This window comes from Daphnia magna, linkage group LG10, assembly GCF_020631705.1.
Source record: "Daphnia magna isolate NIES linkage group LG10, ASM2063170v1.1, whole genome shotgun sequence".
In the NCBI taxonomy this organism is placed as follows: Eukaryota; Metazoa; Arthropoda; class Branchiopoda; order Diplostraca; family Daphniidae; genus Daphnia; species Daphnia magna.
Window position 1 is genome coordinate 1 of NC_059191.1, and position 830,768 is coordinate 830,768.

The 830,768-nt window shown below is 40.9% G+C and overlaps 147 protein-coding genes, 38 long non-coding RNA genes, 4 other non-coding genes and 3 pseudogenes across 456 annotated transcripts; 100 read left to right on the top strand and 92 right to left on the bottom strand.

Annotated features, from left to right (window-relative positions):
* Nucleotides 1-35,768: 35,768 nt before the first annotated feature.
* On the top strand, nt 35,769-36,344 carry LOC116932275. Its single transcript, XR_004399484.2, has 2 exons — nt 35,769-35,999; nt 36,056-36,344. It is a non-coding gene; the product is annotated as an uncharacterized LOC116932275 (long non-coding RNA).
* A 152-nt stretch (nt 36,345-36,496) lies between these two features.
* On the bottom strand, nt 36,497-38,583 carry LOC116932271 (mitochondrial inner membrane protein OXA1L). Its single transcript, XM_032940042.2, has 9 exons — nt 38,425-38,583; nt 38,123-38,359; nt 37,852-38,053; nt 37,652-37,795; nt 37,500-37,585; nt 37,257-37,421; nt 37,085-37,192; nt 36,850-37,015; nt 36,497-36,776 (listed from the first exon to the last, which is right to left on the bottom strand). Exons 1-9 carry the CDS (start codon nt 38,470-38,472, stop codon nt 36,601-36,603), a joined length of 1,332 nt encoding a protein of 443 aa, XP_032795933.2. The 5' UTR covers nt 38,473-38,583; the 3' UTR covers nt 36,497-36,600.
* Nucleotides 38,584-38,769: 186 nt separating this feature from the next.
* LOC116932269 (CD109 antigen) lies at nt 38,770-49,046 on the bottom strand. Of its 6 annotated transcripts, none has more exons than XM_045180480.1 (19): nt 48,741-49,046; nt 47,513-47,621; nt 47,246-47,438; nt 46,958-47,182; nt 46,471-46,880; nt 46,233-46,404; nt 45,761-46,167; nt 45,546-45,681; nt 45,339-45,482; nt 45,135-45,263; nt 44,949-45,003; nt 42,884-43,130; nt 41,652-41,769; nt 41,396-41,582; nt 40,019-41,328; nt 39,768-39,943; nt 39,532-39,691; nt 39,359-39,461; nt 38,770-39,281 (listed from the first exon to the last, which is right to left on the bottom strand). In XM_045180480.1, exons 2-19 carry the CDS (start codon nt 47,575-47,577, stop codon nt 39,037-39,039), a joined length of 4,482 nt encoding a protein of 1,493 aa, XP_045036415.1. In that variant the 5' UTR covers nt 47,578-47,621; nt 48,741-49,046; the 3' UTR covers nt 38,770-39,036. The 6 variants fall into 6 exon arrangements, with proteins under 6 accessions (XP_045036415.1, XP_045036416.1, XP_045036418.1 ...); XM_045180481.1 differs by lacking the exon at nt 42,884-43,130 and adding an exon at nt 43,494-43,659; XM_045180483.1 differs by lacking the exon at nt 42,884-43,130 and adding an exon at nt 42,202-42,349 and having other exon boundaries at nt 48,741-49,045.
* Nucleotides 49,047-49,153: 107 nt separating this feature from the next.
* On the top strand, nt 49,154-51,322 carry LOC116932273. Of its 5 annotated transcripts, none has more exons than XR_006652403.1 (5): nt 49,154-49,168; nt 49,658-49,988; nt 50,765-50,935; nt 51,001-51,048; nt 51,109-51,322. It is a non-coding gene; the product is annotated as an uncharacterized LOC116932273 (long non-coding RNA). The 5 variants fall into 5 exon arrangements; XR_004399475.2 differs by lacking the exon at nt 49,154-49,168 and adding an exon at nt 49,574-49,588; XR_004399473.2 differs by lacking the exons at nt 49,154-49,168; nt 49,658-49,988 and adding exons at nt 50,103-50,117; nt 50,182-50,223.
* Nucleotides 51,244-53,138, bottom strand: LOC116932272 (stathmin-4). Its single transcript, XM_032940044.2, has 8 exons — nt 53,011-53,138; nt 52,821-52,854; nt 52,711-52,760; nt 52,528-52,653; nt 52,295-52,471; nt 52,079-52,219; nt 51,871-52,011; nt 51,244-51,813 (listed from the first exon to the last, which is right to left on the bottom strand). The coding sequence occupies exons 2-8, from the start codon at nt 52,840-52,842 to the stop codon at nt 51,721-51,723; spliced, it is 750 nt and encodes a 249-aa protein (XP_032795935.1). The 5' UTR covers nt 52,843-52,854; nt 53,011-53,138; the 3' UTR covers nt 51,244-51,720.
* Nucleotides 53,139-53,237: 99 nt separating this feature from the next.
* LOC116932270 (armadillo repeat-containing protein 8) lies at nt 53,238-56,304 on the top strand. Of its 2 annotated transcripts, none has more exons than XM_032940040.2 (11): nt 53,238-53,386; nt 53,445-53,518; nt 53,583-53,707; nt 53,769-53,858; nt 53,923-54,116; nt 54,177-54,752; nt 54,825-55,007; nt 55,065-55,274; nt 55,378-55,719; nt 55,811-55,992; nt 56,068-56,304. In XM_032940040.2, the coding sequence occupies exons 1-11, from the start codon at nt 53,360-53,362 to the stop codon at nt 56,096-56,098; spliced, it is 2,034 nt and encodes a 677-aa protein (XP_032795931.1). In that variant the 5' UTR covers nt 53,238-53,359; the 3' UTR covers nt 56,099-56,304. The 2 variants fall into 2 exon arrangements, with proteins under 2 accessions (XP_032795931.1, XP_032795932.1); XM_032940041.2 differs by having other exon boundaries at nt 53,239-53,386; nt 55,826-55,992.
* A 412-nt stretch (nt 56,305-56,716) lies between these two features.
* On the bottom strand, nt 56,717-62,671 carry LOC116932274. Of its 8 annotated transcripts, XR_006652412.1 has the most exons (9): nt 62,539-62,671; nt 61,810-62,469; nt 61,575-61,699; nt 61,007-61,497; nt 60,859-60,946; nt 57,867-60,796; nt 57,512-57,776; nt 57,334-57,447; nt 56,717-57,272 (listed from the first exon to the last, which is right to left on the bottom strand). It is a non-coding gene; the product is annotated as an uncharacterized LOC116932274 (long non-coding RNA). The 8 variants fall into 8 exon arrangements; XR_006652410.1 differs by having other exon boundaries at nt 57,867-60,946; XR_006652411.1 differs by having other exon boundaries at nt 60,859-61,497.
* LOC123477100 lies at nt 59,401-86,255 on the top strand. Of its 2 annotated transcripts, none has more exons than XM_045180499.1 (8): nt 59,401-59,569; nt 84,306-84,529; nt 84,643-84,787; nt 84,859-84,984; nt 85,046-85,207; nt 85,274-85,675; nt 85,749-85,793; nt 85,874-86,255. In XM_045180499.1, exons 1-6 carry the CDS (start codon nt 59,401-59,403, stop codon nt 85,654-85,656), a joined length of 1,209 nt encoding a protein of 402 aa, XP_045036434.1. In that variant the 3' UTR covers nt 85,657-85,675; nt 85,749-85,793; nt 85,874-86,255. The 2 variants fall into 2 exon arrangements, with proteins under 2 accessions (XP_045036434.1, XP_045036433.1); XM_045180498.1 differs by lacking the exons at nt 84,306-84,529; nt 84,643-84,787; nt 84,859-84,984; ... (2 more) ...; nt 85,749-85,793; nt 85,874-86,255 and adding exons at nt 61,031-61,254; nt 61,368-61,512; nt 61,584-61,709; ... (2 more) ...; nt 62,474-62,518; nt 62,599-62,980.
* Nucleotides 71,346-114,637, bottom strand: LOC116931892 (dynein beta chain, ciliary). The gene is made up of 41 exons (XM_045180479.1): nt 114,499-114,637; nt 113,955-114,402; nt 113,699-113,889; nt 110,975-113,633; nt 110,663-110,914; nt 110,366-110,595; nt 109,930-110,299; nt 109,785-109,870; nt 109,446-109,704; nt 108,835-109,363; nt 108,464-108,777; nt 108,205-108,383; nt 108,073-108,132; nt 107,595-107,991; nt 107,188-107,515; nt 106,785-107,119; nt 106,560-106,720; nt 105,409-106,500; nt 103,997-105,341; nt 103,337-103,928; nt 101,722-103,261; nt 101,381-101,661; nt 100,848-101,317; nt 100,633-100,770; nt 99,717-100,556; nt 99,476-99,649; nt 99,260-99,408; nt 99,059-99,191; nt 98,792-98,979; nt 97,694-98,674; nt 97,475-97,610; nt 97,375-97,411; nt 97,172-97,310; nt 96,285-96,408; nt 96,015-96,194; nt 72,273-72,400; nt 72,133-72,203; nt 71,916-72,071; nt 71,779-71,829; nt 71,613-71,716; nt 71,346-71,532 (listed from the first exon to the last, which is right to left on the bottom strand). Exons 2-29 carry the CDS (start codon nt 114,393-114,395, stop codon nt 98,818-98,820), a joined length of 13,707 nt encoding a protein of 4,568 aa, XP_045036414.1. The 5' UTR covers nt 114,396-114,402; nt 114,499-114,637; the 3' UTR covers nt 71,346-71,532; nt 71,613-71,716; nt 71,779-71,829; nt 71,916-72,071; nt 72,133-72,203; nt 72,273-72,400; nt 96,015-96,194; nt 96,285-96,408; nt 97,172-97,310; nt 97,375-97,411; nt 97,475-97,610; nt 97,694-98,674; nt 98,792-98,817.
* Nucleotides 78,620-79,293, top strand: LOC116934760. Its single transcript, XR_006652404.1, has 2 exons — nt 78,620-78,736; nt 78,825-79,293. It is a non-coding gene; the product is annotated as an uncharacterized LOC116934760 (transcript).
* On the top strand, nt 79,650-80,830 carry LOC123477101. Its single transcript, XR_006652401.1, has 3 exons — nt 79,650-79,798; nt 79,866-80,085; nt 80,137-80,830. It is a non-coding gene; the product is annotated as an uncharacterized LOC123477101 (long non-coding RNA).
* LOC123477102 lies at nt 90,765-93,895 on the top strand. Its single transcript, XR_006652405.1, has 9 exons — nt 90,765-90,987; nt 91,052-91,096; nt 91,166-91,209; nt 91,311-91,480; nt 91,545-91,771; nt 91,882-92,602; nt 92,659-92,902; nt 92,969-93,087; nt 93,176-93,895. It is a non-coding gene; the product is annotated as an uncharacterized LOC123477102 (long non-coding RNA).
* LOC116931903 lies at nt 97,707-99,032 on the top strand. Of its 3 annotated transcripts, XM_045180502.1 has the most exons (4): nt 97,707-97,833; nt 97,909-98,265; nt 98,336-98,430; nt 98,736-99,032. In XM_045180502.1, exons 1-4 carry the CDS (start codon nt 97,792-97,794, stop codon nt 98,770-98,772), a joined length of 531 nt encoding a protein of 176 aa, XP_045036437.1. In that variant the 5' UTR covers nt 97,707-97,791; the 3' UTR covers nt 98,773-99,032. The 3 variants fall into 3 exon arrangements, with proteins under 3 accessions (XP_045036437.1, XP_032795463.2, XP_032795464.2); XM_032939572.2 differs by lacking the exon at nt 98,736-99,032 and having other exon boundaries at nt 98,336-98,573; XM_032939573.2 differs by lacking the exon at nt 98,736-99,032 and having other exon boundaries at nt 97,909-98,260; nt 98,336-98,573.
* Nucleotides 114,638-114,649: 12 nt separating the features above from the next.
* On the bottom strand, nt 114,650-116,556 carry LOC116931899 (BRISC and BRCA1-A complex member 2). Of its 2 annotated transcripts, XM_032939568.2 has the most exons (4): nt 116,057-116,556; nt 115,689-115,981; nt 114,846-115,619; nt 114,650-114,782 (listed from the first exon to the last, which is right to left on the bottom strand). In XM_032939568.2, the coding sequence occupies exons 1-3, from the start codon at nt 116,121-116,123 to the stop codon at nt 114,873-114,875; spliced, it is 1,107 nt and encodes a 368-aa protein (XP_032795459.2). In that variant the 5' UTR covers nt 116,124-116,556; the 3' UTR covers nt 114,650-114,782; nt 114,846-114,872. The 2 variants fall into 2 exon arrangements, with proteins under 2 accessions (XP_032795459.2, XP_032795458.2); XM_032939567.2 differs by lacking the exon at nt 114,650-114,782 and having other exon boundaries at nt 114,789-115,619.
* A 317-nt stretch (nt 116,557-116,873) lies between these two features.
* Nucleotides 116,874-118,560, bottom strand: LOC116931896. Its single transcript, XM_032939558.2, has 4 exons — nt 118,107-118,560; nt 117,930-118,051; nt 117,743-117,874; nt 116,874-117,678 (listed from the first exon to the last, which is right to left on the bottom strand). The coding sequence occupies exons 1-4, from the start codon at nt 118,414-118,416 to the stop codon at nt 117,022-117,024; spliced, it is 1,221 nt and encodes a 406-aa protein (XP_032795449.2). The 5' UTR covers nt 118,417-118,560; the 3' UTR covers nt 116,874-117,021.
* Nucleotides 118,561-118,564: 4 nt separating this feature from the next.
* On the bottom strand, nt 118,565-167,924 carry LOC116931893 (zinc finger protein 503). Of its 9 annotated transcripts, none has more exons than XM_032939552.2 (10): nt 167,766-167,924; nt 167,471-167,702; nt 167,318-167,395; nt 121,905-122,199; nt 121,735-121,824; nt 121,304-121,675; nt 121,055-121,200; nt 120,725-120,993; nt 119,919-120,612; nt 118,565-119,843 (listed from the first exon to the last, which is right to left on the bottom strand). In XM_032939552.2, exons 3-10 carry the CDS (start codon nt 167,330-167,332, stop codon nt 118,863-118,865), a joined length of 2,862 nt encoding a protein of 953 aa, XP_032795443.2. In that variant the 5' UTR covers nt 167,333-167,395; nt 167,471-167,702; nt 167,766-167,924; the 3' UTR covers nt 118,565-118,862. The 9 variants fall into 9 exon arrangements, with proteins under 9 accessions (XP_032795443.2, XP_045036422.1, XP_045036423.1 ...); XM_045180487.1 differs by having other exon boundaries at nt 167,771-167,891; XM_045180488.1 differs by lacking the exons at nt 167,318-167,395; nt 167,471-167,702; nt 167,766-167,924 and adding an exon at nt 122,429-122,570.
* On the bottom strand, nt 143,857-148,222 carry LOC116931907. The gene is made up of 3 exons (XR_004399199.2): nt 144,959-148,222; nt 144,745-144,903; nt 143,857-144,166 (listed from the first exon to the last, which is right to left on the bottom strand). It is a non-coding gene; the product is annotated as an uncharacterized LOC116931907 (long non-coding RNA).
* Nucleotides 149,586-152,208, top strand: LOC116931906 (zinc finger protein Noc). The gene is given in 4 exon segments (XM_045180493.1): nt 149,586-149,936; nt 149,938-151,309; nt 151,312-151,391; nt 151,394-152,208. Coding segments are annotated over 4 exon segments (1,941 nt in total). The 5' UTR covers nt 149,586-149,801; the 3' UTR covers nt 151,748-152,208.
* LOC116931897 (methylsterol monooxygenase 1) lies at nt 163,610-165,280 on the top strand. The gene is made up of 5 exons (XM_032939559.2): nt 163,610-163,849; nt 163,922-164,379; nt 164,465-164,648; nt 164,722-164,894; nt 164,974-165,280. Exons 1-5 carry the CDS (start codon nt 163,696-163,698, stop codon nt 165,178-165,180), a joined length of 1,176 nt encoding a protein of 391 aa, XP_032795450.2. The 5' UTR covers nt 163,610-163,695; the 3' UTR covers nt 165,181-165,280.
* A 589-nt stretch (nt 167,925-168,513) lies between the features above and the next one.
* LOC116931900 (aldo-keto reductase family 1 member B1) lies at nt 168,514-169,979 on the top strand. The gene is made up of 6 exons (XM_045180501.1): nt 168,514-168,675; nt 168,754-168,921; nt 168,989-169,105; nt 169,172-169,366; nt 169,424-169,630; nt 169,692-169,979. Exons 1-6 carry the CDS (start codon nt 168,607-168,609, stop codon nt 169,881-169,883), a joined length of 948 nt encoding a protein of 315 aa, XP_045036436.1. The 5' UTR covers nt 168,514-168,606; the 3' UTR covers nt 169,884-169,979.
* A 148-nt stretch (nt 169,980-170,127) lies between these two features.
* Nucleotides 170,128-173,107, top strand: LOC116931898 (aldo-keto reductase family 1 member B1). Of its 4 annotated transcripts, XR_006652399.1 has the most exons (11): nt 170,128-170,282; nt 170,473-170,601; nt 170,671-170,838; nt 170,941-171,057; nt 171,124-171,321; nt 171,416-171,622; nt 171,688-171,789; nt 172,061-172,146; nt 172,213-172,583; nt 172,673-172,876; nt 172,951-173,107. XR_006652399.1 is itself a non-coding variant. In XM_045180500.1 (7 exons), the coding sequence occupies exons 2-7, from the start codon at nt 170,515-170,517 to the stop codon at nt 171,877-171,879; spliced, it is 969 nt and encodes a 322-aa protein (XP_045036435.1). In that variant the 5' UTR covers nt 170,128-170,282; nt 170,473-170,514; the 3' UTR covers nt 171,880-172,007. The 4 variants fall into 4 exon arrangements, 1 of the variants encoding a protein (XP_045036435.1); XR_006652398.1 differs by having other exon boundaries at nt 172,061-172,583; XR_006652400.1 differs by lacking the exon at nt 170,671-170,838 and having other exon boundaries at nt 172,061-172,583.
* LOC116934008 (aldose reductase-related protein 2-like) lies at nt 172,895-173,408 on the top strand. Its single transcript, XM_045179679.1, has 3 exons — nt 172,895-172,950; nt 173,001-173,157; nt 173,217-173,408. Exons 1-3 carry the CDS (start codon nt 172,895-172,897, stop codon nt 173,406-173,408), a joined length of 405 nt encoding a protein of 134 aa, XP_045035614.1.
* A 468-nt stretch (nt 173,409-173,876) lies between these two features.
* On the top strand, nt 173,877-176,320 carry LOC116931901 (integumentary mucin C.1). Of its 4 annotated transcripts, XM_045180497.1 has the most exons (9): nt 174,369-174,523; nt 174,613-174,724; nt 174,785-174,812; nt 174,886-174,988; nt 175,053-175,146; nt 175,213-175,340; nt 175,425-175,536; nt 175,597-176,136; nt 176,167-176,320. In XM_045180497.1, the coding sequence occupies exons 1-9, from the start codon at nt 174,458-174,460 to the stop codon at nt 176,217-176,219; spliced, it is 1,236 nt and encodes a 411-aa protein (XP_045036432.1). In that variant the 5' UTR covers nt 174,369-174,457; the 3' UTR covers nt 176,220-176,320. The 4 variants fall into 4 exon arrangements, with proteins under 4 accessions (XP_045036431.1, XP_045036432.1, XP_032795461.2 ...); XM_045180496.1 differs by having other exon boundaries at nt 173,877-174,415; nt 175,597-176,320; XM_032939570.2 differs by having other exon boundaries at nt 175,597-176,320.
* Nucleotides 176,213-177,431, bottom strand: LOC116931902. Its single transcript, XM_032939571.2, has 5 exons — nt 177,270-177,431; nt 177,008-177,213; nt 176,833-176,934; nt 176,573-176,664; nt 176,213-176,509 (listed from the first exon to the last, which is right to left on the bottom strand). The coding sequence occupies exons 1-5, from the start codon at nt 177,346-177,348 to the stop codon at nt 176,335-176,337; spliced, it is 654 nt and encodes a 217-aa protein (XP_032795462.2). The 5' UTR covers nt 177,349-177,431; the 3' UTR covers nt 176,213-176,334.
* Nucleotides 177,432-178,500: 1,069 nt separating this feature from the next.
* Nucleotides 178,501-179,200, top strand: LOC116931905. The gene is made up of 3 exons (XM_032939574.2): nt 178,501-178,658; nt 178,723-178,843; nt 178,931-179,200. The coding sequence occupies exons 1-3, from the start codon at nt 178,611-178,613 to the stop codon at nt 179,065-179,067; spliced, it is 306 nt and encodes a 101-aa protein (XP_032795465.2). The 5' UTR covers nt 178,501-178,610; the 3' UTR covers nt 179,068-179,200.
* A 261-nt stretch (nt 179,201-179,461) lies between these two features.
* LOC116931895 (prostaglandin G/H synthase 2) lies at nt 179,462-182,276 on the bottom strand. Its single transcript, XM_032939557.2, has 5 exons — nt 182,123-182,276; nt 181,910-182,041; nt 181,533-181,820; nt 180,636-181,441; nt 179,462-180,540 (listed from the first exon to the last, which is right to left on the bottom strand). The coding sequence occupies exons 1-5, from the start codon at nt 182,184-182,186 to the stop codon at nt 179,770-179,772; spliced, it is 2,061 nt and encodes a 686-aa protein (XP_032795448.2). The 5' UTR covers nt 182,187-182,276; the 3' UTR covers nt 179,462-179,769.
* A 2,570-nt stretch (nt 182,277-184,846) lies between these two features.
* Nucleotides 184,847-196,159, bottom strand: LOC116931909 (band 7 protein AGAP004871). 10 transcript variants are annotated; one of them, XM_045180508.1, is made up of 10 exons: nt 195,031-195,665; nt 191,330-194,926; nt 190,857-191,159; nt 187,345-187,451; nt 186,577-186,649; nt 186,423-186,505; nt 186,089-186,328; nt 185,888-185,943; nt 185,646-185,826; nt 184,847-185,542 (listed from the first exon to the last, which is right to left on the bottom strand). In XM_045180508.1, the coding sequence occupies exons 3-10, from the start codon at nt 190,996-190,998 to the stop codon at nt 185,459-185,461; spliced, it is 966 nt and encodes a 321-aa protein (XP_045036443.1). In that variant the 5' UTR covers nt 190,999-191,159; nt 191,330-194,926; nt 195,031-195,665; the 3' UTR covers nt 184,847-185,458. The 10 variants fall into 10 exon arrangements, with proteins under 10 accessions (XP_045036443.1, XP_045036444.1, XP_045036441.1 ...); XM_045180509.1 differs by lacking the exons at nt 191,330-194,926; nt 195,031-195,665 and adding an exon at nt 196,031-196,159; XM_045180506.1 differs by lacking the exons at nt 191,330-194,926; nt 195,031-195,665 and adding an exon at nt 195,769-196,007.
* Nucleotides 196,160-199,357: 3,198 nt separating this feature from the next.
* LOC116932322 lies at nt 199,358-202,132 on the bottom strand. Of its 2 annotated transcripts, XR_006652423.1 has the most exons (4): nt 201,859-202,132; nt 200,181-200,356; nt 199,825-200,006; nt 199,358-199,722 (listed from the first exon to the last, which is right to left on the bottom strand). It is a non-coding gene; the product is annotated as an uncharacterized LOC116932322 (long non-coding RNA). The 2 variants fall into 2 exon arrangements; XR_004399500.2 differs by lacking the exon at nt 201,859-202,132 and having other exon boundaries at nt 200,181-201,701.
* A 139-nt stretch (nt 202,133-202,271) lies between these two features.
* LOC116932314 (serine/arginine repetitive matrix protein 1) lies at nt 202,272-205,991 on the top strand. Of its 2 annotated transcripts, XM_045180511.1 has the most exons (11): nt 202,272-202,620; nt 202,680-202,802; nt 203,037-203,187; nt 203,266-203,424; nt 203,537-203,652; nt 203,739-203,802; nt 203,869-203,969; nt 204,040-204,272; nt 204,352-204,680; nt 204,752-204,971; nt 205,031-205,991. In XM_045180511.1, the coding sequence occupies exons 2-11, from the start codon at nt 202,761-202,763 to the stop codon at nt 205,701-205,703; spliced, it is 2,088 nt and encodes a 695-aa protein (XP_045036446.1). In that variant the 5' UTR covers nt 202,272-202,620; nt 202,680-202,760; the 3' UTR covers nt 205,704-205,991. The 2 variants fall into 2 exon arrangements, with proteins under 2 accessions (XP_045036446.1, XP_032795972.2); XM_032940081.2 differs by having other exon boundaries at nt 202,280-202,802; nt 204,355-204,680.
* Nucleotides 205,992-216,498: 10,507 nt separating this feature from the next.
* Nucleotides 216,499-223,765, bottom strand: LOC116934129 (discoidin domain-containing receptor 2). Its single transcript, XM_045180518.1, is given in 12 exon segments — nt 216,499-217,282; nt 217,403-217,544; nt 217,634-217,726; nt 217,817-218,032; nt 218,034-218,479; nt 218,566-219,926; nt 220,200-220,373; nt 220,509-220,656; nt 220,779-221,019; nt 221,172-221,277; nt 221,369-221,609; nt 223,545-223,765. Coding segments are annotated over 11 exon segments (3,378 nt in total). The 5' UTR covers nt 221,436-221,609; nt 223,545-223,765; the 3' UTR covers nt 216,499-216,898.
* A 5,895-nt stretch (nt 223,766-229,660) lies between these two features.
* LOC116932316 (N-glycosylase/DNA lyase) lies at nt 229,661-231,516 on the bottom strand. 4 transcript variants are annotated; one of them, XM_045180513.1, is made up of 6 exons: nt 231,431-231,516; nt 231,124-231,336; nt 230,699-231,061; nt 230,351-230,633; nt 230,070-230,264; nt 229,661-230,005 (listed from the first exon to the last, which is right to left on the bottom strand). In XM_045180513.1, exons 2-6 carry the CDS (start codon nt 231,207-231,209, stop codon nt 229,802-229,804), a joined length of 1,131 nt encoding a protein of 376 aa, XP_045036448.1. In that variant the 5' UTR covers nt 231,210-231,336; nt 231,431-231,516; the 3' UTR covers nt 229,661-229,801. The 4 variants fall into 4 exon arrangements, with proteins under 4 accessions (XP_045036448.1, XP_045036449.1, XP_032795975.2 ...); XM_045180514.1 differs by having other exon boundaries at nt 229,661-229,972; nt 231,431-231,515; XM_032940084.2 differs by having other exon boundaries at nt 229,661-229,983; nt 231,431-231,510.
* A 43-nt stretch (nt 231,517-231,559) lies between these two features.
* On the top strand, nt 231,560-234,987 carry LOC116932313 (dynamin-1-like protein). Of its 2 annotated transcripts, none has more exons than XM_032940079.2 (12): nt 231,560-231,817; nt 231,894-232,038; nt 232,097-232,248; nt 232,310-232,577; nt 232,637-232,737; nt 232,798-233,108; nt 233,171-233,321; nt 233,384-233,599; nt 233,662-233,868; nt 233,936-234,224; nt 234,302-234,513; nt 234,593-234,987. In XM_032940079.2, exons 1-12 carry the CDS (start codon nt 231,716-231,718, stop codon nt 234,647-234,649), a joined length of 2,211 nt encoding a protein of 736 aa, XP_032795970.2. In that variant the 5' UTR covers nt 231,560-231,715; the 3' UTR covers nt 234,650-234,987. The 2 variants fall into 2 exon arrangements, with proteins under 2 accessions (XP_032795970.2, XP_032795969.2); XM_032940078.2 differs by having other exon boundaries at nt 231,562-231,817; nt 233,933-234,224; nt 234,593-234,658.
* A 144-nt stretch (nt 234,988-235,131) lies between these two features.
* Nucleotides 235,132-238,586, top strand: LOC116932315 (probable RNA-binding protein 46). Its single transcript, XM_045180512.1, has 10 exons — nt 235,132-236,249; nt 236,340-236,517; nt 236,772-236,946; nt 237,005-237,257; nt 237,334-237,460; nt 237,535-237,594; nt 237,661-237,747; nt 237,816-237,866; nt 237,936-238,017; nt 238,075-238,586. The coding sequence occupies exons 1-10, from the start codon at nt 235,831-235,833 to the stop codon at nt 238,155-238,157; spliced, it is 1,515 nt and encodes a 504-aa protein (XP_045036447.1). The 5' UTR covers nt 235,132-235,830; the 3' UTR covers nt 238,158-238,586.
* Nucleotides 238,587-238,714: 128 nt separating this feature from the next.
* LOC116932319 (programmed cell death protein 10) lies at nt 238,715-240,410 on the bottom strand. Its single transcript, XM_032940087.2, has 3 exons — nt 240,262-240,410; nt 239,603-239,929; nt 238,715-239,527 (listed from the first exon to the last, which is right to left on the bottom strand). The coding sequence occupies exons 2-3, from the start codon at nt 239,897-239,899 to the stop codon at nt 239,186-239,188; spliced, it is 639 nt and encodes a 212-aa protein (XP_032795978.1). The 5' UTR covers nt 239,900-239,929; nt 240,262-240,410; the 3' UTR covers nt 238,715-239,185.
* Nucleotides 240,411-240,536: 126 nt separating this feature from the next.
* Nucleotides 240,537-241,988, top strand: LOC116932318 (group XIIA secretory phospholipase A2). Of its 3 annotated transcripts, none has more exons than XR_006652414.1 (6): nt 240,537-240,805; nt 240,869-240,936; nt 241,004-241,175; nt 241,234-241,348; nt 241,600-241,746; nt 241,929-241,988. XR_006652414.1 is itself a non-coding variant. In XM_045180517.1 (4 exons), the coding sequence occupies exons 1-4, from the start codon at nt 240,562-240,564 to the stop codon at nt 241,344-241,346; spliced, it is 597 nt and encodes a 198-aa protein (XP_045036452.1). In that variant the 5' UTR covers nt 240,537-240,561; the 3' UTR covers nt 241,347-241,421. The 3 variants fall into 3 exon arrangements, 1 of the variants encoding a protein (XP_045036452.1); XR_006652415.1 differs by having other exon boundaries at nt 241,605-241,746; XM_045180517.1 differs by lacking the exons at nt 241,600-241,746; nt 241,929-241,988 and having other exon boundaries at nt 241,234-241,421.
* Nucleotides 241,989-242,163: 175 nt separating this feature from the next.
* LOC123466303 (group XIIA secretory phospholipase A2-like) lies at nt 242,164-242,980 on the top strand. The gene is made up of 4 exons (XM_045179919.1): nt 242,164-242,428; nt 242,494-242,561; nt 242,625-242,796; nt 242,859-242,980. The coding sequence occupies exons 1-4, from the start codon at nt 242,164-242,166 to the stop codon at nt 242,978-242,980; spliced, it is 627 nt and encodes a 208-aa protein (XP_045035854.1).
* On the top strand, nt 242,886-246,680 carry LOC116932317 (neurotrophin 1). 2 transcript variants are annotated; one of them, XM_045180516.1, is made up of 3 exons: nt 242,886-243,025; nt 245,638-245,958; nt 246,018-246,680. In XM_045180516.1, the coding sequence occupies exons 2-3, from the start codon at nt 245,638-245,640 to the stop codon at nt 246,486-246,488; spliced, it is 792 nt and encodes a 263-aa protein (XP_045036451.1). In that variant the 5' UTR covers nt 242,886-243,025; the 3' UTR covers nt 246,489-246,680. The 2 variants fall into 2 exon arrangements, with proteins under 2 accessions (XP_045036451.1, XP_032795976.1); XM_032940085.2 differs by lacking the exon at nt 242,886-243,025 and adding an exon at nt 244,289-245,544.
* On the bottom strand, nt 243,213-244,089 carry LOC116932320 (protein spaetzle). The gene is made up of 2 exons (XM_032940089.2): nt 243,967-244,089; nt 243,213-243,896 (listed from the first exon to the last, which is right to left on the bottom strand). Exons 1-2 carry the CDS (start codon nt 243,982-243,984, stop codon nt 243,309-243,311), a joined length of 606 nt encoding a protein of 201 aa, XP_032795980.1. The 5' UTR covers nt 243,985-244,089; the 3' UTR covers nt 243,213-243,308.
* Nucleotides 246,681-246,828: 148 nt separating the features above from the next.
* Nucleotides 246,829-247,865, top strand: LOC123477103 (annotated as a pseudogene).
* Nucleotides 247,866-248,633: 768 nt separating this feature from the next.
* Nucleotides 248,634-252,660, top strand: LOC116931776. 7 transcript variants are annotated; one of them, XR_006652417.1, is made up of 12 exons: nt 248,634-248,944; nt 249,020-249,157; nt 249,234-249,726; nt 249,896-249,942; nt 250,008-250,112; nt 250,179-250,408; nt 250,498-250,610; nt 250,668-251,402; nt 251,459-251,507; nt 251,598-251,705; nt 251,771-251,891; nt 251,993-252,660. It is a non-coding gene; the product is annotated as an uncharacterized LOC116931776 (long non-coding RNA). The 7 variants fall into 7 exon arrangements; XR_006652422.1 differs by having other exon boundaries at nt 250,498-250,587; XR_006652421.1 differs by having other exon boundaries at nt 249,234-249,539; nt 249,597-249,726; nt 250,179-250,610.
* An 868-nt stretch (nt 252,661-253,528) lies between these two features.
* On the bottom strand, nt 253,529-260,419 carry LOC116931810. Of its 29 annotated transcripts, none has more exons than XR_006651787.1 (13): nt 259,965-260,363; nt 259,743-259,850; nt 259,105-259,637; nt 258,457-259,035; nt 256,038-257,189; nt 255,073-255,196; nt 254,803-254,982; nt 254,321-254,460; nt 254,181-254,251; nt 253,964-254,119; nt 253,827-253,877; nt 253,661-253,764; nt 253,529-253,580 (listed from the first exon to the last, which is right to left on the bottom strand). It is a non-coding gene; the product is annotated as an uncharacterized LOC116931810 (long non-coding RNA). The 29 variants fall into 29 exon arrangements; XR_006651784.1 differs by having other exon boundaries at nt 259,737-259,850; XR_006651785.1 differs by having other exon boundaries at nt 259,743-259,853.
* Nucleotides 260,420-261,629: 1,210 nt separating this feature from the next.
* Nucleotides 261,630-262,480, top strand: LOC123477054. The gene is made up of 2 exons (XR_006652257.1): nt 261,630-261,925; nt 262,014-262,480. It is a non-coding gene; the product is annotated as an uncharacterized LOC123477054 (long non-coding RNA).
* A 573-nt stretch (nt 262,481-263,053) lies between these two features.
* Nucleotides 263,054-268,203, top strand: LOC116921854. 32 transcript variants are annotated; one of them, XR_006652283.1, is made up of 4 exons: nt 263,101-264,368; nt 264,438-265,016; nt 266,285-267,436; nt 268,042-268,203. It is a non-coding gene; the product is annotated as an uncharacterized LOC116921854 (long non-coding RNA). The 32 variants fall into 32 exon arrangements; XR_006652282.1 differs by lacking the exons at nt 266,285-267,436; nt 268,042-268,203 and having other exon boundaries at nt 263,102-263,508; nt 263,620-263,730; nt 263,836-264,368; nt 264,438-266,131; XR_006652284.1 differs by lacking the exons at nt 266,285-267,436; nt 268,042-268,203 and having other exon boundaries at nt 263,102-263,508; nt 263,623-263,730; nt 263,836-264,368; nt 264,438-266,131.
* Nucleotides 268,204-268,288: 85 nt separating this feature from the next.
* Nucleotides 268,289-268,578, top strand: LOC123477055. Its single transcript, XR_006652287.1, has 2 exons — nt 268,289-268,409; nt 268,500-268,578. It is a non-coding gene; the product is annotated as an uncharacterized LOC123477055 (long non-coding RNA).
* Nucleotides 268,579-268,581: 3 nt separating this feature from the next.
* Nucleotides 268,582-269,952, top strand: LOC123477056. The gene is made up of 7 exons (XR_006652288.1): nt 268,582-268,677; nt 269,020-269,159; nt 269,229-269,299; nt 269,361-269,516; nt 269,603-269,653; nt 269,716-269,819; nt 269,900-269,952. It is a non-coding gene; the product is annotated as an uncharacterized LOC123477056 (long non-coding RNA).
* Nucleotides 269,953-270,972: 1,020 nt separating this feature from the next.
* Nucleotides 270,973-273,726, bottom strand: LOC116931767. The gene is made up of 10 exons (XR_004399147.2): nt 273,546-273,726; nt 273,330-273,376; nt 273,160-273,264; nt 272,864-273,093; nt 272,662-272,774; nt 272,004-272,604; nt 271,899-271,947; nt 271,701-271,808; nt 271,516-271,635; nt 270,973-271,414 (listed from the first exon to the last, which is right to left on the bottom strand). It is a non-coding gene; the product is annotated as an uncharacterized LOC116931767 (long non-coding RNA).
* A 383-nt stretch (nt 273,727-274,109) lies between these two features.
* Nucleotides 274,110-282,674, bottom strand: LOC116931735 (calpain-C). 5 transcript variants are annotated; one of them, XM_032939372.2, is made up of 16 exons: nt 279,517-279,800; nt 279,200-279,435; nt 278,383-278,540; nt 277,242-277,431; nt 277,012-277,067; nt 276,804-276,907; nt 276,248-276,674; nt 275,874-276,147; nt 275,733-275,807; nt 275,424-275,635; nt 275,230-275,348; nt 274,962-275,158; nt 274,834-274,892; nt 274,495-274,759; nt 274,374-274,432; nt 274,110-274,309 (listed from the first exon to the last, which is right to left on the bottom strand). In XM_032939372.2, the coding sequence occupies exons 3-16, from the start codon at nt 278,518-278,520 to the stop codon at nt 274,283-274,285; spliced, it is 2,202 nt and encodes a 733-aa protein (XP_032795263.2). In that variant the 5' UTR covers nt 278,521-278,540; nt 279,200-279,435; nt 279,517-279,800; the 3' UTR covers nt 274,110-274,282. The 5 variants fall into 5 exon arrangements, with proteins under 5 accessions (XP_032795263.2, XP_032795260.2, XP_045036221.1 ...); XM_032939369.2 differs by lacking the exons at nt 279,200-279,435; nt 279,517-279,800 and adding an exon at nt 282,538-282,674; XM_045180286.1 differs by lacking the exons at nt 279,200-279,435; nt 279,517-279,800 and adding an exon at nt 279,813-280,164 and having other exon boundaries at nt 277,257-277,431.
* Nucleotides 282,565-285,721, top strand: LOC116931737 (homeobox protein Hox-A3). The gene is made up of 6 exons (XM_032939374.2): nt 282,565-283,036; nt 283,747-283,954; nt 284,030-284,153; nt 284,335-284,710; nt 284,792-284,830; nt 284,927-285,721. Exons 1-6 carry the CDS (start codon nt 282,565-282,567, stop codon nt 285,532-285,534), a joined length of 1,827 nt encoding a protein of 608 aa, XP_032795265.2. The 3' UTR covers nt 285,535-285,721.
* Nucleotides 285,722-287,128: 1,407 nt separating this feature from the next.
* LOC116931749 (plasma membrane ascorbate-dependent reductase CYBRD1) lies at nt 287,129-292,313 on the top strand. Of its 5 annotated transcripts, none has more exons than XM_032939389.2 (6): nt 287,129-287,305; nt 289,333-289,571; nt 289,879-289,940; nt 290,010-290,168; nt 290,597-290,766; nt 291,647-292,313. In XM_032939389.2, the coding sequence occupies exons 1-6, from the start codon at nt 287,295-287,297 to the stop codon at nt 291,822-291,824; spliced, it is 819 nt and encodes a 272-aa protein (XP_032795280.2). In that variant the 5' UTR covers nt 287,129-287,294; the 3' UTR covers nt 291,825-292,313. The 5 variants fall into 5 exon arrangements, with proteins under 5 accessions (XP_032795280.2, XP_032795283.2, XP_032795282.2 ...); XM_032939392.2 differs by lacking the exon at nt 291,647-292,313 and adding an exon at nt 290,969-291,218; XM_032939391.2 differs by having other exon boundaries at nt 287,130-287,305; nt 290,010-290,156.
* On the bottom strand, nt 291,850-293,372 carry LOC116931769. Of its 2 annotated transcripts, none has more exons than XR_006652291.1 (4): nt 293,184-293,372; nt 293,029-293,118; nt 292,862-292,962; nt 291,850-292,344 (listed from the first exon to the last, which is right to left on the bottom strand). It is a non-coding gene; the product is annotated as an uncharacterized LOC116931769 (long non-coding RNA). The 2 variants fall into 2 exon arrangements; XR_006652290.1 differs by having other exon boundaries at nt 293,029-293,123; nt 293,184-293,367.
* Nucleotides 293,373-293,435: 63 nt separating this feature from the next.
* LOC116931743 (ran-binding protein 10) lies at nt 293,436-295,250 on the top strand. The gene is made up of 6 exons (XM_032939383.2): nt 293,436-293,744; nt 293,832-293,943; nt 294,008-294,430; nt 294,499-294,534; nt 294,621-294,777; nt 294,841-295,250. The coding sequence occupies exons 1-6, from the start codon at nt 293,585-293,587 to the stop codon at nt 294,874-294,876; spliced, it is 924 nt and encodes a 307-aa protein (XP_032795274.2). The 5' UTR covers nt 293,436-293,584; the 3' UTR covers nt 294,877-295,250.
* Nucleotides 295,251-295,763: 513 nt separating this feature from the next.
* On the bottom strand, nt 295,764-309,802 carry LOC116931733. Its single transcript, XM_032939361.2, is given in 20 exon segments — nt 295,764-296,690; nt 296,774-296,904; nt 296,969-297,136; nt 297,375-297,461; nt 297,577-297,750; nt 297,838-298,076; nt 298,602-299,074; nt 299,243-299,554; nt 299,820-300,005; nt 300,292-300,450; nt 300,814-300,890; nt 301,032-301,160; nt 301,250-301,698; nt 301,781-301,976; nt 301,978-302,662; nt 302,770-303,088; nt 303,482-304,129; nt 304,539-305,048; nt 308,835-309,105; nt 309,520-309,802. Coding segments are annotated over 19 exon segments (5,178 nt in total). The 5' UTR covers nt 308,955-309,105; nt 309,520-309,802; the 3' UTR covers nt 295,764-296,574.
* Nucleotides 309,803-313,238: 3,436 nt separating this feature from the next.
* On the top strand, nt 313,239-316,072 carry LOC123477058 (SET domain-containing protein SmydA-8-like). Its single transcript, XM_045180288.1, has 8 exons — nt 313,239-314,041; nt 314,100-314,292; nt 314,372-314,524; nt 314,587-314,864; nt 314,917-314,996; nt 315,052-315,328; nt 315,386-315,600; nt 315,659-316,072. Exons 1-8 carry the CDS (start codon nt 313,839-313,841, stop codon nt 315,889-315,891), a joined length of 1,632 nt encoding a protein of 543 aa, XP_045036223.1. The 5' UTR covers nt 313,239-313,838; the 3' UTR covers nt 315,892-316,072.
* A 1,623-nt stretch (nt 316,073-317,695) lies between these two features.
* LOC123477057 lies at nt 317,696-320,178 on the top strand. Its single transcript, XM_045180287.1, has 8 exons — nt 317,696-318,078; nt 318,139-318,331; nt 318,401-318,553; nt 318,617-318,894; nt 318,959-319,038; nt 319,122-319,398; nt 319,463-319,677; nt 319,748-320,178. Exons 1-8 carry the CDS (start codon nt 317,729-317,731, stop codon nt 319,978-319,980), a joined length of 1,779 nt encoding a protein of 592 aa, XP_045036222.1. The 5' UTR covers nt 317,696-317,728; the 3' UTR covers nt 319,981-320,178.
* A 567-nt stretch (nt 320,179-320,745) lies between these two features.
* Nucleotides 320,746-323,389, top strand: LOC116931738 (SET domain-containing protein SmydA-8). The gene is given in 9 exon segments (XM_032939375.2): nt 320,746-321,213; nt 321,278-321,464; nt 321,519-321,668; nt 321,732-322,009; nt 322,078-322,129; nt 322,131-322,161; nt 322,224-322,500; nt 322,569-322,783; nt 322,850-323,389. Coding segments are annotated over 9 exon segments (1,593 nt in total). The 5' UTR covers nt 320,746-321,037; the 3' UTR covers nt 323,077-323,389.
* LOC116931739 (ribosomal protein S6 kinase beta-2) lies at nt 323,077-327,075 on the bottom strand. Its single transcript, XM_032939377.2, has 9 exons — nt 326,804-327,075; nt 326,666-326,718; nt 326,125-326,580; nt 325,935-326,063; nt 325,771-325,861; nt 325,579-325,695; nt 325,382-325,513; nt 325,191-325,298; nt 323,077-325,123 (listed from the first exon to the last, which is right to left on the bottom strand). Exons 1-9 carry the CDS (start codon nt 326,894-326,896, stop codon nt 324,773-324,775), a joined length of 1,530 nt encoding a protein of 509 aa, XP_032795268.1. The 5' UTR covers nt 326,897-327,075; the 3' UTR covers nt 323,077-324,772.
* A 119-nt stretch (nt 327,076-327,194) lies between these two features.
* Nucleotides 327,195-331,655, top strand: LOC116931734 (cell division cycle and apoptosis regulator protein 1). The gene is made up of 14 exons (XM_032939368.2): nt 327,195-327,385; nt 327,485-327,798; nt 327,858-327,896; nt 327,956-328,039; nt 328,114-328,447; nt 328,565-328,811; nt 328,904-329,395; nt 329,628-329,808; nt 330,026-330,112; nt 330,180-330,818; nt 330,883-331,000; nt 331,066-331,239; nt 331,300-331,415; nt 331,485-331,655. Exons 1-14 carry the CDS (start codon nt 327,334-327,336, stop codon nt 331,635-331,637), a joined length of 3,030 nt encoding a protein of 1,009 aa, XP_032795259.2. The 5' UTR covers nt 327,195-327,333; the 3' UTR covers nt 331,638-331,655.
* On the bottom strand, nt 331,651-333,414 carry LOC116931740 (neurotrophin 1). Its single transcript, XM_045180289.1, has 6 exons — nt 333,302-333,414; nt 333,059-333,229; nt 332,915-332,979; nt 332,760-332,839; nt 332,570-332,697; nt 331,651-332,503 (listed from the first exon to the last, which is right to left on the bottom strand). The coding sequence occupies exons 2-6, from the start codon at nt 333,128-333,130 to the stop codon at nt 332,030-332,032; spliced, it is 819 nt and encodes a 272-aa protein (XP_045036224.1). The 5' UTR covers nt 333,131-333,229; nt 333,302-333,414; the 3' UTR covers nt 331,651-332,029.
* Nucleotides 333,415-333,638: 224 nt separating this feature from the next.
* Nucleotides 333,639-334,805, top strand: LOC116931762. The gene is made up of 2 exons (XM_032939407.2): nt 333,639-333,787; nt 333,856-334,805. The coding sequence occupies exons 1-2, from the start codon at nt 333,764-333,766 to the stop codon at nt 334,435-334,437; spliced, it is 606 nt and encodes a 201-aa protein (XP_032795298.2). The 5' UTR covers nt 333,639-333,763; the 3' UTR covers nt 334,438-334,805.
* A 1,360-nt stretch (nt 334,806-336,165) lies between these two features.
* On the bottom strand, nt 336,166-337,125 carry LOC116936359 (protein spaetzle). Its single transcript, XM_045180294.1, has 2 exons — nt 336,961-337,125; nt 336,166-336,902 (listed from the first exon to the last, which is right to left on the bottom strand). The coding sequence occupies exons 1-2, from the start codon at nt 336,976-336,978 to the stop codon at nt 336,303-336,305; spliced, it is 618 nt and encodes a 205-aa protein (XP_045036229.1). The 5' UTR covers nt 336,979-337,125; the 3' UTR covers nt 336,166-336,302.
* A 354-nt stretch (nt 337,126-337,479) lies between these two features.
* On the top strand, nt 337,480-338,553 carry LOC123477059 (neurotrophin 1-like). Its single transcript, XM_045180290.1, has 3 exons — nt 337,480-337,569; nt 337,680-337,883; nt 337,958-338,553. The coding sequence occupies exons 1-3, from the start codon at nt 337,555-337,557 to the stop codon at nt 338,513-338,515; spliced, it is 777 nt and encodes a 258-aa protein (XP_045036225.1). The 5' UTR covers nt 337,480-337,554; the 3' UTR covers nt 338,516-338,553.
* A 694-nt stretch (nt 338,554-339,247) lies between these two features.
* On the bottom strand, nt 339,248-342,491 carry LOC116934344 (annotated as a pseudogene).
* On the top strand, nt 340,896-341,855 carry LOC116931761. The gene is made up of 2 exons (XM_045180295.1): nt 340,896-341,023; nt 341,095-341,855. The coding sequence occupies exons 1-2, from the start codon at nt 341,000-341,002 to the stop codon at nt 341,680-341,682; spliced, it is 612 nt and encodes a 203-aa protein (XP_045036230.1). The 5' UTR covers nt 340,896-340,999; the 3' UTR covers nt 341,683-341,855.
* Nucleotides 342,492-343,331: 840 nt separating the features above from the next.
* On the bottom strand, nt 343,332-346,245 carry LOC116931757 (protein spaetzle). 2 transcript variants are annotated; one of them, XM_045180292.1, is made up of 3 exons: nt 346,085-346,245; nt 344,390-344,589; nt 343,332-344,251 (listed from the first exon to the last, which is right to left on the bottom strand). In XM_045180292.1, exons 2-3 carry the CDS (start codon nt 344,410-344,412, stop codon nt 343,588-343,590), a joined length of 687 nt encoding a protein of 228 aa, XP_045036227.1. In that variant the 5' UTR covers nt 344,413-344,589; nt 346,085-346,245; the 3' UTR covers nt 343,332-343,587. The 2 variants fall into 2 exon arrangements, with proteins under 2 accessions (XP_045036227.1, XP_045036228.1); XM_045180293.1 differs by having other exon boundaries at nt 343,332-344,187; nt 344,298-344,589; nt 346,085-346,242.
* Nucleotides 344,655-345,790, top strand: LOC116931756 (neurotrophin 1). Its single transcript, XM_032939399.2, has 3 exons — nt 344,655-344,881; nt 344,949-345,137; nt 345,200-345,790. The coding sequence occupies exons 1-3, from the start codon at nt 344,867-344,869 to the stop codon at nt 345,674-345,676; spliced, it is 681 nt and encodes a 226-aa protein (XP_032795290.2). The 5' UTR covers nt 344,655-344,866; the 3' UTR covers nt 345,677-345,790.
* A 159-nt stretch (nt 346,246-346,404) lies between the features above and the next one.
* LOC116931742 (neurotrophin 1) lies at nt 346,405-347,911 on the bottom strand. The gene is made up of 5 exons (XM_032939382.2): nt 347,760-347,911; nt 347,601-347,665; nt 347,436-347,515; nt 347,232-347,368; nt 346,405-347,166 (listed from the first exon to the last, which is right to left on the bottom strand). Exons 1-5 carry the CDS (start codon nt 347,772-347,774, stop codon nt 346,693-346,695), a joined length of 771 nt encoding a protein of 256 aa, XP_032795273.1. The 5' UTR covers nt 347,775-347,911; the 3' UTR covers nt 346,405-346,692.
* A 372-nt stretch (nt 347,912-348,283) lies between these two features.
* Nucleotides 348,284-349,461, top strand: LOC116931746. Its single transcript, XR_006652289.1, has 2 exons — nt 348,284-348,451; nt 348,529-349,461. It is a non-coding gene; the product is annotated as an uncharacterized LOC116931746 (transcript).
* Nucleotides 349,462-350,125: 664 nt separating this feature from the next.
* On the bottom strand, nt 350,126-351,670 carry LOC123466562 (neurotrophin 1-like). The gene is made up of 5 exons (XM_045180291.1): nt 351,516-351,670; nt 351,372-351,436; nt 351,213-351,286; nt 351,008-351,144; nt 350,126-350,942 (listed from the first exon to the last, which is right to left on the bottom strand). The coding sequence occupies exons 1-5, from the start codon at nt 351,528-351,530 to the stop codon at nt 350,469-350,471; spliced, it is 765 nt and encodes a 254-aa protein (XP_045036226.1). The 5' UTR covers nt 351,531-351,670; the 3' UTR covers nt 350,126-350,468.
* Nucleotides 351,671-356,502: 4,832 nt separating this feature from the next.
* LOC123477061 lies at nt 356,503-357,677 on the bottom strand (annotated as a pseudogene).
* A 111-nt stretch (nt 357,678-357,788) lies between these two features.
* LOC116931748 lies at nt 357,789-360,299 on the top strand. The gene is made up of 3 exons (XM_045180296.1): nt 357,789-359,449; nt 359,508-359,828; nt 359,889-360,299. Exons 1-3 carry the CDS (start codon nt 359,324-359,326, stop codon nt 360,297-360,299), a joined length of 858 nt encoding a protein of 285 aa, XP_045036231.1. The 5' UTR covers nt 357,789-359,323.
* An 811-nt stretch (nt 360,300-361,110) lies between these two features.
* LOC116931758 lies at nt 361,111-362,258 on the bottom strand. The gene is made up of 2 exons (XM_045180300.1): nt 362,123-362,258; nt 361,111-362,051 (listed from the first exon to the last, which is right to left on the bottom strand). Exons 1-2 carry the CDS (start codon nt 362,144-362,146, stop codon nt 361,464-361,466), a joined length of 612 nt encoding a protein of 203 aa, XP_045036235.1. The 5' UTR covers nt 362,147-362,258; the 3' UTR covers nt 361,111-361,463.
* Nucleotides 362,259-362,385: 127 nt separating this feature from the next.
* LOC116931751 (neurotrophin 1) lies at nt 362,386-363,934 on the top strand. Its single transcript, XM_045180297.1, is given in 6 exon segments — nt 362,386-362,534; nt 362,608-362,672; nt 362,758-362,837; nt 362,900-363,036; nt 363,102-363,164; nt 363,166-363,934. Coding segments are annotated over 6 exon segments (771 nt in total). The 5' UTR covers nt 362,386-362,519; the 3' UTR covers nt 363,577-363,934.
* A 692-nt stretch (nt 363,935-364,626) lies between these two features.
* LOC123477060 (neurotrophin 1-like) lies at nt 364,627-365,698 on the bottom strand. Its single transcript, XM_045180298.1, has 3 exons — nt 365,610-365,698; nt 365,296-365,499; nt 364,627-365,221 (listed from the first exon to the last, which is right to left on the bottom strand). The coding sequence occupies exons 1-3, from the start codon at nt 365,622-365,624 to the stop codon at nt 364,745-364,747; spliced, it is 696 nt and encodes a 231-aa protein (XP_045036233.1). The 5' UTR covers nt 365,625-365,698; the 3' UTR covers nt 364,627-364,744.
* Nucleotides 365,699-365,987: 289 nt separating this feature from the next.
* Nucleotides 365,988-367,015, top strand: LOC116931754 (protein spaetzle). The gene is made up of 2 exons (XM_045180299.1): nt 365,988-366,218; nt 366,277-367,015. Exons 1-2 carry the CDS (start codon nt 366,201-366,203, stop codon nt 366,874-366,876), a joined length of 618 nt encoding a protein of 205 aa, XP_045036234.1. The 5' UTR covers nt 365,988-366,200; the 3' UTR covers nt 366,877-367,015.
* A 486-nt stretch (nt 367,016-367,501) lies between these two features.
* LOC116931744 lies at nt 367,502-368,727 on the top strand. The gene is made up of 3 exons (XM_032939384.2): nt 367,502-367,647; nt 367,711-368,133; nt 368,189-368,727. Exons 1-3 carry the CDS (start codon nt 367,594-367,596, stop codon nt 368,618-368,620), a joined length of 909 nt encoding a protein of 302 aa, XP_032795275.1. The 5' UTR covers nt 367,502-367,593; the 3' UTR covers nt 368,621-368,727.
* A 204-nt stretch (nt 368,728-368,931) lies between these two features.
* Nucleotides 368,932-370,206, top strand: LOC116931759. Of its 2 annotated transcripts, none has more exons than XM_045180301.1 (4): nt 368,932-369,329; nt 369,405-369,466; nt 369,538-369,720; nt 369,777-370,206. In XM_045180301.1, exons 2-4 carry the CDS (start codon nt 369,452-369,454, stop codon nt 370,185-370,187), a joined length of 609 nt encoding a protein of 202 aa, XP_045036236.1. In that variant the 5' UTR covers nt 368,932-369,329; nt 369,405-369,451; the 3' UTR covers nt 370,188-370,206. The 2 variants fall into 2 exon arrangements, with proteins under 2 accessions (XP_045036236.1, XP_032795294.1); XM_032939403.2 differs by having other exon boundaries at nt 368,933-369,244.
* Nucleotides 370,207-370,505: 299 nt separating this feature from the next.
* LOC116931741 (adhesive plaque matrix protein) lies at nt 370,506-372,056 on the bottom strand. The gene is made up of 3 exons (XM_032939379.2): nt 371,943-372,056; nt 371,173-371,832; nt 370,506-371,102 (listed from the first exon to the last, which is right to left on the bottom strand). Exons 1-3 carry the CDS (start codon nt 371,955-371,957, stop codon nt 370,629-370,631), a joined length of 1,149 nt encoding a protein of 382 aa, XP_032795270.2. The 5' UTR covers nt 371,958-372,056; the 3' UTR covers nt 370,506-370,628.
* Nucleotides 372,057-372,663: 607 nt separating this feature from the next.
* Nucleotides 372,664-373,677, top strand: LOC116931755 (protein spaetzle). The gene is made up of 2 exons (XM_032939398.2): nt 372,664-372,824; nt 372,936-373,677. The coding sequence occupies exons 1-2, from the start codon at nt 372,705-372,707 to the stop codon at nt 373,533-373,535; spliced, it is 720 nt and encodes a 239-aa protein (XP_032795289.2). The 5' UTR covers nt 372,664-372,704; the 3' UTR covers nt 373,536-373,677.
* A 1,470-nt stretch (nt 373,678-375,147) lies between these two features.
* Nucleotides 375,148-375,810, bottom strand: LOC123477062. Its single transcript, XR_006652292.1, has 3 exons — nt 375,655-375,810; nt 375,472-375,577; nt 375,148-375,352 (listed from the first exon to the last, which is right to left on the bottom strand). It is a non-coding gene; the product is annotated as an uncharacterized LOC123477062 (long non-coding RNA).
* Nucleotides 375,811-376,421: 611 nt separating this feature from the next.
* LOC116931765 lies at nt 376,422-379,679 on the top strand. The gene is made up of 7 exons (XM_045179920.1): nt 376,422-376,452; nt 376,518-376,796; nt 378,035-378,112; nt 378,576-378,620; nt 378,711-378,726; nt 378,800-379,006; nt 379,074-379,679. Exons 1-7 carry the CDS (start codon nt 376,422-376,424, stop codon nt 379,447-379,449), a joined length of 1,032 nt encoding a protein of 343 aa, XP_045035855.1. The 3' UTR covers nt 379,450-379,679.
* LOC116931752 (neurotrophin 1) lies at nt 379,565-380,803 on the bottom strand. The gene is made up of 3 exons (XM_032939396.2): nt 380,694-380,803; nt 380,373-380,624; nt 379,565-380,304 (listed from the first exon to the last, which is right to left on the bottom strand). The coding sequence occupies exons 1-3, from the start codon at nt 380,706-380,708 to the stop codon at nt 379,840-379,842; spliced, it is 732 nt and encodes a 243-aa protein (XP_032795287.2). The 5' UTR covers nt 380,709-380,803; the 3' UTR covers nt 379,565-379,839.
* Nucleotides 380,705-382,143, top strand: LOC116931750. 2 transcript variants are annotated; one of them, XM_045180302.1, is made up of 4 exons: nt 380,727-380,809; nt 380,913-381,095; nt 381,180-381,363; nt 381,443-382,143. In XM_045180302.1, exons 3-4 carry the CDS (start codon nt 381,253-381,255, stop codon nt 382,043-382,045), a joined length of 714 nt encoding a protein of 237 aa, XP_045036237.1. In that variant the 5' UTR covers nt 380,727-380,809; nt 380,913-381,095; nt 381,180-381,252; the 3' UTR covers nt 382,046-382,143. The 2 variants fall into 2 exon arrangements, with proteins under 2 accessions (XP_032795285.2, XP_045036237.1); XM_032939394.2 differs by lacking the exons at nt 380,913-381,095; nt 381,180-381,363 and having other exon boundaries at nt 380,705-380,809.
* A 13-nt stretch (nt 382,144-382,156) lies between these two features.
* On the bottom strand, nt 382,157-383,015 carry LOC116931764. The gene is made up of 2 exons (XM_045180303.1): nt 382,893-383,015; nt 382,157-382,831 (listed from the first exon to the last, which is right to left on the bottom strand). Exons 1-2 carry the CDS (start codon nt 382,908-382,910, stop codon nt 382,235-382,237), a joined length of 615 nt encoding a protein of 204 aa, XP_045036238.1. The 5' UTR covers nt 382,911-383,015; the 3' UTR covers nt 382,157-382,234.
* Nucleotides 383,016-383,589: 574 nt separating this feature from the next.
* On the top strand, nt 383,590-384,731 carry LOC116931747 (neurotrophin 1). The gene is made up of 3 exons (XM_032939386.2): nt 383,590-383,744; nt 383,826-384,116; nt 384,182-384,731. The coding sequence occupies exons 1-3, from the start codon at nt 383,730-383,732 to the stop codon at nt 384,641-384,643; spliced, it is 768 nt and encodes a 255-aa protein (XP_032795277.2). The 5' UTR covers nt 383,590-383,729; the 3' UTR covers nt 384,644-384,731.
* A 423-nt stretch (nt 384,732-385,154) lies between these two features.
* LOC116934320 lies at nt 385,155-390,764 on the top strand. 16 transcript variants are annotated; one of them, XR_006652294.1, is made up of 13 exons: nt 385,155-385,584; nt 385,654-385,851; nt 385,933-386,121; nt 386,194-386,285; nt 386,344-386,420; nt 386,491-386,616; nt 386,696-387,058; nt 387,131-387,513; nt 387,578-388,335; nt 388,400-389,561; nt 389,618-389,854; nt 389,921-390,040; nt 390,143-390,764. It is a non-coding gene; the product is annotated as an uncharacterized LOC116934320 (long non-coding RNA). The 16 variants fall into 16 exon arrangements; XR_006652298.1 differs by having other exon boundaries at nt 385,933-386,420; nt 388,400-389,385; nt 389,471-389,561; XR_006652300.1 differs by having other exon boundaries at nt 385,933-386,420; nt 387,578-388,028; nt 388,083-388,335.
* A 672-nt stretch (nt 390,765-391,436) lies between these two features.
* Nucleotides 391,437-393,318, bottom strand: LOC116931663. Of its 3 annotated transcripts, none has more exons than XR_004399088.2 (9): nt 393,176-393,318; nt 392,906-393,085; nt 392,631-392,659; nt 392,424-392,563; nt 392,284-392,354; nt 392,067-392,222; nt 391,930-391,980; nt 391,764-391,867; nt 391,437-391,685 (listed from the first exon to the last, which is right to left on the bottom strand). It is a non-coding gene; the product is annotated as an uncharacterized LOC116931663 (long non-coding RNA). The 3 variants fall into 3 exon arrangements; XR_004399087.2 differs by having other exon boundaries at nt 392,631-392,832; XR_004399089.2 differs by lacking the exon at nt 392,631-392,659.
* Nucleotides 393,319-394,118: 800 nt separating this feature from the next.
* Nucleotides 394,119-397,304, bottom strand: LOC116931661. Of its 8 annotated transcripts, none has more exons than XR_006652310.1 (12): nt 397,170-397,304; nt 396,944-397,088; nt 396,806-396,848; nt 396,620-396,723; nt 396,392-396,489; nt 396,173-396,337; nt 395,868-396,097; nt 395,700-395,808; nt 395,515-395,585; nt 395,225-395,319; nt 394,976-395,154; nt 394,119-394,903 (listed from the first exon to the last, which is right to left on the bottom strand). It is a non-coding gene; the product is annotated as an uncharacterized LOC116931661 (long non-coding RNA). The 8 variants fall into 8 exon arrangements; XR_006652313.1 differs by having other exon boundaries at nt 394,976-395,165; XR_006652309.1 differs by having other exon boundaries at nt 395,225-395,585.
* Nucleotides 397,295-399,824, top strand: LOC116931649 (protein nessun dorma). 2 transcript variants are annotated; one of them, XM_032939239.2, is made up of 10 exons: nt 397,295-397,440; nt 397,523-397,825; nt 397,889-398,145; nt 398,213-398,440; nt 398,498-398,644; nt 398,710-398,831; nt 398,944-399,080; nt 399,142-399,372; nt 399,444-399,574; nt 399,643-399,824. In XM_032939239.2, exons 2-10 carry the CDS (start codon nt 397,547-397,549, stop codon nt 399,713-399,715), a joined length of 1,605 nt encoding a protein of 534 aa, XP_032795130.1. In that variant the 5' UTR covers nt 397,295-397,440; nt 397,523-397,546; the 3' UTR covers nt 399,716-399,824. The 2 variants fall into 2 exon arrangements, with proteins under 2 accessions (XP_032795130.1, XP_045036240.1); XM_045180305.1 differs by having other exon boundaries at nt 397,436-397,454.
* Nucleotides 399,710-402,311, bottom strand: LOC116931646. Of its 2 annotated transcripts, XM_032939236.2 has the most exons (8): nt 402,169-402,311; nt 401,912-402,096; nt 401,638-401,858; nt 401,194-401,538; nt 400,958-401,127; nt 400,697-400,890; nt 400,461-400,634; nt 399,710-400,401 (listed from the first exon to the last, which is right to left on the bottom strand). In XM_032939236.2, exons 2-8 carry the CDS (start codon nt 402,012-402,014, stop codon nt 399,812-399,814), a joined length of 1,797 nt encoding a protein of 598 aa, XP_032795127.2. In that variant the 5' UTR covers nt 402,015-402,096; nt 402,169-402,311; the 3' UTR covers nt 399,710-399,811. The 2 variants fall into 2 exon arrangements, with proteins under 2 accessions (XP_032795127.2, XP_032795128.2); XM_032939237.2 differs by lacking the exon at nt 402,169-402,311 and having other exon boundaries at nt 401,638-401,848; nt 401,912-402,053.
* LOC116931654 (platelet-activating factor acetylhydrolase) lies at nt 402,277-404,175 on the top strand. Its single transcript, XM_032939255.2, has 9 exons — nt 402,277-402,415; nt 402,473-402,573; nt 402,643-402,757; nt 402,819-402,981; nt 403,052-403,295; nt 403,362-403,453; nt 403,511-403,693; nt 403,775-403,923; nt 403,982-404,175. The coding sequence occupies exons 1-9, from the start codon at nt 402,277-402,279 to the stop codon at nt 404,053-404,055; spliced, it is 1,260 nt and encodes a 419-aa protein (XP_032795146.1). The 3' UTR covers nt 404,056-404,175.
* A 533-nt stretch (nt 404,176-404,708) lies between these two features.
* LOC116931655 (platelet-activating factor acetylhydrolase) lies at nt 404,709-407,410 on the top strand. Its single transcript, XM_032939256.2, has 10 exons — nt 404,709-405,002; nt 405,399-405,476; nt 405,539-405,639; nt 405,713-405,830; nt 405,906-406,071; nt 406,144-406,384; nt 406,446-406,537; nt 406,599-406,781; nt 406,860-407,005; nt 407,071-407,410. The coding sequence occupies exons 2-10, from the start codon at nt 405,425-405,427 to the stop codon at nt 407,142-407,144; spliced, it is 1,173 nt and encodes a 390-aa protein (XP_032795147.2). The 5' UTR covers nt 404,709-405,002; nt 405,399-405,424; the 3' UTR covers nt 407,145-407,410.
* A 549-nt stretch (nt 407,411-407,959) lies between these two features.
* LOC116934763 (platelet-activating factor acetylhydrolase) lies at nt 407,960-410,331 on the top strand. The gene is made up of 10 exons (XM_045180314.1): nt 407,960-408,078; nt 408,444-408,515; nt 408,586-408,683; nt 408,762-408,876; nt 408,938-409,100; nt 409,169-409,406; nt 409,471-409,562; nt 409,627-409,809; nt 409,896-410,041; nt 410,115-410,331. The coding sequence occupies exons 2-10, from the start codon at nt 408,464-408,466 to the stop codon at nt 410,186-410,188; spliced, it is 1,161 nt and encodes a 386-aa protein (XP_045036249.1). The 5' UTR covers nt 407,960-408,078; nt 408,444-408,463; the 3' UTR covers nt 410,189-410,331.
* A 2,918-nt stretch (nt 410,332-413,249) lies between these two features.
* Nucleotides 413,250-420,934, top strand: LOC116931647 (probable G-protein coupled receptor No18). The gene is made up of 6 exons (XM_032939238.2): nt 413,250-413,378; nt 413,871-414,003; nt 414,494-414,693; nt 415,302-415,392; nt 415,878-416,182; nt 418,428-420,934. Exons 2-6 carry the CDS (start codon nt 413,937-413,939, stop codon nt 419,406-419,408), a joined length of 1,644 nt encoding a protein of 547 aa, XP_032795129.2. The 5' UTR covers nt 413,250-413,378; nt 413,871-413,936; the 3' UTR covers nt 419,409-420,934.
* LOC116931653 (tRNA:m(4)X modification enzyme TRM13 homolog) lies at nt 418,790-426,733 on the bottom strand. 15 transcript variants are annotated; one of them, XM_045180308.1, is made up of 13 exons: nt 426,603-426,733; nt 422,717-423,042; nt 422,289-422,386; nt 422,109-422,194; nt 421,872-422,009; nt 421,564-421,757; nt 420,959-421,178; nt 420,638-420,825; nt 420,356-420,550; nt 420,044-420,286; nt 419,850-419,974; nt 419,458-419,789; nt 418,790-419,378 (listed from the first exon to the last, which is right to left on the bottom strand). In XM_045180308.1, exons 7-12 carry the CDS (start codon nt 421,150-421,152, stop codon nt 419,472-419,474), a joined length of 1,263 nt encoding a protein of 420 aa, XP_045036243.1. In that variant the 5' UTR covers nt 421,153-421,178; nt 421,564-421,757; nt 421,872-422,009; nt 422,109-422,194; nt 422,289-422,386; nt 422,717-423,042; nt 426,603-426,733; the 3' UTR covers nt 418,790-419,378; nt 419,458-419,471. The 15 variants fall into 15 exon arrangements, with proteins under 15 accessions (XP_045036243.1, XP_032795139.2, XP_045036246.1 ...); XM_032939248.2 differs by lacking the exon at nt 418,790-419,378 and having other exon boundaries at nt 419,430-419,789; nt 422,717-422,981; XM_045180311.1 differs by lacking the exon at nt 418,790-419,378 and having other exon boundaries at nt 419,430-419,789; nt 421,564-421,737; nt 421,872-421,987.
* On the top strand, nt 423,344-429,052 carry LOC116931644 (transient receptor potential protein). The gene is made up of 18 exons (XM_032939234.2): nt 423,344-423,452; nt 423,534-423,595; nt 423,652-423,770; nt 424,543-424,783; nt 424,851-424,993; nt 425,054-425,255; nt 425,336-425,509; nt 425,599-425,833; nt 425,901-426,053; nt 426,125-426,270; nt 426,437-426,543; nt 426,611-426,744; nt 426,806-426,929; nt 427,001-427,196; nt 427,274-427,426; nt 427,506-427,572; nt 427,653-427,805; nt 427,888-429,052. The coding sequence occupies exons 1-18, from the start codon at nt 423,449-423,451 to the stop codon at nt 428,871-428,873; spliced, it is 3,399 nt and encodes a 1,132-aa protein (XP_032795125.2). The 5' UTR covers nt 423,344-423,448; the 3' UTR covers nt 428,874-429,052.
* Nucleotides 428,983-430,189, bottom strand: LOC123477064 (cysteine-rich hydrophobic domain-containing protein 2-like). Of its 2 annotated transcripts, none has more exons than XM_045180318.1 (4): nt 429,887-430,189; nt 429,577-429,787; nt 429,393-429,509; nt 428,983-429,340 (listed from the first exon to the last, which is right to left on the bottom strand). In XM_045180318.1, the coding sequence occupies exons 1-4, from the start codon at nt 430,042-430,044 to the stop codon at nt 429,320-429,322; spliced, it is 507 nt and encodes a 168-aa protein (XP_045036253.1). In that variant the 5' UTR covers nt 430,045-430,189; the 3' UTR covers nt 428,983-429,319. The 2 variants fall into 2 exon arrangements, with proteins under 2 accessions (XP_045036253.1, XP_045036252.1); XM_045180317.1 differs by having other exon boundaries at nt 428,983-429,329; nt 429,887-430,183.
* A 100-nt stretch (nt 430,190-430,289) lies between these two features.
* LOC116931660 (macrophage migration inhibitory factor) lies at nt 430,290-430,944 on the top strand. The gene is made up of 2 exons (XM_032939263.2): nt 430,290-430,552; nt 430,631-430,944. The coding sequence occupies exons 1-2, from the start codon at nt 430,445-430,447 to the stop codon at nt 430,880-430,882; spliced, it is 360 nt and encodes a 119-aa protein (XP_032795154.1). The 5' UTR covers nt 430,290-430,444; the 3' UTR covers nt 430,883-430,944.
* A 126-nt stretch (nt 430,945-431,070) lies between these two features.
* Nucleotides 431,071-432,818, top strand: LOC116931656. 2 transcript variants are annotated; one of them, XM_032939258.2, is made up of 6 exons: nt 431,071-431,338; nt 431,408-431,717; nt 431,786-431,897; nt 431,973-432,325; nt 432,387-432,495; nt 432,563-432,818. In XM_032939258.2, the coding sequence occupies exons 2-6, from the start codon at nt 431,434-431,436 to the stop codon at nt 432,773-432,775; spliced, it is 1,071 nt and encodes a 356-aa protein (XP_032795149.1). In that variant the 5' UTR covers nt 431,071-431,338; nt 431,408-431,433; the 3' UTR covers nt 432,776-432,818. The 2 variants fall into 2 exon arrangements, with proteins under 2 accessions (XP_032795149.1, XP_032795150.1); XM_032939259.2 differs by having other exon boundaries at nt 431,432-431,717.
* LOC116931652 (serine beta-lactamase-like protein LACTB, mitochondrial) lies at nt 431,826-434,756 on the bottom strand. Of its 2 annotated transcripts, XM_032939244.2 has the most exons (7): nt 434,353-434,756; nt 434,182-434,284; nt 434,043-434,130; nt 433,732-433,978; nt 433,508-433,673; nt 433,056-433,444; nt 431,826-432,637 (listed from the first exon to the last, which is right to left on the bottom strand). In XM_032939244.2, exons 1-7 carry the CDS (start codon nt 434,597-434,599, stop codon nt 432,630-432,632), a joined length of 1,248 nt encoding a protein of 415 aa, XP_032795135.1. In that variant the 5' UTR covers nt 434,600-434,756; the 3' UTR covers nt 431,826-432,629. The 2 variants fall into 2 exon arrangements, with proteins under 2 accessions (XP_032795135.1, XP_032795134.1); XM_032939243.2 differs by lacking the exon at nt 431,826-432,637 and having other exon boundaries at nt 432,945-433,444.
* Nucleotides 434,757-434,885: 129 nt separating this feature from the next.
* LOC116931651 (tubulin-specific chaperone cofactor E-like protein) lies at nt 434,886-437,238 on the bottom strand. Its single transcript, XM_032939241.2, has 7 exons — nt 436,809-437,238; nt 436,575-436,753; nt 436,278-436,515; nt 435,863-436,150; nt 435,616-435,770; nt 435,399-435,553; nt 434,886-435,338 (listed from the first exon to the last, which is right to left on the bottom strand). The coding sequence occupies exons 1-7, from the start codon at nt 437,043-437,045 to the stop codon at nt 435,181-435,183; spliced, it is 1,410 nt and encodes a 469-aa protein (XP_032795132.1). The 5' UTR covers nt 437,046-437,238; the 3' UTR covers nt 434,886-435,180.
* A 129-nt stretch (nt 437,239-437,367) lies between these two features.
* Nucleotides 437,368-440,196, bottom strand: LOC116931645 (signal recognition particle subunit SRP72). The gene is made up of 11 exons (XM_032939235.2): nt 440,037-440,196; nt 439,853-439,970; nt 439,662-439,799; nt 439,488-439,605; nt 439,232-439,422; nt 438,889-439,165; nt 438,452-438,808; nt 438,238-438,390; nt 438,024-438,178; nt 437,710-437,964; nt 437,368-437,634 (listed from the first exon to the last, which is right to left on the bottom strand). Exons 1-11 carry the CDS (start codon nt 440,143-440,145, stop codon nt 437,493-437,495), a joined length of 2,013 nt encoding a protein of 670 aa, XP_032795126.1. The 5' UTR covers nt 440,146-440,196; the 3' UTR covers nt 437,368-437,492.
* Nucleotides 440,197-440,445: 249 nt separating this feature from the next.
* On the top strand, nt 440,446-442,822 carry LOC116931650 (R3H and coiled-coil domain-containing protein 1). Its single transcript, XM_032939240.2, has 10 exons — nt 440,446-440,649; nt 440,739-440,910; nt 440,973-441,127; nt 441,196-441,396; nt 441,461-441,780; nt 441,852-442,002; nt 442,063-442,152; nt 442,245-442,359; nt 442,426-442,547; nt 442,614-442,822. The coding sequence occupies exons 1-10, from the start codon at nt 440,514-440,516 to the stop codon at nt 442,679-442,681; spliced, it is 1,530 nt and encodes a 509-aa protein (XP_032795131.1). The 5' UTR covers nt 440,446-440,513; the 3' UTR covers nt 442,682-442,822.
* LOC116931657 (ribose-5-phosphate isomerase-like) lies at nt 442,756-444,140 on the bottom strand. Its single transcript, XM_045180316.1, has 7 exons — nt 443,913-444,140; nt 443,636-443,809; nt 443,490-443,570; nt 443,375-443,427; nt 443,170-443,314; nt 442,991-443,082; nt 442,756-442,928 (listed from the first exon to the last, which is right to left on the bottom strand). The coding sequence occupies exons 1-7, from the start codon at nt 444,096-444,098 to the stop codon at nt 442,832-442,834; spliced, it is 828 nt and encodes a 275-aa protein (XP_045036251.1). The 5' UTR covers nt 444,099-444,140; the 3' UTR covers nt 442,756-442,831.
* Nucleotides 444,141-444,414: 274 nt separating this feature from the next.
* On the top strand, nt 444,415-448,406 carry LOC116931658. Its single transcript, XM_032939261.2, has 5 exons — nt 444,415-445,173; nt 447,349-447,558; nt 447,663-447,769; nt 447,858-447,947; nt 448,090-448,406. Exons 1-5 carry the CDS (start codon nt 445,137-445,139, stop codon nt 448,222-448,224), a joined length of 579 nt encoding a protein of 192 aa, XP_032795152.1. The 5' UTR covers nt 444,415-445,136; the 3' UTR covers nt 448,225-448,406.
* Nucleotides 447,635-452,352, bottom strand: LOC123477065. 2 transcript variants are annotated; one of them, XR_006652327.1, is made up of 9 exons: nt 451,535-452,352; nt 451,175-451,327; nt 451,009-451,099; nt 450,636-450,801; nt 450,460-450,566; nt 450,023-450,211; nt 448,056-448,231; nt 447,849-447,936; nt 447,635-447,777 (listed from the first exon to the last, which is right to left on the bottom strand). It is a non-coding gene; the product is annotated as an uncharacterized LOC123477065 (long non-coding RNA). The 2 variants fall into 2 exon arrangements; XR_006652326.1 differs by lacking the exon at nt 450,023-450,211 and having other exon boundaries at nt 451,535-452,265.
* A 72-nt stretch (nt 452,353-452,424) lies between these two features.
* On the bottom strand, nt 452,425-456,459 carry LOC116931665 (exocyst complex component 6B). Its single transcript, XM_032939267.2, has 13 exons — nt 456,263-456,459; nt 456,011-456,176; nt 455,763-455,947; nt 455,501-455,705; nt 455,358-455,433; nt 455,091-455,293; nt 454,866-455,033; nt 454,727-454,798; nt 454,521-454,655; nt 453,853-454,458; nt 453,479-453,620; nt 453,209-453,395; nt 452,425-453,125 (listed from the first exon to the last, which is right to left on the bottom strand). The coding sequence occupies exons 1-13, from the start codon at nt 456,352-456,354 to the stop codon at nt 453,005-453,007; spliced, it is 2,358 nt and encodes a 785-aa protein (XP_032795158.1). The 5' UTR covers nt 456,355-456,459; the 3' UTR covers nt 452,425-453,004.
* A 195-nt stretch (nt 456,460-456,654) lies between these two features.
* LOC116931667 (ribosome biogenesis protein NOP53) lies at nt 456,655-458,538 on the top strand. The gene is made up of 7 exons (XM_032939270.2): nt 456,655-456,847; nt 456,913-457,089; nt 457,147-457,346; nt 457,401-457,708; nt 457,767-457,966; nt 458,035-458,228; nt 458,305-458,538. Exons 1-7 carry the CDS (start codon nt 456,678-456,680, stop codon nt 458,478-458,480), a joined length of 1,425 nt encoding a protein of 474 aa, XP_032795161.1. The 5' UTR covers nt 456,655-456,677; the 3' UTR covers nt 458,481-458,538.
* Nucleotides 458,539-459,340: 802 nt separating this feature from the next.
* Nucleotides 459,341-461,461, bottom strand: LOC116931668. Of its 2 annotated transcripts, none has more exons than XM_032939272.2 (3): nt 461,091-461,461; nt 460,866-461,016; nt 459,341-460,769 (listed from the first exon to the last, which is right to left on the bottom strand). In XM_032939272.2, exons 1-3 carry the CDS (start codon nt 461,199-461,201, stop codon nt 459,646-459,648), a joined length of 1,386 nt encoding a protein of 461 aa, XP_032795163.2. In that variant the 5' UTR covers nt 461,202-461,461; the 3' UTR covers nt 459,341-459,645. The 2 variants fall into 2 exon arrangements, with proteins under 2 accessions (XP_032795163.2, XP_032795162.2); XM_032939271.2 differs by having other exon boundaries at nt 459,341-460,772.
* Nucleotides 461,462-461,585: 124 nt separating this feature from the next.
* Nucleotides 461,586-463,299, top strand: LOC116931671. Its single transcript, XR_006652325.1, has 6 exons — nt 461,586-461,826; nt 461,933-462,088; nt 462,560-462,632; nt 462,711-462,834; nt 462,905-463,147; nt 463,212-463,299. It is a non-coding gene; the product is annotated as an uncharacterized LOC116931671 (transcript).
* On the top strand, nt 463,297-473,013 carry LOC123466257 (Kv channel-interacting protein 4-like). Of its 2 annotated transcripts, XM_032939275.2 has the most exons (8): nt 463,297-463,521; nt 464,052-464,412; nt 468,131-468,258; nt 469,984-470,053; nt 471,257-471,327; nt 471,405-471,526; nt 471,618-471,708; nt 472,279-473,013. In XM_032939275.2, the coding sequence occupies exons 2-8, from the start codon at nt 464,103-464,105 to the stop codon at nt 472,387-472,389; spliced, it is 903 nt and encodes a 300-aa protein (XP_032795166.2). In that variant the 5' UTR covers nt 463,297-463,521; nt 464,052-464,102; the 3' UTR covers nt 472,390-473,013. The 2 variants fall into 2 exon arrangements, with proteins under 2 accessions (XP_032795166.2, XP_032795171.1); XM_032939280.2 differs by lacking the exons at nt 463,297-463,521; nt 464,052-464,412 and adding an exon at nt 467,410-468,039.
* Nucleotides 472,145-473,952, bottom strand: LOC123477066. Its single transcript, XR_006652328.1, has 2 exons — nt 473,834-473,952; nt 472,145-472,465 (listed from the first exon to the last, which is right to left on the bottom strand). It is a non-coding gene; the product is annotated as an uncharacterized LOC123477066 (long non-coding RNA).
* Nucleotides 473,953-473,963: 11 nt separating this feature from the next.
* LOC123477063 (dihydropteridine reductase-like) lies at nt 473,964-475,747 on the top strand. The gene is made up of 8 exons (XM_045180315.1): nt 473,964-473,981; nt 474,048-474,110; nt 474,286-474,518; nt 474,588-474,640; nt 474,704-474,787; nt 474,851-475,088; nt 475,149-475,350; nt 475,431-475,747. Exons 2-8 carry the CDS (start codon nt 474,097-474,099, stop codon nt 475,528-475,530), a joined length of 924 nt encoding a protein of 307 aa, XP_045036250.1. The 5' UTR covers nt 473,964-473,981; nt 474,048-474,096; the 3' UTR covers nt 475,531-475,747.
* A 392-nt stretch (nt 475,748-476,139) lies between these two features.
* Nucleotides 476,140-484,578, top strand: LOC116931664 (dedicator of cytokinesis protein 1). Of its 2 annotated transcripts, XM_032939266.2 has the most exons (9): nt 476,140-476,564; nt 476,815-478,955; nt 479,017-479,396; nt 479,464-479,638; nt 479,868-480,008; nt 480,205-480,659; nt 480,720-481,035; nt 481,153-483,334; nt 483,571-484,578. In XM_032939266.2, the coding sequence occupies exons 1-9, from the start codon at nt 476,519-476,521 to the stop codon at nt 484,014-484,016; spliced, it is 6,282 nt and encodes a 2,093-aa protein (XP_032795157.2). In that variant the 5' UTR covers nt 476,140-476,518; the 3' UTR covers nt 484,017-484,578. The 2 variants fall into 2 exon arrangements, with proteins under 2 accessions (XP_032795157.2, XP_045036239.1); XM_045180304.1 differs by lacking the exon at nt 479,868-480,008.
* A 39-nt stretch (nt 484,579-484,617) lies between these two features.
* LOC116932406 lies at nt 484,618-507,134 on the top strand. 11 transcript variants are annotated; one of them, XR_006652317.1, is made up of 12 exons: nt 484,678-484,745; nt 484,806-484,951; nt 485,045-485,254; nt 502,672-503,025; nt 503,097-503,847; nt 503,943-504,095; nt 504,161-504,417; nt 504,488-505,289; nt 505,349-505,542; nt 505,608-505,714; nt 505,820-505,961; nt 506,304-507,134. It is a non-coding gene; the product is annotated as an uncharacterized LOC116932406 (long non-coding RNA). The 11 variants fall into 11 exon arrangements; XR_006652318.1 differs by having other exon boundaries at nt 503,097-503,223; nt 503,302-503,847; nt 505,349-505,714; XR_006652320.1 differs by having other exon boundaries at nt 503,097-503,223; nt 503,316-503,847; nt 505,349-505,714.
* LOC116931666 (dopamine receptor 2) lies at nt 485,842-490,902 on the bottom strand. 2 transcript variants are annotated; one of them, XM_032939268.2, is made up of 6 exons: nt 490,454-490,902; nt 490,264-490,345; nt 488,798-489,507; nt 488,532-488,723; nt 486,471-486,564; nt 485,842-486,124 (listed from the first exon to the last, which is right to left on the bottom strand). In XM_032939268.2, the coding sequence occupies exons 1-6, from the start codon at nt 490,771-490,773 to the stop codon at nt 486,002-486,004; spliced, it is 1,521 nt and encodes a 506-aa protein (XP_032795159.2). In that variant the 5' UTR covers nt 490,774-490,902; the 3' UTR covers nt 485,842-486,001. The 2 variants fall into 2 exon arrangements, with proteins under 2 accessions (XP_032795159.2, XP_032795160.2); XM_032939269.2 differs by having other exon boundaries at nt 485,842-486,121; nt 490,454-490,901.
* On the bottom strand, nt 495,264-498,567 carry LOC116931669 (dopamine receptor 2). 2 transcript variants are annotated; one of them, XM_045180307.1, is made up of 7 exons: nt 498,172-498,567; nt 497,981-498,062; nt 496,886-497,358; nt 496,660-496,728; nt 496,394-496,585; nt 495,741-495,834; nt 495,264-495,608 (listed from the first exon to the last, which is right to left on the bottom strand). In XM_045180307.1, exons 1-7 carry the CDS (start codon nt 498,483-498,485, stop codon nt 495,429-495,431), a joined length of 1,404 nt encoding a protein of 467 aa, XP_045036242.1. In that variant the 5' UTR covers nt 498,486-498,567; the 3' UTR covers nt 495,264-495,428. The 2 variants fall into 2 exon arrangements, with proteins under 2 accessions (XP_045036242.1, XP_045036241.1); XM_045180306.1 differs by having other exon boundaries at nt 495,464-495,605; nt 496,660-497,358.
* Nucleotides 507,135-507,801: 667 nt separating the features above from the next.
* On the bottom strand, nt 507,802-510,157 carry LOC123477067. 2 transcript variants are annotated; one of them, XR_006652329.1, is made up of 8 exons: nt 509,931-510,157; nt 509,747-509,825; nt 509,532-509,668; nt 509,219-509,470; nt 508,625-509,146; nt 508,390-508,537; nt 508,089-508,324; nt 507,802-508,021 (listed from the first exon to the last, which is right to left on the bottom strand). It is a non-coding gene; the product is annotated as an uncharacterized LOC123477067 (long non-coding RNA). The 2 variants fall into 2 exon arrangements; XR_006652330.1 differs by having other exon boundaries at nt 509,919-510,157.
* Nucleotides 510,158-511,418: 1,261 nt separating this feature from the next.
* LOC116931672 (neurotrophin 1) lies at nt 511,419-513,328 on the bottom strand. 11 transcript variants are annotated; one of them, XM_045180323.1, is made up of 6 exons: nt 513,188-513,328; nt 512,774-512,886; nt 512,685-512,689; nt 512,446-512,615; nt 512,173-512,376; nt 511,419-512,103 (listed from the first exon to the last, which is right to left on the bottom strand). In XM_045180323.1, the coding sequence occupies exons 1-6, from the start codon at nt 513,191-513,193 to the stop codon at nt 511,627-511,629; spliced, it is 975 nt and encodes a 324-aa protein (XP_045036258.1). In that variant the 5' UTR covers nt 513,194-513,328; the 3' UTR covers nt 511,419-511,626. The 11 variants fall into 11 exon arrangements, with proteins under 11 accessions (XP_045036258.1, XP_045036257.1, XP_032795181.2 ...); XM_045180322.1 differs by having other exon boundaries at nt 512,685-512,692; XM_032939290.2 differs by lacking the exon at nt 512,685-512,689 and adding an exon at nt 512,944-513,017.
* Nucleotides 512,942-513,922, top strand: LOC116932408 (neurotrophin 1-like). Its single transcript, XM_032940200.2, has 2 exons — nt 512,942-513,053; nt 513,208-513,922. The coding sequence occupies exons 1-2, from the start codon at nt 513,036-513,038 to the stop codon at nt 513,793-513,795; spliced, it is 606 nt and encodes a 201-aa protein (XP_032796091.2). The 5' UTR covers nt 512,942-513,035; the 3' UTR covers nt 513,796-513,922.
* Nucleotides 513,923-518,824: 4,902 nt separating this feature from the next.
* On the top strand, nt 518,825-519,745 carry LOC116931673. The gene is made up of 2 exons (XM_032939292.2): nt 518,825-519,041; nt 519,103-519,745. Exons 1-2 carry the CDS (start codon nt 519,027-519,029, stop codon nt 519,637-519,639), a joined length of 552 nt encoding a protein of 183 aa, XP_032795183.2. The 5' UTR covers nt 518,825-519,026; the 3' UTR covers nt 519,640-519,745.
* Nucleotides 519,746-522,878: 3,133 nt separating this feature from the next.
* On the top strand, nt 522,879-525,888 carry LOC116931675 (DDB1- and CUL4-associated factor 11). Of its 2 annotated transcripts, none has more exons than XM_032939293.2 (11): nt 522,879-523,034; nt 523,114-523,228; nt 523,319-523,445; nt 523,505-523,766; nt 523,826-523,972; nt 524,042-524,223; nt 524,287-524,525; nt 524,602-524,705; nt 524,774-524,929; nt 524,992-525,098; nt 525,166-525,888. In XM_032939293.2, the coding sequence occupies exons 2-11, from the start codon at nt 523,116-523,118 to the stop codon at nt 525,436-525,438; spliced, it is 1,710 nt and encodes a 569-aa protein (XP_032795184.1). In that variant the 5' UTR covers nt 522,879-523,034; nt 523,114-523,115; the 3' UTR covers nt 525,439-525,888. The 2 variants fall into 2 exon arrangements, with proteins under 2 accessions (XP_032795184.1, XP_045036254.1); XM_045180319.1 differs by having other exon boundaries at nt 522,939-523,053.
* A 6-nt stretch (nt 525,889-525,894) lies between these two features.
* LOC116931677 (dnaJ homolog subfamily C member 25 homolog) lies at nt 525,895-527,284 on the bottom strand. Its single transcript, XM_032939297.2, has 2 exons — nt 526,969-527,284; nt 525,895-526,910 (listed from the first exon to the last, which is right to left on the bottom strand). The coding sequence occupies exons 1-2, from the start codon at nt 527,078-527,080 to the stop codon at nt 526,015-526,017; spliced, it is 1,008 nt and encodes a 335-aa protein (XP_032795188.2). The 5' UTR covers nt 527,081-527,284; the 3' UTR covers nt 525,895-526,014.
* Nucleotides 527,285-527,881: 597 nt separating this feature from the next.
* Nucleotides 527,882-529,708, top strand: LOC116931676 (origin recognition complex subunit 5). The gene is made up of 5 exons (XM_032939295.2): nt 527,882-528,064; nt 528,122-528,557; nt 528,621-529,183; nt 529,267-529,382; nt 529,512-529,708. Exons 1-5 carry the CDS (start codon nt 527,975-527,977, stop codon nt 529,558-529,560), a joined length of 1,254 nt encoding a protein of 417 aa, XP_032795186.2. The 5' UTR covers nt 527,882-527,974; the 3' UTR covers nt 529,561-529,708.
* Nucleotides 529,709-530,196: 488 nt separating this feature from the next.
* On the top strand, nt 530,197-537,448 carry LOC116931678 (plastin-1). 2 transcript variants are annotated; one of them, XM_032939298.2, is made up of 11 exons: nt 530,197-530,353; nt 534,003-534,170; nt 534,283-534,405; nt 534,521-534,660; nt 534,761-534,968; nt 535,049-535,309; nt 535,424-535,603; nt 535,746-535,921; nt 535,988-536,127; nt 536,195-536,346; nt 536,435-537,448. In XM_032939298.2, the coding sequence occupies exons 1-11, from the start codon at nt 530,261-530,263 to the stop codon at nt 536,705-536,707; spliced, it is 1,914 nt and encodes a 637-aa protein (XP_032795189.1). In that variant the 5' UTR covers nt 530,197-530,260; the 3' UTR covers nt 536,708-537,448. The 2 variants fall into 2 exon arrangements, with proteins under 2 accessions (XP_032795189.1, XP_045036264.1); XM_045180329.1 differs by lacking the exon at nt 530,197-530,353 and adding an exon at nt 533,761-533,899.
* LOC123477068 lies at nt 532,781-533,449 on the bottom strand. The gene is made up of 2 exons (XR_006652343.1): nt 533,334-533,449; nt 532,781-533,210 (listed from the first exon to the last, which is right to left on the bottom strand). It is a non-coding gene; the product is annotated as an uncharacterized LOC123477068 (long non-coding RNA).
* Nucleotides 537,435-538,430, bottom strand: LOC116931679 (transmembrane protein 243). Its single transcript, XM_032939299.2, has 3 exons — nt 537,929-538,430; nt 537,705-537,863; nt 537,435-537,619 (listed from the first exon to the last, which is right to left on the bottom strand). Exons 1-3 carry the CDS (start codon nt 538,013-538,015, stop codon nt 537,503-537,505), a joined length of 363 nt encoding a protein of 120 aa, XP_032795190.2. The 5' UTR covers nt 538,016-538,430; the 3' UTR covers nt 537,435-537,502.
* Nucleotides 538,431-539,179: 749 nt separating this feature from the next.
* Nucleotides 539,180-543,867, top strand: LOC116932793 (ionotropic receptor 93a). 7 transcript variants are annotated; one of them, XM_032940644.2, is made up of 15 exons: nt 539,180-539,801; nt 539,871-540,164; nt 540,233-540,426; nt 540,494-540,527; nt 540,760-540,851; nt 540,919-541,137; nt 541,204-541,385; nt 541,534-541,637; nt 541,803-541,887; nt 541,959-542,117; nt 542,187-542,418; nt 542,505-542,722; nt 542,848-542,970; nt 543,043-543,194; nt 543,333-543,867. In XM_032940644.2, the coding sequence occupies exons 7-15, from the start codon at nt 541,212-541,214 to the stop codon at nt 543,589-543,591; spliced, it is 1,506 nt and encodes a 501-aa protein (XP_032796535.2). In that variant the 5' UTR covers nt 539,180-539,801; nt 539,871-540,164; nt 540,233-540,426; nt 540,494-540,527; nt 540,760-540,851; nt 540,919-541,137; nt 541,204-541,211; the 3' UTR covers nt 543,592-543,867. The 7 variants fall into 7 exon arrangements, with proteins under 7 accessions (XP_032796535.2, XP_032796540.2, XP_032796531.2 ...); XM_032940649.2 differs by having other exon boundaries at nt 539,932-540,164; XM_032940640.2 differs by having other exon boundaries at nt 539,180-540,164; nt 540,494-540,554.
* Nucleotides 543,868-544,833: 966 nt separating this feature from the next.
* Nucleotides 544,834-545,628, top strand: LOC116932794 (speckle-type POZ protein). The gene has a single exon (XM_045179921.1). The coding sequence runs from the start codon at nt 544,834-544,836 to the stop codon at nt 545,626-545,628; it is 795 nt and encodes a 264-aa protein (XP_045035856.1).
* Nucleotides 545,629-545,719: 91 nt separating this feature from the next.
* LOC116933551 lies at nt 545,720-547,786 on the top strand. Of its 12 annotated transcripts, none has more exons than XR_006652337.1 (9): nt 545,720-546,011; nt 546,108-546,181; nt 546,258-546,426; nt 546,501-546,685; nt 546,774-546,975; nt 547,057-547,122; nt 547,220-547,348; nt 547,490-547,618; nt 547,692-547,786. It is a non-coding gene; the product is annotated as an uncharacterized LOC116933551 (transcript). The 12 variants fall into 12 exon arrangements; XR_006652341.1 differs by having other exon boundaries at nt 547,091-547,122; XR_006652340.1 differs by having other exon boundaries at nt 546,774-546,903; nt 547,003-547,122.
* Nucleotides 547,787-548,436: 650 nt separating this feature from the next.
* Nucleotides 548,437-550,391, top strand: LOC116932795. Of its 2 annotated transcripts, none has more exons than XR_004399717.2 (5): nt 548,437-548,613; nt 548,679-548,918; nt 548,983-549,111; nt 549,199-549,365; nt 549,713-550,391. It is a non-coding gene; the product is annotated as an uncharacterized LOC116932795 (long non-coding RNA). The 2 variants fall into 2 exon arrangements; XR_006652344.1 differs by having other exon boundaries at nt 548,983-549,091.
* Nucleotides 550,392-551,673: 1,282 nt separating this feature from the next.
* LOC123477070 lies at nt 551,674-553,113 on the bottom strand. Its single transcript, XR_006652346.1, has 6 exons — nt 552,898-553,113; nt 552,542-552,836; nt 552,222-552,357; nt 552,124-552,158; nt 551,853-552,060; nt 551,674-551,771 (listed from the first exon to the last, which is right to left on the bottom strand). It is a non-coding gene; the product is annotated as an uncharacterized LOC123477070 (long non-coding RNA).
* A 3,232-nt stretch (nt 553,114-556,345) lies between these two features.
* Nucleotides 556,346-571,579, bottom strand: LOC116932302 (disco-interacting protein 2 homolog C). The gene is given in 17 exon segments (XM_045180332.1): nt 556,346-557,610; nt 557,724-557,847; nt 557,917-558,301; nt 558,370-558,593; nt 558,697-558,883; nt 558,885-559,606; nt 560,257-560,488; nt 560,601-561,536; nt 561,619-561,753; nt 561,891-562,357; nt 562,729-563,280; nt 563,377-563,828; nt 564,559-565,078; nt 566,253-566,372; nt 568,135-569,362; nt 569,364-569,748; nt 569,750-571,579. Coding segments are annotated over 17 exon segments (7,308 nt in total). The 5' UTR covers nt 570,136-571,579; the 3' UTR covers nt 556,346-557,357.
* A 542-nt stretch (nt 571,580-572,121) lies between these two features.
* LOC116932303 (ATP-dependent DNA helicase Q4) lies at nt 572,122-576,458 on the top strand. The gene is given in 6 exon segments (XM_045180333.1): nt 572,122-572,468; nt 572,550-573,491; nt 573,493-573,587; nt 573,648-574,602; nt 574,662-575,261; nt 575,325-576,458. Coding segments are annotated over 6 exon segments (3,729 nt in total). The 5' UTR covers nt 572,122-572,372; the 3' UTR covers nt 576,366-576,458.
* On the bottom strand, nt 576,382-577,893 carry LOC116932305. Its single transcript, XM_032940070.2, has 4 exons — nt 577,730-577,893; nt 577,353-577,667; nt 576,900-577,288; nt 576,382-576,829 (listed from the first exon to the last, which is right to left on the bottom strand). Exons 2-4 carry the CDS (start codon nt 577,608-577,610, stop codon nt 576,643-576,645), a joined length of 834 nt encoding a protein of 277 aa, XP_032795961.2. The 5' UTR covers nt 577,611-577,667; nt 577,730-577,893; the 3' UTR covers nt 576,382-576,642.
* A 1,736-nt stretch (nt 577,894-579,629) lies between these two features.
* LOC116932307 (cytochrome b5) lies at nt 579,630-580,882 on the top strand. Its single transcript, XM_032940071.2, has 3 exons — nt 579,630-579,777; nt 579,854-579,928; nt 580,328-580,882. The coding sequence occupies exons 1-3, from the start codon at nt 579,775-579,777 to the stop codon at nt 580,694-580,696; spliced, it is 447 nt and encodes a 148-aa protein (XP_032795962.2). The 5' UTR covers nt 579,630-579,774; the 3' UTR covers nt 580,697-580,882.
* Nucleotides 580,883-580,956: 74 nt separating this feature from the next.
* On the bottom strand, nt 580,957-581,932 carry LOC123477069. Its single transcript, XR_006652345.1, has 4 exons — nt 581,797-581,932; nt 581,489-581,638; nt 581,357-581,402; nt 580,957-581,198 (listed from the first exon to the last, which is right to left on the bottom strand). It is a non-coding gene; the product is annotated as an uncharacterized LOC123477069 (long non-coding RNA).
* Nucleotides 581,933-582,127: 195 nt separating this feature from the next.
* Nucleotides 582,128-583,306, top strand: LOC123477071. Its single transcript, XR_006652347.1, has 4 exons — nt 582,128-582,769; nt 582,835-582,948; nt 583,003-583,085; nt 583,159-583,306. It is a non-coding gene; the product is annotated as an uncharacterized LOC123477071 (long non-coding RNA).
* Nucleotides 583,307-584,980: 1,674 nt separating this feature from the next.
* On the top strand, nt 584,981-588,563 carry LOC116932308. Its single transcript, XM_045180335.1, has 3 exons — nt 584,981-585,352; nt 585,721-585,940; nt 586,012-588,563. The coding sequence occupies exons 1-3, from the start codon at nt 585,342-585,344 to the stop codon at nt 588,040-588,042; spliced, it is 2,262 nt and encodes a 753-aa protein (XP_045036270.1). The 5' UTR covers nt 584,981-585,341; the 3' UTR covers nt 588,043-588,563.
* On the bottom strand, nt 588,547-590,880 carry LOC116932310 (cytochrome b5). 2 transcript variants are annotated; one of them, XM_032940075.2, is made up of 4 exons: nt 590,739-590,880; nt 589,770-590,590; nt 589,592-589,666; nt 588,547-589,099 (listed from the first exon to the last, which is right to left on the bottom strand). In XM_032940075.2, the coding sequence occupies exons 2-4, from the start codon at nt 589,956-589,958 to the stop codon at nt 588,728-588,730; spliced, it is 636 nt and encodes a 211-aa protein (XP_032795966.2). In that variant the 5' UTR covers nt 589,959-590,590; nt 590,739-590,880; the 3' UTR covers nt 588,547-588,727. The 2 variants fall into 2 exon arrangements, with proteins under 2 accessions (XP_032795966.2, XP_032795967.2); XM_032940076.2 differs by lacking the exon at nt 590,739-590,880 and having other exon boundaries at nt 589,732-589,913.
* Nucleotides 590,881-590,995: 115 nt separating this feature from the next.
* Nucleotides 590,996-592,353, top strand: LOC116932311. Its single transcript, XR_006652348.1, has 2 exons — nt 590,996-591,531; nt 591,601-592,353. It is a non-coding gene; the product is annotated as an uncharacterized LOC116932311 (long non-coding RNA).
* LOC116932309 (adhesive plaque matrix protein) lies at nt 591,941-593,262 on the bottom strand. Its single transcript, XM_032940073.2, has 3 exons — nt 593,194-593,262; nt 592,802-593,084; nt 591,941-592,726 (listed from the first exon to the last, which is right to left on the bottom strand). Exons 1-3 carry the CDS (start codon nt 593,200-593,202, stop codon nt 592,017-592,019), a joined length of 1,002 nt encoding a protein of 333 aa, XP_032795964.2. The 5' UTR covers nt 593,203-593,262; the 3' UTR covers nt 591,941-592,016.
* A 418-nt stretch (nt 593,263-593,680) lies between these two features.
* Nucleotides 593,681-595,539, bottom strand: LOC116932409 (mucin-2). Its single transcript, XM_045180344.1, is given in 3 exon segments — nt 593,681-594,455; nt 594,457-595,305; nt 595,393-595,539. Coding segments are annotated over 3 exon segments (1,419 nt in total). The 5' UTR covers nt 595,411-595,539; the 3' UTR covers nt 593,681-593,903.
* Nucleotides 595,540-596,401: 862 nt separating this feature from the next.
* LOC116932410 (BUB3-interacting and GLEBS motif-containing protein ZNF207) lies at nt 596,402-597,386 on the bottom strand. The gene is made up of 3 exons (XM_032940202.2): nt 597,213-597,386; nt 597,047-597,155; nt 596,402-596,990 (listed from the first exon to the last, which is right to left on the bottom strand). Exons 1-3 carry the CDS (start codon nt 597,339-597,341, stop codon nt 596,506-596,508), a joined length of 723 nt encoding a protein of 240 aa, XP_032796093.2. The 5' UTR covers nt 597,342-597,386; the 3' UTR covers nt 596,402-596,505.
* Nucleotides 597,387-598,322: 936 nt separating this feature from the next.
* Nucleotides 598,323-600,596, bottom strand: LOC123477072 (cell wall protein DAN4-like). The gene is made up of 2 exons (XM_045180342.1): nt 600,551-600,596; nt 598,323-600,475 (listed from the first exon to the last, which is right to left on the bottom strand). The coding sequence occupies exon 2, from the start codon at nt 599,373-599,375 to the stop codon at nt 598,458-598,460; it is 918 nt and encodes a 305-aa protein (XP_045036277.1). The 5' UTR covers nt 599,376-600,475; nt 600,551-600,596; the 3' UTR covers nt 598,323-598,457.
* A 305-nt stretch (nt 600,597-600,901) lies between these two features.
* Nucleotides 600,902-601,991, bottom strand: LOC116933562. The gene is made up of 3 exons (XM_032941314.2): nt 601,753-601,991; nt 601,252-601,407; nt 600,902-601,193 (listed from the first exon to the last, which is right to left on the bottom strand). Exons 1-3 carry the CDS (start codon nt 601,759-601,761, stop codon nt 601,020-601,022), a joined length of 339 nt encoding a protein of 112 aa, XP_032797205.2. The 5' UTR covers nt 601,762-601,991; the 3' UTR covers nt 600,902-601,019.
* A 1,967-nt stretch (nt 601,992-603,958) lies between these two features.
* LOC116932545 lies at nt 603,959-605,987 on the bottom strand. Its single transcript, XM_032940310.2, has 10 exons — nt 605,840-605,987; nt 605,630-605,745; nt 605,458-605,562; nt 605,286-605,387; nt 605,118-605,219; nt 604,948-605,052; nt 604,795-604,890; nt 604,626-604,724; nt 604,321-604,554; nt 603,959-604,128 (listed from the first exon to the last, which is right to left on the bottom strand). Exons 1-10 carry the CDS (start codon nt 605,858-605,860, stop codon nt 604,035-604,037), a joined length of 1,074 nt encoding a protein of 357 aa, XP_032796201.2. The 5' UTR covers nt 605,861-605,987; the 3' UTR covers nt 603,959-604,034.
* An 84-nt stretch (nt 605,988-606,071) lies between these two features.
* Nucleotides 606,072-611,117, top strand: LOC116932411. Its single transcript, XM_045179922.1, has 14 exons — nt 606,072-606,531; nt 606,590-606,818; nt 606,878-607,037; nt 607,099-607,279; nt 607,344-607,462; nt 607,548-607,788; nt 607,876-608,010; nt 608,075-608,186; nt 608,383-608,847; nt 609,063-609,265; nt 609,338-609,478; nt 609,539-609,646; nt 609,708-610,142; nt 610,207-611,117. The coding sequence occupies exons 1-14, from the start codon at nt 606,391-606,393 to the stop codon at nt 610,369-610,371; spliced, it is 2,835 nt and encodes a 944-aa protein (XP_045035857.1). The 5' UTR covers nt 606,072-606,390; the 3' UTR covers nt 610,372-611,117.
* On the bottom strand, nt 610,765-614,007 carry LOC116932542 (FAS-associated factor 1). 3 transcript variants are annotated; one of them, XM_032940305.2, is made up of 12 exons: nt 613,867-614,007; nt 613,623-613,806; nt 613,473-613,541; nt 613,157-613,414; nt 612,897-613,099; nt 612,649-612,835; nt 612,362-612,584; nt 612,144-612,289; nt 611,924-612,078; nt 611,555-611,854; nt 611,152-611,488; nt 610,765-611,085 (listed from the first exon to the last, which is right to left on the bottom strand). In XM_032940305.2, the coding sequence occupies exons 2-12, from the start codon at nt 613,659-613,661 to the stop codon at nt 611,005-611,007; spliced, it is 1,998 nt and encodes a 665-aa protein (XP_032796196.2). In that variant the 5' UTR covers nt 613,662-613,806; nt 613,867-614,007; the 3' UTR covers nt 610,765-611,004. The 3 variants fall into 3 exon arrangements, with proteins under 3 accessions (XP_032796196.2, XP_032796197.2, XP_032796195.2); XM_032940306.2 differs by lacking the exon at nt 613,867-614,007 and having other exon boundaries at nt 612,649-612,805; nt 613,623-613,853; XM_032940304.2 differs by lacking the exon at nt 613,867-614,007 and having other exon boundaries at nt 613,623-613,852.
* A 207-nt stretch (nt 614,008-614,214) lies between these two features.
* Nucleotides 614,215-616,663, top strand: LOC116932543 (metal cation symporter ZIP14). 2 transcript variants are annotated; one of them, XM_032940308.2, is made up of 7 exons: nt 614,215-614,357; nt 614,451-614,750; nt 614,817-615,009; nt 615,090-615,541; nt 615,616-615,826; nt 615,896-616,245; nt 616,309-616,663. In XM_032940308.2, exons 2-6 carry the CDS (start codon nt 614,451-614,453, stop codon nt 616,231-616,233), a joined length of 1,494 nt encoding a protein of 497 aa, XP_032796199.2. In that variant the 5' UTR covers nt 614,215-614,357; the 3' UTR covers nt 616,234-616,245; nt 616,309-616,663. The 2 variants fall into 2 exon arrangements, with proteins under 2 accessions (XP_032796199.2, XP_032796198.2); XM_032940307.2 differs by having other exon boundaries at nt 615,896-616,663.
* Nucleotides 616,664-618,020: 1,357 nt separating this feature from the next.
* On the bottom strand, nt 618,021-625,275 carry LOC116932544 (longitudinals lacking protein, isoforms A/B/D/L). 6 transcript variants are annotated; one of them, XM_045180341.1, is made up of 15 exons: nt 624,798-625,275; nt 624,655-624,738; nt 624,514-624,595; nt 624,403-624,452; nt 624,034-624,255; nt 623,894-623,969; nt 623,720-623,833; nt 622,171-622,327; nt 621,182-622,095; nt 620,987-621,081; nt 620,826-620,923; nt 620,545-620,658; nt 620,182-620,411; nt 619,530-620,117; nt 618,021-619,453 (listed from the first exon to the last, which is right to left on the bottom strand). In XM_045180341.1, the coding sequence occupies exons 1-9, from the start codon at nt 624,972-624,974 to the stop codon at nt 621,894-621,896; spliced, it is 1,164 nt and encodes a 387-aa protein (XP_045036276.1). In that variant the 5' UTR covers nt 624,975-625,275; the 3' UTR covers nt 618,021-619,453; nt 619,530-620,117; nt 620,182-620,411; nt 620,545-620,658; nt 620,826-620,923; nt 620,987-621,081; nt 621,182-621,893. The 6 variants fall into 6 exon arrangements, with proteins under 6 accessions (XP_045036276.1, XP_045036275.1, XP_045036274.1 ...); XM_045180340.1 differs by having other exon boundaries at nt 622,171-622,324; nt 624,034-624,452; nt 624,798-625,274; XM_045180339.1 differs by having other exon boundaries at nt 620,852-620,923; nt 624,034-624,452; nt 624,798-625,274.
* LOC116932548 (GMP synthase [glutamine-hydrolyzing]) lies at nt 618,883-621,141 on the bottom strand. Its single transcript, XM_045179923.1, has 8 exons — nt 621,127-621,141; nt 620,987-621,081; nt 620,826-620,923; nt 620,298-620,411; nt 619,852-620,117; nt 619,530-619,638; nt 619,134-619,453; nt 618,883-618,888 (listed from the first exon to the last, which is right to left on the bottom strand). The coding sequence occupies exons 1-8, from the start codon at nt 621,139-621,141 to the stop codon at nt 618,883-618,885; spliced, it is 1,023 nt and encodes a 340-aa protein (XP_045035858.1).
* A 120-nt stretch (nt 625,276-625,395) lies between the features above and the next one.
* LOC116932551 (transmembrane 9 superfamily member 3) lies at nt 625,396-628,327 on the bottom strand. The gene is made up of 10 exons (XM_032940316.2): nt 628,124-628,327; nt 627,839-628,034; nt 627,417-627,775; nt 627,215-627,346; nt 626,982-627,148; nt 626,692-626,917; nt 626,400-626,608; nt 626,179-626,325; nt 626,020-626,103; nt 625,396-625,922 (listed from the first exon to the last, which is right to left on the bottom strand). The coding sequence occupies exons 1-10, from the start codon at nt 628,199-628,201 to the stop codon at nt 625,778-625,780; spliced, it is 1,743 nt and encodes a 580-aa protein (XP_032796207.2). The 5' UTR covers nt 628,202-628,327; the 3' UTR covers nt 625,396-625,777.
* A 100-nt stretch (nt 628,328-628,427) lies between these two features.
* LOC116932554 (galectin-4) lies at nt 628,428-630,686 on the top strand. Of its 2 annotated transcripts, none has more exons than XM_032940319.2 (6): nt 628,428-628,777; nt 628,836-628,927; nt 629,400-629,610; nt 629,753-629,920; nt 629,983-630,071; nt 630,133-630,686. In XM_032940319.2, exons 1-6 carry the CDS (start codon nt 628,757-628,759, stop codon nt 630,461-630,463), a joined length of 912 nt encoding a protein of 303 aa, XP_032796210.2. In that variant the 5' UTR covers nt 628,428-628,756; the 3' UTR covers nt 630,464-630,686. The 2 variants fall into 2 exon arrangements, with proteins under 2 accessions (XP_032796210.2, XP_032796211.2); XM_032940320.2 differs by lacking the exon at nt 629,400-629,610 and adding an exon at nt 629,060-629,255 and having other exon boundaries at nt 628,443-628,777.
* Nucleotides 630,687-632,585: 1,899 nt separating this feature from the next.
* On the bottom strand, nt 632,586-633,808 carry LOC116932552. The gene is made up of 2 exons (XM_032940317.2): nt 633,657-633,808; nt 632,586-633,570 (listed from the first exon to the last, which is right to left on the bottom strand). Exons 1-2 carry the CDS (start codon nt 633,669-633,671, stop codon nt 632,677-632,679), a joined length of 909 nt encoding a protein of 302 aa, XP_032796208.2. The 5' UTR covers nt 633,672-633,808; the 3' UTR covers nt 632,586-632,676.
* Nucleotides 633,809-636,016: 2,208 nt separating this feature from the next.
* Nucleotides 636,017-637,286, bottom strand: LOC116932553. The gene is made up of 2 exons (XM_032940318.2): nt 637,184-637,286; nt 636,017-637,109 (listed from the first exon to the last, which is right to left on the bottom strand). Exons 1-2 carry the CDS (start codon nt 637,199-637,201, stop codon nt 636,189-636,191), a joined length of 939 nt encoding a protein of 312 aa, XP_032796209.2. The 5' UTR covers nt 637,202-637,286; the 3' UTR covers nt 636,017-636,188.
* Nucleotides 637,287-638,207: 921 nt separating this feature from the next.
* On the bottom strand, nt 638,208-639,486 carry LOC116932555. Its single transcript, XM_032940321.2, has 2 exons — nt 639,334-639,486; nt 638,208-639,273 (listed from the first exon to the last, which is right to left on the bottom strand). The coding sequence occupies exons 1-2, from the start codon at nt 639,346-639,348 to the stop codon at nt 638,365-638,367; spliced, it is 924 nt and encodes a 307-aa protein (XP_032796212.2). The 5' UTR covers nt 639,349-639,486; the 3' UTR covers nt 638,208-638,364.
* Nucleotides 639,487-641,760: 2,274 nt separating this feature from the next.
* LOC116932617 lies at nt 641,761-643,482 on the bottom strand. Its single transcript, XM_032940408.2, has 4 exons — nt 643,092-643,482; nt 642,956-643,018; nt 642,528-642,888; nt 641,761-642,466 (listed from the first exon to the last, which is right to left on the bottom strand). Exons 3-4 carry the CDS (start codon nt 642,540-642,542, stop codon nt 641,906-641,908), a joined length of 576 nt encoding a protein of 191 aa, XP_032796299.2. The 5' UTR covers nt 642,543-642,888; nt 642,956-643,018; nt 643,092-643,482; the 3' UTR covers nt 641,761-641,905.
* A 1,313-nt stretch (nt 643,483-644,795) lies between these two features.
* LOC116932574 (inositol hexakisphosphate kinase 1) lies at nt 644,796-652,940 on the top strand. Of its 2 annotated transcripts, XM_032940343.2 has the most exons (11): nt 644,796-646,193; nt 646,268-646,649; nt 646,713-646,855; nt 648,768-648,821; nt 649,700-649,877; nt 649,934-650,060; nt 650,401-650,530; nt 650,590-650,660; nt 651,120-651,301; nt 651,557-651,762; nt 651,830-652,940. In XM_032940343.2, the coding sequence occupies exons 3-11, from the start codon at nt 646,806-646,808 to the stop codon at nt 652,716-652,718; spliced, it is 1,887 nt and encodes a 628-aa protein (XP_032796234.2). In that variant the 5' UTR covers nt 644,796-646,193; nt 646,268-646,649; nt 646,713-646,805; the 3' UTR covers nt 652,719-652,940. The 2 variants fall into 2 exon arrangements, with proteins under 2 accessions (XP_032796234.2, XP_045036292.1); XM_045180357.1 differs by lacking the exon at nt 648,768-648,821.
* A 1,081-nt stretch (nt 652,941-654,021) lies between these two features.
* Nucleotides 654,022-662,035, top strand: LOC116932570 (inositol hexakisphosphate kinase 1). Of its 5 annotated transcripts, XM_045180353.1 has the most exons (9): nt 655,184-655,372; nt 658,055-658,243; nt 658,313-658,439; nt 659,051-659,180; nt 659,245-659,315; nt 660,105-660,286; nt 660,574-660,779; nt 660,843-661,222; nt 661,283-662,035. In XM_045180353.1, the coding sequence occupies exons 1-9, from the start codon at nt 655,199-655,201 to the stop codon at nt 661,762-661,764; spliced, it is 1,941 nt and encodes a 646-aa protein (XP_045036288.1). In that variant the 5' UTR covers nt 655,184-655,198; the 3' UTR covers nt 661,765-662,035. The 5 variants fall into 5 exon arrangements, with proteins under 5 accessions (XP_045036289.1, XP_045036290.1, XP_045036288.1 ...); XM_045180354.1 differs by lacking the exon at nt 655,184-655,372 and adding an exon at nt 654,022-654,166 and having other exon boundaries at nt 660,843-662,035; XM_045180355.1 differs by lacking the exon at nt 655,184-655,372 and adding an exon at nt 654,030-654,160 and having other exon boundaries at nt 660,843-662,035.
* On the bottom strand, nt 662,021-664,176 carry LOC116932634. Its single transcript, XR_004399611.2, has 2 exons — nt 662,405-664,176; nt 662,021-662,342 (listed from the first exon to the last, which is right to left on the bottom strand). It is a non-coding gene; the product is annotated as an uncharacterized LOC116932634 (long non-coding RNA).
* A 243-nt stretch (nt 664,177-664,419) lies between these two features.
* LOC116932567 lies at nt 664,420-672,943 on the top strand. 6 transcript variants are annotated; one of them, XM_045180345.1, is made up of 10 exons: nt 664,420-664,521; nt 665,050-665,155; nt 667,250-667,349; nt 668,940-669,133; nt 669,195-669,321; nt 669,657-669,786; nt 669,845-669,915; nt 670,709-670,890; nt 670,950-671,155; nt 671,214-672,943. In XM_045180345.1, exons 2-10 carry the CDS (start codon nt 665,060-665,062, stop codon nt 672,256-672,258), a joined length of 2,151 nt encoding a protein of 716 aa, XP_045036280.1. In that variant the 5' UTR covers nt 664,420-664,521; nt 665,050-665,059; the 3' UTR covers nt 672,259-672,943. The 6 variants fall into 6 exon arrangements, with proteins under 6 accessions (XP_045036280.1, XP_045036283.1, XP_045036285.1 ...); XM_045180348.1 differs by lacking the exon at nt 667,250-667,349 and having other exon boundaries at nt 664,443-664,462; XM_045180350.1 differs by lacking the exon at nt 664,420-664,521 and having other exon boundaries at nt 667,236-667,349.
* Nucleotides 672,944-673,255: 312 nt separating this feature from the next.
* LOC116932412 (neurotrophin 1-like) lies at nt 673,256-674,252 on the bottom strand. Its single transcript, XM_045180366.1, has 2 exons — nt 674,122-674,252; nt 673,256-673,967 (listed from the first exon to the last, which is right to left on the bottom strand). Exons 1-2 carry the CDS (start codon nt 674,137-674,139, stop codon nt 673,380-673,382), a joined length of 606 nt encoding a protein of 201 aa, XP_045036301.1. The 5' UTR covers nt 674,140-674,252; the 3' UTR covers nt 673,256-673,379.
* Nucleotides 673,846-675,938, top strand: LOC116932600 (neurotrophin 1). 8 transcript variants are annotated; one of them, XM_045180362.1, is made up of 8 exons: nt 673,846-673,987; nt 674,158-674,231; nt 674,289-674,490; nt 674,560-674,729; nt 674,799-675,002; nt 675,072-675,534; nt 675,757-675,820; nt 675,896-675,938. In XM_045180362.1, the coding sequence occupies exons 4-8, from the start codon at nt 674,604-674,606 to the stop codon at nt 675,903-675,905; spliced, it is 867 nt and encodes a 288-aa protein (XP_045036297.1). In that variant the 5' UTR covers nt 673,846-673,987; nt 674,158-674,231; nt 674,289-674,490; nt 674,560-674,603; the 3' UTR covers nt 675,906-675,938. The 8 variants fall into 8 exon arrangements, with proteins under 8 accessions (XP_045036297.1, XP_045036298.1, XP_045036295.1 ...); XM_045180363.1 differs by having other exon boundaries at nt 674,289-674,401; XM_045180360.1 differs by lacking the exon at nt 674,158-674,231 and having other exon boundaries at nt 673,847-673,987; nt 674,289-674,401; nt 674,483-674,490.
* Nucleotides 675,939-677,014: 1,076 nt separating this feature from the next.
* Nucleotides 677,015-679,345, top strand: LOC123477073. Its single transcript, XR_006652349.1, has 8 exons — nt 677,015-677,243; nt 677,349-677,427; nt 677,506-677,642; nt 677,704-677,955; nt 678,028-678,549; nt 678,637-678,785; nt 678,851-679,086; nt 679,154-679,345. It is a non-coding gene; the product is annotated as an uncharacterized LOC123477073 (long non-coding RNA).
* A 727-nt stretch (nt 679,346-680,072) lies between these two features.
* On the bottom strand, nt 680,073-682,631 carry LOC123477079. Its single transcript, XR_006652352.1, has 6 exons — nt 682,486-682,631; nt 682,335-682,415; nt 681,949-682,254; nt 681,513-681,881; nt 681,279-681,421; nt 680,073-680,936 (listed from the first exon to the last, which is right to left on the bottom strand). It is a non-coding gene; the product is annotated as an uncharacterized LOC123477079 (long non-coding RNA).
* Nucleotides 682,632-683,129: 498 nt separating this feature from the next.
* On the bottom strand, nt 683,130-703,467 carry LOC116932561. Of its 3 annotated transcripts, none has more exons than XM_045180372.1 (23): nt 702,748-703,467; nt 696,120-696,170; nt 695,483-695,631; nt 694,834-694,887; nt 693,779-693,867; nt 693,577-693,646; nt 692,980-693,126; nt 692,669-692,878; nt 692,516-692,590; nt 692,185-692,357; nt 691,943-692,109; nt 691,712-691,875; nt 690,941-691,108; nt 690,670-690,865; nt 690,372-690,600; nt 690,224-690,305; nt 689,805-690,150; nt 689,197-689,296; nt 688,033-688,308; nt 687,316-687,970; nt 686,745-687,253; nt 685,649-685,813; nt 683,130-684,764 (listed from the first exon to the last, which is right to left on the bottom strand). In XM_045180372.1, exons 1-23 carry the CDS (start codon nt 702,818-702,820, stop codon nt 684,473-684,475), a joined length of 4,440 nt encoding a protein of 1,479 aa, XP_045036307.1. In that variant the 5' UTR covers nt 702,821-703,467; the 3' UTR covers nt 683,130-684,472. The 3 variants fall into 3 exon arrangements, with proteins under 3 accessions (XP_045036307.1, XP_045036305.1, XP_045036306.1); XM_045180370.1 differs by having other exon boundaries at nt 689,158-689,296; nt 692,669-692,881; XM_045180371.1 differs by having other exon boundaries at nt 689,158-689,296; nt 702,748-703,466.
* Nucleotides 703,468-705,582: 2,115 nt separating this feature from the next.
* On the top strand, nt 705,583-707,233 carry LOC116932585. The gene is made up of 3 exons (XM_032940362.2): nt 705,583-705,789; nt 705,850-705,944; nt 706,016-707,233. The coding sequence occupies exons 1-3, from the start codon at nt 705,723-705,725 to the stop codon at nt 707,063-707,065; spliced, it is 1,212 nt and encodes a 403-aa protein (XP_032796253.2). The 5' UTR covers nt 705,583-705,722; the 3' UTR covers nt 707,066-707,233.
* A 1,215-nt stretch (nt 707,234-708,448) lies between these two features.
* On the top strand, nt 708,449-711,616 carry LOC116932564 (elongator complex protein 2). Its single transcript, XM_032940334.2, has 11 exons — nt 708,449-708,627; nt 708,704-708,902; nt 708,967-709,089; nt 709,151-709,378; nt 709,436-709,675; nt 709,741-709,964; nt 710,027-710,176; nt 710,241-710,424; nt 710,490-710,639; nt 710,698-711,358; nt 711,425-711,616. Exons 1-11 carry the CDS (start codon nt 708,484-708,486, stop codon nt 711,555-711,557), a joined length of 2,436 nt encoding a protein of 811 aa, XP_032796225.2. The 5' UTR covers nt 708,449-708,483; the 3' UTR covers nt 711,558-711,616.
* Nucleotides 711,617-712,458: 842 nt separating this feature from the next.
* On the bottom strand, nt 712,459-714,356 carry LOC116932590. Its single transcript, XM_032940369.2, has 3 exons — nt 713,881-714,356; nt 713,684-713,778; nt 712,459-713,629 (listed from the first exon to the last, which is right to left on the bottom strand). The coding sequence occupies exons 1-3, from the start codon at nt 713,948-713,950 to the stop codon at nt 712,580-712,582; spliced, it is 1,215 nt and encodes a 404-aa protein (XP_032796260.2). The 5' UTR covers nt 713,951-714,356; the 3' UTR covers nt 712,459-712,579.
* A 130-nt stretch (nt 714,357-714,486) lies between these two features.
* Nucleotides 714,487-715,418, bottom strand: LOC116932610. The gene is made up of 2 exons (XM_032940402.2): nt 715,127-715,418; nt 714,487-715,071 (listed from the first exon to the last, which is right to left on the bottom strand). Exons 1-2 carry the CDS (start codon nt 715,372-715,374, stop codon nt 714,651-714,653), a joined length of 669 nt encoding a protein of 222 aa, XP_032796293.2. The 5' UTR covers nt 715,375-715,418; the 3' UTR covers nt 714,487-714,650.
* A 1,989-nt stretch (nt 715,419-717,407) lies between these two features.
* Nucleotides 717,408-718,594, bottom strand: LOC116932607 (mucin-5AC). The gene is made up of 2 exons (XM_032940398.2): nt 718,257-718,594; nt 717,408-718,180 (listed from the first exon to the last, which is right to left on the bottom strand). The coding sequence occupies exons 1-2, from the start codon at nt 718,517-718,519 to the stop codon at nt 717,622-717,624; spliced, it is 822 nt and encodes a 273-aa protein (XP_032796289.2). The 5' UTR covers nt 718,520-718,594; the 3' UTR covers nt 717,408-717,621.
* A 1,666-nt stretch (nt 718,595-720,260) lies between these two features.
* Nucleotides 720,261-721,356, bottom strand: LOC116932609. Its single transcript, XM_032940400.2, has 2 exons — nt 721,010-721,356; nt 720,261-720,952 (listed from the first exon to the last, which is right to left on the bottom strand). The coding sequence occupies exons 1-2, from the start codon at nt 721,339-721,341 to the stop codon at nt 720,499-720,501; spliced, it is 786 nt and encodes a 261-aa protein (XP_032796291.2). The 5' UTR covers nt 721,342-721,356; the 3' UTR covers nt 720,261-720,498.
* Nucleotides 721,357-724,330: 2,974 nt separating this feature from the next.
* Nucleotides 724,331-725,473, top strand: LOC116932614. The gene is made up of 2 exons (XM_032940405.2): nt 724,331-724,686; nt 724,770-725,473. Exons 1-2 carry the CDS (start codon nt 724,424-724,426, stop codon nt 725,110-725,112), a joined length of 606 nt encoding a protein of 201 aa, XP_032796296.2. The 5' UTR covers nt 724,331-724,423; the 3' UTR covers nt 725,113-725,473.
* On the bottom strand, nt 725,261-727,927 carry LOC116932608. Its single transcript, XM_045180397.1, has 4 exons — nt 727,511-727,927; nt 727,324-727,448; nt 726,985-727,242; nt 725,261-726,922 (listed from the first exon to the last, which is right to left on the bottom strand). The coding sequence occupies exons 2-4, from the start codon at nt 727,350-727,352 to the stop codon at nt 726,421-726,423; spliced, it is 789 nt and encodes a 262-aa protein (XP_045036332.1). The 5' UTR covers nt 727,353-727,448; nt 727,511-727,927; the 3' UTR covers nt 725,261-726,420.
* A 25-nt stretch (nt 727,928-727,952) lies between these two features.
* LOC116932556 (laminin subunit alpha-1) lies at nt 727,953-749,037 on the bottom strand. 2 transcript variants are annotated; one of them, XM_032940322.2, is made up of 29 exons: nt 748,734-749,037; nt 748,492-748,609; nt 748,301-748,361; nt 748,059-748,188; nt 747,492-747,783; nt 745,621-745,838; nt 744,994-745,131; nt 742,554-742,693; nt 742,357-742,459; nt 740,787-742,294; nt 740,264-740,713; nt 739,810-740,018; nt 739,637-739,743; nt 739,330-739,510; nt 736,580-736,686; nt 735,658-735,841; nt 735,464-735,603; nt 734,954-735,388; nt 734,458-734,580; nt 734,025-734,371; nt 733,159-733,961; nt 732,742-733,092; nt 732,388-732,683; nt 731,456-732,320; nt 729,910-731,396; nt 729,138-729,842; nt 728,504-729,073; nt 728,214-728,442; nt 727,953-728,153 (listed from the first exon to the last, which is right to left on the bottom strand). In XM_032940322.2, the coding sequence occupies exons 4-29, from the start codon at nt 748,101-748,103 to the stop codon at nt 728,011-728,013; spliced, it is 10,176 nt and encodes a 3,391-aa protein (XP_032796213.2). In that variant the 5' UTR covers nt 748,104-748,188; nt 748,301-748,361; nt 748,492-748,609; nt 748,734-749,037; the 3' UTR covers nt 727,953-728,010. The 2 variants fall into 2 exon arrangements, with proteins under 2 accessions (XP_032796213.2, XP_045036302.1); XM_045180367.1 differs by lacking the exons at nt 748,059-748,188; nt 748,301-748,361; nt 748,492-748,609; nt 748,734-749,037 and having other exon boundaries at nt 747,492-747,907.
* A 200-nt stretch (nt 749,038-749,237) lies between these two features.
* On the top strand, nt 749,238-750,812 carry LOC116932639. Its single transcript, XR_004399621.2, has 3 exons — nt 749,238-749,495; nt 749,615-750,079; nt 750,278-750,812. It is a non-coding gene; the product is annotated as an uncharacterized LOC116932639 (long non-coding RNA).
* A 161-nt stretch (nt 750,813-750,973) lies between these two features.
* On the bottom strand, nt 750,974-762,337 carry LOC116932599 (tumor necrosis factor receptor superfamily member 4). 4 transcript variants are annotated; one of them, XM_045180386.1, is made up of 9 exons: nt 761,947-762,337; nt 761,402-761,537; nt 761,268-761,338; nt 761,030-761,141; nt 753,175-753,571; nt 752,189-752,428; nt 752,054-752,119; nt 751,309-751,463; nt 750,974-751,226 (listed from the first exon to the last, which is right to left on the bottom strand). In XM_045180386.1, exons 4-9 carry the CDS (start codon nt 761,060-761,062, stop codon nt 751,167-751,169), a joined length of 951 nt encoding a protein of 316 aa, XP_045036321.1. In that variant the 5' UTR covers nt 761,063-761,141; nt 761,268-761,338; nt 761,402-761,537; nt 761,947-762,337; the 3' UTR covers nt 750,974-751,166. The 4 variants fall into 4 exon arrangements, with proteins under 4 accessions (XP_045036321.1, XP_045036319.1, XP_045036320.1 ...); XM_045180384.1 differs by having other exon boundaries at nt 761,237-761,338; XM_045180385.1 differs by having other exon boundaries at nt 761,233-761,338.
* Nucleotides 762,338-764,653: 2,316 nt separating this feature from the next.
* Nucleotides 764,654-766,671, top strand: LOC116932586. Its single transcript, XM_032940364.2, has 8 exons — nt 764,654-764,814; nt 764,885-765,544; nt 765,611-765,726; nt 765,790-765,954; nt 766,013-766,126; nt 766,196-766,364; nt 766,426-766,525; nt 766,584-766,671. The coding sequence occupies exons 1-8, from the start codon at nt 764,791-764,793 to the stop codon at nt 766,592-766,594; spliced, it is 1,359 nt and encodes a 452-aa protein (XP_032796255.2). The 5' UTR covers nt 764,654-764,790; the 3' UTR covers nt 766,595-766,671.
* A 39-nt stretch (nt 766,672-766,710) lies between these two features.
* On the top strand, nt 766,711-770,441 carry LOC116932583 (glutamate receptor ionotropic, delta-2). Of its 6 annotated transcripts, none has more exons than XM_045180376.1 (11): nt 766,711-766,851; nt 766,918-766,961; nt 767,752-767,853; nt 767,938-768,047; nt 768,111-768,195; nt 768,259-768,417; nt 768,480-768,663; nt 768,730-768,947; nt 769,013-769,135; nt 769,240-769,391; nt 769,465-770,441. In XM_045180376.1, exons 2-11 carry the CDS (start codon nt 766,944-766,946, stop codon nt 769,733-769,735), a joined length of 1,422 nt encoding a protein of 473 aa, XP_045036311.1. In that variant the 5' UTR covers nt 766,711-766,851; nt 766,918-766,943; the 3' UTR covers nt 769,736-770,441. The 6 variants fall into 6 exon arrangements, with proteins under 6 accessions (XP_045036311.1, XP_045036314.1, XP_045036316.1 ...); XM_045180378.1 differs by having other exon boundaries at nt 766,713-766,847; XM_032940358.2 differs by having other exon boundaries at nt 766,749-766,851; nt 766,918-767,672.
* On the bottom strand, nt 770,197-772,136 carry LOC116932612 (eukaryotic translation initiation factor 4E). Of its 2 annotated transcripts, none has more exons than XM_032940404.2 (4): nt 771,980-772,136; nt 771,523-771,716; nt 771,279-771,456; nt 770,197-771,204 (listed from the first exon to the last, which is right to left on the bottom strand). In XM_032940404.2, the coding sequence occupies exons 1-4, from the start codon at nt 772,010-772,012 to the stop codon at nt 770,950-770,952; spliced, it is 660 nt and encodes a 219-aa protein (XP_032796295.1). In that variant the 5' UTR covers nt 772,013-772,136; the 3' UTR covers nt 770,197-770,949. The 2 variants fall into 2 exon arrangements, with proteins under 2 accessions (XP_032796295.1, XP_045036333.1); XM_045180398.1 differs by lacking the exon at nt 771,980-772,136 and adding an exon at nt 771,836-771,973.
* Nucleotides 772,137-772,177: 41 nt separating this feature from the next.
* LOC116932611 (40S ribosomal protein S14a) lies at nt 772,178-773,419 on the bottom strand. Of its 2 annotated transcripts, none has more exons than XM_032940403.2 (4): nt 773,296-773,419; nt 772,889-773,061; nt 772,731-772,818; nt 772,178-772,541 (listed from the first exon to the last, which is right to left on the bottom strand). In XM_032940403.2, the coding sequence occupies exons 2-4, from the start codon at nt 773,035-773,037 to the stop codon at nt 772,323-772,325; spliced, it is 456 nt and encodes a 151-aa protein (XP_032796294.2). In that variant the 5' UTR covers nt 773,038-773,061; nt 773,296-773,419; the 3' UTR covers nt 772,178-772,322. The 2 variants fall into 2 exon arrangements, with proteins under 2 accessions (XP_032796294.2, XP_045036334.1); XM_045180399.1 differs by having other exon boundaries at nt 773,225-773,348.
* A 210-nt stretch (nt 773,420-773,629) lies between these two features.
* Nucleotides 773,630-783,549, top strand: LOC116932558 (zinc finger SWIM domain-containing protein 8 homolog). Of its 2 annotated transcripts, none has more exons than XM_045180368.1 (14): nt 773,630-774,236; nt 774,432-774,748; nt 776,054-776,302; nt 776,521-776,702; nt 776,769-776,942; nt 777,009-777,145; nt 777,226-777,421; nt 777,490-779,077; nt 779,138-779,367; nt 779,431-780,541; nt 780,611-781,729; nt 781,799-781,985; nt 782,043-782,192; nt 782,263-783,549. In XM_045180368.1, exons 2-14 carry the CDS (start codon nt 774,556-774,558, stop codon nt 782,327-782,329), a joined length of 5,583 nt encoding a protein of 1,860 aa, XP_045036303.1. In that variant the 5' UTR covers nt 773,630-774,236; nt 774,432-774,555; the 3' UTR covers nt 782,330-783,549. The 2 variants fall into 2 exon arrangements, with proteins under 2 accessions (XP_045036303.1, XP_045036304.1); XM_045180369.1 differs by lacking the exon at nt 773,630-774,236 and adding an exon at nt 774,325-774,345.
* A 123-nt stretch (nt 783,550-783,672) lies between these two features.
* Nucleotides 783,673-786,474, top strand: LOC116932571 (set1/Ash2 histone methyltransferase complex subunit ASH2). Of its 2 annotated transcripts, XM_032940341.2 has the most exons (11): nt 783,673-783,818; nt 783,882-784,145; nt 784,236-784,414; nt 784,493-784,693; nt 784,758-784,913; nt 784,989-785,172; nt 785,236-785,417; nt 785,480-785,624; nt 785,684-785,819; nt 785,895-786,146; nt 786,215-786,474. In XM_032940341.2, the coding sequence occupies exons 1-11, from the start codon at nt 783,799-783,801 to the stop codon at nt 786,317-786,319; spliced, it is 1,824 nt and encodes a 607-aa protein (XP_032796232.1). In that variant the 5' UTR covers nt 783,673-783,798; the 3' UTR covers nt 786,320-786,474. The 2 variants fall into 2 exon arrangements, with proteins under 2 accessions (XP_032796232.1, XP_032796231.1); XM_032940340.2 differs by having other exon boundaries at nt 784,758-785,172.
* Nucleotides 786,475-787,132: 658 nt separating this feature from the next.
* Nucleotides 787,133-789,273, top strand: LOC116932584 (keratin, type II cytoskeletal 1). Its single transcript, XM_032940361.2, has 8 exons — nt 787,133-787,291; nt 787,355-787,993; nt 788,056-788,171; nt 788,248-788,397; nt 788,472-788,585; nt 788,640-788,826; nt 788,888-789,020; nt 789,075-789,273. Exons 1-8 carry the CDS (start codon nt 787,283-787,285, stop codon nt 789,107-789,109), a joined length of 1,383 nt encoding a protein of 460 aa, XP_032796252.2. The 5' UTR covers nt 787,133-787,282; the 3' UTR covers nt 789,110-789,273.
* A 1,123-nt stretch (nt 789,274-790,396) lies between these two features.
* Nucleotides 790,397-793,513, top strand: LOC123477081. The gene is made up of 2 exons (XR_006652354.1): nt 790,397-792,168; nt 792,621-793,513. It is a non-coding gene; the product is annotated as an uncharacterized LOC123477081 (long non-coding RNA).
* Nucleotides 793,514-795,194: 1,681 nt separating this feature from the next.
* Nucleotides 795,195-796,173, bottom strand: LOC116932625. The gene is made up of 4 exons (XR_004399594.2): nt 796,036-796,173; nt 795,835-795,914; nt 795,527-795,700; nt 795,195-795,443 (listed from the first exon to the last, which is right to left on the bottom strand). It is a non-coding gene; the product is annotated as an uncharacterized LOC116932625 (long non-coding RNA).
* A 947-nt stretch (nt 796,174-797,120) lies between these two features.
* On the bottom strand, nt 797,121-813,591 carry LOC116932575 (vesicular acetylcholine transporter). 2 transcript variants are annotated; one of them, XM_045180373.1, is made up of 13 exons: nt 813,044-813,591; nt 812,896-812,968; nt 803,460-803,557; nt 800,871-801,071; nt 800,594-800,799; nt 800,059-800,233; nt 799,734-799,935; nt 799,212-799,408; nt 798,812-799,134; nt 798,584-798,706; nt 798,258-798,393; nt 797,962-798,165; nt 797,121-797,779 (listed from the first exon to the last, which is right to left on the bottom strand). In XM_045180373.1, exons 2-13 carry the CDS (start codon nt 812,942-812,944, stop codon nt 797,570-797,572), a joined length of 2,124 nt encoding a protein of 707 aa, XP_045036308.1. In that variant the 5' UTR covers nt 812,945-812,968; nt 813,044-813,591; the 3' UTR covers nt 797,121-797,569. The 2 variants fall into 2 exon arrangements, with proteins under 2 accessions (XP_045036308.1, XP_045036309.1); XM_045180374.1 differs by lacking the exons at nt 797,121-797,779; nt 797,962-798,165; nt 798,258-798,393; ... (6 more) ...; nt 800,871-801,071; nt 803,460-803,557 and adding an exon at nt 806,452-810,103.
* A 284-nt stretch (nt 813,592-813,875) lies between these two features.
* On the bottom strand, nt 813,876-816,304 carry LOC116932626. Its single transcript, XR_004399595.2, has 3 exons — nt 816,017-816,304; nt 814,832-814,930; nt 813,876-814,737 (listed from the first exon to the last, which is right to left on the bottom strand). It is a non-coding gene; the product is annotated as an uncharacterized LOC116932626 (long non-coding RNA).
* Nucleotides 816,305-816,888: 584 nt separating this feature from the next.
* Nucleotides 816,889-817,830, top strand: LOC116932642. Its single transcript, XR_004399624.2, has 2 exons — nt 816,889-817,032; nt 817,098-817,830. It is a non-coding gene; the product is annotated as an uncharacterized LOC116932642 (long non-coding RNA).
* Nucleotides 817,831-819,765: 1,935 nt separating this feature from the next.
* LOC123477075 (DNA-directed RNA polymerase II subunit RPB1-like) lies at nt 819,766-822,075 on the top strand. The gene is made up of 3 exons (XM_045180382.1): nt 819,766-819,900; nt 819,974-820,043; nt 820,325-822,075. Exons 1-3 carry the CDS (start codon nt 819,883-819,885, stop codon nt 821,581-821,583), a joined length of 1,347 nt encoding a protein of 448 aa, XP_045036317.1. The 5' UTR covers nt 819,766-819,882; the 3' UTR covers nt 821,584-822,075.
* LOC123477082 lies at nt 821,879-823,199 on the bottom strand. 2 transcript variants are annotated; one of them, XR_006652356.1, is made up of 3 exons: nt 822,762-822,821; nt 822,650-822,687; nt 821,879-822,452 (listed from the first exon to the last, which is right to left on the bottom strand). It is a non-coding gene; the product is annotated as an uncharacterized LOC123477082 (long non-coding RNA). The 2 variants fall into 2 exon arrangements; XR_006652355.1 differs by having other exon boundaries at nt 822,650-823,199.
* A 3,035-nt stretch (nt 823,200-826,234) lies between these two features.
* LOC123477078 (repetitive proline-rich cell wall protein 1-like) lies at nt 826,235-828,194 on the top strand. 4 transcript variants are annotated; one of them, XM_045180389.1, is made up of 4 exons: nt 826,235-826,411; nt 826,509-826,572; nt 826,641-827,362; nt 827,393-828,194. In XM_045180389.1, exons 2-4 carry the CDS (start codon nt 826,567-826,569, stop codon nt 827,583-827,585), a joined length of 921 nt encoding a protein of 306 aa, XP_045036324.1. In that variant the 5' UTR covers nt 826,235-826,411; nt 826,509-826,566; the 3' UTR covers nt 827,586-828,194. The 4 variants fall into 4 exon arrangements, with proteins under 4 accessions (XP_045036324.1, XP_045036323.1, XP_045036325.1 ...); XM_045180388.1 differs by having other exon boundaries at nt 826,236-826,411; nt 826,641-827,332; nt 827,363-828,194; XM_045180390.1 differs by having other exon boundaries at nt 826,236-826,411; nt 826,641-827,162; nt 827,226-828,194.
* Nucleotides 828,195-830,768: the final 2,574 nt, after the last annotated feature.

Genomic DNA, 830,768 nt, shown 5'->3' on the forward strand with positions numbered 1-830,768 from the left:
ATTTCACTGCGAATTTCAGAGAGAAAACTCGTTACTACGCCAAAACTCCGTTTAATATCTTTACGAAATACATCGGAACGTATTATCTAACAAATTCTGCATCTTTCTAGACGACCGCTCCCATTGTCCTAGGATGAACGGTTCAAAAGTTGAAGAACACATTGCAGCATTCACAAGTTCTCATCATAGAAACATGGCTATTGCCGACGAATATTCAGAGTTCATCGAATGAAATGCATAGATTTCGACTAATTTTGACATTCTGCGCCGATCTAGACCATTCCCGTTGCTCTAGCATGTACGGTTCCAAAGTTAGCAAATACGGCTAAATATGCAAATTAGCTATAACTCCGCAACCGATAGCCGCTCGGTGAAAATATTTGCACGCCGAGCTCCTCTCCTCCTTCCCGATCAAGCCCTCGAGTCAGATTCACAATTTACCTGAACGAAAAAAATCAACGGTGACGTCTTGCGGCAGACGGGCGCTTCGCGCCCGCTGCCGCGTTTACAATTATCCTTATTGCAACACAACCGAGGCCCTCCTCCTAAAAATCACATTTATCGGTTTTATCTCTTTTTCTCCAAAATTTCACACAAACAAGTTTTAAAATGATGTTATTTCGACTAATTTTGATATTCTGCGTCGATCTAGACCATTCCTGTTGCTCTACGATTTATGCTTCAAAAGTTAGCTATTTTGCATAAGATTTCCTAAGTTCTCACTGTAGTAAAATGTTGATTTCTCACGAATCTTTAATATTTTAATATTGAAATGCATAGATTTCGACTAAATTTGAGATTCTGCGTCGATCTAGACCATTCCCATTGCTCTAGCATGTACGGTTCAAAAGTTGGCAAATGCGGCTCAAATTGAAAATTCGCTTTAACTCCTCAACCGCAAGCCGCACGATTGAAATATTTATGTGCCGAACTGCTTTTTGCTTTCCCAACCGTGCGGTGCTGTCAGATTTCCGATTTACCTGAATGAAAATTTTGACTCCGGAATTTTCAGAAAAATCGATTTTGTGGCTCAATTACAAGTCGCCCCGAGGAAATATTTATGTGGCAAGCTCCTCCCTATGTGCCCCACATTCTCCTAACGTCAAATTTGCGATTTACCTGAATGAAAATTTTGACTCCGGAATTTTCAGAAAAATCGATTTTGTGGCTCAATTACAAGTCGCCCCGAGGAAATATTTATGTGGCAAGCTCCCCACTCCCTATAGTGCCCACGGCTATCCTGGTGTTGGAATTGTAAACTACCTGAACGAAAAATTTCACTGCGAATTTCAGAGAGAAAACTCGTTACTACGCCAAAACTCCGTTTAATATCTTTACGAAATACATCGGAACGTATTATCTAACAAATTCTGCATCTTTCTAGACCGCTCCCATTGTCCTAGGATGAACGGTTCAAAAGTTGAAGAACACATTGCAGCATTCACAAGTTCTCATCATAGAAACATGGCTATTGCCGACGAATATTCAGAGTTCATCGAATGAAATGCATAGATTTCGACTAATTTTGACATTCTGCGCCGATCTAGACCATTCCCGTTGCTCTAGCATGTACGGTTCCAAAGTTAGCAAATACGGCTAAATATGCAAATTAGCTATAACTCCGCAACCGATAGCCGCTCGGTGAAAATATTTGCACGCCGAGCTCCTCTCCTCCTTCCCGATCAAGCCCTCGAGTCAGATTCACAATTTACCTGAACGAAAAAAATCAACGGTGACGTCTTGCGGCAGACGGGCGCTTCGCGCCCGCTGCCGCGTTTACAATTATCCTTATTGCAACACAACCGAGCCCCTCCTCCTAAAAATCACATTTATCGGTTTTATCTCTTTTTCTCCAAAATTTCACACAAACAAGTTTTAAAATGATGTTATTTCGACTAATTTTGATATTCTGCGTCGATCTAGACCATTCCTGTTGCTCTACGATTTATGCTTCAAAAGTTAGCTATTTTGCATAAGATTTCCTAAGTTCTCACTGTAGTAAAATGTTGATTTCTCACGAATCTTTAATATTTTAATATTGAAATGCATAGATTTCGACTAAATTTGAGATTCTGCGTCGATCTAGACCATTCCCATTGCTCTAGCATGTACGGTTCAAAAGTTGGCAAATGCGGCTCAAATTGAAAATTCGCTTTAACTCCTCAACCGCAAGCCGCACGATTGAAATATTTATGTGCCGAACTGCTTTTTGCTTTCCCAACCGTGCGGTGCTGTCAGATTTCCGATTTACCTGAATGAAAATTTTGACTCCGGAATTTTCAGAAAAATCGATTTTGTGGCTCAATTACAAGTCGCCCCGAGGAAATATTTATGTGGCAAGCTCCTCCCTATGTGCCCCACATTCTCCTAACGTCAAATTTGCGATTTACCTGAATGAAAATTTTGACTCCGGAATTTTCAGAAAAATCGATTTTGTGGCTCAATTACAAGTCGCCCCGAGGAAATATTTATGTGGCAAGCTCCTCCCTATGTGCCCACCACGCTAAATTACAATGAAACAATTTAAAAAATTCCAATACAAGTGCCCCGAAATAACCCCAGCTATCCTGGTGTTGGAATTGTAAACTACCTGAACGAAAAATTTCACTGCGAATTTCAGAGAGAAAACTCGTTACTACGCCAAAACTCCCGTTTAATATCTTTACGAAATACATCGGAACGTATTATCTAACAAATTCTGCATCTTTCTAGACCACTCCCATTGTCCTAGGATGAACGGTTCAAAAGTTGAAGAACACATTGCAGCATTCACAAGTTCTCATCATAGAAACATGGCTATTGCCGACGAATATTCAGAGTTCATCGAATGAAATGCATAGATTTCGACTAATTTTGACATTCTGCGCCGATCTAGACCATTCCCGTTGCTCTAGCATGTACGGTTCCAAAGTTAGCAAATACGGCTAAATATGCAAATTAGCTATAACTCCGCAACCGATAGCCGCTCGGTGAAAATATTTGCACGCCGAGCTCCTCTCCTCCTTCCCGATCAAGCCCTCGAGTCAGATTCACAATTTACCTGAACGAAAAAAATCAACGGTGACGTCTTGCGGCAGACGGGCGCTTCGCGCCCGCTGCCGCGTTTACAATTATCCTTATTGCAACACAACCGAGCCCCTCCTCCTAAAAATCACATTTATCGGTTTTATCTCTTTTTCTCCAAAATTTCACACAAACAAGTTTTAAAATGATGTTATTTCGACTAATTTTGATATTCTGCGTCGATCTAGACCATTCCTGTTGCTCTACGATTTATGCTTCAAAAGTTAGCTATTTTGCATAAGATTTCCTAAGTTCTCACTGTAGTAAAATGTTGATTTCTCACGAATCTTTAATATTTTAATATTGAAATGCATAGATTTCGACTAAATTTGAGATTCTGCGTCGATCTAGACCATTCCCATTGCTCTAGCATGTACGGTTCAAAAGTTGGCAAATGCGGCTCAAATTGAAAATTCGCTTTAACTCCTCAACCGCAAGCCGCACGATTGAAATATTTATGTGCCGAACTGCTTTTTGCTTTCCCAACCGTGCGGTGCTGTCAGATTTCCGATTTACCTGAATGAAAATTTTGACTCCGGAATACCAAAAAATTTGACTCCGAATTTTCAGAAAAATCGATTTTGTGGCTCAATTACAAGTCGCCCCGAGGAAATATTTATGTGGCAAGCTCCTCCCTATGTGCCCCACATTCTCCTAACGTCAAATTTGCGATTTACCTGAATGAAAATTTTGACTCCGGAATTTTCAGAAAAATCGATTTTGTGGCTCAATTACAAGTCGCCCCGAGGAAATATTTATGTGGCAAGCTCCTCCCTATGTGCCCCACGCTATCCTGGTGTTGGAATTGTAAACTACCTGAACGAAAAATTTCACTGCGAATTTCAGAGAGAAAACTCGTTACTACGCCAAAACTCCGTTTAATATCTTTACGAAATACATCGGAACGTATTATCTAACAAATTCTGCATCTTTCTAGACCACTCCCATTGTCCTAGGATGAACGGTTCAAAAGTTGAAGAACACATTGCAGCATTCACAAGTTCTCATCATAGAAACATGGCTATTGCCGACGAATATTCAGAGTTCATCGAATGAAATGCATAGATTTCGACTAATTTTGACATTCTGCGCCGATCTAGACCATTCCCGTTGCTCTAGCATGTACGGTTCCAAAGTTAGCAAATACGGCTAAATATGCAAATTAGCTATAACTCCGCAACCGATAGCCGCTCGGTGAAAATATTTGCACGCCGAGCTCCTCTCCTCCTTCCCGATCAAGCCCTCGAGTCAGATTCACAATTTACCTGAACGAAAAAAATCAACGGTGACGTCTTGCGGCAGACGGGCGCTTCGCGCCCGCTGCCGCGTTTACAATTATCCTTATTGCAACACAACCGAGCCCCTCCTCCTAAAAATCACATTTATCGGTTTTATCTCTTTTTCTCCAAAATTTCACACAAACAAGTTTTAAAATGATGTTATTTCGACTAATTTTGATATTCTGCGTCGATCTAGACCATTCCTGTTGCTCTACGATTTATGCTTCAAAAGTTAGCTATTTTGCATAAGATTTCCTAAGTTCTCACTGTAGTAAAATGTTGATTTCTCACGAATCTTTAATATTTTAATATTGAAATGCATAGATTTCGACTAAATTTGAGATTCTGCGTCGATCTAGACCATTCCCATTGCTCTAGCATGTACGGTTCAAAAGTTGGCAAATGCGGCTCAAATTGAAAATTCGCTTTAACTCCTCAACCGCAAGCCGCACGATTGAAATATTTATGTGCCGAACTGCTTTTTGCTTTCCCAACCGTGCGGTGCTGTCAGATTTCCGATTTACCTGAATGAAAATTTTGACTCCGGAATTTTCAGAAAAATCGATTTTGTGGCTCAATTACAAGTCGCCCCGAGGAAATATTTATGTGGCAAGCTCCTCCCTATGTGCCCCACATTCTCCTAACGTCAAATTTGCGATTTACCTGAATGAAAATTTTGACTCCGGAATTTTCAGAAAAATCGATTTTGTGGCTCAATTACAAGTCGCCCCGAGGAAATATTTATGTGGCAAGCTCCTCCCTATGTGCCCCATTAAAAATACCTAAAACTTGTGCTCAACCCAAAAAAAAGGCCCACGCTATCCTGGTGTTGGAATTGTAAACTACCTGAACGAAAAATTTCACTGCGAATTTCAGAGAGAAAACTCGTTACTACGCCAAAACTCCGTTTAATATCTTTACGAAATACATCGGAACGTATTATCTAACAAATTCTGCATCTTTCTAGACCACTCCCATTGTCCTAGGATGAACGGTTCAAAAGTTGAAGAACACATTGCAGCATTCACAAGTTCTCATCATAGAAACATGGCTATTGCCGACGAATATTCAGAGTTCATCGAATGAAATGCATAGATTTCGACTAATTTTGACATTCTGCGCCGATCTAGACCATTCCCGTTGCTCTAGCATGTACGGTTCCAAAGTTAGCAAATACGGCTAAATATGCAAATTAGCTATAACTCCGCAACCGATAGCCGCTCGGTGAAAATATTTGCACGCCGAGCTCCTCTCCTCCTTCCCGATCAAGCCCTCGAGTCAGATTCACAATTTACCTGAACGAAAAAAATCAACGGTGACGTCTTGCGGCAGACGGGCGCTTCGCGCCCGCTGCCGCGTTTACAATTATCCTTATTGCAACACAACCGAGCCCCTCCTCCTAAAAATCACATTTATCGGTTTTATCTCTTTTTCTCCAAAATTTCACACAAACAAGTTTTAAAATGATGTTATTTCGACTAATTTTGATATTCTGCGTCGATCTAGACCATTCCTGTTGCTCTACGATTTATGCTTCAAAAGTTAGCTATTTTGCATAAGATTTCCTAAGTTCTCACTGTAGTAAAATGTTGATTTCTCACGAATCTTTAATATTTTAATATTGAAATGCATAGATTTCGACTAAATTTGAGATTCTGCGTCGATCTAGACCATTCCCATTGCTCTAGCATGTACGGTTCAAAAGTTGGCAAATGCGGCTCAAATTGAAAATTCGCTTTAACTCCTCAACCGCAAGCCGCACGATTGAAATATTTATGTGCCGAACTGCTTTTTGCTTTCCCAACCGTGCGGTGCTGTCAGATTTCCGATTTACCTGAATGAAAATTTTGACTCCGGAATTTTCAGAAAAATCGATTTTGTGGCTCAATTACAAGTCGCCCCGAGGAAATATTTATGTGGCAAGCTCCTCCCTATGTGCCCCACATTCTCCTAACGTCAAATTTGCGATTTACCTGAATGAAAATTTTGACTCCGGAATTTTCAGAAAAATCGATTTTGTGGCTCAATTACAAGTCGCCCCGAGGAAATATTTATGTGGCAAGCTCCTCCCTATGTGCCCCACGCTATCCTGGTGTTGGAATTGTAAACTACCTGAACGAAAAATTTCACTGCGAATTTCAGAGAGAAAACTCGTTACTACGCCAAAACTCCGTTTAATATCTTTACGAAATACATCGGAACGTATTATCTAACAAATTCTGCATCTTTCTAGACCACTCCCATTGTCCTAGGATGAACGGTTCAAAAGTTGAAGAACACATTGCAGCATTCACAAGTTCTCATCATAGAAACATGGCTATTGCCGACGAATATTCAGAGTTCATCGAATGAAATGCATAGATTTCGACTAATTTTGACATTCTGCGCCGATCTAGACCATTCCCGTTGCTCTAGCATGTACGGTTCCAAAGTTAGCAAATACGGCTAAATATGCAAATTAGCTATAACTCCGCAACCGATAGCCGCTCGGTGAAAATATTTGCACGCCGAGCTCCTCTCCTCCTTCCCGATCAAGCCCTCGAGTCAGATTCACAATTTACCTGAACGAAAAAAATCAACGGTGACGTCTTGCGGCAGACGGGCGCTTCGCGCCCGCTGCCGCGTTTACAATTATCCTTATTGCAACACAACCGAGCCCCTCCTCCTAAAAATCACATTTATCGGTTTTATCTCTTTTTCTCCAAAATTTCACACAAACAAGTTTTAAAATGATGTTATTTCGACTAATTTTGATATTCTGCGTCGATCTAGACCATTCCTGTTGCTCTACGATTTATGCTTCAAAAGTTAGCTATTTTGCATAAGATTTCCTAAGTTCTCACTGTAGTAAAATGTTGATTTCTCACGAATCTTTAATATTTTAATATTGAAATGCATAGATTTCGACTAAATTTGAGATTCTGCGTCGATCTAGACCATTCCCATTGCTCTAGCATGTACGGTTCAAAAGTTGGCAAATGCGGCTCAAATTGAAAATTCGCTTTAACTCCTCAACCGCAAGCCGCACGATTGAAATATTTATGTGCCGAACTGCTTTTTGCTTTCCCAACCGTGCGGTGCTGTCAGATTTCCGATTTACCTGAATGAAAATTTTGACTCCGGAATTTTCAGAAAAATCGATTTTGTGGCTCAATTACAAGTCGCCCCGAGGAAATATTTATGTGGCAAGCTCCTCCCTATGTGCCCCACATTCTCCTAACGTCAAATTTGCGATTTACCTGAATGAAAATTTTGACTCCGGAATTTTCAGAAAAATCGATTTTGTGGCTCAATTACAAGTCACCCCGAGGAAATATTTATGTGGCAAGCTCCTCTCTATGTGCTCCACATTCTCCTAACGTCAAATTTGCGATTTACCTGAATGAAAATTTTGACTCCGGAATTTTCAGAAAAATCGATTTTGTGGCTCAATTACAAGTCGCCCCGAGGAAATATTTATGTGGCAAGCTCCTCCCTATGTGCCCCACGCTATCCTGGTGTTGGAATTGTAAACTACCTGAACGAAAAATTTCACTGCGAATTTCAGAGAGAAAACTCGTTACTACGCCAAAACTCCGTTTAATATCTTTACGAAATACATCGGAACGTATTATCTAACAAATTCTGCATCTTTCTAGACCACTCCCATTGTCCTAGGATGAACGGTTCAAAAGTTGAAGAACACATTGCAGCATTCACAAGTTCTCATCATAGAAACATGGCTATTGCCGACGAATATTCAGAGTTCATCGAATGAAATGCATAGATTTCGACTAATTTTGACATTCTGCGCCGATCTAGACCATTCCCGTTGCTCTAGCATGTACGGTTCCAAAGTTAGCAAATACGGCTAAATATGCAAATTAGCTATAACTCCGCAACCGATAGCCGCTCGGTGAAAATATTTGCACGCCGAGCTCCTCTCCTCCTTCCCGATCAAGCCCTCGAGTCAGATTCACAATTTACCTGAACGAAAAAAATCAACGGTGACGTCTTGCGGCAGACGGGCGCTTCGCGCCCGCTGCCGCGTTTACAATTATCCTTATTGCAACACAACCGAGCCCCTCCTCCTAAAAATCACATTTATCGGTTTTATCTCTTTTTCTCCAAAATTTCACACAAACAAGTTTTAAAATGATGTTATTTCGACTAATTTTGATATTCTGCGTCGATCTAGACCATTCCTGTTGCTCTACGATTTATGCTTCAAAAGTTAGCTATTTTGCATAAGATTTCCTAAGTTCTCACTGTAGTAAAATGTTGATTTCTCACGAATCTTTAATATTTTAATATTGAAATGCATAGATTTCGACTAAATTTGAGATTCTGCGTCGATCTAGACCATTCCCATTGCTCTAGCATGTACGGTTCAAAAGTTGGCAAATGCGGCTCAAATTGAAAATTCGCTTTAACTCCTCAACCGCAAGCCGCACGATTGAAATATTTATGTGCCGAACTGCTTTTTGCTTTCCCAACCGTGCGGTGCTGTCAGATTTCCGATTTACCTGAATGAAAATTTTGACTCCGGAATTTTCAGAAAAATCGATTTTGTGGCTCAATTACAAGTCGCCCCGAGGAAATATTTATGTGGCAAGCTCCTCCCTATGTGCCCCACATTCTCCTAACGTCAAATTTGCGATTTACCTGAATGAAAATTTTGACTCCGGAATTTTCAGAAAAATCGATTTTGTGGCTCAATTACAAGTCGCCCCGAGGAAATATTTATGTGGCAAGCTCCTCCCTATGTGCCCCACGCTATCCTGGTGTTGGAATTGTAAACTACCTGAACGAAAAATTTCACTGCGAATTTCAGAGAGAAAACTCGTTACTACGCCAAAACTCCGTTTAATATCTTTACGAAATACATCGGAACGTATTATCTAACAAATTCTGCATCTTTCTAGACCACTCCCATTGTCCTAGGATGAACGGTTCAAAAGTTGAAGAACACATTGCAGCATTCACAAGTTCTCATCATAGAAACATGGCTATTGCCGACGAATATTCAGAGTTCATCGAATGAAATGCATAGATTTCGACTAATTTTGACATTCTGCGCCGATCTAGACCATTCCCGTTGCTCTAGCATGTACGGTTCCAAAGTTAGCAAATACGGCTAAATATGCAAATTAGCTATAACTCCGCAACCGATAGCCGCTCGGTGAAAATATTTGCACGCCGAGCTCCTCTCCTCCTTCCCGATCAAGCCCTCGAGTCAGATTCACAATTTACCTGAACGAAAAAAATCAACGGTGACGTCTTGCGGCAGACGGGCGCTTCGCGCCCGCTGCCGCGTTTACAATTATCCTTATTGCAACACAACCGAGCCCCTCCTCCTAAAAATCACATTTATCGGTTTTATCTCTTTTTCTCCAAAATTTCACACAAACAAGTTTTAAAATGATGTTATTTCGACTAATTTTGATATTCTGCGTCGATCTAGACCATTCCTGTTGCTCTACGATTTATGCTTCAAAAGTTAGCTATTTTGCATAAGATTTCCTAAGTTCTCACTGTAGTAAAATGTTGATTTCTCACGAATCTTTAATATTTTAATATTGAAATGCATAGATTTCGACTAAATTTGAGATTCTGCGTCGATCTAGACCATTCCCATTGCTCTAGCATGTACGGTTCAAAAGTTGGCAAATGCGGCTCAAATTGAAAATTCGCTTTAACTCCTCAACCGCAAGCCGCACGATTGAAATATTTATGTGCCGAACTGCTTTTTGCTTTCCCAACCGTGCGGTGCTGTCAGATTTCCGATTTACCTGAATGAAAATTTTGACTCCGGAATTTTCAGAAAAATCGATTTTGTGGCTCAATTACAAGTCGCCCCTGAGGAAATATTTATGTGGCAAGCTCCTCCCTATGTGCCCCACATTCTCCTAACGTCAAATTTGCGATTTACCTGAATGAAAATTTTGACTCCGGAATTTTCAGAAAAATCGATTTTGTGGCTCAATTACAAGTCGCCCCGAGGAAATATTTATGTGGCAAGCTCCTCCCTATGTGCCCCACGCTATCCTGGTGTTGGAATTGTAAACTACCTGAACGAAAAATTTCACTGCGAATTTCAGAGAGAAAACTCGTTACTACGCCAAAACTCCGTTTAATATCTTTACGAAATACATCGGAACGTATTATCTAACAAATTCTGCATCTTTCTAGACCACTCCCATTGTCCTAGGATGAACGGTTCAAAAGTTGAAGAACACATTGCAGCATTCACAAGTTCTCATCATAGAAACATGGCTATTGCCGACGAATATTCAGAGTTCATCGAATGAAATGCATAGATTTCGACTAATTTTGACATTCTGCGCCGATCTAGACCATTCCCGTTGCTCTAGCATGTACGGTTCCAAAGTTAGCAAATACGGCTAAATATGCAAATTAGCTATAACTCCGCAACCGATAGCCGCTCGGTGAAAATATTTGCACGCCGAGCTCCTCTCCTCCTTCCCGATCAAGCCCTCGAGTCAGATTCACAATTTACCTGAACGAAAAAAATCAACGGTGACGTCTTGCGGCAGACGGGCGCTTCGCGCCCGCTGCCGCGTTTACAATTATCCTTATTGCAACACAACCGAGCCCCTCCTCCTAAAAATCACATTTATCGGTTTTATCTCTTTTTCTCCAAAATTTCACACAAACAAGTTTTAAAATGATGTTATTTCGACTAATTTTGATATTCTGCGTCGATCTAGACCATTCCTGTTGCTCTACGATTTATGCTTCAAAAGTTAGCTATTTTGCATAAGATTTCCTAAGTTCTCACTGTAGTAAAATGTTGATTTCTCACGAATCTTTAATATTTTAATATTGAAATGCATAGATTTCGACTAAATTTGAGATTCTGCGTCGATCTAGACCATTCCCATTGCTCTAGCATGTACGGTTCAAAAGTTGGCAAATGCGGCTCAAATTGAAAATTCGCTTTAACTCCTCAACCGCAAGCCGCACGATTGAAATATTTATGTGCCGAACTGCTTTTTGCTTTCCCAACCGTGCGGTGCTGTCAGATTTCCGATTTACCTGAATGAAAATTTTGACTCCGGAATTTTCAGAAAAATCGATTTTGTGGCTCAATTACAAGTCGCCCCGAGGAAATATTTATGTGGCAAGCTCCTCCCTATGTGCCCCACATTCTCCTAACGTCAAATTTGCGATTTACCTGAATGAAAATTTTGACTCCGGAATTTTCAGAAAAATCGATTTTGTGGCTCAATTACAAGTCGCCCCGAGGAAATATTTATGTGGCAAGCTCCTCCCTATGTGCCCCACATTCTCCTAATGTCAAATTTGCGATTTACCTGAATGAAAATTTTGACTCCGGAATTTTCAGAAAAATCGATTTTGTGGCTCAATTACAAGTCGCCCCGAGGAAATATTTATGTGGCAAGCTCCTCCCTATGTGCCCCACGCTATCCTGGTGTTGGAATTGTAAACTACCTGAACGAAAAATTTCACTGCGAATTTCAGAGAGAAAACTCGTTACTACGCCAAAACTCCGTTTAATATCTTTACGAAATACATCGGAACGTATTATCTAACAAATTCTGCATCTTTCTAGACCACTCCCATTGTCCTAGGATGAACGGTTCAAAAGTTGAAGAACACATTGCAGCATTCACAAGTTCTCATCATAGAAACATGGCTATTGCCGACGAATATTCAGAGTTCATCGAATGAAATGCATAGATTTCGACTAATTTTGACATTCTGCGCCGATCTAGACCATTCCCGTTGCTCTAGCATGTACGGTTCCAAAGTTAGCAAATACGGCTAAATATGCAAATTAGCTATAACTCCGCAACCGATAGCCGCTCGGTGAAAATATTTGCACGCCGAGCTCCTCTCCTCCTTCCCGATCAAGCCCTCGAGTCAGATTCACAATTTACCTGAACGAAAAAAATCAACGGTGACGTCTTGCGGCAGACGGGCGCTTCGCGCCCGCTGCCGCGTTTACAATTATCCTTATTGCAACACAACCGAGCCCCTCCTCCTAAAAATCACATTTATCGGTTTTATCTCTTTTTCTCCAAAATTTCACACAAACAAGTTTTAAAATGATGTTATTTCGACTAATTTTGATATTCTGCGTCGATCTAGACCATTCCTGTTGCTCTACGATTTATGCTTCAAAAGTTAGCTATTTTGCATAAGATTTCCTAAGTTCTCACTGTAGTAAAATGTTGATTTCTCACGAATCTTTAATATTTTAATATTGAAATGCATAGATTTCGACTAAATTTGAGATTCTGCGTCGATCTAGACCATTCCCATTGCTCTAGCATGTACGGTTCAAAAGTTGGCAAATGCGGCTCAAATTGAAAATTCGCTTTAACTCCTCAACCGCAAGCCGCACGATTGAAATATTTATGTGCCGAACTGCTTTTTGCTTTCCCAACCGTGCGGTGCTGTCAGATTTCCGATTTACCTGAATGAAAATTTTGACTCCGGAATTTTCAGAAAAATCGATTTTGTGGCTCAATTACAAGTCGCCCCGAGGAAATATTTATGTGGCAAGCTCCTCCCTATGTGCCCCACATTCTCCTAACGTCAAATTTGCGATTTACCTGAATGAAAATTTTGACTCCGGAATTTTCAGAAAAATCGATTTTGTGGCTCAATTACAAGTCGCCCCGAGGAAATATTTATGTGGCAAGCTCCTCCCTATGTGCCCCACGCTATCCTGGTGTTGGAATTGTAAACTACCTGAACGAAAAATTTCACTGCGAATTTCAGAGAGAAAACTCGTTACTACGCCAAAACTCCGTTTAATATCTTTACGAAATACATCGGAACGTATTATCTAACAAATTCTGCATCTTTCTAGACCACTCCCATTGTCCTAGGATGAACGGTTCAAAAGTTGAAGAACACATTGCAGCATTCACAAGTTCTCATCATAGAAACATGGCTATTGCCGACGAATATTCAGAGTTCATCGAATGAAATGCATAGATTTCGACTAATTTTGACATTCTGCGCCGATCTAGACCATTCCCGTTGCTCTAGCATGTACGGTTCCAAAGTTAGCAAATACGGCTAAATATGCAAATTAGCTATAACTCCGCAACCGATAGCCGCTCGGTGAAAATATTTGCACGCCGAGCTCCTCTCCTCCTTCCCGATCAAGCCCTCGAGTCAGATTCACAATTTACCTGAACGAAAAAAATCAACGGTGACGTCTTGCGGCAGACGGGCGCTTCGCGCCCGCTGCCGCGTTTACAATTATCCTTATTGCAACACAACCGAGCCCCTCCTCCTAAAAATCACATTTATCGGTTTTATCTCTTTTTCTCCAAAATTTCACACAAACAAGTTTTAAAATGATGTTATTTCGACTAATTTTGATATTCTGCGTCGATCTAGACCATTCCTGTTGCTCTACGATTTATGCTTCAAAAGTTAGCTATTTTGCATAAGATTTCCTAAGTTCTCACTGTAGTAAAATGTTGATTTCTCACGAATCTTTAATATTTTAATATTGAAATGCATAGATTTCGACTAAATTTGAGATTCTGCGTCGATCTAGACCATTCCCATTGCTCTAGCATGTACGGTTCAAAAGTTGGCAAATGCGGCTCAAATTGAAAATTCGCTTTAACTCCTCAACCGCAAGCCGCACGATTGAAATATTTATGTGCCGAACTGCTTTTTGCTTTCCCAACCGTGCGGTGCTGTCAGATTTCCGATTTACCTGAATGAAAATTTTGACTCCGGAATTTTCAGAAAAATCGATTTTGTGGCTCAATTACAAGTCGCCCCGAGGAAATATTTATGTGGCAAGCTCCTCCCTATGTGCCCCACATTCTCCTAACGTCAAATTTGCGATTTACCTGAATGAAAATTTTGACTCCGGAATTTTCAGAAAAATCGATTTTGTGGCTCAATTACAAGTCGCCCCGAGGAAATATTTATGTGGCAAGCTCCTCCCTATGTGCCCCACGCTATCCTGGTGTTGGAATTGTAAACTACCTGAACGAAAAATTTCACTGCGAATTTCAGAGAGAAAACTCGTTACTACGCCAAAACTCCGTTTAATATCTTTACGAAATACATCGGAACGTATTATCTAACAAATTCTGCATCTTTCTAGACCACTCCCATTGTCCTAGGATGAACGGTTCAAAAGTTGAAGAACACATTGCAGCATTCACAAGTTCTCATCATAGAAACATGGCTATTGCCGACGAATATTCAGAGTTCATCGAATGAAATGCATAGATTTCGACTAATTTTGACATTCTGCGCCGATCTAGACCATTCCCGTTGCTCTAGCATGTACGGTTCCAAAGTTAGCAAATACGGCTAAATATGCAAATTAGCTATAACTCCGCAACCGATAGCCGCTCGGTGAAAATATTTGCACGCCGAGCTCCTCTCCTCCTTCCCGATCAAGCCCTCGAGTCAGATTCACAATTTACCTGAACGAAAAAAATCAACGGTGACGTCTTGCGGCAGACGGGCGCTTCGCGCCCGCTGCCGCGTTTACAATTATCCTTATTGCAACACAACCGAGCCCCTCCTCCTAAAAATCACATTTATCGGTTTTATCTCTTTTTCTCCAAAATTTCACACAAACAAGTTTTAAAATGATGTTATTTCGACTAATTTTGATATTCTGCGTCGATCTAGACCATTCCTGTTGCTCTACGATTTATGCTTCAAAAGTTAGCTATTTTGCATAAGATTTCCTAAGTTCTCACTGTAGTAAAATGTTGATTTCTCACGAATCTTTAATATTTTAATATTGAAATGCATAGATTTCGACTAAATTTGAGATTCTGCGTCGATCTAGACCATTCCCATTGCTCTAGCATGTACGGTTCAAAAGTTGGCAAATGCGGCTCAAATTGAAAATTCGCTTTAACTCCTCAACCGCAAGCCGCACGATTGAAATATTTATGTGCCGAACTGCTTTTTGCTTTCCCAACCGTGCGGTGCTGTCAGATTTCCGATTTACCTGAATGAAAATTTTGACTCCGGAATTTTCAGAAAAATCGATTTTGTGGCTCAATTACAAGTCGCCCCGAGGAAATATTTATGTGGCAAGCTCCTCCCTATGTGCCCCACATTCTCCTAACGTCAAATTTGCGATTTACCTGAATGAAAATTTTGACTCCGGAATTTTCAGAAAAATCGATTTTGTGGCTCAATTACAAGTCGCCCCGAGGAAATATTTATGTGGCAAGCTCCTCCCTATGTGCCCCACATTCTCCTAATGTCGAATTTGCGATTTACCTGAATGAAAATTTTGACTCCGGAATTTTCAGAAAAATCGATTTTGTGGCTCAATTACAAGTCGCCCCGAGGAAATATTTATGTGGCAAGCTCCTCCCTATGTGCCCCACGCTATCCTGGTGTTGGAATTGTAAACTACCTGAACGAAAAATTTCACTGCGAATTTCAGAGAGAAAACTCGTTACTACGCCAAAACTCCGTTTAATATCTTTACGAAATACATCGGAACGTATTATCTAACAAATTCTGCATCTTTCTAGACCACTCCCATTGTCCTAGGATGAACGGTTCAAAAGTTGAAGAACACATTGCAGCATTCACAAGTTCTCATCATAGAAACATGGCTATTGCCGACGAATATTCAGAGTTCATCGAATGAAATGCATAGATTTCGACTAATTTTGACATTCTGCGCCGATCTAGACCATTCCCGTTGCTCTAGCATGTACGGTTCCAAAGTTAGCAAATACGGCTAAATATGCAAATTAGCTATAACTCCGCAACCGATAGCCGCTCGGTGAAAATATTTGCACGCCGAGCTCCTCTCCTCCTTCCCGATCAAGCCCTCGAGTCAGATTCACAATTTACCTGAACGAAAAAAATCAACGGTGACGTCTTGCGGCAGACGGGCGCTTCGCGCCCGCTGCCGCGTTTACAATTATCCTTATTGCAACACAACCGAGCCCCTCCTCCTAAAAATCACATTTATCGGTTTTATCTCTTTTTCTCCAAAATTTCACACAAACAAGTTTTAAAATGATGTTATTTCGACTAATTTTGATATTCTGCGTCGATCTAGACCATTCCTGTTGCTCTACGATTTATGCTTCAAAAGTTAGCTATTTTGCATAAGATTTCCTAAGTTCTCACTGTAGTAAAATGTTGATTTCTCACGAATCTTTAATATTTTAATATTGAAATGCATAGATTTCGACTAAATTTGAGATTCTGCGTCGATCTAGACCATTCCCATTGCTCTAGCATGTACGGTTCAAAAGTTGGCAAATGCGGCTCAAATTGAAAATTCGCTTTAACTCCTCAACCGCAAGCCGCACGATTGAAATATTTATGTGCCGAACTGCTTTTTGCTTTCCCAACCGTGCGGTGCTGTCAGATTTCCGATTTACCTGAATGAAAATTTTGACTCCGGAATTTTCAGAAAAATCGATTTTGTGGCTCAATTACAAGTCGCCCCGAGGAAATATTTATGTGGCAAGCTCCTCCCTATGTGCCCCACATTCTCCTAACGTCAAATTTGCGATTTACCTGAATGAAAATTTTGACTCCGGAATTTTCAGAAAAATCGATTTTGTGGCTCAATTACAAGTCGCCCCGAGGAAATATTTATGTGGCAAGCTCCTCCCTATGTGCCCCACGCTATCCTGGTGTTGGAATTGTAAACTACCTGAACGAAAAATTTCACTGCGAATTTCAGAGAGAAAACTCGTTACTACGCCAAAACTCCGTTTAATATCTTTACGAAATACATCGGAACGTATTATCTAACAAATTCTGCATCTTTCTAGACCACTCCCATTGTCCTAGGATGAACGGTTCAAAAGTTGAAGAACACATTGCAGCATTCACAAGTTCTCATCATAGAAACATGGCTATTGCCGACGAATATTCAGAGTTCATCGAATGAAATGCATAGATTTCGACTAATTTTGACATTCTGCGCCGATCTAGACCATTCCCGTTGCTCTAGCATGTACGGTTCCAAAGTTAGCAAATACGGCTAAATATGCAAATTAGCTATAACTCCGCAACCGATAGCCGCTCGGTGAAAATATTTGCACGCCGAGCTCCTCTCCTCCTTCCCGATCAAGCCCTCGAGTCAGATTCACAATTTACCTGAACGAAAAAAATCAACGGTGACGTCTTGCGGCAGACGGGCGCTTCGCGCCCGCTGCCGCGTTTACAATTATCCTTATTGCAACACAACCGAGCCCCTCCTCCTAAAAATCACATTTATCGGTTTTATCTCTTTTTCTCCAAAATTTCACACAAACAAGTTTTAAAATGATGTTATTTCGACTAATTTTGATATTCTGCGTCGATCTAGACCATTCCTGTTGCTCTACGATTTATGCTTCAAAAGTTAGCTATTTTGCATAAGATTTCCTAAGTTCTCACTGTAGTAAAATGTTGATTTCTCACGAATCTTTAATATTTTAATATTGAAATGCATAGATTTCGACTAAATTTGAGATTCTGCGTCGATCTAGACCATTCCCATTGCTCTAGCATGTACGGTTCAAAAGTTGGCAAATGCGGCTCAAATTGAAAATTCGCTTTAACTCCTCAACCGCAAGCCGCACGATTGAAATATTTATGTGCCGAACTGCTTTTTGCTTTCCCAACCGTGCGGTGCTGTCAGATTTCCGATTTACCTGAATGAAAATTTTGACTCCGGAATTTTCAGAAAAATCGATTTTGTGGCTCAATTACAAGTCGCCCCGAGGAAATATTTATGTGGCAAGCTCCTCCCTATGTGCCCCACATTCTCCTAACGTCAAATTTGCGATTTACCTGAATGAAAATTTTGACTCCGGAATTTTCAGAAAAATCGATTTTGTGGCTCAATTACAAGTCGCCCCTGAGGAAATATTTATGTGGCAAGCTCCTCCCTATGTGCCCCACGCTATCCTGGTGTTGGAATTGTAAACTACCTGAACGAAAAATTTCACTGCGAATTTCAGAGAGAAAACTCGTTACTACGCCAAAACTCCGTTTAATATCTTTACGAAATACATCGGAACGTATTATCTAACAAATTCTGCATCTTTCTAGACCACTCCCATTGTCCTAGGATGAACGGTTCAAAAGTTGAAGAACACATTGCAGCATTCACAAGTTCTCATCATAGAAACATGGCTATTGCCGACGAATATTCAGAGTTCATCGAATGAAATGCATAGATTTCGACTAATTTTGACATTCTGCGCCGATCTAGACCATTCCCGTTGCTCTAGCATGTACGGTTCCAAAGTTAGCAAATACGGCTAAATATGCAAATTAGCTATAACTCCGCAACCGATAGCCGCTCGGTGAAAATATTTGCACGCCGAGCTCCTCTCCTCCTTCCCGATCAAGCCCTCGAGTCAGATTCACAATTTACCTGAACGAAAAAAATCAACGGTGACGTCTTGCGGCAGACGGGCGCTTCGCGCCCGCTGCCGCGTTTACAATTATCCTTATTGCAACACAACCGAGCCCCTCCTCCTAAAAATCACATTTATCGGTTTTATCTCTTTTTCTCCAAAATTTCACACAAACAAGTTTTAAAATGATGTTATTTCGACTAATTTTGATATTCTGCGTCGATCTAGACCATTCCTGTTGCTCTACGATTTATGCTTCAAAAGTTAGCTATTTTGCATAAGATTTCCTAAGTTCTCACTGTAGTAAAATGTTGATTTCTCACGAATCTTTAATATTTTAATATTGAAATGCATAGATTTCGACTAAATTTGAGATTCTGCGTCGATCTAGACCATTCCCATTGCTCTAGCATGTACGGTTCAAAAGTTGGCAAATGCGGCTCAAATTGAAAATTCGCTTTAACTCCTCAACCGCAAGCCGCACGATTGAAATATTTATGTGCCGAACTGCTTTTTGCTTTCCCAACCGTGCGGTGCTGTCAGATTTCCGATTTACCTGAATGAAAATTTTGACTCCGGAATTTTCAGAAAAATCGATTTTGTGGCTCAATTACAAGTCGCCCCGAGGAAATATTTATGTGGCAAGCTCCTCCCTATGTGCCCCACATTCTCCTAACGTCAAATTTGCGATTTACCTGAATGAAAATTTTGACTCCGGAATTTTCAGAAAAATCGATTTTGTGGCTCAATTACAAGTCGCCCCGAGGAAATATTTATGTGGCAAGCTCCTCCCTATGTGCCCCACGCTATCCTGGTGTTGGAATTGTAAACTACCTGAACGAAAAATTTCACTGCGAATTTCAGAGAGAAAACTCGTTACTACGCCAAAACTCCGGTTTAATATCTTTACGAAATACATCGGAACGTATTATCTAACAAATTCTGCATCTTTCTAGACCACTCCCATTGTCCTAGGATGAACGGTTCAAAAGTTGAAGAACACATTGCAGCATTCACAAGTTCTCATCATAGAAACATGGCTATTGCCGACGAATATTCAGAGTTCATCGAATGAAATGCATAGATTTCGACTAATTTTGACATTCTGCGCCGATCTAGACCATTCCCGTTGCTCTAGCATGTACGGTTCCAAAGTTAGCAAATACGGCTAAATATGCAAATTAGCTATAACTCCGCAACCGATAGCCGCTCGGTGAAAATATTTGCACGCCGAGCTCCTCTCCTCCTTCCCGATCAAGCCCTCGAGTCAGATTCACAATTTACCTGAACGAAAAAAATCAACGGTGACGTCTTGCGGCAGACGGGCGCTTCGCGCCCGCTGCCGCGTTTACAATTATCCTTATTGCAACACAACCGAGCCCCTCCTCCTAAAAATCACATTTATCGGTTTTATCTCTTTTTCTCCAAAATTTCACACAAACAAGTTTTAAAATGATGTTATTTCGACTAATTTTGATATTCTGCGTCGATCTAGACCATTCCTGTTGCTCTACGATTTATGCTTCAAAAGTTAGCTATTTTGCATAAGATTTCCTAAGTTCTCACTGTAGTAAAATGTTGATTTCTCACGAAGCTTTAATATTTTAATATTGAAATGCATAGATTTCGACTAAATTTGAGATTCTGCGTCGATCTAGACCATTCCCATTGCTCTAGCATGTACGGTTCAAAAGTTGGCAAATGCGGCTCAAATTGAAAATTCGCTTTAACTCCTCAACCGCAAGCCGCACGATTGAAATATTTATGTGCCGAACTGCTTTTTGCTTTCCCAACCGTGCGGTGCTGTCAGATTTCCGATTTACCTGAATGAAAATTTTGACTCCGGAATTTTCAGAAAAATCGATTTTGTGGCTCAATTACAAGTCGCCCCGGAGGAAATATTTATGTGGCAAGCTCCTCCCTATGTGCCCCACATTCTCCTAACGTCAAATTTGCGATTTACCTGAATGAAAATTTTGACTCCGGAATTTTCAGAAAAATCGATTTTGTGGCTCAATTACAAGTCGCCCCGAGGAAATATTTATGTGGCAAGCTCCTCCCTATGTGCCCCACGCTATCCTGGTGTTGGAATTGTAAACTACCTGAACGAAAAATTTCACTGCGAATTTCAGAGAGAAAACTCGTTACTACGCCAAAACTCCGTTTAATATCTTTACGAAATACATCGGAACGTATTATCTAACAAATTCTGCATCTTTCTAGACCACTCCCATTGTCCTAGGATGAACGGTTCAAAAGTTGAAGAACACATTGCAGCATTCACAAGTTCTCATCATAGAAACATGGCTATTGCCGACGAATATTCAGAGTTCATCGAATGAAATGCATAGATTTCGACTAATTTTGACATTCTGCGCCGATCTAGACCATTCCCGTTGCTCTAGCATGTACGGTTCCAAAGTTAGCAAATACGGCTAAATATGCAAATTAGCTATAACTCCGCAACCGATAGCCGCTCGGTGAAAATATTTGCACGCCGAGCTCCTCTCCTCCTTCCCGATCAAGCCCTCGAGTCAGATTCACAATTTACCTGAACGAAAAAAATCAACGGTGACGTCTTGCGGCAGACGGGCGCTTCGCGCCCGCTGCCGCGTTTACAATTATCCTTATTGCAACACAACCGAGCCCCTCCTCCTAAAAATCACATTTATCGGTTTTATCTCTTTTTCTCCAAAATTTCACACAAACAAGTTTTAAAATGATGTTATTTCGACTAATTTTGATATTCTGCGTCGATCTAGACCATTCCTGTTGCTCTACGATTTATGCTTCAAAAGTTAGCTATTTTGCATAAGATTTCCTAAGTTCTCACTGTAGTAAAATGTTGATTTCTCACGAAGCTTTAATATTTTAATATTGAAATGCATAGATTTCGACTAAATTTGAGATTCTGCGTCGATCTAGACCATTCCCATTGCTCTAGCATGTACGGTTCAAAAGTTGGCAAATGCGGCTCAAATTGAAAATTCGCTTTAACTCCTCAACCGCAAGCCGCACGATTGAAATATTTATGTGCCGAACTGCTTTTTGCTTTCCCAACCGTGCGGTGCTGTCAGATTTCCGATTTACCTGAATGAAAATTTTGACTCCGGAATTTTCAGAAAAATCGATTTTGTGGCTCAATTACAAGTCGCCCCGAGGAAATATTTATGTGGCAAGCTCCTCCCTATGTGCCCCACATTCTCCTAACGTCAAATTTGCGATTTACCTGAATGAAAATTTTGACTCCGGAATTTTCAGAAAAATCGATTTTGTGGCTCAATTACAAGTCGCCCCGAGGAAATATTTATGTGGCAAGCTCCTCCCTATGTGCCCCACGCTATCCTGGTGTTGGAATTGTAAACTACCTGAACGAAAAATTTCACTGCGAATTTCAGAGAGAAAACTCGTTACTACGCCAAAACTCCGGTTTAATATCTTTACGAAATACATCGGAACGTATTATCTAACAAATTCTGCATCTTTCTAGACCGCTCCCATTGTCCTAGGATGAACGGTTCAAAAGTTGAAGAACACATTGCAGCATTCACAAGTTCTCATCATAGAAACATGGCTATTGCCGACGAATATTCAGAGTTCATCGAATGAAATGCATAGATTTCGACTAATTTTGACATTCTGCGCCGATCTAGACCATTCCCGTTGCTCTAGCATGTACGGTTCCAAAGTTAGCAAATACGGCTAAATATGCAAATTAGCTATAACTCCGCAACCGATAGCCGCTCGGTGAAAATATTTGCACGCCGAGCTCCTCTCCTCCTTCCCGATCAAGCCCTCGAGTCAGATTCACAATTTACCTGAACGAAAAAAATCAACGGTGACGTCTTGCGGCAGACGGGCGCTTCGCGCCCGCTGCCGCGTTTACAATTATCCTTATTGCAACACAACCGAGCCCCTCCTCCTAAAAATCACATTTATCGGTTTTATCTCTTTTTCTCCAAAATTTCACACAAACAAGTTTTAAAATGATGTTATTTCGACTAATTTTGATATTCTGCGTCGATCTAGACCATTCCTGTTGCTCTACGATTTATGCTTCAAAAGTTAGCTATTTTGCATAAGATTTCCTAAGTTCTCACTGTAGTAAAATGTTGATTTCTCACGAAGCTTTAATATTTTAATATTGAAATGCATAGATTTCGACTAAATTTGAGATTCTGCGTCGATCTAGACCATTCCCATTGCTCTAGCATGTACGGTTCAAAAGTTGGCAAATGCGGCTCAAATTGAAAATTCGCTTTAACTCCTCAACCGCAAGCCGCACGATTGAAATATTTATGTGCCGAACTGCTTTTTGCTTTCCCAACCGTGCGGTGCTGTCAGATTTCCGATTTACCTGAATGAAAATTTTGACTCCGGAATTTTCAGAAAAATCGATTTTGTGGCTCAATTACAAGTCGCCCCGAGGAAATATTTATGTGGCAAGCTCCTCCCTATGTGCCCCACATTCTCCTAACGTCAAATTTGCGATTTACCTGAATGAAAATTTTGACTCCGGAATTTTCAGAAAAATCGATTTTGTGGCTCAATTACAAGTCGCCCCGAGGAAATATTTATGTGGCAAGCTCCTCCCTATGTCCCCACATTCTCCTAATGTCAAATTTGCGATTTACCTGAATGAAAATTTTGACTCCGGAATTTTCAGAAAAATCGATTTTGTGGCTCAATTACAAGTCGCCCCGAGGAAATATTTATGTGGCAAGCTCCTCCCTATGTGCCCCACGCTATCCTGGTGTTGGAATTGTAAACTACCTGAACGAAAAATTTCACTGCGAATTTCAGAGAGAAAACTCGTTACTACGCCAAAACTCCGTTTAATATCTTTACGAAATACATCGGAACGTATTATCTAACAAATTCTGCATCTTTCTAGACCGCTCCCGTTGTCCTAGGATGAACGGTTCAAAAGTTGAAGAACACATTGCAGCATTCACAAGTTCTCATCATAGAAACATGGCTATTGCCGACGAATATTCAGAGTTCATCGAATGAAATGCATAGATTTCGACTAATTTTGACATTCTGCGCCGATCTAGACCATTCCCGTTGCTCTAGCATGTACGGTTCCAAAGTTAGCAAATACGGCTAAATATGCAAATTAGCTATAACTCCGCAACCGATAGCCGCTCGGTGAAAATATTTGCACGCCGAGCTCCTCTCCTCCTTCCCGATCAAGCCCTCGAGTCAGATTCACAATTTACCTGAACGAAAAAAATCAACGGTGACGTCTTGCGGCAGACGGGCGCTTCGCGCCCGCTGCCGCGTTTACAATTATCCTTATTGCAACACAACCGAGCCCCTCCTCCTAAAAATCACATTTATCGGTTTTATCTCTTTTTCTCCAAAATTTCACACAAACAAGTTTTAAAATGATGTTATTTCGACTAATTTTGATATTCTGCGTCGATCTAGACCATTCCTGTTGCTCTACGATTTATGCTTCAAAAGTTAGCTATTTTGCATAAGATTTCCTAAGTTCTCACTGTAGTAAAATGTTGATTTCTCACGAAGCTTTAATATTTTAATATTGAAATGCATAGATTTCGACTAAATTTGAGATTCTGCGTCGATCTAGACCATTCCCATTGCTCTAGCATGTACGGTTCAAAAGTTGGCAAATGCGGCTCAAATTGAAAATTCGCTTTAACTCCTCAACCGCAAGCCGCACGATTGAAATATTTATGTGCCGAACTGCTTTTTGCTTTCCCAACCGTGCGGTGCTGTCAGATTTCCGATTTACCTGAATGAAAATTTTGACTCCGGAATTTTCAGAAAAATCGATTTTGTGGCTCAATTACAAGTCGCCCCGAGGAAATATTTATGTGGCAAGCTCCTCCCTATGTGCCCCACATTCTCCTAACGTCAAATTTGCGATTTACCTGAATGAAAATTTTGACTCCGGAATTTTCAGAAAAATCGATTTTGTGGCTCAATTACAAGTCGCCCCGAGGAAATATTTATGTGGCAAGCTCCTCCCTATGTGCCCCACGCTATCCTGGTGTTGGAATTGTAAACTACCTGAACGAAAAATTTCACTGCGAATTTCAGAGAGAAAACTCGTTACTACGCCAAAACTCCGGTTTAATATCTTTACGAAATACATCGGAACGTATTATCTAACAAATTCTGCATCTTTCTAGACCGCTCCCGTTGTCCTAGGATGAACGGTTCAAAAGTTGAAGAACACATTGCAGCATTCACAAGTTCTCATCATAGAAACATGGCTATTGCCGACGAATATTCAGAGTTCATCGAATGAAATGCATAGATTTCGACTAATTTTGACATTCTGCGCCGATCTAGACCATTCCCGTTGCTCTAGCATGTACGGTTCCAAAGTTAGCAAATACGGCTAAATATGCAAATTAGCTATAACTCCGCAACCGATAGCCGCTCGGTGAAAATATTTGCACGCCGAGCTCCTCTCCTCCTTCCCGATCAAGCCCTCGAGTCAGATTCACAATTTACCTGAACGAAAAAAATCAACGGTGACGTCTTGCGGCAGACGGGCGCTTCGCGCCCGCTGCCGCGTTTACAATTATCCTTATTGCAACACAACCGAGCCCCTCCTCCTAAAAATCACATTTATCGGTTTTATCTCTTTTTCTCCAAAATTTCACACAAACAAGTTTTAAAATGATGTTATTTCGACTAATTTTGATATTCTGCGTCGATCTAGACCATTCCTGTTGCTCTACGATTTATGCTTCAAAAGTTAGCTATTTTGCATAAGATTTCCTAAGTTCTCACTGTAGTAAAATGTTGATTTCTCACGAAGCTTTAATATTTTAATATTGAAATGCATAGATTTCGACTAAATTTGAGATTCTGCGTCGATCTAGACCATTCCCATTGCTCTAGCATGTACGGTTCAAAAGTTGGCAAATGCGGCTCAAATTGAAAATTCGCTTTAACTCCTCAACCGCAAGCCGCACGATTGAAATATTTATGTGCCGAACTGCTTTTTGCTTTCCCAACCGTGCGGTGCTGTCAGATTTCCGATTTACCTGAATGAAAATTTTGACTCCGGAATTTTCAGAAAAATCGATTTTGTGGCTCAATTACAAGTCGCCCCGAGGAAATATTTATGTGGCAAGCTCCTCCCTATGTGCCCCACATTCTCCTAACGTCAAATTTGCGATTTACCTGAATGAAAATTTTGACTCCGGAATTTTCAGAAAAATCGATTTTGTGGCTCAATTACAAGTCGCCCCGAGGAAATATTTATGTGGCAAGCTCCTCCCTATGTGCCCCACGCTATCCTGGTGTTGGAATTGTAAACTACCTGAACGAAAAATTTCACTGCGAATTTCAGAGAGAAAACTCGTTACTACGCCAAAACTCCGGTTAATATCTTTACGAAATACATCGGAACGTATTATCTAACAAATTCTGCATCTTTCTAGACCGCTCCCGTTGTCCTAGGATGAACGGTTCAAAAGTTGAAGAACACATTGCAGCATTCACAAGTTCTCATCATAGAAACATGGCTATTGCCGACGAATATTCAGAGTTCATCGAATGAAATGCATAGATTTCGACTAATTTTGACATTCTGCGCCGATCTAGACCATTCCCGTTGCTCTAGCATGTACGGTTCCAAAGTTAGCAAATACGGCTAAATATGCAAATTAGCTATAACTCCGCAACCGATAGCCGCTCGGTGAAAATATTTGCACGCCGAGCTCCTCTCCTCCTTCCCGATCAAGCCCTCGAGTCAGATTCACAATTTACCTGAACGAAAAAAATCAACGGTGACGTCTTGCGGCAGACGGGCGCTTCGCGCCCGCTGCCGCGTTTACAATTATCCTTATTGCAACACAACCGAGCCCCTCCTCCTAAAAATCACATTTATCGGTTTTATCTCTTTTTCTCCAAAATTTCACACAAACAAGTTTTAAAATGATGTTATTTCGACTAATTTTGATATTCTGCGTCGATCTAGACCATTCCTGTTGCTCTACGATTTATGCTTCAAAAGTTAGCTATTTTGCATAAGATTTCCTAAGTTCTCACTGTAGTAAAATGTTGATTTCTCACGAAGCTTTAATATTTTAATATTGAAATGCATAGATTTCGACTAAATTTGAGATTCTGCGTCGATCTAGACCATTCCCATTGCTCTAGCATGTACGGTTCAAAAGTTGGCAAATGCGGCTCAAATTGAAAATTCGCTTTAACTCCTCAACCGCAAGCCGCACGATTGAAATATTTATGTGCCGAACTGCTTTTTGCTTTCCCAACCGTGCGGTGCTGTCAGATTTCCGATTTACCTGAATGAAAATTTTGACTCCGGAATTTTCAGAAAAATCGATTTTGTGGCTCAATTACAAGTCGCCCCGAGGAAATATTTATGTGGCAAGCTCCTCCCTATGTGCCCCACATTCTCCTAACGTCAAATTTGCGATTTACCTGAATGAAAATTTTGACTCCGGAATTTTCAGAAAAATCGATTTTGTGGCTCAATTACAAGTCGCCCCGAGGAAATATTTATGTGGCAAGCTCCTCCCTATGTGCCCCACGCTATCCTGGTGTTGGAATTGTAAACTACCTGAACGAAAAATTTCACTGCGAATTTCAGAGAGAAAACTCGTTACTACGCCAAAACTCCGGTTAATATCTTTACGAAATACATCGGAACGTATTATCTAACAAATTCTGCATCTTTCTAGACCGCTCCCGTTGTCCTAGGATGAACGGTTCAAAAGTTGAAGAACACATTGCAGCATTCACAAGTTCTCATCATAGAAACATGGCTATTGCCGACGAATATTCAGAGTTCATCGAATGAAATGCATAGATTTCGACTAATTTTGACATTCTGCGCCGATCTAGACCATTCCCGTTGCTCTAGCATGTACGGTTCCAAAGTTAGCAAATACGGCTAAATATGCAAATTAGCTATAACTCCGCAACCGATAGCCGCTCGGTGAAAATATTTGCACGCCGAGCTCCTCTCCTCCTTCCCGATCAAGCCCTCGAGTCAGATTCACAATTTACCTGAACGAAAAAAATCAACGGTGACGTCTTGCGGCAGACGGGCGCTTCGCGCCCGCTGCCGCGTTTACAATTATCCTTATTGCAACACAACCGAGCCCCTCCTCCTAAAAATCACATTTATCGGTTTTATCTCTTTTTCTCCAAAATTTCACACAAACAAGTTTTAAAATGATGTTATTTCGACTAATTTTGATATTCTGCGTCGATCTAGACCATTCCTGTTGCTCTACGATTTATGCTTCAAAAGTTAGCTATTTTGCATAAGATTTCCTAAGTTCTCACTGTAGTAAAATGTTGATTTCTCACGAAGCTTTAATATTTTAATATTGAAATGCATAGATTTCGACTAAATTTGAGATTCTGCGTCGATCTAGACCATTCCCATTGCTCTAGCATGTACGGTTCAAAAGTTGGCAAATGCGGCTCAAATTGAAAATTCGCTTTAACTCCTCAACCGCAAGCCGCACGATTGAAATATTTATGTGCCGAACTGCTTTTTGCTTTCCCAACCGTGCGGTGCTGTCAGATTTCCGATTTACCTGAATGAAAATTTTGACTCCGGAATTTTCAGAAAAATCGATTTTGTGGCTCAATTACAAGTCGCCCCGAGGAAATATTTATGTGGCAAGCTCCTCCCTATGTGCCCCACATTCTCCTAACGTCAAATTTGCGATTTACCTGAATGAAAATTTTGACTCCGGAATTTTCAGAAAAATCGATTTTGTGGCTCAATTACAAGTCGCCCCGAGGAAATATTTATGTGGCAAGCTCCTCCCTATGTGCCCCACGCTATCCTGGTGTTGGAATTGTAAACTACCTGAACGAAAAATTTCACTGCGAATTTCAGAGAGAAAACTCGTTACTACGCCAAAACTCCGGTTAATATCTTTACGAAATACATCGGAACGTATTATCTAACAAATTCTGCATCTTTCTAGACCGCTCCCGTTGTCCTAGGATGAACGGTTCAAAAGTTGAAGAACACATTGCAGCATTCACAAGTTCTCATCATAGAAACATGGCTATTGCCGACGAATATTCAGAGTTCATCGAATGAAATGCATAGATTTCGACTAATTTTGACATTCTGCGCCGATCTAGACCATTCCCGTTGCTCTAGCATGTACGGTTCCAAAGTTAGCAAATACGGCTAAATATGCAAATTAGCTATAACTCCGCAACCGATAGCCGCTCGGTGAAAATATTTGCACGCCGAGCTCCTCTCCTCCTTCCCGATCAAGCCCTCGAGTCAGATTCACAATTTACCTGAACGAAAAAAATCAACGGTGACGTCTTGCGGCAGACGGGCGCTTCGCGCCCGCTGCCGCGTTTACAATTATCCTTATTGCAACACAACCGAGCCCCTCCTCCTAAAAATCACATTTATCGGTTTTATCTCTTTTTCTCCAAAATTTCACACAAACAAGTTTTAAAATGATGTTATTTCGACTAATTTTGATATTCTGCGTCGATCTAGACCATTCCTGTTGCTCTACGATTTATGCTTCAAAAGTTAGCTATTTTGCATAAGATTTCCTAAGTTCTCACTGTAGTAAAATGTTGATTTCTCACGAAGCTTTAATATTTTAATATTGAAATGCATAGATTTCGACTAAATTTGAGATTCTGCGTCGATCTAGACCATTCCCATTGCTCTAGCATGTACGGTTCAAAAGTTGGCAAATGCGGCTCAAATTGAAAATTCGCTTTAACTCCTCAACCGCAAGCCGCACGATTGAAATATTTATGTGCCGAACTGCTTTTTGCTTTCCCAACCGTGCGGTGCTGTCAGATTTCCGATTTACCTGAATGAAAATTTTGACTCCGGAATTTTCAGAAAAATCGATTTTGTGGCTCAATTACAAGTCGCCCCGAGGAAATATTTATGTGGCAAGCTCCTCCCTATGTGCCCCACATTCTCCTAACGTCAAATTTGCGATTTACCTGAATGAAAATTTTGACTCCGGAATTTTCAGAAAAATCGATTTTGTGGCTCAATTACAAGTCTTAATTCAATTTGGATTTACCTGAATGAAAATTTTGACTCCGGAATTTTCAGAAAAATCGATTTTGTGGCTCAATTACAAGTCGCCCCGAGGAAATATTTATGTGGCAAGCTCCTCCCTATGTGCCCCACGCTATCCTGGTGTTGGAATTGTAAACTACCTGAACGAAAAATTTCACTGCGAATTTCAGAGAGAAAACTCGTTACTACGCCAAAACTCCGTTTAATATCTTTACGAAATACATCGGAACGTATTATCTAACAAATTCTGCATCTTTCTAGACCGCTCCCATTGTCCTAGGATGAACGGTTCAAAAGTTGAAGAACACATTGCAGCATTCACAAGTTCTCATCATAGAAACATGGCTATTGCCGACGAATATTCAGAGTTCATCGAATGAAATGCATAGATTTCGACTAATTTTGACATTCTGCGCCGATCTAGACCATTCCCGTTGCTCTAGCATGTACGGTTCCAAAGTTAGCAAATACGGCTAAATATGCAAATTAGCTATAACTCCGCAACCGATAGCCGCTCGGTGAAAATATTTGCACGCCGAGCTCCTCTCCTCCTTCCCGATCAAGCCCTCGAGTCAGATTCACAATTTACCTGAACGAAAAAAATCAACGGTGACGTCTTGCGGCAGACGGGCGCTTCGCGCCCGCTGCCGCGTTTACAATTATCCTTATTGCAACACAACCGAGCCCCTCCTCCTAAAAATCACATTTATCGGTTTTATCTCTTTTTCTCCAAAATTTCACACAAACAAGTTTTAAAATGATGTTATTTCGACTAATTTTGATATTCTGCGTCGATCTAGACCATTCCTGTTGCTCTACGATTTATGCTTCAAAAGTTAGCTATTTTGCATAAGATTTCCTAAGTTCTCACTGTAGTAAAATGTTGATTTCTCACGAAGCTTTAATATTTTAATATTGAAATGCATAGATTTCGACTAAATTTGAGATTCTGCGTCGATCTAGACCATTCCCATTGCTCTAGCATGTACGGTTCAAAAGTTGGCAAATGCGGCTCAAATTGAAAATTCGCTTTAACTCCTCAACCGCAAGCCGCACGATTGAAATATTTATGTGCCGAACTGCTTTTTGCTTTCCCAACCGTGCGGTGCTGTCAGATTTCCGATTTACCTGAATGAAAATTTTGACTCCGGAATTTTCAGAAAAATCGATTTTGTGGCTCAATTACAAGTCGCCCCGAGGAAATATTTATGTGGCAAGCTCCTCCCTATGTGCCCCACATTCTCCTAACGTCAAATTTGCGATTTACCTGAATGAAAATTTTGACTCCGGAATTTTCAGAAAAATCGATTTTGTGGCTCAATTACAAGTCGCCCCGAGGAAATATTTATGTGGCAAGCTCCTCCCTATGTGCCCCACGCTATCCTGGTGTTGGAATTGTAAACTACCTGAACGAAAAATTTCACTGCGAATTTCAGAGAGAAAACTCGTTACTACGCCAAAACTCCGGTTTAATATCTTTACGAAATACATCGGAACGTATTATCTAACAAATTCTGCATCTTTCTAGACCGCTCCCGTTGTCCTAGGATGAACGGTTCAAAAGTTGAAGAACACATTGCAGCATTCACAAGTTCTCATCATAGAAACATGGCTATTGCCGACGAATATTCAGAGTTCATCGAATGAAATGCATAGATTTCGACTAATTTTGACATTCTGCGCCGATCTAGACCATTCCCGTTGCTCTAGCATGTACGGTTCCAAAGTTAGCAAATACGGCTAAATATGCAAATTAGCTATAACTCCGCAACCGATAGCCGCTCGGTGAAAATATTTGCACGCCGAGCTCCTCTCCTCCTTCCCGATCAAGCCCTCGAGTCAGATTCACAATTTACCTGAACGAAAAAAATCAACGGTGACGTCTTGCGGCAGACGGGCGCTTCGCGCCCGCTGCCGCGTTTACAATTATCCTTATTGCAACACAACCGAGCCCCTCCTCCTAAAAATCACATTTATCGGTTTTATCTCTTTTTCTCCAAAATTTCACACAAACAAGTTTTAAAATGATGTTATTTCGACTAATTTTGATATTCTGCGTCGATCTAGACCATTCCTGTTGCTCTACGATTTATGCTTCAAAAGTTAGCTATTTTGCATAAGATTTCCTAAGTTCTCACTGTAGTAAAATGTTGATTTCTCACGAAGCTTTAATATTTTAATATTGAAATGCATAGATTTCGACTAAATTTGAGATTCTGCGTCGATCTAGACCATTCCCATTGCTCTAGCATGTACGGTTCAAAAGTTGGCAAATGCGGCTCAAATTGAAAATTCGCTTTAACTCCTCAACCGCAAGCCGCACGATTGAAATATTTATGTGCCGAACTGCTTTTTGCTTTCCCAACCGTGCGGTGCTGTCAGATTTCCGATTTACCTGAATGAAAATTTTGACTCCGGAATTTTCAGAAAAATCGATTTTGTGGCTCAATTACAAGTCGCCCCGAGGAAATATTTATGTGGCAAGCTCCTCCCTATGTGCCCCACATTCTCCTAACGTCAAATTTGCGATTTACCTGAATGAAAATTTTGACTCCGGAATTTTCAGAAAAATCGATTTTGTGGCTCAATTACAAGTCGCCCCGAGGAAATATTTATGTGGCAAGCTCCTCCCTATGTGCCCCACGCTATCCTGGTGTTGGAATTGTAAACTACCTGAACGAAAAATTTCACTGCGAATTTCAGAGAGAAAACTCGTTACTACGCCAAAACTCCGGTTTAATATCTTTACGAAATACATCGGAACGTATTATCTAACAAATTCTGCATCTTTCTAGACCGCTCCCATTGTCCTAGGATGAACGGTTCAAAAGTTGAAGAACACATTGCAGCATTCACAAGTTCTCATCATAGAAACATGGCTATTGCCGACGAATATTCAGAGTTCATCGAATGAAATGCATAGATTTCGACTAATTTTGACATTCTGCGCCGATCTAGACCATTCCCGTTGCTCTAGCATGTACGGTTCCAAAGTTAGCAAATACGGCTAAATATGCAAATTAGCTATAACTCCGCAACCGATAGCCGCTCGGTGAAAATATTTGCACGCCGAGCTCCTCTCCTCCTTCCCGATCAAGCCCTCGAGTCAGATTCACAATTTACCTGAACGAAAAAAATCAACGGTGACGTCTTGCGGCAGACGGGCGCTTCGCGCCCGCTGCCGCGTTTACAATTATCCTTATTGCAACACAACCGAGCCCCTCCTCCTAAAAATCACATTTATCGGTTTTATCTCTTTTTCTCCAAAATTTCACACAAACAAGTTTTAAAATGATGTTATTTCGACTAATTTTGATATTCTGCGTCGATCTAGACCATTCCTGTTGCTCTACGATTTATGCTTCAAAAGTTAGCTATTTTGCATAAGATTTCCTAAGTTCTCACTGTAGTAAAATGTTGATTTCTCACGAAGCTTTAATATTTTAATATTGAAATGCATAGATTTCGACTAAATTTGAGATTCTGCGTCGATCTAGACCATTCCCATTGCTCTAGCATGTACGGTTCAAAAGTTGGCAAATGCGGCTCAAATTGAAAATTCGCTTTAACTCCTCAACCGCAAGCCGCACGATTGAAATATTTATGTGCCGAACTGCTTTTTGCTTTCCCAACCGTGCGGTGCTGTCAGATTTCCGATTTACCTGAATGAAAATTTTGACTCCGGAATTTTCAGAAAAATCGATTTTGTGGCTCAATTACAAGTCGCCCCGAGGAAATATTTATGTGGCAAGCTCCTCCCTATGTGCCCCACATTCTCCTAACGTCAAATTTGCGATTTACCTGAATGAAAATTTTGACTCCGGAATTTTCAGAAAAATCGATTTTGTGGCTCAATTACAAGTCGCCCCGAGGAAATATTTATGTGGCAAGCTCCTCCCTATGTGCCCCACGCTATCCTGGTGTTGGAATTGTAAACTACCTGAACGAAAAATTTCACTGCGAATTTCAGAGAGAAAACTCGTTACTACGCCAAAACTCCGGTTTAATATCTTTACGAAATACATCGGAACGTATTATCTAACAAATTCTGCATCTTTCTAGACCGCTCCCATTGTCCTAGGATGAACGGTTCAAAAGTTGAAGAACACATTGCAGCATTCACAAGTTCTCATCATAGAAACATGGCTATTGCCGACGAATATTCAGAGTTCATCGAATGAAATGCATAGATTTCGACTAATTTTGACATTCTGCGCCGATCTAGACCATTCCCGTTGCTCTAGCATGTACGGTTCCAAAGTTAGCAAATACGGCTAAATATGCAAATTAGCTATAACTCCGCAACCGATAGCCGCTCGGTGAAAATATTTGCACGCCGAGCTCCTCTCCTCCTTCCCGATCAAGCCCTCGAGTCAGATTCACAATTTACCTGAACGAAAAAAATCAACGGTGACGTCTTGCGGCAGACGGGCGCTTCGCGCCCGCTGCCGCGTTTACAATTATCCTTATTGCAACACAACCGAGCCCCTCCTCCTAAAAATCACATTTATCGGTTTTATCTCTTTTTCTCCAAAATTTCACACAAACAAGTTTTAAAATGATGTTATTTCGACTAATTTTGATATTCTGCGTCGATCTAGACCATTCCTGTTGCTCTACGATTTATGCTTCAAAAGTTAGCTATTTTGCATAAGATTTCCTAAGTTCTCACTGTAGTAAAATGTTGATTTCTCACGAAGCTTTAATATTTTAATATTGAAATGCATAGATTTCGACTAAATTTGAGATTCTGCGTCGATCTAGACCATTCCCATTGCTCTAGCATGTACGGTTCAAAAGTTGGCAAATGCGGCTCAAATTGAAAATTCGCTTTAACTCCTCAACCGCAAGCCGCACGATTGAAATATTTATGTGCCGAACTGCTTTTTGCTTTCCCAACCGTGCGGTGCTGTCAGATTTCCGATTTACCTGAATGAAAATTTTGACTCCGGAATTTTCAGAAAAATCGATTTTGTGGCTCAATTACAAGTCGCCCCGAGGAAATATTTATGTGGCAAGCTCCTCCCTATGTGCCCCACATTCTCCTAACGTCAAATTTGCGATTTACCTGAATGAAAATTTTGACTCCGGAATTTTCAGAAAAATCGATTTTGTGGCTCAATTACAAGTCACCCCGAGGAAATATTTATGTGGCAAGCTCCTCCCTATGTGCCCCACATTCTCCTAATGTTGATTTTGCGAATTGTAAACTACCTGAATGAAAATTTTGACTCCGGCGAATTTTCAGAAAAAATCGATTTTGTGGCTCAATTACAAGTCACCCCGAGGAAATATTTATGTGGCAAGCTCCTCCCTATGCGCCCCACATTCTCCTAACGTCAAATTTGCGATTTACCTGAATGAAAATTTTGACTCCGGAATTTTCCTAGTCTAGTTGTCTAGACTTTAGTTGTCTACACTTTTCCAGACATTTAATACCTAGGGCAAAAAAAAGTTGTCGAAGCCCTAGACGTTGTACTATCCTTGTAGCCTAAAGGTACCATTTCCACAAAACTTAACAAAAAAACGCTAGAGGGCACTCAGTTCGTGCACTGGAAAAAAACTTAGTAACAAAAAAATCAAATTGCTATGCACAACTCTTACGCTTAAAAAGAAATTCCACTTTCAAAAAGGACTTTCGAAAACTATGGAAATCAAAATAAAGTACATTGACTTATGGCACTTTATTTTTAAGTACTTAAAATTTTACTATTTGTTTAACTATATTCAATCTGATAAGTATAATTATTTGAGTAAAAGTATATTAAAAACCAATAAAAGTATGTTATTTTCTTATTTCAGTACGCTAGATCCCTACTTAAATTTTAAGTACTGTTCCGTGTACAGAAAACACTTAAATGGCGAAAAATAAATACTCTTCAGCCGCTGTGTGCAAAAGAGTCGGCGACCCCTCGAGAACAAGCAAAAACTTTCTCTAAGAAATGGATTTTGCACCAAAAAATCGCTGGCTAGGTTCAAAATTCTTAAAATTAAATTTTAGACAAAACCAATTTAACTAAAAGTTGTTGAAAGAAGCCCCTGATCGCCAGGGTTTCTTGTTTAAGGCCCAGTCGTCGGGAACTCGGGCCGACCGGATTTGATCCCAGGGCCAGCTTACCCTTGGCATCGCAGTCCAATGCGATACCAATGCGGCGAGCTACGACTCTAATATTTCAATTTTCTTTTTCGATAAAATTCGACTACTGAAACAACTCGTTAATTATCACGTCAAACTTGAGGGAAATTTATAAGGTGATTGCTGTACTAAATGGAAAATTTAAATTTTTAATACAATGATCTCGTCCCAGGTCACTTTCTTTTCGATTGGCAAGTTATCCGCCAGTGTTCGTCTGCATATCTGCCTGTTGCCGTTAACACAAAAACCACATTTGCGATGGAAATGTTTGTTCCATTTGAAACCAGTTCAGGTAGGTCCTTAAATACCAGATTAATGTTGTAGGATTTCCCTTTAGTCGAAAAACTTCAACAAAAAAAACAAATTTTACAAGAACTATTAGTTATATCTATTTTCTCACAATGTATTCTTGTTATTAAGGGGGGCCAGTTTAGACTTGTATTAAAAATTGTTTCTGTTTACTTTGGTGAAACATTATTTTACATTGCAAGGAGTCTGACGTTTGTTTCCTGCGTGCGTTCAACGCTCCATTAGTAGACTAGCATTCTCAAATCTCAACCATGTTCAGCAACAGATTAATGACTCGAATTAATGATACACAGCAACAAATATGTGTGTGCATTAAAACCGCTATATTGTGGAGAAATAATGACACAAAGTCTACTATAAGCAAGTTTGATATCTCAACTGCAATTTTTCTCTTACAAGTTCAAGCAATTATGCCGCTTTTTTGGCTTGTTTGAAACCCTGTTGTACTAGCTGCTGTGCTTTGGGTGCTGTGGGGTTATACGAATACGTTTTTTGAACGGGACCTGTACCCGCACGCTTGAAATTTGAGTCCATGAGACGTTGGCGTTCGTTGAGCTCGCTGGTGATTTTCTGGTTAGTCCATGCTGTGAAATAAAAAAGGAAAAATATTACCAACGACTGCACGTTTAAAAAATAAGTGGCAGAAAATGAAACTACCTTCCCGCATTGATTCCATGAATCCCTTTTTCGCACCCGCTCCTTTGACCGGACTCAAGGTTATTAACTGATCTATTTCGAAATAGCTTCGAACTTTTGGGATTCGCAGGAAACCAACTTGTACTAGAGATATTATGTTGGTCGTCAGCCAATAGCAGAGAATGGCCTAGAAATGAGAACGTTTAAGTTTTCCAACTACTGTTGACAAATCTTAAAATGTAATCAGAAGATATACCCCTGAGAAATTCATGGTGATGGGAAACATGATGAATGGTATAGCTCTGAAGAAATAAATTAGCAGGGGTGAGCCTTGAGCAGAAAGCTTGGCTGAATCGGTTCCCAACTGAAATGTCATCAACGTAGTGAATTAAGTGATTTGTCGGTCTGAAGAAGAAGAATGACTTTACTTCAATGGTAGCCCACACTGTAATGCTAGTTAGCATCGGCAGTATGTAATATGGGTCACAGATTGTAAGATCAGTGAACCAAAATAACCCTCCATCTTTCATGCTCTCTACTGGGGTGTTTGCCATACCCTTTAAGGCAAAGAAAAAACTCATAAACACAGGTGCCTGCAATTTAAGAAATGTAAAAGAATAATAGTATTAATAAACAAAAATTCACTGGATATAAAACATTTAGCTGTGTACCTGGATCAGAGGCACCATCAAATTTTTAAACGGATTCAATCCCTTCTCCTTCATGAACTGCTGAATTTCATACGCCATCTGGGCGGCTAGAAACGACAGAAATATTTAAGAATTAAAACTTAAATTGCATGGACAGCCATATGCACAAGTACATTGAATGGCATTTCCAGATTGTCTAGCATCTGTCATTTTTTGCTGAAGAACTTGCAATTGTGGCATGTTGTTTGTCATTTTGGCTGCATTTCTTTGGGCTTTGACAACCAAAGGAAACATTAGGGAGCGAACTGTCAAGACTCCTATAGAAGAAAATAAGTTATTATAAAGCGATGAGCCTGAATAGCAACAGTTTTACCTAACGCAATGCAAGCCCACCACGGAATGTCCAAACCAATGTGTACCCATTCCAAACAAGTTTGAATAAGGCCACTTGGTGACATTCCTCCTAGACCTATTTCTGCAAAGGTAGGTTCTGCTAAATTGCTCGTGGAAATTGCTTCTGAAATTGTTTCCACTGATGTCGGTACTGGTGGAGGGGCAGGTATGTCAACAAATTCCTGACAGACAAATAAAACAAAGATATCAGAAAAACAGAAAAGAAATGTAGGTTTCCTAAAAATACTTACTGAGGTACTAATGGTTGTTGTAGCAGCAGCTGGCACACTGGTGAGCGACGGCCCGTTAGACACATTTCTGGAATATGCTGAAAGGCTCAGCTGGCGTTGACTACACGGTTTCACATTGAAAACTTTGATGTGAATCCTTGACGGTCTGCATTGACTGAAAAATACAGGGGGAAAGGCGGGTGTATGGTAAGATTTCACGGGGATTACGACCGTTGCTGCACGCACCGTGCAAGTAAACTAAAAACACGGAAAGAAACGGTTTATCAATGTAACACCACCGTGAACCATTTTCAAGTGGTAACCTGTTTGCCTAACGGAAGAAGAATGAAACGACTCGACTGAGAAATCATTTTCAGGTTGGTGGCGTAAGATAAGTCTTGAAATCCCAGGACAATAATATTCGCGTGCAAATCCAACCAGCTTTAAATTGTGCTTTTTTAAATAGAAATTCGTCTGCTGGTACGTCAAGAATAAACGCCACCTAGTAATAACTCTATCAACGATAATGGCAAAGCGAAGAGCCACGGTTATTTCCGTCTCTGTCTTTAACAAATCAAATGACGAATAAATAAATAGGTAAAACTTGACATCATTACGAAAGGTGAATGATTGGTAAAACTTACTAATTTATTGAGAAGAACTCAAAATAAGGTAATCGAGCAATCAACTCAGATCACGTGTATTAATCATTTTTACATTCCGGGAAGCGAAACGAGGCAAACGCGGAATAAAACACCTATACTTGTTTCTCTTGTTATAAAACTGGATGGACAATCAATAGTGTACAGCCTTGACGTAAATCAGCACATTAAAATGAGGAGGGATCAAGTTATTAAAAAAAAAAAAAAAAAAAGAAACAAAGAAACAGTGAAAAATGTAAGGATTAAATGAGAGAGGTCTGATTAAGAAAAATTTTAAATTAAGAGTAAAGCACTTGTGAGACCCGACAAAACGATACAGAGAAGTGTCGGGAGCAATGACTGCTGGCCACCAGTGGTGCGGCTATTACTACGTCCATCAAGCGTTCCCCAGCCTTTCGATCCGTCTTCATCACCACTCCAACCTGGATACGAAGAGCACTGATTTTTACAGTCGCTTGACTGGCAAATGTCGCAAACATTAGCTGGAACCGGTTCGTAAAACACGCGAGCACGACGTGCTGTTTCAAGAAAGGAAAAACAAAAAATGCCAGTTTAAACTTGAACAAAACACACGGGATATTTAAAGGAAACCTACAGCTGTCGTAATAATCGTACATGACGACAGGCACTTTACGCTGCTCTGCCACTTTGAAGACGCGATAAGCCTGAACAGTTGGGCAGACCGTATTTCTCGTCATCTAAAATGCAGACGAATAAAGAAAGGATTCTTAAAATGTAGCTGAAGAAAAGAAAAAGCCAATTGCTTACCTTGTCAAAGTACAGGGAAATTCCGGTACCACCTTCTTTCGTTTCAACTTTCTTAACGTCTTTAATAGCCCTGAGACTTGGAAGTGAATCCTCATCCATGACGTAACCAGAAGGCAGGCTGATTTCCATAACAGCCATGTTGCTTTCCTCACCGACAAAGCTACGATCAAAAGAACGAAAAAACGTGTAAAAATGAGATTGCGGTATGGAATGGAGCGACGACGTTATTGACTTACCTGGAGCAGATTGTCAATTGCATGCGGTTTTGATTGGCGTTTTTGAAAAGCTGCGGATCTAAAGTGAAAAGCGGCCACTCTCCGGTTACATTGAGGTTGTAAGAAGTGGACACTTGAATGATGGCGAACCCGCTTCCAACGGCTGAGATTTCCACTTGGGTGGTCTTCGGGGGTAGCTGTTGCAAAATACAAGAGATTTAGTACTGGACAACGAAATCATCTATCGAAACGATGGAGCCTTGAAACTGTACCTTGAATTTTTGAAGAATCATTGCATTTTCACGGTTGAGAGAAAATGTCTCTGCGCCAGCGTCGTGTTTGATTTTGACGTTGATGTTGGTGTTGGGTACTGTAATCTTTTCGGCCAATTTGGCAAGCGCGTACAAGCCGATCACCGTGTCCTGCGTGGAAGAGAAGCCGCCATTGGAGTTGCGCTGGGCAACCATCCACCTCATAATGGGCAACGCTTCCGTCACTAAGCCGCGCTGGAGATAGGAGAGCAAAGCGTAGGCGGTCATCTCAACATCGACCGACGTCGTCATGCTCGACCACGGATTAGACTTGTCCTTTTCCGTCCTCGGCTTGGACCAGAAACGGAATTCTTCTTCCGTATTGTTGGCTTTAGCCTGGAGCATATCGAACGCCGCATCCATGGATGGCACTTCGGCCAAATGAAGAGCGTACGTCACCAAGGCCATGGCGTACGGATCCGTAATGGACGGCAACTCTTTGACGAGGAACTCGGCCGCCTTTTGCATACTGGGTCCGTAGCGAAGACCGGCTTTGTTCTCCAGAAAAGCTAAGAGGACGTAGGCCGTCAGAGGGACGCCTTTACCGGATCCGCCTTGCATGTCCGTGTGAGATACTTTGCCCACTTCAGGGAACGAGCCGTTGGGCGCTTGATTGGCCGACAACCATCTGAGCGCGTCCTCGATCACGTGATCTTCGATGGTGATGTAAGGCTGAGCTTGACGGAAGGATCGAGCCACGAATGCAGTCAGCCACGTGCTGCCGGAAGCGTCGCTTTTGCCAAAGGCGCTGAACGAACCGTCGTCTCGTTTGTAAGTCAATTCTTTCTGATAGCCCGTCTCCATGAATCCTAGAGCTTTGGAACTGATGGCGTCCGTCAATTGGCCGGTATTCTTCAAATACTCCGTGACGACAATGTTGGGAACAAAGAGCAACATGTTTTGCTCGCCGCATCCGAACGGCATCCGCAGCAGCGAGTTGAGGTTATTGATGCTGGGGCCCATAATGTCGGCAATGGCGGACAATTCGACAGACTGCGAGCCGGGCACAGCGTTGAACGGAATCGAGACTGTCACGTTGTTGGTGTACGAGCGACTGGAACGCAGATCCAGCAAATAGGCCTTGTTGCGGTAAATGGTTTCGCCTTCCGCCTTGACGAGCAGTTTCTTAATGATGGCATCGCCGGCTGTTGCCGCTTTGGCAGTCAAGCGAAGGTCGATATGGCCCAACGTGGTCGGCCGGATGAGGAAAGAAACGGGCGTGCCATCTTGAGCTGGGATTCGGACCGATTTCTTGCGGAAAATGGTTTCACCTGTTTGACGAGTACAATCTATTAAACACTGGAGAGAAAAATGTACGTCATTTCAACTGAATTGCACTTGAAATTTCATTGTCTTCCACGCCGTTGTCGACAAATTGGAAATCGCCAATGTTCTCAAAAGTCAATTCGGCCGTAATCTCCTTGTTCATGTAATTAAAGACGACGGCCTGAATGGCGACGACTTCACCGCGGATCACAGAGTAAGGCAAATTGAGTTGAATGAAGAATGGACGAAACACTTGCATCTGCAATGAATTTGTAGAAAATGAGTACAAACAAGAGAAATCAAATTTAAAGCGAGGACGAATAATTACTTTGGCAGGTTGTTCAATGACGCCCAAACCGTGAAAAGTATCCAAAGAAAAGGCAGTAATCACCCAAGAGGTGATTGTATCAGGAGCTTCTTTGACAAAACGGGCAGTTCCGTCCGTCCTTGAATTTCATCAGATGAGTTTTTATTAGCATTACTTCTTTTAATGAGTGGTCAAGTTTGATCAAGATTGGGAAAGATAAAAGGGTTAAAGGGCAGAAACCAATACAATTTGCTCTTGTTTGTGTTTGTTTCATGCTACAATCCCGCGCCTGAATTCAAAGCGAAGCGCCGAATTAGTTGGGGAGAAAACCAAAAAAAAACGAGTCGTCCTCTGAAGACACGGATGAACCATTTCAGTTTTTAAGAGAAAATGCTCATTCATGTCTTGTTTTGGGTTAGGATTTTGTTTGTTGTGGGTGAGTCTCCAGTTAATAAATGCATCATGTAAAACAAAACAAAAAAAAAAAACATTCCAGTAGAAAGGGTGTGGATAAGAAAAAGAAAAAGAAAAAAAAAAAAACACACAAAAGAGTTGAAGCAGAAAAACCAACCCCGCGGTGGTGGAGTTAAAGAGCCAGACTTCGGGAAAAAGGCGGCGGATGCGAATGTTGGTCGTTGGATCGGCTTCGTCGTCGATCGATACCGATCTGAAATTGGTACCGCTTTCAAGAGCTATAGAGTCCAAACTACGCCACGTCACTAATCAAGGGCACAACAAATTTCAAATTCAAAATCAAGATCAACAAAAATTTCTACTTGCGAACAACAAAAAACACTTGATTCTGATTTCACTTGGCCCCGAAAAAAAAAATAATCAATTTCTATTTCATAAAAAAAGACATATTGTCTTGGCAAATCAATTTAGAGATCAAGTCATCAAACATAAAATACTAGCAGAAGAGGAGAGAAAGACGGACAGAAAAGGGAAGAAGCTAACGACGAATAACGACCCGCAAACTACGAATAATATTAAATGTTATTTGGCTATACTCGTTAGGAACACACAAAAAAAGAACTGATATGAGTGGATTAGCCAACAATAAATACAACATTAAAAAAAAAATACAATACGATAGGCGTAGTTCTTAAATTAAAGACGACCGTTTTGTTTTAGGTGGGAGATAGGCGAAAAATTATGCCGATATTAAAACAAATGAAAAACGAAAAAAAAACAAAAAATGATTTCCGTAAATTCGGATGCATCATCATCGTGATGACGATGAAATTGTGTACCCGGTATCGACGGATGTAAAGATCCAAGTCGGGGGTGGGTTGCGCAGTAAATAGATTTTAGGATTGTCATCCGCCGGAGTTGGAATACGAGAGAAAGCATAAGGTCCTTCTAGTGGAGGACGGATCTGGATAGGCAACGTGACTGACGGTCCTTTGTCGACTGCCACCGTGGCAGAACCGCGGGCCGGAATGGGCCGGTTCGTTGGTCGATTAACCGCTTTCGGTCGCAACGTTGTTCGTTCGCTTCCTTTATATTTGTTTGTTTTTCAGATTTGAATTGAATAGCTTGTTTTTCACAATTGTTCCCTATACATTTACTAAGCAAGACACGCGTTGCAAATTCGCATCACTAAAGAAGCCACAGAGAGCGTTCCATTCTAGGAACGACGAGAGAAAAGATAGCAGAAGTAAGAGAACTCGTTGGTATACACGTGAAAACAGAAATGCAAAAACTTTCGCGCATTCAAAGTCGTGCCAACGGCACACAATGGCAAAAGCCGTTAGTTCCTGCACCACATCGAAACCATTCGCCTTTCACCGCCATGCCTTGCACACCCCACCAAAGGTTAGGCGGAAAATAGAAGAAACAGAGACAAGAACGTGAAAGTACCCATTGACTAGTAAATTCTCCCAAAGCCACGTCTCGGGGAAACGTGTTCTCGTCCTAATGGAATTAGAGGGCCACAAAGACTCGTCATCAGCATCGTCCACTTGATTATTAACTGGAGTTACGGGTAGGGCGCGAATCGTTTGATCGTTTGCGCGGTACGTCACTGCTGAAGGAAGAAGAAATTAAGGACGTTCGTCTTTCGTCGTACGCTACCCATTCGCCCCAATACGTCTACATCTTTCGTCTCATCATTGAAAACAAGTCGGACTGAATGTCATCGTAAATACAACACAAAAGCACTTGCCGCTATCCGCCCAGCAAAAATTGAAAAAGCCACTAATCGCTTGAATTAAATCTAAAACTATACAGAGAGAGTTTAGAAAATAAAATGCAGCTAACTGTGTCATCTTGTTAAGCCATAACCAAGTGTCGGGAAAGTGGTGGCGAACGCGGACGGAGGAAGAAGACGACAACACTTCGGGGGCATCAGGTGGATCGGCGTACAAGAGGCTGTTGTTGTAGGCAGCGCGGTAATAGACTTTTCATTGAAAGGTTATCTTTGGTTAGTTGAGTTTAGAGACTATCGAGCTTACACGTGGTTAAGTTAAAGCTCTAAAATATGTAGCCAGTTAGCGACTTATAGCCAATTAGAGAGGACCGCACGATAAATAGAGATCGAAGCGAAATGTTTTGTTTGTGTCAAAGCAAACAGACGCCCTTCAACTTTCACTCGACGAGATGTTGGCCACTTTCTAACGACAACGAGAGAGAGAGAGAGAGCACCGCCATTATTACTTTGACACATAAAACCAGTGAAAAGATGTTAGGAAAGAATGAGGAAAAAGAAAAAGACCAAACCACTAAATATGTGAGTACCCCAAGTCGGTGAGATGAAGCCATAGGAAAGTCTCTGGAAAATGTTGACGCAAGGCCAGTGCGGATGCGAGGCTGGATTCGTCATCTCTGCTAAGGGCTACCGTCACCGTGACATTTTTGGGCGAAGCCAGAAGTAAAGGCATGGCTGAACAACAGTACCAAGACAAGCGTTGAGTTAAATCATTAAAGAAGTTGAATATATAAGATACTCGAAAAACTAAAGTGCACGATTTACCGTTAGCAAACAGCAATTGTTCAATTTCTTTTTTAGTAAATATAATCAGAGACAGCTGCTGGCGAAGGAGGATTATCAAGTGCATAACAGAACATGGCTTACAGCGAGTTTAGTTTGATTTCCTAGCTGTTGTTTGTAAACTATCGGATTCGTTACAAACAATTGGCCATCACTTACCTCACCATCTCCTGTCCCTTTTCAGATTCGTACCCTTTTATGGTAATATTATTTCTTAGCACTATTTAAATGTATGTAAAGCAACCAAACCCCTGGAGCGATTTCTTTTACCTTAAAAAACAAAAAACCAAGTAAAATAAAAAACGTGAAATGCAAAGGTCACTCACCGAACGGCATGCTCTCCTGGATGTATCCATTAGTCAAAACCACAGTGCCGGAATTCTGACAACCGAAATGAAACAAGAATGTTAAACTTGAAGGGTGCAAAATATAACGGTGAATGAGTCACTGGTTACGCACTAACGCAACAATGGAATAAAAGAATAGAAAAGAAAAGAAAAAGGAATCATTACGCTGAAAACTTCACCGGCTGTTGCCGACGAAGGCCACCAAAATGAACGTCCTCCAACTTCTGGAAGCCACGAAGCAAAATCAGGCCGCCGGGTTGAATCATACGATTTCACTTCATCTAAAACATCTTGCTGGAGAACGGAATTGCAATTTTATCGAGAATGCCATTCGCACTTTTGATTAAAAAAAAAAAAACGACGTCATACCCGAGAAATGTCGTTGCCCGTCTTTAAAAGCAAAACGCTCTGATCGACGCCGAGGATGCCAACGTACGAATTCGGTTTTGCTTTGACCACGATGTCGACGGCTTTGCCCGGTTCGACGGAATCCGGAGCCACTTGAATTTCCACCTGGAAAATAATTAAACTTCAAATTGGTGAAAAGTTCCAGAACAAAATGAATGAGTCACGTACAAAGTTCTGGAACGTTCCTTCAACGTCAAAGTTGAGGGCATCAGCCACGATTTCGCCATCAGCTCGGACGTAATAGACGACAACACGAGCCACAGGAGCCATAGCGGCCGTCACTTGGAAGCGGAACGCGTGTGACCTATCGCAACGAAAAGAGATTTTAGCAATTCAATTTACAAGCGCACGGATAAAAAGAGCAATAAGAAATAAACACTTGCATTTGATTTCCGGCTTGTACGGTACGAGCGACGATCAAATTGCCACGACCCATCACCTCATAAGTGTAGGAATCGAGTGGCGCAGTCGAGTTGACTTGGATGGAAATTTCTTCGTTCACTTTCGGATTTTCCGTTTTCAGAACGACTTGGATGAACGAATTGCTCGGCGATTGGGCTCGATTGATGGTCGAAAACCATTCAACTAAATCTTGATATTGAGTTTCGATGCCAAGCGTGTAAACGTTCTCGTCGACCGGTGGATAAAAACTGAGCTCGAGAATTCCGTTCCGCGGCACTGGATACTCGGTTCGATTGTACTCGTCTTGATTGTGCGAAAATCCGTGTTTGACAATAACCACGCCGTTGGCATCTTGAATGGGCGTGTTGTCCTGATACGCCAGTTTCAACTAGTTTTCAAAAGAGTTCAATGTTTTAAATCGGCACATTTAAAAAGTGAATTTGAAAGACTTACAAAGGCCGTGTATTTAAGGCCGGGCTTGAAACTGTCGGACGTCTTGATCAACTCCATTTTGTACTTGTATTTATACAACGTCAATAGGGAACTCGTGTTTTGTTTACGTTCCGTCAGCCCTTCGATAACAGTCACGTCGAACCGGATATCTCGTTCAAAATCGTCCACTAGCCTAATCAATTAACATTTTTCATCAAGATCAAATGCAACCAAATAATGCTGAGAAAATGAGCCTTACTTGAGCTCTTTAAAGAGATTGAAATCCACGTCAACTTTGCCGTCGATCTGAACAGTTTTGCGAACCGGTTCAGTGAAAAACGGTTGAATATAAGAGACCCGATATTGCGGGTAGGCGGCGATGGTCACGTTGCCCTTGACGGGTTTTCCATACGTGTACTTGGCTTTGATGCTGGCCACCATTTTGGATTCATTAAAAGTCAGGTAGGTGGGCAAATCGATCGTGACTTCGAATTTCGGCAGAATATATTCAGCCACTTGGAAATGTTTGGAGAAACTTTGGCCCGATACCACAGCGGTGATGTTCCAGTCGCCCAAGACGGGTTGATCAGATAATTGCAGTTCCGATGCAAAGACGCCCTGTTTAGTAAAGACCCGATTCCACTGCTTGATGCGGTTGCCTTTGCCATCCTATTTGATTTTTCATTCGTCAACGGTTTAATTGTCTTGAAACGCACTTGAAAGTAAAAAAGAAGAAAAGGGTATACCGTCATGAAAATGTCTAAAGAGCCGACGACGGATGGTTTCAATTGCGGATTAACAACAATAACGCGAAATTGGACTAAATGACCCGGTTTGTAAATGGCCTTGTCGGTTTGGATGAAAACCGAGTGGCTCTTTTCGGCGTATTCCAACTCGGTTGTGTTGACAAACGTCAGTCCGCCAGAGCCACGGGCCGTTAAATTGTATTTGCCCGGTCCCAATTCACCAATCTGTGCAAGGAGGGAGGTCAGTAATCAAACGTTCTTTTTGAAAATGGGCGGAGAAAATAATACCTGGAATTTAATGACTTGGGTGGAATTGGGTTCAACGGTGGCGCTTTGGGCATTGCGGACTTGTCCCCCGCCGTCCTGTTGGCCTTCGATGGCCACGACCAGATTGGTCAATGCTGCACCGCCATGTAAACTGATGGACACGTGATAATCCAAACTCGGTCGTAGGACTTTGGGAGCCACAATCGTATACGTCCTAAACCACAAAAGAAAACAACAAAAACTTGGCATTTGATCAAATTAATGGTTGAAATTGAATTCAAAAGTTACCCTTCATTCTGAGCGAATGTCAGCGAACAACAACAAACTACCGCCAACACAAGTCTGAGCACCATGATGACGTCACACCACCAGGCACCGAGTGGGAGCCTTTTCCGACCTATTACGTCATTAAAGTTGAAGAAAAAATGATAAAATTGGGCGTGAAGGTAGACACTGAGGAGAATAAGAAATTTCACTTCCGCTTGACACCTTTTTTTTTCTCTTTTACAACGCCACCCGCATCCTTTAGCAGATGACGTCACACGCCATTTGCGCAATGAACACACGCATACTTTGGTTCCACAGTGCAAATATGCACCGACATGAAACTGCAATACAACTTTTTCTCGTTTCAAAAGAGAAAAGATGTTTTGATCGCTTTTCTTCCGTTGTAGCACATGCCTCGATGCAATTGGAAACCAGCGATACACAACCAAAAGAGAGAAAGAAAAAAGGGAAGCTGGCCTTGGCTTTCTCTCTTTTTCCTTTGGTTGGCTAATGCCAAACTTGGTTTTGCCGTTTTACCAATCGACTTGAGCTTTGGACTCGGGCAGCTGCTGACACGGTGCCCAGAGGAAGGGAGTGTGTGTTGGAAATATTTATCCTTACACCAATATTTAGATGACCAAGCTAAACAATGACGTCGAAATACAATGATCTAAAGGGAAAGGAAAAAGGCCAAACTAGCGGTTTCTTTTTTCTTTTCCTGATTCTTTTTTTCGTTATTATTATTAGGTATGACGGGGTGTTTGAGGAGGTAGCAAAAGAAACGGTTTTTTTTTTCTTCCTGACTTCCGGGGGGAGTCTTACGGCATCCTAATTCAGCCACACACACACACATATTAAGGCTATAATACAGTTCCTTTTGGAAAGAAACCACCCCCCCCCCAAAAAAAAAAAAAATTAATTTCCATACAGGAAATCCTTTCTCCTCTTCTTTTTTTTTCTGTTGTTGTGTTTGGACTTTTTACGAAAGAGAAGCGCAACAACCTGTTGGAGTACTGGCAGGTGGATAAAGGGAATTTGTGGGTACATCATCTACTAGCGCGCACACACACACACAGGTAGGCCCCGGGGCCTTTAAACGAGGGCTCAAAGAGTCGTTCACACACACACACACAAAAGATCCCAAAAATATCAAAATTTCCCCTTTGTCAAGGTCAACTTGTCTATACAGACGTTACATTTAAGCACGTTAAAATACTGCCAATGCATTTTAATTATAAAAATGACTTACCCGTGCCAAGAATACAGAAGACACAACTGATCGGGAAAAAAATGGTTGCACAATTTGGCGAATGTGCAGACAACAACTGGAAGGGACAAACTAAAATGTCGACACGACACACCAAAAAACTTGTTTCGCACAGGCCAGCACTCCTTCTCTTTTGCTTTTTGCTGAATCACCAAAATGGATTCTTTTCTTCGCAACGCCTCGTGTGTTCACTTTGCCGGCAGGACCAAGACTGAATATCTTCGCGTGGCTTTCCACTCTGGGATAAAGTAACGAAAAATTTCACCTGTGGGCTATCTGCAGAGACGATGCGAGACTGACACACCACTATTAGCAGGGCAGGTTTATAGATGGCGTGTGTGGGCAGACCCTTTTCATTCGTTTTGGTGTTGGAGAGGGATGGCATATGTCTCTTTCGCAACCAATTTCAGGTAGAATTTCAGAGCAAACACGATTGGCAAATATTTCGATATATCCGTCGTTGAATAAACAATTCATGGAATATCATTGCCACTCATGATGTTTAGCCGATTTAACATATTTTGCAATTTAATCGGACGATACTCCTGTTCATTCATTTATGCAAATTTTTTTGCCTTTTCTGCGTTTCAGGATGGCAGAGACATCTAGCGAACAAAGTATTTTTCAGATTTTCTCAATTACTTTCCAGAATTTCCAGAACATCTCAATTTGCCCAGTTGACACAGATAAACAGCTTAATTAATTCGGGTTTCTGTCCTCACGTTCAGAAAATCTATTTAGGAAACAACGTAAAATTAGCAGAATATTAACAATTTATTAGATGTACAGCACTTTGGAACAAAAGGACAATATTAAAAGTAGATCTTACAGTATATAGTCTGACCCACTAATTGGGAAAGAGATCCTTGTACTAATAACCTACTCCTTTGCTCTAACAGGTAGTTTCGCCCCAAGAAAGCATTAGGTCATCGCAACGATGAATAGAGAAAGTCGTAACAGGAGTAGCACTGCAACATCCGTAAAGTATCTGATGGAGACTAGGTAAAAGTCTTATCAAGAGGCTTGCATATCCGGGAAAGTTAGGACTACCCATCCGGTTGATCTCAATCTTGTTCACACTTCGGTGTCCGCTTACAAATATGTTGTCTTGTTTGGCGTCGTAATCTCTATAAGCCGCAAAATGGCGGTGGCATTGGAGGGGAAAAAACGTGGCACAATGGCGACCTGTCAACCACTGCTTCCTCGTTAGTCACGACAATAATGAGAAATGTATGCATTTGCATTTATGCTGCTTATACCTAAACGACGTACCCAATTTAATCATGGCATTCAAGCCAATCGTTTGTTATTTTGTCCTGAATATCACTCTCTTAGTCATCTTCACAGGTTTTGCGATGGGTAACTACGCTCTTGCTAATGAATTGAATAAATTTTACATTTAAGAAAATCAAACCATTTGCAGAAGTCGAAGGGAATCCGTTGGGTTTACCCAGGAGCGAATCACGTAAATTCAATTACATAAATCTTTTTAACAAGTACTAAATCCATTTACTATATTTGCTTTTCCCAAAAACAGTGATTGAAATAGGGGACACAACCGATTACGTACGAGAGGTGCGTTTCTTCCATCACATTAAGAACTTTTTGGAAGGATTTTTTGGTTAATTGTCTACTGGGCGAGCCAAACTCATTTCCAACGAATTTCTGCCTGCCACGTCAAGCAAGCAACGAATGTTTTCGATCAGACTCATTGTTCATCAGAAGAAACCAAACTGTCAGCCTACAATTAAACAGTTGAAGTTGAATTTTGCATCAAAACCGCCAAACTAGTGAGAATATTCGACAGCAATCATGTAGAAAACTATATCAAAGCCTTGTCAGTTGCCACATCCTTTTGAGTTGCATGTCTTGACTTTTTCTGGTTCTCCATTATACATATAAAAACACAGAAAAAAAAAAAAAAAAACAACCAAAAAACAAATTAGAATGTAAACTTCTGGCTATCAAATACCACAATTTCCTTTGCTTGATATAATTTTTTACAGAAAACCATTAATGCAACATCCTTCACCAAACCCAATATACAGTTGACATCCAGCATACACCAAACAGACTCGTCTGAAACTTGTCAGTGTTAAGACTTCACAAAAAAATGGCATTTAGAAACAATCTCGCTTGGCTTCTTGTTTTAAGCGTCGCTCTCCTACTCGTTGCAGGTTGAATCTAGTCTCACTTTAAGCAAGTACAATTTGTTGATGAATTCAATTCTATTTTCTTGCAGGAGTCTTGACAAACCCAATAGATACTATCGAAGGCGATGAATCAGACTGTAAGTTGCTGTACCTAAATCTGTAATGAATACTATACTAATTATTGTATAACATCACAGTAAATCAAGATTGGAACCCCGTGAATTTTAACGATGAAAGGGAGGAACGTAAATGGTGGAAGAAAGTGTTTAAGCACGGCAAGAACTTTATATCCGGATTTTTCGGTTAATTACGAAGGCATTTCATGACTTAGACAAGCTTCCACCACATTTATTATTATACTTGCTTCATGTGCTCACTTTATCAGCGTATCAATACAACAAGCACAAATAATGCAAGGATACCTTTATTAAATAACGTTGGCGAATTGATAATTTTGAGTAGCGTGCCGAAATGGAATGCAATAAGTAACCAACTTGAGCAAAATGAACTACGTTAAAATAAATCCTGGACTCTTCCGATTCCAGAAAGGCGAAATAATGGAATGGGCCTGGGAAAATGACAGATCAACGTACAGATAGGCAAACAAAAGGTGAAAGAGCCCGTTGTGCGCTTTTAGCTGCTATTTTAACGTATTGGAAACGTTAAAATACAATGAAAAAAAGCTCTTTAATGTACTCGGGTAGGACTTTTCCCACTCTCAAACCCCACTGACAAGAAACATACGAAACAAAAGGATGGTTCGATAGAGAAGCAAAAACCCTTTGAGACATCAACCGCCATGCCTAAATTTAACCGGAAGAGGCTGTTTCTCCCTCTTCACATTGACCTCCACCAGAAAGGCGATTCTCTTTCTTCTGACGGGCCAATTCACCGCGGCGATCCTGTAAAGTCAGGACAATTATTTCGGTGTCTCTCAAAGTTACAATTATGCAACTTACCTGCTCCTTCAGTTTCTCTAACATTTCCTTTTCGATCTCGTCACGCTTTTCGGCGGCCAGTTGTATTTTGGAATGGATCTGTTCCTCCATTGCTTTTGTCTTCTCTTCACTACTCTGCTTTACCGATTTGATATGTTCTTCCTACATACGAAAAATGAGAAAAGATTGTATTAGTGTCTAACTATGAATATGTAAAATAAGGCATTACGTGTAGGCGAAGCTTTTCTTGTAGTTGCTTGATTATCTCGTCACGTTTCTCGTCAGCTGACTTTAGTTTTTCGTCAATTTGTTGCCTGATTTCCTGAAGCTTTGTTTCATTCGTCAGCCTGATTGTTTCCACGCGTTCCAACTATATTGAAAGGAACGCAACAACAATATAGCAAGTTAATATAGGGCCACTCGTGCGAAACAATAACCGACATACATGTTCCTTCAGTTTAGTTTTAAGTGACGATAAATGCGCCTCTCTCTTCTCCTGTGATTCCTCCATTTTGGCATCAAGGTTTTCCTTTGTCTTGGTAACAAAGGTGGAGACAAGTTCCTGTCTCTTTTCTACAGCTTTGCTTATTTTCTCATCCACATCATTGATGGACCGATTGGCCTTGGAAATGATATGGTCAGTATACAGAACAATGAATAAAAACCACTAATGCCAACCTCTCTTCGTTCCTTGGCTGCCAAAAGCTTCCTTTCAATTTCTTCTTCGGATGGTTGTGGGCGAGTTGGGGTTGAAACTGTGAGTGGTGAAGGGGGGCGATCGCTTACCGGTTCAGCCAGAATAACCTAATTGACAACTGGCCATGAAGAATGGTTCCTGTGAAAGCTAGGAAAGAACTTTACCTCATAACTCAATCCTCCCTTGGACTTCTCTTCTCCACGGATAGCAGCAACTAGATATGCAATCAAACAATGCATAACTAAAAACTAAACTTACAAAACAATAACTCTACCTTCTTGATCAACTGCAGACATTATTGTAGATAACTGAAAAACGAGTTTACGAATCAAAGGGGATTAGTAATGAACAAAGGCGTGGTACCCGTCAGTTGCAAAGTTCAAACAAAGAGACGGTATTCAATACATAACACACTAGGACTAGATGAATCAACCGACAATTAAATGTTAAATATTTATAGTTACCTTTTAAGACAAAATGGAAAATGGAAAAGTCTGCTTGTGGATCCTGGACCAACGTTCTCGTTTGGAAGAGAAATGGCGAATGGATGAAGTAACGAAACCGAAGGGGTTGATATGGCGACGGCGATTTATCGTTACATCACCCCACCCCTTCCCTGCGGATGTTAGCCCCCTCCCATCCGCCCAATGCAGCGGGAAAATTGCCCTACAGCTGATCATTTATGAAAACAAAACTTGGCGCCATTTCACCAAGATCTTTGACATCTGGCGGGAAATCAAGACATTAGATTGATGACTAGCAGACTACCGGCTTGAGCCATTTCGAACAGAGACGCATTTTCTTTGCAGAAAAATGACTAAACTAATTCATTCATTAATGGTAAAACCCTGCATTTTTAGAGTTCTTATTACTTTAATTGACTTTTCGAATTTATTAGGACGTGGAAAGCTGTAATTCGTACGTTGACAACCTGTATGACGTAGACAGTGCAAAATGCCTTGATGCTGTCATGTAACTGCTTCATTCCAATTCCAAGAACTGAATCAGTTAATTCAACAGTTGTTTTTTTAAATAGATATATCAAAAACATGATTATTGGATCAAATAAGGCGAAAAACATGATTATTCAACAAGGCATTACTCCTAGATTGATCCAGTTACTGGATGATCCCATTGGTGGCGATGATCTCAAATTAGAGGGTAAATTTTGAAATTCCTTTTGAAATACTGCACCCGTTTCAGCCTGGTTTTGTGCTCTCAGTGATAGCGGTAATTGGATCCCTTGCCCGAGGAGACGAGAACCACATCAAATCCCTAACTGCAGCGGGAGTCATTCCATTCCTGTTAAACAGTAATTTTTTATTTTCATATTAATGATGCTGTAGAGCCTGTTGTCATCATTCAGTTTGCAACAGATGTATGTGCATCAACCAACCCACAAGTGATAGAGTTTGCTCTTAGAGCACTGCAACAATTGTTCCAGAATGAAGCCACAAAGACCGACCTACTCTTTGCAGACCCAAGGCTGGTCCCTCAACTCCTGAAACTTATGCCCCTCTCAGTTTGCAATCAAATTTCAGTCACATCCATCTTTACCAATGCCTGCAAGGTGATATGTCAGTTTAATTTAGATTCTGAAATTTTAAGTCTAAACTTCTTTCGTGTGTAGACGGCCGAGCACCAAGCGATACTTTGCGCAAACGGGGCCGTCCCCGCCCTTGCTGCTTTGCTCAACTCTCCTGTAGGCGACGTCCAGCTTGCCGCATTGGATGCGATCGCCTCTCTTTGCTACCAAAATCAACGAGTTTCTGCCTTGTTGACTGTTTCTAGTTTCGGCGGAAAATCTGTAACGGATCACCTTGTGACTCTGATGGCCCGTGACAGGCCAGTGGCCATGCAGCTTGTGGCTGCTCGTTGCCTGACGTATTTGCATCGAGCGGGAGCAATAAGCGCTGACGACGGCAAGATCCTTTACAAGACACTTCCTTGTCTTGTGCGGATGTGCCGAAAGGAGAACAGAAGAACGGAAAAGGCACTTGGTGCTGAAACATTGGCCTATTTGATTGAAGTTGACACGGAACTGCAAAGGGTGGCGTCCATTTCTGACCATCTGATTCAAAATCTATCGCTTTTCTTGACAAAATCCCGGGAGATTCCGGCTGTGCAACTGCGTGGAGTTGAATCTTTTGACATCGAGGCACCCAGCGCTAAGGAAGTGCAAAATTTGAAACAAGCCGCTCTTCGAGTAAGGGAAAATTTAATACGTCTTAGTTGAAGACGCCGGGAAAATGGAAAGTTGATGGTATTTTTTCAACAGGCATTTGCGTCTTTGGGAGCCAATGACGAAGACATCCGTAAAAGGATAATAGAAACGGATCAGTTGATGGATCATGTAGTGACTGGATTGGCGGAATGCGATGATCATAGAGTCCAATTGGCAGCTGTCCGTTGCCTCCATTCCCTGTCTCGATCCGTCCAGCAGCTTCGAACAACCTTTCAGGTAAGCCAATACGCTCACACACGTGTAGAAAATGATGTTACAAATTGGGATGAACAGGATCACTCTGTATGGAAACCGCTCATGAAGTTGTTGCAAAACGCCGACGAAGATATCCTGGCCGTGGCTTCCTCGACTCTGTGCAATTTGCTGTTGGAATTCTCGCCATCTAAGGAGCCCATCCTTGAGTCTGGCGCTGTGGAACTTCTCTGCAACTTAACACGACGAGAAGATTCGGCTCTGAGACTCAACGGCATCTGGGCCTTGATGGTAAACATTCAGTCATTCTTTTCTTTCTTTTTTCTTAGAAAATTAGAAGACATTCACTGCAAAAATGGTGATAATTTGTTGTTTTCCAAAATTGAAAATGAAGAATATGGCGTTCCAAGCTGAGCAGAAAATCAAGATTCAGATCCTTTCGTCGTTGGGGACGGATCAAGTCTTCCGATTGTTGTCAGATCACGAAGTCGGCGTTGTGATGAAAACGCTAGGATTACTAAGGAATTTGTTATCGACCAAGCCTCACATTGATCTGATTATGGCCCAGCATGGTCGGCAAATAATGCAGGCGGTCATTTTGATTCTAGAGGGCGAGCACAGTCCCGACGTCAAAGAGCAGGCTTTGTGCATTCTAGCTAATATCGCCGACGGTGAAACGGCCAAAGAATTCATTATGTCTAACGAAGACGTCTTGCGCAAACTCACCAATTACATGGTATGTTCTATTCAAAGTTTTCTGCAAAAACAATTTTCTTTTATTTATTTATTTTATTTTTTCAACACAATTTTGTCTCTTTCGTAAATTGGTTGAATCAATTCAGTCGCATTCGAACGTCAAACTGCAGACGGCAGCCACGTTTTGTATTGGTAATTTGGCATGGAATGAAGACAGTGGCTGCCTGGAACGTCAAGCTCGTCTTAGAGAACTTGGTGTCTATCGAATTTTGCAGCAATTACTCTGCACCAATGACGCCACGCTGTTTGAAAAGTATTATAACACAAGACTAACGTTAACGTTTTCTTTTGATTTTGATTTTGATTTTGATTGTCATTTCACCACCAGGGTCAAAGCGGCATTGCAACAGTTTTCCTAAAAAACAAAAAAAAAAGGATTAATCCTCCATCATCTATCTGTGTGAATTTTTACATTTTTTTGGAAATACTCGGCTGGCAACTGTTTATGTCTCATAAGATACTTTATCATCATTATTAATAATTCTAATAATATATTTGTCTTATTAATCTAAAATAACCGGTTGGCAAGAAAAGGAAAAAAAAAGAAAAAAGATTGAACCAATTAGTAAAGATCCTTTCTATATTGGCAATATTTTAGCGTCTGGTATGCTGAGCAGGAGGAGCTTGAAACGTTGATCGATAAACTACGTTCCTCGTGGGTTCGGTTGGATGCTGATGCTGGTGACATTTGCCCGAGTTCAAAACCCCACCGACCAATGTGTGGGTTTTCAGAGCTGAGGCGCGGCTGCGCACGGGACCTTGTTCTCGTCCGACTTATTCTGTACAGATGTGTGGGGTTTTTCAGGCTTTAGATTTATCATCTGTCTGAAACCAACAGGAGGAGAGAAGTATCTTTTGTGTTGTTGCAATAGTAGTAGTGCTGGTCCACAACACATCGACGTTCTTTTTTCCCCCCTCTTCCTGGCGGCTTGTTGCGGGGAAGAAAAAAACTTGTTGGTACACGAATATTTGCTTTCCCCATTTCTTTTTTTCCTTTTTCTTCTTCTTTCGTGTGTGACGTTTTGGGGGTGGGGGTTAAGAGACACGATGGATGAATGTATCTTGTGTGATTGCAAGGCCAGTTAGAAACCCTAACAAGAAAGCCAAGTGGGTACGGTTTGTTGTGTGGTCGGAATTTCGCGTTGAATGCGATGACCACCACGCTTTCATCGAATGCCGTCGTCACAAGAAGAATCGCCACTTCCACATTTTGGTTATCCGGCCAGAATCAGCAACAACATTGTGTCGATTCGTCAGTGACAGATCCTGTTCAATGTTTCAAGGTAAACGAATCACTTGATTTCTTTTCTAATGTACGGAGAAAAACTGAACAAAGTAAATACTGTCATTGTTTCCCAACACAAAGTTGCTGAGGGAACTGAATGGCCAGGTGTCGGCCTATCACCAATTGGCCACGTCGTTGGGTACATCGAGTGGAGACGGCCAAAATCTTCGTGGTCGACTGAAGCGCACCAGGCGACGAGCTCGTCAGCTGGCCAGTACCGTTCGTCGTTTCATTCTCACGTACGGTACCTAATTCGAATTTCAAAATGCAGTTGAATTCGTTCTAATTGCACTTTCATTTGTTTTTTACGTTTAGGTTGGATAGTGCCGGTAGTGAATCTTGCGGACGATTATGGTGTTTGCTGTATTGCTGCCTTTACGTCCTCGGTAATTTGTACAAACCAAAAAAACTGACTCCCCTCTCCTGAGAATCCCAAAGTGAATTCGATTTCTTAATTGAACGAAACAGCTTTAGAAATGCAAAGGACTTTGCAATTGCAATGCACTTTTGCTCTTTATCCGGCGGCTGGTTTCATCAATACTGGACTTGTTGTTGTCCAGCAACAAGAAGCAACAGCAAAATAAACAAAAGAAGAAGAGGAAGGTGAACAAAAATCGGAATGGTCGTCTGCAAAATCACGAATCCAGTTGCCTGGTCGACGATGACGACGACGTTCCATTAGCTGATTTATTAAGTCTCGAACGCGCCGAAATTAACCAACTTCAACAGTAAAACGGCATCTACATTCAATTCTTAGAAATTCAATTTTAAATCTAAACTTTATTTTGAATGATAAAAAGGGAAATTGAAGAATTGGAAGGCGCTTTACAAGAACTGCGTACCAACTACAATGTGGTCGAAATCGAATCTTATTTGACTCTGACGGATTCGGGTGGTGCTAGCGGCCAACTGGAACGACTGCAAGGCGATTCCGCCGTTTGCCAACATCACAATAGATCCATCATCAACAACCAGACGACAACGACTTGCCAGTACTACAACAACGACAGTGGCGCTAGTAGCGGCTATTGCAACGTGGCTGATGATTCGGTCGGTTCTTCGTCTTTATCCTACCCGGACGACGACCAAGACGAAGAGGAAGAAGAAGATTCCGCTAGTGTAGTTAATCAACGTCGCTGCCTTTGTGTTGTCATGGCAATCGTCATCATCGTCTTCATTTTGGCTACCATTCTTGGGGCTGCCCTATAGTCCCTTAACCCCCCCCCAACAATGCTCCTATTTATTATCGTACCTTTTTTTGTATATTACATTGTGTCGACAAAAGTTTTTAGACCGCAAGCTGAAAAGAAAAAGAGCGGATCAATACATTTTGTACAAAGGATCAAACTTAATTCTACATCGTTATTTTTTATTGACGTTTTTTTTTTTTTGCCCATTAAGATCTAATTGAATGTTGATCAAGTTAATTCATGCTAGAATGGGGAATGACGACGTTATTGGGGATTTTGGCAGATGTCGGGGTTTATGACGGGCTATGATGATGGATTCCTTTTTCAGTTGTCCTATTTCAAACTACTCCGGCCAGTCTACTATACAGTACAAGTTGGAGCGTGTACAAACACAATAGGGTGGGTTCTCTGCCAAGATGTGAGGAGCAGCTATAGGGCAAAATGGAATTGTTGGGAATTTGGGAGCGAGTCTCGTGACAGCGAACGAGCGGTGGCCATCGATTTTTTCGCCATCCGTCCCCCACACACATACACAAAAAAGAAACGGAAAGAAAACTGCTGTGTGTTATATAGAGGCAGGGAAAAGGGAGGATGGAAGAGGAGGTTATTTGATCGATATCAATGGAGGGCGGGGCTGAATAAGAAGAAGGGGAGGAACTAAACTGTATTAGAAAGCCCTGAAAGTTGGTTCTCTCTACTAGCTACACACGCATCCAGTAAAGAAATAGAAGAAGAAGAAGAAGAAGAAGAAGAAGAAGAAGAAGAAGAAGAAGGGGTATGCACGTATACATACAAGATCGAGCCAGAGAGTCACTGCCAGTCTGACATATGCAGCAGAGACTGCCCAATAGTTAAACATCCCGTGTCCTCTACTGTTTAACGAACATTACGACGGCGACTGCCGATCTAGACAGTGTTACAGCGTGTGTTTCATTGGCCGGTCGCATTTTCGCAAACCCCTTCTTTAAAAAAAAATTAAAAATAAAAATAAAATAGAAACACATCAGTGATGTGAACAGTTGAAAGGAAGAAAAAGTGAGAAATGATCAATATTGGGAGTATTGTCCGAAAAAGAGGAACAAATTGACGTAGGTGCATGTCGGGATAAGTCACGGGAAAAGTGCGTGCCGTGAAACTATCCAGGAAAGAATTCTAGTGAAAATAGGAAAAAAGGAAGACGAATAGAATGTTCCATTCAGCCGAGACGTCGTCCTACTACAATTGGAAAAAGAAGAAGAAAATTGGGTTCGGCGATTCGACTTTATTGACGTCCTGGCTTCACAAATTATTGGTCATGTCATTCGTTGGCCTTTTGTGTTGCGCCAGTTTGGCCAAAGCGGAGAAAAACAAGCATTGCAAGTCTCAATTTACCTATTCCTTTGATACTGTCTGTATAGTTAAGTGAATTCTACTAGTTTCTCATTTGAATAAGCACATCAGATGACTTTGACTGAGCAAAAATGGGAAATTGTTTACAAAGGGTCAGCACACAACAAACTTCAAAGAGATGCACAGTCACCTATTTTATTTCCATACAAGCCGCTGTATATCGCCTTTTTGTTCATACGTACACATAAAGGCTAATAATATATTGTGAGTTAGCGTCTGATGATGCCGCCACCGCCGTTGCATCCACAATGTTTCTCTCCCCTTCTCTGTCATTCCCTACACTTGTTTTGTAAGGCACGTCTATTCCCGCAGCAGCCGACCGATCGATAGTTCGTCTCTCTCTCTCTCTCTCTCTCGATGCTCGCCTGTTTTTTTTTTATTCTCTCTCTTTTCTCTCTGTGTTTTTAAAAGAGCGGATAAAACCTGTATAAAGGCTCAGCCTGTATGTGCCTACACACAGATTCGGCTATATCCTATCACGTGCTAAGGGGAACTCTTATAATATGGTGTGTGTGTGTGTGTGTGTGGCTATATAGAAAACTATTATAGACAAGCAAAATATATGGCCCCACGCTATATATATATATATAATATAAAAGGTTTCCCCTTATGCATCGAATGTGATTATCGAGAAAAGCTTCTGCGCTCCAGTCTAATACGTAGATCAGCAAAAAATAAATCGGCGGCTGCCTTGAAAATTTATTGATGGGATATGGAAATGACACAACTATAATCGAGAGGCCCTATTTTTTATCGTATCCGATCGTTAGGCCAGCATACGTAAAAACAAGCCGGATGGACTACATCAACATATTTCAAGATTACTACGACGCAAGCCCATCAAATGCATGCACGGCAGCTGCTTTTTATTAGATCCCCAACAGATTGATTTTCTCCAGACCCGAGCGCTTCTACTCCGCATAAAGGCCGAGAGCTGAATTGATTAATTCAGCAATGGCTAGTGATCGCTAGATGATTATTAGGAAAACATTTGGTTAAAATTATAGACATTGATGGTCGTGTAGTACATAAACAACAAACATAACGCATCGTCAAACGAATAGTCTAGATAAGTACTTTTCAATTACATAACAAAAGGTGTGTTCACGATACACTGAGCTCCCCTCACTGCTATTTCCGCGTTTTGTACGCGTGTGATGTTGGATGGCAAGGCTGCCCGACCCATCATCATTCTTCCATGAATAATTGACGTCAGTTATTGCGTAGTTACACAAATAAATCGTAAAAGTCCTACCCTTTTTCGTCTACACGCAACAACAGACACGCACAAACTTATTATCGGCCGCGTTTCTCTCAAGTCAACGAGAACTTTGGTTGTCAGTCTAACGTAAAAACTATTTAAAAGAAGAACGTGCTAGGAAAAAAGTTTAAGGTAATAGCACCTGACGCATTGATTCGATGGACAGATCACGTTGCTTCGCTTTGCAAGAGCCATTTTCTGCAGCAACTCTATCGCAAGATCGATGGCGCCGTTTTGAGGTCTCAAAACGAGCACAATTTGGATTGCCTCATCACATTCCAGACGGAGACGGTCCTGCAACGTTTCATGCTGCGTTTCGATCAACTTCAACTCGACTGTAACGATCACTTGTTCATTTACGACGGAGCTCACGCCACAGGAGTTTACAAGGTGAGGCGACGTGTGCACGGACATCGATTCATTTAAAAATAACCGAGACAAACACACAAATCAGAGTTAAACGGCTCGTGTTTTACGTACTTGACTAATTCATCGTCCTTTAGGCTGACCTTTCGTGTCGACACACGCGACAAAGCGTAGGCACCATCACTACACGAACCAACTTTGTCACGCTCAAATACGTCACAGACGCTTGGGGCACCGAAACCAGCGGTTTTCATCTGGTCGTCACCGCTTTTAAAGATAAAAGTAATACTTTGTTTTTTTTTCTAACAAAATTAGAAAAGAAAAAAACAAAAATCTTTAATCACTTGATTTAGCGGAACTTGTTTGCCGGGATTTTCGCTGCGCTCAAAAAGACTTTTGCATCTCAACTGATTTGCTTTGTGATGGTGTCAACCATTGCGGAGACAATACGGACGAAACAACCACATCCCTGTGTGCAGGTATAAAACAAAAAGAAACGCTACACTTTCAAATTGCCTAATTTGAGATAACGGCATGCAGATAGCGAACAACATTTCAAAATATTGGGATTGAACTTACCCGTCTTTGGAGCCGTAGCCGGAAGCATTGGTGTCGTCATCATCTGCGCTGTCACGGCCATCGTTGTCGTCTGCTGTTGTCGCCGAACCAAAACTCCCACACAATCCAATACAACTGCTACTGGTAAACGATGCACTCAAACCCACTTTGAATGTTCAGGTTCGTAAACTGATGCATTTTTCGTTGCAGCTCATTCCAGTGGCAATAACGGATTGAGACTAGCTGATGATGGAAACAGCAAACCAACAGCAAATTCGACAGCAAACGACTCGTCGGTTATTGCAGCCGTCAAAACGTTGCCGACGAGCAGTGGCTACATGACACTTCCCTTGAATAAATCATCAGTCACCATGTCGGGAAACCGGCATCCCCCTGCAATCGATCAGGGCCATTTTCTTCTTCGAGTTACAATAATGGGACTGCAGCTGCTCAAAGCATCGCATCTTCTCAGCAGCACCTCTCCTATCATCACTCGCAGCAGTATAGCACTTTGCAGAGGCACCACCATCAAGAAAACAGTTCGACTGCTTCTCAGCAGCAGCAGTTCCAACTTTTGGTGCCTGGCAATATGAAAATGGCCGTCTCGGACAGGTAAGGCATTTATTTTGCCATTTCTGTGTACAGTCCACCAGCTGTGATAGCCACATTCACATCCTTTTTCTAGTGATGGAGCTTCAAATAATAAAGACGAATGGTTTGTCTAACTTTGGTAAGATTATTCAAATTTACCTATATAAATTGGTGTTTTACTTATATTGCATCGTTTCTAACGTTTCTGTCTTTTGATAGAGCTCGTTACCAGTCGACTGCAGGGGGTTTTCGCGTTTTTTGAGACTAAAAAGTGTGAAGATCCAGGGATATACTACAAAAAGGATATCTGCATAATCATTACTATACTTATTGGATATTATTTTAAAATCAGACCATTCTTTTGTGTTTTTCCTTGTGGGCTGTGGCCAACCACCCACACACACAACCATTACTTGCATATCTGTTGAAAGCAGTCTGATCTAGTAAGCCGTACTTGTAAACCACGCGGGTGATTCCACCATGTTTCTTTTGTCGAAGTACTAAATAACGTAAGAAAACTTTAACATATCGATGATCCGTTATAACAAAATTCATTTTCCTTTAACTCATTTTGTTTACCAAATACAAGATCCACAACCAATTCTTGTTATAATTTTAATTTCTTTAAAATCATTAGATTAATAAAGTTTAGGCAACGCAGCCTTATTAGGAGTTCCCGGCTTCCCGCTCCTTTGTTCTGCCATGCTCCACTTCACATTCACACAATGTTTCCCAGCAATAGCAGTTCAGTCGGATTTCTGCTCTACGAATGGTACACGCTCTACAGTTTGCACATGTTTGATCTGATCCTGCTCATGCATTCTTGTGGCGAAGGTTCCTAAATCACCGAAAGACAATGGTATACGCGCCTTATGTTATATCTTTTCCAGTTAACGAAGTTACTGTACATTTTTACCGGACATTTCTAGGATACCGAGAAAGGCAGATAGCCTCGGCGCACCACGTGGGTTGATTTCTGCATAAGTTGCAATGAGGTGAGGTTTATGCTTAAAAATAATCTGTAGTTGGCCTGGAAATGAACGTTTACACTAAATTTAAATATTGCTGTTGGTAGCATTTGAATGATGTGCAAAACATGGTAATAGTTTTCCCAGAACAGTTCTTGTACAAAACCAGTTATTACGTTTGATTAAATGGTATAATTTATTTTATTACAGAATGATTACAGGTTGCCAAAACTTTTTGAGGTATAATCCATGTTTTGCTGTGGCACTTATGGGGTTTTTTCCAGTGTTGAATTGGTCTAAGCTTGGATAAACCCTTTTTGCAAAATGTGAAAAGTGACAAATCACACATTGCAAATTTCCTTGAATCAATCAGGTAATAGACACAGAAGGCTTATGCTAAGGCTTGAGGAATTCTGGATGAAATGTTAGTAACTACAGTAAACAAAAAGAAAAATTTATAATAATTTCTTTTACTATGTTAACAGGTTACTTTACGTCACTTTTAGCCCAAGATAACGTTTGTATACAAGTAAAATCGTTAGCGACCAAAGGAAAGATACAGTGAGACGGCTATTACATTGGTAATTAATGCGGGAAATTCAGCGTCAAGTGCAATGGTGCGTAATTCGATCGAGTTCAATGATGGGTTGGGTTCGACCCAGGTCGCCACAAGATGGGGACACCATTCGGCTTCACCGAAAAGGAGGGTCGTGGGTGCTGGATGGGAGGAATTTCTCCAGCGTTGCGGGATAGAGCTGGAGTTAGATGCAAGCCCGACGCGATTTTTTTAAATGACGACCGAAAAAGAATGTTTTATTTCCCAGTAAAATTGTTGCATGAAAGGGCAACAAATCCTAGCACAACGACGTGGTTACACTGCCATGTTAGACTTAGATTGCACTATGTGTGGGAACTCTCTTGCAACTTCGTTTTGAGTCTTTTGATTTCTCTTCGTTATCATGCCGTAGACAAAAAAAATTTGAAGCCCAACTCCCTGTTTGAGTCGTGTTTTTAGATTACTTTACAGATAACATTGACATCTGCAAAAGACAAATGCTGTAAATTTTACAATCCTGCTGCAAAGATCTTTGTACAAGGAAATCGGACGCTGATTTCCCAGTGTTTTTTTTGTTTGTTTTTTTTCGAATTTAAAAAGATGTCGTTTTTTGGAGTTTTTGACAAAAGTGGGAAGGCCATCTGGTATTCACGGGGCAATGGATTTTACCAATGAGATGACCAGAAAGATCGTGACTTTGCATGGACTACTATAACTTAATGACGAGACTCTTCGACAATTCCTATGTCGCCCATGTACTTTTTATAATTTTTTATTTAATTTAGCATTAAAAAATAATTATTGGTTTACTAAATATCCCTATACTAAAAATTAACAATTAACGTGATATTTCTTCTTTTCTATCAGAAAAAGGGCGGGCAGCCGGTGCCATCTGGGAATAAAAAATCCTAACTTATTGCTTGTTTTCCTTCTACAATTTCGAGTTCATTTGTCAATCAGCAAGAACTTGCGATTTTTGGCTGATAGATGGCACTAGCGAACCGCCCTTTTCCCCATCCTTCAATAATTAAATTCAAATATCACCTTAAACTATGCGTTTCATACAGAAAAAAATTATGTAGTTAGAATTGCCTTTTAAAATTGCATTCAACGATGTATTTTTTATTTTTTTCCATGAAAAGAGCCCGCCCGACAAGCTTTAACACGGTGAGATAGGGAAAGAATTCCGTCCTTAAGTTATAGTAGTCCATGCTGTTTGTTACGAAGTCGAAAATTGAGTTTATATGTCTATATATTGATCTACCGTTTTTTATTATATAGATTCATTTGTCGCAAACAAGCTTTCATTATGAAGTTAAACTGAACTTTAAAAACCTATCAATATATGCTTGGGACTCGGGTGTTTTATTTATTTTTTTTTTTTTACAATGCAGACAACAGATGGACAGCGTACTGGTTCTTTTTCGGTAGCGGTGGTGGCGTTTGGAAGCTGTCTCTGGGACCTGTGAGAGCTAATCGGGAACGCAGAAACCTGGTGCAGTCGAATCAAAGGAGTCAAGGATATCTGTTTCAAATTAACCAGAACAGCAGGTTAGGATTAAAATGTTCATATGTTAAGCATCAATATGTCTTAAATAAAAATTTTGTGATTGACCGAATCGCAGAGGAATTAAAACATCTATTCATTGTTTTCTTCTCGTATGTCCCGAAAGATTTGAACACAACCACTAAGGGACGAACAGCACAAATGGAGTTGCAGAACAGGAACACGTGGATAAGACAATCGTTCTTGGCTGCCAACCATGTAAGCAACATCACTTTGAAAGTCGTGGTTTTATTCTTTACAAGTTAGTGAAATGATTGAAAAATTTGTGCATTTTTAAAATTAAAAGTGATGGTCTGCAAAGAAGTAAAGTTCAGTTTAATATTTGGTTAAAAAGGGCCAAAATCCACCTACTTGCAAAACACACCAGCAATGTAAATAAAGTTTTAATTAATGGGGGAAGACTGCAAGATGAAAATTTATTTTTGTTTTTACCTGTAAGATTTTTTAAGGAACATTCCAAGGATTGAAGGTGTTTCTGCCATGAAGTTGTTATCAGCAGAAATAAATCATCAGAGTGAATGAAGTAAATTGCTTGAATAGGATTGTTGCAGCAAAAGTGTCACAATAGTGTGTATCCTATCCAGCATTTCCATTTGCTAGTGAAAAAGTAACAATTTTGAAATTCTAGACAATCCTCTTGAGCAATGTTTTCATAGTAACATTTATTTTCCATCTGTCAAGTCATTTGGCCTAGTGGTGTTATTTAAAAGTGACTTTTTTTTCAGGATTTTTACTTCTGTTTAATACTGTGTCTGGGTGGGAAAGGGAAAAGTGAATCAACATATGCTGAGCTGGAATCAATCTCATGTGGCGTGAGGATATCATATATCGTATATCATATATCGTATTTGAAAATATTTCTTCATTTGGGCTTTTGAAACTAAAATTTTTTCTTCTCTAGGGTTTGTTAGTTGTGTGTGTTGGTGGCTTCAACTCTTTAGGTCAAACAGCTATTCGAATGGGGGTGTTGGCCTCATGAATCTTATTGTCTTGAAGCTGGGTGAAGAAACAGTGAGTATTTGATAATAAAAATTTTATGAAGCATGTACAAATTCTAAAATAATCAGTTAATTATTTGCTGGTGTGCAGTTAGTTTTGTGCAACATTTTCTCCAAAATGCAACAAGAAACAACATAGAGCAAATCAACATAAGTGTTGAACTGTGTAGGAAAAGATGATCTGTGGACAAAAATTTATTGAGTGAAGACATCTTCATAACGTTAACGCCCGTACTGCTATCTGGATGCGTTATTAGCATTTGGTAACTTAAGTGTTCATTTTTAAAATTTCCAACGAAACTAGTTCGTTTTGTTTAAATTACAGGTTTGGTAGCCAAAAATTTAATGAATTGTCGGTATGATTCTTTGGTATCATGGTTATCTTCAAATCACATGGAATCCATGACCAGTTGACATGCCAGGTATAGTCAGCGACAGGTAACAATGGAGAACCAAGAATTTCTACTATTAAGGTCCGCAAGTATAGTCATCTATTGGTGCGACATTCAGATAAGGGTTATAGAATTCACCTCTATTGTGACTCTGGCTTTACTACATGGTTTCAGTTTAGAATAAGAACTGTAACAACTTTGAAGTAAAACAACTAGAATACTGAAAGTTTCACGTTAGAATGATATTGGGTTTCGCTTCTCTCGTAAAATTCTGGAGCGAAATCGCGCATAGTTTTCTATATTCAGATTCCAGCAAAACACGAAATAAGTCTGACTTTGTACAAAAAGTTGGCCTAAAAGTTTAATATCCAGAAATCTTTGTCAGTAGATGGTACTATGTGATCTCAATAAAATTAAAAAATACTGGAGTAAATCAGTGAATAGAGGTTTGTCTATCTAAAAAGATCAAATGACGTTTCGTGGAATTTCACGTTATTTTGTTTTGTTGTTAGTTTGTTTTTGTTTTATTTTATTATTTTATTTTTTTCATAGAAGAGACATGGGAACTGCCAAGTTTACTTTTGGTTTGCAACGTTTTGAAAGATTTTCAACCACTTTGGAAGCGTCGGTAAGTATAAGTCGGACGATTCTTGCTTTATAGTTCATCTTCCGTCTGAGGTAGTTCCATATCAATATTGAATAATTTCGTTACGAATTCAAATAGAAACATTAAATGGTAAGCAAAGCATATACCAGTGAGGTAATTATAATCAACATAATGACGAGATGAGAAGAATATGGATTGGAAAAGCCAGTTAACTGGATCTGCAGTTGCTCAGATGTCAACCAATTAACGGTGGAAATATTCAAAATTGTTGATGTATACTTCCTAGATAACAAAAGATTTATATTTTCAAAAGGTGTCTATGAATACTTTAAGGAATTGTATCTTGGAGATTGCACAGGTCATTATTAGTTTAAAGTAAAAAAATAAAGAACTTCTGAATTATAATGTTTCATTTGACTTTATATAGAATTTACGGAGGAAAAATCCCACTTCATAACAAAAATTCTTTTGGTAAATATAAATCTTGTTGTATGCGCTATATTAATAACAATTCTGTACAACTATGATAAAGCCAGCAAAGGGATCCTAGCTTAACTATCAAATATAAACAGATAAACAAGAAGACGTGCGAGGAAGAGTCAGCAAAGAATGCAAAATAACAAGACGGGAAAGAAATAGTAAGACGGGAAAAAGAAGTCTATCTCCAAGCACATGTGACTCTAGTTGAGGATAACCCTGTCAGAAGTGCTGGTGCAGAGTCTGTCTCAATTTTCTCCTCAAGGTATCTTTTATATTAAATTTTGTCTTGTTACATTTTGTTTCGTTGTTAATTGAATTTTGTTTAGTAGGTAAAGGTTGAGACAGTAGCGGAAGTAGAGGAAATTGCAATAAAACCGGTTTTGAAATTCTCGAACACGGAATAAGCTAATCAGGTTACGGTCAGTAATGCAATCCGACGCATGCAGCAATGTTTCAACAAATACGAAAGTCAAATGTCTCTTGGCCCAATGTTTCAGGCCAAAATGGAAGGCAATAATATGTTAAGTGACCTTAACAATGCCAATAACCAAAGGTATTGCATTTAACTTAGTGTGTTATGTCAAGTGCATTGCAAAGATCCTAAGTTAATCCAACCAATTTGTTTCTCAAGCTAGAAACTGAAATACTTTGTTGTCTATTTAGGTCAGTGATACTGATGTATGCGGGTACGGAAAGTTTTTGAAGAGAGTGGAGAATTCCGTCTTATCCAAAAAATTAATTGTCAAGCATAACAACCGGGAGAAACTTGGAGAACAGCAAAAGAACAACACACAGTAATGCACAATACCGGACGTTTAATGTATATATATATATATATATTATTTTTCTTTCTTTGTTATTACTTTCTAAGACCACCAATTGGTTCTCTGTGTGTGTCGCCTATCTCTACTATGATCTTTTTCCTTTTCTTAAATTCTCGTTTTCCTTCTGTTCTTCTTCCTACGATTTAGGGCTGAACGCTCTAGAAAGAGAATTGACGAGTTCTCGTAAATGTATTTCTCGTAAAAAAATCATGCATTTCTATGAGCAACTCGCATTTTAATTTATAAATTCTTACAGAAGATGGCGCTGTTGTCCCTCTGTATGTGTATGTGACAAGTGAACTTTGACAAGTGAAATCCGTGTCTATATTTTTAGTTAACTGTGTTACATTCCAATGAAAAGTTTGATCAAATCTAATGGTGTGGTTCCTACTTTTGAGAGTTTGTTCTTCTGTGTGCTTTTCAAGTGAAGCACATTAAATGGATTAATTTTGTGCAAAGATTAATCAGGTGGTCACTACAGCTATGTTAGCTGTCACAGCCAAAAACTTCTGCAACTTATTACTTTGCTATCATCATGCTTTTCAATTGTTTGTTGATAGGTATTAAATTTATATTTTGGCAGTCAGAATGCAATAGTTATGATTCTTCTTTTAAGAAGTAGCTCGTAAAACCAAAATTGCAAAGGATGCTGACGGTGAAGGAAGGTTTCAAATGGCACAAATCCTATGGGTTGGAATGCCATAATTTCTTTGTGCTACTCTTTGTCCTTTCATCATGTTCCGTCAGTTCTGGTCTGATAAATGCTCCATATGTTGTGCTACAAACCATTAACCTTCACCATTTTGGCAGTCTTGTCATTTCTACTGAAAGGTTCAAGTGACAGGATTTTGTGTTGAGGAGTAAGATATCATACTTAGATTTTGGCAGTCAGGATCAAATTAGCGTAACTATGCTTTTATTTATAGCTTCTGCAATTAAAAGTGCAAAGAATGCTGGCCCTGAAGGATGGTCACCAACGATTCAAAATTGATGGATTGGAAAACATCATGACATTCTTATGCTCTTGGCCTACTCATTGTTTCATGTAAGTTTTGATCTGGTAAAAAGCAGCTTCTCAAGTCAACGGTTAACAAACAGCTTTTCAGCAATCTAATTTTATTCTACTTTGCCAGCCAACACACGTGTTCGCCTCGCCCCGTCTTCGCTTTGTCTGTCGCCCGTCTTCGCCTTGTCCGTCGCCTCGTTTTCGCCTCGCCCGTCTTCGCCTTGTCCGTCGCCTCGTTTTCGCCTCGCCCGTCTTCGCCTTGTCCGTCGCCCCGTTTTCGCCTCGCCCGTCGCCCCGTTTTCGCCTCGCCCGTCGCCCCGTCTTCGCTTCGCCCGTCGCTCCGTCTTCACCTCGTGGTCGCCCCGTCATCTCCTCGTCTTTGTGGTATCGTTGTATTTTGTAGTGTGTAATTGTGTAATGTTAATTAACCCGTTGGCTGCCACCCACTTTGATCCCCTTTTTTTTAAAGCTTGTTAGGGTCCGGCAGCGCTGTTCTGCCCAATGGTCTATATGCCATGGGTGGGACAGTTGCACAAGCCGTGTGGCTCAAAGTCGATCGTCGAGGCAATGTACCAGTAGGGACTTTCCCTTTTCGATGCTTTGATGGTTGCCTGGAGTGTACATTCTCACAAAGGCTTCTGTCATCGTGTCAGCCCGGATTTGTCGTAGGACAAGTCCCCCTTGGTCGCTATCCATTCGATAGCGATGTAGCTAGCGTAGGTTTAGTGGCGTGGCAGCCAACGGGTTAGTTTTATGTATGTGTGTTTTGTATTGTATTGTATTTAAAATCAAAAATCTTGTGGTGGATTTGTGGGTGGATGGAGGGACAATAAAGAATTTTACATATATTTCTAATTTGAATTTATTTTCTTTTATATATATACACATGAACCAAGTTTGGGATCGAACCCTTGACCTCCGGAACGTCAGTCCAATGCTTTACCATTAATCCAACTTTGACATGTTTCAAACAGCAATTTATTCCTTAATGACCTTGTTTGTAGTGCATAAGTAGATATGCAAACAAATGTGGACTATTATTGACATAGGTACAATTGGCACATTGGTTGAGTGCTTGACTGGGATTCCAAATATCTAAGGTTCGATTCCCAGAAAAAGCAGGCCAATTCTACACTATCGTAGAGTGTGTTCGGTTAATGACTTTCATCATTTCGTCTAGGGAAAACATGCAAAGAAATTATTTGAGAAAAGAGTACCAATAACTCAAACGGAAAAAATTTTGGCAAAAATAAACAAATATTTTTTTGTTTTTCATTTTTTTTATTGTTGGTACAACATACATGTACAACAAATTTAACTGAATTGAACCACCGGGGAGATTACCCGGTGCGTGGCTAAGAGAAGCCGGAAAAGGATGGAAGGTTTCGGACAAGTTTTTACGTGAGCGATTAACCGTTATTCGGATTTGTGGGTAGCCTCTTCGCCCTCCAATGATATCTCAGAACTTGAGGACCCCCACGTCCCCTTTCCGGACAGCGCACTCACAACCTTTGCTGCTGATCACAGTAGGGGCATGACCCCCTGCGGGCTTATCATAAGTCAAGGGGAAACGGGGCCACAGAAAAGAAGGGAGCCCAGATATGCAATTCAATTTTTAAAAATATATAAATAGTTCAATGTGGAAGGAAAATAAATGAATCTTGAAATTGCCGGTCGTCCTTCCAAACAGTATCATTTTTTTTATCTCTTGTCTCAGCCAGGAACTTCTTCCAATCAAATATCATTTTTCATCATCTAGGCAGAAAAAACAAACAAAACAAAAACACATATCAATGTAAAAATATCCTTGAAGCAAATTAAGAAACTTGCCTTACATCAATTTTACGCTGAGTATATTTCTAAGTTAGAGTTTTAACTAAACTGCAGATACAATTACTGCATAACATAGACGGTTGATAACAGATCCTGCAAGAACTTCCTGGAGGTTTAAAAAAGTTTTCAGTTAAAAATTATGAATATCAATCTGTTTGTAACAAATACCTTCCATGGGAATTTTTTTGGTATAACATCAATTAAAGGCTTCGCGAAGATCTATATTTTGAATACAAAAATAGGTTACAATTGAAGGAACTGATTCCATAAAGTAATAACATTATGCATTACACAATGGTACTTACATCATAGAGTACATAATACCACATGCATGATACTTCAAAATCCATTTGTAGAAGGGAACAGTTTGGTTTTCAAAGTAGAAATCCATAATCAGATAAGACACTCCCAACTTCAAATTGGGAGCTCATTCTGATATGTAAATACATTAAACTTGTTATCTGTTTGTGGAAAAGCAAAACAACATTAATGCAGATCTATGTTGAACATGTAAAAATAAACCTGAAAACCAGCTGTATATTAGAAATCATCAATTTCCAGAATCCTTCTTCCAGGATGATAAAATATCACACCTGGTTTTCCAAAAGCAGGTAAAAATTTCCTAAAAAATTATTCTAACCGAACTCAAACAACTGACATACCATGAAGCACGAAAATTGCATATGGATAATAAAAGTGGAGAACAAAACCACAATTTCCAATGATATTGTTATCTCAGGGGTTGACGTATTTATGAAGCACGCTGTAATGCTGCTGGTAGTGGTCGTACCTGGAGAATGAAAACATTGTGACAGAAAATTGAACTGAAAGAAATATCATGCAAACATATTGTTCCATTCAAAGGATGTCTGGTGACAATCCACCTTCAGACAACAATCGAGTGTATCATGCAAATAATCATGAAAAGAAGTGTCTCTCAGGTTGGCACAAAAAAGTGGCAAATTTTAGTGTTGTAACCAAGAGAATGTTTAAAATAGAATGCAATCTACATTCAGAAGACAACCAGTAACAACTAAGGCGTAAAGCCTAAGAATTTCCACCAGAAGACGGCTTGTTACTTTGGCATAGTTACAAAATTCAATCCTATTTATTAGTGATCTTTCACTTACTTTACTTTTTTGTTTTATCCAACTTAGTTTTAAGGGCGCTCAACCCCTAGCTTCGCATGAAGGAGGAATGTCCGGAAGCGAACGGGGTGAGTGCCCCTAGCTTAGTCGGGCTTAAAATATTGACAACATTGATGATAGCAGGAATGCAGGCTAAGGTTCAACAGCTGACAAGGCGAAACCCTACCAAATACAAAAAGCAATTTATTTTACATAATAGCAATCTATTAATACATACAGAACGATAGCAATACTGAACAGATTATATCATACCATTAATATTTGATGAAAAACCCTTTGAAACACTGAACAGGGTAGAAACGTAACAAACACCAATTTAACTTGTCACTCGTAATATTTATCATAGACGCACGTCAACGCCATCTAGTTTTTCCTCCTGAAATCCAAAGAAAATAAATTTTACTTTGAAATCAGTACAATTTTTGCTTTTATGTGCTTGAACTTTACTGATCTCAAATAGTTGAATTCCAATTAAAAACATAAAAACCTAGGGTATCAACTACTAGTTGCAAGACGAGGCGCTAAAACATTTGTAGCTAAAACTGTCGTTGCTCGTAGGGTTAGCCTGTACTGTTGATAGCGAAAAAATACGGAAAAATAGCTGCACCACCCTAACGCATGCAAGAAAAGTATTTGAAATTGTTAGAATAATACAGCTCATTTTTTTATTTTTGTAAATTGTCACGACAATTTTCCGGAAGTAACCGGAAGTAACCAATATCTCCGGAAACAGTGATCCCATAACAAAACGAGTAGGATTTTCGCGATCCTTATCAAATTTAGGGTTGGAATGACATGTTTTTAGCCAAAAGTCGGATTTGACCAAAATCGTGATTTTTCATGAAATGAAATGTTCAGGGAAATTTGCGATTTTTGAAGATTTTCGGGTATTTTGAGCTGAGACATGGAGTCGATTCCAAATTTAACGAGGATCATGAAAATGTCAATCTTTTTTCTGATAGACCTACAAATATGGAGTTATTCGGCATTTTAAAACCGAAAGTAAAACCGGAAATTGAAATTCCGTTAATTTAAAGAATGAACTTTGTTCTGCTTTAAATGGTTAACAAGATTTTGAAAGTTGTAAAAGTAAACTATTGTTAATAAAAGTTATGTTGTGCTTTAAAAGTGCTGAAAGTACAATTTCAGTTCTGGCACATAAATAGACTTGAATCGAAAAATCATACATTCAACACGATTAAACACGTTACTTACTTGGTATTTAATGAAAACCTGCAACCGAAATATGAGAGTACTTGTCAAAACAATGTTTCGAGTTCTACTAGTATCTGACTGGATGCAGCTATACTGCAAGCCTCTTACTCGTTCGTCTGCTCACGAACTGTCGCGTATGCGTGAATGAAAATTCCATGAGAAATTACAATTTTATACTTTTATAACCCTCCACTTATCCATGTATTGGTATTCTTCATAGTTTAACCAACAATTATCATCAATCAGTCCCCCTGGAAAGTGAAGAACACCTCTGGGTTTCAAGAATAAAGATTTTGTGACACAGCTAAACGCCATCTTCCACTGCCAGTTCCAGGCACAGATTCATTGGGAAAAGCAAACGAAAGATTCTATTCTTAAAGCCGTACCTTTTCCGCCTACCAAAGACGTCATAGCTTTTCTTCACTTTTAGAAGCCTACGTACCATTTCCTACAGCCATACTTTATGATACCACTCTGAATTGATCTTAACAATTTAAGAATGTATACTACAACTTCTGAATGTTTAATTTCAAGAAATGGCAGATAGAATTAGATTAACAATTGAGCAAAAAGGGGTAGATTTACAAGGAAGAGCAACAACAACTCACCTAGCTGCACAGTAACAATGTATAATTTATTCGACGAAAAACAACTGCACCCATTATTTCCAACAAGTGTGCATGTGTATTTAGGGACTGGTCAACCAGTCGTCACGTGAACTTTTCTTAAAAGACGAGTTTAAGAGATTTTCACGAGACGACAAAGCTGATTAATATTTCAATTTCAAAAGTCTTTACTGAATCCACTGTTCTTAATGTCTCCCATCTAAATCTGGTCAATGATGTGTCCTATAACGAGTGCGGACTGCGGATATCGTTTGCCTAAATCATTCCCACTCCGTTGTCGCGGATGATTTCGCCGTCAGGTCTTACAAAACCCTGAGAATTCCTGAAACAGTTAAGACGGCAACAAGCATTTTGTCTACAATTTAGTAAGTGACATCCATGTTTACAGCAAGATCAGGTTTTTTTTTATTTTGACGTACATTTTGGTCAAGATAAAGAATAATGGTCAAAAACATCCAATTATCAACTTCCACTATTTTATTTGGAAGCTTATTGGTTTTTTATTGCAATTCTGCAATCAATAACCTAAATTATCAATGTTTTAATGAAGATTAGGTATATCAATTTAAATATAATTCTAGTATTGATTTTAAGTTTAACTTTATAGTAGTATTATAGATCTAAATAAGTAAATAGTTAAGATGCCATACAATTGCCAAATGATGTAGTACCAAACCATACCGACACATCTATTTGTAATACAACTAACAAGATAAAAGTTTATAATTTCGCACATTTACAACACTTGCAATTTAAACAAAAATGATGCAAGTGAATGCAGCATCCGAGACAGTTGCTAAGACTATTTGACAAAACTAATTGTTGAATTCAAGTCGGACGTGTGATTTCAATTCGTAATACCCAAAACCCGCGAACAATTAACAAAATATAAATAACCTGGGTGATAGAATGTTTAGTAACTACTTACATTTTCCTTACATTTAAGTTCTCAGCTTCAGCATTATTACAATGTGTTTTCATTAATTCACTAACATTACGAAGGTGCTACATTGACGTATTTTCTTTAGATAATACAAACTTCCACGTCTGCTGTGACGGAACTGATGCGTCATAAACGTCTCAGGAAAACAACAAAAAAAAACCTGAATAAATAAGTAAAAGAAAAAAATTAGTATGTTTAACAGGGCTGAACGGTTCATCGTTAAACATTTCACTGTTAAAGAGTTCTCTGCTGTGCTAATAATGATTTGATAATGAATTTTCAAAATGTCAAAAGAAATATCCTACTCGGTAAACCGTTGACAACAGTTCCGTTTTAATCCTATAACAAAAAATGTTGGCAACGAAGCTGTATGATAAAAATCGGACGTATACTTATTAAATGAAATACCCATCAGTAACCATGTTATTCATACAAGGATTAAAATAATTGCCTGGTAATATTAATTAGGTTTCAAACAATCAATTCACTTTCCAATAAACTCTTGTTTTAATTTATATATACTAAGTATAAATTTTCTGAAGTTTTTTCCCTTCCAACTCGAGAGCTAGGAAATCAGCCATCAACTTAGTCAGCGAGGATGCTAAATTTAATCTACAGATTCTTCCGACATGTTTCTTAGAATTCTTAATTTTGATCAACAAGTTTAGTTATTCAACAAACTGAACCTAGCAGGCGATTTCGCACGTGTTAAGTAGACTGTTGAAAACTGCTAATTCAACGCAAAAGTTTACGAATTTGCATTCCCCGTCATTAAATTTCACAAGTTAATACATTCTTTTTAAGAACGGTGCTAACAGTTCCGTGAACCGAAACAGCTCGCAAAACAACCTCTGCAAATTGCAATAATAGAATATACAGTGAAACGTTTAACTCATTACCGACAGTTTCAACCACGAATTTTTGAAACAAGTAACTTGAAAATGCGACCTTACCTTCCATTACAGCGGCAAATATGATGAACGTATGAAATAGTCCTTAACTGTGCGAGAAAATTTCAATAAAACGTCCTTAGAATCCTCCACATTGACAATCACATCTAATATTCAAAGTAGTAAGAATCAAGAATAATTCAAATATTTTTACATATTATAAATAAGCTGGTTTAGGTGACAAATATGAATTTGGAAAATCGTACTAATCCACTATAACATACCCAAATGTCGTTTATTTTCATTGAACGTCAATGTTCCATTCTTCGGAGCGGCGAACAAAGCATTTGTATCCTCGTAAACTTTGATTAATTTCTAAATAAAACATTTACACAAACCGTTAGAAGCGAGATATTCACCAGCCTTACCTGTTCCAGATACACGATGTACGGAGCTGGACGAGAGAAATAACGCACTGGTTGTATAGCCAGTCATACAACCACACACCAACACCAGTACACCAACAGCCAGCATAAAGCCTTCCCTAGCATTCAATGTAACCGCTCGAGAGAAATAATCCTTGATGGACTAAGTTGTCTTCTTAGGCAGGGGAGCAACTTGGATGTTGTGCAAAACACCAACCTGAGCAACGATGACACCAGAGAGGTTTCACTCAAGCATTTAAAAAAATATATTGCTTACTAAACTTACTAAAAATACCTCACAGGGCACATTGCCAAATAACTTTCGACAGGTCATACCGATTGCAAATCAAATTACAGCTGAACAGGCGGGTGATGACAAATTCTGTAAGATTCTTAGAAAGGGCTTCTGTTAAATAACATATTCAGTTACAAATGAACCATTGAGTTTAATTGAAGAACATTACTTGCTTCAATGCATCCTCGTGATTATGTTAGTGATCCTGAAAAATAAAGATAAACTGCAAAATACATACCAACGGAAGCCAGCTGCACGCAACACTACTCCACCATTCAAAGCCATATAACAGACCATTAAAGCTGCTTTACCTCACAATGGAATTGACATTTCAAAACACATTACAACAAATGGTGGAAAATTTTAACTATCAGACATGCCTAACATTCCTGAAATTATCTCACTTTTGTCATCCACAAGTAAATCACTCAATGATGGCACGCAGGAAAGGAACAGCAGGCAAACCCAGACCAGCCCAGGGTCACAATGATCAGTGATTCTCACAAGATTCCTCGCTCATAAAGCTATATTTAGAAATAGGAAACTGCTTATTACATACATTTTTATGGCAATAACTGTCAAAATTAGTCATACTGAATATAACTCTTAAATTATTTGCTTACACTCACTGATTGGCACCTATATGGACCAAAACTATGATAAAAATTGTGTCTGATTCAACACAACTATGGAACCAATCGCAGAAACAAGATTCCAGAGACGTTCAGAATACTTTCCTACTAAAACAAAGTAAGCATGGAAGTAGGTTAAAAAAAACAATTAAACAGAGAGGTTCTCATAATACATTGATAGAGCTTAACATAATTATGATGGTTTAAGAACATCTTTACTTGGAATCCAGTCCATAGGAATTATCTAGGGCATGGGCAAAGTAATTTGAACATCAAAATCAGAGATCACAAAATTTGTATCACTGCCCTAGAAAATGACATAATTATTACAACATTATCATTAAATAGGGTCACAGCACACAAGCAAAGCAGTATCTTAACGACACAAAACAAAATGGATGCCTTGAAGGAGCTGACGTGATTCATCGATTCCTTTATAAATTTAACAATTACTAAGCTGTAGTCACATGTCTACGCAACCACTTAAACCTTTGAAAAACAAGATATTTTAATCCGTGTTATATGCTAACTGTTACCTAACGCAATACCTATACAACATTCTCGGAAAGATCCAACGAAATAAATTGCGGCAAAGCATGCGGTGCGGTACTTATAAAAGAAACTAAAGAAAATGTCGCGTCTTAGATTACTTAGAACGTTGCCTATTCGAAGAGAAAAACATGCTGTTTGAAAAATTTATTGAAATTTTGATACATTTATCTTTTTTTTTTTACTAGTTTGAGTCTGGGAAAATTTTAAAAACTAAAATCTTTATTAGTGAAAAGGGGAGTAGATCATGAAAAATTCGAAAAAAAAACACAAATAGATTGCAACGTGTTGCAACGGTGCGGAATGGTGCTATAATCGGTGCTGGGACACTTTCTATTCCAACCATTTAAAAGGAGCAAGCACTTTGAGAGGCTAACCTCAGTTCAGAAGAAAAACTAGTCTGGTAAGATGAATATTGAATCCTTGTATTTTAATTTTTGGGTGGGGAGTTGGAAATGACTCACGTTTAATACGTTATTTATACCTGACAGTACAAGATGAAATCTTTTCTGCGGTCGGTAATTTTGCTCGTGACCACCGTTTTGATGTCAAACGTGTCGGCTCGCAATTGGAGGGAAGGCGATGGTGGCCTAGTTCGTTGGGACTTTGACTGCAATTTCAATCGACACGATATTCAGTTCATGCCCAGCTTGCCCGAGCAATGTGGAGGAGTCTGTATCGCGAATCGGCGATGCACCCATTTCACCCACAGTGGTGGTACTTGCGCTTTGAAGAGAAACACTGGTAGCAGTTTCCGCGAAGACAGCCTCTCCGGCCATACTTGTGGTTTCGTGTTGAATCGTAGCGGACAACCGCTCCCGTGAAACCAGCAACCAAACGATGAAATGCACTATTTGAAACGGCTTCTTATGGGATAATGTACTTTCAGTTTTTTTGCAATTTTTTTCTTGTATTAATCGCATCTTATATTTTTTTAATACACTTTTTTTGGCATTAGAACAATGCATCCCCACAATTTTTTTTATCCCTGGGTTGTTATAGCTATTTCGGAAAAGGCTGGTGAAAAAGTTTGGAAACACTTCAATTTCCCTCACAAGACTACGGGTAAAATTAAGGCGACTATAAAAATCATAAAAATTTTAAAAAAACTTTATTTTGAATGGAAACTTACACCACAAGTAGACAACATCTTCATCTACAAAGGTGTCAAGTTTCAAATAAAAATAACGTTTTTACATGGTGTAAAAGGGAGGTGTACCAACTCTTCAGTTAAGAAGGGTATCTCTTGTGAAGCCTCTTTGTGGTACCAGTAGGCATTGCTAGGTTCTCAATAGTAAACGCCATCTCTTGAGCTTGTGAGCAAATGTTACCTTCGGATCAGTCGTCAACGGTTTTCCATTAGTCGTACTGAAAGTTTGAACACATTAATGGCGTCGTTTGGTTGACGCCTTGATAGCGTATTTCCAAAAATGGTGAATAAATTGTGCTTCAAAAAATTGCTCAGGTTGTAAATGTGCTTAAAGTATACTTAAGCAAATGGAGACTAATACTTTCCTTTTTATGTTTCTCAGTTTGCCGGGCACACTGTCTACCACATGTTCTATCAGAGAGTATTTGAGCATCAAAGGTTGCTTGGTTTGAAATTGGTTCCCAAGTTAAAACTTGCTCACATTTGGCCATCAACCTGGCAGAGAATGACGGTAAGCTTGGCCACACAGCTGTACTCCAAACATATGGCCATGGCTTTAAAATTTTTAAGAGAAGACAAAAAAACAGCGCATTTATTCAATGGTACCTTATTAAATCTTCCAAATTTCTAAATCTAACTCATTATTTTATTAGGATCGGAAGCTACAGAAAAGCTTACAAAGCTTATTAATGACACATTTGACATTATGAATGGACGACACAAGGGTGAGTCAATTAATGGGAACAACTGGAATAATTTAGTCGAAATGGAGGGAAAGGTAACAAAGGGGAAAAAATCTGTACTCGAAGACATGCTAAAAATAATAGAGTTAACTGAGGAGTGCCATCGCAATCCTGGAAAACGTCCAATAATGTAGCAGGTTACATGGTGAAAACGAGAGAAAACCTTTTCGAGTGTGAGGCATGCAGACAGACCGTAATTACCAAAGAAGCAGATCTACCAAGTGATTTTGACGCAGATGCATACACGAGAGCTCGAACCAAAGGTGGACTGGTGTTTGTCACCCTGTCAATGTACCAAACTTTGTGCGCAGTTGAAAAAGTTGTCTCAAACCACTTTAAGTCACTTAATCATGTTTATATCACTGATACATTCCAAGAGTGTATAGCAAAAGTTAAATTAACCAATGTACTGCCCATTTTTGTGATACTCATCGCCATTGTAATATGGGAACTTTAATAATGGAGTATGTAAAAGTGAGATATTATTTTGGATCTAAACGTTTGAACGATGTTTTATTGTCCAAAGAACAAACAACAGTCCAGGCGAGTTTCAAACTGGCCAAAAATGCCCATACAAGAAATTTAATACAAAGTAATACTTAAACTATCTTTTAATTTCTTTTTAAATATTGAGTGTGATCATACAGTACTTGAAATATTTTTTTTTTTCCAAACAAGAAAGATAATAACATTAATTTTGAAATGCCATCTTATTGCCATGGGCCGTAGCGAATGCCGATAGGGATGGATCCACTGTTTTGGACTTAGAATATTTTTCAAGTGGGTTTTTCATTTAGTTCAAGATCGGCCACCAGGCGTCTCTGACGATTGATAACCTTGTACCACGAAGAGGCTTCAGCTGAGATACCCTTCTTAACTGAAGAGTTGGTACACCTCCCTTTTACACCATGGTTTTTAGATGTTAGGCGAATTTTAAAGAAATGACGTGGATTTTTTTGGTCAACGTAAGAACACAGTCAGGTCCTAAGGGCAAATTAGCATAGCAGCCCCTTTTTCCCTTTTGTTTTCTCCTTGCTTTTGTTTTGCTGTCATTACTTAAAAATTCGCCTATTTCCTTTCCGACTCTGACTCTGTAACACGTTGCAATCTCTTTATGTTTTTTTCGAATTTTTCATGATCTTCTCCCCTTTTCACTAATAAAGATTTTAGTTTTTTAAATTTTCTCAGACATTAATATTTTATTGCAATTCTGCAATCAATAACCTAAATTATCAATGTTTTAACTAAGATTAAGTATATCAGTTTAAATATAATTCTAGTATTGATTTTAAGTTTAACTTTATAGTAGTATTATAGATCTAAATAAGTAAATAGTTAAGATGCCATACAATTGCCAAATGATGTACTACCAAACCATACCGACACATCTATGTGTAATACAACTAGCAAGATAAGTTTATAATTTCGCACATTTACAACACTTGCAATTTAATTAAAAATAATGCAAGAGAATGCAGCATCCGAGACAGTTGCTAAGTCTATTTGACAAAACTAATTGTAGAATTCAAGTCGGACGTGTGATTTCAATTCGTAATACCCAAAACCCGCGAACAATTAACAAAATAAAAATAACCTGGGTGATAGAATGTTTAGTAACTACTTACATTTTCCCCTCTTAAGTTCTCAGCTTCAGCATTATTACAATGTGTTTTCATTAATTCACTAACATTACGAAGGTGCTACATTTGACGTATTTTCTTTAGATAATACAAACTTCCACGTCTGCTGTGACGGAACTGGTGCGTCATAAACGTCTCAGGAAAAAAACAAAAAAAACCTGAATAAATAAGTAAAAGAAAAAAATTAATATGTTTAACAGGGCTGGACGGTTCATCGTTAAACATTTCACTGTTAAAGAGTTCTCTGCTGTGCTAATAATGATTTGATAATGAATTTTCAAAATGTCAAAAGAAATATCCTACTCGGTAAACCGTTGACAACAGTTCCGTTTTAATCCTATAACAAAAAATGTTGGCAACGAAGCTGTATGATAAAAATCGGACGTATACTTATTAAATGAAATACCCATCAGTAACCATGTTATTCATACAAGGATTAAAATAATTGCCTGGTAATATTAATTAGGTTTCAAACAATCAATTCACTTTCCAATAAACTCTTGTTTTAATTTATATATACTAAATATAAATTTTCTGAAGTTTTTTCCCTTCCAACTCGAGAGCTAGGAAATCAGCCATCAACTTAGTCAGCGAGGATGCTAAATTTAATCTACAGATTCTTCCGACATGTTTCTTAGAATTCTTAATTTTGATCAACAAGTTTAGTTATTCAACAAACTGAACCTAGCAGGCGATTTCGCACGTGTTAAGTAGACTGTTGAAAACTGCTAATTCAACGCAAAAGTTTACGAATTTGCATTCCCCGTCATTAAATTTCACAAGTTAATACATTCTTTTTAAGAACGGTGCTAACAGTTCCGTGAACCGAAACAGCTCGCAAAACAACCTCTGCAAATTGCAATAATAGAATATACAGTGAAACGTTTAACTCATTACCGACAGTTTCAACCACGAATTTTTCAAACACGTAACTTGAAAATGCGACCTTACCTTCCATTACAGCGGCAAATATGATGAACGTATGAAATAGTCCTTAACTGTGCGAGAAAATTTCAATAAAACGTCCTTAGAATCCTCCACATTGACAATCACATCTAATATTCAAAGTAGTAAGAATCAAGAATAATTCAAATATTTTTACATATTATAAATAAGCTGGTTTAGGTGACAAATATGAATTTGGAAAATCGTACTAATCCACTATAACATACCCAAATGTCGTTTATTTTCATTGAACGTCAATGTTCCATTCTTCGGAGCGGCGAACAAAGCATTTGTATCCTCGTAAACTTTGATTAATTTCTAAATAAAACATTTACACAAACCGTTAGAAGCGAGATATTCACCAGCCTTACCTGTTCCAGATACACGATGTACGGAGCTGGACGAGAGAAATAACGCACTGGTTGTATAGCCAGTCATACAACCACACACCAACACCAGTACACCAACAGCCAGCATAAAGCCTTCCCTAGCATTCAATGTAACCGCTCGAGAGAAATAATCCTTGATGGACTAAGTTGTCTTCTTAGGCAGGGGAGCAACTTGGATGTTGTGCAAAACACCAACCTGAGCAACGATGACACCAGAGAGGTTTCACTCAAGCATTAAAAAAAATATATTGCTTACTAAACTTACTAAAAATACCTCACAGGGCACATTGCCAAATAACTTTCGACTGGTCATACCGATTGCAAATCAAATTACAGCTGAACAGGCGGGTGATGACAAATTCTGTAAGATTCTTAAAAAGGGCTTCTGTTAAATAAAATATTCAGTTACAAATGAACCATTGAGTTTAATAAAAGAACATTACTTGCTTCAATGCATCCTTGTGATTATGTTAGTGATCCTGAAAAATAAAGATGAACTGCAAAATACATACCAACGGAATCCAGCTGCACGCAACACTACTCCACCATTCAAAGCCATATAACAGACCATTAAAGCTGCTTTACCTCACAATGGAATTGACATTTCAAAACACATTACAACAAATGGTAGAAAATTTTAACTATCAGACATACCTAACATTCCTGAAATTATCTCACTTTTGTCATCCACAAGTAAACCACTCAATGATGGCACGCAGGAAAGGAACAGCAGGCAAACCCAGACCAGCCCAGGGGCTCAATGATCAGTGATTCTCACAAGATTCCTCGCTCATAAAGCTATATTTAGAAATTGGAAACTGCTTATTAAATACATTTTTATGGCAATAACTGTCAAAATTAGTCATACTGAATATAACTCTTAAATTATTTGCTTACACTCACTGATTGGCACCTATATGGACCAAAACTATGATAAAAATTGTGTCTGATTCAACACAACTATGGAACCAACCGCAGAAACAAAATTCCAGAGACGTTCAGAATACTTTCCTACTAAAACAAAGTAAGCATGGAAGAAGGTTTTTTTAACAAGTAGGAAAAAAGTTGAAGGTAATAACACCTGACGCGTTGATTCGATGGACAGATCACGTGGCTTCGCTTTGCAAGAGCCATTTTCTGCAGCAACTCTATCGCAAGATCGATGGCGCCGTTTTGAGGTCTCAAAACGAGCACAATTTGGATTGCCTCATCACATTCCAGACGGAGACGGTCCTGCAACGTTTCATGCTGCGTTTCGATCAACTTCAACTCGACTGTAACGATCACTTGTTCATTTACGACGGAGCTCACGCCACAGGAGTTTACAAGGTGAGGCGACGTGTGCACGGACATCGATTCATTTAAAAATAACCGAGACAAACACACAAATCAGAGTTAAACGGCTCGTGTTTTACGTACTTGACTAATTCATCGTCCTTTAGGCTGACCTTTCGTGTCGACACACGCGACAAAGCGTAGGCACCATCACTACACGAACCAACTTTGTCACGCTCAAATACGTCACAGACGCTTGGGGCACCGAAACCAGCGGTTTTCATCTGGTCGTCACCGCTTTTAAAGATAAAAGTAATACTTTGTTTTTTTTTCTAACAAAATTAGAAAAGAAAAAAACAAAAATCTTTTATCACTTGATTTAGCGGAACTTGTTTGCCGGGATTTTCGCTGCGCTCAAAAAGACTTTTGCATCTCAACTGATTTGCTTTGTGATGGTGTCAACCATTGCGGAGACAATACGGACGAAACAACCACATCCCTGTGTGCAGGTATAAAACAAAAAGAAACGCTACACTTTCAAATTGCCTAATTTGAGATAACGGCATGCAGATAGCGAACAACATTTCAAAATATTGGGATTGAACTTACCCGTCTTTGGAGCCGTAGCCGGAAGCATTGGTGTCGTCATCATCTGCGCTGTCACGGCCATCGTTGTCGTCTGCTGTTGTCGCCGAACCAAAACTCCCACACAATCCAATACAACTGCTACTGGTAAACGATGCACTCAAACCCACTTTGAATGTTCAGGTTCGTAAACTGATGCATTTTTCGTTGCAGCTCATTCCAGTGGCAATAACGGATTGAGACTAGCTGATGATGGAAACAGCAAACCAACAGCAAATTCGACAGCAAACGACTCGTCGGTTATTGCAGCCGTCAAAACGTTGCCGACGAGCAGTGGCTACATGACACTTCCCTTGAATAAATCATCAGTCACCATGTCGGGAAACCGGCATCCCCCTGCAATCGATCAGGGCCATTTTCTTCTTCGAGTTACAATAATGGGACTGCAGCTGCTCAAAGCATCGCATCTTCTCAGCAGCACCTCTCCTATCATCACTCGCAGCAGTATAGCACTTTGCAGAGGCACCACCATCAAGAAAACAGTTCGACTGCTTCTCAGCAGCAGCAGTTCCAACTTTTGGTGCCTGGCAATATGAAAATGGCCGTCTCGGACAGGTAAGGCATTTATTTTGCCATTTCTGTGTACAGTCCACCAGCTGTGATAGCCACATTCACATCCTTTTTCTAGTGATGGAGCTTCAAATAATAAAGACGAATGGTTTGTCTAACTTTGGTAAGATTATTCAAATTTACCTATATAAATTGGTGTTTTACTTATATTGCATCGTTTCTAACGTTTCTGTCTTTTGATAGAGCTCGTTACCAGTCGACTGCAGGGGGTTTTCGCGTTTTTTGAGACTAAAAAGTGTGAAGATCCAGGGATATACTACAAAAAGGATATCTGCATAATCATTACTATACTTATTGGATATTATTTTAAAATCAGACCATTCTTTTGTGTTTTTCCTTGTGGGCTGTGGCCAACCACCCACACACACAACCATTACTTGCATATCTGTTGAAAGCAGTCTGATCTAGTAAGCCGTACTTGTAAACCACGCGGGTGATTCCACCATGTTTCTTTTGTCGAAGTACTAAATAACGTAAGAAAACTTTAACATATCGATGATCCGTTATAACAAAATTCATTTTCCTTTAACTCATTTTGTTTACCAAATACAAGATCCACAACCAATTCTTGTTATAATTTTAATTTCTTTAAAATCATTAGATTAATAAAGTTTAGGCAACGCAGCCTTATTAGGAGTTCCCGGCTTCCCGCTCCTTTGTTCTGCCATGCTCCACTTCACATTCACACAATGTTTCCCAGCAATAGCAGTTCAGTCGGATTTCTGCTCTACGAATGGTACACGCTCTACAGTTTGCACATGTTTGATCTGATCCTGCTCATGCATTCTTGTGGCGAAGGTTCCTAAATCACCGAAAGACAATGGTATACGCGCCTTATGTTATATCTTTTCCAGTTAACGAAGTTACTGTACATTTTTACCGGACATTTCTAGGATACCGAGAAAGGCAGATAGCCTCGGCGCACCACGTGGGTTGATTTCTGCATAAGTTGCAATGAGGTGAGGTTTATGCTTAAAAATAATCTGTAGTTGGCCTGGAAATGAACGTTTACACTAAATTTAAATATTGCTGTTGGTAGCATTTGAATGATGTGCAAAACATGGTAATAGTTTTCCCAGAACAGTTCTTGTACAAAACCAGTTATTACGTTTGATTAAATGGTATAATTTATTTTATTACAGAATGATTACAGGTTGCCAAAACTTTTTGAGGTATAATCCATGTTTTGCTGTGGCACTTATGGGGTTTTTTCCAGTGTTGAATTGGTCTAAGCTTGGATAAACCCTTTTTGCAAAATGTGAAAAGTGACAAATCACACATTGCAAATTTCCTTGAATCAATCAGGTAATAGACACAGAAGGCTTATGCTAAGGCTTGAGGAATTCTGGATGAAATGTTAGTAACTACAGTAAACAAAAAGAAAAATTTATAATAATTTCTTTTACTATGTTAACAGGTTACTTTACGTCACTTTTAGCCCAAGATAACGTTTGTATACAAGTAAAATCGTTAGCGACCAAAGGAAAGATACAGTGAGACGGCTATTACATTGGTAATTAATGCGGGAAATTCAGCGTCAAGTGCAATGGTGCGTAATTCGATCGAGTTCAATGATGGGTTGGGTTCGACCCAGGTCGCCACAAGATGGGGACACCATTCGGCTTCACCGAAAAGGAGGGTCGTGGGTGCTGGATGGGAGGAATTTCTCCAGCGTTGCGGGATAGAGCTGGAGTTAGATGCAAGCCCGACGCGATTTTTTTAAATGACGACCGAAAAAGAATGTTTTATTTCCCAGTAAAATTGTTGCATGAAAGGGCAACAAATCCTAGCACAACGACGTGGTTACACTGCCATGTTGGACTTAGATTGCACTATGTGTGGGAACTCTCTTGCAACTTCGTTTTGAGTCTTTTGATTTCTCTTCGTTATCATGCCGTAGACGAAAAAAATTTGAAGCCCAACTCCCTGTTTGAGTCGTGTTTTTAGATTACTTTACAGATAACATTGACATCTGCAAAAGACAAATGCTGTAAATTTTACAATCCTGCTGCAAAGATCTTTGTACAAGCAAATCGGACGCTGATTTCCCAGTGTTTTTTTTGTTTTTTTTTTTTCGAATTTAAAAAGATGTCGTTTTTTGGAGTTTTTGACAAAAGTGGGAAGGCCATCTGGTATTCACGGGGCAATGGATTTTACCAATGAGACGACCAGAAAGATCGTGACTTTGCATGGACTACTATAACTTAATGACGAGACTCTTCGACAATTCCTATGTCGCCCATGTACTTTTTATAATTTTTTATTTAATTTAGCATTAAAAAATAATTATTGGTTTACTAAATATCCCTATACTAAAAATTAACAATTAACGTGATATTTCTTCTTTTCTATCAGAAAAAGGGCGGGCAGCCGGTGCCATCTGGGAATAAAAAATCCTAACTTATTGCTTGTTTTCCTTCTACAATTTCGAGTTCATTTGTCAATCAGCAAGAACTTGCGATTTTTGGCTGATAGATGGCACTAGCGAACCGCCCTTTTCCCCATCCTTCAATAATTAAATTCAAATATCACCTTAAACTATGCGTTTCATACAGAAAAAAATTATGTAGTTAGAATTGCCTTTTAAAATTGCATTCAACGATGTATTTTTTATTTTTTTCCATGAAAAGAGCCCGCCCGACAAGCTTTAACACGGTGAGATAGGGAAAGAATTCCGTCCTTAAGTTATAGTAGTCCATGCTGTTTGTTACGAAGTCGAAAATTGAGTTTATATGTCTATATATTGATCTACCGTTTTTTATTATATAGATTCATTTGTCGCAAACAAGCTTTCATTATGAAGTTAAACTGAACTTTAAAAACCTATCAATATATGCTTGGGACTCGGGTGTTTTATTTATTTTTTTTTTTTTACAATGCAGACAACAGATGGACAGCGTACTGGTTCTTTTTCGGTAGCGGTGGTGGCGTTTGGAAGCTGTCTCTGGGACCTGTGAGAGCTAATCGGGAACGCAGAAACCTGGTGCAGTCGAATCAAAGGAGTCAAGGATATCTGTTTCAAATTAACCAGAACAGCAGGTTAGGATTAAAATGTTCATATGTTAAGCATCAATATGTCTTAAATAAAAATTTTGTGATTGACCGAATCGCAGAGGAATTAAAACATCTATTCATTGTTTTCTTCTCGTATGTCCCGAAAGATTTGAACACAACCACTAAGGGACGAACAGCACAAATGGAGTTGCAGAACAGGAACACGTGGATAAGACAATCGTTCTTGGCTGCCAACCATGTAAGCAACATCACTTTGAAAGTCGTGGTTTTATTCTTTACAAGTTAGTGAAATGATTGAAAAATTTGTGCATTTTTAAAATTAAAAGTGATGGTCTGCAAAGAAGTAAAGTTCAGTTTAATATTTGGTTAAAAAGGGCCAAAATCCACCTACTTGCAAAACACACCAGCAATGTAAATAAAGTTTTAATTAATGGGGGAGAGCTGCAAGATGAAAATTTATTTTTGTTTTTACCTGTAAGATTTTTTAAGGAACATTCCAAGGATTGAAGGTGTTTCTGCCATGAAGTTGTTATCAGCAGAAATAAATCATCAGAGTGAATGAAGTAAATTGCTTGAATAGGATTGTTGCAGCAAAAGTGTCACAATAGTGTGTATCCTATCCAGCATTTCCATTTGCTAGTGAAAAAGTAACAATTTTGAAATTCTAGACAATCCTCTTGAGCAATGTTTTCATAGTAACATTTATTTTCCATCTGTCAAGTCATTTGGCCTAGTGGTGTTATTTAAAAGTGACTTTTTTTTCAGGATTTTTACTTCTGTTTAATACTGTGTCTGGGTGGGAAAGGGAAAAGTGAATCAACATATGCTGAGCTGGAATCAATCTCATGTGGCGTGAGGATATCATATATCATATATCGTATTTGAAAATATTTCTTCATTTGGGCTTTTGAAACTAAAATTTTTTCTTCTCTAGGGTTTGTTAGTTGTGTGTGTTGGTGGCTTCAACTCTTTAGGTCAAACAGCTATTCGAATGGGGGTGTTGGCCTCATGAATCTTATTGTCTTGAAGCTGGGTGAAGAAACAGTGAGTATTTGATAATAAAAATTTTATGAAGCATGTACAAATTCTAAAATAATCAGTTAATTATTTGCTGGTGTGCAGTTAGTTTTGTGCAACATTTTCTCCAAAATGCAACAAGAAACAACATAGAGCAAATCAACATAAGTGTTGAACTGTGTAGGAAAAGATGATCTGTGGACAAAAATTTATTGAGTGAAGACATCTTCATAACGTTAACGCCCGTACTGCTATCTGGATGCGTTATTAGCATTTGGTAACTTAAGTGTTCATTTTTAAAATTTCCAACGAAACTAGTTCGTTTTGTTTAAATTACAGGTTTGGTAGCCAAAAATTTAATGAATTGTCGGTATGATTCTTTGGTATCATGGTTATCTTCAAATCACATGGAATCCATGACCAGTTGACATGCCAGGTATAGTCAGCGACAGGTAACAATGGAGAACCAAGAATTTCTACTATTAAGGTCCGCAAGTATAGTCATCTATTGGTGCGACATTCAGATAAGGGTTATAGAATTCACCTCTATTGTGACTCTGGCTTTACTACATGGTTTCAGTTTAGAATAAGAACTGTAACAACTTTGAAGTAAAACAACTAGAATACTGAAAGTTTCACGTTAAAATGATATTGGGTTTCGCTTCTCTCGTAAAATTCTGGAGAGAAATCGCGCATAGTTTTCTATATTCAGATTCCAGCAAAACACGAAATAAGTCTGACTTTGTACAAAAAGTTGGCCTAAAAGTTTAATATCCAGAAATCTTTGTCAGTAGATGGTACTATGTGATCTCAATAAAATTAAAAAATACTGGAGTAAATCAGTGAATAGAGGTTTGTCAATCTAAAAAGATCAAATGACATTTCGTGGAATTTCACGTTTTTTTGTTTGGTTGTTAGTTTGTTTTTGTTTTATTTTATTATTATTTTTTTATTCCATAGAAGAGACATGGGAACTGCCAAGTTTACTTTTGGTTTGCAACGTTTTGGAAGATTTTCAACCACTTTGGAAGCGTCGGTAAGTATAAGTCGGACGATTCTTGCTTTATAGTTCATCTTCCGTCTGAGGTAGTTCCACATCAATATTGAATAATTTCGTTACGAATTCAAATAGAAACATTAAATGGTAAAGCAAAGCATATACCAGTGAGGTAATTATAATCAACATAATGACGAGATGAGAAGAATATGGATTGGAAAAGCCAGTTAACTGGATCTGCAGTTGCTCAGATGTCAACCAATTAACGGTGGAAATATTCAAAATTGTTGATGTATACTTCCTAGATAACAAAAGATTTATATTTTCAAAAGGTGTCTATGAATACTTTAAGGAATTGTATCTTGGAGATTGCACAGGTCATTATTAGTTTAAAGTAAAAAAATAAAGAACTTCTGAATTATAATGTTTCATTTGACTTTATATAGAATTTACGGAGGAAAAATCCCACTTCATAACAAAAATTCTTTTGGTAAATATAAATCTTGTTGTATGCGCTATATTAATAACAATTCTGTACAACTATGATAAAGCCAGCAAAGGGATCCTAGCTTAACTATCAAATATAAACAGATAAACAAGAAGACGTGCGAGGAAGAGTCAGCAAAGAATGCAAAATAACAAGACGGGAAAGAAATAGTAAGACGGGAAAAAGAAGTCTATCTCCAAGCACATGTGACTCTAGTTGAGGATAACCCTGTCAGAAGTGCTGGTGCAGAGTCTGTCTCAATTTTCTCCTCAAGGTATCTTTTATATTAAATTTTGTCTTGTTACATTTTGTTTCGTTGTTAATTGAATTTTGTTTAGTAGGTAAAGGTTGAGACAGTAGCGGAAGTAGAGGAAATTGCAATAAAACCGGTTTTGAAATTCTCGAACACGGAATAAGCTAATCAGGTTACGGTCAGTAATGCAATCCGACGCATGCAGCAATGTTTCAACAAATACGAAAGTCAAATGTCTCTTGGCCCAATGTTTCAGGCCAAAATGGAAGGCAATAATATGTTAAGTGACCTTAACAATGCCAATAACCAAAGGTATTGCATTTAACTTAGTGTGTTATGTCAAGTGCATTGCAAAGATCCTAAGTTAATCCAACCAATTTGTTTCTCAAGCTAGAAACTGAAATACTTTGTTGTCTATTTAGGTCAGTGATACTGATGTATGCGGGTACGGAAAGTTTTTGAAGAGAGTGGAGAATTCCGTCTTATCCAAAAAATTAATTGTCAAGCATAACAACCGGGAGAAACTTGGAGAACAGCAAAAGAACAACACACAGTAATGCACAATACCGGACGTTTAATGTATATATATATATATATATTATTTTTCTTTCTTTGTTATTACTTTCTAAGACCACCAATTGGTTCTCTGTGTGTGTCGCCTATCTCTACTATGATCTTTTTCCTTTTCTTAAATTCTCGTTTTCCTTCTGTTCTTCTTCCTACGATTTAGGGCTGAACGCTCTAGAAAGAGAATTGACGAGTTCTCGTAAATGTATTTCTCGTAAAAAAATCATGCATTTCTATGAGCAACTCGCATTTTAATTTATAAATTCTTACAGAAGATGGCGCTGTTGTCCCTCTGTATGTGTATGTGACAAGTGAACTTTGACAAGTGAAATCCGTGTCTATATTTTTAGTTAACTGTGTTACATTCCAATGAAAAGTTTGATCAAATCTAATGGTGTGGTTCCTACTTTTGAGAGTTTGTTCTTCTGTGTGCTTTTCAAGTGAAGCACATTAAATGGATTAATTTTGTGCAAAGATTAATCAGGTGGTCACTACAGCTATGTTAGCTGTCACAGCCAAAAACTTCTGCAACTTATTACTTTGCTATCATCATGCTTTTCAATTGTTTGTTGATAGGTATTAAATTTATATTTTGGCAGTCAGAATGCAATAGTTATGATTCTTCTTTTAAGAAGTAGCTCGTAAAACCAAAATTGCAAAGGATGCTGACGGTGAAGGAAGGTTTCAAATGGCACAAATCCTATGGGTTGGAATGCCATAATTTCTTTGTGCTACTCTTTGTCCTTTCATCATGTTCCGTCAGTTCTGGTCTGATAAATGCTCCATATGTTGTGCTACAAACCATTAACCTTCACCATTTTGGCAGTCTTGTCATTTCTACTGAAAGGTTCAAGTGACAGGATTTTGTGTTGAGGAGTAAGATATCATACTTAGATTTTGGCAGTCAGGATCAAATTAGCGTAACTATGCTTTTATTTATAGCTTCTGCAATTAAAAGTGCAAAGAATGCTGGCCCTGAAGGATGGTCACCAACGATTCAAAATTGATGGATTGGAAAACATCATGACATTCTTATGCTCTTGGCCTACTCATTGTTTCATGTAAGTTTTGATCTGGTAAAAAGCAGCTTCTCAAGTCAACGGTTAACAAACAGCTTTTCAGCAATCTAATTTTATTCTACTTTGCCAGCCAACACACGTGTTCGCCTCGCCCCGTCTTCGCTTTGTCTGTCGCCCTTCTTCGCCTTGTCCGTCGCCTCGTTTTCGCCTCGCCCGTCTTCGCCTTGTCCGTCGCCTCGTTTTCGCCTCGCCCGTCTTCGCCTTGTCCGTCGCCCCGTTTTCGCCTCGCCCGTCGCCCCGTTTTCGCCTCGCCCGTCGCCCCGTCTTCGCTTCGCCCGTCGCTCCGTCTTCACCTCGTGGTCGCCCCGTCATCTCCTCGTCTTTGTGGTATCGTTGTATTTTGTAGTGTGTAATTGTGTAATGTTAATTAACCCGTTGGCTGCCACCCACTTTGATCCCCTTTTTTTTAAAGCTTGTTAGGGTCCGGCAGCGCTGTTCTGCCCAATGGTCTATATGCCATGGGTGGGACAGTTGCACAAGCCGTGTGGCTCAAAGTCGATCGTCGAGGCAATGTACCAGTAGGGACTTTCCCTTTTTCGATGCTTTGATGGTTGCCTGGAGTGTACATTCTCACAAAGGCTTCTGTCATCGTGTCAGCCCGGATTTGTCGTAGGACAAGTCCCCCTTGGTCGCTATCCATTCGATAGCGATGTAGCTAGCGTAGGTTTAGTGGCGTGGCAGCCAACGGGTTAGTTTTATGTATGTGTGTTTTGTATTGTATTGTATTTAAAATCAAAAATCTTGTGGTGGATTTGTGGGTGGATGGAGGGACAATAAAGAATTTTACATATATTTCTAATTTGAATTTATTTTCTTTTATATATATACACATGAACCAAGTTTGGGATCGAACCCTTGACCTCCGGAACGTCAGTCCAATGCTTTACCATTAATCCAACTTTGACATGTTTCAAACAGCAATTTATTCCTTAATGACCTTGTTTGTAGTGCATAAGTAGATATGCAAACAAATGTGGACTATTATTGACATAGGTACAATTGGCACATTGGTTGAGTGCTTGACTGGGATTCCAAATATCTAAGGTTCGATTCCCAGAAAAAGCAGGCCAATTCTACACTATCGTAGAGTGTGTTTCGGTTAATGACTTTCATCATTTCGTCTAGGGAAAACATGCAAAGAAATTATTTGAGAAAAGAGTACCAATAACTCAAACGGAAAAAATTTTGGCAAAAATAAACAAATATTTTTTTGTTTTTCATTTTTTTATTGTTGGTACAACATACATGTACAACAAATTTAACTGAATTGAACCACCGGGGAGATTACCCGGTGCGTGGCTAAGAGAAGCCGGAAAAGGATGGAAGGTTTCGGACAAGTTTTTACGTGAGCGATTAACCGTTATTCGGATTTGTGGGTAGCCTCTTCGCCCTCCAATGATATCTCAGAACTTGAGGACCCCCACGTCCCCTTTCCGGACAGCGCACTCACAACCTTTGCTGCTGATCACAGTAGGGGCATGACCCCCTGCGGGCTTATCATAAGTCAAGGGGAAACGGGGCCACAGAAAAGAAGGGAGCCCAGATATGCAATTCAATTTTTAAAAATATATAAATAGTTCAATGTGGAAGGAAAATAAATGAATCTTGAAATTGCCGGTCGTCCTTCCAAACAGTATCATTTTTTTTATCTCTTGTCTCAGCCAGGAACTTCTTCCAATCAAATATCATTTTTCATCATCTAGGCAGAAAAAACAAACAAAACAAAAACACATATCAATGTAAAAATATCCTTGAAGCAAATTAAGAAACTTGCCTTACATCAATTTTACGCTGAGTATATTTCTAAGTTAGAGTTTTAACTAAACTGCAGATACAATTACTGCATAACATAGACGGTTGATAACAGATCCTGCAAGAACTTCCTGGAGGTTTAAAAAAGTTTTCAGTTAAAAATTATGAATATCAATCTGTTTGTAACAAATACCTTCCATGGGAATTTTTTTGGTATAACATCAATTAAAGGCTTCATGAAGATCTATATTTTGAATACAAAAATAGGTTACAATTGAAGGAACTGATTCCATAAAGTAATAACATTATGCATTACACAATGGTACTTACATCATAGAGTACATAATACCACATGCATGATACTTCAAAATCCATTTGTAGAAGGGAACAGTTTGGTTTTCAAAGTAGAAATCCATAATCAGATAAGACACTCCCAACTTCAAATTGGGAGCTCATTCTGATATGTAAATACATTAAACTTGTTATCTGTTTGTGGAAAAGCAAAACAACATTAATGCAGATCTATGTTGAACATGTAAAAATAAACCTGAAAACCAGCTGTATATTAGAAATCATCAATTTCCAGAATCCTTCTTCCAGGATGATAAAATATCACACCTGGTTTTCCAAAAGCAGGTAAAAATTTCCTAAAAAATTATTCTAACCGAACTCAAACAACTGACATACCATGAAGCACGAAAATTGCATATGGATAATAAAAGTGGAGAACAAAACCACAATTTCCAATGATATTGTTATCTCAGGGGTTGACGTATTTATGAAGCACGCTGTAAGGCTGCTGGTAGTGGTCGTACCTGGAGAATGAAAACATTGTGTGACAGAAAATTGAACTGAAAGAAATATCATGCAAACATATTGTTCCATTCAAAGGATGTCTGGTGACAATCCACCTTCAGACAACAATCGAGTGTATCATGCAAATAATCATGAAAAGAAGTGTCTCTCAGGTTGGCACAAAAAAGTGGCAAATTTTAGTGTTGTAACCAAGAGAATGTTTAAAATAGAATGCAATCTACATTCAGAAGACAACCAGTAACAACTAAGGCGTAAAGCCTAAGAATTTCTACCAGAAGACGGCTTGTTACCTTAGCATAGTTACAAAATTCAATCCTATTTATTAGTGATCTTTTACTTACTTTACTTTTTTGTTTTATCCAACTTAGTTTTAGGAGCGTTCAACCCCTAGCTTCGCATGAAGGAGGAATGTCCGGAAGCGAACGGGGTGAGTGCCCCTAGCTTAGTCGGGCTTAAAATATTGACAACATTGATGATAGCAGGAATGCAGGCTAAGGTTCAGCAGCTGACAAGGCGAAACCCTACCACACACAAATTGCAATTTATTTTACATGATAGCAATCTATTAATACATACAGAAGGATAGAAATACTGAACAGATTATATCATACCATTAATATTTGATGAAAAACCCTTTGAAACACTGAACAGGGTAGAAACGTAACAAACACCAATTTAACTTGTCACTAGTAATATTTATCATGGACGCACGTCAACGCCATCTAGTTTTTCCTCCTGAAATCCAAAGAAAATAAATTTTACTTTGAAATCAGTATAATTTTTGCTTTTAAGTGCTTGAACTTTACTGATCTCAAATAGTTGAATTCCAATTTAAAACATAAAAGCCTAGAGTATCAACTACTAGTTGCAAGACGAGGCGCTAAATTACAATAACTAATATTGTAGACAACAATAAGTTCCATGGAGTAAAGTCGCCTAGTTTTCACAAAGAAACGAACGTAACTGAGGTTTTAAATAGAAGCACTGTATTGTACTGTGGCATTAAACTACTATTTATTTTCATTCAGCTGGGAATCGAACCCCATACTTCCGACATACTTAGTCGATGCTCTACCATTAAGCTATGAATGACATTACTGTTAATTCGGGTTATTGTTGGGATCCATTTCTGGAACTGTTAATATATATATAACTTTCGTGAATGTAAGTGCATTTTTAAAAAATCAGGAACTCTATGGTCACTTCTTATTTTTTTGTTAACTGTAAATGCCCCCTCCAATACATTGCCTTAACATATATAAATATAGAAAATAGTTGAATTTGCTGGGATTCGAGTTACTGACTTTATGCTTCTCGGGCTCATGTTTAACTATTAAGCCATTCGAGACACGAAATAACCTAACATTCTCCCACGATATTTTTACTGCACACTGCGGACTCTCACGTTTTAATAAATATTTTTGATTGTTATACAACAGTGTGAACAAAAGGCAAAACGAACCTATAAATATTGTATGTAGTTAAACTTAGATGTTACCCGTTTATCGTCGATCACATTTAGCAGCCATTCGAATCAGCTTGTCCATTCTGAAGCAAGCGCCTCTAGCGGGAAAAGGATAAATGGCGGGGAAAAATTATAACCGGTCGGCAGCAAAATCTTATCGTCAGTTCCGGCACTAGACAGAATCCACAGACATCAATAATGCTTAATAAATAAGGACATGCAAGAATTGGGTTTACTTCAAAACAGATGAAAAGCTGTGTGTTGCCATTCATCCTGTGGCAGAAGAAATCTTGAATAAAAATAAATAAAAAAAGGTTTATTACACACAGTTCCTACTTGATAAGTTTTGCATCCGGCTAAAGATGTACCCCGTTCTCGAGGGTTCAATCAGGCCAACCGGAAGAACTATCCCTTTCTCGTTTATGTCAGCAGTGATATCTTCCGTCATACCAGAAGATCATTCTCGAGGTTACTGAGAAACAAATATCAGATTTGAGCAGCAGACCTTGAGACACTTGTACGTTAGACCGACGATATAAAGGTTGCTTTTCTTACTTTCCAATCATGATGTGGAGCCTGACTTTGCTAGCCTCCTGTCACATCAGTCTGAAAATAGTCGTTCGTAGAGAACGCTGCTATTCAAGTGTTGGTGAATGGCCCTGTCCGTCTTGTTTGTGATTTGCGCAGCGTTTCTGGTAAGTTTAAGTTTTTTTGTAAGATTTCCCTTATAATCATTCGTAAAGCTAAACCCCTTTTCCGGGTGAAAAAAGTTGCTGCCCATTTACGAGACAACTACTACGCATGAGAATCGAACTCAAATTTCAGCAAGCGTCGAGCATTTGAGTAGCAATTCAAGCAAAGGTGGTCCAGCAGGAAATACTGTTGAAGGACATCGTGTTACGCCCATGCCCAAGCACCGTTTTTCGTCCATGTTGTCTGCGTCGAAAAAACTGATAAAAGCCGGGACGTGTTCACTTCCAGAAGACCCATCTGTAGACTTGGCACTGGACCATTCTAGCACCAACTTACCAGTTACAAAAATTATTTCGATACCAGTAACAGACTTTTCTTGTCTTGATCGCCAGCCGGGATACTACGCAGACAACGATCGCCAAGCATCTTGTAGGGTAATCAAATGTTAGCTGTAGTATCATTTCAAGGATCAAGCTCTTAACATTTCATCGTTTGGGCTTCCAGATCTTCCATTATTGCAATGGAGATGATTCTATCTTGTCTTTCATATGTCCAACATGCACCTTATTTCACGAGGAAAAGCAACTCTGCGACTACTGGTACAATGTCGACTGTAAACGATGAATAAGCTTCCAGGTGGCTACATACAACCTGCCACCAAATATAACCGCTCTTATTTACAATATCCTCATTTCACCCATATAATGGTTTGAACTAGTAATACATATACCTTAACACAAAACCGATGACTTGTTGGTGCAAGTTGGCATGCCGTTTACTCCATCCACTAGCACACTATCGCTAACAGACGATCTGTACGAATCCTGTTTTTTCCTTGACTTTCTGCGTTGAAAAAGAAATTGCGAGAGATGCTTAAGCATTTTCTGATTATATTTTGGATTAGGTATATTAGTGTGTACGGAAAACACTACAACTGCTGAGGGACGTCATTACTTATACCATTTCACGAGGTGCCCACAAACAGATCAGATTTGAAGGAGCAATGCTGTGCCGGCCAAAACCCATTTAGATGGTTTATCTCTCGTCTTCAACTGAAAGTTCCAGATATAGGTTTCTGCTCTCTGCTGCGTGTGATATACCGGACACTCATATGTTCCTCTGATGTCCAACTTATCTTGTGTGACAGCCTGAAAATCAATTATTAAAAAAAAAAATAAAATAAAAAAAGTGTTCACAAGTACCAAGTAAGAGGACTAGACACGTTACCTTGACGTAAATGACGGGCATCGGTGGATGGAGCTCTTTCAGTTTAGCCTCAGCCAACACACCCAAGTTAGAATCCCAACGCGCACCTTCTAAGAACAATCCGTGAATGTAAACTCCCTCACGCGGCGCGGCCCTATTTAAAAAAATTGGCTTTCAGTTTCACGTCTAATATCCAAGATCACAAACAAGAAAAAAGCATACGAAATTTCTTCACGCGTTTTTTTGGTGACTTCAACCGACAAAGTCATTCGATCCAGCGGTAGTTCCGCTCTCCTTGCCGCCGTTTGCATGACGGCCGTTAAGAAAGCCTGAGGGCTGAAAAATCCTCCTAGCCATACCGATGGAGGTGTCTAATTATGGATTAGACATAAATGTAGAGCAAGGTGGAATTTGTTATGAAACCAAGATAAAAAATACTTGGAAATCGACGAGCCAAACATCTAGCTCTTTATGTCGTTGCTGTAAATCAGTAATCCAGGCTGTTAGAGGCAACATTGATGGATAGGCCAGCTTAGCCCATCGCACCGGAAGTTGATCAAGGTAGAGCGACGAAGACATATCCTCCATGTCCTCGGTCAGAGACAGTTCACCCTAGGGTGAACATAAATAGATTTTGATAAACCTGTAGTCTAAAGAAAGTGAAATAAACAAGACGTACCTTTAATCCCTTGTCGAGTTCTCGGAGAGATCTCTTAGCCTCAATCAAGAGTCCATTAACTCTTTCACATTCTTGTACGATGACCACCATGAACGGGGTTTTTTCTTCCAGTCGGCTACAGATTTCCACCAAAGGGAATTCGTCAGGCAACTTTTCGAGTATCTCATCCAAGATTTGCTTCACTCGATCGTCTTTGCTCAAGACGGCACCTCCACTTAGGCCGGCGCCCTGTCGGGGTTGCAGACCGAGAAGTTCGCGACACAACATCCCGGCACTACGGGTCAAGATGCCAATTTCCGCGTTAGGATGCAAACCGTAGAGATAGGTGGATTCGGGGGGCAAGGATTCGTCGATATAGCGCTGATATCCTGAATAATCTCGATTGGGAGGTGCTGGGAAGTTGGGGGCTAATAACAATTCTCCTTCGAGCAGATCTGGCTGCAAAAGTTCTTCTAAATAGGCCCGAGTCAAACGCCTATCCCAGTCATCGGTGACGTGACCACCGTACATGATCTCGCCCAACAAGTAGCGTAAATCTTCCCATGGAACTCGGCCGGAATTGCCGCTGCTCTCAATGTAATTGAGCAGCACGTTGACGCTGATGGTCAAATCGCCGGCCGAGAACGGGTACGTTCGGTTCCAGCCCTGAGCCCCGAAATGTCGTCGCTCCGTCACGACAGCGTGGAAGTAGCAAAGTGTGAAGAGAAGCGTTTTAAATTCAGCTTCGCGTGAACATTGCTCTAGCGCTTCCTGATCAAAGTGATCGAGGGCCATGTGCAAATTGGCTTTGATCCCACGAGGCGGCTCGCTCGTCAATTTAATACACGATTCCAATAGGCCCTGCAGTAAAAAAACAAACAAAAAATGTCATTTTGTGAAATAAAAAAAACAGAAACATTTAAGTTTTACGACGTACTTGGGGAACGACGCTTGCTGATTTCGTGGTAGGCGGTTGGACGCTAAGAAAAACTCTGTACTCTGGATGAGCGTTGACGCCGAAGCGTTCAAGGAGACGTTCCAATGTCGGCAACCATTTCTTCACTAGATGTATATTCTAAAACCCCCCCCAAAAAAAAACCATCAAAAGAATAATGCACCCAGACTAGCAGTTGAGAACGTCACTCGGGTTACCTGGAGAATGACCCAATGGCCGTGTTCGGACGATTTCTTTAATACATTCTCTGCATTGCCTTCTTGACCTTGTCCCAAACTGACGAGATGGAGGAGTCCATTATCGGCAGTACGACCCATCTTCCTGGCGATTTGTTCGACTTCGAGTAGAGGGTTCACTCCAGTGGAAAGGATAAAACACAGGGGAGTGGTAGGCGACATTTCGGCCACGCATTGTGACAGTTCGACGGTGAGGGATTCGACGTAGCGCGATCCCAACTTTTCTTCAATAAAGAGACGCAAAGCGTGAGACAGCCGGTCCGGTCTCAGGGCTCTTAATACGCAGAGGCGCTGCAGAGCTGATCGTGTTTTCCAGTCCTGTGGAAGTCGTTCTCGTTCAGGGAATTCAGACTCGATAATTTTGCGCCATCTTTTCGAGGATGACTCAATGTCTCGATCCAAGTGCCGGAACTCGTCCGTCGACGACAAACCTATCGATTTCGTCAAGAGTTTTTCCACTGAGGGCTTCAAAATTCTAACAAATTGGCTCATACTTTTGACTACGCTCCAGGTGGCCGGGGTGAGGTAATCGACGGGACTACCGGAAACATTAAGACCGGAAACTACCGGAAAGCGGAGGAAGAAATCCACGTCGACCGGATCCACATCGCCCGAAGCAATTAAAATCTGGAAAGTCTGCTGTACAGTATAAACCAACCGATCCTGTTCAAACAGTCCCCTAGCCACGTATTGGAACAGAGCGTAGGTGATTGAATCGACCAGGTAATTGACTCTTACGGCCACGTCTGAGGAAGGCGTTGCTTTTGCCAGTGCCCTAAAGAACCCAAATTGATGAATCCTTAATTGACACCGAGACAACAAACGAAATTCTCACCGTTGAAAAACGCCAATGAAAGATTTCAATGAAAACTGGTAAATCGGATTTAATTGACGGAGATCGCCGATGATGAAGAAAAGAAGCGACGCACGAGAAGCTGCTGGCCGATAGAGCTCGCGGAATTCATTGACGGCCTGAGCCGTTTGAGCCGCTTCAGCCGCTCGTTGGGTTATGTCATTTGCGGTCGCTTTGGTCTGTTCCAGAGAATCTACCAGTTGCGAATCAGCCAAGAAGGCACCTTGAGCTTTGGACAAACGAAGTAAAAGATCATCTTCAAGAGCTTTTAAAGCGATTTTGAAATCGTTTTCTTGCTTGACTAATTCGGCCCGAGAATTCTCCAAATCGGGTCTCTCGGCTCGCACCACTTCAGCCAAAAGTTGTTCTTCCAGCCCGTCACGAGTGACGGTGAAGTTTAATAATGTGGCCTGGGCTTGCAGCTCAGGTCGGAAATGGGGATTGGCAAGTTTAGAATGAATTATCAATCGGAATTCAGGGTGCAGATCCACTTCCTTGCCGTCAATTTTGATGGCTTTGCCTTTCTTGACAAACTGGCGGCTCATCAAGGGATCCAGCGACGAATCGAGCTCTTCGTTGACGTTTTCAATGAGAAGCACCTTGCCTTCTCTTAGGCAACGCTCCAACATTTCGTGGAAGCCTTTCAGTCCCAGGGAAGTGATTTGGAGCCGTTCTCCGTAATGGCCTTTAATCCACTTTAGTCCTTGTAACTGAGGATCAATTAACAACGGCCAACGCTCGCACGTTGTTAAAATTCCGGCATTTTCAATGGACATGCGGTCAGCTGGAAGTCCTTCGTTGTTCCACGTAGCGATTTGCGCGGCGTCTGCCAAAAGGTTGACGGGGTCGAAACTTTCGGACAACAAGACCGGCTTGGTTGCAAGCCCATTGAGAAACGGAATCCAGGCTTTCGTCAGCAGGTGAGTTCGGTAGCGTTTCGGGAAAACGCCAGCGTAGGAGACGAAGGCTGTGGTCAGCAGGACGTCACCGGCCATCGTCAATTCGTTGCGACGAAGAAATTCCACGGCTTGGAACCAGCGAATCTTCTCAGAGGCCAGTCCGTGAATCAGCCGATTGGCTTGCACCAAGGTGCGATTCGTATGTTCAGCTTCTTCTTGGCATTCTCTCTTTTCGGCATTGGCTCTTTCGAATTCGGCAGTCAGTTGCTCCAACGTGGCCTCCAATGTTCGCACTTTGGCTTTGATTGCGGCTTCCTTCTCTTGCGCGGCAACCAGTTCAGCATCGGCTGCTTCGAGAGCGCGACGTTTCGGCTCGACGTTACAGTACACTTCGTAAAAGAGAATAATGTTGATGACCCAGGAACAAAGACCCGCTGCGGCCGACGATTTAGATGAGATGAATTCAGGATCAAACTCGGGATTGTCCAGGTAAGGATGAATAGCCCGAATGACATCTGGATGGATGTGTTCCTTGTCGTAATTGATTAGCGAATCGAGAAACTGGTCAACTCTTCCCATCATTATCTTCGATGACCTCCACGATCGATCTTTTGGAATTTTGCCTACGTTTTCGTTTCTTATTAGTAGGGATCCGAATTATAGAAAAAAAAAAAAATGGAAAACAAATTTATTTTTACCTAGTGGTGATAGAAGGACTAGAACGGCTGCCGTAACATTAGTAACAGCGAGCGGAGGCGAACTGAACGACTTGAGCTCAGTGAGATTAGCTTTATTGAGGGTGTTGAGCGCTTCTTGAGCAGCCACTAACGCTGGCTCGGCTCTAACCAAATCTTCCTCGCATTCACGTTGCCTTTGAGCTACTTCGATGGCCATGGCCGCCACGCGTTTCTCTTCGGCATCGGCCAGCAACTTTTCTTTGCTGACCTTTTCAGTTTCGATGCGTACCACGTTGATGAGACGATCAGCTTCTTCCGTTTTCTTCAGTAATTCAACTTCTTGAACGGCCAGGACTTCTTTTAAATCGTCAACTTGCAAAGCGGCCACCCTCAAACGATCCAATCCATTCTCCAGTCGCCCAATTTTGGCCTGCAGCAAAGAAGTTTGCCGTTCGAGGAGACGGACAAACAACTGCAACTGTTCCAGAAATGATTTAGGCGTTGTGTAGGCGTAGCGTCCCTCCGTTTGCAGCATAGAACGACAAGTGTCACTGACACTCGAGTGAACAAACGCCATGAATTGGGAAGCGGAATCGACGAATCCATCCGGCAACTAGACAATCAATTCTACTGGTAATGTACGCCCCCATTCGAGTTAAAAGAAACATAATTCGCACTCACCGGAACCGTAATGCTAGAGAGATATTTATGGGAGACTGAAAGCAGAGCTTCGTGTGGCCATGGTAAAAAGCAATCGATGGCCATGCTGGCCAATAGAGCGGGAAATCGTTGCGTCCTCAAACGCAGCGTTGAGCCGACGGGCGAACAGCAAAGAATAATGTGCAAATGGCGTCGCACTTGTTCCAGGAAGAAGCGCCAACACAAATCTCTCGAGTCCATCAAGCCGAGCGCTTTCACTTCATTTCGAACGGCTTGGACGACGTTGTCTATTTCGTCGTCGGAAAACAGGCCCGGGATTTCTCCAGCGGCTAAAAAGTCATGGATAGGACCCAGCAGAGTTTCGTCCACCAATTGGGCATCCGTGACTAACAAGACGGTCGGCAATTTTTTAAGTCCGGCTTTAAGGCAAAGAGCGGACAAATCAGTCCGCAATTCAGGAATTCCGTAACCGGGCCGAATTTGCAATTGCGTCACATCGTACCCGGCGACGGAAGCGGCTAGTCGTGCCAAACTCTGCTTTCCGCTTCCGCCGACACCGACGAGCAGCGCGTGTCCCCTCGGCAATTCGAGAATGCGATTGATGCGGCACACGTGCGAAATGGCATCTTCAAAGAGGACGAGCTCCATGGCGGGGTTGAGTTCATTGTAGGCCGCAAGAGCTTGATGAAGAATGCCATTGAGTGACGCGTAGCCTTCGGCTTCTCCGTACTTGGCGTCGCCTAGTCCACGGGAGAAATGGCAAAAGAGCAGAGGCGTCCGCATAACACTGGCTTCATCCACATCGGCAAGGGCAGCACAACAAGACTCTAGCGCTTGATCAGAGGCTGACTGTCGATCGAAACATTTCTTGACCGTGTCCACCAAAGCTTTCTTAAACATGTCTGCATCCTTATCGTCGTTGAGTCGGTCGCCATAAACTCGATGAGCTTCGTGAGCCCAAAGGCGGACAAGCGACAAGCTGGTCTGTACAGTTTCGGGAGTACTGAGAAGCAACCCTTTGAAGAGGGCTGATAGATCGCGTAAATTGAATCCGTAGAGGAATTTGTTGGCTGTCGCTTGAAAAATCAAACAGAGTCGTTGATGGAGCGTCATGGACGCCACAACCAAAGCCGGAACCAGATTCAATAGATTGGGGGCGAATCGCTGCACCGGGTTGCCAAAGTGACGTTGGAGCCACGAGCCGAACATCAACTCCTGAGTTTCATTGCTCGGTGTGCTGACGGCAAATGTCAGGAAATGGCGATGAAGACGCGAGTCGATGGTGAACGTTCCGGCCGTCGGGTTCATGCAAGCAATGTACTGCACATTCTTGATCTCTTTTGGAACTAATTTGATACGGTCGTACCTATGCAATCAATAGAATATTTGTTTTTAAAAAGTCCATTCAGCAGCGAATGGAACTTGCAACTCACCAGTGACCGTAGCTGAGGTGTTGTCGTAAGAGAGTGTGAGCTTGGGCCGTCCCATAGATATCCATATGCGGCGCATTGAAATCATCTAAGAAGTAAATAATGTGCTTGTTTCCTGGTGGCCCATAACTCCTTCCGGCTTTCTTTTCCAACGAATTCTCCAACACGCCTTGCAACATCTCAGATGTCATGTAATAGTGCATGGGCACGGCGCGGGTGATGTACTCTTCCGAAAGACAACCCAGGGCTTCTTCCACCAGCGATGTTTTGCCACAGCCTGAGGCTCCAACCAGTAGAATGGGCTGGCCGGCTCGCATCAGCAAGTCGAGGAAATATCGGAGACAAGTGGACTGGGCGGTTGGAACCAGCGTCGTGTAAATCGGTAGATCGGGATCGGGATCGAATTTCGGTACTCTCTCCGTCCACGGAACCAACGTTTGCAGATCCGTGTCGATGCAGAAATCGAAAACAGTAGGACAGCCGAACGCGATGGGGAATCGAACGGCTTTGAATTCGCTGACCCACCACGCGCTGAAATCGGCCCGCTGGTTGCAATTGGCATCGCCTGGCAAGGCCGATCCGAATGCCCAGACGCAGGCAAAGACGAAATAGAGTTCAAACAGCTCTCGCGGGTTTTCTGACGTCATAATGGCTGGAGTGAGTAAACAATCCAACAAACGGCACAGCATTTGCAGGTGGCAGATCTCCGGTATGGGCAGGATGGTCTTGAAACGGGTACGGATGACTTCCAGACAGCTGGGGATATATTTGTCCATCAAAATGGTCAAGTATTGTCTTTCGCCCTGGTGAAGAGTTCCGCCAGGTAAATCGATATCCTCCAACGGACCCGGTTCTTCATCGTTGCCAGAACCCTCGGTCCGCGATTCGATCCAACTCGTGATGTAGGGAGTCCAACCAAGATCTTGAACGTTCAAGTGGACAATACCAGCACGGGAAACTGACGACGGAGTGGCGCATTTCAGATGAGAAATTTCAAACAGTAATCGCATTTGCGGAGTCAAAGCAATTCGTTCGTTGCTGGCCAAAGTCAGGATTTTGTTATCGTCCATCAATGTGTTGAGCGATTCGATCCATCTAATCCGCAAAATTTTATGGATTTTGCGCAACTTACTGATTAAAAAGAAATCTTGTACCCAGGATCGATGTCGCCGTCGAGCACGATCCATTTAGGTCCAGCGTGTGGTTTGTTGGCGCTTTGTGCGGCCTGCTCCCGAAGAATGGACGACAAAAGTCCATCTCGCCATTCTCTCGTCGTTGGATTGACAAAGCCAAAAAGCTCATCGGATGTCACTGCCTGAAGAACAAGTCAAGATTTATTTCGGGTTAAGCTTGATTTCTTAAAGGGCACCCCTTTATACTTTAGGATCAATGTCAACGCAGACAGGCCGCAACCTCATCAGGGCGTATGTTCGCAAAAGTGTGCGCCACACTTGAGTTTTGCCTGTACCTGCTCTTCCCAGCACAAAAACCGAATGACGAACTTGTAGAAGTTCGTGTAACTGGACGACTCGCGTCACGAAAATATCTTCTGGCTGTAGTTTCAAATCGAGGGCTGCTTGTCGGATGGTCCTTTCCATCGTGGCATCCGCGATCCGATTGAGTTCAACCGAGGGGAAAAGATCGCCCAGTAGAGCCAAAAAGACAGGCACATCATCAGACACCAAACGGGGTAAATTGGCATCGCGAAGAGCACCTGTCACGAAATAATGCACCGCTCAAATAAAAAACAAGCTCAAGCTGAGGTCATTGATTGACGAGTACCTAGTAGTAACTGCTCTTCGCTTAGGTTGTGAATCGAGTTGTTACGTTTGGAGGTTCCAGCCAATACAAGGACAGACTTGATGGCTCTCAATCCCCAATCATAGTGATCCTGTTTGGATAACAATCGGCAACACAGTGAGTAATAGAGAGTAACCAATTTGCGAGCAAGGGTGCGGGCTTCCAGAAAACCCTCGGCGACCAACATGATCTCGCAAATGAGGTCAGAATCTGGCACGATCATGGCGCAAGGTCGGAAGAGTGACTTTAAATTCTCCGGTAACTCTGTTCGTCCGGCATAGCCAGGATTCATCGTGACAAACATGCCGACCTACGTTTTAAAGAGCAACATTGATTCGTTATTGGAATGCATTTGATAAGTAGTAGTAAGAGTATAATTTAAATTGTACAGTAGGTTGCAGTTGAATTTCTTCTTCCATCATGAAGAACCGCTCTCTGTGCTGGCGTAGAGCGTCCAAGATGGAACGAATCTGAACCGCCACGACAGAAAGGACTTCAACAGAGATACGATTGAACTCGTCGAAGCATCCCCATGCTCCTGTCTGTGCTAGTCCTTTGTAAATGTTGCCACACGTTTTGTAGTCCATTTGCTCGGAGCAATTGAAAACGTAGACCAGCATTCCAAGGGCTCGTCCAAGATCTTTGGTTGTTTCTGTTTTGCCTGTGCCAGCAGGACCGGCAGGTGCTCCTCCCATTGTTAGATGTAAACTCTGAGTCAATGTGATGTAACAGCGGTCCGTCAAGGGCGTCACTACAAGTCGTGGGGTATTGCCTAGATATTCGTACCTTTTCATTCAAAATTTCAAAATTTCAAAATTAGAAAAAAAAGGGGTATTGAAACTCAGATGGTTTCATAGTTGTAGTTACCAATAACGAAACTGGGCGTCGCAAATGTTAACAAAACAATCCTTTTCCGTGTAATTCCATCTAGTGGGCGGAGAATGATGAAAACCTGTTTAGAATTTGAAATGTAATTTGTTTTATGAAAAAACGGATCACCTGTGGCGAAGCTGCGATTGCCAAGCAAATGCCTGGCTGCTTTCAACTTTATGTTGGACGAGACGGGCCACAACATCTCGCGAGTGAACATCAATAGTACAGAGGGTCATGACTTTCTGCCTGTCGTTTGGACTGAGATCAGTACCCAACAGACCAACGAGTGAATTCAGTTGGACAATCTATGATGGCATTGGCAACGAAAAGAAAATGAGTGTTTTTGAACTGATTCCCACTGAACTAAATGGATTCAAAAATAGACCTGCTTTCTGTGAAGATCTTTCATCGAATTTTCATAACCTTCTTCTAATCTTTGAAAAGCTGCGCTGACTTCCGCGTTCCAGGCAATCTGAGACGCTGTCAGTGTGACTTGGGCTGGAAAGTCCCATATCCAGGCGTCTTTAGTTTTTTCTTCAAGAATGGCCACCGCTTCTTGCAGAAGAAGACGCAAGGAGACGCGCATGGAGTCGGCCAATGCATTCAACCAACCTTCTACTTGGCCAACGCACTGGACTGGTTTACAAAGAGGAACGTATTCCCCATCTTTCGACCAAAGTCCCACTGCCTGATACGGTCCTGCACAAAAGGGATCGTAAGAGAGGTTTCACGGGATTAACATTTCAATTGCCTTGCCATCTTTCTGATTGTTTGCGATGGGTTCCAGTTTAATGCGAGCCACAGCATCAAATAACTTTGTGAGATGCCTTTGAATCAACTGCGGACTATTGCCGTTAGAAAGGATGTCGAGTAAATCAGCCGTAGAGACAAAATAAAACCGCGGGAAGTCAACGCGCTTCGATTCGAGATATTGAGCCAGGGCTTTTTCGCAGAGTTGCAATTGAGAATCGATGCGGTGTAGATCGTTAAGGACGTTGGGACGCGTAGCCACACTTATGACGTTGGGTTTCAATAGCAAATGACCGAGCAGCTCTTTAAAATTAGCGTTTGTTTCATCAAAACGATTAGAATCGTCGGGTAATTGCTGACGAATGTCGTCTGTGCCTGAACCAGCAAAGATGGACTCCAAATGAGACCAGGAACGCTGCACTTCACACCACAAGGCCAGCACTTGATCCGCAAGCCCTAAACGTCGCTGCCAGTCTAAAACATCCGTCATCAAATGGGCAACGTACTTGGAACTGGCCAGCGTTTGCAATTGGACCTGCCATCATCATCCAACCCATTTCAAAATTACGACCACATTTCGAAAAGATTTTAAAATGAATGAGGTGATTAGATTTCACCTGATTGTCTTCGAGAGTTGCGATCAACTCATCTGATGCTTTCAACAGAGTCAGTCCTGTTCGGGCGTGTTCCTCTTTACCCAACTCTAGGGTGGCCCAGGTAGCCTCAAGTTCACGTAAAGTTTTCTCCATCGACACTTCGCGGACGGCTCGATCGACTACTGATCTCACTTCATCTTCGTAACGGTGTAGATCCAACGCCAGTAAATCGGCCAGCGTAGTATCAACTCCAGTAACTAGACTGACGGTAAAGTTGTCTCTGGATACCCAAAGAAAAAAAAAGGAAAAAAAAATTATTAAAAAATTCGATACTATTGGAAAGAACAGCTGATTGCTCACCTGAGGAAAGTTTTACGTTTCGTAGCTTCAATAAGTTGGGTCCAATGACGTTCTCGCACTGCTGGATTTTGTAACTCAGAAATAGCCTAATAAACCATTCGATTGTTAAATGACCTAGAATATGTAAAACTCATTTTCAACTGACCTTTAGGGAAGTCAGAAGATCTCTGACGGAAGCGTCGAGTCCAATATAGGCATCCCAAGCTCTCATTTCTTTGTCTAGACCACGAATGTTTTTCGCGAAATGTTTGCACTCGATTTCCATTCTCTCAACATCAATTTCCTTCCAGTGTGTCGTCTTCCAATTATCGACACTTGATCTGATAACATAGGAATAGTCCCACAGCTGCTTGATCATAACAGTCTCGCGTCGACAATTTTTCAGGCCTCTGAATTCGGACACGGGCACTTCAAACAATGCAGCCCAATTGGACAATTCTTCTAAATATTTCTCCATGGCGCAGATGCGATGATGGATGTGGTCGAGCGTCTTGTAAGGATCTTCGCAAGAAAATCTTACCAATAACAAACGAATAAAAACAATGAAAAATTAAGAGAATTACGACTGCCAACAGATTTACCGGAAAAAGTCTTGTCGATGGAATTCATCTCTGAATTGAAGCTGTCTCAATTCAAAAGAACCCAATTTTTTGCGAACAGCTGCGATTTCATTGGCTTGCAATGATGCAACTTGTTGCTTCGCCACACACGCCGATTCCTTAATGTCTTCCCATCTTTCCGGCAGATGCTTCAGTTTCAGCAGAATCTCCTCTGACAGTTCATTTTCTGATTCTCTGAGTAACGTGGCCGCCTAACGAACGGAATCACTTGCGTATTATGGAGAGGGTTTGCTGTATGCAAGAAACATTTGAACTCACCTCTTGTAGCGGAGCAAAGAGGGCATCGGTGCCCGACTGTCTGGAACGCACTTCAGCCAAATGACCCATCATACGTAGCAAAGCTTCGCGACCATTGTGTGCGTCTCCATTTTCATTTTCTCCCGTACGCCAGACCAAACCTTCTTCGGCCTCCTGCAAGAATGTCTCGAGATCCACGACGCTATCCATGACGTAGTTCGTGACGTGTTCCAATAAAAGAACTCGCCACGATCGCATGATATTTTTTATGCTCTTTTAAAACGAGATGCAACATTACAAATGAACGGAACCTTAAACTGCGAATTGAATTACCAGGAGAGCCGGTTTGACGTTGAGTTTCAGTTTGCAACTTTTGCCTACTTTCTCCAGGTCTTTGATGCAGTCAGAGGTAACGGTTTTCCACTCGCTTAGTTGGTGCAGTTGTTGTCTAAAGTGCGTCAGAGTTGCAGGGCTGGACGGGGCATTGTCATGGATGTATTCGCCCAGCAGACAACTGTGGTGCAAAAAGTTGTGCAAATAAACGTTGGGGTCCGTGTTCCATAGGAACGAATACTGTTCCAGCGAATGGACTGCTTCGGACACGCCCATCACAGCGTTCGACACTGTAGTATTCAGTTCTTGTTGAAGAGCTATAACTGACGCGTTAGTGTCCACGCTGGACTGAAATTGAATTTCTTTGCTGAGAGGAATCATCGAACTGGAAATTTTAGCAACACCCGCCATTAAAATATTGAATTGTTGCATGATGCCTGTTGATCCAACTGGAGTATCTGTCCCGTCACTTGCGGCCGATGTCAGCGGTGGCTGGAAGCTGATTCCTTCGGTGGTTATGTTTAACTGAAGCTCGTACAAGTTACCCTTGTTACTCATCTCAATGAAATGGTGATACGTGTAGGTGATTGCTTTAAGTAAGCCTTCCAATATGATGCCGTCAATCATCTCCAGATAAGTGACCCAATCCGTCGGTGGCAGATCTGGCATCATTTGCTGGGCTTCGCCTACAATCAATCCAATCTTCTTCGAGATTGCGGCGTATTCGCCATTTTTCTTGTTAAATAGTTCAACCAACTGTTCTCCAGATGGCAACATTCCTTCTTGGAACTCGACTATCGGTGTCTTTGACCAACCGTTGGCTATCGATTGGACAATTTCAGCGACAGAAGAAAACTTTTTCATTGCCTGGTGTAGCCGCAGCGTCATCTCTGCCATTGTTCGTAATTCATCCGTCACTGTCGTGTCTTGACTGCCCCACGTCCACGTCGGGCTATGAATTTTCCCTACAATGTCTACTTTGATGGCAAGCAGACGTGGTTCGAGCAGACGACGCGTTGACGGTGTCAAAGACGATTCGATGCTGCTGCAGCAACTGACAATGATATCGACCAACTTCATCTTGGTCTTGAGGGCACCGTAAATGGCTGTCCAGGCCTGCCAGCTGGGCGGCACAGTTGGAGCATCTAAGATCTGCTGCAATTGGCGACATTCGGTAACCATACGGGCCATGGCACCTTCCGCTCCGCTCTGGACACGTCCGCTGCCTCCCTCGGTGACAGTTAAAAGTGGTCGATGGATGGCGATGCGATTCATGCGGGCCGTCCACAGCTCCAGATGTTGATTCATTTTACTCTGGGCGGCATCCTCAAAAAGCCTGTGCTTCTCCTCTAGGTTTTTCATACCAACAACGTCACTTTCGATTCCGAGACTGTTACAGGCGGCCATATGTCCACGAGCTCGTTTACTAATTTGCTGAATCTGACGGACGGAGCTCACCAAATCGATCGACTCCACGGCATTCGGCAAACTTTTGAGATAATCGGAGCACGTAGAAATTTCCTGCATGGCGAGTGCTACTATACGAGGATAACTTTCCCGGACTTTTTGCAACATAGCCGGTCGATCGAGAAAACTGCCCAACAGTTGGATGACGCGGTACGCATTCAAAGGCGTCGTGGCATCGGTAAGAGCGTTACTAGCAATGGAAATCATTTTCTCTTCCAGGGTAATGACTGAGCGTTGGAACTCGATAGCCACCGTTTCAAACTGATGGTTGTCTGGATCCATACAATCGCCAAACTGGCCACTGACGACTGGTGCTTTAATGTCACAAAACTGGTTGCAAATATTCTGCACCTGAGCTGTTAAACTACGTCCACCCATGGCGCTCAATTCAACTCGGCTGAGTCGTGAGAATTCTTGAATCAATTGAAAGATTTTGACGATGGTCACCAGGCGCTTCTCAAAGATTGCCACTTTTTCAAAAACGATCTGCGTGGGTGGATTCCACAGTTCCTTGGCTTCCGATCGACTCAGTGTTAGTGTGCAGCGTTTTGCTTCGCGTAGACGGTTGGTTAGGTTGGGAATGTTCTCCCTTTCTTCGTTGTAAAATTGGCGCAAATGGCCGAAGATAGTGCGGGCAGCTGCAGTCTTCTCCATGGCTTCTTCTATTTCCCAGGTGAAAATGGAGCGCGAATCGAGAAAGATGCGACAGCGGTCAATCAAAGCGTTACCCACTTGACGGAGCAAATTGGCCAGCTTGATGGGCTGACGAAAATACGCGCAGGTGCACCAGACTAGAGAGGCCGTATGCAGCAGAATCCGCAGAGGTTGCGCCATTTCGGTCACGTCAGCCGCTTCCAAGTTTTCAAGAGGCTTAATGATGGGTTTCAAATGAAGCGATATCTCTTGGGCCTCGGCAAGTGCAGCAATCAATCTTCGCAATAACATTTTGAAAGTGGCCGACTGGGCGCTGCCAATTTCTTCTAGAGTTGCAGCCATCTGACGGACAACTCCCTCCTTTAACTGTTCAAATATATTTTCTAAATCTTGGCTGCGGTTGCGCCAATACAAGACTTCTTCATTAAGAGATGAGCGTTCACTTATGCCTCGCTCTTCCGCCTCTAACAAAGGTGTCAGCTGAGTCGTCCACTGCTGAACGCAGCTTTCCATTTCCATCCGGCTAGGTAACTCGGTTCTAATGAACGTTATTCGATATTTAGGCAAATTACCTCGGATTTGATTTGGATTTCTTTTTCTTACCTTAAGGCCCCAGTCCACGGCCAGTACAAAACGGTTTTACCATCAAGAAGACCTCGAGCCCGATTGACCGTTCCGCGGATGTTTCGAGCCTGACGTTCCAATTCCATTGAGACAGCAGATGGCCAAGGTGACTGCGAACTTTGATTCTCTTTTCTTCCTTTAGATGTTTGATCTAACACTGGGGCCACAACCTGTGGGGAAAACAAATTCATTTGCAATTAACAGCAACTTCTGTTTTAGTACAACATTTGAATACATCGTCCAGAAAGGTGAGAACTTGATCCAGCGGATGTGGGGCCAGATCGCCAAATAGAAGGGAACTACGTGGGTCCTCTCGGTTGACGGGCTCAGCTCGTTTCTTCAGAAAATAAAGCGATTTCATACGAGCAGCTGAACTTCCACCTCCTGTGGTAAGTGTCACTGCAGGATGTTGCGGGCTGTTGAGTGGTGCATTGCTGACGGCCAAAATTCCTGGTCCACTCTGAGTGAAGATAATAAGTGGCGGCTCCGCATTGTCAAGAAAATCTTGAATGATCTTGCGGTATTCTTCAACAGTCAACACTTTGATCCAACGATCAGCCTTTAGACGTAGAGATTTTTGAATGACATGGGAGAGGAATTCGAGTCGGACGTCAGCCGGGGCTTGGGACGCTTCCCCGCCTAAGATGACATCCAATCCTCCCGGCTTTGCTGCCATTCTTTAACTAAATTTGCACAGAATTTGATTTCGACATTGGCCATGAAGGCAAACTCATTTGAGATGAATGCTCGGGTTGCAAGCGTTGTTGGATCAATTTTACCTGGGTAACGTCGTCCGCACATCTCCACACACACTACCTCAATCGATTTTACGCGTCGCGTGTTGTTTTAGTTTCAAGGATTGGGGCAGTCAAATATTTGACAGGACAACAAGAAGGACTGCAATGTTTTGCGATAACGATTGCAATATTTCTTTGCATTCGTCTATGGGCGATGTGTCCAGTCGTTCCTAAACAACGAAGGCGTATCTTCCACGAAGCTAATTGCACCAACAACAAAAAATAGAAAAAAAAAAAGCCTCCGGGGTTATTCATTGATAAATAATCTAGAATAGGAAAAGGAATTATTTGTATTGAAGGAGCTGTTGAACAAATATTAGAATGGTTACCGATTGTATCAGTTTACACTGAACAGATCAAGTTGATGAAACGTGTTTTTTGGCTCTGTTGATAAACAGTCTAATTTTTGAACTCAGCGTTTTGTAGAGATGCTTAGAAAACCCAGGAGACGATGGCTTATGCATGAGGGTAACTGTCTCTGTTTCTGTATACGGAACGTTCTCGTCTTTACTGGTTTTGACGGGACAGTCAATGGCAAACAGACAAAGTTTCGTTTCGCCTTCAAGTTCCAGACTTTCAAGATGTGCAACATAACGAGCATTGTCCCACTTGAAGAGTAGAGTAACCTGAGAATACAAGTCCTCGTCGTAGAAGACAACGTTGCTTGGATAAAGGCCAAGTAAGGCAGAGACAATTTCACGGCCCCTTCTATGCTTCTGTCTAATCTTATTCAGAACTCGATCTAATGTGGCATTGAACTCGTGCAGAACGTTAACATCAACAGTTTGGCTGGCTGAGAAGGTTAGATGCAACTGCTCCAAATAGGAGCCAAGAATATGTCCAAGATAGGGGGATATAATTAGTGAATGGGTTAGAATTTTACCATCCATACCCAGAGAATACAGTAGACCAGCATAAAAAAGACTGCTGCCAAGTTCTTTTGCTTTCGGTAACCCCTCATTGCTGGTATTCAACTTTATTAAAAAATTTAATTTTCTTTCTTCGGGGAGGTAGCATGCTTCAATATTTTCCTCTGTTACACCAGCATTCACCAATGATTGATAGATTTCAGCTGACTTTGAAAAAGTCATTATTTGAGAGACCTGAACGAAAAATTTCTTATAGTTTTTGCAGCAACACACTTCAGACAGAATGAGTTGTTTGTGTCTTACTTGATATATTTTGTAGATCTGCTTTAACTGATGCAACAGTTCAATTAAACAATCAGACTGTCCTGAATCCCAAAACTGTACTGTTTGGCAGTAGATTTCAGGATCGCAGTTTATGTCTTCCACACAAAGAAAATCAGGAGGTCTGGCTGGGTTTTCAGGATCAAAAAGTAATTCCCAATCAACACATTTTCCAGAAAATGGAAGACGGAATGTGAAATAATGCCCGGTATGAGGGTGAACAAAGTCGGCTCTGGAAGCAACCTTAATCAATTCAACAGGTCCACCCTCAAATTCTTGGATGAACAACAGGAAAAAAAAAGTGTTACAAATCAATACTATAGATATGCATACAACATGGATCAATTTACCAGAAGCCAGTGCCTTTTCCACAAATGCAAAAAAAGCTGGATGTATATTGTTCTCCTCCCCATTCATCTTTAATGATAGATCAATTTGTTTTGATCTATCTCCTCAGATTACTTCAACAACTTTCAGATTTTTACAGCTTTATGGTTTGTGCGAGTACTTGCTTGTTCTATTCTGTAAATCGGCCCCATGCGGTTACAATTTTCTTTGTTGACCAATCCCGCGCATTTAATGTTCTCCTCTGTGCATGAAACCGCGTAATGGAACAATTCGATTTAAAGGGTTGCCGGCTTCCGGAAGCCAACCCATCTATTGGAAAATATTTAAGGCTATTTAAAAATCCTCTTAAAAACAATTTCAACAGTCTGGGATTGAAAAGCTTCTCTGTTCAGAGTTTTGGTACTTGATAGCTTCCGAATGTCAGATTAGATTTGAACGTAGCCAGTACTGTGAGCCTTTCATACTTTCATGCAAATTGCAAAGGTTGCAGGCAAACTCAATTAGTCTGCTTTTAATACGACTGTAGCGCCGTTTAGGGAAAAGAGAGAAATGTGGTGGATTTTGCTTGTCTATTGACTCCGCCGCAAGGAATGAATTATATGAAACTAATATGATTAATGAATTATAATACATAAAAAAATGTCAAATATATTTGTAATCATTTCTTTGTCTCTTCGATAGCTATTGCAAATCTTGGGCTCAGGCCCGATGCGATTACCTAAGACCCGGCTTACTACCAGAAGATACTGGCGCGACAACTGATGACAACTGAAACAATTATTTAAAAAATACTAATAAAAAACACATTTTATGTATCGCCATTGTTTAAAATTTGTATATTAGAAGTTTTTAATTCTTCCAGTTTTGGTGCAAAACTTTTTTTTTTTTTTTTATGTGCATCAATGCAAAATAGGCCCAAGTTTTGAATCAACTGCAGACACTGGCATCTATCTTGTCAGAATGGGCACTATAAAGTTAGGCGATCTAATCTGCTTAATCGTTCCCTGGCTTTAAGTTGGATTAACTTAATTTCGAGTACTTTAGACGCATCAATTTTTTGCTTGAGATCTTCAATGTGGTCCTTCTTTTTTAATTGCAAGATTGATTCCTGACTTAGCAGTTCTTCTAACTTGGATATTCTATTTTCTTTAAATTCAGAGATTCGACGTTCAACATTTTTTAGTTTCTCTTCTAGAGTGCAGATCTCATCACTTGTTGACTGTCTCAATCGTCTGATTTCTTCTTCTCTTTCAGCCAGAATTTTTTCCATTTCCCTTAAATGTTCTGCATTTTTATCATCATCTACCAAATTCCTTTGTAGATCATAAACAGATTCCTGTTCTTCCGTCCACGCCATTTCTTTTGTCAATTGTTCTTTTTTCCTATGAACAAGCTGGCTGTGGATCTCTTCCTTTAGGTCAAACAAACGCACCAATGCCTCTTCGTGTTCCAATTCTTGCTTTTCTTGAAAAAGCTGCTGTAAATAAAATTCAATTGTTTCTAGTGTTCTGTAGCCATTGCTGATGTCACTCTCCAGCTGTTCAAGTGTGGCGACAGACTCCCCTTCATTGCTAGAAATCTCAATTGGCTGGGTTGTGGCAGATGTAAATGGCTGCATAATAGGCTGAAAAGATTAAAGTTTGTGGATGATTTTGATATCTTAAGTTCAAATAGAAATGAAGTCATACCACTCCATCATTATGACTTAGATGAGTAATGATGCTGTTTCCTCTATACTGTAGGAGAATATCAGCAGATAAATCTCCTGACAAGATTGGAGATTTACTCTTCTTGGATTTGTTGACGGTTACTTTTTTCATCTGAAGCATAACTCAAAGATTAGCTCTTGATCATTCAAAAATGTGGTTTTTATACCTTTGATTTTGAGTTCACTGTTTGCTTGACTTTGGGTGAATCTTCTTCAGATAGCTCATGTGTCCTTTGAAATTGCATTTGATTCACTCTTATCTGATGGGTGTCATCTTCTGCAGGATCCTCTACAAATTAATTGTTAAAAGATAGTTTTTGAAAAACTATATCAAATGCTCTTACCTGATTTGTTTTTTTTGTTACAGCCTCTTTTCTCGATAGGTGGGAATGTTGGAATAGCTGTTGGTTTCAGATGTTTTTGTTTCGATGTTGAAATGTAGCAATCATCTGAGAAATGGTCCCCACATACATACGTGTTATCGCAGTTGTGTATTTTCTTTCTTGTTTTCGACTGTCGAAATCCTCCATTACCATTGATGGCATCTAACCATTTCCCTCTTAATAGTTCGTCTGACGGTAGGCTGTGATAGCTTATTGCTTTAGTTTTATAATTTGAATTTGTACATCCAACCATGTCACACGAACGACCCATTTCAGCACTATCTAGTATTTCTTGATAATACTGATATCTCTAATTATCTATATTTAGCACGAAGGACGATGTTCAGATGTTGTGGATCTGTCTGCTTTGTTGATACAATGGCAGTGCCATCTGTAGTTCGTTTCCACAAGAGTATCAGTAAGTGTTAAGCTGTGTATCGCGAAGTTGTGCTCCTTGTTCATTGTGTAAAATAAGTAGTTTGTGCGAACATGGGAAATCAAATTACGGAGTACAATCAAAAATTCTTCATTTTCAAAAAAAAAAAAAAAAACTATTTGAATCAAGTAATGAAAACAAAAAGGCGGCAACTGACAGAAAAACGATGGTCAGCACCAAAAATCATCCGGAAATGGGGGAGTTGCACTAGTTTTTAAAATATAAAATAGGTTTAAATCCTAACGAGGTAGAATCAACACGAGATACATATCTTTAAAGGTTCACGCTATGGCATCATTGAGTTCCAGAAGACCGTCGACGAGTCGGTCCAATTTGTTGAGTTTTCCTTCCGCTTTTTTTTGGCTAACGGTAATAGCTTCCTGATAAGAGAGTTTGATTAATTTCAATTCCACCATCCTACTGGCGTTAATGCGTTCTTTGAGGTTGCAAACAATATCCTTCTTCTTCGTATCCAAGTTCGCTATTTGGTTTTGTATTGAGCTTGCCATAACTTCCATGGTAGCCAACAGATTGTTGATGCTAGATTTCAGTTCAGAAATTTGATGGTCGAAATCCTTTTCCTTTTCTTCCAGTCGTGACAGCTCGTCGCTGGCTGGTTTTAAATTCAATTCCATCTGCCTTGCTTGCTGTTTGCTGTCTTGCAGCTTTTTTTCGACCGACCGAAATTGCTGTGGATTTAAATCAACGTCGAGCAAATTCAGCTCCATTTGAAGTTTTTTGGCATTGATTTGTTGCTCCAAAAAAGCCATCTCCTGCGTTAGCTTTTGGTTTTCATGAAGCACTACTTGGCCGTGAATCTTCTCTCTTTCCTCTATTAGACGCGCCAGTTTTATTATTTCAGGCCACTGATTGTCTGATCTGTTCGTCTCCTCATGACGTTGTTGTGACAGCGCGGCACGAAGGGTGATAATTTTTTGCTTTTGTTCCGCCAGTAGCTTCTTTTCTTTGCGCAATTCGGGTTCTATAGTCGTCATTAGTGTCCGGAAACGGTTATCAATATCGAGGTCTAACTGTTGTTTTTCATTCAAAAATTGGGTCTTATCTTCTGGAGAGACATCGATCGCACAAGCGCAAGAAATCCGCGGAAATGCGGAACAGGATGCAGAAGTGTTGGAATTTTCTGTAGAATTCGGTTTGTTCTTGGCTGAAGGACTGGAGGCGCTAGACTGAGTTCCCTCTATCGAACTAGGCATGACTTGCACTCCTTCCTCCCTTGATATGGACGGTGACATTTTGTTCTCCTAGAATGAGACAAAAAAAAACCATTTAAAGAATGAGAAGCACTAGTTCGAAAAACGATTCATTCAAGTCTATACTTGCGTTTTGGATGTCCTCTTTTCATGTGAAACGTATTCGTCCAAGTTGGAATGCGAGTCAACGCGATTCTTGGAACACACGATGGGAGCCGGTGTTTCGCCATGGTTCGGATATTCATCGTTAGCGACTATGGCACTTTCGACGACTACTTCTTCATTTCGGGTTGTGTATTTTTCAACGAGCTGCTGATAGACGGCTGTAATGACGTCAGCAGAATCCCGATTCCGAATCATCTCCAAACATAAATCTGCCACAATGGAAGCGTTGCGCACTATGTCCGATTTGGGTTCGTTAAATTTAAAGGCGTTGGAGCAGATGGTGCGAACGTCGTACTGGACAGCTGTGAGACGCCGATAAAATCGATTGTCCAGTCGAGCTTTTATAGTCGAGAGATCCATGGGAGGGTATTTAATGACAAAGACGTATAAGGGGTAATGATCAAGGTCGACTGGGGCAGCGAAATGTTTGGCTGCGGACAGGTTCATAATTTTGCTTATTCCGGCCGAGATACGATCGCATTCACAGTCACGGTCACCTTCTGGTGGCCAATCTTCAATTTGCGGTTTGTACAAAACGCTGGCATCCTCATTAGGCACAATGCCCTTGGTGACGGACTTGGGCCTGCCTCTTGGTTTCTTTCTTATTTCGTGTAAATCCCACGGGCTCAATCGTTCAACTTCGCCATTTTCCCATCTTGAAAGATTCAAATTTAATACGCGCTGTTAATTTCTATTGAACGTTTTTCAAAAAAGAAAACAACAAAACAAATATATATATACTGTATATATAATAAAAGGCAAGTGACCTGATGCAGTAGCAGAGGAATGTTGAATTCGGACAATGGGCGCTAAATGGTTCGCGTTTCTCTACCTGACCTTCGCGCCACGAATCCTTTTTGATGCAGTGGAATCGGTCACCGGGCTGCCAATTGCGTACCATGGCTGAATCATAATGTTGCTTTAGAACCAAGAAATCCGGCACTCCGTCGACATGATGATATTTTACGGTAAAAGATGCACCAGTTAGCATTTCTGACTTTGTTTCTTGTCCTGATCCATTTCCGAGCAGCTGGAACTAATCACACAAGAACCAAATGTAATTGAAGGCTATAAACGTTGCATTTAGTTGAGCTAACCTTTAAGCAATAAAGTCTATTGGGTGGCTTAATGTCGTACTTGATGCCGATGATTTTGACCACCTCTTGTTCATTGGCCCAAGGAAGAGAAGAATGAAGATCGAAAAGCTTTTTCTGATTGACGGCATCGGCGTAAAGTTCGTGACCTGTGAAAACACATCATTCAAGCAATGAAAAATGTTTAATTTGTTGGAAGAAGATAATAAAAAAAAAAAAAAAAAAAAAAAAAGGGGGGACACACAAACAAACCTTGTCTAAAATAAATAACCTCGTCCCCCATTTGAGGATAGTATGGGGCTCTGCACGGAACTACCGGAGTCCTCATATCAGAGGGTCGCAATATCTCTGGAACCATAAGGTTCAAATCACTATTTGAGAGAACAGAATGAGGCAGCCCTTTCCTAGAACGTTTCGACGGAATAGTTGCCCAAAGTCCTTCTGAAGTTTCGGCTGTCCAATCGGAATATTCGGAAGAAAACGAGGACCCACTAGTTTCTGGATCAGAGTCTTCATATTCCGGCAGTCGGCCGGCCAAGTTACTTTCAAAGTCATACGAATAAATTCTTATTCGTTTTGAACTACCGGCGTCATCTTCCACAGTGGAACGAGTAGACCTACGCCCTATACAAACCACACTTGATGTTATGATAAATAGGACATGCAACTAAACACTGTTTTACCAGCGCTTTGCGGCGTTGCAGGTGAAGGAGATTTCGTCGGAATATTATGATATCTCGGAGAAGACTGCGAGATGTAGTCGAATGTTGACACTGTTTTGAGGACAAGAATAAAGTTTCTACGCAGCTGCAACTTGCAATCATTTAGGTGGTTTTCTTTCAAAAGTATTTACCAGGGAATATTCTTGGAATTGCACCTTCTCTTAATTTCCATTGCATAGGGTGGCATGGGTAGAAATCTTGTTTGCCATTGATGATGACCGTTTTCCCCTTAATAACATCTTGATCGTGGAAGTGTAGGGCGCACACTCTGTGTGTTTGTTTCAACTGGCCTTTTCTCGGGATGATGTTTTCCCATTTCTTCCGCTGGTGACAATCTTTAGGAACCCAGAACAATGTATGCTTTACTGGACTGCCCTTTTGCCCATTGCTGCAGTTGGGGATACAGCACTCATTGGTCATGTCTACCTAATGGTACAAAAATGTACATGTAATCTCAGTCTACAGTGCACGCCAATAATCTAGATTCGACAGAATTGGGCCATACAAATAAACATGTATTTCTCTTCGAAGAAGCATACTTCATTCGTCATTACACACAAAGCTTGAAGATACGACTGCTAATGCTTTTACCTGGTAAGGTGATGTCTAATTTGTAATACAGATTACCATTAGATCTAAAACTTCCAGAACTTACACTCATCACAGCTCATTTTAAACGATGTACACGTGTCATTTTCTTCTCCACTATTTACAAGAGATGAAATACAGCGCGCGTCAAATCCATCTAGCGATAGCGATGGAAGTAACGCCTATGACACACTGCTTAAGTAGATCACAGATGGCGTTTACAGGTTGGAAGCTTTTAAAAAACGGTCAAAACGCAAGGAAAATAATTTAGAAAAACCAAACATGTAGCTTTATCACTAGTTACTAGCCATAAATAAGTAAAGCAAGAGCCAAACCTGTATGTTGAACGCGTAACGCAAGGAAATGGTGAGGCAGACAAAAACAGTTGGGCCCATCAGCTTTAGAAATAGCAGCATAAATATAAAATAGTATCCGTAACACATTCCCTACCGTTAAACACTTTAAATACCGTGAGATTATCATTTTCAAGGAGCAGTGCATCGTTGGGTTTCTTTTCTTAAAAATGCATGGCAATAAAGAAAATAGCGTACATAAAGCTCGTTGTTTCAAACTTGAGTTGCTGCTGCTGCTGCTGCTGCTCACCTTCAAGTTATATATATACAGTTGCGCTGTTGGATCGTTTTTTTTTTTTTTTTTGTTTAGGCTCTTCTTGTTCCCTTTTTCTTCCTTTTTAACTGCGGGAAATAAGCTTGGCCATAAAAACAAAAAGGAGCCCGAAAACGACTGCGAAGAAAAGAAACGAACGTGAGGTGTGTGTATACGCGGCAACTGGTATAGACAAAAGGAGGCGAAACGAATAGTCGTGTAATAAATGAAAGGAAAACCTGTCATTAAAAAATAAAGGGGGGTAGAAAAAGCAGTAAACACGGAGACTTTTCCGGCGTGATGTATTGCGCTTCTAGCGGAGGTCACGTGCGTGTAAATGACTTTGTGTGCGTCCCATCATCAGCCAGAAGCGATTGTTGCCCCTGCTCTTTATAGCCTGGACTGGGATGGTTTTCATCTTGAACAAGCTCGAACGTTACGCGCGCATTTGTCATGTGTTGGTCAATGATTTTCCCAGTAACGGTGGATCGTAGACGAGCCGTGGCTATTCTCTATTTAATTACTAAGCCATTTTGTGTGTGCCGTGTATACGTAGCGGCAAACAAGCAACAGGCAACAGGCAACGGGCACTTGAACCGGTGCACTTTAAAAACAAAATACAAAAACAAAACGAAAAAAAAAAATGCATTTCGTGTATGTGTGTTGTTATATGCGCAATATACACATATAGATTCTTCTTTTTAAGAATCCGTAAACGGCGGATGGATGATAAGAGCTGGCAACATGAAGGCGGCAAAGAAGAAGCATACACTCGTATACACAAAAGCCTATATACAGTCGTCAGAGAGAGAGAGAGAGAGAGAGAGAGAGACAGAGGGTCATATAATAGGATTTTTTTTTTTTTTTTTATGGCTAGCGGCTTCGTTTGAATAAACGCGCGCGCTTAGCACAGCACACACATCGGCTATAAATACTGTATATATATATTTCGGAAGGGGGTTGGGGTTCGTCTGTGTAATAAATTTTCTTTTATCCGGCCCGCAAATTCACACTGGCGAGACGCGCGCAGTTGTTTCGCCTCTCGTTTTCTGGGAAATGCATTTCACAAGAAAAGACCATCGGAGAAGAATGTGTGACACACAGCTGCTAAAAGACCTGACTGATTTTTGTTTGATTTTTCCGTTTGCTTGAAGGCAGGTTTTTTGACACAACAGGAAAATTGGTGTAAAGACATTCGGCGTGCGCGACACACAAAAGAAATAAAAAAGCTGCTTTATTTTATTTTATTTTTATTTTTCAAGGAACGATAGGAATGGAAGAAGTGGCGCTGTAAAAAGGTGCCACATTTTTGTTTGCGTATGAAAATCGTTGCGTTTGACGTAATCATTTAGTGCCAACGTTGTAGCCTACTGCACGAGCTACAAAGGTAGGTTGGCGTTTATTCTTTCCGTGTGCGTTTAATGAACAAGAAATATGGAAAACCGTTTCGAAAGGACACCCAAAGACACACGGGCAGAAAAAAAGGGGGGCCAAAAGAAAATGAGGATAAAGATGGATGAGCCTGTTGTCTGTGTGCGGAGGAGGAAGGCGGCGGCCAAAATGGTGGCGCTCCTTCGCCCCACGGAGCCAATAATATGAAGATGTAACAAATGGCCTATACTGATGGGGCTGGTGCCCTGTTGGCTGCTGTTGTTGTATATTATCTCAGTTTCTGTCTTGTCTGCCTCTCTTATTCTATGATAGATATATTAGATATGATGATATAAATATATCTCGACGCCGTCCTCTCCTATAGACACATACTCGACGTGTATAGCAGTCAGTGTATAGTAGACGAGGAGTGGGGAGGGAAGGGGGGACTATATTTATAGAGGGACCGAGGGACCGAGTGCGGCGATAGAAAGAGAGGCAAGATAATAACAGAAGGCGGGCGAAGAAGCGGCGAAAAAAGAAAGAAAACAAAAAAACGAGACGCGGCAAGAGCCAAAAAGAATGCGCTCCGGTCCCGGTCCCTGTGCAGCAGACAGACACAAAGTCGTAAATCTGGCTCATTAAAAAACCAGCTGCCATCGATATAATGTATATTTATATAATCAGGTTCTTCTTCTTCTTCTTCTTTTTTCCTTCCTTTTTTTGCGCCCATTCGACATATAGAGAGAAAGAGAGAGAGAGAGAGAGAGAGACATTATACACACTGAGCAAGAGAGATAGAGATACAAAGAGATACAAAGAGAGAGAGAGAGAGGAAGAAGGCTATATTTCTCAATAACAACAGGAGCAGGAGGGGGGCTCGGATAAAAGTCATGGGGTAGTTTGTGTCCTGTCTCTTCAATAAAACATGTAATATACACACCGTGTTCGATAGGCGGCAACGACACACAGCATCATAACTTTGATCCAGCCAATTGATCGATGGAGACGTCGCCCTCCCTTAAGAGTTATTTTGTTTTTTGTTTGGTTTTTTAAGGCTTTTTCTAAATTCTATTTTGCAGAGTCAAGTGATCGCCTCATTCGATTTTGATAGACGTTTTCAGCGAGCAAGAGTCGAGTCGTTTTGCGTGACGATGCAGCAGAGAGGGCCAGTGATGGATTTGGGGTTGCACATCAACATCAATCACGGCGCTACGTGTACGTGCACAGGAGCAAATGGTTTTAGTGGGAAATATGAAAAGGCCTTCTCACAGCTAGGCTAAACACAAAAGACGGTGGACACAGCACAAAAGAGAGAACAGGGAAAACATCCATTTATCGAGTGCTGGCCGAACCCCTCAGAACAAGAAGAACAACTGCAACAGCGAAACAAAACAAAACAGGGAAAACAAGATGGATGATGTCAAGTTGAATAGTTGTTTGCTTCTATTGTTGACAAGTCAACAGCAATGTGTTTTTTTTACAGGGGAATATAATAAGAAGAAGAAGGAAAAAGAAAAAAACAGAAAAATGATGCAGCAGGTGAGGGGATGACTGTAGAACGGCTGGGGGTCGTCCTGTTTTACACATTCGAGTGACTGGACGTTTAGAAAAAGAGAGAAAGAAAAAAGGGGGCGAAGGCCACAGAGTAAAGTAAATGATGCTTGAGAAATCGATTGAGCTTGTTGGCGGTAGAGCGGAGAAGCGGAGAAATGATCAATGACCGAGTAAAGGTCATTTCATTATAAATAACCAAAGAAAAAGAAAATGAAAATGAAAATGAAAATGAAAAAAGGTTTTCCTTTGCCAGTCAAGTAGATGCTGCACACGGGGCAGCAGAAGCAGCAGAACCCATTTAAAAAAGAAAAACAAGTTTTCAACATTTTGATTTATGATATGGTTCAGCGATAAAAACAAGAAAATAAAGGGACGGGGGACGGGGGACGGGGGGAGGGTTGAGGAGCGCGCAGGGTGGTGTCGGCTCAACCAAGAAAAGATAAATGGCTTTCGTTCTATTATATATGCCACATGTACAACTACTACTACTACGACTATACGACTACTAGACTATACCACCAGCAGCACTCGGCTCTCTGGAAAAATAAAAATGAGTTGGGTCTGTTATATGAAAGGAAACCGCCGCCACATAGCAACTGACACGTCTCTCTCTCTTTCTCTTTCCTCTGTCCTCTCTCAGTTGTTATAAATGGGCCATAATTCAGCCAAGGGCTTTAACTTGCTCACATATATAAGCAGACACGCAGATAGAAGAGGCAGCGCGCAGAAAAGCCTCGCAAAATGATAAACCATTCTTTATGGCCATCCATTTATAGACGCCGGATAGACGACACGGCCTATACTATACAGCACCCCACACACACACACACACAGAGAAACAGCCAGCAATCCATCCTCGTGTCTCTCTCTCTCTCTCGTCTTTACGTTGACTTACGTGAATAAACACTCGTTATGGTTTATGCCACGGCGCCTAAGTTGGCCGTGGTTTTATGCAGAAAAACCAACCACAACGCCATCAGCGAATGCGTCACGGTGGCGCGAATCAGTTGAAATCATTTCACCTTTGCCGCACACATTTCAATCCATCAGCCGATATACTAGAACGTCTACGTTACATGTTCATTTCGCAAAACTATATGCAATGTCGCCCATAGAGACGCTTGATTAACGCAATCATCGATAGACTTTGAGTAATCAACAAGGAGCTGGCACACGTCAAAGGCAAACGAAAAAACAAACAAACCAAACAAATGAGTTGAAGTGCGTCCAATGTCTTTGCTTTCGGGGATCTATTCTGGACGAACGGTTGAACTTGATTTACGCTGGCCATTTGGCTGGCAGCGGCGGGACAGCACAGACGAATGGCTTTGAATACATTTCTAAAGGAAATTTGAAATTGAAATGAAAGCGAAACGAGAGAAGGCAGCGCACGCGGGCCATCATCAACGAGGGGCACAAAATCAAGGAAACGATAACAAGTCGTCGTGACGTAATACATGTCGGCGGCACCGTCGGGCACTTGAACAATCCGGCGGTTGTTGCCTTTTTTCTCGTTCTCCTTTTTGGCTGGACACGACAACAACAGCAAGCAGCAGTCGAAATAAAAATAAAATCAAATAAAAATCAAGGGAGAGAGAAGATAAATGTCGTGTGATTGAAAGACATATGGCCGGCTGTCAAGTGCTGCTGCTGTATATAAAGCGCGGCTTTCTCTATATGTGTACATACTACACACACAGCACACACACACACACAGAGAGAGAGAAAGACGGGGCACGAATGCTGGACCTGCCCTCCATTATTCTCCTGTCCGGACTCTTGCTCGCTCGCTTGCTCCTTTTTTTGGGTTTTTTCTTTTTCTTTTCTTTTGTTCCTTGTCCACTTGTCCAGCCAGCAAACGAAGGAGGGAAATCTCTCAACCAGATTTGATAAAATAATAATAAAAAAAACAAAAGAAAAAAAAGTCACGGGACTTGACAGCGGCTACCGCGCAAACCGGTATGCCATTAAACCAGCAGATGGAATTAAAAACAAAAAACAAACAAAAAATAAAAAGGAAAAAGAAAAAAAGAAAAGAAAACTTGTTGCTCGAACTCGGTTTGCGGCCATGCGCTGTCCCTATTCGTTTTGTTAGACAATAACTGACACGCTGCCACTGCTCAACTCGAATTTTCGTTTTGTTTTGGTTTGAAACTATTCACTTGATGATTGATTGCTGCGCTGTTGTTGTTTGATCGTACGATGAAGCTCAGTCGCATTTTGAAGCAATAGCAGAAAAGAGAGGATGCAAATGCGTTTGTCTACGTACAATGAAAGGAAAGAGGAGTTGATGTCGTTTGAATTCGGGTGGGGCGACATTGTGCTAGCTAGGTGATTTATCAGGATGACATTCGGGGCTCGGCTACGCGTTCCCCATGTTTAATTTTTACAGCAGCAGCTGCGCGTGTTTCAATTTCTTTTGTCTTTGTTGTTGTGTGTGCGACTGTGGGTGGTTGATTGCGTCCGCGTTCCTTTTTCTCATTTTGATTGTTGGACTGAAATGGAGACGGGAATCGAGTCCGTCCGTGTAAGGCGACCGACCGGCCAAACGACGTCTACGTGAATTGAATCGTCAACTAACAAAGTGGATCATTAAAAGACAAAGCCAAAGCCCAAAGCCAAATAATGAATGGATGTCTTGACGTACTGTATAAGGGCAATAAGAGGCAAGACACGCGCTATGCGATCGAGCGCCTATTTTTCATGGCATTTCAAAAAACACGACAGTTTCTTTCACGAAGAATATCAATCATGCGAGAAAAGTCGAAAGACAGCGACGCCGATTCGATAGTCTTTTATCGGACCAGTACATTGTTTTAGCTTATCCTTCGTGTGCTGTGCGCGCGTTACAATCCAGAAAAGACGTCCTCTGCTTTGGACTTGCGAAAAATTCAAAAAAATTCGAAAAATTCGAAAAAGAAAAAGGGAAAGTACGTTTACTCGACTTGTATGCAGCAAGAGAAGGAGAGAAGGAGAGAAGGAGTAAAGGAGAGGATAAGAAAAGGAGAGGATAAGAGAAGGAGAGAGAGCTGCCACACAGAACGGGCACACAAAAATGATGGATGATGTACACATTTCTGCTGCTGGAACACGGTCGCTTTGATGATGATGTATATACACGTTCTCTTATTTTTGTTTCATTATTCTCTCTGTCTTTCTCTGTGTCTTTTTTCTATACGAAGCAGCAGGCCAATCGGTTATTGCCGTCTCGCCTGTTTTGCTCCTGCTAGAGTGATGGATTGCTTTTCATGTATCTAAGGCTACGTATGTGTATGTGTATGTGTGTGTGTGTGTGTGTGCGTGATGCGTGTGTGCTGTCGGTCGGCTTTTGGCTGTGCATTAAACACGGGAAAGGGGAGTTGGGGTAAGCCTGCAGGAGACGGAGAGACGGAGAGACGGAGAAAAAGAGAGAAGGCTATATAGCAATCAACGTTGGATAGAGAGAGAGGCGAAATGGATGATTGAAAATCATCACCATTAGAAGCGGGGAAATGGGCGGGACACGAAACATTGGCTACGCTTCTCTCGTGGTAACACGGCAGCAGCACCGTATCCGTGTAACCTACAATAATATTCGTAATCATAGTGCACTTGTGTGTATGTGTGTGCGCGCACCAGGTATACATGTAAATAAATATATACATCAATAGACAAGCAGCTTTTGCTTCTTTCCTTGTCCATAAACATAGAGTAGGCAAGAGCACCGATACGTGCAACCGGCATCTCTCTGTATAATCATTTTAATCACAATCTACCGAAAAACACAATGTCCCGAACGACCGTCAGCCGCAATTTCAAATAGATCAACGTATTATTCGACGAGTTGTGTACTTTCACATGATCGATAAACAACTGGGCCTTTTCTTTCTTTCTTTTTTTCACGTATATGGCTTCGTGCATCAGCCAATGAGCCAATGATGGACGACTGGAAGCAACACTAACAATAGATTTGGCTATATCTGAATGATAAATAGCCTATGAACGCGACGGGCGTCTGCCATCCATTCCCAAAATTGCCATCATTGAGAAACACAAAACAAGACGACTGCTTCTAAAAAAGAAAAGACAATAAAGAAACGTGATTGAAAGACGGAATGATTTAGAATACAGATAGACTGGCCCAGCGTAGCTAGCTAGCTGTTGTTTTTCTTTCCTTTGAGGTGCTAAATATAATCAATGGGCTAATAACTAACGTCTATTACATAAACGAGGAAGCTGTTGACGTTCCTCTTCCATTCATTTCCTGTTGTTCATTTTTTTCACAGCACCCAAAGGCAACGACTTGAAAATGAAAGCGCTTGGCTAGAAAAAGTGCAGTTTGAACGGCTCTGATTTACGACGAGTCCAACGCCACACGCTATTGTTATTACATATAATACAGACTACGTATAGAAGAGTGTGTTTGTGTCTAGAGGCGAGCAGCGAGAATATAGACACGCTACGCCTGTAATAGCGTTATGCTGCATGGTTAAACAAACAGAGTAAAGGTTGACGTCCATTCGGCTGGCAGCAGCAATGATAATAACGACACGGCTGTGTGTGTGTCTGTGTGTGTGCGACTTTTGAAAGGGACGACAGACACGCAAACTGTTTTTCTCCAGCCACACCAACAGGAATTACTTTCGTGAAACAAAACAACAACAACCAAAGTCCATTACGATTGAATGGCGTTTATAATGAAAGGAAAATGTGTGTGATTCACCTGGCCGTACTTCATAACGTAGGCAGTTGATGACAACAAAAGAGGCTTTCAATTGGTTTTAATTCGAAACTCGGCTGTATAGTTTATGCGCTTCGCACGAGTTTGGAAATGTTCCCATTTCATTTTTTTGTTTTTTTGGTTTTCTCAATTCCTTTGGTTAAAGAAAATGAGAAGACAAAAAATGAGGGGGAGGTCTGATATAAATGATGTTGTGATGAAAACAACAGGTTTTCTTTTTGTTTCTTCTTCTTCTCTTTGTCGGGGTTGTGCTGCGCTCCACTTTATGTAGTTGGGCTACGCACAGCTACGCACAGCTACACACAGCTACACACAGCTCCAACACAGCTCCAAGCCTCCAACACATAAACAATGTCTTTTTGTTTTGGCCTTTTTCTCTGTTGATTAGATATTTTCCTCTCTGCGAAGGCTCTCTGCGAAGGCTCTCTGCGAAGCCTCACTGTGTGTAGACTTTCTGTGTCTGGTGGCAAAGTCTGCGGTGTGGTTGAATATTAGAGCAGCGCTGGAAAAAAAGACGACGAAAATGCATTGGGCAATGGTGTGGTGGGCAACGTGTGTCGGTACAGAACGGCAAAGAGGCCACGTCACGACACGGCGAAACGCGTACAGTCAAACCGCACGATTGCCCACCCGTTCGGCGTATAGTTGAATGGATGCGCATGCAATCGCCACATACATCAGTTCTACGATGTAGACCGACTTACATTGTTGTTGCGGCCAGTTGCGCCATTATTGAATGCCATCCCATTTCAATTTTTGTTTGTTTGTTTTTTTGTTTTTTTTATTTTGTCATTTACAATGTTTCTAATAAAAGGATGAGGCGGATAGCCTGATGGACAGTTTCATCAGCAGTGCGCCAACAAAACGCAAGTGTCGACTTGGGCTTTAACTTGTAGACCGAAAAGAGAAGTCGGCCGTGCAGCGCAAGGTGAGAAACAAACAAAAACCAGAACCTGACGAAGGAGATGGCCGTTGGCGGGTTTCGGGCTTTACCAGAAACCCATCATCTCGTTTCTTGGGGTACTCCATTATTGGCCTTCTCTCCCTAATTAGCGGCAGCTTAATCATCGGGTCTGTGTGAGTTTTTTTCAACGGAAAAAATATCCAAATGTATATATTTAAAAACAAAAAAGAAAACCCTTACACACATGACTCTCTCTGCACACTAATCGCGCACACACACACAAGGGGGCAGAGAGGGAGAGAATAAGAACGATCCATCAACTAGGCAGACACAGAGACACACACATAACCATGGCTGCCGTTCACCTGGTGATGTGTTTGTGGTGATCACAGGTTGTCAAAGAACAAGAAGTGATGATGCAAGCCGTCCCTCTTTCCCTAGTTGTTGTTGTTGTTGTTGTTGTTGTGCCCAGCAAATGATGATGGCCGCCAGCCATAAACAACCAACGCCATCTAACCCCTCCACCGCCCTTTTCCGGCCGTTTATTACACACACACACACGCGGACCGGATCATCAGCATGCGAGAAAAAAAGAAAATGAAAAAGAAAATGAAAATGGAAAAATGAAGAAGGAAAAAGACGAAAACTTTTCTCGATTGGTGGGGAGGAGGAGAATTTGAAAATGGTGATGAGTCTCTTGCTCGAGGCTTTATTCGTTTCTTCATTCTCTCATCGTAGACGTGTATTGCTCTCTCTACTTTTCCTTAACATTCCCTCCCTTCCCCACTATTATTATTATGATTATTATGATTGTTATTATGACTACTAGTCCTCTGATGATGATTATTATTACAAGGTACATGAAATGCCGTCATGACTTTGCTGTCCATTGCCGCAACAGCAGCGCAAACGAACTTTTCTTCCCCTCCCCCCCCCAAAAAAAAATGAAAACAAAAAACCAAACAAAAAGTCCGAATCGATGAATCAGGCCATTTCAAGAGAAAAACAAAGTTCCAGCGTTCAACGGCTTATAGAAAATACTAAAATAAAAATAAAGAAAGAGAAAGAAAAAGGACGAAATTCAATCAATACGCCGTGTTACACGCTGTGCGATGGCGTTTATTTCAATGATGTTACAAAACAGGGCACTTTTCATTCATCTGTCAGACCGGTAAAGAAAAAAAAACAAAACAAAAGTGCTTCAAAACAAATGATTTTGGGCGGGGCTAGGGCCAATACGACAATTCTATACACGAAAGAAGAAAACACACAAAAAAACGGACGTGCAACTTGTAATAAGAAAAAGAAAACCAAAACAAGTGATATTCTATTTATATTGCTGCCTATGTACATTTGCCCCTTTCATTTTGATTTCGATATTTTTATTGCACGTGTTTGAATTCATTTGAAAGAAAAGAAAAGAAAAGAAAAGAAAATGTGCTCTAAGGCTGCCCTCCTAGTCCACCTCCTCCTAGAGGTGCTGGACCCAAGCCGGGCATTTGTCGCGTCGATGCTTGATTATTGGTTTGATGGGCAAACAAAGACAGGTGAGAGTAATAGGGAGCTAGGGCCGGGTTCATGTGAAACAGGTGAGCAGCAGCAGCAGCCGCAGCAGCAGCCGACGAAGGAGGAGGAGGCCCTGCCCCGTAAGGTCCACCAGAAGCCATGGCCGCCATGGCTGCCGCCATGCCCGGATGGAAGAGTCCAGCAACAGCCGACGGGAAAGGTCCAGGCTGCTGCTGCTGGGCCGGCAAGGAGGTGGCGCTCGTGGTCGTCGATCCGTTGGCTTTGCCGTACGGATGGTAGCGGGCGGCCGACAGCGGGCTCAGAGGCGGAGTGGGATAGGCGGCGCGCATCATCGACGACGGGTGAGCGAATCCAGTGGCAGACGACGTTGCCGCGGATTCGGGCGGAGGTGCGGCAGCGGCAGCGGCAGCGGCAGCGGCGCTGGATAAGTTGGTGTGCGTGCGCAAGTGCTGGAGGAGATCGTCGGAAGAGGCGAACCTTTTGCCGCAATAATTATCGGCCACGATCCAATTGCAAATGTACGGCCGATTGTTAACGTTGTTAATGTTGTTAATGTTGTTGCTGTTGTTGCTGTTGTTATGATGCGGTGAAGAGGGAGGCGGTTGGCCGTTGGCCGAGCCGGGACTCGATGCCCCTGGAGCCGAAAGCATTTGCAGGTGATGTGCGGCGATGGGCACTTTCATGTGCTCGCACTGGACGGACAAAGGGCACCCGACTGTGCACACCATGTGAATTTGGCCAGCAGCAGCAGCAGCAGCAGCAGCAGCGGAAGAAGAAGATGCAGCGACATTGTTGTTGCTGCTGCTAGCCGGGCATCCGGTGCAATAAGGATCTCGACATGCCGACTCTGCATTGCTATTGGTCGGCTTGGATTGAACAAGTGCAGCTGCAGAAGAAGAAGAAAAAGCAGAAGAAGAAGAAGAAGAAGAAGCCATTCGAGCTGCGGCGTTGCCATAGTGCTGCTGATGCATGGCTTGTTGTAGAGCGGCCACCGAATAGGCCGGATGACCGGCCAAATAGCCATTCATCATGGCGGCAGTGGCGGCTGAAGTCGCAATAAAAGGATGGCCACTCGACGCAGAAGAAGTCGATTTGGCAACAGCGGCCGCATTCAAGGCGTTGGCGTAGGCGCCGAAATCGAGGGCTGACGGATGAGGCGGACCGTAACCGGCACTGGCACCCGCACCGGCACCCGCACCAGCCACAGACGCGTGATGATGAGGAGAGTACGGAGAATGCGGATAAGGGCTCATCGACGACGGGTGGCCGCTGCTGTAAGCCATTCCAGCGGAGGCGGCCATCAGCGACTTGTAACTGTTGGCCAGCGACATGGCGGCTGCGGCCGACGAAGAAGAAGAAGAAGACGCATCGGACGATCCGTGAGCCAACGCCGCCGCCATCATCAGGTGGTGGTGTTGTTGGTGGTGCTGCTGCTGCTGCTGCTGGTTGTGGTGGTGCGATGGATGACTACCGCCAACCAATTGCTGTTGAGATGGGTGCAGCAGCAGATGATTCATGAACGCGGCGGACGTCGATGCCGTCGAAGCCGATGGATGATCCACGGCTTGAGTTGGGTGCGGCGGAACGACCCCCGACGATGCACCGGCGTTCGATCGATTTTTAGGCGAAGTGCTTTTCGATCGACGATCCGTCGGAGTCAGTCGATTGGGATTGCTCGACACGTCAGACGCCTTTTTGATGCTGGCCGTCTTCAGAGTCTGAGTGGCTGCATTGGGCAGCGACTGACCCGCGTCGTTGGCCGATGAGGCCGGCCGTTGCTGCTGCTGCTGCGCGACGCGATTGTTGTTGGCTTCTGGCGAAGAGACGACGGACGCCGACGGACTGCCTCTGGGCTCGTGTCGATTGTCGTGCGCCAAACATTCGCTGGCCGATTTCTTGCGCGATTCGCCTGACGGATGGCCTGTCGTCGTCGTCGTCGTCGTCATCGTCATCGTCGACGACGACGCAGTTTTGGTGGCCGTCGTTGGGGTCGGGTCGGCGCCGATTTGACTGCACGTCTGCGCCAGCAAAGCCAACGGACTCTTTTTCGAATCCATCTGCAAATTGTTTGAAACGAAAGCGGAAAAGGTTTTGGTTTGTGCTTTTCTTTTTTTTCTTTGCTTTTGAAGACGAAAGGTGGAAAAAGGTGGACAAAAGCGGATCGTTCTAGAATTCAACGTCACGTGGACGAGTCGGAATCACGACATTTGCTGAAATACATGCTGCGTTTTGGCCTCTTTAAGAAATCAAGTCAATCGCCTTTTAAAGGGCCAATTGCCCTCTAAACGAGTAGTTGGCTTGGTTCTATCTCGACAAAATGCGAGTGAAATGGACACTAAAACTAAATAAAAAGCGCTGCCTTACGTCGACATTGGAAACGTCGACGAAATGAGATAGAAATGCAGACGACAGAGTCGTGCGTGTACCGTGTTGGTTGCGGGCGGTGGGTTGAGATATTCCGCTCTTAGAAAAGGATTGCCGTTGGACGACAGCATTTCGTCCCGAATCCACTGCAGAGCACAACTTTCAAAGTCACAGACACTCAGACACACGGACGAAAAAAACAAAGGGCAACAAACTAAACACGTGGACAAACACAAGCGAATGAAAGAGACGCCAATGGAACGAGAAAGTCGTGCACGTCCGTCTAGGACCGAGCTCCAAAAGCGACTGAAACTCCAATCGACCAGCCATCGTCAGATGTCGGCCCTTTTTCCTTCTTTTTTTTTTTTTTTTTTTTCTTTAGCAAAGTTGCTACCGTTTGCGCCCGTGTGGCGGCGGCGTACAGCTACGATCAAATAATAATAATAAAAAAAAAAAAAAGAGAAGAGAAGAGGGAAAAAGAATGGTCGGCTAGCCACGAAGCGATTCTCTTTTATATCTAGATATTTTTTGTTTTTTATGGTTATTATTGAAGAGGGACGTCCCCAATGCGCTCCCTCCCCCCCCCTTTTTTTCCCATCCATCTCTCAACTACCAACATTCGATTGATGACAAGCCGCTCCTGCCGCCACGGCCGCTGTGATTGCCTTTACCTACACACACACTCTGTCTTCGCTCTCTGTCTGTCTGTCTGTGTGGCTGACGGTTGTGTGTGTGTGTGTGTCGACGTTTCGCTGAGGGCCTTTCTTGCACGCCAAAGTTGCCTCTCGTTTGCTGTTGGCCATGTCAGCTGATCATTACGTTCAAAGATGGATGAGCTCGTGTTTCATTTCTTCTCGAGTGTTACGTCTTCTATACATCCGACTGACCACAATCATTGCTGTTTTGTTTTTTTTTTTGTTTTAAACTATTCAACTTTAAGAGGCTGAAACGAATTTCTCGTGACACAAAGTTGCAAGTCAAAACGGGGGGGAAATGTTCAATTGAAATGTCTGAAAAAAAAACGAAAATGAAGATTGCAATAAGCCGAAATGAATCCAGATCGTATATAGAAAGGGCGGTGCATCCAGCAGCCAACAATAATGAGCGAACGACACAACGAGTAGATACGTGGGGGCAAACTAGAGAGAAGCGCCTCATCATTCATCGTGTGTCTGACCGGGCGGGACAGCATCTTTTTTTTTTTTTTTTAAGGGGGTTTTTGTTTTTTTTTAAATAAAAAAAAAAAAGAACTGGGTGGTGGTGGTGGTAGCAATGACGAGTCTCTCACACACACACACACACGCACACAAAAGGAAAAAAAAGAGAGACGGGACACGACCAAATGTCAAACGCGCCATGACTGATGATCATCATCACATCATTCTTCTTCTGACGTTACGTTCTCTTCTCTTGCCGCTCTACACTTTCTTGATAAGACGTGGCTCTTTTTGGCTAGCCCGCCATTGCCAAATTGTAGTCACTACACACCAAAGTATGCGGTCGATGCGATGCAGACTGTATGAGCCGCGATGTTGTTTCGCTATTTTTCAAAAATAATAAATAAATAAAAGAGAAAAAGAGAAAAATGGAAAAAGAAGAGACTAGCGGCTGGCGGAGAAACGGACTGGACACAAGCAGACAGCACAGCCCCGAAGCGACAGGGCAACAAGTTTCGAATGATGAATCGCTTCGTTCCTGATAGATCGCCTTGTCTCTCCCATGTTTCTAAACTCTGTTCTACTCTACTCTGTTCTACTCTATTCGTTGGAGTTGTAGCGAGACGGCACGTCATCCTCTCTGCCATCTCCTCTGCGAGCAGAAGCCATTGGTGAAGGAGAAGGAATGTTCGGGGCTGCTGATTGGAATCGACGGCTGCTAGTCGAACGTGACGTTTCTTCTTTCACTTTCACTTTCACTTTCACCTCCAACCCCACCCACCCACCCAGCCACCCAAGAAAACAAAAAACAAAAAATGGAGAACAAGCGCTTATCTAGAAGCGTCAGAGGAAACGGGACTGGAGAAATAAAAAGAGTAAACAGAAGCAAGAAAGAAGAAAAAAAGTCGTCGGCTTGTCTTTTGAAACGTGCGACGTCATATCGACACACATCCGCCAGAACCCCCTGCCGTCATCACAAGCAGCAAAACCTTGCACTCAATACACAGTCTATGTAATATATGCTGGCGCAACGTGTACACACGCACTGGGGGCACTGGCAAGGGGACTGGCTTTTAAGCGGCCAAAAGGAACTGCTGTCTTTCCGTCGCCACGTCGTTAATGCCCGCCGCAGATGGCCCCCGGTTGCCTGTTTCTCTCTTTCAGCTCCAATGGCCGCCGACGACGACCAACAAACCCATACATTCATACTCGAGATATAGATATAAATAGAAGGACGTCCTTGTTCGATCGAAACAATTGCAAACGCTTCGCTTCATTGTAGCGCATTTTCTAATTGTTTTTGCCAGTCGGCACGGAGTCGAGTCTGATGGAGAGGAAACAAAAAAAAACAAACAAACAAAAAAATGGAATAAGGAGGAGAAACAGACGTGAAAAAAGAACAAGGGGATGACGCGGGACTGATTGGCTGCTGTCGACATAGTCAGAGACACGAACGAATCGGGTCTGTGCCACGCCGTCGTCGGTTAGCTGCTGCTGCTGTCAAGACTCTTTTTCCCTTTTTCTCCCTGGCAAACTGTGGTGGGGCGGATTCGACGAACGAGAGGCAGTCGGCCAAAAATAAAAAAGGAAAAAAAAGTGGCAGCAAACGAGACTTGTTGTTGTTGCACTACAAACTCATCCGTCATCTTCACGTCAGCAGGAAGAATGGGGAGTCGAGCGTGCAGCTGGGGGAGAACGAAAACGAGAGAAATGTGAAGGGTAGGGGCGATGATGCAGCAAAACATCATCGTCGTCGTCGTCATCATCATCATCATCATCATGATCCACTTGTTCTGCCACTCGCGACCAGCCAAAGAGCAGCCTCACAATCGAGTTGATACCGCTACTTTCTTGATCAACTCTTGGCAGTCGCACTCGAGTCACGTCAACGGTGAGGGACACCATTGCTCAGTCCTTGACTTTTGATTTCCAAGAGACGAGACATTCCCCGCAAAAGTCAATTTCCAATGAAAATGGCAGTGAATGTTGTTGGCTTATTGATGGACGTCAAACTGACCACGGCCACAATAACCAAGTGCATAGTAGCCATTTCTCTTGCCATCAAAAAAACATCAAAAAACATCAAAAAGAACAGCAACGAACTACAAAAAGAAAAAGAAAAAGAAAATGGAGAAATATGTGTTGGCAATAGTTTTGCCGCCAAAACAATCCATCTTGTCCATTTGTGCCATGTCCATTTCCTCTAGACAAGTCATACATCATTGAGGTTCGTTGTTGTCCGGGCAGCCGGCCCTCTCACACGGACACGATCGCAAAGACTAGTCCAACTATACTATACTATATATACGTATATCTATCTATGTATAAACAACAACTGGTCGTATACCATCGACGCACACACAACTTGATGGATCGCCTGTCTCTTCTATCTCTTTTTTCTTTTTTCTTTTTTTTCTTTTCTTCTTCTTCTTCTTCTTCTTATTCAGGGGGGGGGATGACAAGTCGTTCCACTACTACTACTCCACTACTCCACTACTACACTACACAACCTTGCTGCTTGTGGGGCAGGAAAAAGAAAAAAAAAAAAGAAAAAAGAAAAAAAAGAAAAAAGAAAAAAGGAAAAAGAAAAAAATTGAAAAACAAGGCCCTGGAAATATTGCAAGACTCGAGTTGGAAAATGGTTTGGGTGCGCGTTGGCCGTCGTTTGTCATGTTCACGTTAGGGGCGATAGCAGCGGAGAGAAGGGGCCATCAAGGTTAATGACTGCCTTGGACCTGCCACGCTCACGTGTTATTAAGCCGTCGTCGATTTCCACCTCCCTCCTTTTTTCTTCTTTTATTTTCCGCTTCTCTCCTGTTCGTTTAAATCATTCGTCTTCTGCTTTCGTAGCGGATAGAGGATATAGCGTATAGTGGATATAGCGTATAGAGGATAGAGAAGAGGCAGGCAGCCATTGGGGTGTCGATAAATCATGCCACCGCTGACAGCTTAATGTGTTGCCTTTCGGCCATTTCTCTTTTTTGCCCCGACCCTTTTTGATTTTTTCCCTTTTACAACTGAGAAGAAATGAGAAGAAATGAGAAGAAAAGAAAAGGAAAAACGAACAGTGGGAGGAGGAGGAAATCACGCCAATAATCATCACCAATCATACGCCATGATGGATTGAAAATCAAGAAGATGAAATCGGCTCCATTTTGTCGATTTCTTTGGAAATATTCTTCCCTTCCTTGGTCCAAATGTCAAACGTCTAATAAGACGAATCGACCCTTTTCTTATTTACATTTCTGCTGCGCTGCTGCTGCGCTGCTGCCGTACAGTTGACGCAGACGAATGGCCCTCGACTGACGAGACAAAAAAATCCGGTTCAACCTCAATCTCGATCCATTTTTCTCTTTTCTTTTCTTTTTCTTTTTCTTTTTCTTTTTCTGATTGAACAAACCAAAAAAGGTAAAAATCATTCACGTCTGACCTGCTCAAAATTTCAATAAAAGGAACGTCTTCCGATTCCGCCAGTCCGATGCCACACAATCGCATCGAAATGAAACAATTGGCCAATAAATACGAAGACGAAGACGAAAACGATAAGAAAACGGGAATTTCTGTTTGATTTGGCGCGTACAGTCGGGCAAAGGGGCGGCTTCGACGAAAAGACGCACAACGAATTTGGTGGATGGAGCGAGTGATCGATGGTGATGGAGAATTCCGTGACTGACTGGCAAGAAAAAGTCACGGCGCCTTTCCCTATAAAACGAAAACTAAAACAACAACAACAACAACAACACACTCATCCATCTTTTCGTTTGTGTTCTCTCCTCTTCAGTGTGTGTGAGTGCGTGCGTGTGACTGTCTGTTTCATCATTGGCCGAGGAAGAAAAGGAAAAGGAAAAAAAACGAAGAGGTTCGTCACATGACAGTGAAAAGCAAGAAACAACTGAAACCTAAAAACTAAGAAGAAAGAAAGAAAAGGGAAAAAAAGAAGATGGATGGATGCGATGGAAATAAAAAGACAGTGAGAGAGGCCGCCGTCATCAGACTTGTTCTCCTTCTTCTTTGCTTCTTGCACGATGGATATCTGGCCGGATAGAGACAGACACCATCGATCCATCTCCCCTCGTCAGCTGCTGCCCGAGTTTTTCTTTTCTTTCTTTTTCTTTCTTTTTCTTTCTTTTTCTTCCTTAAAAAAAGAGAGAAATAAGAGTCTCTCTTTGCTGTTGATAGTCCAGTAGCCAAAAGGGAGCAAAATCTGTCCCTTGGTGAAAATGTTCAAAGAAAAAGAAATTTCGGGACAATACACGTCGTGAATACATAATAGCCCCCTTCCCCTTCCCCCTCCTCCGTTATCCGAAAAAAAGACAACATTCAAATCAAGTCGACGATGAACGCATTCCCTCCGTTTCGTTTGGCTGTGCACCGACAATGGAAAAGACATTGATTCACAGCTGTTTGCTCTACATGGACATATCATGGCTGTCGCTGATTGCCGGCACCAACTTTGCCAATTATCTTTCGATTCCAGTTTATTCGTGTTTGGTTTTGAAATCAACAACAACAACAAAAAATGACCCATCAAAGTGACGGGACTTTTTTTTTTTTGCTCAAACGAGAAACGAAAGTCATCCATCTCTTGTTCCAATACGTTGTTGCGCCATTGGAGCGTGTCGTGTGTGAACCTGTCCTTCTCATCGCTTCACGACGCCAACTTTTTTTTTGAGTTTTTTTCTTCTCTCCCGTCCCATTCCCCTACCCCACCCCCTCAAAAAAAAAAGAAAAAAAAGATAACAAAAAATAAATGGCGCAACTGAAGGAGCAGCACACGCGATGAGATAATAATGAAAAAATGTAAACAAGAAAAAAGGAAAAAAAAGAAAAGAAAAAAGTCCTACTGACAAAGATGGATGTTCAAGTTGCGCGTCAAACAGCCACACAGACACACACACAACTGATAAACGAGCTCATCATAAACGAGCGTGGTGCGCCTCCGCAGTTGCGGATCGATAAAAATGCAACTGTGTGCGCGCCTTCAAAAAAAGGTTGACAACAAAAGGGTCAAATGGGCCACGTTGAAATCGAAAAGAAAAAGAAAAAGAAAAAGAATGTCGTGACTCTTATGTGTGTGTGCGTCAAGATGAAGATGAATGGCGTAGCTGACGTCTCATATACCTATTTATAATGCAATATATTAGACGTAGACGTGGACTAGAGGAGCAACATCCATCTTCCTTTTTTGAGCCGTCACTTTTCTTTCTTCTTTCTTTACGTCATCCGTACGAGTCGACCCCCACACGTAGACGCCCTTTTTGTCTGTTTTTTCTCCTGAAAAGAAAAACAATGGCCAACGTAGTGCAACACACGAACGTGCATCGATCAAAAACAGCCAGAAAAAGAAACCACAGCTGCCAAATAAATCAGCTAAAAAATGAGCTCGTCAACGACGCACACAGCGCCGCTTTCGTCGCTTTTAGGAAACGTTAAGCTGCGTGACGACTGACGATACGATTTCACGATTGGCCAACAAACGCCAATTTGATAGCCAAGGGAAAACAAAAATGAAAGATTGGCTGCGACAGCATCAAGCAAAAGTCAATTTCCGTCTTTCGTCATCATAAATCAGGTCGGCTGCTGTTGAGTAACAAGCCCCTCAGCTGACTCTACTTGATCAATGTCACTGCCTCTCCTTCGTCTCCACTCTCTAGTCGAAACTGGTTAACTGGAACGCTAGAAGAAGCGCCGCTTGTCGTCATCATCTCTAGCGACGTTTTAAGGAGAAGAAAAAAAGAAAAGAAAAGTTCTTGTGTGTCGGCACTTGGGCGCTCCTTATCTCTCCATCCCCCCTCCTCCTCCTGCTCATCCGGCTTCTCCTGCTCCCTCTACGCTTGTGTGTAAGATCAACATCTGCCGTCGTCGCGGCTCCTTGGCATTCTCCCCCTCCCTACGGCCTCCTCCGTGAAAGAGTCACGTCCCGCTCGTCTTGTTTCTCTCTCTGCTCCTACTCCCCCTACTCTCTGCTCCTCACACACACACACACAAACACACACACACAAAAAGCAGGAGAAAAAGAAAAAGAAAAGAAAGAAGAGATAAGAGCCAATACGAGGAGGACATGGGAGGTAGAAGAGGAGGACGTTGATGATGATGGCGATGGATGATGGACGTCATGGAAAGCGACAGCTCCTCTCCACATCCATGACCTCCTGTCTTCTTCCTACAAGTCGTGTTTGTATATAGCTGCCTGTCTCTTTTCTTTTTTTTTCTCCTTTTCTCTTTCAAGAAAAAAAGAAAATAAGAAAAAAGAGGAAACGAAAAGAGGAGCGGCTATTGGCTCGCCTTGTCTCGTTGACTGAAGGATAGACACACACACCCCGAACAGCAACGCCAAAGATATAGAAGAGAGGGGCAGAACTGGTAGCTGTCAGCTGTTTATCAACGACAACGACGACGACGACATCGTTCATTGTCTGCTCGACTGGCTCGCGGCGTGCGTGTCTGGCGTACGAGAAAAGAAAAGGGAGGTGACAGCTCCCCCACCCCCACCACCACCCAAACTCCCTTCTCTTCATGACACGCTCAATTACCACACAGCGGCACACACACACACAATCACGTGACATGGAATATTTTTCTTTCGAAACAAAAAACAAAAAGCAAAACAAATAAAAGGGGCAGGTTTTGGACGGGGGAAAGGAATTGCCAATCAAAATGAAAATCTATGACAAATAATGTCATTTGAGGGTTGGCTCTCTGATCACCTGTCAAAGTCGGATCGAGGATGTTGACGAGCTGCCACGGCCCTGGCCCGTCACTTTCATTGGCCAACGTTGTCAATCAAAGCCCTTTGGTTTGGACAGACACGGCCAAGTCTCTTTGACTTTGACCGGTGCATTCACGACCGACACGTCTACATACATTCCGAATAATAATTCAGAAAAAGAGAGGCTATAAAGCAATAGGCACAGCGTACGATTAGGATGATTATAGACCGCGCCCTGCCTTTTCAGGCCAGACGCAACTGACTGATGGTCTTCATTCCCAGGCAAAAGTAATCGTTTGAATCGTCCAGTCATTTCCTTTTTATTGCATTTTTTCTTTAGTGTTTTGTTTTTGTTTTTATGAGCAATTTCCTAGACGTTTATGGACGATTTAGTTGAAAGAAAAGCAGCAAGAAATGATATGCCCGTGACCATTTCCGACCATAAACCGAAATCTTTTTCATGTTTTTTTTTAAGGCAAACACGAAAATAAGAGACACGTCGTCGTTTCCCTATAACAACTGAGAAACACACCATTTTTGTTTGTTTTTTTATTTAAAAATAATTTAAAAAAAACGAGTCGACATATGGACTAACAATTTCCAGTGAATTCAACCAGAAAAAAAGTCGGAAAAGAAAGAACAATGTCGTCTGTATACTTAGTCGCCATTTTCACAAGCAAAAACGACTTGTCTTGAAATAATGACACGGTACAACATTATCTCCTCCTTCTTCCGCACATCCGCAACGTTTCTCAAAAGGCGGCGCACCGCACAACACACAAGGAAAGAAACATTTACGATGGCGATAAGGAGCTGCTGACGCGCAAAACGATGATGAAACGGTCGCTAAAGAAATTTCCCTTTTCTTTAATCCATGCCCAAGTGTTTTTCTGGAAAAAAAAAAAAAAAAATCAAACAAGAGCAACGCATTTTGATGATAGAGGGCGGGTTCCATTTAGAGAGAAAAATTCAAATTGCGACGGTAGAAACAAAGTAGAAAGAGCAAGAAAAAGAAAGGCATATGATTTAGCTGCGAGTACAAGCCAAAGAGGTGCACAGTTAATAACACATCAGTTGAGTTGGCAGCAGAAAGATCAGCCGATGAGTAGGGAGGGGGAGTGTTGCAGCAGCAGCAACAACGTTCAGCTGGATGCGGCAATCAGACGGCGCCAGCACGGCACCAAATGGACTTTGCTCACGCGTCTGCGCCACGTCAAAAAGGACAAAGGATTCGCCTGTAGAGGACAGGTGACAGTTGTCAGACAGTGGAAGAAGAACAAGAAGATGACAAGACACACACACACACAAAAAATGAGGACCGCTCCATTATCAAACAAAACGGCTGAATGTGTTTGCCAGCCGGAATAAGAAGCTGTCAGATTCAGGCATCATCCCCTCCCCCCATGTTCTGTACTCGGCCAGAAGGGGCAACAGCTTATTTTGACGTGCTCCTACTTTCGTGACTTACCCTTCCATATCTATCCTGCGTGTGTGTGTGTGTGTGTGCCTACACTCAGACACACGGTGTAAAAGACACGAGAGGAAATCAAATGTGGACACACACAATTGACATGTTGTGCGTAGGTTGTGCGGGAAATCCCTCGTCCTGACGATGGGTCACAGTTTCCTTCACATTTTCAACAGAATAAAATAAAATAAAAACAAAATAAAAAATAAAAAACCTAGGCCAAAGAAATTCAAAGACGAATGAGCAGTTCGTGCGATAGGCAGTCGGGTCGTAAACGAAAAGACAACAACAAGAAAAAGAAGAAAGGAGCAAATCTGCCGTGTTTGGTGGCCATTTCAGACGACTGGCAAAGAGGAAGGAGAGGCTTTCGCAGATGAATGACGACGACGGGTGGCATGGCAGAAAGAGAGAAACGATGGTTTATCATCCGTCCCTTTTTCTTGTTGAATATACTGCCAGCGTTATGTGTGTGCCCCTGTCGAGCTGTTAAGCTGGCCACATAGATTACGATTATTTATACACAGGCGCACAGACACAAGTTGGGAAAAGAAAAGCGGAGGGAAATGCCGAGCAGGCAAACGACCATGTTACTGGTAGCCGTTTTTCATGGGGCTAACATGGACTATAGAGTTGACTAGATGTTTATGTTACGTGCGTGTAAATGGGCTGTTGTCGGCTGCTTGCCGCCGCCATTCACTCGCCTCTTCTTTTCTTCCGCTCACCACACCACATGATTTACGTTTTTCTCTCTCTCTCTCTCTCCAGTCGGTCCCTTCTTCCTCCCTCCCCCCACTTTTTTTTAAATGCTGTTCGTTGCGCTTCGTCATCCCGCCTTTCGTTACGTTTCTCCCAGAGATAAATAAGAATAACCAAACAGGTCACGATTTGAAATGATACATTTCATTGATACGTAACCGGCCAGAAAAAATGAAAAAATCTTGGATTTGATTATTCGAAAAATTCCTCCCTCCCTCTCGTTGTTTCCCAATTCGATTGATGTCTTATTGGTACTCCTCCCCATACCAAAGAATCAAGTCCAAAGGGCGTGGTTTCAACCAACCATTTTTTCCCCCTTTTTCTGACGTGTAACTTTTAGTACGAAAAAGAAAAAGAAAAAAACGAGGGGTGGCAGTCAACGTCCTGTTTTGGTGATGGGCTCGTCGGCAGACACTTTGCGGCTAATGGGCCAACGACCAGCAGCAAAACACATAGGCACACACACACACAGAGAGAAAGAGTCTCTCTACTTGATGGGCTAAACGCCGCCATGTATATACAACATCGTTTCAACTGCCGCCGTCAACTTGGCCTCTCTGTCTGTGTGTGTACAAGTGTGGAGGGTGAGATGGGAGTCAAAGCAGAAGTGCATAGACATGCCGCTTCTTCAAGTCCATGTCTTCCTCTAATGGTTGCAGCAACCGTCTTTCTTCTCTTGTACACAAATCTGTTGGCCTCTCCCCCCCACTCGCCCATGAAAAGAAATGGCCAAGAAACGATAGGCGCAAATATGAACGGCGTCGTCGACTATATCATAAGCTGATGGGGAAATCTATTGGGGGCTATAAATCTTTGGTTTTCTTTCAGCGGCAGCCGACCCTCGAGATTTTTACGACTTTTTTTTGTTTTTCATTTCGCTTTTTTACGATTATTGCTTTGCCTCATAGCCTTTGATTTTCCGTGAATAGCATTAAGAAATAGAGAGAGACGTCGGTGATGGGCTAGAAAACTTGTGGCTAAAGGGCGCCACGTGCAACTAGCACCAACGTGTCATCGCCATATTGTCTCTTCCTTGTCGCCGCCTTTTCTTATTTTTTGATATGAAGAGAACACGAAAAAAATTGTAGACTGGCCAAACTGCAAGCAGAATTTGTTTTATGGCACCACGCGACACATTGGATAGCCCCTCGTCCGTCTCCTGCGGACAAGCAGGAAGTTTGCGTATACGGATCAACGACACCGACAGAGTGGTGGTGGTGGTGCCGTGGTGGTGGGGGGAAATGTTGGCGTCCCTATCAAATGTATTTCCCTGTTTGAAGCGTCAATGTTTCCTTTTTATTTTTTGTTCACGGTTGTTACACGTATAGTCATTTTTGGGTTCACTATAGTCTCCATCTATAACGACGAAAATGCTAATCGCTTTGTATAGGACGAGTCGCAGATTCCAGTCGATCCGGCTCGATAGTCGCATACAACACCCGTAGAAAGAAGTAGAAAGAAGTAGAAAGAAGTAGAAAGAGAGAGACGGATGTGTTTTGGTGTAGACACCCCCCTCCTATACCCCCGGACGGGAAAAGGTTCAATTTCGTGCGTCCATCCATCATCGGGACGGGCACAACGAAGGAAGAAAAAAACGAAATAAAGTCGATGTGTACATTCACGTAGAAGATGGATGGCCAGCACTAGACAACATCCGCCACCGTCTTTCATTTCAACCGTTAGAGAAACGAAGAAAAAAACCAAAAAAGAAATGATGAATCCTTTTGCACAGCAAATGGCCAAACTAGGGCATAGAATGCGGCATTCCTTGGGGGAAATTTCAAAAAAAAAAAATAATAAAAAATGTCCTAATAGAGTAATAGAACGTCTAGCGCGCAAAATGACTGGGCAGCACAGCGGGAGAAAAACGATCGAACAAGACAAAAGACTGCGGGCAAAGAAATAAAGAAAAATGGGCAAATATAAATCATTCGTCTTTTTCTTTTTCTTTTTCTTTTTCTTTTTCGAGTTGATGTTTCAGCCAAATCATCGTGGCCGGCATCAAATAAATAACTATACTATTCAAAAGAAAAAAAGAAAAAAACTGCGGCGGTGACTGTGAGAAAAAGAAGAAATCCATAATTTGCGTTAGAAAACAAACGACGAGTTGTTGAATGGGCTGCCCGTCGTTTTGTTGACTAGCGTTGAGACTAGCTCCTTTTTTTTTCCCTCATTCTCTCTTTCCCGTCGTGAATCAAATTTGTTACACGGACAGCGGCCCTCCTCGGAAAGAGAAAGTTTCATTTTTATGCATTTTACGAGACATTAGCATAAACCAAACAGGAAACTTGTACATTTCATTTTTTTCTTTTAACTAAAGCAAAAAAAAAGAAAAAAGAAGGGGGATAATCAGTGATATAGTGGGGGAGGAATAAGAAACAAGTCATAAATTGAAGAAGCAAAGCCCAAAAATAAAAAATAAAAACCGGGTCCAGCATCCCTTGGTGGGCTTGATGGCCAGTCGGCTGCTTTCAAGACCCGCCACAACGGCGCTTTAAACCACCTCCCCTTTACCTTTATTTTAATTTCATTCATTATTTACGACATCATTTCACCCTCCTCTTACTTTTTAGTCCCTTTCCCCAACTCGATCCCAGTAACCCACCCCCAAAAAAAGAAAATTAAAAAAATAAAATAAAAAAACGGAAAGATAACGTACAAAAATCAGTCCACCAGTGCGTCGCAATCGGCTGACGCGGACGATATATAGAGAGACACGCTCAACGCAACAGGACAAGAAACGTGGTCCAAAGTGGGGCCAATAAACGCGGCGATCTCCTCTTTTTGATGCTCGTCTCTTTTGGCTGTCGTCCCTTTTGATTCCGCCGCCCGTCCAGCCTTTCACATGGACCAATGTGATTTGTGTATTATGTACCGACAAGCGCTTAGATACACGAAAAGAAAAAGAAATGACATGTATAGACAAGACAGAGGACCATTGCGGCGGTGCTGGATCAAGGAATCAACGAATCAACGACATCGTTTGGATGTTTTGCCGCCGCCGCCGCCCACCAGTCATTCATCACGGCCGTTTTTTCTTTGGCTCGTCTTCCTATCGCATCAGATTTGCCTTTATTGATTTTTTTTTATTGATTTATTAGCCGTGTAGTGTCGTAAAAAAATGAAAGATTGACCCCTGCTATTATTTTATGGTTGTGTCATTTCCATTTTTAATTGTGAACGTGCCGCCACTACGTTGGCAGTGCCGAGTGCGTCGTTGCCACATCATTTCAACACGAATCAGATGGGCAATCATAAAAAGGCAAGAAAATAATATGTTGATGGACGAGACAAGGTCGGAACCCCCCCACACACCCACACACACACACACACACAAGAAAAAGAAGATGAGCTATTACTCATTCCGTTTCGGGAGAAGGAATAATTAATACGTGGGGTATGGATGGCGAACCCAAAAGGCAGTAGTTGTGTAAGCTGTTACAACCAAACACACAAAAAAAGAACCTCTCCAACAAAAAGGTTGCAAAGAAAAGAAAAAAAAGAGAGAAACATATTTTCAAAAGAAGTGATTCAATCCTGCAGTCTGACAGGGCCCCCAAAGGAGACGCCCGTCGCGCGCCGATTGGTCAGCGGTGGGTCTCATTTCTCTCTCTCCTCAACCTCGAAAAACTTGAAAAGCAAATTTCTAAAGAATTTTTTCTTCTCTCTCTTTCAAGCGAAAAAAAAAGAAGAAGAAGAAAAAAAAGTGTGCGGCTGTCATCATCACTCGCGCCCTGGGTGGTAATACCCCCACCACCACTAAACCACCGCAACTCTCTGGAAGAGAATGAAACCAAACGATTGCGGGGTGGATGCGATTTTGATGCGCGCCCCCAAACGGCTCAAATCAAAAATGATGTTTTATTTGGCATTGACGCGTAGTGTACGCGCATCAAGATTTACTAGATAAGAAATAAAAAAAACACAAAAAATAAGAAGAAGAAGAAGAAGAATGGTCTAAGGTAAGGGTAGGAGGGCACCGCATGGGGGCGCGGTTGTGCTGTAGGAGCGTGCGCGGGCGGGCCAGAAAACGGAGACCACCCCACAACCGAGACACAGGCACACAGCCGGGGCAACGACAACCATTTTTGACGAGGAGGGGCGTCAGTTGGAGTCGAGACTTGCAACCGAGCGGACGTGTTTTCTCTCGTCTTCTCTCCCGCCTGGCCCAGCGCTCGAGTGAAATCGAAATTGGAAATTTCCTTATCCAAAGTACGACTCGTGTGCGTGTGTGTTTGTGTTTGAGTTTCCAAATAGCGCCATCGAGTGTTGCCAAACCCACATTGACAGAGACAACGGATATGCACCAAGTGTTGGACTCGTCTTCACCCGCAGCACCTCATCAGCCGGCCAACGAAAGCGGCACCATGTTGACCAACGGATCCAGCCAATACATTCAGCCGGATTATCTTTCGCCTCTGCCCACCACGGTACATTTCTTTCTTGTCAAACCAGTCGCAATTGAATAACAATTTTCAAATGTCTCGATTCGTGAAAATGCAGTTGGATTCAAAGAGGAGCCCGTTGGCGCTGTTGGCTCAAACTTGCAGTCAAATCGGAGCCGATCCGACGCCTTCCACCACATCGACGGCAACTCTACCGTCGTCGTCGTCGTCCATTTCAGTGACGAAAAGTGTCGACAAAACATCGAAAAAATCAACGTCGGATTTGTACACCAACGAAAAGACGGCCAATCGCAAGACGCCACCGCAGTCGAGCAAACAACAATATCTCGACCCTTACGGCCGTCACGAGTCCAAAGAGTCGGAATCAAAGTCGGGATTTAAAAGTCCGTCGACGACCAAATCGTCCGCCTCGCCTTCCATCAACAACAGTGCGACCCAACAATCGCAGGACGGAAGCAAATTGATGGCCGAACAACGAATCGCCCTGGACATGGCCATCCACCAACAACAACAACAACAGCAGCAGCAGCAGCAACAACAACAGCAAAATCAATTGTCCAAGGATATTCAACAATCGATGATGGCCAACGCCTACCACCACAGACTTTCGCCCGTTTTCCCATCTCCGCTGTCCGGTTTGTCGGTCGGCCATCATCCGCTGAGTGCGTACCATCACCCGGGACTGGCCGGACTCGACGCCGCCACAGCAGCCGCTCTGGGAGCATTCAGACACCCGGCCTATTCGAGTGTGGCCCACCATTTGGGATACCCTCATCACGTGCCCGTCTCGTTGGGTCTCAGCTTGGCCAGCTATCAGCAAGCGTTGAGTGCCGTCTCTTACGGACAACGACTTCAACAACAACAACAACAGCACGGCAATTCAACAAGCAAAACTGGCGATTCGGCCATTTGTCGCGATCCTTATTGCACGGGTTGCCCCAACAGCAGCCCGTCTGCCAACGCCATGCCCGTCTCCTCCGCATCGTCGTCATCTTCCGCCTCGTCTTCGCCCAACAATTCACCGACAACGACGACGACAGCCAGTACGAGCACCTCGTCAACGGGTTGCCCGGCCGGATGCACCCAATGCGATCACGTGACGAGAACGACATCAGCAGCAGCAGCAGCCAGCGCCGCTGGATTAGGCCTTATGAGTTCGACGGCGGCGCTGTCCTCCAGTGTGTCGATGAGCACGTCGACACCGTCGACCATCGTCACGTCGACATCGGACGCCGCGTCCTTGTCGAGACCCTACGTGTGCAATTGGATCGCATCCGATCATTATTGCGGCAAGCGATTCGCGTCGTCCGACGAGCTGCTGCAACACCTCCGCACGCACACCAGTCTGTCCGTGGCGTCGCAATTGCCTCCAGCTGTCGCGCCTCCAGAGCCGTCGTTGAGTTCCCGTCGTCGTCGTCGTCCACCAGTTACTCTTCACCTCACCACCATCACCACCACCAGCTGCTCAATCCGTCGTTGCATCCGCACACAGCGCCCATTTATTGGCCGCTTCGGCTGCAGCTTTGCATCGAACCTATCCCACCCCGCCGCTCAGTCCGCTCTCCATGGCCCGTTATCATCCGTACAGTAACAGCGGCGGAGGCGGCGGCGCCAACAAACATTTGAGTTCGACGGGAGCGTTGCAACAACATTCGCCACTCTCTGCGTCCGTCGTTGCGCCGTCAGCGCCTATCGCCCCTCCGCCACCTCCGCACAATCCGCTCCTGTCGCTGCACCATCCGTACGCCGCTAGTTTAGCTGGACTGCCCGGCTATTATTCGACTCATCCTTATTCACTTTATAGCCAACGGATGCTGGCCGGTGCTGGAGTTTTACCTTGAATTTTCGATCGTTTTCATTTTTTTTTTTTCACCTGGTGATTTTCTTTCTCTTTTTGATCGGGTTGTTTGCCGTTTGTCACCCAATTTTCTTTATCATATTTTTAGCGAGTTGTCCCTTTTTTCTTTTTTAAGAAAATCTTTTCTTTTAAAAACACACATTTTGTCGATACATTTGTATAGTTTTTTTTTTCCTTTTCATTTGGATTTTGAATCTTTTTGAAGGGAAAAGGGAGGACATTCGTCCAACAATGGTCGATATTTTCTTCCTTTTTTTTGGAGGGGGGGGGGATTTCAATCAAGTTTTTGGGTGTGTTTAAAAAAGAAAAACTATGAAGAGAAAGCCGTGAAAATGGGGAAAATTTTGATTTGTCTTGATCAAAAACAAAAAATTGCCGATTGTAAATGACACAAAACTGAAAATGAAATGATACAAATTATGAATAAAAAACAAAAAATGTAAACAATGTGACGTCTTTTTCGTGCGCCCATATAAAAGAGACGGAGAGAAACGGCTGTTGAAATATTGACAACAGTTGGGCTGAGAAGGAGAGACAGTTGCTAGTAGACGTCGTCGACGCCTTGTCTCGTTGGCCGACGCCGACTGCTGTCGTCTAGTCGTAAAATGGCCATTAGTTTGGGCGTTGAAAGCATTGCCTTCACCATTGCCTTCACCACCACCATCACCATCACCACCACCACCACCAAAAGTCCTCAATTCAGTTGACAGTGGCACGGAGAAAAACAAAAGGCAAACGACAGACAGCTGCGCCATGGAAATGCAATAAAAATGTCCTGCACTATGAGACGCATTTTGGCAAATGGAAAGACGGTCGAACGATGCAGCCACTTTGAAAAGAGAATTATAAATCCCCTTCTTCTCCTTGACAGATACACTCTCGTCGAGCAGTCCCCGCAGAGCTTCCGACACTTGAGCTCAACAACAACAACAACAACAACAACAAACTAAAAAGCTACCAGCAGCAGTAGACAAGAGAGAGAAAATGTGCTTTGCTCCAATAACGGCCGACGCTAATTCTTTGTTGCCTTGTACAATAAATCGAACAAGACCCCAAAAGACTCACGACTCGAGAAACAGAAAAACAAGATGGACGATTGTGTGTGTGACCCTCAGGGAGAGGGGCGTTACGAGAGTGCTTGGCAATAATTCCGTCTTGTAAATAACGGGATGGAACCCTTTTTTCGGGGGTCCATGGGGTTTCGTTTTGGGTGGTGGGAGTTTGGTAAAAAGAAGAAAAAGCTTGGAGGGGCTGAGAGCCGACCACAGGAGCGCAGCCCAACACAGCAAACGATCATAAGTCATGGCTTTCTTGACAGCTCCGCTGGAAGACAGCCGAGAGCTATATTATCCATACAACCGCATTAGACACAAGCGCGCAACAACATTTCTTTTTTTTTCCTGTGAATTTTGGTAAATTTCTTCTTATTTTCACTTGCCCACTTTTCTTATTTTTCAACACCATCACGAGGGAATGCTGTTGTTGTTGTACAGCCTTTCATGTTGAGCCTCTTCTTTCTTCGTAGCTGCAGAGTGATGGATTCATCGATCCTCCTCCTATGCTCACCCACTCACCCTTCCTTTATACTCTACGAAGATTCATCGCTTTTCTTCCGCTTACTTATCGCCCCCACCAACCGTCCCGTCCTGCTTTTTCACGCCTCATCTCTCTCTCTCTCTCTCTCTCTCTCTCTTTCTCTCTATTTTAAAAAAAAAAGGCGGAAATATTCAACCCTTTACTGTTTATTAGCCTAAATCACTGCCGGATTGCATTTCCCTATTTCTTCTTCGTCTTTAGTGCCCCCCCCCAATTTAATTTCGACCGGATGATATTCAAATTCGTATTCTCAACACCACCAGATGCCAAGAATTTGAATACCACGCACATCAAGTGAATCAATAGAGGCCCCCGTCCGGGCACAAAGAAAACACGTGCGTGCTATTGATAGCAAAGTTTGCGTAGGAGGAAAACAAAAGGACGACCAAAGAACAGAAAAAAGGTGTTGGTTTCAGCAGCTGTTTTTTTTTTTTTTTATGTGTGTGTCGACCACGCCCTTGTGTGCGTACGTGTGTCGGCACGTTGTGTCAACAGTTGACATTTAAAAGGAACGGGAACAAGGACAACAAGACTGGCATCTTTTTCCGAAATCAAATATGAAAAACGAACATTTCCAGTGGAATTGTTCGAGTTAATGATTTATTCTTTACAAGCAGGCCCCAGCTGTCAAGTCATAGAGATATGCTTTTCAATCACATCATCCATTTCCAAGTTTTCCATAGTTCCAAGAACATGATACTAGCGCCCCTGCCTTTGTAAGAGCGCGCGAGTCCTCCTACTGTGTACGACATCCAACACTGTCGGATCATGGATCGTCATTATCTTTTCCTAGCATCTCAAATGACGCACCTGGCGACACGACTCGACAAACTTCCATCCGTTTGGATTCTCATTTTTTTTCGTTTCACGCGCGTCGCCGTTGACAGGACAAAATACAAAAGTTGTTGTTTTCCTTCTTATTTTTTTCCCCCAAAGAGAAATGTGTCAACTCGTCGTGCCCGGCCGTAAAAAGAAGGAAATCAATGGAGACGATTGTCAAAACACGCGACGACGGCCATCAGCCAACAAAAGGAAACGGTTAGAAGAGGCAGAGATGAAAGTGGAAACAGCCGTCGCTACAATAATAACCGTAAAAATAGAATTCTTCTTTTTCAGAGACTCGGAAAGATGTCCAAGTCGTATAATAAATTGCCATTCTACACGCACGTTATTGCAACACTAGACAACAAGAAAGAGAGCCCATAGGTTTTCTTTTTCTTTTTTTTAAATAGCGTTTGATGGGTCTCTTGTGTGTGCCGGGCCAGTAACGCTCCGTTTAATAGCCGCGTGGGTGTTTGGTCTTTTTGGGGCGAGGAAAGAGGCTGCGCAGTGTAACGTCTCAAATGAATTTAAAAGAGTTGAAACGAATAGAGCCAAAAGAAAGAAAAAAAAGTTCATCAAGAGATAACATTTAGATGGTGAATTCGATAATCAAAGGGGGGCTAAGAAAACGCCTGCAGTGCGATCGTAAATCTCGGTTTGCTACACCACCGAACGCAATTGTTGTGTTTACGTTTTTGCGCTCTTCTCGGTCGCGCTCTTTAAAGCCGCCGCCGCCGCCGCAGAAGAGACGAGACGTTATTGAACACAATAAAGAAGAGATATTTATACGTGACATTACAGCGTGTAGAGTATAGATATTATTAGAGCGAATGGAAAGAGCGCGAAAATGCCAAAGATTTGATTTCACCGGTGACGTTTGTCGCTCGGGCTTGACAAGGCCAAGATAAAAATGGCCACGTCCCCTTGGCAGTCGTCGACGAAAGTAGAAAAACGAGAGACAAGTTTACGAGCTCGTAACTGTCAGCGCGAACGCCAGCAAAATAGGGGCCAAGAGCTCGTCCGTCTCCTCTTCTTTCGTTTTTTATCGCTCTTTCTCTATAGATGGCCGTCGTCTCTGTATGTGTATATATAACAGCGGCGGCAGCAGCAGCAGCAGCAGCAGCAGCAAGAAGAAGAACCTCCTGGCGACCGTGCGTGGCAAAGAGTTATTTGATGTTACACCACAAGCCCAGCGGCGACAGATGGAGCGGCCATTGGAGCCAAAGCAACTGCTCGAGGCAAACGGGCCAGGACACAATTTACAACCACCACTGGGGGCTGCTCTCTCTGCTTTAGCTGCGCGCATCCATTTAACCAAAAAGAGCGGCTATTTCCATTCTGCCGCCTCCCCCTTCTCTACTTAAGCTCCTAACGCGAGTTATGACCTCCCTCCTCCTCCTCCTCCTCCTCCTGCTCCTCCGTCTTGTTACAAAGATTTTCTTTTCTTTTTCACGAAGAGAGAACAGAAAGTTTATTGAGCTCGACGAAAACATTGCCGGCGACAAGAGAGACGACCAAGCACGCGTCTCACTTTTGCTTCTGTTTGCTTCGTACGCGCTAAAGCTCGGCCACGACACACACAATTTATTGGGAAACCGTGAAAACGAGCATTCATCAGCTGCGGGCAAACGTCTTTCCGTCTTTATTTGGACCAAAAACTATCCCTACATTTGATCTTTTTTTTATTATTATTTTGAAAAAAATCCGAGGACGGAAGTGTTAAGACGTCCGACATGAGAGGACATCATTAAACACGGCAAATCTTTTCGCAAAAATTGGGGCAGAAGAAAAAACACCTGTCCTTTTTTTTTTGTCTTTTGAAGGAAAGAAAAAAATAGGAGGCGGTTCATAACGGAGAAAAAAGAAAAAACCAAGAACAATCGATGAAGGAAAAAAGAAAAATCCATTGGCGGCAGATTAGTGGAAGAGATTATCTGTCAATTTACAGTGAAACGAAATGTGTTGCTAAAAGGGCGACACTGTATAGCCAGGAGAAAGGAACAGCGCGTGTCGTTTAGCTATTTCGCCTCTAAAACGGTGTAAATCGTTTCCACTGCCATGATGTGGCGTTGAAGCTGCACCCAATGGCGGCATTTCCCCCCTTTTTTCTTGTTTAATAATAAAAGAAAAAGGAAAAAAAAAAAGGGCCTTTTCGCCGCCGCCGCCCTGTCAAGAGTGAATAACCAGGCGAGAAATAGCCGGTCATAAATTCGTACAAGTAAAAGAAAGAAAAAAAATGGGAAAAAGAGAGAGAGAGAGAGAGGTTCTTTATATGTTTTCCCCCCATTTTTTACTGGTCCATGTGTGTGTGTGTGGTTTATGTATACAGACGGAAAGAGCCCCCAGCCGGCCGGCACTTTATGGTTTTTTACCATCTCCCGACACATCGAAAATCCTCTTCTTCTCGGAACGCCTTTCCACCACATCGTTGGCAAAGGGGGGGAAAACGACAAGACATTGGACATGTACACTATAGAGTTTAAGAGTTAAGAGTATGAGAAGTGCTAGTCGTATCTCTAGTGGGGTGGGGGTAGTCGTAAAAAACGGGCCAAAAAAGATGCCTCTCTAGAGATGCATCGCGTTCGAGTGCAAAGCGGCTTCTGCATTGTCTGACTCGATTTTTCTTTTTCTTTTCCCAAATTTTCTACGTGACTCCACGCCGGAACTGTTTTCATTTAAAACCCCACACACACACACGCACAAAAATGTATTGATCGTTGCGTCCAGCGAAAAACGGCCTAGTCGCTCGAGAAAAATGAACGTTGCACGCGCATAATGACGATTAAAAAGATGAATTTGTCTTGGTCAGAATGATGTTGCGCGTGTGCTCCTCCTCTCAAAAGAATGGGCAAAGAAAAACAGTGGCGCTGCACGTTGTAGGCGTTTCTTTTGATCGGTGCGAGAGATAACAATCGCAAAAGAAAAAGAGGCTGAACAACAAAAGAGCGCAATTTAAGAGGAAAAAAAGATGCCGCGCGTCAGCAGCGAATCAAGACCCGCCACCAAGAAGTTTTTTCTCCGTCTTTTGTGCGCGATAAATAGAAGAAGAAGAGAAAAAAAAAAATGGTTGATATTCGTGAAGGCGGCAATAGACAAGGTTCTTTGTTTGGCCGTTGGCGGCAGTCACGCGGCTGAACTGAAACCTGTCATGACTCTTCAACATTTTTTCAGGCCCTTTTTAACGCCTCGTCATGCCCTCACAGCCGCCCCAAAAGAATAAAGAGCTTCTTGTTCCCATCTCTGCGTTGTCTGTTACACATCAAATGATTGCGCGATAGAACGAAAAAGACGCGATCAAGGTGGTCTTCCTTTTCCGTCGTGTCACCTGACGAGCCGCCCGTCTCGTTTCAAGACTTTCTTGTTTGCAACGGCTACAAACAGAACATTCAGCGTGTCGTTCGCCTCTTTCGTTTTGGCGGATCGACAATCAAAAGATTCAGTCGAGCGATGAGATCGGGCCATCATGTTAACACAGCAAAATGTCTGCCTTTGTTATTATGGATCAAGTATAACGCGGCAGCTCTTGCCTCATCGACATCATCTGGCCTCATCGACGTCATCTTGCCTCATCGGCAAAAATGGTGCGCCAATACTCGAAAAGGCAATCAAGACGTTTTTCTGTTCAACTCAATAGGCACAATCCCAAAAAAAAAAAGAAATTCAAAAGAAACGAAATTTACTTCTTTATCTGAGTGGCTATAGAGCGGCTATAGAGCGCTGCGGCGGATGTCCATACGAGCAAGGGAATCTGTCATGATTCATCATTCTTCCCCCCTTACAGCAGCAGCACACAAGTGCCGCCTGCCCCGTCCGCTTATTTTACGCCGCCATCCCACAAAAATAACAAATAAAAATATCCGACTGCAAACGTGAGGGCAGAGCTGTGGGGGCAGTAGCTCCGCTCAACCGGGCAGGCATTCCACGCCATGATAACAACGAGAGAAAAAATCGTGAATGTGTTGTAATAAAAAATAATAAAAAAATGTCGACCATTCCGAATAGTATAACAACATGTCAAGCATCTTATCATATTATTTGGGATATTTTAACAAACACGACACTGTCCGTCTGAACATTGGCCACTTTCCGTTTGTTTTTCGTAAATAACGGAAATAAGAGTAATGCACATCTGGTTTGAGCTGGTTAAAGAAACGTTGAAAACATGTGAATTTTTGAAAAAATTTATATATTTGTGTTCCAGTAAGAGATGGCGCATAAATGTGTGAGTGTTCAGTATAGCTGGCTGCTATAAATATAATAGACGGACGTGTCTCATAAATCTTGGAATTGTTCCACAATTCAACGCCGCCGCCATTGCTTTAGCCGCCCACCCTCCAGCGACCCTCAACAAGTCCGTCGTTATCAGCCCTGTGCGATCTGTTTGACGCTTGCCGACTTTTCATTTCTCCTTTCTCAAGTAGAGCATTTTTGACACACAATTTTTTTATTTTTAAGGGCCAAAAAAAACGGATGTGTGTGAGCAGGCGCGAGCCATCCATTTCGTTGTCGCCATTCTTTATTTTTCACCAATAAAAAACAAAAAACAACAACAACAACAAAAAAGAGCCGACTCACATAAATTTCGCTTATAAACACAGAAGGCTCGGTCGTTGCCGATGTCATAAAAAGAAAAAAAAGAATTGAAAAAAAAAAGCGCGTTCAATAAAATGTTTGAGCGCGGCATTTTGATGTGCGCGCGTCAACACGGAAATGTTAGGGGAAAACAATTAAAATTGTTGGGATTAAGTTTCCGTTTTCTGGTCATCATCAGATGAGAAATGAGAAATGAGAGAATGGAAAAGAGATTTGTCTTTGGCCGTGTTCCTTTTTGTTGCGCAGCTCGAAAAACAAGAAAGCGTTTGCAAACTAGAAATATCCAACAGAAACAGCAGGAAGCCATACATCATTGTTGGAAAAACAATGCCAGTCCTTCTCCTCTTCCAGCCGCCTTTGGCCCTTCGTCATTGCCTGTCAAGGCAATAAAACAAACCGACGAAAACAAAAAGAAACTTCAAGGATTCATACGCGCGCCCGCCTTGTTTGCAAATCCGCCTTGAACGAGAGAGACATCTAGCGGAAGAGACAACCGATCCATCTTTGTTTTTTTCTAAGAAAAGACCCCGATCAAAAACAAGAAATGTAGAAAATCGACAGTTTCGTGAGGAGAAATTGCAAAAAAAAAAAGAAAAGAAAAAAAAGACGATCGACAGCTGAGACAAGACGGGACAGATTGAGCTGCTGCTGCTGCTGCTGGGTTTCTTCCCGTTGTCTACCGGGAGGGATGGCATCCGACAGAAGAAAAACTGATGATGGCCCATTATTATGCGCAGCAGCAGCACTCTTGATACTTATGCACCGAAAGATAACATAACAAGAAGAAGAAGAAGAAGAAGAAGAAGGAAAAGGTGTATTTTTCTTGGCTCCATTGTCCGCCCCATCCATTTTCGAATGAAACAACAGGTAGAGAGTGGAAAGCCGCCGTGCCGCCCTTCCTTTTCTTCGCTGCTCTCAAAGACGGACAGCCAAAAGGGCAAGCACAAGACAGCCAAAGAGAAAAGAGATCCGTCTCTTCTGCCATAAAAGAAAGAGAAAAACTGTCAAGCGTTTCGTCGGCTGCTGCTGTGCGCCACTTGAGAAATGTGTGCGCCGGCCCAAACGATGAATGATACACTCCTTTTTGTTCCCTTCTCCTCTCCTTCTCCTCTCCTTCTCCTCTCCCTCTCTCTCTCCCAAAGCCTCGATTGATGTACGCACACACACACAGACAGACACACAACGCTACTGTATTACTAATGAAGGGCCTGCTGCTCAGCCGAGAGACGTGTGCGCAAACTCTTGTAGCTTTTTATAGACGTGGCCCGTCTCGTTTGCTGCCCATTTCTAGCGGCTACGCCCGTCTACTGCTACGTTCTAATTTATCGCTCGCTGCTGTTCTTACTTTTCTTTCCCAACATGCCAGAGTTTATTAGATGCTGTTGCTTTTCAGCAGCAGCAGCAGCAGCAGCAGCAGTACGCAAGAAAACTTTATTGAACTTTGTCGTGTCTGAATCTTTTTCCTTTTTTTAAAAAAACAAGTAAGAAAAAAATAATAATACAAAAGAGATCAATCTTGGAAGGAAAGAAAGGAGGCGGAGAGAAGCCGGCGAATGCAACAAGATGGAAAGGCCGCCCAGGCAGTACAGCAGCCATCCATCCCATTCTGACAAGTATTAATGAGTACAGCACGAGAAAATCTGCTCGCTCCATCAGCTGATTTTAGTCGATCGAGGACAAAAACAGCAGCAGCAGCAGCAACTTGAGTAAAAAGATATACAACAAGTCTATACACATAACAGATAGGACATGGGAACGAGACAGCAAGTGCCCCCCCACCAACCGAAAAGAAACACTGGCGGCTGCAATCGAAAACAACCAATCTCGACAATGAACCAAAAGTCCTCGACAAAGAGAAAACTGTTTTCCTCCTTTAGGGAGAAAAACAAAACAAAACAAAAAAACGAATGAAAAGCGGCACAAAACAAGCCAAGAAAGACGGACTGACTCTTGGACGGGCCATCCGTCTTCTTGAGCGATGAGACATTGGCGCAAAACCTTTTTGCCCCTGCCAGTCGGCATTTTGTACGTGCATCAAGACGCGCACACACATAAACAGGAATTGGATAGAGGTAACTTTTATTTATCTACGACTTAACAACAGAAAAAAACGAGAAAAAAAAAAGTTTTCCCCTCAATGCTTCACTGTCTGACTGGCCTTTGTCTGCAATGCGATGCCATAAAAACAAAACAAAGAGGACTGCAGGAGCGCATGGAGACACGCCCCAGCAATACAGCGAACAACAAAATGGCCGGTCACCGATTCTCTCCTTCAAAAAACAACAAAAAAACAAAAAAATTGTGTGGACGATGACAAGTTGAACTTTCAAGTCACAAACTCTTGCCAACAAAAACACAAACATTTTCATGGTATAATGAACTGTCTGCGACTGACAGACCGCGGGGATCTTGCCCGTCCGCTTTTTCTTCCCCTCAAAATGTCAACTCGAGTTTTCCCCTCGACTCGTCACCAGTCAATTTTTTTTTTTTCAAGAAAAAATCGTTTTCTTAAATCCACAAGAATTTTTGATTAAGTCTCCCGACTTTCTCGTCCATTGTCACGAACAGTTGAAAGATTATGCCACTGTCAATTAACATGAGAGCTACGAACACACAAAAAAAAAAGAAAAAAGGATTCGAGACATGGCGTGACAAGTTTTCCTTTTAATTCGGCAACATTGCAAGCTGAAAATGTTGATTATTCAACACCTCCCCACCCAAAAATAATGCATCATTGAAAAGAGCTGACCAATTAGTAAAATTCACAAGTTTCATGTCAAACGTGTTTTTATTTCCGTTGATTTAAAAAGAATGAAAAACAAAACAAGATATTTCATTATTCACCTCTCCCCTTCTTCAAACGTGAATGACTTGCTCGCGCTCCAATTTCCCTGACAGCTTTTGATATCAAAGAAACGTCCAACCTTCAACATGTCAAGACGCATAGCAATCACATCTGTCCGCCCCTGACACGCAACTGCCATCGCCCAGCAGCCCCGAATAAAAAATATTTTAATTGACAGTTTTTTTGTTTTTTTTTTAAGGGAAAATCGGACCCGATGCAAACTCTTATGGAAGTGCATAAGAAATATCATTTTTTTTTTAAGGTCAATACGAAGGATACGACTAGATGGCCATCACATCACTCAAACCGTTTCGGCTTGACATCACAAATCACACACACACACACAAGAAAATGGACATGAGGGGAGGAGAGTTGGCCGTCACTCACATGTCCCTTCAGCATACGAGAAAAGAAAGAAAAAAAAAGAACTAAACAAATAAAAATGACAACTACCACCATGACGTGAAGCTCATTCAAAAAGGCACATTTTCTGTCGGGGAGGGGAGGTTTCATCGCACGAGTCTATTTTGACGCGCTCGTTGCCGACAGCTCAACGTCATGCCGTTACTGGAACACGGTGATGAGACCGAGTCCATCTTCCACAATTGGACAAGGGCAATTTTCGATTTAACAAGAAAACAAGTGAGCGTAGTTCCACAAATTGTTCAATAGATGCCGTCACAAATCGCCGTGACTGCAAACGTCAATTATCGTGCAGGGGAAATCGTATCCAGAATCAAAGTGCAAATAACGAGAGATAATTTCTCTAAAATAAAGCTCATCGACCAACACCTGCCTGTCTACAGAGATTTTCACTTCCTTAATAGATTAGAAACACTGGTCACGTGATGAATGGGGCGTAGTCGCAAGCCAACGGGCCGCAGAATAAAATGCAATTTTCAAGAGTTTTTCACAAAACAAAAGGGCCAGCGTCACTCACGTCGTTGGAAACGAGTGAGAAAAGACAAGACGTTAATGGCCCCAAACCAAACAAAAAATAAAGAAATAAAAGGAATAAAAGGAAATTCAAGGAAATGCGGACGAAACCGCTTCCACAATATAATAATCACCAATCAACGTTAGTTAACGAGGCTTTGGCTCCTACATACACACATCGTGCACGTATTTACGCAGCCACGTCAGTGGAAAGACAATCTCCTGTTTATACGACTCGCATTTCAGCCAGCGAGAAAAACGAAAACGAGACAACAGCTGTTGATGATGGCTGTCCCCAAAGCCTCACACAAACGCACCATTCACGATCGCTCGTTGAAATAACTCTTTCGTCAACAAATGCACCACAGCGACATCCCACTTTTGACTTTAAAGTTTACGTTCATCCTTTCTCGGTTTAAATTCGGTAGAAACAAATTTCTATTCGACAGCGACATGACTGAATAGATGCGCCAATATTTTTGGAATTATCGGGACTCGAAACATTTTGTAATCGGTTGTTGGCGTGTGTATACGTGAAACGAATAGAAAATGGGAAACAACCGGTTTTTGTTTTGTTTTTTTTTTTATGTGAAAAAAAAAATCAATCATTCGAGAGAATCTGCTTGTCAAAGAAACGAGAGAAACGCACACTCATCTCCACCTTTTCAACTGGAAAAAAAGGAAAAATCAACAGGTTTTTCATTTTATTTTGAAGGTAACCGAAAATATGATGGGTGAAGGCAAGAAATTGATAGTCTAGCAGTTTTATAGATTGGGTGGTTAACCCAATCCCGGAGCTGAAAAAGTTGGTATCCAAAATCCCGGAGCTGAAACAAAAATGTACTGGACCGGTACAGTACAGTTGTCCTTCACAATTCACACAAAAAAAAACAAAAAAGAAAAAGAAAAAGAAAAACGAAAAAAAAAGTCACAAGGTATAAATGCAAAGTTCACAATCATTTGCATTTAGACCGGTATCAATCGACAAGATGAGACGAGCTTTGGACTTTGACAAATCTCAATCAAATTATAAAAGGGCACCAATCCTTGAATGGTTTGTTATTCCGATTTCGGGCAGTGCCGGGAGACGGGCGACTGCACAACAGTAGAACAAAAAAACAAAACAAAAAACAAGAAAAATGGCAAACATGAACCGGATGGTCGATCCCATGGCCGTCACTTGGTCCGAACGCTACAACAAAACGTTTGAAAGAGTTTGGGCAAAATTACCCAATTTTCTGGGATCTTTTATCGCTACCGCAGCTGTTTTCATCCTGGGCTCTTCCATTCGAGGTAAAATTCCATTTCAAGTAGAAAGTTGAAAAATATTAAATCAAAATTTGATTTGTCTGACAAAAAAAAAAGGCGATTGGCTTTTAATCCTGGTCCACTTTATCAAATACCTTCGCAACGGACAAGAGGACGAAACAAACAGCACATTGTCGTCAGAGGTACAGACTCTTTACGGCGACTTTTCGCTCAAGGATTACAAATTGGAGGGACTGCCTTATTACATTTTGCCCGCCATGACCATCTCGTATGTCACCTACTTGGGTGTGGGCGGATTCCTGCACTGGTACTATTACGTCCGCCAACGTGACCGGCCTGAGGAATGGAAATGTCAACCCACCAAGTGGCTCTCACCCGAATTGGAGAGACACGAAATCCTTCTCGGATCACTTTCGCTTTTCTTTGGCTCCGTCCTTTCGGGAATCATCTCCTGTTTCATCATGAACGGCGGGAGAACATTCATCTACTACGATTACGCAGATTACGGATACGTCTGGGCTGTTCTCCAATGGCCAGCCATTTTCATCTGGCAGGTGAATTCTGTTCTTCTTTTTTTTTTAAGAGATATCGAAAATGATTGCAAATTTAAAAAAAAAATAAATAAATTCTGCACGACAGGATTATTTGACGTACTGGGGCCACAGGATTTTCCACACGCCATTCCTTTACAAACACTTCCACAAATTGCATCACACGTACAAGCAACCGACAGCCTTCTCCGTGACGGCCATCCATCCGGTAGAATTTCTCTTTTTCCAAGGAATCCTCATATCGCCCATGTTCCTCGTTCCAACCAATTGGAGTAAGTAGCGCGCAAATCATTCCTACGCCCACACAAAAAATCGAAAAAATAAAACCCCCAAAAATCTCTCCAGTCACGATGATCGTTTTGCTGTCCTACACTTACTACCACGGCATCATCGACCATTCAGGAATCAATTTCAAGGCTTACTGGTGGCAACCATGGCAACCGAATTGCATCTTTCACGATAACCATCATCAATACTTTCACGTCAATTTCGGATTCAATATCAAATACTGGGACACGGTAAGCTCGTTTTACATCATTCAACCACTTCGTGACTCATCTGGTTGCTATTGAAATATTCATGTCGGGCATCTTTTAGTTGCACGGAACGGACCGGAAGAAAGATCGACTCTATCGCGAGGACATTTTCTACGGCCAAGGAAAGTCGGTGGACGACGCCACAGAGGGAGAATTGGCTCAAGATATGGCAGAACGTGAATCAGAGAATCCATTGGCCTACGACAACAATCAACACGCATACGAATTGAAACAATCCGATTTGAAAACAAGCAAGAAAAACAAATAGTTCGTTTTCCATTTTACGTTTTCCGTTTTAATAAAAATAATGCGCAGACAATGTCACACGGGTAATTCGTTTCAAAATAAATCGGTATAGGCAACGATAACCCTCACGTATGCAAATGTCTAATGAAAACAAGAAAAAAGACGACTCGTGTTATCGTCTACGTTAATCGAGTCAGACAAGCATTCACCTGTCGTGTTTGAACAAACTGACGGGCTTTCAAATCGCAGAGATGGCGTGTGTGTAGGTGTGTGTGTTTGTGTGTGCATGTGTATGAAATGTGAAAAGAGATTAATACCGTCTGGGAAAGATAACAACTAAAGCAAAAGGAGGCCAAAAAGAGACAACGACCCTCTAGTGGCTTTTTGCTCGAAACTAACTGCTGCTGCTGCTGCTGCTGCCTCAAAGCAACAACAACACGCGATCCGGTTCGACCGACTGTTACGCGACTGATTGATTATCTCAAATGAGAAGGAAAGAGAGAAAAAAAAAGAGCGAACGAACGACAGACAGAGCAGACAGGGAGCGAGAGAGAGCGTGATATGCAACTGTTAACACTCGAGTGTTCTTGAAGGCGAAAGATTCATCGTGCGGAAGATGTCGACCTATCCGAGCCCCACCCACTACGGCAAAGGGAATTATCAAGATGAAGATCCATCATCACCAACAAAAAATAATCCAACCAGTTCACCCATTTATTATTTTTCTCTTTTTCTCAGACTTGCTGCTGCGGCAAAACAAATTAAAAGTCAGTCAAGCTGATAGACAACGCCATCTGTGATCCGGACCATCAAATACGGAAAAACTTCAAAATAATCAAGAAGGAAAATGTTTTTCCATCAGACACGAACGCGTCTCCAAAAATAACACGCGAAATAGAAAACACAATAAAAAGAAGCTGCCTCGCCTATTACAAAGCCTGACATGATCCTATCTCCCACCTCCAGTAGTTGTAGTAGTAGCCTAATGGTGCACTCCACCCCTCGGCTTTTATATGTGTGGAACCAACAAGCGACACAAAGGATGAAATATACTGTAAGGGCTTTAGTTAGGGTGCCATCGTCCTCACATAAGCCGGTCATCGAAAGAGAAAGAGCTTTTCGACGCAAGAGCATAAGAAACGGGATATCACGCTGTCCCGTTGCATAATAAATGTATTCGTCGTCAGCTTATCTTAACCTTTGCATCAAATGGAAAGGGGGGGATTCGAAAACTGACAGCTATATTCTTTTCATGCATCAACGCATAATAAAGAGATCTTTTCAAGTTTGGGAACAGGATAGAGAACAAGATATATCTACAAATACGAAAGAGAAAAAACTAACTCGGGCGTTCCACATCTAATCCCACAACTACCGTCCCGCAAGTCTGCATCTGTTTTCAAGAATCCTTTGAATTATTATATCTTTCTCTATAAATTATGCTGCTGGTTTTCTTTGGCCCCTGAAAAATCTGGACTAATGCCAGTCTCTTCGGCGTTGCATACAAAATTCAAATAAAAAAAAGAAGCAAAAAATAAAGAAAAGAAATTTCGTTATTTTAAGCTGGCGGCGTTCAGCAATTTTTATGCTGACACCTGTCAAGGCTCCAAAATCAAGTGTCGACAATTCAAAAGGGAAAACGTCATACACTCTATCAATCTCAAAAACGTGATTTGAAAGCTGCAACGTGACTGCCCATCCGTAAACGGACAGATGAACCCAGAAAGATAGAAACAAAAATGAAAGAATACAGGGATTATCGGCATCATCTGTATGTGTGTAGGCTTGTTATTTGCCCTTCTTACTAGCACGGCTCCCCCCTTATCACGCCATCTCCTTGTTTGGGTGTTGTTTCTCTTTATTACTATCATTTTCAGCTGCTGTTCAACCGTTCAGGGCTAGTGTAGGTCGTGACACGCCTTTTTATCAAATCTATCTCCCCACCCACCTAGAAGTCCCTTCAAAATGTGTTCTCTCAGCCATGGAATAAAAAGCAAACATCACAAATTTCATAGGTCACGATAGCCCAAAATGAATCAAAATTTTGTCTTCAAAATCAAAATACAATCTCATCTGTGTCCCCTGTGTCATAAACCTGCATCTGATTCACTACTAATTGTCATGCCAACAGTAAAGGGTTATTTTTGAATTTGTCCTACCTTTCGATGACTCATTAGGCATGCTGAGCTGAAGAATTCTAGGTGACTGCAAATTTATTTTGGATCTGGGCTGAACACCTATAGGAAACAGTAAACAAATAGTTATCAGCCAACTGCTATATGGTTCATCTACGTGACTGTTATGCAACATACCATCCTCCGTTCCACCTCATGGTCTAACACCAGTCAGGCACAGCAAATTGGAATCACCACATTGTCACCAGTAAGTTCACCACAGTGTTACAACACTAAAGTAAGATTTAGCAACATTTGCACAGTGTATCTGCATGAAATCTTCCTGACTCTTCAACTGCCAATTCACATTAATTCGGTTCAAAGTGCAGCTTAACACGAGGAAAAAGCGTGAAAGACAGTCTCTGACCAACTACAAAAAGTTAATTGATAAAACTAATTAAACAAACAAATATAAATTTATGAAACAATGTACCTCACATTACGGTAGGTCATTCCTCCCTCACAGCCACGTGCAATATGAATTAATGGTCCAAAAAAGGATTAGAACATCATCGGGCTAAGGGAGGCGAGGATGGGTCATTTAAATATCAATACATTTCCTATAGATTTAGGCGCCAGCTTCTGGCTCACCGTTGCCGCAGTTTTAAATTTTGGTCAAGGTCACAGCTTGTTCAGGCTTGTTTGTCGCATGTCGCCTCTGTCTCTTGTCTCGTCTACGTTGACGGATTTCTCATGGTTTTATTATTTCATTTTTTTTCCTGATACGTTTGTTTTGTTAGCACATCCTTTTTACATGATGGTTTATTTTTAGATGAAATGCCATAATTTAGGAGTAAACAATGCTAAAATCACATCAGCCATTCGACGAACCGTAACCACGCTCCCTGGTGTACGAAACAGAAAACGTTGTTGCTTTTAGTTCTAGGGGAAAAAACCATCTGCGAATTAGATTTTGATTTTTTGGCAATCCACAAAAGGTTTCTATCTTAAACAAGCAGATATGATAAATGATATCGCAAGTCTTCCTAGTAAAAGTTTCAAGTTTATCCACCAAGGAAAAATGTTTTCTTGTTCTGCAGAAGAATTTACAAGTAACTGACTTTTTAACTGGAAAACAATCTTATAGTGACAGATTTTCCAAGATTTTTTACGTATAAAAGCAACAGAAATTAAAAAAAAATACCTTATTTCTTGGATTGATTTTCTCGAGGTCGTAAGTTACTTTTGTACACCGGCAACGCAGCATAGGTTACATCTGTTGCTCAATCGATCAATTATATTTACCAGCCTCAACTGCAAGCATTCCAATTAAAATGGTAGCCCCAACCGTGAAACTCAACAATGGCTATCACATTCCAATTGTTGGATTGGGGACATGGAAGGTATGACAACAGACATTAAAATCACGCACAAGAAGGCAAATTCTCACTAACAATTTCTTTTCTGGGCAATAAAAACAGTCCAAGCCGGGAGAGGTCAAGCAAGCTGTCGTAGATGCTATCGCTGCTGGATATAGGCACATTGACTGTGCATTTATTTATGGAAATGAAGAAGAAGTGGGAGCTGGAATCAAGGAAAAGATAGATGATGGCACAGTTACACGAGATGATTTGTTTGTTACAAGTAAAGTAAGCTGCTTCTTTTACCACGCAGAATACAGTAAATGTGAATCAAACCTAATAATAATGGCTTCAGGTTTGGAATACATTCCACAGTTTCGCCAAAGTGGAGGAAGCCATACAACAAAGCCTAAAACATTTGGGCCTTGACTACCTTGACCTTTACCTTATCCATTGGCCATTAGGTTACCAGGTTAACCAGTTCAGTTTATCTTTTATCATCCCTCCTGAAACTAATGCATCTCAACTTTATTAACAGGAGAATACCGAACTGTTTCCTAAGGATGCTGATGGAAAATTTATCTACTCTGACCTTGATTATCTAGAGACATGGAAAGGTCTGGAACATTGTGCAAAACTAGGATTAACAAAGTCAATTGGAGTGTCCAACTTTAACAGTGTGCAACTTCAAAGAATCTTAGACAATGCAACAGTGAAGCCTGTAGTCAATCAGGTACTGGTTCAGTACCTTATGACGCGTGTGTTCCATATCTTAATGAACATTTTCTAGGTCGAATGCCATCCGTATTTGAACAATTCAAAACTGATCCAGTTTTGTAAGGATCGCGATATTGTGGTCACTGCTTACAGCCCGTTAGGATCGCCTGACCGACCATGGGCCAAACCAGGGGATCCCGTGATTTTTGAAGACCCCAAGCTGAAAGAATTGGCCCAAAAGTACAATCGTTCGGCAGTTCAAATCATTTTACGCTTCCAGGTAATATCCCTCTTATTTTTGGTGAAAGCAAAAACCAAACTAACTTTTATTTTTCTTTTAGACTCAACGCGGCGTAGTGGTCATCCCTAAGTCGGTCACAAAGGACCGCATCGTTCATAATCTTAATTGCACAGATTTTGATTTATCTGAGGAAGATATGAAGTATATCGAATCCTTTGATTGCAATGGACGAGTGTGTGCCCTTGATTGGGTAAAAGATCATCCTCATTATCCATTCAGTGTTGAATTCTAAGACTTGTGTGCAGTGCCTCATGCATATTATTGGGATGGGATTTGTTGTGTTTTGCTTAAGATGAATTTATATTAATACAACAAAATGGCAAATTAATAGACATTTCAGTTTCCTAAATAAGAAGAAAGAGAATAGTTCTTCCATGAAAACAAGCAGAGAGGGAAGGGCTTGAATCTTGATTCGTAGAATGGGATTTTAGCGCCAAATTGACAGCGGTGCCACATATTAAGTAGCAGGGGACCCGACTTAATAAAATCAACGTAGTCTGCTCGATTTAATTTCGCGCCATTCAAACGTATGTAAGACACTTCTGCAGGGTATTCAACGCAGAAAAAACGTTTACGAAGATATTTTCATCTATATCGAGCAGCGATTCGTCGCGGAATCAAGCTTAATTTGGTATTTCGCCATGGTTATTTTCATAGTTCAAATCAAATGTGATGCAATGTGATTTAAACTATTTCAACAAGTTCGTACTTGTAGCCCATTTTCATTTCGTAACTTTTTAAAAAATCACGTTGGATACTTTCTGCGTTGTATGTGCTTCATGTTGTTTCTATGAGATGTTTAACAAATCTTTTGTCTTCAGTTTGTGTCCTTGCCATCAAGGAAATAAAGAAGTTGTCAAAAAATGGCAAGCTCAGGTGCAGCAAAAGTTCCAAAAATTAAATTAAACAGTGGTTATGAGATGCCAATGATTGGTCTTGGAACATGGAAAGTAAGTTTTACTGAGATTGTGGTTAATTCAATGCTGGCAAATACCAAAATAATGTACCTCGCTGTGTAGTCAGAACCTGGGAAGGTTACACAAGCAGTCAAAGATGCTGTAGATATTGGCTACAGGCATTTTGATTGTGCATTTGTGTATCAGAACGAAGCAGAAGTTGGGAAAGCACTAAAAGAGAAAATTAGCAATGGAGATGTCACAAGAGAAGAACTATTCATAACAAGCAAGGTTTTCAATTCTTTAAATCATCAACCAGGAGTTGTTTTTTTTTTTTTTTTTACTTTCTGTGTGTAATGAATGAAATGTAATCATTGCTTTTCATCTTGACAGTTGTGGAACACTTTCCATAAACCAGAAAAAGTTGAACCAGCTCTCAAAAAATCATTGAGCCTTTTGGGATTAGATTATGTAGATCTTTATCTCTTCCACTGGCCTATCTCATTTATTGTAAGCATATACAATTGGTCCAGCTAATGCATTTCTTTCAGTAATTGGGTGCATTTCATCTTACAGGATAAAGATAGTGAACTCTTTCCAAAAGATGAGGATGGTAAGCACCTGTTCGAGGTAATCGACCATATCGATACCTGGCGGGAGATGGAAAAATGTGTCGAGCTTGGACTAGTCCGCTCGATTGGTTTGTCAAACTTCAACAGTCGACAAATTCAACATATTATGGATAATTCGAAAATCAAACCAGTAGTCAATCAGGTATCAGATGATTCATTGTTATTAAGCAATTATTTAGAGTGTTATTTACTGAGCCCAGCAACAATCAATAGTTAAATTCCATTTAAATTAAAAGGTGGAGTGTCATCCTTATTTGAATCAGAAACGGTTGATCGAGTTCTGCAAACAAAAAGACATTGTGGTGACCGCCTACAGTCCGCTTGGCTCGCCTGATCGTCCATGGGCTAAACCAGATGATCCGAACCTATTGGAAGAACCAAGAATCAAATCAGTCGCCCAGCTCTATAGAAAGACATCTGCGCAGATTTTAATTCGCTATCAAGTGATTACCTTTGACATGAAAACTTGCGTTTTCCCGATGTTAACTATATGCTTTTGCTAATGTAGATTGATCGTGGGGTTGCCGTCATCCCGAAATCAGTCAACAAATCTCGCATAGAAGAAAACTTTACTATTTTTGATTTCAGCCTTCAAGCAAAAGAAATGGAGGTGATTGATAGTTTGGATCGCAACGGCCGTCTTTGTCACGTTGATTGGATGAGTGATAGCCCAGATTACCCGTTTAATATTGAATTTTGAAACTGAGATGTTGCAAGAAATCTTCTTTATTGAGGGGCGTTGACGTTTGCGTCAAAGCAATTTTGTATTGGTGGTGGTTAAGTGAAATTTGTTTTATTGAAATCTATTAAATTATGTTACCTCATCTACCACTTTGATCTTCATTGTTAATCGAGTCGGTTTTTGATTTTGCTCATTATAGAACCTATCCTGGCTAGATGAAGAAGATAACCGTTGCCATGAATATAGAAAACCTCTAAATGTTTCAGAAACGTTGCTTCTTGTTAAGTATAAAGGTTTTGAAATTTTCTTTTTTATTGTTTAATCATGAAATATTTTGTACGTTATCGTAAGGAAAACAAGTCCGTTTATCTACAAAGAATAGAAAAATTACGGAAAATCAACGCGAAAATCATCGCCTGTAAAATCAAAAAAAAAGAAAAAGAGGAGTTATCACTCCTTTGGGCCTTGTACCATCAGAGCTGACAAATTTATTTCTAAACGTTGACATTGAATTGTGATCACAATTCTTATGGAAACTGTTGGGCTGCGCTTGGCTGGTAGCGCTTTTACCGTTTCCCACTAATTGGATAAAGCAACAAGAAAACGTAGTCCACTCGAATGAACTTGTTCCAGACGTTTGCATCTCGAGACATGCATAGAATTTTGTTTATTGTACAGCAGGAAGCGACTGGAATAGGAAGTATTATTTACAATTTCTAGCGGTATATTTTTTCTCCTTTTCGTAGAGAGACCTGTTAACCTGTTTCTTTCATATTCGAGTAACACCTCTCTGTTTTATTTTCAATTTCAGCTACTACCTCAAGTTATTTATATTTACTGACGATGGCCAGTTCAGGAGCAGCAAAGGTCCCAAAAGTCAAGTTAAACAATGGCTACACTATACCCATGATTGGCCTTGGAACATGGAGGTTGAGTGGCATTTTCAAATTTAGAAAACAGTCGGCAGATTCAACATGTCCTGGAAAATTCTAAAATCAAACCCGTAGTCAATCAGGTTCGTAATTTCTCAGTAATGTTTCCTAAACGAAGCAAGCTAACGCCATCAGCTAATGACATTGAACTGAAAAGGTGGAATGTCATCCCTACTTCAATCAGAAAAAGTTGATCGAGTTTTGCAGGAAAAAAGACATAGTAATCACCGCCTACAGCCCACTTGGTTCTCCTGCACGTCCTTGGGCTAAAGCAGAAGATCCACATTTAATGGAAGAATCGAAAATCAAATCCGTGGCTCAGCGCTGCAGAAAGACACCGGCCCAGATATTGATTCGCTACCAGGTAATGTCTAGTTTGTCTTGTAATCTTTCAGTTTCTGCTAACGTTACTCACTAATGTAGATCGATCGTGGTGTTGTCTTCATCCCAAAGTTAGTCAACAAATCGCGTATAGAAGAGAAATTTAATGTTTTCGATTTCAGTCAAGAAGCGAAGGAGATGGAGGTCATCGATAGTCTGGATTGTAACGGTCGTCTCATTCTCATTAGTACGATGAAAGATAGTCCCGATTACCCGTTTGATGCTGAATTTTGAGCAGGAGATGATTAATGAATCGGTAGGGCTCAAAGGCAACTATTGGTTACGTTAGATCCATTTAAAGTTCTAGTTAGAAAATCAGATTGTCTTGTTTGTTTCATTTCGGTCCGTTGAATTGTTACTCAGATTTATCTCCTTGGCCCATTTGTAGATGCGCACGTGGATAAATAGAGATTACGTACGGCCATGAGTGCAGAGAAAACCAACTAGAAATGTTCCAAGGCAGCACATTTCAAATGTCAATTTAACAAGTAGTTGGACACACACAGCAAAAAAGAGGATTTTGCGTCACGCCAGGAAATGCCTGACCGGAACGATGCGTCAAGCGATTCCAGTCTATGAGCACGCTTCCATCATTACACCGAAGAGAGGCAAGTTAACGGGAGGATACAGCTGGTGTTAACCCACATGACTTAAAAAAGACGAAAGAGAAAGAAAAAAAAAAGGGAAATCGTCGGGAAATGTGTGACAGCCATTTAGAATTCTAGACTCATCACAAAAGAGAGAGAGTTATGAGTTTGATGTTGGTGGACAGTTTGGACACATGTTATTAGCAATTCGAGACATCCGGAGAATCTGAAACGAATTTTAGATGATTGTGTGGCGCGGATTGGTCACGAACTTTTCAGACGAACTTTCTCTGCGGAGAAACTTTTTCTTTAAAAAACAAAAAAAACTCTACTACTTGAAAGAAATCCATAAGAACGTCTGTGAACAGGAACTGTGCGCGTTATAATATAGTTGCTACTTTGTAACACAAATGAAGCGTAGACTGTAGGGAAGTTTACGAAGAGCATGTTATTGTCGCTACGCTCGCGATCCGGTGAATTGTAGATGCTTCGGCTCATTAAAACCAACTGGAGTGAAAGTGTCTAGAGAAAAGTGTTGCCCAAGATTGATGACACGCACAGCTGGCGACGGGAGGGGGAGGAGTATGTGCTTTGGCACTATATAAAATGAGAGTGAAGAGTTGCAGCTCAAAGGAAAATGTGTTTTTGTTGTTGGTGAGTTGCTCCCCAAAAAGTTGCAAGTAGACACGTAATAATATGGAGTACCGTCACTGCGGCATCTTCTTCTTCTCGCTATCGATTCATCTATTTTCAGTGCTTTTCGTTAGTGCCCAACGTGTTTTTATTTTTCATGAACATTTTTAATGGCATTTATTTTTTATTAAATTCATTGATTCTATTCATTGGCATAGGTAAACGGCGCAAATGGATCGGCCGTAGAGGACTGTTATTGGTCTGGAACCGGCCCAATTTGCGATGGAAAGTGTCGACTTGGCGAGGCATCCCAACCGAATAAGAACGAGAGTACGTTGACGTTTTTTCTATAAATTTTATTGTCGTTACACGGTTTCTACTTTCTATCAGGAATTGGCTGCATCACTGGCAAGAAAAAGTAAACAAAACACACGTCACACCTCATTGATGCAGTTCATAATGAAATGTTTTGTTTTCTGGTTGTCTCAAAGATATTGTTGTAAGACGGGCACATCGTTGACCAACGTCACGGAATCAGCTCCGACACCGCCACGTGATAAAGAAACAAACACGTCCGTCTTATCACCATCGACGGTATGTGTACATGTCACGATCCCAAATTAGATCAATGTTGATGTTTACTTGATGACAAATTTAGAAAGATGATTGCTACTGGGTGGGTAAGTCCCCCAACTGCGAAGGATCTTGCCTCGAAGGTGATTACATGGCGAGCACGTCTCGAACAGGCAACGGTAATCCCAGGGATCTATCACAGTGCGGTCCTAACTTTGTTTTAAGGCAATCTTTTATTTTGATAGGCTCCACGTGCATTGTTGGCAAAAAGAAATATTGCTGCAAAGGATCAAGGACTCACTCCAACAGCTCAATGACGTCCACCGTGTCTGCAAATGTATCGATGGCAACTGCCTCGAAAGAGAAACAAACGGTTGGTGTTCTGTATTTATCGACGCAGTTCTATACATCATTTCATCATTCATGTGAACCTTGTGTGTTGTACACTTGTACACAGCCTCTCCAAATAACGGACGATCAATGCCACTGGGTGGGTGAGCCGCCTCTTTGTTTGGGTTCGTGCAAGTTCGGCGAATACGTGGCAGCCAAATCGCCAACAGGCGACGACGGTTTGTAATCAAGTTGTACGTGTACGTCTTCATTAGCGTTGATTGATGCTTTGAAATTAGCAGGAGAAAAGTGTGCCAGTGGCCAGAAAAAGTATTGCTGTGTCCGTGCAAAACCAGCGGACGGACAGACTGGCATAGCAAAGAAAACAGTCAGGGATAGTCACAAGCAAAGTTACAATGACGTTGATGCCGTTTCGAATTCCAGCAGTCAACCCGTTCAGTCGTGGCTTCGGCCGACACCAAGAGATTTACCTGTCAATGCGACTGGCTTCAAACACGGCGTCAACGTCGTCAAAATTAAACGGAAATTGGTATTAGCGACAGCGGAATCGACGTCCGTCCCAACATCGACGTCCGTCCCAACATCGACAACAACAACAGAGACAGCTACGTCTTCGACAACGTCTACTCCAACAACAACGTCGATAAAGGTCAACGTGGCGAACGTTCCTCTTCCTGACATTCTGCCAGTGCCATTAATGTTCCGTTCACGCCGAGTATTCAACGTAGATATAGAACAGCCGACGTCCATTATTCCATTGTCGACTTCTTTGGCGTCAATCGACAAACAAAATGAGACGATTGCCTTGACGACGACCGTTGGGCCGTCCACAGTTGGACCATCCACAGTTGGGCCGTCCACAGTTGGTCAAGCCGGGGAATCATTACAAGTCAATCAATAGAAAACTGTTGTATTACACGAGATTGCTGATTGAAGTTGTTATTTTTGCGCCATTTTTGGCAATGTCATTAACATCGACTATTAAATCAATTTTTCTACGTGTCTTGTGTCTTTCGTCAGGGATGACCTTTGGCTGTATGGGGTGATGTAGTCATTTCAATAGCGTCATCGTAACACGCGCTGTTCTCATACTGTGACGACTCCTGGCTTCTCATCGGACGTAATGTCGTTGACGCAGTAGGTTCTGCCATTTTCGAGATTGCTTGCCATCTTTGGTTATTGAACTGGCATCTGGATAGAGGCAGAATCCATCAGCTTCAAGTGTGTGTGTCATGCGTTGTATTATAAACTTACGCTTTCTGAAGAGCGAAACCACCCACGTAACTCGCTAGTATAATCAGTCCTACTATTATGATGGTGACGAGTCCGGAGAGTGACGACCTCCTCTATTACAACCAAATTTATTATAGATGTAAAACGGTGTTCGACTTTAAAAAGACCTTGTCGTTCATTGTTGGACGTTGCAGCCAGACAGGAACGATCCCGCTCTGGTTATGCAACCTCTTTTGTCAACGACCGAATACAACGTCCAATTTCAAAGGCAGTCTACTCACGTGGAATAAAGAAACTTCCTTGGTGGCATTCTTGGGAATGTCAGACTCATCGGTAAACATGTAACACGTCCACTGGCCAATATCTTGCTGTGTCACCTTCATCTGTTAATACAGATCGAACCCGTTATAAGGAGAAAAATTGATAGATCGCCTTGTCAGAGGGATATGAACTCACTACAATGTGGCATCTTCCATAATTTTGTGATTGATATCTTCGATTTTCGATTGCCGTACTGAGGACTGTTGATGGTTGAAAAACACCGTCGATCTCCCACAAACAACGTGTCACTTGAGGACCGTCGATTCTGCATGTCAACATCAGATGTTGATCGAGTCGAACAACAATTTCGCCATTCGGTAAAATGGTGACGGTCTGTTCCTCTGTTTTCATTCGTTGATTTAGATGCAAACAGAAAAGGGAAGAGAAATCTATATACCTTCGTCATCGAGTTGCTGGCATTGGACGATCGATGCGATTGAAATCAACACAAACAAGTAAAGACAAACGTTTGCCATGGACGTACGTAAATTAAACGTTGCGACTGATGCACATCGAAGGAACAACTCGTTTGATTCGTTTTCATTTCTGCACTCATCCGTTTCCTGTTTGGATAGGGGGAAAAAAGGATATGAGATTATGTTGTTGTTGAAACGTATACACAAAGCAAACCACAACAAAATATTGTGGCTTTTTGCCGAAGCTTTTTGACAATAAGTTGATAAACGTCAAGTGTCTCTCTGTAACCATGTTGAAACGAACATTTTCACCGTCATTTCTTCACACATTTGCTCACATCTGACCAAATTATCAGTAGAATATAATGCTAAACATGTAACCATATAATGTTGAACAGTTCATTCGTCGAAATGCTCTTTTTGATCTGCAATGACGTTTAAAATGTGTAACCAAATTCTTCCGGCCCCCCGGAAATGCAATCGCTGCTACGAATGATCAATGAAATTCCGTGCCTTATCGTCGCATACTTTTCATTTTATTGCAATGACACTGTGCACAGGTCTCTCTGACTCTTCTCTAATCTATTTATTAGGTGTTTATATTTAATTTTGATGGCTTATCATCACCCCTGACTGAGATACATCATTTCGTTGGGCACGTCATGGCTTTATATGCTGAAACGCTACGATCGCGTCGGCTGCTGTATGGAATGTTAAATTAGGAATGGACAATTGGACATATTCAGACGTAGCACATTCGTTGCTTGTGCAAGTCCGGAATGGACAGCAATAACGACATATTGGTACACCGGATGTCGGACATCAGAGACTGGGCAAGCTTCCTTTCTCTTTCTATTAGCAATGTTTGTCTTTCTTCCAATCGGATATGTCTCAATTAAGGAACTTTAGTCTGGAATGTTATTCGATTTCGAATTGGGCCGTGAATTCGGGCACACCTTGACCTCTTTGTTGTATAGACGGTTACACACAAGAGACTGGCTGTTGCACAGAGTTGAAAGTCACAATCATCTTTCGTAACCTTCGAACTAGGGTTTTTCCTGACGGGCTTTCCCTCCTTCCCCCACGAAATGGCTTGTGAAAACAACAACAAAAAAAGTTACCTTTCTAGGAAAATTGTATTCCATCACACAGCAGCAACATGTTGGAGAAATTTCTTCTAGCCATCCGCGTTCACGTCTTTCGTACGTAGGAGGGTTGGGCATCCACTCACGTGTATATAAAGCTGGCCTGAAACGTTCGATACATCGTGATCACCACTTGTTCAATCTTGACACTCCAACCTTCTCCGCAACTGCCTAGAAATGAACAACTATTGTTTGGTGGCCCTTCTCCTCGTTTGCTCAATGGCGGTAACAGTTTATGCCTCTATCGTTTTCATCTTGACTAATGCAATAATTGTGTTTTGATTGCAAGGTAACGACGAAAGCTGATCAAATCACGGAGCCGTATTGCCGTTGGTCGGGCACTGCGCCGGCTTGTGCTGGAGCTTGTGAAACTGGCGAATTCGTTGCGTCCACTAGCAAATACGGTGACGGTATGGGCGTTTTTCAGTGTTTACATTTTTCGCAATAGCTGCTGATGATGCAAATGATGACTGTACGATTTGATGAAACAATGGCAGGTAAAACATGCGCGACGGGCGTCAAACGGTACTGCTGCAAGATGCCACCGCAATGGCTGGCTCAACTGGCCCAAGCCAATTTTTACGTTCTGAACGGTGGTCCAGTTGAGCCTCAGATTGTGCCGGGGGCCTACTGATTGGTCATCGTCATCGTCACAACATTTCCTCATGTTTGTCACTGTGTACTGAACGTCTACCGACGCATTTTAGCCAATTTTCTATAAATTATATTCTCTTTTTATGCGGAAAATACAAATGATTCATAATGTCTCTGCGACTTTGTGACTCGTATTGGAACTGAATTCGGGAGCGTCGGTATAATGACGGGTGTGACTTTTGCAGATTTCAAGTGAAAGTCGGACGGATGAGACGTTCTCCTTCAATGGAAATGGACGGCCGGCCATAACAAATGATCTAAACGGGGTTTTTCCTAGACGATGATTCACAGCACCGTATTTGACTTGACTGTATACTTTCAAAGCTGATCCCTCTCATCGAAATGACGGTTCATTGGTAACGAACAACGAAAAATCATTTGAATTGGTTTAATGGTTGCCTATTACGCTTGTACATTGTTGTAACAATAAATAGAATAAATACAGCATTTCCATGGAAAAAATCATACGAGAATCACAGTTTGAGAGTTATCAGTCGAAAATTGGGACGAGCGATAAAAAAGGCTAAAACAACAACATTTGCTTCCATCCGGTGGCTAGAACAAAAAGATTATAAACAGCATTAAATGTGCTGATTGAACTGCGTTACGTGAGCACAGTTGACTCGATTGGTGAGATAACATGTTCACGTGTGGCAAACGCTAAAAAGGAAAAAAAAAACATTTAAATTGGATGGGCCTCTCTCAAACGGCAATAATTATTCGTATGACCAAGTGCCGGCCTCGACGATACCCATTGGCTGGCCGAAGGAGGTTGACAATCAACGAAATCTAAATCATCGACAGTCAACGGCCGGTAGTTGGTGGTGTAGTGAGTGCTCGTCATTCCGGCAGCCGGAGGGGAAAATGTCTTGCTGCTAAACGAAGGGTCACTTGCCGGATGGGTGGCGTAATTGGCCACGGGCGAAGGTTCCAGCACTGGGACGTGATGATGGACGTCTTGTCGGGACGAAGCGACGCCATGGACCGACTGCTGCTCTTCCGGCAAGTGGAATCCAATATGTCCGCACTCTTCCGGCCGCATGTTGCGGCAAAACAGCTGGCGGATGGTGGTCGTCTTGACGATATCGAAACCCACCTCGCCGCCGAACGTACTCGGCTTCCAGTATTGCGGACTGGAAATCGGGTTGGCCATCATGCCCTTGACGGCGTACGGTCCGCCGATGTTGACCATCGTGAAAGGCGTGACGGAAGCTTCGGATTTCTCCAGCAACATGCCCGGATAGAATTCGAGGGCGTCGATGTGTCCGTACAGGAGTTGCAACTGTCGCGACATGTCCACATCGCCGCCCGTCAGTTCCATGAAACTCGTGTACTTTGGCATGCCGAAGAGCATCCGGTAGTTGTTGAAACTCTGCAGTCTGAGTTGGCGGCCTTGCAGAACGACGTCTTTGAACTGATCGAGCAGCATGGCGCCGTGATTGCTGTGACTCAACTGCACGCAGAGAGAGAGAAGATGACGTTTGAGAACGAGAAACGAATGATGAATGACAAGAAGAAGAACACAAAAAGGCAAAGTAAGAGACTTACGGCTCCGGCTGGCTGAGTGGCGATGGCTTCGACGAAAGAGGCCAATCCGTGTTTGGTGACTGCCTTCGTCGAGAAACTCATCTGTTCCAGGGTGTAGGTGCTGTTTTGGACGGTGATGGCGTCGGGAGCCATCGGATGCCAATGGTAGAGGTGGGCGAATTCGACGTGGATGCGGTTGGAGAACTGAAAGGCCGGCTGATCGCGCAGCAATTCCGGCTCGTAGGTCAACTTGATTTTGTACTGACTCAAATGCTGCACGTACTCCTCGATGGTGATTTTCAGATTCTCGGCCAAGACGATCAACTTGGCCGTTTGGTAGAGCCGCTCGTCGTCCCAGTGCGGATGCTCCACGCGCAGGATGTCGCAAATGCGGTTGTGTTCCCTCAGCCAAATGGTGGACATGACGAACAATCCGGGCTGCATGCTAAACAGGGCGTGCCCCAGGGCCACTCGCTCTTCTTGCGGCGTGTGGGGCGGGTAGATCATGTGCACGCCGGGAGCGTCGCGCAGCAACGGAGGGAATTGCTGGCCGTCGTCCGTCGTCCGCACCTTCATTTTGCCTTGACTGAACGAACGCAGCGCGTCTTGCGTGGCTTTGTCCAGGCCGTAAATGTGCGACACGTCGACGCCGTCGTTTCCTTTGGTGAATGCCGCACCTCTGGCCCGATCCGTCCGGAAGAATTGATGCGAGAAATGCTGGGCGTAGTAGGCGAACAGAATGTTGGTTCCGTGAGGTTCGGCGATGAATTGCTTCCTCTTGAAGAAACGTTCGGCCAACACGTTGACATCGGGCAATTCTTTGTGGCCTGCATAGTCGATCGAGACAATTAGAGTCAACTCAATTTTTAGACAATACTGTCAACGTGAATGCAACAAGACGAAAATTCGGATGATTACCAGCAACGCCCATGGGTGTCGGACAATGTTGCGGGACTGGCGGCAAACTGCGGGCGTAGTAGGACGCGTTGAAATGCGATTCGGTCGTGATGTAATCGTGTCCGCTATTGAAACGAGGCGGCGAATCGATCGACGCTCCGCGGCTCATGTACACGTAACGCATAGCGGCTCGGTGTAGGAAGGGCACGTTGTTGACGATCTTCCACAGCCAGGGCCATCCCGTGTACAATTGATGCATCGTCGATAGCGAAGGTCGCAGCCAATTTTTCAGACGGCGACCCCAAAAGGCTGTCGATTCAATTCCGTTTTCATTAGTCTATACGATGCATAGTATACACACACACACATGCACGCTGCAAGTTTATAAGAGTCCTTACGAGTGTCGCAGGTTTTGCCGTAGTATTCCAGACCGGTGCAGTCGCACGTGAAATCTTTGTGGTTGGAGGTGGACATGCAAACGCCTTGATTCTGGCAAGGGAACGAACAGCAAGGGTCCGAGTCTTCCGTGCCTAGAAATGAACGGTATAATACATTGGATTCGATTAGGATTGCTGATGCTGTGCGTCGTGGACGTGTGGAGAGAGTCTTACCTGACGCCGACGAAACTGCAATAACGATAAACACTACAATGAGCGCAAGTCTCAACGAATTCATTTCGCGATAGTTTTCCTTTACTGAAATCAAGTTCGCAACTCTGATCACGGTGTAGGAGATATTGGTGAACGAATGAACGAGTCTCGGCTCGTCCCTCTCCTATTTATATGATGTCCAATCCACCGGTCAGATTCAGTTAAAGCGCTAGAGATTTCCTACATGCAGCGAATGGGTGTTGAATTCTCCCTCCCCCCCCCTCACCCACCCACTCACCCACCAAAAAATAAATAAATAAAAATGAAATGACCACCGTGACTTGGTGTTGGAACGTAATCACGTAAGCCACTTGTGCTGATGCAATACGGTCATGTGTTGCCTTGCGGCACCGGCATTTAGTCCATTCGTTGGAGATAGGAAAAGGCCGGGCAATCAGTTAAAAAAACGCTAATTGCTTCTTTCCTTTCGACGAGAAAAAGAGAAAAGGGCGTTGTGAGAAAATGCAAACGTCACCATTACACTCCGGTCTCTTTACTCGGGGTTTTCCTTCCTCTCTGTTTGATGCGGGGCGATGGGCACTGAGATTCGAGAGAAAATCTAAACGACCATATTCGGCGCGCACAGCGGTGGTGCAATCGCGGGACTCGCGCTCGAAAAATGACGTCATTTTCGGGCTTAATATAGAATAAGGAAAAATGTTTTGCCGCACTTGCCAGCGCACGCGTTCCGCTCGAGTCTTTATCAATGGTTGGATTAGGAGAAGTTGCATTCATTATTCAATTGTTTAGACAATGCACATCGGTCGGCTTGATAGCAGCAAGTCTTTCGTAGAGTTGCACCACGTGACATTTCAATTTTGCTTCAGTCAACTAAGCTGCAGGATCTAGCAGAGCCCCCGTCCGAATTCCAAAGGGACGCATTCCTGCTTTCCGTACGGTGCGTGACGTCACAGACTGACCATCGAAATCCACCGCCGAAAGCATTTCGTTCGTTTAGACAATCGAGTCTGACCGTGTCGTCAATGGCGTGTCATCACGCAAACGCGTCAAAGATGAAAGCTGATAATTACCGCCACTTGTCGTCCATTCACGCGTGAAAGTGTCCAGTGTTTTGAGATTACGTTATGGAATAGTTTGGGGTTTTCCTTTTTTTAATAGTTCCGCGTGCGTCCCGTTGCCTCACTTTCTCCCCAATCGTTTCAATATTGACACTAGTCTCTTCGTCGCCTGTATAGAAAATTGAGTACGGGCATTTTTGACAGTTTATCTCCGAGCGGCAAACAATCCGGGGTCGGAATTTCCCACCTGTTTGAAAATAACTGAAGCCCACCCTCGATTTAGTTGTTTTTTTAATAATTTTAAAATGTTGAATGACGTCAAAACAAATAACTATCTGCATATACATCCTTGACGGCGTTTTTCCATGAGATAACAACGATGTTCGTGCAACCTCAAGTGCCAATGAAAACGATGCAGTCGCAATCAGTTTGATTGATGTCCATCAGGACATGATGACCTTCTTTTGGCCCACATCAAACGTCCTGTTTGATATCACCATGACGCGTACATACTCATCAAATATAAATACTATATCCCTCTTTGTTGGCCAGCCAACAAGTTAATGCCGGCTCTCTCCTTTTTTTAGCTCTTTGCTTCCTTATATAGTTTTGCTATAAAACTTGTATCCGGCCGATATATACAGTATATATCTATAGGGCTTTCTGTACATGGTCAATCGTCATCGATCTGATCGTCTAGCCCTCTAGCCGAAATGTTGCATGGCTGCCCGCTCATCCGCAAACGGTTCACGACGAATCCTATATACCGTATATATATATCGACATATCCGTTTATGGGCAGCATCAGACCGTGATGTCTTCCTCTCTTCCCTTTTTTCTATATATATACTTGAAGAGTATAGAAAGTCAAAAGAAAAAGGCAAGCATAATCTATTTGAATTGAAATAACATTGCGTGTGTGCACAGTTGACGACAGAATGTTGCCAATGTTTGCCAGCCTTGCCGTGGATGTATGGTGTACCCAAAACGAAAGACGCTAATCAAAAGAGAAAGAAAAAAAAAAAGTCGGTGCGGGTGCTGGTGTGTTTGACATTTTAAAATGAGTGATGACGTCTTATCTGATGGGGAAATACCGAGAAGTTATAACACTTGGCATCGCATGCACGCACAGCAACAGACCGACTGTAACTGGGCGAGCATGTATACAGGAATGGAACTGGACCAAAATCAAGCACGGCATAACGGTGACATAACGTTTGTTCATTTCTCCACATCGGATGCTGACAACCGGCTTGTTTTTGTTTATCTGTACTGTGTACGCCCGTTTCCATGTCAATGATTTGTTTAGTTTGAACGGCGATCAGGACCTGGTGTCGTGAAACAAGTCTCGAACGAAGCGATGACGCGCTGCTGCTAGATCCAGCACGTGATGCACAGCCCTGCTGAGTAAGCGTGCTGTCCACTGTTTTCCTGTTCCTGGCGAATCGTGCTGCCGATTTGATTAGAAAATCGATACAGCCCAATTGATATGGAAGCCAGAGGTCAAAATGCCCGTATAGTCTCTATTATATAGCAGCCTATACTATGTGATGTAGTACGTGCTGAGAAAAGTATTGTACGTTTCCTATATACGTTCAGCGGCGTCTATTCGATTTATTAAGCGCATTCTCTCGCGATTGATTTATCTCCTATACATACGTATATGTATATATTATAAGGTATATTTAGTACATAATAATAATGAGACGTGGTACAAAGTAAATTGACGCCTCAACGCTGTCAAAAAGAAAAAAAAAACATGCGAAGAAAAAAAAAAAAAATCAAAGTTTCTGGTCCGGAATTGAACGGTCAGCAAGTGAACTGATGAGAGACAACAGAATAAATGCAAAGATTGCAACAATAACGCGTCTGTATAGATGAGTGACTTGTGGAAATGCGACTGGCTTGTCAACACAATTCAAGCCACACAGCACGAACCCATATACATCAATAGACGTCTATATATAAATGTGTAATATGAAATAATTGCGCAGCAGTGTGTGTGTGTTTATGCTGTGTATACCTAAATAACCATCAGGGAATCGAAATCTCTAAACGTTGATGCTGTTGCTGTGCGTGTGTGATCCGATACAATACCGAGAATATACTATTATATACGATATAGAAAGACGTCCACAACAGGCTCTCTCTTTCTATACATCAACACACATGTTTTTATAGCGCGTCAAAGTGGCACGTGAAAAATGCTGTTTGCGCTTGTCGGCCGAGTGCGTGCGTCCAATTGGATTCCGAGTCGGGATGAATCTTCTCAGTCGATTTATCTCATAAACTGAGTCAGGAAATCGATGGGCAGTGGGAAAATGATGGTCGAATTCTTCTCTGCCGAAATGGTGCTCAGAGTCTGCACACAACGCACGTTGAACGAGATAATCATTAGAAAATGCCACCGATCCAACTGTCGTGCAGAAAATTTTTTAAAAACAAAAAAAAAGGCAGACACACACCTGGAGGTAGCGCAATTGCAGAGCGGCTGGTGATTCGGCAATGACCATCGAAGCCTCTTTGAGCGCAGTGGACGCCTTGAATTCTCCCTCAGCAGCGATGACTTTGGCTCGTGCTTCACGCGACGCCTCCGCTTCAGCCGCCATGGCCCGTTGCAATTGGACGGGCAATCGGACGTCCTTGCTGTCAATTGTGCGCCACACATCATGTATTCTCTTATGTTAGATGGCGTGAAAACACTTACATTTCGACACGTTCCACTTTGATGCCCCACGATTCAGTGGCTTCGTCCAACGCCGCCTGCAATCGCCATCACCCAATCCGGGCAACAGACAAAGATCAAATCATTTAAGAAATTCATCAAGATTCAAAGGTGACAATCAGTCTTTGAAAAAATGAAGCGCAAAACAACGAAGCAATGACGAAAAACAAAATAAAAGGAAACCAGTTTATATGTGCATAGTATAAGAGCGCAAACTGCCTGCATGGATCCCGAAATGGTTTCACGATCGCCGAGGATTTCGTGCAAATCTTTGGTGCCCAAAATGTTGCGCAGCGTCGTCTGGGCCAGCAGACGGGTCGAATGATGGGCATTTTCCACGTTGGCCACCGACACGGTTGCGTTCGACACGCGAAAGTAAACCACCGCGTCCACCGACACCGTCACGCTGTCCTTCGTCAACACCTTCGTTTTTTTGGGTTTTTTTTTTGGGCGGGGTCGAAACAGAACATCTCAATTAAAACATGAAATCTGCACGAGGCCATAATGAAAGACGCACCTCTTGCGGTGGGATGTCAAAGACGCCCGTGCGCAAATCCACTTTGGTGTAGGTCTCGATGCACGGCAAAATGAAAAAGATTCCTGTACGAGATGGGCCGTTGTGAAACTCACACAGAGACAGACACGAGAAATTGAAAATGAGATTTAAATACCAGGTCCCTTGGCTCCGCCGGAAAGGAGACGTCCCAATCGGAAGATGACGGCCCGTTCGTATTCTTGCACCACCTTTCGTATGGAAAACAACACGTATCGCACACAATTCAATTCAAACGATATTTTTCGAGTTTCCTTATTGTGTCTCTAGCATTTCATCGCGGCATCAAGGCACACGTCAAACTCTAGAGTGTCAAATTGGAATCAAGTAGTCTACTTAGAAATTGACGAGGTGAGTGAGAGACGTCGTGCGTCTTTTATATCTATACTCGGCGTGAATGTCAAACAGGCACGGATCTGCAGCAGATTAGCATTTTTAAAAGAGCCGGGCCAAAAATAAAAGGTGAACGTCGTCTTTATATGTACGTATTACAGTATATCAAAGAGGACGCATCTAAAACATCTAAAGCGAGTTGTTTTCTATTTGGGGTTTTAAAAAAAAAAAGTCCTATCGGCATCAATTGGCATTCACGTCGATGCTCTACACCATCAATGTATCGACGCTGATGATAAGCGCATCCTGCAATAATTCTGGATTTCTTGTCTCTTTTTGAACAGAGTCACGTTGTAACGTCTATCCTGTGCAACTTTCAGTTATAGCGGCTGTAAACTATTATAGAGGGGCGGGTGGGGTGTGTCGTTGCCGATGTCGAAACTTTGTATATGTACGGTATATATAGTTCTATATCGACATTGTAAATGACGATGGAGGTTGCAGCGATCAATGAAAAACAGCCATAAAAAATGTGGTAACGGAAAAAACTTACTTTGAAGCAAATGAAAAACGAAAATGGCATGGTGACGAGGACGAGCAGCCAGCAGATGATGGTCAAGATCCATCCGCACACTCCGATGCCCGTGTCGCTATCCCCGGCTTCATTATTGTCATTTTTGTTTTTTGTTTTTTTTTAGAAAAAGAAAAAAAAAATAAGAAGAAGAAGAAAATGTCAGAAAACGATTTCAAATAGAGAAATAACGGTCGAGCAGACAACCATTGACATCGCCGCCAAATTGCGGCGCGATTTTAGTTTTGACGATGACAGGGTCCAACATTTTCGTGGACTCGATCAACTCAACAACCAACTCGTTGACGGTCTCTGTCGTAATAAAAGAGAAGATGGAGCGATAATAATACAACGAGCAGCAACAAGAGCACCGACAAACTGTTTGTACCCGTGGCCATCTCGTTGCTTGTTATATCCGTCCGAGTATAGAGGAACGTCACACCTGGACAGGTGCCTAGCCCATGCCACATAGGTCCGCCCTGGCCCATGGACGATCCATGTGACGGCCGTCGCCATTGTGTGTGTGTGTGTACGACGAGGCGGTCAGAAATGACACACTTCCTCGTCGGCAAAAGACGAGACTCTCGTCTTTTTCTGTTGATTGTTTGAATGCCATTATTGCCGTTTCTATGGCAACCGCTCGAATAAGTTTGGACAACCTTTCTTTCCTATACATCTACTGTGCATGATGAAGCGAATGCGCTGTACGTCAGTCGTGTCTGTTCGCGTCGCGTGCTCTTCACTCGCTGTGCACCGTGCAGCAGGGAGGCGAAAAACAAAAGACGGCTAATCTTTAGATTTAAAATGCGGCATCTGCTGTTTGTCTTCTACCAAGAAAAGAGAAGAAAAACGACCTTATTGATTGAGCATGTGTCAAAGGGTACTGTACGCAATCGTTGCTATCTATACAACAGTCATCCGTGCTGCACATCGAAGGGGTCGATCAATGTCGATGCGGTTCAATGAATATCTAATTGAAATTTAGAGTTGTGCATCGCAGAGTCTCGCTGCTTGTCGATCGCGCACGTTGCGGGCAAACTTGATGTGTGCGTTAGAATAAATAAACAGAAAAAAACAACAAAAACAAATGATGTAGACATGGCGTGACGACGTCCAAGTTGACCGTGCGGCGACTTTCGAGACGGAGCGGACAAACGGACATGCATTCGGTGAGCAATCATTTCAAATGGACGCATATCATACACGAGCATCATTTCGTTGTAATCTACGTAGCTCTGTCTTTGGATTCACATCAGCGAAAATGTTTGCATTGCATCGGCAAATCGTTAAACTGCGTCCGTGATTTCGAATTGAATGGCTGTTTTTTAAAAATAAAAAAAAAATCCGATGAAGATTGAGATCTTTGTGTGTTGCTGGAAAAAGGCTTGCCAAGCAAAAATAAAAACTTGGCTCTTGTTGACAATATTTTTCGATAAAGAAGAGGGAGAGGCGTATTGGGAAACGATTGAACGGGGCAACGATTTTATTGGCGCACGTTTGAGCGTCTTTTTCTTTTTAAACGTTGGCCACATCACAGAAGAGTGGGTTGTAAAGATAAGGCCGCGTAGGGCACAGGCGGGGGTTACTTGAATATTCAATCGGCCATCGTGTTGAAGAGACGACGGTTCTTACCCCAGTCGATGGCACGACGGACCGTCGTAAGCGCAGCATAAGATCGTATAGACTCCTATATACTCTGGTCTACGATGTAAAAGATTGCGCAGACGAATAATAATAATATTTTCGTTGAGACGCGCTAGACAACAATTTAAAACAAAAAAAAAAGAGAAAAGGAAAAGAGCTTTCGTGTCACGGAATAGAGTCGAAAGCTTCTCCCTTTTGATGCACAGTAGATTTTTTAAAAAACCAAAAAACTCGATGCCTTTCTATATTGCGCATATAGACGTTGGCTGCTGGCAGCACACTTGAAAAGCGGTGCGGATGTTATAGAATACAACAGTTAAACAGAGAAACGCAGTGGATACCATAAGTTTTGATAAAGGCGTTGCTGGGAGATGCGAATCGCAAGATATCGTCGTCGTGGCCGTGATTGTAATCGCTGATGACTCGTTGCGGCTCAAACACTCGCCTTCCGGCATTAGCCAAAGCCAAAACCAACGGAACGGGTGACGTGCTGCTGTCATACTGTTGTTGCTGTTGTTGCGTCGAACGATTGGCATTCAGTCCACCACTAATAGCATCCAGGGCGAATAAAGAATCGGCATCAGCAGTCTCCATCGGTTGGACTGCCTGACACATCCGTCCGTCCGTTCGCTCCAAACCAAACTCGATTCAAAACGCCAACGACGGCAAGCCCAATAACGCATCCATCCGCCGCCAAAAATTCTAGACGCGCCTGTTTCTTGCGGTGTGCAAACGATGATCCAGATGTGCGATCCAGCAGCGAACAGACACGAAAACAGTCACATGGCACTCGTCTTTTATTGTTATTATTATTATTACTTATTAGAAAGGTACTAGCAAGCAGCAGCACTTGGAGAGAGGAGGCGGAGAGAGTGTTGATCGGCGTGGCCCATCGTCACGGCCGGATGTCGACCGAATAAAGTCCCCTACAAAGACATTGCTGTTGACAGCGAGGAGCAGACAGAGAGCAGTGGAAGGCCACGACCTAACTCGACTTGACCTACACCGACAGTCAACCCCCTGGCCGTTTAGTCGTCGCCTTTTTGCTCGCAACGCCCGTCAACTCCTGCGCTTATGTTTCACCACCGCCCATAGCGCTTTCCATTTCGCGGAATTTCGTTTTCTTCACTTATCGCACCCAATGACTTGTGTGTGTCTCCCTGTCCCACATCTTCTTCTAAAGAGACACGCAGCCGTCAATTCAGTTACGTAAAGGACACGTTGTTGCTCTCGTACGTAACACGTCATTTAGGCTGCACAGACATTGGCCTCTCCACACATGTCATTAATGAAATATATGCCTGCGTGTTCTCTATATAAATGTGGCATCATTTCTATGTACATTGTACAGTATACGTCTGAGTGTGTGCGCGTACGGGAGAGCGCGGGCGCCGTGCTGGATATCCGTCGACTGCGATTTTAAAACATCGGGCGGCGGCTGCGCGCCTCGAGCCCAGCAGTTGTGGCTATACAAGCCCTTTGCTCGAGTGGATGCGTGACGTCGCAGCTACACATAGGGCACGCACATTTCCCCTGTCTGCTAGATCGAGTGACAAAGTCTTGATCGCATTCGTCTTTATTCGTCTGTCCAATGAAACAATCGACGATCTATGACATCCGGCCTACACGTGACTAATAATAAGGCGGTTTCAACTCAACTCTCTTGAAACTTTAACAATAAAAACTGGTTTCGACTCGATGGATCTGCGTGATTGTTTCAATTTTGCCCTTCGAACCGGTGATTCGACAGCTACAAGGAAATAAGGGGATGGCGGGGCTCATTGTGGACGTGATATGCGACAAACGGATGACTAAAGAAAGAGTTAATAAAGGGGAGCCATGAAACTCACATCCGAAAACGAATTGGAACTCGCGTTGTTGCTTGTTCTTCTGCAGGTGTTGAGGTCCTTCGCCAATGATGGCGGGACGGCCGTCTGCGTCTCCGGCGTTGGTTGCAACGCAAGTCATCGGTGCTACGTTCTCTGGTATCATCTCGATGGCCGAACGACGACGAGGAGCGGACGCGAGCGAGGGACGGTTTGCCGCCGGATCGATCCGAGCCGGTTGATGGCCCAACACAAAGCCGACCACTTTGGCGTATTGCTTTTTCCTCCTTTTCTTTATTCTCCGTCTCCAGCGTTCGCTTTTACTTTCTGTATTTATCCATTGAAAAAAAAAGAAATAAATAAGAAAAAAAAATAGGATTTCTTTGACTCCTTGCCGACGTAATGTTTTTGACCGCCGCTAGAGAACGACACGTTCCCGTTCGTTCTTTCGTTCGTTCGGGCAACGATTGGCGGTACTGCAGAAGATATCAGGTTACCTTAACAACTCTCCTCCCCACCCCACCCCACAGACACACACACACACACAACAATCGTTGCCATGACAACACAGTCGATTCTTTTTCTCTAGTCAGACACATGTGAGTCAAATTTCATGCACGTCATCACCCAAAAAAAAAGAAAGGAGGTGGAAGGTGATATGCATTCATTCAACAGCCAATGCAGATAACTAGGGGAAGAAAACCAAACCAGTAATGAAAGAATAAAACCTGGTGACGTGGTAAACCGAGAAGCTCCTACTGTATATAGGTCTACGCACGACGCACCTATAAATAGAGATAGAATTGTACAGGTACAATAGGAAGAAGGACGTCGAAACGCATCCAGTCGCTGGGCCGACTAACCTGTTACTCGCCCACTTTTTGATTCGTGCATCTTTTATACGTGGCGGGTATATACGGTACAGGACAACACGATACATCCTAACGTGCACGATGCATGTCTATATAAGATGCGCCCTCATCCTCTTTCTTTTTTAATGGTATATGATGCTGTTTTTTATAAAGAGAGCGGCTCTTGCCCAGCAACCAGAGTTTTTCCAGCCGAAAGGAAACAAGATAAAACCAAGGGGGGAAAGCATTTTCGAATATTCATCTATGCCATCTTAACGTTGTGCTTCTCGTCGGTTCAACGTTTTTCTTCCGCCCACCCGCGTCGCGAAATGCTATAGCTCGTACGACACACGCAGAGCAGACAGCACTTTGCCCAGCACGTTATGTCATCTGTGTATACATGTAGAAAAAAAGGTCTATATCTCTACGCTTTGTGACATGCACCATCACTCGTCGTTTAAACTCGTTTGATCGATAACCTCTACACTTTCAGTTTCAACACTTGCTCCATTTATATTCGATGAGATAATATATGTGCCATCATCAACGACGGATAAAAATGCGTGTTATTCACGCTGTGTTCCCTCTACAGAAGATTCTATTTGAATACATAATCGGCATTGAAAGAATCCATCAATTCTCTCGTGCTCGTCCTCCTCTAAACCTAAGCGTTCAGCATCATCCAACATATCCCTTGAAAATCATTCGCAATTCGGTGTAATGCATTAGACGGATGCGCAGCACAGCGATGTTGGTATCCATTACGCACCATTAATTATGTCTGCATTGTACACGGTGGCGTACAGATCAATTAGCGGACGACCCGTATATATCCTATCTTTATCATTGATACTTAGGAGATGTTATAAGAAGAAGTCAACAGTTCGGCCAACCTGTCTCTAGACCGTTGTATATTATGGATATAGAGACACAGGTGCTGGATATAGAGGCTGGATGCGGCGGCCCAGTATATGTACTATATATAGATCTATTGTATGCGGGGTTGGATGGTTTCTTTTTGCTTTTTCTCGATGGCAGTTGGATGGATGACTTTCTCCGTCAGGTTTTTTATTGATCGATGGCGTATACGAAGATTGACGGTGTATACGAAGCCGCCAGATGCCGCCACAACGGGGCAAAGGGAAATGAAAAAACTTCTTAATTGAACGACAGGTGCATTTGGCTGCGCATAGGGACGGCTAATTTTCACATTTTTTGATTTTCTAAACATAAAAGAGCGTTACTTGATGTATATACCAGCTACAGGAATAGATCATTCATCAACATGAAATGGATCCATCAGCATATTAAGCCAACCGTCTGACATGTTTCATTGTGACAGCCTCCTCCTTATGCATCGCAAGGCATGTATTTTTATATCGAAGTCAGTTATGTGTAGAGAACCAGGCTCAAGTGGATCAACGTGTGTTGATGGCAAGATAATTGACGTCATCCAAAAAAAAGGAGCATGGCTATCAATAAAAAAAGAATCCGACGCTGGTGACGCCGCCAACAGCTCAGACATCATCTCAACCAAAATAATCTCCTCTTTTGCAATTTTTTTTTTAAAGATATCTTGTTCGTGAAACGAGACGGCTGCGTTCGGGAACTTAAGGATGGAGCAGCTGCTGATCGTCAACAGCTTTTCCATCACATTGACGATGAAAATAAAATAAGAAACGAAAATTGGCCGATTGAAGAGTCTGGAAATCGATCAGATGATGGTCTCTATAGTATGAAGAGACATTTATACGGCGTGTGAAATATGGAAAACAAGAGCGTGACTTTGCTTATCCCCAAGCGAAAGATGAATGAACGAAATCGAGTAACTTTAAAGTCCATCATTTTCAAATTGGAATTGAGCGAAATATCTTGAATGCTGAGGCTGTAAAACATCGCGCATTTTCTATTCCCCAAAATAAATCTAATGTAGCACACACACAGCAGCAGTAACCATATATATAAAGAAAACATAAACCTCATTAAAGCAGTCCTTGTGCACCGCACGCAAAATCGCTCTTTTCATCTTGTTTTTCTTATTTCATGGATCCGCTTCCCTTTTTTATGTGTCATCAAAAAGTTCTTGATTACATCAATATTAACCCTCTAGATATGAAAGAGAAAAATGGCGACAAATCAATACAAGCAAATTTGATGTGACCGTTCCTCTGTATAGACTACACACGCAGATCAAACGCTTCTTTTGACTGGATACACAACGAACTGGTGGATGCGCGCACTTCAAAACAAGTCGACGATTAGATCCAAGATGCACTTGACAATTGAGTGTGATTGGCCGCTAATAGCATCAACTATTCAACTCAAACTGGCTCGATGGCTCTATATACGACATAGTCTATATATCAATAGAGATGGGCTTGCCAGTGGCAGTGAACAATGTCAACGACGACGATCTCAAATTGACTCAGTCTGCTATATCTTATACTTGCCGTGGGAAAGGCACCAGACGGTGGACTATACATACAAAGCTCTTAATATTTACATGTAGCGACGGGCTTATTATACCGTATGTGTGCTGCAATGCCCTATCCTTTGCGTAGCGATATACAAGACGCGTTCGATATCCAAAAATGTGCCTCTATTTCTCCATATAATAAATGATGGGCTATCAAACGGACGTGCTACTATTACGCTCCCACTAAAGACTTTTTTTAGATCTCGTCTTTTCTTAGTCTTTTTCTAGATAAAATCGGGTATGAAGCGCAAAATGGATTCAAGTGGACGACTGACGTAAGATTTATAGCCATCGGCTGATGGTGCCATCTCTTTTCAGCAGCATCCAGCACAGCCATTTATAAAGCGCATCAAAGCGTCTGCTAGAGAAAGAGAGATGTCTCGGAGGACCGTCTTGTCCATCACTTATGTAGATTCAATTGCGTCTATACGTATATATAGGCTACGTGTATGTGTACAAGATTATGTAGTCAAACGAAAAGAATAAAGCCACGATGATTTGTCGCTGCAAATTGGTGCCGTCGTGGGGAGCGGATTCGCCGACGAAGCCAATCCGCGTTGATCCGTGATGGATGCCTTTCAGCTGCGGGATCCGCCATCGCCATGCGAAAAAGGAGCCCGTTCAATCCCGACACTCGTCACTTTCTCTCTCTCACGCACGCATTATCGTGATGCGATGGTAGACATTCTTGTTGGCACTCTCATCCCTATCATCTACTTCATATCTGATGCTCGTGCTGTAGATTTAGATCGAGTCGAGTGGTGGTCCTATACACATAAAAGACGATGTTGGCATCCTGGAAAAAGAATCTCGACGCACAACGTGTGTGCTGCATAGATAGACGACAGAAACCAATCTGCGTAACAATAACCTTTTCGTTTCTGTCTATGCGCCGCGTTCGTTTTGATATAGCCAGCGCGTTTTATCTTTTTCGTTCTCCATTTCATTCTCTTCCATGTCTCTGTTGGGCCGTATAGTTGTTTGCAATACCGTCTCAAAGGCGGGCTTGTTTAATGTGCCAATAATTCCGCATCTACACACATCTTCTCGCGACATGTACTATAAAAAAATAAAAGGAGGGGGGATGTGTACGCTATATAAGTATAATCGTTCAATCACGCTATGGAAACGCCAGTGATATACACATAGAAGTAAAGCCACTTTGTCCTTTTTTCGTTGTTGTTATCTACATCTCCTTTTGGCTATGACTTTTTGCCAAGGCATTTTCTTCTTGGTATATGCACAGTGACGAGTCTAGGGCGGACGATTAAAGGGGAAAAAAAAGGCGTGGAGCATCGGTGCAAAGTTGACGTTGGCAAGCGATCGACTGTGAGAGCTTAGAGCTGGTTGCCAATTGAGCGTGTCAGATTTCTTTTGCTGATGCTCCGCCATCATCATAGCGCAGAGCCGATAAGAGGATGGTCACGCCCCACTTGTCTTTTATATTTTATACATTTTTTTTTTTTTCAATAAACAAATTGAAAAATGAGGCCAAACCTATTCCAATGTGTTTGTGACTTACGTTTGATTCTTAAACGATACACGGTGCGCATTATTTCAAACATTCCACGAGAAAAACTGCATGCATCATCTGCCGCCTACACCTTACCGTTTGATAGCCGTCCCAATCAAATCGAGGCTATTGACAAGACTTTAAAACACGAGGCACATTTTTCGAAACATCAGATTGCCGAACCGCAACTGATTGACACGTGTAGCGCGTGCGTCCGTCCCCCTCTCCCCCCACCCCCGCCCAAAAAAGAAAGGTGTCAGTTTTGTGCTCTCCAACAGAATAACAACAAGCCACACACACACACGCATACACACACACACACACAGAGAGAGCGGGAGGAAAAAGAAGAGACACGCACACGAAGCTCAACTGCCAACCAGCTGGTGTGTACATGAAAGACTGGTGACCCTTTAACGTATACGTTCCGTCCATATAGAGAGCCCAGTTATGGTGCGCCGCTCGGTGGCTTTTTGCAACCCTTTTTTTTCCTTTTCTTTTCCTTTCGTGAAGCTGCTGCAATATGAGGAGCGTTGCGCGTCCCGCCCGCGCCCTTTCAAAAAACTATTTGATATACACACACACATATTTTTTGGGCTGCAGTACGACTATAGTGACCTATCTATGTGAGGGGGGGTGGAGGGAAAGAAAGCCGAGGTGATTAGATCGGCATCTACAACGCATGCGCATTTTCGGCTTCATTTCTTTTTCCTTTTTTTTTGTATGTATAGTGCCGCATATTTCCGGTTCATCAAAATGATTCCGTCTTTGCCTTGTATACATTGCAGCTTGATTGCCATTGACCGTCTGCTGTTGTTGTTGTTGTTGTTGTGAAAAGGCAGCAACAATATTATTACGACCAGCCTACAACATGAAAACATTTAACCTCGTTTATTATATTGCAAGAACAATAACAACCCAACGAAGCAATCACTCTTTTGGAGTGTACACACACAAACACACGAGAAGGGATATGTTTTTGTTTTATCCTTCGCTCTTGTTGCTTGGCTCTTTCGTGATTGACTTATTGTGTGTCCCTGTTATACTGTTGTTGTCAACAGCCTTTCAGCTGTGCGTGTACTATGGGCGAACGAACGCTCCGGCCAAGTCTATATAAATCCCTTTGGCGACGTGGCCTTTTTCCTTTTTCAAACACCCACCCCCATCTTTTCTTGTGGATAGTTGCACCTCATTGTTTATATAGTCTTATTGTCTCTACACAGGCAGCACAAGTTGTAACACATGTATGTACTGTTGTTATTCTTGCGACCAAATCGTGGCTCTTTTTATTGCTCCCTGATGTGATGAGCGCACAAAACAACCATCGTCCTCGTTGCATTACAAAACAAGAGCGAAAAAGATGCGGCGCAATCAGAACAACGTTTCAGTTTGCTCATCGCGACGATGATGGAATATTCAAATAATATTCCAGCACCGTATATAATATACACTTATTATATTCGCAGGAAATGTAACGACCTGCTGAGTGCTGGTACTCGGCTCCTGTGCTTCAAGATTTATTAACGACCAGGGTGGCGACGCGCTCTTTGACGGTACCCGCTTAAAGAAAAAACAAAAAATAGATCTAATAAAACTTTGGCTCTCTTCCTTGCCCTTTTCCGTCTTCCATTATACACGTCTTCAAGCTGCTGTGTGTGTGGACCAGAGAAAAGAAAAAAAAGAGACGGAAATAGCTGCGTAGCGGTCGTGTCAACAACAGAAGAAGCACGACAGCAAATAACTTACATCACACACACACACAGACAATAAAAAAGAAATTAAACGGATGCCGACGTGCACAGAGTTAAATACTTTACGACGAATTGGAACGCGATTGAGTTGACACGACAAGCAAATGATTTTCTCTTTCTCCGTAAATTTGTTCTCGTCTCCGTGCGGACAGCAGGTCATCGGGTAAACAGCAGACGGACTGAAAGAAAAAGACAGAAACGCTCTAGACAAAACAAATATTGACTCTACGTCTATATACATATGGCTCGTTTACAGATATAATCCCTTGTTGGCTATCAAGTCTAGTACAAACACGTTTATTATAAGCGCCTTGTCCATAATATTTCTGCACGGCCATTCACGTTCTATCCGCGTATCCTTCCGGAGAGCTTTTCATTCGTTCTTCTATAGTACATCAGTATATATGTAGTAGGTATAGCTACATCCATTGTTGGAGAATAAGTCAACTCTATTCAACTCAATATTCTAAACAAACACAATGGATTGATACAACATATAGTACACTCTACGCTGCAATTTGGTTCAGACTTTTGCGTGTGTGTTGTATATTTCAGCCGAGTCAACGTGCGCGTGTGTGATATGCACAGCGTCGCTGCCTGTGTAAACACGAATCACGAGAATTGTTACAAACTGATGTGTGACGAATCGAAATCACATGTATACTATCACGTATAGAACTTTACGTAAAGGATAACGAGCAAATCCTGGATGAGGTGTTGGATCACATGATGGACGTTTTTGGCCCAAAAGAAAGAAGAGGCGTCAAATGATCGATGTCGTTGGTGTTTTTTTTCCGATGGTGTAGAATCCGGTGGTGTTACACGCGACATGCTGATGGGGAGCTCCCAACACACACGGCGCAGATTGACGTCATCAACAATAACAAAAACAGGAGCCAGGACAATGATTTATATGCATTTCTTAACGATTCGTGAAATCGTTCTTTGTTGATTTGGAACCGCTATTTGCGTGTCTGGAGAAACTGAATCGATTTTTTCTTTTAATCATTGCCAACCTTTTGTTAGGTCTAATTGATCCCTCGCTCGTCTCCAATTAAAAAAGTCGCCTTGTCAGACAGTGTTTTCCGTTAGACTGCTGCGCATTCCGGCATTTAATCCGCCTCATGTATATAGTTCTTTTATGACGGACCCAGTCAATCAAAATACTCGTCACAGAACGCACACAAGAAAAAATAAAGAAGAATGTCCTTTCCGCCAATTATTGGCCTCGTCTCTTGTAGTCTGCTCATTTCTTTCGCGTCACCGATATACCGCGAGGAACATCTGCATCTGCTTTTATTATAGTAGCCCGACTCTTTGGCTAAAAGACGTCCCGCCTCAAATGTATCAGAAACATCATTCCAATATTGCTCCTTTCTAATATCTATGGATATCAACTGTGGGTGATATTATACGAGTCAGTGTCGTTGAATTATTGGACACACCCTGCGCAACAAAAATAAGCCGCTAAATAAATAAATACCGGGCGTATAGCGACTGCTGGTGTTGAACGATATCTGCTGCAATGCATTGAGAAAGACAGCAATTGTGCAGATAAATAAAGCTTAGATATACTACATCAAGGGAAAAAGAAATTGCTAGAGCCAAAACGAGTTTCTTTCTCTCTTTTTTTTTCAGCACTATAAATCGATCGAGGACGCCGTTGATTATATGAAGGCGGGGGCGTCTGCTGATATTCTCTTATATGACCATGATGTGACTTTGCGGGTCTATTGTTGCTGCCTGCGTTCTTCGGCAGTGCTAAACCTGGCACGAATTGCAACTGCTACTTTTCGCATGGTCCAAACTAAAATGATACAATACCTCAACAATCCTTTTTTAAAAATGTTAAACAATGAAAGTTCTTGGTGAACTATTCGCAACAGCCATTCTATTGCGCGTCCACATCGTAAAAAGAATAAAGTTGTTCTCGGTGACTCTTCGTAAAATGTTGGAGCCAACCTTTTATTTCCCTTTTCTCTCTATGTAGGCATGCATTTAAATCTATTAGAATCATAAGAGTCAATCGTAATATACTTATTCAAGTCAAGGTGGACACGGGGAAAAGGACTTGACCTGACACGCTACTTGACCATCAGCCATAATAATGATTCAATTTTGGGCATAGGCCAAACACGAACATCATCGTCATATATACGCCACTCGTATTTCTTTGTCACGCGTCTTTGTCCTCTTTTTCCTAACATTCTTCTTTTTCAAATCTATTGTAATTTGCTTGACCACCAAGCCAAGTTTCAGATCATACTTTATAGGTATCAGACCAAATCACCAATGATCAATCCTGTGATACAAAAACTAGGATTAATGGGAATGTATTAATATGTAACAGGAAATACTATGAATTGAATGAAAAAGAATAATCCAAGCTGGATTTCATATATACTTTTAACATAAAATTAAAAAATCAGATTGGAAATTGTTCCAGTGGCGAATGACATCACAATGGCCAGCAGGATCCAATTGTCTCCAACTCTCCTCAGTTTTAAAATCCTTTACCTCTCGATTTTGGTTGCTATCTTTTTGCAACCTTTGTTTTTGTACAGTCCTTAGCCCATTCCAGGTTATCTGATTTTCCAACAAAAATTATGTGACATCAATCTTATCAGGCATTATACTTAGACTACTTCTACTTCAAACCAAAATACATCTAGACAAATTGTGATGTTATCACATACTAATATTGTCTAAAATGGGAGTAAATCCTACCAACATATGTTATATAAATTGTGAATTTCTCACCAGTAAATCCCATTTGCTTTTTGTTTATTTGTGTCACTCCTGAGAAAGAATCGTTTTTGAAAAAAAACAAACAAAAAAAACAAGAAATTAAGTTACGGGCTTACTGTCTCACCGCTAGATGGCGAAAAGCATCACTTCTTGCCTCGCCGGAGTACGAATGGATGTCTGTGTGATACCTGTTTGAATTACAATTAAATCAATAACTTCTCCTACATTCTAACATATCTTTGCAAAGTGAAATTGTGCTCAAAGTTATGGAATTAACAGCTGTTGTGTCCTTGAATAACTAAAACTTGCCTGAAACTATTGGTAAATATGTTTCTTTCTTTCGTTTACCCATGAGTCACCCGGATTCTACACACATGCTTGTTCAAGTTTTAAAAGATGTAAGCTTAATTAATCTATGAATTAACTAAAGCATTGAGCCTTATAGCTTTCAAGCTAGAAATCCGGAAATCCCCTTTTACTTTTTTCCAGTTCATGGTGATATTCATTTCTTGCTTGTGCTTTTTCAATGTGCAATGGCCTGTGCCAACGCTTTGACCACGTGAGTGGACTGGAATATTTACCGGCTAACATTTTTATTGTGAACTCGTAAGGAAAAAGAAACTTGTTGGTTTATGTTTTATTTTTTTTTACCCCCACTTTTGTTATCAAAATTTGCTTAACGTGTGATTATCAGAGAAAGTAATAGCCGATAAAGATGTGCACAGCCCATGGCTATCAGCTGTGGAGCAGCATGATAATTTCCCCGCTCTACTACCACAGGGAAAAAAAACAACAACAAAAAACATGTTCTATCGTTTTTCTCTTTTTACCCTTGATAAAAACTATTTTCAATTTAAAATGAAGTAGACATTTTCGTTGTTATGATGAAAATCAGGTCAAACCCACAGCTGATGCCCTGGTCAAACATGCGGTGGGTGTGCGACGCCATCATTATTTTTCCATTCCAAAACTGCTGCGATGATGTCCAACTAACAATACGAGTTTTGGGTAACGGTTTCTTGTTACTGTTTCATATGCCTTTAAATATTCATTGTTTTTCAGGTTTTTTTCATTATCATGTTCGAATTATCTTTCACGTGTCTTGTATATATCTCTCTTTCCCCAAATGTAGCATTGTCGATCAGCGGAGGAAAAAAACGACAAATGAAACGAAGAAATGCAAAATTTGAACTTGGGATAAAAGTTGTAAAACCCTAAACTTTGTCGCTAAAGTCGAGAAAAACCTGTGGCCAATCCGGTTTCCCACGAGTCATAATCTATTGGTAACAAAATTCTTTTAAAATCGACCGTTAAATTTTGTGATTTTTCAGAATAACTAATTGAAAACTTTTTTTTCGCATAGAAACAATTGTTGCGTGTAGGTTGGTCGTTATCGGTTAAAAGAGGTTGAACTCTGTCCTAATTTTGTTTTTCGTAATCAAAAAGCAAACAAGAGGCTCGTTTTGTACCGTCTAAAAACGCCATTGAAGCCGCTCTTTTTTAAATTAAAAAAACCAATGACATCTCAGGTAAAAAGTTTTTATTTTATTTGATTTACTCATTTGTTTTAGGGAATGTAACAGCCGTGTTTTTCTATTAGCGCGTGATACAGACCCGTGTTTTGACTTGGCTTTCTATCGGGTAATTAAAAACGTTTATCTGATCCAAGTTGTGTGTTAATGGCACTTACCTTCTATTAAGTTGTTGAATGGAAATTGTCAGCCGACGAAGAAGCAACTGTATTTCCAACAGATGACGTCAAACCATTTCAACCTGCTGTTGGTCATCATTTTATTTAAAAGACGGAAAAAATGACGCCTACGGGTAAGTTCAGATAAATATGGGAAACAAAAAACAAAAAAAAATGTGGCAGTTGGCCGGCCGGCCGACCGACCAGCCTTTCATATTGAATCGTTGTCTAATGTTACGAAAAGTATGTATTCCACTATCAGTGTTGTGTTTGCCTGTTGGGTGGTGGTGGTGGTGGTGGCGGAATATAACGGAGCAGCAGCACGATGCTCATGTGACGATGACGAGATTGCCATGGCAATTATCTCGGGATATAAGAGCAAAAGAGAGAAAGATGGTGAAATCAGAGGAGAAAAGGAGGGGAAACTTGTACTGCCCTCCATTAAAAAGAAAAAGGAGAAAGACGCCACTACTTTACTCTGTTATCCACTTTGGATTGGTTTCAGTATACCAACTCTCGTTGGCTCGTGTGGGGTGTCGAACTTGTTTCCCCAGTCGCAAAAAAAAATTTTTAAAGAAAGAAAGAAAAGAAAAAAAAACAGGTCCGTCTCTTTTTGTTGTATATTTTAAAACGGGCAGTGCATGTTTTTACCGCGTCAACCTTGAGCGGGAGACGAGACACGACTGCGGTTGCAGCCACACCTGTTCTCCCTCTGTTCCGTGTTGGGAATAGATCTCCAGGAAAAATATCGATTGGATTCAAGTGATTTTTGCAATTTGTGCATTGACAATATGGATCTTTTTTACAGTTTTCTGTTTCAGTAAGAGACAACAAATACGAAGGAAAGAAACTTGTTGTTGTTGTTGGCAAACGAAAAGTGTCACGTACCAGAAAAGGCCAAAATGTGTCGGAACATCACGCTCGTCGCAGCTGTCAATTCTTTAGTAAGTTTTATTTTTATTTCATATTTTTCTTTTTAGGGCTGCCCGCAATTATTCGCGCAAAGTGTGTTTCCGGGTCGTTCATTCTTTTCTCCGTCGCTGCGCCTAAGGGACTGAATAATCTTTTTTTTGCTATTAGGCTGCTGTTTGTAAAAGTGTCACATGGTAGCGACGCGAATATTTCCATCACCAACAATGTCGTCGTTTTCACAGCACTTATTTTATTTTCTTTCTTAGTTACAAACGGGATTATGTGTTTGTTTTGGCGTGGTAGCCATGCTCATGTACGACTGCAAACTGACTCCTACGCCAATTCAAACGTCGGACCCTAACAATCCAAGTCCATTGGTGGCCTTTACCAACAGTTTCTACCTTCAATATTTTCATTGTATGTTTCTATTGGATTATTTCATATTCAATTTTCCCCCTTGCATTTATTAAAATTCTTTAACTGTCATTTCAACAGCCAGGAATAATTGTATCGCTCGCAACGATGAATATTGGAAAAATATTAACGACACGCAAACAGGAGTCGTGACGAAATCCAATCAGGTGCATGGAATGTTTATCGGATACATCGTCGAAAATGGGCTATGGTTCATCTGCTCTATTCTTCTGTTCTTCGGTATCTTCTCCGACTTTTCTCTTGATTAGTTTTCTCTTTTTTAAACAAATTTCTCTTTCAAAATTGGATAATAAGTGACTCTATTAAATAACAATTAATGTCGTGATACTAGGTGGTCTACTCCGAACGAAATGGATTTATGTTACTTACGCATCGACTCAGTTTACCGTCATTCTCTACGACGTCATACTGATAGTCATATTTGCCTTGGATTTCAAAAGTTACAAAGTATAAAACCATTTTTGGTGACGAAATCTTTTTTTTTAAATAAATTAAAACCCGTTGATAACAAAAACTTTCTTTGTTTGAATCAGGAATTTCAAGGCAATCCGAACACACCGAGGATAACTAAAGAAACGATGCTTGTCAACATCATCGGTACCTTGGTTGTGTCATTTTGGCCGTAGATTACATCACACTGATAACGTGTCCTTTTTTACGCAGTGATGCTGCTAATCGTTTCGCGATTTGTCGTCTTCTTGATTGTCAACATGACATTCGCCTGTCTCGTTCAAGGATTTATCAACAGTTTACCTTCATCCAAGGTTTTATTTCTTTTCAAATATCACTACTGTGTACTTTTATTTCATTCATAAAATTCGATGTAATCGAAAGATGAAACAGGTGAAAAGTCACAACAAAAGGAAAAATGCTAGTCCGTCCCATCATCGGCCTCCGCAACTAAACGACCCACATCAACCACCGTACGATCCGTATCAGCAGGAACGTTTTCAACCGCAGCATCTTTACCCGCCTGGTTATAAAGCATCTCGCTATCCGGATGTTGTCAGTCACCCAGGGAAATTTGATGACAGCAGTGATGAGATTATTGTCAGTCCAGCAATGCGGTAGGAGACGCAATTCCACCAGACATGTACGACAACAGCAAACGTGATTAATCTCGTTTTGTTTTTCCCTTCCCGTCAGCAGGTACGGATCGCCGAGCAGGAATTTACCAGCCGTCACGAATTATCGAGAGCCGCGGAATTTCGATGCCGGTCGTCAACAGGCGGCCCTACCCCCTGTTCGGATGCCGAGCAAAAGTCACGAATCTGTCCAGCATCCATATTCATCAAATAGGAACAACAGGATGAGCGATAGACGCCCGTCGCCGCCTAGACAGCGATACCCACCGGAACGTCATCCATCCCCTGACAGCTACCGATCGAGTACCAGTTATGAAGGTCCACCTGCCAATTACTTTGACGACTCTGCCCGTAAAACGAGTTTCAACGCGAAACCTCAGTACAACGAAGGTATGTCTGATTAACTTGTGGAAATGGGGAAAAAGGTACTCAATTTTGAACCGTTTTTTTTTTTTTTTTAGATCGAAGACGTCAGCCAACAGCATCCGCAGGCAATTTGCCACCACCGAATGAAGGGGAATCCTCGCAGAATGTCCGATTTGCTGCCCCGATGCGTCGTGAATCGTTTGATCGTTTTTCCAGCAGCTCAGATCAGCTGAAAAATCAACGTCCGTGGTCTTACATTAGTCCCGAAGATTTACCTTCCTCGCCAAATAAACTCAATCAGTTTTACAGCAGCAGGTAAATAACCAATTGGTGTTCAAAGTGAAAAGGTTTTCAACAAAGTTGTTGCGTTGCAGAAATGCCATGAACGAAAAGCAAACTTCCCACGCGTTACCTGCAGTCGACGAGTACGAGCCGGACCATCAGCCGTCAGTGAAACAGCAACGAAAACGTGAGTATCACAAACGACATTCAGTTGAATTGAGACAGCCCCTTCTAGCCCGAGAGGAAAGTCCTCGACATCGACCACCTCCAGTTCACCAGCTTTACGAAAATGTAGAACCATCAATCAAGAAGAATGTCCGTTTCAGTAAGCGTACACAATCGCTGGATTATTTAGAGAAAACGTCAGCCGAAAGTCCGGTCGTTAAGCGCATCAAACAACACAAGTCCAAATCACCCAACAAAATCGATGAGAAAAAGAAAAGAGTAACAAAGGAGTTCAGCAGCAGTGGAGAAGAACTTTGCACGGATGAATTCCTGCTTTTAAATTACAATCATAGCTTCAAGAAATCACAACAACAAAATGTTGTAGCGGATGCCAGTAAGAGAACCGTTCGTTATCCGAACAAAATTCTAACGGATTTGAAAAGATCTCCTTCGTCTGCCAGTTCGCCAAATTTAGTGTTTGATCCAGCCTCCAACACGGCACGGCTCGTGTACGGAGAACAACAACAGTCTAATAAATCCTTCAAAGTCCTTCAAAGCCCGCAGCAAAGAAAAGTCTATCTTAACGAAACTTCCATTTAAAGAACATGACACGTCTGGCTAAAATAACGGTCTTCTTCTCACGCTGTTTCTTTGAGAAAAAGAAACGTGCAGGTGTTTGATGAACTTTTTCTTGTAAAGTTCCCTTACTAGGGGGCTGAGAATTAACAGCAGTATTTCACACGGTCTCAACGAAATCGCCATACCTTTCCCCACAAATTTTATCAAAAGAAATTTTAGATTTCGTCATTTTTATAGTTACTACGATTTATTGTGTTCAACAACAAGAAAAGCTGCTTCATTTTACAATATACGAAAGTTTTTGTTAAATTATTTGATTTTTATTTCTTTACAGATGCGCGCTACTAAAACCAAAATCCCCTTTTACGAATCCACCCAGATGCTCAGCTCAAGTTTGATTATTTAAAAAGTTCGGGCATTTCAACATTATCCCAGTGATTTATTTTCCAGCCAGTATGGTGGCCTACTGCTACGCTTTCAGATCCTGTTCTATTAATCGAGATTACGTCCACTAAATACACACTTGCCATGCTCAAAATGAGATGACCTTTTTAATTTTGGAAAACAAAATCGTGATTAAATTTATTATTGCAGAATTTTTTTATTTCCCTTTAAAAAAAAAATCCGTCATAACAAAAACAATAATAATTCAAATTTTAAATGCCGAATTTGTCGATTGATTACTAATTGGATTGATATGGCACGAAGGGTTGAAATTGGCGCGAAAATTATTTAGAACTGATCTTCTCCAGTTCAACACTTTCATTAGTGAATTGGCGGGCTAACGAGGAACATTAGGTGCTCCTACGGGCTTCTTCAAGCTTTCTTGCATTTTGCGTTTCGTATTTTCTCTCAATACTTTGTAATTTACGCAATTCAAATAATAACTTTGCCATCCACTACTAAATTACTTGCTGAGAGAACCATCTCGTCCTTTAACTAGAACTGTGCGGTTGCTTCACGTGAGCCAAACACGTGGTTTGAGTTATTTGATTGTAAAAGATAGATATCAGTGCAGTCTTCATTGTTTATGTGACCTGCTTAACTGAAACTCTTAAAAAAACAACAGACAATAGTGACGGCATGAACAGATGGAACTGAAATCTGTTCATCTGGTTCAGAAGGGGGTCGATGATGGTACATGAGATCTACGCTGATGGGCAGAGCGAACTTGAGCAAATGTACTGCATGCTGAACAATACCACCAAGAGAAGGCGATGCAGTTGATGAATCCAGTTAAGGCAAGCAACAGTGGGTTGACACTGTGGTGACGAGGCAGGCCCCGGAGATCATATTGGTGAGTGATGATCAAAAATTTCAATCAGTATACCATGCAAGCCTCTGTCTTAGTTTAAGGTGTTCTAGATTAATATTGGAATTCTGTTTGTGTATGGTTATCCCATATTTGCCTTTGGAGAAAATTCTTTAAACTGTTGATGCTGTTTTTTTCTTCCTTGTTTCCCTTTGCAAATCTATTAGGGCCAGCTTCTCTTGATTTTTGTGCACTTCAAAGAAAGACGATTCAGTGTCTGAATCTTTTTTTCTAATTTGGTTGATGATTTGCTATTGTTCGCCATTTTATTTGAATCGATGAGAAAATTCTTGAAACTGTTTGATGATGCCGTTTTTCCTTATTCCCCTTGCGATTGGGTCAGGTTTTCTTAATTTTTGTGCACTCGTAGGAGAAAAGATTCAATGCCTGAATCTATTTTTCTAAACAGGTTTAACCATTGTTTTTTGTTGACATTTTCCACCTGAATTGCAATTGAAGGCCGTTATTTCGAACGTTAGATGGCGTTTACCACCACAGAATTAAAATTTTTAAATTAATGTTGGTTTCATCTGCTAGATGGCGTTTACCGCCATTTTTAGAAATTAACAATTTTAAACTAATGTTGGTTTCATCTGCTAGATGGCGTTTACCACAATTTTCAGAAATTAAAAATTTTAAACTAATGTCGGTTCATCTGCTAGATGGCTCTACTTGAACGTTGAAATTTAAAAAATGTAGTGTCATTCATCTGCTAGATGGCGTTGTCGCTATTTCTAGTACATTTTAAACGTTATGTCAGTTTCCTCTGGTAGGTGGCGCGGAAGGTCGATACATTTTTTAAAATACCCTATTTGATTTCACACGCCGTTTGATCTGCATAATCAATTGAATGCCTGGCAGCTGGAACTCTTGATTGAGTAAAATAGTCGAAACTTTTGAAACTCTTAACTGTCGATAGCGATTCGAAGAACAATCATGCGACACACGCGGTGCGTTGCGTATAACCTTAGAGTATTACACAACTGGTGCCCTCCACGTAACAGCAAATCATTCTAATGGAGCTGGGGTTTATACGTGGGCGTCTTTTTGATATTTCCTTCCGTTTTTTTTTTTTTATTATTTCCGTTGTCAAAAACAGATCAAAAGGAAACCTTGATAAAGTCAGTCCGGAATTCAATCAAGTCGAACATGACAACAAAAAAAAAAGCTTTTTCCTACTATATAGGATTTATATATATATATATATTTATTTATTTATATGTATATAAATTGAAATGGTAAAAGGCTATTCTTACCGGGGCGGTGCCTTTCTCAAGGATTCTTTCCTTTTCTATTGAATAGTTACATTGTTGGCGCTTTACAGTATCCGAAGCGGAAACTCGGCTTTTCCTATCCTACAATAATAAAGTCTGAATTCTTGGAGATTGAAAAAAACCATTGGAGAATGTTTTTGTATTTCATCCTTCGGAAATCCATTAGTTTTATACACTTTTGATGTTGATGTTGTTGTTGTTTGGGTCGGGGGTTAGGGTGGGGGGGGGGGAATTGGACGTGGGGAAGGCGAAGCTTTTCAATATAGAATTAGTCATTGATTATTATGATTTTTGTCGTACCGGGATAGATCAGCAGGTGGAAATAGTCTCACACGGACTTAAATCCCCTTGCTATCGAATTCCCGTTTTCTTTTTTTTTTGTGGACTGCCAATGTAATTGAAATTTTGATGGGCAGGATTTGGAGGAGGGGGGGGGGGTGATATCTTGACAAAAACTGGAGAGCGATCCTTGTTTTCACAGTCGTCTATGAGCTTCCACGTTTTCTTGCTGCGCAGAGTTGATTGGAATTGTAAATTGAATGATTTCCATCGGCTTATGCGCATTTGCCATTTGATATTTTTGTGGGACGATCAACTAGAGTACGAACGCTATCAAGTTGATTGCATAAAGTCTGTAGGAATCGATTGGGCCGGCTTATTTTCCCTTGCGGTTTGTGTAGCGAGACCCTTGCGAGTGTGTTTGTATGTCTAGTGTCGAGAGAGAGAGAAAGAGAGAGAAAAGGGAAGGCCAAAGTGTAACACCAAACAACTATGGGGGCTGTAAAGATGTCGGCGTGAAAGATTGACGCATAGTGTGGGACTATAGCAGAAGAAAAAAAAAACCCAAAAAACAAATCGAGTCGAGACAGAGGGGTCCTAAAGATCAATGATTCAGGAGCTCTTTGTCTGCGATACATCCAATCGCCCTAAAAGCTTCTCTTTTTTTAATTTTTTTTTTGTTGCTTTTATTATTCTGTTGAAATTTTTTTTTTATTTTTCGTCGTCGTCGTTGTCGTCCACTCAATGTATTGATCTCCATCTCAGGTAGATTGTCTACCTGACCACACTTCTTCATCATCTTTTTGCCTCTCTATCGTGCAGAGAGAGGAAGAGAGAGTCCTCCCCCCTCGCTGCGGTCTGAATAAAACAATCCATCAATATATACTGTATATATATCAGTATAGTTAAAGAAAAGAGAGTAGCAAAGTCAAACTTTAGCCATTGATTAGATATCGAGCAACAAAGAGAAGGAAAGTACGTGTGGGCATCATCAAAGTAACGAATCGTGTTGGGGGCTAGTAATCAGGGCGTCATTAATCTCGACCTCCAAATTCTTGCTGTCACACAATCTAAGAGTAACATTGTAGATGAGAAATATATATCAGTTGTTGGCCAGCTTTTAATAGTCGTACCCAGTCGTAGAAAAAGGTTTTTTTTTTGGGTGGGGGGGGGGGGCCCAATCGGTTCGGATTTAAGACTTTTCCCCCCCGTTCTCGTGAGAGCACCAGATTTTGAAAAATATTCCCGTTTTTCTTGTTTGTTGTTGCTGCTGCTATGCAGGGTGGGTGTAGGGGGGAGAGGGTAGGTTTACGTTATAATCCCCCTTTGATATGCCTGGCACGTGTGCAATAAGCCTTTCTATTTCTCTCTCTCTCTCTCTCTCTCTCTTTTTTCGTTTGCCTTGTTCTATTCAAACGGGGGAAACGACGTATTTTTGCCTGTAGAAGAATATCGTCTGTGTGCGGATGATAGGGCTGATGGATAATACCCAAAAGAGGAACACGCTAGTTTGTTGAAACCGATCCCAATTGTGAAAATTGAAAATGCGGGGCGAAAGGGAGTGAAAAATTATTTCCAAAATCGATGGTTTTTTGCGCTTGGAGCAACGACGCAAACAAAAAATGAAAAATGTCGCCATAGAAAAAGAAGGTGTGTGTGTCGCGTGTGACGCTAAGCGAAATTGAAACTAACGACCTACCTGACGAGATTCTGCTGCTGTTTGTTCAGCCATGTGCGCTCATGTTGAAATTGCCCACCTGAAAAAAAAAAAACGCCTTTTTCTTTTTGCTTGCGCATTTGTTTAACGAGATCCACGAGGCATCAACTTGATTACGGAATGCTCCACTTCTTTCTTTTTTTTTCCTTTTTCCTTTTCTTTTTCGTTACATTTTCACAGTTCAGTGGCAATGCAACGATTACGTCACTGTTTGGCTGCATTGTTTCTTTGCTTTACGAGCATAAAAGCTCGTTAGTCTTTCATTTGTTTAGACGGACCAAAGCTACTCTGTGCTTAACCAACAGCATACGCACTATAAAGCCTAATTTAGTCCAAAGTTGAGCTCTTCCTTTTTTTTTTTATTTTGTGTTTTTCTGCCTCTGAGAAGAAAAGAAATGAAAGAGGGGCTAGTCTTGGAGAGAAGATTGGCTTTTTTGGCTGGTGCGCTGCTCTCGAGCCAATTATCTGTTAGCATGCAACAAGGATTCATGGTCTAATTGCCCGAGGATCGCCTTCAGCTCTACGCCTACACCACCCACTGGGTCTAATCGAATGAAAACCTTTTTCCCTTTTTCTTTCTTTTTTTCTTTTTTTCTTTTTTGAGGTTGTTGTTAATATAGTGTTTTCATGCTGCAGAGATAGAAGCCAGAATCTTATCCCCCCACCTCTTTTTTCGCGCGTTAATTGACTTGCGCGCCACCGACGCGATCGATTGATCGATGAGATATGAATGAAGCAACCTCAAAACTGAATTTTGGGGGCAGGGGGGATTCATTAAAAATCAAAAAGAAACTGGTTGTGCGATGAAGAAAAGAAAGTCAATCAACGATCAGATGCTGGAATTCAGCCAAGGGCATTTGGAAATCATTGATTGATTCGTCATTGTTTGATTTGCCTACGATAATCATGATGTCCAGCCCCGCCCTTTTTATTTTCCATTTTTTTTAAACTGTTTCCCTTTCTTTCTATCGATCGATTTTAATAATGACGATGAATTGCGCTTGAAAATGAACCCCAACAACTGACCTGCCGCTGCGTCACCGTGATAATAGCATTGCAATTTAGCTGGAGGGGGGGAGGGTTCGTCAAATGTTCTTTTACAATCTACGACTAATAATCTGCTGCTCAACAGTTGCCGTTTTTTATTTGTTATTTATTTTTTCTAAATGCATTGGCTTGACCCGATTCGTGCGGCCACGACTATCGTGAATTCGTGACTGCAATCTTGAAAAAGGGAAAGCCGTCAAACAGCATTTTTCTCTCTTCTTTCGAACGTTGCCGTGCAACTAAACAAACGACAGACGATCCACGTCTGTGATTGATTCAAACAAACAAAAAATTAAATAAATAAATAAATGAAGCAATAAGCGAAACATTTCCAGTTCCGTTTTTTGCGTTTTCCCATTGAAAACGCGGGGGCTATTTCAGTTTTGAGGGACGTGGGCGAGCACGTCATTGAGGGCGGCATCAGGTTGGTGTCGGGACTGGTTTTTTTTTTCATTTTTCGTCTTTTTCCCATCATCACTCAAATAGACGGCGTTGTTGAATATAAATATATCAATGATTTCTACCGAAGAAACTCCACCACACACACACACACACACACGAAAATCTAATGAAAAGTGAGGGGGGCGTGTCGTTGATTAAACGGCGCAACTCGGGGGTTACGTACTCGCTACTGCAGCACTCGACTTTCCTTATCGGTTCGGATCGACTTTTGCATAATTTATTGCGCATCACAGCCGTCCCCCCCTGCCCCTTGAAAGTTTGATCGTTATCAACGACGATGTGATGCAGTCGACGATTCCTGAAGATGCTCATCGTGTGAAATGTCATCGCTAAGTGGGGGAGGGCAAAGAAACGCTGATTAAAACACGTGTGTGATAAATGGGTCTTCTCGCTCGACTAAATCAATTAAAATTAAAACATAACAAATAAAAAAAAACATAAAAAACAAAGAGGAGACTATCGCAGAGAACAGGTATCGTGTTTTGTTCGTCACATTTAGCGTTGACGTGGTGGCTCGCTGTTGAAACACGTTCCAGGTGTGTACCTGTTTTCGTGTCGAGGGGTGCCAGAGGGAAAAATTCCAATTTGTTGGCTGTCAGCAAAAGTTTGTCGATGCCGACATAATAAATGCAAGAAAGACAAAAGCCATCATGCAAATGAGAGGCAACTTGTTTGTCTTCTTTTGCTCTTTTTTCTGCGATTTTGATTCGAGAAAAAGTGATGTCTGCCATTTTGGGTATGAGCCAATTTACACTTGACCTCGTCAACATCACGTGGGAAGAAAAAAAAAAAGAATCCTCTCAAGAATTACATTCTCGTTTTGTTTATCCCCCCCCCCTAAACAGATGAGGGGGAGAATTTTGTTGTCGATACCCCCAAAGACGTTTCTTGTATAGAGAGAAGATTACAATTTCAACACGTCGTGTTTCATCATCATAAATATGGACGACCTCCCGTTGTGTAACCTAACCCGTACTGATGTGCACATCATTCTTCTTTTGTTTTTTCCTTCTCCTCTCCCTCACCTTTTTTTTGTTTTGTTTTTTGTTTCTTCTTCTTCTTTTAAAGACGAAATGAACATTTTCAGCCCATTCACGTGGACGAGGTGGAGCAACCTGGATTTCGACTCGATCTGATTCGATGGCGAAATGGATCGAATTTAAAGTTGGCCAAACTCATTTGGAGTGGACGGGCAGGGCAAATCTCATTACGTTGGACGTCGTGCGTAGTTGAGCTTTATTGAATTTTGGCTCCTTGTTTTTGGATGAGGGGCGGACGTCCCTGATGCCGACCAAAGTAATCAACGCCACCCAAATGTCGGACGTGTTCTAATTCAATAACATGTTAAATCTCGTCCCTAAAGGGGAATTGGAGTTGACTCTATTTTTTTTCTCTCTCTTTTATTTATTCATTTATTTTTTTAAAATTCTATTCGAGCGAGAAAATTAGTTTAAGAATTCTTGGGCTCTTCATTATCGACAGACGAGGTTTAAATAAAAAACAAAAATGGCTTACGTCTGTGGAACTCGACAGCAGTTTGTTACGGATATGATTTTTTTTTTTTTTTCTCTGAAATAAAAAAAAAAAACGGTTTGGAGAGAGATGATTTATAGGGACCGGCTGTTATATTTTGCTGCGCTTATTAGTGAAAGAAAATTATTTTTGGAATGATTGTTATTCTTTTTCCTTTTTCTTTTTCTTTTTTGAAATGGAGGAGGAGCAAAGCCAAATTCCTCCGAGTCGAAAAAAAAAGGAAAAAAAAGGAGGTCCATGACCCAACTCTTGACGATTTATATCAGGGGCTTTAACAATTAATATTTCCCTTTTTTGTGTGTGTTAAAACAAAGAGAAACTCATAAAAAGGTGTGCTGACATGAAGAAGAAGAAGAAGAAGAGAGAAAAAAGGGGGGTGGTGAAACAGGTCGACAAACTGTCACACACACACACACACTTTGAGCCTTCATAAATAGTTATCAGCTCTTCTTCCTTTTTGTGCGCCACGGTTGAGCTGGGCAGACGGGCAAAGGTTAAAAGTTCATTTTCCTATGCCTTTTTCTATGCCTTTATTCATTTATTGAAATGCACTGCCCTGTTTGAACAACCCCCAACCGATCGAGTTGCTGGGTGGCTTTTCTTTCCATAACGGTAGCTCCTGACTTTCCGATTTTCCAACGGAACATATTTAAAAATTTAAAACAAAAAAAAAAAAAAAAAAAACCCAAAAAGAGGGGAGGGTTGAGCCAAAAACAATTGACAATTCCTCGAGTCTTTGCAACTGGAGCCCAGTGTCGCTCTTAATGAGTCAACTTTGGAAAACTCTTTCGGGGTTCTTCTTCTTCTACTCTCCCTGCTTCTCTTTTTTTTTAATGAGCGCGTATACACACGCATGTGTGTAGCGGCGAGGACGTCAAACGAGGGCGTGGCTATTCACAGGAATAAACTGCCGACAAGTTTCTTGTTTCAACTCTTGAACACGTTTCAAATAACACGATCCAACAAGTCAATTTCCTCTGTATTTTTTTTAATTCCCTCCCCCCTTAATATTTGATTATCATTGATTCCGTTTTCGAAAGAAAGAAGAAAAAAAAAGAAATGTCATTTCACGGGAAATCATCGTCAAGTGGAGTTAATCATTTATTTTTCCAACTGGATACGCACGTGGCCGATTGGATGCGCCATCCCACCCGTTTCTCCTCTTCTCAATGACCAATTTATTTCTAAATATATAACGTGTCGGCGATATAGTTTCTTCTTGTTCAACGCCGTTACCCGGGTTAGCATCGAAAACAGTTTCTCCCCCTACTCCTACTCCTACACACATGCATCCGAACGCGTGTCTACGTATAAATCGCACAGCGGAGACTTAACCTTTTTATATACAGCTCGTATATGTATGTATTTGTGTTGCCCTATCTATTTAGAAGTGTGTTGGGGGGGGGGGTATAGGCGAGAGGGTGTCTGAATAAAGAAAAAAGAAAAGTGGCTCTCTATAACATCCGAAACTCTTATAAGCCCCTCCCTGTTGGCTATGATTGCATTTCGGATGTGTAGTTAGGGGATATGTTTGGCCCCCAGGGTTACGTCCATTATATGCAAAGGGATTACAACTTTTTTTTTCTTTCTTTTTTTCTGTCCCGAAATAGTTTGTGATGTAATTAAAATTTGGCAGCCATCTCTCTCTCTCTTTCCTTTCTTCCAAGAAATAAATAAAAGAGCGTCTTTTATTGGCCGTCTGAAAAGCGTCCCCGAAATCGAATAATCGACGCGATCAAATTCAATCATCCTGATGGTCGACCATCCATCGATTTCCACTACGTCTATAGAAATCTCCCATTTTTGTTGTTATTTATTTTCAAAATGTTTCCTGCAGAAAAGTACCTGACGTTGGCGTTCTATTTTTTGTTGTTTTTGTTTTTTAAAAAGAGTTTGATATATTTGGTTGGAAAAAAGGCCTGGGGCGAGCTTTGCGCACGCTAAAACATCAACAAGTAATCTATACGGAAAAGTTTGTCTAGCGATGGCGCACACAGACACACAACATCTGCCGCGCTTCCCAGCTTCCTCTTTGCCTCCCTGCCTCCCTGGCTCCCTGCCTTCCCCTTTTGCAAGACTCTTCAATAAAAATGCGAGGGAAATGAATCAAAAGCGATGGCGCCAGTTGATGAGGAGTGCAGTGGACTGTGCGGAGAGAACCAGCTGCTGTGCCAACCTCATTGCGGAGAAATGCGTGCGTATCGTCGATATTAATGCCAATCCAACAATGCGCTTGATAACTCGTGTTAAGAGATCGATGATGTTTACTCTGACTTTTTTTTTTTTTTCTTTTTCTTTTTTTTGTTGTTGATGTTGATGGTCAACAACATTTTTGTGCGTCTGCTAGTGAGAGAGAGAGGAGGGAACATTAAAAAGTTATCCGTTCCGCTTCCGTTCCGCTCCTCTGCCGTCCATTTCGGGGATGGGGTTGGGGGGGAAATGGATTTGTTCGTCTTTGCCAAAAAGGTGCACAGTACGTGGAAACTGAGCAACGCCAAGACACCTGGCAATGCAGCAAAACATGTTTTTTTTTGTGCTTTTGCCAGCCACCACTTTCCGATGCAGAAATAGAATGTGCCTTCTTTTCTTTGGTCGACAGGCTCACATATTTTCCGATCGTCTTGAATCATTAGAGGAGCCCGAGTCAACGAATTTATTGTTTTGAAAGGCGAGCTTAATAAGGACGTGCCAGTCGTTCCAGTTGACCAGGTGCTCTTTGTATAAATCAACGCCAAACGGTTCTATGCAAACGACCTACATTGCCCCGCCCCCTCTCCCCCAAACCGCGATCAAAACATTATCGTTTCACTTTTCTTTGATTCTATCGTCTATCTATCTAGTTCGTCTATTCTATCGGCGTGCTAAGGCAAAGGTCTGCAAACAAACGAAGTCAAAAGAGTGGGCAGTCGACAGACACGTTTAACCGCTTCTGTTTTCTTGGAAAAAATTGCGTGACCCACTGCCGTGTTTATTTCATTCTTATTATTAAGAACTCGCTCGTTCCAGAAAGTATATGCGACGTGATGATTTAGAGCTGCTCCTCTTTTGCATTGTAGCGTGAGATTGGCAGTTTTTTTTTCTATGTGTGTATGTGTCATCATTTTGACCGAAATTTACGCAATTAATCTGGCGCTCACGCGTGACTTTGGTTTCATTCTTTTTTATTGAAATGAAACGAATGGAATGAGATTGTACGTATTCATCATTGTATTTTTGATATTTATAAGAATGAACCGTAATGGAATCGGGGCACGGGACGGGGGGAAAGTCGAAAGGACGTGCAAGTTTCTCGACGTCATTTGGCACACAAACGAGAAAATTGCCCCCCCAAAAACACACAAAAAAACAAATGAACAAATGGCTGCTGATATGCAATGGGGGATAGGTGATGGGTCGAATTGTATTTATGTACAACGCACAACGCACAACGAACGAGAAAACGAAGAGTTGTTGGAGGTGGGTGGGGCAGTGGCTAATTTTGAGCTCTTTACAGCAACAGTCGGATTTAGCCAATTCGAAATAGAAGGTGACTTTGAACGACGCAACGAACGCTAATGTAATCAGAAGAGAGTCGGGGAGATGCAAATCTAATCTACAGTGGGTGGTGTTTATTATTATTCCGCTGGAGGAAGGCGTGAATGTCGTGAAACGTCGGTCGGATGGCCGGCTCTTGCTGCCAACATTGGCCCATGAGTCGGTAGAGTTCGGCCGGACAATGCGCCGGCCTGGCCAGCGTGGCCGACGGCAGCAGCGGGCAATGGTCGACCGACGACGACGACGTCGACGAATTCAACGACGTTTCAGGTGACGACGACGACGACGACGACGAGGCGACACTGGCCTGATATCGTTGGATGACGCTGGCCAGCAGCAAAGTCTCTCCCATCGATTGCCAAGGTCTGTGCTGGCAGAGTCCAGTCAGCTCCCACAAGGTGATGCCGAAACTCCACACGTCGCTGTGACTGCTCCATTCCTCCTAGTGTTTTGTGTGTGTGTGTTTCAAAAAATCGAAAAAGCAAATTGTGAATGAATTGGCTGCCCTACAAATGACGAACGAGAGATTGGAGAGACAAGAGACAAAAAAAGATGAACTTACCCAAAGCAAAGTCTCGGGTGCCATCCAGCGGACGGGCAACGACCCCCTGCCGTCAATGTAGAAATAATCGCGTGCGAACAGCGTCCGGTAGACGGCCACGTCGGAGATTTTCACGGTGAATCCCTTGCCCACCAGGCAGTTGCTGAATTGTTACATTTGATTGGCCGGTTATTTTCGAAAAAAGAAAAAAGAGCGCCAAATTTGGAAACTGGGACTGAGTTAAAGACTCACCGAGCTGACAGGTCGCGATGGACGAAGCCGAGCGATTCCAAATATTTCATGCCCGAAGCTATTTGAGTCGCCATATAGACGAGACCCCCCAAACTGAAACGGAAAAACAACTGCGTCTTCAAAACGAAACAAGGGAGAGACAGAGACAGAAAATTAAAGAAAAAATGAGAAAAAAAGTGTCACCTGATGGTTTTGACGCCGGGATCAAAGTTATCGGCGGCTCCTAGACGATACTGACGCAGGTAGATGGGCAACGGTCCGCCTTCCAGGTACTCGGTCATCAGACCCAAGGTGATGACGTCGTCGCTGGCTGATAGATTGGTGGCCATGGCCACCACTTTGGCGATGGACGGGTCACGAAGGACGGCCAATCTCTTCACTTGGCTGATCAGGTCGTCATCTGTTCCAGCGGCGGCGGCGGCGACCGGCACCGTTGCGCCGCACGAGCCGCAAGAAGACGCACTTGCGTCCGGCGAAACTGGACGCGTCAATCAATTCGGCGAAATGCAACGCTGTGTGAACGGCTGTCGGCTGGTGGCCGAACGCGCCCGCCGAATTCTCGCCCAGTTTCTCGAGTAATCCGATTTGGTGGCGGCCTAAATCTGGCGGGCAAAGATCGTCATCGACGGGCGACCCAGCGGGAATGACGTAGGGCGAGACGTGCGACGGGAATGGTGGCGCCGGGTGCGGCTGCGGCTGTGGCGGGGGTGGAGGTGGCGCCGTGAAAATGGCGGCGCCTCCTCCTCCTCCTCCTCCGTCTTCCGATCCTTCGAATGACGACGATTCACTAGTCGACATCAGGGCGGAATTTTCTTCGAAAAGCGGCTTCAACACGCCGCGATCGCCCTTTTTTGATTTTTTCAACGTCTTTTTAATGATTTTCTTCCAGTGAATTTAAAATAAATCAAATAAAACAGAGGATGGGCACTTACGAGGATGAGATCGGTGGTGGCGTAATAATTTTCCGACGGCACAGCTGCGAACGAAGTGGTCGCACTGCTCATCGTGTTCAATGGGTCGGCCATGAACAGCTTGACGGCCGATAAAGGCGGACGGGGTAACGGCATGGCCGTCGCGTTGGCCGTCGCGTTGGTGTAAAGTCCTTTGCAGTGCAGGCCTTTGGGCGTCAGCAGCAACGGCTCCTTTTGGATGAGGCAGCCGTACTCGGCGTCGGCGGAAGAAGAAGAAGAAGAGCAAAAATGATTGGTCGGCCGGAATGCAGCCGATCGACTGGACGCGTTCGTCTGCTTTTGACTGCTGTTGCTGCTGTACTTGACGCTAATTGGCTGTTGTTGCTGCTGTTGTTGTTGCTGTTGCTGATAGGGTTCGTGGTAGAAAGAGGAAGTGTCGCTGTCCGACTCGCCGGCCGCCATCGAAATGACTGGCCCGTAAAAGCCGTCGCGAGCCGACGGCGCTAAATTCGATTTGTGGCTGAATTGCTTCAAACTCAAGAGCGTCGTGCGCTGTTTGGCGTCGTTGAGACCCACCCTCGGCGTCAACGACAACTTGTTCAATCCATCGCTGCCGCAGCCGCCGCCGTCGCCGCCGCCGGGCAACATGGCGGCCACTTGTTTGCCGTGCCGATTGCGACGTCGTTTGAGGTAAACGACGAGGCCGGTGGCCAGTAACAAGACGACGATGGACAAGACTCCGCCCACCAGGCCAATATAGGCCGTCCTTTGATCTTCGGCCACCGTCGAAATGCTCTCCTCGAAACTATCGTCATCGACGTCGATGTCCATGTCGCCGTCGTCGTCGCCGTCGATGATTGCGATTTCGGGTCCTTGTTCTAGCGCCGGATCGACGGCGTCTTTTTGGTCCGTTTGCGACTGGTCGGCCTCGTTTCCGAATCGAACGGCGTCGTCGCCGCCTTGCCGCTGGCCGGCAGTGGTGGTGGTGGTGGTGATGTTGGCCTCGGACGAGTGGAAAGTCACTTCGCTCATCAACAGCCATCGACTGTTGAACTGCAGTTGCAGCTGCAAATAGCGGCCGACGCGACGCTTCAAATCGATGGTCACCTTCTGAATGGTGGCCGACGTCAGAGCGTCGAGCGAAGGCCGGACGGCTTTGCCTGCGTTGTAATTGTCCTTGTCCAGCGCAAAGTGGACGAGGCAGGCAGTCAATCCCGTCGCGGTGGCGGTGGCGGTGGCGTTGGCGTTGGCCGACGTTGGCTCCTTGGCCAAGTGGAGCGTGACGCTGGTAAACTCCCTGGCCGAATGGAATTCGAAAAAGAGGTGCACCCTGCCATCGGCGGCCGACGATCCATTATTCATCCAGCCCACCCAGCTGGAGCCTGTTTGCCGTTGTCGTTGTCGCAACCCCCGGCCGGAAACAACAGCGGAGAAAAAGGCAACAAAGCGAAAAACATCAAGGCGTGTTGTGCGTAGTTGGTAACTCTTTTGTTTTATTCTAATTTTTTTTCCATTTCAACGGCCATCGCCCACCTCTTATCCATTCAAATCTTTTGTTTTTACTTTTTTGTTTTAAATTATTTCCCTATTTAGTTTGATTTATTTGTTGTTGTTGAAAAAGAAAAGGGAAAAGGAAAAGAAAAAGAGACACTGACCGAAAAATGTTGCGTTGATGGATGTGCGATTGTCGGTGATGACGCCGTCGACCAGCTGGCCAAGTCCGGCCACTCGGTTGTCCCCATCATATGAAATGTCGTCGAGATTTTCAGCCCAGTCGACCAGATGTTGGCCGCTCTTTTTCGGCCACGTCGTGTAGCCCATCAATCCTCCTGTATTTTGCCAGGCCAACGTGTTTTTTTATTTTCTTATTGAAACGGTGAAGCGCAAACAAACAAAAAAGGAAAGAAAACAAAGGGGGGTTTCCTTGTTTTTATATTGTTTTTTGATCGACGTGATGACTATACCTGTCCAGGGACAGCCGTAGATCTCGACTCGCATGCAGGTGGTGCGCGGATGATGACTGTAAGGCAGGAAACGTATCCGTTCGGCCACTAGCGGATGATCCAGTTGCTGGACAGCAGCCAGCCATGGATTGTTGTTGCCCGGCAATATCTAATTCATTTGGAAATGATGATTTCTTTCTTTCTTTTTGTTTCTTCCTCGAATCAATTAAAGGAACACGTTTCTATCGATCGAATGAGAAGGAGAGAACGAGACAACAAAGTCGAAATCACCTGGTGAGAATTAGCATTTTTGTAGGTCACCCAACGGCCTAAATGATGGCGCCAATATTCAATGATGAACGCTTCGGCAAATTCTTGGCCTTGCCCGTTGCCGAACCGTCCCTGCGTTTCGCTGGCCGTGACTAAATAGGGGCCGTGACCCGACGGAAGTGCCACTTCCAGCCATTCGCGCACGTTGTGTTGGATGGCCGGCCGAGGACACCACGCACCGCCTCCCTTTTCCACACGAACTCTACGTCGATAATAACACGAATTGTATACATCTGTACTTCTGTGCGTGTGTACGTGTGTACGCACAATGAATCGACTGCATTTGCCACAGATTCTATTTGGCCTATCTGTTCACGGGATGACATTCATGTGATGAGTTTAGGTTTTTTTTACCTGGCGTGTTCGGGACCGACGCTACGCGCGTACGAAGATGAGGCGCTGATGTCCGAGTCTGGGATGCGTCCCGATTCCATTCCCAGTGCAGATCCCACGCACATTTCTGTCCAATTCATTTTTATTTATTTCTTTTATTTTTGAAATTTCAAATTTGAATACGGTTGTGTGTGACAGGTTTTTTTTTTTCTTTTTACCAGTGGGGGTGATGGGTTGGATGAAGAAGAAACTGACAAACATCAAAATGACGACAGGCGACTTCATTTTCCTTCCTCGTTGTCCTTTGTGGGTGAGGTTTTCGGGTTTTTTTTTTTGCTGTTGAACTGATGAGATTTTTCGTCTCTGGCGAGGTGGCGACACACTTGAATATTAGCAGCAGCTTCCGGCCTCGTCCTAACGACCCGCCATCGATGTCGGCTCTTTTTTCTTTCCCTTTAACTATCAAACAATTCGAAACCAAACAGAAATTTCCGTTAGCTTTGCCATTATGACGTCATTTTTGAATGCAAATTCTATTTTATTTTTAAAACCAACTTTCGATTAGTTGAGCGGCTTTTATTTTTTTCCCTAGAAAGTTCATTTTTCAAACAAACGAGTCAAAATGCGGGGGAGAAGAAACGCGATCCTCTTTTTTTTTTTGTATTAGTGACTCATTTTTTTACGACTTTCCTGGTTTTCGTTACCAGCCCAATATTGTTCTGTCGTCGTTAAAGAGTTTCTATGAATATTTTATCGAGTTTTTTTTGGTTTTTCTTGTTTGAAACTCTGTGTGGCTCTTTTTTTTTCTGCGATAAAACACACCGTTTTCAAAAAAGAGTTTTCTTGATTGTTTCCGAAAAAAAACTTTTCCTTTTTCCAAGGCCGAAATCCCCCCCTCCACCAACTTGATGAAATATGCAAACTAGACCACTGAAATCGTCTTCTCCATCGCAATAACTTTTTTCTTCTTCTCCTTCTCTTCTTTTGAAATGGAGTCGTCATTTTATGCGTTTTTTTTTTTTTTCTTGTTAGGACAGCTGAAAAAAAAAGGAAGTGTGAAGATATGGACGCGAGGATGGCACGGCGATTATCATATTTTGATGGAATCGAATCTGACGTAGCCGTTTGCCAGCAGGAATTTGATTTCCCTGGGCATCTGGTCGACGACGACACAAGGTTTTTTTCCTTTTGACTTTTGTCTGTTCAGCCAGTGCCGACACTGATCAATGGCCCTGCCTTTTTGTAAGCGACACATTATGTACAACACATGCTCTCCCTCTGTGTGTGTGTGTGTGTGTTGTAGACTACGTGTATTTACGTGTTGAAATGAGAGGACAAAACAAAAGCGACCATTAAAAAACGATTGACGGTGTAGCTGCTCTTGTGCGCCGTTATGCCGCCTCGTTATCGATTGTTTTGACATTTTTCAATCGTTCCCCCTTCCCCCGTTTTTTATTTTCGGATACAAATAGGATTTTGTGTCTCTTTGTCAATGGAAACCGATCGATGGCATTTTCCAGTTTTATTTATTTGATTTGATTTGATTTTTTATGTTTTATTTTTTTTATTTTGGAGTAAAGAAAGAGGCATTCGGCTTGGCCATTTCGTTTGGTTGGCTTCTTCTTTTTCTTTCGTTTTCAAAGAGATGGATCGAACGGACATCCCGCCCGTCTGAGCCGGAAGAGCAAGCCGAAATAAAAACTTGTTCTACTGGAAGTACTCCATCATTTGATTTCTCTCTTATTCTCTTTCTCTCTCTCTCGATGTGTTCTGACATACGTAAAAATACCACACACAAAAAACTGGATGTCCTCCTATCCCTGTACGACATTGTCACACGCACACACACACACACACACACAAGTGTGTGAAAAGAAACACTTTGTACACACCCGTTCTTTTTCAAAGGCCAACTTGTCTTTATTTGTCTCTAGATGTTTTGAATGTAATCGAGAATCGCAGATCCAATCTAGATGTGATTGCCAATGCATAATCGATATACCATCTATGTAGCTACAGTATAATATCTATTTTTTCAAAATCAATGACTCGATAAAGCATCTCTCGCTGCGAAATTCGAATGGGAAAAAAAGACAAAAGTGTAGAGTGGGCCAATTGGTGCTGCCTATTGCAACGTCGATACATCATCATCAATCACGTAAGCATCACTTGAAACATTTCTATTTGAAAAAAAAAGAAAACAATTGCCGCCATTTCCTTTCGTGTGCGGAGCTTCATATTATTCCCTGTTTATTATCACGTCTGTGAATAGGTCCCCGTCGTTCTTAATATGATCCGCTTATTGCTTTTTGGCCTCCAATCTTTTTGAATCGATAAAGCCCCAGCTCATTTTTTTGTTTGGTTGTTTGTTTGTTTGAAAAAAAAAAGTCTTACCTTTTCTTTGATTTAGAAAATGCGTCGACACTTGATTACGTTGCCTTTCACCACAACACACAATTTCACGAACGAAAAAGAAAAGAAAGAGCGAATCCTGGTGATGCGAGAGAAAGAAAGAGGAGAACCAGTGAACGTGGTGGTGCTCGTAGCGAGTCAACAGGACAACTAAAGGTCCTCCACGAGTTGGCTGCCAGTTTTCAGTGCGGGTAGAGTAGACGGTGTTTGGGCCGACACATCCCATTGGTTAACAGCCTCCCTCCTCTGGACTCTCACAACTCACAACAACTACTGTTCTTTGCCTTTCTTTCATAATAACGAGAACGATTTCAGACACACACACAAAAAACTAAAATTCATTTGAAATGAAATTGCTGGTTGCGAAAACCCGTTTCCGATTCGTGTTTCTTTTACGACCCAATCAAAGAAGCGCGTCGAGCCCTTTTTAATTTTTTTCTTTCTTTCTTCAAATCGTCGTTTGAACACGACAAAAAAGTTGAACAAACAACTCGACCTTTCTTTCTTTCATTCTTTCTTTCTTTGTTTTTATGAATTAAAACAAAAAAACGTTCCAGGGCAGCTCGTGCGCTACTCTCGTCGCAACCAGAAAGGAAAAGTGAGTTGCCTTTTTTTCGTTATTTTCATTCGCAGTTTCAACAACGAGATGAAAGTCATTCAATTTTTCCTGTTCTCTCTCTCTCTCTTGGCCACATTGCCAGTTTGTTCGAGTGTCTCATTTGTTCAAAACGAGACTTTTTTATTTTTTCTTGATGTTTGTCGCAAGTGAAAGTTCCTTCCCTTTTTTTTTTCCCTTCTAAATAATTTAATTTCCAAAAATTGTTGAAAAAGGAAGAGTTTCTTGCATAATGTGATGAATCTGTATGGGGTAGCAGCTCGGCCGTGTACATCGTGTCGCCATTGTTGTTTGCGCTGGTGCGTGCGTGTGTGCGCGCGCGCGCCTTCCCTGGGCGTTATAGACGAGCTAAGCTTTTTATTTGTCCAAAAGCATTGAACTGAACATTTGAATCCCGTTTTTCTTATTTGATTCGCCTTCACACATTGGAACATGGCGACTGGCAAACTGCAGAGTCTCAAGAGGAAAAGTCTCAAACAATTGCGCAATTGAAGAAACGATCTTCTTTTTGATATGCTAATGGCTCTCTTGTCTCTCCCTCTCTTAGGACAAAAAAAAAATGAAACGGAAAGACATTTGCGCATCTGATTCAATTGCAATTTCGAAAAGAATGTCGTCTAAAGAGTTGATATAGTATATAGTGCGCATATTTCATTGATTTGAAAGGCGAATCAACGGCGGTGATGGATCGCTGCCCCCCTTTTTTTGTTGTTTAAAAAAACCCTCTTTTTTTCTCCCCACTACTATGTACACAAGACAAGAAGACGTACTAGGTAGTTTGTTTGTTTTGCTGATTGAGTCTCGCAGATAAGCTTCTTGTCTGCTTCTGCGTCTGCGTCTTATTCAGCTGAATGTTCTTATCCCCTGGACAAGGTGTCTTGTTTGTCTTTGCCAGAGGTATTGTGCCGTTGTTCGTTTTGAAGCATCGTCGCATATTTTTATTGATCGCACTTGCCTTGTTTTCTCTTTTGTTTCATTTTCATTTTCATGTCACAAACACTCGCTCGAAATCTTTTTTTTTTTTTCCTATTTAAAAGAAAGAGAAGAAGAAGAAGAAAATGATGTAAAACAGCGTTCGACAGAAAATAGACCGGATATCTGGCCGATCCTGTCCGTTTATCCGGAACCATTTTTTCCTTCTTCTTCTTTCCATTCAAGTTTTTTTCACAAAAAAAAAAAAAAAAATAAAAAAAGGGGGGAAGAGTTTGAAAGAGATAAAAACGTGTGCAACAATCTCTACAAAAAAAGGATGGAGAACGAGCTATAAATAGCAGAGCTGTCTTGCCCCTATCTGTTGTCCGCGTCTAATCGCGACAGTGATTTATTTTATCGATGGACGAAACAGACAGACAACACGCGGACAACGTCATTGAAATGTAAACGTCATCTTTTTCTATTCTAATTATTCTTTCGAAATGTCGAGCGCAAGACGTTCCTCATTGTCAATGCGCTAAATGACGAGTGCGCCCCATCTGATTGTCCAATGATCTTGTCCAATTGAAAAGCCAAAATGTAATAAACAAACAAAAAACAAACAAACATGTTGGAGCTAGAAATGAATCGAGTGGGCGTGCAAGTGTTGTTCTCTGCGTCAGAGTCAGATGTGAGGACACGTGTTCAATTCGGATGGTGCCCATCTGCATTAACTCCGCCCATTGCGCCGCGTCTAAATTCGCCAAGGAAAACCGCAACCGGAAATCGTTTGACGCTCTATCCGCAGAACAAAAAAGGTGTGGTCTATGGAATCAGGTTTCTCCTCTATTCTTTTCTTGCTTTAACCATCGATTTTTGTTGTTTTTTTTTTCTTTCATTCTATTCTATTCTCTCTCCCCCCGTCAGTTGAAAAATTGGGCGCACGCGAATGAAACGCAAAAATAAAGGGAGGGGGGCGTGAAATGAGGAGTTCGTATTTCACTAAACGCCAGATGCACTTTCAAATGATTTAATTATTAGCTGGTCTACTAGTAAAGTACGTCAAACTCGGAAAAAAAACTAAACAAAAAATACAAGAAACAGCACCTGCTGTCTCAAATATTGACTGACGTTTTCTTTTTTTTTTTTATCTCCCCTTCCCCCCTTTTTTTTATTTGTTATTGTGTGTGTGTGTGCGTGTCTTTTCTTGTGACAAAAGAGGGGTGGGGGGGAAGTGTAGAACTTTTGACGGAACTGTGCTAAAAATGAGCCGAACATGTTTGACTGAAACTTATCAGTTCTGTGTCAAAGATTTCACTTTGCGTTACAAGACTTTTGGCTTTTCCTTTTTCCCTTTTTCTCATTGCCCACTTGTTGTTATTTCAACCGAAACAGACACACACACACACACACAAGAAACGCCTATGGATTGGACTGGCGATCAAACACCGAGTTGCGAAGGGTGAGGATACCCCGCCTTGATTTCACGCCGTGATGGAGTACCGCCTCCACCACGTCTAGCATCATACAAAGATAATAATCTAATTGAAACAATCGTCCTGTGGAAATCATTTTAAAGCTCATCTCGCCATGATGGAAACGAGCGTTTTAATAAGCGCACCACTTCTAATCGCTTTCCGTGTTTGATGTAGCGCAACAAATTACACCGTCTCACATGCGCACAGACGAATTTCAAGTTTGCCGTTAAGTCTACGAGAGAGAGAGAGATGATTGAGGGTAGTAATACCTACGTCGTGTGTGGAAAATGGCCTTTAGGGCATCGTGCTGCTCTTCAGTCTTCTTCTCGTCCTATGTATTAGTCGAAGGCAGCGTCTATACAGCAGGACTGCGGGGGGGGGGGGATGTGGAATCAATTGTTTGCTACGCTCCTCCCGGCCATAAGAGAAAGAAAAAGCTTCGGTCGGGACGCACACAGATAGGGAGAATGAGTCTGTATATGCGTTCAGAGATGATCAAGAGTCACTTGAAAAGAAACGAGTCGACATTCGCCCACCATCCGTCTGACAAGACTCGAGAGGAATACGGCGAATAGGACGGCAGGAAACAAAAGAAATGAGGCGAAGCGACTCGATGATGCGCCATTTTCAACGAGCAACTGTCGCTTTTCATAATGATGCGACCGAAAGATCGTCTTTATTCCTATTATATCCGATCCGCTCGTATAGTACCAGTAGAAGTACATAATGAGGGCGATGCAGACTATATACCATTTCATTTGTTCATTCAACCTTCTTCAGCGTCTCGGCGTCTCGATGCAGTAATACGCTGCTAGCAATAATAAAGCGATGCTGGCCAGTCTGTCAGCCAGTTTCCAATCCAGGTTCCGTGCGTGAATAGAGCGACCGTTTCTATTGACTCGAGCCTTTGGCTTTTTGCATCAGCCGGCTATTATTCAAATAACGGCAGCGCGGATGCTGGACGCCGATTGAATGCGTTGGTCTATTTTGATACGCTGCTCCAATCTGGCTAGACTCTACACATCTGAAATGAATGCACTCGAGTCGAATTTAAATGCAATCGCGTTACAGCCAAAGGTATGGCAACGCCCCATGTACAACTCGGCCAGTTATTTATTCGAATGTGGCACAGAGACGTGGTCCAAACACCTCGCCGTCGGATTACAACCGTAAATATGAAGTGAAAAAAACGAAGGAAAAAAAGGGAGGCAGGGGACAACGGAAGGCCCAAATGGACACGTTTTTAGCTCTGTACACACGTACACAACGTAAATAAAAAGCTTATCAACAAGTCGAGAAGAAAAGAGGGACAGCAACGAAAGAATTCTTTATCGCCTTGTATTTGGATGGGGCGCACAGACCCTTGACCGTTAAATCCTCCAACCTTATTGCACACGCATACAAATAACTCGGATAATGCAGCCCTCTAGAAAAAGAGTTTTTTTAATTTTTTTCCAAGTAAAATTTGAAAAATAAAATAAAACAAAAACACTTGACGCCGGTTCAATTTTCACTTCAAAAATAGAACCGCTCAGTTTTGCCGATGTGGGAAACGATCCAGTTGGAATGTTCATCCTATTTGCTTATTTCATCGGGGGTTAAAAAGAATTTAGATAAAAGGCGTTAATATATATGATAATGTTCCCCGTCTCTTTTGGTTCTCATGGCAGTAAACGAAGCAGCTGACTCTATCTATTTTTTTTCGTATTGCGTCCCGATCAAAAGAAGAATTTTTCCTTGTTTTCTATCTACTGCACGCAAAGAAAAGAGCTGCTGACTCTGTTCTCTCTCCATTTCCCCGCGTCGCTCTACTTTTGATAGTCGTCCCCTACTCGGAAAAATAAAGAATGCAATAGCGAAAAGAAAGGGAGAAAAAAAAAAATAAATAAAAAAGAAAAGACATGCCATTAATCAAAGGTCTCTGTTGAGGGAATTCTCTTTTAATAGGATGGATCACACCCTCTCTGTGTTCTGTGTGTGGCGTATGCTCTCACACACACACACACACATGAAAAAATATATATATACTCGTGAATGGAAATGTATTGTTAAGTTGGGCGTCTCTTTTATAGTCGCTGATCTCGAGGGCCCGATGACACGTGAAACACGCAGACGTCCCTCGACGCTTTTCTTCGACGCCGCGTCAGACTCTCTGGCAAAGATTACGTCTCTCGTTGCTTATTTCTAAATATTGGATGCCATTTATCATCGAGCCACTCTCTGTAGACTTTGTTTCCTCATAATAATTCAGCGCCCCCCTTGTTCCAGTTAAACAAACTTTTGATCCAAAGAGAAGAGAAATGTCGCTTTATTTATTGGACTTTGCTGTTGGCATTTCTCAAACCCCCTCCCCCCAGAAAAAAAAGAAGAAATCGCAACTATTTACTAAAGCGCAACAGAATGAAAATACAATCATTTGGCGAAAGAATGGCAACCCCCTCTGTATAAATAGGGAGGGAAAAAAATGTTTGAAATTCTTTTCCTCCTTATCCGCCCCTACCCGTCCCTACCCGTCCCTACCGAAATTCGTGCAAGAAAGTGACGGTGTACCGAGGCACGCACACAATAAGTGGGTACGACCGTGTACTACTACACACACGATCAATAGTCGTTGAGGTGAGTTGGTGGAGCTCTTACTCGTCTCTTTCTTTTGTACGTTGCGTATCTGATCCTCTGATGCTGAGGAGATGGGCCAAAAAAAAAAAAGTAAGGGGAGTTGCCATAGAAACAGGGAAAATGCCCTGCATTAAGCCCTTCCAAAGTAGTGGGAATAAAGAAAGACCTTGGGCACTCTGCCGAGATCACCGAGTAAAAACATACGCTACAGCCAGAGTAATAAGTTGATGTTGTTGTTGTTGTTGCTGCTGCTGTTGCTGCTACGAAAACTGTATAAACTTGTCCGATCCCGTTAAAGACGCTTTGACGTTTAATCGGCGTGAAATAAAGCTCCCGACCTCCTCCTCCTCCTCCATATAAAGCATTGCCTCTTTATTAATCCATTTAAAGACTTACCAATGTAGCGACGCGGAAAAGAGTCAAAGCCTGCAGTCGCATTATATTCTTATTGAGAAAGAGAGAGAGAGAAATCCACGTCAGGCGTGATAAGTCTATTAATCACCAACTTTTTTTGTTGTTTAATGCGCGTGAGTCTGTGTAACCGCATCATCAATCAAAGCCAATTTTCTTTGACAAAATACTTTTCGTTTTATGAATGCAAAACATCCACTTTTTTTTTAAATTAACACAAAGAGATGTGCCTCTATAAAAAAAAAAAAAAAAAAAAAAAAGATCGTCATTTCTTCTTTCTTTGCGCACGGCCAAGGGCCGGCTTCTCTTTGGTCACGTCGGTAGCATTTCTTTTCTTGGCGACGGGCGGTGGCACTCTCAGATGACGTAAATCGGCACTGAAAAGAACCTTGTTTAAAACACAGAAACAGCTGTTGAAACCAACAGACCAACAACATTATCCCCCCACTCTTTTTACTCTGTTTCAATTCATACCGAATGTGCCCATCCAGCGTACGTTCCAAAAAGGGATTGAAAGTGAGCGCTGATCTCATTGTAGACCTTATCAGTCACACTTTTCGTTTGGCTCAGGTGCGGCACGTAGTTGGCCTTGGCTATTTGAAAGACGTGCGTGTCAACCGGTATGGCAACACTGTGATTCAGCGACATTAAGCAGATGCAATCTGCCACCTATTCCATTTTGAGTGTGTGTAAAAGTCGCAATGAGATGACAAAAAAACAAAAAAAAGAAATACTTGAGGAATGAAAACTTGTACCTTGGCACCTATACCTGGTAGAGTCATCAAGGATGATTTCGCTTCCAGATATGAAACTGTTCTTAAATTCAATAGCCAATCACGCCCACCGTTTTTCATTATCTTGGCTGCCGATTGTTGAATGAACTTGGCTCGATAACCAAAGCCAAGTGTTCGCAACTTGGATTCGACTTTTTCTTCGGCTAGCGATTCAATTGATGGAAATGTATAATAGGCCACATCCTCGTATGTCAGCAGATGGTTTCCGTACGTTTCGCACAGCTTTTCTACCATTCCCGTTATCCTGCAAAATGAATTGCGTTAGCTAAAACACACCTCCCAATGTAATTGAAAAACAAAACAAAAAACCTTTGAATATTGTTGTTGGATGAGCAAATGAAGGCAAACAAGTTTTCCACTGGATCTTGTTTCAGCATGCGTACCCCTACGAAATTCTTGGCCACCTTATCAAAATTAGCATCTGCTAGAGACCACTGCCTGTAGAGACTTTCTAAATCAATATCCAACTGAAAGTAATCTTTCACCATGTGCTCATAATCAATACATTCCTTCATTTCTGCCTTTTTGGCTGGCAAGGATTCTGACGGTGACGCTTCAGATTGAACGACAGGAGTCACAACACGGTAATTCAAGCCAGCCTCATCCTGATTCATTAGCCACAAATATCCTGCCAAAACACCAGCCCACTCTCCGCTAGGTCGTTTCTTCCATCTATGCTGTAGAAATCTTTTTACAAACCAAATGAAAAGAAATAATTCTAGACTTTTGACAACCTGAAACTTTGACCGCAGTTGAGCGAAATATCCAAAGACAATTCCGCTACTTTACATGGTATCCTCATTATTGGCGAAGCAGCCATTACGTAAAATATACAGCCAATGTTTCGAGTGTGACAAAGACAAATTAATTGATGTTGAGAACTTTCAAGAAATTTGCTGCCAAATTCCACGTTTTTTTCGTCTGCTTGTTTTGATTGTCATCGCCCCCTGCAAAGATAATTTTTTTTTTCATTTTTAATTCAACTATAAATTAATAACTCCGCTGCACGAAAAAGCTCTGCTAAAATTCGTTGGTTCTTACACGAATATAAAACCCTCGCATAAAACCAACAACCCAACACCAAACAAGTTTTTCATTTACAAATAAAATATGATGAAATTATCGAGCGAATGATTTGTTTTAGAAAATACCGCTAGGTGGCAACGCCTCGAGTTCTTTCATTGGACTACAACCTCTTGTCTGCTTGATAAAGAGCGGAAAACTGTTAATAAACGTATACACCATCTCCGAGTTAAGGGATTAGTAAGAGCATCCCCCACGTTCAAAAATATTCTATTGTCGTGAACAACCAGATCGTCTTAAAGCATGGAGCAATTAATTCCAGTCATTAACAAACTTCAAGATGTTTTTCACACAGTTGGGGCAGACACAATTCAGTTACCACAGATTGTTGTTGTCGGCACTCAGGTAGCTAAACGTTCCGATCATCGATTGATTCTATTTTGAGTTTATGTAACTTAAATGTCTATGATTCTCTTTACAGAGTTCGGGGAAAAGTTCCGTCCTTGAGGGTCTCGTAGGACGTACATTTTTACCCAGAGGAACTGGTATTGTTACACGAAGACCTTTAGTTTTACAACTTATATACACGCCATTGGACGATAAAGAACACAGGTCAGCTGATGAAGGTATCTTTCATTCTTTTGCTGATCTCATTTTGAAATATGTAATGGCCAATTGTTTAAGGGACCCTTCACTTGGAGGAGTGGGCAAAGTTTTTGCACCTCAAAAATAAAATATTTACAGACTTCAACGAAGTGTTAAAAGAAATTGAGCATGAAACGGAACGAGTAGCAGGGCACAACAAGGGAATAGCCCATGAACCGATGAATTTAAAGGTGATACTGCTGTATTCTTTCTGTCATTGGACCTTGATTTTAAAAAGAAATTATCCTACAGGTTTACTCTACCAAGGTTGTTAATCTTACACTTGTTGATCTTCCTGGTATAACCAAAGTTCCTGTTGGTGATCAACCAGAAGATATTGAAGCAAAAATTTATGAACTGATTTTCAGTTTTATCAGCAACCCAAATAGCTTGATTTTGGCTGTGACTCCGGCAACCACAGATTTGGCAACTTCAGAAGCCCTCAAACTTGCAAGAGAGGTTGACCCAGAGGGAAGAAGAACCTTAGCTGTGATGACCAAGTTAGATCTCATGGATGCAGGTCAGTGAGAATGAAATAAGATTTTGAAGCTAAATATTTGACTTTATTGCCGTTTCCAGGGACTGATGCCATTGATGTTTTGTGTGGCAGAGTTATTCCGGTTAAACTTGGCATTATTGGTTTGGTCAACCGCTCTCAAAAAGACATTCAAAATAACAAAGTATAAGTCTGTTAAGCTGTCAAATAACTGTGTCGTAACGAGGTTATCTATACGAATCAGAGCATCGAAGAAGCATTAAAAGACGAAATGAGTTTCCTCCAACGTCGTTACCCTACATTAGCTACCCGCAATGGAACCGCATATTTGGCGAAAACCTTGCAAAGACTGTTGATGCACCACATCCGTGACTGCCTCCCTGAGCTTAAAACAAGAGTAAACTTGATGGTGTCGCAATTTCAGGCTCTACTTCATTCATATGGGGATCAAGTGAAAGACAAAAGTCAAACTTTGCTTCAAATTATAACCAAGTTTGCGTCATCGTATTGCGCAACAATCGAAGGCACAGCCAGGAACATTGAAACTACAGAACTGTGAGCGAATTATCAAGCAATTTGATTGACTTCAGTATTTTTAAACTATTGTTCTGAAACAGGTGTGGCGGAGCTAGGATTTGCTACATTTTCCATGAAACTTTTGGAAGGACCCTAGATTCGATTCACCCACTCTCCGGTTTAACTACATTAGATATACTCACTGCTATTCGCAATGCAACAGGTCCAAGACCTGCTTTGTTTGTCCCAGAGGTAATCATCTACAACGTCTAAACGAAGCCTCAGTATTTCGATACGTTCTGATTATTTTCAAGGTTTCCTTTGAACTACTTGTAAAACGTCAAATTCGCCGCCTCGAAGATCCTTCGCTGCGGTGCATCGAATTAGTGCACGAAGAGATGCAAAGAATTATCCAGCACTGCGGAACGGAAGTTCAACAGGAAATGCTCCGCTTCCCGAAATTGCACGAAAAAATTGTAGACGTAGTCACTTCTTTGTTGAGGCAGCGTCTTCCTCCAACCAACGTCATGGTAAACATTAGCTCTTTGTTTGCCTACTTGCCATCAGTTAATCACGCACTCTGCGGTATTAGGTGGAGAACCTTGTAGCCATTGAACTTGCGTATATCAACACTAAGCATCCCGATTTTCATCGAGAAGCATCTCTTGTGTCGACGTTGATGCATACTCATGTTGAAGAGGCTCCCGCCCATAAACTTCAACCTTCCAAACAATCCACGAAAAAGCAAACAGTGCCCTATCCGCCCGGTATTGTCAACGGCGATTCTCCGTCAAAAGAAGTACTCCGCGTTCATTCAAATTTGCTCCGATAAATTAGTATCCCATTTTTTCCTCACATTATAGCAGATTCGCGTTCAGAAAACATCCATGTCGTTGGTAGAAAGCAACGGTGTTGGTGCTCCTAATGTTGTACAAACCAATTGGTTGACCAATTTGCTACCCGTCGGACGGGATGAATTCGCGAATGACACGTCTGCCGAAAACACCCCGACTGCGACGCCCACTCATCATGCCGCGTCCACGCCACTTCAAAATCCTTTTGGACACCAGAAACCGGTCAATCTGCTGTCCGAAGCTGTGCATCAGCCCGAACGAAAATTGTCTGAAAGGGAGAAAAGGGATTGCGAAGTTATCGGTACGTCTTCTTTATTGCTTTCAATTTCAATTATTAAAACATTTCTTTTTCTTTCTTTTGTTTTCCCCTTTCACTAGAACGGCTGATTAAAGCCTACTTTTACATCGTCCGTAAATCGATCCAAGATTCCGTACCGAAAGCTGTGATGCATTTCCTGGTCAACCACGTCAAAGATAACTTGCAGTCAGAATTAGTAACTCACCTCTACCGTCCTGATCAAATTGACTTGTTGCTCTCTGAGTCGGAGCACATAGCCCAGCGTCGCAAAGAAGCTGCTGATATGCTTGAGGTACGTTTGTTTATTTATTGTTTATTTCTATTCATTTATTTCGTGAAGACCAAATGCCAACGGAAATGATTTCACACAGGCACTTCAGCGATCCAGCGTGATTATTGGTGAGATTCGGGAAACGCACTTTTGGTGAAGTCAAATTTAAAAAAACATTTCTCGGTTGTAGTCTGCTCTACCTTTCCGTGATCTAGTCTCTATTCTTTCTCTGTTAAACACTCGATCGCTCATCGGCAAAATTTTTTTTTCTAGGGCCCTCTTTTTTCGGCCCTCCCCTTTATTATTATTATTATTTCGTCCAACCGTAGTCTCTTTTCCCAACTATTTTGCGAATTAGGCATCTGAAAGATGTGTAGTTATCTTAAAAAGCCCCTCCACATAGTCTTTTTCATTCCACATTTAAAATTGTAGTCCGCTACATGTTATTCTTAACTATTATTATTTTCAGTACAATAAAAGAATGTTAAACTGCTTGAGGGGAGTAAAAAAAAAAACGGGAAGCTTTCAGTAAATATTTTTTGTTTTGTTTTATAGATTGTTATCGCGAACTTTTGAAACGGGGCAGTAAAAATCGAACGCAGTAGATTTTGCGAATAGTATTTCTTTTAAGTTTTCAACCGTTGGGGGAAAAAAGCCGTATGTTAGACATCGGCTGACATTTATTGCCAAATTGCATTCATTCCGCACGATTTACCGCCGCGAATTTGAATCTTATCAAAAATTCGTCATCGTTTGATGGTCGATCCGTTAATTCGACCGTTTCCGCGAAATCGACCATCGTATGTTTTTTTCGATAGATAAAGATGCCAACTCGTCAGCAATGTTTTGTTGCACAACAGTTGACAAACCCTTACTCCTACCAGCTATTTTGGTCAGATTAGTCGGTTAGTCAACGATAACGTCATCGTCATTCGGAATGACTACTTTAGGTAAAGCAGTTTACATTTAAAGGGAAATTAAATTGTATTTTCTTTTCATTCGACCGTAGTTGTTGATCGCGTTGAATTATCTGGAATGCGCAGCCTTGGATAATGTATCTTAATGTGTGGGGGTTTTATGTTTTGCGTTACTTGGAAAATTCTCTGCGCCCAAGTGATACAGGCACACAGTTATAAAGATAAGGCAAATCGTTTTCGACGCTGGCCAGCCTTTGCCTACATGTTCTCGTCTAGTTCCGTGGGTTGCAGTCGACCGGTTAGAAGCTCAAACACGTTTCCCCCCCGCGCTCACTTTGCCAATCTCAAATTGCAACGGCTTTAAAGATTCGGCCAACGAATCTGGTCAACGTTTTTTTTCTTTCTTCTCGCTAACGGCATCATGTTGCGAAACGGACAAAGAACGTACGGTGGGCCGCCGCCGAATTGGACAGGGCCACCGCCCACTAAAGGCTCGGAAGTGTTTGTAGGTAAAATTCCCCGTGATCTGATGGAGGATGAGCTTTTGTCGATATTCGAGACGGTCGGCCCAGTGTTCGAGATCCGTCTGATGATGGATGGGGCTGCCGGGGGTAATCGTGGTTTCGCTTTTGTAACCTTCACTACGCCATCGGATGCGGCCAAAGCCATTCAGCAGCTCAATCGCTACGAAATTCGACCCCATCGGTTCATTGGTGTCCTCAGATCTTTGGACAATTGTCGGCTATTCATCGGGGGAATACCCAACGATAAATCCAGAGAAGATATACGAGAAGAAATGACGCGCCACACAGATGGTGTCGTTGCCGTCATCCTCTACAGGTAAAGTAACTGTTTGTTTTTTATTTTATTTGTTTGACACAGAACAAAAGAAAGATGACGTCATTTATATATTTGTGTCTTTTTCAAAAGTGCCATTGCAGACAAGTCAAAGAACAGAGGCTTTGCTTTCGTCGAGTACGAATCGCACCGCGCTGCTGCCATTGCACGTAGGAAATGCATGACTGGACGATTTCAGCTGTTTGAGAAAAGCGTGGCCGTTGACTGGGCAGAGCCAGAACCCACCGTAGAAGAGGAAATTCTATCTAAAGTACTAACTCTTCCCTTTTTTAAAACAATATTTCGCCGTTCCTTTTTCCTGAAGGAACAAAGAAAGTTATGCACCAAGTATCGCGCGATAACGAGTTATTTGAACAAGTGCTTCTTATCCAGACCGTTTCTTATCCTGTCCTTTTAATTCAGTCATTAACATGTTGGCTCATCCGAAGTACTTTTTTTATCGGTTTATAAAATAGTCGCACTATTTGATTAACTTCTCTTTTTTGTTGTTGTTTGTATAATCAGGTGCGTGTCCTCTATGTTCGCAATCTTGTAGTGCTTACACCTGAAAAAATATTGGAAGAATTATTCAACGCCGCCAGTGACAATGGGGTTGAGAAGGTGAAAGTGTTGAAGGATTACGCCTTTGTTCATTTAGCCAGCCGTTCACAAGCGCAACAAGCCATGGATTCCCTTCAAGGTAGGACTTCATCAATAAGTGAAGAAAACGATCAAATGAACGAGGTGTTGATTATTAGATCGGGAGCTGAATGGTGCCAAGATGCAAATTACGTGGGCGAAACCAGTTGCGAGGAAGAACAAACATTGTATCGTACAAAGCAAAGCGGGCGCATCTTGCACGACAGCGAGCCGGTCGATGAGTCATCGGGCACTTTACCCAGTGGCAGTTCCACACGTGTGGCCACACGTCCCTTTCACTCATCCTGCCGCCATTCAACCGCATCTGAACGGTCTTCACGCGTTTCCGCCATATCCTCCCTATCCGCACCAGTAAGCTGTTTTATTATGATTACAAGTACGCTGTCTAAGTTTGTGTTTCTATCAAACATGGTAATTGGTTCATTAGGAGTCTACCTTTTAACTACGTTATGCCGGACCGCAATCACAACCAATTACCCGCAGATTTGTTTTACACTGATTCCCCACCGCAACTGACGTCAGCTTTCATGCATCAGCAGACAAGCGATACAAATGTAATCATCTTCCGTAACTATGTCGACAGAGACCGTGATTGAATGATACCTTAAATTTCTTTATAATTAAACAGTCGTCGCAACAACAGGTAATTTCGCCGTGGATGAACGGAGGATACACTGACAACGTAAAGGTCACCACTTGAAACTTCAGGTTTTGTCCCTTCGGTTGATTACAACTTGGCGTTTCATTACTACAGATTCTCACATTTTTGTGTCGATTGCATACTTTGGGTGAGCCAATATTTGAAATCTCTGTTAGTGCAGACCATCGTTATGTTGCCAAGGTAACTACAGAATCGTGTTATTTCAAAATATCAATGACTATTCCGATACATTACATCAATGCTTATAGATAATTATTCCTCGTCTTGGGCCGCCTTATAACGTCTTTCAAGTCGCTGAGGTAAGTCTTTCCTATATCGTTTGCATACAAGCCTGATCAAATACGATTTCTTTTCATATATATATGTAGACGTATGCAACGGAAAACGAGGCTCAACAAGCGATTGCTGGATGTGTGATCAATCATGTGAACCAAGTGCTATCCGCTTACGGTAATAGTTTCGATTAGACTCTGTCCTTTGTAACAAACGCGAAATCTTTGTTCTTAGGGGAAAGTTCCCTGTGTTCCCGGATGGAAAACTTTTCCCTGAAAGCTAACGGTTTCCCTGGAAACTATATTGCGTCGGTGTAGTTCAGGAGGAAAAAAAAAGGGGTACTCTGTTATTCTTTGCCAATTTACACTTACAACACGTTCTTATGCCATTACGTCATTGTATTGGTAGGTAGAAAACTTAGCCATCTTTTTTTATCAGCAACGTTGCGAAACATGTTGGTTATTTTGTCGACATTTAGAGCGCTTCGTTCAACAACAAAAAACGGGAAAAAAGTGGTACATTGAACCTGGCCAAACGGCTACCAGTTTACATGGCGCTTTCTTTTATTTTTTTATATGCATTTTTGCTCTATTTTTCTTAGCTAGTCTAATGTGTTTCATGTTTTCTTTTCACTTTTTGCTTCAATGATGTATTACTGTTTGTAAAGCCAATTTTGTCATCCTATCCTCAATAGCCAAACACAGCCCTCTTATACCAGTTTGTTAGGAAATAAAATGTGAAAACAACTTTTTGCAAATTCGGAGCTTTCTCCGCTCCATCTTCAGACGTATGAACTATCCAATTAGAATTTAAAAAAAAAATTATAATTTGAGCCTGGGTAGGAAAAAAAAGTAACAACTCAACAAAAGCGTTGTTCAGACTGCGAAGATATACTGTGTATTCTATACTTAAAAACCATATATGTAACACGAAACCACCGCATATTAAACAGGCTTTATAATTACTGCTTATAGAAATTTCAACAATGTTTATTCTCTGGAATGTTAGGTCGGGCTAGGAAAACATGCAACGGATTTCATCATTTTGGGAGCGGTCTACGAGGCGGCCAGCAACGAGGAGTTGACGAATGGATAAGATAACAAAAAGGGGGATGAAGTTCAAAACAAACTATTTAAAACAAAAATCCAATCCCCGTAAAGAAGGAAAAGGGACTACACCTGATTTGAAAATGGACGGTGTAAAACGATGAAAGAACGGATTAAGGTGTGGTTTTATTTTTGAAATATAAATATTCACGACTATGTGAAGCACCACTTAAACCGCTTCCGAATTGCGTCGTCTCCGAGCATCGACCTTCACCGCAGCTTTAAGATTTTAACACAAATTATTCACAACAACCTTTAACAGTTGTAATAATCAAATTGGATTGCTGTATCAAGTAGAGGGCACTCAGGAAGACGGCGTTTGCTTGTCCGTCGCGAAAATATTCTTTCAACGTCGTGCTGAAACGTTTAGAATACTTGACGAATTCTCTCTTGCGCTGCTCTAGGCGCTGTTTGCCAGAGCCAAATGCTATGTAGCCAGCCACTTCATTAACTGCATCTAGCAGTTTCTTTATGGCACTTGCAATTTCTTTAATAGTCTCCAAAAAGGCTTTGCGGTCTCCAATTTCATCAGGAATCCGGCTGAGAATCTTCTTCAGACCAACAGACTTTCTGCATAGTTCCTGTATTTGAAATTGAAACAGTTCTTCTGATTTTCTGAAAATCAAGTATTAAAGACAGAGATTTCAAGCATTTACCTGAAAGGCATCCTCAGAACGATTAATTCTGTAATCAGGTGATTCTTGGTCCAAGGCAGCACCTTGAACTCTTAAAAGGCTTTCGTTCATATTGACTTTCTGTGACAATTCTGCTTTTTTCATCAATCCCAAAATAAAACTGTAGCAGAGACTTGGATGGGCAGATTCTGCATTGCTGAAGGCAGCTTTCAGTAGTTGGGCAGCACCTGGGTCTTGTTTCTCCAAGTTTATGAGTGATGGCCCCACCAAGATGGGAAGTACTAGGGAAGACAATACACTTTCTTCTCCCATAGTCATCTTTGTAGAAGCTTCAGCCACTTTAATTACCTATTCATGAAATATATCGGTTAATGTTTTGGAACCTAAACATAGAAACCATGTACTCTGGAGTGTTTCTTTGCTAAAAAAAACACACATCTTTATGGCAGAAAACAACTCTTTACGCTAATATGATATGTTTGTCGGAATTAAACAGATGCCACATGAATTATCCTTCGGAAAGTAAATACTCTATCTTGATATTGTATATCATATTTTCAACAACAATTAGTTGCAGAGCAACTTGTTTCCAAAACCAAAAGCACAGAGAATAAAACTTTGAATATCCATCGTAGCTATTTCAAAATAGGATACTACGCTAAAGCAAACATCCCACTTACAAATAAACAAGTAAAGGAGAAACGTTTCGACCATTTACTGACGTAGTTACACACTCAGACACTGCCACTAACTGCTGTTACTTGATGAATGATGATTACACACAACCGTATTAGGGCAACGCTGTTTAATAAACCTCAGAATTCCAGATTATAAAAAAAAATTACTATTTGAAACCTTGATTTTTTAAATTATAATTCTCTGGAAACGAGCATTTTATACTTAAAGTGAAATGCTAATATGATTTCACTGATATGGAATATGTTTTACTACTCTGGCAGCGCCGATTTCTTCCATTCAAAATGTCCACAGTTCTGGACGTCCGAATCTTAAGAACAGTTCTGGTGTTAATGACAATATCCATAGTTTTTATTAACTGCCAGAGAAGTTATTTTGATGAAATTAAAGATGCAATGCACAGCCTTAAGAGTTACTTGCATACGGGACTTGACGGACTTGCTAAACTGGCAAAGACGATAGAAGTAGTAGAACAGTTTGTTGATGCAACCATTGATGAAGATTGCGAGCCTTTCATGTGTCCTAAAGGTATTAAAATTGGCGGGATTTTTCATACAATCGTTAACTATTTTTTTTTTATTTTTTTTTTAGGATTTGTAAGGGAAGTGAATCCACTACATAAACCTGAAAGTAATGGCTGTGGTTCATTTGGATACAGGGTATGTACTTGGAGCCCTTCAGGTATTTTTTTTTTTTGCAGAAACACTTATACTTTTTATTTATCAGTGGAATGAAGAAAAATTGCCATTAAAAGAACTAGAGGAATGTTGTCACACTCATGATTTTTGCTATGATGACTGTGGGGCTGATAAAGATTTATGTGATTTGCATTTCAAAAAATGTCTTTACAAGGTATGCTCAAGTCGCGAAGAAGATCTTTCAATGTTATTCATGAAAGGTAAATAAAATAAATTCTTCATTGTAAAGTAACTCATTCTTTTTTGTATTATTTTTAGCCTGTAAAGGGACTGCAAAGCTAATGTACACTGGGACTTTAGCTTTAGGGTGCAAGGCTTATCAAGATGCACAGAGTAAAGCCTGCCATTGTTATAGACGAGATGAACTTTAAAAGTAACTTGTGATAATTAACTAATTTTCTTTAAGTTTCATTTTTGATTCAGGGAAATAAAAATGTCTAGTTGTAGACTATCATTTATATTATTTTTCTTGCTTTTTCAAAACCCATGGGCAGATAGGTAAGATCAGCGGAATTCTATTTTCTTTCTTCCCATCAAGTCTGAATTAATTTTTTTTTCTTTTTGCTTATTGTTGTGTAGTTTAGTTTCTATTTATCCATTATCAATTTTACTTTGACATGTAAGTGCAGTTTCCTAGTTGCACCAAAGAGGTCGCGCGCATAAAAGTAGGAGGGAGTGAATAGGAATATGCAAAGCTTAGTCATTGGAAGGTCCTGAAGGATTACCATCGAAACGGAAAGTTTCGTGTGGAAACTTCGAGACCAAAGTCAGGTATCACAAAAACTTTTAATACCGTTACATTTTTTGGAGAGTACGCACACAATTACGCGGGTAATTAACTTCTATAAGTATTTTGTTTAAACTAATTTCCACAAATCCTGTTAAAGCTCAGTCTTTCGATTCATTAACATATTTCAACAAAAAGTAAACTGTTTTTTTTTTTTACTTTGTAGTTCCTTACATTTGCCCGGCGTGTCTGTTCAGCGCAAGGCTGTCGTTTGCTGTATCCTATGGTAAACAATTTTCATGTGTTCATAGTCTAGATTTATGATAATATTATCTCTGCAAACAAATAGAGAAAACGAAGCAGGCCCATACTTAACCTTATCTTATTTGCTTGGTGGATGATAGACAATTTCCGGATACTTTTTCCTTAGTACCACCACGCCAATTGATTCAGTATTAACGATGGAGCAATTCAAGCATTCAGTGTTCCTAAAGTTCAGTGCGGTTACGCTCTCCGTAGCTATTTTGTGTACCTTCGTTATGTGCCAAGCTAGTCTTCAGAACAAAAGCGCCGTCTTTGAAATCGGGGACATCGTAGTTAGTTGGGGAGATCAGATAGTCACGAAAATCAGCGAGAAAATGAACGCATTGACCGATTTCGATGCAATAAGACAAATAATTGATGCAACTATCGAGGAGGATTGCTACATTGAAGATTGTCCCTCAGGTAAAATTGCCCTTGTACTGTACATTACAATTAAAGTTTACATTTTCTCTGTTCTGCATTCATAGGTGCGGCAAGGCAACCGAATCCTGACTTCATACCGGAAAGCAATGGGTGTGGCTCATTCGGTGTTCAGGTTCGATCATAAAAATACGTAATTCATTAAAATTTGTAACAATTTGTAATTCGTTTTCTATAGTGGAAGAAAGAATTGTTGCCAGATGAAGGCCTGGAGGATTGCTGTAATTCTCACGACTATTGCTATGACGTCTGCGGTGCCGATAGGGATATTTGCGATTTAGAGTTTAAAACCTGCTTGTATAGCGTTTGTAGGAGTAGGAAAGACCAGTGGACAGTTAATGAACTGAAGGGTAATTTGCACTAGGCAAAATTGTTTATTAGAATATATTACTAAAACATTGTTTACTTTTAGCTTGCAAAGTTGCTGCCAAGTTAATGTACACGGCCACCCAAGCCTTTGGCTGCAAAGCATATCAAGATGCACAAAAGAAATCTTGCCATTGCGTTGCAATGATAGACCATCAGGAGTTTTGAGCTGCAAACTGGCGGGATCCAATTGCAGTCAGCCTTATTTACAAGGTAAGCTTGTAGTATGCATCTTCCAACTCTTATGGCGTTAGGTAAAAAAAAATTGCCTAATAACAAGGGTATTGCCGTTCTATCGCAAGGCATTTAGAGTTCCTACTAGGTATTAATTAATTCTTTTATTTTATTACTTGGTTGATTCAAGATTGCGTCAGATCGATTAAGTTTACATCATAAGATGTAATGTTTTAAGTGAATCTATTCGTGCGGCCACAGTTGTAATATATTAATGACATTTGGGCGTAGGAAAAAACTGGGAACCGTTTGAATTTTCGTTTCAAGGAAAGTAAGCTCCAATCACGCAACCACAAGAGGCAGGTAGTTGGAACTTTTCAATAGCGAACGGAAAGTAATAGTCGTAGGGATCAAAAACCAAGAAACGATGGAAAATATTTTTCTGAACGCATCTAGATTCATAGCAAGATGGAACTAGCGGGCAGTTAGATCCCACGTCGACATTACATTCTTCGATCCGAGCCGATTGGGTAAACAAGTAGTTGTAAGATTCGACGTTGTTGACGATAACTCGCCATTTACCATCGACGTTGACAGCTCGCAGAGGTTGAACGTAAGTGGTAGAACTCGTGCATAGGTAAGTTTCTTCTTCCAAATCTTTCAATTCATCAACAGAATTAGGCGTGATTGCTTTTACGTCTTTGTAGAGTGCCAGGACTTCTTGGTGATATTGATTCAAAGCCTTTTGGATGTCGTAGATGGGGTAGACTTCATCAGACAGACACCAGGGTTTCGACGAGTTCTTGGCGCAAAGTGGCACATCATCGTACTTGGCAGCCGGGTAACCTGGTTTGTAAGGCGGGACGTTTGGCCCGTTGGCCATCGCGACAACCACCAGGGAAGCAAAGCTCTGTTAGGGTTGGAAACAAATAAATCTTTTGTTGGGTCTGACGTGTTGATCGTATCGCTCGATAACTTACCAAGAATTTCAAAGACATTTTTTTCCCAAATTTCTTTTGTCGTAACAAAACTTTTGCTTGTGCTGGAGTCAGCGTTCAGAGACGTCTGCCTTTTGTCGAGAAATTCTGGCTAGTTTTATATACCTTTCGTTATGCGTGAAGCATGGTAAGGCGTGCGCGGAAAAGTGGGAGGCATGGGAACGTTGTGGGTGGGGGGGAAATAAAAAGGAGAGTAAGGTCTTTATTCTTTGAATGGCGGTGTAGCCATTTTTTTTTTTTTTTCATTAGCGTTTTCGTTTTGTCTTGGGCGTTACTTGTGATTAATCAAGCATTTACGTGATCGGGTGTTAAATCCCCGCATGACGCTGGCACTAAAGAAAAACATATCTGGCTACATTAATCATGTTTCAAGATAGGTTTCCCTTTCTTTGTTAGGTTACCCATAGCATTCGTTTTCTGTATATGTATCATAAAATTAACCGTTTATCTCTTCACTTGTCGTCTTGTGCGCCGTCAAGCCACCGGCCTTCACAGGTCGCCAATCAAGCGCATGTAACAAACGGCTGATCAAACAAATTATTTGTTGAAGGCTAATACACCAAGCGTTAAGTTATGAAAAATGCGATGGTTTCACCTTGATGCAAGTTTTCACACTCTTCATCTTCCCGTTACAAATGTCAACATTTTAACAACTGAAAAAAGGTAGTTTTGCTTTAAAAAAAAAATTCTTTTGGTATTTACAGCATCGGGACAAGCCTTTCAATCGTTCACAACGCTGTAAACAAAAAGTTTTTTTTCCCCTTAGGTATCTAATAGCAATGTCAGTGGACTTTAAAACAATTTTTGCTGCAACCTAATTTCAATGGAGTGTGTGAAAAATGCATTGTTTTTTTATTTCGTGTGAATTTCTTGAAATACGTTTGACATTTCTAAGAATAGGTAGGCAAAATGTAGAAGCAGCACGTTTTTTCGTCCAGCAGTTAAAAGTGTGATGGTGATGGCATCCGAACTATACAACAACAACAAAAATGAAACTTGGTACACTACAAGTTGGAACTGTTTGTTTTCGAATTCAGGCCGAGCCGGTACTCTCCCAGGTTTATAGGCCTAACATCAAAGCCGCTCTCACTAATGTTTTTCGGGATCTAGATGTTTGTAAGGCTCGTTGCAATTCCTAGCGTGAGATCTTTTCCATTGGCGGCCATGCCGTTGAGTATTCTTAAGTGGTCTAGTCCTTTTTATTATTTATTTTTGGTGGGAGAGAAACTGTTTATTATTATCTGTGAGGACCCAATTATTTAGATCACGGTCAACTAAATGTACCGAAACATTCGGACTTGAAAAGAAAAAGTAGGGTTTCTTTACTTTTGCTTGCCGTTTTGTTGTGGGAGGACCGTCTTGAAGGTGCAACCTCCAGCTCATTAGACCGTGTCTCGTCGTTCAGTGCAGTACGATTTGTAATTTGCTACCTGATCGCCGATATAAAAGCTGACGGTACCAATTGACAAACAAGGCAGTTTCCAAGTTGCATTCCAGCAGCAAACATCAGCACAAACTCTCGTTACCCAAACATTTTTGTCAACGATGGCGCTAAGAATGGTATACCTAATAGACGTGAATTAGATTTTAACTCTGCATACCATTGCTGATTTTAAACAATTTCATGAAATCCAATCTACCTAACACTTTCAGATGTTGCTTGGACTGATGGTCGTTGCAGCCTTGTCCGATGCGGAGCCACTGCCAAAAGCGGTTGCCGATCCGCAGTACCATCCTAGATATGAGCACGATTACCAACCTTATCCAGGTTACCATAAGCCTTCGTATAAACCAGACTATCCAGAATCTTATCCTAAACCTGCTTACCCCTCTTATTCTGCCTACAAGCCGAGTTATGGCTCTTCGTACAAAAAGGATAACTATTATTGTGACCCCCGCACTCCTCCCCAGTGCGCCAATTCTTCCTCCATTTATTGTCTAAGTGATTACGAATACCCTCTGGAAGAAATTGAGGTAATTTAAGTTTATCTGCAGTAACAAAAAATGTACAACTAATTTGACTGAAATTTTAGTACGCCATCGAGTACGACCCACTGATTTTGAAGAAATACGCTGAGGTCGCTGTCCAATCAGCTGATAATTTGGTTGATGGCGTCACCGCGTCGGAAGAGAACAAGTTCGATTATTCCTCGTACAACGGCCAACCTTATGACCAGAGTAACTGGATCGGTGGCGAAGGCTACATCTGTCCCAGCGATGTTCTTTACGCCCGTCCTGTCCGTGCTGTGAACGTCGAAGGCGAATGGCGTGTCATTGTCCAGAATGTTGCCTCCTACACTCAAACTCAGCGCGTCGAGACTTGCCTGGTCCCCGGCGCCTCTTGCCGTACGTTGGCACCGTGTTACCGCAGTTCCTGTGTCCAGAAATATGTCTACCATCGTATGCTCTCCTTTGACCCTTGCAATAGCCAAAGAGGCCTCTTTATTGACATTTACAAATTGCCATCAGCTTGTTCGTGTCGTATTCCTTCCAAGTCCGATTAATTAAATGATTCACCGACCTAGTAATTCACCCAACTATTTCATGCTCTGTCAAAGTTATTAACATATGAATCCATTAGTTCTATCTGAACTCAACTGGCCGATGCGCAATGCTATCCCTTAATCCTGTTTACCAGGTTTGGCAATGTCACTCGCTAAATAATTTAAAACAATAAACTATATTTTTGTCTCGTATTCAGTTTAATTTCAAGTTTCTTTCTTTTTCTATGTTTTTACGTCTTCTACGGAGCACACGTTTCAATTTAAGTGAGTCACTACAAATCTTAATCATTTTGCCTCTCCTGTTCCGCATGGAATTATGCGTTTTAGTGAAGAAAAGCTCTTCGTTTTCTCTCCACATTTTAGGCTGCTATCTATGACGCCACAGAGCATCATGGTTTTGGCTAGTTGGCAGGTCTATAATATGAATACGAAATGAAACAACAAATAACCTATTGCTTCAAATCAATTTTTTTCACAAATGGAGATTTTTTCCACAATCTTCAGCTTCCCAGGCAGACACCCATCCACAAAACCATGGGGTAATAGATAATATAAATATTTATTAATTAAAAAATTTATATTTTAGGTTATTGATTACAGAGTCAGAGAACAATGTGTGGAATCTGATATTCTAGCCCTGGAAAACCCAGGTGCCTTTCTGCTTCAACAAGGCTATAAAGCAATTATAATTTCAGGAGGTAAAGACTGAAACCAAAAACAGAGCACAGACATTTTTTAGTTGGCTTTTTTGCTTAATGTTAATGTTACACTTCACTTTTGGAAACATAGAAGGGTATACAAATGTTCAGGGTTAAATCAAACTAAGTTAATGGTTGAGCAAAAAAACCTTTATATTACTTTTGAACAGGTCCTAACTCAGTGTACAAGGTTGATGCCCCACTATACGACCCAGCAATCTTTAGGCTGCGGTCTTCCAGTGCTGGAAATTTGTTATGGCAAGCAAAAACTCAACAAGGAGTTAGGTAAACAATTATGTTTTATATCACATTTTTGTCATTCAAATTGTTTTTTTCTTCAATATTTAACATGTGAGAAATAACAATTATGTAGTAAAATAATTTGAAGGTTTTTATGTTTTTTTTTGTTCCGTTTAGGTGGAACGGTGGAGAGAAAAGATGTTCGCGATGGGCAATTCGAGATCCAAGTAGAAACGGAGTGCCCATTGCTTAAAGGCTTAGAGACTCGACAAATGGTATTGCTGACCCATGGTGACAGCGTAGACAAGGTTGCAGAAGGGTTACGTTGCATCGCAAAATCTTTGCATCATATGATTTCCGCTATTCCTGATATTACTGAGTCCAGTTCCATGATTTGAATGAAATTGGTTTGTTGGTTTCCTTGCCATTGAGTGCGAAACATTGATCTTAATGGCTGATGTATATTTACAGGACGAAAAATGTTGCATGACTTCTTATTCGATATCTGTAGATTGCAAGGAGGAGGAAGCACGAGCAGCAGTGTAACGATTACATCCGGGGCACGGTCGGACGTGATAAGATCGTGCTCATGCTTTTAAGCGGCGTAGTCGATTCCGCCGTTTGTGCTGCCCTTCTCCATAAAGTACTTCTGCAGGGTGATCAATCGTCGCGAGTGCAGGCCATCCATATCGATAACGGTTTCCTGCGTAAAAACGAATCCGAGCAGGTCGTCATTAGTTTACAGCAACTCGGGCTCAATCTTCGGGTAATTTGAGGTACTTTTCTGGACCGTTCAGAATCTTATGATTGGCCAAAATTTCCAAATTAGGCCTACGTCGTCCTGTCATATCTCAAATTCTACGGTTTATAATACTTGCTCTTTGACCGAGTTGTTTTATAGACAGTGGCTTCTCATTTCTACTTCATACCAACGATCAGATTTCATATTTCGTTTTTTTAGGTTGTAGAAGTAAGTTTGACTTTCCGCGATGCCGCCACCAACGTGCATGGTCGCCAAACTTTGTCGTTATGTCGGACTGTTGTGATGGACAGTAAAAACTCATCATAACGATTCCGAAATTGTTCGTCAGTTGCGCCTTCACGGTCGTGTAGTAGAACCTTTAGAAGGTAATTGCATTAAGGTATTTCTTGCTTTATGGCATTCCAGTAAGATCTTACTCTTTTCGCAATATTTCCCAATAGACTTCTATAAAGCTGAAGTAAGAGCCTTAGGCCGCAAGCTGAGTCCTACCGCAGAATTACTGGAACGTCACACGTTTCCTGGTCCCGTATTGTCTATTCGAATCAATTACGCCGAAGAACCGTTTTTGGAAGCTGATTTAGATGAGACTGATTTTCGATGAGATGGTCGTTTGATGGTGTCGCCAATTTTGTCGTTGTGTCGGACTGCTTATCCAGAAGAAATAAGTTGAATTATTGGCGATACGTTTGTCAAAGTGGCAGATAGAACGGCTAACGATTTAAATCTCACTTAGGATAATCTACTTCTCAGACAAGGTATCACCCTTCTTTTTTTTTAGCCTGTATTATATTGTTTAATATTCAATGTCATCATATATGAAAATATTACAGATACTTTGATGCCTGATTTAATTGAGACCGCTTCGAATATGGGTTCTTCGCACGCTGATGCCACAAAGACTCATCATAATGATTCCGAAATGGTTCGTCAATTTCGCATTCACGATCGTCTAGTAGAACCTCTAGAAGGTAATTGCATTAAGGTGTTTCCAGCGTTATGGCATTCCAGCATGAACTTTATTTTTTTTCGCAATTATCCCTACAGACTTCCATAAAGATGAATTAAGAGACTTAGGTCCATGTCGATGTCACAGGGATTCAGTTTGTAAGTGCCGTGTGACAAGTCTTGTCGTCACTTTTAAAGTTCGCGAGGAATAAACAACGAACTCTTTTAAGGATCAACAATGTTTTCTAGAAATGATCCGCCAAACAGTATGGCCATCTATTGGTACTATATTCAGTTTTACCACGTCGGGGTTTGGTAAGGACCATTCGAGTTTAGAATAAGGAGTTAAGGACTGTGCAGAGTGCAGACTACAGATTGCATTTACAGTGCAGCTTCTGCTATGAGGTCATTTCATATCTAAACTGACAAATTTCTTTACAAATTTAAACAGAATGTTTACAGAGCCAAGCAAAGCAATTCACCTAGGAGGCAATCCAAACCCAACCCAATGATAAGATAAGAAGGATATGACCTCGAAGAGCAAGTTTACTGCATCTGCTATACCTCAGATGCCAGCAGATATATTGTGCAAGTATTTGAAAACCTCGTTAATTACGTCTTAGATAGCAAAAAATTTTACACTTTCAGATAGTGGCTGTGAATTCTTTGAGGAATAGTACCGTAAAGATTACAAAAGTCATCATTTGAATAGAGCAAAAAATTATTTGAAATTATACTATTTATTATTTGACTTTGTATAGATATTGCTGAAGAGAAATCCTGCTTCATCAGAAAGGTTTCCTGTCTGGTAAATATTAAGTTTTATAGCATTTCCTTACAGTATGACAAATCTGTTCGATAACAATAATGCAGGCAAAGGGATCCTAACTTAAGTACCGAATACAAACAGAAACACTGGAAGATGTAAGGAAGGAGGAATCAGCAAAGAAGGCAAAATAAAAAGACATGAAGGATAAAGTAAGAGAGGAAAAAAATGTGTTTACCCAAAAATACCACCATTGTGATGATTGAATTGCTTGTTAGCTTGTATATAACTGCAGCAAATGTGACTCTAGTCAAGGAAAACCACGTCAGCAATGACAGTACCGAGTCTGTCTCACTTTTGCCCCCGAGTTTCAAATTTGGTGTTTTCAAATTTTCTTTCATTGTTGACTGAATCTCATTTAGCAGAAAAATGTTAAGACAGTAGCGTAAGTAGAGGAAATTACCGTAAAACCGACCTTGAAAACCTCGAGCACGGAAATAAGCAAACGGTATTTAGGCAGATAATCATGCACGCAAAGATAAATAGTCCAATTTAATTGAATTGCCTTAACATATTTTACCTGACCATTCGCTTAAGACGACTTTTGGTCAACCATTGTTGCGGACCATATCTTATAAATACGTCGCGTCCGGGAAGTAAGAACTGCAGTGACCAGTTGGCTGACCGGTGCGTTGCAAAAATCTAAGAAGGTAATCCTTCGTATTTGTTTCTGAGCCACATTCTGAAATCCGTTGTTGTCCATTTAGTTCGATGATACTGATGGATGCGAGTATCTTTTACTACGGGAAGTCTTTGAAGAGAAAAAGCTGGGAGAAACTTGGAAGGCCGAAATCCATATGGAAAGAGTACGCCAGTGGCTTCAACTGGATGAGTTGTTCGAAAAAGAACGACAGATTTAAGCTGCGAATGCTCAGTTAGGTGGACTTTTACCACTTACACTTCATTCAGCTTTCAACTATGAATACATGCAGCAACAATACTCCAGACACCACTGCGCAAACTGGCGAGACCATTGAAAACAATTTAAAAAAACACCATCATAGAAGACATGTTTACATATGCTATTTCACGTGCTTTTTTACTGCTTTATATGGCTTCTTTTGATTCTGTGGTCACGTGTCCTTTTGCCTACTTCTGAAATTAAGAAATTCTTACAACTCGTGGTGTTTGTAAATTTGGATAATAGATGGCGCGACGCTACTGCGCCTCTGCCTTTGTGTTGTGAAAAAACTAAGACTGACAAGTGAAACCCGTGTCTGAATATTTGTTAACTTTGTTACATTCCAGTGATAAGTTTGTAAAATTAAATGGTGTTATTTCAACTATTGAAAGTTTTTCATTCTCTTCTGTGTTTTTGAAGTAAGAAACGTCAAGTGGATTATTTTGTGTGCAATGGGTTAACTTGTGATCAGCTATGCCGGCTGCCAAATCCAACCTATTACTTTTACATTCCACCATGCAATTTTATTGCATGTTGAAAGGTATTAGACATAAATTTTGGCACTCAAAATCCAACATCCATGATTCTATTTTTCAGAAGTAGTTGGTGAAACCTAAATAGCAATGGATACTAACGGTGAAGAAAGGTTAGAAATAAAACAAACCATACGAGTTTGAATACCATCATGCCAATAATGCATTCTGCTAATCTTTACTCATTCATCATGTCCTGTCAGTTTTGATCTGAAAAGTGCACCATGTTGTGTTGCAAACCATTAACCATTTCAACAATCTTCTCGTCATTTCTACTTAGCCTATCAAATGGCAGGAATTTGAGTTACAGGGTATGATGTATAGATATTATTTGTCAATCAGAATTGAATTGGAATGTTTGTGCTTTTGTTTCTAGCTCGTGTATCTAAAATGAAAAGGATAGGATGCTGGCCTCAAAGGAAGATCATCAACAATGCAAAATCAATGGATTAGAATACCTCATGTCATTCTATACATTTGCCCACTTATAATCTCATGTAAGTTTCAATCTGCTAAAAGCAGCCAGTTTTTCTAAATTATGTTGTCAACAGTTAGCAAACAATATTTTTACAGCCTCCTTTTATTTCTACTTTGACAGTTAACAGGCGTCTTTGCTTCGCCCGTCGCCCCGTCTTCGCTTTGCCCGTCACCCCGTCTTTGCTTCGCCCGTCGCCCCGTCTTCGATTCGCCCGTCGCCCCGTCTTCGCCTCGCCCGTCGCCCCGTCTTCGCCTCGCCCGTCGCCCCGTCTTCGCCTCGCCCGTCGCCCCGTCTTCGCCTCGCCCGTCGCCCCGTCTTCGCCTCGTGGTCGCCTTGTCATCGTGGTATCTTTGTATTTTGTAATGTTTAGTGCTAATTAACCCGTTGGCTGCCACCCACTTTGATCCCCTTTTTTTTTAAAGCTTGTTAGGGTCCGGCAGCGCTGTTCTGCCCAATGGTCTATATGCCATGGGTGGGACAGTTGCACAAGCCGTGTGGCTCAAAGTCGATCGTCGAGGCAATGTACCAGTAGGGACTTTCCCTTTTTCGATGCTTTGATGGTTGCCTGGAGTGTACATTCTCACAAAGGCTTCTGTCATCGTGTCAGCCCGGATTTGTCGTAGGACAAGTCCCCCTTGGTCGCTATCCATTCGATAGCGATGTAGCTAGCGTAGATTTAGTGGCGTGGCAGCCAACGGGTTAGTTTTATGTATGTGTGTTTTGTATTGTATTGTATTTAAAATCTAAAATCTTGTGGTGGATTTGTGGGTGGATGGAGGGACAATAAAAATTAGTTACATATATTTCTAATTTGAATTTATTTCTTGAATATATATACATATGAACCTAGTTTGGGATTGAACCCTTGACCTCCGGAACGTCAGTCCAATGCTTTACCATTAATCCAACTTTGACATGTTTAAGACAGCAATTTATTCCTTAATGACCTTGTTTGTAGTGCATAAGTAGATATGCAAACAAATGTGGACTATTGTTGTCATAGGTACAATTGGCACATTGGTTGAGTGCTTGACTGGGATTCCAAATGTCTGAGGTTCGATTCCCAGAAAAAGCAGGCCAATTCTGTACTATCGTAAAGTGTGTTCGGTTAATGACTTTCATCGTTTCGTCTAGGAAAAAGATGCAAAGAAATTATTTGAGAAAAGAGTACCAATAACTCAAACGGAAGAAATTTTGGCAAAAATAAACAAATATTTTTTTGTTTTTCATTTTTTTTATTGTTGGTACAACATACATGTACAACAAATTTAACTGAATTGAACCACCGGGGAGATTACCCGGTGCGTGGCTAAGAGAAGCCGGAAAAGGATGGAAGGTTTCGGACAAGTTTTTACGTGAGCGATTAACCGTTATTCGGATTTGTGGGTAGCCTCTTCGCCCTCCAATGATATCTCAGAACTTGAGGACCCCCACGTCCCCTTTCCGGACAGCGCACTCACAACCTTTGCTGCTGATCACAGTAGGGGCATGACCCCCTGCGGGCTTATCATAAGTCAAGGGGAAACGGGGCCACAGAAAAGAAGGGAGCCCAGATATGCAATTCAATTTTTAAAAATATATAAATAGTTTAATGTGGAAGGAAATAAATGAATCTTGAAATTGCCGGTCGTCCTTCCAAACAGTATCATTTTTTTAATCTCTTGTCTCAGCCAGGAACTTCTTCCAATCAAATATCATTTTTCATCATCTAGGCAGAAAAAACAAACAAAACAAAATCACATATCAATGTAAAAATATCCTTGAAGCAAATTAAGAAACTTGCCTTACATCAATTTTACGCTGAGTATATTTCTAAGTTAGAGTTTTAACTAAACTGCAGATACAATTACTGCATAACATAGACGGTTGATAACAGATCCTGCAAGAACTTCCTGGAGGTTTAAAAAAGTTTTCAGTTAAAAATTATGAATATCAATCTGTTTGTAACAAATACCTTCCATGGGAATTTTTTTGGTATAACATCAATTAAAGGCTTTGCAAAGATCTATATTTTGAATACAAAAATAGGTTACAATTGAAGGAACTGATTCGATAAAGTAATAACATTATGCATTACACAATAGTACTTACATCATAGAGTACATAATACCACATGCATGATACTTCAAAATCCATTTGTAGAAGGAAATAGTTTGGTTTTCAAAGTAGAAATCTATAATCAGATAAGACACTCACAACTTCAAATTGGGAGCTCATTCTGATATGTAAATACATTAAACTTGTTATCTGTTTGTGGAAAAGCAAAACAACATTAATGCAGATCTATGTTGAACATGTAAAAATAAACCTGAAAACCAGCTGTATATTAGAAATCATCAATTTCCAGAATCCTTCTTCCAGGATGATAAAATATCACACCTGGTTTTCCAAAAGCAGGTAAAAATTTCCTAAAAAATTATTCTAACCGAACTCAAACAACTGACATACCATGAAGGTAATAAAGTAGCACGAAAATTGCATATGGATAATAAAAGTGGAGAACAAAACCACAATTTCCAATGATATTGTTATCTCAGGGGTTGACTTATTTATGAAGCACACTGTAAGGCTGCTGGTAGTGGTCGTACCTGGAGAATGAAAACATTGTGTGACAGAAAATTGAACTGAAAGAAATATCATGCAAACATATTGTTCCATTCAAAGGATGTCTGGTGACAATCCACCTTCAGACAACAATCGAGTGTATCATGCAAATAATCATGAAAAGAATTGTCTCTCAGGTTGGCACAAAAAAGTGGCAAATTTTAGTGTTGTAACCAAGAGAATGTTTAAAATAGAATGCAATCTACATTCAGAAGACAACCAGTGACAACTAAGGCGTAAAGCCTAAGAATTTCCACCAGAAGACGGCTTGTTACCTTGGCATAGTTACAAAATTCAATCCTATTTATTAGTGATCTTTCACTTACTTTACTTTTTTGTTTTATCCAACTTAGTTTTAAGGGCGCTCAACCCGTAGCTTCGCATGAAGGAGGAATGTCCGGAAGCGAACGGGGTGAGTGCCCCTAGCTTAGTCGGGCTTAAAATATTGACAACATTGATGATAGCAGGAATGCAGGCTAAGGTTCAGCAGCTGACAAGGCGAAACCCTACCACATACAAAAAGCAATTTATTTTACATAATAGCAATCTATTAATACATACAGAACGATAGCAATACTGAACAGATTATATCATACCATTAATATTTGATGAAAAACCCTTTGAAACACTGAACAAGGTAGAGACGTAACAAACACCAATTTAACTTGTCACTCGTAATATTTATCATAGACGCACGTCAACGCCATCTAGTTTTTCCTCCTGAAATCCAAAGAAAATAAATTTTACTTTGAAATCAGTACAATTTTTGCTTTTATGTGCTTGAACTTTACTGATCTCATATAGTTGAATTCCAATTAAAAACATAAAAACCTAGGGTAATCAACTACTAGTTGCAAGACGAGGCGCTAAAACATTTGTAGCTAAAACTGTCGTTGCTCGTAGGGTTAGCCTGTACTGTTGATAGCGAAAAAATACGGAAAAATAGCTGCACCACCCTAACGCATGCAAGAAAAGTATTTGAAATTGTTAGAATAATACAGCTCATTTTTTTATTTTTGTAAATTGTCACGACAATTTTCCGGAAGTAACCGGAAGTAACCAATATCTCCGGAAACAGTGATCCCATAACGAAACGAGTAGGATTTTCGTGATCCTTATCAAATTTAGGGTTGGAATGACATGTTTTTTTGCCAAAAGTCGGATTTGACCAAAATCGTGATTTTTCATGAAATGAAATGTTCAGGGAAATTTGCGATTTTTGAAGATTTTCGGGTATTTTGAGCTGATACATGGAGTCGATTCCAAATTTAACGAGGATCATGAAAATGTCAATATTTTTTCTGATAGACCTACAAATATGGAGTTATTCGGCATTTTAAAACCGAAAGTAAAACCGGAAATTGAAATTCCGTTAATTTAAAGAATGAACTTTGTTCTGCTTTAAATGGTTAACAAGATTTTGATAGTTGTAAAAGTAAACTATTGTTAATAAAAGTTATGTTGTGCTTTAAAAGTGCTGAAAGTACAATTTCAGTTCTGGCACATAAATAGACTTGAATCGAAAAATCATACATTCAACACGATTAAACACGTTACTTACTTGGTATTTAATGAAAACCTGCAACCGAAATATGAGAGTACTTGTCAAAACAATGTTTCGAGTTCTACTAGTATCTGACTGGATGCAGCTATACTGCAAGCCTCTTACTCGTTCGTCTGCTCACGAACTGTCGCGTATGCGTGAATGAAAATTCCATGAGAAATTACAATTTTATACTTTTATAACCCTCCACTTATCCATGTATTGGTATTCTTCATAGTTTAACCAACAATTATCATCAATCAGTCCCCCTGGAAAGTGAAGAACACCTCTGGGTTTCAAGAATAAAGATTTTGTGACACAGCTAAACGCCATCTTCCACTGCCAGTTCCAGGCACAGATTCATTGGGAAAAGCAAACGAAAGATTCTATTCTTAAAGCCGTACCTTTTCCGCCTACCAAAGACGTCATAGCTTTTCTTCACTTTTAGAAGCCTACGTACCATTTCCTACAGCCATACTTTATGATACCACTCTGAATTGATCTTAACAATTTAAGAATGTATACTACAACTTCTGAATGTTTAATTTCAAGAAATGGCAGATAGAATTAGATTAACAATTGAGCAAAAAGGGGTAGATTTACAAGGAAGAGCAACAACAACTCACCTAGCTGCACAGTAACAATGTATAATTTATTCGACGAAAAACAACTGCACCCATTATTTCCAACAAGTGTGCATGTGTATTTAGGGACTGGTCAACCAGTCGTCACGTGAACTTTTCTTAAAAGACGAGTTTAAGAGATTTTCACGAGACGACAAAGCTGATTAATATTTCAATTTCAAAAGTCTTTACTGAATCCACTGTTCTTAATGTCTCCCATCTAAATCTGGTCAATGATGTGTCCTATAACGAGTACGGACTGCGGATATCGTTTGCCTAAATCATTCCCACTCCGTTGTCGCGGATGATTTCGCCGTCAGGTCTTACAAAACCCTAAGAATTCCTGAAACAGTTAAGACGGCAACAAGCATTTTGTCTACAATTTAGTAAGTGATATCCATGTTTACAGCAAGACCAGGTTTTTTTTTTATTTTAACGTACATTTTGGTGAAGATAAAGAATAATGGTCAAAAACATCCAATTATCGACTTCCACTATTTTATTTGGAAGGTTATTGGTTTTTTATTGCAATTCTGCAATCAATAACCTAAATTATCAATGTTTTAATTAAGATTAGGTATATCAATTTAAATATAATTCTAGTATTGATTTTAAGTTTAACTTTATAGTAGTATTATAGATCTAAATAAGTAAATAGTTAAGATGCCATACAATTGCCAAATGATGTAGTACCAAACCATACCGACACATCTATTTGTAATACAACTAACAAGATAAAAGTTTATAATTTCGCACATTTACAACACTTGCAATTTAAACAAAAATGATGCAAGAGAATGCAGCATCCGAGACAGTTGCTAAGACTATTTGACAAAACTAATTGTTGAATTCAAGTCGGACGTGTGATTTCAATTCGTAATACCCAAAACCCGCGAACAATTAACAAAATAAAAATAACCTGGGTGATAGAATGTTTAGTAACTACTTACATTTTCCCCTCTTAAGTTCTCAGCTTCAGCATTATTACAATGTGTTTTCATTAATTCACTAACATTACGAAGGTGCTACATTTGACGTATTTTCTTTAGATAATACAAACTTCCACGTCTGCTGTGACGGAACTGATGCGTCATAAATGTCTCAGGAACCGCACCGCTAATAATGACTTGATAATGAATTTTCAAAATGTCAAAAGAAATATCCTACTCGGTAAACCGTTGACAACAGTTCCGTTTTAATCCTATAACAAAAAATGTTAGCAACGAAGCTGTATGATAAAAATCGGACGTATACTTATTAAATGAAATACCCATCAGTAACCATGTTATTCATACAAGGATTAAAATAATTGCCTGGTAATATTAATTAGGTTTCAAACAATCAATTCACTTTCAAATAAACTCTTGTTTTAATTTATACATACTAAATATAAATTTTCTGAAGTTTTTTCCTTCCAACTCGAGAGCTAGGAAAACAGCCATCAACTTAGTCAGCGAGGATGCTAAATTTAATCTACAGATTCTTCCGACATGTTTCTTAGAATTCTTAACTTTGATCAACAAGTTTAGTTATTCAACAAACTGAACCTAGCAGGCGATTTCACACGTGTTAAGTAGACTGTTGAAAACTGCTAATTTAACGCAAAAGTTTACGAATTTGCATTCCCCGTCATTAAATTTCACAAGTTAATACATTCTTTTTTAGAACGGTGCTAACAGTTCCGTGAACCGAAACAGCTCGCAAAACAACCTCTGCAAATTGCAACAATAGAATATACAGTGAAACGTTTAACTCATTACCGACAGTTTCAACCACGAATTTTTGAAACACGTAACTTGAAAATGCAACCTTACCTTTCATTACAGCGGCAAATATGATGAACGTATGAAATAGTCCTTAACTGTGCGAGAAAATTTCAATAAAACGTCCTTAGAATCCTACACATTGACGATCACATCTAATATTCAAAGTAGTAAGAATCAAGAATAATTCAAATATTTTTACATATTATAAATAAGCTGGTTTAGGTGACAAATATGAATTTGGAAAATCGTACTAATCCACTATAACATACCCAAATGTCGTTTATTTTCATTGAACGTCAATGTTCCATTCTTCGGCGCGGCGAACAAAGCATTTGTATCCTCGTAAACTTTGATTAATTTCTAAATAAAACATTTACACAAACCGTTAGAAGTGAGATATTCACCAGCCTTACCTGTTCCAGATACACGATGTACGGAGCTGGACGAGAGAAATAACGCACTGGTTGTATAGCCAGTCATACAACCACACACCAACACCAGTACACCAACAGCCAGCATAAAGCCTTCCCTAGCATTCAATGTAACCGCTCAAGAGAAATAATCCTTGATGGACTAAGTTGTCTTCTTAGGCAGGGGAGCGACTTGGATGTTGTGCAAAACACCAACCTGAGCAACGATAACACCAAAGAGGTTTCACTCAAGCATTTAAAAAAATATATTGCTTAGTAAACTTACTAAAGATACCTCACAGGGCACATTGCCAAATAACTTTCGACAGGTCATACCGATTGCAAATCAAATTACAGCTGAACAGGCGGGTGATGACAAATTCTGTAAGATTCTTAAAAAGGGCTTCTGTTAAATAAAATATTCAGTTACAAATGAACCATTGAGTTTAATTGAAGAACATTACTTGCTTCAATGCATCCTTGTGATTATGATAGTGAACCTGAAAAATAAAGATGAACTGCAAAATACATACCAACGGAAGCCAGCTGCACGCAACACTACTCCACCATTCAAAGCCATATAACAGACCATTAAAGCTGCTTTACCTCACAATGGAATTGACATTTCAAAACACATTACAACAAATGGTAGAAAATTTTAACTATCAGACATACCTAACATTCATGAAATTATCTCACTTTTGTCATCCACAAGTAAACCACTCAATGATGGCACGCAGGAAAGGAACAGCAGGCAAACCCAGACCAGCCCAGGGGCTCAATGATCAGTGATTCTCACAAGATTCCTCGCTCATAAAGCTATATTTAGAAATTGGAAACTGCTTATTAAATACATTTTTATGGCAGTAACTGTCAAAATTAGTCATACTGAATATAACTCTTAAATTATTTGCTTACACTCACTGATTGGCACCTATATGGACCATAACTATGATAAAAATTGTGTCTGATTCAACACAACTATGGAACCAATCACAGAAACAAGATTCCAGAGATGTTCAGAATACTTTCCTACTAAAACAAAGTAAGCATGGAAGTAGGTTAAAAAAAACAATTAAACAGAGAGGTTTTCATAATACAATGATAGAGCTTAACATAATTATGATGGTTTAAGAACATCTTTACTTGGAATCCAGTCCATAGGAATTATCTAGGGCATGGGCAAAGTAATTTGAACATCAAAATCAGAGATCACAAAATTTGTATCACTGCCCTAGAAAATGACATAATTATTACAACATTATCATTAAATAGGGTCACAGCACACAAGCAAAGCAGTATCTTAACGACACAAAACAAAATGGATGCCTTGAAGGAGCTGACGTGATTGATCGATTCCTTTATAAATTTAACAATTACTAAGCTGTAGTCACATGTCTATGCAATCACTTAAACCTTTGAAAAACAAGATATTTTAATCCGTGTTATATGCTAACTGTTACCTAACGCAATACCTATACAACATTCTCGGAAAGATCCAACGAAATTAATGGCGGTAAAGCATGCGGTGCGGTACTTATAAAAGAAACTAAAGAAAATGTCGCGTCTTAGATTACTTAGAACGTTGCCTATTCGAAGAGAAAAACATGCTGTTTGAAAAATTTATTGAAATTTTGATACATTTATCTTTTTTTTACTAGTTTGAGTCTGGGAAAATTTTAAAAACTAAAATCTTTATTAGTGAAAAGGGGAGTAGATCATGAAAAATTAAAAAAAAAAAAAACACAAATAGATTGCAACGTGTTGCGTCAAGAGTCGGAAAGGAAATAGGCGAATTTTTAAGTAATGACAGCAAAAAAAAGCAAGGAGAAAAGAAAAGGGAAAAAGGGGCTGCTATGCTAATCTGCCCTTAGGATTTGACTGTGCCCTTACGTTGACCAAAAAAATCCATGCCATTTCTTTAAAATTCGCCTAACATCTAAAAACGTTATTTTCATTTGAAACTTGACACCTTTGTAGATGAAGATGTTGTCTACTTATGGTGTAAGTTTCCATTAAAAATAAAGTTTTTTTACAATTTTTATGGTTTTTATAGTCGCCTTAATTTTACCCGTAGTCTTAGAGGGAAACTGAAGTGTTTCCAAACTTTTTCACCAGCCTTTTCCGAAATAGCTATAACACCCGCGGATTGAAAAAAATTGTGGGGATACATTGTTCTCATGCCAAAAAAAGTGTATTAAAAAATAAAAGATGCGATTAATACAAAAAAAAATTGCAAAAAAACTGGAAGTACATTATCCCATAAGAAGCCGTTTCAAATAGTGCATTTCATCGTTTGGTTGCTGGTTTCACGGGAACGGTTGTCCGCTACGATTCAACACGAAACCACAAGTATGGCCGGAGAGGCTGTCTTCGCGGAATCCGCTACCAGTGTTTCTCTTCAAAGCGCAAGTACCACCAACGTGGGTGAAATGGGTGCATTGCGGATTCGCGATACAGGTTCCTCCACATTGCTCGGGCAAGGTGGGCACGAACTGAATATCGTGTAGATTGAAATTGCAGTCAAAGTCCCAACGAATTAGGCCACCATCGCCTTCCTTCCAATTGCGAGCCGACACGTTTGACATCAAAACGGTGGTCACGAGCAAAATTACCGAACGCAGACAAAATTTCATCTTGTACTGTCAGATATAAATAACGTATTACACGTGAGTCATTTCCAACTAGCCACTCAAAAATTAAAATACAAGGATTCAATATTCATCTTACCAGACTAGTTTTTCTTCTGAACTGAGGTTAGCCTCTCAAAGTGCTTGCTCCTTTTAAATGGTTGGAATAGAAAGTGTTGTTGTGTTGGGGGGAAATCCCACCGAACTTCCCAGATTTTTATCATATATCCCTTTTTAGAATAGAAAGAGTCCCGAAATGCTACTGGACACTCTGCCAAAAAATCCCCGCACCGAACTTAAAAAGAAAAAGTTGACCTTCCTCTAACCTTGACACGAGGGACACTTTCTATTATATGATAAAAATCTGGGAAGTTTGGTGGGATTTCCCCCCAACACAACAACACTTTCTATTCCAACCATTTAAAAGGAGCAAGCACTTTGAGAGGCTAACCTCAGTTCAGAAGAAAAACTAGTCTGGTAAGATGAATATTGAATCCTTGTATTTTAATTTTTGAGTGGCTAGTTGGAAATGACTCACGTGTAATACGTTATTTATATCTGACAGTACAAGATGAAATTTTGTCTGCGTTCGGTAATTTTGCTCGTGACCACCGTTTTGATGTCAAACGTGTCGGCTCGCAATTGGAAGGAAGGCGATGGTGGCCTAATTCGTTGGGACTTTGACTGCAATTTCAATCTACACGATATTCAGTTCGTGCCCACCTTGCCCGAGCAATGTGGAGGAACCTGTATCGCGAATCCGCAATGCACCCATTTCACCCACGTTGGTGGTACTTGCGCTTTGAAGAGAAACACTGGTAGCGGATTCCGCGAAGACAGCCTCTCCGGCCATACTTGTGGTTTCGTGTTGAATCGTAGCGGACAACCGTTCCCGTGAAACCAGCAACCAAACGATGAAATGCACTATTTGAAACGGCTTCTTATGGGATAATGTACTTCCAGTTTTTTTGCAATTTTTTTTTGTATTAATCGCATCTTTTATTTTTTAATACACTTTTTTTGGCATGAGAACAATGTATCCCCACAATTTTTTTCAATCCGCGGGTGTTATAGCTATTTCGGAAAAGGCTGGTGAAAAAGTTTGGAAACACTTCAGTTTCCCTCTAAGACTACGGGTAAAATTAAGGCGACTATAAAAACCATAAAAATTGTAAAAAAACTTTATTTTTAATGGAAACTTACACCATAAGTAGACAACATCTTCATCTACAAAGGTGTCAAGTTTCAAATGAAAATAACGTTTTTAGATGTTAGGCGAATTTTAAAGAAATGGCATGGATTTTTTTGGTCAACGTAAGGGCACAGTCAAATCCTAAGGGCAGATTAGCATAGCAGCCCCTTTTTCCCTTTTCTTTTCTCCTTGCTTTTTTTTGCTGTCATTACTTAAAAATTCGCCTATTTCCTTTCCGACTCTTGACGCAACACGTTGCAATCTATTTGTGTTTTTTTTTTTTTAATTTTTCATGATCTACTCCCCTTTTCACTAATAAAGATTTTAGTTTTTAAAATTTTCCCAGACTCAAACTAGTAAAAAAAAGATAAATGTATCAAAATTTCAATAAATTTTTCAAACAGCATGTTTTTCTCTTCGAATAGGCAACGTTCTAAGTAATCTAAGACGCGACATTTTCTTTAGTTTCTTTTATAAGTACCGCACCGCATGCTTTACCGCCATTAATTTCGTTGGATCTTTCCGAGAATGTTGTATAGGTATTGCGTTAGGTAACAGTTAGCATATAACACGGATTAAAATATCTTGTTTTTCAAAGGTTTAAGTGATTGCATAGACATGTGACTACAGCTTAGTAATTGTTAAATTTATAAAGGAATCGATCAATCACGTCAGCTCCTTCAAGGCATCCATTTTGTTTTGTGTCGTTAAGATACTGCTTTGCTTGTGTGCTGTGACCCTATTTAATGATAATGTTGTAATAATTATGTCATTTTCTAGGGCAGTGATACAAATTTTGTGATCTCTGATTTTGATGTTCAAATTACTTTGCCCATGCCCTAGATAATTCCTATGGACTGGATTCCAAGTAAAGATGTTCTTAAACCATCATAATTATGTTAAGCTCTATCATTGTATTATGAAAACCTCTCTGTTTAATTGTTTTTTTTAACCTACTTCCATGCTTACTTTGTTTTAGTAGGAAAGTATTCTGAACATCTCTGGAATCTTGTTTCTGTGATTGGTTCCATAGTTGTGTTGAATCAGACACAATTTTTATCATAGTTATGGTCCATATAGGTGCCAATCAGTGAGTGTAAGCAAATAATTTAAGAGTTATATTCAGTATGACTAATTTTGACAGTTACTGCCATAAAAATGTATTTAATAAGCAGTTTCCAATTTCTAAATATAGCTTTATGAGCGAGGAATCTTGTGAGAATCACTGATCATTGAGCCCCTGGGCTGGTCTGGGTTTGCCTGCTGTTCCTTTCCTGCGTGCCATCATTGAGTGGTTTACTTGTGGATGACAAAAGTGAGATAATTTCATGAATGTTAGGTATGTCTGATAGTTAAAATTTTCTACCATTTGTTGTAATGTGTTTTGAAATGTCAATTCCATTGTGAGGTAAAGCAGCTTTAATGGTCTGTTATATGGCTTTGAATGGTGGAGTAGTGTTGCGTGCAGCTGGCTTCCGTTGGTATGTATTTTGCAGTTCATCTTTATTTTTCAGGTTCACTATCATAATCACAAGGATGCATTGAAGCAAGTAATGTTCTTCAATTAAACTCAATGGTTCATTTGTAACTGAATATTTTATTTAACAGAAGCCCTTTTTAAGAATCTTACAGAATTTGTCATCACCCGCCTGTTCAGCTGTAATTTGATTTGCAATCGGTATGACCTGTCGAAAGTTATTTGGCAATGTGCCCTGTGAGGTATCTTTAGTAAGTTTACTAAGCAATATATTTTTTTAAATGCTTGAGTGAAACCTCTTTGGTGTTATCGTTGCTCAGGTTGGTGTTTTGCACAACATCCAAGTCGCTCCCCTGCCTAAGAAGACAACTTAGTCCATCAAGGATTATTTCTCTTGAGCGGTTACATTGAATGCTAGGGAAGGCTTTATGCTGGCTGTTGGTGTACTGGTGTTGGTGTGTGGTTGTATGACTGGCTATACAACCAGTGCGTTATTTCTCTCGTCCAGCTCCGTACATCGTGTATCTGGAACAGGTAAGGCTGGTGAATATCTCACTTCTAACGGTTTGTGTAAATGTTTTATTTAGAAATTAATCAAAGTTTACGAGGATACAAATGCTTTGTTCGCCGCGCCGAAGAATGGAACATTGACGTTCAATGAAAATAAACGACATTTGGGTATGTTATAGTGGATTAGTACGATTTTCCAAATTCATATTTGTCACCTAAACCAGCTTATTTATAATATGTAAAAATATTTGAATTATTCTTGATTCTTACTACTTTGAATATTAGATGTGATCGTCAATGTGTAGGATTCTAAGGACGTTTTATTGAAATTTTCTCGCACAGTTAAGGACTATTTCATACGTTCATCATATTTGCCGCTGTAATGAAAGGTAAGGTTGCATTTTCAAGTTACGTGTTTCAAAAATTCGTGGTTGAAACTGTCGGTAATGAGTTAAACGTTTCACTGTATATTCTATTGTTGCAATTTGCAGAGGTTGTTTTGCGAGCTGTTTCGGTTCACGGAACTGTTAGCACCGTTCTAAAAAAGAATGTATTAACTTGTGAAATTTAATGACGGGGAATGCAAATTCGTAAACTTTTGCGTTAAATTAGCAGTTTTCAACAGTCTACTTAACACGTGTGAAATCGCCTGCTAGGTTCAGTTTGTTGAATAACTAAACTTGTTGATCAAAGTTAAGAATTCTAAGAAACATGTCGGAAGAATCTGTAGATTAAATTTAGCATCCTCGCTGACTAAGTTGATGGCTGTTTTCCTAGCTCTCGAGTTGGAAGGGAAAAAACTTCAGAAAATTTATATTTAGTATGTATAAATTAAAACAAGAGTTTATTTGAAAGTGAATTGATTGTTTGAAACCTAATTAATATTACCAGGCAATTATTTTAATCCTTGTATGAATAACATGGTTACTGATGGGTATTTCATTTAATAAGTATACGTCCGATTTTTATCATACAGCTTCGTTGCTAACATTTTTTGTTATAGGATTAAAACGGAACTGTTGTCAACGGTTTACCGAGTAGGATATTTCTTTTGACATTTTGAAAATTCATTATCAAGTCATTATTAGCGGTGCGGTTCCTGAGACATTTATGACGCATCAGTTCCGTCACAGCAGACGTGGAAGTTTGTATTATCTAAAGAAAATACGTCAAATGTAGCACCTTCGTAATGTTAGTGAATTAATGAAAACACATTGTAATAATGCTGAAGCTGAGAACTTAAGAGGGGAAAATGTAAGTAGTTACTAAACATTCTATCACCCAGGTTATTTTTATTTTGTTAATTGTTCGCGGGTTTTGGGTATTACGAATTGAAATCACACGTCCGACTTGAATTCAACAATTAGTTTTGTCAAATAGTCTTAGCAACTGTCTCGGATGCTGCATTCTCTTGCATCATTTTTGTTTAAATTGCAAGTGTTGTAAATGTGCGAAATTATAAACTTTTATCTTGTTAGTTGTATTACAAATAGATGTGTCGGTATGGTTTGGTACTACATCATTTGGCAATTGTATGGCATCTTAACTATTTACTTATTTAGATCTATAATACTACTATAAAGTTAAACTTAAAATCAATACTAGAATTATATTTAAATTGATATACCTAATCTTAATTAAAACATTGATAATTTAGGTTATTGATTGCAGAATTGCAATAAAAAACCAATAACCTTCCAAATAAAATAGTGGAAGTCGATAATTGGATGTTTTTGACCATTATTCTTTATCTTCACCAAAATGTACGTTAAAATAAAAAAAAAACCTGGTCTTGCTGTAAACATGGATATCACTTACTAAATTGTAGACAAAATGCTTGTTGCCGTCTTAACTGTTTCAGGAATTCTTAGGGTTTTGTAAGACCTGACGGCGAAATCATCCGCGACAACGGAGTGGGAATGATTTAGGCAAACGATATCCGCAGTCCGTACTCGTTATAGGACACATCATTGACCAGATTTAGATGGGAGACATTAAGAACAGTGGATTCAGTAAAGACTTTTGAAATTGAAATATTAATCAGCTTTGTCGTCTCGTGAAAATCTCTTAAACTCGTCTTTTAAGAAAAGTTCACGTGACGACTGGTTGACCAGTCCCTAAATACACATGCACACTTGTTGGAAATAATGGGTGCAGTTGTTTTTCGTCGAATAAATTATACATTGTTACTGTGCAGCTAGGTGAGTTGTTGTTGCTCTTCCTTGTAAATCTACCCCTTTTTGCTCAATTGTTAATCTAATTCTATCTGCCATTTCTTGAAATTAAACATTCAGAAGTTGTAGTATACATTCTTAAATTGTTAAGATCAATTCAGAGTGGTATCATAAAGTATGGCTGTAGGAAATGGTACGTAGGCTTCTAAAAGTGAAGAAAAGCTATGACGTCTTTGGTAGGCGGAAAAGGTACGGCTTTAAGAATAGAATCTTTCGTTTGCTTTTCCCAATGAATCTGTGCCTGGAACTGGCAGTGGAAGATGGCGTTTAGCTGTGTCACAAAATCTTTATTCTTGAAACCCAGAGGTGTTCTTCACTTTCCAGGGGGACTGATTGATGATAATTGTTGGTTAAACTATGAAGAATACCAATACATGGATAAGTGGAGGGTTATAAAAGTATAAAATTGTAATTTCTCATGGAATTTTCATTCACGCATACGCGACAGTTCGTGAGCAGACGAACGAGTAAGAGGCTTGCAGTATAGCTGCATCCAGTCAGATACTAGTAGAACTCGAAACATTGTTTTGACAAGTACTCTCATATTTCGGTTGCAGGTTTTCATTAAATACCAAGTAAGTAACGTGTTTAATCGTGTTGAATGTATGATTTTTCGATTCAAGTCTATTTATGTGCCAGAACTGAAATTGTACTTTCAGCACTTTTAAAGCACAACATAACTTTTATTAACAATAGTTTACTTTTACAACTATCAAAATCTTGTTAACCATTTAAAGCAGAACAAAGTTCATTCTTTAAATTAACGGAATTTCAATTTCCGGTTTTACTTTCGGTTTTAAAATGCCGAATAACTCCATATTTGTAGGTCTATCAGAAAAAATATTGACATTTTCATGATCCTCGTTAAATTTGGAATCGACTCCATGTATCAGCTCAAAATACCCGAAAATCTTCAAAAATCGCAAATTTCCCTGAACATTTCATTTCATGAAAAATCACGATTTTGGTCAAATCCGACTTTTGGCAAAAAAACATGTCATTCCAACCCTAAATTTGATAAGGATCACGAAAATCCTACTCGTTTCGTTATGGGATCACTGTTTCCGGAGATATTGGTTACTTCCGGTTACTTCCGGAAAATTGTCGTGACAATTTACAAAAATAAAAAAATGAGCTGTATTATTCTAACAATTTCAAATACTTTTCTTGCATGCGTTAGGGTGGTGCAGCTATTTTTCCGTATTTTTTCGCTATCAACAGTACAGGCTAACCCTACGAGCAACGACAGTTTTAGCTACAAATGTTTTAGCGCCTCGTCTTGCAACTAGTAGTTGATTACCCTAGGTTTTTATGTTTTTAATTGGAATTCAACTATATGAGATCAGTAAAGTTCAAGCACATAAAAGCAAAAATTGTACTGATTTCAAAGTAAAATTTATTTTCTTTGGATTTCAGGAGGAAAAACTAGATGGCGAGATGGCGTTGACGTGCGTCTATGATAAATATTACGAGTGACAAGTTAAATTGGTGTTTGTTACGTCTCTACCTTGTTCAGTGTTTCAAAGGGTTTTTCATCAAATATTAATGGTATGATATAATCTGTTCAGTATTGCTATCGTTCTGTATGTATTAATAGATTGCTATTATGTAAAATAAATTGCTTTTTGTATGTGGTAGGGTTTCGCCTTGTCAGCTGCTGAACCTTAGCCTGCATTCCTGCTATCATCAATGTTGTCAATATTTTAAGCCCGACTAAGGGCGGGACTCACCCCGTTCGCTTCCGGACATTCCTCCTTCATGCGAAGCTACGGGTTGAGCGCCCTTAAAACTAAGTTGGATAAAACAAAAAAGTAAAGTAAGTGAAAGATCACTAATAAATAGGATTGAATTTTGTAACTATGCCAAGGTAACAAGCCGTCTTCTGGTGGAAATTCTTAGGCTTTACGCCTTAGTTGTCACTGGTTGTCTTCTGAATGTAGATTGCATTCTATTTTAAACATTCTCTTGGTTACAACACTAAAATTTGCCACTTTTTTGTGCCAACCTGAGAGACAATTCTTTTCATGATTATTTGCATGATACACTCGATTGTTGTCTGAAGGTGGATTGTCACCAGACATCCTTTGAATGGAACAATATGTTTGCATGATATTTCTTTCAGTTCAATTTTCTGTCACACAATGTTTTCATTCTCCAGGTACGACCACTACCAGCAGCCTTACAGTGTGCTTCATAAATAAGTCAACCCCTGAGATAACAATATCATTGGAAATTGTGGTTTTGTTCTCCACTTTTATTATCCATATGCAATTTTCGTGCTACTTTATTACCTTCATGGTATGTCAGTTGTTTGAGTTCGGTTAGAATAATTTTTTAGGAAATTTTTACCTGCTTTTGGAAAACCAGGTGTGATATTTTATCATCCTGGAAGAAGGATTCTGGAAATTGATGATTTCTAATATACAGCTGGTTTTCAGGTTTATTTTTACATGTTCAACATAGATCTGCATTAATGTTGTTTTGCTTTTCCACAAACAGATAACAAGTTTAATGTATTTACATATCAGAATGAGCTCCCAATTTGAAGTTGTGAGTGTCTTATCTGATTATAGATTTCTACTTTGAAAACCAAACTATTTCCTTCTACAAATGGATTTTGAAGTATCATGCATGTGGTATTATGTACTCTATGATGTAAGTACTATTGTGTAATGCATAATGTTATTACTTTATCGAATCAGTTCCTTCAATTGTAACCTATTTTTGTATTCAAAATATAGATCTTTGCGAAGCCTTTAATTGATGTTATACCAAAAAAATTCCCATGGAAGGTATTTGTTACAAACAGATTGATATTCATAATTTTTAACTGAAAACTTTTTTAAACCTCCAGGAAGTTCTTGCAGGATCTGTTATCAACCGTCTATGTTATGCAGTAATTGTATCTGCAGTTTAGTTAAAACTCTAACTTAGAAATATACTCAGCGTAAAATTGATGTAAGGCAAGTTTCTTAATTTGCTTCAAGGATATTTTTACATTGATATGTGATTTTGTTTTGTTTGTTTTTTCTGCCTAGATGATGAAAAATGATATTTGATTGGAAGAAGTTCCTGGCTGAGACAAAGAGTTTAAAAAAATGATACTGTTTGGAAGGACGACCGGCAATTTCAAGATTCATTTATTTCCTTCCACATTAAACTATTTATATATTTTTAAAAATTGAATTGCATATCTGGGCTCCCTTCTTTTCTGTGGCCCCGTTTCCCCTTGACTTATGATAAGCCCGCAGGGGGTCATGCCCCTACTGTGATCAGCAGCAAAGGTTGTGAGTGCGCTGTCCGGAAAGGGGAGGGTCCTCAAGTTCTGAGATATCATTGGAGGGCGAAGAGGCTACCCACAAATCCGAATAACGGTTAATCGCTCACGTAAAAACTTGTCCGAAACCTTCCATCCTTTTCCGGCTTCTCTTAGCCACGCACCGGGTAATCTCCCCGGTGGTTCAATTCAGTTAAATTTGTTGTACATGTATGTTGTACCAACAATAAAAAAATGAAAAACAAAAAAATATTTGTTTATTTTTGCCAAAATTTCTTCCGTTTGAGTTATTGGTACTCTTTTCTCAAATAATTTCTTTGCATCTTTTTCCTAGACGAAACGATGAAAGTCATTAACCGAACACACTTTACGATAGTACAGAATTGGCCTGCTTTTTCTGGGAATCGAACCTCAGACATTTGGAATCCCAGTCAAGCACTCAACCAATGTGCCAATTGTACCTATGACAACAATAGTCCACATTTGTTTGCATATCTACTTATGCACTACAAACAAGGTCATTAAGGAATAAATTGCTGTCTTAAACATGTCAAAGTTGGATTAATGGTAAAGCATTGGACTGACGTTCCGGAGGTCAAGGGTTCAATCCCAAACTAGGTTCATATGTATATATATTCAAGAAATAAATTCAAATTAGAAATATATGTAACTAATTTTTATTGTCCCTCCATCCACCCACAAATCCACCACAAGATTTTAGATTTTAAATACAATACAATACAAAACACACATACATAAAACTAACCCGTTGGCTGCCACGCCACTAAATCTACGCTAGCTACATCGCTATCGAATGGATAGCGACCAAAGGGGGACTTGTCCTACGACAAATCCGGGCTGACACGATGACAGAAGCCTTTGTGAGAATGTACACTCCAGGCAACCATCAAAGCATCGAAAAAGGGAAAGTCCCTACTGGTACATTGCCTCGACGATCGACTTTGAGCCACACGGCTTGTGCAACTGTCCCACCCATGGCATATAGACCATTGGGCAGAACAGCGCTGCCGGACCCTAACAAGCTTTAAAAAAAAAGGGGATCAAAGTGGGTGGCAGCCAACGGGTTAATTAGCACTAAACATTACAAAATACAAAGATACCACGATGACAAGGCGACCACGAGGCGAAGACGGGGCGACGGGCGAGGCGAAGACGGGGCGACGGGCGAATCGAAGACGGGGCGACGGGCGAAGCAAAGACGGGGTGACGGGCAAAGCGAAGACGGGGCGACGGGCGAAGCAAAGACGCCTGTTAACTGTCAAAGTAGAAATAAAAGGAGGCTGTAAAAATATTGTTTGCTAACTGTTGACAACATAATTTAGAAAAACTGGCTGCTTTTAGCAGATTGAAACTTACATGAGATTATAAGTGGGCAAATGTATAGAATGACATGAGGTATTCTAATCCATTGATTTTGCATTGTTGATGATCTTCCTTTGAGGCCAGCATCCTATCCTTTCATTTTAGATACACGAGCTAGAAACAAAAGCACAAACATTCCAATTCAATTCTGATTGACAAATAATATCTATACATCATACCCTGTAACTCAAATTCCTGCCATTTGATAGGCTAAGTAGAAATGACGAGAAGATTGTTGAAATGGTTAATGGTTTGCAACACAACATGGTGCACTATTCAGATCAAAACTGACAGGACATGATGAATGAGTAAAGATTAGCAGAATGCATTATTGGCATGATGGTATTCAAACTCGTATGGTTTGTTTTATTTCTAACCTTTCTTCACCGTTAGTATCCATTGCTATTTAGGTTTCACCAACTACTTCTGAAAAATAGAATCATGGATGTTGGATTTTGAGTGCCAAAATTTATGTCTAATACCTTTCAACATGCAATAAAATTTCATGGTGGAATGTAAAAGTAATAGATTGGATTTGGCAACCGGCATAGCTGATCGCAAGTTAACCCATTGCACACAAAATAATCCACTTGACGTTTCTTACTTCAAAAACACAGAAGAGAATGAAAAACTTTCAATAGTTGAAATCACACCATTTAATTTTACAAACTTATCACTGGAATGTAACAAAGTTAACAAATATTCAGACACGGGTTTCACTTATCAGTCTTAGTTTTTTCACAACATAAAGACAGAGGCGCAGTAGCGTCGCGCCATCTATTATCCAAATTTACAAACACCACGAGTTGTAAGAATTTCTTAATTTCAGAAGTAGGCAAAAGGACACGTGACCAGAGAATCAAAAGAAGCCATATAAAGCAGTAAAAAAGCACGTGAAATAGCATATGTAAACATGTCTTCTATGATGGTTTTTTTTTTTATTGTTTTAAATGGTCTCGCCAGTTTTCGCAGCCACTGGCGTACTCTTTCCATATGGATTTCGGCCTTCCAAGTTTCTCCCAGCTTTTTCTCTTCAAAGACTTCCCGTAGTAAAAGATACTCGCATCCATCAGTATCATCGAACTAAATGGACAACAACGGATTTCAGAATGTGGCTCAGAAACAAATACGAAGGATTACCTTCTTAGGTTTTTGCAACGCACCGGTCAGCCAACTGGTCACTGCAGTTCTTACTTCCCGGACGCGACGTATTTATACGATATGGTCCGCAACAATGGTTGACCAAAAGTCGTCTTAAGCGAATGGTCAGGTAAAATATGTTAAGGCAATTCAATTAAATTGGACTATTTATCTTTGCGTGCATGATTATCTGCCTAAATACCGTTTGCTTATTTCCGTGCTCGAGGTTTTCAAGGTCGGTTTTACGGTAATTTCCTCTACTTACGCTACTGTCTCAACATTTTTCTGCTAAATGAGATTCAGTCAACAATGAAAGAAAATTTGAAAACACCAAATTTGAAACTCGGGGGCAAAAGTGAGACAGACTCGGTACTGGCATTGCTGACGTGGTTTTCCTTGACTAGAGTCACATTTGCTGCAGTTATATACAAGCTAACAAGCAATTCAATCATCACAATGGTGGTATTTTTGGGTAAACACATTTTTTTCCTCTCTTACTTTATCCTTCATGTCTTTTTATTTTGCCTTCTTTGCTGATTCCTCCTTCCTTACATCTTCCAGTGTTTCTGTTTGTATTCGGTACTTAAGTTAGGATCCCTTTGCCTGCATTATTGTTATCGAACAGATTTGTCATACTGTAAGGAAATGCTATAAAACTTAATATTTACCAGACAGGAAACCTTTCTGATGAAGCAGGATTTCTCTTCAGTAATATCTATACAAAGTCAAATAATAAATAATATAATTTCAAATAATTTGTTGCTCTATTCAAATGATGACTTTTGTTATCTTTACGGAACTATTTCTCAAAGAATTCACAGCCACTATCTGAAAGTGTAAAATTTTTTGCTGTCTAAGACGTAATTAACGAGGTTTTGAAATACTTGCATCATATATCTGCTGGTATCTGAGGTATAGCAGATGCAGTAAACTTGCTCTTCCAGGTCATATCCTTCTTATCTTATCATTGGGTTGAGTTTGGATTGCCTCCTAGGTGAAATGCTTTGCTTGGCTCTGTAAATGTTCTGTTTAAATTTGTCAAGAAATTTGTCAGTATAGCTTTGAAATTACCTCATGGCGAAATGACCTCATGGCAGAAGCTGCACTGTAAATGCAGTCTGTAGTCTGCACTCTGCCTGCACAGTCCTTAACTCCTTATTCTAAACTCGAATGGTCCTTACCGAAGCCCGATGTGGTAAAACTGAATATCGTACCAATAGATGGCCATACTGTTTGGCGGATCATTTCTAGAAAACATTGTTGATCCTTAAAAGAGTTCGTTGTTTATTCCTCGCGAAATTTAAAAGTGACGACAAGACTTGTCACACGGCACCTAGTAACAGAATCCCTGTGATTCAAAAATTACAATGGTATCAAATGAGCATTCCGGCAATTCATTAAACTTTTGGCCAGGCCACCAATTCTGCCAGTTAAGGAAAACGATTTAGTTTCGTTCCCAAACAAAAAAGGTGATTTGTTTATTGCCAAGCATTCTTTGAGGCGTATATACAAAATGAAAATTTGCTTATTTCTGTTGGTGTACGTAATAATGAGCAACTTTAGCAATTGATGCGAACATAAAACTTGGAAAAGAAAAGATAAAAAGCGGGAAAATCACAGATCAGCAGGTCAGTGCATATTTGAGCCACTAAACGGGAAAATCAATCACAATTTAATTACATGAAATCACAATTCATTTCTATTTCTATTACCTCTGTGAGTGTAAGCTTGACACTTCCATTCTGGAGAGGGTCTCTCTTGTCAAATGTTCCTGATTCCGCACAAAGAGGTTAGTTTAAAAGGAATTAAAAACACAATTAGTCATTAGGTTACCAAATGCTACGGTGAGGTGAAGGACAGCCGACACGAAATCTCCGAAACGCAGTGTGCCATCTTTCCGCATGTGACGTAAAATGAGTGCCGAAAGAACGTCATTGTTTACCTGGAATCCGACGTCATGAAGGGCGTCACGGAAACGTTCGGCTCTCAAAATGCCAGTTTTTTCTTTCGTGTGTGATTTGAAAGCTGTTTGCCATTGTTTCAGACTGGCCATAAAATCACGGAAATCCGTCAATTTCAATCTGCCTAGTCCCGACACCTTTTTTTCCCAAGAAAAAATTATCATTTGAATTTCAATTCAAACATCACAGAAGGTAAAAATAAAAGATTTACATCAAAGACAAGGACGAGTTGCCGGCAAACGTCCAAATTTGCGCAGCTTTTGATGTAATCTATAAAAGGAGAGATCGACAGGTTCAATTGTGATCATTAAATCGCCGACTATGAGAGGATGAGCTCACCATTCGGTAGGCAAGCCTCGAGCAATTCGTGCAACTCGAATGCGTTAACGGTGCGATGCTCGTCAGCCAGTTGAAGGAAGACTGCCTCGTATTGGGCAACATTTTTGCCATCCGACGTCTGAGCATTGTATCCATTAATGATCGGAGGCGCTCGAATCAAGGTCGACTTCATTTGACACGGCAACATATCCACCAGTCTAATGTCGTTAGACAAAAAATTTTTTTTTTAAATTGGTCAATGTCAAATCGTTAGCGAGCAAATGTTTACTTGAGCTTAATCGCCTGAGTGCTGTACACGCGCAGGGTAAAAGATCCTTCGTGACCCGCTTCGAAAGTTGTCGGAACAATCAGATAACCACCTTGATCCAATTGAGAGCGCTGACTCACCTGTCACGAAAACAAAAACCAACAAAAAATTGTTTGTTGGGGTTTTTAATTCGAAAGATGGACAATGAGATTCACCTGTCGACTGTTTGTGTATTGAGAGTTGACCAGACTTTTCGTCTTCTTGAAGAAAGCTCGGTTGATAAGGTCGGATCCAGTGAGTTTAGGCAACGGATAAACGGAAAAGCCGATGACTTTGGGCTCAAGGACACTGTGCTGGTTTAGCGAAATGACGATTTCATCCGCATCGCTGACAATCAGATGCAGCTGGGGATTAATGTGGAATGTTTCTGTCCAAGATTCAATCGGTTAGTATCATACGAACGTTGCTAGTCCATCTCGTATAACTGGCATGCGTTTATCAGTCCAATTCGTCTTGATTCTTACCAGAATTGTTGCGACATCCGCCAGCAGTGACTCCTCGTTGCCAACATCCTTGATAGACACGAGTGATCCACGGAACTAGAAAGCAAAGATACGATCATTATGCATGCAATTATTCACTTGCTCGAGGCAATTCGAATTTACCTCTGCCTTGCAGAGTGGGCTCGTCTCGACTGGTTTCCGCATCCAGATGGACGCATTCAATGGCTGTAAACGTTTGAATAAAGTCGGGAAAACTGAGATAAAACTCGCCGTCAGCCAGCTGGTCGGGTCCGAGTCGGTCGCGTTCAGCCGCCGACACGGACGTGTCCCAGTTTTTAGCGTCCCCGCGGGACCAGTCGCCCGTGCTCTCGCCGTGACGGCCGTAAGGGCAACGCAAACGAAGAAGAGGCACGCTCTCTTCCGACAGTGTGTCCACCTATTATTTTTAAATGTCGAAAATCAATTGAATCAATTGAATCAATAAATTATTATTATTATTATTGTTTTTCTTTGTGAGACACGAATAGAAACGTCACCTTGTCGACGGCACAAATTTTGTAATTGATGCCGACGAGGACGCCGATGGGCAATCGATCGGTGACGCTTCGAGATGATTGCGATTGTTCTTTAGTCGTCTGTCCGTTGGTGGTCGGGCTACTGTTGTTGGAAGAGAGGCTATTGTTGTTGTTGTTCTCTTTGTTGTTGGATTGCGGCGACGTCAAACTGTTGGGTGAGCTGCTGCTGTTGCTGCTGCTGGTCGTACTGGTTGGAGGGCGATGGGCCACTGCCGTCAGAATGGAAGTATTGGCCAAAAGGCGGGCCAGCAATCGGACGTGAAATGATGAGTCTTTGTTGATGTGACTGCCGCCAACCACCGAAAGGCTTTCCGTTACTCCGCCCGTCAGATCCGCAAGACCGTCCAATGTGGTGCCGTATTTTAACGCTTCGTACGAGCCGTGCAACCTGCGGACGATCATTACGCACTCGTTACGATTAATAAAACGTACATTTCAAACGTAAACAATTGCTTTGAATTTCTTCTTGTCCTAATTGCGGTGGAAGACGTATTTGAAGAATAAAAGATGTACTGACTTGGCATAAGCTTTCTCCAAAAGGCATGGCCAGAACTGACCGGAATTGAGGCAATGGGCAAACACCAGGCGGCCATTGACAGTCGGTAGACGATCATCTACGGTCTGAAAGAAAAGAACAAAACAAACGAGAACGGGCATTATTTTCCGTTTTGGGTTTTTTTTCTTGATATATATTTTTAGCTGCCTAATTAACTAGCGATTATTACCACTTCGACCCATTCACCGCACCACCAAACCCGAAACCGGAACGCTCCACAATAACCTAAGGGTAAATGAAATCAGTTGAATAACTTTTTTTTTAAAATGCAACAGAGGGTTCTGCTCTCATTTTTTTTTAAAAACATCTTTTACGTGTTCCTTATCAAGAAAAAAAAAAGAGAAACACAATCATCTCATTTGTATGAATTAAGAAAACGAGATTAGGTTTGGTTCATGCCTGTTGAAGGATTACTTCCATCAAGCGCCGTGTCGAATCCCTGGTCTGCCGGAACGACGCGATAAAAGAATCCTTTCGTTAAAAAGAGGCAACCTAAGGTGGAGACGAGCCAACGGTCGCCTAATTTGCCCGGCACCACGTCCATCACCGAACTTCCTTCTCGAATAAACACCGGATTGGTCGCCAATTCCTAGAAGAAATGCGATCAGGGTGTGAACAGATTTTCGTTGTTGGTTGGGAATCAGTTAACAAAATGAAAAGAATCGAATTTCTCCGGGTCTTGATCGCGTAACGGAAAATGGACAATTCATTGGTTCCGTGTTTGCATTCACACGCGCACACAGTTGCAACGTTCCGTTTTATCGGTTTAGACTTTCACGAGAAAAAAACTAATTTCCCTTTTTTCTTTTGATTACATCGATACTCACGCGAACACAAGGAATCCTTTTTCAAATGTTTGGAAACTGTTTCTTTTTAAGAGTCCATCAGTGGTGTAGGAAAGAGAGAGCCCCCCTCCTCCTGAAAAAATAGAAACTTTTGGGTTTGCTATTTTTTTCGTTTTAATCTGAGCGGATGATTAATTCCCACGTTATCAAGGAAAAACTTGCGTGTCGGAATGAACGGCAGTTGACGTCGATGGATGATGCATGTGGTCAAATGGACGTCACAGAAAGATAAATAAAATAAAAAAAAACGGGCCATCATTGGAAAATTGGCTCTTGTTGTGTACGTGTGTGGTACCGCAACACTTTCTGTTCGCACAAGAAATAGGAGAAAGGTGTTGTGGCTATATCGACGATTATTGTTTTCCTTTTTTTTCCCTCTCTTCTCCATGACCAGTTAATCCATCAAAAACTTGGCAAGAGTATTATCTTGTTCTTCTGTTGTCCTGGCTGCGCAGTGTGACGTAAGACATGTTTTCAACGGGAAAGGCAGCAAAGAAACACCAAACGAGAGAGGGAACGGCCTTGAATGTTGCAACAACATTTAGGTGAAAGTTGGGCCGACCACTTTCACAATCGACCCCGACTCCCTTTTTCAGTCGGGGAAGGTTTTGAAACACTTCCTTGCCTCCTCAACTTCGTTTAGACCGTTTCAACAAATAAGGACGACATTTAGGGAAATCGGATTTGTGTTTTACCTTGGGCCGTTTCCAAACGAATTGAAACGGTGGCGATTGGTGGTAAAAGATGGACGTCTGCGTCGTAGGGAAATCCGTATCTTCCCAAAGTTCGCCGCGTTTGATGCACTGGCGCCGGATGCGCTCGTATTCCGACATGGCCGCAGAAACACAAATTCCTGTCACATAAAACAGCCAAACAAATGCAAACCGATAAACATGGACATTCTTTCAGGGAAAAGATATTTCGCCATAGAGAAAATGGAACCAGTTTTTACTTTCTTTCTTTCTTTCTAAGTGGACAAATAACTATATCAACTGTTTGCATATGGATGCGGTCTTTTGACGGATGTGTCGCACGTCTTTTTCTTTGTTAGGGCATCAGTGGGTCAACAGGTTTGCGAATCAAATATCACAACATTTCTTATTCAGCCCTTTTTTTTCAGGTTAATCTTATGACAACAATATGCAAAAATTCTTCTTCGGATGGCAGTCACGACGAAATTCATTGTTCTTTTAATCAAGACGAAAAATGGGTAAAAAAATAAATAAATAAAATTGTCTTTAAATTGCCATCGTGTGACGCCATCGAAAAAAAAGAAAAGAATACGCTAATAAATCGCCCAGCGACGTACGTGTGTGACCGTGAGGGGCAGGTGCATGTGCCTCCCCCTACCAATTGGCGATGACGAAATGATATACGAAACACCTGTGACGAAACCTCTTTAGAAAAATAGGAAAAGTCCCGTTTTGTTTAATTTGGAAAAGAGTAAATTTCCATTAATCGGATCCCCAGGCCAAAGAAAAATAAAAATAAAAATAATAAATAAAATGTTACCTTGGCAAAAATAATAATCGTAAAAAAGAATGAAGAGAAAAAGATCCCGTTTGTTGATTTTTAGGGAGAGGCGCAGACAGGAAACGGCGTTGAAAGAAATTTAATTATTTGTTGTTTTGTTTTGTTTTTTCTCTTTCACGTTCTTTTTTCTGTTATCGGTTTCACAGGACAAGGGCAGTCGTGACGTGTTCGAGCGGCGTGTGTGGGTTTCAAGTGTGGGTGGACGTGCCCGTGTACTTTGTTAGTCAAAGTTAACAATAAAAGTTTGAAAAATAATAAATAAACAAGTTTTCGGATAAAATGGGAAAATAAATTACATTATTCACAAGAATTTATTTTCCTTGCCCGCTGCCAGTGAGAGCCAATGGTTTCGAATTTCCTCCCCTTTCAAATAGCAGAGTCTACCTGTTGCGTGTGCAAGGCGAGCCAACGCAATAGGTGGACGTGATTTAACACGCAGGGGGGGAAAGTTACGTTCTTACTCTAAACTTTCCTCTTCGTAGTGACTGACGTCAAAAACGGAAATGACACGAACGCAAATTAAACGCCATTTGACACTCCTGCCAGCTATTGATTCTAAGATTTCTCTTCCAAGTGTTTTTTTTTTTTTTACCTGATTCAAAACACACACACAAAATGAGACGATTTCTCTAATTTTGCTAAATCTTGTGGGGGAGGCTGCGGTTGAGTCACCAAGCCATTTAACAAAAACCGAGGGTGATATTAATAGCGATTGCAACAGCGCGCACGAGTTTTCACTTGTAACACCGTCCACCAGTGACGCCAGAAAACGCACACGGCCACACTTTGCGAAGATGGAACCAGCTGAAGACAAAAGAGCACCAACTGTTATGACATAAGAAAACACGGGTAAATTCAACTGAAAATCCGTTGAAAAAAAAAAAAAAGGGCGGACGTCGAAGGATAGTCAGACCGGACCGTGTCACGAGCTGAAGGCAACTGATGACCATGAGGTACTGTACCTACTACTGTAATACCAAAAATATATGCTGGAACAAGAGCTAAAAAAGGACCCGAGAAGGTTCTCTTTCTCTTTCTCTATTCCTTTTCCATCCACCACTTTTCTTCGACTGCCTTCCTTCCTTCTTCAGCCAGCACGTCTGGTATACAGCAGATAACGCCAGGTAAGATAGGACCAGGTGAGAGCCTCAGGGCGAAATGCCGCAGTCCAACACAAACACTGACTCTATCAACAGCGCCTCTAGCAATTCAAAACGAAAGAAGAAGAAGAAGAAGAAAAAAAATGTTTTCTCTTGCCTTTTTCTTGCATGTTATCTTGGACCATCTTTTTTTTCTTTTTCTTTTCTATTTAGCATTCAAAAAGGTTCGTCTTTTTTTTTTTCCTCGTCCGGCGACCGCTCCTTCAAGTCGAGTGGCTTTTCTTCCCACACGCAAAGAATTCCAAGAATTGCGATAAAATGATGACACCTTCTTCTTTTGACGCAAAAAATGGAAGCGATGACTGAAAAGAAAATTCATAAATGTTTTGTTTGTCTCGATGAACAATCTCCAGGGTCCTTTGGGAGGATAAAAGATGGTGGGTGTGTTCTCATCAACTGCTAAATTCTTTTTTTCGGGGGATGTTCAAAGGAACCTTGAAAAATTCAAGATTGGATACAACAACATGAAAATCCCTATTAATTTGAACGTGTTTTTTAAAAGAAGAAGAAGAAGAAAAAACAAAAAAAGAGCGCCAGTTTTTCAATGTGACCTAGAGAAGAAATTTCATGTCCGTGAACACGATCCGTGCTAACCGTGAGGAAGCCCTACATGTCTCTGTTGTATCATTCCGCAACACACGAGTCAAAAGAAAGAACGGCCATTTTGATTCTAAGAAAAAAAAAACTTCAATTCAACTTGCAAAACTTTTGAAGAAACAACAATTTCAAAAAAGTAATGTAGAGTACGACAAATGACTACCAGAGCCATTGTTGTTCGCCAAAGTCGCACACACAATGGGGGTTTTTAACATGCTAGAAAGTTTGCTGGTGACATCGATGCCCGGCCCTGGTGTTTTACGCCAATGCAATTTATGCGTTTCTTTACAGCACATCAGAAAAATAATCATTTTCTTGCGGTCTCATCATTTTGTTGTTGTTTTTTTTAACTGATACTGAAAAAAAAAAGGCCCAATTTATTTTTTGAAACTCTTTTCTTTCTCCCGCTCTCCGACACGTTCAATTTGCAGTCCCATTAATAACATTAATAACAATAAAAAGACAAACAAAAGAGGGACATATCTCTTAGGTAAGAGCAAACGAGATGGAAAGAAATGGAGTGTACATCATGTTGTGTTCCACATAGGCAGTCGACCGCTATGCCCAAAATGTGCTACAGTATTCCAACGGCCCACTGTCCAGCAACGCAGCAGAACGGACAGATTCTCATTTCTTGTTATTGCGGCGCAATAACAAAAAATATAAAGAAAGAATTTGGTGTTCAAACTAGCAGCTGTGGGAAATTATTTCACCGTTTCCGTTAGACAGAGACAGTGCCCGACACCAAAGAAAATAAACACATTTTCAATAGTCTACGAAGAGCCGCCATCGATTATTCAAGCCGACAAAGTGACGGAGCTCAGAAAATGTCGATAGAGCAACAGCAACAAAATTAGGTTGTACGGTATTTTTTTACAGCGAATAACAAAAAATGCCTACCACAAAACGCAAAGGAGTAATGAAAAAAAAAAAAAAAATGCGTATAAACACATACCGGATTGGATGATTCCAATTTCGATTTGCCCTAGTGTGCGTATAGAAGAATATTGTCGTGAGCGGGTCATGATTGGATTGGAAAGCCTATCAAAAGTTGTCCCTCTTTTTCTTCTTCCATCCCACTCCTTTTGCTGAGTTACCTTATAAACTCTGCGCGCCCCTAATTGGTTTGCCCTGAATTCAAACACATTCCGCACAGTAGGCCGGTGTGGTTATAACATAACGAATGAACTGATTCACTATCAATTGTTTCTCTTTCATTGATGAAAACTATCAAACAAAATAAAAAATCTAAAAGTACCTCAGTTTTTTTTTCCGTTTTCTTCTCCAAGGGGTGGATTTTTATCCGTCCCTCTTTTTGAACAACAAAAAAACACGAAAAAACTGGGAGTTTTATTTTTTTTCCTACCAAACAAAAAAAAAGGTAGAGAAAAGCTTGTAGAGCTTCGAAATCCGTTAGATCACTAAATAATGACGAAACGGGAGGGGGATTGGGAAGGCGGATCGGTACTCTGTATACGCGACACACGCACAAAACTAGCCGAAAAAGAAAAAAAGGGCCCCAAGTTGAAAGCACCCCATTGGAAAATCATAATTCCATACCTGGGTGTTGAGTGGGGGAAGGCGGACATGCGCTACGGTGTCAATCAGATCCGTCCGTGCCAACCGTACTGTCCCTTTGGGTGCCATAATGTTCGGGAGTGCCTCTGGTCCGACGTTTCATCCAGACGGTCAACTCGTTTGAACCAGACTGCAAGAACAGTGTCCGTGAATAGTCAGTGTCATGAATTCACGATGAACAACAATAGTAGCACAACTAACCCGAACAATGTTGTTGCCGATCCGGATGATTCCGGCAGTTCTTCCTCCTCGTCGCCGTTGAGACACTTCCGGCTCAATTGCCTACCGCCATCTTGCTATTCCATTCACGATATTTTGCACTACAATCCGGCCAGTCCCGATGATCCTTCCGTCTCCATCCAATCTCAATTCGATTCGCTCGATTGTCCTCCGTCGAGTCAACCACCTCCTCCACCTTACAACAACAACAATGGATTACTTTTAATGGATCATCACGCCGCTTCCTCATCCACTCATTTAGGTAATTCCAGTCATCAAAAAAACCAAAGAGAGGAGGCAAGCAAATGCTGATAGAATAAGTAATTTAAAGCCCGTCCCCTACACTCGGATCTGTTGGCTCCAAACCCAAGGTAAGAAAAAAACAAAAAACAAAACATATATTAAAAAATCGTGAAGGACCAAGGTAATTTCTTCAAAGTCGTGACAATTCCACTACAAAGTCTTGGCAAGTCATCGTGTCAACGTGATTCGGTTATTCAGTCTTTTCCTTCTTTTCTTTCTACGCCAAAAGATAAAAAGGAAAATGTTTCAAGTAAAAATGAATTTTAAAAAAATGAGTCACTTACAAAAAAGAGTACAAGTTTGCCTTCGGGAGTAGAAAGAGTTATTCGTCGGGAGCATCGGGATGATGAGGTGAGAAGCAGATCTCGTCCAACTGCAAAGCGACAGGTTTCACGCAGTCGAACTTATATGTAGAAATTGTGCAAGCGAGAGAGAGAGAGAGAGTATAGAAGAGCTGTTATAACCTTGTTAGAGGATAGTTGATTCAATTATAGAGAGAGAGAGAGAGCACAGCACCACTACCCACATACACGACTCTATGGAGCAGGTAAGGTTCAGGTCTTCAGCAGAGCTAAAGGCATTTCTAACTAAATTAAGCTAAGCTAATTATTATACGTGTTTTTTGTGTAACCTCGTCGTAATCTTTGCGCTACTACATCTTGTTTAAAGCCAATTCCTTGCCGGCTGATGGAGGTAATGGCGTGGACGAAGAAGCTCTTCGCTCGCCGGAAACTCAAAATCACGACAGTGGCGATGACGATTCACCTTCGACCTCGTCGACAACCCGATCTCAACAGGGGCTTTTGGGCGTGACGCAACATCAGCAGCAAACATCTGGCGGTCACGGGCCGATGAAACGAAAGCAAAGAAGATATCGGTACAATTTACAGCTGTCAAATGCACAACGATCGTTGAGAAAAAGATAATAAAAAACGGCAATTTCCATCTGCAGGACGACTTTCACCAATTTCCAGCTCGAGGAGCTGGAACACGCGTTTCACAAGACCCATTACCCTGACGTCTTTTTCCGTGAAGAATTGGCTGTCAAAATCGATTTGACAGAGGCACGCGTTCAGGTTCCACTTTTACTATTTTTTTTTACATTTTCGAAATTCCTTCCACCTTTCTAGTCGTTGATCGACTTTCGAAGCTTAAGCCGCTTCTTTTTTTCCTCTCATTTTCTCACACCAATTGCCAAACATTGAGAGTACTTGACGACATCTAGCAGTCAGGCGAATAACTACGTACCGTTCACAGGTTTGGTTTCAAAACCGGCGCGCCAAGTTCCGCAAACACGAGCGAATCACGCATCACCAACACCATCAGCACCACCCACAGCAGCACCATCTCGTCCAACAGCCTCAGCAACAGACACACCAAGGTCACGAGAATCCCTTCGAACGTGACGCTGGAAGCATCACGGCCGACGTAGGTGGCTTACTGATGCAACAACAGCAACAGCCAGAAGCTTCTTCGTCGTCATCTTGCCCGATGATCAGCAAAGATTGCGAACAGCAGCAACAGCAGCTCTTTAGTCAATACCTGCATCACCATCATCAACAACAAAACATAGTCAGTCATGAAACGTCTTACATTTACCACCCGGAACCTCTTCTACCCACATCGACCAACGGTGACCTTTTAATTCAATTCAATGTCAAAAAATTCATGTAAAAAAACAAAAAAACAAAACAATTTCTATAAATTCCAACAGAAGCAAGTGGCGAACCTGCCCAACAACAACAGATTTACGGTGAGCTTTCTTTCTTTAAAAAAACAAACAAAAAACGTTGAACCAATTTTGGTGCAACTAAAGCGAACCGGAATTTTGGATTTGTAACATCCGCAGTGAACACGAGCGGGAGCGTGACACCTTCCCCATTTCTGGCCCACTTGTCAGCGTCTCCCTCACCCGACTGGCCTCATTACGTCACTACAACTGCAACGACAACCACCTCGACGGCCTCTTCGCCCGTCTACCATCACCCGGCGCCGGCCACTCAGCATCCAACGTACCGAGAAGATCACGAGAATCAAGAAGAAGACGGGGGCGTCACCATCGGTGCAAACAGCGACGATTACCATTTCTTCGTCAGTCACGGTGCGTTGGATTTGGCCTCGTCTTTCATCAACCAAACGGCCAACAACAGCGGCAACAATGCAAACGCCAAAGAATCGGATCCATCGTTGGCGTCTCAATTGCGACGTCTGGGGGCGTCGCAATCCGAAGCGGCCGATGACGACGGCGATATTGGCGATGAAATCCATTTAGCCAACATGGCGTTCATGAACGCGTCGAAAACGGGACTGCACCACCTACACCATCACCTACACCAGCCAAAAACCAGCAAAACCGCAAATGATTTTACGCCGCATTCTGACGACTACGCAACTGCGGACGGCGGTGATGACGACGACGTTGTTTTAAGTTTAAACGATGCCTTGAAAAAAAAATAATAATAATTTTAAAACAACAACGCGAAGTTATTTGTGGTTGTGTGTTTTGTTTTCTAATCATTTTGGCTGTAGGCCTCTTCTTTTTGCAACCCACACCGGCGTTTCGTTAGTCCAATTTTGTTTCTCGTTTGGACGTTTTTCATGTTGTCGTTTTGAATACATATCCTTTTTTTCCCCCCCTCTATACTTATAAACATGGCGGTGTGCGTGTCTGGCCCCCGACTGATGAAACAACACGAAAAGTCCCGTTATTTACTACTACTACTACCTACTACTACTGGTCTTTTACAATGAGTTTCTCTCAGACTCGTGGGTGGTTCTCGCTAGCACTAATTAGACTCGTGGTCCAACAATATGTGTGAAATTAAAATATCAGGAAAACAAGGATTTCCGATTTACATGAAGGGGGTTTTGCTAGCTGGAGCGTGGGACGGTGTAACCCAATCAACTGGTCTGCCTTAAATGAAATCCAGGTGAACTAGTCAGCACAAATCAGAAGCAAAAAAAAAAAATAAAAATACACCATGCAAGTATTTTTGCTTATTGGTTGCACTCAAAGAAAGAAAAGTCTTGACCGTTAGAAAAATGGGAAAACTAAAAAGAAACCTGCTGCGCATGCGAGCGTTGAAATGACTATAAACACGTAACCAGAATCGGAAAAAAACAAAATGTGTTGGTGTTCTAAAGGAATTACTATTTTAACAAGTGTGACTACGCACTGTGAGAGGAACAGGATCTATGACCCCATCACAAGACAGGTCTTTAGTTGGAATCCTTCAATCGCAAAAGCTTGGAATCCTTCCCGTCTGATTGAGACATCTCTTGAAATTCAACAGTAAAAACAAACTGGTTTTAAATAACCGAAACTATACGCACTCGTCTGACTTTTGTTCCACTTTTTTTTTGAGGGGGGGTTTCTCGGTGGTATTTAAAAAAAATAAATTGCAACATTCGTCCGCCAAAGTCACGAACATTTTTTAGCGCGCAACCTTTCGGCGAAAAGTAAAAAAGAAAAATTGAGCGTCGCACGCTTCGTGAATCAAGTCGGTCGTTCCCTCCCCCCAACCCAATATAGGCCAAAATGAATTTTCGTTTAGGGCGTGAGGACCTCGAAAATATTGAATAATAAATAGATAAATCATTCCATAACTCGCTTCAAGGAGGGCTAACCAAAAACGAATTCCACAGGGTGGAAAGAGGGAGAAAATTCATGTGGTGACCCACACCACATGAATAATTCAATTTCAAACAATTTGAACTGTTCACCCCTTCCGGTTATTGGCCTGGCATTGAACAAAAAAAAAAAAACGCTTCCTCGAATTAAAAATCTGATCACGTAATAAAAAAAAAAAAAAATTGTTAAATCCACAGGGTACATTGTTCAATTGCAGCCATCGTTCGCCTGCGTGCGTGAAGACGTCCACGAAAAATAAGTAAATGTGTGTGTGCCTTTTTCACCCGCAAAAAAAAAAAAAAAAAAGAAAAAACACGTTCAAGTGTAGCAAGCGAAATCGTTTGGCCACGCCTCACCGCAGACGGTTCGTTCGTTCACGGCTCATCCGCTTGCTGTTTCTCGCCCGCCATATGCTGCCGTCGTCGGTCAGTCGGTTACCAGTGTCGCAACCGAGTGGTCGACTTCAAATCTTTTTCTTCTTTTCTTTTAAAAAATTTGTTTTCATTAATTTGCATTTTGTTAAAAAAAAAAACCCCGTTACGATTGAAATTATCTGTGGCATTTTCAGTTCCCCGGTTTTTTAATCATGGCTTTCAAGTAAGTAAAACATTTATTTTCCATTAACACGACGATTTTTCCCTAACGAGGCAAACAGTTTGATCAGACTGTTAATAAAATTTTGCGACGGTTGATTTTGCAGGTCATGAAAATTCAACTATTTTTGTTACTCAAAGTAGAATTTTTAAAAAACAAAAAACAAAATCAAAACTGGATTGGACAGGGCGGTGTGTTTTTAGAAAGGCCGGTCTAGACAGGAAATGGCGATCATCTTCAAGGAAGTTACAACTAGTTACTTTTGTCCTACTCGTCGTTCTTAATTAATTGAATAATTCCGGTTTGAGCCACTAGGGCAAATAGAAAATTGGTTCCAATGACGATTCGAGTACTTCACAAAACGCACTTATCATGTCCTTTCTTTCTCTTTTTTTTTGGCACGAAATGAGAGAAAGCCCGCGTTCCGGCAAATGACAAGCCGTGTTTTTCCTTCTGCAATTTTGATGTCATGTTCAATTCGCTAATTACAACACCCGCCCAATCCTGTTAAACGCTCGATACCAATCATCTTGATAATTGGAGTCGCCATATCAACTTTCACGTGGATTCAAAAATTGACGAAGAGGAGAAAAGGTCGATACAACATGCCGTGAAAGTGGGTTATTTAATAGCTAATAGACGACACAGCAACAATGCGTCTTTTCGATTTTTACTTCCCAATTTTTCTCTGGCTGAAAATTAAAAAAAAAAGAAAAGAAAAAGAATTTTCCTAAATGAGACCTTTTTAAGACTCTTAACCGTTTTGGTCTAATCCCGAGAAAAGCATCAAAAGTACACAATATAAGCCTCTGCTCGACATGGATGGAATTCGAAACACACAAGAGCTCTCCTTATTGTCGAATGAGAAAGCAAAAGTTGCTGGCGGGGTCAATCTGATAGCAGAAAAAATTAAATCCATGAGAAAAAATAAAACCCACAAGAAAAGAGGGCCCTCTAACCGAGAGAGAGTTCTATACAAGTACGAGTCAACAAACTCTTGTAAAGAAGCTTCCCAGAGGTAAAGTGTTTGAGGAGTAAATGCCAGGACAGAAAGAAAAAGGGTGTTGCCTTTTTTATTAAAGCAACTACAGTTTACTACGTTACTACGTCGACCGCTTTTCGTTAGGCCGAGTATAGCTCGCGCCCGTTCCTCACTATACACACACACACAAAATGTAAAATGCAATCATCGGCACTACGAGAACGGGGAGGGGAGAAAGAACCCTCGAGGCTTATTTCCCGATTTCCATTACGCTTGTGTGTGTTGGTGGCAACAACACACGCTCAAGGCTGAGTTGTTGAGACTGCGTTCCAACCACGTTCGTGTAGAGAGGGGGGGGCACCTTCACGACGACGCATCGGTCTTACTAGATTCTAGAGTCTCGTTTGACTCGGACAGGTGTTTGTGAGTGTCTAGTTCAGTGATTTTTACCACGCGTCTTCTTTTGATTTTTTAATTTACTGCTCAATTGGAATTTTCGCTTCTCTACAATGGCCAGGTGAGATACTCGCCTTTGAAAAGTCAAGATTTTGTGGACCGATCAAATTGAGACAAATTTGCGCAGTTTCGGTTTAACGCGAAACCTTGGAAGACCAAAACAAAAAACGTGGGCTTTCCTGGCCTCGAATCGTATTCATCGCCATTGAACAACGTGAAATAATATCAACGATTGCTAGTGACAATTCAACAGGAAGTGGGTCATCAAAATGCCTAATGTCCTGCCTGTGCGCTCTTTTGTTTCATCCATTTCCTTTGCGACAGCGACAACGTCAAAGTGTTTTTTTTAAAGAATCAAATTTGCTGGGCTTATATAAATAACCTTGCTAGTCGTTGGTGGGGGGAGTTTATCGGGTCTTTCTCTTCGTAGAGAATAGCACAACAAACACAATTGAAAGAGAGAGAGAGAGAGTAGTAGCGGAACGCCATCATTAACGGCCTCCATTATAAGATGATTTCAAGGGGGGAATAAAAAAGGGGGCCATGGTATAACCAACACTAACTTTTTTTCTCATTCCATCCGTGTATCCAGATCTGGTAAGGTAGAGACGGTGAGCATCTCGGACGGGGGATCGTCAAGTCCCCCTAATTGGTGCTTTTTCGGTTGGCTTCTGGCTCTGACTCAACTCTTGTTGCACGGCGCTCTTGGTCTGGTCCTCTTCTGGGTCATCTACTATCTTGATGGGTTCGGATGGCGCGACAATCCCAAGCTACTATTCAACTATCATCCAGTGCTCATGGTCGGTGGATTCGTCTACCTGTCTGGAAATGGTAAATTATACACACACACACACAAGAATTTAAATACATGCGTCGTTCAAATGGGTGAGGGGTTCCAAGACTGGCAGAACAACAATGGACCACCTTCTTGTTTTAAATTAAAACTATAACATGAACTTTTGTTGCCCAGACTTCTGGACAACAAAGTTCATCTTAAAGTTTCAGATCAAAATTTTTACGTGATTTTTTTTCTTCTTCTGAACAACTGAACAATGAAGTTCGTGATCTTTATTTACATTGTACTGCGTACTTAAAAAACCTTACTTTTGTGTTTTCTTTTGGGAAAATTGAAAAATAGCACTATTGTCGTACCGTTCGTTTGGCTGCTGTCGTCACATTTACAAGAAACTCTTTCATACGGTAAGACCAGAGATCTTCTCCAATGGGAATGGATTCTCTATTCTTATGCCCGTATTTTCTGTCGTCCAGGTGTTCCACATTCTGGCAGTGCCGGCCATCGTCATGGGTTTCCTCACCGTGTGGGACTCGCGTAACCTGAGTGTTCCACCAATCGCAAACTTTTGGAGCCTGCATTCATGGATGGGTCTCACGACCATGGGCCTATTCGCCATACAGGTAGTCAGAATGGTAATAGAGTTAGTATTACAATTATAAACATCGTCACTGCGCTGACCACATCGCAAACACGTCATCGTCAAACCGCCTTTTCCAGTCCAACCCTTTCAAAATTCACCACACACAACCAAAGGCGATTCGCTTCTTTGTATTGGCTATTTCTTTTTTTCTTGATAAGCACGACTTTGCTGACGTCGTTCGTCACGAGATGCTTACATTACTTTCTCACTAATTCAACGAAAAATGCTTATTAGACTATAACAGACCGGCTTTATCCGACCTAATTATACGTGACAGCTTACATCAGCGTATGTGGCGCACAAACGCTAAGGACAAACAAGTGGCGCTTTGTCATACTACAAACATTAGCAAAAGAAAACGTGATTAAACAAAACTAGTTGACCTACCTATTAATATTTGAAAATTCATCGTTTGACTAGTTGGTTGTCGGATTCTTCAGCTTCTTGATCCTATTATGCTGCGAGGCGAGGACCGCCGCTTTGAGGGCTGCCTTGGTTCCGGTACACGCCACATTTGGACTCATCACTTTCCTCATGGCGATCGCCACTTGCCTGACTGGGATCACTGAAAAGGCCATCAACAACCTGGGGTTAGTACACAATTTATTCACTTACTTTCTTAGAATAAGGTATCAATCACAACAAGAGTTGCCCATTTAGGGACTCGTTGATATTCAAAGTAAAATCTACTAACCAGAAAAATGCAAGGTCATGATAGAGTTGCACATCCTGTTTGGAACAGTGCGCCACAATGTATCAGATATCTATATACTTATTCAATGTGTGCTGTAGGGCAAAATACAGGGATCTGGGTGATGCAGCAATTGTAATTAATGTGCTCGCAGTCACCTTGCTGGCCTTGATGATTTTGATGCCAGTCCTCCTGCTCTTTGATAAATTTCGGTCCCGTCGCGTCCAAGTTGTTGCTGTTCATGGCCTCTAAAACCCATTCAAAGAAATACGACATCATATATACCTCTCATTTTAACACGTGGACATTTTCTTTTAGACTGTAAAACGAATTACAATTCAGAACACGAAAGCCAATTTTTGCTTTTCAAAAAAGATTTCGTTGGTAATTTGGCATGCATGAAGAGGGCTCTTTAATTCACTCTCTCGTAAAATCTTTTTGAAAATGGGTGTACCTGGTTCTCCCTTTTCTTTTAACATTCATTGCTCGAACTTGAATTTTACTTCAGCTTTCCGCACACCAAAATTCTGTCTGCTCCGGTATCCATAACAACGGTTCAATTGGCGCCAAAAAAGCTCAAAGCGCCAAAAGCAATCACAAATATCCCGTTGGATTAGCCTTTTCCATGATAATTACAGCGGTTGAGGATTTTATTCTTCATTTCATTGTCCTTTTTTTTTTATGGTTTCCTTCCTTTTTACGTTATTAACCAATTGGATATAACCTGCTTTCAAACCCTTGAGAAAAACAAAAAATACAAAAATGACAAACAACTACAGAGACTGGTATACAGCATTCCCACCTGAAGGATTGGTTGTCAATGTCTTGGGAGCTACATTGATGGGACTTGCGATCCTAATGCCGGTGCTGATGCTTATCCGATGCCAACAGCGAGGGCCCTCGTCCATCTCATCTCATTCTAGCGGCGATCAAGACGAAGAATCTGAGAGACTCTAATGTGGTCTGCCCAATCTCTCTCGTGTACACACACACAAATTTGCATGGCTTATTACTATTTTTCTCATTCAATCACAGATTAGCGAATACTGCTACTGTTTTCACAAAGGGACCGCCATTTTTCAGTAACAATTTCCTTTCTCTCTGATAGAGTGTGTGTGGCTTGCATGTTTGGGTGCAAAAACTTTCATTAGATAACTTGAATTGTTAACAATTATCATCCACACAAAACAGCAACTTCTTCATAATGTACATATTATTCTATCTATCAACTTTTTTTTTACCTGTTATTGTCATCCATTTTTACGATTTAGATACCGGTCATCATGCCACCCACCTATTCGTTTGTCTCCCTTTTTTACAGTTGGAACGTTATTTCTATCTTTATTCTACTCGTGAGATGAGTCCTTGAAACAAAAATTAAATAAAAAACAAGTAAAATTTGGCTGATCTTATGAGATTAAATACAAGCAATTGTCAGACAGCCAATAAATAGCCTCTTGGTTTGCTTTTCAAAGTCCTACGAAACAAAAATAATTAAAATTACCTTAATTTTGCCTATCAGTGCATTAGCAATTCATCGAAGTTTGAAAATCAGGAAAGAGTTCAGCCTATCCGTTCGTGCTGTTGGCGAAGGAACGGACGGCGAAATCAGTAAGTCATCTAAAGGTAGGGGAACATTTGGTAAATGTAACTGTCTGATGATCAAAACCCTTGAGATTGTGAACAAATTCCAATGAAATTTGGACCAGTCTTCTACATTCATTCATAAATATTGAAATTTATGAATTAATGATCAAGAATGCATGAAATGTTCCTCTACTCACACACTGGCATACTTAAATTACCAAGATGTAATACTAATCTTTTGCTTCCTTATTTATTGCTGAGAATAAATTTTCCTTTTTTTCTTTATGACCATTACATTCTTTGTGAAATTAGGATGCGAAACCATGTAAACCTCTGCATACAATGTTATGCAGAGGTTGACATTGAGTGAGCATGACATGTGTGGTACATAATAGCATATATTTTACCTTATTCCTTTTTTGTCTGTGACATCAAGATTGTCCGCTTATTCTTGATTGGAGCTTACTGTTGATGGAGACAATTATCATGTAGACTATTGGATGTTGAGCTAAATAAAACTACTTTTAGAACCAAGGTTTATATGCTTTTCAGTTCAAACAACTACTACACATACCTCCTGCTATGTCTTCCTTTTCAGAAAATATCAAAAACTAGAATTTTAAATTTGGCTAATTGCAGGAATATAGTAGGCCAGCATGAAAGACTATTCTAAAATATCAAAAGATAATCGCCAACTTAAATTATGGTTGCTAAGCATGAAAATGTTACCAATATCAGATGCAACAGTAATATGAGGTACAGAACAATAAAGTGCAGATCTGGCTGGACATTCTTGCCATTAGCCACGTTGAAAATTCTACTTTTCGACGTCAACTGACTATTTTCGACAGTGACAAAAACTGAAATCTTCGCGGCTGTGGGTTGGACACCTAGTACCACGTTGCCACGATCGTGAAAAGACAAAACGTGGATTTTCTTCAAACGCCATCTAGCGACTACCTTACACGTTCGGTTGTCACCTTATTGGCCATCTAGGAATGAAACACTACTTGTGAAAATTTGTTGCTGGAATGTTGTTATTGTTATGTTTTGCACAATAAAACGTCAATAGCTTGCGTCAGCGTAAATCAAGGCATCTCTAATTTTGTGCATTAAAATAATTCGATGACATGGAGAAAAATTCTCCCGGCTTAAATCGACTTACGACGCTTTATCCCTTTGTTGAAGAAGATGACTACTTTCTGCTACCACTGCCTCTTTGTTGGAACTCCAAGGATAAATCTAATTTTATTGTGTTGTCAGAAAATAATCTAAGAGTCAACTACCAAGGTAAGTAATCCAAAATAGTTATTACCTACATCAATTATGTGCTGTCTTCAAGGCATGTATGTTATGACTTTCACTTGCACGCTGCAGGTTATGGTAAAACACATATAGATGCTGCAAGTGTCAGAGCTACACATCCTATTCCGTCATCATGTGGTCTATACTATTTTGAATTGAAAATTTTGGACAAGGGCAGTGACGGGTCTGTGTATTTAATTTAATTTGTTTTATGAGATGCCGTACTTTTGTAACTTAATGTGTATTAGCTATATCGGAATTGGTCTATCAGCTGAGGGGGTTGACACAAATGCACTTCCTGGTTGGAGGAAAAATTCATTTGGATATCATGGTGATGATGGAAAAGCCTTTTGTTCATCTGGAGTTGGCCAACCATATGGACCTACTTTCACTACAAATGATGTCATTGGTTGTGGAATAAATTTTATTGACAGCACCTGCTTTTACACGAAGAATGGAGTAAACCTTGGAACAGCATTTTTTGACCTACCTTTAAACTTGTACCCAACCGTTGGATTAAACTCCCTGGGAGAAATTGTAGAAGCCAATTTTGGCCAATCTCCATTTGTGTACCACATTGAAGATGACATGAAGGAGCTTAGGGCTCGCATTGCATCAGTGATTCTCAACTACCCTGTTCCGGATAAGCCCATGGAAGCTTCAGTTCAAAGGTACTTAAACCTAAGTTTGCTATCCTGAATTTCAATTGTATGTGTAACTAACTTTTTTCCCCCTTTAGTATGATAGCTACGTATTTAATGCATCATCCTCAATGGTATATACATAAAATAATTCTTAAGTGTCATCACTGCTTTAGCCAAGGCAGTCAATTCCTAATCACTTTCTTTCTCTGCTGTCAAGGTGTGATGTACCTAGATCTGCTTCCTCAGCATCAAGTTCCTCAGGCATCGGGTCGTCAGATTCTAGCTCTTCAGATGTCGTTTCACTAACCCCCGGCTTATCAGCATCCAATGCAACACAGTTTTGGTTCAATCTGAACTCTTTCCAAGTCAGCAAGGTAAATGTGATAATCTTATTCAATACGTCAAATCACAATTAATTAGGCAATTATGTTTCATAGGATTCTAAAAGGAAAAGGAAATCAGATGACGCCTAACACTGGCGCTTATTTAGACTTCTGTAAAATTTTTTACTTAACTTGTTAGCACAATTGGCATAAAAACCCAGTCATTGCGTAATGATAATCTCGATTTGTAGTGAATTTTGTTTGCCTTTTCAACATAAGTCTGATGGTGTGTGGAGTAAATGTGATGCACGAAGGAATTCCATTCATCTACAAAAATGGACAGATTTCAAGCATTGGCAATTGTGATTATATGTATCTTCATTCTAATTCTTGTAATTATGTATTTTCGAATTTTTCCTCGCGATGTGTTAAATGATAAGATTATTCTTCTAAAAAGGCTTGCAAAATGTTATTAGAAAGGAGTCTGCATAATTTTTTCAAATAGACAAAATAAATCAAACGTTTTTTGAATGTTGTTCCTGATTCTACTGAAAATAATACCGCTCTTTATAACTCACAGAGACAAAAAGAAAGCCATTGTTGAGAACGTTTCAAATATTCCTTTGTGGTAGAAATTAAGTTTGGAAATTTTGGTTCATGTGACGTCACAACTGGACTGTTTCCCCAAAATGTCGGAAAATGCACTTACCCTTGGTATTCCACACCTCCATCCATGCAACTGTGACGGTTAGACAAGTCTGTACCAAAAATGTGCGATGTCATAATATTAGCAAATCTTTTTTTAATAAACGAACCACCATATTGCGGTCGCGAATCTTTGCGAATCACTAAGTGGAACAGCACAAGCAAAGAAAAACGACACGGTGACTGGCTCTTCTATCTCCAGGATATCCTGAATGCGCTAAAAGGAATAAGAAATGGGCAATCACATAGAAAATTAAAAACTACAAATAAATGAAATTCTCTCGTCCTTGCCTAAAAATTCAACAAAAAAGATTTAAACAGAGATGGTATCGTTCCTGTAAAGGCGATAGAATCACGTCATTCGTTTCATTCAAAAGATATTTTTTCTTCTTGTTTTCTTGACCGGACAAAAAGAAAAAGAAAAATCAGAAGCAAAGTTATACTGTACGGAGTGTGTGATGCATGGTAAAACAAAAGAAAAAAGTTATTACAATGAGGGGTATAGACACTTGATTTGATATGGCAAGTGGGGAATGTATAAAAACAAAAAGACCAAACGGAAAGCAAAGACACGATTGAAACAGTTTTTTTTTTTTTCAAGAGCCAACCAGACACAAAATATTAGGAATTTGAAAGTACTCTTCTTTTTTCTTTTCTTTTAAAATCCCTAGTCGTTTTTTTTTTTTTTTAAGTGCGAGCATATTTAGGTAACGACTCCGTATGGCTTTTTTTTATATAAATCGAATGAATAAAAAAGAAATAATACTCTTTTTTTCAACTTTTGGACGGTTCCGACTTCCGAGATATGTACAAAACACGATTTCTTTTGTTTGTTTGTTTTTTTTGTTTGCTTGACACGATTTTCTTTTAATATTAAAAAAAGGGATTGGAATATTTAAAATAGATTATGGGACAGACTTTGAAGAGTTTGCGTTGGGTTTTGTGTAGAAAAAAACGATACCTTAGTTATTTACATTCAACAGTTTGTTCGGACAAAAAGAAAGGACTATTGAAAAATATTTCAATTTGACCCATTAAACGACTGTTGCACATGCATTCGTTTCAAGTACATTATTGTAGTTAATTTGAGTTGATAACACAGATACCTATTATCCCCTATGTTAGCTGTTATTTAGCTGCTGATCAGACTTTAGATCCTGTCAAAGGAGCTGGTCTGCTTGGGTTATTCTGGCTGCCGTAGTTTGAAGCGCCGTACACCGATTCCCGTTGCGACGACCGTACTTGATTGCTTCCGTATTCTGCATTACCAAATGATTGATAAACAGTTAAGTATCGATATTGTTCGTTCAAGTTAACGTCAATCCATTCGAAGACTACGTACCCAGTCCAGTGCTGTTTCGATCGGGCCGTCGGAAGAATGCCGGGCCTTCATCACCTTGCATGGTAGGTGGTCGTCGGTTTGATGACTGCTGGCCTTGTTGTTGTTGCTGCTGCTGTTGATGTTGTTGAGGTCTGTTGGGTACACACAAAGTTTTAGTTTTAAAGACCTATTATGCAAATGGTGTAGCGAAATTACTTGTAGGGAGGTCCACTTAGAGCCACTTTATGCCCAGCAATGTGCAGGCTTTCATATTCGAAATAGTTGGAAACGGGCCGCTCGGAGCCGGACCACGCGTTTCCACCTGGTGGGCTCATCCGCGTCTCGCGAGCCGATCGCTGCGAGTGATAGTGCTGCTGACGCCGACTAGAAATGTCATTTAAGAAATGAATGTTTAGAATTGCGAAAAATGAATTCAATCGAAATAATAGCTGATCAAATTCTACAACTAAGCAACCAACTAAGCGAATAAAAAAAAACCCAAAAATGAAACCATGCAAAACGATAAATTTAAAAAAACTGAAAGTATCAGGCGATGGATGCGGCGAAATCAAATAAATAAAAAAAAAAATCTCTACAATTTCTTTTTCTTTTGATTTCTTACATGACTTGCCCCTGTTCAACTTTGAGTCTTTGATGACGGACCAATTCTTGCATTTCTCGAATCTGAACCGGGTTCAAATTGCCATTTCTTTCAATAGCAAAACCCAATCAAATTACACATAATCGTTAGTACATCCGTATTTTTAGTCGTCAAACGCACACGTTTTGTTTCAAATAAAACAATGTTTCAAAAAGTTCTTTACTTGAGTTGAAATTCGTCGTAATTGTTGTTGTACATTGAGGACACTGTCGGGATGGGCATCAGAGTATTGGGTTCACCGACAGCTGCCCGGCTACGTGGTTTCCTCACGTCATTGTACGGATCGTAACTGGCAGAACGTCCGTGAGCGATTTCCACCATGTTTTTATTATTGGACCTTTAAAAAAAAAATTGCAAAAAAAACACGAATATAAATTTCATCCATCGATTCAACTTACAAAACGAATAGAAAGAAATGCCATACTCAAATTGCTCTGTCGGCGTGTGAGTCGACTGTCTTTGTTGTTCAGCGTGTCGTTTTTGATGCTGGGCTCGCAGCTGGTGCAGCCTCTGCGAACGGTTAGTCGAATCGCCAGTTGTAGCACCCGATTGTTGTTGTTGTTGTTGTTGCTTCTGCTGTTCGTGAGCGGCGGCTTGGCGTTGCTGCTGATCCATCAAGCGTAAATAATGATGTTGTATTCTCTTCTGTTCTTCTTGGGCGGCCTATAAAAGAGAAACGTGCGAGAACAAACAACCGTTAGATGATGGCAAATGGACTAGAAACGAGGCCATGCGACTATCATCAAAGGCAATTTTTCGGCAACTGGAACATCTAACACTAACACACACACACACAGCAAAATTACTTTTCCGATTCAATAGTTATTGCCGAAAACAAGAAATTGTGCCTCTATGGGATGTTGTGCGCGCTTTGAAACCGCAACATCCCGTCAATTCAATTTTCTCCAGGATAAAAAAAAAATAAATAATAAATAAATAAATAAAAAAAAACAGAAACCGCAAATTCTGTGTGCACGATCTTTGCTCTCCAGGGCCGAACGTGGGAGACCATTCACAAGTTCACTTCATCGACATCATTATTATTCGAAACAATTAAGCAACGTGAATAATTGTATGACTTTCACGTGGAAAATTCCCAGTGAATCCATTATTTCTTTTCTGTTCGACGTCATCAACCGACGACGTCAAATTGCACGCGTTTAAGATTGTTAAAAATTTCCGTTTTACCTGGCGGGCAACAGCGACGGCCATTTGGCGTCCAAGTTCTGCTCGGTCACGTTCGTCGGGCGGAAGAGTGCGCCTGAGGACGTGATGTCGATCGACTTCAGACGATCTGCCGATACTTCCAGAATGACCGGAAGACCTTCGTTCGCTCTGGTGGTGGTGATGATGCTGCTGCTGTTGCTGGTTTCCGGATGACGGCATAATCATGTTGCCGCCGGCCATCGAATGACCCGAGACGGCCGGATCCGATCCGGATGACTGGTGACCAGATTCAGGGCTGGCCGGAGCGGATTTGCGATGTTTACCGAAACGGAACATGGAACCAAGTCCTTTCAACAAGAGTCCGGCTGCGTTGGCGTTCTTCTTTTTGCTTTTGCGAGTTTCGCTTTTGTTGTTTAAGATCGGAATTCCAATTTCAGAAGGAGATCGTGGCGGAGGAATCATCTCATTCGCCTCTACCTCAGCCGCTTCATCCACTATTTAAAAAATAAAACAAAAACGAAACGATTTTAAACGAACAAAACAAACAAACAAAAAAAAAAGCAATTCGTTCCGGGCATTAAACCCATCAACGTTTTCAAAATTTCGAACACGACCACAGCTGCCAGATAAAAACAACTAAACGCTTCCGGGCGTGTTCTTACATGTTTCCATGGGCTCCTTGTTATGTCCGTCAGTTGGCTGGCCAGATTCATCGTAACTGCGATCGACGGCCGCGCGGAAACTCTCGTTGCATCCACGTCCTCGAACAACGCGGATGGCCGTCGGCCGATGGTAGCCATAACAACCGATTTGAGGCTCCTCCTCTTGCATCTGGATTTCCTGGACGACCGTCTGCAGCGATTCCAAGCTGGAAGATTTCTTCAAGCCGAGCGTTGGACCGATATCTCTCGACGAGGCTCTCGGCGGGTCGACTGGGCGCACAAAAAGCGGCCGGCCATTATCTAGCGGTTTATCTGTTTATACGCGTCGGTTATAATAAATCAAAATTGTTATCATCATCATTAAAAAACATTTTTTTTTTAAAGGATAGGGCAATAATCAGAAGCAAACCGGAGCAACAGACACGTAGACCGGGGAACTAAAAAAAAAAAAATAAGCGCCCAACAGCGTCAAGAAAACGGGCATGCAAGCAGAAATAAGAGAAGAAAAAAACAAAACAAAAAAAAAACCCGGACAGAGAGACAACGATGTGCATGAAGCGCAGCAACTGTTACGTACATGGAGGTAGAAGCGGTGGCCGTCTTTGGCCTTGCAGGGACGGGACAGGTGACGGAGCGATTAGAGGAAGGGATTCCACCGAAGAGACACGAGAACGATGATAATGATCCGTCATCATCATCATGGAAGGAGCCACAGACAGGCGACTACCCCGTTCAAGCGTGCCCGCTACCCCCCGGCGATTGGCTATTACCATCCGAAATCCGTTCCAAGGCAAAGATACAAAAGCCACACGAAAAACCAGAAACAAAAAAAAAAAGATCCAAAAGAATTTCCAAGTTGGGGTTAGTGTTGTTAATTTTTGTGCGAGAAAAATGAAGAAAGAGAAATGTGAATCATTTTTTGAAAAAAAAAAAAAACACGTTCACGAAGTTCATTTAATGGTAATGTGATTTTAGAGATGCCAAAGAAAGTCAGCGAGACGAAAGCCGAGATTAAAAGAAAGTTAGGACGAGGGCAGAGCGAGACACACCTGAAGCCACAGCAGCCCCAACACCCGCAACAACATCGTTGGGTTGATAGAGATTGGGACTGGATCGGTGATAGGTAGGTGAGTTGAGATAATCCTTTTCCAGACGCGAAACCAAAGGATGGGCGTGACGACGCTTGACAGCGCGACGGATCACCCGACCTGAGTCACACACGCAATTTTCCCATTTCGACGCACAACAAAGAGGTGGGGGGGGGAAACGGGAGTGAAGGTGAGAGTGGAATTTCAAATGCACAAAACAAAAAAAACAAAAAGAGGTCGATGGTTAGGACATAACATGAATGTTGTTTTGGTTAATAGTTATAATCCTGATTAGAAGTAAAGATCGTGTGTGGTAATGCGAGTTAAATTTAAGCCCCAGTACAAAGTGAATGTTGTTACATGAAAAGTTAGTAATAAAAAACAACAGGTGAATAAAAGCTTTTCCGAATAATAAAAGGCGCCGACAAAAAGCACTGGCCTACCGCCGCCAAAGTATTGTGCGTTGAAAGAAAAGGCACGTACCTGATGGAGGCAAATTTTCTTTCGATGCGGATGTCGGTTGTTCACTTTCTGTCTGTTTTTGGCGTTCTCTTTCCTCCCTAAACAAAACCCCAACAAATTATCAATGTGTTGGAACAACGGCAGTTTAAATACCGTACGTTTTATTTTCTAATTATCGTATCGACGACAAAATTTCAAACCTCAAAAAGGAAGTAAAGTAAATGAAGAATGGAGCCAACCTGAGTTTCTTATTCCTTTGGTAGGTGTCCGTGTTCTTGGCGTCCAACGAGGCGTGCCGTTTTTCCGACATGCTCTGACGGCCAAACTGGTCGCGAGAGAAGCCGGGAGCGTCCGTATCCAACGAAGTCCTTGAATTAAACGAAAAACAAAGCAAACGCAGCTGTTTTAAAAACACGCGAACGTTCATCTTAAAAAAAAAACAAAAACAAAAACGCACTGGCTCGTGTAGGTTGGAGCTTCCGAATCGCTAGGACGTCCGTCCGAACGCATTGACGTTTCCGACAAGGGACTCTGTGGCGGTTGCGGCTGTTGCGGCTGTTCGGCATTGGACCACGGTCGGTCACGTCCGTCCGTCGGTCCAGAGCGTTGACCACCAGGACGATTATTCGATTGTTGTTGCTGCCACGCCAAGTTCATGGTCGTATCCGGTGTCGAGGATACGGAAGAACCGTTGGACATCATCATCATAGAAGGTGGGCGTGGTCGTGATTGGGGAAGATAATCACCGTCGATCGAAACCACCTCGCCCGGAGTCAAGTGAACCGTTGGACTGTTTTGCGAATGTTGCTTCCGGCCAGGTCCCACGGCACTTGTCTGATGGCCATTCGATTTCGAACTCATCAGCGTCTCCTGCAATTGCGTCGTGTTCCACGTATCGTGCGTGGCCTTCAATTCAAACCAAATTTCATTAAAGTCCAATTGATCAAAACGGAATCGAACAAAGTGTGAGGCTAAGACGAGTCTTTACCCGGTAGTAGCTTTCGTTGCGGAGGTCAGAGGAGATGCCAGACATTCTGTTCTCCGCCATGAGATTTCTCTCACGACTCTCTGATCCGCCACCGCATCCACTTCCGCTGACGAAAATGACGGTGGAACCTGACTGATCGCTGCTGCCTCCGGAATGATCGTAGCTCCCTGAACTATCGCCTCCGCTGCCACCCAATCGAACCGTTCCCGTTCACCGTGTCATCCTGGCCCTCTAGCGTCACTTCGCGATCCTTGAGCGCGTGCATTTTACGAGCGACCGTCAACGTGATGTGGCCCGGTTTGGGACCTTCCTGGTGGACGGCTCGTCTCAATCCCTCCATCGCTTCCGTATTGGATCGACCCTGTAACGAGACGCCGTTGACGTGAAGCAGCTGGTCGTTGGTGCAGAGCCGTCCGTCCCTCGAAGCGGCTCCTCCATGCAGAACGGATTTGATAAAGATGCCCAAATCGCTGGTGCCATTTCCCGACGATGACGTCGTTTTCCCTTTGACGGAAATGCCCAGCCCCGCTTTTTCCGTGTCGTGGACGGGAATGTCCAGCGTGAGAATTTCGCGCTGCTTCCACGGCAAGAGCAACAGGCTCTCCTCGCTCGCCCGGCTGATGGATTTCATTTGCCTCGGCAATTTCGGGCTGGTCTGAGAAGGAGGTTGAGCGGCCGCAGGTTGAACTTGTTGACTTTGCTGATTGGAATGAAGTTCTTCTTCCGTTTCTTGCCGCGAGACGAGCAAACGGGCGGCTCCACCGGTGGGAATGTTGCGCAAAAGGCTAACCACCTCGCTCTGTGTCTTGCCAGTCATTTCCACTCCGTTGACCTCCAAAAGTCGATCACCGGAGCGCAACCGTCCATCCTCAATCGCTGCACCTGCACACGATTAACAAGTTTTAAAAAGAAAAAAAATGAGTCGCCATTCCCGGTTATGAAAAAACGGAAAAAAACATTTATATAGTGGAATTTCTTATCACACGAACCTCTTGGTAAGATATTTTTGATGTAAATGGGACAGAGCCCTCCAGCTGGATTGTCGCGTGTCGTGACACTAAATCCGAGCCCTTCGTGTCCTTTTGTCAGCTCCAGATCGAGTTTCTTGCCGATTTTTCTTGTGCTGACTGTCATCAAGGCGTTGCTGGCCCGGCCAGTTCCCGGCACAGCGGCCGGTGTTTTGCGAGTAGGTGACACGGCCGCAACGCGAGACGGTGCTTGTTGATGCGCCATTTCATCCGCTTGATCCTGGCGAATCGTTTCAATTCCTCCGTCCGGTTTGACTATCCGCAAACGAAGGTCACGACTCTGAAGCAACAACAACAAATAATAACGAAGGAGATGATCAAGAGGGTCTTCCATTTAAAGCCGTAAAATACGATAGGAAATGAACCCGTTTTTTTTTTTAAGGGACCGTGACTATAAACGTGGCCTGATTAAGTATGACTATCAAGGTCAAGCCAGACGGCAGATAACGATAATCGACCAAGGATAACCATAAACATTCCAGAGTTAGAAATCACTCTTTTAACCATTCAAAAAAAAGATGAAAAAAAAAAATAAAACAAGAAAAACGTTTGCAGATCAAATGGCCGGAACGACCTGAATGGAATGTTGTGTTGGCTCTTATTTTATAAAAAAAATAAATAAAAAAAAAGGAAGACAAAAATGCACGATTGCCAAATGTGATGAAAGAAATACCTGTAGGGCGTTTCGGAAGAGCTCCTGGGCTCGATGGAAAGGCACGTCCTTGAGCGGATGCGAATTGATCTCGACGATACGATCTTGCACAGCGATGCGTCCGTCTCTGTGTATCCGACCACCGGGCTCTACTCCCTGCACCAATAGGCCGAGCTCGTTACCCAGCGGCGAATAATCGGGGACGACGTGGATGCCCAGCGGTTGGCCGCCTTCGTTAGGCAAAACGACGAGCTGAGTTGGTACCGACGATTGGACGTGATGGTGGTGGTGGTGGTGGTGGTGATAAAGGTGGTGATGGCCGTCGCTGAGCGGAATCGATTCACTTGTGGCACCGACGGGTTCCCGTCTGAGGCTGCGGGTGCGTCGATGCATCGTTTCCTCGTAGTCGGGCGGAGTTGTGGTTGCCGGAGCTGTTGCGGCTGACAGTAAAGCATTATCGGCTGCTTCCGCCCACCGATATCCAGCATTGCTTTGGCCGCCGCCGACGCCGTTGCTGCTGCCTACACCGCCACCGAATATTTGCATCGAGACACGAGCCCCCGATCGAGCGAACCGCGGCCCGGACGGATGACGCCGTACGACTTCCAAGTCACGTTCCTCGCAATCCGAATCTGATGTGGGATCCACAATGGGCGCTGCCGACCACCTCTGCACGCGCATAAATGGTTGACCCACATATCCGTAAAGATACCATAAAGGAAAACAAACATCAATAAATAAATAATTTTTTTTTTTTTTTTTTACAAAGGCAATTCACGATCGTATAATCGGATGAAACCGGTTGGGATAATTCACACGAATCTGTTTTGCAATCTGTTTTTCTATCATTTGATACAAGGAAAAAAGGAATGGGGAAAAAACAGAAACAAAAAACAAAACAAAAAAAACACAGACACAGCAGAAGGGGGAAACATTTTAGGCAAATGGTACGTCGCTAGACGAAACGTGCTAGAGGCTTTTTGGCCAGCCAAGCCAGGCCAGCCAACGATTTGCTTTCTCTGGCCACATCGGACGGGAATAGAAAATACAGCCGAGTATAGTCATGCTTACACATTACCTTATAATCTCTGGTGTTTGATGTAGGTGGCACGTCGGCTTGGTGGTGTTGGCCAGCAGCACTAGCAGGGCCGTTGGTAATCGTCGGTCCGTCGGGACTGATGCGATTAAGTGCCGGCTCAGATCCGCGCCTGACCTGCAGGTGCAGGTGATCGACCATGAGACCCGTGGCGGCTTCTTGGCCCGTGACCTCAATGTCTTTTCGGCTGGACGGGTGATGACTGCCGCCATAATGTTGGTGATGAAGGCCGAAATCGGTTGGCGATGGCGAGCCAGAGTTGGAGCTGGCCGACGTGCCATCACCTCGCAGATTCATCAATCCGATCCGCGGGCCGAGCACTAACGGGACCCCTAACGAAGCTTCGTCCAGTTCCGATCCGCTTCCACCATTGGAAAGGCAAGCGGCCAATTGTTCGCGATCGTCAACGACATCGGCCAGTCGGTCATCCGGATCTAAAATGGCGCCATCCGATGAACGAAGGGCTGCCACTGAAATGGCCGCGTCATTCGACTGTCAGACGCAAAAAGCAATCATTAAGGAATCAATGAAAATAAATAGAAAACGAGAAACTAAAAATGACGACGATGATATTCTTCTTCTCATTAGCCATTCAAAAATGTCAAAGCCCCAAAAAGGAGCGGTCGCCAGGCTTTCTCTCCCCAAGGTAAACTCTCTCCCGTCTTTTTTCCTTCGGACGTGTACACTACATCAATTTCGAATTTCCTTTTTCTTCGTCCAACCCCAAACGAAGAAAAAGTTGGACACAAAAAAGGAAGAAGAAGAAGAAGACCACGCGAGAAATGAATTGTGGCACAGCCACCAAAGGGTGGCATGGGAAAACTGGCAAGGGGTGTAGCTCACCAGGTGTTTGTAGACACCGTTGGAAAGGTAAGATGTGCCTTCGTCAAAAACGTGATCCAAACTATCCAATTGGTAGGATTGAACGCGGTGGGAGAATAATTTGCACGGGAAATAATTAACCAGTTGAACTGCTCGACTGTTACAACTTCTGTGAGCCATTTCAGACTATTAAAACTGTTTTTCTCTCTTCTTCTTTACATTTTGTTGCTTTTCCCCGTTGCGCGTATTTCCTCAGGTCACAAACACAAACAAAGGCAAGTACAAACACACGCAACGAACAAAAAAAAAAAAAACGGTCCCGTCGGTTTCGGTCACAACGCACCCGGTAACTCACGAACGGCGACTGAGAACGGACAATCAGGAAAAGTTTCTACATGTACAGCAGATAGCGGTGGGGCTGGGGGGCATACGATAACACATACTGCGAAAGAAAAAAAAAAAAAGGGCGGGCAATGTCCGGTTTCAAAACAAGGGCCCGTGTTCCAACTCTCTCCCTTTAGAAAAATGTGTTCGAATCAAAAAGTAACTATTACCATCTTTGACAATGTGACCTACTACGGTTGAGAAACACCAAAAGCAAGCGGCCATGAAAAAAAAAAAGAAAAAACCAACAGGAATGTTTTCCTTATAGAAAACATCACACTCGTAATAATAATGGAGAAATAAAAACACGAAGAAAACTTAAGGAAAAAAAAAAAGGGGGACGTGACATACAATCATGATGAAGACAATGGCGACCGCCAGGTGACACACACAACACTGGATCCAAGTCGATGGTGGTGGGGATTAAGATGGTTGATTGGATAAATACCAACCGACTGAAGTGCGATCGATGACAGCTCATCAGCAATTGTGCACTTAGACGTCGGTCAGGAAATTGCACATAAAAATAGTGGCCCTTTCGCTTTTTCACTACAAAAAAAAATCTGCCTAGTATAGGGCGTGTTTTTTATGGATTGGCGGTGGTGTAAGCGCAAACTACAACACGTCAACAGTCACAACTCAACTTTACTGGCAATAGGCAGACACAGCGACTAAAAAATACACACAACCGGTGGTGAATGTGGTAGAGGAAGCACAGCAAAGGCAGACTCGACTTTCGGGAAATGTCGTGCAACGCATGAGCTGCCAACCAGAAACAACACACTCAACCCAGGTAAACATCTAACTCTAATGGTGAAGAGGGGAAAGAAAAAAAAAAGAGGAACCCCCCAGAAAATGGGTTTCCCACTTCCAACCAAAACAAAGCGCCAGCGCCATCGAGCGGTCGCAGTAGTAACTACATCCAGATTTCGGTTAACTGTCAAAATTTTCAAAAAAAAAGAAAATGGTCCAACTGCTAGTTTGTCGCCAACAACATTTTCCCTTTGTTTTTTTCTATCCCGGCGGCCACTGAGTGACAGCAAACTTTATCGCACACGTAAAAAAAAAAAAAACCAGTCGTTCAACAGGTTTTGTTTTTGACGGCCATCCTGACTTTGCTGTTATCTAAACCACGCCAGAAAAATCAAGTTCACCCTGGCAGAAAATGTCAATATTTAATAAGTTTCGTACACGTGGAAAGACTTTTTGTTTCTTCTTCCTACTAGTATGACCAGTGCAGTTCCAGCGTTGAACCCTCAGTCAATATTGGGACATCGATTACTTCCCCCCAACGTTTTTAAAAAGCTTTCTCTGGAAATGTTGCTTTCCCTTGAAAAACAAAAAACTGGAAAAATGGATCGTGACGATTGCTCTAGAGATGAAGATCCTGTTTTAATTTCTTCACTTTCCTGGGAAAGCCAAAAAAAAATCAAGTATTGGACCAGTGGGGATTCAAAGAGGCTCTGAAGAATGTTGTGGCTTAACAAGAGGGGGGGACATTTCTTGGCGATTGCACAGCTGACTGGTGTCGGTTTTAAAAGAAAGTGGTTTTTTTTTTTTCGCAGGAAATGTGCTTCACATTTCGACATTGAAATGTGACCTTTATGGGCTAACTGGCAGATTTTCTCGTTACTTTTACTTTTCTCTCTCTCCTGTCGCAGACAAAACACAGCTGTTTCACTTTCATAACGTCAAAAGTCTTGAAATGCTTGAAAGGGGCGGTTGAGGTCAAGAGGCCATACGAGAAGAGGAAACGGTCCAACTCACGTTTTTTTCTCCCCCTTTTTCATCTCATTAAGATTAAATCAATCACTATATGTACCAATTAAACTCAAACGCAATAGAAAGGGACGACAAAGGCTTATCGATCCATTCCTAATTGAGAAGCCCAACAAATAATAATTTAAAAAAAAAAATGTTTGACGGTGTGTATCTCTTTCGTGTCAATCCCCTTCATAAAGGAAAATCGATCGGGATGACATCATCCCCGGGTGTCGATTTTCAAACGACACGCGGCATCGTTTCTCCACAATTGTTTGAGAAAAGCAAAAGTGTGCGCACAGTTTTCATTCGACAATTCTTTTTGGCAAAGAAGAAAACGATCTCAAATATCCAGTCTGACATCGCCGCCTGGTCGCTTATTTCCCCTCTGGATGGAAAAATTCCCCAACGGTCGTTCTTCTTCTTCTTGTGCTCTTATTATACAATTCCCCTCCCTCAACCACTACGAGGGTGGCAGATGCATTACGAATCAAAAGGGCCTAGAGACACAACATCACGGCAGCTGTTGCCTCCCCTGCTACTTTTTCGTATCTGATGAACACAACACGGCCCGGCACGCGACCGTTGGAGAGTCAACACTTTTCATACATTTTCGAAAAAAAGAACTTGTGCTCTACTGGTGTTGTTGCACTGCCGCAATGAGGGGGGAGCCGTAAAAACACAAAAAAAAACAGCCATGCGTGAATATTGGGTCCCTTCTTTTTTGTTCATTTTTCCTGAGAAAAACCTACAGGAGGAGAATCCGTGCGTGGGCATATCCGCGTCTTGCTACACGTAGTTGATTCTCCCATACGGCCATATACACCGAAACTAACGTATGATGACGAGGAAAAATAATTCCCTACGAACCGCATTTTACACAACGTGTAGAAGGTCGTTTCTTCTGCCAGCCTGTCATTCCCTTCATGAAAAATATCAATGGACATTTGAAAACGGCCGAGCGGGCGTGCTGGACCGACGGGAACTTCCACTTACACGCACCAACGAAAATCAAACGGAAAAAAAGATAAATTTAAAGAAACAAAATACCTGTTTCCCTTTCCTCGACAACCAGAAGAAAACGAGTGAAATAACAAGAAAAACGCCTTTTTCTAGCTCAATCAATTTTAACTAACCACACATAGTCTTGTCAGCTAAGAATGTGTTAAGTCTTTGAAGCTGTTATTAATGATCAACCATCAAATTTGGCTGACTAGCATGTTACCACCCTACTTTGATCTAGATCATTTGGAGCAGATGAGTTGGCACCTCGATAAGCCACCAGAACAATGAATGAGTAATTGGAAATACCTTGTTGGAGGCTTTCCTGTATCTCGTTACAGCCTGGCTGATGAGATCCCTGACCAAAATGTCCCCATTGCCACAAGGAACCACCACGCTGACAGGTCCAAAGCAAACAGTGACTTTCATGACGATGAGCTGCTGCTGTTGTTGTTGTATAACCTAAAGAAACATTTGGCTCTATGACGTTAACCAAACTTCCAACATCAGATCCAGAAGAAGCAGCGGTCACTGGAACCAACAGTCTGCAACCACCTCACTGTTGATACTGATGTTCTTCCTGTAAGAGAAACAAAGTTGTCAGCATCTCCTGCAACACAAACACTCTTTCTTGGGGAAGGGGCAGGCAACACTCACATCCAAACTGAGACTTGAAATGCAAGACACAAACTAACTTTTAAAAGAGAACTTTTTTCCACAGCAATGGAGCTGTGATGGGAAAGAAGAAGAAAAAAATAGTATAAGAAAAGGACGCAAGACGTGTGCGATCTTTCCTGGGAAATCGGTTCGAATTACACGAGTCGAACTGGGGTTTCATACCCAGCCATCATTGACAGCAGGGTAGAAAGAAGGAAGGAGGGGGGGGGGGGCTACGATGTGTACTTGGGGGGACGAGCACTGCTTTTTTTTTTACCAGAGGGGGGTTTAGGTTTAACCATTACACAAAAAGAAGAATAAAAATATGATTCCTCACACAAATATTTGATAATATTTCAGATCTTGAAAATTTCACAAAACAGACGTTGGTCGACGATGAAACATCACGTAAAACACAGACGCACAAACTACGAAGAGCCCAGTTTTATATTCTTCTTTTGAAACTTCTTAAACTGTTTCGGAGCGAGAGAAAGCGCTGGCTGCCCTTAAACTGCTGTTGTATGCGTGTGTGTGTGTGTTGGTTACGAGCACAACGGCATCGGCAACCCTGACGATAGACACACACGAATAACACTGCAGGGCTGATCCCTTTTTTTGCCTAGGTGGTTGCTGCTGCTGGGCTCGTTACTTAAAAATGCGACGGAGGCAGGGAATACACAGGGGAACATAAAGGTAATTCCGCGCTTTCAGACCAACGCCATCTACTAGTAGGAATGTAGACTTGATTTACACCTGTGATTTCTAGTAAAAAGAAAATAAAAGTGCCGCTTTAAGATTCACATCACACACGGGTAATTGACTTTATCTCCAAGAGAAATCAAATTTCAATCGGCAGTTTGGGTATCCATGGTTAAAGGAACTTGTATCTAACTGGAACTTGTGGGTTTATCTCCATTGCACAATGAATAGTTTTACATAATCCACACACACTCACTGCACAATGATTCCCCGCTGCAAACATTTTTGTAATCTCTTCACGCCGTGAGAAAAATCAATGATGAATGATGGATGAAGCACGTCGAAAAAGGAGAATAAAAAGACATGCTAATTAACTAGATTCACAGCTGGCCGGATTCCATCTTGGATTTCATTGGCTGCTAATTAAACGAAGACACACTATATCCTCAACAAATATAATAAACGACTGTCATCTGCTGCTCCTTCATCTCTTCCTCTATGTCCTTTGGCCCAAGGTCCACTTTTCTTGTCTTCATTATTTACGAAGGTCTGTTGCAGTACTAGCTAGTTTGCAATTAGCTTATTCCTCACCATATTCATCACAAGACTATGGGAGGGCCATTTAAGATGAAACGTGATACGGGCAGAGAGTCCTTGGCGAGTTGAAATAACAACCAAAATAGAAAATCAAATAATTTTCTTGTTCCTTTCCTTTTTTCTTTTTTAATTTCATCAACAACAGCAGCAGCAGCAACAAGAGGAGGGTGTGATTTTCAACAGCGGATTGAATTTCATCAGACCCAACTCGCGATGCTGCGAGAGAAAATAAAGAAATGCCATTGGATATTTATTCGATTGTTTTTATATAAGTGTACTACACCCAAGACGATGATGGATGGTTATTCAATTTTCAGAATGATCGTTTGCAAATGGAGACTCTCTCTTTCTCTGCAGAGATTTTCCCTTTTCCTCCGTCTCTCACACTTTCATTATTATAATAACATGGTGTTAGAAATCGAATTATCGTCTATTGTCATGTAATGAGCCGGTTTTTTAGAACAAAAAAGTATTTTTTCTTTTAGTTGGATGGTTTGACACATTGAGATCTCTCGCCTGTCGGATCCAAACCCGAGAGTAACACACCAGATAACTTGCGAGTGACGTTGATTGTAGACAGCTTCCACTTTATGTTATACCAGATGTTGTATACCAAAACTTTGAATTCTTATCTATATACCAGTAAATAACAAAGAACAAGTTTTCGAATCTGAATAGTCAACTATATACTTTCTCTAAAATGCTGGAGGCTCATACGCATCGTCGGAGAAAGTGGACGCATGTGAAAGGGAATGCATAATATAAGAACGGAAAACATGCCCAAACGGGTTGTATAGTAAGCCAGAAAAACCGGTCACATTCTAGGCTACCCTATATACGTACTATATATATATAGGGTACATATATATATAGAGGGAAAACCTCAAAAGTTCAAAGTCAATAAAAGATGTGTACCTATACAAGAAATCTATAGACTAATGAGTTCCTGTGTATTCTTCGCCGGTCGGAATTGCTCCGGCGACATGCAATCCAACAGCAGGCTAGTTCCTTATATCCTTTGTCAATGAATCGACCGCGGGAAAATTTGATACAACTCACGAAAATTCCTAAGCAGAATATCATTAGATTTAAATTCAAACGCACATCGAAGAGAGCCATCGGTTTTCTCTATAGGTATTATGTAGAAGGGGCGTAGCGGAAAAACATTTTGAATTTTTAAGAAACAAAAAAAAATGAACATCACGATGGCGGATATACGGTGATTTTCTCCATCCTCGTTTTGTTTCGCTTTTCAATGAAGTACAGATTCAGAGGTACACGCCCCTCCAGTAATTTTTTTTTTTTCTGTTCCTTTCGCCTATAGATTTCTGGCGACAACAATCCCGCCAACACGTTCAAAATGCTTTTTTTTTCCAATCGGTTAAACCAGGCAGTTCGTGATTACATACCGTTGTGCACGAGTATGAAATGCAGTGAACGCCCATAGGTTCGGCTGTACTCCTACGTTCCGTTGACTCATTTTTGCGGTTTTCGTCGGAAAACAGGAAACAATTTTTGGAATTTTTAAACATTATATCGATAACGATCCCCTTTTATTATTGTTCCCCCCCTCAAGCTGTGCTACTAGCAAGTTATTATAGCTACTATTTTATTACGCATTTTATTTCAAATGCGTCTCCAACAAAGGAAAAATTCGCAGTCACGCTTCCCGAAAAATTGCGACATTGAAATTCAAAACCCCCCGTTTGAAAAATGACTCCCCTTCAATTGTTTGACGTTTGCCGCTTTCGTCTTCATTAATTTTCGTCATCATCATTCACGAGACTTTCTACATGTTCAGACACGTCAAAAGAAAGCCAATTAAATGCTACTTTTACGATTGAGTTTAAATGACACGTTTCCTGTAAGGGAACCAAGCAAAATTAAAGCCGAATGCACACGCTGTGTGACATGAGACAACAATAAAAAAAAAAAAAGGGAAAAATTCTGTAGGTCAAATTGACATGGGTGAGAAAAATGCGAAGAGGAGCCCTCGATTAGTACAAATGAGGACTGCAGAAACATTGTTTTGAGAGGGGACAAAAAAGTTGGATGCAGTGAATGCGCGGGAATGAGGTCACGGGACTGATGGTTTTACGCGCATCACGCCCTATTTCTGCTGCCGTGAAATATTTAGTACACGACGACGTCGAACAGAACGTCCATACCTTGTAGCCTAAATACACAATTGTTTTTCCATCTAACGGAGGATTTAGAGTAAACAGTGTTACAGCAGCATGCGGTTGGCTTCTTTTCGTTCCGATTCTTAATTCTTTCCTCAATTTATTAGATATTTAGATCATCAGTCGGCCGAGAATATTTCTGTTTGAAATAGCCAGATTTTAAATGCACTCAAGGATTACCAGCGCATTATGTCAAAAGGCTTATAGGCCCAACACGTGTATAAGGTTTCAGGGTAGTAACCTCAACACAAGTAATACTTAATATAGTTATTCTCTCAAAGATAAGACTCTTATCTGTTTCGGAAAAGAAAAGACCACCCGGTGCCATTTTGAACATGTAGAATGTACAATAATAATACGTAAACGTCTTTTCCATTTCTTCAAAAGAAAAATGTATATAGGGAGAAGATAAAGATTATGTTTTGGTGTGCTATATTTTAGGGATTGTGTGTGCAAGAGACAAACCTTCTTCATTGTGTAAACTTGGTCGACACACAAGGTGTGTTATCACGTCCTTCTTTTTTCTGAAGGGGAGATTGCATAACAAAAGGGCCAGAAGCTATATGATTATATTGCTTTCTTACGTACAATAGACCTTCGGAGAAGAAATAAAGCGCACATACAGAGAATGGGGAACGCCTTTACGTCTGCATTTTTATGGGCGTTTTAAAAAAATATGCAAACGCTCGATATTGTGTATCAAATTTCCTTATAATCACAACTTTCGCTAATATTTTTTTTCTTTTCGTGATTTCAGAATTTGACCTACTCCAATGTTGTTCTCGATAATAACGAGCAGCTAAAATGATCTGGCGCCAGACCGAGTATGGATAAACCTCATAGCCGGGAAACAGACATATGGAAATAGAATATAATGCCGAGAACCGTCTGTTCACCCCCTATACGTTCACGCTCCTGGATGAGGGGAGGGGTTGCATGTAGAGACAAAATGGCCACGCATCTGTGCGTGTAAACGTGTTTAAAGTTGTGAGACTCTAAATTTAGCATCAACAAGGAAACTCCAGATAGCACGAGAAAGCGAAGAAAAATCTAGACGGGTCGTGTCAGACGACGTTTGCACTGCACAACCAAAATCTAATCGTGCTGTGAACGGTGGCATTGTTGTACTAGTCTTTGAAGAAGCGTGATAACTTTTACTGTGATCATATATAATTTGATGAGTGGGATGAAAATGAATCGACCGGAATCGCCGGCCAATGGAAGTAAAGTGTGCGCCGTGTGTCGTGCAAAAGCCTCGCAAATGTGTGGCGGATGTGGTGAAATCGCTTATTGTGCCAAAGAACATCAAAAACAACATTGGCTAATCCACAAAACCCAGTGCAAACCTTACAAAATAGTCTTTGACGAGAAATTTGGGCGGTATGCGTCCTTCAGAATTTTCTTTACAGTCCTTATGTAATTGTTGTTCAATTTGCAGTTGTATGGTGGCATCGAAGAATATCAAACCTGGAGAAATAATATTTAGAGAAAAGGCAATTATGACAGGACCGAAACAAGGTTGTCTGCCATGTTGTCTTACGTGTTACACGAGTTTGGAGAATGTTGAAGAAGCCAGTCTTTTCCGATGCCCTGGATGCAATTTTCCATTTTGCCAAGAGAAATGTGCCAAGGTATACGAAACATTGCAAATCTAAGCTTTTAAACAAAATCGTAACCGTTTCGGCAATTTTGACCATGGAAAAATAACAGAACTCTGTACACAGCGAAGCAGAGTGTTCGGTTTTAAGCAAAACAAAGTCCCGCATTACCATAACTGACATGACGAAATCGCACCCAGTTTACCAATGCATCTCTCCACTCAGAGGTCTTTTGTTGAAAACGACGCAGCCAAAACTATTCGAGGTAAATTTAGGGCGAATATTTAAATAATGTAGCTCCTAAAAGACTAATGAAAATTTAATTAGCCATTCAAAGGACTCGAGGATCACAATAACTTGCGTCGAAAAACGGAATTCTGGGGCGTCTACCAGGTTAACGTCGTCGAATTTCTGCACAAAGTTTGCGAATTATCGGATCAATTTACCGAGGAGGAAATCCATTCTGCCTGTGGAGCTTTAGACGTCAACGCCTACGAAATCCGGCCTCCCAACAGTGGCCAGCAACGAGTGCTGGGCGTTTTCCCACTCGCGTCCATGATGTCGCACAACTGCGTGTCCAACATGAATCACGTCATCGACGGAAAGTAAGTCCCTGAATTTTACGATTAAATCACACGACATTAATTGAATTTCCAGTTATCAGATGACTGTCCGAGCTTCTGTTCCTATCATGAGAGGCGAACAAGTATTTTCAAGTTACGCACTGGCATTAGAAGGTAAATAGATCCAATTGCGATTGCAACATGGAATTAAATTTAACCGTCAATGCAGGAACAAGAGAACGTCGAGCTCTGTTGCGCCAGAGCAAATTGTTTGAATGCGATTGCGCTCGCTGTTCAGATCCAACGGAATGCTCGACTTACTTGAGCGCCCTTCGTTGCCAAAAATGCTCCACCGGTTTTGTTCTACCCATCCGGCCACTAGAAGAAAAGGAAACTCCATGGCAATGTTCGCAATGCTCTTATAAGCTCACGGCCATCGTAGTCAATCGAGTGGTCGATAAACTTAAGGAAGAGTTCGAGGCCATCGGACCTAATGAAGTGGAAAAGTACGAATTAAGTAATAGATGAAGTTATTTGAATTATTTTCATGGATGATGAAACAGGTTCGAAGAATTCCTCAAAAGGCACGCCACACTTGTTCATCCCAATCATTTCTTGTTCACCAGTGCCAGACAATCATTGAGTCAATTATACGGCAGAGATGAACGTTTCTTACTCAACAGTTTGACGATGGAACAGCTGGAACGGAAAATTTCCATCTGTCAGCAATTGTTATCGGTCGCAAATATAGTCGAACCTGGTCTCACTCGAATCAGAGGTTAGTCCTTTTAATCACAACAAATGAACACTTACCTGGATTGTTCAACTGTATACAGGAGTGACGTTGTACGAAATGCACGCTCCAATGTTGTTGATGGCCAGAAGAACGTTCGAAGCTGGGCAGTGCACCTCTGCGGAATTCAAAGAAAAGATCGAAGCCGTCCGGAGTATCTTGGCTGAAGCTACGAGAATCCTATCGCTGGAAGATCCAGCCTCGACGGAAGGAGCAATGGGCACGGCGGCTGTTCAAGCGCTGGACCAAATCCAGCGTTGGATTTCTTCAATGTGACATCTTATTGAGAAGAATAAATTCAATTATTTGACTCAGTTATTTGAGTTGCGAGTGACGTACCCATTCGAAAGACGATGGTGATTTGAAATTCGAGTTAACTTACCTCATCAAATGAGATCCTCACTAAAGCTAATCGCATTGTCGTTTTGTTTGAGAAAATTACACAGTTAGTTCTACAGTTTGTTCTACAATTCATCAGCGGTATACATACAGACGTTTATCTTTTAATTTTAAACCTTTTCGTAAGAGAGAAAAATAAAAATGGCAATAGATGGGTCGTTCAAATTGCAACTATTACCGAAATCTGACGTAATAATTGGAGACACCCACTCGTCTTGGACGCTGCCCAGGAAATGATAAAGCACACTGTCCTTAAAACCAGATGTCACCTTGGAAAGTTCGTCCTGGCGATCAAAAACTGAAAACGACACGTGCAGCATAAAGGATTTTGTGTACCCACACCTTTTTTTTTTTTACCTTTCATTTTATCGATTTACGGAAGGTGTTTGAAACGAGGATGGGAATACGAAAATTGCTTACGCATGAATAGAAAATTTGAGAAAAGTAAATTTTCAATGGGTCATTTGGAAGAAGAGGAATGGCGATCTTTCCGCTGTTATAAAAGAAACTATCTTTCGATGGGTGATGAGGGGTTGAAGGCCACAGAAACCACGGGAAGGAGATCTTTAATGACAGATGTGAAATTTAGGGATTTTGCATTATCCTTAGACGAGTATATCGATCATTTATTCATGACAATTATTTGCTGAATCGCATCAGTGATATGACTTAAGACTACATCAGATATAAACGCGGTTGTTGTATGTTGATGGTGTGGGCCAATCTTTTTTTTTTAGTATAAAAATTATGATTTTGTTACTAACTCCTGCTGCGAGTGCATTGGCAAAGTCTTTTCATAAACTAAAAATACGATTTCATAAAGTCAATGCTTAAACCAAAAAAGAATGAATGTTTGATTATAGCGAATAATTCCCGAGAGCAATCTGCGAGATGCCCCAACTAAAAATCTTAACGTATAATTAACGTAAGATTTCTTCACGAATAAGAAGACAGCTTTTTCTTCGGATTGTATTCGGATGTAGTTGATCAATCAACGCGTCTCACAAAATAATCGACGACATTTATAGGACTGAACAAAAGATATATGATAACCACAAGATGTAGCCAACAAATCGAGACGGCCACATCTATAATGGAACTAACTGGCTCTAAAAATCTTGAATCAACTAAATTAAGCTCATCCGTAAACTGTGTGACAGCCGCCATCAGCGCGTTTCACGTTCCCCAACAAGGTTGTTTATTATTTTGGTAGAAAGCGCATCGAAACCGCACGTGTCGATGAGACATACGCCTAAAAATAGCCGCAAACAAGTGCGACGTGGGAGAATGCAAGATATTCACGACGGCTCGCTCGATGCGTAGAATCCAAGTAAACATCAATAAAACAAGACTCCAGTTTCACAATATCCTATGCAACAATCGTCTTTTTAAACCGTTTTCTACGATCGGGAGCGGGGGAATCTTGAGGTATTCCGTCTGAGGTTGTCGAAATGGATGAGCTTACGACATTGTATGTCGTCGAAATGATAAAATTTGAAACTTGTGCGACTTTATGTTGTCTAGCCAATCATCGACGTGGTGATGTGTGCCAGCAAACGAACTCATCTTGGCCAACGCCTATATGAAAATAGAATTTCCTTTTCAATTTTAGCCCGACTGCTGTCCGTTAAAATCAAGACAAAAAAGAATAAATAAATCGCTCTCACGTGTAAGAGTTTTGAAACACAACCAAAATAAAACGGGATTTCGTCCAATGGCAGTACGAGACGCAATATGCCGAAAAAGTAGAGGAAATTTCCAGACGCTTCGTATCAAAGGTCTACATATTCCGAGGCTGTCGTGCGGGAACGTCAGATCTTACGCTGGCAGGTCGCAATTCTTTTTATTCACCAGTACACTTTGGAAATTGATCATGAATCGACCAGAATCGTCAGCCAATGCAAGTAAATTGTGCGCCGTGTGCCGTGCGAAAGCCTCGCAAATTTGTAGCGGTTGTGGTGAAATCGCTTACTGCTCTAAAGAACATCAGAAACAACATTGGTCATCTAGTCATAAAAGCCAGTGCAAACCCTATAAAGTTGTGTTCGACGAGAAATTTGGACGGTGCATCTCCTTCCATAATTTTCCCCTATGTTCCTCATTTAATTGTTGTTCAATTTGCAGTTGTATGGTGGCATCGAAGAACATCAAACCCAGAGAAATAATATTTAGAGAAAAAGCAATTATGACAGGACCGAAACAAGGCAGTCTGCCTTGTTGTCTTACGTGTTACACGAGTTTAGAGAATGTCGAAGAAGCCAGTCTCTTCCGGTGTCCTGGATGCAATTTCCCATTTTGCCAAGAAAAATGTGCCAAGGTAGATGCGAAAGTTATACAATTGAAAATTTGATTCAAAATAACGATCGTTTCCCGCTGACGTCTTCAGAGCTCCGAACACCTTTCAGCAGAGTGCCTCATTTTAAGTCGTGCCAAATTGCACGTCACCATCAACGACATGAGCAAATTTCATCCGATTTACCTCTGCATTCTTCCGCTTAGGTGTCTTTTACTGAAAACCACACAGCCTCAATTATTTCAGGCATTCAAATGTTTTGTACACAACAATTTACCTTATTTAGAACTTGCTTAAATGTGTGATTAGGCATTCAGCGAACTGGAACACCACAACGACCTGCGTCGGCAGACTGACATGTGGGACGTCTATCAAGTCAACGTCGTCGAATTCCTTCGCACAATTTGCGGCGTGGCCGATCAGTTCAGCGAAGAAGAGATTCACTCGACTTGCGGAGCTCTAGACATCAACTCGTACGAAGTCCGGCTGTTTGGACACAACAACAGAGAAGCATTAGGTGTTTTTACGTTAGCATCCATGATGTCCCATAACTGCGTTGCCAACACGCATCATGTCATCGATGCCAAGTGATGAGCATCACCGTCACCTTTGAAATGAAACAGGTTTTATTTTTGTAATTGCATTTTCTAGTTATCGGATGACCGTTCGAGCCTCAGTTGCAATCAAGGAAGGCGAGCAGATATTCGCTAGTTATACTTTGCCTCTAGAAGGTTCGTCAGTCTAAACACGCACTGCAAAAATGATCGTTTTAAAAATGTACCTGTTTTTGTTTTGTTTTGTGCTGTTGATGCAGGGACGATAGTAAGACGATCTGTGTTGCGTCAGAGTAAATTGTTTGAATGCCGTTGTCTTCGTTGCTCCGATCCGACGGAATGTTCTACTTTTTTGTCCGCTCTGCGTTGCCCGAAATGCCCGACTGGCGCCGTACTGCCCATCCGGCCACTGGAAGAGAAGGACACCCAATGGCAATGTTCTCAATGTACTTATCAATTAACAGCTGCCATAGTGAATCGATTAATCAACAAAATCATGGAAAAATTTGAAGCTATTGGACCTAACGACGTAGAAAAGTATAAACAATAGAAAACTTTGAATTATTTTTGCTTCTTCTTGACGGATCAATTCACCGAATAGATTCGAAGAATTTCTCAGTCGATACGCCTCACTGCTCCACCCCAATCATTACCTGTTCACTAGTGCCAGGCAATCATTGAGCCAATTATACGGCAGAGATGAACGTTATTTACTCAACACTTTAACGATGGAACAGCTGGAACGAAAAGTCTCCATCTGCCAGCAACTGATGGCTGTCGCGGATATCGTCGAGCCTGGACTCACTCGAATCAGAGGTTCGTTTCTTTCCAAACCCCGAGTTTTATCTCAAACAAATCCATTAATGTTCAAGTGTTGTGACATTAGGCGTGACGCTGTACGAAATGCACGCCCCAATGTTATTGATGGCAAGAAAAATATTTGAGGCGGGGCATTGCACGCCCACCGAACTGAAGGAAAAGATTGAAACCGTTCGCAGCATCTTATCGGAAGCGACGAAAATCCTCTCACTGGAAGATCCATCGTCAAGCGAAGGAGCCATGGGTATGGCAGCTGTTCAATCCCTGTGCCAAATTCAACGTTGGATTCTTACCATGTGACAAACGTACTGGCAAGAATGTCGTCCACCAGCAGATGCCCCAATGTCAATACTGTCTACCATTGTCCATAACACAGTCTGCCTTTTGTTTATGCCACGTTTCAGTCTAACAATAGAAAAGCGTATTAACTAGAGGATAACGAGAACAATAAATGGCCAGTTGCTTGACCTTTCCCCACGTTTCATGGCTGACGTTGAATCACGTTCTTTTCATTGCTCAACTGTGGCTGGAAACAGCCCGACGTCAAAACATCGGGAAGGTAAGAAGGACGGGGACGCAATTTGTGTCTTTTACTGAACTCTTCCCCTTTCGAAAGAAAAAAGGTTGCCAAACTCTTGGTGCTCGTCGTTTAGAAGAGCAGGGGCGTGACAAATGATGTTCTGAAACGAATGAATTAAGACATAAAACACGGTGGAAACTAACCAATAATTAATTGTGTTTCCTCATTCGGGAGTCAAACATTAAAACCGATGATTTATCACGCTAAATAAATTGCATATTCGTTAATTTCGCAAGAGAGTGAAACCAGTGAACTGTAAGGTATTACCTGATGCTGGGAATGTTTGGCGGGCCACGTCGCACGTTCAAACTGCGACTGAACTCACCGGGAAAACCGGAGAAAATAGAGCCCGCCCACGGCACGTTTTACGTGTTTTTTTCACCCAACGACAATGTCACGAAACGTGTTGAAATGTGTGAATTCCTCAATCGCACTGCGACGCAACAAAAAGTCGAACAAAACTCGTATACCTACGTGCGGCCTCACTATTCAGACGAAATGCGGAAGATGGCCGCGATTTAGTGAAGTTGACGGATGAGTTGATGACATTGTTTGCCGCTAAAAAAAACATTTGGCTCTTCATTCCAAAGCTCATCGCCTCCGACCAACGTGAGCCAATGAAAACAAACCTTAAAAGCTAGCCCCTTGACCAGAAGAGTGAAGTAAAGATACAAAGAGTGTTTTCATTTCGAACCACGTAGGCACCAAGAAGAGTCGCAAGTTTACGTCCAGCATCCGGGGGTTATTGGTTAGTTACCGTACTTGACTGAGGTCAGCATGAGTCTCGAAGAATCGCCAATCACTTGCAATTTGTTTCGAGCAAAATCGTCGCAAATTTGTGTCGGATGCGGAGAAGCGTTTAACTTTGAAATGGAATACCAGAACAAAGAATGGTCCACCCACAAGACGTCCTGCAAACCATACCAGATTGTTTCCAACGAGAAATTCGGACGGTATAAGAAAAGCGTTACAAGTTCCTAAATTTTTTAATATTTTCAAAGATGTATTGTGCAACAGCTGTTTAGTTGCTACGAGAAACCTAAAACCTGGAGAAATTATTTTTGGAGAGAACGCTACCATCGTAGGGCCGAAACAGGGATGCCGGCCATGTTGTCTTAAGTGCTTTACGAGTCTAGATAGTGTGGCCAGTCTCTTCAGATGCCCTGGATGCAATTTCCCATTTTGCCAAGAGCAATGCGCCAAGGTAATTTTCTAACTGATGTTTCAATCTCACAAAACTGTCAATCTATTTGAACAGAGTCCTGAACACGAAGCGGAATGCGTCGTTTTGAGCCGGGCAAGATCGTGCATTAGCATCAACGATATGAGCAAATCCCACCCAGTCTACCAATGCATCACTCCGCTCAGAGGTATTTTGTTAAAAAATACACAGCCGAAACTGTTTGAGGTATTTGGCAACCGGTTTTTTTAATTAAAGACTTCCAAACTGAATTAGCTTACCAATTGATAGGCATTCAGTGGATTGGTGCATCACAATGATCTACGTCGACAGACGCAAATGTGGAGAATTTATCAGGTGAATATCGTTCAATTTCTTCGCAACGTTTGTGGATTGGCCAATCAATTTAGCGAAGAAGAAATTCACGCGGCTTGCGGTGTGCTGGACGTCAACGCCTTTGAAATTCGCCTGCCCGGTAGCAAACGTCAGCAAATATTGGGCCTTTTCCCCATAGCATCCATGATGTCTCATAGATGCGTATCGAACACGCATCACGTCATCGACTCCAAGTAATTTGGGCGTCAAATTTGCATGTACCGTGAAATAGTAACTGATTCAATACCGAACGTTCGTGTAGTACTTACGAAATGACCGTTCGTGCCTCAGTTCCCATCAAGAAAGGCGAACAAGCTATTCACAACTTACACCCTTCCGCTAGATGGTACGTTTCTTTCCCGCTCGAGTAAGTTTCAATTAAAAGTCTATAAAACTATTAAAATATAGGGACGAATGATCGGCGATCCGTTTTACGTCAGAGCAAAATGTTCGAATGTGATTGTCCCCGTTGCTCAGATCCGACGGAATGTTTGACGTTTTTATCAGCTCTACGTTGCCCCAGATGTCCGATTGGCATCATGCTTCCAATCCGGCCACTGGAAGAGAACGAAACCGAATGGCAATGTTCTCCCTGCTCTTATCAATTAGACGCAGCTGTTGTGACCCAATTGATTGACCAACTGAAAGAAGAATTTGAGAACATTGGGCCTAAGGACGTTGACAAGTAAGTGGCGAATCCATTAGACGAAGTAATTTTTTTTTGGTTTTTGTTTCAATCGATTTACGAATTAGGTTGGAAGAATTTCTTAGCCGAAACGCCTCGTCGCTCCATCCCAATCATTTTTTGTTCACGAGTGTCAGGCAATCTCTGAGCCAACTGTACGGCCGAGACGAACGTTACTTACTCAACACCTTGACGATGGAACAGCTGGAACGTAAAGTTTCCATTTGTCAACAGTTATTATCCGTCGCCGATGTAGTCGAACCTGGGCTCACTCGACTCAGAGGTCTGTCGCACTTCCTAAAAATAGTTTTTTTAAAATTTCGATTCTGTTTTTAACCGATTAAATTAGGAGTTACCCTTTACGAGTTGTATGCGCCGATGTTGTTGCTGGCCAAGCGGACGTATGAAGCTGGGCATTGCACGTTGGCGGAATTTAAAGAAAGGATCGTTGCTGTTGAGGCCATCTTGTCGGAAGCGACAAAAATACTTTTGCTCGAAGATCCAGCCTCAACCGAAGGAGCTGCTTGTGCTGTACAGGCCCTAAATCAAATCCAACGCTGGATCGCTTCCCTCTAATTGCTCTCCATACCGTTTATTTGCGTCATTGAAAAAAGAGAAAAAAAAAAATTATAACACGTATACAATGGGGGGAATTGATTTCTTATCGGGGAGAGGCAAAGACGGACAAGAATTTGCACACATACAGACGCACAAAAGGAAAAAGAAAATGTTTTGCTTGTTTTACAATCTAATCTTTTCGTCATCTCCAACTGCACCCTCCGACGCTTTTCCTCTCGTTTTCTATTTGTGTTTTCTCTATCGCGAAAGCGCTTTCGTTAATAAAAAAAAAAGGAAAACAATAAACGACACTCTTCACGAGGCAAATTAACAAAAAATGGATATTCAGCGCGTCCACATATCAAGTAAGGAAAATGAAGGGAGAAGAAATTGATGTGTCAAAATCTGTACATCTTCGCAAATCATCAAGTCGCGAAATGTTAGTTGCTGGAGGAGAGACATGAAAGCGCTGGTCGCCTGAACTATTTGACTTTTCAAATTAACGGATATTTTTTCGTAATCTAAATAGAAAAGAAAAAAAGGATGCAAATGAAAATAATTAGGTAATCGCTTCCAAGCATTTTAAATGGGGCATTCGATATGTTCGTGTATCCCCCTAACCACTGCATGTTCAACATTGAACCGACACCAACACAAGAAGTTCCATATCGGGTGGGAAGTCATTTTTGAGCTTTCTGGAGTTGTAAAGTCGACGAACAGGAAGGAGAGAAAAAAAAATACGAAAAATGAAGAATGAGGGAAGTAATTCGGGACGATATAACAAACAAATCACGACACGCTTGAAAAAGAAAAATGTTGGATAAATTAAAGTGAAAAAAAATTGGGGGGTATGGGGGCGGAGTTAGGGGGAGAAAAAACATTAGCGACGAAGAGATCGTCACGTTCCCACCTCCAATTTCTTTTAGCTCCTATTGAATTATTATGATTATTATTCCTATGTTTAATGTAAATTTTCTTCTCTTTTGAGTAATATAACCAAAATGGACATCTTTCATAGTCCTGATCCTTTCTGGGCCTAATTCGTCCATCCTGAAGCTCACGTTTTTTATTTGGGAGACGAACAAAAAGACGATCGATTTTTGTTTGCAAGATGTGTTATAAAAGGAATATGTTTTAAAGTTATCTCGCTTTTACTTAAGGCACTGAATAAAGAGGGCGAAAAAAAAGTGTTAATTTGGGTAGGTAGCAATAAGAGCAACCGAAAATTTAGGAAGAAAAAAGACCTAGATGACAAAAGTAAGGAATAAATCGATGAAAAAACTTGGAAACCTAAAACAAGATAAAGAGGAAAGTTTAAAAAAAGGGGGAAAAAACGCAGCTTTGAATGGGTCACGTTGCTAGATAAAGGAATTTAGGGTTAAGGGGCAGGGAAAGAGAAATGTAATATACGTAGGTAAAGGGTGTCTCTTGTAGGGATCACCAAAAGGGCTACCCGAAGAAAAAATCCAAGAGGAAAGAGGAAAACAGATTATTGGCTATTATGAACTATACAAATTTCACAGCTCGTTGAATTCTTATTCTTTTGCATTTTGGCTTCGCATGGGCGTTGGGAGGGAAATGAGCCGAGGTTGAGACCCAATTTATATCTAGCGTAGTAATAGAATTAGTAATAGTTGTAATAATAGTCCAGTGAAACTATTGATCTATCGCGAAGGCGAAAAAAAAACAAAAAACAAAAAAACACACTGTCGCATCATAAATGCGGCGGTAGCGGAAAATTGCTGGGATAGAAGTGCTGACTGGACCCGGGAATAGTCGCCGCCGAAATGGACGGCGACTCGTCATGCCAAACCATTTCTTCGACATCAATGTACTCTTGTGGCAACTGTTGCGACGCAATAGGATTCAAATAGAATCCAGTAGTCCTGGAACACGCAACTCCATTGGATGGTTCGGCCGTTTCTGCCAATGGCTGGCGATGTCCGCCGAAAGGAGTCGTCATACTATGAGCTTGGGAGAAAATTCCTTTGCGAGGTGATCGCGCCTTTATCACTTGCGGTCGATGCATCTCCTCCAGAACAGACGGTGCAACATAAGTAAATCCCTGTTTAATACATGTTTTTTTTTATTATCAACGAAAAAAAAAAACATTATGTTTGACTCGGATTTACGTGGAAAACCATATTGGCACTCTCACTGAGAGTGGAATCGTCAGGCGAATCGATCGGTGTCTGCTTGGTGAAACGGGTATCGAATTGAGACACGTCGTCGGCACTAGCCTAAACATTTGGAAATTGCATAACACGAGTCAGATAAACTGATAAGACGATAGAATCAAGACAAATAAATGCTGATAGTTTACAAGGCAAGGTTTAAAGGGCGGTTCCAGTCTGCGACAAGCCACTTCATTCCAGTCAATCGTCTTGAAAAATGGGTGCATTCGTACGGGCTCGCCGTCTGCTACTGTACTACCCAGGCGCGAAACAACACCTCTCTGTATCGACGAAAACATGGATCATAAACTAAATTATTTGAAACAAGGGAAAATACACTACCCACCTTTAACAGCCTGCGAATCAAATCACGGGCGTCTGGCGTTAAATAAGGGGGAAGGTTCAATTTTCCCTTCAGGATTTTCTCGATGGTTTTCTTTCGATTTTCAGCCGTAAATGGGGGCTAGAAAAGAAGAGGATAACTTTGATTGACGGCCATTGGTCAAATGTCAAAAGCGAAAGATTTTAAAATACATACCGCTCCAGTCAACATATCATACATAAGGGCGCCAAGAGACCACCAATCTACTGCTTTTCCGTGGCCACTCCTCGTCAAAATCTCCGGAGCCCTATTGCACATACGCACACGACTCGCCGTGATTAACTGGGTCCAATTCATATTTTCTTAGTTCACTGACTTACATGTATTCGATCGTTCCACAAAATGTGTGCGTTACGCCTCCGTCTTCAACAGATTCTTTGCATAAACCAAAATCGGTCAATTTGACGTGGCCGTGTGCATCCAATAAGATATTCTCAGGTTTCAAATCACTAAGGTCAGAATTCGTTGGTTAGACAGAAACACAACACCCATAATTCAAGACGGAATTACCGATAGATGATGCCTTGGCAATGGAGATGCTCTAAAGCAAGAATGATTTCTGCTAGATAGAAGCTTGCTGTGTCCTCCATAAATATTCCTTCACGTTCAAGATGCATAAACAATTCACCTCCACTTAGATACTCCAATATTAGATAAAGTTTTCCTCCGGTTTGAAAGGCATAAATAAGGTCGACAATGAATGGATGCTTGACTGCCTCCAATATATTTCTCTCTGCTTTGGTGTGTGCTGTGTCTTTTTGATTGCGCACAATTGTAGCTTTCTTCAAAACCTTCATGGCAAAAATGTGGCCAGAATCCTTGCCTGTCAGCTTTCTCACTTGGAAGACTTTGCCATAACCACCCCTCCCCAATACACGTCTCAGTTCAAAATCCTGAGGCCCTGTTTTTTCTGCACCAGGGTTTACTGTAGTCTCAGAAATCTGAACAGCCTCAACATCTGGCGAGCTATAGGTAAACACATAATTGTGTTGTTGAAACCTTCTATAGTGGATGTATAATATAACTTAATCTAGATCATTGGTGCACTTACTCCATATAGGAAGATGGAAGCAGGAATGGTTCCTTGTCAACAAGCTGGTCTTGCTAAATGAACAAATATGGAATGTGAAATCTTATTCCCAAGCTACAGGTCAAACTTGACCCTGAATCGAATTTGAAAGCAGCTTACTTCAACTTCAATCACGTCGTCATCAGACTCTCCGTCAAGCTCCACGTTGTTTCCATCCAAATCGTTGATATCGATGTCAAAAACTCCAGCCATTTTGGGAAATGAACGAAAAACTTTTACATTGAAAGGTAAGATATAAAACGTAACGCCTTGAGATATGAAATACTATGACGGCTTCACTGGATGAATCAACTCTAATTTCTCAAAAACACAGACTAGCAGAAGGTTTGTGAAGGGAAAACGTAAGCCACGAGTTAGCCAGTGAGAGCAAATGAGCAATATATAAGATCAACGTTGCCTCTATCGGGAATTTTAAACAATTTCGCAATAAGCAACGTTGAAAATAATCAATTATTAAAATAAGTTTAGGGTTAACTTAAAGTTTGTTCTTTTTAAACGTTTTTGTTACAGTTTATTTTATTTGAATGAAAACTTGCAACTTCTTAGCGAAGCCTAGGGGTTCGACTAAACAACTTTTCAAGGTGAATGTTTACAATTTTACGTGAGTTACGTTCGGTACAAATTCAAGGATGGCTCATTACAATCCATCACAGAAAAACCCGCCTTGGGTTCGAAATAATGGTAACAACAAGTTAATAATTGCAAAGAACTATTGAAGATACTCGAGATCAAAACAATTTGGTCCAAATAGTTAATTTTTCTGATTCTTTTTAATGGCAGTTCAGCAACAGCCAATGTTGGCACAACAAATGACAGTTCAGTCTGTTGCGCTGAGTCAGCCAGCATTGACAACCACTCACCTGGCATCCCAAAATCAAATAGGCCAAGTCCAGTTAACACCAGCCATACAAAGCCACCAGGTTCAGATTCCGATTAATCAAGCACATCTACTGTTAAACCAGCAGTTAACTCCAGCCAGTTGTACCTTTGGACAAGTCCAAATAAATCAAGCACAGTTGGCAAATATAGCCACATCCCAACATCAGGCAACAACTCATCAAACATACTTCACACCCTCAATTAGTCTACAGCAGGTCAGTCTATTAATTGATTTATAGTATATAAACCTCATCTTTTAATGTTTTTAATCTAGAATGTTGGTATTCCTCAAGGAACTATTCAAATTCAACCGGTAGATATTAGAAGTAAATTTCATAGTCAAAAAAATTACATTGTTATTCCTTTTATCAGTCAAGTTTAGTTATTCCCACCTCCATATCGACAAGTATTGCGCCACCTGGCTTGGCTATGCCTACGACACTGTCTTCAGTCCAGGTCAGTAATGGTTGGCAGAAGGAATTTGTAAAAAGAATGTGTTATCCAAGATGCATATTTTGTCATCATCACAGAACTATACTACTACGTATGCGGTAAATCGATCGTGTGTGTCTCAACAGCAACAAACTACAGTTAAGCAACGAGTCTTCAGTGGGCTTGTAACGAAGTTGCACGAAAATTTCGGCTTTATCGACGAAGATGTGATATTTCAAGCTAGCGTTGTCAAAGGTACTGCGCCTCAGGTAGGAGATCGCGTCCTGGTAGAAGCTTCCTACAATGGATCCATGCCGTTCAAATGGAATGCCACACGGGTTCAAGTCATAGCACCTCCGGTGGTACAACAGCAGCAGCAACAACAACAGGCACCTCAGAAGCTCCTCGCATCCACTACATTCTGCCAGAATGGTAACCAAATGTCCTTCAAAACCGTTCCAAACTTGCCAAATTGACCATTTACCTAATACGAACTTTATTAATTTTTTTATTATAATTTTTTACCCTGTTTATTTCATTCTTATAAAGATGCGACCAAACAAATGAATCGGGATTGGTCCATCCGTGGAAGGCCGACCGCAAACGACTATCGGGAATCGGATCGGGCGACTCCTAAAAGCCGAGACTCGAGAACGCGGGAGAGACGCAGCAGGAGCAATAGCAGGAGTCCGGGTCGTAAACGTAGCCGTAGCCCACAGAATTCACCACCGCCTCGGCGAAGGATTCGGGCCACTCCTCGCTATTCTGTACAGATTCCCAAAGTCTCACTGGATTGGTAAAACACATGAATTTTTTTTTTTGGGGGTTTAAACAGTTTATAATGGACTCTCATTTGTTATGTTGGGTTTTCAATGTTTCTCTTTTCAGTCGAGAAGCCAATCTGCTGGAACTAAGGCGCCGTTACAGCCATATGTATGTGCCATCTGATTTTCTAAACTCCATCTACTGGTGGGTCGATTCCTTCCCCATCCACCGTCCTCTACCGCTAGACAATCCGGTTTCCTTCCACATCTTCGACAAAGATGTTGAGCCTCCAACAGAAAACACAGCTGTCTACGAACCATCTGATGCCGACTACGCCTTCAGTGCCAAAGTCATGCTTCTAAGTCTCCTGCCCATGAACGAGTTTCTTCGTAAATGCTGTCCAGAAGACGATAAAGAAGATTTTGTGCATCCTGCTCGATTGATTCGATTCTTGGTTGGCCATAGAGGCAAGAATGAGACGATGGCGATTGGCGGGCCTTGGAGTCCATCACTGGACGGTGCCGATCCCAAAACAGACCCGCAAGTGCTTATAAGAACAGCCATTCGCACTTGCAAGGCCCTGACGGGCATCGACCTCAGCGCTTGCACCCAATGGTGAGTAGCCGCCGAGATAACACACCGCTTAGGATTTTTGATATTTCTATTTTTCAGGAAGTGTTGTATTCTACCCGGTAAAACGAGAGTAGTTGTTGCTTCAAATTCTAATCATATTGATTTTCCCTTCCAGGATGAATCGTGTTGCTCAGTGATTGTCGAATATTTATAGTCGATGGCCATCGCATCTGTGCTAATTAGTAGAAAATGATGATTTTATCCGTATGATTAGGTACCGCGTGGCCGAGATCCGCTACCATCGAGTCTCGTCCATGAAAAGTCGCATTGAAAGTGTCCTGCTCTTTGTGCCAGATGTCTGGTCGTGCGTACCCACCGCCGGCCAATGGGAAACTATCGTCCATTCTTACATGCAACCCTCCAATGAACCAGTTGAAGCCGATCCAGAAGCTAAGGCATCGCAGACTACTAATTCTTCTCACTGTTTTTCTTTCTGTTTTGTCGTTTGGTTTTTGATTTCGACGAGCAAACTTTTTTATTTATTTTATTTCGACCGAGCTGCATTACGACGATTGACTTCTTCCAGATTAATGCTCTTTTTTCGATTGTGTTTGTATGAAAGATTCAGAGATTTACATCCATTTCCGTTTGTGTTGTTTTCCTTTTGTTCAGATGGAAGAAGAAGAGCCAAAAGAGGACGCGGTTGATCCATTAAAAGAAGCTTCTCACTATTCAAAAATTGAGCCAAAAAATCTCAAAGTCAGTAACGCGATTCCATAACTTCCTTAGTTAGTCTAGTAGATACTCATCTTTTTGTCTGTTTCAGTTCAGCGAACTCAAGACGGAATTGGAGGCACGGAATTTGAGCAGTAAAGGGATGAGGATTCAGCTTGTCCCGCGATTGACGATAGCCTTAAAGGGTGAGGCAGAAGAGGAGAAACGTAAACGGGACGATGCTCAACTTGCCGAAGAAGAACAGCAAGAGTCGGGAAGCAGGGAAAGTTCTCTTCCGGCGGATGAGACGGATAGTAGCCGGCGGTTAGATTTTGTCGCCTCACCGCAGATTCTCGTCCATCCATCCCGTACGGCCAAAGGAGGCAAGTTCAGTTGTTCTCTGGTCAGCCTCTCGGTTCTTCTGGATTATCGGCTGGAAGATACCAAGGAACACACTTTCGAAGTCTCACTCTTTTCTGAACTCATCAATGAAATGCTGATGCGCGATTTCGGTGCATTGGTCTATCGATCGGTTGTCAATGAATATTTGAGAAAAGAAAAGAGGGACAAGAAAGAAGACGAAGAGACGGAAAAGAAGAAAAGGAAAGAAATGAAAATCGGAAAGCTAATGAACAACGCTCCGTTACTCTTAGCTTATTGCTACTTTGATTTAAGTCATGCCAACTACATTGCCAGCAAAGATTTGGAAGATCTATTCCTGACGTTAGGACTACAACTATCACGAGCTCAGGTACACGATGCTAAATTTCTTTTTTTCTTTTTTTAAGTTGTTCAAATGCTGATTTTATTCTCAGGTCAGGAAACTACTTCAGAAAGTGATCACGGATGATTGCCTCCGCTACAAGAAACTCACTGAAAAAAGTGTTTTGATGGGCAAAGAAGAGGAAGATCAACCAAATGATGTACCGTTAGGTAAAAGAATTTGCCCATGTTTTATCGTCTTAAATAACGTAAGTTTTATGCTTTCTGACCTATAGGTAATTCGCCATGTGAAGTTACAAACGGGAAAGAAATGGCAAGCGACTCAGTTGGATTGATCTTATTGAACGGTGTTTACGTCAACGTCGAACAGTTGCTCTTACGGCTGGAACAATCCGAGGAATCTAGGAGGGAAAGCGAACTAAAGTTTAAGCTGGCTCAAAATCAATTAGGTAAAAATAACTTACCTTGACATTGAATCTTACAATTTTTAAAATATTCGTCCCGTGCAGCAATATGCCGAGTGGATTTGACCAAATCGACAGAAACCAACTCCTCGTTGTGTCGACAATTGGAAACGGAAAAATTACGGGCGGATTCGACCACTGAAGAATTGACGCGGCTTCAGGTAAATAACGATTTAAGAAAAACCGTAAAGTAAGATGTTATCTACATTCTTGCATTTTGCTTTTTAAAGGAATGCGTCAACCAATATGTCCAGGGTATCGGCAAGATTCAGGCAATCAGCAATAATCTTTTAACTTCAAAAGGAGAAGTGATTAAAGAGGGGCAAATACCGTTAGACTCACAAATACTACAGTCAGAATTTCTAGATAAAGCAGAACATTAAACGTTTTCACGTATTTTATAATAACAATCTCTGCCTTTATTCGTTTAATTAGATTCTACAGTTCCAAGCAACATGCATAAATCCTTGGATGCTAAAATTATATGTTTTTAAATACTTTTTCAATAGTTAGACAAAAACTCTCAAGAATTTGCAGTTCAAGTTGTTGAAACTGAAGAAACAGAAAGACTTGGCTGACCCAATGAGGGAAAAATCCAGATAATGCTGACATACGAACCTTGCATATAGGGGATTGACAATTAGCAGTACCGTCGGGTATCATCTGAAAGCTGTTAGGATTCTTGATTTTTGATGGAAATAGAACACGGTAAGAGTAGAGGAGTCAAATGTAGCATTGGTATAGATAAGTCTTGTTGCTGATCTTATTAGTCAGCTTATGCCTTGACGGGGATGTGGCAATTGCATGCAGATGGTAGTTTGTAGATATCGATGAAAACACCCCTGCGCTCATCGCAAGGGTCGAAAGAGAGCATGCGATGGACGGTGTGCTTTTGAAGGCATTTGCTGAAGTGGCAAGGAGCCAAGGTGCGGCAAGCGGCTTCTGGGAACAAGCAAGTCTCTGTCCGCTGGGTCTGCGTGTAGGTGGGCCAGGCGATGTCCTGGACGATGACACGCCATTCACCAGCAGTGTTCTTGGCACGAAGGGGACGAGAATAAGCGACGTCGCTGGGACAGATGAAACCTTCACCACCGACCCAGTTGCCCTCGTCGAATTGCTTTCCTTTGTAGAAAGAGTAATCGAATTTCTCCTCTTGTTCTTTGCTGACTCCATCGACCAAATCGTTAGCGGATTGGTCGGCAACGTCAGCGTATTTCTTGAGGACTAAAGGATCGTAGTCGATGGCATACTATTGAAAAGCAATTATAATTTAGTTAAGGCGATTAAGTAGAAAGCCAAGAAGAATGAGCAGTACCTTGACTTCGTAGACGGGGTATTCCTCGTCAGTCAGACACCAGTGACCGGTGGAATTTTCAGCGCATTTAGGAGCAGCTTTAGTGTCACAATGCTTGGGGTAGGCTGAGTAAGATGGGTATGATGGATCTGTACAAGATTTGGAAATAGCTTACGAAAATCAATGGAGCAAATTTAAAGTAAAATCTCACGGGCGGGTTTGCTGTGCGATGGATATTGTTGCTCAGGATATGGCGGCTTGTTGGCCGGATACTCTGGTCTGTAAGCCGGCCTTTTATTAAGATGATAATAAAATTATTATCATAGTTTTAACGTATCTCGTCTTCATCAACACAAATTGGTTTACCTGTACTGCTCTTCAGCAGTTAAATCTTCGGCCCATGTACCAACGGCGCAAAACAACAAAATGACCTGTAACAAGCACAGTATTATTGCGATACAAAACCTGTTGATGGTTGCGTCTGAACGTTCTGCAAAACGTTGTACTCACCACTACAAGGGACATGCCGAATAATTTAAGATGTACTGGCAGTTGGAGCACCTTGGATATTCTGTGTTTCATACAACAATGGTCTCAGGCTTTTATAGCCAAGCTGGCTGTTTGACGACGCCTCTTTCCCATTTTGAATCACCCCAGCCCCAATGGAAGCAGTTGGGAGGTCTTTGCGCAAAAAAGAAATCAAGTAAAACATTTATTCTTTTAGCTCTCACCTCATTTAAAAATTGCAGGTACTGTTTTTGTTAAAGCAGGGTCTCCAGCAAAGAGCGCATTCCCTTTGGCAATCGTAAATTAGTTTAGTGACTGAACTGCTTCACATTAACTGTGTGGGTCTTCCCATAATGAACCTGGAATTAAAGAACAGAGTAGATCATATTGTGCATGAACCTTCTTATTTTCAAATATTTATTATTTAGTCTTCTTCAGCAGGCTGGGGGGTTGAACGATTTCTTTAAAAAATAACACAGAGAAAGTTCAGAAAAGAATCTATGATCTTCAAGGCAACTAGACTTTCGCAAGTCCTTCCGCAAGAGAAAAGGGGGAGTTGCCTCTGCTTGAATTGGAACAAGGTGGAACGAAGTGCGTCCGTATATAAACGTGAACGGTTACAACCATCTAGTTAGTCGTCCATTTCAGCCGATTTCCAACTCTCTTTGCTTTCTTTCAAGCTATTTACACAATCACAGATTGACCATCATGTCTGCGTTCTACCAATTCTTGGTAACTGAGTAATCCTGTACCGAATCGGCTTTGCCTAATTCTTTTTTATTTCTTTTGACAAATTCTAGATCTTCTTCGGATTGGGTGTTGGGGCTGTAATGGGCAACAATTACAAGGCGCCTTACCATCAACCCAAATACGAGCCAGAGATCCCTGCCTGTTCCAAGAACACGACCAAGAATTGGTGCCTGGAAGATTCCGAATATCCAGCCTATGAAGTCGTTTACGAGCTGGACAAACATTACGAAGCCGTTGTGGCTCTGTACAAGAACGTCGTCGCCGAAACGGCCAACTCGGTCGATACCCTCAGCAAATTGGAACAGGAGACTTACCTTTGCCCCAGCAAAACTTCTTACGTCCAGCCGCTACGTGCAGTCAACACCAAAGGCAAATGGCGTGTCATCATCAACAAAGTCGAATCTTATGGCATCAAATACGATCAACATGCCCGCATTGAAGAATGTGAAGATGATGCTGCTGGAAAGGCCTGCCCATTGGTGCCCACCTGTTACGAATCGAAATGCATGCAAAAAAGCATTTATTACCGTTTCCTCGTCTACGATCCCACCGATTATTATTTCCCATTCGCCATTGAAACTTTCAAATTGCCCGCATCTTGCGCCTGTTTCGTTGGAGCTTTCAAACTCTAGTCTTTTACCATCCTTTTCTATCTTTTCTTTTCTTACTTCTTTTCCAACCAAAGTTCAGTCAAAACGATCCCTGTTATATTTTTTATAAAATATCTCTGCGCTTCACAGTCGACTTAGTGAACAAATGAAAGACTCACGGTGGAGCGCAAAGGTTGGCGGTACCATCAACAACGAAAAACCATCTCAATGAAAGCAGTCCCTTCTCAACACCATGGATTATTTAATAATTGAAGATACTACATGTGCATTTTCTACTAAATGAATTTGCTGTAAAATTGTTTTAGCAGGATTCCTCTGTGCTAGTTCGTAATTTTCCCCAACAGATAATAAATTGGAATTTTTCTTAAATAAATATCATATGAAAAGAATAATTTTAAACCTTTTAATGTGAATTCTAGTTCAGCTAGGTTTAAATGGTATTGAATCTGCCAAATAAGGAGAAGTGTTTTGATTGTATCCCATTTTGACCTAACGATAACTTAAAATCCAGTTTCTATTTAACAGCCACACACTACAATCTTATTTTTTAAAACAAAGTCACCTGTTGTTTGAGAGGGATTATTACGTCTAGATTAATATAATTAACTTTTTACCTTCAATTTTAGTTTTTTTCCGTTTTATTTGACGTTTCAGCTTGCTGATCAGTGCTGTCATCTATTGCAATCGCCAGCTGAAGGTCACGATAGAACAGGAAACCAAACACAAGTCTGGAAAACTAAGGCTTTTGCCATTTAATCACGTAATAAACCTTAACAAGTAGAACAACTTTTACTTTATTTCACAAAATAAACCACTTTTCTTGATTTCCACCGAACCTTACATGACCATTGTGTGTTGTGTCAGCCTAACTGGCTAACTCGGTGAGGGAAGGAAAACTGATCGAGGCCTAACAAGGAGGAAGGGGTCGAAAAGCGGCCATCGCTGTTCAGATTTGACCAATGGCGAAACGCCTTTTGCCCCCACCCTTACTTACTAATTTTGAGACAGAGAAACTACGCAGATAACTTTAGAATGACAGCAAATCCAACGGAAAAGAAATACAAATCATACATAACCGAATTGTTGTTACGATAATTGGAATGAAAATGTCAGTTTTATTTTGGACATCAATACGACTGAACTGAAGGGGTGAAGGCATTGAAAGGCCGCTGAATAGCTTTTCAGACAACACTGTACCTGACGACTGGTCGTTTAAGAATAATGCAAGAGAAAGAACAACACTTTCTTTTCTTCAAAAAAATCAAGATGTTTTCGCCGTCCAATTGCCACCGCAATCTCCATCGTCACCACTAACTTCATAACCACTTCTTGCAACATCATCTTTTCCTTGGGTGTGGAAAGCTGATACATAATGTTACGTTACATGGGTTGAATCAATGTGACCAATCTCTTTGTTTCACCTGTCTGTCGTATGTTTACAAATAGTTAAGCTGCAAAATGGAAATAAATAACAAGATATCCAAGATGGTATAACAAGAGATCCAGAAAGCCTAAAGAAGAGCAAAAAGCTACAAAGAACTGACTGCTTTAATTTTGATAAATTACTCTTTGGGGGGTCTAACAATATAATAACACAATGTCCACATTAAATGTGTTTTCCAAATTTTCCTTCCTTAATACGCTGAAATTATCCACTCTTCTTTATTTAATAACAATCATACTTGCTGTGGAAAAAGCCTTTATTGTTCTAGGCATACAGAGTACTGAGAAATAAAAATGATATTCGCATATGCGATAAGATTTTATTGACCACTCTGATTCGTAAAAGAATAAATAATTTGCATGATAAATGAAAAAGTAGGTTGGATGCCTTAATCAACATTCGCCATACTATGCATAGATCTATTAACCTAGAAGTAACAGAATTAAAGATGGAAAGCTCCGACGACACATCCGCACGAGGCAGGAAGTTTGAATTTCTCAATTGCGAATGGGAAATTTTCCTCATAGGGATTGTAAACCAAAAAGCGATGGAACATGTTCTTCTGGATGCATTTCGAGTCGTAGCACGACTCGACTAAGGGACAATTGGTCCCAACAACAACATCACATTCTTCCACACGAGCAGTTTGGGTGTATTTGATGCCATAAGACTCGACGTTGTTGATGATTGTGCGCCATTTGCCATCGACGTTGATGGCACGAAGAGGACGGATGTAGCCAGTGGAACTCGGGCAAAGGTAAATCTCGTCGTTCAACTTGTCCAGTCCGTCGACAGAGTTTTCCGTGCTGGCCAATTTGTCCTTGTAAAAAGCGAGAACGGCCTGGTAGTGTTCATCTAGAGCTTGTTGAACTTCGTGTCGAGGATATTCAGAGTCTTCGAGACACCAGGATTTGGTTGTGTTTTTAGCGCAATGTGGAATCTCGACGTATTCGTATCTGGGTGGAGCGCCGTACTGTGGAGGACGAGGTTTATAGTTGGGATCAGGAGAAGCGAAAGCTCCAATCGCTAAAACAGCAACAATCTAAGTTGGCAAACAAGAATGAATGAAGGTTTTGACTATAAGAAGTGGAATGGCTTACCAAGAGGTTGATGGACATTGTGGTGTTGACAGTCGAAAGGGGATTCTCTTTGCTGTTTGTTAGTCAGGAAACTACTAATTCAAAACGAGAAATGCGAGTCTTATATACCAAGTCAAGAACTCGGCATCGTATCAAATTCCAGTCGCTTTTTCTTCCAATTGCCTCATCAAAGTCTAGTTGTCCGGATCGAGAAGTGGAGTGAAAGGCAACTTGTTCCAACCAACCTAAACACTTCAGTCCGTCAAAGACAAGTTGCAGTAAATGCGGTTAAATTGGATTGCCGTAACCACTTGTTCTTGTGGTCATCGAATAGTTGCATATAATGGCAACATAGTGGTGCCTGATGAAAACACACAAATAAAAGTGATTCGTCAAATGAGAACAGGGTCATCACACAGGTGAAACCAAAATTGTGGGTTCTGCAAACCGCAAAATGAGCAAACTCTTAATGCTTTCTTGGACAGCACAGATCAGTAGAAAACATGGAACGTCTATATAATGCCCTTCCCTCTGAATAATCGGCATCAGTTGACAGCTGAACATCATCTACACAGCTTTGCAATTTTACTGTGAACAGCACAAACAGGACTGAATATGAAGACTATTATGGTAAGAGTTATCAATTCAAGCAGGTTCCATCTCTAGGAAAGTCTAATAATTATGGAATATTTAGTTCAACACGTTTAGACATTTTACTTACTGTTCATTCCTTCAATTAGTTGTGTTTCGGTGCCGTCTTGTTGGGAGCTCTTGCCGAGGCTGCTGCCGATCCTCAACACTATCCGAAACCAGCGTATCCAGCTCCGTACGGCCAAAAGAGCGAGTACAATTATTGTGATCCTCGCAAAGCACCAAAATGCGCCGAAAAAGGCAATGAAACATTTTGCCTTAAGGACTCTGAATACCCATTAAAAGAAGTTAAGGTTAGTTTTTAAAATGCAATGAAATTTAAGAAATTCGTTTCGTTTAAAGGACCAAGGTCTTGCATTCTTTTCAGTACGCCATCGAGTACGATCCATTGGTGTTGATGAAATACGCTGATGTTGCTGATCAGTCGGCTGATAACTTAGTCGATGGCTTGACATCCTTATCGGAGAACCATTTCGACTACCCTGATTATCACGGCAAGACTTTTGAAAAGAGCAACTGGGTTGGAGACGAAGGATACATCTGCCCCAGCGACGTCCTCTACACCCGTCCCCTTCGTGCAGTGAATACTGACGGTGAATGGCGTGTCATCGTGCAAGATATTGCATGGCCAGGATACACGCAAACCCAACGGATCGAGACTTGTTTGTTCGCTGGAGCATCTTGTCGTACTGTCGCCCCTTGCTATGGCAGCAAATGCCTTCAAAAGTACGTCTATCAGCGGATGCTCTCCTTCAATCCCTGTGATCCTGAGAAGGGCATTTTTGTCGACATCTACCAATTGCCATCGGCTTGCTCCTGCAATGTTCCTCGTAAAGTTTCAATGAATTACAAAATTACGAATGTTTACACTATTCCCTTTCGAGCAAACAGAACTTTATACACTAAATCCAAGTCTATTATTTAATTACAATGTGGGCATAGAATAAAATGGTCCTTACGTCATTTTTCTTCTACATCACTGGTTTTATGAAATGCAGAAAATTTGGTACTTATCTGTAGTCATCAACCTCTAAACGGGAACGGCCGAGAAAAACAGATTGCAGTTGGTGTGCAAAACGGAGCTGTTGTGAGTACATATCACGTTGATACTCTCAAATCCAAAAATGTATGCAAACAGTATGCATCGCCTCACATAGTTATCCTTCGAGGTATCCCAACAACTTTTTAACGATTTTAGGCTTTAGTACAGAATGAGAGATTTCTCCCTGCAATACAAAAATCAAGGTATAGCTTCGGCTTCAAATATTCAAACACATCCAGTCTAAGCTATTGATGGCGACATTCCTTTCCAACGATTGTTAAAATAGATAATCAATAAGTCTCGTTAAGTCGCCAGATCATGAACGAATCCAAGTCAACCGCCGATCATACTTTTTTTTTGGCCATTTTGGGTTCACAATCGTGACAGATAAATCCTGATTGTATAAAATCCATGGCCGTTTCATTCGCCATATCTTTTTTGGAGAAAGGCCATTTAAAGTACACGTTCAATTGTCGTTGTCCAACCAGCTCCACATGCCTCTACCAACGCTTTGTTTTTTCCAACACTGCTCGAAATCAACGTATTTCCCTCTATAATCGAGTTCGTTTCTCAAACAAAATTTAACAGGGCTAACAAGGTAGTAAAACTATTCTCTGGAATAATAAATACCTTTCTATTTCATTTGAAAAAGAACTTTCAGTTGCTCGCATTCACTTTGAAGATGAAAGGAGATGAATAGGTTAAAGACAAATCCACAGAATACAAAAAACGATCCCGGTGTTGGAGAGGATATTGACGGTTGGCATAACCTTTTGTAATTGAAAGCAGTCCCTCTCTTTTAACTTGACGTTTTGGGTATTATCTGAAGGCCGTTATGGGGTCCGAATTTAGACAGGCTGGCAGTGCCTTTATGGGGTAGGTGAAGTCGGGCATGGTCTTTAATCAGGTGGGTTTGTTGTTGATCTTATTAGTCAGCTTATGCCTTGACGGGGATGTGGCAAGAGCAAGCTGATGGAAGCTTGTAGGTGTCGATAAAGACACCCCTGCGCTCATCGCAAGGGTCGAAAGAGAGCATGCGATGAACGGTGTGCTTCTGCAGGCATTTGCTGAAGTGGCAAGGAGCCAAGGTGCGGCAAGCGGCTTCTGGGAACAAGCAAGTCTCTGTCCGCTGGGTCTGCGTGTAGGTGGGCCAGGCGATGTCCTGGACGATGACACGCCATTCACCAGCAGTGTTCTTGGCACGAAGGGGACGAGAATAAGTGACGTCACTGGGACAGATGAAACCTTCACCACCGACCCAGTTGCCCTCGTCGAATTGCTTTCCTTTGTAGAAAGAGTAATCGAATTTCTCCTCTTGTTCTTTGCTGACTCCATCGACCAAATCGTTAGCGGATTGGATCGGCAACGTCAGCGTATTTCTTGAGGACTAAAGGATCGTAGTCGATGGCATACTATTGAAAAGCAATTATAATTTAGTTAAGGCGATTAAGTAGAAGCCAAGAAGAATGAGCAGTACCTTGACTTCGTAGACGGGGTATTCCTCGTCAGTCAGACACCAGTGACCGGTGGAATTTTCAGCGCATTTAGGAGCAGCTTTAGGATCGCAATACTTGGGGTAGGCTGGGTACGTTGAGTGGGATGGGTAAGATGGATCTATAGAAGATGATAGTAAATTGAAAAGTCAGATTTATAAAGTCACTGATTTCCTCGTACAGGATGGTTTGCTGTATGAGGGATATTTTGGCTCAGGATATGCTGGTCTGTGGGCTGGATATTCTGATTTATAAGCTGGCCTATGGTTTCGAAAAACACAAGGAAAATACACAACAGTGTTTGTTACGTATCCAGTATGTGGAACAACAAGGAAATCCCTTTTACCTGTACTGCTCTTCAGCAGTCAAATCTTCAGCCAAGCAACCGGCAGCACAAAACAGCAAAATCGCCTTTTTTGAGAATGACAAGTTTTCATTAATATGCTCTAAAATTTCCTTCCAAAATTGACTAAAATTTTACGTACCAAAACAATAGACATTCTCGATGATGAAATTGCAGACTGGGAAAAGCAATTGGAGTATGTATAAGCGTATTGCTTGAGGACTTCAAGTGTGTTTTTCACCAACTGTTGGGACCTTTTTATAGTAAACTTGTTGGCACGGCTACGCCCTTACGGGGCGGTCTCTAACATTTTTCCGCAGTGGTGAATCTTCAGCCCTACCTACAACAGAAATAACAGACATTTAACTTTCACAAGCTCCACTTAGTAAAGAAAAAGTTCAGTTGGAGGACGCCGTTGCAAAATACCCGGGTATATAAGCTCGTACGATCACAACAGTCTAGCACACCGTCCTCACCAGTCGATTTCTAGCATTTGTTTCACATCCTTCTGCATCGCACCGTAGCTTAACAATGTCTCTTTTCTTCCATTATTTGGTAATTGAATAACCTTCAAACTTACGTGTGATTTTCAACCCAGGCAATTTTTACAATTCAAACATTTGCAGATCTTACTTGGTTTGGGTGTTGCAATGGGCAACAACTACAAGGCACCTTACCATCAACCCAAATACGAACCCAAATATGGGCCAGAGATTCCCGCCTGTTCCAAGAACACCACCAAGAATTGGTGCCTGGAAGATTCCGAATATCCAGCCTATGAAGTCGTTTACGAGCTGGACAAACATTATGAAGCTGTTGTGGCCTTGTACAAGAACGTCGTCGCCGAAACGGCCAACTCGGTCGATACCCTCAGCAAATTGGAACAGGAGACTTACCTTTGCCCCAGCAAAACTTCTTACGTCCAGCCGCTACGTGCAGTCAACACCAAAGGCAAATGGCGTGTCATCATCAACAAAGTCGAATCTTATGGCATCAAATACGATCAACATGCCCGCATTGAAGAATGTGAAGATGATGCTGCTGGAAAGGCCTGCCCATTGGTGCCCACCTGTTACGAGTCGAAATGCCTGCAAAAGAGCATTTACCACCGTTTCCTCGTCTACGATCCTACCGATTATTATTTCCCATTCGCCATTGAAACTTTCAAGTTGCCCGCATCTTGCGCCTGTTTCGTTGGAGCTTTCAAACTGTAAAGACTTATACCTCTCCCAATCTCACGGAGGAGCGCAATCCCAAGACTCACGGTGGAGCACAAAAGTTGGCGGTACCATCAACAACAAAACGAAACATGCAAATGAAAGCAGTCTCTCATCACCATAATACCGTGGCATATTTAAGAATAAAGATCCAAAGTATTTACCTGAAATTTTGCGGTGCTGAATTTCTCTTCTTATAGATACAATAATAGCAGCAAACTGGATCGTTGATTTTTAGTACTTGGTCCGGAAATTGTACAGTTAGTTTGTCGGACCAAATCGATTAACAGGGTGGATTATCACAATGTCATTTGATTCCATTATATCCTGTGCACAGTCCGGATTCCCAGACTGTGACGATTCCGGATTTCCGGACTGTGGCGATTCCGGATTTCATATGGCTAATCGAACTTCTCATACGAATATGATCATCCCTGTAACGTAGCAAAAAAAAAATAATAATTAAGAAGAAAAAGTAGCAAACGTTTCGTCTTACGTAATTCCAGGTTTCAAGGGACACACAAGGAAAAGTTTTAAATGCAGCCACCGCAGTTAAAGCTTTAACTTTTCTTTGAAAAAGTTTGTCAGAATTCCTGCATATCAGACACACAAGTAACAGTTCAACTGGTCGTAAATAGACAATTAAGTAATGGAGTTAATCCCATACATTCCTAGCCATTGTCACAGTGCAGTTAGCCTGGAAAAGATTCTTGTTGACTTCCATTTGCAGTGATTTGGCTAGAGCACATTTTTCTGTAGAAAACTATCTTTCACGTAGACATCAGCTCTTGAAATTAGCGACACCAAATCCATTAGGTTGATTGCTGCTTACTGGTGCATCAACATATTTTAACTCAGCGTAGAAAATTTCCTTAAAACTAGGCAACATGGATAAACAACTGTGTTATAAGACTTACAGTACACTGTGTTTCATGAAACATCCCTTGTTTCCTATTTTCGTGAAATCCAATTATCCAAACAAGAATAGCATCACAATCAGTTGGCAAACTGTCAAAAGTGGCTGCATTGACAAAAAGAACCAAATTTACCATGTAATCAAAACATTTTGATATGTAATAAGCTGAATGCACTAGTGCATTTAACAGCTGAGACATCCCTACCACCTGTTGAACTTTTTGATTTGCAAAAAAACGTTCGGCTGGAACGAACTAGAAATTATGTGAACACGAATGGTGGAGTAAATGACTGCACTAACAACTTTAAGCGATCAAAATTCTGACAGCAAAAGAATAGAATGGGAAAAATATGACAACAGGATGTGAATGGGGCAGAAAACAATTTTTCATCTAGCACAAATGCAAGAAATTACTTAGTTTTTAAAGATGAGGTAAGTAGAAGAAAGGGTTTTTTGGATACTTGAGTGTTTGGTGCTTTGAAGCATTGCAGGAGGAAGGGCTAGGCCATTAGGTTTGAGAATTTTTAACCATAATGATATTTTAACCACCAATAATGACTGTTTTTCTTATTCCACTTTTAATAGACTTTTTCTAAGTAAAATTCAGTCTGAAAAACTATTCCATTGGAATACTAAATCTAGCCTTCAGATTAGGCATCTGACGAATTCAGTTACCTTTGAACTTCTTTGTCCGAGCTTCTCAGTTCTCACATTGAATGTAAAAAAACCCTTCAAGAAAAACGCGACATTGCCAATTTTTATTTCAAATGTCATGTTCCTGATGGAGTAACATAAATACACTTCAGGCTTCAGAGTTCAGACTTCACTTACCACAGCTTTTTTTAAATCAGAACCCAAGTGTAATACTTTGTCATGAAAAATTCAAATACAGGTAACAAAAATAGTACATATTAATTAGATGAATACTTCAGTCAGTACATCACCCAAATTTCCTTATATTACGTCAGGAGACTTTCTGTGGTTGTTCAAAGATGGAAAGCTCCGACGACACATCCGCACGAGCCAGGAAGTTTGAATTTCTCAATTGCGAATGGGAAATTTTCATCATAGGGGTTGAAAACCAAAAAGCGATGGAAGATGTTCTTCTGGATGCATTTCGAATTGTAGCACGAATCAACTAACGGGCAGGTGGTACCAACAACGACATCGCACTCTTCAATTCGAGCAGTTTGGGTGTATTTGATGCCATAAGACTCGACGTTGTTGATGATTGTGCGCCATTTGCCATCGATGTTGATGGCACGAAGAGGACGGATGTAGCCAGTGGAACTCGGGCAAAGGTAAATCTCGTCGTTCAACTTGTCCAGTCCGTCGACAGAGTTTTCCGTGCTGGCCAATTTGTCCTTGCAAAAAGCGAGAACGGCCTGGTAGTGTTCATCTAGAGCTTGTTGAACTTCGTGTCGAGGATATTCAGAGTCTTCGAGACACCAGGATTTGGTTGTGTTTTTAGCGCAATGTGGAATCTCGACGTATTCGTATCTGGGTGGAGCGCCGTACTGTGGAGGACCAGGTTTATAGTTGGGATCAGGAGAAGAGAAAACTCCGATGGCCAACGTAGCAAAGATCTGCATACAGTAAAATGATGTATAGGCGATACTGTAAGTAGAATTGCCTTTTCCTTGTAAGGCACTATAACAAAGAGAACATATGTTCGTTTACTATTACTAATGCTTACCACCAGTTGAATCGACATATTGATGTTGAGAATAAGGTGCAACTAACTGAATTGATACTAGAAGAAGACTGTTTATAAAATGAGACACATACTTGGCTTTATATATGATCATCATAGCAAACAACCGCGGCAAGATGAAGATAGTTTTCCTTGTCAATTGATTGGATAGTTTCCATTACGAAACCGACGTAGTGGTTACACACCAACTTTAGATATTCAAAATGCAACTTTGGACGACAGAGGGCCAGCGATGATGTAACCACTTGAGGTAGCCAAATGATCACTGCGGTTCCTGTTTATTTCAAAAATTCACAGCTTCTTTACGAAGTACCAAGTGAAACTGTTGTTTTTCAAATAATATGTGAACCACCACCAGTGAAACTACCTTTTGGTACAACGCAATGCGAAAGTTTCTCGTTTACTTGGTCATGGATCATTCAACGCACGTGGAAGTACTATAAAATGGCTTCTCTCTTAGCTTATTTGCATCAGTTGGTAGCTGTCAATCAACAAGACAGTTTGATACAGTATCCCTTATTCAGGCAGACACATTTTCTTAAATTTTCAAAATGAAAACAGTTATGGTAAGTTTAAAGCAGTCTTCCTTTCTTTCACATCACAGTTAATAGTTCTTTTCTCATATACTTCCAGCTACTTCTGTGTGCTGTGTTGGCCGGAGCTATTGCAGAGCCAGAAGCTGATCCAAAAGTTTACACGAAACCATCTTACTCGAAGACCAAAGACGATTATTGCCACCCTCGCAAGGCACCGATGTGCTCGAAAAACGGAACATTATCATTCTGCTTGGAAGATACTGAATATCCAGCCAAAAAAGTCAAGGTAAATTTAAATAAAAATCATTCCATCTTATTCAAGTAACTTAAAGTTACGCGTCTTTTCAGTCCACCATCGAGTACGATCCTTTGGCGCTGAAGAAATATGCCGATGTTATTGATCAATCGGCTGATAATTTAGTCGATGGCTTGACGTCCTTATCGGAGGACCATTTCGACTACCCTGATTATAACGGCAAGGCATTCGAAAAGAGCAATTGGGCTGGAGACGAAGGATATATCTGCCCCAGTGACGTCCTTTACACCCATCCCCTTCGTGCAGTGAATACTGACGGAGAATGGCGTGTCATCGTACAAGATATTGCCTGGCCAGGATACACGCAAACCCAACGGATCGAGACTTGTTTGTTCGCTGGAGCATCTTGTCGTACTATCTCTCCTTGCTATGGCAGCAAATGCCTTCAAAAGTACGTCTATCAGCGGATGCTCTCCTTCGATCCCTGTGATCCTGAGAAGGGCATTTTTGTTGACATCTACAAGTTGCCATCGGCTTGTTCATGTCGAGTGTCAAGGAAACTTAAATAAATAGAAATATCCTGTCTACTTGTAACCTAAGTAATCCACAGTGCATCTTCAGGAGCCAAACAACTATAATGTGATTTTATTGAAAGGAGTTGAATAAAATGTACTCAACATCTACTGCCATTAGTTTAATCTTGCCTAGTGCTCAATCAAGTATAAGCTAATGTTGAATTAAATCTGATTTCGGTTGAACCTGAATGAAAAGGTATCGGCTTTCACTACCTCACAATGACACATATTTTCCAGTTGGGGCTGTTCAAGCTTTTCGACTTAAGCTTAGCTAGCTGACGAACAATAACATCTTATATCTATCACAGTGCCTCGAAATGCGATAGTACGAAATAGCTTTACCTATCCAAATTTGTGTAATTATAATTTGGCAAAAAGTAGCGATGCAAAATAACAACGTACGTATTGAATGGGAATTCAGAGTTCGTTGTTTCCGTTGCTTCCTCAGTTTGACAATGTCAGAGTGTTTTAACCTATTCAATAGGAGCACTTAACTTATTCTGCCCACAGTACTACGAACGTGAACAAGGACAACGATGTCCCACTCCTACATCAAGGAAAAGTTGCAGCAGACGAAGATATTTTCCGTCTTACGGCGTTGCCATATGGAACTTAAATCCGGTGCGGCCATTGAAGATTAGATGGATAAATCCTGTGCATTTTTTCACTACCAAGATTATTTCCCGTTATTAATGCTTAGTTGCTTACAAGAAACACTTAAATATATTCATAAATATGTTTTATTTTTTCAAAAAGACGCAGTCACTCGTAGTTACGATATCGACAGATAGGGAGGCGGAGAAAAGGAAACAACTGACTTGATGGAAGACAAGTCCAGAGAATACAAAAAACGATCCCTGTGTTGGAGAGGATGGACGGTTGGCGGTACCGTTTTTATGAAAGCAGTCCCTCTCTTTTAACTTGACGTTTTGGGTATTATCTGGAGGCCGTCACGGTCCGGTATTTTTTATGGGATAACTCGGTGAGAAGGTCAGATGAATTTGTTTGGCCTATGCCTTAACGGGGATGTGGCAAGAGCATGCTGATGGAAGCTTGTAGGTGTCAATGAAGATGCCCTTGTGCGCATCGCAAGGGTCGAAGGAGAGCATGCGATGAACGGTGTGCTTTTGCAGGCATTTGCTGAAGTGGCAAGGAGCCAAGGTGCGGCAAGCGGCTTCTGGGAACAAGCAAGTCTCTGTCCGCTGGGTCTGCGTGTAGGTGGGCCAGGCGATGTCCTGGACGATGACACGCCATTCGCCAGCAGTGTTCTTGGCACGAAGGGGGCGAGAATAAGCAACGTCGCTGGGGCAGATGAAACCCTCACCGCCGACCCAGTTGCCCTCGTCGAATTGCTTGCCATTGTAGAAAGAGTAATCAAATTTCTCTTCTTGTTCTTTGCTGATTCCATCGACTAAATCTTTGGCGGATTGGTCGGCAACGTCAGCGTATTTCTTGAGGACTAAAGGATCATAGTCGATGGCATACTATTGAAATGCAACGAAGTTTCAGTTAAAAAGAGAAGGTAGAAGCCAAGAAGAATGAGCAGTACCTTGACTTCGTAGACGGGGTATTCCTCGTCAGTCAGACACCAGTGACCGGTGGAATTTTCAGCGCATTTAGGAGCGGCTTTAGGGTCACAGTACTTGGGGTAGGCTGGGTGAGCTGGATAAGATGGGTAAGACGGATCTATACAAGATAAAATCAAGATGAAATTATAGTTTCAGATTATTCAAAGGAACAAATATCATCGTACATGATGGTTTGCTGTATGAGGGATACTGTGGCTCAGGATACGCTGGCTTGTAGGCGGGGTACTCTGGTTTGTATGACGGCCTTTGATTGTTGCAAGTCAGAGAAACGCAAACAAAAAAGATTTGGTTCGACTTCATATCTAGGAGAATAGCAAAACTAAATTTACCTGTACTGCTCTGCTGCAGTCAAATCTTCAGCCCAAGTGCCAACTGCGCAAAACAACAAAATTGCCTGTCAAAAATTCAGAAAATGTTTTAAATTCAGATGCTTGGTATTCTCTTTTAGTATAACAATAGACTCAGAAACTAATTCAAGTACCACTTACCACTGCAAAAGACATGCTTAAAGATGACTCAAGATAACAGGAGTTGTACAGGAATAGAGGTGCTGTACGAGCACAGAGAACTCCTTGAGTGATCTGTGTTGTTTTGACCAACTGGTTTGTGCTTTTATAGCAAAGCTGTAGGTTGGACTTGGTTCGCTTCACATAAGCAAGCCTCGCCTCCAGACCAATCGATGTAAACGGGGCTGTCTTAACGTATTCAGTTAGAAATCTCTGAAAAACACTAGTCCTTCTCAACTCTCTCCGCATCGTCACGCAAAAATATTAAAATTTGGTGGTGTCTTCAGCAATCGCCAAGGCCGAATTCGCTTTCACTAAAAATTGCACACTGCTGTACGTTTTAGTGACCAATGTTTTTCATAGTTTGTAGGTTCCCTCCAATGATGAACTGTATGCAAGCGTTTGTTGAACAAGACGAACGTAGAGAAAATCCATACCCCAAAAGTGTTCATAATTTCCAAGGCGACTGGACTTTCACAAGTCCTTCTACCAGAAGAAAAGGGGAGTATCCATTGGTTAATATGGAACGAGGCAGAACAAAGTCTCGTGGTATAAAAGCTCAGGCTGTCATTGCAGTTCAGCACATCGTCTTCTTCGTTCGATTTCTACTTTCTGCAGTTTCTTGGCAGCTCAGTCACATACTCGCCATCATGTCTACGTCTTACCATTTCTTGGTAATTAAATAATCTTTACTCGTATCCCAATTTGGCTCAAATTAATTGGCTTTTCCGTCCGTTTAATCGAATTCTAGATCTTCTTCGGTATGGGTGTTGTGGCTGTAATGGGCAACAATTACAAGGCGCCTTACCATCAACCCAAATACGAGCCAGAGATCCCTGCCTGTTCCAAGAACACGACCAAGAATTGGTGCCTGGAAGATTCCGAATATCCAGCCTATGAAGTCGTTTACGAGCTGGACAAACATTATGAAGCCGTTGTGGCTCTGTACAAGAACGTCGTCGCCGAAACGGCCAACTCGGTCGATACCCTCAGCAAATTGGAACAGGAGACTTACCTTTGCCCCAGCGAAACTTCTTACGTCCAGCCGCTACGTGCAGTCAACACCAAAGGCAAATGGCGTGTCATCATCAACAAAGTCGAATCTTATGGCATCAAATACGATCAACATGCCCGCATTGAAGAATGTGAAGATGATGCTGCTGGAAAGGCCTGCCCATTGGTGCCCACCTGTTACGAGTCGAAATGCCTTGCAAAAGAGCATTTACCACCGTTTCCTCGTCTACGATCCCACCGATTATTATTTCCCATTCGCCATTGAAACTTTCAAATTGCCCGCATCTTGCGCCTGTTTCGTTGGAGCTTTCAAACTCTAAAAGACTTCTACCATCTTCCTCTATCTTTCCCTTTCCTACTTCTTTTCCAACCAAAGTTCGGTCCAAACGATCCCTGTGATATTTTTTGTAAAACATCTCTGCGCTCCACAGTCGACTCTTCGTGAACAAATGAAAGACTCACGGTGAAGCGCAAAGGTTGGCGGTACCATCAACAACGAAAGACGAAACATCGAAATGAAAGCAGTCCCTCATCACCACCACAACAACAACGTGGCTTATTTAATAATTAAATATATTTTCTGATAAAATGTTTGTATGCTTAAATCCTCGTGTGTTGCTCCCTCACGACATTACGTCCTCGGCAAATAATAAAATAGTCTTATACCCAACTTTATTCTTGTCCTCGATTTTTTCCTTCACATTACTAACGTACATTTAAATTCGGTTTGAAAAAGATACACTCTCTCTTTTACCTCTATGAAAATAGTTAATCGGCGTCCACACGTTGAGTTTACCTGGCTGTGTTAAGGCACCAGATGAAACTTTTTGTGCTACAGACTTGTGCTATCGACGAAACCAACCGTCCGTGTCCAGAGTCCAAATGACACTGTTGCATCATATTTATGTCCACAAGAGGAAAGGTCAACAAATTATTGTTTTCTCTCTCTGCCTTAGGTATTTAAGTCTTTTGAGAATAACATGAGAGGGGAAGGGGCTGATAGGCGGCTATGGTTATGGTAGTGGCAAACACCATAACGCCGTTCTCCAGCTTGATTTTCTATTGCTATTTAGATCATTAACAAGCTAACAGAAAACTATTCTTCTTATTAGCCGAATACGGTGATATCAATTGAAGAAACCAAACGTTCGCTCCAAGTATGTCATTAGAAAAAGTTAGCATGAAATTCTAAGGCAGATCCATAGTGTCCTAGAAACCTTGTCTTACGTAGCTCAATCATCGATTTGCTGTTCTACCAAATTGATGCATAAACCGATAGAGGTATCATAATAAGCCACTGCACTCGGTAATACTGGCAATAAAATCAATTGAAATATTCATAAATAATTTTGTATTGTTTGACATGAACTCTCAGTTGCTCGCGAACACGACGACAGTGGGAAGAAGGGAAAGACAAAGAGTGAAAGGATAGACTCGGAGGACTTGATGGAAGTCCAGAGAATACAGAAAACGATCCCTGTGTTGGAGAGGATATTGACGGTTGGCGGAACCGGTTTTAATTGAAAGCAGTCCCTCTCTTTTAACTTGACGTTTTGGGTATTATCTGGAGGCCGTTTGGGGTCCAAGATTAGACAGGCTAGCAGTGCCTTTATGGGGTAGGTGAAGTCGGGCATGGTCTTTAATCAGGTGGGTTTGTTGTTGATCTTATTAGTCAGCTTATGCCTTGACGGGGATGTGGCAAGAGCAAGCTGATGGAAGCTTGTAGGTGTCGATAAAGACACCCCTGCGCTCATCGCAAGGGTCGAAAGAGAGCATGCGATGAACGGTGTGCTTCTGCAGGCATTTGCTGAAGTGGCAAGGAGCCAAGGTGCGGCAAGCGGCTTCTGGGAACAAGCAAGTCTCTGTCCGCTGGGTCTGCGTGTAGGTGGGCCAGGCAATGTCCTGGACGATGACACGCCATTCACCAGCAGTGTTCTTGGCACGAAGGGGACGAGAATAAGCGACGTCACTGGGACAGATGAAACCTTCACCACCGACCCAGTTGCCCTCGTCGAATTGCTTTCCTTTGTAGAAAGAGTAATCGAATTTCTCCTCTTGTTCTTTGCTGACTCCATCAACCAGATCGTTAGCGGATTGGTCGGCAACGTCAGCGTATTTCTTGAGGACTAAAGGATCGTAGTCGATGGCATACTATTGAAAAGCAATTATAATTTAGTTAAGGCGATTAAGTAGAAGCCAAGAAGAATGAGCAGTACCTTGACTTCGTAGACGGGGTATTCCTCGTCAGTCAGACACCAGTGACCGGTGGAATTTTCAGCGCATTTAGGAGCGGCTTTAGGATCGCAATACTTGGGGTAGGCTGGGTAAGACGGGTACGATGGGTAGGATGGATCTATGAAACCAAGATCCAAAATAAACTTAAATTTCCTTAACCACTTTACTGTAACAATCAATTCTTACAGGCTGGTTTGCTGTAAGACGGATACGATGGGTACGCTGGCTGGTAAGAGGGGTACTCGGGTTTGTAAGCCGGTCTGTTGTTTCAAAAGAGAAAAGAAAAAAATGACTTTTCTGGCCAGTGGAAACAGGGCATGATGTAACATGGAAATGAATTCCTACCTGTACTGCTCTTCAGCAGCCAAATCTTCAGCCCAGGCGCCGACAGCGCAAAACAACAAAATCGCCTGTCAAAATGTCAATCAGTTTTCATTGAAATTCTTAACGTTGATAGTGAGTAAACAATGATAAAGGGCTTTCACTCACCACCGCAAGAGACATGCCGGATGGATTAAAGGTAAAAAGGAGGTGAAAAATACAGGAGTAAGAAGGAATTGTTCTGCGAGCACTGAGAGCTCCTTGAGTGTGTTCTGTGTTTGCCTGACCAACTGATCCCGTCTTTTATAGTCACCAGCACGTCGATTGGACTACGCCCTTCACTCAGCTAAAAGATGTTCTCAAGACCCAATGGAAACACAAGGGCGGTCTTTAACGTAGAAATCTCTCTCGCAACTCTCTCCAGCTTTATCGCCTCCCAAAAATACTATATTCCCCTTTTTTTAAAACTTTCACTTTAGTCATCAGCATTCGGGCATCCCCATCAACAGTTTCTTGTGTTTTTTTTTGCAGGTGTTGCTGGAAGATGAACTTGACCATCGCATTACCACCCCAAGAACCGTAACTGCGTTGTAGAAAACAGAAATTGCAATCATGTATGACCTACTATAGCCATAACCGCATTAAGACTATCATTGCGTCCCGTGCAGTTTCACACCGACATGGATCAAGACAATAAGAACATGTGATTAGAAAGTGGGTCTATATTATTAGACTACTTACCTGTGCAAAAGTTTTATTTAGAGTTGAATTATTGCGCGTTTTCGTTCACGGTGTACACGTTTAATGACCTGGCCGAAAGTAGGTAATCTCATTCAAGTGTAGGTGTGTGAAATGGAGACAGGCCATTGCAAGGTGAATTCGAATTCGCCTTGACTAATTACTCTACCCCATAACGAATGAAAAGTTAACCCGTCAAGGCTGGTAGTCTTTTATTAGATGTGAGGTCCAATTATTTAATTTCAAGTACGATCTCCTTCATGGGCGTGTATAGCTACATAAAAACGGGCTATTCTGGTAGAACAACATTTCATCGCTCCACATCGTATACCACAAACTAAATAAACGTACCAGACCGACAAATGTCCTATCATATCAACCCAATCCCATTCCCAGGTGTTAAACTATTAATTTTTTTGTATGTGTGTATCGATTAAACCTGTTTTCGCGTAAATTGATGTTCCGCAAATCATTATGCGAAGCCAAGTGTTTTAGCCAATGAACAGGGATTTCTTTCCCGAGCTCTAGCCGAACGAAATCACGATTCTAATCATTTTTGCATGAGAATTCAAAGCCCCACCTTAGTCATTTCGATCGTTGTCATTTTGACATCGTTTTTTCTCTTCTCGTCCGTGACGGAATGCGTTCACGTTTGCGTAACACAGCACACAATCAACATTGCACTAGCTCCATAATGAGCTGCGGACCGTTATTCTTTCAAAGAAAAATATGACCGCATGTTGCGCAGGCCGACTGTTTTTTTGTTACGTTGGCTCTTTCGGCTGTTCTACCAAAGTGTATATAGACGATGACCTTGCTCCTGGCTCACGATGAGAATAGAGGGAGGAGGCCTACATTATACGTCGCGTTCTCTCCCGATTCTTTTCGCTTATTATTTTTCGCTCTCCAATCGTTATGGAGTACGGTCGTAAATAAGATAAGAGCGGAGAAATTGTAACCGTTCGGACAAGCTTTTCTTAATAGTATAGATATAACTAACCAGAAAGGCAACACAACCGCAATGGCAGGCCTTCGAAATATCCTCGGGTGTTACCTAAGCTATAACAACGTCTTGCTACGTGAATATTACGTCTAGCATGCATACACTTTTTAGAAAATTGTCCGGGAGATGGAAACAAAACAACAACAAAAAATATTCATTTCTTTTAAAAAGGAAACACCTTCATTTATGTTTATCGAAAGTCGGTTTTGTTATTGTTTTCCTACGCCGATTTACGGGGTCACGATTGAGAATCATAACAAGCTAATTTACTTGCATAGACACCTTTCGCCTAATAAATAGTTTAATCTGTGTGAATTGGGTATAGAACAATGATGACTCCCCCCTGTCGATACACAGCAGTCTGACATCATTTAATTGCGGCCGTTATACAAAAGGTGTGGTTCGTGAATAAAACACGAATTCATTCACCTACGTTTCAGCTTTGTGAGCAAAGTCTTTATCCAGTTCATGGCGTTGATTCCAACTGAACTTTGGCACACATTTTTCCAATTGTGTTCGGTTTCCCATCTATAAATGACGTCCCACGTGAACTTCAAGATGAACCCTGATGATGTCACACACTTTCCCTTTTTTAAAAGAAACAATTCGAAATGTTTCGTGCGTGTTTTTTCTTCGACGGGACGATAATAACGGCTCGCATACATGCATACATTTTTCATCAATTTATGACCACGATTGTCGTACAACTGCCGTGGAAAGTCGTTGCTAGAGTGTCGTGTAAACGTCTCGTCGAAAATGAGACAGGGCACAGGTCTGAAAATGACAGAGACTCACGATTACGATGTCATGTGCTGTCGACTGTCTTTCGGTCACGGCCGATTTCACGTGGGCATGGTGTTTAACCACACACGGATGAAATAAACGCATCCTATACTTCAATGCTCCCGCGATCTCCTTTATTGCGTAGAAAATGCACGTTATTTCAGAATTCAAGCAGATTTAAAAGCACTTTCCTTCTTCATCTTGTAGCTAGTGGAATTAGAATTAAGTCTCCCGTGTAAGAAGACCTTCCATTCTTTGAATTTATTGGTCGGGACGCGGATAGCCTCCAGTTTGTGCGCTTTTGTTTTGAAAACTATTTACGAACGGTTCGACTCTATAAATCACCAATTCCCAAGGTCAGACTATATCATCCAATCGGCCGTTTAGCTTCATTTGCTATACAGAGTTAGTAGCCTACATTTTTTTGTTTTTGTTTTCCCATACATAGAGAGAACATTTCTAACAGAGTCTCTGGTTGTTGAGCATGCAACTGCGGCCCCGAAACGTTGTTTTATGCACAGCAACCGCAAGGTAATCATCGGCTACATAAAAATGCAGCTATTTCTAGTCTGCCGTTGTCCATCGGGAAAACTAAAGTTCGAGTTTTCACCGTTTAGCAGAATAGAGAGCTTCGTCATTTGCCGAGCACCTGTTGCTATATTTCAGCCGATGAATTAAAAAACAAAACAAAAACTGTCAGGGAAAATGGAAAGTAGAAGAGAAACAGTTTCGTATGCTTAATGTTGGTGCCGGTGCAAGAAAAAGAACCACGTAAAATTTGAGAAAAACAAAAATATGCGCACGAAACAATACAACAACGCCAGCACCTTCGCATTTTTCAAATGAGTATAAAAACGTGAGGCTCTTAAACTTTTCCTCGTGAGGCATTTTTATATACCTTATAGTTATGTACCATTACGTAAAGGCTGCGCCATACGATCGTGACTGTTACGTAGTGCGTTGTGCCCACTTGACTGAAACCGGATAAAAAAACGCGGTAGCTCAAATAAACAAAACAAAACAACAGAAAAAAAAACTTTCCCTTTCATCTTTTTATTGTCGTGTCCCTTCTAGCACCTCATATCATTTACTACGATTAACTAGCAACGCATAAAAAGGTGGAAGACAATGAAAAAGAGACAAGTCTGTTTTTTATTTTAATCCGGTACAAATAACACCTGGACGAGAAAAGCCAATAGTCCGTCGGCGACGGGCCGTGACTGACGGTCGTAGCCACGCGATCGTTAAAAAAAAAATCATTTTCAACATAAACTACAGTATATAGACACATCACGAAAGGGAGTCGTATAAATCCGAGTACCGGCCTTACGTTTAATGCGCGTAATTGCCAATTTCGGTACAATGCAGGTAGGGAAAGCTAACGTTTTTCTTCCGCTCAGGGTCGAAAAATTGGCCAATAAAAATGTACAAGGACAACACACCTGTCGAATTAAACATAGTTTCTTAAGCATGCGACTTTGCCGCGGTCGTTTTTCCGCACAATGTGTGGCGCATTTAGAAGCTAACAAAAAACTGTATAGCGGTCATAAAAAGATCAATTGCGTGAATGAGTTTCATCAATGGCCGATTGAGCGATGTAATTCCCCGCACTTCATAATAAGAAAACAGATCATTCTCACGTGCGTAAAGAACGCCGTACGGAAAAAAAAACCAATGCGTTAAATCCAATTTTTCGGACATTAACTGATTGTTTGGTGTTGATCGGTAGCGCTGGGATGTTGTGGATGACCGTATCGAAATCGTTAGCCTCCCACGTTCACACGATAAAATTTCGATTTCTTCTAGAAATCCAATTAAACTAGGCTGTCATCGAGAACGAAATATTTAGGTTAGGGCATACTCTCCCATGAATTTCCGTTATGGAACATGATCAGGAGGACAGGGAGCGATGCGCAGCAACGGACACGGTAGGATCTTTTACGCTGGAAAATGAAAATATGTAGACAATAGCCAAACCTACGTGACGCCGATTGGTTTACAAATCAGAGGCGCTTTCACCCGTTCACGCACGACGTCAAGGTCGCTGTTGCACGCGGGACGTCTTGTGAATTTTTCTGTGGTGGGATGAGCAAATTTTGTTATGGACTATACACTACACCCTAGACAGGCGTGTGTGTAGTATTGATGGGCGTTTGGTTATTGGGCCATTAGTTTTGCGGCGCTATGCTAATGTTGCAGCGACGTGAGGCCTACAAGGACGTTACTCGACAGGGAGTCGGTGAACGAAGAGAAACTTTTACTTGTATTATTAATGAATTTATGCACGTGCTTCTTCCTTATTTAAATAAACATGACTTCCAATCTAAATGCCATGGCGTATTGACAGTCAAAGTGGAGAAAAGGGAATGATGATTATACGGTGGCAAGGTGATGTGTTTCCATTTTGCATTAGAACGTCTAACATTGAAAATGCTGTCCTCCATTTTAAATTGACGAAACGTAAGCATAAACGAATGCTAAAAAATTTGATATACAAAGCGTTTGCTGAAATGAATAAATTATATTCTTTCTTCTCCAAACGTACGAATATTAAAACTGTTGGTCATCCCGCATTACAATATTCTATTATGGTATTTTCTCCATGTCCGTTAGAAATCCAAAAGAATGAAATTAAAGAATATCTCCGAATTTATTTCGATTACAAAATTTTCGTGAGCGAGCAACACATAAGAATTCTACACAAACATTCAAAGAAGAGAGTCACGAATTATAGAAAAATATTTGAATTATTAAATAAGCCACGGTGTTGTGGTGATGTGACGAGGGACTGCTTTCATTTCCATGGATTTTCGTTGTTGATGGTACCGCCAACCTTTGCGCTCCACCGTGAGTCTTTCATTTGTTCACGAAGAGTCGACTGTGAAGCGCAGAGATGTTTTACAAAAAATATCACAGGGATCGTTTGGACTGAACTTTGGTTGGAAAAGAAGTAGGAAAGGGAAAGATAGAGGAAGATGGTACGTAGAAGTCTTTAGAGTTTGAAAGCTCCAACGAAACAAGCGCAGGATGCGGGCAATTTGAAAGTTTCAATGGCGAATGGGAAATAATAATCGGTGGGATCGTAGACGAGGAAACGGTGGTAAATGCTCTTTTGCAGGCATTTTGACTCGTAACAGGTGGGCACCAATGGGCAGGCCTTTCCAGCAGCATCATCTTCACATTCTTCAATGCGGGCATGTTGATCGTATTTGATGCCATAAGATTCGACTTTGTTGATGATGACACGCCATTTGCCTTTGGTGTTGACTGCACGGTAGCGGCTGGACGTAAGAAGTTTCGCTGGGGCAAAGGTAAGTCTCCTGTTCCAATTTGCTGAGGGTATCGACCGAGTTGGCCGTTTCGGCGACGACGTTCTTGTACAGAGCCACAACGGCTTCGTAATGTTTGTCCAGCTCGTAAACGACTTCATAGGCTGGATATTCGGAATCTTCCAGGCACCAATTCTTGGTCGTGTTCTTGGAACAGGCAGGGATCTCTGGCTCGTATTTGGGTTGATGGTAAGGCGCCTTGTAATTGTTGCCCATTACAGCCACAACACCCATACCGAGAAGGATCTGCAAAACGTTTAATAAAGCAAATTGAATTAACCTGAAACACCACACCAGAAGTAAGTGACTCATTTACCAAAAAATGGTACGAGAGTGACATGGTTTGGATTTCGTGACTGTGCACAGGACCGTCAGAAAATTGGAAGATGAAATCGACTGAAGAAGACGATGTGCTGGTTTGTTGCGACCGTCCCGTCTTTTATACCGGGACACTTTTGATGGCCTTACTAAATGACGACTCCCACCTGTAGTAGGTATACGCCCCTCTTTTACCTCTTAGTACGCCAATAATCGAGAAGCAGCGAGTGCGTGGAGGGCATTTTCACTTTTCCTCTCTTTCGTGCCCAACGCTTTGCAGAATCGCCTGGCGTTGTAGGGAAACCCTTCAGTCACAGCAGCACGCAAAGAAACAGCCTTGAGAAAAAGCTCTTTTCTCATTTCGAGGTTAGTAGGTGAAGAAAAAAGCGATGGCTGGCTGATTCTCGCTCATTCCAACACGTTTGCGGCTCTGCTATGGCTGATCGGGCAACGTAACGAAACAAGTACGAAATGTGCATGTGCCCTCTATTGCATCTCTTTGTTGTGAACCCCGAGCAGCTGCGTGAATCTGAATCGATAACCGTGAAGACCACACCCTGAATTAGTACCCGCGCTGTTATTCTTGTCTTTTGTTTTGCACGCAGGGCACTCTCACTTTCTGATTCATCATATTCGTATAGTAACAGTCCCTCTTTTTGTTTCATATTTCGCTCGTGTCGCTCTGTGGCATAGTTCTCGAATCTCTCCATGCCACTTATTTATTGTACTACTATACTTTGTGTCTGGACGAATTATTAGAATTGCCAAACTTTCTAGAATTGTACGAAACTTCTTAAGTACATTTGGTTTTTCGACTTGCAAATAGCCAAGGAGATTTCACGCTTCGGCTAAAGCTGCAAGTTGAGAACAATTCCGTGTCTGTGCAACAATTATGTTGTTCATGTCCCTGATCTATTTATTATCGTCGCAGTTTTCAGTCAGCAAATAACGCGTCCCGAAATATCGTCAGTTTAGAGGCAAATCGATAACGTAACATCGTCGGAAAAAAACTTTCTGTTTTCCCACATTTCGTATAAATTTTTGCTTTTCAATCATCCGAAAATTCTGCCTTCCTTGTTGCGTCTCGTATTTTGCCATTGTGGGTAAATATGCAACACACCACGTAGAAATAGCCATACTTATCTTCGCATTGAGGGACGACATAAGAACTTACGAGACTTTCCACAGTTTGAAAATGCATTTATTCCTTTTTCAGTCTGGTCTGGAATTCACGCTGCGTTTACGCTACCAAAGTCACGCTGCATTTACGCTACCAAGTTCACGCTCACCGATCAAGGCTACATGAAATCCATATTGCTAAACGGATGTGCCAGCCTATCAAGTTAGACCAGCCATATTTTTATTTTATGCTTTCATCTTCGTTGCAACAAGGATACAATATGAGGCATGCAGAATTATAGGACGCGTGAATGCGATCTCAAATGGATGTTTTTACAAGTTCATTAGAGCGGGCCGATAAAACATTTGTTCCAAGTTTCTGATATCGGTTCATCGATTGTTCTATTGACTGTTGACGATTCGCAGTCAATGCACCGTGATGTTCGAAATGAATCTCAGTTTCTAAAGCTTTCCATCCATGTGGTTTTTTGTACTGATGTCGGAGATTCCGAAAAAAACCCAGTACCAAAACCAGGAAGAAAGTGGACATCTGTTTTTTATTTTCCATCAAATTTTCTATCGCAAGATTTGTGCAATGTCCATCTTCAATGATTGCCTCATCTGCATAGTGGGTGAAAACAAGCTTCCACTGAGATGGTGGTGAAGATGTGGTGGAAAATGAAAAGATGACTTCGATACAGCAAAAGAAAAAAGTCTTTACTGTTTGGATTATTCATTGCCCGTCAGTCGAGAGGTGCAGTGTAGTTTTGCACGTAAATCTCGATCCTGCTGGAAATATGAAACTCATCGTGGTAAGTTTAAAGCATCTTCATTTAATTTTAATCTTGTAAAAATCGATTCATGTTGTAGGGAACGGTTTGTCTGTGTCTCGTTCACCTGGGCAGAGCTGCCCTTTGGAGTGCTCCATTAAACCCAGATCAAGATCACGACAGTTTGGATTGGCGGCCAATTGTTGAGCGTTATTCTAGACGGATAAACCACACACAGTTTGAGGCACTCGGTGTTGACGTTAAACAGAACTCATCTCTATTTTCGTTCTTCCATACAAATAAAATTGAAGATACGCAATCCAGAAAGACATTTTGCAATCCAACAGCACCACCGAAATGCGTCGACAAAACGTTTGGCTTCTGTTTAAGTGATAGTGATTACCCAGAAGACGAAATCAAAGTAAGCAAAGGCTCAAGTTGCAATAGACTAACATTATTTTTGTACCTTATTTCTTCGTAGGTGGCTACAGAATTTTCTGAAATAGCCAATGCGTTTACCTATAAACTAGTTGACAATTCAGTTGACACAGAGCTGGAATACGGACATAAAAAGAGTAGCTGTTCATCGGTTAGTCTTTTAGTTAAACCTCTACGTGTACGTAACGTTAACGGGCATTGGCGAGTGATTGTTCAAGAAGCCAGTGACATCTTTCAACGAGAAAGGGTTGTCCTTTGTGTCAATCCGGATGAATATTGTCAAATTCCGGAATATTTTGGCCACGTCTATTGTTACAGGAGCCGCTGCAGCCAGCAGTTCCTCGTTCGAGAACTTTTAGCTTTTGATCCTTGTAATCTGGAACGTGGTGTCTTTGTTGATTCTTTCAAATTACAATCGGCCTGTAGTTGTCGTTTTTCACGAACGGCTTGTTAGCCAATCCTGTCCATTAGTTTTAGCCGTATTCGGCTTCTATTTTTGTTTTCGTATATTTTTTTTCTGTTCATTTTCTTGTTTTATCATTTTCAACGCAAGAAATATAAAACAAATTTTGTGGTTGTGTTATGATTTGTATTTCTTTTCCGTTGAATTTGCTGTCAAAGTTATCTGCGTAGTTTCTCTGTCTCAAAATTTGTAAGGAAGGGTTGGGGCAAAAGGCGCTTCGCCATTGGTCAAATCTCAAAAGCGATGGCCGCTTTTCGACCCCTTCCTCTTTTTTGGCCTCCATTAGTTTTCCACCCCTCACGAGATAGCCAGTTGGGCTGATACAATGGTCCTGTTCGGTTCGCTGGACATCAAGAAAAGAGGTTAAATATGGAAAATAAAGTAAAAGTTCTACTTGTTAAGGTTTATTACGGTATAAAATGGAAAAAGGCGTAGTTTTCCAGACTTGTGTTTGATTTCCTGTTCTATCTTGACCTTCAGCTGGCGATTCCAGTAGATGGCAGCACTTATCAGCAGGCTGAAACGTCAAAAAAAAAAAAAAAAAAATAATTGAAATTGAAGGTAAAAAGTAAATAATGTTAATCTAGACGTAATAATCCCTCTCAAACAACAGGTGACTTTGTTTTAAAAAAAAGATTGTAGTGTGTGGCTGTTAAATAGAAACTGTAATTTCAGTAATTGTAAGGTCAAAATGGGATACAATCAAAACGCTTCTTCTTGTTTTGGCAGATTCAATACCATTTAAACCTAGCTTAACTAGAAATCACATTAAAGGGGTTACAATTATTATTTTTATATTATATAAATTTAAGAAAAATTCCAATTTATTATCTGTTGGGGAAAATTACAAACATGCACAAGAGGAATCCTGCTAAAACAATTTTACAGCAAATTCATTTTGTAGAAATCCACATGTAGTATCTTTAATTATTAAATAATCCATGGTGTTGAGAAGGGACTGCTTTCATTGGGATGTTTTTTTGTTGTTGTGATACCGCCAACCTTTGCGCTCCACCGTGAGTCTTTCATTTGTTCACGAAGAGTCGACTGTGAAGCACAGAGACGTTTTACAAAAAATATAACAGGGATCATTTTGACTGAACTTTGGTTGGAAAAGAAGTAAGAAAAGAAAAGATAGAAGAGGATGGTAAAAGACTAGAGTTTGAAAGCTCCAACGAAACAGGCGCAGGATACGGGCAACTTGAAAGTTTCAATGGCGAATGGGAAATAATAATCGGTGGGATCGTAGACGAGGAAACGGTGGTAAATGCTCTTTTGCAGGCATTTCGACTCGTAACAGGTGGGCACCAATGGGCAGGCCTTTCCAGCAGCATCATCTTCACATTCTTCAATGCGGGCATGTTGATCGTATTTGATGCCATAAGATTCGACTTTGTTGATGATGACACGCCATTTGCCTTTGGTGTTGACTGCACGTAGCGGCTGGACGTAAGAAGTTTCGCTGGGGCAAAGGTAAGTCTCCTGTTCCAATTTGCTGAGGGTATCGACCGAGTTGGCCGTTTCGGCGACGACGTTCTTGTACAAGGCCACAACAGCTTCGTAATGTTTGTCCAGCTCGTAAACGACTTCATAGGCTGGATATTCGGAATCTTCCAGGCACCAATTCTTGGTCGTGTTCTTGGAACAGGCGGGAATCTCTGGCCCATATTTGGGTTCGTATTTGGGTTGATGGTAAGGTGCCTTGTAGTTGTTGCCCATTGCAACACTCAAACCAAGCAAGATCTGCAAATGTTTGAATTGTAAAAATTGCCGGGATTGAAAATCACACGTAAGTTTGAATGTTATTCAATTACCAAATAATGGAAGAAAAGAGACATTGTTAAGCTACGGTGCGATGCAGAAGGATGTGAAACAAATGATAGAAATCGACTGGTGAGGACGGTGTGCTAGACTGTTGTGATCGTACGAGCTTATATACCCGGGTGTGATGCAACGGCGTCCTCCAACTGAACCTTTTCTTTACTAAATGGAGCTTGTGAAAGTTAAATGTCTGTTATTTCTTTGTAGGTGTGGCTGAAGATTCACCACTGCGGAAAAATATTAGAGACCGCCCCGAAAGGGCGTAGCCGTACCAACAAGTTTACTATAAAAAGGTCCCAACAGTTGGTGAAAAACACACTTGAAGTCCTCAAGCAATACGCTTATACATACTCCAATTGCTTTTCCCAGTCTGCAATTTCATCATCGAGAATGTCTATTGTTTTGGTACGTAAAATTTTAGTTGATTTTGGAAGGAAAATTTCGAGCATATTAATGAAAACTTGTCGTTCTCAAAAAGGCGATTTTGCTGTTTTGTGCTGCCGGTTGCTTGGCTGAAGATTTGACTGCTGAAGAGCAGTACAGGTAAAAGGGATTTCCTTGTTGTTTCATAGACTGGATACGTAACAAACACTGTTGTTTATTTTCCTTGTGTTTGTCGAAACCATAGGCCAGCTTATAAATCAGAATATCCAGCCCACAGACCAGCATATCCTGAGCCAAAATATCCCTCATACAGCAAACCATCCTGTACGAGGAAATCAGTGACTTTATAAATCCTGACGTTTCTAATTTACTTTCATCTTCTATAGATCCATCTTACCCATCCCACTCAACTTACCCAGCCTACCCCAAGTATTGCGATCCTAAAGCCGCTCCTAAATGCGCTGAAAATTCCACCGGTCACTGGTGTCTGACTGACGAGGAATACCCCGTCTACGAAGTCAAGGTACTGCTCATTCTTCTTGGCTTCTACTTAATCGCCTTAACTAAATTATAATTGCATTTCAATAGTATGCCATCGACTACGATCCTTTAGTCCTCAAGAAATACGCTGACGTTGCCGATCAATCCGCTAAACGATCTGGTCGATGGAGTCAGCAAAGAACAAGAGGAGAAATTCGATTACTCTTTCTACAAAGGAAAGCAATTCGACGAGGGCAACTGGGTCGGTGGTGAAGGTTTCATCTGTCCCAGTGACGTCGCTTATTCTCGTCCCCTTCGTGCCAAGAACACTGCTGGTGAATGGCGTGTCATCGTCCAGGACATCGCCTGGCCCACCTACACGCAGACCCAGCGGACAGAGACTTGCTTGTTCCCAGAAGCCGCTTGCCGCACCTTGGCTCCTTGCCACTTCAGCAAATGCCTGCAGAAGCACACCGTTCATCGCATGCTCTCTTTCGACCCTTGCGATGAGCGCAGGGGTGTCTTTATCGACACCTACAAGCTTCCATCAGCTTGCTCTTGCCACATCCCCGTCAAGGCATAAGCTGACTAATAAGATCAACAACAAACCCACCTGATTAAAGACCATGCCCGACTTCACCTACCCCATAAAGGCACTGCCAGCCTGTCTAATTTCGGACCCCATAACGGCACTGCCAGCCTGTCTAATTTCGGACCCCATAACGGCCTTCAGATAATACCCAAAACGTCAAGTTAAAAGAGAGGGACTGCTTTCAATTAAAAAAGGTTCCGCCAACCGTCAATATCCTCTCCAACACCGGGATCGTTTTTTGTATTCTGTGGATTTGTCTTTAACCTATTCATCTCCTTTCATCTTCAAAGTGAATGCGAGCAACTGAAAGTTCTTTTTCAAATGAAATAGAAAGGTATTTATTATTCCAGAGAATATTTTTACTACCTTGTTAGCCCTGTTAAATTTTGTTTGAGAAACGAACTCGGTTATAGAGGGAAATACGTTGATTTCGAGCAGTGTTGGAAAAAACAAAGCGTTGGTAGAGGCATGTGGAGCTGGTTGGACAACGACAATTGAACTTGTACTTTAAATCGCCTTTCTTTAAAAATGATATGGCGAATGAAACGGCCAGGGATTTTATACAATCATGATTCATCTGTCACGATTGTGAACCCAAAATGGCCTAAAAAAGTATGATCGGTGGTTGACTTGGAATCGTTCATGATCTGGCGACTTAACGAGACTTATTCATTATCTATTTTAACATTCGTTGGAAAGGAATGTCGCCATCAATAGCTTAGACTGGATGTGTTTGAATATTTGAAACCGAAGCTATACCTTGATTTTTGTATTGCAGGGAGAAATCTCTCGTTCTGTACTAAAGCCTAAAATCGTTAAAAAGTTGTTGGGATACCTCGAAGGATAACTATGTGAGGCGATGCATACTGTTTGCATACATTTTTGGATTTGAAAGTATCAACGTGATATGTACTCACAACAGCTCCGTTTTGCACACCAACTGCAATCCTTTTTTCTCGGCCGTTCCCGTTTAGAGGTTGATGACTTTAGATAAGTACAAAATTTTCTGCATTTCATAAAACCAGTGATGTAGAAGAAAAATGACGTAAGGACCATTTTATTCTCTTCCGACATTGTAATTAAATAATAGACTTGGATTTAGTGTATAAAGTTCTGTTTGCTCGAAAGGTAATAGTGTAAACATTCGTAATTTTGTAATTCATTGAAACTTACGAGGAACATTGCAGGAGCAAGCCGATGGCAATTGGTAGATGTCGACAAAAATGCCCTTCTCAGGATCACAGGGATTGAAGGAGAGCATCCGCTGATAGACGTACTTTTGAAGGCATTTGCTGCCATAGCAAGGGGCGACAGTACGACAAGATGCTCCAGCGAACAAACAAGTCTCGATCCGTTGGGTTTGCGTGTATCCTGGCCATGCAATATCTTGCACGATGACACGCCATTCACCGTCAGTATTCACTGCACGAAGGGGACGGGTGTAGAGGACGTCGCTGGGGCAGATGTATCCTTCGTCTCCAACCCAGTTGCTCTTTTCAAAAGTCTTGCCGTGATAATCAGGGTAGTCGAAATGATTCTCCGATAAGGATGTCAAGCCATCGACTAAGTTATCAGCCGACTGATCAGCAACATCAGCGTATTTCATCAACACCAATGGATCGTACTCGATGGCGTACTGAAAAGAATGCAAGACGTTGGTCCTTTAAACGAAACGAATTTCTTAAATTTCATTGCATTTTAAAAACTAACCTTAACTTCTTTTAATGGGTATTCAGAGTCCTTAAGGCAAAATGTTTCATTGCCTTTTTCGGCGCATTTTGGTGCTTTGCGAGGATCACAATAATTGTACTCGCTCTTTTGGCCGTACGGAGCTGGATACGCTGGTTTCGGATAGTGTTGAGGATCGGCAGCAGCCTCGGCAAGAGCTCCCAACAAGACGGCACCGAAACACAACTAATTGAAGGAATGAACAGTAAGTAAAATGTCTAAACGTATTGAACTAAATATTCCATAATTCAAAGACTTTCCTAGAGATGGAACACGCTTGAATTGATAACTCTTACCATAATAGTCTTCATATTCAGTCCTGTTTGTGTTGTTCACAGTAAAATTGCAAAGCTGTGTAGATGATGTTCAGCTGTCAACTGATGCCGATTATTCAGAGGGAAGGGCATTATATAGACGTTCCATGTCTTTTACTGATCTGTGCTGTCCAAGAAAGCATTAAGAGTTTGCTCATTTTGCGGTTTGCAGAACCCACAATTTCGGTTTCACCTGTGTGATGACCCTGTTCTCATTTGACGAATCACTTTTATTTGTGTGTTTTCATCAGGCACCACTATGTTGCCATTACATGCAGCTATTCGATGACCACAAGAACAAGTGGTTACGGCAATCCAATTTAACCGCATTTACTGCAACTTGTCTTTGACGGACTGAAGTGTTTAGGTTGGTTGGAACAAGTTGCCTTTCACTCCACTTCTCGATCCGGACGACTAGACTTTGATGAGGCAATTGGAAGAAAAAGCGACTGGAATTTGATACGATGCCGAATTCATGACTTGGTATATAAGACTCGCATTTCTCGTTTTGAATTAGTAGTTTCCTGACTAACAAACAGCAAAGAGAATCCCCTTTCGACTGTCAACACCACAATGTCCATCAACCTCTTGGTAAGCCATTCCACTTCTTATAGTCAAAACATTCATTCATTCTTGTTTGCCAACTTAGATTGTTGCTGTTTTAGCGATTGGAGCTTTCGCTTCTCCTGATCCCAACTATAAACCTCGTCCTCCACAGTACGGCGCTCCACCCAGATACGAATACGTCGAGATTCCGCATTGCGCTAAAAACACAACCAAATCCTGGTGTCTCGAAGACTCTGAATATCCTCGACACGAAGTTCAACAAGCTCTAGATGAACACTACCAGGCCGTTCTCGCTTTTTACAAGGACAAATTGGCCAGCACGGAAAACTCTGTCGACGGACTGGACAAGTTGAACGACGAGATTTACCTTTGCCCGAGTTCCACTGGCTACATCCGTCCTCTTCGTGCCATCAACGTCGATGGCAAATGGCGCACAATCATCAACAACGTCGAGTCTTATGGCATCAAATACACCCAAACTGCTCGTGTGGAAGAATGTGATGTTGTTGTTGGGACCAATTGTCCCTTAGTCGAGTCGTGCTACGACTCGAAATGCATCCAGAAGAACATGTTCCATCGCTTTTTGGTTTACAACCCCTATGAGGAAAATTTCCCATTCGCAATTGAGAAATTCAAACTTCCTGGCTCGTGCGGATGTGTCGTCGGAGCTTTCCATCTTTAATTCTTTTACTTCTAGGTTAATAGATGTATGCATAGTATGGCGAATGTTTATTATGGCATCCATCCTACTTTTTCATTTATCATGCAAATTATTTATTCTTTTACGAATCAGTGTGGTCAATAAAATCTTATCGCATATACGAATATCAATTTTATTTCTCAGTACTCTGCATTGCCTATAACAATAAAGGCTTTTTTCCACAAGAATTGTTGCTGTTGAGTAAAAAAGAACGTGATATTTTAAGCGTATTATGGACAGGAAATGTGGAAAACACATTTAATGTGGGCGTAATTATATTTCTAGACCCCCTACAAAGAATATAACTTTCCAAAACTAAAGCAGTCAGTTCTTTATAGCTTTTTGCACTTCTTTTTTTTTTGTTGATCTCTTGTTATACCGTCTTGCATATATATGCCATTTTCGATATCTTGTCATTTGCAGCTAAACTATTTGTAAACATACGACAGACAGGTGAAACAAAGAGATTGGTCACATTGATTCAACCCATGTTACGTAATATTACGTATCAGCTTTCCACACCCCAAAGGAAAAGATGCTGCTGCAAGAAGTGGTTATGAAGTTGGTGGTGACGAATGGAGATTGTGGTGGCAATTGGACGGCGAAAACATCTTGATTTTTTTGAAGAAAAGAAAGTGTTGTTCTTTCTCTTGCATTATTCTTAAACGACCAGTCGTCAGGTACAGTGTTGTCTGAAAAATGATCTCCAGCTCCTGTCAATCTTCTTTAACAAGCAACATGACATCCGTATTGGTAAGCTCATTTCCATTCCAGCAAATCTTATGCCAGTGTTCATTACGTGTAATTTTTATTTAGGGGCTTGTGATCCTTTGCCTCGTCTTTTGGGTTGATTCATCGACTATTGAAAATAGGGACTTTTCCGGTCCACTCTGGTATCCTTCGAGTTTATTCAGGTTCACTAGACCATCGACAAGCAGCCGCTCAATAAATCGCCCAGCTCCACTGTTATACGGATCATCGACCAATGCCATTCAGCGGCCGTTCAATCCCTTCAGTCGTATTGATGTCCACAATAAAACTGACGTTTTGATTCCAATTGTCGTAACAACAACTCCAGCAACGACAACGTCAACAACTCCAGCAACAACAACGACAACATTAACCCCAACAAACCTGAAGTCTGTCAAATTTTGTAACCCAAATGCACCACCTCCGTGTGTCAACAAACGGTTTGGTTTCTGCATAAACGACGAAGAGTATCCCGACGACGACATTAAAGTATGTAATCATCACATTTTAATTCCGTTCAATGTTATTAATAGCCGTTTAATAGTTGGCTACAGAGTTCTCCGAATTGGCAGACAAATTCAGCTCCAAATCGATTGGCGATGACGAACCGATTGGTTCACTAGCCAACACAGTTAACAATACCGGTTGCGTGACCACCAGTCTGATTGTTAAACCATTACGAGCACAAAATATCGACGGGGACTGGAGAATTATCGTCCAAGATGCCAGGAACATCTTTCAATGGACATTAATGGCCGTATGTGGCAATCCCGACGCCAGTTGTCATAATCCCGAACGAATCACTCCCGTCTTTTGTTTTAACGGCAAATGCAAACAATTGTTTGCCGTTCGACGACTTCTAGCCTTCGATCCGTGTAATCCTAATCGTCAAGTATTTGTCGATTCGTTTAAATTGCCAACTGAATGCAGTTGCCGCCTTTCTCGAATGTCTTGCTTCTATAAATATGATGTTTGATGTAGTTCTCATCGATTGCTCAATTGTACCGCACCATGTGTGGCAGCGGTGTTTGTAAAAAGAAAAATGCTATTATTTCATTTTAAATAATAAAAGTCTTTGTAACATGACTACTTTCACTCGATTTCTTCAAACTGCGAAATTTGGGTGGTTGCACAAAAAAAGGTGGGAGAGGTTTGATAGGAAATAGAGGTAAAGTTAGTTACCTGTTACGTAGAACTATTGAGGGAAAGAAGAGGCTGGGTGATGACGAGTCAATGCCCTGGTCGCCTTTCAACCCCTTCCTCTAACCAAAAAAGCTATGACGTAATGAAACTGGTACCTTTTCACTTCATTCTTCCAGTAGCTACAACGTCGTTCGTTACATCATTTGAAGGATAAGATAAAAACTAGTGATCTGTGATTGCGTGTCATCGTTCGTGTCTCGAAAACATTCGATTATTAATCAGGAAAAACAATAGATGGTTGTTGAGTTGATGCATATCTTGACACTTTCATTTGCGAACAAGTTGGCTACTGATTTTCTTCTAATTACCCAAAAGTGAGAATGGACAAGAGTGAAAACTGATCGAGAAAGTTTCAATGAAGATAAATGTATGGCGTGAATTGCTTTCATTGCTCCAGGTACTCGTGATTGCGTCATATAACACACGTGACGATATTCCAAAACAACGTTGTCTATCCCACTCGGCGGTTGGCAGCAGTTGTGGTTGCATTTGAATTTCGATCGACGTCTTAATATAAAAATAGCCGGCTTTCATTCTGGTCATTATTCTTCTTTCAGTTTGCTGAGACACAAGGTGTTCTTTATCTCCTGCCACTCAAATCACAATGACATTTATTTTAGTAGGTTTTTTTTTAAATATTAAATTGGGTTAAAGTCCAAACCAATTTGCATTTCTCACTTCCTTTTTCAGATGGTTTTGTCTCTGTCTTTTGGAATTGCTGTCGCTGATGTTAAACTTCCAGTACCGCTTGCATTCCGTACAGCACCCAATCCGCAGGATAACTATTGTAATCCATTACGGCCACCTGCGTGTGTTGACAGCAGGTTCGGTTTTTGCATAAGTGACGATGATTACCCAGTGGATCACATTCAGGTATCTACTGCTAAAACATCTTTTCCAAATTGTTTGCTCTTCTTGACGTTATACAGGCGGCCGTTGAGTATTCCGAATTAGCCAAGAAATTCAGTTACAAAACAGTTCCAAGGGAAGAGAGTGTCCGTCGTCCCGTACGGTTGAGCCAGGGGAATAATTGCATATCGACCAATCTTCTGCTCAAACCGATCCAAATGCCCAATCTGAATGGAAACTGGCGTGTCATTGTCCAGGACACGAAAGGAATTATTCAACGTGAACGAATCGTTGCTTGCTCCCGGCCGGGGGATTTCTGTCACGTTCCAGAACATCCGTTCGGCGGATGTCACGAAAGCCGCTGCAGCCAGAAATTTGTTGTTGGAGAACTGTTAGCTTACGATCCATGCGCTCCTTCCCGTGGTGTCTTTGTCGATTCTTTTAAAATGCAATCGGCCTGTAATTGCCTCCTATCCCGTTCCAAATGTTGAATAAAATTCAATAGCCTCACATTCTTGTCAACTTAAATCCTACGTCGGTGACAATGAATTGGGATTTTTGCTTGAAGAGATTCGTCCCTTTTTGTCTAAAACTAATTTAAATGGCAGGATTATTTGGCTATCGCACAAAGATTCTTATCCTTTTCAAACTTATTCTTATTTGTTCTACGATTCTGCAACATTTCATTTGTCAAACGAAAAAGAAAATTTCACTCTTTGAAAATGTATCCCTTCGTATGTTTTTACGATAGTATGACACACTCAAGCTTTCTTGCTTTCTGGGATTGAGCGTATAGAAAAACAGTTGAATTGCTTGTGAATGTTTATTTCCAACTTTAGAAAGACGTTAAATTCATGTCATTATTTCAATCTACAATCAAGACACTATTCACATTTAAATAATAAGAAACAAGCATCGTGCTTGAGGGTCGTCTAGTGAAATTGAGGAAGGTGGCAGGAGCAAGCCGATGGCATCTTGTAGATATCGATGAAAATTCCTTTCTGAGGATCGCAAGGATCGAAGGACAACATACGATGGTAGATGTACTGCTGCAGACATTCGCTTCGATAGCAAGCAGCGAGAGTGCGGCAAGATGCTCCAGGAAACAAACAGGTCTCGATCCGTTGCGTTTGCGTGTATCCTGGCCAGGCAATATTTTGCACGATGACGCGCCATTCACCGTCAGCGTTCACGGCACGAACGGGGCGGGCGTAAAGGACATCGCTGGGACAGATGTATCCCTCGTCGCCAACCCAGTGACCCTTTTCGAAGGCACTGCCATGATAGTTGGAATAATCAAAGTGCTCTTCCGCCAAAGATGTCAGGCCATCGACTAAGTTATCAGCTGATTGGTCGGCAACATCGGCATACTTGTTCAGCACCAAAGGATCGTAATCGATGGCATACTGAAATTGTGATATCATCTTTAAAATAGGCAACATTTCGGGAAATTAAGCTGTTGATAATTCGACGTACCTTGACTTCTTTCACTGGATATTCAGAGTCCTTCAAGCAAAAGGTTTCAGTTCCGTTGTTGGAGCATTTCGGTGCCTTGCGAGGATCACAATAATGTTCGTATTGGCTTTCGTACTTTTTCTCGTAAGCCACTGGATAAGCTGGTTCAGCGTAAGCTGGTTTTGGGTAAGTTGGACCTGCTGGATATGCTGGTTTAGGATCAACTGGAGCTGGATACGAAGGCTTCGGGTAGGCTGGAGCTGGATACGCAGGTTTAGGATCAACTGGAGCTGAATACGAAGGCTTCGGGTAGGCTGGAGCTGGATACGAAGGCTTCGGGTAGGCTTGAGCTGGATACGAAGGCTTCGGGTAGGCTGGAGCTGGATACGCTGGTTTAGGATCAACTGGAGCTGGATACAAAGGCTTCGGGTAGGCTTGAGCTGGAGATGAGGGCTTCGGGTAGGCTGGAGCTGGATACGAGGGCTTAGGATGAGCTGGAGCTGGATACGAGGGCTTAGGATGAGCTGGAGCTGGATACGAAGGCTTGGGGTAAGCTGGAGCTGGATATGAGGGTCTCGGATAGGCAGAGTGCGCCGGGTATTGTGATCTAGTATTGGGATGCGCTTCCGCAGCCGCTTCCGGCTCGGCAAACACTGCAATTAATACGGCACTCAAACATACCTGTGAAAAAAACTTTGATTTAGTTTGAATTTCGTGAATGATGAATTTATCAATGCAGTTTTAAATTTGGAATCTTTTGTTGCATACTGAAAGGTTCGCAAAATACTCACCATTAAAACTTTCATTTTCGATATAATGAATTAGATTTATCGAGCTCAATCTTGTAACAAGCTGCAGTGGAGATTGTCAGCTATCAACTGATGTCAATTGCTAAAACAAGAAGGGTTTTTATACCGGATCCAGCTTCTCAACAAGCTGTGTCGGGGTAGTACCCAGAGTTGGGGCATTCTTTCCACCCAACGCCCTTGATCTAATTTTGAAATAACAAATTTTCACCCTTTGTATAAAATCATTGACAACACGGTCATACTTCGTTGCTTCTTGCAGAATTTATTTGATGCATTAAAATTCCATATGCGGATGGGTGCAAGTTTCATTTGTGACAATTGTTCGTTCTGAGTTAGGGAAATGTTCGATATTTCACCCAAGGGTTGACAACTTTAGAAACCAAAAATCCAAGGGGAAAGGTACGGTAATGAGAAAAGTTTTGTTTCCACTTTTGGCCCCCCCTTTCTCGTCTTACGATTTCGACGTTCAGTTGCAGATCGAAAGCATGACGGCGTGGTGGCGAGAAAATCGTGCTCTTCGTGTCCTAACATGTACAGCTTTGATGCCAATACATTTCTGAAAGGATTGTGCAATTGTCCGACCATTTGAGGTCGGACAACATGTCATAATTTCATGTTAAAGAAAGCTGCTCTTGAAATGGCTTTAGTGGTTTTCGAGTGTTGCTCGCGGTCCGCCAGAAATTCACCTCGATCTCGATTACGAGAGATTGGCCATCGACAGACACGTTCGTTTTGCTCCAGAGGATGAGGCACACAGTATATAAAGCTTGCAATGTTCGACTAAAGTTCAGTATTCTTTCCTTGGCTATAATTCGTGCTGTCAAGTTTGGTCCGACCAGCGTCGTCATGTCTATCCAATTGATTGTAAGTCAAACATTTCTTTAATAGTTTTCAGATCTTTTTCGTTCAAAATGCAATTATGAATTCAAAAAAATAGCCCTCACATTTCTCATAACATTCCGTTTATGTATGCAGATTCTTGCTTCGTTGGCCATTGGAGCTTTCGCTTCTCCTGATCCCAACTATAAACCTCGTCCTCCACAGTACGGCGCTCCACCCAGATACGAATACGTCGAGATTCCGCATTGCGCTAAAAACACAACCAAATCCTGGTGTCTCGAAGACTCTGAATATCCTCGACACGAAGTTCAACAAGCTCTAGATGAACACTACCAGGCCGTTCTCGCTTTTTACAAGGACAAATTGGCCAGCACGGAAAACTCTGTCGACGGACTGGACAAGTTGAACGACGAGATTTACCTTTGCCCGAGTTCCACTGGCTACATCCGTCCTCTTCGTGCCATCAACGTCGATGGCAAATGGCGCACAATCATCAACAACGTCGAGTCTTATGGCATCAAATACACCCAAACTGCTCGTGTGGAAGAATGTGATGTTGTTGTTGGGACCAATTGTCCCTTAGTCGAGTCGTGCTACGACTCGAAATGCATCCAGAAGAACATGTTCCATCGCTTTTTGGTTTACAACCCCTATGAGGAAAATTTCCCATTCGCAATTGAGAAATTCAAACTTCCTGGCTCGTGCGGATGTGTCGTCGGAGCCTTCCACCTTTAAGGTTGTGAGATGTTCAGTGTCTTCAAACAATACTTCGGATTGCTGTAACTATGCAAGATTGGTTCAAACTACATACGGACACTGAATCCGCTTAAATTATTTAAATTTACCTATAAAAAAAAATAAATTAATTTGGCATTTATTTAACTTTGCGTTTATTCTGACCTGTAGGGCTTGCGCTTTACTGATCTGTTCTGTTGATAATTTGTCAACGGGTATTTTATTATTTCCAGTGTACTACGTGTCCACGGAACCTCTTCTAAAGTAACTGTTCAAATTCTGCCTTTGAACGCATTTTCATTATAAAAACTGAGGCCCGACAATTAACATTATCAGCGTGAAGAAGAGGGCAATCACGTAATTTGCAATAGTAGTCTCTTGTGTAAAAAACTCATTGGATGAGCTACAATTTACCATCACCGATGCATCTTCAAAAAATTGTAGTAGTTAAAGTACCAACTTCCATCAGTCATGTGGTTAGAGAAGAAAGAACAGCTTCTTTGGCAGTCGCGAACGCGACCTGCGTCCAGCCTGAAGCCAAGACTTGATCGCAAGAAAACTGGAGAAATCCTACTGCAGAGGGGAAGAGGAGTTTCAACGTCTTATCAAACGGTTCTCCAGTTCCACGCATTTTATTGCTTCCACATGTAGCATCGGCAAGCATGTCTCCGACGCCGAATCATAAAACATTCAAAGGGGCTTATAGTTCAATTAAAAGCCTGCCAACGCACCGCAAACAAAGTAAGCTAAAACTCCATGCTATTAAATTTTTAAGTTGTTAGTGTAGAAGAGAGTCTTTGAACCTCTTGGTGTAGCGTTCAAATTTCATCATCTCGAAGCGAATCGACCAAGGACGTCGAGGAACCGGATTGGTATGCATCAAACCTCGCCGTATAATTACAGCTTTGCGCCAAGTTACGCTAGATCGTTCATTCTGTCCGAGCAATTGAAATCGGGTTAATTCTATTGCGCAGAGAAGCCGTCGGCTACAACTGTAGCCTCAATAATTGCAGTCATTATTCTTGCTGTTATTATTGATAGTTCCTGAAATATTATTGAACGTTCCCGCTAACCTGTACAACGTGAGCCTTGAGCTTTGTCTTGTTTGTGTTACCTGTGGATGTCGACGAACCCTTCATATATAGGGCAGCTACCGATCGTAGCCGTCCTGGAACATACGGAAGTTCGAGCAGTAGAGATAAGAAATATCTTTTCTTGATCGGTGGACATATTTGGTTCATGTTTTGGAGATAAGGGGGTGATCAACAACAAATGACGTGTCGCCTACTTCATTTTAATGAGTACGCTTAGTGATTAAATGCTTCACTACCCGAATTTGTTGCTTGTCGCACGCATTTTAATAATTGCCCATTACTCACAAAAATTAGGATAAACCCAAAGGTTACCGTTAGCAATACGATGCGATCGAGCTGATAAAATGTAAACATTTTCCGCGTCTCTGTCAGAACCGGTTTTTTTCTTTCAAACAGGATATAGCCTGTTGACGAAAATAAAGACCTGTCTCAATGTGAGATAGAGGTACAACGCGCATCGTTGATATGAAACTCAATTTTCATAAAATGACTTGTCTTTATTTCACGGAAACATTCAATTTGATTTTAAAGCAGTGTATTCCAATTGAGACCATTACGATTTGTTATGGCATTCTAGTGTCCTACACAATCAACGCGAATGAACGCAAAATCAGTACAATTCTGACGTTTAAAACAGGCAGCATTGCTTGTTGCCAAACAAACGAGTGCGACAGGTCCTGTAGATGGTAAAGCTGGCACAATCAGTGCTGCTCGAGCACGAAGCTATTCACAATAAACGCAACACAATTGTTATTTTCAATTGACGAGAAAGAGTAAGAGGAGAGCCACGCTACATGTATAGTCTGGCCATGTCATGCGATTATAATCAAAGTGAGACTTACAGAATGGTCGGCAGAAAGTTTCGTCATTCTCCGACGGATCTTCTACGTCAGTGGGTGCACCGGTGGCATAAATAATAGCCATGACGGCAAAGACGACGACAAAGAGCTGATTTTTTTTTTTTTTAGGATGGAAACAAATTTTCAAACATGTAGGAAAAGAAAAACTTTTAAGCGATTACTTACGAAGAATTTTTGCTGGAACATTTTGTTATTGCTGCTAATCGTCGTTGAATGATAATGATTGAAGTGGAGCTGGACGTTTTTATATACTCATTTTTTGAGGGACATTTATTACGTCATGAACGAACATGTGTCTTGTTCAAATTTGATCGGCTTGCACCTGTATCAATAGCAAATTATATCCTTTCCATATTAATTTGTTAGCTGTTGTTTCAATGCGGATCTAGGATCTGTCTACGTGGACAGAACAGCCCTCATAGCCAGACGAACATGTGGTTTTGACGGTGCACTACCTCAACGTACCTACGGCGATCAGACTTGTAAAAAATAAAAATGTCTGGCGACAACTGTGTTTACAATATTATACGTTATAGTCTGCGCTGTCGAATGAACTGTGTGTCTTCGCAATAGTTTTTGTTTAAAATGAAAAATCTAGTTAGCTATACAGAACTTAACAGGCGAAATTTCATGGACATGGATCGGAAAACGTGTCCAGCTTGCTAACAAGAAAATTTAGATTTCTTGGCTAGTGAAACAAAGACTAGGTTGAGAAACAGAAACTTGATTGTCTTCCTTGTTTCTGTCACCAATCCATCAGAGCGACTGTCCACCACAACAACACGCAGATGCGGAATTTCGTTGGTATGGACTCGCAACAGTTCCACTGGAATTGTTGTGTAATTCACCAATCCATTTTTCCAAACACGTTCGGGATTGCAAATCGAAATATTTTTAAGATTGCACATAATTCTATAGTTTTGGTTTAAAATATGAATGCCAATTTTGCGACTGAAATATTAGGTTTTCGAATTCGACACGCTATCAAGAAAATTGAAGTGAAACATTTAGAAGGTCATGACGTAAAGTTACGTGCGCAATTGAAACAAAAGTAGAACACGTGGAAGGAGAATCATGGGAAGGGTCAACTATTTTTTCCGAGAAATTTAAAGATTACCACAACCTAAAAATTAAAAGACAAGGACAAATTCGGTGTGCAGTGTATTTCCCTAATTACTTCCAGTCCCACATTATCGGGAGACTAGAAAAGCTCATTGAATTCTCACATCGTTACCATACTTGCTGGAACTGTTCATGGAAGCACAAGTCTCATCATCTAAAGGGAAGTTCGTTAAGCACCAGTTATCGTGAGTCAATTTCTGTACTAGCTAGGTAATAACTGATGTTTCTAGCCCACCGTGTAAACGTTGGAAGGTCAGTGCATTCCACGTTTGATCCCATTGCTTCCCACTATTTCATTGAATTATTTTTGTTCGTGTCGAATAGTATTAAGTGGGATTGCGTAATAGCTTGTCGAACGTTTCCCTTTACGTAATCGCAGTGAACTTGTAAGCAGCCGCCTTGTTTTTAGTTGGCCAGTTTTCCTTGTCACACCATTTTCTTACTTAAATGAATCGTTTGATATAAAATTGTTGGAACTAAAGACCTTGGTGTTACTCTTTCGGATGTTAACCTATAACAATGAGGTAATTACGAGATACGTGATTACGAGATTTACTAAGCAAGTTGTTTGGATTGTGGGGGAAATTCTTTTCAAGTACATTTGTCGTAATGTACCACTCGTTAAAACAAGAGACTAACATATTAACGTAAATGAACTCGTCGGTTTTCCCGATATCATGGGAGCAGGATTTGGATTAGTGATGCGTCCGTTCCGTTTAAAACAGGTAGCATTTCTTGTCGCCAAACGAGTGTAACAGGATTTGCATATAGTTTACACATTCAATGCTTTACACGTGTAATGGGGCTGTCTTAAAATTCAGCCATTTTCAGGGGTGTTCTGACACGTCATTAACCACTGTCTCGTTTGCTATTCAGAGCTGAGGTGATTGCTGGGTGTTTAACAACCCATTAATCTAACTCGCTGGAAGTTTCCTGGAACTTGATTGCGTTTGCTCAATATTTGCAGCCCAAATGTTGCTAGGCATGTGAAACCTCTGGCATTAGCTTTCGCTACTGTTTCAGTTGCATTATTCGGTTAGTTGTTCGTATAATTTTGCATAAACAGCACAAAGTCTTAAATTTCCGTCACGATCACGTCCTAATATTCTGATTATTCTTTATTTTTAATGAGTGCGTTTATCCATTCGTATCCTGTTCGATCAAGTGTTGGAACAGGTGCGAAACTCGCCTTGTCTAGCCTATCAATGACATTGTCAACATAGCTTGAATCAATATAGCTGCATTCGGTTCCATATTAGCTATCTAGTCCCAGACAGTTAAGTAAATCTAAATACTGTACCAATTTATCATAAAATATCAATCATAAAAATGGCCCTTGCTATGCGAGTTCTCCGGGAAACAGTATATTAATTTTTTGTATCTTCTTGCTTAACATATCGCTACAACTTGTTTGTACTTGCAGGATGTTGGAATTTGCGCCGACAGCCTTGTAAAGAAATAACAGCCTCCAGTATCAAGTTGTTTCAATCACCGCGGCCATGTAACACGCAAGATTCTTTTTTTTTTTTCTTTTTTTGATGTTCAAACATCACAAAACAAGTTTGGAACATTCATTGTTTTTGCTGCATGTTCTTTACGTTAGCGAGAGTATTGGGCTTCGGTATTCTGCACTTAAAAATATTTTTTTATTCATAGAAAGAAATAATCCAGTTGGAAATGATTCCATCTCTGGATGGTTGTTCAGATGAAGAGGTTTGGCTCTCAGTTTGGGTTACAAGCAAGATAAACAGGGTTTTGTATAGTCCCTCCTTCGTTGTTCTGCAGTGCCGAAGATCTTGTTCTTTTTTTTTCCTGCCAAAGATTCCGTGCAGTACGAATTTTGCAACCTTGCCACCTGGTTGGGTCTGTTCTATGTGGTGTCCAAGTTAAAACGTTCTGACGACTTGTATTAATTAGATTTCAACAGAAAATGCAAGTGAAATGTTTGTGTGTTTTTTTCACAGCCATAATCGGTTCCGTAATTTCAGTGTCGGTTGACCCATCTAATGGTAGGTCAATTTTTATTCGTTCTGTTCGAAAAACTAAGCTAATTTTGGAATTGCAAATTTTTTGATCGACATTCAACTTGATCACTGGAGTCTTTCACGATAACCAGTAGGTATCTCAATGCGGCTAGATTTATAATTTAAATTTTTTTAACGGTTGTCCTATTTTTTACCTCGATAAGTGATGGGTGGGTAACGCGGCAGCTTAACCTTGTAACGAGGCAATTAGCGACAAACACAACTACAGTTAACATTGCTTGTGCTAAACTGGTTAATGTCACGGGGCCGTGTCGTCGTCGTCGAGGGCTCTGGTTGGAAGAGCCCATCGTTCTGTCTTTCGACGAAGAAACTGAAAAATTGACCGAGATTTTGTTTACGCCCCCGTACAGGTAAGAGATGAAATGCTCCATTTAAACCCAATATTGGCTTTTTACAGCCAAATATTCGTAATCTTAGGATGGAGACGACTGAAATACCAAACACAAGTGTCATCGATTTCACTAGTGAATCTCCTAGTGGTGCAACCGTTACGAACATCGAGGATGGCCGTTTAGTACCATCGATGCGCGAATCCCGAGATCTTGATTTGCCACATTCCCGAATCTATTTCCCGTTCGTACTCAGTCTCGTTACGAGGTTCATATCGGCACTTACTGCCGGTAGGCCGTCTGTGCCAATTGGAGGAAACCCTACGCTAACTGGCGGTGTTTTGCCTATTTTTGTACCTTCGCAAACGGTGACTGTCACCGTGACCAATACGTTCTTTGTCCAGCTCTGCACCCCTTCCCCATTTCCTTTCTCGGAATGCCTTCAATTTCGCAAACGATATTGAGTATTTACCCCAAGACTTTCGGATGGTACATTTTTTGTATAGTCAGGTTGCTTTTTTGCTCACGTGTTATTTATTTTAACGTTGCTATTTATTGAATATCTGTTTTAACGAATGGTTTGGTAAATGTGCTATTTATTGGATGGGTCAACTTAACAAAGATTATTCTTTAGGACAGTAACGGCTTAACTGTATCGGCTATTTCTTAATCCGTATACATTAACAGAACTGGTTCTCTTTTGTTTTAAATTCAAATGTTTACATTTCTGGCGGGTTAAGGACGAGTGGAAAATTCCTTGCAAAGGAGTTTACAAGTAACAGGTGACAGGTAAAAAATAGTGGTAACTATAATTACCGCCTGGCGGACGCCATTGGCCGGTTTTTTTTTTCTTTTTAGTAAAATCTTTTGGGTGTGTGACACGAGCAGGCCGACGGAAATTTGTAAATGTCGATGAACAAACCTTTGGTGACATCGCACGGATCGTAGGACAACATGCGATGGTAAATGTATTTTTGCACGCATTTTGTGCGGTAGCAAGGGGCTATAGTGCGGCAAGAAGCGCCGGGAAATAGACACGTTTCGAAACGTTGAGTTTGAGTGTAATTGTCTTGCACAATCACTCGCCATTCTCCTTCAACGTTTAATGCTCGTTTAGGGCGAACGTAAAGGACGTCACTGGGGCAAATGTATCCATCGCCTCCGACCCAGTGGCCCCTAGAAAATGGACTGCCATTGTACAGCGAATAATCAAAGTGTTTCTCTTCTAAAGACGTGACGCCATCCACCAAATTATCTGCAGATTGGACTCCAATATCGGCGTGTTTCTTCCCCACCAATGGGTCGTATTCGATGTAGTACTGTTGTGAGTAAATATAGAAGGTGAGTACCGTTACTGTTGGACATGGTTATACTATTAAATTAATACTTTGATGTCTTTTTCCGGGTAGTCGACGTCTTTCAAACAAAACGTTTCGTTCAGACTTTTCACGCATGTTGGAGGGGATCGGGGATCACAGTAAACGTATTCGACACGTTTACCCTGAGGTACTGGACTGTTAGGGTTCTGACGAGGCTTGGAACGTTGAAGGAAAGCTGATTTTCTTTGATGGAGTGAAGGTCTTTTACTTGTCGGCTTTTGTGCAAATGCGCCAACTATCAGCACAGCTGATACCAACAACTGTTGAAGCAGGTAAATTAGTAAACCTTAAATGTTTTTTTTAGAGTATAAATTTTGAAATCCAATTACCATAGTCAATTTCATCGTTGAAAATTGAATTCCGGAGTAGTGAATCAACAGAGACAACAAGTGCAGCTTGTTCAAATAGAATTAACCGATTGATGCAGTTTTCAGGAAACTACCAGGTAGTTATATACGCTGCAAAATTGCATTCAATTACGAGTTTCACTCTGTTTTCATTCATGCGTCATTCGTGTTGATCATTGGCCTAATTTTCCTCTTTTAAAGAATTGCCGTTTGCTTCCGACTTGCGGTGATCGATCGGTTACCGTTAGTGAAATGCTCATCAATTATTACTTCCTTGTATGACAAACTGATCTACTTGTTAGCACAATTTTCACCGTACAACGTCACGCAATTCAGGACTTTCAAAGTTTCATCTTTGAAAGAAAGTAACTCTCCCCCCAAAAAGTGGGTAGATTAACCTACATGATGCAAACGGAATAATGGAAATTATGCTGAACGGTTCACTAAATTTTTACCTGTGTCATCTAGGTTGGTGAAATTGAGACATTTGTTTTCGTGAGCTACTCTCGTCGCTACAGTATATAAGAGTTAACTCATTTCAATGAGTAGTCGATATCTGTCTGGCAAACAAGTCGTTTCATCCATTTTTGCTTTCATTCATTGTTTTCATCCAATTGCCACTCGAAAAATGATCCATTCTGTTCTATTGGTGGTAAGAGGAATTCATTAATAGTTCAAGATTCAACTTGCACTTGCATTTACTAAAATATTAGTGGTAATTATTCTTGCAGGTCTTTGCTTCATTGGTGGTTAGTGTGTTGTCCGATCCATCACCCGAGCCGGCCGAGTTGAAACCCGTTTACGGTCCTCAACCCAAGTACGAGAAAATTGAAATTCCTCACTGTGCCAAAAACACGACAAAGGCCTGGTGTCTCGAAGACTCTGAATATCCTCAGTACGAGATCCAACAAGCCCTGGAACGTCACTACCAGGCTGGCGTATTAGACTTTTACAAGGATGTGCTGGCCAAGACTTCCAGTTCGGTTGACGGAATCGATAAGTTAAACGACGAGGTTTACCTTTGCCCGAGTTCCACCGGTTACGTCCAACCTCTTCGAGCCATCAACGTCGAAGGCAAATGGCGAACCATCGTCAATCGGGTCGAATCTTATGGCATAAAGTACACGCAAACTGCTCGTGTAGAAGAGTGTAATGTTGTCGTTGGCACCAGTTGCTCGTTGGTGCCTTCTTGTTACCAATCGAAATGCGTCCAGAAGGCTGTGTTCCATCGCTTCTTAGTTTACGATGCCAATGAGTACACTTTCCCATTCTCGCTTGAAAAATTTAGATTGCCCGGTTCGTGCAGCTGCGTTGTAGGTGCCTTCCACCTTTAAAATTGATGTGCAATCTGTCACCAAATCCTCGGCTTAGACTTCCTTTTACACTAAAATTAGCTGTTTGAATACACGAAAAACCTAATTCCAATTCTAAATGAAAAGTTTCAATTCATACTTGAATGCATTGTTTATTTCGTGCAATCGGCTAATATATTAAAACACAATTTGGATTTCTAAAGTTGACTTTCAAGGGAAAAAGGCCCCAACAACGCAACCGCAAGAAGCAGGCAACTCGAAATTTTCAATAGCGAAGGGAAAGTAATAATCGTAGGGATTGAAGACCAAGAAACGGTGGAAAATGTTCTTCTGGATACACTTGGATTCGTAGCAAGACGACACCAACGGACAGCTGGATCCGACTTCGACGTCACATTCCTCAATGCGAGCCGATTGAGTGAACAGGTAGTCATAAGACTCGACCTTGTTGACGATAACTCGCCATTTACCATCAACATTAACAGCTCGCATAGGTTGAACGTAGGCAGTAGAACTTGGGCATAGATAAGTTTCTTCTTCTAAATCTTTCAAATCATCGACCGAATTGGACGTGGTTGCTTTAACGTCTTTGTACAGTGCCAAGACTTGTTGGTAATGCTGGTCTAGCGCCTTCTGGACATCGTAGGTTGGATAGTCTGGATCAGACAGACACCACGGCTTGGGATTGTTCTTGGCGCAGGCAGGTACGTCCTCGTATTTGGCTGCCGGATAACCCGGTTTGTAAGGTGGCGGGACGTACGATGATTTCCTGTTGGCCATTGTGACGACCATCATGGTAGCAAAGATCTGTTGGTAGAGCATTTGAAATTATGACATGTATTGAAGATGCTGATGTTTGTCAACTTACCAAAAGTTTAAATGCCATTTTTTCTTTCGTTTTCTTTTTTTTTTTTTTTTAGAAAGGTTTGCTGTTCAGGCGGAAGGTTGTGCTGGAATCAGCGTTTGAAAATCGTCTGACTTTTACAAGACAATAGCGCTCTAATTTTATACCTGTCCGTAGTCTCCGGGTATGATGGGAACACCTGTGGAGCAGTGGTGGTCCAATGACGGAACAGCATGTGAGCTGGTCCTAAAGAAAACGAGAGTAAGGTCTTCGTTTATGATTGTTACCTTTGATTGATCAAGCGTGAATGAACGCTACGCTAACGTGTCGACGTGTTAATTGCGCAAATGGCTTTTTCAATTTCTTTTAGAGAACACAGGACACGCTCACATCAATTTCGCGCTATTGGACAAAATTTCCATTTTCACTTGACGCAACTTCTTTCAATTTCTATTTGTAGGTTATTCAGTTTTCAATGACACTTAAGCGATTGGCCTTCCCAAGGCGCCAATCAAGCGGGCGGGAACCATGTTACGAAATGCGTTGCAACCAAGGCTGGTATTTACTGGATTAATTGCCAGTTTGACACAGAAGCGTGACAATTGTTTTTTTACTTGTAGTTTTACACTTTCTGAAAGGATAATAAGGGAAGAATAACGTTAGAGAAAACGTGCAAGGTGTTTACTAGTTAACGCATTCTACAGGCCAACGGATAACAACTCTTGCTAGTTGCCTTACAGGGTATAAATAGTGATGGTAGCAACTGACAAATACCAACAGTTTCCAACTTGACTTTCAATAGCAAACAGCAAGTTGCAACAATTAGCGGTCAACTTCTTTAGGCTACTACACTTTCAAAAGATGGCACTGCAAATGGTAAACTAAAACCTTTTTGTAGTGACAAATTTTTAATGAAATTTAAATGAATATTCCTAATCGATTGGTTTTTACATGCAGATGTTACTTGGTTTGATGATTGTTGCCGCATTGGCCGAACCGGAGCCGAAGGCGGAACCCGCTGCAGATCCACAATATCATCCGAAATACGAGCCCAAATATCCCCAACCATCGTATCCCAAACCCTCCTACAAACCCAGTTATCCTGCATACCCTGAATATAAACCGAGTTACGACTATTCTTACAAGAAAGACAGCTATTACTGTGATCCTCGTGCTCCTCCTAGGTGCGCCAATTCATCCGCTACGTTCTGCCTCAGTGACTACGAATATCCATCTCGAGAAATTCAGGTCAATATAATTTTTAAAACATATTCAAAAATTCAAGGTAAATAATTCGATGCATTTGTCAATAGTATGCCATCGAATACGATTCACTAGTGTTGAAGAAATACGCTGATGTCCCTGTCCAATCGGCTGACAATTTAGTGGATGGCGTTAGTTCTTCGGAAGAGGACAAATTTGATTATTCCCATTACAACGGCAAAACCTTCGATCAGAGCAACTGGATCGGAGGCGCAGGATACATCTGCCCTAGCGATGTCATTTATGCCCGACCTAAACGCGCTTTGAACGTTGAAGGTGAATGGCGTGTCATTGTGCAAGACGTCGCCTATTACACTCAGACTCAGCGTGTTGAAACGTGCTTGTTTGCTGGAGCATCGTGTCGCACTTTGGCCCCCTGTCACCGCAGCTCATGCGTCCAGAAATACGTCTACCATCGCATGCTTTCCTTTGACCCGTGCAATGCCCAGAGAGGTCTTTTTATTGACATTTACAAGTTGCCATCAGCTTGCTCCTGTCGTATTCCCGCTTGATTGAAACTCCATCACTGATGACTCTGACAAAAAGACAAATTTCTGATAATAACCCCGAAAGTGGAATAATATATATGAATAAGAGGTTCTTTGATGTTTTTCTTGTTTTTTCACTACTACGCATGACTGCTTGTAATTATCATGGTGTATTTGACAATTAAAAAATCCAAAACGTAGTATACTTTAAAAGGAAAAAACTTCATAGTTAGATAATATGTCGATGTCCATAAGTTTTAGTATTGGGGAAAGATGTTCACATAAACGAGTGGGAACATTTGATGGAATAAGACTTTCAATTTCTGGAAAATGACATAAAACAGGCAGGTTACAGCATTGTAGAAATATGTGCTATTAGCATATTGTCTTAAATGACAATTTTTCAATCGATCCAGTTGTAATCGATTACTCTAATAAAAGAACCCCAAGGCTCTGCCCCAGGGCTATCGCTTAGCTGCCAAGTTTATTATAATTTTATGGCTTATAGCGACTGTTTAGCAACAACCAGATAAGGACGAGTCTAATAATCTATCGTTGCTAATGGCTTCCATGTGAGTAGCACATGACTGTGGGGTGGTGGGTGAGAAACTGAATTTCGGTTATTATAGCTGCGTTTGTAAGAAATATGTTAGAACGATTATAGCTTGGTTTCGCGTCAATCATTTGGACCGTCATGTGAAAAAAATTTATGTGAATCAACTTTCATTAGATCGTATCAAGGGTACTTTCGTTCATTATTTAAAAAATGTGTATGTATGTGGTAATTCTCGTTACCAGGTTCTATTGAGCTCAGAAACGTTCCGGACCTCGATTTAAACTAACTTGGTGTCACAGTGTCCTGCTTAGTTGGGAAAATGTTTACTGATCTTCCGCCAACTTCATTTCAAATCCATGGGTTATTCGTTTAAAGGAGTTGTAATTGCTGGCTGTTGCTAAAGAAGAAGGTGTGTGAACCAAAACCTGTATTTTTTTGGTTTTACACATATGTAAAATGATTTGTGATGACACTTCAGCCTAGCAATGAAAGTTCGAAAGAAGTTTCTAAAGAAAGCAATACCAGGAACAAAAAAGAAGCTGCTCTGTATCTGATGGAAACAAAATGGTGGTCAGAGAATGAGTATTGATTACTGTCTCATTTTTTTGCAACACCAACATCTGTTTTGTTAACATCTGGAGTACACTTAATTACTAGTGGTGTTCCCAACATGAATGTAAGCTCTTAAAATTTTATTAATTATTTTAACTGGGTAATAAGATACTTTTTCTTCTGTGTTGATTGTGGTCCATTTCAGTATAGAAACGTTCATTAGCGGTATGAAAACTCAAAGCCACTGCCAGGAGACGTTTTTGCATTTAGAGTACGTGTCGATTCGATCACAGCTCAAACATGCGACGAGGATGGATCGATTCCTGACCCAGATACCAGTGTTTCCTCTGGCCATACTTTTCTGCTTGAATTCCTGAACAGGAAAATGTTTAGGGTAACTGGCTACAAAAGCTCATGTATTTACTAATTTATCTGACACAGTTTTATCTAATAACTGACTGGAAAGCTGCAGAATTGAAGAATTCTTCCTACACTTTGTCAGCGGCCTATGCTAAAATGAAGCCTAATATCAGTGCGTTCTCTCTCGAAGAATGACAAGTACGTATCAAATGAAACCCAGTTGTTCACAATAACATTATTCTAAAACTTCGCGTAGTCCAGCATCATCGGTTGATTTATTAGTTGAAATTCCTCTAAAACTTCAGACGTATTCTACAGTTTAAGCGTTGGCAGGTGACACTTAAAGTTGAATTTAATTCTGATTATGATTAAATCTTATGGAGATTCGCCTGCGAAAATTTAGGCATCGCCTCCGAAGTTTGAATGTGCCTAAATTGATTGTCCCACGAAAACATTAAGATGGTTTCTCAGCGTGTTAAAGATGTCGCAAGTTAAATCTTCTGCTTCAATCAACATTCATTGAAAAACCGTAATAATCGAGAGACGACGAAGCAAACCATTGAGTACATCGAAAACAAATCTAACCCCTCTGACTTGTTGCTCTTTAGGGCAGTTGTTGTGCAGCAAATATCAGAAACCAATTAGCTGTGTATTATACGTTTTCGGGGGATGACTTTGATTAGCAACCTTTTAAGGAAAAAACGAAAAAAAAACATGGAGCGTCGAGTTCTAGTTCTACTGGAAATCGCGTGCCGAAAGAAAATGGTGGAAAATCAGATATTATTGCAGTAAATAATTTCAAGCTGAAGAATACGTTTCAAATTCGCTTTTCGAACTTTCTCTAGTCTATTTTCGAAAACCCCCCACATCCTGGCGCTGTCCTCAAATACCTCGTTACAAGGGAAAAAATAGTAATACGAAATGTTCAGCTATTCAAGTCATGAAGATTCCCTCATTGGAAACAAATTTTAGTAAGTCTGAGAGTAAGAGTTTGTTGAAACTCTGAAGAAATACTGTACTTCATCTAATCTTTTTCTCGTTAGAATCTTGCAGCTTCCAGTTTTTGTCTTTATTTTCCTACTTCTCCTCTTGTTAAGGGACAACCAAACTTGATCTTGTTCTTGTGATGGATTTGGATTATTGGTAAGTTATGCTTTTATTCTCGCAAACTGTTTATTATACTGTTGTGGAACCTGCTTTTCAACATTTTCTAATATAGCAGTTTGGCAAAAGTTATTCCTTACCTGCACGAATCTAGTTAACCAGGACCCATTTAATGCTTATTCGCCGTGCCAAAATTTGTATCATTGACATGTTTTCAAAGTAGAGCAAGATTTTCAATTAGATTAATTTTTTCACTTTTCTTTTTTGGCATTGTTGCAATGAATCAAACGCAAAAACTCGCTGATTGTCACTGTGATGAATGGTAATTTTACTGTTTTTTGTAGGCAGGAAAATGTCACTAACTTGCTGATTGATCTTATTTTCAGTAGAGGTTATAACTTAGAATAAGGACTGTGCAGGTGCAGGATGCAGTTATAGTGTAGCTTTTGTCGTGAGGTAACTACATATCAATATTGATTAATTTTTTTACAAATTTAAAGAGAAAGCATATTACCTAAGAGGTAATCCAAAATCAACATACTGATAAGACAAGAAGGGCATGACCTGGAAGAGAAAGTTTACTACATCTGCCCTACTTCAGATGCCATTATATTTATAGTGCAAGTATTTGAAAAACCTTGTTAATTACTTCTTAGTTAAAAAAAAAACTTATACTTTCTAAAAGTGGCCATCAATTTTTGTGAGAAATGGCACCATTCATTGACATTACAGAGGTCATCATTTGAGTAGAGAAAAAAAAAATAATTGTAATATATATCATTTGACTTTTTATAGACTGAGGAGGAATCCCACTTCATCAAACAGTTGTCCTTTCCAGTAAATACAAATCTTTATTGCATTTGCTATTATAATAACAAATCTGTACAACAGAAATTCAGGTGAAGAAGGGATACTAGCTTAACAATCAAATACAAACAGAAAAACTGGAAGATGTAAAGAAGGAAGAGTCAGCAAAGAAAGCAAAATAACAGGACAGGAAAAAAAATGAATCTACCCCAAATACCCCCATTGTGGTGAATGAATTGTTTGTTAGCTTGCTGATAACTGCAGCAAATATGACTTTCGTCGAGGAAAACCACGTCAGCAGTGCCAGTACCGAGTCTGTATCACTTTTGGCCCCAAGGTATTTGTATAAAAAATGTGTCTTCTCAAATTTCTTTCGTTGTTAACTGAATCTTGTTTAGCAGAAAAAGGTTGAGACAGTAGCGGAAGTGGAGGAAATAGCCGTAAAACTGGGCTTGAGAATCTCGAGCACGCAATAAGCAAACGGTATTTACGCAGATTATCTTGCACGCAAAGATAATTAGTCAAATATAATTATATTGCCTTAACATAATTTAACCTTACCATTCGCTTGAAACAATATTTGGTCATCCACTGTTACGGACCACAATGTAAAAATACGTCGCGTCCGAGAAGTAAGTATTGCAGTGACCGATGCGGGCTAAAATTGGTTTACTGAAGCATTGTAGAGATCCTAAGAAGGTTATCCTTCGAATTTGTTGCTGGAGCCACGTGTTGAAAATTTGAAATCCGTTGTCGTCTATTTGGTTCAATGACACTGATGTATGCGAGTATCCTTTAGTACAGGAAGTCTTTGAAGAGACTGAAGAATCCTGTTTTATTAAAAAAAAAAAAAAGTGTCAAGCATAACAACTGGGAGAAACTTGGAAAGCCAAAATTAATATGGAAAGAGTACGCCAGTGGCTTAAACTTGATGAGTTGTTCGGGAAAAAAAACGACAGTTTTGGATTGCCATGGTTCAGCGAGCTGGACTTTTACCATTTATACTTCATTCAGCTTTCAACCATGAATTGATGCAGCAACAATACTCCGGACACAATGACGCCACTGTAGAAACCGACGAGATCATTGCAACCAATAAAAATGGCATCATAGAAGACCATTTCACGTGCTTTTTTTTTGCTATTTTATACGACTGTCAATTCATTCTCTGGTGTAATGTGTCTCTTGACTTTGTCTACTTCCTTCTGATTGATGTTAAGCAATTCTTTTTACAACTCTCATATGTTCTAAATTAGGATAATAGATGGCGCTGTTGTTGCGCCTATGTCTTTGTTTTGTAATATAACCAAGTGCGACAAGTGAATGCCGTGTCCGAATATTTGTTAACTGTGTTACTTTTCAATAATAAGTTCGATACAATTAAATGGTGTACTTTCTACTTTTGAGAGTTTTCATTCTTGTGTGTGTTTTTGAAGTGAAGTAAATCAAATGGATTATTTTTTGTGCAACAGGTAAACTTGTGATCAGCTATGTCAGCTGCCAAATCCAAAACTGTTTGCTACCTATGGCTTTTGCATTCCCTCATGCTTTGCTCATTGAGAGGTATAAGACATACATTTTTACACTTAGAATCCAATAGCCATGATTCTGCTTTAAAGAATTAGCTTGTGAAACCTGAATTGCAAAGGATGCCGACTGGAGAAAATGACACATATCATAGGGGTTGGAATACCATCATCTCATTCTGCTACTCTTTATCCATTCATCATGTTCTGTCAGTTATGATCTGACAAGTGCAGCATATGTTGTGTTGCAAACCATTAACCATAACCATTTCAACAATCTTCTCGTCATTTCTACTGAGCCTATTAAGTAGCAGGATTTTGTGTTGAGAGGTGAGGTATTAGACTTATATGTTGTCAATTAGTATCCAATTGGCATGATAAGGCTTTTATTTCTAGCTCGTGGAACTAAAAGGGAAAAAGGATACTGGCCTTGAAGGAAGATCACCAACGATGCAAAATTAATGGATTGGAATACCTCATGTAATTCTTATACTCTTGGCCCACACATCATCTCATGTAAGTTTCAATTTCCTAAAAGCTGCTTTTTTTTTCTATTTTGTGTTGTCAATGGTTAACAACCACCGTTTCAGCAGCCTCCTTTTCTTTCTACTTTGACAGTCAACAAATGATTTCGCCTCGCCCGTCGCCCCGTCTTCGCCTCGCCCGTCGCCCCGTCTTCGCCTCGCCCGTCGCCCCGTCTTCGCCTCGCCCGTCGCCCCGTCTTTGCTTCGTCCGTCGCCCCGTCTTCGCTTCGTCCATCACCCCGTCTTCGCCTTGTGGTCGCCTTGTCATCGTGGTATCTTTGTATTTTGTAATGTTTAGTGCTAATTAACCCGTTGGCTGCCACCCACTTTGATCCCCTTTTTTTTTAAAGCTTGTTAGGGTCCGGCAGCGCTGTTCTGCCCAATGGTCTATATGCCATGGGTGGGACAGTTGCACAAGCCGTGTGGCTCAAAGTCGATCGTCGAGGCAATGTACCAGTAGGGACTTTCCCTTTTTCGATGCTTTGATGGTTGCCTGGAGTGTACATTCTCACAAAGGCTTCTGTCATCGTGTCAGCCCGGATTTGTCGTAGGACAAGTCCCCCTTGGTCGCTATCCATTCGATAGCGATGTAGCTAGCGTAGATTTAGTGGCGTGGCAGCCAACGGGTTAGTTTTATGTATGTGTGTTTTGTATTGTATTGTATTTAAAATCTAAAATCTTGTGGTGGATTTGTGGGTGGATGGAGGGACAATAAAAATTAGTTACATATATTTCTAATTTGAATTTATTTCCTTGAATATATATACATATGAACCTAGTTTGGGATCGAACCCTTGACCTCCGGAACGTCAGTCCAATGCTTTACCATTAATCCAACTTTGACATGTTTAAGACAGCAATTTATTCCTTAATGTCCTTGTTTGTAGTGCATAAGTAGATATGCAAACAAATGTGGACTGCTATTGTCATAGGTACAATTGGCACATTGGTTGAGTGCTTGACTGGGATTCCAAATGTCTGAGGTTCGATTCCCAGAAAAAGCATGCCAATTCTACACTATCGTAAAGTGTGTTCGGTTAATGACTTTCATCGTTTCGTCTAGGGAAAAGATGCAAAGAAATTATTTGAAAAAGAGTACCAATAACTCAAACGGAAAAAATTTTGGCAAAAATAAACAAATATTTTTTTTGTTTTTCATTTTTTTTATTGTTGGTACAACATACATGTACAACAAATTTAACTGAATTGAACCACCGGGGAGATTACCCGGTGCGTGGCTAAGAGAAGCCGGAAAAGGATGGAAGGTTTCGGACAAGTTTTTACGTGAGCGATTAACCGTTATTCGGATTTGTGGGTAGCCTCTTCGCCCTCCAATGATATCTCAGAACTTGAGGACCCCCACGTCCCCTTTCCGGACAGCGCACTCACAACCTTTGCTGCTGATCACAGTAGGGGCATGACCCCCTGCGGGCTTATCATAAGTCAAGGGGAAACGGGGCCACAGAAAAGAAGGGAGCCCAGATATGCAATTCAATTTTTAAAAATATATAAATAGTTTAATGTGGAAGGAAATAAATGAATCTTGAAATTGCCGGTCGTCCTTCCAAACAGTATCATTTTTTTAATCTCTTGTCTCAACCAGGAACTTCTTCCAATCAAATATCATTTTTCTCCATCTAGGCAGAAAAAACAAACAAAACAAACACATATCAATATAAAAATATCCTTGAAGCAAATTAAGAAACTTGCCTTACATCAATTTTACGCTGAGCATATTTCTAAGTTAAAGTTTTAACTAAACTGCAGATCCAATTACTGCATAACATAGACGGTTGATAACAGATCCTGCAAGAACTTCCTGGAGGTTTAAAAAAGTTTTCAGTTAAAAATTACGAATATCAATCTGTCTGTAACAAATACCTTCCATGGGAATTTTTTTGGTATAACATCAATTAAAGGCTTCGCAAAGATCTATATTTTGAATACAAAAATAGGTTACAATTGAAGGAACTGATTCCATAAAGTAATAACATTATACATTACACAATAGTACTTACATCATAGAGTACATAATACCACATGCATGATACTTCAAAATCCATTTGTAGAAGGAAATAGTTTGGTTTTCAAAGTAGAAATCTATAATCAGATAAGACACTCACAACTTCAAATTGGGAGATCATTCTGATATGTAAATACATTAAACTTGTTATCTGTTTGTGGAAAAGCAAAACAACATTAATGCAGATCTATGTTGAACATGTAAAAATAAACCTGAAAACCAGCTGTATATTAGAAATCATCAATTTCCAGAATCCTTCTTCCAGGATGATAAAATATCACACCTGGTTTTCCAAAAGCAGGTAAAAATTTCCTAAAAAATTATTCTTACCGAACTCAAACAACTGACATACCATGAAGGAAATAAAGTAGCGCGAAAATTGCATATGGATAATAAAAGTGGAGAACAAAACCACAATTTCCAATGATATTATTATCTCAGGGGTTGACGTATTTATGAAGCACACTGTAAGGCTGCTGATAGTGGGCGTACCTGGAGAATGAAAACATTGTGTGACAGAAAATTGAACTGAAAGAAATATCATGCAAACATATTGTACCATTCAAAGGATGTCTGGTAACAATCCACCTTCAAACAACAATCGAGTGTATCATGCAAATAATCATGAAAATAAGTGTCTCTCAGGTTGTCACAAAAAAGTGGCAAATTTTAGTGTTGCAACCAAGAGAATGTTTAAAATAGAATGCAATCTACATTCAGAAGACAACCAGTAACAACTAAGGCGTAATGCCTAAGAATTTCTACCAGAAGACGGCTTGTTACCTTGGCATAGTTACAAAATTCAATCCTATTTATTAGTGATCTTTTACTTACTTTACTTTTTTGTTTTATCCAACTTAGTTTTAGGAGCGCTCAACCCCTAGCTTCGCATGAAGGAGGAATGTCAGGAACCGAACGGGGTGAGTGCCCCTAGCTTAGTCGGGCTTAAAATATTGACAACATTGATGATAGCAGGAATGCAGGCTAAGGTTCAGCAGCTGACAAGGCGAAACCCTACCACATACAAAAAGCAATTTATTTTACATAATAGCAATCTATTAATACATACAGAACGATAGCAATACTGAACAGATTATATCATACCATTAATATTTGATGAAAAACCCTTTAAAACACTGAACAGGGTAGAAACGTAACAAACACCAATTTAACTTGTCACTCGTAATATTTATCATGGACGCACGTAAACGCCATCTAGTTTTTCCTCCTGAAATCCAAAGAAAATAAATTTTACTTTGAAATCAGTAAAATTTTTGCTTTCAAGTGCTTGAACTTTACTGATCTCAAATAGTTGAATTCCAATTTAAAACATAAAATCCTAGAGTATCAACTACTAGTTGCAAGACGAGGCGCTAAATTACAATAACTAATATTGTAGACAACAACAAGTTCCATGGAGTAAAGTAGCCTAGTTTTCACAAAGAAACGAACGTAACTGAGGTTTCAAATAGAAGCACTGTATTGTACTGTGGCATTAAACTACTATTTATTTTCATTCAGCTGGGAATTGAACCCCATACTTCCGACATACTTAGCCGATGCTCTACCATTAAGCTATGAATGACATTACTGTCAATTCGGGTTATTGTTGGGATCCATTTCTGGAACTGTTAATATATATATAACTTTCGTGAATGTAAGTGCATTTTTTAAAAATCAGGAATTCTATGGTCACTTCTTATTTTTTTGTTAACTGTAAATGCCCCCTCCAATAGATTGCCTAAACATATATAAATATAGAAAATAGTTGAATTTGCTGTGATTTGAGTTACTGACTTTATGCTTCTCGGGCTCATGTTTAACCAGACTACGAAGTAAAGACCACAGTCCCTTATACCTCTGTTGAAGCTAGGCTCCTGCCTACCGCTAATAATATTATTATTACCATTCAAAGTTTAATAAATTAAATATGAAATATTTTGATACATACAAGAAATGGTGCAAATTCAGGAGTACAATTAGTATATTAGTCGTGGTACATATTATTGTAAAGTTGTCTTACAGATGAAAACCAATGCAAAAACACTAATAATTAACATGTTTATATTTATATCCATTTCAATATTGTTACAGACTTTTCACCATTTTTGACACCTGCCATGTTTGTACATACATCATTTGCCACTATTTAAGCCCACGTTAATTATACACTCCTTCAACCCATTCATCTGCATTTGTAATTGAAAGAAGAAATAAAAGGCTTATCGCTCCGTAAAATGAAAATAAATGAGAAATTAAAACGATAAAGACGACGCAACATAACGGAGATCACATATAAAGGATTTCAGGACATTTTGTCACAGCGAACGCAATCTGGGCTAGAAAACATTGATGGTATTTAGCAGCATTCACGTGTTGTTTGTTGCGACCCGACGTTTTGTTGACAATCTGCTCACAACTCACGTCCATTTTGCAAAAACGATCTCAGAATACACGGCAACAAGAGTATTGTACAGAACAACACACCGTGCACTTTTGGTACAAACGAACACAACTATAAATATTTATTTCGCAGTAAAAATATTTTTTTTTAACTTTGTTTAGACTTCATTTCTATGTGTTCCGGTTATGTTCGAATTCAGTTCCATTTCTTAAGTACCTCGGGCAACAGGTGCACTGGTAGTAGTTAGGTGGCTACATTCGGATGGCAGTTGTCCTGTTTGTTTGCGCATTCAACGTATACGATACACAACTATGCCGTTGAGTCTAGACCAGACCCGAGATGATGGTCAGTCGCAACGGTTGGAACCGACATGACCCGATGTACATCGTGATGGCTCCACATCGATGGACTTCTAAAACGGATAACGACTGACGAAGCAAAATAAAAACCCGGATGAAACAATGCTTTGGATCTACTTGCAAATCGCTTTCTTTTTCTACTTAGCCTTTCCACCATCCCAATTTGTCCAGATCAACCTGTTATGTCCCTTCACTCACTCGCATTACGAAGGTCCCAAAGAAATGCATTAATTGCCGTATTTCTTGTGGTTGGTGCAGAATTAGCGAGTGTCCTGTGATAGAACTCACTTTTCGAAATATAATCTTCAGTACCGGAAATGCTATAACAGTGCTAGGATGTTTAATGGGAAATTCTATTAATTTATACAAATTCTATTTTCTTTAGCTTACATTACACTGTTGCCAAAGTACTTTGCTGTGCTGGCAATTCCTTTTTCCGGTATCATCGAGTGAAAATCTCAGTGAAACGTAGCCAAAAATTACGACTGAGTTACAGGAAAAAGATGGTAAGACTATAAACTAATAAGTTGTTTAAGCTATGATAGAAGTCTGGTGTAGTTTTATAAAAATATTACTCGCTGAAATTAAAAAAAAAAATAACTAATTGAAATCCTTTCCTGGCAATGTTAAGTACTAGGTTTAAATACAGATCACCAAAAATAGTGTCTCAATTCACATACCATTTTTCTTCTTATACCATGCCATAAATGGTTTCAGAAATATGAATGCCCGACAACCCGAGTTTTTTCGACTGTTGGATATCAAAAGCAAAAATAATTAATGGTATACTGAAACAGGTTGAATTATTCACTATATTAATAGACATTTCAATAGAAGAAATTTCTTTCCTGAGTTAACAAGTTACCTCTCTTCCCACCCAAGTCACCACATTTTGCAAAACTTTACGCTGAAGTGGATCGTTCCTGTCAGCGAAAGTGCTTCAACCAAATTCGGAGGTTTATTTGGCCAATTTTCTGTATAATATTCCTCATTTTTGTCAATTAATCAATGATTTTTTTTTTACATGCTTTACCTTTCTAGTTATTTCGCACATCACAAATCTTGACTGGACGGGTTTGGTCAAATATCTGGTGTTCCCAATTCATCACAAGTGGACGATTACGAAGTAATCTACATTCGCCATGACTAAATCTCCGCCCATAAGCGTCCTTTGTCGAACGGGGATAATTTAAGCACGAAGCAGCTCACAAGACAACCATGCTCAACATTCTTTCTCTGCCTACGTGAAACATGGCAATTACACTAAAAAATGTATGATGAATTACAGCCATCAATTTCTATCATACAATTTTATTGGAAATAAGCTAAGAATGCGACCTTTCTTATGGCTCCAACTACGAAGACGGTCGCACGAAGCAATGGATTACTGGGCAGGGCAATTGTAAAAGAACGTCCCATCAGCACAGGTCATTTTCTCTACATCGATGTTGTAGTAGTAGCCCTCAGTCAATGTAGCGACGACGACATAACAGTTAACATTTTCTAATATTCAAAGTAGGAAGTAATTTTTTTACAATTTTTATACAGGATGGTTACCTGATCGACGAAGGGAAACCAAGTGAACCGAGATCCTGGTGGTATGAGCATACATAAAAATGAGCAATGCAGTCTTAGGTTGCTAGATTGGGAAAGTCCTATGATAGTGAAACATAAAAAAAAACAAAAAAAAACAAACAAAACAGTTCAAATTCAAGCACAAGACAGCCAAGGGCTGCAAAATACAAAGAGGGAAAAAAGAAAGTGAATGGAGGTAAATCCAGTTACCATGAACTAGCTTATGAGAATACATTATACATCACTGCTCATTTGACTGGTAACATCCTGGATGACAGATGATTATGGCCATCAAATACAGATTAGTTTAGCAGCTGCAACACAAAAACACTAATTTTTATTTAGAGGTTATCAATGAGGTATTACCCTTACAAGTTAAAAATTCAAGTTTCACACCTTTGACATGCTTTCCACACTTTTGGTTTGGCCATTAAGTTTTCTGTAAGCAAAATGCATTTAGATTAAGCATTAAAATACATATTTTGTCCCATTCAGAAAAAAATTTAAACGAATTGTAGTTGAGTCAAATAATACCTAGTAAAACAACAGTTTAGACTTTGCATGTATCATAGCGCCATAAAACGTGATATGTCCTGGATAGACTTAAAGCACGTTGAAAAACGTGCTGATCTAGAACGATCAGCAAACATCTTGTTTTTGAAAAATTAGATACGAATAACTAAAATGAAATATAAAACACATATGTCAAGTTACTTTTGAAACAATTAATACGCAGACATTCACGCAGTGGTTTTCTTACCTGTTTTTGAATTTTTCTAGTTTTTAATATTAACCACGCACCGGCAAACACCTGCCATTCGTCTATCACCAATGACTGCCACTATTTCCAAACTGCCGTTTTTATAAGAAGCCATACTGCTCTTAGTTGCCAAGTCATCTCAATTGAGCCGTAATAAAAAAGTCCAGTTTGGCAACGTTCATTCAGCAATCAGTACCGCCCGGATATTCAAAAAATCTGTGAATCTGATCGAAAAGACACCAACTCCAACCGTTAATTTGTTTCGTAGTTTGTAAGTAAAACCTGGTAAAATGTAAATTTATTTTCGGGACATTGTGAACTGTAAAATATTTTTTGACCATCTACAAAATTAGAGGTCCAAATATTCATCGTCTAAAATGGACCATCCTATCAAAAGCCTTCAAGGGAAGACCAATGTGTTGGAAACATTGCCTGATACCTATTCTTGTCGGATGAGTGCTGCAGAAATAGTAGAGGATCTAAAAAGATGTTTTAATCCAGAGAATGAATTTGTTAAAGGTCAGGAGCTACAGCAGATTATAGTTTACTATGCTGAACAAACAGTTGAACCTGTTGGTTGGCAAGCTCTGTGGATGTCTGATTCCAAGACAAGTTCAACTTTGAAAGCAAAATTTAAGAGTCCGATGTTAGTTGAGGTTTGCTTGAACATCATTGTGCCTGGAATTTCATTGATTCACCTTATATGTAATTTTTTTTAGGTAAACAATGTGGACTATCAGTCATTGGAAGCCTTAGTTGAAGTTGTGAATGAAAACAACGAAGAGAAAACCACAGAAACAGTCCTTTTGACTGAACTTCACTCCTTAAAACACCAAGAAAATGATGCCATCACTATTGAAGCAACTCACAATGCCATTCAAAGGATAAGATTTTTCTACAATCACCTTCTACTTCCTTGGGATTGTGATGTTCAGGAAGACTGGTTTCAGTTTCATCTTCCTGTACGAGTTGGCATGTAACTCACCCAAGATACTAATCTTATTAAGTGATTGAAAGTAAGATCATTCAATTTGCTCATGCAGGTTCTGTGAATTGAGATCAGGCTTGCTGAATCAAGAAACAGTGGTACGATACCATTACCTTCTTTCAGAAGCAAATGAAATAGAGAAGAAATTGCAGGAAATGGCCCTTAAAGTTGAATTATGTGATGAGGAAATGGAGGATGAAGTAGTTGGAAGTATCACTGAGCTGAATTCAAAACTTGAACAGATACAACAGGATGTTGAGATTATTCTGAACCCTTCCACCAGGTTTCATTCATACTTTTTGCTTATAAAAGAATAGGTGAAAATTATGATTTGTTACAGAATGCTTCTCTTTGGTTCAAAAGTGACTCGGGTGAAACAAAATAAAGACCCAGAAGTTTTATTGGTAGTTCAGGATCAAACATGTATAAGCCTTCACCAAACTCTGAACCGTCTTGAGTCAGAGTTTAGCCCACAATTGAACATCAGGTACCATGTCTACGATTTATTTATTTAATTTTTTTTAAGTTTCCATCTGATGTCTTTGTTTTAAGATGTTATCCATCCTTGCAAACGGCATTGGACGACTGCCGAGTTGATGATGTAATCGTAATCTCCAAAGGAATTCATAATCTCTATAATGTAAATTCATTTCGTCACGGTGGTACTTTAATTGGTAATAGAATTATGAAGAAGTGCTTTTTTTTTTCCTTTTTTTTTAAATATATATATACCTTAGTCACTCTTAATAACCCACGTTATTATTATCATTATTATTTTCTTCAAAGGCATTGGCGCTAAAGAGGATATCGTTGTCCATCCTGGTTCAAATATAGAAGTGGGTCTAACTTTTGATGACGGAAATGTTATTTTGAAGAATTTCACGTTATTAGTCAACAACAAACAGTCTGGAATTGCCGTAAAGGTAAAAGCTTTTATCAAACAAAAAGAACCATGAACTTACATTGATAAATTTGCTCGCTTAGGGAAACGTGTCTTTGGAAAATTGTACGTTGAGAGGTTCGAGCTTGTTTGATGAAACGAAAAATGGTGAAAACGACGTCGGTTCCTGGAAGGGCTTTTACGTTGCGCCACAGGGAAAACTGGTACTTAAACAAAGTCGCATCGTTAACTTCGATGTTGGGCTGCGAGTGCGAGCCACTGGCCAAGTTTTTCTCTCTGCTTCGGAAGTCGAATCGTGCAATATTGGAATATTAGTAAGTTTCCATTTCAAACCAAATGAAACCTCTATCGCTAAATAGTTATGGAACCCAATTCTTGAATTCAGGCAGAACAAGAAACATCCATCCATATAAGCAACTGCGAATTCAAGCAGTGCAAAGAGTATGCTATCGGTGTCGAAATGGATTCTGATTCCATCGGAGAAACTCTTCATGGAGAATTAGAACTGTTACAGATGCAAGTGTTTTACCTAAGAAACAAAAAATTTTGGAATTGAACTTATTTTTTTTTTCTTCGTCCAATAGGGTTCCAGAAACTTTCCGTATTAACGATTGTCGCCTTATCGAGAACGAGGTTAACGTCAAGCTCGAATACTGATTGCTGCTGTCATCAGCGTTTTTTATTCCGCAATATTTTTCGTATGTTATATTCCAGGATTACATTGAGCAAAATTAATACATTTATGTGCAATTTTCAGTCAAACCAACAACGCTGTAATTGGCGATAATGTTCGGTAGAAATTTTTATGTTGCCAGAGCGTTCCTTGCTCATTCCTAACAGCTTACCTTGCTTTTTAAAAAACTCTTTACGAATCTCTTCAAAAGCAGCATCTACTGGAGGTGCCGTTTCTTCCAGTAGTACTACATTGTCTTCACTATCGACTTCCGCATTCGATAACATGGCGACGGCAAAGTTCAAATTATTCATTGCTGGAAATTTCTGTTCCGCAACTTGAGCACCAACAGTTACTTGGGCGAATGAGCAATCATCTGATAAAGCAGACTGGAAGTTACGAATGAACCATTGCAATCTTCTTTCTGACTGAGCGCGAATCTTAATTTTCACACTATTGGTATTGTTCTCTAGCATGAGGATACAAACATGCCCATACACTCCGAGACTGTAGAAGCATTGCATAAATGTCCAGTAATCCATGCCTAACTTCTTGGTTGCCTTTTTGAAACTCCGGAACGCGGATGTGACAATTGTTGATACGACTGCGTCCCCTTCCGACGTTAAAAGTGATAACAGTCCAAAAATATTTCTCCGGAAGGACATCGGGTCTGTAACTCAGAAAACCACATTGAGCTTTTATCAAAAGAAAATAGTTTAACTTCATTACCAGCTGTTGTCGGACAGAAATCCATATTCTTACTCCCTAGATCACTAAAATGCAGTCGAACGTTACCCAAACTCGATTGGAAAATTCCAGCGAGACTGCTAGACAATTTAAACGTCAATAATAGACTGCCCATTTCCTCCTCTATATCTTTGAATCTTGGGATTGATGTCGTGACTATTTAGACAGCCCGTTAATGTAAGAACAAAATATTGTACCAAATAACAAAATACAAATACCGATAACAATGAGACAGGCATTATGATCCAGCGTTCCACTGAATGATTTAGACGTTTCCAAAAGTTCTTGCATCGAGAACCCAGTAGATGGACTCGGCACATTCCTCGAAATTTTCCCAGTGAGGTAATAATGAATATGATAGTCCATATTCTCGTTTAGTAGTACGAAACAGCACGCAATGTCAGACAATGTCCTGAAATTAAGCGTCAACATATCAGTAAAAGGTTAGTTCGTTCGACGACATAGCCTGGATTACGTACTTTCCACTTATGTTGGTAAATGCACTACCTATAACCCATGAATCTGTCATGCAATCTAGAAACTGCCACATTCCAGATATTTCCACAGGATTGAAAAAATCTCTAGCTTGAACAGCTTCACGTGCAGGTGTTATGGAATCTCCTTTTTCTAACTTCGTCGTGTATGACGGCTATAACATAATAAAGTTGAATTGCACACAACTATATGTATGTATAAACATAAGAAGAATACCTACCGGTTGCAAATTGTTTGCCTTTGCTGTAATCATGTCATTTAGAGCTGTCAAGGCACGAACAGCTAGAGATTTCCTGAAAGAAATTTGTTTTTCCAGGAGGAGAAGATTTCCATGTGCTTTCTTTGCTTGAGCTTCCAAAGCTTGAGCAACACTGCTTAGTGCTGATTCACCCTCCAACAAAGGTTGATCATCTTTGTTCTTAATGTCCCAATCAGATTCGTGAGTTACAATGACTTTCTCTTGTTGTAGTTCATTGTGATTCAAATGGAGAATCACTTGAGGGTAGCCCAGCAACTTTTCATCTTTGACTTCAACCTGTTTTGCATCAGGCCATGCTTTGATGACCTTAAGATAAAATATAAAAAATATATTCAGCAATATATACATATATGCAGTATAAATATAGGAAATGACAAGATACAGACTAGACAGTGCTTAACTTACAGATAAAGTCTGGAGGTCAATAATAACACAGCCTTTGGTAAACGAAATGGCAATGAGAAATTCTTTGGTAATACCGAACTGAAAGCTGTGGTAAAGCAAAATTTCAGAACAGTCTCTAAAGGGAAGCTGGCAACATTTTAAAAGTTTTTTTTGAAAAAAGATCAGAATGTTTCCTTGAGAAGTAGCTGTAACCACCATGCATGCCAAACCTCTATTTTCATCTGGAGAAATTGAAAATCAGGATTATAAAATAGGAAAAATCATTACTATTTACCTAATTTCAGCCTTGCTTTCAAGGCTGCAGTCACTTGAGAAAAGCAAACTTCTGGGATATCCAACTGATATGGATCAAGATCCGTTCGGAAGTTTCCCGGCATAATGGATTTTTGACAGACACCGTTGTCGAGATAGAACAAATTTACTTAACGATCAACGGATGTCAACAACAGCTTACGTCGTCTGCAATGGCAAAATGCATTTTACATAATACAGAGAACACAGACGACGTCAAATGGAAAACGATAGACTCACTGTTTGGGTTAAGGGTCCATATCATATGGAAACCAAGTTCGTTGGTGTTATCGATTAAGGACGGCGCCTGAACGTTGATAACACATCAAGTACAAACTTCCATGTTCCATGCGCATTGCGGTCACTTCCTTTGCGCTTGTGCGCCAGTTTGCATCGGTTGCTGTAGTAGGAAATTTAACAGTTTATCGAGACGCCATGGAATTACCTCATTCTCACGACGGAAAAAAACATGTGCCGGTTCCAACTGGTAAACTTTTGATTTATAAATTGATTGTGACACAAAATAAATGGTTATTCATTAAAGGGAGGTATGTCGTTGGCTGCACTGATCTCATGATCGGACCTAGCCAAGAAGATGGTTGCTTTCTTCGAATTTACTACCCTAGTCAACTAAAAGATACCCATGTAAATAAGTAAATATGCCTATTGCCTAACATGCTGAAGTGGTTTGCTAATGTTTCAAATTTTTCAAAGGAAAATTCCTCCCGTTGGGCAAGCTGGCTCCCTCACCAAAAGTACGTAGAAGGCTACACCACAGTGCTAGGCATCATGCCCTTTTTTGGCAAGAAGCTGATATCGTGGGCCTTTGGTAGTGAAAAAGTGTGCACAATAGAAGATCTAGTCAATTAATTGTTATATTTTTGAACTAGGAAATTCATACATCCCTGTGGTGGTAGATGCAGAGCCATGTACTGAACAAAGATTTCCTGTGATTGTCTTTTCCCATGGTCTTACTGCGTGCCGAACGGCCTATTCTCTTTTCTGCTCAGATATTTCTTCCCATGGGTTTATAGTGGCGGCCATTGAGCACAGGTGGTTTTTTTAAAATAAATGTACGATACAATCCTGCTTTCAACGAGTTCACTATTCCTTTTTATTACAGGGACGGATCCGCGTGCATGACTTATACCCTTGAAAAAGAACCAAACGCCAAAGGAGGTCTAGTCGAAAAATGGATTCCGTACAAGCCGATGCAATTCGAAAAGGATGATATGCCCTTACGACAAGAACAGTTGCAAATTCGTACCCGAGAATGTAGTCAAACTCTTGATTTGCTTTTCAAACTGGACGAAGGAGTTGAACTGGAACATATTTTGCACTCTCCAATGAATCTCGGAGCATTCAAGGTTTTTATCGCACGCAAATTTAAAAGGTTATCACCAACGCTAAAAATTGGAAAAATAAATAAACAGGGTGTAATGGATCTGAGCACGCCTGTGATAGCAGGGCATTCATTCGGTTCTGCAACCCTTTTACGTACGTTGGCCGCCGATAAACGCTTCAAGTAGGTTGTGCTTCTGTTGCCAAAAACACGGACCTGTAAATTTTCACGATTTCACAGAATTGGACTAGCCATGGACGCGTGGATGTGGCCACTCAAAGACGAAATCGAATTGGCTAAAAGTATCGAACAGCCACTGTTGTTTATCAACATGGAAGCCTTTCAAACTGCCCCCAATTTAAAAGCCATGAAACGCTTTACTATGGATGCGGATCACACTGAGCGTCGTGTTGTCACTTTAAAGTGGGTATTTGTTCGACTATCGAAGCATCCGGCGTGCCGCACTAACCATCTTTCTTTTTTTAAAATCTATTTTCATTCTAGAGGAAGCGTCCACAAGAACCAAGTTGACCTCCCATTTTTATTGCCTTTGTACCTGAGACGCTTGACAGGATCTCATTCGGCCATTGACCCCGTCTTGGCTATGGAATTGAATAACCGTATCTCAATGCTCTATCTGCGCAAACATTTGGGTAAGTTGGTGCATCAACCATGTGCTATCACTGAAATGTAAATGATTGTTTATGACAGGCCATCCAGTGGATGAGGAACATTCGAAGCTGGTGGAAAAACATACCGAATGGTTCTACGAAGGAATTCCCTAGTCAAATCAGCCAAACGAAAGCCGTTGTGATGACGAAAAGATCCGACGCAGTCACACTTTCGTTACCTAGAATAGATGAAATTGTTTCTTTTGCAATAATGAAATGGCTTTCGCAACCCTATCTCAGTCTTGTTTTTCTTTGTTATTTCTCTATTCTACTCTTGCCTGTTTTTCTCGGCCGTATTTCCATCGAATTCATGAAAGAGGCATAGACGATGCCGACTATTCTCTCGGGATAGGCGGGATGTACAAGGAAAATAACATTCCACCACATGATGATTTTCTTTTTTTTTAAGGAAGCAAAATGCGCGAATACCCCTCACTATAAATTAGATGCACCTGTTCGATTAATTCATTTTGCAACATGGTATACAGTGCTAAAGCATGCAGCGAAAAAAAAAATGTATTATTTAATTAAAGATGTGTGGGTAAAAACAAATATCTTGAAACTGTTTTAAAAAATAAGAAAATGGTGAGGGTTATTTTAGGAATGAGCCATTTCTGGAATAATTAAATGACATTGAATTTTTCCTGACTACGCCCTAAAATCGTTTCGCAATTCAACATCTAAAAAAAACAAAACATAAAAAATTTCCGATAAATTGGCAACACAGTCCTACATTGTATAAACAAGATCACCTAAACTGACAAGTCGCTGTCGTTTTGCCCCCTCTCATTATCGTTTTGGGGGGTTGTCTACAAGGTGAACGAGTTCCTGTTTAGTTGCTGGGGAGGACTTGTTTCTACACACACACAAAAAAAAAACACAAACTTTCCCCGTAGCTTTGATTGAACGTCCTCGCCATTCCCCAAGCGACTCTTGTATAGTGCAGCCCAGGTTTCAGAGTTCTACGTTTAAAAAATTCTCCAAACTTCAAGCGCTTTGACAGAAGTTTCAAAAAACAAAACAAAAAAACTGCACGGTTAATCAAAAGATCTGACAACAAGGTAAGACAAACCAGTTCTAACGTTACACGAAAATATGTTTCAATTAACTGGCGAAATCGCACTGGATGTTGACACACGTATCTTTGAAACATCCAATTTTGGGTCACGCAAGAACCCGGCAGACAAACGAGTGAAAGTCGGCACACCTTTCTCGTGATGTCTGATAATGTTTTACCTGCGGGGTTTAGTACGAATGAGCAAGTGAAAGTAGCCTATTTTAAAAAAATATATAAAAAGAGCGCATCTCTCGCGTAGTTCGCGACTGCATTACACGTTGGATAAATGGCTAAAGAATGCGACTGTAACAAGTTTTGCGATTGAAATCTGGCGAATTTGATGAAAAATGGCAAACGCAGCTGGCATTGCGCTTCAGTTAACTTATTTGTTGTGTAACAGGAAAAATCGATTAGCAGCCTAACGTTATGGCGTTACCGCATTGTTACGATGGCAAAACGCATCTACCAATCCCTTCGGGTAATTGAAAATCGTTTCTACAATTTACCTGAAATTCAAATTCTCTATTTTTTCGGTTACAGGGAAATACGTCGTGGGTTGCACTGACATCATGACTGCAGGGGACACGGAGAACGGCTCTTTCTGTCGCATATTCTACCCTACGAAATTAAAAGATCCTTACGTGAGTAACGCAACACGCATTGCTTAAAAATAAAAATCGCAATGATTTCGCCATTTCTCCCCCCCATAAAAAGGAATACTCTTCCCGCTGGGCAAAATACCTTCCCCACGAAATGTACGTCGAAGGTTTCACGGCCGTTGGCGGATTCCGAGTTTATTTCCTGGGCAAAAGACTCATTTCATGGGCATTTGGTACTGAAGAAATAAGCCGATTGTTTTTTTCTTTTTTCTTTAACTGTTCATTTAATTGAATCACATTTGAAACAGGGAATTCTTATATTCCGGTGGTGGAAGACGCTGATCCATCGGATGAACAAAAACATTTCCCTGTGATTATATTTTCTCACGGTATGAAGGCTTGCCGAACGACCTACTCGATTTTCTGTTCTGACATGTCTTCCCATGGGTTCATAGTGGCAGCCGTAGAACACAGGTGTGCTTCGTGAAATTGATGATTAAGAAAAATGCATTACCCATTCATCGTTTTTTTTTTAAATATAAACAGAGACGGGTCTGCGTGCCTCAGTTATAATTTGGAACGAGAGGAAAACGATAAATCGCTGGTCGAGAAATGGATCGCGTACAAGTCGACGTCTTTCGAAGGCGAGGAACTCGCGTTCCGGCAACAACAATTGCAAATTCGCACTCGCGAATGCAGTCAAACTCTTGATTTACTTTTCAAATTGAACGCAGGCACCCAAATTGAACACATCCTTCAACCCACAATAGATTTCGGAATGTTTAAGGTAATCTTTGCAAAGTGCAAAATTTTCAATTAATTAAAAAACAATCGTTTTAAATCGATAGGGCATAATGGATGTGAGCTCGCCTATTATCGCGGGACATTCTTTCGGTTCGGCAACTCTTTTACGCACGTTGGCGGCCGACAAACGCTTCAAGTACGTGTTAACATTGGCCCGCTACTCAACGTGCGCACATTAAATGAATTCTAAATTGCAGAGTTGGACTTGCCATGGACGCGTGGATGTGGCCGCTCAAAGACGAAATCGAATTGGCTAAAAATGTAGCCCAACCCGTTTTGTTTATCAATTCGGAAGCTTTTCAAACTGTTCCCAATCTGAACACTATGAAACTTTTCACTGTCGACGCCGATCACACGGAGCGTCGCGTCGTGACTTTAAAGTAAGTATCGATCGCCTGTTAAAAATGTGATTTCCTTTTCGTTTCATTTTCCCAATTTTTGTTTTTTTTCTACATCAGGGGCAGCGTTCACTACAGCCAAAACGACGTCCCTTGCTTATTGCCGTGGTATATCCGTCGTTTTACATATCACTCGACCATCGATCCCTTGGTGGCCATCGAACTGAACAACCGAATTAGCCTCCTCTACTTGCGCAAACATTTGGGTACATTTCTTTACGCCTGCGAATTTGACGAACTCACGCACTCAATAACCCGTGATATTAAACAGGCCATCCAGCGGACGAAGAGCTTTCGAAATTGGTGGAAAAGCACGAGCATTTGATCAACGAAGGAATTGCCTAGTCAAACCCTAACTGAAAGCTGTCACCAAAATCTACGCAAACGGCTCATTTATTATTCACAAAAGATGCAAATGATTTTTTTGTTTCTTGAAAATAATGGAAAACAGCTCAGACAATCCTACCCACCCCTTTTTTTAGCCCCCCTCCTCGTCCGATAATCGTCTTTCACAGTGCCATTTGGGGCCTAATCACATGTAAGCTGCTTTCAGCCGTGGGAGAAAAATAAAACAAACAACAACAAACAAAAAATAAACTCGTTGAATTGAATTTCTAATTGGCGTATGCAAACTATTTTTCAAAATTGTAGCCCGCATCACGGACTTGTACGAAAAGAAATTAGAGTATGTGCGGCTTACCATAAATGAGAAATAACAATCCAACCGCAGATGGTCGATCCTTTCTGGAGGATCCCTCCAACATCCAATACGTTTCTGCGAAAGACGTAGGCAATCCAATTTTTATCAGAATTTCAGAGAGGCATTTATTTTTAAAGGTAATTTACTTTAAAACTTTAAGTTTTTCTTGCAATCATGGGACTGTAAAAGTTGCACCAAACGTTGCAGATTTAAATGTCCCGAATTCAGTTCGGCTTTCCTGTCGTTTAGCCAGCAGACCCATGAAACATTAAGCATCCGTTGTATATACCTGATATTAAACTGTTGACAACACATTTTCTAGTACCGTTTGGCTGGGTGTCCTTCACGGCAGCTGTAAAAACAACAAAAATGACAAACTAGGTCAAGAGAATGCTGGAATTGCCCACTATAAAATAGATGCCAAATCAGAAACTTTCGTTTGAATATATTTCCAACTGAAATTACCTCCGCCGACTTAGTCCAACCGCAACTGGGCACCGAGCATCTCGTCGTTTCCCGTGAAAAACGAAACATCGGAGACCCTGAAATATTTTTAAAAAATAATAATTGAACATCACTGTAAGCATTTGAAATTATTCATAGCGTAAATCATTCAAATTTTCTCAATTCAATTTGTTTTAATGGAAGAGCTTAATCGAATTGAAGGGGGAGATTCCACATGAACACGTTTTCGTGTACAAAGATCTTGCAAAATTTGTAAATGGAGTTAGGATAATGAAAGAATTTGACTCGTCCTAAACCTTGGCCCTCCTCGAATACGTTTAAGTATTCGAAAGATTTAAACGAATAGGAGAGAAAAGGAGAACTCGACAGTTTATTGGCTCGTCAAATTCAACAATGTCGTCGACTGCGACATTGGAGATTCCCGACAAGCTTAACAATATCGTATTCTTATGCATCATTTCATTGTTATTATTTCCTAGGAAAACAATTCGTTACAACTATGGAATTACCCTATTCTTACGACGGCAAGATACACACACCGATTCCTTCAGGTAAAACAACAACAACAAATAAAAATGAGTTTGTTTTAACAAAGCAAAGTCAAAACATTTCAATCAAAAGGGAAATTTGTAGTTGGCTGTACCGATCTAATTGGATCCAGCAAAGAAGACGGTTGTTTACTTCGCCTGTTTTATCCTACCAACCTCCAAGATGTCTATGTAGGGTATTACGACATCAGACAATCATCAACATTTTTTTATTTTAAAAATAAACCTTCCTTTATACATAAAAAAAAGGAAAACTCTTCTCGATGGGCGAATTGGATACCCCATCAAAAGTACATAGAGGGTTACGCAATCGTTCGCCGATTAATCCCATGGCTTGGCAACATACTCATATCATGGGCATTTGGTAGCGAACATCCTTCGAATGATTGGCTATTTAAAAAGTTGACTCTGATGACTTGATGCAGGAGATCCTTACATCCCCGCCGTTGTAGATGCGGAGCCATGCACTAGACAGAGATTCCCAGTCATCGTCTTTTCACACGGTCTGACCGCATGTCGAACGACCTATTCCACCTTCTGTTCAGATTTGTCTTCCCATGGATTCATAGTGGCAGCCATTGAACACAGGTGGATTTCATTAATTTTTTAAATAATTAAAATCCCACCGCTAACGAGTTCACTATACTATGGCGTAGAGATGGATCGGCTTGCATGAGTTTCAGCATTGAAAAAGGACAAAACAAAGGTCCTCTCACAAAATGGATTCCCTACCAGCCAATGCAATTTGAAAAGGATGACATGCCATTACGCCAACAACAGTTGCAAATTCGCATGCGAGAATGCAGTCAGACTCTCGATTTGCTTTTCAAACTCAACGGAGGAGCTGAACTTGAATACATATCGCAGTCTTCAATGAATCTCGCATCATTCAAGGTTTTCACAAGATAAAATATAAAACCATTGGCATAAAACGATTGACGTCACTGAACGTGAATAGGGCGCGATGGATTTGAGTTCGCCAGTCATCGCGGGCCATTCTTTCGGCTCGACTACGCTCCTCAGAACATTGGCCACCGACCAACGCTACAAGTAGCTTTTCGTTTTAATTGGCTCACTAATTATAGCGTCAAACGTTCTTTTCCTTTAACCGCAGAATTGGATTGGCCATGGATGCGTGGATGTGGCCGCTAAAAGACGAGCTCGAACTCACTCGAAACATTCAACAACCCGTTTTGTTTATCAACTCGGAAACATTTCAAACTGCAGCCAATTTGGATAGCATGAAACGATTCGTTGCGAACGCGGATTACGCAGAGCGTAGTGTCCTCACTCTGAGGTGCGTATCGATCCATTTTTGCTTGTACAAACATTTTTTTTTCTTTCTTCCTCTTTCAAAAATGTTCTTTACTCCGTACACAACAGAGGAAGCATCCACGATAATCAGAATGACGTGCCCTATTTATTACCTTGGTACATCCGCCGTTTTACATATCATTCCGTCATCAATCCCTTGCTGGCCATCCAGTTAAATAATTGCATCTCATTACGATACCTGCGTCAATATTTGGGTACGTTTTCTTAACATCCAATCCACCGCCCACTGAACGTCCATAATCAAATGGCTGTTTTACTATTTCAAAGGACATCCGCTGGATGACGAACATTCAAAGCTGTCGGAACATTACGCCCAATGGATTTACCAAGGAATTCCCTAGTGCAATTATCCACTGATAAGAGGATCACACATCCGAAAATTTATTTTTAGAAAAACAAAACAAAAACTTGTTTAAATATCCGCACACACATTTTTTGTTTTTAATTTTCAAGTTACTGTTAATAAACGAAAAATAACAGCTGACTTGTCTGCCATCCTATTCAAAATAGCTTTAGCCGATCCAGCTCATCCGGAAGGAGCCACCCCTCCGATATCGACCTTGGATATAAGATGACGTGCATATTGCTTTTACACTCCCCCGAGAAAGGAGGGCAGAGAGTGACACAAAACATCATGCCTCGTATATACATGTACAACTCGTAATCAGTTGCTCACGCAGAGCTTTATGATGGGGGGAGGGGAGGAGTCGTCTTCATGTACAATCAAGTCTCAGAGTACGAGGCTACAAAGCGTATTATTACAAAGCACATGGAGAGATTCATTCTCTCTCTTTTGACTGTAGTAGAGACATAGTGTGTTGCGTAATTAGACACGAAATGCTGCGCTGCTGGCCGAAAAGCGCCAAGCCAATTGCATGTTCTTTCGACGGATGGAAACAATTTCCGTCTCTGATTGATTCGCTAAACAAAAAACAAAAAAAAACAAGAAAGAAAGACTTGGAATAACGTGAGTTAATGCATATAGTCCTGTACTGGGCCTGCTTGCCATTTCTATGACATTGTCTCTTATCTATTGTTCGCAGCAGTTGATCGGATGAAGACGGACAACGGACGTTACGTGCACAGTACAATTTCTGAATAGATTTATTGAATTTCTTTGGCCCAGTTGCTCGCGAGATTGAATCACATTTCTTGGAAAGACGAAGATCTTTCAACTGTTAAAGGCGATTTCAACTGAAACCGAATTCTTTATCACGGGAAAAGGGACATTTCTTTTAATAAGGAAAAGGCGTGCACGACTCGAGCCGATTATTACGTGCTGATTAGGCGGGAATTAGTAAACTTGTTACATGGCCATTTATAAGACTCAGTTAAGCCTAAACAGACGAAAAATAAAACCCGAAAAAAAAAAGAGGAATCAAACGCCTACAGATTTCGGGAGCGACTGGCCTTCGGGCACAATAGACGAAGCCAATTGCCATTGATTCGCTATTCATCGACATAAATCAGTTGAGCGTGTAATCAAATTCGCCAAAATCAAATAGGAAATCGATGAACCTTGACAGCAAAAGGCACCACTGTTTTCCTTTCTCAGATTTTGACAGATGTGACCAAACGAGTCTTTTCATCCCTCTGCAAACAAAACAAAAAATGTCATAACGATCGATACAAAAAAAAAAAGGAGTGACTCTATTAAATACGCGAATGCCTTAACGTTACGATAGCAACCTACTGGGACGGAAGTAGGCAGTGGACGCACAGATCCGCTTACTGTCACGTGGTTTAAGCAGTTTCTTGCTGGCAGGACGGAAGTACGTCCCAACTACTTGCTCGCAAACGCCCAAGTCCGTCTCATCACACGCCTAGTGGCCAGCGGCTCCTTGGCAGCTCAATTAATGAGTTATAAGCAATTCCTCTTTTACTTTGTATTCTTCGTAGTGCATTCGACCGCGATTAACATCAAACCCTGCTCAAAATAAAAAAACCAGAAAAATCTAAATTCTTCATGGCTATTATTTAGTATTCAACGTGATATCATATAGAACCACCGTTTGTTTCTTTTTATCTCTAGAATATGACGAACCCCATTTCTTTTTTAAAGGTAGAAAGAAGTAGGAGAACAGCCTTTATTTTATTATTATCAATTTTTTTTTTATATAAAAGCCATAAAAAACATAACGAAGGTCGTGGCGGGTTAACAACTTCCGCTTCTATGCGGATGCTCTTCATCTCCTTCTCTCCTCCAAGAAAAAGAAAGTGGGGCCGCTCGTGACGTCGTTGGACAACAAATCGGTATAGTCCGGAAATTCGATGCTGATGAATTTCTATCATCGTAACCCTTAAAGTCCAGCTGGCCCCATATAGTATAAAACACTAGAAACAAAACAACAAATCGCAAAGCCACGCGACAACAATTACACTTTCAAACAAACAAACAAAAAAAGGGCCAAATTGTTTGGACAGGTTGCCAATCAGTGGGAAAACGCCCGAATCTCGCACGTCTGCGTTGATTGCGACTATCTGCAGAGAGTACACGTTGTCCGGCTTGCCAGCGCCTAAATGCTTGACGGTGGCCCAGACAGATTGACATGATTAGATTGCCTGATTCAAGGTTAACGTTTTTTTTTTCCTTCTCATTGCATAAAACCCAACAGACAAGAGGCACAACAAAAGAAGATCATTGCCAAAATAGAAGGCATACAAAAATCAACCGTCTCTAATAATAAATCAATAGCCTCTTCTCCGCCAGCGCCATTTGTGCCGCTCTCCTACCAGTGAGGTGCTTCATCGCAATCCTTCGTTCATTGCTTTTATCGTTGTCGACAATCTACCAACCGGAAATGAGCTCGCCCATCAAGCGCCTAACTTCCCCCCTCCACCCGGTGACAACTGCACGAGACATTTGCAAGTGCAACCTTCATTTCTCAGTCGGGATAATTTTGAAGAAAAATATAAAATGTTTGACAAAAGTTTTCGAACCTGTCGGGGGGAAAAGAGAGACGCGATGGGATGCAATCTCGCAAATGTTAGCCGTGACACGTTTGTAAATATCTTTTCTGCCTTGTTTTGGGATGAAAATGTGACAAAATACTGATCAACTTGACACTATTTTGTCATTGTATGTTGGCAGAATGTTGGACGTCATCGTCGGCTGTTGTTATTCCACTCTCTCTAAGCCGGAGGGTTAGTAGATTCTGCCTTTCGGTTAGAACGGCAAGAAGAAAAAGATGATCTGGCCGCTCTGCGCACGCGGCAAAATCATATTAAACGTGAGGGGGAGGATGTGTCTAAAGGAAGAGTGAAAAAAAAAAAGAAAAGAAAACTAGAGGAGAGTCTCTCCGCCTTCGATTGCGGAACGTGTCCAGTCGTCCGCCAGCTTTCACGTCAATCGGATTGTCACACCCTTTCGCATCGCTGGAACAGTTCCACCGTCCCATCCAACTGGTATTTTTTGTTTTGCCCCCCCACATTGTTTTTAGAAGAACACGGAGGGATAGCAAAAGAATATCAAGTGGCAAGTGAATCTCGTCAATTGAATCGCTGGATGGATTTCGCATATTCGGACCAAGGGTAAATAAATAGAAAAATGTTTTAAAAGATGAAATCTTTTAAATCGGCACGAACAAGGAGAAGCGTCTCTGCCCGTGTTTTTGTTGTGTCACGACCCTGTTTGCCCGAACTCGAACGAGAAACAATCGGATTATTCAAATTTACCCCCCCTCCCTTTTTTTTTTTATAAAGGAAATTTTTAAATGTTGGTGTACACCCGCAAAAAAAAGGTCAGACACATACAATAAAACTGAAGATTTCGGATTTTCAAATATTGCAACTTGGAAAAAAAAAATTAATCAACGTGCAAATTTTATGCAAGTGTTGGCATTTTTAAAAGCCAGCGATTAAAAAGGCTGAGACATTTCTTAATGAGAGCCAAACTCAATTTTTCAGAAACGTTTTTTCTTAGTGAAATTTGTTTTGGGGAGGGAAGGGGGGAGGGGTATAACGCCAGATGGCTGTTGCCGCGTGAATAATTGGATATCTAACCAATCGCATAATGGTTTTCAGGTTTTTGCTATAAGAACAGGAGGTCGCTTGTTTGACTCGCTACTCGTTAAATCGATCGCCCGTCCCATGAAGTCATCGTGGATCAACGAGTCGCTACTTCTTGTTGCACCTGCAGCAGCAGCAACAACGGAAGGTAAACACGAAATTGATTACAACTGTACATACGACGCTATTCTATTCGTAGACGCGGAAAGAATCACCTTATTTTCAAGTTTCAATACCAATGTTGCTGGAATTTTTTTTTTTTTTTGCAATCTTCCAGCAAAGAAAAAAAAAATGCGATCGATCAACTCGAATAGAATGGCTGACATTTGCCGAGTAATGAAATGACCCTAAAATCAATATACATCCCAATATAATAGACTATAATAGATTGTCCGAATCATTTCGATGTTTCACTGAGATCCAGTTTCGGTCATTTCATGAAACTCTTTCTACAGAAAAACGTACCGATCGTTAAACTCCGATGATTGGCACAAAACGCAACAAATAACAACATTCTTGTCAATAAATAAGATTGAATTTCGCGTAGCAAACACAAAGACATTGCGTACACTGGACGTGAAAATTCAATAAAAAAAAATAATAAATTCAGTAGCGAATTTTCTTTTACCCCCGTATAGGCGAAAGCAGTAAACAAGATGTGACCAACAAAAGTCTGAACGGCAAAGATTTGAATAATGTGACGGACGCTATTAGCGACGACGTCCAACTGGCGGCACGTGTGGCGATGGGCATTGGCCTCTACATGTTGGCAATGGTGACTTGCGTCGGAAATGGTATGGTCATCCACGCCATCCGCACAGAGAAACGGCTCAGAAAAGTAAGCGCGATCAATTCACATTTTTCGTTTCGTTTCGTGATTGTCGGATATTTGACGCCGGAGGGGGTCTTAATTATTAATTACACCACTTCTCTTCCGGATGACATCATCTGCGTAATTCTCCCCCCCCCCCTACCCACATTTGGTAACATGGCTTTCCAGATAACTTGATTTTTAATTATAAAACGAGAGCCAAAATGGATGAGATTTCACATTTCAAGATTTGTTTTTTCCTTTTTAAAAATAAAAAATAAAAAACGCAGCTGCTGTTGCTACGCTCCAAACCAGCAGATCAAAAAGGGTTTAATGGAAACAGACAGAAATAATAACTGAAAATCTTTGTTCTCTTAAACCTTGGAATAATACGGCCAAAGAGAGAAAGAGAAGATCAATAAAAAGCCACAAAAGAAGCATATAACGATTCAAAATGCAAACAATGTCGTCAAAGAGAGTCCCGCTTATTCAATAATTTTCAAACGATAAGCTTTGCGGGAAAAAAAAAACCCTCTCAGAACCAATCAAAATGTTTTAAACAAATAGCCTTGTCTCCCCACTATAAACAATCAGCCAACCTTTTCATCACCCATTTCTTCCCAATAAAAAAAAAGGTATCAAATTTGTTCATCATGAGCCTGGCCGTTGCTGATTTGGTGGTAGGAGTTTTCGTGATGCCTATCAGTGCCATCTACGTCTTAACAGGTAATTATAGCCTTCATCTAAGCCGACGTAAGCTAATATAAAATCTTTCGGATATTAAAAAAAGAAAGAAACGTAAATCTCAAGACCAAACCCATAACGAAACAAAAATGTTTCAGTTGAGATATCGTTGATAACGGACTAAAGAAAGATCTTGCATTTCCAATCCCTTACGAAAAAGAAAAGCAATCCATACTTAAACTATCTATCCGAAAGATTATACCAGCCATTCATCGCAATACAAAAAGGACATACACACACAAAAAAAAGAGCCATTTCTCCTCTCACGATAGCAAGGCCAAAGGATAAACAGCAGTAGCCTATTTGTCAGTTAATTGAATTTTTTTTTTTTTTCCAGTTCAATAACCAAACCTGTCTAGCCCCTATCTATAGAAAAGCAGCGATGAATTTTCTGCTAAACAAATTCTTGGCTAGTTTTCTTTAAAAAAACGTACAGTTGAACATTCTTTTAAATCTGACACTGACAGATCGGTGGTACTTTGGCGCCTGGATGTGCGATGCGTGGCTGTCAATCGACTATTGCGCCAGCACAGCTTCCATCTTTAACCTGTTTGTGCTCAGTCTGGATCGTTACTGGTCAATTACATCGCCGCTCAAATACCTCAGAAGGCGGACAAAGAAACGCGCCTTCCTCATGATTGCCGCCGCATGGACTCTCAGCCTACTATGGATTCTGCCCGTCACTGGATGGTCCAGCATGACGGACGGAATCAAGCTCAACTCATCGCCAGACTCTTGCGACACGGAATTTGCCGATAACATCACCTTCAAAGTGAGTTGAACAATTTTTTTGTTTTCAAATAATTTAACGAGGGGCAAAAAAAAAAAAGTGTAATCTAATTGCCGCCATCATCGCTATTTAAAAAAAATGGAAGCAATTTTCTAGCACATGCTCGTTAATTTCGTGTGACGAGGATATGAGATAGGAACAAAATAGGATGACTGCGTGTGACAACTGAATCAAGAAATGTGAAAAGGCAACGCCTTTTCTTCCTTTGAATCACGTTCCGTCAATATCGAGACAATGGATTTGTCTTGGGGGTTAAGCGGACCAGCGCCCGGCACAGCACGATTTGACAAAAATCAACTATTGCAAGGCCGTGTCAACGGGACACGTCAAGTGGATTCAATCGATAAGTTAAACACTTTTACATGGCGCTCGGTTGAAAGATGTTGAGCGTTTTGGCACTCCAGGACAATATAGCTTCCTGCATGGTTGAACATCCCCCCCCCCAACCCATAGAAAACCCATCGGTTTTCAATTGACCACGTCGTTTCGACTCCCCCGTCTGTGTGTGAAATGTACACAATCGACTCTAGAAGATTTGTCTACAAATTTCCCTTGAGCAGCTGTTGCTCGAAACACTCAATTAAACATGTTTTCTTACTAAAGGGACTGAAACTCAAGGACCATTTTACCATTGCACTCATCATGGGTAGCGTAAACTTTATGTTACATCTCACGTAACATTCATCCAATTTTCTCACCACTGAAAAGCAACATGGCCACTCGGGGCATTATTGCTTGTCAGTTTGTCTTTTTAGTGGGTAGTAAAAAAAAAGAAATGATGGTCAGTGAATTGATCCTACCTAGTGGATGATTACGAGGCAACTTGTTCCAGTTGCTGAAGTACATTTGACGTTTTCATGAAAGGAATATTGAGGATGATGACTTCTCGATGGAAATGGAAGGATGTTCTGAAAAAATAAGCTGTACTTTTCAGCTCTTTGATATTCACATGAATTTTATGGCAGCTGTTGAGAAAAGCTGGAATATTATTGATGTTGGCAATGAGCCAATGTGGCATGCCTCTTCAGTTTTTTCCATCTAAAGTTTTGTTGGTCTACCAAGCATTTCACAAAGCTTGGCTTAAATATCTGCAGACACGCATTGTCTCTTTCTCTCTATTTCTGTTCACTGGAATATAAGTCAAAATGTATTGTCATTTCCCTTGATAAAGAGATTCACATTCCATAAAATGGTAGCTATTACCTTTCCATTGCAGAATCTTGTCTTGAGAAATGACGATTTTATCAAACGTTTACAAAACTAGAGTTCAGAACATAGAAAAAAGTTCTTGGCAGCCATTTGAAATTGGAGGGAAAACTGTGACGGAACAAAGTTGAAACGTTCATCTACGGCGCCCAGAACATGTGCTCTCGACATTTCATTACCAACGTTGCCTTTGAAATAAACTTGATGAAGTTGATGTCTTGATGAATATTATATTTAATAATTAAATAGAAAACGGAAATTTACCTGTAAAATCCAGAAACATCTATGTTTAAATCTCCATCAAAATTGCACTCAAACATCAAGATAAAAACTAATCGAGCCTTGTTGCCATGTCACTTTTACGATTCTACTCCAAAAAATATGTACATAAATTGTAATGAATGTTTGCGTCAATCTCCGTTCTCATAAAAAGAAAGTAATTCACATTCTTTTAAGCATGTAACTGGAAAGTTGCGACCAAAAAAGAGCATGCTCAGCGTCCGGCAAACTTGCAGGGCAAAAAATCCGTGCAGACGAACACGAGATAGCTCTCAGAGGCACTTTCGTTTCTTTTTTACTTCCGCCTCATAACTTTATATCTTTTTTCTTCGCCCACTACGTAGCTTCCTTTTTTTTTCCTCCTCTTGCTCTTTAGAAGACTATACCTTTTTTCCCCTTTAAGACTTTCATGGGTCGTGACGCGTTCCCTTCTTACAGCCCACGAGGTATGGCGGAAAACTTACCAAACATACGAACGAAAAGCTCAGCCAAGCGATGACATTCGTAATGGAAACCCATCTACTTTCTGTTGATCTCACCCAGCATTCTAAAATCACCTAATAAATGTGACTTTGGATTGTCAATAGCACAACACAAAAAGAAAAAAAACTTTTCGCTTTTCATTTTAAAGACGGATGACGTCAGTCTAAAAGGCGTCTGAATTGGACGTTGAAAATGTCGTATCCGTCTTGTGTGGGTGTCAAGTGTCGTGAATCAATTAGTAATCGATGCCATTCAACAGGTGACTGCTGCGGTAGCCAATTTCTATGTTCCAACGCTATCGATGCTGTACATTTATGGCCGAATCTTCCGCACCATCCGCCAGCGCAGTCGTAACGATTTGGGTGAAGTGACAGTTTCAACTGCTCGGAGACGGCCTCATCAAGCCCCAGCAATCGTTTCGGACCACGGCGACTCGACAAGCCTCCAGGCCATGGAGACGGAAGACGATGTAGTCGAGGATCAGCCCAATATGAGAGCACTGGAGAGGGGCCTTTCTACAATGGCCCGAAGCTGGAACCATTTCAGCGGGAAATTTAGATGGTACAGTCACAGGACTTCGCCTGGAGCTCTACAACCAGCTGGTTCATCTCGTAGACTCCGTGCCGACCGTTCAATATTAGATTTTTACGAAAGTTTGACATTAATGGAACTGCACGGAAGTGACGGGGGATTGGACAGTGCGAAGCAGAGTACGACTCATTACATCGACGTGCAAGTCAAGGTTGAGTATGTGGACGACGTCGTAGATCGTCGATCTAGTAGACATCGATTAGACAGCGAAAAAGTTAGCAACAGACGACAACAACAACAAGTTTGCAGACAGTCTACAAAGTCCAACAACCATCAGGGTGGAATCGCAGCTACAGCCATTCCATCTGTGCTGATTTCGCAAAAAGAAAGAAAAGCTGCTCGCCAACTGGGCGTCATTGTGTGCGCCTTCATGGTTTGCTGGCTGCCTTACTTTATAGTGTTCCTCGTCGTGGCCGTTTGCCCGGACTGCATCGGCGACACGCTATTCAAAATCACTCTCTGGCTAGGCTACATCAATTCTACCCTCAATCCGGTCCTTTATCCGCTTTGCAACGCCAATTTCCGACGAGCGTTTGCAAAAATGTTGAACAAGACTTGCACATGCTGCCGCAATTCGTCCTTCCAGCGAAGTCAAACCTATCCGCTGCCCGTTCCACCTCTTCCGCAGAGTCAGCAATCGCGATTCTGATCATCTGTCTGTGCAACTATGTCAAAATTTCAAAAGAATGTCTATTTACCTAAAAAATTGACTTTACGAAGCATGCGCAAGCAAGAGAACATTCTCAGGAGAAATGTCCGGCTCGACGTAGTACAAAAGCTTGGCCTGAAGTGGCCACGAAGACAGAAATTCGACTCGGCCACGGTCAATGATTTGTTTGCACTGACGTCCGATATTTTCCCTGCGTTCGATATCCAAACCCATGGCTGCGTATCTTCCGGGTAAAATGCTGGTTTTGACTTCGTTATCTTGAACAGCCTCACTGTGTTCTTTTGCCTGACGTGATCCACATACTGCCCAGCTCGTCATGGCTCTCAAGATAGCAAAATCCGTCTGGCTCAGATTTAATTCCTTTGAACATTAATTAAACAGTTAGTAAGACAATACTGTGCAATTATAAAGAACAACTACCTTGAAGAATGCTTTCCCGACGTAGTGTCGCCAGGTGCACTGATGATGGCAGCAAAGAGCTATGCAAACTCCCTGTACCAATCCATTCGGATTATTGGCTCTATAGAGGCAATTTAACGCTAAATCTAAATAAAAAGGACTTTAAGTTAATAGGCTGTTCTCGATTGCAAACTCAGCACGAATTGTAAACATACCTGTCGCTGCTCCACACAAGTGTTTGCCGATTCCGACAAGTCTTCTTGTGTCGTTGCGAACGAGCGGTACCTGTCCCAAATCCACGTCAGCAATGTCTGCTCGCACTCGGTGGATGGAAGCATGGCTTTCACCGTCCACCTTGTACCGGTTGTCGTGCTTGTGCCTGGGTGAAGACTTGTCGATCATCAGCAAAGCATCCGTTTCCAGGTCAACGGCCTGACCTACCGCGTAACTCAACTGCCCTGAACGTACAAAGTAGCGAAATTGTGGAAACGAGAAATTGTTGTGCTCTAAATACTGTAATAAATTACCTCTGCCTGAGCCAAATTCGACATATGTGCTTCTCGTTTCCCCAGACGTCAAAACACCAACTTCGGCCATATTGTAAAGGATGGAAGAGCTTTGGAAGACGTGACGCCAACTTCCTCGACTCTCCGTCAGCGAAGCAAGTGTAGTTTCTAGCACTGGATGACGCCCAACAGACACTGGCAGTTCTCCAACATATTCTAAAAGCATCAATGGATGCGTAAATGGATTACACTTGTTGAGGAAATCTGTTTTAGTAGGTAGCAAATTACAATTCTGACACCCACCTGAATGGATCTTGGAAACCCTGGCAATGATGGCTAGTAGTTCTTCGTCTGACAAAGTTCCAAGGTTGACTTTGATCTCCTCATTGTTGTCAATGACATTAATGTTTTCCTTTATGTATTCCGGCAGCGGTTTGGGTTTCGAGTTACACTTCTCCATGTGCTTCGCCAATTGTGATACAAAACATGAACTGAAAACATAATGTTTGGTTATTATTCCTTTCCACGAAATCAAGACTACTTGTAACATGCCCTTTAATGTACAACAAACCATTTCTCCATACAAAAATGTTAAAATCATCAAATTTAGTTCTTTTTCATTACTGATTTGGATCGTATGGACAGGGCGTTCGTGCATATTTAGCAGCGGAAGTAGGACAGACTTGGTTCGCAGCATCCAATGACGCGTGTTCCCCGCAGAACTTCCGTCCCGGTTTAACCGACATGCGGCAATATCTTTTCTTTGTCTGTAAAAAGTATGCGCACGTCACCGCTTTTGTATTGTCGGACGAGGCCATTGAATTGGCGACCAGAATGTCGAGAGCTATGTCAATTCAAAAGAATGCGAGCCACATGAAACGTGAACGGCATACACCAAACAACAAAGCAGACGACGTTTTAAGCAAAACAGCGCTCTGCTGTCAGATAATAATTTTTAAAAAAGAACTTTGCGAAATTGCCGTTTAGAAAGCACATGTTTTTTGGATACGCCATGTTCAAGGAAAAGCAAGAACAAAAAATAGGTTTCGTTCTGTTAAGGGAGATTTATGGCGCAAACGACTTTTAATGCTCGTAACCTGCCGCATTCATTCCAACAAAGAGCGCCAGAGACAAATTGGTCTCATATTAGATACCAAGATGATTGTCGGACATGTTATTAGCTTTCTCGCAAAAAGTATAGATAGTTATATGGTCTTGTAATATCTCACCATATAGTGGGCGTGACTAGCTGAACTCTCCTATTCACCAAGGCTAACGGGAGATTAAGGCGAACTTTGTTGTTCGTACTTCAGACGGAATAATACCGAATCTATCGTATAAATCTTAATGTAAACAAGTGACTGTCCAACCGCCAATTTTTCGCCAATTCAGCTTCTTCGGTCCTGTTCAGGCACAATCGTAGCTAAAGAATAACTCCTTTTAAATCGAAACTTCAACTACGACAGGTTTTCATTGATCAAATGAAACCCAACTTATTTGGATCGCAGTTTATGGAAATTCGGGCAGGCTTACTCACTGAGATTTAGACGCCATCAGGAAATGCATTCCATCAAAGTGTTTGATTAATTTTCCTATTCGTGGTATTGTAGTGGTTGTTCCATTGCTCTTTAAGCGGTTTTGGCACTGCTATGGCTTTAAAATAATGAGATGATAGCTGATGGAATTATAAAAGACGGAAATAGAATTCTGGTTCTTTCATAGCTATGTAACTGGATTGTTAACTAATGAACACATAACGCGCTATGAAATATACCTGGGATTCATTGACAAATCAGCAGATAGTCGAAACATTGATAATTTCCAAAAGGTACATCATTCGACTCTGAGGTTCACACCAATCTGCAAGATATTCAAGGATAAAATTAAGAAAAATTTACATTTTCAAAGCTGCTTTTTGCTTGAATCATAATTGACAAGCTGATAGTTAATGTACCACTATCATTAACACAGTGGTAGACGATTGCTACGTTTAACGGGAAGACATTCTCCTACGGAAGGCCTCGTCGGAAGACCCTCGTCTTACTGGGATATCTGAAACGTAAAAAAGAATCCAGCGTCACACAAATATTTTGAATAAATTACGAGCGTACAGAATGCAAGTTGAGTAGCCCAGTTGGGTTTCTAATAAAAAAATCAATAAACAAGATACTTCCAAGTTCCCAGTCATTACCAGAATTTGTCATCAAATTCGAGACATGGATTTTTGTAGCCCCTTTCCCCCCTTTCATTGAAGCGTAAAATGTTTGTACGTTTCGGAAAATTTAGCACATACACAAGCAAAGTTTACATGAATGCCTGGCAGGATGCATGGTACAGTAGGTAAAAGTGTACTTGAAAAAAAAATGTGGATGAGCGTCTTACCGATCGATATTAAGTCTTTTATGTCAAGCCTAGTAGCCACAAAAGAGTCGGTTGAGTGTAGGCTAGTCATGAGCATTGATGTACACTATATAGCTGCACGTTCTGTCACGGTTGGTGAACGTGAATTGATAGGCCCCCCTCTAGATGGGTTTCCTGCATCGCCCCTTTTCCTCCAAAGCCGAATACAAATTTTTCTCATCAATTCTCCGGCAGGAATGTCGTCGATGGTGAACACAAAGCCGTGGGGCGCAGCTACCGGCTGTAACTGATATAAAATCGATCACAACGACATAGCCAAACCGGGCAATGTGTGCTTCTTGTTATGTCTATCATTCGGGGGGAAGAAAAACAAATACGTGGCATAAATCTATTTTGTTAGTGGTTTAAAAAATGAAATAAATCAAATGATGGGAAATGAATATAAAATTGGAGAGGTTGGGTTGCTGAAGGGCAAGCAGGATATGGATGTTCTCATAGAAGCCAGCACCATATAGTAATCCTTTTAAAGCTAAAAAAAAAAAAAAACTAAACACGAGAGAGTCGAAAAATGCACGAATGTAGAGCCATGCTAACAAGATTAGTTAGAAACATAACTTGAAACAATTCGCAATGAGGAAGTATTGGTACCAGTATGCAGACTACAAGGGCCTCAGTAGCCCAGCACGCCAGCTGGCCGCTCGGACAACCCAAAGAATACCTGGCCGTTTCTGACGCGGTCCATTTACCGCAATCATGGGTGAGTGTTACATCATTTTAATAATGTTTTAATTGCATCTGCCCAAACAATTGCAACTAAATGATTTGAAAACGTTTTTAGCGCCCATGAAGGGGTCCGCATCGAGGGAGGGTCTCATTTCCCAGGGCTCTCAGCAGAGCCTGGTAAGTCGGTTTCCATCGAATTACAATAACTATTTAACAATCAATTTGCCTAATAGATAAGCCTGAAAGAGGAGCCGCAGTTTGTGATGGGTCCACCCGTTGAATCGATCCTGAAAAACGAAGAAAAACGGTTCCTGTTACTGGTCGAACGAGGCGATTACAACGGTGTCCGCACGTTCGTACTTCTTTGCTCACTTACTAGATTTAAAAAAAAAATCGCAAATTAAAACATGATATCAAAGTTAAACTTTAACTAAAGATTGAATCAAAGAGTATCGACCCACAAAATAAGATTTCATGTTCTTGCCAGTGTTTAGTCAGTCACACGCTTGACCGATTTGCTGAGTCCATCGTATATTCACTGCTAAAGCCCCCTCTCTTTCTTGTAAACTTTCTTTCTCACAAAACATAAGCTCGAGGGTTATCCTGTAAAAAGAACTAGCCCATAAGAAGAAAAAAAACTCGAGCTTTGTGTAGCCTAGTAGAAAAGAGTAAAAAATAAAATAAAAGGAAACTCTAGCAAAACTTGTCGTGTGCATACCGAAAAATCGAACCATCGGAGCAGGAAAAACATTTTTCTTTTTGCAAACTGCCCCAGATGTGTGTACACACACAGCCCAGTCTACATTGAAAATCCCTTTGGAACATGTTCCTATTGTAGCCTTCAAAATGTAAAGTGCATTTCGAAAAAAAAAAAGATTCCCGGTATCACTATAGAGTCACCCCGTCCAATGTCTTTGTTTCTACGCGGAAGAGACAGAAGAAAGAAAAAGAAGGTAGAATGCGACAACATGTGCCGAACGTGTTCGCTGGAATCGCGTTGTCCTGTTTCTACGTCCAATACACTTAAGGATTAAGCGAATTCTATATGTATATAAGGGCGATCTAAATGTTTACGTTAGAAATGGCTAAAGAAAAACGTAACGGAACTCTTCGGTTATCTACAGTTTGTTGCAGGATTACAAAGATCGTCCCGACGAATTGAATCTGAATTGCACCGATCCGCTGGGACGTACGTCTCTGGTTATCGCCATCGAAAACGAGAGTTTCGAGTTGATTGAAGTCCTACTCGAAGGTGGAATCAAAGTGTCAGACGGTCTACTTCACGCCATCAGCGAGGATTATGTCGAAGCCGTTGAATTGCTGCTCGAATGGGAAGAGAGGACCCATAAAGAGGGCAGTCCTTACGTATGTTTTACAAGTCAATATTTGAATATGTTCAAATGGCTAACGAAACATTTGAAAATTGCATCAGAGCTGGGAAACGCTAGACAGCGAAAATGCCACTTTTACGCCCGATATCACTCCGCTAATTTTGGCTGCCCATCGAAACAACTACGAGATTCTCAAATTGTTGCTGGATCGTGGAGCTGCGTTGCCCATGCCTCACGACGTCCGGTAATTAACGGCAATACCAATCAACAAAATAGCTCGCTATCAACGTTTCCTCTCGTACAGGTGCGGTTGCGATGAATGTATGGCATCCAGCAAAGCCGATTCCCTGAGGCACTCACGCTCCAGGATCAACGCGTACCGGGCTCTTGCGTCACCATCTCTCATCGCCCTGTCCAGCAAAGATCCCATTTTAACGGCTTTCGAACTGAGTAAAGAACTTTCCCGCATGTCCGTCATTGAATCCGAATTCACCGTCGACTATCAGGTACACAAGCGCTGCAATTGTGCCAGGGGCAATTATGAACGACATGATGTCAAGTGCTTTATTTGAATTGAAAATTGCAGCAATTGGAAGAACAATGCCAAAAGTTTGCTACGTCTCTACTGGACCATGTCCGAAGTTCGTACGAATTGGAGACGCTTTTAAATTACTCTCACGATTCGGAAGATGTTTGGGAGCCCGGAGAACGTCAGACGCTTGATCGACTTGAACTGGCCATCAAATACACGCAAAAAGACGTGAGTTTTAAACTTGCCCATTTTGAAACTGCAAATATTTGACTTTCCTCTTCGCAAATTTCCCATACGAAAAAAAAAACCAAAAAAAGTTTGTGGCTCACGCCAACGTGCAACAACTGCTGGGGGCTATTTGGTATCAAGGTTTACCGGGATTCCGACGTCGATCGCCGTTCGGTCAGATCGTCGAGACAATCAAAATCGCGGCCAAGTTTCCCATTTACTCGATGCTTTACATGATCGCACCGACGTCGGTCAAAGGCAGTTTCATCAAGAAACCTTTCGTCAAATTCATTTGTCACTCGGCTTCCTATCTCTTCTTTCTCTGTAACGATTCGCCAAACTATGTGCTAACTCGAACCGAAATTGATTCAATTCTACGCCCACATTTTAGCTCTACTCGGACTGGCTTCTCAACGCGTTGAATATCTCCTTATTGAATGGTTTGGCACCGACTGGATGCAAGAGATTCTTGAGGATTGGAAACGTCGCGAAAGAGGATCTATACCAGGACCTATAGAACTATTCATTATGCTTTACATAGGCGGTTTGTTCATGAAATCTAACAAATTTAATCGCCATTTCGTGTGGGGAAAAACAAGTCCAATTGATTTTTAGGGCACATCTGGGCCGAGGCAAAAGCTTTATGGTCCGACGGTCTAATGGACTACATAATGGATCCATGGAACTTGATCGATTTCACCTCGAATAGCTTCTTTACTGCCTGGATTTTTCTACGAGCTGTCGCTTGGTTCATCGTTCAGGTATTTCCAAAGCAAACGAATTTTTCATTTGAAAACCCAGAGGAAGAGTTGAGCTTTCAATTCAACCTCCTGCCAAAATCTGGAAACCTTACATGTTTAAAATAACATACCGCAAACGAAAACTGATCGCTAATCAAATTATTCGTGGCTAAAAAAAAAAAAAAAGAGGGAACAGTGGGCCGGACAGAACCCGTGGTATCCGCGGGAGGAGTGGAGTACGTTCGACCCTATGTTACTCAGCGAGGGAATGTTTGGTGCCGCAATGATTTTCAGGTATACAAAACACTGTGAGCTTATGATACTCAATAAAATAATTCGGAATTTGTGCTTACCTTTTCAGCTATCTGAAGACGGTGCACGTGTTCTCGATCTCTCCGCATTTGGGTCCGCTACAGATTTCTCTCGGCCGTATCATTATCGATATCATCAAGTTCTTCTTCATCTACATGTTGGTTCTCGTCGCCTTTGGATGCGGTAAAAATCTGCTTTAATTGATTTTCCATGTGACATACTAATCAGAAATTTACCGATAAAGGTTTGAACCAATTGATGTGGTACTACGCCGATTTGACCAAGAAGAAATGCTTCTGTTTGCCAGACGGAGGTCCTGATTGGGAAAACGAACAAGAAGCTTGTTTCTTTTGGCGTCGTTTTTCCAAGTATTTAAATGCTACAATCAAACTAGATAAGTACAAGGACGCAAACGAAATAATTACCTCGTTAAACGCAGTTTGTTCGAGACATCGCAATCCCTCTTTTGGGCCAGCTTCGGTCTGGTTGATTTGCAATCATTCGAATTGCAAGGTATCAAGGGTTTCACGCGATTCTGGGGCTTGCTTATGTTCGGATCGTATTCCATGATCAACATTATCGTCCTCCTCAACATGTTGATTGCCATGATGTCCAACTCGTACGCCGCTATTGCCGTAAGTTTCCCTACTTTTCACTTTAAAAAATTACATGAATTATTTAGCAGTTTTCTTTCTGAATAACGACGTAACAGTCCAAGAGTGATACCGAATGGAAATTTGCTCGTTCCAAACTTTGGCTCAGCTATTTTGATGATGGTGCCACTGTTCCACCACCGTTCAACGTGATGCCGACACCCAAATCCTTGTTGAATCTGTGCAAGAAGAAACAAACGCAGGCAGCTAAAGTATGTACACGTCCAAAGAATAAGAAATTTGAAACGATGAATACGCGTAAAATTTTACCTGACTGTGCAAACATTTTAGGAAAAGAGTTTACACAAGGCCGAAATCAGACACATGGAAGTGATGCGACTCTTGGTCAGACGTTATGGTATGGACCTGTACATTTCAACCCTAAAATTGAATCAGCCCTACAGACTATTAAAAGTGATCATTTTCAAACGCGCACAGTAACGGCTGAGCAAAAGAAAAGCGAAGAAATGGGTGTCACCGAGGACGATGTCAACGAAATCAAACAAGACATTTCTTCCTTCCGGTTCGAATTATTGGATATCCTGCGCAATAACGGAATGAAGTGCGGCGAAGCCGAAAAGGGCAACGCAGGTACCTGTCCATTACAAATTTGTTTTTGAAATGGCTCGAATAATAATTTTTTAACGAATTATTACCCAATTTTTTGTCCTAGCCGGAAAGAAGGGAAGACTTCGTGAACGACGTTTGAAGAAGGGTTTCCAGATTGGTATGGTTGAAGATTTGATCAGTTCGGTGATTGCCAACGCCACTTCCGAGAAGGGCCCTGTAGATGTTTTCGGTAAGATTGCCAAAGTCATGGCTTCTCGTAGCAGCTCCAAGATGAAGAAACGAAACGAGTGGAATGCAATGGCGGCTAGTAGAGCGTCCATCAAGCGGAATCCAATCGGATCGAAAGCACAGAGTAATCAAAGGTGGTCGCAACAGTCGCTCAGACGATCCATTATCGAATCGGAACGAGCTGATCTCCTTTCCATGGATCCCGATCGCATTGTGGAATACAATCCGCGCCTTAAGGAATACACTCCCGCTACTCGTGTAGCCTACGCCAAGTTCAAGCGTAACACGCTAGGAGTCATTAATGAAAGTAGCAAAGAACAAGAAACGGGAAAGAACAAAAGACTGAAGAAATCGAACGTCTCTCTAAAGAAATTGGCATCCGATCCGGACATGAAGTCGAAAATTGCTGCTGCCGGGGTGGTGACTGAAAGTGAAGCTCTTCCAGTACAGAACAGTGCCATAGGTAAACCTCTTCAGCCAGCCGAAGTTATTCTTGAAGAGAACGAATCAGTCACTCCATTACCTCCTGAGCCTTCTCCCACTCCTGTTTCTCAGACACCTCAAGTGCCCACTCCAACTCCTACTCCAACTCCAAAACCGACCACTCCTACCCCAACGCCAGTCACTCCTGCACCAGTTCCGTCACCCGTTCCTACGGTTTCGGCTACTGTGGCAGCATCACCCATTCCTACGGCCTCCGCCACTGTGACAACGCCACCCACTCCTACACCTGCTTCGCCTCCTACACCAGCACCTTCCTCACTCCAACCACGTATTTCTTCTCGTCCAGCAGATAGGGACCGTTCACCCTCACCTAGGCCTGCTTCTCGTCCAACGACTCTGAAAGATGGATGGTTTTAAACTGTTTGAATCAGGTCGAATTGTGTAGGTAGATTAGAGCATAATTTAAAACTTACAGAGTCTGCTATTTTCTTTGTTCTGCCTTATCAGCTGGTTATCCATCCTGTAGTTTTCTCCATAAACGACATGTTTATTGCCCGCAAAACACTCTAAATATACATGCAATGACAAGCTCCGAATATTTTTGTTGTTTTTACTTACACAAAGTCTTATATGTGATTAGGGAGTCGTTTAACACTTAGGCGAAGAGATCTTTAAGTTGTCGTTTTGACAACCACGTCCACTCGGAGGAAACGTACAAGCGTAAGATTTTATAACAGACAATTCTGGACGATGAACAATAAACGATATCCAACAGTGAGCAGTCATAATTGTGTGCCATTTTCCATGAGGTATGGTTTCTTGTTAATCGGGCCGATGGATATGAAGTCGTGGTACAAATTCAACTAACAAAACCTTACAAAACACTAAGAACATTAAACTAGTCAATCAAACAATTCAGCAAGGTATTTATCTTACATATTCAACCATGGCAGAGCTATCACATCTCTGTTTTGACAATCTCCAATGTAATCCAAGTTTACTGTACAAATGGCTGTTTTCCCAGTCAAGGAGCTTCTCTAAGGCATGTCTTGTCTAACAAGAGAAAAGGTTTACCACAAATGACCTGTCAATGTGTGATGTTATAAAATCTTGAGCTTACCCTTTTACTGAGGCACACGACAGGCCACAGCGAGCAACCCAGGGTACAGCAACAACATATGCATCCACAAAATAACCATTTGACATTCACTGGGAGAGTTTTTTTCAAAACAGAGTTTATTCTCTGAAGGGTTTCACTGAATTCTTCCGGGGCAACTTTGCCAGTTAGAGCAGATGGGAATTCTGTGTCAAAGCGATTGCTTAGTCCAAACCTGAACACCATAAATGAACAACAGGATAATAACATTGCAAAACATTTTATGTCTAATTTCTGTAAAGGTATCTGATGAAGGATGCAGCTAATCACTTACACAGTAACATTTCCAGCACCTCGGATAGCAACCGGATCACGGACAGATTCCCTGTGAAGAGTTAGTAAATCAACCCACTCTGCATTATCTGTATGAATTCCGTGGTAAACATCGTCATGAAGAGTCGATATCGCATTTAGGTCTTCTTCGTTTGCCATTATAGACCTGTATTCAACTCTAGTTCATTCGGTACATTTTAGATCCATAAATCTACATCACAGAAACGCACATTCATCATCGTACTTGATTTAACAGCTGATTCCACCATTCAGAACACTTGTACGTACTTAAACAGGAAATCAACAGTTTCATGAATTAGAGAGCTCACGATGTCACGAATTGACTGTAATGAAAGTGGAGTTGCAGCAACCTCCGCTAGAGGCGCTACAGTACTCATTACAAAATTGCGCTAGAATCGCAGTTCGCTCTTTCCTTACATTTTCATGAAAAATTTTCCTAGCAGACGCATGCCCTTCAAAGTTTTGTAATTTGTCACTTAAATCTCTTCATCACACGTTAGCAAACTTTTTCTCGTTTGTTGTGGAACGAGGTAATAAAATGCCCCATTTGAAAATCACTACAAATGTTTCAAAAAGTTCAGTTCCAAGTAATTTTTTGAAAGAGACTTCCGCGTTAATTTCTAAAATGCTTGGCAAGCCAGAAAGTGTAAGTAGCTGTGACAGCATTAAAGTTATGGCCATGGTTATGGAGTAGAGCAGATAATTGCTATTTTTATGGTTGTAGTACTGTGTGGTGACAGTGGTACCAGACCAAATGATGCTGTGGGGTGGAGAAGAAGGACCATGTGCCATTGCCCACCTTATGAGCATTGGAAAATTGGGAGTAAAAGAGAACAAAAACTACTCCAAAATTCTTGGGGAACATATTGAGAAGCATTTGGGTGTAGCCCCCAACCATATGTACATAGAATACCAAGACATTAAAACTGCTGATCTTGGATATGATAACACTACTTTCCATGATATCCTTGGCTGAAATCAATAATTGACTCATTGTCATTGTCATTTTTGTTTCAAAATATATACATCATATGCATAGTTCCATTTTGGTCTCTAGTGTTTTTTTTATTTATAGACAATTAAGCTGGTTGAATAAACAATGAATTGAGAAAGTTGTAGGAAAAGTTTAGAAGTGGGCAGCAGTAGCAGACGACGCTGGTTCGTAATCTCGTTGTCAATGTTGTTGTTGGGTTGATGTCGATTGTTTGTTGGTTCATCCATGGTTCATCTTCCAGTTTACCGGCAAAACGTCTTGCAATACTAGAAATTTCCTAGAATCCGTTGTTTCTCATCATTTATGCCGTATTCTTCCGTATACGTTGACACTTACCATTGTAGGCTTGTTCGTATTTATAACTTGTGGCGATAGACAAAATCAAGTACAAATCAACGAGTGCAGTGTACCTGATCATTTACATTTACGGTGTACACGGTAAACCCTGTTAATCTCATGCCCTCTAAAAAAAAATTTGGCCTATAATTCAATTTCCATTTGTCTCAGTAAAAATTCATTTTCTGTGGAAAGTTATGGCTGAGCATAGTGAAAACGAAGATAGCCTCTCTAAAGACGCAATTAATGAACCCCCAAGAAAAAAAGGAAGAAAGAACAGGGAAAAAGTTTCATGGGTCTGGCAGTATTTCATACAGGAAGGAAATGTTGCTGTGTGTCAGTTTTGTGAAGCTTCTTTGTCAATAGCCAGTACTACCACTTTAAAGTACCACCTGAATCATCTACACAAGGATTTGATAGTCGAAGGAGAACCAAACGTAAATGAATCAAAACCTAAGATACAGGTTACATCAATTTCAAGGTACACAGAGGTGGGTCCCTTGTCAATGAACTTCTCTTAATCACTATGTTTGTCAATTTTTTAACCAGTCAATCACCCCTAAAGAATAATGAAAATGTGACAGCAAACCCAACTTTAAAAAAAAACTTTATTAAAGAGACTTCAGCTTTTATATCTAAGATGCTGGGAAAACCCTCAAATGTGAGTTACAACCTTAAGTTTTGTTTTATTTTTAAATGCTTGCTAGTATATGACATAACGTTAATTTTGATTTAGATCCGAATCGTGCAAGTAATAGAAGAAGAAGAGACTATTAACATCGAAAATCGACGCAAAGATAGCCCCATGAAAGAATATGTTGGCGCAGTACCGCCAAGAAATAAGGCAAGGAAGCACAGAGAAAAGGTATCATGGGTGTGGCAGTATTTTCGAAAAGAGGGATCCATGGCAATTTGCCAATTTTGCCAAGCCTCTTTATCATCGGCCAGTACGACTACACTTAGCTACCACCTGAATCACCTGCACAAGGATTCCATAACACATGCAACAGTGACTACCGAATCAAGTCGAACTCAACCAGAAATCGTGCAGTCTGAACCAGAAATATTACTGTTTCCAGAAATCTCTAGGTTATTTAAATATTACCATTTAAAAAATGCATCGAGTTATTCCAACTTGGTTAAATAACAGTATGCCACATTTGAAAATTACTACAAATATTACGAAGAACTGTGTTCCAGTTGATTTTCTGAACGAAACCTCAGCGCTAGTTTCCAAAATGTTGGACAAACCCGAAAATGTGAGTAGCTAAATGTGCCAATATTTTTCGTTCGCAGAAGGAAGAATACTTAACGTTTTTACTACAGGCCTCCATAGTGACAGTTGTTCCAGACCGGATTATGATGTGGGGAGGAGAAAATGGACCTTGTGCTATTATCCGCCTAAGAGGAATAGGAAAGCTTGAGGAGGATGACAACACCAATTTAAGGATCCAATTAGGTGAACACCTTGAAAAACACTTGGGTATACCTCCCAGTCGAATGTTAATCCACAATGATACAAGAACTGCTTATTTCTGAATATTTTCACCTCGTTGCACAAGTAATTACACTACTCCAGCTACTTTGTTATAAATTTTACTTTGCGTCTATATGCGAATTTCGTTGCGAAATCTCAACATTTCTGCTACGCAATATGAAACACCAACTAAGCTACATGGGTGCCAGCATTACTTTTAAATGTGCTTACTTCAATGGAAAACAGTTTAATCGGCAACGCTTTCAAATATTTTGGCAATTTCTAAAGCCGTCTGGTTCAACCCAACGCTTTGCAGATTTGCAATCATGGAAACAACAATACCTCGAATAGGTTTATCACTCGGCGTGTCATCATTGCGTGGCAGGACGAGTAAGACGGAGCTAGCTCCAATAGCGCCGCCGGTATGTGAAACATAAAACTGCCTCGATTTGCAAAAAGGGTAGTTGCTGTGGGACGATATAACGCCCCAACCCATTCCATATTGGCCATCTCTATCCCACGCTAAAGATGTACTGGATACTGGTGACCATATCATTTGGACGGTATCGCGTTTAAGGAAGCCGTTGGAATTTTGATACGAATAGAGCATGGCATTTCCGAATTTGACCAAATCATCGCTCGTAGACAGAAATCCGCCTCCCGCCCACTTGTATGAATTGTCAACATTTGGTGCGTTTTCCAATCGCCCTTTCTCGTTCCTGACGTAATATCTATTTGGGGACAAGTTTGCGGTTATGTATTTAAATATGCTTTATAACTGAAGAGTTCATTACTTTGCACGATTAAAGATAAGCGGTTTGTTCTCGTCCAAGTATGTGTTTCTTAACCCCATTTCATGAAAGAATACTTTCATGTATGAAGGGAAAGATTTCTTCACGACACTTTCGACCACGGCACTTACTAGGGTCCACCCATGTGTTGTGTAGAGGAACTTTACACCTTTACAGTAATTACTTCAAGAATATCATTAGAAATAAAATAAAAGAAGTATTATTACCTGGTTTACTAAAAAGATCGTCATCTTTGAAAAGGGCTAGAGATTTCGATACACTCTCAAAATAGCTGTTGAGTAGGTACTCTTGATTTTCAAATTCATTTTTGTTTTTTCTTTGCGTGTCAGAAACTGTATCGTTCTGGGGATTCCGATCAATGGTAGTGGACGATATATCACTAAGAGCAGGCGGTTTTTCATAGTGGCGAATACCGGAAAGATGACTGACTAAATGTCTCAATGTGATTTCTGCCTATGAAATAAGAAAAATCCTGTAAATATAACAAGCTGAGAAGAAATATTTTAACATTTCATACCTTTTCACCATCAAAAAATTTTTCTGGGAAATCAGATACATATTCTTGAACTGGTTTATCAAGGGAAAGGCCTCCTTCCTGCCATAATCTAATGAAAGCACAGTTAAAGCTAAGTCTGGATCAATGAATATAATTTTACTTGGCAACTACAGCCATGGTCATCGACTTGCTAATACTAGCAATTCGCATAACAGTATTGCTCTGGCAAGGAATATGGTTCTCAACATCAGCATACCCAAGTCCTATTGTAAGACAAAATATATGATCATTCACAATGTTTTGGGTATTATAATATTGGCATTCATTGAACCTTTCTGGTAAACTGGAAGTCCATCAACACTCACACTTACAACAAGTCCAGGAGTTCCAGATTCATTCTTCACCTGCTCACACAACTTGTCAACAGCTTGAATAGCTTTGCTCCACGTAATCTTTTTTGGGTCGGTCGGGCTAGTAATTCCAATCTGTTTGCTGCTATCTAAGTATATTGTAGTTCCACATGCTGAAACGGCCAAGGTAGCAGTAACCAATGAAACTTTCAGAATCCGCCTCGCCATTGTCGCTCTGTTAAGACATTAAATGGATCTATCTAATCCAAGTGAACAAATGAATAATCAATGTAGCTATTTAAACTTCGGTATCCTATGGCTGTTGCCAAGGGAAATGATTAACAAAGACAATGACGACTTAAAAATCTTAAAAAAAACAGTAAACATCGTCGAACGACATCTATCAAAGCATAGTGTAACTGCTTCCAACGTTAATTATGCTCAAAAACAAAACTTCCCTTTTCTGAAGTGCCATAACCGGATTCCGCACTCTAAAATAAAGCAACATTTAAAATTTAAATCACTTTTTTTTTTATTTACGTACTATACCAACAACGAGTAAATATGTGTTTTTCGGGATTGCGCATAATTCATTCAAATAAAAATCCTGACAAAGTAAACTTCGATGAGTGTTATCACTAGCAACATTTCACCCCTATTGTACGAAATACTCGGCATCAGCTAACCTATTCACTTTACCCCCTTGCGAAGCTACGTACTAAAAATTCTAATAACCGATGATTCTTAAGCATATCAACAAGCACAACTTAATACACAACCAATTGACGTTTAAAGCGGATCCCTTGAGGTTATCCTAGTTTTTCATCGATTAAAATTTCGTCACCGTCTTTTACGTTGTAACTGTATAATCGTTTTGCAGGAAAGCGCATAAGCATCGGTTGTTGGTGAACGCTATGCCATAACCGGAGTTTCGACGCGGGAAGGCCCAGTTCGAAGCAAAATTTATCTGAAAGTATTCAAACAAAATTAAACAGTCGAACGAAAACGCCTATAGTTATTGCTATACCTCTCAACTCTTTCATCGTCATGTATAATGAAAGGTTCTTTTCATTCCAGGACTGCTCTCCATACCTGACCCAGACATTTGCTACTTTAGGTGGAGCCAATTTCACCTTTGCAAACGGGGCTACATGCCCATGCATATCCAGCAACTCTTGATACCTTAACGTGTAACGAAACTTAAGTTTTCAAAGATTAGCACCAGCTGAAAAAAATTTCAAGACCTTGGGGGTTTCACTTCAGAATCGTGAAAACGACGAAGAAAGTTTCGTTCGGCTTCTTCGCGCTCCTTCGCGCTAATATCGCCGCCGCCGTTTAAGCGGCGTAAATTAGGTAGGCGCGCTACTGTCATTTCACGACGCTCGTGTTCCGTCATTCTCTAGATAAGCGAAAAATAATGAAATTTTTTTTTACACGCAAATTTATCCATAAGCTAAAAAACAGTAGTTTCAAAATTGAGAGGAAACTAACCTGAAAAAGAGGGCAAGACTGCATGCGCAGTTCAGCCAATGATGGCCAATTGCGAATTTGGTCAATTTCTTCCCAGCAATCAAACATACTGTTATTTAAACTGATAGAGCGTAGGCAGGGGAACAAGACGGAATCATTGGATGCTTTTCCTGTTGGATCCGTGCAATCACGGTCTAGGAATGGGACACAACACGGACTGGTCTTTCCATCTCCAGAACAAAACGATGCGGATAACGACCCCATACTACTGCTGGATGATGCTAAAGAACTTCCGGACATATTTCTGCCCTAGCGTATTATTAAGATACATTAAAATTAGCTAATTTTAATAATCGAACCTCAAGTTGATCAAAGATTTAATTCGAGATTATCGATCACACATTTTTACAGGTCATATTGTTATTAATGCACTTACTTGTGCTTCTCGAGCTGCAGGAGATGTCCATCGTAAGGTCCATAGGGGACAGTCGCACAAAACCAGAGAAGTCAGTGACGGAAATTTTGTTGAAATCCATCGCAGGTGATCCCGATTTTCGACTCGATTTCCATCAAAATGCAAAGTTGCAATTTTGGGGAATACTTGATTTGTTTCATTATCTTTCTCTTGATCAGAAATTTCAATCTGGTTAAAGCTTAGATGTAGCTCTTCCAAACTTGAACAGAATTCAAATTAAAGCCAATAGTTTTTGTTAGCTAATAAAATCATTGTTACTTTGGTGTGAGACTCAGGTAGGGAACAAGATCATTCCACTGAATCCCAACACGGTTCAACACCAGTTTCTTCAATGAAGAGTGTAATATCTGAGGTGCATTTACATTTGCACTTCCTAACATATTATAGCTTAAGTTGAGAAAACTCAGCTTAGGAAGGCACATAATCAGCTTATTTATCTATCAAATAAGGGTAAAATTATCACTGAATAACTTGAAAATCCTATGCAATTACCTCAGTCCATTTAGAGATTTGGTTATGAGCAAGGTCTAGCTCATTGACTTCATGGAGGGTTGAGCTCAAGGATTGTTCATCCCCCACAGAATCAATTTCACAATGATCAAGAATAAGGGTACTGGGTAGCCTTTTTCTTGGTGACGATTTTCGAACAAACAAAATGAAGCCTGATCCCGACGTGTCTTCGTCGTCATCCGAGTATTTTTCATTAACTGCCTGCGTAATTGAACGCATTTTGTTCTCCTGATGGCCTGGCTAACCAAAAATGATTCACTAAACTGGATTGCATACAAATTATAGTTCTTGTAAATATGAAAATAACTCTTAAACAACAAAAATCTGTGCCAGGAAAAGACTAATTTGGAATTTAATAACCCAAGGTAGCACTCTTGGCTATAGTTAGATTGGCTTTGTTATTTTGCTGGCGCCACTACTACGACTGTACAACAAAGACAAAAAAACTAACACAAGACACCAGCTGACGACAATAACAGTAAACAGAAGCACGATGCAAGTTCCGAAATGCCATCTAGCGTCCGTATTAAAAAAACCAATAGCCGTGGAACTTCACCTTTTATTGTTTTTCTCATTCATCATTATCATGAAATGATCCTTTTTCCGATTTTATAATGCAAACAAGTGCATTAAAGGATTCTAAATGAATGTTCGATCTCTTTCCAATTAAAATTTTCCACTTCGTTTCTTTTTCTTTTGACCTTGTCCTGGTTTGGATCTCTGCGAGGATGCAGCTGGCAAGGTTTTGGTAGTAGGACTGGATGCAGCGGCTGCTGGTTTGGCAGTCGCTTTCACGTTAGACATGTCACTAGAGCGATTCATTAAACATTAGAATAGTTAGAAACTATTTTGGGTATCAGCGACAATGACATATTTGACTTACAATTTATTCTCTGCTTCTTGCATAGCAGCAGAGCTACCCTGTGTACCTTTACCAACATCTGGACGGGCGTCACGATATCGGCGGTCTCTCTGTTTTTTTGGGCGATAAGTAGACCTTTCACGGCGGGGTAACCAGCGCTCGGGGTCGGGTGCTACTTTCGGGTCATAGCGCTTGGGAAGCTTCTTGCGTTTCTTAGGTTTCTTTTTATTCAGTTTTTTCTCGTCTAGTTTCTTCGATCCCGTAGATCCAGGCGATCTGAAACAAGATGAATGATCAAGGTGGTAAATTCAAAAGATTATTTTCCAGAAAATTACGTAGGTCCGCCAGTGGGCGGTCCTTTACGAGAATGCTTCAATCCAAGAGCCCACGTAGCTGATTCAAGTGCATCGACATCGAGGGCGCTAACTCCTGCATCAAATTCTAAAGGAGGCAGTTGTTGGCTTCGTTTCTGGGCAACAGCTGGATCAAACTATTTGGGAAAAAATTAGATCATATAAAATTACCGATGTCCACCAAAACAAATTTTACCTGAGAGTAGAGGAGTACAAGTCGAGCTAAAGTAGCTGTATCACTTGGATCAAGTTTCCAAAGTTGTTCCAGGCATGCGGCAGCTTTCTCTGGTTCCCCACCTTTCAAATGAAAAGCTGCGGCTTGGCGCAAAAGCTTTACTTGATTATCAGCCTACATCAAGAATAAAGATAGTAAATCAGGTTCTTCTCCTGTAAACACTGTTATAATAAACCTTAGTTTTGTTGAATTTATCTAGAGCTTCATTAACTAAAGATATGGCCTTATCACGCTGCCCGCGAGCACTATGCAGTGATACCAAACTTCCAAGAAGCCCCAGACGGAAATGTTGTTTCAGTAGTTGCTCGAGGTGAGCAGTGGCCCTATCAAACTCCCGTTTTTCTAGCAGTAATTGTAAAGCTGCTAATCCAGCGATAAGAGCAGAATCAGGTTTCGCCGAAGCTAATGTCGCCAAAGCTTCCTCCAAACGATTGGCTTTATATTCTAATGTAGCTTGAAGCAGCAATACCTCAATAATTCCATCAGGGTACGTTTTCTTTAGCTCTTCGATTGCCTTTCGACATTGTTCTACCTGTATGTTATAACAAATACATAAATTTGTTAGCCAGTTAAAAATAACATAGGATACAGGAAAATTAAAATTAAAAAGACCTGAGCCGTTGCACCCAAGAAGAGACACTGGTTTACGGCAAGAGCCTGTTTTTGCCTTGTGGTAAATTTAGCGTCATTTTCTTCAACAGCAGTGCGAGTCATTTTGAGTTTTCTTCTGGAATCAAAGATGTTTTGCGCACCATTAATTACAGCACTATTATTGGCGGCGATCGCAGATAGGGCTACATCGCTTGGTTTTTGTTTTAGCACCATTTGGTAAACTTGCTGCGATTCTGACGTACGTCCTTGAAGTTGAGTCACATAGCCTAACTGTACTCTAAAATTTAAAATTACACATCAACATTTGCATAAACAACAAGCTCTATTCGAATCAACGACCTACCGTATCAAAGCTAATTCGTCCTCAATTTCTTCTTCGGTCGCTCCATCTTCTTCCAATGATTTTCTGCAGAGACTTTCTGCTTTGCGTAACTGTGCCTCAGCCTCAGCGTTTTTACCTTCACCAATCAAACGGATCGCTTCATTGTATGATAATTCATAACTATCATCCGTTGACATGGTTAGGTTAGTTTTCTAAAAATGTGATGGAGTGAAAATGTATTAAATGATTGGATAGCAAAAATGTATTATTTACTTACGGTTCCTTCAAGACTAAGTGAAGCTACAACAGCAGATAAGTTTGTTTCACGTTCTGCCTCATAGTCATCTTGAGAGTTCTTGATCAATTCTTTATACAACTCAAGACACTCAGCAAATCTAAAATTAATATAATCTGTTAAAAAGTTGTTGACAATGTTGCTAAATTTTCATACCTTTCCATTCGATATAAGACTTGGGCCTTCAGTTCTTTGTGTTTAGTTTCAAGATTGGCTTCCTTGTTCAGCACAGCAAGTGATTCTTGGGTCCTGTTCAAGCGATACAGACAGTATGCCTTCTCAAATGACATTGTCCTAAAGAAATACTATTATTAAGGATGTCACAGCATAAAAATAAAGAAAATTACTCAGAAAGACTAGGGTTTTTATTGATAACAGCCAGTCCATTCTTGAAATCAGACTCTTGAATGTAGCACACCACAAGGCACTTGTGTGCATTCACTTCATTCGGCGCCTCATCCAAGACTAATAAAAGTTGTATGTCTTTAATCAGCTTCTTTAATGACATTTTGGTTTAAAGGAAGTACTTACTTTTCTTAGCAACTTTGATCGCACGGTTGAAATCTCCATTTTTACCAAATTTATTTAATTCGGCGTAAAGAGCTGTCAAGTTTACATCTGCTTTCGCTGAAGCCGCCATCTTTTATTTACGTGTAATGCACGAAACCAAAGACATTAGAGATAAGACACCTTACTAGAATTTGGGTGTCTCTGTTTTCAGCCAATCATGTGATAAAAAGATCTTTTAAAGAAACATTCTAGAAAATGATTTTTTAAATACAAAATTTTGTTTTCCTTGTAAAATTTTCATTTTTATTTATCTTTCGGTGATTGCGTGATTTGCGTCCTTTTAAAAGTATTTCCATTGTTCCTGTGCACAGCAGGTGGCGTTGTGTTCATAATTTTCCACTTTCTCTAATCTAGTTACGCATCTATGTTTGATCTTTGTGAGCAACGCACACTTTGTTTTGCTGGGAAAACATGGCGCAGTGAGTTGAAAAAAGTGAAATGACTTTCGCTTCTTTACCCAAGGCCGCAATAGATATTCTCCCATGCTCTACTTTCTTTAACCAGCTCGAAGAATCATTTGTAGAACAAGTATACGCTGATATTTGCGCGTTTTCGCATACCACACCGTCATCCGGTAAATAAGTCCTGTTGCTCTCGGTACAACTTCAAATATGGTACTGGATTGTTAGATATAGTATGCACTAAATCCTTTATTTGTTATAGGTCAAGAGGCTGTGTTTATTTTTCCTTCAGTTTCTCCTAGATTGCGGTTTTTAATTCACAAGATTGTTGAAACAAATTTCAGCAGTTTGAAAACCTTTTCAATTGGAAAAGTAGAACGAAGGACTGTTGTTTGCCCTAAAGTAATCTACAAGATGGATTCTGCTCAAGAAAAGTAGTTGAGTGATGTATATACAAATTCAAAACTAAATATGGATTTTATTTCAAATTTTATAGATCATCCGGAAATGACAATTGTCAACAGCAACAGTCAACCGATAACAAACAGCCAAGAAAGCAGAGAATTATTAATGAAAGAGCCATTTATCGCCCCCCACCAGCTAGAAATACTGGTGTGCTGCAGGAAACTGCAAAGCAAAATGTAGATCCAGGTGATGACTATATATTTTTCAAAATATTTCTTGAGGTTTATTTACAAACAAATTGCTGCATTGTGTAGCTCCCCTGTCTGTTCAGTCTCCAAACAATAACACAAAAAAACCATCTCAAGCCATTTATGTGCCACCACAACGTAAATCTTCCATGCAGAACCATGGTCTCAATGATGACATTCAGGAGTGTGGAAAGATCAAAGCAAAAATTGAGTCAGGGACCAAAGTTATTTCACCCATTAGAAAAAAATCGAATCGTGTGGAAATGCGTGAGTTCATATTCAGACAGGTTGATCCCATTTGGAAGAATAACTGACTTTGCTGGATATGCAGGTCTTGCTGTGGAAGAAGAAACTAATCAAACTCCTATCTTCAAAAAAGAAGAGACCAGTTCAACTCAGGCTCCTCCTCAAGTCCACCGTAAAATCTCGCGTGTAAGTTCTGTTCCCTTCATCCAAGCTCCGGAGCAACCAGTGGTGGATGTCGGAGATCTGATGGAGAGCTGTGAATTGGCTGAGTTGTCCAATCACGTTCCCCTGGAAAACCTTGCGTCACCTAAAGAGCTAAAAAGAAATGTGAGTTCTGAGGAAGACTCTTGGGATAAACTCTATAATGAAACTGGTGACCTGCTGCGACCTGATGCAATAGACGAAGTAAAGTTAATTACTTGATTTTCAGTTAAAGCTAAAAAAAATAACTCAATTGTTTGATTTTTCCATTGCAGTTGTCGCTTGCTGTTGGATCTGTGCGAATTATTCAGTCGTCTAGTGAAATATACTCTCAAGTAGCTCACGAGAACCATGACGAAGATTTGAATCACGTAATTGAGCTCTATGATTTCCCTTCAGCATTCAAGACTGAAGATCTGTTTACAGGTAAGTCTTTTGGGTCAGTCAATGTTTTCTCTTTTGTTAACAGAAATTGTATATCGCTAGCGTTGAGTATTAATGGAAAACCCCCAGATTTTTCCCTTAAATGGGTGGATGATACTCATGCCTTAGCCATTTACGGCAGCGCTTACGCAGGTAGTTCAATGACATTTCCTATTAGTCCATCACATTCTAACATACTTGCCTTTGATTGATTATGGATGATATTTGTTAATGACATAATGAAGCCGTCGATGCTTTGGCTGTTCCTCAAAGTGTTATAAAGATGCGGCCCCTTGCCCAAGCGACCAAAGAATCACGAAATTGTGCAAGGCGGATCTCGACAGCCCTTCAACCATTTAAGTAAGTTAGAAAGAGGAAAACTTTTTTAACGGTTTGTTACGATTACGAATGATTGTTTAAAAACAGACCTCGGCCGGTAACATCAGCTAGCATGGCTAAACGTTTGGTCAGCACTGCGCTAGGAATCAGAAACACCGTCAGTGCCGAGCAAAGAAAGGTCGAACGTCAAATGCTGGCAGATGCTAAAGGTTTGGAATTAGTCGATTTGTGCTATATTTAAATTTTAAATTCGGGATTTTGTTTTCAATTTGCAGCCAAAAAACGATTAGCAGCTCAGCAGAAAGAAGCGGCGTGGGAGGGAACAATGTCAACAACGCCTTGAAATTAGAGCGCAGTGTTTAAATGATATATATTTATAATGATAGAAAGTTTTTATGAGTGCAAAGATGATCCTTATAGGTTTTCTATGTGTTCATTTTTTTTTTATTTGAGAGTGATTACACAATACACAAGTTTTTAAGTACTTATCAATTCAGACGTTCCGTTCCATCACTGTACCATCGCTCATACCGAAATAAGCTTTTCTTGCCATTCCTACAAAAAGTCCATTTTCCACAACTCCCGGAATCCTGAAAGAAGACACGTAAAGAGTTAAAAAACTCATGAAGCAAATAGAATTGTCTTGAGTTACATGTTCAGAGTGATTTCCACCTCTTTCCAATCTTTTACACCCTCGAAATTCCAGTCAAGTATAAAGTTGCCATTGTCTGTAACAACAGGACCCTAATTTTAAAAAAATATATATATTATATATAAATTCAAGCTATTAGTCTTTTATGGACTTTTGTGTTGTTCACACAGAAAACCTACAGCTTTTGAACTTCCAGACATCCTCAGATCTGATTTTCCACCAAGCATTTTCTCAATCTTCTGATAAACAACACGGTAAGCACTAGGAATGACTTCAATTGGAATGCCTTTGCTCCACTGTTCACCCAGATGTGTAGAGGCTTTCCTATTTGTTAACTGTAATCAAACTTTTTCTTTAAAGGGTATAATCTGAAAATTCATATACCTGTAATCTGCAATGACTACAAATTCTTCTGCACAACTGGCCAGAATTTTTTCCTGGTTAGAAGGATTAATATTTAACACTACAGATGAAAATTCACACATGACAAAGGTCTCACCTGGGTTAGACAGCCACCACCTCCTTTGATAAGAGTCAGCATGTGGTCAGATTCATCAGCCCCATCAATTGTGACTTTCAGCTACAGGAATAGAACAAGAATTATATCAGTAAGCCAAGGGAAAAGCAAACAAAAATTTATTATACATTAGGGTTCATCTCCAAATCTCCCAACTTTAAACCATGTTGTATGATCAACTGCTTTGCTTGGAAAGATGATGGGACACAAATGACTTCCAGCCCCTCGTCCTTGACTTTTTGTGCTAGACGTTCAACAGCATAGACCACTGTTGATCCACTCCCAATGCCAATGACACCATCCTAAATGGAGGGTAGAAATATATGTCAAGCCGTTACGTAGACACGCGAGGAACGCATAACAGGGTTCTCTTTCAAAGGATTTAGAAACGATTCGATTCATTACCACCACGTGATTGTCCACCGCTTTGAAGGCGGCTAGTCGCTTGGCATTCTCCACGGGATCGTTCATCTTCACGTCAGTCGCTTGGGATAAGCTGCAGCCAAATGCTCTGTTGAAAGCTAACGTAAGACAGCAGCGGTAAGATCGATAGCTGTAATGGAATTTTATAGAGGCATTCGACCAAAACATGCCTTTGACGTGTAGTCTGCGTGTTGACCAGACAACAGCTGTTGGCCCTGAGGCGAGCAACTTTGCCAGTTCTCTTTAAACCTACTGTCATCTACTCGCAGAACATAAAACTTAGCGCCAAGATTATGAAATTCGCTATAAATTATGTCCAACGCAAAAGAAGGTCTTAGCTCAACATGCGGAAGTAACGTTAGTTATTTCCAATGTTGGATTCAAGTGTTTTCTGGCCTTGTAGGATGTATCGGAGTGAATTAATGTAGTTGTCCCATCTTTGAACTATACGTCCCACATACATAGTTGGGTGAAAACCCACCAAAGTCATTCAGTTAGTAGACTGCCGACCTTCAGGCCAGTCGTACCCAAACGGCACTGGCGAGCTTTTGCCTCCCAGCTTTCAAAACGTGTTTTTCTTTAACATTCACGGTTTTTTTTTGCGGTACTTGTTTTCGCTTCAATAATCTTCATTTGTGCGTTGCGATTGATCTTGACGTAGAAATAAATCAAGGCCGTATGTTTGTTTCTGAAAAAAAAAAAAGAGCGAAGCAAAAAGTTTTAGTCACGAAAAATTGCACAGCTTTTTCTTCTTTCTTCATCGCTCTAATCTCCGATTCGTGACTTCAGCTCCAATCAAGAAAATAACTATATGTCTATGCACATTTTGATTTGGATAAAGGTATAAAAAAAAAAGAAAAGAAAGAAGCAATATAACAAACGGTCGCCGCATCTTTTGTGCACGAGCTCCGTGAGTCGTTGAATTTCTGCGCTGGCGGCTTTTTATCCTTATTGTTATATTCATACAAGTGCTGTGTTGAAAATCAAAAAGGAACACACATAAGAAGAAGAAGAAGAAGAAAAAAAAGGACGCAGACATTTACCCTTCCTCAGTCAGTCCCTTAGTTGCAGCAGACCGACCAGGACCGAATGTATTAAATTACCTTTTTTTCTCCGGCACTCGGTTGTCCCACTTTGTATACATTACACCACCAGAAGAAGAAAAACATTGGCAACCCACAATTTCCGTCATAATAAATAAACACCATGCATCGGTCAGTCATCTACTTCCTCATCTGCTGCGGTAAGAATACAATTATTCAATTATTATAATTATTTTAGAATTCAACCAAACAAATCAAACAAAAAATTGCTCTGGGGAAGACCTACCGGTGTAGGTCGCATTTTTCAATCGTGGTCGTTGAGAAATGTTGTAGCCAGCAGCTGCTACACGTCAGGCCTTTTTCTTTAATATTATTCAACACTAGGAATTAAAAAGTTTGAATAAGCCCCTCTGTGGTAAGGTTAATGGCATACACACATACAGGAGAGGGGATAGGTCTATTTTTCTTTCTATAAGTAGAGGCATTTCTGCCTATAGTAAGGCATATAATGGCTAAGAACTGGGTGTGAGAGAAAACTTACGTATGTTCGTATATATCGGAAGGATTTCTCGGCTTTCGTGGCTCATAAATCACTTGTTTTTCCTTTTCTCCTTCTTTCTGAATATACATGTCTGCGGGCTTCAAAGTGGCTCGCGAGCTGCCAAGTCGTTTTCTGAGAGGGAGCAGTCGGAGAGGTTTGAGAGGATCAATGTTTTGATAGGGAAATTTTCCTTTTTTCTTTCTAGTTCTCCCCTCCTTATACCCATCGTCGCTTATCGTTGGGGAAAAAAAAAGTGCTGAAATAAACCAGTCGGCTATTTATCAACCTCTCATTTTCTGAAGGAGAGAGAGAGAGAGAAAAAAAGGAGGGGAAGAAAAAATAAGCTTGTAGGCCGAATGATTACAGTTGAAGAGAAAAAAAGAAAGAAACAAAACAAACCAGGTAGCTATATAGATTACTGTTCTTCTATCCACATGTCCATCAACGTTGTTTGATAAAAGAAAGTAGATAAACGGACTAATGAACAACATTATTCCTGGAAGGAGTCCTCAAAGATCTAAATATTTGAAAAAAAAAACGAAAGAAATGTTAATCGAATCAATAAATTGCGATGAAAACAAGAAGGAATTTTACCTTTTCTTGTTATGGAAGAAGTTTGTGTGGATTCCACAGATTGACGGATCACGCACAAAATGAATAGACGCGTGTTTTTATTACAAACGGGGGTCTGTATAGAATTTCCTTTTATATCTGATAATAAAAAAGGAAGAAAATTTATGTTTTTTTATGGGACGTGCACCAAAAGTGCATGTCTCTTGTCCCACCTGGAAGAATTTAAATGTACAGAATTACATGGTCGGTCACCAATTTCATGACATTAAGAGATTTATCTCTACCAATTTAATGACATGAGATTGTATCAACATTTTAATTCAGTATATAGGCCTATTTATATATCAAAGGAAACGACGTGTCAAAACTCTACAGGATAGATTACATCTCCACGAAAATAGTAAAAAAAAAAGAAAAAAAAGAAAAAGAATCAAAAAATTTTACGATCGAGAAAGCTCTTAGCTTAAAAAAAAAAAAAAAAACTTTAACCGGCGAAAAGTAAAGACTAGTATAAAAATGAAATAGAATTTTCTTTAAAACGAATTTTAGACCACCAGTCGTAAAACGTGATGATGCAGGCCAAAGGTTAGATGCATTTCCAGAACCTCGTGATGCCAAATAACTTATACAGCAGCTCAGCTAAAAACATATAGACCTTCTTTTTTTTTCTCTTCTTTACCCACGTAAAAGTATTTTCCTACCCCACACATACACACAAAGAGAGAATATTTCTCTCTCTCTCTCTTCGAAATGGGTGTCCAGATTCCTCATGCATTATTCATCAAGACTCGTTTTTGTGCCTGTGTGCTGACTCACCCAACCAGATACATTGCTTATGTGAGAAAGAGAGAAAGGCTACTGATGAGCTGTCAGGATTATATCAACAGTTGGGCAGAGGGAAAAGAGAGAAATGATATTTCTTTTTTTCTTCATTTCCTAAATGCAAGCCTAGAAAATATCGTAACCCCCTAAGCGATTTTTATCTCATTTATTACCTTCTTGAGTAGTTGGGGTGTTAATGATGCTGCACGCGAGGGACAACGAAGAAAGAGCAGGAAATATATGTCGTGATGTCTCGTCACAACAATCTTGACAAATCTTTTTTGGGACTATTATTCGAAGCCAACACTCAGCTGTCCTCCTTCCCCCCTAAATGGGTGGAAACCATTAGCGCACACTCTATACAACAGTCAAGAAATATACATACTCACTAGGAAAATCCCGCGTGACAAATGACTCATTTCCCGTGTTTTGTAACCAGTCTTGGGTAAGAGCACGAGCTACGGTGCGAGCGTCGTCGTCGATTCGGTCGGAGGACATCACGTTGCTGTTAGGAAAGTAGTGCCGGAAGGTTCTCAGGTGAGCCTCCAATGTCGTGTGCCTGTCAATAGCCAACTGTCGCGCATGATGGATCTGATTGAACCATCACCCGTGTCTAATCCGGTCGTCTGGCTTAGATTCGATATGAAAGGTAATAATATATGCAAAGTTGTATGTTAGGTGTATACATGACAAATAACAAAGTGATTTCTCTCCTTTTTTTTCACCTTTGCCCACCTCAAATGAATTCAATAGATCCGTCCAACCAGGAGGTTATCTCGCACGGTGACACTTTATTGATCGATACCAATCCCCGACTGCGTCTTGCGTTCCAGGAGGACACACGAACTTCTACACTCATCGTAAAAAGCTATTTCAATAATAAAATGGCGTTTAAATGATGACCTGAAAATTTAAATATTTGTATTTTGTTTATATTACCTTGTTTAGATTGACAGAGCCGAAGTTCAAGATGGAGGCATATTCCAATGCCAAGTTTTCGTTCGAGACGAAGTCGTGCCCAGTTCTCCTATCGAAGTGGTAATAACAAAATATAAATATTCAAATTTCCTCTTTTCTTTACGATGCATAAAAATAACAATAATCATCGATACGTAAAAAAATAATAATTGGACGCGATGACTCAACCTGAAAAACCTTTTTTCTTCTTCTCATTTTCCAGGTGATAATCGAAGCTCGGTCCACAACGTCTGGCACGCCCAGCCAGCAAACCATCACTTCGGCCCATTATTACAGCTGCCTGCTCCTCCTTTTTATGACGCTCCAGGTGATACGTTACTCTGTTTCTCTCAGCTAAGATTGACCTGGAACAGCGAAAAAGAAAAAAAAACAAAATAATCACATGTATATTATTATTACTTTCACGTGTGTGTATGTGTGTGTGTGGATGTTCTTTTCTTTGGGATTTTAAGTTATGTGTAACACGTTTAATGAGCTTTACATGAATATGGAAATAATAGAATATCTCGGAATGATTAACCACAGAAAGATCTTTTTTTTTTTTTTTTAAATACAGAAATACGAGAACTCATGTCTCTATTACACATGTAATGTATTTTTATGATTATTTGATTCAAAAAAGAAATCTTCCTAGATGGACTCGAACCCGCTAGTCGGATTTCCACAACTGGTAGGGGGAAAGTTTGTTTATTTGTCTTTTGCGGTCGGGTTCGCCGAGTCGTTAAAAGTCCACTCGATCTTATTCCGCAGAGACGCCGCACAAAATGGAAAAGGGGAAGTAAAAAAAAAAAGAAAAAAATTGGGGTCTTGCTATATTTCCTCTCATAAATTGTTTACCCATTTTACACATATGTTCTCTTTACACACAAAAATGGCTGTGTTAAAAAGAAAAAAAAAAAGAGCAGGACCGGACATGCATTCATCAAAGCCTAAACCTTCGACTTTGAATCTCTAAACGCTCTCTGTCAGAGGGTAGGTCACCAGTCGTCATGGATGTTTGGTTCCCTTCCTTTTTTTGGTGTCCTTCCCCCTCCTAGCCCCAATGCAATCATCCGTACAGTTTCCACGAAAATGCACACAACAAAAGAAAGACGGCTAACTCTGCTATAGGCACATCATCGTCAGCAGGGTGGCCGCAGATCAAAAGGGGGAAAAGCATTAGATCGATGGACCCCTGCTGGATGTTTGATGTTAGGAGAATGTTACACGAATGTTTAAATCCAAGACTACTATTATTTAGATCCGTTTTCCTTTTTCTTTCTATGTAACGAGGATTTCGTGTGCACACTAGCGAGAGGAAAAACATGGATAACACGAATAAATATATGGATGTATGTATGTGCGTAATCTGTAATCTCTTTCGACGTCTATGGGTTCAACAGCAGGTGGCTGTACGTAGGGGAAATCCTATCAGAAACAGATCAGACTTTACGACTTCGTATTTTTTGTTGTTGTTACGAACAACGAATTGGGAATGACAGTTGATGGAAAACCTTTTTTCTTTCTGCCTTAATATTCCCGGTTCAAGATCTTAATGTGCTTCTACGTGCGTGTAACGGGGTTGCTCTGATATGAATGGACAACTTGTGAACAAGGGAAATGTGAGTGAAGGCTTTGAGGGAGGCAGGATTTAGTGTAACGTTCGTATCTAACTGCTATACAATTCAAAAGTAAGGGGATTACATGAGCCGCGCATAAAACTCGTAAGCCTTTTTTGGGTTGCGTTGATTGCAGTCTAGAAACGCTTAAGAATGTGTCCAAATGAATCTTAAGTGCGAATATTAAATTGCATCTCGAAAAACATTGAAAAGGGGCACGCCGTTCATCATATCAAATCGAATTTTGGGTACCATTCAATTGTTTAAAATTCCATCACGATGGCTAACAAGAAAAGGAATTGAATGTTTCACAGACCAAGATTGCCTTTGGCTATACTGTACTAAACTAGGCTAAGGGCATCGAATAGTAATGCAAAACACGGGCCAAAATTGCAATCTAATGTAACAAACATTTCCGTCTGTGATTGGACAATTTAAAAATCGAAACAACATAATTTCACAAATGAACCATGTTGTCTAAGATATGACGATCTGAATAAAATATTTAAATATTACTTCAAAGTTAGTGTAACAGACCTTAGGTGGTTACAGCCGACGACTGTTCCGTAGTTAATTCACTGGATATTTCCTAATTTAAGCTCGATAGCATTTTTCACAATTGAATGCCAACCTCTAACGTCAATGTAGACCTGAAGCGCGTCCGGATTAAAACATCTCCGTCGCAGAAGAATAATCCAAACCGGTCTTTCAACGTTACTGTTTGATCTTGTACAAAATTTCAAAAAAAACTAATCAGAACTTAAACTACTTCCCTTTCTTAATTAGGATGACTCCTATGTTACACTCAATACTTAAAATTATCACGAATACAATCAACTAGTCCATAGTTACATAAGTAGGCTAGAAAGGCCTTGTTTTACATGTTAATGATCGTTTATCGCAAACGAAATTTTAAGTTCATTAATACTAATGCCGAATGAAAAACAAGATTTTAAGGTATAAGTCGGACTTACCAAGGTGCTGAAAAGAGCCTCAGGCAAATATCGCGTCCGCGTTGAGCACATTCAGGAAGTAAAAGTAGGGAAATGCTGCTTTTCAGAACGAATAATACGTAATCCCGCTGTCAGGAAAAATTTCAACAAATGAGCACAGTTAGTCAATGAGTAGAGTATCAAACAAAGTTACTTACCTTCCCCACCAGTCAATTGATTTCACTCGACACGAGAATATTGCATCGTTGGCACGCCACTCCAGAATGTCTTTACGCACTGGTTAAACCGTTTTCCGTTGCTGAGGTGATGTAAATCATATGCACTCGGCATAGAAATTTCTTGGCCTTCAGGAACGTTGTAGACCTAAAAAACCAATACAATATCAGAATACATGAAGGCCTTCGATCATGGTGTCTCTACGATGTCAGTATCACGTAAAGATTGTTTGAAATCGTTGAATTATTAAACTAACCGCTTACTAATGGAGCAGATTTCTAAGCATACTAGACGGTTCGTACAGTTCGTTAGCTACCCAAACGAGCTGCAAAAAAAAACAAACATTACACTTACATTAATTTGTTAACTAAGATTTCGGCTTTTGGGTTTGCCCACCACATCCATTTTTCATCACTCGTGATCCCCTGTCGAAATGGACTTCATTCTTAAAACATGAAATAAATAAGAATTATCTGTCAGCTTCCTCAAAGGCTTTGAATAACATAGTAAATGGTATTACCCGTAAATTGTTGTGGATTCCGCAAATCAAGAGACTCCGAAACATTTTATACGGAAACGTTGCTGAGAGAGTCACCTGCCAAAAGGGACAGTTCATCCTGTAGTCTCATGCACGGGTTAAATAAAAGAAAATCCGATAGAGATTAACTGCCTCCTGACCCATAAAAAGAATAAATTGCATGAAATTATTGAATCTGTGCAATACACAACCAAAAGAAATAGAAAGCTGCATGTCATATGCAAGAAGCGAAAATTGCGAGATAATTAAATGGCAAGAAGAAATATCAAGAACACATTGGCATAGTACATTGAGAACAATAAGGATTTTGCGTTTGAATAACAATGCTGCGCGTCAACTCACCCACATAATGTTGAAGCTTTCTGATTTAACGTTACACGGTTAAGTGAGGTAAAATTGTTGGGTGTTTCAAGTGACTAGATGGAAAAAAGATTCCAATTTAACGTATCAGTTGATGCACCGCATTGCTTCGAATAAAATGTAAAATGGGGTTGTATTTTCAGATTGTTTCCAACTGGTGCTTTAACCAGGTGTTCCCAACTTCCCATCACGATATCAATCATATCTATGGGGTAGACTGTATCGATGAGGAAACAGTTCTCGAAATGACTGTAACATTTAAGCGAACGAACAATTTCTAACTATCTTTTGCATATCTTGACTACTTTACGTCTAAGTACGTAGTTCATTTTAAATGTAAATACTCAACAAAACTGTTACGTTGATTGACTGTTAGTGTTAGATCCATGTCTAGGAAATTATTCAGGAAAGCAAAAGAGATTTCGTGGCCGACGTGAAGAAAGGAGGCGGGGCTCTAACTGTGGACCAAAGAGAAACGCACGAAGAAAATTTATGAAAAACCATTTGAAAAAAATTACCACTGGTTAATCATCCGTAGAATTTAAATGAACATAATTGGCTGATTAAGTGGCATGCAGAAACAATTACTTATCGCTAAGAACAAAACGTGCATGGACTTGAAAAGAGGCAATGTTCATGTAATGGAATCAAAAATGGAAATACCGGTTGCAAGGAACTCACCAGTATCGACGCACGTGTTTCACTGGTCAGAACTGGAATGTTTGTTCTTAAATGTTCTTCACATGTAGACTGCACCGTTGCAAAAAAAAAACAAAAAAACCGCGTATTAAAAAAATTTTTAATGATGTTGGAAGCTAGGCCAATAAAGTAAAAATAAATAAAAAACAGTTATTGCTTACAGTTTTCGAAAATATTTTTTAATGATTATATTATTTTTATTTATCAGCTTTTTGTACACTTTGACCATGTGCAACAAAATTGACAACAGTGAAATCGTGGGAAACAAAAGAAAAACGACTACCAAAAAGAGGCGCAAAAGGGCGAATCATAACAGAATACTAAGTAGATTTAAAGGAAGTTGTTGCTTTTGTTATCACAACAAAATCGGCCCAATCCATTTTGTTTTTCTTGATTTTTCTTTCAGAAAAATTTGCTACAAGCTTTATTCAATGTCGAGCAGGTTTCGAAATTTGAAATCAAACGTCGAGGAGACAACCCTGTGATGGAGGGAAGAATTAATAATGGAAAAAAAAAATGGGATGAAAAATAAGCAAATATTAGGTAGAGAGGATCTATCGACAATTAAATTGAATCACTTTCTTTTTGAGGGGGGTGTAGACACACGTATTACAAGAAACAATCTAATAGAAAGAAGCAACTTGATTACAAGGCACCGGATTCACACATTTACAACAATAGAAAACAAATGGTGTCTGAATGTACGTGGAAGATTTGGGTGTAGGGTGGTGGACGACTGGCAGGAGACGCATTTCAGGCGGAAGATTGAAGCAACTGTCTTAGTTGTCGCAACACTGTTTCCATCAATTTCTTCTTGTCTCGTTCGCTCTTTTTCAACACGGAAAACACCGTTCGCTTGTCAGCTTCTCGTAATCTATTAAAACAGAGAACATAAATTAAACAAATAAACGAGAATGAAGAGGAATGAGCATGTGAGCAAACGACAGTAGAATTTACTTTTCCAAAACGGTAATCGCTCGCTGGGGGGAAACACGAAGGTACTTGCTAGTGTCCTGGCCATAATCGTGAAAGTAAGCCGACCAGTCCCAGGACAACAACAAATCGAGTAACTGGCGCAAGTCCAAAAAGGACGACAGTAAGGTCCCGTCCTCGAATCCGGGTACAGGTTCTGAAGCGGCGAATTCTGCGTGGAAAAGAAAAACAAAGTTAAAAAGGAAAAAGAATAACAACTAAATCAAGAGAGGATGTAAGTAATTAAGGAGTTACGTTCGCATTGGATGACGTCAAGGTTAACTTGCTGAAGTGCCCCCATGGAAATTGATTTGACGTCGTCGCTGAGCAAAAGATCCATCAGAATTTCCGCAATGTGACGGCAAGCCGTCAGACAGGCGTTTTGGGCAACATGTTCCTTTTTTGTTTCAATACAGAAAAGAAAAACAAAATAATCGGAAAGGAAATAAGAAAAACAGTTAGTTAAGGTCATCCGTCATTGCCATCCGCTTTAGGAAAGTAGCGCAGTAAGAAGAAGTTTCTATTAGCTTCCACAAAAAAGAAAACTGATAGTCTCCTTATTGGACAACATTCCATTCGTGGACGAGTGTTTCACATTCAATTCCATCCTCAATTGTTTTCGTGTTTACCTTGAGATTGGTGAAGGCTTGGAAAGTGCTTTGCAGGAACGCGATCAAGTCCATCAGGAAGGACGAGGCCTGGCCTGATGGCTCATTGAGTTGCCAGTCGTAGTTGGCCAATTCCATAAATTCGTCCATCTTGCGCTTGAGGGCTTCATAGATCTGCTGCTCGGCATCGTCCCTCACGTCACGGAAGACAGCCCTGCCTTGCAATCGAGCAATGTGCGACAGCTCACGCGAGGCGCCCGTCAACTGAGCGATAAATTCTTCCAGCCAGGCGTTAGACTCCTCCAAGTAATTAGTATTGATAGAGATCTGAATGAGTTGGAGGAGCGAAAGCGACGGCTTGCGTATCAGCGTGGAAAGACACCCGCTGAGAGTCCTCGTCAGCAATAAATTTGTGTATCGCCTCAGAGTGTCGTCGATTTCCTGGTCGGCCAAGTTCAAATCTTGAGAGAATTGCAGGCATGCCTGGATATAATTCCGGATTTGTCGGTACACTTTAGGTACCAAATTGCTAAACGGAAAACGTTTTGGAAATGGGGCAGCCTCTAAATTGCTATCCCGATAAGGAAAGGATTCAATGACACGCTGATATTCTGCGGGTGTCGTCACCTGTTGGATGAAAAGAAATTTACGATATTCAGAAAAAACTGGTTTGATTAGCTATAATAGACCTGAATTGGATGGTAATTATCTTCGTCGAAAATATCACGGAAAACGTGGACCCAACGTTGCATCAATACTTCGTTATAATGGTCGCGGATTTCTTGTAATAGCTCAACCAGCTGAGATACACTGTATCCATAGGTCTGAAAAGATAAACAGAATGTAAATTCGTTTCCCAAAAGTCAGACTTTCAAATGAAATTAAGCTCATTTACTCTGAGAGTACTGCTAAAAAGCATAACTAGGTTTTTAATTTTCAACATGAGTGCCGGATCCGTACAGTAAGACTGAAAGGGAAAAAAATCAATTAAGATAACTTTTTTTTATTCAAAAAGGCGTAAAAGATTCACTGACCGAATGCGTGCGAACAGAAGAAGCAATTTTGGAGACGGCTATATTCCAGACGTCATCCAGGTAGGAACGGTTGACTAATGTGCTGGCAGTGTTCATGACGTGGTCTTCCACAACAAAGAAACCAACAATGCCGTGGAAGTATTGTCGATACCCTTCGATCGTCTCGTGCTGTATACAAGATTATAAGAACAAATAACAGGCAAAATAAAATAAAACAAAACAAACCATATTCGTGGGTGGTTGCAGGGCTAATCGTGCCTGCTTCTTCCTCTGCTTGCGATAATAATTTTCGTATGTTTCTTTGGCGTCAAGCACAGTATGGATGTGAAGGCAACGATAAACAGGTGAGAAATCTACCAAATCTTGAGCGCTGAGATCTTCTTCGACGCTGTACTCGCTTTCTGACTGAGCCTCGTAGTCGAATTCCCCTGCGTAAATAATATTCGTCAATTTTCTTTTTGTTTTTAAAACTAAATGCATCAATCGCTATACCCGACACGGTAGGTGAAATTAGTCGTTTGATTGCCGACGAATTGGCCGAGATATCGATATTGAGTTGTTCGGCCGTCTAAAAACATTTCAAATCGGGAAAATCAAAGCATATCTATTAATCGATTTATGAATAAGAAGCTTACGTGTCTCATGGCAACTTCTCCTATTTTTGGGGAATATTTTCGTATGCTTTCTAAAAAGTCTTTTAAATCTACCATAGAGGCTTCTTTGATTGATTCTCGTACTTTAGCAAGGCTTTTCTTCATGTGTTCACTAAACCTATAGTGTGAAATGTTGGGCAAATGTATATGCTCAAGCTGTTCCAGCGTTTTTAAAGCTGGATAGTACCTGTAAAAAACTGTGTCACAGAAAGAAGTTCCAGCAAAGTATTGCAAAAATTATTACCGTTTTTCCTTCATTTGCTGTTGCAGTTTAATGTAAGCTCTTAATACAGGCAAACAACTTTGAAGCATTTCTATAGTTGTTTTCATATTTCTTTCTATTCTTCTGGCATCAGCCAGTTCCTGTCCTTTTAATTTTAGCTGAGTAACAGAATGGCAGATGTCACTGTCAATCGTTTGAACTTCACCCTGCATAATAAAAATTTCTATCAACAGTTAGCTTGGAACGTTTGGTGTTGACAAGGTACTCACATGGATTCTATTGGCTAATCCCTTCAACTCCAAGAGATCTCTAATAGATTCTATGAAACCTTGATGGTGAGCACTGCAGAGCTTTTCAATATCCTTATCATGGCTTCTTATTCTGCTATCCAACTTGTCAGCAAAAGCATCACACTCATCCGTGTCGAAAATGGCACTGGATTATCAGATATAAAAGATTAACGTGAATTGCACAATAAATGAGACTGATCCTTCCAATCGAGGTGGTATGATCAGTATTACCGGAAGGTTGGGCCCCAATAATCGTCGATGGCTTCAATTTCTTGTAAAAGAAGATCGTGTCGCCCTTTTCCTTCTTTTGACGTTTCATCCATTATTTAAAAAACCAGCTGATAGTTAATAGATTAATAAGTAAACACACAGAACAAGTGACACTTTACGCAGATGACATTTCTCACAGAAAAACACACCCACCGAGCGATCGTAAGATCTTGGGGCTAAACAGCAGCTGTTAAATAACAATCTACTTCATGAAACTAAATTCTCTTAAACTGAACGTGAATCATTGGAAATTATTCTAGAATTATGGAAAATTTAATTAATATCAAACTAGTTAATATAGTTTTACTTTTGTTTAGTTGAGTTATTGTTTTCATTATTGATTGCGTTCGCCACCACTGCTCCGTGTCCCAGAGAAATGGCGACCTCCACGTTGGGTGCAGCATGGTTAGTGGATGAAAGTGACAAATTAAACAAGAAAAAACAGAAAAGAATCGTCAAACATAAAAAGAAAGCTTGGAGGGTCACCTCAAACGTTGAAGATGTGGAAAGATTTTTGGAAAGCAAGCGACTCGATGAACGACTTGGGTAAAACGAGCGATATATCTCTCTGCGTAACATACTAAAAACTAATTTTTTTTTCAATTTTGCAGAGCACCTTTGGAAGAACGCCCGAGTGATAGTTTTTTTGTTGTTGACACGAAAACCGAAGCAGACAAACCTTTAAAGAGGGAACTGACAAAGAAACGAAAAATCAAAGAAATTGGTCCTCTAAGATGCTATGCCATTTTAACTCCAAATTCAGCTGTTATAGATCCTTTGAAGAAAAGGTATTTCTGTAAGCTGTCATCAGCCAATTTTTTTTAAACCAATCTATCTTTCAATAGAAATCGTGTTCGACTTCCAGAAGAAAGAGGAGATCCACTCCTCAGAAAAGTCATGGAGGAAAGGAGAGCCAAAGGTAAAATTCCTACTCGCTTTCTTCAGTCTATGAAGCATCATCAGGAGAATGTCGAGGCATTAGCAAAGAAAAAGAAACCTGAAAGGCTGAGGACAACCTTTGATTTTGATCTTTGGGGAGATGCTGGTATGTCATACATCATTTTGTTAATAACACATTATAATTGTGGTTTATGTTCAGGTGACAGTTTGATGATTGGGGACAAAAAAGTATCAGCACTTGATTTGTCAGACCAGCTAAAGACTTACACAATGGAGAAAATGGGCAATCGGATTTACAGCCGACCACCGACTATGTTCTTTAAAACAACAGGCCTTAAACCAGTTGAATATCCTCATCCGGGAACTTCTTACAATCCAACTTTCCAGGATCATCAAGCCTTATTGAAAGAGGCTTACAATCTTGAGACGAAAGAGATGAAGGAAGAAGTCAGAACTCGACGAAGGCTAGGCCCAATGCTAAAGAAGATTCCCGTGCAAAGAAAAGAAGTAATTTTGCATAAATATTTTGCTCGATTTGTTGTACTAATCATTTACTAAATCGTAGGAACAATGGTGGTCTGAAATGACGCAAGGCTTGGCCGATGAAGAAGAGCCAGCCAAAGAAGAGGAAGAAGAAGTTCCTTGCATTCGCCCAACCAAACCCAAGACGCGCAAACAGAAAATCAGGGCCAAGGCCCTTAAATGGCAAGACATGCGGCGAAAGAAACTGAAAGAAGCTAAAAAGCGTTTGCTGGAATTTGACAGGTAATTTAAGTACATCCATCTGTTTGAATACGAATATCATTTCTTATTTTCCATCCGTTTTTCATTAGACTGAGGTCAATTCGCCGTGAAATTCGAAAGTCTGAAGAGCTGACTGCCAAGCGAATTGAAATAAGAAAGAAGGAGAAAGAGGCCAAAATGTTTAAGCCAGCCATGCTGGGCCGACATAAATACGAGCCCCCGCCAATTGAAGTGAACCTCAGCGAAGAGATTACTGGCACTCTACGTGGATTGAAAACAGAAGGTACCATCCATTAATTTCATGATTTAAAATGCAAGCGCGTCTGCTATTTTAACATGCAATATCTTTCCTTATACAGGTCATGTCTTGATCGACCGGTTCAAGTCTATGCAGCGACGCAACATAATTGAGCCCCGAGTCCGACAAACGGTCGTGTTCAAGTACAAGCATAAAGTCTTTACAAAACGCAGCCACTCGGAGCCTAAGGGTCTTAAAGTGGGTAATCGTAACAAGGACAAAACTCCCGTACAATGAGATGACGCGTTGAATGTGAATGACACGGTCGCCATTTCAATAAAAAATATGTCGCGTATGCCTATTTATTTATCTTTTTTTTTTTCTTTGTGTAAAATGTACCATAGCCAGAGAACTGCGAATACTTGCATGTCGCTCTGCACCAACCTTGATTAAAGGAAAAGTAAGTCTTATGCAATCACGGTGGTCAATTATTTACTGGCGCTCGAAACAATTGCAACAGGCGGTGGTATTTGAAGGAAATGCTATGCTAACTCATCCCTAATAATCAATATACTTAAGTTGAAAAGATCAAACATTTTGTATCTTTAGATGTAAACACGAGAGTTAAGTTATTTACTCATAAACATGACACACATTCACATTAGCAAAATGAATTTTATTGTTTGAAATCGTTCATGCTGAAGCTTACGGTAAATGAAGAACAAAACGTTACTTAAATTTGCATTCCTGCGAATGTGTTTACAATAGCTTCTACACTTTTCCGGGTCTCTCGAAAATTTCGATTAATCGAGCCTAATGTATCGTGTAAGAAATCTCACCCTATCATTAACTAACTTATCAAATTGATTCTTCACTAGCAGAAGCGCATTGTTAGTTAATAATAATCACAAAATATTCTCTTCTAGCTTAAGCAATTAATAAATCTTTTTTACACACAGGAAATTTAATTAAGCGGCAAAGAAAATACGCCATCTCTCGGCAACCTTTTCTTATCTCTAAAATTCGTTTCCTTCAGCTGATGTTCCACGACGATGGAAGCTGCATTGAGTTTGACATTCCGGCGAGCTACTGAACCACATTTGAAGAGACACAGCCACTGCATACGAAATTTGTTAAGACAGTTGTAACACAAGGAACATTTTTGAGGCAAAACAAAGTTGCGTTTATTTCCGCATGAACACGTGAGCTCGCGATCAAAAACTTGTATCACAAAAAGAAAAGGGACTTGGAGGTAATCATAAGAATCTTGAATGTGCGAGTAAGCATCCATACAACAAAGAGCATTGTTATTAAACAGGGTAAATGAAATCGATAATTGGATACCGACCGACGATTTTTAAATTAAATTAAACAACGGGGGAAAAAAACATTAAAACAAAAGGCAGCGTATAAGGCGCATTAATCTTTTGATTGAGCATGTAAACATTTAAATCACACTTAATTATTGAACAAAGGAGGCAACTCGTGGCAACATGTTGCAAAAAGTGGACAGCGTCAAGCTACGACCACTATGAACAAAAACGGGAGTTGAATTACCCGGTCGCTGGATCCGGAAGAAGGGACCACCCAGTTTGTGGCAATCAAAGTCGTAGCAGCAACCGCCGTTTGTTACTCGAGATTCCGTCGACACTGTACAAACGCCATTAGACTGTTGCTGAAACTGCTGCTGAGGTTGCTGGAACGTGTGCGACGGTTGTATAACTGATTCAGACCACGTCGAAGGATCTGGTTTCACGTCCTGGAAGGAACTGGAAGATTCGAGGGTAAGCTGATAATCTTGCGCATTGTAATTTGCCCCGGATGCGGAACTGTTGGCTATGAAATCATCCGGAGAATAAATGTCACCATTATTAATAAAGATGTCAGGTGCTGCTGCTGCTGCTGCTGCCGCTTCAAAATAGCCTGCGGATGAGTTAGGTGGAACCGGAGGCGCCGTGTTCTCGTAGCTGTTACTATTTGATTTAGAGTTGTGCATGTTCTTCCACGTGTTGAGATCGTATGATTCGTCTGCTCCAATCCACGCGGAATCGCAGTCTTCAAAACTACTTTGCGGAAGCGACTGGTGGTTTTCTCCGCTGCAACTCGACTGCCAGCTGCTCGTACTTGTGGCCCCACTGCTCACGCTGCCCACGCTACAGCAAAGGTCTTCATTGTTGGTCGAAGATGAAGTGACCGCACTGCAATCGCTCAACACGGGCAGGATCGATAGCTCTTTGGAGAGATCCGGCAAAGCTTTCGGTATGATGGGCATAGACTGTGACGGAAGAGGGGCCACCGACTCGGCCGTAATCGCTTGGTCCCATGAGCTACATCCCCCCATGTTCGATGTGCTTACATGAGTTGGTTGGTACGTATGCTCTTTACGGATCGTCAGGGAAGTGGCTCCTGTGGTCAACGCCGTGAAAGAAAAGGCCGGCCCTCGGGACTGCCTTGTTTGTTGGATCAACGCGGCAGCCAACTTGGAACGCTTGAAAGTTTCTTGGTCGACGATGTAAGTTGGATCCATTTCCATTTCGCTGGCAGAACGTTTTATTTTCGGTCGGGCCAAGCACTTGCGTTTGTTATCTACTATCAAAACAAACAAACAAAAGAAAATCGCATTTAGCAGACGACGTATTTGAAAATCAAGCATGGGCATTTGTTATTGGCTAAACAAAATACCGTCTTTGAATTTTAGCAGCTGTTGCTGTTGATGTCGCAATTGTTGCTCACGTTTGAGGATCCTCCTTTGCCTATTGGCTTCCAAAATCATCGCGACGGCCTGTTCGTTGTGATTCTGACGAGCTTTTATTGCTTCCACTAAAACCCCTTGCTGTTTGTGAAAAGATTCATTAGTCTTTCGATGAACAATTCATTCACACAACACAATTGAGACTCATTACTCACCTTCATCTTGCCCGGTAGACTGAGGGACATGGCCAGTCCTTGAAGTTCCTTGTATGAAAGGGAATCAACAGTGAGGGTGCTTGGCTGATGGCAGGTAGATTCGTTATTCATCGTATCTGCCGTCGCAACAAACGATACACGCCACCAGTTGATGAGCACAACAAATCACTCCCACTATTCTTCTTTTTCTCTGTTGCTGAATCAGAAGAAGTTTGTCTTTCAAGTGAGAAAAAGTAGGAGTACTGTGTTTTGTTTTTTTTCCTTTCTGAGGGGATAATCTTTTTGTTTTTTTTCAATAAGTAATTTTCAAAAAAAAATTGCACGATTTAGAAAAAGCGACGAGCAAAATGAACTTGACCTCTGTTGGCCTAGCCTGTCACGGACATACTGAAAACAAAAGTGTTTTAATTTGCATTCTGCTAGTGGGCACGCGCTCTGGTGGGTTACCTTAGGGCGAAACAACGAGGTGAAGTGGGGTCAGTGGGTGTTAAGGAAGGTCGCGCCAACCACTTGAGGGGTCTCCTGGTCGGCCATTTTGTTTGGGAGGTTTTAGTTTTTCATGGCTACCGTCTTTTGTTTTGTTGACTCATCGACTTTTCAGTTGGGTTCCGGATAGGAAAACGAAAATGCGACTATCTAATTATGCAAAGCAAAAAGTCAAGTGCTACAGGTGGAAACGAAAAAAAGAACAAAGGAAAGGAAGGTCAGAAGTGTGGGGAAGGATTTTAGTCATTAGGTAAAAGAAAACCTTTTTTTTTTCTTTCTTTTTCTCTCTCTAGGGAGAAAAATATGCAAATCAGTAAATCACCATTTTCCCTTTTTGTATCCCTTCCTTCTCTAAGCCAGTGAGGATTAGAATTTTATGGAAATGAGTTGTTTTTTACATCATTTAAATAAAATCTCAAAAAGAATGAGTCAGTCGAAATCACCAGTCTCGATCGGGTGGTCATTCTGGCCTGGTTAATGATAGTCGCCATTTTGAATTCACATTTTAATTGGTAAGAGCCTTTTTATTTTAAATTTATCTAAAAATCTGTATGTTTGAATGATCAAAGTAAGACACGTGATCGGTATTTAATAGTTCAGTGTGCTGTTTCGTTTTCGTGTCTATAAATTCAACGGTTTCGTGACAGTAACGAAACGTTTTTCAGCACGTGCTGAAATTGGGACTTTTCAATTAAAAGTATTGATCGACAGCCTAAAGGTTTTCTGTATCAAAGCAAAAAGAAACATCAATCGATCTCGTCTCTTTTGCCCAAACACTCGAGTATTTCAATGGCTACTCTTGTTTTCGGCTTTTATTAGGATTTACGGGATTGATTATTCATATTCGTTTTCTAACTGTTTCGCTTTGGAAAACATGCAGAAAGACAGTTTATCGACCACAGCTGTTTTGATGTACTGCCGACATGTTCTTTTCTTTTTTCCTATGACACGAATAATGTTTTATTTTTCTTTCTCACATGCAGTCGGTTGTAGGATGGCGCCATCGATCGTCGAAGGAATAAGTCCGGGCAGCTTTTAATACCACCTACGTATCCTGTCAGTAAATATTGACACACTATCGTCGTGCAGCAGTCGTATCTATCTTCTTTTTGAATTGCCTTTTTTTTTGTAAAGCTATATAAGCTCCCAATGGAGGTTGTGCATTCGGACGTGTGGGCCACTTCATCCCTGGTTCCAATCAGGAACGTGGAGGCCCCCCGCAGACGTAAACAACATCCAACTGTTGCGTTTTTAAAAGGTAGTAGTCGTACCATAATTAAAAGCTATCTTGGAATTTTTGTTTGGTTTTGTTGGTTTTGCACTTGCAGGGCTCTCTCGCTGTGTGTGGGAATTTACACGAGATATTTCGTTCTATTCTCGTGCCCATTTTCTTAAAGGAAAGAACGTATTCATCACGCTAAAGAAGCTTGAGCTAATCTAAGCCGACAGCTGTTACGGTAGGAAGAGCTGTCAGAAAAAGGAAGAGATGGAAACTTGTACTCTGTTGGCTACTCCACTTTCATTTGTCATGTAATTATTATTAGAAGCCTTTTGTCCATTTTGACCAAAAGGTAAGTCGATGGATGTATAAAACTTCTTTCAAAAAGTTGGGTTTATTGGTTTCCATACAACTAGGATCAGAAAGAGAAATCAAAATGAGATGAGAGACTTCGGCGCGCACAACTTTCCTGCACAAGTGGCGCACCACCAGGAACCCCCCTCCACACGTTGATGTACCCCGTCGGTGTATAGAAAAACCGAAGATGTGAGTGTAGTGTACCAGTATAGAGAAGTCCAATCTTCAACGGGAAATGTAGCAGTTCGCGTTTGGCATCCGTTCCAGCAAGTATCGCACGTAGAAACACGACAACGAAATAATTTCTCGTCCATTGCCGCCGGGCAAAAGCTTTTTGCCCGGCAGCTTGTTTAGGATAATCGGCAAAAGGTATTTTTAAAATAACGAATACATTTTGATCAGATTCTTAGCAATTAGAACACTAGCAAGGGTTTTTTTCCCCATAATTTAAAGCTGTCAAAGTATGAAATTCATTGCCGTCTTTTAATTTTGAAAGAAAATTTGTTAATGTACTCGAGTTTCACACAGCTCTAATTCAAGTCTCGCAATTGGTGAAATTGTGGTAGAATTCACACACGCGCAGAAACACACACAATTAGTTTCGTTTCCAAGTAGTGTCGGTACTAGGGATTAATCCGCACGGAAACTCATTAGTTTCTCCATTCCAGTCATGTTATTGGTTTACAACAACAAACGCAACAACAAACTCTTGAGCATTTAATCCAATTGTAGTTATTTCATTACCACCGTGATCAACTTTTTTGTTTTTTTCCCCCCGCAGGTTATTTATTTATTGTTGCTACTTACCTATTGTCTCTAACGCCATCTTTGATCATTTGTGGGAGTTTTCAATTTCAGCTTGTAAATAACTTTTTGTTTTTTGTTTTTCTTATCGCCAGCCATAATCAACTAGCCAATCACAAAAGGGGAAGAAAAAAACAAAGGTGAAAATGGCTTCGGTCATGACGGCGGATAATGCGGTTGCTCTGAGGGTGGATAGTGCAAACAGGCGGCGACCTGGAACGATGTCAACGAGCGGTGGCGGTAGGACGAAATTGTTACCGACGATAACCGGCGTCGGCGCAGCAACTGAACGACAAGGAGAAAATGCAGTGCCGTCGTTGTCGTGTTCGACGGCCGTTGTTTCTCATCACTCGTCACAGCGCTTGCATTTCCTGACACACTGCGGAACCGGTTGGGCCGGCTGCTTACGTGATCAAGTTAGACAGTGCTGGACAATGTTTACTAAACGGAAAAAAGGTAAGTGTTTTATATTTTTTTTAGATAGATTCCATTTACATTTTTGGAAAATTTCTTATTTTTTTTTTTTTGGGGGGGGATGTCGATTTGGAAATGGCTCGATGGAACGATCCACTTAAAGGGAAAAGTTGGTCTTTGGGACCTTTTTTTTTTGCTTTCCGTGTCACTTTCGGGAAAACTTTTGAGTGGTGCATGGTCGTTGAGAACTTGTCACTGGAGTTGCGTTGAAAGAAAAAAATGGGGGTGAAGGTGGGGGGCGGGTGGAGGTTAACTGGAAAGTGGTTCGGCCGCTTTAAGAGTTGTAAAGCCGAGCGTGCGATTCTACCGACCCTTGCAAGAATTTTTGAAATCAAATTCAAATTTAAACTTTATTGTATGTGGATTTAGAACGAGTAACTCTGTGGGGATTCATTTCGTTTCGGCAAGAAAATGGGGGTCGAATCGATCGGGGTAATTTCTTTTGTACTAAATCATCTGATAGGATAGCTCTCTTCCTGTTTTTTCTGTTTTTTTTTTCCCTTTTTTTCGGCTTACTTCCTCCGTTTTTCAATACGGAAGGAACGGATGTAGCACCACAGCAGTCCTATTATATATTGGCTTGAACATACACTCGGAAATAAAAGGATAGTTTTTTTTTTAAAGGGTCGCATTTCCGTTTCCTATCGCGTGTGTGCCCTGAGGCGGCACTTGCGGATTTTCGAACGCTCCAACCGCAACACCATCCATCATTGTCGTGTCTGTCACCACTGTGTTAACAATATTTCATTGAAAAGAATAATGTCCCCCCCCCCCCTCATTTCGTTTTCTTTAAAGAAAACATTGACAGAGTCGTCCCCGTATCGCAAAGTGTTGAACTGTTTTCTTACTATCGTGATTAATGCAGAGCGGGGCGCCATCGATTTTGATTATAATTGCAAATATGGGGCATTTTCTATTACTCTGGATTTTGGTTTTTTTTAAGGGGGGTGCTTTCCTTTGATCTGTGTGATTGCGAGAGCAATCGGTCGTTGGGATGTTTTCGTTAAATTATCGTTAAATCGTTAAATTATGGGCAAAAAGGAAAAAAAGAAAAAAAGAAAGTGACGGGCACGGTCGATATAGTCCGTCTAAACAAAAAAACAAAAAACAAGTAAGAAAGATTGATGTTCTTTTTCACTTTATTCATGAGAAAGAATAGCTAGCCGAAATGATGAACGACAAGTACGGCCGTGCCTCTTGTTAAGTTTTCCGTTGGGGTCCGAATTTTTATTTCTTGAAACTAGTCGTGAAACATAAAAGGAAATAGTTTTTTTCCGTGTTGCTGCTTTGAATAAAAATGGATCTCCTATTTTATCATTAAAAAATGGCAACACTGTGTTATTGGTGGGCTGTCATTCTGTCTGCCTCCTCGCGGCGCTATTACGTCCAATTTCATTGGATTGGAATATCCCTTATGATAATGTTTTTTTGTTATGGTGGGACATTTGTTATCCAATCTCTTAAAGGGGGTTGGCAGAAAGTCTTATTTGAACGTCCTTGTACTGACACATGTTTACCAATTATCGTGATAGAATCGATTGTCTTCTTTTCTTTTTTCTTTTTTTTTTTGCTATTCCCCTCCCCCAAGAGGTTCGTTTGTAGGGAAGATATCCGCCGTTTCTGCACACCCATGGTTACGTCATGGGGATTATTTAATTCTTTTTTTTAAATGCCGAAAGACTTGAGCTCCGCCTACGTGATGAACCTAACATGTGCGAGGATCCGGTATGTTATTGAGGTAGAAAATAAGCGACTAAGCTGACGTATTTGAAACGAGTTGTATCGAGGTAAATTATTCCTTTCACGTGCGGTAGTGAGTAGGCGGACTTGGTTGGGACCCGATGATCTCTAGAATGGGGTATTTTTTACTGCTGAAATATTATATATTGCTCTGGTCACTTGAATATCAATTTCAACTGTTCAAGTTAACTTTTTAAAGTTAGTTCCCGAACGTTTTCTTCAAATTGTGTTGTTTAGTTGTTATGGTTTGTGCGTTGAACGTGGCACCACCTAGCGGCCATAGTTAGAACTACACACTGGTTCAATTGTTACGTCGAAGCCGAACAAGGAAAACAACTCCATCCGGCGGATGGGGTTGTTTTTACCTCCCCCACTTCTGTCCTTCTTTTGCCCTTTTGCCATATAAAATGCGTTTGCGACCGTTTTTCCTCTTTTTTTTTACCTTATTTGCCAAGAACGGGCAAGAACGCTCTCTACTTGTTCAGTGCGCTCGACGTCAGCGACGTTTGTTGTATAATAGACGACGGTGTGTTACATGTGCCTGGTACGCACAGACTGAGAGATGGCCCTTATTGATTTTTTAAAAACACAATTTGATGGGAGCCATAGTTTCTTGCGATGTGTCATCGTTACACTGTCGTATTCCAATAGAATTCAATGAAACGTGTCTTCGGTGCCTGTCCATGTATCCCGACAGATTAGCAGCAGGGCGTCGCAACACTGTCGCTCATCTTACACTTAAAACAATAATGTAGACGTCGTGTCTTGTTTGCTCGTCACCGTCCCGTCCTAATGCGATTTGAAAGGCGACTGTTATTGCCCCTGATCCGTGTAATGTGTCCACGCAGCCGCTCACACGAGTTAGTGTACGGTGTCTCCCTTTGAAATTGCTTTGATGCTCACTCCGTATAAATGTTATGGATTTTAATTCTTTTCTAAAACGGTGTAAGTGTAAAGGCCAAAGAGTTTGAAACAAAGAACTCTCTTTATTTTTACTTTTTTTTTTTTTTTTTCAATTTTAATTGGCACTTGCGGAAACGCGCGGTATGGAAAGCTGTGCTTTAGAAAAATCCCCGCAAGTTTCTTTTCCTATTTTTTGTTTTAAATTCTAAAAGCTTCCATTCGACGACTGCCGACAGAGGTGGTGAGTTTTTAGCACCATCCTCCTCACTTTCTCGATATAGTACACACTCACACACACACACATTCTGTTGTGTACACTATAAGACTGGGACTGCAGGGCCGGCTACAGTGGCATTCCGCCTCTATCGTTCACGCAGTGCAGTGTGTTGTTGTCGTGCGTTGCGAGCGGGATCGGCTATTATTTCAAACGGAATACATTTTCAAAATAGATATAATATTATAATAAAGCCATCGTGTGTGGCAAAATTCCTTCATTTTGCGGTTTCGTGTGCGATTGTTCTTGTCGTGTGCGGACGCTGAGGAGTTGGTGTTTTGTTTTTGCTTAGATTTTTTGTTGTTTCCTTTTTTTTGTTTTGTTCTTAAATGGTGGTGGAGGAGGAAGAGAGAGTAAATGTGATTAGTTGATTGGGACAGACTGAACTGTAGTGTTATTTCCGGTTGGTGCGTTCTTGCGAGTCTTGCAACTGTTTTCGGGTATTTTCTATTACAGGGGGGAAAAAAAGAAAAAGTGTACACACATGTCCCGCCTTCATTTGTGTGAGTGCTCGTTGTCTCGTCACTTTGAGTAGAATTAGACGGTGGGTGGGGGAAAACGCGGGATTAAATTTTTTTTTCCGGTCCTCTTTCAAGAAACGCAAAAGTGAATTGACTTTTTCTTTTATCTCCTCTTGCGAATATCAAGAAAAAATTGCAAAATGTCGAAAAAGACGAAAGAAGCTCAACTCGGTAAATGATTGACAAATATTCCCTGTTTAATAATTATCTAATCTTTGCATCATTAAATTAATTAAATTTTTTTTTATTTTATTTTATTTAGAGGAAGATTTGGATGACGTCATGTTCGGCAAAACGACCCGCCATCGACCCGAGGAATTGAAATCACTGGAAAAATCGACAAAATTCACCCGGAAAGAAATCCAACTGATTTATCGCGGCTTTAAACAGGTTTCTTTTTTCTTTTTTTTTTTTTTGAATTCCTTTCTTCTTCCCCAAAAATAAGATTCTGCTCTTCTTTGTTCCTCTTTGTGGGATGAATTGCGTCGAATGCCTTGCGGCTTCCTGCTATTAGAAGCCATCATTAAAATAATAATAACAGTAATTCTTTTCTTCGCCTTTCGGCAATCTGTGAGGGCTCTCCGTCTTTTTCTATGTCGTAATGATCCTTCAACTTTCTCTCCCGCCATACACACACACACACACTCGACTCTCTTTTGCGTAGAACGGGGGGACGTTGTTTTATCTTTTATATATTCTTGCTTGTCTCATTGACACACAAAAAAGAAGAGAGAAAGCTTATGTTAAAATATGGATCAAAAATAGCTAAAGAAAACTGGAAAAAAAAGGGGAAAAGAGATTTTCTTTTAAAGATAAAGATACTTAATCATTTCGTGAAAAGAGAATTGGCAGCCACGCAGAGAGTAGTATTTCAACAGCCACTTACTCTGCTTGAGCCAAAACTCGTTTTCATTTCTTTCTTTCTTAGAAATTCCCACGCTGGCTCTGATGGTGATAACTAATAATTTATCGATTAAAAGACCTGAGGCATATATGATTCATTGACTGTCATTGCTTTAGTGCTCAATTCTTAAGCCGGAAAAAAAAAAATGAAGTGCTTTCTCAGAAAAAGAAGAAAAAAAAGGAGGGGGGGGGGAGTTATAGGCGAATTTATCTGGTTGAAGGGGGAGGCGATTGCGTTCGGATTTATTGTCCAAAGCCACAAGAGACTCGCCGTACGGAAAAGATAAAGTGCTCTTCATTTCGGATTAAGACGTGATATAGCAGCTCAGCAGAGATATGCGTACGGCATGTGTGTCCTTAAGGGACAGACAAGTCTTGTCAGCTGATTTTGTTTTTTATTGTAGATTTCTCTCTCGTATGGTTTAAAAGAAAACGAAACAAGACGTCCGTCCGTGAACAGCTGTTCGTTTTGTTTGGAACTCTGAAACAAAATGCAGCAATAATATCTTATTTGATTTTGTTTATTTCGCTACGTGGACATTTCATTTTTCTTGAAAAACGAAATGTCCATTTTGTTTCTTGGTTTTTTTGTCGCTTTTAATCGATCGCTGAGCAAATAGGAACAAAAGAGACGGAAGGTACCGTTCCGCGTGAATTTACGAGTGGTGGAGCATATTGAACAAATCATAAATTGCGGTTAGCGGTGGCGTCTCTTCGTTAGATGAACTGTGCACCGAGAGAAGTCGATAGATCTCAGTTTCCGCGCACGGTTTTCATGTTTTTGAATAAAATTCTTGCCTTTTGAACGGCTCCGGTTTGTGTGAGGTCTATCCTACACTCGCTCTGACCGCATTTGTTTGTGTGTGTGTGCGTGCGCGTGTCTAAATATAAAACTCCGAGGAGAGGGACGGGTTTGAGAGACGATTCGGTAATAAATCCCTTTTGGTTGTGCCATTGTCGAAACAAGAAGAAAAAAAGAAATCGCAGCAACAACAACAACAAAAAGGGAAGGGAAATAAATAATTTCCCCTCCTCCAACAATAGTTTGGCTACGGTTACGCAAAAGCCGCTTGTTGTGCCAAAAGGCAATTTTTTTAGATGCGAGGCCAAATACATTTTTCCCCAACAATTTTGATGTGCCTACGTGTATGTATAAATAAAAATTACAACTTTTTTTTTTTTTTTCAAATGTTTTTTGTTTTGTCGTTTCAGGAATGTCCCAATGGAGTAGTTGACGAGCAGTCCTTTAAGGAAATTTTCGTTCAATTTTTCCCGCAAGGAGGTACAATTTTCAATTCGAATTCTTTTTTCTTTCTAACTTTTGTGAAGCGATGGAAAATCCCCCCTCGCCCCACATGAAGGAGGAGGACATTTTTAAATGACATGAATTGCATCTTGTCAAATATCGATCCGCTTCCAGTAGAACGTCCAGGGTTGGAATTTCATTTTTCTCGCAGGGTCCGAGCTTCTTATGTTAAGAACAGAAAAAAAAGGGGGAAACTTATCAATAACTGTTGATTTAATCAAAGCCTTCCGAAATTAAATTCATTTATTTACTTGACCGAAATTGTTTCTACTAAAGTTAGAATATTTTTTAAGGGGATTTCAAAGTATGGCAAAAACACAAATGTAGATATTTATTATTGTGATATGGCATATCGTGTCACGCTATCCGCTCATTTATACGTGTATCCACTCACGGTAGCACAGTGTTGTACCATAATCGTTATCGCTACGATATCCTTGGCATGTCTCTTCAGTGAAGTAAACCCCCCTCCACTCCCCCCTCTTGTTTCTGACATGTCGGTGATGGACTTGCGCTCGCGTAAACATAACGAGACTTTTGCGCTGGAAGACACCTCCCCGCGAAGAATAGGGACATTTTAAAAAGGCCAATGTTATTTGATGTCTTAGAAATTGGGAAAAAAAAAAAATAAATAAATAAATATCGGGGCATGACAGGCCATCATTTGCATACCAGCCATTTTGTAGAGACAACAAATCCAAGGGATTTGTCAGCTGCGTTTCAAACGACGCCAATTGCTGTTTATAGGCCCAGCTGGAACTGACGATAACGCCTTTTCTTTGAAATGCCAGTTGATTTTTTCCCCCCTCTAACTATTTTGTCAAATTGTATTCAGATCCATTTCGGCACAAAGAAGTTTGAAAAAAAAACATTTTTTTTTTTTCATTTTAGATACAAAATTTCACGTTAAAGTAGACAAACAGGATCTAGCTAGTTGAGAGTAGGATTATTGATCCTGCCGGAAGGCTCCGCTACTGCGCTTCGATATTGGTGCAACAGCGTACATGAAAATGATGTGCGTATAGTACAAAAGAACTGTCCCGATGACGTCAAACGAGAAAAAAAAAAAAAACAGTCACTCGATACCTACTTCCCCCCCGTATAGACTCTTAATGATTCGCAACGGCTTATCGTATTCAAATGTGATGATGATGACATTGTTTTCTGTTTTTGCACCAGATGCAAGCCAATACGCTCATTACGTCTTCAAGACGTTTAAGAACGGCACTAGTGGCACCATCAAATTCGAGGTGATGGTTATTTTGTAAAAATCAATTGAAATCTTGAGGCGTTAATGAATTCGATTGGTTTTCTTACGAAAATGTAGGATTTCTTGCAGTCGTTATCGCAAGCATCTCGCGGAACGATCCAGGAGAAATTGCGATGGATCTTCGGCCTGTACGATCTCAACGGCGATGGATACATCAGCAAAGCCGAAATGACTAGCGTGTAAATATACGCCAGCCTTTTTTTTTTTTTATTCTTCTTTTGTCCTTGCGTGTCAGTCAATTGTTTTTCATCTCCCTGTTTATTGATGCAGGGCTATGGCTATTTTCGACATGCTGGGCAGACACGCCGCTCCCGCCGTCGACGATCAAACAGCGTCAAAGCACATCGATCAGATCTTCCACGTACGTCTCTTTCGTGTGTGCGTTTTGTTTATAGGAGCCTATTGTTATTGGCTAAGAGATTTTATAGGAGATTTCAACTAGTTAAGTGTAGTTATTTTTAGATTTAGCGAAACAAGGAGAGAATGAACAATTAGACGAGAGGCTCGTTAACGAACGGGTTGGATTCAACTTCTCAATCAGGGTCGAATAGTCGCTGCCTAAAGTCATGTCAAAGTATTACGTAACACGGGGGAGGCAGTGACTAGAACGAACATTGCCCTGATTGGTGCATTTCTCTTTTTTTATTGACAATGAAAGATGAACCCAATGCCTTTTACGCGAAGCTCTCAGTTTCATTAATTGTCTTGTGTGTGTGTGTAGAGGTTATCTAGACAATATCGCAGATGGCGTAAAACGATCTCGATTTATCTGGATGCTATTAATGGTGTGTGTTGCGTCCAGCTTATGAGCTTTTTATTAACGCATTTTGTATTTATTATGATTTTTTTTAAATGCTGGAACACGGGGTGTGTGTTAAAAACAAAAAATTGCTATCCGGATGGCCGGCCACGTCTTTGATTGATGATGCAGAAAATCGATGCGAACCATGACGGCCTTATCACTTTCGAGGAACTGAGTCAGTGGTGCACGCGTGAGGAACGCTTCGTCAAATCGTTGGGTATGCTCGACACGGTACTTTGAAGGAAACGTTTCCAATGTCGGATATGCCTCGCGTCATCTAAACACAATTTTTCACATTGATATTGTAATATCTTCCCTTTAAAAAAAAAAAATTATTATTCAAAAGTGAAGGATAATTCAAAATGTGTCATTTGATTTTCAATAGCAACGGAGGACTATCGCGTGCGTGTGTGGAATAATTTTGTTTTCAATTATTTTTCGATTATTTGGATTTGAGCAATAAATAGTTAATACTTTTACGTGTACTTTTAGATATGGAAATTTGATGAATGCGCATTCCCATTCATTTAGCTGGAATTTGAATTTTCTTTTCACGCCCCAAGTATGACAATTTTGTTTTTTCAATTTCATTAAAAACATTTTAAATTTATGCATGTTTTCCTTCCTGGAATATTTACAGAAAAAACAAAACAAATCATGTGTGCATATTATCATGTAAATTGTTGTGATTTCAATCCTATTGACAAACCCGGTGCTGCCAGCCTCCCTTATTTTCCTTTGATCAAATCAATTGAAACTGAGTTTCATCTTTTTCCTTTCATCATATCTTTCAGTATTCGTGTGAAAAATATATCTTTAATCTACTCCAAAATCTCTTGCAAAAAATAAAACACACAACAACAACAACAACAACAAAAATTGTTTACTGAACAACCTTTATCCCGCCCCGGATTCTCTCGAATGCAATTTGTCATTAACTCGTTGCGCTCAGTTGACCTTCTTTGCTTCTTAATTATGCGCCGCATCCCGCGTTCAAAAATTGACAACTAGCTAAATCCCTGCACAGATTCAAAGGCACAACATTTCTGACAGTCTGGCACTTCTTTTATTTCCTATTTAAACACACGTTTGAAATACTGTCGGCGGCTCTCACAACCGGAAATTTCAACTGCTTTTCTGCTAATTCAATTTCCGTCTTTTGACGTGATTTCAAACGTGGCGAATCTGTTCGGAAACTCTGGTGTCCCATTCTCACTTGTCCGTTACATTTTTAAATACGATTCCAGGCAAGCCTGGTCCAACCGTCTCATCGTATCGATCAAGCAGCTCGGAGGCACTTCATGCTGTTATGGGTAGGAGGAGCTGTATGTCTTGTACAGTGTGTGTATCTTACAGGCACACATTTTTATATATACGTACGTGCTCGACATTCAGCCGATTTCCCAACAGACTCTTCTTTTTTATTATAAGGAAAGAAGGTGGAAAAAGAAGTTTCCACTCTTTGACGTTGATTCTCGTGCTTAGTCTATAGAATAAAGGGGTTCAAAAGAAAACTTTTCGCCTGGTGGGAATAAATAAAAACTTTACAAGTAAAGCCTGTAATGGTTGAAAGATGGCGTAAACTTTGATTTTTTTTAGATTGCGTCTGCTGGTTCTCACACAAAATTTGTTTTAAACAAATAAATAAAAACAGAAAAATCAACCGATGAATTTATAAACATACCGTGAAAGTACGAAACGAGTTGTTGTCACGGCAACTTCAACAGGTGCGTGAAAACGCATCGTGTAGAAACGAGAACTGAACACTGATCGGCTTAATGTCTCTCGTCGCGTGGGAAAAATTTAAGGCTGGGAAGGCGAAAAACAGATAAGTAAAAAACAAAAAAACAGAGGGCGGAGTCAAGGTGTAAATCTTTGTCGTAATTTTTTTTTCCTAGCATTGGGGCAGGTTATTTGGAGGGTTTTATACTTGATTACATCAAGAATATGTCCAGAAAAAGGTAAGCGCTTCTTTCGTTTTACAGTGACACCATTTATAAGTGTACTAATGTAACCATTTAGAGTACTAAGAAGGGAATGGTGTCTAGACTCTAGACAAAAAACATATTTAAAAGTTTCTATTATTTAATATTATTTTTCTTTTCCTTTTAAAAATGTGTTTCTTTCATGCCCCAGAGCCACGGCAACCTCCAGTACCGTCAAAGAGCGCCATTTCTCAACGACAGAACGCCGTCGGCTGCTTCTACCTCATAATAATAATCCTTGGCTGGTAAAGAATTTATTCTGCCTCTTTCTTCTGAGTTTGGTAACAACGGTGGCAGTTGTGAAATTCTTTACCTTCGTTCAACAACCATCGTACAACGCCAAAGCCATGTCGTCAAGCGGATCCAAAATTTTGGTTTACGGAGGTAAAATGTCTTGTTATCGGTACATCGTTGTGGGATCCTGTTAACATCTGATAAAAATTTGCCGCATAGGTCGAGGCGCCCTTGGAAGTGCCATTATTAAACATTTTAAAGCAAAGAATTATGTGAGTCATTGCAATTTGATTTAAATAATTTGTCGTATTGAATTAACTCTGTATTCGTACAAGTGGGTTGGAAGTATTGATCTGGCAAATAATGAAGAAGCGGATGCCAATATTTTGGTGGCTCCTGAATCCACTTGGGTGGAACAGGTACAGCTGTGATAAGGTCGTCTTCCATCTGCATTGTCTAATCTTTCGTTTTCCAACCTGTAGGAAAAAGCTGTCCTCGAACATGTTGCCAAAGTACTAGATGGCCAAACACTTGATGCTATTTTATGTGTGGCTGGAGGCTGGGCAGGGGGTAATGCAGCTCATGCAGATTTTGTGAAAAATGCTGACCTTATGTGGAAACAGAGTGTCTGGTCTTCTGTTCTTGCTTCAGCCATTGCCTCAAAGCATTTGAAAGAAGGGGGATTGCTTACACTTACTGGAGCTAAACCAGCTTTGGAAGGTGGGACTCCTGTTTCTGCACATGTTTAGTTTATTCATACTAAACCTGAGATTCTTAAAGGCACACCGGGCATGATTGGCTATGGGATGGCAAAGGCAGCTGTGCATCAGCTAACAAAGTCCTTGGCTGCTGGGGATGGAGGTCTTCCTAAAGAATCATCTGTTTTGACCATCCTCCCAGTCACCTTGGACACTCCAATGAACCGTAAATGGATGCCTAAAGCTGATCATTCCACATGGACTCCTCTTGAATATGTTTCAGAGTAACATGATTATTCATATATGTCTTTTTATTCTATTGTTCAAAGTACTGTATGTGTGGCTTTCTTTTTCTTCGATACAGGTTGATGGAGAAATGGGCAAATAAAGAAGAACGACCTGCCAGTGGCAGCCTAGTTCAACTACTTACCGAGGCGGGCATAACCAAATTGGTTCTAGCTTAATTCTGTTAGGACAGTCAATTTTTAAAGGCGGCTGGCATCATAATCATTCTATATAATCTTGCCAAAAAGGTATTACTCAGCAAATGACCATATTGTGATGCTTTGTGAGTAGTCTTGATTTATCTGGTGTTTCATGGGGCTTTTTGATAATTCTATTCAATGTTTAAATATCTAAACCTTTCCATGTTTGCCATAAATGAAAAATCACTCAAATGGAGAGCTGTAAACTTTTATCATTTTCCCCGTTTTGCTTAAGGGATTTTTGATTTAAGACTTAAGGCCGTAGTACTAAGACGAGTTGAGCGAAATTGCCCGTGTTATCTCTCCATGGGGTTTTTGTTCGAAGAGATAAACGGGGCCAGCTGCCGACGTAATGTTTCAGTCACAGCGAGCCTTCAAACGACAAAATGAAATGATTCTAATTGCGGTTAATTCACAGCCTGCTGGTGCTGCTGCGGTTTTTTTTTTTCTTTTTTAACTTTCTTTTCAATTTCGGCAGATTGGAGGGAAACGGGAAACGACTCGGAACGGAAACCTAATTTCCGTTCTCGTTATAATATAAATAAAAATACAGTTTCAAAAAAATTCCCTCGCCATATTTTCTCTGTTTCGTTCTCGACTTTGGCAGTGTCACTTGTGTATGCACACGGTTCCTAATGTGAAACAATTCGGTTGCATTTTCGAAAATGCTTGAAAACTTTTAAGTTCTAGTGAGAAGGTGCATTGGCCCGTAGTTCGCGCCCAATCTTTCAGCTTGGAGAGAAAAAGACAAAAAGAAAAACGCGTTGTTTTGCGGGGGATCGCAGGCATATCGTCTGCTGCTGTCACCACCACAATAATCGACAGACTGTGGAAACCAACACAGCAATATGATCCGCTTGAAGACTTTTTTCGTTTGTTTCTTGCAACTGTGTTGACTACGCTGAGAAAGTTGAGATTCTTACTGTGCAGCAAATAATTCAGTCGTCAGTTTTGTGAGCTTTGAAGGATGACGCATTGGATACCTACTCCGGAGAAGGATCGCTTGGGTGTTGGTCAGTCGACTTCCCATTCTGACTTTAGTCTTATCTTATCATTTAGTTTCCTGGCAAGATTGCTTTTTTTGTATGAGCTGGTTTGTTTTATTCTGAATGAATGGAGAAACATTTGGGCAAAGTCTTTGTTTTCATTCCTACTTCGACTAAGATTTTCCAAATGTTGTGTGCTGAGCAACTGGTGTGCGTGTGCTGTTCAAGGTTAAGTTGACCTAATTGTCTGTTTATCTCTATTTTTACTTGATTTCAGTGACCTATAATGTTCAGCACGATGGGGCATACTGTCTGAAACTGGAAGTGGGTGACACAGTTCACAATTTGTGCCAAGAAGAATTTTGGTATTTTGGCTACAGCGTAAGGAATCGAGCTCTCAAAGGCATTTATCCAAAGAGTTTCATCCACATCCAGGAATCCTTCATAGAGAAGACTGCAATCGGTGAACAAGTGACAGCCTGTCAGTCTCCCGTTGTTCAGGAAGTCACGTCCGTTCTAAGAGAATGGGGCCAAATTGGTCAGGAACTTTATCGCACTCACGATCACAAATGGCGGGCCGTCTACTTGCTGATGCGAGACCTCATGTCCAACCGGAGCAAGATGCTCACCGGCACTCTGACTTTAGACGAACTGCGCGAACTCAAACACGCCCTCACGTCGCAAATCGATTTTGGCAACAATCTACTCGGATTAGACATGGTTGTCCGAGACGAGCAGGGCAACATTCTGAATCCCGATTCTGCTTCCGTCGTCCAGCTTTACAGACATCACGAACAGGCCTCGCAGCGAATCAAGAAAGCTGTGGCGTCCAGTAGCAATATTAATGGCATTAGCAGTATAGGTGGGAATGGACTAATTAATCCCACCAAAATTAAATTAGCCAACCGACATTCGCACATGTTTTTCGTGGCTGTTCGTAACTTTGTTTGCCGAGTAGGCGAAGACACGGAACTTTTGCTCTGCCTTTACGATGCCAAAGAATGGAAACCTTTAACGGAGAATTACGTTCTCCGCTGGAGTCGAATGGGTCTCTCCATGGACCTTGATTTGCTGGGCAACATGCGCGTCCTTTACACAGATCTCGGTAGCCGGGACCTAGCCCGTGAACGAATCTATCTCGTTTGTTATGTCATACGTGTTGGCAACATGGACATTCGCCCCGAAGATCCTAGACGTCAGACAACATCGGCAGCATCGATGGGCGGATCATCAAGACGGACAATCAGTGGAACTTTACCCAACAACTCGGCAGCTCCCGAATTCTTAAGGCGACCTTGCGGCATTGCCTGCATGGACGTAACAGATTACCTGAGTGGCCGCCTGGAGACGGACGAAGAGAAACAACATTTCGTACCTTTTATTTCTTGCAGCGATCGGGACTCACTGGACGGCACACTTCGTCGATTGATTGTTTCAGGCCGTGAGATTAGCCACAAAGAGCACAAAAATCAAGGATTGTGGGTCAGTCTGCGTTTGCTTCACGGTGATATGAAGCAAGTCAGCGAGGAGCATCCAGCACTTGTCCAAGTGGCCCAGGTAGCCGTCAGTCGCAAACTGGGATTTCCTGAAATTATTCTGCCCGGCGACGTCCGTCACGATCTTTACTTAACCTTATCGTCGGGTGAATTCAGTCGAGGATCCAAATCAGCCGATAAGAACGTCGAGGTGACGGCCCGCGTCTGCAACGAGAAAGGCAAACCCATTCCAGGTGTGATGCATCTAGGCAGCGGTGTGGCAGCCCAGGATGAATATCGTAGCGTCGTCTACTATCACGAAGATAAACCGCGCTGGAGTGAAACATTTAAAATCGCCATACCCATCGACGAATTTTACAGGAGTCATCTGAAATTTACGTTCAAACATCGGTCCAGCAACGAGGCCAAAGACCGGACAGAAAAACCGTTTGCCCTTTCGTACGTTAAATTGATGCAGGACAATGGGACGACGCTGATGGACACTCAGCACGAGCTGCTCGTCTACAAAGTTGATCATCGTAAATTGGACGAAAATGAAACGGCCTACTTGGGTCTACCATCCACCCGGGCTGATTTGGTGGAACATGGATCCAGCAAACCGTCGGCTGCTGGCCTGACAATCAACACCAAAGATTCGCTGCTCATCGGCACTTGTTTGTGTTCGACTAAATTGACGCAAAATGTCGAATTGCTCGGCCTACTCAAATACCATTCGTCTCAATCGCAACAGTTGCCGGCCATCTTGAGTAGCCTGATGAAGGTCGATGGCGAAGAGGTGGTGAAATTTCTACAAGACGTCCTCGACGCTCTGTTCAACATTTTAATGCTCAATTCCGATTCGAATATCTTTGATCGCTCAGTTTTCGATTGCCTAGTCTTCATCATTGGTCTGGTTACAGATCGTAAATATGAGCATTTCAAGGTAAATATCACGCGCAAAAAATTCAATCATTTCAGTTGAATCATTTCTATTTATTTTACAGCCAGTGCTTGATGTCTACATCAAAGATAATTTCAGTGCTACATTGGCTTACAAGAAGCTCCTTGTTGTTCTGAATGATTGCGTCCAATCGGACGTGACGACCAAATTGCAAGGAGACGATCTACTGCGGGTCATGAAAGCGCTCCAGTACCTGTTCAAATTTGTGGTGCGATCTCGTCAGCTCTTTGTTAATCTACACGGTGAAGTCGACGAAGCCGGCGACAGCGATTTCGAGAGTCTCCTACTGAATTTACTGTCCAGCATGTCGGATTTTATGCGACGTAACGACGGCCTAGTCCTTCTAGCTCAAGGCGCTTGTCTCAAATATATTCCGTGTGCTATCCCCGATCTTGTGGTCGTCATCGATGAGCAACAACTCAGGTTTTTATCAAATATTTTTTTTTTAATTTTGTGCAATGGAAAATTTTAAAATTGACATTTTCTGTAGTACGTCGTTGGCAGATATCGTGACGAGCGTTCCAGTCGGTCGACTTAATAACCAAAAGATGATGACTTTGAACGATATGGTGCATAGCCAGCTGTTTCTGAAACCAGAATGCAGGGCTATTATTTTACCTGTCGTCGTGAAACGCGTCAAAGAGTTACTCACTGGTCCGCAAGAGGTCTGTTCATTATCTTCTCTTTAAACTTAAACGTAACTGGACTTTGGGATTAGTTTGGTGTTATGTCCTGTGTGTGTTATTACCTAAATAATTTCTTATCATTTGGTGGATGGGTTTTCCTTTTTAATTCTTTCTTAATGGTTTTTTTTTTCGGGTTGAATGTTCTTGTCCGATTGTTAATTGGCTATAACTAATTGGCACCTAACAAACCACTAACTAAAACTAATAGGGTGGATGGGGCTGCTATAAAGTGGAACTCCGCAACATCGAGAAATCCAAGAGTAAAGCGGCCCGGCTCCTTGGCGAGCAAGTCGATCAGAACGCATTGTCCCAAAAAGCCGTTGTCGCCGGAGAGACAAGGGCACAAGAGGTATCAGAAGAAACGGTAGCATGCGCATGATACTCTCTCTCTCTAACGCGCGAGCATATCTGAAGCTTTTCTTTTCTACCGCGCTATGGTGATGCTTTTGGCTTTCAATGTTGATTGGTTAAATTTTTTTAAATAGAACTTTACAAATCATTGGCAAACGCTTATTTTGTATTAATTTGTATTGGCTTGTAAATAGGTGGAAATGAGCGTGACGGTCATGTGCGACGTGATGCAAATCCTGTACAGGAAGGATGTCGGTGCGACGCATAACGACGTTGCTGAAGTGATGGCCAATGGATTGCGGACAATTATACAGACCATCATTTCTATTGATCGTGAAGATCCATTTGTCGGTCCTCTGGTCTCGGTCATGTTGTCCATCTTCCGTCAAATGACTCCGCATCATTATCGCAATTACCTGGGACATTTTGCCACTCGTTCTGACCTGCTGGATTTCCTCATCGAGATTCTCATGGTCTTTAAAGATTTGGTGGCCAAACATGTCTACGCTCCCGACTGGGCGCAAATGATCCTCTTGCAGAATTCCATCGTTCTCAAAGCTTTGCGCTTCTTTTCACACACGATACGTGACCGTTTCTCCAATCCTTATGAAGGCCAGCTCTGGAATAATTATTTCTTTTGCGCCATAACGTGAGTTTCATTACAGTTGAATGATTGAAGTTAAAAGAATTAATAATTATTTAAAAACAGATATGTGTGTCAGCCGGCCCTGCAGTTGGAATCGTTTACCCAAACGAAGAGGCGCCAGGTGCTGGCCAGGTACCGTGACATGCGGCGTGAAATGGGTTTCGAAATTCGCACAATGTGGTTCAATCTGGGCCAGCACAAGATCAATTTCGTACCGGCCATGGTGGGCCAATTCCTGGAGATGACTTTGCTACCTGAAACGGAGCTGCGAAAAGCCACCATTCCCATCTTTTTCGACATGATGCAGTGCGAGTTCTACTCGCCCAGAGTCCAAGGCGAAGCCTACAGCGACACGAAACGTGATTCGTCTCACATTAAAGTAAGGCAACATTCCTGGCCGTTTGGAGCGCATCTTTTAAAGAATCACAAATGATGATTCATTTTTAAATGATCTCTGGACCCCCTAAATAATTTTGCTTCTTATTGTTTTGGTCAGGGCAACTTCCAGGAAGTTGAAAACAAATTGATTACGCAGTTGGACGTTTTGGTGGAAGGCGGAAGAGGAGATGAGCATTACAAAGATCTATTCCAGTCATTGATGACGGAATTGTGCGAAAAACATTCGACGATGCGCGAACAGGGACTGAAACTTGTGCGCACCGTCACTCGATTGATGGAGCGCCTACTCGAGTACCGATCCATCATCACGGATGAGAACCGCGAAAACCGGATGAGTTGCACCGTCAACTTGTTGAATTTCTACCAAGAGATTGGCCGTAAAGAGATGTACATCCGCTACCTGAACAAGTTGTGCGACCTCCACCTGGAATGCGACAACTTCACCGAGGCCGCCTACACCCTGCAGTTGCACGCCCAGCTGTTGCGCTGGAGTGACGAACCTCTTCCCACTTTGCTGCTTACATCCCGCCATCCTCACACGGCTTCTCATCGCCAGCTGAAAGAAGCTCTTTGCCTGGACAGTATCGATCTGTTTGACCGCGGTAAAATGTGGGAATGCGCCCTGTCGCTCTGCAAGGAGCTGGTCCGTCAATACGAAGAGGAAACGTACGATTACGGTCGACTGGGCGCTCTACTCAACCGTATGGCCACCCTGTACGACCACATCATTCATCAGCTGCGACCGGAACCCGAATACTTCCGCGTAGCTTTTTATGGCCGCGGATTTCCGGCCTTTCTGCAGAACAAGATTTTCGTTTTCCGCGGCAAAGAGTACGAACGATTAAGCGATTTTGCCAATCGAATCATGTTGCAGTTCCCCAATGCCGAGACGATGAACAGACTGACTCCGCCGGATCAGGAAATCATGGACTCTCCGCAACAGTACCTGCAGATGAACAAAGTCGATCCGATGCTCAGTGCCGAGGATCAGCTGCGATTCGCTAGCAAACCCGTCAGCGAACAGATTCTTCGTTTTTACCGCGTCAATCGCGTCCAGCGTTTCAGCTTCTCGCGGCCGTTCCACCGCGGCCAGCGCGACTCCGACAACGCCTTTTCATCCATGTGGCTGGAACGTACCGTTTTGACGATTTCGCATCAATTGCCGGGCATCCTGCGCTGGTTTCCCGTCGAGGAATCGTACGTCTTTGAACTGAGTCCACTTCAGTTCGCCATTGAAACGATGGAGCAAACCAATAAATCGCTGACGGAATTGATCCTGGCCCATCGAGCGGACCCCAAATTGGCCCTCCATCCACTCAGCATGAAGCTGAACGGCATCGTCGACGCTGCTGTCAATGGAGGCATCAGCAATTACGAGAAAGCCTTTTTCACGGAACGCTATTCGCTGGAACACCCGGAAGACAAGGAGCTGGTGTCGCAATTGCAGGAACTTTTCGCCCTGCAGATTCCGTTGCTGGAAGCGGCTTTAGTGGTCCATCGATCGCGTGTCAACCAGGCGATGCAGCCGCTCCAGCAGCGCATCGAAGTTTGCTTCCAACAGATGCGAGTTCACGTCGAGAGCAAATATGGCCGACGGGACGTCGATCCGCAATTGGAACGCCAAATGGAACAGCTGACGCGCAACCAGCGCCAATCGACTCAAAGCTCCGGCGGTGGGTCTGGAGGTCCGTACGCTCTTCACAATCGGCTGAGTACCAACAGCACGGGAGACGCCAATCATCCGGACACGCTTCATCATCTTTCCGCTCCATTGACTTTGTCGACTTCCAATCCGACACCGACGTCTCGCTTGTCGACCCTTTCCGTCACGCTCAATTCGCCCGGCGGCAACGCTGGAGGAGGCCCTTCGCATAATACGCAAACATCTCGACATCCATCCAGTTTGTTTTCACGCACTTCGTCGCAGGCCGTCTTGTCGTCCCTGAGCTTTTCGCTGCCCAGCGGTTCGTCTGCATCCAATCCGTCGTCCAGCAGCATTTCACCAGTCAAGATGTTGACTACTGGCCATCGATTCCGGTCCAATAAGAATAGCGCCAACAACGCGGAAAAGAAATTACGAGACAAGGAGAACAAACAACACCGAGATTCATTCCGGCGGTTGAGCTCCAGTTCCATGGGCGGCCGTGGATCGCACTTCCCTAGCCTGTCGCTGGCTGGATTCGGATTGGGTGGGGGCAGCACCAATTCCGTTTCGGTTCCATCCAGTCCAGCTGTCGTGGTATCTCATTCCGGCAACGGTGCAAGTAGCAACGCTTTAGGTAAGTCCAATTTGATCCGTTTCCTCAATTCTGGACGACCCGAGGAAAGTTGATTGGATTTTTTTTTTTTTTTTTTTTTGTGTCAAATCGATCTCCCTTTCGCTCTTCGCGACAGGCAATTACATGTGGCCGCAGGGCATTGTGACTTTCTCCCGATTATTGCGTCTCCCCGACGATCGATCGTTTCCTGCCTTCTCCTTCGTGTTTTTTAACATTTATTTTTATTGTTTCGCCAGGTTCGAGTGCCCATTCGCTGGATGCGTCTTCATCTTCGGAGACGGTGAGCCAACTGGCGTCGCCTGAAACGACGTCGACGGTTGTCATCGAATTGACGCAACAATTGACGGCCAAACGTCCACTGAGGTCCGAGGCGGTTAAGGAGAGACGTTCGTCCACCGCCAGAGGTCCTTCGTTTAACGGAGATCATCACGGTGTTTGCTCGTCTCCATCGCAAAACAGCGTCGCGTCGACGATGAGTTCGTCGTCCAACGAAGACATCCCACCGCCTTTACCAGCCAAGCAAATGCAAAACATGGCAGGATGTGCTAGTATCAGTGATATACCACCGGAAAAACCGCCGCTACCCGCCGTCAATTTGTCCGAGATCAAGGAAGGAGGACATGGGGGAGGAGCTCCACCACCTCCACCGAAAAAACCAGCCCGTCCTTTACCTCCCTTCTAGTTAACAATGCGTTCAGCGAAGATAGAGAGGGAAAAGAAAAAAGTTAGTGCAAACATACACATACAAAAACATAAACAAACGACCACAGTTTGTTTATTTTTCTTTAAACATTTTCCTTTTTTTTTTTAACATTTCATTTTTTTTTTCTTACGTCTTTAATCTTTTACATGTTGCTCCAATTTTAAGTTACCTTTGACTGTGGAACGTTTCACCACGATCATTATTCGTCTCCCTTTCTTTATATGTTCGTCTACTTTTGTTTGTTTTTGTGCGAGTCACCATTTTTTTTCACGTTTCTTATTACCGTTTTGTGCCTCTCCTGTCTCTTGACTAGAAAACCCTACCCACTTATTCGCCCTCGTTTTTGGAAAAAGATTTTTTTCCCAATTTGTTTCCCCATCGTCGTTTATTAATCGAAATCGGCCTTTTTTACACAAGACCACAACAAAAAATGAAGCACACATACAACTAGTCGTGAATATTGATGAAAACAAACACAAAAATTAGTGGGTGATCATAAATGATGTGCCTTGAACAGTTCAATACAATAATCATAGACACATTTTTCGTATTTTGGCGCCCAAATTTTTAATTTTATTCACTTCTCTTCATTAATATCGGTTTTGAAAAACTGGCAATGGTGGCAACACTGCAATATCCTGTCATCATTAAATTCGAATGTCGTAAGAACAGTCGAATTTTACTGTTCCCAATTTCCACGTGATCGAGGTAAGATCTGAATTTGCTCAATGTCTAATAAAGGTATTTTTTATTGCAAATTATGTGTAGAGAGGCATGAAAGCGTATGAAAGGCCAACATGCTCATTAACGAGCAGAAATTTCAAAGCAAGGCACATATTGAATGTAGATAGTCATTTTCGGAGGAATCGAGCATGCTTTGAAAGGTTGATTTCTTCAAGGCTGTTTCTGCATGTGTGAGCATTCTCTTTGTGGAAAAATATAATTATTAGGAAAGGGTTGGCCAAGCATAAAAACCTGATTTTTTTCTTGTTCTTCAACTTTTTCAGGCACACACAACCATGATGCTGTCACTTTTTATTACGCATCAAGCATCCAAAGTGTCATCATTTGCAGCCCTAAAGAGAGAGAACCCCACTCGCACATTTGAGTGTTGGAACAGAAGCCATCTCAACTTTCTTTTCAACAATCGTGGGGTAGACCCAATAAGAAAAAGTGTTGATGTCAGACTTTGGGTGGCACTTCAAGTAAATCTCAAGGTAAGTGTGTGAAACAACTTTGTCTCATTAGTTGTCTAGATTTGAACATGTCTGGGGTTCAAGAAAGTTAAGTTAGGCCTTTTAATTTCATTGCGTAACACTGCTGAACTTCTTTCACCAAAAGAAGTCAAACCCATGGTGTATTTGCTTTGATCAACTTTTTGTTGTTTTCCTAGTAGGATCGATGTCGTAGCCTCAGACTTTTTGCCATTGATTATTAGATTTGCACTCGTGGCACATGTCTTAATAGTGTATTCCATTTTTCCTTTTTATTTTTTCTTCACGTTTGCCTGTGATTGACTGACCTTGTAATCTATCCCCATAAGAGAGATTGGTGAAACGGGATCAATTCCATTTTTTTTTTTCCCTTTTGATTTCGCAAAAAAGAAATCCGCTGATTGGATTCTCGTGTGTGTGCGCGCGTCTCTGCAGTTTTTTTGCAAGATGTTGGTTGGTAAAAGAACAAACCCTTTGATTGTTCCTCTTTTTCTAGACACGATTGAACGCATTTGACCTTTTTGTTTGACACGAAGAACGTGTTTCTTTGCATTTTTCACACGATATCGATCCCTCTCAACATTATGAAAGAAACCCAAAAGACATTGTATTTTTTTTTTTATCCTGCTACTCGACAGGTATACGTGCTGTACTGTACATCGACTCATAAAGGGTTTTTTTTTTAAAACATAACATGGAACGTTCAATCATTGAAGGGGAACCGTATCATTGGATGAAGGGAGGAAGTAATCACATGGGGAAAGAGGTCGAATGATGACACAATGACGTAAAACTGGGACTAACAGTCATCTGACTGAGCTGCGAGTTACTCGGTGTAACATGAGATCGGCTGTGTGATCCGACAAGATGCTGCTACAACAAACAAAAAAAGACATTTTCATTTTTCTTTAGTCTCAATATAAACATCTAGACAGTGAAACGTCAGCTGCTCACGTCATGAATCTATTTTTTCGGCAGAGGGGATTTAAATTATTCAGGACGTCTTAAATAGTACCGAATTTTTTTATTTTAACAAATGCGATTCATTCAGATTTTTTCGTGACACTAGGCGATCGATACCTGACAGAAAAAAAAAACGGTGTGCCCTGCTAAACGTGAGATAGCTTATGCGCTTGACTATTTGATTATAACGAACAAAGAAAGAGACGACGTGCAAAAAGGATCAATAACGTAATTACGTCGATACTCTGTTACTCACGTTTATCGTATTGTTGCTCCCGGATTTAGCGCTGTGCCTCTTCCAGCGATGGAACAAACGAGGACAGCATCCGCACAGAATTCTTGCAAATGCCCTGCAAAAATTACACACGAATTAAAATCTGGTTTAAATGGCTTTTCTTTTTCTTAAAGAGACGTATTGCATATCTTTTGTCATCCGCGGCCTTTTGTCAAACTGTTTATATTCCGATGGTTTGGATAACTCACGTCTCTCGTTTGTTCCTTCCTCAATTGACGTCAGCTTTTTTTTTTTTACATTTTAAAAAAACTTTTTCATAAACAAGGTTCTCTTTTGTTGTTATTGTTGTCGTTATTCTACTTTTTTCACAGTGTTTCTATGCATAAGCAAACAGGGTCTTTACATGGCCGCAGGGAAAGATAAGAAAAGGAAGCCATTTGTTGTTTCCTTTTTTTTTCAAAACACATGTAAAGAATGCCAACCGATTTTTATACCTTTTACTTCCAACACATGCAGCAAGCACTTGAAAAGTTCAAAATGGTGACAAACCGTATTCAATAGCACCAATATTTGACGAGTCAATTTTGATCAAAAGAACTTTTTCCAGATTTTTTTTTAGATTTACCCTATCGATCGCGTCAAATGGCGTCCATTTCTATAAAATTCTATCGGAGGAAAGCGGGAAAGAAAAAAAAGATTGTGGTATACTGATCAGGCCATCCTCTAACCAACCGGAAGAAAGGAAAAAAAAAATCAATTCGTTTGAACGGCAAAAATTGAATTTTCGCAGGAAGTTGCATTTTCTATTTTCGTTGGAAGGAACTTTTTCTTGTTTACCAAAAGGGGCGGTGGGGGGTGGTGGTGCTGACTTCGTGAAAGACGATGCCTGTTTTATATTTTTGGCCGTGTTTTGCATAACGGAAACAAGTCACCTCTTCAGTTTCAAACCAAATAGTCAAATCCTTTAGCCTTCGTTTATTTTTAAACAAAATAGTGCGGGATGGAGTGCAATAAATTTTGTTTCGTAAAACTTGCATTCTGTCGTAATCGGAAAATGCTGATTAAAATATTTATCAATGCGATTGGCAGTTGTTTTTTTTTTCCCAATTTTCCGTATGGATTGAGAGAGATTCGTTTTTTCGATGGAAATTTAAAGTTCATTTAGTGAAAAATTGCCATTACATAATTCCCAAGAGTGCTTCATCAGCTATCGATTTAACTAATTGCCAATCGTGTGCACCACTTTTCTAATTCCCTTTGGAAATCTACTTTAAAAAAAAAAGTAAATATCAACTAAAATAGGGAAACTCAATTATTGTGCAGCTTTTCTCCATAAAAATCGTTCAATAATAGTAGAAAAGAGATTAAACAGTATTGGAGAACAAGGCAAAGTTGATTGATCAAAAGGAATTATCCGCTTTTGCTATCTCCTCCGACACTGTCGATTATGCGCCCTCTTTCAGTTTGACCTTATTCCCAGCTTTTATATAACACGTTTTCATACATCAAACCCAAAAAAAGAAGAATATTATTGACGGCGTGTCGAGATCGGGCATATTTTCGACACGCAAATCCAATCAACCCCGTGGAACAGACGCAAGTGTCGACTTACATCTTTTTGTTTTGTTTTCTTTTTCTTTTTTTTTTTGCTTTTCTAGTCCTTTTTTCTTTTTCATTGGCTGGACGTTGGATGTTTATTTCTTGATCCAGCAGACGCCTCTTTTTGGCGCACGTTGCTGTTATCCATCACTTGATTATTTGGATGTGAGAGCCGATAGGATCCTGATTCTGTGCGAGTGTGGATATATTCCCGATGACATTGAGTCTCGCCCATTCCACTTTTTATCGGCTCTTTGTTCCTTAATTCTTTGCCCCGAGGTTAACGTATGCCTCCTGAGCAAGCGCCTCGGCTCGTAATGGAATTAGCAAGAGGATTCCATTAACCCATTAAAATTTGTGATGACATTCGCACCCAGTACTCCCGTTCGTTTGTATTTGTTTGCTCTCGTCCGCTTAATTTTGAAAAACAAAGGGCGGGGGGCGTTGTGTGTGAGAGATAAGTGATTTCGAGATAGATCCTACCTTCTGAAATCCCGTGACCAGCACGCGTAGATGACGGGGTTCATTCCGGAATTGATCCATCCGAGCCAAGTGACGACGGTGACGACCCGTTCCGGATTGTGGATGCACGACTGACAGAAAGCCGATAGCAAATTGGTGACGAAGAAAGGCAACCAGCAAGCGATGAACACGCCCATCACGATGCCCAACGTTCTAATTTTTTTCGTAAAATCAAAATAGTTCGATTCAATTTTGAAAAGGAAATGTAATTGGGTTATCAAATTTACTTGGCTGCTTTGCGTTCTTTAGCGATTTTTGCTAATTTTCGACTCAAGTTCATTTTTGCGATGGGCAACCTTGCGGATGCGTCGCCATCGACCGACGAAGAAACGGACAGCGTAGCGATTGGTGCATCCGAAGGCGAATGATGACGATCGATTGTTTGATGAGTTTGTTGAGATGATTCTTGTATTTCTAAAACGTTATTGCGTGCCGACGTAGGCGATGGATCCATGGCCAGTGAGTGACGACCGGCCGCTTGATAAGTTAGAAGAGCGGCAGCTGCCGCGCACCTTCGGTTGTCGGATGCGACACGTCCACCTCGATGGATCCGCAAAGTTAATAATTCCATAGTTTCAGCTGTTCCCACTCCGCCTTTTGCCGATTCGCCTGTTGAGGACATTGCGACTTGTTTGATGCCCAGTCGGAGCGATCGCGACTGGGCAACAGCTGCCCGGTAAATGCGGTAATAGGTGAACACCATGACGGAAAGCGGACCGTAGAAAGAGACGGTGGAAGAGAAAACGAGGTATCCCACATCGTCGGTGAACACACAGTGTTCCACGACGGCAGGCCCGTCTTCGATGACGGCCACCGCTCTCCACCACGCGATGGCCGGGAAACTGATGAGGCTGGAACAAACCCAAACGAGCGCAATAAAACAAGCAGCTCGTTTGGGAGTCATCCGGCCCGGATAAGTGAAAGGATCCGTGATTGCCTGTATTTGAATTTGAAGAATTTTGTTTCAGATTGATCAAAACATTTTCTTATTGGGTGAACGACTTTTCTTGCTTATTTTTGTTTCTTTCGGATAGGTGCTTAACATCTAACGCAATCGAGGCAAGCAGATCTCGCGTTGTTTCTTTTTTTTTTTTCAAAATATCTTTGCAGATCCTGTGCGATCTGTTTGGTGCGGTTATTATGAATGTCAGGACGACGTAGTTCGTCAGTGGATTCAAGTTTTCATCGTGCAAGAAACTCGCAGGAAATCAAGCGAACGCAGAATTGGCATTCTTTGATCTTCACTGCGTCAAACTGTCGTCTTCGTTATCGCGCCAAGATCATTTTCTAATAACATCTTTAATCCGCCGCTGTGAGATGTATTTTTGTTGTCTTGTTAGCGAATTTTCAAAGTTGTTCCAACCGCGCAGGAACGCGGGGCTTGCTTAGGGTTCATCGAGTTTAAGAAATTCTTTTCAGGTGTGTAAGTGGGTGGGTGGAGGGTTATGTTTTTTGGATGAATAATGAGAGCGTCTTCTCTTCATGGAATTATTTGTCGCTGTTTTTTTTTTATTATTAGATGAAGACGTGCCATCCGACTAGATACTTTATGCATCTAGTTATTATTTGTCTACGTGCTAAAGAGCGACGATTATTTTATGTTTCTTATCCATTTGAAAACGTTAGAAATCTGAAGCTTTTTTCTTTGACGGGTTTATCGGAATTTCGTTAGATTTTTTAGGAAAATAATTACCCAATAGCGATCCATGGAGATGACGCAAAGATTGAGGATAGATGCGGTGCTGGCCAGGACGTCGAATGAATGCCAAACATCACTGTAAAGAATAACGGGGGGGGGTTGGGGGGTGGGTGGGGAGATGATGTCATTTGCAATGGACTGTGTACGCGGAAAAATAAAAAAAAACAAACCAATTCTATCATACCAGAGATCACGGCCGAAAAGCCATTGTCGGTCGGATTGCATTTCCACTGCGGCGCTGAAGGGCATGACGATGGAACCGACCAGGCAATCGGCCACGGCCAGCGACATGATGAAATAGTTTGTCACCGTGTGCAGGTAACGTTCTCGTGCCACTGCGGCGATGACCAAGGCGTTGCCCAGGATGGTGGCCAAACAAAAGGAGAATAACACTAAAGCTAGAATCGGATTGCCGTCGTCTTCGTTCAGCACGAAACTGATATTTTCCGTTGAATTGTTGTCATCCAACAGCGTCACATTTGAAAGCACCGCCGCCACTTCCATGATGAAATGTTTTTCGCTATTTAAATTCAAATTTCCCGCGCACTTCAATCGCGATGAAAGGAGAGAGGATATGGGACACGCGATCACTTAAATGATACGTGTCCTACATGTTCCGTTGAACGCTCCCGACTGTGGGTCGCCTTGCCGTGTGGATTGGTTCTCTACGCTGGGATTGATCTTCCGCGCAATCAAAGTGGCGCACGATTCCGCCTTAAAATTCTCGTCGTCAATTTGAAATCATTTCTTATTCTTTTGTTGCAACTTTAATTTTTTTTTCTTCTCATTTTATTGTTTTCCCCTTGAATATTTCGAGTTCTGAAATGTTTTGTGCTTAAGTTCTTTTTGGCCCTCAACGTATTTGGGTAGGGGGGAAGGGGTGAAATTGAGCGATTTGCGTGTAATCGACACTTAGTTATAATTGATTTAATTTGCTATTCAACCCTTGGGTTTTGATTATGTTTCAAAATTAGATTAATATGTCTTTGAGATGAAACAATGACATTGACACTTGCCATGGTTTTGTGCTGAACGCAGCCAAAAGTCAGTCTTGCCATCCCAAGAGCAAGGATCCAATTAAATTTGAAACCCTCTCCCGTTCAATCTTACACTGCATTTGCTTATTGACTGAAGCTGAAAGTATCAGTTTTCTTGATTTCTACGAATCGGCAGATATACATTGATGCCTTTTTGTTTTGTTTTTTTGTGGTAGGGAGTGGGGGTGGGGGGGTCCTTTTTTTTTTCAACTTTTCAATGGGAGTCTAGTGTGATGACGTTCGTTGTGACTGTTGATCTTCGTCGACTCTAACTTTCAAGCTTGCAGACGTCATAGTTGTAATGTAACAGCACTCTGAGTGCTAGCTGCAAGGGGGATTTCTAAAAATACGTTTTCTATGTATCTCAATTACGATATTGCGGTATTTAAAAAACAAAGTTTTGCAGATCCAGAGTGGAAATGAATTAAAAAGAGAAAAGAAAAAAAAAAATAAATGGTGAAATCTGATGCAAAAACCCAGCGATCGTTACTCGAAAGACTTGAAACAACATTGTCGTAGGAAGATATTATAGTCAGCTCGTTACGGTGTACTATAGGATAGGGTCTATTAATTCGCGCAAACCGCAGATTTTGGTTTTGATTATGACGATGCCCGTTAATCGTGTTCGGATGACGACCATGTTGGTACATTGACACTGTCAAAACCTTTGTTGCATGTTTGAATTTTCGCCGTACGGGTGCGATGGGAAAGGACACAACTTATTATTCAAATTGCGATAATTGGCGGTAGAGTGCAGCTTGCCATCGCATCACGCTGGCAAGTGAATTGAATTTAGCAATCACGCAGCTACAGTGCTCAGTTGCAGTTGAATTTATGTCGCTCTTATGAAATAGGGTAGTGAGTCAAAACAGGTGGAGAAGGAGCCTGTTTCAGACCGTGTGGAGTTGAATTAAATAAGAGTTCGCGGAATGGAAAATAATTGAGGGGGTGGCGGGTGGTGGGTGGCGCTGACGTGAAATGCAAATGCACAGCACAAGAGCTCTCGTGCTTATAATTGTTTCACATTACCCCAAAGGAACGACGAATCTCACTAGCTAATTTGCAGCCCCTTTATGCCGGTTGTAATGTACGATCTGAATTTGACATAGAACGGGACTAAATGAGTTTGCTTAGTGGCCATTATTTCATTCCCTTTTTTGTTTCCCATGCGGAATATTGAAATGGAATGTAAAGGACAGACGGGGCTGGTAAATATTCACGTAATCATTTTTGTAAAAATGAAATATGTTATCATTGCGTAACACAGTCAAGAACGGAATTAACAAGTCAGCTTTATGCGCAATTAAATTTCGTTCCGTTCGATGTGTCTGGATAAGTTCACAGTTTTTTGTTTTGAGGGGGTGGTGTAATTTGGAAACTTGACACTTGACATATCTGTCTGTCGTTGTACAGCCGATTTCGCACAACTTGATGAAGTACTTACTTGATTCAACTTTGCACTCGCGCTGTGACTTTTGATTTTCGAATAGAACAAGACGTTGAGCCTCGGTTATAGTTTTCGGGTGAGGTTTCAATGTCACACGAACTTTTCATTTTGCATTAGCCAAGTTGAATTTAGTTCAAAATGTTAACCGTTGGCGTATGAAAAAGGTAGACGTGGGATGTTTGGTAAGCATGGCAGGTAAAAATGTATATTGAACGATTCTCTCTCTTGATAGGCCACGTTCAATTTGCATACTCGATCCAAAATATAACAAATGAGTTTTTGAAAAAGAGCAAACTTTTTACCGGGTAATGCAAACTGTAATTCGATTCGCGTCGAAACAGTTCGATTTTCTATTGGTTTTCAACTCTGAAGTTTTTGTTAACGCCTATACTCGGGGTATCACTCGTTTATGATACCCCTGATAGCGAGTTCACCTTCCGTGTTCAAATCAACATTTCAGAGTCTGCTTCTATGTTTAGATCACCTCGAAACTGTGCTTCTTGATTTGCACCTGTTCACTTTTGTTGTTCATTAAGCGGGTCCATCAGTTAGACCTCGTTAGATGAAAGAATCTGCATCGCAAGGGAGAAGCAGAACTCAATTATGCGAATGGGACAATTTTTTGTTTTTGTTTTCTTTCATTTGCATCTTCAATGTTTGAATGGCGAATTGTCTCAATTCTTGATCTTGCTAAATACCTTTTGTGTAAATCAAAAGGAAAGGTCAACAATCCGTTGTATCCCGACATACAGCGCTTTAGTAAATGGGTAGGCGTTTGTTTTTTGTTCATTTTAATTGCCTTGTTTCTCTGTTTTTTTGTTTTTTTTTGCATACTTGATATCCCGAGGACGAAATCATTAGCGTCGGCTAAGTGTAATGGCATTCTAATGAATAAATCGCTGCATAGACGCATTTTTGCCGAGGGAAAAAGTAGGATTCATTATTTCCCCCCCTGGATGCTGGGAATTCACTTCTCAATTCCCTTAAAGCATTTCAATTTAGCTCGATCAACAATTTTACATTATCAAATGTGTTTGCGTTAACTAGCTACCTTCAGGCTTTTTTTATTATTTGTTTTTTTTAAGCTTTCGTATTTCTGACGTTTCAGCAAAGCTCGTAAGCAACAACAAAAAAATTGCCGAACAGAAGTTTATTTATTTCAAGCCCCAAAAAAGTTTATCCGGATTCTACTCGCAATCAAACTTTGTTGTTTTGTTTTTTGTTATTTTATCAGCCCTAACTCTGCGGGGGGGGCACATCCAAATTTTTGCATCATTTTCAAAAAGAATACGTTCATTATTTTATTTGTATTTTTACCTGGGAGCTGTTGAGATTGCGTGTTCCAATGCGGTTCCGGGAAAAAAGGATATCCTTGCGTCAGAGGGGATGGGGGGGGGGATGTGAAGAAATTTTATTTTACGTTGTCGCGTTACGTTTTTTTTTGTTTTTTTTAATTACTGTTTTGTCATTCATTAACGAATGGTGCTGTGTGTGTCATCAAAGGCATATTTACAGCCATGCACAAACAAGCGTAGGTGTGTTATTCATTCATTGAAGAAGAAGGGGGGGGGGAGGATCGTGAGACTCAATTTTGCGTAACAAAAGACGACAATCATGAATATGCGTTGATTGTTACTGAAGATGGCGCATATGTCGCTTTTGCTTTCTGCGCGGATCAAGCAGAATGCAGACGACACGCGCAATATTCTTACGAATGTGCCTCTTTTGCCGAGCAAAATTTGAATTCCCATGATTTGAAACGTCTTATTTCTGCGAATAAACCATGCATAGCAAATGTTACGTTTTGCTTCTAGCTGGGAGCCATTCAATTGGGTCCCGAACGCACTAAAAAAAGAAGAGAAATGACTTGAGCAGGACAAAGAAAATAGGAGAGAGATTTGCATGTCGACATGAAAGTTCGTTCAGTGGCAAATTTTGTAGTCCGTCGTGTTTCGGGTCGGACAAATTGTCTCGAATGGTGCCAGTAAAATGACGTCATTTTATCGAAACATTTCCTGTTGAATTTCGCACATCTTTTTTTTGTTGTCGCTCTTTTTGCTTTTACTTTTTTCAAATTTAGGGTCGAATTTTTGATTGTCCATTTTCCTCAAATTTGAAAAATTGACATCCTTGATTATGTTTAAGTTTTACAAGGCTCGAATGTTGTTGCCCAACGTTCTAACTGACGTACACATTTTATGAAGATTTCTGTATTTCAGGTTCGTTTAGGGTTGTGTCATTGAACGTCACATATCGATGTTTTTGAATGCCACAATTATCTGGTTGCCACGCTTTAAAAGATTGCCAAATTTAATTGTTCTTTAATCGCATCGCATAGCAAAGAATAGCGTTCATATAAATTTGGGTTTTTTCTTTCTTAATTTTGAATCGCTTGGATATGCAAGGGTTATCGGCAAATCCCAGCGTCAAATGCCGATGAATGCGCATTCATGCATATCAATGGCGGAAGTCATATCGGCATAGCCTCGGGGGTCTAGACATGATCAGAATGCGTTTCAGCGGCTGGTTGTATTGACATGTTTTTGCGCACGAAATGTGTATAGAGATCGATTCATCCTTGCAACAACAACCCAAAAGAGCGGAAATGAAACGAATCGACAATACAAAAAAAATCAATTAAAAATCAAAAATAATAAAAATGATGAAAGGCGGGATCACGCGGGAAAAGAGGCCGATGTGTGACACAGCGACGTAAAACTAGGACTGCCTATCATCGGGCTGAGCTGTGAAGCACTGGGTGTGGCCATTCCGAAACTGGCGTGAGACAGCGGACGATTTGATGCGTTCGAAATGGACGTGCCCGTTCCACCTCCGCTCACATTGTTGTGTTGCTGCTGCGACAACAAAGCATTCAGGGGAAAAAAGAACAAAAAAAAAAAAGATGTAAATTAATGTTGGTACTAGGGAAACCCGTCACGAAAGTCTGTTCCGTGTCGGGGGGTCCTCGTTACAAAGGATATACTCACGTTAATCGTGCTGTTGCTACCGGATTTACCGCTGTGCCTCTTCCAGCGGTGAAACAAACGGGGACAGCATCCGCACAGGATTCTCGCAAATGCCCTGTTAAAATATTGAAAGACGGAACGTTAAAAGAAAAAGATGCAAAGAAATGGCAATCCTTTGTAGTGTGACTACGCATAACAGATTCCCTTAAATATTTCAATTCCGGTCGGAAGCCTGCCCTTATTGTCGAATGGTGAAAGCATTTAAAGCGAGAGCTCTTTGCGGCAATAAAGCATGCGCAAAGTTGGCCGCCAGATAGGGCGTTCAGCCATCGAGTTGTCAACGGACACGTGTGATCCTCTTTTGTATTTTCATCTTCTACTGCGGATGTGATCCGTCTGCTGTTTTATTTGTCGCAAGTTGATGATTTGAGCATCGCATCCTGATGGTCTGCTATGCGCACATCGATCGCCATTTCCCCAGGACATGAAGGGTCCCTTATTGTGTTGCTCTCGCCATCAAATGAGCCACTCGAAATGTAAACTTGGCCATCAAACAGATGGCGGAATGGCCATAGCCGACAATGATTCTAATTATGCAGTGAAGTGATGATGGGAAACTATGGCCTAATTGATTTGCGTGCCGACCAGATGCGGATGACAATCAGTAGTTTTACCTTCTGAAGTCCCGTGACCAGCACGCGTAGATGACGGGGTTCATTCCGGAATTGATCCATCCGAGCCAAGTGACGACGGTGACGACCCGTTCCGGATTGTGGATGCACGACTGACAGAAAGCCGATAGCAAATTGGTGACGAAGAAAGGCAACCAGCAAGCGATGAACACGCCCATCACGATGCCCAACGTTCTAATTTTTTTCGTAAAATCAAAATAGTTCGATTCAATTTTGAAAAGGAAATGTAATTGGGTTATCAAATTTACTTGGCTGCTTTGCGTTCTTTGGCGATTTTTGCTAATTTTCGACTCAAGTTCATTTTTGCGATGGGCAACCTTGCGGATGCGTCGCCATCGACCGACGAAGAAACGGTACAGCGCTGCAATCTGCGCTTCCGGGGGGGAATGACGTCGGTTGTTTGTTTCGTGATGAGGCTGTTGAGATGTTTCTGGCAGTTGTAAAACGTTATTGCGTGCGGATGTAGGCGATGGCTGACGACTTGCCGCTTGATAAGTTAAAAGGGCGGCGGCCGCTGCACATCGTCGGTTGTCGGATGCGACACGTCCTCCGCGATGGATCCGCAAAGTTAATAATTCCATAGTGTCAGCTGTCCCCACTCCTCCTTTAGCCAAGTCGCTTGTTGAGGACATTGCCACTTGTTTGATGCCCAGTCGAAGCGATCGCGACTGGGCAACAGCTGCCCGGTAAATGCGGTAATAGGTGAACACCATGACGGAAAGCGGACCGTAGAAAGAGACGGTGGAAGAGAAAACGAGGTATCCCACATCGTCGGTGAACACACAGTGTTCCACGACGGCAGGTCCGTCTTCGATGACGGCCACTGCTCTCCACCACGCGATGGCCGGGAAACTGATGAGGCTGGAACAAACCCAAACGAGTGCAATAAAACAAGCAGCTCGTTTGGGAGTCATCCGGCCTGGATAAGTGAAAGGATCCGTGATTGCCTGTATTTGAATTTGAAGAATGTTATTCAGATTGATCAAAACATTTTTTTGTTCAGCGTAGAATGCGTTTTCTCTTAAACAGCTGAAACGCATCATTCTACTTGTTTTCTCGTGTATTTTCGGTGCATTTGTTGACTGGGCGTATAATTACTATTCATCACGATTGAAACACATTGACCTTCCGTCCTCAACGCACAGGAGTGGGTCTTCATAATTGATATCGAATCGGTCCTTCAGGTGAATTACGATTTGCTCAAGGGGCGGATCTAACGAAATCGAAAAAGAATCGGCATTCTTTTGATCTTAGTATCTCCGCTTTCAAAACATTCGTCTGCATTCTTGACAAGTTCTTTCCTCTTTTTTTTTTCTACATTTTTTATTTACTTCCGTTGCGCACATGATTTAGATTTTGTGGATCAACTTACAAAGTTCCCCTCCGCTTAGTGTCAACGCATCTGGGGGCGGCGGGGGGTTCATTATTTTTTTAGAAAAATGAGAAACACAATTTTTTGTATTCGTTTTGACGTGGGTGTTTCATTCTTGAATATGCGTCTCACATGATCATCAATTTTTCTGCGTGCTTCTTGATTCATTGATTCATTGCTAACTATAAAATAATTACCCAATAGCGATCCATGGAGATGACGCAAAGATTGAGGATTGATGCGGTGCTGGCCAGGACGTCGAATGAATGCCAAACATCACTGTAAAGAATAACGGGGTTGGGGGTTGGGTGGGTGGGGAGATGATGTCATTTGCAATGGACTGTGTACGCGGAAAAATAAAAAAACAAACAAACCAATTCTATCATACCAGAGATCACGGCCGAAAAGCCATTGTCGGTCGGATTGCATTTCCACTGCGGCGCTGAAGGGCATGACGATGGAACCGACCAGGCAATCGGCCACGGCCAGCGACATGATGAAATAGTTTGTCACCGTGTGCAGGTAACGTTCTCGAGCCACTGCGGCGATGACCAAGGCGTTGCCCAGGATGGTGGCCAAACAAAAGGAGAATAACACTAAAGCTAGAATCGGATTGCCGTCGTCTTTGTTCAGCACAAAACTGATATTTCCCGTTGAATTGTTGTCATCCAACAGCGTCACATTTGAAAGCATCACTTCCATTTTGGGAATTAAAAAATGCGCACGTGAAATGGTGGCAATGCGTTCGTCGTCAACGGGGTGGACGATCCGCTTCCTAGCAGATTCCGTCCACGACTGAACTGTATAGCGGCTATACTTCCGATGCGCAATATTGTTCGGCGCAGATCCGCTGCGGATCCCTCCGCAGCAAAGGAAAGCAAACAATAATTCCTCTTGCTTGCTCCACTCTTTCCCTCGTTTCAATTTTTTTTTTTTCTCTCCCCTGGACGCTGTAGTCGAGTTCATTTGTGATGACGACAAGATGGTTGAACTTGATTGAACTTCACTCTTGAAATTGGGAATCATCCAATCGACAAAAGCAGTTCCCTGAGACCAACCATTTCTTTATTGACATTTATTCAATCAAAGTTCGTCTTTCATATGTTTTGCTTGCCTCCTTTTTCTTGTATTTTACTATTCCCCAGCACCGATTGATCTCCGTAAGTTTCTTCTCTCTTCTCCTTCGATGATTGAATGCTATTTCATTGAACAGGGGACGGATTATACCCTTTGATTGAATTCAACTAGTATACCGAATTAGGACGTTAATGGACACAAGGCGATTAAAAGATGATGACGTAAAGATGCTCTAGCACATCTCCCGTTTGCTTCTTAAAAACTTGATGAAATATTCCCGAGAGATGGCAGCACGAGCTTTAATGATATATTTCATTCGCTTTCCTGAGAAGAAAAAACAAAAACAAGATCCTGTAACCGAAATTTATTCTTTAATTTCGCACAATGGATGGGTTCGTTAACTTTGCTGTGTATTATAACAAACTACGTTTGTTGATTGCGATCCTTGTCTTTTTTTGTGTGTGTGTGTGTGTGTGGAGGAGGTTGGCAGGACTTTGTGGTTATTCAAAAGAAAACAATGGCCATGCCCTGAGGGTTTTCTTTTGAACTAGTCGCTACAATCATTTGTAACTTGCGTCTTCAAAAAAAAAAATAATAATAAAGTTTACAACATTAAAAGGAACTATTATGAAAGGGGAGATTTATGAATCTTGGAGAAAACCTAAGATTTTTTTTTTTGCGCACTTTACGTCGAGGGCACGATTACGTAGGTAAATAACCTTTTGATCGGGTTATTATTAATGAGGGAGCAAGTCAAGGTTTTGAACTTAACGGGCATGTTGTTGACTTGCCAAGCGTTCACGCACGCACCCGTTGAGTCATAGTCGGTAGTCTATAATCGAATCCGTAGAATTTTATTATAATAAATAAAAATTGTCTTCTGCATTTCTTTAAACGAAAAAAAAAAATCGTTTCAGTTGTTTGTTTTTTTTTTTTTAAAATAATGATTCATTTTGAAATGTTTCAACCGACTGTGAAAAGATGATGTTGAATTACTAGGCATATCTGCGAGGCATTAGACATTTGATAGTTTCCTAAGATATGAGCCATTGTCTTGTTTTTTTCTTTTTTTTTTAACATTTTCATAGGCCATTTGCCTTTAAATATGCATTGACTTCCGGTTCATTATTTATTATGAAAAGCGAAGTTTATTGCGTATACACTATTTATCTATACCCTCAAAATGTTTTCTCACGCACAGCCATCGCAATTGTTTTTTTTTACTCGTTGAGAAATCCTTCAAATTGAAATGATTTCCGCACAATTCAAGTATCAAACGGAAACTATCGAATCCTTAATTTATTGAATAATGTGTAGCAACGGTGGCATTGTTGATTTATAAAGAGAGTGACTTATTACAAGTTTGTATGCCTTCCATGTTGAGCCTCCCATCGGATGAACACACACGTGCCAGCAGCCACACAAAGACATCTGGCAGCAAAGATTCTTTTTGATTTTCCTCTTTTTCTGTCATTGATTCTGGCCTCTTCTTTTTTTTTTTGTTTTTTTGTTTTTTGTTTATGACTTGCCAGCCTATTGGCAAATACCGCGTGATGGTAATAAAAGAGGCACGCAAGTGTGTACACACTTGACATCAAATATTGAGAGAAAAGCAATAAACTTTTGTGTTCTTCTTTTTCTGCTGGTAAATGTGGATAGGTGGCGAATTTTTCAATTACATTTAATTTTATGTCGATGATATTTTGCCTTTTTATCAGGAGGGTGGGGGGGGGGAGGGGGATTCTAATTAGACTATTTCATCCGAATTTTATAGTTTGTCTTATCCGTATCGTAGCTATTGTTCCGATTGCAGTCGGACTTTTCGCACTGGGCAAGTAGACTAAATTTGTTTAAGTAGCACTCTATTTGATAGTGATCCTTGTATGGGAACACTTCTTTCGTTTTGATGTAATACGCTTAAAAATGATCAACTTTATCTGGTCCGTATGTAAAGTATACGATGTCGTAAACGACTCCATTTGAATATGTTCTTTTTCAAGCGGATACTTGAATCTCATTTACATTTAGGGTCTTTTTTCTTTTTTTTAGTTTCATTTGCTTCTTGTATTTATTTTGATTTCTTAAAATTTAAGAAATGCATTTGGTCCTATTTTATTTCGTCTAACAGATGGCAGTAGTGTCATTTGTACGTGCACCGCGTCCAAAAGACATTATCTTTTATTATTGATTTGCCAACACGTTGAAATGTCTTATTTCCTTTGATCCATTGTTGTATTAGATGCTGTGAAACTGCGCATTCAAAGAGATCCCCTTTTTTCATTGGCAGTAGCTAAAACAATGTTATCGATGGCGGGTCCTGTACCAGGATGATATCATTACGTCCTTCACAGCGGAAGTTGGGGATATTCGCCATTTTATTTGAAAAAGAAAAAGAAAAAAAATCATTGATTGGACTATTCCAATCATGTAATTCAATTTTATTAGGCTCAATTCGCCACGAAATCCGTTTTCAATGGGCAGCTGATAGTTCTATTGAATCAACTATTCAATTTGCCTATTGTGTTTATCGATCGGCATTCGAGTCTGATTGCGGCATATAGGGTACTGCTGTCCTATTATTGCTAATGATATCATTGTTTTGATTGGGAAAAAAACATTGCACTACACATGATCAGCTGATTTTGAACAGAGGCCAACGGGAAAAAAAGCTTTTCATCCTCCCTTTCTTTTGACGACTTCAAAGTTGTTTGATTTTAAAGATGCCATTGCACAGGTCTCTTGATCCCTACCCGTTTTTTTTTTTTATCTGAAATGGTTTACAACAGCAGAATAATCATCAACGCGGTTCGAAGGGCGGGCAGGGCCGATCTTGAAGTGCACAAGGAAAATGGTATATGATTCGGATGTTATCCACACTCGTAGGGGTTTTTATTAATAATAGTCTTTATATCCGACGAATGGCTTTCCCAGTTTTACCGTCACATCCAATCATGCGTCGGCCTTAACACACAAATCCCTAGTCATTCATTATTGTGTTATCCTAGGCTTTTCCTATTTTTTTTTTATTTTTTCTTCCTGCAAAACATTCCATCTGATGTTTTTTGTGGTGGATTGACCTAGATAAAGATCCACAACTATACATCATCCGCTATTTCACAGCATCCGTAGATGTCCCTTCTGGGGTTCTGGCGCTCTATTGGTAAAAGGGCTGCCGGCGTCTAATGCAATCGGTGAACTCGATCGTACAAAAAAATAACAAAAAAAAAAGTCCCGACATTAGAGGGTGTGTGTGCGTAGATATCCGGTATAGCCAAGTAAAATGTTTGTGTTCTGCGTTTATATAGTGGGATGAATGATGAAGCGTCTAAGCTTCACATCTTGACAACCGGAGATGCTATTTCGTACGGTGCGGTTGGGCTTCCTTATAACCGGAAGAGGGGGGGGACCAACACTGTTAGAACATCGCAATGATTCCAATCCTTTTCTTTCTTTTCTTTTATTTTATTTTTTTCACTGTATCGACCTAAAGAGAGCAACTCATCTGGAATAACGTCTTTTACAAAGAGAGCCGAAATGTATCGCGCTAGAGGGGGTTAGTGACTCTTGCTGTCTGTGCTACATACAACAACTGCAGGAAAGAGAAGGAAAGAAATGTTTAACCCGTTGAATCTATCCTTGTAATCTAATATGGACAGTCGTATATAAAAAAGGGGAAACCGTATAATATTGTGCGTATGACCCTGTACTTTTTCTTTTTCTTTTTTTTTTTTTTGCTCAAAATGTCGGTGGATTGGTTTTATACGATGGTCATTTACTTTTTTCTTTTTTCTCTCTCTCTCTCTTTCGACAGTTGTGTGGATGCGTCGCACTTTTGGCGAGTTTTGGAGAAATAAACGAAGAAAGGTCGTCAAAAACGGAAGCTGTAGCCTTCGTGAAAAACAAGTTTCCCGCACGTCGTCGTCTGATTTTTTATTAGCGTCGTAAATTTCTGATTGATGCCGATTGAAGGCATTTTTACAATCTTGGAAAAAGGTCTAATCATATACTTGGCCCGTCAGTTTTTATCGATGCAGTAAAAAAGGAAAAAAAGAAAGAAAAGGGGGAAAGAAAAACGTTTACGTCTGTCTCATTATGTATACCCGATAACGTACACGACGACGAATTGTGATCGATTGCCGGAAACGGATGAATTGCTTCCAACACGGTAAATTTATGTCTTTTCGTTAAATTTCAGAATTTGAATGGCTCGTTGTCTTTTTCTGTGGTCTCCGACAGAGTTGAACTGGTCCATTATTTCAGTGATTGAAAGTGGAAATGCGGAATCAATTGATCGCGGACGACACTTATTTTGTCTATTTTTAGGAAGAGACGGGCAGAATCTTCTTGAAAACGGAACTGGACAGTAAGTAAATTTCAATTTCAAAATGACAAGAAGATTTATAGGCATTTTTCGACTCCTTTTCTTTTCTGTCGTTAAAAGTTGGGTGTAATCAGGAATGGAAGATTTGAGGCAATCGGTTAAACTGTTTTGCGTTGAAATTTCCCTATTATGATTCTATCTAGATGAGGAGTTACCATTATTAGTAAAAAAATTACCGCTAGATGGCGGGAAAACTCAACAACATGGTTTCATCAAAAGGAAACCGAAGTATGGATTTGAATTCCAACATCCGAGTAGCCCATCAGCTTCAAGTTCATTAAACAAACTAGATAATTGCACCCTTGACACAGTTCCTGCTACAGAATCAAATATTAATAGGAACAGCAATGTGGCAGCCAAGTTAGTGAATGTAGCTGAGCTAGAGCTAGCTAAGAAGAAAACAGAAGAGTGCAAAACAAATCTTTTGAAAAATGGGATTATTCACCATATGTGCGAACTGATCTCCAAGTGGTTGTTTGGGCAGCTATGGAGAAAAGAGAGGTTGAAATGTGTTAGCAGCTAGCATCCTTAAAAGAAAAAGTAATTCATACAGGTCCACAGTATTCAAAACAACTGGAAGCATTAAAGACAGAAATGAACTTCAATGTTATTTTCTTTTCATTTTACTAATATTATTTAGTTGTAGTAGCATTATGTGATATATTTGTGCTTGTTAATCATGAATTGTTAACATTTTTCAGGAATTAGAATTGGAGGTACAAGGATTCCAGCCTCCGTCCAAGAATCACCAAACAGAAGAAAATTCCTCAACATGTATTACATGAAAGCCATCTTATTTGGGAGCTATGTTTAATGTTGGTAATTATTTAGATCCTCTTTTGAAATGGCTAAAGGTAGGAGAAAATTGCTACAGTCAAAAAAGGAATTCAAACTGACCCTATCAAATGTTTCTGTCTAGACTCGACAGGCACTGAACGTAAAACTTAAAGTATGGTCTAAATACTTTATTGCTGTGGCTCAATTTGCAATTTCCTGTGTAGGAATGGATAACGCTACCGATACTGCAATTCTAATCGAAACATTCTAATTCAGCCTTCTGTCGCCCATGTACAACAACGGTAGATTGCTGATTTTTTTGTTCCTCTTCAGCAGTGAACCTGGTATAGCCGAAATGTTATGCAGCAACTTGAGAACTTGCAACAAGAGCGGGTCAAAGTATTTCAATGCTTTCAGTTGATAAAAATGATTTTCTTTAAGAGATTTTTTTTCCTCTCTCTCTCCGTAGGACGAAGATATTCTAATGTCAAATGGAGAACTTTTTTGTTGCTGGATCGTCCGTATTTTGCCCTTCGTCGAAAATCCAAAACAAGGCCGCTTTATTGAGGTCCTTCTTCTGAAGGAATGTTCGTCAAATTTGAAATTTGACGGTCATTTGAGCTCTCGTCGAGAGCCTTGGATTACTTATAAGCATTCATCAGCAAAAGGTGGACACTGTAACAGAAAAGCTTTAATTTTCCCGCTTAATATCAAACGGCAATAATGACACATAGACGGCAACACGAAGCATTATTATTTTTTATTTTTTTAGTTGAGAACTAAAACTATTTCTGTCAATTACGCAATTTTTGAATAACACTGAATCGAAGTGTTTCTAGCGCAAATTTCTTTTAAACTTAAATAACTCATAAACTATAAATCCCAAGTGAAAACAAACTTGATTTTCAGCATCCTCGTTAAGTTTTTAATCTACATTTTGTTTTTTAATAGCAATATTAAGGTTTGTGAAAAAATAAATAAATAAAGTCATGCTTATTCCGTCGGGCTTAAAATTTTGACTTGGAAATATGTTTGCCACTAGATGGCAGTATTGCATTGCTGATATAAACAGTGAAATAGAGAACGAGTTGGGAGTTTTTTTTTTTTTTGAAGTGGGTGAAATGGAGTTCTGTAAGAGATTTGAGAACAGCAAAGGTTACCTTAGGATTGTTTATAGCTTTTCAAGCACTTTCCTAGAAATGTCGGTAAGCACAAGTCGAACGTTTCTGGTTTTTCGTCCTTCTGGCTTATAGCACAGTTTCCAGTATGGGGTAATTCTATATCAATATTGACTGGTTCTTTTATTAATTCAAATTGAAAGATTACATAGCCAAGCAAAGCATATTTACTGAGAGGCAAAACAAGATCAACTCAATGATTATACAAAAAGAACATTGCCTGGATGAGCAAGTTTACTGTATCTGCTGTAGCTCAGACGGACCCACTACTGTGGTGAATGCATTCCTTGTTATATTATGTAAATAACTGCAACAAGTGTGACTTGATGAAAACCATGCCAGCTGTGTTAGTACTGAATCTATCTCACTTTTGGCCCCTAGGTGTCTTGTATTAAATTTTGTCTTTGACAGTAACATAAGAAGAGGAAATTGTTGGGAAACCCATCTTGAATGAAGCCAAATATTCCTATGTTGATGTTTGAGAGCCCAGCCTGTGAAATAATAATACAACGGAACAGGTCAGTTCTAGCTAGTGAGCCATTTTGATATTCGAAAAACAAAAAGATACACACTTAAGATTGACTAAAAAATTCTTTGTTTCTTAAAATACATTTTAACACCAGGAAAAGGCAAGAAGACATTGTTCCTTTGCTACTTCTGGGGACCACCATAACAACCAACAGCACATCACAGTTGTACTTTTGACATATTGCTTCAGTGGAGTTAGTACGGGAACACAACACTGACAGGCCATAGTTAAAAGCTGTAAGTTTAATCATGAATAATGCCACATGAATGCCAATTTTTATAGTAATCGTTAGCTATTCGATAGAGATTTTCGAAATTTCTTCTCCCGTTCTCACTTCTGAGATTGAATACTTATCATCTTCATAACTTTTAGTTTTGGTTTTAGAAAAACCAGGCTTTTTGTTTTAGAACACGAACATTTCATTAGCATCTCGAAAATCTTATTTGTTTTGTTTTAATATTTGAAGTTTCGTAAATATTGCCTGCCTTCGATGTACTTCTGAAAAATTTTCAGTCAATTGTCAAATAGTAATAAATGAACAAAAATGAGTGAAAAAACTGTTTGTTTTCTATTTCCAGTTTCAAGATTCTATGTTTCTACCTCCATCGCCTTGCCCGTCGTCTTGCCCGTCGTCTCGTCCGTCGCCTTGCCCGTCGTCTTGCCCGTCGCCTTGCCCGTCGTCTCGTCCGTCGCCTTGCCCGTCGTCGTGCCCGTCGCCTTGCCCGTCGCCTTGCCCGTCGCCTCGTCCACCGCCTTGCCCGTCGTCTCGTTCGTCGCCTTGCCCGTCGAATCGTCCACCGCCTTGCCCGTCGTCTTTTCCGCCGCCCAGCCTTCGCTTCGCCCGTCGCCCAGCCTTCGTCTCGTGACCCGCGCTGTCTTCACTTCGCCCGTCGCCGCCCCGTCTTCGCCTCGTGGTCGCCCCGTCACCGCCTCGTATTTTTGGTATCGTTGTATTTTTTTATGTGTAATTGTGTAGTATTAATTAACCCGTTGGCTGCCACCCACTTTGATCCCCTTTTTTTTTAAGCTTGTTAGGGTCCGGCAGCGCTGTTCTGCCCAATGGTCTATATGCCATGGGTGGGACAGTTGCACAAGCCGTGTGGCTCAAAGTCGATCGTCGAGGCAATGCACCAGTAGGGACTTCCCCCTTGTCGATGTGGTGGTGGTTGCCTGGGGTGTGCATTCCCATAACGGCTTCCATCATCATATCAGCCCGGACTTGTTTTCGGACAAGTCCCCCTTGGTCGCTATCCTTTCGATAGCGATGTAGCTAGTGTAGATTTAGTGGCGTGGCAGCCAACGGGTTAGTTTTATTTATGTATGTTTAGTATTGTGTTGTATTGTAAAATGTAAAAATTTTGTGGAGGATTTGTGGGTGGATGGAGGGACAATAAATACTTTAATTTATACTTTAATCTTGAATTTATTTTTAATGTAGAAACTGGGTGGGATCGAACCCTTGACATCCGGTACCTTAGTCAAATGCTTTGCCGCTGAGCCAACTATAACGTACTGATATTCGAAATTTATTCCTTAATAACCTTGTTTGTTGTGTATTAGTAGATATCCCAACAAATGTCGACTACAATTTGTATAGTCAGAAGTGGCACAGTGGTAGAGTGCTTGTCTAAGAATCAAAATGTCTGAGGTTCGATTCCCAGCAATGAGTAGGATGCTTCTAAAGTAATGGCTGTATGTGTTTCGTAATTATATTAACTTGTATCTGCAAGCAAGAGTTTTCCAAGATATAGCTTTATGACTTAATACGACGAAATTAACGAAAAATTTTTTTTTTACAAAGTTCAATTTTCCTTTTTTTTTTGTGTATATTTGGTACATTATACCTGTACAATAAATTGCATTGAATTGAACCACCGGGGAGATTACCCGGTGCGTGGCTAAGAGAAGCCGGAAAAGGATGGAAGGTTTCGGACAAGTTTTTACGTGAGCGATTAACCGTTAATTCGGATTTGTGGGTAGCCTCTTCGCCCTCCAATGATATCTCAGAACTTGAGGACCCCCACGTCCCCTTTCCGGACAGCGCACTCACAACCTTTACTGCTGATCACAGTAGGGGCATGACCCCCTACGGGCTTATTACAAGTCAAGGGGAAACGGGGCCACAGAAAAGAAGGGAGCCCAGATATGCACTTAATTTTTTGTTGTAAAAATACCAAAAACATGTGGGAAAATAAAAGAATCTGGAAACCTTCGGTCCTCCCTCCAACGAATTTCAGTTTCTGTTTACACCTGAACTCCATCAATATCATCTGCCGATTGATTACGATTACAAAATCTACACAAGTGAAATAAACATAAGTAAAACATTCTTGCTGATACAATTCTTAAAGATAGTAAAATACCTTGTACAGTATCCACCAACGACTCCTTCATACAGACACCGATGAAGGCATCAACGTTATTAGTGGTCTTGGATCAAATAAATAAGGGGCCATATTTCATCCGCGAGGAAGAAATACAGCGAATGCGTGAAGCTTGTCTCGTATCGACAATTTGTAAGAACGTTTAAAATAGATGACTTCCGAACGATCACAAATTTTCGGTTGCTCTAACACGCTGTTCAATTGTAACACAGCACCTAAATGTTGTACAAATGTTAAAACCTTGCAAGCAAATATAAAGAAACAAATAGTATCGTGCAACCTTATGTTCAATAAGCTAAAGATTTCAAGGCAATCTTTTAGCCGACGACTTGCTTTTCCACATTTACCCGTTGTCATGACGTAAGTTTCGTCATCGTAATTAACTTCCTTAACAGCCAGTTTTAACTCCCAAGATAGAAAACTTTTTTCTGTAAAATTAAATCAATTTTAATTTAAGTAATATTTTTATATGAGAACATCAGAGTTACCAGCAAGGCAACTGGCCTTCAATTTACCTTAATTTTGCCAAAACTCGATTATACGTTCAGGTTGATCAAATGCAGAGAAAAAAGCTGTCTAGATCGCGAAGCCTTCGTAATAGAACATTTTCCTTCGATCTCCATACGGGGCAGTTCGTTGTAGTTATAGATAGAAATCGTGTCATAGACATTAACAAACAATGATCAATATTTTCAAATTTCACATCTTTTAAATTTTTTTTTTGTACGGATAGGGATTAAATCTCATGGCTTGGGGTTTTATACTATGAAAGACCTACTCCAATATACACACAAAATGCAATTGTAAAATATCAAATGTGTAAATTGTAGTATACTTATAACAGAATAAAACCCTAAGGTGTGTGAGATTTTGATAGTTTACAAGATGTGAAATAAAAAATAAAATCATTCCTGTTTGCAAGTTTGTCAAATAATTCCTCTTTTCCCGTTTCTTAGGCTTCGTCGTTAGGTCTCGTCCGGTTTGAATTTCACTTGTTCCAAGACTGAAAAAAGTGGCTCTGAGTGATCCGTTGCGCTCTACCAGCATTTAAAAACAGAATCTTTCAATTAGTTTCAATGAAATACACTTAAATTGAATAAAATACATACGCATGGAAAAATTATCGCACGTAAGACCGTTTCTGTTGGAATGAACTTCGAATCAATGGAATAGAGGTGAAATAGTAGAATGGAAGAAGATTGAGGAGGGCTATTGTCGCCGGTTACTACGACACATATTGTTGAAATTCATGCGTGGGCTGTGATAGTGATTGAATACATGTCAACTATACTCTGCAGTATAGGAAATGTTACAACAAAGCAAGGATGATTCAAAAATGTGGAATTAGCCCAGTCGGCATCCTAAACAAATTCCAACGGAAAATGTTATTATCTTATACGAATTCTGTTTATTTTAGCTTACATTACACTGTGCCCGGTGTACTCTGCTTTTTCATCCTAGTAGAGATTGCTTTTCCCGGGTATCATCAAGTGATATCCTCTTAATAAACCGTAACCAATAGTTACGTTCGCCAGGTTACAGGAAAATTACGGTAAATACTATAAAATAATAAATTGTTGAAGTTATATAATACAAGTCTGAATGTCTCATGTATATTTATTAACAATATTACTCACCTTAAAAACAATATTTTGATAACAAAATAAAATCCTCTCCTGGCAATGTTAAGTACTAGTTTTAAGTTTGATTAAATTCCTGTCAGAACAAGCAAAAAATAATGGCTCAATAAAAACGCCATTGTTCTTCATTTAGCAATCCATAAATCCATTTAAAGAAAAGATAATATACCATGGCTTATACCTTACATGTACACCATTACACAAAGCTGAATCTTAAGTGTTATGCAATGCATGCTGCATGTTGAAAACAGGTTTACAGGATGTTCACAGGCTTCATTCTGGATATTTAAACTCCATGCAGATTCGCAGCAGAAACGCTTGAAACACATAAAAAAGAGATAATCAGAAGATGTGCCAACGCAAATGTCAATCAATGCGTATGATGCCAGAGCGTGACAACCTCCTGAATCACTTACACAAAAGGGATAGAGCTGTCATCTGGCGGCAGGCATAAGTGTAACGAAATATTTCGTTGCTACTACAAAAAGGAAAGGCTCACACCAGAGACGAACGGACTCACCTTTCTTCTCTGGCTCACACCTTCAAAAGAAAAAGAAATGCCGAATCGTTTTAGTAGCAGTAGGACCTACAATAACATAAACCAAATTCATCTAAACGTTTTCAAACTAACCTAATAGCTAATACCTTAAAATTTTATTCCGGGAAGCAACCAGAAAACCCTATGTTACGCAAAATATTTATGTTCCCCATTTATAAGCATAACCCATTACTATTGCGATGACAAACAAAAAAGGTTATCATTACAATTTTGATGGGATTATGGAAATGATTCTTCATTGATAATCCTACCCTCTTGTTTTACTAAAACACTGCTATTCGAAAAGAAGGGATGCAATAAACAAAATTAAACAGTGAATGCTTCTTTTACTAGTAAAAATCTACTAAATAGCTCAAAGAAAAGAAGAATTTGCCTATCTAAAAGCCCATTTTGCCCCATTATATAGTTTGAATCATCAAACAATAAATAACACAGATGCTGCACAATCGGATATCCGTATGACGGCAGAATGCTAGTAGGGCAGGTTGAAATTAATAATCTTAATAATCGTTAATGCAACAACTGGGCTAATACCTAAAACCACTTACCTTTCAATCAGTTTTCTGAAAATTATTCAAAGATGATAGAACTTGAAAGAATTACATGGTGAAACTAATGACATTTAACCTGTAAAAATTATACTACACATTATAAGTCTGTATAAATAACCTAGCAAACTTTCAAACCTACATAATCACTTGTGAGCTGTTTAGATTTCATGGTTGGTAAGCTTATAAACTCGGTCAGATATGGTGGTGATTGTGCTTCTTTCACACTAGTTATGCCTAGACCAAACAGACGTTAAGGCATGTGTCATTTACTGAGAGAAAACTTGGTTTCCATATTAAAAGTTTTAAAATTACTTTACTCTGTTTTACTAACCTGTAAAGCTTGTGATATACATCTATTTTAAATATTTAAATCGCGAAGCAATATGCCAGGAAAAACCCGCCGAAAAGTTCATCTTTCTCTAATTAGAAAATACGATTAGAATAGTATAATATAAATATTTATTATTCTGAGGTTCCTAATTTCTTTTACTCACTTTTGATAACCAATGTGTTGATGGACTAAACGATTAGGAGAGGTTCTTTTTGGTTTGCATCTATCTTGATGTGAAATAAGAATTCTTTATTTTGGACAATCAAACCAATAACATATTATAATGAAAAGATAGATGCCCCTGTAATCATACTAATGGAAAGCATTAATTTTGTCATATTGGTTGGTACATTCTAATTTTGTCATATTGATTGGTACATTCAAAGGATGTGCCTATTTTTGTGTACTAAAAAAATATTCTATCGGAAAAAAAAGATTAGTTTAGTTTACTGGAGATGTGGCAAGAACAGGACGATGGCAACTTGTAGATGTCGATGAAAATCCCTTTCTTGACATTGCAAGGATCGAAAGAAAGCATACGCTGGTAAACGTATTTTTGGAGGCATTTGCTGCCATGGCATGGAGCCAAAGTGCGGCACGAGGCGCCCGGGAACAGACATTTCTCTATGCGTTGAGTTTGGGTGTAGCCTGGCCAGGCAACATCTTGAACAATGACGCGCCATTCACCTTCGACATTTATGGCGCGGAGAGGACGAGCGTAAAGCACGTCACTAGGGCAAATGTATCCTTCATCACCGATCCAGTTACCCTTTTCAAAGGTGTTGCCGTGGTAGTCAGAATAGCTAAAATGCTTCTCTGACAAAGAAGTCAAACCATCGACCAAGTTGTTAGCAGACTGTTCGGCAACATCCGCGTATTTCTTCAGAATTAAGGGGTCGTACTCAATCGCATACTGAAATAATTCAAAGAGTTAAATCACACTGAAGTGTTGAATTGGGTGCACTATGACAGTTGAACTTACCTTGACTTCTTTTTCTGGGTAATCAGAGTCTTTAAGACAAAAAGAAAGTGTACCATTTTTGGAACATTTAGGTGCTTTGCGAGGGTGACAATAGTCGTCATTGCTCTTGTAAGAGTTGTACGTTGATTTGGCGTAATTTTGGGGATCAGCAGTCGCTTCCGGCTCGGCGAAAACTCCAGCCAAAACAGCGGTAACCAAACACAGCTAAGCATTCAAAGACAATTGTTCGGTATTATTACAATTTATGTAACTAGTTTCTATTTTAATACTTACCATGAAAGCTTTCATTTTAAAAAATGTAGTGAAAAATGTAGTTCTGCTAAATAATGTGCAAGTAACTGTTTTACTGACAGCTGTTGACTGATGTAGATTATTCAAACAAACGGTGTTTTTATACATCTGAATCCCTTTGGTGATCAATACTTTCCGATACGCTGTTCTGACTTGGGGTTTCAAAATATTGAATTTCAGTTTCACTAATGGATTGCCTTGTCCGCAATTACAGATCTTACTTTCACTACTTATAATTCTAAATGTCAGTTGGTGCTGTTGATGCAAACAGTTTCGCAGCAATAGCCAATTGATTGCGCTTTACACTTACCACACGCCTATATTGCTACCACCGCAATACAACGTCTGTCTGTTTGTGGAACGGCATTGAGGTTTCAATAATTCGCCGTTATACCACAATCGTAAGTGAAATTTATCATTTACCTGGAAAATAAATGAATAATGTGGCTTGATCAAACGAACTAAGTATGTGGACATTACTTGGGTATATAAACTGAGTTTGGTAAATTTCCGAGTTAGTAATTTGTTGAGAACGGTACGAACAAATCAGGAATCTATCCACAAATATTAGAATGTTCATCAAATTAATGGTAATACAATATTCTTTAATAGTATTACCTTATTCATAAATTTACAGTAGCAACTAAACTAATTGTGCAACATTTTCTCATGCCATTATGTCTCTACAATAATTTCCAATGACTACAGATAAAGTATTACTAACCTTCATTTAAACAATTGCAGATGTTTGCTTCATTAATGGCTGGAGTTTTCTGCTCACCAAACTCTAAGCGTCTTCCTTACGGTGCTCCACCGAAAATCGAGTATACCGAGATTCCGCATTGCGCCAAAAATACTACCAAGGCGTGGTGTCTCGAAGACTCTGAGTATCCTCAACACGAAGTTCAACAAGCCCTTGACCAGCACTACCAGGCCGTCCTTGCATTCTACAAAGAGAAATTAGCGAGCACAGAAAACTCTGTTAACGAACTTGACAAGTTTAATGACGAGGTTTACCTTTGTCCGAGTTCCACCGATTACGTCCGTCCTCTCCGTGCCATCAATGTTGAGGGAAAATGGCGGATCATTGTCAATCGGATCGAATCTTATGGTGTTAAATATACTCAAACTGCTCGAATTGAGGAATGTAATGTTGTTGTCGGCACCAGTTGTCCATTGGTTCCCTCGTGCTACGAATCCAAATGCATCCAGAAGAATGTTTTTCATCGCTTTTTAGTCTACAATCCTTACGATTACACCTTCCCGTTTACGATTGAAAAATTTAGGCTGCCTGGATCATGCGGATGCGTTGTTGGAGCATTTCATCTTTGAAAACAACCGGCAGTGAACCCGACTGAAGGCAGATAAGACGTCATTCTAGATGACAATGACACCTTGTGAACGTATTTAAATTAATATTTTCAATGACAATTGAGAAATACAATTTTTAATCACGTTACTTAATTTTGAGCCTAATAATAATTGAGTGTGGAAATCTCTTGTTGTTTTACCTAGAATATTTTCTTTCTTAAGTTCTTCATATTGGTTACATAATCTTAACCAATTTTAAGCTTTGTCGGATGGATTATTAACTGCAGGTAACAGGTCAACATTCCACAGTCTACAGCTTCAAAAAGATATACATATGAAGTATACATTAATCCATGTTGTTTGTAGATTAAACACCTACCTTACAAGCTTCTGCCCAGCAGCAAATTGAAACCACTAAAATTGAAGTAATACAGTTTTAAAAGGGTGACATGATAAGTATACATCAATACCAGTTACCGTTTTACCTAGAATATTTTCTTTTTTAAGTTCTTCATATTGGTTTTTCCAATTACATGATAACCAATTTTAAGCTTTGTCAGATAGATTATTAACTGCAGATGACAGGTCAGCATTTCACAGTCCTTTCAAGCTTCTGGCCAGCAGCAAGTTGAAACCACTGAAATTGAAGTAATAGTTTTTAAAAGGGTGGCATGATAAGTATACAACATTGACAGTTACCGTACAGTATTCGGAACCTGATTCAATACACTCCCTTACGTCTAGAAAATCATCGAAGACTTACAAAAAAAGGATCTATGTTTTTAAATTTCACAACTTGTTAACTACTTTCCTTGTCCTGATGGGGAGTATCGTTAATGTTTACACTTGACCTCCATCAATATCATCTGCCAATTCATTAAGATTACGATATCACTCGTGAAATAAACACAAGTAAAACATTATTGCTGATACACTTCTTAAAGATAGTAAAATACCTTGTACAGTAGCCCCCGCCGACTCCTCCACACAGACACCAATCAAGCCATCAACGACATTAGTGGACTTCAGTCAATTAAATAAGGAGCCATATTTAATCCGTGTGGAAGGGATCCAGGGAAAGCGTGAAGCTTTTTCTTTATCAACAATGGAGTAAGAGAACGATTTAAATGGATGACTTACGAACGATCAAAAATTTTCTGTTGCTTTAAACGATCTTCACTTATAAGATAATACCTAAATATTGTTAAATATTAAAGCCTTGCAAACAAACATTAAGAAAAAGTTGTATCGTGCAACCCTACGTTCAATGAAGCTAAAGATTTGAAGGCAATCTTTTAACTGACGGACTTGCCCGACATTTACTCGTTATCATGACGTCAGCTTCGGCATCGTCTCCAACTTCCTTAGCAGCCAGTTTAAACTCAAAAGATTGGATTTTTTTCCTGCAAAATTAAACTAATTTTAATAAAAGCAATATTTTCTATGAGAACATCAGAGTTACCAGCAAGATAATTGTCCTTTAATTTACCTTAATTTTGCAAAAACTCGATTTTACGTTCAGGTTGACCACGTGCAGAGAAGAAAGCTGTCTAAATCGCGAAGCCTACGTAACAGAAAACTTTCCATCGATCTCCATACAATGCAGTTCGTTTTCGTTATGATAGAAATCGTGTCAAAGTAATCATTGGGCACTTACAAACAAGGATCAATATTTTTAAATTTCACATCTTGTTAACTATTTTCTTTGTCCTGATAGGGAATAAATCACACGACTTTGTGTTTTATACTACGAAAGATCAATTCCAATATATATGTAAAAAATGCAGTTTTAAAATATCCAATGTGTAAATTGTAGTAAACTTGTAACGGAAGAAAACCCTAAGGCGTATGAGGTGTGACTAGTTTACTAGGTGTGAAATTTAAAAAAAAATCTACCTTGTTTGCAAGTTTGCCAAATAATTCCTCTTTTCCCCTTCGTTATTATTAGGCTTCGTCGTTGGATTTTGTCTGGTTTGAACTTGAAACTTTGAAAAACACAAACTTCCAATTAGTGACAATGAAATACATTTAAATTGAGATAAATATATACACATAGAAAAAATTCTGCACGTGAGGCCGTTTCCGTCGGAATGAACTTCGAATCTGTGGAATAGAATGGAAGAAGATTGGGGAGGAATGTTGCCGTCGGTTACTACGACACAGATATTCCTGAAATTTATGCGTGGGCTGTGATAGTAATAGAACACATCTGCAAAACTATACTCTGCAGTAAAGAAAATGCAACAATAAAGCAAGTATGTTCCAAAAATGCGAATATGGCCTAGTCGGCATCCCAAACAAAATGGTTCAAAACATAACAAAACGGGATATGTTATTATCTTATAAAAAAATCTATTTCCTTTAACTTACATTACACTATGATCGGTGAGCTGTGATTTTCCGTGCTAGTAATTGCTTTATCCGGGTATCATCGAGAGATAATCTCTCTCCATATACCGCAATCAAAAGTTATGTTCGCTGGGTTACAGGAAAAATACGGTAATACTATAAAATTATACAATACAAGTATGAATGACTTATGTATATTCATTAACGATATTGCTTACCTTAAAAACAATATTTTATTTCTGTTGGTTGACCGCAACCAAGGAAGAGACATACAGCTTCCCATTCAGCCTTTGAGAGCGTTCCGATTTTGGGACGGAATCCTTCTACAGTAGAGCACGAAAGCAGATATTCCTGTGCGTGATATAATCAAAATGATCTTGACTGGCCGGTTCTTGATTGGCGAACGGAGGATAATCCTGATATAACCAATGATACAGGAATTAGATATTTCTCAAGTTGAAAGGTTAATTGACTGATTACCTCCAAAACTTTCATCCTCATCAGCAAATCTTTCCCAAGCTCCAATTCCTATGGAACAAAATCTTCGAATCTTGTGGTTTTTACAAAAATGAGACCGTATTTCGATGCCAATCTGCATTGAAGGACGATAGTTATTAACTTCTAACACGAATTGAATGGAGAGATGTTACTTCTCAAATGTTGGGAAACGAACAAGAAATTCTGGATAGTCAACAACTTCACATGGAAGTTATATTTACCGCCAAAGACAGGAGAGGGATCTGAAAGAGTCTCGGCTGGAAAACCAACACTAAAAATTTAGTTGCTGAACTTCCTGTTTACAGGGTTTTCACGCACACGAGTCGTCGCCTGAATGAAATTCTATACATTACTGGATGTCACAGGATATTTTCTACTTACTACTACATATTACATGATGTCATAAGCATCTGTTGTTGTTCCTTTAAAATAGCCACCAGGTTGAGAATTGCATGGAACATTTGCAAGCATCTCTTCAACTTGTGGCAAAGACTCAATCATGTAATGAAAAGAAACTGAAACTGGCAGCTGACTAGGTCCAGTTTCAGTTCGTGATTCTTCATTCATTCCACAATATTCTCCTATGAAAAACAAAATGGAGTTATTGGCTAGTAAACTTAATAGAATGTGAAATACTGTCATGTAAAAATGTTTACCTTACAGCAATCGGCGGCAACGAACTCAGCCGAAAATACCTGACAAAACCTACATTTCAAGTTTGAATAATTTTCTTTTGCACTGCCTGATACAAGCTTCGCAATATCTACACACACTACATGATGTACATTTTCTCGTTCCCACTTAAACAGCCCGTTACATTTTCCAAAATCCAAATCAAGAACATTAAGGCAACAATGAAGGCCATTTTCTCTCCTGATTTGGTCTTATATATTTTCTGTAAAAGCCAAAGTTTCATATATTTTGGCCTTTAGAGCAATATGGCAATATCAAACCAGTGATTCTGCTTTTAGATTATTTAGATTCCTCATGTTAAAAATTCTGCTTTTCTTTCATTCTGCCGCTCCTCTAAGAACCAATTGAGCTGATTGTAATTATTTGCCATCCACGACTGAACCAACACAAGATTTCTTTTTCTCTGCCACCTGAGTTCTCCAATAACTTACAAGGTTTCAAAGCATTATCAGGGCATTATGCTCTTGATTAGATTTTTCAAAGGAGTTTAGCAAGCACAGTGTGAAAAATGCCTTTTTGAGGAATACAGTATGTAACTACATCACGAAAAAGCGTTTTGTCTCAGAGCTAATATCAAAATGTAAAACCAAAGTTTGTAGCAGTTACCACTGCCTTTAAATAACGAGCTTGAATCAACCTTAAGTTCAAATCTGCGATCTGCGTAATCAAAATGGCCGACAACTTAATTCAGGCTTTTTCCAACTGTCCAGAGCCAGAGTCATGGACGATAGGCCCTGGTTCCTCCGCTAATCGCTGTGGCTAACTCCCTCTCAGAAAAGGGGTACCCTCTTGCGGTAAAAAACGAGGGTTTTGGGTCGGGGCATAGTCGGGGCGTATGAGTGATTTTCCGCCCGGTGAGACTGCCATCTGTCGACAAATGAGTTTCTGTGTGGAGTGAAACTACACACCCGCAAGAGGCGCTCCCACCGGGCGGATAATCACTCTTTCGCCCCGACACAAAACCCCCATTTTTTTTGTGTAGTAATCCCCGCAAGAGGGTACCCCTTTTCTGAGAGGGAAATTGCCATAGTGGAGTAACCACTAACCAGGGGTCTATGACTCTAAACTGTCTAACATTTTGGATATTGCCCCTCGAATCCAGATGGCACTAGTTACAAGAAAGAGTGGGCCTTCTGGCCGTCTTTTGATAATTGTGAATTTGTGATCATTGTGATACGTGAATCTGCGTGAATGAAAAGAACGAAATAAAAAGAAACAAATTAAATAAAAAGACTTGATGGTGTATTCGGAATGTCGTTTCCCACCGGTAGATGACTGTTGAGCTATTGGCTATCCAAAATTCCGAGAAAGAACGGAAAGCACTAAAGTGTTTAATTCTGCATGTATAACATGCGCAGCTGTTGAGAAAAATAGAAATCGTCTACCGTTACGCTTGACTAATAGCCAGAAATTAAATCATTTACGCCCGACCTCGTTTTCCCTTTCTTCGGTATGTCGGCTGACGATATGGAAAACGATGTCAACAGGAAGCAACAAGACGAGCTTTTAGTTTCTGGTTACATGTTTAAAAATTTGTGGTCAGTCTACAGCTAATGGTGAAAGTACAATAACAGAAAAACGAGCGAAAACAAACCAAAATCTGGCGGTATATAATCCGATTCCTGTGCCGTCCAGTCAGTCTAGACTTGTTCAGACTAATAACGAAACATTTCTTTGGGTTGCATTTTTCTAAATCAAATTTTTTATTCGCCATGACTTTTGTTACTGTAAGTAAAGTTAAATGATGAATAATTTTTTTTTTTTATGCAATCTTCTTGACATTTTCAGTTGAGGAAACGCACGACCTGCTTTACGTTCCTGGTTTTGCTCCACGTCTCCATCGCTTGGGGTGGCAATGACAATTTTTCGTCTGCTAGTCTACCGAGCAATATATCAGCTGTGATTCAGAAGTCGCGCGTCGGTAAAATTTCAACAAGTAACGAGGCCATGCCTGTCATGCTGGAAGGAGGAATTTTCGACGATGCAGGCAATCTGGGGTCACCTCAACTACCAGCAGAAGCAGCTGGAACCAACCTGACATCGACTACGACTTCTGCTCCGATGGATCTTCCACTGTTTTATCCGTCGTCGCCTAGCCATCAACCTGGTAAGCACTACGGTCCTCATCGTGAAACGTATCACCCGCTCCCGGCACGACGAAACAAAGACTCGTTCCGCCGTCCAGCAGAATTCACCCCCGTCAAACCGAGTTTTTTGGGCTTTCCTCCTATTTCCAACACACGTGAGAATGTCGGCCTGGAAATCAACTGGGCGGCGAAAGTCGGTCGAGCTCATCGTTCTTTCTACGATTTTCTGTTGGCTTGATTTTCATGTACATCCGTTGTGACGATTGCTTGAGCTCTCGTTGTGTAATCTAAATGGCGAATGTTTATAATTTTAAATCGCTTCGAAGTAAACGCTTTGAAATTTGCCGATTGTTTTTGCAAACTGAATTGAAGAATTGATTAAATCGACTTGATGTTCACGCATACCTTTTATTGATTAGCACGGCCCAAACGAATCGGTTTTTAGGATAAAGGGAGGTTTTTTTATTGCCAAGGAGATCTAACAGTTTTTAAGGAAGATACAGTTTGTCAATCAGTCAGCGTAGAACCCACACAGGGTCAATCCAGCCCAACTCAACGAATCGTTGGCTCGACCATCTCTCAAAATTAAACGAAATTTTTTAGAGTGAATTCACATAACGATGAAACACTGTTTGCTAAAATTTTATTTAATTTGGTCCATTAGTTTAATAGATACGGCAAAATGAAAATAGAATTTTTTCATTTTGCCGTAACCATTTTTTTCCTGTGTTGTGTAGTTTTTTTCCTTCTATCGTTTTCTTTTTTTTTTTGTTTTTGAATTATAATTTTTGTTTCAAAAATATTTAGTTTAAAATTCAATACCCCCCCCCCCTTATTATAAAATCTATAACTTTTTAGGCTGTTAAATTTTAAATTTTTTCTTTGCAGAGTTATATAATATATAAAGGAAAGAACTATTTACAATATATCTAAAAACTGTAGGTGTGTTTTTGGTTTTAATTCATTAAAATTCGTGTAGTTTTGCCAAAAACTTGCGTTTTTGGCTTTTTGACTTGACCTTGAGGGGCGGAGCTAAACCCATTGCTATTATACCTAGGGGCATATTGGGTATAGCGGGAAATGGTAAAGGGTTTAGCTCCACCCCTCAAAAACGCAAGTTTTGAGCAAGAAGCTGAACAACTCCGATTTTTGCGATTGCTGGTATTAGCTTAATTTGTTTTCACGCCATTTACTGCAAAAATGGAATTACAATTCAAATTAAAGGAAGTGTATTCGTTTGCAATAAATGTGTTCCATATACTCAAGTAAAGGAAGACAAATAAAAGGACACAGTTAAAATTAACATAATTGGACAGTCGATGTTTGATTCAATTGTTTCCATTTAAGACCTCCCCCTATGTCGTGGGGAGGAGGACATTTAATCGGGAGTTACTTAATAATGGGCTGTGTGACCTTTGGCTTTGACACCTTTGACTTTGTAAGCCTTGGGAGCATAATGTTTTGGAACGTAAACTTTAGCCTTGTGAGCCTTATGCGCCTTAAGATGGGACTCGGCCGCGTTCAAATCAGAGTCGATTAAAGATGCTTTTTCTCCCTTTTCACCGTCCAATGAAATTGAGGAGACCATTGCGACCACCGCAAAGAGTGCAAATAGCTATCGAACAAACCAAAATTTTCATTTAAAAAAACTTAAATTCTCAATCAAAAGTTAAAATTTAAACGAACTTACCAAAAAGACGAGCTTCATTTTGTTGTTCTAAACTGAATGGATGTTCAGATACAAAGTGTAACTATTGACTGGTGTATCAGTTGTTTTTATACTCGAAGAGCGCACCCTCACATGCATAAGAGAAATTTGCATTTTCTTCTTGTACCATTGCCAAAGACAAAACGAGCGTTAAAACATCAAGGAAGTCTATGGGCCTTGAGCTGGTTTCTATTTCATTTCGAACTAATAGTTTTCAAATGCCTGGCGAATGACGAAAACTGTTACATGTGTGTGCGTGTCAGTCCCATGTGTCTACAGTTAAATGCTTTTATCGCAACCGCAACAATGTTTTACGACCGTGAAAGAAAGAATACAACAGACGGGAAACTTATAGCAGAAAATACGGTGCTCTCCATGTCCGTCTGTTATTATTTGGTTGTCAAACTTTCTTGTTTTGGGTGCAATTGGAAAGTTCGTGCGTCTTTCCCGAATTCTGACCACCTGCTTTAGTTTTCGTGGCTTTTTTTTAAACGTTGTTGTTAACAGGGATGTACATAAAAACAATGAGCAGACTATAGATAAGCCATGTTAACGTAGGCAAGCTCTCTAGTTAATCTAGTTTAGACTTCTTAAAATAATTAAACGTCCTGGTTTGTTTTATTGTATCAAATTTGTTCTTGAAATTCTGTGTTGAATGTTCACCACATGGATCTTCATGCTAATCAAATGGCATTAAATGGTAGGCAACAATTGAAAGCCAATAATGTTGGCACGCCGCCCATTTGAATCTATTGGATACCAACAAACTGCATGCATCATACAACAAATGGAAGGAAAATATAGGCCAATGAGTTAATATTGTCGACATTGAACGTCAAAACGAGAAGGCTAAACATGCAAGAAAGCTTTAAAACAGCTATTATATCGACCATTAGCAACAAAACGATTCGTGGAAGTATAATATATAGGTTGAATTAAACAAAATACACAGTTAGTTTCTTAGAGTTTATACGTAGCAAGAGAATTCAATTTTATTGAGTTCTGCTGCCACATTTACGGCAATTTGAATAGTCTGAAAGGTTATGCATATTACGTAACAGTCATCACTGGATCAATTTTCCATGATTTATGACGTCGTCAATAAGGGTTCTAAAGCCATACAATTCATAGCTGTTGTTGAAATTCTCCTCCAAACTAGGTCAAAATCATAATCGAATCTCAATCTGAAAAGCTTCGATTTGGTTTGACACGAAGTAACATTTGTTTTTAACATTGTCGGTAAGCTCAATGTCGGAATACTAAACTCACTGCGATTTGAAGGTAGTTAAAGCATTTATTCTACCCTACCAAGATGTTAATTTAGTTACACTATCCGTAGAACTTACTATGACGACAGTTGCATCCGCTTCCGCAAGAACACTTGCCTTCGATTACAAAAGGGTAAACAAAAGAATCAAACGTAAGTTAACATTGACAAACGTTAGTTGAAAAAAAAAATTATTGTGAATGAACTTACTTTGGCAACAGTCGTTAGGCATATTGATCAGTGAGTTGAGTAGTTCTTTGGCGACTTCTTCGCTGACTTGCTAATTTGTGATGTGTCTTTACTAGCATTTTAAAAATAATGTCGTCATTTCCACTCCGTAAGGTGGTGGAATGATACGTGGTCATCATTGAGAAAACTAGTCAGAGAGGGTAGTAAACTATGTGATTGTGTTAAATCGAAAGAGTGATTCACGATGAGTAGTTCTTGAAGAAGGCGAGTTTGGTCCTGTTGTAAGATACAATTAAAATTGAAAAGCGTTCAGCTATTTCACAGTTATTGTCATATTTTACTGATAGTTTTGAAAATAAATCGCTAGATGTCATTAAATCAAAGCTTTTTCTCAAACAACTGTCGTCTGCGAGTTGCGTGACATTTTTAATCAGGTTTGGCTAGAACTTTGTTTTTGGAAAAAAGACAGGTTAACAAGTTTTTCTCAAGTAAAATCTTGAATCCAACCCTTGCATATTTTTCAGTTATATTTTGTTTTCTTTTAACAGAAATGAACTCTGACGACGAAGACAGAGAAAGTAGTAATAGAGACGATACGTCGTCTATGTCAGATGAAGAATCTGATACCGACATAGCCACAGTTCTTACCCAACTCATTAGGAGGTTAGTAATAATATATCCTCTTATAATCATCGGATGGTGTGCAGATCGTCTTAATATCGAACAATTCTTCCCCTTCTTCGCAAACCATAGCGGTAGAGCTCATATACTCTCTGAAAGCAATTCTGTATTTGAAGAGAGGAATGAATCTTTCCATGATTTCCTATCTGGTGCTCGACTACCTTTTGTGGACAGCCCACCTGATTTGACAGTCCTTGAGGTATTTATTTACTAACAATTGAGCAAAATACAAATTTGTTCACAGGAATTCTGTGTTAGGGTACTGATTTGTATCTGTCAACATCTTTGTCATCTGGATTTTTCAAACATGGCTGCAAATCCCAATCCTCTCGAGTCACATCCCTTTTATTTCAACGGCAAGTTGGAATGAAAGGCACAGGGCATTTTTCTGGAGGAGATAGAAGTTATATTGGGCATAACTACTTGCCTAACAAATTCAAGCAAGTTGCTAATTGCAACCATAAAATGTTCTGTGGAACATATTCAAAAGATGGCAACATATTCCTTAGTGCCGCACAAGGTATTTAGAATACTTGGTTATTTCATTTGAAGAAGATATTAATTTTTACCAAATGGTAGATCGAGTTCTTCGCGTGTTTGACACGTCAAAAGGAGGCTTTGATTGCATAAGAAAAATTCCTGCACGAGATGTTGGCTGGAGTATCCTTGACACAGCTTTTAGTCCTGACGGTCGAAATATCATTTACTCTAGTTGGTCGGAAGCTAGTAAGACCATAACATTGATTTAAGAATTATCCCCATTACGGGATTAATCTGTTTGCCTTTTAATTGCAGTTCACCTTTGTAATATTTATGATGGCGTGGAAAGACACGAAGTCCTTCCGCTTTGCCCCGAACTCCGACGATTCTGTATTTTCAGCCTCACTTTTTCCCAAGATGGTAATGAAGTATTGGGTGGGGCCAATGATGGCTGTCTGTACATATACGATTGCGAGAAACGTCAGAGAACCCTCAGAGTACGAATTATCCTTTCTTTATACTCGTTTTATGATTTATTATTTACATATCTTCTTGTCTAGATTGATGCTCACGATGAGGACGTAAACACAGTGGCTTATGCCGACGAAACTTCACAAATCCTGTTTTCAGGGGCTGATGATGGATTATGTAAAGTATGGGATCGTCGAACGTTGGCGGAAAATGGGGAAGCAAAGCCGGTTGGGATTCTTGGTGGCCATGTCGACGGGCTAACATTTGTGGATTCACGTGGAGATGGTAGACATCTCATTACAAATAGCAAAGACCAATCCATCAAATTGTAATTATTTTCTCTTATTTTCTATCGTCATTTTGAAAAATTCACTCTGATTAATTTTAAATGATGCGCGGCTTAGATGGGATATGCGCAAGTTTTCCGGTTCCGAGGTACAGCAGCGGACGAGGACGTTTATGAGTTCCCAAAGTTGGGATTATAGTTTCCAAAACGTTCCATGGAGACGTAAGATACTTATAACAATTGTCTGGTTGTTTGATTTTATTGCCGAAATTTCGCCATTTTTTGCGTAGTGTCTTGCTCCAAGAACAAAATTGCTGGTGATACTAGTTTGATGACCTACCGGGGACACAGTGTTTTAAGAACCTTAATTCGTTGCCGTTTTAGTCCCGCTTTCAGCACTGGCCAGCGCTATATCTACAGTGGTTGTGCAGCTGGGAAAGTTTTCAGTAAATATCAAGTTTTTGTAATTCTATAAAAGCAAAACTAATTGTGAATTTTTGTACTCCAGTTTATGATGTCCTGACTGGAATGCCCGCAGTCGTCCTCACAGGCCATTCTGACTGCGTGAGGGACGTCTCTTGGCACCCGTATTCAATGGATATCATCGATTCGGCGGTAAAAGAAAATTAATGTTGTGCAGTACAACTACGGGATCTAAAATCAATTTTGTTGGATTTCGCAGTGGGATGGCCGTCACTTCAGGTGGTTTCATGCTGCACCGGATTCCGAGGATGATATCGATTTCGATTCCGAAGAGTACATCACAGATAGTGAATCCAACGAATCCAACCCCGGTTTTAGGCAGAGACGCAGTTTATATCGAGATGACGACTTGGTTGACGGTGGTGGTAGCCGCGAAGTTCGTAGGAGTCCACGTCTAGCTGCTCGCGCAACGCCCCAAACGGCTCGAAGAACCTCACAGAGGCAAGCATCCAATCGCCGTCCTCCTTTATAAAATTGTACGCACCTTGACACACTTGTTTCGTAACACCTAAAAATAACGCAGTTGCGATAGCGTGCAGTTATTTTTGTTGTTGTACCTTTATTGAAGCAGGCGTGGTGCGCTCAATTCACGCTTCTCGCGATTTGTTCATTTCGTGTTTTTCGAAATTTTGTGTGTGTGATAGATGATCAATTTCTTCGATGGCATCTCGTTGTGTTGCACAGCATCTACAACTTGACGTATAGCTCTCGAGTCAGAGAGAGTGGAAATTTCACATGGAACAATTTTTCTTGTTATTGCGTTTGTTTTCTATATTTGTCCTCTGAATGATGGGGAACCACATTTATATGTTTATAAAAAAAAGGTCTCATTTGTAATCCTTTGGGGAACGGAATACAGGGCTCACCTCTACGCTGGTACATAATTCCAGCGAGCTGGCGTGGAGGACTTGATAAATATTCATTCCGCAATTTGGTTATTGTTGTATTGCGTCAAATAAGCACATGAATGCACACATGTCAAGAGACTCTTAAATCACAACACGGGATGAACTCGGATGATAAATTCACCTAATCCGCCAAATTTAGATTAAGAATCGTCAAATGTGAGTCGACCCGTTCCTTTTTTCAGATAGCGTCTGTACGCTTTATGGCGTGCAGATTGAGAGAGCTCTCGTTTTAGCTCTTCTTCTTTCTCGGCCTTCCACTCGAGTGCTTTCGATTTTTCCCAAAGTCCAAGTTCGAGATACTCTTCTCTGGTATGGTCTTCAAGCGCATCGAACTCTAGACGTGAGAGCTTCAGGTGCTTCTTGATCAAATATAGCTTTTCTTCCTCACCATACTCTTCTTTTCGAATGTTAAATTTGTAGATCCAGATAATGTACCATTTTACATATTGATATATGGTATAGGGCAGTATGATGAGCTGGAACCACAATACTTGTTTCCAGTCTGGTTTAGAATACCCTCCACGGATATCCATTTTCTCTTCAATAACCTTACGAATGATCTGTTCCTTTTCCTCCTTCTCTTTCGACTTGTCTTTGGATTTCTTGTTGGTACTTTCATTGAACAAGCCCTCCTTCTTTGCAATTTCAGTTGCATGGATGCGATATTTCTGCACAGTTGTCAAATACTTTATGGCAGTTTCATAGCGATCCCAGGCACTGTAGTACTGGATTCCAGATATGATAGTAATACAGACAGCAAGAATTAATCTGATGTCAACATTTGGAGCTGTACGGCGCCTGTAGTATCTGTAGTAATGCATGTACATTTCTTCAGGGTTATCAACCATGTAGTCATAGTCTTCTCTAGATGCATTATCACTTAGAATTTCATAGGCAGTTGCTATCCTACGAAAATTCTTTTCAGCTTCTTCTTTGCTTACGTCAGCTCCTTGAACATCAGGATGAAGTTTCTTTGCAAGATTCCGGTAAGCTTTTCCTATGGCGCTTTTTGAGCTCTCTCTCGTCACTCCAAGAACTGAAAAAAAAAAGGCTCATCTATACGTTATGAATTGAAATTTAACGAAATAGCTCACCATCGTAACAATTTTCGACTCCGCAATAGAGTCCCTCAACCAAGGAATGGACATAGCAGACGTTCAAAAAAACGTAGAATATAACAATAAATAGGTGCGATTTGATTTTCATTTTAAAAATTATTATTCCTAATATCTAATTTATAGTTACAACTCTGATATAGGATCAAGCAGTTTATGGAACACGTAGCATAGCGGGAACATGCCTTGAGCAAACTAACTCAACTGATCAAACTGCAATCTGCAAGTGACGTTTGGGGAAGCAGACAACAGACACGAATTCCATTCAACCAACAAGTTCCACGTAACGGGACACATCACACATGTGAATTGAGGACACTGATGAAGGGAGAAGGGACGTTGGACGGACCAAAACTGTTTACGTAACGCTTTTTTTAGCATAAAAATATCAAATTAATAAAGATTATTTTAATAGATTCTGAAAAATTAAGCCTGGTTGTATACAGTATACAACTAAATTTAATCATCCAACGAAATATAAAAAATCCTTCGTCCGGCAACGTAGAGATTTCCCGCTCATTTAGTCATTTTGAAACGTTCTTGGGCGGAGAAGACGTTGTCTAAGACCAGATTCACACGAATTTAAGAATAGATACATATGTGCACACTATTACTTCAATTTTATAAGGATAACTTGATTTTAGGATGATGGAACACAACGAACACAGATTTGCTTTTATTAAAATTAAGCGAGGTTCTTCCACCAACACCACATACGAGGCACGTTCCTGAGCGTTTGTCAGCATTTAACAGTTTATAAACTACAGTAACATTATATTGTTAGGTATTATCACCCAATCTTTTCGATTATTTATTAGAAAGAGTAATATATTGTAAAAAATTGATTAATAAATGTTTTTTTTTAACTCGTTTGTGAAGTTTGGCAACACAAAATTTCTCCCGCGATGATTTTGGCACTTCTCTTGTTGCCTTGATTTTGAAGTTTCCCCAGTCCAAGGGAAATAAAAGCCAAAAATTTAAAATAATGGAAAATAATTCAATAAAGGTGACTCTTAAAGCTGAAATACCTCATCGAGATCAACAAATTGACATACTGGTGGATATCCTTGAAACCGTAAGAATGTTACGACCTTCATCTCAAACTCTTATAACGTGACTGAATTTTGTGCAGAGCACTCTTCCACCTTTTTTGTACGTTTATGGCCACACGTCTACGGGGAAATCTTTGGTTGTTCAACAAGTTATACAGTCGATAGAGAATATTCAGTATGCAGCAATCCAATGCATTGAATGCCTGAGTCCACGTTTTCTTTACGAATCAATACTGGAGCAGTTGGGATGTGAAGACCGCTGTGACAGTGCCAATGACTTTGCCAGGCATCTTAAACAAATATATGTTGGCAGACCAATTTGTATTGTGCTTGATAAGGCAGAAAGATTGAGAGACCTAAATGATGGAATGCTAATCCCTACGCTTACCAAAATCCCAGAATATACTGGGCTCAATATTTGCATCATGTTCATCTCTGAAATTCCTTTTGAAAAGTTTCGTTGTGGCACAGGAAGCCTTGATCCCATCCACATCTTTTTCCCACAGTACAGCAAAGGTATTTTAAAGATCACATTTGTCAAGTGTTTGTAATAATATATACATTTATTTAATTGTGTAGAAGAAATTCTTGATCTACTGATGAAGGAATGCCCACAGCCTGAAAATGCATCTTTGTATCAGACATATTTGTCCATGATATTGGGTGTGTTCTTGGTTGCATGTCGTGATTATTGCGAGCTTCGCTACATAGCCTCACAACACTGGGATTCCTTTATGGAGCCGATCAATTCTGGAGAAATTGACAGAACTCAGTCAGTGAAATTATGGCGTCACCTTGAACCGAAACTGCGCTCTAGTCTGAATCAAGTCTACGTTCGTGGTCCCGATACATGCGGGACCCAGATAGGCCTCAAAATGGAGCTTCCTTTCTTTTCTAAATTTCTCATTATTGCTGCATATTTAGCGAGTTACAATCCTGCTCGCTACGATCGTCGCTTGTTCGTCAAAGCCAAAGAAGGCAGGAAGAATAAGGACAAAGGTCTCAAGTCACTGAAGAAACAAAAATTGCATAACGCCGCCCGGCTAATGGGTCCCAAAGTCTTCCCGATCGATCGGTTGATGGCCATATTCTATTCGATCGTCGAAGAAAGAGTTACGCCATCTTTGAATATATTTGTACAGGTATGAGCCTTTCCTTTTGTTAATCGCGTTATTGCCAAGCACAGTTTCGAGATCGTGACGCCTTTTCGTTGTTCAATACGCAGATTTCTACCTTGGTATCTCTAAAGCTTCTAACGCACACGGGATCAGCCGCCATGTTTCAAGGAGTTCCAAAATATCGTTGCAATGCCGGCTACGATTTAGTCAGAAGTTTAGCCAGGTGAATTTTTTCGTTAAACCTTTTTTATGATACTTATCAGATGCAAGAGTTAATCCTTTAAGCTGGGAATTTACTTGAACATAGTAGTTAAGAACCTAACGAACGTGGTCTTTTTAAATTCTTTTACAGAACGGTGAATTTTGAGCTTGGACGTTACCTCTACGACACGACTGTTTAAACTACTTTATTTGGGGCTGTATATTATTTTCCTCATTGATAAAAAGGTTTTCTACACTATTTATTCCACATTCTTTAAGTTTTTCAACCGTGCGCCCTCAATCGCCTCAATGCATTCTGCACCAAATAAATAAAAATTGTAAAACAGTTGTACACTTTATGGTTTACTTGATAATTTTTTTTTTCCTTTTTTGTTCATGTCATTTCTTAATGGCGTCCCCCCGTGAAATTGCAAAAGAAGATTTTCAAAAATAAGATAAAGATTTTTCTTTTTCTTTCATAGACGACTACCATACGACTGCTCAATATCGAATTAAGCGGAAAAGTGTTATCATTTAGACCACCGCATATGTTCAGAGTAAAATGAAACAAAAAACTTGATTTGGTGAAACGGTATCGAGTTTATTTCCCTAAGCGGAAACTATTTACCTAGTAAATAACATTGGTATAAAAGGCGTTGTTTGATTCCTATCGGCCCAGAAAATATATAGCAGCTGATAGCGCACCCAGACCGCCATACTTATAAATGGTGGGGTAGTGTGCAGTAGATGAGGGCGGGGTCACGAAGGGGGAAAGGAAAAGTGGGAAGGGCCAGCATTTGAAAAAAAAAAAAAAAAGTATTCGAATCCCCGTCGGGGGTTTTAAAAGTGCCGGCTGCAAGTAAGAGACGGCAACAGTGCCTTGCCAGACTTCAAGCTAAGATGGCGCTACATCAGTGGAATGGAAAAGCTTCTTCGAATATTCGTAAATTTACCGAAGAAGAACGACAAGAACTTCGTGAACAGTTTGCCAGCGTGAGTGTGAACTATTTCCTGTTATTTTTATTTTGTTCATTTTTGGTATTGGGTGGTTGTGTGGATTTGTGTGGCTTGATTAGTTAATCAGGTTACCAGCCGAAATTATGGTTGAGAAGCAGATGACAGGCCTCAACTGTCAGGGCCCCGCCTAAGTTAATTGACTTTCCTTGTTTCTTTCTCTTGTATTTTTTTATGACGAGGCAGAAAAAGTAGGAAAACAAAAAACAAACAAACATCTAAACGAAATCTAGGATTCCTGGTCTCTTTTCATTAGTTCTACAGCCTAAAATTTTTTTTTACGATTATAGAGGGAAAGAAATGCATTTGACACAGAAAACTGATACTCAATTTACCTGCTGATATTTCTATAGCTCATATTGTTATTTTATCGTATCCCCCTTGTTTGGATTGAGAGCAAAAGTCAAGAGAGATTGTCCTAAACTGTGTGTGTTGTACGCACTTTTGTGAAAACGTAGCCACAGACCAATAACGGCCGTATGAGTCACGTTTTTTTGTTCCATAGTTTTGTTTGTCCGCCGCCAAATATGGGTTCCTTGTTCCCCTGCTTTATTTTTGTTGGCTTTCTTATCGCTTTCTTCCATCGAATCGAAACAGACTCGTTGAAACAAACCCCCACACAGCCGGACATCCTGTGTTGTCCTCTGTCGTCACTTGCCACTATATTCCGACGATTACGTCACGATGTCGAAACACTTTTTCATGCATTTTTTTCCCTAAAATAAATGCAAGAGAAAATATTTCGACTTTAAATCATTTTCCTTTTTTTTTTTTTTTGTGGTTGGCCTGCAGGAAGACAACAAAAAAAAAAATAATCGTTTGTTTCTTAAATTCTTTCCCCCCCCCCCCTTTTTAACTGGAGAGAAGAAGAAGAAGAAGAAGATTCTTGTGAGTTGTTATTTCCCGACCCGTTGGTATATTCGGCCCTGTGTGTGCCTTATATGGCCTTGGTAAAGTAGTTTCCCGCTATGGAAATGAAGCCGAGCCTCGGATTCAAGGCCCCCCCACCTTTTTCTTCTTCTTCTTCTTCTTCCTCCTTCTTATACCATCCTCCCTTTTGTGTCTAACTCATATCTCTTTTCACATTCTTTCGGGCCTGCTGAATCTTTTCCCTCTTCGTTTAAAGCAAAAGAATTTCGTTTTAGAAAAGGTTTTTTCCCCCCTTTTTTTTCAATTATCAAACCAACAGCCAGAGAGATTTGGAATTTACCTGTTTCTCGCACAGACGTTTCAAAAGATAACCAACCAATTTTATCTTATCTTTATGCTTTACTGTTTTCGTGACAATTTTTGAACGTAAGGGAAAAAAAAAAAAAATGAACCGGTCAAACTTCAAAAATGTGTTTAATCTTTTACCTTAGCCAAGGAAAACTGGCCAAAAGAATTGAACAGATTGAAATGATTTGACATGATTTGACGTTGTCAGTCAACTTCTTTTTTCTTTTCTTTTACCTTACTGTTTAATGTAGCATCTAAAATGTCTGTTATCTCATCGTGGGTGGGGTTTTTTGGTTGCCGTCTATGACTCCTGTTCCGAAATTTGAGTCCCCAATGTGTGGGGTTTTTTTTTGTTTTTAACGGGAAAGATTAGAAGGGAGGTTGAAAATTGTAAGCAAATGCGAGTATGGCTTAAGACAATGTTAGAATGAAGAAAAGAAATGGCTAGCAATTTCAAAGGGCCCCCACACGGTTTTCGTTGTTAAACTGCCGGATTTGTTTAAGATTTTGAAATTGTTTTTGCCGCCAAGGTCATGTGCCCAGCACGCGTTCAATCCTCACGTAAAGCAATAGACTTTTGTTATCTTCGACTGGACGAAGTTAAAAATAACACAAAGCATTATTTATTCAGGAAAAAAAAAAATGGGAGCTGCTGTTTTTGTTCGTAAATGGGAAAACCGCATCTGTTTGTTTGGGGGGGGGGGGCTCCTTCGATGAAACTCACGAACGAACCATCCGTGATGAAAACAAGAAGTTTTTTTTTTTTTAGCTTCTTGGCATTCCATCACAAAGTGTCAACTGAAATTCCCCGAAAAGAATTTTTTTTCTCTCTCAACACACTAAAAAAAAAAAAAAGAGCCGTTAATTTTGAAGCCCATAAATTGTGTCATTTAGTCAGTGAAGCGTAACTAATGAAACTGCTTTCTCTCTGGAATTCCCATCCCATAAAACTTGTTGCTCATCAACTAATTACAGCAGAGATAAAAAAAAACAAAAAAGGAAAAGACTTGGCCACAGTTCACAGGAAATGTTTCGATATTCGATTACCAATTCCCCATACAGCTGATTCATCGACACATGATACCCCCCCCCCCTTGAGCTTTTTTTTTCTAAGTTAAGCTGCGTGACACGTAGACTAAAAGGGGACTCTTGACCTCCCGCAAAGGGGTTTCTTTTGTCGCCTTGCAGCCAGGAAATTGAAAAATTACTTCCCCTTTTAATTCGTTTTTTTTTTTTTTTTTTAAGAAGAAACTAGAAACCGCCTCGGGATGTCGGCGTGACTGTGTACGATTAATGTGGGGCAATAACGAAAGGGGAAAAAAAAAATTATTTTTATCGGCTATTTTTGTTTCTGAAATGGTTTGAGAAGGTCACGCTCGGTCCACCGCATTCTGTGATTCTACTCACGTACCAAATGGCTTGGAAAAACGCATGTTTTATTTCTTCTTTCTTCAAACACACACGCCGAAATGATTGTCTTAACTATTTTTGAAGAAAGAAAAAAAAACAATTTGCCATTCACGAAGGCGGAACGTAAAATACCGCACGTCGGCTTATTTCGGTAGTCGCGCTTGATGTGCCATAGTTTCCGATCCGTTTCGTTCCAGCCCTTCGTCCGCTGGTTGTAACGTGAGGATAACGGGCCAGAGTGGAGTGTGTCAGTAGATTAACAACGGCCAAAAAAAAATAAATAAATAATAAATAAGACGTGTGCGTACGTAATATGTAACAAAATGGATACCTGCAGTCTCTCCTCATCCGATTAAGTAAAAAGAAAAAAAAAGGATCCGTTCCAGATCTGATTTCGTGCGTGACCGATTTATGAACGAAGAGAACTCTTTCTTAAGTGTATGTAGTACTGGTAACTTTTTATAAGCAGCTTGTGTAACATATGGAGGTACCAGCGGCACCATCTGCGTCTTACAACAAAAAAAAAGGCCCTTCCAGGGACATTAAACAACAGCAAGAAATTTTTGCACTCACGAACCGGCTGACGGGATTTTGTTCTTTTTTCGGTCACGGGTTGGGGCTTCCAACCGATGGCCAGTTTCGCAGCGATGGTTGCGAAAAAAAAAAAGCTTCCATTGTATGTCGGTCCGTTTATCCCCGTCAATAAACTAGGCCACTGTTTTCAAAGTGCCATCAGGTGCTGGCCAAGAATCACGGATATATAATCGAGCCGCTAGTCGAGAATCTGTTTCAGTCTAGCAACTGCTCTTGTTCGACATGGAGATACTAAATATTGAACGTTGGGATAGCCTCCTCGAGTTCCGCCGTGATTTGCGCGATGCCTACTATTACCAGCAGGTTGTCGTTGTGTTTCAGTGTTGTCGTTTTTGTTTTTTGTTGTTTTGTTATTTTTTTAAGAGTGTGGGGCCAGCAATAACAATTGGCTCTTTTTTTTTTATAGGTTGATCGCGATGGCTCGGGTTACATTGAACTGGCAGAATTGAAACAAGCCCTGGATATTTGCGGTTTTAAAATTCCATCGTATGAGGTCCGCCGCATGATCGAAGAAGTCGATCGAGATCAGGAAGGCCCTGGCAAAGGAAGACTATCATTTGATGAATTTGAACACGTACATTTTTAAGATTCACATTTTTTTTTTTTTTTTGTCTGATTGGTTTCAAAACGGGAAAACGAAACTAACGACCTCTATTTTTTTTTTTAATTTTTTGTTTTCAATTTAGTTGTGTGCCAAGTTGAAATCGCAGGATGTGGCTGCCACCTTCAAGAAAGTCGTGTCGAAGCCGGAAAATTTGCACACGATCGGCGGCACTTCAAATGCTTCGTCGGAAGGCACCACCCACACGGTATGCAAATTATAACGGGATTTTACCACCCCCCAACAACAACAAAATTAGCTTTTCTTTCTTGCCGTATCCAATTTTGTTATTGCATTTGGTCGTTCAAATTCATTGAAAACAGATTCGAATGGAAGAACAATTGGCCTTTTCTGATTGGATCAACACAAACCTCGGCGATGATAAAGACCTTAAACACCTGTTACCCATCGGTTCGACTGGTCGAAGTCTTTTCGAAAAAGTTAAGGACGGCATTCTACTATGGTAAAAAAACAAGAGAGGAATAAATTTATGTGGCGCATTCCCGTTTTTATTTTTTATTTTTGTTTTTTTACATTTTCTCCAATTTTATGTTGTTGTGTAGCAAAATCATCAATCATTCGTGCCCGGATACAATCGACGAACGAGCCATCAATATGAAAAATCTGACGGTCTACACGATGCACGAAAATTTGACGTTGGCCCTGTACTCTGCCCAATCGATCGGCTGCAATATCGTCAATATTGATGCGCACGATTTGAGTAAAGGCAAACCTCATTTGGTTCTCGGTCTCCTCTGGCAAATTATTCGGGTAACACACACGCACACACACAAAAAGAGATTTCTCTTTTTTCTAATCATTGCCAATTTGCTGCAACAAAAAACTTACAGATTGGCTTGTTCAACCAAATTACGCTGGAACATTGCCCTGGCTTGACCAACCTACTGGGCGACAATGAGCGCATCGAAGAGCTGATGAAACTCTCGCCCGAAGCTATTCTCCTGCGCTGGGTCAACTACCAGTTGGAAAAGTCGGGCACCAATCGACGCTGCGCTAATTTCTCCGGCGACATCACCGACTCTGAAGTCTATACGTACCTACTCAAGCAGATCGCTCCGCTCGATGCCGGCGTCACGGTGGAAGCCTTGAGGGTGAGTATCCTAAACCGCTGACAGTTTGCGGCACACCTTTCTGACCTATTGCATCCGTCGAAGACGTCAATTGAAACTTCTTTTTTTTTTTTTTTTCATTTCCCTCCGTTCCAGGAAAACGATTTGTTGCGCAGAGCCGAGTTGATGCTCCAGCAGGCGGATAAACTTGGTTGCCGTAGCTTTTTGACGCCCAAGGACGTTGTTGATGGCGTCTATAAGCTCAATTTGGCCTTCGTCGCCAACCTTTTCAACAACCACCCAGCCCTACATGCCGATTCATCCGTTCCGTTCGAGGTACGGTTTCCTTTTTTTCTTTCCAACTTGTATGTGGTGGATATTTCCAGTTATTTTTCTTCCAGACATGTGTCACATGACTACATGACCTCACCTTTTTCTTTTTTTTTTATTATTATTATTCATCTTTTTTTTTTTTAAGGCTCTTGAGAATTTGGAGGAAAGCCGCGAAGAGAAAACATACCGCAATTGGATGAACTCTTTGGGTGTGGCGCCGTATGTTAATTGGCTGTATTCTGACTTGGCTGACGGGTTGGTCATTTTCCAGCTGTATGACGTCATCAAACCCGGTATTGTCAATTGGAATCGAGTCCACAAGTGAGTCATCATAAAACGGTTTTGCATATTTTCAAATTCTTCATTTGCATTTTTATTTGCCTCAAGGGAATTTTCTAAACTGAGGAAGTTTATGGAAAAATTGGAAAACTGCAACTATGCAGTTGAACTGGGCAGACAACTCAAGTTCTCGTTGGTCGGCATCGCTGGCAAAGATATTAGCGATGGCAATCCGACATTGACACTCGGTAACATTTGTTTTTTTAATTTAATTGAATAATAAAAAGACTAATCGAATTTGCTTCGATCAAACAGCTTTAATCTGGCAATTGATGCGAGCCTACACTTTGTCAATTCTAACCCAATTGGCCGATACGGGAAGTCCCATCGTCGAAAAAGAGATTATCGACTGGGTGAACAATAAGCTCGCCCAGGGCAAGAAAACAACATCCATCCGAAATTTCCAGGTAAAACAAAATCAATCGGATTGAATTTTTATTTGGTTTAGTAAGCAAAAATGTTAAAATTTCCGTTTTTTTGTTTTTTTTAAACTAGGACTCATCGATTGCCAAAGCCCGAGTGGTCATTGACTTGATTGATTGCATCAAGCCGGGCACCATTAATTACGAGTTGGTGCGAGAGGGCGGGCCGGATGAGGATAACTTAGCTAACGCCAAATACGCCATTTCTATGGCTCGCAAGATCGGAGCCCGTGTTTACGCTTTGCCCGAGGACATAACTGAAGTCAAGCAAAAAATGGTCATGACCGTCTTCTCGACTCTTATGGCCAGAGATTACGTTCCCAGCATGGACAGCAAAAACAATTGAAGTGGAGAAAAAAAAAGAGAAAAATCTTTTGTTCCTCGCAAACTGTTTACTATTATTGGCATGTAAGCGCCTACGAAAATATCCGAAGGCTATAAAGAAATCATGCGGTTAAAAAAAAAAAATACCCGATAAAATCCGCATTTTTCCAGACGGCATCACACACAGTTGAAATGTATTTTCCATGCTGACGTCCTTCCCCTCTGTTTAAAATTTACGTTATATTTCAAATGATATAAAATTTTTCAATTCTTACTTCTTGTTTACTTTTACCCTCTTTTCTATCCCACGGCTTGCTGTGCGTGCTGCTGCGTGTGCTTGTTTTGTTGTTGTTGTTGTGTATGTCAGTCGATTGTCGTCATCAAAGTGTGTTTCAAAATTGTGGAAATGATTCTTGCAAAGAGAAGAAAAAAGGCGCCATACGTGTGTATATCCATCCAGAGAAAAGGATATAAATACGGAACTATTTACTAAGACTACAGCCGGGGACCAAACCAAACAAAAGTTTTTGTCAAAGTCTTATTGCTTCCCGATTATAAAAAAAAAAAAAAAAAGGAAAAAAAAATTATTTCTGTCCCTTAGTTCTAGTGAAAACCAGATGATTGTCATTGTGCTATTGATTTTGTTTTCTTTAATATTATAAGTTTTCCAGTTTGAATCATTTAAGGATGTGTAAATAGTAACCAAAAATCAGTCCTGTTATACTTTTGCTGGCATTATATACACACCATTTAGTTGACCAAACCATGTTTAATTGTCATTTCTCAAGTAGAAAAAAATAGTGTAAAACAAAGTTCATTAGAAGCCATGGTGGTACAAATTGGCACAAATACAGAGCAAAATGATGTTAATGGAGTTGAAATAGATGATGAATCGAACTGCAGAAGTTGACGCTTGATTTCTGTACCAAATCATCTGAAATAAAATTAAGAGCTCATCAATAATAATCATCGAATGTGAGGACCTGGTAGTTTTGAAACATAATTACATTAATACTTACCAAAGCAATATTTGAAACACAAGTCAACAGGATGCAGGAGGAAAAGAAAACATTGAGTTGTATGGAAGATAATTTGTGAAAAATGAAGGAACCAATAAATGTGCTGACTACAATAACAGCAGTGACGGAACCAAGGATGAAATGTAGCAATCTAGATGCCTATCAAGGATAAAATAATGTGGTAATAGAAATAACTGGTGTGGTTTTATTTTAAAACTTAGTACTTTTACGTCTGATGACGGTATACCATCATGCAAGAGCGGCGATTGATCACCAATTTGTTCGTAACCACCGCCGTTAGAATGCGACATTTTAAGCAAAGTTAGTGGGATTTAATCAATCTGCTAAGATAACAAGTTTTAACACTGGCATTAAGGCTTCAACGGTCAAGACTGTAGGATAGAAGATGTCTAAGTGGCAAAAATTAATAATCATAGAACGACGAACGTTGATGTGACCAATATGATATGAGGATATGGCAATTATTTGGTATTGTGTTATGACAGCGATTTAAAGCAATCAGCCCTTGTGTTTGCCCTTGAAAATTTGAATACATTTGATGCCACCTAGTGCCAAATATTCCAAGTGACTTTGGCACCAAAAATAAAAATATATGAAATTTGAAATAACAATCATGATAGAGCTAAAAAATAATGTATAGTTTAACCTATGGATAACATTAAAACAAAAAGTGGTGACACTAACTAAAGGTTCGTTCACTGCATCGATTTTGGCCATAAGGCTTGGTCGTCAAAATTCTCCTTGACGATGGTAATGGCACCTAGTGGATTTTAACTAAACTACATGTCAATCCTAGGCTAGCTTGTACCAATATATTTTTAAATGAGCTTAAACGTAAGATATTCTTTAAATTTTGCAATGGTTTTGATTCATACATTTCCAATTCCAAGCTAAAGTTACATTCATAAGCTAAATTCTAGCTACCCAAGCCTTTCTTTTGGCGTTTTTCCTTAACTACTATGCTGCCCTCTGTTGTATCAGTTAAAAACTGAAGAAAATGCTTAAAAAACCCTAGAAAATTGACGACCAAAGCCTTATGGCCAAAGTCGTCGCAATGAACGAACGATCCCTCTATGACTCTGCCCTAAAATTTATTTTTTTTTTTTTTTTTTAATTATAATATTCTTTTTTTTTTTTTTTTTTTTTTTTTTTTTTTTTTTTTTTTTGGGGGGGGGGGGGGGGGGGGTTTTTAAAATTTTTTTTTTTTTTTTTTAAAGGGGTTTTTTTTTTTTTTTTTTTTTTTTTTTTTTTTTTTTTTTTTTTTTTTTTTTTTTTTTTTTTTTTTTTTTTTTTTTTTTTTTTTTTTTTTTTTTTTTTTTTTTTTTTTTTTTTTTTTTTTTTTTTTTTTTTTTTTTCACCCCCCCCGGGGGGGGTTTTTTTTTTTTTTTTTTTTTTTAAAAAAACAGAGGTTTTTCCCCCTTTTTTAAAAAACCCGGGGTTTTTTTTTTTCCCCTAAAAAATTTAATCCCCCAAAACCCAAAGTATTAATACCCAGAGTTGACAATTCTGCATCACGTGCATAGAAATGGCGCCTAGATACATATCTAGAAAAGATTCCTTAATCATCAAATTCAGTGTTAACCTTGAAGCTTTGAAGTCGTACAATCTTTTTGTTATTGAACCCAATTTCTAACTCAAAAGCTGAATGTAAAAAAAAATGCATTTAGATATACGGTTCAAGTAAAGTTAGTATTTCTTTATAGCTGTAATCCCAAAAAGTATTGGAATTACCGTCCACTTGCATTCATTTCCTCAAGCTGAAAATCTGAATACGAAACATAGTTGCGATAAAATGTCTAGCACATCTGAATTCTATGTAAGAGAAGTGAAGAGTCAATTGTTTAACATAAAGTGGGAACTAGGAGATGATACCAGAAAAGCAACTCAATACAGAGCCTGTGTCAATCCTTGTGGATCCTACTCGCATATGGTTTTCAAGATGACATGTGCCTATCCTACAAAAACAGCACAAGATCAGAAAAAGTTTGACCATCAAAGAAATCAAGACAAAGAAGATTCAAATGTTGGTTCAGGATAAAGACAAAGAGAATGAAAATGCAGATAACAGTGTCGAAGGTATGATTGATGAAGATGCCTTTAGTAAATTCATTTCACATGAAACACAGTGCACATTTAAATCTACAGTACTGACAACTTAAAAAAAGAGCACTCATCTTGAACCCTGACTTGTATGTGTGGGAAGCAGGATGGCCATGGTTCAAGGCTTCTGGAGGCCATAACACTTTGGATTGATTTTGGGACTGGTACCCATAGGGAAAAGAACATCATCAGCACGAAGTGGCCGGAATGTTTTACGATCAACGACGATGTGATTCTGAATTTTTCTTTAATAATGGAACGTAAATCTGTGCCCACATTTTGATTCTGTCAGCTGGGAGCCCTGTATTCGCCACAGTATTCCAGTCAAATATGTTAAGAGTACCAAACTCATCAAGTGATAGTCACAACATAGAAATGTTTTGACAGTTTTTTTCTCATTTATACAGTTCCAAAACTCGCAGAAGACGGCATGACACTGAATCTCGACGAGGCTACAGATAAATAAGGCGTACGAACATTTAACGAAAATTGCGTGGACTCTTTGCTAAAACGCTTGAGAAGCGAAACTTACCTAAACGTGTTGGTTTGGTCTCAATTCCACTCGTGAGAGGAACTTTTCGGATCTGCCATGATGTTTACAGTTAGACATATCCGTTCGCTGTTTTATAGTAAAGAATTTTTTGATTTTTCCTGATATTTGTTTGCAGGTCTTGCAACACGTGGCCATTCTTACCGTTCCTTGTGAGTATTAAAATGCACCTTCTTTTGGTATGTTTTTATGTTCCTTGCCCTGTTTAACTTAATTGCGTTATCCTCTCTTTTAAAACAACAATGCGTTGTGATCGGCTTAGGAAAAAATTGTTCGCTTATCTTTTTGTCGATATTACTCGTTTACTCTTGGGCTGCTTCGGTAAATTCCCTTTTTTTTTAATTTTATTTAATTTGTTTTGTTTTTTTTTCTTCTTCTTTTGAGGTTGGAGGCGGAAACATACCGTCACGTCACTCAAACTAAATGGTATAAACATCTGGAGATGGTCTTGGAATCACTCAGGATATCCAAAACAAGTTAGCAACACCGGTTGCTACAACATTAGTCATGGTCGATAATATAACTATTTGATTTTGGTGATAGGATGAAACAGTTGAAATTCGGCTTCGTTGAGCCATCACTATTGCGTGCAACACGCGCAAAGGACATCAACCACGAGTTTCCCACAGAGATGCATGATACTATAATTTGCAACAAAGAAAGGGCAACTTTCTAGGATTCGATCTTGGTTGCTAAGATGCAAATTCTAGTTAAATGCATTGTTTTCCAAGCTGTTTCTCCTTTATATAAATAGAGGTTCAGGTACGTACGTCCATTCTGCCATTTACCAACGGCGTACTTGTTTGAGTAAACTTCGATTTTAAACAGTACGGCTAATGAAGATGAAAGCATCCGGCTTAAAACGTAGCAAGGAAGGAATTTTTTTGGTTTTCACGCGTTCCCTGCATTTGTCATTGGTTGTTTTTATTATTGTGCTTCTAATACGAAATGCCAACCTTTCAAAGAAGACAAATTTGACCGGTAGACACTTTGATTTTGTCATTTTTCATGTAAGTACTTTGAAATTAAAGAAAAAGTTACTGTTGGATATGCAACGTCAGTAAAAATAATTGCAATGATCTAATTGTATTATTGTTCTTTAGAGAAAGTGGGTTTTGTATGAACCTTTTCATGTATTTGTAATTTATTTGGATTTAGCAACCACCTTTCGATATTTTAAAGCGAGGACCGAATGGCACCTACACTTGGACTGGATCGGACCGTTATTTGATCGAATGGCTAGCACCAAAATTAAACTTTACGTAGGTTATATTATATTTGTTTGTTTTTTATCAATTTTTTTCAATTTGTTTGTTTTTTATCCATTTTTTTCAATTTGTTTGTTAATTTGTTTCTTGTTTTATTCTTATTTTAATTTTAATTTATTTATTATTTTACTCACAAAACTACTCATTCTATTCCTACAGATACTCCTTGGTGCTAATTAATCAAACCATTGCCGATAAATATGGCACGCACGAGGGTTTGTATTACCAACTCATAAATGAAGAAGTAACAGAAAAGTATTTCATGTGTTAGGTTTCAGTCAGATAGGCTAATTATAATTTTGGGGATGCTCTAAGGCTATCGATGGCATAGCAAGCTCTTTCTACTTAACGATGGACCGTGTAACAAGAATGGACTATACTTTCCCGACATGGGCTGATGGATTTAGTCTCGTTGTGCCAAGACCAGGAGAAGAAAACCGATTATTCGCTTTCGTTGGTCCATTTCAACCTACGGTGATATTGAAGGCTATTTGTTCATACTATTTGCTCGTTCGCTTTATTTCTGATTTTTATTTGTTTCAGGTTTGGTTATTGATCTTTATTAGCATTTTCGTCTTAGTCAGCGTGATGACTCTTTTTACTTGGATACATCAACGGAATGTAAAGAACTCTTTGAGTCCATCTACCATTGATACAGAATCGAACAACCAACCTAAAGGAAACGAAGAAGTAAGGAATATTTCCCTTCAACGAAGTCTTTTTACTTCATTTGGATCTCATATGATATATGTAATGAATATCATGACGAATCAAGGTAATAATCATGTTTTTTTTTCTTAAGATAATTGTTTTATTGAAGCTGAATGCCACTTAAAAGTTTACTTTTCGAACTAACAATAGGGGGTAGAGAAGTTTTTAGTTACTTATCGTTTCGCATCATGGTTGGAATATGGGTTCTGTGCGCCACGGTGTTGGTTAATTCTTATACAGGAATTGTCATTTCGTCGCTTACGACGCCGCGAATGAAACCAGCCATAAATTCGTTCGAAGATTTGGCCGCAAGTAAAGAAGTTTCAATAATTCTGAGGCACGACACGGCGATAGGGGAACAAATATTGGTAAACAACCATTTTTAATTGCTACCTTTGTTTAAGTCATTCTGTGTGCATGGGCAAAAATGATATGTCTGATAAATGATAACTGTGATAAACTGAATTAAAGGCTTCCCTTTAATTTTTTACAGAAAGCGACCTCTGGTGTTTATAAGATCCTTGGCGATCAAGCCCGTAGCAATCCTGGTCATATTCTTGGTGATCCATTGAAATTAAACGCGATGTTGGAAAACGGTCGTTATGCTTATCCGTTTGTAGGAAAAACTGATTTACCACTCCAAAGTCTCGTGAATTCAATTGAGTATTATCATTCTCTTTACCATTAGCTCTCGAAATTTGCCTATTCGTTTGTCGGTTCACAATATAAAAAAGAAGGGAAATGTCGATTCAAAACATCAAAAACGCTTTCCGCTATGATTGGATACTATTCATTGCTGTTCAAGAAAGGAAGTTCTCACACACCAATGTTCAGCAGAGCGTATGTACCATAAAGTTTTTGAAAGAACATGCGGAAATCGTTGAATTATGATTTTAAATAATCTTTTCTTAAATTTATTTTCTTGTATTTATTTATTTTCTTTCTCCAATTCGTTTCTCACCAACAAAATGTGATTAGTCTTGTGGACATGTTTGAAGCTGGCCTTATGTTTCACTGGGTGGACAATCTACCTACAATACCGAGGGCGGATAAGTGTTTTGCCGACCCTAAAAGCGGAGTATCTCGATCAGTTCCCATCCAACTTACCGACGTGGCAAGCGCCTTTCTAATTCTAGGCATTGGTACTGGACTTGGAATTCTGACGTTTTTAATAGAACAGATGTATTCAAACTTCAAAAAGCGCAGACGTCATGGGGTTCCGTTAATTAAAATATAACAAAAACAAGACTTAAATTTGATGGTAAGCTTGCGTAGTGGATGGTTTATTAGCATTTTGAAAGTAACCCTCAGTCCTGACTAGCAGGCGAGGAATAGCCTTAGATCGTCGTGAATTTTTGGTTTCATTTTTTGAAAATATATCGACCTACTTAAACAAAGTTCTGAGTATAGCTACAAAAACGTTTTATTATTCTTTCTTTCTCAGTATTTGTGTTTAATTCCTCTTTCCGTCATCATCAATTTCAATAATAAAATTGTAGCAACGCTGATAGCAACATAGCCATTTTCTCTGACTTTTTTGAACAAATTCTTTTACAAATGCGACAATCAGTAGTAGAATAACAATTTGGCCAGACTTCTGCAGTAACAGCGCTACGCCAGATGCTGGTATAACTCATTGTTCCAAAAAGTACTGCGACATTTTGGCTACATGTTTTTATTTTATAGCAAGTTATTAACTATCGTACGCCGTTTGACCCACTATTTTTTTATAGACAACTTTTATTCACGAGTTGATGACCATTTACTTTGGAAATAAATAGATGACTAATTGCCTACCTAAGAATCTTATTATGAGACTCTAAATTCTTGATACTAATCGCAATTCGCAACAGTGTCTTTGCTAGTGATTGCTGTGTTTAGTGATGTTTCATGTACGCCATCTTTAATTCGTGCAGTTGGAATTGGCAGCAATGACTTATATCGCGGCAGGTGGCGTAAGTTTTCTTAATCAGAGGATCAGATTCCAGATAGAAAAAGTCACCGGTTTTTCAAAAAGTTACAAACTCGTTTCAATCATGCTTGAGACACTAGTTTCCGTTAATTGAAGCTCATTAAACTTTCCGATAGGAAATTAATTTCTTTTCAGTTATTGTCTACATTTTATGTGAAGTGTTTACTGAAACGCTGAGCACGTGGTTAAACGGTGGTGCTATTGCCTGCTATTGCTTCAACAAGAAAAAGAAAATGTCTGATATGTCTTCGATTAAGGTGGAAGAGATGCGTCTTGGGTTGTTTCGTGTGAGGTGGATTTTGAGGAATCTGCTGAAGACAGATTCCCACGAACAGAAATTGCAACTTCTTGGATCACAGTCAAGTTATATGTTCGTCATCCACTTAAATATTATCACGAAGGATGAAAATGCCCATAATGCAAATGACAAGTACAAATTCTTGATTGCTGTTGAAGAGATATTGCCACAAGACTCAGTGAATGTTACTACATCTAAGAAAGTGGATTATGGTACATGTCAAGAAGACCTTACTCAAATTAAACAACCAGTCGCCTGACTCTGTAGTCAAACGGTTGAATTATTGGGCTTCAAGGCCTGTCTATATGTGGATACATCCTCATACTGGATCAGTTTATGCAAATGAAATACCACTGCAGAACATAGCAGACAGGATGTGGAGCCGGATTGTCACGGGATCTCTACCGGACGCCATTACACTGTGGATAGATTTCGGAACAACTACTTTGGGCGAAAAGAATATCATCCAGGGCCTCAAAAGATTGCTTTACAGCCAAAGTCAGTGTGATGTCCAGTTCGTTTGCAAAAACGGAGAAGTAGTAGGTGCCCATACCCTGATTCTGTCAGCTGGAAGTCCTGTTTTTGCTGCCATGTTTCAGTCAAAATCCCTAGAAGCAGGGGTCAATAAAGTGAAAATTGATGACTGTGAAATGGATGTGGTCAAGCAGCTTTTGATTTACTTGTACACAGGTAATGTTCCTAATCTTTCAGATGATGAAGCAATCCTCCTGTTCTTCAAACTGTCTGATAAATATGGCATTGAGACGCTCAAGAACGAATGCGTTAAAGTATTGCTTAAGCGAGTAACACTTAGCAACGCCATCAGTTTGCTGGTTCTCTCCCACGTACATGCAGTGCCGAAGCTATTGGAATCTGTATTACAATTTATGGCCACTAATGGCTTCGAGATTTGCTCACAGCAAAAATGGGTGGATCTAATGAAGCATTATCCGGATTTGTGCCTCATGGCCACGCGACGAATGACCGCTAAGAATGATAATTAACTTGGCAGATTCTACAATTAAAGTAATGTACTTGTCCTAAGTTAAACCGTTTTATTCATTTGCCCTTTCATAAGCTATTAATCCTATTTAGGAATATCTCATAACACTACTTTTTAATTTTTGACGGAATCAATTTTCTATGCCGATTAACACAGCATTAAAAAATTATGGAACAAAAAAAGGAACTTTCTTATTGGAAATGCAAATCTTAAATGCTATCCTACCAAATTCTGTAATAGTGACATTAAAAAATTCACGAGCATGCCCTTAAAATCAAATGCTTACGTGGTTTGTGTTTTTAAAGTAAATCTTGTCATTTTCTACCCATGAGTAATTAATTCTTAGCGTTTCGTCGATTTCTTCAATCTCCCCCCATATCGAAGGTAATCTGTCTATTTAACATTTGTCTCTAAAAAAAAAAGATGCGTTTCTAATGTTTGTTTTTTTTTTTGTCATTTCGTGTATCGTGTTTCCCACAGGTGCATTTGCATTCATCCTAGACCTGTAAACTAAGAAAAAGAAATAACGGTTTGTAGAAAATTGCTGTTGCCGGGTACGTTTTTTTACCTTACCAAACGTTTGGACACAGTCCTACTAAAAGTTCCTTTCCTCTACCTTTTAAAATTCAGGAACTTAGATAGTAATTTCCCGGGTAAAAACCCCAATGTTTTCGGGAGTCTCAACTTCAATTTACCTCTGTCGAACACTGATTAATGGCCGTTCCAAGAACAGGATGTCAATAGTCGTGCTGGATATTTCGAAAATGTCTTACAACCTGTGCATTAAGGAATTCTTCGGGTAATAGCAGCCGAACGGTTGCAGTGCATTTGAAACTCTTAATTTAACCTTTTCTTTGCTTGGTTGAATTTTAGAAAGGCGAAGGAAGAGTGGCCATGCTTATAAAGGAAGAATAGGTCCCGATCTGGTGTTGGCTGAGAAACTATGGACTTGGATTTGTTAAAGAAATTTTCTCAAATTAAACAGTTCCAAAATTAGCGCGAGGAGAAAACTATCTGAAAATCATAGGGGATTGTCGGTGTTCGTGTGAATTTTTGGGGTCTGTATTGTATGAAGAAGAGGTTATGAAACTCTGGTGTAGGTGTCCATTTTGCTAACTTTCTTTTTAATCTTGTTTCCTCGAATAGGGATTCCAATTTTCCGAAATCTTGTGCTATGCATAACACGAGAAAAAAAAGGAAACTGCTTAGAGTGAAACAAGGCATTTATGTATGTGCATAGAATGCTCAAATGGATTGCCATTTGTCTTATTCGAAGGTTAATCTTCTTTTTTTTTACCATCTTGTGTTATGAAATGCGTACCAGAAGGAAAAGGCTGGACTCGAGTTGGTAAATTTTTTTTTTCGTCCCTTAAAGTTTGAGGTGGTGCCGTACCGCCACGTCATTCGATTTTAATAGTATAAACATTAGATGAACTCTTCGAGTTCATCTATCATTGATACAGAATCAAACAACCAACCTAAAGGAAACGAAGAAGTAAGCAATATTCCCCATCAACGATGTCTTTTTACTTCATTTGGATCTCATGTGATCTATGTAATGATCTATGTAATGAACATCATGACGAATCAAGGTGATAATCTTATCGTCGCTTACGAAGCCACGAATGAAACCAACCATAAACTCGTTCGAAGATTTGGCCGCAGATAAAGAAGTTTCGATACTTCTTAGGCATGACACGGTGATGGGAGAACAAATATTGGTAAAAATTTCTTTTAAATTGTGACTATTATTATAACTCTTAAACGTGCATGGTTCGAAATGCAAAAATAATATGTCTGATAAATGACAACTGCGTGGAAAACTGAATTTAAGGCTTCGTGTTTTCCTTGACCGTTAACAGAAAGCGACCTCTGGTGTTTATAATCTTGGAATCTTGGAGACCAAGGCCGTAGAAACTCTGATCGTTATTGTTGGCGATCCGTTGAAGTTAAACGCGATGTTGGAAACCGGCCGATATGCTTATCCGTCTGTAAGAAAAACTGATTTACCACTTTCAGTGTCTCGGGAATCCACTATAGTGTTTTCATTTTTTTCCCGATTAGCTTTCAACATCTGGACTTGGAATGCTGACGTTTTTGTTGGAACAGATATATTAAAACTACGAAAAGCACAAACATCGTTAGCTTCCGCTAATAATTAAAAAAAAAAGAAACAAGACTTAAGTTTGGTGGTAACCTTGCATAGTGGATGGTTCATTAGTGACTCATAATTTACACTTTGAAAGTCAGCCTGACAAACAGGCGAGGAATAGCATTAGATCGTAGTGAAGCTTAGTTTCATTTATTTAAAATGTTGCGATCTACTGCAACGAAGCTACTGAATATGCAGAAACGTTTTGTTTTTCTTTCTTTCTCAGGTTTTGTGTTGAATTCCGCTTTCTGTCATCATCCATCATTAATAAACTTGTAGGCAATGCTAATTTAATAGTTAAACATAACTATTTCCCTGACTTTTTCGAGCACTTTCGTTCAAATATGCGACAGTCAGTGACTAACAATTTGGTAAGACTAACGCAGTCACCCAGCGCTATCGACAGTAGCATAATTCATGGTTGGTTCTATGGTAAATTGTGTTAACTTAAATAACTTATAAACTATAAATCCCAAGTCAATACAAACTTGGCTTTCGGCATCCTCTTTAAATTTTGAATACAGATAATATATTTTTATAGTAACATAAAGATTTTTGTAAAAAAAAAAAAAAAAAAAAGTCGGGTTTATTCAGTCGTGCTTAAAATTGTGACTTGGAAAATCTTTTGTCACTAGATGGCAGTGTTAAACTACCTAAATAAATTGTAAACTAGAGAACGAGTTTATTTATATTTAAAAAGTGGGTGAAATGGCGTTCCGTAATTTGGGAACATAAACTGACAAAAGTTACTTTTGGATTGTAATGTTTTGATCGATTTTCAAGCACTTCGCTGGAAATGTCGGAAAGCTCAAGTCGAACGTTTCTGGCTTTATAGTACAGTTTCTAGTGTAAGGTAATTCCATGTCAATATTGACTAATTCCTTTTTAAATTTAAATAGAACGATTGCATAGCCAAGCAAAGCATATTAACTGAGAGCCAGCCCAAAATCAGTTTAGTGGTGAGACCAGAAGAATGTGGCCAGGAAGAGGAAGTTTATTGTATCTGCTGTAGCTCAGACGGACCCACCACCATGGTGAATGCATTCTTTGTTATTATGTAAATTACTGCAACCAATGTGACTAGTTGGTGAAAACCACATCAGCTGTGTTACTGAATTTGTCTAACTTTTTGCCTCTAGGTATCTTTTGTATTAAATTTTGTATTATCAAATTTTCTTTCATTGTTAACTGAATCTCTTTTAGCAGAAAGAGGTTAAGATAATAGCATAAGAAGAGGAAAGTGTTGTAAAACCAGTCTTGAAAGAGGCCAAATCTTCCTATCATGATGTATGAGAGCCGAGCCAAGCCAATGGTAATACCCCATTCTAGCTAGTAAGCCATCTCAACATTCAAAAAAAAAGAAGATACACACAGATTGGCTTAAACATTCTTTGTTTCTTAAATTTATTTCAACAATAGGAAAAACCAAGAAGAAAACATGATTCCTATGCTACTTCTGGGAACTTTAACACCATAACACCCAACAGCATGTCATAGAATACCAAATAGTCCTATTGTATTTTTAACATACTACTTCGTTGAAGTTAATACTGGAAAACACCACTGACATGCCATAGCTCAAACCTGTAAGTTTAAAAATGAAAAAAGCCTGCTGAAACCCTTGCAGTGTATAAGATTTTGTAGTAAGTTTGCTATTCAATATAGATTCTAGATTTGCGAAATGTCCATTCTTGTTCTTACTTCTGATATCAAACACCAATTATCTTCCTAACTTTCGGCTTACTTTGGTGTTTGGTCTTAGAACATGAACATTATTTTTGCATCTCGCAAGTCTTATTTGTTTTGTTTTCGATATTTCAAGTTTCTTAAATACTGGCTGCTTTCGGTGTACTTCTAATAAATTTTAAGTCAATTTTCAAATAGTAATAGATGAACAAAAATGAATGAAAAAATGTGTGTTTTCTATTTTCAGTCACAAAATTCAAAGTTTTGACCTTCGTCGCCTAGCCCCGCCGTGCCATCTTCGCCTCGCCCGTCGTGCCATCTTCGCCTCGCCCGTCGTGCCATCTTCGCCTCGCCCGTCGTGCCATCTTCGCCTCGCCCGTCGTGCCATCTTCGCCTCGCCCGTCGTGCCGTCTTCGCCTCACCCGCCACCCCGTTTTCGCCTCGCCCCGTCATCGCCTCATCTTTGTGGTATCGTTTTATTTTGTAGTGTGTAACTGTATAGTGTTAATTAACCCGTTGGCTGCCACCCACTTTGATCCCCTTTTTTTTAAAGCTTGTTAGGGTCCGGCAGCGCTGTTCTGCCCAATGGTCTATATGCCATGGGTGGGACAGTTGCACAAGCCGTGTGGCTCAAAGTCGATCGTCGAGGCAATGTACCAGTAGGGACTTCCCCTTTTTCGATGCTTTGATGGTTGCCTGGAGTGTACATTCTCACAAAGGCTTCTGTCATCGTGTCAGCCCGGATTTGTCGTAGGACAAGTCCACCTTGGTCGCAATCCATTCGATAGCGATGTAGTTAGCGTAGATTTAGTGGCGTGGCAGCCAACGGGTTAGTTTTATGTATGTGTGTTTTGTATTGTATTGTATTAAAAATCTTGTGGTGGATTTGTGGGTGGTTGGAGGGACAATAAAGAATTTTATTTATATTTCAAATTCGAATTTATTTCCGTGAATATATATGTATGTGAACCTAGTTTGGGATCGAACGCTTGACCTCAGGAACGTCAGTCCAATGCTTTACCATTCATCCAACTTTGACATATTTAAAATAGGAATTTATATCTTGATAACCTTGTTTGTAGTGCATAAGTAGATATGGAAACAAATGTTAATCACTTGTATCATATGTACAAATGGCACATTGGTTGAGTGCTTGACTGGGATTCTAAATGTCTGAGGTTCGATTCCCAGAAAAAGCAGGTCAATGCTATGCTTTCGTAGATTGTGCTCGGTTGATGATATTCATTGTTTCGTCTAGCGAAAACATGGCAAGAAATTATTTGAGAAGAGAGTACTAATAACTCAAACAAAAAAACTTTTGGCAAAAATAAAATATTGTTTATTTTTTTTTTCCATTTTTTTTATTGTTGGTACAACATACATGTACAACAAATTTAACTGAATTGAGCCCCCGGGGAGATTACCCGGGGCGTGGCTAAGAGAAGCCGGAAAAGGATGGAAGGTTTCGGACAAGTTTTTACGTGAGCGATTAACCGTTAATTCGGATTTGTGGGTAGCCTCTTCGCCCTCCAATGATATCTCAGAACTTGAGGACCCCCACGTCCCCTTTCCGGACAGCGCACTCACAACCTTTACTGCTGATCACAGTAGGGGCATGACCCCCTACGGGCTTATTACGAGTCAAGGGGAAACGGGGCCACAGAAAAGAAGGGAGCCCAGATATGCACTTAATTTTTGTGTGTGTAAAATTACCATAACACGCGAGAAAATAAAATAATATGGAAACCTTCGGTCCTCCATCCAACGAATATAAATTTTTGTTTACACTTGAAACCCCATCAATATCCTCTGCCGATTGAAAACGATTACAAAATCTATACAAATGAAATAAACATGAGTAAAACATTCTTGCTGATACACTTCGTAAAGATAGTAAAATACCTTGTACAGTATCCACCGCCGACTCCTCCATACAGACACCGATCAAGCCATCAACAGTAGTGGACTTGGATCAATATTTTTCACGGGGAAGAAATCCAGGGAATACGTGAAGTTTTTACAACGTGTAAGAAGAACGCTTTAAATGGATGACTTCCCGAAGCGATCCGAATTTTCGTTTGCTCTTACACGCTCTTCACTTGTAAGAATACCTAAATGGTGTAATAAATGTCAAAAACTTGTAAACAAATGCTACTCAATTGTTCATTGAAGCTAAAGATTCCAAGGCAATCTTTTAGCTGAAGTACTTGCTTTTTAACATTTTCTCTTTATCATGACGTCAGCTTCGGTATCGTATCCAATTTTCTATATTGCTAGTTAAAACTCCCAAGATAGGGAAATTTTATCTGTCAAATTAAACCAATTTTAATAAAAGAAATATTATTAAACAAGAACACCAGTTACCAGCTGGATAATTGGCCATTTACCTTAGTTTACCGAAATTCGAATTCCCGTTCAGGTTAACCAAATGTTGAGAAAAAAAACACATTGAGATAATTGAGTGTGGAAATCTTTTGTTGTTTCACCTAGAATATTTTCTTTCTTAAGTTCTTCATATTGGTTAGATGATTTTAACCAATTTTAAGCTTTGTCGGATGGATTATTAACTGCAGGTCAACATTCCACAGTCTACAGCTTCAAAAAGATATACTTATGAAGTTTACATTAATTCATGTTGTTTGTAGATTAAACACATACCTTACAAACTTTTGCCCAGCAGCAAGTTGAAACCACTAAAATTGAAGCAAAACAGTTTTAAAAGGGTGACATGATAAGTATACATCAATAACAGTTACCTTAGGAATAACTGAGCTCTGACATGTATCCAGAGGCTGATTCAATGCCCTCCCTTAGGTCTAGATTATCATTGGAAACTTACAAACAAGGATCAATATTTTTAGAATTCCAAACTTGTAAACTACTTTCTTTGTCCTAATGGGGGATAAATCAAATGCTTTTAGGATTTATGCTGCAAATGGGCTACTCCAATGTACATAAAAAACATAATTTCGAAATATCCATCTTGAATATTGGAGTAAGCCCATGACAGAAAAAATACCATAAGGTGTGTGAGGTGTGACTAGTTTACAAGACGTGAAATTTAAAAATATCATACTTGATTGCTAGTTTCTCAAATTTGTCTCGTTCTTTGGGCTTCATTGTTGGGTCTTGGCCGGAATGAACTTCACTAATCCCCAGACTGACCAAACCAGTTCTGGGTGATTCTGTTGCCATGGTCAAAGGTTTCAAATAATTGTATTATTTGATGTATTTTCTGTGATTGGTCTAGAATTCCTTGAATCCAAGCGTGGGATGTCATAGCGATAGAACAAATCTGTCAAACTATAGTCTTCAATAAAGAAAATGCAACAACAAAGCATGGATGTTGCAAACATGACTCAGTTGGCATCCTAAACAAATTCTAACAGAAAATATTATGATCTTGTACGTATTCTATTTCATTTAGCTTACATTACACTGTGGCTGGTATACTGTGCTTTTCTATGCTGGAAATGATTGCTTGTTTTGGGGTAGCATCAAGTGATAGTGATATCCTCTCAGTAAACTGTAACCAAAAGATATGCTTGCTGGGATACAGGAACAGTTATGGTTGTACCTATAAAATTGTAAGTTGTTGAAGTTATATTATACAAATCTGAATATCTGATGTATATTTATTAACAGTAATACTTACCTTAAAAACCTGAAGTTGCTTCGTGTTTTCTCATTCGATATCAAGAAACGTCTTAACATTAGATTCGAATGTACCTTAATCGCCATGACCCGCTACGGATTTATCAAAAGTCAAGGAGAAATGGGGCCACAGAAAAGAAGGGAGCCCAGATATGTACTTAATTTGTTGGGGTAAAATTACCAAATAATACTTGAGGAAATAAAAGTATGTTGAAACCTTTGCTGGAAGAAAGTAAGGATTCAATTCTGTGTTGCGGGTCTTCAAATGTAGTTTGAAAAATAAAACAAATCAGAATTCTACTTTTCTCACAAAGCCTATTCGTTTTCGTCAAACTGCCTGAAATTGCCAGTTATTCCGCCAGGGGGAATGAGCTTACAGCTGACAGCACTGTTAAAGACTTTAATTTAGATTACAAACACTATCAACATTTGTTTATTTTTTTGAACAATTCGTGGAAAACTTTGCTTAACTCGATTTTGTTTGCCTTAATTAAGGTTAGCATTCCTTTATCCGAAAATTTTCCTGTAAACGTCAACTACTGGCTGATGGAAAACTAGGTTGGTTGGATGCTATTGATATTAAGAAACGATTGCGCCATTAAAGGTCTACTATAGTGATCAGCTTGCACTCAGTCCTCCCCGTTGGATATAAAGAATGAGTAACCTACCTCTGACACATATCATGATTGCGTGTGTGGCTTGGGGTATTGCCATCTACAAAATCTTTGAATTTTTTTCCCAGAAACTTTGGCTCAAGTCAAAACCAATGCCCTCCCACCAAATCACACCGGAATTTATACCAGACGTCGGACGACCAGACAATGTCTGCCAAAGCGCGATGAATCCAGCACCTAAACCCGGAAATCGTGATCTATCACCGGATGACGTGGCCGATACTAGCGAAATTGACCAGATACTGGCACAGTGCGAATCTGATTCAAGGCGAATCCATCGCAGCATTGATAGAATAGCGAAAGGACTGGATGAGCTAGCGGCCGTTAGAACTGAGTTTGATACTTGCTTAAGGACGCAAATGATTAGCCTTCAATGCCAAGACGCCAGTCAAATGCAGGAATTGCCTTTGGTCAACAACGACAAAAAGAACGAGCTTACCATTGCTGCAGAGGATGGCAACCCGTGTGTTCAATGAGACACCTGATCCTGTGACAACTGACACGATTGAAGAAAAGCCGAAAACCGGACCTTGATACGGGACAAAGAAAAACCGGAAGATGTTAGTGTTCCCAAATCCTTGGCGCAATTATGTACAAACGCGTTGGCTCTCCAAGAGGCAAAAGACGAAAGAATGGAAACGAGAAATGCCATACAGGAGGACACGAAATCATCTAAAACACAACCGCTGACAAAGGAAAACCTGTCTCTTATGCCGTACCAGCCACAAAGACCTTACACATCCGTAATGGGAAACCAACCGGATATTGTGCATGCAGCCGAATTAGGGTCTGAGAAGAAACCAGACTCGGTTGAAGTTGAAAATGAACCGAGAACAGATGATCCGGAGAAAACGGCAGAGGGTACTGCGATCGAAACGGCACTACCACCAGCAGAGGGTACTGCGATCGAAACGGCCCTACCACCAACAGAGGGTACTGCGATCGAAACGGCCCCACCACCTGCTGGGGGTACAGCGCCTGAAACGGCCTTACCACCTTCAAATGAGATTGAACCCGACGTTTCATCACAGACCACGCCCAATGAAAGTCCCGAAGGCGTTGAATTGCAAAAACTCATTGCGTTCTTCGACGGATTAATTAAAGAATCAAAAAGACCGAATCAAAAGTCAAGAGCTAAATACGAAAAACGTATGGAGAAAATGGTCGAAAATGAAATGAGACGTTTAAACAAACACAAAGACGGACAATTCCCATCAGAGAAAAGACCAGAGAAGGAAGAGAATCGAATTCAAAAAGCGATAGCGAAATTAGAAATGATCTATGAGAGCGACAGGAACCATATGGACCAGATCCTTAAAGGGGAACGAGAAGAATTGGATGTTCTAAAGAATGCCGTGACCATGATTTCGGATGAAAACAGACGAAATGAGATCATAGAGACGACCCGATTGAAGGAAACTGCTCTGAAAATCGTCGTAAGAGATGCAGAATGCCATATTGGCGTTAAGCAAGACATGTTGGCCAGAGACAAGAAGTTGTTACTGGATTCGGCCGACTCGGAGTAGAGTGTGAGAGGGAGATACACCCACGCCAAACAGAGCATCCTACCCTCAATTGAATGGAGTGCCTCTACAATATCTTCAAAGACGCAATAAGATGCAAAGTGCATACCTTCGTGTTATTATGTGAATGGTGAACTCTATGCTGTCAAGTATTTGGGTTGCCTATAAATTGTAATCTCAATTTCTGTCAATAAAATGTTTAAAATTAAAATTTTTCATTTTACTTAGTTCTTTTGTTAGAAAAAAGGGAAATTCAAAAACAAAATACCTAATTGCCTTTTAAGCCAAATGTTAGAAACCACTAACAGCCAAGCGTGACAGAATGCACACCAGTGTAAGGAATGCTCTAAAACTGGAAACATTAGTTGTTGTACTTATACATACCCACAGGGCCAAGTGTTACGTAGCATCCATATCCAACATGCAGCTTACTGTAAAAGAAAAAAACAAATTCATGTAATAGGTCCACAATTCAAAAGTTGTTTTAAAAGTATTGTAACTGTAACTCTCACATTCCTTTCACTGTTACAAAAACGGTCTCCTTAACCTGTCGAAAGTGTTAACAGGGTCTCGTCGTAGTGAAAACCATACAAAAAATATAGGCGATTTCTTACGTCAACTTTCTCCTTCCCCATTGTGATCTGGCAGTTCTTTAGATATTCTACGTTGGGCTATCATCATTTGTACGACATGAACAACTCACACATGGTCAAACGATAAGATCTGGTGGTCAGTGTTAGTCACGACAGCCGTTAAACAATGAAAGAACGAATCTCTCCGCGTGTTTTGTTCATGTTGAGTCACATCTGTCAAGAGCAGACGACCCTTAAATCAGACAGACACTTGAAAGTTGCAGCATTGCAACCATTTTTCGTGCTGATACTTTCATTCAACTTTCCCAGTGAACTGGAAAATAATTGCTAATATTTGTTTGTGTGCCATCCGTGTCTGGAATGTGAGATTTCACTGTACTCTTTAACTAAAGAATAGTGATGAGCCCAGGGCTTTTTAAAATCAGCACACATTCAGTTTTTATATCTGACATTACTGTATGTAGTAAATAATAATGATCATGATAATTGAAAATACAAACACTCACGTTACGTTATGTCCAAAATAAACACACGGCGCACATCGTCAACACACAATCAGCCTCTCAGCAGCCCTCAAAACGACGTTTTGCGTGTAAACACACACACAAAAAGGAAATAATCATTGAGACGTTACAGATCGTGTCGACAAGTGATAGGAAAATGTTTTGGGGAAAGGAATAAAGACGGAAAGAGTATAGAATAAGATTTGATTCAGAAATAAAAGAAACAAAAAACCACATACGTAAACCGGTACTACATACACTCTCGTATTCGGAGGGAAGGAATATGACAATAATTTTTTTTTTTAATCAATCCAAAACAAAGACAGCGTCCATTCAAAAATAGTAAGGGGAGAAAAAAAAAAAAGAACTGGAAATCAAGAAGAGACAAAGTATTGCAGTAGTAGCAGTAAAGCGTACAGTAAAGAATTTTTCAATGTAACCTGCGGTAAGAAAAAAAAAAAAAATAAAATTGAATGTAAACACAGAAAGAGAGAGGAGGAGGAAAGAAAAAAATGACTTTTGTGTATGTTTGTGTGTGTATGTGTGAAAGAACAGAAACTGATAAAGAATAAGCTGCTGGCCGGAAAGAAAACAAATAATATGTACAACCCAAAATGTGGTACATGTTCAAAAACTAAGATAAAGACTATTCTTATGCCTTCCTTCTTTTTTCAATGTTTACCCCTGCTTTTCTTTTTCGTCCATGAAAAAGATAAAGAAATGTGATGGATGTGACAGACTGTGCAACAAAACAAAACTTTTCCAATACACACACACACACACTGGCAAAACACATACAGACCAAATAGTTTCTTTTTTTTTTTTTTTTTTTTTTTGCCTTTTACGAAAAACAAAAACAAACGAAAAAAAAAAAATAATAAACACACAGAGTAGCTGCAGTTCTTCTTCTTGTTTTTAAACTACTTAAAAAAACAAACAAAACAACTACATGTTGTAGGCGACGTAGATGGGATCAAGTTGATCGGCCAGGAATCCGTCTCTTAGATGCATACGTTGTTTCTCACCGCGAGAATTGATGGGCACGACGCCCGGATCAACCACCACGACGACGCCGACAATCAGCTGATGTTCCTCCAGGACGGAGGACGTGACCAGAGGAACGAGGTCGAGTGCTTCCGATTCCGTCCCTTCCAGTTCGACAACGACGACCAACAAGTTGGTCCACGTGAACACGGCACTGTTTCAATATCGAATGAAGTAAACAAAAAAAATATATATAATATAATATAATATAATAAAAATTCCATTCGAAAAAATGAAAAGGTAAACTGAATTAAATACGGAACCGACCATTCGGCGATCTTTTGGTGGCATCGCATCACCGTGTTTTCGATGTCGATCGGATGGTAGCGCATCCCTCGCAAAACGACCGTCTCTTCCAGGGCTCCGACAACAAAGACGGCATCGTGAAGTTCTGCAACATTTCGTTTCGCAACGTTTCAACGCTGGACTCGATATTAAAATGTGAATTGGATTAAAGTACCTCCATCCGATTGAACACTTTCGGTTCGCCTGAGGAAGCCCAAATAGCCCGTCCTGGCGTAAGCTTCACCGGTATGGCCGGTGACCAGTCGAGAATTGAAATGATCGACGGAAGCGGCTCCGGCGCCGGCCGGATCGTCGCCGTAGAGAGTAAAATAACCGGAGGCGTTGTGTGGAGCCTGGACCCATATTTCACCCAGGTGAGAATCGCCGCACTGGCCTTTCGTGTCCGGATTGGCGATGATGACTTTCACACCGGGTAGCAATTTGCCCGACTCGGTCAAACACAAACTGTGAGGCGCTCCGCGTTCCACTAGTGTCACCCTGTCGTTACGTAAAGCTCTCAAATCGACGTAGACAGTCGATGGATCAGGGCTCGATGCTCCCTGTTTTAATTTGCATTTAAATTTGATTTGAAAACTCTTGACTGGTTTCGACAGTGTGTTTCGTGTACCTGTAAACAGATGGCGACGTTGATGCGACATCCAAAGCTGGTGGAGACGGCCCTGGGCGACAAACCCAGGCCGGAAAACAGTTTAGAAAAGCTCGTAGATAAATGGACTCTGGGCCGTTCTTCGGCTACGACGACACACGTCCGGACGCAGGCCAAATTCAGACCGCGCTGTTTGAGCAGTCCGACCGAAGTGGCCAATCCTTTTGTGCATAACTCCATGACGCCTGGTAGTATTGTTTGTTTTTTTTGTTTTTTAAATTAAAAGGATCATTTAATTGAATCAAAAAAATAAATAAATAAATAAATAAATAGGGTGACATTGATTACCATAAGAGCAGAAGGTGTCTCGGACTTTGTATTGGCTGACGATGGATAGCCAGACGGCCGGATTGACTTCCACTTCAGAGGGCGGGATTAATATCGAATGATGACCAGAATAGACGCTGGACAAGCACCACAGAGAGAAGCCGAGTCCGCAATAAGGATCGAGACACAGGGCCACGTGTCTCGACGGGATAGAGCTCGCAGGCCTGCTTCATGGAACGGCACAGGGCCGTGGTGGCGGCGTGCGACATCTTGATGCCGGCCAACATGCCCGTCGTCGACACGCTGAAATCCAAGTAGGCCAACATCTCGGCCGTGGGCGCGCGATAGAAGCTGCTCAACTTCTTCTTGGCCATGTCGTCCGTGTCGAGGGTGGGCGGCCAGGCGCGCACATCCATCACACTCCCAGCCTCTTTGGATTTGAGCAGCTTGATGACGTTGGCGTTGGACAGGATAACCGACGCCTTGCTGACGTCCACAATCATGCGGACGGTGGGCAAGGTCGTCGGCAGATTCTGCGGATGAGGTGGGCGGATGGTGACTGGAACGGCCCCGACGTACAGGCAGCCGTAAAAAGCGCAGACCAGATCCAATCCGGGCGGATAGATGAGGGCCACGTGATCCCCGCTGTTGATGCGTCCGCGTTCCACCAGGGTGCACGCCACGCGCTCCGCCCTCTTGTGGAGCTGGGCGCAAGACAGCGTGCCAGTAGGCGTTCCCTTGGCGCCCAGCAGGGTGAAGAGGACGTGATCGGACGTGCGCTGGGCGCGCCACTGGAGGATCTCGGAGATGTATCGATATTTGTTGGCAGGATTGGCTTCGTCGTCACCGAAACGCAGTTCGCGGCCCTGGGCGGCCGCTAGACGATTACCCTGGACAATGTTGCCCACCATGACTGATGCTGGGCCGATATCTACATCAATTGAATAAAGACATGTTTTCGTTTTGTTTTGTTTTTTAAAAGTACAATTCAATAGGGAAAGAATGAAAATCTACCACGAATGATCCACACAAATAAATGGAACTAATCCACACACACAAGAAAAAAGCCTAAAGGTAAAACCAATTCAGAAATGAAACTACAAGTTGGTAGTAAACTAGCGCTCGCCATTATTGGTGTACAGCCTTTGAACTTTGCGGGTGTTAAAAGGGTGGGTTGTTTCTTTCAAGTGGGCATTGCGTGTAGTGTGTACTAGATGGCACACTTCGGCTACATGGAAACACAAATACCCATCATGTTGGCGTAGATGGGCTGGTGACACTCTTCTTCAAACGAATCCGACGGCAGGAGCAGCATCCTCAGCAGTGGTTGAGATGGAGAACGAGAGGGGGAGAAACCGGGCGGAGGTGGTAGTAGTATCGATGTTAGTGGGGTAGTGGAGATCGGTTCGGGAGTCGATGTTAATATTCTGTCTGTATACGTTTTATTTATAGTCGTTGGCCCTGAATTAGTTATTTCAATTTTGTGGGGGGGGTGCATTTCTTTCCCTTTCCCCTCGGCTGGATCCCAAAAATAGAAAGAAAAAAAAAAGTACATTGCAATACATTGGTCAGAATGTTTACCTTGATGGACTTCGCGAGGTTTCGGCAGATTCGTGACGCACGTGTGCGGACACATTAAAACGTTGGCCGGGTGAAGGGAGCCCTCCATGAAACGGCGCCGTGTCTCGGACAGGTGGATGCCGCCTAAGGGCGTTTTCGGAAGCGAATTGGGCGGGACAAGCGCCAGGCAGTAGATACCCACTTGATGGATTGAATCTACCGCCTGAAGAACTCGAGACATCCATTGAAAACTCTGCAAAATTCAAGCCAAAAAAAAATCAAATCAAATTAAATCAAATCAAATCAAATAGTAAGCCGAAAAATTCCGGAATTCTCCGATGGATGGATGAATAAAAAAAAAAAACCTCTTCTTCGGAACAGTCTGGCCTCTGTTCAGCGATGACGCAAATGCGTTCGTCTCTGAGGACGCGGATGCTGAAGACGGCGATCCGTCCGCGGTAGATGAACTTCATCGGCTCGACGGCCAGCACCGTGGCGATGATGTCGTCCGTGTTGTGCTTGCGGCCCGTGACGGTCATGAGGCCGTCGCGAGAGCCGCACACAAAGACGAGCCCACCGGGACCGAGGAATCCCAGCAATCCGCTGCGGATGAATTCCGTCTCGGCGCTCATGGCGTCGCCGGACGGCAGGAGCGGCTGCACGCGGAACGTGGCGTTCGACATGCCTTTCAGGCCCCAGTAGTGAGCGCCTCCGGACGCGCTGCCGACGCAGATCTCGCCCACTTCGTCCGTCTTGCACAAGTAAGGCGGACCTTCCATTTTGACCACCACCATGGCCGCTCCGGGCATGACGTGCCCGCAATCCTGGAGGGTCAACGACGTCAGCGAGTTCTCCTGATCGACCCTGACCACGCCGAAGCTCAGGCCTTGCATGGAGAGGATGCCGCGGCCGGTGGCGTTGGCTCCGGAGCGTCCCGGCCGCCGGAACGAGACGGTCAGCACTTCGCTGGAGGCGGCGCACGGGCAGACGGCGTCCGCTCTGAGACCTTTGCTCTGAAAGACGGCCATGAATTGATCGCAGGACGACAGCGACCACGGATTGGCTCCGTCGGCCACCAGGAGCATGCGCAGGGAGGACAGGTTGATGTCGCGATGATCGCGCGTGGCCAGCAGACCCCAGTGGAGATCCCTCGACTTGACGACGGCCAAACTGGCCTTGTATTTGGTGATCATTTGCATCCACGAGGCCGGATTGGTTTTCATCAGCGCGTACGGAATGAAGATGCTGTGCATGCCGTTCAGGATGGCCGTCAGCACGGCATGCCAAAGGCCAACTTCCCTCTGCAAACCAAAAAAATATAAGGAATGTTAATAACGAGGCTGCATTTTTTTTTGCGCGCCATCTGTGCTTTTGTTTTGTTACCTTGAAATCCAAGACGCAAACGACCACTTCGCCTTCGGTGTAGGAACAGGCGGCCGTTAAAGCTCGGCAATGGGACAGCATGGCTGATCGGGTAATAGTGACTCCCATGACCGATCCTTCCTTATCCGTTTTATACTTTTTCGATCAAAATAAAAAATCATCAGAATTTGCATATCATTTCCGATTCGAATTTTCAATTTTTTTGGTTTTTTTTTTAACGGCCTATCGTATTGCCGGCTCGGCTCTTGTTTGAATGAATGAAAATGACCAACCTCAATGTAGGCGGGGGTATCGTCTTGTAGTTTGGGTGGCGGCTGCCAATCTTTGGGTGGTTTGATGAGGTTGTCGGTGACGCACCAGTGCAACTTGGGCCATCCTTTGAAGGCGATAATTTCGCCACTGGAGGCCGTTTTGGGCAGACCCTTGAGGCAGATATCGGAGGTGAGAGCCACCTGGACGCCGCACGAGCCCAGCAGGAAGCCGATCTGCTGCGATCCGGCGTCTCGCCTCGTCAGCGGCACTTCGATGGGAACGGGCACGACACCGGCGTGCAGACAGCCGTAAAAGGCGCACACGAATCCGATGGCGTCGCTGTTGGGGTAGACGAGCGCCACGCGATCGCCGGGCTTGACGCTCGAGCTGCCCAGCACTTCGGCCGTGCCGCTGCCCACTCCGCCGTGTTTGCTCAACTTGTTCAGCAGAGCGTAGGCGATTTTATAAGAGCGGCTTTGCAATTTGCCTGGCACACAAACGAGCGACGAGCGACGAGCAAAGAAGAATTTCAATAAAAACAAGCCAATAAAGGAAGGAAAAAAAGGAAAGATGGATGAAGACAGGGAGCTTCCATCTTCACGCACTACACTCACTGTCATCAGGGCTATTTCCTGACTAATGGACTTCAAATATTGCACACACATTTCTCGTTTCATTTCCCTTTCTGCCTCCCCCCTCACTTGTCTCTCTTTTCAGCTCTCGAGTGATGGAGAGCCGCGCCAGCTATTGGCCGTCTAAGGCGCACACACAGAGATGTTTCGTTTCTCTCTCTCTTTTTTAAAAATAATTTTCTTGAAGAAAAGGAAAGAAAAGGAAAAGAAGAGATTTGAAATGTACCGTAAGTCAAAGTCGTAAACATTTTGCCGTTGGGGTCGAGGACGGTGGCGGCAGGGGCTTTATAGTTGGACGAGCCATAACGTTGAACGGCTGCCTCCAACGACCTTGGCAAACCCGACGGAATGATGAGTTGATCGCCGAGGGCCGGCGTCATGGGTCCGCCTTCTGGTTTCGGGGCGTTCGGGTCCTTGGGATTGGCCGCCAGTTCCAGTTCGATGTCGTCATCTTCGTAGAATTCGGGCAGCGGACGGCGTTTGGGCCGCTTGAGCGTGTTGAGCAGCTGCTGGATCTTGGCCGACACTTTCCAGCGGCCGTTCAGGCTGTTCAACGTGCCCGTCGTCGAGTCGTCCAACGACGTCGACGACGTGCCCGCCTGAGGCAGCTGCGTTTGCATCGCGTGTCCACCCACCACCACCGTCGTCGACGCGTTCGATGGCTGAGTGGCCGACGAGCCGCCAATGATGCCGTAACGGCCCAGCCGGTCGGCCGCCGCCGCCGTGGCCGTCCTCCGGATTTGATTCGTGTTGTTGGTCACGTCCGGCGGTTGAGCATCTGATCGTTTCAAAATCAAAACCAAACCAAACATAAAAAAGGTCAAACAAATTCCGATAGAAACGCGGACGCTTCAAACGGACGCGCGATACGTACACGGATGGAAGCCGGACATGGCGTCCGTCAGGTCGTTGATGTCGGCCTGCAGGCCGCGATGCTGCGCCTGCACCCTGCGTCGTTGAAGGTCGTTGCTGTCGTTGCTGCTGTTCTCCCAGTCGTCGTCCAAATTGGTGGAGGAAACCTGCGGCGGAGGAGCGGCCGCAGGTCTTCCGGGCGGAGGCGGCATCATCCACGAACTGGAACCGGTTGGGGTGCCGCCGTTGGCCACCCGACTCAAGATGGCGTGCTGCTGAAGGCCAGTCTCCCTCGGAGGCAGTTGAGGCGGCGGAGGTGAGACGGGCAGTGCCGGAAGTGGCCTGCCCTGCTGGATGGAGAGCGGCGGGGTGACATTGCGGGTCGATCCGGCGCTGTGGCTACTCCCCGCGTCAGACACTTGATGTTGCAACGGCGAATGCTGGCCAGCCGACGATTGCCCCATCACGTGCATTCTTCCATTTTTTTTTTAAAGATTTCAAAAGAAAATGTGAAATAAATAAATAAAAAATAAAAAAGGGTTTATTTTTTTTTTCAATTTCAAATATTGTGAAATGAAATTTCGAAAGTAGGTCACAATCAATGAAGCTGGCCTGGATTTTTTTTTTTATTTCTTTTTCTTTCTGATTTTATTACCTGGATCTAATCCAGAACGGCAAAATCGAGACGCACACCATTTCACGTACGCATGAATGTTTAACAACCCTATCCCCTTTTCACGAATAGATTTTTTTTGTAAAAAAAAATCCAGTACCGTACCGGGCTATACTAATAAACGGGACGCATGCCAATAAACTTCCTTTTTTTTTTTTCGATTATCTGAAAATTGTTTTTCATAGCAGCAACCGAAAAAAATAAAAAATAAAAACATTCCGGAGGAGGACAATGAAGAGAAAGTTTTTTTTTTTGGGAAACTCAGCTGGCAATGCTGCTGCTGCACGAAATCACAATTTTTTTTTATTTTTTGTAAACGATTTCTTCTTCTGCCCGTCTCTCTAGTTTTTTTTAGCCTCTGGTTAGTAGAATGCAGGGAGAGCACTCTCACAAACTACACCATTTTTCTTTTAACGATGTTGATAGATTGACTTTGATGGCCCCATCAAAACACATAAACCCCGGCACTTGAAAGAAACTCGGACGCAGCCAACCCCCCCGTCACAAGGGGAAAGTTTTTGTTTCTTTTACCTGTGAGTTCGTTCGGGAGTACCGACCGAAACGGCCGGCGCTGCTCCACTTGCTGCCACTGAATGTTGTTGTTGTTGTTGTTGTTGTCGAGAGGGTGGAGGATGACAGTCGTCTTCTTCGTCGTCGTCGTCGTCCACCTCGTCCTCGACATCGTCTTCGCTGCTGCTGCCGCTGCTGCTGCCATCTAGCGATCCTCTCGTTTGCTGAACATGCTGCTGCTGCTGCTGTTGCTGGACTTGCTGCTGGATCATCACCATCTGCTGTTGTTGCTGATCCGGACCCATGACCGTCGACGTCCGCTTGCTGGGCATCGGCATCGACGGTTTGGGACGATTCTGCATGGCGGCCAAGACTTGCTGGACGGCTTCTTGGCGCACCTCCGAATGGTAGCGACTCTCGTGCCGCGTCGCCTTCCGGTGCGCTCGCCTCCTCTCCCTGGATCCACCTTCATCAGTCGGCGGACTCGTTCCAGCTCCTCCGTCATCCTGGCCAGCATCACCGCTCAATTGCTGTTCAATTCCTTTGTAGTTCGATCCAATTTTGAAGAAAAACAAAACCAATCGTTAAAAACCGTTGAAATTCAAACGGACATGTCTAGATTTATTTGGACACAATAAACAACAGTCACGACTTTGAGAAGAGCGTCCTGTCCGTGTATATAAAAGAAAAAAAAACCAAAATCTGTAATAAACACAAGACTTCCATGTTGATACAAAGAAGGAAACAGATCGAGACGCTCTAAACACATCCTGGTGTGCAACAGATTTTTCTTTTGGTCAGGCCATTAACAGAACAGTCAATCGTTAAAAAAAAAAAATGCGCAAGTTTTATTCTGCAAAACAAAAGAAACGATCGTTAGGGCGTCCAGTCAAAAAGATTTTCAGGGACGTCTATGTATTCCCCTTTTTGTCTACCGCGTGAAAGTGATTGCTAAAAAAAAAAAACTCAAAACAACGGAGCTGGAAAAAAACAGGCAGTTCGTCTGGCCATCAGCATCTCTTCGTGCGCATAAAGCCCTTGATCATTCCAAATGTGGACTTTTTTTTTCTTTTTCTTTAAAAAAAAAAAAATCCTTCCGCGTTTTTCTTTTTCGCTCTTTTGCATCTCGAAGGTTCTTTTCTCTCATTCACAAAATAACTCGTTAAAATGATATTTTATGTTACGGTAGAGGTTGCGACCTTGTCTTTCCTTTATACGGACCGACAGAAAGAATAAATATTTCACCGAAGAAAGACTGGCGTTCATTGGACGTTGCACATGCGGCTTTCTCAAAAAATTAAAAATGAGCGAATCAAATTGGACCTGTCATCATCATCCACACGCAGCCATGTCTCTTCATTTTTCTGTGTTTGAGGAGGCCCCCCCTTTTTTGAATGTCACAGAGATCATCGCTTTCAAATGTTAACGGCAAAAGATGGCGAGCGTGTCACGATCATCAACGCATAAAAAAGAGAAAAAAGGTTAGAAACAAGAAACAAAAGAAGAGCGGCAACAACAACTTTCGCTGCTCTTGTTTTTCCAAACACTTTGGACTTGGAAATGCGTCCACGTCTATAGAAACAGCCGCTGTTACGCAAATGGAACATTTGCTTTTATCGGACAAAATGAGCGGCTTCTTATTCAATTAAGGTCTTTCTCTCCCTTCTTTTTTTTTGTGTGTGTGTGTGTGTGTATGGAGAAAATGAGGGACTTACCAGCGGTGACGGCGGTTGACGATAGCGATGACACGCTCGATTGCGACGCTGGTGGTTTGGGAAGGTAAGGAGCCAGGAGTCGGGAGCGTTTCTTTTCGTATCCCTTTTGCGTGATGTCTCCTACGAGCACAAAGAAAAAAGAAAAAAAACGGACAAAATATTCATAATGTAAACAGACAAGCGATTCTCAAACAAACAAGAAAAAAAAAAACATTACAATTTAATGAATAAAACATTTTGTTCTCTCCCCCCGAATCTTGCCGCCGAAAAAAAGGAAATTCAAAAATTGCATAAACATATCCATGATTTCTTTTTTTTTCCTTCTCACACTCGAGACCCGTGAAATGTTGTTTCCGAAGCCCCTCACAAAAAAAAAAAAAAGACAGACAACCAAACATTGCCTAAATAGGGAAGCCATAGGCATTAGCATCGTAACGACTACAGCCATCACTCACACACACAAGAAGAAGAAGAAGATGAAGAAAGAAATATACACAAGAGTTTCCCACATCGGGCGGGGTCACCACTTCTTGTCAGTGTTTTCTTTCCAAATTAGAATATTTTTTTTTTTTCCTTTCATTTTGAACGAAAAACATGAGATGATGCTCTCTCTTGTGCCTCTCGAAGGGGGGGGGGGGGCCACAAATGGCTTTATTGAATATACATATCTCGTGTGTGTGAGTGTGTGTGTGCACAGACCATACTTTCTAACCTAATCATCGACAGCCATTTGTCGAGACGCAAATTGAAATAGCCGCCATGTTTTAGTAATTCGAATCCTCTTTTTCCTTTTTTCAACATGAAGAGAGGGGGGGGAGAAGAAGAAGAAAAAAAAAAAAGGGACGGGCAAAAGAAGAAAACACATGTTTTGAAAGAATCTGGCAACATGCACACACTTGCATTTGGAGTGGGTCAATAGGACTCACAACGTGCAAAACATCGTCGGAGCATTCAAAATTCAAATGTCTTTTTGTTTCGTGTTCGACAGGAAATGTTTGGGGGGGAAAAAAAATAATTCTTTACATTTTTGATTTAAAAAAACAAAAACCGTTGACCCAGATTTTCTTTTTCCTTAAAAAAAAAAAATCTTTTGTTTCGGAGGGACCTACCATTAACACGCGAGAGTTAATTAGCATTGAAGGAAATTAAAAAGGTGGTAGGCGGCGGCCTTTTTTTTTCTTTCTTTTCAACAAACCAAAATCATTAGTTAAATATTAAGTAAAAAATAGAAAAAAGAAGAATAATAAATAAATCCATCAAGACAATTGGACTGGACACACTAAGAGTCACAACGGGGTCTCTCTCTCTCTCACACTCAATTGTTTTTTTCCATGACGTCATTTATTAAAAAAAAAAAAACCATCAAGGATAGAGAATTTTTCTCAATTTACCGCCAACTTATGAGGGGGAGGGCGACCTAAAACGAAAAAAAAAAAAAAAAAATACGATAATTTCGCGGTCGACTAAAAGTTTTCATCGTTGACTTGAATGAAAAATAGCCCAAACGTTTGGGAATGAGAAAACGAACGGAACGTTATGACTATCACGATATTATTATTAGAGAAAGTAGCTGGATGTGTTTGGAACTCCCAACGCTATCCGCCGGAAGGCACTCAATACGGCAGAAAAAAAAAAAAAACTTTCACGAACGAAAACCACAAACATTCACGAAAAGAATAAAGAATTTTTCCCGTGTAAGAAAACGGACCCAAGTCTCTACCCCCCCTTATACCTGACAACAGCAAATGCAGCGTGTCACGGCAATTTTTTATTTCACGGATAGGACTAAGTGGTTCGTACCGGAGGGCAGGGCCCGAAATAAAAAAAAACATTTACAAAAAAAAGGAAGGGTGGAGGGGGGTAGGTGGAAGATTTTAAATACCACTACTGGATCGTGATGAAGATGGAGAGAGTGGCGGCGGAGGTGACAGCGTCGGATTGGTTCGTTTCAGCTGTTTCTTGCCATCGGCTCGCAATTTCGACGAACGGATCCAAGGCTGTTGGTCGACCAAAATGGCCGACTCGTTTAAGGCGATGGTCGTCGCCGACGAACGACGTCGCTCCGGAGGAATGAAAATCAACGGATCCCACATGGGCGGAGGCAAGGGGCCACTACGTCGAGGCTGGCCGCGATCCACCAACACTTGGTACAAATCCGATTCCCAGTCGTTGTCCTCGTTGTGCGACGCCGACGTCTCAATCACTTGCTCCGATTGGATGTCGGCTTTCGTTTCCACCGTTTGAAGCGGCGAGGGTTGCGACGTTGCCGCAATCTCGGCGTGCCGACTGTGTCTGGCGGCGGCTTTGGCTTCGTCCACCGGAACGAACGACGTAGGCAGAGGTAGATAGGTCCAATCAGAGACCAATTTAGCGCCGCTTAAAGCCGATTGGCTGCCCAGCTGCGAGCCTTTGCTGCTGCCCAATTTCTTGCCGCTATTGCCACCGCCCGAGCCGTTTCGGCTGCTCTTTTTACGGCCGGAACGACGCCGGCTGCTTCGACGCTTCCGTTCCGATCGTCTCAACTGAGACTGGCGTCGTTTAACACGAAACCCGGCCGCCGGCTGTTCCGTCTTCTTGACGAATTTCGTTCGTTTCGACGGGTTGTTGTTGTTGTTGTTCGTCGTCATGGTCGACGATGATCTGGTTGGCTCGCTGGCTGGAGCGTAAATCAGCTGTTCAGACGGCTCCGTTCCCGATTGGTGAAATGGCGAGTCTCTGGGAAACGTTGCGCCATCCGGATTGCCTCGCTGTATCGATCCGGCGTCGTTCCGGTGGACTATGTTGAGATCTGTCTTTGATTTCTCTTTCGATAATCTGAAATTGCGGATAGCGCCGCCACCACCACCGCCACCGCCGGAATGAGCCGTCGAATGTGACTGAATCGAAAGACTGGCCGTGCTGGAAACGGAACGACTCCGAGGCCGTATCATCTGCTGGAACAAGGATTTGGTGGACGAAAGAGGTTTTTTGATTGGGGTAGACGTCGGTCCAGCCGTGGGACTGGGCGAACGAGAAAAGATCTTACGGAAGGCCGTCATTCCGGGCGTGGTAGGACGATGAGGCGGATGCGGCATGGGTTTCGAACTGTTGGCATTCACACCGGGCCGGCAGCAGAAGCCATTCGTCCGTCCGGTGGCCCTGTCCTCCGCCATCGCGATTGGGTTGCTGTTGGTGATGGCCGTTGGTCGTCCCCGCATTCGACACGGTATCCTTCACCCGCTGGAAGAATTCTTTCACCTTTTTGCCGGACGATTTGGCTTCCACTTCCGCAGAGATTTGCTTCTCTTGCGACGATCGATGGTGATGAATGCGGTGCGGATGGATGCTGTCCAGACTCCGACTGGGGACCAACCGGTGTCGGTTGTTGGGCACCACCGTTTCCCTCCGGATGGTCGGATGCCGGAATTCGTCCTTGTTCCGGTCTGTGGACGATTCAGATTGTTGCGTCTGTTTCTTCTTTTTGCCGCTGGAATGACTGGAGGATGGAGGTGGTTGGTTGAGGTGGTGGGGCAAGATCAGGGCGGGCGGACACTTGACGGCCGACGGGCGTCCGAGGTTGTTGCGGATACCTCACCTGAAACCAAGGGTCGTAACCGACAACGGTGGTCCGCCCATTCCGGCCGTACGCCACGGCCACAGGATGCGGCGGGCCAACGTAAGACACTGGGACGACGTTGTAAGAGAGCTGCATCCGCATTCGACCGGAATGCTGAGGATGCAGGGCATAAGCCGTCAATCTGCTCAACGATCCAGACCGCGTGGATCCGCCGGATGAAGGATGGTGATGATTCCTGCTCTGCCTGACGTGACCCGAAGGCGGAATTCCATCCGCCTGTCCGCCATTACTCGACCCGTTCACCAATCTCCTCAGTTGATCCAACATTTTGGCGTTTTGTCCTTCACTTTTAACCGCCCTCCCCCACTCTTCGGTCAGCAATGCACAATTTGTCTGGCCATGTCCGACCGAATCAAAGAATCCAGAAACAATGGGCAGAATGCGGATGAATTAAGCATATCCGACCATCGCTGTTATCCAGCCGAGTGGAAAGGGACGACAGAGAGGAAGGAGGGGAATTTTAAGAAAAGAGGTATGTATGTCATGCGCTCACGATGGCGCCCACAACAGACGCATTGGGAGATTCACGGACGCAAAAGAAAGAAGAAGATGGCGAGAAGATGACGTGGGTTTCCTTCTTTCGATCCGACAGCTGCACCTTTTCTTCTAGAGTTGGACACGAGCCAAGAATTGGCACACACACACACACAAAAGCTGTTCACAAGGCTTCAGAGATTTATACGGCAAGGTCGTTGCATCGCCCTCTACTCTGCTACCAGGGCAGATACAATTAACATAAGATGGGTGGTGCTAGTTACTCGTTTTTTTCCTTTTTCCAGTGGGGGTTGGATGTTATTGATGCTGGGATCACGACACGATTGCCCCGATGACGGATGATGCTTCTCCGAACAAACTCGCACAGGTATACAAAAAGGAAAGTCACGAAAAAGTCCTTGGATGGTGCAAGAAAGAAAGAAAAGCAACAATCGTGAGCAGAGAGAGTCGGCTCTCAAATACACACCTGCGCAGGTGGAAGGTCGGGCACCGACTGAAAGCTCCAGCCGCACGGCACCCACTACTACCTGCACTGGCCGTTGATGATTTTTCTTCTCTTTCTTCTCCTTAACGTCTGATTTCGGTTATGTAACTTTCTCGCCATTCCAACGATTCGCACGCAGAGTACTTGATGTGCATACGAGCACTGAATGGTCGCATTGTGTTAAATGATTCTTTTGCATGTGAGTCGTACACACACACACAAAAATCAACAAAAGGATTTGGAAGATGGAGAAAGGGAGACCAGGGAAAAAGAAAATGTATGCAGAAGCCACTCTGTTGAATAAATAAAAACGATGGCCACCTGGAAGACCCCAACAGCAGACTGATCCGGCTGCGCTGATAGAGAGAATAACACACACACACAGATGCCCGCCTGCGGGCAAATTTGTTCATCCCGCGCAGAAAACATACGTCCATAACTTTCAATTTCAACATGCAGCCAAGTGTGACCCATCTGATTCATTGTTACACTCCATGAGGGGGAGTGGTATGGGTGTCTTTCCCTCTCACCGGAATGATAATAAGAAATGTGGACACAAGATCAAACCACCACGAAAAGGTGTGGCTGTGACTCATGCTCTTTGTGCACAAGTGCACACGGTCAAGATCCTGATGTCTTACGAAAAGTTAAACTGTGATCCTCAATGAGCCTGACATTTTAAAACTCACTATGAAAACTCAACTGGCTAGTTAACTCTACGTCATGTGAACCTGGGGGTTTGGAGCTGGACCGAGTAAAAAAAATAAAGGATTTGAATGTTTGAAAATTTCAATCTTTACCTTCTGATAGTTCCAACTCAAGTTCGGCCAGTCGGATTTTGACGTCGTCGGGCACTTTAAGACTTTCCAAAGGGTTACATGGCAATCTGGAATCGGCCATTCTTTTTCCTCTGCTACAGTTCCTGAGAGAAGGATCTCACTCGGGGCGGGTCGTTTTAGCCCGCGATTCCTCATGCAAGAAAATGTTTCTTTAGTGTTTGATGTGGGCTGAAGCTGAGATCGAAATCCTTCACAGAGCCTCAGACAAAACGCATCGATGAGCTATAACTCAAACCCCGGAAGGCGAGAATGTCAACACAAGCCACCCACACATATACACACATACAGACTCTTTAGTCTCTCTAACACATCCGTGACAGAGAATCACACGCCATGTTTGTTTCAATTTTGTCTGAGGCGCTAGATGGCACCATGCATCACAAATGATTGTTTTTTTTTCTTTTAATTACCTACGCTTATCAGCTTTGATTGAAAAATAACTAGAGCTTCTAAAAAGATTAGGCACACGAGTTTCTTTAGCCTTTATAATGCACATCTTATTTAAAATTCAATTTTTCAAACCAAATGGAAGATTCTTTTCCGGCAATGCTGTTCGAATGAAGCAGAATACTTGCAAAACCCGGGAAAACACCAAAACAATTGTACGCGCCTACGCGGCACTTTGCTGCCCCCCACACGTTCTCATCCTCGTCTACTGTTAATTTTGTGAGCAAGGAATAAAAGGGATGGCAAAGTATGATGATTTATTAATAGACAGCAAAAAGACGATTAACAAGTGGGAACATGAATTTCAGAAAACAAACGGGCGGAAACCATCTAAGGTGATTTTCCTTTTTGAGAATTAAATCGAAGATATATTTGCACAAGATTAATATTTGCCTTGTATATATTTATGTCTTTAGGACGATTTCAAAGTTGCCCCGTGCGAAGTTACAGATGCGTACAAGCTTTATTACAAAATCAAAAAGAAACAAGAACTAGTCAAGAATGGTGAAGTATCTCCAGAGTCGTTACCTAATAACACAATCCAGGTGCAAAATAATGAGGATGGCCCCATCCAAGAAGTGTCTATTAAGGAACCTATAAAAGATAATGGGTCTTCTGTATGGGGAGAACATTTAAACAAACAAAAACCTTCTCAGGAATTAACCAAGTCAAAAGAAATTTCCACCCCGACCACCTCCTCCTGCAACACTTATTCAAAGTTGACAGAGAAGCTGATGAAAGGTGCTAAGATTAACATCAGAACTAGCCTTACCCGTAAATTGGGCAAGAAATCCATGAGCTCTCCTGTAATTAAATTGAATGATAGCCTGCTCAATAGCAGCCAGTTGAGTGAAGTATGTGAAAGTGAATTTAAAAACAGTTTGTTGGTGAACAATGAAGATGAAGATCCTTTTCCTGGTGAAGATCCTTTTCCTGGAACTTCCAAAGCCAAAAAGGAAGAGGATCCAGAGTTAATTCCAGGTTTCAAACCAAAGATCGTGCAACATCAAGCCACACAGAAGCAACCATTCAGCTTGAGCATGGCACGCCAACGAATCGCTACCAGACAGGTGGATCTCCAATGGTTAGACGGCTGCTTAGTAGAAGATGGGTGCAGTGTACCAAGTAAACCCGAGGTATTCGACGACCAAGACGTGATTTATTCTACAGATGATGAAGCACCTAAACCACCAAAAATCACTACCTCCGCCCCTCAAACTAAATTAGACCCAGTAACTTCTCCACCTGTAGCACAAAAACGCAAATATTCTGAAGATCAAGTTCCCGAATGCAGCCAAAAGAAACCCAAAATTGATGAATCCCTTATCCTCCAAGAAAACGGATTTGGCCATGAAAATTTGCCCAAGCGCTAGTGAAGATAATAGCGCAGATAAACCTTTGAAATACGCCAAAGAAAACTCCTCGACGGCTGCAAAGCGCGAAAGATTAGAGAAGTATTATTATTTATAGACCAAGTTCTTTTTACCTTTTAATAATCATTCCTCTCGTTGCAGTAAAATGGCTTCAGGTACAGCAAATCAAAATTTCGTGAAAATTAACCTGAAGAAGAAAGTGTTTGCCCGTGGAAAGAAAACGCTCACGGGGGGATCGTACAAGAGGCAACAATGGAAACAAAGACAAAACGGTGGGGTCGGTGGTGGTGGTGGTAAAGGCAATTACAAGTTCAAGATGGTTACATCTTGTCGCCGTTGCGGTGAGATCGGACATTGGGCCAAAAACTGTATGAGCGAGAAGCTATTGTCCATGGAAGAGCTGAAAGAACAAGGTGACGAGGAAGACCTCAGCTTCCCCACTCTCGAAGAGGCTATGGACAAAGCGGATGAAGTAACAAGCAAACAGAAGAAGAAAAAAGAAGTAGTGGAAACTGATGAGCGCGGCGAAGACGACCTGCAACTAGTAGAGCTTCCTAAAGTGAAACAAGTTGAGCCATTTTGCACTCCCGGAGAACCTGTCCCGCCTATTGTCATGCAATTGCTCAAGAAATTCGGCCACAGTAGTTTCCGAGTAGGTCAAGAAGAAGCCGTTATGCGGATTCTTTCGGGCAACTCCACGTTGGTTGTTCAAAGTACTGGGTCCGGTAAAAGTTTGTGCTATCAACTACCTGCCATGGTATACGCTCAGCGTTCGAGCTGTATCACCATCGTTGTCTCGCCACTCGTTTCCTTAATGGAGGATCAAGTCGTAAACCTGCCCTCCTTCGTGAAAGGTGTCTGTCTTCATTCTGGCCAATCCGAAGGCGTCAGACAAAAGACTCTTCAACTGTTGCAATCGGGTGCTGTTCAAATCCTCCTCGTGTCAGCCGAATCTGTGATTTCAACTGGCCCTTACGGATTGGTAACGCTTTTACGCACATGCCTACCACCTGTCGCTTTTGTTTGCATTGACGAAGCTCATTGTGTTTCGCAATGGTCTCACAATTTTCGCCCGTCTTACCTTCGTATTTGCAAGGTATGATGTCACTTACAGTTTTTCGTTCAGCCCAATTTTATTGCCTTGTTAATTTATAGGTTCTCAAAGAGAAAATGAATATCAAAACCATTCTGGGATTGACGGCTACTGCTCCTAAATCTACTCTGAGAAGCATTGCTGACAATTTAGGTGTTGATTATGAATCAGGAGTCATCCAAGGTGTATTACTGCCCAGCAATCTCTATTTGACCGTCTCGCGTGACAAGGATCGCGATGCAGCCTTGATCCAACTACTGGAAGGCAAGCGGTTCGCTGATTTTAATGCCATCATCATTTATTGCATCAGACGCGAAGAATGCGAACGGTTAGCCACTCTACTGCGAACTTATTTGAAAGATCCTCTCAAGGATTTAGAGAGTAAAGGTGCCGGACGGCGTCGAGGCATTTCGTGGAGCGCCGAAGCGTATCACGCTGGACTGACAGCAGCTCGCCGAACTTCTGTTCAGAAACAATTCATGTCTGGCAAGATGAAAATTGTCGTAGCCACCGTGGCATTTGGAATGGGTATCAACAAGTCGGACATCAGAGCCATCATCCACTATAACGCTCCGAAGAATTTTGAAAATTATGTCCAGGAAATCGGTCGTGCTGGACGAGATGGTCTGCCGGCCCATTGTCACGTCTTTCTCAACTCAGAGGTAATAACATTTTGCATTCAAATTCCTCAATCAAATGATTTTCAAATGAAAACTTGGATTTAGGGGAGGGATTTACAAGAGTTGAGGCGATTCATTTATGCAAATTCCACGGATCGACACGTTCTAAGGAAACTGATGAGAAAGATTTTACCAGAGCCCTGTCAATGCCGTGGAGAAGACGGTACAGGTGAATGCAAAGGTCACGAAGTGGCCATGGTTATTGAATCGACTGTCCAAGAGCTGGATATGCCGGAAGAGAACATTGCTACGCTGCTCTGCCAATTGGAATCGCATCCGTCTCGTTGGGTCCTTGAAGTGGGAACTAAAGTTTATGCGACGTGCACTGTTCGATGCTACGGCGGTCTCCAGCAGCTTAAAATGGCTGCAAGAGAAAGCCCGGCTCTAGGAGCAGCGCTTGCACTTCAAAAGGCGGACACTACAGCTGTCAGGAAGTTCGCTGTCGTTGATGTAGCCCGCAAAATAGGTTGGGACAGCGGTGCTGTCAAACGCCAACTTAAATCGCTTGAATGGGATCGCTCTGCGGTAGCCATTGGAGGTAAACCAAGACGATCAGGTATTTTAGTGGAATTTTCAGATCTTGCGTTCCATCTCCACGTCCGGGGAGACCTTTCCGAGACAGAACAAGATGCCGCGTTAGAGTTCATCCACCAGCGCTGTCTGAACCGTGAGGCCAATGAAATTCAACAGCTGCAGCGTATTCATCAAGCTTTGTTGAGCATTTCTCATGCTCAGTCGTCTTCGTGCTGTGAGGAAGTTGATGAGACCAGGAGCGAAAAATTGCGTAGTTTTATCCAAGACTACTTTGAAGAAGAAGCTGGGACCTCTCAACCTGTTGAAGAAGTCGTTCACTGTCCGGAAAACCAAGAGCAACATATACGGGCTACCATTCGCAGTTTGATCCTAAATTATCGCGATCAGACGTTCACTGCACGATCTATCGCTAGAATCCTACACGGCATCTCCAGTCCTTGTTATCCGGCAGAGTTTTGGGGTAAAGCTCGTCAGCACTGGAGAGCCCAGCTTCATCAAGATTTTAATCTTCTCGTCCGGATGGCTGCACAAGAATTGCTAGCTCTAAAATAATTTCTTTTAGACGTAATTTTTAGCTAAATTACTTGTTTTTTTTTCTCCTGTATTGATACATTTTCGAAATAACATGAAATATTTAACTTCTTAGCATAAATGTCAATCATTTTTTAAACCACCACCCATTTCTGTTCGTAAGAAAAGCTATTTGGTTAGGAAAATATATATATATATATGGGTGATTATACATACAAATATATATATATATATATTTATTGAAAAACTTGGCCAACAAATACTAGAATAACCGCAAAGTTTAAAAACACTGGGTTAATTAATAGTCATCATGGTTGTGTGGGCATTCGTAGTCGTCGGGTAATGGAAATGGAGCGTTTTTCTTGAAGGAACTAGGTCCTATTTTCGAATGGATACGAAACATCTTTTCTGTTTTCATCCTTTCTCTACAAACACGACAGCTATACTTTAGAAACGTTTTGCTATGGAAGAAGCTGAAGGGCCCACTGGAGAAAGGGGAAAAATTCATGTAAATTACTTCGTTTATGCAATAATGTTTTCTAATAAGCTAAAAACCTGTAGGTTCTTTCCACGATTTCTTCTTCTTGGTCTCCGGCGGCGCTGTGTTTCCAATAGTGGCAGTAGGTACGGATGAAGAAGAGGAGGGGGAAGAAATAGCCCGGGCTGAGGAGCACAAGGAAAGCGAAGAGTAGCCGCCCGACAAACAATAACCACTCCCGCCCCTCAAGAAAGCGCTCTATCGCACTTTTTCCATTAGGATTCGTGGCCAATTTGACTGGCGAATCAGTTTTGGCTCCTCCAGAGCTGGTAGAACATCTTCGTTTCCGGCAAAACGCAGGCAATTTTCCAGATGAAGGCAGCGTCGCTATTATCGCTGTTTTATCTGAGAATTTATCATTTTCACAAGTCCAGCTTGGTTTACTTGTGTGTGAATCTGCATCCATCTGTTGGATAGGAGACAATGTAGTACCCATGAGAGGCAAATAGTATTTAATATTTTCATTTTACTGTAGTAAATACAGGCTGGACACTTTCTGCCTTGAAAGATGAGTGTGAGCCAAGCAATGAATATTCTATGGGCACCTTCCAGCCATTAACGCTTTGCCTTATCCTCGTACAAATTGCCTTGGAATCGCTACACTCACCCGAGCAATCTGTTTCTTTTGCCACTGTCCAGCATTCTCCAGTTTCTTGGTCTTGAACTTGGACCACTTTCTGAAATCCTCTACATATTATATCCTCCCAATCGTCTATTTTTTCTTCCATCGTGGGCGTCCCTTTGTTATTGCTGGGCTTAACAGCTTCGATACACTAGAATGCTTCCTACACAGAAAAAATGGATCCTTAAGAACGTGAAGAATAGATTTTGAAAAAACGAAACTTACTAGTTGACACTGGGTTATCCAACAGAATCCTTTGCAAAGTAGAAAAACCAACATGAAACAGCAAACTATGACCCAAAAATTTTCACTAATGAAACAAAAAACAATGTCGGTTGTAGACGAGAAGTTAGATATGAGGGGGCAGTTCCCTTTTTTTTTTTTTCTTGCTATTTATCAGATACCTCCGCCATCTAGGCTAATTCAAATAAACTACATTCAGTAGAATGAAACTATAGTATACAGAAGAACAGGAGATGATGTCGTCCATGCTGAAAAATTTCGGCAGTTTTTTAAACAAAATCGATGCCACTCATTTTTTGTGATATCCATAATTGTACATTCTCTATCCTTGTTCCTTATCCATCTCGGAACTTTTAACAAAAGACAATGTAAAATACTACCATACTTTCCTCGTTAATTATTAACGATGACCATGCTTCGACGAACAACGAATCATCTATCAAAAGGGTCCCGAAAAATGGCAAGTTTCAATTTCGAAGAAATCGTGTGACACCAGCACGTGGAGGTTAGTTCACTTTAACAGATAAGAGTATCATTTTGTATTTAAAAATCGTAAGAAAATTTAATGATGTTTAACATAGGGCTGGGAAACGAAATCAGAAGTTTCACCACGTGTATCGAAGCGGATGAATCTGGACCAACGAATCAGTCAAAAATGCTAACGCAATTAGGGTAACAAATCAAATTTTCTATTTGAAGTGAAAAATCTGGGGTCAAATCAAATAAATACCAGATTTCATCGTCGGCATTTCCACAATTGACCATATAAACCGGAAAACGTGAAACGTGACTGGGCATGTCATAACCCGTGGTGGATAAAAGATCAGCTCGCAGTTACTAACACTTTCCGTCTTGATAGCAACAACAAAATAAGCCATGTTCATTACCGAGCGTTACTCAGCAATGTTTTCTTGTCCTATTAAGTTTTTCATATCAATCAGCAATGTCTCCTGTGACCTCAGCTGTCGAAGGCACGTACGCAAATTAAGGATAATTTGTCCTACCATGTCTGAAGACGAGTTGCTAGGTGATCGTCAACACTGTCAAGAATGGCGAGCGATGAAAACCTGAATCATTAGAATGGAATATAAAATTACTTTGTTAGGCGTCATCGTAAGTTGTTAACTAAAGGCAAAAAAGGCATTACTTTTTGTTTTGTTTACAAAACCATTCTAGGCTCCTTTTTCACGGATGCCAATCCATCACGTCCTATGAACATTTTTCCTGAAAAAAAAAAAGGCGAGGATACGACGTGCGAGCCCTAACTGAGGCCCCCATAGCCGACCAATCAGAAATGAAAGGCCAACTGAGCCATTCGCAGTTGATTTCCCCCCAGAATATCCTGTGTTGCAACGCTTGCAAGAAGGATGGCGACTCAGATTGTTTGTGTTTTTCAACTTTCCAACGGCGTGCACACTTTTCCAAATCCCGTTTTGGAGGGCTATACGCCATTCTTTCAAACAACAACAACAACATGACCCACCCGGAAGGAAAACATTCGCGGTAAACAAGTGATTTCTACACAGTATCGTTCGATGGCATCAACGTCACTTGATCGTGGGAGGTCTAAATTTGCCTGAAACTATCAGAATGCTTTATGCTTCATCTGTTATACGCAGGATGTTGGAAATCAAATCGCAAACGAAAGACGTGCGCATTTTTCAACCCAATTTATTATTTCAAAAAATGCATCAACCTCAATTCCGAAAATTTTTTGCGGCATCATACAGAAATTTTAGGACTAAAACGTGGCACGTGACTCGACTGGCATGTGACTACAACGGCACGTGGAGAAGGCAGTGAGAAACATTGACTAGACATTTCATCATCCACGCGTTTGTTTACATCAGCCCATAGTTATACCAATCTGTCGCTAGAGGTCTCTTATCTATACTGGTCTATATAAAGCAAAGCGGGCCTTGTTACGATTCTAAAAACAGTCTCTTGTTCGCCAAGTTAGCAGCGTTCTGCAGCTATACCCAGTAAGAGTAAAGCCGTTTATTCCCCGAGCTTTTTATCTACACAACATGGTAAGACGATCTTTTCATTGGCGTAAACATGTATCTAATGAACTCAAGATTAACAGGTTACTTATGTTTTATTTAGATGAATACATCTATTACCGATATAGATTTGTCATCTTTAAAGAACGCCTTGACAACAGCCACGTTAAGCCAGCAGGTAACTAAAAAAATTTTATATCTTATTGCATATTTTTTGGATTAGTGAGAAAAACATTTCAAGATTTAAAATTTTCCGCGACTACAACTTGTAAAATTTCTTAGGAAACTTTATTTATAGACCACCTGTATACGCCGTCTATTGCTCTTTTGACTTTGCTCGTATAACACAAGAACATTAATAGTATTATTCCACGTAGAAAATCGTTGCCAAGTGAACGTGTAACATATCGTAAATTATTATAAAATACTTTAGACTCTTGGGATTAAGTGCAACATCTTCGCCCGGCAACAACATCAAATGGCCTTGTACTGTTGCTAACGTTATTGATAAGAAAACTGTCCCATGAGCATTTAATTAAAACAATTGTTTGTTTGTTTTTTTACATTTATTTTGTAGATGGTTTCATTGGCTAATAGTACATTTCGATTAGCCGCGTCGGCGATCACCAGACTCCAGCAACAACAACGTTGCGAGGCGGAATTAGCCAGCTTAGCTCACTTGCCGGAATACTCGTTGGAACAGGTTTCCTGGCATGACCAACAAGACGATTGTTGGATTGTTCTCAACGACAAAGTATACAATGTCACCAAACTCATCCACAACCATCCAGGTGGATTAGAAGTAATGATGGAACAAGCTGGACGGGATGCCACATTAGCCTTCCGCTCCGTTGGACATTCCATTGACACGATTGAACAAGTGGATGAATTTCTTGTTGGTATCCTGCCCGTTAGGGAGCGCATGTACCTGCGTTCTGCCAAATAACGGCCGAATTGTACGGATTGCAGACAAGCTGACTTCGTTTCCCGAGGAAATTGTACATTAATTTAAATTTCGTAAAGCGTTTAAATATTCTATGAAATATTTCGTAATTGTATTTTATTAACTCTTAACTGTGATAACTTTGTTATTCCAAACTCATGTTTTTATTAAAATTATAGTTGGTTTTTACTCTAACTTCTTTCTTCTACGAAACACTGTACGTCTTACATATACGGCATATTTGATCGAAATAAGATTCCAAATACTCATAGCTTTATGAATTCTCAGGTAGACATCATAATGGTAACAATTGTTTTGTTTACGAGTTATACCTTTACCAAGTAGTTTTTACCTGTGATTGGACATCCTTTCGTGGAAAAAAGTTTAAACTTTAATTGGGGTCTACTTCCAGTCACTGATTACTTAGATAAGTACAGTCTTATATTACACGTCAGCAGATTTGCCACGCTCCAGCGATATTCTTGATTACCGTACGGCAAATTTCCTAAGGAAATCGATGTTTCAAAGTTAAGTATTAACAGTTTCCAACAAAGCACTTTTACAGTGAACCACGAAAAACAAATGAACAAAGCAGAAAGTTTATGCGCCAACTGAGAAATCTCAAAATATGGCGGGAATTAAGTTGGTTCTATACACACTCACCGAGGGCGTAGGAGACGATCACCTTTTCTCACCATTAGGGCATCCACTGTAAAGATCAACATTAGTTGATTTAATCTAAACACAAAATTAGAACGTAAATTTGCTAGGATGATTTAAGGTGGTAAACTTAACCGATGTGATCTAAGAGTAGTCATAACAGGCCTTTCTTGAAGTTGGAATCTTCATGCAGACTCTACGGCAATTGTTGACATGCGTTCCTTCAGCTACAGGAAAACAGTAACGCTGACGAGACTCAGTCACACCCATCCTTTTGGTAAAATACTAAAGAAAATGGAATTCTTTTAATAGTCAACAATGACAAAGTTTTGAATGTGTTGCTTTCATAGACATCGAACTTTTATTTAACAAAGTACTACTTAGCAAAGACTAGCAAAGACTAACAAACCCAAACATAAAAAATCAAGTGAAAATGCACATACCTGATTACCGTACTACTGCGATGTTGGACCAACAGGACAGTTGAATTGGGAGGTTTTTGGATGACTGTGAAATGTAAAGTTGGCTGCCGTCTTATATACACGCTGACACGTTCCACGTGCTGGCTTTCCCGGAACAAAAGTTTAGGGTAGAGCAACATAATTCTGAAGGTCGAAAGCTGTTGAAAGACCACGTGAGCTCGAGGATATGGCCGTTCCCCCTCGATTGACCTATAGGGTGAATAACCTTGTGCAATTCACTAAAAAGAATCGAAAACCGATTTTGCCCTTTCTAAGCTCAGTAGCTCACTCACCTGCACGCCATGCACTATAGTAGATTTGTCGCTCTAATAGTCACTGTATAGTGATTCACATTTCCACACATGGATTTAATTTTTGTTCATAAACTGGATATGTTTCGCAGTCTATGGAAACACAAATCACGCACTAGAAAAGCAATACATCAGCACTTGGCCTTTGCACTGGTCTAGTTTGGTCGCACGTGCCAATCCGTAATTTGTTCGATTCTAAGCGTAATGCACCGCACTAGTTGATTTTGCAGAACACTATCGCCGCCATTTTCCTTCATTGTTTTGATGTATTGTTTTTTCAACCATTTCTGTGCAATGGAATGAATGGATTTCATGTTTTATCGCCACACATGCTTTTTAATACTAACAATTTGCCTCTCAAACCTCTTCACGTAATATGCAAATGTCCCGTCAATCGCAACGATCTCCAAACTATTAACAAACGAATCGTCATTAATATAATATTTCTTTCAGGAACTGTGTCATAAAATGTGATTGTGATTTCTGTAATTGACACCTGTTAGTCTTAAGCTGCAAGTTGTTGTTGTATATTTATTCAACGACATTTTTTTTGTTTTCTTTCTCGTTTTTGTGCAATCAGAAGGGGGATTTCTGGGGACCGAAGAGGATGCTGGACAACGAGGGCCGTCGCCATGGATGCCAAGGTATAAATTTTAAAACGTTTAGTGTCAAACCTGGCTAACCATGTTTGATTTTTTTGTTTATTTAGGAGGGTCCACACGATCGTCGAAGAGGACTATGGACTCCAAGCATCGTCGAAGATCGCTGAAGAGGACCTAAGGATCGCCGGGGGAGCATCAAGGTCGTCGCCCTGGATACTGAAGTATTAATTATTGAATGTTTAATGTCTAATCATATTATTTTTGTGTGTATTTAGGAGGGCTCGCAGCTGCACGGAAGAGGACCAAGGATATCGAGGATCGTCGCTGGAGCAAAGAGATTGGCCCCCTGGATATTGAAGTATTAATGTAAAAATTTTAAGCGTCTAACCATGTTTTATTGTTATCTTTTTTTTTGTGTGTGTATTTATGAGGGTCCACACCATCACCGAAGAGGACCATGGACGCCGAAGAGGACCATGGACGCCGAAGAGGACCATGGACGCCGAAGAGGACCATGGACGCCGAAGAGGACCATGGACGCCGAAGAGGACCATGGACGCCGAAGAGGACCATGGACGCCGAAGAGGACCATGGACGCCGAAGAGGACCATGGACGCCGAAGAGGACCATGGACGCCGAAGAGGACCATGGACGCCGAAGAGGACCATGGACGCCGAAGAGGACCATGGACGCCGAAGAGGACCATGGACGCCGAAGAGGACCATGGACGCCGAAGAGGACCATGGACGCCGAAGATCGTCGAGGGAGTATCAAGATTGTCGTCCTGGTTACTGAACTATTAATTTTTTAATGTTTAGTGTCTCATGTTATTTTTTTTTGTATTTAGGATGGTCCGCAGCTGCACGGAAGAGGACCAAAACGCCGAGAACCGCCGCTGGAGCAAAGATATCAGCGCCCTGGATACTGAGGTATTAATGTTAAAATTGTAAGTGTCTAATCATGTTTGGTTTTTTTGTTATTATTATTTTTTTATGTATCTAGGAGGGCCCACACCATCGCCGAAGAGGACTACGGTCGCCGAGGATCGCCGCTGGAGCAACAAGCTCGTCGCCCTGGATACTGAAATATTGATGTTAAAATGTTCAGGGTCTAACCATGTTTTTTTTTTTATGTGTATTTAGGAGGGTCCACATCATCGCCGAAGAGGACTACTGGACACCGAGTATCGCCACCTATCCCCGAGATTCTCGTCCATCAGGATAATGGAAAACTGAAGATGGTACGGTTGAGTATTGCCAAATCGGCATTTGCTTTTTTTAAATTATTCAATGTTGTGATTTGTGTCATAGTGTCTTATAAATAAGCCTTTATTCCTTTTTCCTTGCCGCTATTTTCCCTTCAAGCGTTATAGTTCATGGTTGCACCTTGCACCGAGCACGGAATTAACTACACCTCACGGTTCCTTCAATGTTTGTGTTAGCTCGTATGCACCGGGTAAGGATGTTCGTGTTTAGGTAACGTAACTCTGCTTACATCGGTGTCTCACTTAGTCCTTGTTATGGGTAGTAGGTAGGTAATACTTTTACTTTCAGAACAAACATGAAAACAAAATAAATCGATTAACTTTGTCTATTGCTTTCTTATTGAACATGGGACTAGTTTCGTTCATCAGGCTGACTATTGTTTTCTTATTTTTAAACAACGGTCGCGCAACCCAATTGAAGCCCCATAGGCTAATGAAAGAAAGCCTCGAATCCGCCCCGAAAACCAAATCACCAACCCGATCGACGTGGGGCAGAACTTTAATGAGTCCTACGTACATGAGTGGCAAGAGGATTTCATCTAATGTAAAAAAAAAAAAAAAAACGTCCATGAAAGACGTACAGCATACGAAAGAATCAATAATGCTTGTCTCGGGAACCCCCGCGGCTATCCCGCAATCATCCTCTTTTACAACATGGCCTAAGGGCAACTCTCGTAGTAACAAAAGGCACGCCAGACGGGACATTTCGCGCGAAACTCAGAATCGATCGATAAATATGTCCACTTTCGTCTCTCGCCAACTAATTCACTCGGCTCGTTTCACCAGGCACTCCCCCGTAAAGTATAGTCTAAATATAGTTACAAGTTGATAAGCTGTCATGATGCTAGGTTGTTTCTAACTTGAAACAATGAGAGTTGTTGTCGAGAATGCTGGGCAACAAATACAAAAAAATGTCAGTTGCCGATATTGCCCAAGTCTCGCGTAGTGGTAGAATACCGAACCTTCTAGTGCTAACACATAAGCAACTCCATGGCGTCTACTGTATTTGTCAACGGAATCTTTGCTTGGGTGTAACCTGTAACGTGTTTTTGTTATTCATTCAGTTCTTTCCTACAGGAAAATAGTGGCAGCTTTCAAGTGAATGTTGAATTGGACTCATTGCATTTATAGTGCGAAGAAATTTGATGCAAACGAATATGAACTTCACCAATACACTGGGATTTTGGTGACTCGACAGGACTTGTCGGACATACCGAACGGCTCCGGGGCATATATAGGCATCTAGCTCTTGTGTCGGCAGCCAGCTCAACGTTCTATTTCAGCCATGCTGATACGATAAACAGTGTTCTTTATTTGAGGAATTCCTGTGACCTCACCTTGGTGTCAGACATGGCCAAAATGTAAGTCTTAGTCGAACAACAAACCCTTGAATTCTGCCAGTTGGATTACTCCACGCAGTCCATCATTCCAAAACACTTCCTGTTGGCTTTAAATCTCAAGATAAAGTCTTTGTATATGTGTCCAGTAGGATTAGTTTATCCATCTTTTCCACAATTGTGACCATTTGTTTGTGATAATAGCTTTTTTTATTACTGATTGATGAAAACAAATCATTGATGCAGTCATGCCATCTGGTGGTATGGCAGCCAAATCGCTTCTTTGTTGCCAAGCCAGCAGGTGTCCACACAATTCGAAAAAAGAAAATAAACAAAACGAAACTTTTATCTAATCTGCTTTCTTGGGAATTCTCCCCTTGGTTTCGTTTCAGGAGAGCGACGCTGAGAAAAGTCGCCCAAGTCACGCCGCCACCTTCACCCAAAAACGGCGAAGACGTCAAGGGTCATTCTGAATGGTCCACACGTTTAAGGAACCATTCGATTCCAACGGTTGTCAAAGTCCCCAACGGTCGGCGAGCCAAAATTGTCCGAATCAAGAAAGAAAGTCCTGTATTCCATCACAATGGAGACCTCAACCTTAGCCGTTCTAGCGTAAAATTAATATTAAGAAACTTAATTTTCATTAATTCAAAATTCATTCATAAATTGTTCATTTGATATAGACTCCCTCCCCTGTTTGTGATGCCTCAAGGGCCCGTACTCGCCAAACGAATGGCGAAGGACTCAATTACTGGCCCAGGAGATCAGCTCGATTGATTGGAATCCCAGCTGAAGAAATCAGCGACCAACATGAAAAAAACAACGGTTCTATCAATGTCGATCAAGAGGAAAACAAACAAGAGCCATCACACGAAGAAAAAGATGATCCTGTTTGTGGCACAAACCATTGCCATGAAAGGCTAGCGCCGGAAGAGCCACAAGATCAGTGCAAAAACTGTAAACAACAGACCAATAAGCAACAGACCAAAGGTCGAACTCTTGAAGCGTTATTGGTAGAAAGCCAGCGTTTCATGCATTACCCATCTGGCAGAGGCAGTGGTACATGCCGGAATGGCCGTTCTACGTACAATAGCCGAGATATTCGGCCCCCACCACAGACTTCACCACGGATCACCCCCGTAGCTGAAGAACAACATGAACCTGCCACCACACCTCTGCCAATGATCCACGATCGACTGACGGTCGATCAGGTTCAGTTCTCGTTCGAGATCGTTCCGTCTGGCACGTCGTGGTATCAAACTTTCTTACGAGACGAAGAATTTCATCGGAACCCCAACGCCCCACTGCCAGATGATCCGCCCATAGGTCCGGCGCCATTCCTCCTACCTTACGAGATGTCGCTGGAAGCGATTCTCAAGAGCAACCAGACAGTGCGGAAGAACAACAGTAGCAGAGGAAGACCCAGAGGTGCAAAAAAATCTGTTCCTCTAAGCTTCCGGCCGATCATCAGTACCCGATTGCAAATGCAAAGCGCAGCCAGGCAGAGCCAGCTAGCGGCTGCAGCGTCATCTTCTGCCAAAGCATCCGCATTGAATAGGAACGCTGATGGATGTCAACGACACAGTCGACGGAAGCAGCCCTGGTTCAATATGCCTCGCAAATCTCCGCGATGCCATGCATCCACAATGGCCATCCTTTGCTCCAAATCCGATACGGAATCTGATGCCGTTGCCAGCACAACAGCGACAGCCACTGGAACAACAACGACAAAGACGAGAACAACAGCCGAAGAATCTCAGTTACCGAAGGACGAGGTGGCGAAGACGTCTATTCCTCCGCCACCGGATAATTATTTAGTGCAAGTGTTAGAGGAAATGTTGACTCAAGGATTGGAGAAAAGGCCTGTTAATCCAGTGCGGAAGAGAGGTCGACCAAGGAAGCGGCCGCTACCCACTGACGAGCAGTGCAATCCGCCGACACAATTGATGGAATCACCCCTAGCCGATTTGTTAGCCACTCCTCTGGAGAGGATTGAAGATATTGTCGACGAGCGGATGGTTCTTCCGGATGACGGCGATCACTGCATGTTTAACGACAGCGACACTGTCTACCCTCCCAACTGCTGGATAACTAACCATCGGCGGGACAATTCATCTCTCCCGACAGGGTTGGACCATCTGTCGGAAATGTTTGCGGATTTGGATAGTCATTCTGGAAGCCGATCTTCTTCTGTCTACGAAACTGCTTCGGAAATCGGAAGCACCAGTACAAGTACGGGGACTTGCGATTCTCGTCGCAAAGTCTGGCGGAATGCCGGTGGTAACAATCACCGTCGGAAGCGTCGATGCAACATGACGGGATGGCCGCGTTCCAAGAAGCGTAGACCTCTACAGCTGAGTGTAATCAACGTCGAAGACGATCTGAACTTGACCGGCAATTTAAGTTGCGACGAAGATGATGATGAAGGACCTCCGAATATCATGCTGAGTCCCATCCGCGAAGAGTCGACCCTGTTGGTGGATGGAAGCAGTCCTAACCCGTCGCAGCAACAGACAAGTCCACGATCATCTTCATCCGGGGCTACTAAAAGCTTTGTCAGTAAACCGTTCCAATTCCAGCGCAAGACTTTGCGTTTCGTTGGCAAACGCATCCTCCGTCCGGCAGCCCAACGGCATGCCCCACAACGGTTGGAATATTGGCCCTGTTTTCCTACGGAATCATCCAGTGGCAGACGTCGGAAGCGGAAAACATGATGGAGAGAAGCTGTTACATTTCTTTTGTGTACTGCTAAAATTTATCATTTTAGAGAGCTAGTCACCAACCACATGGAAGAAAAAAACAAACAGGGAAAGCAGCGGTCAAAACAACAAAATTCTCTCATGTAACTATATCTCTGTGTATTTGTCAAAAATTTTTTTCCCCGTATGTATGTTCCAGCATGTTTTACTGATTCTCTTTTGACAACATGAAAAGATACAGGAGTGAGAGGGAGGGGCTATTTGATCTACCTCATGTTTTTACGGTTTGTCATATACGATTACGCCGGAAAACTTAATTGTACCCACATGTCGTCTCGCTCATATCTCCTCTCGACTGCTCGTTATGATACCATTGACATTTAGGTTGTTTTTTTATTCGTTAATTTTTTTTTAGTTTTCCCCTTTTTTAAACTACCAAGATTTTCACCTTCGCAAATGTGTTCGTGTATCGTTTGTGTGTGTTGTTGTCCTTAAGCAAAGATAATGAATAAAATTCGATCGATTTTTTCATATAATGCGGACCTGGGTTTGGATTAACAAAATTATCACAGATGGGTTTAATTAACAATAATTTAGGAAACAAAGTTAAAAAGCACAAGTATGAATAGGAGGTTTAAATTAAATGACGAGTAATTTTTTCTAATTTGATTTTGTTGAGTGTCTCCGAAAGATCCGGTCGTCATTTGGCCGAACGCAGGTACATGCGCTCCTTTGCGGGCAAGATGCCAACCAGGAATTCGTCGACTTGCTCAATGGCGTTAATGGAATGACCAACGGAGCGGAAGGCCAACGTAGCATCGCGTCCGGCCTGTTCCATCATGACTTCTAATCCACCCGGATGGTTGTGGATGAGTTTGGTGACATTGTATACTTTGTCGTTGAGAACGATCCAACAATCGTCCGGTCGATCGTGCCAAGAAACCTGTTCCAATGAGTATTCCGGCAAGTGAGCTAAGCTGGCCAATTCCGCCTCGCAATGTTGTTGTTGCTGCTGGAGTCTAGTGATCGCCGTTGCGGCTAATCGGAACGTACTGTTGGCGAACGAAATCATCTAAACATTTCAGAGAAAAAAAAACATTAAGAAATGTGTTTTAAAATTTTTGCATTGCAGCATAAAATTGTGATATTTCGTTATCAAGGCTAAACGTCACAAGGCCATTGGTGTGATGTCGCATGTCAAAACTTCGCCATAATCAGAAGCCAATAGAAAGTTTGTTTGCAGACTTTTGGCTGACGTTCAATGCTTACATTTCTCCTATTTTGCATTATAATATCCGCCATTTTCCTTTCATAAATTCCATGTCAGTTCAGTCAACAAAGGGGAGGATAAAGTTCGTTTATGAGGAAACACAGACAAATAGTAAGGTTTCCTAAAAATCGGGCGGAAACCTTTCAATATTTCTCAAGCCGCCGGGAAAGGGGATGCTTCTTTAGCATCGCATAACTCTGACGTTTGACTTATTTGTCTAAACTATAATTACGCGTCCCGTGAAAAAGTCGTGACCAATTGTAAAGTTCCCTTAGCGCCAAAGTTCCAATTTACCTGTTGACTAAGTGAAGTTGTTGCCAAGGCCGATTTTAGCGAGGACATGTCGATATCAGTGCCAGTCGTTTCCATCTAAATCAATTTTAAAAGGAGTTAGCACGTTTCCCGATATAATAGTTTAGGCATTAAAATCACACCATTTTTTGTTTAGATAGATGTGAATTCAATGACACACCGGTGGTGATGTAGATAACGAGTTTGATACCGGTTCTCTAACTAATTGGGTTGGCTGTCGAACTTGTTGAACAATAACAAATAACAATATTGCTATTTGGTTATTTCTTGACAGCAAAGAACTTGTTTCAGGGGGAGCTTGAATTGTAGCAAAGTAACTCGAGTGTTTGGAAATTTTGAGACCGGGCATGCTCGTATTTATACGAACTGGATATGAGAGACCTCTAGCGTCAGACTGCTGTACAAACTAGGCGAAATAACAAATTCTTGACGAATTGTTTTGCTCAAACCAACTTTTAATTTGGTATTTAGACGTAGTTGTACGCTGTTTGCGTTTTCCAGACGAAATTCGATGACGTGTTACTAATATTTTTCGGAGACAAGAAAATTTAGGTCAATGTTGCACGTACGTCTTGTCATTTTTAGAATATCTTTCAACAGTTGTTGCGCAGTTGTCATCTCTAGTGAGCCCAAGATGACACTTGTATCGTCTCATATGGAAACGACACAATATTGTTTTTCTTCCGGGGTTGATGCGTTTACTTGTTGTTGTCTTAAGAATGGCGATGTGGCCTAGAGAATTTCCAGAAACTTCCTACGCCGTTTTGAAAATAGCTGGGAACGGATGCGAAATTGCCGACATGGCGTGATTGGTTAACCAATTTGGAAAACAAAGTGGTCTGTTGGTCCGGGTTACATTTCATTGGCTTGCCAGTCGGGGCTCGCTTGAGGCTCGCGGCTAACCCCTCCCATTTTAAATCCCGAAAATAAATAAATCTTGCGATTTGTACATGAAGGAATGGATTTTCACAAGTCAGCCTCCTTTAAAAGAAAAAGCAAAAAAAAAGGTCAGGTTAGAAGTCAATCGTGTCCAGACTTATCGTTTATAGTGCGCAGATCAACTGACATTGCAATAGTTCTAAGAATGAAAGAAACTCTTAAACTACTGAGAATACAGCCTGAAGTATACCAGAATTATCTAGTTTTTCGAAAGAACGATAACACGAGGTTCGTTAGGATCCAACAACCTTTCTGTTTTCTTCATTGAATAAATAAACGGATCACTGACTTAGCTGAGTGAGTACACTGCCGAAGGCTACTGGACTATTTTATCGGACACAAATCGTGTAAGAATTTTTGCCAAAAGTGGACCACATGTCCACATCATCCGGTAGTTGAACTCTCAATTGAAAGAGGTCTCTAGTAATAAATTTGGCAATTCAGCAACAGTGTTGTCGATTCATTTGCAAATCAGTACCAATATTTAATTGAAATCGAAGAACGAAGACGAACTTTCTCGTTTTGCTTAAATATGGCTTCTGCACGATGAAAAACTGTTGGATACAAAGTGTTCTGTTTGTTTCACTGGTATGCATATACATGATCGAAAATTTGCAACACTGTCCTTTCAAATTGCCCTTAAGGTTCTTGATGGCATTCCATAGACAAATAAGGGGCCAAGATTTAGAGATATGCTTTGAATGTTAATTTCTCCTGGTTTACAGCACGTGTGCATGCTCTATAAAGTTCACATTCTTTACAAGGTCATTTGCTAATGGATCATTCTTTTAGTTAGTTCCACTTGAAAACATTTACCGAAGTGTTCGGCTTTGAAAGAAGCCTTGTATGTTGAAGTGTTCCATGAACTGCCACGTGATCCGATTCATGTACACGTGATACATATTTTTTACGTAAGCACAAATGGCTATCGGATATCAGGACATTCACCGGATGCGGGGAAGTTCGTGCACGAGCACTGCAAAGTTGTCTGGCCTCTTCGTTTTTTTTTTTTTATATTTAATTTTACTTTTTGAATTTTTTATGGACAAAAGTCTTGGAATTACTTGGAACTCTCGCTAAGTGGATTCCCTGTTCACTCTCTGTGTAGTTGCCGCCGGATTATAACTTTGTTGACGATATCCGATAGCCTTTCAGCAACCCTTTCTCTCAAGAAAATAAGCTAGAAAAAATATTGATATCGCTTCTTTTCCCTTGTTTTGTCTAATTCAATTTAAAACGTGACTATTCAAGGCTTCTTTTTGTTTCCAAAGAAAATGTTTTGATTATTTATTCCGCTAGATGGTCGAAGAGCTATTTATTTGTGTCACTAGATGGCGTTTTTTGAAAGATGATGGAAACGGATTCAAACTCGATAAATTCACGTGGATGATGTAATGGATGAAAAAAAAACTCCTTGTATTTCAAAGCACATAGGTTATGTACACTCAAACTGATGATGAATCTTTTTTTACTTCCCGTAAGCAGATCCAACGGCAAAGTCAGTTGATGGTGCTGATGGAGCGAAATTTGAAGGTGCTGGAAGCAAAACCGCGGGAGATGCGCTGTAAGACGGTGGAGTGGGCACCGGAACAGGAACAGGTAATGGCGCCCTTGGGTATGATGATGTTTGAGCATAACTAAGCGATCCAGTGTTGGCTGGTCCTGAAATATCATCTGATAAGGATGAAGTATAGGCAGATGGATTGGCTAATGGAAAAGGTACTGCTGAAATGGGGGCAGTTGGGTATGATGATTGAATTGAAGGCAAGTAACTTGGTTCAGGATCAGCCAATTGTGCCATGTAGGCAGGTGCTTCATAAGATGGTTCTGGATAGGCTGGAGCTGCGTAAGCTGGTGGTGAATAAGCAGGAGCTGAATAAGCAGGAGCTGAATAGACTGGTGCTGGTGCATAATAAGTTGGTGCCGGGTAAGCAGGAGCATAAGACTGGTTCTCTTCTACAGGTTTCTGTTTTTTGCTCTTCAAATGTTCTTTAATGGAATCTTTGAATTCTTGAATCTTTTCTTTCTTCATGGCAGCCATGCCCTCAATCATTCCCTTCATGTTTTCCATATTCTCCTTCTGCTTGTCCATAGATCCCTTGATACCTTTCTCTACGTTCTCAACACCTCCCTTGATGCCTTTCTGGATCATTCCAGAAAATTTATGCCATTTGGACTCTTGATAGGTAATAATAATAAGAAAATGTTAAACATATTTTTGTTCTAATTGATAATATAACAATAAAAAATTACCTTCTTCTTCAGGGTATTCGTAAGTTGGATAACTTGGAACAGGATAGGCTGCAGGGACTCCATATCCTGAAGGTGCTGCAGGAACTCCATATCCTGAAGGCGCTGCAGGGACTCCATAGCTGGCCGAGGGGGCATATTCGGAAGCTGGAGCGACGGCATAGCCTTGAGCTGGTAGAGCATATCCTTGTCGCCTTCCAGCAACGATAACAATTGGTTTAAATCTCTTTATAGGATGTTCATAGGCCAACGAAGCCGACACCATTAAGGCACCAATCCATACAATCTGAATTTTTATCAATTTTCAAAATGCTATTTAGTCAAATAATGTTTGTTTAACGAAATCGATCTTAAATTTAATTAAAATTTTTCTAGGGAAAATTTCAAGAACTTACCGCGAACATGGTTGAATTTTGTTTGACAGATGAGTTGGACACTGAAACGGCTCTTATATAGGCCGCTTCTTTTGGAAAAAAAAAAAAAAAAAAGTGTTGAGAGTTCAGCCCAGGTCAGTAAAATGGTGTCACCCGTTATAAAAATTGAAATTTATTTTACTTTTACCTTTCACTCAAGTACAATTGAGCCTTTCTCCCTTTTAAACTTAACTTTCTCCTAGAAAAATTTCAAGAGGGACCGCCAAGGAACTGAAAGGAAATCAGGTCAAATTTGGACGGTCAAGGATATCGCACGTACAAAAAGGTACGTGTACCATAGACTTTAAAACTTTCGCCAAAAACCGTCGATAACCTCATTTCGGTTCTCTCTCCGACCATTTTTACGCCTTCCGGAAATTTGGGAAGAGGGTTAAACATGTCCCTTCTCTTTTGTTTTCAAAACTCAATTTCCTCGCTGTAAAATGCAGAGAGATGCAGATAAAAGAAATTTAGAAAAAATTACATTTATTGTATTTTACGCAGGTTAAACTTGCACGCACATTGTTCGAGACGAAGATTTGAAAATGCAATATCCATAAATATGAAGAAAATGAGAATATTAGAGGAAAATGTCAGCACATGCTTACTCCGCAAACCGCCGTAATCGGATCCAATTTAACTCAAGCCAGCGAAATTTAGTTCATTTTCAACGACGGAGGAAGCTGATGTAACTAGGTGGGAAGAGATTCATCAGGAGTTTGAGTCCTGAAAGTGGAATGGCGTCCGTCGGCAATGAGTCGCTGTTGGTGCCAGATGCGAAACTTCTTTCTGCTGGACCTGGTGTTGCAGGAGCTGCCGTTGTTGCAGGGAGCTGCTGTTGTTGCGGGAGCTGCTGTTGTTGCGGGAGCTGCTGTTGTTGCGGGAGCTGCTGTTGTTGCGGGAGCTGCTGTCGTTGCGGGAGCTGCTGTCGTTGCGGGAGCTGCTGTCGTTGCGGGAGCTGCTGTCGTTGCGGGAGCTGCTGTCGTTGCGGGAGCTGCCGTTGTTGCAGGAGCTGCTGTCGTTGCAGGAGCTGCCGTTGTTGCAGGAGCTGCTGTTGTTGCGGGAGCTGCTGTGGTTGCAGGAGCTGCCGTTGTTGCGGGAGCTGCTGTGGTTGCAGGAGCTGCCGTTGTTGGTGGAGCTGCTGTTGTTGCAGGAGGCTGCTGTTGTTGCGGGAGCTGCTGTCGTTGCAGGAGCTGCTGTCGTTGCGGGAGCTGCTGTCGTTGCGGGAGCTGCTGTCGTTGCGGGAGCTGCTGTTGTTGCAGGGGCTGCTGTTGTTGCAGGGGCTGCTGTGGTTGCAGGGGCTGCTGTTGTTGCAGGGGCTGCTGTCGTTGCGGGAGCTGCTGTTGTTGCGGGAGCTGCTGTGGTTGCGGGAGCTGCTGTGGTTGCAGGAGCTGCCGTGGTTGCGGGAGCTGCTGTGGTTGTAGGAGCTGCCGTTGTTGCGGGAGCTGCCGTTGTTGGTGGAGCTGCCGTGGTTGCGGGAGCTGCTGTTGTTGCAGGGGCTGCTGTGGTTGCAGGAGCTGCTGTGGTTGCAGGAGCTGCCGTGGTTGCGGGAGCTGCTGTCGTTACAGGAGCTGCTGTTGTTGGCTTCGTAGTGGTGGTCGTCGGTTTCGGACAGCAGATGAAACTCCAAATGGGTCGTTGGGGTACAGATTGTTGTGGGAATAAAATGCCAAGTGGGTTCGTCCACAAGTTGATCCAGTCCGTCGATAAAGTCTGTGTCGGTGGGTTGTTACTAACTCCACCGCTAATAGTGAAAGAAGGAAACAGCAGACGTTTCTGGACTAATGGCTCATATCCATATGATCTGGCCGTATTAGAACAAGGCAAACAGAATGGCGGAATCGCTTGCATGCGAGTTAAAGGACCAGTCGGCATCCAGCGCTGCTGTTGTGGTTGGTATGGAACAACTGCGGCAGCGGAGGGATAACCGAATGGATAATTATGCTGTCCGCTCACCCTCACCAAACCGGGAATGTTGACATCGTATTGGCGACTCTTTATGGGACCGGAAGCCGGACGCTGGAACATGGGGTGATGCGGCGCTGATATCGGACCAGCTTGACACACAGACATCACCGTAACTATCGCTACAAACTATTGAATAAAATCAAATAATTATTTACTATTTTAACTCGAAATTCTAACATTTAAAAATTTTAAACTAGGCTGATTGAAACTTACTGTGAGGAGAGCAGACATGATGATCATGCACGGGGAAGTGAACAGATTGAAATGACGACCTTGAATACTGGATGCTGGGCCTATTTATACTTTGGCGTTTGCGGGTTTTCTATTCCGGACGATTCCTGCTGCCACACCTCTTATCGGAAAAACATAAAATTCAAGAAAAGTTTAACCACCATCTCAGGTCATTGACAGGTCATTTCATCGGGGTCAAAAAACTGGCTCCATCGCCGTCCTTTGATTCAACGTCCTTTATCGCCACACCCACCTTAAACAAAATTTCAGGTGGATCTACGTGTACGACGGTAAATCTCGTTCTTTTCTATATATATTTTTTTTTACCTGGTTTAAACAGGTTTATTATTTACGATATTTCTTTGCCAAGGCTTTTCCGTCTCTGTCCTTAGGCTTCCGTGTTTTGCATCCATTTTAGCAGATTTCGCCTACGACGTGGCATTGCATTTGCCAACTTGCTGAATATGACCTCGTCCGCTCCAGAGATTCATATCAAACGGCACGCTACTGACAGGTATATATGAAACTTTTTAACATAAAATGTTTGACCTCGAAGATTCCCTAGTAGGAATATGGGCCAAGGGCCAGACGGGCGGTATGTTTTAATTCTTGCCATTTTATGTTTAAATAGGAGGGAAGAAAAGACTCTTCTATCCTCCCTTTTTGTCTGCTGTTCTAAATTCGTAGAAGTAAATCAATTTAGAGGTCACCTTGTTTCCCTCTTCTAAAACATCAAAGTTCACCTGACACGTGCTGAAGTTTTCTCTAATTCGACTTTCAAGTCAAATGACAGGTGAATATGCGTAATTTGTATTTTATTTTTTAAGACCATATGAAACTTGATTATTCTTTTTGATTATTTCCAGGCAAGGTGTCGCATTGGCAATTGATTTGGCCTGGATTAATCCGCAAAGATTCATCAAAATAGATTCCAGTTTTCCGTGTTCGTCGTCAACTGACACCACCGGCAAGTAAAACGTAATTTAGAATGTTTCAAGAGGTCGCTCTGTAATTTGCTCTGTGCATTTTTAATTGAAATATTTACATTTTAATAAGTCAAAAGTGAAGTAAGCTGTTGACTTTTGTCAAATATAGTCAATTCATATGAAAAGATTTGGGCATCATTTTAATGATTGTGTGTCGTTTAGTTTCCTCTTCTTCCGCTGCCGCCGCAACTGAATCGTCTGCTCCAGATTCAGCCGCTGTCGTTGTCGTGGGAGCAGCTGTTGAAGGTGCCGGAGCAGCGACCGCAGCTGATGCCGAAGGTTTATTACCAACGCCGCTCCCACCCGACGCATTGGTGATGTTGTTCTCGGAAACAACAGGTAGAATACCGGGCGGATATAAACCGGGCGGCATTGCAGGATAACCAGGTACTATTGATGGATAATAAGGATTATTAAAACCAGCACCAGGATAGAATCCTTGACTGGGAATAATTCCTCCTCCGCCAAAGGGGGGAGGACGTAAGGGTCCAGTTTGAGGCAGTTGGGCGGGATATCCAGGTGGAAAACCTCCCGGCTGCATCGGATAGGGACCCAACCCACCTGGATATGGCGGTCGATTCCAATGCGCTACGTCTAAAACGATAGTTTCAGTATTGTTTAGATTTAAAAATGTTTTAAGGTTAATTAACTTGGACGAGGTACGAGTGAGAAGAGAAAACTGATTTTGTTGTGCAGCAAATTTTCCTTGTAGGTCAGGGCGTCGAAATTCTGGAACATACCGAATGAACGGCCACTAGCCTGTTCCAAGTCATTGCAATTTAATTTCATTTTGTTATAGAAATTAAAAAGATTTACCTCGTCAGGCGATGGAATGGCATCACTTTCTTGAAACACTTCAACTAATTGGGCCTCTTGTGGCTCCTGAGCATCGACACCGTACGATGCGAGAGCCAATAATAAAAAAGCAGTTACTCCTTTCATCATGTTGTTTGCGGATTTAGTGTATCCGACGAGAGTTGGTGGTGTAATGTCATCACTACCCTTTTATACGGTCCGTATTGTACGTAAATTCAGGGTTCATTCGATTCGACCCAGTTATTCACTATGCAAATGACCTGCATCACGTTGGATGTGTAGCCTAGTTCTCAATGACTTTCGCTTTTTGTTTTTAAAATGAAGATGACACATACGGGTGGTTTTTAAAGATTTGTATTACATTAAATAGTGATGAGGGGATAGGTCGATAACGTACGCAAATGATCATGGTAGTGAATTAACTTAATCGCAAAATTTTCTATTTTGCAGCTGTTTCCAACGACAGGACAAGAATAAGAAAGAAGATGAACGGAATGAAGGTCACGAGGACATCCAGCTTCGCCAGGACGGAACAAAAGTAAGTGAATTAAAGGGACGGGTTGTTATGGTACATGTTGACTAAGGCTAATTCAGTTGGATTCCGTCGTGATTCCAGTTGTATCTGTTACGGAAATTGTTTGAACAGTTGCGGGAAAGGCTTCCGGCGTGATTGCGTTAGTTGTTGCACTTGTGGTTTCGGCAGTTGCTGGAGCGGTTTCAGTGATTGTTGTTGGAGCTACCGTTGAAGGACTCTCAGCTGTTGAAGTTGTTGCATTGATTTCGGCAGTTGGAGGGGCTTCTGTTGTCCAAGTTGTTTTGGCAGTTGACGTGGAAGCGATTTCTGTTGTTGATGAGGCTTCAACCGTATTCTGGGGATCGGTCTCTAACGTTGTTGGGCTTGTTGCACTAGTGGGGACGTTTTCGGAAGTTGTTGCGCTAGCAGGCGGTGTTTCGGCAGTGGTTGTAGTAATGGTTGTTGAGGGGATGTCAGATTGAGTTGTTGCACCAGCGGGAGTGGGTTCGGCAGTTGTTGTAGCAGCAGCTTCTGTAGATGTACTTTGAACAGTTGGCACTATAGCGGCTAAAGTTGTTGTTGGAGCGGTTGTTGATGATGCCCCAACCGTTTGCGTCGGTATACTTTCTATTGTTGTTGAAACTTGAACAGTTGTTGCATTTGTTTCTATTGTCGTTGGATTGCTTTCAATCGTTGTTGAAGTGGATCTTGTAGTTGTTGAAGTTGTTGCACTAACAGGCGGTAGTTTGGGCAGTTACTGGAGCCTCAGCTGGAGAAATTGTTGCACTTGTGGCAGTGGTTTCGGCAGTGATTGCTGAGGCAAATTCGGCAGTTGAAATGGGAATGGTTTCGGTTGTTGTTGGCACGTCTTTGGTTGTTGATGTAGTTGTTGCTAAAGATGTCTCAGCTACGATAGTTGTTGCACTAGCGGCAGTGAGTGAAGATGTTGCACTAGTAATTGTAGTTTCGGCAGCTTCGGTTGTTGTTGAAAGAGCATCAGCTGGTGAAGTTGTTGCACTTGTGGCAGTGATTTCAGTAGTTGCACTTGTTATTGAAGAGATTGGGGTTGTTCTCTGAACGGATTCGGTCGCAATTTGAAGGATTTCTGTCGTCGTTTGGGCGGCTTCCGTAGTTGCTGTTGTTGCACTAGCAGCAGTGGTTTCGGCAGTTGTTGGAACGATTTCGGTTGTCGGCAATGATGTTTCTGTCGTTGGAGTAGTTGTTTTTGAGGCAGTTTCGGCTGTTGCACTATTTGCGATATTTTGCGCTGTTGTTGAAGTAGTTTGGGCAGTTGTTGAAATGGCAGTTGGATTCTCCGTTGATGCAGTGGCAGTCGTTGTTCGTGCGGATTCAGTTGTGACGGCTGGATCTGTTGTTGTCGTCTCGGCTTGTGGAGTTGTTGGAATGCCTGTTGACGGGATTTCAGTTGTCAGGGCAGTAGTTGAAGTGCTAGTTTCTGTTGAAAATTCAATCTCCGTAGTTGTTGGGGTGGTGTTGACACAGATTTCAACGGGAATTCCATCTTGGATAAAAGTTTGGCAGTTGGGTCCTTTGGTTAAGTTCGAAAATTGCGTCAGGGATGGGTCCTGTCGTTGCGGTTGAACTTGAAATGGTAGTTGCTGTTTCACTCGTAATTTCTGCTGGAACATTCGTTGTTGTCTGCGGTCGTGGGGACGTGGTAGTCGATGTCGTGGGCAGGGAAGTAGTGGTCGGGCGAGTTGTTTCTAAAGTGTCGATCGATTAACTTGGCAGGGGTTGGCTTGGCAGAAATTCTTGGCCGAGTAGAGGAGGGTCGAGCGAAGGTTGTTCTTAAAATATTCAATGGGCGAATGGAAGTTGTACTTGGCCGTAAAGAGGTGCTTTTTGGCCTGGCAGTAGTTGTTGGATTGGCAGTGATTGGTTCTGTAGAAGTCGTCGTTTTGGCAGAAGTGGTTGGTGGAGTTGTTGGCGCCTCAGTCGTTCTCAGATGGAAAATTGATTTGGAACAACCAGAAGCTTCATCATCTGAGCCAGTGCACATTATTGCATTTAAGGGCGTTGTTGTTGTCTCGGGAATTGCGTTAGTGATTAATGTAGTTACGTCTGGTCTGCCGGTTGTTGTAACAGGACAGCAAATCTCTCTCCAAATGTTGCCTAAAGGATTGGCGAACCAATTTAAAAAGCCGCTTGGAACATCTGTCGAGTTGGGCTCACTTGCGTTAACAGAAAACAGAGGAAGAACAGCGAGATTGCGGACGCCCTCTGAATTCATTGATTGCGCATTGCACGGCAAACAAATCATTGGATTAGGGCCGACTCTAAGAAGAGCCGGTTTAGACGTTGTCACTGCAGTTGCACTAGTAGTTGATGGCAGAGGTTTGACAGTTGTTGGTCTGGGACAGCAAACGCTCCAAATGGGCGGTGGCTGGAGCAAACTAGGCCACCAATTAAGCCAATCTTCAATCATTCCTGATTGTTTTTGCACGGTGTCGTCGACATTTTGGTGAGTAGAAAGCCTTCCGACAATTGGTTGTGAATTGTAACAAGGTCGGCATAATGGCGGGATGGATGGGCGGTTGATGGGACGAAACGGTGGGATCCAGGGCTGTTGCTGGAAAGGAATAATCAGCGGGACAGGTGGATAGCCGAACTGGCTTTGGCGATTATTTGTAGGATCTGGATTTCTTAAGCGGATCCCGTAGCTTCCGAACGTGGGGTCCGATACCGGGGCAGCATGAGCCACGGAAGCTACGCCAATTAAAACTATGTACTATATACACAATTAAAAGAAAAATGAGTTAAACTGTTTGTTTTTTTTAATACAAATTTTCTAGGTTCAACTTACGGAGAGAAGAGGTGCCATTTTTCACCGGCATCGGACGACTTGCAGACTGATAATGACGACCTTTGCTACTGGATGTTGGACCTTTATATACGTAGAGGGTGGATCTAGCGTCTCCATTGCGGACGATGCAATCCCCGATCGAAAAGATTTTACGGTCATTGACAGGTGAACCCCAGCAAAATCCACCCCAACTCGGTCTTTGCCCTTTTAATCCCAAAGGATTTTACATAACCACAGCCACTGACAATGGCAGTATCCGGTAAAGTTCATTTATCCCATTTTTCTAAATTCTTTTAAAACGATTAATTCTGCAGGGACCAGTTGGATAACTTTTCAAAAGAAATGGTCAAGTAAGAGTATAAAATTTTGTATTCTTCTTATGACATAATAGATAATGATATGAGCGGGTTACATGGGAATTGACGAGTTGTTACGAAATACAGCAATTATTTTGATTTTCTTTTTGCAGTTAGATGGCGATAATGGGCATGATGACAATACGTGGCATTCTTCCAGATTCTGTGTCACCAAAAATTCCCCTATCTAATGAAAAATCATCTTCTGGCTTGGCTCGAAACGCCATCTCGTCCTCCGCGAATTCGTTTCCGACATTTAGTTCGGGCATCACGAAATGCGGTCCATCCTATCCGTCGCACAACGTATGAATCGTGTTTTAGAAAAAACCATTTAATCAATTTTACCTGCTCAGAAGCCTTGATAGTGGCGGCATTGTGGAGCGACTGGAACACCAAGGTCATGGAAGGAGTTATTTTGTTCCTCAGAGACTCTTTAGAGATTGTAGGACGAGGCAGTCCGTTGGCCAAGAGTGCCATCAGCAACAAAGATATGGACACTGTCTGGGTAGGTGGAAAGAAACAAAAGTTGTTCAGCTTTGTTGACTAATTATGCTCTGTTTTCTTCCAGCTCAAGGTTAGAAGCCCCCAGAAGAGAGGTACGTGTAAGTATTTGGAACACACGAGGACGTGAACTTGAAACACAACAAGCCAAAAAAAAAAAAAAAAGAATTGCGCGCCATTCAAGTGAAAGTGCCTCTGGCCGAGTTCGAAGGCACGTACGGAAAACGTGTTTCTAACCGTGAAAAAAAAAACATCGTGCGTTGGTCACCAAGGACTCTTCGGTCAGTTGCACGTATTTTGTCTAGCGCCAAATAACAAGAAAATCGAGTAAGAAACTTTGTTTACCTTAAACATTTTTCTCGAGCTAGTTGAGTAGATTCACGAACGTGGCTGGGACGAGTGGATTGCAACGACCGACAGTTGTGACGCCAAAGAGAGGTCTGATCTCGGTTGGAGGATTGCTTACGCTTATTTAGTAACGGCCGTTATTACCGAGATGGCCTCGCCTTGACTTTTCTTTTGGGCGGATCCAGAACAACAAACAAAAATGTTTCCGGACTTCCTATTGAACGACTCTCTCTTTTTTTCGTTGGCCATCATGGTCGTATTTAAGCATTTATAACTAATTCATACATTACGTTTTTTAGTTTTATTTTAACTGCTTTTCATGTCTATGTTTTCTAGGCCAATTTTTGAAAATGCAGTCTGAGTAAATGGCTTTTGAATTCTACAAAATATTTTGAATTTTGGTTTTAAAAATTTAAGTAAAGATCCCCCAAAAAAAAAAAACACCTTGAAAACATGTAGGCCATACGCAGGCAGCGTGACTCACACATGCAAAACATCCAAAAATATGAAGGCTCGTCTTCAATAATGGCAAGGACTACGTGCTGGGCAGCTGGTCGGATGACTCCAAAGCATAAGTGCGTGGCGTTTCAATAGCAATGTCAGGGACATCCTCCGATGTTGGCATTAGATGGCGTATCAACTGAACGAGAATCGGTAAAAGACATGAAAGATTTAAAAACTGAAATTGACTTTAATGCTTTTTCTTTCTAGATTTCAGCTATGAAATCTTATCAAAATTGTCGTGACCAGACTCACGCTGCTCCATGTCCAACTTTGAATTTTGGGATCTGAAGTACCCGACTCGCTATGTGACGGCTTGCGCGTCACTGCATTAGCTTAAAAGGTAATCAAAGTCGTGGCGACGTGTAACAAATTCATTTCTAATTCTCTTGCGCTAAAACCGGGTAGAACACAAGGAAACTTCAATTTAGACTTGATATCCACTACAATGACGAAATCACTCTCAGTGACCTTACGTAAGCTATTGCATAGTTATTTAATCATCGCCTTTTCCACTACATAATGCCCCTTACACATGTTCCTTTCATTTTACCAGTTGAAACAAGTTTCGCGGTACTGTAATACCAAGAAGAATAACGTTTGTTTTGTGCGACCCAAGTTACACACCGAACGCAAAAAATAATCAGCCAGGCTAAATTTAACGATATATCCCTAATTCTAAATTTTACGTAGGCTTGGCTGCTTAATTCTACGCATGGTTCAGGATCGAGTGAATATTTGTCAAGTAAGTTTGGGTTGAATTCGATCAATTATCTTCAACGAGTTTTGTTAAAATATGTGAATTGTATTAACAGAAACGACAAGACATGAGGTAGGGACTCCTTGGAAGATGTAGGGCACCTTGAAGTTGCGTGTTTAGATGTCTAGAAACATTCAAGATTTCACCGAAGATCTAGTTGCTGCTACGATGTTATCTCTTACATGGGTGAGTGGCTGCTGTTCATAGAAAGCTTGATTTAACTTCAAGAGCCACCACTTGTTCATAAATATTTTCTTCCATGGTCTTTAGTTGGCCCGATTGTTCATCGATGTCTTGCACTTCGTTCGTGGGCACAACACTCGGAATTTCGCCTACTTTACTCAAGAAATATAAAGAAATGGTGATTCAGTAATCATAAAAATATTAACTAATGCTATTTCCTAAATTTACCATTGATAAGGAAACGGAGCAAAAACGAAGACAGCTGATTGAATAACTTTATGCGTGGAATGAGAAATTGCATTGCGCATTTTATTCGGAAAAACATTTTTCACAGAACAATTTGAATCTAACGTCCACTTGCAAGTCACTTCACAAAATGAGGAGAGAATGCGGTACATATTGCATCAGAATTATGAAAATTTCTCATGTTTTTTTTTTCCCTTCCAGCGCCGCCGTTTTGAGTTACATAAGCCTCCTGGTGAGGAGCTGAATGTGATACCAGGAAAATTATTATACGCCTCTTAATTCGAACAACCATCTTTTGAAGGTAATAACCTCTTTCGACATTTCCCGGTTGACCTACGTACGACAGTCGTGATACGAAGTGGTTCTGTTAGCCTAACAACATTATAACAACTACTACATGAAACACGCTTGATGTCAGGGTTGAGATCCAATGTCTTGTTTATTTTCAAAAAGAATTTATTTTATTATTTTTCTGCAGGTCTTTTAAATGGACTGAAAATTGCATTGAAAACATGACATTCATGGCAGGTGTATTTTGGTATTCTGTAAATGAAATGTATAACGAAGATTTTCTTTGAATTGATCAGCTTCAGATTGGGTTGTCCAGCACTGTCTGATGGTGTGGGATCTTCCGCGCTCGTTTCTTCCGCTTGTACGTATCCACGTTTAAGTCAATCAAGTCCCTAGTTGGATCCAATAACGCGTGATTATTTTAATTGCCTTAAAATACGTGAATTAACCATTGATTGATAAACATATGTAGTTTTATTGGCCAGAATTTTAATACTTTTTAACGACGACATTAGACATAAAATATTTCATCATTTCAGATTATCTAAAAGATTAAGTATCCGGTCACGGGCAACAACTCTTACTCATCGTCGAGTCCTGGCTGTGACTCTATCAATTCCGGATGAATATTATTAGGATTCTGGAGAGTTCTCTTCTTCCTTTTTATCAATTCGTCATCAATGTCCAAGTCCAACTCGATCACGTCTTCGACAGGTAACGGTTGCGGATGAAAAATAACCGGTTCAGCCATCAAATGTATGGATGGATCAAATGGGCGAGGTTCTTCACTTAATACGTCCACAATCACGTCCGCATCCCTTACAAAACAGAAGCAATGACAATTAAAATCGTATTCGTGTGTTGCAACAACGGGTAACATTATAATTACTCATCAAAAAGAATCTGTTGCGGAAAGGTAAACGGGATTGTGGAAGGCGATCTCACGTCTCGTTCGTATTCTGGTTCCTCGACGGTAACCTCTTCTTCCCTATAGCCAATGATATTTAACTCAAGTCTCCTTTGAAATTTCAGATTTGTTTGGGATAAAAATCCTTTACTTGGACGGAAAATCTGTTAAAGGTTCATCCATCTTATGGAGAGACGAGTCCGGGTGGTGTTGTTCCCGAGAAACATCCACGTTCACATCATTTTCACTAAAATTGAACAACGGTTAGGCTGAACGAATCATGGTCGAGGAATTCTATGTATACTTGTCATTGAAAGACGATTCCTGGATTTCATCATGATGGTGTGGAGAGGTTTTCACGTCTCGATTATTATCCTGTTCTTCAGTTTCAACGTCTACTACCTCCTCCCTACAGGTGAATTGCCAGCATTTACTTTTCACGTATCAAAGTTATAAGAAAACTGTTGTATTTACTCGGATGCTGGATGACTTGGTAGTTCGGGAACTGGATCGGCATCGAAGGCAAGCGAAATTTCATCAGCTGGCATCTCCTCAGACCGAACCAAATCAACGCATCTACTTGTAAAGGAAATCACGGTGAGTCGCTATTATTCATAGATGATTTAAATATCAGAATCATACTCTGATGATTCACATTCTTCGATTGGGTCGACTCCAACTGTGAGTTCGTCAGAACTCGGCTGCGACTCAGCAATTTGTTTTCTGTGTCGATTAACCTCAATCCTGTAAGTCAAATGAAAACAAAAAAATTAGTTCAGCCGAATGGCGGTGCCCTGAGTCACGACCTACGTACTCGTTTTGATCCGGTTTTGCCTCGGCCTCAGATTTTAACCTTGGACTAGTCTCTTCTTTGTCTTCTCGACGTCTGGCACGGCTCAAAAATCCACCCATAATTAATCTAAAGATATTCCGTTCTATCAACCTCTTTGTTGAGAAAATTTTTTAGCGGAAATTGAACTGTTTACTCTTCTAGTGGTGATTGAAATGATGAAATGGGCACAGAAAGCTCATCCGTTGATGGCTCCAGCGGATGAAGAGGCCAACACCCAACGATGGCAACGGCACAGAGCACGAAGCTCAACTGTGAATTGAACTTACTATACTTTACGCAGTCAAAGTAGGATGGCCAGTTTCGAATTACAAGAAATGTAAGAAAAAAGAAAAAAATAACTTACCGGAACGTACGTGCATCTCATGACAATACCACAGCTGGAAACAGGTTTTTTAGGTAAACTTAAAGCAAAAGTTTTCTTTTCTTTTACTTGACCACAAGGCCAACGTTGAAATGAATCCCTATTGATTTCCTCGGGTCATTTTTATAGTGTTTTTTGAAAGCGCAATATTCGACGTTTTTAATCGTAAGTAGCGACACAAAGTTATCTTCTGTAGCGTACATTTCTGTATTGGTTTCTAGGAATGAATAGTCATGTTTGGAACCCACCCCAGACCCACCCAGCATTTCTGTTGAACTGAGATTAGATGGGATCTTCTTTGAAAAACAACAATTAATGAATTAATTGCGGATAGTTTAGTATTTTGAGTATCTGAGGCTCTGAGAACGATTTGAGATTTCCCACCGAGTTTGCTCGACCCGAAATGATTTATTTATGTTGGCAACGTCCAAAAATTGCGATGTGTCAAATGTCGTCAGCTATTCTTTTGATTTTCATTTTTTGATCGAGCCTTTTGTCAATTTTAACCGGTGAATAATTCGTCAACGATCACTATGAGTTCTGCACAGGAATTAAGAGGAGATGCTGCTGCGAAAGTGAATTTTCCGCTTTATGCGGTCGATATGTTGACCGACCGACATTTTGTCGTTGCCGGTGGAGGTGGGGCAGCCAAAACAGGAGTTTCAAACGGATTTGTACGTTCAATAGAATGATGAAAATGTTGATTGAATAACAATGAAAAAAAATTTGCAGGCAATTTACCAGCTAACCTTCAATGGAGAACAATGTGTGGCCACTCAAGTTGGGAAACATGACACAGGAAGTCGTGCAGTCATGAACTGCACCTCCTACGAGGATACCAAATCCAAGTGCAAAAAACTTTACTTTGTTGCTGGGCTAGATGACCATTCCCAACTCTATTTCATCAATAAAAAGTTCGAGATTGCTAGAAGCTACAGTTACAGTGATCAAAATGAAAATGGTATACATCACTGAGATCTGAATATTTGACATTTAATTGCCTAGTTTTTCCTTTCTTAGAAAAGAGTCCAGATAACTCTGTTAGGAAGAGAAAACCATCTGAAAAGGAAAGTGACGGCAATTCAATCAAATCTCCAGAGTCTCTTCGAAAAGGATTACTCAGCCAGAGAAGATTAAGAATGTTAGCGCATCCATTGGATAGCATAAAAACAGACATGAGGTAAGTAAACATTTGCATGTCTTCTAGATTTGGCATGTATATGAGATTTTTTGCAACTTAGCCCAGCAGAAGAGTCCTTCCAAAAAGTAGTGAGAATCAGTTCAAATGGCAAACTGATGGCAACTGGTGGATGTGATGGCTACATCCGTCTGTGGCAGTTTCCTTCCTTGAAACCGTTGAGGGACATCAAAGCCCATGAAAAGGAAGTTGACGATATCGATTTTAGCCCTGATTGTCAAAAAGTACTGCAACTGGTTCAAATTCAATTTTTTGACGTTCAACTTTAATGACATCGTTCAATTCCAGATTGTTAGTGTATCGAAAGATGGTAGTGCGTTTGTCTGGAATACCAAAGATGGCAACAAGCTATGTCAGCTTGAATGGAGCCGTCCAGAAGATGCAAAATACCTATTTAAGCGATGCAGGTAGAAAATGAAAAATAAAATAAAACGTGGTGGACCATTTGACGTGTTCACAGAAGCTTTAAATGACTTTTAAATTTAATTTCAGATTCTCGGAAAGTGATGGTGATGGTCAACGACCACGGCTGTTTACCATCACCAACCCAATCAAATCGAAACTACCCAGCTTTCTTCAACTATGGGACACGTCCAGTTTTCTCCTCATCAAAAGTGTTCCCTACAATCTTTCACCCATATCTGCTCTAGCGACGAGTCCATGCGGAAAATTCGTGGCGATCGGCTCCATGTTTGGCGGATGTATTGACATTTACACTACATTCAACCTAAAGGTAACTTTGAGTCAAAATAATTCTTGTAAAAAATGTGAAGTCATTGCATAAATTATTATTATTATTATTTTTACTCTTGGGTTTCAGTTAGTTAAACATATCGAAAATGCTCATTCGAATTTCATTACGGGGTTAGCCTTCGTTCCTTGTCACATGGAGATTGGACAGAACATTACGGGACTAAGCGAAGGAGCTGTTGTCAGCATTTCCGTTGACAATCAGGTTATACATTTTATTATTGTTTACATTGTATTATGATGAACTTTAACGCAAAATTTGTCAATAGATCCGCGTCCACCGAATACCTCACCGGCAACATTTACTTCCTCTTTGGGCTGCTTTACTCGTCATCGTCGTTGTCGTTTGCCTGGCTTTCACTTTTTGTAGTTACCTGGGTCTCTGAAAAAGATAAACTCAGAAAGAACTGAATAACCAAAAATATTGAAAAAAAGATTACACGTTGGATATCAATCACCATAACGACTACCTATCTTATCACCTAAACTGCAAGATATAGGTAGTTGGCCATATAGATAACCAAAATCATGAAAAGAAAATTTCTGCAGGTAAGATAAAGTTACAGTCAGTTATTGTGAACGAGTGTGGGGGACCAATGCTATTTCAGCCATTCACCTAGAATTTTTTTATTTCACTACTCTGCTGTTTTCTCTGGACGAGCCATGGCAGATCAACGTCAGTCTAGAAAAAACGATTATGAAGAAATTCCAGGACAAGTTATCATGATGAAAACACTTCCTTCATTCCATTATTCCTTAGATGATGATGGAACGGCGGTAACCATTCCAGGTTCCCGAGGATTTGTGCCTCCACCAATTCTTCTCCAGCGGTCACCACCCAGCTACGGCGAAACCTCGACTTCTCGACAAGTGGCAAATCTGGATGGACATGTACAATCGGAGGATCAAGGAGTGAGGCCTAAATCATCCCTGTTGCCGGTAGCTGGACTGTCTTCTGAAGAAGGCTATAAGAGCCAACTTTCGTCCAGTGCTTTCGATGAGTTTATCATTGAAGGTTACGAACATGTCACGTACGAAACAAGTCAGTGCATCTTTTTTAATCGCTTAAGTGATTTGATAACAAACTATTTCAGGTTTTAAAAAAATTTTCGCTTAAACTGATCTCACAGTATTAGATCTTTGTATTTCAGTTCGTTTGGTAACCGGCATACCGACGCTATCTCAAACTGAAGATAACAATCTGACGACCTTTCTGGAATAGTTGAGGAAAATAGTATAATTTTATTATTGTTGCAGCTTTGATCAAACCGCCACCACCGGAACCTATTTCCGGAGATGGAGACTCGTCGTCCAGACGTGGAAATGCTGCAGTGCCGAATATTGACGATCTCACAGCAAGGGATGCAGTGCTTTCTTACGTATCCCAGAATCGCTGTTGGGGCTTGGCGTGTGCACGAGAAATGACGATCATGGACATCACAGCTTCTTCTGCCTTTCACGTAAACTTTTTTTGAAAATTTCTAATCGTAATGATGAGCGGCACAGTAGAATGATATTGTTTCTCTTTGCAGTATAATTTGGAAACATGTACGGAGAAGAGAACTGCTGTCTGGATTCATGAACCATACACTGGGCAAGTGATTGATTCAGCTGACAGAGGGCCTTCACCCAAACCATGGGATGTCCTCGTAGTTCCTCCGAATCCATACAGGGTAAGAGGATAGTTGGAGCCAAACAATTAGATAAATTAAGACAAATGACTACAATTTAAGGAAGGCCAAATAGTTGTGGAAGTACCTCATTCTGCCCGGGTCGTTAATTGCTACGATTGTTCTACGATGGGTAGGAGAAGATGTTGGAGCTGTTTCGGCAATGGAGAAGTAAATTCGACAGTCAATTATTTAAGGCCAATGACTTGACACGTCTTTCTTGGGTGAGCAGATTCAATGCAACGCTTGTAACGGCACAGGGAAAATACTGGAACAAGAAAGTGGAGGTGCATCCGAAGCTCAGAGGGCAAATGCTCCAGTCATACCTAAGGCTTGCTATCAATGTGGCGGAGGAGGCAAGCGCCGTTGTGTCGTTTGCTTGGGACCGGGCCAACTTCCTTGCAAAACCTGCTTGGCACGCGGTCAACTAAAACTGTCGCTTCAATTGACCGTGTCTTGGAGATTGTACAAGTCGGATCGTATCGTGGAACGTACAGCTGTGCCGGAATTGCTGATCCGCTCCGTACAAGGCCGTGTTGCCTTTGATGAAGAGAAAGCTGCGGTCTGGCCCATTAATTTCTTTCCGGATGAGGCAGTAAATCATGCATCCCGTGAACTTTTAGATGAACATCGTGCACGCCTCTCATCGGAGAAAACCATAGCTCAGGTTTCGATTCAATTCCAGTTTATGCAATCGAATGCTAAAATGTTACCATAAATTCAACCTTTAGCGTCAGTCGGTGCGAATGGTCCCTGTCCATCAGGTGGCTTACGTCTGGCGTAATTATCGTGGCTTCTTCTACATCTACGGTTACGACAACCTCGTCCATTTTCCGGATTACCCACAAAAAGCTTGCTGTGGTTTGTCCGAATTGCTGAGCTGCAGCATTCAATAGTAAGTAGAATTAGTTAGTCACCTACTGTTTCAAAAGGAGGTCAAATTGCATGCTGAAATGGCCATAAAATAGGATCCATTTCCACTACGTTGTCCTTAATGTATGTTGACTATGCTCACGATATAACCAATAGTTACTGAACTCTGTGACCAGCACTGCTTCATAGTAAATAGATCAAGTTAACTGGCGAAACATGTTTTTTTTAATGTGGGCGAGTAACCATTTTCGTAATGGTTCGTAATTGGCTTTTCTTTTGTAATGTTATTTTTTACGTATCGTGACCATCGTGCAGTTACCAATGCAATTACGTGTCAATTAAAAATTAATTCCTTAAAATTATTTCAATTACCATGTCCTGAAGCGTCAGGTTAATATAAAATCAAGATTATTTCGTACTTTCCTTTTTCATGTAATCTTGGGTACGGCTAATACAATTTCTTTTTAAATTTGAAAACAAGACAACAGGGAAACTAAAGGAAATAAAAGTAACCAAACGAAACCTGTAGGAGTGGAGCGGGTTGGTTTGCCATGTGAATTAATTTTAATTATTATTTTTTCTCAATTTAATAGAAATATCAAGAGCACAACTGGAACGTTGGCCCGACTTCCAAAAAAAAGCTGCTTGATACTTATTTATCGCTCTTCGATAATGAGTGTTTCCTGCGGCACTAATTTCAGTTGACGCAGAGTCTCCGTCGAATCGACGGCTGTGAGCTGTGAAATTTCAAATAGAAAATTTTAATTTATAAGGCGCTTACTCGAGAAATATCTGTAAGTTACATCTTTGCGCGGCCAGCTAGATAAGACTTTAAAGTCGTTATGAGGGTAGCCTTCGACAAGCAGGTAATCTAGCAGGACTTGTAGCGGTTCATCGGCCCGGAACCGACGCGTCGATGTTTTGCCTTCAGGTAGACGAAAACGGATACATGTGATGTTGCCAGCAGATTGGTCGGCGGACGGCTCAGCTGGTAACCGCTTCAAAACTTCCAGTCTCCGCATTTCCTTTTGCTGCTGGGTAAATTCAATTAATCTCTTCTCCTGTTCCTCTTTAACTCGCTGCTCCTCCTCTTGCCGTTGCTTGACTGCTTCTCCTTGCCGCTTCAATTCTTCTTTGGCTCTACATAAAAATACACGATATGGGCCGATGTAAGGTTAGAAAACAAAATGAAGGTGTGCAACATACCGATCGGCTTCTAAAGACAATTGATAGGCTTCATCTTGCTCACGCTTCACCGTTTCTCTGGCCGAACGCTCATCTTCCTCGGCTATTTCAACCCGTTGTTGTTCGCTAAACATTTCAGCAGCATGCAATAATTGTGTCATCATCTCGTCTACATTGAGGCTTCCCGGAATCATGGCAAGGACTTCGTTGGTCGCCCGACTGCGTGTCACAATCAGCAATAAGGGTAATTTATCCACTTCGAAATTCCTGAGCGTCCTAGAAGCCAGACTATCAAAATGACGAGCAATAGTATTCAATAACCTAGACCGTAATGAAGAGAAGTTATCAATCAATTGTTCACGCAACATTCAATTGGGAAACTAAACACACCGCAGTCGATTAGAGGTGGCTGTCAGATCCCAACCCCAGATAATAAAGTTTGCTGAGAGAAAAGATGCAATCGATTCTGAACAAAGCACTTGCGTGCAAAAGACGTTGCTCGAGACGGAACCGTCGTGATGCAAGTAAACAGCAAGTAGCTTTCTCTGTTAAAATTTCCAAATGAACGATTAAAAACGGTTGGAAAGTAGTACGATGTTTGTATACATACATCGCGAGCCGGTTGGTGACAAGCTTCTTTCATTGCATCGTCTAGCGACCCTGAAAAAAATGTCGGGTGACAGGGGCCATAGCGTTGTTCAAAACCTTCGGCAAAGTGAATGGCTGCCATTGTCTCATCTTCGATGCCCTCCGGCACTAGTTAACAGGAAATGTGTTAAGAAAAATCTGTCAATTTTCAAATGTTTTCTCGACTTATTTTATTCTCACTTAGTGGCTGCGGGCGTGAAGGGATCAGCTCACGAAATTCGTCTTCCATTACGACATCAGAGGCATCTTCATATTCATCAGCCGTGCTTCCATCATCCGAGACAGGTTCACTATTACTGCCTCCTGGTACAGGTACAACTTCAGGTGGTCGATTAATCTCTTTAACCAACTCTTTGACAGTAAGATCATGCATTAGATTGATTCCAGACGCTCCTAGTACCAGCTTAAAAAATAATAAGAGCTTATTTACAAACATTAAAGAAAAAAAAGTTTCTGAGAATACCTACATCATCTGTAATTAGTGGTGGCCAACCAGTCCATGATTGATTGCGTACGGGAATGCCGGTCAAATCAGATACATCACGTTTGACTTCTAATAACGTTTTCGTGCCAGGGAAATTGATGGTATGTGTCTGATTGTGCGTAATGTCAAATATGCTGAGCCTGTAGGTTTGGGTCATCCGAGCAACACTCCTGATTGAAGAAAACGAATTCGTTCTTTGAAAGTCTGGGCAATAACGTGACAGATTCATACTCTTCCGTAGCTGCATCCCTTTCATCTGCATTAACGGATAAGTACAAGGTGTTCTCTTTTGGGAGGTTGAGTGATTCCAAAACGGTGGTATCCCTGGGTTGCCTGTCTAGTTTCCAACCTGACAGTTCCTGTTTACAGACTGGTATTCCAAGTTCAGAGCATATTAATGTCTTGATCATACCCACAGTTTGGGTCTCAGGGACCTAAAAATGGCTAAATGTTTCAATGTTGCCTCAGGTAGAAACAGACAATCTGAATACCAAAATTAAAGTTGTCGTATCATTTAAAACTATTGAGAAGTTTAGTATCCTTGTTCGCCTTGGGAGAGATTCTCTGCTTATGGACGCTAGTGGAACCGGCTGCAATAATTGAGCTAAATTAGGTGGTGATGAGAGATGTCTGGTTGAATGAAATCCTGGTGGCAGACTCGGTTCTTCTATCACCTGGATGCTATCATCAAGTATAGGCATAGATGGCAGTTCTTGACTGCCCTGTGGTAGCACACGATATACAGCATCCTGCAGAAAAACCTGATTAAGTTAACAGATATTAAATTTATGTAAAAATAGAGCATACTGATAAATCCCAATTTGCATCTTCCAAGTGCATGAAGGCTTCACCCACATCTTCAATACCAGTACAAGCCTGAATTTACAAAAATAATTTATGATGTACGGTAAACGCGTGATGGAATTTTGATACTAATAAACAAATTTTTTTCAATACCTGAAAGTCTGCTAAGATTTCTTCTCTATTAATGGACATTTTTAACCTTATTTGTCAAATTTGAATGAAAAACTCGTCGGGAACGTTTCCGACGGCAAACGTTGGACAACCAAAGCTCTCAATTTAAAGATGCAATAATACAACCTTTCAAACCTTCTGAACGATTCGAAGTAGTTGATTAAATCTGTGAACAAAAAAAAAATCACCTAAATATTCTAACACAAAAAACTCTAGTCACGTTAACTCGACGTTGTAGTTTTTATTTCCGCTAGAGGGAAAATAATTGCCTGATGGACCGTTAGATGGCTTCTTCTACCAATCAGTCTGTTGTTGTTGAAATTTTTGACATATAAGGCTTAAAATTACAAAAATGGCTTAAATGATGACATCGACTCGTGCCTAGCAGCCTTGGGGAACTTAAAAAGCACTGAACCTGGTGTTGGTCCGAAGGTCATTACTTATGTTGGCTAAATTAAAAACTCGCAAGTAGTCGGAAAGTACGGTTGACCTTGGTTGAAGAACGCTTTCGTGGCAGCTTCGGTGTTACCCGCTTAAAAGTCAACTCCTGAAGAACAGAAGATCACCGTCCGGTCTACTTGACGCGAGTACATGAGGCTCGACTTCCTCCGCCGTTGTACTTTGATCCCAGTGGTGTCGATCTCAGTTTGTTACTGGTTTCAACTTGGCAAGCACCTTCCTGAATCACTCCTTTCACATTAAAAGTCATTATTTGTGGTAAGCTATACATTTAAAATATAGGTAAAAATTTATGTATTGTCTACACTTTTAAAGCTTTATGTTCTTTTCATTCCACGATTCTGCCATTAGATGTATCTAAAACTTATACCAGTATTATTCTTATTGATGGGAGTATCTATGGAACTTGAAGACAAGAAACCTGGAGACTCTGATCCAAACAAACAACTGTATAAAGAATCACATTTGGATATATTTGCGAAATTTCTTACCCATAAATATGCAGAAGATGGGCAACTAAAACTACCCGAGTTTACTTCACTTTGGAGCAATCTCCTTGGAGAAGGCAATGATACTTCAACTAGTCCTCCATTGGATTCTCTGTGCAAAGAAACATTGGGCCAATCTCCAGTTTGCCAGTTAATTAACAAAGTACTAAGAATTTTTTGTTTTTAATAATTATGTCATCAATTCTCTCAACTTGCTTTGTCTTAAAAGTGCTTGGGGCCCAAAGAGATTTTTGCTCTGACCAGTAAGTCATATTTGGATACGGTTGACTTAAAGAATATGTGCCCACTGATAGTTTATCAGCTGGAATCTGGGATTTGTCAGAACCGCAGAGAAACAAAAATGAACCAGAATCATGAAATTAAAGCATCAGAAAACAATAAGAAACCTACTCCACATGAAGGTGATCAGTTGAAAAGATAGTTTTATAGCATTTCATTATTTATTTATTATTATTTTATTTATTTATTTATTTGCCTAAAGTGTGGGGATATGGTATCCTTTTCGTTACGCTGATCAGTCTGTGCTCATTGGTTGGTGTGTCTGTCTTGCCATTAATGGGCAAGGCGTTCTATTCAAAGTTGTTGACTGTGCTAATCGGCCTAGCCGTTGGTTCGCTTTCTGGAAGTTCCGTTTTCCATCTTATACCGCAGGCATTCGGCCTTATGAACTCGGATCCTGATCACCACTACTTGCAGACATCAGTTTTATTATTTTCCGGCGTCTGGCTCTTCTTTATGATTGAGCGCTTTCTCAAAATTATCATGGACTGGAAAGAGAAGAAAAATCAACTGAGACGGGTCATAAGCAATCCTGTTGCAACACTGGGCCTCATTGCCGAATCGCCTGGGCAGTCTAATGCACTCAGTGCAGATGTTGAGAAAATATACGAATCACAAGAGCAAGTGATAAAAGCCTCTTTCGGACATCAAGCGGTAAAACCACGATTTTGAGCTGAAAACATTATCTAAATTCAAACTTACCCTTTTTGTTTCCTGTTTAAACACAGAAACCACAAAGAAGGCATAGCCATGAGCGTATAATTCATTACAAAACTGGTGATTCTCCTATATCTTCAGTGGCGTGGATGATCATCTTTGGTGACGGTTTCCACAATTTCATCGATGGGCTGTCTCTAGGGGCTGCTTTTAATGAGAGCATCCCGACAGGAATGAGTATCTCCTTAGCCGTTATGTGTGAGGAGTTGCCTCATGAACTAGGTAAATTAAATTTACCGAATTGTCTCGTTTGTAATTTCTCTACGTTGCTAATTTTACTCGAACTTACAGGTGATTTCGCCGTTCTTTTGAGCGCTGGAATGACGATGCGCCAAGCTTTGATCTATAATTTCCTCTCAGCCTGTACTTGTTATTTGGGTTTGGTTTGTGGCATCATTCTTGGCGAGTTCGAGGCATCCCAGTATATTTTTGCGTTGGCTGGTGGTATGTTCTTTTACATCGCACTCGTTGATATGATGCCCGAAATGAATGAAGTTGCCGAAGAAGCCAGCCGTGAATCAGTGTCCCAGGCACTCAAAGTGTTGACTTTGCAGAATATTGGCATCTTGAGTGGTGTTGGTGCACTCTATTTGCTCGCTAGATTCCAAGATCAGATTCGGTTTGTGTGAAAGTAGTTTACGGTAATTCTAAATCTGCTCGTCCCTACCACAATATTTTCCTGATTTTGTTTTACCTCCGTTCAGAATTCCGATGATGCTGAAGGGAGCTAGTCACAGCATTCTGACAGTTTGAACATTTGAATTCTGTATAAATAAGCAATTAATAGTTAAGTTCTTTTCCTCACAAGCAAACCGGTATTGCCCCTTTGTTAAGTTAGGTAAACAATCGTTGAAGTTCAAGTATTTTGCAAAGCAGCAAAAGAGATTTCTGTTCAAGTTGCCACGGCATGATATGCAACTGCCACGCGTTAAAATTCTGTTTCTGAAGACAACGGGTTTCTCTCGGAATGTATTGGAGTTGCTTGCTGGTCGAAAGCCTTATGTTACACAGTATATGAATCGCATTTGACAACGCCAATAAATTATTGGATGTCTTTGAGGGTTCATGTCTTTTTTATGCATAGTGCATAGTAATGCAGTGTTTAAATGTGTTGAAGAGAAATCTTACAAAAAATTTTTTAAATGTATTTTAACTTGATATTTGAGAGACTATGTACAATCTTTCACAGTTACTTGATTGTAGAAGACGTAGTTTATTAACTTAAAGTAATCGTAGCTCAGTGGTAGAGCATAGGACATTAGAGCATTTATGTAAAATTTTTGCTTGAAGTACTACATTTAACTCAGTCGGGTATCGATCTCTAAACTTTCGGCGTACATTGCCGATGCCCAACCGTTGAGCCATGAGTTATATTTTATTTTGCATTAATATTAGAAGGCAGGAAAAGATAATATTGTAAAGGCAATTTTATAAGCTCGTAAAACTATATGCTAACCTGAATAGTTCATATTCAGGGATCATAGCTTTGTGGCAGAACATTGGTGTATGGATTCAAAGGTCTCGGGTTCAAATCCTGGGTGAACCTTATCACGTTAAATAAAAACAAATGTTGTAATTTCGTTGCTTCTCTACTAGCTTTTCTATTAAGGAATTATTGTGGACATGATAATAGGAAATTATCTTGAATCATGCTACAAAAATTTCTAAGTCCAAATTTGTTGTACTCAATTAACACGAAAATATAGATCATTTCAGAATGTAAATTATGGATCAGTGGTAGAGCATCGGCATGGTATGCCAAAGGTATAGGGTTCAAATCCCTGTAGAGTCGAAAGAATCAATCGACAATTTCATTTGAATAAATGTATATTACAATCTCATACCATTAATATTGATCAAGCAGTATGTATGAGCTCCCTCGGCAGGGGATGCCAGCGGTTAGACTCCGCTGCAAAGTGTCCAAGTAACAAAAAACGCACTTACGCCAACAAATCAAAATAAACAATTTATTAAAATTTGTTGATGAATATTATATTAAACATTGCCAAAATATCCGGCCCATTACTCCGTAATGGGGAAGTTTCTCGACCCGACTGGCGACGTGGAAGGTGGACACCTGGGAAGGTTGGAGGCCCAGGACACCAGGAACATCCTGGGAATCGAACCACGGACCTGGGAGTTGCTAGGCGGATGCGATACCTTTCTGGCAACCCCCCCTATATCCCCCCCATTGATATTTGATCCCCTATGTACAACTTTGCACAGTTACCTTAATGTGTTGAAGACTTATATTATTACGTAGTATCTGTTATAGCTCAATGGTAGAGCATTAGACTGGAATGCTCTGAACCTTAGGTTCGAATCCCATTCGGATGTAGCGGAATGCAGTGTCAATGAAAGATCACACATCGTGGCATATAATTTCCTAGTATGCGTTGCATGATAAATAACGGTATATTCTGAATTACTTTTATTGATCTTTTATTAACAAACAATAAATTGATTAGGAATGATCATCTACTATGACGATGTTCAACTATACGTTCTTCATCTGAATGGCACCGTTGTAGAATAGGACTTTACAGATTTTTAGTCAATGCACTCTAATTTTACTCTTAGAGATTTTGTAACTCATACATCAGAATTATTTCAGAAGAAACTGAAATTCTGCGAACGGTTTAATTCCCGATGGAACATATTTTTACATTGGAATATCACTTGACTCTTTTGGGAATCGAACCCTAAACCTTCAGCGTACCGCTCCGATGCTCTACCTTTGAGCCATGAGTCATACAACTAAGTTTTAAACTTTTACCATGAGCTTAAAGGTAAATTGTTCACACTTGTAATAATAATTTAAAGTAGCCCAAGGCAAATTACTAAAACGCTTGTAAACCGATAACGTCAATAAAGTGAATTAGCAAACATATTGTGTACTATTTACCTTGGATGGGATTTGATCCATAAAAATACAGAGCCACAATCCGATGCTCACCCATTAAGCCATGATTCGTACATACACGCACAATACCTTCTTGTTGCTTAAAGGCAACCTTTTCCCACTTGTAAATCATTGAAGTATAGTCGATGTAAACAAAATCAAGCATTCGACAAAGGTAGCCATTCAATTCTGTACGGATTTAAACCAAAGACGCTATACTCAAACATATTCCGAACGCTAATTGGATAGAGAATCTGCATAGCTATCTAGCAGAAATGTTTTCCAGTCAGGTTTCAAAAATAAGCCTGACAAAATAAGCCCAAAAAAAAAAAAAAAAAAAAACGACAAAAAAAACCCGATTTTTCCCTTTTTAAACCTACTGCTACAAAATACAAGATTTACATTCGAAATTCAATGACAAAGTAAAAATCAAGTTCATTTTGATTCGAGAGTTATAGTTTATGAGTAATTCAAAATCAAAGTGGTTGTGATAAACGCACTTTGATTTCGTTTTATCATAGTCGTCTCCGCTATTCTTCCTGCATGCCAAACGGCATTGTTGCAGAAAAATGTTTTCCCTATGCTTTGTTTGCCATACCAGACACATTTTTTTGCAATCTCCAGTACCTGAACACCGATAGTGTGAATAGGCAGTAGCGTGGCAACATACTGGTTGTGACTGGACAGTTCTTCCAGAAGAAGACGCTCTTCTTCCAACGGTGCGATTTCAATCCGATTGAGCAAGACATGTTCGTTGGCTGTGTTTACATAATGAACCATCAAACGAATCAGCACTTGCGTCTCATCGAAATCAGCTTCCAAGAACGGTTCTTCGGCGTAAATGATTCGAATTGACAAACCGGGACCAGGAAACGGGTGACGTTCCAGTAATTTTGCGGGCGGACCCAGCTCGCGACATAAGGCTCTTACTTCATTTTTATGGAAGTCTATTGGAAAATTTTGCGAAAAGAGTAAGATCTTACTGGAATGCCATAACGCAAGAAAACACCTTAATGCAATTACCTTCTAGAGGTTCTACTATGTCCATCACAACAGTCCGACACAACAACAAAGATTGGCGACCATGCACGTTGGTGGAGGCATCGCGGAAAGTCAAACTTGCTTCGACAACCTAAAACGATTCGAAATATAAAATCTGATCGCTAGTATTAAGAAGAAATGAGAAGCCACTGTGTGTAAAAGAACTTGGTCATAGAACAAGTATGAGTTGTGACAGGACAACGTATTTTGGGGATTTTGGTCAATCATAAGATTCTGAACAGTCCAGGAAAGTATCTCAAATTTCCCGAAGATTGAGCCCGAGTTGCTGTAAACTAGTGACGACCTGCTCGGATTCGTCTTTACGCAGGAAACCGTTATCGATATTGATGGCCTGCAACCGCGACGAGTCGTAACCCTGAACAAGTGCTTTATGGAGAAGGGCAGCACAAACGGCGGAATCCACTCCGCCGCTTACCAGCATAAGCACGATCTTATCACGTCCGACCATGTGCTGGATATAATCGTTACACTGCTGCTTGCGTTTCTCCAATGTGAAACCTTCTTGCAATCCACAGATATCGAATAAGAAATTGTGCAACATTTTTCTTCCTGTTATTATATACCAGCCATTAAGATCAATGTTTCGCACTCAATGGAAAGGAAACCAACATACCATTTTCAGTCAAATCATGGAATTGGACTCAGTAATATCAGCAATAGCGGAAATAATATGACGCGAAGATTTTGCGACGCAACGCAACCCTTCTGCAACCTTGTCTACGCTGTCACCATGGGTCACTGATACCATTTGCCGAGTCTCTAAGCCTTTAAACAATAGGCACTCCGTTTCTACTTGGATCTCGAATTGCCCATCGCAAACATCTTTTCTCTCCTTCGTCCCACCTAAAGAGAACAAAACAAAAACATAAAAACGTTCAAATTATTTTACTACATCATTGTTATTTCTGACATGTTAAATACTGCTGAAAAAAACAATTTGAATGATAAAAATGTGATATAATGCAGAATTGGTTACCTAACTCATTGTTGAGTGTTTGCTTGCGATAACAAATTCCCAGCACTAGAAGACCGCAGCCTAAAGATTGCAGGTCGTATAGTGGGGTATCAACCGCGTACACTGAGTTAGGGCCTGTTCAAAAGTGACATAAAGTTCTTTTTTGGCTCAATCATTTCATCGATTTGGCCCTAAACATTTGTATACACTTTTATGTTTCCAAAAGTTAAGTGTATCAATAACATTAAGCAGAAAAGCCAACTAAACAAATTCTGTGCTTTGTTTTTGGTTTCAGTCTTTACCTCCTGAAATTATAATTGCTTTATACCCTTGTTGAAGCAGACGGGCAGTTGGGATTCTGAGGACTAGAATATCAGATTCCACACATTGGTCTCTGACTCTGTAATCAATAACCTAAAATATAAACTTTTTTTATTAATAAATTTTTCATATCATCTATTACCCATAGCTTTGTAAATGGGTGTCTGCCTGGGAAGCTGCCTGGGAAAGAACCATAATCCTTATGGTTAATACACTTTGCTTGGCTACATAATCTTTCTACATAAAATTAAAAGAAATTTTTCAATATTCATATGGAATTACCTCACAGTAGAACATGTACGTACTGTAAAGCCAGAATCTTTTGATTTATGCTTACCGACATTCTCAGGGAACTCATTGAAAAGCAACTTTGCTATTCCCAAATCACTTATTTAAATAACACAGAATAAAGTAAAATTCATTCAGGGATTCTTTAATGTGATAGATGTTCAGTGTTAATGGTTTTCGAGTGTTCCTTGTTTGTGTAATACATGCGTTTTAAGTTTCAACACCTCCATTCCAAGTTACAACTGAAGAAAACACACCGAAGTGACCAAATAGGTTTTAGATTTGCGTGTAGGGCGAGTTTTTAGTTGTCGATTCTCCATTGTCTCACTAGATGCCACTAAAAAAATTGTTTCATCAGAAAGGGTTTCCACACTTTCGCTAACGTAGCGAAACAAGGGAACCCCATCAGAAACAAGAGTCATGAAGGGAAATCCCTTCTACGATTCTAGCGATTCTAGTTTCATCTTTCATATTAAAGGATACAGGTAAATGCGAAAGTGCGTATTTTGGTTTGGTAATGATCATTAGTACAGTCACTGCAGTGCGACTAGGATTATTTTCTTTACGCCATTAGCGACGCATTTCAAATTTTAAAAAATGGTTCGTTACAAAATAGTTGACATGGATCCAGTTCCAGTTAACAATACTTTTGTTTAAAATCGTTACATCAGTTTCATTTGCAAAAATACATAATGCGACTATCACGTAAGTTCCAATTGCCGCAACATCCAGTATGATGATCAAAAGCAAAATAATTTGATTCATACTTTCTCGCATACGGCGAGCACCGGAGAACTGGGAATCGTGAGCCCTGCATCAGGTAATGTGGTCATGGAATGTCTGTCACCTAGATGAACCCGGTCCATATGGACTTTGAGATTATCCTTTCGCTTGAAACGGGATCTGCAATTCTTATAACGGCAGGCAAAGCTCGCTTCTTTTCCACATTCGAATGTAATATGTCTGTTTTAATATCAAAAAAATTTATAAGTGGAAAAAAAAAAACTTTCTATTAAAGATTTGTTGAAACGTACATACCTTACGTAATTTTTACGTTTCGTATAACTCCGTCCACACGGGCACATGTTAAGGCTCCCTTCATGTTGAGCTCCATCAACGGTAATCGGTAAAGTTTGCTCTTTATACCGTAATTGTTCATCCGATCCGCAATTTATAGGTCGATCGTTATTTCCTGCTGATAGGGTTTTGTTGATTATAAGTTTTGTTGAAAGGGCTAAGAGTACACAGTCATTGTCCTAACTGCTGCAAAGACCGATGTATAGTTCACACACGGTACGTTTGAAACAAACATTTCCCTCTCTACTCAAATTATATCTTTTTGCACTGAAACAATAGGATGAATTATCCAATATTTAAAGTAAAACATTCAATTCAAACGAATGATACCCGAGCAAAGGATTTTACATGACTAAGAAACACGTAAAGAAATAAAACAATATTTAAAGGAAATGAAAGATTGTAGTTTTTGTTGATGACGGAACGCAGGTTTTAGACAACAAAAACATAAAGAAACGAATGAATGAATCATTTCAGTTGTTGCAAAAAGAATGCGAGCTTCTTTACTCCTACCAACCGCCCTTTGTTCCCATATGAACTCCCAACAACGTAAGTAATTTCAAAGAACTTAAGGCTTTCAAAAATGTAAAAGGCGAGAAGGCAACTTGATATACTAAAAAAAAAAAAAAAACTCAAATTTATCCCGCGATCTTCATAAGAAATCTGAAAATTCGATAGAAAATTGAAAGATGTTTAACACACCTTGGATGTGTAGCAAAATAATGGCGTGCATTCGTCGCCCACAAAAATGAATTTAAAAAAAAAAAACGAGTAAGGAGTTCGACATGTCAATTACAAGAATAGCGGAACTATATTTTTCCGAAAAATTATGCTAAATCGTGCCTATAAAAAGGTCAAGTAATTTTAGTATCAGACGCTCTCAGAAGGCGCCGTTGTCGGTAATTCTTCGTATTCGGTCGGATGTCGCTTCATCATATGCTTCTGAATGTAACGCCGATGTAAGAACTTGTGCTGGCAAATGGGACAGCTGTACTGCGGTTCTTGGCCACATTCGTAACGCAAGTGAGCTTGTAAATTATCTTTGCGCTTGTAGCGGCGCTGGCACTGCGGGCAAGAGAAGGGCTTGTTGGGATCATAATTGGTATTTCGGACAGCCTGCGCTTGCCCTAAGAAAAAAGAAAAAAATAGAGCCAACAAGAAAATGATCCGAGTCACGCAGCGACATTCAGGTCGAAAGGCATAGCCTTTACAATATATCCTTAAGAAGCCTCTAACTATTTCTGATACACGTCACAGTCGGATGGATAACAATGAATTTAACAAGCCCACATGATTTGGCATGAAGTTGAAATGGACAAGACAATTCCCCCTATTCTAGCTAACATTCGGTTTGGGGGGGTTAAGTCAGGGGAACTAATCATACCAAGCTTGCAGAGAAATCGTGCCCAAATTTCGTCTACAAGTGGTTAGTTTGCATTGACCCAAACGGAAATGCAAATGACCACAAAAAGCCGAACGGAGCTAATCTTTGAGAAAAACATTGACTCACCTTTGGCTGTTGATGAAGACAGAGAAGCTTCGGAAGATAAGGATTTCTTTTTGGTCCGTTTGTGTTTGGAAGGTCCAGCAGTTACATTGGGTGTAGAAGTCCATGTGTCAGTTCCTGTATTAAATCAATTACATTTTGAACGAGGAGAGTTCCAGGAATGCGACGAAGCTTTACCTTCATCCGAGTATGCGACTCCTAATAATGTATTGAATCCATCTTGGGAATTATTCCAAAATTCATCTTCAACGTGCTGAGATCGCCAAAGAAATTGAAAATTTATTTTAGGTCTTTCAAAATATTAAAAATGAGCTTACTTGGGAAGGCCAATTTTCCGTAGCTTCAAAATGGTCATCGCCGAACTCGGAGTCTATGTTTTCACCCTGATCGGCAAGCACAGGAACAAAATTATCATCAGGTTCCATCTCAGCCACCATCACACCAGGTTCTAAATCCTCGCCATTTTCTTCACTGCCATCCTCTCTGAGATGTTGCTGCTCATTCTCTTCTTCATTATTGTTGAATGATGCTCCCATCATCTGGATTGAAGATGATAAGAAAGATCTAGGATTTGATGGGGAGTTTATGGAATCACCCCTGTTTCCAGAAGTGGGATATGGTTCTGACAAAATCTGAGACATTTTCGGTCCATTCATTTTGGCTTTAACATTTGAGGGTGAAAATACCTCTGGAAAGCTGACAGTAAACTTTTTAAGCTGTTGCTGGTCAACTAGGCCTTTATCAAACCAAAATTAGGTAACCAGAATTAAAATAAAACAAACAAACCACATTCTTGCCTTTAATTTTCAAGGAATCGGCCATTTGCAAGAAAATTTCCAGTCTGTCTTGGGTAACATTCACCTCACCCCTATACATGTACTACAAATATATGTTATGATCATAACATTTTGCTTTTAAATAATATTGCAGAGCTTTACATCAACTAAAGCTTTAAGATCAGCAAACTTGACATCTTTAAGAAAGATAACTGCTTGTTTGTCTGGCAATTGGCTTAGAAGTTCCTGGATAGCAAATAGCATTCAGAAAAAATTTTAATTAACACAAATTCTGTCAAACTCACTTCAAAATACTGGCTACAAGCAAACAACACTATTCGATGGACATTGATGAATTGCCCTTCTGCTGCCAATGTGACATCAACAAGTCTCTCCTTCATCAGCAGGGAATCCAACACTGATATTAATGTGTTGTGATGATTATTCCATTTCAAACAAAATTCTCTTAAATCATTCTCCATAACTGTTCTATTTCTGTCCTCAAGAACAGAATGTGGAGCCAAATGATAGAAATTATTCAAAAGCACAATTTCTTATTAAGTAACGTTTAACATCCGTTGCTGCTAGAAATTTTGAATCCTTTTAACGATATTCGTATTTTAGTCTTTCTGGGCTTTATTCCACCAAAAATAAAAACCTCGCTTAAACTCTTTAATTGTAACGTTCAAATCTCCGGGTTTTTTTTCTGTGGGTTCTTGAAGAAAGGCTCCTGGCTCCTGTTTGGTGTTTTTTAGAACTTTCGCACGTCTTGAATGCTTTTAAATGTAATAACTTCCGCTTGGTGTCGACAACTTCGTTCTACAGCAACGCCATCTATAGTGTTTAACATTCGATACGTATTTGCGCGAAATTTACCGTTTTTGATAAGGTCAGTCGAGAATGTTTGATTGATCAAAACAAATTTATTTGAACAATAATACATTTTATGGAGAAGGGTTTTGACACTTTTTACTTAATAATAGACATATATTGACCCAGCCAATGCAGTGTTTCCATCTTAACAACTATTAACCGCCCGGATCGGAATTGTTTGTAATTCATTAATTTTAAAATATGAGACATAAATCCACATGGCTGGGACACGTAATGTGTCTGAACTGGTCGGTGAACAATGAGACAGATGAGAAACTAAAACGATTTAGAAATTAATTTCTTTTAAGGATGAAAGAAGAACCAAATAACAATCAGAAAGCGAGTTGTGCCATAGGGATCTATACAGGGCGATCCAGCCATGCAGAAAACACTTCGCTCATATCCAGTTAATTTAATCGATCTTGACAGTAGAATAAATTTTCCTCACGAAGAGACTGGAGCCTATGTATCCAACAGTTCCACAGAGGACGCCTAAACCAAGGCTAAAAAGTGCCATATAACCAAAGTAAAAAGCAGTTTGGAACAATCCATACATCCTATGAAAAAAATAAAAATTATTAAAAAATAAAAACAATTGTGAGCCTTTGCCGTTTCATTCGATATTCAACAGAGAGTATATAATTTAATTCATACTTGGTTTTAAAGAAGAAATAGTAGATGGCATACATGTAGACATAGCCAGAGGTTGAGGCTGCTGCCAAAAAACTAGTCCACTGCCTAGAAACAGGTAGACAATAATAGCTGTTTTAATACCTTTCAATGGATACCAAATAAAAATCCCAAAACAATTACCATCGGTAGTCTTCAGCATTGAGCAAGAAATAAGTGCATACAATAGTGACGCACACGGTGACTACGATTAGAATCAAAACGACGAGAAGCATGAAGCCGTAGACATAGTAGATCTTGTAGGCCCAAAACGATGTAAAAATAAAGTACCTAGAATTTATAGAACAACATTAATTGATAACAAGCTCGATACCCGGTAGATTTTTTTTTTTTTTTTTTTTTACATTTCAATGAAGATAGATCCAAATGGAAGAATGCCACCGAGTGCAACAATTACTGCAGGTTCCATGAACCATTTTTTCTCTGGGATTGGACGAGGGACGGCATTGACACGGCAAGGATAATCTGGTTGGCCGGATAAATTTCGACCTAATACCGTTCCCACCAGTGTCAAAGGAAGGACGATAAACAAGCATATACAAGTGATGGCAACCTGAGAAAAAAACGAATAAATTTTATCAAATGTGGTTCTTTTATTAAATATTCCTTTTGTGACGCATTATGGCATCAACTTACCATAGATCCGAATGGGATGGCCCTTGAGGCATGATAATAAATGGCGATAAAATTGATGCAAAACTCTGTTCCACAGACAACAGATGGGACAAGAAATGCGGAAACAAGCATTTGTCGGATCCATCGCTTCCCACCCATGCGTGCGTACAAGCTGCCACCAAAGTAGCCATTGACAGGTGACGTGGCGGCATATACGAAAATTCCTGTACTGATCAACGAGCCACGTCTAAAAGAGAAATAATACCATAAGTAAACGAAAGCTGTATATACATTTAACCTTAACAACTTACTCGGTGTATAATTCACCGACAATCGTCAAAAGGATAACGCTTATGGTAACAACGGTAATATGATAACCACTGCCAATAAGAGCCGAAAAAAACGTAGCATGAGCCGATGGTCGGAAAACATCGCCATGTACCTGCTTCCAACCGTACTCATCTCCTAAATCCCGTTCCTATTGAAACACAAAACCAGAATAGTTTAAGGAGCTGTCCGCATCAATAAACAGTAATGGAAATACCATATCATCCATTTCTTCGTCCTTGTTGTATCTGGCATAGTCTTTCCTCAACGTTCGCATCAAGATCATCGAGACAAGACCAACCAAAAATATGACCATCATAAAACTATTGAAAATACTGAACCAGTGGATCTGAAAACAAAAAACAAAAAGAATTCATACAACAGAAATCTCATTGGCCAGAAATTAATTAGAAACATACTCTGTGTTGAAAGAAGTTTGGATCAAGGTATTTGTCAAAGCGATCTTCAAATTTTACTGCAGAGCTCTTCCAGCTAACTTCATATGTAAATGAAATCACAGCACCATTTTCAAGCTTAACTTTGTTTTCTGATGTCAGATTAACATCCACAATTTGTTTTCCATTGAATCCAATTTCAAATTTTTTGTGGGTAAAGATGAAATGTTCATTGTTTTCACCAATTTCACCAACCACCCCCCATATGGGTAGATCATCAAGATACATTTGATACCAGTAATGATTTTTAACAGCATATGTAAAAGCTTTTAGCTTTTCCTCAGTCAGCCCTACTTCACAGTATGGAGTTGTAGATATAGATCCTAGGAGGTTAAAACTGATATAGTTACAGGTAAATTATGTTATTGCAAGAACATGAAAAATACCTTTAAAGTCAATTGGAATACCACTTGGCTCAAGTTCCACACCTTGCAATGCTTCACCCAAAGTTTCATGATAGTGGCTGATAGTTTCTTTGGGGCCACTGCAGAATGGCAGAGAAAAGTACAGATAGGTCTCTTGACGATTATGATAGGGACCAACCGTATTCACCCACAAGACGACTTCTTCATTATCCTCGTACTGAAATTAGTTACGAAGACATTTTATGAGAATTATTCTTACGAAGGGCCGGTTTCAAGAGTCACACAGCTCAACTTGGTTCGACTTACTATGTGATTGTGCTCGTCGCATCCAACAAAAACTGATAGCAATAAGAGACACAATACAAACAGATTTGAAGAAATCATACTGCCGTCTGTTTCACAAATTAATTCCCCAAAATATATCACGTTTTCATACGCCTTTTAATAACTTGATGCCAAACAACTTTGCAGCCACGTCAACTTTTCAGCTAAGATCACACGTTTGCTCATGGATCTCCAGAGGGCAGTAGAATAGGTTTTGCAGTATCCAACGTGAGATGGCGATGTAATGAAACGTAAACAACTACTGTAAACATAAGCGGCAAGGCTACCATCGTTATTTAATTTTAAACGAATGTTTTTATATAAAAAATTACTACGGCAAACCTCATTATTCTACAGAAAAATTAAAAGTTTATTAAACAATAACTTTTAAAAAGGTTGGAGTAAAATAGAAGAAAAGCAAATATCAATAAAATTCTACTGAATGATAAGTGTTATCAGTTGGCCAACTGGCATGTATCTTCGTCAATCATGAACCGACGATGCATTGATAACCGACCGGTTGAGTTCTGAACCACACACTAAGTTCTGCATATCGGAGCCACACTACACGTAAGAAAGTCCAATTACTGTTTCTGCACGAGGACATCCCTGAAAATGATGACAATTAACAATCCAGTAAGAACTATTGAAAGCCCAAGTCCTTGAATTAATAATACAAGTTTCATTATTCTAGGTAATTCCCTGTGTTACAAGCTTACCTGGTGGCTGTTTGCAGGAAGGGAGTTTGATTATCATCCATGGTCAGCCAACTTTTAACAGTAACAGGTAGGACAAGATTTTACTGGTTCCCCTTAGTCTCTGGGCTCATTGTGGGCTACATATAGGTCTATTATCATCATCATCTGAATATGTTGCCTAAGTAAACCCTTAGCTTTTTGCCATAAACATCTCATGTAGGTTTAGCATTAACTTGGTACATCAGGGCAACATGCATTGCATCTTCCATTTCGATGCTCGTTTCGACCAGGGCCAGGTTGTTCGCAATACCAATTTTCCGTCATCGACCTGGGGACATGAAGAGCGATCCACATTGCTCTTTACCAGAAATAAACCTTTCTTTATGGAAATAAGATGTTTGCAAGATCGTTTCATGGTTTGCCTTATTCAGATCACCACCGAGAAATTCGTGAATCCTTGCAGCTTCGTTTTGTTAGCTTATCAGTTATCGTTTCGCTTGTTATTTCAATGGGTACACTGTTTTCAAATTGTTATTTGCTTTATGTTGTTATCTGTTCAGGTTTTGTGTAAGCTTAGTATGTGGGCCGCAGCCGGAACTTAGTGCTATCGCATTCCAGTTGACTGCGCATTTTGACACAAATTGGGTCATTCGCAATAGCAAATTAAATAAGGAGTGGGGTGTCGAAGAGGGCTCGGCGACACGCAAGTTCCCTTTCCAACGCCTTCAACCTTTCCAGCTTGAGATTTTTACTAGTCCGTCCTGCTATGTGGTGAGTCATCCTCTATTCCCGTCCACCTGCATTTTCAATCAAATGTTGCCATGGAGCTTATCGGCTGTTTTTTCTTGGCCCCGTATCGTATATGACATTTTTGGTCTCTGCTGATAAAAGTTTTCGTTTCACGGACGAACAGGTTGCCATCGATGGAAATCATTACTGTGAATATTCCCATCGTGTTTCCTATTCCCAAGCCAACACTCTTCAAATAACTGGAGATGTCCAAGTCAGCATGATTGAATTTAAATCAACCAATACTTACCCGACATTTCCATCAGGCAATCGCCTTAACGTAACTAATCCGGTAATGCAAATGAGTCGAAACAGTAAACATAGAAATATCTTCTGATACCACTATTATTCCAGCCCATCCCTTTTGCTTCGTTGATCAACGGCCCTTTGGCAGTAGGAAACGAAATTCAAGTTCACGGACAAGTAAAGCCATACCCTAATAGGTAACTTACATGATCACGTTCAATAACGCAACGCTGACAATATCCTATTCACACTACGCAGGTTCCACATAAACTTGCAGCAAGGATGTCAGACTTATCCTTCACCAACCATCGCTTTCCATTTCAATCCCAGATACGAAGGCGGAAATCGCGTTATCGTTATGAATTCCTTATTGGGAGGCCAATGGGGATCGGAACAACGCATCGCAACCGGAAGACATCTCGCGCCTGGAACCACATTTGTGCTTAGCATTAAACGTCAAGCCTACAACTTTGATATTCTGGTCAATGGAACTCGCATCGCCAATTACGCTCATCGGATCGGAGCTGACATTATCGATTCAGTTTCCATCGATGGCGATGTGATCGTCAATAAAGTCGTCGCGATTTAGAAAACCTAGTTAAAGCAGTTTATGCACATTCCAAATATGTAAAGCCTTTGCCAAAATTGCTGCTGATAGTTTACCCCTTAGTTTTCTGAAGTTGTATGCAATTGGTGCGGACCCAACCTCTAGTATCACAATCCAATGTGATGTTGTAACTTGGTGCATTAGTGAAGTACCTACTTTTCTGTTACATAGAGACAAAAAATAAAATAAAAATGGGGGAAAACAATTTGTAAGATGATCAGCTATTTGCCAATATCGATCAGAAATGTTTATGTAGCAAATGCCAATACTGTGCCATGCCAGTATTCTATTATCACTCCACGTTTTGTGGTGGACTTCGACCGACATTCTAATCGTATTCTTTACGTAGTACGTTATATGTAAACGTTTAGAAATAGACCCACATCGAAACAAGTTCCCAATTCCTAGAGAAGGCATGGAAATTAATACTTATTAGTACATCACGTTTAAAATTTACTTAGATTATTTACTTGTAAACTGGATAATCTGCCTTTAGCATTTGACGACTTTTACTCGACTGAAACGAGTTATTATAGACACCACTAAAAAAATCTGTAAAGAATAAGATCAACGTTAAGTCTCTTAGAGATGACGGTCGACATAGTAGAATAGTTACATTCATATTTGGACAGTTGCTGACACTCATGTTAATAACAAAAAGCTTATTCTCCTGCTTACGAAGAATCCTTTATTTCTTCTACAAAACTAACGATAACGAGTGGTGATGGGTCTCCGAACTTAAATTCCGGTAAAGCTAAACGGTAAACATCCGTTTACCAAATTCGTTTTCGAGATCAGAAACTTTGCCTGGCATAAACTTCAATGGCTGAATGACTGAGTCAGGCAACAAGAGCCTACAAAGAAAAGTGATCATCATGACAATTAAAAAGAAGTTCTTCTACCTGGGGAATATTCTTTTTTGTGGTATCTTTTTTTCCCTGAAGTTACGTGGGTTATCTTGGTTCGGACGTTAAACGGATGTATCAGGTCCAGGGTCATTTGAATGTGGTAGTGCATTGGAACAGTAAGACGAGCGTGCGCAAAAAAAACTAGTAATTACTTGACACAAATGTCACAGTCTCTGAGCAAGAGATGATAGTGCCTAAGGAGAACATAACACTGTTGAGTCAGAGGTAACATAAACAGGCTAAAACTTAAGATCTTTTATCTATCTCCGTAAGGCACCTCTGATTATTTCAAATAACAATAATTTACACAATTAATATTGTTTCAGTGAAGACCAGTATGAGAATAACTCACCTTCGTTCTTAGCATCAAACTGAACTTGAGATGGTAATCCTTGATAAATCATAGTAGTAGCTGAAAATTGGTTACTTGAAATAAAGTGCCCTGGCAGCACATATTCACCTTATTGGTTTACAAGTGTCCCAACAGGAAGATTTTGCAGTTATCGAAATTTGCTGCCAAGAGAGCTATTCTTGGTATGATTTTCTCCCACATTCCAACTTAGTCCTGACAAACCCAAAGAACAAAATTTAGTTTTAAAAGTGCTTGAATAATAACCAGAAGTCATCCAGGGAAATTTAAAGTTCCTTACCAACAATCTTTCATATCAGGACATTTTGCTCAGTTCTAACAGTAGAAAAACAACAAGTACTTGAGCTTTAAATCTGCTGAGGTTTCTACATCTGAAGGTGGATTTACAGTAAATTTAAGCAGTCTCACAGATCACGAAATGGCCCCATAATCAGAAGCAGAGTGTAACCACGCGACTATTGTTCATAACAAAACATAATGTGCTGAAGATCTATAAAGATGGTCTTAGCGGGTTACGTGAACCATGTGCAAAACATTTCGGATGCGGCCAAAATGGTCACCAAGTCTAACATAAAAATTGAAAACTAGGAAACCACAATTTCTGGCTATTTATAACCTGTTGACAAAATATACTATGTACAGTGATTTCTGAATTCCCTATGAAAAAAACTCGCTTTCAGGTTTCGTTGAAAATGAATTTCCCTACTTTTTAAAAACAAATCCAAACTGAGTCTCCAAAATTATGAATAAACAATGTTACCAGTGTTGCCAAATAGCCATTTTTTCTGTTCTTGCAATACTAGGCAATAAAATGAGCAAAATTCCGTTTCAAAATTTATGACTGTATTTTATTGTATCATCACCACTATGAAAGAAAAGCGCTTTAAACGGTATTCAACAAAAGGGAAGTTTTAGAATCAGCTTGAACGATAAGCTCGACCGATTTTAGCTTGCCAATTGACGTCACGCATCACGTTTTCACGCGTGTTGGACACGGGAGGGAAGCCCAGCTCTCTCGGTTTAGGAAGTGATCCAAACGGACGGTTAGGGAAGTAATCCCTCAATTCGACTTTCTCTGAACTTGGATAATACGGTTGAAGAAGGCCATCATCCGAGTAAGGGAAGGCTTCCTTCATCACTGGTGGATAATCCCGATTTGAAGAACTAATTTCTACTTTCTCCGGAGACGATACAACAGGTTCAAGAGGTAACACATGAGCAATGAAGATGGGTTCGACTGGTGAAGCAGGTTCCACAGATGGTGAATGGATCGGAAGGAAATCCTCTTGGTCGGATGATAAAACCGATTGAGAAAGATCGACGACAGGTGCTTCAGCATTGATTTCAGACGTAATTCTGGAATCGATAGAAGGATCCTCTTGTTCAGGTGTAAACTGGCCGTCGTTTGAAACGAGTTCGATGGCATCCTGAAAGTTGACAAAAGATGCAAAATCAGTTGGGATAGAATCCAAAGATGCTGGTCCGCTGAGAATCTCCACATCGACTGGCTCTTCCTTCTGATCAGCCGCATTTATAATGAACGGATTGATTTGATCTTCAATCCTTATTAAATCAGCGTCGATAAAGTCTGCTACAGGTAAGCCTTCAGTTGTTGGGATGAAAGGCTCGATAGTTGTAGCTGCCAGATCAGCTGCATTCTCGGCTTGAAACTGCTGGTAATCTTGAGACAGACTGGGATCGCTGCGAGTGACTCGAGGAATCATGAAATTCTGCGACTTCACTGCAATCGGTCGAGCCCAACAGATCGTGAACTGAAGCAAAAGCAGGCATACAAATGCGCTTTCTCTCAACTAATCAATTTTGTTTTAAATCAAAGAAGAAATGAATGAAATGTATTAGTCTTAATTAAAGTTGGGTCAATTTTCTGTCAGCTTACGGTAATGAAATTCATGGTGGATGGCGGAGGGAGTTGTTGTCCAGTGGGCAAACTGAATCTGACTGCAAAATAAAATCAGTAGATTGGCTTTTATAGTCAGCATGGCTGGGGCTTTGCTTATTCCCAGCCATTTTCTTCTTTCCTACTTTTACCTATTAACACAAAAAAGGAAAAAAAATAATAAAGACGAGGGCCAAATGCCGTCTAACAGTTTTACGATATACACCGTCGAAAGGGAAAACTCTTGGCGAGAGTGATGTATTCATTTTGGCCCGAAGCTTGCGAGTAGCAAGTCCAAAACGATTAGCAATCCTGATTTCCATCATCTAATTTACGACTACCTTTTTTTTTTTTCTTTTCCTTCTTCTGTCTAGTTTCACTTTTTTGAACGGCGTCATCTGCTACCGCTGTTTCCACACACAAAATTACGGGGCCCATATGCAATTCTTTTACTGCATTTCACATTGTGTATTCTTGGTGCAAGAAACGATTATACAACCGATGCCACCGTTCATATATTTTTGTTACGTCTACAGTTCTGCTCTAATACGTTAAACGAAGAGAAAATCGGTGTGTGTGTAAAAAGGATTTTTATGAAGGAAAAAATGAATTCAGCGGCTTGTCTGGATGAGATATTTGAGCGGGTACGTCGGCGTTCAACAAATTTTCACGTTAGTTGGTTAACAAGAATGTCCAGGTGGTTATGCAATAGTCTTTTTTTTTCCAACCACAGTCGCTTTCCATTCTAAGTTACGAAGCTTAAACGTCATCTGCTTTGTAATTTAATAGGATGACTTTGCTTTTAATGAATAATATTAGCCAATAGGAATGGAGAGAGTCGAAGCTCTCAGGACCTGAGACTCAGGTACACGAATGCGATAATAATCCCGAATATCTATTAATAGATTATTTCGCACTGTCTAGATCTACTGTTTAAAAATCGAGAATTTTCTATTGCGGGTTATTCTAAATTAAACCTACGCAAGTTGTACTAGAAAGTTTTTGCGCATTCACAACTGTGATTAGGATCGTTAGACGCCATATGCAACGAGAATAATGAATAAAAAACTATTTGACTTATATAATAGGTACTTTAGTTTAATCAGGAATTGATGGCAAAACTAGCTGTGTAAACCATATAATTTTACACATGGAATCATAAACATACGCAACCTTGAACAACATAGTTGAACCTGAACTCGGAATACAACCCAGTACTACGAGATCACGAACGATTGCGTTTGTTTACACCATAGGTTAGTTTAATCTCTAAAGTCAGGGACTAACCAATACACACATATAGAGACTGAGGGAAATGATGGTCCATCTTCCTCCAAATCTATGGAAGAAATGAATTCAGTATATAACTATTACCTTAGATGTAAAGGGGGTGACGTTTTGGCCAACTTCCAAACTTCGTTAAGTTTCAAGCCATTTCATGCCTGACTTGAAGTGAATATTTTTCAAAATTACGGCGTCCAAATGAATATTGTTCAATTGTTTGAATTTGATTATAATTCGTTAAAATGATCGAATTAAAGGTATCAATGTTTCATATAGGCTGATTGGAAAAGATTAGTTTTGTTCCATTAGATTCTACAAGCGGCTGCTAAGCACACAGTAGTTTGAAGAACATGAACAGCAATTTGGTAATCAATTTCTCTTTAACGTTTCTTTTCTTTAATTGCAAACCACTCTCGCTACATATAATTGTATAGCTGAGTAAAGTGCAAATTGATTAAAAAAAAGAGGCTTGTTTGAACAGTTACAGCCCAAACAAAGACTAGTCAAGTGGATAAACAGTGGGAAAACGTAACGAACTGAAAAACCATCGAGCTAAACCAACGATTGTTTTTTCCGCAATCTAGATTACTCTGTAAGCATAACTGAAACTTGGAGGAAAAGGAAAACACGAGATTATTGTTTACCGAAACAATTTCACTTTTTTTGTTTCTTTTTATATCAACAAATCGATACTACAACTGGTATTCAAACGATTTCTCAAGTGTTAAATATTGCAACTACAAGATAATGAAAACAAAAAATTCAAGTGTCATTTTCGATTCTGATTATGTCGGCCACTACTGTTTGTTTGTCCAAAACCGGATTTGCACACTAGATGTCATGTTTCTAGTTCGTAATACCACCACAATTATCATACCCCCACCCCAGAAAAAGATAAGTTTTTTGTTTGTTTTTGTTTGGTTGTTTGTTTTTCTACTGAATCACTTTCTAATGCTGGACGACTACAGTGTAGCACAACTAAAACATGATGCTCTTATAGTTAATTACCTTAGTTTCTGTAAGATGCACAATTGCAACTGATTCTACGAAATAAACTGTTCAGGGACACTCATCACTTGCTGATTGATAATGTTTTTTATTTGAAACTGTGAATGTCGCTTCAGTTTCAAACTGGTTTTATTCAAAGCTATATCATCACTATAAACGCAAATGAATCTAGTTAATACACAGTGATTTGACTGTAGCCTATGTTACAAAATACACAATGAAAAATGGATGTGTGCCAGACTACCTGAATACAGCCCAATTGACTTGAACATTGAAATTATCGTGAGTATTACTCACGGGAGGGAAACCCAGTTCACGCGGCTGCGGAGAAGATCTGAATGGAAGATGGGACGAGCTACTAGTTTTAGTAGGGACAGTGGAAACAATGTAAGAAGTGCCGGCAGTATCATCCGTGGGATGATTGACTGAGAATGGTGAGCCGGTGTAAGAGGGAGGCGTCGTGTTCTCCTTTTGGATCCAATCCAGCGCAACGACTCCAACGTTATTTACTTGCTCAGGTGAAGCTACTGGTAAATGATCTGGAACGACGGCATTGTCTGGTGATTCTGACGTCACGAATGGGATGGCTTCGATTGGCATCAACGGCAAAGAGCCAATGCCAATGTAAGCAGCCAATGGAAGTTGTGCTGTGTCATTGACAGACGGATACGTAAGAGGCAAATGAACCGAATCGGAAGGAGCCGTTGTTAAAAGTGGAGGTGAAAGAGACTCTGAAGGATTCTCCGGCGCAGACTCCCTGTCGTTTGAAATGCTGTGAACGGTGTCATGGAAATCCGCAAAAGAAGGATATTCAGTCGTAACTGAATGCGAAAGGTGTGGCCCTTCCGCAGGTGAAACGAATGAATGGACTGCATCGTGAATTCCGGTGGACTCTGTGTTCATTTCTGGCTCCACTGCAAGGAATACTTCAGTTGTTGGAATGAAAAGCTCGTTTGAATCAGCTGCATGATTCAACTCATTTGCATCATTCGGTCGGTAATAAGCTTGTAATGCATATGGGTCGTTGCGAGTGGTTCGCCGGATATTGGCCAGGGTCCGTAACTTCTCCGCAATCGAACTGGATGAACGAGTTGGACCGGCGTTGCAGACGAACAGTTGAATCAAAAACAAACAAACGACGAATGCTGTGCTGTTTCTTACCTATAATAAGAAAATAATAAATTTTAAACATCAAGAATGAAAACATCAAAAAGACCCAGATGGAGTCAAATTACTTTAGTTAGCCGGGACATGATGGTGAAAATAAAAAGTTAAGCAATTGAACAGCCAGGGGATTTTTGCTGGTTGGTTACTACACGTTGGCAGATGTTCACCTGACTGAGGAGCAAATAACAACCAACAGGCTTTTATACTAGCCAAAAATTTCTATACGTTTGATTTCTTCTACGCAGCTTTTACTATATACGCACAGATTATATACCTTAGCTAGCCGCAAAATCATCTCGCGAGAACGGTTGCAAAAATGGTTTGCTTCTGTTACATCATCGCCGGCGGGATACAACTAATAGCCTTCTTTACAGTTGAACGACACGCCGACGAAAGCGAAAATGGCGAGACGGGTGCATCCATTTAGCCTGCAGCATGAACGATTAGCTAACTTGATTTCTATCTTAATTTTTTTTTTTCGCGGCTTCTTTTCGAAATAGTTTCACTTCCTAAAAAGCGTGATGTGCTGTTTCATCATTCAAAAAGAAAAACAAAATGTTATCCTTATATTTGGCATCAACCATTGTGTATAACTCTGGTGGGTTCAAGTTAATTTTCTTAAAGTTATTTGCCGACAACAGCACAAAAGTTATGGGCAATCAAATGTTTATGGCGATTCGCAGCTGTCTCTATGACTTGCGTTTGTTTTTCATGTCTAGTCTATTCGTATGGAATTAGCAACCAAAATATTGTGCGCTTTTCTTTTCTGGAGATGTTGCGATTTTATTTTGATCAAGAGAATTATAACCCTAAACTGACGAGATAACCGGATAAGTAATGATGTTGAATTTTAAGATTAACCAAATTTATTTTCGTATAGTCATTGCATTCCCATTTATAGGTAGAGAACGTTGGACAGGTATAAAATTCCGATTAGAATATACGGCGGTCCTTGCTGTGTGTATGAACGACTTTTTGAAAGTGGCGGCAATTTCAAATTCATTTTCCCACGTACAAATCGCTTTACGTCAAGAGTTTCTGTATTAAACAAAAAGAGGGAAAGGGCAATAAAGAGAAAACGAAAATCCGACGAATGATTAACTGCAATATATTTCTATCTCATCACCAATAAAGAATCAGAAAACATAATGTCGGATTAAAAAAATAAAAATAAAATAAAAGGGGGGGGGGGTCTCAAACAAACTTAATTGAAATTTTCTCAAGTCCAAATAGAATATCCTAATCGGCTTTATTTCTTCCACCAATCAACATGGAGGTCGAAATTTTCGCCCGTGTTTGAAATGCGTGGAAAGTCGAGTTTCTTCGGACGGCGGGGAAAGTCATCTTCCTCGTTCGAATACAGGCTAACAGCTAGAGGAAGGGCGGAGAAAGTAGGTGGCAAGTAAATGGGTTGGTCTTGTTCTTCAGACAGGTATGGATTCAAAGGAGCTTCGTAAGAAACAACTGGGCGACGTTTGTAATGGACTTGTGTTTCGTATTTGATGGCCGGCTTCTTCCCCCCCGCGGGCTTTTTCAATTGATTCGATGAAACATTCGAATCTTCCATCGACGAGTGGATGACAGGATCGGCTTGCTTCACAGGTAGAGGCGTAGTTTCCGGTTCTGATGGAATCATAGGGACGCGCACAGGTGGGTTTAAAGGTAAGTCTGAAGGTGCAGCCGACGAGGATTCAGGTGCTACTTGTTCCGGAAGAGTTTCTGCAACGTCAGTCAAAGGTGTTTCGATTTTGGAATCGACCACTGGGTCCTCAACATCCTGAACAGCTTCAGCCTCAACTGGAGTAGACTCTGTCGTATCCTCGGATTCAATCGCAAGAGAGTCCGGAACTGGTTCATCTAATAGCGAAGCTGTTGATGGACCTTCCCCGTTGTTGATGACTTCCTGCTCAACAGGTAAAAAGTCCTCAGTTGTTGGAATGGAAGGTTCGGTCGTTGTTGTTATGATGACGTCAGCTCCACCATCAGATTGTTTGGCATCTTCCACTGGATCGTCTCGAGCTAAATGTTGGACGTTGGCGTATTTCCGTGTTAGCGAACGATTCCCTTCATTCCTAAGAGACGGACGAGCCGGGCCAGCGAAGCTGATCGACAGTTGAATCATTAGCAAATAAGAAAAAAAGGCACGGCTCTTTCTCACCTAATTAAAAATCAATCCAATTACTGTTTAGCCAATCTGAAATGAAACATGAAAACTTACGTTAAGAAATCGCATGATGCTATATTTTAATTTTTTATTAACAAGTCGTTAGATGTTATTGAAATAAGAAGCTATTGTCATGTCAAAAGCTAAGCACAGTCTGACTGAAATACGTAGCGACCAGTAGCTTATATAGCACCTAGCTGGTCCTAATTGCCTTTCAAAACAGCTGACGGTCGATTAAAAACAGGTGCACCCAGCACAAAAACGATCTTCAATTGGTGGCTCCTTTTGCTTGGGCCATCAGGTATGTTCCATCTACCCAATAACTTCGTCCTATTGTTTGCTTTTGGAAAATGGTGAGTGCAATTCATTCGTTAAATAGTCCTTTACGATTAACAAACGCGTTTTCTACCTGAATTTACGACTTGAATTTTTTTTTTCCGGGTTTCACTTATTATTAATTTTTTTTTTCTCTCCGTGTTTCACCATGAATTCCAAATTTTTCCGGCAATCTGCTACTTTATTTTTTTCCAGTGCTGCATGTTTTGTTATAATCAGCATTTCTTATATATAGCTCGATGGATCAAATTTAATCTATATAGTAGCCTACGTTGACTGTGTTTGAGGTGTTCCAGGTGTTTGACACATTTCTTGCATTTTTCCCCCCACTGTTTCCCAACTTTCTTTATCTCTCGTGATTAAGCGAGAGGTTATATGAGCAGCATATGGGCTTAACCGATCATTGTTCATACTTTCATCTGTCTCTGGACAAATGTGTATTCACGAGCCATTACTATACACGAGCACCATATAACAAGGAAAACAAGAAATGCCTATAAAAAGTAAGGATTTGTTAACAATGTGTTTGCTGGGCTTATTTTGAGGACTGCATAACACGAGCGGGTATAAGACTAGAGAATAAGTAAATGGGCAATCAAATGGTAATGATTTTATACCCTAAAAAGGAAATGTCGAATAAGTAAAAGCCTTTTTTTTTTAACTCATCGGACACATTTTCGTGCAAAAGGAAAAAAAAAAAATGCGTGTTTTCAATGTTTGGTATTTACTAATTAAGTGATGCGTAGAACTGGAGTTTCACCTAAACTCAACAACATTTCCTTGTTGCAAGAGGCGTCCATAAAGGCACTGTGTAATCGCTGGACTGTTTTCGCAAAACGAATATTTTAATTGGACGAGTCAATTACAGAATTTCGCTTCTATTCGTAGACGTTTAATTTCGTTTTAGTGCACACTTAATTTGTTGACGGATCAAGAGATACGCGTAATGAAGTTATAATTTTCTTTTGTTACGGAAGAAAAAAACAAAACAATTGCTAATAAGGAGTTGTTAGTTTTCCCATCCCCGTCTGAAGAGGACAGCTGTGAGCATTTCAACGACATAATATATGTATAGAAGAACACTTGTTTGTTGCTGAAATGTCGTTTGTAGTTCGTCAGTCGAATCGATTAAAGTCCCACCCGCTGCGCGGTTTTCATTTTGAGGGAAAGTTACAAGTTTTTCTTCCCGCGGCCATAGAGGATATCCACTTGACTTATTAAGGCAGTTGCTGGAGGAAATCGAAATGGCTTTACGGTGGCATTGAGATCATTGGACAAAATGTCTATTTACATTCATTATTATTCTAACGGGAAATCGCAAATTGAAATTTGTTTAATGAACAGTGATATATTTAACAAAGTTAATCGAAATAGAGACGATTCATTTACGTTAAGTTATCATCAAGCGAATCTGGTGACATGAAAACAAGGACCATTTACCAACGGATTAACTTGACCATTTACTATTTAACGCTCGGCGTTTCTTTTTTATTTACAGTAGAAACTTGTGAAGCACCACGCAACTAACAAAACGCGTACAGTCATGAACGACAAATTCGTTCACAGCTGAGAAAACACAAGCTTCAAATCGATACTTGACAATTGAAAATATATGCCTTCTTATATGTACTGTATCCTAAACAGTTATAATGTTGATGTAGCGTCAGTTGCAATCAGCAACTGTGAAGTTGTCGACCGAATGCAACAAATCCAGTACAATACTTGAGTAAATGCATTGTATCGCAATATTCATTTATCCGAAATTGTAATTTTCTTATGGTTTACGAGTAAACGTGAAAATAGTTCTCTATCATCGACTTTTCACTGACGATGCAGTTTAAATGAAGTGTCAGCATTGCCGGACAAGTAAGCACTCCATTCGATCCGTTTTTTTTTTCAAACTTGTGTGACATTATTCGTGATTGCCAATAGCTCTGCACGAATTATATTTAATGAGCTTTGTCAGTCAAGAAATAGTGCAACTTATGGCATAAAATGTAGATCAAAGTTGAATGATACAATAACCTTTATGCTAATTCCTCTTTGTACAATTTTGTCATAGCTCTCTTAGCTTTACGGCAAAGACCTCGAGTCTTTTTCGGTATCTAATAACTAGGAAATGATTCCACGGCGAGATTGCCGAGATTCAACAGAGCGGACACGCGCTTGCGTACATTTTATTAAGCAAATTTAAACACAATATTTCAAACAATAAAGGTAAAATAAAATTGAAAACGAGGTTGACATTCGCTGGACCTATTGAACCGGCAAAGGATTGACGATGCCACACCTACAAAATGGCCCAATTATTTTGTTGGACAACATTTTCACGAGTATTGGTTATCTGGGGAAAGCCTAGGGCCCTGGGTCTTGGTGGATGCCCGATGTCTAAGAAAGATTCATCCGATGGCGTGTATCTTTGGGGAAGAACTGGCTCATCAGCAGATGGATGAGACGATGGATCCACAGAATCATATGGAACATTTGGCGCCTGCGAATCTGGAGCTCTTGACGGAACTTGGGGCAGAATATTCTTCAGAAAATCATACAGGGGATCTTCAACTATAGCAGGTCCTTGTTGAGCTTCTTCCACTGGATAAGGCTGAGAAAAATCCATTGGTTCTTGCTCAACCGAAGGCGATTCGTGGTCTGTTTCCAATGGTGTTTCAGCAAGACCCATTTTCATGAAATTATAAAAAGGTTGTTCAGTTTCCGCATAATCAGCCACGTCCTCTCGTGGGGTCGAAGTCTTTGCTCGTAAATGGACGTTTGTATTAAACCAAGGAGCAGCACAGCTGATAGACACTCCACACAAAACTAGCCAAACGACGATACCTCTGCTCTTCCTCATCTAAAGCAAAATGATTTGATTCTATTAATTTCGTTTAAGACATTATCGATAACTAACTTACGGCAAGAAGACTCATTGTCAACGTTTAGAATGAGAAGGTTTCAATGAACAAGTCTTGTGGGCTGAACGAGCTTGACTGAAAGACAATACGACTTGCTTGCTTATATAGGACTGCATTGTGAGTCGCTTTCTTTCTCCTATCACCCCGTTGAACTAAAGACGGTTGGCACAAAATGCATCGGGAAAAGCTTTTCCCAGTTTCTAGATTATAGCTCCTGTAATGGTGTACCCAGGTACGGCGTTCACGCAGCTCGATTCTCGTAAAAGTCATTGAGAGGTGGGCAGGAAAATGTTTATGATCCGTTAGCCTCCAGCTTGAAGAACCAGAAAAAATGGCGAATGGGCAATAAACTCGTAGAAATCTATGTGAAGATGAATTATTTTCTTGTCAATTTATGATGTCATTTTTTTCTCTCTAGTTTCACTTACGATTTACTGAACATCGTCTCGGCGTCTGAACCTATTTATTTTCCATTCTCCATCTCTTCTTCTCTAAGAGAAAGAAAATATTATTTTTAAGCATGCAGATTGTGATCAATTGTAAAAGAATTTAGGTTCACTTTACTTGTGATATGGCAGTAGTCAAATATCCTTTTTCAATGGTCTTTACCCCCATCAACTTTCTTTTCTTTTTCCGCTCGTTTGCTTGCCATATTTGCCAGCATTACAGAGCAGTTGAGAATTAATGTTACGAGACTTTCAGCTGTCTTGTGTCTCTTCTTTATTGTTTTAGAGACGCCCAGCCGTACCAACACGCACACACTTTCTGTGTTAGGAGAAAGGGGAAATTCACCCAGCGTAAATTATATCCTCTATTTTCTATAGTTTGATGTTACAGAAGACCCCATGATGTTGACGTTTGAGAGTTTAGTCGCCATTGTGCAACAGTGCGTTATTTTAACAAAACGTTGGTTTCACTAGTTCTTTTAAATTTAGTAAAATATAAATGAACAAAGTACTTCGACTATCATACAAGAGTTCTGCATTACCTCTAAGTCGCAACCAGCAAGAACTTCATCAAAAAATCCAAGTTGTATAAATACTGAATTTCCTGTGGCTATGCGTTGGTGTACCAGACATCGCATTTTACTCAACCTTCCATCAAGTAAATTTAAATAGTAAAAATTTATAAGATTCTTCGATGGACTTTTGTTCAGAGAGTATAACTCTCTAATCAAAATTTGTGTTCCAAACTTGCTTTGCATAGAAATTCAATTCACAAAGAATAATAGGGGATAAATGTGCCGTCCGATAGCTGTGGTAGTGATGGGTCTCGCTTTTTCTTTACGGCAATGTCAACGTCAGCTTCTTTCGTGGAAATGACGAGCTGTTTTCGTAACCTTTGATTGTAAGCGATTATTATGAAGTGGAAGAAAAAAAATGATACTTTAAAATAAGAACACTATTTATTGCACACATTCTAAACTCTTTTATGAAACCTTGTCAAGTTCATTAAAGAAAAATCGTTACTTTCTTTGATTTTTCATTTATCACATTTGAACACCAGGCAGGCGGAGGATTTCAAGTGATCGTTGTTCAACTGATGATGACGGCGGTGTTGTAATGAGAATAAATCTTCCGTTTCTGTGATTAACTCGCTGTTGTTTTCGTTTCAAGAACCACGATATATGCATCATTATTTTTAATGTGGCCTCAATTCAGTCAATGGAGGTAAATTTTTCATTTGGGCATTCTACTTCCAAACGTGGTTTTAATTATTTCGAGAGGAATTTTAAATAAGCAAGGCTGAACATTCCGCCATCTAGCGGGCAAAAGCACATTAAGCGAATCTTGCCTTGCCACTCTTCCATCTAACGAGGAACCCTAGGAAATCGAGGAATTTTAATATTGTAATCAGTAAATTCTTCAAACTGAATTACTTTTCGGTATCGTGTTGCCTTGACATCAGTGCCGACCTTTCTACATTCTAGCAGATAATTTATAATGTCAACTATTTGGAGTGTTTACATTTTCGTGCACAACATTAACCCAAGGCAGATATGTTTTTCAATGTTTCGGTTCTGGCGTAAGACCTTTTTGAGGTAAATAGCTCTACATTATATGGTCTCATCAACTTTCAAACGAAATATCAGATAAAGAACATTGGCTAGGGTATCCCAGCCCTTTAGTTGATCGGATTCTTTTAACAGCTGGTAGCACCTAACGAAATCCCCAATAACTTAAACTGGAGCAACTTCGCATGCGTATTTACTTGGGGATTTTCGAAATAAATAGCCATATGCTTGCATCCAACCCCTCCCCCTACATTCGCTTTATTGACTGACAACACTGGTCATTTATCACAAAAAAAGGTGAATAAAAATCTTTTGTAGTAGTAAAACCAAATAAACTTTTATACATTTGTTAAATCCTGACCCTGACATTAATTAATCTATCTCGAATGGTTGATGGCTCTCTCTGTTGTTTTCACCTGCATGTTGAGAGTCGGATGGAGTTGTTCTCACTCCGCACTAAGTGAACGGCCAGACATGAAATGTTAACGAAATCTGCGTTTCATTTTGTTGTTCTTTACCACCTCGGTGTTTGGCAACATGTGTGTGATCCGGGATCGTCGATATACGACCTGTCCGGATCTGGGCGAGGTACGTATTCTTTTTCGAACTTGAAGTTTAAGCAAACAAAGTGGAGGCGATGATGTACACTAAGCAACATCTTCTGTTACTTTTTACTCTTCTTCCTGTTTTCCTTTTGTCACGTAACATCCTCTGGCTTTTTCTTTTTGTCGGCGAAATTGTGTTCCAGGAAATGTACGCGTCGATTTTCCTCATTTTCGTTCGTTTTCCGGGTATGGCGTATCGATCGTCGAAGTTTGGGTTTTTACCAAGAAAAAAATGGATATTATTTTGTTTCCTTCCGGGTAAATCAATTTCACTGTATTCGAGGAATATGGCACGCCTCGGATCAGACAGTTCGTGACTTTTGTTGACACGTCCATTTTGCAACGCAGCAATCGCTAAATTCTCGGAAAACAGGACGCCATTTGCAATGCATATACAACTGAAAGTAGTTGTCTTTTTCGACGTCATTTTTACATCATTTCGTAGCTAAACTCTTACAATATGTTTTCATGACATATTTTCACGACGTTGACAATTGATTACAACGGTAGCATAAAATTCTTCTTTCTTTTTGAGTTTAGTATGCGTGACAGCTGGTCGATGTCTGACAGTAGGACGATCAATTCGCAGATTTGTTGCTGTTTCTCCCTTGTTCTCAGTGAATATGCCAATTTTTATACGAGAGCATTCTCGTATGTTGTGCGATGCTCTGGCCCTATTACTTGTCCCGCATATCCGTCAGGTGGTTTTACAGTTGCAGTGAGTCACGTCCGTAAGTATTCACCATCCAACTATCGGTAATGAGGGCCTTTTATTAAATGGGGAAGATTCATTTTCATCTCATCTGCCTGTATGAAGCTGTTTATTACCATCCTATGATAAAAAAAATAGCGCCTCGGCTTATTAAATAAGAAGAGGGAATTTATTTTTGTCTAGGTGGTTGTTTCAACAATGCCCTAACAGGTATATAGAAGCTGCTGTTTCTGTTATCTAAAAATCACAATATTTTAATGACCCCATTCCGGATCGTTTGTTGGTGTGCATGCCCGACTTTAACAAGCGACATCTTGTGAAGTGACAACCATTCGGTATGAGCATTATCGTTTTTAGGTACATGACGATGAGATAAACAATGTTCATTTTTACAAAACATGATTTTCAGGTGAAAGGCGAGTGAAAACATCCAACAATTCAATTAAACCCAAAGAAAATTGAATTGTGCAGTGGGGATATGGAGACCTGACCAGCAGGCATGGTGAACTGTGCCATGCACTTGTATCATTTCTTGCTTCCGTGTTCCAGTTCATTTCAGGAAGAGAACGCTTTCGTCTGCCACAAGTTTAAAAAACAATGAGTCCAGGAAACTAAACAAAGAAGAGGAATCACGTCCACCACATCTTAACATGGTGTTTTCAATCTGTTGACAGTTCGGTCCCGCGTTTGGCCGATTGGTGGCGATGATGTTCTCACGCTGAATTGCAATGGCCCCCTAACCAGTTCCAGCAGCATCTGACTAGTTTATGTGATGTTTCCTATCCCGATTGGTAAACACTTGGCATTTTACACGACCAGACTGATAAACTGTTTTCTTTTGTTTGTGTTTCCAGGTAAACATCCGTGGCTCCGCACGGCCTCGTAAACAACAATAGATTTTATTATCCGTGAAATCTACTCACACAGCGTTTTGCCATTCTCTTGAAATGGACGAATTTTGGCGTGCACGACGACTCACCAATTCAACTGCGTCATGGTGAGCCCTTTAAATTTTATTATGTATACCTATTTCATCAATTCAAGTTAGAGAGCATTGCCTCCTTTTGCCGTGTCAGACCAATTTCGAGATTGATCTATTCAATGTTTTCTTATACACGGTAATACGCTGATTGCGGATGTCAGGTTGGATGACCAATGCAGTGAAGATTACATTTCGTTATGGGGAAATCACGCACGTATGGGGGATTCCCCTCTCAGTTCTTTTGTTGCAACCGTTCAATTCAATAAGGGAAATTTCGCCGGAAGAGCCTTAGGCCAGAAAAAAAAAAAAAAGGTTTCTGCAATGTAGGTGAATGTCACAAGATCTGGCTTTTCAATTTTCACATCCGCAATGCGTCATTCGCCCTTTCTTTGTAACCACACAAAAAGAGGGCCTAGGCTAATGGCTAGAGGGACCTTGTCCAGGTAACCTATCTCACGTAGATAATAATTAGTTTTCTACCTAAAACGGTTAAGGGAAGGTCATTAAACAGGAGGAAACGGACATCCGTCTGCCTGAGGACTTTGAACTTGTTTTTACCTCCCCAAAAATTCCAGTGAGTTAAGTTACCTTTTTTTTCCCCCCTTCATAAAGTAATTAGGTTTAACCTTGGCCTAAATTTTCCTCTGCTGGAACAATGCGACAAGAAGAAAAATGCGTTTTGTCTGAATGGTCTGATTAAGCGATTTTTTGTTTTGAACATGTCAGTTGGATGTTAGGAACGCACCCCATAACCTCTGCCGTAACACTCAACGGTTTGTTTATTCAGCTGGCCACCATTTTTCTTCTTTCTCACGCTACTTTTATCCGGTTGGGGGGGGAGGCGTGCCGACGCAAACTGATTTGAAAAACAACAATCAAGGCGAGTAGGGAAACGCAGGGCGATCAGACGGTCGCGAATTATCTAACACACAATTGTACAGTCTGCCGCAGGCAGTTGGAATATTAATCAGCAACGTGATTTTCAATTTCAGTTACTAGGCGAACGAAGATAGATGCGAAAATTCAATCCTGGAATTGAATTTCTGCTTTAAAACTGTAAGCAGAAATGAATTGCGTGTATTTATTTTGCTCAAGGTCAGTGCAGCTGTGATCCTCCCGACAACGGGACATGAATCTTTTACGCAATGCTCATCGTGACGCGATGTTTCGTGCCGGCAGATCGAGCAGAACTAAATTAAATAAGTCAAATTGTTGTTGTCACGGCGCGATTGATCGTATGTACCATGACCCACTTTATTGTGTAACAGACAACATTTTTTGCAATTGCGTGTCTGTCGGGACCACCCAAACCCTCCCGCATTTATTCCTTTCTCGCATTGCATTCGTCCCGCACGCAAAACGAAAAAGGGATTCAATTAATCGTTTTGTTATAGGGTTCGGATAGAATATCATCAAAGGGCTTATCTGTTGTGACGTCCAAGATTGTTTTTTGACAACACGAAAAGGATCTTGATAACCTAGCGTGAAATGTCGTGAAAACAACAATAAAAACAAGTTGTTTTGGAGTTGGAATTGGTTTGTTTGTGAAATTTCGGACGTATCACACACAGTTAAAGATTATGTGACGTCAATCAGATTAGTAGGACGAGCCCCTCTTGTTTTGTTTTTAACTATCGGTCAGCCTTAACGATAGTTTTTTGTAATCGCGTGCGGATCGCGAATATCGTGAGAAACACAACGTGAAAGGTTTGCCGTCCTATGGGAACTAACTCAGTCGTAGTTAGTCTGTCGTTCAGTGCACATCTATTTTTTTGTTTGTTTTTTTCTACGTTCGTGATTCAAAATCCTCGGCTTTCCCCATAGTTAAAAATTTTTCACGCGTGATTTTCCCGCACGTTGTGTTACGTCATTGTGTTACTAGGCGGGGGGTTTGCTATAACAACCATTTTTTTTTCTTTTCCTGCAGTTCATATCCCACTGATTCGTTTTCATTTGGATTAACCGGCATTTGTTTGATAAGGTAACATTTCAAAACTTATTTCCTTTTCCTTTGTTTCAGTTTAAATTTTATTTAACCCGGATAATAAGAAATTAGTTTAGTGTAACGCCCCCATTTTTTCACGATGTTTCGTGCCGCAAAATGCAGTTGAGCATCGACGATTCAAGGTCTTTTCGTGATTTCTATTTTTACAAGGGATTATTATCCTTGACCGTGAGCAATTGAAATCGATTTCACTAGTGCAGCTTTCGCTTTTTTTTGGACGAGATTTCTCCAATTCCATGGCCAGAGGAAACGTACTTTCACTTCTTTCTTTTTACAAATTGTAAATTACCTGTCATATTTGCAACGATCTCTTCGTGACGGCGTTGTGATGGCCTGTCTTCATAGTAACACGAAAGAGAGCCCCCCCCACCAAACAACTCACTTGTTTATCATTTTTCACTGATAGTGAGCTGCATCGTAATGCTGTCCTAATAAAGAAATAGTGAAAACAAGAAGGGGAAATCTCAACTCTCTTCAAATCGTTGCCCAGGTGTTCCCCTAAGAATAAATCTGTTTAAAAAAAAAAAAAACGTGCCACAGCGTTTAGCAAACGTGCAATCACGTGACGTTCGTTCTTTTCACGAAAAAAAACGTGCTACGATGACGTCGTCCACTTTTAGGGCGTCTCTTCTGTCGCCTGATGGTAAAAACAAAAAAACTGCACGTGTTTCGATAGCAGAATGTGTTTATCTCTTGCAAGTTTTCGCCCAAGGGTTTCTTGGCACGAGTCACTAGACTTGCAGATTACAGAAAGCAGGAACCAAAGCCCTGCCGATGAATATTTGCCAACCACTTTGTTGATTAAAATTCAACATTATGACACATGCGGATGCAATTTTGTTTTTCTTGTTTAGTTGGGCGAATGCTGGAATGGTGTCCTGGACAGTGATGGAACAGCCAGCAGTTGTCTCACCAATCGCGATGGATCGCATTGAAACATTTCAAGAGGATCGTCTTCAGTCGAACATGAACAAGCAGACGGACACACTTGCAGTTGATCCGTGTCCGCTTCTGCGGCCTTTCTGCCACCAGGTGAGATTTCATACCGTTTTGATTGACTTTTGCTGATCGAGACTCATTGAGAAAAGGTCGGAGGACATACGCAATTTTTGCAGCTGGATCAATCCACCGTTTGCAAGCCTCTCATTCCGCGCGAATTGAGTTTCTACCTGAACGCACCTGCCGATATCCGCAGCTTCACGCCCAAGTGCAAAGGTAATCAATAAAAGAATAAAGGTTCATTACATGTAAGATGGAGGGAGTGATAGGGTAATTAATGTGGCCAGTGGTGTAATTACGTCATCAATTTTGATGCAAAACGTGGAGTTGGGACAAACGGGAGACAGAAATATATACCCTGCACGTGTGTTTCGAATGTCTTGAATTATGTCACGCCATTTGGCAGGTAAACAAACAAAATTCTGCGCCAACAAGACGAACGACGTTGTCAAATTCCAAATTCTGGGCGTGTCAATGTCCTGTTTTATGCATCCGCAGTTTTTTTTAAATATTTGGAATACTTGATTTTTGATGATTACAGCCATTGAATTGACAGGTGTGATCCAGACGTGGCACCAAGAAGGTCGTCAATACTGGAGGCGATTTGCCATGGATGGGATCAGCGTCACGGCCCATCGTTCGCAAATCTCATCTCATCGAAACGGCCGTCACGATGCGCCATTGAGGTAACGTGCAACAAGTTGTGGTGATGATTCCGATCTTTAATCGTTCCACGATGACGCAGAATATGCCTGGCCGACTACGAAGGCATTTCTTACCATCCGGCACACACCTACACCGACGGATCATCTCAATGTGAGTGTCTCGGCCGTTTATTTTCGCGTGTTACGGTTCACTGATTACGCAATTTTATCTACACGACGGCGGGTCTTGCTGGCCCGTCTCATCAGTTTTGCGTGCCAAGTGACAGCTTCTTTTTAAATTTTAATAATTGTGCACACATTTAAATTCTGGGCCGTCTGCCAGTTAATTTGTCAGTTAGCAGACTGACACGAGATTCGAAATCGGACGCATTAAACGAGCTATAACGAAACTTTCTGAATATCGCCAGACGTCCAAGGTTGTGGAGAGGTCGTTACCTATAGAATCGATCCCTGTTCATGAGCTGATGTCGAGCATCAGAAGGAATTCAGTTGGGAACCGGATAGAACCGGAAGACGTTGTTATATTGCAATCAATCGCAGATTGAAACGAGAGATTGCAAACAAATTTTAGGCAGAAGGTGAAGGAAAATTTAATGGCCTTTCATTACAGTTTTCTTGATGTTGGAAAATGTGGTATCCTCATCAAAATTCCAGCGTCCTTGCGTACTGGACTTGAAGATGGGCACCAGGCAACACGGTGACGATGCATCGGCCGAGAAACGGAACCGGCAAATGGCCAAATGCGCGGCAAGCACTTCCGCCTCTCTCGGACTCCGGCTGTGCGGCATGAAGGTATGTAAGATCCTTTCAACCATTTCCGTCCTCCGCATACCGTCGACTTCCTTTAACACATTTTCACGGCCGTAAATCGTCCCCAAAATCAATATTGCCGTTTTGAGTAGTTGAGCCGTTCAGTTTTCTTGGCTGGTCCATCCATTGGTAAATAGCCAATGAGCTCGACATTGGCCAATCTTTATTTTCGTTATCAATTTCTATTTTCATCCGCAATTGACGCCTGCTTCAGAAACCTGTAAATTTGTGTTGCAGGTGTACGAGCCAGTGACTGGCAACTTCGTTAGCCGTGACAAATATTTTGGCCGGCGGCTCGACGCCGACGGACTGCGTAAGGCGCTGGTCCAGTTTTTCGCTAGCGGCGGAGCCAGACGTTCCGCAATCATCGATGCTATTCTTGAACGACTCAAACTCCTCCGCAAGGTCATCGAACAACAGGAGACGTTCCGTTTCTATTCCAGGTCTTGTAATTACAATTTACTGATGTCCTGATGTCCGTAAATGAATTTCTTTTTCTTAAATGTCCAGCTCGCTTTTGATCGTTTACGAAGGCTGCGATGAACGTTGTGAATTTCTTCTTAGCCCCGATTTCTATTTCCTCAATCCACTAACTGTTGGCAGACGATCTAATTCCGATTGCGGATGGGGAAGGATCAGTTATGACACAAGTCCTGTTCGCTACGCCAATGAAGTAGGCCTAGCTAAGTTTGAAAAAATTGGCCGTCCCGAGCAACAGCAGAATGATTTCGACTCGTTATCCATCACGTCGAGTGACCTCGCAGATAGTTGTGACACTCAATCATTGAGCACGAGTCCGCAATCAGTCGACAGCGGACTGGATTGCCTCATGATGGATCAGAGCGTCACAGACAGCTGGACGAGTGTTCGACTGGGCAGCCATTTCAAAAGACATTCATCGCCTGCTAGGATTATGAAATACGAATATGGGGATAACTTGACAGATAGTACGGGCAGTGGAGTTTCATCTGCCGTCTGTTATCCTGGTAGCGTAAACGGTAAGGTGATGAAACGATCGGTTGCAACTAGTTATACGGACAGTGAGGAAGAAAACGATGTGACGTGGCAACATGAGCTGGAGGATGTGCAGCAGGTCTCGTTGTCAGGCGAAGAAGATGGCGAATTGACGCCCGTGCTGGAAGTCAGCCGGATGGAAGAGTTCACAGCAAATGGAAGCCAAACCAAACGGCCAGTGATGGATGAAGACAAAGTGAGTCCAGCTAGCAAGGCGGATAATTGCTGGGCAGATTACGTCGATGTCCGAATGATCGATTTCGCGCACACGACTTTCTCCGGCTACCTAGGACTGGGCGAAAGGGTCCACTGGGGACCCGACAACGGGTACCTCTTCGGTCTTGAAACGTTAACGGACATTTTGTGTGCACTTCGAGGAATTTAGCTAATTTCCCAATGCCTTTCATCTGCAAAGATGATCTGACTACATTGCTCTCCGATTTCCTTGAAGTACAATGGCAAACTAATGTTTTTTGGTGAAATGTAAATATATTTGTATGCGTCCAATGAATAATGTAATAGTAAAATTCTTACTTGCAATACAATCCTGTGAATGCTGAGGCACGGTACCAAAAAAGGGACCCGCCTGTTGTTCACAAACCAAGTCGATCGTTCACCAAGGTTAATGGCTTCTAACGATACGACGCCATTTTCGAATGTCAAAGGGATTTCATAAAAGACTATGGCAAACAATAAGACGATGCCGCCGTTGCATCGATTTTCTAAACCCCACCTTAGGGCGTTACCCGAACGCGGTCGAAAACTGTCCCGACGTCAGACGAGTTGCCCAACGTATCAATATTGTCAAATTGTGTTGCATGAATTATAATTATCCATGTATCGTTAGCCCTCAAAATTCCGACCTTGGGATACACCGAAAATTTACTGTTACGTCCCCAGATAACGCGTAATGTTTCAAGTTCTATAGTAATTATACGTCAGGAATTTTTAATCGATTAAATGAACTCTTATTCACTTATCACGTTTCATCACATTGTATTATCACACAGTAAAAGGGAGGTGGTTTTGCACTATTACGGAAGTTTAAAACACAAGTTGAATCGCAAATGTAATCTGTACACTCGGATATTTATCTTCTGCAACATTTTGCAGTATCAGTATAGTTCACGGCTAGGAAACCACCCCCGTATATTTCGGAATCTTCGAAATTTCTTGGCTAACGAACAGTTAGACGGAGCCGATTCCATATTCAATCACTAGAGATGATTGTATATTATAGCCAGTAACACTATTTAAAATCAACTATCATTAAATGGTTCACGTTAACTAGAATTAGGAACGTGTGAACGCACTTTTCTAAACGTTTGCACATTAGGCAGAACCTGTTGAATGGAATTTAGTTTCGTGTTCCATAGTGCCACTCACTACACAGAATACTGTTCTTAATTGAAATGTAACGTTTCCAACGTTTAAGTGGATATCATCAGGAAAATCCCTCTTTCAAGTTGTAAGTATTTGCTCCTTTAAACAACCATTTTTTGCCATAAAAATCTGGGGGAGATGGGATGACTTCTTCAAAATTTACAAGATTCATGGACTTCACTTATTTATTATTTCCAGTTGATGAAAATCGTTAAATGAAAAAATGAACTGTAATTCACGTTTTGTGTCGTATCGATACAATTTAACTGTTTTTGACAGTAATGGTATCTTGTTTGTTTTACGGCCTGTTTAGCGACGACAAGAACGTCGTCCATTGTCAAGCAATGGGATTGCTGATATGTTGAAAATTTTAGATCACTATTTTCTCTTGGATCGCGGCTGTGTAACTCTGTTCGAAGATGATCTGCACGTGTTTATGGGAAAGTGAAGGTAAGCCAGTCTTTTATTTATATTTTTTATTAAATATATTTTTGTTTGATACGCCATTAGTATGTAAATTTTGGGAGACAACCTAAGTTTCTATATCATTGAACTGAGTTCGTTGCGTCCGGTAACTTGACAATGGAATTGAAGGAAATCTGTGACTTTTCACATGAAAGTAAGAAATTTGTGTGATTCGACTAGCTTTCTGCCATTAGACAATTGTTTTCTAATATAGAAAGGACCCTGCTGAATTGTTGTGAATTCGTGAAAATGCTAAATACGTATGGTATCAGTAAGTTGTTTGTTTATGAATTCATTCGTGTGACGTCACAACCGTTAACGTACGTGATTTAGAATAGTTCGTGTTCTTTAGGGCAGTGCAAGTTTGATCTTGTTACAGAAACATCCGTTTACGTAATGAACGGGGTACTACGCGTTTCTCCTCTCGACCTTCCAACCCAGTTGCAGTAAAAATTATTTTTGAATTCCCTAGTGTTTTTAATTGCATTAAACTTTTAAACAAGAAACGTTGGCAATGTATTTAACTCAACTTTAACTGTTTAGCAAGTGAATTTATAACATTTAGTTCAAGTTTTGCTTATCACATTCGCCAAAGCATCTTTTTTAAAAATTTTTACTAAAACAGCTCGAACAATTTAAAGTTAAATTTCGTTAAATATTCACTACTTTCATTTCCTTTTAGTAAATCTATTTGTTTTTTCCACTACGATGAGGAAGTTGATAGCCAGTGAAAGAAAACGGTATAAGCTGATATTTGAGACAAACAAAAAACAAAACGAAACAGTCAATTTCCCTTTGTGGAAATTCAGGACACTCGAAGGGCCCGCTAGATTGCGTCTGCGCGTGCAGCCGTGAGCGGTAGGGAAAGACCCTAGCCGTTTACTAACCCCACCTGGATTCCTCCCGCTCCGTTGTTTTTGTGAATGTACGCAGCGGTTTGCGTTTCGGGAGGGAAGACCGTAGACGGACGTGAAGAAAAAAAAAAGAAGTGGGTATACATAGTGGGTTAGTTGCAGGATGTCGTTCATAGAGCAGCCGCTCGTCAGTGAGGCAACAACGTCGAACTTTCCCTCCGTTTGTTTGTTATCTATTCGAGTGTGCAACGAAAGACAACATTGCCATTTTGTGTCCAAGTGCGGCCATCGTCAAGTTTGTTTTCAGTTTTCTTCTGTGCAGAAAAATTACATCTGGGTGAGTTGTTATCTCTTGAATTTTCGATACGCAGGGAAAACAAGGTTAAAGGGAATAAGAGGAAGTAGCTCACGCTAATAATGACGTCATTCAAAAGCGCCGGTTGGAATGCGGTTATCCCGCAAACCTTTTCTGACCGCGAACTCGTTTACGGAACTATTCGTTTGTTTTTGATTTGTAGATAATAATTTCATTGTGCATGTAACTTTTGAAATCCTTAGTTCTCTTTTTCTCTTTTGGTTGACACGCGGGATCAATACTGTCGGGAATTTTTGACTAGAAACAGCTGTTTCTATGCAGTTGTTGAGACACCATAGTTTAAGAGTTTTTTTTAACAGTCATGAGAATGCCAGAGATTTCCAAGGTTGGTTGGCAATTGAGGAAGCGTGCAAATGACCGCGTGAGTGCAGTCACCCCTCAATTGGAGTTGGTATCCTTTTCAAAATCTTTTGCTTTTTTGCGTCAATCACGAATAGAACGTAATTAACCAAAGTACTGAAAAGAATACGTGATCGATTACACCTTGACGACGTAACGGGATATCTCCCATTCTAATATCTCGGCCCTTTTTTTTCTAATCCACCCAAACTTTTCTAGAGAAAAGATGGGAACGTTTCTCCTTGTCCCGAATTTATCGTGCACGATTTTCGTTTTCTGTGGAAAAACTTTGATGGCTTGCCTATCGTAATCCCGCACTGCTAACTGATCTTTCACAAGCCGGGACTTTAGTTTTACCACGGTGATGATGGGGGGAAATCCTAAAACGTGAAGGGCGTGTATTCTTTTTTTGTCGGCGTGACGACATTATTACAAACTATTCCAATTTAAAACATTTAAAAAGCAATCTTTTTTTGCACACAGCGGCATTTTATGCGATTGTTGCCGTGTGTTTAGTTTGTGACGTCAACAACCAGCTGTTTCAGTCGTGCCGACCACATTTTCTCTGCGTTTCCACATGTCCCGCAGCGTTCGTGCCACCGATTTTTTTTTTTTCTTTTCTTTTCTACTGGGCACCTCCCACAATCCCAGCTAGACAAGCAGTCGCCAATTATATTCTATTCTCTTTAGATACACAAGTCGCTTTGCAATTGCGGCTGCCAAACTAAATGTGGGCACTGCAAAAAAGAAATTCTCGCGGGAGGGGTTTCCTGGAACAAGTGCTTTTTTTTACATTTCTCTAATTAAGGGTGAAATGTTTTTTTTTTTTAAATGGAATTAGAGAGAACAAGGCACAGTAGATTGATCTCGACAGTTGTCTGCTAATGGCTCCCCTGTTCTTTTCTTATCGAACGACGATCTCGAATGCACGAAGAATCACGGTCACGTTGGGAAGGATGGGGCGGAAAGTAACTGGAACAGAATTGAATTCCGTTGGAATGATCGATGTGCCATGACCTACTTTCCCGTAAAACAATTACGAGAACGACGACTTGGGCGGGATTCGAAACAACAAAGTTTGAACGCCCAGAAGGAAAAAGGGAATTAACGTATGCAAAAAATGTATTTTCCCATGACGTTTTCATCTCGTCATAAGGTTATTAAGACAGCCGCTTATCTGTTGGGCAAACTTAACAGACAATAACAACAACAAACAAAGTCGATAGCGAATGTCGCAAGTTCACTAGACGGTCTGGTGACGTAGTTATCAAAAAATAATTTTGACTCCCTCCCCTATATAGTCGAATCACGCGGGAGTTATCGGGCATAAGGATTTCAGTTCTCCAGTCGTACGGTTCGCTCGTTTTCAAAGTGGTCGTGATTCGCGCGTGATTCAAGAAATTCATTAATTATTACGATATTTGGATGTTGACTTGTGGCTCGTGACACAAACCTTTCGTCCAAAATTTGGTGATACAGAACAAAACCAGAACTGATTAGTTTTCGAATAAGGAACTGCGTTTTCGTTCGTCAAACAGCGTGTCCGATCGAGTGGTCCTGTTGCTAAAGACTTTCACCGTCACTTTTCTGTTCAATTATTTTGCAAGGTAATTGTTTTGAATTGCATAACGTTTGTTAGTGGAAAAGTCCAGGTAGATTGTACTGTCCTATTTTTATTTGTTCTTGTTTCCTGCGTGTGGCTGTTCGTTTTTAATGACCAGTTTGCCCTCGTGCCACCAATTTAGAGGTTTCTCGTATTACACGAAATTCGTTTCAATTGACATTTGTGCAATGGGATTCAAGGCTTGTCCAATTTGACACCGTAACATCAATATCCTTGACCGTGATCGAAACATATTTTCACTAGGCATTTGCAACATTTCAGTGCGATGCAAATTTTTGTTTCAGGGTAGATCTAATTTCATTTAAAGGATTTTAAATGTGTTCCCTTCTTAAATTTATCCCAATGAAAATGGCAATTGATTTACTGGCAGAGTGGGATTTCCCCGTTTTATTTAAAAATCAAGGAAACAAAAGGTAGTATAAACAAGAAAATAGCGTAATAACTCGCTATTTTGATTTTTTTAAATGTAAAATCACGAGGTTAACGTTGGCTGATTCTACAATGTTTTCTATGACGTCATTCTCTGATGACGTGTCACTTCTAGTCAGCACTTTTCCTACCACTCGTCCCTGTTTTTTTTTTTTCATCTTTGCCAAAGTCGTAAAAAAACAAAACTGAAAAAAAAAGGCCACATACAGACTTTCACTTAAAAATTGTAATTCAAAATCTTATCGATGCAGTTGGCGGATGGAATGGTGTGTTGGACAGTGAACGACGAAAAAGCTGTTTTGGATTCAGCAACCGCCATTGGTAATAAAATGGAAGTTCAACCCAACGCTAAAAAATGTAAATTCCAAGATCAGTCGGAAATGAAGCTGCCATCTCTTCCGGCAGATCCGTGTCCGGATTTGCGTCCTTTCTGCCATCAGGTGAGCGAATTAATAATTCAGACTGAACCGAATAATAGCATAAATTAACTTTCAAATGCATTTGTGAAGGTCGGAGGGCATACCCAATTTTTACAGCTGGATCAATCCACCGTTTGCAAGCCTCTCATCCCTCGGGAGTTGAGTTTTTATCTGAACGCACCACCTGATATTCGCACCTTCACACCCAAGTGCAAAGGTAAACGACACGTAGCCTAACAATCAACAATAACGTTTTTATCACAAGTCCCCAAACTATTTTAAACAAACTTGTTTGAGTATAGATTAGTCACGTCGTAAATACGGCAATTCTTAATAGAACATCTTCACGTCATTTGCATACTAATGATTCTGCATCATTGTATAATATTTCATGTCTAAATTTTGGGCCGAGAAAATTATTTTGCTGACGTCAGTTTCTCTGGGGAGGTGGGGGGGGGGAGTCTAATTGCGTTCTCCAAATAGAGCGGGACACGAAGACTTTGCTTAGCATTCTTCTAGAGTGAAAAATGAAGGAAACAAAAGAAAAACGAGGGATGCTTTTTCTTCAGACGGCAGAAACTTTGGGGACAGAAATATCCTCTCACCCACGACGGCCCTTGTGTCGGCTCTCATCTTTTGCCACACATGTGCAACTGAACAATAGACAAAAAAGCCGACGTCAGTGTTAAAGATAAATGACTTAATCAAATTCCTCTATGCTAATCACGCGGATTATTCAGAGCTTTTGTATTTGTTTGTTGATACTTGATGTAATCGTCTGACATCATTTTGATCTGATTGTGAGCTTTTGCCATTTTAATTGTTCAGGTGTGATCCAGACGTGGCACCAAGAAGGTCGTCAATATTGGAAACGATTCGCCATGGATGAAATCAGCGTCACGGCCGAACATTCAGAAATCTCGTCCCATCCAAACACCCGTCACGATGCGCCATTGAGGTAACGTGCAATCCGCAACGAAATTTTGATAATTACAAAAATTAATAATTCCATAATCGTGTAGGATATCCCTGGCTGGCCATGAAGCCATTTCTTACCATCCAGCACACACCTACACTGATGGATCATCTCAATGTGAGTTTTCTCTCCAAAAAAAAATCTGTTTTTTTCTTTATGGGCTATTTTCGTATGGTCGTGGTCGGCGCCCCCGTTCATTTCACTAAGTGTGTGTGTGCCAGATCTCTCTTCCACTTTTGGTTGTTTTTAATAGAAAATAGTTGGGCAGCTCGCCAGATTCGTGTTCGTCTATACGTTCGTGAATTTGTCTGAAGCTTTTCTCTCAATTTCGTGTCGGCAAAAAGATGAGGTACATGTACGAGTAGCGTCTCCCCCATTAAATAAAGAAAATACGCGTTTAAATTCCTTTTCCACGTGACCGAATTGACGTGATCAGTTTTTAAAACAGTTTTAGAAGATCCCTTTTCATCGGACAATCAAACAGGAAGGAAGTAGCACACTCTTAAAAGACCTTGCATTCTACGACGTTTAAATTTCAAAATATGCCGACTAGCAGAAAAAGAATCAGCCAGGAAAAAATTGCTAATTTATGATGCCACCCTTGACTCTTCCAAGGTTAACACCACCTGTCGATTTCTGGCGCCGCTTCGCCATTATTCGTTCGCTAATGAATTGGCAGCACGCGATAGCTATAAAGCCTTTATTGGCCAATGTCGACTAGACACTTCCCTCGGCCCTTAACTATGCCAAGTGCAATTTTAAAGGCCTCCTTAAATATTTCCGGTTCCTCCTGTTGCTGACCTCTATTTTTTTTCTTCAGTTCCTTCCTGTAAAAGATTTCATCAATTCACGTGATAATTCAAAGAGTTTTTTTTTTCAAATGCAATTTCTTTTTAAATTGTTCAGTTTTTATGATGCTGGAGAACGTAGCGTCCGCATCGAAATTCGAGCGTCCCTGCGTACTGGACTTGAAGATGGGCACCAGGCAACACGGTGACGACGCATCCGCCGAGAAACGGAACCGGCAGATGGCCAAATGCGCAGCTAGCACTTCCGCCTCTCTCGGACTCCGACTCTGTGGCATGAAGGTATGTAGTCTGGCTCATTATCTTTCGATCATCTCCACATGTGCTAAATGCTAAGCTTTTGCGCCATTTAAAAAAAAAATTGACATTGCGAAGTTGATCCTGTTCAATGTGTTCCTGGCTAGTCCGGCCATTTGGTAGACGGCCAATAAGTTTGGCAACCGTTTTAAAAAGCTAAGAATAAAAAACTAAGACAACCCATTTTTTTCTTCTTCTAAATTTGCGGTGATCTATTTTTATTCTGGGCCATCTGGTTTTCTTTAAATACTGACAATGTGTCAATTGTTCAGGTGTACGAAGCCACATCGAACAAGTTCTTCGTCCAGGACAAATATTTTGGACGGAGACTCGATGCAGATGGACTACGGAAGGCGTTGGTCCAGTTTTTTGCTAGCGGTGGGGCTCGTCGTGCTGGAATTATTGGAGCCATCCTGGAACGTCTGAGGCTTCTCCGCAAAGCTATAGAACAGCAGGACACTTTTCGTTTCTATTCGAGGTGCATGATTCCAACTAGATTTCTCTAAACATTTGTTACTAACGTGAAAATTTGCATGTCCAGTTCCTTGTTGATCGTCTACGAAGGATGCGATGAAAATTGCGAATTTTATCTCGGTCGCGATTACCATTTCCTCTGTCCTCCACCTGCTAGACGATCTAGCGAGCCGGAGACAGCTGATAATGTTAGTTGTTACAAACCAGCAAGATCCAGCTCAGACGTCCAAATTCCACGACTAAATGAAGTGGCCATTCAAAGGCAAGTGTCCGTCGCAGACACTAACGATTGTTACTTGACGGACAGCTGTGAAACTCAATGTTTTGGTACCAGTCCACAATCCGTTGACAGCGGTCTTGATTGCCTCATGATGGAGCAAACGTCATCGCTGTCCAGCACCAATGAATGCTGCTGGAAGGGTGTGAATGGCCAGAGTCGTTACGTCGGTTCGTTTAAGTCTATTTTAAAGAATTCGACGACGAGTTACGAATGCGACAATTCAACAGATAGCACAGATAGCGGAGTTTTCTCATCGCCAGTGGCTAAAAAGCAATTGAAAAAGTTGAAGAAACGATCGACGACATACACGGACAGCGAAGAAGAAAGCGATGCAATGTGGCATCATGACCTGGATGATGGCCAGCACGTTTCGATGGAATTGTCTGGCGAAGAAGATGGTGAATTGACGCCCGTGCTGGAAGTCAGCCCGACGGAAGAGTTCACAGCAGATGGAAGCCAAACTAAACGACCAGTGATGGATGAAGACAAAGTGAGTCCAGCTAGCAAGGCGGATAATTGCTGGGCAGATTGCGTCGATGTCCGAATGATCGATTTCGCGCACACGACATTCTCCGGCTACCTAGGGCTGGACGAAAGGGTCCACTGGGGACCCGACAACGGATATCTTTTCGGTCTTGAAAATTTGACAGACATTTTGAGCGAATTGCAAGGATTTTCACTTCATCAGAGAAACGCCTTATCTTATTGATAGTTTGAATTACGCAATGTGTGGCACTGGGAGAGATAATATTTTAAAACAAATTCCAGATGACAATGATGACGAACAAGTACAAATATGATAAAAAGAAAATCAGACCTGTAAAAAGAAAATCCGTTAAAATTTAGGAGAATTTTAAACTTTCTTCACAACGTTGTTTTTACCAAATTTCTTTCAGAAATGTCGCTGAAGGGATATGTTATTTGGCTAATTGTAAATAATTTTGTACTAAAAAAAGAATAAACACTGACATGAAAGAATATTTTCTATTGTTTAAATTGTTTTGGGTTTTAACTCTTAAAGTTCATCAAATTGTTGACTAAATTTTGCTGTTGAAATGAGGTCAGAAAACTGGGTCTATCTCAGTGCGATCCCAATAGCAATTGCATATCATCAATTTTTCCGTGATGAATCCACACAAAAAGAAACAGGACATAGATAAAAAAAAACATTCTGATAGTGGCCAGTACAAAGTGTGTGATTCGCCACTGTATATAAAATATACAGTTAACCGAAAATAGTTTGGCTGGCAGAGAGTTAACGTATTTGACATTAAAGCGGTCGGGAAACTAAAAATAGCTTTCATTAATATCTCGATCTTTTGACTTGAAAGAGAAACGATAATTAATACCTGATGGTCGCCGGGAACGGGCTTTTCATCTCCGAAGAGAACAATCCATTAAATAACAATAACGCAATTACTGCCTTTGTCAGTCATTTCTAAAGAATTGATTCCTGCTAAAGGTCATCTGCTTTTATAACATGAATCAATTCTAATTAGTAGTTCTCTAAGAAAAGAAGGAAAACATGTTAGCAGAGCAATTTCACAAATTCATTTTTAGCCAATTGGATATATTTATTCAATAAGAATTTGAGGCGTAGCTGATGTTTACGTCGTCGTAAGTCTAGCCGAGTTCTTGTTTGTTATTCTCTTGAACTACGCAGTTACGCAACATCCAAACACTCCCAGCCCTTTGTTTATTATTGCCAGAAAAACTACGCAATTAACATTACATCAACCCCTCTGGATAATTTAAGCAAATCTACTTAATCGTACATCTGTAACAAAATCTATCATACATTTGTTGTCAACATGTTATTGTCTTGATGTTTTGATCTTTGAATCTCGTCTGATAACGACACATCTTTTACATATCAAGAGATTACATTTTGGTGGTGCCCGTTTTCAAACTTTGGAATTGAGACACGATCGATTTGGACATTTCCAAGAAAACTTATTTACCCATCTAGACCACCCCTTCACAAGTTTTTCCTGTGTGAGCTATAATAAATGATGGCGTGAGAGAATTCCAAGTCTAGCGGCTGACATGTGAAACGTCATTGGCTCTGATTGAAACTTGATCGATTCCTAACAACCTCATGTTTTTTACTGAAATTTTTTCCACGTTAGCGCCCCTATGTATGAATAAGATATCAAATTATCTTTCATCACACAATTTTTAAGTATAAAAGTCACGGAAAAAAGACGTTAGATGAGGTAATTTTCTTGGGAAGGTTGCTGGACCTTAAAAAACAAAACAAATTTATGACACGAGAGCTTCGAAACGCATTGGGGAGCAATTGCAAATGTCAAGATTACACAACGGGAGAAAGGGAAATCTCGGATGAAATTGGCAATTTTATCTAGCGTATCTAATCAACACAAATTGAGATCACAGACGTCCGTTGGAGTTGAATAACGTGAATGTAGTACTTTGTGGGGGGGGGGGGAACGAAATCCCATTCCATCACTAATTAATAGACGATCTGAATGGGGGCAAATGCTAAAATATCATCTTTGGTTTACAAGGATCAAAATACCGGATGGAGGATGGCTCCGCGACATCATTCTAGGATTGTTGTCTTATACTCCGTTAATCGTTTGATAAATCAGATATCACATAATGCAAGAATGACGCCAGGTGTTGTTAATTACGTAATTAACCCACCCAAACGATCCACGTGACGTACACTGGATAATTTGCGATTTCCTTAAATGTTGTCAGCCAGTATCGTTTGTTTAGTGTTTGCCGTATTGCAAAAGTAATTGGTAAAACAAAGCGGATAAAAGAAAATGGAACGAGTGAGGGATATTGACCTGTTCTGTAAAAATCCAATGTAGAAAATCTTGTACACGTGGATGAGGAGGCTCCTGCTGTTGTAGTATCGGAGAAAACTGTTTTAAACTGCAAGCTCCGCCTTCTAATTGCAAATTCAGCAAAACTTCTTGCCACTGTTGTGTCTGTCCTTTTCGGTACATTATTTAAAGTGTCGACAACAAACTTTAGCCTAATCAATAAAATCCTTTATCAGATTGCAGACGACAGAAAAATCTCGAATATTGGACTAGAGCACTGGACTGCTATGTCGCACTGGTCCATTGGATACTGTTTGTCAGATGAGGCCGTTGCCATAGCTACCTCAACTTTTAGTAGCAAAAGCAGTCCAAAAGAAAGAAAATTCTAACTAGGCTTTTAAAACATGAATAAACAATTTTTTTAATGTAAAATTCGCGTGTAAATTATTTTCATTCGAGAAAAAAAAATAGATGATTCGTAATTTAAAAATAGTTCAGCACAATTATTAACAGGAAGTGGCAACGTTTATTACATTTTACCCAATAAATTGGCAGATGCACACAAAATTTGGCACTTGCTTAAGGATTATCACCAGCGCCAGATAACAAAAGGTGACGGGTGTATAGAGATCTATTTCGATTATCCATGTGTATCTGTGTGATCTTAACAAGTAAGATCTAAACATCGTCTTATTATTAAAAATCAAATTAGGTTTTATGTTACTGCATCTTTGTTATGCCATGTACGAAAAGAATGAGTCGAAATTTTTCTATTTTATTATTGAAAGCCTTGAAATGGTTAGCACATGTGCCAGTGGCTCATCATCTCAATCTAAGATCTGAATTATTCATGCGTGTGGAGTAGGTCCTTATTATTTGTAAAAACAAGTTTTTGGCGTAAATAGTTGATCATGTTCACTGGTATTCTTGACGTATACTATTGGCAAAACAAAAGTGTTATGTTTCATTGATGTGAACAGAACATGGGGTACCATTTGTTCTACAAATTTTGGCCGCTGGCCATTACCCCGAGTTAGCGTGGCACTCGATATGGTTTCCATCTGTCAGGAATAGGAAGACATTCTCTTATTATTAGACTCAAGTGGCATTTGCAAATAATCTATGTAAAACAAAAAAATTATCAGTATTTAATGTAGAATAATAACATTCATTTTCTATTCTATGAATATTTGATGCAGGAGCACAAGAATGAAGAAATTCTGCAAGAATCAAATTCCACCAACCAGATGTCTCTTAGAATCTCTGATGGTGAATGGGATGAGCCGAGTCAACACACCAAATAAGGTAATTATGTGACAAAGCTTTCTTGTTTATTCAAGATTCACGTTTTAAATTATTTTGAAGACATTTCGTTGCAAGGAATGGTGATTTTTTGCCAATTTTTCGTGAATGTTAATTGTGAAACATCATTATGTCACTAGAGGTCTCGCTGAATTGAGAAACCCACCAGTAATTTCGCCAATCACGCAAAACAGGCCCGTCTTCTTTTCTTATCTCGTAAGCCAAGCGAATTTCACAACATTCCAGATAAAACGAATTTAATGGTCACGACCGTGAATCCCTTTTTGCGCAGTTACCGTCCATCGCAGAATGAAACCGACCCAAAGTTCTAAACAAGAGATTGTTTGCTGCACATCTTCTCGTATAAACATTAACCGCACAGAATCCCAAACACGCTGAAAGCCTGCACTCGATCGCCTAGTCATGCGTTCATTATTGGGAGAAACGACCCCTCTGTCCTCCCGTCCTACACCCACTTTATTTGTGAATGTGTACGGGCACACAGGCTGTAGAGAAAGCCAATAGGAATGGGTCACGTGATGTTGGGATCCCAATCGACTGGGATCGCCGAAAAAGTTCCCCCACACACATACACACCCTACAGCAGGAAGAGGTGGGCCGTGCAAACAGCTAAGAGGGGGGGTATAGAGTGTTTGCTGCAGGGTTTCGTTCACAGAGCGTCTGCTCGTCTCCGACCGAGCACGTCAAGTTACTCAGCTCGCACAGCTGACTGTGCCCCAAAACAGACAAAGGCAACATTGCCAGCTGCAAAGTCTTTCTTTGTTTGTGTTACTCGTTCTGATTCTTTCGCTAGTGCTCAATTAGAATTAAGTGTTCAATCAACGTAATTTCTCATCTTTACTGCTGTTAAATCATCGTCCAAAATTCGAGGTAAATCTCTTTGTTATGCAACTCTCGTTCTCTTTGTCTTATCATTACCAATGCAGACATTGTCGTCGATCCGAAGCACAGTTTTCAACTGTGCATACTTTTGGTTTCTGGGCAGAGATAAAAAAAAAGTTGTTACGTCACGGGTATACGATAACTAACGGTTCAACCGAGCAGGGTATACCGAGCTGACCGTACGTAGGATATTGGCAAAGAATCAGATTTTTCCCTCCCACCGCAACATGAGAAAAAAGAAAACTCGGGAATCCCCCCTTCCCCTCTATGTATGTATACAAGTAGCACCGTTCTCTACGGTTTGGTAGTGCTCCTCTCCGATTGGTTGACACGAGCTCGGATCAATACGGACGATTTTATTTAGTGGGGAAACCTCTGAGGGGCTTCTGTCCAAAAAATGAGTAAAATACAGGCGAAATGTGAGTGGATGAGTTAGCGTGGGCGTTGTCTCTCAACCGAGTGCAGAAAAAAAGAGGGCGATTCTTTTTATTCTTATGTTATAATCATATCGATTACGACATGTATGGCAATAGTCAAGTTATCTGAAATTGTTGGCGCATTCTCCGAGTTGTATCGAGTGCGGATTACGCATTCGCTACCAGTGGTCTCTGCTCAAAAGAAGCCAAAACGGTTTGCTAACGACCTAGCACAAATATGTCGTAACATATCATGCATATATGTGAATAAAGACGATAATTTCTCGTACGATCCAGATGTTGCAATATGGATGTAATGTTGCACCACCTTCATTTTTGTTCTTGTAGATCAAAAGAGAACGGTTTCTCTCCTTGTCCCGGATTCACAAAAAGTGGTCATAGCACGAAATCAAAATTTGAAAATTTCTCTAAATTTAAATGACTTCACGTACACCTTTAACGTATGCTCATCCGAAACATGTGTGACGGTTGCCTTGGTTACGCACGATAACTTTTATTGGGGCCATGGAGTAGCATCGAATTGCAGTTGTTGAGTACAGGACATGATGAAACTGTGTGCGACAGTCGTAAAAACACCCCAACATTTGAATAACGAGGGTTACAAGCATTCTAACACTATTGCACAACTGTCGATTTTTAAAGAATAATCGTTTTAGACGAGGTTATTTTTTTTTTTTTGCTGTCGTGCATCCACATATTGTGACGTCATAATTTGTTCCATTCTCTTCTGGGTAATTCCCAAGAAATTTCGCATTAGGTTTGCTCCCGTGACGTCCGTACCACTCCACCAAATTCTGTTTGTTTTTCACGCGTAACGAGCTGTGTTCTTTGCACGATCACGTTCACCAGAAATTCAGGTACTCGGCAATCATTCTACAATCACTTTTTTGTTATATTCCCCCTGAAACATTGCTTAAAGTTTTTCGGCAAGATGTAAAGAAGAGCCCACCGGCTTATCCAGGTAGATAATAGAAAAATTTGAAATAGCCAATTAGGTCTAATTTCCCCGGAAATCAACTTGAATCTACGGGTTTGTTAAACAATCGACCAATCCATTTGACATTGCTTGTTTGAAATTGTATCTCACGGTCACGTGATTGGTCCTCGTCATCGGACATTGATCTCACCTATTGCTAATAATAAAAATATTATTCCAGAGGAAAGGGACAAAAAATGGTCTGCATCGCGAATCTTAACAAATACGCTACCATTCTTCTGCCATGACCTACTTTCGCAATAAAAGAATCCAACACAAAAGGCACTTTACCTTGCCGAAGTTAAAAGGCTGATTACGTAAATATCCATTCAAAAAGACTAACAACAACAAACAGTTCTTGAAGAAACATAATAGATGTGGTTTTTTCCCTCTTTCTCAATCGGCTTAACTGTGAAGGTTTGTAGAGAAAGGGCTTATGTCAACTGTTAAAGATTTATGCATACGAAATGTTCTCGTTTTAAATGGGGGGGGGGGAATTGTATCGTATTACCATTGGAATTTACGTCTTTTGTGTTTATGTTACGTCATTTCAATTGTTCGGGAATTTCGGACGAGCCCCTCTCTCCTGAACCAATAAGAAATGAAGAAAACATCAGCCCATTTGCTTGTGCCATTCTCTTCGGGAAATCCGCAATTGTACCGCCCACACCGCCCTGTAGCGATAGAGTCATGCCCGTGCGTGTAGGGTTCTCGTGAAAAAGCCCCATGCTGGACATGGCTCATATATCAGTTGCAGTTAGACAGTCGGTTGGGCCAGTCCGTCTCGCACCGTTGTCTTGGTTTTATTTTTCTTGACTGCTAGCTGCTTCTCGTATATCGTGCGTGATTCCCGCACGTTACCTCGTCCGTCAACTGTGTCTGGCAACAAAAAAAAAGAATTCTCTGGAGAGAAAATCCGGTTGGCAACAGACGAGTGTCCGCGTCGACCCGTTCAAATATTTGTGCTCTTGTTTTCAAAGTCTGGTGGACATTTTTGACAATAGAGTGATACGAATTGCAATTTCATCGCGACTCGTCTGCCCAGCCAGTGTTATCATCAAAAGGTATTTATTATCTTTTGTATATGAAAAGCTCCTGCGAAACGAGTTCGTTGCCCGGCTTCTTTGTTATTGACGTTGTTTTATTTTAACCTTTATACGACCCCACGTGTCGCGAATCTCTTTTTGTTGCGTGAATGAAATGGAAATCCGATAAGAATCCGTACATTGGTTGTCTGTATGATAATGAGGCAAGTATAGACTCGAAAGACGTCTATCACGCAAGGCAGCTGGAGGGCAAAAACCGTTGGTCGATTTCACAAAGAGTCGTGACGTCAGAGTGTATCGACTTTTCTTTTTCTCCTCATTGTCCTTTCGTGCTATTCCATCGTCTGCTATCAGAAACGTTGACTGTTGGCTGAAAGTCTTCGTGAATAATAAAAAATTAATTGTCTTGTTTTTTTTTTTCACAGTTGACGGATGGAATGGTGTATTGGAAGGTGACTTGAATAATTCAGCCTTAAACATAATGGATGTCCAACGCAACGCTAAAAAGTGTAAATTCCAAGAGGATCATCATCATCGTCCATCGGATGTGAATAAACAAGTGAAACCAATTCCACTCCCGGCAGATCCTTGCCCACTTTTACGTCCTTACTGCCATCAGGTACATAATCCACCAACTAATTAGCTCCTGCTGAATTATTAACGCAATTATTTTTTCAAAGGTCGGAGGACATACCCAGTTCTTGCAGCTGGATCAATCCACCGTGTGCAAGCCTTTGATTCCACGTGAGTTGAGTTTCTACCTGAATGCACCTGCCGACATTCGCACATTCACTCCACAGTGCAAAGGTAAGATCAAACGAGAAGATGACCTTCTCTTAAATGTTATGAAAATTTAGTAGACGAGAGCGTTCCAGTTTAATTATAAATCCTTGCTTATGAAATCCACTTAAAAATACTTCAGACGTTCTAGTCGAATTTTTTCTGTCTGGATGTGAGTACGTGGAGCTATGTAATATGCGACGTTAGTACGTCTACCTTTGTCTGTTGATCAAGCTTCTGACCTAATTTTAATCAAATGCGTAATCAACTTGTAGTAGCCGTTTGTTTTTCGTTTCACTATTCAAATCGATTCAAATGAATTTTAACGAAAAAAAAAAATGTTTGTTTTAAACGCGGTATAGGTGTGATCCAGACATGGCACCAAGAAGGTCGCCAATACTGGAGGCGTTTCGCCATGGATGAAATCAGCGTCACGGCGTACCATTCGGAAATCTCATCTCATCAACACAGCCGTCACGATGCTCCATTGAGGTAATATCAACCTCCAGGTGTGATTCTCACGAAAATTAATTATTCCACGGTTACATAGGATATCTCTGGCCGGCCATGAAGCCATTTCTTACCATCCGGCACACACCTACACTGATGGATCGTCTCAATGTGAGTCTAAATAGCATTTCGTCTGCTTCACGGTAGTTTATTTTCGTCGGTGTACTTCCCGGGTTTTTTTTTTTATCTTTGCATTCCACAAAAGTTCTCGTTTCTGAACTGCCCGTCCCGCTAGTGGCCAAGCTCTTCTTTTAGCTCAAAAACTGTGGGCAATGCGCCAAAAACCGCCTGTTGTGTCGTCTCCAAGTCGGATATTTCCGACGACGATAAATCGAATCAGAACCCCAACGATTAAAGATTTGACAGCTGCAAGGCATCCGGGATTTTGTTATAACCGGACGACGTTATTATTAAGAAGGACAAGAGTCTTTATTACTTCCGCGAATACGTTGCACTGTAAATCGTAGCGAGTACAGGAAGTGAAGCTCTTTCCCCGAGCAACCTTTCCTATCACATGATTTTAACCTCCTACCCGACATTTTAGACATTGAAAACGTATCTAGTCCTTGGCCAAGTGATCTTTACCTTGTAAAGGTCCTTATAATGACAATGATGATTTATTGCCTTTGGCTCAACGCTTAATGAGAGCCTCGTTCATTGCTAAAATTTGCCTCCCTTGGGCGTTGCGAAATTGGGCTGTTAACATTGAAACACTATCGGATTTCCGGCAAGGCCGTAACATGACCTTTGACTGCGTAGAGACTAAAAAGCGATTCATGAATTAAATTTCCTCAATGAATGGCCTGAAATAACAATAAACGGGATGACGTTGCTTAAATTCAGTCTAATACGACTGATTTAATGTAGAATTTTCTTTTCTTTTTTTTTTTTTTTTGTGTACTAGTTTTTATGATGCTGGAAAATGTGGCATCCGCTTTCAAATTCGAGCGCCCGTGCGTCTTGGATTTAAAGATGGGCACCAGGCAACATGGTGACGACGCATCCGCCGAGAAAAGGAACAGGCAAATGGCCAAATGCGCAGCTAGCACTTCCGCCTCTCTCGGACTCCGGCTCTGTGGCATGAAGGTACATAAATATTTGAATGTGCTAAAAACAGTTAATGCAATAATTTCCTATGTTTTCAGGTTTATGAGGCAACGTCTGACAAGTTCGTCAGTCGGGACAAATATTTTGGTCGGCGGCTCGATGCGGACGGATTGCGTAAAGCGTTGGTCCAGTTTTTCGCTAGCGGAGGAGCACGACGTAACGGAATCATTGACGCTATCCTTGAACGACTAAGACTCCTCCGCAAGGCCGTCGAACAGCAGGAGACGTTCCGTTTCTATTCTAGGTAATTGCTGTAAATATTTGTTTGGCAAAGATTGTTGATTAACGAATTATTTTCGTAGCTCCCTGTTGATTGTCTACGAAGGATGTGACGAAAGTAGCGAATATTTTTCCAGTCCGGATTTCCATTTTCTGATCCCGTTCCATGGCGGCAGACGATCCAATTCGGATTGCGAATTAGAGAGAATAGGTGATATGGATCATAGAAAAATGGGCAAGAGTCATTACAAGCCGGCCAGGTCCAGTTCGGATGCTCAGATTCCGCAACTTAAACAAGTAGCTGTACCGCATCGACATCAGCAAAGAAATCAACTTGATTTCGATTCGCTGTCCATTACGGACACGTCGAGCGATTGCTATTTGACGGACAGTTGTGACACTCAGTCTTTCAGCACGAGTCCACAGTCTGTGGACAGCGAACTCGAATGCTTCATGATGGATCAAAATTCTTCTTCGTCCAGCACGGCCAGCACTACTGATTATAGCTGGCCAAATCCTAGCGCATGTCAAGCTGGAGGACGTTTCAAGAGAATCTTTAGGCATTCGGTAGCAACTGGAACTCAGACGGGATACGAATGTGACAATTCAACCGACAGCACTGACAGTGGAGTCTTTTCTTCATCCGCTGGATTCCATCAATTGAACACTGCTAAAAAGACTGTTCTAATGAAGCGATCAGCTGCTGTGTACATGGATAGCGAAGAAGACAGCGAAAGCGACATGGAACATAACAATCAGCAGAAATCTTGCCGTCCACTGGATTTAGAGCAATGCGGGACGGTGGGATCAGCAGGGGACGAAGAAGGCGAATTGACACCTGTGCTGGAAATGAGCCGGACTGAAGAGTTCACAGTAGATGGAAGCCAAAAGAAACGCCGAGTAATGGAAGAAGTGAGTCCAGCTAGCAAGATGGATAATTGCTGGGCAGATTGCGTCGATGTCCGAATGATCGATTTCGCGCACACGACTTTCTCCGGCTACCTCGGACTGGACGAAAGGGTCCATTGGGGACCCGACAATGGATATCTTTTCGGTCTTGAAACCTTAACCGGCATCTTAAAAGAATTACGAGGAGATTCAATCATCGTACCACTAGAGCATTGTTGAAACTTGGCAATCAACACTTTTTTTCGCTCTATTGAGTTTCAATTAATCGTTTTGATTGTTGGAAGGAAAGATGTGTTGGTGACTGGGAATCGGTTTTTTTGCCGCTAAATGACATTTGAATTTTTAAGGGTAGATCTCTTCTCACTATTTCACACTGGATACATCATTTTCTCAAACTGAATATCATTATTAGCCCCTCCCCGATTGCAGAAAGACTGCGTTTAGGTCAAAGTGAACAAGTGTAAACCCTGTGCCTCCCTTACCCTTTTCTAGCGATGACGATAGAAAATCAAAAGGGGAGAAAACAAATTTGTACCTGTCCCACTTTCTGTTAAAACCTCAAAAACTTTCATCGTTCGTGATGAACGATCAAAGTTTATCCCCAATAATTTTTGTCTGTGTCGTTGGTTTTGTTCGTGTATTGGTTTGATAAATCGACGATTATTTTTTATTGAAAACTAAAAACTAAAAAAAAAAGGAATGAAAACGAACAAGACGATACACTTAGCAGATTACATTAGGACATGAAATAATTCAACAGTTAATATTTGTCTTCCTACCCCTCACGCGACCATTTAGGTTTGAAAAGTATCAACATAGATGTCTAATCGAATGATATATATGTAATATAAACCCGTATTTTGGCGCCTTTTTTTCAAATAAAAGCTATTTGACACTGCCAAAAGTATAAACAATAATTTCTTAGTTTCAACTTTATACACAAGCACTTCAAAACAGTTTAGACGGATTGCATCTAATGAGAAAAGGTTAATCTAAGAAACTGGTATGATGGCGGGGTTCGGTTAAAGGTAAGAGGAAGGGTTCAAAAGGCGGCCATTACAGTCGATGATTTGGCCAATAGCAGCGCTCCTTACAAAACACTTAAGGCTTTGTTCTTGCAAAAACAGTTCAGTGCCTTACGATGCTGGAATCCGGTGTGAGTGTTCTTACGCTTGTTCACAAACCTTTTTATTATTGGGCTCAAAATTAAGTAACATGTGATTAAAAATTGTATTTCTCAATTGTCATTGAAAATATTAATTTAAATACGTTCACAAGGTGTCATTGTCATCTAGAATGACGTCTTATCTGCCTTCAGTCGGGTTCACTACCGGTTGTTTTCAAAGATGAAATGCTCCAACAACGCATCCGCATGATCCAGGCAGCCTAAATTTTTCAATCGTAAACGGGAAGGTGTAATCGTAAGGATTGTAGACTAAAAAGCGATGAAAAATATTCTTCTGGATGCATTTGGATTCGTGGCACGAGGGAACCAATGGACAACTGGTGCCGACAACAACATTACATTCCTCAATTCGAGCAGTTTGAGTATATTTAACACCATAAGATTCGATCCGATTGACAATGATCCGCCATTTTCCCTCAACATTGATGGCACGGAGAGGACGGACGTAATCGGTGGAACTCGGACAAAGGTAAACCTCGTCATTAAACTTGTCAAGTTCGTTAACAGAGTTTTCAGTGCTCGCTAATTTCTCTTTGTAGAATGCGAGGACGGCCTGGTAGTGCTGGTCAAGGGCTTGTTGAACTTCGTGTTGAGGATACTCAGAGTCTTCAAGACACCACGCCTTGGTAGTATTTTTGGCGCAATGCGGAATCTCGGTATACTCGATTTTCGGTGGAGCACCGTAAGGAAGACGCTTAGAGTTTGGTGAGCAGAAAACTCCAGCCATTAATGAAGCAAACATCTGCAATTGTTTAAATGAAGGTTAGTAATACTTTATCTGTAGTCATTGGAAATTATTGTAGAGACATAATGGCATGAGAAAATGTTGCACAATTAGTTTAGTTGCTACTGTAAATTTATGAATAAGGTAATACTATTAAAGAATATTGTATTACCATTAATTTGATGAACATTCTAATATTTGTGGATAGATTCCTGATTTGTTCGTACCGTTCTCAACAAATTACTAACTCGGAAATTTACCAAACTCAGTTTATATACCCAAGTAATGTCCACATACTTAGTTCGTTTGATCAAGCCACATTATTCATTTATTTTCCAGGTAAATGATAAATTTCACTTACGATTGTGGTATAACGGCGAATTATTGAAACCTCAATGCCGTTCCACAAACAGACAGACGTTGTATTGCGGTGGTAGCAATATAGGCGTGTGGTAAGTGTAAAGCGCAATCAATTGGCTATTGCTGCGAAACTGTTTGCATCAACAGCACCAACTGACATTTAGAATTATAAGTAGTGAAAGTAAGATCTGTAATTGCGGACAAGGCAATCCATTAGTGAAACTGAAATTCAATATTTTGAAACCCCAAGTCAGAACAGCGTATCGGAAAGTATTGATCACCAAAGGGATTCAGATGTATAAAAACACCGTTTGTTTGAATAATCTACATCAGTCAACAGCTGTCAGTAAAACAGTTACTTGCACATTATTTAGCAGAACTACATTTTTCACTACATTTTTTAAAATGAAAGCTTTCATGGTAAGTATTAAAATAGAAACTAGTTACATAAATTGTAATAATACCGAACAATTGTCTTTGAATGCTTAGCTGTGTTTGGTTACCGCTGTTTTGGCTGGAGTTTTCGCCGAGCCGGAAGCGACTGCTGATCCCCAAAATTACGCCAAATCAACGTACAACTCTTACAAGAGCAATGACGACTATTGTCACCCTCGCAAAGCACCTAAATGTTCCAAAAATGGTACACTTTCTTTTTGTCTTAAAGACTCTGATTACCCAGAAAAAGAAGTCAAGGTAAGTTCAACTGTCATAGTGCACCCAATTCAACACTTCAGTGTGATTTAACTCTTTGAATTATTTCAGTATGCGATTGAGTACGACCCCTTAATTCTGAAGAAATACGCGGATGTTGCCGAACAGTCTGCTAACAACTTGGTCGATGGTTTGACTTCTTTGTCAGAGAAGCATTTTAGCTATTCTGACTACCACGGCAACACCTTTGAAAAGGGTAACTGGATCGGTGATGAAGGATACATTTGCCCTAGTGACGTGCTTTACGCTCGTCCTCTCCGCGCCATAAATGTCGAAGGTGAATGGCGCGTCATTGTTCAAGATGTTGCCTGGCCAGGCTACACCCAAACTCAACGCATAGAGAAATGTCTGTTCCCGGGCGCCTCGTGCCGCACTTTGGCTCCATGCCATGGCAGCAAATGCCTCCAAAAATACGTTTACCAGCGTATGCTTTCTTTCGATCCTTGCAATGTCAAGAAAGGGATTTTCATCGACATCTACAAGTTGCCATCGTCCTGTTCTTGCCACATCTCCAGTAAACTAAACTAATCTTTTTTTCCGATAGAATATTTTTTTAGTACACAAAAATAGGCACATCCTTTGAATGTACCAATCAATATGACAAAATTAGAATGTACCAACCAATATGACAAAATTAATGCTTTCCATTAGTATGATTACAGGGGCATCTATCTTTTCATTATAATATGTTATTGGTTTGATTGTCCAAAATAAAGAATTCTTATTTCACATCAAGATAGATGCAAACCAAAAAGAACCTCTCCTAATCGTTTAGTCCATCAACACATTGGTTATCAAAAGTGAGTAAAAGAAATTAGGAACCTCAGAATAATAAATATTTATATTATACTATTCTAATCGTATTTTCTAATTAGAGAAAGATGAACTTTTCGGCGGGTTTTTCCTGGCATATTGCTTCACGATTTAAATATTTAAAATAGATGTATATCACAAGCTTTACAGGTTAGTAAAACAGAGTAAAGTAATTTTAAAACTTTTAATATGGAAACCAAGTTTTCTCTCAGTAAATGACACATGCCTTAACGTCTGTTTGGTCTAGGCATAACTAGTGTGAAAGAAGCACAATCACCACCATATCTGACCGAGTTTATAAGCTTACCAACCATGAAATCTAAACAGCTCACAAGTGATTATGTAGGTTTGAAAGTTTGCTAGGTTATTTATACAGACTTATAATGTGTAGTATAATTTTTACAGGTTAAATGTCATTAGTTTCACCATGTAATTCTTTCAAGTTCTATCATCTTTGAATAATTTTCAGAAAACTGATTGAAAGGTAAGTGGTTTTAGGTATTAGCCCAGTTGTTGCATTAACGATTATTAAGATTATTAATTTCAACCTGCCCTACTAGCATTCTGCCGTCATACGGATATCCGATTGTGCAGCATCTGTGTTATTTATTGTTTGATGATTCAAACTATATAATGGGGCAAAATGGGCTTTTAGATAGGCAAATTCTTCTTTTCTTTGAGCTATTTAGTAGATTTTTACTAGTAAAAGAAGCATTCACTGTTTAATTTTGTTTATTGCATCCCTTCTTTTCGAATAGCAGTGTTTTAGTAAAACAAGAGGGTAGGATTATCAATGAAGAATCATTTCCATAATCCCATCAAAATTGTAATGATAACCTTTTTTGTTTGTCATCGCAATAGTAATGGGTTATGCTTATAAATGGGGAACATAAATATTTTGCGTAACATAGGGTTTTCTGGTTGCTTACCGGAATAAAATTTTAAGGTATTAGCTATTAGGTTAGTTTGAAAACGTTTAGATAAATTTGGTTTATGTTATTGTAGGTCCTACTGCTACTAAAACGATTCGGCATTTCTTTTTCTTTTTAAGGTGTGAGCCAGAGAAGAAAGGTGAGTCTGTTCGTCTCTGGTGTGAGCCTTTCCTTCTTGTAGTAGCAACGAAATATTTCGTTACACTTATGCCTGCCGCCAGATGACAGCTCTACCCCTTTTGTGTAAGTGATTCAGGAGGCTGTCAAGCTCTTGCATCGTACGCATTGATTGGCATTTGCGTTGGCACATCTTCTGATTATCTCTTTTTTATGTGTTTCAAGCGTTCGTGTTGCAAATCTGCATGGAGTTTAAATATCCAGAATGAAGCCTGTGAACATCCTGTAAACCTGTTTTCAACATGCAGCATGCATTGCATAACACTTAAGATTCAGCTTTGTGTAATGGTGTACATGTAAGGTATAAGCCATGGTATATTATCTTTTCTTTTAATGGATTTATGGATTGCTAAATGAAGAACAATGGCGTTTTCATTGAGCCATTATTTTTTGCTTGTTCTGACAGGAATTTAATAATACTTAAAACTACCACTTAACATTGCCAGGAGAGGATTTCATTTTGTTGTCAAAATATTGTTTTTAAGGTGAGTAATATTGTTAATAAATATACATGAGACATTTAGACTCGTATTATATAACTTCAACAATTTATTATTTTATAGTATTTACCGTAATTTTCCTGTAACCTGGCGAACGCAACTATTGGTTACGGTTTATTAAGAGGATATCACTTGATGATACCTGGGAAAAGCAATCACTACTAGGACGGAAAAGCACAGTACACCGGTCACAGTGTAATGTAAGCTAAAATAAACAGAGTTTGTATAAGATAATCACATTTTCCGTTAGAATTTGTTTAGGATGCCGACTGGGCTAATTCCGCATTTTTGAATCATCCTTGCTTTGTTGTTACATTTCCTATACTGCAGAGTATAGTTGACATGTATTCAATCACTATCACAGCCCACGCATGAATTTCAACAATATGTGTTGTAGTAACCGGTGACAATAGCCCTCCTCAATCTTCTTCCATTCTACTATTTCACCTCTATTCCATTGATTCGAAGTTCATTCCAACAGAAACGGTCTTACGTGCGAAAATTTTTCCATGCGTATGTATTTTATTCAATTTAAGTGTATTTCATTGAAACTAATTAAAAGTTTCTGTTTTTAAATGCTGGTAGAGCGCAACGGATCACTCAGAGCCACTTTTTTCAGTCTTGGGACAAGTGAAATTCAAACCGGACGAGACCTAACGACGAAGCCTAAGAAACGGGAAAAGAGGAATTATTTGACAAACTTGCAAACAGGAATGATTTTTTTTTTTATTTCACATCTTGTAAACTATCAAAATCTCACACACCTTAGGGTTTTATTCTGTTATAAATTTACTACAATTTACACATTTGATATTTTACAATTGCATTTTGTGTGTATATTGGAGTAGGTCTTTCATAGTATAAAACCCCAAGCCATGGGATTTAATCCCTATCTGTACAAAAAAAAAGTTTAAAAGATGTGAAATTTGAAAATATTGATCATTGTTTGTTAATGTCTATGACACGATTTCTATCTATAACTACAACGAACTGCCCCGTATGGAGATCGAAGGAAAATGTTCTGTTACGAAGGCTTCGCGATCTAGACAGCTTTTTTCTCTGCATTTGATCAACCTGAACGTATAATCGAGTTTTGGCAAAATTAAGGTAAATTGAAGGCCAGTTGCCTTGCTGGTAACTCTGATGTTCTCATATAAAAATATTACTTAAATTAAAATTGATTTAATTTTACAGAAAAAAGTTTTCTATCTTGGGAGTTAAAACTGGCTGTTAAGGAAGTTCATTACGATGACGAAGCTTACGTCATGACAACGGGTAAATGTCGAAAAGCAAGTCGTCGGCTAAAAGATTGCCTTGAAATCTTTAGCCTTATTGAACATAAGGTTGCACGATACTATTTGTTTCTTTATATTTGATTGCAAGGTTTTAACATTTGTACAACATTTAGGTATTGTGTTACAATTGAACAGCGTGTTAGAGCAACCGAAAATTTGTGATCGTTCGGAAGTCATCTATTTTAAGCGTTCTTACAAATTGTCGATACGAGACAAGCTTCACGCATTCGCTGTATTTCTTCCTCGCGGATGAAATATGGCCCCTTATTTATTTGATCCAAGTCCACTAATAACGTTGATGCCTTCATCGGTGTCTGTATGAAGGAGTCGTTGGTGGATACTGTACAAGGTATTTTACTATCTTTAAGTAGTGTATCAGCAATAATGTTTTACTTATGTTTATTTCACTTGTGTAGATTTTGTAATCGTAATCAATCGGCAGATGATATTGATGGAGGTCAGGTGTAAACAGTAACTGAAATTCGTTGGAGGGGGGACCGAAGGTTTCCAGATTCTTTTATTTTCCCACGTGTTTTTGGTATTTTTACAACAAAAAATTAAGTGCATATCTGGGCTCCCTTCTTTTCTGTGGCCCCGTTTCCCCTTGACTTGTAATAAGCCCGTAGGGGGTCATGCCCCTACTGTGATCAGCAGTAAAGGTTGTGAGTGCGCTGTCCGGAAAGGGGACGTGGGGGTCCTCAAGTTCTGAGATATCATTGGAGGGCGAAGAGGCTACCCACAAATCCGAATAACGGTTAATCGCTCACGTAAAAACTTGTCCGAAACCTTCCATCCTTTTCCGGCTTCTCTTAGCCACGCACCGGGTAATCTCCCCGGTGGTTCAATTCAGTTAAATTTGTTGTACATGTATGTTGTACCAACAATAAAAAAAATGAAAAACAAAAAAATATTTGTTTATTTTTGCCAAAATGTTTTCCGTTTGAGTTATTGGTACTGTTTTCTCAAATAATTTCTTTGCATCTTTTCCCTAGACGAAACGATGAAAGTCATTTACCGAACACAGTGTACGATAGTGTAGAATTGGCCTGCTTTTTCTGGGAATCGAACCTCAGACATTTGGAATCCCAGTCTAGCACTCAACCAATGTGCCAATTGTACCTATGACAATAGTAGTCCACATTTGTTTGCATATCTACTTATGCACTACAAACAAGGTCATTAAGGAATAAATTGCTGTCTTAAATGTGTCAAAGTTGGATTAATGGTAAAGCATTGGACTGACGTTCCGGAGGTCAAGGGTTCGATCCCAAACTAGGTTTATGTGTATATATACTCAAGGAAATAAATTCAAATTAAAAATATGTGTAACTAATTTTTATTGTCCCTCCATCCACCCACAAATCCACCACAAGATTTTAGATTTTAAATACAATACAATACAAAACACACATACATAAAACTAACCCGTTGGCTGCCACGCCACTAAATCTACGCTAGCTACATCGCTATCGAATGGATAGCGACCAAGGGGGACTTGTCCTACGACAAATCCGGGTTGACACGATGACAGAAGCCTTTGTGAGAATGTACACTCCAGGCAACCATCAAAGCATCGAAAAAGGGAAAGTCCCTACTGGTACATTGCCTCGACGATCGACTTTGAGCCACACGGCTTGTGCAACTGTCCCACCCATGGCATATAGACCATTGGGCAGAACAGCGCTGCCGGACCCTAAAAAGCTTAAAAAAAAAAGGGGATCAAAGTGGGTGGCAGCCAACGGGTTAATTAATACTACACAATTACACATAAAAAAAGACAACGATACCAAAAATACGAGGCGGTGACGGGGCGACCACGAGGCGAAGACGGGGCGGCGACGGGCGAAGTGAAGACAGCGTGGGTCACGAGACGAAGGCTGGGCGACGGGCGAAGCGAAGGCTGGGCGGCGGAAAAGACGACGGGCAAGGCGGTGGGCGATTCGACGGGCAAGGCGGTGGACGAGGCGACGGGCAAGGCGACGGGCAAGGCGACGGGCACGACGACGGGCAAGGCGACGGACGAGACGACGGACGAGACGACGGGCAAGGCGACGGACGAGACGACGGGCAAGGCGACGGACGAGACGACGGGCAAGGCGACGGACGAGACGACGGGCAAGGCGACGGGCAAGGCGACGGGCAAGACGACGGGCAAGGCGACGGACAAGGCGACGGAGGTAAAAACATAGAATCTTGAAACTGGAAATAGAAAACAAACAGTTTTTTCACTCATTTTTGTTCATTTATTACTATTTGACAATTAACTGAAAATTTTTCAGAAGTAAATCGAAAGCAAGCAATATTTACGAAACTTCAAATATTAAAACAAAACAAATAAGATTTTCAAGATGCTTATGAAATGTTCGTGTTCTAAAACAAAAAGCCTGGTTTTTCTAAAACCAAAACTAAAAGTTATGAAGATGATAAGTATTCAATCTCAAAAGTGAGAACGGGAGAAGAAATTTCGAAAATCTCTATCGAATAGCTAACGATTACTATAAAAATTGTCATTCAGGTGGCATTATTCATGATTAAACTTACAGCTTTTAACTATGGCCTGTCAGTGTTGTGTTTCCGTACTAACTCCACTGCAAGCAATATGTCAAATGTACAACTGTGATGTGCTGTTGGTTGTTATGGGGGTCCCTGGAAGTAGCAAAGGAACAATGTCTTCTTGCCTTTTCCTGGTGTTAAGATGTATTTAAAGAAACAAAGAATTTTTAAGTCAATCTTAAGTGTGTTTCTTTTTGTTTTTCGAATGTCAAAATGGCTTACTAGCTAGAACAGGGGGTATTATTATTTCACAGGCTGGGCTCTCAAACATCAACATAGGAATATTTGGCTTCATTCAAGATGGGTTTCCCAACAATTTCCTCTTCTTATGTTACTGTCAAAGACAAAATTTAATACAAGACACCTAGGGGCCAAAAGTGAGATAGATTCAGTACTAAAACAGCTGGCACGGTTTTCATCAAGTCACACTTGTTACAGTTATTTACATAATAACAAGGAATGCATTCACCACAGTAGTGGGTCCGTCTGAGCTACAGCAGATACAGTAAACTTGCTCATCCAGGCAATATTCTTTTTGTATAATCATTGAGTTGATCTTGTTTTGCCTCTCAGTAAATATGCTTTGCTTGGCTATGTAATATTTCAATTTGAATTAATAAAAGAATCAGTCAATAACTCAATATTGATATAGAATTACCCCATACTGGAAACTGTGCTATAAGCCAGAAGGACGAAAAACCAGAAACGTTCGACTTGTGCTTACCGACATTTCTAGGAAAGTGCTTGAAAAGCTATAAACAATCCTAAGGTTACCTTTGCTGTTCTCAAATCTCTTACGGAACTCCATTTCACCCACTTTTAAATAAACAACTCTCAACTCGTTCTAGTTCACTATTTATATCGGAAATTCAATACTGCCATCTAGTGGCAAAAATGAAGGGAAAGGAAAGGAAGCAAGAATCTGACTGTTTCATTTTTATGATCAATGTAAGAACTACTTGAGCTGTAGGAAAGAAAAAAAGATGTTATTTTTTAAGAAATCAGCTTACGTTACTAGAACTACATAGGATATTCCATGTATACCTTTTTACAGACTGCACAGTGTCAAGATTTGCCACCAGTTCATCTATTGATTCACCTCTCAACATTAAATGTAATGGTAACCTAATGATCAAATAGAATTATCACTTAGCAGAACATTAAATAGCAACAACTAATCCTAACTAAACCTTACCTGTCTAACAATTCACCAATTTTTGGGGTTTCATTTTTTTTTTTATGTAATACCTTTTGGATGTAATTTCCTCTTTTGTATAACACATATGATCACATATTTGTTGTTGAAAAAATTAGTAGTAAAGAATAGCAAAAAACATTTTTTTAATTACCTCATCATATCGTATTGTGTTGATTTTATAGTTCTTTCTGTTTCACTGATGACTTCGATTGATCCAAACCATTTCGTCGGCGGGGCATTTCGTACAATTAAGATAAAAAATCTGAAATGAAAAGGTAGTCTTCAACACGCGACATTAAAATAAAATTAACGCAATGGGCCAATCACTGTTTATTTTCCATTTCGTCGTCTGCTTTGTTTTTATTTTAACATGGCTGAAATCGCGGCTGCCGTTTATTTGTTACTTTAATAATTTAACTTAAACTGAAAATTTTAACAAGACCTGTGATCCATTTGCAGCAGACGACCTGAAGAAAATTGATATGCATTGCTTACTTGAAATGAAATTCCAGCATTTAGATTCTTCCTTATGGCTTTTACAGCTTGCATAGAAGTCCATGGAATACAAAGATGGTTCACTAGTTGTAAGGTGAAGCCTTGAATGACAGGCACATCACACTTTCTTTTCAATTAACAGCAAATTTTGTCTTTTGTTTGTTTTTTATTATTGGATCAGTCGTCAGTTTATCATCGTTATGTCTTATCATCGTCTCAATTTGACAGCTGACACACACCGTATACAGAGACACATTCAACTATAACAATATTGAGATGTAGATACCAGCAGCTGGTAATTTGTTGTTGTTGTTTACTCGGTATACTTTTTAATACTTTGCATTTTACTTAAATTTTCAATTCGAAACTGAACGGTCAGGGTCTGAGGAGAATTTCATTCACTCGAGCGTAATTTTTTAGAAAACAAAAATCGGCGAGGCTAAGATAGGGCAGGGCTGAAACATTTCTTAATAAATGCTGTGATAAAACATAAGCACTTAATATTACCATACTTTTCTTGTCTTCTTGTCAGTTCCGTTTTGGCTTCATTCGCCTTGAAAATTTGCCAAGTGTTTGGGCAAGCGAGAACTAGCCAAAAACGTACAAACAAATGAGCATCGATGATGAAAAAGAGAACGAGAGATGGAAAATGACAAAACAAAATTAATAGTCCACAATGATTGATGGGGAAAATAATGAATCAACACATGTTATCATACGGGATCCGTCAGAATATCAGCTGTGAAAAGAATCGACGAGGAAATGAACGGCAAAAGTTATCTTAATAAGTAACGCGTACATTACTCGAAAAGAATTAGTCTGATTAGCTTTTCTCATGTAAATTTCGTGAAAGTAAAGAGTCAAATGGTGCAAAAAGGAACAAAATAAAGTGGAACTGGAGGATAATCTCTCTACAATTTCTTAGGCATAACTATTTAAACCTTAATCAAACGATTACGCACTGCTTCACATCCACGCTCTTATATATATAAATTATGTATATGTAATTAGAACAAACGACGACGACGATCTAATTTTTTTTTCTCTTTCTTTAGACAACTGGAAATTTGTCACTTCTGAAAGAGTATAAATACAATACTAAGAAATCCAAACGAATCCAAACATGCGGACCGTCAAAATTGGAAGCATATGCAATATTTAATCAATCAGTGTGGATGTAAATGTAGTAGCAGTCTGAAAAAGAATGAAACCGGTTTTCTTCATCTCTGGGATGATCGAGTTCATTACCCGATCATCCGTCATTTGTACGCAGAATAATACACGAGCACACGGTTGACGGGAGAGGGAAAATTCACGAAATGAAATTGAAAATGTGGCCGCAATTATGTGTGAGCAATACAAAATTATCGAGTCCACACGCACACGCACATTTCTATGTTTGTTTGTTCTGACGGGGAGCGAGTTACACGATACGGTGGCTAGAACGTTACGCACTTGTTTTGTTTCCATACACATCACACACATTCATTTAGTGTTTGTATTCGGGAAATTTGGCTGGTCGAATGTGAGGAGATGCGGCAATAGCTTCAACGGCTGCTGCAGCCACTCGATGAGATTCATCAGCGCTAACGGCTGAACGGGAACCCGACGGATAAGAAGACGACACAGTTGTTGTCCCGTCATCGACAGTGTAAGACTCTTCCGAGTTGCCGGACGGAGACAAGGGCGGTCCGTAGCCGAGTTCTTCGGGACCTCCACGACTCAGCAGCAATGGATCGTCGATAAACAGCCGCTCCTGATCCGCTCCTAGCACGACGTCACTGCAGCGCAAAACACAAATTGTTTTTCGTTTGTCCGGTCTCTCTCTTTTTTTTTCTTTCTTTTTAAATCAAAATGCAATGCTGACGTTTGGGCGGAATTTGTACAAGAAAATGGCAGAAATGTAAGGTAGGAATGGCGTCGGTATAAAAATGAGAATTTCTAATGTTTTTTTAAATGAGGCATTAAAATCCGTCTCCCGCATGTTAAGCCGAACTGAAATTTACCCAGCAGGCTCGAAGTAAACAAGCTTTAACGTTTCCGGTTGAATCAATCTCTCACCTAGTTAGTGGGGTTTTTTTTTAAATTAACAGATCAAGACCGTTTCACGCACGCACACGCACAGCACAGCGGGAGAAGTAGTAGTAGTGGTAGTGGTAGTAGTATTTTTGAGTGTCAGTGTGTGTGTGTGTGAGAGTGTGAACTTGGTGTATGCAAGTCCTATATGTATAACTTGAGAGACAGAGAGGATAGAGCAGTCAACTGTTTGTGTGAGTAAACTTGTTTTTTTTTTTGGTTTGTTGGGTATTCAGTACAGGCCAAAACACCTGCATCAAATAATTGAGAGAGAAAGAAGAAAGAAAAACAGTTGCAAAAAATAGCTCTCCAATTAAAAAAACAAACAAAAACAAACATGATTGGCCAGCAAGAAAGCAAAAAAAAAAAAAAATTCAAATAGCTAGTTAGGCATCACAAGCACGTCATCACTGCTATGATAATTAACATACGCTATAGTCTATCAAGTCAGTTGTTATCATTTAAATAAAATCAGTGCCGTGCCAAAGAAAAAAAAAAAAAGGAACAAAATCCAAGATGTAAAAGGCAGTGGTCGATGTGCATGTCATGTTGCTGTCCAATTGAATGATTATCAAATATTCATATTTACCTGTCACTTTCGTCGGAGTCACCCGGATCACCGCTGCCATGTCCACCGTGTTTGATGTCGTCGTGGTCGTGATTGTTCTCGTTGCTGGTAGTTTCGTAAAGGCTGATGCCCGGCACGGAAGTCGGCTGTCGATAACGGCCGTAGACAAATCGCAAGGCGTCGCTACTATACACGTTTGTTTCGTTTTTATTTTTTATTTTATTTTTTTTTTTTATGTGCAGGATTTGTTGTTGTTGTTGTTGGGTTCGTCAGTTTCGTGCGTGTTCGTTCCGGTAGACAAATCAAGCGATTTAGGAAAACAAACGGGTTGCCCAAAAAATGAATATAAGAGAAAAAGGAAAGAAAATAGAAACAAATAAATAAGGTGTAAGACAAAACGAATTTTGTGTACCAAGCAATGTGTGATTACATAATAATAATAATTAAAAAAAAATCCAAGACCCAAAAATGAATTGAGCAATCGAAAATCGAATAGAGAGCAGCAGCAATCGCTAGTTTAACGTAAAATGGCGGTGATGTTGCGTACGTAATCCAAGTAAATTTTGTTTGTTTGAAATTAAGATATCCATCATCGATTTAAAGATCCCACCCCCTTTTTTTTTTTAAAGACCCTGAAACCAAATAAAAAAAAAACGAATTTCCCTTTGCGGTTCTTTTGGTTAATTTCTTTGTCGTTTGTTTTGCTAGATTGAATTTTATTGTAATTTCGCAGCCCAAGTATCACTTCCATTTTTAGAAAAAATCTACAGAGCTTCTCTTCGATCAGAATGAAATGTTTTTCGAGATTCTATAGTGGTAAATGATCCCTAAAAGGAACTACTAGATTAAGTGGAATGTGTCTATGTCGAAAAATGGAGTGTTGGAATAATAGAAAAGAGAGGTAGAGAGAGATAGAGAGAGAGACAGAGAAAAAGAGAGGAATATGGCGATTAATTTTGTTACGTATGAAAAAATGTTGGTAAAATAGTATTGGGTTAAAAAAAAAAAAAGTATAAAAGTATCCTTCAAGGATTTTTTTTTTTTTGCCAGAACGATTTACCCTAATTTACGAATTAATGGATATTTCAATTTTTAAATTTTGTTGAATAAGACGGACCCTGATTGGGAATCAGAAGCTCCTAAACCGGGGACACCGCCTCCGGCTGCGGCCTCCATGAGCCGGTAATGGCGATCCGCTTCCGTTTCAGACATGCGGATGTCCTCCGAACCGTTCGGACTAGTGTGACGCGCGCTGTGCCGTTCCAGCTGACGGATGAGGTCCTCCAGGTTGCGGATGCGAATCGGTCCACAGGGCGGCACCAGGTCGCCTTCGTCACCGCTGTCACCTCCGCCATGTGCGCCAACGCCTAGCGGACCTCCGCCAGGCAGAGGGCTGGCCAATCCGGGCAATCTCTCGCTAGTGCTACTGACACTGCTGCCCGGCCCCATGACGCCCCCACGACCGCCAACACCACCGTGTTTGTCGTGATTGTTGAGGCTTCGCATCGACAGGTAGTCTGGCGGAGGGAAGTAATCTGCGTACGATTCCGCAAATGACTTCCGCAACTCATCCGACAAACTGGCCGTGCTGGCACTTCGCTGGCTGGCCGCCGCACTCCGAAGAGCCTGTGGAAATTCCATCATTAACGAAAAAGATTAGCCAATCGAAACATTTGTTTCGCATTTACTTGAAGGATGTCTTCGTGATAGCCGTTGAGGCTCTTCAGAGTGCGCTCAACGTCTGAAAGGCTGGACGCACCCAGCCGGTCGCTTATTCGGCTACTACCGCCATCTGGTGACAGTAAAACGGACATGACTTCTTGATTGTCCGACTGCGACTCTTCGCTCCATTTCTCCTTGTTCATCATCATCGACGAACCGCTGTTCATCCGACCGAGGGGCAAAGTCAACAACGGACCATGTCCGCCTCCACCGGCCAGCTGCTGCTGGGATGAGCTGATTCCTCCGCCTGCACCAACCGAGCCGTACACCCCTCCACCGGATTTCTTGAGAATGCCCTTCTCCGGTTGCTTGTTGATCCCGGAGCCGGACAAATTGTTGGATTGCGGCATTCCGTCCAAGAAGGCCGTCCCTTCATCTTCACCAGACTGGAGGGTTTCATCCTCACTAGCAGACGCTTGCATAATGTGATTGCTGATGCCATGATGAGCAGGTGTGGAATTGGGACTGTTGACGTGGCTGTGCGACGCTGAACTGATTCCATCCATGTGCGGATGCTGGCGTTGTTTCATGTGCTGGACAATATGTTGCTGCTGTTGCTGTTGATGATGATGATGTTGATGCTGTTGGAGCTGAGCGTTCCCGGGCCCAGGAAATCGATTGCTAAACATATGAGAGCAGATTTTAATTATTTCAATGAATCAATCGAATTATTCAGAATTTACTTGTACGAAGGCATCGTGCCGAAAGAGATGCCTTTGGCCCCCGCTTCTAAAGAGAGAGCATCTGTTGACATGGACGTCGTGTGGTGATGATTGGCCGTTGCATTGCTAATGCCAGACGGTCCAGGAGCTCCACCCATTCCTGAAGGACCCGCTCCTCCGCCAGGATTACCTCCACCGCTACCAGGAGGTTTCGGCAACGTCATCATTTGTCCTGATGGGTTGACTAACGGTCGTTTCAGATACGGTGGGTCGTATTTCGGCATGGTACTCTTCCTTCTGTTTTTTTGTTTTTTTTGTTTTTTTTTATGAAAAGAAAAAAAAAAGATCCAGAGGAACCAAAATCACCATGAAAAGATTTGGTTGTTAAAAGAGAAAAAAAACAAACAAACATTAGAAAATGTTTGAATGGAAAATTTCTTTGGAAAATTAAAATACCAACAAGCGGGGAATTACGGGGGAAATAGAAGCCGCAAGCCACACTGAGTTTTAAAGCTGTTAAAGAAGGATTGAGTTATAGGTGAGCACAGCCAATAAAAGCCAAACAGAAAGTGGAAAGATGGATGGAAAAAAACAAAAACAAAAAAACACACACAAGAAGAAGAAGGACAGGAAAATGAGGATGCGAAGAGCCCTCTCAAAATGTTCCCTCTTATTTTGTCCAGTGTTTGTTGCTCATATCAATTTGATAAAACAATTATAAATCTGATAAGACTTTTGAAAAATGTTGTGTAAAAAAGGAATATTCAATCCGTTTGCAGAAGAGTCTACTACTCATTCCGGATGATCATATCACATCCGTCGTAAGTTTCTTTTTTAAAATTTAAAAAAAAAAGAAAAGAAAAGGAAGATAAACTATAAAAAATCAAATGAAATAAACTGGGATGCGAGTTGGCTAATCGAGCAAAGGGATTGCGTGTTTGAATATAGAGCAGTTTAAAGAGATTTCAAATTCTTTTTTAAAAAATCAAATCTTTTTTTGTTTCAATTGCGGTGATATTAACAAGGGCATCAAAGGAGAAAAGCGAGCGTCAAGACACAACAGAAGCTGTTTGTTTTTTTCGATTTCTTTTTTTCTTTTTTTTGGGACCATCACGACGAGCGACATAATGAAAAGACTCGACTAACCTGAGGCAAAGGGAGAGGTTTCTGTGTACCACCACTGACCTGTAGCAGAGGGCCATTAGGGCAAAGACGATAAATACGCCCCCTACTACCGAGACCAGCATCACCACCATAAACACCGTGCTGTGACCACTGCGGTCTACTGCAGCGCCCGTCGTTTGTTTTTAAGTCCAGCATCCAAACATAATCCGATTCATTTCCCCAGCACGACCAAAAAGAGTTAGTATTTTTTAGATGAATTAGTCTAGCCAACACCATAACCGTTAGTAACAACTAATTCTGATTGAATACAATTCATAACCAGATGGGTTGATTAGAAAAAAACAACAGGGGGGAGGGCTTCATTCGTCAGCAGGCAGACAACATTTCCCCCTTGATGGGAGTTGTTTGTATACCTGTACAGAATGGCCACTAGGGCTATGAAAAGGAGGCCTGCCTTAACCACAAGAAAGACAGAGAGTGCCATCGTGAGTGAGCTAACACCTTCATCAGTGCCCACTCTACTGCCAGAAATTTTCCCAGCTAAAATCGAAAAGAAATTGAACTTGACAAGATGTCTACTCGATGCCCGACAAAGAGAATTTGAAGTCTAAATTTAAATTTTGAAATAGAAATGAAAGGTGATGCGCTTCACGATCGAATGGGTATACCGTAAGAGGTGGTTTTGCTGTTGCTCGTTTGCGCTTCCGGTTTCAGGGTGGTGACGCCATTCAACGGCGGAGGAGCACCAGTGCCTAAGGCGCCGGCGTGTGAAGCGTCTCGTTCCGATGCTTCCGCAGCTCCCAATCCAGATTTGTCACCAGAATGGCCACTACGAATGTAACTGTCATTCGTTTGGGTAGAGCAATCGTGACCCGTCCATCCAGCGTCGCAAAAACATGAATTGACATTAGAGCAGACGCCGTGACCGGAGCAATCCAGCGCTACATTGTTGCTCGGGCATTTCGACCGGTCAATGTAAGGATAGATGCTGCTGCACGTCTTGTTCATGCAAATCTATCGAAAATTAACATAAGCCGTGTCTTAAAAATTTATTATTATTTAATTTTTTTTATTTTTAAGGACGGACCAAATTGTTTCCGCAGGGCGTTCCGTCCCGCACGATCCCTAGGTCAGGCAAATCAGCTGCTGCAACAGTCCCACTCGTGATTCTAAATCGTAAAATAATTATGTAATAATCAAACCAATCAATTAAAGGGACGGAGGATTCGACTTACTTGCACTCAAATTCACGACCGGCCATGGAAACCACAGTCCTCGAATACATTTGATCCATTCCGGCCACGATCGGGTAACGTGTGCCCATTTGGCATTGAAGAGAGCCACACATGACATGCTCTGCATCGCAACGAATATAATTGTTTTGTGAATCCAATCCGCAATGGCCATTAATCGATCCTTGCGAATTAAATTGCTCAAAACATTTGCGATCAGCCGACAGTCCACCTGAATTTTTCAATCAATTGAAAACGCAATTTTTGAAAATAGCTCAATAATAATAATAACAAGTTTTACCATCGCCCCATATGAGTCGGCATTGGCTGTCCAATGTGGGACACACACCGTTAAAACAGTAGCCTTTATTGATTTCGCACTGGTTGCCATTTTTCTTAAAAATGTCTAACGGACACTGGCCCGAACGTCCGTCACAAATTTCCGGCAAATCGCATTCATTGGTAGCATCTCGGCAGAGATAGCCTTTAGGACGCAACTAACATTCGAAAAACACAACAAAAAAAAATGTAGTTAATTCAAATTATTTAGCAGAATTCTTTTATCTTGGTACTTTGCAATCGTCACAGCACGGCCCGGAAGCGCATTCCGCTTCGGCTGTCAATTTGCACGTGATGGGATCACAGCACGGATCAGATTCGTGACACTCCTCGATTGTTCCACAATCGCACTCTTCGCCAACCTCAACAACCCCGTTACCGCACGTGCGAAAATCTCCCAGCTGTTGAAAACCGAAAAGCAAAAATAAAAGATAAAAAACTGAATATCATTTTGTTGGCAAAATCCGTAGCGACATCTTGCAAGATCAATACGTTGTGTTGGCTCTATTTCTACTGTCGTCAGCTGATTGCAATCGATCGACACAACATCTTTAGGGGATTCTACTCCTATGTGTACCTCCTTCCAATTCTCTCGTCAGTTATCAAAGGAGACAAGGCCATTCCCTCCCCTCCACATCCCCCCTTGATGATACGAGGCCGCCATCCATCTTTTTTCTTTCCTCCGTTTGTTGAGGAATTGGTACGGGATCAAGTTAGTTCGTATATTGGACTACCCAAAGTTTACTGATGAGAGAAGCCTTAAGCTGATGCCACGAGGCCCCCCCTTTTTTTTCTTTTTTTTTTGCTAGTCGCCCATACATGTTTTAGGGACGTCGTCTCCCCTACAGACTGGCAGAGCAACAACCTTTAGACATTTTCAATTACTAGCGGCATAATAGCCGGTGTGTAAATCGATTGATAACACGAAAGCTTGTTTTTCTTCCATCACCCGTCTAATGCGGTAATATATGAACGCAGCCAAAATGCTGACGTTAGTAACGTACCTGATTGGGTCGGTTAAAGAGGCAGAGGCCGTGACCAATGCGGAGCGTGTCGATATAGTCGGAGAGGCTGCACTCGGAAAATTTGTACGGCTGGACGTTATCCAAGCCCATAATGGAGTGCGACATGATGCAGCCATGCCAATCTCCGCAGTGGCATTCGTCACCTTAGCGACAAAAATTACATTTAAGAAAAAATAAGAGTAGAAAATTAGGATAGGGAGAAATGCTTACGTCCATCGTCGTGACCCATTCCGATATTGTGGCCAATCATATGAGCCATTGTACCTGCCACCAGGTGAGGCTCGTACGGATTGATATCGACGCTCAGTCCAACCGATTTAACCGTGCAAATCGTGTCAGGTGCTGCCATGCCGGAGACGCCCGCAAACGTCTCGCCACTTGTTCACAGGATGACGTAAGAATGAGTTAATGACGTGCAACAAGACGCAAATCAATGTGCTCGAAGACATTACGAGAGAAGTTGAGTGGTGTCCTTTTCGAAGTTGTAATGTTTGCGCGAAATGTAATCGTTAAAGTTGAGCAGCGCGCGGTGAATGTCCTGTGATCGGTCGATGAGCGCTTGATTCTCGCTCGCCCACGTTTCAATATACACGACCGAGACGCGTGTATTAAGCGTGCGGAAATACTAGACGAATGTCAAGTATTTGTGCAATTTCATATTTAAACCAAACAAAAAACAAAATGCAATTTTTCCTTCCTCGATTTCAGTTCAAAGAAATTCGGTCAATATCCAAAAGAGGAAATTTACTCGATAATAACGAAATCAAATTAAATATAACTTACCAAATCAGCGATATTAGCTATTTGAATAGCGTCCTGAACGACTTCGATTCTTCGGCTACCATTTCGCTTTTCAAACTAAATTTTTAAAAAACCAAACAAACAAACGCGAATAAATGAACAGAATCAATTGAATTGCTTTAAGCTGAGTCGTACCATGGCTTTGTCAAGAACGAGGGCAGTTTCTACGTATTTCGTGACTTCACGGACGTCTCTCTTTTGTCGCTCGTTGGATTTCGGCGAATTCTTCTGATTTTTACCTCCGCGATAGTTTCCGGAGCGCAGTCCCCATTCCAACATTCCCGTGTTGGCGCACATTTGCTTCACTTTTGTGCGTGCTTCGAAAATGACGTGAGGGTGTTTCCGCTGCTCCAGAAATAACAAACAAACAGACAAACAAATAAAAGAGAAAGGCAGTTAACACTAACTAGTGTCCTTTTCCCCCATTAGAGCGCGCTACTAGATACCGATAAATCGCCACCGTAAAACGGATGGATGACAAACGTCTCGTTGCCAATGTGGATTATTCCGCTGACTCCGCTGCACGTCCGGAAGGCAGCCACAGCACCGGGGTAGTCCTTGACAGTCCCATGGTAATAGCAGTGTTCAATTTCCTTTATTTTTTTTTTTAAAGTAAAAGATAAAGTTAATTAGAAAATTACGGTTCACTTCTTTTTTTTTCAAATTCCACCGCTAGGGGTTGAATTGTTTGATTACGTCGTGTCGACATGAAAAAAAAAAAGTAGAGAAACAGCAATCCAGAAATTGCGGGTAAAATACGCACCCCGAAACGCTGTGCCCCAATTTCCTCAATTGAGTTTAACGAACCGTTATTTTACACAGACCTTTGCCATCCTTTAACCGCAATTGCCTACCATTCTATTACCAACCCACAAAATTATTGTGGGTTCTTTCTTTTATCCCCCCCCCCTCCCACTGAAATTCCCAAGACATAATATGAAATTAAAGTGTCAACCGGCCATGCAAATATAATTTTTGGCTTTTCATTATAAAGGGGTTAATTGTTTACGCGCATTAAATTGTAGAGCAATTGCATCATTTACCTGTTTGGAGAACTGCTCAACTCCGCCGGGCAGAAAATGCTTTTGGATCAAGTTGGGCGCCAACAGCTGCCTGCAAAGCATCAAACACGTAGAATAATAACGTATACATCATAGATGTGCAATTTACATGCCCAGGTAGATATGCAAATATTATTTCGTTTAGAGAAAGTTCCTACACATCAAACAAACATCTCAAACTTACGAGTTCAATTCCAAGTCGAGTCGGAACTTGTGGCTGAAGGCTTTGATTAGCAGCGACGTTCGGTGGTAATGTTTGCCCGTCTGTTGCTGCTGGAAAGAAACGTAAACAGACAAAAAGACAAAAAAAAAAAACAATTTAGTTTTATTCCCTCATGTTTGATAGGCGGATAAAATCACTTTTAAAGAAATTCCAATTATCCACACTATGATTTTCGGCTCTTGATTTCAATTTTAAAAAAAAATAAATAAATAATAATAATAAATAGGAAACGGACAGACTGCAGCCAACAGTGACGAATATTTCAGGTAAATATTGAAATGAAAAAGAGAAAAAAAATTTATAAATATACAGAATAGGGAAGTTCAATGGAGACCCTTGTAAACAAAAAAAAAGCCAAAGAAATGTTTTTCTATTTCGGTACGAAGGGGTTCCATCCGTCAAGCAGGTCGTTATCCATCATCATAGCTCGTGCAAATATCTCGCGTGTAATATATATACAGTTGTTATTGTTTTGGCTCAGAATCAAAAAAGAAATCAAAACATTGCAAATCAATCAAAAATAACGGACCACAGAAAAGCAAAGCAGCGCCTCTATAATATCGATCGATAAAAAAAACAGGCAAACTTCTTCCCCATAGGTTGATGGGGGGGGGACGAAAAGGTCGGCATCCGAGATATCGAACAGGGCCAGTTTAGAACCGCACTGCAGTAAGCGAAGGAGAGAAAAAGAAACGGACGAAATTGTGCAGCACAGCAAAATAAATCAAAAGGATACGAGTGCCAAGTTTGGATGCCACAGATATACATGCCCGTGTTTTGTTATCGATTGAGATAAATGCCGAAAAGGGATCCGCTCGCTGCCGAAAAGGTCGCATGCATCATTATCAAGACAAAGCGGTCTGCGTGTGTGTGTGTGTCTTGAAAAATAACACACCAAACAAAACAAAACAAAATGTGTGTTTTTCTCAACGAAAATTCTTGTTAAAAGAAGGGGAAGGAAGTGATTTAGTTTGAAATGTTTTCAGTTTTAGGGCTTGATAGGATATTATTTCTACCTGAGTGCTGTAGCGTTCATTCATCCTGCTAGATTCAGACGGTCGCTCCATAGTCTGCCCAATCAAGTATAAATATAAAAGAAAGGTGTGTTTTCGGTGTGTGTCGGACAGCATGACGCAAACGCAAACACACACACAAACAAAAAATATATATACATAAAAAAAAAAGATGGGGGGGTAGAAATGTTGTGATAATCGATACACAGGGTCGCCATTTTTTTTTTCTTCCCCGCAGTTTCGCTTGAAGAAATAATAACCCAATAAACTAGTTTCTATATAACACATCAACAACAATTGAGCCGTGTCTAATATCTCGTCCGCATTACATCCGATTCGATGACGGATATACCGCGGCTCGATCGATAAAGATCCCACGAGAAGTAAACGGGAAAAAAAACAAACAAAATATTTAACCGATGTCTTTCGTGTTTGTTATTTTGACACGAAATCCACGACGACACGAACTTCATCGGATCTATTTGATCGTGATAAAACTTGGCGGGAATTTCAAATTGAATTTCAGCATTCATCATTTGTTCTTTTAAGTTTTGACGGTTAGGCTATCAATTAAATGACGTGTACATCAACACACGGAAAATAAACAAAATAGGAAAAACAAAAAAAAAAATAAATAAATGTTATTCAATACCTTGGCGGCACCGATTTCACGTGTAGAAATGCCCATCTTTTCACGATGTCTCAATTGAACGGGGAAGACGATTTGGTAATGACTGCCACCTATCGATCGCACCAGGTCCTGATTCTCCCGGTGCTCCTTGAGCAACTTCTCCACATCACCTATTTTTTAAAATAATAATTTAGTTTGACGATATCATCTTTTTACGTCTATTCAACATAATTATTTAGAAATGAAAAAAAAAATTAAATAAATTAACGGAAAAATAGCTAGTGTCTACAGAATAGGGTGTAGTCACATAAACGAGAAAAGCGAGTTGGAAAGTTGACGCTACTGGAATGCTTAATTGGGCTTCAGCTCGTGCCGGAAACTTATTTTTCCTCTTCCCCAGAAAATCGACCAGCATCTTAATGAGCCTCTCTTTTTATTTCCCCCCCCCCCGTTCTCGTGATTCCTATATATTTATTAGCTGAAGCCTCACTCATCTCTCTCTTTGTTGTGTGTGTGTGTGTGTACATCTCAAATTGTTCACTTGAGAGTTTTTCCGGGGGGTCTGTATAGATATACCGTGTGTTTGCTCAATAGCTGCAAACAGTTTCGATCAATGATTCTAGCGGCACAACATGACGAAATAGGTCAAACTTCTTACCGACTGATGTCTCCTCGGTCCAAAAGGAATCGTCCAACGTGTCCGACGAATCTGCCAAATGAAAACAACAATCAGTTTGACACCGTTTCCAAGTACACCAATAGACACTGCGTTAATGATCATATACGTCACACAACCTTCAAACGAAAAACAAAAATTTTAATTGTTCTCGAGTGGAGAGACGTCATTCAACTGGGATGCTGGAACACGGATCCAAATATTCCATCGTCATTGTGTTTGATTTTCAACAAAAAAAAAAAGGAAAGAAGAAAAAGAACAAAAAAAAAAGTTGACAGGCTCCCGAGTCCCCGTGATTATAGACGAGAGCATCACAATGACGACGAACAACTCGAATCGATCGTCTTCTTTATAGAACGGGCGAACCGAAGCTAAAGGGTAATGGACCAGCGTCGCCCATTTTTTTTTTTTCTTTCTCTACGGGACGGAACAGGATGAAGAGAGGACCCTTTTTTTCTCTCTCTCTCGTGACGAGTTCACTTCTTCTTGCTATCGTGAAAAGAATGGGACTAAAAGGTCGCTCCATGCCAAGAAACACACCAAAAGTCTGTTTCTATGAAAAGAAATATTTTTTGCCAGCATTTTTTTTTTTTTTTTTTTATCAAGGGAAATTAAGCAAAAGGATTTCTTGCGACGAGTTACTGGAGAGACACATCGTCGGCCAACCGACGCATCGTCGTTAACGACCCATTGAATCCATGTGCTCGTCTACACACACACGAGGCCTATTTCATGTTTACACATACATAAACATACGTTTAAATGCAGAACAGCAAAAAAAAAGGAAATGAAGAAAAAAAAAGAGAACCCGACGAGCAGAAAAACTTTAACTGCTTTTTACTTTGAAAAAAAAAAAAAAATAAAATAAAAAATGACAACAACAAAAGCCAATAGATCGAAATGCAATAAAAGCTGTACTAGAAAAGGAATTACGTAGGAGGGTATTATGTAAACGTTAAAAAAAAAATCTACCTGGGCCTAGTGCCAATAATAACACGACACACGAAAGAAATGTTCAGCCTATATGCAACGCACGCATATCTTTTATAACCCCCCTGCCGGTCGTCTTCTCCGCGTATCTTAAGAATTTTTATGTCTTGCCCAAAAAGAAAGCGGAAGCAAAAAGCGGAAGAAGAAGAAGAAGAAGAAAAAAAGAGTTGATTGCTAGCTGGTTGAAGCTCATACAATATAGGCCTGCTTCGATATGTAGGGTATTTTCGCTATTAAGGATGTGTGTAGTGCCATTTGACGATATGCAATATCACATGGCATACGTTAGGTATGGCGGCGCATTTTGTCGATTCAGTATTACGATTTTCCTGTTTTCAGACAGATTCACGATGTTAAGAGCTGCTACATTATTATGTTACGTTGCAAAAGGGTGATTGAACTCGGCGTCTGCAGCCGTTGTGCCAAAAATTGTTACGACAAGAGGAAATTCCGATTCAGACTGCATTTTACGATTAATTTTTAGGCTCTTTTTTCTCTTTAGTTAATTTGATTATTTTTTTACTGCAATCTAGGTTCCGGCTAGAAAACCCTTTTTAATGGTAAATTCAATTCGTAAACTAACACAGGAAATTTAAAGTTCCGAGCTGTAGTTTTCAGTTATAAAGGCATACGAATTGATTAGTTGATCATAAATTGCTTTTTAAAAAAAAAAGGTAGCACAAGTGTAATTTAGAATTAAGATAATGAAAGGGGGGAAACAGGTTCATTCTAACTCAAGTTTGTGGTTGCGCCAACGACAAACATCACTGCGGAAATGGCACCCTATCTTCCAGTATCGATTTCTAGCCAGCTGGCGGCGGGAAATTCAAACACCTTCATCACGTAACCCTATATTCCGTCAAAGAACAGTACTACACCTCAAATTAACGCAAGAGAATCAAAAAAAAAAAATTCTGGACGTTTCGTGATCACGCGGACGATTATCTTACCCCCCCCCCCCTGCTGTAAAGTTCACCCTTCCCATGGGCAACACACATTAATTGATTTGCTTAAACTTTTGAAAAGTTGGCTCCATCAGTCGTCTGCACTCGCAACCATCTCCAATCATAATCTAATATTTTGGTCGTTTTGGCCGGAAGGATGGCTCTCTTTACCGCTCATTTATTACTGAGCTTGCCCCGTCCTCCATTGTTCGTAAAAGCTTCCGGTGTGTGTGCGCTCCGATCCTTCATTCTAACCCCGCGCCATTCGTTTTTGCACGTTTGCAAAGTACTTGTGCAGCTTTATTTCAATTCAATATTTGCGTCCATCAGACGCCAACGCAGGTAATCGAGAGATACTTCGTTAGATCCCATTTTCACAAGGCGATGGAAGATTGGAAGTCAAACAACATGGAAAACAAGCTCGGCATTATATGACTATTCTTTGGTAGAAATTGGCTAGTCAAAACACGACGTGCCATTCACGACCAGCTGATAGACGCCGACATGTCATGTTGCCATGACAACCTGGCCAGGTGCATTACACGATGCTACATTAAGCTCATCAAATCAAATCAAACTTTTAACTTTTGATACAACAATTATTCATCGAACTCCCAAATGGCATTGGCTCAATCATTTGGCAACGATCACCACATCCCCTCATCAATACGAATGCACACAGGGCCAGCAAAACGCCTCGACTCTGCTCAGAATTAGGTGGAAGTGCCCTAGACGCATCGAGTTTGTGCATCATAAAAAAAAAAACAAAAAAAAAACAAAAGAAGCCATCAGCCCAGAATCTGATTACATATGCACACAGCATTTCGGAGTGAGGGGGGGGGCTCGCTATGTCAGGAGGATAAGGGCAAACCAACGGGGCGTGCGTGTACGTACATACGTAAAAAAGATATAAAAGTGCACTGGTGGATTGATCGCTCCAGCATCATGTTACAACGGCTACATAGCCAAAAGGAACACGATACAATCTCCGGCCACAGGCATGTGTACCTGCGCCCTCCGGTAGACAACAGCGCGTGCAACATTGAAAGCTAGACGATTGCGTCATTCATTTATTACCGCAATCCCTCGACACGTCCCTTGAAAATTCGCCATTTTTCAATTGGCTGAAATGAATCGATGGGGTTTGGCAAAGGGAGTCGGTGTCCTGTGGGATCTAAATGCAACTAGAGTGAAAAGTTCTTTTGTTTTTGGTTTGATTGTTTTTTAAACTTGAAAATGGATTTCACGTTTGGCCTTAGCGTTTGCTTTCAGTATTTACAGCACAACGAAAGAAAAACATTTTTAAGTGGTTCGATCCACTAAGGAATTAAGTGCAGAATGAAAGTGATTGGTAAAATTGGCTGCATTCAAATGACTTGGAAAATCAATAAACCTTTAGCGGGTATCAAAATAAAAGAAATAATTCGACGCCTCTTCAAATAGAGTTTACAATTCATTATTCAAAAATGCGAATTTTCCTTTTCAATTTAAGTTTCATAAGTGGCGACAAAGTCAAACTTATTCATTTTTTAAGAGCTCCTTTTCTTTAATTTTCATGCGCTAGCGATTTGCTGGCGCTGCATGCCGGACACTATCGTTGTCAATTGAAAAAGCGATGGAAAAAAACAAACAAAAAAACGGGGCGTATCGTATCCCATTAAAAAAAGAGAGAGAAGAGAGAAGAGAAAAGGAAACTGTGAACGGATTGATCGTCACCCCGGCGCAATTCTCTTCACAAACTTAGATGGCAGCTGTTCCTCTTCTACTAATACAGAGAGCCCCTTCGTGATGTACGGCACCGCGCATTCGGCACGACATTTCGTGAGGGGCGGCAACGTTCTCTCCCCTTCGCAACAGCGCCGTCCGATCGATTCAGCCTCCCTCAAAACCTGCGACGACTGTGCTGTGTGCCCTTCGTTCCCTTCACACACACACACACACAGACATTTCCTCTTTTTTCACGTTCACCAAAGCGAATGTAAGGAGCCTATAAGCGACAGATAGAAATCTATAGCAATCGAGTCTCTCTCTCTTTATTTTTCACTTCGGCGACAGGACGGAAAAGCCGCATCAACAAAATTGGCGGGAAATTCAAAAAAAAATTTTAACTTAAATGAACATGTTTACATTTAGGATTTTTTATTTGTTATTTTTAAGGGAACGAGGGAAATAGGAACGCATCGTGAAACGTGATGCGGAACAGCTCAGTCGTTCTGGTTGATAAGATTTTTTTTTAAAGCAGCAGCGAGAGGGCGCGCTTGATGGCTTGCAATAAATTAAGAAACGAAAATTGCTTTTTTTTTTCTTTTTTCGTTTCTATCTCTCTCTTTTTTTTTTTTAAAGGGGGATTTCCTTCCCACAACATTTCCCAACTCCAAAGCGATATGTTATAGTATTTCTATTTATAGGATGCGGCATAGTCTGGTCGTATTTAAGTAATATTGTTAGAAAAGAAAACTAAAAAGGCCCCGTATCCTGTGTGTATAGCAACAAAAAGAGATCACGAGAGCCGAATAAGCTCCGGAAACAACTGCAAGCCAGCCGGAATAAGAATCCCAGCGTTTTCGGGAGGAGAGAGAAAAGACATTCCTTTACGTTTGAGTGACTTGTGATGTTTCTCGAATTGAATTTCTCTCATGGCATTGTCTCTTTTCTCTCGTAAATGCGAACACATCAGTCAATCCTCCTTGTCACGCATTCCGCATCCAAGTCCCACCCTTGTTCTTTTTTTTTTGTTTGTTTGTTTGTTTTTGTCTAAATATAAGAATTGATAATTTTCCCTTTTAAAAAGATTCTACCTTTTTTTTTGTGTGTTAGTTTCCCCACAATTACGTCAGTCGTGCAAGATTGATCCACTCACGTTTATAGGGTCATTTGATACGGCAACCCTGTCACGAAAAAGTTATTCGAATCGTGGATGATTTTCAATTTACGACCTAGAGGCACATCTGCCAAAATGTGTTGGAGGTGGAAATCAGTCGAGTGTAACAAAGGGGTAGCTAGAGGCGCTACGACAAGCAAGCACGTTCGTTTAGACGTTTTATCCGATCAGTCGAGCGTCGTCAAACTCAATCTGTCATCAGCACACACATTCAAATTCTCGTTGTATCGATTATTCATTATTCAAGCGCCACCTTTTCCCTTCGTAACGAGTGACATCGTCGACATCATCACGCAACCTATTTTTCCCGCGTCCTACGCAACCCTAAACATTTCCACCACATTCTACTGAAAGGACTTTATGATACATCCCTCTCTCCCTTAAAGGCTGTATTCTAATAATAGTTTTTAGCGCATTTTCCCGAGTGTTGTTTGAATTTCGCGCCACACCATTGCCACATTGCTGTTAATGGTTTTTTTTTTTTTTCTTCTACACTCAAATCAAAAATAGACGACCCTGTGACGTGAAACTGCATCAAATCTCGTGACTGATTAACCGGAACGGCTGAATCAGCTCCAGGAATTTTGCTGGGGTTTCCGTCCTTACACAAACTATAACGTTAGTAAAAATAATCACTGATGGCGGTATACTACTGATTCAACCCGGCCAAGTCAAAAAGAAAAAAGAAAAAGTGTCAAATTGAATTAGAAGAGAGATTTGGCGTCACCAATCCATCTCTATTTGGATTCGTTTGTGTCAATACACACAATAAAAGGTTACATACAGACTCCTCTGAGGTATAGCGAGCCTGATGAGTCATCCATCTTGAAAATGGACGTGTCCCTTTCTGAAAACCCACAGAAGGAAACCTAATACGATTTGTCGACCAATAATAACAAGGGGAAAAAAAAATCCCTTTTCTCCATCTGCTGTGTGTACAAATATGTTCGATTGATAAAAGGGTCGCACACGGTAGGAAAAAGAAAAAAAAAATTGTTTTCTCTATCGTGATTGATCCAGCTGACCGGGACACGCACACACACAGACGAAGGGAAGAAAAAATAAAAGAATATAACTGAATTATTGAAGATTGACAACAACAAAAAACGAGGGGCATCAAAAAATTGCTGTTGCAGACGTACATTTTTGCGTAGTCAACGCACCATTTCTTCAAGTCAACTGCGTCCATTACATTTTTTTGTGTGTGAGGGGGGGGGGCATCAAGAGAAATGTCTACATCAAATTTGAGAGGCGGTTTCAAAAGCAAAATACTTGAAAAAATGAAAATAAATATCTTTTAAAAAAAGGTAGTCCCTTTTACTCAAAAAAAAAACAACAAACAAGGTAAACTAAAAGGTTCACGACGACTATACATTTAAAAAAAAAAAAGCTGAGCGAAGCGTTCGTCAGAAACGAAGAAAAAATTTCCGTATCATTTCTAACGCGGTTCTAAATGCAAGAGATGGAAGCAGAAGAAGAGAGAATTGGAATGAAAAGAGGGAGGAAAGAGAGAGAGAGAGAATAGTATGGATTGCGCTGCTGCTGTACGGTATTGATCGACTCGTATATATTCCATACTTCTTCTCTGACGTCCACCATTACTCTGCCATGGCACCCCACTAGTTCTACCTCGAATTTTACCTTTTGGCTGTTTACGTTTGAGCTACACGATTGTTACATCCACTTGCCCACAGGTTAAAAATGAAGCCACCAAACCGATCAATGCAATTGGAGGTTGAACATGGTATTGATCACTATTTTTCGTCTTTGAATTATGCAGAAAAGAATTGCCTACCTCTTTTGGGGATTTGTCCGTTGACGAGGAAGACGAACAGAAGCAGTGGCAATATCCGCGACATTTTTGTCATCTCATGGCCCCCCTTTTCAACCCTCCCCTTGGATTATTACGATGGCGTCGACGGGCACTTTTTTTTAGAGGGCGTTGTAAAATAAAAGAGGGGGCAAAGGTTGAAAAAAAGAAAAAAGAAAAAGGGAAAACTTATTATTTTCTCTCCCTTCCTCCCAAAAAAGTACTCTTGTTTCCTGGACTGCTCTGCTGAAATTGCGTTTTATCACTCGCACATGCACAGAATGTTTTTCAGCAGAATAAGTTGAAAATGGCGGGATTTACGACTGTGGAATTATTACGTTGGAGCACACTTTGGCACCAATACGACTGCCACACAAAGTCACTTTTTACAAAATAAAGAATTCCAAACTGTGTGCGTAGAGGAGCAAGAATTGAACACTTACACGAAATCACTGCAGCGGTCGTCAGAGATGAAACACGTTCCAATCAAAAAAAGAATCTTTCTAGAAATTTAGAACGTTTTAGTACGAAGGGAAGCTGTAAAACACCGATGACGTTTTCGTAGCGAAACAATGCACACAAACACACACTCACGTCTGCGGTATTCGAAAACTGGAAAGTTTGGAACACCCCTCTGTCCTGGCTTCACGCAGTTCAGTGTCTCGTCGGCACTCGACGGTGCTGGGCGAAATGTGCTGAGCAAAAAAACGAAAGAAAGTGAGTGAGGGCGAACGTGAAACAAAAAGTTAGGGGGCGGGAACAAAGTGTGGCTATGCTGTATTATAGATAGAGAGCCACGCGATCAATAGAAAACGCTCGCTCGCGCATGTGCTGTCGCCCATAAGCCACGCCTACTGTTCTGGGCAATGATATCCCGATGATGGTGCACCTAAGCCATTTTATTGATATATGGCGTTATTTTTTTCCTCAACTGTTTTGTTCTTTTTGGGAAACGATTAAACGAACAAGAAGTGAAGCATAGGCAGTTCTGCCACTTAAGGGGGATTTTCCCAATTTTTCGGATTTTCAAGTTTTAGAAAAGGGCTTTGTGGAATGGGATTGGGATTTTTGAAAAATTGCATGTAATTTTTAAAATGTTGCCTTTCCTGCAAATTCAAATACAAATGTATATTGTATTTGTAACTTGGCATTATGCAATTTTTAAACCCTAACTAAAGAATGAAATTTCAGACGACACTCGGTAGAGCCGTCGTGGTCCTGTGTTTATAACAAAAAGTCAAGAGACAGTTATAAATGAACAAAGATAACTTTGTTTATTTTTATTGTCGACTTTTATTTATAGAAAAATCAATTGTGTATACATTTTGGCGAGCCTCAAATGGCCTTGGAACTTGTCCAGTTCCGTATCAATCGCTTTTATTTCTAAATCGATGATGTTTTTCTTTCATTCTTCTTGAATTCAAGAGATTTTTGGCTCTCGTGGCAAAACCGGTTACAGAATCTTATAAATGACGCAATATTCGCTTCATTTTAAAATGGTTTTAGAACTTTCCTGGCATTTTATTTAAACAATTACAAAATCCCTCCCCCACAGAGATAAGAAGAGGTTACCATTACAATCAATAAAGCAGAAAAAAAGAGAGTTGGTTAGGTGTGAGCTGCTTCACCCAACCCAAAAAAAGGATATCATTTAGGCCGCATGGGAAATCAAGAGCCTCGTCCTCTACAGGCCTCCGCTAGCAACAAAAGATCACGAGGCTCATCCAATATATATATGTTCCAGGAGGGTACCAACTACCAAGTCCTATATATCGTGCGAGCCAATATAACAAGAACTGACAACAAGGAAAAGAGAATAAAATGAAACCGGAATTCTGCTATGTACTGCTATATCGGTTCTACCCCTTTTCTTCTTTTTTTTTAAAGACATTTGCTGAATTCAATTTCAGATGCTCTATTAAGCTCCACATGAAAGACAGAAAATTCGACTTTCTGTTTTCGAAATGGAAAAGATCATGAAAAAAAAAGTAGAAGCTTTTGAAATGTTATTTAATTTTGTCTGCTATGGAGTGACATCTATCAGACAAAAGTGACAAATGGATATTTCGGTTCTAATAGTCAAAATTCAAACGAAGACTTCAAGTAAAGACGATCCAATTCTCTTGCACACACTTTTCCATAAAAGATACTAAAATTTAGAACACAAACAATGTAGCATCTGTATTTTTTTCCTTTTTATAAATAAATAATAGTAATATTCTTTAATTGGTTATAATTCATTAAAGTCTTTGCCAAGACAGTTCCAGTAACTTGCTATTAGATTTTTTTGTACCTATTGTTGTATCCTTTACGGAGACTGTTTATTTTTCCTGAATGCTTTCAGGATCTTTAAATAATATACTATACATTTTAGGGGGATTGAATTAAATAACGACTTACAAAACAAGAAAATGGCCGGCATGTGTAAATGTCTAGGCTTTGGCTTTTGTGCGACCTAAATCGTAAAGTTCGAAGAGTGCCACAGCTGCGGTCTCTAAACATTTGCACAAGCGGAAAACAACATGAAAAAGTGGTCTGTTGTGAATGTGAAATGCGAGCTTCCGGTATTGACCAAGGTCCCACATCCCTTTTTAAAAATCTAAGAACTATGTACACGATAAACATTGGACTTCACAGTGGCTATGTAAACGATAAATTTTAGACTTGTCAGTGGCTTGTGGTAATAATTCAAGTGGCTTTAGTGGCAAACTAGAATAATATGACAAATCCACGTGCGGTTTTTCTTGTGACAAAACAACTTACTCTACAAATGACCAACCTGCTGCTCACACATCCTTTGTAAATGTAAAATACCACATGTCGAACAGACGTGTGAATAGGTGGTTGAACATGTGCTTTTCTGTTTCTTTGTGAATTTGTCTCTAGGCTTTGCATTTCCTAGATAAGAAAAACTTTGGCTGGGCGTTGAAGCAACTTAGTTCGTTTTCAAGTCTGAGAAAATGAAGTTGTTACATTTTATGGTCTTGGTGACTGCCCTTGTTTTGCTGCCAGAGTCTACTTCTGCAGGTAAGCCTAACAGTGAATACATGTAAGCAAATGAATTTATTAAATTTTCAAATTATATAGATTGCACTTTCAATTTGGACACGTCTTCGCCTGCAAATCCTCCTCACCTCGTTGATTCTTTTGGGAAAATCATCCAGCCGACTCTGCAGAATAATGTTATTGCACTTGTTTTTGTTTTTTTCCTACAATAATAACTAACGATAATGGCTCGTTATTTCCCACTTAGGTCCGCATAATCACCTTAACTGAAAATCAAGTAGTCACGGTAGCCTGTGAAGGCAATGGCAATGTTCTCACCGCTACCAACATGCAAATCAATTCAGGAAAATGTGCCACTGCCGGCTCTTCCCTTTTGATTGGCACTCAAAACTTGGAATACGGATCACTGGGCTGCAAAACGGTCGTCAAGGAGACAATCAAAGAAACAGGAACGTGCTCTGTTGGTGGAACACACATTGAAATCGGTTGGCAAGTAAGCACAAGGTTCATTAACCAAATGACCATTTGCCATATCAAATCCACTGCCAATACCCTCTATTCAATCAACACCATCTCTGGAGCTAATATTGCCGCCGATGATAAGTCCAATTTACGTCCGTCTTTCCGTAAAGGAGGCTTTTACGTTGGCATTGACGTAGACGCTGGCTACAGCCAAACTGGGCAAAACATCAGCGTGGCCAATATTGTCGGTTCTGCTGGGCTTGCCACCACGTACATTAACCTTAGCAAAAGTTACTTTTTCGCCCGTGGTCACTTGTCTCCGGATGGCGATTTCATTGACGCTGGAAGCCAGGATGCTACTTACTATTACATCAACGCTGCTCCGCAGTGGCAATCCTTCAATAATGGCAACTGGAAATCGCTGGAATTCGGAGTCCGTAATCTCGCCATCAGCCGGGGTTTTGATTTGGTGATTTACACGGGAACTCACGAAATTCTGACGCTTGCCGATATTAATGGCATTCAAAAGCCAATCTACCTGGCTAAAGATTCCAATAACAATAATTTACTTCCAGCTCCTAAATACTTCTGGAAGGTAGTCCATGATCCAGTTACGAATACTGCCACTGCAGTCATCGGTATCAACAATCCGCATTTAACGACAATCACGGGAGCTGATGTTTTCTGTGCCGACGTTTGCAATCAACTCACCTGGATGACGTGGACCAACCGATTTGAAATCTCTAAAGGTTACATGTTCTGTTGCACGGTGGAATCGCTCAGCAACGTCGTTGCTCATGCCCCCAACCTGGGAAATTTGAATCTCTTGGTATAACAAAGAGTTCGCTGAAAAATAGTTGTAAAGTGCAATCTAAAAATGGATTGTACCCATGGAGATGATGAATCTTTTCAATTCTGACTAATAATCTTCTTTGATTTTAATGAGACAAGGTGATGGTTGCATTTACTGGAATAAAATATAACTTGAAGTATTCAGTGAAAACACTATTTTTTTGCAAAATTTAAAAGGATCTTCGTACAAACGAAAAAGAAATCGTAAAAAAAGCAACACAGAAGGAATTTAGAGAAATGCATCAACGTAGAAAAAAAGAATAGATAAAAATAAAAGTACATTGTGCATAACCAAGTAAATTCGGTAATCCAGAAAAAGACAGGTGCTCAATTGAAATACATCAGGTTATATTCATAGCGAAAGGTTCAAGAATTACCCAAATTTATGCGAATGGCTGGGCAGTTTCCTTATATCCATAACTTTTAGTTAATTGAAATGGAAAGATGCGCCTTGATGAGGCGAATTTAACCATACCTAATTTATGGGGGTGCAAACGATATCATGGGTAGTAAATCCACTTTGAAATGATTAATTTACGGTGCCTTCCCTAAGCGTTGGCTGGTGTAACACCAACCTACCCCACTTCAACTTTCCCCCTTTCCCCTTGAGGTAAAGGAGTGTCACTACCGGTTGGAGAGGGATAGAAAAAAAAATTCCGATATCTAGTTAAGAAGCTTCTTATTGGACTCGAACACGGATTTAACCGTATCATGAGCAGCAATCTTTACCGCAGAGCAATCTTTAACTAAAAATATTCGCCTACTCCGTTGTAACATCCATTACGTAAAATATGTGTATAGAAACAGACAAATTGTGCAGGCACCAGCCTAACGGAAGATATAAAAATACCGCATCCTACCGTCGCGACGGCCAAGACCAGATTGGACCATTAACTATGTTTTGGTTACAGTAGCGGCATATGTTGGCATTGGGTGAAATAATATGGCTTCTAATTTAACCCGTTGCTATGACGATTTAGGTAATATAAAAAAAGAAGGGGAGATGGGTAACTCCATGCTAAAAAACGTGGGCAGTTTTTTGCACTTTTTGGCTGGTACTAGCGCCATCTTACAACTGGGGAAAACGTTTTTGGACATTCCCTACCCCTTTTTGTGAACTCGGAAGCGTAATTTGTGCACCATTTGTCAACTTTTTCATGATGCTTCTATCAGTGATAGGATTAAAATTAATTAATTAATTAATCATTAATAACCTGAGTAAATAAAATTCAATCTACGTACTGCTTCTCTCAGACGTTTGGTGGCGCTGATGGTCTTTGAATTATTTCCCTGTGCTCTTGCCCATCTCTCCTTCATCTCTGGGTAATACATTGGCATGTTCTTGTTACCATGCCAACCATCCTTGTGTGAACTATAGCCATTACATTTTTGTCAACAATAATGGCTGCCACCGTGAACAACGTGGCTGTCGGAACTGCCTACACAAGTGTAGGCTGTAATCGCACTCCTCACGCTCTTGATTGGGGAAATAACAATTTGGTTTGTTTTGCTGCTTCGCGTGCTGTAGCGGTTTATGATCCAAAGGTGCGAAAGTTGTAGGGATAGTTGCAACCCGTCTTTTTACGTTGCCGTAAGTTTATGTTACATTCTTCTTTTCTAGTTCGCCGGCAATCACGGGAAGATTTTGCATACGCTGTATGAACATCAAGACCGCGTCAACTGCGTCAGGTGGATTCAAGATGGAGAGTTTTCACCAGAAATGGAAATTCTTAGTGGATCTGCAGACAGAACAGTTATTGTTTGGGCTTACGGTGGAACATCAGGTGGTGTTGGTTGCCAAAGAGTTTCCAAGTTAATAGGTCAATATAGTTATTCATTACATGTATAAACATGCTAGATAATTTATTTCAAAATTTCTTCTAGGTCTCGATGCAAGTATTAATTCTGTCGATGGCTTCTACTGGAAATACAACCAAAATATTGCCACAGTTGTTGTTGCAGTTGGAGGTGACCAAATTTGTGTTTGGCTTCGAGATGGTCAAGATGGTACAATAACTTAAACACCCATAGAGTTTTAGCGGTCCTGATTTTTTTACTGATTTTACAGATGAATGGAGAATTCTGCAAAAGTTTATAACAAAGCCTGTTTTGATGTTTGACTGTGTAGTTAATTTATTGCTGGATTATAAAATCCCTCTCATAGCATGTGCTGGAGATGATGGATCTGTTCAGCTTCTCAATTTTCAGATGTTAGATGGAGAACTTTCTTGTGTCAGGACAATGAAGATTCCTGGTCATGAAGATTGGGTTCGCGCTTTGGCTTTTACTGTTGAAGGTATCACCTGCGGTTTATATCGTTCTATCCATGAGCTTATTTTTGTTATATTAACAGATAGTGGTGATTTGCTGCTTGCTTCTGCAGCCCAAGACACACTCATTCGCGTTTGGAGGATTTCACCTGAAAGCAGCAAGGATAAATCTGATGGTGACAAATTAGCCCTCCAATCCAATCAAGGACAGTTCAGCATCATTTACGAAAACGAACTGAAATTCAGATGCCAACTTGAAACTGTTTTACAAGGTCATGAAAATTGGGTGTATGGCCTTCATTGGCAACCGTCTGAGTTGAAGGGTGAGTTCAAATTTGGAGCTCAAAGTTGCCGTATGCGTCGTGATGATAAAATTAGTTTTTTCCAGATGGGTGTCGTAAAAATCCTTTGAGATTATTATCCTGTTCTATGGACAAAACCATGACGATCTGGGGTGCGGATCCATCTAGTGGCATTTGGTTTGACCAAGTACGTGTTGGCGAAATCGGTGGGAACACTTTGGGACTTTACGGGTGCCGCTTTGGCAATCAAGGCACCTCAATCTTGGCGCATGGCTATCAGGGAGCCCTTCATCTATGGCACGACGTTGAGGTACTGTTCGTTCATCTAGTATGTAAGGCAATTCCCGTACCTAAGTGTATTACCATCTGCAGGGCCAATGGAAACCAGGCGTCGTGTGTAGTGGTCATTTTGATTCAGTAGAAGATTTCATATGGGACCCCAGTGGTGATTTTGCTATTACTGTCAGCGTCGATCAGACCTCTAGACTGCACGCGCCATGGATTCAGGAGTCCAACGAAGAGGTTTGTTTTTGTTTGTGCTAAATCAGAAATCCCTTTCAAACCTGTTCCAAAATTTCTCAATTAGATCACGTGGCACGAATTAAGTCGACCACAAATTCACGGCTATGATTTATCTTGCATCACTTCTCTGGGACGCTTCCGGTTCGCTTCAGGAGCAGAAGAAAAAGTCATCAGAGTTTTTGAAGCGCCCCATAATTTCCTGGAAAATTTTGCTCGTATCTGTCATATTGACGTTCCCCTTCCAGAACGTAACAAGATTCATTATCCTGTGCGTTCCGAATGTCTGGCTTTAAATAACTGTTCTTGAGTGTAGTACAGAACGCTCCTCAAGGGGCTGCAGTTCCAGCATTGGGCCTTTCCAATAAGCCCATCTACCAAACGGATGGCCCCACGGTCCCGAAAAATGCCCATTCAAAATCAGATTTATACGCTGAAAATCACTTTACTCCAACGCTTCTCATGGGTAACTTATTAACGTATCCGACTGTTAATTCCTTTATTCACTTTCACCTGTTCATCAGCTCCGCCAACGGAAGAAACCCTCCTTCAAAACACGCTGTGGCCTGAGGTTCAGAAATTGTACGGTCACGGTTACGAGCTTTTCAGCCTGGCGGCTGATCCTCAGTGCAAACTCTTGGTGTCGGCCTCGAAGGCCCAAAAAGCGGAACATGCATCCATCATCGTTTGGGATATTGCCGATTGGAGTCTGATTGGAAAACTGGAAGCTCATGCCTTAACTGTATCGCAAATGGCATTTTCACCTGACGGCCAAAAGCTAGTGTCCGTGTCCCGTGACAGAAATTGGGTCGTCCATGAAAAAGTCCAGACGGATGATGGCAAATTCACTTTAAAGACGGTGGCAAAAGGTAGCGGTGGAAGTCGGATCTTGTGGTCATGCCATTGGTCTCCTGATTCACGCTATTTCATGACTGGATCACGTGACAAGCGTGTCATCGTTTGGGAACCGGTTGCAGGGGATACTTTGTCGTACCGAATAAGTGGCAAGCCACTGGAATGCGCCGATTCTGTCACAGCTGTGGCTTGCGGTCCCAATGTTCTCCCGACTGGGTGTTATCTGGTTGCCATCGGTTTGGACAACGGCCAAATACAGCTTTACAATTGGATTCCAGCACCATCAGATTCCATTCCACAGTGGGAACTCCTGGCCAACCTGAATCAAAGGTATGTTAACTGTAAGTGATATTTATCTATAAAAGTTAATACGATAATTGGTTATTCTCACAATAGTCAAGCTCATCACATGACTGTCAAACGGTTGCGATTCCGTCCAGTTAATGGAAACGACAGTGGCAAGGAGACTCTCCAGCTGGCCTCGTGTGGGGCTGACAACACCTTCAAAATCTTCAATCTTGAATTTTAAATTAGATTTTTTTTCTGCATCAAGAATCGGGTTCTAAAATAGAAAACGTAATTGCAAAACCTTTTTCAGGTTCAATTCAATTTTAATTTTTTATATTATTTAAAAAGAAAATTGTCTAACCTGTGATAATTCAACCTCAATCTTATGCAATTGGAACTCTTTTATCATTCAAACTACAAAGCAATTGCATATGAATGTCAAAATTATTCGTTTGAGATTTTCCCATGAAAATCAAGGAAATCCAGCCATTTAATTCTTTAAAGAAAAAGTGAACCTGCATTAGGGAAACATCCTCTAGGATTTCGTTCGACATCGAAAGCATCACTGCTGCACCTACTAGGAAATACACTGATGAAGAATTCTACAATTTCCGTTCTAGATGAACGTGTCAATGGCCGAAGGAACTTCCCGGTTCTCGAGAAACCAGTTAAAACAATGAATCACGTTATTGTGTCTGAATTATGGAATGACGATGAGAATTGATAAGTTTTTACCTACAATCTTGTGCAACATTCATGCAGTGCAGTAGATATAAACCAAATGCCAATTCCTGTTTTCTTCACCTGTAATCACATGTGATTTATATTCTGTCAAGAGCTGTGCGGCATGTTAACATTAGCAAACGAAACCGGTAACTGATTGGTGGTTAACACTTTGAGTCAATTCGAGTTTCTTTTACTGCCATTCAACTTGATGGAAACGAGGCGAATGACATTTAACTGAAATTGAACTTTGGGTTTGCACAGAGATCAATCTACATCTTTTTTTTGTGTCCAAAATTTTTAAGGTGACGTGTGACGGGTTGTAAATCGTGTGCAAAACTGGTCTAATTAGTATGCAGTTAAATTGAATGTCCAGCAATACAAGTTGACAACCAACAAATAAAGAACAAGTGCACAAATGCAGGCAATAATAAATGTGCTTCTATTTGTAACGGGTAATTAGTTGGGACTTGTAGGATAGGTTTTAGAGAAGAGAAGGTAGTTAAAGGTAATGGGTAAATTAACCGGAATTGCATCTGATTAAACCAATAAACCGATGCTTCCCAAATTGGGTGCGTGCGGAACAACATTGTGCAAGGCAGCTGCGGTACAACAAAACATATAACCTTTAGGGATATCGAAGCGGTTGGTCCAAGACATCCATCCGATCTGACTGCAAACATCAGAGCAGAAAACATCCGCACCGGAAACGCTGGATAAATGCGGATTGTTGATGCCAATAAAAGCGGTTGCTTTATTGGTGGCTGGATCGTGAACAACCTTCCAGTAGTACTTAGGAACGGGCAGGACATTGTTATTGTTAGTGTCCTGGGCTAAATAGATTGGCTTTTGAACGCCGTTCACATTAGCCAGCGTCAGAACTTCGTAGGTGCCCGTGTAAACTACCAGATCAATATTGCGACTGATGGCTAGATTTCTACTTCCAGCTTCCAGGGCTTTCCAGTTGCCGTTATTGAACGATTGCCACTGCGGCGCGGCATTGATGTAGTAATAAGTAGCATCCTGACTTCCGGCATCAATAAAATCCGCATCTGGAGCCAAATGACCACGAGCAAAATAATAACTTTTACTGACGTCGATGTACTGAGCTCCCAAAGTGCTGGATCCAACAATTTCCGAGACGGTGATCAACTGGCCATCCTGGCTGTAGGCCGTGTCGACATCGACTCCGGTGTAGTAATTTCCTTTACGGAAAGAAGGACGTTCATTTTGCTTGTCGTCAGCGGCCACGTTGGCTCCGTAAATCGTGTCGATCGCGTACAAGGTGTTGTCGTTCGATTCAACGTGGCAGATTGTAATTTGATTGATGAATGTTGTGCTTACTTGCCAACCGATCTCGATCTTTGTCCCGGTGCTGGAACATGTTCCTGTCTCCTTGATGGTCTCTTTCACGACGGAATTACAGCCTAATGATCCGTAACCCAAGTTCTGCGTGCCAACCTGGAGGGATGTACCGGACGTTGCGCATTTTCCCGAGTTGAACTGGACACCGGTAGCTGTTAGCGCGTTGCCCGAGCCTTCACAAGCAACTGTGACGAGTTGATTTGCTGCTAAAGTGATTGTTCGAACCTGTAGAATGCGAGTTAATAGTTTTTCCTAGTTCATTTGGCTAATGAAAGATACCCCGTTCTGAAGAGTGGGTTGAACGATCTGGTCGGAACTGTCTACCAAATGAGACGGATAGGTGGGCGAAGACGTATCCAGATTAAACGTGCATGCTGTTCTCAGAAAAGTAAGTTGTTAACGGACTGATTTTCAAATTAGGAAGCAAACGTCAAAACGTTGTGCATTAGTGTATACTTGATTTTGTTGTTATTTACCTGCGAAAGCTGGATCAGCATACAACAATGTCAGCGAGACAATCGCCAACATCCACCTGGTAAACGCCATTCGTAGCTAAGAATTTTTCTTACTGCCCACTTCTTTCCCAATTACTCCCAGGTAGCTTTGTGATCTGATCGTTACTAGTAAAACTGGCATCTTTTGCCCTTCTTTACATAAAAAAACAGGACGCCGAAGTTATCGGACGAATAAACACGAAGTTGGGGCATGATGAAAACAAACACCTTGGTTATGGAAATACCTGTTCTGATCCATTTGTCAATATCATTATCACCTGTCTACTGTACTCAATACCCCTAAGCTAAAAAGCTGAAATAATAGACAAGAACAATGTAAGACGATAGCCTGGCATACAGAGCGGACGTCATCATCCTATCTTTTGATTGTTTTGGTCTTTCCATCATATGCTTAAGTGTCTGATTTGTAAAACTTTAAGCTTCGCCCAATGACGGTGAATGGAAGAGTCCGGATGATAAAGAACACTCCTTTAGATGTACACCTGCCACAGATCTGATAAAACGAAAGACAAAACTGGGAATCCATCCGGCCGGAGTACCGAAACTATTAAAAAACTAAACACATAGTTTGTTAGATAACAATTAGATTTCCTGCATCCAACAAAATTTGAAAATAATAAATAGAATCCTCGAATGTAAAGCTAAATTCAAACAAACCACACGATAAATAAGAAAATGAAAATCCAATGCTACGTCGAGATGAAAAGCCCAAACAATTGCACTTGTGTCAACTAACTTCTGAAGAAATATTGTGGATAATCTGTAGTTGGATCTTCAGTAGTTTCTGGATTCTCCACAGTCTCCCATATCACGACAACATCATCAGTACTGTCACTTGTGCTATTAGTCACAGGACATTTAACATAAGGGAAGGCAGATGGAGTGCAACCTAATACAGTCATCGATCTATACCCGGTGGAGAAGGTCTTAGTTAACGTATAGGTGGCCGTGAGCGTTGCTGTTTCTTGGACAGTTAAACCCAAACACGAAAGAAACTGGCTCAAATTGACGGTCGATCGGCCACAATCACCAACTGAAATGACATTACCAAGACCTCTCAATTGTCGAAACAGCGAAGTGGAATCGTCAATTGAACTGACGATGGAGCTCACGTCGACTGGCGATAGTTGTGGAGCAGTGGTAATCTCAACCCTTGAAAAAAAATTAATTAAATTGATATAGAATTGTAGAATTCAAATGTTGTTACCCAATTACACTCGATGGTGACATCTCTGAATAGACGAAATGAGGCCTCTCATTGATTCCACGCTTCCGGCGACAAGGCGTAACAACACCGGCCGTAACGAAACAGGGTGTCGGTTTTATCGTTGTTGAAGTGTAGATGTCAAAGCTAAACGATGTCACACCGGTAAACAGCGGTTCTCCGTGAAGATTGATCTTAGCCAATACGGAAGACTGGAAAAGAAATAAAAGCACAATAGATTTGCTGGACATATTTGGAGAAAGAATCGACTGCACGGGCAAGAGTTTGGAAATCAATAGCATCGCAACAGGGACATACCGTTGTATTTTATACTGCAGTAGATGGTGGTCGAGTCTTTCATTTTTGGTTTGGCTTGCCCAGAATTGTGTTGAAAGTGCGAAATTGGCACGGAATTAACAACTAGTTTGATGAACTCACTTATAAGGCCATGCAAACTGTAAAGAAACAAATAAGGTACATATAATCAAGTTGATGTTTTCGTTGGTTGCAATGAAACCGGACTGACAACGAAAGAGCAATGACCTTTAAAATATGTGATTAATATCTTTCGATGCCTTGTACTTTTACCTTGTTAAGTTCCTGCATCGCGTGTTTGTGCAGTCTACATCTTCGTTGGTTTCTCAAGTGATTGTTTCAAGATGACCCCGACAAAACCAAAACAAAACCTGTCATTGAAAAATGATATGCCAATTTTACCAACCCCTGACGAAAACAGTTATGTCATGGAATTGACGACGATGCCAATCGTAGAAAGAGCTGAAGAAAATATTTCTAAACAAAAAATTCAAGCACACGGGAAAGCACGAATAAATTCCCATTCTGAAGGATGATGTATCGAATTCAGTTTCACGAAAGAACATGCGACGCAGTGTCTTTTCTGCTCGTCGCTTCCGCCGGCACCAAAACAAAAGTGCCAGAGGTATAGTGACGTACATTTGAAACATGGTTATTGAATTGTGTGACAGAGTAAAATGATTATCACGTATTGTTATAAACGATATCATATCGTCTGTCTTACGACCCCATTCTACTGTCTGGATGAGACAAGGGTTTATGAAATGGCATTGAAAAGTATTGGTCAAGAAAGGAAATCTTTAGAATAAGTAATACATTCCTAAAACAAAACCATGTATCACACAAAAACATAACGAGTCATAAAGTAACCTACCTTGTTACAGATAGAAGAGTTGAAAATGGTAACTGATGATGAACGAAAACGTCTTCGCACTCAAAACATTTCAATAATGGATGGAAAACTGTCCCATCAACGACATCTACGACAAGACGATTGTGACTGCCTTGCAAATGACAGTTTTACTTTTTAATTGCATTAGGTCATTAGCCAAGGATGGGCAACCAAAAAAGAAAAATGTATCTACCTTTTCTTCTAAATAGCTAAAGGGAAGGACATGATACGTCCCCGTCCTTCTCCCAAGTTTTTCACGTTGAGTTTTCTAATCCTCTCTTTTTTTGCATAATTTTCACTCAATTATGTATACTTGTGTTTATCTCGAATGTAAATAACTGTGACTGACAAAGGAAGAAGCAGCTAATACAAATGCACATCTGATTTGAAATTAGATTTCGATTCTGCAAGTCCCGCTACGTGGGAAAAGGGCAGATGTTCTTGTAGTCAACTGAAAACCGCTTGATTGATTTTGGTCATCGCGTCAAAGATATGTCTGTTTGAAAATCAGTGACAAATTCTGATTTTGGTCACCAGGCATAACATAACTGTCCTGGAGTGTCATGCAAAAACCGGATCACGCGTGATTGGAAATCACGTCCGTATACCTCCTTTCATGGTTGCGATTTATACGGGTGAAAGAATTCGCTACAAAATAATACGAAAAAGAAGGATGTTTTGGATGATTGCTTGTTTATTTATTTATCTTGTTGACGAATTCTAGTGAATTTGCGATACAAATTAGTGTGTAGAGTGCATTTTTACGTGACCTTTCACGAAAACAAAACCTGTTTTTTCTTAGACTCATTGTCACCATTAAAATTATTTTAATGTGCTGCACTTCTATATCTAGCTTAATTTGGTTGCAGTTAATTTACGTCTATTTGGAAGCATTGACCTTGTCCTATGTCAAGTTTTGCATCAATGAACGGCCAGAGTGGTGTGCGTAACCTGTTCAGATATCATGAACGTTTTTTTTAAATGTCAGCATTATTCTAGCTAGACTTTATCCTTAGCTTCTTCAGAATTTAAGTTTTCTTTAACTTTGTCACGAAATTGGAATCAATAATTCGACGATTTCAGACCAAAAACTGTTTAATATTATGTAGTATAGGGACAGAGAAAAATTTAAATAACAAGCACTGCTTAAATCATTTAAGAAAGAATGAAAAATTTAAATTAGAAATCGAATAAAATCCCCAATTCCAAAATTTTCGAAGTCAAGTTCTTCAGTTTTTGTTTGTGATCCATGAAATCTGATGTCGTAATTTTCAAGCTTCATCACGAAGGCTTATGGTGGTGTTGTAGTGCTGGTTGGGCTAGTGGAAGTAACGGTGGACGGATCATCGGTTGTAATTGTAGTTGTCTCCACGGAAGTAGTTACAGTTGTCGTCTCAGAGGTAGTTGGCTCCATGGAAGTAGTTCCAGTTGTTGTCTCAGAGGTAGTTGGCTCAACGGAAATAGTTCCAGTTGTCGTCTCAGAGGTAGTTGGCTCAATGCTGCTGGTAGAGGGACCATCCTGAACCGCAGTACAAGAAATGTAGGGGAAACGTACTGGCAAACAACCGGCGATGGTCATTATGGTGTAACCCTTGGACACGGTTTTGGTTTCTGTAAAAGTGGCCGTCAATGTTGTGGTCTCTTGAACAGTCATGCCCAGGCAGGCGAGGAACTGGCTGAGATTGACGGTGGATAGACCGCAATCGCCAACTGTGATTTTATTGCTATGACCCTTAGCAGCAAGTTGTCGGAAAATGTTCTGAGATTTGAAATACGTATCATCGAAAGAACTGGAGACTCTCTCCGGATACAAGCGATGGATGGCACGAGGAACAGGAGTAGGTTGAATTCTATAGCCGTTAAATCATTTAGAATTCAATTTATTCAAATTTCAATGTGTTGTAAAAATTTTAAAAAATGTTTTACCCGAGAACGGCTGATGGTGCAATCTCTAAATTATCGTACGATTCGATGACTTCGGGTTTCTCTTCCATGCCGCGCTTTCGTCGACATTGCGACACTACGCCGGATGTAACGTAGCAAGTCGTTTTCTTCTCAAATGTTGAAGTGGTTACCTCAAAGGTGAAAGAGGTCTCTCCAGCTAACAATGGTCCGTCATGGAGATTGATACTAGCCCAAGCGGATGACAGCAAACCAGCCAAAGCTAAAAGTACAAACATTTTTAACATCTTAGAGAAAAAAAAATGGATTCTATTTTATGCGACTGAATTGGCAAAGAGTCTGAAAGACACAGTGATTTTATTCGCACCAACGGCTCCCTTATATATCTGGCAAAATCACGTTCGTGATCCTCTTCCAAACGGTAGTTTTTTCTTGGTTAGCGAGGAGAGAAACTTGACACGGGTTCGCCCCACCTTCTTTTTTTTTGTAAGGTCCAAAATAAAAATCAGCAAAACGCTCTAAAGCGAAAAAACCTGCTGTACATACCAACACGTTGTCATGTAAAGCCAGCCAGTCATGCAACAAAATAAAAGAATTCCGGTTCTTGTAATCTGGGGACGATCTAAAGACACGAGCAGAGAAAATAATTTTTCATTTTATGCACAAAATATTGAATTTTTCTGTCTGGCTAACAACATTAGAAGTTTAAGTTTTTAATTAGTTTTCTTTTTAATTTTTTTACTTTATTACCTATGGTCAGAAATTGGGCTATTACCGTAAAATAATAGGAAACATTTCAGATTTTCACGGTGACAGTTTACTTGCCAGGTGATTTTTGGTTTGGGGCGTCTTCTATTGGCGATGTGTTTGACCTGAGATATGCGGGTACTGGAATATGTTTGCTATGCAAATAGAACGGCACATATTTTTCGATCGAGATCGACTCGAAAAGGTGAAGTGGGTTGGGATTATGAACGCTCCATCACCACTTCCGCGGTTAGTTTTGCTGATACAAAAACTTGAATCCCGCACGAGGTATCTGTTAATCAAGTAGAGACTCATTGAACTTGTTATTGGGCATTCTGCACTAAAAAAATTTGTTTCATACTAATTTTGTTAACCATATTATTGCAGTAAAAAAGAATTGGCTGTATGCATCAACTGGGCAGTCCGTCGGAGTTGATGTTCTGCTTTTAATGTGGTCCGGCATTGATAATGTACTTGTGTCGTCTTTCCAAATGGAATTCAATTTGCTGGTCGTTGACCAACGTGCTGATTATTTTAGTCGGATTCTAATGAGAAATCCACCACTCACGAAATAATGGCAACAAAGCCATCCCGTTAATGGCTAAAAAAACAGTTTGAAATAATTTCCATTAAACATCATTTCTTGTTGCCAAAAGATATGCAAGAGTCTTAAGTCTTAGGTCTTAATTTAGGTAATGGAATTAAACTGGTTGGTTGGAAACTACCCAATAATCAGCATTTTCTAACCATTAAAAGTTAGCGAAATAATCACCAGTTTCTTTCTTGTTTGTGTTGTTTGAAAAATAACCATTACTTCGAGTTGGGTGGAGGGGTTTGAGACATGCCATTTCAATTGTATGCAAATTCAACATGAATAAACTACCGGATGACAAATTCACATGCTATTATTCCAACTTTTCCACTTTGCTGTAGGTGGGGGTAATGGACTTCTAAAACTTTAAATGGTTTCGAAATTCAATCTGCATTACCGGTGTGCGAATGCCCGATAAGGTGTTGATCATCACTGAGAGAACTGGAACAAGAAGCACAAGTTCGTGGTTTAATTTAATCTGAATTCTCTTTTAGATTTCTCATACAATTTATGCATTAGAGCTTCAAAAAACTGTGGAGACAACTCTCTGTGCGAAGACAGGGTTTTCAAATACTTCAAAACAATTTCAATTCAACATTGTCATATTGTTGGAATTTATCTTTAATAAAAATTTATTGGTGTATCATTTTTATTTTCAATGACAGCTGACGACAGAAAGAAAACTGCAATTTTACAGACACCATATATTTATTTAGTTTGTTCTTGTATAAATTGAACAGATATAAAAGCGTGTTAAGCATAAAAAGCATTTTCAATTATTCCACCGACCAGCGGGAATTATTATTTCTATAATTTAGTTAGCAAAAGAAAAGTTCATGGTCTAAACACATAAACGGAATAAGCAAAATATTCTTCAGACATCAGAAGTTTGCGTCTTGGGCCGAGAGTTTTGGCAATTTCTTTTTCTTAGAGACGATTCCTGGGCTTGGATTTCGTTTTGGGCGAAGTGTCGGGACTGGTAATTTCGGAAGTCACAATGTCCGGCATACTTGGCATTAAATCTAACTTTTTTGTTGCAGTTACAGTTGACGGACAATAAGTGTAAGGAAAACCTGCTGGAGTGCAACCCAAGACAGTCATTATAGCGTAACCGCTGGACAAGGTTTCGGTTTGCGTGAAGGTGGCCGTCAATGTAGTTGTTTCCTGGACAGTCAAACCCAAACAGGAAAGGAATTGGACGAGATTGACGGTAGATCGACCGCAATCACCAACCGTGATGACATTGCTACCGCCCTTGGCTGTCAGCTGACTGAAAAGGTTCTGCGTGTTGAAATAGGAATCGTCGAACGAGCTGAAAACATTGTTTCCCTTAAAAATGTCCAGTGAATTGATTGCCCGGGGAACGGCCGTCGTTTCCACCCTGCATGCATTAAATTATAAAAATTATTTGTCAAAATTATTAGGAAAAATTATTTACGGGAGAACGGCCGATGGTGCAACTTCCAGATCGTCATCGAAGTGAATAATTAAGGGCCTCTCTTCCATTCCACGCTTCCTTCGGCATTGAGAAACCATACCGGATGTGATGTAGCAAGTCGTAGGCTTGGTCAGTACTGAACTTGTCACCTCAAAGGTGAAAGCTGTTGCTGGGGGAAGCAGCGGCCCATCGTGAAGATTGAGACTTGCCCAAGTCGAAGAGAACAGACCAGCCAAGAATAAGAATGCAAACATCTTGGAGAAGACTTCTAAAGACGACTGGTTGAGTCTGGAAGAGTCTGAAAGACACAGCTTGGTACAGATGGATCTCATTGCTCTTTTATATGCGATGGTACGTCATCTCCATCCAACGTTTCCGCGTCCTAGTGGCATAAGAACATTTGTTTGATCACAAAAGGTAAAAGGATTTGAAACTCACCTACTTTTTTTGCTTCCAAACAGCAAGATTTGGCAAGCAAAAAAACCGGTTGAATGTACTAGGTGTATTCTAATGTAAACCGTCAGTTATGCAAACCACTGATTAGAATCTGAGGACGAATGAAAAATAGAGTTACCGCCTGCAAAGGTAAGCAGAAGAATATTCTTTTTGTTTAATAAAATTTGGTACTGTTTTTTGGGTGGATGGATCCGTATCGCAGGATCAGTTGTGCTTCATTTGCTATCGGGTCCTTCCTGTCTCGTCTAATATCATCAGTTTCATCAAAGTTAAAGGTACCGACAATACACCGAAAGGTGCACGATCGATCTAAAATTCTGTCTTTTTTTTTTTCGTTCTATTTTTATGCATCAGAACTGAAGGATTCGTCGATATAAAATTTTGCAAAAAAAAAAAAAAGGGAACACACAACCAAAAAAGGCAATGACAAACGCAAATAAGCAAAGGATACAGCGGGATGGCAATGAATTCATTTGACTTGTCTCACACCAAAGCGGTACGCTAACTGATCAGTTCGGTCAACGTCACACCTTTTGATCTATCGAACTCTAACGGGAATCTTGTCCAGTTGTCATTTGCATGTTGATCTTCGAATGATCTAACTCACGCAAAGCGTACTTTTGAAAACAAGATATCCACAAAAACCTGGATTGCCATTTAAGTATGTAACCACGAGCGAAATGTGTGATAACATACCATGAACTTTTGCTGAAAATCAGTCTCATCTTTTTAAACACGTTCAAAAGTTAGGAAAAGGCAACGACCGGTTGGTTTTCGATTAGCACCTCCGATGAAAAATTCTGTTGTCAAGGCTCGGGTTCGTGAGATGTAGACTTTGATCAAAAGGTACTGGATGCAATCTTTTGATCAACCCAATTCACCTAGATACAGTAATTTCCTGTTTGCTGAATTGAGTCTACGATCGTTTCGTTTTTGAACGTCGAAAGCATCCAAGACTTTATAACGATCTGGGGGTTTTCGATTCAAGAAAAGTGTTGACAGCATTCATCATGTGGTCGACAGTTGAAGAAAACCTGTTTCCCTCGAAACTCTAACTGGAAGTTTGCCATTTTTTTCCGAATAAGGTTGACAGGGTACATTTATACCAACGCATCAAGTTGGTGTGATGTGACCGACATGTGAAAATCAAACGTCCTAGAAAGGCTGTTTTACCTAAATGGTCGCAATACTCAAGAAGTTTTGAAAGCAAATGGTTTGAAAAGGAAAGAAACAGGGGATCCTTCAAAAAGAAACGGATATCTCTTATTTAATAATACGAATCTTTTAAAACATGAACCCCAAGATCGTCAAAATCACACCTTTTTCCGGTGTCAGTTCTTTTTCGCATAGAGCAGAATTCAGAATTCAACCTTGTTCTAAACTTCAGTTTGGAATAATATTGCATTAACTTTCGGTAACGTCGTCTTTAAAGATATTATCATAGCGTGAAAAGTACCGCCCGTAAAACAAAAATCGATGGTTTCATGTAAAAAATTCCCAGATTTGGCAATTTGATTGACATCGAAATTTCGTACAACTGGCTTCACGCCATTTCTACTTGTATCTGAAATCAAACATGACACGATATATAGAATGACTTTAGCACGTCACATATGGGAGACCAACGCATTGAATCACGCAAACACAGGAATGGTTCTTTAACTATAAATTTATGTTTGGAATGTCAAATTCTTTTGGCATTCCAATCAGGGCATTTGCTGGGCATTCCTTTTAGGATAAAAAAAAAATTACATTTCAGCTAATATATTAAGTCGACTGCAATCAAATATGTCAATGCACGTATTCGTTTCGAATTCCCGTATAGGCTTTGACAGTTCACGATGTGTGGGTGAGCCAGTCAGTTGCAAAAACGTTGGCAATTTTCTTTTTCTTTTATCGACCACCGAACGGGATAGAGTTCACAGCATACCATCTGAGTTGACCCCAAAACAGTGTGTACTAAGATATGCCAACCGGTATGACAACCCAACAAAAAAAAAAAAGTACATTCTTATATTTGGGCAAATGACCAAGATTCACCGCCATATTCTTCTTCCATTACGAGGACAAAAAAAAATGTTTTATTTGCTAGATTTCCGTTAGACGTAGTACGACCGAAAAGAATCAATGTCGATCTATCGACTTGGTGTTGTCAATATGCAGATAAAACTACATGCAAATGGTTTTTACCTCAAAATTCATTCTCAGCTAAAATTAATTTCCTCTGTAAAACAAGTTCAGTGTTATCTTGATAACATTAAAGAATCCAGTAGCATGAAAAACTTACAAAAGTTAAAGATGTGGATGAATTTCAAATCAAGTTCACAACCTTCTTTGACCTCTCGTAGCTCAGATACTATCGTAAGAGTTAAAATGAGACTCGATTGGTCAAACATGGTTATGTTTAAGCACTACAATTATTGAATTTCAAATGAAACATCATACCTCTAAGTATTGAGTGAATCTTGATGTGATGAATGGTTCTTGTAATCATTTCTTCTTAGCACTTTGCATCCACTGGCAGATGTTTTAGTTTTTTTCAGATATCTTCATGGTGTAGTCAAAGAATATTTGATTTTAACTGCGAGATGAAAATTATCAGTACAAAGCAGACGACATTGACAAATATTCGTTGGACAAAACAACAAAAAGTCAAAAACTCAATTCTTTATGAACAGAGAAAAAAAGGGCGACAGACTTTTCTCAGATCGATGCCTTCAGATGATTGTAAAACCGGAATTCCTTTATTTTTTGCTAACCAGTTTTTTTTTAACACTCGCAAAATAAAAGAGTGCACACAGGGTGGCTCATCACCTTGCCATACGCAGAATACAATTCTGCGTGCATATAAAAGAGTAGGAAGAACCCAAGAAAAACATCGTCTCTTCAGTCTGTCCAGACAACTGCCCGATTCAGTCGCTTCAATTGATTCTCCTCAAGTAAACTCTTTTACCCATCATGTCTAATATCTTTTTGGTATCTTTCTTGATTGGCTGCTGTGTATCGTCTGCTTGGGCAAGCCTCAATCTTCATGGAGAACCGCTCCTTTCGGGGCTAACCTCTTTCACCATCGTCGTAGAGACAAAGACAGTTGAAAAACAAACAACTTGTTACATTACATCCGGCGTAGTCAACCAGTGTCGGCGTAAACGTGGCATCGAAGAGAAACCCGAATTCGTGCAAGACGAAGGTTTGGAAATTCAACCATCAGCCGTATTTGGGTAAACAAAAATTGCTTCCTTTTTCATACGACAAATCATTCCATTTAAACACAGCACATTTTGTATACCTTATCAAAACGTAGAATTGAAGCCACTCCCGTTCCTCGTGCATTGAACCCGATGAATTTCTACAATTCCGAAAAGGTTATCGGCTCCTTCGACGATACGTATTTCAACTCTCAGAATATTTTCCGACAAATTGCTGCTAAGGGCCGTAGCAATAAAATCACAGTCGGTGATTGCGGTCAATCCACCGTCAATCTCAGCCAGTTCCTCGCCTGCCTGGGCATGACTGTTCAAGAGACTACAACATTGACGGCCACTTTTACAGAACTCGAAACCGTGTCCTCGGGAACCGTCATAATGACCGTCAAGGGCTGTACACCAGCAGGTTTCCCTTACACTTATTGCCCTTCAATGATTTAAATGAATTCAGCTATAGTCAGTTTAATGCTTCCGCATCCTGTACTATATCGAATTCGTTAATGGTAAAAGACTTGTGCAATTCCTGGCCGATCCATGAAAATGCTGCAATGCATTGCTTCAAACCAACACCTGAAAGATCATTTTTTAAAAAATAATCCTTCTAGTGGATCATCTGTTAAACTTTGATGTGATCTTGATGTGTACTTTTCCTTTGTTTTTGTTATTTGTTGTCTAAGTTATTTGATGCTTCGTTTCCATGGCTTTAAAAAAATCAATTCCAATGGCTATCTAAAATATTTTCTTCTTCTGTTTCTACTATACGACCTTTTTCCACATCAATAAAAGATTCTTGCAGCAAAAATGTGTTTATATCGCTAGCAATATTTTAGTTCTATATTATGTACACCTACTTGAAATAACATCGGAGAAATCAAATTCGATTGATAAATCATTTTGTGGAAATGGTATTCCTTGGGGAAAAGCCGGTGTGCCCATTTAACTTTCTTCAAACTTTTCAAAGTTATGCAAGATAAAGAATTACAATAAGTTTGTCTGCACAACTAATGTAAAAAATAATCAATTAAATCATCGTAGCATACCATTAAATATTGAGACCGGAAAAACATTGAATTAAAGTGGGACTAACGTTTTGATGAATATCGAGCTCAGCTTATGGCTCGTATCGTAGATTTTGTTGAGAAAATTAGGATTCAATAAAATTTCAGAGAATGCATGTAAAATAAAAGCTTTGTATCTGATTTGACACTCCATAATAGAAACTAGGTGAAGATTCTGCACATCTACCTTTGTTTCTCCTCAGCAACAGCAAGTTGGCATTTCGGGGGCATCGTTCCGCCCTTTCGTCTCTTCCTGGTGCATGACAATCCCTAGAACATCTTCTTAAACATCAAATATAATATCAATACTTGTATTGCCAGTTACGGGTAGGGTCCCAACAGCTTATAAATTTTACATTGCACTATATCATTCGGTGAATTGAGTTGACAAAGAAAAATCGGGTTCCACCTATTATTCCGTTATGGGCATTATGGCCGTTATTCGTCTGCTAAATTATTGAAAGATCAAAAACTCAAATCATCTTTTTATTGATTATAAAATTCCCTGATTAGTGAAAACCCCACCGAAAAGAACGGCGAAACTAGATTAGGCAAAGACCAATCAAGGCACAATAATTAGAATAAATGATTAAGTGATAAAATGGTTCGAACATTGATAATACCATAGATACAATCGTTTGTCATCTTTCTCGCCATAGCTAAACGACAGATTTAGCCCGGACTTCTTTAATTAACAAATCAGTTTGATTTTATAGATCCTGGATTCGACACGTTTTTCCTCGTTTACTGATCCAGTCGACCCGGACGCCCTCAACGAGGGCTGTGCAGCCGCTGATTCATCAATTGTTTTCAACGGGGGCAAATAATGTGTACGAGAGCCCAAAGTTTCTATGACAGACGCAGCTGCTGGACAATAAGTGTAAAGGAAACCTGCAGGGGTACAACCTAACACGGTCATCGTAGTATAACCAGAAGACAAGGTTTCGGTTTGTGTAAAGGTGGCCGTCAATGTTGTTGTTTCTTGAACAGTCATGCCCAAACATGAGAGGAACTGGCTGAAATTGACGGTAGACAACCCACAATCACCGACTGTGATTTTATTGTTACGACGTTTAGCAGCAAGTTGTCGGAAAATGTTAACCGATGCGGAATATGAATTGTCGAACGAGCTGTGAACTGTTTTCGAATTATAACGTTTCGTTATCAAACGTGGGGCAAGAGTCGTTTCAACCCTGTGTTAATTAATTTTATTTGTTAAATCAGGAATAATTTATGCAAGAAATCAAATTAATACCCGATAACAGCCGATGGTGCAACATCCAGGTCGTCATCGAAGTGAATGATTCGTGGTTTTTCTTCTACTCCTCGCTTTCTTCGGCATTGAGAGACGGAATCGGACGTGATGTAACAAGGAGTCGGTTTGATCAGCGTCGATGTCGAAATGTCGAAGGTGAAGGAAGTTGCGTCTTGGAACAGTGGCCCTTCAACAAAGTAGGCCCACGTAAATGACTGCAAGCCGACCAGGAAAATCAGAACAAAGATGTTCATTTTTCTAAGACAAAGTTGAGTGGATTGAACAAGCAAACTGCGACCAGGTAATATTTCAATCTGCTATTTCTGGGTTCTTTTATACCTCGCAGGTTCAAGTTCAGAGCTGTCCATGATACGACATATTTGATGCTGATTTGTTTTTTTGTGTGGTCACCAACAACAGAGCCAGAAACAATGTGAATTTCTATCTGAAGTCCAATATGGTTTCTGCATATCAAATAGACAATCAGTACGGAAAAACTCTGTAAAAAAAAATCAAGGTTTCTTACCTTGAATTTCCAATGGTATGATACCTGTCTATAAAAAAAAAACTGTTTTGGTCTCGCTCCAATAATGCAGTGATTTTGCATACGGGCAAGAAAAATTGCAATGGATTTTTTTTTCTTCAGCTGTCACGAACATGAGTTGAAACATTCAATCAACTCGACAGTGAAAAATGGAAAATGCTTTACTCAAAAAGTCGTTGAACCTGAGTGGTCGGTGGCCACGTTAGCTATAAGAAGAAGACCCCTCGTGCTTATGAAACTGCATATACATAATAACTCACAATGGGGGGTGTACATGTACAATGTTCTTAGATTCTTTTGTCCAGTGAATCACTTAGAACCGATGGACCTGTGAAAGCGGAAACAAACTTCTCCGACCATTGTTCTTGACGAACATTTAAATTATAGTTTATGATGACCTTTTTAAAAAGAAAACTTACATTTGTTTAGTTAGGTTTTTGTGTATTTCGGCTAATAGAATACGCCGTTATCAGGCACTTGGATTAGTTGGTGGGACAGGCATTTAAAAGCACATTGTTCAGTCGGGCCATATCGGTCCAGTCTTTGATCTCACCGCGAATCACAACATTGCGGATGCAGCCTTTAAAATTATCTCGAACTCTTAACGCTCCTTGAGGCTCCAGTTCTGAATCAGCAAAAATTGTTGTTGATAAATTGGTACAAATGTTTTTCATCATCTTTTTACCTGGCAAGCCACCGATGAACAAAGGATTGCGCGTTTTGGCTTCCTTGACGTGTCCGTTAGTGGAGAAGCCGTACTGCTCGTCTTGGTTGTCCACTTTAAGCGTCAGTGCATTTTCCACGTAATTAGCTTTCACCGAATGCCAGCGATTGTCGCACAGCTGGTAAGTCGACGGGAAACTCTGGCTGACGGAAAAGGTTCGGTTGTCACCCATATCGACGGCGAAAACAATCTGTTAATTAAACAAAATATTCAAAGTTATATGCAAATTAATAGTTTAAATAGAAACTGACCGTTCCGTCGTCGATGGCCAGTGACAAGGACGGTGAACCTTTGCGCTCAGAAACGCTGAGCAATACTCCGTTCAACTCGGTCGTCCGGAATTCCAGCTGGATGTCGGCCATTGCTCCAACGCGGAAATCTTCGCTATAGACAGCGTAAGCGTCTCCGGGAAAATAGGAGCCCGTTTCGACGTGAGCGAAACATTGCCCCACTCGCTGGATGACGTTCTTGCTGCTGGCTAAATCGTGCGATCTCCCGTTGAGATTTAAATTACGTATGCAGCCTTTGAAACCTTCGGCGGCTGCGTTATCGAGAAACAATGAATTCTCCGGCAGTCCACCGACGAACAACTGGCCGTCCAATTGCAATTTATTGGGCGCTTTGGCTCGCAAAGGAGCGAAATCATCCAGCATCACGACGACTTTGCGCTTATCTTTAATGATATGCACGCGGTGCCAGAGACCATCATTAACGCTTCCAGCTGAGACGAGGTCTTCTTTGCGGCGGCCGTGCAAACTAACCACCACTTTGCCGTTCTTCAAAGCCACTAGCAAATAGTTTGCAGCTTTCTTCTGCTTCATCTGTTTGATTTTGAAAAAAACAATTAAACCACGATTTCTTTAAGAAATATTTAATATCTCTTACGGATGAGAACAGAAGAAGACCATTCGGGTAGTGAGTGCGGAAATCCATGGTGAAATTGAAGCTACTGTGAAGTTCTTTACGGCTGGCGGATATCATCACGTGGCTATTGGGTGCGTCGCCAAATTTGAAGGCGCGACCTTCGATCGTGTACTGGGGCACTTCCCTACAAGATGAAAGGGCATTCTCATTCGCTTGCATCCGCTCTTCCAGCACTCGAGGTACTGGAATGTGCTGGCAACGACCAACCGCAGCAGCGGAATGCCTGATGGGGTAACTCAAATCAACCAATTGGTTGTTGAAGCTCAGATCAGCGATGCATCCGCTAAAGGAATGCTGGGTGCCGATGAAATCCGCCGCCATCGACAGCCATTCTGGACGGACTCCTCCGAGCATCAAATGAGAGAAATCGGAGCCGCTACTCGAACTGCCAGTCACTTGACGGGCCAGCCGGAGAGTGCCGATGGAAATGTCGTCTACCAGCACTTCGACTTTTCTTCCGGTGCGGACGACGACTAGCCCGTGGAATTGGCCGTCGTTGTAAGTTTCGCTGGATGTGATGGAAACAACTTCTGCCGGGCTGGATCGGAATCGTGCTTCCACTTTGCCCTGGCGCATGGTCAACGATATCATGTCCGCCTCTTTGTCACTTCTGAGCGGCAACTGGACGGGCATGTCTTCGTCATTGGCCGGTTCATCGTTAGCTTCCTATTTATGAGTTAACAAATTAAATTTAATAAAGATGTCACTTAAAGTTGAGGTCTAATCGACTTACAGCTGGAACAGGAGCAGAGAATATTAAAATGCCTTCAGGCGCTTCAGTTTTGAAGCTCAACCCCAATGTCAAGTCGCGACCCGTAGGTCTCGCAGCCCTCAGCTGGATGTATCCAGTTCCGGCAAAGGCCACAATTTTGTTAATCGTTTGAGAACTACAAGACGCTTCGACTCCATAAAACGATCCTTGCAATGGATTCATTCCAAACGCCACCACTTGAAGATCTTTCATGCATCCGAGGAAAGAGCCTGGAACGGAACCCATCAAATCCGATGAAATGCTGACATCTGGCGGCAATCCACCTACATAAAGTTTTGCTTCTTCCAGCTCCAAATCTGGGACTCCGAAATTAAACGGAGCGGCTGAAAGTTCCTCATCGTCTGCTACTTTCAAAAGGGCCGTCTCCACTCCGCGTATGAGGACACGCGATGCTTCAACTTTGACCCACTGTCCGGTGTTGTATTTCTGACGGCTCTGCAACGACATCTCGTAGCCGGAGCCGTAACGAACTTGATAGCGGATTAACCCTTCCGTCAGCTCCAAACTGATGTACTGGCCCAGATGAGTTTCGTTAATTGCCAAGAAGAGAAGTGCATTTTCATCCAGCGATTTGAAACTAAAGGTGATACTGTACTGGCGTGAATCGTAACGAGGAATCTGGGCGAGCTCAGCATAGCCTTGGCCGTTGAAACGGAAGGATGACTCATCCTTGGCTTCCTGCGCTCCTTCGATTGACGGACCGCAACCGGCACTAGTCGACATGAAATTCCACAGACCAATGGGCTGTCCATCGTACCACATCTGATGTAAATGACCACTAAACTTGCTCGTTTTAAGGTCAGATGGTGAATTATCTGGAACGCGGCCAATGTACAACTTATCGCCAGTTGTTAGATCCACTTTAGAGAACCGAGGAGGTCCAGCGCCTGTCACTGTAACTCCTTCAATGTCTCCATCATTCTCAGGTTTGACTGTACGGACTCTAAGTGATCCCACATTGCCCGTCCGTTCAGCTTCGATCTTGTACCAACGGAAATCATTTGATAAATCATCAGGGCCGGGCTGCAGCTTGAGGGGATGAGTCAGGACTGTTGTTCCACCTCCTGCGTTCCACAAGAAACGAATTTGACGGTCGACCATTTCTACAGCCAAAAAGTCCGTCTCTTGATCGTTGCCGTACTTCTTAGTGGCCGGCAGGTAAAACAGCAAGGAATCACGATCCTTGTGATTGAAAGCGTAAGTCATCATGATGCTGGACATGCTACTCGGCTGCAGTGGCGGTGTGAAACTCCTGGAACATGAGCCTGAATTGCCCGACAGCGACACTCGGATGCTGGACGCAGCCTGCTTGGCCCGTTTGATCTTCTTACGTAGTTCGTCCAATTTCAACGATACCGACGAGTTAATGGCTCGGAATTCAAAATTCTTCTTGGTTAAATGCGTTATCTTAACATCCAGATGTTTCATGTTTTTCCGGGCGTCATCAACTGGATAGCAAAATAAGCAAATGTGATAACGTTCTCCCTACATTTTAAATGTGTCTTACCGAGTTTAGGGATATTTCCGAGACCGACATTGCGACTGTTTTGCATAGCCAGCAATCTAACTCTTAATTCAGAATCTATCTGCGATTTGATGTCCATCACTTGCTTCGATACAGTCGTCGATTTGCTTAGGGCATCTGTCGATTTCTCAACAGCCGCTTTCGCCCGATCTCGAACTTGGGGCAGCTTGTCCATGTTCGCTGTAGTTTCCTCATTTATGGATTTGGCCTTTTTCAACATCATTTCCACTGAATCCAATTTGATCTGCTCTCCTTTCAATTGTTCCTTGTGGCTGGACACGACGACTTGGAGTCGTTCCGATTGACGCAAAAGATCTCGGCTTTTTTCGCGGGAAAGCCGCGCTTGCTCTACCAACGACAAGTCCATGTCTTCCGGATAAGCCCTTCCGTACGCGGTTTCGGCAGCTTCACCTGCAGCTTCAGCCGCTTGTCTGGCCAATTTCAACGCCTCGACAATCGATCGATACGCATTGGCCGCTTGAAGCGGATGATCTGCCACGTCACGGGTCGCGTTGAATTGATTAAACAAGGCCTGGGCTTGTTGCCACAAATTGTTGGCATGTTCCTGGGCGGCCGTGACGTATTTGCGCTTATACTCGGGATTCAAGCGGCTCAATTCGCTTTCTTTAGCGGCACATTGAGCCTTTTTGTTTTTGAGATTATCAAGGGACGTAGACAACGCCTGGAAGCCAACACGAGCACGGCTAATAGCCAGGGAAGCATTAACATTCTTTTTGCGCGCCAAATTCAAATCAATATCAATCTGGGTGGATTTCGAGGTAATTTCGCCGACGGAATGACGGATGGCATCCAGCGTTGAATTACTGTTGGATAAGGAACGAAATGCCTGGAAGAAAATAAACAGATGTTACATTCACACAATTCAGCAAACAAACGTGAAGTATAGAACGTACAGCTTCAGTCGAGTTGCGACTCTTGTAGATGTAATTTTCCAAATCATCCAAGCGAATTTTGAAGCCTTCCAGGTTATCTCGCACTTGAGCGGTGTCGCTTTCGTCGTCGAAGAGGTTCTTGATGCTGTTCAGTAAATTGCGGCTTCGTTCCAATTCTTTAATGGCATTGGTTTTCCTCGTATCGACATCAATCGATTGGATGTACTGCCAATGATTCTCTGCTTCCGCCAAGGCTTTGTTGATATTAATAGACGGCGTCTCTCCAATGGCGTAATTTTTCAAATAGGCGATGATCTCTGTACATCATTCAGTTTAGGATTGAAGAAGACATTTCAAGATTTGTTTGATTACTACCTTCCATGATGGTGGTAACGAGAATTGAAGCTTCCAAGGCCTGAGTGCAGACAGGCTGTAAATCGGAAGCTTCCGTTTGGAATCCGGTAGCCAATGTTTCCAGCTCTTTCGCACGCTGGAGAGTGATTTGAGCCAGCGGAAGGATATTGGGAGCATTGATCAGTCGATCAATGATTTCATTCTCTTCTCGTTTTTCTATTAAAGTCTGTTCCAGCAGGATGGTCGTGTTTTGCTGATGAAACAGGCCAGTCCACGGCAGGGGAACATAATCAGTGAAATTGTAACGGGCAATCATGCTGGCCATTTGATCCACTTCGTCAAACAACGCACCAGTACATCCATCCTCGCAAGCTAGTCAAATAAAATTGATTAAACAATTAAATTAAAAAATTGAAATTATTAAAAAACGAGTCTTACATGTGCATCCGGTCGGACTGATGACGTGCCGTGGAGCGCAATAGGTGCAATCGCGTCCAGTTATGCCCGGCTTACAGTTGCAATGGCCAGTCACCTCGTGACACTCATCGCTAACGCTGCCATTGACATTGCACAGGCACGGCTGGCAAGGAACACCTTGACTGGGATTGCCATAATAGCCATAATCGCATTTCTGACATTTATCACCGCGAAAGCCACGCGCACAAGAGCAGCTCTGGGAACCATTGCGCAAGAGTTGGCAGGAATCGGCAAAATTGCGATCGATGGAAGGGCACGCGCAAGGCCTGCAGCCGCCCGGGTGATTGGGTTCACCGTAATAGCCTTTGGCGCATTGTTGGCAATGATCTCCGGTAGTGCTCTCTCGACAATTGGTACATCGCCCAGTCTCCCTATCGCATGTCTCGCTCCGCCCATTACAATGGCATGGATAAGCCTCGCCCACCAGTTCGATAAGGACTATGCTGGACACATGTTCGTATTTAAAGCGGCGATAATAGCCTCGATGAGGGTCTTGGCACGAGCCTCCAGTATATTCTGATGGGCACTGGCACATCTCCACTCCACTGGCAATGACTGGATTGTTTCGATGGGTTGATGAATTTGTAGGAGCAGCAGGAAGGGCTACTTCGAGGCTGACGTCCTTCAGCTCGGCTTTAATGCGATCCATTGAATCGGTGGCGCGGATCAGGATGTGCTGTACGTTTTGCAAAGCGATCATCATCATCGGCCGGCTGACTTTGGCTTGCGGATTATTTTTCATCCGCCAAAGAGTTTCGTGCAATCTAGTTCCGATGCAAACGATTTTTACATTTTGGAATTGGAATATAAAAATAGCCGATATTTACCTCACTTGGTAGCGGCCATTTGGGTGTGGCGCGGGCGGATAATATTCCAAGATAACCTTGCGGTTGCCTTGGATTTGAACTAGTGGATAAGTGGCCAGAATGTTGTCCGGAAATAGGGTCGACCCTCCATGGTTGGTTACAGTAAAACGAAGCAGGCCGTTGTAAGAGGTCGTGCGGTCACCAGAAAAAGAAGCGGGCAGTTGCCAGTAGAGTGGCGTGTCAAAAAATTGACTCACACCAATCATGACATCACCCCGGACGTCCGGAACGATTCGTAAATTGTTGGTCACATTCAATTGTGTTTCGCCCGTCTTAAATTGAAGTTGTCCATCACCTGGCAAGGCCAACTACATTTTAAAAATCACATTTTTTTTTATATTGAAATGATGTTCAGTTTAAATGATTTAATTAATAAAAAAATAAAAAAACTGACATTGATGTAACAGATTTCCTGGGTGTTGACTGGGAACTGGTTGGGATTGGCTACGTTATTAGGCGCATCCGGGCCAGGAGGGTCGTAGGTGATCATTAAACCGCGACTTCCTTCCACCTTCATCTGTCAAAAAATAAATGAATTAAATGTTTGGTTATTATAAAAAAAATCAAACAGTGTTGTCGGATAAATTTATCAATTCCCGTTCTATAACGTTCAAGTTCACTTATCCGGCTTTGAAACCGAATAACATTTGGGCCGACCACGCAAGCATTCAATTACACCACTGAGCCTGAGTTTAGGACTCAAAGTCATTCGATATTTCCTCCCCTCCCCATTCCACTCCTCTTTTTTTTTTCTCTTCTATTTGGTACAAATTTGAACAAAACGTCAAGAGGGGGGGAGAGAGACATGATGTTGTTAGGACTGGATCGGATTACCAACTAGGCTAAGGAATACAAGAAGAAGATTTAATGACACACACACACACAAATACCTGAGACCAAAAGAGTTGGGCTTGTGTGCAGCTGGACGAACGGCCGAAACAGAAACAAGGTGTGCATCCACCATCGTCGACAAAATTGTCTGTCAGCTCCTGATGAAGCTGCTGATCCGTCTGTTCCGTTCCATCGACGTGCAGTAATCCGAACGTCGATTCCTTACAAGTGTCGCACCGTCTGCCCATCACATTGGCCTTGCACAGACACTGGCCGTCCTGCTGGTTGCATCCGATAAGAAGACCCGCTTCATTCGATCGTGTGTCTGTTCCAGTCGGATGACAATCGCAACGCTGACATTGCGGAAAGCCGTAAAATCCTGGCTGGACGCAGCGATCGCATTGCATTCCGGCGAAACCTGGGCGACACGCGCAAGCGCCAGTAAATTGGTCGCATTGGCTGGATCGAGATCCTTGCGGATGGCAGTTACAATTCTTTGAAACGAAGGAAATTCGATTAACAATAAAATAAAATTCATGAATGAATTGAGTTAAAAAAAGACGACATACTTTGCATCCTTTAACTGGATTGTGATTCCATGTTCCAACAGAACAAGTTTGACATTGAGAGCCTTCCGTTCCGGTAGGACAAACACAACGTCCCGTATCTGGATCGCAGATATGGCCCGGCTTATTGCACGGCTCACATTCTAAAGTCAAAATGTCATTCAAAAATGTTCAGCGATCTTTTTTTTTAAAAATACCTCGACATCCAGATGACGAGAATCCGAAGAATCCTGGGAGACACCTATCGCAAGATTGACCTCCAACGCCCGGCAGACAATAACAGGCGCCAGTGGTTGGATGACAAGTCCGATCGACGGCTCCAGTTCCATCGCATCCGCACGATTGGCATCCCCGTCTCGAGATTAAATTCCAGAATCCAACCTGTCGTAGTTTATCGTAGAAAACAAAGAAATGGAATAAGAAAATCGATGACAAAAAGGAAATCTTGTCCCGAACATTTTCTCTTTTGTTTATTCCATTCACGCACAACTCGTCAAGAACTAAAACACGACGGACCTCCAAAAAAGAGATTTCCTTTTTCTTTCCTACTGGAGGTTATTTATATGACAAGACGAACGGAATTCCTCATCCATCAAAGAGTTCTAATGACTCCTTTTTTTTCTTTCTCTCTCTCTTACGTCTCCGTGTTTGGGCAATGAGAAAGAAAAAGTTGATCAAAGATGGATGATGATGACAATGCAAATTCCAATTGTTTGCGGTTGGAACTGATTGTTTCCCATACCCTGGGAGCTATTAGAAATTTTTTTTTCGTTTCAGAGCCTAAAGAGGCAGAATCACACACACACACACACAGGTCACGCGGGAGAAAATCACGAATCGTAAATTCGCCAGCACACACGTTTTTAAATGTTTTGTTTTCTTTCGTGCAGCGAGACAAAGAAGGAAATGTTTCATTAGGATTTCTTTTTTTTTCTTTTAGCATTTGACTAAAATTGATTCCAGAGGGTCTTTTTTTTTTTAAATCCAGGGCCAGACGAGGCACTTGACCGAAAGATGGCCAACAATTTTATTTAAAACAAAAATAAAAATGCCTTTTTTTTCTTCTTCTTTTCCTTATACTAAACTTTTACATTTTAATAAACAAAACGTGAAACTCACTTGGCATTGGTCGCACTTGAGACCGACGACGTTAGGTCTGCATTCGCATTGGCCCGTGACGATGTTGCACGTCTTCCTCTCCGATCCCGATTGATTGCAATTGCACCCTGAAAATGAAAACAATTTTTGAAATTGTGCCAACGAAAATTCTTGCGTTCTGTTAAAGAAGAGAAAAAAAAAAAAAAAAGGGTCAAAACCGGAAAGGAATTCCGGCTGCTAACCATCTCAGCTGTCAAGTAAAATACAAAACCGGGACGGTACATTTCACCGAGGGGAGGCAAACAGAGAAGATGGGGGATAATAATAATAACCATTACTATTTTTCACTTTTGATGAGCAGGCCGAGTTTTCTCACTCCCCACACCCACAGAGTTTTCGGATAACGTGCGCGCGCTCTATTTGTATGTCTAATATTAGTCACGCAAGATTTTTCTTCTTCTCTCGATGCTCGCTGCTAAAAAAAGGGGGGCAAATTAGTTTCACACGCAAAAAAAAAAAAACAAAACAAAAAGCAACTGGATTTATTGCACATTGCATTTTTCTTCTTCAAAAAAGTAATTAGAAGATGAGGGGGAGTCGGCAGCAAAGAGCGGCGAAGGGAAACAAGAAAACATTCCCACCGTTTTTCCTACCCCCTTAAAGGCACATGGCGCTCTTCAATGATCAATTAGCTCATTGAGTAAAAAATTTTTTTTTGTGAAAAAAAAAAACAAAAGCGGCAACAAACACAAAGTCTCTTTTCTTTTAAATCCAAATTTTCAAAAGCCGACATAAAAACAATGTCCTTCTCATTCGCGATTCTATAAACATCTACCCAAAATCGGAATGTATTTCCATAGCCGAAAAGATTTGTTAGCTGTCGACCGGGTTCTTTTTATGGAAATGCTTTCTAAAAAAAAAAAAAAAAAAACAATCTCCAGACATGTCGCCACGAGAGAAAAAATCGGGACTTTTAAAATCCAATCAAACTTTACTCATTTTGAAATCGTACCCGTTTTCAATCCCAACCAGTTTTTGTAGTAATCCTTTTTGTACAAGAACGGATGGCGCGCATTTGAATTTCGCTGATTGGTCGTGTGTTGTTTGTGCTGACGGTGAGTTATCCGCACGCTGCTGCTGCTTTGAATTTTCGTCACTAAAACGGCCACATCGTCGTCCGTCGCTCGGCTCAACGACACGCACAACAAAATGAGCGCAAAATTATTCATCTTGTTCAACAGTTTCATCTTTGATCAAATGACATCGAGTCGACATCCTTCCCAAGTTTAAAAAAAAAAAAAGACACGACACGCACGCACACACACACGTCCGGACGGACTTGAAGACCTCGGTCGACTGTGCCCGACGACGTGTGCTGCTGTTCTTCGAAAAACTAAACACGATTTTGTTTTGTAGGGTCCTCTTAGGCAGCAAAATAAAATAAAAAACTCTCCGGCTGAGAGAGCCATCAGAGGCCACTAAAAAGAAAGGAGGAGGAGGAGCTACTGTAGAAAACAAGTTTTTTTTTTTCTCTCTCCCAAAAAGAGAGGGGAGACAGACACCTTTTTGGCTCTGAGCTATTTGGCAGAATAACATTTGCGCGAACTGTTCAAAAGAATTTACAGAATAACATCGTCAATTTGAATTCAAGCGAAAGATTCTCTCTTTGCCAAAAAATTTTTTTTTTGTTTTTTTAATTCCTCGATAAACATCGCTGGCCATTTGGTGTATGTTTCTCTTTTTATTCTCGGTCTGTTGGAGCGTTTTTTTTCTCTGAAAAAAATAAAAAGGATAGCAGAGAAACACTCGGCTATAAGAGACAAGACAAACCAAAATAACACAACAGCCGGCGCCTATGTAAGAGAGTGCTTTCCCCTCTCTTGCCCCAAAACACATACAAACATGTCCATATCCATAACCAGACGGCCCTCCATAGTCCGTGTTTATATAACGCAAGTAAACCTCCTCTTTTTTTAAAAATTCTATTTAAAAAACCCGCATAGAGTGCACGAAGGTTCTGTCAAATGAAGATTCTCATTAACGGTAGTCAGTTGCTCGTTAGATTGTACGCAGTTGAACTGTTCGATTGGTAATGAGCCAATTGAAAAAAAAGGGACCACCATGGAGTACTACGTGGAAAAAAAGATAACTTGTTTCAAATTCACATTCGACCCTACATGAAAAGGGTACGTGAGGGTTAGGTGAAGCACAGAATTCCCTGGAAAATAAGACCATCTACCAAGTGATTGTGTGGTTTTTAAAGCTGCGATGCAGTTCGTGGGAGCACGAGTCTTCCATTGAAATAAAAGTTGGCATGAAAAAGGAGGAGCAGATATTCATAACCTGATATTTTCTAATCTCTTTGGAAGAAAACGTGTCCTTCATGGCGACATCAAATGTCAACGACTTTCCAAAGTGCCGAGAACAACAACACACAAAAAAAGACGTTTGACACGCAATGTTTTGCGTGCGCTTTTGACAACATTTTCACGCTCAAATCGAATGTTGATGAAAGTTTTAAAAATGTACGTTTTCACGGCTCAAATGGTTTTAATAAATGTGCGGACGTGTGCGCGCGCCTCCACTTGAAAACCCGTTTCCTTTCTGCCTCCTTATTTGTTTGTTTATTTTCAATTAACGTTTGACACGACGTCATCATCCCACCCGTAGGAAGAGAGGAACGCAGAAGGACCGGATGGGCGCGGATAACGAACGAACTTTCCCTCACGAAAGAAGAATTATGTTGAAAAAAAAAATAAGTTACAACGTACCTTGACAACCGTTGATGGAGAAATCATAGTGGTGTTCCAGACATTGATTGCATGCGAGTCCTCCAACGCCCGGTTTGCATTGGCATTGACCCGTTTGGCCGTCGCAAGTCTGCGCCGTCAGCGAACCCACCATGTCGCATTGGCAGTCACGACAGCCAGCGTGAATATCTCCATATCCATCCTGCGCGTGAAGAAATAAACACATCCATCACATTCAAATTTCTAAAAACAAAAACTACACAAAGACCTTTCTTCACCTCTATAACTAATTGGCTTATTCTACGAGGAATTAAAATGATTTAAGTACCTTGCATCGGTCGCAGTGTTTACCGGCGAAACGCTCTTTGCATTGGCAAAGACCGGTTTCCATATCGCACTGATTGCTGGCCGAGCCGTCTGTATGGCAACGGCATTCTTGTTGTTTTTTAAATAATAAAAACGTTAAACATGAATCAAAATGAATTATGGTATGAAATTTACCTCGACAAGTGCCTTCAGTTGCGTTGCCATAGTAACCGGGTGCGCACAGCTGGCACGAATGGCCGGCCGTGCCCGTTTTGCACTTGAGACATTGACCTGTCAACCTGTCGCACCAATCGGATGCGCCCACTTCGTGATTACTACTGCAGTCACACGGTTGACAGAAACCGCCGGGCAATAGCGGATTACCAAAGTAACCCTCAGCGCACCTGCTCAGCCCCACCCAATCACATTCAAACGATTTTTAAAAATTGAATAAATAATTCAAACATTTGAAATACTAAACCAGCCGCCTAATGCGCAGCACATCATCCTCTTATCGGATTACACGGAATTAAAAAAAATAAAAATAAAATATTTACCCCAGACGAAAGTTTGAGTTTAAGCCATCTAGCGGCCACATTTTACACTACTCCAAGAAAAGTTTGAAAAACCAAACAAAAAAAACGTTTACCTTTGGCAATGATGACCTTCGTAGCCAGACGGACACTGATCGCACACATAACTGTCTGGTCCTGTAGTGACGCAAGTCGGACTGAAGTTATTACTTGATGGGGATTCGAGCGGACATCGGCATTTCTTGCAGGCACCGCCAGAACGAGCATCCCCGTAGTATCCCACGGCGCAGCTTTCACACTGGGCACCGACCGTGTTATGCAAACATGGACGGCTACACGCCGTCAAGTCGTTCACGTCACACGTAGCAGCGTGACCGTTGCATTCGCAGGCCAAACATTCGAATTCTCCACGTCCTCGACTGCTGTTGCGACGTACATAACCAAACGCGCAATCCTCACAAGATAATCCAGCGTAGCCGGACGGACATGTGCACTTTTCGATTCCTCTTGCCCGTTCAACACTTTGCGAATGTTCCGAACCGACGTCCAACTGAGCATCATGCAACCTGAAAAAAAAATAATAACACGATTTAAAAAAATTTAAAAATCAAGGTTATTAAAATTGAGAAAGAAACTTACACTCCTTCAATTTGATCCGTGTGGAATTTAGCGCGGACGAGGAGTCGACGCAAATCGTTGAGAACCGTCATCAGCTGACTCTTGGTGACACCGTCGCCTTTGTACTCGGTTCGGCGTCGACGCACAATGTCCATCACATTATCCGGAATGTGATACCAATGCTTGGATTCTTTGAGTGTCCAGGTGATGGTCGTGTTGCTGTCGCGGTGGTAGGATCGATCCCCGTAACCAATCTTCATGCCACCACCTTCCATAATGACGTCTGGACCTTTGGTAGCTTTGCCGGCCGAATCGCCTCGGGCTTTCACCCAAGACACGTGAAATTTAACTGTTTGCGAATAGGCGGTCAATTTCTTGCCCAGGTAATCGTCAGGTGCTAGCCAATAGTAGCTCTCGAAATCAGCCATGTCATCATTGGCGATAGATAGTCGTCCGATATGTTTATTGTGGCTGTCCTTTTCGTTGTTGTTCTGCTCGGCGGTGGGAGACACGATCCGTCTGCCTTGGAGGTCCGTCACTAACCATCCATTTCTGCTATTGATTTTCTGAATGCCCAAATCAGAGGCTGTGCAGTTGCCGGAACGATCGAAACAGAAGCAACGTGAACAACCTTCGGGATTGTCTTGACGGAGGTCAAAGAATCCGGGTTTACAACGATCGCATCGTTCACCTTCGACGTTGATTTTGCATTGGCACGGGGATCTGCAACCGGGGTCTGAAATTCCGGCCGTATCGCATCCGCAAGGTTCGCAATTGGGGAAACTGTGGTAGCCGGACGCGCATCGATCGCACTTCGGTCCGGCGAATCCTACGCGACATTGGCATTGGATTGGAAATGTGCTGCCATCTGTACAAGAGGTTCCAATCGACCCCTCCGGATGACATCCACACGGATGGCAAGGAGCCGTTAGAGTGGATCCGGGTTGACGATAGTAGCCTTCCAGGCATGTCTCGCAATTAATGCCGGTCGTGAAATCCGTGCAATTCATGCAAACCCCTCCGCCTTGATAAATGTTGTGGATGCTGAGACTCGTGCGTTCTTTATCCACCAGAGGATCATAGCGGCATTGGTGGGCGTGGCCGTGACATTGACATTGCTCGCAGACAGCCGCCTCGCCCATAGTTCCGGCTTTCCATGGGCGTTGATTGAATAGAGGGCAGCATTTTTCGCAATTCGAACCGCAGGTGTTATGTTCGCAACGACACTGTGCCCGGTCCACGTCCGGATGGTAAGGGCATGCAGACGCGTGACCGTTGCAGACGCATTGGCCACCAATGGAAATGTCCTTGATGGAGTAAAAAAGCCGCTGATATAACGAACGGTCCGCTTCCGACTCGCTTCCGGAAATGCTGTTTTGATTCTTGCTGGATAATTTGCTCATCAAATCGGCGTTCAGAGTGCGGATCTTTTGCAGACGAAGGCGGACATAACGCGCGCGTGTAAATTCCAGTAACTCGGCTGACGGAAGCCCAGCACCTGGCCGTCCCTTAATCAATGACGTATGAATCTAAGGGCAAAAATTATTTGTAATTTTTAGAGATAAAGTTAAAAATAAATTTTGCAACATACTTCTCCGTCTTCCAGCGGATCCAGTTTGGAGTAGAAAGCAGTGCAAATGACTTCGCTATCGCTCCTGTAGGTCGGATTACCTTCACGCGGTTCTATTCCGTACCTGTCACGCGTAAAGCAATTCATTATTTGTGTTTTAAAGGTGAATAGAAATATGAGTACGACACATTGAATTTGTTTAGGATTTCAAATATTACCGGGAAAGGCATTCAGCTTCGCTCAAAGCGTAATATTGCCATGGAACGAAAGTGACGCCATCTATGGAGCGTTCCAATATCCAATTGCCTGGACGTGGCGAGATGGCAGACTTGACCACAACGTACGCCACTTGATACACCTGTTTTAATTATACCAAAAATAATGAAGTCCATAAATTAGCATATGCAAATCTGAAAAAAATAAATAATAAAGTCATTTTAGCCAAACACTAACATTGTAAGATTTCACGTGATATTCCGCTCTATAAAAAGGAAATGGAATCCAACTAATAAACTGGAGAATTTCTAAGAAAGGGAAAACAGCTATCGGACAATCATAATAAGAGAAATGTGTTGTTGCTGTCTGCCCAGTTCGCCCTTAACGATTACCCTTAAATGGACTTCTAAACTTCATTTTCACGCGTTTGGACTGTTATTTGGATTAGTTTTTTTTTGCCGATTTTTTTTTAAAAAAGGAAATCCATTCCCGATGAAAAATGACACGGCGAAAGATTCGCTTCACGACCAAACAAAAGAAATGCAAAATAAACATAAATAAATTTTTTCAGAGAAATAATAAAAAAGCAACCCACAAAATTTTTTTTTTCTTTCGGGAGGATTTTTTTTTTTTTAGCGGGAAGGCGTTTCTGACTGTTGTTGATTTAGCTCATTAAAAACACACCATCAGAATTCACGCAGACGGTCGACGAAAAAAAAGTTTGTCGTTCCAATTTGCATATCCACAGCGACCAAATTTGTTTCGCGTTTTAAACCAAACTTGAAACATCTCGTTTGTTTTACGCCCGGATTAATTAAACATAAAAGAACTGACGTCAAACTTAAAATATGACGTCATTAAAAAATAAATAAAATCTTTCCTTTTAAACGAAAATTTCAAATGGAAGATGAAACAGAATGATGATGAAGAAGATGAGGAAAAAAAAAAAAAAATAAAAGGGCGGACTGGAGTTGTGATGCGGTGCCACCCTACGCCCATCTTTTTTTTTCTTCTTCAACGTAACCAACAATCCACCGGACCCTAACAACGCGGCACTCCACCCATTCAACGCATAGTCACGACATTTTCAAAGATTACTATTTTCTTTCTTCTTCATCCCATTCTTTTTTTTCTTTTTCGTTTACATACAAAGCCAGAATTTTTTATGATGATTTTCAATAAAATATTTCGATTCTTTTCCCCCACAACCCCCACGTTCACACTATTAAATTACAATAACAAAAGAATTCATGAGATGGAATAAAATATTAGGATAATTTCCTACCGCTCTGTTTGTAAAACACTTTAAAATATTTAAAAAAAAACAAACAATTATACACGAAGAGAAAGGAAAACATTTTTCAACTGAAAATCCTATGACAGCTGAATGGCTCTGAAAGCCATTAGAAATAAGAAAAGGGGGTCAGTGTCGTGATTCTTGGACACAATTTCTTGACAGTTGATGTCCAATCTAACGCGACAATCTCTCCCCCCCCCCCATACATAGAGCGGCTATGATCAATAGTACCATCTTTCTCATTTTTTTTTTTTATTATTGGCATGGCCGTCCGGTTCGTGCAGCAAAACACTTAAAAAAAAAGCGTCCACATATACGGAGACGAGCTTTAAAACATTTTTGCCTGTGCGAGATTGATCATCGTGTTCTTTTTCCAACGGGGTAGTACGTGCTTCTATTGGCGCTCAATTTCTTTTCTTTTCCCCGTTGCCAACCAAATAGAAAAAAGATCCATCGCTCAAGTCACGCGTCTCCGTGACGAGGAATTTATTTTATTTTTTTTTTTAAATAATCCATCGTTATTTTTTACCCTTTATAGAGGATTTGTTAGAGGGGAGGAATTTTTTCGTAAAAAACATATCGACACGTAACGCGCTCCCTTTTTTCCCTATGCGATCCATCATGGAAATTTAAAAGTGAAATAAAAATTGTTTGTTTTAAACCGGTCGACGTGATTTTAAAATGATTTCTCCGCATTCCGAAATTATTACTGTATCTTTGATGGAGATCTAAGGAATTCCATTTCTCAGAGTGAGAAAAGCAATTGGCGGTTTTTCTGAAACAAGTTGATTTCACTTTTTCTTTTTTTCTTCTTCTCGTTATTAATGTGACTGGTATGCGACCCACAAAAAAAAAACAATCACAAAGAGACTTGTAGACGACAAAATTTACGAGCGATAAAAACTGATGGGTTACCGTAGCGTGCGGTCACGATTCTCTTTCTCTTATTACAACTGGATTTGTTTTTGTTTTTTTTCTCCCTTTCTCTTTTGCCGTGTGTGTTTTGCTTGGTTGCCATTATCGTCATCATCTCTCAGCGGTTGCACTACGCGTATACATTTTCGGTTCACACACACACACACACGGAGAGAGAGCAAAGACAGAGACAGATAGTGAAAAAGAAAAGAAAACTCCCGACTTTTTACCTGTTTGAGGTCGAGGGTGATGGTGACCCATTCGAAACGACGACCGTTCTGCAGCGTGGGACTTTGCCACCGGCTGTTGGTCCCGTCGATGACGTTGGTGATGGGATGCCGGTATTCGGGGTCTTTATCGTCGCACACCTGAACAATTCACAACAAATTCAGACATGATTCCCGTTTTCTTTTTTCTTTAGGAAATTCGAGACAAATTTGGAAAATAAAATGTTTCTTGAAAGAGATTCTTTGGGGATTCTTCGAGATGCCGTCAGGATTCTTCGAAGAATCCGTTAAAGATTCTTGTGAAAGACGAGCCAACTGGCATGCGCTTCAGTTATGTCGGGAAAAAAGAAAAACGGCTATTGTTATTAGGCCAGCAAACAGTTTTTAGGAAATGACTAATTCGATACAGACGGAGCAATTTGTAAGAGCCTAAAAAAAGAAGCGGGCGGCTCTAAAGAGCTTTCTCAGCAGCTGAGAGCAGCTTTATCTTCTAGCTCCGAAAAAACTTCACATGTGGGTGTATAAATAGCAAAGCCGCCCAGGAGCAGCCGTCAGAATTTTTCCTTTAATTTTTTGTTGTTGTTGTTGTTTTCTTTTTAAGCGACACAAATGTCAAACTATTAAACTTACGCCACATTGGGGTTCCCGAACGTAGACATGTTCGACCAGCCTGCAATAGATTTCCGGGCCGTCGGACGACGACTGGCCGCACGTGGCATTAGACGTCACTTCAGCATCTGCCGCCAAATTGAACACGGACGGGAATAAACCTTGGGTCGGTTTCAACTCTTGATGATAGGAAGAAGCAATTCCATCCGGATCACCAGCTCCGTTCATTGGCTGATAATCTTTTTAAGGAAAAAAAAAATAAAATAAAATGGGGTTTCTCATTAGCATTTATCCTTCATCAAAGGACGCAATTAATCCCCCGCAACGGAAAGAGGAGGGTCTTAAATATCGAGACAAGGTGATTTATGCAACTCATTTAAAGTTAAAGAATTATTTCTGTCACGTCCGCTTTTCTTTTTAAAATCACCGAAATTGGGTGTTGAAATGAGTGGCAAGTCTCACAAGAAGAGGAAATGACGAATCCTCTTCACACACAAAAAAGAATTTGTTCAAAGAAAGAGAGAAACTTGAACCACCCGAAAATTGGTAGCCACTTGACGACTGTGAACGAGCCATTCACTTCATCACATTGAAACGTAGACAAGCACCGAAAAATGCTTCGATGTTGGTCGGGTTTCTTTTTCAGCACGTCAGACTACTTTTGCAAAAAGGGAATTCTCCAGACATTTCAAGTAGCTTGCCAACAAAAACAAGGAAAATGGCGCACCTGATGGACTTATTTTTCTACCAGAGGGGTTTCTAGCCAACAACAACCAAATGTTGTGACCATAAAGACGAAGAAACTTCACACTTTTCTCGTCTCCCTCTCTGACGAAAAGGGATAAATACAAAAATTAAAAAAAAAAGACCTTATTTGGATATACACATTCCACTTGAGGGGAAAGTCGAAAACAACGACATGGAATTTTTACGATAATTTTTTGGGATTGAATCCTGACGAGAAGTTTGTGTTCATCAATGTACCCCACCCATTTAACTAAAACCAACTTGCTAAGCCAACCGTGTGTTGGCTTGACACTTTTCACCAGAAAAAAAAAAAAAGGACCCGCCCCTAAATAAAAACGATCCCCCCTTTAAGGAAATTCCTAGGAAACATAGCGGAAGAACAATTCGTTTGACGCTAGTCGAGGGGGGGGGGGGGATAAGCCCACAAAAGGATGCTATACAACATCCCATTTTGACACGGTCCACCAATTTTCCCTTCCATTCTCTTTGTCAAGTTGTTAAGTGCGCCTTATCCTACCACCTGTGGGCAAAAGATATGAACTCCATTACAAAAAAAAACGTTTCTGCGCGATTTCTCTCAAACTTTTATACGTTGAATAATAGCAGCTGTGAAAACTCGTTAGCACATGTCCCCCCTACTTTTTTTTTTTTTACATCTAGATAGGTGACAAAAAAAAAAAAGCTTTAGGAAGACCAGCGAATTCCCAGTCAATGGGGGGAAGCTATAATAAAGTAGTTAGTAGTAAGTTGCTGTCATGTTTTAATTACACAGCCTGGAGGATTGTTTTGTTGTAGAGAGAGAGAGAGAAGAGCCGCTCGTAAGGGAAATAGAGGGGTCGTTTCTTTTGGGAAGGTATGGTAGAAACATCAGTCTTTCCTACTTTTGCCCGACCACCTACTGGGAAAAAGAAACCCAAAAGAAGAACCGTATTTTCTTCATGAGAGAAGTAGAGAGATAACGGCAGTGACCTTCTTAACCTTTTTCCTAAAACGTGCATGATACAGCCCTCCTGCCACTTCTCCCCTTGAACCGGAATTTTTTTTTTTTTTTTTTTCAAAAATAAAAATCAAAAATTCCAATCTATCTTTATAACAACAGTAATGTTATAAATATTCTATTACATTTATATAAAGAAATGCTTTACCTGAGCTCCGACTTTGACTTTGTGTCAGACGGGCCGCCTGCAATACAAGGCTAATCCAGAGCAGCGGGACGAATGAACGATAATCCATGATGTCACCGAGACACTCTTGTGGTGTGTGTGTGTACACACACAAAACAAATCTCTCCACAGCTCTTTCAGTGCAGATTTTTTTTTTGTGTGTGTTGTTTTCCCCCCTCTTGGCGTGTTTGTTCCGGATAGATAAAACAAAACAGAAATCCAGTCCACTCACGCTTAGACACCCTTCTTCTTTTTTTCGTTGTTTTTGAAAGATCTAAAGCGGGCAAGGGACCGAATGAAAAGAAAAACCGGTCATATATAATGGTCGTAAACACACACGCGAATATACAAAGAAACACACACAGAAAGCACAACCGACTTAGACAAGGGCCAGAGGCCGACTGAAGGGTTTTATTTTTTATTTTTCTTGAAAGCTGTTCTGAGTGCAGCTAAAGCCCAGCCTCTCTTCTCTGTGTGTGTGTGTATATATATATATGAAAGGAAAAAAAAAAAAGGAAGAGAAAAAAAAGGAGGGGGGTTGAAAAGTACCTGCTGTTGCTTGTTGCTGCTCCGACGTTTTATTCGTCCCGACATTGAAAATTCTTCTTCTTTTTGTTAACCTTTTCTTTCATTCGTCTTTTTGGGGTTTTCTTGTTGACAGAACGAAACAGTTGGATAACTGCAACATAGAAAAATAAAAAGGATGGTAATTTTCAAGGCGATGTTTTTGTGCGGGAGCACGTGTGCGTGATTAATAGCCATCAACATCCCATGACTTTTGTGTATCTTACCTAAAGCCACTCATACAACTGCTCTATTCAGGAAATTCCCATAGTGATGGTAATAAAGTACCTGAAAAGAGTAAAATGCATGACTTTTGTAACTCTCCCATATAGCATTTTTCGTGGCATATAATGAAGTTCTCTGGCTCTCTGAAATGGTGGGTGGAAAACGATGCACACAACCCAATTACATTTCTTACCTTTTCAGGCATGAGGTGATGATTATAAAGGAATTTAGGAGATTTTCCTTGGCTGATCCAGCAGCAAGTTTTTTCATTCAAGACAACCAACGTTGTAACCTTTGATCAAGAGCAATATCTGAAAAGATCACAAGAAAAGAAATTATTACACTGAAACATGCATAGGAAGTAAATTTGCACAAGCGCAGCCAAAAATCGTAAAAAAAGGCGGGAAATAACATATTAGCTGAATCATAACTCACCAGCATGCTGTGCCATCAAACGAATGATTAGAAAATCCTACCACGATTGGATACTGAATCAAAAATATGAAATTCGACAAAGTGTGGCGCCCAGATCATCTTACATGAATTACATTTTGATAACGATGGAGCCATCCACATTACGTATTCAGATTACAAAATGGTCTACATGCCTTTGTGAATGTGCGGTCGCATTCAAATTTCCTGGTGTTCTCCACATCGTGCCAAAGTGCAGAATATCTCGTGGTCATCTAGCGGCCACTAAGTTGAAAATAATCTCAAACCGGTAGAGGACAGCGTTGTCAGTCGATTCCATCGACCCAAATTCTTTAAAAAAATAAAAATAAATAATAAATAAAAAAAAATAAAGAAAAGAAAAAAAAAAACGATTTTTTTATTTTATAGTTTAAAAGCCAAATCATCATACTTTGCTTTCGTTTTTTCTGTTCAGCATTTTTTTCCATCGCTCAGCTCTTCTTTAGGATGAGGAGAGGCTGGGCTCCCGGCACCTTTCCTTCAGAGATATCTGCTGGTACTGCCATATAATTGCTGTGTCCTCTCTGTCGTTCGTTTGCCATGGCGTTATTATATTCGTTATGTGAAGTGTGGTAGAGGGACCGAGTTTTTGCTCGTTAGTTCCCTTTTTTATAATAAGGCCCTGTACGACACATAAAAAGTCACTACAACTCAGCACATGTGTCAAGAAGGAATGACGACCATCTTGAAAATATTTCGCGCCATTAAAATGGCTTTGTGATAAAAGTACATTTACATATTCGCTCAGCCATAATAAGACCTTGCACAATCAGTTTAAATGAGCCCGTCGGTTCTGTTGGGTTTGATTGACTGGAAAGTTGCTAATGTCCTCCTCTTTTTTGTAGGGAGAATAGCGTCAACATGCATAACCGAACGAATAGCAGTCCGTAATTACTGTAAATTGCATGCGCGCGATTAGATCAAAGGGCGACACGTAGAACTTTACCAAACGGTTGCTGTGTCCTTTCTTCACTCGCAGGCAAAGAATCTAATCCGTTTCCTGCTGATACAAAATGATGCGAGTCACACACACAAAAAAAGAAAATCTTTTGTCTTGTGCCCTTTTTTGACCTCTCCCTTTCCTACACGCATGATGAAATGACGCCGAACTCACGGCTGAATGCTTATAAGCGAATAACCCACTCAACCATTAGTATAGTTACACACTCTTGTCAGTTCTCCAACCAGCTGATGTTCTCCCCCCCCCCACTCACGACATTCGTCCCTGAAGAACTTGTTTGAAGTTTATTCGACTGTATTTTCCCCAATTACTAACTACTACAACTACTACTGTCTTCACCCAGCCTTACGTATGTTATATTTTTGGAAACGAAAAAACTTTTTTTCAAGATCACTGGGAAAATGCAGTCGAAGATGGCAGCCATCTTTTTTTTTGTGTGACTTCTGTTTGATCCTTATTTGCTGTTGGAACGCTTTTTTTTTATATCGTAGCTAATGCTTAATAGTTGGCGTGTAAGCTGTATTAAATATTTATTTTTCTTTCACAGATTCAAAGGAGATGAAATGAAATCACTTCGATGAAGCGTGGTTGCCATATGGTGAATTCGAAGAAAAGTAGACTAATTGGATTTACTTTGCTGACGTGACTACAATTCAAAAATCTCTGCAATATCAGCAGGTTTACAGTAAAAAAAAAAAAAATCAAAAATGATAAATATGAAGGGAACGTAACACGAGTGAGGAAGAGATTGACGTCTTTTCTTATTGGATTTCGTTGTTTTTATTACGACAGCAGACAGCACAAAAGTGTCAGCTGTGAACTGGTTTCATACCTGTCAAAGTCAATTTGGACACCATACACTTTTACTGTCAATATTTTATAAACTTTGTTCTCTTTTTATCAAAGAAACGTGACACGTTCCGAATATCATCGGATGTGAATAGTTTTATTATTTCGTCAGGACGTAGATAATCATCTTCACGTGGACACAAGTTTTCAATGTTATTGTTACGTCATCGTATTTACAAGAGAATGTTTTATTTCTTTTTAAAATAGAACAAATAAGAACCGTGATGATACTACGATATGTACTTTTTTTTTAGTATTAATACCAGAATAGGAATGTTCAGATAAGATTCAACAGTTTTAAAAATCAGCGATGGATGTCGGTATTTTTCTTTCAAATAATTGAATTAAAATTTTTTTTAAATCTGGAAGAAAAAACAAACACAGAAATGACAAATTAAAATTAGCAGAAGTCATATAATTTGTTGTATACAAGTGCTGTAATTATACAATATTTAGAGTGAACATGTCATTATAAACAGAAACCAGACAGCTGCCACAATCGGAACTCTTATTTTTTAAAATCAACTTGCAATAAGAACAATAATTATTAATAATAATAAAATTTTCAAATATTAGTTCTCGTCCTGTTAAGATTCAGATAACTGTTCAATTAGAGCCACTCCATCGTCCCGGTAGGTTTCAGTCAACTGGCAATCGAATGAACACACACAAAAAAAAAACAACATGTCATTCATTTATTTCGTAAGGAGTATACATCTGCTGAATTACCTTCAGGCGGGCAGGTTCGTGACTTGAAAAAACACGAAGCCGGCACGTTAATGCCAAGATAGCGGCTACGGCTGTGAATATAAGGACGACTTGGAATGCCGCCAGTTGTGCAACCCCTAATGCCACCTCGTCTTCTTCGCCCATTTCGGTTATTTCTACATTTTAACATGAATAAAAGGAAGAAAAGTTAGGCCTACTGGAGCATTACAACATTTTTTTTCGTATGCGGAAGGAAATGCAACAGCACGCAAGAATGGAAGACAAATAATGGTTCCTCTCCCCACTCCCAAAAAAGTTTCCATTTATAATATGCTGTTTGCCACCAAAGAAAGGCATTCATTTCTCATTTCGAAACTCTTTTTTCTCCCCTCCATTTTGACAAAAGAAACCTTTTGCAAGACATCAGGAATCTACCAAACTAATACGAAAGTTTTTGGCTACAGTTATTGATGTTACCAGACATATTAAACTTGAATCTTATGTGTATCTAAATAAAAAAAGTGCTGTATTATTTACTAGAAACTAATAAATCTAAACGGAGACTGGATAAATAGAATGGTCTATATAGACGGTTATAAATTAGCATGATAATGGCTGCAACAAAATAGACCGTACAGCCGACAATACCATTCCATCAGTTTGGGCTTTTTCTTTTTTATTGAGACATAAAAAAGAGATAGAGATCCCATTCTATAATAAATAGATAAAAAGTATCGTATCGATCAAAACAAGACAGTAGACTAACCTGAAGGAAAAGAGGCCGAAGTTGCTGGCGTAGCTGTCGACGAACTGTTGGTTATTGTTCCTACATCTGCGCCGGGATGATTTAGAAAGTGAATGAGATTCCCAGTTGTCATCCATTTATTTTTGTTACTGTCACCTATTGTCAGTGTGGAAAGCAGGTTTCGCTGCTGCTGTGATGATGATGGTGGGCCATTCTGCTGATGGTTGCTACGATGATGATGGTGTTGGGGTCCACATGGATACTTGTAATGTTTCTTATTTGCAATTTGGTTGCTGTGGGTCCTCGCAGCAGAGTGGTGAGGTGATGAGTTGGGACATGCCTCGCAGACCGTGTCTGATGTCCCTGTACATGGCTGGACCTCATACAATCCTTCTCCTACATTTATTGCATTAGATTATTACATTACATTCATCACGTTTATACTAAGAAAGCAAAAACACACATGTATATAGACAAAGAGTCCACCGTGCAGGTAAACATGCGACGAGTCGCTTTCCCCTCCCTTTTGTTTGTTCAATAATTCAAGTTTCTGCGCAGTGCTGCTGTTTACACATCGATCAACATAAAACTTTCCTGTTGTTTTGCAAAATACAACGCACGAGATAATTCCAAACAAGAATGTATCGCAGAATTACGTGTGCTCCTTTTAGTGCATAACAAGTAGCATTCCATCATTCATCTAGCAGACGAATATTTTTTGAAGGAATTTCACTTTCATATTCCCGTGTTAAGCTCACGTCCTTTTTTTTTAAAAAGATCTCAAGTGTCGATATAGTTGCGTGCAGGGGATAAAGACCCATTCTTTTCCGTCTCTTATATCAAGCCCAAGGATCAAAAGGATAAATCTATCTATTCTTTGATATGTATAAAATGTCTAGGCCCCGTGTTCACATATTCATGTGTTTCACAGTGAAAGAAAAGAATTTCCTGCTGCTCAAAGGGAAAAAAAAAAATAATTCCCGAAAAAATGTGTAGGCTCTCTACACCCCCCGTTAACTAAAAGAACAAAAGAGTTGCTCCTACGGCATCATATATGTGCATAAAAAAAAAAAAATGAAATCAACTTCTTCTCATCTTTTGTGTAGTGCAAAGTGTCAAATATTAAAGGTGGGCACTCTTACCGCATTTTGAGCATGGCCAACATGCATGCTTTCTTGAATAACTTGGAGCGTAGTAGCTTTGCGGGCACGAATGGCACACTGTATCCCGGACGAGGGTGCACCGACGAGCTACTCCAAATCCCGGCGGGCATCGTGAACACAATCCGAATCCCGACGACGATCTTGTTGAAGACAAATCTTTTTCGCTTTCTTCTTCTTCATCTTCGTCTTCTTCAGCACTTTCAAAGCCATTACTACTGCCATTGTCTTCTATTGTTGTTGGTGTTGTTGTTGTTGTCGGTGGCGGCGGGACGGGAGCAAGTGGTAGATGATGTGCCAAGTGTGAAATACTGCTCCGATCTCGATGACGCCATCGATGATGTTCGTAGCCTTCCACCGGTGAGCAGTGATAATTCAACTGTAAAAATTGATTTTTAAATTTCGCGCCAAAAATGAGAAATGGCGCCAAATTCAAATGCAGTCAAAGGTTAATCACCGGAAACACCAGTTTCGACCTGAAATGATATTTTTTTAAACACTACCCAAGGTTTTTTTTTTTTTTTTTCAAATAAAATAGAGGTCGTTATATATATAAGCTGCATCGCCTTCAACTAGAAAGAAAAAAAAAAAGGTACGTTTTTTTTTTGGGAAGGATATGGCAAAAGTACAAAAAAATAACACGACAGTCACATGTTTGAAGCTTTTTGACACTGTGCCAAACAAGCCCCGAGAAGAAGAAGAAAAAGGGAAGGCAGCAGAGTTCCTTGCTGCTGGGCAATCAGACAAATGAAATATCGATTTGGACGACCAAGCCCTAGAAAAGATCAAAGTACAATATATCTAGAAAGAAAGAGAATTGTGGACGACAACGGCTGCTGTATTTAATATATATATATATATATAAAATAGGCATTCTCTTTTTGCCGTTGATGTTGAAAGCGCAAGAGAGAGTGAAATTATTTTTACTCGACACTCGAATGCATCGGTCCATCTGATGACGTCAAGAGACTTTCTTTTTCTACTCGTGTCATATCCTTGTCGCGTTGTCATCCCCCCCCCAAAGAAAAAGAGTTACCCCACTACATCGGTAACATTAGTTTACGCCCTCCTCTTTGCCCGTAAACACGAAATACCGTTGAATGGGTAGTGACTAATGAATCACAACCGTTGACAAATTGAGGATGCCATTAAATCTAAATGTCTGTAATATATATCTGTTCGGTATTTTTTTTTTTTGGTCACATACACACACACACACAAAAGGAGGGGGTGGGAAAAAACCCCTTGGGGGTAAAGGAAACGATTTATCACTTTGCATCATCATCTTCCGCCATTTTTTGTCGGTGTGGTTGGCTCAGTGATGTATAGAACTCACTTTTTTCTTTAGTGGTTCAAAAAGACCTTTAATAGCCGCACACAAACTGATATTGGTCTTCTATCTCAACGTTGATTCTATTTAAATTTGAATGGGCGAGTCGATACGTGTCAATTAGCGAAACCAAATATCTCGGGGATAATTTAAATTTTTTAAAAATTCAAAATGGAATTTTCTTTCTTTGCAACTATGCACCGAGATGATACAAAAGCGCATTAATAGGATCAGTTAGGTAACATGCCCAAATATTATATATATTGATGCCCAATATCGCCGTATAATGGGACATTGTTGATCTCAAAAGACGCAGCGAATGAATAGCTATTGAGATTCATAATTGCACCAATGATCGACATATACAAATCAAGATTTGAGAGAAAATCTTCTTATATGCAAATTCGCTTGTATACATTTCTACCTGTGTAATCCGTATAAGCTTCCAATAATACGCCCAAATCCCAAATTCAAATGTGCAATCGAGCTGATTGAATTCCCCTTGAAAAAGAGGATTGCCTTTTTTTCTTATTATCGAACGATTTAATTCCAATGTGCATCAAAAAGGATCCATCAAAATTGTTATTCCACTTTTACACGCTACGAACGAGAAATAAAAGATTTGTTTCTTTTTTTTCTAAATATTATTATTACCGAAAGAAATCCAATTGTGGCGAGTAAGGCCAACGTGCCAGTCGGAAGTTTGAAAAGCGTGCCGTTATCTGGACGACGAGTCACGCTCGATGATCCAGTTGTGCTGGCCAATTTTTTGGCCGGCCCTGACATTTCAGCTTTCAGTTGCATGATGGACAAATAAAATAAAACAAAACGAAAAAATCCAGCACGATGATGCAGTGTTGTTTTTCTCTCACAACAATTTGAGATTAGATTCTCGTTTGATGGTCGCCATGACGATTTATCAACAAATTGTTTCGTTCTATCGTTTAAAAACGTCGACGGCAATAATTTTTGCTTGAGATTTTCGCTGGAAATTCTCACTGAATTATTCCGCCCGCGTTCACTCTATTACACTTTTTCAGTTCACTTGAAAACCTGTCGCATTAAAAATTTGCGAAAAGCGGCACGACACCCATGGAACTGGACGTCTAGGAAGTCCGGATGGAACTAACGGAGTAACCGTTGCGTTTCCTTTTTTGTCAAGTCTCGCCCGTCTCTCCCTCTGCCGACACATAAAAAACCCTCCCCCGTTTTACAAGGAGGGACATGCAAGAAGAAGTTCTATACATTTTTTTTTTTGTGGGAGGGCTGCGCTTTGGTCGCGCCGCGCATCGCAGCCAATTCCTACCAACATCTACGTGTCAGAAATATATTTCTGTATAAATATGGCCCGATGATAATCACCTACCCATTTTCGTTTAATCGAGCGAATAGTGACTCGGCAAGCTCTTCAAAATGATGTGATTTCATTTTTAACGCTGTAAATCAATGGAAAATAATCGTTACGCGAATTACGTTATCCCCTCAACAAAATAAAAATAAAAAAACGGGACCTGGGTGTAAAGCAAAAGTATAGATCCTAGCGATGGCTCTCGAGGGAATGTAACGCTCCTGGACTTTGCCTGTTCCAAGTGCTTCCCTGCCTTGTGTCTGTCTGTGTGTATAAACTACATTTACTGTCACCTGATGCTCTACCTCATATTACCTATGTATATCGTTCTAAGTGGCAAGTCCAACTAGCCCACGGCATTCAACTATGTGACTCGTAAAATTTCAATTGTTTGAAAGAAAAAAAAATCCTTGATTTCTAAATGGTATTGCGGATTATCGATCCAGTTGCGCCAGTGACTTTCTCACCTTAAAAAAAACAAAAAAAAACAATTTTGATTCTAGACGTATTGGAAAATGAGAATTGGTAGCAGCTTGGAATCGGAACGCAAAAGCCTAGTGACAATCTTGACGAAAATTGAACGTCAAGTGAAGAAGCTTTTTATTCTTAAAGAATATAATATAGAGACAGAAATCGATTGTTAACATATAAAGTACAATGTCTTTGTGTTGAATTCATCCAATTAAATGCGAGTCCATTTGGGGCAAACGTTTTCGCCGTTAATGAAGGCAATCAAACAAGAGGTGAAATATGCGAGATGATTTATGTGAGGACCGAACATCATTAGCGCTAGATCGAAGAGAAACCTTATCGATCGTCAATTTTTTCCCTGGCAATAAATGAGCTGCTCTGACGACATGAAAATATTTTTTTTTTTTTTTATCGAACAAATTAACCCTACGAAAAAAAAAAAAAATGTAGATTAATGCATTCGGCTCAGAGATAAATAGTTTCAATTGATATCTAAAAGGAGAATAGATATATAAGGAAAAGAGAAAGTGATGGACGACGCCTTTATCAGATGAACCAATTAGACAAAAGGGATGCACCATCTGCTGTTGAGATATATCCTCGGCTAATATACGTGCCTAATTGAACCGCAACTGCGGGGCTGGGATTTCTTTCTTTTTCAATCCCCAACTCGGCACAAAAGAAAATCAACTACATCAGATCTCTCAGTCGAATGTACAAGATCAATTTCTATGCGATATTCTAGCGGCAGACAATGTCAACAAAAATGAAAGTCCCCCCTCGAAAAAAAAATAAAATAAAATTATCTGTAATTCTTTTTTATAGACTCGTGTCGTGTAGCAATTGATTGAAACTTGTCGTGACATCTACGGCAATTGCCCGGCCAGACATTGAACCCGACCTTTCACAGAGAGAAGACAAAGTATCCCCTTACAAGAAATAATAATAATAAAAAAAAAATAATTAAGTTTAATAATCATTCAAAATGTCAAGGGTTTTGTGGACAACTAAGAGCTTTTCCAAGTAATTTTAAACCCGCCGTCCGTTTCCATAAAAAAAAAAAAACATTAAAAAAAGGGCAACTGCAAACGAGATCGAAATGCATTTAAAATGAAATGACCTTTTGTAAGTCCCTTTTTTTTTCTGACGGCCAATGGTCGGGCGTAAATAGAAAGAAAATCAGGGCCAGCAGCATCAGCAGCACGTGACTTTATCCAATCTCCTTCTTTTCCTTTCTTGCGTGGGTCATTATATGTAGAGACTCTATAGCCTCTCTCTCTGTGTGTGTGCGCTATACCTTTTTATTCCCACCCGTATATATATATATATATATATCTAGGCTATATATTCTGATCTTCTGCTTTTAGAAGGGCGGGGAAACAAAATACACGTATATTCCCTATAGGCTAACGCACAGCTGAGGCTCGTATAAGACTTGATGTGCATTATAAGAGGCTAGAAAGAAAGAAAGAAAAACAAAAAATGTTAAATTTGATTTCCAGAGATTTTGCTGAGATGGCATTCTTGCCAATTCACAGTACGAATTTAGAGAAGCCAAGAGAATAAGTGGGGAGTCTATACATAATTTGGAGAACAAAGTTTTCCCAGCATCGCCTCGCTCTATCCGAAAAAGCTTTTTAGTTCTATTTAGGCTTGGACTAGCTAATATGGCCCGCTTTAATCCAGGGACGGACGACGTAGTCAATAAGTTATAGGCTTCGCTTTAAAAAAAAAAAAAAGTATGGAGCGAGTAAAGGGGGGAATTTGCTCGTAGATGACTAATTTATATTGCATACAAGAGCAAGTGCAGACTGCTGTGTCTAGTCAACAGTGCTGCAATCAATAAAATCAAGACAAATCTTGCGCAAATACAAGCTTTATTTGCTCTTTGATTTTCATTTTGTGAAAGCGCGAAAGTTAAAATAAAAAAAACGGCGAGGAGAATTTTATTTTTTTTCCCCTCATTTTTTGGGAGGGGGAGAGAATTTTCATCTGATTGTCTCTTTGCGCTGATTGGTAAAACGGACACGTCCCACGCTTTTTTCCTATTCCTCATCCATTGGGGCGCTAACACGAACTCTTTATCAAAATGGATTGAATCAAACTACATTTTTATGTGCATATACATATTGCCCCCCCCCCTTTTTTTTCTCTCTCTCTTTCTCCTGGTGGGTTCTTATCTTTAAATAGGAGCGATTCCTGGCTTCTCGCCCGCATTTATATACACGGGCGAAAATAAATATAAAGAAAAATTGGATGTGGTAGTATAATAATGGTCGGACATGGTTCGAGACACGGCCGAATAAAGAACACCTCCCCCTCCCCCCGAAAAAAAAAAAAAAAAAAAGCGCAAAAAAAAAGAAATGTTTTCTAGCGCGCATGCGCAAAACTGGCAACAGCGCAGATCCGATCTAACACGCTCCTGATGGCACTACGATCCCATGTCAAACGTTGGTATATATCACATATCGTGCTGAGAATCTATAATAAATAAAATATATATTTAAAAAAAAAAATGATTTAAAAAAGAAAGAAAAAAAAAAAAAAAGAGACAGCGGTGCCATGTACGGGGAACTAATCAAAAGCGAAAACTCGCAAAAGGAGGGGGGCATTCTAGTTTGGCTCTGTGTCCTGTTATTAAGTTGGAATCACGGAAAGGCTGACCGCACTCAATCTTTTGAGCAGCTGGCCTGAAATGTTTTTCATTAAATCAAACCTCCCGCCATAAAACATTTCACCACGATCTACTTAACTGTTATTCACAAACGAAAATTTCAAAAAAAAAATAAAATAAAATGGACTTGGAAAAGATGTAAGGAACGTTTCGTGTCATTCCGGTGCGTCCGTGAAAATGCAGTTTACGTGCAGCCTAAAGCAGGCAGGGACAAAAAAGAATATAGCTATCTAGCGTCTAGCCTATCTAATCCAGTTTGGATACGATGGGGCGGTGGCTGATTAGAAATCACGGCCGTTATCTTTCTCTCAATGTGATGTAATAACAAAAGCCTCACCTTTTCTTTTTCGTGAGTCTCTTTCTGTCGTATTAGGGCAAATGTATTATTACATCAGATTGTGCTATTCTTGTAGAGTGTGCATGCAATGATATATGATAAGTGCGCATTGATCATGATTTGATTGGACGATCACTCGGCATTGAGCCTACAAAGTCCTATTACGGCGAATCAACTTTTGCGTCTATGTGTTAAACGATACGGAATCGGAATGATAATATTCCGATAGCCAATCAAAAAAGCAATTTTTAAAATATAAAGATATTGGACTAAACGAATATCGTGATTTTCTCTGAACAAAAAAATACAAGAGGAAATCAAAAACCTTTTGGCCCGCAGATTCCCCAGTAGCATAATATACATGTATTGGCAATATAGCCGGTAGCCATGTGCATTACAGTACTCGAGAGAACTTTATAAGAAGGCGGATAAAAAAGAATAAATAAAACAAATGGGAAAAGAAAGAAAGAAAGAAAAAAAAAATGAAAAGATCTGGCGGAAATCTCGTTAACTATATAGAGAAAGAAAAAAAAAAACGGGTAGCTTCCTTCCTTCGAGCATCTTCATTCCCGATGGGAGTACGTATGACACAGAAGCTCGACTTATTAGTCCTTTACACATTCACCTCCCCCCACGCTCCCCCCCGTGTTATGGGGATTCCCCCAATTTTCCTTTATTTTGTGATTTTCTAGGAATTTGGTGCAACAAAAGCTGTTCATTAGACACTTGTATAATATAGGGGGCAATAAATCTTTATGGGAGACTGGTTTGTGTAAACTTTCCGACGGAAACGGGCGGAACGAAAGTTATAACGTCTCCCCCAATGGTATGACAACAGAGATCGTTACTTTTTTTTAAATGAACGGTATTGACGACATCTAGCGATCGATTTCAGAATTTCGTTGCACACTAGACCCGACTCGTTATCACCCGAGGATGCGAAGAAAAATGATTCGTTGTAAAACTAATTTGTCGGTGCTCTATTGTCCGATTGGGCCAAAAACTTATTTTACCCTCGAGAGCAATAACAGTGTTGAGCAAAAGAGATTTCGTTGGGATAAATCAACAAATGATTTCGGCCGAAAAATTGATGAAATTGTGGCACTAACACTTGTGGTAGACATGCCAAGAGATAGACCTAACAATTGAAAAGTCTGTTTTAAAACGGTACGAATTATGGCATTAGAGTTTCTTCGTTTTTCTATGAAAATTCAACGATAGGGAACGTCAGGTTTAGACAACCAACGAAGGTACGGAAATTGCTTTCTTTCAGTAGCCTGATGCTCAACGACCGTTACGAAGATAAATTGCCAGAAACAGAAATTTAAAAAATCAATAAATGTGCAGCGTCTGTCGTTATGTCAAGATAAAAAAAGGCATAATTTACTTATTAAGCCACTCTAAAAAGAAAGAAAAAAGAAAGGGACGATTTAAATTCTTTTTTTCCCAATCTATTCCTTCGTCTCAAAGATCTTCCCCAATTTCTTATTACTCACATCAATCCCTCACATTTAATACGCTCGACGTTCTGGATATAAAGATCGATCCATGTTCGAAACCCTGTGCTTTAAAGTTCAAAGAACCACAACCCATTCCGTCCTAACTAATTTGTTCCTTTTCAACGTCGCAGGCGAACTGGCATTTAAAAACAAAATGATAATACCAACAGGATCCTACCTTGATTATTGGAGTCTCCGCTCGCTCGGTCATTGAAATTTACGGGGGGATTGTACTTGACTACTGACGAAGCCACCATGGCCATTAGAAAGCTTTCTATTCCTCCGGTTTTCTGCAAATTAAAATAAGTCACGTTTTAGTTACATTCATCACATAATTATATGGTTACAAGACTTTCGCTTGCGGCAAGACAAACAACATACGAACATGAACGATCGTTAATGGTTAACGGGTTTACATGACTGGTCGCGAACTCGGTCTGATTCTTCATTAGGTATTCAGCGGAAAATATCTCAGATGGAACACTTGCTACAGTAATAAAGAGTGATTTAATTAAAAGAATAGAAGAAACAGATAGAAAAGTAGGCAAACCTGGGGATTTTCATTAAGATTGTTGCCAAATCAATCTTGATCCATGTCTGCTCCTAGGTATTAATTATGGTGGCCAAGCACATGAGGATGGCAGGGCTACAGCTAATTGCTAATTGCCTAAAGGAATCAAACTGACCTAGAAGATAAGAGAATAACAAATTAGTTTAAATATACAAGCAAGTAGACCTGGCAGCCATCCAAACCAGAACGGAACAGAAAAATTTACATGTCATGCCTTCAGCCTTGAAGTAATACTTATCAAGCAAAGAAAGAACAATCACGGAAACAAAAGCCCATGGAAATGATGACACTATCACCAAGTTTGTGTACTGATGTTCGAGGTCAAAGTTCAGTTACAATGAACGGCAGGTAGTTATGTTTAAGCAAAACTGATTGTATCTCACAAAGTTACAAAGCTTTTATTTAATATACAAAAAAGGACTGCAATCTAGCATGTACCTCCTTTTAACATAAATAAAACTGCAAAGATGTTAACTTAAGATAGGGCTGTCCAAGTTTGGTAAATATGCTGAACCAAGATTTACCTCATTTTTAAAAGTATTTTCTATGTTTTCTTTGCAATGTAGTAAAACATTCCTTGGAAATAAGTATCGCTAACGCTCTGCAAAAAAAATATATCTGATTAATAGCGCGTGGTTATGGCGATAACGAATAGAATCCACATTTCCAAAATTTCCCCAGCCGACTGGAACATGTCACGACAAGTCTGAAATGGCAAACGTCAGCTAGGTTTGTGAGTTCATTGGATAGGAGGCTAACACGTGATTCAGTTCGCTACCATGAATGGTCCGAACATGGCAAACTTTACTTTTTTTCAACATTTAGACTGATTTAGACTCAGCCCGCATGTCGATCCAACTTGGTCTCCGCGAGACGGTCTCGAAGGGTCGAGACCGTCACCCGTACATCCCAGTGGGACTATCCCGGCCCTCTGATTGGCTCTCTCCCTCTCCTCACCCTATAGCCCCTCAACCCCTTCTGCTTGTGGTGTGTGGCCTGTGGGGCTGTGGCGTGTGTGGAGTAGTCGGGCTGCCGCCTTCATTTGTTTGTTTTTCATGTTTATTTATTTATGATTATTTATGTTTATATTTATTGTTTCTAACTTACTATTTTGTTAATAAACTATTTGTATCTTCATTATATCGTTTTAAATTTTATAGCACAGGAATAAATTAAATATTGGTGTGTTTTCATTATAACTATTGTTAATTGTCATCCATGGGCAATTGGGTTGGTGCGGGTCTGAGAAAAAGGTTCAAAACCCGATTTTGGGAGAATCGGGAAAACTATATGTCCAAAAGTTTTAATACTTATAGGAATGGATAAATCTTGATAAGGTCTATCCAATTCTGCAAAAATTTTGCTTAAGGTGTACTAATTAGGAAAGTAAACCGCTTCGCCATTTTACGGGTAGGTCGGTGCGGTTTAGCGGGGCTAAGGAACCCCCCTCATAAAAATACGTCATATTTCAATAATTTATTGCGGGAAAACTATAAGGAAAAAATTAATAAATTTTGCAGAAATGGATAGCTCTTAGTAAGCGCTATCCATTTCTGTAAAATAATTAACATAATTTTCATAAACAAACAAATTTTGGACAAGACGTTGTTTGTAGTTTTTGCGCTCTAGATATATATACTAGATCCAATAGACTTAAGTAACAATATAAATTTTTTTTAACTTTTTTGTGTATGAATATTTTTTCGTTATCGTTGGATTTTTGTTTTTAATTTATTAATTTATGCTATTACACTACTTATACCTTTATTAAATCGCTTTTCAATTTATAAAACAGGAATGAATTAAACATCGGTGTGTTTCCATCAGAATTATTGTGAATGAACTCTCATGGGCAACTGGGTTGGTGCGGGCTGGAGAAAAACGGTTTCAACACCCGATTTTGGGACAATCGGGAAAACTATAAGTCCAAAAGTTTTAACAATTATAGGAATGGATATATCTTGATAAGATCTATCCATTTCTGTAAAAATATTGCTCAAAATTTCCTTATTGGAGAAGTAAACCGCTTCGGCATTTTTCAGGTAGGTCGGTGCAGTTTAGCGGGTCTAAGTTAACCCTCATCTCCCAGTAATACGGGAAATTTAAATAATTTTTTTCGGGGAAACTATAGGACCAAAATTAATAAATTTTATATAAATGGAAAGCTCTTGATAAGGGCTATCTATTTCTCTATAATTTATGAAAAAATATTCATACACTAAAAAGTTTCAAAAACAATGAAAATTATTACTTAAGTCTATAGGATCGAGTATATCTCTAGAGCGCAAAAACTACAAAAAAGTTCTTGCCCAAAATTTTTTTGTTTATGAAAATTGTCTTAATTTTTTTACAGAAATGGATAGCTCTTGATAAGAGCTATCCATTTCTGTAAAATTTATTAATTTTGGTCTTATAGTTTTCCCGCAAAAAATTATTTAAATATTAAGTATTATTCGGGGGTGGGGATTACCGGATACCCGCTAAACCGCACCGACCTACCGGAAAAATGGCAAATCGGGTTACTCTTCCAATAAGTAGTTTTTAAGCAATATTTTTGCAGAAATGGACAGATCTTATCCAGATATATCCATTCCTATAAGTTTTTTTAGTTTTGGACTTATAGTTTCCCCGATCATTACAAGATCGGGTTTTGGAACCGCCAACCCAAGGCCCATTGGATGACAATTTACACTTATTTAAGAAAACACACCGGTAATTAATTCAATCTATTATATAAAATGAAAAAAACAATTAATGTAAGTAAAAATATTGTATTTGTAAAACTTAATAAAGAACAAACAATAAATGTAAATAATAAAAATACACGAAAGAAACAAACAAATCAAAGCGGCAGCCCCACGGAAAACCACACTGTGTACATCAGGAAAATGTGGGAGCGGAAAGCAGAAAGACATAGAAGGATGTAAGGGTGAAGAGAGCCAATCAGAGGGCCGGGATAGTCCCACTGGGATGTACGGGTGACGGTCTCGACCCTTCGAGACCGTCTCGCGGAGACCAAGTTGTGTCGATCTCCCGCCAACATCAGATCCAATAGAAAAGAATCTTCTTAACACCATTTTCCCGCCATCCAGTGACTAGTATCTACTATTGCTATTGGCAGCCAAGATCACATGCATACATCGAAGCCTGCTATTGGTTTTTCTATAGCCATGCAGCCAATGGATTTATTTGAAGAGAGTGCAACATCGTCAGATTTCCTGCCTACTGTTAAAAGGTTCGTCTGCTACGTGTTTGAAACACGTGTTGGCGTTTCGTAAACACTGTCGACTCCTTGTCCATCAAGTAAACTAAACACCCTACATAGTGAGGATTCTATTTCATGTTCACTGAAATAACCGAAACATGAAATGAATAAATTTGATCAATTCAAAGTAAGTTGTAGATATTCTGAATTCGTAATTATTATATCCTAAACAACAACCTAAATTAAAAATATAACAGGACGTTGTCGCTTCACGTGGACGAGGACGAGGCGGTGGCCGTGGTCGCGGAAGAGATGGCCGTGATAGAGGGGGCCCTAGAGGTGGAAGCAGAGGAAATATGAGGGGAAATTTCAAAGGAGGTAAACAAGCAAATCTAATTGAAGATGGCAGCAATCATAATCAGCCGGAGGAACCACAAGGAAATCATGACAGAGAAAGTGGGATACAAAGAAGTGGTGAGCGAGCAGATGCTGCACCAGGAAGTCGGGGTAGAGGGGGGACAGCCCAAGGAAGACAAGGTAGAGGGGGGTCATCAAAAGGTAGACCAGGGAGAGAAAGCTCAGAAAAGGGTAACCAAGTAAGGCATACAGTACTTGAACAAGCCAAACAAAGCAAGAAAGGAGACATTCAGAAAAAAGAAGACACCAAGGAAAATACTGGGTCTGAAATAAAAGATGGGCTATCATTATACATCACATTCAAAGATGGCCCAGATGTGTATGAACTGGAGAAACTAAAGGGATTTCATGCACTGCTAACACCACCCAGCAAGAAAGAAAAAGAAAAAATAATTCTATTTAAAGATATTGAATCTCTTGAAGCTGCAAAGCTTATCCTAACTGCTCATCAAAATGTTAAATCAACAAATCTTATGGGATTCAAGTCATTCAAGAGACAGGTGCGCTACTAAATTACCTTATTTATTTTGGTTTGTACATTTTGAATTTTTTATTCTGCTATCCAGAGTAATACTTCAGAAAACTGTAAGCTATTTTTGAGGTTTGACAAGCCTTATGATGAAGACACTGTAAAAAAACTTGACAGTAAAATTCTAGAAGTACTCCCCCTAAAGGATAACAGGTAATTTCTATTGAATTGATGTATTCAAGTGTAGAAGTCAAATACCTAATGAGTATGAATAAGTTGCTGTAAGGTGCAATTTGCAAGTCCAGAAGAAGCGATGTCTGCAGCAGGAAGATTAAAAAATCTAATTCGTAAAACAGGACTGAGACAAGTAGATGGGTTTGCAGGAAGCACAGCTACAAAGTTGGGAACTTCCACCACTAATGCCATTATTTATCACGACCAGTGAGTTTTGTGTCGCTAGTTTTTTAAGACTAACTAAAAAATATTATCTTTTCTTAAGGGTCGTGCTGAGAGATGTGCCAAAAGATGCCTCAATCAAGGATATCGCCAGTCTATTCCCAGAAGCAGTTTCCTACTTCCTTTACGACAAAACGTTTCCCGCTTCAAAGTTTTGGTATTTTAAAATTAATCTTTACTATTTCCGAGAATATAAAAAAAAAACCCGCAACTATTTATTCACTAGTCACGCGGCTCTTCGCTTTAAAAACACGGAGCGGGTGGCTGAAATTTTAAAATGCAAATTCTTGAATATTGCCGGGAAAAAAGTCTATGTATTTCCTGCCTATGAGGAACTCTTATGCGAAAATCCACAATTGGGTGAACCTGAACCTGTTGCAGTTGAAGTCAAAGAGGTAGCTATCGACGTTAACAATAGATTAATTCTGAGCAATCAGTCTTGATTTTACTCTATAGGAACCACTAACCAAGAAAAGGAAAATGGATGTTCGAAAAGAAGATGATAGAAACGATCAAGGAGAATGCGCGAGCGATGAGGAAGACGGTATGGACGAAGGTATTGGTTTGATAGGTTTTTCTCTATTCGGAATAACTTAATTTTTGTTTTGTTTTAGATGAAGATTAAAACTAATTGTAGCCATTTGGGCAATACGACAAGTTTTGAAAATCATGACAAATAAAGGCCCCTATTGGTTTAAACTACAAAATGTTTTGTATGTTTTGTCTGGCTTAGATCAATGAGTAAGAGGTAGTACACGTTAGCTGGTGGCTGGTTTGCAGAGAAATTATCGTGTAAGAACTGCATCAGATTAGATAATTTCAGGCCACAGAAGTCACCGGCAATTATTCCTCAATCGTTGTGGCTTATACTGAATGAGGCAAGTACGTATTAACATACCGTTTTAATTTGCATAACATATTCAGCGTTTCTTGTTATTTTGTTATTAGATGCACAATTGGCAACGGACACAGTAATGCTAACCGCGTGGGGGGTAAGTCACAATAAAATAGCACAATTTACTCGTTAATACGAAAATTATTGCGCTGTACATACTGGGCTGGCCTATGATGGGACAGACAAGTTTACCCAGTGTTTTAGTTAGATAGGCACTTATTGAATTTTTCAAAAATCATAGTTCCGTTCGCGTTAACAACATCAGTCAATTGAATAAATTGCCATGTAGTTCTTTACCCTTGTATTCAAGTTTACCATGAGGACATCCATTGGCAATGCAATCCAGTATTTAACATTGCCTCGTTTTACGATTCATTTATTTTGCATTGCCTGCGTAGCTTAAAATAAGTTTAGAGGGCAAGGATGACCGGGCTGAGACTACAGTAAAAACAGGAAAGACGATAATGCGCTCATGTTATGCGTGGGTATACTGTTATCTAGTCGTTTGGAACAATCAAAAGCTAAATAATGAAGTTGAGTAAGCACCAATGCGTAAACAGCTATCATGCTGCCTGCATGATGAATGTAAAATGGCTAGTGCTCTTTAATGGTTCAGCGAATTGTGATAGAGTATGCCGTCTCGGCACCTGATTTTGGCTTCCAAAATACGGAAAATAGGCTTTTAAATTAATGTTGAGGTCAATGTGTTGTCTTATCTATATTTGTGCCCTAGCTACTTTTATGTAGATATATGCTGAAACGCAGCTACATATACAATTGATTTAGACAAGGAAAATGCTCAGTCCAAGTACGTATCTTTGGAAGAGAACAAGCATAAGCAAACATTTTTACCCCTAATAGTAACACAGAAATTTGGGAACTTTCAGAAAATGAGATGGAACTGCCTGTTGTTTTTAATCGGTTGGTCGAAACTTATTTCAAGCGATATCATGTCCCTTAATGGGAAACATATAGTGGTTGGGACGCAGGTAACTGAAATTCTTTTTTTCTTTGTTTTCTTATAATCGTAATTCATTTACAATAATTCAAACGCTATTTGATTTTTTTTTTAGGTTACTTTGGTTCATCTTTACGTGACGAGAAACATTTCCGGGCATATTGTTAAGCTCGATGGTGTAGCAGCTGAAACGCTGGATTCATTAGCACGACGTTTAAATTTTACGTAAGTTATACATAGGACGCCTGAAACGCAACACTCTTCTGATTTTCGATTTTTGATGAATAGGTATTCAGTTCTACAGGTAAACGATAGCCTTATGGAAGGATTTAGCAACGCTCTACCAGGCCTTGCTTTCTACATTACCAACGGAGTAAATTAGAGTAAAATTCGTATTTTAGTATTATCTAATGTTATGCACATTGATGTATTTCAGATGTGTGATGTTGTTATTGGACCCGTAGTAACGACGCCAAGCCGATTTGCAATTATGGATTTTGCAGAAGGATTCATGTACACATCTGGTGCACTTCTTATACCTATGCCAACATCATCAGAGAACGTCGCAGCTGTCGCAAAGCCTTTCCAGCGATCGGTAAAAAAAATTGTTACCCTTTTTTTATAGTTTGAAGAAACTGAAAGGATTATGGCGAATAGGTCTGGATCAGTTTGTTTTTTGTAATGCCCATTACGGCTGCAGCAATCTATTTTTTCATTCTTCCTAAGCCTTGGTTGCATTCGTCCTCCACATTGGATCGATCGTATTGCGGAAAGTTACACCACATTTCTTGCTCAGCATTCGAAGTATTGTTCGAGGTATTTAGAATTCTCATGAATCAAGGTGAGTTAAATGTTCTTTCAGATGTAAAAATTTAACTAAACCCTACACATTATAAACTGAATTTAGGGGGAAGTTTCCCAACGATGCGCAACACCGTTTGTTTTGTTGTGGGCTCCTGGTGTTTGGGAGCTCTGGTCGTGGTTTCTGCCTACAACAGTCTTTTGACCTCTTACATCTTGGGATCAAACGCAGAGCCATTGGTCGATTCCCTCGCAGACGTTGCAGCAAATTCCAAAGTTAATCTGGTCGTTGATAAAGGACTTGCCGTAGATGTGGTTGTTTCGGTAAGGCAAATTTAAAAAATAAGCCATTATGAAAATTCTGTACAGTTATTCCATTCGAACATCAGGGTGCTACTGTTGGGCTCTACAAACAGCTTGGCGATAAACTGAGGTCAAATAAAAACTCCCGCTGTGTAACATTTCAAGGGTGTATTGACCTCGTGAAATCAGGATCCTACACTTACCTTAATGTACAAAATTTACATCTATCAAGTAGAAAATCAGAGAAGATAGCCAATAACAATCAACTACAAAACCTAACTTTTGTCTATGTGCATTCACTAAATATTTTAAGGGTCTTTCCGTGACGCTGAACGCCATTGATGGCGATTACAAGTCAACGAGGAAGTGCAATCTTGCATTAGCTAGAAAACCTGAATCGGTGCCCGCTTCACTAGCATGGGCACTCTCCAAGAAGAGCCCGTACACAAAATCGTTCACAAAAGGGTAATGAATATTGAATTTCTAGACCTCTTATTAAGATAAAAATGAGAAACTTCACGTGTTTTTTCTCACGCAGATTTATGGAATTGCATCAAGCCGGATTGATTGATGAATGGACAAATAGGGAACTGCATCTACGTAGAAATGTAAGTTTTTGTCTGAACGAAGCCAAGAAAGTGCAGCAACGCAAGATATCCGACAACTTGACAAAAATCACATTGAAAAATTTCTCTGGGGCATTTTACGTCTTGGTCGTGGGCTACGTCCTATCTCTTATTTGCTTCTTCGGTGAAAATATTTATTTTAGACTTTTAAAATATTACGGGGATCGTCAACAAGTGGTGTAAAAGGGAAATAAGGCGGGAATTATGAACTAGAAAGCGAGAAAATGAAGGACAAGAAATTGTAATTTTTTATTCACACACAAAAAACTGGCAGAAAATTGCATGGATATTTTGATGAGCTGAAATCTAGTTCCTCGTTGTTTAATTGTGGTTTAGTAACGTTTGCATTGTATTTTGACGGGCATGTTTGTCCCTATAAACTTTGTATATTTATTTGTCGCCTTTACGCGGTTTTGTGCCGATTTTTATTGTTATTTGGTACTAAATATACGGAAAAAGAGAAAGACTCACACTACCATCCATCGGTGTTGCCGTTCTTCACCCTCGAATGACGGGATGGTGAGTTTAATTGTGAATGTTTCAAACTAGTTAAGTTTTACGATCTATCTCATGTGACTAGTTTAAGCTGTCGACTGTGCTTCACGGTTATTTCCACTTAACGCAAGATAAAGAAAACTACGTCATTTCCAAATGCAATAATGTATTGCAACGATGAAAAACCAAAGAAACGGAAGAGAACTAGTAAGGATTACAATCAACAGGGTTGGGAGGATAGAAAACAAACAAAAAATTGCGAGATTGGTGGGAGAGGAGTCGTCACAAGAAACACGACGGAGTCTTGTTGATTGGCTAATAGAAGAGTTGTGTAGGTTGAAAACGAATGCTAGGTTATATTGGTCAAGAGACGGAGCAATAAAGAAAGAAGAAAGAAAACAAAAAAAAAAGCACAAGTCATAGATACGTTGTGAACATCACCTCATACGTAACCCTTTCAATAAACGATTGCTTTTTTCGGGAATCATTAGTATGCCATCAGGAAAAATCAAAGAAACGAAAAACTGCATACCAGGCGTTCTGCTCTATCGCCGCAGACAATACAAAACAAAAATAAAAAAAATGAACCTCTCTCGAATAAATATTTCCAGTCGGATGAGACAAAAGGAAAACATGCTCATCAATCTCCATAACTCGACAGCTTTGAAAAATCAACGAAAAAAGTTCTGTTTTCTGTTGCAGCCCTTTCTGTAAATGCGATAGGATTTCGTTCTCATTTTTATCTCTAGCCCATAGCCTGGGGATAAACACTTTTTTTTTTTACAGAAATGGGAAATTGTTTCAAAGGCATGGGGGAGCATCGTGACTGTGTATGAAATTCTACCTCAACCAACATTGCTGAAAAAATATATAGTAAATTTTGTTACTAAATGAATCCAGTGTTAAACAGTGTATCTGAACTTGGCGACAGATCCAGACTTTTTCATGCTATCATTGTGGGCTTCATACACAATCGACCCCCTGGTTTGAATACCAAGCCTTTCCTTAAGTTTCTGGCCAATTTTCATTATGCCATCACGGTTTGTGCAGTCAGCTGTCCAAACACTTAATTTATCTCCCTTTGGTCGAATATTGACAACTGCTCCACAAATATCTTCACTAGATTCTTCAAATGCTTCACCAATCAGACATAATATCTGGGAACACATATTAAACAAATGATGAATAAAAATATTAATGTTAAAAACTGAAAAGAAAAAAAAAGACTTACCACTTCAAGCCAATAATTATCTAGTTCAGATGATCTCTGTTTTTTGTCCAAACTGATAAGCCACCGACCACCATTGTTATTTCGTGGATCTTCCCACATGGGCTTAATGCCTGCTTTGAATAATGAGTAGTCACAGCCTGCTGAGAGCTCACTGGCTGATTTGATGTGATTATGTGTGCTAAAAAGTAACACATATGTGTTAATAACTGAATGAGAGAACCCATAAATGTAAAATGACACTTACGACCAAAAGTCTTCAATGGTATCGAAATGGATTACTTCACGCTGATTCTCTTCCCATCCCTTGGCTCTGTCTGGTTTGAAGAACCACAAAGTCCACTGATTTTGTAGCGGGTGTTTGATCAACATGTCTGCATCCACTGAAGTTTCTTCTGTCTCACCCTCACCTTGAGTGGCAACTGATGGCTGGGTTTGTTCCTAGAAATGAAGTTAAATTTAATCTCAGCCTCTTTTGATAATTTGATAACGAGGTTGTCAAGTTTAAATTCGGACAGAATGTTACGGAGCATGTCGAGAACTACTAGACCAGTCCTTACCGGCATTTGCTGAACTGACCAGAGGTACACTTGTAATACAGTAATATCTAGACCAAGCAATCCAACGCTTCTTAATGCTTTCAGAGCTTCGCTATTCGCAACCTTTACCAATGAAACGACTAATATTCAACATAAAAAACTCACCGTTTGAGCAAGCTCCTCCATATCTGCGGCCATTTTTTACGCTCTAATAGGCAACGTTGCCAAACGTTTGGATTGATTCCACTCCTTCCAATGACTATTTCCCCAGTCTGGCAATGTACTACCGACGGCGTTATGAAGAAAAATGTGCTATTTTCATGTAACATTTATATTATGGCGACAAAAAAACAAAAAATCGGATTTGCCACATGAACATTCCTTTGTATTTCTTTCAAATGAGACGTCAAAACAAGGAGACGTGGCCCAAGCAGTCAATTCTCCACATATGTATACAGATGAAAAGAAATGTGGGGAACGTTTCTCGTGACCGTGTGGAGGATTTTTTCTACAAGCGGCGACCGCGACGACCACCCTTCCTGCGAGTAGAGTCCGAAGGAATAGGTGTTACATCTTCAATTCGGCCAATCTTCATACCAGCACGGGCCAAAGCACGGAGAGCTGACTGGGCACCGGGACCTGGGGTTTTGGTCCTGTTACCGCCAGTAGCGCGAAGCTTGATGTGAAGGGCAGTGATGCCCAACAGTTTGCATTTCTCAGCTACATCCTGAAATAGAATAGGAAATTTTTCTCAATTAAAAAAATATGTTCCAATAATATAGAGTTCCTCTTTATTTCAGCACTTCATTAGATGATTGTCAGTCCCTTAACACAAAACACCTTTGCACCTGTTGCAAGATGTCCTTACACTAGAGTAACAAACTAAAAACAATATTTAAATGCAATGCTAACATACCTGAGCAGCCAACATAGCAGCATAGGGAGAAGCTTCATCACGATCAGCCTTCACCTTCATACCACCAGTTACACGGGCAAGGGTTTCCCTGGTGAATGTAAAGAATAACATGTTAGATATTTTGAAAAGAACAAAACCAACTGAATGTTCGATGTCACCTTCCAGACAAATCAGTAACATGGACAAATGTGTCGTTGAACGAGGCGAAGATGTGTGCAACTCCGAAGACAGTTTCTCCTTCACGTACTTGGGGTCCCAAAGTAACGACGGCTTCCTCTTTCTGAACTTTTCCTTTACGAGGAGCCATGACTCACTTAGTATGTTGATTTGCCTAGGTAGTCAAAATAACATGGTAAATATTACTACAAGGCAAGAGAAGATAGACATACGAGTAAACAATACTGATTCGGCAAAAACCAGTGCCATTACTAGTAAACAATCTATGCTATGTACAAAAAATTGGTGAAAATCTGAAAACCAATAAACCGATTTACAAATAAAGGATGTGTCAAATATATCCAAGATTCAAATGGATGAGAATAGCGTTTCAAGAGAACGAATGTACCTTTTTCAACAAGCAATGGCGACGAAAGAACAGGATTGCCAGATTTCGGCTGTCAAAAAGTCTTTCTCCTCCCCTTTTGGGATGAGGGAAGGGGAGCGAAGGGTTTGGCTGATCAGCGAACTTCCTAATGTCATGAAATAATGAAAACAAAAAGTAGTGAAACAATACTGCGAACAAAATTAAATCTGTTTTGATTGCATTATCCTAGAAACATGTTTTAATTACTGATGGGAAGAGTATGTTTTTAACCTTTACAGTATTAAAAATATACCAATTCATTCGGTCTATTTAGGGACTGTTACCACATTTTTCGGGTCATCAAAAATACCATACAACAAGTGTAACACGTAAAGGATTTTTTAAGAATTAAATTAACAAGCTAGTGGGCTAAGCTAAGCCTAATAGTAGCGGAATGCAAATTGAATGCAAATTGAACGCGACCGTCAGATGGCGTTAAGGGCAAAAAAGTAAAGATAGGGAGGGAAAAGGGAATCAAACAAAAGTAATCGTCTTTTTAGTGTGTGTGTGTGTATGTCTGTGTGTGAACGTACAGTGTGCCAGGGGAAGAGGATAGTTGGTTCTAGGGTTTTTGAAGGGGTTGGCTGAGAGACGGAGGGGTGGGAGTTTTTTTCCCCTTTTTTACACAGTGTTAGTAGTACACACTGTCGATCTCGGTTCACTTCTGCTGGGGGCTGGCCTGTTCTCTGGGTGCATCTTCCTCTCTCTCCCCGTCGTCTCTTTTCTGTGGGCAGACTACCCATCTCTCATGTTGAACTGGCTTTGTACCGAAAGTGTTCATCTCCTGGATCGTGAATCGACGGGGGTGTAAAAATCAGCCTCAACAGTAGTTGGGTCAAACCCTTCTGAATTCACGGAATATTAACGCGAGGATATTTTGGCGGCATTACTGCTTGTGCTCTGTTTTTTGGGCAATCCCACAGGTGAGATTTTGACTAAATTCGAGCCACCCCCGTGTGCCTTCCTTTGTTTGGGCTCCCCTAACCAACATACACACACACACGTATGGCCGCCACATTTTGTCCACATGGGGTTAGGATTTCAGTTTCATCTTTTGTTTTGTTTTTCATAGCTCCTCGCATAACTTGTGTAATGAAATATACTTTCTTTGTTCCTAGGTTGGATGGGATCTAACCAGCAAGTTGACCAGTGTCCTAGCAGAAAGTCAATATCTGACAAGAGGATGTTAAACTGAAATTGGTTTTGATCCAGGATCTGCCTGACCGGAATCACCAGCCAGCAATGTTGGAGTGGATGGAGGAAGGAGACCGCATGTCATTTGATGACTCAGACCGTTTTGAAGAAGATTCTCTTTGTAGCTGGGGCAGCGAGCCTGAATCTCTTTGTAATAACTGGAGAGGATGGAAGAAACCCTTAATTGTCACCACATCCATAAGCTCACCACTGTTAGCTTCTAATCAACGAAGAGCTGAAGGTAAGAATCAGATCACCTTACCTTGGTTTCAGTTCCACTTTATATATTTTTTATAAATTGCTAACGGAGAAGAGACCACTTTCCATCCTGTTGCCAGGTGGCTTTGTTTCTTAACAAAGCAATTGTTCTAACCAAAAAACTCGAAAGTTTATTTTTACAAATAATTTACCTGGTGCCAAAGCAAAAACAAAATTATTAAATCTTAACATGGGAGGTTTAAGTCCCTACGAAGAGGTCAACTCAGGGTCACACAACTGTAACGGGAGATGGGGTCATCGACCAACAGTGCTTTGTGGCTCTTATCGATCATTGCCGAAGACAGGCAATTGGGTAGGGGGGTGGGAGAGGTAGACCGACGTGCGTGAACGTATGTGCATTTTTGATTGCACGCATGGAGTGAAAATACGGCCAATAAAAGATGCTTTTGTATACTTCTAGAGTGTTTCGGCCTTATGTGTTTTCTTTTTTCCGCTGCTGCTAAACAGTTTTCAAGGCGGGAGTCTAGACGCAGACCAGACATCGCACATAACAAAGTCTTTCCTGACAGTGGTGCCTCAGGGCCCCCCGTGTCCCTTGTTCTATGTGTTGGAAAGAGAAAACTAGATATAGACGGAGAAGAAAGAAAAAAGTATACTTGAATCAACCTAACTTGAAAGCCATTATGGAGATGTTGGAGGAGCTTAAAAGAAATGGGATCTATTACGTAGAAATCCCACGAGTCATTATACCTTATAATAAAACAAGACGAGTCATATCAGTCCACGGATATCAGTGTCTTTTGTTTGTTCCGTGTTTTTGGAACACAAGGCGACCTAGGCCGAATGGAAAGCAAGAGAAGGCGGTAACGAAGACGACCGTTCATGTGTAGAAGAAAGAAAAGAGAGAAAAGGGGTCCCGAAATGGCCCGCAGGAAAAAGTTTGTAAAGAAAGATTTTAAAAAGGGGGAGAAGAGAAACAGGTTTTCAGCTGTTGAGCCGTGTGTTTTTTTACTTCTTCTCCTTTGCTTACTTTTCTTTATTTTATGAATAAATATATTCTTCTCCCTTTAGCTAGTATTATCTAGCTCCCCTTCTTCTACTTTTCATCTAGTTTCCCACGTCTTTTCTTTCCGATTTTTGGGGTCAAGAGCACAAATACAAACAATGGAAGGAAGAAGACGAAAAAGATAGGATGTGCTCCGAAATGTTATTTGTTTATATATTTTTTTTTCCCACCCAAAAAAACAAAACAAACATTGCTTGGATATATAACCATTTCTGGCAGTTTGCATAATCTAAAAAAAAATGATGCCATAATTTTTCGCAGATGGAAGTGTGTTGTCGCTCTCGGAGCTGTGCTCCCGTGTTGTGGCTGCTCACATCGCCTTCGAAGTAGTTGAACAAGCTTGGCAACCCGTACCCGAACCACTCCAATTGCGTATCGCCTTCTGGTCGTTCCCGGACAATGAAGAGGACATTCGCCTATACTCCTGCCTGGCCAACGGTGCAGCTGATGAGTTCAACAAGGGCGAGAATCTCTACAAAAGCAGAGCCGTCAAAGAACCTCTTCAGATTGGTAACTCCCCTACTTTTTTTTTTTGCTCTTCTCCCCTATCCTTTAAAATTCCGTTCCACCATAAGAAATTTTAGAAGAACCGAATGAGGGGTGAAAAAAAAAGAATTAAAAGGGTTGCAATAATGGATGATCAACGGAATTCTTCCTCTTTACCACTGATGTTGTTGGCGGTGATTTAAATCATTATTCAAAATATATTTATTGTTCCATTATGACAGGTTTTCATTTGAGCGCCTCGGTTGTTAGTCCCAGCCAACAGACAGCCCAAGGTAAATCTAATACCTTTAATGTGGCCGTTACGTTTGATCGGAGACGCATCACATCATGCAACTGCACTTGCGCTTCGCGGGCTTTTTGGTGCGCCCATGTTGTCGCCGTCTGTCTTTATCGCATTCATCAGGTAATGAATGAACACAAAATGGAAGAGTGGAAGATCAGAAATTTAATATTCAATTTTCTTATCTAGTCTCATTTGGTGACACTTCGTGCTCCCGTTAGCGAGTCTCTAAGTCGTTTGCAACGCGACCAGCTTCAAAAGTTCGCTCAGTATCTTATTAGCGAACTGCCTCAACAAATTTTACCGACTGCGCAGCGTCTGCTCGATGAACTTCTTTCGGCCCAGCCATCTGCAATCAATACAGTATGCCTGAAAAAAAAAAAAAAGTCGATTGGTTTTTCTCTTTGTTAACCACACATAATTTAAAAGGTTTGCGGTGCACCTGATCCAACTGCGGGTGCGTCAGCTAGTGAACAGACATCATGGTGCCTCGACGAAAATACACTTCACGAGAATATTCGGAAAATCCTCATTAAATTTTGCGTACCGTCGCCGACGGTATTCAGGTAATAAAATTTGACGCCATTTTTTTTTCCCTCTCTTAAAAGTTTTAGAGGAAACTAACGGTCTATTTTTCATACATCAGTGATGTGAATTACTTGAGCTCGACCGCGCCCCCCGCAGCGGCTGAATGGAGCAGCCTGTTGCGCCCATTAAGAGGTCGGGAGCCGGAAGGCATGTGGAACTTGCTTTCCATCGTCCGCGAAATGTTCAAACGCCATGACCGCAATGCCGTTCCACTTTTGGAGGTTTTAACGGAAGAGATCATGTCGTGTGAACAGGTAGCGATAAACATTTAACAGCAATACGTACAATGTGTTTGTTCAATTTACCTTCTTTTTGATTTTAGATTATGGTCTGGTGGTTTAACACCAAGGTGGCGTTACACAATGGAAGTGCAGCTGGATACGGTAGCGGTATCAAATCAAGCAACTTGGGAAGCCAATCGCAAGCATCTCAGCACGCTTGCTCTTCTTTATGTGATGAAGTGGTCATCCTTTGGCGATTAGCTGCACTCAATCCAGGCCTTTCTGGGGAAGAGCGCGATTTACTTCGTCAACAGTTCAGCGAATGGCATGTTAAAGTAATTGACAAAGTCACGAAAAGCAAAGGGTTAACAATCAGTGCTACTCATGGCGCACCTCATGTTGCTGGCGGAAATGGTGCCGGACCGTCCACTCCTCGTCGTACTAGCCAATCATTTAAAGCAGAAGTTGAAGTGTTTACTGGCTTCAAACCTTCAGTTGAAGCCTGTTATCTTAGCTGGGACGATTACCCCGTTCCCGGGGTTACCTACACCCAAGGTCACCGTCTTTACCATTGTCCTTTTACCTGCTTTCGACACACAGAGGCTCATGGTCGCTTTGATATCGGCCCCATCAATTCCTCGTCGGCCGTCATTACCAATGACTTGCCCGTCCACATGCTTCAAAGACGAGCAGTAGTGCAAGGCGATTATGCCCAGGCCATGGACGACATACGTCACGAGAGGGAAAGGATAGGCGGATTCCACCCTGCATCACCTCTTGTCCGACCGGAAAGAGAAATAGATCAAGCTGGCAATAGAAGCAGCGTTAGTAGCGAAGGTTTCTGCGAAAATGAAGGCGATCCAGCAGTCGAAGCGTTTGAACCAGCAGTACCTTCAGGTCTGCGGGATCTAACCCGCCAAGACAGCGACGATCCGGCTCTGGGTTCTGATACCAACGAACCGGAAGTCTTGGCGGTGGATAGTTGCACTTCGACCGATAAAGAAAAATCATCACCTGAAGATTTTGATGCTGACTCAGACTGGTCGGGAGTTGATGCTCGTTTAAAGAATTCGCGACTTGAAGCCAGCGGTGGGGTGCTACTTCCTTCTGGATCAGCATTGGTAGCTGGATCTTCACGAGATACTGACGAAATGGCCAGTTTGTCAGCCAGTCCTAGAGAATTTAGAACAATGGCCTTACCTGCAGCTCAAGGCGCCGTGCCACGAGAGCCTTGCGTTGTTACCGTTCCGAACCGGAGCGGTGGAGTCTTTGGAGAGTTAAAGCCATTGGATGATCCACTAGAGATCCTTTTCGCAAGAGCGGAGGGACTTCATGCTCATGGACATAGTGCCGAAGCTTGTGAATTGGGCATACAGTTGGCGACAGAACTTTTAGCAAATCCACCCGATTTGTTGGTCGAGTTGCCTCCTATTATCACAAAGAATGGCAAGAAAAAGAAGACGAACCCTGCTTGTCATCAGATCAGCTGTTTGGCTTCAGCAACGCTAGCCAAATGCGCCTTTCTCTGCACAGTTTTGGCGGAAAATTCCGACTATTACCATCTCGCCTTCAGAGTAGGAATGTTTGGATTGGAATTGGCACGGCCACCTGCCACCACAAAACCATTAGAAGTGAAGTTGGCTCACCAAGAATCTGAGTTGGTTACGCTATTGAAGCGAATACCTTTAGGTAATAAAAAATATCTCCTTAAACTTGTCCAAGAGCGTCAATCTACTGTTTCATCCACAGGTCATCCAGAATTGTCGATATTGCGTGAAAAAGCTGAACAATTACGAGATGGCATATTACGATCAAGAGGCGATGCTTTGTTGCCACTTTCACTTGCTACGTTTATATTCGAAGCATTGGTCACTGCATCAGGAGCGCAGCAAGTTCGTGCTCCATTTTATTCTACTCATCGGCTTCCAACCGATGAGACTCTTGGCTTCGAAGCAGCCGTCTCCGCCCTGGGATTGAAGGTAACAATTCCATAAATAAAAGGTGGTATAAACAGCATTGTAATTTCTCAAAATTTCCATCAGGCGAATGTATCGGAAGCGGACCATCCTCTGCTTTGTGAAGGAACTCGTCGCCAACGAGGTGATCTCGCTGTCATGTTGCTTGTTCATTACAAGGACGATCCAGACAAACTAGCCAAAATAATGGAAAAGCTGCTGGATCGTCAAGTTCATCCGCTGTACAAGGCACCGCTTCTGAGCAGTTTCTACACTAACAATCCGACACCTATGGGTCAGACATCTTCCAGCAGTCGACAGGTGCGTCAACGTCGTGAAGGCATTGAAGCTGGAATGATTGCCGTTTCGCTTGACGCGAATTCACCTCCACATGCGGCCTGCCCTTCCCAGTCTAGTGGAGGAGCTACTGCTTCGAATACAATACGTGGACATAGTCCTTCTTGGGAAGAAGATTATGCTCAGTGGCAAGCGGGGCACGGTGCTCGTCTGGAATCGAACACTGGAGACACGGCCAGTGGAAACGATGCTGCAATTAGCCATCGTCAAATGATGAACGCAGCTCGCAACCGAAGTCTAACTCATCGCTCTCAGCGACAACCGGGTCCCGGTTCGGATTCCGGTAGCTCGGGCTCAGGAAAATCATCAGGATCGGATAGTTTTGGATCAAGAGGTCCAATGAATCAACCTCCCCCTCCGAATTGCACAGGAGTGTCACCGTCTTTGTCTGACGGCTCGATGGGGGGAGCAATTGGCTCATCGATTCCTTTAAATAATTTAGCCAGTCGTCAACCTCAACAACAGGCATCCATCCCTGAAATGGGCGGCCTAGTAAATGGTGGAGCCTCTTTTTCGAGAAATAGTGGAGTCATGGGACCTTGTGGGGGGAAAATCAATCGCTTTAAAAACAAGCGTCTTTATCCTTCGGTTCCCAATCAACCATCTGAAGCGTCAGCCCATTTCATGTTTGAATTGGCTAAAACAGTCCTTCTGAAAGCCGGAGGAAATAGTAGTACATCGCTCTTCACCCAGCCCATCAACTCACAAAATCCACGCGGTCCCATCCGAGCACTGCAGATGTGCGCGTTCCAGATTGGTCTCTATGCCTTGGGTCTTCATAATTGCGTCAGCGCCAAATGGTTGAGCCGCACTTATTCTTCTCATGTCTCCTGGATTACAGGTATTGTTCAAGTGTCTGAAGAAACCCTTTAATCAAGTTAAATTATTCGATATTTTATTGTCAAATCAGGTCAAGCTATGGAGATTGGTTCGCAAGCCCTCTGGTTCTTGATTAGTACCTGGGAAGGACATTTAACCCCTCCAGAAGTGGCAAGTATAGCCGATCGAGCGTCTCGTGGTCACGAGGCGAATATGGTCCGAGCGGCAGCAGAGTTGGCCCTTTCTTGCTTGCCACATGCGCACGCATTGAATCCCAACGAAATTCAGCGAGCTATACTGCAATGCAAAGAACAGAGTAGCGAAATGCTGGAACGTGCATGTCTGGCCGTCGAAAGCGCGGCTAAAGGAGGTGGAGTCTATCCTGAAGTTCTCTTCCGCGTAGCCCGTTGTTGGCACGAGTTGTACGAGCAGCGTATGCCCAGTGCTCGTAGGGGTGCTCGGGTTTTGCCCAGCATCGAGCAACCGCCGCCACCAATTCCGCTACATGTGCCACAGTGTTCCATGCAGCAGCCTCAAGCCAATATGGCCGGCGTCGGTGTTCCGGTGCCATATGCTATGACATCTATTGTTCCCTTTCCTCTAGCTTACAGTTTCCTTCCTGGTACTGCTCCTGGACCGAATCCACCTGCTCAGATTCCAGGCGTTCCTGTCAATTTTTTGGCGGCAAATGGAGCTGGCGGCGCCACTCCGAATGCGACGTTTTCGTATGCTCCTCCCATACCAGGTCTGCAGTACTTTCCTTCAGTTACGTGTCCCATGCCGATGGGAGCGACATCAGCGCCTCCCAATCCTCCTCCAGGTCCTTCTCCGTTAATGCCAATGTCAGTTGGGCCAGCTCAAGGGACGAATAACCGCCCACCTCCTCCTATACCCCCTCCGGGTTGTCCGGTCACGCTCCAGCCGCTCATTCACACGTCCAACAGTACGACGCATCAAGCTCCACCTCTATTTGTCCAACAGTCGCAAGCCAACTCGGTCCGATCTCCCCCAACAGCCACCGGAGCTTTGCCTAATCAGGCACTCACTCCGACGCAGCTGCATTTTCTTTTGGCGGCCTATCGAGTTGGAATTGTAGCTCTGGAAACCCTTGGAAGAAGAGCTCATGATGACCGTCCGCAGGCTCGCTATTCGCGTAATCCGCCCTACGGTGAAGATGTCAAATGGCTTCTCTCTGTTGCTAAGAAACTTGGTAATTGCATTTCATTGAAAATTTAATTTGCTAAAAATAGCTATACGTCAATGTCGGTATTTTCAATAGGAACGGATTACCTCCAGCAGTTCTGTGTCGTGACGGTGAACAGTGTTGTAAGCCCATTTGTACTCCATGAGATTGCTGTAGAGGCAGCCCATTTCTTCGCCTACACTGGATCATCCCCACCCAATCCGTATATGCAGCACTTGCGTTCGCGAGTCCTGACGCCACTTATTCAAAAGTGTCATCAAATGTAATTCGTTCACATGTTTAATGCTTACTAGCGTTACATTGTTTCTCTATTACAAAGGTACATCCAGTGCATCAACCACAAGCTTTACCACCTCAATCCTACCGATTACGATGACTTTCTAACGATAATTCAAACGGCGAGAACGGCTTTTCACCTCATACCAACGGGACCGATGCAGTTCAATGAATTTCTGCAGTCCATTCAAAAGTAAGAACCTTTTATCATTTGTTGATTCTATTTAAATTTCTAACCTAAATAATCCATCTTTTCAACGAAGGTCGAAATCCTGCACCAAAGACTTATGGGGTCGTCTAATGGCCATCATTCGTCAACCAGCCGTTTGACAAAAAGTCAATGATAGGAAAAAATTTTAGTTTGCATACACCTCCACAACTTTTTTCGTCTCGCGTAATATTGTAAATAGTTCATTCTCATCCGTCGTATCGTTTAGATTACCTCGCTCGTTTAAAATCTCCCCCCCCCCCATTCACGTTTAACCCAATCCGATGAAAAATTTGACTTACTTCGCTCGTGTCGCAAAGTGATCGATGCCCGAATCGATAGTTTATTCTCCCTTTCTTTTCTTTTTTTTTTTTTTTTTTTTTTAACCAGACTCGCTTCAATTTTAGATGGAAAAAAACACACACATTAAAACAGATACCAATTTAAAAATTAAATTTGTTCATCCCTGGTCGAAACTGTTGTTGTACGTTTGTTTTTCATTTTCACCTTTCCATAGACCATATAAATATAGTTCACAGGCAGATAACTCTCAGGGAGCTTCCAAGTAAAGGAAACTGGTTGTCTGAAATTTGTTTCTCTTTATCCACCAATCGATTCTCAATCCGCATCGACACCGTTGACTACTCTTCTGTTTCCCGGCTTCGATCAAATTTGTGGGAGACGAAAATGACACTTCGTACGGAAAAATTTTATAAGAAGAAAAAGCCGCGTTAGTTTTAAATTCAAACACAAAATTTAAAACAAGTAACTGAAGGCTAAAGGAACAGGTTCATCAACCGGCTCAAAAACGATTTGTTTTTATTAACTTAAAAATTCGTTTATGTCACTTCGCAAACGTGTATGAACTTTGCAAAAATTTGCTCCTTTATTCTTAGCAGTTCTAAGTGTTACTTTGTGTCTTGACTGTTAAACTCCCTTTCGCCTATGTTTAAAAATATGAAGAAAAAAAAAAAAGAAACTTGGGATGTCGCTTTTTAAGGTAATTTCCATTTACTGTAGAGCGTCAATTCAATGTCGGAACGTTTTATAACCTATCTTAGGGACGTTGATGTTCTTTTTGTTTGTTTCTCTCTTCTTTCCGGCTCTTTTCACTTCGTTTTTCTTTTTTAAATTTTTTTGTTTATTTTTGTTTTTGTTTTTTTTTATTTTTCCACTTTCGCAAGGGAAAATGTTCTATTTGCGCAACACATAAGATGAAACGTTTCTTTGAAGTTGTCATGAATGAAATAATAGATGAGATTGGGAGAATCGTGTATGTTATTTATCAACCTTCGAACCCGATCAACAAAGTAATTGGTAAAAATACACGGTTTTCTCGTTATGGTTGTATTGACTCCTTTCTTTCGAACAAGTAATCATAGTAATGTAATAAACTGCTATTTCTTGTCTACAATATTCTAATGAGATTAGGATTTTGCAGGTTAGACAAACGAAGAGCCACTAATGCACACTCACTGGGAAACTTCGTGGTTTTGGCGCCATTAATTTATAGATACGTTACTGGCTGTACTGGCTGCCAGATGTCGTTGCCAACTGTTTTGTTAAATTTGCGTTCAAACAATGTTCTAGAATGGCGGATTATATCCTAGAGTAATCCTAGAGTTATTTCAACAAATTTATAGCGATTTCCAAGTTAACGGTTTGAAATTACAGGAACTCCGAAGATAAACCGGTTCTAGTGTCAGAACCTACTGAAATAATGGACGAGCTTTCTGAGGATGTTTTGCCAATCGGCGCTGATGAAACAACCATCGTTTCACGTCCTGCATTCAAAGTGACAGATATATCGGAAGACGTACAGGCTGAAGCTAATGAGTGTAGAAGTTTATCAGATGCTGGTGAAGCAAAATCTCATGAGCTGTCTTCTGTCTTATTAAATGCTGGTAAAACTACAGAACGGGAAGGCAACTGCTATTGGTAAACAACAATGCACTTAAAATGATACTATCCTTTATTTTTCTATGATATTTCTGTGACCATTTATGTTTTGAATTTTTTGCAACCCAGTGGAAAGGATCGCAACATGAATATAGTTGAACTGTTCTGTGCAACCTGTCTCCGTTGGTTTCATGAATCTTGTATCAGTTACCAGCTGGGAAAACTAGTTCCCTTTATGATGAACTATGTTTTTCTGTGCAAAAACTGTTCACCCACAGGATTGGAAAGCTTCAAGAAAAACCAGGCTCGTAAGCTATTTTTGTATTTCTTATTTCATGTTACACATGCCAAGTAAAGCAAACTGTCAAAAATTATTTTTAATTTAGAGTTTACACAGATGTGCATTACAACAATAGCTAACTTGATGCAAAATAGTACAAAAGAAGGAACTTCACGGCAGTACTTTTCCAGAGACCGTGAAATTGTGCCATACATTGACTCACATTGGGAATATCTGACCACAATGCCAAGAAGAGTCACCCAATCCTGGCACTCAACAATACAAAAGACCTTGATGAAGGAAAAAGGTATTTTTTCAAACTAGCTAATGGATTATTCTTCTAATGATTGTTTATTTGGCTAACTTCACAGGTTTGATATTTGTTTGTCAAGAACCTGTGCCCGAAACAATGGCAAGCGATTGCATGTTCGGTCTGTTGTCCTTGGAACTTGTAAATATCAGACCCAACTATGAGGCGATGGTTAGAGCAGGGCATCTCAAACAAACCGACACGACTGGTGGCAATAGTAAAATAGCTAGACATTTGACGTGTATCTCACTCGACGTTTATTTGACATCTATGATTTTGTTTTTGAGTGTAGCCGGGATTCGTGGTCGCGGCTATAAACGTCGTGTACCCGAACAGTTTGGCGGAAATCAGCGCAAAACTCGGAATGATCTTGGAACTCCTAAACTACCTGCTCATGGTTATCCTCTCGATCATCCGTTTAACAAGGATGGTTATCGGTACATTTTAGCAGAACCCGATCCGCATGCTCCATTTAGGTAGTGCTATTCAATTTCACTGTACATGAGAAAACTGAAAATATCGTTTCATCCCTCCTATAGGCAAGAGTTTGATGAGAGCAGTGATTGGGCAGGGAAACCTATTCCAGGCTGGTTGTACCGCAAATTAAATCCTTCCCAGGTTCTCCTGACTTTACATGATCGAGCACCTCAGATCAAAGTTACAGAAGATAGAATGGCTGCCACGGGAGAAAAAGGATATTGTACCATTCGCGCCACACATTGTCAGTAGCTCTACGTAGTCTTACGCTAAATGTTTCCTTTATATAATGTTAGTTGTTATTAGATGTCAATCGTGGGACATGGTATTGGGAGTGTACTATCGAAGAAATGCCTGAATCGGCTGCTACTCGAATCGGCTTTGCTCAAGCATATGGTAATCTTCAAGCCCCATTAGGATATGATAAATTTGGCTATTCGTGGAGATCCAGGTAATCCTAGCCACAAAGATCCCAGTAAATGCTGTCAATTTACATTCTTTACAATTCAGGAAAGGAACGGTATTTCACGAATCAATGGGCAAGCACTTTTCGCAAGGGTACTGCGAAGGAGATACATTAGGCATTCTTATTGAATTACCAGATATTCCATCAGGCAACTATATTCCTCCAACTTACAAAGACAAGGTATCTTGATCCTTAACAAACTATCCATTTAAAAATAGGAAGAAGTTTGTAAAAAAAATTATTTTCTTGTAATAGCCGTTGGTGAAATTCAAGAGTCATCTGTATTATGAGGACCGCGATGAAGTGCAGGAAGAACTTCGTAACTTGAAGCCACTGAAGGGCGCCAAGATTGATTTCTACAAGAATGGGATTCATCAAGGAACCGGTTTCCAGGATATTTACGCAGGGAATTATTTTCCGGCCCTATCACTGTTCAAAAATGTAACAGTCTCCGTTAACTTTGGGCCCAATTTCAAGTTCGCCCCCAAAGATGTTGCGTTCCGAGGCGTAAGTGGACAAGCTCACTAATCAGCAAATGAAATTGTGTGATGAAATAATGGGAATAATGATTGCAGATGCACGAGAGAGCAGAGGAGTCCATCGCGGAGCAGGCAATGGCCGATATGCTCTACCTAACTGAAAACGAAGGCCGTCTTCGTCTAGATAACTTTGGTATGTAATTTCAAAACGGAAATTTGTGCAACCATGTTATACGGCAAAGTAGTACTGAGGTTTCGAAACCTCGTGTCTGCTTATTGTCTCCATTTATGTGTTCATTGCATTTCAAAGGGGTACCATTTTGATATCCAGAATAGACTATCATTTTTACCATGGATCTACACAACTTATTATACATTTTGTACTTGAGGCTACCTTCTTGGTATTGAAGTCCCAACTTCAATCAGAACATTCATTTTATCATACATATATTTTTTTTAGAGATACACAAGTGCTTAAAAAAGTGTTATAAAGAGAGGTGAAAACGAGGTTTGTGTTTTAATGGTTCCAACTTTATCTACCGATTGAAAAAAGTAGTCGAAAATCTTATCATCCGTAATAAAACAGTCAGTAAAAACTTTTATATACGACAATACGAGGAATACAAGGTACCCAACTACCAATAGCATATTTATACTTCTACCATTTGTTGCAGTTATGAAAAAAACATACTAAACAAAACAGACAAGCGAAACAAATAAAACTTGGATAATAGAGCCCTGCGCAAAGCAAGTCATGAACCTTTATTATAAATCATGTATGTTGGCGTTCCTTTTCACCTGCCAACAGCAGGGATAGTTGAATTTGAATCAATACAAAATCTATAGTTTTCAATATGCTAAGGCTGCCTATAGAAAATTTTTTTAAGTACAAAGCGTAATCTTTCATCGCCCTCTCTGTTTTCAAAACGATAGTTTCGTTTTCATGCACAGAAAAAAAATCACCGCTAGGATCGCCACTTGACAGTTCGACTTACATTCGTACGAGAATATTGTGAATATTGCTTGGGTGTTCTCCCACGTTGGCAGACCTTGAGGGTAGGCAGAACAGTGTACGTTTAGACAGACGAGCGCGTTTCCCACACGTGGTCTTGGTACGAGCTATATCTAATTCCTTAAAGAACAGCAGCCATAGTTCAACATAAAATGAGTCAAGTAGGTTATAATCATGGTTAATATGTTTTCTTTTCAGCATTTAATTCAAAATGTATCTTCTAGGACATGTTTGGTTCACGTGGAAGAGGCCGAGGTGGGGGTGGCCGAGGTGGTGGTGACCGTGGTGGTGGTGGCCGTGGTGGCCGTGGTTTTGGTGGCCGAGGTGGCGGTGGCCGAGGTGGTGGTGGCCGAGGTGGTGGAGATCGTGGAGGATCTCGAGGATTTCGAGGCGGAGGCAGAGGTTTCCGAGGTGGTTCAAGAGGAAACTTCAGTGGTGGTGACCGTGGCAGTGAGAGCTGGGGTGGCTCAGGCAATTCTTCCCGTGGAGGACCATTCAGAGGTGGCCGTGGAAGTGGTGGAGATCGAGGCAGAGGAGCTTTTGCCAATCGTGCCAGAGGAGCACCTTCTGGTGGTGCTCGTGGAAGAGGTGGTGGAGCTCTTCCTGGTCGTGGAGAGTATCTTCGTTTTGAAATTAAAGCTGGCTTGCAACTGTATGTCACTTTCAATGACACACCAGTGGTTGAGGAACTTGAAAAACTGCCTGGATTTCACTCATTGAGCACACCTTACAATGAAAAGGAAATCATAAGAATAATCTTGTTTAGAGATTTAGAATCATTAGAAGCTGCTAGAAAAATCCTTGATGCCAAAGAAAATGTTAAAGCCACAGACCATATGGGGATGAAATCAGCAAAAAAACAGGTTTTGGTGTATATTTTTAGATTTATAATTGTTATCTGTAAAGATCATTTCCCTTTGTACAGAGCGACTCCCTGGAAAGTCGTCAAGTGTACCTAAGGTTCGCCAAGCCTTACGTGGAAGATGATGTGAAAAAGCTTGACACAAAAATTGATGAAATTCTGCCTCTGAAGGAAAATAGGTGATATATGCTCATTTTATTTGAGTGCACAAGTTTTCTCTAAAATTTTACTGACATTTATCTTTTTGATAAATAGCTGTAAAGTACAATTTGCATCTGCTGAAGAAGCAGAATTGGCGGTTGAAAGATTAAAGGGCAAGATTGGCCAGAATCTCTTGAAACAAGTGGATGTTCCATATGTTGTACAGAGTGCAAAGTTAGCAGTTGCCAGCATCCAACAAGACCAGTAAGATTGAAATCTGGATTCAAGAATTATACCTATTTAGTTTTTATGGTATTAACTGAATTTTCTTGATGTAGGGTTGTTTTCAGAGATGTTCCAAAAGATGTAACCATCAAAGATATTGCAGAACAATTCCCCGATGCAGTCTCTTTTATGCTGTACGACAAGACCTTCCCAGCTTCCAAATACTGGTGAGTTACTTTATCCGTTACCGATTCTCAATTTCTAACATGCACTTTTACTAGCCATGCTGCGCTCCGCTTCAAGAATGCTGAACGAGTTGCCGAAATCTTGAAGTCAAAAAATCTGAAAATTGCTGGAAAGAAAGTCTACGTCTTCCCCGCATGCTTAGAATTCTTGCACGAATATCCGAAGTTGGGTGAACCCGAGCCAGTCGTTGAACAGTCAGGAAATGGCACTGAAGTCAAAGATGTAGAATACCTTTGTTTCATAAATTTCTTTGCGACTGTTGATTTTCATCTTTTAATTGTAGGATCCCCCAAGCAAAAAAAGGAAAGTAGAAGAAGAAGAAGAGGACGATACCAATGGACAAGACGAAGAGGAAAGTGACGAAGAGGATGATGAGGAAGACGAGGAAGAGGAAGATGAAGACGAAAATGACGAAGGTATTTGTGATTGTCATAGTACTTTATTTTAATAATAGAACTTTTTTCTTTTAGCCGCCGATGAAGATGATTCTGACGAAAGCGACTAGACTTGGAAAATCGGACATAATGCAGGAGTTTTTAAATCTTTAGTAACAAAGCGTTTGACCGTCTTTTTTTTCAATTGACAATGTTCTTTGTTGTCTACGTTTTGCTTGATTTGGAGATATACCGCATCCATACATCGGAAAAAGTGATGTATGCGATGATCGAAGCCGTTTGTACTGGTCGTTAATTAGCCCAGCCCTGTTGGTGTGAAAGGGTGCCGCAATCGCTTGCTGCAACTAAATGTAAAAAAAGTGACGACTTATATCGTGTTTGGCATCGAATGTCATTTTCGCTTTCAAAAAAATGCTAGCATCTACATGGGAAGCTAGCATTTAACTTTATGTTGACAGCTTCAGCTTGATTTTGTAATTTTCATTATGGAAAAATCAATGGAAAGCGTTTCGTTGCTACGGATACCTACAGAAGGGAAACAGGAAGTCCGCAAGTCAATCGAAAAGGATCACTAGAAATAGTTTAATTGTATCTAACTAGTTCTGTTTTGTTTACAATGGAGATGGAGATGATGATCGTTCAACCTATGCTGGTCTCTTCAGTCCGTTCTGGTATTGCTTTTTTCTATTCTTTGTTGGATGAAGATGCTAAATATTTTAACTACCCTCTTCATTATCGAATTCGACAGGAAAATTAGACTTCCGGAGATTCTTGGTGAACTGCGAGACGATAACGGAATGAAAAGATGGAAACATTTTTGCTTCGTCTTCTACCAGGTTTTCTTTAACATTTTCTTAAGTGATTATTAGTTATAAGCGAAGAGCTCAAAAGAAATGCGGGGAAAACATAAGGTGTAACATTTGTTTTCCTCAAGCCATCGTTAGATTTTATTACAAGGAACACCGCAGATAGACTTGGCATTCGATGTAATGCAGTGAAGTGATGAAACGAACTTATTATTTATCATTAATTATATATATTTTTTTTTTCCGTTAATTTTTTTTTTATGAACGCTTATCGCGTTTCTCCAACTGGTAGCGTATTAATGTAAAATTTTTGTCGTGATTCATTTAGAAAATAAGGTAAACAAACTCTTTTTCATTATCAATTTTAACAGTTAAACAAATGTATTTATAATTTCCAGGTGACACACACGGGTAAACATGGATGAAATATTATGGTAGACGGCAGTTGAACATATTTAGCCAAGCGCGCCACGTCAGCATGAGTTCCGAAAGGCACTGAAACGATGCGTGGAAGGTGAGAAGAACGGGATAACTGTGCACTTGAGCAGTACGACGAGTAACTAGTTTCCGAAAAGATTTAGGTAACCGAAATGCATTATCTGCAATTCTTTGATTTACTAAAATTGCCTTATTGCATATTCTCCTTTGAATCGAAATGCAGAAAGTTGACGAAATGTACGCTATGCAATACTTTTCAGAGTTGCATTGTTACATTAGGCCACTTTCATGCATTCATATTGGAAATTTAAAGGCATATCTTTATCGTTTCACTAAGCTTTCATCGTAATAGTAGCAGCGTTCTGTAGCCTTATTTCATCAGCCGTCCTAGTCTCGTTTGTTTTCATTGGTCTTTTTTATTCCGCAAAATGTTATGTTTGGCGAAAGGTCCAGTTTTTTTCTTCGACGAAGTTAACTTGTCTTTAGGAATGTTATGTTCCTTTTTAGAGAACTCTTTAGGCCTCCGAATCTGAAAGGCTTTCCCACCTGCCAACTCTAGAGTTTGAAACCATGATTTGCCGATGAAATTTGGAATTTCAGGTTTATCAAAAACTAGTAGCGGACATCTATGGTCTTTTTTGTTAATTTTCGCTCTGGCGATAAAGTAGCCCATCACATCCTTCCACTCCAACTTATACTTGATTCGTCTCCCGCGTAGAACCTCGATTAAACCGCGTCTTGCCACTTGATTACCGGACCATTCATCGAAACTGATAGGAAGCAATTCAGGTTCACCCAACTCCTGCCATAGAGACTTGTTAATGCAGGAAAATCGACATCGGGTATCTATAGCCATGTTAACGGGAATTTCGTTGATTAGAATCCGAACTTGTTTCGAAACTGGCATGGGAATGAATTTCCGTGATTCCGTCGTTGATGGGACGATATCGTCCTCTGAATTTTTTGCCATTCGGGATAAATCTGGTTTATTTAATTTGGCGTTTTTTAAAGCTCGTAACCTTGCCTTTGTTTTCTTCCTTAACTCATTTTCGGCCCATTTCTTGGCTAGAGCTGCGTCTACTCCTGCATATTTGTTTTTGCTCTGTGTTGTTAATAGCAAGGCAGTCTCATATTTTTCATCGATCGCCCGTAGTTTTGATCTAGCAGCATCGCGCTCTCGTTCTAATCGTTTGATCTTGGTCATATAATCGGCTCTTTCCTGTTCGTTTAATTCAGCTCTAACGAATTGTCCTGATTGGGTGGGGGAATTGATTGGAACAACCACCTTGCCATTGAGTTGCGCCGTTCGTACTTCAGCATTCGATGCTCCGGCCAAGGGATTTTCTCTGTTCTTTGACGGTTCAAAAAACGTGGATCCTATCGGAGTTTTGTCCAGTTCGGTCAATATTTCATCGTTACCAACAAAATCAACAGGGTCTTTGCTTATTTTTCCATCGTTCATGACTTTGTCTTTGACCGTTTTTTCTGCAATATCTTTCGACGGGATTTGGAGCCTCGGTTCTATTCCCATGTCTGCACATGCTTGTAGTTCTTTTCTCGCTTTCGTTAAAGCCCTATTTGTCCAAGCCAAATCCATCTTGTAATATTTTAGTTTCTCTTGTGCCAGTTCGTAATTGCGTAGAGACACGTCAGGTTTCAATTCGGGCCCACATCTGTTTTTAGTAACTGTAATAACTTCTGATTTCCACTCATCCGCCGGGTGTTCTTTCTTTGATGCAGATGCTTCATCAGTTCGTAAATTCGGTCCGGTATGATCTTCGTTGACGCTAATCCTTCCTGGTATAGGGAAAATTGCATACAGCATGTCGCGGATGAATTTACCCAAAAATATGCAGAAGATAAGAACATAGACTCTTAGCATGGATTCTGGTTGTAATAAGCCGTGAATGACATATTCGAAAAACGTAAGATCCATTTTGATGTAACTCAGAGTATTGTAAGTGGTAACGTGTGGCTACTTTTGGTGGTCATTTTACTGCATAGCAACCTCTACCTGAACAATTCACTCATTCAGTATGCCATCAAAAAGTTACTTTTTCTTTTGACTTTTAATGTCTGTAGATTCATCTTAACTTCTTTAGCTAATATTGTGTTGACTCGTATTTTTCCCATATTTTTCAAAAAGTAACCTCATTTTATGTTTTGACTTTACTATTTTTTAAATCAAACGTAACTGGTGCTACTTGTGGTTCCAAAAATTCCACAATACCTATCGACGGTAGCCTAAAATTAACTCAGAGCTACTTGCCCTACGCGACTGTTACTCTCACGATGCACCGGCGAAAGAATTCCTTTCGAAATTTCCTCATACAAAATTGTATTGCCCATTAACGCTAAAATTGTTTGCAGATGATAGAGAAATGGGTTGCGATGCAAACTACGCGATGACCAATTGCCAAACACGATGGGAGACCACACTTTGAATGGAAGAAAGAGCTCTCCATCAGCGGGAGGAGGTGATTTGGACTTGCTGGAGTACCTGATTTCTTCAACAGTCGCGCCTGCATCCGCGTGTCGAACTGCTTTCGTTCCAGCACATTTTTATGGCGGTAGCACGTTGGGCGTAGAATTTGAAAAATCAAGAATGTCGATCTGAAGAAAACAATCGATAGCGAAACGCATTCAAATCAGAAGATGGTATTGTTGATCTTGTGGCGGTGCATTCCTTGTGAGTTTGGATTCATGAACATCTCAAATAAGAGTCACGCCATTTCGTGAGATGTTTAGCAGGAGTAAGATAAAACTTCGTCAGTGAGAAATGGCATGATGGGAAGAACCATACTAGTCTGATTCCGTGTCTAACATACCTGATAACATAGGAAACAATGTTACACATAAAATGTAATTTTTTAAATATTTCTCTTCCAACACATTTCATTAAGATCAAAACTGAAAAGAAAACCACATACCATTATACTTTAGTTAAAAATTCCTTAAAAACACATAAAAATTAAGAAAAATTTCTGACACAGATTTCCCTCGTTAATTGATACCACTCAGAATAGTGACACAGCAATGCTATCTAGTTTTTCTATCTGCAACCCACTCACTTTTCTATTCCGGATTCTTAATGTCTTTAAGGACATAAAGCTATAGCACACAGTTTTATAAAGTGCATTGGTTAGTGTCGTTGTCGTATCAAACCATAACTTATCACAGGTAATACTCAACGGCTCATATACTGGAATATTACAACTCATATGAAGAATGTGTAGTTGTACATCATAATAGATGATCAATTCTCTTCAATTTATTGTTTGTAAAACTAAACAATTAAAATAATTGATAAAAAACTTTTCTTCACCATCGATCGCATATTAGGAAGTTTTATAGCACTACATGTTATCTTGCAAAGACACTGTATTCCGCTATACCCGAATGGGATTCGAACCCAAGGCATAGAGCATCCCAGTCCAACGCTCTACCGTTGAGCTATAACAGATGCTACATAATAATATAAGTCTTCAACACATTAAGGGAACTGTGCAAAGTTGTACATACGGGATCAAATATCAATGGGGGGGATATAGGGGGGGTTGCCAGAAAGGTATCGCATCCGCCTAGCAACTCCAAGGTCCGTGGTTCGATTCCCAGGAGGTTCCTGGTGTCCTGGGCTTCCAACCTTCCCAGGTGTCTACCTTCCACGTCGCCAGTCGGGTTGAGAAACTTCCCCATTACGAAGTAATGGGACGGATATTTTGGCAATGTTTAATATAATATTCATCAACAAATTTTAATAAATTGTTCATTTTGATTTGTTGACGTAAGTGCGAATTTTGTGTCTTAGACATTTTACAACGGAGTCTAACCGCTGGCATCCTCTGCCGAAGGAGCCCATACATACTGCTTGATCAATATTAATGGTATAAGATTATAATATACATTTATTCAAATGAAACTGTCGATTTATTCTTTCGACTCCTCAGGGATTTGAACCCTTAATCTTCGGCATACCAAGCCGATGCTCTACCACTGAGCCATAATTCACATTTTGTAATATTCTATAATTTCGTATTAATTGAGTACAACCAATTTGGACTTAGAAATTTTTCTAGCATGATTCAAGATAATTTCCGATTAACATGTTCACAATAAATCCATCTATTACAAATCAAATGCAATTACATCATTCGTTTTCCTTTAATATATTATCCTCACCCGGGATTTGAACCCGAGACCTTTAGATCCGCATACCAATGTTCTGCCACAAGGCTATGATCCTCGAATGAATCGTACTCAGGTTAGCATATATTTTTACGAGCCTGTAAAAATTGCCTTTACAATATTATCTTTTCGTGCCTTCTAATATTAATGCAAAATTAAATATAACTCATAGCTCAACGGTTGAGCATCGGCAATGCACGCCGAAAGTTTAGGGATCGATACCCGAATGAGTTAAAATGATATCTACATTAGCATTCTAACACATCTGATAAACCGATATATATATAATTATTCTGCAGGTAAATAAAACTCTCGTAAGTACGAGATTCAAGTTAGTATAACAGAAAATTACCAATAATAGGATTGGAATTTCATCTGTGGTGATTCAAAGGCAATCCGTATCAGAATTGTATATCAGCAGTCTTGAAGGTCAGAAATGTATTGTGTTAACACAAAAAATATGAAAGACAAGTATTCGAAGAACATGTATGAATTGAAGAAACACAAATTTTACATTTTAAAAAATTTGTATTATCCAAGTAGTAGTTAGTAATTTAATTGAATGAATTGAATTTGGGTCCCCGGGGAGATTACCCGGGGCGTGGCTAAGAGAAGCCGGAAGAGGATGGAAGGTTTCGGACAAGTTTTTACGTGAGCGATTAACCGTTAATTCGGATTTGTGGGTAGCCTCTTCGCCCTCCAATGATCTCATAGAACTTGAGGACCCCCACGTCCCCTTTCCGGACAGCGCACTCACAACCTTTGCTGCTGATCACAGTAGGGGCATGACCCCCTACGGGCTTATCATAAGTCAAGGGGAAACGGGGCCACAGAAAAGAAGGGAGCCCAGGTATGCACTTCAATTTATAAAATTACTTATTTTTTCTTCAAGATGAATCAGCGACTCAAGGTAACGTTTAGGTAGCGTTCTTCGAAATTTCCACATGCGCTTCCAACTGTTATTTTAAAATCTCGTTTAACTTGGTGCCTGTTTTGATCCAATATGATTATTAACCTATGTAAAGGAAACGAAACATGGATCAATATATTAACGTTTTTCTATTTATGTGTTTTCAACAGAGTATTCAATAGTATTACCTCTTGTTCTGGGGAACTGATGGTTGATAGTCCGTTGCACCCTGCTCACCAGATCTCCTTGGATTTGTAACATTCATCTTGCATGGAAATCGTCGAGTCGGCATTTGGTCATAGTGGCATTGGTGGTAGCCTCTTCGCCCCCCAATGATATCAACGAACTTGAGGACCACCGTTCTATGTTAAAGCAAACCAGCATTGTGCAGTTCAGGATGGAAGGGATTGAATGTTTGATGAAATTTGAATGTTTTCTCTGGGATTGAAGTATTTACGATGCACACTGTTTGTAAAGCTGCTGATAGTGACCATACCTGAAGAACCACATTAATAATAAAGGTGTGTGAAAAAGCCGAATCCTTGTGGTTGGCATGAAGATATGGCAAATTTTAATCTAGTTAAAGAAAAACCATCGATATAAATTCAAAAATAACAGTAATTAAAATGCAACATGTGATAAACAAAAGATATGCTCAAAAAGTCAAAACTATTCTCAGAAAGAATGTGTTGTTTACCGCTGACTAATTCTATTGTTGCAATCACTCGAAGAGAAACAAGTATGAAACTTAAATGAATTACAAAAAATCTGTTTACAACTCAAGTTCACGGTCGCCAAATGCGAGGAAAAAATTTCATCTGGAAAAGTCACTACCTCTATGGGGGAAAAGACTAACCACAAATTTCGCCATCTATGAAAAGAAAAAGAAATTAGGGGTTAGATAATTTCCCCTTTTTCTGATAAAATAGAATCTTTGTCGGATAACTCTTTATTTAATTCATAACGCTTGCTTGATTTTCCGTTTTTATTCCACTCTTTCAGCTTGGTTTAAAGGTTTTTTTTTTTTTATTTGACTGTGTATTGTCTTAAACAGCAGCTGTGATCACAGTAACACTAAAAACTTATAATTGCAACATTAAAATAACAAGAAATATATAGTAACAAGGGGTGCCTGGCGAGCTTGTCAAAAAGACGTCAACATACGTTTATACCAGCAACTGCTGCTCATCCCTAAAAATTTAAACAATCCAACATCAACCCAGAAAAATTGACTTGGCTCAGACTATTTTCCCCCTTCAGAAAAAACAAAACCCAAATTCCAATAACATCAATAATAAGAAAAAAACTAGTACAAACACACATGCTAAAGGGTCACTAAATAACACAACCCAAAGGTAGGTTTCAGTTCTAGTCACACCATGTTTTTAACACGTTGACCTTCTTTCCTTGGCTATTGGGTGTGTGAGAATTGATGTCAAGCAGCTTTGTGCAGAGGCCTGGAATTATAGGCCTAGTCTAGATAGACGGACCGTGTGACGTAATAATCCCGAGTACACACACACACATATATATTGTACGGTGAAGAAAAGGATAGCCCCGTTGTTGCGGATAGGATCTCTTTCCTCTCGTTTTGGCTTTTATTTGATGCTTGCGGGGATATATAGGGGTGAAATGGTTGGGTGAGGAAAGCTTTAGATTAGGTCGCGTGTGTGTGTGTGTTTGCTTCGCTATTATTCTATATGGAACACCGCAGCAAGCTATACAAGGATATTTGTCGGGAGGGGGGGGAGGTTCTTGCTCTCTTCTTTGCCGGCCCTTTTCTCCTTTTCAGGCGCTTTAAACACAACAAGCGCAAAAGAGGATTGTGTGTGAGTGCACAACATACATACACACAAAGCGCGTGTGTGTGTGAATATAAATCACGCAAGGCTATAAGAGAAAAGCCGGCCAGCAAAGGGATCGTTAACTTTGGACTTTTTTCATACGGTGGGGAAGCACAAAAACAAAAAAACCTAAATAAAGAAATCGATATCGATACGTAAAAACAAGGAAAGTTAACAGCCATTACTTAATTTTCTTTTTTAAAACTATCCTGTGGCCTAAGTTTAAAACTAAAGGCAGTTCTAATAATTTAATTAATAATTCAAACAATTTCTATCACATTGAATTCAAGTGCTGTTGAGATCATTGGTGGGTTGCTGTTAAACAGCAATTGACTAGCAAATATTAATTTGGTGCAGTTTCATCATTGAGATCTTCTTCTTTTTTCTTTAAATAGATCGATTTTCTAGCATGTCACCGACTTGGACGAGCGTGTCGGACAGTTGACGGACGAACCGGGCAGCGCTGGTAGCCTCGCAGGATCGGAACGCTGAAGCGCAAAAAATGATGCAATCCGCTTGCGGATTGTACGAACAACCGTAGCCATCAGGGACGACAGGTCCGTAGCCCATAAACGAATCCGCGTTACTGGTAGGAATCTTTTTTTTTGTTTTGTTTTCCAACAGACATTTCAACGTGTGAAATCGATAAATATCGATCCTTTTTATTTCTCTATTTTTTTTTAGAAAAACTTTTTCCTCTCCATTTATCAAAGGTGAAAGGTAACAGGAAAGAAGAGGGGGGGGGAATGAATTTAATGAGAATTGACGATCGTTTTTACCTGAGAGGTGGATAAAGCGAAATGATGAACGATGTCGAAACTGGGATCTTCGAAAACAGCCAGGGCTTCGTCCGTTTTGATGGAACGAGCCAACTGGCGCAAGCCCAGCAAATGGATATCCATCCCTTGGCCTAGAATGTTCTTAATCATGACATCCGTTTGGTTCTCGGCCGCTCGATAAAACAATTGAATCTTTTCTTCCTCCTTTTTTTTTTTTATGTTCCCGCATAAAGTTTCAAAATGTTTCCCATTAAAAAAAGGTAATAAAAATCTATTAAATTCGTTTAACCAATTACCGTAGACTGCGGATCGTCCATGACTTTGACCCAGGCTAAAGCGGTGGGCGAAGCCGAACGGATGTTGTCGACCCTGCCCAGCTGGAAACGCCTAGTGGCGGCGCTTTCGTAAGTCGCTACAAGTTTGCCGTGCAATCTATCATCAAAATACAAAAGCCCCACATCATTAGTCAATTTTGATCTTCCAGGGTTCACATCATTCGCTATGATTAGCTAAAGCCAATTGTTCGGAGGATCCATCAACTCACGGTTGCGTGAAATATTTCGGGGGGAATGGAATTTTAAATAATACACCGAACGAAAATAAATGAAACAAAAAGACGAACTTGTAATAGGTCCACTGCAGCATCAATTGAATGTAGACGTCCGGGCTGACGTTGAAAGTTTTGATGCGATTTTTGCCGTACGACGCGAAGCGGAAAACGTTCAAGTCCAAATCTTCCACGAGTCTATGCACAAAAAGCGCAATTTAAATTTGATTTAAACATTCAAAAAATATTGTCTTTGTCTTTCCCTTTTTTTTCTATAAAAAAGGGCAGAAAATGTTGTGTTACCTGTCCACATCGCTGGCGGCAATTTCGATTGCTTTGCGGATGTCTTCATCGATCTTCCAAGTGAGTCGCTTCGGTGCTGGATGCGACACTACGGCGCTGGCGCTTTCGCTACTGCCGCATCGTTGATGTGCTCCATCGTCTTCGTCCGACATCGTTAACGTCGTCCGTCGACAGCGTCCCCTTATTTGCTGCTGGCCATTATCGTCCTGTTGCAAGGCTAACACGTTGTCCAATGCTTTCTCAATCACCTGGACCAGAACGATCCCTTCGGCAGGTGAATGTTCGTAACAAGTGCCGCTAATTCCATCCGGACTGAAAATAAACTATTTCACACACAACGTTGTATTGGATTAGAAACCGAGTGAGAATCGGGAATTGATTTAAGCGTCAAGAAAATTACCTGGACAGTTTTATCGAACCATCGATTGATTGTGTTCCATTGGCTGCCACCGCCATGGATCATTTGAAGGACTCGATTGGTGTCGACTCGATTGTTGACCTCTTCTTCATCATCGACGGCCGGCCGGAACGGCTGATCGATGCAGACGATCATGCTGGACGATTCGATAGACTGGAGAGAACGGGCGTTGATTAAATCTACACAAAAGAATGAGACGGACAGCGAGAAAGAAGAGAGAAAATGTATCCAATTGAATGAACAAAAGAAAGAAGAATTGTCCGCTCCCTTAAAAAAAAAAAAAATGGGGCTGGTACCACCCGTTATAGATTCGATTTGGCTGGCCCAGCATTGATGAAAAGGAGCCGGGAAAAAGGGGGACTTTTATACATTTATACAAGTCCTTTTTTTTTATATATACTTTGAGAGGTGGCATGGATATACATTAGAGCAACAAAAGGGAAGAAAAAAGAAAAAGAGGGTGGAACACGGGGGTGAATTGACAACGGAGGAGACAGGCAGCACCTTGGAGTAATTGATGACGCCATTGAGCCCAGAGACGCCTGTTGGCGGTCGTTAGGAGACCCAAAGGAGGGTAGTAGTGCTGGCCTAATGTGCCGGCCAATGTCTTTTGTCCGTCCGTCGATTCCATTATGGCAGCAAAGTTGAAAGCCATTTCTTCGGCAGACAATCGACAACCTTTGTGGCGCACCTCCAAACGCCAAAACTATTCATTTTTTTTTTGTGTGTGAAAATAGGAATAGATAATTTAATTCATCCTCCAAGTGGTTTAAATAATTCGATTGTGATGTTCATTAAAATATCAAAAGGAAAAAGAATAATAAGATACTTGTCCTCGATAAGCGACGATGATGTGTTCATTCTCATCCGGGGGTGGAAAGCTTTTCAATTGATCTTGTTCCAGTCCGGGCATGCGGTACGAAGCAAACAATCGTTGATATTGAGCCATGCACAATGGCTGGCCTTTCTCCCTGGAGGCGGCCCTATCTTGAGGCAGTAATTGACTGTTGTTGTACATATAACCAGCCATTTGCATTTGTTTTTTCACCCCCAGCGTGTCATACATACGTGAAATGAAAAAGAAACGACAATGTGATCAATTCAAAGTTTTAACAACGAAATATTTACATACACGTGGTAAATAGTCGATCCAAACTATTCGGCCATTATAATACGTGATAGGGTATTTCGTTTGGAAATGCTTAATTTATTAAATAAGGTTCTTAATCAGAGTTTTACGATCGATTCTTTAAGATAATGAAAATGTGGCACTAATGTAAAGTTATACGACCTGTTTAAACTATGTTTGCATTGTCGACAGCCTACATACATTAATCTAAATCGTGAAGGGCGTGAATACTTACCGGTCAATCAATTGTTTGTAATCGAGAATGGCGCTGATGAAATTAGCGACGTTCTGAACAAAATGATTGCCGCCATTATTTTTATCGTCGTTATCGCTCGATGCATTTTGCAGAAATTGCAGAGGGAAAGCCATGCCCGGATTGGAATTGACTGGCAGGGCGATATCATTACACAAGTACATGTCCTCCATCCACCAATCATAGGCCTAATATAATGCGTTAATCAAAAACATTTAGCCAAAGATCAAACAAAACATACACATTTAAATGTTGATACCCAATTATCTTCTTTCGATTGTTTGTCTAGCAGCAAATCCTGAAGCTTTGGACCAATGCCGTCGGACGAGATGAATCGTTCGACTTTCAAACGAGTTTCGGCCTTTTGCTCTTCGTGACCGACGGCCACTTCCACGGCGTCCAAATAGGCGGCCATCGTTTGTTCTAACGACGGCACGGGCAGTTTCGGTAGCCATGCAGCCTATGCAAAATCATACGATCCAAAAAGATGAGCCGAAATCCTCCTCATCAATTCATGGAAATTAAGGAAAAGATCGAAGCCTGTGTCTGTGTCAATATCGAGAAGACACACAGCAGCCTCCCCCTCTGCAAAATGTTTTCTATCAAAAGGTAAGCTGAGAGACGTTCCAGACAAACATGGCTGACTCGGATGAAAAGAAGGGATGTGTGTGTGTGTGTGTTCACCTGCTGACAGAGTTCGCACGCAATGCTCTGAAACTGTTTTCTTTTTACCTATACCGTGTATACCACAGCAGCGCCACATTTATCGACCACTATACAACCACACCCATAGGAAGTAAAAAAAAAAAAAATACCATCATCGATTTTTTTTTCCTGCCTCTCCCTAAGAGGCGCGTGCGACATCCTGCAGATGCTGCGGGGCATCATGTTTCACACCCTCTTATTTTTTTACATTTAAACAGATAGACATTAAGTTTTGTTCTAAAGGTTGTACAATCAACGGCATCGAAATCACGTTCCACAGTTCTGCGATGGTATATAGGAGCAGAATATCAACTGGTTCTCTTTGATGATGATTGAAGAAGCACACACACACATAGAGAAGAAGAGAAACTATTGTGTGTGTGTGTGTGTGTATACTCGACTATTGTCTGTATGTTTCAGTTGATGAACGTTCCCTTCTCTCTCTCTCTCCCTTCTATTTTTCTGCCTCCCTTTTTTTTGTGTGTTCCCCTTCCGACAGTATGTAACTATATACACACACGCAACTGTGTGTGTGTGTGGAACGGAACGTGAGGAAAATACCTTAGAGAACGAGCGCTCGGAACTGTGTTACGCACAACATTGGGACGCCGCACATCCCCTAGCTCGTTAAGCCACTAGAGACTTTGCCCCTCTCTGTCAATCGGGAGTAGGTGGAGGGGTAGGAATTTGTGTATTCTGTAGGCGAACAAATCAGCCCGGTGAGTAAGAAAAACGTTGATTCAATTCCGCTGAACTGTATAGCATTTTAACAGTGAGGTACTTTCAAGAGTAGTATTGCTACACTCGTTTTTCTGCAAGGCGAATTTTTATTGGGGATTTCTAAGAAACATTCGCCAGATGATAGTGTCGACTATCATAGAAGCTGCTACGTGTCACAGAGTTCAAAGAGTTTAATAATCAAATTACAAAAGGCAAAGTTGACAAAACAAGTCGCTTGTTTTTTTGTTTTTTTAGATATTCAAACATTTTTCTTTCTGTGCCAGCGTTTCGTGTGTGTGTGTGTGAATCCCAAGGTGAAAATCGTAAACTACACAAGGCGAAGCTGCACGCAGAAAAATGGGGGCCAAACGAAAAAGGGAAGCAAAGTGGGGCGGGGGTTGGGGGGAATAAGAGAACCGCCCAAGTGCTATCCGGCGGAACGAGAGAAAGAAAAGAGAGGAACCGAAGGGGCCCTAAGGGGAACCTTAACTTTGTTACCTTCCTTTTCTTCTTATACAACATTTCGTTCTTCTTTTTTTTTCCTTCTTTTGCTCTGTTGTTAGACGTTAGAGAAGGGTGGCATATAAAAAGGAACGAGACTGGTACGTAAAAAAAAAAAAAAAAGTTTTCCCTCCCTTCAGACTCCACTTTAGATTCTACCCTCCACCTCTTCCGGAGACCCTTCAGGGGGCGACCGGAGTTACAAGAGAAAAGTAGAAAAGCTATAAATCGAGTGGGAGGGGGGGATCTATTCGTTGTGTATATGTTCAGTATTCGCCCAGAATAAACGAATGAACATATACAAATCTAGACCGAAAAAAAAAAAAATAAAAAATAAAAACTTTTCAAACATTTCACGAAATTCGGTGAGGGACCGAGGAGAGCTATATTTTATGACGTTTTATTCGAGTTTGAATTTCTAAGAGCGCACGTCAAACAGTTGGCTTTTTGTAAGATTTAAATGTCTGCACGTGTTCTACAATAAAAACTCATTTGAATATCAATTTTCCGGTAAGAAAACTCACGCAGAATCTTCGGTGCACGTCAGCATTCATTTTTCGATAAAAAGGCCATAGAGATCTGTGCGTCACGTTGCATTAGAATATTTGATGAACTCGGCGGGACTTGCTCTAAAGTGCGGGGGCCTTTCTTTCTTTTCTTTTTTTTTTTGAATTTTCTCGTGAAAAATAAAAGCAGCTAAAAGGAGGGATGAAAAAAGATGTGACTTATCTCTCAATTGACGAAAGCAATCTGTACAGTTTGAGCTGATGCCTTATCAGTTTTTACTTAACATAGAGCTTCTTCTTCTACTTCTTGTACCTACACTTTTATTTTTTTCAATCGAATTGCCTATTCTGATTTTCTTTTTATACGATAATAATAGAGGGCCTTCTTAATTTAAAAAAGAAAAAAAATTATTTACTTCTAAACTCATGTTGTCGATGAAACTCGTACGGATGCTGGGGTTCGAGTTGATTCGTCCTGATGATGTGAAGCCCGTCCAACTCTTCGTCAAAGGTCCTTGTGATGTCGTTATGTAACATTGAAAAAAAAAAAAAAAAAAGAGAGAAGAAAGTGAATAACTAAAGCAACAGCTAGTACGTACACATAGAGAGATGAAAAGAATAAAAAAAAGAGAAAGGGAAATGTACACATAGGGAATGAAAAAAAAAAATCAAAAAGATGAGGGGAGAGGAAAGTAATTGAATTAGATCCAATCGCAGAAAGTGCACCTGACTTTTTTCTTTCTTCTTCTCACAATCAGGAGCAGCAATTCTTTTTTCCAAGTCAAAATGTTGTAGTTCATCATTTTTAAATGAAGAGGGAGCAGTTGATGCAAGTGCCATTCTAAATGTTCTACTGATGAAAACTGTTTTTAAAAAAACAGACTCGTACGACGATTTTTAGCCTACATTTACATACATCAACCCAAAATGATGACGCATATAGCCCCAAGGTGGCCGAAAAGATTGAGTTTAAAGAAAAAATACGGGGGGAAATGGCCCTGTAATTACGATCCAATTTGCTGGTTGTGATTGGTTTCGTTGCCAACGTCACCAACATCCATTAGCAAAAGGGGGCGTCTATGCTGAGTACGTAACACGTCCAAACGACTCTACGTTGATTACCTTACCAATCGATACGAGTAGAGAAAAACGTCCATGGCCGTACTGCAATTCGTCTGTAGAAATCTCGACACATCACACACCAATCAAACACAAATCGATACATTTTATTTAGAAATAACACACACACACACACTGAAACTTGAGAAGAATTCCTTCTGGTATATGTATGAGAATAGCTTGTCTAGTTACATTGACGGACAGTTGGATGTTTATCGGTGAAAACGAATCGAAATCAACGAGCTTTTGCTTGTGCGTGTGTAACAATCTAATACATCATTCAAAGGCCTGTACAGCTCAAATAGTATATATTTTCTAAGCTTATTATATTCCCTTTTCTTTTTGGCTAACGTGTACATTTATCAGAAAAGAATCTACGCAGTATTCGACTGGCGTGCCCTCGTCTCCCCTGCAGCTATGTCGTCGATTCGAGTCACGTAACAGGCACGCCTCTTTTGTTAGATAAACTTGTCCCGATCAATGCAAGAATAGATCAATTTTCTTTTTAACTTGATCTAAAGTTAAATAGAATTTTTTTTTGTTGAAAAGGAGGACATCTTCGACGTCGATATACATAATAGGCCAGTTCTTGCCGTCTATAACATATCCCCGTGATATCGGGGATCTAAATGTAATGGTTAAATACACCGAAAGCAAATCCCAGGGATTTGTAGACTATAGCCCTTTGGGTTGGAAAGCAAACGTTTGTGTGTTAATACCCCCCCGTCTATATCTTTGACATCGTTCTACACATCCTTTCTTGAAACCGAGTCAACACCCCATCTATAGAATGGCTTGTGTTGTGACGTTTCATTTCGCTATAACTACTTGATGCCATTTACTAACTACGATGTACAACCCTAATATTTGTTAACGTCGAATCGATGTTACTACACAGCAGAGGGCATTGTGGAAACACGATCCAGCTTCCCATGTTTTGTTTCTATAGTCTCTCTTATGTACTGTACATTACCATCCCATTAGTTTTAATGTCTAGCTGCTGGAAACCCAAAACTTTTTTACATTGGGGGGGATAGCCGTCCAAGCAGTTCAAGTTCATCACGGGAAAACGGGCAGGGAATAAAAACTATACGCAGACGTTAGCCAATTATATAAATGTGGGGTCTCTACGGTGGCAGTAGTTTCAGAGCGGCCATCAAAACTATCCCGAACGCACACACGTTAGAAGCGTGTGCCATATACGTACGTATATACTCGGGGATAGAGCCGCTAATGATGTTGAACTCATTAGCCGCGCCCTTCTTCGTCCCACCCTCCCCTGTTTTCTTGTACATAACAGCTTGGATGAGGGCGGAAGATGAATCATTAAAAGCTTTATGTATATGGTCCTTCATCTTAATCATCTCCGACAATTTTTGCAAATGTTTTTTTTTTTAAATGAGGATTTAGCCTCAAAACTTTTGCCGTTCAGAGATAGAACAAGTTTGGATTTTCTTCTTTTGAGTGCGACGCCATCAAATGCGATGTGCACACGTATATACGGGATTCCATCTATATTTATGAGGGTTTTATATTTCTACATCGTCTCTCTGAGTGGCTTTAAATCCTTGTGGGCGAAGAGAATTTTGCATATACGTAAAACACGTTAGATCAACATCCAGTCATATCAAGTCACCACCGGAAAAGAAATATTTAGATTGCTAATAACGCTCTATACTAAATTCAGTGGACCAACTTTGCGAGTCGTGTTTATGTTTAAAAACTTAAATTATGTATAGTTATATAGTTAGCATAAACCGTTTAAAAGCTTATATGCAAAAGCTTCCAAAGATGGAAAGGACTTTAAACAATTCGTGCTGTGCTATCCTTTGACAAGGTATACATATAGAATTCTATTGATCTACGTATACAGTATATACTGGGGATGTCATTTCTTTTGTTCTATGCGATCGAGAGAAGGCCAAATGTGAGCCCTGCGTGTGGGAGGAAAGAAAAAAGAAATTGAACCGCACAGGAAGGAGAAATAAAGTAGAAATCACGAGTTTCGTGATGAGAACAAAAATGGCCTCCCCCCATGTTCCTATATGTATGTATAGAATTCGTCTAGGGATTGTATACGGATGGGGGTAGAAATTGGAATGACCTTTCGGAGCAGAAAAGCCCAATTCTCTGTGCTGCCACTCTTTTGATATATATATTTTGTTTTGTTTAAATAGATAAGGAGAGAGAGAGCCATCACGGATGTATAGGCCTTACCTTAACATTGGAAAATGGCAGAGAGGCTGGTAGCTATACTAAAGTCTGTTGTATATATAGAGGAGCGACACACACGACTTGATCGTTTTATTGTTATGACACCATCGCACACACATCACACACACACACACACAGAGAAAGAGAGAGAGATAGCAAATTGTTTTGATAGATAAATAACAATTACAATCGACTTGTGTTATTCCTTTTTGGGGAAAAAAAAGGATATTTATACAATAAATATAGAAATCGATGCAAAGAGAAGCAGCTACAACAGTCGAGTGTGCTGATTGTGTATAGAAAAAAGGTGATCGAGTTAGCCGAAAACAAATGAAAAACTTAAATCGATATATATATTTACAAAAAATAAAAAAAAATGGCAAACAGACATAGAACTATATGTGCTTTATTGATTTGACAGTTAGCAAAAAAAAAAATGGGGGAAGGGAGAGATAAATTGGTTTGTACATTTCCGACTCGATTTTGTTTTGTTTCTCTTCTCCTTTTTCATTCCTTTTTTTGCTTTAATCACCTTGTTTTCACCGACCCCAATTCATTAGACTATACACATTTCCGACGTCTTATGCTATCCAACACACACACACACATGTATATTAATAGTAGATAAATGTTATTAAAAACAGAAAACGATGATAAATTGTGCTCGTGGACGATGATGAGGGGCCTCTTTTTGAAATGCTACTATGTTTTTCACTATAGAAGACAAAAACAATCAAGCGATTGACATTGATATGCTTTGTTTATACATAAACACGCTATATAATAGAGAATGGAAAGTGACACAACCCAGAAAATTCGTAATAATTAGAAATTAGCGAATTCAATTGAAACGAGTTTTGAAAACGAAATTCGGCTGCGCTCGTTTTGAAATTTTGCAATAATAAAAAAATCTTTGAATGACGGGGTGGACTTTGGAGCGTTCGAAATGCAAATGAACTTAAAATCGAATTAGGGATGGACTTGTCAGTTTAGGGGCTGTATCAATTCGTCTTGCTGTGTTAACTATCGTCAAGTTTCTCAAGGGGTTAGTGTATATTAAGGATATTAATTGTTACACATGATTCACAGAAAGGAAGAAAGGGGGGGGGGGGGTCATGCATATAACACACTTTATTGCATGATTACACATCGACGATGATGAAATAATTCTTTTAAGCCAGAGAAATATTTTTGTTTTTCTTTTAGCCGGCGTTTAAGTGTCTTTCTTTCTTTTTCGATTTGAATAAAAATGAAAACAACAATATTATTAAATATTCTACTATTATTACGTAATAAAATTGGGGTTAAGTTAAGGGTGTAAAATCGCAGTATATCGACTAGAACATGTCACGCACAACCCCCGATTCAATTAGAAATGTTTGCCTTTCGTGTTATAAGAGAGACATCAACGTCTAAGATTTAGAAAGAAAAAATCAAAGTTAAATCAATCAATTACGATGACACAGACAACTGGAAAAAAAACTCAATTTCTTTCTTTCTTTCTGGAAAACTCATTTGGTTCAATCCCAACTGGCTAGAAACGGATTGGATTCCTGTTGTCTCGTGGCCGCGGCCGTGACGGTCGTCTCGTTAGCCGTGGCCATGGCCGTAGGCCTTTGGGTCATTTGGATCTTTTGCGGCAGCGGAGGGACGGGCGGTTTCTTCTTACTCTCCGACTGTTGATTGTTCCGATTATTATAGCCATTGCCGTGATGATTCGCAGCCGTGGACGAAGCATCGACATTCGTATCCTGATGCCTAGCGCTGCCGTATTCCAAGTGATTCTTCGGCTGCGAGGGTAGCGCGTTATTGGCGCTCATCTGATAGCGCGGCTGACCACCAGACTCCTGCAGGGCGTACGTCTGGTATTGTTTATCAGGAGGATCGGACATGAGCGGAATAATGTTGGACCCTCCTCCAGCGATGCCCGAGAATCCGTGGCCGATGGTGGGCGCGGGACCGAGTCCCGTCATTTCTTCTCCATCGGCGTTGGTCCCGAACGGCTTGTATTCGTAGATGTGACGCAAGAGCATCAGCACTGGGCAAAACAAGAGCGTGGACACGGCGATGCCGATGTTGAGGGCCAGGAATCCGATGGAATCGACAACGTTGCCGGCGATGATGGGGCCGATAGCGTAGGCGAACGAATACGAGATGTCGGCAATGGCGTAAATGCTGCCGTAAACGCTGACGTAACGCACGTCGACCACGTAGCCCATGGTGGGCAGGAGGGCCGTATCGATGAGGGCGATTCCGAAACATATTCCGCAGATGGGGATCATCAGGACCCAGTAGGACGTGGCGAACGGGATGATGAAACAGCACAGACCTTCCAGGGCCAGTCCGAAGGCGGCCATGACCCACGTGTACTGCGGATAGCGAGCGGCCATTCGAACGGTCAGGACCACGCCCAGGACGTGCGGGAAGAACGCGGGCAGCCAAATCATGCCCAGTTGCCATTGTTCGACGTTCATCGTGTCCATCATCCACACGGAAATGGTGGGCTCGAGGAAGGCCAGCGACACGTTGGCCATCATCAGGGCACCTGAGCAGACAGCGATGTAGGGATCCATCAGCAGCCTCCAAATGGGCGTCCCCACTTGGGGCCCCTGGGCGCCAGCCAAATTAACAGCTGATGTCGATTTGCCCAGTTGGCTCAATCCTCTCGGCCTCATGACCAGTTTGAGCATCAAAGCGTCCACCAAACAGACGAGAGACAGGATCAAAAAGGGCAGCTCCTTGCCGGCGAATTCGTAGAGAAGTCCGCCGAAGGGCGGCGCTACTAGGCATCCGAAGGAGATGAAGGCCAAAGCGATGCCCAGCGCTTTCGTTCGTTCGCTCTCTTCGGTGAAACGATCGGCTATCATGGCCAGCCCACTGGTGTCGGCAAAGGCCGAACCGACGCCCTGCAGGGAACGGGCGAAGAACAGAACGCCGTACGACCTGCCGCAAGCGAAGACGGCCGTCGAGAAGAACATGATGGTCAAGCCGATCATCATGGGCAGCTCGTACCCGACCCGATCGATCAGAGCTCCCGAGAACGGATTGATCATCAGCTGGACGATGGCTTTGGAAGCGAACAGGACCCCAATGGCCGCATCCTCTCCTTCGTAAACGACCACCCCGTTGACCAAATGGAGACTCGTCTTGTTGCCTGGAACGCTGTAGTTGCCCGTCGTGTTGACGTGCCACCGGACGCTGCTCGGCTCCGTCACGTACTCGCCACCTTCGATGTGGGTATCCCAGGCTCCGATGGTCCTCAAATAATCAGGGATGATGGGCACGATGACCATGTAGAGCATATTGTCCAGGAGGAGGGCGATCGAAACGATGACGAGCACCAATCGACGTTGATTGTGCGGCTCGCGGATCTTCTCCATCACGATCTCTTTGGCCAGCGACAGCTCCATGTTGAGAAACGGAATCATCGGCATCTTGTCTTAATTTTTTTCTTTCTTTCTTCTTTGATTTTTGTTTTTATTTTTGGGGGTTTCAATTTAAACGTGGAGGGCGATGCCGATCGCAATCATTTGACAGTGGCCATTTTGTTTCCTTTTTTCTTTGTTTAGCGATCAAACACGCAATTTAAAAAAATGAATAAAAATGGGGAAAAGGGAGGGACTGGATGTTTTATGAAACGCTTTTCTTTTTTTCTATCGATTAAAAGGTTTAAAGGGTCAACGAGGTTCTCTCTCTCTCTCGAGTCGAGCCGCTTTTTTCTCTCAATCTGTACGTCATAAAGACAAGGAAAAAAAACAAACAAATAAATCAAGGTAAATAAATAGAATCACGTTGAACAATTTGACCGAAACAATTGGGACGAGGATATCGGGGGATGGCAAGGGGTAAGAGGGCAGACCATAAGCGAGAGATCCTCGTTGTTTAGTTCCTCTCTTTTAAAACTGGTATTCGTAATGAGATGGGCGGCAATTTCAAAAAAAAAGTATTGACTCGATGTCAAGTGCATGCACCAAAATGAAGGGCAAAAAGTTTTCTTTCTCTTGGCCGACGTGTTGTAATAAGAGGAAGGAACGGAAGGAAATTGTACAAGATGAAAAAGACTTCCTCCCCCCACGTTTTTTTTTATTTCCTCTTCACAGTTGGTAGCGGAGGGGGCGATGACAACAAGGAACTAACGAGCGACACACGACTCCCTGCCTCCGACGTGTTGTATAGTTTTCTCTGTGCAGCTTTTTTCCCATTCCTTTTGATCAGCATTTCCTGTCTAGTCCAGCACATCTTTTCAAGGTAAACGTATACGTAATAATCACCTATTTGTATCTATATCGATTTTTTATTTTATTTTGCATATGCAAATGTTCCTTTATTTTTTATTATTCAAAAATCAATTGAGAAAATAAAAAAAGGTGAAAGATAAGACACAATAGCGTGTCGACGGTTGCTAGGCAACCGTACCCTTTCACAATGTTTTTTCTAAGAAAAAGAGAGTTTTGTTGTCATTTACTCCCCCCCCCCAAAAAAAAGAGTTCCTCTTCTACGTAACTGTCCTTTTATTCCCCCCCCCCTATGAGGAGGGGTCCCTTCTCAGGTTGAATTTATTCTATACATAGGGACGACTATCTTCTCTCATTTCTGCCTCCCCCCTTTGCCTCTTTTATTCATGTCTAGATAGTATAGTCCACTCTGACGTATTGCCATGTCCTCAAGAGTCCCCGTGTTCCAGGGGACTGCAACATTTACGTATAGAAAACAAGTCAATAAATAAACAGAGAGGGAAGTATACCGTCGCAACACGCAATCGTGCGTTGCGCCCACCCGTGCCAGTGTAGTCAATAATTCAAAGCCACAGCGTCCCACCTGGATTTCGGAAAGTCGAGCTGATCGATATGCCGTACAGACCGCCTCCGGTTGTGTACATACGACGTGAAATGATTCGCAATCGACCAACAAAAACAAAAACAACAAGAGCCCGTCCGCAATTCGATGGGAAAAGAGACAGCTGTGCGATGTACACAGACGAGCCGTTCCATCAGATGAAACAACAAAAGTATGGGGAGGGGCCTTATAATTCCGGATGATATTTCACGCTTGGACAGTCCCACCTCATTTCTCACTGTCAACCCACAATACCCAAAGATATTATTAAACAAAAGAGGGAGAGAGAATGCCCCTCAACACACAAGAGTTTACCTCAACATAATAGAGAGGAAACAAGAAAACAAAACAAAAATCAATCAGCCAAGGACAGTATCGAATTACCACGTCATAACGTTGTCATGGCAACGCGTTTTTTTTGTTTTTTTAAATAAATAATACATTGATGAAATCAATTGCCTTTGAATTTAAAAAGAAGAAGGGCCTAAAACTCAATTTCGAAAATCATCCTACGTACGAATTAACATAAAAACACGTCAAACATCAATCGATACTGTGATCGTTAACAAACGCCAGCGCCACACTATACGGTTCGATGAATAATTTTCAACATCGGGGGCTTAAATAACGAGGCAGATCGTCGTCATCACCAAGACAACAATAGAAAAGAAAATGATAATAAAAACACACACAAAAGAAAATGAAAAAGAGGGGCAAAGAGAAAGAATATCTTGAACTGCTATCTTTTTTTTTTACGCATTTTTTTCGATTATTTATGCCCCCCTCCATCAACGTGATGATGATGATGATAGTTCTAACATTCAAGACACTTGACATTTCCCATAGAAAAGAAAACGCAAGGGATGAGGGGAGGGATCGTCTACGTAAGAAGACATCAGTGCCCTATATCGTATAGACATCATTAAACGTAAAGATGCTACATAACGACAAGAGCCTAGAGTATATAATCTATCCGATCCTAAAGGCATCACATTATTCCGAACGACTCACATTTCTCTTTACCTGGACTGCAATCGAAATATATATTTTTTTAAATGCGCTGTCATCAACAGATGTATCAATAATCAATTTCCGTGTGTGTGTGTGTGTGTTACTGTTCAACAGGGAGATGACACCCGAGCTGCTGGATGTGACGGGCAATTGCGATTGCCGTAGGTGGTCGCGTTCAAACCCGCCCTCTCCCAGCGAAAAAGAAATTTATAGGGGATGTAATTAAATGATTTTTAAGTGCGCGTACAATACACACACACACACACACACAAAAAAGAGCGTAGGTGGCGTTTAAAATAATTGAAACAAGTTGAAAGGTTAACAATCGCAACTGCGCACGGGAGCTGTGCTGCCACCTGCACTGGTCGATACCTCACCACCCCAATTAAATTAAAAGCATTTTTTTTTTTTAAATCTATTTCCCAGTGTGTGTGTGTGTTGTGAATTAAAGAGTTAATCGGACGATAATGGCACCCCCTAAGAACTGCCCACTTTTCTTTAAGAGGAAATCACGCGGGAATTTAAAAAAAAACGAACATTTTGAATTGAAGTTCTTTTCTGGTCAAAGGATCGGGTGGCAGGGAATAAGCGGGAGGAAGGGTGTTGTGACTTAAAGCGTTTAAAAATTATATATAGTGAAATGGTTTTATTTGTTTTCATTTTTTTTTTTACCTTTGTAACGCAGATTGTAGACGAGAGAATGGCGGATGGCCTGCAGCATAGGACGAAAATCAAACGGCAGCGTCTAAAAATGCGGGAAAATTTAAATTAGAAATGTGAATGATTGCGAATTTTTACGTGATTTTTTTCTTTTTCTTACCTGGCAATGCGTCAGCGTCAGAATTGCGTCAGTAAGAAGATAAACAATTCCGCCACCGGAAGAAATTATAACAAAAACAAAAACTAAACCAAAACAAAAAACTAAACCAAAATTTGGTTTCGTTGGATGAGAGGGGGGGGAGCTGCTTCCTGCAGATCCGGCCGGTCCGTTTTCACCGTTTCGCTTGGCCGTTCGAGACTGCGGGACCCTCCGTCGATATTGCGGCCAAAGCGGAGCGTGTTCCGTTTTTAGTCAACGCCCTCTCCGACCGACGTCACGAACGCACAGTCAAAAAATAAAAATAAAAATAAATAAAAAGGAGGAAGGGGATGAACAGAGCGGAGAGAAAACTAAAGGAACGCGCAGGACCTGCTGCTGTCCCTTCCATTTTAACCTTGACGTGCGTGGATCGCTGCTCGTGTCGGACAGATCCGCACACGCGAAGGGGGAGGAGATGTGGGCGTGAGCGGGAGAGCTCCCGAACAAAACCGATAAATGTTCCAACCCCGTCAGGATCATGCGCTCACGAAATTTCGCACGCCGTTCGTGAAAAAAGGGTGACGCCCACCTCTTCGTGCGGGATTGGCGGCACGTCCGAAGCGAAATCAGGGCGGGAGGGAGAAAGGAGGGTGGGATCTTTAAAAAAAAAACAAATAAAAAGCACAAAAAAAAAAAAAAGTTTGTTGCGGAAATAATCTCCTCCCTGCGGGAGCGCGCGCAGATCCGCCATTTGCCCCGACACAGGTGAAAAACGCGTGACACGTTAGACAGTCCAATTAGAACAGCGCCACCGCTACATTGCAGCAATTGAAGAGAGTGAGAGATGATAAGATCGAAAAAAAAAAAAAATTGTTTTGCGAGTATAGAGCACGTGCGTCACAATCAAAGAGAGAAAACATTTATAAGGAGGGGGGGTGAAACTCCCGCAGGGCCATGATATTCCATTGAAAATGGCACCCCCACATCTTCCACATTACGAATGCAGATAGACGTCACTGGGATCGATTCAGCCGATCTTTCTCGTGTAAAGAAATGAATCAAATGATAATGGCAAATTGAGGTCAATAGGTCAGAGACGAAGAAACAGAACCTTGAACAGTTAAATAAACTAACACCACATTTGTGTAGACATCTCGTTATTGGCTGCCGACGGGTGTAGGAGGGACGTGAACTTCTTTGTGAAAAGAACGTTAACATGAACCCGCTTAATGCTAGACGTCAACATCAAGAGCAACGGCATTGAGCATCACATTAACAATCGCCGAGCTGTGACATGGTGAATCATCCGGCTGTCGCGTATATAGATCCTGTCCTTTCCATTCATCTTTTTATAGCTGACTTCATAAGACGCTATGTAATCATTAAAGAAGGAGGCTCTGAGAACACAAGCTGGACGTGTAACCTGAATATGTGTGTCAATGTTTGTGTGTCAATCCGAGCCTTAAAAAAGAGAGGATCTATACGTAAAGAGACGAGACAAGAGGAGGAGTAAAGAATAAAACGGGACAGACAAGAAGTGGAGCGCAATGTGACCTCTCTGGAGAGACTTGGGCTGGATCGATCCGCACACGTCTCTCAGCTCCAGGTTGTTCTCCTCTCGTGTCTGCTGTTCAATTTCGGAAACGTGAAATGAAAGTGTGTTTGCCCTTGTTTCCATTGGTTCTTGAAAATTGAAATGTGTTTTGTCTTTAACTCTTTCAATGCAAAAAGAAAAAATAGATTTTTAATCAAATGTGGAAAACAATGGAGGTTTAGCGTTGCTTTATTACATCCATAAGGAGAGTTTACCTTGAATCGTTCGCTGGTGCCTCCTGGCGGCGGGTCACGACGGTCCATGGGCCGTCGATCGATTCTCGCGTCTTCCAACCCCAAACGGCGACACACAAACTGAAATGTTTTCAATTTTCATAAGAATCAAAATGTTCACATTGTTTGAACGAAGCAGATTGATGCCGAAGAGAAAGCTCGTCCTTTTAAGAAACAACATTTACGTTCTCCTCTTCAAATACGAAACAATGGCCGTCGAGGCTCAATGGACGGGAGAAAGTATCGGTTTTCGGCCTCTTTGAAACAGCTGATCGGTACAATGTTTACGTTGATTGGTATCCGTGTCTTTGTCGATCAATTACGTCGTTCCTCTATTGGTTGGTGACGCAAAGAAACAGCTGACACACACGCGGCCTTACACACTGTTGCCGATTAAATGGATCTCGATTCGTGTGACGTGTCACGAAGAAAATGGCGAGTACGAGTCTTCCATTTCGAGATCTTTTGAAAGTGTAGGTGGAACATTTTAAACTGAAGTTGGTCGGTGCTCACGAAATGGAAGAACGAGTTTCTCTCGGTTAGTTGAGATCTGTCGTGTGTGTACGCGTAACCCACGGGATCAGTTTGTTTCTGCTCGACAATCACGGAAATAACGAGGTGATGCGTTTTTACACTTAATTGGACGCTGCATGTTTCGATTGCCAACAACAACCAAAAGAATCAATACATCCATCCTGCATTTCGTCTGTTTTTTTCAAATCCAAAATGGCTGGACCTACGAGTTCAATGACGTCATACGGTAACGCTGGGAGGGGGAGTCTCCTGCGAATTCCTGGAAACGTTTTCGCCAAAGAAATCGATGTGGAGATTGTCGTAACACAAAGAAAAAAAAAAGAGTGACAGGGTACGAAAAACAAACGAGTTGAGATCGTTTGAAATCCAGGATTCTTTTTCTGTTTTATGAAACTTCTCATCTGCATACCTGCCCCCTAGTGATTGATCCTCTGTGCGTCTTGTGGAACGTGAAACACGTTTTCTACTTACGATAGCAACATAAATAACGAAAGAAAACTTCCTTTCGTCCAAAACAAAATAAATAAAAGATTGGAAAATATAAAGACGAATTGCTTATCGATCGCGTGACACCCACAAACGTTCCACACAAAATGTTTAAAAGAAGCTTAAAAACATTTAAAAAAATCTTACGTGTGTCATGGCCGTCAAGGATGAGTATACGTCCGAGCTGAATTGAAAGCCAACTCCATCTAGTCTCGATAACTGTTCCTCTTATTTAACGGTATCGTGCACAGGTAACACAGACAAAGGGAAAGTTCATCCTCTTGTGTGTGTGTGTGTGTTTAAAACACACACATCGAAATGGAAGGAGCCAACAGAAGCGTTCAAAGAGAACGAAGGGAATCTCCCCGTAACACCAACTAAACACATAATTATTTGATTTTTTTTTTGGGCAGACAAATCGACCTAGTTAACAGCAGACAACATCTGCGAATGAAGTCGTTTGTCAGACGTTTTCATGAAACAGTGTTGCCAATATCAACTTATGACTTTTTAAAAAATATATTTAATGTTAAATCAGCAGATGTTTTCTTGTTATACTGAACTGGAACAGGTACACTGAAGAGTTAATGCAAAAACTATTTAAAAAACTAAAAAAACAGTGAACATGTCGCGTTGACACACATTCGAGAAATCGCAGACGACGGCTATGAAAATCGATTTGAATTGATGGCCACCTGTTGGATTGAAACTGTTATGTTTTTCTTTCAAAAGAAAGAATAGTTTGTTATAATCATAATTTTCAAAAACGAAATAAATAAAAAATGACTCTAACAGGTGTCGGCTAACGCGCGGAGCAATAGCCTTTCGGTCACGGTCGACACGTGACAAATTGGCCAATGGCGAAACGATTGCGCTCCCGTTTCTTTTTGGCCGCGGACGATTTGTTTATTCGTCCTGAAAAATTTTTTTTCACGATGGCGTAACGTGAAGATTATTGTGGTAAAAAAATCTCGGTCCAGCGAATGGGTTTAAAAAAAAGGAAATTCTGTTAGGGATGATGGACTTTCTTTTCATTTTGTCGACATATTCCATAAGCGATGCAGCGTAGCGGCCACAACTTTCTCTTAGCCAATAAGACGTTACCTCCCAACACGATAATCGCACGCCCCCCTTCGTCAATGGCACACACATCCAGAAAAAACGTGATTCAAACAATTTCGATTTTCTTCTTCTTCTCTAATTAATTTCTTTTTGATGTGTCCGATAGGGCGCCGGAAAAACCCCGTCTGCTTACGTCAGTCTACATCCCGCCATCATTTGAAAAAAAAAAGGCACAGTATAAAGCGTATAAAAACGACAGGAGATGAGGCCAAATAAGAAGATGTTCAAACGCGTGAAACTCTTTTCTCTTTGTTACTTTGTCGTTCCACAACCTTTCCAGCATGACACGAACAACGTCAAATTCCAACGTCCCGTATTTCTTTTTTGTTCCCAATACGGAACTCATTTTTCCCCCCCAAATAAATCAACGTTTCAAACATCACCAGCAATAACGTGAATTTTGCCCCTTCAAAAAGAAAGACATTAAATGTTAGCCCCTATATTTATAAAACCTCCTTTTTATGTATGGCATGCTGGTAGAGTGTAGGTCAAACGAAGAAGAGATGCTCTCGTCATTCCCACACTTGGTTCGGAGAAAGTTCTCTTCCCTCTTTGACATTCCATTTTCTCGTTTGTTTTCTTTCTTTTTCTTTTTTTTTTTTGAATAATAACAACAAGTCCCGCAAGCTCCGTATTCTAAATTTATAACTCTGTCCGCTCGTTTTCTTTTATTTAAATTAAAATTCTTACCGCTCAATTGTGGGCTCTGGCGGAGAAAGTTGGGCCCAAACGAACTCTGCGTTGCCGACAGCAGCCAATGACCTTTTTTTCTTCTTCTTCTTCTTCTTATTCCAGGTGAAAATTTCAACAACAACAAAATAAAAAAAGATTCTCTGTTTGATGTTGCTCACAGAATAATTTTTTACCTGTTGATCGTCTGCGTTAGCTGCGGGCCGTGGTGAAAGCTTTTTCTCGTGAAATGTTCAAATCCAAATATCGAAGTTGGAAAGTGAAGATCTATTCGTTTTGAAAGGACAAAGTGCTGATGTAAAAGCAAAGAAAAAAAACAAAAGACGTATACTTAAAAGTTGAAAATAAAAAGTTGTCACTTGCCGCGTGATTAATTATCGCCGCACCGCAAACGATACGTTTCAAATGGCAGCACTTTCTCCCACGTTGTTTGATCTCTCCTGTGGGCTTCCCCCATTCCCCCCTTTTCATTGGTACTCTGTTCGGTAAAAAGGAGAGGATGATGACCTGAAAAAGTGAAAATCCCTTCAATTTAGTTTTGATTGTGATTATGTTCAATACTGATGTCAACGGCCATAAAAAGTCAACATTAAAAATTCATTTTCTTGAATATTCGTGAATTTCTTAGCCGGGAATCACGGGAGACAACGGGAGAAAGTCTTTCGTTAACTGCATCACGTTATGAATTAAAAGACCGCATTCTATGCATGACGTGTATATAGTCTATACGACATAAAGGACTTGCACTTTCTCTGATTATCATTGAGACATAGGACGCAGATGATCTTTCATGGCGTTTGGCAGTTCATCTCAATTGTGCACCTCATTAAATTCAATGAAATTGTATAGGAAGACAAATTTAAAATAGGGATTATGAAAGTCCAGCACGCCCGCAGTTCCACCAAAAAGAGAACCTTTGAAATTGTGTGTCCCTTTCCCTTATTTATACACCAGATGGGATCATTGCACCGCAATTGACTCGCTAAAAAATTCTTTTTTCTCACACGTAGATATGCAAATGTCATTTGATAATTGAATTGCACCGCACGTTACGCTATTCACCGTTTGAACAGGACATTTGCCCCCACTCTGCACTTTAAAATGAAGAGCATTCAGAAAACGTGTATTACGCGTGATCACCATGTTCCAAAAAAATGCAGGGCGCTACGAGGAAATGGGGGTGAAAGTGAAGGGGACAATCGCACCGAACTTTTTCTTTCTCCCGTTTTTAATAGGCACAAAAAATAAAAAAATAAAATAAATAAAACAACATTTCAGGTTTCCTATAGATTAGCCAGAGGTAACATAACAAAGAGGTCTACGTGCGTCTGGTTCTATACACACACCAGACAGGCTCACCTCGTTTTTCTAGGTCAACATCATTCACGTTTTTTGATTAGATACCGTTGAATTCCGTCCGTTCCGTTACACGTACGAAGATTTGTTTTTATTTATTTTTTTTTTTTCTCTTAAATTTACATTCAATTTTTAGAGGGGGGGTTGCAATTCCTATCGTCAATAAACGAATTATCGTTGCGTGAATTCCAGCGTTCACCTGAGCTTTCGTCTGCTATACTCGTATGCTTTCTCCGCTGCTGGGCATCTTTCGGTTAAAGGTGTGATGGCTTATATTTCATTGGAGTCCCCCCACAAAAAAAAAAAAAAATAAAACGCAGAGAAAGGGAGAGGTGTGCATATACTATTAGAGAGAGAGAGAGAGAGGTAGGTGGGAGTTCTTCCTCTCAACTCACCTCAAAAAATAAATAAATATGTACTACCCGCTTGTGTGTGTGTGTGTGTGTATCTAATCTCGATGGCAGCCGAAAAAAAAAATCCTTTTTCGTCAAAATTTTGAAAAAGAGGTTGAACGAGGGGTGGTTCTTTCTCTTCCGGGCTCTTCCTTTCTCTTCTCCCCCCTCCTTCTCCCGACCGCACACTACTAGCGCATGAGGAGTATTTACCTTTTTTTTTTTTCCTTTTAACACACAAAAAAGAAAGAAAGAAGGGATACCTACATTTCTTCCAGGAGGATGGGCTATGCACAGTTGTCCCAGTGGCGGCACGGGTATATAAGGACGGGTGTCTGCGTTCCAGAAGACACAGAAACACACGTCGTCAGCAGCAAATACAGCGGCACAAGAAGAAGAAGCTTCTCTTGAAACACCTGCTATTCTCGTTTCGATTTTGAAAAAAAAAAAAACATGTCAATCAATCGATCGGTAAGTTCATTGTTTTTCGTCTTCAAAAAATGTCAAGTTTGTTCTGAAATAATCGGCCATGTGCCCCCCGCAGGCGCTGTTCACCTTATGTCTGCTGGTAGTGACCGCTTGTCTGGCCGAGCCCATCCGTGAGAAACGATCACGTAAGTGTTGACCTTAATTCTTTCGCCGGTTCATTCACAAACGATGAGCCCCTCTTCTCGTTGATGCACAAAATAGACGCACGTCAAATGAATTAAAATATCTATTCAAATTTTGAAAGAGAAACAGCAGTTTGTCCAGTTTTTGAGGCCTAAGAGGCTATCGATTAAGGTTACGCGTTTGAGCCACATGTGGGCTATAGAAGATGACCTGAATATTTTCGTTGCATCTCATTTTGATTTTCTTGAATTTTTCCTTGCCTCATCCCCGAAAAAAACAAAAGCGGATGGACATGGACATCATGACCACGGTCACGATCACGGACACGATCACGGACACGGCGGTGGCGCTCCCATTCACACACCCGATGTAGGTGCATCGGCTTACGGTGGTCCAGTGGCCGTCCCGTCTTACGACGCCCAACCGGCCCAGCAACATCACGACCATCAGCATCACGACGCTCAAGCGGCCGCTCCGTCTTACGACGCTCAACCGGCTGCTCCTTCTTACGACGCTCCTCAACAGCCGTCCTACGACGCTCCTCAGTCTTACGAAGCTCAAGCGGCGCCATCTTACAGCCCCCCGGCTCCTGAATATTCCCCACCAGCCCCTCAGGCTTACGAAGCTCAAGCAGCGCCATCTTACAGCCCTCCGGCTCCTGAGTACAGCCCACCAGCTCCGTCTTACTCCGCACCAGCACCTCAGGCGTACGACGCTCCGGCTGCTCCTTCCTACTCCGCACCAGCTCCTCAGGCGTACGAAGCTCCTGCTTACTCTCCTCCGGCTCCAGCTTATAGCCCTCCGGCTCCAGCTTATAGCCCTCCGGCTCCTGCTTATAGCCCTCCGGCTCCAGCTTATAGCCCTCCGGCTCCTGCTTACTCTCCTCCGGCTCCTGCTTACTCTCCTCCGGCTCCTGCTTACTCTCCTCCGGCTCCTGCCTATTCGCCACCGGCTCCTTCCTACACCCAAGCCGCCCCCGTTTACACACCACCCGTTCAGTCGTACTCCCCACCGGTTCAATCGTATTCCCCACCTGTGCAATCTTACTCGCCTCCGGCACAGTCTTACGGAGCTCCTCAACAGTCTTACGGAGCACCGAGACCCAGTTACGGAGCCCCTAAGGCACCCAAGAAGCCAAAGGGCAGCTACGGACCGCCTCAGCAATCTTACGGAGCCCCGCAAGCCACTTACGGAGCACCTATTCAATCTTACGCTCCTCCTCAACCGTCTTACGCTCCTCCTCAACCCTCGTACGCTCCTCCTCAACCTTCTTATTCACCACCGCAACCATCGTACGCTCCACCGCAGCCGTCTTACGCCGCCCCTCAGCCTTCCTACGGAGCTCCTAAACCCTCTTACGGTGCGCCGAGGCCCAGTTACGGAGCACCCAAGGCTCCTAAGAAGCCCAAGTCGAGCTACGGACCTCCTCAGCAATCTTACGGGGCTCCTCAGCCGGCTTATCACGCTCCCGCTCCTGCTTACGCTCCTCCTCAGCCCATCTACAGCCCGCAGCCCGTTCAGCAGCAAGGTTACGGCCGTTAAACATGCACGAGCGTGAGTTCGCTGGTTGATTCACGCTAATGCAGCAGCTGACGATGATTACTCACCTTTACACACACAGCACTTCTCCGACTTTGTTTTGTTTTCAAATTTCTTTTAGTTTTCTCACGCTGCAGTCATTCTTCTTTAACTATCGCCAGTATATCTTATATTTACCACCAATACCAAAAAAAAAAACAAGGATTTATAATAATTTTGAATTTTTTTTAAAACATCAACTTTTCATCAAGTTTAATTATACCCGGTCACCTTCCTTTTGTTTCCCCCCTCACCTTTGTTTGAATTCCTTCATTCTTTTGCAGATGATTCATTTTTTTTTCTTCTATAAACGATTGAAATTGTTTTAGACAACATGTCGGATGTCCCCCGCTCAGATTGAAATATTTTGCCTCTCAACATCGTCTGTTGTGTATGACTATTTTTTGCAATCAAAAGGAAATGAAAACAGAAATACATCTAAAAGGTATTCAAGCATCTTTATAGCCTGAGGGCTTTTACCTAGCATCAATTGGACGATCTAACCGATGTGAAACGTTGATTTAATTTTTTTAAATTTAATTTATTCACCGGTCCAATGTCCTGTACAACGAGATCCAAAACACACACACACACAAAAAAAAACAGGTATGCAAATGAGGACCAGAAAAATTTCGATTTGGAAACAATTCATTGATTTACTGATTGTTACTTCGATTCGTTTTTGGAACTTTAGAAAGTTAAAAATGTCCACACAATTTATTTTTGTTGTTGTCTCGGCGACCAAAGTATAAAAAGCGTTCGGCCCCCATGCAAATTGACTAATGGGTCGGCGTGAACGGACGCGAGTCGCTCCCTTTGCCGATATGGCCCACCTTAGAAAGAGAAAAGTCTGGGCATTATTTGTCTACTCTATATATGTAGTAAAAAAAAAAAAAACACGTTGCAACACGCCCCAACTTGAACTCTCTCGTTTTCTCATTTGAAGGTTAAATGCAAACACGTTCGAATTGCGGACACGTTTCCCGATCGCTAAATTGTTTTTTTTTTTGAGGGGATTTTTTGCACACACCTTTCTCCTTTGCGGATATACACGTGGCAGTCGTTCACCTTTTAAATATCACAATTTAGAAAATGATTTAAATCTGAAAAAAAGCGAAGGTAAGGGTAAGCAAATATGACACCTGTCTGTACATGCCCGTCAGGCTGTGACATGTCGAGTCCACTACAGACAACAAAGAAGAAAAGGAATTTTCATTGACGTTTTGCTTTTGTTTTTTTATCTACTACCTTTACGTTATTCATTTGTTTTTTTTCCCTTTAACGTAAAGACTCCCCTCTCTTTATGGAAGATAGTCTGGGTCACGAAACTTGTTTAAATCCTGAACCAATCAGATGTGAAAAAGTCTATACTTTCCATGTATAGGAATAACGCAATTATACGATTTGAATTCTATATATTAGTTTTATACATTTATGGTGTATTATATTAGTAGATAATATTGCAGTTTGTCACATATAAAAGGGGAGTCTATACATCGATGATTCCGATTTACGATTCACACCTTTTTATTGGCCCATCATGATCGTTATAGATTTTAAAATATTTTTTATGTTTGTTTTAAAATGTTTAATAGCATTCGTTTTCCATTTTGCTTCTTGCCCTCGTTGCAATTGCAGTTGAATGTGTCCGTTAGATTGCCAGAGGCGTTTCACCTGCGATGCAAGTGGCAATTACACGAAAGACGTGATCGATACACGCATAATATATACGTTCATTAAATACGCGATGATGATGACACGTGACCGGATTTTCAAATAACCCTTCCACAATTGGTTTGTTTCAGCTTCATTTTCACCACACGCCGATGGCGATTGCGTCATTGAAAAAGTTCATACACAAGAAAAATGGCATCGAGCCGGTAGGACGTCGGAATGAAACCGTCATCCATATCGGTCCCTTCTAATTTATGTTTGAAACATTTTTGAAAGAAAGAAAACCGCTTTCGCTATATGTCGTCTGATGGCGCCGGTAGCCCATTGTTTTGATTTTAAGTTGTGTTCTTCTTTTGAAAGTTGTTCATCTCCATACAGTCTCTGGTTCTCACGTAGATAACACGAACATCGTCGCTGAGTCTGTATACCCAAACTCAATGGGAAAACCAGTTTTCAGGCTTGCATTTTAAAAACAAAAGACGGTCTAACCGTATACGGCTGTTTTGACATTATCCATGTGTCTATAGATGCAAAAGAAACTACAAAGGGGAACGGGCAGAATGCCGCCGTGGATGTTTGAACCCGAACACCCGGAATATAATATACGTAAACGAGATGCAGAGAAAGAATGTATATATAACAAGGTGGAGGGAAAACAAAACAAAAATGAAAGTGAACATTTTTATTATTTTGGACCGGATTTTGTTGTTGTTGTTCAACTTTCATTTGACCCCGAGTAATTTGCCTACTGGGCTGCTGATATGTAATTAAAACAGTTTTATAGACATTAATTGATGAACGTATAGTGTAGTCAAACATATATACGATCGTCCAAAGGCTGTTGAAATTAAAAAAAGAAAAGCGGACCTTTCTTATATACGTGTGATTACGCAATGCGCGTGTGTGTGCAGCTATTGTTTTGCCATTCAAATTGGGGAGATGTTGATGAAGCTCATTGTAATGTCGGTTCATTTGCATTTTTTATTTGAAAAAATTCTCTTTCTCTTCTTGTCAATTTCAGTGACCTAGTAGTACAGGAGCTATTAACCCTTAAAAAAAAAAAAAGTTTGAATGGAACAGGGGGTCTCCTTTCTCAATGCGGGACAGAATCGGCCGTGACCCGCTAGACGAACTAATTAATAAAGTTATTACCGGTATATGCATATTATATACGTCTGCTATAATGTCTATACACTATATACGTATCCTGGCCATTCATTTGTTTCTACAACACACAGACGTTGAACTATTCAAAATGTCGGCCGGAGGCGTCCACACTGTGTCTAAAATTACGTAATAACAAAAACAATTGCATAAAACTGGCCATGGTCAACCACATCATTATAATTTTTCACCATTTTATTTCAAAAATAAACAAACCATCAAAATGAAATACCACACACAACGTGAGTGTGTGTGCGCACTGCTATCTAACCGCTGTACGTATATGCAAATGAACAGTGTGTCAAATGACCGTTACGATATAATCACGAGATGTTGTCTTCTTGTCCATTTCGCTATCTCAGTTATCCCCCCTTTATCCCTCAAAATAATGTCTGCACTTTGATTGCGTTGCAGAGATTGAGAAATGGGGAAATCTCTTTGTGTTTTTTATGTATTTTTGACCCTGCTGGTAAATAGAAAATTAAGAATGCAACTTGGTCCAGTTGATTTGCCCGCAGCGTGAACACGCCGGTTGCGACATTTCGCAAAACTCTCACCGATGCATCAACCTCTGAAAAGGGAAAAAGAAACTATAGGCAATTCACGTTTGACCGGTGACTCGGTTCACGCATTACTTCGTGTGTGTAACGCGCGCAGACGGGAGTAGAAGAGGTACCGTGTCAAGGTCTATCCGCCCATCCAAAAACCACACCGGTTGAAACCAAACAAATTTCTATTTTGCTTTTATATTATATATAGAGAGAGAGACACTATATAGAACTATAGATACATCGGCCGCCTATATGTTCACCTGGGCAATTTGCATTGAATAATTCTATAAAAGTAGCTGATGTGTGTAACCAAATTTAAGCAACGTTGACCTTTCACTTTTTTTTTGAGAGAGGGGGATTTCAATGATGTTGCCATTGTCAGGGCTATGACTATACAGCGTGAAAAATGAGGTCAATTCCTGGTAATATGATAAACACAGGTGAGAAAACGGACGATCTCTCTGTTTGTGAGCCAATTGGCTCATGTGCAACAGCCCTGATCATGATTCTGTTTTTGGCAGGGTAAAGGGCGTTCGTCTATATACAGTTGGTGAATTCACGTGTCAGACTCGGAGAGAAAGGGACAACGAAAGGGAGAGTGTTCTGCCTTATAACTCAGGACAGACAGTCGAGACAGAGGAAATTCAATTAACATTTAAAAATGAATGCCAATCATCTTTTTGAGACAGCCTTTTTCATTTGATTCCATTTTTAAAATCTTGCACACGTTGGATGTTGCGCATTGATTCACCAAACAGAGAAATCCAGACGATTAAAAATCAATTCATTTTGCTGTCTGAAATGAAATTTGCATAGATTCTAATTACTCAAAAAAAAATCGTTGTGTGTGTTCCCGGTATATATGAGCTTGGCACACACACACACTGGACTCTCACAATTATTTCTCTTTCTCTTTGGCTTCCATTTCGGATATACGGTGGAAGAGAGAGTTCAGCTCTCGACCCGTCGTCCTTGGATTTTTTTCATCAACAGGTGAATGGTTCGTGCACCTTTGATGCACATTTCAAGGGAGCAAGAGTTTCGTGAAACAAGCAGCGCACGGAAAGTGTTCTACTTTTGCAGCAGAGCCGATGGATGGCTGGGCTCGAGACTCCATTCAACGGGCAATGTGACAGGTACATTCACCTAAAACCCCATTGCCGCACCTTCTTTTCTAATCGGCGTGCGTGTCTCTCTCTGTCTAGCGCGTGTATATAAAGCTTCGGCCGGCATTTGTTTCAGACATCGAACAGCCCAGCAAGCGGATACAGTCATCTAACAGTTTTAACAGCCGAGCATCTGCACGTTGAGTGGAAAGATTTAAAAATTTCAATCGTTTTATTGCGAATCTCTGTACCCACTTCAAAAGTTTGATAACAAACAAAATGGCAGTCAAGTTCTCTGTAAGTGAAAAATTTTTTTTTTTTATCGATTCTTAATGGTTATACTGATTGGCTTCCACGGTTGTTGAAACTCTCATTTGTTTCCTTTGTTATATAGATCCTGCTCGCCGTCTGTGTGTGTCTAGCAGCGACATCCGCCAAGAAGAAGGGCGGAAATGATTGTAATAAATTCAAGTTTTAAATGTCCATTTTTCTTCTAAAAAAAACAAAACGAAACATTGATTTACAGATGGAAGTTATGGAGCCAGTTACGCCCCCCGCTTATCCAGCCCCCGCTTACTCAGCTCCTTCCTATTCAGCTCCTTCCTATTCTGAACCTTCCTATTCAGCTCCTTCTTATTCTGAACCTTCTTACGCTGAACCTTCTTACGCTGCTCCTTCTTACGCTGCTCCTTCTTACGCTGCTCCCGCATACTCTCCTCCTGCCTACTCTGCTCCTTCTTATTCGGTTCCTTCTTATTCGGCACCTTCTTATTCTGCACCTTCCTATCCTTCCGGTAAAGGTAAAAAAGGCGGCAGAAAAGGTAGAAAACCACTGAAGGAATTATTGAAGGCCATCAAAGGCAGCGATATTGACTTTCACGCCCTCGTTGCAACCCTTTCTTCTTTAACAGGAGACTATTCCGCAACTTCCTACGACTCTTACTCCGCACCGTCGTACTCCGCTCCATCGTACGCCGCTCCATCTTACGGCAAAGGAAAAGGCAAGAAGGGAAGCGGATATTCTAGCTACCAGCAGCAGCCATCGTACGCTCCAGTCTACGCCGCCGCCCCGGCTTACTCCGCACCGGTTTACTCCGCACCGGTGTACTCGGCTCCAGTTTACGCTGCCCCGGTTTACGCCTCAGCTGGCAAGGGTAAAGGCAAGAAAGGAGGTAGTTACGCTCCTTCTTACCCTGCTCCTTCCTACTCCGCCCCGAGTTATTCCCCACCCGCCTACTCTGCCCCGAGTTATTCCGCACCCGCCTACTCTGCCCCGAGTTACTCTGCACCCGCCTACTCTGCCCCGAGTTACTCCGCACCCGCCTACTCTGCCCCGAGTTACTCCGCACCCGCCTACTCTGCCCCGAGCTATTCCGCACCCGCCTACTCAGCTCCGGCTTACGAGGCACCTTCTTACACCGCCCCAGATTACGGAGCTTCGTCTTACGAAGTTCCTAAACCAGCTTATTAGGTATTAAACAAATAATTGTAGTAGAAAGAAGGGGGGCAGAAAGAAAAGAAAGAAAAAGGAAGTCGGATTGATTTTTTTGCTTGTGTGTTCCCGGCCTCTTAATTCTAATTCTTTCCCCCCACCCAACCCCCTAAACTCAGAGATATATAATATTATACGTCATCAGAGATATTTCAAACAAATGATTTGAAATTGTATGCCAATATCTTCTACCCCCCTCCCCTATACTCCATCCACAAAAAATCTCTTTTTCTTCATTTTCAGCCAGAGTCCACTCAGTTTTATATATAATATTTAACATCAATTTACATGGCAGTCAACCATTCATGAGTGTATATAATAATATATAATATATATTATCTAATTCTGATCGCGCTCAAATTAAAGAAAAATATTGTCCAGGTTTAAATGTCAAAAACATTAAAATCTAAACGATAAATCCGCCCAAATACCCCCCGACCAGATTCTATATATATATATACATCATATTTTCACCTTATATATTATACACATGTATTTATATATATTTGTATGCTCGAGTTGATCGAATAACATTTATATATATTTAATTGCCAAATATACCGTCTCGACCGAGACCCACACATTGAACCTGCTCGTTTTGTTTTTCCTCGTTCGTTTCATTTCACGGTCTCATTTCGGTGTAGTCAATTGATATTATAGGATACAAAATCTAAAGAGTACATTGACCTATATATATATATTTGAACTAACCAATCCACTTTCAGAAAGCAACAATAGAAATGCTGGTTTGCTTTTTGTTTGATAAGGAAACGTGCTGAATGCAATCATTTCTTTAAGCTCAATGGAATTGTTCCGACACAGGTGAGACTCATTTGTATAGAAAGTGAAAAGAAAGACTTTGGTGCTGTATAGAGAGAGAGTGATCGTCCAATTGCGTCATCGCTGTCAATGGGGGTTATTGCCGGTTATTGGCCGGCAAGTCCCGACAGGTTTCGTTTTGGGAGAAAATCATGTGGTGTGAGTATTTTATATTTGTTTTAAAAATAAATAAATTTAAAACAAAATGGGGGCAAGACAAACAACTTGAAACAACCAGCAGTAGATGGGGCTTCCAGTTTGAGTGATGAAACGCAAAGGTGTATATCCAGGTAGACTTAGCCTACATCTTTTAGCTAATAAGAGAAGAACTTTGTGAGCAGTTACACAATAACTGTAACACCTGAGACCCACATTGTACATATAGCATTACATTTGCATGCGAAAGAATGTGTATGTCAACGACGGGGGCTACATATACATTTTAAAGAAATAAATGTAGCAAAGTGTTCAGTTTCGTCTTTTTAGTCAACAGGTGTTTCAACAAAGAAAAGAAATGAACATGAAACTCTTGTTTTTATTTATCGTTTGAAACTATATTACGTATATATAATACACCCGGAGCTCTTTAACCATTTTTTAAGAATAATGAGACTCTCGTTAACTAAGGACATAGATGCCAGAAAGAAACGATTTGAATCGTTTAAAGCTTTTTTTTCTTTTTAAAAAAACTGAACTTCTTTTTGCTTTTTCATGGGCAACATCGAATGGCTACTGATTACAACCCACAGAGCGCGCTCCAGGTATCATATCCCGCGCGCTGTCTAATTTTAAAAACCCACCAACGTTTATTATTTTCAAAGGAAAACAGCGCCAGTGGCGCTCTAATTTGCATAGACGAAATAAACAAATTTTTTCGACTAACGCGGGAAGTTCTTGCGCAAAAATAAAAACTCTGATCGACAGAGATAAAAAAAGAAAAATGTTAAGAGTTTAGAAAGCGAGCTCTTTATAATATACAAGGGACGCAATGACGCAGCGAATGTTTCGTATCTATGCTTTCAAAATTGTGTGTAAAGTCTAGTATGTATGCATCACACATAGGCACTGCATCGCAAAACAAAAAGATGGATATCATTTTTTTGGACGACAGCATTCCCCGCCATTTGAACAGCTTGTTTTTGTTTTTCCTTGTTTTATATATTGTCCCGATTTCGGGGCCGGCTGCAAATTTAAAACATTTCGTGAATAAATTATAAAACACGACGTTAGAAGTTGGCCGAAATTATTTCAAAAATGCGCGCACGGTTGGTGTTGGCAGACTGTGCGGTTAGAGTATCCACTATCACGCGTGTCAAATCTGCTGACGCGTGAAATTTGGGGGAGAAACAAACACTTCAATGTGTCCGCTTTAAAAGAAAGTTTATGTTTGTATAAGAATCAGTAGATAATAGAGCAGCACCTTCGTTCTTTGTAGATAGAAAACAAGTTTATTTCACCCGGATCAACTCTTTTCCGTCCTTAATCGTGAATAAAGGCCAGTTGGTTACACATGCATCATTTGCATATTGCGATGAAATGCTTGCGCATCACAACGTTTTTGAATGCACGCGTTTCAATGTGTGATATATGGACGATTGGTCATGCTGTGAAAGTCGAACAGCCATTTGTGATTATATACCCGGCTGTGCTGTGTACCACTGGGATAACTGGTACGATGGAAGGAGGAATTGTTCAAGCTTTATCCCCCCAGAGGCGGCCAGTACCTGGCGATACAAGAGGACTCCACCTTTATTGCATATAAAGAAAGGAGGTTCCAAAAACACGATTTAAGACGCGCTCTTTTTACGCAAACAATTTACGAATAAGGCAGTTTGTTTTTCTGATTTTTTTTTTGCCAATGACTCCACTGTCGTGTAGAAAGCCGTGACCGGTACACACGTGGTCCTTTCACAATGTGCGGTTCTCTGCTGCGATAAAAATGCTGAGAGGTGGAAACCCAGTAGTGTACAGAATTTGAATGGCAAGGTGCCACATTTCGTTTTGTCGGGGATTCTATAAGACTCGATGAACTTTAAACGTGATTCCCTTCTCTCCAGCTCATCTTATATTCCTGAAGATACTGGACACTTATTTTCTATAAGTGATCTGCAAAACGAATGCAAAAGTTCAAAAGGAAAATGTTAATGTCAGGGATCGGTAATTCACACAAAATCCCGTATATTGTCAATTTTGTATTTTTATTGTATTATTAGCATATATTTGCATATAATAAAATATAACTGCAATTCATGAAGCTCCTTCTTAGGGGTAGCCTTCTATATATGATGGTATATAGAAAGGAACGTTATACGTTTTTGTACATTATTTAGCAATACGTGGCGC

Coding starts and splice junctions, on each gene's coding strand:
- LOC116932271 (XM_032940042.2), bottom strand. CDS start 38,472: ATGATTTCTCAGTCGAGTCGTTTCATTCTTCTTCCGTTAGGCAAACAG. Junction 38,360..38,424: donor TTCTTCCGTTAGGCAAACAG/GTTACCACTTGA, acceptor CCGTGTTTTTAG/TTTACTTGCACGGTGCGTGC. Junction 37,422..37,499: donor TGATGGTGCCTCTGATCCAG/GTACACAGCTAA, acceptor CTTAAATTGCAG/GCACCTGTGTTTATGAGTTT.
- LOC116932269 (XM_045180480.1), bottom strand. CDS start 47,577: ATGGTGCTCAGACTTGTGTTGGCGGTAGTTTGTTGTTGTTCGCTGACA. Junction 47,439..47,512: donor ACATTCGCTCAGAATGAAGG/GTAACTTTTGAA, acceptor TTTGTGGTTTAG/GACGTATACGATTGTGGCTC. Junction 39,462..39,531: donor TTTCCCTGTACTTTGACAAG/GTAAGCAATTGG, acceptor TCTGCATTTTAG/ATGACGAGAAATACGGTCTG.
- LOC116932272 (XM_032940044.2), bottom strand. CDS start 52,842: ATGTCTGCAGTTGATCAAGAAG. Junction 52,012..52,078: donor AAGAAAAGCTTCGCCTACAC/GTAATGCCTTAT, acceptor TTTCGTATGTAG/GAAGAACATATCAAATCGGT. Junction 51,814..51,870: donor TAGAGAAACTGAAGGAGCAG/GTAAGTTGCATA, acceptor CTGACTTTACAG/GATCGCCGCGGTGAATTGGC.
- LOC116932270 (XM_032940040.2), top strand. CDS start 53,360: ATGACTAAACTAATTCATTCATTAATG. Junction 54,117..54,176: donor TCTTTACCAATGCCTGCAAG/GTGATATGTCAG, acceptor TTTCGTGTGTAG/ACGGCCGAGCACCAAGCGAT. Junction 54,753..54,824: donor TGAAACAAGCCGCTCTTCGA/GTAAGGGAAAAT, acceptor TTTTTTCAACAG/GCATTTGCGTCTTTGGGAGC.
- LOC123477100 (XM_045180499.1), top strand. CDS start 59,401: ATGTTCCATTCAGCCGAGACGTCGTCCTACTACAATTGGAAAAAGAAG. Junction 59,570..84,305: donor AGCGGAGAAAAACAAGCATT/GCAAGTCTCAAT, acceptor TTCGATGGACAG/ATCACGTGGCTTCGCTTTGC. Junction 84,985..85,045: donor AACCACATCCCTGTGTGCAG/GTATAAAACAAA, acceptor AACGGCATGCAG/ATAGCGAACAACATTTCAAA.
- LOC116931903 (XM_045180502.1), top strand. CDS start 97,792: ATGGCCCTGTCCGTCTTGTTTGTGATTTGCGCAGCGTTTCTG. Junction 97,834..97,908: donor TGATTTGCGCAGCGTTTCTG/GTAAGTTTAAGT, acceptor GGGTGAAAAAAG/TTGCTGCCCATTTACGAGAC. Junction 98,431..98,735: donor AAGCAACTCTGCGACTACTG/GTACAATGTCGA, acceptor ATTTTGGATTAG/GTATATTAGTGTGTACGGAA.
- LOC116931892 (XM_045180479.1), bottom strand. CDS start 114,395: ATGGCAGCAAAGCCGGGAGGATTGGATGTCATCTTAGGCGGGGAAGCG. Junction 113,634..113,698: donor CCGTGGACTGGGGCCTTAAG/GTAAGAAAAAGA, acceptor AACGTTCATTAG/AACCGAGTTACCTAGCCGGA. Junction 110,596..110,662: donor TCTTTGCTCCGCTACAAGAG/GTGAGTTCAAAT, acceptor TCCGTTCGTTAG/GCGGCCACGTTACTCAGAGA.
- LOC116931899 (XM_032939568.2), bottom strand. CDS start 116,123: ATGAATGGGGAGGAGAACAATATACATCCAGCTTTTTTTGCATTTGTG. Junction 115,982..116,056: donor GGAAAAGGCACTGGCTTCTG/GTAAATTGATCC, acceptor TGTTCATCCAAG/AATTTGAGGGTGGACCTGTT. Junction 115,620..115,688: donor AGATCTACAAAATATATCAA/GTAAGACACAAA, acceptor TTTTTCGTTCAG/GTCTCTCAAATAATGACTTT.
- LOC116931896 (XM_032939558.2), bottom strand. CDS start 118,416: ATGGGTCGTTCGTGTGACATGGTTGGATGTACAAATTCAAATTATAAA. Junction 118,052..118,106: donor TAACAAAAAAAACAAATCAG/GTAAGAGCATTT, acceptor ATTAATTTGTAG/AGGATCCTGCAGAAGATGAC. Junction 117,679..117,742: donor TAAGTCATAATGATGGAGTG/GTATGACTTCAT, acceptor TAATCTTTTCAG/CCTATTATGCAGCCATTTAC.
- LOC116931893 (XM_045180486.1), bottom strand. CDS start 122,434: ATGAGTGTAAGTTCTGGAAGTTTTAGATCTAATGGTAATCTGTATTAC. Junction 122,196..122,364: donor ATTAGACATCACCTTACCAG/GTAAAAGCATTA, acceptor ACCATTAGGTAG/ACATGACCAATGAGTGCTGT. Junction 121,201..121,303: donor GGTTATTTATTTTAGACAAG/GTTTGTTTGTGT, acceptor GTGTTTTCACAG/GTCACGAACTTTACGCCGAT.
- LOC116931897 (XM_032939559.2), top strand. CDS start 163,696: ATGGCAAACATGAACCGGATGGTCGATCCCATGGCCGTCACTTGGTCC. Junction 164,380..164,464: donor CAGCCATTTTCATCTGGCAG/GTGAATTCTGTT, acceptor TCTGCACGACAG/GATTATTTGACGTACTGGGG. Junction 164,895..164,973: donor ATATCAAATACTGGGACACG/GTAAGCTCGTTT, acceptor GGCATCTTTTAG/TTGCACGGAACGGACCGGAA.
- LOC116931900 (XM_045180501.1), top strand. CDS start 168,607: ATGGTAGCCCCAACCGTGAAACTCAACAATGGCTATCACATTCCAATT. Junction 168,922..168,988: donor ATTTGTTTGTTACAAGTAAA/GTAAGCTGCTTC, acceptor TAATGGCTTCAG/GTTTGGAATACATTCCACAG. Junction 169,106..169,171: donor ATTGGCCATTAGGTTACCAG/GTTAACCAGTTC, acceptor CTTTATTAACAG/GAGAATACCGAACTGTTTCC.
- LOC116931898 (XM_045180500.1), top strand. CDS start 170,515: ATGGCAAGCTCAGGTGCAGCAAAAGTTCCAAAAATTAAATTAAACAGT. Junction 171,058..171,123: donor ACTGGCCTATCTCATTTATT/GTAAGCATATAC, acceptor TTCATCTTACAG/GATAAAGATAGTGAACTCTT. Junction 171,322..171,415: donor TCAAACCAGTAGTCAATCAG/GTATCAGATGAT, acceptor TTAAATTAAAAG/GTGGAGTGTCATCCTTATTT.
- LOC116934008 (XM_045179679.1), top strand. CDS start 172,895: ATGTTTCCTAAACGAAGCAAGCTAACGCCATCAGCTAATGACATTGAA. Junction 172,951..173,000: donor AATGACATTGAACTGAAAAG/GTGGAATGTCAT, acceptor CGAGTTTTGCAG/GAAAAAAGACATAGTAATCA. Junction 173,158..173,216: donor AGATATTGATTCGCTACCAG/GTAATGTCTAGT, acceptor TCACTAATGTAG/ATCGATCGTGGTGTTGTCTT.
- LOC116931901 (XM_032939570.2), top strand. CDS start 174,458: ATGGAGTACCGTCACTGCGGCATCTTCTTCTTCTCGCTATCGATTCAT. Junction 174,813..174,885: donor TGCATCACTGGCAAGAAAAA/GTAAACAAAACA, acceptor GTTGTCTCAAAG/ATATTGTTGTAAGACGGGCA. Junction 174,989..175,052: donor CCGTCTTATCACCATCGACG/GTATGTGTACAT, acceptor TGACAAATTTAG/AAAGATGATTGCTACTGGGT.
- LOC116931902 (XM_032939571.2), bottom strand. CDS start 177,348: ATGGCAAACGTTTGTCTTTACTTGTTTGTGTTGATTTCAATCGCATCG. Junction 176,935..177,007: donor ATGGAAGATGCCACATTGTA/GTGAGTTCATAT, acceptor CTGTATTAACAG/ATGAAGGTGACACAGCAAGA. Junction 176,510..176,572: donor GGTTTCGCTCTTCAGAAAGC/GTAAGTTTATAA, acceptor GCCTCTATCCAG/ATGCCAGTTCAATAACCAAA.
- LOC116931905 (XM_032939574.2), top strand. CDS start 178,611: ATGAACAACTATTGTTTGGTGGCCCTTCTCCTCGTTTGCTCAATGGCG. Junction 178,659..178,722: donor TCCTCGTTTGCTCAATGGCG/GTAACAGTTTAT, acceptor TTTGATTGCAAG/GTAACGACGAAAGCTGATCA. Junction 178,844..178,930: donor CACTAGCAAATACGGTGACG/GTATGGGCGTTT, acceptor AAACAATGGCAG/GTAAAACATGCGCGACGGGC.
- LOC116931895 (XM_032939557.2), bottom strand. CDS start 182,186: ATGAATTCGTTGAGACTTGCGCTCATTGTAGTGTTTATCGTTATTGCA. Junction 181,821..181,909: donor CGGCAAAACCTGCGACACTC/GTAAGGACTCTT, acceptor TTGAATCGACAG/CCTTTTGGGGTCGCCGTCTG. Junction 180,541..180,635: donor CCACTCAGCCAGCCGGAGCC/GTAAGTCTCTTA, acceptor CTCTGCGTGCAG/TTGAGTCACAGCAATCACGG.
- LOC116931909 (XM_032939578.2), bottom strand. CDS start 195,724: ATGTTTGAAATAATGCGCACCGTGTATCGTTTAAGAATCAAAC. Junction 187,452..190,856: donor GTTCCAATTCGTTTTCGGAT/GTGAGTTTCATG, acceptor ACAATAATGAAG/CCGGGGATAGCGACACGGGC. Junction 186,329..186,422: donor TTGACATCCCACCGCAAGAG/GTGCGTCTTTCA, acceptor AAAAAAACGAAG/GTGTTGACGAAGGACAGCGT.
- LOC116932314 (XM_045180511.1), top strand. CDS start 202,761: ATGTGTCGGAACATCACGCTCGTCGCAGCTGTCAATTCTTTA. Junction 202,803..203,036: donor TCGCAGCTGTCAATTCTTTA/GTAAGTTTTATT, acceptor TTTCTTTCTTAG/TTACAAACGGGATTATGTGT. Junction 204,972..205,030: donor AATCAGTTTTACAGCAGCAG/GTAAATAACCAA, acceptor GTTGCGTTGCAG/AAATGCCATGAACGAAAAGC.
- LOC116932316 (XM_045180513.1), bottom strand. CDS start 231,209: ATGGCTGCTTCGCCAATAATGAGGATACCATGTAAAGTAGCGGAATTG. Junction 230,634..230,698: donor TCCAACAACAATATTCAAAG/GTTTTTTGTTTT, acceptor TTCATTTTGCAG/GATAACGGGAATGGTAGAAA. Junction 230,006..230,069: donor ACGCTGGATGGGCACATTCG/GTATGAATTGAA, acceptor TGGTTTCAACAG/CTGTTTCTGTGTTTTAAACA.
- LOC116932313 (XM_032940078.2), top strand. CDS start 231,716: ATGGAGCAATTAATTCCAGTCATTAACAAACTTCAAGATGTTTTTCAC. Junction 232,578..232,636: donor GTTAGATCTCATGGATGCAG/GTCAGTGAGAAT, acceptor TGCCGTTTCCAG/GGACTGATGCCATTGATGTT. Junction 233,869..233,932: donor GCGATTCTCCGTCAAAAGAA/GTACTCCGCGTT, acceptor CTCACATTATAG/CAGATTCGCGTTCAGAAAAC.
- LOC116932315 (XM_045180512.1), top strand. CDS start 235,831: ATGTTGCGAAACGGACAAAGAACGTACGGTGGGCCGCCGCCGAATTGG. Junction 237,867..237,935: donor ACGTCTTTCAAGTCGCTGAG/GTAAGTCTTTCC, acceptor ATATATATGTAG/ACGTATGCAACGGAAAACGA. Junction 238,018..238,074: donor CCAAGTGCTATCCGCTTACG/GTAATAGTTTCG, acceptor CTTTGTTCTTAG/GGGAAAGTTCCCTGTGTTCC.
- LOC116932319 (XM_032940087.2), bottom strand. CDS start 239,899: ATGACTATGGGAGAAGAAAGTGTATTGTCTTCCCTAGTACTTCCCATC. Junction 239,528..239,602: donor GTTCTGAGGATGCCTTTCAG/GTAAATGCTTGA, acceptor TTTCAAATACAG/GAACTATGCAGAAAGTCTGT.
- LOC116932318 (XM_045180517.1), top strand. CDS start 240,562: ATGTCCACAGTTCTGGACGTCCGAATCTTAAGAACAGTTCTGGTGTTA. Junction 240,806..240,868: donor GCCTTTCATGTGTCCTAAAG/GTATTAAAATTG, acceptor TTTTTTTTTTAG/GATTTGTAAGGGAAGTGAAT. Junction 240,937..241,003: donor GTGGTTCATTTGGATACAGG/GTATGTACTTGG, acceptor TTTATTTATCAG/TGGAATGAAGAAAAATTGCC.
- LOC123466303 (XM_045179919.1), top strand. CDS start 242,164: ATGGAGCAATTCAAGCATTCAGTGTTCCTAAAGTTCAGTGCGGTTACG. Junction 242,562..242,624: donor GTGGCTCATTCGGTGTTCAG/GTTCGATCATAA, acceptor CGTTTTCTATAG/TGGAAGAAAGAATTGTTGCC. Junction 242,797..242,858: donor GACAGTTAATGAACTGAAGG/GTAATTTGCACT, acceptor GTTTACTTTTAG/CTTGCAAAGTTGCTGCCAAG.
- LOC116932317 (XM_032940085.2), top strand. Junction 245,959..246,017: donor ACCCTCTGGAAGAAATTGAG/GTAATTTAAGTT, acceptor CTGAAATTTTAG/TACGCCATCGAGTACGACCC.
- LOC116931735 (XM_032939369.2), bottom strand. CDS start 278,520: ATGTCGGAATACGAGCGCATCCGGCGCCAGTGCATCAAACGCGGCGAA. Junction 276,675..276,803: donor TTGGAGAAAGCTTATGCCAA/GTCAGTACATCT, acceptor GATCGTCCGCAG/GTTGCACGGCTCGTACGAAG. Junction 274,760..274,833: donor AACTCGTCCTTGTCTTTGAT/GTAAATCTTTTA, acceptor TGGGAAAAAAAG/GTGTCGGGACTAGGCAGATT.
- LOC116931737 (XM_032939374.2), top strand. CDS start 282,565: ATGCGCTACGGTGTCAATCAGATCCGTCCGTGCCAACCGTACTGTCCC. Junction 283,955..284,029: donor CGAAAGCAAAGAAGATATCG/GTACAATTTACA, acceptor TTCCATCTGCAG/GACGACTTTCACCAATTTCC. Junction 284,154..284,334: donor TGACAGAGGCACGCGTTCAG/GTTCCACTTTTA, acceptor TACCGTTCACAG/GTTTGGTTTCAAAACCGGCG.
- LOC116931749 (XM_032939389.2), top strand. Junction 289,941..290,009: donor ACAAGAAACTCTTTCATACG/GTAAGACCAGAG, acceptor TCTGTCGTCCAG/GTGTTCCACATTCTGGCAGT. Junction 290,169..290,596: donor CCATACAGGTAGTCAGAATG/GTAATAGAGTTA, acceptor TCGTTTGACTAG/TTGGTTGTCGGATTCTTCAG.
- LOC116931743 (XM_032939383.2), top strand. CDS start 293,585: ATGGAGAAAAATTCTCCCGGCTTAAATCGACTTACGACGCTTTATCCC. Junction 293,745..293,831: donor TCTAAGAGTCAACTACCAAG/GTAAGTAATCCA, acceptor TGCACGCTGCAG/GTTATGGTAAAACACATATA. Junction 294,431..294,498: donor ATGGAAGCTTCAGTTCAAAG/GTACTTAAACCT, acceptor TTCCCCCTTTAG/TATGATAGCTACGTATTTAA.
- LOC123477058 (XM_045180288.1), top strand. CDS start 313,839: ATGAGTGGGATGAAAATGAATCGACCGGAATCGCCGGCCAATGGAAGT. Junction 314,525..314,586: donor CGCAGCCAAAACTATTCGAG/GTAAATTTAGGG, acceptor AAATTTAATTAG/CCATTCAAAGGACTCGAGGA. Junction 315,329..315,385: donor GGACCTAATGAAGTGGAAAA/GTACGAATTAAG, acceptor ATGATGAAACAG/GTTCGAAGAATTCCTCAAAA.
- LOC123477057 (XM_045180287.1), top strand. CDS start 317,729: ATGGCAGTACGAGACGCAATATGCCGAAAAAGTAGAGGAAATTTCCAG. Junction 319,039..319,121: donor TTATACTTTGCCTCTAGAAG/GTTCGTCAGTCT, acceptor CTGTTGATGCAG/GGACGATAGTAAGACGATCT. Junction 319,399..319,462: donor GGACCTAACGACGTAGAAAA/GTATAAACAATA, acceptor TTCACCGAATAG/ATTCGAAGAATTTCTCAGTC.
- LOC116931739 (XM_032939377.2), bottom strand. CDS start 326,896: ATGGCTGGAGTTTTTGACATCGATATCAACGATTTGGATGGAAACAAC. Junction 325,514..325,578: donor TGATTCGCAGGCTGTTAAAG/GTGGGTAGTGTA, acceptor TCGTCGATACAG/AGAGGTGTTGTTTCGCGCCT. Junction 325,299..325,381: donor CGCCCTTTAAACCTTGCCTT/GTAAACTATCAG, acceptor CCAAATGTTTAG/GCTAGTGCCGACGACGTGTC.
- LOC116931734 (XM_032939368.2), top strand. CDS start 327,334: ATGGCTCATTACAATCCATCACAGAAAAACCCGCCTTGGGTTCGAAAT. Junction 327,897..327,955: donor GAACTATTCAAATTCAACCG/GTAGATATTAGA, acceptor TCCTTTTATCAG/TCAAGTTTAGTTATTCCCAC. Junction 328,040..328,113: donor CGACACTGTCTTCAGTCCAG/GTCAGTAATGGT, acceptor TCATCATCACAG/AACTATACTACTACGTATGC.
- LOC116931740 (XM_045180289.1), bottom strand. CDS start 333,130: ATGAAACACAGAATATCCAAGGTGCTCCAACTGCCAGTACATCTTAAA. Junction 332,698..332,759: donor ATCGCACAGCAAACCCGCCC/GTGAGATTTTAC, acceptor AATCTTGTACAG/ATCCATCATACCCATCTTAC. Junction 332,504..332,569: donor ACCCCGTCTACGAAGTCAAG/GTACTGCTCATT, acceptor GCTTTTCAATAG/TATGCCATCGACTACGATCC.
- LOC116931762 (XM_032939407.2), top strand. CDS start 333,764: ATGTCTGCGTTCTACCAATTCTTG. Junction 333,788..333,855: donor CTGCGTTCTACCAATTCTTG/GTAACTGAGTAA, acceptor GACAAATTCTAG/ATCTTCTTCGGATTGGGTGT.
- LOC123477059 (XM_045180290.1), top strand. Junction 337,884..337,957: donor ACCCATTAAAAGAAGTTAAG/GTTAGTTTTTAA, acceptor CATTCTTTTCAG/TACGCCATCGAGTACGATCC.
- LOC116931761 (XM_045180295.1), top strand. CDS start 341,000: ATGTCTCTTTTCTTCCATTATTTG. Junction 341,024..341,094: donor CTCTTTTCTTCCATTATTTG/GTAATTGAATAA, acceptor AAACATTTGCAG/ATCTTACTTGGTTTGGGTGT.
- LOC116931757 (XM_045180292.1), bottom strand. CDS start 344,412: ATGATGATCATATATAAAGCCAA. Junction 344,252..344,389: donor ATGATCATATATAAAGCCAA/GTATGTGTCTCA, acceptor TCTTTGTTATAG/TGCCTTACAAGGAAAAGGCA.
- LOC116931756 (XM_032939399.2), top strand. Junction 345,138..345,199: donor ATCCAGCCAAAAAAGTCAAG/GTAAATTTAAAT, acceptor GCGTCTTTTCAG/TCCACCATCGAGTACGATCC.
- LOC116931742 (XM_032939382.2), bottom strand. Junction 347,516..347,600: donor ACTGCAGCAGAGCAGTACAG/GTAAATTTAGTT, acceptor CAACAATCAAAG/GCCGTCATACAAACCAGAGT. Junction 347,369..347,435: donor CTCATACAGCAAACCATCAT/GTACGATGATAT, acceptor TATCTTGTATAG/ATCCGTCTTACCCATCTTAT.
- LOC123466562 (XM_045180291.1), bottom strand. Junction 351,145..351,212: donor GTCTTACAGCAAACCAGCCT/GTAAGAATTGAT, acceptor TTGGTTTCATAG/ATCCATCCTACCCATCGTAC. Junction 350,943..351,007: donor ACCCCGTCTACGAAGTCAAG/GTACTGCTCATT, acceptor GCTTTTCAATAG/TATGCCATCGACTACGATCC.
- LOC116931748 (XM_045180296.1), top strand. CDS start 359,324: ATGACTTCGATACAGCAAAAGAAAAAAGTCTTTACTGTTTGGATTATT. Junction 359,450..359,507: donor GAAATATGAAACTCATCGTG/GTAAGTTTAAAG, acceptor TTCATGTTGTAG/GGAACGGTTTGTCTGTGTCT. Junction 359,829..359,888: donor ACCCAGAAGACGAAATCAAA/GTAAGCAAAGGC, acceptor ATTTCTTCGTAG/GTGGCTACAGAATTTTCTGA.
- LOC116931758 (XM_045180300.1), bottom strand. CDS start 362,146: ATGTCTCTTTTCTTCCATTATTTG. Junction 362,052..362,122: donor CTCTTTTCTTCCATTATTTG/GTAATTGAATAA, acceptor AAACATTTGCAG/ATCTTGCTTGGTTTGAGTGT.
- LOC123477060 (XM_045180298.1), bottom strand. Junction 365,222..365,295: donor ACCCATTAAAAGAAGTTAAG/GTTAGTTTTTAA, acceptor CATTCTTTTCAG/TACGCCATCGAGTACGATCC.
- LOC116931744 (XM_032939384.2), top strand. CDS start 367,594: ATGATCTCCAGCTCCTGTCAATCTTCTTTAACAAGCAACATGACATCC. Junction 367,648..367,710: donor GCAACATGACATCCGTATTG/GTAAGCTCATTT, acceptor ATTTTTATTTAG/GGGCTTGTGATCCTTTGCCT. Junction 368,134..368,188: donor ATCCCGACGACGACATTAAA/GTATGTAATCAT, acceptor GCCGTTTAATAG/TTGGCTACAGAGTTCTCCGA.
- LOC116931759 (XM_045180301.1), top strand. Junction 369,721..369,776: donor ACCCAGTGGATCACATTCAG/GTATCTACTGCT, acceptor GACGTTATACAG/GCGGCCGTTGAGTATTCCGA.
- LOC116931741 (XM_032939379.2), bottom strand. Junction 371,103..371,172: donor ATCCAGTGAAAGAAGTCAAG/GTACGTCGAATT, acceptor TCACAATTTCAG/TATGCCATCGATTACGATCC.
- LOC116931755 (XM_032939398.2), top strand. CDS start 372,705: ATGAGGCACACAGTATATAAAGCTTGCAATGTTCGACTAAAGTTCAGT. Junction 372,825..372,935: donor TCATGTCTATCCAATTGATT/GTAAGTCAAACA, acceptor TTATGTATGCAG/ATTCTTGCTTCGTTGGCCAT.
- LOC116931765 (XM_045179920.1), top strand. CDS start 376,422: ATGAATGCCAATTTTGCGACTGAAATATTAG. Junction 376,797..378,034: donor TTCGTTAAGCACCAGTTATC/GTGAGTCAATTT, acceptor TTGTACTTGCAG/GATGTTGGAATTTGCGCCGA. Junction 379,007..379,073: donor TTGTTTACGCCCCCGTACAG/GTAAGAGATGAA, acceptor TCGTAATCTTAG/GATGGAGACGACTGAAATAC.
- LOC116931752 (XM_032939396.2), bottom strand. Junction 380,305..380,372: donor ACCCGGAAAAAGACATCAAA/GTATTAATTTAA, acceptor TACTCACAACAG/TACTACATCGAATACGACCC.
- LOC116931750 (XM_045180302.1), top strand. CDS start 381,253: ATGAGTAGTCGATATCTGTCTGGCAAACAAGTCGTTTCATCCATTTTT. Junction 381,364..381,442: donor TCCATTCTGTTCTATTGGTG/GTAAGAGGAATT, acceptor TTATTCTTGCAG/GTCTTTGCTTCATTGGTGGT.
- LOC116931747 (XM_032939386.2), top strand. Junction 384,117..384,181: donor ATCCATCTCGAGAAATTCAG/GTCAATATAATT, acceptor ATTTGTCAATAG/TATGCCATCGAATACGATTC.
- LOC116931649 (XM_032939239.2), top strand. CDS start 397,547: ATGGACCATCCTATCAAAAGCCTTCAAGGGAAGACCAATGTGTTGGAA. Junction 398,441..398,497: donor ATTCTGAACCCTTCCACCAG/GTTTCATTCATA, acceptor GATTTGTTACAG/AATGCTTCTCTTTGGTTCAA. Junction 399,575..399,642: donor GAATTAGAACTGTTACAGAT/GCAAGTGTTTTA, acceptor TTCGTCCAATAG/GGTTCCAGAAACTTTCCGTA.
- LOC116931646 (XM_032939236.2), bottom strand. CDS start 402,014: ATGCCGGGAAACTTCCGAACGGATCTTGATCCATATCAGTTGGATATC. Junction 401,128..401,193: donor AGGCAAACAATTTGCAACCG/GTAGGTATTCTT, acceptor ATTATGTTATAG/CCGTCATACACGACGAAGTT. Junction 400,891..400,957: donor TTTACCAACATAAGTGGAAA/GTACGTAATCCA, acceptor GCTTAATTTCAG/GACATTGTCTGACATTGCGT.
- LOC116931654 (XM_032939255.2), top strand. CDS start 402,277: ATGCGCATTGCGGTCACTTCCTTTGCGCTTGTGCGCCAGTTTGCATCG. Junction 402,574..402,642: donor GTCAACTAAAAGATACCCAT/GTAAATAAGTAA, acceptor AATTTTTCAAAG/GAAAATTCCTCCCGTTGGGC. Junction 403,296..403,361: donor TGAATCTCGGAGCATTCAAG/GTTTTTATCGCA, acceptor ATAAATAAACAG/GGTGTAATGGATCTGAGCAC.
- LOC116931655 (XM_032939256.2), top strand. CDS start 405,425: ATGGCGTTACCGCATTGTTACGATGGCAAAACGCATCTACCAATCCCT. Junction 406,385..406,445: donor TAGATTTCGGAATGTTTAAG/GTAATCTTTGCA, acceptor TTAAATCGATAG/GGCATAATGGATGTGAGCTC. Junction 406,782..406,859: donor CGTCGCGTCGTGACTTTAAA/GTAAGTATCGAT, acceptor TTTCTACATCAG/GGGCAGCGTTCACTACAGCC.
- LOC116934763 (XM_045180314.1), top strand. CDS start 408,464: ATGGAATTACCCTATTCTTACGACGGCAAGATACACACACCGATTCCT. Junction 408,516..408,585: donor ACACACACCGATTCCTTCAG/GTAAAACAACAA, acceptor TTCAATCAAAAG/GGAAATTTGTAGTTGGCTGT. Junction 410,042..410,114: donor ATACCTGCGTCAATATTTGG/GTACGTTTTCTT, acceptor ACTATTTCAAAG/GACATCCGCTGGATGACGAA.
- LOC116931647 (XM_032939238.2), top strand. CDS start 413,937: ATGAAGTCATCGTGGATCAACGAGTCGCTACTTCTTGTTGCACCTGCA. Junction 414,694..415,301: donor CAGAGAAACGGCTCAGAAAA/GTAAGCGCGATC, acceptor ATAAAAAAAAAG/GTATCAAATTTGTTCATCAT. Junction 415,393..415,877: donor TGCCATCTACGTCTTAACAG/GTAATTATAGCC, acceptor TGACACTGACAG/ATCGGTGGTACTTTGGCGCC.
- LOC116931653 (XM_045180308.1), bottom strand. CDS start 421,152: ATGGCCTCGTCCGACAATACAAAAGCGGTGACGTGCGCATACTTTTTA. Junction 420,287..420,355: donor CGAATTTGGCTCAGGCAGAG/GTAATTTATTAC, acceptor TTGTACGTTCAG/GGCAGTTGAGTTACGCGGTA. Junction 419,975..420,043: donor CTTGTGTGGAGCAGCGACAG/GTATGTTTACAA, acceptor CTTTTTATTTAG/ATTTAGCGTTAAATTGCCTC.
- LOC116931644 (XM_032939234.2), top strand. Junction 424,994..425,053: donor CCCATGCCTCACGACGTCCG/GTAATTAACGGC, acceptor CCTCTCGTACAG/GTGCGGTTGCGATGAATGTA. Junction 426,930..427,000: donor TTTTGGCGTCGTTTTTCCAA/GTATTTAAATGC, acceptor CGTTAAACGCAG/TTTGTTCGAGACATCGCAAT.
- LOC123477064 (XM_045180317.1), bottom strand. CDS start 430,044: ATGGCAAACGAAGAAGACCTAAATGCGATATCGACTCTTCATGACGAT. Junction 429,510..429,576: donor TCGTGTGCCTCAGTAAAAGG/GTAAGCTCAAGA, acceptor TTCTCTTGTTAG/ACAAGACATGCCTTAGAGAA. Junction 429,330..429,392: donor GCTCTGCCATGGTTGAATAT/GTAAGATAAATA, acceptor GTGTTTTGTAAG/GTTTTGTTAGTTGAATTTGT.
- LOC116931660 (XM_032939263.2), top strand. CDS start 430,445: ATGCCCCATTTGAAAATCACTACAAATGTTTCAAAAAGTTCAGTTCCA. Junction 430,553..430,630: donor TGCTTGGCAAGCCAGAAAGT/GTAAGTAGCTGT, acceptor TTATGGTTGTAG/TACTGTGTGGTGACAGTGGT.
- LOC116931656 (XM_032939258.2), top strand. CDS start 431,434: ATGGCTGAGCATAGTGAAAACGAAGATAGCCTCTCTAAAGACGCAATT. Junction 431,898..431,972: donor TGCTGGGAAAACCCTCAAAT/GTGAGTTACAAC, acceptor ATTTTGATTTAG/ATCCGAATCGTGCAAGTAAT. Junction 432,326..432,386: donor CTGTTTCCAGAAATCTCTAG/GTTATTTAAATA, acceptor GTTAAATAACAG/TATGCCACATTTGAAAATTA.
- LOC116931652 (XM_032939243.2), bottom strand. CDS start 434,599: ATGGCGAGGCGGATTCTGAAAGTTTCATTGGTTACTGCTACCTTGGCC. Junction 434,131..434,181: donor ACCATGGCTGTAGTTGCCAA/GTAAAATTATAT, acceptor TGCTTTCATTAG/ATTATGGCAGGAAGGAGGCC. Junction 433,674..433,731: donor CGATCTTTTTAGTAAACCAG/GTAATAATACTT, acceptor ATTACTGTAAAG/GTGTAAAGTTCCTCTACACA.
- LOC116931651 (XM_032939241.2), bottom strand. CDS start 437,045: ATGCGTTCAATTACGCAGGCAGTTAATGAAAAATACTCGGATGACGAC. Junction 436,754..436,808: donor AAATCTCTAAATGGACTGAG/GTAATTGCATAG, acceptor CTTATTTGATAG/ATAAATAAGCTGATTATGTG. Junction 436,151..436,277: donor CTGCAGCTCGAGAAGCACAA/GTAAGTGCATTA, acceptor ATAATACGCTAG/GGCAGAAATATGTCCGGAAG.
- LOC116931645 (XM_032939235.2), bottom strand. CDS start 440,145: ATGGCGGCTTCAGCGAAAGCAGATGTAAACTTGACAGCTCTTTACGCC. Junction 439,971..440,036: donor GATCAAAGTTGCTAAGAAAA/GTAAGTACTTCC, acceptor AACTTTTATTAG/TCTTGGATGAGGCGCCGAAT. Junction 439,166..439,231: donor GACGAATTAGCTTTGATACG/GTAGGTCGTTGA, acceptor TTTAAATTTTAG/AGTACAGTTAGGCTATGTGA.
- LOC116931650 (XM_032939240.2), top strand. CDS start 440,514: ATGACTTTCGCTTCTTTACCCAAGGCCGCAATAGATATTCTCCCATGC. Junction 440,911..440,972: donor ATGGATTCTGCTCAAGAAAA/GTAGTTGAGTGA, acceptor CAAATTTTATAG/ATCATCCGGAAATGACAATT. Junction 442,548..442,613: donor AATGCTGGCAGATGCTAAAG/GTTTGGAATTAG, acceptor TTCAATTTGCAG/CCAAAAAACGATTAGCAGCT.
- LOC116931657 (XM_045180316.1), bottom strand. CDS start 444,098: ATGTTTTGGTCGAATGCCTCTATAAAATTCCATTACAGCTATCGATCT. Junction 443,810..443,912: donor CGGTGGACAATCACGTGGTG/GTAATGAATCGA, acceptor CCCTCCATTTAG/GATGGTGTCATTGGCATTGG. Junction 442,929..442,990: donor GTGGAAATCACTCTGAACAT/GTAACTCAAGAC, acceptor GTCTTCTTTCAG/GATTCCGGGAGTTGTGGAAA.
- LOC116931658 (XM_032939261.2), top strand. CDS start 445,137: ATGCATCGGTCAGTCATCTACTTCCTCATCTGCTGCG. Junction 447,770..447,857: donor CACGAACTTCTACACTCATC/GTAAAAAGCTAT, acceptor TACCTTGTTTAG/ATTGACAGAGCCGAAGTTCA. Junction 447,948..448,089: donor CCAGTTCTCCTATCGAAGTG/GTAATAACAAAA, acceptor CTCATTTTCCAG/GTGATAATCGAAGCTCGGTC.
- LOC116931665 (XM_032939267.2), bottom strand. CDS start 456,354: ATGGATGAAACGTCAAAAGAAGGAAAAGGGCGACACGATCTTCTTTTA. Junction 455,706..455,762: donor CAGCAAATGAAGGAAAAACG/GTAATAATTTTT, acceptor AGTTTTTTACAG/GTACTATCCAGCTTTAAAAA. Junction 454,799..454,865: donor CTTCTGTTCGCACGCATTCG/GTCAGTGAATCT, acceptor TTTCCCTTTCAG/TCTTACTGTACGGATCCGGC.
- LOC116931667 (XM_032939270.2), top strand. CDS start 456,678: ATGGCGACCTCCACGTTGGGTGCAGCATGGTTAGTGGATGAAAGTGAC. Junction 457,347..457,400: donor TGATCTTTGGGGAGATGCTG/GTATGTCATACA, acceptor GTTTATGTTCAG/GTGACAGTTTGATGATTGGG. Junction 457,967..458,034: donor CGTTTGCTGGAATTTGACAG/GTAATTTAAGTA, acceptor GTTTTTCATTAG/ACTGAGGTCAATTCGCCGTG.
- LOC116931668 (XM_032939271.2), bottom strand. CDS start 461,201: ATGAATAACGAATCTACCTGCCATCAGCCAAGCACCCTCACTGTTGAT. Junction 461,017..461,090: donor GTCTACCGGGCAAGATGAAG/GTGAGTAATGAG, acceptor TTTCACAAACAG/CAAGGGGTTTTAGTGGAAGC. Junction 460,773..460,865: donor GCTGCTAAAATTCAAAGACG/GTATTTTGTTTA, acceptor TTGTTTTGATAG/TAGATAACAAACGCAAGTGC.
- LOC123466257 (XM_032939275.2), top strand. CDS start 464,103: ATGGCTTCGGTCATGACGGCGGATAATGCGGTTGCTCTGAGGGTGGAT. Junction 468,259..469,983: donor TTTATCGCGGCTTTAAACAG/GTTTCTTTTTTC, acceptor TTGTCGTTTCAG/GAATGTCCCAATGGAGTAGT. Junction 471,709..472,278: donor ACATCGATCAGATCTTCCAC/GTACGTCTCTTT, acceptor TTGATGATGCAG/AAAATCGATGCGAACCATGA.
- LOC123477063 (XM_045180315.1), top strand. Junction 474,788..474,850: donor AATCCACTTGGGTGGAACAG/GTACAGCTGTGA, acceptor TCCAACCTGTAG/GAAAAAGCTGTCCTCGAACA. Junction 475,351..475,430: donor CCTCTTGAATATGTTTCAGA/GTAACATGATTA, acceptor TCTTCGATACAG/GTTGATGGAGAAATGGGCAA.
- LOC116931664 (XM_032939266.2), top strand. CDS start 476,519: ATGACGCATTGGATACCTACTCCGGAGAAGGATCGCTTGGGTGTTG. Junction 479,397..479,463: donor ATCGATGAGCAACAACTCAG/GTTTTTATCAAA, acceptor CATTTTCTGTAG/TACGTCGTTGGCAGATATCG. Junction 483,335..483,570: donor TGCAAGTAGCAACGCTTTAG/GTAAGTCCAATT, acceptor TTGTTTCGCCAG/GTTCGAGTGCCCATTCGCTG.
- LOC116931666 (XM_032939268.2), bottom strand. CDS start 490,773: ATGGAAGTGGCGGCGGTGCTTTCAAATGTGACGCTGTTGGATGACAAC. Junction 489,508..490,263: donor TCTCCATGGATCGCTATTGG/GTAATTATTTTC, acceptor ATTCAAATACAG/GCAATCACGGATCCTTTCAC. Junction 488,724..488,797: donor AAAGAACGCAAAGCAGCCAA/GTAAATTTGATA, acceptor GAAAAAAATTAG/AACGTTGGGCATCGTGATGG.
- LOC116931669 (XM_045180307.1), bottom strand. CDS start 498,485: ATGGAAGTGATGCTTTCAAATGTGACGCTGTTGGATGACAACAATTCA. Junction 498,063..498,171: donor CTTTTCGGCCGTGATCTCTG/GTATGATAGAAT, acceptor TATTCTTTACAG/TGATGTTTGGCATTCATTCG. Junction 495,835..496,393: donor TGGTCACGGGACTTCAGAAG/GTAAAACTACTG, acceptor ATATTTTAACAG/GGCATTTGCGAGAATCCTGT.
- LOC116931672 (XM_045180320.1), bottom strand. Junction 512,693..512,773: donor GGTAGCAATATAGGCGTGTG/GTAAGTGTAAAG, acceptor TAGAATTATAAG/TAGTGAAAGTAAGATCTGTA. Junction 512,377..512,445: donor TTAAAATGAAAGCTTTCATG/GTAAGTATTAAA, acceptor TTGAATGCTTAG/CTGTGTTTGGTTACCGCTGT.
- LOC116931675 (XM_032939293.2), top strand. CDS start 523,116: ATGAACTCTGACGACGAAGACAGAGAAAGTAGTAATAGAGACGATACG. Junction 523,229..523,318: donor CTTACCCAACTCATTAGGAG/GTTAGTAATAAT, acceptor CGCAAACCATAG/CGGTAGAGCTCATATACTCT. Junction 523,973..524,041: donor CTCTAGTTGGTCGGAAGCTA/GTAAGACCATAA, acceptor TTTTAATTGCAG/TTCACCTTTGTAATATTTAT.
- LOC116931677 (XM_032939297.2), bottom strand. CDS start 527,080: ATGAAAATCAAATCGCACCTATTTATTGTTATATTCTACGTTTTTTTG. Junction 526,911..526,968: donor AGTCGAAAATTGTTACGATG/GTGAGCTATTTC, acceptor TTTTTTTTTCAG/TTCTTGGAGTGACGAGAGAG.
- LOC116931676 (XM_032939295.2), top strand. CDS start 527,975: ATGGAAAATAATTCAATAAAGGTGACTCTTAAAGCTGAAATACCTCAT. Junction 528,558..528,620: donor TTTCCCACAGTACAGCAAAG/GTATTTTAAAGA, acceptor TTAATTGTGTAG/AAGAAATTCTTGATCTACTG. Junction 529,184..529,266: donor CTTTGAATATATTTGTACAG/GTATGAGCCTTT, acceptor TTCAATACGCAG/ATTTCTACCTTGGTATCTCT.
- LOC116931678 (XM_032939298.2), top strand. CDS start 530,261: ATGGCGCTACATCAGTGGAATGGAAAAGCTTCTTCGAATATTCGTAAA. Junction 534,969..535,048: donor TCCTCTGGCAAATTATTCGG/GTAACACACACG, acceptor AAAAACTTACAG/ATTGGCTTGTTCAACCAAAT. Junction 535,922..535,987: donor AATTGGAATCGAGTCCACAA/GTGAGTCATCAT, acceptor ATTTGCCTCAAG/GGAATTTTCTAAACTGAGGA.
- LOC116931679 (XM_032939299.2), bottom strand. CDS start 538,015: ATGTCGCATTCTAACGGCGGTGGTTACGAACAAATTGGTGATCAATCG. Junction 537,864..537,928: donor TACCGTCATCAGACGTAAAA/GTACTAAGTTTT, acceptor TATCCTTGATAG/GCATCTAGATTGCTACATTT. Junction 537,620..537,704: donor GTGTTTCAAATATTGCTTTG/GTAAGTATTAAT, acceptor ATTTTATTTCAG/ATGATTTGGTACAGAAATCA.
- LOC116932793 (XM_032940640.2), top strand. CDS start 541,212: ATGAAGATGAAAGCATCCGGCTTAAAACGTAGCAAGGAAGGAATTTTT. Junction 541,386..541,533: donor TTGATTTTGTCATTTTTCAT/GTAAGTACTTTG, acceptor ATTTGGATTTAG/CAACCACCTTTCGATATTTT. Junction 542,971..543,042: donor GTCGTTATGCTTATCCGTTT/GTAGGAAAAACT, acceptor CTTTACCATTAG/CTCTCGAAATTTGCCTATTC.
- LOC116932794 (XM_045179921.1), top strand. CDS start 544,834: ATGGTACATGTCAAGAAGACCTTACTCAAATTAAACAACCAGTCGCCT.
- LOC116932305 (XM_032940070.2), bottom strand. CDS start 577,610: ATGGAAGAAAAAATAGACGATTGGGAGGATATAATATGTAGAGGATTT. Junction 577,289..577,352: donor TCCAGCCTGTATTTACTACA/GTAAAATGAAAA, acceptor CCTATCCAACAG/ATGGATGCAGATTCACACAC. Junction 576,830..576,899: donor ATCGTGGAAAGAACCTACAG/GTTTTTAGCTTA, acceptor CCCTTTCTCCAG/TGGGCCCTTCAGCTTCTTCC.
- LOC116932307 (XM_032940071.2), top strand. Junction 579,929..580,327: donor CAGCCACGTTAAGCCAGCAG/GTAACTAAAAAA, acceptor TTTATTTTGTAG/ATGGTTTCATTGGCTAATAG.
- LOC116932308 (XM_045180335.1), top strand. Junction 585,941..586,011: donor TCAACCTTAGCCGTTCTAGC/GTAAAATTAATA, acceptor CATTTGATATAG/ACTCCCTCCCCTGTTTGTGA.
- LOC116932310 (XM_032940075.2), bottom strand. CDS start 589,958: ATGCCCGGTCTCAAAATTTCCAAACACTCGAGTTACTTTGCTACAATT. Junction 589,667..589,769: donor CGTTATCTACATCACCACCG/GTGTGTCATTGA, acceptor AAATTGATTTAG/ATGGAAACGACTGGCACTGA. Junction 589,100..589,591: donor CAACTTCACTTAGTCAACAG/GTAAATTGGAAC, acceptor TGAAATGTTTAG/ATGATTTCGTTCGCCAACAG.
- LOC116932309 (XM_032940073.2), bottom strand. Junction 592,727..592,801: donor CGAATACCCTGAAGAAGAAG/GTAATTTTTTAT, acceptor TTACCTATCAAG/AGTCCAAATGGCATAAATTT.
- LOC116932410 (XM_032940202.2), bottom strand. CDS start 597,341: ATGATGAAAGGAGTAACTGCTTTTTTATTATTGGCTCTCGCATCGTAC. Junction 597,156..597,212: donor CCATTCCATCGCCTGACGAG/GTAAATCTTTTT, acceptor GACTTGGAACAG/GCTAGTGGCCGTTCATTCGG. Junction 596,991..597,046: donor CTCACTCGTACCTCGTCCAA/GTTAATTAACCT, acceptor CTATCGTTTTAG/ACGTAGCGCATTGGAATCGA.
- LOC123477072 (XM_045180342.1), bottom strand. CDS start 599,375: ATGTTCCAGCAGAAATTACGAGTGAAACAGCAACTACCATTTCAAGTT.
- LOC116933562 (XM_032941314.2), bottom strand. Junction 601,194..601,251: donor CTATCAAGGCTTCTGAGCAG/GTAAAATTGATT, acceptor TGCGACGGATAG/GATGGACCGCATTTCGTGAT.
- LOC116932545 (XM_032940310.2), bottom strand. CDS start 605,860: ATGAGATGCACGTACGTTCCG. Junction 605,388..605,457: donor GCAAAACCGGATCAAAACGA/GTACGTAGGTCG, acceptor TTTGACTTACAG/GATTGAGGTTAATCGACACA. Junction 604,129..604,320: donor CAGCCAGGACTCGACGATGA/GTAAGAGTTGTT, acceptor GGATCCAACTAG/GGACTTGATTGACTTAAACG.
- LOC116932411 (XM_045179922.1), top strand. CDS start 606,391: ATGAGTTCTGCACAGGAATTAAGAGGAGATGCTGCTGCGAAAGTGAAT. Junction 608,848..609,062: donor ACATGTCACGTACGAAACAA/GTCAGTGCATCT, acceptor TTATTGTTGCAG/CTTTGATCAAACCGCCACCA. Junction 609,479..609,538: donor TTCCTCCGAATCCATACAGG/GTAAGAGGATAG, acceptor CTACAATTTAAG/GAAGGCCAAATAGTTGTGGA.
- LOC116932542 (XM_032940305.2), bottom strand. CDS start 613,661: ATGTCCATTAATAGAGAAGAAATCTTAGCAGACTTTCAG. Junction 612,585..612,648: donor CACCACTAATTACAGATGAT/GTAGGTATTCTC, acceptor TTATTTTTTAAG/CTGGTACTAGGAGCGTCTGG. Junction 611,086..611,151: donor CTAGCTGGCCGCGCAAAGAT/GTAACTTACAGA, acceptor GAAATTTCACAG/CTCACAGCCGTCGATTCGAC.
- LOC116932543 (XM_032940307.2), top strand. CDS start 614,451: ATGTATCTAAAACTTATACCAGTATTATTCTTATTGATGGGAGTATCT. Junction 614,751..614,816: donor TTTGCCAGTTAATTAACAAA/GTACTAAGAATT, acceptor TTGTCTTAAAAG/TGCTTGGGGCCCAAAGAGAT. Junction 615,542..615,615: donor CCTCTTTCGGACATCAAGCG/GTAAAACCACGA, acceptor GTTTAAACACAG/AAACCACAAAGAAGGCATAG.
- LOC116932548 (XM_045179923.1), bottom strand. Junction 620,924..620,986: donor ACCCATTTACAAAGCTATGG/GTAATAGATGAT, acceptor TATTGATTACAG/AGTCAGAGACCAATGTGTGG. Junction 619,454..619,529: donor CATAGTAGAACCTCTAGAAG/GTAATTGCATTA, acceptor ATTTTCCAATAG/ACTTCCATAAAAATGAAGTA.
- LOC116932544 (XM_045180339.1), bottom strand. CDS start 624,974: ATGGAGAATGATTTAAGAGAATTTTGTTTGAAATGGAATAATCATCAC. Junction 624,453..624,513: donor CGATTCCTTGAAAATTAAAG/GCAAGAATGTGG, acceptor GGTTTGATAAAG/GCCTAGTTGACCAGCAACAG. Junction 623,834..623,893: donor AGTCGCATACTCGGATGAAG/GTAAAGCTTCGT, acceptor GATTTAATACAG/GAACTGACACATGGACTTCT.
- LOC116932551 (XM_032940316.2), bottom strand. CDS start 628,201: ATGATTTCTTCAAATCTGTTTGTATTGTGTCTCTTATTGCTATCAGTT. Junction 627,347..627,416: donor CAAACTTCTTTCAACACAGA/GTATGTTTCTAA, acceptor TTTTGTTTTCAG/ATCCACTGGTTCAGTATTTT. Junction 626,918..626,981: donor GTCGGTGAATTATACACCGA/GTAAGTTGTTAA, acceptor TTTCTCTTTTAG/ACGTGGCTCGTTGATCAGTA.
- LOC116932554 (XM_032940319.2), top strand. CDS start 628,757: ATGATGACAATTAACAATCCA. Junction 628,928..629,399: donor CCAACTTTTAACAGTAACAG/GTAGGACAAGAT, acceptor TTATCTGTTCAG/GTTTTGTGTAAGCTTAGTAT. Junction 629,611..629,752: donor CTAGTCCGTCCTGCTATGTG/GTGAGTCATCCT, acceptor ACGGACGAACAG/GTTGCCATCGATGGAAATCA.
- LOC116932574 (XM_032940343.2), top strand. CDS start 646,806: ATGGACGAATTTTGGCGTGCACGACGACTCACCAATTCAACTGCGTCA. Junction 649,878..649,933: donor TGCGGCCTTTCTGCCACCAG/GTGAGATTTCAT, acceptor CATTGAGAAAAG/GTCGGAGGACATACGCAATT. Junction 650,661..651,119: donor CACCGACGGATCATCTCAAT/GTGAGTGTCTCG, acceptor CTTTCATTACAG/TTTTCTTGATGTTGGAAAAT.
- LOC116932570 (XM_045180352.1), top strand. CDS start 655,199: ATGTCGTTCATAGAGCAGCCGCTCGTCAGTGAGGCAACAACGTCGAAC. Junction 658,244..658,312: donor TGCGTCCTTTCTGCCATCAG/GTGAGCGAATTA, acceptor GCATTTGTGAAG/GTCGGAGGGCATACCCAATT. Junction 660,287..660,573: donor TCCGACTCTGTGGCATGAAG/GTATGTAGTCTG, acceptor TCAATTGTTCAG/GTGTACGAAGCCACATCGAA.
- LOC116932567 (XM_045180345.1), top strand. CDS start 665,060: ATGAAGAAATTCTGCAAGAATCAAATTCCACCAACCAGATGTCTCTTA. Junction 669,134..669,194: donor TACGTCCTTACTGCCATCAG/GTACATAATCCA, acceptor ATTTTTTCAAAG/GTCGGAGGACATACCCAGTT. Junction 669,322..669,656: donor ATTCACTCCACAGTGCAAAG/GTAAGATCAAAC, acceptor AACGCGGTATAG/GTGTGATCCAGACATGGCAC.
- LOC116932600 (XM_045180358.1), top strand. Junction 674,402..674,482: donor GGTAGCAATATAGGCGTGTG/GTAAGTGTAAAG, acceptor TAGAATTATAAG/TAGTGAAAGTAAGATCTGTA. Junction 675,535..675,756: donor CTGTTCTTGCCACATCTCCA/GTAAACTAAACT, acceptor TTTCACATCAAG/ATAGATGCAAACCAAAAAGA.
- LOC116932561 (XM_045180370.1), bottom strand. CDS start 702,820: ATGACAAAAATGTCGCGGATATTGCCACTGCTTCTGTTCGTCTTCCTC. Junction 693,127..693,576: donor TTGAGCAGTTCTCCAAACAG/GTAAATGATGCA, acceptor AAAAAAATAAAG/GAAATTGAACACTGCTATTA. Junction 687,971..688,032: donor GGCACGATGCCTTCGTACAA/GTAAATTCTGAA, acceptor TCATATGTTTAG/CAATCGATTTCCTGGGCCCG.
- LOC116932585 (XM_032940362.2), top strand. CDS start 705,723: ATGAAGTTGTTACATTTTATGGTCTTGGTGACTGCCCTTGTTTTGCTG. Junction 705,790..705,849: donor GCCAGAGTCTACTTCTGCAG/GTAAGCCTAACA, acceptor CAAATTATATAG/ATTGCACTTTCAATTTGGAC. Junction 705,945..706,015: donor AGCCGACTCTGCAGAATAAT/GTTATTGCACTT, acceptor TTTCCCACTTAG/GTCCGCATAATCACCTTAAC.
- LOC116932564 (XM_032940334.2), top strand. CDS start 708,484: ATGGCTGCCACCGTGAACAACGTGGCTGTCGGAACTGCCTACACAAGT. Junction 709,379..709,435: donor TTTGGCTTTTACTGTTGAAG/GTATCACCTGCG, acceptor TTATATTAACAG/ATAGTGGTGATTTGCTGCTT. Junction 711,359..711,424: donor CTGGCCAACCTGAATCAAAG/GTATGTTAACTG, acceptor TTCTCACAATAG/TCAAGCTCATCACATGACTG.
- LOC116932590 (XM_032940369.2), bottom strand. CDS start 713,950: ATGGCGTTTACCAGGTGGATGTTGGCGATTGTCTCGCTGACATTGTTG. Junction 713,779..713,880: donor TGCTGATCCAGCTTTCGCAG/GTAAATAACAAC, acceptor TTCTGAGAACAG/CATGCACGTTTAATCTGGAT. Junction 713,630..713,683: donor AACCCACTCTTCAGAACGGG/GTATCTTTCATT, acceptor CGCATTCTACAG/GTTCGAACAATCACTTTAGC.
- LOC116932610 (XM_032940402.2), bottom strand. CDS start 715,374: ATGTCCAGCAAATCTATTGTGCTTTTATTTCTTTTCCAGTCTTCCGTA. Junction 715,072..715,126: donor TCACCATCGAGTGTAATTGG/GTAACAACATTT, acceptor TTTTTTTTCAAG/GGTTGAGATTACCACTGCTC.
- LOC116932607 (XM_032940398.2), bottom strand. CDS start 718,519: ATGTTAAAAATGTTTGTACTTTTAGCTTTGGCTGGTTTGCTGTCATCC. Junction 718,181..718,256: donor GCACCATCAGCCGTTCTCGG/GTAAAACATTTT, acceptor TAACGGCTATAG/AATTCAACCTACTCCTGTTC.
- LOC116932609 (XM_032940400.2), bottom strand. CDS start 721,341: ATGAGATCCATCTGTACCAAGCTGTGTCTTTCAGACTCTTCCAGACTC. Junction 720,953..721,009: donor GCACCATCGGCCGTTCTCCC/GTAAATAATTTT, acceptor TAATGCATGCAG/GGTGGAAACGACGGCCGTTC.
- LOC116932614 (XM_032940405.2), top strand. CDS start 724,424: ATGTCTAATATCTTTTTGGTATCTTTCTTGATTGGCTGCTGTGTATCG. Junction 724,687..724,769: donor CAACCATCAGCCGTATTTGG/GTAAACAAAAAT, acceptor ATCAAAACGTAG/AATTGAAGCCACTCCCGTTC.
- LOC116932608 (XM_045180397.1), bottom strand. CDS start 727,352: ATGGACAGCTCTGAACTTGAACCTGCGAG. Junction 727,243..727,323: donor TCTGAACTTGAACCTGCGAG/GTATAAAAGAAC, acceptor ACTTTGTCTTAG/AAAAATGAACATCTTTGTTC. Junction 726,923..726,984: donor GCACCATCGGCTGTTATCGG/GTATTAATTTGA, acceptor TAATTAACACAG/GGTTGAAACGACTCTTGCCC.
- LOC116932556 (XM_032940322.2), bottom strand. CDS start 748,103: ATGTCGGGACGAATAAAACGTCGGAGCAGCAACAAGCAACAGCAG. Junction 735,604..735,657: donor CTCGTCATCTGGATGTCGAG/GTATTTTTAAAA, acceptor TTTTGACTTTAG/AATGTGAGCCGTGCAATAAG. Junction 729,843..729,909: donor TCTCTGCTCCTGTTCCAGCT/GTAAGTCGATTA, acceptor ACTCATAAATAG/GAAGCTAACGATGAACCGGC.
- LOC116932599 (XM_032940380.2), bottom strand. CDS start 755,326: ATGCAACTGAAAGCTGAAATGTCAGGGCCGGCCAAAAAATTGGCCAGC. Junction 753,572..755,176: donor CCACAATTGGATTTCTTTCG/GTAATAATAATA, acceptor CAATTTTTACAG/TTGAATTATCACTGCTCACC. Junction 751,464..752,053: donor TTCGGCCTCTTTTCCTTCAG/GTTAGTCTACTG, acceptor GTTAAAATGTAG/AAATAACCGAAATGGGCGAA.
- LOC116932586 (XM_032940364.2), top strand. CDS start 764,791: ATGAATAAATTTGATCAATTCAAA. Junction 765,955..766,012: donor GCCATTATTTATCACGACCA/GTGAGTTTTGTG, acceptor TCTTTTCTTAAG/GGTCGTGCTGAGAGATGTGC. Junction 766,365..766,425: donor TTGCAGTTGAAGTCAAAGAG/GTAGCTATCGAC, acceptor TTTACTCTATAG/GAACCACTAACCAAGAAAAG.
- LOC116932583 (XM_045180376.1), top strand. Junction 768,048..768,110: donor GCACGACGTTTAAATTTTAC/GTAAGTTATACA, acceptor TTTGATGAATAG/GTATTCAGTTCTACAGGTAA. Junction 768,664..768,729: donor TAGAATTCTCATGAATCAAG/GTGAGTTAAATG, acceptor AACTGAATTTAG/GGGGAAGTTTCCCAACGATG.
- LOC116932612 (XM_032940404.2), bottom strand. CDS start 772,012: ATGGCCGCAGATATGGAGGAGCTTGCTCAAACG. Junction 771,717..771,979: donor TGGAGGAGCTTGCTCAAACG/GTGAGTTTTTTA, acceptor CTTCATTTCTAG/GAACAAACCCAGCCATCAGT. Junction 771,457..771,522: donor ACCATTGAAGACTTTTGGTC/GTAAGTGTCATT, acceptor GTTACTTTTTAG/CACACATAATCACATCAAAT.
- LOC116932611 (XM_032940403.2), bottom strand. CDS start 773,037: ATGGCTCCTCGTAAAGGAAAAGTTCAGAAAGAGGAAGCCGTCGTTACT. Junction 772,819..772,888: donor GTTACTGATTTGTCTGGAAG/GTGACATCGAAC, acceptor TACATTCACCAG/GGAAACCCTTGCCCGTGTAA. Junction 772,542..772,730: donor CTGCTATGTTGGCTGCTCAG/GTATGTTAGCAT, acceptor ATTCTATTTCAG/GATGTAGCTGAGAAATGCAA.
- LOC116932558 (XM_045180368.1), top strand. CDS start 774,556: ATGTTGGAGTGGATGGAGGAAGGAGACCGCATGTCATTTGATGACTCA. Junction 774,749..776,053: donor TAATCAACGAAGAGCTGAAG/GTAAGAATCAGA, acceptor AATTTTTCGCAG/ATGGAAGTGTGTTGTCGCTC. Junction 776,943..777,008: donor AGCCATCTGCAATCAATACA/GTATGCCTGAAA, acceptor ATAATTTAAAAG/GTTTGCGGTGCACCTGATCC.
- LOC116932571 (XM_032940340.2), top strand. CDS start 783,799: ATGGCGGATTATATCCTAGA. Junction 783,819..783,881: donor ATGGCGGATTATATCCTAGA/GTAATCCTAGAG, acceptor TTGAAATTACAG/GAACTCCGAAGATAAACCGG. Junction 785,173..785,235: donor GATCCGCATGCTCCATTTAG/GTAGTGCTATTC, acceptor TCCCTCCTATAG/GCAAGAGTTTGATGAGAGCA.
- LOC116932584 (XM_032940361.2), top strand. Junction 787,994..788,055: donor TGAAATCAGCAAAAAAACAG/GTTTTGGTGTAT, acceptor CCCTTTGTACAG/AGCGACTCCCTGGAAAGTCG. Junction 788,827..788,887: donor ATGGCACTGAAGTCAAAGAT/GTAGAATACCTT, acceptor TTTTAATTGTAG/GATCCCCCAAGCAAAAAAAG.
- LOC116932575 (XM_045180373.1), bottom strand. CDS start 812,944: ATGCTGCAGGCCATCCGCCATTCTCTCGTCTACAATCTGCGTTACAAA. Junction 800,800..800,870: donor AATCGAAAGAAGATAATTGG/GTATCAACATTT, acceptor GCATTATATTAG/GCCTATGATTGGTGGATGGA. Junction 799,936..800,058: donor TCGTCGCTTATCGAGGACAA/GTATCTTATTAT, acceptor AAAAATGAATAG/TTTTGGCGTTTGGAGGTGCG.
- LOC123477075 (XM_045180382.1), top strand. Junction 820,044..820,324: donor CATCCGTGAGAAACGATCAC/GTAAGTGTTGAC, acceptor AAAAAACAAAAG/CGGATGGACATGGACATCAT.